At 39.4% G+C, this 1,153,433-nt stretch overlaps 3 protein-coding genes, 1 long non-coding RNA gene, 1 other non-coding gene and 1 pseudogene across 11 annotated transcripts; 4 read left to right on the top strand and 2 right to left on the bottom strand.

Annotated features, from left to right (window-relative positions):
* Positions 1–461: 461 nt before the first annotated feature.
* Positions 462–183,554, bottom strand: TDRD3 (tudor domain containing 3). Of its 7 annotated transcripts, XR_011470761.1 has the most exons (16): positions 182,771–183,553; positions 118,793–118,877; positions 115,589–115,654; positions 98,815–98,975; positions 94,974–95,115; positions 89,551–89,622; positions 87,219–87,368; positions 77,560–77,700; positions 70,558–70,714; positions 69,692–69,817; positions 50,115–50,965; positions 43,248–43,373; positions 31,175–31,260; positions 30,502–30,618; positions 30,321–30,392; positions 8,184–8,270 (listed from the first exon to the last, which is right to left on the bottom strand). XR_011470761.1 is itself a non-coding variant. In XM_070408976.1 (15 exons), exons 1-15 carry the CDS (start codon positions 182,809–182,811, stop codon positions 592–594), a joined length of 2,385 nt encoding a protein of 794 aa, XP_070265077.1. In that variant the 5' UTR covers positions 182,812–183,548; the 3' UTR covers positions 462–591. The 7 variants fall into 7 exon arrangements, 2 of the variants coding, with proteins under 2 accessions (XP_070265077.1, XP_070265078.1); XM_070408976.1 differs by lacking the exons at positions 30,321–30,392; positions 30,502–30,618 and adding an exon at positions 462–646 and having other exon boundaries at positions 8,145–8,270; positions 182,771–183,548; XR_011470762.1 differs by lacking the exon at positions 30,502–30,618.
* Positions 182,859–195,634, top strand: LOC139006590 (uncharacterized). Its single transcript, XR_011470763.1, has 3 exons — positions 182,859–183,920; positions 192,646–192,735; positions 195,462–195,634. It is a non-coding gene; the product is annotated as an uncharacterized lncRNA (long non-coding RNA).
* Positions 195,635–234,906: 39,272 nt separating this feature from the next.
* Positions 234,907–235,013, top strand: LOC139007747 (U6 spliceosomal RNA). Its single transcript, XR_011470911.1, has one exon. It is a non-coding gene; the product is annotated as a U6 spliceosomal RNA (small nuclear RNA).
* A 129,197-nt stretch (positions 235,014–364,210) lies between these two features.
* Positions 364,211–364,738, top strand: LOC139006199 (lithostathine-like). The gene has a single exon (XM_070408717.1). It carries the CDS (start codon positions 364,211–364,213, stop codon positions 364,736–364,738), a length of 528 nt encoding a protein of 175 aa, XP_070264818.1.
* A 41,403-nt stretch (positions 364,739–406,141) lies between these two features.
* Positions 406,142–938,106, top strand: DIAPH3 (diaphanous related formin 3). The gene is made up of 28 exons (XM_070408978.1): positions 406,142–406,321; positions 437,822–437,854; positions 464,171–464,338; positions 474,360–474,464; positions 526,541–526,671; positions 550,980–551,054; positions 551,140–551,209; positions 557,387–557,523; positions 560,833–560,938; positions 581,777–581,887; positions 582,169–582,287; positions 583,063–583,179; positions 589,107–589,225; positions 591,290–591,354; positions 597,987–598,091; positions 601,564–601,851; positions 602,623–602,737; positions 657,725–657,820; positions 668,992–669,086; positions 677,224–677,325; positions 710,493–710,732; positions 727,632–727,761; positions 748,506–748,629; positions 758,017–758,182; positions 781,625–781,760; positions 822,952–823,047; positions 823,494–823,553; positions 936,901–938,106. The coding sequence occupies exons 1-28, from the start codon at positions 406,142–406,144 to the stop codon at positions 937,164–937,166; spliced, it is 3,555 nt and encodes a 1,184-aa protein (XP_070265079.1). The 3' UTR covers positions 937,167–938,106.
* On the bottom strand, positions 440,985–442,846 carry LOC139005034 (large ribosomal subunit protein uL18-like; annotated as a pseudogene).
* Positions 938,107–1,153,433: the final 215,327 nt, after the last annotated feature.

A 1,153,433-nucleotide genomic window follows, 5' to 3' on the forward strand; every position in this document is an offset into this window, starting at 1 on the left:
ACCTGCTGAGCTTCTGGTAGTGATATGTGTGAGCCAGTAAATTCTCTTTAGTGTTTAAATGAAACAAGAAAGCAGTTTGAGTAGGGTTTTCTGTTATTTGCAACTTAGATGAATCCTGAAAAACCCACTGCACATATTACGAGGAAATGCCTTTCTAAAATTGAATTGCATTTGAAAAAGCTAATAGAGTGCTAAAAACAACATATTTGAATTTTAAATACTTTTTGCTGCTGCACTTAGTAGCTAAGTACTTACCAAACTAAGAACTGCTATTTGGCTTCAGGTTGTTTTTGCAAGAAATGTGGCCAGCTGTGTAAGTCAGTTTATTCTGTAATTATTAGGGGAGGCTCCGGTATGCTATCATCACTATTCCAGCAATAGAAGGGAATTAGTGTGGTGTTAATACTAGGTGAAGTATAAAGACAATAATCAGCAAATAAAACATACTGTAAAACAAGGTATGTAATAGTGCACTGATTTTATTGATGGCAGAAGAAAAAATTCTTTCACTTGCATTTCCCCCCCTCAAATCTGCTTTTTCATTCTTGAAATATTAATATCCACCATGGCTGCAGGAAATTAGAAGGTCTATCAAAAGGTTTTGACCAGGATGTTCCTGTCAATTGCTCCTTTCTTCACAAAGACTCTATTTAAAAAAAGAGAGGAAGAAAGTGAAATTGGACCCACAAATTGACTTTTCCATACTCAGGATACAATTCTGCTGAAACTTACCTGTAAATGTGAAATGCTTGTAGAAATATCAATAGATTGCAAGTTATTAGTTATTTATGAACATAATTTATATAAAGTAATATGCAAGCCCCAAAACAAAATCTTTTTAAATCATTTTTTCTTTTAAACTCTTAAAGTACATCTCTGTCACCATTAGCCCCTTTATTGCTAGCAAATTAATTTCAGGAATTTCCATTAACCGAATAGTTTTTAACAGAGATGTTAAAAACTTTAAAAAGAAGCAGCATGCCAATGAACCAGTTCTACCTCCATCCTACCCCTCTGAATACCTCCAAACTAGTTTAGTCCACACAGGGCATTTATTTGTGTCTGTCACCTCCCCTGCCTGCTCCACACCTTTATCAGGTACCACTCTAGTTCAAACACTTTGGGTGGTGACAACAGAAAGCTGAGAGAAGTGAAGAGATGAGCCATGATTGTTCTGGGCCTATATGAGCTTCATGCATAAAAGCATGCTTGGGCAGAATTCCCATGGCTGCATACTAATAGCTCATAAGTCTCCTGAGTAAACAGTCTTCTGCTTAGAAAATAAAGAGCTCTGTACTATTATCCTCACATGATGCCCACCCTACTGGCATCACAGGGTTCTGTAATAGCTATCCTTAGAGTGATCACTTTCCTGGCCTTGATTTGAAAATTCTGCTGGACCAGATTGTCAAAACAATTTTTCACTTTTAAAAATAGATCTTTTACCAGCTAAAAATGGCATTAATACCTTAGAAAATAAACAAAGTCATGCTATTTATGTAACAGTCTATGCTTAGCTATAGGTTTCAAAGTTTGTGGTTAATATGTGAAAATGCAAAGATGATTCTTTCATCAAACAAATAAGAAATGAAGTTCAAAGTGAGTCAACAATTATAAAACTGCTTCACATGCTGAGCTTGAACCTCCATTGCACCGGGGGCCTCATGCTGAGGTATCTTTCAAACCTTCCCACACAGGCCAGCCATTTCCCCCTTCACAGCAAGACAGAAACCCTATCCTTCTCCTCCACTAGACCACTGCATTTAGCTGCTTAGATGCTTTCCCTCCAGGTGCTGTAATCCATCCTACATCCAACAGCCATATTTCTTAAGTGTAATTTCGATCATATCACTCTTATTCGGAAGTTCATGATAGTGCTGAACACTTCAAACTCTTAAGATGTCTAAAGCCATAGTCTTCAGCCACCACCAATATATATATACTAGAGGTCCGGTGCACAAAAATTTGTGCACTTGCGGGGGGAGGGTCACTCAGCCCGGCCTATGCCCTCTTGCAGTCTGGTACTCCTCGGAGGATGTCCACCTGCTGGTTTAGGCCCGCTCCCTGGGGGATCGGGCCCAAGCTGGCAGTCGGACATCCTTCTGGCAGCCCAGGAGCCCTCGGGGGATGTCCACTTGCTAGCGGGGAGCAGGCCTAAGCTGCAGTCGGACATTTTTAGCACTGCTGAGGAGGCGGGAGAGGTTCCCACCACCACTGCTGTACTGGCAGCCATCAGCCTGGCTTGTGGGAGCGCACTGACCACCAGGGGCAGCTCCTGTATTGAGCATCTGCCCCCTGGTGGTCAGTGTGTGTCATAGTGACCAGTCATTCCCAGTCGTTCTGCTGTTAGGGTCAGTTTGCATATTACCCTTTCATTATATAGGATAGAGGCCTGGTGCATGGGTGGGGGCCGGCTGGTTTGCCCTGAAGGGTGTTCCGGATCAGGGTGGGGGTCCCACTGGGGTGCCTGGCCAGCCTGGGTGAGGGGCTGATGGGTATTTGCAGGCTGGTCACACCCCCTTCAGGGTGGGGGTCCCCACTGGGGTGTCTGGCCAGCCTGGGTGAGGGGCTGATTGCTGTTTGCAGCTGGTCACACCCCCTTCAGGGTGGGGGTCCCCACTGGGGTGCCTGTCCAGCCTGGGTGAGGGGCTGATGGCTGTTTGCAGGCTGGTCAAGCCCCCCCCCCCCCCCAGTGGGGACCCTCACCCCATGGAGGTTTGGCCAGCCTGGGTGAGGGGCTGATGGCTGTTTGCAGGCTGGCCATACCCAATTTAGGGTGGGAGGTCCCCACTGGAGTGCCTGGCCAGTCTGGGTGAGGGGTTGAGGGCTGTTTTCAGGCTGGCCAAGGCCCCTGGCAACGGAAACTCCCAGCCTCTCCTTTTTTTCTTTTTTTTTATTCTGGGATTTATTTACCTTCTATAATTGAAACTTTGTAGCCTTGAGAGGAGCTCAGAGCCGGCCAGGGCGGGCAGGAGGGAAGCCTCCTGCTCGCTTCAGCTCCGTGGCCACAGCCAGCTGAAAGCAGGTATCTGGGGTTTATTTACCTTCTATAATTGAAACTTTGTTGCTTTGAGTGGAGCTCAGAGCCCGCTGCGGCAAGCAGGAAGCTTGGCTTCCTCCATCATTGGGGCAACCAAGCCTCCTGCTTGCTCCAGCTCCGTGGCTGCCGGCCGCCATTTTGGTTGGGTTAATTTGCATATAGTCGCTCTGATTGGCCGGTGGGCATGGCTTAGGTGTAGCAAAGGTACGGTCAATTTGCATGTTTGTCTTTTATTAGTGTAGATATTTAACACCAACTGTATTGGTTTATATACTATGTCGCCACTGAAAGCTGCTTCCTGTGCACTATGCTTCTTCTCCTCTTTAAGCTTTCCGCGGCCTTTAGAATCTCTTCAAAGGACTTTACCCTGCCAAGACAATGAAGCTTAAAATTGATTTCTAAACTCTACCTCTACTACTGAAGTCTAGCTCCTATAATGCCAATCACGTCAGAAACTCATCAAATGCACATAGTTTGGGGTCAGTTTCATTGACTACATAATTTCTCTATTCATATTTGCTCATATTTCTAACTTGTCTGCAACAACTATGAGAAGTCCAGGAACTAGAAGTTTGACATTTGGGGCCTTATCTCCTCTGAAGGATTTGACCTGACCTGCCACCACTTTTTCTCAGAGGTGGGTCTATGTCCCCAATGGCTCCATGAGACCCCCTTCTCCCACCTACCCCTGGGTCCCATGTGTCTCCTGTTTTTGTTAGTCACTAATGTCCTTAATACCAAGCTCAAGTAGAATATTATCCCTCCCTACCCTTGAGGAAGAATATGTGTATGTGGGGATGCTAGTGGTAGTATAGGGACCTTTGGCCTTATACTAAAATCTTGTCTTAAACAATTTAAAAGACCTCAGAAAGCTAAGAGGGAAGTCTCAGTTTTCATTCACCTGAAAAGAGATGTAACTGTAAGTACATTAAACTTATTTTAAGTGTTTTACTACCTTTTTATTTAAGTGGTTTATATCTATTTACTTAATGGCCTTGTATTAAGCACAAAGAAAAGCCAATGATAAAGGAAAAAGTTGCTAGCTGGCTTGCTCTGGTAAATCAGAAGCCATGCTTCCTCCCCAGGCAGATGACTACATAAGGAGCAAAGAGCTAGGAAATAAAGGTTTCTTCCCTTCGAGATGGCACAACTTATTTTTAACCAATGTAGGAGCTTTGGGGAAGCTGAAGAAGACGCAAGACTCTGGACCAGTGCTGTCCAACAGAAATAGAAAGTGAGACATGAGCCATTTTTAATTTTCTAGTAGCCACATAAAAAAAGTAAAAGTAAGTAAAATTAATTTTAATAACATATTTTACTTAACCCAATCTCTCTAAAATATCATTTCAATATGATCAATAAAAATCATTGAGATATTTTACTTTTTAAAACTCAGTCTTTACGATTTGGTATGCATTTTTCATGGATAGCACATCTCAGTTCAGGTTAGCTGCACTTTCAGTCCTAAACAGCCACAGCTGGTATGAAAAATGGAGTCACTTAGCAGGGGAAAGATACAATGTGGATAACAGCTGTAGCAGAATAAATAGCTAAAATGATGAATTGAGAACAATTTCTTTAAAATTCTCAATGGTCTTGTTATTGAGAAGAAAATACATGAGAAAAAAAGATACAGTTAAGTCCAAAATTCTCTTTAGGGTGAAATATAACAAAAACTGTAATGAGAGAACTCTGATTATTAAAGAAATATTCAAAGGCCCTGGCATAAGCAAAAAATAGAAATATTACCAAACATGGCAAAAACACATTAATAAGGTCTTTGGTCATCACAGTAAGATGCCTTAGATTAGTCCTATAATTTCCTGATTTTCTTGTCACATTTCTCTTCCTTCCTATCGAAGATATTCAGATAGCAACTCTCTTTCTAAAACTCTAAGATGAAAGTTTCTGGCTTGATGGCCTAGGACCCCCAAATTACATCTCAATAAGCATTCATGTTGTCTTTACCCAATTCCTTAAGATATACTATGAAACATTTCCTCTTTCTTTTTCCTCTCCTTCTCTCTCTCGTGCTCTCTCTCTCTCTTGACTTCAGAAGCAGTGTTTTTATTTTAAAGGAGGATTTCTCAATCTCAGCACTGTTGACATTTTGGGACAGGTCAATGCCCTGGGGTGCTGCCCTGTGCATTTACTAAAGCAGCATCCCTGGCCTCTACCCACTAGATGCCAGTGGCAACCCCTCCTCTCCCCCAGTTGTGATAACCAGACAGGTCTTCTGACAGTGGCATGTCCCCTGGGGGAGCAAGACCACCCACTGTTGGGAACTCCTGCTGTGAAGTATTTAGATCAGTGGTTTGCATGCCTGGGCCCCATCACCCCAACTTCTAATATAAATGGTCTGGGGGTGGGGCACAGGGTATTGTTTTTAGGAGATCCCAGGTTCTAAAGCATAACCAGGTTGAAAACTGCTAGTCAGATGATCTGGGTAGAGACTACTGGCTCCCTTTCATCTGTATGCCTCTTTTCTCCATGTCCTTTAAAATGATGTTTCTTGAACTCAACCTTTATTGAAATACTAGAGGCCCAGTGCATGAAATTCATGCACTAGTAGGGTCCCAAGCGGCTGCTGGCCGGGGCCTCCCTCCTTTCCCCTGGCTGGCTCCACCCCCTGGTCGAACTCCCAGATGAACTCTCGGTCGAGGGGACAATTTGCACACTATGCTTTTATTATATAGGACTAGAGACCCAGTGCATGAAATTCATGAATGGGGTGGGGGGGGGGGGTCCCTCAGCCCCGCCTGCACCCTCTGCAATTTGGGACCCCTACACCTTTTTTTATCTAGCTAACCTCTTCACATTTAAAAAATTAACTAAAATACCACCTACTCTAGGAAATCCTCTTTGAACAAATCTCTTTACAATCTGTATTAAGTATTTTCATAGTATATCATTCTTTTTCTTTAACAGCAACTTAGAGTGGATGTAATGTGCTTCTCATTCTTGCATCTGAATTTTTTCTTTTTGCTCTTGTAATAGCAAAGCTTATCCAATTTACATTTGCCCTTCAAGGGTTTATATTTGGTTCAGTTTCTAGTTGGCTCCTGCTTTTTTTTTTAAGCAATAAATTTGGGTTGTGATAGTAAGCCTCACTTGTAATCAAGCCTGTAGGTCTCCCTATCTGAATATTTCTATAATACCCATCACTTTAGCACACCAGAGATTGTGTTCATTTATAGAAAATAACAATAAATGTCACCTGATCATTTGATCTTCTAGCAATATTTTATAGCAAGATGTATTATTCTAGTAATTTAACTATTACAAAACTGAGGCATGCAGAAATAAATCACATTGAACAATAAAGAATAACTCAAATATCAAAGCATAGTACACTTAGGGCCTCTCTTGTCCTGTGCCTCAGATATCATAGCATATTACACAGTTCACATGGAACTCAGTTTCCTTTAAAATAGGAAGGGATCCCATTCTCATGAAGCAGCTACTTCCACACATATTTTTTTATTTAATTCACAGCACATACTCTTTGTACTAATTGTTGGAAAATCATCCTAGCAATTGCCTCTGTTCCTCTCTGTATTGTTGCCTTATATTCTGATGTCATTACTGCGCTTTTATCAGCCATTCACTCTAATAAGATTGTGAATTATTTAAGGGCAGAGATCATGACTTGAGCTTGTGTTTCCCTGTCATGGTGCATAAATACTCAAATGCCATCCAGTCCAAATGACTATGATGAGAGAGGCCCACCGTTGCTGGAGACCTTTGATTTTTATTTAAGGGGCCTCACTTGTTCTGCGCCTTTACAGAGGGGTGAGTAGTGGCTGAGGGAATTTGAGGAAACCCAGACAGAATTCTCCTCCTAAAAGATTTTGCTAAGCTGGCGCCTGGGACCGCAGGGCATTTGTCCAATTAAAACCCGGACACACAGCAATAATAAAGGCACTGGTCTCCTACTGCTAATGCCTAGGGATCAAACCCCAGTCTGCAGGAACTCACCCCTGCAGTCAGGACCAGGCCACTGGGTGGACCTGGGCTGGTGCTCCTAACTCTGGGGAGAGGGAGACTTCCCGTGGCTGCAGGCTAGAGGCCCCGGACTCCGCGCCACCCACCTGAACAGGTTCATAGTGCAAGCTGGTCAGCGGAGCAGCGTCTTCGCCTCGGATCGCGGGGAGGGCTGGCCTGGCCTGTTCACCCTGTGATCAATCGCAGGGAAGCCTGGCTTGGCCTGTTTGCCCTGCCATCGATCGTGTGGGGAGGCCTGGCCTGGCCTGTTTGCCCCGTGATCTATTGCAGGGAGGCTTGGCCTGTTTGCCCCATGATTGATCGCGGGGAGGCCTGGCCTGTTCGCCCCTGATGGGCGCCGGGCTGGGGGACATGGACCTGGGCCGCTGCTTGGTGCCGGCGCATGCGCAAGCGGCCACAGGGCGGGAACATCCATGTGGCGCCTGCGCCCATAGGCCTGGAGTGGCCGGGGGAGTTCTGGGACCCCGGCTGCTCAGGGCCTATGCGCGGGTCTACAGGCTAGGAGCGGCCTGGGTCCCGAGGATGTTCCCGGGACCCAGGCCCCTCGGCGCCTGTGTATGCAAAGTAACCCACTATCTTTGTCGGGTTAATTTGCATACTCTCCTGATTGGCTGGTGAGTGTAGCGGAGGGACAGTCAATTTACATGTTTCTCTTTTAATATATAGGATGGCCTTCCACACAGCAAACTGTAGCAAGAATGGCAAGTGGTCTAAATGGATCATGAGTGAAATATATCTTCTTTCTTAAAAAGAACTGAATTAATTAAAAAAATCTACTCAATTATTCCAGCTAGTACTTTGTTTTCTTTCACCTTCTTGCTTTCAAACTTATAGTCACTTCGCTGATTGTACCCCTCCATTTGGAGAGAGTAGGTACGGAGAAAAAGGGGATTAAGGATAGCATTCATGAAGAAAGGACTGGTGGAAAAGTAATTTCTAACTACGGTTTAATCATACATACTTTATAATTGAAAGTTTTAAAACATGAGTTATTTTTTCTAATACTACATTGTTATGAAATATTAATAATTAAACTTACTTATTCCACATGAATAACACCTTTTTAAATATGGAAACCACCTTACAATGTCAACCTTACCTTCTCATATTAGTTCCGAGCCTGGGGAGGTTGGTAAAACTGCTGGGTTGGCCGAGTGGACCTCCTAGGCTGGCCATCACCTCCTCTACGGAACTCAAGAGTTTGGTCATAGGTTCCTTCTTCCTCCTATTTGCAAAGAATAGTGATGTAACATGTTCAAAATAGCTCCAAGTCTCCTAACTTAAATGCATTTTATGGCCCCATTTTGACATACCCTCTTTAGCTGCCTATGATTCACATCTGTCAACTTTTATAACAGAGGGAGGCAAGGAGAAGAAAAAGCCTCTTTTGGTCCAGGTAACAGAAGAATACAATGTATAGTAGTAACATTAGAATGAAATTTAATTCTAGAAAGGAAACCATTTCTACAAAATATTATGATCACCCCATCAAATGACACAATATGGTGAAAACAAAGAAAACCAAGCTTTGTAATAGGTATTTTCTTGAATATTTGGGCGTCTAAATATTTCTAGGTGTTTAGCATGGAGAGGGACTTTAGTAAGATATGGAAAAAGGGTTGAAAAGCCACAGGACGTTCACCAACTGTCTGTCCTCATCTGACAAAATCACCATCGCTAAAAAACTTTACATCCAGAGACAGGAAAAAATAATGGATTGGAATGAGAGAAATACAATTTACATATAAAGAAAGCTTCATGCAAGACATAGCAATCACCACAGTAAGACATAAACTATTTTCTTCTCATTTTCTTTCTTGCTGAGGGGGTAGATCAGCCAGCTTAAGGAATAGCACGGGAAATTAGGGTAAGCAGAAAGAATATAGTTAATCATAATATTTGAAAAGCACTTAGAAGCAACAGAAATGTAGCTGAAAGCCACACTGGTTTCTTACTGAGTGCTGCCACCCTGTTGTTTTAGTGTTTTTAAATTAATGGAGCTATGAAGTATGTTTCCTTTTAGAGACAAGAAAACACTGGCGCTCCTTTTTGTTTATGGAAAAAAAGTGACATCTATTTCAAAAGTAGAGTTTCCATTCCAACTGCATTATCTGAGCACAATAATTTGCATGATTTTGGAAAATCATGCACGATTTCTTTCTCCTCCTCACTATATCTCTAAATCTCCCAAATGATTGTTTCCTTTGACCCTATTAATAACAGAGGAAGTTATAGGAAAGACTGAGTTCTACTCTTGACATTTTACCCATTCAGCTATTATAGTCTTACTTGATGGGAGCAGAAAGATGCTAAGAAAATTTGATTAAATCCTAGTATTTGGCATGAACTCATTAGGCTTCCTCCACTGCATTCTTAAGAAAGAGCCACTATTTCCATTTTATATTAAGGACAAGAAAGCCTAGGTAAACTTTAGGACTTTGCCCTAACACTTCAAAGGCAAACCTCAGCTTTTATTCAAAGATTGCTGCTAAATCTAAGTCTCAGTTTGCATGTAAAAGAGATAAACCAACAGCCAAAAATTAACGATCATCCTGAAAGGGAATTTATCACTTAAATAAGGAAATAGAGAAATCTGACAAAATACATGGTGTCCCCCCATAAATGCGTACACAGTTTAATAAATTATTTTCAATTATGAAAATGAAATGTATTTTAATAAACACTGCCTTTATAATTATTCAAAGTATGTGTATATATTTTTGGGGACACTCTATATTTGGCATAACTCAATAACTATATTTTAGAGACAAGCTCCAGATTAGTTCTCCTTTCTCTATGCCCCTTTCATTAACAATCAATCTTAAAATAGTTAGAAGCATCCATATTATGTCTATAATTTAGTAAAGCAATTAAAATGCAGGAAGAAAAATTAAAAGTGTTCAGGAAAGAAGAGAATTAGTTTTTATTATTCTGGTCACTGTTCTGAATGATAATTATCAAATATAGCTAAATTTGAAAAGGAGCTATTTAATTTTATGAAATATAACATTTGAAGCTTTGCATATTAACTGAGAACAAAAATATATTTGCTAATGTAAGAGATGAAGTAATTATTTCAGGAATTAGAATGGAATGTTTCTCTACACCCAGCTGCAGAATTGGCCAAAGAACATACACATCTACATTTTATCAATAAAATACAGTTAAAGGCAGGACATTACATTTGAAAGATGTATAAGAAAGATGATACTGCTCTTTCAAAAGCTGTCTCTACTGTGTTTAAAAGATTCACAGATTAAACTAGCCAGAGCCAATTAAATGATTTTATAGAGATGACGGACCATAAGATTTCCTTCACACTATTTGATGTTTTCACTATCTTTCTATACAAAATGGAAGCAAAAATGATACTGACAGCTTGGTTTTCAGTTATTGTCAAAGGCACAATCTTGCTTTTTAAACTTCCAAATATTCCTCTTGCAAAGTAGTTGATAGCAAGCCTGGTTACCCACAAAAACCACCTCCTGTAGTCTCGAGCTAATAAGTTTTAGTATCGAATGAGTACCTCTTTCCATTTATATGACACAGCTCAATTTAATACATCAGTTTATCTGGAGTCGTCTTTGAATGAAATTTAAACCTTGTTCTAGTTTTTCTTCTTCCTTTAGGTTTCACTACTCTGTAACAGATTTAAAACTCAAAGGAATTTACATTTCCTAGTTCATGAACATATTGTAAATTTTAACATTATGTTTGAGTTGACACAGTCCTGGGATGCCATCTAGTCTGTCCCCTAGATTTGAGAGATGAGGAATCTCTAAACCCAGAGAGGCGAGTGATTTCCCCAAGTCACAAACTCATCGGAGGAAAAGTCCAGACTACAGCCACTTTGTTTCTGACTCTCAGGCAGAGTTCTTTAAAAACTTGTGATAGCCGAAACCGGTTTGGCTCAGTGGATTGAGCGTCGGCCTGCGGATTGAAAGGTCCCGGGTTCGATTCCAGTCAAGGGCATGTACCTGGGTTGCGGGCACATCCCCAGTGGAAGATGTGCAGGAGGCAGCTGGTCGATGTTTCTCTCTCATCGATGTTTCTAACTCTCTATCTCTCTCCCTTCCTCTCTGTAAAAAATCAATAAAAAAAATATATTTAAAAAAATAAAATTAAAAAAAAAAACAAAAACAAAAAAACTTGTGATAAATTTCATAAAATGGAAGTGACTAATGTCATCTTCACCCTAAGCTTTTGAGATTTAGAACCATTTTATTGAACTCAAAGTTTTGCTCTCCTGAGCCACACTATCAGGTAAAAACTGGTCTTAAAATACTAAATAACTGAAGTTCAAAATGTGCCCTCTCTTTGTGCCAATATTTACTAGTTTATTGTTCCTGTTAGTGAAAAGATACAGAATGCAATAATTATAAAAAATGCAAGCATGAATGAAGTGCTATTTAAAGAAAAATCACCAATGCAAATGGAGACAAACAACTTTATGTACAAAACATGTTTGGCAGGACACAACCACATCTTTCCTGCTTATCATCTTCGGTCTTTCATTAGTGCATACTGTCTCTGGAGTAAGAACACAGGCAGATACACATTCCTCATGAATAAATGAGCTGTGTTAGAAAAGCTTACTAAGTCAGTCAGTTGGCCCCTAAACATACTTCAGTGGGAGGTGCAGAACACATTTAGAGGTCAAGTTCTCCATTCTACAAGTAAGGTCAAGGGTAGGTGTGTGTACAAACCAGTACCCTAAGGAGGGTGTTAGATCAGTGGTTCTTAATTGGGAGTGACTTTGTACTCCAAGGGGCACTAGGCAATGCTGAAGCGTTTGGGGTGGTGACATCTGTGGGGTGCTATTGGCAACTACTAGTGGGACTGGAGACATTTTTGGTTTTTACAAACTGAAGGGGTAGGGTTGGGGAAGTTGTTACTACATCCAATGGTTAGAGGCCAAGGATGCTGCTGCTAAACATCCTGACACCCTCACAACAAAGAACGATCCAGTCCTAACGCCAATAGTGTCCAGGCTGAGAAACCCTGGGCTAGGCAAATGAAGGACGGGAAGACTTCCTACTCCTAAGTCCCAGGGCAGCCTGGAAAAGAATTCTGAAACTCAGGAAGTTTGGGCTGGCCACCCTTTCCCTTTCTCCCCTTGGACATTTCTTTTTTTGCTTCTGCCACTGAGGCCTAAATGTTGACCCCTCTATGGAACTTTTGTGCGGGGTTTGCTGACAATACGGCTCTCCTCTGCCCCATTTGCATGTTCATAGTTACTTAACTTACTGAATAGCCTCATCTTCAATTACCATTTCTTCAGCATTTCCCCACAGCCATAACCTCATGGGGAGACAAGGAGAGATTATTTGGTTGGTGGAAGTGGACAGTGGAGATGGTAATTCTCTTCATAAAAAAAAAAAACAACTATAGAAAAACTGCTTTATGCTGTCACCTGTCCTTGAATAGCTATTTTGTGTGTAATTTAATCAAGTTTCTCTGAGTCAGTTCCTTCTCACATATTTTATATAGTAGTCACAAAAACAAGCCAGCATATAAAATGTGTACCAGATACCCTCCACAAGAGTCCTTGAACTTTAGGATATTTAGAACAATGAAATACTAATGAGTACATATCTCTTTTAGTGTTTCATATATAAACCACCTGCTCTATGAATTTCCAGGCCACCCTTTGCCTGCCTGGTTAGCTTGTGTAGTCAATTTATAGAAAATACGAACTAATTTTAATATAAAACCTAAGCAAACAATCATTTGAAAGACAAACCTGCTTTTCCAAAATGTCAAGCAATAAAGGCACAACTATGGGGACAGTAAAAAGATCAGTGGTTGCCAAGGGTTAGGGAGGAACAAAGGGATGAAAGGCAGAGCACCGAGGATTCTTACGGCAGTGAAACTATTTTGTAGGATACCGTTATGTCATTATACTTTTTCCAAACCCATAGAATGTACAGCACCAAGAATGAACCCTAAAGTAATGTGTGGACTCTGGGCAATCACTATTGTGTCAATGTACGTTCATCAATGGTAACAAATGTACCACGTTAGTGAGGGATGTTGATAATGAGGAAGGCGATGCATGTGTAAGGGCAGGGGGTATACTGAAGATCTCTGTACCTTCCTCTCAGTTTTGCTGTGAACCTAAAAGCGTTTAAAAAAATAAAGTCTTGTCTGGGCGAGCGTGGTTCAATGGTTGAGTGTTGACCTATGAACTACGAAGTCACTGTTAGATTTCCGATTGCTCAGGGCACATTCCTGGGTTTCGGGCTCGGTTCCCAGTTGGGGGTGTGTTGCAGGCAGCCGATCAATGATTGTCTCTCATCATTGATAGAAATGTCTCACAGTTTCTATCTCTCTCTCCCTTCCTCTCTGAAATCATAAAAAAAATAAAAAATAAAGTGGGATACTTTGTGCCTTATATAGTGCTGATGATATGGTAGATCCTTAATATGAGATGATATATTTGTGGACCTGCCCCTTATTAAAATGACACATATTAATCGTGGTTATCAGTAATATCATAGAGTATGAGAATTACATTTCTTTCATCCTTGGAATGTCATTAATTAATGTGTGAAAACAGCTTTGAAGATTACTGAGCTTTCTGAACTGGCTCTAGGTTGTGTTTAATTTTGATCATACCTTGGATACTAGTAACATTTCTTCTTGGTCCCCACTGAAAAACTTGAACCTTTGATTTTATTTGTCAGTCCAAATAATGAAATAAAGTATCTCTGTCCCATTTAAAAACAACAACAACAACAAAATGTAATGGACTCTAAAAATGGAACTTAAAATATTTTTAAATGATCTATTTTAATTCAATTATACTAATGTTCTATTAAAGTAACTGAAAATTGAAAGTAAGGATGAATCTGTCTTTATTTTCTGTGAAGATAATGGATAAAACTGTGCCCATAGGAATCATGCATCAACACTGAACCTTAACTTACCAATTATCCTTGTTTAAACAATATATTCTAATTCAATATTTATAACTCTATCACAAAATAATTTGGGCTGTGGATGCCTGGAACCACAGAGTATAAAAGAGAAAGTTTCTGTAAATCAGTTAGTCCAAATAACTAAGATGCGATTATTTGCTCAAATAATTAGCACCATCACCTGAGCTAGAACAAAGGTCTTTTGATTCACAGTCCTGTCTGCCCTTCACTATGCTTCAAGTAATAAGGGTGAGAAACCATGAATTTCTGAATTGGAAGGAGAATTGGAGAGAACCTAATTGAGCAAATGTAAACTTAAAAAGGTATTATCCATTTTGGGGGTTAAATGTGGTAGGTACTCTTCTTTAAAATGAAATTTTGTATACAGAATTCTAATATAAAATAGATGGGCTCAGCCCTAACCGGTTTGGCTCAGTGGATAGAGCGTCGGCCTGCGGACTCAAGGGTCCCAGGTTCGATTCTGGTCAAGGGCATGTACCTTGGTTGCAGGCACATCCCCAGTAGGGGGTGTGCAGGAGGCAGCTGATCGATGTCTCTTTCATCGATGTTTCTAACTCTCTATCCCTCTCTCTTCCTCTCTGTAAAAAAATCAATAAAATATATTTAAAAAAAAAAATAAATAAATAAAATAGATGGGCTCAGGTTAAAGTGTTTTTACATATGTGTTTTTACATATATATGTGAGCAGTATCACTGCCTGTTTTAGTTAAAGGTTAAAAGTCTGAGTAAAATATCATTTTAGAATAAAATATAAGGAAGAATTATAGCTTCCCTTTCCCTCAAAGCAGCTCTAAGAATATCTCCATAATACGTATCATGCCCAGTAATATTTTATTTAAATCAAATATTTATGGCAGAAAAGAAATAAAAAACAAAACCAATTCAAGAAAAAAAATCTGATTCAAAATCTAATTACTAAACAATTGCTCCAAAATGCCTGGCTGAGGTAACAATGTTTGCATTCCCGTATCATGCAAAATTCCAAGAGAACTGTGGGAAATTTCACTGTGGTTCTGATCATCTCTTTTTAGAAAAGAATAGGTTTTCTAAAATTATATAAGAATGGAAATTGTTGATGATTCTATAAGATATTAGAAGATCATCTGAATTCCTAGCTCAAGGGTTTTATTCTATGATCTGCCAACTAAAGCACAACCTGAATAAGACAGCTAAACTTCAACATGAAAGAAAACTGGATGTTTAAATGACAGTAAAAGCAAATACAGAATTATTAACCAGTGTCCTTCCTCTAACATCATTGAGGTCTACCCTTTAATACAAACAAACCAGCTATTTTTGGCAGCTTAGGTGCTCAAGAAAATTCTACTAAATATCAAAAGGCTGCATCCATATTTTAACTAAGAGAATATAGTATAAAAAAAAGAGACTAGCAAACATGTCACCCTCATCAAATTACAAACAATAAAAATATACTCATCCATTCAAAAACACATCCAAGTTTATTTACAACTTGGAACAGAAAAAAAGGAAATGATTACTTTATTGTGTCCCTGCTATTTTGCATTTTATCTCATTTAATCCTTGCAACAAAACTGATTTACTTAATCTCACCATTCTATAGATGAAGCAACTAAGGCTCACAGTAACACTCCCAAAGTTCTGTGAGTGGCCAAGCCCCAGTGACACCCCTGGGCTGCCTGCTCTGAAGTTCTTTCCATTTCATCATGCGTAGTGTATTAACATTTCTTGCTTCAGACAGTTTTAATTTTTTCTAATAGCTAGCTTAAGATCAATTTTAAATAAATGGATGGTTCCTGCCCTGAGGCTAGTATAAACTTCATTTAATGGTCATCTTCTTTGTTGAAATACCACAGTGAAGTCCAAAGGATGAATATATGACTTGTAAAATGTGTAACTCTCACTGCCAATTTTAACTAAAGGTTAAATAGATTTCAAAAGCTTGTTTAGAAGTCAGATTAGGGAGAATATTCCTGTTTGTAAAGATCCCACTCTACTCAAAGATTTCCTTGAGAGATACTTGATCATGGCATTGGCATTTAATTCCTCAATCATGCCCTAACTGATTTGGTTCAGTGGATAGAGCGTCGGCCTGTGGCCTGTAGCGTTCTGGGTTCGATTCCGTTCAAGAGAACATGCCTGGGTTGCGGGCTCTATCCCTAGTAGGGGGCATGCAGGAGGCAGCCAATCAATGATTCTCTCTTATCATTGATGTTTTCTATCTTTCCCTCTCCGTTTCCCTCTTAAGTCAATAAAAACATATTAAAAAAAATAAATAAATCCTCAGTCTCTACGTCAGATCTTAGATCCACCACTTCTTCCATGTTACTTAACTTTTCTCTGTCTGCTTTTTCATAGGTTTACAAGGAAAATTATATGAAACTAGAGGCCCGGTGCATGGGTTCGTGCACCAGTGGGGTCCCTCGGCCTGGCCTGCGGGGATCAGGCTGAAACTGGCTCTCCGACAGCCCCCGAGGGGTCCTGGATTGCAAGGGTGGTACTCAGGTGACACACCCAGGAATCAGGCTCCTTCCTCTCTGGTTCTGGGTATGTTACCCGAGAACTGCAGTTGCCAACTCACCTCAGCTCGGCAGCTCCTGTGTTGAGCATCTGCCCCCTGGTGGTCAGTGTGCGTCATAGCTACTGGTCAGACAGTCAGATGGTTGCTTAGGCATATATATATTTATAAAGAGTTTAGCAAATAAGTCATCTATGTTGTCCATTATTCTGAATTAAGTAACTCTTTAAAAATAAAACATACATGCCCACTTCAATTAAACTATCTAGACTCACAGATTTTGCTAAAAATCAGGAAGTGTGTTATGAGAATATCCCTCAAACCACTTTGGGCAGATAAGGAAAGTGGAAAGGCCATTGAAGAAATTGAAAGAGCCAATGCAAGAAGAAAGATTCTTGCTACTTGTTTTCTTTTTCTTTTTTCAGAAATTAAAAAAAACTCTCTCTACACAAACACTAATCATTTCATATTATAAATAATTCTATTGTTACCATTGATTTTGTTTCTTTTGGGAGGTAGTCTTCTTCTTTTTTATTAAAAAGGAAAAGGGCAAACAGAACAGAAAGAGGGAGGAAATTAGCAAAGAAGTATTACTGAAAACAATCAATCAAAAAGTATAGATCCTATTTGCATAAAATCTGAATATTTTAAGAGAAAGGTAAAAATATATTAACATGATTAACCTGTTTGAAAAATCCTGCCTTTAGACCACCCTTAAAATTTTAGTAAATGCAGTGAAGAGAAACCAGTTAGAAACACTATATGAAAAGTGAAGGTGTAGCAATGATGATCAATAATGAAAAATGCCTATCTATGCCTGTTGATGTTTTTAGGTCAATGTCTACACCTTATCTTTGCAAAAGAAACTGCTTTTTCCACTATGCTAATTGGAAAAATATGTTTTAGAATATTTTATGGTTAAGACATATAAGCAGTAATCACAAGTGGTTAATCATTTCACTTTCATAAGTTATAACATTCTTACATCTTAAATTGGTAGGTTAATATAAGATGGTTTAACTAATTCTTTCTCTGAAAGTAATAATTACTATATCATAATGCCAGTAATGATATAGCAATCTTTATTCTAAAAACAGTCAGCCCAATGTATTTTATATAACTGACCACCTGAGGCAAATAGTTATGGTATGCTATAGTGAACTGAAATACAGATGTAAGAAAAAAATTAGAACAAATCTCCATGTCAAATTGATAAAACACAGGACAGATCTTTGCCATTAAAAAGTACTGAGGGTTGGAGTGGGGAGGGGAGACATGACATGCTTTATATAATTACTAGTGGCCCGGTGCACGAAATTCATGCACTCGGGATGGGGGGAGGGTTCCCCATCCTGGCCTGTGCCCTGTGCGGTAGCCCCACAATCCATTGCCCTAAAGAGGTAGGCCCTGCCCACCCATCCGCGGCTCCTCGATGGATTGCCCCCAAAGAGGTAGGCCAGGCCGTGGCAGAGGCCTGCAGACTCCCATTGCAGGCGCACAGAGGCCCCTGCTGCGGCCCCACTCCCATCCCCAACACAGCAAGTCCCCACCCGCCTGCACCTGCTGCACATGCAGCCTGCTGATTGGTCGTTACTGTGATGGCGTCCTGACCAATTTGCATATTACTCTATTTTTAGTATAGACTAGAGGCCCGGTGCATGAAAATTCATGCACTGGAGGGCAGGGGGGGGGGGGGGGGTGGGTGGTGTCCCACAGCCTGGCCTGCACCCTCTCACAATTTGGGACTCCTTGGGTAGGGTCCCTAGATCTGGCCTGAGATCAGGGCCTATCGGGGCTTTCCTTCCCCTGGCTGCAGGCAGCTGGCCCCACCCCCGCCACTGCCATTGCTTGCCATCTGTGCAGCGCTGCCCCCCCCCCCCCCCAAGCCCCTGCCACCGGGAGCCTCACTCTGCAGGCGATAGACATGGGGTGCAATGGCTTGGCTGGCCTGGGCCTCCGTCTGCGGGGCGATCGCTGGCCAGCGGCATACCTGTAACAAAGTTGCCACTGGTGGCCTGGGCATCCCTCTTTCTTTGCTGGGGGGAGGGGCCAGCCCTGCGAGGGGCCGTCTGCCTACCTGATTGCCCGCCCCTAACCGCTGGCCTGTCTACCTGATCACCCCTAATCACTTGCCTGCCTACCTGATCGCCGCTAACCACTTGCTTGGGGGCGGGGCCATCCCAGCGAGGGGCCATGGTGGTTCTGGTGTTTGGTTGTTCTGGTCGTTATGCTTATGGTGGTTGGCCTTTTAATATATAGGACAAGAAAAAAAATCTCAATACCTAATAATCCTATCTAATAAAGAGGTAATATGCAAATTGACCATCACTCCAACACACAAGATGGCCGCCTCCATGTGGTCAAAGATGGCTACCACAAGATGGCTGGCAGGGGAGGGTAGTTGGGGCGGAACAGCCCTGCAGGGGAGGGCAGTTTGGGGGCAACCAGGCCGGCAGGAGAAGGCAGTTAGGAAAGACCAGGCCAGCAGGGGAGGGCAGTTAGGGGCAACCAGGTCTTCAGGGGAGGGCAGTTGGGGGCGACCAGGCCAGCAGGGGAGGACAGTTAGGGGTGACCAGGTCTTCAGGGGAGGGCAGTTGGGGGCGACCAGGCCGGCAGGGGAGGGCAGTTAGGGGCAATCGGGCTGGCAGGGGAGCAGTTAGGCATTGATCAGGCTGGCAGGCGGGTGGTTAGGGGGTGATCAGGCAGGCAGGCAGCGAGCAGTTGGGTGCCAGCAGCCCTGGATTGTGAGAGGGATGTCCCAGATTGGAGAGGGTGCAGGCAGGGCTGAGGGACACACCTCCCCCGACCCCACACACAAATTTCATGCACTGGGCCTCTAGTACAGTAATAAAATCATTTGCTGATGTTTTCACCCCCTTAGTGAAATTTAAGAAACATAGGAGAGACAGGAATAAAAAATTTAGACAATAAAAAAGCAGATAGTGGCCCAAAGTAACTAATATTTTCACATTTAAATCCCATTCATACCCAACAACCCATACTGACAATGTCTGCATAATGAACTAAAATTATTTCTCTGTAGTTAAACATAAAGGTAACAGATGTTTAAGAACCCTTGTCAATTATCAGGCTAGTTAATACAGCCATAGTTTTAGAAATGTGAGGTACTCCAGTAGTCAATGATCTGATCTTTTCTGCGGTGTGAAATTCATCCACCACATTGCACACAGCTGGTGGATGGTTCTGGCTCCTTGCCTTCAACTAACTGACAAAGGGAGCACAGGCTTCCTCAAGTGGCCAAATCCACTGCTCTATAACCTTAACTACAAAGTGCAAATCTGCATTCTGGAACTTCTACCCACATCTCCTAGTTGAGCCTGTCTTCTTTGCCATATAAAATATTTTAAATTATTTTAAGACAAGCATTATACACTTTTTTTTTAGTCTTCCATTCTTTAGACTTAGATTCATTTCCTGGGATCATTTGTGAAACACCATTATTTCCAGAATCCCTCATCTTGATCATCTTTTTCTTGATATATTTTAACGTTCACTATTCTATATAACCTAGTATTAAGAATATTTCAAGTATAGTCTGCTTAGAACATAGTACTATTATTTCCCATTAGAAACAGTCTGCATCTATCTGCCAGTGCAATCTCGCCTTGCTTTAATGTTTCTAGCTGCTGCTCAGTCACTGCATGCTCATATTGTGCTTGTCATTAAGCAAAACCCATACATCCTACTCCCAGGTCTAGTATTTCATCCTATTCTCAGGTCTAGTATACTTTTATTGATTTCAGAGAGGAAGGGAGAGGGAGAAAGAGATAAAAATATCAATGATGAGAGAGAATCATTGATCTGCTGCCTCCTGCACACCCCCATTGAGCTTGCAACTCAAGCATGTACCTTGACAGGAAATCTAACCATGACCTATTCATTCATAGGTTGATGCTCAACCACTGAGCCACACTGGCTGGGCTTTCATCCTTTATTTAAAGATAATTATTTTCCCAATATAAAGTTTTAAATTTGACCACAATTAAAGCCCATACATTAAAATTTATCATTTTGGCACTGTATAATCATTAGCATATTCTGAATAACTATCTGACATGAAGTCAGTTTCTGAAAAATTATTTTGATGATCTGTTAGCATTTATTTATTTATTTACCAGAGGCGTGGAGCACGAAATCATGCATTGGTGGGGTCCCTCGACATGGCCTGCGGGGATCGGGCCAAAACTGACAGTCCAACATCCCCCAAGGGATGTAGTAGTGTGTGAAGCAGCGGGCGGCTGGGGAGGAGCCCAAGCCCGGGCTGGGCACCTCACCACTCCTGCTCATCCCAGCCCCCACTGCGCCTGCAGCCATCACTGCTAGTTAGGCTCGCTGCCACTCCGCTGCAGCCTCCATGCACCCGTCCGAGGGTGATACCAGCATGCCCATGACTGAGAAGCAGCCATGGGCTCATACCCAGTCAGTGCTGATCTGGGTCCAGATGGGGGAAGGGCGTGCAAGGGGTGTGTCCACAGGAGAGACTTATGCCGTTGCAGCTGTGCTCATCAGCCGTGAGCCCGGGGTCTGCGCCTGTGGGTCAGCTGAGCAGCGCTCCTGCTATGGGAGCGCACTGACCACCAGGGGGCAGCTCCTACGTTGAGCATCTGCCCCCTGGTGGTCAGTGCGCATCCTAGTGACTGGTCAAACAATTGACTGGTCACTTAGGCCTTTATATATATAGATTTATTTGTTTATTTATTTATTTATTCATTCATTTTTGCATAGTGGAAATTAGAGAACTACCATTTAAAAGGATAACATTTGATGGATGGCTAAAATGTAGTTTAATCTTGAAAGCAGATTCCAGTGAAATTTAGAAGATGAAAAGAGTCTCAGTATAAAATTAAATTCTTTAGCAATAGAATTGAAAGTTAAAGAAGTAGGTTGGTTTTTCTTCCCTATGTAAAATACTTCCTTTCTAGCCCCTTGAAAAATATTAGCTGATACCTCTATTCATATACACCTTCACTTCACAATATAAAATCCTCTAAATTCTTGAGAACTAAGATTGAATGAACTAATGGTTGGAAGACATGTTATCAAAACAGTGTATCAATATTGAATACAAGCTTACTGATAGGCTGAAAATTTTTATATACGTTCTTTTATTAACCCCCACAAAATCCTCAAGTAGGTTGGTATCATGTGTCTCCATTTACAGGTAAAGTGTCAGATCACACACTATGGTATTAGCTACTCTGACACCTGTCTATCAATTCTGCAGACCATTGGCTTGATGATTTTAGGCAAGTTATTTAATGGCTCTGAATCTGTATTTGTAGTTTTCTTTGTGTGTAAAATGGGAATACTAAAAATTATTTCAGTTAATGCAGGTCAAGGGTTATACTAGTACATGATGCCTGGTACTATATGTGTTCCAATTATATCCAGTTTTGAACAGAAGAAACTCCAACCTTCATATTCTCAACCATTTATTCCACTTTAACTTAATAAGTCAATACAGCCCTGGCTGGTGTTGCTCAGCGGTTAGAGTATCAGCCCATGGACCAAAGGGTTGCATTTTGTTCCTGGTCAAGGGCACATACCCGGGTTGCAGGTTTGATCACTGGCCCTGGTCAGCCACGTCCAGGAGGCAACCAATCGATGTGTCTCTCTCACATTGATGTCTCTCTCTCTCTCTCCCTCCCTTCCAGTCTCTCTAAAAATCAATGAAAAAATAACCTCGGGTGAGGATTAACAAAACAATGAAAAAATAAGTCAGTCAGTACACATGTAATTTGTAATCTTGTTGTAATCTAAATATAAATTACTGTTAGTATGCTTAGAAATTTTTTCCCTCATGTTGAAATTTTTTTTTTTAAATATATTTTGATTTTTTTACAGAGAGGAAGGGAGAGAGATAGAGAGTTAGAAACATCGATGAGAGAGACATCGATCAGCTGCCTCCTGCACATCTCCCACTGGGGATGTGCCCGCAACCCAGGTACATGCCCTTGACCGGAATCGAACCTGGGATCCTTCAGTCCGCAGGCCGACGCTCTATCCACTGAGCCAAACCAGTTTTGGCTCATGTTGAAATTTCAAAATGCCCAAGATATAAGGAGTTAGCTCTTTAAAAAAAAAAATCATTCTCTTTCCAAGGTTAGGAGACCTTCTTAATAATTTTGATGGTTAGATGGTTGAAGAAAAAGTATCACAAATATTTTCTTGAAGCTTAATAAGGGAGACAAACTTACTTCCATCAACTTAGGTAAAGGAAAAGTAGACAATACATACCACTTGATTTAATTAAGACTATTAACACATTGTATGCGGGAAACGTATTTATACGTTTTACGTTGACTCTAAGAAGTAGAGCCACCTGTTAGCGCGTGATAAAAACTACCCGCAAACAATGTAGTAAACATAGTGTACTTTGCTGTAATAATGCTATTTCTAGGTTTACTGAAATTCAGGAACGATGTTTTAGTCACCTGTAATTCTACACCTGAAATATTGGAGATATCAATAGAGGCCGGGAGAACTGATAATACAGTCTTTGGAGAGTAATCTGCTCATCATTTTAGACAAAAGAAGAATATGATAAATGTTTGTTCCTATTAAACATGTATTATGTTCTTCTTATGGTTCAAGAATGAAGCTATTTCGCCTCCATTCATCCATTGTGCAAACAATAATAGCAAGAACAAATTAGGAAGGTTTGAAGTTTCTGTACTACATAGCCAAAAGATTTCCTTCAGTTTTTCAAATACTTAATATGTACCTTTCTAAAAAGTATTAAGGTAAAACAATCAATTTAAAAAATTTTTAAATTCATCCATGAGATTTTTTAAAGTGTATTCTTATATGCAATTTAAAACTTTTCTTCCTCCAACCTCCTTCTCCCCAAAATGTAAGTTGATTATTAAACTAAAAAACTATGACAAATAGATACTTGGGCTAGAGGGAAGGGATGTAAACAGTGATAATGTGTATATTGTACAGGAATCTGTAAAACTGATGATTACTAATTAAGGCTTAATGAGTAACGAATAAGACCAGAAAAGTTTATGGTACTCTCAACAGTTTATAAATTTCTCCAGAGTATAAATGTATGACACACACCAAATTCCAATTTTGTCATCTATGAATAAGAGCATGACAGTCTTTTAAAAGCTGAGCTGCAATGAGGAGGCAAAGCCTGCCCAGGGTTAAACACTGATTTATGCGTGGCCCGGTTTGGACAAGACTCCTGTCAGTGTCAGGTAGCAAGTACACAGACAGCAGGATGGCTGAAGAGCTCTGTGTCAGAGCTGGGACGGAAGTTGCCGATTTATGAAGGCTGTCAAACCACAGGAATTCAAAGTGTAAAGAAAATTGATTTTTCATAAAGAAAACGATGGAAATTTTTATAACTTCACAGGCAATACTATTAGCTTAAACTCAGGCAGTGGTTCTCAACCTTCCTAATGCCACAACCCTTTAATATAGTTCCTCATGTTGTGGTGAACCCCAACCATAAAATTATTTTCGTTGCTACTTCATAACTGTAATGTTGCTACTGTTATGAATCGTAATGTAAATAGCTGATATGCAGGATGTATTTTAAGGGGTCGCAACCCACAGGTTGAGAACTGCTGATAAGGAACATGGTTCTTTGATTTTGTGAGAAAAACTAGTTTACTTATAAAAAGATTTGTGGATTTTTACATTTTAAGAATCCTGATAAAGAAGTTCATTATACTAGTAACATTCAAATAGAAAATTTTAATGGGAAATGTAAAGGGAAAAGGAATTAAAATAAAGACAAGGACAGTACAAAGAAGCAGTTTGGGTTTCCTTCCATGAGGGATAATTTGGCATAGATACCCAAACCTCCTGATTAGGAAGTTTCAACTAGTAGTGACTGCTGTAAGCCAGCGGCAACAAGCATGACTTTGAGAAGGTGAACACAAGGAGGCTGCTACTTCCAAAATCTTAAAGGAAAACTAAAGAAATGGAATTAAGAACCTGTATGCCAGGCATTTCAATCATTTAATGACTGAACAAAGTGTTTATGGAGAAGCTACTATGTTCCTTACAATAACCCTATGAGATTGCATATTTTTATTGATGTTTTTTAAAGAAAACAAAACTGAGGTTTAAAAATATTATATATCTTGCCCAGGTTATACTGGACTCTAAAGCCCATGCTCTTTCCACGCATCCCAATAAATGCAAAGGCTAAAGGAGAGAATCAGACTGATAATGTTAAACTCTTAAAAGGATTATATAAACATAAAAATCAAGAGCTTTCCATCTCATTTACATAGTAAGTGGAACATAAAATTAATAACACAAAGTGGATATATCATTTAGATGCTATAGTTCTTACTGTAAAACACAAATTATCCACAATGCTATCCACCCTGAAATGGCTACACTATCAATAAGCAGCTATAGACTTTAAATGAATTAATATTTAGACCATACAATAATGTTGGGTACAAAGTTAAGTAATAAAATGAGGTATTATTACTACTTCACAAATGTAAAGTTCTAAGTATGGAGTTTCCTCAAAAAACTAAAATGGAACTCCCATTTGACCCAGTGATCCCACTTCTAGGAATATATCCCAAGAAACTAGAAACACCAATTAGAAAGGATATATACACCCCTATGTTCACAGCAGCACAATTCAACATAGCTAAAATTTGGAAACAGCCTAAGTGCCCATCAGTAGATGAGTGGATTAAAAAACAGTGGTATATCTACATAATGGAATACTACACTGTGGCAAAAAAGGAGTTCTTACCATTTGCAACAGCATGGATGGAACTGGAGAGCATTATGCTAAGTGAAATAAGCCAGTCAGAGAAAGATAAATATCACATGATCTCACTCATTTGTGGAATATAATGAACAACATAAACTGATGAACAAAAACAGATCCAGAGACAAAAAAAACATCATTCAGACCGTCAAACCTCAGAGGGAAGGTAGGGGAGAGTGGGGGTAAGGGGGAGAGATCAACCAAAGGACTGGTATGCATGCATATAGGCCTAACCAATGGGCACAGACAACAGGGGGGTGAAGGCATGAGTGGGGGTGGGGGTGGGGGGACTGTGGGGATAAGGACACATATGTAATAACTTAATCAATAAAGAAATTTAAAAAACACACAAATGTAAAGTTCTAGTTTGTAATGCCACATACAACATATACCAGTTTTTCTTTTATTGGTTTGAGTCTAGCAATTTGACTAGTGTATCATCCCAGTGAGTTATAGGGGTTGAGAACCTAGCACACAATGCTAAATGAGCTTTTATGTGGTACTTTGCGAAGTGATTTTACAATGATTAGTGTTAATAACCAATGTAATACAAAAGCGAAGCTGAGAATCTGGTCAATTAGCAACATGTTCATTTTTCTTCCATTGAAGAAAGGAACCCACAGGCAATCTTCTTTACTGAGACAAATCCTGCCAGCTTACCAAATGCAGTAATCTTCTTTATAAAACTCATCTGAGTTAAAGCCCCTCCCCTTGGTATCTACGACAGGGGGAGTTAATTCCTCTGAGAACACAATTACTGAGAAAGTATAATAAAGTGGTAAAATTCACCAGTACATGTATTTTCCTACCAGATTTTTCACATTAACTATTACATGTTCCCAGACTTAGATAAATACAAATAATTCCGTTTTGTATAGTTAATTGGCAAGGTCCTACATTTACCTAAGAACGTATAGTATATTTTAAATAAGGGATGTTTATTCGTAATTTGATAAACCTCATAGTGTTTGGTTCTCTGTTTAATGAATGTTATCACATTCAGTGGCATAAATTTTGAGAGAGACTTTTCTTCTAAGCTGTCTTAATGAGAGTGTAAGTTGTTTAGGCTCCTTTTAGGACCTTTATCACTATTTTGGCTTGGTAGCAATTAGAAAGGGATCACATGCCTGTGATGGGCCATCCTCTTCAATGATAGAACAAGAATATTCCATGGTCGCTGATAAATTAACTCTATGATTGTAAAAGAGTATATGTTCTTAACAGGATTACTTGGTTTCTTATTTAGATTTTGTTTTTTAATTCCATTGCTAGTGAGTGGTGGACAACTTTCTGTAATTGTCATTCAACAATTATGATGAGCATTCAAAATCGTTCTCTTCACTTAAAGCTGTGTCCATGTTACGAAAACATCTTTCTCTGAATAGGTTAGTTAATAAATGGACAAGTAAGTAGATGGGTTAAGTTTTATGAGACCAAAGAGCAGTTTAACATATTCATTCATTCATTATATCACTACCAGGCATGAAGATGAGCTCAAGAAGGCCTGAAACTTTGTTAATGTAACATTCCTAGGATTATATTAATGTTACTAGCAAAAGCCTCAAACAGGACCCTTTCCCAATAGTACTGAATTTGTGAGGCTTCAGAGAAATAATATAGTCATTGTGACTATGTGGACTTTCAAGCATCAGGTCCCTTATGAGAACCTCCACTTAAAACTGGCTGAGTGGTTAACTGCTAGCTTCTGAATGAAAGCAAAGTTCTTTTCACCTGTACATCCACTTCAACTTTTCTTGCAGCTACTAAAAGACTAGAAACTGAGAATGAACTGTCACAGAATGCTTTGTGCATGATTTTTCTAAGGGCTGAAAACTTTGCTGTGAAAATAAATACATTCTTGGTCAGCTTCTTCTACCACTCTCCTGTGCAGTTTCTAAATCTTTACATATCTCTTGAAAATTCCTCTCCTATTCTTGACCTTATTACTTTCAACAGATAACCTGCTTTAACTTCACAGAGATGAGAGTTCATTAGTTCAGAATTATTCAACTTCCTACCCTGAAACCCAACAACTTACCCTCACCCACACCTGCATTTACTTATTTCCTCTCCCCTCTCTAGTGTCCCTCAACACACCCAAAGTCACAGGTAATTATGAATCACTATCTATGGCCTAATTTTTTTAAAAAATTCTTACTCCTATTTTTATACCCTCTTGTCTCTTTGCTTCACTGTGCCTTTCATGTAAATATGATTGGATTTGTACCCTGAGCTCCTTTAGCCTTTATTTATATCTTCTATCCTCTTTATCTTTACAACCAAGATCTTAAAAGTAGCCTACATTTCATTTTCTTATTTTCCATTTACTCTCAAGAAACTACAAACTGTCTCACACACCCACCATTCTACAGTTATCTGCCACCTGCTGATTGTCAAATCCAACAGGCACTGTTCAATCCTTATCTTCTTTAACCTTTCCAACATTTTATATTACAGATTCAGCACCCCTCTCCACTGCCCAACCCCTTGTCCTCCTAGGCAACACCACAATGTCCCCTCCCACCCTTCAATCATGAAATTCCCCATTAATCTAATCCCAATCCTTGTCTTATCTCTTTTTATACACTTTCTCTAGGCAATGGCACCCATATGCTTGAGCCTAGCTCTGATGACTCTAAGTCCTCATCTCTTGCTTTAATTATTGCAATATTGGTCTCCATGCTCTCTGTTTCCACTGAAACCTGTTTTCTATACTACAGGCAATAATCTCTTAAAATCACATCATAACACTCCCCTGCCTATAATCCTCCCTTGAATTTTATCCTATTCTGAGGGATAAAATTCAAACTATTTACCATAACCTGCCTGACTCTTCCTTCTTCCTTTGACCCCACCTGCCTTTTCATCCTCATCCACTGACATTTGCTACACCTAAGTTATTCTGCTGCCCAAATACCTTACCCTATCATGCCCTCCTAGACTTTTCCTGCTTTCTCTGTTCTCTCACTTTCCTCCCTTTTTTCTACCAAGCTACGTCTTAACTGCTCTTCAAGACTTTCAAGACCCACATTAAACCTCATTCGTATTTAACAAATATTTATTGAAAACACCTTGTTTCAGATACTGATCTGAAGGCTGAAGTATTAGCTGAGACAAAATCCCTGTTCTCATACTGATTTCCCTGAGGGGCTGGAGGCAGGAAAAGGATATGCAGAAAATAAAGCAGGGCAAAGTGGAGAGAGAGTTTGTGTGATGGTGCATTGATGTTTGGGTAATGAGATAGTCAGGGACGCCCCTGCTCCTGCCCTGTCTGCTCCTGACTGATAGGCACCCTCTGTCTGTGCTCTGTTCACAATGAACAGATGCTGGGTGACTTGTGGGGCTCCTCTGCTAGTCTGTGACTCCTTGAGGATAGAGACTCTCATCTAGGCATTCCTATTATCTAGAACATAAACATTCTAAGAAAGTGTGTTGTGCCAACATTGCTGGATGGAGAGATAAAGCCACATAGTAAGTGCTCAAAATTTTTAGAAATAGATTAATACATATTTAAAATTGTAAGTTAACAGGAAAACTTCAAATATAAAAATTTAACTTTATACTTAGTCTAATACTACATCAAAAACTAAAACAAGGATAAAAAATCTAACAAGATATAATTGCATACTAACATTCTTAAATTATGAATGGTAGGTTAAGTACAGATTAAATAAACATTCCATATGAGAAATGTAATTTGCTTTGCATTTGAAAGCATTTTTGAGAGACTGAATTGTGAAGGTGTGTAAGTGTTTTGGGGACAGTATCAATAAGAATTTTGCAAGGAAACTGGGAAGTAGATAGCATGGATAGAGTGAAAGTACATGATAAGACTTTGTAGAAGTAGGTCTATTGGTTTAGTTGTACAGGTATTTCATTTACTAATTAAAGACAGAAACAAGTGGCATTTTATCATGAAAAACCATAATCATGTTGCTGTTAACTTCACTGAAGGCAAAAAGGGCAAAATTAGAAATTGATAAGTGATGTTTTTGTTTATTTTATTTTTTAAACTCCCATGTTTACAAATTCTTTTTGCAAATTTTAGGGATTTAAAAAAAAACTAAAGTTCCCTACTCATGATCAAATTTCTTGCTAATTTATTTTGCTTGTTTTTTTTCTTTTTCAAATAAAATATATAATACAATTACAGAAAGTTTATAAAATTGAAAAAACATATATATATATATATATATATATATATATATATATATACCATACATAGAGATTATACATAACTCTACTATTCTAAGACAACCACTACCCTGAGTATAATTTTGTTCAAACCTATAAACTGCTTTTATTCACTTATAAATATTTCCCATATTACGGCCTTCATAATGCTTTTTATCACAGCTGTATAATATTTTACCCACAGATGGATGATAATTTATTTTACCATTCTCGTATCGGTGGGCATTTAGGTAGCTCCTAATTTATTATTATAATAATAATGCTGCAGTAATCATTTCTCAGCAATTCACTTATTTTCTTTGCTCTTTCCTTAGGAGAGATGAACAACTATGGGATTATTGGTTTAAAGGGTATGAACCCTTAAGGCTTGGGAAAAAACTGGACGCATCACACCAATTTACACTGCCATTAGCAATATGTACGAGTACTCATACCACTGCATCTTTGCCAGCATAAGCATTACCATTTAATTTCCCTCCATTAATGCACAAACTTAACATTGCACTTAATTGTTTCAATTTGCATTTGATTACTACCAGAGTTCAATACTTCTAATTTTTAGTTAAGAAAGATGACACTGCTACTTCAGCAAGAAACCATACTGAGCATAAGTCAATGGTTCAAGGCTGTAAAAATAAAATAAAAAAGAAAAGCTTTAAGAAAGTTAATTCAATCATGACATGAGTAACGGTTATTGTGCTCCATGGTAATTAGGCATTAATGGCAAGCAGTTCATGTAAGTGGCTATTATTACTATTATTTAGACATAGCCAGATGAAGCATTTGTAGATTATGGGGGGTCGGGGGGTGGGGGGGAAGGAGCTGGACCAAGTAAAGCTATAAAGTCTTCTTATGCCCCCATAAAGGTACCTTGATCTGACACCAGATGTGATCCAGAAGGCAAGTGTTCTTTCTTTCTTAGCTCCATGCAGCCTCTATAAACTTAGCACCCAGTAAAGATAATAAGCATTGTAAATTTAGTTCGGCTGAGGGTGGGCTAGAACTTACTTTACTGAGAATCAAAAACGAGGTCAAGTCAGATATTACTCACAGAAATGGCAACCAAATCCTTAGTCTCTTCTCTCCATGACTATTCCTCCAGCTAGAATCTAGGTTTTCAGTGAGACTGCTGAAGAACTTTTAACTCTGATTTATTGCCATCTCCTTTCTGAGAGAAGAAAGGACTTGAGACACAATCATTTCCCCAGTCAACCTTACTAACTAATGGAGCAGTGATCTGGTAACAGGATTTAAGATACTTCCATCTTGCCCCAAATCCTTCTCCCCAACATTGTCTAAATTTCCATGAATCAGTGATTCTTTGATATTTCTAGTTACATAATTCTGAGATTAAAGAAGAAAGGTGAGGGTGTGAAGGGGTAACAGTAAAAAAACACACACACACATACTCTACAGTGATGATTAAATTACCAGCCTGGTTTTATAGTCTTGAAATACTTAACTCTAAAGCATGCAAAGAATAGAAATAAGAATTCCTATATGGAGAGGGCACAGGGGTAAGCAAATGAGTTAAGTCATTTTTGGTTGCTTTAAAGATGTATAGTTAAGGACACTAGACTACTGAAAATAGGGAAGAAAGAAGTCATAAAAATTTGTTTTTATAGACCTTAGGAGTTTCCAAAGCACATTTCTACCAATCATATTCCTTAATCCTCACAACAACCCTGTACTGAAACTGAGACCAGAGATATTAAGTAACTTACCCAAAGTCACACAGGTAGTAAGTGGCAGAGCCAGGACTCGACCCGGTTCTTCTGATTCCTCCTGTGCGTGTCCAGCTCCGCTGGAGCTGAAGCAGGGCAAAAAGGAGGGGGAAGTAATTGCCCAAGACCAGCCCTGCCCTCTCCCCTTCTTTCAAAGGCCAAGCAGACCCGACATTTAACTCTCTCAGTGACCCCTTTCACCAAATTCTTTCAGGATAAAGCACACAGAATCTGAAAATGTTTCTCAGCCTTGGGCCCAAGAATGGCAGTAAGTAGTAAACATTGCCAGAGTATTCTGGCTGTACTTTGCCATTTATATGAAATTTATTGGAACCTCAAAGCATAATAATTCTCATTTCAGAAAGTTAAACTTGTTTTTATAATTGATATTACTTAAAGCAGTTTGTTTAAAAATATTTTTTTCACAGTTTCAGGCAAAACTTTGAAATTATACTATTAAAAAAATTATCTTGAAAAATGTCTAAGAAGCAAAATACTAAATCTACCTTTAACCTATTTTGTGGCCTTTTTTTCTATCTTAATCATCTTCCCTCAGTGATTATTTTCATTAAAGCTATTATAATCATTAAAATGGACTATAGAATAATCAGTCTTTTCATAGCCAATTTTAAGTATTTTCAACAAATTAAAGGAAAATGTGTGCATTTTCTTGCTATGTCTTTTCTGAGATGTAAATCTTATATTATTTCTAAATTATATCTAAAGTGCTTTTTTTTGTTTTTTGTTAATCCTCACCTGAGGATATTTTTTCCATTGATTTTTCTTAGAAAGAATGGAAGGAGGAAGGGAGAAGGAAGGAGAGGGAGAGAGAGAGAGAGAGAGAAAGAGAGAGAGAGAGAGAGAGAGAGAGAGAGAGAGAGAGAGAGAGAGAAGAAACATTGATGTGAGAGAGACACATCGATTGGCTGCCTCCTGCATGCACCCCTACCAAGGCCAGTGATCAGACCTGTAACCTAAGTACGTGCCCTTCACTGGGAATCGAATCTGAGACCTTTTGGTGAGAAGCCCAATGCTCTATCCACAGAGTCACGCTAGCCAGGGCTAAAATGCTTTTAATGTAGCCATCTATAATTAATTTTCTTTAACAAAATTTAGAGTTTCCAGTCTCTAGTTTCTTGAACGGTTCCTTAATTTTTCTTAGGGAATTATATATTTTAATTTCTTATCTTAACTAAGTTTAATGAGAAAATTTTTTTCTTGTCTTTGCTTATTTCCTAAGAATAGGTATGAGGATACAATTTAAGTGGACTGAGCATATGACCAGCCATTTTATCATTTCTAGATCTTTTTGTAATCAGTTCCAATAGTCCTCAGTCTCTAATAGTCTTTCCATTTATGAGAACTACTATCAATAGGGCCAAGTGCTAAGTAAGCATTAACACTAATCAGGGCATATAAAAGATCAAGCAGAATATCAACTTATTTCTACCAAAAGCTTTTAGAAGCTTTTAGAGTTCTGAACTTTAAAAGATGTTCTGTTTAACCAGACTTCATTTAAGCATTAGTTCTATCTGAGGTGGGACATGTCTAACTGTAGCTAAAAGCCTTTTGAAACCTTTACAATGAATAGAAGGTAAACTGACAAAAAAATAAAATCAAATGAAAGAGAAAGAGGAAAAAGAGAAGCAACCTAGATAATAAGGAAGAAGAAAGGAAGAGAAGGGGGAAAAACAGAAAAAAGAGTTTACCTAGAAAAGATAAAAAATTTTTGAATAAAGACTAATACAAACTTTTGATATGGCTCCCTTTTCCCTTTAAGACTTTAATTCTATATTTTAAAAATCTAATTAACTCTAACATTCTTTGGGTACTGATGTTCAAATTCAGGAATACCTAATAATAAAATTTGCATTATCTGATCACCTTATGAAGAAACAATATATTAGTGTACTTCCCCCACATTATTTAAGGCTTATTTACTTAAATCTTTTCAAGATAAAATGCTCTTTATATTCTTGTAAATAACTCATTCAATGGTACAAAAACGGTTACCAACATTTAAAAAATACAAGTCCATAAATGTTAGAATATGAACCATACTGAAAAGGAATTAAACTGACTTCTAATACTGTACTTTGTATAACAAGCTTGTTGTTAAGAGTAACCAAAATAGTTTACCCTAACTTCCTAATCACATGATCTGGGAAAAATGAGCATATTTTAGGCAAGACAAAAATGCCAATAAAAGGTTGTTAAAGTTGATACTAGTTTCGGAAAAGTCAATGTTAGCCTTTCCCACTTACTTCCCTCACACTATCACATTCACTTAACATGCATAATAATACTGTATCAAAAAGCTCACCAACTCTAGTTCCCAGACTGGAACCACCCCAGTCTCATGGAGGCCTTATTGATATGGATTAGGTGGCTTCTAGAAGGAAGAAAATACACTGAGTGGCCAGATTATTATGACCACCTGACGTTTGTAGGCAAATTAACTATAATTTCACACTGAAGTTGCTAGAAGGCCAGACCATTATAAACAGGGAAGCAGGTTGTTTACCACGACAGTAGAAGTGATTTTTTTTCTGAAGATATGGGTAAACAACTCAATTTAACAGCCTTTGAACGTGGGATATATACGGTATATCTTCTATTTCTCTTATATCCTTTTATTTCCTTGGGTATATAGGCCAATCTATTTTCCAAAGTAGCTTTGTTACAAAAAGCTTTAAAAAATATTTGTTGAAAAACCATCATATTAAACTGCCATACTAGAGTTTGCTGTCTGAAGAACTCTTCAGTACTAAAGGTGACCACCAGAGATTACATCTATCATTCATTAATTACGAACCTTCTTCCACTGTTTCTGCTACCAAACCAGTTCATGTGCTCACTTAAAATTCTGATTCTCTCAAGCACTAAAAGAGATGGTACTTATAGTATTTATCTACTGCTCTTTAGAGAGCTTCTTTGTACTTTCACTCGCTATTATCCAGCCATAAATTCTGCCCTTGTTTATAATTATAAGTGTTTGGAGAGGACATGCTTTTTAAAATAAGAATGTTTTCCCCCTCCAGAATTCTCAAGTAAACTCCAGAATTGGATCCAAGATTATCAATTCATTTGACTTAACAACTGGTAAGTCATATAACAACTGTTATTTTGTCAGGAAAACAAGAATAGGAGATCAAGAGAAGTATAGGAGTTTGTTTTCTAGGAGATCTTTAACAAGTTAAAATAAGGCTCAGAATATACTAGTCTATTAATAAAAGAGCTAATGATGAAATAAAATAGTACTTTTGGTCTTTTTGGAGTTTTATCCCTCATTTAAGAATGCCCACATACCCCGAAGAATTAACTTGCTTTGATACTTTCTTTTGATTTAGTAGTCAATGCCAGCTTAACAGAAAGGGATTTCAGATTTTGCCTTAGACTAGATTATTGGAGAATATCAACTACAAAACCACAAATGATGGAAATGTCTTATTGCTGGACCATATAAATACCCTGTGGGTTATGAGGTGAGAATTTCAGAAGAGGGCAGCAATATTATAAAAGCTATAATGGGAATCTTCATAAGGGCCTATTTCTAAAAGTTAATACATATAAAATTTCCAGAATTAGAGTTAAGTTAAAATGAAAAGACTAGTGAGTTGTATATAATGACATGTAAAATAAAATCTTAATTTATTAAAATGTAATAAAACACTAATAGCAAAAGTTCTCAGAAGGGACATAAAATTTCAGGAATATATTTTGTCCTCTATTCACAGAAAGGTAAAGACTCTTGGGACATGTTTGATGAGAAATTAACTTTATATATTTAGTCTCTATTTATAACATAAAAGACATTATTATGTTATTAATAAGAAGTTTGGAACATCTAAAACTATATATTTTACAGATAAATCTTCACCCTATTTTAAAGATGGAAGATTTGAAAACTAGAAAGAAGATAGCTAAGACTTTTTGTAGACTTTCTATAACAGGTTCTATACAGAAAAAAAAGAAGTCTGAACAAATAAGTCTGTGAAACAATGTACACTACATATATCTCTCAAAGATTTAAAATACATATTAATCTATTTCTGGAATCAAAAAAGCATACTTAACTTTATTAACCAAGCATTTTTCAAAATGTTCTCAGAAGACTTTAGAAAGCCCTGAGCTAGATAGACAAGGCATGGAAAAATATGTCCAAAAAAGTAATGATTTTTGTATTCTTATGATTGTCAAAGCTGCTTAATTGGAACTTCTTCGTTAACTCTTGATAAACTATATGTGTGTTGTTGCTTTTTAAGGCAAATAAAATGTACTCACTGTTGCAGCACTTCCTTCCCTTCTGAATGGAGCTCTCAGCCAATGACAGGCCACTAAGGGAGGTTTTCAAGCCAAGGTGTAAAACTCTTTCCAGTAATTTCCAAGTTTAATGGAACTGTAAGTTCTGTAACATCAGAGTGTTTCTCACAAGGAGACAGGCCAACTCCACTCTTTTCCTAGAGGTGTGATAGTGAAGCCTACTGCACATTATTCTAGAATAAATAGCATAGGTCCAATAAAGTTCAGGATATTAGGATCAGTAGGAAGGGTAGTCCATATACATCAAGAGATGCCACCCACTAGAGGTAAAAAGAAAATGAAGCAAAAAAAAAAAAAACCCACAAAAAAAACACACCAATGATGTTCAGGAAATAGAATAAAAACAGAGAGAGATAACTAATAAATAAGATGACGGAAAGTATAAGTACAGACACACAGATGACTCCTGGTCGCTACTCAACCACTGAGCCAGCTGGGCTCAAATTGTTTTTAATGCAGAAATTTAAATATGGTAAATTATATCCACTAATTAATTTAAGGATTTATCATCTAAAATGAAAAGATTAAAAAGGAGAATGGACAACTGACAACTCACTATGGTACGCAATCAAATTTTAGTCCTTCACCAACAAGGTTCATAATCCCCGACTTTAGGAAAGGGAATGTACACTGGGGGACCTGAAAGGAAGTAAAATCTATCATGCAATAAGCAACGTTATTTTTCTGCTTTTTCGGGTGCAGATGGAAGAGGCTCAGAAATTCACTAGAAACTAATACAGAGTTGTTTTTTGTTTTTTTAATTTAAGAAGGCTGCCTCTTCAGATTTATACAAATCTTTAAAATATACTCACATGAGTGTCTAGTCAAGGCACATACCCAATATAAGATTAACTTCGTTGGGAACAAAGAAATAAAACAAAAATATTCCTCAGATTCATTTGTTTTACTGCTTTATTTCCTGTGCAATGAGTATATTAGCAAGTCTATGCATATATATGCAAAGGAATGGTAAAATCCAGTGCAGTTTGAAATTATAGCTTTAAAAGTCCTGGTAAGTAAAGTAAATGAAAAAACAAAGTTTACACTTAGAAGAGAACAAACCCTGGGTCTGTTGAATCAAGATGTCAAAGGGAAAAATAAGTTCACCTAACAATCCAGCCCCCTTTGGCAATAGATCTCACCCATGATGCCTCCTTATAACTACTTTGAAAGAAAAATCAAAATCATATAATATTCAGTATAATCTAAAGCATCATGAATTTACTTCTTAATTAATCAACATTGTAATTCAGGAGTCCATACTTTAGGCTGCCATTAGTAAAGGGGAAGCTTAGAAGATAAAAGTTAGCATAATAGCTCTGGTATTATTCTTGTATAAAAAAAGTGCTGTGAATTTTTCATACAGTTTTGCTAATGTGATCTTAATATTAATATTTAACTAATTTAAGACAAATTGTTTTTATGAAAACTGTAATTGAAGTTAGAAACAAATCTGAGTGACCATTAAAATAACTTTAAAAGAAAGAAAGCACATCTGAGGTAGTTATTTCATTTTGGGAGTTATGTCATCTTCAGAAAAAAGGAACATGAAATAATAATCTTAATCTGCACTTTAATTGCTCAATAAAGGGAAACTCAGATTACCCAGAAACCTTTTAAAAATATTCTTAATTACAGTTCCTTTGAATAGATTAAGTTATCAGGTACCGAAATTCAAGCAATACTTTTGTACAGGTCCTAAAATAGCCTATTATTCTCTTACTGTTAACTGAAATGGTAAAATAAAATGTCTCTATTGAATAATGTAGTCAGTTCAAAACTAGATCTCTATTTTTTGATAATAATCTGTTAGTTTTAGTTATCACAAACTGGATTTGGGCTTAGGAGGTAGATATGAAGAGTATTTAAGCAGACACATCTATGTATATGGCATGCATTTAGGAACAAATAATTTTTCCCTCCATGTCAGCAGCTTTCATATCTCTTTTTGTATAAAATTCTTTTTGTGTAATTCACAATCTCCTGTGGGAATTTGAAAATACTTTGTGTGATTCATAACCTCCTGTGGGAATTGTTAAAATGCTTTGTGTAATTTATAACCTCCTGTGGGAACTGTGAAAGTCTGGGTAATAAATGAAGAAATAAACAAACCACATCAAATACAACCAAATTTATTAAAACAAAGTTTGAAGATATTGCATGAAAGCCCCCAAATTCCACTGTCCATAATTTGAAAATTATGTTTTAAATGGGGCTAAACTAGCTGTATAGTTTCATTCTAATTTATTTTGTGTTTATAATGCAAAAGAAAATCAGCAGTGCCCATATGGCCATCCTTGAAAGAAAAGTTTCCCAAAATATGTGCGGTAGAAGAAAATGTATTTCAGTGACCTTAATCAAATTGTGCTTATTTAAAAAAAAAATATATATATATATATATATATATATTATATTTTATATATATATAAATATATACAAATATTTATATATTTTTTTATTTCAGAGAGAGAAAGGGAGAGATAGAAATATCAATGATGAGACAGTATTATTGATCAGCTGCCTCTTGCACACCTCACACTGGGGATGAAACCTGCAACCCAGGCATGTGCCCAGACTGGGAATCTAACTGCGACCTCCTGGTCGCCACTCAACCACTGAGCCAGCTGGGCTCAAATTGTTTTTAATGCAGAAATTTAAATATGGTAAATTATATCCACTAATTAATTTAAGGATTTATCATCTAAAATGAAAAACTTTCTGAAATAGGTACTTGTACTTTTTACTGGATATTAATTGGCAGAACTTCATTGTCACATAATTGTAACTTTCCTATGAAGTTAATGGTTTCTATAACAATTGTCTTTTTTTTAATATCTATTACGATCTTTTGATATCAAATACAAACTACATAAAGCATAATTATGTCGTTAAAATTACTTATATGACCTTGTTCTAATACATTTAGGATTCATTTTAACTCATTAATTTCTGTATTACAGCTCTCCATCTCCTTCCTCAGTAAATAGGTTAGGATTTTTTTTGGTTCTACATTTCTTTTTAATATTTTTACTAGTGGTAGAATAATTTATGAATTTTTATGAATATCTGAATTTGAAAAGGTAACTTCCAAATGTGCTTCCTAGGATGTCATTATAAAATAAATTTTGTATAAAGTTACTTCAAAAGTAAAACTTAAGATTGTCAGTTCTTTTCTTAAAGTATGCTAAAACTGAAATATATATTATAATTATTTTTAAAAATAAAAAACCTCCTATAGACAAGTTTTATTTTTTAAATAGATAAAAAGAACTTTTTAAGTAGACAAAATTCATTAAATAACAGTTTCTACTTTCTCATAAATTTTATCTTTAAACTAAGGTGGAATAAATAAAGACCTAAACATTATTTCAATGAAAACTTCAGTAAACAAGATTTTCACCATTTGTACTTTGTTTTAAAGTCTCAAAAAGTATAAATAAAGACTCTCATGAGATGCTTACATGTAAGTCTGCTTTACATAACCAGATCTGGGACTTCTTACTTCGTACAGTGGGCAGGAATTTTGTGTTTTGCCTATAAATATGTATCCCTGACCTAGACTAGTGCTTGGAATCTAACAGATGTGCAATGAATATTTGTGGAATAAATGAATACCTTACAGAAAACAGTTAAGATAGAATAATCATCTAAAAGACAGTAACAATCATCTATACTTTCCAGAACTCTTATCCATATTGTGCATGCTAAGGTATTAGAACCATTACCCATACAATATTTTTTCTAGTTTAAACAACAGCCAAACAATGATAATTTCCTGATACCAAGAAGCAAATATTATGAACTTTTAAAAAGAAAGTTTAGAGACTAGTATGTTCTAAAAACATTTTTTGGATATGTCTCAATGGCACTCAAGTCATAAATATACTTGGAAAATCAGGACTTGACAATGTTTTTTCAGGTTTAGAAAAGCAATTCAGAAGCAACAACACCATAAAACACAAAAGATTTGTCTGAGCAGCAGCACCAGGGTATTTTCAGTAATTCCAAATTGCCTGTGGCATCTTTTTACTGGTTTTCTGGTATTAGCTTTAGAGTTAAAAGGAACCAATTTGGAGGGGACTGCAGGGAAGATAAATAGGAGGTTTTCTTTACCCCTACTGTTTTCTCATACAATGGTCATAAGTATAAAATAATACAGAGTATGGTTTTCTCCCTATATATTTTTCCAGATAAAATGAGACTCCTAGTGTTTCAACTACTTTAATAAAATAAGGAAAATCCTACAATGTTTAAAGACCTCTGAAAAACAACTTAGAGCATTTATTCAGTTAAGAATGAGCTGTGAATCTCACATTATTTATGACAATTAGAGAGTTCACTATAACAAAGATACTAAATTTAAGAATTTTTTTGAAACCTAAAAGAACCAGGTGAAATCTAGGTAGAATTAAAAAAATTAAAAACGACTTACCAAAAGGTTTAGTAAATAATTTTAGAGGAAATAAAGTATTCAATCATAATCAGAACATAAATTTTTGCCAACTAAATATAATCACTGAGTATGTTCTGGAAATAAAAGGGTGTATCCAGATGGAAAGGGAAAACAGACATTTGGTCTACAGACAGAATTAAGGCAAATAATTCCTAAACTTCATGAGAAAAATATTAACACTTAGATTTAAACTACTAACGATTTTTATTTTTATTTTCCGTACAAGGGACTATTAACTTAGTCATTGAGTCTCTTAATATTTCATGCTTTTTATTTAATGATTTATCCGTATACCTTTAAGAGACAATACAGGCAACTGATTTCTATAGAGGCTTTTGGCTTATGTACAGGCTTTCTGAGTTGTTTTTCCTGCAAACTATAAAAAAAATCTTCAATCCATAATCATTGCTATATTTAGGAAAACAGGTTTTCCAAAATCTTCTGCAAATAGCAAACATAATCCTTAATAAAAGATACATCATTTCACAATTAAAAATTGTAATGCACATATATAGTGCAAGAGTTAAAAAATAAAAAATTACACAATCCATAGTGTGAGTGAATATTTGTGCTAAGGCTTCTAACAACTTCGCTGTACCTTTACAGCCCTTTAATTTTTCTAATATGACTTACCAATTAGAGTTACCTTGTTATTGGCATAGTGTATGTTTTGCTTTTGATTAACTTAAAACTTGTTACAATTTCCCAGTTACAAAAAGAAAAAGTGCTCATACACCCCAACATTAATACTCTCAGAGTCTAAGAGAATTCTACACTAACTCTACATTAAACATATTGACAACCGCATAACTTTTTCTTAGGGGCTTTTAATGTATTTTTTAAAATGGAGATGAATGAAGATATGTTAAGCTGGTGACTTCTATATATCAAGAATAAGATGCTTCTATAACTAAGTCATTATTCATGCAGATAAAGAAGAAAGGATGATCTTATCTTCAATAATGATGTTCATGATCCAAAAATATTTGTTATATTAATTTTTGCAAAATCATAAAACATCAACAATCACTTGATTATTTGTAAGGAGGAGAAAAGAAACACCAGAATCTCCAAAAGATTTAGTGAGTCTATCCTGCTTCTTTCTGAAAAAACATTCCAAACATCTTATAAGAAAGATTTTAAGTTGAAAGCAGAAAAAGAACAGGTGAAAAAAATAGCACAACGTATATATGAGTACTAATAAAGGGGTAGGAAGAATATGAATGCATTGCTGTTCAAAACAGAATCACTACATGGGCTGTGACATCTGGTAAAGTTATTGTCCAGCTAAGTTTACATAACTCTAAAATCAATGATAAAGCAATGAGGACTATCTGGGGTTAGGGGAGGAAAAGCCACTGACTGTGGAAAGAAAATGATCACTCCAGTACCAAACACCTTTGAATGGAAGAGCTACAATGAGGAAAAACAAATGTACTCATCACTTATGGCCACCCTGAAACAGAAAAAGGAAGTAGAGAAGAAATAAAGGAAGAAAATTAAATTTCTCTTTAGGGAGAAAAAGATAAAATTAATCTCTTATTAAATCTCTAAAAAATAAAAAGAAAACTAATGTGAAAATTCTATTTTAACCTCTGACTGTAATGGCTAAACACATTTGGGAGCATATGATAAACAGCAAACCGGGACTCAACTCCTAGAATACATATTCAATAAATAATTACTTTTACCATAAAAACTAGATTAAGATGTATTAATAGAAAAAAGAAATAAAAATAGAAATAAAAATAGCCATCATATGAGAATCAACAGGGCAAAAATTTAAGTACAACAAATTTCTCCAAGAAAAGAAAGACATAAATTAGATATTGATAGTATTTCAGTTTTTTAGGGAAAAAGTGGCTAAATTTCAGAAAAAGAGAAGAAAATAATCAAGCATATGAATCATTAGTAATATTACACTGTAAAATATATAATGATATATAATGATAAATTACCTAGAAAATAGTTTTTCTGTAATAAAAATGTAAAGAATCAAGATCCATGGCCCAAAACATGATTACGGTTACAAGGTTTTTTTGTTGTTTTATTTATCTTTTTGGGGGGACAGGGAGCATGACTGAGGCTGTGTCAGAAAAATGTAAAAAAAAGACCAAAACTAAAATCAGTTCATGAGAAAACATGTGCTTCAATGATGATGACTACTGTCTAGAGCAGCGGTTCTCAACCTGTGGGTTGTGACCCCTTTGGGGGTCGAACAACCCTTTCACAGGGGTCGCCTAAGACCATCAGAAAACACATATATAATTACATATTGTTTTTGTGATTAATCACTATGCTTTAATTATGTTCAATTTGTAACAATGAAAATACATCCTGCATATCAGATATTTATATTACGATTCATAACAGTAGCAAAATTACAGTTATGAAGTAGCAATGAAAATAATTTTATGGTTGGGGGTCACCACAACATGAGGAACTGTATTAAAGGGTCGCAGCATTAGGAAGGTTGAGAACCACTGGTCTAGAGGATATAATTTTCTAGTATATTTTGATATTTTAGGGAAATAGCAACAAATTAGGCTTCTAAAGATAAGTTTATTAACAGCTACCCACAAATTGGAGAAAAGAAATAAAATTTATAAAGTTATCAAACTAGTTTTAATATGTCTTGTTCTCCTGTTTTTGCCTAAATGTAGTTGAGAATCTATGTACATAGTCACATAAATCCTGAATAAAATGGACTCCATGAGGCCAGCACATTCTAAATTACATCATTAAACTTATCACATAGCTCTGACATAACATTTAGAAACAAACGTAATCAAATAATTATTAAACAGATATTTATAGTTATTCTGTACATATACATACATAAACATATGTGTAGTAATTGCAGTGTGAATTCATATATACTTTAAAGTATTTTTCTTAATTTTACATGTAACTAAAATAATAAAGAATATACATGTATCCAACAGAAATTTAAATTTGACAACTGCTGGACATAATTTAGTCAAATTTAAAGTAACAAAATATGCATAAAAAAACTAATTTTACATATACACATTGTTAGTAAACAAAAATAAGGGCACCTATTTTTAAAGAATAATATAACAAAGCATTATACAAAAAAAGTAATTGCAATGCTTTCATTTTTATTATAGTTCAGTGTAATTATTAAATTAAAATCATTCTTTAGGAATGGCCAGTTTTAAGCAAACTCAAAATATTTTTCCACTGGAAAATTTTGTATGACTATAACTAATCTTTCAAAGCTATGTATTTTCTTCAAATTAGCTTCTGCTTGTGTACAGAATTTGGATCACATACCCATGCCTCTGTTTGAATGGGCCTGATGTTGCTTAGTAGCACCTCTTCATAGTTTCCGTAATCAATGAATTTAACAACTGCTGTCATACCTGAAGAATGGAGAGCTTCAACTTCTGCTCGGTAAAACTGAGGAGACAAAAAGGAGTTTTAAATATGACAATCAACACTGTCTACAAAGGGCAATATTAGATGGAAATGTGAATAATCGAAGTGCTAGAATGCATAATTTCTTTGAAAGCTCAATCTTCTTTTAATTAATATTTTGAGATAAACTGACATAGTTTCAGATGTACAACACAGTGATTTGACATATGTGTATGTAGAAAATGATCACCACAATAATTTTAATGTTCATCGCCAGTTATAGAATTTTTTCTTTGTGATGAAAACTTTTAAGATTTATTCTCTTAGGAACTTTCAAATGTGCCATATTTTAAAGAAAATAATTGTTAAGGAATAATGTATTTAATAAATAAAACTTACTTTTGAATAATCATAAACTGGCTAAAAAAGATAAATTATCTCATCCATATGAGTTCTGACATAACACTGAACAGTAGTAATATTTCAGGACAGAGCTTGATGGTCAGGAGAGAATATTCTCATGCCAGTGGGTATATAAAGAGAGAGTGCTATGTTTTGTTGTCAGCCATTGAAGTCCTTTGACTAATATTAGCAAGATATTTTTTATATATTAATCAGAATATATAACTTCTAGAGGCCCTCTCGCAGTCTGAGGGGATGTTTGACTGATGACTTAGGCCCGCTCCCTTCAGGGAGCGGGCCTAAGCTGGCAGTCAGACATCCTTAGCGCTGCCACAGAGGCAGGAGAGGCTCCCACCATCACGGCTGCACTCGCCAGCCATGAGCCTGGCTTCTGGCCGAGTGGCACTCCCCCTGTAGGAGCGCACTGACCACCAGGGGACAGCTCGTGCATTAAGTGTCTGCCTCCTGGTGGTCAGTGTGTGTCACAGCCACTGGTCATTCCGCTGCCATTTGGTCGATTTGCATATTAGCTTTTTATTATATAGGATGGGGCAACTTAAAAAAACATAAACATATGACAAAATAAATACAAAGAAAAAGGCTCATTGCTGCTGACATCACAGGCAGCTGAGGGGAAGTAGGGATGTCAGGTAAGGAGTAAGCACATAATTCATATCCAGGCGTTACGGGATTTGAGACTCTGCAAGAGTAGACACCTTTATTTTATCAGTTTACTCAGCTTTACTTGGCTCTGGGAACTAATGCTCATTAACAACCTCACAAGGAACTAATTTACATAACAAGTACAATTTTAAAATTTACCTGTTATGGTAACTAGGAGTAGGTCACTAATTGGTCAACCCATTCAGGACCTAAATTATAGGTCAGAATGTTGCTTAGTGAACATGAAAAACTACTTTCTCTTAAGGAATAATTTCTTTAAACTAGGTTAGTTGGAGACTCTACTATAACACTGTCTATTCTTAACATTATCTCTTAATAGGCTCACCAGAATCAGAAATGCTAAAGGCAACAGGAATTCTTATTTTTCATATCCTTCTAAAATATGACTTACCAGGAAACAATCTATTTTTCTGAGTAACTAGTATACTTCATACTACAAAGGTTACAAAGTTAATCCATGATGCTTCCTTCCCAGGTCTGGATGCTAAGAAATTTAGAGATATCATGTGGGGATTTTCCAAATCTTGGAGTTCTGATATACATTTACATCTCTCCATCCCTCCTTTATATCTTTAGCCTCATACTTCTGTGTTCTGTGAACTGCTGTATTTTTGGACCTATGCTTCAATTGTAAGCTTCTCAGGTAATTAGGTAAGTTCAACAAACAATGAGTCACAATATAGCCTAGGAAAACAAATAGGTTGACATCTTTTTAGAACTTAACACTTCAATAAAGACAACTCGTATAAAAAAATGACTTCTATATAATGTAGAAAGCACTGTAATAAAGGTGTAGTGATATGGCATTTGATAAAGCTAAGGAGTTTGGGAAGAGCTTCCTGGGCAGATGACAATTAATCTAGTGTTTAAGGCAGAAGAGGGTTTAGCCAAGTAAAGAACTGAGAAGGGTGTTTCTTTCAGGGAATGTTACAGACAAAACATGAAGATGAGTGCAGAAAACTACAAAGAGTTTAAAATTAATTACGGCATGATATGAGAAAAAGGGTAAACCAATAGGAAATTAGACATCTTACATCCTGCCCTCTAATGTCTAATGCCCTCTTACATCTCTCCATCTTTAGCCTCATACTTCTCTGAACTTACCTAATTACCTGAGAAGCTTACAATTGAAGCATAGGTCCAAAAATACAGCAGTTCACAGAACACAGAAGTATGAGGCTAAAGATATAAAGGAGGGATGGAGAGATGTAAGAGGGCATTAGACATTAGAGGGCAGAAGGTAAGAGCTAACTGACTGAGGCTCTACATGCATATTATAATTTGTATTTATTTTATGGGTAAAAGATTTAAACTAGGAAGAATGGTATGTTCTAAGCCCAGAAGCACAGTGGTGGCCATTTCAATGACAAGTGTAAGAGGAATAAAGTTTAAGGCACCCTAGCTGGTTTGGCTCAGTGAGTAGAGCATCGGCCTGTGGAGTGAAGGGTCCCGAGTTCGATTCCGGTCAAGGGCACATGCACAGGTTGCAGGCTCGATCCCCAGTAGGGGGTGTGCAGGAAGCAGCCAATCAATGATTCTCTCTCATCATTGATGTTTCTCTCTCTCTCTCCCTCTTCCTCTCTGAGATCCATAAAAGTATATTAACAAGAAAAAGGTTAAGGCAAGGAGACCAGTTTGGAGGTGGTTCGGGTATTCCAGTTGAGAGGTCAAAAAGCGCTGAACTAGCTATGACAGTTTTGAGGGAGAATTGTCCCAGATTCTAAAATCCTTCAAAGCAAATAAAACTTGAGAGAAGGAAAGATATTGGGAATAATTTTTTAAATGATTATACTAATTGAGCAATCAGCTCCAAAACATCATTGTAATGCAATTAAGACAATGATTTCTTAAAAGCTAATGGTTTTTCTTATATCTTCACCTTGGTCTCTGGCTAGAAAATTAGAAATTTGCCTATTCTTAATAAGACATTTAAAAGCTATCTCGCCCAGCCTATGTGGCTCAGTGGTTGAGTGTCGACCTATGAACCAGGAGGTCATGGTTCAATTCCCAGTCAGGACATATTCCTGGCTGTAGGCTCAATCCCCAGTAAAGGGTGTGCAGGAGGCAGCCCATGAATGATTCTCTCTCATCACTGATGTTTCTACCTCTCTCACCTTCCTTTCTGAAATCAATAAAAACATATTTTTTAAAAAATTAAAAGCTATCTCTTAAATTAGGTGGTTTCAGAATATAACTAATCCCATCTCTTTCAGAGGATAAATAGTTTATCTCATTTAATTGTAAAATCTATATAGAGCCCACAGTCCCTTACTCTAAACTGAAAGGATATATCCACTTAAAATCAAAGTAGTCACTTTAAAAGATCATCCAATAATTCTAAGAATACTCTAAAAGTTCAAAACAATTGGGAATTGTTAGGTGCTGTCTTTCAGAAGGTGGTATTTGAAGTCATATGGGTAATAACACACCCAGAACTATCTGATATATCCCAAGTACCTGACACTTAGCAGCCATTCAATTATGGTTTGTTGAATACTCAATATTTGCTAAAGAACTTGCCTGCTAAGTCCAATATCTCAATAGCTGTAGGTCTTTTTACTTTTCTCTGTTGCTTTGTTTCTGGTTTATCATATTCTCTCTCCCTTTCTCTTTCTTTCCTTCTCTCTCTCATGATTTTTTATAGGATGCCAGGCATTGCAGGTAAAATATTCAAAAGATTCTAGGAAATGTATATCCCCCCTCCCCCAAAAAAAAGAGGATCAGATTTTCTTTTGGCAGGCAGACAGCGTGCAAGCAGACATCCTTGATTCCGTAAAGCAAGCATGTGAAACTCGAGGCCCACGGGCCGCATGTGGCCCACAACGAATATTTTTGTGGCCCAGCCAATATAACAGTATGTAAGAAACATTTTAATAAAAATTTTGTAATTTAATTTTTACAATATCCTGTTATACATAATTATTAATAACAAACTACAATGTTCGCTAATGACTGATTACTATAATCGTGTTGCATTCATTCCCTTACACGCCTTATGTGCAGGCGCAGCATTTCTCTCCACTAATACCAGCAGCGAATATTTTAGCACTGATTGCCACATCATTAGTCTTGGACTGACTTGTTTGGTGTGCTCAAAAGGAAATATTCTGCTTTCGGATAACAAGAAAAATAGGTTTATTTGCATTATGCTTATTAATTTGTGCAGTTATTCAGTGTCTGGTAAGTTAATGTTCAAGAAAAAATATTCCTTTTTATTAAATGTTCTATTATCTTATGTTAATGACTACTCATTTATTTCAGCCCTTTGTATTCAGCATGTCTCTATCAAAATAAACCTATGTTTCTATGAAAATGGAAGCTTTTGGTTTTTTGCAGCCCACATAAACATAAACCTTGTTATTTGACCATGCTAGCCTTTGAGTTTGACATGCTTGCTGTAAAGGGCTGGTTTTAGGCTTTGTCATGGCTTGTTTGTAGTAGTTTTTTACTTACTACTAGGGCATGATCCTTGTGAGGTTTTAGCCTTTTGAATCTTATCTGACTTGAACTCCAATCACTTACCTCCTCTGCTTATAGAAGTCACCAACAACCCCACACTGTCCAATACAGAAAAAAACATTTTTCCATCTTCATCTTAACAGAAGCACCTGACACAAGGTCTACTCCAAGGTAGACACTAAGCTCTACAAACCAACACTGATTTCTAACTACTTCACCTTTTCTTGCCCCAGCATAAGGGAGAAACAGGTAAACATTAAGTAATCCTCATTACCCAAATCAAATAGTTCCTGTATTTTGGAAAGGGAGTGGTCTGAGTTGAAAGAGTAATAGTCTGAATAGTACTTGCTTTCCAAGCCGTCCTAATAGCCAGGAAGTAGCCATGTAAAATGAGCTTGTCTGTTGATATTTCTGGGAAGGCTTTTGCTTTTTCAGAAACACACACACACACACAAAACAAAACAAAACAAAAACACAGCTAGTGCTGTCTCATCCCCTCCTTTTGGCCTTGAATAAAAACTTGGCCGTAGAGATGCTGCTTCTAGATGAGTATCATTCCACATGCAAACAACAACTATGCCACCTGGTTATACGATCCTGTACTCTCCTTGCTGGTATCATCAGGTAACACCTAACACCTGCTTATGCCTCATCACTCATTGAACACCACGGGACCTAGTTCCCTATAGCATCTTTTCTTTCGTGTGTGTGTGTGTGTGTGTGTGTGTGTGTGTGTGTGTGTTTTAGTGAGAGAGGAAGGGAGAGGGAAAGAGAAATATTGATCCAAGAGAGAAACAATGATTGCTTGCCTCCTGTATGAAACCTGGCTGGGGATCAAACTCACAACCTGGTATGTGCCCTGACTGGGAATTGAATTGGTGACCTTTAGGTGCACCAGACTACGCTCAACCAACAGAGCCACACTGGTCAGGGCTACAGCATCTTTTTAAAGGATCCATCCATATTTCCTAGCCTGAATTTGAGTTCCTTGAAATCTTCAGTTAACTTTACTTGCACCACTTCTTTTAGTTACACACACACTCTCTGGGCACATCCTTACTTTATCAACTGAAAGTACTCTACCTATGAAATATTTACTTCAAATATTTTTTTTGACCTGATTCTCACATCTATGCATGTCCTTGTCACTATAACTCCCTTACCTCAGTTTTAATTACCTTACTGATAGCACCAGTGCTCTAACCACTCTACTTTTTCCTATATAAGTGCCCCATTCAAAATTAACTAATTAACAGAGTCAACAAATAATTATTAAATTCCTACACTGTGGGAAGAGTAGGGCTACAGAAAAAAAAAAACTAGACAAAACCCTGCCTTTAAGGAACTTAATATGATGATAGGGAGAGCTATCAATTCAGTAACAACAAAATAAATTACAAATTCTGTTAACTTAAAGAAAGTGAATAAGGCACCGATTGAGAAAGACAAGAATGTGGGAGAAGGGATCAGGTTAAAGAAGTCTTCCCTTAGAAGTGATGTTTGAGCCCAGCCCTCAAGGATAAGAAGAGTAGTTGGTAGAAAATGTTGGGCAGAAGGCAAACATGTGCAAAGGCCCTTTTCTCAGAGGATCCTTCTGTCCTCCTCATCTTCCTGTTCTGACTGTGTGGTCTTCTCCCTCTCAGCCAAGCTCTTTTATCTGATCTACTGTATTCCTTCTTGACCTCATCTTCTATATTTCCCTTCTCCTTTCTCCCCAATTTCCCTCTTTTCTTTTTAGCCAGCATATAATATAGAACAAAAGAATGTTTAATTTATTGATTTAATAATTATTATATTATTTATTATCAGCTAAATAATGAACTATTTTCTTAATTTAAAAAAAGTAGTCTGTGCAAATTCTCTTTAAGTTAGATGAAATCTGCAGAATTTAACCTTGGGCCACTCAAATGATTTTCTTCCTTGTGAATTAGTATAATCTCACTAGAAAGAAAAGCAAACATTAACAGCTCAGTTGATGGCAAGTGAAATCATTTCTCAACTTTACTTAATCATTTTTACAATACTATTCTAATATACAAGCTACAATAAAATCTAATCTAACCAAATCTATGGGACTCATTCTCCCTAATCATTCATAAAAAAACCTACAATAAATATAATAAATACTTTATTTATCCTGTTATAAATTATATATCTATAAATCTGTTCAAAGAAGTACAGTTTCACTAAAATGTTATTTAGTAATATTAGTATATAATACCATTATGACATGCATACCTTATTGTCTTCCCAATAAAGTGCAAAACATTCATCTCCAGGTTTCCACAGTTTTGCATACTCCATAGGAACAGATGGTTCCAGTACTTTTTCGGGTTTAATTGGCCCAGATCTTCTTTTGGGACCACTATTATAAAATACTTTATCATCATAGGGTGTGGCTGTGGTGGGTCCTGTTGGCTTAATAGGTCCTACGCGCCTTCCCTTCAGTGGCATTTCTGTCTCTCCATTTGGAACACCAATGAAACTATTAGTTCTGACAGGATTCTGGTAATCAGTATTTATAGGAAAATGTTTTTCAATTTTTACACCACTGAAAGCTTCATTATTTATTGTTCGTGGTTTCCTGTCATAAAAATGATCAGGATTTGCTGTTTGGTTTTCTCTTTTCCCACGTTTTTGATTATTATAATCTATGGATTCTTGAGGAAGTGGATTTTCTTTTGCCTCTGCATAGGCTGGACCTCTTCCTGGTCTGTTTTGCATAGAGTTATCTCTTTTTCTAAAAGCACCATCATTGTGCTGAGAACCTAAAGGATATGAGGTGTCTTTAGTCCTATCATATCTAGAATAGGGTCTATCACATCTGATTCTCTCTTCAGCCCATCCTTCAGATCCTGAAGAAGTACTTGGTCTTTCAGTACCTCTATATCTAGGCAATCCACTGCCTTCTAAAATTGACTTCGAATTTTGGGTGTCTCTTTGAAAACGAGGGGGTTTTTCATTTCTTGGCTGTCTGGTATCATTCCGAGGAAGATATCTTGTTTGATTACTGTCTTTTATTCCATTTTGCTCAGTATTCAACAATCTGTGTTGCCCCTGATGAAGCTGCTGCGGTTGTGATTTAGGCTCTGAAAAGTAAATCATATGCACATTAAAATGATGATTCTGAATTAACACTTATTTTAAAATGCCTAAAAATTATAATAATACAAAATTTTCAAACTCTATTTTAACATCTTTCATTATCTTCCCACTGATTATCTTCATCCCTCTCTGCTTCCTTAGAGTCCTGTATTTCTAATGTACAGTGTCCTGAGTCAGCCACATTAGTGAAGTAAAGCAATAATATGTATGAAACATGAAAACAATGGTGGAAAATTTAAAAACAATTCATCTTTGTCATTGAATGTTTGCATTCTTATAAAATAGTTAGTTATATATGCAATTCTGGTAATTCATTTCCCAATACATTAATGAAATAGAACTGTAAACTGCTAACTCAGAAGCCGCTTTAAAACTGCAGAAGTACAACCCTTGTTCAACTTTTTTCTGAATCCCACTCCAATTTAGATAAGTATGCCTATTACTGTCAGTCAAACTCTCTAGCCTTCGCAAAAATGTCATTTCTCAAAATCTTTCTGGATTTGGAATTGCTAAGTTTTTGGAGTATAAAATAAATACCCCATTATAGAAAAGAGTTAATAATTTTCTTGACCTATCAAAGTAATTAAAAGCCAATCCTACTTGGAAATACAGAAACTTGTCAATATGATTAAGCACAATAGTTCAAATAATATCCAGCTAGATACCAAAAGCAGTACCATGGTAAATATATATTCATAGATAATGTAATGACTGTTTTTCACACGGTGATTTTTATTTTATTTCAATTTGTACCATGTCATTTACTAGTACACGTTCTTCCTCTGTTGTTTCACACAACATGTCTCTAACATTATTACCAAACACAGTGATTTGTCTTTGGTATACATGTCTTGCTTCTCTTGTCATACCCCATAACCAATATGTAGGTCAAGATTATTCTTATATTTCCCCAGGGTCAGCAGGCCTCCTATTGACATCTTGGGTGAGATTGTGTCCTGCACTGCAAGAAAATTAACCTCTTTGAGCACTCTCTCCCAGCATTCCCAGAGTCTCCCTACATTCCAAACACCCACTAGAGGTAAAAACAAACAAACAAAAAAAACAAAACAAAAAAACAGATAAAATGTTTAAATCAACAGGAAGAAAGAGAAGATCTTTAAAAGTTCCTGAGTGACAAAAAAAAAGCCATAGACTAAAGATCAAGACTCAAAATGGCAAAAAAAACCTTTTCAACAGAACCACTGGAAGCTAGAAGCCAATCTAATAAGTTGTAATGTCTTTGAAAGAAAGGAAAACTATTTTCTAAGTACAATTCTACATCCAGCCAAACCACCCATTAATTGTGACAAAGAATTAAGATTTTTCAAATAAGCAAGGTAGCAAATACTAGCCAAGACCATTTACAGAGACATTTAAAAAAATTGTTTTTCTCAAGATCTGCCTTATAAATATAACACAAATATCTTGTTTTTAACAGCTGTAGTCAACATTAAGTTTTTCTTTAGAGACAAGAAAAATGGTCATCTTTAGTTCCTGCTGGCATTTATTTTCCATTTTCCAGGAATAAAGATTCAGGGAAGAAAGAATAGTACTGAATATAAGCAGTATACCAATAAGCATTTTCAGTAGAAAGCAGATATTGGCATTTGTTCCAGTCATTATTAGAGAAGAAACACAGCAGTTGCCTCTTTCTATCTGCAGTGTATTAGGATCTGCACTTGCACTTTATCATCAAATAGTCCCCACAGTAATCTTGATACAAATGTTATGGGGTTTTATGTAATAAAGAGAAGGAAAGTCCCTTGTATGGTGAATTGAAGAAAATTTTCAGCTTCCAAAAGAAGTCAGAGATGAAAATATTTTATTTGCTGTCGTTAGACTTAAACAGATATTTGAGAAGGAAGCATTTTAGAGTGGCTGTGTTTAGGGATCAATGTGTCTTATTACTCCAGTTAGGGCCACTGATATCTCTGATGGTCAGAAAGTACAAATATATTAGCTCATCACAGGAGTTGCTACCCATCCTGAACTAGAGATGGGGTTCTGGATAACCATATATACCAAATGAAGGCCTCAACTAGGCTTGGTAGGGGTAGGAGAATTTGTTTTCAGTTTTTCTAGAAGAAAAAAAAAAAGATTTCCTAATCTATTTAATTGACAATATATATTAGATTACAGAATAAAATAAGTGATGTTACTAATAATAAGCATACTTCAATTCCAATAATGTGCTGAGATAATACAGTGAGAGAAGAATCTACAAAGAAAATTACTTTTTAAAATAATCCTCACTTGAGGATATCCGCCCCCCCCCCCCCCCCCCATTGCTTTTCAGAGATAGTAGATGGGGGAGGGGGGCAGGCGGGGGAGAGAGCAAGAAACAGAGAAACATCAATGAGAAAGAGACACATTGACTGCTTTCCTCCTGCTTGTGCCCAGACTGGGGGATGGGGAAAGCGAACCTGAAACCCAGGTACGTGCCCTAGACCTGGACTGGAACCTGAGACCCTTCAGTACGCAGGTTGACATTCCAAACAATCAGCCACACTGGCCAAGGCAAGAAAACTACTTTTTAAAATAAAAATTAAAAAGAAGGAAATACAATGACGAAGAGGATAAGCTTTTAAAAGAACATAGTTTTCACATCTACCCATTTCATTTCAAAATAAAATAACAATAAGCCAAGAAAAGAAAGTCCTTACATGCTTCATGGTTCTCAGATTTCCTTTTGTCTTAGGTAGTTGAGTAATGAAGTCAGATATAAAGTAAATATTTTGAAAACAAGCTAATCTATTAAAAAATAACAGAATATGTACAATTACTAAACTGTGGAAAAGGTAATTTTAGGTAACTTAAGAAATAGACCCCAAATCAAATAGAAAGCTCCTCAATTCTCCATTCAAAATCTAATTGCTCTCTGCCACCCTTCCTAAGGAGGTATAATGACTCCAAAACTAAAAATACTAATCAGCACCACAGGCCAAGTACACAATCACTCTAATAAAAATATACCCAGATATTTTTCTGTATAAACAACAGAATAAAATGAATCAACGTGTTTTTTTTTTTAATGACCTGAAGGGAAAGATGAAACAGAAGTATAAACCAGAAACTGGTAACATTTAATAGCAAATAGTAGAAAAAAGAAAAAGGAAGATTAGCAAAAATGATGGAAAAATTTAATCACAAAATAACTAAACCTGTGAAAACATCTAAAAAATCACAGTGATGAAAGCTCACATGAAAAAACTAGTCAAGAATGCTGTATGAGTTTAATTTGACCAGTGATAAAATGTTCCTGTTACATCAGATTATGAATTTCAAAATGTTTACAAGATAATTGGTTACAATATTTTGCATCACCATGATTTGAAATATAGGAATTAAGAGTGAATTAATTAATTGCCATGAATTCTTTGGGGTTTTATATGAATTCTTCTTGGCAAAATATTCATTTTCCAGTCAGTTGTACCTGCATTTTATAGTAGAAAAAGGTACATTTTGTTTCTTCATCTTATTTTGAGAAATGTACCTGAAAAAGTGACTGTTGTTTATTTTATTATTTCCTGACTCCACATTAAAGGTCTTTTGCCTACATTATTTCATGTAATTCTCATATCCACCCAGCAGGGCCATGTTAATATCCTTATTTTACTAGTGAAGAAACAAAGCAAAGCTAGCAGGTAGGAAATGTTAAAGCCAGAATTTAAACCCAAATCTAACTGAAACTAAAGCCCACGCTTTTCCCACCAGGCCAAGCTGCCTGCCCAGAGAAACAAAACAGAATGTAACCAACAGCATACTAGATACAGCTTTATCAGCTACATCTGTTCATTTCTGGGAGATGCAGAAATCACAAAAACTCTTTAACAATCCCCGATGGACTGAAAAAATAAAGTTGTGTACTAGGATTGCCAGAATACTGACCTAAAGTTAACAATCTTTCTATTAAAGCAGAAAAAACAAAAACCCCTATTAACAGTTGGACTGCTACGTAGAAGCTCACCTACTGGCACTTACAGGTAGCATAATGTGCAGGATGCAGCCACTAGAGAGGGACTGAATAGCTACATCACAGCTCTGCCACGTAATAGTTCTGTAACTCCAGGCAAGTTATTTAACTTTTCTGAGCCTCACCTCTAAGATAGGGATAACAGTAGCACCCATCTCAGAGGATTACCTGTGTACTTAGAACCCTATCTGGCTTTAATAAGCACATAATAAATTTAGCTGTCATCGTTATTATTATCATCCTATCTAATAAAAGAGAAATATGGTAATTAGCGTATGACCGCTACCCTTCCCAATGGCTAATCAGGGCGATATGCAAATTAACTGCCAACCAAGATGGCGGCCGGCAGCCAGGCAGCTGAGAACAGGATGCTTGGTTGACCCAGCCATAGAGGAAACCAAGGTTCCCGCCTGCGGCTGCGGGGCTCTGAGCTCCTGAAGCAACAGCTCCAAAAGATACAATGTTTCAATTATAGAAGCTAAAAGATGGCGGTTAATCTGCATACTCAGGCTCCAAGCGGTAGAGCGAAGCCAAACAGCCCTGAAGCCGCAGAGCAGAGAGGCCTCACTGCCCGGGGATCAGCAGAGCCGGGAGGCCTCCTGGGCCGGGATCAGCGGAGCCGAGAGGCCTCCCGTCCTGGGATCAGCGCACCCGAGAGGCCTACCGGCCCCAGGATCAGCGGAGCCGCGAGGCCTCCCGGCCTGGGATCAGCCGAGCCAAGAGGCCTCAGGGCCCCGGAGTCAGCGGAGCCGAGAGGCCTACCGGCCGGGGATCAGCAGAGCCTGATGGAAGCCCTGTGTGTTTATGCACCCTGGGGGTGCAGAGGTCCTGTCCTAGGCAGAGGCCTATGGCGAAATTTCTGACTCTGAGAAGCTGCCTGGGGGCTGGAAGGCGACTCCTCTGACCTCAGTGCTGGAGAAGACCATTAAGCAGAAAACTAAAGAAACCGATTTTACATCATTTCCCAGGTGGAGAACAGTTGGCATGTAAGCCCCTGACCAGTGCCCAGCCTCTCCTCTGTCAGTCTATCTCACTCTTAGGTACCATGTTCTTTGTTCTGTCTTAACTGCAACTCATTTTTAAACTAGATTGCTTTTAAAAGAAGACTAAATAAAGTTTCCCTTAAGTTATTTAGGTGGTGCTGGGGCTGCTGGGGCTGCTGGGGCTGCTGGGGCTGCTGGGGGCCTGATAGAAGACACAAACACGCAGCGGGGGGCCTGTACCCAAAAGCCCCAAGGCCCACCACCTTGGTGCTGGGGCTGCTGGGGCCCTGATCAAAGACCCGCAGCCCCAAGCCCCGCCATCAAGGTGCTGGGGCTGCTGGGGGTATCAGAGATACAAACCCGCAGGCCCGGCACCCAGCAGACCCAAGGCCTTCGTGGCAGCACTAAGGAGCAGCAAGCCGAGTGGTAGGAAGCAGCAAGCAGGTGGGCAGTAACGAGGGAGGGGCCCCAGACTGCAAGAGGGCACATGCTGGGCTAAGGGACCCCCCACCCATCCCCAGTGCATGAATTTTGTGCACCGGGCCTCTAGTCTATAATAATAAAAGCATAATATGTTAATTAGACTGGATGTTCTTCCAGACAACTTTCCAGATGAAGCTGCAGTGGTGGGGCCGAGGCAGCCACCATGGCAGCGGGGGCCAAGCCCCTTGCACAAATTTTGTGCATTGGGCCTCTAGTTAGTATTATAATTAAGCAAATAAATATAATGAATTACATCAAGAAAAAAACAATTCTTAGATGAAAAGGTGCTTCCCTATTTACACATCTTCACCACCAACAACCTCACCTTTAGTTAGTATCTTTAGCTTCCTTGCTTTAGTTTTTTTGTTTGTTTTTGTTTCTTCTTATTGAAATCAGGGTAGAATGACTTAGTAAAAACTTGTTTGTTGCCAAATTATCAAAGTCATATTACAGAGAAAATTTAGATACATTAGAAAATCAAATTAATATTCTAATATGGTTTTTCATTTAAAATCCTATCTAATAATAGACAAAGATGAAAATTGACCGTACCTTCGCTTCGCCCACCATTGGCTAATCAGAGTGATACGCAAATTAACTGCCAACAAAGATGGCGGCTAATTTGCATATACTGGCTGGGAGCGAAGACTGAAGACACTGTAGAAGGATGCCAAGCAATGGAGCCGAGGTAGCAGAGACGGGTGAGAGAGAAGCAGCAGAAATGGGCGGGGTAGGAGCAGCAGAGAAGGGAGGGAGAAGAGCGGCAGAGACGGGAGGGGTAGGAGCAGTAGGGTAGGAGCTGCGCATGAATTCACATTATAACAGAAGCATAATACTTTGTAATATTCCTATGTCTATATTTAACCAGTTTATACATAATGTTTTTTCACCTCAAAATTCTTAGCTCACTATTTCAAACAAATAAGGGATATTTGTGTAAAATACCTTTAGATATTGTGTATATTCTGTAAATAATCACAAAGCTCTTTGGCTATAAAAATTGGCCTATCGGCTAAAATTTTATTTCCTGTATAAAAATGATTTCCTCTATAAATGTATTCTGTAAGAATTCTGACTTATATTACAAAGTGTAAATAAAACCAGGGACTATGTCTCATTCATTTTAGGTGCATATAAACAAACACAGTTATTAAAGGATGATGATGTTTTTATATATTATAAAATAAAATGCAGCCTTTTAAAAAGATGATGAGTAGGCGGGAAGAGAACTCACCCATAACCCCAAGACTACAGCACAACTTTTTCATGCTATACTAAATATGTTGTTTCTTACCACTCTCTTCAAATTAATCATTTGCATAACATTCATCTACTGGATATCCTGCAGTTTGTCTTCTAACTCCACCATTCACTGAAGCTATTTCTGTCAAGGTCTCTTCCAATCAGTGGTGTGCTAGAGACAGCTTGAACATCATACAAGAGCTGATTATTAAATTTTCAGAAAATCTGCAAGCTGGATGAAAACTGTTGATAACTAGAAGTCAGCCATAGCAGAAACACCAAAAGCTAAAAATCAGGGCATCTCTCCCTTGCCCCCCACCTCTGCTCCCAGAACCAGCTGTTAAACATTCACCAACGCACTGCTGATGTTACGGGAACCTAACAAACACTTCCCAACCTTATCTCTCAGCATTCTCTCATGCTCTTCCTACTTTGGTAGCTGCATTCTCCATGTCTTTGCCTGATTTCTCCACCGCTATTTGATCTTCAAATACCTGCTGGATTCCTCTCCTTGACTTTTAAAACTTAATATATCTTAAAATTAGTCTCTTGATTGCTCCTTCTTCCAAAATAACTAATAGGTACTTAGGAATGCATCATGTGGAAAGAGTTCTGAGTTGGGAATCACAAAGACAAGGGGCCAAAATCCTAGTTCTGTACTTCTTATGGGTAAGATGTTTTATCTCTTCAAATCTATTTACTTATCTATCAAATGGAAATAACAACATATATTTTGCATTTGTAGATGATTATATGAGTTAATAGCATGCAAAGCACCCAGTACCATTCCTGGCATATAATAGGTTCTCAATAAATGCCAACTATTATTTTATCATCAGTAAATGTTTAAATGAACAGACCATTAATTGAAGAGGAGGAAAATAAAAGAATGACAAAAATGAAAAAGAGGCTTGTGTGTTCTAGTATTCTGAGAAAAGCTATATCCACCTTCTACATACCTAAGAACCAAAGAAAAATAATTACATATTGTAACTGATAGCTATGGTTAACAAATCTTAAAAATATGAGTGACAAGCCCTGGCCGGTGTCTCAGTGCTTAGAGCACTGGCCCCACACCAAAGGGTCTTGGGTTCGATTCCCAGTCAAGGGTACATACCTGGGTTGTAAGTTCGATCCCCACCTCAGTTGGGGTGCTGTGAGAGGCAACCAACTGATGTTTCTCTCTTTCTCTCTTTCTCTCTCCCCCACTTTTCCCACTTTTCCTTCTACTCCAGTGGTTCTCAACCTTCCTAATGCTGCGATCCTTTAATACAGTTCCTCATGTTGTGGTGACCCTCAATTTCATTGTTACACATTGAACATAATTAAAGCATAGTGATTAATCACAAAAACAATATGTAATTATATATGTGTTTTCCGATGGTCTTAGGCGACCCCTGTGAAAGGGTCGTTCGACCCCCAAAGGGGTCTCAACCCACAGGTTGAGAACCGCTGTTCTACTCTCTCTAAAATTTAATGGAAAAAATATCCCCAAGTGAGGATTAACTAAAGAAAAAAAAGAATGTCAAGTAACTTAACTTCCATACATTTATCTAAAAAAAATCATCAATATGTAAATAACTTAACTAAAAAACTACTGTGAAAGTTGTTGTATAGCTAAATTTGGAAACAACTTTCAAATCACTAACATAAATGTAATTATAATTACTTTTTAGCCATTAAAATTATGTTGAGAGAAATATATAATTACATGGAAATATAGTTATATTGCTAGGACAAAAAGCAGATTATGTAAAAATAGTTCTCATAAATGGGAATGAAAACAAATATGGTGATGAGATTACAGGCTGTTTTATTTGTCACTTATATTTTTAATTTTTACAAATTTATCAAGTAACAACAACGCAACAGGAAAAAATATGCTTCTATGGTACTTGATCAAAAAATTAATTAACCCCATTCTCAATTTTTAATCTTTAAAATGTCTTTTTTGCTGTAAACATGATTTAAAAAGTATATTTCAAATTTATAAGCTAATTTTAACCAACTTTCTATATATTACCTTTAAAATATTTCATTAAATTATTCCTAAATCTATATAAAGTTTTCTATATGTAATTAGTAAATCCAAATGACTATTAAATTTACAATCATAATTAGGACATTACATGTGTAGCATGTGGCATATTTTCACTTCTCACTTGGTATTTTGTCTAACACCTTTAAACTATTGGCCTCATTGCCCTGACAAAAGTACAATGTCAGGCACTATGCTATCAAAATGCTTGCAAATCCAGGGACTCTGGTGTCATAACAACCTAGACCAGAGAATTTCAAACTAACTTTAGTGAAGGACCAGGAAGGACCAGGGTTTTTGTTGTAATTGTTGGTTCTTTTTTTTTATATATATCTCAAGAAAATGATTTTAAATATGATAATGTTACACACAATAAACACCAATTATTCAAGAAAAATGATCTTACTTATAATAATATTACATGCAATAAACATTAATATTTCAAGGATAAAAGGATTTTAAGTATAATAATATTACCAAAATTGTACTAACATAGTAAGGTATCACAAAAGTTGTAGGAAATATTAAAAATCTGCAAATAACAGGACTGCTTCTATTATATTGTAGTATATTTTTCCCCCTCTGGCTCTATTTTTGTTCATCAGTTTATGTTGTTCATTATATCCCACAAATGAGTGAGATCATATGATATGTATCTTTCTCTGACTGGCTTATTTCGCTTAGCATGATGCTCTCCAGTTTCATCTATGCTGCTGCAAATGGTAAGAGTTCCTTCTTTTTTACTGCAGCATAGTATTCCATTGTGTAGATGTACCATAGTTTTCTGATCCACTCATCTGCTGATGGGCACTTAGGCTGTTCTCAAATCTTAGCTATTGTAAATTGTGCTGCTATGAACATAGGGGTGCATATATCCTTTCTAATTGGTATTTCTGATTTCTTGGGATATATTCCTAGAAGTGGGATTATTGGGTAAAATCGAGTTCCATTTTTAATTTTTTGAGGAAACTCCATACTGTTGTGAATGATCCATATGCACTTGCGAAGAATATATACTCTGTTTTGTTGGGGTGAAATGTTCTATAAATGTCTATTAAATCTCTCTGATCCAGTGTGTCCTTTAGAGCAGCGGCTGCCAACCGTTCGGACCTCATGGACCACCGTGGTCCGTGGACCACCTGTTGGTGACCGCTGCTCCAAAAGTTTCTTTAAACTAGCGGTTGCCAACCTTTCAGACCTCACATACCACCAGTGGTCCACGGACCACCAGTTGGTGACCGCTGCTTTAGAGTCTCTGTTTCCTTGTTAAGTTTTTGTCTGGAAGATCTGTCCAGTGAAGTCTGAGGGGTGTTAAAGTCCCCTACTATGACTGTATTGTTAACAATCTCTCCATTAAAGTCCTCGAAAAGTTTTTTTTTATATATTTAGATGCTCCTATATTGGGTGCATAAATGTTTACCAGGGTTATATCCTCTTGCTGGATTGATCCCTTTAGTATTATGTAGTGACCTTCCTTGTCTCTTGTGATGGCCTTCATTTTAAAGTTTATTTTGTTGGATATGAGGATTGCTACTCCAGCATTTTTTTCCTTTCTATTTGCATGGAAAATTTTTTTCCATCCCTTCACTTTCATCCTGTGTGTCTTGTTTTGAGGTGGGTCCCTTGAAGACAGCTATAGTTGGGTCATGTTTTTGTATCCATTCAGCTACCTTACACCTTTTGATTGGAGTATTTAACCCATTTACATTTAGGGTTATTATTGATAGGTACTTATTTATAGCCATTTTAATTCTGTATGGCTAGGTTTCTCTCTCTATTTCTTCTTCTCAGCAATCCCTTACAGCAATCCCTTTAGCATTTCTTGTAATGCTGGCTTGGTGGTGATGAACTCCTTTAGCTTTTTTTTTTTTTTTGTCTGGGAAACTCTTTATTTGACCATCTATTATGACTGAAAGCCTTGCTGGATAAAGTAATCTTGGTCTCAGATCCTTGCTTTCCATTACCTTGAGTACTTTATGCCATTCCCTTCTGGCCTGTAGAGTTTCTAGTGAGAAATAAGGTGCCAGCTTTATGGAAACTCCTTTGTAGGTAACAGTTTTCTTTTCTCTTGCTGCCTTTAAAATTCTCTGTCTTTAATTTTTGGCATTTTAATTATGATGGGTTTGGCGTGGGTCTGTTTGGGGTACTCTGTTCCTCCTGAACTTGTGTGACTTTTTCCTTTACCAGGTTTGGGAAGTTTTCTGCCATTATTTCTTCAAACACCTTCTCTATTCCTTTCTTCCTTTCTGCCTCTTCTGGCATACCTACTATTCTAATATGGTTATGTTTCACATTGTCCCACAGCTCCTTAAGCTGCCCTCCTGCTTTTTAATTGTTTTCTTTTTGGGTCTTTAATCGAGTGATACTTTCAACTCTGTCTTCTAATTCACTGATTCAATCCTCAGCTTCCCCTAATCTGCTGTGTATTCCTTCCAATGTGTTCTTTATTTGTCTTATGTCATTCTTTATTTGAGACTGTTCTTTTTTCATAGTTACTTATATTTTTTTTCATACTGTTGAGCATTTTTAACATCATTACTCTGAACCATGTTTCCGATAAATTTCTTATCTCTGCTTCATTTATCTCTTCTTGAGAATTCTCTAGTTCTTTCATTTGGGGGTTGTTTCTTTGTTTCCTCATTTTGGTTGTCTGTTTGGGTTTGTGACTATGTATTAGGTAGATCTTCTACACCTCTCAATCTCTAGTGCAGGACAGTGTTAAAGGCTGTTTCTGACTAACTGGATCAGGCAAAGACTCAAAGCCTCTAGAGATGCCTCTGTCTATAGACTAATAGGATTCCAATTGAATTGCCCCCAGGCAATCATCCTCAGGTGGAGAGAGTTTTTTCAATAGGGTGGGGTAGTTGCTTCTGCCTGGAGGCTACTTGCTACTTTTAATCTCTTAAGTGGCCTTAGGGCAAGGTGTTTTTCAATAGGGTGTGTCGACTGTCTTTCCCCCAGGCAAGGCAGATGTCTATGTGGGAAATATATCCTCCTCTGTGTGAAGGAGTGACTCAGCCCAGGAAACTTGGGGTGTTTGTCTTCTGAGCTCTATCCCCCAAGTCACCAGTCCTGGGTTCTGCTCTCACAGCTCCACTCCACTTCACCCTCCCTCTACCAGAGCACAAGGTGGATGGTTCCACAGGGAATTTTTGTGCATTGGCCCTTCAAGAGGGTGCCCGAACTTTCAGCTGCCACTCCCTGACAGATAGCATTCCACTGCTTTTCACAGCTAGATGTTATGTGGGTACCCTCCTCAGATTTGGTGCTCTCTGCTGGGGAGCCCAGCTTTGGGATTAGATCCCGGAGTTCTCAGCGGCACCCCCCACAGCTGAGATATCTTTCCGGGACATCAGTTGCTGTCTGTGGGTGCCCGGCCAGCCCTTTCGCACCTCTGTCCCTCCTACCAGCCTCTATGCAGTCTCCACTTTCAGGCCTTGGGTATCAGGGTTCTCTCCTGTGAGTTTTCCGTTGATTATTCAGGAAGCTTTTCCGTATTTCAGTTGTAATTCCAGCTTGTTCCTGGGAGCATGTCCATGCAGCATCCTTCTACTCTGCTGCCATTTTTTATCTCTCTTGTTGGTTCCGATTTCAATTTCCAATCAATTATTGACTGCTACTTTATAAAATGTAGTAACACATGGCGAGGTACTATCATGTTGCTAAAGGAGTTTTTCAATCCTTACTCTCAATTTCAGTACTTACCTGTACCTACTTGTGACCAGACAAGTAGGTACAGACTATTCACTGTTAAGGTAACAAATCCACAAAGCAGAATTGGAAACAATTAATTCAAGTTAAACTTAAAGCACTAGGCTAGAAATTTGGACTTAAAAAATGGAATCATAAAAAGATATCAGTCCTATAAGAAAAAGAAGAGTCAAGGACAGGGAAGGCCATAGGGATGGGTAGAAAGTGACAGGCAGTGTGTAGATTCTCTCTGTTGTGCTGACAGTTTATGACTACTCACACAGTAACAACTAATCCCTGGCTTCCAAAAAGGCACTCCACCATCGATTTCGGTCAGTCAGCTGCACAAGGCAATGAGGAGTAATACTGTTTGATGCAATTAGATGTAAATATACACAATAGTCAATACATGGACTGCCCCTTTCTTGAGGAATCCCTTCAAAAGAACAGCTAGCAAACCACCTACATATTCTCTCTCTGTTCTTAATCAGTTTCCTGCCTATCCAATTAAGCTATTACATTATATTACATTTCCTTCCTACAGTCCCTATTATTTAGCCTCCAAAATTCAAACTGTAAATCCATAGTCAAACTATTTAATTGACTTGAAAACTGATTAAAATAAAACAAAAATGACACCTAAAAACTATCAAAAGCCTACAACTTCATGTGAATTACCCAGCAAACATTAGCATTTTATCTGCTAACATCTAATATATTATTTACATATGAATATTATGCAAAATTTATAATTATGCAGCACTGTTAACCAAATGCTACTTTTCACAAAATCCACAGTAAATAGAAATAGAGTAATGGCATTCCATAAAAAATAGTGCCAATGAGAAAAGTCAGTGAATTATTTTGAGCAAGGGGCTAGTGAGATCAAATCTGCATTTTGAAACATCACTGACTGCAATACAGAAGATGAAATAATAAAGTTCTTCAAAGTGTCAGTGTAGGGTTTCGGACCTGAAGTGGGGGTAGTGGGGATGGAGATGATAAGTGGAGGATGCTTTTGCTGTTATTGCTAATCATGATTATGATGATGATAATCATGGTGGTGGTCGTGGTGGCAGAAACTACCACAGTGTGCTTAGCACTTTATATGCATTATCTAATTTGATCTTCTCAACAACTCTATAATGTAGGTGTCACTATTTCTCCATTTCCCAATTAAGAAATTAAAATTTAAGAGATAATATAACTGGCTCAAAGACATACAACTAGTAAATACAAGAATTGTGAGTTAAATTAGTAGTATAACCCATTGTATTTATCTGCCCCAGCACCATGTGCAATTCTCCCCTTCTTTTGGTACTAGAGCCCTGTTCTGAGGAGGCAGATAGTGGGGGGAACTTCGCCTTCCTGATAGAATAGATTAAGATGCGCTGTGCTTCCTGACTAAGAGGGGGGGCACATACAGACATAGGAGATGGAAAATCTTCTACCTGATCTTCTAGGTATAAGGATCATTTGCTGGTTCCTAAGAGATATTTTTATTACCTTTTATCTCATATACTGAACAGAGATTTGACACCAAGCAATAATGTACTCCTTCTCCAAGTCTCTTTGGACTTGAATTCCAGCCTCCCAAACACACCAATGCCAACATCCCCAATGAGACTCAGTTGAGCTTTGGGAATCAATAATTATATGATGAAAGATATTAACCTTTTCCCAGAAAAAACAATGTGATCACAAAACTGAGATAAGCCTCTTTACCTGCATATCTTTATATGTTATGCCACCTTATATATGTTGGCTGGATGCTATACCTAGAGCTACGTAGGCAATCTTTGCTACCACATGAAGACAATCTGTCAACACACAAAACAGTAGAATTCAGACACAGAGACTTTCCAACTATATGAGCCAATAAATTTGAATTCTGTGGCTTACATCTTAAAGCAAACTAATTTAGAACTTGGTGCCAGGAAATAGGGTGATAGAACCTAAAATGTAAAACCTATTTAGTAAAGAAAGAGGGCAGGGTAGTGAAAGTCTCTCATCTCCTAGGACAGTGGTTGGCAAACTCATTAGTCAACAGAGCCAAATATCAACAGTACAACGATTGAAAGTTGAGAGCCAAATTTTTAAAATTAAACTATATAGGTAGGTACATTGTTATTAACTTATTAGGGTACTCCTAAGCTGGCCTTTGCTAAAAACGTCCTCAATCTGATTGAGGAACCTTCACCGAGGTCGACCCCTTCCAACTCTCCCATCCACACTCATCTTGTATACTTGTTTCAGATAGACAAGTGTGGATGGGAGAGTTGGAAGGGGTCAACCTCAGCGAACGTACCTCAAAACAATGTACCTCCCCCGCACTGCGTATCTGCGGCCCGCCTGCACCGCATCTCCCCACAACCAACCTACACCCCCCACTTCTTCTAACGCAGTGATTCCCAAAGTGGGCGCTACCGCCCCCCGGTGGGCGCTGCAGCGATCCAGGGGGGAGGTGATGGCCACAGGTGCATTTGGGGGTGATGAGTAACTGCTATTAAAATTTAAAAAAAATTAATTTCCAGGGGCTGAGTAATATTTTTTCTGGAAAGGGGGCGGTAGGCCAAATAAGTTTGGGAACCACTGTTCTAACGCCACTTCTTCAAAATAGACTCACCCAGGCCGAAAACCGAATTCTGTGCATGGGCCACGAAGTTTCAATCGCACTGTACGTGCGTGCCCACGTGTGGTATTTTGTGGAAGAGCCACACTCAAGGGGCCAAAGAGCCGCATGTGGCTCTCGAGCCTTGGTTTGCCGACAACTGTCCTAGGAGGAAGATGGCTCCTCTCATTGTGCAGTTAAACCTATTGTTTTGGAAGTGAGACCACCTAACCAATGGACTGATGTTTAGAACTTGGTATAAAATGTCAGGATAATGGATTGTGTTGGTTACTTCTTACTGCCTTCAGGAGTCCTATAAGAAAGAGACAAGCTGGTAAGTTTGAAGGTAGAAAGGACACAGGTACAAATAGAAAGGTGTTCTCCTCAATTATTGACAACCAGCCCCAAAGACTGAGAATTAGGTAATCCAGCTTCTTAAGAGATTACTGAATTCTATGAACCAAGGAACAAAAGGGAGAAAGTGGGAGAAAAGACTGGGTCCTGGGGAAGCTTGACCAACTATGACCATTCCAACATTTTTGAGTGTTGAATGAGTTCTTAGTTCCTATATTTATTTAATTTAAATCTTATCCATTTCATAAGTATATCTCTATTTGAATTCTGTTCATATTCTTTTAAGTGTTTACCCTTTATATAACTGGGACATGTTCTGAATTCTACTTCCTAAAATTTTGACACAAAATATGAAGAAGCATAAATAAAAAGACAACATACACTTAATTTATAAAATAAGCTACACAAACAAGGGGATAGTAGAGGAGTATGAATTTATGAAAGTTACTCTGTCCATCTTTATCACAATGCCATTGTTCCTCATTCAGAACAAATTAAGGTTACCCTGGTTTTATTTAGATGTGGAAAATAAAAACAGTAAAGTTACTGCCTCAAGGCATCCCTTTCTCCACCTCAAGCCAACCCAGATTTCTTCCATAATAGTGGAAAGAATCAAGCCTACTTTGTTCCCAAGTTGAAACTTAAAATACACATTCCCAGTGGGCATTGTTTTACACGGTAGCTATGTATTACTCAAGTGATATAGTGATCTATTTAAGGCATATGACACAAAACAGACCTTTTAGAGTTGGCCTGATATTCTAGCCACCAATTATAATACCTAAATATAAAAACAAACATTTAAAAAATCTATATATAAGAGTCTTTTGGAACACAATCCCATCACTACATGATCAAATGAATAGTCCCAACTTGACATGAAGTCATTACAAATCACAAGGAACTTCCATTAATGGTTACTTCCATAAAACAATGTAATCCACCCCCCCCCCCCGAGAAAATTGATTAAAATGTCAATTAAGGTTATGTTTGATTCCAATTTAAAGACAGAATTTTTAAAAAGTTAACAATAAGAGAAAATCTCTAAGAAAAGTGCATGTGATGATCATAAAAGTTTTAACACATCAGAAAAAAATGACAGCGCCCTTTGTTCTACTACATTTATAGAATGAATGATTCCTCATGACACATGCAATTGTAATCTCACTTCAATCCCATTTTCTACCTTGCAGACAGGAATTTTTTTCTGAAAGCATCAAACAAACCTCACTGTTCTCATCCCCAAAACCCTTTTATGGTTCTGCACAGCCACCTGGATAAAATAAAAACTCTTTAGGACAAAATTTTCTTGACCTGGCTCCAGCCTACCACTTCTGTCTCTGGCTTTCTATCTCTACCTCTTCGTACCCTCACAGGCACAAAGAAGTGGTGTTCTGATGTCTCCATGTCTGGACTCCAGAGCCTCCTCTACTTGGGCTGTCTTTCTCCCAACACTCTTCCTCATACTTGTCTAAATGCTCCTCCTCTAGAAGCCTTCTGCCCATTTCCCATCTTGGTCCACTGGCCTTCCCACATGGTACTTTTAGGAAAGAATAAAAATTTGCTTCTCTGAGAATAATGGCCATCAAGTAGGACAATACACTCTTGCTGACTCTGTGTCATAATTTACAGTAACATAACTACAACATATTCTACTAAAACAATATCCACTACTAACAAATGTGTTAATAAATTTCTGTCCCCCTCAGAAGTAAATCTCCCTAAAACTGAGATTCCGTTTTGAGTGTATTATTCTTATCATGCATCTTAATTAAGTTTGATATCTTTTTTCAAGTGAAATGCTATTATTACTTCATTTTATTGGTTTAAGATGCGGGCTGTGAAAACTGAAGCATTACAGGCCCACAGGTCATAGTAGAGTCACTTTTCTCAGATTTAACCTCTTTATGATTTAGAAGATACCATAGTAGTCAAAAACAAATGTAGTGTGAGAGAAGGATAAAAGGAAATCAAAGGAGCTCTGAGACAAAAATACCAGAGAGGCAGAGAAATTTGAAAAAGCAGCTGAGATTCTCCTGCTGGCCTTGCAGAAGCGAACAAACATTATGAATTGCCTGTGGAGGGGTCATATAGCAAAGAACAGGGGGGCTTTTAGCAGCTGAAAGCACTCCCCAGGCAAGATCAAGCAAAAAAATTAAATCCATTAAGGAACTGTTTTGTTGTTTTTAATCCTCACCCTATGACATGCTTAGAAAGAGAAAGGGGGAGAGAGAGAAACTTTGATCAGTTGCCTTCCATAAGCTCCCCAACTGGGATCAAACCCACAACCCAAGTATGTGCCCTTTTAGTGCACCATCTGAGCCCCTCTAGCCAGGCGACCTGAGTTTTGCTAACAACCTGTGAACTTGTAAGAGGACATGAAGCCTCAGACAGGATTATAGCCCAATTGAAAACTTAATTTCAGTATGTGAGACTGGGCAAATGCCCCAAATGAGGCCTGGACCCCTGACCCACAGATATGATGTGATAATAAATTTGCATTGTTTAAGTCATTGGCTTTGTGAGAATTTGTTAAAAAACAATAGAAAACCAATACATCATGTGTTATAATCAAGAAAATATTGCTTGTGGATGTGTTTGCTTATAAGTTCTGTCCACATCAAACATTTGTTTGCTCAAATATATTGCCTTTCCTATGTAATCCAGCAAAAAATAAGCTTCCATTTTCATAAAATCTGAACACTTCAAATTTGTTATAAAACATTTTATCTCTGAGCTTTAGTTGACACAAAATATATCTAAAACCGAAAACTGAATTTAAAAGTATATTTTCCTAAAGTTTTGCAAACTTATTATTTTAGAAAATATTTACCATATTCCATGATCAGAGAAAAAGGTACACATTAACATACTTATTTCTCCTCTCAGTATTTATGTTAATCACTAGAAAGTGTCATATTATGAAATACATCACATTGTAAGCTTATTCACTCACTATGTAAATATTTTATTACAATACGTAATATGTGGGAAAAGAGATAGACTAATTTCACAATCAAAATAAATTATATAAGATTGTATAATTATAACTTCCCCAACATAACAATCTGTCATCTAGTAAAATTGGGGGGAAAGAGTTTGGCATTATTACCCATCTACAGTGAGAGGGAAAAATAAGCTGCCACCTAGTATTTTCAAATTGTAACAACTAAAATTGTCTTCTGTACTTCTATCAAATAGAAAATTTGTAGTTAAATAAATTTATAAACACCCAGAACCGAGTTTCTTATTGTTAGTTGTTCTAGTAAACCTTTTTTTTTTACAATTACAAATAAAGTTGGTCTTTTAAAGACAATCAATGTTAAGTTAGCCTACCTTCCACACTCAAAGTCCCCATTTTAGACTCCAAGAAATCAAATAATGTGCTTGGTGCTGATGGCCTTGCATTTCCCAGTTCTTCTTCATCTTCAGATCTTATTCGTCCCCTGCCTTTTCCTTTGCCTTAAGAAGTAAGACATATAAATTGTATATGCATAAATAAAAGGAGAAAATACACTAAAACATAACTAGCAGATATCTTAAGTAGGATTTTGTATATATTTCTTTTCATATTTTTTGTACAGTCTACATTACTCATAAGAAAATTTTTAAATGACTGTATTAACTAGTACATTTAATCCTGTATTAACTAGTACATTTAATTCTCTAAATGATCTATCTAGAAATTTAAATTTTTTCATATAAATTATCTTTTAAATAATCATTTTCACACATTTTTTTCTTTACCCACTTATTTTTTTAAAAGAATATAGGATTAGGAATGAGAAAAAAATCACATAATACATCTGACTGTGCAATTAAAAATCACATGATGCATTCAACTATGCAATTAAAAATAACACTAAATAGTCATGTTCTTGTTCATTTAAAAAGTTTTCAGACTCTTTAGTCATTTATACAAGTGGCACAGTACTAGGTTAATAGAACTAGTCACTTTATATTTCCTGTATTACATCAACCTTGTCAAATAAAGTATTGTTAGACCTACTTTATATAAAGATGAAGACAATGAAATGCAGCATAACCTGCACAGGTCTCTGTAGTTCTAAAATTAGAAGAACTTATCACAATTGTAAATAAAGTTACAGCCATCACAGCAACAAAACCCAGGCTCTGTCAACAACATATATTCCTTTGAAAAGCAAACAATGCTATGTGGCACATTGCTTAATGAGTTATACCTCTCTGAGGTGGACCCAAAACAGGTTTTTGTTTATTGCTGTTAAGAAGTACATTCAGTGCTGCTTCTAAGTTGTTGCCATTATCCATAAGAGCTTGCCTTGATGCTTCCTTACTGAAGCCCATTTCTGTTATGTGCTTCAGAGCCTTCTCATCAACCTGTAAAGAATGAAGAGAAAAGCTATGCTGATAGGCAATAAATAAAGCAAGTTATAACTTTTCAACTGTACATTGTTTAATTTCCTTTTTATTGAATTTATTGGGGTGACACTAGTTAACAAAATTGTATAGGTTTCAGGTGCTCAATTCTATAACACGTCATCTATACACTGTACTGTGTGTTTATCACCCTGTCTCCATCCGTCACCATTTATCCCCCCTATACCCTCTTCTACCTCCCCCCACAATCACCACATTGTTGTGTCCATGAGTTTATTCTTTTTTGCCCAATCCCTCCACCATCTTGCCCCTAACCCAGCTCACCACCCCACTCCCGACAGCTGTCAGCCTACTCTCTCTGAGTCTGTCTCTACTTGACTTGTTCATTTTGTTCATTAGATTCCACATGTGAGTGAAATCATATGGTACTTGTCTTTCTCTGATTGGCTTATTTCACTTAGCATAATGCTCTCCAGTTCCATCCATGCTGTTGCAAAGGGTAAGTGTTCCTTCTTTTTTTATGGCTGAGTAGTATTCCATTGTTTAAATATACCACACTTCTTTATCCACTTATCTATTGACGGACCCTTGGGCTGCTTCCAAGTCTTGGCTATTGTAAATAATGCTGCAATGAACAGAGGGATGCATACATTTTTTCAAATTAGTGTTTAGGGCAGTGATGGCGAACCTTTTGAGCTCGGCGTGTCAGCATTTTGAAAAACCCTAACTTAACTCTGGTGCCGTGTCACATATAGAAATTTTTTGTTATCTGCAACCATAGTAAAACAAAGATTTATATTTTTGATGTTTATTTTATATATTTAAATGCCATTTAACAAAGAAAAATCAACCAAAAAAACGAGTTCGTGTGTCACCTCTGACACGCGTGTCATAGGTTCGCCATCACTGGTTTAGGGTTTCTTCAGATAAATTCCCAGAAGTGGATCACGGGGTCATAAGGCAGTTCCATTTTTAATTTTTGAGGAAACTCCATAGTGCTTTTCACAGTCGCTGTACCAATCTGCATTCCTACCAACAGTGCACAAGGGTTCCCTTTTCTTCACATCCTTGCCAACATTTGTGGTTTATTGATTTACTGACAGTTGGTTTTAATTTGCATTTCTCTTGACAGGTAGTGATGTTGAGCATTTTTTCATGTCTATTGGCCACCTATATGTCCTCTTGTTAATCCTTACCCAAGGACTTTTTTTCCCCCATTGATTTTTAGAGAGAGCAGATGGAAGGGAGGGAGGGGGAGGAGGAGGGAGAGGAGGAAGAGGAAGAGGAGGAGGAGAAGGAGGAGGTGGAGGAGGAGGAGGAGAAAGAGGAGGGGAGGGGGAGGAGAGGAGAGAGAGAAAGACAACCAATCCATGAGAGAGACACATTGATTGGTTGGTCAATTTTGTTTATCTTTTCAAAGAACCAGCTCTTGATTTCAATGATTTTTTTGGTAATTTTTTTAGACTTTATTTTTTCTGCTTTCCTTCCTTCTATTTACTTTGCACTTTGCTTGTTCTTTTTCCAGTTTCTTTAAGTGTAAAGTTAGACTGTTTTATTTTAATTATTTTAAAAAATAATTTAATTGATTCCAGAGAAAAGAAAGGAGAGGAAAATAGAAATATCAATTGTGAGCCCTAACCGGTTTGGCTCAGTGGATAGTGCATCGGCCTGCAGACTCAGGGGTCCTGGGTTCGATTTCGATCAAGCGCAAGTACCTTGGTTGCGGGCACATCCCCAGTAGGGGGTGTGCAGGAGGCAGCTGGTCGATGTTTCTCTCTCATCGATGTTTCTAGCTCTCTATCCCTCTCCCTTCCTCTCTGTGAAAAATCAATAAAATATAGATTAAAAAAAAAAGAAATATCAATGATGAGAATCAATGATTGGCTGCCTCCTGCATGCCCCACACTGGGGATTGAGCCCACAACTCGGGCATGTGCCCTGACTGGGAATTGAACTGTGACCTCCTGGTTCACAGGTCGACACTCAACCACTAAGCCAGACAAGTTATATTGTTTTAGATTTTTATTGTTCCTTGATATATAATGATATGAATATCTCTTGTAGGACTGCTTTTGCTATGTCCCATAGATTTTGGGTTGCTGTGTTCTCATTTTCATTTGTTTCAAGGTATCTTTTGATTTCTTCCTTGATCTCATTGTTAACCCATTCACTCTTTATTAACATGGTATTTAACCTACATGTCTTCGTGTGTTTTTCAGTGTTGATGTTTTTTGTGATTGATTTCTAATTTCATACCATTATGGTCAGAGAAGATGCTTGATATGATTTCAATTTTCTTAAATTTATTGAGACTTGTTTTGTGTACTAACATGTGGTCTATCCTGGAAAACTGTTCAATATGCACTTGAGAAGAATGCATTTTCTGCTTCTTTGGGGTGAAATTAATTAAATTAATCTGATCTAGTATGTCTTTTATGGCCACTTTTTCCTTGTTGATTCTGTCTGGGAAATCTATCCATTGATGTCAATGGGGCATTAAAATCTCTTACTATGACTGTATTACTGTAAATCTCTACCATTATGTCCATCAAGATTTCATTTACACATTTAGGGGCTGCTATGTTGGGTGCATGAATGTTCACAAGGGCTATGTCCCCTTATTGGATTGCTCCTTTTATTATTATGTAGTGTCGTTCTTTGTCTCTTACTACAGCCTTTGTTTTAAAGTCTACTTTGTCAGAAATACGCATTACTACCCGAGCTTTTGTTTTTCATTTCCATGTGCAATTGCCAAGGAAGAATGTACATAATATGTAGGGTTGTACCTTGAGTACTATCTTACTCTACAAGTACCATTACACATAAAAAACAACACAAAATAGAAATTTAATGATATGTTAGAATAAGGATTTTGAAAATAATATAGACAGTGAAAACTACCTAATTAAAATTTTTCATGGTTAATACTTCTCCATTCTAGAAAGGAAATGTAATTTATTTAGCACCTTTCCAAAAATGCAAAATATAAAATGAAGCTAACAAAATGATACCATCTCAGTAGCTGGGTGCCTTTCTTCTCTCTATTGTTGCACCATTCTGCCGTATATTTATTAGCAATACTATCTATGATGCTTTGACAATCTGTACCCCTGATAGGAAAAATTACTTTATAAATGCCAGAACCCAAAATCTCCTTGACAAATTCAAACCTGGGTACAATTAAAAAACTGTTTAAGTAACATAAACATATCCCATGAGAAATTTCTTGAGCCATAGCTAGCTGAGAAATTCATAACTAACTTTTCTATATTTTTATTTTTTATTTTTTTTTTTTTTTTTATTTTTTTATTTTTCGCTTAAAGTATTACAAAGGGTATTACATAAGTGTCCTTTTTTCCCCCCCCGCCCTTGACAAACCCTTACCCTCCCTTACCCCCCAGTGTCTTATGTCCATTAGTTATGCTTATATGCATGCATACAAGTCCTTCGGTTGAACTTTTCTATATTTAAAAGTTAAGATATACACATAACACATGTTGCAGACAACTACTATCATACCTATGGTGGACACTGATAAAAGCACAAAATTTTTTCCCAAACTCTGATTGCATCCTTCTAAATACAAAATCAACAGATCAGAGTTGACATATAATAGAAAAAATACATCCCTGCTATAGATATGCTAAAGTAAATGTAAAAATGACTGCATATCCACACTACAATTCATCCCAGTTCTGACCAGGTAGCTCAGTTGGTTAGACAACATCCTAATACACCAAGACTGCAGGTTTGACACTGGTCAGGGCACATAAAAGAATCAACCAATACCTGGCTGGTGTGGCTCAGTGGTGTCAACCTATAAACCAAGAGGTCTTTAGTTTGATTCTCGGTTAAGGCACATGCTCAGGATGCAGGCTCGATTTCTGGTGGGGGTGTGCAAGAGGTAATTGGTAGTTGTCTCTCTCTCATCGATGTTTCTATCTATCCCTCTCCCTTCCTCTCTCTCTCTCTCTTAAAAAAAATCAATATGTAAAAACATATTAAGTAAAATAATCAACCAATGAATGCATAAATAAGAGGGGCAACAAATTGATGCTTCTCTCTCTCTTCTTCTCTCTCTAAAAATCAATAAAAAAATACCTATAATTAATCCTTGTTATTAAAAAAAAACTTACGTGGATATAAAAAATAAACAAACTTCCAAACTGTTTTCTCTGCTAATTATATCCCAAGTAAATATGTAATTAAGAAACTGGCCCTGGATGGCATTGCTCATTGGTTAGAGCATCAGTCTTTGCACTAGAGAGTCATGGGTTCAATTCCCAGTCAAGGGCATGTACCTGAGTTGCAGGTTCAATCCCCAAACCCGGTTGAAGTGCATGAGGGAGGCAACAAAACGTTGTCTCTCTCACATCAATGTTTCTCTCATCCCACTTGTCTCTCTCCCCCCACCCTTCCACTCTCTCTGAAAATCAATGGAAAAAATATCCTCAGGTGAGGATAAAAAAAAAGAGAGAGAGAGAGAGAGAGAGAAGAAGAAGAAGAAAAAGAAACTGTCCCATACATAGAATTCAACCAGTAACACTTTTTTGTTAAATATATTTTTATTGATTTCAGAGAGGAAGAGAGAGAAACATCAATGATGAGAGAGAATTACTGACCGGCTGCCTCCCACATGCCCCCTATTGAGAATCGAGCCCACAACCCAGGCATGTGTCCTGATTGGGAATCGAACCATGACATCCTGGTTCATAGGTTGATACTCAACCACTGAGCCACAATGGCCGGGCAGCCAATAATACTTTTAATAGTCAATTACTACCAAATCTTGGTATACCTTACTCTAGCTTTCCTGTTGACCTGAATTGCATTAACTAAATTCTCAATCAATGTTTTGGCATGGCCTCGCTCCCTCTGAGAGCTCTAGGTGAGAACTTCCTTGCTTTTCTAATTTCTGTTGTAAGCTATCAATCCTTGGCATTTTTTATTTGTAGATGCATCTCCAGTCACATGATCATCTTCTCACTTTGTGTCTTCAGGGTCATTTTCCCTCTATAAATGTGCCTCTCTCTTTGTCTAAATTTTCTCTCTTCATAAAGAGATTGAATTAGGGTCTACCCTAATGTCCTCTTTTTAACTTGATTCCATTGTAAAGACCCTATTTCCAAGTAAAGTCACATTTGAAGATACTGGTGGTTAGGACTTCACTGTATCTTGTAGGGAAAGACACAATTCAACCTATAATATCATCTATTATCAAAAATTATTTTAAGGAACTACCAGCTGACATCCCAATCAAGTCTTCTCTTCAATTGCTGAAATACAGATTTAAAAACTACCCAACCTACAAAATAATTTGATTCTTGGTTATGAGAATAATTCATGTACAAATTTATAACAGTATTTTAAGTTATTTAATGTTCTCCTTCATTTTTATTTAATAGTTTTCCTGGATATAGAAATTTTGGTTAAGTTTTTCTTTCATTATTTTCAATACTAGTGGCCCGGTGCACAAAATTTGTGTACAGAAGGGGGGTTTCCTCAGCCCAGCCTGAACCCTCTCCAATCAGGGACCCCTTGAGGGATGTCCAACTGCCGGTTTAGGCCTGTGGGATTGGGCCTAAATTGGCAGTCGGACATCCCTCTTGAAATCTGGGACCGCTGGCTCCTAACCACTCACCTGCCTGCCTGCCTGATCGCCCCTAACTGCCTCTGCCTGCCTGATCACCCCTTACTGCCCTCCCCTCCCGAACTGATCTAGCCCCCAACAGCTCTCCCCTGCAGGCCTGATCTTGCCCCCAACTGCCCTCCCCTGCTAGCCAATTTGGTTCTAATTGGTCAGTTTCTATGCCAGTCAGCATCAAAAGCTCCGCCTCTAGGCAGCCATTGGCTCCTCACAGTTCACCCAGATTTGGTTCTGATTGGTTGGTTTCTATGCTAGTCAGCGTCTCCAGGCATATCTCTGGGTCTGATCAGAGAGGTGGGGCAGATCAGCAGCCCCCGCAGAGAAACAGAGGCATGGCTGCTGACAAAGCCCGGAGAGAAAGAGAGAGGCAATGGCTGATCAACAGCTGCCTCTCTCTCTGGGCCTTTCTCCGGGCCTGATCCACAGCCCCCTTGGCAGTCAGTGCTGGGTCGCTGCACCAGCACCGCGGCAGTCACAGCAACCCAGCACTGACTGCAAGACTGACTTCCGGTGTTTGCTCGGTCATTATGGACCCTGAGTTTTTATATATTAGGATATCATCCCACTGCTTTCATGCTTCCATAGTTTCTAGTGAGAAATTGGCTGTTAATCTTATTGAGAATCCCTGTTCTTGATGAGTTGTTTCTTTTTCACTGCTTTCAAGATTTTTCTCTTTGTCTTGAACTTTCAACAACTTGATTACAATGTGTTTTGCTGTGTCTCTCTTTGAGTTTATCCTCCTGGAGTCCATAATATACATGAATTTATTGCAATATATTTTTTCCAAACAGCAAATCAAAACAAAAAAATCACTTTAGACAAAATTTGAGAAAAGATGAAGATGTGGGAAAGGGTAGAAAAGGGCAGATAACTATGTTTTTGATGCATCAACTTTTAGGATATTATTTCCATTGAGTGTCTTCTATTTAATTTGATAGTTTTTATCAAAACATTCCCAAAGATGTTATTCAGACATTATAAATTAAAATCAAATGAAAGTTTTAAGTAAGTTATTTTTCAAACAACCCAAATTTTCCATCACTTAATTGTAAATCTTAATGAAAGCCTGCTAGAGTTATAACATCTATCCATAATACATTGAACAAAGCCCAGTGATAGTTATGAGAAAGAACAAAAAAAATCATCAAAGCTATTAAAGGAAGAAAAGATTAACTTTGTGTTGGTTCTTTAGCCTTACCAGTTCTCTATATACAGCTTCATGTTTCCCCTCTGATTTGGTTGGCTTTTCTTTCTGTAAAATTTCTCTATTTCGGTTACCAGCAGCACTCATATTGAGATTACTTCTTGCACTACCACCACCTCCTCCAAATGTCTTGGTCTTTAGGTAAGAGAAAGATAACAGAGATGTAGGTTAATAGCATTTGAAAATAGTCCTAAAGACTAAGCTACAACTAAAAGTATCTAGTAAAACTGAAATAGTTTTCATTGTTTTACATAAAGAAATCAAATGTTAGCTAGTCCTTTTAAAATAAATATCTACTAGCCATAACTTCTTTTTTCCATAAGTCCAGGCAAGGCAATAAAATAACTACATAACTATAATCTTTAAGTCTCCAAGGCAAGTCATCAGAATAGACTTTAGATAATAATATAGTAGAAAATAATAAGCACTATGGACATTAGATGTCAGAAATAATTCTAGGGTAAAATACTTGACTAATATACAGCCTGGGTTAGAGGGCAAGGCTATCTACTTATATAAAAACCCTGGGTGTAACATCACATCCATAAGCACGACCAAGTGGAAGGAAGTCAGTACTGCAGGGGTCGTCTTGGAAACGGCTGCGCCCTCCCCAATCTGTTTCCCAGAGGGCGAGGTTTCAGGCAGGAACCCACCCTCAGGGCAAGGTTTCAGGCAGGAACCCACCCTTGGAGCAGAGCGTGGAAGTACTGAGTCCGGCCTTCAAACCAGACCCTGACAGTAGGGAGGAGGGAGCCCCATTCCTCACAGAATCTGCTGTTGGATAGCTTGCTGTCAGTGGCCTGCCAGACAAGAACCCCATTCACCCCGGACCCTGACAGGAGGGAGAAGGGAGTCCCATTCCTCACGGAATCGACAGGTGGCCAGCTTGCTGTAAGGGGCCTGCCAGCTAGGAATCCTATTTACCTGCATTTCTTTATAAAGTTTTAATACATTATATTAGAGGTTGTGGTGGTACTGTTTTACCCACAGTGTCTACAGGAATTGCTGCAAATTTACTTCTCGGTGGAAGCACCTTTTATTTTCTCTATAAGTTACCGATTCCATTAAATGAGACTTCAATTTCTAGACTCAATATAAAGAGTGAAGTTGCTAAAACTATTAAAAAGGCCCAACTTCTCATTATTGATGAATGCACCATGGCATCCGGTCATGCTATAAACACCATAGACAGATTACTAAGAGAAATTTGAATGTTGTATTTGGCGGGAAAGTTCTCCTTCTTGGAGGAGTTTTTCGACAATGTCTCAGTATTGTACCACATGCTATGCGATCGGCCATAGTACAAACGAGTTTAAAGTACTGCAATGTTTGGAGATGTTTCAGAAAGTTGTCTCTTACAACAAATATGATATCAGAGGATTCTGCTTATAGTGTGGATGGTTAGTAAAACTTGGAGATGGCAAACTTCATAGCAGTTTTCATTTAGGAAAGGATATTAATGAAATCCCCTGTGAAATGATTTGTAATGGATCTATTATTGAAGCTACCTTTGGAAATACTATATCTATAGGTAATATTAAAAATCTATCTAAATGTGCAATTCCTTTGTCCAAAAAATGAACATGTTCAAAACTTAAATGAAGAAATTTTGGATATACTTGATGATTCCATTGATTCCACAGATGATGCTGAAAAGGAAAATTTTCCCATCGAATTTCTTAATAGTATTACTCCTTCGGGAATGCCGTGTCATAAATTAAAATTGAAAGTGGGTGCAATCATCATGCTATTGAGAAATGTCAATAGTAAATGGGGTCTTTGTAATGGTACCAGATTTATTATCAAAAGATTACAACCTAACATTATCGAAGCTGAAGTATTAACAGGATCTGCAGAGGGAGAGGCTATTCTGATTCCAAGAATTAATTTGTCCCCATCTGACACTGGCCTACCATTTAAATTGATTCGATGACGGTTTCCCGTGATGCCAGCACTCGTGATGACTCTTAATAAATCACAAAGACAAACTCTAGACAGAGTAGGCATGTTCCTACCTGAACCCGTTTTCGCACATGGTCAGTTATATGTTGCTTTCTCTCTAGTTTGAAGAGCATGTGATGTTACAGTTAAAGTTTTAAATACTTCATCACAAGGGAAATTAGTCAAGCACTCTGAAAGTGTTTTCACTCTTAATGTGGTGTACAGGAAGATATTAGAATAAGTTTAATCACTTTATCAGTCATTGTTTGCATCACTGTTGTTTTTATATCATGTTTTTGCTGTTTTCATATCATGTTTTTGTCATTTTTATATCATGCCTCTGTTGTAATATCCTTTTGTTACTGTTTATTTATTAATAAATTTATATATTATTTTCATATACATTTTACCAATTTTCTTTCATCTCTCACACTTCTATTATATAAAAAGGGCCAATCGCAATATTAAAATATCTCCGCTAATTAATTCCCTTTTAATGTGCACGAATTTCGTGCACCGGGCTACTAGTCTTCAATAAGGCACTAAACCTGTCTAGAAATCAGTTACATTATGTCTATGATCCAATACTATATTTCTATAATCTTAGAAAGTAAACAAATAATATAAATTTTAACACTGGTTTAAAACTTTCATTAATAATTTATTATTTACATTAATACATATGCTGTGTCTTACCACCTATGTATGAAAATTTGGAAGTCCATAGTTCTTATTTTACTGACTTATTTGAAAAAATTATATGTGTAATCAAATTTGAAATTTTGATTTCATTTATGTTTTTTCAAAACTATTCTGAAAAACTAGAACATAAAGAACATTGATCTGGAAAGATACTAATTCATAATTTAAAAGTATCCCACAATTAATACTTGTATAATATCAAATTAAACATCTAGTTATATAAAATCTTTATAAGCTAATAGATTCAAAGGAAGTTGTCAAGACTTGACTTTTATTAGATATAGTGATCAATCTTTAAAAATGTGTTTTAAACTTACTACAGTAAGAAAATAAAACATGCTAGATATAAATTCATATAACATTGAAAAATTATTTTGTATCAGATAAAAATATAAAGAAATAGGACCTGAAAAACAGAAAAATGATGTTAGATGAGCATTAATGGGCAACATGTTAAATATCTCTATTAGGTATTGATATACCACATCTTTAAAAACCACAGATGTATTACTGGATTCATTCAATTTTTGGTTTATGCAATCCCAGCAAAAAAAACCCAAAAAAACAAAAACAGATCTGGAATGTCCTGATAGTCATTACTTATATAACCATAAAGAAAAATATGAATTTATATTAACGTGATACAAAGTTTATTAGAATGGAAGACAACGTTTGTAGTATAGTTAAGAACATAGGCTTTGAGGCTAGACAATGGTGGGACTAAATCTTGGCTCAGCCACTTCCTAACTCCTATTCTCAGACAAGTCATTTAACTTCCTCCTTCCATAGCCTTAGATTTCTCATGCTTAAAAGAGGAATGAGGAAACCTGCCTGTTTGGGACATTTGGAGGATTAAATGATATCATCGACATGAGTGATAAATTCAGTAACTGGCACATATTAAACACTCATAACAGATGGCAATACTACTGTTTTGTTTAAAATATGGTTACCTGAAAACTCTGGAGCCTGACCTGTTCCAAATTAAATATATTTCTGGAATTTAAATTCTGTAATTCCAAAAGTATTTTTTCTTTTTGGTGGCAGTGAAATAGCCCCATCTTCTGGATACATTTTCTTACTATTTTCTTTCCATTTTATAGATGAAGGAATAGGATAAATATCATTTTCAGTATTGCTTTTTAGGGTTTTAAAACAGTCGTTACTCACTAAACATGTAAATACCTAGAAACATCACAACTTAAACATTACCCATAAGGCAACTGATGTCCTTTATTAGCCACATCGTTTTGTCCATATTATGTGAATCAGGCATCTGTGAGATCATGAAACTCAGTAGGCCTTAAATGTTGCCTAGCAATCCTACTATATTTCCCTAGCCCATTCACCCTCCCAATCATCTAGACAACTATTTTACATGTTCTCCTCACTGCTCAAGCCTCCAACATCTTCTCCCCCATTATCACAGTTTACCTTGCTCACTTCCTCACTGAAATAACTAAAATAATCACTGAAGAACTTAAACAGATTTTCACCATATCAACCTACACTGATATCTGCACACTTATACTTTATCTTTACGCCGTCTATATGAATGTTAAGAAAAATGTGCAGGGAATGAATGATTTCCCCATTCTACATTAGTTCTCAGGCAACATTTTACATGACTTTTTCAACAGTCTTTGATAAATTCAACACTCCTTTCTCCATGATACAATTTCTGCATTGTCTTGTTTTGATCTTATCTTACCAGTGATACCTTGGCTGGTTCAACTTCTTCATCCAATCTCGAAGATTGAAATGCTACAGCGTTCATTCCTTACCCTTTTCTCTTCCGTAACAGCACTCATTCCTTTGATGATTTTGTTTGCCTCATGACTTCAAATATCATCCTTATGTCTATAACTCTCGAATGCTTACATCCATTTCAAACTACACTCTTCTGTCTCACTGTCTATTAAAAAAAATGTTACCATGAAGATGTCTGATAGATACTTCAATACTAATATGCTCAAAACAAAACACCAGATATTTCTCCTCTCTAACTTGTTCTATTCCAGTCTTCTCCAATTCAAGGTAAGCAACTCTACTCTGCCAATTTCTCAAGGCAAAACCTTTAAAGTTATTCATGACATTGCTTCTTTTCTCATGTGCCACATGCCATCTGCCAGAAATCCTGATGACTCTACTGTCAAAATTCCAGACTTGACCACTGTGCATGACCTACATAGCTGCCACCTTCATTCAAACTACCACCATCATTTTTCTCCCCCTGGATTACTTCAATAATTTCTTAACGTGTCTGATTTTAATCTTCCTTATCGACAATCTGTTCTGAACACAGCAGCCAGAAATAGACTTTTAAAATGTAGGTCAGCTGATGTGATTGCTGAAAATCCTCCAGAGGCTCCTAATTTCTCTCTGAATAAAGGCTAATGTCTTTAAGGTGGCTTACAGGGCTCTACATATGTAGAACCCCATTACCACTCAACTTTATATTCTACTACATGTCCCTTTGCTCTCTCTGCTTCCATTGGTTGAACACATATTCCTGCTTTTGATCCTTTGCAAAAGCTTTTCCGTCTCTCTAGAATAAGCTTCTCATATAACCACACAGCTAATTCTTTTTCTCTCTTTCAAGTCTTGGCTTAAATCTCACCAAAGTGAGGTCCAATCAAACTACTATATTTAAAATGGAAATCTACAATATGATTATTTAGTATGTTTACATTGTTTACTGACCTTACTAGTACATAAACGACACAAGAATTTCAAAAATTCTCGCCCTAGCTGGTTTGGCTCAGTGGATAGAGCATCGGCCTGTGAACTGAAGGGTCCCGGGTTCAGTTCGATTCTGGTCAAGGGCACATGCTCAGGTTGCCAGCTCGATCCCCAGTAGAGGGAGTGCAGGAGGCAGCCAATCAGTGATTACTCTCATCATTGATGTTTCTACCTCTCTCTCCCCTCTCCCTTCCTCTCTGAAATCAATAAAAATGTTTAAAAATAATTCTGTTTCTGACCATCCTATTTTAAATCGTACTCCCCTCCCTACAAATGGCACTCCAAAAACTTTCCATCCTACTCTACTTTTCCTTTTATTCCCATAGCACTTACCAACTTCTAACCTACCATATAATTTATATACTTATTATATACTAGAGGCCCGGTGCACAAAAATTTGTGCACTTGGGGCGGGGGGGGGGAGGGGAGGTCCCCCAGCCCGGCCTGTGCCCTCTCGAAGTCTGGGACCCCTCGGGAGATAACGACCTGCTGGCTTAGGCCTGCTCCCGGGTGGCAGAGGGCAGGCCCAATTCCTAAGTGCAGCCCCTGGTCGGGCTCAGAGCAGGGCCGATTGGGGAGTTGTGGCGCCGCCCCATCATGCACAGAGCAGGGCGGATCGGGAGGTTGCAATGCTACCCTCAGTCACGCTCAGGGTAGGGCCGATTGGGGGGTTGGGGCACCGCCCCCTGTCACACTCAAGGCAGGGTCGATGGGGAGGTTGTGGCACCACCCCCTGTCATGCACAGAGCAGGGCCCATCAGGGGGTTGGGGTGCTGCCCCGTCATGCACAGAGCAGGGCCCATCAGGGTTGTTGGGGCTCCGTACCCTGTCACGCACAGAGCAGGGCTGATCAGGGGGTTGAGGAGCTCCCCGCTGTCATTCACAGAGTAGGGCCCATAGGGGAGTTGGGGCACCGCCCCCTCTCACACACAGAGCAGGGCGGATCAGGGGGTTGGGGAGCTCCCCCCTGTCACGCACAGAGCAGGGCCCATCAGGGGGTTGAGGAGCTCCCCCGTCACTCACAGAGTAGGGCCGATAGGGAAGTTGGGGCACCGCCCCCTGTCACACACAGAGCTGGGCAGATCAAGGGGTTGGGGCGCTGCACCCTGTCACACTCAGGGCAGGGCCAATGGGGAGGTTATGGCTCTACCCTGTCACACACAGAGCAAGGCCCGTGGAGGGAGGTTGGGGCACCACCCTCTATCACCCACAGAGCAGGGCCGATCAGGGGGTTGGGGCGCCGCCACTGTCACACTCGAGGCAGGGCTGATGGAGAGGTTATGGCTCTACCCTGTCACACACAGAGCAGGGCCTGTGGGGGGGGGGGGGGGTGTTTTGGGGCACCGCACCCTGTCACACACAGAGCAGAGCCGATCAGGGGGTTGGTGCGCTCCCCCCTGTCACACACAGAGCCCCAGGGCAATCAGGGGATTGGGGAGCTCCCCCCTATCAGGCACAGAGCAGGGCTGGTCAGGGGGTTGGGGTGCCTTCCCCTGTCACGAACAGAGCAGGGCGGATAGGGAGGTTGTGGCCCCGCCCTCTGTCACACACAGAGCCGCAGGGCGATCAGGGGGTTTGGGTGCTGCCCCCTGTCACGCTGATCCCGGTGCTGGGAGCCTCGCTGCTCCGCTGATCCCGGTGCTGGGAGGCATATTACCCTTTTACTATATAGGATAGAGGCCTGGTACATGGGTGGGGGCTGGCTGGTTTGCCCTGAAGGGTGTCCTGGATCAGGGTGGGGGTCCCCACTGGGGTGCCTGGCCAGTCTGGGTGAGGGGCTGAGGGCTGTTTTCCGGAAGCGAGTGACTGAAGCTTCCAACCGCCCTTTGTTTTCTTTTCTTTTCTTTTCTTTTTTATTCTGGGCCAGCTTTAGCTCTGAGGCCTCGCTGCTGAAAACATCGATACAATGTTGCTAAAGCCCAGCTGAATGAAAGCCGGTTTCTGGGGTTTTGTTTATCTTCTTATTTGCAACATAGTACATAGTTACTTAGAGTTGTAGCTGAGAGGCCGGCAGCGCAGGCGGGGAACGTTGGTGTCCTCCTTCACTGGAGCAAGCAAGCCTCATGTTCGCTTCCGGCTGCCTGGCTGCCGGCTGCCATCTTGGCTGACAGTTAATTTGCATATACTCACTGATTAGCCAATGAAAAGGGTAGCGGTTGTACGCTAATTACCATGTTTCTCTTTTATTAGTGTAGATTAGTCTGTCACCCTCCCTATTATATAAACTTGATAAGGACAGGGATCTTTTGTCTATTTGTTCATTGATTTAACCTAAGCATTTAAATTAGTTCCTGGTGTTCATCCACAGTGGCTCAGTTGGTTGGAGCATCGCCCCATGCACTGAAAGTTTGCATGGCAGGCAACGGATCAATGTTTCTCTCTTCTCCCTTTCTCCCTTTCTCTCTCCCTCTCTCTCCCTCTCCCTCTCCTCACTCTCTCTGGGCATGTCCTTGGGTAAAGATATAAAAAATAAATTAAATAAATAAACAAACAAACCAACCAACCAACTAACTTCCTGGCATATAGTAAGTACTTGAAATATACTTGCTGAATGAAGGAAAAAAAGAATGAAAATCATCACTTCATCATTTGTAGTAGATTCCACCAAATCCACTAACTGTTTTAATAAAAGATCATGAAACATATTTTCAGAACAATTACAATATTGTTATTTTTATGTTCAGACAGATTAAATATAAATATGTGTGTATAGTTAAAGATACATAGATATATAGATGTAGATATAATCTTCTACTGTAATGTACATAGGTTTAGTCCTAGAATTGTAATAGGGTAACCTTGGGCAAGTTTTAAGCCTCCATCAACTCTTTCATATATAAATTGAGAAGTTTTAAGTTTGCTTCAGAAAACTATGGCTTTTTACTTACCAAATACTTATGGGAAAATATAACATGATCAATTATGACTTTAGAAAATGAAATATATCACAGTGTATTAAGTATATTCTAGCAAATACAAAGCAGTAAACACATCAACCAAAATTTTAGGAGAAAAGTTTGTTTCAAAAAAGTGTAAATCAAAAGAACAATTTTCCTATAGATATTAAGAAATTGATATACACCCATATCCTCTTCTGTAACTCCATAATTTTAATAGTTTTGGAAAAAGAAATATATTTCATGTAAACTGTGTAAGATGTATTAATTTCAGAAATATTAAAAATGATTTTTTTAAATGTGCTTTAGAATGGAAGAAACACTAAAGAATAGCAATAGTCATGATTATTAAGAACTTTTTAGCAAAGGAATATTGTGATCTGTGCCATGTAGTATTCAAAATGTTTTAGAGATTACTAATTTTAATTCTCACCATAACCACATAAACTGGGTACCATTATTCCCTTCTTTTTATAGACAAACAAAAATAGGTTACAAAATTTAAGTAAGCTATCCAAGGTTGTCAGCAGATATGCTTTGAGGTTTTGCTTTTGGTGTCTACATTAGACTGATGATAGAAAGACATGCTGCAGGAAGAACCAAAATGCAAGGAGTCTCCTCCTTAACTTTGAATTTCAATAGATTACTTATATTGTTATTGCCTTTTCACATACGGTAACAAATCCAACGAACTTTTGACCTTCTCCATGTATCAGTGAAAAATGCCCTGGCACCTTATGGAGTCTTAAGCTTACACATTTTGCTCATATGTTCTTTTTCTAAATCCTCTTGATAAGTCCATTAAGTTACTCTTGCTAGCAAACCACCCTTCTTTTCTCCCTCTTCCTTTTCTTCCTTTTTAACAGTGTAACAGCTAAACCCAATGCTTTATATTTCTGCAGACGGTTTCCTATTATTAGTTGGACTTGATGACACTTCTTGAGGATAATTTTCCCCTCAGCAACTGAGAATGTAGGTAAAAATCAGAGGCTCAGGATTAACAATTTTGTAGTTTTCATCCTTAAATCTATTTAATATATAGTCAAAACTGTTTTTTTCCTTTGGTTAATATGTATATTTATACATGTGCGTACCCCTGACCCCATCATTTACTACTAATAGCCAAATGTTTTTTAAAAATTATTTTTAATTTCTTACTTATTTGAAATAGGTGTTTTCTCTAGTTATTTATTGATTTTTAGATTTCTATAAGAAATTTTAATTCATGAATTAGTTGCTTAGATAGGCTTTTTTAAACCAGTGAGATTGAAATAGTTTTCTTTATTCAAACCAGTAATGAGTCTTAGCTAACTGCTTTTTAAATAGAATGACAAGAATTAAGAAAATGTTATTATAATTTAGTTTTCTTACTTCTTTGCTCTTTGCAACTTCTGCAATAGCAGCAGTCCTTTGCTTTTCAAATTCATCATTATCACTTGGGGGTTTGACAGGCATTGTAACTTGCAGGGTCTTCCTTCGATCAAGTTCTCTGCTATCCATTTGGACATTAGACACACACTTCTGATAATAATAAATAAAAAGTAATCACGTCAGCAGTTCCCAGATTCAAGGTTTACATAACAAAGTATTACTTCTTCAAAAAAAGTCTGTATCTTAATAACTGAAAACCCATAAAAATAAAATTTTCTATTTAAAAATAAAGGTAGAAAACTGATTAAAGTAACTTTTAAATAAGTGTAACTGGTAAATAAAATGAAAAGCTTCACAAAAGCCCCCCACCCCCCTAAAAAAAACAGGGCCCATGTTTAAAACATACATTGAACTAGGAGACCTAAGTTTCATTTTAGGATAATGACTTAAAATAATTTAAATTTCAAACATTCTAGACTACTGCACAACAAAAGGTAAAATTCAGATTTTTATTCAGAGCTTGATTTACACATTATGCTACAATATCCTTATGAGGATTAAGTAGTATAGTTATTTTAACATATAAAAAGATGTCTCTGAACTTATAAACCAAAAGCTAAAAGCATACCCTCTCCCTCAATCAAGCTGCAAAATTTATTTTTAGTCTCATAAATTGAGAAAGTCATCACTGCCTAAAAATAAGTCCAATCACAGCAGTAAAAATCCTATAAAATAAACCTTTTCTCAACTCATTAAAACAGTAAGAAAACATGCTCTCAAACAAATGTTACACAATTACAGATTTTTAGCAATATAAATATGTCCCGTTGATACCAGCACATGGCTAGCATTATCTACCTTTAACCCATATACAAGTCTAAGTAAGATATGCTGAAAAAAATTTTTCAGAATGGACTATAGAAACAAATATTATTAAAACTATAACTTTTATTATACTTCCTAAGACAAAAAAATCATTAAACATTCTTTAAGATCTTGAAAATAATTAAATCACAAGTCTCTGAGATATTTCTGAAAGAAATATTATCACCAAAATATTTAAGAGAAAATCAAATTCTTACAAACATATCACTTACCATTTTCAAATACTAATTATTAGAATATTTATACCATTTTGATTCTGGTGTTTTTTTATTACACTGGTAGAAGTGAGAATATCATCAACATAGATCACACCAAAGGGCATCATGCCTCTTTTTATCTTGACTGTGCCTTTTTGCAAAGCACAATAAAAATTAACATATTTTTAAAAATACTTTCAAAATAGACATGATGTAAGAATGATCCCATTTAATTTTGAGTAGACTCCACATAAAGGTTTTTGAAAAGGCGTGCATCTGATCCTACCCATTTATCTTCTGATCAGCTAGTTATCTTTTTCACACACACAAAATTGTTAAAGTTGTTAGAGAGATACAGGTTTCTGTTTCCTACCTATTGTGTCCCTAACTCATCTTCAGTACTCTCAAAGAAAAATAAGGAGTAAACACAAGGTAGAATACTGAAAGCTAAATTTTGGTGGCAACGTGTGGCAAAAAGCAAGTTGTCACAGAGATTATTCTCAGACTCTTCAGGGATAAAGCGAGAATAGGCTGGAGGAGACTGTTCTGAATGCAGTTTGATGCTGAGCACAACCATGAAGACCTAAGATACCAGCTAAGGAGCTATACCTCAGGGTAACATAGCAGCAAGGGGGGTGAAAAATAGGAAGTAGACAGAAAACCTTTAGCTTATGTCGGAGAAGGATCAGGGATGCTGTGGTTGAAAGGAAAATACCAACTGAAAATAAAATTAAATTCCTGACTGAGAAAGGTATTTCAATCAAAGCAGACGAATAGAATTTTTAAAAGGGAGGCCTGGGACAGCAGGCTCTGCTACAGTGCAGTGATGCCCCTTCCTGCCTCTTGGGTCCTCACTTCTTTGTCTCATCCTTCTGTTGACACTTTTATTTTCTCTCTCCCTCTTTTGTTTTTAATTTAAAAAATGAGAAATTTTAGCATATTTTTCTTCTTTTGCATTTCTCTCTCTCAAAAAAAATGCCCCACCATCATCTTATCTTAATTAGTTATTAGTTGCTCTTCAGGTGTGCTTCTTAATTTTTTCAATCTTTGGGTTAACAGTTCTTGATAAAATCAATTTAATTACAGTGAATAAAAAAAACACAATTATTAAATTCCTTTACTGAATATATTTCCATATAACACCATGACATCTGAATGAATAGTTCAGCACAAAGCTAAACACAGCTTGAATACAGATGAAAAACACTTTTTGCTGATTAAAATTCATCTGCCAACATAAAAGTCATTACCTGTCCAAAAGGCACAAAAGGAGGTGGTCCACCTTCAGTTCCAATATTGCTTCTATTGTGTTTTGACAAGCTCTGTGAGAAAAGTGAGTCACAAAATAGAAATTATACATAAAAAATGTATTTCCAACATTTACAGTACACCAGGACTCTACTTATTTTAATACATTCTATAAAAAAACACACAAAAACCTCCCCATACCAGACACACATTCACGCCCTAGCTGGTTTGGCTCAGTGGATAGAGAATCCACTGAAGGGTCCTGGGTTCGATTCAGGTCAAGTGCACATGTCCAGTTGCAGGCTCGATCCCCAGTGGGGGGGCATGCAGGAGGCAGCCGATCAATGATTCTCTCTCATCATTGATGTTTCTATCTCTCTCTCTCCCTCTCCCTTCCTCTCTGAAATCAATAAAAAATATATATTAAATTAAAAAAATACTTCTATAAAAAAACAAATACACATTCACGACAGTTTTTAGTATTTACCAAGCTACTCCTACAAGAACAAAACACAGTAAAAAGCCCTCCTCAACAAGTAGCAAATTCAAAGATAACAGACTTTGGTAAAAATTTTACTTTAAAGCATATTAAAACTAATTTTAGACATAAAATCTATTAGCAAACAACATACTTGTTATATTGCAATATAATAAAAAATATTTATTTGGTCTTTGTCCCCAATTCTTGGAACAGAGTTCAGAAGTGTAACTAGAAACAGTTTATGGGAATACTGATAACGGTGATTTCCAATTATTTAAAGAGATCAAATTGTTACATTTCATAATATGCTAATTACTTTCAATTACAAAAAACATCCTTAATAAAGACTTGGTTTAACTGGAATACCTTCTTGTGCCAGATATATGGAACAAGTTGAAGATTTGATGATTCAAAAAACAAAAGACAAAAAAAAAGACAAAAAAGACTTGTTTAAAAAATCAATTTATATTTTGATGAATATTTTAAATAACTGAATGTTATTTAATAAAAATAAGCTTCCAAACTCTAATAATTTTGCTTTCTTTTTTCCCTAGCTCTCATATTTAAAATTAACAATGTATTAAGCAAATAAGAAAAAATATTTTCCTTGCAGAGGCAATTCCTCACATTATAAATTCCTTTGAATGTCATGAGGAATTTTCAGAAGGATGGACTCCTTGCAGCCATCTAGTCCTCCTGTTTCATTTTGAGATGTTAACATATATCTGTTAAGCACCAGCTGTCATTTAATAGAGCTTCTTAACTGTAAGCTTTTCCGTACATTTTTAGTAATTATCATTATAGAAAATGTCAACTGTGTTTTTACACCATTACACAAAAATTAACTCAAAATGGATCAAAGACGTAAATTAAGAACTAAACTCATAAAAACTTCTAGAAGAAAACAGGGGGAGAAAGCTTTATGATTTTGGATTTAGATTTGGTAGTAATTTCTTGGATATGACACCAAATGCACAAGTAACAAAAGAAAAGAAAAACATAAAATTGAACTTCATCAAAATTAATAACTTTTGTGCATCAAAGGACACTATCAACAGAGTAAAAAGACAATCCCTGAAATGTGAAAAAAATAATTGCAAATTACATATTTGAGAAGGAATTGATATCTAGAATATACTGAGAAGTCACACAACAGAAAAGAAAACTGATTTAAAAATTAGCAAAGGACTTAAATAGATACTTCTCCAAAGAAGATACACAAATAGACAATAAGCATACGAAAAAAATAACAAGAGTTGGCAAGGATGTGGAAAAATTGGATCCCTTGTATGTTACTTATGAGGATGTAAAATGGTGATGTCACTGTGGAAAACAATATGGTAGTTACTAAAAACAAAACTATACTATAACTTATGATTCCTCAACTCTACTTCTGGGTAAATGCCCAAAAGAAATAAAAGCAGAAACTTGAATAGATATTTATACGCCCATCTTCATAATAATTGCATTATTCACAATAGCCAAAAGGTGAAAATAACCCTAATGTCATCAGTGGATAAATGAACACAAAGTCACACACACACACACACACACACACACACGCACACGCACACGTGCGCAAATATTATCTGGCCTTAAAGTTAGGAAATTCTGACATGCTACAATATGAATAAAACCTAAAAGACATTATGCTAAGTGAAATAAGCCAGACAAAAAAGGATAAATATTGTATGATTCCACTTACATAAAGTACCTAAAGTAGTCAAATTCATAGAAAAAGAAGAATCATGGTTGCCAGAGATTGGGAGTAGGTGGGGAATGAGAAGTTAATGTTTAATGGGTACAGAATTTCAGTTTGGGAAGATACAAACCACTTTCCTTTTTTCTTCACCTGTATGTACTCAACTTGCTACAACTACACCACCTGCATATGATTTAAATATTGTTCAATGTTCTCTTCCCTTATTTATTTTACAAGATATTTAGGGTTTTTTTAGTTCCAAAATTCTCTCTATGGATTATGATTTCTATGTGTGCATTTGGTTTCTGTGTGTACTACCTGCCAGATGTTCAAGTAATTGAACTCTCCATGGTTTCTACATTGCTATGGTTACCAAATCAAAAAACTATAAAATGATAGAGAATTATAATTACAGTAAGATATTTTTAAACTTTTTAATGTAAACTTTTATTGCTTCCTAAGAAGAAATACTAACAGGCTTTCAGGAAACAAAGTGCAAAGATACATAATAAAACATTACAAGGACAACTATGAAACTACTACTAATCTGTGTGTGTGTGTGTGTGTGTGTGTGTGTGTGTGTGTATGTGTGTTTGGTATGAGGAAGTTCCTAGAATGTTTAACTGACTTTTCAGTCAGTGAAGTAATTTTGGTTGGGTTGGGAAAATTATGTAAGATGTTGGTCTGACTTAAGAACATCTTAACACATTTTTAAAAATTTTTAATTATAATAAAAATATATCAACTTGTGAAAGGAAAGGATCACATAAAATGAGTGGGATTTTGCTGGGAAATTCAAAGTCCATAAACTTGGCTCTTTATTAAAACTATCAAACCTCCACATACTTGCTTTGGCAACATTTTCAACTAAACAATGAAGTTATGAAACATTATCTTATACTGCACAGCACAGCAGCCCCAAATGTAGCACATTTTTATTATAAGGAATCAGCACAGCAGGCCCAAATGTAGCACAGTATTATCATTAAGGAATGAGTACTAAGAAATAAAATATGTGCTTAATTCTCCTTATCTACTTACCTCCCAACAGAGGCACTTTCAAACTAAGAAAGTAGAGCCCTAACCGGTTTGGCTCAGCGGATAGAGCGTCGGCCTGCGGACTCAAGGGTCCAAGGTTCGATTCCAGTCAAGGGCATGTGCCTTGGTTGCAGGCACATTCCCAGTGGGGGGTATGCAGGAGGCAGCTGATCGATGTTTCTCTCTCATCGATGTTTCTAACTCTGTCCCTCTCCCTTCCTCTCTGTGAAAAATCAATAAAATATATTAAAAAAAAAAAGAAAGAAAGTAGAAAAAAGTGATATAGCATAAAATACCAGGAGCTTGAAATACTGTTAGGGCCCTTGGCCCACTTTAGGCAAGAACTGAGAGTAACACAAGAACATTAATTTTAGCTCAAAGAGTAATTAGCTTTTGTGCTTTGTAATTCATTCATTTCACAATTACACGTAAGACTCAGAGCAACCGCTTTGCAGATATAGGAAAGCTCAGACCCATCACCTATCAGTTGTCTAATTATAAAATAAGCTAGTTAACAGTTCTTAGAGTCCATTTTCTGATCTATATAAAACTCCCCCATAAGACTGTTAGGAGGATGCAAGAGCTCAGCACAATATCTACACACTGTTCAACAAATATTTATAGAACTGAACACAGAGGACACAAAGAATTCTGACCTTAAGAGGCCTAATGGAGATAAGAAATAAATATAATTTTAGTGCTAAAAAGTGATACACTTCTTAAAATGGATAAAGTGTCCCAAGAATTCAATAAAAGAGCAACTACTTCACTTTGTGAAGAAATAAGCATTTGATCTGAGTCTAAAAGCATGAGGACAATTTGGCCATGCAGGCATTATGAGAGAGAACACAAGATGAGTGGTGTAAAAATAGGGAAATCTCCCCCCACCCCAAAGTATAATTGAGAAAAGCATAGAGACTCAATGAAAGAGTAAGTAGTTTCACTCTTTTGGGATCAAGTTCAAGGCTGGAGAGAAACTATTTTTTGTACTCCATGTGCCTCGCTTGAAGAGGAACTGGGCACCGAGTGAAGCTGAAGGGGTTGCCAAACCTGTAGGCCAGCGTAGCCCGGGGTCCAGCCTCAGCCTGAGCTCTACCATTGTCCTCAGCATTGTAACATGATTCTTTCTCGCTCCCTTCCCCAATTCGGTCTGAACCTCCAGACCCACAGCTCCCTACAGTGCCACTGGTGACCTGGTTGGAGACCTTGAATGTAAGTCAATATCAATCAGTCCAGGAACATGGTGGTAAATAAGGCTGAAGTAGTCCATATCTACCCGAAGTGCTTAGCAATAAAGCAAAAGTGGTATGAGTTAAAAAAAAAAGAGTAAGCAGTTCCATTTGGTTAGATCAAAATCTATGTGAAATAATTTAGAGTTGAAAAGATAAACTTGAACTAGGGCTAGATTATTAATGGCACTGAATCCCAAACTAAGGCATCTGAAATAAAAGTAGGGTGTGATATGTTCTGAGTTATGCTGAAGGAAGATAATCTGGCAGAAGTGCATAAAATAGATTAAAGATGGAGAAAGAATATGTGTATAGACCAGTTAAAAGGCTACTGCAGCAGTCCACACAAGAGATACTAAAGACTTAAACTAGAGTAGCAGCAATGCAACTGGGGAGCAAGAGACTGATATAAGATCTGACTGCTGTGAATCAACAGAATTGGAAAGTAGAGGAACAATACTAGATAACCTAGATGACCACGAGGATGAAGCTATTGTTAACACAAATTGGGGAAACATCAACTAAAGTTACTAGAAAGAACCTAGTCACAAGAACCCCTTTATTATAGTGAAATTCTAATTTGCATTCACTAGTTTGTATGTGTGTATGTAGATGAAACAAATATGCATTATGCTTTCATATATATATATTTGTATATATGCAAACACTTGCTTTGCAGAAACAATGATATACATTACACACGAGTTATAACTGGTATTTTAAGAGTTTTGAAAACTTAACAGTAAAACGTGACTTTTCAAATTATGCCAAAAAAAGCAAATACTGAAAAATGACATTTGCCTTAGAGGAACAATGTGCTTAAACAAAGGTAGATAGTTTTTATAAAGATTCCTGTATTCCATTCTATTCAACTCTGACATTATTCACTATGGGAAGGTCTCCTTAAAATACAGACTGCAATTAGAAGAGTGTAGTGTTTCAGAAGTTGAAGCCTTTCTTCTCAGTTACACTTACTCTCTGTAGCTCCCACTTCTCAATAAGGTGTTCCACTTCTCCCCCCAGGATTGTGGTGTTGGAGTCATTCAGGAGTAGGAATCCATTTTTTACATCCACGATGCCTGAGAGCTTAACTTTAGTTCCAGGCGGTGTGTTCAGGCTAAAGGAAAGAAAAAACAAAGTTAAAACATGCTGAAGCTCCTCTTCAAAACTGATCAGTGTTGAGTTGGTCAAGTTCTTCTAATAAAAGACAAAAAGGGTAATTAACTGTACCTCCGCTACACTTCCCATTGGCTAATAAGGGCGATATGCAAATTAACTGCCAACAAAGATGGCGGCCAGCAGCCATGCAGCTGAAGCGAGCAGGTTTGCTTGCTCCAGTGATGGAGGAAGCCAAGGTTCCCCGCCTGCCATGGCCCGGCTCTGAGCCCAAAAGCAACAATGTTTCAATTATAGAAGCTAAACAAACCCCAGATACCTGCTTTCAGCCGGCCACGGACTCAGAGCTGGGAGCGCCAGTGACGGCAACAATGTTTCAATTATAGAAGGTAAATAAATCTCAGAATTAAAAAAATAGAAAAAAAGGAGAGGCTGGGAGCTTCAGTCGCTGGCCAGCCTGAAAACAGCCCTCAGCCCCTCACCCAGACTGGCCAGGCACCCCAGTGGGGACCCCTACCCTGAAGGGGGTGTGGCCAGTCTGAAAACAGCCATCAGCCCCTCATCCAGGCTGGCCAGGCACCCAAGCAGGACCCCCACCCTGATCTGGGACACCCTTCAGGGCAAACCAGCTGGCCCCCACCTGTGCACCAGGCCTCTATCCTATATAATAAAAGGGTAATATGCAAACTGACCCTAACAGCAGAAAGACTGGGAATGACTGGTCACTATGACACACACTGACCACCAGGGGCAGACGCTCAATGCAGGAGCTGCCCTCTGGTGGTCAGTGCGCTCCCACATGGGGGAGCTCTGCTCAGCCACAAGCCAGGCTGATGGCTGCCAGTACAGCAGTGGTGGTGGGAGCCTCTCCTGCCTCCTCAGCAGAGCTAAGGATGTCCGACTGCAGCTTAGGCCTGCTCCCCGCTGGCAAGTGGACATCCCCCAAGGGCTGCCGGGCTGCCAGAGGGATGTCTGACTGCCATCTTAGGCCCAATTCCCCAGGGAGCAGGCCTAAGCCAGCAGGTGGTCATCCCCCGAGGGGTCCCAGACTGCGAGAGGGCACAGGCCGGGCTGAGGGACCCTCCACCCCCGAGTGCACAAATTTTTGTGCGCTGGGCCTCTAGTGTATGTGTGTGTGTATATATATGTATATATGTGTGTGTGTGTGTGTGTATATATATATGAATATATATATATACACACACACATATATATACATACACACACACACACACTAGTATATAGATATATAGAGAGAGATATAGATATAGATATAGATATATAGACATAGACATATAGATATAGATATAGATATAGATATAGATATAGATATAGATATATAGATAAAAGTCCAGTGACCAGAACAGCGAAACAACCAGAATGACCAGAACGACCGGTGGCTATGACACACACTGTAGCAGCCAATCAGCCTGATCTGGCCCCCAATCAGCCCCCAACACCCTGATTGGGAACCGCATGTGGCCCCTCCCCCAAGCCGGCCTGGCCCAATGGGCCCCCATCGGGGCGGGCCAGCTGGATTCCACCTATGCACGAATTTGTGCACCAGGCCTCTAGTATATATGTATGTGTGTGTGTGTGTATATATATTGAAAATCACACCTCACAAGTAGATAAATAGAATAAAATATATAAATGCACTTTCTCAATAATGCCATGCTATACAAATATGATTTGCCATTTTTTCCCTGAGCTTTGGCTATGCATTGCCATGATATACTATATTACAAATTTAAATTTTATCAAAGGAAAATATATCTGACCAGTAATTCACAAAAATAATGCTCTTTTTTGTTAACCATATAATTAAAGATCAAATGAGAGTTATTTATTCTAAAGTATACTAACCGAAAAGAACTTTTCTATAATGGACTAATATTATCAGTTTGCAGGTAAACATTATACTATTACCCCTTTTACAGAGACCAGAGACAAGGTGTTTATCCTCCTACCAACCTTTTGGTAAAAGAAACAATGGAAGAAATCCATTTCATTACATAGGTTTATTCTAAAGTTAAAGCACATACACTGAGCCCCACCTCATCTCTTTGCCCATTCAGCAAGGGGTAAAGCACTCCTAATAGGAGTAAAGACGGTCCTAAAACACTGAGAATGGATCATGCCGAATTGGCTTCACATTGTTCACATTTTAAAGCCCAGTGACATTCACTATGTGCTGATATTTACAAAAGCAAATCAGTGAAAGCACTGGTCTATTCTGAAAAAAAAAAGAAAGAAGAAAGGTTGATAAAAGAGTTAAGAAGAAGAAGAAACAGAATATTCCTGTTTTAAAGCTTCAGAGTCTGCACGCAGAGCAAGACATTTTGTGTTACATCCCATTGAGTCAGCTCTGACTCCTGGGACCCTATAGAGATGTCCAAATGTCTGGACAGCTTACAGCCAGCTTGCAGCAAGCCCTTATCTTCCCCAACCCAGGACATGTGAGAACAAATGGTTAATACCTTTCCTCCCTAACCAGAGAATACATAGCTTAAATCACCCTGGTATTGCTAAGGCAGGATAGGAGAAGGAGGAGTTAAGAAGGGAAAGTTTTATCTCATCCACTAAACAAAGAAGTCAGCTGTCTTGGGGGAGGAAAAAGGGGGAGTTTTATCTCACCCACTGAAAAAAGTCAGCCATCTTGGGACTTGCCAGATGTTCTCATAAATTCTGGGAAAGGCCACAACAAAGTAAAAGGGAGACCTTGAAATTTGCTCCGTGCCTAAGATATCTGGAAGAGGAGCCTTGAAACCTGTAGACAGAGGGTAATAAAACCCCTTGAATCTCCACCAGGCTGAGAAGCCTGTCTGTGCTTCATAAGCCAGATATATTTTGATAAACTTGCTTGCCATGCTTCTTCGACAAATTCGATTTATTAAGGAGAGGACAGCCCTCTCCTTCCATCGATAACACCTTTCTGGTGACAGTAACACCTCCAGCACCAGATAAGGAGCTGGAACACAATGGATGCTAAATGCTTATTAAATGCTTACTTAGGAAAGAAGTATGAAATGAAAAGCTCAGAGCAGCAAACATAAGCATATAAAATAACAAAAAAGGTGGTTTAACAAATGCCTAATGACAATTTCCATTTCAGAAAATAGAGCTGAAACTGACCTAATGGGACATTGAGGATAAAGGAGATCCCCTTCCTATTGCTTTTCTCCATGCCAATAGGCATGATTATGAAGCCTCTCATGAAAATATCAAAAGAAGGATTTGGAAACATCTGCCCTATGGAGTTCCGCTTTCTCTTAGAAAGTAGGGTGGCTGCAAACCTCCTTGGTGTCAATCATTTCCTTAGAAAACTCATTTGCTATGACCTTTCCTAGAACACTAAATAGTGTAATGGACACAGCTAACTGTCCAGAAAGAATTATAATGTAGTTAAAGAAATTTGAATGACCTCAAATTTACTGACATGATTGAAAAGATTACTTTTCATGCAAAAACGCCTTAAATTTCTGTTTTTATAATTAATATTGAAGCAAAGAGTAACCAATTCCATTCTTACCTATTTTTCTATACAGATAAAGTAGAAATATAAACTTTAATTTCTTCTGAAAAATTCTAACATGCACTTAAGAATTCATTCCTTCTTTTCAAAGTTCTTAAAACAAAACCCATTTTGAAAAGCACCTTCAAATGCTATAACAAATATACAAAATAAAGTGCCAATCACCTTATTTTTGACATATAACTATATTCTACTGCTGTGCAGCTTATATGACCATCAGTCATCTGCAGCCGCAACATCCTTGGTGCAGCCTGAGACTCTTCATTGTCCTTTGGCGCAGCAACATTGCGAATTTTCTGAATTTGCAAAACACATGGACCTTCAAGCTGTCAAAACACAAAGAAATAAATATCACTTTCTAGCCACAGCTTTGTTTTCATTTATAGTGCATCTATTTTCCTTAATGATCAGGCTTTATGACTTATAATGATCAATTAAATAAGATCAAAACTGAAATTATATTACATAGATCAGGGTGGGGTTTTTTATATTTTAATATAAAGAGTCTCCTAAAAAACATTTAAAAAAATTATTCTGGATTCATTTTCAGAAAGTAACATGAAAACTTTAGGAAAACAAAATTATATTTCTGAGTCAAAGTTGTATTAATAGATGTTTTTAGTCATATGTGCTCTAAATCATTCACATAGATCCGCCTTCTCCTCCCATGCACATTAAGGGACATTCTGGAACATCAACTTTATAGTAGTAGATAAAAGGAATGTTTTCTATTCAAAAACATCAAATTCTAAGTACACCCTCTTCTGGCATAAACGAAGAACACAATACTCTAAAATGTAAACTATTTAAAGTTTAAGAAGTGGGAGCTATACTTAACTTATTTTCACATTTCCTTTTTAAATAAGTTTAAATCTAATGCTATATTATAGTCATTGTCAGTGGGGGGAAAATTGTTCTCTCTTGCCACATTTCAATCAAAGACAAAAATCTAACTCATGGACTAGATATTATGTTAAACATTTCATATAATGAAACAATAATGGCATGATTGGAAATCACAGCATTTTCTGTGTACATGTCTGAAAAATAAATTTAACATAAAGTGGTACTTTTCACATTATTAAATACTAGGGGCTCGATGCACGAAATTCGTGCAAGAGTAGGTCTTCCTTCCCCCAGCTGCCAGCACTGGCTTCCCTCTGGCACCCAGGACCCAAGCTTCCCTCGCAGCCCCAGCTTCGTCCAGAAGGTCGCCTGGAAGGACATCAGAAGGATATCCAGTCTAATTAGCATATTACGCTTTTATTATTAAATATTATACCTTTAAGTAATATAACAGCAAGGAAAAAAAAATAAACTTCTTGTTATAGTCTTTTAAGTAAAACCTTTCTATGTATGTTAGTTTAATTTATAGTTTCAGTAACGAGAAATGTGAAATGATTGACATTTACACTTAATTTCTCAAGTAAGCATATCCCCAAGTTGACAAATTTCTATTTCATATTTACCAGTATTAGGCCTGCAAAAGCCCAGATAATAGTTAGAGAAAAGAAGCTAAAATGTCATCTAAATTTTAGCCATTAACTAAAATTCCAAGTTGAAACAAAAACCCTTAGCAGCATATAGATATGCTGCTAATTCAAGATGAACTTTCTTTTGTTTTTGTTAATGTCATTAAAATTCGTTCTCTTTATTTAACTACTCCCAATATTTTTAGCCTAGACATTGACAAATATCTAATCTGCTGTATAATACAGTTCACCAAGCACAAGTCTATTTAATTAAAATAAAATGAAATGAAAAATTCAATTCTTCAGTCTCACTAGCCACATTTCAGATGTTCTATACCTGACAACGCAAACACAGACTGTCTAAACCACTGCAAAAAGTTCTATTAGGCAATCAGTGATGTTTTAGACCTGTGAGCTCCCAACTGCAACCTGTGCATCCTGGGAAGTACACATCCACGGAAGCGTGGGAGGGAAACACTTGTTTATATTTACTTTTTAGTGCAAAAAAATTAAACTTTCCTAATATTTCATATCCAGAGCTACAAGGTGTATCACTCAGTCCATGTAATATACCACTCACAAGGCATCTTTATGGAATTTTGGGAATTGACATAGCACCTTCACTGGTTTGTTTGCTTGACTGTGATAAACTGCCTTTTATTTGTGCACAGCTAAGTGGATATATAGATTATTTTACCTAGTTTTAGCCATTAATGATTACAGAATGTACAAGTGGCTTTAAAAGATCCTATCAAAGAAACACAAATTGAAGATAATGCCAATGACTCATATACAGGGTAGGAATCAGACTGTTTTTGCTGATTTCCTACCTCTGGTTGACCATGAGAACAAAATGCTGGGGAATGCTAGGGTGGAACAGCTGCCCCAACTCTTCATAGCAAGCAGCAAGTTTACTTATTTGATTACTCCAACTCCTGGCCTCCCCATCCCTTTTAGTGGATTAAATAGAGGACTCTTAAAAAAATACAAAAGATAACATTCACTTGGGACCTGTAAACATAACCTTACTTAGAAAAGGGGACTTGGCATACATACGTAAGGTCAGCATCTAGAGAACAGGTGATCCTGGATAAGGATGGGTCTGAAATGCAAGATGACTTGCCATTATAAGAGAAGGGAAAATAAACATGAAGACACAGGGAATAAAGCCATGTGAAGATGGATGTAGAAATTGGAGTGGCACACCTTCAGGCCAAGGACAACAAAGATTACCTGTAGTTACCAGAAGCTAGGAGTCAGACCATGAAACAGATTCTCCCTCAGAACCTCCAGAAGGAACCCACCCTGCTGACACCTTGATTTTAGACTACTGGTCTACAGAATTGTGAAAGAATAAATTTCTGTTGTGTTATACACCAAGTTTGTGGTAATTTGTTACAGAAGACTCGGGAAACTAACACACTCACCTATGGACTAAGTTGTCTGATTGGGAAGATATAGTATATGTATTGGGCTCATCCTCACCCTTCTTTTTGGGGGGAGACAGCTTACCAGCATTTCACTGGTAACTGACATCATAAAGATGTCAACTGTAGGTACTTGGAGGGAGGAAGTACTGACTCACCCTTCTCCCTGGATTGGCAGTGCCATGAATCTACAAGTCTGTCTGCCTTGTGGTTCGGTTAATGGATCCATTCAGCTCTCCCGCTAATCCACATCTTTCAAATCTATTTTTATCAATAGTAAAGCTGATATTTTGGCCCACATTTGCCACTCCTTTACTTCTCAACTGATTCAAAACCAATGCAGAAAAGAAGGTACTCTTTATTAGAAACTCCGAAACTATCCATAATCTTTTTTTCAATTCTTTATTGTTTAAAGTATTACGTATGTTCCCTTTTCCCCCAGTGACCTCTCCCCAGCCACTCCCACCCCCCAGCACATGCCCTCACCCCCCTACTGTCTTTGTCCATGGGTTATAGCAGTGGTTCTCAACCTTCCTAATGCCGCGACCCTCATGTTGTGGTGACCCCCAACCATAAAATTATTTTCGTTGCTACTTCATAACTGTAATTTTGCTACTGTTATGAATCGTAATGTAAATATCTGATATGCAGGATGTATTTTCATTGTTACAAATTGAACATAATTAAAGCATAGTGATTAATCACAAAAACAATATGTAATTATCTATGTGTTTTCCGATGGTCTTAGGTGACCCCTGTGAAAGGGTCGTTCGACCCCCAAAGGGGTCGCGACCCACAGGTTGAGAACCGCTGGGTTATAGTTATATGCATGCACACAAGTCCTTTGGTTGATCTCTTGCACCCCCCACACACACCCTCCCCTGCCTTCTCTCTGAGGTTTGACTGTGTGTTCGATGCTTCTTTGTCTCTGGATCTATTTTTGCTCAACAGTTTATGTTGTTTATTATAGCCCACAAATGAGTGAGATCATATGATATTTATCTTTCTCTGACTGGCTTATTTCACTTAACATAACGCTCTCCAGGTCCATCCATGCTGATGTGAATGGTAAGCATTCTTTCTTTTTACAGTGGCATAGTATTCCATTGTGTAGATGTACCACTGTTTTTTAATCCACTCATCTGCTGATGGGCACTTAGGCTGTTTCCAAATCTTAGCTATGGTGAATTGTGCTGCTATGAACATAGGGGTGCATATGTCCTTTCTAATTGGTGTTTCTAGGCTCTGTTGTTGTTCTGCTGATGTAATCTTTTGATAGTCATTTGTCAATTTGAATCATCAAGCTTTAAAATTAGTGAATCCACAATTCAGAAATATTCTATAAGTAAACCAGCATACATAATAAATTCTTTCATAATTATGTTTATAATGTTCAGTTTATTATACTCTGTAGTCAAAAAATAATGAAGTACTGAGCCTAAATAGATCACAAATAGTAGAAAGAAATGCTATGATTCTAAGACTCTAAATCCTAACTTGAACCCTGACTCTAAATCATCTAAAAGTATTCACAAAACTGGATGAGAGTTAACTTCAAAATCTTTGTTCAGCTAGTATCAAGGGCAGCCACAAAGTAAAAAAAAGATATAAAAAACAAAGACTAATCTTTGCCCAAGATTTCTTTAATATCTGATTTCCTCTTTTGTGTGCTTAACAAGGAATAAGTAAAAGGAATTACCTTAAAAATTTTAAGTAGGTAAAAGTAACTTGCCATTGTGTCTCCAGGTAAAAATCTCTAATTCAAATAAATGATATCAAGTATCTGCCAGAAATGTTCTCTGAGGCCAAAAAATTCATCCAGGCTTCATTCCTTCCTCTCTTTAGATGGACACCTCTGTCACTTGAATTCCTATGTAGTCATACAACTGGCATGAAATATCAGATTTAAGTGGCTATATTAGTTTATTAATTGACTGATCATCTACACTAATAAAAGAGAAAGATGAAAACTGGCCATACCTTCGCGATGCCCACCAGCCAATCAGGAGTGGGTATGCAAATTAACTTCATCGCCTCCGTGGAGACTGACAGCAGGGAGGAGGCAGCTCCCTGCACGGCCTGCTTGGCAGTCTCTGTGGTGTGGAGCAGGCAGGCCCCACAGAGAGCAGAGAACCACAGGGAGCGGGCCTAAGCCATCAGTAGGACATCTCCTGAGGGTTCCCGGATTGGAGAGGGTGCAGGTCAGGCTGAGGGGGACGGACACACACACACACACACACACACACACACACACCGTGCACGAATTTCATGCACCAGGACTCTAGTATTAAATAACATCCTATTTAATAAAGAGGGAATATACAAATTGACTGCCACGTCATCACAAAGATGGCAGTGCCCACAGCGGCAGAGTTTCCGTAACAGGCTTTAACAAGCAATCAGCAGGGGACCTGATGCTGCGCCCCCTGCCTGGTAGGGCTTGACGGGGGATCTCAGGCCGTGCCCCCCACCCCAGTGCCAGGCCGGGGACCTCAGGCCGTGCCCCCCACCCCAGTGCCAGGCCGGGGACCTCAGGCTGCGCCCCCTGCCCAGCAGGACTTGACGTGAGACCTTAGGCTGCACCCCCTGCCCCAGCGCCGGGCCGGGGAACCTCAGGCCATGCTCCCTGCCCCGGCACTAGGCAGGAGGACCTGCTGCCGCGCCCCCCGCCTGGCGGGGCTTGACAGGGGAACTCAGGCCCCGCTGCCCACCCTGGCGCCGGGCCAAGGAACCTGAGGCTGCACCCCCCGCCCGGTGTGTGCCGGGGGACCTGAGGCTGCACCCCCGACCCTGCGGGGCTTAACGGGGGCCTGGAGGCTGTGCCGCCACATGATGGGACTTGACAGGGCACCTCAGGCTGCACCTCTGCCTGGTAGGGCTTGACAGGGGACCTGAGGCCATGCCCCTCACCCCAGTGCCAGGCTGGGGGACCTGAGGCCATGCCCCCTGCCCCGGTGCCAGACCAGGGGACCTCAGTCTGCACCCCCGCCCCGGTGCCAGGCTGGGGGACCTTAGGCTGCGTCCCCCACCTGGTAGGGCTTGACAAGGTCCTCAGGCTGTGCCCCCTGCCTGGCAGGACTTGATGGAGGACCTCAGGTCGCATCCCCCCGCCCTGGCACTGGGCCCGGGGATCTGATGCTGCAGGCCCCACCCCAGAGCCGGGCCGGAGGACCTGAGGCCGCGCCCCCCACCTGCTGGGGCTTGACAGGGGACCTCAAGATTCGCTCCCGGCCTCAATGCTGGGCTGGGGGACCTCAGGCCGCAACCCCCACCCAGCGGGGCTTGACAGGGGACCTCAGGCCACGCTGCCCACCCCAGTGCCAGGCCCAGGGACCTCAGGCTGTGCCACCTGCCCCAGCGCTGGGCCGAGGGACCTGAGGGTGCACTGGGGAACCTGAGGCTGTGCCCCCCTGCACCCAGTGGGGATTGACAAGGGTGGGCCCGGCCAGGTCTGGATCTTGCCCAGTGGGGGTGGGGCTGGCTTAGTCTGGGTCTTGTGCGATTTTGAGGTGCCGCGGGTGGGCGGGGACTTGACTCTGGGTCCCATGGCACACCCCAGACTCTGACAGGAGGAAGATTTTCATATACATTTTACTAATTTTCTTTCATCTCTGACACTTCTATTATAGAGAAAGGGCAAATAGGAATATTAAAATATTTCCTCTAATTAATCCCTTTTAATGTGCATGAATTTTGTGCACCGGGCCACTAGTTCTTATTATAATCAGGCTCCCCAAAGTTTTGATGACGAGAAATCAGTTCTATAATACTATAGTATGATGATCGTACATAGATTAATAGTTAAAATTGAGGGTTTTTTTAGGACTCTAGAAGTCATCTAAATTTAGACATCTATCATAATATAAAATAACTGCCAGCCATTTCTTTTTATGTTATCAATTTCCTTTAGGGAAAAAAAAATCTCAATCTATACCTAACAATGTAAGCATAATATTCTCCATTAACCCTAGAAACAGGGCCATATGCTGTAGCCTATAATCAGCCAAAGTAGAATATTTGTACTGCAAATAGTGGCAAATGCTACATGTCAGGGTGTTTGGTTTTGTCTCACTTCAGAGAGGCAGCTTACCAGCATTTCACTGGTAATTGACATCATAAAGATGTTAATTGTTTTTAAGCTGAACTTCAGATTCAATGCAATTTCAATGAAAACTCCAACATATTTTAAGAAACTTCATCATTTGATTCTAAAATGTATATGAAGAGAATGGGGAGGGAATAGCTTGAGGAGGAATAACATTTTTTACAACTACAAAATTAAAACATTTTGATAATCTCAACTACCACAAAAGATTTTTATCACTGGGACCTAGCAGAGTACACTACTGAAGGTAATATAAACTGGTACAACCACTTGGAAAATAACCTGGCATAATCTTGTAAAGTTGAACACTGGCTTAACTCTAGCATATAATAATTCAATTCCTGGCTGTATTCCCCAGAGAAACTCTTAACACACATGCATTAGGAAAACATACAAGTTTTCTCTAGAAGTAGTGCATCTAGTATAACAATTAAAGAAAAAGTATCTAAATATTCATCAACAGGAGAATGGATAAATAAGCTGAGGTATAGTTTCACAATTTAATATTAATGAAAGAGGAAATGAATGAATAGCAGGTATATGCAACTTGGACACATGTTAGAACCATAACACTAAGTGATAAAAGCAAGTTACAGTAGACAATCTTCTATCATTTTGTAAAGCTTAAAAACAAAACTGCATATTTTTTAAGAAAAATTATGTACATTAACTAAAATATTTTTGAAAGTCAAGGAAAGCTAAGCTCCAAATTCACAGCCATCATTTCTTAGTATGGCAAGATGAAGAGTTAGGACACATAAGTAGGCAAAAAAGGTATATGTTCTAGCTTTCATATCGGCTGAGGTTTCACAGGTACTCACTTCATTAAACTTCAAAACATACTGTATGTTTGGCCCTGGCCAGTGTGGCTCAGCTGGTTGGAGCATCAGGTGGTGGGTTTGATTCCCAGTCAGGGTGCATACAGGAGGCAAACGATCATTATTTCTCTCTCACATCAATGTCTGTCTGTCTGTCTCTCTCTCCCCTCAATAAAAACATGTCCTCAGGTGAAGATTTTAAAAAACCCCAATATTCGCCTGTATCAGATATTACATTCAAATAATTTACATGATATTTTGAAATTAAGACACTGGGCAGTTCACAAAAATGTGAGAATTGGAGAACAGGTCTACAGCCTACACAGTAAGAAAAACACTCAAAATCAAATGGTGTGTTGGTAAAAAAACAGTTCTGGGATGGGGAGCTGAGGGAAGAAACCCTAATTTGTAGTATTTGCCCGTTTCCATGGCTGATTTCAACTACCAACTAGATATTACTGAACTCTAAACTGGGAAGAGCTGCTAAGGATCAGCATCTAGAAGCTGAAAAGCTGGATCCACCACCCTGTATCATGGATCTCACTGGCCCTGGATGCTTATCCTGGAAGCTCCATCCAGCTGCAGCTTACACTACTAGCAGAGAGGATTCCCCACAGTTCCGGCTTATTCACGTGACCAGCCCAGGTCCAGCACAGGCACACCTGACTAGCAGAACTGAGTTACAGATATGCATGGCAAAGGAGGCTGGGAAAGTATCTGGCATTTTCTTCTTTACCACCAAGGCTCTGAAAATGGGAAATTACCCTCAAACACAGGAAGAGAATTCAGGTTCTAGGAATTCTAAGTGTCCACTATGCTTATCTTCTGTGCATTATCAGTCAAGAAGATTTTGTCAAGCTCTATTTTTCTATAGTTTATACAATAAATTGCTGGTTTCGGCTTTATATTTTCCAAATAGAATAATACCACATATGGTATGTTTGTGGATGTGTGTGGATGTGTGTGTGTGTGTGTGTGTGTGTACATACATACAGTTGACCCTTGAACCATGGCTTTACAGGTTCACCTATATGCAGGGTTTTTTCAATAAATACTATAAATGTATTTTATCTTCCTTGTGATTTTTTAAATAACATTTTCTTTTCTCTTGCTTACTTTATTATATGAATACAGTAAAAAAAAATACAGTATATAACACATCTAGCTTATACAACATGTGTTAATCGACTGTTTATGTTATCAGCAAGGCTTGTGGTCAACAGTCGGCTACTAGCAGATAAGAATTTGGGGAGTCAAAATTGCTATATGCAGATTATTTTATTGTGCAGGGGGATGTTGACACCCTAACCCCCACATTGTTCAAGGATCAACTGTTTACCTATACACACATACATACCCTCCTACCTAAGATTTTAAATATCCCTCAAATGGGGATCTGCCCACTATTATCTCATTGAGAATTACATCAGCAAAATCCAGCCTAGCAGAAAAGCAACCTCCCCCACCTCACCAAGATGACAGCTGCCCCTACATTGCATGTAGTTGTGATGTTGCAGCTGTTTCTCTATATTGACTGCTGGTTTCTCAATCTCATATCAGGCTATCTGCTCCAACAAGGCAGAGCTGTCCTACTATCTCTGCATCCTTTGGACTTAGACTAAATATATATTAAAAAACTGCTTGATAAAGTATTCCCTTGTGTTTTTAACTATAATTTATCACCACTTAACAGATATGCCAAAAAGTGTGGTGGGATCTTTACATAGTTATTTACTTCTAGTACTATAATGTTAATGTTAGGGTCATTTGTGTATCTTAAATGAGAAACTAGAACAGAGGGTAAAATACTTTGCCAGAGGTCACTCAGCTAGTAAGAGGCAGAATTAGAATTCAAATTCTGTCTCACACTGAAGTCCATCGTCTTTCTATTACACATTCTAAACCTATACTAATTTTTTGTGCATGCTAAAAGCAGACATAACTGTAAAGAGCAATGGGAATATTAATTGTTAAAAATTAATTCTTCTCAAAAAAGGTCAAGTAAATTAGAAGAGAAGTGGCATTTGAGCTGGCTGAAGAATCAGCAGCAGCCTGCCTGGCATTGAGAGCAGACTTTCCATTCCCACGGAAATTATTAAGGTGCAACGGCAACAGAAGACTGGCTTTAGGAAGCTGCAGTTTCCTCGTCTCTAAAGTAAGAGTGGCAGTGATGATTTCATCTTCAGTGCTGTCCTGAAGAGATAATTCATATAAATTATTTACCATGGGGCCTGGCACAGATGGGCTCTCGATGAAGAGGAGGAGAAGAGTTTACTGAAAACGAGGGTTCTCCTAGATAAGTTAGGGGCTTTTACCAGAAATGGTCAAGAAGGGATACTGAAAGTAAAGGCTTTGGGAAAGTAGTCCCAAATCTCAATCTCACATTTTTCAAGTGATATTCATATACAGCAAGAAAAAAAGAAAAAATTAATAAGCAGTGATAAAAGAAATTTCTGAATCATAAATATGGTGATATATTTATCAAAACATCTAAGGCTCTACACCTTAGGTAATTTTAAAACAGAATACCAAGTATGTGTGGTAATTTAGAAATAGACAACATAATTATGGCTAGGTTTTCCCAAACTTGAAATACCCTGTAAAAAGCATGAACTTATACATCAAAATAACACCATAGCACATAATTTCTTTTCTCAGTCATTCAGAGTAATTGCAGCCAATAAAATACCAGGAAAACACTGTGGGACTCCCAGTGAAAAGTAACACTTCTCCTAGTGTGTCCTTTGCTTATTTCCACATCCCTACCCTTCACCTTTTTAGCTTTTTGTTCTCTAGGAGAATTTTTTTTAAAAAAGTATGGTGAAAAGTTTGTTTTCAATTATCAGAAGATATCTATCCAATATATATACTGTTTTGTGCAATTATCTTAAAGTCCATAGAACTCCTACTAATAATTACCAATAGGTACTTGTAAATAAAGCATAGTAATATCAGGCTTTCAGTAATCCACTGTTTCTGAAAAGTACAATTTTAATAACTCACTAAAAGGTCCACTGGGAAATTGTACTATTTAGCACAGAATACACAAATATGTGAAATGATGTTATTTGATTTAAATTAAAACATATTTTTCAATTATTTTTCTTTTTAAAAACATCTAATTTCAGGATTGCGGCCTGAGGCCAGCGCAGAGGTGAGGGGCAGGGCCAGGGTGAGAAAAAAAAAAAAATCCTAATTTCTAGACTGTAGGTAAAAATTTTAAGGCAGAAATGCCATCTTGTGGTTGATGTCGGTAATGCCAAAGCTTTAAGAGGGTCACATCCAGAGGTCTTTAATCACAGTTTCACATTTAAAAAGGTATATACAACCTGTCAGTCCTAGAACTTACATCAAAAAAATAAACACAAAATTGAAAGCTTTTCCTGTTACGGCTCCTCAGTGATGCATAAGGTCATCACATAGCTGGAATGGATAACAAAGTATTTTTACATTAACTTATATTTTATAATTGATTTCTGCACCTTGGTTAGAAGATTAAAACTATGAAAATAACTACATCAAAATACTAATTTTAGAGAAGAATATGAAAAATATTAAAAAGTTTAAAAGGAATTCTATTTTTATTTCTTTTGTGTCATGATTTTTCCCCATGATTTTTAACTAACAAGTTACCTTGTTCCAGGACCTCATAATATCTAAGAAATGTAAAGCCAGCCCTGAAAAACTCAGAAAAGATGCTTCCCCACCACACACCCGTCCACTCTCACCATCTTTTTGGCCTAAACACCAAGCACACACTGCTATGGGAAAATCTCTTCGGCTCGGAAGCCTAGAGAAAATGTCATCTTCCCACCCTCACCACTTTTTAAATTTTTCTGAAAACTTTGCATCAAGGTTGTGGAGAAAATATAGAAACTGCAAAATAATGTTAAGAAGTGAATGAGAGGAAAGAGAAAAGAACCTGAGAAAAACTATATTAATAATATAGTTACTTGATCTTTTTACTATTCTACTTTCTCCCAAATTAGTTGGTGGAAACAGCAATTGCTAAGACCAATTTCAAACTCCAGATGACCATGCCCTTCTGAAGGCCACAGGTTTGCCTTGGAATAGGACAGATGTAAATTAAATGTGTCTAGGATTAACTGTTTTCTCCTAACCACAGACCTACAATCTTTTTTTCTTTTTTAAGGTATATTTTTATTGATTTCAGAGAGACAAGGAGAGGAAGAGAGAATTGGAAACATCAATGATGAGAATCACTGATCAGCTGCCTCCTGCATGGCCTCTACTGGGGATCGAGCCGGCAACCTGGGCACATGCCCTGACCAGGAATCAAACCATGACCTCCTGGTCATAGGTCGACTCTTAACTACTGAGCCTCAAGCCCTACAATCTTTCTTTACCTCATTACAGATCTATCAGCTTTCCATTCTTCCTTTCCATTCTTAAATTTCTAAATGCTGAAAATTGTGTTATCTAAGTTGTATTAATTATATTAAAAACAACACATACCATTTGAGCATTTATTTTTGGCCACTCAGGAGAAGAAGTCTGGAGACTCCTCTCTATACTCCTTTAATTTTCCTCCAAGGAGAATTACTCTCGACCCTGGAGATTCTCCAGAACACTGCACGGACCCTGAGGCCTAACGAATAAGCTTCCAACAGGGTTGGCAGACACATGCTGAGGCCCTTTCGAAGGGACCACATAGACTAATGGAGGTAGCTCCTAAGACAGCCTCTTCCTGTCTCTTGCTTCTTAAGTATTTGTTCTTAAATATTGGGGCAAATGTTCTCCAGTCCTCACCTTTTCCTCTGGTATTCTCTCCCCTAAAAATGGTACTATCAGCTCAGCCGGAGTGGCTCAGTGATTAAGCATTAACCTATGAACCACGAGGTCAGGATTAAATAAATTCCTGATCAGGGTACATGCTTGGATTACAGGCTCGATCCCCAGTGTGGAACGTGCAGGAGGCAGCCAATCAATGATTCTCTCTCCTCATTGATGTTTCTATCTCTCTCTCTCTCTCTCTCTTCTTCTCTGAAATCAATATACACTGAGTGGCCAGATTATTATGACCACCCCATAAGTACTTTGTTGGGCTACCTTTTGCCTTCAATACTGCGATGATTCTTCTTGGCATTGACTCCACGAGATGTTGAAAGGTGATGCGAGGGATCTGACACCATGCCTGATGAATAGCACTGTCCAGTTCTGTGAGATTTCATGGTTGTGGAACCAGCTGCCGGATAGCTCTTTTAACTTCATCCCACAAATGCTCAATTGGATTGAGATCTGGTGATTGTGGGGGCCACCTAAGCAAGGTAAAGTCTCCCTCATGTTCTTGAAACTTGAAACCACTCCTGCACAATACAAGCACCGTGGCATGGAGCATTGTCTTGTTGGAAGAAGCCACCTCCATTGGGATACGCCATCAACATGATAGGATGAACTTGATCAGCAACGATACTTAGGTATGTAGTGCTATTCAGACGTTTATAATGATCTGGCCCTCTAGCAACTTCAGCGTGAAATTATAGCTAATTTGCCTACAAACATCAGGTGATCATAATAATCTGGCCACTCAGTATATATGTGTGTGTGTGTGTGTGTGTGTGTGTGTGTGTGTGTGTATACACACATTTAATGGTACTATCACTGGCAGCTTGGAACTTAGTAGAAGAAGCAGGGCGGGGCTTTTGGCCTGCTTTTATTTTATCATACTCCGATGAACTTAAATCCAGCAATAGAGTTCTGCATTAGGGTGGGAGTCAACATCCAGTCAATAATGAAGCATCCATTTGCCTATTTCATTCACTGAATTCCTTGGATATCTATCAATAACAAGACACCCAACCAAGGTAATAAGGATTTATGCATTCTTATATCTGCAGCACAAAAGTCTCACCCTAACCTGCTCATAATCCTCAATCCTTGCCATGTGCATTGCACATTTAGTATGTCATTTTTCAGTGTCATAAGGGACATAACATTTGAATGATAAGAAAACAAAAATCTAACAAGATTAAGTAACTTGCCAGAAGTCACAAAAACTACTAAGCAGGAAAATCCTCTTTCTCCCTTCCTCTCTTTCATTTTCAATATAAAAACCTGACATGTTTAAGGAATAGGCATATTATTTATGCAAATACTGTGCTTATTAAATGTTGCCCTATATCTTATGCACAGACTAAAACAAATTTATTTAATTTTTTAATTTAAAATTTATTTTAAACGAGAACTACAACATACATAATTTAGTGACTGAAGACATGTCTTTTTAATGACTCAATCACCATTAACTTGGCAAAATACTGGTTAATAAGCATTCCAATAAAGGCTCAAATAAAGTTAGCTTTTACTACATGTCTTATTTTACAAAGAAACATAAATAGTTCAATTCACATCAAAATATATTCCTTAAATATTTACTTTGGCCTAAAATAGTTATATTTTTATATAATGTATAAGTTTTAACTAAAGGCAAATAAAATGAGCAATCTGTGAATTAGCTTCTAAAATTTCTATTAAAATTATTTTTCAAATCAACTCCACTAATATTGCAAAGAGAAGTATATTTGGTGTTAGAAGTAGGTAGTGAAAGAAAAAATATAATCAAGAGGAAGAGAAGAAAGAGGTAATCCAACTCAATCTGTTTCATGTGAAAGGGTTTATAACATCATTTTATGTAAAAAACTAAAGTCACTTAGCATTAATATTTTAAAAGATAAAATTTGTCACAGAAAGTTCTCCATTCAAAGGTATTAAGTTGTTTTTTACTGTTATTAGCTAAATTCAAAGAAAGTTCTACAAAGACCACAAGTAAAACTTTTTCAAGGAAAAACTGTTCTGAGAAAGTGGAAGGTGCAGAGTGCAGTCTTATCTTCATCATCCCCAGGAGCATAGAGCAGCGGTGGGTTCTCAGAATCCCTAAAGACACAGAAAGAGGAAATAGAAAACACAAAGACAGAAACCTCCTCGTTTTTCCTGAATGTAGTAGTGCAGGGATCCGCAGACACTGCTTTGATATTAGTTACTTTTACTGGAAAGAGTTTTGCACTCATCACACTTGTCCAAGATTGCTGACTAAGCTAGGGTTCCACAGGACAGCAGTTTTCTAAATATGCTTCCCATGCTAAGAAAAAAAGCAGAATCAACAGCCCAGAGAAACTTGTTCAAAAACACAAATTCTCAGACTCTATCCAAGTTCAATTGATCAGAAAGTGGGGGGTGGGATGGAGTGGGGTGAGCTGGCAGTCTGTATTTTAGCTGAGCTTCAGGGTGACCCTGGTGTACAATGAAGACTGAGAACTACTCCCACAACCAAAAAGGAAATGTAAGAGACTAGAGAAGACCCCTGAGAACAATGAAGTTGAAGGAAAGCTTGAGACTGAATAAACAAAGGAACCAAGATAAATGGCTTCGGCAAAAAGAAAATTGTGGCAGGCAGTGATTTTACAATTCTTGAGGTATATGAAGAATTATTCCCAGATGTTCTCCATTTCCCCTGAGGGAGGACATGTGGACTTTTAGTTGCAGCATAAGAAATTTAGATTAAAATATAATCAAAGTTTGCTGACAGAGTGTTGTTAAACATTAAAATGAATTGCTAAAGAACCTCTAGAACCTCTTCCCTGAGTATCTGCCTCAAAAATTAGAGTAGATTAGAAACTCTTATGGTTCTAAACAAAATACCATGGCTATTCAGCCATGAGAAAAGATGAAATACTGCCATTTGCAACCACATGGACAGAGCTTGAGAATATTATGCTAAGCAAAATAAGTCAGTCAGAAACAGCTAAGAACTATAGGATTTAACTTACTTGTGGGATATAAAACTGAAACTCAGACGCAGGTAACCAGAGGGAAGAGGACTGGGGGGTAGTAAAGGGTAAAGAGGGCCAAATATATAGTGATAGAAAATGATTTGACTTTGGGTAGCAGGCACACAATGCAATATACAGATGAAACCTTTATGATCTTATTAACCAACTAGAGGCCCAGTGCACGAAATTCCCTAGGCCTGGCCAGAGATCAGGGCCGATTGGGGCCTTCTGGCTGCTGGCCAGGGCCTCCCTTCGTTCTGCACCGCCCCTTGGTGGTCAGCACACATCATAGCGAGTAATCGAACTTCTGGTCTCTCGGTCGAACTCCCAAGGGGACACTTTGCATATATAGATAAGATCACTTTAAACCTGTATGATCTTATTAACCAATGTTTATCACAATAAATTTGATTAAAAATAAGAAATTTGGCCCAGAAAAAAATAAATAAATACTATCTATTGCATAAGTGAACTGGTATTTAGAAATGTGACAAATATATTGTTATATAATAAACCTTTCAAATTATCTAAACTTTTAAATATCTATGTACAATAACTATTTTCAACATTTGAGTGTTTAAATAAGAATACATATTCAAACACAAAACATACACATTGAAAATATTTATTTAAGTTAAGGATAATGATGTTCCTTAATAGTTTGAAAAGTGATCAATAGCACATAGACCAATAGCATATGACCAAAAGCAAACAGAAAATTCATGAGTGACACAATTTACATGCATTTTCAAATAAAAAGAAGAAATTAAATAGAAATAAATGGGTAAGAAGTAAAAGACTAATTAGTTGGTATCTAAAAATTGTATCCTTGTATTTTAAAAAGATCACTGAAAAAAAGTATAACACAAACATATATATTTACACATATGTAAAATGCAAAATGATAGAAATAACCAAAGCACGGCTTTGCCAAATTACTCCTAATATTCTCTTAAACTCATATACTTTTATATTAATAACTTCATTAAATAAACATAACAGGTAACTAAAATAAAAAGGTATGAAAGGGTTCTTTTCCTAAGCTCTGATAATATCTAGAAAATCTCATACGCAAATGTGCCATAGTTATAATTCTTAAAACAAAAGGTTTTTTTTAATGTTTAAAAGTCACCAAAAGGTTAAAAGTATAAGTCCTAATAATTCTTCATATGTATAGGAAATCACTGTAATGATGACTCTGTGACCTGTTTGCCTACAAAATATTTTGCAGTTGCAGTTTCTACTGATAAAACATAACTCTAGTAATTAGTGGACTTTCATAGTAATAGCAGTTTGCATAATGTAGGAAGTTAACATTTTTCTTTACCTTTTCTACCTTTCCACCGTTGATGTCACTGGGGAGGAATTTCTTGCCAATTGTTCTCAAGTCTGTCTAAAATAAAAATATTATTATTAAAATATAACTATAAAGAAAAGTAGATCTAAATATAGTCTCAATCACAAATAAAAGATGAAATTACTTAAAGTTTGTGAAGAAAATTTTAAATAAATGTCTTTTAGCTGGTTATGATTTCTACAATATGTAATCAATCTTTTCAAATAACAGTTCCATATATATGCTATTTAAAATGCACCAGTAGTTTGAACATTAATATATAGATAGCCTTAACTCTGGTCATATCTCTTTAGGTAAACTTTTAACTTACTAAATTTTCTATACTGAATTCTAAAACTTTATTTTATGTAAACTATACCCTTACTAAAAAATTAATGCCACAATCCAAAACGAAATAAATTCATAAAAAGTGTACATTCTTGACAATTAAATTTGATACAACCTTGATATCCAGATACATGAAAACACATTATTCTATAGGCTATAGCATCCATAAGATAACAAAACTATATAATATACAAATATGCCAGGGAACAATTTCACTGCAATAGCAAGGAGTTTATAATAAGACTTCCCATAGTAAAGACGTATTTAATTTGGTTAAAAAATTATAAAAACTGAAATTGGCAAACAAATAGCTAAATGCATGAAAATGCAGAAATACATATTACTCAGCAAACCTCAAAGCAAAACATAAAAAGTTATCACATTTCTGACATAAAAACAGAACTTCAACTACAGTCTATATAAAAAGCAGAACTTTTAAGGATTTTTGTCTACTTCAGGAAGTAGAAATGAAAGGAATAGTAAGAAATTTGTTCAGGCCCAGCCGGCGTGGCTCAGTGGTTTAGCATTGACCCATGAACCAGGAGGTCACGGTTTGATTCCCAGTCAGGTCACATGCCCAGGTTGCAGGCTAGATCCCCAGTGTGGGGCGTGCAGGAGGCAGCCAATCCATGATTCTCTCTCATCCTTGATGTTTCTATCTCTCTCCCTCTCCCTTCCTCTCTCTCTGAAATCAATAAAAATATATATTAAAAAAAAATTTTGTTCAGAAGAAAACTATCAATACTCATGAATAAGGCCTTAATATTTAGGCTAAGATATTATCTTGATGACTGGGAGTTTGAGGTTAGATTAATAAATCTGTATTGTTTGCTCTTTCTTAAAGTATAAAAATCAGTAGCTCTTCATTGCCTTAAGAGCAAAATGAAAGAAAATAGACTTAGAGTGCCTTTAACCACATAAATTATAATGGAAAAATTTGTTAGAGATAAGGAGAAAATACTAGGTGATTAAACTTACTATAATGAACCCTAGCCAGTTTGGCTCATTGGATAGAGCATCGGCCTAGACACTGAAGGGTCCAGGGTTCGATTCTGGTCAAGGGCACATGCACGGGATGTGGGCTCTAACCCCAGTACGGGGCATGCAGGAGGCAGACAATCAATAATTCTCTCTCATCATTAATATTTCTCTCGCTCTCTCTCTCTCTCTCTCTCCCTTCCTCTCTGAAATCAATAAAAGTATATTTTTTAAAAAGGTTCTTTTCCCCTGTTATATGGTATGATAACTTAGGTTGTAGTGTTTGATTACATATTTCAGAGAAAATTATAAAGACTATTAATTCATTAAAATAATGGTCATTGTGCACTTCTCATGTGCACAGACCAAAAGCCATCTTGACCTATTTCATTTAAAGTTTTACATCCAATTATGAATAGTTCATTGCTATTTACCTAAGTATATAAGTAAGAATAATAGAGAAGAACAGATTATCACAAAATCTCTTTCCTGTCATCTTTAGGATTTTTTCTTAAATAAACAAAAAAAAATAGAGTTCTTTATGACATTTTTTGAAAGTTGAATTCACTAATTTGGGTGCAAGTCAAAGAAAGTTAAAATGTCTAGGGAGAATTTCCATTTGTAGTCATAGACATCCTGTATTAGTATTCTTCTAAAAGAATGCTTACTTTAAAAAAAATTTTTTTTAATCCTTACCCGAGGATATTTTCCAATGATTTTTTAGAGACAGTGAAAATGAGGAAGCAAAAAGGGAGAGAGAGAAACAGCAACATCTATTAGTTGCCTCCCGCTCTTGCCCGGTCTGCGGGCCAATGCTCTAACCACTGAGAAACTGGCCAGGGCTTACAATCTCGTTTATTAAAAATTTCCTTAGCTCAGAAACAATAAGAAGATCTCATTAGTCTTATTGATAAAATTCAAAAAAGCTGATAAAATGAGATTTCAAAACAATTTTTATCTGCTTAAACCCAAGTTTCATTATAGAAATATAAATTTAGGTGATTTGAAAAGAGTTATATTCAGTCATACATATTTATTTATATTTTAAATCAGTTGCTGCTCTTTCTGCTTTGCCATACCTATTTTGCAATAATCTAATGACTATGACAGACAGTGATTCTCTTATGAACTTAATTGATTATGTATAATAGGTAAATAAGTTTGATTAATAGATTGTCATTGTAAAGGCAACATGAAAACTTCCATTGGGGTAACTGCAAGAATGAAAAAAGAATAGTTGTTTACTTATATCTATATTTAGAATAATTTTTATAACTCTTCCCAAAAATATCCAAAAACCAATTGCAATTATGGAAAAGATATAGCTACTCAGATGGGTAGAGGGAGAAAGATTGGAAAGAAACACATATCAAAACATTAACAGTAATTATAAGTAATTTTAATATTTTTATTTTACTTTCTGTGTTTTATGAAGTCTTCTACAATATATATTACTTTTATCAACAGAAAAAGTTATTTTGAAATAATAAACAAAACTGTCAAAAAGCTACCACCTAACAGTGTTTCTATGTTAATTAAATGGTAATTTGTTTCAACGAATAAGATCAGTTTTTATTGCTATTATACAGATAATGTAAAGGTTATGAAATTCTATAACTAAACACTTGGTTTAAAAAAGAAGTTTTAATTGCATTTTTTCCTATTTATTGGATTCCATATAAGATATTAAAAGGAAGAAGATATTTCTAATAATTTGCTTATATGAGATTAACAAATTTAAGAAACATCACTGTAACTAAAAACGGACAAAAGTAAAAGATGTTTTTATTACTCCATATCACTTATAAAATCCAGTTTATTCTATGCAATATTTTCCATGAATATTAAAAAGGTTAATAAAATACCTACATTGAGAGCAATCAGGATGATGTCATTTAGATGGACTTTATCAGGAGAACTTGTGCAAGCTTCAATGCCTTCATCTGAAAGATACCTGTTAAGATAAAAATAAATGACTTAATATTTTCTAAAATTGAAATTAACCAAATTATTTGTTTAAGTTAGCATGCAATTTTGTTCTCTATTATGAAATGCTCCTACAAATACTAGGGAAGGAGTCCTGGATATTCCCTGTTTATTCAGTATGTCTGATAGAACAGAATGGACAGTGTAGATTTTTCCTCTTTTGTATCCTTAAAAGAACAGTGTGTTTATACAATTAAACATCAATATATTTAAGGAATGTATAAGCTACTCTTTACTATTATACAAATATAATATCCAACTTAAACATTTGGTAATATGGTAAGCTCTTAGAGATCGGGATGCACTGTAAGAATAGAACTAAAAACAACATAGTTTTAAATTAAGTCCAACAGAAATTTCCTGTGCTACATTCTCACATTATCTTCTCAAGTCCACTTCCTTTGCCATAATGTTCCCAACAACCCTTCAGCTACTGACTCCAAGTGGCACAAAGATAGGCAAATTAGGCAACTTTTACCTTATATCTTTTACTTTCCCTGTCTCTTTTCAGTTGTTTTACTCATTGTCTTATTGCCCTTTGTTCTTTTATCTAGTCCGAACCAACCATGCACCTGTTGCAGGCAATAATTAATTCAAGATTACTGAACCTGAGGGAGGGAGATCATTTCTACTCATTCATTTATGCCCAAGGCTACCATTTTGAAATTCTTTGACAAATTCTATAACCCAGGTTTCATCCCCTCAAAAGTTCAAGTATAAAAATGCCCATTAGCATCTGACATGTTCTGTAATCCATACCAACTCCTTTAACAAAAGGGCTAGTGCTAGCTAGCACTGCCACTGAGGGTATTTTCCCATTAAAAAGATAGAGGAGTACAAGTCTGACAGCTAACTCAAGCTCATTCCTCATGGCCAGCAATTCAACCCCCAACATTAGACTGATTCTAACACACTTGTCAATATAAACTCTGTTTGGAGACAGCAACCAAAGGGCATATGCCTTTAGGAAACACAGAATGAATGAATTATCTAAAGTAAAAGAGCAAGTGTAATGATATGTAAATTGAAGAGTGTAAAAGAACAACAGGAGATTAAAGCTGATAAGCCTATGAACAAGATCAAGGAGATAAAACCTGGAAAGTATAGATATAAAATAAAGCAAGATTGTGTTAACAAAATTAGATATTAACTTTAAGACCAAAGCAGTGCTAAACTACAATGATGAATGAAGGCAAGTAGTTAAGTGGATTACAGGGAGAAGAAAAAAAAATAGAAGTGGTAAGTATGCAGATGACTCTGTAAGAATAAATGAATGGGAGGCACTTATAACAGAATATAAGTGACCATGGAATACAAATGTTTGCAGTCAGCATAGATGGTTAAAACACTACTTTAATTCAAAATGACTAAGTGAATTTCCTTATTATCCTGTTAGTTTTTCACTGTTCATACCTATTGACTTTATCTGTCATTAATCATCTTATAAATTCAGTTCTACAAATATTAAGACCTTACTTACGTGAAAAATATTATGTGATTCAGTAATAAGATTAATAAAATGATAAAAATTAAACACCTGCCTTCAAGGAGTTCACACTCTCATTCATATACAGCATAATACAATATATAGAGAGCTATCATACAAGGCCAAAATAATTATAAACAAAATGTTATAGGGGCTCAAAGTGGCTGAGGGATGGGAACGATACTTAAAAGGGAATAGTATGAGCAAAAACATATAAGTACAAGAGTGTGAAGCACATTCTAGAGCAAATAAACTGGAACATTCTGGCTGGGAAATGGGGAAGAAATGAGATTGGTATAAGTTGAAACCAATTTTAGAAATCAACAGTACACAAAGGAATATGGGTGATATATTAATGCTGATTGAGTAATTTCAAAAACACAACTTTCAAAATTCCTACACAGTGGGAAAGTAATATGGAATGACTAATAAAATACTTTCTTTTCTAGAAAGGCAACTCTTTAGCATTGAAAGGTTACAGAATGTCATGGAAGAGATCATTAAAATAATCAAAGTTCACCTCTTCAATTTTACAGATGAATAAAATGCCCAAGTTGTTCATTAAACCTGCCCCAAAATACAAACTAAAGTAATGCAAAGTTAAGACAAGAATGCTTCCTGACTCTCAGTTCAGCAGTCTTTTCATTACAACATACCATTTTTATTTAGCAACTAGAGGCCCAGTGCACGAATTCATGCACAGGTGGGGTCCAGCCCACCCTGATTGGGGCTGATGGGGCCAGCTGACCAGGGGTAGGGGCTGCGGGAGGTTGGCCACCAGCCCCGGCACGATCAGGACTGATCGGGGCTGGGCCAATCAGGGGCAGGGCCAGCAGGGGAAGGGACTGTGGAAGGTTGGCTAGCTGGCTTTGCCCCCGATTGGGCCAGATGGCTGGGAGCAGTGGGCATCATAACGACCAGTTGTTCTAGTGGTTCCAGTGGCTTGTGATATATATATATATATATATATATATATATATATATATATATATACACACACACACACACACACACACACACACACAAATAAAACTAGAGGCCCGGTGCACAAAAATTTGTGCACTCGGGGGGAGTCCCTCAGCCCAGCCTGCGCCCATTTGCAGTCCAGGACCCCTTGGGGGATGTCCACCTGTCAACTTAGGCCCACTCCCCGGGGGATCAGGTCTAAGCCTGCAGTCAGACATCCTTCTGGCAGCCAGGGAGCCCTTGGGGGATGGCCGACTAAAGGCTTAGGCCCCCAAGGGAGCTGTGATAAGGAAGCTGGGGTGACAGAGAAGCCACACTGCCCTGCCCCACCGCCCTGGTTCGGGTCGCACATGGGATGCCCAGGCAGGCCGGCCAATCACTGCTGCCCCGCCCGGCCGCCCCGGGTCGGGTCGCACATGGGACGCCCGCCATCCTGGGTCACAGATAGCAGGCCCGGATGGCGGCAGGGCAGGCGGGATGGCACTGTCCCGCCCCACCGCCCTGGTGGCAAATAGCAGGCCCAGATGGCGGTGGGACAGGCGGGATGGTGCTGACCCGCCCTGCCTGCAGTATGCAAATTAGCCGCCATTTTGTTGGCAGTTAATTTGCATATCATGCTAATCAGCCAATGGGAGGCATAGCGAAGGTACGGTCATTACCATGTTTGTCTATTATTAGATAGGACTAGTGCTAATACTAGAAATATGAGCCTCTCATAAACAGATGCCAACATTTATACAAATCAGCTTCCTAATCAACTAGGCACTTCAACACACACAAAGTACAATTAGGCAAATTCAATAAGTGAACTCCAAAGTATATTAAAGAAGAATAAGTGTAGTTTAGTAGTAAAAGATCAGGAACTAATACTAATAATTAGAAAGTCAAAAATTGTTATAACAATAAAAATAGCAATCCCTATAAAATATAAAAAGGGAAACTTTCTACAAGAATTCTATAGGCAGCAGCCATAGGGGGTAGAAGGAAATTTGATTTGATTAAGTCCAACATCATGTGATTTCTTTCAAATAGAGCCTATAAAACACTTCCTGAATGGAACAAATTCTAAAATGGAGCTCAGTCTCAATTTCAAGTTTTACAAGTCTCCCTTACTCATCCTTCACATTTTGAAAAAGAACATGAGCCTTTCAGCTTCACTCTGTAATGACTCAGAAACAGGAACCCCATCAATCCTCCTGTATATACTGGACCATTTTCATAGAAGGACAAAACCTAAATTAACCGTAACTTGGGATTTACAAATTAATCTTTTATTTTTCTAAACTTTAAAACTCCAATATTATCAATGAACAAAATAGGTGATAAAAGTAAGTCAAATGCCCAAATTGGCTTCAAAGTGCACCACAGTAATGTAGTAACAAAAGAACAAAACACACAAAATTCATTAGCCTCAATGTGGGCACTGGAAAAGAAAGGTCCTGAAATTGGAGTGGGCATGCTTGATCTGATCCCTGTGCATATCTATCTGCACAGTGAGCCTTGAGGGCAAGGACACTAAAGAAGAAATGACCCCACAGGGCTCTTGCTTACTAAAACAGCCATGAAAAACACACTTTTTTCTCTCTCTAGTGAAGATTTAGAAAAATTAATGTTATAAAACCACTCATTATGTTGAGAGAAAAATGGTAGCTGAATAGGCAGCAGTGTCGTGCACCTCCTCCTAAGGCCAGGCCAGAAAAGCAATTAAACCAGAGAATATCCACCCTGAATTAACAAATTAGACACAGCTGAGGAGACAATCCTATATAATAAAAGAGAAACATGCAAATTAGCTGTCCCTCCGCTACGCTCCAGCCACACCCACAAGCCAATCAGAGTGACTATGAAGATTAACCCGACAAAGATGGCGGTTAATTTGCATACGTAGGTGTCAGGCAACCCAGGAGGCGACAGTGGCCACGGCCGCGGGCTCCTAGGACCTTCGCTGGCCTGGGAGGCGAGGCCACCTGTGCCTAGCCATGCCCGAGGGCTCCTGGGACCTTGCCAGGGGTGAGCGGGAGGTTTGGAGGACTTGGCAGAGCAGGAGACAGCTGGACATAGAGAAGAGAGAGAGAGAGGGTAGCTTGGAGGGTGCGGCTCCCTCTGTCACCCCAGCTTTTCTCATCACAGCTGTGGAAACTGACAGCAAGGAGGAGGAAGTCCCACCCCCACAGAATCAGCCAGAATCAGCCTTTGGTCAGACAGCTCTCAGCGGCCTGACAGCCAGGACTCTCATTCACCTGCATCTCAGACAGGGACAGTAGAGAGGTGGGACTGTGTCTAAAGAACAACTGTTGATACAACGTAGCTCTGCAGCCAAAAGATGCCGGCGTTATCAACAGAAAATGTCTGCAGAGCAGCGTGCGTCTAATCTTGAAAGAAGGCGGCACCTGCGACAGGATGGATCTGAACACCAGCTACTGGAAAAACGTCGCTCTGATGCCGAAAAACACCGGCGTTATCGACAGAAAATGTCTAAAGACCAACGTGCCTTTGAAGTTGAAAGAAGGCGGTGGCGACGACAGAATATGTCGAGAGAACAGTTATCAACAAGTACTACCAATACTGGTAGGAACTGCCTTCTCAGCGAAAATGGAGTACATGAGGATGCAATCCTCAAACATAGTTGTGGTGGAATGACTGTTCGATGTGAATTTTGCCTATCACTCAATTTCTTGGATGAAAAACCATCCGATAGGAAATTTACTCGATGTTGTAGCAAAGGGAAAGTCTGTCCAAATGATATACATTTTCCAGATTACCTGGCATATTTTAAAAGATTAATGACAAACGAAGATTCTGACAGTAAAAATTTCATGGAAAATATCCGTTCCATAAATAGTCTTTTGCTTTTGCTTCCATGGGTGCAAATATTGCATCTCCATCAGGATATGGGCCATACTGTTTTAGAATACCCAAACAAGTTTATCACCGTACTGGAACTTTACATCCTTTGGATGGTGTTTCTCGGAAGTTTGCTCAACTCTATATTTTGGATACAGCCGAAGCTACAAGTAAAAGATTAGCAATGCCAGAAAACCAGGGCCACTCAGAAAGACTCATGATCAACATCAACAACCTCATGCATGACATAAATGAATTAACAAAATCGTACAAGATGCTACATGAGGTAGAAAAGGAAGCCCAATCTGAAGCAGCAGCAAAAGTTATTGCTCCCACAGAAGTAACAATGGCAATTAAATACGATCGTAACAGTGACCCAGGTAGATATAATTCTCCCCATGTAACCGAGGTTGCTGTCATATTTAGAAACGAAGATGGAGAACCTCCTTTTGAAAGGGACTTGCTCATTCATTGTAAACCAGATCCAAATAACCCAAATGCCACTAACATGAAACAAATCAATATCCTGTTTCCTACATTAGATGCAATGACATATCCTATTCTTTTCCCACATGGTGAAAAAGGCTGGGGAACAGATATTGCATTAAGACTCAGAGACAACAGTGTAATCGACAATAATACTAGACAAAATGTAAGGACACAAGTCACACAAATGCAGTATTATGGATTTCATCTCTCTGTGTGGGACACGTTCAATCCTATTTTAAATGCAGGAAAATTAACTCAACAGTTTATCGTGGATTCATATTCAAAAATGGAGGCCAATCAGATAAATTTCATCAAAGCAAACCAATCTAAGTTGAGAGTTGAAAACTATAGTGGTTTGATGGATTATCTCAAATCTAGATCTGAAAATGACAATGTGCCCACTGGTAAAATAATACTTCCATCATCTTTTGAGGGTAGTCCCAGGAATATGCAGCAATTGTAACAACGTATGGCAAGCCCGATTTATTCATAACCATGACATGCAACCCCAAATGGGCAGATATTCCAAATAATTTACAATGCTGGCAAAAAGTTGAAAACAGACCTGACTTGGTAGCCAGAGTTTTTAATATTAAGCTGAATGCTCTTTTAAATGATATCTGTAAATTCCATTTAGCAAAGTAATAGCTAAAATTCATGTCATTGAATTTCAGAAACACTGACTGCCTCACGTTCACATATTATTAATATTAGATAGTGAGTCGAAATTATGTTCCTCTAATTAATTCACTTTCAATGTGCACAAATTTCATGCACCAGGCTACTAGTTTTCAATAAGAAGGGCAGAGGATGCCTAGAGAATGCGTTTGCCAGCCATAATCAGCGTGGAACCACCACTGTGCCTCAGCAGTGAGTGGTGCAGTACCTCCCAGCAAGCTCCCAGACGTCTGTAGGGAGCATGCGCTGCCAGAGTGAGCTCCCGCACCAGGCCTCCTCACCAGCCTGCTGGGGCCCAGCATCCTAGGATCCAGCTCCAAGACCCCGCAGTGAGTGCAAGCCAGGGGGAACCTTGTGCCTCACCCCTGCCCTGGACCCCAGACTGATGCTGCTAGCCTGACCTGGATCCACCTGGCGCCCTCTCCACACTGAACTCCAGCAACCCAGGCCCGCTACACCCTGGCCCCAGGGACAGTCCTGCCAGGGCCAACCAGAGAAACCCAACACACACCTCACTCCAGGCTACAAGAAAGCAAGGACTCTGTGACCCAGAGCAACCTATGCCCACTTCACCCTGAGCCCAGGGTCTTGCTGCCGGGAAAACCTGGAGTAATCCAGCACATGACCCACTCAGGCCACAGGGGAGCTCTGACTGTGCAACCCAGAACAACACGCACCCACTTATCCCCAGCCCCTAGGAGAGTCCTGCAGGGGCTACCTGGAGCAACCTGGTATGCCCAGCCAGGGGCCAAAGGACCCGTGCTGCAAGTGCGCTGCTAGAGAGATCTAGGTTGCCACCCTGCCACAGGTGCCAGAGCCGCACAGTGAATTGTATGCCAAAGGGCTCTGGGTCCTCGCAGGGAGTACCAAACCAGAGGAACTGTGCACATGCTCACACCACCATGAGCATCTGAAGCAGACAACTGAGGGACTAGATCCGTGGGAGAAGAGGATACAACTCAGAGCAGAGACAATAAAGGTGTGAGACACAAAGAAAACCCAACCTCTGGGCTAATGATTTTCAGACCATTGTCCTGGTTGGGTCTTCAAGCAAGCAGGGTGCCCAGGGCCAGAAAGAAACAGCAAAAATGGGGAGACAAAGCAACAACCCTCCAAGGAAAGAAAACGAGGCATTGCCAGAAAAGGCGCTAAATGAAACAGAGGCATGCGATATGTCAGAAAAAGAATTGAGAGTAAGGGTCATACAGTTCATAACGAGAAAATCACCAACTTATGTAAGTATCAAGAGGAAATCAAGAATTACATAGCTACAATAAAAAAACAATATGGAAGGTTTCAACAGTAGACTAGAAGAAGCGGAGGACCAAATTAGTGAGTTAGAATATAGGACAGAGAAACACACCTAGACAGAGCAGCTATTAGAGAAAAAACTGAGAAAGCAGGAGGAGAGCCTAAGAGAACTTTGGGACAACATGAAATGAAGTAACATACGAATAATAGGGGTACCAGAAGGACAAGAAGAGGAGCAAGGATTAGAAGACCTTGAAGACCTTAAAGACTTGAACAAATAATGACAGAAAATTTCCCTGATTTGGAGAAGGAAAAGTCACACAAGTACAGAGAATCCCAAACAAAACGAACCCCAAAAGACACAAAACAAGGCACACCATAATTACAATGGCAGACGTTAATGACAAAGAGAGAATCTTAAAGGCTGCAAGAGAGAGAGAGAGAAAGTTACCTACAAGGGATCTCCCATTATATTATCACATGATTTCTCAACAGAAACACATCAGGCCAGAAGGAAATGGAAGGAAGTATACAAAGTGATGCAAAGCAAGGGACTGAATCCAAGAATACTCTATCCAGCAAGACTATAATTCAATATTGAAGGGGAACTCAGGAGCTTCACATACTAAAAAAGGCTAAGGGAGTTTATCACTACCAAGCCAGCAATACAAGAAATGGTAAAGGGACTATTATAAAAAGAAGAAATAGAAAGGGAAGAAGGGACACGGGCATAAAAATAAAAATGGCTATCGAACAAGTAGCTATTAAAATAAACCTTAAATGTAAATGGACAAACTGCTCCAATCAAAAGACATCAAGTGGCTGAATGGATAAGAAAACATGACCCATATATATGCTATCTATAAGAGACCCACCTCAGAATAAGGGACTCACACAGACTGAAAGTGAAGGGATGGAAAAATATTTTCCAGGGAAATGGAAATGAAAAAAAAGCTGGGGTAGCAATACTTATATCAGACAAAATAGACCTCAAAGTGAAGGCCATACCAAGAGATAAGGAAGGCCACTTCATAATACAAAAGGGATCAATACAACAAGAGGATATAACTCTGGTAAACATATATGCAACCAATGCAGGAACTCCCAAATACATAAAAAAAACTTCTGGAAGATATCAAGGGAGAGATAGACAACAATAAAATCATAGTAGGGGATTTTAATACCCCATTGACATCACTGGATAAATCATCTGGACAAAAAAATCAGCAAAGAAACAGCAATACTAAACAATTCACTACAACAGAGGAACTTAATCGACATCTTCAGAACATTTCACCCCAAAGCTACAGAATATACATTCTTCTCAATAGGACATTTTCAACAATAGACCACATATTGGGATACAGGCAAAGTCTCTTCAAATTCAAGAAGATTGAAATCATATCAAGCATCTTCTTGGATAACAATGGCATAATATTAGAAATAAACTACAATAAAAACAATTTAGCCCTAACCAGTTTGGCTTAGTGGATAGAGAGTCAGCCTGTGGACTGAAGGGTCCCAGGTTCGATTCCAGTCGAGGGCATGTACCTTGGTTGTGGGCACATCCCCAATAGGGGGTGTGCAGGAGGCAGCTGATCGATGTTTCTCTCTCGATGTTTCTAACTCTCTATCCCTCTCCCTTCCTCTCTGTAAAAAATCAATAAAATATATTTTAAAAATTCAAACATTTGGAGGCTAAATAGCATGTTATTAAACAATGACTGGGTTACCAAAGAGATCAAAGAAGAAATTAAAAACATCCTGGAAACAAATGACAATGAAAACTCAACAATCCATAATCTATGGGACACAGTGAAAGCAGTCCTGAGCGGGAAGTTCACAGCATTACAGGTCTACCTCAAAGAAACCAAACCAAACCAAACAAAACAAAACAAACCTGGTAATAAATTATCTAACTCTACAACTTAAAGAATTAGAAAGAGAGAAGCAAGAAAAGCCCGGAATAAGCAGGAGGAAGAAAATAATAAAGATCAGAGGGAAATAAATGACATAGAGACCAAAAAAACAATACAAAAGATCAATGAAACCAAGAGCTGGTTCTTTGAAAGGATAAACAAGATTGATAAGCCTCTAGGCAGGCTCACCAAGAAGCAAAGAGAGAGGATCCAAATAAACAAAATCAGAAATGAAAGAAGAGAAATAACAACAGACCCCACAGAAATACCAAGGGTTGTAAAAAAATAGTAAGAACAACTCTATTCCAACGAACTGGTCAACTTGGAAGAAATGGACATATTCTTAGAAAAATACCACCTTCCAAAACTCAATCAGGAAGAATCTAAAAATCTCAATTGGCCTATAACTATGGAGGAAATTGAAGCAGTCATCAAAAAGCTTCCAGCAAACAAAAGCCCGAGGCCAGATGGTTTCACAGGGGAGTTTTACCAGACATTCAAAGAAGAACTAAAACCTATTCTCCCCAGATTACTGCAAAAAATTCAAGGGGAAGGAACACTTCCAAGCTTTTTCTATGAAGCTAGCATTACCCTAATCCCAAAACCAGATTAAGACACTAAAATAATGTGAATTACAGGCCAATATCTCTGATGAACATAGATGCTAAAATCCTCAACAAAATCTTAGCAAATCAGATCCAGTATTACGTTAGAGAGATTATACACCATGACCAAGTGGGATTTATTCCAAGGATGAAAGAATAGTACAATATCCGCAAATCAATAAACATAATACATCAAATAAACAAATTGAGAGACAAAAATTGCAAAATCATATCAATTGATACAGAAAAAACATTTGACAAAATCCAATACCCTTTTTTGATAAAAACACTCAGCAAAGTGGGAATAGAGGGATCATACCTCAACATAATAAAAGCCTTATTTGACAAACCTATGTAAGTATGAAGCCAACCTCATACTCAATGGGCAAAAACTAAAACCATTTCCCCTAAGAACATGAACAAGACAGGGATGCCCACTCCTGTTTGACATAATACTGGAAGCGCTAGCCATAGTGATCAGACAAGAAGAAATAAAAGGCATCCAAACTGGAAAAGAAGTAAAACTGTCCTTATTCGCAGATGACATGATATTGTACATAGAAAACCCTAAAGACTCCATCAAAAAACTACTAGATTTAATAAATGAATTCAGCAATGTAACAGGATACAAAATTAATACCCAGAAATCTGTATTTTTTTATACACCAATAATGAATTCACAGAAAGAGAAACAAAACAATCCCTTTTAGCATTGCAGCAAAAAATTAAGATACCTAGGAATAAACTTAACTAAGGAGGTAAAAGACCTCTACTCAGAAAATTATGAGACATTGAAAAAAGAAATAGAGGAAGACACAAACAAGTGGAAGAATATACCGTACTCATAGATTGGTAGAATCAACATCATTAAAATGTCCATACCACCCAAAGCAATCTATTGATTCAGTGCAATCCCCATTAAAATACCAACAAATTATTTCACAGACATAGAACAAACTCTCCAAAAATTCATATGGAATAAAAAAAGGCCCCCAATAGCTGCAACAATCTTGAGAAAGAAGAATAAAGTTAGAGGAATCACAATACCAGATATCAAGCTATATTACAAAGCCATTATAACCAAAACTGCCTGGTACTGGCACAAGAACAGACATAATGGACCAATGGAACAGAACAGAGAACCCAGAAATCAACCTAAGCCATTATGCTCAATTAATATTTGACAAAGGAGGCAAGAGCATACAATGGAGTCAAGACAGTCTCTTCAATAAATGATATTGGGAAAATTGGACAGATACATGCAAAAATATGAAACTAGATCACCAACTTACACCATACACAAAAATAAATTCAAAATGGATAAAGGACTTAAAAATAAGAGAGGAAACCATAAAAATATTAGAAGTATCCATAGGCGGCAAAATAGCAAACATATGTCACAGCAATATCTTTACCGATACAGCTCCTAGGGCAATGGAAGCTAGAGAAAATAAACAAATGGGACTACATCAAAATAAAAAGCTTCTGTATAGCAAAAGAAACCATCAACAAAACAACAAGCATGGGAAAACATATTTGCCAATGTTAACTCCGATAAGGGTTAAATCTCCAACATTTACAGGGAACTCATACAACTTAACAAAAGGAAGATAAACAATCCATTCAAAAAATGGGTAAAGGACCTAAATAGACACTTTTGGAAAGAGGACATACAGAAGGCTGAAAGATATATGAAAACATGCTCAAAGTCACTAATCATCCAACAGATGCAAATCATAACGACAATGAGGTACCATCTCACACCTGTCAGAATGGCTATCATTAACAAATCAACAAACAACAAGTGCTGGTGGGGATGTGGAGAAAAAGCAACCCTCGTGCACTGCTGGTGGGAAAGCAGATTGGTGCAACCACTGTGGAAGACAGTGTGGAGTTTCCTCAAAAAACTAAAAATGGAGCTCCCATTTGACCCAGTAATCCCAGTTCAAGGAATATATCCCAAGAAACCAGAAACGCCAATCAGAAAGGATATATGCACCCCTATGTTCATGGCAGCACAATTTACAATAGCTAATATTTGGAAACAGCCTAAGTGCCCATCAGCAGATAAATGGATTAAAAAATAGTGGTACATCTACATAATGAAATAATATGCTACTGTTAAAAAGAAAGAAGGCTTACCATTCACAACAGCATGGATGGAACTGGAGAGCATCATGCTACCAGGTGTACCAGTTAATATTGCGGATTTTTTTCAATAGATGGAGTTACACATATGTTGATATATATGCGATTTGATATGTATACTATTTTGTTATATTGACAGCAATCTTCAAAACGTTATATGTCAAGTTTTCTGAAGGTGTTAACATCATAGATATTTTTACACTTAAAAATGTCGAGTTTTGTGCCAAAAAAAGAGCATCTGTGGGAAGTTTTAATTCATTATTTTGAAGAAAAGTGCTGCTGAAAGTTATCATATACTTCGGGAAGCTTATTGTGAATGCTGGTTTAAACGCTTCAAAAGTGATGATTTTGACGTGAAAGACAAAGAACATCCAGGTCAACCGAAAAAGTTTGAAGACCAACAATTATAACCATTATTGGATGAAGATGCGTGTCAAACTCAAAAACAACTTGCAGAAAGATTAAATGTTGCTCAGCAAACAATTTCTGATCGTTTACAAGTAATGGGAAATATGTTAAAGGAAGGAAAATGGGTGCCACATCAACTGAACAAAAGACAAATGGAAAATCGAAAAGTCATCAGTAAAATTTGCTTCAATGGCACGAAAGAAAGTCTTTTTTGCATCAACTTGTGACTGGTGATGAAAAGTGGATTTATTTTGAGAATCCCAAACACAAAATCATGGGTTGATCCAGGTCAACCATCAACATCGACTGCAAGGCCAAATCGCTTCAGAAAGAAGACAATGCTCTGCGTTTGGTGGGATCAGGAAGGTGTGATGTATTATGAGCTTCTAAAACCAGATGAAACCATTAATACTGATCGCTACCGACAACAAATAATTAATTTGAACCACGCTTTCATCGTAAAACGACCAGAATGGGCCAGAAGACACAGCAAAGTAATTTTGCTTCATGATGACACAATCGCACACTTCAAAACCAGATAAAGACACGTTAAAAGAACTTGCCTGGGAAGTATTAACCCACCCACTGTATTCACCAGACCTTGTTCTGATCGATGGCACACACACTTTCTGAGCAGCACTTCAAAATGTACGAAGAAGTGGAAAATTGTGTCTCTGAATGGTTTGCTTCAAAACAAGAAAAGTTCTATTGGGACGGTATCCACAAATTACCTGAAAGAGGGGGAGAAATGTGTAGCTAGCGATGAACATTACTTTCAATAAAGCACTTTTGTGGTTTCTCTTGAAATAATCGTGTTTTCTTTGATTACGATATCCGCATTATTAGCCTGTATACCTGGTAAGTGAAATAAGCCAGTCAATGAAGGAAAAATACCACATGATCTCACTCATTTATAGATAATAAAGACCATTATAAACTTATGAACAAAAATAGATACAGAGGCAGAGCAGCCTCGAACAGACTGTCAAACTACAGCGGGAAGGCTGGGGAGGGTTGGGGGGCAGGAGGGGAGGGTAAGAGATCAACCGAAGGACTTGTATGCATGCATATAAGCATAACCAATGGACATAAGACACTGGGGGGTAGGGGAGGCCAGGGGATTGTCAAGGGTGGGAAAAAAAGAATATGTAATACTCTTTGTAATACTTTACGCAATAAAACAATTAAAAAATAAAAACATTAAAAAAAGAGAAAACTATAAAAAAAGAGAAACATGCAAATTAACCGCCCCTCGGCTATGCTTAAGCCACGCCCACCAGCCAATCAGGAGCGGATATGCAAATTAACCCAACTAAGATGGCGGCAGCCACGGAGCTGGAGTGAGCAGGAGGCTTGGGTTGCCCCCGGCAATGGAGGAAACCAAGCTTCCCGCCTGCCCTGACTGGCCCTGGGCTCCGCTCAAGGCTACAAAGTTTCAATTATAGAAGATAAATCCCAGAAAAAAAAAGAATAAAAGGAGAGGCTGGGAGCTTGGGTCGCCGGAGGGTGTGGCCAGCCTGAAAACAGCCCTCAGCCCCTCATCCAGGCTGGCCAGGCACCCTAGTGGGGACCCCCACCCTAAAGGGAGTGCAGGCAGCCTGAAAACAGCCCTCAGCCCCTCAGCCAGGCTGGCCAGGCACCCCAGTGGGGACCCCCACCCTGAAGGGAGTGCGGGCAGCCTGAAAACAGCCTTCAGCCCCTCATCCAGGCTGGCCAGGCACCCCAGCAGGACCCCCACCCTGATCCGGGACACCCTTCAGGCAAACCAGCCAGCCCCAACTCGTGCACCAGGCCTCTATCCTATATGATAAAAGGGTAATATGCAAATTGACCCTAACAGCATAATAACTGGGAATGACTGGTCACTATGACACACATTGACCACCAGGGGGCAGACGCTCAATGCAGGAGATGCCCCCTGGTGGTCAGTGCGCTCCCACAGGAGGAGCTCTGCTCAGTCAAGCTGACGGCTACCAGCACAGCGGTGGTGGCGGGAGCCTCTCCCGCCTCCTCAGCAGCGCTAAGGATGTCTGACTGCAGCTTAGGCCTGCTCCCCACTAGCAAGTGGACATCCCCCAAGGGTTCCCGGGCTGCCAGAGGGATGTCTGATTGGCAGCTTAGGCCCAATCCCCCAGGGAAGCCTAAGCCAGCAGGTGGACATCCCCCAAGGGGTCCCAGACTGCGAGAGGGCACAGGCCGGGCTGAGGGAACCCCCCGAGTGCACAAATTTTGTGCACCAGGCCTCTAATGAATAACATAAACTGATGAACAAAAATAGATCCAGAGACAGAGCAGAGAAGCATGGAACAGACCATCCAACCTAAGAGGAAAGGCGGTGGGAGGGGAGTGGGGGGGAGAGGTTGAGAGATCACCCAAAGGACTTGCATGCAGGCATATAAGCATAACCAGACACAGACACTAGGGGGGTGAGGGTATGTGGTGGGGATAGGGGTGGCTGGGGAGAAATCAATGGGGGAAAAAGGAAACATATATAATACTTTATGTAGTACTTTAAACAATAAAGAATTTAAAAAAAAAAACACTCATTACTATTATGAACTATAAATTTATCTGAATTCAGTTTATTGACAAGCAGGGCAATAAAGGGCTAAATTTTTTTTTTTTTTTTTTTTTCCTTTTTAAATATATTCCATTGATTTTTTACAGTGAGGAAGGGAGAGAGATAGATAGTCAGAAACATCGATGGGAGAGAAACATCGATCAGCTGCATCCTGCACATCTCCCACTGGGGATGTGCCCGCAACCCAGGTACATGCCCTTGACCGGAATCGAACCCGGGACCTTTCAGTCCGCAGGCCGACGCTCCATCCACCGAGCCAAACCGGTTTCGGCAAAAGGGCTAAATTTTTATATGATACAGAATAAACTAAGATTTGTCACTAATTTTACCTTCAAATAAAGCCATTTAAGAATCACAATTTAGTAAGTGCTGGAATTTTTAAAATAAGATTTTAGAGAGTGCTTCTTTTTTCATTAATAGATTCAAATTCCATCTTACTCAAAATCACTAAATTTGTAATCCTAAGCAATTCTTTTTACTTCAGGAGTAAATGCTTTAAAATTAGTTATTACCCACCAATTTAGAGGAGAAGAGGTTTCCTATTACAAATAATGATACATATTCTATATGAATGGTCTCTCAGCCTAAGTACCACACTACCAGGACACCTCACCTCCTGTTCAGATGGCATGTGGGCATGTAAAACAGACATGCCCAAACTAACCCCCTAAATGTATACACACACTTTGAATAATTATAAAGGCAGTGCTTATTAAAATACATTCATTTTCAAAATTGAGCTATCAGCCCTAGCTATCAGCACTGAGCAGTGGTTAGAGCTTCGGCCCTTCAACTGAAGGGTCATGGGTTCAATTCCAGTCAAGGGCACATGCCAGGCAGGTTCAATGCCCAGCCCCAGTGGGGTGCGTGCAGGAGGCAACCAGTCAATGTGTCTCTCTCACATTGGTATTCTTTTCTCTGTCTGTCCCACTTCTTTCCACTCTTTCTAAAAATCAAATGAAAAATTATTCTCAGGTAAGGATTAACAAAAAAAATTAAAAATTGAGCTATCAGCTGTTAAAATGTATATACATTTTTAAGGACACCTTGTATAGTTTAAGAATCTTGATTGACAGGAAACTGTGATAAAACAAATACTATCATTGAAATCTCATTTATTTGATCAGATAGTGGATTGTCATTACCACCTCTTACTACCAGTAAGGAAAAGAGAGCCAATTTTCCTTTGATCCCTCTCTGAGAGCAGTTTAAATCTGGAGTTTAACATAATGAAAAGGATGGAGACAAACTGAAGCATACATGGCCCACCTAAGGGGGCAGCCATAACTCAGCTCCGGCTGACTGCTCAACGGGGACTGTCAGGAACTCACTAGCAGAGATGCAATGTGACTCCAGCAGTAAAGGTGTCTGGAAAATGTTGGACTCTCTGTGTTTAACCTTCTGTGACTGTTTACTAGTAACTCTCTGTAGCCTCAGGTCAGCTGACTACCCAGAAAACCAGAATTCTGCCCAAAGGTAAATGTCATGTTCCCAGGAAGGAGGTTAATGAATGTGTAGTGTAGATAACTGCCTGATATTGTGTTAACTTAGAAATGCATTGTTTTTTCTGATGGTCTATGTAACTACCTATGGTTTTACCATTAACCTACAAAAAGGAGTTCCTGTCCTGGGACATATGATCTTTTCCAGGCCGGTCACTGGGAGCAGCTGCTTTGCCCGTGTATGTTAGTTTCTCCTATTAAAACTCATGAATTTGAACAAGGCTCCGTATGAGTTCTTTGGAATTGATCCTAAATTTAGATTTTGGGGGCTTTCCCCCAAGGACAGGTAAAGCAGCTATTATCAGACCTCATTTATAACTTTCAGTTTTTTGTAAAGCAATGTACAAGCCTACATGTGGCACACAGACTTGATCAGTTTATTAAATGTACCTGCTTGTTTGCTCTAGTATACTTCCAAGTTGACTCTGACATGCAGGATTGTGCCATTAAGTGTCTCTCAAATGATATACTATTCGTAGCTGACATTCTCTGCAAGCAAAGGAGGAAAGACTATGTGTTTCAGGTCACTTTGTATGACTCCTGCAGAGCAGTGAACATAATTATGCATGTAAAAAATGTTCTTACCAGAGTCATCTACATCAGACTAAAAGGTATCAAATCATTTAGTTTGGCCTAAATATTTTATGAACTAGAAATATATAGACTTCGCCCTTATCTCAGATTTCTATATACATATAATTTCTACATATATCTCGGATTTCTATATACGTATATATAATTTTAAGGAGTTCTAATTGGCCAGAAACACACACACAAAAAAAAACATTAAAGTTTTACCCTCCACCCACCTCCACACATCCAAGCAGTGAATGGCCATTCAAGTCTGAACTGAGAGCTGAATCCCTAAAATAATCAAAGACAGATCTATTCCTGCATCTACAAATCAGGCTGATGACACATGAAAATTATTTTCTTTAATTAATTTTTTATATATTTTCATTGATTTCAGGGAGGAAGGGAGAGGGAGAGAGAGATAAACATCAATGAGAGAGAATCATTGATCAGCTGCCTCCTGCACGCCCCGTACTGGGGATCGAGCCTGCAACCTGAATATGTGCCCTTGACTAGAATCGAACTAAGGAAATCTATCCACTGAGCCAAACCCGTCTAGGGTGACACATGAAAACTCTTTAATATGCCAATGAAAAAACCAAGAGTGAAAACATTCTTTCCAAATAGATAGGGACTCAATAAAAAAATGAAGGTGATATCTGGAGGGTGACTGGTACATGGTGGTCTTAACTGTCGCTAAATAAAACCCAAATCAAATGGCCTCATGTGGTTTTGGGGTCTCTGATCTACACATGATTATTTGCTACCACATTGAGATTATTGAACCACACACTAGTATATTATCCAAAGACCAAAATGGGAATTTAACAAATGAATTCCTCCTTAACTACAAAGAAAATACAGATAACTAACTCCAAATTACCCAAGCTAATATGGAGACAGGAGAGAATAAAACATGAGATATAATTAGAAAATTGCTTATATTAAAAAGTATCTTTAATGTTAGCAAATATGAAAGTTGGCAACTTACTGAAAATTCCCAAGACATTAAAAAATAATTTTAAAAAATCACCTGAATAAAGATCTCTCTATTCACCCTCCCTATCCTGTTTCCATCTCCACAATATACGTGAATTGTAATAAACCTGCCCCCAACTTTGGCTTTTGCTATTATTCTCATATGCAGCCAGAGACATTGAAATAATAACTTGCTAATTTCCTCCTCTAGGAGAAAAGAAAGTGGCTTATAAATTCCCATTGATGAATACAATTTGAGAAAATACAGTATTTAACTATATTAACAAGATTAGTAAGATAACAGGGCTACTAAGACTTGGACACAAAATCTGCTTCTCAAAACTTGGTACAGATGAAATCAATGTTTATTACAGTTTACAGATATATGAGAGGCTAAAAAATCTCCAAAAAGAATATAAACTGGTACACTATCCATAAGTTAAGTGAATCCATGGAATTCCATGCCTATATCTCTGTTAAGCACAACAAATAGGAGGATTAGAATTCCACTAAAGGTAATTCAGAAGTGGGAGTAACTATGACATACACATGGTGAAATATTTTTTTAAAAGGTCTTTTATTTCATTTCCCTTAAAAAGTGAGTACTTCTATTAGTACCATTTTCTTTCCATCTTTAGGCAAAGTGGCTACCTAATATGCAGAAATTAATACCACAATCTTTATTCCAACAATCACAATAAGACCTAAAAATTAGCTTAAAATTTAACTTCCTCCATGATTTACATATGAATAACATGAATAAAGTTATGTATTATTTAAAATACCTCTACATAAAACCACTCAGTGTTGATATTAATAAACTGTTTTCAATAAATGACTTATTTTATTAAAAAATAAATTCCTTTAAAATGTACTTTTCAGTTTTTACTTTTATGATTTCTTTGCATGTACAAATGTATATTATGTCCACCATTTAGCTAACCTATAATATAAATTTTTCCTGCACACATATAGTCACACACATATACAACATAAAATCCACTTAAATTTCTTCTATTCTAACTTTTCTGAATGTTATAGTATAAAAATAAAAATACCAAAAGCAAATAAATCATCATGAAAACCTTAACATTTCAAATGCAAATGTTATAAAATTAACCTGTACAAACACTGAAAGGATGAATATGCAAAAAGTAAAAACATTTTTTTACTGAGTATTACAGAAGCTTCATTTTTTTTCTAAAGAAACAACTTCTAGAGATGGGAAGAATTGGGAACTGCATTGTTTACGTTATGATTAACATCCACACTACTCAAACTTCAACAGTTCAGGGGCCAGATAAAAATGTTTTTGGCCCATTAAAGATTGAAAGATGGAAATTAAAGTACTAAGGAAAATTCTTTGTAAAGTTATAGCAAATTTAAAACATTTAAAAGTATCTGGATTCTGAAAAATTGAAACCAATATTTCTTTTGTTAAGCACTTTCTTTAAAATGCTGATTACTCATCCTAAAGAATGTACTACTTAAAACCACCACTAGATGACAACCTTGCTTCACAAATAAAATACTATCATACTAGTATTGGAAGCTAAGACTCCAAAGATGTACTAAATTATTAGCTTTAAGTTTCTGACATTTGTGGCTTTGTTGTTGTTGTTGTTGTTTTGGGGGAGTATAGATAGCAAAGGAAATAAAATAGGCTATTATAGTTTTAGAATTTGTGTTTGCTATGAAGATCACACAGGATTTTTTAAAAACTCATTTAATAAGCATTCAAGAGATCTATCTCCTCATAAGAAAAACAAATTGAAGTATATCAATAAGATGATTTTTCTCTCCTATTCTCTCCCACATTCATCCTTTGGAAACAGAGACTTATAAAAGTACACATAATTTATTAGAGATTAATGGGGGTTTTTTTGCAGTGAAATAGCTACAAAGAGTATTTTCAACATTATTTCAATAGCTGCTTTTCTCTGACATCAAAATAAATAAGCATGATAATTTTTAGATAATAACTGTAAGAAGATAGGTGACAATAAATCACAACTATTTTTTATGACTCACTTTCAGATATTAAAATATTTCCCTCATACATATACCAACTCAAGAAGACAGTATCACTAGAATGTTTATTTGGCATAAAAAAATTATAATAGCTGAGCAAATAAACATTTGTAAACCCCTTGAAACTCCATAATTGAGATATTACAAAGTATTGTGGCAATGGGCACCTATCTATGTTATTATTCATTTTTGCAAACCATACTTTCACATAAATTTAGAAGTATAAAATGAAAGCCTGGATATTTTTACTTTCATTAGAGATTATAATTTATGTCCTTCCTTTAATTCAACATTTTCATACTTTAATTCAGAAGCAGAGCTAAGGTTATTTTTTAACTCATTTTAACATGTAAGATTATATATTCCTGTCACATTTTCTCAGCACAGAGGTGATAACTATAAAAGCATATTTCAGGTGGAAAGGTCACTTCAGACCTGATGCCCTGTGCAGTGACCACGGCAATACATCAGTACCTGCAGAGTCCATGCCAAGGACCTGTCAGGGTTCACCCCAGGAGACTGCATACTCAGTTAAAAGTTTACTTAAGAAACGCTATTTAGGATTTCCACCGCCAGTCGGCCTGATGGTCAAATCCCTCTAGTGTTAACTACAACAATTAAGGCTTCGCTAGAACAAGACTGCGCACAGAGACCACAAGGGGGTGCACCAAGAAAGCATAAAAGATGCGGAGACAAAAAAACATGACAGAAATGGAGGATATGGAGCTAAGAATCGCAATTTTGAGGGCTTGCCATAAATTTGTGCAGAGCCTCACGAAAACTAATGAGACCCTCGATGCTACGATAAAGAAATTAGAAAGTAAGCATACACGGACTGAAATAAAGAATATTATACCCAATAGCAGACCAGAGGAGTGCAAGAATCAAACCAAAGATTCGACAAAAAACACCCAATTGGAAAAGCATAATGAAAAAAGAATCCAAAAGTGTGAAGACAGCGTAAGGAGCCTCTGGGACAGCTTTAAGCGGACTAATATCAGAGTCATTGGAGTCCCAGAAGATGAGAGACAGCAAGATATTGAAAACCTATTTCAAGAAATAATGGCAGAAAACTTCCCCCACCTAGTGAAAGAAATGGACTTACAGGTCCAAGAAGCGAAGAGAACCCCAAACAAAAGGAATCCAAAGAGGACCACACCAAGACACATCATCATTAAAATGCCAAGAGCAAAAGACAAAGAGAAAATCTTAAAAGCAGCAAGAGAAAGAGGCTCAATTACCTACAAGGGAATACCCATACGACTGTCAGCTGATTTCTCAACAGAAACTTTGCAGGCCAGAAGGGAATGGCAAGAAATATTCAAAGTGCTGAATACCAAGAACCTACAACCAAGACTACTTTATCCAGCAAAGCTATCATTCAGAATTGAAGGTCAGATAAAGAGCTTCACAGATAAGGAAAAACTAAAGGAGTTCATCACCGCCAAACCAGTATTATATGAAATGCTGAAAGGTATCCTTTAAGAAGAGGAAGAAGAAAAAGGTAAAGATACAAATTATGAACAACAAATATGCATCTATCAACAAATGAATCTAAGAATCAAGTGAATAAATAACCTGATGTACAGAATGAACTGGTGACTATAATGAATCAGGGACATAGAAAGGGAATGGACTGACTATTCTTGGGGGGGAAAGGGGAATGGGAGATTCGGGAAGAGACTGGACAAAAATCATGCACCTATGGATGAACTCAGTGGGTGGGGAGTGAGGGTGGAGGGTGGGGTGGGAGCTGGAAGGAAGGGAGTTATGGGGGAAAAAAAGAGGAACAAATGTAATAATCTGAACAATAAAGATTTTAAAAAATAAATAAATAAATAAATAAATAAATAAATAAAAAAGAAACGCTATTTAAAAATGCATGATATCATTACAAAATTTAGAAGGCATTTTTATAAATAACTTGAAGAGACTGTCATCTAATCTGTTTAGAACTAGATACAAATCTCAGCCTCACCCTTGAATACATGTGGGATCCTAGGCAACTTATCTTCCTGTGCCTCAGTTTCTTCCTCTAAAGAAGATGGAGCCATTAATGGAAATACAGACTGATAGAGTTGTTCTTAAGAATAAACGAGACAGCATGAAATACTTAGCACATGTTTGCTAAAAAGTAGATGCCAAATAAATATTGGTTTTCTTCCTTCTTAAACACTAACCTTGGTGCTTATTCTAGAAAATATTTTCAAAACATAATGATACTCAAAGATGTCTTCTGGGTTTTTAGAAGAAAGCAAAAGAATGAAATTTGCCTGACAATAAAGGGTATTTCCTGCCCTAGCCAGTTTGGCTCAGTGGATAGAGCCTTGGCTGGCGGACTGAAGGGTCCTGGATTCAACTCCGGTTAAGGGCATGTACCTCAGTTGCAAACTTGATCCCCAGCCCTAGGCACATGCAGGAAGCAACAATCGATGTGTTTGTCTCACATGAATGTTTCTTTCTCTCCGCCTCCCTATCTCCCTTCCATTCTCTCTAAAAATCAATGGAAAAAAATCCTTGAGTGAGGATTAACGAATGAATGAAGGGTATTTCCTCAAAGGCTACAATTAATAGTCAAAAGTGTATGCACATATTATAGGAAGACTGAACTACATATTTCTATAATACTAACCACCTAGAGTTCACTGAGATCTGAGGGAAAAAACGTCAAAAAGATTTAAAGAATTTTATTATTTAATTTCTTAAAATCTTCCAATTTTACACATATGGATAAATATGCAGTTTTTAGGGTGTAATAACATAGTTTATAACAATAAGAAAATCAGTTATTCCATGAGAATGTGCAGCTATTTCTGTCCCAAACAGAATTTCCAATGCAAAATACATTGCCATCATTTTTGCCTAATCTACCATTTATATCAATATTTAAAACAATGATGTCAAGAAACAGCTGGGAAGTAATAAGTTTAAAATTCTACAGCACAGAGAATTATAATATCTAATTTTCAAATTAGAAATTTTATAATTTACTTATAATTTAAACTAATACTATTCATTCAAAAATTTAAAAATGAAAATCTACTTCAATTACCATACCCAATTATATCAAATATCTATTTGTCTGTAGTGTACGTAATCATATATTGTACCATCTAATAGCATAACAATTCTTCATAAATTAAAATGAAATGAAAATAAGACCTAAAAATCTAAAATAGTAGTCACTTAAATATGCTATTAAATAAAATAATTCTGCCAAGAGTGAAATAGTATATATATAAATGATATACATATCATTTAGTCAAAAAATAAAAATTAATAACTTTAATTTCTTTAAAATGTATCTTAAATATAAAATGCTTGGCAGTAATTAAATTTTTGGATATTAAAATGCTGCAAAGAAATTTTAAAATTTTAATTTTTTAGCTTAGAAGACATGTTTTAAACATATACCCATACCTCTCTGTAGTGGGCTCAATGGTGATAACCAAATGTTCTAATTTCTGGAACCTGTGGATGTTACTTTATTTGCAAAAAATGGTCTAACAGATGAAAGTAAGTTAAGGAACTTGAGATGATTATCCAGGTAAGCCCTAAATCCATTGATAAGTGACCTGATAAGAGAGAGGCAGGAGTTTTGAGACAGACACACAGAGGAGAGGCTGTATAAAGATGAAAGCAGATATTGGAGTGAAATCTCAAACCAAGGAATGTCAGCAGCCACCAGAACCTGGAAGAGGCAAGTAACTGATTCTCCCCTGTTCCTCTGGAAGGAATACAACTCTGCACACACCTTCATTTCAGACTTCTGGGCTGCAGACCTGTGAAAGTACATTTCTACTGCTTTAAGCCACCCAGTTTGTGGTGGTGATCTGTGATAGTAGCCATAGAACATGAATAAATCTCTTATGAATTTAAGTAATTGTTTGAGAAGTATTGATTCAATTAAATTAAAAAACAAAACTTGTGAAAGGTCATTTTTAGAACAATCTATGAAAAGGAACATATTCTCTTCAATTTAAATGCCTTGACTCATTAATTGTTCCTGAATGAATTCTTTCAGTGAATTTGTTTGAATTGTTTAAGTCGACAAATAATAAAACATGAACTGTACAAAGGTATAATTAAAAATTGATAGTGGGCCACCCTAATTGGTTTGGTTCAGTGGATGGAGCATTGGCCTGTGAACTGAAGGGTGCCAGGTTCAACTGCGGTCAAGGGCACATGCCCGGGTTGCAGGCTCGATCCCCAGTAGGGGTGTTCAGGAGGCAGCTGATCAATGATTCTGTCTCATCATTGAAGTTTCTATCTCTCCCTCTTCCTCTCTGAAATAAAAAATTTTTAAAAAGTTGATAGTGGTCCCTAGCCCGCATGACTTGGTGGTTAGACTATTGGCCTGCACACCGGAGGGTCTCAGGTTCGATTCCCAGTCAAGGACATGTACCTGGGTTGCAGGTTCCATCCCTGGCCCTGGTCAGGGAGTGAACCTGGTCAAGGGATGTGTGCAGAAGGCAACCAACTGATGTGTCTCACATGGATGTTTCTCTCCCCCCACCCCTTCCACCCTCTCTAAAAATCAATGGAAAGATATCCTCCAGTGATGATTTAAAAAACAACACACAAAAAAACTTGATAGGACCAGTATATCCTTTAGATAGATAGATAGATAGATAGATAGATAGATAGATAGATAGATATAAAGATATATTTAAGTTTGAAATTATCCTCGAATAAAGTTATAAAAAAGTAAATAAATAGACTAATTTTGTACAAAATTTTCTGCAATAGATCTTTTCACTTAAGAATATATGATGGCCAGTCATCAGAGGAATGGCAGCATGAGAAAGACCCTTGTCCTCCCCAACCCTGAAATTTCAACAAGTTAACCAACTATCATTCAACAAAGAAATCCCTGCTCAGTATAGACATATGCTTGAGAGACCTGCACATTGAAATATCTAAAGGTAGGCAAACAGGAATAAACAGGGAAACGAGAAGGGAGGAAAGCGCAAATAGCCCGCAGACACAGCCCTGCACTGGGAGCTCGCTCTGCAGCCAGGAGAAGAAAGGAAGCAGGGCAAGGGGGTGAGGGAGAGAACAGTGTCTGAGTGACAGAGAACAAAATTCTGCCATGTGGTTCTCCACTGATTCCTGGTCAGGGCACATGCCCAGGATATGGGCTCCATCCCCAGTGAGGGGTGCACAGGAGGCAGCCGATTGATTATTCTCTCTCATCATTGATGTTTCTCTCTCTTCCTCTCCCTTCCTCTCTGAAATCAATAAAAAATATATTTTTTAAAAATGACTGCGTTCTGAAAATACTCAATAAGATGGAAGAAAATACAGACAGGCAAGGCAGTTCAATGCATTCAGAAAATCAATGAACAAAAACAAGTACTTTACTAAAAAGATTGAGACTTTAAAAAAGAATCAATCAGCCCTAACCGGTTTGGCTCAGTGGATAGAGCGTTGGCCTGCAGACTGAAAGGTCCCAGGTTCGATTCCGGTCAAGGGCATGTACCTTGGTTGTGGGCACAGCCCCAGTAGGGGGTGTGCAAGAGGCAGCTGATCGATGTTTCTCTCTCATCGATGTTTCTGACTCTCTATCCCTCTCCCTTCCTCTCTGTAAAAAATCAATAAAATATATTTAAAAATAAATAAATAAAAAAGAATCAATCAGAAATCCTGGAAATGAAGCATGCAATTAAGGATTTTAAGAGTGAACTACTGAGTATAGAAAACAGAGCCAACCAGATGGAGTAAAGAATTAGTGACTGCGCATAAAGAAAAATGAGAGAGATCTACAAGAATTATCTGACTCCATCAGAAAAAGCCAAATTAGAATTATAGGCATTCCAGAGGAAGAGGAAAAGTAGCATGGAATGGAGAGTGTATTCGAACCAATAGTGAATGAGAACTTCCCAAACCTATGGGAAGAACTAGATCCTCGAATCCAAGAAACAAACAAACTTAGTTACTTCAATCCAAAAAGGCCCTCTACCAGATACTTTGTGTTAAAACTGTAAAAAATTAATGACAAAGAAAAATATTCTCAAAGCAGCCAGGAAAAAGGAGGAGGTGACCTACAAAGGAAAACTCATCAGAATTTCATCTGACTTCTCAGCAGAAACTCCACAAGCCAGAAGAGAGTGGAACCAAATATTCAAATGCCTGAAAGAAAGAAATTACCAGCCACAAATAATATATCCAGCAAAGTTATCCTTTAAATATGAAGGAAATAAAGATATTCCAAGACATACAGAAGCTGAGGGATTTTATCACCAGAAAACTTTCATTGCAGGACATACTCAAGGGAGTTATTGCACCTGAAAGAAAGAACATAAGGCTACAACACTACCAGTAAGATCACATTTATAGCATAAACAGGGTTAATTTGTGACAACAAAAACATAAAAGGGAGGGGTAAAGGTCTGAACTGGCAAAGGAGGATAAAGATCAGAAACACTCAAAATAAAAAAAGTTACAGTACATATGCAAGTTTATTTTTTATAAACCTAATGATAAACGCACACAAAAAACCCCAAACCAGGACACATGGCTTCAAAAAAGAGGTATGGAATACTACCAAACAAAAACAACAGACAGAAACACAAAGGAAAAGAACTGATGGAGGCACAGAGCTACCAGAAGACAAAAGATAAAATGACTATAGGAAATCCTCATACATCAATAATTACCCTAAATGGCAATTGTCTGAATTCACCAATAAAGAGGCACAGAGTAGCAGAGTGGATCAAAAAACAAAACCCAACCATATGCAGCCTACCAGAGACACATCTAAGCTGCAAAGACAAAGAATTCAAAGTAAAGGGGTGGAAAATGATTCTCCAAGCAAATAACATCCACAGAAAAGCAGGTATAGCCATACTTATATCTGAAAAAATAGATTTTTTAAAAATATTTTTTATTGATTTTTTACAGAGAGGAAGGGAGAGGGATAGAGAGTCAGAAACATCGATGAGAGAGAAACATCGACCAGCTGCCTCCTGCACACCTCCCACTGGGGATGTGCCCGCAACCAAGGTACATGCCCTTGACCAGAATCAAACCCGGGACCTTTCAGTCCGCAGGCGGACGCTCTATCCACTGAGCCAAGCCGGTTTGGCTGAAAAAATAGATTTAAAGATAACAACAGACAAAGCTGGACACTTTATAATGATAAAGGGCACACTACATCAAGAAAACATAACACTTCTTAATATGTATGCACCCAACCAGGGAGCACTGAAATATATAAAGCAACTACTCACAGCACAACAGGGAGAAACAGATCAAAACACAATCATAGTTGGGGACCTTAATACTCCATTGACAGCTCTAGGCAGATCAACCAAACAGAAAGTCAATAAAGAAATATGGGCCTTAAATGAAACACTAGACCAAAGGGACATAACTGACATTTACAGAACCTTTCATCCTAGAACATCAGATTATACATTATTTTCCAGTGCACATGGAACATTCTCAAGGATAGACCATATGTTTTATCACAAAACTAGTATCAACAAATTCAAGAAGACTGAAACTATACAAAGCATATTCTCTGACTACGATGCCTTGAAATTAGAAATCAATTGCAAAAATGAAGTAAAGAAACCCACAAATACATGGAGACTAAACAACATACTTCTAATAAATGACTGGGTCAAAAAAAGATGTGATCAAAAGAAATATAGAAATAAATGAGAATGGCAATACAACCTATCAGAACTGGGATGCAGCATAAGCAGGAATAAGAGGGAAGTTTCTATCATTACAGGCCTATCTCAAGAAATAAGAGAAATCCCGAGTAAACAACCTAACATCACATCTTAAAGTACTAGAAAAAAAACAAAAGCAACCCAAAGTCAGCAGAAAAAGAGGAAATAATAAAAATCAGAGCACAAATGAATGAAATAGAGAACAAAAAGACTATACAAAAATTTAATAAAACAAAGAGTTGGTTCTTAGAAAAGATCAATGAAATTGACAAACCCCTGGCTAGACTCACTAAGGTAAAAAGGGAAAAGACCCGTATAAACATAATCAGAAATGAGAGAGAAGTCACCACAGATATCTTAGATATAGAAAGGATCATACTAGAATATTATGAAAGACTATCTGCCACCAAATTTAATAACATTGAAAAAATAGATAAGTTCCTAGAATTGTATAACCTTCCTTGATTAAATCATGAAGAATGGAAAATCTAAATAGACCTATCAGTAGTGAGGAAATTTAAACCACCATCAAAAAAATATAAAATTCCAGGACCAGGTGGCTTCACCAGTGAATTCTACCAAACGTTCAAAGAAGATTTAAAACCTATCCTTCTCAAACTCTTCCAAAAAACTGAAGAAGAGGCAAACCTTCCTAACACATTCTATTAGGCCAATATAACCCTGATATCAATTCCTGGCAAAGATAACACAAAAAAAGAAAACTAAGACCAGTATATCTGATGAATACAGATGCAAAAATTCTAGACAAAATACTAGCAAATTAAATACAACAGTACATCCAAAAAATGATACATCACAATCAAGTGGGGTTCATTTCAGGGGCACAAGGATGGTTCAACATATACAAATTAATCAATGTAATACACCACATCAACACAAGAAAGGACAAAAATTGTATGATCTTATCAAGAGATGTAGACAAAGCATTTGATATGATACAATATCCACTTATGATTAAAACACTCAATAAAATAGAAATAGAAGGAAAGTACCTCAACATAACAAAGGCCATCCTATCTAATAAAAGAGAAACATGGCAATTAGCCGTACCTCCACTACCCTTCCCATTGGCTAATCAGGGCGATATGCAAATCAACTGCCAGCCAAGATGGCAGCCGGCAGCCAGGCAGCTTGAAGCGAACATGAGGCTTGCTTGCTTCAGTGACGGAGGAAGCCAACGTTCCCCGCCTGTCGCTGCCGGCCTCTGAGCTTGCAGTTTGAAACATTGTTACAAATATAGAAGCTAAACAAAACCAGAAACCTGCTTTCAGCCAGCTGGGATCTCAGAGCTGGAGTTGAAACAGTGTTTCGATTATAGAACCCAAACAAACCAGATACCTGCTTTCAGCAGCCGAGGCCTCAGAGCTGGAGCCAAGCCTCAGAGCTAAAGCTGGCCCAGAATAAAAAAAAAAAGAAAAAAAGGAGCAGTTGGGAGCTTCAGTCACCCACCAGCCTGAAAACAGCCCTCAGCCCCTCACCCAGACTGGCCAGGCACCCCAGTGGGGACCTCCACCCTGAAGGGGGTGTGACCAGCTGCAAACAGCCATCAGCCCCTCACCCAGGCTGGCCAGGCACCCAAGCGGGACCCCCACCCTGATCCAGGACACCCTTCAGGGCAAACCAGCCGGCCCCCACCCGTGCACCAGGTCTCTATCCTATATAGTAAAAGGGTAATATGCCTCCCGGCACCCAGATCAGCAGAGCAGCGAGGCCTCCCGGCACCGGGATCAGCGTAACAGGGGGCAGCGCCCAAACCCCCAGATCGCCCTGCGGCTCTGTGTGTGACAGGGGGTGGGGCCACAACCTCCCTATCTGCCCTGCTCTGTTCGTGACAGGGGAAGGCGCCCCAACCCCCTGATCAGCCCTGCTCTGTGCCTGATAGGGGGGACCTCCCCAACCCCCTGTGCACTGGGCCTCTAGTCTATATATATAAAAACCTAAGTGACCGAACAACTGCTCATCCAGTCAACTGGTCCCTATGACATGCATTGACCACCAGGGGGCAGATGCTCAAGGCAGGAGCTGCCCCCTGGTGGTCAGTGCGCTCCCACAGTGGGAGCGCTGCTCAGCTGACCGCCGGGCGACAGACACCAGGCTCACAGCTGGTAAACGCAGCTGCGGTATGAGCCTTTCCTGCCTCCGCAGCAGCGCTACTGAGAGGCAGTGGCAGGCACAGCGGGGCCAGGATAAGCATGAGCGGTGCGCGCCCAGCCTGGGCTTGGGCTCCTCCTGCCACTTCGCACACTACTACTTCCCTCGAGGGATGTCAGACTGCTGGTTTCGGCCCAATCCCCGCAGTCCAAAACTGGCAGTCCGACATCCCCTGAGGGGTCCTGGATTGCAAGAGGGCACAGGCCAGGCTAAGGGACCCCACTGGTGCACAAATCCGTGCACCAGGCCTGTAGTATATGATAAACCCTCAGTTAATATCATACTCGATGGTGAAAAATTGAAAGCTTTTCCTCTAAGATCAGGAACAAGACAAGGATGTCCACACTCAACACTCTTATTCAACATAGTGCTGTAAGTCCGAGCCAGAGCAATAAAGCAAGAGAAATAAATAAAAGGCATTCAAATAGGGAAGAAAGAAATCAAACTATCACTTTCTGCAGACGACATGATTCTTTACATAAAAAACCCTAAAGACTCCACCAAAAAAACTATTAGAAACAAGAAACAAATATAGTAAAGTTGTAAGATACAAAGTCAATGTGCAAAAATCCATTGCCTTCCTGTATACTAACAACAAAACTTTAGAAAAAGAAAAGAAGAAAACAATTCCTGTGGCAATCACAGCCCAAAGAATAAAACACCTAGGAATAAACTTAACAAAGAATGTGAAAGACCTACATACTGAAAATTACAAAGCATTATTAAAATAGATTGAAAAAGACACAACAAAATGGAAAAATATCCTGTGTTCCTGGAACAGAATAGCGAGCCCAGCTATAAAACCACATGTATATGGACAAATAATTTTTGACAAAGGAGCCAGAAATACACAATGGAGTAAAGATAGTTTCTTCAATAAATGGTGCTGGGAAAACTGGAAAGTCATATGCAAATGAATGAAATTGGATACAGTTTAATTCCATGTACAAAAATTAATTCAAAATGACCCAAAGATCTAAATATACAACCTGAAACAATAAGTTATATAGGAGAAAATATAGGTACCAAACTTACGGACATTGGTCATAGAGAACATTTTATGAACTTGAGCCCCAAGACAAGGGAAGTAAAGGCAAAAATAAATGAATGGGACTATATCAAACTAAAAAGGTTCTGCACCCAAAAACCTCAAAATCATGTATTCACAAAGATATATGCACCCCTAGGTTCACTGCAGCATTATTCATGGTGGTCAAGACATAGGAACAACCAAAGTGTCCTGTGAGAGAGGACTGGATAAGAAGATGTGGTACATATACACAATGGATTATTACTCAGCCATAAGAAAGGATGAAATAGCGCCATTTGTAATAGCATGGATGGACCCTGAGAACATTATGCTAAGTGAAATAAGTCAGTTAGAAAAAGCTAAGAAACATATGATTTTACTCACATGTGGGATATAAAACTGAAACTCATGAACACAAACAGCAGTATGGTGGTTGCCAGAGGGAAGAAGGTGGAGGGAGAAGTGAGTTCCAATGTATGGTGACAGGAGAAGATTTGACTTTGGGTGGTGGACACATGGTGCAATATACAGATTTTATAACATAGAAAACCCACACCTGAAACCTATATGTTCATGTTGACCAATGTCACCCTTTAAATTTTTTTTAAAAGAACATATGATGGCAAACTTCTTTGTCAAACATACATACAGGGTGGGGCAAAAGTAGGTTTACAGTTGTTCATATGGAAAATGCATCTATAATAATAAAAGCGTAATATGCTAATTAGACCAGACAACCTTCCGGACGAAGCCAGGGCTGCAAGGAAAGCCCAGGTTCCAGGTGCCAGAGGGAAGTCGGTGCCGGCAGCTGAGAGAAGGAAGGCCTACTCTTGCACAAATTTCATGCATCAGGCCTCTAGTTAATAAATGATAATGTAAGAATAAACTCTGTGCCCTAACCGGTTTGGCTTAGTGAACAGAGCATCAGCCTGCAGACTTAGGTGTCCCAGGTTCAATTCTAGTCAAGGGCATGTACCTTGGTTGCGGGCACATCCCCAATAGGGGGTGTGCAGGAGGCAGGTGATCAATGTTTCTCTTTCATTGATGTTTCTAACTCTCTATCCCTTTCCCTTCCTCTCTAAAAAAATCAATAAAATATATATTTTTTAAAAAGAACAAACTGCGGTTTCATGAACTCACAACTATAAACCGATTTTTGCCATACCCCGTATTCTTAGAATGAGGAAAAATAACTTTATTGTTGAAGTATTACAGATGTCCCCTTTGTTTTTTTTCCCCATTGACCCCTTCCACCCACATCCACCCCACCCCAAGGCCTTCACCACTTTATTGTCTATGTCCATGGGTTATACATATGTGCATATAAGTTCCCTGATTAATCTCTCCCCACCCTCCTACTGAGGATCTAGGCCAAAACCAAGGCATGTGCCCTGAACGGAACCAAACTGTGACCTCCTGGTTCAGAGGTCGGTGCTAAACCACTGAGCCATACCAGCCAAGCCAGTGTGATTCCATTTAGATAAAATTTTTGAAAAAGCAAAACTATAGTGACAGAAGGCAGAGGTCATAGGATGCCTGGAGTCAGGGTAAGGGAGGGGATCAAATGCAAAGTACTGGAAGGTGAGAAATTAATTTACACAATTGGATACAATTACCAAATCCATCAAACTGTACTCTTAAAACTGGTGAATTTAACTGTATGTAAATAGCTCCTTAATAAACATAAAAGGGGAGGAAAAACAAGATGCAAGAAGTCTAAAATTATATACAACCAAAAAAAATAAAGGATCTATATTTTAAATGAATACTATAACCACAATGAAATAAAAGCTAACCCAAGAAACATTAAAAATATTAAATGTTTAATGTTAAATTAAATATTAAAAACTAAACAAATCTTGAACTCTATTATGTAGGTTTCTTCTTCTACAGTGGCATGGGTGTAGCAACTCTGCAGAAACTACTTTGAGCAAATGAGTAAATATACTGATGATGCTGGGAGCCAGGGTTCTCACCGTTGGAGAAGGGATATACAAATACAGATGGCTGAAGGCTAGAAGTAAACCTCTGGTGTTGAACTAGAAATAGAACATTCACATTAAACTCATGATTTTACATTTACTAGTATATATCAATTTATTCATATCTGCGTGTGGACTGTCCAGAAACCATGTAATGATTATATATTCATTAATCTTCACGAAAGAAGCCCTAATATGACTCCATTTAAAAAGTGCTATAATATTGTAAGAAAGCCCTAAAGACTCCACCAGGAAACCACTAGACTTAATAAATGAATTCGGCAAGGTAGCAGGATACAAAATTAACATCCACAAATCAATGGCATTTTTATACACCAACTAGAGGCCCAGTGCACGGAATTCATGCACTGGTGGGGGGCCTGGCCTGTGGGGATCGGCCTGCTGTGGGAGCGCCACTCATCCTGGCCAGCCGAGCGGCTGTGGACCCTCTAAGTGGCTGCTTCCTGGTCCAGCATCTTTCATGGAGCCGGAGCACTCACCTCTCCAGGGGACCTGGTCGGGGCCGGGCCCAGGGACAATAACACTGAGAGGCAGTGGAGTAGGCCTCAGTTCCGTGGCAGCCAAGAACCCACCGCCCAGCCTCTGGGGTCAGCTCTGCGAGCCCAGCAGCAGTGCTGCGTGGCCTGCGGGCATCCAGAGGAGGTGGCGGGGAGCGAGGAGGAGGAGCCTGGGTCGAGGAGGCAACTATCACAGCCTGTGTTCCTGCCCATCAGCCTGGGGCTCCCAGCAGGAGCAGCTGCTCATCCCAGTCAGCTGAGCAGTGCTCCCACTGTGGTAGCACCCTGACCACCAGGAGGTAGCTCCTGCATTGAGTGTCTGCCCCTGGTGGTCAGTGCACATCATAGCGACTGGTTGACCGTTCATTCTGGTCGTTCCACCGTTTGGTCGCCGGGCTTTTATTATATAGGATAATGAACTCTCAGAAAGATAAACAAAAAAAGCAATCCCATTTACCATTGCAACAACAAAAAATAAGATACCTAGGAATAAGCTTAACCAAGGAGATAAAAGACCTTTACTTGAAAAACTATAGGACATTGAAAAAAGAAATAGAGGAAGATACAAACAAATGGAAGCATATACCATGTTCATAAATTAGAAGAATTAACATCATTAAAATGTCTATACTACCCAAAGTAATCTACAGATTCAAAGCAATCCCTATTAAAATACCAATGGCATACTTCACAGAGCTAAAACAATTACTCCAAAAATTTATATGGAACCATAAAAGACCCTGAAAAGCTGCAGCAATCTTGAGAAAGAACGAAATAGGAAGTATCACAATACTGGATATCAAACTGTACTACAAAGCCATTATAACCAAAACAGCCTGGTACTGGCACAAGAACAGGCATATAGACCAATGGATCAGAACAGAGACCCCAGAAATTGACCCACACCATTACGGTCAATTAATATATGACAAAGAAGGCAAGAGCATACAATGGAGTAAAGACAGGCTTTCAACACATGGTGCTTGGAAAACTGAACAGACACAAGCAAATAGATGAAACTAGACCACCAACTTACACCATACACAAGAATAAACTCAAAATCGATAAAAGACTTAAATGTAAGTTCATGAAACCATTAAAACCTTAGAAGAAAACATAGGCAGTAAAATCTCAGACATCTCACGTAGCAATATGTTTATGGATACATCTCCTACGATAAAGGAAACTAAGGAGAAAATAAACAAATTGGACTACATCAAAATAAAAAGCTTCTGCACAGCATAAGAAACCACCATCAAATTAAAAAGGGAACCCACTAAATGGGAAAACATTTGCCAATGATACATCTGATAAGGGGTTAATATCCAAAATATATAAAGTACTCATACAACTCAACAAAAAGAAGACAATCCAATTTAAAAAATGGGCAGAAGACCTGAACAGACATTTCTCCAAAGATGACATACAGATGGCCAAGAGACACATGAAAAAATGCTCAAAGTCACTATTCATCAGAGAAATGCAAATTAAAACCACAATAAGATATCACTTCACATCTGTCAGAATGGCTATCATCAAAAAATCAACAAACAACAAGTGCTAGTGAGGATGTGGAGAAAAGGAAACACTAGTTCGCTGCTGGTGGAAATGCAGACTGGTGCAGCCACTATGGAAAATAGTATGAAGTTTCCTCAAAAAAAATTAAAAATGGAACTTCCGTTTGACCCAGCAATCCCACTTCTGGGAATATATCCTAAAAATCCCAAAACACAGATCAGAAAGAATATAGGCAACCTATGTTCATAGGAGTGTTATTTACAATAACTAAAATTTGGAAACAGCCCAAGTGCCCATCAGTAGATGAATGGGTAAAAAAGCTGTGGGACATTGACACTATGGAATACTATGTAGCTATGAAAAAAAAGGATGGATCTCTTACCCTTTGGGACAGCATGGATGGACCTGGAAAATACTATGCTAAGTGAAATAAGCCAAACTGAGAAAGAAAAGTATCACATGATCTCACTTATTTGTGGAATCCAATGAACAAAATGAACAGACCAACAAAATAAGACCAAAGCAGGGAGGCATGGAATAGACTCACATACCTTGATGTGGGGTTGGGGGACAAGAAGAGATAAACCAAAGAACTTATATACTTACTAGAGGCCCGGTGCACGAATTCGTGCACAGGTGGTGTCCCTCAGGGTGGCCTGTGGAGATCGGGCCCCAGCTTATGCCCCCAGCCTCACAGCCCCAGCTTGCGCTCCCAGCCTCGTAGCCCTGCAGCCCCACCTGGCACCCTGCCTTGGCCTGGCACTGCCCCCTCACCTACTCCACCATCCCACCTGTGGGGTGATTGATCGGGGCGGGGCCCCCTGCCTAGCTCCCTCAGCACCTGGGAGCCGGGCAGCAGCTCCACCCCCTGCCACCACCGCTGGTCACCGTCTGCAGGGCAATCAGCAAAGCGATCGGCCCCTGATCGCACCTACCTTGACCTGGTGCCGCCCGCTCACCTGCTCCACCATCCTGCCACGGTCCCGCTCTCATCAGGGCCCATCAGGGCTGGCAGTGCCTCCACTGCCTTCCACTGCCAGCGCCACATCGCCGACACCCGCCATGGTCCGCGCCGCCCCCTGGTGGTCAGCGCACATCATAGCAAGAAGTTGAACTCTCAGTCTCCCAGTCGAATGACTGCCCGAGGGGTCAGTTTACATATTAGGCTTTTATTATGTAGGATATGCATAGCCCATGGACACGAGCAATAGGGTGGTGAAGACTTGGGGGGATGGATAGGGCTGGGGGGGGGGGGAAGTGAGGGGGAAATGGGAGATATCTATAATACAGTGGGGCCTTGACTTATGAGTTTAATTCATTCTGAGACCGAGCTCGTTAAGGAGCTCGTTAACTCAAATTACTCTGTCAACTCAATGCAAAAAATCGGCCGGGAGACAGCTGGTATCTCAAAAAACTCGTTAGTCGGGACACTCGTAAGTCAAGGCCCCACTGTGCTATCAACAATAAAAAAAATATTTAAAAATAAAATAAAATAAAAATATAAGTGCTATAAAACAGCCCAACTAGCTTAGCTCAATGGTTGAGCATTGACCTATGAACTGGGAGATAATGGTTCAATTCCTGGTTCAATGCCTGGGTGGTGGGCTCAATCCCCAGTAGAGGGCCTGCAGGAGGCAGCCAATCAATGATTGTCTCCCATTATTGATGCTTCTATCTCTATCTCCCTCTCCTTTCCTCTCTAAAATCAATAAAAAAATATATTTTTAAAAAGTGTTATAAAATATCTGGCATATAAAATTTAGGAACTGTTACAGAATAATAAACTCTCAACATTTATAAGCACCATTTTCCTATAAATATATTTTCCTACTTTAAAGATATACATATAAACAAAGATGATATTTAATCAAATAATACAAATAACTGAATATCTACACTTCAATTACATATTTATAATAGTAGGGGAAGTATTAATTTAAAGCATACCTATAAAAAAACTGTATGTTGACAAAACTGCATTTAGTGAATCCATTTTTTTTTACTTCTTTAATTTAGAAAAATATAAAACTCACATTTTGGCAGTACATTCATCTGTGCAGGTAATTTTAAATATTAAAAACCTTGATATTTTGTCTCTCAAAAAATCTGACACTTCATTGCCAACGGATGTAAATACAATATATAGATAGATTCTAGTGCACACAATGGCACTCATATATCAATTAGGTTACAAGAATTTAACCTTTTACAGGGCAAAACATAAACAAAAAATATTTTTAAGGTTCCTTAAGGGTAAATAGATCTCATGAATTCTCTTCATGAAGTCTGAACAGAAAGACTAGGGTAGACTTTAAGGAGGAAATGGTATCATAGGCTGAGGCTTGAAAGAATGTAACCCTGCAACTAGGACACCAAAAGGTAATCCTGTTTTCCTTCTCATTGGCAACAAAACTATCAGTCATCTCTGTGAATGATAAACCTTGCATGATTAAAAAAACCTCAGAGCTGTGAAATAGGTATGCAAATTGTAGTAGTCAAAGATATATTCTATGTCCAAACTGTAGCATCAGTAATATATTCTATAACTGCAATGTTGAACTAGTATATAGCATCATAAAGTCTATGAAAAGTAAGAAAGGTATCATTTGTCAATTTTATACCTTTTTCAACTGGCAGTTTCCTTGTTTGACAAATATGGAATTTCTCACATCCTCTGCCTTAATAAAGGAATATCTCACTTATAAGTGAAACATATTAATACAATTAAGGCAGATGATTATTATTTTACAAAATCTAGCAGATCACCATTTGTCAAAACAACAGTGTCAAGACCAAGTATCATATTGCTCCTAAAGAAAGTCATGAGACAAGCTAATATAACATATTAAATGCTCTGAGGGGTCCTGCAATAAACAACCTGTTTTCTCTTTTTTAAAATACAGTTGATTAGACAAGGAAACCTACTATCCCATTTAAGATCTGCAGAATGTATTTTAGATTAGTATATTAGTATTTGAGGATTTAACACTATTTTTTTGTAGTCCAAAAGTCTCAACAGAGTAATGTGTAATTTCACTAAGTAACAAATTTGAAGCACATCTGCTGAATGGCTGTTTTGTGGGAATGAGTCACAGAAAGCTTATGCAACCATCAGATATTCAAAGCTCAGTGCAGATTGTCAGTACTCTACTGTAGCCTTCACAAAGAAATCAAGCCATATCCTTCACTAAGTATCACATTGCTTCACCAATAGCAAATGTCTAATCCAGCAATTTTCAACCTTTTTCATCTCATGGCACACATAAACTAATCACTAAAATTCTATGGCACACCAAAAAAATACATTTTTTGCCGATCTGACAAAATAAGTAAGTACAATGAAAAAATAGGTATAATTTTGATTCATTCACACTGAACAGCTACTGGTGTGTTGGCAGTAATGATTTTTTTTTATTTGGCAATCTAAGGAAAAAAGAGTTCAGTGCCCCTGACTAAATAGGTATTGTATGTTTTAAAAATTCTTGAGGCATACCAGTTGAAAATCACTGGTCTAATCTAATTCTTTTTTTTTTTTAATCCTCACCCAATGATATTTTTACCATTTCTTAGAGACAGTGGAAGGGAGGGGAGAAACAGAGAGGGAAACATTGTGAGAGACATATCTATTGGCTGTCTCCCCCATGCACCCCTGGAGCTGGATGGGGCCTGCAAATGAGTTATGTGCCTTTGACCAGAATTGAACCTGAGACCGTTCAGTCTAAGGGTCAACGCTCTATCCACTTAGTCAAACCGGCTACCCACTGATTTTTAGAGAGAGTGGAAAGGAGGGAGGGAGAGAAAGGGTGGAGGGAGGGAGGGAGGGAGGGAGGGAGAGAGAGAGAGAGAGAGAGAGAGAGAGAGAAACATAGATGGGAGAGAGACATATCGATTGGTTGCCTCAAATACACCCCATAACTGGGGATGAGGATTGACCCTGCAACCGGGTAGGTGCCCTTGATAGGGAATAATACCCATGACCCTTTGGTGTGCGGGCTGGTCACTATGACGCGCACTGACCACCAAGGAGCAGACGCTCAATGCAGGAGCTGGCCCCTGGTGGTCAGTGCACTCCCACAGTGGGAGCACCGCTCAGGTGACCGGGATGAGCAGGAGTGGCTCCTCCCCAGCCGCCTGCCGCTTCTTGCACTACTACATCCCTCAGGGGATGTTGGATGCCAGTTTCATCCCAATCCCCACAGGCCAGGCCAAGGGCCTCTAGTATGTAAAATAAGAAAGCTGGCAGAGATGATTTTTAATGACCCATTCGGGTCTGAGTCCTCAAAGACTTTTAAAGGCATGGTATTACGCAGTTCCAACAACTAGAGGTCAACCTTTCCAGCTTGCTGATCCTTTTCCTTAGTTTCTTCAGCCATTTCCTTGAAAGCATCTGATCATACCACTGTAAAACTTGAATTTTAACATTCAGGATAATTCTGAGAGAAGCTTTGCTTTTGAAAAATAATCCTTTCCTCAGAACTCTTTCTTTTCTTTAACCACTATGTGGATCAACCAGGAATGTTTAGGCTGTGTACAACAGAAAACCAGACTGGAAGAAAGCAATATTGGCGGCTGAGACACTGATTAGGAGGCTATTAACATCAATCCAAATCTGAGATGATGATAGCCTGGATTAAGGCAGTGAGAAAGAGGGTACAGATAAGCAGAAACAGACAAGAGGCATTTAGAGATAATACTCTAGAGCACCTGGTGACTCAAGGACCATGAGGGAGAATGAGGATGGAGCATGAGAGTCATTGGTGGGGAGCAGTTTGGGGGAAAGATGATAAGCTCAGGTTAGAGCAAGCTTTACTGATCTGCCTGCAAGTCTACGGAGTGAATGTCCTGCAGCAGCTGAGGAGGAGGAGAGCTGTGATCACCACTGTGCTCTCACAAGCAAGTTACCTTAAATTATACATAAGTTAGCAACGACTCCAAAACCATGCCATTCACCTTCATACTTTCTTTTATTTTTTCCTCTTCTTTCACCTCATCTCCAACCAATTCCTCCAGATGCAGCTCAAAAGCCTCCTCTGTTGCCTTCCTTCAACCAGGATCAGGATTCAACTGATTGTTTTTCTCAGTCCCTTATTAATTAGTAATCACAACATATCACTATATTATTTGCATAAAAAACCAGTCCTCTCCACTTCAGAGTTCCTCAAGGTAAGGCATCCTGCAATTTGTATGACAAACTGAACACATTTTGTGAAAGGACATAAGTAAAGAAATAATTTTAAAAATGAAACATGGTAGTTGATTTCTCTGGGCCTCAGTTTATTATCTGTAAAACTAACATAATAGTAACGTCCTCAATGAGTTAGAGTTGAAGTATAAATATCATAACATATGTAAAGTGCTTATGCCTGTTCCTGGCACACAGAAGAAGTTAATAAATGAGCCTTTAAAATTTAAATAAATAAATAAAGCCTTGAAAAATAAATAAAATTAAGCCTGTAAGAAAGTTTAGGACCAAATTATAAAGGCCCTAAGTATCTTTCACTCAGCTTGTCTCTTTTCCCAGATAAATTCCAAAACGTTAGTACCTGCCCCAGTACATATCCATCATTGATTTTTTTACTCAGAGTGAACCCCAACATCCTTGACACTTCTTGTGCTTCACTAATTTGACAGTAGCCTAGTGTTATGACATTTCAGTTTGGGGCTTTAGCTGTCACTAGGGTAAAACTTTTTGAAACTTTTTATTTATTTATTTATTTATATTTCTTTTTATTTTTTTTTATTTCTTAAAGGATTACAGAAAGCATTACACATGTCTCCCCCCCCCCCCCCTTAACATTCCCCTGGCTTCCCCCACCCCCCAGTGTCTTGTGTCCATTAGTTATTATCATATGCATGCATATAAGTCCTTGAGTTGATCTCCTACCCCCTGCAACCCTCCCCAGGGTTCCCACTGTAGTTTGACATTCTGCTCAATGCTGCTCTGCTTCTCTACCCATTTTTGTTCATCTGTCTATAATGGTCCTTATTATCCATAAATAAGTGAGTTGATGTGGTATTTTTCTCAGCTTCCCAGGGGCCACCTCAGCCTCACAGGGGCCACCTCAGCATCACAGGGGCCGTCTCAACCTCACCGGGGCTGTTGCAAGCTCACCGGGGCCATCTCAACCTCACCGGGGCCGTTTCGACCTCACTGGGGCCGTCTTGACCTCACTGGGGCCGTTGAAACTTTTTAAATGTCTATTTTTAGTAGAGTAGATTATGGATAAAGGGTAGAATTATTTATGAAACAAAAGAGGACGGGAGAGAGGAGAGGAATCAGAACAAGGGGGAAATAAGAAGAGAAGAAAAACAGTCAACATTCTCGCACCCTCCACTGATCAGTGGCATACACTCAAATTCTGGCAATGAGGTATTTGCCCACATTAAAAAGACAAAAAGAAAGCAAGAAAAGGCCCACACACAGGATTTTTCTGTAAAGAAACCAAATGGCCTCTTTGGGAAGAACCAAGATAGCAAGTATGGATTACTGGTTGCCAGAGAAAATAAATGCACCTAATCCTAGCAATTACAGGCCATAAAGGAGTTGGTGATTAAGTAATCCACTCGATTACTCCAGAGCAAATTCAGAAGTCCATCCCTGGGAGTTTTTCTCCTGTCTCATTCTAAAATGTGAACTAATGACCAAATGCTATGGATAACTGGGAAAATCTTACAACATGAAACAGAGACCAAGAATAACAAACAAAAATATAAAAATAGCACCAGGAAAACCAATAATTCAGAAGGGAAAAGGATCTATGATTACTTCCCTCAGAAAGAATCAAGAGATCAAAGAAAAGCAGAGTACCATGAACAATATTAAAGCGTCCATAAAAGAAAATCAGGGTATTATGGAAAATATTAAAGAAAAAAGAGGGCTCCTAGAAATTAAAAATAGTTACCAAAATTAAAACCTAATAGTAAGTTTGGAAAATGTCAAGGAAATCTTTAAGAAAGTAAAACAAGCAAAAAAGGAGAGGAAAAACATGAACCACTGACTTGTTCATTTTAAAATGGTTAATTTTGTAAATTTTACCTCAATAAATTATTTTTTAAGGGGGGAATAATTGGCTAATGTAACTTAAATATCAAAGTTTAACACTTTCGAGCATTGGGTATGAATGGATTCTGTGGCTATATATTATCATTTTGAAAAGTTTGTAATCTGAAAGAAAGAATAAAATAAAACTATTGCTCTAGGATGCCGAGCACTCAAAGGAAGAAAAATATATGGAAAGAAATTGTTTTAAAAACAGGAAACTTTGAAGAGCTATTTGGTTGAATTGAGGTAAACTTTAAAGTTTATTTCTTACAACCCAGCAATTCCAATTCTATGTAAGCATTCTTGCTCTAAATCTCAAACACAAGTACAGGGATATGCACGTAAGGATGTTTCACAAGACTGTAATAAAAAGCATGGAAATTAGAAACAATGTAAATTGTCAATTTGAAAGGGAATTAATTTAAAAAATGTGATGTAATATATCCATACAGTTGACCACTACATAGCAGTTAATAATAATTATATAAATTCACTTAAATATATAATGAATTCTCTTAAATATATAGACACTGTTCTGGGTGCTGGGGATTCCACAATGAGCAAAACTTTGTCCCTGCCATCAGGAGCTTACAAATAGACCTACATATTCCACCAACATGGTAGAAAAAGTAAGCTATGAAATAATAACTCTGCAAACTCTTAAATTCTACATATTATTTATGTACACATATAGGTAAGTGTATTTTTAATAACTTCAAGAATATAGTACATGCAAAAATCATAATAGGTTGCCTATGGAATAGGAAAGAAAGGGATGTGTATCAAAGGGAACTTTTGCCTGAAACTTATCCTTTTTATTAGAAAAAAATAGGAATTCAATGTACCAATTAACAATGTCATTTATTATATTAATCTCTTTATTTCTTACCAAAAAAAGAGAGAACCTAAAGAAATAATCCAAAGGTTCCTACATATATCTAACAAAGGTTCCAAAAAGAGGAAATAGTATAGAGGAAATCAGCAAAGAAAAAATAAAAGTGAATTTTCCAAAGCTGAAGTAAGACATATGTACATTGAAAGAACCCAGTAAAAAGGGAAAGTTCCCAATAAAATAAATGGGGGGGGGGGGGGGGGGGGGGGGAATTCACAAATACCCAGACACATAATTGTGAATTCTCAAAGAACTTACAAACAAAATAAGAAGGAGAAAAGAAAAATAAGGCCATTACTTTTTATGATTAATGGCCTCAAAATTATGGGGAAAAATTATTTTCACTTATAATTCTGCAGCTATCCAAAATATCACAAGGGGGGACATGGGGACATCTGTAATAGTGTCAACAATAAAAATAAAGAAAAAAATATCATTCAGGTGTGAGGCCAAAATAAATATAGTTCCAGGCATTTTATCCATCCATTCACGAGAAATTAAATTATATTTTCACTTATAATTCTAACAGCTATCCAACAGCATGGATGGATCTGGAGAGAATTATGCTAAGTGAAATTAGCCAGTCAGAGAAAGATAAGCACCACATGATCTGACTTATATGTGGAAACTAATGAAAAAAATAAACTGATGAATAGATCCAGAGGCATAGAAGCATGGAACAGACTGATGGATTTCAGAGGGAAGGTGGGGGGGGAGGGGAGGGGGAACGCGTGGTGGTGACTAACTAAACGCATAGCCCATGGACACAATCTGATGAAAGCCTGGGGGGGGGCGGGGTGAGGGGTGGAGAGGATCAATGGGGAAAACAAACAAACAAAGGAGACATCTTAATACTTTCAACAATAAAGATAAATTTATAAGAAAAATAAAAAAGTAAAGGAAAAAAGACTTACTGGGCCTATATTTTCTTAAAATAAATATGTTTATTATATATTTAATAAAATTTAGCTTTTAATTACAAATATATGTTGTTTGAAAGATCCTCCTCTATTTTAATCTCATGAATTTAGAATCTTGCCAGTTAGGAAAATTTGATACTTCTGACAACCTAAGAATCTTCCTGCTCTCTTCCACTATCCAATCATTTATACCAATAGCAAACAAAACTTTCACTAGAACCTATCTCTGGAAGTTTGCACTTTATATTTTTATCTTTCTCTGATTAAACAAGTGGCCATTTATCCCTTATTACTTGTTACATATCTGAAATGAAGGCTAACTTCTTATTTTTATAATTAAAATAAATTAAAATTATTTGCATTGAAATCCCATACCTCAAAAATTAATTTCAAAGTCCAATTTTTATAAAGAGAAAAAATAAATTCTGCTGCATAAAACAATGTAAGGGAAACATAATTCATGACTATTAATTTATACTTTAATTAAGTAAGCCACTACATTCACAATATTATCAACAGTTGTAGTTAATGACAGCAAAACATTTACATTAAATCCACTTATATGTATAATCCCATTTATGTTACAGGAGAAACAAATAAAAATAATTAGAACCCCAGAGAAATAATCTGTCTTTTTAAGCTTTTTAAAATTTTAGTTACTAGTAAAGTCTGAAAAAGTAAGATAAACACCACAGACTAAAATTTACAGAGTGGAAATATAAAGCATAAAAACACTGTGCTAAAAGACAACTGCAAGTGCAATGTCTACAGTTATCAAGGGAGCACACTCAACCTCATTATGACAAGCTAGAAAGTAACGATATCTTCCCATGGGTAAAATACAGGCGTTGGACTACATGACTATGTAGTTTTCCTTTTAGACACTCCATGTCATGATTATCAAGAGACACATTTTGATATAACAAAAGAACCTTTCTTAGCTCAGTAATATTCTAGGGTAACAATTTCAACCGGTGTGCCGCAAGAATTTTTAAAACATGCAATACCTGACTATTTCGTCAGGGGCACTGACTTCTTTTCCCTTAGATCAGTGGTTCTCAACCTTCCTAATGCCGCCACCCTTGAATACAGTCCTCATGTTGTGGTGACCCCCAATTTCATTGTTACAAATTGAACATAGTTAAAGCATAGTGATTAATCACAAAAACAATATGTAATTATATATGTGTTTTCCGATGGTCTTAGGCAACCCCTGTGAAAGGGTCGTTCAACCCCCAAAGGGGTTGCGACCCACAGGTTGAGAACCGCTGCCTTAGATTGTCAAACAAAAAAATGACAACAGCCAATATAACAAAAGACATCCAGTGTAAATGAATCAAAATTATACCTATTTTTTTGTCAGATTACCACAGAATTTTAGTAATTAGTTTATATGGGCCATGAGTTGAAAAGAGTTGAAAATTGCTGTTCTAGTGAAAGAGAAAATAAGACATGTGGGGACTAGCTATCTGAATCTGTGCCAGTAACCTGCCTTCAGACACACACTCTTGCTTGCCAATAAACTCCATTCTTATCAAATTTCATTCTTATCTGTGATGCCTGTCCTGCATTGCAGAACCTGTTTCCCGGAATACTCCCATCTTACAGAGGCCATAAACCATGAACCATATACAACCTCGGTGCCAGTGCTGGCAAGCCTCTGGGTGTGATCTCCCTTCCCCCATCCCAACTCATGGGGGGCTGCAAAGCCCGTGAAAAGTCCAGAAGCCTGATCCATATTTGGGGGACAAACAGACTAAGGGTATAAAGTGAAAGCTTCATCCATATTCATGACTCAGGATTTGGAGACTGACTCCCCTGAGTCACAGCACTAGCGCAATCTGTAATAAAGGCTACTTTTCTGAATATCCTCTTGAGAGCCCGGCTGATTAATTCTCCCGTGCCGCCTGACAGCTTATCTGCAACAGTAGGGCAATGAGCTAGCTTTTGTTATTTCAAAGTAAGGGCAGACATAGTCAATAGTCTACCTTAAGTGTACAAAACTTTTAATAGGTAAGCAAATACTAAGGCTAATTTAAAAAATTAAATTGTAAGGGCAATTTCAAAAAGAGAATGATGATTCATTGGTTATTAATTTCATATTTTCTCACTAAGAGAGAAAAGTTCTATAGAATTAGAAATATCAAGGAGAGAAACATGGAGTTCCATAAAGCAGCAAGAGATTATTACTCTCAACCAAACAAAATTAGATAAACTACAAATTCATAGGTTTTTAAACCCATCAGAGCTGAAGTCACAAGAAATTTATATAAACTAAACTCCAGAAAGTGACAAGTCCTTCATAGAAGAGAAAGGACCCACAATTGTTCCACCCCTGCTGAAAAAGAGGAATTTACCACATTTGGAGTAAGAAGAAATCAGCCAGACTTTTAACAAACTTTTTACATATATATATTTACAAATGTAATCTGGCTTCACAGATTAGAATCCCAAGAATTTCCAGTCACAACCAAGTTTGGAACCACTTGCTAACTCTCACACAGGTCTTCACCAAGTACTCAGGTGTTAAAAGACAAAAACTGGGATTAAGGGGTGAGAAAAAAAAAAAAAGAGAAGTCCATCAGAGGCACTGTGGGTTTTTAGCTACAGAAGGCTGAGTCCAGAGCAGGGGATCAGAGGTACTGTCTGAACACATCAGGTTTTCAGCTACAAATGACTAGGGGCAGGGCATGAGAGAAAAGACTTGATCTCATCTCCCTCCACCTTCCCTACTCCTGTATCGCCAGACACTCAAAGCTTTCAGCCATAGGGAGTAAGATAGGAAAGCTGAAAGAAACCACTCCAAGGAACTCTAAGGTACAGGACTGAAAGAGACATAGAAAGCAGAACACAAATCATGAATCTGACAGTTGGGCAGTAAAACAGAAAAAAATAGATCTTCCAGAGTTTTAAAGCTGGCAGCTTAGCTGTGAAGCAAAAGCAGATCTCTGAAATATGCCAATGCTCGGATCCCAGGTCCTGTTGGAGAAAGTTGTGATCGTACCTTCAAAGCACCTGAGCCAGTGGTGTCATAACCTGACTCAAACTAAAACAGAAAAGAAGCCACAAGAAATACAAATCTGATTAACTCAGCCCTCCCCATCAACGCCTACCACCCTGATCTAGAAGAAGGGCATGGAAATGAATATTAGGTTTCATTTTCTACAGTTATTTTATATAAAATGTCCAGCATGCAATAAAAAACTACCATAAAGCAAAAATACATATAACAATCAAGAGATGAAACAACAGAGCAGAGATGAGTCAATGTTGAAACTGGTAGGCACTTCAAACAAGCCATGATATTAATTAAAAATCTCATTAAAAAATTGGACAGTATGCAGGAAGAGATGAGGAATTTCAAAGGATAGGTAAATTATAAAAAAATATAAATGCTTAAAATAAAAAATACAAGATCAGAAATAAAGAATTCAATAGATAGACTTTATAGCAGACATGACACAAAAGAAGAGAGAATTAGTCAACTTAAACATAGATAAAATGGAAGTAGCTAACTAAAAAAAGAAAAAAGTAGATAATTAACAAAATGGAAAATCTAAGATAACAGCGTGTAAAAAAAAATAGGACTGAAAATGAAGAAGAAGAAACTCATGAAAAGATAACAGGTTTTTCAACCTCACATCCACTTTGTTTCCTTCCCTTAAGCCCGTGGTCGGCAAACCGCAGCTCGCAAGCCACATGCGGCTCTTCCACAAAATACCACGTGCGAGCGCACACGTACAGTACGATTGAAACTTCGTGGCCCATGCGCAGAAGTTGGTATTTTGTGGAAGAGCCGGTATTTTATGGAAGAGCCACACTCAAGGGGCCAAAGAGCCGCATGTGGCTCGCGAGCCACAGTTTGCCGAGCCGCAGTTTGCCGACCACTGCCTTAAGCAGTACTGATTTGATAAATACTATCTGTGGTCTAGTTTTCCTGTAAAATACAAAGGTTGCCCAAGTGTGATAGAAATTCCCAATTGAAATCAATGAAGGATTTCTATCTGGTCTTGGACATAATGGAAAAGTTCTATTAAAATCAGTAGACCATTTCAAAAACACCTGACAATTCTATATTTGCTAGGAAGCCCCATTTCAAGTACTGGCACATTCCTATCAAATAGTTAGGATTTACTGATCTGTGAGGCAGCTCCATTCATATCAGTCACTATGAATAAGAATAAGAACAAGGATTAAGGTGGTGTGGGTAAGTTATTTTTGACAAATACTGGACAAGTAGTATGTAGTACTTATTCCAATCTGTTTTTTTCTAAGTAATAATGAAGTGATAAATGTATTTCACTAATTACTTAGAGCAGAAACCAGCAAACTTTTTCTGTAAAGGGCCAGATAGTAACAATTGCCAGTTTTTCCTTTTATAGGATTTGTCACAACTACTCAACTCTGCCCCTGAGTACAAAAGCATAGTCTATTCAAATTCCCATAAAACTTTATTTACAAAAACAAGGAGCAGCCCGGCTGGTGTGGCTCAGTGATTGAGCATCGACCTATGAGCCAGGAGGTCGTGGTTCGATTCCAGGTTGGGGCACATGCCAGGGGTGTGGGCTAGATCCCCAGTGTGGGGCATGTGAGAGACCAGTAATTCTCTCTCATCATTGATGTTTCCATCTCTCTCTCCCTCTGCTTTCCTCTCTGAAATCAATAAAAATATATTTTTAAAAAATTATATTGTGCCACCCTGGCTGGTATGGCTCAGTTGGTTGGGCATCAGCCCATGCCCCAAAAGGCTGCTGGTTCGATTCCTGGTCAGGGCACATGCCTGGGTTGCGGGCTTGAACCCCTCTCTCATCAATGATTCTCTCTCCCTCCACTCTATAAAATCAATAAAAAAATATTTTAAAATTTTTATATTGTCCCATAAATTTACCTATTACATAACTGGCTCCAAATATTTAATTTTTGAGGAGGATTATCTATTACTCTTTAAGTGAAATCCTTATCTATACTAATAATCTATACTAATAAAAGGGTAATATGCTAATTAGACATCTTCCAGTCATCCTTCCAGACAAAGCCACGGTGGGGAGGGGGGCCATGGCAGATGTGGTTAGGGGCGATCAGGCCAGCAGGGGAGGGCAGTTGAGAGCGAGATTAGGCCAGCAGGGGAGGGCAGTTGGGAGCGAGATTAGGCCAGCAGGGGAGGGCAGTTAGGAGCGATCAAGCAGGCAGAGGCAGTTAGGGGTGACTGGCAGGCAGGCAGGTGAGCAGTTAGGAGCCAGCGGTCCCAGATTGCAAGCAGGATGTCCGGCTGCCAGTTTAGTCCCGATCCCTAAACCGGCAGCTGGACATCCCTAAGGGGTCCCCGATTAGAGAGGGTGCAGACTGGGCTGAGGGGAACCCCCCCACACACATGAATTTCGTGCACCAGGCCACTAGTTAACAAAAATAAAAGGCAATTACTTATTAGCAATGCAACATTTCAACAAGAATGTGAAATTACCTGCCTTCTGCTTCTGAGCTTTAGTAAATTCACATTCATAATAAGAGACTGAATAGTGACAGTTTCCTCTCTCAAATGTCTTTCTATTCCTCTTGTACAATTAAAATAACTAATATTATATGAAATACATGTCTTATATGTACCATTTTATCTTTCATTTGAGAAATTAATAAGATTATCAAATGGCAAGATATCAAAATGTATATGATATAAAGGTTTTGTCTTTATTAAAGTAACTCTTTTAGAGACTACATAAAGTATTCTAAAACAGAGTAAATAACACCAACTCTTTCAAAAGTGACATACCAGAAATTCACATATTTGCAAATCGCATGAATATATTTACTGGCAACAATAAATTATGAGAACCCAGGCTTAACATACAATAGTTAGAACTGCAAATATTTACTGGGCGCTCAACAGATGGCAAGCAGTGTTCTAAGAACTTTGTGTGTATTAGCTCATTAATCTTCATAATTATAACATAGGTTAGGTGTTAAAATTGGCACCATTTAACAAATGAGCAAACTGGAGCAGTAAGCAGTTAATGTGTCAAGTGACCCTGGCTCAAGAGAGTTAGACTTCAGAGCCCATGCTCTTAACTATCAACTATATTGCTTCTCAAGAAGCAGGTATAAATCTAACTGAAGATCGAGGGTACATGGTGGAGTTTCATAACTATTTTCACTTTCTCAGTAATTCCTCATTATAATCTAATTTTGTGATGTAATTCTAATCAAGTAACAATCCTATATAATAAAAGCCTAATATGCAAATTGTCCCCTTGGGTGGTCATTCGACTGGGAGTTCAACCAGGAGACTGGGAGTTCGACTGCTCTCTATGATGTGCACTGAACACCAGGGGGCAGCGTGGAACATGGTGGGCGTCAGAGACACAGCACTAGCAGCAGGCAGCAGTGGAGGCGCTGCCGGCCCGATGGGTCCCAATGAGAGCAGGACTGCGGCAGAATGGTGGAGCAGGTGAGTAAGCGGCACCAGGCCAAGGCGGGTGCGAGCAAGGGCCCAATCACCCCACAGACAGCAACCAGCAGGGTGCGGGGCTGCCACCCGGCTCCCAGGCACTGAGGATTCCAGGCAAGGGGCCAGACCCCAACCGATCGCCCCGCATATGGCAACCAGCAGAGGCGGCAGGCAGCCCGGCCCCAACCAATCACCCCACAGATGGCGACCAGCTGCAGCGGCAGGGGGCAGGGCTGCCTCCTAGCTCCCAGGCCCTGAGGGTGCCAGGTGAGGGGCCAGACCCTAATCAATCACCCTGCAGACGGGATGGTGGAGCAGGTGAGGGGTGGCACCAGGCCAAGGTAAGGTGCCAGGCAAGGTTGTGGGGCTGGGAGGCTGGGTGCACGAGCTGGGGCCCGATCTCCACAGGCCACCCTGAGGACCCCACCTGTGTACGAATTTGTGCACCGGGCCTCTAGTTCTAACATAAAATTTTAACTTCAAAACCACATCACTTATTCATCTCAAACACAAATTGATTCAAGCTTGCAAGTTTGTCCTTTGGCACCACTTTCACAACGCTGACTTCTCATTGACCTACTAGAGGCCCAATGCATGAAATTCGTGCAAGGGGCTCAACCCTTGCAGCCCTGGCTTCATCTGAAAGGTCATCCGGATGGTCGTTTCGCTGTTCGGCCATTCAGTCGATTTGCATATTACACTTTTATTATTATAGATTAGTTCATATATACTGGGAACTTAGGCAAAGAAAAAGAAACTGTTGCTGTAGGGCAATACCAAGTAGATCAAGACAGCAACAAGCATATTGAATACAACAAAATTCAGTCAAACATTAGCCTACTATATTTTTCCACTTTGAAACTACATGTCTTAGATATATAGAAAATTATAATCATACGTTTTTTAAAAAATACTTTTGCTTAAAGCATTACCAATTCAATTTACACATGAAAATTATTGTGATAAGGTAAATTATTTTAAAAGATCACCAACCATCCAATTCAATTTTATTTTCCATGAAAATATGTTGAGACAGGAATATTATTGCAAACCATATCAAGCAATGTTGGCCAATACAATAATGCACAGATAAGTCTCATAACACCAACTGTAATCTAATATTAGCTCATATTAGTTTATAACTAAAATTACATTAAAATACATTATAAAGGTATTATCTCATAAAAAGCATGACCATTCTTTGATGTGCCATACTAGGTACCACCAACATGATTAAACCAAAGTTTGCATACCCCTTTCATAAGCAAATACTAGAGGCCCAGTGCATGAAATTCATGCACTGGGGGTGGGGGTGCCCAGCCTGCAACCTCTCCAATCTGGGACCCCTTGGGGGATGTCCGACTGCCACTTTAGGCCCAATCCTTGTAGGACATCCCTCTCACAATCCAGACTGCTGGCTCCCAACCACTCGCTTGCCTGCCTGCCTGCCTGATTGCCCCTAACCACTCTCCTGCCAACCTGATCAATGCCTAACTGCTCCCCTGCCGTCCCAATTGCCCCAGCCGGCCTGATCTCACCCCCAACTGCCCTCCCCTGCTGGCCTGATCTTGCCCCCAAGTGCCCTCCCCTGCCGGCCTGATCGCCCCTAACTGCCACTTCCTGCCTCATCACCACTAACTGCCCTTCCCTGCCAGCCTGATTGCCCCTAACGGCCTCTGCCTTGGCCTCCACCACCATGGCTTTGTCCGGAAGGAAGTCAGACGTCCGGAAGATGGCCGGTCAACCTGGTCTAATTAGCATATTACCCTTTTATTAGTATAGATAGATTATATAGGATAGGATTGCTTTAAATGGGGGTTGGGGGAGCCTTTTTCAGCAGGAGGAGATGCTCTTGGCAGACAAAAACACATAATCCCTCTATCTGGACTGACAGCCAGCCACATGCACTATACTGCCAAAGCAGTCATTAAAAAATTGAACTGCTTTCTTACACCTTACACCAAACAGCTATTGCCCTTAAAACCCCTTCTCAGCCCCCACCTTAGGTTCTGCCTTCGCAGTTCACCCAGATTAGGTTCTGATTGGTCGGTTTTGATGCCAGTCAGCATCAAAAGCTCTGCCTCCTAGGCAGCCATTGGCTCCTGGCACTTCACCCAGATTAGGTTCTGATTGGTGGGTTTCTATGCCAGTCAGCGTCTCTGGGCCTATCTCTGGGCCTGATTAAAGAGGCAGGGCTGATTACCAGCCCCCGAGAAAAAAAGAGAGGCAACAGGTGATCAACAGCTGCCACAGAGGCTGCGGATCAGACCCTGCCTCTCTCTCTGCAGGCCTCTCTTTGGGCGTGATTCGCGGCCCTCTCGGCAGTCAGTGTTGGGTTGCTGCGCCAGCACCGGGCCTTCAGTCGTTAGGGACCCTGGCTCTTTATATATAGAGACAGTAAATTCATACATGCCACTAGTACTTATTATTATGAAATAATATATAATTAGGGAAAGAGGGCTTTGCAAGCTGAGAAGTCTTTTATAGACATAGATTATCACAAAAATAATATAATTTTTAAGTAGAAAAATATTAAAAGTAGCTTATATAAAAAAAGTATTAAAGGCAAAGAAAAGTACCTTATTAAGTCATACCAATTCATGCAACTTTACCATAATTTGAACAATATCACTGAGTGAAAATTTTAAAATGTGTCCAGATAGAAGAGAACTACTTCAAGTGTGGTCCATGGATCACTGCCAATTCTCAAACTCTTTGTTAATGCTCCATGATGGGATAAGCACAGAAACTGAAGTAAGCATTTAAAAACTTTAAGAGCAATCTGACACTACTGCAAGATTTTATAGTTTACAAAATTTTTACAAAATCAGAAAATTAAAAAACTGACACTGAGAATCACTGAGCTAGAACAAATTTCTCAGTATCCCTTTCAAGTAGATGTGAGACTAAGTTCTTAGAAACCAAGGACATGATGTGTGCACCTCCTCTATTAGGAAATGGATTGTGTGGCTCTGCTGTCCTTCCCTTGTCTACTAGCTGAACCCAGATGTAGCGGCTCCTCTACTATAACTGTGAAGACAATGACAATGCCCCAGAGTAGTGCTTCCTGAACTTTAATTTGCAAAAGAATCTCTGGGAGAATCTTGTTAAAATGCAGATGCTGATTTAGTAGACCTGTGGTTGAGATTGAGATTCTATTTTACTAACAAGCTACCAGGATGCTAATGCTGCTGGTCTGAGGGCCACACTTGGAATAGCAGGAATTATGGGACAACAAGACAGTAAGATGGAAGCAACCTGGGTTCCTAAATGACAGCACAAAGCAAAATTCACCACCATTCTGGGTGTTTTATGACAGAGGAAAAAGGGGCTATGTTCTTTAGATCTCCCTACAGAAGCAGATGTTCCCAGCAAATAAATGTTATCAATATATTTCAAATTTTACATCTTACTAAATACATATACTCATGAGCATGTGTCTGTATTCTGTTAGAAGTTAATATCAATAAATAGAGAAGCTTTGTGTGGCAGGTTATTTCTGACGTTTCTGTAGAGATTACATTTTTATTTAGCAATAATTTTAGTGAGAGAGGGAGGAAGAGAAACATAAATTTGTTGTTTCACTTACGTAAGCATTCATTGGCTGATTCTTATATGTGCCCTGACTGGGATGGAACCTGCAACCTTGGCATTTGGAGACACCACTCTAACCAACTGAGATACCCAACCAGGGCCAAGATTACATTTTTTCATAAAAAGTGTTTTTTAACTTGACAACATTCATTTCAGAAATAAAAAGCTTAAAACAGTTTCATGTTCCTTGAGAATATTAAAATAACATAATGAAAGATACTGACACTAAGATGTCACTAATATTCATTCCTCAATGATTTAAGTGTCTACTGTGTATCTTGCATCCTGCTAAATGCAAGGAATACTATAAAAAATATGGAAAGATTTTATCTTTGCCTTACAGGAGCTTACACAATAATAAGGCATCAAACTATTTTAACTAATTAGATAAGTCACATGTTCATTTATTTCTCTGAATCCAAAGTTAGAATATATTTGTGGCGAATAAAAAGAATTATTTCATTAACTTTATCTTAAGTACCTATCAACTTTTTCGACTCTTCAACTTACATTCACCCCTATTTCCCTCTCAAAACTTAAACTGAATCAAGTTCAAAATCCATTATAAAAGACTAGAGGCCCAGTGCACAAAATTTGTGCACTGGGGGGGGGGGGGGGGGGGGGATTGTCCCTCAGCCCAGCCTGCACCCTCTCCAATCTGAGACCCCTCGGGGGATCCCTGTGGGATCGGGCCTAAACCAGCAGTAGGACATCTCTCTCACAATCCAGGACTGCTGGCTCCAATCTGCTTGCCGGCCTGACTGCCTGATTGCCCCTAACCACTCTGCCTGCCAGCCTGATTACCCCCTAACCACTCCCCTGCCAACGTGATCGACACCTAACTGCTCCCGTCAGCCCGATTGCCCCCAACTGCCCTCCCCTGCCGGCCTGGTCCCGCCCCCCAACTGCCCTCCCCTGACACCCAGTTGCTCCCAACTGCCCTCCCCGCTGGCCCAATCGCCCCCTAACTGCCCTCCCCGTCAGCCTGGTCGCCTCTAACTGCCCTCCCCTGCAGGCCATCTTGTGGCAGCCATCTTGTGACCAAATCTTTGTGCAAGGGTGTGATGGTCAATTTGCATATTACCTCTTTATTATATAGGATTATTATGTAGGATTGGCTTTATTTAGCAAATCTGTCCTCCCCTCCCTTTCCCCCACTCCTTCTTTCTGCCCCTTCCCTCCCTTCCTCACTCCCTTTCATTTTAAACAAAGTCAGGATGCCTGAGCATATTTTTCATCTTATCTGAACACTGTAATGTTGGTTCTTCAGGTTGGGAATTAAATTTTTTTTTCCTTTTTATCAAATTTATTGGGGTGACACTATTTAACAAAATTATACAGGTGTCAGGTGCACAATTCTAAATACACCCTCCCCAATACCTCCACCTCCCTCCTCCAACCTTGACAATCACACACTCTTTTTTTTGTTTGCTGCTCAATCCCTTCACCAACCCCATCCAGCCCCACAACCCCCCGACTGCTGTCAGCCAATTCTCTATGTGCTTGCTAGTTCATTTTGTTCATTAGATTCCACATATGAGTGAAATCATATGGTACCTGTTTTTCTCTGGCTTATTTCACTTAGCATATTACTCTCCAATTCCACCTATGTTGTCATAAAGGGTAAGATTTCCTTTTTATTTATTTTTTAAATATATTTTTATTGATTTCAGAGAGGAAGGGAGAGGGAGAGAGAGAAACATCAATGAGAATCACTGACCAGCTGCCTTCTGCATGTCCCACACTCAGGATCAAGCTCGCAACCTGGGCATATGCCCTGAATGGGATTGAACCGTGACCTCCAGGTTCATAGGTTGACACTCAACCACTGAGCCATGCGGCTGGGCAGATTTCCTTATTTTTTATGGCCAAGTAATATTCCATTATATAAATGTACCACAGCTGTTTATTCACTCTTCCATTGAAGGACACTTGGGCTGCTTCCACAGCTTGGCTATTGTAATAATACTGCAATGAACATAGTGGTGCATATATTCCTTCAAATTAGTGTTTTGGGTTTATTTGGATAAACTCCCAGAAGTGGAATTGCTGGGTCATAAGGAAGTTCTGTTTTTTATTTTTATCTTTTAACTAACTCCATACTACTTTCCACAGTGGCTGCATCAGTCTGCATTCCCACCAACAGTGCACGAGGGTTCCACATCCTTTTCTCCACAACCTTACCAGCACCTGTTGTCTGTTGATTTACTGATGACAGCCATTCTGACAGGTATGAGGTAATATCTCATTAATTTGCATTTCTCTGATGATTAGTAACATTGAGCATTTTTCATGTCTATTGGCCATTTGTATGTCCTCTTTGGAGAAGTGTCTATTCAGGTCCTTTGTCCATTTTTTTAATTGGATTGGTTGTTTTTTGATGTTGAGTTTTATAAGTTCTTTATAAGTTTTAGATATTAACTAACCACTTATCAGATGTATCATCAGCGAATGTTTCTCCCATTCAGTGGGTTGTCTTTTCATTTTGTTAATGGTTTTCTTTGCTGTGCAAAAACTTTTTAGTTTTATGTCGTTACATTTGTTTGTATTTGTTTGTTTGTTTCCCTTGCCCAAGGAGCTATATCAGAAAAAATATCACTAAGAGAAATGTCTGAGATTTTATTGCCAGTGTTTCCTTCTAGGATTTTTATGGTTTCAAGTCTAACATTTACGTCTTTAAACCCCCCTACCCCCGGCAGCTCATTAAAGGCTAATTCTCCATTTAAAAATGCTGAAATTCCTTAGTGCTTGAACCTAGCTTATTTTTACTCAAAGCTTAGTTTTTGGATCATAGATCAATGTTGTCTAACAGAAATATAATGCAAGCCACATATGTAATATAAAATTTTCTAGTAGTCACATTTTAAAAGTAGAGAATTAGGTAAAACTAACTTAATAATTAATATATTTTACTACAATATATTGAAAACATTATTTCAATATGTAACAATTTAAAAATTAATGAGAGCTATTTACATTCCTTTTTGTACTGGGTCTTCCAAACTCAGTATGTATTTTATATTTATGGCACATCTAAATTTGGACTAGACACACTTCAAGTGTTCAGTAGCCACATGTGATTAATGTCTACCAAACTGGACAGAACAGCCTTAACTGACCTCATCCATGCACTGCTTCAACCACCAGCTATACTCAAACGACTCTGAATTCAAATCTCCAGGCTTCTCTTCTGAGTGTAAGATTAGTATTTCCCAATGCCTAACTGGCATCTTATTTTAGATGATTCAAAGGCACTTCATACTCAAATAATGCCCAACTTCAATTCATGATCCCTCCCTCAAAAATGTGGCCTGCTTCTAATAGTCTCTATCTAACCAATTCATACACACACACACACACACACACACACACACACACACACGGCCAAAAACCTAGAAATCAACCCCTTGACACTTCCTTTTCTCTCATTTCCACATCCTATCCAGCAGTAAGTTCTGTCCATTTTACCTCCTAAATATCTCAACTCAACCTACTGCTCTCCATTGCAACCATCATCCACTCCATCCATCTACTGTCCACCTCCAATCCATTTTCTTCAATACAAGGATATCTCAAAACTTAACTATGATGTCATCTCTACTTCAACCCTCCCATTCCCTGATAAAATTTTCAACGAACTTCTATATTGCCTCCAGAACAAAAACAAAACTTACCATGGTCTCTGATGCTTGAGCTACATGATCTAGCTCCTGAGAATCTCCCAGCCCCATCTCATCATACTCCCTTTCTGTACTGCCCTCCTTCCATCCTGGCCCTTCAGATCTTGGACCCACCTTTGCATGGCCTTGGCTTTCCCCTTACTTAGGTTAATTTCCACTCATCTTCCATATCTCAGGGAACATTCTCTGACCACCATGAAGACATCAAATTTCCCTTTTTATAAATTCTTAAAAAACAATGTCCCTTCTCCTTTTTCCCCATAAGACTACATCCTATTGTACTAAAGAAATAGCCCGCCACAACAAGATGTTCAATAATTATTTGTTGAATAAGTACACCCATGAATCTGCCATGTGTTTTCCCTAGACAAAGACAAGATACCATATTATCAGATGGTATATTCAACATACTCTGCTCATACATCATTAGTTCTGGAAAACCTTCCAGACTTCCCAAGAGTGAGTTAACTACTTTCAACAACACCCTGCAAATAAAATATCAGTGTATAACATGCTTAAATTCTGCCTATCTTGTACACCATCCTAACAAAAACCACAGTGCTCTGTGCATAAGAGGAGTATGTATTTACTATGTGTATTTCAGTACAGACAATACTGCATTATAACTGACTATTATTGCAGATTATTATACTTTCAGTAACACTCTGTTAAAGAAATAACCTGTCACCACAAGATGTCTTCTCTGGTAGATATGATGTACCCAACAAGATGAGGGATGAAAGATAGCTATTTATCTCTACTTTAAAGGCTGTACACTGTAATATGTGTGAGAAGCACTCACATGTGCACAGACTCAGACCCACTGAGCAGATGCTACAGGGTTACACTATCTAAGGTACATAGAGGCTCTGTCCAGCCCTTTAGAACAGAACAAGGCGGTCCTTTCCTGATTCTCTACATTACCAATGTGCTTCTTTTCTGCCACCATTATCTTTGATTTGACACCCTTGTCAATACTTTACATTATCACAATGCATTTTTACCCCCACCACATTGCCACATTCTGTTTTTTGTTTTGTTTTGCTTTTTGTCGTTCTATGATTTCACAAATGTTTCTCAATTTCACATAAAATGTCTGTATTGCTGGGAATGCAATATGCTTCTTCTAAAAATTATTTGGAGGTAAAGTGTTCTTCAGCAACTTCCAAATCCTACGCCTTTCAAAAAGTCAGAATTTCTAGAGAGATGGAACTTAACTATAACATGATAAGTAAAAAATACCCATATTCTACTGTCAAAAAGAGAAAACATAAGCCAAAAAAAATAATATAATTGTATTTTTATGATTCTTGAAATGTTACTACTATGCAATTTTTACTTGATTTAGCAAATGCTACTGTGTGAGAGGAGAAAATTATTTTCAACTTGCTGAGGTAGCAAGTTTCTTTTTATACCCCTTTTATGCTGTAAGCAGTGAAGTGTACAGGCAGTTGAAACTAGATTTATAGGTTATTCACCAAAAAATCACTGCAAACAGCACCTTCAAATCTGAAAACTTGCACAGTTTAATAGAATATCCAGTCATTTTTAGCAGTTTACAATATCTACAAAAGCAACCAGGCAATATATATAAACACATTTTGAGACAGAAGGTCAAGAAGGCTTATTGCTCTTAAACATTATTAATTTCACAAATAATAAAAACCAAAGAGATAGTTACAAATGCCCATTAAAGAAACAAGAAATATTTCAAAATAGAAGGATGTTGCCAATAAGCTCCCCTGAAAATGAAGTATAAAGCGATTGGTTTCTTCTAGTGTTCTTCAGCATGATCTATTATTCTGTTTCACCCAAAAAATATTTTAATGGTTCTGATCCCTTCCAAAACAGTGTTCCAAGGGTACATTTATATCAAAGTGGTAATGATAAAGTATTTTATAATTCCAGATAATTTTTAAAATCCTACACTTAATATACAGCCCTACAAAGAACTATCAATATTCTTTATAACTATGAGTATACCTAAGAGTTATACTGAAATATCCTTTGCATAAACTCCTACTGCATGACAGGTTAGCAATAGTGTATTATGTAAAGGTATGGTAGTTATATTAATGATGCTGCAAAGACTCTTTCTTACTTGAACACTGATTTCATTCACTAGCCATCTCCTGTGAACAGGTGTGTCTCTTGGAAAACTGAAACCAAACAAACAAGAAAGGCACTGGGCTGGATTGCAGAACAGGAATCTGACTTTTTTGGTCTTGATCATTAATGTGTTTGGGAAGTGATGGGATATAAAACGAAGCTCTCCATCTGTGTATAAGTCAAAAGCCAGGAATAAGAAATTCCAGTGAAAAGTCTGGAAGTAGTTCCACTTCCTTAGAGTAGCTATCTCAAGGCAGCATGAAGAATAATAGGGCAGGACCCTCAAGAAAGAGAACAAGAACCACTCTATAATCCATACTGCCGTTGTGCTTCTTATTTTCTCCTCTAGTACTAAATTCTGAAAAAGACTTCTATAAGCTGTAGCCTTTCTTAGTTGTTCAAAGGTGAAACAAACAGAATGAAGTTTGGTATACCCTTGGGCCAGAGGATATCAATATGATGGTAGCACCAGTAATCAAAAAGAGACCAACCAAAAGTGAAGGTGAAGTTCAAACGGGAGAAGAGGTGTTCATCCTCCCTTTCACCTCTAACTCTGGCCCCTCCATAAAAAACAAAACAAAACAAACAAACAAAAAGCAAAACTCTTGGGGCTCTAATGAAGAATAAAGACTTAAGGGGAAAAAAATGTATTAACAAATTAGAATAATAAATTGGTTTATATAGATCATCTGTAATCCCAGAAGATGACATATTCATTAACAAGCTTTTCAGGGCTAAATAGTTCCCTAAACTACTATTTTAAGTGAAACTGATAGAACAAATTTAATAATAGTTTAGGTGTTTTAGCATCTATTTCTTTTCAGGTCCTACAAGTAATTAAATGAATAGGCTGAGTACAAAGAAAAATGGTTTTGTCAGTGACAATAATAGAGCATGCCAAGAGTTAGATGAAACTCAGCATGTCAGAACTGGAAATTAGTTGGTCAAAACTGCTCTATGGTCAGACATCCTCCTTCTAGTGCTCTTCTCTGGCTAAACCTTTGAGATGCTGAATTTTACCATAGTAAGTCTCTACTTAAATATCACTTCTACTACAATACAGGACACTGAGAGCCTAGGAGGTCCTCATCTTCTTTGGAACAAGTTTGGTCTGTTTAAGACCCATCAAAGGCCCTGGCCTGGAAGCTCAATTAGTGTCATTCGCATAAGCCAAGGTTGCAGGTTCAATCCATGCTCAAGGTACATACAAGAATCAACCAATGGCCGAAACCGGTTTGGCTCAGTGGATAGAGCGTCGGCCTGCGGACTGAAAGGTCCCGGGTTCGATTCCGGTCAAGGGCATGTACCTGGGCTGTGGGCACATCCCCAGTGGGGAGTGTGCAGGAGGCAGCTGATCGATGTTTCTCTCTCATCGATGTTTCTAGCTCTCTATCTCTCTCCCTTCCTCTCTGTCAAAAATCAATAAAATATATTTTTAAAAAAATAAAATAAAATAAAAAATCCTAACATATATTTAAAAAAAAAAAAGAATCAACCAATGAATGCTTAAAAAAGTGAAACAACAAATCAATGTTTCTGTTTCTTTCTCTTTCTCCCTCTCTCTCATCAATAATTTTTTTAAAAAAGACCTTTCAGAAATTACATGATACTCCCAACTCCTAGAAAGATAAGTAATTTTATCAGACCACACATTACTCCTTTTTATGAGTCAAAGTCATAAAAGCAACAGTTTGGCGGAAGTAACACCTGTAAACAGATAATTTGTAATACAAAGTGGCACATGCTACACTACAACATTGGTGGGGATTTATAACAAAGTAACAAATAGCCAAAACCGGTTTGGCTCAGTGGATAGAGCATCGGCCTGCGGACTGAAAGGTCCCAGGTTCGATTCCGGTCAAGGGCATGTACCTGGGTTGCGGGCACATCCCCAGTGGGAGATGTGCAGGAGGCAGCTGATCGATGTTTCTCTCCCATCGATGTTTCTAACTATCTATCTCTCTCCCTTCCTCTCTGTAAAAAATCAATAAAATATATTTTAAAAAAACAAAAAAAACAAAAAAAAACAAATAGCGGAACTCTGCCTAGGCTTGGTTAGAGAACTTGGTTAGGAAATTCTGATTGGCAGGGGCATTCCAAGGTCAATTGTATCAGACTTTATTGAGGACCTAAAACGTAATGTGCTCTCTGGCACTACAGATACACAGAAAAATAAGATGTAGTTCCCCACTCTTAAGAAGACCAAAGAAGAACAATTTAGTATGTGTGTGGAACCAAAATAATGAAACTAACATCTCTAAAGGAGGCGGGGTCATGCTGGAAAACAGTAAACAACTAAGTTTGTAATTAAATCCTAAAACTAGTTTGAAGAATTAAGGCTCGATCTAAGGAAAAAATGGGGAATAACTCAAATGGAAGAATGATCCAAGATTATCCAAGACAACCTTGTCAGTTAAAGAAAGTGAAGGAAGAGATTCCACTTAAAAGAACAAAAATAAAACTAAATGAGATGAGTTTGTTATGCTAATGATGTGCTCTACACAAAAACTGTAGGACCAGTAACACATAACAGTTACATGCACCATATTTGGAACTGGCCCCTCTGCAATCACCATTCACCTCCACCACTTTCTAGCTGTGTCATTTTTGGAAAGCTGCCTAACAGCTCTGTGCCTCAGTCCCCGCCTGTGAAATGGGGTGGTTGTGGAGCCAGGAGCAACTTCTTCAAAACACGGCTGTTATGTTACTCTAAGTCAAGAACTTTATTCCCAGTATCAAATCCACATCTTTTACTCACCTGTAGCCTCCATAACCTGGCCCCCAACTTTCTGGCCTGAACCCTCCCTGGACACCCCCCCACACACACATTCCCTCGGAGGCACAGGGATCTGCAAGCCCACGAGCACTTTCTTCCTCCTGTGCCTCCTCTCCAGCGTCTCTGTGCCCAACAAGCCGCCTCCTCGCCATCTTTCAAAGTCCACTTCTCTAGGAAATTCACTCTCCTTCCCCTCCAATTCCATGGTACAGCTGCCTGCCCCTGGACACAATTAACCACTGTTTTCCGGGTTTGTGCTGGTCGTTTTCCATGCCTCCCTCTCTCCCCTTTTCATGAAGATGGTGAACTTCAGAGAGCGGGGGCCAGTCTCTTCCATCCTCCTCCCCACCCACCCCGCATCTCAGACCTGGAAAAGCATGACTGCATCAAACTCTATGTTTACAACTGTGATGGCCGCAGTTCCAGACACGCTTACTTTCCTATAACACACGTTATTGGCTTCGGATCCCAAAAACCTTAGCATGAAACGTATTTCAATGTCAGAACACCTCCATCCCTTCCAAAAAAGTTCTACGGAGCACCCGCAGGCGTGGACAAGGCGGTCATTTTTAGCTTCAGAAGTTGCGTGTGTGACGGGGCTCGCCGCACCCCCGTCGGCGCCGCGCTTAGAAATAAGGGGCAAGAAGGGGCTGTGCTCCGTCCGCCCTCAACTTCCTGCGGGCCCGCCGCTCCCGCCGCGGTCCGCCGCCGCCGCCGCCCTCGCTGCTGACCCCGGAGAGGCGCGAGGCGCTGCAGGTGCTCCCCGCGGCCGGCGCAGGCCCGGCCGCCCGGCCCGCGCCCCCGCTTCCCCCCGGCCCGCCGCCCGCCGCTCCCGGCCCAGGCCGCGCCGCCGCCCCGAGCGGAGCTGGGGGACTCGGTCGGCTCCGCGTGGCGCCGGGGGCGGGGCCGGCCGGCCGGCGGGCCCGGGGAGAGGCCGGGGGCGGGCGGCGGCCTCCGCCTACCCCGCCACGCACCCCACCGCCCCCAGCCCCAGCCCGCCCGGGGCCCCGGTCCGCGCCCGGGGCCGCCGGGACTCACCACTTACCAACCCGCCTGGGACAACGCCGCGCCGGGGACCTCGGCCATGGTAGCTGCCTAGGCCTGGGCTGCTGGGGGGCTGCGGTGGGGGTGGGGGCACGGCCTCCTACTTAAGACTAAAAACAAAAAAGAAAAGAAAAAAGAAAGAAAAGAAAAAGAAAGAAAAAAACTCCTCCGGTCGGCCCTGCAACTGGGCATGCTCAGTGCGGCCGGCGCTTCCGCGTGCGGGTTCCGCCCGCCGCGTTTTCCGAGCGGCCGCGTGGGGCCGGTGTCTGCGCGCCGGGGCGGCGATCAGCCAGGGATGGGGCTGGAGGCGGGAGGCCAGTGGGTAGCAAGGACCACGAGACTCTGCCTCCCCGGAGGCTGGCTGGTTTCGGTGTGGGTTACTTTCCTGAGTTGCACGCCTTGGAAACTAGTTCGGGAGCAGAAAGTAACCTCCGCGTGGCCAGCGCCGACCGATGGTCAGCTCCGGGCGAGCAGGACACGCCAGCGCCGAGATGGACGGGTCGGCCGCGAGGGATCATGTCCAGGGCGGCTTTTATAAGGCCGTGTTTCAGGCAGGAAGACTCCGAGGGAAGGGGTTCCCAAGCCCACGCTGCATGGGGGGAAAAAAGTTTACTTTCTTCTAAAGACCCGTTCCATTCGCCCGCTTTGCTGTCTGCCTGGACGCACAGGAAGAATGCAGCGGGTCTTTTTCCAGTCCCCTCGGGGAAACGGGATTGTCCAGGTCGGTTCCACGATGAAAGTGCGTGGCCGACCCAAGGAAACCTGCGCTTAAGGGACGTGGGAAAGTCAGACAGTTGGGTCAGTGCTCGATTCTCTTGTCGCTCTCCCACCGGGCCTGACCGGGTTCCAGCGCGGCCCGGTGACGTTGACACGGGCACACCCAGACGTGGCTCCCGCCGCCCATAAGCCGGTGCCCTCAGCTCTCAGGACGCTGAGGCGCAAGCGCTGGTCCCGGAATGGGCATGCGCGGCGGCGGCACGTTGCAGCGTGGTAGACACGCTAGTGTGATTGGGCGGCCGAGGCCCACGCCAGCCAATCAGGAGGCACGCTGCTCCCCGCACCCTAAAAATTTGCCCTACCCTCGGCAGTCACCTCAGCGGCACCCGGGAAAGAGATTGAAGTGGCGCTGGCCTCCGCTGCGAAGTCGCGGGGTGAGGACTGTTAAGAACTTAAATCCCATCACCGCGGCGGTTTCTTTGGAAGCCATCATCATCATCAACAGATGTACAGCGGACTGCCGATCTGGTCAGAGCCGCTCCTGGGACTGGGGAGGAAATCGACTGTTACAGAAGGAAAGGGGTAATTACCCCGGGTGGAGCTGGATCCTTAATAGACATTTTTCTCATTTTAACTGGGCTATGCCGTTCCGGCTTCCCAAAAGTCATAGTTCTAAAATCGCGATGCTTTCTTGAGCTTTAATGCTATTATAATTCCCAAGCACTTTTAGGAACAGAAGTCACCTATCCTATTCCCTACAATTTGCAGTAGTATGCGATGTATACACAAGGCCATATACTGTACATACTACAAAGTGTATTTCAATGTATAGGCACCAGTCGTCATATCTAGGAGTCAGGAAAAGATAATTCTGAAGTAAATAGATGACTCAAAATTAAATTGCTAATTTTTATTGGTTGCTGAATCTTAATGTAACTTGTTAATTATGAAAATGATAGGTTGTTCTAATCATCAGAATTCTTCACTGGTTAAATGTGAAGCCTTTGCACTTTTGTTCACATGTGCAGTGGGTAATACAGTAAGAAGTTACCATTGTGTGATGCTTACAATTTAATTAAAAGCTCCACAAAACAATTAATTCTCTTGCTTTAGGATATGTTTTAAAGAACGGGTTGAGGATTTCCACTGGAGAAAGTTGGGGCAATATTAGCATCAAAAAGAATACAGTAATTACAATAATTAATTGGATAAAGAAAATGCCTGAGTTCAGAGTACCACTAAAAATAAAGGAGGGAGAATGAAAAATTTCCTTTCAGAGAAATACTAGAGATTAAATGAAGAACAAATAATAGAATTAGAAAACCACTATTTTTCAAATCAACCACAAATAATTCAGGCAAAGTTCATCAGAGAATGCGAAAACCACTGGGTGAAAGATTGGGCACAGGATCTTCACATGGTTTCAAAGTGTCAGGCCATAACTTCCTTATAAAATAGAAAACGTACCTTTAAAAAAAATCACTGCTTAAACAAGTGACCAAAGCTAGAATTGCTAATAATGGGACAATCTGATATTATTGGTGTTTACTGGTGTTATGCAGTTAGGAATAAACATCATCTAAGACAGTGGTTCTCAACCTTCCTAATGCCGTGACCCTTTAATTCAGTTCCCATGTTGTGATGACCCCCAAATTCATTGTTACAAATTGAACATAATTAAAGCATAGTGATTAATTACAAAAACAATATGTAATTATATATGTGTTTTCCGATGGTCTTAGGTGACCCCTGTGAATGGGTCTTTCGACCCCCAAAGGGGTTGCGACCCACAGGTTGAGAACCGCTGATCTAAGAACTATTCTTGCCAAAATTGTTTAACTTGATTTTCATCAAACTTCTAGCCTGTGGTTCCCAACCAGGGGGTGGACCCCCACCCTGCTCCCCATCCCCTTAACCCCTTGAGCACTTTGACAATGCCTGGAGACATTTTTCTTTGTCATAATGACAGAGAAGGGCAGGCAGGGAAGGGGTTGTTACTGCATCTAATGAGTTGAGGCTGGGGATGCTGCTGAACATTGTAAAACCCACAGGACAGCCTCTCCACAACAGTTAATTATCTGGTCCCAAATGTCAATAGTGCCAGGGTTTCTAAGAAGCCCTGGTCTAGATGTAAGCACAAATTTAAAAAGTGTAGGGGATATTAGAACAAGTAAGCATGAGGAAAAAGGACGATAAACCCAGAATGTGGTATATTCTACAAGAAACCAGGCCTGGATTGTTTGAATGAGCCATTGTAATTTTTAAAAGAATGGAATTCTTCCAGATTGAAGAGACCTAGGAGACATGATAACAAATGTAGTCCTCAATCTTAAAGGGATGTGGTAGCATCCTTTAATCTTGAAAATTTTATGCTAAAACATTTATGTTGTGAAATCTGTAACTTATTTTCAAATGATTCAGAATATCTCTACATAGATGTCTATCCATATAGATAGATATATTTACATAACAAATCCATATACATATATATACACATGTATGTATATGTATGGAAAAGGGTGGAATAACAGAATAAAAGCAAGTTTTAATATGATTAATTACCGCAAATCATTAAAAAGGCAAAAATTCCATAGAAAAATGGGCAAAATATGTGAATAGGCAATAAACAAAAAAAGTAGTAGTCAGTGAATATGTGACAATGTTTAAACCACATCAGTAATCAAAAATTAAAACAATGAGATATCAATAAAATACCATTTTTACCTAACCCAATGGCAAAAACTGATAATGTCAGGTGTTGGCGAGGATATGGGAAAATTTATTTTTTAATATACTATTCATACGAGTGAAGTTGATAAAACCACTTTGGAGAGTACTTTGGCAATATCTAGAAATACTGAAAACATGCATACTTTATGATAGAGCATTTTCACTTTTAGATACTTATTCTAGAGAAAGATGTTCATTGAAGCATTGTTTAAAATAGAAGAATAAAAACAACTTCAATATCCAATTGGGGAGAAATAGGTTTAAAACATAATAATGATGTGGTATATTCATAAAATAAAATATTCTATGTCAGTTTAAAGGAATACACCAGACTTCTCTATATATTAGTTGGGTGCATGTCAACAATATAATGCCAAATTTAAAAAACAACAACATTAAAATAATTGAAGCACCCAACAGAGCTCTGCAATGATGGCTACTGAGTACTTGGAATATGGCTAGGGCAATGGAGGAACTGATTTTTTAAATTTTATTTTAATTAATTTAAATTTAAACAACCACATTGCTAGTGACTACATACTGGACAGCACAGGTATATTTATGCCTGGACGTATAGAGGCATACTTATGCATGTAGGAGTATGAAAATAGATTTGAGGGATGCACAACAAACTCAGAATCCTGGTTGGAGTGGGAAGAAAGGTAATGGATCTAAGGGTCATTGCCAAATGGGATTTGCTTTATCAGTAAAGTTTGTTTCTTTAAAAGAACAGAATGCATTATGACAATATATTAGTTACGTTTATTGAGTGAAGTTGATACAACCACTTTGGATCAACAAGTAAGAATATGGATTTTTTTATATTATTACTAGAGGCCCAGTGCACGAGTTCATGCACCAGTGGAGTCTCTCAGCCTGGCCTGTGGGATTGGGCCGAAACTGGCTCTCTGACATCCCCCGATGGGTCCCGGATTGTGAGAGGGTGCAGGCAAGGCTGAGGGACCCCACCAGTGCACAATTGGGACCGGGGAGGGACGAGGGAGGTTGGCCAGCCAGGGAGGGACCATGGGAGGGGTCCAGGGCGTGTCTGGCCCATCTCGCTCAGTCTCGATTGGCTGGATCCCAGCAGCAAACTAACCTACCGGTTGGAGCATCTGCCCCCTGGTGGTTAGTGCACATCATAGCGAGCGGTTGAGCGGCCTTGGCATATCATTAGCATATTATGCTTTGATTGATTGACTGGATGACCAGACACTTAGCATATTAGGTTTTTATTATATAGGATGTATATTATATTTTTATATTATGTTATATTACTACATTTTAAATACCTAAGAAAAGCAAGTTGTGTCACTATTGTATTACATGATACTTGATATAATATACTTCTACTTTCTACAGTATATTGTTCTATTGTTAATATAATCAAAATATAATCAATATGAAAAAAAATAAAAGGAAAGTAGGGAAAAAATAGGACTATTATAGCGACCTTTAGAAATTGAAAGACTCATGTAGAAGGAAATTTAGAACTTTTCTTTTCAGTCCCAGATGGTAGTCCTAGGGACTAAAGAGAAGATTTTAGCTTAATATAATAAAAATTTTAATCTGGGGGCAGTCCAAAGTAATAGCACCCTAGGGAGAGTGAGTTCCCCAACAGTGGAGGTATTCAAGCCTCTGTTAGATGATCAGTTGGTATGAATATTATAGAAAGGAAACCAAGCAGTTAGACTGGTTCAGTGATTTTCAAAGGATTTCCCGAGGAGCCTAGTGGCTCCACTTTGTGTCTCAACAACCATAGTGGTGGACAAAGAGAAGGGTCGGCCAGCAGGAATCTAGGCCCCCAAGCCTACTCAAAGCAAAAGAGCACTCCTTTTATCTGTTTTATTCACTGCATTTTGGGGAAAGATTTAATTTGAATAAAGGTCTCAACAAATAAAAATAAGTTTTAAAAATTATGAGGCTAGCCCTGGCCAGTGTGGCTCAGTTGGTTAAGCATCGTCCCTTGCATTGAGAGGTTGCCAGTCTGATTCCCAGTCAGGGCACATTCCCGGCTTGATCCCCATAGGAGGCATGCAGAAGACAGCTGATGGATGTTACTTTCTCTCCCTCTCCCTTCCTCTCTCTCTCAAATCAATAAAAATATATTTTAAAAATTATGAGGCTAGATGAATAAACCAGTCACTTGTTCAACAGGGATTTATTGGTGCACACTATAAGCCAATCATTGTGCCTGGCACTGCAGGTGAGATCAGTAGTCATTAGCCCTGCCTGTGAAGTTTATAGTCTGTCTGAGGATAAAAACATTAAATTACTTTATACATAGTAAATGCTGTCCACCCAAACCCCTGAGCTCTTATGAATGATACTGTGAATCCATATTTTCATTATTAAAACGACTAATTTTTTTAACCCAGTGGTGTGATAGAACCAGATCCTACTCACTCATGAAAGCCAAACAGGCACATCTCCAAAACGCAGCATTCATATCAGGTTGTTAGCTTGAAGTTATCCATGGTGTATTTATACCACAGGAAGTGATAATGGGCTTGTTTATTTTGTTGTTGTTGTTTTTCTGGAGTGCCAGTTATTAAACATTTAATAGCACCACTAGGTGCACCTCCAAGAATGAGAGAACTTCAGGATGAGAAGACGGGTTTTAGAAAACATGAACAGATACACAAATTGTCTGAGTTCTGAATTCTATAGAGATAAGTTGCTTTTAAAGTGAAAAGGGTCATCGTGGCTAGTGCGGCTGAGTTGATTGGGTGTCGTCCCATGCACCAAAAGGTTGCTGGTTCACTTCCCATGTGTAGTTTGTACATTGTAAGAAAATGATGATGCTACTTCTTTACCCAGAAAAGGCAAGGCCAAAATCACTTAAACCCGAGCCAACACTCCAGAAAATATGGAAATTTCCCTCCCAGCTCAAACGCAATTGTTTACTTCTATAAAATGACTAATTTTTAACTAACTTGATTTGTGCTATATATTTTATATGTTCTTGAATGGTACTATTGTCTATTCTATTTATTGATTGAATGATTGATTGATTGATTGATTGTTAATCCTCACCTGAGAATGTTAGCAGCCAAAGAAGTTGAGCTGGACTTTGAGAGTTTGCTCTCACAGCCCAGATCTCTTCACTGGCTTCCCAGGGCTAAAAATAGTGAGAGCACTAAATTACTAGCCAGAAGTTACCACTGAAAAGTTCTGCTATGAAGGACTTAGAAGTGGGATTTTCTAAGCCCAGGGGAAATAAAACTCATTTGCATTCACTTTTATGCCTAAATGTCTCAATAATAAATAAAAGGTTGGTTGTTGCTTTTCAAAGCTTTGGCTTTTTTACCCCCCTGCTTCTTCAAAACTATTCAATTAACATCTGTGCTGTACTTCTGGAGAAAGATCTTCAGACATAGGTCAGCTCAAGCAGAAGAGGATCCTGTGAGCAGGGACAAAGGGAGGTGGTAGGAGGATCAGCTTTATCTAGTTTGCACTATTTTTTTGAAAATCTTGGCTCATAACTGACGTAGGTAATGGGAGTTCTTAGATGCACCTTGTACCTTTCTATGTATTAGCTCATTTAATCTTTTTTAAAAAAATCTTTATTGTTGAAAGTATTATATATGCCCCTCTTACCCCTCCCTCATCCTTCCATTAACCTCCTCTAGCCTGCCCCACCCCCACCCCAGGCCTTCACCACCTTATTGTCTGTGTCCATGGTTATGCATATATGCATACAAGTTCTTTGGTTAATCTCTTCCCACCCACCTTCCCTCTGAAGTTGGACAGTCTGTTCCATGCTTCTATGTCTCTGGATCTATTTTGTTCTTTATTTTGTTCAGTCGATTCCACATATGAGTGAGATCATGTGATACTTACCTTTCTCCAACTGGCTTATTTTGCTTAGCATAATACTCTTCAGGTCCATCCATGCTGTTACAAATGGTACAAGTTCTTTCTTTTTTACAGCTACATAGAATTTTCTTGTGTAAATGTACCAGTTTTTTAAATCCACTTGGGCTATTTCCAAATCTTAGCAATTGTAAATTGTGCTGCTATGAAGATAGAGGTACATATATTCTTTTTGATTTCTTAGGATATTGTCTTAGAAGTGGGATCACTGAGTCAAATGAGAGTTCCATTTTAATATTTTAGGAAACTCCATACTGTTTTTCACAGTGGTTGCACCTAATCTTAACAACAACCTATTAGGGATAGTGTGTGTATAATCCCTCTTTTGCAGATGCAGAAACTCAGACCCAAATTTGCATAGTTGGTCAATGCCAGAGCCAGGATTTGAGCCTACATTTCTGATAAGAAGTTTCCGTGCTCCACTACCTACTCAACCCCACTCCACCTGCACACACCATTGCAGCTGTATGTCTGATTTTTGTAAGCTAAAGCTGCCATTTGGGATGGAATAAGAAATCTTGGAAGTGAGAAAAGAGAGGTTAGGATTCTGGGAAGAGCAACAAATAAATATAAACAGGACAGCAGATTGAAGAGGCTATGGATCTCTAAATTTCAACAACAAAAACCCTATAATGATGTTTTCAAGTGGTTAGATGATGTTTTTTAAGTTGATTAATACAGTAATTTTATAATGCTTCTTGCATGACTCAGGGTGAAGGGAAGATAGGAGTTCAGTTTTAGACATAGACTATCCAAATCATTCCTCCAAATACCCTTCAAAATTTTAAGAAGTAAAATCATTGCTAATTAAATGTTAATTATACATAATTCATGTGATCCAAATTTTCATAGAGCTTATCTGCCTGTGGGTTCAAATGAGGTTACATTAGTATTTATGTGCCAATTTTACTGTCACTTCACAACATAACTATAGGACTTAAGCATTATTTGAGTACCCCTCCTGCCCCCATCCCACAATAATTAATCCTAGTGTTGCAAGGATTTCTCAGGAGCTGTGTGACACATGAGCAGCAATAGCCCTCCACTGTCTTCTGTCTGGCCTCTTATTTCTGTCCACTGACTCACAACCCACTAGGACAGTACTTGGATATTATAATTGCCCCCATGAACTCTCTAAAAATGCTGTTTCTATGTCTAGGAGATTGTTTATTACTGCCTCCAAACCTGCAGTACCTCAGTATGTCAAGCAGCAATTGTGTCCTGTGCATAAAATGGGGATTGCCCCTCTCCAAATCCTGGATGTACTGGGTCACCTGGGACCCAGAGCATCTCTGCTTACTCTGTGGGTATCACAGATTCTTTTTTTTAAAACAAATATGTTTTTATTTATTTTTTAGGGAGAGAAAGGGAGAAACATCCATGAGAGAGAAACATCTATCAGTTGCCTCCTGCGTGCCCCCTACTGGTCATGTGCCCTGACTGGAATCGAACTGTGGTTCCGAGGTCAACGCTCAACCACTGAGCCACACCAACTGGACTCACAGATTCCTTTTGAAACAGCTTTTGCTTCAGCTCTCAGATTTCTTAAAGCTCAAAAAAGAAACTGCATGAAACAGGGTTGAGGAACAGACACGGCACTGTCCTCTCTTTCATCTTGCTGAAAACTGCCCCATACATCTAGCTCGTGCAAGTCAATGTCAGGGAGGTCATGAGCCAGCCTGTTTATCAGTCATGCCTACACATTTTAACCACAGCTGGGAAGCATCCTCTCCCAATATTAGTTTCAATAATTCATATTTTTCATATAATTTTTAACAAGGTTAGTTTTAAATACTTTAAGCCCTTTTTCTATTATTTGTTCTGTTAATTCTCACCTGAGGATATTTTTTCCATTGTTATTTTTAAAATGTATTTTTATTGCTTTCAGAGAGAAAGGGAGAGGAGAGAGAGATAGAAACATCAATGATGAGAGAGAATCATTGATTGGCTGCCTCCCACATGCCCCCTACTGGGGATCAAGCCCGCAGCCTGGGCATATGCCCTGACTGGGAATTGAACCCAGGACCCTTCAGTCCACAGTCCTGACGCTCTATTCACTGAGCCAAACTGGCTAGGGCTTCATTGATTTTTGAGAGAGTGGAAGGGAGGGGGAGAGACAGAGAGAGAAACATCAACGTGAGAGAGACACATCGATTGGTTGCTTCCCTCACACACCTCAACTAGGGCCAGGGATCGACCATGCAACTGAGGTACGTGCCCTTGACCGGAATCAAACCTGGGATCCTTCAGTCTGCAGGCTGACGTTCTATCCACTGAGCCAAACTGGCTAGGGCTAAGCCCTTTTTCTAATAATGAACAAATTCAGACACATTTATGGAATATTTATATGGTAAATTACTATAGAATTAAGATTCAGCAAATGGGTTCAACTCCTGACACTAAAATAACTAGTTGAATGATTATTTACTTTTCTGGGACTCTGTTTTTTTCTTCAGAGGATTGGATTTCCAAATAATTGCATTATAAAGTCACCTGGACCCTCCTAATTTCTGTAATTTCAATTGTAATTTTATTATTTCAAATTATTGGTAGGTTGGAAAATTGTATTTTCAAAGATGGCTGCACCAATATATGCCACATCCCACATGCTCTTCTTACAGTGCGACACACTTGTACTGACAGGTGAGGCTGCTATTTCCTCCCTTTGGATTTCTGTAACTATCTGGCCATTTAAATGTGGCAGAAGTAAGGCTGCTTGATATCTGAGGCTAGGGATCATAAAAGGCAAAACAGCTTCGATGTAGTGTGTGTGGCAGCTCTAGTGCGCTTGCGCTAGCTCTCTGTATCTATCTTATGCTTGCCCTTAGACCTTAACCACCATATTTTGAGGGACCTCAGGCAACACAGAGAGGCCATATGTTCCAGCCAACAAGCCTTATTTAGGTACCCAAACAGTAATGACCAGCAGACATGTGAGTGAATGAGCCTTCGGATGATTCAGCCTTCAGTCTTTGTCTCTTCTTCAGACATTGTGGAACAGAAAACAGTTGAGCTGACAGTGCCCTGATTTCTGGTTTCTCACCCACAGGAACCATGAGAGAACATAACGGATTATTATTATTTTAAGCCATAAAATTATGGGGTGATAATGTAAGGCAGCCAAAGTAACCAAAACCTGGAATATGAGAAACTAACATATACAGATTGCCTACATGTATGTGCCAGGCACTGTGCTAGGCACCTGATTTGCATCATTTTCTTTATTCTGTGCTATGACTCAGCATTTATTTTATATAGTATTGAATATATCTGTGACTTATTTTATTTTGAATTGGTCAATAAAACAACTCCCAGATGTAACACTGTTTCTTGGGAAAAATAATTAATACTGTAAGATGTTTCATTTCCTAGCACTAGTCCCAGAAATGCCCTGTGCTGCATTACTGTGAGGTCATAAAAACCCATTTTAGTATTGATGGTTTTGATGTTGATAGTTTTGAAAAAAAATATTTTAAAAATGATTAAAATTGAACTCTAAGCCCCAACCGGTTTGGCTCAGTGGATAGAGTGTCAGCCTGCAGACTCAAGGGTCCCAGGTTCAATTCCGGTCAAGGGCATGTACCTTGGTTGCAGGCACATCCCCAGTAGGGGGTGTGCAGGAGGCAGCTGATCAATGTTTCTCTCTCATCAATGTTTCTAATTCTCTATCCCTCTCCCTTCCTCTCTGTAAAAAATCAAGAAAATATATATTTTAAAATTGAACTCTGAGTTGTTTTTCCATCAATTTGGTTTAATTCTGAAAATTTATCAATATATTTATTTTCGAATGCCTTCTAAAAAAGAATTTTAAAATATTCTACCTTTTCTCTCATAATAACTAATATTCATTTTTCTTAATCTTTGTTGAAGGTAAGGATAAGGGAAAAAGTGGTCAAATGAGATAGAGGTGTTGTTCATTCATAACTCTTTAAAAATACGTTTTATATTAGACCCTGATTTTTTTTTAATATATATTTTATTGATTTTTTTTTTTACAGAGAGGAAGGGAGAGGGATAGAGAGTTAGAAACATTGATGAGAGAGAAACATTGATCAGCTGCCTCCTGCACACTCCCCACGGGGGATGTGCCCGCAAGCAAGGTACATGCCCTTGACCGGAATCAAACCCGGGACCCTTGAGTCTGCAGGCCGACGCTCTATCCACTGAGCCAAACCGGTTAGGGCCAGACCCTGGTTTTTTACAGAAATGCAGCTGGGGCTTGTAGTTAGTATTTGAAGAAGAAACCTATTTCCCTAAATCAGTCTCTATTATGCAAAAATACAATTAATAAATATAGTAATATAGTATAGATATTGATGTACATGTTAATTTCATGCATCCATTTTTAGTGGTGCTAATTAATATCAGGACAAATATTATTTGTTATAAGTATTTTAAATATTTATTACAATTATTTTATTATTATTATTATTATTATTATTACTATTATTGAGATACTTGGGGCAGAAATTCAACCCCTATTGAGTTCAAAGCAGCAATTTAAACTGCTTTGTTTTATTAGTCATCAACAAATGGAACAGATGCAGTGTTTTGTTGACAGATAATATTCAGTGGTATATTGGATCCTAAGCTAGAAACACTTGTGAATATTAAAGTCATAAATAATTCAATCCTTTGTGGTGTCAGTATATAACCTCAAAATAACCCTTTTCAATCTGAAGCCACTGGTAATGGCCCAGAGTTCGGCAAGGCCAAATCATACCCTACCACATATAGTAACAAACTGTAATACAGAGTTTCAACAAAGAAAATACAGTTAGCATAATAATGAGGCATTAGCTGAAATGCACCCAGAGTTGTTGACCTGAAACAAAATATCTACAGAAAGAATGTGTTCTGAAGGATGCTGACAAAGTAATTAAAATAACTAGAGAAATAGACTTAGCTTAAAATTTAGCAAGTCATAAGTCCTGTCTTAGTCACTTAACCTCTAACTTATGCTCCCTGATCCTTACAGACTGTTTTAATATTCACTCATTCAGTACAGTAAATTCAGAGCATCGCCATGTTTAGTTCTTGTGCTCCTGCCACAAGCACCTCTACCCCAATACCAAACTTTGCAGGATTCCCATATGTGCTAATGTCTTTTCCTCTGGTGACTCTTTACTTACTGTGCCCTTAGCCTCAAATACCTCTGTTTTCCTTTGTGCCTGAGATTTCACTTCTGGGAACCTGATTTACCCAGACACAACTGCTGCCTCCTGCCTCCCTGTTCACATGTCATGTTGTACATCCATTGCCTACAGTTCCCACAGTACCATATTGATATCATTTCTGTATTTATCCATGCATTTCTCTTTTCACAGTGTGGGGTACTTAAACCATTATTTCATCCTTTTACTACCCAGCATGGTCACAGAGCTTGGTGGTCAACAGTATGGACTTGGAAGATAGACGCCCAGGTTTAAATTCCGAATCCACCTCTTATTATCACTGTGGTACTGGAATCGCTACTTAGCTTCTGACCCTTATTATCTCCAAATGGACTGTCCTAACAAGATTACTTGGAAGAGTAAATGAGATAAAATACACATACCATACCTGTTACACAGCAAGTACTAAATAAACATTGGTTACTGAACATAATATTTGCCGTCGTCTGATTAACTTGAAATATTTACTCTGGGTTAGATGAGACTAATAGACTGAAATTAGTATAGTGACACCATTTGTTCTTTCCGGATTAAAAGAACTTCATGTACTTATGAATATTATTCAACAACTCTCCATTGCATCATGGGCAGTAATAAAAGGAATCCATAGAGATATTATCTGACTCAATACTGCCACCTGTTTTAGGACATCGTCAAAACCACAAAATGATGACCAACACCATAATAGTTACCCAATTATACCAAATTCACTTCCCATAACTTTTCTCTATTAATATGGGGGTGCATTTAATTTGTTAAAATTTAAATATGAAAATGAATATGTTATCGCCATTGTAGACAATATGCCTTATTATATATATGAAATATTCAAAATATATGTACTATGTAATACCTTTAGAAATGGTGATTAGTGGTAAAGAAGTAAGAATCATGGAGAAATACTATTCTATTGTTTTTTTCTTATGTAACAGTACTGGCATTATGCTTAGCCCTCTACTAAATAATGTGAAAGTCAGTATTCCTAAATATGCGCCCATGGGTTCACACAGCAAAGGCCACACTCAGAAGTGTGACCTGGTCAGTATGCAGGAGAAGAGATGAACTCAGTGTGGAATCTTATTGTGCTCCTGGTACAGGGCCAGGAGCTTGAGGCATTGTGTATTTTTCAGTATCAAACTCACCCTGAGGATGAATTCAATCTGGATAATAGACTGGATATAAGTTTACCTTATTCATGACCCTGACAGAAGTAATAATGAGCTGCCAGCTGCTTGAAGCTACAGTCCTGACTGCAGGACAGGCGCTGAATGAAGTGGAAATGTATGTGCAGAGCAGAGAAGTCGGAAGTCCTTCTCAGGGGAACTGGAGAGTGTTTCTGAAATAGAGCAAAATGGCCCTTGCCTTTCCCCTCATGCCAACTTCTTGGTCCTATAAGGAATGAAGATACGTTCCTCCCCTCCACACGGAAATGCAAAGTAACACTAAAAACAGTTTCTACTACTAAAATCAGCATACCGAAGAAGGAGGTAAGAACTGAGCTAAATAATGCTGTTTCACCACTTCCCTCCATTATCACTGCTCTTCATTTTTTCTTGTACTTAAGCTATTTTCAGGAATGTCAGCAAATAGCCAATATGGTATTACTTTGAAGTGCGCACTCTATCTACAAATAGTGGGGGGTTTGAAACTTATTAGATATAAACTGTAAGGCTTTTAAAATCCAAGGCTCTTAATAAAGCCTAAGTAAATTCATTTATCCTCGAATTTAGACCTTCCAGCAGATGATAGCTTAAAAATTGCTTATTCTGACTTTAACAAAGTAAAATGAGATTTCCCAGTAAGTATTAATAAGTAAAATTAAATGTAATAGATAAAAATGTAAATAGATAGTACCCTTGAATTTATATCATATTTATTCATTAGACCTCAAAGTAATTATTAAGTATATTTTTTCTTGTTGCTGCATTATATAGGTATTCTTTTAATTTTAGTAATGAAAAAACTTTATATGCAATATATATACAATACATATTTATATACACATATAAGTTATATACATATACACATATATATTGGAAGTTAGCTGTTTTCTGGTAATTTTCTAGAATGAGTGAAAAGGAAAATTCAGGGATTCTGAGCAATTCAAATCAATAAATATATTAGCTGTCACGACTTCAAAACTAATAGCTGTAGTTAAGATCCTTGTTATACTATTGACTAACTGAAAAAAGGTAGATTTTTTTTAACTCATTCTGTTACACCAATAGTTGCCATCAATGATAATAAGTTAGGGCTCACTAGAGTAGTTACAGGAAGGAAATATATTCAGGGACAGGCAATCAAAAACTTCACAGGAGTAAAAATAATCTTCAAAGTTCTTATTTTGCAGCAAAACTTCACCAAATACTTCCTGCAATTCCTCTCATCCCATTGCCACACCCAGTCCATTTTGCCCCCATTACAAGATTGAAACTGCTCTGGTCAAGGTGCTCACAGACCTGCATATTGCCAAAGCCAGTGTTCAGTCTTCCTTCCTCGTTCTTTTCAAGCTATCAGCCTTGACATTAGCACATCGATCTATCAGCCTTGACATTGGGCATAGTTGAGCACTTCTTCCTCCCTGATGCACATTTTTCACTTGGTTTGCAGGACACTATACTCTTTATTTTTTTCTACAAGAAAGACAAAACTTTCATAGAAATTGGCCCATTGGAAAGATTTTAAAAATGTATCTATGCCCAGAGAGACACTCTTTTGTCAATGTACTACACTGAGTGGCCAGATTATTATGACCACCTGACGTTTGTAGGCAACTTAGCTATAATTTCGTGCTGAAGTTGCTATTGGGCCAGACCTTTATAAATAGAAAAGCAGGTTGTTTACCACGACAGTAGAAGTGATATTTTTCTGAAGATATGGGTAAACAACGCGATTTAACAGCCTTTGAATGTGGGATATATTTGAATGTGAGTGGCCAGATTATTATGACCACCTGACATTTGTAGGCAAATTAGCCATACACTGCATCGTATGGGATATGGAAGCCGAAGGCATGTTTGAACACCTTTGCTGTCTGCAGTTACCAAGATAAAATGTCTCCAATTCACACAGGAACACAAGGATTGGATAGTTGAGCATTGGAAAAAAGTCGTGTGGTCTGATGAATCACGTTTCCAGTTGTATCATGCAGATGGCAGAGTGAGAATTTGGTGGAAACAGCATGAACGCATGCACCCCACATGCATGAGTACAACCCTTCAAGCTGCTGGGGGCAGTGTTATGGTTTTGGGCATGTTTTCCTGGCACGATTTGGGCCCTTTAATTCATGTGGAACAACGTCTGAATAGCACAACATACCTAAGTATTGTTGCCGATCAAGTTCATCCTATCATGTTGATGGCGTATCCCAATGGAGATGGCTTCTCCCAACAAGACAATGCGCCATGCCACGGTGCTTGTATTGTGCAGGAGTGGTTTCAAGAACATGAGGGAGATGTTCTCTTGCTTAGGTGGCCCCCACAATCACCAGATCTCAATCCAATTGAGCATTTGTGGGACGAAGTTAAAAGAGCCATCAGGCAGCTGGTTCCACAACCATCAAATCTCACAGAACTGGACAGTGCTATTCATCAGGCATGGTGTCAGATTCCTCGCATCACCTTTCAACATCTCGTGGAGTCAATGCCAAGAAGAATCTCCTCAGTATTGAAGGCAAAAGGTGGCCCAACGAAGTACTGATGGGGTGGTCATAATAATCTGGCCACTCACGTTCAAATATATCCCACGTTCAAAGGCTGTTAAATCGCATTGTTTACCCATACTTTCAGAAAAAAATCACTGCTACTGTCGTGGTAAACAACCTGCTTCCCTATTTATAATGGTCCATCCCTCTAGCAACTTTAGCGTGAAATTATAGCTAATTTGCCTACAAACGTCAGGTGGTCATAATGATCTGGCCACTCAGTGTATATGCCTGAGGGTCTGGTGATCTGAATTTAAAAACAAAATTCTCTGCATCAAACTAGAGAAATGCAAACAAAGCAGAAGGTGGGAAATACAGCATGAGATCAAATTGGCACTTTAAAAAGTCTGATGCTACCATCCTTTGTTATGAATTCTCTACTTGCAAAAGGGGATAAATATTCTAATTGCAAATTTTCAGTGGGCTTGCAGCTTGGGGGCTAAAAGCTGCTTAGTTATTGCATCTTCACTGGCAGACCATATGTTCTCTGTGCTGTGAGACAAAGGACAAGATAATGGCCTTGACACTGAAGTCTAGGCAAATAATGCAGAAACTGAAGGTATTTGCTAAGAAGTACAATCTCCTGCCCAGATTCTAAGTTGAAAGACTCTAATTTAACAAGACAAACAGATTTGGCGATTAACCGATGGAATTGTAGACTCAACTAAATTTTTAAATTGCATTGCTACAGAAATAATCAAATTCAGTAAACAAAAATTTAGTAAACAAAAGTTAGTGATTGATTGCTCAGCCCCCACGTCCTAATTTCTAGACCTTCTCTCAGGAATGTCCTGATAAATAGTAGAACTGGCTGCAGCAAAGGGGACCTTGATTCACGCCATTTATTGATTTCTGTGGTATAACTACTCCCATCATGGCCATTCCAAGCTGCAGTGTAAGTCAGGGCATTCAGAGCTGGGAAGAGAGAAACACAATTGACTCTCACACCCCTGCCTTCTTTGCATCAACAGGAAGTGTGCTGCTGTAAAGACCTCACCCATCAGAGGGAGGCTCCTTGATGTTCATTGTCTGTGGAGGATACTCAACTAGAAGATCCTTTCAGAGAGAGGATTGGAGGCCACCAGACTGACCAAGGATTTTATTTTATTTCCCAAGCAAAATATCCATCAGTATATGATACACATTATTGAATCAGTGACCACTCTCAGTTGTTTCAAAGGAAAAAAAAAACATTCTATCTTCTTTTTCCCATAAGCTCTAAATTTAAATCAGCTGTTTCAACATATAGTTGCATTTTGAGTACATTGGAAGTGATTAGGTTTTGCATTTATCTGTAGATTGTCAGGTCATGAGCATTATATCCAGACCTATTTAAAAACATGCATCATCCAGACATCTCCCATTTAGAGTTAAATGCAGTAATAACCAAACACTGAGTTGTCGCCCTAGGGCAGTGGTCGGCAAACTCATTAGTCAACAGAGCCAAATATCAACAGTACAACTATTGAAATTTCTTTTGAGAGCCAAATTTTTTAAACTTAAACTATATAGGTAGGTACATTGTTATTAACTTAATTAGGGTACTCCTAAGCTGGCCTTTGCTAAAAACATCCTCAATCTGATTGAGGTACATTCGCTGAGGTCGACCCCTTCCAACTCTCCCATCCACACTCGTCTTGTATACTTGTTTCGTCTATCTCCTTTCGTTCATCCTCTCTATATGTCCAAACCATCTCAACATACCTTTCTCAATCCTCGACACTACATCTTCTTTCACTCCACAACGTTCCCTAAAATTAACTTAATAAACTTTACTTAAAGTTTTAAGTCTTAGTTAAACTATAGGTACGTTGAATAAAACTTGATATCATACTTAATAACGATATTATTTATTGATAAAATTAAATTCCTTACAATTTATTGGCCAAAACCTGACATCTGCGCATGAGCCACAAAGTTTCAATCGCACTATACGTGCACACCCGCACGTGGTATTTTGTGGAAGAGCCACACTCAATGGGCCAAAGAGCCACATGTGGCTCTCGAGCCACGGTTTGCCAACCACTGCCCTAGGGAAAGGGCAGGAGTGCACAAGGAAGTTTGTGTCATTATGTGCCCAGCTAAGGCATGTTTAGAAGTTTACACATGTGAAGAAAGATGTGTTTTGATGTTGAGTTGCCAAGGCCAAGGGTAGACTCCACTGATTTTCTCAGTCATTCTCCCTCCTTTGTTAACAGTATGATATTTGGATTTCTTCTGAATCCCTTTTTCTCTCTCAGGTACACTTTCATCTTTTGTTCCAGGAAAAAGTGTGTGAATCAGGACTGTGCAGTCACACTACCGCTTTCCTCTAGAGCAGCGGTTCTCAACCTGTGGGTCGCGACCCCTTTGGGGATCAAAGGACCCTTTCACAGGGGTCACCTAAGACCATCAGAAAACACATATATAATTACATATTGTTTTTGTGATTAATCACTATGCTTTAATTATGTTCAATTTGTAACAATGAAAATACATCCTGCGTATCAGATATTTACATTACGATTCATAACAGTAGCAAAATTATAGCTATGAAGTAGCAACGAAAATAATTTTATGGTTGGGGGTCACCACAACATGAGGAACTGTATTAAAGGGTCTCGGCATTAGGAAGGTTGAGAACCACTGCTCTAGAGAGTAATTTAATCTAGACTGGGCATGTGACCCCAGTTGGTCCAAGAAGAATAAAATCTAGGATATTTGCTGGAGTTACTGGCAAGAGATATTTTCTCTTTTCTACTGGACTTGACCTTGGAACATATAAGCCTGAAGATCCAGAAGCCACAATTTGGGGCCTTAAAATGATGTCCCACAATAGACAGCAGGGTTGAAAGAGATACATTAATTTACTTTAGCCCCTGGATCAAGCCAAACATAAAGAAATTAGGTTACATGAGCCAATAAGTTCTTTAGCCAGTTTGGATTGGATTTTCTACCTCTTAAAACCATTTCAAGTACTACTCATAGTTTATTTCAAACTAAAGAGAAGAGATTTACACTGAATTATAGTTTTATCTTATAATACTCGGGCTTCCTCAGATTCCATTAGGCACAACCTACTTTTTTAATTAAATGAAATGCTTCTTATTAAAAAAACCCAAATCACATTTAGAAGAAATAGACTACTGATTTCTTAATTCCCTCTCTGCTAACTTTTCAAAAACTCCAGAAAATTAATGGGGAAACCGCCCCCCCACATAATTTATGTTTACTAAATTAAATAGAAAGATTGAGATTTCCATGGTAGCTGGTTTCTGTGACATTGCCCCAGCCATGTCATCTATGGTCAAAAATTCCACTGCCCTCAAGATCTTGTCTTTGCTGTGTTCCATTCAATTTTATTGACCCTCAACCTGTCAGATTTCTTGTCTCTATAGAAATCAAGATGATAAATAGTTCATATAATTTAATAAATTATATTATCATAATAGGAGAAGGACAAGCTCTAGTAAAATATTCCCTTTGCCATGCCATACAGAAATTTTTTGGAACAAGCTGACCTTTTGGTGTCCTTCAAATCAAAACTTTACTAGAAACTCCCACTTTGCCAAATTACTGCTTCACTGCTAATGACTTTTTTTTTTAAGGCAGAAGTTAAACTATGTCTTGAGAAAGCATGGAATTTTGATTATGACAAAGCTTTGCTTACATAAGGCAATTAAATGTAATCGGATATAGATGAATTGTAATCCATACATAAATTAATGTTTTTTACATATAATGATTTATAACATAAAATAATACATTTGATCTTTTATTGAACAAAGATGTTACACTTTCTTTTTTTTCTTCTCAAAAAACATATTTAACATTTCACATCTTCCCATTCTTACATTCATAAGGAATGCTTTGTTCCTTCTACTACATGAGGGTTAGATAAGTTCCCAGTTTATTTCTTAAACAATCAGAACTCAGTTGGTGGTCTCAGAAATGCTATAGTTTGAACATAGGAGGTTAGTCACCAGTTTTATGTCTTAAGAGATATATGTAGGCAGAAATGCGATACAGAAATCCCTGGAATATTTGTCCTAAATTTATTGTGCTGGGATAGACCAGTGCTCATTCAGAGCTCAGGGGGCATTTCTCAGAGATTACAAATAATTAAGTAAAATGCTACATCTAGTTCTTCCCCCTTGAGATAGAATGTATTTATTGTGCCTATTTTGTAAAATTTGCAAAAGAAGGATATTTTAATCACAATCCGTTAAAACTGCTGTCTCTTTCTACTCTGCACTGGAATTCTATTTTGCATCTTGGGGATTTGCCCGAGGAAACTCAGTTGGGGGTACAGATCTACTTATGTAGTGTGGGCACTTCCCTAGACATTGTTACTGCTAGCTGTCCCATTGCAGCACAACTTCCAGGAATCTTCCCTCAGCCCACTGTGTAGTCCCTGCCAGCATCAGCATACAAGGACCTCGATGGCAAATTGGAAATGAGGGCTATCTCATTAAGTCACTGCCTAGAGATCTTGAAGTGTCCTGACATCCAATAGCTCAAGTACAAAAGAAACTTAATAGAGGATTCTCCAAATTTAGCAACAATATTAAAATTGTACATAGACTTAATAAGAAATTGTGAAGCTTACACTTTTCTAAGATGTCAATAAGAATAAAAAAAGCTTAAATTAACTATGCCAGAGGAAAGGCTGACTTATCTTTCTATTCTATGGATAAAAATTATATTATGAAATTGTTGTCATGTGAAGAGACAATTAATTCAACCAAAAGGTATAAAGAAAAAAGTGCTACAGAGATGTAGCAGGAAGTTCATTAAAAGAACTCTGTTCATTTTCTGAATTTTGTGATCTCTGTGTTATTGTAGGCTTTGGAGATTTGTAATTTGTTGTGATTTCTACTATATTCCTAAATATTCATTTCTTTACCAAATTTCATATTCATAATTTTGTATTCTTTTCTTAAAAAAAGCTCATCTCCCCAAATTGTATAAGCTCCAGGACACAAAAACCTGGATCCATATGCCTTCACAATAACTACCAATACAATTCTAGTTGAATGAAAAGTAAAAAAAAAAAAACCCACAAAACCCCCCACATAATTTAAGGGTTTCCAAATATCTAGAAAATCTGCTAAATTTTTTAAAAATCTCCACTCAAAATGACTATCGAACCAAATAGTCATAATCAATGAATGACATTCCAGGAGGAAACACATTAGAATCTGATTTGCAGCCTCTGTCAATTACCCAGGCAATAAAAGGTCATTTGTTTGAGGTTGCAATCCCACTAAAAATTTTTAAAGTTTTAAATTACTCTGGTTATCCTGGAAAATTATCTTCTGGCCCTTGCCACCTTATCATATGGTTCTTCTCATCTAAACACACAAGTTGTTCCTTTACATTTTTATTCAATATCTTTTGGCTAAGCATAAAATAGTTGCTGTCAATTGCTCACCAGTTCCTGAACATTCCTAAATTGCAATTATTTTAGAGTAGTTACTCATGGGGCTTGCAAGTTGAAATGAAAAAAACACTCAAAATCAATTTCATTATAAGCTTTGAAGTAAAGGGATGCTGCATCAAAAAACTTGACTGGTTGGTAGGTGGTATTTACTTATTTTGTTTTGAAATGCTGCAGCACGGCAGCTTTTAAACCACCGGAAAACCCAGCTGGTGATTTTCTGAAATACATTCCCTGTACATAATCAGGGAAGTCTCAGCTTGACTGGGTGTTTGCACAAAAGTCACTGAAAAGAATACATCTGTATTATTTATAACATTATGCAGTTTCCTTCTCATAGTGGATGCTTCAGTTAACGATCCCCTTCCATTGCAGCTTGGATGTTTTCCCTGGTGGGCATCAAAATGGTGAGACTAAACAAACTGTTCTCAAAACCCTGCGGACAGTTTAAAAATCAAAGTTTGCTGCAGGCCAGAAGGGAATGGCAAGAAATATTCAAAGTGCTGAATACCAAGAACCTACAACCAAGATTACTTTATCCAGCAAAGCTATCATTCAGAATTGAAGGTCAGATAAAGAGCTTCACAGATAAGGAAAAGCTAAAGGAGTTCATCACCGCCAAACCAGTATTATATGAAATGCTGAAAGGTATCCTTTAAGAAGAGGAAGAAGAAGAAAAAGGTAAAGATACAAATTATGAACAACAAACATGCATCTATCAACAAATGAATCTAAGAATCAAGTGAATAAATAACCTGATGTACAGAATGAACTGGTGATTATAATAGAATCAGGGACATAGAAAGGGAATAGACTGACTATTCTTGGGGGAAAAAGGGGTGTGGGAGATGCGGGAAGTGACTGGACAAAAATCATGCACCTATGGATGAACACAGTGGATGGAGAGTGAGGGTGGAGGGTGGGGTGGGAGCTGGAATGAGGGGAGTTATGGGGGGAAAAAAGAGGAACAAATGTAATAATCTGAACAATAAAGATTTAATTTAAAAAAAAAAAATCAAAGTTTGCTGTATTTAGTGGACCCTAAGCCAGGCATACACAAGCGATGTGAAGTGCAGAACAGCCAGCCGTTGACCCTGGACAATTTTAATAGCCTGGATTGTTTCTAACTTCCTTGGAAAAGCAGAGCTCTGCCCTGACCCCATTACTCCAACTAGTGAAAAGAATCATGGCAAAGTGGAGTTCCAAGTATACCCTGTGTAGGTCTGATTTCAGAAGAGGAAAATTTAGTGGAAATTGGAAAGATATAGTTGAGAATTCAAACGCGATTACCATCCTCCCTTCTTATGCCACTGGGCTGGCTCCTTCATTTTCTTCCCCTGACTGTGACTAGTATGCCAGGCCACAGCCTGAGGGTATTTCCTCTATGGGAATCCCACCCCAATGCAGACTGTGTAATCCTTTGGGGTACTGGAATATCCCAGGGCAAACAAAGGGTTGTCTGTCAGAAGAATCCTTATTGAGGATGCTTTGGAAGGTCTAGTGGACAGCAGGATGGGGTCAGGAAGAGAAGATACATGCAAGCTCTTCTCCAGCCCTCAAAGACAGAGCTCCCTTTTTCTCTGTTCAGCTTCATAGATGACGTCTCAGGGGGCTAGGGTCAATGGTCCAAGCCAATTAGAGAAGACCAAGGAGCAAGCCCCAACCTGCCTTTGGCATAGTCTGAGGGAACTCTCACGGATCTCCATGTCCAACTACTGTAGGTAGCCTGATAGGGGCTTGCACATTACAGTGCCTGCAGGCCTCAGGCAGGTAACATGACCCAAGGAGAAGAATGGCATGAGTGCCATGATGAATGATCAATGCTGCTCACGTTCAAAGTCAGGCTGACAGGAGTAAGTGGTGCAGCTGTGGAGTGCCTACCGTCCCAAGTGGGCAGCTGCCCCTCTGCTCCAGCTGATTGCTACCAAACATCCTAATTTTTCAAGGAAAATTGGATTTTTATGTGAACTCTCCTGAGTTTTTAAGCTTTGTCTATGAATTGAAACTTAAAATAAAAACACATTATGTTGACTGATTCCATGCAGGTCAAGCAAAAAATAACTGCAAACTAGATGTGGTTTATACGCCACTTATTTGTAGTCACTGCCAGGTATGTACCATGTGTTATGTGATCTTAATGTCCCAGGACTCTGTGCGACAGCAAGTTGTTGTTTGAAGAATCAAGAGATCTGAGGTGGAACTAACACTGCCTTCTTAGTAAGTAATAGATTCTAAAAATAAAAAATGAGGGTATTAGAATGTAAAGTAATATAATTATTATATTGCATTGGATTACAATTGAAGGTGATAATTTTATTTTCACTTCATCTCAAAAGCTGGGTAGAAAAAGAAAAACCAAAGCGATATATAGATTAAGCTACAAACTGTAAAGAACTCAGAAAGGTTTGAGTGATAGAAAACACTTAGGTTGACAATACCTAATGTGAATATTTTGAGGATAAGTTTTGATGTAGGATAAATTATTCACTACCTTTTTAGAATAGGTAATGTTAGCACCCAGAAAAAATAAATTATATTATAATGGGAGTATGAATAGGAAGTTCTATGGGTACATTATTACATGAGCTATCACAATATGATTTAACTCAGGGGAGAACCCCAAAAAAACTATAGCACATATACTTTATTTTAGAAATATCCTATAAAATAAAAGCCTAATATGCTAAGTGTCCGACCATTCATGCAACCATTCAACCAGTCGCTATTATGTGCACTGACCACCAGGGGGCAGATGCTCCAACTGGTAGGTTAGCTTTCTGCTGGGGTCCAGCTGATCAGGATTGGGTGAGTTGGGCCGGACACGCCCTGGAGACGAATAAAATAGTAATAAAATAAGTGCATTTATTAAGAGAAAACACATAGATTAATTTAAAGCAGCAGTTCTCAACCTGTGGGTCGCAACCCCTTTGGGGATCAAAGGACCCTTTCACAGGGGTCGCCTAAGACCATCGGAAAACACATATGTAATTACATATTGTTTTTGTGATTAATCATTATGCTTTAATTATGTTCAATTTGTAACAATGAAAATACATCCTGCATATCAGTTATTTACATTATGATTCAGAACAGTAGCAAAATTACAGTTATGAAGTTGCAACGAAAATAATTTTATGTTTGGGGGTCACCACAACATGAGGAACTGTATTAAAGGGTCGCAGCATTAGGAAGGTTGAGAACCACTGACTTAAAGGAAATAAGCCATAGGCTTTCTGCAGATCATTTAAAAATAACTTACCAGAAACTCAAGAAATGTATGGCATGAATTTAAAAGACCAAATTCTTGGAAGAAATATATTTATGGTTGATTGCAATGTCTAAAATAATGCAAAGTCAAAGATGCTATCACAGAAAGGGATAGAGCATTTCTTTTAAAAATGTAAAGATTACTCAAGGGGGTAATAAGCTGAAAATAAAATTATGTGAGGAAAAAATATACAGGGCTATCTCAATGATGTATAGAAACATACACACATACACACACACGAGTACCAGTAAAATAAATCTGAATAAGTTGATGGGTTGGTCATTGTTAATGTGTTAATATCCTTGTTGTGAAATTGTATTATTCTTTTGCAAGATGGTAGCATAGGAAGAACTGAGTAAGGAGTATATAGGATTTCTGTATGTTATTTCTTACAACTGTGTGTGAATCTACAACTATCTCAATAAAATTCTAAATTTTAAAACAAATTTTACATAAAAATGTAAAATATCAATAAGTTTTTAAAATGTTGAAAGATAGGAATCTTGCTATATAGGTACTATTAACCACAGTATGAAACATGTACAGCGAAGAACAGAGAGAATAAATGAGTTGTTTGCTTCACTCAGAGGAAGACATTAGGGAACTTCTCATTCCATATTGTCCTTTAAAAGAGAAAGGTAGCTGGTACTACATCAAATATTGGCAATTACTGTTCTAGCCTCAAGTTAGTGGTAGTTAAGCTATGGTAGTTCAGAATCTGTAACTTGTTGCTGTTGGCCACTGTGAGCCTGAGAGAAGGCATGCTGCCTTGTTATCTTTGTACTAGTATACCTATTCCTTGTGAAGAGTACCTGGCACATCATAGACACTCAATAAATGCTTGTTTTTCTATATATAAAAAAAAGAAAGGATGAGGGACTAGTGAAATGCCAGGGTAAGCACTGTCCTCAGGAGGAATTATAACTTGGTAGTTAAGTAAGTGGGCACTAGACGTAGATTGCCTGGGTTCAAATCCTGACTCTGTCCCTAACTAGCTAGGTAAGTTATTCACATTTTCTAATCCTTAGCTACCCACCCTTGAAATGAGAATGATCACAATAACACAGCCTACTTCACAGGTTTTGGGGAAGCTCAACAAAGTTAATTCAACAAGAGCACATTAACACAGAGCCTAGTATACAATAAATACTCAATGAATATTTGATGTTGCTATCCATAAGGAAGATCACAGTGCTAACTTTGAGAATATAGGTCAGTAATTTTTCTTCCATATTGGGTAAATTAGATAAAAGTAGAACGACTAATTACTAGCAAATAAAGTAAATAGAGCAATTGCAAGAAGATAATCCTTGGACATCTATGAAGTTCTCCATAAATACAGTTGTTTATTAATTATGAATTATTTAATTAATCTCTCACCCTATGAGATAGGTACTATTATGATGCCCAGTTTACACATGAAGAAAACAAAAGAAAAGAGGTCAACTAGTTAGTCAATCAATAAAATTAATTATATCAATAACAAATTTATAAACACTAAATAATTATCTTAAAATGAAAACTCTTTATTAAAATTAAATTTGATTAAACAAATCTTTATTGACATCAGCTGGGTGCCAATCAAGGGCTGAGGCCCACATGAGTTGATCCAAGTCTATAGAGCTGAGCAGAGAGCAAGAACAGAATGTAAATTAATGGGTCTGCCATGAGGCCCTGAAGGATGAGGGGATATTTGTGGAGGCAGAGAGTGGCCATGATGCAACAGAGTGCACAGTGGTGGGAACCTGGCAGTAAGTAGAAGCCTGCACCTGCATCTGTGGGTAAGGACAGTTGTAAGGGTTTTTCCAAACAACTAGGATGGCCAAGGTGATTTGCCCAATTTGTGGTTTTATCCTTTACCTGTGACTCAATCATCTACAGAAGGCCATTACACTTTTCCCAATTAGACCTACAGTGTAAGAATAATTGCTCCTCACAATGGCCATATGTCAGTACAACAATCAATACATGGGGAATCACAACTTGTTCCATTGCATGGCTTTGTGTCCTTTCATTCCTCCCCCCATTGTCACTTAGTTTTTGAACCCAACAGGTGGATTGTGAAAAATTTTAGAACCTATTTGACACTATTGAATTTTAACTTTCTTTATCACTAGTTTTTGTGAATATAAGCAATAAATGTTTCAAACATCAAATTCAGTTTAGAGCAATTTACTAGTAATCACTTAAATATACCTTCTCTTAGAAATTACTAATAGAAAGAGGGGAGTGTTGCTAAGTAGAACTACAATTCATTGGTAAAACAATTAACATTTGTAAGGTACAGACATGAAGAGTTAAATTTCATATAAACTGGCTGATAACAATCATTTCTATTTCACTGCATTAATTTCTTAAACACATTTACCTAACTTTAAAAACAAAATTTAAAAAGTTAGTGATCTTAACTAATTTAAAAGGAGGTTAAATGTGTTATGACTAAATTGGTTCAGTCTATAATTTTGGATATAATTCAGAAATATTTCTGTACCCCATACGACTGTTAAATCTTAACTTGTACTTATTGTGCTCAAATTAATTACCCAATTATCTTGATTTTCTATAATTCACTACACTTGAATACATGATTCACAATATATTAAAGGGTGATACCCCAAAATAAGAATTAGATAAGCTTATGATATGATCAGTAAATCAAATTGACTCTAGATTAATAATAATGGGAGAAAATGATTTCTACAAAGAGAGGATGAATAAAAAATGTAAAATATTGCCCTAGCCTGTTTTTCTCAGTGGATAGAACATTGGCCGTGGACTGAAGAATTCCAGGTTCAATTCTGGTGAAGGGCACATACCTCGGTTGCGGCTCAATCCCTGGCTCTGGTCAGAGCTCATCCGGGAGGCAGCCAATTGATGTATCTCTCTCTCTGTCTCTCCCCCTTCACTTTTAAAATCAATGGAAAAATATCCTTGGGTAAGGATTAACAAAAAACAAAAAAAGTAAAATACTTAGTACTCTCTGTGTTGTCATTTACAAAATATTTGTACCTACAAGTAAGGCAGATTGAGTCTTGACCTTGGCTATCTATATATATAAAAGCCAAGCAACTGGAACGATCAGAATGACCGTCACTATTATGCACACTGCAGCTGGCCAACCTACCCAATCAGGGGCAGGGCTGGCTGGCCAACCCCCTGGCCTGACCCCACCCGTGCACAAATTCGTGCACCAGGCCTCTAGTAGTTACATAATACCCAAATATTTGCTCCTCCTAACTTGTTTTATGACTAGAGAAACATTTGTACACCTTTGCGTATTGGGGTGCAGGGAGGTATCTTGCTATGGACTTCTGCTGCATGAATTGACTTTCCTGGACACTGTGTTGCAGCCAGGCATGAGCACTCAGCCTGAGCTGGGTACTTATGCCACCTCACCTCCCTGCTATAGTGATTCCAGGAGATGGGCAAGTTATTCAAGATGAGCCCTTCAAAACCTTCCCCAAGAGCTAAAGTTTCCTTCCTTCATGATGAACCTGAGAGGAAGTAAATTTTGGCTTGTTCTTCCCTCCACTGCCATTAAACTGCCCTGGTCAAGATAATCAATAATTTCTAGTTGTCAAAGATAATTGTCCCTCTTCTCTCCTTCTCTTACTTGACCTCTAGCAATAGTCAACACAGTCAAGCACTTTGTCTACCAGTTGACAACTTTATCTTCTTCGGAACTTTTCTCTATGATAACAAACTCTCTTGATTTTCCTATACTTCACCAGCCATGCCTTATAAAGGCTTCATGGCTGGCTCTTCCTTCTCAATTGCTCTAAATGTTGAGTACTCTAGGGTTCTTTCCTGGCACCCTTCTCTTTTGTATCTACACTCTTGCCCTATAAGTTCTTATCTAGATCCTAAGTTAAATACCATCTGTTTATAATAATAAAAGCATAATATGCTAATTAGACCAGACAGCCAAATGACCTTCTGGACATCATTCCAGATGAAGCTGCAGCAGCGGGGGCCGAGGCAGAGGCGGTTAGGGGCGATTAGGCAGGCAGGCAGAGTGGTTAGGGGAGATTAGGCAGGCATGCAGAGTGGTTAGGGGTGATTAGGCAGGCAAGTAGAGGTGGTTAGGGGCGATTAGGCAGGCAGGCAGAGTGGTTAGGGGTGATCAGGCAGGCAGGCGAGCAGTTAGGAGGTGGTCCCGGATTATGAGAGGGTGCAGGCTGGGCTGGGGGACGCTCATGCACCAGGCCTCTAGTATGATAATAGAACCCAAATCTCTATCTCCAAGTCCAGCCTCTTATTTTGCCTATTTGACATCCCTCTTAGATGTCTCTTAAATCAGACCTACCATCATGGAGCGTAATGTGTGATTTTCACATTCTACCCATCCCCCCACCTAAACTATTTGCTTCCCTTTCAGCTTTTTCCACATGAGTAAATTATACCACACCGTCAACCCATCAAAAATATAGGCATTATCCCTAATTCCTCTCAGTACCTCAGCTTCCAAATCAATAAGACTTGTCAATGTGCCACCAAAACATGCTCCATGTCCACTCACGATCTCCCTTATGACCACCCTCTTCTAAGACATCATCATCTATTAGCTAGATCACTGCAGTACCTTCCCAGCTGATCAATCTGCTCTGCTTTCTGTGTCCAATCACTTCTTGCCACAACAAATTTAGCTTAAATTTCTCTTCTGAGGAATTTTCCATCAGTAGGTTGTCACCTCACCTAGTTTTAATTCATATTCCTCTCTCTCTCTCTCTCTCTTTCTCTCTCTCTCTCTCTCTCTCTCTCTCTCTCTCTCTCTCTCTCTCTCCTCCCACCTTAATTTACAGTTTCCCACAATTGGAACCTCTCTCCTTATTTACAGTTTCCCACAAGTGGAACCTATTTTCTGTCTTATTTACCACATGCCCCTAGTACAGTTGTTCTCAACCATGACTGCACATTAGAATCACCTGAGAGTCTTTTTAAAATCCTGATTTCTGGGCCTCATCCTCTGGAAATTCTGTTTCTTTGTTACTAATGTTGTGACCCCACCCCATAAGAAAGAGACAGAATTTCCGGAGGATGAGGCCCAGAAATCGGGATTTTAAAAAGATTCCCAGGTGATTCTAATGTGCAGCCAAGGTTGAGAACCACTGCCCTAGTACCTTGTACAGACTACAGGCTATTTAATGACTAATTGAAGGAGTGATTATGTTCCCTGGAGCTTCTCTGAATAATTTTATTTATTTATATATATATTTTTTAGTCCAAAACTATTTTTATTCATGGATATCAAATAACATGGAGGAAAAGGAGCTAGAGTCAGGTTCTGTTTACATTCCTTTTTTTTTTTTTACCCTAGATCTTCACGTGTCTTCCCTGTTTTGCAGGGCATTTTCTTAGCGTGGGATCTTCTAACTCCTTGGCCTTATAAAAGTAGGGTGCCACCTCCAGAAGCCAACTGCTCTCAATCTTCAATACCTGTCTCATGAACTCCTTGGTGGTCAAGACAAGATCATGGTAAAGCAGCCAGTGAGGCCGTTCCTCAAAGATCTGCTGCTGTTTCACTGTGTTAGCCCTGCGAGTCAACCATGCTGTGTGGTAAAAGTTACCAGCAGTGAGGGCCTTGCATACACGGATATTGTCCCCCTGGCAGGAACTGGGACCAACTTCCACACCTCTGAATAATTTTAAATCCTCTCAAGTCCCCTGCCCACTCATGAACCTCCCTGTATTTTACTATAGCTTTCCATACTTCCACACCTAGTCATCAACCTTGCCCCAACCTAAATATATTAAGCTCTTTCTGAGAAGCACCTAAGTTTATAAAACCAAGGTCTTTTATCTTTCACTTATTGATTTGAAAATCTCTTTTTACATTAAGATATTACTTTTGGCTAATTAAGTTGCAATTTTTTTCTTATTTTGTTACTTGTACTTTAAATTTGGTTAATGGGCTTCGATGGTTTTTTTAAAAAATATTTTTATTGGTTTTGAGAGACAGAGGAAGGGAGAGGGAGTGAGAGAAACATCCATGTGGGAGTAAAACATACCTCCTGCACATTCCTACAGATGGAGCCCACAACCCAGGCATGTGCCCCGAGTGGGAATTGAACTAGCAATCTTTTGGTGCAAGAGATGATGCCCAACTGAATGGGTCACACTGGCCAGAGCACTTTAATGTTTTTTATTTATGTAGTACTGTATAGAAATTTAAAATTTTATATTACTGACTTTAGCTGTGCTTAGAAATGTTTTTCCTTTCCAAACTGTTTTTACTTAATTCCTCTGAAACCTGTTTCACTGTCAGGTGGGAAGTAAGGAATCAACTTTATTCTCTTTCAAATGATAAGCCAATTGGCCCAATAACAGTTATTCATAAGCCATTCTTTCACCAGCAATGTGAACTTGAAGTAGCACATGTAGTGGTTAAAAGGATGGTCTTGAGTACAGACAGCATGGGTTAAAACCAGGCTGATCCTCTTATTTACGTGTAATCTAAAGTGTCTAAAGCTCAATCTCTTCATCTGCAAAGATGAGATAATAATAGTATTGACCTCAAGGAGTTGTGGCAAGAATAAGATGAGATAATTGCAAAATACTCAACATGATTCCTGGCATGTAATAAGCTTCATTACTATTTTTGTTGATGTTAGTATTGCTGTCTTTATCTATTTAATATCTAGTAACTTCCCATGACCATTTTTTCCCTAAACTTTTTATTTCCTTAATCTAACTCTTCAATTTCAAATGGAATTTTTATCGAAATTATATTGAATGTAATGATTAAATTATAGAATTGCCACATTTATAACATATAGTTTTCCCATTCAGGAGCATGTCTATCTCTCATTTTCAAGTAATTTAAAAGATCTGTGCTTTCTTTTTTTCAATCCTGATTAAGCTTATTCCTAAACATATATACATGTAAATTATTAATCACTTTTTTATATATATGAAATTAGAGGCCCGAAGCACAACATTCGTGCAAGAGTAGGCCTTTCTCCCCACAGCTGCCAGCACCGGCTTCCCTCTGGCACCCAGGACCCGGGCTTCCCTCGAAGCCCCGGCTTTGTCCAGAAGGACGGAAGAACGTTCAGTCTAATTAGCATATTACCCTTTTATTATAGATGATTTTTCAATGGGCTCTCTTTTCTCATTGTGGTATCTAATTGGTTAGTTGTCCTTAGAACTCTAACATGATTTAAAGGTTTATTTTTCTGAATATATAGTCATAGTCCTTCTTTACTAATAACATGTAGTCCTCTTTTTTCTCTTTTTTTCATTGGTCGGGCTTGTATACTATTTATCTGACTTGCTGGCCTTTCAAAGATTTTACAATCAATTCTAGTTTTGTTTTGTCTATTTTATTGTTGCTTTTTAAATTTATTTTCCTTATAGATTTATTAATTCTTCCTGCTTTCTTTTAGCTTATATTTTTGTTTTTTAAACTTTTTAGTTATGTACATTATTCCTTTAAAATATAGGTTATAACCCAGAGAATTTTTTTCCCATGGGGATTTCTCATTGCTAGTTTCCAAATTGTCAGGACCTTCATTTTTGGTAATTTTAGGCTAGAAAATTCAACATTTCCATGGAAAACAACTCAAGAACAAGAACCTTCTTAATATATTGGCAATCCTTAAATTATTGGCAGTGCATATAATTCACATCCTGCCCTACTTAATAGTTTCAATTTTTACATTTAATTGTCTCATCTTCCTAGAATTTAGGTTTTCAGGTGTGTATTGGCTTGTCTCTTACTATGTAACAAACTATTACAAGTCAGTGGCTTGATACAACATACATTTATCTCACAGTTTCCATGGTTCAGGAGGCCAACCATGCCTTAACTGGGTCCTCTATTCAGGGTCTCACAAGGTTGAAATAGGTGTCAGCCAGGCTGTGATCCCTTGTAGAATTTGGGTTCTTTTCCAAGATTACATGGTTGTTGGTAGAATTCACTTTCTTACTATGCCGAGGGTCATTCTCAACTCTGAGAGGCACCTTCCATAGCCCCCTAGAGATCTTCTCACAACAGGGAGGTTTGCTTCTTCAAGGTCCTAGACTGACACTCCAATATCTAAAACTCATATTTAAAGAGACTCTCAATATCTACTAATCTGAGACAAAACCATGACATCTTGAATCAAACGAAGATTGAATAACAAGATGATACTTTCACAACCTTATCTTTCTGCAGGAAATGTAAATATGGAGTTTCTTTATGGAAGGAGACAGCATGGGCAAGACAACAGGACATCCTACAGACACCCTGATGTGTCACTGTCAGCCTTAGTTCTCCCTGTGCAACAGTTCTACCCAGCATCTCACTGTAAGGCAAACTGACACTAATGTCCCAAGTATTCCATTGTACAGAAAACTTAAAAAGCTCTTCTTCCTCTCTTTTTTCCTACATTTTGTTTTATCTCTATGTCTCTTCTCTCATTGCCTTTCTTTGATGTAACATTGACTATTGTATTTCTTTAGCTCAACACATAGTTTGTGCCTACCACATGCCAACATAGAGTTAAGTCCTGAAATTAGTGCTTGAGAAATAATTCTTATTGAAAGGTATAACATTTTGATCTATTTTGAAGGGGAAAAGCTATGGAAATTTAATCAATAAAGTAGGGAGGCTGTCATACAATAGCTTATTGTTAACTCCAATCTGGAAATGTAACAACAAACATACTTTGTGATTTGCACAGTTTTTATTTATTACATATCATTTTCTCCTTCAGCCAGATTTGTGGCTTATAAAAAATAACCAAATATTTGCTTACAAATTGTTATAATGAAAATCTGTAGCCTGCTGCAGTAAGATTCATGGTCATGATAACCTTGAAAGCATTTGTTTGCATTGGGAGTGTGAGGGGATAATTTAAATTTAAATTTTTCGCATAAATTATTTATATGTTGTGTCCAAGATGCAGTGCAATTACGACAACAATTTTTAGAAGTGAGGCAGAAGTTTAAAATTTATAAATACCTCTTTACATTTTGTCGGCACTGGGTATAGTTTTCTAGAAAGCTGTATTTCTTGTTGTTTGAATAGCAGTTAGCTATTTTCACGCTCCCTAACAGATGGAACCGAAGCATTGTGAACATTTTTATTAAAACAGCAAATGAAGCTATGAAAGAAGTGTCACATTGCCAAGTATTCATCTTGCAAATTAAATTCTACAACTTAGCAGGTGGTTTAAGTTCCCTTTAGAAATTTAAAATCAGTTTATTTCATTTCTCTGTGGTTTAACAGAGACACAGGTTCGCTGCAGCATTCACTGACACAGAATCTGTCTGAATGTTTCTTAGAATTGACAGTTGGGGAAATATTTGCCAACTCTCACTCAAAACGGCTCATGATTGCCACATTCTGATGGTTGAGTCTTCAGTTTCCTTCACTATTAAAAGTCTACTCTTTCCCTTCGGAATCTATTTGCAAGACCCTAATGGATCCAAAAATTTAAAGCCCACATCTAGTATTTGTTTTTTGTTGTGTTTTTTTTTTTTTTACCATTTTGATATATATTATCACTTAGTGACTGTCACTCTTCTATCCAATATAGAAAACTCCAATATTAGATGATAATTGCTATAAATTGACCGTTTGTGTTCCCCCAAACTGCCTCTGTTGAATCCTAACCCTCCATGTGATGGTATCTGGAGGTGGGGCCTTTGGGAGGTGATTCTGTTATGAATGGGATTCGTGCTCTTACAAAAACAGACTCCAGAGACCATTTTCTTTTCTTCTCCCATGTCAGGACACATTGAGAAGTGTCATCTATGAACCAAAAAGCACCAGACACTGACTCTTCTGGCACCTTGATATTAGACTGTCCAGCCTTTAGAACTGTGAGAAATAAATTTGTTGTTTATAAAGCCCCCGGTTTATGGTATTCTGTTCCAGCAGCCTCAACTGCTGCTAGTTTAGAGAATGACAGTGAGGTGATTGGCACTTCCACATCTCTACAGGACTATACCGATAAACTTTTATAAATCAGAAACATGAAAAAGCCACCCTTAGAGGTCATTTCAGAGGTGATGAAGAACTACCATTACTGCTTCTAATGTCACTGCCTTAAGATTAATTTCACAAAAGCATCATTTTTCCTGCAAAGAAGTTTTCAATGGTTTCCCACTACCTACAGAATAAAACTTAGACTCATCATTCATATACTTCTTCAATTTTGCCCCAAACTCTTTCTGAGACTACTTCTCAGAATACCTTCCTGTTACAGGTAAACTGGTCTATTTATTTATTGTCTCCCAAGCAAGTTAGTACTACTTTGCTTACCCCTTTGTATACCTGAACCACTGTAGCTTTCCTCTCCTCTTTGATTGTCTCAATTCTTCTTTTCCCTCCAGGTTCAATTTAAATCATAACATAGTGAAAACCTCCGTTACTATCCTAAACCCACCTATTTCTTCTCTTTTAAGCCTCTCTAGCACCATTATTACAGGGTGGCTTGTATTGTCCTTTATTTTCCATGTATACATTTTATCTCCCCAATTAGAATGTAAGGTTCTGAGGGTAGAGATGCCATTTTACACACTGAATTCCTGGCACCCCAGTACCTGGGGGTGCTAGCAGCAATATAATGTTGGTAAACAACACAAGGCTAGATCATAGCCTTTGGGGTTTTTAATTATAGCTATGTGCTTTCCAACATGCTTTCTCATTTCCCTTCCTCTGGCTTTTGGGGGGCCTCTACCCTCATTCTATGTGAAGATGTCAATTTTAATGCTCAATTTGTCAGAAAAGCCCAGTGAACAACCTCAGGATATTAATTAATAAGTTCAAACAAAAAATGAATTCTCCCTCCCACTATGTCCAGTGTGATTCGGTCCAGAGCTCTTCTCCATGTTATTCTTACTCTGGAACCAGGCTTTGATTTCATCCTCTATCTCACATATTGTCTTTGAAGAAGCAGAGGAATAAAGTGTGCCAAACCGTGCACTGGCTTTTAAAACTTTCACATAGAAGTGACACACATGTACTGACAGAAGGCTAAACATATATAGATCAATGAAATAGAATTGAGAGCCCAGAATTAAGTCTTTACATTTATGCTCAATTAATATTTTGCAAGGATGCCTAGAAAATAAAATGGGTATATGCAAATTGGGTTCTTACAATTAAAAATATAAAAATAAGTTGAAACACTACATCACACCATATAGAAAAATTAATTCAAAATGGGCCATATACCTAAATGTAAACAGTAATTGTAAAATATAAGTGTAAGATGTAAATGTAAAATATATATGTTAAATGTAAACACTAAAATTATAAATTTTTAACATAGAACTAAATCTTCATGACCTTGTGTTTCTTATATATGACACAAACAAAAGAAAAAATAGGTAAATTAGACTTCATTAAAATGAAAAAACTTAAAGCATCAAAGGATGCTATCAAGAAAGTAAAAAGACAAAACAAGAAATTGGAGAACATATTTGCAAATCATATCTCTGACAAGGGACATGTACCCAGGATACATAAAGAACTGTTGCAACTCAACAGTATAAAGACAACCCAATGAAAAAGAAAAGCGGGGGGGGGGGGGGGGGGGGGGGCAAATATTTGAATAGACATTTCTCCAAAGAAGATATACAGATGACCAATTAGCACTTGAAAAGATGCTCAACATCATTAGTTATTAGGGAAATGAAAACCAAAATCACAATGAGGTACCCACAAAGATAGTTACATTTAAAGAACAGAAACTCAGAAATGTTGGTAGAGAAATTAAAACCATCGTACGTTGCTGGTAGAAGTGTAAAATGATGCAGCTGCTTTGGAAAACAGTTTAGCAGTTCCTCAAAAAGGCAAACAGAGTTAGCGTGTGATTCAGCAATCCCACTCCTAGGTGTATATGCAGAAGAAATAAAAACATATGTCCACACAAAATACTGTAAGCAAATGTTTATGGCAGCATTATTCACAATAGCCAAAAAGTGGACACCATGATAATGTCCATCAAAGGATGAATGGATAAACAAAATGTGGTAAATCTACACAGTGAAATATTATTCAGCCATAAAAAGGAGTGATGTACTGATTTATGCTACAATTCAGATGAACCTTGAAAACATTATGTTACATGAACGAAGCCAGTCACAAAGGCCTCATATTACATGAAACATCCAGAATGGGCAAATCCATAGAGACAGAAAATAGATTAGCAATGGGCAGGGAACAAGAAAATCAGGAGGGACTGCTAATGGATATGGGTTTCTTTCTGGAGTGATGAAAATGTTCTGGAATTAGTTAGTAGTGATAGTACATTAAAAACATGAAAAATCCACAGAGTTGTACAATTTAAAAGGGTGGATTTTATGTTGTGAATTATATCTCAATAAAGCTATTTTTTTCTGAATTCTTTTTATTTTTTATTATTATCTTAAGTTTTACATATGTCTCCTTTTCCCCCAATTGACCCCCCTCCCCAACCATTACCACCCCAGGCAAGCTCCCACCACCCCAGTGTCTGTGTTCATTGATTATGCTAATATGCATGCATACAAGTCCTTTGGTAATAAAGCTATTTTTAAAAGTGACATCCATCACTTTGCTCACTCTTTGGTCAAAGTTACATGTCCATAAGTTACTCCAATGGGACAGGCAAGTGCAATTGTACCATGTGCAAAGAAGGAAAGTGAAAATATATGGTGAACAGTATTAATGACTGCAAAAGATTCCCTCAGCCTCCAAATGTACAGGTAGGCATGAGTCTCGGGGTAGGCCAATTGTGATACTGTACCCTCCTAGATACAACAATTGGTCCAGTTGGGCATGTGACATAAGCAGGGCCAACCAGTCCTTTAATGGGATGGAAGTATGTTACAGGCAGAAAAATCAGATTACTAAATAGGAGGACAGAGAGTCTGGGACTATCAGATGCCATAATATGAGTGATCAGCCTATGGAGAAAGCATGCATCCAGCTGTGACTTTTCAACCCCTAACTTTTCAAGATGCAGAAAAATTCTGATAATGAGTCATTAACAGCAAAGTGTAATTTTAATCTTATAATTATTTGCCCAGCAGATATCTCACATATTTCCTGAGAAATCCTTACAGTATTTCTTCTTTGCTCCCTCTGAAATCTGCTGTCTTCCCCACACCGCTTCCAATGCCTACATGGAAGGATTCTCCTTCTACCCAGGGTCTGTGCTCCCTGTTGCCTGCAACCTCAGGATGGTAGGCAAATATGGAATAGGCTAAAGTAGGATTTTTACATGAGCAAGTGATGCTTCTACAAGAAGCATCCGATGAGGTCACTGCTACTTTCAATCATTTGATGCCCACCGGTCTCTACTGAATGATGCTCCAGCTATTTAGGATTCCACGTCTCCTGCTAGCCCCCACCATCCTTCCTCACACCCTGGGACCCAACCATGCTGCATTCCTTGGCATTCCTTAGACTTGCTAGGATTCCTCATTCTCGTGACTTTGGCAGATGGTTTCTTCTGCTAAAAATACCCATGACTAGGTTTCCTCATGCTTCAAAATGCAGGTCAAAAGCACTCTGAGAATCTCCAGGGAGGTCAGGGTTCCTCTCCACCCTGCCCTTCTCCTCAAATTCTGCTTTAAGGTAGAGAAATACTAGTAAGATTGACCAACTTTATTGCTCACTGTAAGAGGAAAGAAGCTTTTCTCTGGACTGAGCAAAGGTAACCGCCAGTAAGGCAGTCCTAGTGGTTTCCTGATGTATTGCTGAAGAGGTGCAATGTGCTCAGAGACTGCTCCTGCCGCCTCAGCCTCAGGTGGCCTGGGGTAGGTGGAAGAAAGGTGAAGGACAGGACAGAAGGAAGCACAGAAGGACTTGGGGGCTATTTCTATTACAGGCAACTCGGCTTGCATAATCCTCATGGTCTGTCTGAAATCACTCATTTCAACCGACTTAGGGCCAAGGCTAATCATTAGTTTCTATGCATACATTTCCCTGTGGGACTTTGAAAGAACAGACTACTAGTTTAAAAAGGACTTGGTAATAAATTCAGAACACCTGCCCCAGCTAGCTGTCTCTCTATAAATATACATCAACATCACATTCGATGTGTCTTTCTTCCTCTGTGAGGCTGTCGGTGGCTCCCAGGCTGAGTTGGGTATTCTCCTCTGGGCTCCCATTACACTTTGCTCTTACATCTGATATAGCACACGAGGCTTTAATCATTCTTTAAGTCATATGTTTCTTCCCCAGACAGGGATCTTCTTGAAAGAAGTGATCATGTCATTTGTCTTTGTGTCCTCCATACCTAATATGCTTCTTGTCCCATGGAATTCTCTCAATATGTATTTAATATATGAACCAATGCTCTACAATGCCTTAGTTCTTATGCAATCCTTGTCACATGATAGCAATTGATTACATATTACCTTGACTTGCTCTGGAATAAGTTAGCATTTTTAAGTCCTATCCCTTCATTCAGAAATTGAACTCTGTCCATACTGATGTCAGTTCTTGTCACTGTGTTAACCCCTTTACAGATGGTCTTGACGACTGCTCACATCTGCAGTCTACTCTGCTCAGCCTTAAAATTAAATTAGAAGATAATTAAATCTGCATAACAACTTTCTCACCCAAGGAATTAGGAGGATGTGAAATATTCATGCCCGAGACAGAATTGCTAAGTGAGTCTGATACCGTTGTAATAACTTGGTTATTAATTAACAGGAAAGGAACAAAAGGAAGGCTAGATAATATAGGCATGCCATTTCTACAGCTTTGCCAGAAAGCTGCAGTTTTAACACTCTCCAGGTCTGTTCCCCGCAGGTCGCTGGCAGAAGGAACTGGACAATAGACACATGCCCGGTGAGGTGTGGGTGACACGGTAAGGTGCTTACTTGTCAATCATACCTGGGAACAGGACATTGGGCAGAATAGGCATGGCCACTGCAAGGGCATGAAATCTGAGATACATAAACTCCTGAACAAAGGAAATTCTCCCTCTTGAATTCCTTGGCCCTCTTGTGCTCCTAGCTCTTCTGTTGCAGGGAGCACCCACCCCTGCCTTCACCCATGTGGCCCACAGCCATGTGGACTCCACACAATGGACTAAATGGACTACAACTAGTCTGATGCTCTGCCGGACTCAGTTCCACGATGGAACAGAAACTCTGGACAATGGCTTTGCTGAAGCCCAGCTGCATATTTTCCAGGACCGGTTTAAGGAAAATGGGACTTGCGACCCGAGGGAAATACTTAAACACAAATAAACCTTTCTACCACATCTCATTCTCCCGTGGGAATCTTAGAAAATTCTTTTTCTCAAGATATCACAAGAACCCCACTCCCACTAGCAAGGGGGGGGTGGATTTTACCCATGCAATACTCTGATAGCAAGTCCAAGAACCCACCTAGGAGAACCCCATAAATAACTGGAGGTTAGGCTCCCTAACTGGCTTCTTGTGCTTGCGTGTCTAGGATTCTTGTGTCCTGGCCAATCCCTTCCCCTCACAGATACCCACTTTCACTTGCAAACTTCACCACATGATCAGAGCCCCAGCTCTCCTTGGGTGCTCAGGCAGTGTCTCCTGACAGCAGCTGGGTCTGCCCATTACTTTGTTCCTCCCAGCCTTACTCCCAGGTGATTGGGCCCAACCTGTCCTTCTCAGATTGAGTGACTCAAGTGATATAAAAAATGGAGCCCGTGCCTAAATTATAGTAGGCAGTTATCATTTCACCTCTCTTGTATAACCTAGAGGTCACCTGGGGCTCCCTTTCCCCTGAGCTCTGGTAGAAATTTCTGTCTGCAGGCCAGAGCTCATCCGGACACCCCCCTGCTGGGGTCCAATCCCAGCGGGTCCAGGGGTCCTCAAAGGTGTGGACAGAGTCGGCGAAGAAGGAATGACACGAAGACAGCCTTCAGTTGATCAGCAGCCTAGTCAGGACCTATAGCCAGGATTTCCAGCCAAAGTTCTGGTCGGAGCTCTGGTTAGGAACTGATGAGGTTCTGATGTTTATTGTCTTGCTACATCCGTATTTATACCAGCCGATTTTAATCCTGTCAATTTCTATTACAAAGGTTAGGGCGTTTCTTATCTCCATTCCAGGGAGTAAAGACCATGTAGCTTAACTACCCGCCTGGCACTTAATTAAGAGGTTGTATCCCCTCCCTAACCTCAGGGAAAGATCCCCACTTGGGGAAACAACCTTTCTCGGAGAGGTGACCTTGGTTAAAACACATGGCGCTTAAAGGGAGCAAACATATTAAAAACAGTGTGCTATATACGCCAGGTCCACTGAAACATATGCTGTGCAGATGTTTCTTAACTGCAGCGACTGTGTCAAGCAGCGAGGATGGACCGGCTTCCGGCACCCCCCTCCCCTTCTCCCACCCCTACCCCCGCAATTTCCCACAGCTCAACTCCTCTGGGAAGGCTTTCACTTTTGCTTCATTATGTCCTGAACATTCATCTCTACCTTTACACCAGTTTCTATAAGAAATCCAACCAAATAAAACATTTTGGCCCCAGCCAGGTTGCTCAGTTGATTGGAGTGTCATCCTGTCTACCAAAAAGGTGGCATGTTTGATTTCCAGTTGGGGTGCAACCGATTGATGTTTATCTCTCACATGATGTTTCTATCTCTTTCCCCCCTTTCTCTCTCTCTCTCTCTCTCTCTCTCTCTCTCAAAAAAAAAAAAAAAAAAAAAAAAAACCACACATCAGAAACCACATTAAAACATATCCTCAGATGAGGTTGAAAAAAATATATTTTGTCATTTTTTGTGGATCTTTATTCAAGTTGGGAGGCTCTGAGAGAATGGGGGTCTCCAACACAGCCTCTACTATTGGCTCTATTTGTCTTTTCACCCCCAGGTGATCTAACCCACTGAGCACAGCCCCAGGGATATGTGCCTGGCCCTCATACAACGTACCTTTGCCAGGGTTTTTGGTTTTAAAAGTTTCCTCGTTCTCATTATACTTGTTTTGGGTGCAATTGCTAGTATGACTTGGCACTCTGTCTGAAAACAGTTCCTTCTCTAAAAATTCCTCCACTTCCCGCCCATTCAACCACCCTCTCCCCAACTTAAAGCCACCCCCGCTTTGTTTCCAACAGTTGTTTTACAGCTGGGCTGCATCTGCTTGGCCTGTTCCCTGAGATTTGGTCTTCCTTCCCCAGCTGGTCCAGCATTGTTTGCCACTAAACCCCTGCTTTGGGAAAAGCTGACTGGGACAACACAGCTTTCTTGTTTCATAGATGTGTGTGCTGAGCCTGAGGCAGTGTTTTCTTCTGAATTTGCACACAGGGGAGCAGATTAATCAAAAAGATCTTAAATAGGCACTGTTTGTTTTGCATGAACAAACAACGATTGCTCTTTGTTTAAATTTAATAGTAAAAAATGAATAGTTCTAGTGATAATTACCACATATTTATATTAGCATTTTACTTTTTAAGTTCCAGAAGAATAGCAGTTTAGCTCAATTGAATCGTATTTATCAAGCCTATAGTTAAGCCTTGCTGCCTTTTAAAATTAGAGAAGACCGGCCCTGGTTGGGTAGCTCAGTTGGTTAGAGCATCGTCTGACACGTCAACATTACGGTTCAATCCCCAATCAGGGCACATACAAGAATCAAGCAATGAATGCATAAATAAGTGGAACAACAAATCAATATTTTTCTCTCTCTCTCTCTCAAATCAATAAATAAAAAAAAATTGGGAAAACAGTGAACTTACTAAGAAAATGCCCCAAATTGATAATCATGTGTAACGTACACATCTTTTATTGGGGAGGGAGCAAGAAGAAAAGTAAAAGGAACTAACAAACAGCCTTGGTCGGGTCTCTCAATTGGTTGGAGCATCGTCCATGCACTAAAATAAAAGGTTGTGGGTTTGATTCTTGGTCAAGACACATACCTAGGTTTCGGGTTTGATCCCCTGTTGGGGTGCAAATAGGAGGCAACAGATCAATGCTTCTATCTCACATCAATGTTTCTCTCTCTCTCTCTCTCTCTCTCTCTCTCTCTCTCTCTCAAAATCAATAAAACCATACCCTCGAGTGAAAGTGAGAGAAACAGGTCAAAGGAAATAACTATAATATTTTTCTACTAATATAGGGAAAAAACATAGGAAATCATCATTGTTGCTCACATTTGTATATGGCTGACTTTGGTCATTGAACCAATGAAACATGTTTGTCACAGAAAAGACACTGCAGTACCAACCAAATGCTAAAAATGTCACACCACGCAACTAATGCTACCGATGCAGCATTTACCACACTGTAAGTGAGAATGGCATTTTAACAGTGACGTTCTTTTTAAAGAATATTGTGCATTATAGTCTTATGATTTATGAAATACATTACTGGCTTCAGAATCATGCTTAATTTTAATCCTGTTTCTAACCACCACAAAGAGGAAATTTCACTTTTTCATTGTGATACTCTATTTACACCTCTCTTTAAAATGTGTCTTTCTGGTGCATGGTAGACAGGCATTTTAATTAAAACTCATCTGTATGGGAGCTCCCTACCTGCTTCTAACAAATAATTCCAATAGAAATGTTTTAAAAGAGACTAAGTTATGAATGGAAAACAATTACCATTTTGAAATTAGAAATAGAGTACATTTCATATAACATATTTATAAATTTGTGCCTTCAGTTAGTTTTACTTTCAAAATTTAAGACATAATTTAAATTATGGAATTCTATGACTGGAAGAACTTTACACAATACCAAGGCCAACCTCTCCTCACTTTCCTAGATAAGGTAACAAGAGGTTAATTATGTCCTTGAAACTACACAACTGGTGAGAGGGGTGGAACTAACACATAAAGCTCCTGATTTCTAGATTAGCTTTCTTTCTACAACCTCAGTATTCCAGTAGTAAATAAAATTAGTTTGAAGTATTAAGCTTCATTGTATTTTAATAAATCAATTTTCTAAATGAAATTAAGATATCAATATTTCAACTAGTCAAACCATTGACTTTGAGTGAATATAGTTTCCTGTTTATTGTATTTTGCATATTTAATATTCAAGATGTTCCTTCCATAGACCTAAAATCCAATCCTTACAATTATTCACGGTTGAGTGAAGGATAAGACATTGACTTCCTTTTATGCAAAATGAGAGTTAAAAAAATTAGTTTCAGTGAGATTTTAATATTAAAATATGCCTTGAATTGTAGAAAAATACATTAATAGGAAATATATATTCATTCTCGGATAAGTGAAATGCTTAATCCATTATTCCTAAGCTGATTTTTTTGTTGTCTTATAAGATTAGGTTGCTGATTCCATTTTATTAGAAAAGTGCTTTACAATACTCGCTCAACAATACTTCATACAAATAATCTTTCTGAAAATTTGTAATAAATCAGTGACTTTTTGACAATTAAAAATAAAAATAGCCTTCATATATCACTGTATCAGATAAGCTGCTTTCAGCTACAAGAAACAGAAATTCTAAATTAAACAGACTAAACAACAGGGAACTGTATTAGCTCACAAAACAGAAAGTTTGCTTTGGTTGATTCAGCAGCTCAACCAGTATGTCATCAAGGACTTTGGTTCCTTTAATCTATGTGCATGGGTGTCCAAAATGCCAGCTTAATCCTCTATGAGGTAGGTGTTAGCATTATCCCCATTTACAAATGAGAAAATTTATGGCCTTAAAATGATGCCCTCATGGTCCCTTTGTATTCATAAAATGCCTGCCAGTAACAAGCAAGGCTGTATTAGTTACATCCAGTGGGAGAGACAGACATTAGCTTCCTGTTGCTCTCTATTAAGGGACAGGAAGAATTGTCACAGAAGTCTCTAGCACACTTCTTGCATCCCTTTGGATAGGCAAGGAGGTGGGATTGCTTTCAAGTTAGTACCACTCACCCTTGAGTCAGGGGCCAGTTCTCCAACAATGCATACTGCTGCTCTATGAGGAGGGGAGAAATTATGCACGGAGGGGAGGCCTCAGCTCCTTCTCCGAAGCACCCTACCTCCTGACTGCCATGAAATACACTCGTAGTTTGTCTTCTAGCTCTCTAGCTCCCACTTTTCAGAGTGCTTTTCAGGTTCCTCTTCCTCCCATTTCTTCTAATGTTGGAGTTATCTGGATCTCAACATTTGAACTTCTTTTTCTTTCTCTAAATCTCTCTCTAGGTTTTCTTACTCATATTTATGGCTTTGAATATTACCTTAGGTTGATAATCTCCCAGCCAAACTTTTCTCCTGAGCTTCAGATTCATATGTCTAGCTTTATTCCACGTGGACATTCAGGAACTCATGTTTATTCCACTCCCTGTCTCCTCTGTCCTATAACAGTGCCCTTCCAACTTGAGCATGAGGAGAATGGGTTTTGGTGAACAACTAGAAGTCTTCGCCCTTCTATAATCATACACCAACTAACCAGCAGCCACACTTGCTTTATTTGTTTTCTCCAATGTCTACCAAGAGTTTGCACACTTGCTTCTACACTGTTCAGTGCCCAGGTCTCAATTTATGAAAGTGACTGGATGACAGCATGAAGAATCTAATGCCATTTAAAGAAGATTTTTATTATTTACATTTCCCAAGAGAAAGGGGCCATACCACACAAGGCCAAAGGAGAAGTAACAGGTTTTGATCAGGTGGCAAAAACAGGAGTGAGGAGTCAGCCTTCATTGAGGTTGTCACAGGAAAGGAACGGCAAGGCAGAGTAAACAGTTGAGGATTGGCTGGTTTAAATTATTCTGGCAGGCTCTGGACCATAGGGGTAGTCTCCAGTTGTCTGGTACCTGATGTGGGATGATTTAGGGCAGGGGAAATATTGGTTTGGTGTGTGAGGACTAGCTAAAGTGGGTATTTGGGAGTATAGATTCAGGTTGGGTGGTTTGCATATGAAAGGCCTGGCACTGCTAAGTCTAAGAATTGCCTAACTCTGGGAGGGATAGTCTTTTTCTGAGTCTATAATCCTTCTACCCCCAAATGTCAAAATATTGTAAGATGTAGAAACTAAAAAACATAATTAATACAAACACACTCCTCTTTGTATATGGAAGATTCATCCCTAGTCTTTGGTCTCAGTTTAAATGTCACCTCTGTAGAGGGGTGTTAAGCAGATAGCAGTCTACTTCACAAATCTGGTTTATTTCCTTCTTATCACTCATCACATTGTATCATTTTATTTTTAAATTTAATATCTGTCTCCCTTGCTAGGAGTCAGTTTCATCAGGACAAGAACCATGCCCCTTTTATTCATCTCTGTATTACTCATCTGGGGAGCCCACTTTTATTGGAGAATCAAAACCATTTTCCTTTCATTCTTTCTTACTAGCAGAATCCCAATTTAGTTCAGGTATCGTGAGATTCTTGATCTCAGGGAAGATGGACAAACATGTAATACAATGGTAATCACTGAAATACAATGGGAAATCTAGACAATCTTCAAGTTGTTTAGTGATGTAGTCTGGAGTTGCAGCAGCCATATTGCAACCATGAGGGAAGAGTAGTAAGTCTTCATTAAACTTTTATCTAAATAAATGAAAAGATATTTATATAAATTGGCTAATAAATATAACCAGTCTATGTAACAGATACCCTGCATCCACTTCTCTCTCCCTAAGTTTAAACCCAAGAAACAAAAAATTGTATCTTTGTTATAGATTAAAATATCTGGATATCTCCCTGAACTTTTCTCGTTTAGCCATGTAGTCTTTTATTCATTCAACAGCAATAAATACCTGTGTTCATTGAGCACATACTGCTTGTATGTGTCAAGCAGTATGATAAATCACAATACTATTGGAACCATCTAACCACTTCAACAGAAAGTGGCTTAAGCACTTAGTAGTTTTTATTATTTCCTTTAACAATTGGTAGGTGGTTGCTAGGTGGGCATAGCAACTTAATAATGGCAGGTCTCAGGACTAACACCTATCCTCCTCAAACTATACCAACAAATCCTAGAAGAAGAAACACTTCCAAGCTCTTTTTATGAGGCCAGCATTACCCTAATTCAAAATCAAATAAAGACACTACAAAGAAAGAGAATTACAGACCAATATCCCTGATGAACATAGATGCTAAAATCCTTAACAAAATATTAACAAATCAGACCCAGCAATATATTAAAAAGATCAGACACCATGACCAAGTGGGATTTAATCCATGGATGCAAGGCTGGTACAATATTCACAAATCAATAAACGTGATACATCATATAAACAAATTGAAAGACAAAAATCACATAACCATGTCAATAGAGGCTGAAAAAGCAGTCAACAAAATCCAACACCCATTTTTGATAAAATACTTTCAGCAAAGTGGAAATAGCGGGATCATACTTAATATAATGAAGGCCATATATGGCAACCTTTAGCCAACATTGTACTTAATGGGCAAAAATTAAAACCATTTCCCCTAAAAATATGAACAAGACAGGGATGTCCACTTCCACCACTCTTATTCAACACAGTTCTGGAAGTGCTAACCACAGTGATAAGACAAGAACAAAAAATAAAAGGTATCTGAATTGGAAAGGAGAAAGTAAAACTGTCATTATTTGCAGGTGTCATGATATTATACATAGAAAACCCTAAAGACTCCACCAAAAAAATGACTGGATGTAATAAATGAATTTGGCAATGTAGCAAGATACAAAATTAGCATCCAGAAATTTATGGCATTTTTATACACCAATATTGAATTCTCAGAAAGAGAAATTAAAAAAAAACCCCCAGTTACCATTGCAACAAAAAACTAAGATACTTAGGAATAAACTTAACCAAGGAGAAAAAAGACCTGTACTTGGAAAACTACAGGACGTGAAAAGAGAGATAGAGGAAGATACAAACAAGTGGAAGAATATACTGTGTTCATGGATTGGTAGAATTAACATAATTAAATGTCCACACTACCTAAAGCAATCTATAGATTCAATGCAATTCCTATTAAAATATCAAAGGCATATTTCACAGATCTAGACAGATATTCCAAAAATTTATATGGAACCAAAAAAGACCCTGAATAATCTGAGCAATCTTGAGAAAGAAGAAAAAAATTGGAGGAATCACAATACCAGATATCAAGTTATATTACAAGGCCACTGTAATCAAAATAGCCTGGTATTGGCACAAGAACGGGCATATAGAGAACTCAGAAATTGACCCAAGCTATTATACTCAATTCATATTTGATAAAGTAGGTATGAACATACAATGGAGTAAAAATAGTCTCTTCAATAAATGCTACTGGGAAAATTGGATAGATATGTGCAAAGAAATGAAACTAGACCACGAACTTATACCATATATAAGAATAAACTAAAAATGGCTTAAAGACTTAAATGTAAGTCATGAAGCTAGAAAAATCCTAGAAGAAAACATAGGCAGCAAAATATCAGACATAGCAGAATTTTCACTGATACATCACCTAGGGCAAGAGAAACAAAGGAGAAAATAAACAAATGGAACTACATCAAACTAAAAAGCTTCTTCACAGCACAAGAAACCAGCATTAAAATGAAAAGGGAACCCACTGTATGGGAGAACATAATTTGTCAATGATACATCTGATAAGGGGTTAATTTCTAAAATATATAAAGTACTTATACAACTCAACAAAAGGAAGACAAACATCCAATTAAAAAGTAGGCAGAGGATCTAAATAGACATTTCTCCAAAGAGGACATATAAATGGCCAAGGGACATATGAAAGAATGCTCAAATAATCATCAGAAAGATGCAAATTAAAACAACAATAAGGTACCACCTCACACCTGCCAGAATGGCTACCCTCAATAAATCAACAAACAGGCCAGAGCAAGGATGTGGAGAAAAGAAACCCTAGTACACTACTGATGGGAATGCAGACTGGTACAACCACTATGGAAAACAGTTTTGAGTTAACTCAAAAAATTAAATATGGGAGGGAGAAACCAAGATGACTGCATAGGTAAACACCAGAGTTTGCTGCCTCGCACAACCACTTCAAAAATACAACTAAAAGATGGAACGGACATCACTCAGAATCACAGGAAGGCTGGCTGAGTGGAAATTCTACAATTAGAAGGAAAGAGAAAAGCATACCGAGACTCAGAGAAGGTGCTGTGCGAAAGTAAAATACTAAGGTACAGAGGCGCATGCAGAGCGGGCTGGCAGCTGAGGGTGCAGTTGTCTTTTTCAATCGGGAGGGAGTCTCAGGCTCTGAGCTCCAGTTCTGGGCGAGTCTCTGGGGACCTAGACTCATATGGGAGAAGCAGAACTGTCTGGCATCGGTTGGAACTCGAGGGCAGCTTTCTCTCAGAGGTACTTTCAGCAATTGTTGGGACACTGAGAAGCGGGGTCTCTGAAGGCAGGACTGAGAGCAGCCATAAGTGCTCACTCCGCCCACCCTGTTGATCCCCTGGGACCTGCCCCTCCCAAGCCTTGCACGGAGGCGTTTGCTGGATAGCCTCAGGTAGAGGCTAGATTAGCACCTCCCTAGAGCTCCAGGACAGAAGTTCTCCCACTGCAGACACAGCTGATTCTCACAGCCAATTGGCCTGAAGGTCAATCCCCAGTGTTACTTACAACAATCAAGGCTTAACTACAACAAGACTGTGCACAAAGACCACAAGGGGGAGCACCAAGAGTGTGCTCCTCAGGTAATTGGGGAGGCTGAGCCACTGGGCCCTAGAGGACACTTAGCACAGAAAACCACTTTATCAACACAAGGAAGCATAAAAAATGTGGAGACAAAGAAACAGGACACAAATGACAGAAATGGAGGAAAGCAAACTGCTGGATATAGAGTTCAAAACCACACTTTAAAGGTTTTTCAAGAACAGTCTAGAAGCCACCAATAAATTTAGTAAGACCATCGAAAAGACTGGTGAGACCGCCGATAAATGTAGTGAGATCCTCAAGAAATCTAGTGAGACCCTCGATGTTGTGATAAAGGACCAACTAGAAATTAAACATACACTGACTGAAATAAAGAATATTATACAGACTCCCAACAGCAGACCAGAGGAGCGCAAGAATCAAGTCAAAGATTTGAAATACGAAGAAGCAAAAAACACCCAACCAGAAAAGCAAAATGAAAAAAGAATCCAAAAATACAAAGATAGTGTAAGGAGCCTCTGGGACAGCTTCAAGCGTACCAACATCTGAATTAATAGGGGTTCCAGAAGAAGAGAGAGAGCAAGATATTGAAAACCTATTTGAAGAAATAATGACAGAAAACTTCCCCCACCTGGTGAAAGAAATAGACTTACAAGTCCAGGAAGCGCAGAGAACCCCAAACAAAAGGAATCCAAAGAGGACCACAGCAAGACACATCATCATTAAAATGCCAAGACCAAAAGACAAAGAGAGTATCCTAAAAGCAGCAAGAGAAAGAAAGTCAGTTACCTACAAGGGAGTACCCATACGACTGTCAGCTGATTTCTCAACAGAAACTTTGTAGGCCAGAAGGGAGTGGCAAGAAATATTCAAAATGATGAATGCCAAGAACCTACAACCAAGATTACTTTATCCAGCAAAGCTATCATTCAGAATTGAAGGTCAGATAAAGAGCTTCACAGATAAGAAAAAGCTAAAGGAGTTCATCACCACCAAACCAGTATTATATGAAATGCTGAAAGGTATCCTTTAAGACGAGGAAGAAGAAGAAAAAGGTAAAGATACAAATTATGAACAACAAATACACATCTATCAACAAGTGAATCTAAAAATCAAGTGAATAAATAATCTGATGAACAGAATGAACTGGTGATTATAATAGAATCAGGGGCATAGAAAGGGAATGGACTGACTATTCTTGGGGGGGAAAAGGGTGTGGGGGATGCAGGAAGAGACTGGACAAAAATCATGCACCTATGAATGAGGACAGTGGGTGGGGAATGAGGGCGGAGGGTGGGGTGGGAACTGGGTGGAGGGGAGTTATGGGGGGAAAAAGAGGAACAAATGTAATAATCTGAACAATAAAGATTTAATAATAAAAAAATTAAATGTGGAACTGCCATTTGACCCAGTTATCCCACTTTTAGGAATATATCCTAAGAATCCTGAAACACCAATCAGAAAGAATATATGCACCCCCATATAACACCATTATTTACAAATCTAGAAACAGCCCAAGTGCCCATGAGGAGATGAGTGGATAAAAAATACTGTGGTACATTTACACAATGGAATACTATGCAGCTGTAAAAACAGAGGAGCTCTTACCCTTTGAGGCAGCATGCAGGGGCCTGGAGAGTATAATGCTAAGCAAAATAAGCCAGCCAGAGAAAGATAAGTATCACATGACCTCATTTATATGTGAAATATAATGAAAAAAAATACTGATGAACAAAATAGATCCAGAGATCTGGAAGCAAGGAACAGACTGAGGAATCTCAGAGAGAAGCAGGGAGGGGAGAATGGGAAATGATTAACCAAAGAACTTATATGCATATATGTATAACCCATGGACATAGACAATAGTGTGGGCAGGGGCTGGGTGAAAAGGGTGAAATGGGGGAAAAAGGGGGACATGTGTAATACTTTGAGTAAAGATACATTTAAAATAAAACAAATAAATAAAAAGTAAGCAGAAGACCTGAAAATAGAATATTTTAAATTTATTTGAGTGAATACTTCAAAAACATTGTCAATATATTCAAGGAAAGGGTCAACCAAAAGCAGATATTAAGATGAACTAGTATGTGTGTAAATGGCAATTTCTATGTGCCTCTGAAAATGAGGAGGTCTAGGAAAAATGGGTGGCATGGGACCTCTTCTATGTCATCCTCTTAAAATTTAAGATCCTGAGGCAATCTTCTACACAAAGTTCCCTGATACCCCACCTCCCTCCATATAGAGTGGGATTGCCTGGCCCCACTCAGGCCTCTGCCACTGCCACACAGGACTCAAGGCATCATTTGTTGTAAGAACACAACGTATCACATTGCTATGGATGTCATCTCATGATATGAACTATATTCATAAGGTCTCTGCGGTCTGTTTCCTAGGCTTCCTGCCCAGGGCTCATCTGCACGCTCACTCCAATCCTTAATCACTCTGTCTTTTCTCTTATAGAACCTTACTTCTTCTACCTGTCAGCCAAGGCAGATGGTTTTTCTTAGTTTCTATAGTCACCATAGAATTTTAGCTCTAGGTCAAGGCATTGGTTTGGGGCTAAAATTACTTTTTTATCTCTACCCGAAGCGTGATTTGGTGGCCTCCAAGAATTTAACTTAATTCATTTAATAAAATTCCATTGAGCATTGACTAAATGCCAGGCACCATGCTAGGAGCTCAAGGTCTATGAAAGTGGTGCTTCTCAAACTCTAACATGCACAGGAAACACCTGGGCATCTTGTTAAAAATGCAGACACTGTGCTCTCTTCGGCAGCACATATACTAAAATTGGAACGACACAGAGAAGATTAGCATGGCCCCTGCGCAAGGATGATATGCAAATTCATGAAGTGTTCCATATTAAAAAAAAAAATCAGACACTAATGCAGTGGGTCTGGGGTAGGACCCAAGAGTCTGCGTTTCTAAGGGGCTCTCAGATGAGAGCCATGCTGCTCCCAGGTGAAATCCACTTTGAATAGCAATAAAGGAGGATGGGAATATAAGCAACTAAGTTCAAGCAATGAAGATTTATAGATGCTATGATAAATATATGAAAAACTGAGAATGAAAGGGGTCCCCAAATTTCTTTGGACTGTGCTGCTTCCTCAGTAACCTCCTGGTCTATTTCAGTATTCCTGGTCCTACTCTAAACCTCTGCCATCAACTCCTACTGTAAGCATTTGCTAAACACCTAGTCACAACTAATATTTTTCTCTCTATGTCTACAAAAGCATCTCTCTGCACCGCTATTTCCTTAATATACCTCCTCTGTTCCACTTAAACCTTACAGAATTCCCTCATTCTGGCTTCTAACATCTTATTCTTGGTCATCAATCACCCCTCAGGAAATTCAATTTTCCAAGCATACGATGCCAAATGCTATGACCTCATACAATGCCAAATTCTGTGATCTCATACAATGCTGGATTTCATAACCTTATACAATGCAAATTCTGTTATCTCATCCACATAAACACCAGTAGTATGTAAACATGTGCATATTAGAACTTTACATTTATATGTTGGCTCTTTGTGTGTTATAATAATAATAACTAACTTTAATGGAGAGCTTAAAAAATGCCCAGCACTATAATCTCATAAAAGCCTATGAGATAGGTACTAATCACCTCATTTTGCATATTGGATATAATTGAGACAAAGAGGTTAAGGCCACATTGCCATTAGCTGGTGGAGCCATAATTTGAATGTTGTATCAGCAATTAGGTCTTCAGGGAATAATGTCGTTAAAAATAAAGCTAGTTACAGTACAGTCTACTCACCGTTGTGGTAAGGTTGTGAATGTGTGTTAATTACTCCTGAGGCATGGGAAATCTCCCCCATGAACGGAAGGAAATGCACACTTTCTCCTCTGCCTATGAGTGAAAGCGCATTGGGGGAGATCTGGTATCTAATAAACATGCTTTCAAACCTAGATGAATGGCTGTGCAACTTATGAGTCACTAAACTCTTAATTCAGCTCTGCCTTCTTGAGATGAGAGATTCACTTTTATTTGATGCTTTAGGTTCTGATCGAGCCTTTCAGTTGAGTGTCTCGAAATGCAAATACAAATTTTGGTTTTATAAACTCATCCTGGTTTAGCAATAAATCTGATCTCTCTAGAGAATTGTATCATGTTGGGTTCCTTTTATGCTGTCACTGTAATTGAATTGCCTTTTCACCAAAAGGATTATTTTGAATTCATGAAAAAACTTCTTTAAAAAAATAAATGACAAATGAAAGCCCAAAGGACATTCAATATGAAACCAAATTATTATAGCATTAAAGGATCTAAGTTAAATCCATGAAGGCAAGAAAATTCAAAGCAAGGTTTTAGGAATAAAATTCCTTCAGTTTCATGCCTCACTGCATGTGCAGGGCCACTTCCTCAAACACATAGGAGGGAGCCGAGACAGTGAAATTATGCAGCTGACAACTCCCATAGACCTTTAGATCAGGGAAAGAACTAAACATATTGGTAGTAGGAGCAGGATCATAAGGGAATGGTCCAATTTTTGTTTTCAAATAAAGCCTTTCATTATTACTATTCTCTTGTATTTTCTTTGTCCTTGGCATTTTCTTCAGCATACTTCCTCGAAGCTATCTTTGACCATCAAAATGACACCACAAAAAAAAATGAGATAGCATTGTAAGTGCTATTAGCATCCTTTCACCTGACCTAATCACCTCCTACACCTAACCCTTGCTGCTTCCCAGATTCTGCCTTCGTGTCTTCCTTTTCTTTCTCTCGGTTGGGCTATCTTAACAAGAACTATCTCTCTTTGTTCTTTCCATCTGGCTCCTTTTTAAACCTCAAATACAAATCCATTATTTGTGTTGGTGCCTTCACCAGATCTCAATGCTGTCTTGATGACCATGGCCAGCTGTTTTAGCATGCATGCCCGTGGCAGTTCTAATATAAGTAGGCAAGAACAGGGTTCTTGAATCAGTGGGCAAGCAGCAGCATCATGTCATTCAGAGAACTTTGAACTTACCTATAATGTGCTTCCTATTAATCTAAAAGCAAATGTTTCCTGGTTCTTCCTATAACAAATTAAATATTTTGGAGGCACTTTTATGCATACAGGATAACCCTGTAAGTTACAATAACCTCTGTCAGCTTCCAAGATTCTTGTTCTGTGACAACTAGCGGGTGTCCCTGCCTTGTAGAGGCTCTGGTGAGTATACAGGGCAGGTGTTTATCCAGTGGTGTGAACAATTACCTCTCCTCTCAGTTGGGTTTAGCAACATCTTGGTCCAGCCATGTACACAGTTTTGTAGTTCAGAGCATCAGGCATAATTTATTTATCTTCTTATTTCTCCCTTTGTAATCAAATTTGTCTAAAACTTGGTAATTTATCTTGCATGGTTTCAATTCAGTATGCTAACCTTTCCTTTCTGGTTATTATCTATGCTACAGAAAGATCTGGGAGGGTGTCAAACCTACCTGCATTCTATTTTTTTAACATTAAATCTAGCTAAGTTAACAGAAATACACTGATTAATCTTTATTATACACAACTCTTTAGCTCTATATCTTTTCCACCTATTTCAATTTTTTTTTCAAATGAGTTAATACGATGCAGTTTTGCATCTTTTTCACAAGATGGCACTATAACTTTCTATATTTATTATCAAGCAGGGAACTACATTAAAGTTCTAAAATTTATAGTTTAAATTACATAAACTGTAGATGAATATTAAAGGGAATATAAGAGCACAAAACTATATGATAATCTCATTTTCTTCTGAGATATTTTAACTTCCTTAAAAAGGTATTCAGTGAAAACCAGAATGACCCCAAGGAAATTTGTATTTTTATTTCTCCTTTGCTTTTAGCATCTATTAAATAAAAAAAAGCCTTTCTCCTTTTAGAATAATCCAGTATGGTATTTCCACTGATACAAAGACACTAGACCTCTATTTAGTTTCTACTTTCTTTGATTCAATTTTTCTAATAATGCAATAAATACTTAGCTGGAGGTCAACTATTCTGCTGTTATTAATGTGTAAAAAGTAAAAAAAAAAAAAAAAATTCCCAGAAATTTAGGCTGCGAGCAAATAATAGAACTATAATTTCAAATTGGGAACTTATTACCATCTATGAGCACAACCCTATAAAGAGTAGATATTTTTTAAAAGAAGATTTAGATAATGGAAGTTATAGGGGAAATGAAAGAAAAAGTAATGAAAGCATGACTATTTAAATTCTATGTCTGGGTCCTGAGATATGCATTTCATGTAACTCTAAGGAATAATAATAGTGAACATTTATTGAGCTCTTACTCTATGCTAACTCCTATGCTGGACTCTTTACATTGATGAGCTCACTTAATTCTCAAAGCCCTATGAGGTGGTTACTATTATTATCCATGTTTTATGTAGAAGGAACTGATATTCAGTAAAATTATTCATTCATTCACTTTTTCTTTCAACAGGTGATTATTGAGTGCCTACTATGTGACTTGAACATTTGGATGTGGCTCAGTTGGAATTAAATCCAGAATCTGCTGAGACCAAAGCCCAAGACTCCTTCACTTAATTACAGAGCTATGAAGAATCAATTTCTCAGATAAGCCTAACAGGCAATTAAGTGGTGCAAAGAGAAAAAAAGTTCCATTATAAAATGAGTAAGCAAATTGACATGCCACCAGAAACAACATTAGCTTCTTGCTCTGTGTGCTTTCCATATTTAAGTCTCTCCTATACAAGATTCAACTTGCCCAGCGGTGTGGCTCAGTGGTTGAGCGTCGACCCGTGAGTCAGGAGATCACGGTTCATTTTCCAGTCAGGGCACATTCCCGGAGGCAGCCAATTAATGATTCTCTTTCATCACTGATGTTTCTATCCCTCTCTCCCTCTCCCTACCTCTCTCTAAAATCAGTAAAAACATAAAAAAAGAAGATTCCACTTGGCAGGAATATGGTGTATATTTCAATTATACAACAATTGAACTACCATTTCTTGAATATCTATTCTGTACTAGAATAAAAAAATACTTTGGGGTAAAAATAGACCTGGAATGACTTCCAGTTAAGACAGTAAACTAAGAAGGGAAAAGCCCGTCTAGCCCTCCCACAACAACAAAAAATAGAAATCTCAATAAAACATTTTAAATTATTTTAATAGCATGTTGCCAAGCTCAATATTAGAAAAAAATCTTGATTACATAAATAAAGAAGGAATTTAAAGCTCAGAGTAAAAAGAAATTAAAGTTGTACTGCCCATGAGGTGCCAGGATATCATAATCAGGGCCTTAATACTTTGTGAAGATTAGACTCAAAGTGCACGTCCTTGCCTACCCAGTGTGTCTCTGTGGTTGAGCATCGACCTATGAACCAAGAGATCATGGTTCAATTCCTGGTCAGGGCACATGGCCAGGCTGTGGGCTCGATCCCCAGTGTGGGACATGCAGGAGGCAGCTGATCAATGATCTTCTCTCATCATTGATCCTTCTCTCTCTCTCTACCTCTCCCTTCCTCTCTGAAATCAATAATATATATATATATATATATATATATATATATATTTTAAAAGTGCACATCCTGTACACAGCAGGTATTCTATTCCTACCTAACAGGAGAAGGCAAGAAAGAATTGTCCTGCCATGAGGCCAACAAGCCTATGATAGACCCCGGAGATAGCCTGGGGGTGAGCAGGAAATAGTCCATATGTAGGGATCAAATCCATGCTCAGGTGAAAGGGTCTAAATCCACACTACCCACATTATGCAGAAATCTCACACTAAAATACATAATAGTCCAAACCTCACTAGAGGTGATGTGAGAGTTGCCTTCCAGGCCCAGGTGAAATTGCTAGGAAAGATAACTTGTACGGAAAATGAATTCATAAGCAGAAATTATATGAGAAAGTTGAGTGGCCAAAAAGAGAATCCTTGGATTCAACAAAGTAGAGATTTCACAACTATAATAATTAAGCAATCTGAGGGGTACTTCTGAAATGTGGGGTGCGGTAAGTGGATCTCCTCCTTGCGGGTTCTTGTCTCACCAAGTTTGGAGAATAAAATTCTCGGACTAAAAGGACTTGTTAGTAAAAGGGTGGAAATTTACTGGAAGCAAATACAGACTCCCATGTAGGGGGCGGTTCCAAGGGGGTAACCCATTAAGCTCCTTCTTTCTAAGTTTTATGAAAGCAGTAGTTCTTTGTTTCTTCAAGCTCCCTTCTAATTGGACCCCTTCCCCATTTTGTGACCCTGTGCTTTTCTAATTGGTCTGTCCTTTTGCAGAATATCAGCTTCAAAGTCCAAAACCCACGTGGTGCTCCTCTCTCTCTTTCTGCCCCTTATCTTGTAACATTCCTCTATCTCCTGTGAACATATGTTGCCCTTTTTCCAAGCATTTGTCGACATTTATCTATCCTCTGTAAAAGTATGTTTCCTTCTTCCCGATACTCTGTGACTTTGCTTTATCCTCTGTGAATGTATGCCTTCCTTTCCCCTTATCCTGTGGCACCTTTCTATCCTCTGTGAACATATGCCTTCTGGCAGCTCCAAGCCCTTACCTATGCATCCCTCCCCCATGGACCCTTTTTATTCCTAAGACTCCCTAAACATGCCTATTTCATTCCTAAAATCCTTTCACTTTAATATAAACATGTTTGAAATGTTCAAATAAATTGGATATGTATTTTTTTTATAAGAGCAGATCATTAAAGCTCAAAGAAGATGGACCATTTAAAAAAAAACATAAAAAGAAGAGAGTCACTTAGAAAAAAACTCAATAGATTTGTTAAATAATGGTTTACATACAGCAGAAGAGATATTAGTGAATTGAAAGATAAATCTATGGAGATAACCAAGAACACAGCCAGAGAAATACAAAATATGGGAAACATAAAAGAAGAGTTAAGAGAAACAGAAGATAGAATGAAAATGTATGGGTACGAAGAGAAAATGGGTAGAGATTTCCAGAAGTGAGTAAAGATATGAGATCTCAGACTAAAGAAGCACATTACTCTGAGCAAGATAAATAAAAACAAATCAATTCATAGTAAAATTGCAGGATAATGTAATCAATCAAAGAGGCTTGTACCCTTGTCACCTCTGCACTGTTTCTGTTCCCATCCATTGACAAATCCTTTGGCTTGTTCTTTTTTTAAATTGAATTATTGGTGTGACATTGGTTAATAAAATTATATAGGTTTCCAGTGCACAATTCTATAGCATGTCATCTGTATGTTATATTGTGTGTTCACCTCTCCAAGTGAAGTCTCCTTCCATCACCATTTATTCCCCCTTTACTCTCTTCTACCTCCCCCACCACCTTTTCCCTCTGGTGATCATCATACTGTTGTCTGTGTCTATCAGGTTTTTGTTTTTGTGTTTTGGAGGGGAGGGTTACTTAATCCCTTCATGCTTTTCACCCAGCCCTCCAAACCCATTTCCCTTCTGACAGCTGTCAGTCTGTTCTCTATATCTGAATCTGTTTCTATTTTGTTTGTTAGTTTATTTTCTTCATTAGATTCCACATATAAGTGAAATCATATGGTATTTGTTTTTCTCTGACTGACTTATTTCACTCAGCATAATAATCTTCAGGTCCATCCATGCTGTCACAAAGGATAAGATTTCCTTCTTTTTTACTACTGAGTATTTTTCCACTGTATAAATATCCACTCATCTACTTATGGACACTTGGGGGTTGCTTCGATAGCTTGACTATTGTAAATAACACTGCAATGAACATAGAAATGCATATATTCTTTCGAATTAGTGTTTCATGTTTCTTTGGGTATATTCCCAGAAGTGGAATTTCTGGGTCATACGACAGTTCCATTTTTATTTTTTTAGTAACTCCATATTGCTTTCCACAGTGGCTGCACCAATCTGCATTTCCACCAATAGTGCACAAGGGTTCAATTTTCTCCACATCCTGGACAACACTCATTGTTTGTTGGTTTTTGATGATAGCCGTTCTGGTGATATCTCATTGTGGTTTTGATTTGCGTTTCTCTGATGCCTTTTGCTTGTTCTTAATTTTGAGCCCTGAGTATGAAGCCCCCTCAACCTTGTACCCATGCACCATATTTGCACCTAGAAATTCATTGCATAGAATATATTAGGTCAAACATCTGGAAAATCAGTATTTAAGCCCATTTGAAAGTCAATGAAAAAAATGAGTAGCCTTATTTCCTCCAGGGGACAGAGCATTTTCAAAAAACAGGCAGAAAGGAGTAACATGTTTCCTGCTGACCATCTCCTTTGCCCCCCTCTCCCCCCAAGTCCAGGCATAGCTGAGCCAGGCAAGTTAAAGATGTGTAAAGATTTTCAAACAGGAAAACAACCTACTCTTTTTTAACAGATCATTTCCTCATGAGGACAGGCAATCCCTCCTATTAGAGAATAGCGTGGGGGGAAAATGATTGTAAAATCCAGTGACAAAGTGAGGAAGCTGAAGCTTGGTTTACTTTAGCGGGCAGGGCCTTTTTGCGGCCTGTTGAGATTGTGCCGCCACGGGCACTGGAGGCAGACAACAGAGGGGCCCTCTGCAAATGCAGCAGAGGAAACGCAGCCAGGTGTCAGGCTGAGCCTGCGGCTTAGAAAGAAGCCTGCAAAGGAATGACAAAGACAAAGCAGCCTCTGGGAGAAGCCGCAGCCCTCCGATCTGGGCTGCATAGGTAAGAAGCGAACCCAGGAAAAAGTGTGCAGAAGGGCAAAACTGCTGAAGACAAAAGAAAGAGGAAAGAAAAGTGTGCCTACATCCAGGACATTTCTATCTAGGACATCAAAGACTAAGTAATTTCCAGTGATTCATTCATTCATTCATCCAGCATGTATAATGGAGCTATTTTTAAAAAATATATTTTTATTGATTTCAGAGAGGAAGGGAGATGGAGAGAGAGAAGAGAGAGATACAAACATCAATGATGAGAGAGAATCATTGATCAGCTTCCTCCTGCACGCCCCTTCCCCCCTCCTACTGGGGATTGAGCCACCAACCCAGGCATGTATCCTACCTGGGAATCGAACTGTGACCTCCTGGTTCATAGGTCGACACTCAACTACTGAGCCACACAAGTAGGGCTAATGGAGCTACTATTACATGCCTCGAACTGTGAAAGGTGCTGCACAAAGATGACATAATAAAATCTCTGTTCCTCAGGGTTTGATGAGGAAGACTGACAAATAAGTAGACACAAAACAATGTGATCATATGCTACAGTAGAATACAGGATGCTGTGGGAACTTAGAGGAGAGAATAACTTCTTCCTAGGGCCATCAGGAAGGCTGGAAAATAGTTCACAGACAGTGTCTTTAAAGGGCGAATAGTGAAGCCAAGGCAGAGTTATGAGACAAGATGCTGAGGTGTAGGATCTGCAATTGACCCATGATTATCAGAACCTAGGTTGCCTGTGGGATAGGGTAGGGGATAAGGCTGGAGAAGCAGGCAGAGGCCAGTTTCTGAAAGACCTGTACCAGGATAAGAAATCTTGACTTTATGTTGTAAGAAATCCAGAAAATGTAAAGAATTTCAAATATGGGAAATATGGCCAACTCTTATTCATGAACTACCCAACAGCCATTCCCAACTTCCTTCTTCCTGCCCATCTCTCTCTCAGGAGGGTTAAAACAAACAAACAAACAAACAAAACTATATACTCATTTTCCTGATTTCCCTTTCAGTTTACATGCCATAGGACTGGTTCTGGTCAATGTGACATAAGAAGAGGTCTCAACCAGCAGAGTTTTCCTTCCTTCCTGATAAAAGCAGACAGGCATGTGAGAGTTCTCACATCACCCTTGTGTCTTGTCTTTTAATTCTGAAGTCTGAGAGCATGATGCCTGGTGCTGCAGGGAATAGCAAGAGAATCACAGAAACTCAATCGAAGTCCCCCAAATTTGAAGCTGTTGATCTAATCCTTAAAATATATGCATCCAGGCTTTTTATTGCATAAACAGCATTCTTAAAGTTTAAGCCACTGTTGCTGGAGTTTTTGGTAATATGCAGCCCAGTCCTGGTCGGTTGCTCAGTGGTTAGAGCGTTGGCCCGAAGCGTTCAATTCCCAGTCAAGGGCACGTACCTGGGTGGCAGGTTTGATCTCTGGATCCAGGTCAGAGCACGTATGGGAGGCAACCAATTATTTTGACTCTCTCACATCGATGTTTCTCTCTCTCCCTTCCACTCTCTCTAAAAATCAATGGAAAAAATATCTTCGGGTGAGGATTAACTAAAATAAATAAATAAATAAATAAATAAATAAATAAATAAATAAACACAACCCAAAGCATTACTAACTGTGACAGAGAGTAAATTATTAAGAATGACTAAAATGTAGTATTCATAAAGTAAATTAAACTTATCTTAGAATTTACTGAGGACTCTCAATCAGTATTCTACTGGTTGTTAAATAATTTTGCAAAGTGTTTACTACTTACGTGTTACAGATACTTGAAGCAGTATATTAACAGTATTATGTTGGGTTGGTCACAGATCTTTTTCATTATTATTTTTACTCTTTAGTTATACAGGACTCTTAGCTTTATCATTATCAGTTTAGCTTATTTTGCATTCTTTGGTGAAGCTTATAGTGTAGACTTATTTTCATTTGATCTAATTTTCTAAATACATGACTTTAGTTCATGTGTACATTGTGGTTCAATAGAATTTGACCATGTTGCTACTGATAAAACAGCAAATTTCACCAGAAACTCATCTGTACAAGGAAATGGACTACTACTGGATTTGTGGGTTTTTTTCTAACTTAGAAATGCTATCAGGTGACATATAATTACATACAATTACATAAGCTTAAATATGTAAACATGCTGCATTCTTCTCCTAAAGTATAAGCAATTCATGTATGCTAATGAAATACAAATGTTTCCTAGCTCCCTCTTTTCCCCATTCACAGAAACATTCTCCTTTCTATACGGATAACCAGGGTTGGTCTGACATTTCTTTACAATGCTCTGAGATTGTTCCCATGCACTGCCCAACAGTATTGCTAATTGCCACTCAAAACTCTGACCACTCAGTAGGCTGATGCCATCTTCCCTGTTGTTTTTTGTCTCTGCCAACAAGTACCTCACACTATTCAGGTTTCTGCAAATTACTCTACCGGAACACTAGACCGGAAAGAATAAATTTCTAGCTAACAAAAAAAATTTATTTTGGTATCAAAAGGAAGGACACTAGAGAGTTCTACCCTCCCAAAGAGGCCAGCTCTCTCTTCATAACCTGGCTAAGCCCTGCTCCCTTTTTCAGTTGTCCATCTGGAACTCTACTCTCTTCTCCTAGGAACACGGCACAACTCTGCATAGTCAGAGACCCCATTTCCCTGTTTATTCCCTCTTCCCATCACACACTACTTCAAATATAGTATACACTACAGTCAGGTGATTGGGGTTAGTTCCATTTTCATGTGTAAAAGTGGATAAAGATTTTGTTTTGAGTTCTAGCTGGTTTTGCTCAGGGGTTAGAGCGTTGGCCTGTGGCCCGAAGAGTCAGGGTTTGATTCTGGTCAGGGGCAGGTACCTTGGTTGCGGGCACATCCCAGGCTTGGACCCTGGTCAGGGCTTGTGCAAGAAGCAACCAATCAATGTGTTTCTCTCACATTGATATTTCTTTCTGTCTTTCCCTCTCTCTTCCAATCTCTCTAAAAATCAATGGAAAAATATCCTCAGGTGAGGATTAATAAAATAATAATAATAATAATGTGGGAGTTCCTTTGACCAGTGTATCTAATTAAGATCAGTATATCTCCCAATGACAAATACTAATTTTTTTTCCTGAAATAGAACAATCAAGTTCAATGCTGGGGCTATTAGTTTGTTTAACTACATGAATAAATAAGTAGTGAGAGGTTGAAATAGTACTAATCCAAAAATATAAATGCAGGGGGGAAAACTGAGACTAGAAAAGGGAATTGAATTATCTAAAAAGAAAATAACGAAATTAAAAGTGAAACAACAGAATGGGAAATAAAATAAGAAAATATATTATGGAAAAATAAAGAGAAAAGAGGAAGAAAATCAAGTCGTTTGTTCCACTAAGCAAGTCTCAGAGCTAATGAATCTAGTTTCCTGTGGATTATGGCCAGGAGAAAATGAACAGTTTAGGTTACAGCCAAATCTCACTGCATGCAGAGGTCCAGAAAATTGCCAAGACAATAGCAGCTATTTATGACATTCTGAGAAGACAGGATATTGGCAATTTCTTTTCATGAAGCAGCTGAGACAATGGCAGGATACCATCAAATGGAGGTGAGGAACAGTGCTTATCCAAAATTCAGCAGAAATGTAGTCAACAGGAAAACAAGTGTCAGGGATGTTCTCAGTGTTTCTTGAACTCAATTGAGTTTCATAATAAAAGAGATACAAGAACTTTGCCAAGAATTGTGTAAACTGAAGGAGAAACAGGAGAGGTTCTGTGCTTTATATTTCTATAAAGATGGGACATGGCTTTTAGTGCCAAAAGAAAACTTGGCTTTGAATCCTGACCATATGTCATTGGGCAAGTTATTTAAATGCTCTGAATCTCTATTTCCTCACCTGCAAAAAGGGGATAATATGAGGATTGTTACAAATTTGAGTGAAATAATCTTAAGTTGTTCCTGCATGTTTTATAGTAAGTGCTTTATAAATTATAGGCTTCTTCCCTTTTCTGTAACTAAATAAGAAAGCTTTTAATAATGGAAACAAGATTATTAAAAAATTAGGAAACATGAAACAGAAAAAAATAATGCTACTGGTTTTTGTTTGGATTACTTTTAAAAGTGGAAAATAACTGAAAAGACATTTTATTTCAGTTCTCTAGAAAAAAATTAGAATTTAATTTCCAAGCATAATCCTTCATAGTTATACATTTGCACATTTAGACTAATCATAGACTATGATCGGCTTTATACTTATTTTACACAACTCAAAGTTATATATACTACTTCCTAAATTGCATCGTTACTTGAATATCTCAAAGGCATCTCCAACTTTGCTTGGTCAAAACTGATCTCCTGAGTCTCTCTGCACACAGATCTCTTTAGAGATTTCTCCGCATAATACATGGTGGCACCACGTTCACTTAATTCAAACACCAAACTCAAGAGGATTCCTTGATTCACCTTTTTCTTCAGCCTCCACATAAAAATCCCTTTCAAGTCCCTTTCATCCTGCCTCCAAAATCAGTCCGTTATTCTTCATCTCTGTTGCTAACCTCTGCTCCAAGCCACCATGCCCTCTAGCCTGGAAAACTCAGCTGCTGACACCCATTCTAGCTCACTTACAGTCTGTTCTTCACACAGCCACAAGAGTGGTGTTTTGAAAACATAGATCATGCCATTTGGATCCTAAAAGCCGTTAATGGTTTCCCTTTGAACTTAGTCCTTTCCTGGGCCTGCAAAGACCTAAATGATCTGGCCCATGACCACCTCCTCCCCCCGATCTAACCTCATTCTCCACCAGGCTAACAGACCTTTGACAGTTTCCAGAATATCCCACAGTCTTTCTCATTATTGGGCTTTTATGTTTGCTATTCCCTTTGTCTGGAAAGCTCTCCCTCCCCCCACCCCCTCCTGACATAGCTGACCCCACCCTTCCATTAGTTCCCAGGCAAGACTTGTGTGAACATCCAGTGTAAGCAATTTCTTCTTTTTACTTTCAATCACTATCACAACCTGTAATTATTTATTGATTTATTGCTTTAGCTTTTACTTATCTATCTCTCCCACTAGAATTTAGGCATAGAGACTGTGTTCGTCCTATTCTGAAGTGTATCCCTTACAGTAAAAGGTTGACTGGCACATATTGGATGCTCAATAACTATTTGTGAAATGAATGAATTTTTAGTATATTTCCTATATTTCTCTTGCTGTTAATGAGGATGTATGGGTATATACAATTATACATATATTCACTGCTACAAAAACAAAACAAAAATAGAAGTCCCCAAAAGAGTGCAATCAAAAGTTTTTCTTCCTTTAACTTTCCCATCATTTCTAAAATATTTGCATTTTGTTGTTTCTGTGGTTATTCAAGCCAAACATGAAGATTACTTTCTCCCACAGTAATTAGCTTCTTCTGGGAAAACATTTTTGAAAAATTCTTTGTGGTCTTGCCCAATTTGAGCACTGGTCTTATGTTAATTGAAACACTTTTTTCCCTCTATATTTCATCTTAACTGGCAAAAATACTGATTGACAGTTTAAAATCCATGTCCCTCTCTTGGAGTGGGAATTTATATGGGGATTACAAAGCCCAGCACAGGGTGAGAAACCCACCTGGCTGCTACAAATTTGAAGTCCAAAGAACACCCAGGCCAGATGGCTTAAACGTGGCTTTTTACTAATAACTTAGACAAAGAAAAAAAAATAACTTCCTTACTAAATAGCATGTTTCAAATGGTTTTAGAGATGGGAATTAAAGTAATGAAAATTGGGTGAATAAACTATTTTTTTTATTGAAAATGCAGGTTGTACTTTCAAGTGCAGCTGCTATGTTTTAAGAGAAGATAATGGTAATATTTTTCTAATTTTACTATTTTGAAACTTGATTTTTCTTTGGAAAAGGCTGAAGCATTACACAAATGCAAGATGTTATGATAGCTGTTAATATTATTAACACTGACATTATCATTTATGCTAATTATCAATTGCTGTGTAATAAATTACTCCCAAAACTTGGTAATTTAAAACAATATTTATTTTGTCACAGTTTCTGTAGGTCAGAATCTGTGCGTGGCATAACTAGGTCTTCTGCTCAGGGTCCCTCATAGGCTACAAAGTGTTAGCTGGTTTACAGACATCTCAATGCTCAAATGGGGAAGGATGCACTTCCATGCTCACTCATATGGCTGTTGGCAGGATTCAGTTGCACTTGGGCTGTTGGCGGGAGGTATTGCAGGCCTCTCCACGGGGCAGCTTACATCATGGCGGCAAAGCAAGAGAGCAAGGGGCAAAAAAGAGTGCAATCAAGAATGAAGTCACAATCTTTTATAATCTAATGTAAGATGGCATCTCATCACTTTTACTCTATCCTATTTGTTAGAAGCAAATCACCAGGTGCATCCTACACACTAGGAGAAGGGAACACATAAGGGAGAAAACACCAGAAGGTCAGTATCATTGGTACAAGTTTAGAAGCAGTCCACCATGTCAATATGCACTTGATGTGCTAAAGCAATGTCACATTATATTTAAGAGCATAATCTTTGAAGTTAGAGGGAAGAGATTGAGTCCCAGGTCTATTTATTAGCCATGTGACTGGACAAGTCACTTAACTTCTATAATTTTTCATTGCCTAATCTCTAACCATCTCTCCCTAGGATCAGAGGGAGGATTATATAAGACATCAAAGTGAGCACTTAGCACAGTACTTGGTAACTAGTAAATGCTCAATCAATATGATCAATTATCAGTAAAATATGAGACCATACAAATGATAAGGACATCAATATTTAAAAGAGATAGAAACATCAATGATGAGAATCATTGACCAGCCACCTCTTGCATGCTCCACGCTGGGGGTCGAGCCCACAACCCCGGCATGTGCCATTACCAGGAATGAAACTGAGACCTCTTGGTTCATAGATAGACACTCAACCACTGAGCCACACTGACCGGGATAGGTTTTTTAAAAAACATTAGTTCTATATATTCTGAGAAACACTTAAGTACAAAGGAAGCATGCAATGTTAGAGATTACTTGAACAATATTGGTAGTTTATCTAATGGAGAATCCAGTGTCCTTTCAGGAAACTGAAGATACTCATATTTGGTCTCTACTAGTACATTATATTAACCCTCTAAAAATGAACATCTCCATTTGCTACAAATATAGAAATTTAAAATAGTGTGTAGTTCAGAATAGGCTACCATTTTCAGATTGCTCATGTGACAGAAAATATACAGTCAGTTAAAAAATACCAGGGAGGTGGGAACAAAGGCTCTCTGGGTCTGTACAACAAAAATGAACGTCACTTCGATAGGTAGCAGTTCATGGGGAAAGTGGCATCCTTGGAAATCAGTAGCTCTGAGAGAAGACAGATCTGGTGATGGGGTAAAATGTATAGCGAGGCCCATTTTCCCTGGCCTCATATTCAAGGGCCAAAGAAGAAAATCTCAATACTTGAACTGCAGCATATATCTTAATACTAAACTTTTCTCCTTATTGTAATACCTCACTCTACCTTCAACCCTCTATCCACCATTAAAAGAGGCACCTATCCCTAGCCAGCTTGACTCAGTGGATAGAGTGTTGGCCTGCGGAGTGAAGGTCCCAGGTTCAATTCTAGTCAAGGGCACATGCCCAGGTTGTGGGCTCGATCCCCAGTGGGAGGTGTGCAGAAGGCAGCCAATCAATGATTCTCATCATTGATGTTTCTATCTCTCTCCCCTCTCCCTTCCTCTCTGAAATCAATAATAATAATAATAATAATAATAATAATAAAAGAGGCACCTAGACCTTCTACATTTCAGAAATACCTATATGCTTTGGAGAACAGCTTTCTCCCTGTTTCATTCCAGTTTAAGGGATAGTAATTGATTGTTTAAAAGTATTTAAAGACTCAGAATGGTCTCATTTTTATTTTATTTTTAGATAAAATAATAATACTGAGGGTTTTTTTTTAAAATAGAATCACTATCTTTTAATACTTAGAGATGATGTGATATATTGCCTAGGAATTGCTTCAAATGATTTAGGGTGCTGATGGGAGCTTCAGGTTTAGAAAAAACAAATAGATAATTTTTGAAGCTGGGTGATGACACTTAGATGTCCATTATACTATTCTCCTTATCTTTGTTTAAATTTTAATAATTAAAAGTTAGAAAGAATCCTTATAAAATGTCTTTAAAGCCTCCTAGATTCTATATGCCAGCTTTCCTTCTCTCTTCCCCACCTTAGGTTATAGTGCTGACCACATTGCACTTAAAATTCTAGGTATTGAGAGTAGGGTCTGGTCCAAACTGCTATAGTGTGAATGGTATCTCCACCAGTTACTAGCATGTGTTACTGGTACATGCTGAAAAAGGTGGAATAACCTTTCTGTGACTCAGTTTACTTTTCAGTAAAGTGGAAATAAAAATGCCAATCTTAAGCCATTGTGAAAATAGAATAAGACAATGAATGTTAAATGCAGTCTGACATTTAATAAGTGCTTATTCCGCTAATAATGACAATCATTTATAAATTAATTCAATTATTTATTGGGTAATTGCTGTATGAGAGATAGTGTTCAACACATAGCCGTTATTATTCTGACTTAGCTATCATTGTAAATGCACAGAAACACTGAACAAAAGGATAAATTTGCAGATACTGAAGAGTTGGGCTGAAAGAGGAAAGACATCAAAGATCAGAATAAGAACAAAGGAAATAAAGTCATGAGTACTGGTTTCTGAAGGACACAAGACTCCATGAGGATTTGATATGCAATTCAGGCTGCATCTCAGGGATAAGCCCTTCACTTCAGTCATGTGTCTGTGTTGCTTCTTTACCCCAGAGCCACCACGGCTTGAGAAAGACCCAGCAACAAGGGCAGACAGGACGTTTTTCCAAGACTAAAGTCTCATTGACATGGTGAGTCACTCTTCAGCTGCAGCTGCCTGGCCCGGTATCTGCCCAACCTCCACCTCTGGTTGGGGACCTTGGACACCCTGGCGACTGAGTTCTGGTGTGGGTTCCCCTTAGTTTCTGGTCTTCTGCTGCCTGCCTGTCCACTAGCCCACCTGCTCAGGCCCTGCAGCCTTCTTGGCCTTACGCTGTCCACCTCTCTGCTCTGCAGGTCAACAGTTCATGAACCTGCTGCCCCCTCATGCCTTGGTGCTGTCAAGAGGAAAAAAGAGCATGAATCATGACCTTGGAGACTAAGACACTTACCAGCAGCAGAATCACTGGCAGTTGTATTACAGGCTAGAAAGGGAGACAAGTACAGAAGGAAAACTTTAAAAAAAACAAAAACCCATCATATTAATTTCTTTAAATGTGGAAATTTTGTTTGGGAAAATAATTCTATGAAATTCTTTTAGAATTATTTTAGAGGGTGTTTGAAAGAATACACTCTATTAGGAAGTAGAAACTTTTACACGGGTCTTAGTTATGTTATCTAATTCAGGGGGAATGCAGCATGACTTAGATTTTCTTGTAGAGTCAGACCTCTACTGACCCTCTCATGTGATATTTGGCAAAAGAAATTGACCACAACATTCTTTCAAAAGGCATTGCTACTTTTTTGTATGTGTCAAAATCTGAATTAAAGACAATTTCTTTTAAGGAACTCCTACCATTTGCAACATCATGGATGGAACTGGAGAGCATAATGCTAAGTGAAACAAGCCAGTCAATGAAGGAAAAATACCACATGATCTCACTCATTCATGGATAATAAAGACCATTACAAACTTTTGAACAATAATAGATACAGAGGCAGAGCTGCCTCAAACTGATTGTCAAACTGCAGTGGGAAGGCCAGAGAGAGTTGGGGGGCAGGAGGGAGGGGAGTAAGAGATCAACCGAAGGACTTGTATGCATGCATATAAGCATAACTAATGGACATAAGACACTGGGGGGTAAGGGAAGGTAGGGGTTTGTCAAGGGCGGGGGGGGGGGGGGGAAAGGACACTTATGTAATACCCTTTGTAATACTTTAAGCGAAAAATAAAAAAAAATAAAATAAAATAAAAAAATAAAGACAATTTCTTTTTTATTTCTTCTTTTGTTTCTTTCATTTCTGAAGTCAACAGCGAGGGAGGGAAGGAAAATTATCCCATCATATGTACCAATGACATTTGTAGCAATTACACAGGAGAATTGGAAACTCAGTTTGGCTGATGTGATCTTTTAAAAATTGCTATGAATTTTCTAGAATAAATGACACTCTCCAATGATCTTTTCCCTAATTTGGGTATAGAGGAGTAGTGGGAGTTGGTGGAATACCCACTTTTACAATCCTGGGGAAAATCAACAGGATGTTGTTATAGACATGCCCATTGTTTCTCAGTAAGTATGATCCATCCTATGTTGATTTCCTATTGGTATATCATCATCACAACCATTGTGGATATTTACTTAATACTCCCAACCCCTCTCCTCCTTTCTCTCTGTTGCTAATATCACCACTTTTTTTTTTTCAGATAATCAAGGCTATGGAAGGTGAGTGTTCTCAACTTTCCCCCTCTCCACTGTGATTTTAGGTATCTGTATCATCGCAGTAAAGATTAAAATATGTTTGTGTTGGGGGAGGCAGGCAAAAAATTTGCAAAAATTCTACCAGTTGTATTCTCTAGTGGGAAAATTATAAGAGACCACTACTTGCTTCTTAAAATTTTCTTCCTCTGCAAGTTGTCAGAAAAGACAGTTAATAATATTTTGATTTAAAAAAAACACACCAAACTCTCTTTTACAAATAACCTAAAGAAATATTTTTTCTTCTTTCAGCATCTCTCCTCTTTTACCTCTTCTGGCACCTCTTTCATCCCTTAAAAAAAGAGCTAATACTAATTTCCAAGCAAAATGGGGAAAATGCCATATATTTTGGAGACCTCCAAAGAAACAGTCCTTTGCTCTCAGCCCAGTAGTTACAGTTCCCAGGGGCCCGATTTTTTATCAAAAGTCACAAGACTGTCTCCCCTTCGTTTTTAGCCCTCACCCCGTGGTCTTGTTCCTGGTCCTTTGTCCAGATTCTCTTTCATACTGTCAGATCTTACCCAATCCCACACTCTTTCCTGTTCTCTCTTAGCCCTTTCTGTGCCTTGGAAAATTCTAGGTCCATGATTTGCAAACTTCCCTATGCCTCTAATTTCTTGAGTGTACCTAACACCTCTGGTCTAACTGAAACCTGGTTGTTCCCAGAGGACACCACTCCCTGGAAAACTTCACATACCCCTTGTATCTCAGGGCTAGAAGTAAAGCATAAAATGCTCCTCATTTCCAAACCCAAGCCATTTCTTTTCCTTAAAAGCCCAGGTCCTTTGATTCTTCTGCTTTCTCATTTGCCACATTTCCTTCCCCCTTTGGGCTGTCATCTACTGATCCCCTCCCTAGACTCCTTTCTTTGAAGATTTTTGTTCATTATCTTCTCCACCTCTACAACTGTCACCATTCTCAGTGACATTTGACATCCACAAATATGACACACCCAGCTTCTCTGGTTTTGGCCCCTAGTTCCAGTAAGCTTTTTGTTTACGCTGCCTCAACCATCCACACCCATGCGTTAGCCTAGTCCTTGTCCTCACTAGTAATGACACCTCTCTGAAGTCGCAGTTTCACTATGCTGCTTCTTAAACACCACCTCTTATCTTTCCAGCTCACTTGTCCCAATACACACACTGTTATAACTCTTTAACCCCCCTTGACATATTTAAGTGGCCACTTTCTACTATTCATCATTCCTCTTCTGTTTTCACATCCCTGCTCTCTGGTTTAGATTTCATGGTCCATCACTCCCAGGCAACCAACCTCAACAAACTTCCCCCTCTCTTCTTCCATCACATTTACCTGTCAAAACTCCAACTTGCTTGAACACCTATCTGTGCCAACATTGCTCATCACTGCTAAGAAAGTGACACACAGAACTTACGCGGTGCCTGCTGCCTCCAAATCATGATTTCAAATCCTAGACGAGCATCTAATGATACCAAACAATCCTAGTACATTTCCCTAATAAGTTAGTTTTTCCATTATCTGAAACTACTCTTGCACACTTTCTTGTCTCTTCCTATACTTTCTTATTCCCTCACTCCAGGTTTCTTCACTCTTCATTGATAAAATAGAATTAAGAACTCTCTCGTCTTCATAGTACCAAATAGAAAAATCTACCTAGTACTCATGTTCTCTGTTTTCTTATATTACCCCTACTCTTACTATCTGCCTCTTCTTGTTTCTTAGCTACCATCTCCTCTCTTCTTTTCAAAGATTTCATACCTTTGATTATGTCCTCCCACCAGCACAAGACACATGCTCTGGTGTGTCCTATTTAAAACAACCACCTTCTCTTTCCCAAAACTTTCTCTCCCAGCTTTCTCCTTACTTCTCTTTTACTATTCACTTCAAAATGTTATCAGAAAGCCCCCTGAGTCAGAGTTGAGGCTTTCCCCTCCTTGGCTCTTGTCAATCTTGTGAGAAGGAATTTAGATGAATGACAAAGCAGTGTTGAAGCAAAATAAGCAAATTTATTAAGGAAGCAAAACAAGCACATTTATTAAGGAAGCAAAGCAAGCAAATTTCTTAAAAATACACTTGGTGTAAAACAAAAGTGGACAACTCAGCTAGTCTGAGCACACTCCCCAGTGGGGGTTCATGAGGTTTTATACCTTCCCTCTATAGGTTTCAAAGTCCCCTTCTACATTATTGTGCTTTATCTTGGAATGTTTGTATGTACACCTTGTCATCTTGTTTGGCAAGTCCTAAGGCAGCTGACTTCTCTTTTAAGTGGGTAAGGTAAACTCTCCCATTTTTTCCCCTTTTTTCAGTTCCTGCCCTAGGAGCTATCTTTCCTGTCTAACATCTCCCAAGTGATATCTGTCCTTGGGTTTAGCTGGCACAAATGGCATTAATTGGATCTTTGTTCTCTATTTTCCCAGGCCAAGGTGATTTAAGCTATGTATTATCTGATTAGAGAGAGAGGAGAGGTATAAACCATTTGCTCTCAAGTGTCCTTGGTTGGGAAGATAAAGTCTTGGGGATTCACAACCTGGATGCAAGCTGCCCACACTGTTTTGCTTTATTTAATTTTCTTGTCTCAGTTTCCCCATTCCACTTGCCCAGAAATTTTCCTAGCTTCTTACTTTCCTAGCTTCTTACTGCCACAAAAATACTCCCAAATGGGTTCTACACTTACTGTTTCCATTTCTACATCCCCATTCTCTCTTCAAATAATTTCAGTCTGGCTTCTGCCCCCATCATCCTTCTTCGGTGTGCATCTAAAAATTTGCTTGTCCAAAGCATGACCCACCCCTCAAAATCATCTGCCTTCCAATCTTCTACAGTTCAGATAATAGAACCACCATCTTCCCAGAGGCTCAAGCCAATAATAACAAATATTTAGCTTCATCTTATTTCCTCCTCCTTCTCACTCCAACCATTTGTGAATCCTGGCATTTATTGTTCAAAATACAGATGGTCTTCAACTTACAATAGAGCAACTTATGATGTTTTGGCTTTGAGACAGAGTGAATGCAATAAACATAATAAATTTCATGAGATATTCAACACTTTATTATAAAATAGTTTTGGGGTTAGATGATTTGGCTCAACCATAGGCTAATTTAAGCGTTCTGAGCAATTTCAAGGTTGGCTAAGTTGTGGTTAAGCTAGGTTGGGTATAGTACATGTATTTTCAATTTAGGATATTTGCAACTTATGGGAAGTAAACCCATGGTAAGTCAAGGAGCATCTGTATATCTAGAATCTGTCCATTTCTCTTCCTATTTACTATTGCCATTCTCTTCCAGACAATCTTTTCTTAAACGGGTATATGCTTTCATTCCTGCCACTCTTCAATCCATTTTGCACAAAGCAGCCAGAAGGAATAATATGTTTAAATGCAAATTGGATCTTTTAGCACACCCTTTAATGGGATCCCATTATACATATAATACACTCCAAATCACCTTACCTCCTACTCTTCCTTTAGGGTGAAGCCCAGATGTCATTTTTTCAAGATATATGTCCTTTCACTCCACCCCCAAGTGTGATAAGGGTTGCCCTCCCCAGAGCCACTGAGCAGCCTACTCTTCCCACATAGTTCTTCCCCTATAAGTCTATCCCACTATTTCCTTGTTGTCTACTTTTCTCATTATGCTGCAAATTCTTTTAGAGCTGGCAATATGCTTCTGTTCATGATTATACCCCAAGCTTCTACCACACTGTCTGTCAGATAGACCATCCTTAATAACTAGTTATAATACTGTGGTTTGTTTGTTTTTTAAAAGGAAACAAGAGGCCCCAAATGGAGTCACTTGTGCTAAGCCCATGTCACCAAACCAAGACTTAATCCTTAATAACAGTTTCAGCCTTTCCCAGAAACATAACCTTTAACCAGTTAATCTGGAATTACCTGATCAACACTGGTGAGGGAATCCTCCAATGGGCCATTCTGTCTCCCATAGGAAAGTGACCTTGTCAGAAATAGTCCACTCTTTCCCAGAAACTTCCTTTCCCTGCTCCTTCTGCCTATAAAAAGCCTTTCATTTGTACAGCTCCTCAGAGCTCCTTCTATCTGCTACATGGGATGCTGGCTAATTCATGAGTCATTAAATAAAGCCAATAAGATCTTTAAAATTTACTCAGTTGAATTTTGTTTTCTAACAATATAAATAGATGATGGCTCTCCCTACTATGTATGTCTCTCCCCGGTAATCACCATATTCACACTGAACAAACTTTACTCTGGTAAATCCTTCTTCCTACATGTAATTGATAAGGAAGCATGTTACTGATTTAAGTATATGTTTTAGTCAATACATATTTTTTAATCCTATTTAAAACAAATAATAAGACAAAAAATAAGACAAATAAGATAAGCAAGAATTTTTTTTGTAGTCTGTAGAAGACTCAAAACATAAAAAGGAGGAGTGAAGAAATCTTTTCCTGTAGTTCTAGCCACCGTAAATATATGTGCAATGGTGACAGATACTCAGGACCTTCAGCTTTATGTTGCTAATCACACAAAGATCTATCCCAAGGGCCTAAATCCAGGAAAGATAATCAGTAAAAAATAAAATAAAATTATAGTCACAACTATGAGTGAAAACATTTAACTTGACAGTTTTTCTTCTAGGTATAGCTTAAAATTAATTCAAAGTGCAATGTAAAGTGAATCTTATTTTAGTCCTTTGTAACTTTATTTTTTTCAAAACACCTAAAATAAATATGAAACATACAATTTATTGTTTTCATTAGTTAATTGGTTTATTCATTTAATAAATATTTATTGAGAGCTTCTATGTGTAAGGCATTGGACCAGGTACTAGAAATACAACAGGGAAGAAAATTCCAAAGGGCATCTGCCCTCATGGAGCATACATGGAAGATAGATACAATCCATTACACTAACTATACAATCCATTTTTTATTTTTTGTTAATCCTCATCAGAGAATATTTTTCCATTGATTTTTAGAAAGAGTGGAAGGGAGGGGGGCAGAGAGAGAGAGAGAGAGAGAGAAATATTGATGTGAGAGAGACTCATTGATTGGTTGCCTCCCATAAGCACCCTTGACCAGTAATGAACCCAGGACCCTTCAGTCCTCAGGCCAATGCTCGATGCACTGAACCAAACCAGCTAGGGCTACAATCCATTTTTTAGCTATAATTGTAACAAGAGCTATAAATAAGAAACACAAGAAACTATGAGAGCACATGAGGTGTGGTAATCTCCATTTGCCCCCTGTCCCTTCTCTGCTCTGCTCTGTGGTATGGAAGGCTGCCCTCTTTGCACTACATCCATGAGTTTCCTTGCTCTCTGGCTTCCCTTTGGGTTCAGGAGGAGAAGGAAAATAGAAGGGGATCCAGGTCAAGGTAATTACCTCTCTGCTCCCTCCCAGCCTGGCCATGGTGTGGCGGCAGTAGCATTGCTGCCTTCAGGTCCTGAGAAGCACTTCCTTCGCTTACCACTCATGCCTAGGGGTGGTTACAGCTCCCCTGCGCCAGCCTGGCATTTCTCATCATCCTTGTTGGTTTCTCTTAGCCCTTTTGAATCAATTCCTTATTGAACTCATCCTTTTTCAGTTTGAGTGTGCTGTCTACTCCCTGTTGGGATGCTGACTCACTCAGAGCTGATGGTTGGGGAATCTGACCTAATTTAGACAGAAGGGGTAAGAACAAAGAAGACTTCCTGGAAGAAGTCAATTTTAAGCAACATGAACTTTCCTGGTTGGCCCTTCTTACACCTCCTCTTTTCCTTCCAAATCAACCTAGAAACATTTACATGTTAGAAGGAGAGAATGGCCCTACCTGGTTTGGCTCAGTTGATAGAGCACAGCCCGGACTGAAACATCCTCGATTCCAGTCAAGGGCACTGGTACCTTGGTTGCAGGTTAGTGGGGGCTCGTGTGGGAAGCAACCAATTGAGACACATCGATGTTTCTCTCTCTCTCTCGGTCTCTCCCCCTCCCTTCCTCTCTTCTAAAAATCAATGCAAAAATATCCTCAGGTGAGGATTAACAAAAACAAAACACACAAAAAAGAGGAGAGAATGGCATACTTGATCATTGTTCTTTTCTTTATTTCTTTTTTCCACTGCCCTCCTCAACCAGAAACCAACTCTACCTGGTTTCTGTGGAATGGCTCCTCGGTGGATAGGTCTTCATGTCCTCTGAGACCTCTCCCTCTTTCTTACTCTTCCTCCCTTGACATGCTGTCAATATCCCTAAAATATGTGCACCCTCCTCAATGTGACCCACAATGTAACCAGTATATACATGCCTTCTCTCTCACTGCCACACTAGACCACTTGCTGTTTCCGTGCCTTTGTTCACAGTTTTTCTTTTCCTGAATCATTGTAACCTCACCTGTCCATTCTGTTGAAATTCTATCCAGTTTAAATGCCACCTGTCTGCAAAGCCTTCCTAAAGGTCTCAGCAGAAAGTATTCACTTGCATTATTTTTTGTTCTCATAAATATTTTTCTTATTTTTACCTTTCTTGCACTTCCCAAATGATTTATAGTTTTGATATTTGTGAAAATGTCTTATTTCTCTCCATGATTATCAGCTCTGAGAAGGTAAGGACTAGTTTGTCTTAGAACATCTACAACAATGCATTTAATACAATACCCATCATCTAATACAATGCGGAACACTTAGTAGGAACACTGTAGCTTTTAGTATTGATTTCCACATATTTTATCTGCTATGTTGTAGAAAATCATTCTAAAATTATTCCCTTATACAAAAATAAAAATAAAACAAAAACAAGTGAAAACATTAGTGTGTTCTCTTTGTGTATAGTCTTTGACATGGTTATTTTCATAATGTGCTTTTTTAATATTTTATTGATTTTTTTACAGAGAGGAAGGGAGAGGGATAGAGAGTTAGAAACATCGATGAGAGAGAAACATCAATCAGCTGCCTCCTACACACCTCCTACTGGGGATGTGCCCGCAACCAAGGTACATGCCCTTGACCAGAATCGAACCTGGGACCCTTCAGTCTGCAGGCCGATGCTCTATCCACTGAGCCAAACCAGTCAGGGCATAATGTGCTTTTTTATTACAACATAATTAAATTATATAGTTAAACCAAGCATTACTAGGGAAAATAGAGCTAAGAATATTTCCTCCAGTTAAAAGTTGGGAGACCTGACTTTACTCCAACATTTTTAGTCTTTTAACATTTGATGATTAGTCATGCCAAAATATTTATCATCTCAGGAAAAAGAAAATAAAGATCTTTTAAGGGCCTCTAGACACCACAGAGCTGCATAGAGTTAGAAAACTGGGAATGGAGAATAGACAGATTCATTGAGAAGGAAATGAAAATATGTTTCTCCTAGCTTCATTCTCCTCACTTCAAATTGAGATTTCTCTAAAGTTCTCCTCCAGGAGGCTTTTGTTATGTCTATTGTTTGGTTTGATAATGTTGGAAGATGAGGAATTGGGGAATTGTAACTTCAAAGAGATGTTTCAATTCTATGTATTTCTGTGAAATTGAATTTGGTTCTAAATGGTGTTTCTTGCCCTGGCCAGTGTGGCTGAGGGGTTGAGCATCATCCATGCACAGAGAGGTTGCCAGCTGGATTTCAAGTCAGGGCACATGCCCAGTTGTGGGCTTGATCTCCAGTAGGGGACGTACAGGAGGCAGCCGATCTATGTTTCTCTGTCCCCCCACCCCCACCCCTCCTCTCTCTCTAAATCAATAAAAACGTTTTAAAATTCACCTTTTAAAAATGGTGTTTACTTTTAAGATATACTTAAAATAAAGTAATAATAATAATAGCTACCAATCATTAATCATCCAGTAACTCTTTTCATCTTATAACCAGCTCCAATGTAGATACTACTGTCCCCATTTCATAGATGAAGAAACAGAGACTTCAAATGTTAATTTCCATTTTCCAGGGCACAGTTTTTATGTGACAGCTCTTCCTTGGTCCTAGCCTCGTGTTCTTAAACACTAGACATAGTTCCTCCTGGCAATTTTACTGGGGTGAGTGCACATGTGCTTGGCCATCCTCTGTAAATAGTAAGATGTCCTACAATCCTCTGAAACTTGCAAGGCCCCAGAAAGCTGCTTCCTTCAGGGGGAGAGCTGCACAGAGAGCCAGGGAAGAGATAGCCTGGCCAGAAACATGGCAGAGAAATGGACCCGACAGGCTGAGCCCAGAGTGGACCAGCCCTACTCAGGGTCCTGATAGGCTCTCCTTTGCCCTCTAAGCCAACACCGTGGGAAAATGAGTTTGTTAATCTGCTGGCAAGGAAAGCCTGTGGAAGGACAGTAGAAGGACTCTCTGGCCCGCACACACAAGTAATCATGCTCTGAGAGCATATATCATCGTCTACCTTAAAAATTACTCCTGTTAAAGTAGGTTTTAAAGTGGTTGGGTGGTAGATTTTTTACATTGCTTTTTATGCATATTTAAATACATTTTCCCCAGTTGTCCCATAAGTTGCTTAAACATCAAAAGCCTCAAAGACACAGAGACACAAGAAAAACATTTTTTATTGAAGCCATATTTTTTAATCGAGAAAGCAGTCATCTAAATGGTTTTTCCTATTTTCTCTCTCACATATAACAAAACACCTCAACAGTAACATGAGAGACAGTATTCAGAAAGCAATTCTAAACACATTAAAAGAGCTGCTTTGAAAAAATGAGTCTAGTGAGTTTTTCCCTCTAAAGACCACAAAAAAAGAAACACACTTCTTACAGGGCGATAGGTTGAAAAGGGGATAAGAGGGGGGACACAATATCTCATCTAAAATCTTTCTGGCAAGAACGTTTATTACTGCAGGAAGCAGAAGGTGAGCCTAGCTTATAAATGAGATCCTGCAGACGAGGAAGATGTATCTTGCTGAAGTATTACTGTACAAAATGAACCTTTAAAGCCTGGACTCTGTAGGCATAAACCATTGTCAAATAAATCTAAACTGATGTATTCATTTTTAATAAAAGAAAATGTGACATAGCATGGCCACAATAATATGTAATCTCATCCTTGCATTTCACTTCTCAAGGGTTACTTAATTTTCCTTAAAACATTACTGAAAACAGCAAGGGGTTAGATGAAAATATTCTCTCATAGATGATATTAATTTCATCAGCACTTTCTCTGCAGCTGAGAAACAATAGTAGAATCTATATATATACAAGGCTAAGTGTCTGTCTGTCCAACTGTTAGCTATGACACGTATTGACCACCAGGGGGCAGACGCTCAACACAGGAGCTGCCATGACATGACTGTGCACTAGCCATCCTATCTAATAATAGAGAAACATGGTAATTAACCGTACCTCCAACACGCTTCCCATTGGCTAATCAGGGAGATATGCAAATTAACTGCCAACCAAGATGGCGGCCTGCAGCCAGGCAGCTGAAGCGAACAGGAGGCTTGCTTGCTCCAGTGTTGGAGGAAGCCAACGTTCCCCGCCTGCTGCTGCCGGCCTCTGAGCTGCACTCTAAGAAACAATGTTGCAATTATAGAAGCTAAACAAACCCCAGAAACCTGCTTTCAGCCAGCTTCGGCCTCAGAGCTTACAGCGGCAGTGATGGCAACAATGTTTCAATTATAGAAGCTAAACAAACCCAGTACCTGCTTTCAGCCAGCCGCAGCCTCAGAGCTGGAGCCGGGCCTCAGAGCTGGAGCCAGCTCTCAGATCCAGTGACAGCCATAGAAGGTAAATAAATCCCAGAATAAAAAAAAAAAAGAAAAAAAAGGAGAGGTTGGGAGCTTCAGTTGCCCGCCAGCCTGAAAACGGCCCTCAGCCCCTCACCCAGACTGGCCAGGCACCCCAGTGGGAACCCCCACCCTGAAGGGGGTGTGACCAGCTGCAAACAGCCATCAGCCTGTCTTCCAGGCTGGCCAGGTACCCAAGCGGGACCCCCACCCTGATCCGGGACACCCTTCAGGGCAAACCAGCTGGCCCCCACCTGTGCACCAGGCCTCTATCCTATATAGTAAAAGGGTAATATACAAACTGACCCTAACAGCAGAAGGACTGGGAATGACTGGTCACTATGACACACACTGACCACCAGGGGGCAGACACTCAATGCAGGAGCTGCCCCCTGGTGGTCAGTGAGCTCTCACATGGAGGAGCTCTGCTCAGCCACAAGCCAGGCTGATGGCTGCCAGTATAGCAGTGGTGGTGGGAGTCTCTCCTGCCTCTTCAGCAGTGCTAAGGATGTCCAACTGCAGCTTAGGTCTGCTCCCCGCTGGCAAGTGGACATCCCCCGAGGGCTGCCGGGCTGCCAGAGGGATGTCTGATTGCCATCCTGGCCCAATCCCCCGGGGAGCAGGCCTAAGTAAGCAAGTGGTCACCCCCGAAGGGTCCCAGACTGCAAAAGGGCACAGGCTGGGCTGAGGGACCTCCTACACCTGAGTGCACAAATTTTTGTGTACCAGGCCTCTAGTCTATATATATTTAAAAGCCCAGTGACTGGAACAACCAGTGGCTATGATATGCACTGTGGCAGCCAACCGGCCTGATCCAGGCCCCAATCGCGCCCCCTCCCGGCTGGCCCTGCCCCCAATTGCCCCACCCTACCCCAATCGGGGGCAGGGCCAGCCAGCCAACCACCTGTGGCACCTCCCTCTGGCCAGCCTGGCCCAATGGGCCCCCACTGGAGCGGGCCGGCTGGACCCCACTCATGCACAAATTCGTGCACCAGGCCTCTAGTACTTAAATATAAAGGCCCATCACCCTAACCGGTTTGGCTCAGTGGATAGAGCGTCGACTTGCGGACTGAAAGGTCCCAGGTTTGATTCTGATCAAGAGCATGTACCTTGGTTGCGGGCACATCCCCAGTAGGAGGTGTGCAGGAGGCAGCTGATGGATGTTTCTCTCTCATCGATGTTTCTAACTCTCTATTTCTCTCCCTTCTTCTCTGTAAAATATCAATAAAATATATTTAAAAAATAAATAAAGGCCCATCTATGGTTTATCTATATAATAAATTTAAATACCCAGATTGACAAATAGTTAGTATAAGAGATAGCTATTTTTTTTCTTTTAAAATTACTTAAGGTGCTTTTATTTGGATATTTAAATTTCCTACAAAGAAGATAACTTCCACAGGAAAGACATAAATATTAATTGTGAAAAATAAACAGAATTGAACAGACACAGGAGAATTTTATTAAAAATGGTTCTCAAACCGAATAATCCATTGGGTTAATTGCAGCCCTGAAACAAATGACTGTCAAAGCTGTGTTTTTTTTAAACATGTTTTGCTTCATGTAACATGAGGTTTTTTGACTCAACTTTTTCCCCCTCTTCCTTGTTTTCCTTCTTGCATTCCTTCCCTGCTTTTTTCAACATAGAATTTAACTGCTATATATATTTCAGAGAGGAAGGGAAAGAGAGAGAGAGGGAGAAACATCAATGATGAGAGAGAATCATTGATCGGCTGCCTCCTGCACGCCCCACACAGGAGATCGAGCTCGCAACCCAGGCATGTGCCCTGACCGGGAATCAAACCATGACCTCCTGGTTCATAGGTTGATGCTCAACCACTGAGCTTGACAGCTGGGTTTAATTGTTATATTAAAAACACATAAGCAAGGAGGTAAATGAAATACAAATAAAAGTGCCTTGAAATAAATGACTTTGCTACAATCCACTGCGAAGACTATAGAATCTTTTTGTGTCACTGACAAGGCAGCTCAGTGAGTTTTATGGGGACTCAGATGACAGGCATTCTTTCTCTGTGAGCAGAGTCATCAGTTACTTCCCCTTTACCAATGCCCATAGGCCAGAAACCTGAAAAAGTTTAGGAGGGAAACAGTTTGGTAGTTCTTCAATAAGTTACACATAGAATTGCCATACCACACAGGAATTCCACTCCTAGGTGTATACCCAAAAAATTTAAAACGATTACTCCAGTGACTATGTCTACATGCATGTTCATATCAGCAGTATTCCTAACAGCACAAACATATAAACAAGCTAGATATCTATCAATGGATGAATGAATAAGCAAATTATGACAAATAAATACATGGAATATATTCATGTATTTATTCAGGCATAAAAAAGAATGAAGTAAAAAAAAAAAAAAAAGAATGAAGTACTGATACATGCTACAACATGGAGAAAACCTTGAAAACATGCTAGATAAGAGAAGCCAGGTACATAGGGTCACATATTGTATGATTTCATATATATGAAATATACCAAAGGACTAAACACATAAAGACAGATGCAGACTGGTGGTTGTCGGGGGCTTGGGATAGAGAGCAAGTGCTTAATGGGTACAAGGTGATAACAATGTTTTAGAACTAGACAGAAGTTGTAGTTTCACAACATTGTGAATCTTCTAAATGCTACTAAAATATTCACATTATGAAGGTTAATGTTATGCTGTGTGAATTTTACCTCTGAAAGAAAGAAGAAAGTGTAGGAAGAAAGGAAGGAAAGAAGATAAGTGAAATCTTCTAGAAAAAAAAGTTAAGGAATAAAAACTCAAAGCCACTGAAACTTCCATTACAGCTCAGAAAAATATGGACAGGAAACATTAGACAGTCAGAATTTGATACAAATGAACATGTGATAAGATCAGGAAACAGGGGAGAAGGAAGCCCAGTAGCAAGTGTATCACATATAAAAACCTTCCATAGAAAGACAAACTCAACAAAAGCAAACCTTCTCTATAGCAAAAATAGCTCTTTTATTTTAATTTTATTTGTTATGAAAAGGTTTTTATTTATTTTTATTGTTAACATGATTACAGATGTCCACTCCCCCCCCCCCCCACTTGCCCACCTCCACACAGTATCTGCCCACATATTTGTGTTTATGGATTATGCATACATGTTTTTTGGCTAATCCATTCACCTTCTTTCATCCAGTCCTCCTTCCCACCTCCCCTCTGACAGCTGTTATTCCATTCCATGCATCCATACCTCTGGACCTATTTTGTCTGTCAGCTTATTTTATTCATTAGATTCCACTTATAAGTGAGATAATATGCTATTTGTCTTTCTCTGACTGGCTTATTTCACTTAGCATAATAATCTCCAGGGCTTCAATGCTGTTGCAAAAGGTAAGCTTTCCTTCTTTTTTAAGGCTGAGTAGTATTTCATTGTGTAAATGTACCACAGCTTTTTTCCACTCATCTACTGATGGGCACTTGGGTTGTTTCCAGCTCTTAGCTATTGTAAATTGTGCTGCTATGAACATATGGGTGCATATATTCTTTCTGACTGGTGTTTTGGGATTCTTAGGATATATTCCTAGAAGTGGGATGACTGGGACAAAAGGCAGTTCCATTTAAAATTTTTCTTTATACCTATGTTCCTCTCTCCCTCTCTTTCTTCTTCTTCTTCCAGCAGTCCCTCTAACATTTCTTGCAATGCTAGTTTGGTGGTAATGAACTCTTTTCGCCTTTTTTGGTCTGCAAAACTCTTTATTTTACCTTTAATTTTAGATGATAGCCTTACTGGATAGAGTAGTCTTGGTTACAGGTCCTTGCTTATCACTGTTTTGAGTATTTTATGCCTATTCCTTTTTGCCTGAAGTGTTTCTGTTGAGAAATCAGCTGACAGTTTATGGGAACCCCCTTGTAGATAACTAACTGCCTCTTGCTACATTTATGATTCTCTTTTATCTTTAACGCTAGAGGCCTGGTGCACAGATTTGTGCACTGGTGGGGTCCCTCAATGTGGCCTGTGGGGATTGGGCTGAAACCGGCAGTCCAACATTGCCTGCCACTCCTGCCTGCTGCTCCCACTCATCCTGGCCCCACTGAGCCTGCCGTGGGCCCACACCCAGTCAATCCCGATCGGGAGAGGATCGCGCTGCTGCAGCAGAGCTCACCAGCCGTGAGCCCTGCCTCTGGCACCCATTGGTCAGCTGAGCAGCACTCCCACTGTGGGAGCACACTGACCACCAGGGGGAAGCTTCTGCGTTGAGCGTCTGCCCCCTGGTGGTCAGTGCGCACCATAGCGACAAGTCGACCGGACATTTGGTTGCTTAGGCTTTTATATAGAGAGATTTGCCATTTTAATTATGATGTGCTTTGGTGTGGGTCTTTTGGGTTCATCTTGATTGGGAGTCTCTGTGCTTCCTGAACTTGTGTGACAGGTTTGGGGAGTTTTCTGCCATTATTTCTTCAAATAGGTTCCCTATCCCTTGCTCACTTTTTCTCCCACTGATACCCCTATGATGTGGAAGTTGTTACATTTCATGTTGTTCCAAAGTTCCCTTAAATTATTCTCATTATTTTAACTTTTTTTCTTTTTGCTGATCTGATAGGGTGTTTTTTCCTACCGTTTCTTCCAAATCACTGATTTGGTCCTCTGATTCATCCAACCTAATTGTATTCCTTCAGATATGGTATTCTTCATTTCTGACTGGGGTTTTGTGTTTTCTTTCATGGTTTATATGTGTGTTTTTTGTTGGTTTTTTTTTTTTATGCTTTTGTAGTTCTCACTAAGTTCCTTGAGCAGCCTTATAACATTATTTTGTACACTACATCTCATAAATTGCTTGTCTTTATTTCATTTCGCTCTTTTTCTGGAGTTTTCCTGTTCTTTTATTTGAGTCATATTTCGTTGTATCCCCATTTTGGATGTCTTTTTGTGTTTTTCCTATGTATTAGAAAAATCTGCTATGGCTTCCAGTCTTCATAGGGTGGCCTTATATAGTAGGTGTCCTGTGAGACCCAGTGGTGCTGTCTCCTTAATATCCTGAGCTGGGTGCTCTAGGAATGGCCCTTGTGTGGGTTATGCAGGCCCTCCTGCTGTAATTACGTCTAGATTTCTATTGGCCTGTTTGTGCCTGGGTCTGACCCTCAGGCTGGTTACCCGTGAGGCTCAACTCCGACCACAGTGTGCAAGCTGCTGTGCAGATGCTGAGCAAAATAAATAAATAAATATTTAAATTTAAATTTAAAAAAGGAAAAAATAATAAGAAAAGAAAAACGATAAGAATAGGAAATGATTAAGTAGCGCTAGCCGGTTTGGCTCAGTGGATGGAGCGTTGGCCTGCAGACTGAAAGGTCCCAGGTTCAATTCTGGTCAAGGGCATGTACCTGGGTTGGGGGCACATCCCCAGTAGGAGGTGTGCAGGAGGCAGCTGATTGATGTTTCTCTCTCATTGATGTTTCTAACTCTCTATCCCTCTCCCTTCCTCTCTGTAAAAAATCAATAAAATATCTTTTTAAAAAAAGAAAAGAAAAAGAAATGATTAAGTAAAGTAAAGAGTATGAGAAAAATAAAAGAAGAAAAAATAAGAAAAGAAGAAATATTAAGGAAAGAAACTAAGAAACAGAAAAATAAATGGAAAAATTAAAAAAGAAAGATATGGAATTTGCCTCAGCAGAGTTTAGTTCCTGCTGTAGTCTCCTTTTGGATATGCTATTTGTGAAGTTTGTTTGATCCTTTTCTGATGTTTTCTGAAGCTGGTCCCTTTGTGTATTGATTCTGGGCCTCTTGGGAGGGACTTTGTGCAGGCCAATGTCAGATGTTATCTGTGCCTGGCCCTTGACAAGCTGTTTGAAGCTATAAGTGACCCATAGTTTGTGGCTGCCAATGCTGGGCTTGGCTGTGCATGGGAAGGACCAAGCTGCTCTCCAAGGCCAGCTTTTACTAGCACTTGGCCCTGGAGAAGGTCAACAAATGTCTCAAGGTGCCCGGGGACCTGCCTCCAACTGCTTCTACCTGCCAGCTGCCTGTCAGGCTCAGTCACTAAAAGACCCTGTGGTGGAATCAGAAGGACGTGGTTAGTGACTCTCCTGTGTGTGTCGGGGGGCGGGGGGGGGGGGGCGCGCATGGGGAAGGGGGTGCCATTCAGACTTCAAGGAAAGTGGTGGGTGTGATCCTCCACCCCAGAGCCACACAATTAAAACTGTCTCAGATTTTGCCCTGAGCTCAGTAGAGTGGAGCCCCTAGTAGTAGGTGAGTGATGCCTCTAGAGCCCAGAGGCTGGGTCTCCCAGAAGCAGAGAGGATATTTCTATCAAATCTCTTCAGAGGGAAACACCAGTCAGATTCACAGGAAAGTGGGGCGAAGCCAGTCACTGACACCCCCTGAATTTGCCTAGAGTTCTACACCCCAGCCTATGCCGTTGACTCCTCATCAGGGCTTATGATCTGCAGTGTGATGTGAGAGTAATTTCCAATGGGGGTAGGGATAAGGATGGTAGTAGCTTTTCTCCAGGCTGATACCACTCAGAGGGGATTGCTCCGCCCAAGAAAATGGTTACTGCGGTATCTGAGAATGACTCAGTCCAGGTATGTTCCACATTTCTTCCCACAGCCTTAAACCCCAGACTCTCTTCAGGTGACTCCAGTCCACACCGCCCTTCCTTTACCAGAGCCCAGCATGTGAATGAAATTTAATGCATTGGCCCTTTAAGAGGGTGCCTGTGTCTCCAGCGGACTCTGCCTCTTCTTGGTGGACAGAAACCCCAGTGCTTTTCACAGGCAAATGCTATGTGTTTGCTTCTACCCAGCTCTAGTGCTCTGGGCTGGGGATCCCAGCCAGGGGTGCAGACCCCATGCCTCTCAGGGGGAACCTCCAAAGCCTAGATATCCTTCCAGCACCTCAGCCCCGTCCATGGGAGAGGGGCCAGCCCCTTTCAGGTCTCTGCCCTTCTTACCAGTCTCAACAAGGCTTCTTCTACAAATCCTTGGTTATAAGACTCCTCTTCAGATCCTCTTTAGTTGGTTATTCAGGGTGATTATTCCCCAATATAGTTGTATTCCCAGTTTGGTCATGTAAGGAGGTGAGTGCAAGACCCACCTACTCCACTGCCATCTTGAAAGTTCTCCAGAAAATCGGAAGCTCTTTTTCAGTGAATGAAATGTAAATAGTAGGTATGTTGTTGTTTTTTTAATTTATATTATTGAACCTATTACCTAGTAAAGGCACTAATTTCATTGTTTTGGTTGGTAACTTACTTATAGCTTATTAAATTATATAATTATGATCAAATGTGTGGTATAATTCAGGGAGTTTAAATATGATTACTCAATCTTATTTACATTACAGCTTTGCTTCAGTTGGTCCATTTTCAGAAATTAATATAAAGAAAAATTTCAGTCTATCTTTGATCTGTTGTCAAAAAATAATCTGGGTAAATTAGGTTTAAATATTTTTAGCACACCTAACAAAGAACTATTTATATATATAAAAGCCTAAGCAACCAAACGACCAGTCAACCAGTTGCTATGACATGCACTGACCACCAGGGGAAAGACGCTCAATGCAGGAGCTGCTCCCTGGCGGTCAGTGTGCTCCCACAGCCAACCTCCTGTGGTCCCTCCCCCAAGCTGGCCGGCCCTAATCGGCCCTGATCAGGACTGGGCGAGACGGCCCTGATTGGCCCCAATCACCGGCCAGGCTGAGAGACCCCACCCGTGCACGAATTCGTGCACCAGGCCTCTAGTATCACATGAGGGATGTGGAGAAATGCTTAAATACAAAAAAGAAGACTGTAAAAGTCTCCATGTTGGGTCTGAGTTATAGAGATGGTAGGACATAGTTATTTCAAATAATTTTAATGGTTAGGGTATATTATTCTGAAAAAAAGAAAAAAAGCAATTTGAAAAAATGGCGACCATGTTGAGTACATTACAGAAGGATAAGAGAGCAAATAAGAAAAAGAAATGGAGAGTGTTTAGGAAGCAATTACTGGCTATCCCAGGGTTCTGTGAATGATCTGACAGTAGGTGCCCCTAGAGTGGAAAGGGGCCACTGTGAGTGAATAGGACCTGAGGGAAGTAATCAGAGATAAGAATAACAAGTATCAGAGGCACAAAATACAGAATAGAGAGAGGGGATGGCAACGTTTACAGCCTGAACTTCAAACACGTTGAACAATGAGAAAGAAAGCTAAAGCTGAGAATTGAATAAAGGGTCTGCTCGCAAACATTATGAAAATGTAGGATGATGGAATACTAGCTCTCTGAAGGAGGCAGTAAGTGCATGTGAGAGAACACACAGGAATAATGTGCAAAGAGCAGCAACATTATCTAAAGCATAAGTGGATTTGTAGCCTTCATGTTCAAATGTGTAGATAGGAAAGTTAAATAGATGCTGTGGTTTGGAATATAACTCTCAGAAGAAACAGTTTTGGAAAACCACGGTCTCATTTTAACTGAAATATAGGAAATTAGTTTACTGGAAATCAGGGATATTAGTGGGGCCAGCATTTCTCTTCTAGAAGTTTCATGGAGATGCAGTTAATAGAAACTAAAACAGAAAGTCTTAGAGCCTTTTTCAAACACTGATATTTAGGGAACTATTAAACAAATAGCACAAAGTAAATATTGGGAAGAAAATAACTAATAAAAATGATAAGAGAAATATGTCATTATATATATTTAAAAACAAATGTGAAAATGAAAAAGCATATTTAACCCTTTGATTTAAACCAGAAACAGTTTTACCACCTCACACCCCTTCAAAATATTTATTTGCACTTATGTATAAATATTGGTGTCAAGCCAAGTGATTGCCTTTCATTACTATTTTAAATGTCAAATGATATGGTTTTACATGCAACTTTGTCTCTTTCCAGCTGTTACTTAATATTCACCAGTCTCAGTTCCTTATCTGTGGAAAGGAGCTAATAACACCTACAGTATATGCCACTTGTGTTGTCATCCAAAGGATGATCTGAGATCATGTGCTGCACTCTGCAATTTGTGAAACACTACATTAATATTAATTTCATAGTCACTAGTATTATTATTTGTCACTAATGGTCATATTGCCAATATACCTCAGTCATAAACATGGAAAGGGGGAAAAACGTTTATGCTTGAAATCAATATGATGCTTGCTTGGTATAGACTTAACATGATGCTAGAGAAAATAACAAGCTCACTTTTTTTACTGCCGAGCTTTTAAAATAAAATGCTATATTTTATTAACATCCAAATTTTGTCATGGAAGAGGAAAGGTGCACATTAAAAAATGCTTCAAACAGAAATTAATTCAGCGTAATTAGTGTAAACTAGAGGCCCGGTGCACGAAATTCGTGCACTGGGGATGGGTGGGGGGTCCCTTAGCCCAGCATGTGCCCTCTTGCAGTCCGGGACCCCTCCCTTGTTACTGCCCACCTGCTTGCTGCTTCCTACCGCTTGGCTTGCAGCTCCTTAGTGCTGCCAGGAAGGCCTTGGGTCTGCTGGGTGCCGGGCCTGCAGGTTAGTGTCTCTGATACCCCCAGCAGCCCCAGCACCAAGGTGGTGGGCCTTGGGGCTGCTGGGTACAGGCCCCCCGCTGCGTGTTTGTGTCTTCTATCAGGCCCCCAGCAGCCCCAGCAGCCCCAGCACCACCTAAATAACTTAAGGGAAACTTTATTTAGTCTTCTTTTAAAAGCAATCTAGTTTAAAAATGAGTTGCAGTTAAGACAGAACAAAGAACATGGTACCTAAGAGTGAGACTGACAGAAGAGAGGCTGGGCACTGTTCAGGGGCTTACATGCCAACTGTTCTACACCTGGGAAATGATGTAAAATCGGTTTCTTTAGTTTTCTGCTTAATGGTCTTCTCCAGCACTGAGGTCAGGGGAGCCGCCTTCCAGCCCGTAGGCTGCTTCTCAGAGTCGAAAATTTCGCCATAGGCCTCTGCCTAGGACAGGACCTCTGAACCCCCAGGGTGCATAAACACACAGGGCTTCCATCAGGCTCCGCTGATCCTGGGCCAGGAGGCCTCTCGGCTCCGCTGATCCAGGCGGCAGGGAGGCCTCTTGGCTCCGCTGATCCCGGGGCCCTGAGGTCTCTCGGTTTCGCTGATCCTGGGGCTGGGAGGCCTCTCGGCTCTGCGGCTTCAGGGCTGTTTGGTTTTGCTCTACCGCTTGGAGCCTGAGTATGCAGATTAACCGCCAGCTTTTAGCTTCTATAATTGAAACATTGTATCTTTTGGAGCTGTTGCTTCGGGAGCTCAGAGCCCTGCAGCTGCAGGCGGGAACCTTGGTTTCCTCTGTTGCTGGGGCAACCAAGCATCCTGTTCTCAGCTGCCTGGCTGCCGGCCGCCATCTTGGCTGACAGTTAATTTGCATATACTCACTGATTAGCCAATGAAAAGGGTAGCGGTCGTACGCTAATACCATGTTTCTCTTTTATTAGTGTAGAGATTATTAAAACACCAGCATACAGATGCATATGTGCCCTGTTATGAAAACCAGGTATTTAAATAAGATAAAACCCCATCCTGAATCAATAATGGATTTGAGTGGAATTGTGCTTTTCAAATATAGAAAAAAAAATTTGTTTCTAGTTGCTAATGTTCTAAGCACCAAATCTGTGCGTTGCATAAAAATGTTTCAGAAAGAAGTTATCAATGCAGTGTGGACATTTGTATGCATGTCAGCCACTCCCAAAGTCTCCTTGGCCCTGACTAAGAAAAGGGAATTCAAATATCAATCCAGTATAGAATAACAGGTGGGGAAATGCTAACCAAAATGGAAGAGATAAAATTTCTTCTAAAATCTTGAATTTAGTATATAAATTTCTACATAGATTTTGAATCCTAGGAAGAACCTGAAAGATGAAAAAGGGGCCCGAAAGACGCAGCAAGTAGCTGGCTCAAGAGACAGGTGGAGGGGTTGACCTTAAAAAGGAGGAGAAAACACCTGAGCCTCTGAGACACGCGGAGGAAGCTGAGTGCAGGTGTGCATGCAAATAGTTTATAGATAGTGGGTCAGGATTGAAGAAAGGTCATGCTTGTGGCCTCAATATTTTTGATTAATTGGGAGGCAAGACTGTCTTCTGAGAGTAGGGCAGGCAGAGGCAGGTGGGAAAGGCTAAAATTAAAAGCAAAACCAAATAAAGCATTAGTCAATGTCACAGATCTGGGACTAAAATTAACCCTAAGAAGTGTTAAATGTATTTTTCCTTTTTACATCTTTTCCCAAAGATGTCAAATGTTGCAATCTAGAATCCTATTTATTTTTTACATGGTCATCAGATTATCCTTTCATTCTCTACATAGATTCCATACTCTCTCTCATAAATATTCTTCACTAAACTGCCAGAGATACACATAGTTCATGTTTTTCTGTGGTTGAAAAAACCAATGCATTAATTTCTAATTCTCCCAGGTTGTCCATGCTTGCAAAAATTGGTTCTCCTCAGATTGATAAGAGAGGTCATTTCCAGGGCCCCATATGTGCATGAGACTGTCTCTTAGCAACAGCATACTTATGAAATCTTGGTTCCTACGAAGACCTTAGTCTCTGAAGATAATATTGTGGGGAACATGCCTGAAATTTCTTCTCTGTTCACTACAGTGTTCCAAGGAAAGCTCTGTTTGAGGGAGAAGTCAACTTGCTCTCCTCTTTTAGTTTGCCAGGAAACAACTTAAGGATCTTGTCCCTTCTATTTTTTTAAAAATATATTTTTATTGATTTCAGAAAGGAAGGGAGAGGGAGAGAGAGATTAAAACATCAGTGATGAGAGAGAATCATTGATCAGCTGCCTCCTACACACCCCACACTTGGGGATTGAGCTCGCAACCCAGGCATATGTCCGGACCAGGAATCAAACTGTGACTTCCTGGTTCATAGGTTGACGATTAACTGCTGAGCCACACCAGCCGGGCATCCCTTCTATTTTTACCAAAAGATTTGTCAGATAAAGAAAATATTTTAATATCTTGCCAACAAAACTTACCCATCTGCTTAGCAATAATAAAATAAGCATCTTTTTGCCTCTTAAACATTAACAGGGTCACTTTTTGACCAAACTCTAATCAGGCTCCACCGAGCTCTTTTTAAATCAGGCCTCCCTCAACTTTTAGACTTCTTTGTTCATCTCTGCATTGTCCAATTTTAGCAAGAACCTCGAAGTCAATGTAGGCAGAATCCCTTATCCTCTAAAACTGTTCACCCTCAATATCTAATCTCATCCTTCACCATCTCCCCAAGCGATATCTCATCACCCTGACCTGCCTTCAGCAAAGTCAACCTGTTAGGTTGATTTAACCAAAACTCCCCCTCACACAAGCCAGTCAATGAAGGAAAAATACCACATGATCTCACTCATTCATGGATAATAAAGACCATTACAAACTTTTGAACAATAATAGATATAGAGGCAGAGCTGCCTCAAACTGATTGTCAAACTGCAGTGGGAAGGCCAGAGAGAGTTGGGGGGCAGGAGGGAGGGGAGTAAGAGATCAACCGAAGGACTTGTATGCATGCATATAAGCATAACTAATGGACATAAGACACTGGGGGGTAAGGGAGGGTAGGGGTTTGTCAAGGGCGGGGGGGAAAAAGGACACTTATGTAATACCCTTTGTAATACTTTAAGCGAAAAATAAATAAATAAATAAATAAATAAATAAAAACAAAACTCTCCTTCACGCCTGAAGTGTTCTCCTAGCAATTTTCCATCCCCTGACCATCACCCTGCTCCTTGACTCAAAATTCCTAATTTTTCTTGTATTTGAGTCAATTTCTCTTCTTCACTACGAGACCCCATTACAGTGGTCCCTACATTTATCGTGATAGTCTCTCTGAAAACCTCCTTACCATTCTTTAAATGTCAGGATTTTTTTTTTCTTTTAGAGCAGCAGTGAGATGTGGACTTAGGTGATGCAAGCCTCAGTCCACAAAACATAAATCTGTCAAATCACAGTGAAGTGCAAACCGTGATATTGTGGCACCTGGTGAAATAATTTACTCAAGTCTTTTAGGTGAATCCAAGGTAGCTGTATCAGTTTATGGCTACCTTCAAGGCAAACAAGATGTTGGAGCCGTCAGGAGCAAAGTCCCCTGCCACTTCTCAAAGGGAGCCCACTTGAGGCTTTGATTCACCTCCGTGGAGTCCTGGAAGAGTTGTTCAAAACAGCTGGTACAAGAAAGCTTTTGGGTTGCTGGGAATGGAATACATGTGAAACTACTAAACTTTAATACCATATATCGGTGGAAAAGAGAGAAGAATTTATACCACCTGAGTCTGACCCATACTGAAAGCATAATTTCATCACCCACTTCCATCAATAACCAATTCACATGGAAAATCAAATTTGTGGATTGTATAGACTGCAATAATCAAGCCCTAGATGGATGGCTAAGGGAAAGCAAATGATGAAGCTCCATGTAGTCCTACAAATAGATGGGATTGATTCAAAGAGATGGAAGCTCGATTAGCTAGAGCACAGCCTGTCTCCTTATTAATAGTTAGCCCGAGGAAGGTGGTTGCTGTGGCTGCTCCTACATGTGTCTGAGCACTGGGAATCTGCAGTTTGATAGCGTGTATTGATTTGGAAGTCAACCATCTCAGAGATCAGCAAAGACCCACGATGCAACCAAACCTGAAAACCCAGGGAGAGGCGAAACGAGATGGCATGATTAGACTTGACAACTCACTTTCCAACTGTCCAACTATTAATAATTGTATTTCTTCAGTCAGAGGAAATGCAGAAAAGAGGTGCTACCCAGAGTCACTTTATTTTACCTTAGGCAAAAGCAAATGTAATTTAAGGTGGCATTTCTTCCTTTGTCACTATAAAATAAGACCCTCTGTCTGAAACCAGTAGTAGATCAGTTTATATTTCTTGATTTTACTAATATATTATGGTCATGCAACAGGCTATTGTTGGGAAAAGCTGGGTGGAGGATACACAAGAACTCCTTTGCAACTTCTTGTGGGTCTTGTGTAAAAAGTTTTTAACATTAACCAAAGCAAAAAGTAAAAGATGCTTCTGCATAAGAATTTACCTCAAATTGTCCCCAGTAACCCATCAGTCGGAAAGAGCTTATCTACATTAGCAGCAGAGGCAGCGGTTCTTTCCCTACACTTGATCCAGGAGATGTCCACCTTGCTGCTTCAGACAGTAGTACAGAAGGTGTGAAGAGTAGGTCCAGCCTACGCAGGTGCAGCATTAGGGTGGAAGTGTATTAGGCCTTTTGTGTGTTTGTCAGTTGTGGAGAACAAACTTTATAGAGTCTATGGTTTATGAGGAGGTGGCACAGGTGAGCCCAGGCTAAGAATCTAAGTGCACCCTATTTACATCCCATACCTAAAGTTGGGTCTCTGGTCAGGCCCAGGGACTGACAACCCTCTCCAGGGTCAAGGAGAGAGGGAAGGCCAACTTGCCAGGTCTTCCACCTCCTCCATTTATGTCCCTGTCCTCCCCATTCTGCCACCTCCCCCACACACACATACCAGCTACACAAAACCAGCCCAGCCCTCACTGGTTCACCCATTCACTCAGAGGCTGATTAGAAAGTGTTTTTCTTTGAACTGGATAATGCAGATTGATTTTGTAATCCCCACTGCTCCAGCCCACCCCTACCCTGTGGCCAAGACCTTCTCCAAGTTCCCACCTGGCCAAAGCAAGGTCCTGTTATTAGAAAGGGTCTAATTGTACCTTTATTTTTTTAATTTGGCCTATCCTGTTTATGATTGTTCTGTTTGGAATGGCCATATCACAGCTGCATGGATCACTTGTTATACATAACCGTTGCATAATGTAACCATGCAGAAACTTCATTTCTTTAATATGATCTTTCTTTCCTCTTGACTCAAACTGGCCTTGTCCAGTCTAATAGCACCACGACTCACTTGCTTGCCTCTTGCCTTGCACATCCATTCCCTTAATAATTAAGCACTTAGGACATTAGATTCTGCTCAGCATCAAACTGTCTTAAGAATAAGGACTCATGTTTGTTGACCAGATAATATCTTGAACTCGGTCATATTTCAGCCCAGGGCCCATGAAAGCAGGCCCTATGGACCACGGCCTCACAAGACCAGACAGAACAGTGCCATGGTGGACATGAGGTCCTGATACAATGATCAACTCCTCCCTATCCTGGCTCCAACCAATCAGTAGAGCTCATGACACCAATTCCATCAGTCACCATGACCAATAAATTTTCCCATATATAATCTGTCCCGGAGGGAACCCGGGGTGCCAGGTGTTACATACTAGCTCCCCTCTGTCTCCTGGCTTGGTGCCATTTTCTTAAATAAACCTCTACTTTCTTTGCTGCAAACACCTCTTCAGGTTTTATTGGGCTTTGATGCCCCCAGGCAAATGAACCCTCTATTTGATAACAATAATGTATGTAGAAGAAAGTATTAACACTGTGCTCATTAGCTGGCTATGCACTTCAGCTAAGTTAGACATTGGTCATGTGTCTCCAGAAATATGCAAAATAAATTAATGGAAGAGATAGGGATCCTCATCTCCATATGCTTCTGACTCCCACTATATACCTAGTGCTTAGTTCCCATGTGTGGCTGATGTGGGAAAGATCTCAGGCTGTGAATAAAACATTGAAAAAGAATATCATGAAATATACTGACCAAGCCAGTTCTTCATTTTGACAGTGGACTTGAGAAGTGTTGGGTGAGTGTGAGGAATGAAAACCAGAGATGACATGGGAGTTGAGGAGATCAAAGGAGGCAAAAGATAAGAAACAAAAAGGAAATGTACACTTACTATTAAGTTGAATCATATGAAATAGCCATTTATATAGTTCAAAAATGGAATATCAACAATTTCATAGTGTTTAGCCTAATTTTAAAAAGGTTTGGTGATGTCTGGCTAGCATGACTCAGTGGTTGAGTGTCAACCTATGAACCAGGAGGTCACGGTTCAATTCCCAGCCATAAGCCTGGGTTGAGGGAGGGCTCGACCCCCACTGTGGGGTATGCAGGAGGCAGCTAATCAATGGTTCTCTCTCATTATTGATGTTTTTATCTCTCTCTCCCTCACCTTTCTTCTCTGAAATCAATAAAAATATATTTAAAAAATTAAAAGGCTTGGTGATTTCACTTATGATATACTTCAAGAAATACACAAGCTATGACATGTCATTGATTAGTTTATTGTGAGGAAAAAAGAAATGTTGCTCTACTCTCAAGGTTCTTTTGGCTGGTCTAATAATTAAATAGACATGAAACAGATTAACAAGAAAAAATAGTCAAATGTAATGCATAATATGTATGGGAACCCTACATACATAAGAGAGTTGGAGACCACACATACAGGAGAGGTTCAGAGATAGAAAGGAGGATTGAGATAGATAAGACATTCTGAACCAGGTGAGGTGATGCACCTTGGGGGTTTCAAAGGGTTATTATAGAATTACTAGAGGCCCGGTGCATGGATTTGTGCACTGATGGGGTGCCTCAGCCTGGCCTGCAGGGATTGGGCCAAAACCAGCTCTCCAACATCCCTCAAGGGGTTCTGGATTACGAGAGGGCGGTTCTCAGGTGACACACTCCGGAATCAGGCTCCCTCCTCTCTGATTCCAAGTGCGTGACCCAAGAACCGCAGCTGCCAAGTCACCACAGCTCAGCAGCTCCTGCATTGAGTGTCTGCCTCCTGGTGGTCAGTGCATGTCATAGCTGCCAATTGGATGGTCAGATGGTCGCTTAGGCTTTTATATATATATAGATTGGAAGAGCAGATGTTTAGTAAGTAAAAATTTGCCCTTTCTTATATATAGGTCAAAGAAATCTGTGATAATCTGTTTCATTATGGACCAGACCCCTTATTCAAATTCTTCTAGGTAGTTTAAGGGAGAGATTTAAGTTTCTCCTGAGTGGGCAGCTAAAGTTGCCTTTAGCTCAAAAGAATCCTCACACCACAGAGGTACATCTTGGGGTGACTCATTATGAACCCCCACATTATTCATTCATTTAGCTATTCATTTAATAATGATCTGTTGATCATCTACTATGTGCCAGGTAGAGTTCCAGGTGATGATATTCAGCAGTAAGCAGGATATTAAAAAATCTCTGCCCTCACAGAATTGACATTCTGGTAGAGACAAACAGTAAAACAAATTATATATAGAGAGAGATAGATATACATAAAGAAATACATATATACAAACACACACAAAAACATTAACTATATAAAGTATGTTAGTAATATATATGTACATGTAGTCTTGCTATATTATTTATAAGATTATATATGCGTGTATGTACATGTGTGTGTATAGTATATAGTCAGATAGTAATATATTCTATAAAGAAATGATTAATATAAAAGAAAGATACAGAATGATAGGAGGTTATACAATTGAATACAATTGTAAATCAGGTAATTAAGAAAGGCTTTGCTCATAAGTTGACCTTTGAGTGTAGAATAAAGGAGTTGAAGTAACCATGAGGATATCTGAAAGAACTGCCACGAAGAGGAAACAGCAAAAACATCAAGGTGACTCAAATGAAATGAGCAAAGGGGAGAGTAATAGAAAGTGTCAAAGAATTAATGGGAACCATATCATGTAAAGCGTTGTAAAGCTTTTGTCTTTCACTCTGAGTGACAAGAAAGCCATTGGAGTGTTTTGAGCAGCAGAGAATTATACACTGATTTATATTTTAAAGAATCACTCCTGGAGGGGAGTAAGAGATAAACCGAAGGACTTGTATGCATCTATATAAGCATAACTAATGGACATAAGACACTGGGGGGAAAGGGAGGGCAGGGGTTTGTCAAGGGAGGAGGGAAAAAGGGGCACTTATGTAATACCCTTTGTAATACTTTTAGCAAAAATAAAAAAATAAATAAATAATAAAAATAAATAAATAAATAAATAAATAAAAAGAATCACTCCTAAGCAGCTTTAAAAGCCTATAAGAAGCAAATGGCAGAATTGGAAGAGAAGATCCTGGCTGGAGGTACTCATGTTTAAATGAAACATTATGAGCTAATTATGTTTTAACATTGGGTGGTGCTTCTTTAGAGCATGTTCTGTGTTTATTAGTGGGAGAAAGAATTTATTGACAAAAAAATGTGCATGTTTATTCTCAGAAGTATTTTATTTCACTCAGCTCTCACAACAAATTGGAATTATTTAAAATCAAAGTGTTTTCAGAGTGAACCCTATATTCTGTGGATCAAAATTTCTCTTCCAGGATTATACATTAACCCATTTCATGTTAACCAGCTTTGTGGCGTTAGTTATCATGGAAAGGATAAGTGAAATCAAAGAGCAGCCTGGAGTCTATTCTTTGGTGCTATTGGGTTTACAGGGTTGGGAAGAAAGGTATTGTTAATCTTAAAGAATTAGGAAAGATGGATTCCTAGATTTACCATTCCCCTTGTCCTAGCAAATCTACATTTTGGGGCCTGCCAGTAGGAAGAGCTGGGTCTACACAGCCAACCTTAACCGGTCCCGTGGAGGACCACAACCTCCCTTATTATACAATGATGCAGCTGAGGGAGTGCAATAGAGTCAAAACCCTAAGCCATGCTTGGGTAGTCACAATTCTTTCTACTACTCAGTGAGGTGGTAGAGTCGAGAAGATTACCCCTGGAGAGGAGAGCAGAAGTCTCTTGCCCATTAAGGAAATGAAAGGAGTACCTTACTTAAAAGTTTACTTGATTTCTTGGGGGAACAATTTCAAATCATACTCTTTTGAAAAGTAGCTGCATATAAATAAAAAACATGTTGACTTTTCTCAGCCAAAATTCATCTGCACATACCTCAATCCCTTATCATGTATTTTATTTGCATGGTTATCACATTATATCACTTTATATAGTTTGATATCATCTAAATTTTAATGAGTTATATATTGTTAATGTTCTCCTCTATTATGACATTGTCATCTTTAATTAAAATATTTACTCCACATTTAAAAAAAAAAGAATCACTCTTGCTGTTCTGTTGAGCAAAAGGAGAAGAGCTAGGCAGCTATTAATTCAGGGGAATTCAGGGGACAGAGTAATGATAGTGATGAAAATGGTGGAAGTGGTCAGATTTGAGACATATTTTAAAGTTAGAATGAATACGATTTGCTGAAAAACTGGACATGGGATGTGAGAGAAATAGAGGATCAAGGGAGACTGGAGTCTTTGAACAATGGGAAGAATGAAAACTGAAAGAGTAAAACAGGGACACTGCAGTAGAAGCAGTGAGGGGTGGGGTATGAGGAGATAAACTATGAAGAGCTCAGTTTAGATTCTGTTAAATTTGAGATATCTATTAGACATCTACAGGTCATAATATGCTTGCAAACCAAAATTAATTTTAAACTGTAATAAAGAATAAAAGGCACTTATTTGAGCAAAAGGCAGTCGCAGATTCAGAGACACAGATTCAGGTTGCAACCTAAAATGCGTTCCACAGAGACAAAGGGAAGGCAGTCTTTTATCCAAAAAATTCCCACCCAGTTTCTCAATTAGGTCTATTTTATGTAAATGAGGTATCCAAATTGTGCAGTTCTGATTGGACAGGGCAGACCTTTGTCTGTTGGTAGGAAGATGAAACCAGGGTTTCCCTGCAGTTGTTGACTCAGACTGTGTATAGAAGCAGCATATAATGCCAGATGAGAGTTCAGTCACGTTCTTCCTGAAAGCCCTCTCAGCAAATGGCCAGCGGGCTCATATTATTATGAAATCTCGGCCTTTGGTTGACCATGGGGAGTTCATCTTAACAGATAAATTTCTTCAAATAAATTTGTCTTCTCAGGATCCACATGATAATTTTTATCTCAGAGCCAAGGCCATAAACATTTTCATATATTTATGATGTTTAAACTCCCTCAAATGATTGCTTGTGTGTTTATAAAAATACCTCGTTGTTTAAAATTAACTTCAGTTTTATGTTAGCCCATATGTTAACATACTGTTTTTCCAAATGAACAGGAATTATAACAACTGACTGCAAAGGCAGTTATGCAAGATTAATCAAAGGTTCAATTTGACTCATTTTACATGTTAATCACATAATTTGGAAACCTTTGCATTAAAAATAAAATAAACACATTCTTCTATTCTGGCTAATGTTGATTTCACTTCCAAAAATCATCTGTGTTGTCAATACTGTGAAAACTATCGATCCCACAGTATCCACATGTACGTGAGAACTAAAATCAGGTTTATTTCTGATTTTTATAAATTCATGAGCTTATATCTGGTCTTCAGTCATGCAGGACTATCATTTGCTACTCTTAGCATCTCTTCATTTTTTAAAATTCAGCTTATTTGACTCTCTGGTGTTAGACAAATGTGTCCAGAGTCTTCCCAAAGCATGCATGCCACCCCTTTTCATTTCACAGAGCCCCAGAGAAGTCAGGGTCTGAGCCTGGGCACTCAGAACACAGGTTATGCTGATCCTCGCCCCGTGGGTCATGGCAGTCATCTCCACTGTGGGTCAGAGACAAATGGATACACGAAGCAGAAATCGTTTTATTAAGCATATCATTATTTCTGTGTTGAACTGGTTTAACCTGAGTGTTCTATCATTTCTATTATTTGTTTCAACTGCTCTAGGTAAACAATAAAAGGATCCTGGATTTCAACCGGCAGAAAAAATTCATGGATGATGAAAAGAAACGAGGGAACAACGCAGTTCAGTTAGAATAGACATATAATTAATCCTCACCTGAGGATATTTTTTCCATTGTTTTTTTCAGAGAGAGTGGAAGGGAGGGGGAGAGAGAGACAGAGAGAAACATCAATGTGAGAGAGACACACTGACTGGTTGCCTCCCGCACTCTCCCCCACTGAGGGCAGGGAGCAAACCCACAACTGAGCTACATGTTCTTGACTGGAAATCGAACCTGAGATCTTCAGTGCTTGGGTTGGTGCTCTAACCATGGAGACACACTGGCCAGGGCAGGATAAACTATTTTTTAAAAGAAAAATAAATAATTAAAAAAGGAAGACAGGGAGGGAGGAGGGAAGGAGGGGGGAGGGAAGGAGGGAGGGAACAGGGGAAAGAGGGACTAAACCAGGAACTCCTGCCAATCCAGCTTTGTATTTCCTATATTTCCCCCCATTTTTTGCTGCCTCTCATTTCCTAATCATTACTGTGAGAGGTAGTTTTCAGATTTTCATAATGCTGACTTTGTGATTTCTGTCCTGTTTCCTGCCTCCTCCCAACCATTTTTTTTTTCTATTAATCCTCAGAGAGCTTTGAAACAAATTGGCTGCCTACTAACCTGAACACAATATTCTGATCTAAGTGAAAATCCAGAGTGAGTAGCTGATTATATAAATAACAGCATACTCCATTTTGTTTGTTTATTTATTTATGGCTAATCCTGACCTGAGAATATTTTTCCCATTGATTTTTAGAGATTGGAAGGGAGGGAGGAGAGAGAGAGACACAGAGAAATATCGATATGAGAGAGACATATCCCTGCATGCGCCATGATGGGCCAGGGGAATCAAACCTGCGACCCAGGCACGTGCCCTTGACTGGGGATGGAACCTGAGACCCTTTGGCGCTGGGCTGATGCTCTAACCCAGTGGTCGGCAAACCTCGGCTCGCGAGCCACATGCGGCTCTTTGGCCCCTTGAGTGTGGCTCTTCCACTAAATACCACGTGCGGGCGCGCGCGTACAGTGCGATTGAAACTTCGTGGCCCATGCGCCGAAGTCGGTTTTCGGCCTGGGCGAGTCTATTTTGAAGAAATGGCGTTAGAAGAAGTGGGGGTACGTTCGCTGAGGTCAACCCCTCAGATTGAGGACGTTTTTTAGCAAAGGCCAGCTTAGGAGTACCCTAATTAAGTTAATAACAGTGTACCTACCTATATAGTTTAAGTTTAAAAAATTTGGCTCTCAAAATAAATTTCAATCGTTGTACTGTTGACATTTGGCTCTGTTGACTTATGAGTTTGCCGACCACTGCTCTAACCATCGCTCACTGGCCAGGACCAGCATACTCCATTTTAACCTGAGAATTACTGAAAGAACAAATTTCTCCTAGTCAGCAAGAACTACAATAACCCCGCAATCTTATGCTTGGCCTGCTATATGAAAGATAAAATGTCTGAATAGGGAAGGCTGCAGACTGGTATTTTTAAATGAAATTATCCAGATAATTGCACAATTCTTCAGATTATTATGCTATTAGCAACTTAAGCTAAAACCGCATAGAACAAGCTAAAGTCTTGTCTACAAAGTTAACTTTTTATTCTGCTTAGGTGCAATCATTAAACTTTCCTATATTCTTTTTAGTCACTAGATTTAAAAGAAAAGTGAGGAAGCAAAAAAAAAAAGCAGGAAAGAAAAAGGAGAGATGAGTGATTTGATCATCACAAACCCTAGAGCCCTGTTAAAAAGTATTTGTACTTTAAAAAATCTTTTTTGCTGAAAGCTTTTTCAGGAGAAATAAATTATACTGACTCTATATAAATAAAAGTAGAAAGAGCAAAGACAAACATGAACATATATTACCAATGCTATTCATCAAATATAGTTGACACTTCAATCTAATCCAGCAAATGAAAACACAGAAGTTTATAGAGTTATAGGAAGTAAGCAATTTAAACATACCAGGGCACAAGGTCATCCAACAACACCAGTAGGAAGATGTTCCCTTTTCTTTTCTCCTATCTGTTTGAACCTCTTAAATTCTGATTGATACCCATCTCCCTCACAGGATGAGGTGATCTTCAAATCGGATCATTAATAAGAGCCGTCCAAATGTTCCTTAACAAGTCCACCTTGCTCTAATGTCATAAAAGAAAAGGACATTTCATGCATTTCATACTATCATGGTTCAAGGTTTCTCTCTCCATAATAAAGTAATGCATTTCTTAACTAATTAGTTCATTAATTTTAAATGTGATCCCCAGTAGAAGCTCTTTGAGATCGTCCATCTTTCTTAAAAGTAGGTGAAGCTATAAAACACAGTTGTCAGAGCACTGTCGTCGCCAATCATGCACAGTCCGGATGGGGGAGGAAATACAGAGCTGAGAAAACACACCTCATTTGTGTTTGGAAACAAACCGCCAGGGACGCGTTATAACCAGAAGGCACCGCCCTGCCATGCAGATGCTGTGGTAAACTTTACGGTTCCAATTAGGGAGGGACAGTCTCCAATGCACCGCTCAAACACTTTGCTAGTCTATATGTAAATACTTCACTAAAACCACTGAACGGTGATGGAATTCAATATTAATATCGCAAATTAAAGATGACATCTGAATGCCTACCATCCAGAAGAGTGATCAGAGCTCGTGGCAAGGCAATAATCAGTGGCTTAAGCAAGTTTCAAGCACCATGGGGGAAAAACAAATGTGATGGAGTTTGGAAATTGCAGTGGCGCATGAAGAACATACCATATTAGGGAGCAGCCGCTGATTGACCTGGTGATGAAGTGGAGGATATGACCATATGCTTCCATAAAGGACATTGGGAAATGGCTTCAAGATGATCCCCTGAGAGCTCATGACTATTACCTGGTGTATTCCCATTCATTGACAATGTAAACTTTATCCGCAACAGTGAAGTAAGCTGTCAAAATAACTGCCTGTCCTCCTGGGAGGAGAAGATTACCTGAATAATTATCATGCTCAGCCTGTTTTCCCAACAGAAATATCAAAGGGTTATTATGATGGCTAGATTGCCCTGAAGTATTGCGGTCATTGTCTTGGAAAGAGGGATGGTTTCGACTTCTTTACTTGTATAATTTAGATGGGGAAACAAATACGGGAATAGGAATATACCATTCTAGAAGAAGTAAGAGATATAATCCCAAGCAGGAGGCCCCTTGCCATATGCTGAAAATACTATTCCGGGCCTGCTTTCTTCAGTAAATCATGTTTTATTTATCAGCACCAATAATAAAGAGCATGCCAGGGAGCGTGCTCAGATGGCCCCAGGCCTGCCTAGATCCAAGAAAATCTCCACAAAGGAGGCTACGCAGTTCCCAAGGCACTGAGCCGTCATTTCTTCCTCTCCTTTAGGAACATGACAAGAAGTAAAGATGAGCACAGATGTAAATAAATGCTATTTCCCTGTGACAATGTGTACAGGGTTTACAAGAATAGACTCTGGAGTCAGGCTTCTGGAATTCAAACCCCAGCTCTGTTACTTACCCGCTGTGTGCCCTGGGGCAGGTTACTTTCTCTCTCTGTGCTACAGCTTTCCTCTGTAAAAATATAGTTACCTCACAGGTCAGGGCCTGGAACATGCTCTATACATATAACCTCTTACTATTGTCTCCCTGGTCCTAGACAGTCTAAGGACATGTTTAGGGAGCAAATTAAGAGGCCAATGGTTGTTCTGACCTCAGTTTATCTTCTCTTGGCTTCAAAAGCGAGAAGGGGTATTTTGAGACTCCCACATATAACTCCTCTAGCTGTGTCCCCAGCCCCACAGAAGAATCCACACCCTGGGTGCTGTTTCAGCTGAACCTGGACCCAGGCAGTGATGTTCGCCCACGGGCACTTTCTCCACCTGTGGCCGAGACAGAGTAACTGGCAGGACCACAGGCACCTCTGGCCCCCACGGAATTTCTTTGCTTCCACGGTGGGGAGAGAGATCCGGCACAATGCAGAAAACAGACACCCACCCACTGGAGAGGCTTGTCCCTCCACTCTTCCCTCACAACCACGGAAAGCACCAGGCTTCTGGTGCCAGCTGGTTTCCTGGGACCACTTCCTAAATAAACAGTTGGCATTAGAATTTTTGTCTAGGGTCTTCTTGTGAGGAAACCAAACCTAAGATACTCCGTTTGCAGGGGTTTTTTGGTGGTACTACTGGGGCCTGCATAGGATGGGGAACTGCTGTGGTTAACGGCTGCAGGTGTTGCAGATACGGTGTCAGCAGTGGCACTGCGGCAGGCACCTGTCAGCAGGGAAGTGAGCAATGACCAACAACACTGGCATCTTATGCTAATCTTCATGCCTTTTATCTATGGCCTACTCTTTTTCTAAATATTCTTTTGCTCCAATAGACTTTCAACTAGAAGTATTAGCAGACACACACACACAAGAGAGATCAAAACAGTACCAAAGAGACTGTTGCTTTAAACTATAATTGTGCGCTTCGAGACAGACTGTGAAAGACAGGTGCCACATTGGTTGAGATTTGTTCCCTGTGCCTTTTCCAGAAGGCTGACTCACACGGGAGGCTATGGCAGGAGAGCAATCTCCCTGTAACATCACCGACCACAACTGTACACTCCGTAACCGCCGTAACAGAAAGCAAACGGTCATAAAGGCGCATTACCTCGCCCCTACGAGATCAAACAATGTTCAGGCTGATGGAGGGTACACTTTCATGTCTCCTGAAAAGTCCATATTTCTGGATATTGCTGAACCACCAAGACTTTTCCTAAAGTAAGATTTAAAAAATGATTGTGGTTTAGGCATCTATTTCAAAAGGAGGACAAACTGCTACTTAAGTTCTGTGAGAGAACAACAGAGACCCTGAATGTAGAAGGCGTCTCTGACCCACTGGATAGAAGGCAAATAAAGATGGACTGTCCATTAATACCTGCCTTGAATTCAGGAGTAGCTGGAGTGGGTAGGACAGGCGGGAGTTATTTTTTTTAATGGCTACTTCAATAGAGATGTTCGTGCGAACATTGTTCTTGGGGAAAAAGCTCCTATTCTGTAAGATACTTGTCACATTCCAATTAAAAATAGATTTACTGTTAAGGGGTAGGAGAATATTGGTTTCCTTCCACCTATATTTTGTCTATTGTTGAAAGTCTTACATAAAGAAAAAGTTAGAGGCTTGGAAGGGCTTTTTATAAGTACAGAGTGGGGAAGTATTGCCACTTTAAAAATATCATTTCTGAAAGAAAGCAGAGGTGTCAGAGACAAAGAGGAGAAGAGGGAGACGTGTCAGACAGTCAATAGTATTTATTGAACACTCACTGTGTGGGGAGGACACAAAGGGCATCATACACTCTGTACTTGTTGTCCGGGAGCCTGGAAACGGATGGAAGGGCAGCACTAACACAAGGAAACACTTTTAAAACACGTCACTGACTGCAACTCTTAAGAGTCGTGTGTGAGTGGGAAGGTGTGAGGGTGTGTTTGTGTGTATGTCTGAAAAGAGCTTGAAAGTGAGAAACAGCCGTGGTAATGAAATCGGAGCATACACGCCACTGAGCACAGGAGAAATGATACAAGAATACAAATGACCCCGTAGCACTTCTGCCTTCCAGCTGACTCCTCTGAGTGTAAACCAGAAGGGGAAACATAACACAGGATACCTTCCTTGTCATTGGGACGCCAGGCGCCTGGCAACTACCATGCCTGATAGCTAACGTTTCAAAGATACGCAGCATATGTAGATCCTGTTCCACCTTAGGGAAGCCACTTGTCTTGAAAATGCAATGACAGGGAGCCATAGTGGGGCACAGACATCGTTCACATAATTGCTTGGTCTGCTGGTGAATCCAGGCCTTCATTTAGAAGTCATTATTTTATAAACCGTACCAAGGGATTTCCAAATTGTCAAGCTTGGTTTGTAAAAAATAAAATAAAATAAAAGGATATGATAAAAATGCCTGGCACAAGGTTTTCTGACTCTAATATTTTCCCCCTCCATACCATTCATCTTCCCAGTCATAGCGGGTACTCCATCAGCTGTGATAGCTGCTATTTTCTCTGGATTTAGATCAAACAACCTCAGAACATCCATCAGGGCCATTTTTACATCCGCTCTCCTTTGATGCCAAACCCCAAAGATTCCCCATCATGTACAGTCTGCAAGTTGTTGGACTGACAAGCATTAGTAACCTTGGAATGTCACCCAGACACCCGCTTTCATCTTGAAGGAAGCTAATGAATTTTGCTGCAACCAACTTGGTGTTGAAATCATTTTTCTTTAGGTCACCTTTCATAGTTAAAATAGTTGACTTTCTTACAAGTTTACTTTCTTCCTGCCAAGTCAGAGAGGACTGAGCCCGAGGACAAGAAAGCCTGGAGCACAAGATTATGATGCCTGCTTTTCACACTGTGTGCTTTTTAATCATCTGGGCAAATCCCTAATTTCTTAGCACTTCCTTATCTGCTAAATGTGATTCTAAAAGTATCATCCACAATTCAGGGTTTTCAACTTTTTAAGCATAAGATCCCCTTTAAAAATAATTACATGAGATATGCAATATACTTTTAATATGTGTGTGTGTAAGAAATTAGAGTTTTGCCCAGATTATGAAAAGAAATACACAGTGCTAAGCGCAGGTATCAGAATTTTGTACTCCAGACTCTCTTGTCCCCAGGTTCAACATTCTCTGCCACTCTAACTCAGCAGACAAAAAGTCCTCAGCAGGCAAACTATTTTAACTATGAAAGTGAGCGAACAAAAATCATTTCACACACAGTCTTCCATGTGGAACTGAATACCCATTTGGCATAACTTAAAGGTGAAAATTCAGAACACTATAAAGCTAACTTAAATGAATTTATATTTATTAAACACTATAGCAACTCCACATACTCTTTACCAGGATAACACACAGACATGTGAGATGTATCGAGTATCAATGTAATCTGGTCGTGATTAAAATTTGCCTGTTCATCAAATTAACTGAGTTCCACAGATTTAAGAGCCATTGGTCTGGGGCTATCACACGCAGTAACTATTCCTGGGTCTGTACTGTGCTCATGCAGAGAAGAGTGTCAATGCGGCCTAAGTCGAGGATTCATGCATTGATGTAATTAATATTTATTGAAGAATAATCACGTGCATTTCACCACTGTTTGCCCACTCATTGCTGGGGGCAGAATAGACCCTCAAATTTCAAATTGAAATAATTAATGGACAGGTATCCTAAGTTCTCCACCCTCTCTCCAGTTCCCGGTTCCCAGTGGAGACAGATAAATGATTGGTATCTTCACTGGCTCCTGCTCTCACCAGCATATTGCAGCCTTTGGTCCCCTGAAACACGCACCCAGTATTTCTTTCAGGTCTTCACCCTGCCACATACCTGCTGCTCCTTTCCTGGTCTCACTCCGGCAGCGCCCACAGAGCCACTGGAGGGCGCCAGCGCCCTCCGGGAGAAGCTGCAGGAGTCATTGCCGCACTCACTGACTTCACCGCGCTCTTCACAGGAGAGGAGGGAATGCTATGCTTTCCCACTTTGTGTCACACTTTATCACCAAGGCATCCAAAGAGCAGATGACTCACCTAAACCCGCATAAAAACAGCTCCCTCCGCTTTGCCTGCAGCCACTATGCCAGGGAGGAAGATCTGAGGAAGTACCTGAAATGTACCCCACGCTGCCCTCCCGGGCCTTGCCTCCACCATGCCTGCCCCCACGTCCACCTCCGCATTTCTTGGACAACTACGTGTGCCTCTGGAGCGTTTAGGCCTCCGAATCATCTGGGGATGTTGTTACAGTGCAAACACTAATCTAAGAAGGCTGTCCTGGGCCTGCATGTCAGGGCGTGAACTAGGCACAAAATTTAAGGAGGGGCGGCCGAAAACGCAGTAATCAAGATAAGAAATATTTTATTTTTTTAAAATATATTTTATTGATTTTTTACAGAGAGGAAGGGAGAGGGATAGAGAGTTAGAAACATCAATGAAAGAGAAACATCGATCAGCTGTCTCCTGCACACCCCCTACTGCGGATGTGCCCTCAACCGAGGTACATGCCCTTGACTGGAATCTAACCTGGGACCCTTCAGTCCGCAGGCCGACGCTCTATCCACTGAGCCAAACAGGTCAGGGCAAGATAAGAAATATTTTAATGCAATATTTGGAATATAATATTTATTTATTTTAATTAAAGTATTTTAATGATATGTTTTATTAACAAATATAAATATGATATTTTGTTAATGCGATATTGACAATATTTAAAACTGTATTTTGAAAAAGTAAAAATTAATACCAAAAAATACATGATGGGCAAGATATTCAAAATTCAAATGCAGAATTAAAGATCCCAAGCGAGCCCAGCAGATGTGGCTCAGTGGTTGAGCATTGACCCATGAAGCAGGAAGTCATAGTTTGATTCCTGGTCAGGGTACATGCCTGGGTTGCGGACTCCATTCCTAGAATGGGGTGTGCCGGTGACAGCCTATTCTTTCTCATCATTGATGTTTCTACCCCTCTCACCCTCTCCTTTCCTCTCTGAAATCAATAAAAATGTTTTTTAAAAAAAGATCCCAAGCAATGTTGATCAGAACACATATTTAGCAGCAAGTCCTCATAGTCAAAAACATTTTAACTTTTTTGTGCATCAATCTTCTAATTTGGGTGCATGTTAGGAATATATATATATATGTGTGTGTGTGTGTGTGTGTGTGTGTGTGTGTGTGTGTTTTCCTTTCAATAACCATGTGAAGAAGAATTATAATTAGCTGAGGAAATACCATAATTTTCCGTTTATAAGACACCCCCATGTATAAGACGCCTCCCACTTTTCCAACCCAAAATTAAGAAATCAATATTTTAGGGGCTCCAGTGGCGCAATCGGTTAGTGCGCGGTACTTAATAAGAAATCAATATTTTAAACATAAAACAGAACACATTTTTATTTAGTAATTACCACAGTAATGTTTACATACCAATACTGTGATATTATGCAGCATGTCACTTTATTCAGCCTCTGTTGCATCACTGCTCTCTTCTTCATCACTATTAGTTCCAGACATATCAATTTCTTCAACTTCTATTGTATCACTGCTGTCTTCTGAGTCACTGTCTACATATGTGAGATCATCCTCAATTCCATCCATGGCATTGCTGATTCCACATTTCTTGAAGGACTTCACAATTACCTCTTGTTTGATGTCATACCATGAGTTTAGGACCCAATTGCAGACCTCAGTGATGGTTGTTCTTTTCACCCTTCCACCTTTTTTTTTCTTCAGTTATCCATATTACATTTATCACAGAATACAATTTGAGAGGAAATTATACCAATGACTGCATTTTCATTTTTCATTTTACAAAAATTTCAGCTCAAAGTGGCATAAGTTTCAGATGCTCACTTCCAAAGATGGGTTTTCATTCCTGACTGATTGCATCTTGAAGAAATCAAAGGTGTTCACGAAGTAAAATCACCATCTCTGACATAGTCTCTCTTTCCATTTTCAGGTCTTCTGAGCCATTTTTTGTGTAACAAATGACTCACAGATGCAATTTAAAAAAGTAAAAGAAAACACACCAAAAATTTTGGATAAAGGTCATAAGAAAAATTATCTTATGGAGACAGAAGATGTTTTAAAGATGCTGTTCATGACTTGGTGGAATTAGGAGCTTGCTACAATACTATTTAGCAATTATTTATGTTGTTCATTTTCTGAGATTTCATTCCAATGAGAGCTGCACACTGTCAGCTTGGTTTCGTGGCTGTTGAGGGTCAAGTTATCACCAGCTTTTTGCATCCATCTACTCCATTCTTCTCTCATCAGGGCTTTAAAGGGCTTGTTGATTGAAACATCTAGTGGCCGTAGCTGACCTGTAATCCACCAGGAATAACTGCTAGATGTGTTTGCAAATCTAATGCAACCCTTTTTGTCTTTTCTGTTAAATGTGCTCAGAATTGGTCAAAGATAAGTAGCACTGGCTTCTTTAAGAGCCCTTCAGGTCTTCTGGACCAAACCTTTGCAAACCAAATGGCCATAATGTCTTCATTCATCCATCCCTTATCTTGAACTTGCACAATAATGCCAGGTGGGATGGTCTCTTTAGGATGTTTTCCTCTTAAAAATAAGCATAGGAAGCAGTTTAGTACCATCTGCACAGCATGAGAGCACAGCAGTATAGTGTGTCTTTTCATGGCCACTTGTTTTGATTGCCACTGTTTTGATTCCTTGCACATCAACAGTTCTGTTGGAAGGCACATCAAAATTGAGAGGCATCTCATCCATGTTTACAATCTGACTTGGTTCAAAATCATATTTTTTCTGGAGTTGTATGACATAGGAGTGAAACCATTGGATTTTATCTTCATAAACTGGTGTCATTTTCTGAGCTAACTTTGTTCGTGTTCTCATGGCCAACCCTTCTCTCCTCATGAAACTGAAGCACCATTTTGCCTTTTCTGTAAAATCAACAATGTTCATTTTGCTTGCAAATATTCTTGCCTGACATTGAATAAGCTTGGTTGACACACATAAGCCACTCTGGCGCTGCTCCGTAATCCAAGTCCTAAGCCTCTGCTCCAAGTTTGCCCATTTTGCTGGTTTTCCTCTTAAGGCCTTCTTCTTTTTTGCATCTTAAGGAGTTGTTCTTCCTGTTTTCTCCACTGTCTGATCATACACTCAGTGGGAGGAGGTTCAAATTGTCTCTCTGCAGCTCTATTTCCATGCTCTTTTGCATAGCTGATTACATTCAGTTTGAATTTTGCAGAGTAAGAAATCACTTACCGGTATTTATCTTTTCATTTTTTGACATCTTTATGGGCTCAGAACGCTCCAGTCCCTGTTGCATCTGCGCATTCTCCACCTCGGCCTCCAATTACAGCATCAGCTGACATCTGTAACAATAAGGCTTGTAATTGGAGGAAGCCTGTTTGACAAGGTTTGGGCAGCTATGCACCCACAAGGCTCCCTCCTTGACTGACTTCCATGTATAAGATGCCCCTCGATTTTCAGTCTAATGATTTTATCTTATACACAGAAAATATGGTATATATTCTAGAGCAATGGTTCTCAATTTGGGGAGACTTTGCAAGGCCTGGAGACATTTTTGGTTCTCACAAGATCTGAGGAGTCTTGTTCTCCAGCTTCTGGACAGCCACTCCTCCAGCCTGCAGGTTCTTTGGGCACTTCCAGCAGCAAACATGGTATCCCCACTCAGGGACTGACACCAGGTGGGGAGCAAGGTGGAGGCCAACCCTAGGCTCCTAAGTTCTGGTGACCTCTTTTCTCTTTTGTTCCCTTAGGCCCAGGGGTGGTAGCTGCTCCCAGAAGTTACTAATATTAGGGCAATTTATCAATTCATCTCTACTCTTTCAGACTTCAAACACCTGTGGAAATAATATTCTGTCTCAGCTTGATACCTACTCTTGCTTCTAGTTTCCTGACTAGAACCTAGATATAGAATATACTAGAGGCCCGGTGCACGAATTCGTGCAAGGGTGGGGGGTCCGGCTGCCCCCACCCATGGTGGCTGATCAGGCAAGGCTGGTGGGGGGGAGGGGCCATGGACAGTTGGCTGACAAGCCCTGTCCCTGATCAGGGTAGGGGGCAATCGGAGGCCAGGCCAGCCAGGGGGATGGTCCGCCCCCCTATTGGGCCAGTTGGTTGGCTGGCTGCAGTGGGCGTCATAGCAACCAGTCATTCGGGCTTTCAGGTTGCTTGGCTTTTATATAAATAGATAAGATATAGATACATATCAATCAAAATATAGACTAAGATACAACAACAAAATGCATGCAAGTGTGCTGATTATATCTTCCCTTATACAGTGGATCAGTGGGTCATTTCTCATTGACCCTACTAGAAATAACATATAAAACATTTCGTTGCAAGCTTGGTACAGAACAGGTGCTCAGAAAGGGGGTATATTTCTTTGCCATTCAAGCCTTTTTTCCCCTGCCAGTGGAAGTTGAAGCTTAGGCAGAACCAAATTATTTTTAAAAAAGAAGATTCCAGCTGTTTGACCGAAAGAAGCAGTGTGTAGAATATATTTCAATAATGTATCTCAACCAGATGTTAACTAGAGTTTTCTTCTCTTTAAAGAGCAATGATGCCTGTCCAGGAGAAACACTTTAATCATTCCACTCTCCCTTTGGGACTATGAAGAACTGTCGCTAGCAAATGCTGCAGGCCTAATTGATAATGTGTAAATACATATATGTGACTGTGTATAACTTATGTTATTTTATTTCTGACTTGCCTGTTCATTTTTAAGAAATACTTCTCCACTTTTCTATAAATCCTGGATGTTTTTAAGTCTTAAAAACAAAACCTTGAATATTTGGGCAGCCTGGCTTCAGTCATCTAAATTGTACTGTGCCATAACTGAATGTTTTCCCTAAGACACAGAATCCTGGGAATGTTGAAAATTTCTGAATATTCTGACAATTATTGTATTCTACACAAACACAGTAGTTAGTGATTGTATACCAATTCCAATGACATTTGGCATGTAGGTAGAAGATAAATATCTTTATCTTACAAAGCTAGTTGGACATCTTTAAAAATATAATGCCTTCTTGTTCATAATATTCATGTTAGACCATCCAGCATGGCTCAGTGCTTGAGCATCAACCTATGAACCAGGAGGTTATGGTTCGATTCCCAGTCAGGGAACATACCTGGATTGGGGGCTCAATCCCTGGTATGGGGTGTGTAGGAGGCAGCCGATCAATGATTCTCTTTTATCATTGATGTTTCTATTCTCTCTTCCTCTCCCTTCCTCTCTAAAATCAATAAAAATCTATTTTAAAAGATATTCACATTAGAGAAAAATGTTTTCTTGACTTCATTCACATGACTGCATTTTGAGAGAGGTCTACAATTAATAGACCACTTTTCAGGTTACCAGTGGACTATCCAGTGAACACAGAACAACATCTTGGATGCCAGTAAGAGTACCAAGAGCCTATAAGCTATGGGCCTTGAGTTAAAAATCACTAAACCTCAAGCAAGAATAACTTGCTCAACAGGCTGCTCTCCAGGAACTGGCAGCTGGTCCCAGGGCCCCAGGACAACCTCATGAAAGTTGAGTCCAGGAGCTCCTCACAGCATCTGACTGACCCCACACTTGTGGGAAGAGGTTTGGAGAGCACCCCAAAGAAAAGATTTGTAGCCCAGGGTCACAGAGAATGGTCTGGCTCAGGGCACCTTCCTGGGATGACACTGCCTCATTGGCTGGTCACAGCCACCAGAGGAGGACTTAGAACATTTTGAGGAAGGTGCTCCAAATCACAGGGGAAGGAGGAAGGAGGATGAGTTCCCCTTGGCTGGGACCCAGAGCATTTTCCAGGGTAAAGGCAGTCCTAGTCTTCCTAGTAACTGGCTCTTTCAAAAGCATCTTTTCTAGAGACCAAGTATTGTTATTCTGGCAGACAAAACACTTGGAGAAATGAACCTTTCCTTAGTGTGCTAAATCCAAGCATTTATAAATTGTTCTCTATGCACTGCAGAAATATGTGTGTGTATATTGGAAGCCCATTTTTTATCTGCAACACAACCAAGGAGCAACTCATTAGCAGAATTAAAATACCATCTTTATGCTTTATATATTACTCTCTAGACAATTGTATTCCACTTAGAATGTACTCCTGGTTTGAATAGAATGGGGCATCTCATTTTCATTTGATTTGTAGCAGAATCTATGGGTAACACTGTATATTTTCTTTTCTCTGTTTTTTAAAGATGCCTCTTTATTATTTTAAGACGTGGTTAATATTTCTTAGGACCTACATTTACATCACAGATTCCACAGGAAACAACATTATCAAGGTCAGACAGTGCAGAGATTGTCACATATACCCTTCCTTAAGAAGACAGCATTAATGCTGCTGTTACTATTAAATTGTTTCTGTTTCCATGAGGTTAACATATAAAAATGTATTATTCATGAAACAAAATGCATTTCATATATTTTTCCAATTGTTATTATTGTTCTAGAGGGGGAAATAAATGAAAACGGTGGTAGTTGTAGAAATGCATCCTTATTCAGAACTTAATATACAATACCAATTTAGACTACTTACCTTCTTCAACTTTAAACCTTCCATTAAACTGCAAAGCTTGATGTCAACTAAACTCTATAAATGTTAATTTAAGGTCAAGGTGCTCCTGGGAAGCATTTGAATGCTTAGAGCAGAGCCCAAGAAAACTTCTTTACAAAGATTTATGGGATGATATGGCTCCTTTCTGAAAAACAGGAACTCTATTTCTACTTTTTCCAATCACTTTCTATTTCAAGCTCTAGGACACACTTTCCTTTATGAATCTTTCTGAGATATTTAATAGCATTCTGGAGATGTTAAAATGCAAATTTTTTCCATGTGTAATGTATAGTGTCTCTCCAATTTAAACTTCATTTAGTAATGCCAAATGCGCTGTATAGCTCAGAATGAATCATCCATAACTCAGGACCACCTTCATACATAAAGATAGCCCAAACACAAATGCATCATTTTCAATATCCAAATTATCATGAGGGAGGGTTTGTAGCCAATAATCACTTTTTCTGAAACTAAATCACATACCAAAATGCATTTAAATGCAGGGTTCGTTTTCCTTTGTTCCCTACGTTGGTCAAAGAGGGTTCATTTTGCTTTGTTCCCCAAGTTTCTATATAGAATACAATTGGGCACATGGGAATCTAAATATGCTCTCCTTTTTGAGGCTACCAAGTCTCTGTCAGAGGTGTCTGGAATTTTCAGGGGAGAATGGTCAGAGGAGCAGCACAGTTTATTATTTACCTAGAAGCCACCAGACCACTTCATTCTATGCATGAATATGAAGTGCTGAGAGTGACGACTTCTAAGGAGAAAAGAGGCATCATCCCCATGGACATACCTGTCTCTGAGACAGGCACCAGACAGGCCACAGTTTGCTGACTCTCCTAGGAAGCCCCCATCTACTAGATCAAGAAAGGCAGATCTAAATGTCCCCTTACGCATTTTATGTAACATGTTACACAAAACATCATCACTTAGAGCAAGTGATGAAAGGCCAGCAAATATATTGGCTATGCAGAGTTTTATTAGGTGGTTTGACACAGCAGCTTTGTCCAGAAAGGCACAATGCTAATTAGGCAGGACAAAGAGATTTTTCTCTCAGAAATTTCAAAGGAAAAAACATATACAGAGCTGAGCAATTAGCAGAGGGGTTGAAGGTGAAAGAATGCACAGAGAAGGCTGTTTTTAGAGGCCATGAGGCAATAAAGGTTATAAATGAGCAGGAGCTCTGAAAATGGCAGAGTCATAAAATAGAGAGAAATTCCTCAGAAACATGAGGATAAAGAAGTGACGTCATGTTAATTAAAAAATACCAGGACCCAAACCATCTCAACGAGGCCTAGTTTTAAGCCTTTTCCTAATTCCCTACAATACTTGCTATCTCATTCCTTGTTTCTTTTCACAATAAATGTCTCCTTACTGAAATAAGCTGAGTTCTTTGCATAGTACCAACAAAAGTGGGCATGCTGGGAGCATATGGAGCTTCCAAGTAAGGCTGTGAAATTAACTAGCAACTCTTATCTTCTGATGGAGGACTCAAGATTACATGACTGACAAGAGGTTGAATCATGCACACTTACCAGTAGTCATTGCATTTCTGAGAAAAGTCTAAATAGAAGCAAATTTTATGGCGAGATGAGGGCAGCTGCAGGTTGGTGTGGTTGGGACCTGCAACAGCAGCAACAGGAATTCAGAGATGAGTAGAATAACTGCAACCTGACTACCTGGGAGAAGAATGTCAGTTCTAGACAAACCCTAGTTGATACTGTGGAAAACAGTATAGAGAGGATCTCAAAAAATTAAAAATAGAACTGCCTTATTACTCAGCAATTCACTTCTGGGTATAAATCCATAACCCAAAACATTAATTCAAAAGAATTTATGTGGCCCTATATTCATTGCAGCATTATTTATAACTAGAGGCCTGGTGCACAAAATTCATGCACCGAGCAGGGTCCCTCAGCCCAGCCTGTGCCCTCTCGCAGTCTGGGATCCCTGGGGGGATGTCCAACTGATGGTTTAGGCCCACTCCCAGCCATAAGGCTGGCTTCTGACTGAGTGGCACTCCCACTGTGGGAGCATACTGGCTACCAGGGGGCAGCTCCTCCATTGAGCGTCTGCCCCCTGGTGGTCAGTGGGTGTCATAGCAACCAGTCATTCAGCCATTTGGTTGATTTGCATATTACCCTTTTATTACATAGGACTAGAGGCCCGGTGCATAAAAATTTGTGCACTCGGGGGGAAGGGGTGTCCCCCAGCCCGGCCTGTGCCCTCTCGCAGTCTGGGACCCCTCGGGAGATAACGACCTGCTGGCTTAGGCCTGCTCCCGGGTGGCAGAGGGCAGGCCCAATCCCTAGGTGCAGCCCCTGGTCAGGCTCAGAGCAGGGCCGACTGGGGAGTTGGGGCTCCGTACCCTGTCACACACAGAGCAGGGCCCATCAGGGGGTTGGGGAGCTACCCCCCTGTCATGCACGGAGCAGGGTCAATCAGGGGGTTGGGGAGCTCCCCCCTGTCAAGCACAGAGCAGGGCCCATCAGGGGGGTTGGGGAGCTCCCCCCTGTCATGCACAGAGCAGGGCCCATCAGGGAGTTGGGGAGCTCCCCCCTGTCACGCACAGAGCAGGGCCCATCAGGGAGTTGGGGAGCTCCCCCCTGTCACCCACAGAGCAGGGCCGATCAGGGGGTTGGGGCGCCGCCACTGTCACACTCAGGGCAGGGCTGATGGGGAGGTTATGGCTCTACCCTGTCACACACAGAGCAGGGCCCGTGGGGGCGGGGGGGGGGGGGGGCGGTTGGGGCGCCTCACCCTGTCACACACAGAGCCGTAAGGCAATCAGAGGTTGGGGAGCTCCCCCGTATCAGGCACAGAGCAGGGCTGATCAGGAGGTTGGGGCGCCTTCCCCTGTCAGGAACAGAGCAGGGCGGATAGGGAGGTTGTGGCCCCACCCCCTGTCACACACAGAGCCGCAGGGTGATCAGGAGGTTTGGGCGCTGCCCCCTGTCACGCTGATCCCGGTGCCAGGAGGCATATTACCCTTTTACTATATAGGATAGAGGCCTGGTGCATGAGTGGGGGCTGGTTGGTTTGCTCTGAAGGGTGTCCTGGATCAGGGTGGGGGTCCCCACTGGGGTGCCTGGCCAGCCTGGGTGAGGGGATGATGGCTGTTTGCAGCTGGTCACACACCCTTCAGGGTGGGGGTCCCCACTGGGGTGCCTGGCCAGCCTGGGTGAGGGGCTGAGGGCTGTTTGCAGCTGGTCACACACCCTTCAGGGTGGGGGTCCCCACTGGGGTGCCTGGCCAGTCTGGGTGAGGGGCTGAGGGCTGTTTTCAGGCTGGTGGGTGACGGAAGCTCCCAACCGCTCCTTTTTTTCTTTTTTCTTTTTTTTTATTCTGGGCCAGCTTTAGCTCTGAGGCTCCAGCTCTTAGGCCTCCGCTGCTGAAAGTAGGTATCTGGTTTGTTTCGGTTTGAAACAATGTATAACTCCAGCTCTGACTCCAGCTCTGAGATCCCAGCTCGCTGAAAGCTGGTTTCTGGGGGTTTTTTTAGCTTCTATGTTTGTTACAGTGTTCAAACTGCAGGCTCAGAGGCCTGCAAGGCAGGCAGGGAACATTGGTTTCCTCCGTCACTGAAGGAAGCAAGCCTCATGTTAGTTTCAAGCTGCCTGGCTGCCGGCCGCCATCTTGGCTGTCAGTTAATTTGCATATCCCCCTGATTAGCCAATGGGAAGGGTAGCAATCATATGCCAATTACCATGTTTCTCTTTTATTAGTGTAGATAGCCAAGATATGGAAGAAACCCAAGTGCTGATCAATAGATGAGTGGATAAAAAAGTGGTGACACATACATTTATATAATGGAATATTACTCAGCCATAAAAAGGAATGAAATCCTACCATTTGTGACAGCATGGATGGGCCAAGAAGCTATTACTCTAAGTGAAATAAGTTAGACAGGGAAAGACAGGTACCATATGATTTCACTTATATGTGGAATCTAAAGAACAAAATGAACAAAATTGCAACAGACTCACAGGCAGAGAACAGACTAAGAGTTGCCAGAGGGGACTGGGTGTTGGGGTACTGGTTGAAAATGGTGAAGCTATTGATAAGTAGAAATTGATAGTTACAGAAAAGTCATAGAGATGCAAAATACAGCATAGGAATATAGTCAATAATATTGTAATAACTATGTATGGTGTCAGGTGGGTACTGGAAATATTGGGGGGAACACTTTGTTTTTTATGTGTTTTTTTTAAATAATTCTTTATTGTTGAAAGTACTACACATGTCCCCCTTTTTCCTCCATTGACCCCCTCTAGCCCGCCCTCATCCCCGCCCCCACCCACCCCAGGCCCTCACCACCCCATTGTTTGTGTCCATGGGCCATGCATACATGCATACAAGGTCCTTGGTTGATTACCTCCTACCCACCCACTCTGCCCTACCTTCCCTCTGAGATTCCACATTCTGTTCCATGCTTCCATGTCTCTGGATCCACTCCATTTATCAGTTTATTTTGTTACTTAGATTCCACATATGAGTGAGATCATGTGATACTTGTCTTTCTCTGACTGACTTATTTCACTTAGCATGATACTCTTCAGGTCTGGGGGAGCACTTTGTAAGTATATGATTATCTAACTACTATGCTATACATCTCAAACTAATACAAAATAATATTAAATACCAGTATAAGCTATAATTGAAAAATAAAATTTGGAAAAAACTTGTTTTTAAAGAAAGAAAATCTAAAATAGAGTCATGAGGGTAGGAATGAAATTCCAGTGAATTCATCTAGGCTTGTTTGTGAGGTGGTGGATCTGAAATAAGAATTGAGAACCTATTTGTAACTGAGAGCACCTCACTTTCCTTCTCTGGGCTTCAGTTTCTTCCTGGGTAAAATTGGGGGGGGGGGGGCGGATTAGATAAACATGAAGGCCCAGATGTGAAAGCTGGGGGCCTCTGACTTGACTCTAACCCTCCATAGGTTAGAACGCTGCTCTCCCTGCCATAAAGTCAGAGATGGAAAGGAGCACTTTTTAGAAAGAGCTTTGCAATTATTGGCTTTAATTGTCACATGGTAAAGTTGAAGGTTGTGGATGGGTGTATAAATATTGAGTCACAGTCTGCTCAGACTCTATAATATTTTGGCATAATCAAATTTTTAAGAAAAGTATGATTCTTTTTAGTAGCCAATGCAACCAATAATGGATTGGGCAGCTGGGAGAGTCCCCAAATTTGACTTTCCTCTTCTCTTCGACCTGAGCTCAAGCAAAGACTGGCCAGAGCTGGTATATAACTAACTGCCCTTTATGTGCTTGGCCCCAGCTCCCAGGGTTTTGCTGGTGAGATTTGGCTCCAGCTGCCCACAGTTAATCCACTTCTGATCCCCTTGCACCAGCGCCCATTCTCCACCTCCCACCTGCCCCATCTAATGACCTCTCTCAAGGAGGAAGTCCCCTTGTGGTAATTCCCATCTGTCTTAGGCTTCTCTGACAGGTTCCGGCTCTAAGCTGAGAGAGCATGTGCTTGTCAGCTGTTGTGTAAGTGTGAATTTCCCCTAGAAGCAAACTCTCAGACAAGAATTTGAATTTATTTGGGTGTGATCCTAAGGAACCATGAAAGGGAATAGGGCAGGAAGAGAGGAAGTTTGCATTATCAAGTCAGTTCTCACTGTGGGCACCTGGAGCCAGGTCCCACCAGATTCCCTGGGAACCTCTGGGACCCTGGGGAGACACTTGCCTTAAAGTTAGCCCACCTGAGGGCCAGGGATATACCAGCTCTGGTCAGCCTCTGCCTGAGAGTTGAAGAAGGAGGTCAACCCCCTGCCTCTCCCAGGCTGCCCAATAGGTTACAGGGTGGGCTCTGGCAGCAAGAGAAAGCTCCAAGCAAAGAAGCACAGGTGCTCGCAGTTGGAAGTCACTGAAGCAGTAAGGGCAAGGAGGTAGGATTGGAGTCTGCTATGAGGATGCTGCAATGCTTGCCCTTTTACAAGATGTGAACGGACAAAATAAAAGCCCAAATTCTCGCAAACTCGGCCAGGTAGCCCTGTGTCCCAGCAGTCCACCCAGCTGTCTTTATGAAGCTGGCAAGATGCAGCTCTTCCTGCTACGGAGGGATATTTTGCTCTGCGACTGCACCCTGCATGTTTCTCCCTGAAATTAGAATTTTGCTCCATCCAGAGAAAGAGTCAAGGTGCCTGATCACTTCTGCCCACAGGTAAGAAAAATTCACAGATTACTAACACATTGCTTCTTTCTTAAAAAAGCATGTAAGACAGATTCATGGCATCATAGTCTTAGAAACTTTCAAAGTTTTTAGAGCATTCACTCCACTGAGATGTGTAACACTTATTTGTGTGCTACCAGAGACAGGAATTATACCTAACATTTTGGGAAAGTATTGTTCAGAAATTTTTCATGCTCATCTATTGAAAAATATATAGTTGCCCTCAACAATGTACCCAGAACTATGTCAGCTTCTGGGAACACAATGATGAATAAGACATACTCCCTCCAGTAAAAAAGGTGGAAAAGGAAACCGCCAAGCACAATAGAGCTCATTAATTAGATGCCTACAGAGGGTCCTACACAAAAGTGTACCCACAGGAGGGCCTTGGGTTGCTGTGGACCAAAGGGAAGAATAGGGCAAAGGGCAGTGTGTGTGTGTGTGTGTGTGTGTGAACACATCTCCTTTTGAATATCTCTGTGTGAATTTTGAAGGCAGGGCAGTTAGTTTTAGGCGGAGAACACAAATGTGTAGGGGCCTAGGGCCCAGAAAGAAATGGTGATTTAGGAAAATGGCAAGCTGGTCATTGTAACTGGAGCTGAAGGTGGGAAAAAATGAGAAAAAAAATAGAGATAGAAACAGTAGCCTGATCAATGTGGCTCAGTGGTTGAGCATCAACCTATGAACCAGGAGATTCCAGTTCAATTCCTGGTCAGAGCCCATACCCGGGTTGTGGGCTTGATCCCCAGTGTGGGTCGTGCAGGAGGCAGCTGATCAATGATTCTCTTTCATCACTTTTGTTTCTGTCTCTTTCTCCCTCTCCCTTCCTCTCTGAAATCAATAGATATATATTTTTTTTTAAAGAAATAAATAGTGACCATTGATGCCTAATAAGCCAGGTGAAGGGTTTGCATTTAGTATGTGGTTATGGAAAGTTATTGAAAGCTTTTAAGTGGGGAAATGACATGACCAGGTTTCTTTTTTGGAACATTACTCTGGCTGCAAGGTAAATTAAAGAGTGGAAGCAGCAACCTGGAGGCCAGAAGACCAGTTCTGAGACAGTTGCAGACGTCTAAAAGAGAGACAATGGAGTTTTGGATGAGGTGATTGCAGTGGGAATGGAGAAAAGTAATTTTTTACCCAAGTTTTACTTTGCACCCCCAACAAGATACAGGCAGCCTTCCTCTGTTAGCTCTTTGAATCCTATGCATACCTCTATGGTTGTATATCATGGAGTTTTTATAATTGCTTACTTGAATGTCTATTTCTCCATTGGAAAGCAACTTCCATGAAGTTAATAAATGCTTATTTTTTTCTTATGTTCAATCTGCCAGCTCTCTGCCTGGTACATGGAAGTTTCCCAGATGTTTGTTGAAGGAGAATTATGTATCCCTTATACATTTCACTCATTTTTCTAGTTCTTCCATTTTGCAAATGTAAGGAACATATTTAAACCCATTTTGTATTTAAAGTCTTTTCTGAGCTCTCCTTTCCAATTCCAGGTTCAACAACTTAATCCTTTTAATGGTTCTTTGTCCAACTTGGTTTTGAATCCTTCACCATTCTAATTCACCTAATTATACTAAACTCCCAGGTCCGTGTATTGCATGTCTGAAATATTTTTAAAAAATTATTGACCATATTATAGATGTCCCCCATTTTATCCCTTTTTGCCCCCTCTACCAACTTCCTTTCCCTTCCCAGGCCTTCCCCATAAGAAAAAAAGCCAAGCTGCCGAAGGTGAAACTGAAGAATCTAACCAGCTGCCTTCCTGATCTCTTTCTCCAAAGGCCAAGCTAGAAACTAGTGCAAAAAGTAAGTCCTTCAGAGAATGAACAGTTTCCTCATACATTCTATAGTGATGACCTCTATGTAAAGATTGGGGAGAAGGGAAGACATGGAGACGCCATGGAAGAAGGGTCAGGTGGGCAAGAGTGGATCCAGCCCCCCTATCAAAGAGGCAAATCATCCAGTTGATATAGAAGCCAAGAACATCTGCATTGCAGTCTATCAGTTAGGCTGCCAAACACAGAATATCAACTTCAATTCCACTCACAAGTTACCAACCATCTCTTTCCCACTAAACTAAAGTATTTAACATTCCTTGTCATTTTCCTTTAGATCAGTGGTTCTCAACCTTCCTAATGCCACGACCCTTTAATACAGTTCCTCATGTTGTGGTGACCCCCAACCATAAAATTATTTTCGTTGCTACTTCATAACTGTAGTTTTGCTACTGTTATGAATCATAATGTAAATATCTGATATACAGGATGAATTTTCATTGTTACAAATTGACCATAATTAAAGCATAGTGATTAATCACAAAAAACAATATGTAATTATATATGTGTTTTCTAAAGGTCTTAGGCGACCCCTGTGAAAGGGTCGTTCGACCCCCAAAGGGGTCTCAACCCACAGGTTGAGAACCGCTGCTTTAGATATACATGTATAAGCACATACTTTCTAGCAGGAGAGGGACAGCAATATTGAAGAATAAAAGTTCCATTGTTCTGTTGCTTCTAAAGTAAATGATGGAAATTATAAGCTAATTTACATATGGGAGATTAGCAGAGTATCCCTTTATTCCTATTAATATATTTTCCCTTCCTAATTATAAAGATTTGAATCTTTTTAAAACAACTTTATACATAACATTTGTGTAGCTATAAGAACTGCATGTTAAATGCTAATTCTGAATGAGTTATTTGCATAACCTTACAAAGGAGCTAAATTGCTTGTATTTAATAATAAATAGAGAGTTTAAAAAGGATTGTGGCTATCTTGAGAGAATGTGAAACAGAGAAAAAATTTGCTTCTATTTTAAGATATGGGATTTTTTTTATTTTTGCCACTTTGAATTTAAAACTACTTTCCACCCTCTAGGGAAAACTTGTCCTAACTTTGTGATAAGCTTAATATTCCAAGGCTTCTACAACATGACAATTCAAATACATTGAAGGTGAAGAGCTAATATGTTTTTAAATGAACAAGGATAATTTTCAAGAGATAAACTGCATCTAAAGTAGTTTTACATTTGGAGAGTGGAGGCTTTTGAAGATTACAGATTCTGCATATAATAGCAAAATGGACACCGTTGTAGAAGTTATCCAAGAATTCAGGGAGAATCAAAATTCATAAAGAAAGATGACAGATTTTTCTTTAAAGTATGTGACTTGACAATGTTCAGGACTCAGAGAGCAGTTGTCATTTCTGCAGGTGAGCAGGAAAACATGCTAGTAGATACAACATGAGAAATAACAAAGGTGATAACTACATCTAATTTTGATTTGATGTTCATACTTCTTGAAGTCAGGAACCAGTCTTATCAATATAGTAGACCCTTCATACTGCTTTCTCCTTCTCCCTTTAGCTCTTTGCTGAATTGACTCTATACTCTCCTGGTTTTCCTTCTATCTCTTTGCCAATGCATTCTCTTTAGATTCTCTTAAAGACACCTTTTCCTCTTTGACTTCTAATTGTTGACCTCTAATTCCATCCTGAGCCCTCCTTTCTTTTTTTCTTATCATCGTCTCTCTAGGTGATCTCTTTAACTTCCAGGGCTTTAAATTCTATCTTTATGCCCTCTAATACCAAATTTGTATCCCCAAACTGTACTAGAGTTCCGGTTTGCAGATCCTTGTCAGCCATCTCCTCTCAGAGGTCTGCCAGCATCTCAAATTCAAAAAGTCAGTCCAAAGCTGTTTTCTCAATGTGGCCCACCACCCATATCACACCAGACCACTTCCGCAACCAGCACCATTCTATTTGCTCAGTATCAGTATGATTATCTCTGCCACTTCTACATTGAAAAAGCATGTCCAATCTTTCTACTGTTCATTTCCACCACTGGCACCTCCTCTAAGCCACCATCTCACATAGACTATTTTGTTGGCTTTCCTGTCAGCTACTGATACCCATGTCTCCTCCAATCAGTTTTTCCTACAACAATAAATAGGTAATCTTTTACCTGTCATAAATTGTTGCCAGCTGCCTTTCCTTAAAATTAAGAAGCTGACTCTATACCCTACTGCAAAATGGCTGCCCTGGGTTGCCCCAAGTTTTACCTGATCTATGAATATGCTGCTTTTCTATTAAAACCTTTTCAATGGGTTCCCATTGCATGAGAATAAAATCTAAACTCCTTACAATGGAGTTTACAAACTGAATGTTTGTGTCCCTTCCTTCCAAATTTATGTGTTGAAATCCTTACTGCTAATGTGACAGTTAAATTGGGAGGTGGGAGCTCTGGGAGGTAATTAGGTCATGAGAATAGAGCCCTCATGAATGGGATTGCTGGCCTTATAAAAGAGACCCTAGAGAGTTTCCCTAGTCCCGTGTGCCATGTGAAGACAAAATCAAAATGTGGGGTGTAGAGTCTGAGTTCCTTGTCTCGTGAATTCAAAAATTGAAGTCCCAGAGGACAAAAATGGTTAGGGGAACCAAAGTTTATTGAGAGCATCCATGCAAATTAAAGTCTATTAGTCCGTGTGTAGAGTCCCACATGGTCATAAGCCATGTGGGCACCGGGGATGTGCTCCCCTACACACACACACACACACACACACACACACACACACGAACGTCAGGAGTCCATTGTGTGCCTGGGAGAGAGAGGAGGAAGTGCCCCTTGCTTTTTTTTTTTTTTTCTATATATATGCTTGTTCATTCCTGATTGGTCCTTTCAAAGAATTTTGCAACATCCTTGGTATTGGTTATATGTCTCACTGCCTTGTGATTGGTTATCTGCAAGCTGCCTATCTTAGTAACATTCATACATGTTAAAGTTCATTGCAAGGATCTGCAAACCGAAACTCTAGTACAGTTTGGGGGTACAAATTTGGTAGTTAGAGGGCATAAAGATAGAATTTAAAGCCCTGGAAGTTCATGTGCCTCCATCCTTCCCCGCCCAGTTGGAGTGCCTTAGTAATTCCACCTAGCTGGGTTCCGGGTTTCACTTCCTCCTCCTATGGTCCACCCCTATGTACCTAACATTCTTCTGTCTCAAAGACAGAATGAGAAAACAGCTATTCATGAACAGGGAAGTGGACTCTCACTAGACACCTTTATCTTGGACTTCCCGGCCTCCAGAACTGTGAGAAACAAATGTTTGTTGTATAAGTCATTCCGTCTATATATTCTGTTATAGCAGCCCAGAGACAGATGGCCCACCGACAGCCATATGATCTGGCCCTTGCCTGTCTCACAAAATTCACCCATCTCCTGACCTCTCCACCTTTCTCACTTCTCTCCAGGCACACTGACCTTCTTTTAACCACTCAAATGCCCCATGCTTTTTCCAGTCTCAGAGACTTTATACGTGTTTCTATTGGGAATACCCTTTTCCCTGCTTTTTATGTAACTGACTTTTAATTCTCGGTTTAAATTCCACTCTCTCAGAGAGTTCTTCCCTGCCTACCAATTGTGAGTAAGCCCTCCTCTGCAACATACCATATATCACTCTACCCTGTTAAATTCCTTCAAGCATTGATTTCAATTTGCATTTTATAGTTTTTTGTTTATTTGTCTATTAACTACCTCTTCTACCAGACTGATAATACCTTAATGACAAAAATTATATTTGCTTTATTATCTAAAGAGCTTAGTACAGTGCCTGTCACATAATAGGCCTTCATAAATATTTGTAGAATGAAAGAAGAAGTGAATAAGCTGAAGGCAATTACAGTAATAAAGTTTTCTACAAAATTCTTGACAAGTGAGTGAAACTAGTCAACTTCTTTGAGAGCTTGTTTGGAGATTCTAGCAGGGGAGCTCAGCGGCTACTCTCTTACCCTTGACTGAAGACTAGTCCTCTCCTCTGGGCAGAAGGTCATCATCTTCCACTGAGCACGCAGCTTGGGGAGGGATTCACATGGATCAGTAAGAAAGGAGGGGGGGCACCTGCCTAGCCAAGCCAGATCAGCCGAATTAAGCCTGGCTATCAATGGGGTAACAGATTTTGCAGCCAGGTTGCTCTCACATCCCTAGTCAACTTCTTTGTATCTCAAAATTCACTGGTGACTGGCTGTAATTTGCTACTTGAAGACTTGATACAGTTTATAATCTATACCAATATTTTCATGTCTAAAGATTATTAAAAATTTTGAAATGTAGCCTTTCAAAATGTCAACTGCTTATTGTATTGAGATTTTTTAATGTTTTCAAGTGATTTAAACTAAATTGCATTCTCATTATTTACCCCCAAAAAAACACCACTTGCATGGCCCCAAGGAATAAAGTTAAGCCCTACAAATGAAGACTGAAGTGGGCTGTCTATGCAGGTCTCCAATTTTCCTGACAGGAAACTGATAAACATCATGACCAGGGGACTCTAGAGTACAATTACTCACCATTGTAGGTTAGAACAACATGACTTGGAGAGTATATAATTCAATGAGTCTCAACATATTCATATCAATGAGTTGATATGACTCCTTGGACTTCTATGCTACTTTCTCTGTTCCAATATATTTTTCCTCAAGTCCTAAATATTGCCTCTGGGGTTATCCAGTATAATTACCAATGGAAGGATAATATAAAACCCTTGCCAATTAAAAAAAAAAAAGTATTGCAATCTGCCAGAGAATAGCCTCTGTCCCACTGATTCCTTTGAGCGACATTTCAAAGCTGATTACTTAGCCCTATTCAGACAGATATTCTACTGCAATCAACAGCCTTCTTGTGTTTGCCTCAGTAGGGATTTTGCCTTAATAAGAAACATAGAATTGGGTTCTTAGTGATAATTATGATAATAATTTTCAAAGGACAAGTATTTTCCTTAATAAATAATCCTTCTCTAAGAGCAAGCATCCTTGAATCTTATCTGTAGTTTTTCAAATGAACATTTTAAAAAATCAATTTTGATACTTGAGACTTGTGCAAGGATAATTGGAACTCAGAAATGACAGATTCTGCTTTTATGTAGATATGAATGTGCACTAATGCCCACAGTAGGGGGGAAATAAGCAAATTTTTAAAATTAAGGTCTTCTTTAATCTTTCAATGCTAAAGAAAACCTCAGATTTATATTGAATAAAAGATCCCACTTTGTCCTAAACTAACTAAAACTAATAGAGCCTACCATATCAACATATTGTTAACATTACCGTTTAATACAAGGCAGGTGGCGTTTGGGTGGCTTGAGGTGATTTCCATCCACCATCTCCAAATCCATGTCTAATTGTATATAATGAAGTAAAAACAGCACATTTGCTAGACTAATGCTATAAGTCCCCTGCCCTCCCTTAAATTTACATTGCTGCCTCTAAGCTGCTCATATATGAGAATTCAGGACCCACCATTGGAGAGAACAATACAGTGATGTAGCTAAAACCATACAGAGGTTCTGAAGGAATACAGAGTAAAATAAGTGGCTGGAAGGCAGTGGGAGGCCTTACAGAGTTCTCATGATACTCTCTCTACACCATCACAGTTCAAGGCAGATGCCTGAATTTTATTATCTCAAAGGCCTGAGCATTAAATAAAGAGCTGACAAAGCAGGGATCTAACTCAACCATGCCACTATTAGCTGTGCATCCTTACCCAAGGCTTCAATTTTTTCATTTTAAAATCGAATGTATTAGAATTCTGCTTCTGGAAAGACATTGATTCCATATTGGTCCTGTTAAATACAACTCAAAAACCCTGGGCATTATATATAAGTAACATAGAAAGATACTGGAAGTTGGAAAGAAGAAGAAGGCAGATCAATAGGAGACAGAAAAGACATAGAAGTGAGTTTTTTAATGTTTTTTTAGCCTCATATATCCCAGACTTGGAATTGAAGAAGCCAATGATGTTGGAATGCCAGTGGAGGTGAGTAAAAAGCCCAAACAAAGACCTGTTCTCTCTAGTCAAAGGACCAGAAAAAGGCAGCTCAGTAAAACAGAACACTTTTAGACAATAAAAGATAGCACCACAAAAAGGACTGTGGTCCCAACCCCACCCATGCTTGCAAAGGCTGAATAGAGTGAAGAGCTGAGACTTCCATTCACATACAACCATAACAAGGTGCCCCAACATCCCACTAGGGTGATGGTGTTTGAGAAAGCCAAGTAGGAAGCCAGGACATTCATCTCTGCCAACTGGTAATGGATCATCCCATAGTATCACTGGAGACCATGTGGGAGTTTGCAGTCCAATCCCCATCCAGCAGTAATGAGGTGTCCTTCACCTTCCTGCTGGGGTGGTTTTGGAGGAGGCTATAGGAGAGTCAGGACTCACACCATCAAACAGCAGTAACAAGGCCATTCCCTATGGTGTTCATCCTATATAATAAAGAGGTAATATGCGAATTGACCCTCACACCCTCGTGTCACAAGATGGCCACCCCATGTCGGAACAAGGTGGCCACCCCCACATTATCACACTATGACCACCCCCATGTCATCACAAGATGACCACCCCCACGTTGTCACAAGATGTCCAGCAGGGGAGGGCAGTTGGGGGCGACCAGGCCTGCAGGGGAGGGCAGTTGGGGGGGAACAAGCCTGCAGGGGAGGGCAGTTGGGGGTGATCGGGCCGGTAGGGGAGCAGTTAGGTGTTAATCAGGCTGGCAGGGGAGTGGTTAGGGGTGATCAGGCTGGCAGGCAGGCAAGTGGTTAGGAGCCAGCAGTTCCGTATTGTGAGAGGGATGTCCGACTGCCAGTTTAGGCCTGATCCCTGTGCAGTCAGACATCCCCCTAGGGGTCCCAGATTAGAGAGGGTGCAGTCTGGGCTGAGGGACACCCCCCTCCAGTGCACGAATTTCATGCACCAGGCCTCTAGTTGGAATATAAGAGAAGTTGAAGGTCCCACCCCTCTGGCAGTAATGAGGATCCCCCCTACAGGATGTCAACAGAGGCTGGATGGCTACAGAAGTTACCTGGCCATGATAAAGCGGTACCTTCCCCATCCCCTGAAAGAGCAGTATCAGAGAACGAGAGTTAGAATAAAAAGCTTAAATAAGATCCAGAGTCTCATAATAAAATAAAAAAGTCCAGATTTTCATCAAAAATCATTCATTATACCAAGAACAAGGAAGATCTCAAACAATTTAAAAAGACTATTGGCAGATGCCAACATTGAGATGGCAAGATGTTAGAATTTTCTGACAAAAATTTTAAAGCAGTCATCATAAGTCCTTACCAGCACTCTAGAAATGAATGAAAAATAGAATGCCTTACTTAGCCCTAGCTGGTTTGGCTCAGTGGATACAGCGTCAGCCTGTGGACTGAAAAGTTCCAGGTTCAATTCTGGTCAAGGGCACATGCCTAGATTGCAGGCTCAATCCCCAGTAGAGTATGCGCAGGAGGCAGCCGATCAATGATTCTCTCTCATCATTGATGTTCTATCTCTCTCGCCCATCACTTTCTCTCTGAGATCAATAAAACATATTTTTAAAAAATTTAAATAAAATGCCTTAGCAAAGGAATAGAAGATGTAAAATGAACCAAATGAACAATTTAGAACTGTAAAATATATTCACCAAAATAAAATGGGCACAGCAGCAGAATGGAGGAACAAAGGAAAGAATCAGTGAACTGGCAGGTAGAACAATAGAAATTATTTAATCTGAAAAACAGAGTGAAAATAGACTAAAAAGTAAAATGAACAGAGCCTCGGAGACCTGGGGAACTACAACAGTAGATCTGACATTTGAGTAATCCAAGTTCCAGAGGAGAGAGGAAAAAAAGGATGAGATAGAAAAAGTACTCAAAGAAATGATGTTTGGAAACTGCCTAAACTTGGCAAGAGGCATAAACTTACAGATTCAAGAAGGTGGGTGAAGCACAATGAAATCCATTATAAGATATATGGTCATTAAACTTCTGAAAACTAAAGTCAAAGTCAAAATCTTGATAAAAATGACAGCTGGATGAAAATGACACATTGCCAGTGGGGGAAAAATAATTAACATAACAGTGGACTGCTCGTCAGAAATTAGGAAGGTCAGGAGAAAGTGAAAATGAAAACACATTGTTCAGAATGAAAACAAAAATAAAACATACCAAAATTTGTGTGACACAGCTAAAGCAGTGCTGGGAGGAAAATTTATATCACTAATAGCCTATGATAATAAAAAGGAATCTTCTTAAGTTATAACATCTCACCTCAAGAACCTGGAAAAAGAACAACATAAATCCAGCCTGTACAGTGTGGCTCAGTGGTTTAGGGTAAACCTATGAATCAGGAGGTCACAGTTTGATTCCCAGTCAGGGCACATGCCCAGGTTTCAGGTTCCATCCCCAGTAGAGGGCATGCAGGAGGCAGTCGACCAATGATTGTCTTTCTTTTTTTTTTTTTAATTAAATTTTTATTGTTCAGATTACATTTGTTCCTTCCCCCCCCCCCCCCATAACTACCCTCCTCCCAGTTCCGGCCCCACCCTCCGCCATCACTCCCCACCCACTGTCCTCATTCATAGGTGCACGATTTTTGTCCAGTCTCTTCCCGAATCTCCCATTCCCCTTTCCCCCCCAAGAATAGTCAGTCCATTCCCTTTCTATGTCCCTGATTCATTATAATCACCAGTTCATTCTGTACATCAGATTATTTATTCACTTGATTCTTAGATTCACTTGTTGATAGATGCATGTTTGTTGTTCACAATTTGTATCTTTACCTTTTTCTTCTTCCTCTTCTTAAAGGATACCTTTCAGCATTTCGTATAATACTGGTTTAGTGGTGATGAACTCCTTTAGCTTTTCCTTATCTGTGAAGCTCTTTATCTGACCTTCAATTCTGAATGATAGCTTTGCTGGATAAAGTAATCTTGGTTGTAGGCTCTTGGTATTCAGCACTTTGAATATTTCTTGCCATTCCCTTCTGGCCTGCAAAGTTTCTGTTGAGAAACCAGCTGACAGTCGTATGGGTATTCCCTTGTAGGTAATTGAGTCTCTTTCTCTTGCTGCTTTTAAGATTCTCTCTTTGTCTTTTGCTCTTGGCATTTTAATGATGATGTGTCTTGGTGTGGTCCTCTTTGGATTCCTTTTGTTTGGGGTTCTCTGCGCTTCTTGGACCTGTAAGTCCATTTCTTTCACCAGGTGGGGGAAGTTTTCTGCCATTATTTCTTCAAATAGGTTTTCAATATCTTGCTGTCTCTCATCTTCTGGCACCCCTATAATTCTGATATTAGTGTGCTTGAAGCTGTCCCAGAGGCTCCTTACACTATCTTCGAATTTTCGGATTCTTTTTTCATTTTGATTTTCCAGTTGGGTGTTTTTTGCTTCTTCGCATTTCAAATCTTTGGCTTGATTCTTGCGCTCCTCTGGTCTGCTATTGGGTATAATATTCTTTATTTCAGTCCGTGTATGCTTAATTTCTAGTTGTTTCTTTATCATAGCATCGAGGGTCTCATTAGTTTTCATGAGGCTCTCCTCAAGTTTATTGCAAGCCCTCAAAATTTCGTTTTTTAGCTCTATATCCTCCATTTCTGTCATGTTTTTTTGTCTCCGCATTTTTTATGCTTTCTTGGTGCACCCCTTTGTGGTCTTTGTGCGCAGTCTTGTTCTAGTTAAGCCTTGATTGTTGTAGTTAATACTAGAGGGATTTGACCACCAGGCCGACTGGCTGTGAGAATCAGCTGTGAGAAACTTCTGTCCTCTGGGGAGGTGCTAATCTAGCCTTTGCCTGAGGCGATCCGGCAAATGTCTCTGCTCAGGGCTTGGGCGGGGCGGGGTGAGATCAACAGGGCGGGTGGAGGGAGCAGTTATGGCTGCTCTCAGTCCCGTTCCCAGAGGCTCTGCTTCTCAGAACCCCGGTAACCGCTGCAAACCTCAGAGAGAAAGCTGCCCTCACGTTCCAACTGATGCTAGACAATCCCGCTTCTCCCGTTTGAGTCTGAGTCCCTAGAGGCTCACCCGGATCTGGAGCTCAGAGTCTGAGACTCCCTCCTAATTGAAAACGACAACCGCGCCCTCAGCCACCAGCCCGCTTTGCGCGCGCACCTCCGCACCTTTAAATTTTCCACACTGCGCCTCCTCTGAGCCTTGGTATGCTGTTCTCTTTCCTTCTAGTTGAAGAGTCTCTCCTCAGCCAGCCTTCCTGTGGTTCTGGGTGATGTTCGTTCCGTCTTTTAGTTGTATTTTTGAAGTGGTTGTTTGGGGCAGCAGTCTCCGGTGTTTACCTATGCCGCCATCTTGGTGGTCCTCCAATGATTGTCTTTCATCATTGATGTTTCTCTCTCCTTCCCTCTCCCTTCCTCTCTGAAACCAATAAAAATACTTTTTTAAAAAAGAACAAAATAAATCCAAAACAAGCAAAAAGAAGGAAATAATAAAAAGCAGAAGGCAATGAAATTCAAAACAGAAAAACAATAGAGAAGAGCAATAGAACAAAGAACTGGTTCTTTCAAAAAATCAATAATACTGACAAACCTCTAGTATGACTGACAAAGAAAAGAGAAGATGAACTACCCCATAACAGGAATAAAACAGAGGCTATCCCTAAAAAACCTGCCCATATCAAAAGATAATAAGAAAATATCAAAAACTGCTTTACACACGTACATTTGACAACTTAGAATAGACCAATTCCTCGCAAATCACAAATTATACAGCTCATCCAATATTAAACAGATCATTTGAACAGCGCTATAACTATTAAGGGAATTGAATTCATAACATTGAAAAACCACCAAAAAATAAATCTCCAATCTGAGGTAGTTCTACTCGAGAATTTTACCAATTTTTAAAGAAAAATTAACAGCAATTCTACACAATCTCTTCCAGAAAACAGAAGAGCAGAGGTTGGGGTGCGTGTGAGAGGCAATAAATAGATATTTCTCTCTCACATCTCTCTCTCTCTCTCTCTCTCTCTCTCTCTCTCTCTGTATGTGTGTGTGTGTGTGTGTGTGTGTGTGTGTCCCTGATCGCCCTCTCTCTCTGAAAATCAATGGAAACATGTCCTTGGGGGGTGGGCTAGAACGGGTCAAGGGGGAAAAAAGAGACATATGTAATACTTTCATCAATGAAGATTTAAAGAAAAAGAAACATATCCTTGGGTGAGGATATACATACATACATACATACATACATACATAAATAAATATTGGGAAAGACGGTTCATGCAGAGAAAAGAAGAATCTCTGTGTGATACTGAGGCTTGTGAAACAATGATGCCTCTAGGGAACTTATATTTCTGAAGAAATTGATCAAGTAAAGTTGGGGACTTGGGGAACACTAGACAGAGCCACTGATGATTGTGAGGCACAAAACTGAAAGTAAGGGCATTAAATGGAAGACAACAAGAAAAATGGATCTTTAAGCCCTACTTTATACTCAGTATGCCAGCCTCCAGGCTCCAACGTCTGAGGCAGAGATTTATTCTAGACCAGTTGTTCTCAAACTTTAATTTTCATATGGTCCTCCTGGGGATCTTGCTAAAATGCAGATTCTGATGCAGTCAATTTGGGGAGGGCCTGCATTCTAACAGGCCCCTGGATGATGTTGGTTCTGTGGGTCTATGAACACCTGTGAGCAGCAAGGGTTCAGAGTGCACGCATCGCCAGACTGGACGTGGAAACACTTCACTGGAGTGCGGGAAGAAATGTTAGAACTTGTCTTTATCAAAAAAGTAGGAAATTACATTTTGCTACTACAATATAGGGATCAACTCTGGCACCTTCATTCACTCTGTCTGCTGGACACTTGACATGTGTGAAATGTAAGCTATCCTGAAAGAGAGGTGGGCATTTGATAATTTGGAGTCATTAACAGTGTCACCTTTTCTCCAATGTCAAATTTCACTTACGACCACATACTACAGTTATAATATACTGTTCAGTTGGTATCTGCATATATCATTTAATGTCAACTGCTTTTCATAAAATGGAAACATGACTTAAAGGTTTTCTATACACAAACCAAGTGGCAATGGTAATACTTCTACTACTCCTGAAATGAGCTCTTGGTAGCCACATAGTGATATAGAAACAATGATTCCAATGTCTGACTCCAATTGGTTAAAAATAAATCAAAATTATAAATGATTATCTACAGTAAGGATTTACTTCTAGTATATTAGCAACTACCCCACCATAAGTGTGTATTGTTCCTTGGGATATTGTGAAGCCATCACAATTAGCAAGACTTTAAAACAAAGCAAAAAAGAAAAAAGAGAGAGAGAACTCATGGACATGGACAACAGTGTGGTGATTGTGGGGGTGTAGGGGAATGGGTGAAGGTGGAAGAGGACACAAAGGGGATAAATGGTGATGGAAAAATTTAAATAAAATTTAAAACAAAAAATCAGATCCAGAGACAGAGAAGCATCAGACTGTCAAACCTCAGAGGGAAAGTAGGGGAGCGTGGGGGTAAGGGGGAGAGATCAACCAAAGGACTAGTATGCATGCATATAAACCTAACCAATGGACACAGAAAACAGGGGGGTGAGGGCATGAGTGGGGGGAGGTTGGGGGGGTAATGGGGGGATGAGGACACATATGTAATACCTTAATCAATAAAGAAATTTAATAAAATAAAATAAAACAAAACAAAAAACAAAGCATCTCCACACAGTAAATCTTTACTATTTTTCAACTACATTTAAAAAATTTTTTTTCACTTATTTCAGAGAGGGAGAGGGAGAGGGAGAGAAAGATAGAAACATCAATGATGAGAGAGAATCATTGATCAGCTGCTTCCTGCAGACCCCCTGACTGGGGGGGAGAGGGGGCTAAGCCTGCAACCAGGGCATGTGCCCTGATCAGGAATTGAACCTGTGACCTACTGGTTCATAGGTCCACACTCAACTACTGAGCTATACCAGCTGGGCTATTTTTTAGCGCATTTAAAGACATAATACTCAGTCTGGAATAACATTTTATTAAGTTTAATGATACATTTTTAGAAACTGCTTTTGCACTTCTTTATATAATAACTGAGGCAAAAAGTCACATACCAAGGGATGACTTGGTCTTTCTGGTGGAGTAAAAAATAGCTAGAAGACTATACACAAAACAATAGGGCAATCAACCACATGGAATACCAAACAGTGATTCAAGGATACCCTCTTTTCTAGGTCTCAGTCATCTCCATTCAGCTGGAAGTTGGAAATAGTACAAGAGAGATTTTGATAGACTTGAAAGTGGCGTACATCACTTTTATTCATATTCCATTGTCCTGAACTCAAAACTTGATGGCAATTAACTGTAAGAGAGGCTTGGAAATATGACCTACCAAAATTTTAAAAAGAGCTGAGCTTGAAGTCACTATTTCTGCTGAGTAAGACTGGAAACTAATAAGTAGGCCAAGGAACTATTGTGTATCATATTATACTTGACTAGAGGCCCGGTGCACGAAATTTGTGCACGGAGATTGGGTTGTCCCTCAGCCCAGCCTGCACCTTCTTGCAATCCGGGGCCACTGGCTCCTAAACACTCACCTGCCTGCCTCATCGCACCTAATCACTTGCCTGCCTGCCTGATTGCCCCTAATTGCATCTTCCTCAGCCCCCACCTCTGCCTTGGCCCTCGCTGCTGTGGCTTCATCTGGAAGGACGTCCAAATGACATCCCGAATGATGTCCAGAAGGTCGTTCAGCTGTCTGGTCTAATTAGCATATTACGCTTTTATTATTGTAGATGGTTAAACTTTGTGTATGTTAGCTTTTAAAAATTATTTCCAAAGATATAATTTTTAAAAATCATAAACCACAAAATAAATGGACATCCAGTCAGGCATTTAATACTGGCAACCACCCAGCAGGTGTGGCTCAGTGGTTGAGCATCAACCCATGAACCAGGAGGTCATGGTTCAATTCTGAGGTCAGGGCACATGTCCGGATTTTGGGTTCCATTCCCAGTAGGGGGTGTGAAGGAGGCAGCCAATCAATGATTCTCTCTCACCATTGATGTTTCTGTCTCTCTCTCCCTCTTCTTTCTTCTCTTTGAAATCAATAAAAACTTACCTTTAAAAAATATATACTGGCAGCCAATCTGTTTCAGGTAAGTGATTTTCTTTTTTAAAGTGGTTTCTTTCTTTCTTTTTTTGAGTATATACCAGTGCCTAGACCTATTTGAAAATGTAGATAAGAAAGAAACAGGAAAATAATGCCTAAGATCAACTAATGTTTTATTCAAAATACATATAACTGACTTTTTACTAGATTCCTACAAAAAATAATGACAACATTATTAGATATTAGGGTGTATTATGAAGACTAAGCATTAAAATATATAAATCTAGATGGGTTTATTTTCTTTGAAAATTAGACTATAAACTAGTATGTAAAATACCCATTTCTGAATGCTTAATTGATAACTAATAATAGTCTCTAGAATTTAGCTAATTAATCTAATTAATTTTGCTAGGCTGACAACAAAAAGCATAGAAAACAAGAAATGCAGACCATATAACAGATGACTGTTCTTATTACCTCTGAAAATAATAATTCCCAGGGAAGATAAAACGTTCATCATACTGTTGTAAAATGAATGAAAGCTGCAATTTAAAATTCCAAATCTGATAACATAACTGTATGAGAGGGGAAAGTGAAATTTACAAGGAACAATTAGAAAACGTATAAATACTTAGGCTTTCTAAAATTATTTTATAATGTATTTGATCACTTAGCTATTAAGATTTTTCTCCCATAAAATTATAACAAATTCTAGGCAGGCTGAAAATCCTATCAGCAGGAAGCATGTGTCTTTTTTTAATGCAATGTGCCTTTAAAATGAGCAATTCCCAATTATTAACTTTAAAACAACTTTACAGACAGAAATAGAGATAAATGCTTTGTTTTTCTGGAGCTCCACACCAGGCATTTCCATCCCTCCCTCCTTTCTTCATGGGAAGCAATTAAATTTTTGCATAGAAGATTTACAAGTCTTTGGAAAAGCAAAATCATTAGAACAAAACAGTGTGGCCATTTGAAAAGAGCATCAGGGAAGGTAATAACAATTGAACTTTGAGTTATTAAAGCAATAAATTTTTAAATCAATTTGGGAAGTATGATAAGTATCTAAAATCTTTACTTGGTATTAAATGATTTTTCTCTCTTAAGACAAGCATTCTCAGACTGACCTCTTAAGGTGTCTTCAAAGACCTAATTAAATTATTATTTTTTTCCTGAGATTCACTAAAGAAATAAAGTATTTTTTAAAAACAATACGGCATTTTTTAAATTTATAATTCTTTTTTTTTTTTTTTTTTTTTTTATTTTCCTCTTAAAGTATTACAAAGGGTATTACATAAGTATCCTTTTCCCCCCCCCCCCGCCCTTGACAAACCACTACCCTCCCTTACCCCCCAGTGTCTTATGTCCATTAGTTATGCTTATATGCATGCATACAAGTCCTTCGGTTGATCTCTTACTCCCCTCCCTCCTGCCCCCCAACTCTCTCTGGCCTTCCCACTGCAGTTTGACAATCAGTTTGAGGCAGCTCTGCCTCTGTATCTATTATTGTTCAAAAGTTTGTAATGGTCTTTATTATCCATGAATGAGTGAGATCATGTGGTATTTTTCCTTCATTGACTGGCTTGTTTCACTTAGCATAATGCTCTCCAGTTCCATCCATGATGTTGCAAATGGTAGGAGTTCCTTCTTTTTAACAGCAGCATAGTATTCCATCGTGTAGATGTACCACAGTTTTCTAATCCATTCATCTACTGATGGGCACTTAGGCTGTTTCCAGATCTTAGCTATGGTGAATTGTGCTGCTATGAACATCTGGGTGCATATATCCTTTCTGATAGGTGTTTCTGGTTTCTTGGGATATATTCCTAGTAGTGGGATCACAGGGTCAAATGGGAGTTCCATTTCCAATTTTTTGAGGAACCTCCATACTGCCTTCCATAGTGGCTGCACCAGTCTGCATTCCCACCAGCAGTGCACAAGTGTTCCTTTTTCTCCACATCCTCTCCAGCACTTGTCGTTTGTTGATTTGTTGATGATGGCCATTCTGACAGGTGTGAGATGGTACCTCATTGTTGTTTTGATTTGCATCTCTCGGATGATTAGTGACTTTGAGCATGTTTTCATATGTCTCTTGGCTTTCTGAATGTCCTCTTTTGAAAGGTGTCTATTTAGATCCTTTGCCCATTTTTTGATTGGATTGTTTATCTTCTTTTTGTTAAGTTGTATGAGTTCCCTATAAATTTTGGAGATTAAGCCCTTATCCGATATGACGTTGGCAAATATGTTTTCCCACGAGGTGGGTTTTCTTGTTGTTTTGTTGATGGTTTCTTTTGCTGTGCAGAAGCTTTTTATTTTGATGTAGTCCCATTTGTTCAGTTTCTCTTTAGTTTCAACTGCCCTAGGAGCTGTATCAGTGAAGAAATTGTTTTGGCATATGTCTGAGATTTTGTTGCCTTTGTATTCTTCTAGAATTTTTATGGTTTCCTGTCGTACATTTAAGTCCTTTATCCATTTTGAGTTTATTCTTGTGTATGGTGTAAGTTGGTGGTCTAGTTTCATTTTCTTGCATATGTCTGTCCAATTTTCCCAACACCATTTATTGAAGAGACTATCTTGGCTCCATTGTATGTTCATGCCTCCTTTGTCAAAAATTAATTGAGCATATTGGTTCGGGCTAATTTCTGGACTCTCTATTCTATTCCACTGATCTATATGTCTGTTCTTGTGCCAGTACCAGGCAGTTTTGAGAACAGTGGCTTTGTAATACAGCTTGATATCTGGCATTGAGATCCCACCTACTTTGTTCTTTCTCAGGATCGTTGCAGCTATTCGGGGTCTTTTTTTATTCCAGATGAATTTTTGGAGAGTTCGTTCTAGATCTTTGAAGAAGGCCATTGGTATTTTAATGGGAAGTGCGTTGAATGTATAGATTGCTTTGGGTAGTATGGACATTTTAATGATGTTGATTCTACCAATCCAAGAACATGGTATGTTCTTCCATCTGTTTATGTCTTCCTCTATCTCTTTTTTCAACGTCCTGTAGTTTTCTGAGTAGAGGTCTTTAACCTCTTTAGTTAAGTTTATTCCTAGGTATCTTAATTTTTTTGGTGCGATGGTAAATGGGATTGTTTTTCTGATCTCCCTTTCTGAAAGTTCACTGTTGGTGTATAGAAATGCCTCAGATTTCTTGGGGTTAATTTTGTATCCTGCTACATTGCCAAATTCATGTATTAAGTCTAGTAGCTTTTGGATGGAGTCTCTAGGGTTTTGTATGTATAATATCATGTCATCTGCAAATAAGGACAGTTTTACTTCCTCTTTTCCAATTTGGATGCCTTTTATTCCTTCTTCTTGCCTAATTGCAATGGCTAATACTTCCAGTACTATGTTGAACAGGAGTGGTGAGAGTGGACATCCCTGTCTTGTTCCTGTTCTTAGGGGAAATGGTGTTAGTTTTTGTCCATTGAGTATGATGTTGGCAGTGGGCCTGTCATATATGGCTTTTATTATGTTGAGGTATGATCCTTCTATTCCCACCTTTCTGAGAGTTTTTATCAAAAATGGGTGTTGGATTTTGTCGAATGCTTTTTCTGCATCAATTGATATGACCATGTGGTTTTTTTCTTTCAATTTGTTTATGTGATGTATCACATTTATTGATTTACGGATGTTGTACCATCCTTGCATCTCTGGGATGAATCCTACTTGGTCATGGTGTATGATCCTTCTGATGTACTGCTGGATCCGATTTGCTAAGATTTTGTTGAGGATTTTGGCATCTATGTTCATGAGGGATATTGGCCTGTAATTCTCTTTCATTGTGATGTCTTTACCTGGTTTTGGTATTAGGGTGATGCTGGCTTCATAGAATGAGCTTGGAAGCGTTCCTTCCTCTTGAATTTTTTGTAGTAGTCTGAGGAGGGTAGGTTTTAGTTCTTCCTTGAATGTTTGGTAGAACTCCCCTGTGAAGCCGTCTGGCCCTGGGCTTTTGTTTGCTGGAAGCTTTCTGATGACTGCTTCAATTTCTTCCATAGTTATTGGCCTATTGAGGTTTTTAGATTCTTCCTGATTGAGTTTTGGAATGTTGTATTTTTCTAGGAATTTGTCCATTTCCTCCAGGTTGTCCAGTTTGTTGGAGTAGAGTTGCTCGTAGTATTGTTTAACAATCATTTGTATTTCTGTGGGGTCTGTTGTTATTTCGCCTCTATCATTTCTGATTTGGTTTATTTGGGACCTCTCTCTTTGCTTCTTGGTGAGCCTGGCTAGGGGTTTGTCAATCTTGTTTATCCTTTCAAAGAACCAGCTCTTGGTTTCATTGATTTTCTGTATTGTTTTTTTGGTCTCTATTTCATTGATTTCTGCTCTAATCTTTATTATCTCCTTCCTTCTGCTCACTCTGGGGTTTTCTTGTTGCTCTCTTTCTAATTCTTTGAGTTGTAGAGTTAGATGATTGACTACCATTTTTTCTTGTTTTTTGAGATAGGCCTGTAGAGCTATAAACTTCCCTCTCAGGACTGCTTTCATTGTGTCCCAGAGGTTTTGGATTGTTGTGTTTTCATTGTCATTAGTGCCCAGGATGTTTTTAATTTCTTCTTTGATGTCATCGGTAACCCAATCAATATTTAATAACATGCTATTCAGCTTCCAAGTGTTTGAGTATTTTGGGTTGTTTTTATTGTAGTTTATTTCTAACATTATGCCATCGTGGTCTGTGAAGAAGCTTTTTATGATTTCAATCTTCTTGAATTTGTGGAGACTTTGCTTGTGACCCAATATGTGGTCTATTTTTGAATATGTCCCATGAGCACCTGAGAGGAATGTATATTCCGCAGCTGTGGGGTGAAGTGTTCTGAAGATGTCAATTAAGTCCATCTGATCTAGTGAGTCATTTAGGATTGCTGTTTCTTTGCTGAGTTTTTGTCTAGCGGATTTATCCAGTGATGTCAGTGGTGTATTAAAGTCCCCTACTATGATTGTATTGTTGTCGATCTCTCCCCTGATATCTTCCAGAAGTTTTCTTATGTATGTGGGTGCTCCTGCATTGGGTGCATATATGTTTACCAGGGTTATATCTTCTTGTTGTATTGATCCCTTTAGTATTATGAAGTGGCCTTCCTTATCTCTGGTTATGGCCTTCACTTTGAGATGTACTTTGTCAGATATAAGTATTGCTACCCCAGCTTTCTTTTCCTTTCCATTTGCGTGAAAGATATTTTTCCATCCCTTCACTTTCAGTCTGTGTGAGTCCCTTCTAATGAGGTGGGTCTCTTGTAGACAGCAGATGTATGGGTCATGTTTTTTTATCCATTCAGCCACTCGATGTCTTTTGGTTGGAGCATTTAGTCCATTTACATTTAAAGTTATTATTGAAAGGTATTTGTTTGTAGCCATTTCTTTTTGTGTGTGTGTGTGTGGCTGTTTTCTTTCTGAGCTTGATATTTCTTCTTTTTACACCAGTCCCTTTAGCATTTCTTGCATGGCTGGCTTGGTGGTGATAAACTCCCTTAGCCCTTTTTTGTCTGTGAAGCTTCTTATTTCCCCTTCAATTTTGAATGATAGCCTTGCTGGATAGAGTATTCTTGGGTTCAGTCCTTTGCTTTGCATCACTTTGTAGATTTCCGTCCATTCTTTTCTGGCCTGATGTGTTTCTGTTGAGAAATCATTTGATAATCTAATGGGAGATCCCTTGTATGTTACTTTCCGTCTCTCTCTTGCAGCCTGTAAGATTCTCTCTTTATCCTGAACATTTGCCATGGTAATTATGATGTGTCTTGGTGTGGGTCTTTTCGGGTTCACCTTGTTTGGGACTCTCTGGGCTTGTGTGACTTTTTTCTTCCCCACCTCAGGGAAGTTTTCTGATATTATTTCTTCGAATAGGTTTTCTAATCCATGTTCATCTTTCTGTTGTTCTGGCACCCCTATTATTCGTATGTTGTTTCGTTTCATGTTGTCCCAAAGCTCCCTTAGGCTCTCCTCCTGTCTTTTAATTTTTTTCTCCATTTGCCGTACAGTTTGAGTGTGTTTTGCTTCCTTGTCTTCTAATTCACTAATTCGGTCCTCCGCTTCTCCCAGTCTACTGTTGATACTTTCAATGGAGTTTTTTATTGAAGCTATGTCACTCTTCATTTCTTCTTGGGACTTACTTAAGTTGTTGATTTTTTCATCTGTTTCTTCTAGCTTCTTGCATAAGTAGTTGAGTTTTTCATCTGTTTCTTCTTGCTTCTTGAACATGTGGTGCATGTACTCTAGGAACCTTATTCTGAATTCTTTTTCCGTCATGTTGCATATCTCTGTCTCACTTAGCTGCTTTTCTGGCGAGTCCTCCTTTTCTTTCCTTTGGGGGTTTCTTTGCCTACCCATGTTTGATCTCGCTGACATATGTAGATGTTGAGGTGTTCAGTGGCTGCTCCCTGGGTGGCAGGGGCTCCTTGGGTTGTGGTTGCTGCTCAGACGGTTGCAGTAGCAGCTGCTTTCCAGTTGGCAGCAGCTCCTCTGGTGGGTGTTGTTCACAGCTGTGTTGGCTCTTCTGGCTGGTGGGGGGAGGCTTCACGTACAGTTGCTGTTCCACAGACAGAGGGTGTGGTGATCAGGAGGCTGTGGTGATCAGGAGGCTGCGGTGATCAGGGGGCTGCTGTTGCTTGGATCTGCGGTCTGGGAAACGCTCCTCTTACCAGCACTGCATGGTCTGGGAAACGCTCCTCTCTTATGGGCACTGCACGGTCTGATCAGTTCCTCAGGATGCCCCCTTTAGTCTCAGTTCTCCGCAATCACGAAATCCAAATCTCAAATCTCCTGGCGCCAGCAAACCCGCGGAACTCCTTACCCCGGTCAGGGTCTGTGTCTGTCCCAAGAGACGCGGCTGTCTGCCATGCGGTCTCCCTCCGACCCTCTGGGCTCAGGTCTGGCAAACTTTCCTGCCCAGATCCCTGGTTTTTAACCTTTCCAGGGGAGGTCTGCCCTTCCAGGCTGCAAGCCGTCTCACCAGCTGAGTAAATTTGCCAATTCGGGGTGGGTGTTATTAGTTTCAGCTGCTTACTCCGTTTGCTCCGGGACAAGACCTGGGACGCGTCTGCCTATATCGCCGCCATCTTGCTTCCCCCTAAATTTATAATTCTTATGGAAGTTATCTGTCACATAAGTCTTATGATATTTGTAAACACACTTTTTCTTTTAACCTGATGTGATGTCTAGAGTTGCTAGAAGCAATAACACCATCATTTTATTGCTCTAAGTAGAATTAAGGTTAATACATGGTGATGTTTTGCAGGTCATAGTTGATGATCTCATGTTGGAATGGTCCCAACAAAAGAATGAAGCAAGGTGCTTAAGGTCCAGTGTTAAAGTAAGCATACTTGAGGTTGCAAACAGGATCTGAGAAACCAAGAGTGGATTTGTTTCAGATCTTCTGGGAAACTCTTTTAGCTCCAGAGAGTGCAAACACCACACACAAAAAGAATCTTTTGGTTGTAGAATAGCTGAATGCTGATGAATGTGCACCTGAAGCGCTCACACAAGCAGATTTGCCGGTTATGGTACTGTTTGTGGGAGTCAGCACAACACTGTGAGCTCATGACCTGCCAGAGTCCAAAGACAGGCAGCAAAACCCACAGTTCAGAAACATACAGCTGTGAGACATGAGCAATTAAAAAATGCTCCAAAATATTTCAAAGGAATGGAACCATCTATTTGGTGGTTACATTTAATAAAACAAACAAAAACCCTTAGAATACTGCCTCTATCCTTGACCTAACCTGTTGTGGTCTAAATGTCTGTGTCACCCCAAAAGTCATATATTGAAAGCCTAACCTCCAAGGGTGACAGCATTGGAAGGTGGGATCTTTGGGAGGTGTTTGGGTCAGAAGGGTGGAGCCCGCATTAATGAATTCATACTTTTAGAAGAGAGACCACAGAGCTCCCTAGTTCCTTTTGCAATAAGAGGACACAGAGAGAAGCTGCCAGCTCTCTACCAGAATGACTGCCTTCATCAGACTGTGACCATGCTGGTGCCTTACTCTTGTGCTTCCCAGTCTTCAGCATTGAAAGATAAATTTCTATTGTTTATAAGATACCCCAGTCTATTATATTTTGTTATAGCATCCCAAATGGAATAAGACAGGGCCCTATACCTCTTATCAGGATTGCTGACACAGCCCCCATCTCCTTCAGTCTCATCTATGACTTCTCAAATTTGAGTGTGATCTCTTGCCAAGCTAATTTTCCTAAAAAGATAGGTTCACTGTTTCCTTATCTTTTCACAACTTCTGTGCTTCAGTGAGGTGGTTCCATGTGCCAGACTGTTGGCAAAAATGGCCACTGCCTGCGGTCCACACCTGTTGTAGCTCCGCCCACCACAAGGTGGAGTCTAATTCCCTGCGCCTTTAATCTGGCTCTGTGATATGTGTTGACCAACAGCATGTGGCAAAAATGATAGTGTGCCGGGTTCAAGTCGAGGCCTCAAGAAACATTGGCATGCTTCTGCTCTTGTACCCCTGCCATGTGAGAACAAGCACAATCAGCCAGCTCAGCTAGAGCATGGCAGACAATGTGCTGACAAACTTAGGTACTTGAGCCAATAGGCAGCCAAAACCAGCCAGCAAGCCTTACCTGTAAGTGAGCTATTCTAGACCAGCAAGCCCCAAGCTGACCTTCTGGTTGACTGCAGCCCAAATGACAGCAGGCCCAGTTGAAACCCACTGAGCCTGGCCTAGACCAGCAGAGCCACCCAGTCAACCTTAGGATAATAGGCAATAACAAATAGCTTTGTTTTAAGCTGGGAGATGATTTGTTACATAGGAATAAATGCTTTCCCATCTCTGTGTTTATATCTACACTTTTTTCTTTCTAGGATGTTTCCTCTTTCCTCCACTTTTATCGACTTTTTTCACCTTTTTATTGAATTTATTGGGTGACACTGGTTAACAAAATTATACAGGTCTCACATGCACAACTCTACAACACATCTTCTGTACACTGTGTTGCATGCTCGCCACCCCAAATAAAGTCTCCATCTATCACCAGGTACCCCCTATACTCTCCTCCACCTCCCCCTCTCCCACTTAGTCCCCAGCAGTCACCACACTGTTGTCCATGTTCTTGAGTTTTTTCTCTCTTTTTTTTTTCTCAATTCTTTCACCCCTGCCACCCAGTCCCTCCACCACCCCCTTGGACAGCTGTATGTCTGCTCTCTACCTATGAGTCTGTCTCTGTTTTGCTTGTGAGTTCATTTTGTTCATTAGATTCCACGTATAAGTGAAATCATATGGTACTTTCCTCTGACTTGTTTATTTCACTTAGCATAATGTTGTCCAGGTCCATCCATGCTGTTGCAAAGGGTAAGATTTCCTTCTTTTTTATGGCTGAGTAGTATTCCATTGTGTTAATGTGCCACAGCTTTTTATCAACTCATCTACTGATGGACACTTGGGCTGCTTCCAAGTCTTGGCTATTGTGAATAACCCTGCAAGACGCAAGTCAAGTGCTATCTCACAAAGCCCTCTTTGACTATGTCAATCCATATAAATACAATCTCCCTTTAGTTTTATAAAAAGAATGTCATTTTCTTTGTAATATTTTATATATCCTGTATTCAATTATACAAGCTCTGAGTTACCTCAATCCCTAACACAGAGCTAGCTCACCATGAATACTTAATAAAAATTTACTAGCTGAAAGCAAACAGATTTAATATTCTCCCCAACATGTCCAGCCAATTGCCTGGTTAAAGCTTCAATATCAACTCCTTCAATGGACTATGTCTTGAAACTGATTAATGAGAGCAAAAATTTCCCTGATGAAGATCTTTATAAAAAGAATTGATGGCTATATAAATACTGTTTACTTATACCATCAATTTCTTTTAAATAAAATAACTATGTTGATAGATTTTTCATATACATATGAAATATATATGTATATATAAATTATATAGGTATATATATGAAATATGGATGTACATATAAAATGTATATGTGTATATAAAATATATATACCTATATATATAAAGCTTAAGAGAATCCTCCCTTTGTAAGGGCTATCACTTTTGTTCCTGCTTATTAAAGATGCACTTTATTTTCATTTTACTTGACAGTAAAGGAAATTGTGCGTGCCTCAGGCTACATAATTCTGAGCTCATTTCTGAGACGCCTTGTCAATTATTGCAAACTGTCACAAGGTTGGTTGACTCTTTACATGGATCAGGTAGAATAAGAAATATGTATATACATACTAATTTAAATACCATAATAAATTTTTATATTCAGTATCATTCATGACCACCTCATATTCTCACAACACATTTTTTTCAAAAATAATCATACTTACAGATGATACCGCAAATGTTACCACAATGGAGTTTTAGTGTAATAAGCAATATAGCATATTTACCACTTTGTATTCATTATAACCTCAATATAATTTTATTAATTAGACTGAGTAACTTAACCATTTAAAAATTAATTTTTTTGGAGTATAGATTTTTTTTTTACCATCTTTTCATTAGAAATCAAGAAATGCATGCTTATTACTAAAACTTTCCCAACACAAACTCTCATGCTAAAATTAATGTTAAATTATATTACTGAGTATGATATCTAGCTAAACATAAATCCTACAAATAAGGATATAAAGAAGTCACATTAAGAATGGTAGGAGGTGGAGACATTGAAGAGACTGGTGCTACCCCCACTTGTGGTGATAAAAATTGGGAGGAATATCTTAGTTTCTGAGATTCTCCCTGAGAAGCAAGGGGTCCCAGCCCCAAACTAGGCCCTCCAGCCCAGGGTTCTAGTGCCAGAAAAAGAAGTCCCCATAACTTCTGGCTTTAAAAACCAGCGGGGACTGTGGCTGAGTGAGACAGAGAGCTTCCCGAGTCCCAGGCATTCCTCTTAAAGGGCCCATGCACAGACTTACTCACTCTGAGCTGCAGTGTTGGGGCAGCAGCTCAAAAGGCACCAGCAACATTACAGGAAAGAACTGAATTGTCTGGAATCAGGGTGAGAGCTGGAGGGACAGCTTTCTCCCAGACTGAACAAGCCATTGTTCCTTTGCTGAGACCTCTCCCTACAGAGCTGGCAGGCAGGTGACATACCTGAGTCTCCAACAACCTGACTATTACTGTTCACCCTACCCTGGTGATTCTAAGACCCTGCCCCACCCAATTTTCATGACCACCCAAGCTGTTTCAAGTGGCTTTCCATACTAATGGCCTGTCTTGACTCATACTTCAGACTTTCCTAAAATCTCTCATGCAAGCAGCATCTGGCCTTAGTGTGCCCATACCTCTCACTAAATGGCTCCAGGCCTGGCACCAACAGTAGCCAGCCTTGGTGTATAGCTTGGCCTCTTTGGGCATCTCCAAGACCAGCACAAGTAGCAGCCATCTTCAGGTTTCTTTGTAGCTCATGCTGGGTGGCCCCAGGTAGGACATAGGTGGTGGCTGACCTTGGCTTGCACATCTTAGGAGGCCCCAGAGCCAGTTACACAAGGGGCAGACTCAGTAGACACCAGAGCCCTGATGAAGTAAGCCCTTCTCTGTGGAGTGGGCCCTGTCCAGCTGTTCCTCCATGGTCAAAGCCAGTCCTTGCAACCAATCAGCCTGGGGGTAAATCCATTTCACTGGTGTGTCAACAGCAATCAAAGCTCAACTACAATAGGAGGGTGCACACAGCCCACATAAGGGGTTCACCTGGAGTGCTCAGCTCAAGTGAACAGCAAGGCTATGCCACTGGACCCTACAGGACACCTACTATATAAGGTCAATCTACCATGCCCAGGAGATGTAGCAGCTCTACCTAATACCTAGAAACTGACACAGGGAGGCTGCCAAAATGAGGAGACAAAGAAACATGTCCCAAATGAAAGAACAGAACAGAACTTCAGATAAAGGACTAAACAAAATGGAGACAAGCAAACTACCAGATGCAGAGTTCAAAACACTGGTTATAAGGATGCTCAGTAAACTTAGGGAAGAGTAGATAAACGTAGTGAGAACATCAACGAAGAGATAGAAAACATAAAGCTGACCTAGAAAACAAAAAGAACCTGTCAGATATGAAGAATACATTACCTGAAATGAAGAATACATTATATGGAATCAACAGTGGAATAGATGAAACAGAGGATCAAATCAGAGATTTGGAAGATAAAGAACCAGAAAACATCCAATCAGAACAGCAAAAAGAGCACCCCCTGCCCCCACCCCCCCCAAAAATGAGGATAGTATTAGGAGCCTCTGGAGCAACTTCAAGCATACCAACATTCACATTATAGGGGTGCCAGAAGGAGAAGAGAGAGCAAGGAACTGAAAACCTATGTGAAAAAAATAGTGATGGCATACTTCCCTTACCTGGTAAAGGAAATAGACATAGAAGTTCAGGAAGTGCAGAAATTCCCAAACAAGAGGAACCCAAAGGGGCCCACACCAAGACACATCATTATTAAAATGCCAAAGTTAGCCCTAATCGGTTTGGCTCAGTGGATAGAGCATCGGCCTGTGGACTGAAAGGTCCCAGGTTCGATTCTGGTGAAAGGCATTTACCTTAGTTGCGGGCACATCTCCAGTAGGAGGTGTGCAGGAGGCAGCTGATCAATGTTTCTCTCTCATCGATGTTTCTAACTCTCTATCCTTCTCCCTTCCTCTCTGTAAAAAATCAATAAAATATATTTAAAATAAAATGCCAAAGTTAAAGACAAAGAGAGAATCTTCAAAGCAATAAGAAAAAGCAGTTAGTTACCAAGAAGGAAGCTCCCATAAGACTATCAGCTGATTTCTCAACAGAAACTTTTCAGGCCAGAAGGGATTGGCAAGAAATAATCAGTGATATAAAGCAAGAATCTACAACCAAGATTACTCTACCCACAAAACTACCATTGAGAATCGATGGACAGATAAAGACTTTTCCAGACACAAAAAACCTAAAGGAATTCATCACCACTAAACCAGTATTACAAAAAATGTTAAAGGGTCTTATTTAAGATGGGAGGAGGGTTGGGAAAAAGGGTGAAAAAGGTAAAGGGAATAAGAGCTACAAATGGGCAGTTACAAAATAGTCACAGGGATAAAAGTATAGCATAGGATATATAGTCTATAATATTTTAATAACTATGTATGGTATTAGATAAGTGCTAGATTTATCAGGGTGATATCTTAGTGAGTTATATAATGTCTAATCACTTGGTTGTATACCTGAAACTAATAGAATATTTCATGTCAACTGTAATTGAAAAATAAAATTATTTAAAGTAAAAAAAAGAATGACTTGAAAACAATGATATTACTAAATATTATACACAAGCACTCAGGAAGCAAATTTAAGCTAATATTCAATTTGATTCATGCAAAAATAGTTATCTGTTAGAAGAGCTACTGATTAGAAAAAGTAAGTGGTTAGGAAAAGTAAGAGGAGCTTTTCTTTATTTAAAGGCAACCATTTACTGAGTTTTTGCTGTGTCAGGTACATAAAAAGAAGTTTAGCTTTATGATCTGACTTAATTCTCACAATAGTCCCACAAATAGGTCTTAGTATTAGCCTCATTTTTATAAATAAGGAAACTGATGTTCTGCCCATAATCAAGAGCCATATATTTAAGGTTCGTCTTTAGATCATTCTGATGGCAAAGCTTCTTACTGTTTTTATACCATATCACCTTTGTCTAGGTAACTGACACCTTCTAGCACACAATGAGCACAGGGCAGTGGGCATGCTAAATGTACAGCTTCTTCACATATACAATTTTTTTTACTCCTCACTCAAGGACCTGCTTAGAGAGAAGAAGAGAGAAAGAGGGGGGAGAGAGAGCGAGAGAGAAACATCTATCAGTTGCCTTCCATACGTGTCTCAACCCCGTGGATTAAGCCTGCAACCCAGGTATGTGCCCTGACCAGGAATCAAAACTGCAGTCTTTTGGTGCACAGGACAATTCCCAACCAACTGAGCCATTCTGGCCAGGCCACATATACAATTTTAATGCTTTTATCTTGATTTAAAAATCTGCTAAACTCAATAGTACTAAATTATTAGAAATTAGAGTGTTAAGTCTTTGAAAAATATTTGTTTTTAAGAAGATAACCAAATATGAATTACTTAATCCAAAGGAAGCAGTTACCAGTGGTAAAATTTTAGGCAGCTGTGAGGATGTTAATTAGAACAGCGGTTCTGTGTCTTGGCAGCACATTAGGATCACATGTAGAGCTTTAAAAAAATTCTTACCCAGTAATCCTCAAAGGTCAGATTCAGTTGTTTTGTTTGGGGGATACTGGACCCCGGTGCATTTTATAAAACCTGCCAACAATAATGATAATGGTCAAAGAGGGTAGAGAACTAATACTTTGGATAAGGAGGTCACAAAATACCTACATATCTAGAAAATTAGATCTGATCTTGATTTCAGTCTGTCAGTTTGTGGCATTGAGCTTGCTCTCCAAATGAAACATAGATTTCCCACCACATGCCAGTAGGGGCACTTCAAGATTCTTTAAAAACTTTTTCTCTGAAAGTGCTAGAACTAAAAATTAGGGAGAAATGTTTGTGACTCTGAAGTGTGAGATGCCCAAGTTAGATATATATTTCAGAAGCCAAAACAGAAAAAAAATTTTGATAAATTGGACCACAATATGATTAATTATTTTTGCATAGCCCAAATCACCATAAAGTCAAAAGAAAAACCTTGAGAAAAGGTTTTTGCCACATTTTGGCAAATGGATCGTTTCTTAAAATGTAAAGGGTGTAAAAGGGCTGAGGGACAGGAGCAGACTTAGCAACCAAATCTTGGTTTCCAAATAGCATCCTTCTTTAAAAGAAATGAAGCTCCTCAGAGAAATGGCTGGTTCCAGTGCTAGAGGGGCAAAAGGACAAGATAAGCCTGAAACATTGCTGCACCAGAAAGTAAGGAAATGCTAAAAGAAGAATGGTGACCTGTCAAAAGAACACACAAACCAGCTTTAAGAAGATCCCACTGGCTAAATCTGGAACAATTTGCATATCAAAATAAATTTAGTAACTTATTATAAATATAGTATTATTTATTTTTGCATAAAAATAAATATAAAATAGGAATCCACAACTCCATACTGATATAAAGAGATAAATAAGTACATAATGAGGAATAGGGCATTTACATAGTCTTAAATATCTCCCCACATAATACTTATTAATTAAAAAGGGAAATGTAACTTTACAGACAAGTCTGGCAGACACCACTTGAATCAGGTGATCTAAGTAAACATCATCATAATGAGATAAGTCAAAATCATATTCCATCTGGTCCTATATAATAAAAGAGAAACATGCAAATTAACCATCCCTCCACTACACCCAAGCCATGCCCACAAGCCACACCCACCAGCCAATCAGGAGCGAGTATGCAAATTAACCCAACTAAGATGGCAGCGGCCATGGAGCTGAAGTAAGGAGGAGGCTTGGGTTTCCCCCAGTAATGGAGGAAGCCAAACTTCCCGCCTGCCCTGGCCGGCTGTGGCATCCGCTCAAGGCAACAAAATTTCAATTATAGAAGATAAATAAATCCCAGGAAAAAAAGAAAAAAAGGAGAGGCTGGGAGCTTGGGTTGCCAGGGGGTGTGGCCAGACTGAAAACAGCCCTCAACCCCTCACCCAGGCTGGTCACACCCCCATGGAGTGAGGGTTCCCGCTGGGGGGCTTGGCCAGCCTGCAAACAGCCATCAGCTCCTCACCCAGGCTGGCCAGGCACCCCAGTGGGGACCCCCACCCTGAAGGGGGTGTGGCCAGCCTGAAAAGGGCCCTCAGCCCCTCACCCAGTTTGTCCAGGCACCCCAGCAGGACCCCCACCCTGAAGGGGGTGTGACCAGCCTGAAAACAGCCCTCAGCCCCTCACACAGGCTGGCCAGACCCGCATGGGGTGAGAGTCCCCACTAGGGGGCTTGACCAGCCTGCAAACAGCCATCAGCCCCTCACCCAGGCTGGCCAGGCACCCCAGTGGGAACCCCCACCCTGAAGGGGGTGTGGCCAGCCTGAAAACGGCCCTCAGCCCCTCATCCAGGCTGGCCAGGTGATCTAAGTAAACATCATCATAATGAGATAAGTCAAACTCATAATCCCCCACCCTGATCCAGGACACCCTTCAGGGCAAACCAGTCGGCCCCCACCTGTGCACCAGGCCTCTATTCTATATAATAAAAGGGTAATATGCAAATTGACCCTAACAGCAGAACAGACTGGGAATGACTGGTCACTATGACACACACTGACCACCAGGGGACAGACGCTCAATGCAGGAGCTGCCCCCTGGTGGTCAGTGCACTCCCACAGAGGGAGCTCTGCTCAGCCACAAGCCAGGCTGACTGCTGCCAGCACAGTAGTGGTGGCAGAAGCCTCTCCTGCCTCCTCAGCAGCGCTAAGGATGTCCGACTGCAGCTTAGGCCTGCTCCCCACTGGCAAGTGGACATCCCTTGAGGGCTCCCAGGCTGCCAGAGGGATGTCTGACTGCCAGCAGGTGGACATCTCCCGAGGGGTCCCAGACTGCGAGAGGGCACAGGCCAGGATGAGGGACCCCCCTGAGTGCACAAATTTTTGTGCACCGGGCCTCTAGTGGCATATAATAACACAGCATATCTTTTGTGATATTTCTGTCAAAGATGCATAATGTGAATCTAATTATGAGAAAACAAAACTGAAAGGCATTCTATTAAAAGAACAAAACTGGCCTGGCCTGTGTGGCTCAGTGGACTAGCATCACCCCATGCACCAAGAGGTCACTGGTTTGATTCCTGGTCAGGGTACATGCCAGGGTTGCTCAATCTCCAGTAGGAGGTATACAGGAGGAAGCCAATTGATGTTTCTCTCTCATCAATGTTTCTATTTCTCTCTCCCTCTCCCTTCTTCTCTCTCTAAAAATCAATAAAAAACATATTTTAAAAAACTGGTCTGTAATCTTCATAAGTCAGGATCACGAACGTCAAGGAAAGACTGAGCAACTGTTCGAAACTGAAGGAAACAAAATATACATCACTAAATGCCACACTTGATTCCAAACAAGATCCCCTTCTATAAAGAACATCAATGGCACGGTTGGCAAAACTTTAATGGGGTCTGAGGATTAGATGGTAGTAAAATACCAACTTTGATCTCCTGATTTGGGTATTTGTCTTGTGATATAAGAATATGCCTTTGAACTAACGTATTTGGGGTTTATGGGACATTATATTAACAACTTACTCTTCAGAGATTCAGAAAATAAACTTTTTTGTACTGTGTTTATAATTTTTCTGTAAATTTGAAATTATGTAAAACATACAAGGCACTGGAATTTATTAAGAAAGCCTGATGAGGTGGAGGTATGAATCTATATATTTTCCGCCAAGGAAAACAAGAATAATAATCACCACCTATATACTGAATATAGTTAAACTACATGAGAATTTGCTAGGTGAGTATCCCCAATCCTACCTTGAGGTCCTAATCACTGGTATTACCTTGCCTTCTGACATTTAGGACTGCTGGGAGTAGAGGCACTTCTAGCAAAGGAAGTTACTTTTTTCCTTTTCAAACTTCAGTGAAAGAAGGAATATGTAAAAAGAAAGATATAAATAAAGCCCAAATTTCTGCAGTAGGTCTCTAGCAAATTTGAATATTTAACTGCAGGGAAAATTTTTGTAATCCTCTCTTAAGGATATGTTTTTATTGAATTATTATTATTATTATTATTATTATTACTATTATTAGAGAGAGGAAGGAAGAGGGAGAAAGAGGAACATCAATGTGAGAGAGAGGACCAGAGATTGAACCTGCAACCTAGGTATGTGCCCTGACTGGGAACCGAACTGGCAACCTTTTGGTGTATGGGATGACACTCCAACCAACTGAGCTACCCGGCCATGGCTAAAAAAAAATTTTTAAGTATAGACATTTATGAAGTTTCAACAAATAGTTCACAAGTACAATTTTTTTCAGAAGTACTCGAAGTTTTTTTAGAATGCTACCTCTTCTCAGAGATAAGAAAAACACACTATTCATTGAATTGGACCTTAAAGAGACCTCTGGAGCTCATCTAAACCGAATACCTCCTGCTAGATTATCACCCCCATCCCCTTTGCTCTGCCCTGGTGGATATAGAGAACAGAAGAAAGTCATCCTCTGATCCTGTGAGCTGCAGGGTCTACAGATAGAAAGGCTGCCCCCTGTGCAGGCCAGCGCAGGCGGCAGCCATGCCCTGCCTGGTTCCCTGCAGATCGCCTGCAGCCAGTCTCGATGTTGATGTTTTATGGTTCACAAGCTCCACGGGCAACAAGCTCTTCAGGACAGCAATGCTTACCTCCTGGCTGGTGGTGATAATCCTCCTGAATTGTGTTGCTATGGACCAAGCTAAATGTGAAAGGGCAAAACCTGCTTTTCATTATACTCTGGGGATATTTATGGGACACACAATGGTCATATTTCACCCCTTCCCAGACTATAATCATCTTTGAAACAAGATTGCCTCTTAAAGTTACCTGTCCAGCTTGTCTTCCCAGGCTTCACCTAATCGACAGAAAGAATATACATCAGTTTCATGTTCCTCTCCCTTGCCCCACCCTCCTATAAGAGGTATTAACCAACCATCAAGTGATTTGACTGAACTATCCCTTCATTTTTTCCTCTCACCTGGTATGAGATGAGAAGGCCCAGTGTGGAGATTGCCACAGGAGAGGGAGACCAAAGACAGAGATCATGCTAAAAATAGAGAAATAACCGGAGAAACCTGTCCCTGGGAAATCTGAATTCAGATGTTTTATACCTGAAACAAACCACAGGAATCAATGAATCTTCATAAAACTGCAGAGTGGGAAAAGACTTTATAGTCACTTGTTCCAGCTGAATTCCTATTCACCATGGATATTCACAGAAGTGTTTGAGCTATATTTACAAAAATGTTTTTCTTTCCTACTTAGATCTACAGGAAGCAAGTTTGTGTAGTCTGACACAGTTCCTATAATTTACCAAATCTTACCCTCTGCCTGGGTAAAGGATATATGGATTTTATATTTCTTAAACCTCTCAATTCCCCTATGAATTATTAGGAGCTATTATTTTTCCCATTTCTCAGATGAAAAAAAACTGATTCTTAGAGAGGTTAAGTGACTTATTCAGAAACACAGAGCCTATGAGTGGCAGAGCCATGGTTTGAAGCCACAACTGTATGATTCTGACAAATTATTTTAGTAACCACATTTTTGAAAACTAATCATTCTAATTGATGCATACAAAGGAATATATGTAACAAATTTATAATGTTCTGGTTATCGATTGCATAATCAACCACTTAAAACTTTGTGGCTTACAACAGTTCTTTATTACTATGTCTCACAGTTCTGAGGATTGATTCAGCTTGGTGGGGCAGTTTCCACTTGGGATTTCTTATGTAGTTGCAGTTAAATGGTTGAGCATCTGCAAGCTCAACTGTGCTGGACACCTATGATGGCTTCTTCACTCATACATCTGATGACTCAGCTGGCATAGCTGGTAAGACATCTCCCCGTCTCCTTGCAGCCCCTCCATGTGGCTAACTTGGACTTCCTCACAGTATGGTGGTCTCAGCATAGTTGGACTTCCTACATGGTGGCTTGCTTCCCCAGGACATGTGTTCTAAGAAGCAAAGAGGCAAATACAAGATTTCTTATGACTTGTGTTTGGCAGCCACACAATCTTAATGCTGCTGAATCCTCTCATATGTTTTTTTAATTGATTTTTTTTGAGAGAGAGAGGAAGGGAAAGGGAAAGACAATCATCCATGCAAGAGTGAAACATCGATCAGCCACCTCCTGCATGTCCCCAACTGGGGATCAAGCCTGAAACTCAGGCATGCGCCCTGACCGGAAATTGGCAACCCCTTCATGCATGGGATGACACCCAACCAACTGAGCCACACCAGCCAGGGCCTGCTGCATCCTCTTGATTATGCCCCCCCCCCCACCACGTGTTCAATGTGGGAGGGAACTACACAAGAGCTTGAATACTGAGTGATAGCATATTAGAGGGCCGTCTTTATAGAATGGTTAAAAAATATAAGCTATGATATGTCATCACATATAATCAAAACACCAGCAGCCATTAATCCACCACTCAACTGAAGAAGTGAAACATTACCAACACCATTGAAGTCATTCATGTACTTCCTCTTGACCAGTCAACCCGTTGCCTTCTCCAAGTGGTAAATGCTATCCTGAATGTGTGTTTTCACTCTCAGCTTTGTTAAAAAACATTGTGTATCTGCAAACTGCTTAATTTTGCTCATTTTAAACTATTTGAATGGTATCATGTAGTATGTGGGCTTTCACTACTTGCTTAGATTCATCTATTCAGTTGCATATGGACTTGACTCACTCATTTTCACTATTGTAGAATGTTTCACTATTGTAGAATATATCATAGTTTATCTATTCTCCTGCTAGTGGATATTTGGGGCGTTCCTGCTTTTTTGCCACTATACACATCATGGCTGTAAACATTCTTGTGCTTGTCTCCTAAGGTACATATATTAGAGTTTTTCTCAGACAAATACTCAAAAGGGAATGCTGGGTCATGGGTCATGGGGAAAATGGTCTTTTAATTAGGTTCCCTGTCTCCAGGCTCACACTCCTCTAGTCCAAACTCTACATTCTTGGTAGAATGATCTTTCTGAAATATAAACCTGGTGTATTCCCTTATTTCAGGGCCTTCAGTGGCTCCCCAGTGACTATCTATACCAGTTGGTCTCAAAATTTTGTGTACATTAGAAGCACCTAGCAAGCTTGTCAAAAACATTAGTGTTCTGGTCCTGCCACTGAAAATTCTGATCCATCACTGAGAGCAGACATGTGTGTTTTAACAAGCTCCCTAAGTAATTCTGCTGCATATCACAACTCGAGAATCACTGCATACACAATGAACTCCATTTCCTCATGTAATGTAAAAATGATTCCATAGTTTGTTTCCTGCCTGAAATTCCAGCTTTATCTCTTGCCTCATCTTGTCAGGGTCCCTCAAAGCCAACAAGGTTAAAGGGCTTAAAGTTCCTGAGATGCCTCCTCTGCTTTCATCCCCATACCATCTACTTCTTATTGTTGTACCTAGAGTTATTTATTGTGGTAATTTCTCACTGTCAGTCTGCTTCTTCTTCTTCTTTTTAATTGATGTCAGAAAGGAAGGGAGAGGGAGAGAGAAACATTAATGATGAGAGAGACTCATTGTTCAGTTGCCTCCTGCACACCCCTTAATGAGAATCAAGCCTGCAACTCGGGCATGTGCCCTGACTGGGAATTGAACCAGGACCTCTTGGTTCATAGGTTGACGCTCAACCACTGAGCCACACCAACTGGGCCGTTTTCTTTACTAAGAAGAAAAATGTTGAAAGTTAAGGAACTTTTCCTATTTCCAATGTATTTCCAATATTTTGCACAGTATCTGTATACTTTAAGAGTATTTGTCAAATTTATTAATTTTCCCAAGTCACAAAACCAGTACATCTGGGATGAGAGCCTAGAGTTCTTTGTTTCTAATTCAGTGATCTTTCTATAACATGCAGTGTGTCTTCATGACTAAACATCGCATTCCTAGTATCTGGACAAAAAGGAGAAGAGTGACCTTCGTTCCCCATTCTTAGGAAAGAAGTACAAATTCTATCCTAAAGGATTTCATTGAAAAGAGTGTATAAATATATGTAAATTATCTTATCTCAATTTCTTTCCCAAAGGACTTGTTTGGTTCTCCAAAGCACAGAAAAGTTAGATTCTATTCACTTTGGTAAATAGATTAACTTTGAAAATCTACCAGTGTTTTTAAAGGCTGCCTTTGGAAAATTCATATATATTTATTTTATCACTTGTCTTGTTTCTATTTGTTATAACTTCATTTACCTTCATTTGCCTTCCATTGTTTTAATAAAAACCCAAGCAGACTGTGAGGCATCTGTACAAAACTACCCATAATTTATAATGCGTTTTTGGGAGATGTTTTCTGGAGATTCCCCCATAGAGCAGAATGCAAATGAATTTGTTATTGTTTTTGTGTTGCAGGTTTGGCTTCTCTAGGGTTAGAATTCCCTCTCAATCAGACTTCTCAGCTCTTGTATGATTTAGTGTTTTCATGTTTCTGAATTTCTGCTCTTTGTAGAAAAACCATGCTGTATGCAACTTCAAATAAAATATAACAAAAAAGGCTTATCTGGAAAATCAATTAAGGTGATTGTTGGTTAAATGAGGTTAATTCCACATTGAAATAAGCCAAGATATTTCCCTTTAGTGACAGATACTATTTTACTAATATGGATTCTTGCTCTGACCAGTGAGCCACAGCAGACAAGTCAAGATGAGAATAATTAATTGAAAGACACATTTCATGAAGCAGATGACATTGACAGAGTAAAAAGTAAGCAAAGCAGAAAAGCAAAGCAGAATTCATGATCTAAAGATGAGGCACTAAAAAAGAATTCAGCTCTTTCAAGTGATGTCGGTATTTTGTTCTGATGCACAGAAATGCAGAAGGCAATTCAACCCTTTAGAGATCTGTTTTTCATCAGCTTTGATCTGAAAATTGAGACAAGTGTTTGGAGTACTGTCGCTGATAAGGAGGAAAGTGATGGCTGGAAGCATACTTGAGCAGAATGTGGTTACTCACACCCTGAGTGATTAGACACTCACTGAATTTTTTTTAAGTCAAATTCCACAAGTCACACAGTTTCAGAAATCATTACACAGAAAAACACCACACACAGTACTTTCATAAGCACAAAGGCTGTCATGACCGCAGAATACCAAAGCATACGCTGTGCACATATTCCCAGTTTCATCTTCAGTTTCTCTTGTTTGTTTCTCGACACTGTTCTTTCTGCCACCGACAGTGTTTATAGTCTCTGCTGTCACATAATGAAACAAAAGCAGAAATCGTTTCTTTTGGGGGTAGTACTTTAGAAAGATACCGGCATCGCTGTGTCTCAGACTTCATTTTGCTTTATTTTTATTCTCCCCTGGGGGAAGGCTATTTCCTTGATCTGAGGACCCTAAGGAATTCTAGGTTAGCAGGTTGATAACTGAAAGGTCAAATTCATTGACCAGTTGCATAGTTGAGATACAATCCAGTGAGACCTAAATTATTATTGACATTTGCCTGCCAGAAGAGAAAAAGACACCCCATAAGCCAACTCTTCGTTGCAATTCTAAAAACTTAGCATCCAGGCAAGAGGTAAACTGATAATGAGTGAAACTCCCCTTTGGCCCGGGCTCAGCTTCTGGAAAATCTGACCATTTTATTCAGTGCCTCTCCCTTTTAGGGAGGCAAGGCTTCATACTGCACAGCTGAGAAACAAACTTCTCTTAACCACTGCTTTAGTTCCCCCCTTTGCATTACTAGCAGATGTGTGAAATCTCGTTAGAGGTGTACCTTTTCGATATCTGTGCTACACGTGCATGTGAGAGAAAGAATTATAGTTAATGAAATCTTTTAAACATTACTCAGCACCCACTAAGTGGTAGATTTTGCAAAGCACTGGAGACACAAAGAGGAATAAAACATAATTATACCAGGCCTCAAGCAGTCGAGGTCTGGTCAGGGAGACAGACCCGCAAACACCTAAAAGAGTATAATGACATAATGTGGCAAATGCTCTAATTGGGCTACACAGGGACCTGCAGGAGAAGACAGGAGAATGAACTTATTATGCTGGGTTTCCAGGAAAAAGGGAACCTGGGACCATGTGACAAAGAGAGCAACGTATTTATCAGCTGAGCTGAAGTTGTCCAGGTAGAGAAGGCATAGAAAGCCATTCCAGAAAGAGAAGCTGGCAAAAGCCAAGGCTGGCTGAGTGTTTGAAAAGGTGTATGGAAAACAACTAGCTTGGAAAATTTGTTATCAGGTGACCTCAGTCGATCTGGGAGGCCTTGGAGAAGAGACCTAATTCCCACTTCTAACGCTGGCATCCAGAGGAACACAGGTGAAATCCACATTAGACTTGCCTTGAATGGGAAAAGAAGTGGAGACAGCTCAGAGGCAACAAGTAGAGAGGTGGGGAGTGTGTGAGAAGGCCAGTGCCCATCTTTTCTCTGCCATTTCTATGTCCTTGCATCTATCTTTTGGATTCTTTTTCATTTTTCACTCATTACTCTGGTCATCAATTTGGTCTCAAACAGCACTGAGCCCCTTGAGTGACTGGGTTCAAAGATGTGTCTGGGCCTTATCATGCTCAAGGGACAGTATTATCTGAATCCTAGGAGAGAGACATAGGCTAGAACAAAAATAGAAGAGACAAAAACTGATTCTGTAGACGTTGGGATCCTGAGGAGGCCAGCTCTTTGGGAGAATTGAGCCCCTGACAGCAGTAAAATTGGGTAGAAAAGCAAAGGTCTGTTACTGAATGACCTGGAACATGTACCAAAAATTATTTCTGACTGAGGAGAGAGAATTTCCATTCTAGTTGGGGGCTTTCCAAAAAGGATTAGGGCAGATTGAAATTTGAATAGAAGAAAGATTTCTCAGGGAAGCCTTTGCTTCTCCCACAATGGGTCATTTGTCATATTCTCTCAAAAAAACATTCCTCTTTCACCATAGCACTTAGCTCACTTTAGATAATTCAGTTTCTTTTCTTTATTATGTGGTTTTTGTTTTTTGTTTTTTTCAATTTTGGAGAAAGAGAGAGACAACCATGTGAGAGAGAAACATTGATTAGTTGCCTCCCGAATGTGCCCCGACCGGGGATGGTACCCGCAACCTGGATATGTGCCCTGACTGGGAATTGAATCCACATCCTTCTGGTGTCTGGGATGATGTTCCAACCAACTGAGCTACCCAGCCAGGGCCAGTTCATTTTATGATTATTTCCTTAATGTCTTTCCCCTTCCTGTTAGACTACAAGCTCCAGGAGAAAAAACACACACTTCTATGTTTTGTTTTGTTTTTTATTAGCATGCCCCTGAGTGCTTAGCAAAGAACCTGGCACATAGTAGGTACTCAATAAATACTTAATAAATGGATGCCATATTGTCTCCCACCTTTTGCGAGACTGAGCCACAATTCTATATGAGGTCATGGCTGTAAAGGGCTGTTAGGTGTTTGACCTATGAGAATGTTGTAGATGGCTTACAGGAGATAAAGAGAAGGATGGAATTTGCTGAGTAAAAGCCTCAGGGGAGGAGTTAGAGTTCTCTGGTAATGTTCCTGAAGGCAGGTGGCCTTCACTCACTACCTTTTCTCCACTCCACCCTCTACCACATTGAATTTCTTTCTGTCCCTTTAACATCACAGATTCTCACCTGTTTCCACGTCTTCACACAAACTATTCCTTCTGCCCCAACTGACACTATCATTGGTTTTGGTAAATTTTTAATGAAACATACCTATGCCCATTTATTTAGATGTTGTCTACAGCTGCGTTTTTGCTACAATAGCAGAGTAGTTGTGGCAGAGAGCTTATAGCCCATAAAGCAGTGGTTCTCAACCTTGGCTGCGCATTAGAATCACCTGGGAATCTTTTTAAAGTCCTGATTTCTGGGCCTCATCCTCCGGAAATTCTGTTTCTTTGTTACTGATGTTGTGGCCCCACCCCATAACAAAGAAACAGAATTTCCGGAGGATGAGGCCCAGAAATCAGGATTTTAAAAAGATTCCCAGGTGATTCTAATGTGCAGCCAAGGTTGAGAACCACTGCCATAAAGCTTAAAATATTTACTATCTGGCCCTCTCCAGAAAAAGTTTGCCAACCCCTGTTCCAGATCAATCTCATAATTTTCAGGAAATATCTATAATAATAAAAGTGTAATATGCTAATTAGATCAGACATCCTTCTGGACATCCTTCCAGACAACCTTCCAGATGAAGCCAAGGCTGCGAGGGAAGCCCAGGTCCCAGGTGCTGGAGGAAAACCAATGCCGGCAGTCAGGGGTAGGAAGGCCTACTCTTGCAAGAATTTCGTGCATCGGGCTTCTAGTAGTGGATATAAAAGATCAAGCTAAATGGTACATGATTAAGGCAATCAGTCAGATCCAGAATGTGGCATATTCTACCCCAGTTTCTTCAACAAATCAATGGTGTTAAAAAGAGGGGAGGGACATTGCAGTTCACAGGAGACTTAACAAACACAGGAAATAAGTAAATGGGTAAAATTTGCCAAATCCGAAACAATTGGGAATGAGTGGTAAGACCTAAAGGAATTCAAATGCAAATGCAGATATTTTTTAAAATGTCATGAATCCCTGTCCTAGCCAATTTGACTCAGTGGATATAGCCTTGGCCTGTGGACCAAAGGGTTCCCAGGTTCGAGTTTGGTAAAAGGCACGTACCTTGGTTATAGGCTCAATCCCTGGCCCTGGTTGGGGCAAGTGTGGGAGACAGCCAATCGATGTGTCTCTCTCACATGAATGTTTTTCTCCCTCCGTCTCTCCCTCTCCCTTCCACTATCTCTAAAAATCAATGAAAAAAATATCCGCAGGTGAGGATTAACTAGAAAAACAACAAAAATGTCATGAACCCCCAAAATCATGTTGACTGACTGAATTTCACTGGACACAAGTAACGGGTGAACTCTCGTGTGGATGATTGCTGCTCCTGAAGGCATTGATTATTATTATTTACTAGAGGCCCAGTGCACAAAATTTGTACACGGGAGGGTGTGTCCCTCAGCCCAGCCTGTACCCTCTCCAATCCAGGACCCCTCAGGGGATGTCCGACTGCCAGTTTAGGCCCCATCTCGCAATCCGGGACCACTGACTCCTAACCACTCGCCTGCCTGCCTGCTTAATAGCCCCTAACCACTCTGCTTGCCGGCCTGGTCACCCCCTAACTGCCCCCCCTGCTGGCCTGGCCACCCCCTAACTGCCCCCCTACTGGCCTGGCCACCCCCTAACTGCTCTCCTGCTGGCCTGATCACCCCTAACCACCTCTGCCTTGGCCCCCGCCACCGTGGCTTTGTTCGGAAGGAAGTCAGACATCCGGAAGATGTCTGGTCGACCCAGTCTAATTAGCATATTATCCTTTTATTAGTATAGATTTATTTCTCAAGCTTCTTCAAATGAAAGATTTGTGATTATATTGTTTTAGTTACAAATAGTTCTATTTCTTACTCCCAAGCCCTGTGGAATTTTATCACTTTGGATTTCTTTTGACTTGCAATACAGGTGTTTTCCCTCCTATGAATGTAGGTAGATGTTTTCTCCAAGGTTAATCACATTATGATTGTCTACCCACACATTCCTAACTTTGTTGGTTTCAAATGTACTATTCCTTTGTTGAAAAAACCTTGTTTAGTACCATCTAAAAAGTTTAGTAAATTATTTATTTGTTCTTCCTTAGAACTAACAAGAATATTAAATGAAGCCTTTTAAATAGTAACCAGAAGCTGCATGACTCAATCTTTGACTAGGAATATGATCTTAATAAAGCTTTAATCTCTAGGTACTTCTCCATTTTGATACTATTTTTCTGTTGCTTCATTCTTTCCTGTGGAGAGCAGCTACAGCATTTGGACAGGTTCAAGCCTCAGACTGACTTGTGGCAAAAACCACATACAAGTCCCAGCTTGGAGGGCAAAGCCCTCCCAGCACAATTATAGTCAAAAGGCTATGGTTGTAAGCTTGACTTTATAGTCCAACCCTGCAGTCCTAGGTAGCTAAGGGATGTGGGCTGCGGGGGGTGCAGCAAGTGCTGCCAAAACCAGGCTTGATAGAGTTCAGAGAATGCCAACAACAGGAAAGAAACAGATTTTAAACTCGCAAGAACATTGTAAACATCTTGCCCTTGTTTTGCTTTGTGTAATCTGACTATAAATAAAGCTTCAGCTTAGGCCAGTGATGGCGAACCTTTTGAGCCTGGTGTGTCAGCATTTTGAAAAACCCTAACTTAACTCTGGTGCCGTGTCACATATAGAAATTTTTTGATATTTGCAACCATAGTAAAACGAAGACTTATATTTTTGATATTTATTTTATATATTTAAATGCCATTTAAAGAAAAATCAACCAAAAAAATGAGTTCGCATGTCACCTCTGACACACGTGTCATAGGTTCGCCATCACTGGCTTAGGCTGTGTCACTGTTTCCTCATCCAGGCACAGTGATCCACCTGGTCCCAACTGTATTCTCTTGTCTGTTTTCTTTAATCCTTCACCGCCCCTCCTCAAGTTCACCACTGGCTGTGCTGGACGCAGCTCACTTTCTACTTGTTTATTATCTTTAGTGCAATTAATAATGAGGCCATTTCCTCATTTTTATAAGAATGAGTGTCAGTCATGGAATGGCTAAGTTGATATACCTTTTTTCTTAAAACAATTTATTTCTCTGTTCTCACTAAATATGTGAGGGAGTCACATGAAGTTCTTGCATGAGTTTGTTTCTTTGGTTCTGCTGATGTCATTTAGCCACACTGTGATTAAAAACCTGTGTTTGTAAAATGCAAATAGTATAATTAAAAATAAAATATGTGAAGTGCTCTAAATTCCTTCTTTTAAAAAATCATATAATATGTAAATTAAATAAAACTATATAAAATAAATGAAAGTTTATCACATGAGCAGTAGACTATGTATAGAATTACAAATGACACATCCTTAAAAAGATGCGTGCCGAAACCGGTTTGCGCAGTGGATAGAGCGTCGGCCTGCGGACTGAGGGGTCCCGGGTTCGATTCCGGTCAAGGGCATGTACCTGGGTTGCGGGCACATCCCCAGTGGGAGATGTGCAGGAGGCAGCTGATCGATGTTTCTCTCTCATCGATGTTTCTGACTCTCTATCTCTCTACCCTTTCTCTCTGTGGAAAATCAATAAAATATATTTTTTTTTAAAAAAATGCCTAAACAGCCCCTTTAAAAACTGAGGGGCAAAAAAAATCAAGAATTTAGTAGATAAATGGGAGGAAGAAAGACACAAACAATTCATCAAGAAGATATAAAATGGTCCATAGCATATGATAATATGTTCAATAATATGTTTTTCACTTAACATTAGAGAAATTCAAATTAGAACAACACTGAGATACAAGTTCTCATCTATGTGATTGGCATTATAAAAAATTATGAGAATGTATTCTGTTGGCCAGGCTATGGGGAAACAGTCACTTTCAGACATTTCTGGGAGAATGTAAACTAGCACAACTATTTTGACAGGAATTTAGTGAGATCTAACAATATTATATCGTCAGTTATCTTTTGACATGATAATTCCACTTCTAGAGAATTTACATTAATAATATATCTTCAACAATATGTAAATTTTACATGCACAGTTACTTATTTTAACATTACTTACAACTGTAAAATATTTGAAACAACCTAAGGTTACTGCCTATGCATACAAGAGTGGTTGAATAACTATGGCATGTCCACACAATAAAGTAGCTGTAAAGAAACAATGAAGATCAACCAAATGACTTGTATGCATGCATATAAGCCTAACCAATGGACACAGACAACAGGGCATAAGTAGGGGAGGGTAATAGGGGGATAAGGATACATATGTAATACCTTAATCAATAAAGACATTTAAAAAAATAAATTAAAAAAAGAAACAATGAGTAAGATCTTTATTAACTGATATAGATTAATTTCCAGGATATACTTTTTTATTGTTTACATTATTACAGATGTCCCCCATCCCCCACTTTTGCCCCCTTCATCCAGACCTCCACCCTCCCCTCCCTCTGGTCCTAACCACATTGTTATCTGTGTCTATGTGCTATGCATATATGTTCTCTTCACCTTTTCCATCCTGTCTGCCCCACCCACCTTCCTTCTAACATCTCCAGGATATATATATAGTATATATATATGGTTAATATCTTTGTTGGGTTAATTTGTATACTCACTCCTGATTGTCTGGTGGGCATCATGCAGGTACAGTCAATTTGCATCTTTCTCTTTTATTAGTGTAGATATATATATGAGTGTGTGTGTGTGTGTGTGTGTGTGTGTGTGTGTTTAAATATGTTTTTATTGATTTTAGAGAGAGAGAGAAAGGGTGAGGGATAAATAGAAACATCAATGAGAGAGTAACATTGATTGGCTGCCTCCTGCACACTGCCTACCTTTTGGTTCTAGGTTCAATTCATGGAAACTCAACCCCTGAACCACACTGGCAGGGCTCCAAGTTATATTTTTAAGTGAAAAAAGCCAAGTGTAGAAAAATATCATAGAATGTATACTATAGTGTGAGAAAATATGCATATATCTTCTCCTGTTTGCAAACAGAAACACAAGAAAGATGAACCAGAACTAAGGAGATTTGTTGCTTAAAGGAAATGGGCAGGGACTGGATGAGAAGAATGGGAGAATAAGAACAGGCTGGAGGGACTGAGGGTAAGATTGGAACTTCTCTGAATTCTGACTTTTGGCATCATGGTAATTCCATTAGCAATGTTATTCATACTCAATAAATAATTAAAATGAATCTGGAAGTAGAGGAAACCCCAAATGGAATATGCACAGAAATATTTTTACTAAATGTGTTTGTCACTGGGGTATTGATTAGCAACTCAATAACTTCTTTATGTGTAGTCTAGAATTGAGCAAATAAGTAAGTATATTGTAGCTAATTAGAGTCTGATTTCTCAGTGTTGGAGAAAGAAATGAGGGAGGCTAGAATGAACCTTGAGGTGATGGTTTGGAATCAGAGGTATCAGTATGAACTCCTAGTCTTTAATATAACTTAGAGATAGAGAAAAAAGACATAAATGAGTGTGTGTGGAATGCACGTGTGTGTATACATGCATGTATTTCTTATCTCTTTTCTCTACAAGAACACTGAAACATTGACATCTGAGCATTGAGCCCACTCAAATGGCAATCAAATCTTTTTTTTTTTTTTTAAATCATTCTCTCATAAAAGAAGCCTAGTCTTCTTGGCTGATTCCAGTGCTGAGGCAAGAAAGTACAAGAGGAGCCTGAAAGAAATTGTGGTGCAAGAAAGTAAGGAAATGCTCAAAAACTAAGGGGGTGGGGGGGGGCATGTGAAAATGACACAAGTGCTCACTTAAGGGAGACAGATAATGATTGAATACACTATTACTTCACTATTCAACAAATGCAGGGGTGAGCAAGAGTAGGTTTAGAGTTGTGAGTACATGAAACACAGAGTTTATTTTTGAATTATATTATTTACCCACCCTGTATTTACTGAGCACTCATGATAGCCCTGGTACTGTGTTAAATAGTGAGGATGGATAAGACTTAGGGGCAAATGTATCTGCCCTCATTCAGTTTGTGGTCAAACAGAACATGACAGATGTGTAAACATGTGCAGCAAAGTGCAGTGGTATATGTGCCATGATAGGCATCTGTTATAAGGTACATTGAGGCAAAAAGGTCAAGTAATTACACTGAAATTATTGAGAAAGACTTCAAAGAACCTATCAATTTGAGCTAAGTTGGAAAGATAACCTAGCAGCAGCATGAAGAACAGGAAAAAAGGAGGCTTGATTGTATGCAGGGCAGATTAGGGGACAATTGCAAGAGTCCAAGCTGCAAGGAGTGAAATCTAGAGCAATAAGTAGAATGGAGAGCATTGAGCACTATGCTGGGCTCATAAGAAGGACTGAGTCAGTATTTATTGAATATGTGTAAGAAGGGACTAATAGAGACAATAAATGTTAAAGTAGATGTGACAGAAATGAATCATTCATTCACTTAACAAATATTTATCATGCATCTACTAAATGTCAAACACTGTTCTAGATAACAAGGATATAGAGTTGATGAAACAGATTCTGCTTTCAGGAAATTTAGATTCTAATGGGGAAGTGAGACTAAACAAATAGACAAATAAGTATGTCAGGTGTGTATAAGTATTTTGAAAAAAAGCGAAGCAGGATAGGAGCACTAGAGAGTAGCAGGAGAGTGGGTTTCTGTTTTTATGTGAGGTGGTCAAGGAAGGCTCTTCTGATAGAGTGTTACATTAACAGAGAGCTGAATGAAGACAGGTGAGAGCCATGTGAGCATCTGGGGGAAGAAGGGTCCAGGAAGAAATAAGAAAGCTAGAGTTTCTAGCACAGAGAGAGAGGGGAGAGGGAGCAGATGAAGGCAGAAAGGAAGAATATGATGAGATGATCTTGGGTAGATTGTGATGGGATGTCTTTCCAGAAGCATAGGTGTCCTAGAGTTGCTATGTGCAGATATTGAAGGGGAGCCCTAGAGCCTCCCTCTGCTGGCAGCTCCATTGATGGTGGAGGCAGTACCTACAGGAGCACACAGAGCTCTGTAGCCCCAGACTCGTGAGGAAAGGGAAGTCGCAAGAGTGACTCCGATAAGTGCCCATTGATGGGTAAATACATTTTTTAAAAGTTATATATACACATGATATATAAAATTCAGCCATAAAAAAAGAAAACTTGCCATTTGTGACAACATGGATGGACCTTGAGGGCATTGTGCTAAGTGAAATAAGTCAAACAGAGAAAGAAAAATATTATATAAATCTCACTTATATATGGAATTTAAAGAAAAACTGGTTGTTTCCAGATACACTGGGTAGGGGGTGGGTGAAATAGGTGAAGATGTTCAAAAGGTACAAACTTCCAGTTATAAGATAAATAAATCCTGGTGATATAATGTGCAGCATGGTGACTATAGTTGACAATACTGTATTATATATTTGACAGTTGCTAAGAGAGTAGATCTTGAAAGTTTTCATCATAAGAAAAAAAATGTGTAACCATGAGTGGTGATGGATGTTAACTAAACTCATTGAGGTAATAATATATACATATATCAACTCATTATATTGCATAGCTAAAATATATGTTATATGTCTGTTATATCTCAATTTAAAAAAGTGACCCAGGCTTCTTTGTTAGATTTTTAATGTCATACAACCAGAATAGATATACAATACAGGAAAATCAGACTGGGAAGATGGCAAATGATTCCAATTTGGATATGTTGAGTTTGAGGTGTCAAGGGGGCAGCCAAAAGGTCATGCTCAGTGGGTGGTTTACATAGGAATCTGTAGCTCAGGAGATATAGTTGGGAAGAAGAGTCACATGCTTATTTGTGATAGTAATATCATGGGAGTCGGTGTGGTCACTCGGGGAGGGGTAAAGAGAGAAGAGGATTGGTGTCAGCACCTGAGGATTACCAACATTTTAAGAAAGGGAGGAAAGAAATGAGTCTGAGGAGTGTTTGTTAGGAGGAGGAGAGATAGTAGGAAAGGAGTATCATCAAAGTTAGAGAAGAGGAGATTTCTCAAGAAGATAGAAATAGTCAACATTGTCCAATGAGGAAATGCCAAATGGGAAGTGAGAACATAAAGACATAGAGCATAGATTCTTTTTTCAAGAAACTTGGATATGAAGGGAACAGGTGAGGGAGGTACTAGCCAGGGGAGAATCAAGGCAATAGAGGTGAGGCAGTTCTTGCTTTTGTCTTGTTTTAAAGGTGGTTGCAACTTGAACAATTTGAAGGCTTGGGGAAGCCTTCTTCAAGAAGCTGAAAATCTGGAGAGGACATAGCTAACTGAGCAAACACTCCCAGGAGAAAATGGGAACAATAGCATTCCCCTGGCTTACAAGTGAGAACTCCCGCCATTTGTAGTAAATTATGATTCTGTCATTATTTAAAAGCTTGATATTTCATAACTTGTAGATTTTTGGCATTATTTTCATTTTTTTTTTAAAAACATTGCATTAAACATCTTGATTACAAATTTTTTTGGTGCCCCTTAAATTTTACACCAGAAGCAAGGCCCCCACTTGCCTCACCCTAGCCCCAGGCCTATTTGACACAGACACACACCCTTTCCACCATGAAAATGTTGATAGGATTAACCATCCTGGAGGGAGGTTAATTCTAGAACAAGTATTGGGGACTAGAGGTATAGGACTTAGGTAGAGATGGACACTTTCTGGGACGCAGGGGTGTGATAGACCTGGATTCTAGGGAAGCAGAAATGCTCAGACTTCCCTTCAATGACACCCTACAGAAAGGCGCCCACAGGGGTCCCCTCGTACAGGTGGGCCTAGGTTTGAATGTGAGCACATATGATAACAGTCCTTAGATGTGCACTGAGTCACCCTTCTATGATCTAACCCCAATTTCTCAGTAAAGTCTTCCTTCTAGTAGTGACAAACTCTTTACTGCCAGCAAAAATGTCCCAGACTCTTGCTAATGATGTCACATTATTATCAAATTATGCGGTACATTGCTTTATTTTAGTACGTCTTTCTTGAAAAGTCATACAGCAAAATTTACGCCCTTCCTCTTGTGATGGCTTTTTCTCTGTCTCTGTCTCTCATACATTCATGTAATAGATTTATGAGTTTCATATCTTTCTACTTTTCTAACAGTACAAAGTGATACCCACACAGTTGATTGACATTGTTTTTATTTCTTGTTGAAACCTAACTTAATTCTTTATTGCTGTTGGTTTACAAATTTCACTGATGATAAAGAAAGAATGAGGGAATCCACTTGTGAGTATCAGAGTTCATAATGTTATAAAAATAGCTAGGGGATGGCAAAATGTCCCACTAGCTAGTCATGTAAACTTAAGTAATTGTGTTGTCCGGTACTAGCAAAGAAATAGACATTCATTCAAACATTCCTTGCCAATGGTGTGATGGTAAACATTTAACAACTGGCTTTCCAGAAAATAAAAAACCCTAATTTTTTTGTGTTTACCAACTTCCATGATATAAATACTCTTACTATGATTGATTCCAAGCTGCCAACTGAACATCACTGAATGTGGAATGGGAAAGAGTTGCACAGTAACACACTCTTATGCGATTTTTACACAAAGAGATACAATGAATATAAATAATCATAAGAGTATAGGTAGTTGTAAAATAACTGGAAAGTGATATGTTAGTGGGAATTCATGACTTTAAAAATTTTTATTCTGATTTTACATAATTTAATTTTTAATAATGACTTATAAAATGCCCCAAAATTTCACAATCATCTTTTGTGAGCCTGTGTGATACAGCTCCAGCACCACTGCTCCTTACTAACCCTAGTGGGAAGGAGTGGGTTATGAGCAGAGATCTGAAGCATAAAACTTGTTTATAGGCCTAGCAGCAGCTGTGAAGAATGGTGACTGCCTGCATTGAAGGAGCAATGACAGAGAAACTGGGAGACTCAGAAAAATCAGCTTTTTAATGCCAGGGTATGAGAGTAATATGTATTATCATGACTACCTTTTTTAAAAATATATTTTTATTGATTTCAGAGAGGAAGGGAGGGAGAGAGGGGTAGAAACATCAATGATGAAAGAAAATCATTGATCTGCCTGCAAGAGGCCCCACACTGGGGATCAAGCCAGAAACCCAGGCATATGCCCTGACCGGGAATCGAACCGTCACCTCCTGGTTCATAGGTCAATACTCAACCACTGAGCCACACCGGCTGAACTCACAACTGTCTTATCCTCTGAAAAAGTGATGATGTTTGACTCTTCTAGTTTTGTGCTATGCAAGTGGGGCCATGCTACTGAATCTGCCCTACTCCGCTGCCCTGCTGTGGAACTTCGTTTGGGAACTTGAAATGTTTTCCTCTCTAGGTTTGGTGCTGGAAAATAGGGGATCATGAAGTCTCAAAAATAATACAGGAAGTTGTTATTTGCAGAGTAATGCCTCTAAGATCGAAGCTCCTTTTAGCAAAGTCAGATTTGGCATGCTTAGATTGGAAGGAAAGTCCCATTCTCCCAGTTTTGTCAAAGTCTGAGTAATTTAGGAAAATGGCTTTGTACTATCTCTGATAAGTTCTTTCTAAATGGGCCATATTCTGAACCCACATTCTCGGTGTTTAGATTAGTGCCTTGGGATTGAAAGGATTGGATCCAGACATGTCCAAATTCTAGTTACTGAGAGGACACATTCAGAAGAGAGGAGGGAAAGCCAAGTACTTAGGTCTGGCGCTTTCTCCCATCACAGCTGGAGGAAAGCGGGGGTGCACAATTGGAAATGCAGTCTGGAACCTATAGCCATTTCTATTTCTATGAGAAAACAATACTGTAATTCAATCTTTTCATAAATGTAGTTATTATACATTATTATTTTCTATTTATGTCCTACTTCATGAGTTCCCATTTTTTAAAAATATTTTTTTATTGATTTCAGAGAGGAGAGAGAGGGAGGGAGAGAAACATCAATGATGAGAGAATCATTGATCAGCTTTTTCCTGCAGGCTCCACACTGGGGATAGAGATCACAACCTGGATATGTGCCCTGACCAGGAATCGAACTGTGGCATCCTAGTTCATAGGTCCACGCTCTACCACTGAGCCATGCCGGCCGGGCCATGAACTTCCATTTTTGTGAGCAAGTTACATTTGTTGCTTCTCTTCTGGCTATAATACCTGCCGGTCAAACAAAGCATGTGTGGTGTAGGGCAATGATTATCCAATCCTCTTCCAGATATAGGAGACACTGCCTAAGCACTCTGCCGTTGTGTTCAGAGTAAGATTTTATTTGATAAAAGAATTTTCTTGGCTCAAAAATCAAGTTTGCAAACCACCAGTAATCAAGAAAAGAGGCTGTACTTGTGCAACATGACAAAAAAGTAAGAAAGAATTAATCTGGAAGCATTGGAAAGTCGCTGTTGGAATTTAGACTATGATACAAGTCCGTGCTTTAAAGCTAAAAGAGATGTGAAGAAAAAAATAAACCTTGATATTAAATTGAAGATTGTTGTCCTGATATTATTCTTACTCAAGGACTATTGATTTTCTTTTACAAAATCAAGCTGTTTAAAAATGGTGTGCTAAGGATGAAACCATATTCAATGACAAATGGACTGCATAAACTATCTTCCCTGGGCCTTATCAAAGCTTTTCACATGGCGCTGGGATGGTTTGTTTTGATGGGCAGAATGGAGTGGGCACCCTTATCTAGCCTCATTATTATGGATATGAACAGGCTCTGAGACTCTCACTAGTTCCACAAAAGAAGATTTTGTAAAATGCAGCCTGATAAATTCTCCATTCAACGAGAGAGCTAAAGAATGTTTTATTCCACCGTACTGTAGTTTAAAAACATCTGACCTGGGTTTCTACAGGAACTTGTTTCTACAGAGAGAATATTTAGGTTGCCATCCTTGACTATTACTCTACCCTCTTCTCTTTCTCCAAACTTAGTTTAAGTCCCCCCCTCCCACACCCCCACATTTAGTAGTAGTAGTCTAGGAAAACCTAGAATGAAAGACAGAGGTTGGGAAAGAAGAAATTGGGAGGTTGGGAAAGAAGAAATTGAGAGCGGTGCCAAAATTGGGAAAAGCATTTCACAGAAACATACTGGTAAGCTTACTTTGTCACTGTATTAATTCATATCAGTCCAACTCACTTAGGGAAAAAAAATAGTAGTTTTAGATCTGAAAGCCCAGGCACCACATTTTCTACCATGGAGGCTCCCCACTTGTTTTCTTCTGGTTTTTTGTGTTTTCCATAATTCAAAAGTTTAAAAAGACTTAACTTGTAGGTTAAGAAAGAAGCCTCTCCTTGGGGTGACCAATGTCAGGCTTTCAATTTACTGACAAGGGTGTTCACTACAGGCTGAGTATTATGCTAAGATTATCTGATTTGTTTCTTATAACAACTCCAAAGAAGGATTATTCCAACTTTGTAGATTAGGAAATTGAAACTTAGAGGGATAAATGACTTACCCAAGGTAACTCAGCTGATAAACGGTAGAAAAGGGATGCGAATGCAGGCAGTGGGACCCAGGGTTTGAGCACTCAGCTGCTACCATACAACGGCAGAGCCGAAAGCAATGCTGGGGGCAGTAACTGCAGCAGCCCTCATGCAGGGACCCAGAGACGACAAAGGATAAAGAGCCCCTGTTTTCCTGGTGGGGGCGATTTGGGGCCCTGCTTCTTAGCATTGTCAATGTGAGGATGTCCAAACCTGTAGAAAGTTTCTGTAAGAGTTTATTTGAGCCAATCATAGTGCACATCTGGAAGCAAGTTCTGAACAGACAGAAAAATGCTTCCCAAAATGACAGCGTGCCGTTTGTTTTATACATTTGGAATTTAGGAGGGAATGTAAGGAAGATTATATGAATGTGGGAGAAAGTAAGACAGGGAGATCTCTCTGATTGGATTACAGGATAGTTATCAAGAATACATGCCCTCCTGAAGGTGGTCACACTCCAGGGTGAGGGGTGGTCTAAAAAACAGGTATTTTGAAAGTGTGTTAACCCTGGCTGGTGTATCTCAGTTGGGTGGACATTGCACCGAAAGGTTGCCAGTTTGATTCCCAGTCAGGGCAAGAGGCATCCGATTTATGTTTTACGTTCACATCAATATTTCTCTTTCTCTCTCTTCATCTCCCTCCCTCTCTCTAAAAAATCACTAAAAATATATATATATTTTTAAAGTGTATTAACCTAAATGCACAAATACAATGGACAGGGCTGGCTTCAGTCAGGAATAACCTTTCACTAGGGAAGTTATAAGCCTGGGGCAGGACTACACACCATGACCTGCCCAGTTAGGAATTTAGGATCAGATCACCCTGTGAGGTTACTTCCCATTAGATTTATTAGAGTCCTTTTTCACCCACAGCATTCATCTATACATAATGCAAAATTTTCTACATCTCTAAAACTTTATGTGCCTTATGTAATAATTTGTATAAGGTTAAATTTGCATGTCAAGTGTAACTAAATAGAATGAGAAAGAAGAAAGATGGGTAGGGTAGATTTTTTTTATTTGGAAGTTAAGAGGGAAAGAATTATAGGAAATAATGAAATTGGAATGAGAAGGAAAACAGAAATTAGGTGAAAGGAACAGTAATCAGAAGTTAGTTCTTACTCAATTATAAAAATGCTTGTACCAGCTTGGATTCTGCTCACTTCTTTTCTTTCCTTCTTTCTCTCCCTTCTCTCCTTCTCTCCTTCTCTCCTTCTCTCCTTCTCTCCTTCCTTCCTTCCTTACTTCCTTTCTTGTTTTCTTAAGCTCTTTCAGATTCTCAGGATCATAAATGTACTCAGGGCATCTTAATTATGATAGTTACTTTTGAGAGGGTTAACTTGAAACACAGGCAGACAGGGCAGGGGTCCAGTGGAAAACAAAGGCAGGTGAAATATAGGCAGGGCAGACACGGCAGTTTGAGCAGCCTAATCACAGGAACCAACCAAGCAGAAATAATAAAATGTTTCTGGACTCAAAGCGGGAGGCATGGAAGACAGGGGAGGGCCTGTAGAAATAAGGTGTATGAATGCATAGAAAGAGAGAGTTCAGATCCATCTGTTGCTAGGCAAGAACAATTGAGGGAATCAATCAGGTGACCACACAGGTAGACATAGAGCAGGCTTGTAGCAAATATATACCCCTAGACTATGAGGCTTCAATGGGCAGCCCACTATTGGGCCCCTCTCCCCTTGAGGGGAGTCAATAAACTTTCCACACTTCTGCCTAAATCTTCTGGTCCACAGAGCTCATTCTTCAGCATCGGGAGACACGACCCCGGGCAAAACACTTCGGCTCACTATTCAGATTAGCAGTTTCAGGGTACTGAAGAAAAGCTAAAAAAGTAAGGAAAAACAGAAAAAAATTCTAGCAGCCACCAAGCCTTGGGGGTAGCAGACATGTGTTCACAAAGTCAGACCTCAAGAAGAACTGGAACAGCATTCAGCTGCTAACATAGTAGTATCTCATTTTTGTCTTCCCCTCCCTCCCTCTCTCTCTATGCTTTTATTTATTGCTATCATTGATTCTCCTTACTCTCCTTTCTACCTCATGGCTTCTTCGTACTCTTGACTTTGACTGCATCATAGCCTTGCCTTCTTTCTATGCACATGTTGATGTGAGAAACGCCCAAACCTATAGGCAATTTTTATAAGAGTTTATTTCAGCCAAACTGATGACAGAGGAAAGGGAGTAAAATCTCACATGCTTCAGAAAGTAAAAGTTTTGCAATACAAAATTACGTGCTCTCTTGAGGGTTAACACCCCCTCTAAGAGGTATTCTGGTATTTCAGAGATGTGTTAACCTAGATGCATAAGAACAATGGATAGACATGGCTGGCTTAAAGCCTTTCAGGAAAGAAGTGATAGGCCTGGGGCAGGACTACCCACCATGACTGCCCAGTTAGGAATTTATGATCAGGTCTCCCTGTAAGGTTTCTTTCTATAGAGCCCCTTTTTTCCCCATCAACATATATTCCAGCTTTTGCCAAACCATCCAAGGAAATCTAGTTTATTCATTCTGAAAGGAGTTTTTAGGGGTGAAATAGGCAGGTTTAGGAAATTTTAGGAATTAGGGTGTCCATGGAAAAAGCACAGGGCTACAGAGCTGCAAATGGTACATTTCCATAAGACAAGGGATCTGGGAGCTGCAGAAGTTACATTTCCAAAAGACAAGGGAGCTTGAGTATAGCAAAGGGCACACATTTACAAAATAAAGGAAGAAAAGCCCAGAGGGACTAGGAGAACAATAAGGGAGAAGAAGAAGGGAACTTCACATACTTCACCTGAGACTTGAGCTCAGGAGTTGCTATAGTGACCATATCAGAGGGGATATCAAGGCACAAAAAAACTGCAGCCTTTATAAACCATAGGGAAAAGGGACTCAATGGGACTCTTCCCCCTCCCCATGTGGGAGTCTGTGCTTGTTTCTCAATAAATTTCCACCTTTGCTATACCATTTTCCTTCCATGGTTTCATTTTTCATCTCCAACAGACAAAGAACCCAGAGAACCATCCTGTCCAGGGGAACACCGCACATTCCAGTCCAAATTTCCCGTTTCAATTCTCTCATTCATTTAGCTTGGATTAGACACCTCTCTTATATGTTGCCTTGGCACTCATTTCTTCCCTGTATTGAATATTTTTTAGAACTGACCAATTCACAAGAACCCCCTTACCTGTGCCTTTCGCTCCCCACCCCCCATAAATGTGGACTTGAAACCAGACAACGAACGAATGGGTCTGGGCTGCCTGTCATTACTTGAGTCAATTAAGTAGAGACAGAGTTGAATTATATATTAGCCTTTTTATTTTCCAATATTGCCAGCAGCATGGGAGAGCAGCAGATCATCCACAAAAATCTGCTCTCCCCTCCCGCCCCAGCCCACCCTATATGCCAGCTGCTTATATTGGGTAGAAGGACAAAGATTACATGGGGAAGTAGGCAAAAGGAATAAGAATGGGTAAAATGGTTGCAGATTATAGGCAATGTGGGCTGGGGATTGCAAATTTTTCCATGATGATAGGCAGTTCTCAGATGAGGAGAATGGATAGGATTTTGAGGTTAATCCCCAAGTCCCAGATGTACAACGTTCAGCCAGGTCAGAATGTGTTTTCTTTAATCAGAATGAAACAATCACGGATAACAGAGCATGATTAATATTTCCTATAACTATAGCTAGTCCTCACTATTCTATTTCTCCCTCGGGCACCTGACAGACCCAAGAGTCACTTAATACAACATGATCCCACTTTCCTATTAGCCCAACCGGCCCCAGATCAGCCAATCAGAGTCACTTCTCAGGCGATTTGAAATAGTAACAGAGAGAACGAGTCAGTCTCTCCAGGTAGCTGAGCCTTAACTTGTGTAACTTGGCTGCCCTTGACCCTCGCCTATTCATATACTGTTTTGTTTTCCTACAACCCAGACAGAATTCAGCTTTCTCACTAGTTTCCATGACAATATCTGATGATCCTGGTTATCTTATAATTTTTGTCGTCTCCGTTATAAATGAGGTGAAGGGGAGAGAGGTCATTCAGTCTCTCCCTCTCCTTCCTAACTCTGTCTCTTCTGGGTCACATTCGTTCTTCCCTTTGTTTTATGCATAGCAGTTTAGAGTAATTGTCTTTTGCAACTTTTGCATGCCCTGAGGGCTCACCCACTAAGCCAATGAGCTTATCAAGGTATTACTTTCAAACTAGATATTCCTCCTCAGGGGAATTCTTGTCAATGTAATTATCTTCTTCAGAAAGGTTTGTACTTGGAAGATGTGACCAGCTTCATAACAGCACTTAGATTGGTGAGCAAAGAAGTCAGTCTTTGGAAAAAAATCAAGAGAAGCAGAGAGGAGAGTCAGAAAGAGAACACTGCTTATGTAGCTGATGGCTCTCTGATTCCTGGTCCCTGTCCTCCCTAAGGTCAGGCTACATTCCTCCCCTTCTTCTATGAAATAGCCTATTACCTAATAATTCCCTTTTAAACTTAGATTAGCTAGGCTATGTAGCAATTGTCACCTAATAACCCAAATTAACATATTCCCCCGATCAAAAGAGCTTCACATTTTTATTACCATTGAGTTATCTTATCTGAGCTCTTCCCTTGAATGAAAGTTTCTTAAGGGCAAGGACTGCATGTGTCTTGCTCACTGTTTTATTCTCACCACTCAGCATGTTTCCCAGATGCATAATAACTACATTTTACTGACTATACAGTATTGACTGCCAGTTTTGTACTATGCACTGGGATTACAAAGATGAAAGACGTGATCCTTGACTTCACACTGCTTCAAATCCAGATTACTCCCAAATCGGTCCCGTTCTACTTCTATGTTAACTGTCCTTGTCTTGATAGGACTCTGAGCTTTGGTGAAGGGGGCAGTGTTAGCTCAGGTACCAAATCTCACACGGGGCAGGAATAAAACTGGGCCTTGGAGACAGCTAGAACCAGGGGCAAATATGGTCAGGACTCTTCACCCTCTCTTGTCTCCATAGGTTGACTTCACCATGTCAAACTTATTTCCTCCTAAGTAAGGTATAGCAACCACCAGCAGTTTTCACACTTCCCGTATTCCAACTATATTATGATTTTCAATGGTTCCAGTTTGAAAAATCCTGGGGAAGCCCTCCAATTGATTCAGCTTGTGTTAAGTATACTTCCCTGGGCCAATTATGGTGGAGGGAAAGCACTAAAAATATTTCGGTTTGGCCTTCCATTTCTACACCAATAATGACCAGCAGGATCTGTAGGATGGTGGTACCTTACAATCCTAGCCACATGGATGGGTCATGGCCAGAAAGGGAGTGAGTATTCTTTCGGGCAGACAAAATAAAACATGTCAGCCACTCCATCTCCCTAGCCTCACATTCATTAACTCCTTCCCTGACTTTATTTAATAAATATCTATTAAATTCTCATTTAGTGCAAAGCATTGTGCTATGCTCTTAGGCTAAGCATTTACATTTTATATATCAAAAATAATTTTAAAAGGGAAATAAATATCTTTTCTTAATTCCTGTAATCATATCTTAAATTTCCCTTCATTTATTTTCCAGAGTCACAGCATAGGGAAACCTTCAAGCACTGTTTTATTCGGACCATCCCAGAGCACATGAATCGGGTGATTTTATCTTTTGTTCCTATCCTTGCCATCCCTAATCTGTCAGGCAGTCCTGAATCTATACCATCAGGCTTGTTTGTTCTACTTCTCTATCCTTTTATCATGGTTCCATTAACTCACATCCAAGGATGTCAAGAGAATAAATAGCCCAATAAAACAAAAGAATCTACTTCCAGATTTAAGAAGAAAGAAACATATAAGAAATACATAAATCATACTGTGTGACAATAGCCCAGAAGATTGCATGGGAAGATCTTTGTGTTTTCTATTGAAAACATTGCATCAGCATTTGACAGCTGGAGTTATTGTATACTGAACACCGAAAAGGAGGGATGGGTGTCAGAATAATTTTTCCTGAAATAAGCACAATTCCATGGAGGATGACCACACATTTTCGCTGGTGACCATCTTATAATGGGGGATAATTTAAACATGAGTCTAGCCTACGTTTTGTCTAAGAAACTCTTAATCGTGACCATTTCCTCCTTATAAAACATGTTCCCTTATAACATGTGTTTGGTCTGCCAAGTCCTATCACTTAATGTCACACCTACATAATGGAGACTCATGTCTCAATGAACTCTTCCCAGATAAACAGAGGGTGCTTGTCCAAGAGTAATAAACACCTGGAACACAGGTTGCTAAGAGTGCAAATAGAGATAAATTTGTTAGCCTGACCTAAATGTTCTCCGGATCTCAAATTAATCTAATGTTATCTGACATTGGACACTTTCTCTATCTAAACCAAAAAGACCCCTCTTTGTTCAGGGCCTCATCACTCTTTTTCAATAGGAATTGTTTACCTGCTGCTTCAGTAGGTACATTGCAACTTCCAAGTTTAGCGTCCAAACTATAGCAAAATATAACTCTCAGTCATTCTAAATCAAATGCTTGGTTCCTAGAGTCAACACTAATGTAAGGCTAAGGCTAACATCAAAGGGGAACTTTTTTTTTTTAATTCTCTGCCTGACTTGAATTAGAAATAAATTATTTTAGCATTTTAAAATGCACTTTAGAGATCTCTTAATTTAAGTTCATGGTTTTACAGTTGGAGAAACTCAGACTCTAAGAAGCAATTTATTTCCCCAAGGTCACAAGGACCTTGGAAACAGAGTGTAGCTCACACCAGAACATTATTTTGAGAAACCAAGATGGCGGCATAGGTACACACCGGAGATTGCTGCCTCGCACAACCATTTCAAAAATACAACTAAAAGACGGAACGGACATCATCCAGAACCACAGGAAGGCTGGCTGAGTGGAAATTCTACAACTAGAAGGAAAGAGAAAAGCATACCGAGACTCAGAGGAGGCGCAGTGCGGAAGTAAAATACTAAGGCCTCACCCTCAGATCCTCTTATAAAAGCCTAGGCTTTTCTGACTTGACCGACCATCCCAGATACCTGCTAAAAGAGTCACGGACATGATGCTGCCTCCCATGGCCCTGCCCAGAATGTCCTGGATGCTGCTCTCCTGCCTGATGCTCCTATCTCAGGTGCAAGGTGAAGATACCAAGGAGGAGTCTCTTCCAAAGATCAGCTGTCCCAAAGGCTCTTATGTCTTTCGCTCCCACTGCTATGCCTTGTTTAGGACACCAAAAACCTGGCCTGACGCAGATTTGGCCTGCCAGAAGCAACCTTCAGGATTTCTTGTGTCTGTGCTCAGTGGAGCTGAGGCATCCTTCTTGGCCTCTCTGGTCAAGAAAAACTTGAACAACTGCAATTACATCTGGATTGGGCTCCATGATCCCACAGAGGGCTGTGAGCCCAATGCAGGTGGATGGGAGTGGAGTAACAATGACGTGCTGGATTACTTTGCCTGGGAGAAGGACCCCGCCAGCATCTTAAACCCTGACCATTGTGGGAGCTTGTCAGGAAGCTCAGGATATCTGTCACGGAAAGATTATGACTGTAAAAAGGAGTTACCTTATATCTGCAAGTTCAAGGGTTAGGTCAGGTGAAAACCAATGACCTGAGTTTCATAAATAGCTCATCATGGACATGGGACCAAGTGAGAAGATTCACCCAGGAAGATAATATTCTTCCCACACTTCAAACTTGACCACCTCATTCTGACCTTCCATCCTCCCCACCCTCTTTTCAGGCTCTGCTCAGAATTATGTAACATGTATTTTGAAAGAGCAATAATAAAAATTTAGTCTGTTAAAAAAAAAAGAACATTATTTTGTTTTACCTTAATTATGGAGAAAATAAAACTATTTAACTGTTCAAAATATGCTCTATACATTTTAGTATGTTTAGTTGTGACAAAGACATTTTTTTGTTGTTGTTGTTAATAGAAAGCTGAATCAACAAACAGCCAGCAATATAGATCCTGCTTCTTCTATAGATGCACAGTTACCAATTACTTACCTTTCTAGGAAATAAAGATTCAGTACACCAAGGTCTGAGAGGGAGAGACAATGTAGGGGCAGGGGATGGGGGGAGGGCGTATCAGAGACCACTAAGAAGATCATCAGCTTCAGATTTGGAAAACACCTGCTCCCATCTCCCCTTTAGATAAGAACAGACTTATTGCTATTATAATTTAACATAATCTAACCTCTGATGTCCTCCCAGAGCAAGCTCTGACATGCAGTTTACTGCTCGTAGGAACCTATTCCTCTTTTCTGATCAAAGCCTGTCTGCTACCGTCTGGAAGCCTGGGGTTTGCAAACAGCAGCCTGCTGACAGACTGAAATAAAGGCTTTTCCCTTGACTCCCACTGGAACTTAACCGGTCTTCTGGCTGGAACGGGAGAGATGGGTTTATAGTAGGACAAAAGGACCACTGGAGTCACACCTCATGTGCCTCAAACCCATGAGTCCAAAGGGCTGTGTGATCACTGTGCTCCCTGCAAACCCTTCTGAGCTTAAACATTTCCTTTGTTCACCATTTTGACCAGCTGGTCAGTCTCTCCCCTTTCTGGCTCTGTCTACCCTCTCCACAGGATTTCCATACAAAGTCACAGATTTTCCCAAACATCTGCCCATTTAATTTATTCAGAAGTGACAGTTCTCCCCCTAAGTCTGATCTCTTAAGACAGATTATTTAATCATGTATTTTGTTTAACATCAGAATGAAATTTAAATAAAAGGAAATTCACTAACCTTTTCTATGATCTTTGGAAGGCAGACTGCAGAAATGGTAAATCCAGTGACAATACTATACAGCAATGAAAAAGAATGAATTCTATCTATGTGCACATCATGGATAAGTCTCCCAGACATAATGAATCTCCCAGGTGAGCAAGAGAAAGGGGACACAAAAGAGTACATGCTGAAAGATTCCGTATTTATCAAGTTCAATAGCAGCAAACCTAATCTTTGGTGATACGGGTCACAGAGTGGTTGCTGTTGGCAGGGGTATCAACTGTGAGTGGGCACTGAGAGCTGCTGGTGCTGCCAGGAAAGTTGTCTTGATCCAGAAGGTGGCAAAATTAATTTATACTTCTTTAACTACCCACCCAGTTGTAGATGTAAGATTTGTGTACTTTATATAAATGCATATATAATATGCTTTCATTTTAAAAGTTATAAAAGTACCTGTATTTAAAGAAGTTTCTTTTTTGAGATTCAGTAACTTGCTACAGCTTCTGATTTATATAAGGAGGGTCACCATTACCAATTTCCTTTTTAGGATGCAAAACCGTCTGTAGTCCTAGTCTTTGTCAGTGGGGAGGCCAATGGCTCCCCCGGCTTGGTTGCTCCTTTGGGGCAACCACAGCCAGGCTGCCCTGCAGAGAGGGTAGGCAGCACACCTTCTCACTGCACTCAGCTTAGTCTCCCAGTGTTGCTCTGATCAACTGGTGTCTTCTGATCAGAATCACATTCTTGACATTCAGAGTATCTGCACATCTTTCTGGATATGCCAGACATAACCAAAAGAACACCAGAAATCCTCCTTCAAATATTTAAGAATTAGTTTACAAACAACAACATTTACAAACAGCAAAATATATTGTAGTCAATTCATAATCCTCACAAAACTAATACAAGAAACACAAGAATGGGATCCCATGATTAGAGCACACACAAAAAATCACTTGTTTTCCCATATCCATTGTCTTTGTTCATTCTGGTCTACATAGATATATAATTTAAAAGATTTTTTTTTTATATATTTTATTGATTTTTTACAGAGAAGAAGGGAGAGAGATAGAGAGTTAGAAACATCGATCAGCTGCCTCCTGCACACCTTCTACTGGGGATGTGCCCGCAACCAAGGTACATGCCCTTGACCGGAATCGAACCTGGGACCTTTCAGTCCACAGGCCGACGCTCTATCCACTGAGCCAAATCGGTTTCGGCAAATTTAAAAGATTTTAAAAGAAGATGTAATTATATTTATAATAATTTTACTTAACAATTCATCATATAATTTTGAAACATATTTCATTTAAATTAATGTATTATTGTTTATTCTCACCTTGTAAAGCATTTGATGTGCTTTCCAGTTTTAGGGTGTTATGAACAACTAGAGGCCCAGTGAATAAATTTGTACTTGGGTGGGGACCCTTGGTCTGGCCTGTAATGTGTGTGTGGTGGGGGCAGGGGATGGGGTCGTTGGCCTGGGGAGGGACCTCTGGAGGTTGGCTGTGGGAGCACACTGACCAACAGGGGTCAGCTCCTGTGTTGAGCGTTTGCCCCCTGGTGGTGAGTGCGGTCATAGCAACCAGTCGACCAGTTGTTCTGTCATTCAGTTGCTTAGGCTTTTATATATATAGATGAATATCTTCAAGTGTGTAGCTTTTTTTTTTTATTGTTTCAACATTGAGCATAGTTTAAATTTTCAGGGACAGGATTACTGTGGGGGAAAGACTTGGATGATATAGGCAAAATCGCTTTAGAAAAATATTACACTGATTTCTAAGCTGCTACAATGTGTAATGGCAAGCAGTTTTACCACAGTCTTGCCAACATTAAGCTTTTTTTACATAACAGCTTTATTGAGATATCATTCACATACCACTCAAACCCATTAGCAATCACTTCCTATTTGTCCTCCTCTTAGCCCTTGGCAAAAACTAATCAACTTTCTGTTTTTATGGATTTTTCCTATTCTGGACATTATGTATAACTGGAATCATATACTATGTGATCTTTTATATCTGGTTTCTTTCTTTCTTTCTTTCTTTTTTTTTTTTTAGGTTCATCAATGTTGTAACATAAATCAGTATTTCCTTCCTTTTTATGGCTGAAAAATATTCTATTATATGGATACTAGAGGCCCAATGCACGAAATTCATGCAAGAGTAGGCCTTCCTTCCCCCAGCTGCTGGCACTGGTTTCTCTCTGGCACCCGGGACCTGGGCTTCCCTCGCAGCCCCAGCTTCGTCCAGAAGGATAGAAGGACTTTCGGAAGGATGTCTGGTCTAATTAGCATATTACACTTTTATTATTATAGATAAAACTTTTCTTTATTGATTCATCAGTGGATGGACATTTGGGTTGTTTCCACTCTTTTGCTATTTTAAATAATGTTATTATGAGCATTTGTATACAAGTTTGTGTGTGGCATATTACATTGATTTTTGTTGAACTACCCATGCATTCCTAGGATAAAACTTACTTGGTCATGGTGTATAATCTTTTTTTTTATATGTTTTAAGACTTGGTCTACTAGTATTTTGTTGAAGATTTTTGCATCTATATTCATAAGAAATAGTGGTCTATAGTTTTCTTGTAATATTTCTGTTCAGTTCTGACATCTGGGTAATACTGCACTCATATAATGATCTGGGAAGTGTTTCTTCTTCTATTTTTTGGAAAAGTTTGTGAATAATTTATGTTAATTCTCCTTTAAACATTTGATAGAATTTACCAGAATGTAATTTCTTTTCTACATTTAAATGGTATAGTATTAACGCAGTGTTATTTTAGCTTCTATTTCTTTGATGACTAACAAGGCTAAACATTTTTCCATATGTTTGTTTGCTAATTATCTCTGTTGGTATGTACTGTTTATTCATGTCCTTTGCTCATTTTCATAATAGGGTCTCAGTGGCGTTCTTGTCAATTTTAATGAGTTTTAATAATAGTAACACTCAGAACATTATACTTTAATCTAGTAATTTTTAATTGTCCGGAATTATTAATATATTTTAGTCAGAGGGAAGATAAGTCAGGTTTTAAAAACACTTCTATTTATAATAATTTTCTCACTATTTTATCCTATTGGCATGCAAAATTATTCTATATTAAAGGGGAAAACAAGAGGTTAAAAATCTAATTAAAATAACTTTATATTCTTTATGCTCAGATCAATTTTTTAAAATTTATTTTCTTGCATATTTATTTGTTTTTACTACACATATCAAATACATAAGGTTTTACCCTTTTTCTGAGTTCTCACTGGTGGTTCCATTTAGTGAATTTGACTTATTGAGTACTATGCCTATATGCTCCATTTAACATCAAATTCAACTTCCTCCGACTTTTTGTTTAACCCCAGATGACATCAAAATGATAATCAAACAATTTAACTAATATGTACATTAAAAATTAATCCTGTTTACCATGCTAATGAAGAGCTAATGAAGAGGACTTGATGAGTCCTCTACAGTGTCAAGCATTTGATTAAGACCAGTTCGTATACAGTTTAATTAGAGGATTTTAAAATAAATATTCTACACAGGCCTATCACAATGCCTGAACATCTCCCATTAAACATGTATTATTTCTTTCCATTTAGAAATATTAATAATAGTTAGATTTATTATATACTGGTTAATATACCCACCTACATTGCTGCAAATTAGTCAAGAGAGTCAAGTAGTAGGACACCCCAGTAAGCTCTGTTCAGGGTCAGGGACAACTCACAAAAGGCAGAAAACTACTTAAGCAGCTGTACCTATGGAGGCTATGAAGATTGCTAGCCCCTGCCTCCTGATACTTCCTCTTGGCTACAAGGCACTTTGATTCATATCCCACCTTCCTTTTCTGGATTCTGACATGCGACCCTCCTTTCTACAGAGAGAGAGAGAGAGAGAGAGAGAGAGAGAGAGAGCGCAATTTGTGATGGGACCTGGAAAAATCTTATTCCACATATATTTCATGTGGGAACTATGTGTGAGAAATTGGGGATGTGTGTGGATGAGTTTAAATGCAAAAAAAGTAAACAAAATACCAGAAGTACAAAGGGGGACTTTTGCTAGCACAGCTCAGGAACCAAATCACTCCTTTTTTTTAAATCCTCACCCAAGGATATTTTTTCCATTGATTTTTTTAGAGAGAGTGGAAGAGAGGGAGAGGAAAGCAAGAGAGAGAGAGAGAGAGAGAAAGAGAGAGAGAGAGAGAGATTGCCTCCCACTCGTGCCCAAACTGGGCCCAGAGATCAAACCTGCACCTGAGGCACATGTCCTTGCGGGAATCGAATCCATGATCTTTCTGTCTGCTGGCCGACACTCTAACCACTGAGCAAACCAGCCAGGGCACAAAACAAATCACTCTTAAAACTTTCCTTAAGAAAATAAGTTAAACTGGCTAGTGTAGAAGATTTTGCTTGGCTTTTTGCACTATTGACAGAAACAAAATTACTGTTTTTATTTCCTACTCTTCTGTCACATCAGATGGGTGTACATATAGTTATACAATGTCTTCACCTTCCAGACCTGCAGGAACAATGTTCAGGCTAACTATATAGAGGAAAAGAAGTTTAATCATTTGTTTTAATCATTCTTGTGTTTTCCCTTCTTCTTTGGTCTATTTCTCCTCATCACAAATGTCATTATTTCTATAAATTTCATTCCTGTAAGAAGCATTCCCACAGAATATATATCTATATGTGCAATTTAATCAAGTAGAGCCATCACTAGAAACTTGCTATACAATGTATTTTTTAAATATGTTTTTATTGTTTTTAGAGAAAGAAGAAGGTCAAGGAAGAGAGAGAAACATTGATGAGAGAGAATCATCAATTGGCTGCCACCTGCATACCCTCCGCCAGGGATTGAGCCTAAAACCCAGGCATGTGCCCTGATCAAGAATCAAACTAGGGACTTCTTGATGCACGGGGTGATACTCAAACAACTGAGCTACACCAGCCAAGGCACTAGACAGTATATTAAATAAAATTCTTTTTTCCCTAAGTTATTCTCATCCTATTTTTTTTTAACTAGGCAAGGCTAAAGGCTTTATCATTTATGTCTTTATGATCTACACTAATAAAAGAGAAACATGGTAATTAGCGTACGAGCGCTACCCTTTTCATTGGCTAATCAGTGAGTATATGCAAATTAACTGTCAGCCAAGATGGCGGCCGGCAGCCATTCACTGAAGCGAACATGAGGCTTGCTTGCTTCAGTGACTGCGGACTCCAATGTTCCCCTCCTCACTTGCTGGCCTCTCAGCTGCAACTCTAAGCAACTATGTACTATGTTGCAAATAAGAAGCTAAACAAAACCCCAGAAACCGGCTTTCATTCAGCTGGGCTTTAGCAACATTGTATCGATGCTTTCAGAGGCGAGGCCTCAGAGCTAAAGCTGGCACAGAATGAAAAAAAAAAAGAAAGGATACAAGGAGCGGTTGGAATCTTCAGTCACTTGCTTCTGGAAAACAGCCCTCAGCCCCTCACCCAGACTGGCCAGGCACCCCAGTGGGGACCCCCACCCTGATCCAGGACACCCTTCAGGGCAAACCAGCTGGCCCCCACCCATGCACCAGGCCTCTATTCTATATAGTAAAAGGGTAATATGCCTCCCGGCACCGGGATCAGCAGAGCAGCGAGGCTCCCGGCACCAGGATCAGCGTGACAGGGGCCAGCGCCCAAACTCCCTGATCGCCCTGCGGCTCTGTGTGTGACAGGGGGCGGGACCACAACCTCCCTATCTGCCCTGCTCTGTGCCTGATAGGGGGGAACTCCCCAATCCCCTGATTGCCCTGCGGCTCTGTGTTTGACAGGGTGCAGCGCACCAACCCCCTGATCGGCCCTGCTCTGTGTGTGACAGGGTGCGGCGCCCCAACCCCCCCCCCCCCCCAACGGGCCCTGCTCTATGTGTGATAGGGTAGAGCCATAACCTCTCCATCGGCCCTGCCCTGAGTGTGACAGTGGCGGTGCCCCAACCCCCTGATCGGCCCTGCTCTGTGGGTGATAGAGGGTGGCGCCCCAACCCCCCTCCACGGGCCTTGCTCTGTGTGTGACAGGGTAGAGCCATAACCTCCCCATTGGCCCTGCCCTGAGTGTGACAGGGTGCAGTGCCCCAACCCCCTGATCCGCCCTGCTCTGTGTGTAACAGGGGGCGGTGCCCCAACTCCCCTATCGGCCCTACTCTGTGAGTGACAGTGAGAGCTCCTCAACCCCCTGATTGGCCCTGCTCTGTGCGTGACAGGGTATGGAGCCCCAACACCCCTGATGGGCCCTGCTCTGTGCATGACAGGGGGTGGCGCCACAACCTCCCCATCGACCCTGCCTTGAGTGTGACAGGGGGCAGTGCCCCAACCCCCCAATCGGCCCTACCCTGAACGTGACTGAGGGTGGCATCGCAACCTCCCGATCCGCCCTGCTCTGTGCATGACAGGGTGGCGCCCCAACTCCCCAATCGGCCCTGCTCTGAGCCTGACCAGGGGCTGCACCTAGGGATTGGGCCTGCCCTCTGCCACCCGGGAGCAGGCCTAAGCCAGCAGGTCGTTATCTCCCGAGGGGTCCCAGACTGTGAGAGGGCACAGGCCGGGCTGGGGGACCCCCCCCCCCCCCAGTGCACAAATTTTTGTGCACCGGGCCTCTAGTCCTTATAAAAAAAGGTACCTAACCACTGTGGGTCTCAGTTTCCCCGTTCTTAGTAGCAGTATAATTCTTCCCTTTTAAGATTGTTGAGAGGGTCTACCAACTATTTGTTCCAGACCTCTTAGCAAATGTAGCAGGAATAGAGGCCGTTAGCCAAAGGGCAGATAGAAGGCAGCATAGGACAGAGGAGCAACATCAAAGATCCAGCCCTGTCTTCTCTGCTGCCCAGATGATTCAGTAACTGAAAAATCACCCTGGGTGAAGGGAAGGAGAAAAGAGAGAGAACAAATCCTGGAATGATGTGACTATATAAAACCATGAGTAACCAAGCAAATCCTGGTGTGACTGTGTCCACCATGTATTAGCCAGATTGACTGTTTCTCATTAGCCTGCAGTTGTGAGGCTCCTTTCGAGTAGCCAGAAAGATGCCACAGCCTATATTACTGTCTTCAATCATAGTTGGATTTAAGTTGACAAAAGAGTTGGAAGATTTGGAGTGGAAGGTTTTAGTACCCTTTCGTCTTATTATTATATTCTCGTGGACATCCTAACCATTATTATACTCTAGGTGTTGAAAATACTCAGAAAAATTTGTGTCACTGCTTAAAAACTTTCTCCAACCCAAAGTCACCATTTATGTTTGAGCGGTTGCTAATGAAAGCATTCTGCCCAAAGTTTAGGATAAATGTACCCTTTACTCACCTTACTCATATAATCACCAAATTATGAAAGCATCTACAGTCCTAATTGTATCAACATTACAATTAATTACAACTAGGTCATAAGAACTTGAGATAGATAATAAGTATTGTATTACCATTAGAACAGCTCAGAGAACAGAGGTCAAGAGTTGGGTTTTCATACCAACTAAAGGCTTCTAAAAGCTTTAACAGAGGAAGCTGTTTGTCAACTCTAACTTCCAGTGAGATGGATATGTTTTATTTATCTAGGGAGTGCACATTGATGCTGTGAAGGAAGCAGTTCCCTTCCTATAGACAACTTGCTTATTGCCATTAGCGATGAAGCTTCCGATAAGAGTCAAGACTGTGCCTTCACATTATTTCTTCCTACAACTGTGGGCCTTTCTCAGCACTTCAGCAAGATCAGCAGAATGAAGAGCAAATGAAAACCCAAAAACAACTGGAAGGAAATGGAAGTACCTTGCTTCTCATTATGGTATTTAATTGAATCAAAAGGTTTTCTCTAAGTTTAGTGCAAACTCATTTGGCAGCAAAGCATGAACTTATATAAGACTGTTTATTCTACTTAGTATGAATATTCATTCATTTCTCCACAGAAATAACAATGTGCTTGATTACAGGGGACAGGCCTGTTGGGGATGTTATATTACCTATCAGCACATTGCATAAGTTATATGCATTAAATTATCTTCCTGAAACCTAAAAAATTCTGAATTCTAAAATACTTCCAGCCTCAAAGGTTTTAGATAAGGAAGTGTGGGTTTGTACTCGTTTTCCTACTTAGATTATATAGAATTATTCTAGACATTTTTGCTTTATATGGCATTATGCTTGGCCTATATTCCTGATCCTAGTTTCCTCATCTGTATCCATAAATTATAACATTTTTCATCTTAACCAGACTACTATGTAATTAATAATAGCTAAGTACTTAAAATAATGTGTGTATACATATGTGAGAAACATACTAGCATATATTTATGGGTATACAAATACATACACACACTACTATAGGCAAAACCTTGAATTTAGTAAATAGAGGTTTCTAATTACTTGGTTTAACAATCTATTTCTCAGAGGCAAAGCTTTAGTCAAGAGCCCTGGCAGCAGATAGGAAAGAGAGCCACTGAAACATCTGGTTTTAAAGAGGCTCTGTTCAGTCAGGGAACACACAGATAGTCTCCGAATTCCTGACTATCTAAAAGGAGGTTGATATTCATACTGGAAACCAATTTATTTATATGTTGTTTAAAGAGCTTGTATGTGACATCTATATCTACACTGAGCACTGCGTATTTCTTCTTGGTTACATTGCATGAATAGGTTAGGTTTATATTATGTTTTTCAAAGAGCTGCAATATATATTGCCTATATTTCATTTTGCATAATGGGGATAATAGTAATAATAGCCATATCAGGAGTTGTTTTGAGGATTAGATAGCACATTAAATGTCAAGCCCAGTGCATTCCACATGGTACTGTGTGAGGTAATATAGCCAGCATGATTACCCCCACTTTTCAGATGAGGCCCAGAAACTGTAGGTAGCTTGCCCCAGGACCCATGACTAGTAAACTGAAAAACTGACACTTGATGTTATTTTGTTGGTAGCAGTTGGTGTTCTTTCCATACCACCTCACTTTCTAAAATAGATGGTGATATCTTTTACCATAGCTTTTTGCAAAATGAAAACAGCTTTGTTATTTTTACTGAATATTTAAATAATACATGCTCACTATATAAACAATTGCACAGATCTAAAATTGGATACTATAAAGAAAAAAATACAATTACTTGTCATACAATCACCCAGAGAAAAACAAGTTTAATGAGGAATATGATCTGTAAGACATTTTTCTATGCATAAACACATGTAAATAAAATGTCTCAATTAAAACAGGGTAATAATATATCATGTTTTATAGTGCAGTTTTTCATGTAATTATATATAGATACTTTTCCATATCAATAAATATTTTATATTTATGAATTTCAAAGTATTTATTAAGATATATAAAATTGCACTGAAGATGCTACCTCATTTATTCCTAAAATCCACAAATAGTAAAAAGATAATCTGGCCAATTCATGGCGGACTCTCTACGCCTTCACTTCACTTTGGGCAATTTTTCAATTAATGGGCAAGGGCTATGAGTCATCTGAAAAGCAGAGAGAACATGGCTGGGTCCTTGATGCCACTGCTTTGTTTTATGCTGCCTTTTATCAGCCCTTTGGCCAACAGTTTTAACTCTTACTACATCTTCTAGGGAGTTGGAATCATTGCTTGACAGATGGCAGTCAGATTGTACAATCTCCACTGATTTTATTTCAAACAAAAAGATTTTTAAAGTGTTCTCACCATCCCACCTCTCTTAGTCTGTTCATTGTTATAAGCAAAATACCATAGACTGGGTGGCTTAAACAACAGACATTTATTTCTCACAGTTCTGGAGGCTGGGAAGACCAAAATCAAGGCACCAGCAGATTTGGTGTCTGATGGGAGTCTGCTTCCTGATTCTTAGAAGGCTGGCTTCTCACTGTGTCCTCACATTCCTGAAGGGGCAAGGGAGCTCTCTGTGGTCTCCTTTATAAGGGCACCAATTCCATTCATGAGAGCTCCACCCTCATGACCTAATCACTCCCAAAGCCCCCATTTCCTAATATCACCACTTTTGGGTGTTAGGCTTTCACATATGAGTTTGGGGGAACACAAACATTCAGTCCATAATACCATCTGTACTCTCTCAGCTGCTTTTCCCATGCCAAACTGAGGTTGTCCTTGAGACCACCTGTGGACACATCTAATACAGTCATTGCTATTCTACTGTTAGGGTACCATGCTAGGGTAGACTGAACAATGATCCCCAAAGATATTCACATCCTCATTCCAGAACTTGTGAATATGTTACCTTACATGGTAAAAGGGACTTTGCAGATATGATTAAGTTAAAGATCATGATATGAAGATTATACTGGATTGTTCTCCTGGACCCAATGTAATCACAAGGCCCTTACAAGAGGGAAGCAGGATGATCAGAAGCAGAAAAGAAGATATGATGATGGAAGCTCAGAGAGAGAGAGAGAGAGAGAGAGAGAGAGAGAGAGAGATTATGCTGCTGGTTAAACTGGGCAAGGGGTCATGAACCAAGGAAAGTAGGCAGCCTCTAGAAGCTAGAAGAGATAAGGAACAGATTCTCCCCTAAAGCTTTCAGAAAGAATGCAGCCCTTCCAACCACTTTGATTTTAGCCTATTCAGACTAATTTTGGACTTCTGATATCTAGAATTATAAGATATTTGTATTGTCTTAAGTCACTCACTTTGTTGAAATGTGTTATAGCGGCAATAGGAAATTAATACAAAAAATAAACACAGACTTCCTTTAAAAGGCCTGATGTGTCCCTAGGCTATACCTAGAGAAGTAAAACATACTAGTAGGTACCATCTCCATTGGTGCCACCACCCAGTAAAAATTGGACTTGTATTGTCCCCACTCACCCCACCTTCAAAGCTTGACCAACGGGGATATGGAGAACTATATTCCTTCTCAGAGACCAGCAGCAGCAGTCAAGTCTATTGCTCTAGTTTCTGTCTATCAAAAAAACTGTTTCCCTGCCCAGAGAGAGGAAAGAACTGGTCATTCTTCCAAATCTACCCTTTGCTCTTAACAATTAAAGGCTTTGGCTTATAATATACGAAGCCAAACCATTCAAACTCAACATCTTTCACAAAGTTCAGCTCTTACAAACCTAAAGCTTTTTGACTTAAGTTTAGAATTTCATTCACAAATATACATATCTGTTATATTTGTCTTCTTCTTGAGCCAATAAATGCATTGATTCAGTGATTGATGGGGATGGAACTTGAGTTAATATGACTAGTTATATTATAACCCTGTTCATATAGATCTTCATAAACATTTTAATGACTGCATAATATTCCATCATGTGGCTACTCCAGAAGTTATTTATCTAATTCCCTTTTGATGATCATTTTGGTTGTTGCCAAATTTTTACAATTTAAAAATGCAGAAATGAATATAGTCATCCCTTAGTATCTATGAGTGGTTTGTTCCAAAGAACCCCTGAAGATAACAATATGCTAAGTGTTCAACTGAGCAGTTGACCACTAAACCAGTCACTATGAAGTGCACTGACCACCAGGGGGCAGATGCTCCAACCAGTAGGTTAGCTTGCTGCTGGAGCTCTCCTGCAGTCCCTCCCTAGGGACAACCGGCTGGCCCCTATCAGTCCTAATTGGGACTGGGTGAGATGGTCTCAATCGGCCCTGGTTGCTGGCAAGGCCAAGGGACCCCACCCATGCAAGAATTTGTGCACCGGGCCTTTAGTGTAAATAATGATTATACTATGTTGTTTAGGGAATAACAAAAAAGAAACTTCACATGTTAAGTATAGACTCGATAGTAATAGGCCTAATTACATCAGAAACAATGTAACATTTTAAAATATATTTTTGATCTGCAGTTGGTTGAATCCATGGTTATGGAATCTGCAGGTACAGAGAGCTGACTGTATTATTGTAAATACATTTTTGACCAGTTATAAAATTCTTTCTTTAATAAAAAGCTCTAGGAACAGATTTTCTAGGTCAAAGTGTATGCACATTTTATGTTTAGAAACTTTTTGCCAAATTGCTTTCCTTTTATTGCTGAAATAAAAGAAGAATCATCCCTTTGGTTGTTCCAATTTTTGCTTTCATCTATACTCCAATGTCTGAAAGTCCTAGTTTATCCACACTCTATTCAATTATAGGTATTATTTAATTCAGTGGACCAAAAATAATATCAATTGATATTTTACTTTGTATACCTTTGATTATTAGTCAAATTAATAAATTTTTATTAAACCTTAACAAAATTTACTGGCCATTTTTCTCCCTTCTCCAGATTCACTACTCATATTCTTAGCTCCTTTTTCTTTGTATTCTTCATATTACATTTCATAAACCATCATAAATTTTCCCCAAGCTTGTCACTTTTCTTTCTATTTTTAATTTATTTTTACTTTTTATTTTACTTTTTCTGGTTTCTCTGCCCTCATGAGTTTGTCAAGTATGTCAATCATTTCTTTAGATGTTCCAATTTAGGTGGAAATCCAGCTTTTAATTTTAATACTGTTTGTAATTTGCAGAATGTGATATCTGAATTTTTAGATTAAGTAGAAACATTTAAAAGTAAAAACATTTTGTTGACATACGTCAATAGGCTTTATTTCATAATAAGTAAATATATGTATTTTGATTTATCTAAAGATTGGGAGTCTTTAAAAGCTGTCAGGCATGATTGAATGACTTTCTGAAGTGATACAGTAATGTTTATAACAGCTTGTCCCCAAGAAAGCACAGTCATTTAATGGCTGCAGTGAACAAATGAATTGTTTCCCATTTCAGATCCTTTTCTTCTATAAACTAATAGGTTCTCTAGAACCCATTGCTGGAGAATTCTGTTTCTGCCATACCTGTTCCTTGCAGAATTTAATTTTCAAGAGAATTTGGAACACTTCGTCTCTACAGAGTTTTTTTCAGTGGAACCTCTTGCTATTCAGATCGAAGGATAAGAGTCAGATCACTGTTGAGCACATGAGAATTAGCTCTGCCTGTGTCTGCTAAGAGGTTAGTCTGCTTTGGTAGGTAGGTGTATATCTTGTCTCTCTGAGGGAAATGTATCTTCTGAGGTAACCAGGGGGCAACCTTAGGACAATGTCTACACTAGACTACCAACCAGATCAAACATTTTGATTTAAATGAAGTCAATTCAGTAGACTATTTATAACTGGCAGTTAAGCAAGAAGTTGCTTGTGTGGATTAATGAATTTAACCAGTGATTTGGTAATTTATGATCACAAAATTTATTTTGGATTTTTTAAAATTGAAATCGTTGTCATGGCCTTGATAATGTATTTTAATGAATTGTTACTCTTGATTCTCTGAAGTGTGTGTGTGTGTGTGTGTGTGTGTAGAGGCAGGCAAAAAAGAGAAATACATGCATATAATTGTTTTATAGGTAAAGCATTTTAACATGGAATTTTTTCCCAATATCAGTAATTCCTTCAAAGACATTCTTTATGAACTGATAATAATAAATAATTCTCTATATAAACACTATTGTAATTATGTTCCAGATAACTTAAATGTACCTATTTAAAATAACAAAGTAAAAGACACTGCAGAATATTACACAGCCATGAAAAAGAATAAATATAAATTTAAAACTCCTATTTGTTGACTTTTTTCTGTAATGTACTTATATCAAGTTCATCTAACAGGCAAACATACTAAAAATTGTTAATCTATGAATAGCAGCAAAGTCACTGCATTTATATTTAAAAATTATAACTTCTAGCTCAAAAATATATTTAATATTTCTAAATGTCTGATGGCTGGAATGCTAGAAATCTTTATTTCGATTTTGCTAAAACAGCTTGGTTAAAAGTTCAGTGCATAAGTACTATGTTTTTTCCCCTGATAAATTCAAGTAGCTTGTATGAAAAATATCTGATATATTTTCATCTTATAATCTTTACTACAGACATTCAGAAAGCTTTGATTCCTCTTGACCACATTCTATCTAAATCAAATCCGTTTTTGTCCAACAAAAAGTTCAGGCAGCCTATTCAAAATATTATTAATGTTGAAATACTAGACATTTCCTAGATAATCCTATAAAAATAATTCTGAATAGGATTTTTTTTATCTTGGTAACATGCTGTTATCCATTTTTCTTGGAAACATTTCCCCCCCCGGATATGTACAGTTTCTCTCCTGTGGTGGTAAAACCACTATTTTGCTGATAGTTGACAATATATCTCCCAGATGGCCATTCTCTTTGCTTTGGTTCCTTGACCCTTTTATTCAGCAGTGCAAAATTTTTTTCAACAAATTATTTCTAAAGATATACACTAGCTTTTAACAATGAGATTTGCTAGGAACCCAATAAGCCCTATGTCTAATTGCTTTTCATCTCTGACCAGCTTGTCATGTTTGACTGCTGATTTATGTGTCCAGAATACCCACATTCTTTATCATGTGTGTTATCAGTTGTTACTTTGGCAAGATCTTTATTTTTTTTTTTAATATATTTTATTGATTTTTTACAGAGAGGAAGGGAGAGAGATAGAGAGTTAGAAACATCGATTAGAGAGAAACATCGATCAGCTGCCTCCTGCACATCTCCTACTGGGGATGTGCCCGCAACCCAAGTACATGCCCTTGACCGGAATCGAACCCGGGACCTTTCAGTCCGCAGGCCGACGCTCTATCCACTGAGCCAAACCGGTTAGGGCCATTTCATTGTTCTTGATAAAGAGAGCTTTTTTAAAAAAAAAAGCAACTTCAGAGTCACAGGCATCTAAGAGACATAATTAATTTCATGCTTGTCCTCCTTTATTAGCAAACTTACTTCCTTTTTTGGTATTTCCTTCCACTGATATATTTAACACCTTACTGATTAGTGCTAATCCTTTTAGTGTTTTGCTCACTCACAAACACATATCACTTCAACTAAAGTCTTGTCTCATCTGATGTGTTCACTTTGCTTCTCATTTTCCACACAGATTTTATTTTTCAAAATCTTTTAGTGGTACATACTCAAGCCATTTGTTCTATGGCGTTCTCATTTCTAAAGGAGTTAAAAAAAAATACACTAGGTTTTTATTAAAGTCTCTTAGATTAAACACTTCCTTTATACTTCTAGGTTTTATATATTTTTTTCCTCTGAGCACTTGGATTATTTTTATGAATTATTATATAGTCAAATCTCCACTATTATACTGGAATTGATAATTTTTCTCACCCATATCTTCTTATATATCCATAATGCTCTATAAAACATTTATTTTTTATCAATAAAATATCCCTTAAATGTTCCTAAAAAGACAGACATTATCCTCTATTTTTTTGTAACACCTAACAATCTAACATTTAAGATAAAGAACTAATTTAAGAATATAATAAATCTTTCTTAGGATTATTTGGATTTTGGAATTTTTTTCTGTGCATAACTACCTTCTACTTAGTAGTAAATAGCTTAAAGCAACTTGTCGAAACTGAAAAAGCACAAAATCTATTTTTAAACAATGTTTGATTCTTCGTACTGTTTTTTATTAGCTATGATCTTGGATGGGCTATATGAGTGATCTGTATCTAGTGTCCTCATCTATAAATGGTAATATAAAAAGTAATTTTGAGAGGAAAAATTAAAGTATATCACTGAAAGAGCTATGTAAATTGCAACACACTACAGAAGTTAGCACTTACCAAAATTCCCCTTTGTTTATGTAAGGGATCAGAAAATGTGGTGTTAATTAATTTTTACATAAATTTGATCTGGAGGAAAATACATACATTAAAATAAGATTAGATGCAGAAATTGCTGTTAGATAAAGGGGAAAAAGAAAGGTCTTTGAAAACTTTAATTCTTTTTTTTCACTTCTGAATAATTAAAGTAAATTAAGAGAACCCCTTAGTCACCCCCACCATCTCTTCTATCTTTCTGTTATCAGTGGGGAGCACCCCTTGTTCCCACTGGTTGCTGGTGGGAGTGGGCTTCCTGCAATGTCCTGAGAAAAAGGATTTTCTGAGATTTGCACGGGAGGATGAATTATTATAGAACCCTTATTTCTGTGGAATTAAACCTCTGAGTTTTCAAAATCCCATTTCCGTCTGTCCAGCCATGGAAGACGTCCTGCTGTGCCTTTAATAGGGACAGAATGAAAGCCTTTGCCCAGAGTTTCCATTCCATGTTGGGGCACAATCCGATCCAACATCAGGCTAGCTTAGCTTGTGTTCCCAGTTGCAGTCCATCAGTCTATTGTGAGTAGGGTCCACAGGGCACATGCCTATGTAGGGAACATGAAGCTGGAGCAAAACCAAAGATCCAGAGAGCCAAGACCGCCAAAAGCCAAGAGAGAGAGCAAACCCCTTTGTTTGGGGGATTATGTATCCCCAAATTTTCACAGGCTTGAGTGGCCCCGTCCCCTCTAGCCAATGGCTTCTGTTCCCAAGGTTGACTGGGAATTCCACATGTATCCAACTCCCCTTTGTCTACTAGTCCCTTTCCCCAGTGCTCTGGAGGGAAGGGGCCAGTGGTTTCCTTGGGAATATGAAGCTGCAGCTTCCTGGTAAAGCTTTCCATATGGCCATGCATAGAATGTCTGGGCTCCCTTATGCTCCTTTCCTATAATTAATAACAAGATAATTACAATGGTATCATTTCTACCTTCCCCATCATTTTAGAACTATTGTGACCTAGAGCTGGAGAACACAGCCAAGTCATACTGACTCTATAGGACAATGTGTATTTTCACTGCCCCAGGAGGCTTATTAGACATTTTAGAACTAATCATTTCCACCCCCCCTCCCCGCCCCCATGGAAATTTAATACCACAGGTTGTATGTATATCTGGGTGTTTTTTTTACTGTAGTCTTTTTTAGAGCCACAAATCATTGTGACTAGCTAAAAAAAAAATTGTTTTGGTTCTAAGTACTAATTTTTACACTCTACAGGGCTAGTATTGCCTCCATATAGAACTTGTGCTATGGTGACAGATGGGAAAATTAGCACTTCAAGCTCATCATCCTCTTTCTGTCCAATTTCATAATAAGGATCCTCTTAGCTGAAAACTAGCTGAAAGTCTCCTAGGACACAGAGCTGGATGAAGAAGGGTGAACAGTGGTTCCAGATGGGTGAACAGAAGATACTAACACAGACAGTAAGCCAATAGTCAAAAATACATTTTCTATGTGCAGTGGTTTTGAGAACAAGCAAAGTTAAAAGTCAGAGGAGCTATTGTTTTAGAGGAAAAAGAGCAAACAAGAAATCAGAGTAATAAACAGAGTTTAACACAAAAAACAAACAGCAATGATTGGTCCAACTCAAGACCTAACTCTTCTTCCCAAAACTAAACTGCAAGAGGCCTTATACCTCATGCTACAATTGACACTCTCCTGCTGGTGTCTTGATGGTTTTTTGTTCATTAAAGTTCTGCCAAGAATGTGACCTAAAAGGGTTGAGTACAACATTTCATTTAATAGAAGGATAAATGAGGCTCAGGAGAAGAAATGAGGTGGAAGAATTAGAACTTGTATCTAAATTTCTAATATAACCCAGGGCTTTCCTGGTACATTACATTATACCTCTACATTTCTCTTGCTGACCCAAATTCCCCAACTCTTTCATGAAAGGTTCTATTTAATTCTTTCCCATTTCAATTGCCTTCCCTTCAGATTTTATAAGTAGTACTCAGTTATAAAGTTTTATATTGGGAAATCATACCTAATAAATTATCCTCAAGCATTCACATATTTGACTGATTATAAATGACCCCAAGTTTTCATGCTATATAGTAATTTGTAATTTTGCTGGGGGTATTGCTGTCATTAGTTAGTAGATAAGACTTGCTATCCTGCATTTATATTCAAATCAGCTTTCTGTTTAGCAACTTTCACGCCCATTCACAAAGCAACTCATAAACACAAAACCTTTAAATATATTGATTCATATAGTCATTTTATGGCAAAAATTAGGCATTATGGGGGTATTTGTGAATTGAGGGATTTGCAAGGATATGGTTAAGGGTCCACTGTAGCTCAAAATCTAAGGCTATGAAACATAAGAATGAGATTCCTCACAGGGTTTTAGTTTTGCTATTTTTTCAGATGGCCCATAAGAGAAGTCTTCAAAAGAGGCAGTTAGGAAGAGAAAAAGAAACACTTAGTCATCATTCTCTTCTTGATAAAGTCCTAAATCAAACCGAATTTTCTCAGTTTATCTAAACACCTTTTATAGGAGGCACAAAGTGAAACAAATGGTAATTTTAAGAGCATAAATATTGACTCTATTCTGATTAAAATAAAATTACATATTCCCTTGTAAAAGAAAAGATATTAGAGTTAGCACAGAAGAATAAATTCATGTTACTAAGAATTCACAATTAAAATATTAAAATTCTTACATTTTAGGAATGCTGGTAAGCCCACAACCATCATTTGATGATAGGTATAGGCATTAAAAAATAGTATTACCGAGAAATTTCATTCTGAACGAAGAAATTAGATAGAAGAATTTTACGAAATAAGATTAACACTCCTAAAGTTTGAAATTGACTTTGTGTAACTTTTGCTATTGTGAACTGTAAATATGTGCATTAAGTACATATTTAAACCGGGTGAGCTACAGTTACTGTTTATTTTAATCACAGATTGAATTCTGCAATTTTTAGAAAATACTAGCAAATTTATATTCAGAACAGCTTTCAATGTTTATGTGCATATTTAAGCATTTATTTTTAAACTAGAGGCCCGATGCACGAAATTGTGCAAGGTGCTAAGCTCTCACAGCCGTGGCAGTTTGCCTCGGTCCTCTCAGCCCCAGCTTCATCCGGAAGGTCATCTGGAAGGTCGTCCAGAAGGACATCTGGAAGGTTGTTTGGATGTCTAGTCTAATTAGCATATTATGCTTTTATTATTATAGACCAGTGACCCCCGTGCACGAAATTTGTGCACATTAAAAGGGAATTAATTAGAGGAAATACTTTAATATTGCTATTTGCCCTTTCTCTATAATAGAAGTGTTAGAGATGAATGAAAATTAGTAAAGTGTATATGAAAATCTTCCTCCTGTCAGAGTCTGGGGCTTCCCACAGGAACCAGAGTCAAGTCCTCGCCCACCCACATGTGCCTTGAAATCACAAGAGACCCAGACTTGGCCGGCCCCACCCCCATTGGACTAGATCCATACCCAACCGGCCCCACCCCCGTCAAGCCCTGCCGGGTAGGGGGCGCAGCCTCAGGTCCCCTGGCCCAGTGCAGGGGCAGGGGGTGGGGACTGAGGTTCCCTATCAAGCCCTGCTGGGCAGAGGGCACAGCCTGAGGTCCCCCAGCCTGGTGCCGGGGCGAGGGATACAGTCTGAAGTCCCCTGGCAAGCCCCACCGGGCGGGGGGGCGCAGCCTCAGGTCCTCTGCCCTGGCCCAGTGCCACACAGCCTCAGACCCCTGCTGATTGCTCATTAAGGCTTGTTACGGGAACTCAGCCTCTACTGTGGGTGCAACCATTTTGTGATGGTGTGACGGTCAATTTGCATATTCACTCTTTATTATTTTTATTGATTTCAGAGAGAGGAAAAGGAAAGAGAGAGAGAGAAACAACAATGTGAGAGAGAAACATTTATCAGCTGCCTCCCCCGTGTGCCCTGACTGGGGATGGGACCTCCAACCTGGGTATGTGCCCTGACCAGGAATTGAACCCACCACTTTTTGGTGTATGGGATGAGCCACACTGGCCAGGGCAATATTTAAGCATTTTAAAGGAACATTTCTTAGCAATATGACATCTTAATAAGTACTATATACAAGGGGGAGGGGGTTTATCATTTTTCGTATGAAAAATTATACAATAAATAATAATACAAGAATAAGCTTTGCTTCACATATGACAACTGTAAACTACTTTTGTCCTACCCTCTATATAGTTAACTTACCATAGTGGATTAATTGTATTCATCTATATGTTCATCAGTAAAAAGAGAATAATATTTATTTATTTTAATTACATGGTAAAGCATTGACAGATAGTCACCTTTAAATGGAAGTCTGGACCTATCCCTTAGCTTTACTTTATCTGACATTAGAAAGAACTATCAATCAGTGACACAGTTCTTAGACAGAAATATGCAATATCACTGAAACTTATTTACTAAATCATTTATTCACACAAATGACAGTATAACAATAAACATATACTATTTTAAAATATATTTTCCCCTATGCCAAGTAATATAGAAAAAGTTATCTATAAAAAAATTTTATCTATATAAAAGTTATCTATAGCCATTGTGAAAAATCAACCTTTTTTTATTTGCCAAGTTTCCTTCCTTTCTGGGCTATATGCATTAGCAATAAAATTCTCAAACTTTATTAATAGGGATAATATTCTGTGAAAAAAAAACACCCAACATCTTTTTTCTTTATGATGAAGAAAACAATATGTCCATGACATTTGGCTTTGTCATACTGGAAAAGTGGGAAAAAGGAAGGGGAAGCCTGAAGAATCAGAGGGCGGTGCAATGACATACAAAGAGACAAGCAAGGTTTGCTGCATGAGAGGAATTTTGTCTGCTGTTGCTGGGTTTGAAGATGAGGGAAGAGGGCCATGAGGCAAGGCATGCAGTGGTTTCTGAAAGCTGAGGCTAGCCTTCAGCTGACAGACAGCAAGAAAATGAGAACCTTAGTCTACAACAGCAAAGCCATGTGTTCTACCAACAACTTGCATGAGCACAGACATGAATTCTCCCCTTGAGTCTCCACTAAGGGATGTGGCCCTCCTAATACCTTAATTTTAGCCTGGAGAGACCCATTTTGAACTTCTGATCTCAGAACACTAAGATAAATTTAGCCTAGTTGGGTGTCATTTGCGTAGCAGCAATAGAAAACTGATGCAATCACGCTCACTTCAAAACATCAATTTATTTATTAATTTACTTATCCTATAAGCTTTTATTAACTTCTTGTAGATAGATAGGGTTAAATATTTTCCACTATACCAAGCTGGTTGAAAGGGCTTACCACCCTTTCCCCCCCAAAATTTCATTGAAATATTAGGAAACAAGAGACTCCTATATAATAAAAGGCTAATATGCAAATAGACCAAACATTGGAATGACTGGTCGCTATGACATACACTGACCACCAGGGGGCAGACGCTCAGTGCAGGAGCTGCCCCCTGGTGGTCAGTGTGCTCCTGTGGAAGAGCCTCTCAGCCAGAAGCTGGGCTCATGGCTGGTGAGCACAGCGGCGGTGTTGAGAGCCTCTCCCGCCTCTGCATCAGTACTAAGGATGTCCGACTGACAGCTTAGGCTCGCTCTCCAGGCCTAAGCCATCAGTCAGACATCCCCTGAGGGCTACTGGACTGTGAGAGGGCTCAGGCTGGGCTGAGGGACCCCCTCCAAGTGCACAAATTTCATGGACCAGGTCTCTAGTGTATTTATCTTATCTAATAAAGTGGGAATATGCAAATTGACCATCATGCCATAACGGTCAAGATGGCTGCCCCCACAGCGGAGGCAGAGATTCCGTAACACAAGATGGCTGCGCCCACAGTGGAGGCCAAGTTTCCATAATGAGCCTTAACGAGCAATCAGCAGGGACCTGAGGCTGCGCCCCGTGCCCCCCGCTCAGCAGGACTTGATGAGGACCTCAAGGCATTCCCCCTTCCCCGGGCCAGGGGACCTTAGGCTGTGCCCCCCCACCTGGCGGGGCTTGAAGGGGGAACATTAGGCCATGCTCCCTGTCCCGGGCCAGGGGACCTCAAGGCACACTCCCCAGCCTGAGCCAGGGACCTTAGGTCGCACCCCCTGCCCCGGTGCCGGGCCAGGCGACCTGAGACCACACTCCCCCATCTGGTGGGGTTTGATGGGGGTGGGGCTGGCCGGGTCTGGATCTTGTGTGTTTTCAAGGCGCATGTGGGTGGGCGGGGACTTGACTCTGGTTCCAGTGGGAAGCCCCAGACTCTGACAGGTAGAATATTTTCATACACATTTTACTAATTTTCTTTCATCTCTGACACTTCTATTATAGAGAAAGGGCAAATAGTAATATTAAAATATTTCCTCTAAATCAGCAGTTCTCAACCTGTGGGTCGCGACCCCTTTGGGGGTCGAACGACCCTTTCACAGGGGTCGCCTAAATACATCCTGCATATCAAATATTTACATTAAGATTCATAACAATAGCAAAATTACCGTTATGAAGTAGCAACAAAAATAATTTTATGGTTGGGGGTCACCACAACATGAGGAACTGTATTAAAGGGTTGTGGCATTAGGAAGGTTGAGAACCACTGCTCTAAATAATTCCCTTTTAATGTGCACAAATTCCAGTCAAGGGCACATGCCTGGGTTGCAGGTTCAATCCCCAGTGAGGGGGGCGTGCAGGAGGCAGCTGATCAATGATTCTCTTTCATCATTGATGTTTTTACCTGTCTTTCCCTCTCCTTTCCTCTCTGAAATTAATACAAATATTAAAAAAAAAAGACCTTGACTTGTACCTTGAGTGCTTCCTTGAATTGCTCAGCTACCAGGTTGTGAGATAGTCCAGTGGATAGGCCTGCAAAGTGATTCTTACCCTCAGGTGAGGCTCCAGGCAAGACTGAAGTTTTAGGTGATAACTTGACTGCAACCTCATGAGAAATCTTGAGTCAGAGGTACTCAGCTAAGTCACACCCACATTCCTGACCTAAACCATGAGCTAGTAAATTTCGTTGTTGTTTTTTTTTGTATTATTTATTTATAATAGATAATGAGTAATATAAGTATTATACAAGTAATTTATTATGCAGCAATAATGAGTATACATGTTTCTATATTTATATATAAACACAGATAATTTTCTTTTCATTTTATAAATAAACTAGAGGCCCAGTGCATGAAAATTCATGCACTTGGGAGGGTCCCTCAGCCCAGCCTGAGCCCTCTCACAGTCCAGGAGCCCTCAGGGGATGTTCTACTGATGCCTTAGGCCTGCTCCCTTCTGTGGGAGGTCACCAGGTGGCCAATCAGGGGATGGTGCCAGCCAGCACAGCCCTGCCCCCTCCCCCATTGCCCTTCTGCCACCGCTGGTTGCTGCTGCCCCCCCCCCCCCCCCAATTGCCGTCTCCTCCCTCTGCCCACTGGCATGTGCCTTGGTGGCCTGGTGCTGCTTGAGCACTGGCCTCTCCCCCCACCAACTGGTCGTTCTGCTGTTCAGTTGATTTGCATATTATGCTTTTATTATATAGGATTTTGCCATATAAAACTTTTAATTTTTGTGTAGTCAAATATGTCTTATCATTTCTTTCAGAAATTTTAGTTTTCCTACCCATAGATTATACATATAGTATATTAGATTTTGTGTAAGAATGTTTTTAAAGTTTTACATTTATAACTTTAATCTATATGATTTGTATTTTTGTCTAAAATAGGGTCCAATTTGACTTTTCCCATATGTCTAGTCAGTTTTGCCAGTAAAATTTGTTAAATAATCTATCATTTTCTCACTTATGTGAATTAATGTAACAAAAATAATGAAATATTATACTTGGATTTGTTTCTGAAGACTATTCTGTTCTGCAGATCCATTTTTCTCTTCCTATACCAATCTTAGTGACACGAAGAATGCATACTCCAGCTAATTAGTGAAGCAAGTTCTGACCTCATCCAAATTGCTTTTTCTTTTTATATTTATTGGCTTTTCAATGCACAATGTACAAAGAGCTCAAGAAGTACAATAAAATGACAGCTCAATTAAAAAATGAGCAAAGAACATAAAAAAAGGTTATTTGTAAGAAAATCCAAATGACCAACAAATATAAAACTATGTTCAAATTTTGTAATAGTCTATAATAGCCAATTAAATTAACAATGAGATATAATTTTATCCTACCCAACTGACTGATAATTTAAGAGCTCTAATATTTATTTCTGGTGAGGATGCAAAGGAAAAGAAATTGTTTTACCTTGCTTCGCTCACCTTACCTTACTTACAAGGAACTGAAATACACATTGTTAGAGTCTTTAAGTAATCTATCAGGAAATAACTAAGATAGTTTTTAAAAAAAATAGTATAACTTTGACCTAGCCACTCCATTCCTGGACGTATAGATCATAGAAATAAATCAATGAGTACTGAAGAATATTTGAACAGAATGTTTATTGAAGCAATGACCATTGTGGCATAAAACTAAAAGTATTTTTCATGCCTATTCATAAAGTAATGGTTTGATAAATTATGGTACATATAGATCATGAAATCTGCAAATATTTAAAAATAATTCTTTAGAATTATACCAGTAGATTTAGAGAGTCTGCCCACAAAAAAATTATTAAGTGAGAATAGGAAAATCCAGAAAAGTGCAGGTAACATGATCTCAATTTTATATAATGAACAATGACAAAAAAAAATCTCTACAGGTGATTGTATCTGCTGCTGGCGCCAGCCCTGCTCACACCCTCTGCCGGTGCCCGGCGCCAGCCCCAATCACTCAGCACCGTCAGCGGGTGCAAGCAGTGGCTGCTAGCCCTGATCGCCCCTGAAGGCTTCTCCACCTCCCCCTGCTCCTGAGGGGTGATCAGGGCAGCAACAGCTGCTAGCACCCACTACTGGTGCCAGCCCCAATCGCTCTGCACCATCAGCAGGTGTGAGCGGGGCTGGTGCCATTAGCACATGGGAGTAGCGGTGGTGGGAGCTGGGCTGCCAGCAGACAGGGAACCCAGGGCTGCAGCAGGAGGAGCTGGGTGGCGGCTCAGGGGACGGGCCGAGACCTGCCCATTGCCCACCGCAGCCTCGTGGCTCACAGTTCCTTTCAAGGTGCACAAATTCGTGCACTGGGCCTAGTCTTTCATAATAGAGTCAGTTAATACTGTTGAGTACCAATACATTGGAAAAAACAAGGCATAAATATAATATTCAGTGTTATGGAGGTAATGACCAGAAGAACTTGAAATAAATACAGCTAAATGTGGTTATCTTTGCCAAAAAGAACTGGGAGTAAAGAATAAGAGATTTTTATGTGGTATTTTATAATCTCCTTTATGCTGGATTTTTATTACCATATTTATTTTACCTTTGTAATTAAAATAATGATAAACTTAGTACATATTCTCTGGATGCTTACAATCAAGTTATACACCACTGAAAAATTAAAGTGCCAAACCAGGCAGTATCATTCAACAGTATAATTATCTGTTTTGAAATATATATATAGCATATAATATAATCATTTTTTTTTAGGAAGTGAAGTTTAATAGCAGCACTAATGAGGAGAAAAGAGATACTACATTTAAAACTTCTGTGATCAGTATGCAGACAGTAATGTCTAACACCATAAAATACTAAGATGAAGTAAGGAAAGTAGCAGGACAGCAGTAAGAACATTAACCTAAAATTTGAAACTAATTTAAATATTCTATGGTCAGCTATATTATATAATGGAAAACCATGTCAGTTTCTTTCTTAAGTGGATCAAGGTACTTTAGCATTCCTAGTATTAGGCAGACATAATAGAAAAATGGATCCTGATCTAAAAGGTTTTCTAGAACATGCTTGATGTTGAGTAATTTTAGTCCAAGTCATTCATTTCTTTCAAAACTAGTCACATTTAAATCATGGCTTTAAATATAATTATGGGCAAATTTCCAGACTTCCAGAATGTGTGAATGTACACGAATACAGGAGGGGGAAGTGATTGAATTTGCCAGGATTTATGAATAAAGATCAAATAACCTTTTGCAGATGTTAAATGCCTTAGAGAGCATGAGAGTGTGGTAGCAGCTGTGTTTGTTTTCTTCCTGCTGCTGTTAGACAATGCATTTTGGTATTTTGCATGGAGCTAAAGAATGATATAGATTTTTTATTTGTGAGTGATGTAAAATTGTGGTTGGTAATACTAAGTTTTAGTATTAAAAGATGACATATTATGTGAGATATTAGATTTTGTTTACCAAGAGGAGAAGACTCGATTACGTTTTTTCAGTACTAATGTTCAGAATGACTCATGTAAATGGACAGAAATAATGAAGTAAATTAGACAACCACATGTAAGAGAACATCTGTTGTTCTATCATATTACATGGCAATTAAGGCAAATAAACTATTTGTTTGGTCTCAGGTATCTCTGAGTGCATGTGAAAATCCATCTTGCAGCTATGACTATTGCTTTTCCAGGGCAGTTATAAAGACTTTGAATCCTCAGCATTAAAAGAAAGAGGGGAGGAAAGTGGGGGCGTGGCAAAGATAGATCATATATTTTACATTTAACATGCTTCATGAAAAAAAAAAAAAGGATTAAATATAGACAGAGAAGGTTCCATGGATCAATACACATAAAAAACTTTATATTTTCAGTTGCATAATATATTTTGCAACCACACAAAAATGTACTAGTCATCTACCATGATTAAAAATAGTTTTTCACAAACTTAGTTTTGAAGGTATAGTCCATATTAACAAAAGTAAAGCAGAGAAAAGAATCAAGTAATTAGGTAGATAATTGTCAAAATGTTTAGCTTTAAAGAATAATGTTTATATTGGTGACTGGCCAATTCTACATGTTAGTGTGACTGTGCAGTAAAAGCAAAATATTGACTCTATGTTTTCTTTTACCAATTCTCTCATTTACAATGAATCCCCTATTCAGCTCTTCCTTGAAATTAAAGTTAATTCCTTCCTCTCTAAGGTTATGGAGATCCTTTTTCTATTCTTCAATCAACTTTAAATAATGCTTAGGCTAGGTGCAACCAGTATACCCACATGTAAAAGGAAGGAAACTCTAGGATATAGTATGGAAAGTTGAATGCGAAAGGCACCAAAATAAAACAGACTGGATACCTGAATAGGTGATAGCCGGTAGGGAATGCCTATGAAATGGTTTGCCCTAAGGATTCATAGGAAAGTTATACTAGTATTTGGTAATTTAAAAAAAAAATTCTCTCTTACCTCCAAATCTTTAGATGAGCTCTCTTTGTTTATCATTACAGACTGTTCATTTGTACTGAGGGGAATTAAGGAACAGATCAAATCTTCACAAATAATGTGCATTGTCTCTACCTGTGAAAACTGGCTCTGGAAAAAAGAGCCATGGTCTTCATATTGGGAACACAAGTTTCTTGTTACTTGTCCTGCCATGTGTTCTTCAGCTTTTTGTCAATCATTTTATTTTATTATTTTATTTTAAATCCTCAACCGAGAATATTCTCCTATTGATTTTTAGAGAGAGTGGAAGAGAGAGGGAAAGACAGAGAGAAATACCGAAGTGAAAGAAACACATGGATTGGTTGACTCCTGCAGGAGCCCCGACCAGAGCCCAGGCCAGAGAGGAGCCTGCAACCAAGGCACGTGCCTTTAACCGGAATCGAACCTGGGACCCTTGGTCCACAGGCTGAGGCTCCATCCACTGAGCCAAACAGGCTAGGGCCTGTCAACCATTTTATATGTGGGTTTTGCAGAAAAGGTTTAGAGCCAGCCATAATCACTGTGCAGCTAACATGTAAATTGAAAATTGTATCACTGTTTTAAATTAATGATGAAATTATTTATACCCTGGGGTTCACACTAACATTAGGAAATGTAAAAGAAACTAAAATTTATTGAATGTCTATAATGTAGTATTAATCATCGCATTTCATCTTCATAACCGTGGGTCAGAAAGAGAAAAAAAAATACAACCATTGGGTTGACTCATCAAACAGTGGGCTTTATGTGATAACTAGAGGCCCGTTGCATGAAGAGATTCGTGAAATAGGCCTTCCCTTCCCCTGGCTGCCAGCACCGGTTTTCCTCCGGCACCCAGGACCCAGGCCTTCACTCCGGACGGAGCCCTCAGTCTTCACGGGTCCAGACGGAGCCCTCAGTCTTTGCGGCTCCAGATGGAGTCTTCAGTCTTCACTCCACCGCTTCGCCCCTACGTATGCAAATTAACCACCATCTTTGTTGGCGGTTAATTTGCATATTCTCCTGATTGGCTGGTGAGCATAGCGGAGGGACAGTTAATTTACATGTTTGTCTATTATTAGGTAAGATTTCCATTTTTCCTGCTTAGGATACTGTTCTGTCCTATTTTTGTATTGGTAAGAGCATCCCAATTTCTTTGAGGAACTCCCCACCAATTGCTTGTGGACTAGACATATCTGTACATCCTATCATCCCACTTGTGTAACTTCACCTTTCCCTTGCCTTGTCCCCTGCTTCAGTACACCTAGGCATTTCACTCAGGTCTGACCCAGCAGAGGTTTCTCTGAGATTTTATTTGCTTGAATTAACAAAGAAGACTGGCTAAGCCACTGCAGTAGCAGAGAATGAGCAAAACACAGAAAAAGAAACAGAGGAAAGTAGGTATGAGATGTCAGAAAGAAAGAAAGAAGGAAGGTCCTGGTTGACTTGAGTCACCAGCAGGATCAGCTTTATGGGTATGCAGCCTGTATGGTCACACAGGATTCTGAACTTGAAAGGGCCTCGTACATAGGGTTTAATGCTCTGTTGTAGCAATCTTGAAATTCTTAATCATTTTTAAACAAGGCATCCTGCTTTATTTTCCAAATTATGTACCTAGTCCTGATCTTCAGGTCCAGCTTCTGAGATCTAGTTCCTTCTATTATGTGAACTTCCCTAGTATTTTTCTCTGCTTTGTGGGTGGGGGGGAATGAAATGTCCTTCTGTGTTTAAGTTTGAGTTGCGAATTTGTGACTTGCAATGGAAACAATTCTGGCAAATGTATCTCCAAACCTGCACTTTCTATCAGTCCCCAGATTGTGATTGCTTCAAGCCCTGATTGTTTGTGAAGGATAAATGATTTACTTATGAATGATTTATGACATAGTTTTAACAGTAAATGTTGTTTTCCTGCCATCTGTCATGCTTTCAGCTAACTTCACAACATCAATTAGATAGTCCCTGAAATGAAAAATGGTAACAATTCCTCATATATATATATATATATAATTTTATATATTTATAATATATTGTATTACATTATATTAAATATATAGATACTAGAGGCCCGGTGCATGAATTCGTGCATGGGTGGGGTCCGGCTGGCCCACTCTGATCAGGGCTCATTGGGGCCGGGCCAGCCAGGGGGAGGGGCCACGGGAGGTTGGCTGGCTGGTCCTGCCCCCAATTGGGCCGGCTGGCTGGCCTCAGTGTGCGTCATAGCAACTGGTTTTTCCGGTCGATCCGGTTGCTTGGCATATATATATATATGAAAATTTTAACAGTTCCTAATATATATCTTATTTATATATTTATTTTAATTGATTTCAGAGAGAGAGGAAGAGAGAGGGAAAGAGAGAAAAAGATCAACATGAGAGAGAAACATTGATCAGTTGCCTTCCATAGGCCCCCTAATGAGGATTGAACCTGCAGCCCCCATATGTGCCCTGATAGGGAATCAAACCCATGACCTTTCAGGATGACACTCCAACCAACTGAGCCACAGTGGCCAGGGCCTAGTATATAGTTTTTAATATATAATATAAATATTTAAAATATAAATATTTAAAAATAGAATATGTTATATGTAAATTATCAATTATGTTTTTAGGGTGATTTTCACTTTATAAAATGCTTTTGCATATAATATATTACTATGAGAAGTTTTCTATTTTGAATAGAACTACTGGGCCACTAATAGGCAAACCATTCATCTGGAAATGGGTGCATTTTCATGTATGAATATTTTGAAATCAAATGAAAATAGTATCCCACTGTCCTATAAAAGCATGGTCTATCTACATCTGAAATTCAGTTTGTGGTGCTGGTCATTGTATGCTAGGAGATACACTGAAGTCAAGAAATATCTCTCTATGATCAACAAAAACAACTGAAGGGATCATGTGCTGCTGTATGGAAACAGAAATCAAAGACAGGAATGCTTTCAATGGAAAGAGTGAAGGCTGAGGGAGGACATGGTGAAATGCATGAAGTCATACACACTTAGTAGATGAAAAAGATCAGATACTTCACATTCTGAAATATTGGAATGAGGTTCTGTCTTCTGAAACCTCAGTCTAGAAAGTTAGGTCGAATTGCAAGTACTACTTAATTTCAAAAACATTTGGTCATGTGGTTGCTAAAAAAGTAAATAGACTATGCCTGAACATTAAAGTCAAACAGAGATTTGATGGAAGGCTAACATATGTTTCCACAGTCTTGTGGTTTTATCTGTCAAAAACATTCTGGGCTAGAGTCCCCTGGCTGTTCATCTTCCCCAAGGACTTCAATAGGACAATAGTGTATTGGAACAGCTCTCCTCATTTCTTCCTTTGCCAACGTAATTTGTCCTTGCTCAAGACCACTATTCAGAAAACGGGTAGGGTGCAACTTTTTCTTGTCATGGTGTAAACGATGAGAGGATGTTTTATTTTGTTTTCAACAGTTCACTCCTGCCTGTTAGTAAGAAGTAGAAATTAGGTTTAGGGAATCATATCACTGAGAGAGGTGAGAAATAGAGTTATAGAAATGGCAAGACCTTAAAATGAATTCAGGATTTAGAAAACACCTGAAGGATAACAACAGATGGCAAGTTCAGAGGTATACACGTATAATGGGAGGAGGTCCGATGAATTTCGATAGCAATTGCAGAACTGCGTGATAGTTTTGAGGAATAAAGCAGAGAGGAGAAACCATATGGTGGGATGATAATTAGGCTCCAGCATTTGCCTCTAAGGAAAGAAAAATCTTGGAAAGTTACTTTTGAAGACACAACCTAAGGTAAAGGAAAAAAAATTATTGGAAAAGAAGAGAGATGACAATATAGATCTAAATTGCAGAATTTTGAAGAGTTTTTGTAGTAAAATTAAAACTAGGAAAATTAAGAGAGGAAATATATCCAAATTTAAACAATTCAGAACTATGAATTTGGCTTCCTAATTACAGGAGTGGTAGAACAATACTGAGAAATTAAACCGTGTCCCCAAAGAAATTGTTTCTAAAAACGAATCAAAAACATTTTGACACTGAAACCAAGTGAATTCTCTACTTATTAAGATGCAGATCTCTCCTTCCTGTGCAGGAAGAAAAAGGAAACATCTTAAAGTGCAGAGAAAAGGATCTGCTGAGTGTGGTGACTGGATCTAAGTGCATTAAAAGCTTGCTAGATTCAGGGATCACTCCATTCTCTATGTTAGGCCAAGTTTGTTTTCTTTAAGGTCAACAGAAGGTAGACATTTATGACATGAAGCAATTCGTCAAAATGTTTTTCCACTGCCAATTCTCTAATAAGGCAATATTGCCACATCAGTTTGGTTTGTGGCAGTATCTGCTTGACAACTTTCCCCTCCTATTCTTTTGGAGGGGAGGGAGGGTGGAGTAGCTGGATTTTAAACCCGGGCAGTAAGTAGACTATCAGATAGAGATTTCTGCTCACAGAGATTTCTGCAGCAGCTGCTGGCAGGATGTGTGGAGGGATCAGAGTGCGGACTGAGAAAGCAATTGGAGGCTGGTTCAGCCAAGAGAGTGAACAGGGGCAGAGCCTGGTCTGAGCAGGGGCAATGGCGCGGAGAGAATGGATTTGGAAGGTATTAAGGATGAGAAATTGGCAAAATTTAGAGGCTGGGTGTGAAATGAAGCAGGCTTCTGTGAAGTAAGTGGGCAGGTCTTGTTGCTATTCATTAAGGTGAGCTTACTGGGTGAGAAGCAGATGTGAAGAGAAAATGCCTGAGTTCACTTTTTTTTTTTTTTTACATGTGCTGAATTTTAGGTGTCTGTGCGATAGCCTCATGTTTTCTCCTTTCTCCTTCTAACTGCAAAACTTCTTATGATATCTTTCTCTACATGGACTAATATCCTCTTGAAGTCAAAGTTATCCATCGTTTAACCCAGAAAAAAACCAACATGTGCTAATTTGATTAGTTTAATTCTCAGAAGGGCAACCTTACTTTGCTCTTCCTTTTCCAGATTTTTGGATGGCGCTCATTTTTTACCTTATACCACCTTGAGTTGGGTGTAATTTGTCAAAGAAAAGGAAAAGTCAGAGAAAACTTTCAGGCTTTCTATCTGGAATACTGAAGGATAGTGGTGGTACTGGCAGATGTGGGCATTGAGATTGGGATTGTGAGAGGTTCGGTTTTGTTAATGTGTAAATTGAGAATATCCACATAGAATTGTGATTTTATAAAATGTCAGATTGAATGGGATTTTCAAGGAGAAGAAAAATTAACACTTATTGAGCATATATTAATGTACCAAGCACTTTGCTAGAACCCTGTAATGTTATCTCAATTAATCTTGATAATATGCTTATAAATTATTTCTTCTGTTTTATAAGTGAAACTAGAGATTCTCAGAGGATGAGTAACTCAAAGTCACTCAGTCATTCAGTGGGTTATTTAGAGCATTTAGAAAATGGGAGGGAAGCCACTATCACCTTTAGTTCCCCATATCAAAAGTATGAAAATTGGTTCTTAGGGGTAAAAAAAAATGGTCACTTTTTATGTAAAAAACTGATAAACATTTAGTACTTAAAAAATATACATTATATCTAAAGTATTAAAATTTCACAGGGGGCAATTAGAAAAAATGTCTACAAAGAATCATAAGGGGCCATAGTTAAAAGAAAAATTGAGAAGCACTGATTTAGATACCTCTTCATTTAATAAAGTTTTTACTTTTTTGCAGAATTTTTTTTTAAATTCTCACCCAAAGATATGTTTTTATTGATTTTTTTTTTTTTTTGAGAGAGAGAGAGAGAGAGAGAGAGAAAGGGAGAGAGAAAGGGAGAGGGAGAGAGAGAAACATCAATGTGTGAGAGAAAAACAATCACGGGGTGGGGATCAAACCCACTACCTTTCAGTGTACAGGACAACACTCCAAGCAACTGAGACATACTGGCCAAGGGCTGCAGACATCTTTTTCATTTCACATGAAACCCCATGGAACAATAATACATACAACAGGTAAGAGCAGTGTTGGTTTAAGTGTTGCTAGGGAGAGGGTCTAAATTATCCCATTTAACCTCTTCATTTTGCAGATGAGTAAACTGAGGCAAGCTTATAAGGTGTAAGCATTAACTCCTCCAGTCATCTTATTATTTGGAAGTCACACACAAAGTGGAACTGAATCAGGATTTATACCTTGAGGCATCCCACAGGGTGGGACATACTATCACACCGGGGGACAGAGAAGAGAAAGATGGTCTGAACAGAGGTCAGGCAAAGAATGCTGAGAGAGAAGACAGTAGAAAGAAGTGAGAGGAGATGTTCAAGAAGGATACTCATCACAAGAAAAACATTTTTAATGTATGGTGACATGTTAAATAGACTTATTGTGGTGATCACTTTGCAATATATACAAATATCAAATCATTATGTTGTACACTTGAAACTAACATAATATTACACATCAATTATATATCAATAAAAATAAATTTTAAAAAGGACTATAATCAACAGCAGCAAATGGAGAGATTGTTAAGGATTGAGAATGAAGATCTGACAATATAAAATTCTCTTGTGACTTGTGACCACAGTTTCAGGACAGTAGACAGAGCTTGATTTTACTGGAAATTGTAAATATTTCGGTCTTCGTCAGCAAAATGGTAAGAATGTTTACCTTGCTAAATATTGCACTAATTATACATTACCCTTTCATGTCCATTAGAGACATCAATATGTTAATCACACCAAAATGACAAAATAGGTTTTAGTCTACTGTATTAAGACGGGTTCAACTAAAGAATTAGAACACAAAGCAACTAATGCACTCAAATAAATGCCTTCAGGAGAGATTTCAGTAAAGACAGGTCTCATACAATGTCCAAACACAGCAGTTCACTTGAAGATAAAAAAAAAAAAGCAAACACAGCCCTACCAAGTTTGGCACAGTGGATAGAGTGTTGGCTCTCAGACTGAAGGGTCCCAGATTTGATTCTGGTCAAGGGCAGGTATCTCAGTTACAGTCTCGATCCCCCAGCAGGTGGTGGGTCTTATATCACATCAATATTTCTCTATGTCTCTCCCCCTCCCTTTCTCTCTCTAAAAATCAATGGAAAAATATCGAGTGAGGATTAAAAAAAAAAGCAAACATATATGGTGATAAGAAAGAGACATAGATGAAAGAAAAAGAAAATTTTTTTTTCTTTTTTTTAAATTTTTTTTATTTTTCGCTTAAAGTATTACAAAGGGTATTATATAAGTGTCCTTCCCCCGCCCCCCCCCCCCCCGCCCTTGACAAGCCCCTGCCCTCCCTTACCCCCCAGTGTCTTATGTCCATTAGTTATGGTTATATGGGTGCATACAAGTCCTTCGGTTGATCTCTTAATCCCCTCCCTCCTGTCCCCCAACCCTCCCTGGCCTTCCCACTGCAGTTTGACAATCAGTTTGAGGCAGCTCTGCCTCTGTATCTATTATTGTTCAAAAGTTTGAAAAAGAAAATTTGAAATTCTCTATTGGGCACCATAGACTTCTTCTAGCTTATTTACATATATTTTTAGCTTTGAGTGACATAGTTAATATTTGCTATTATCAGACAAATTATTATCCAAGTGACTTAGCATATTATATTGAGGCATGAGTGATTGTGCTTTAAAATGAAGGAATTAAACTGTAATCTCATAATAGTCTTAATAATTACTCAATTTCTTTTTGCTATTTATTTCAAATATTGGGAATGCACTCTGGTAGTGACACTTTTGGCTTAACCTTAGTTAAGTGTCTCACACTAATAGAAATATTCCTGTTCTCTTTTAAATGGCTCTATCATCTACGAACATGGGCAGATTAATTTTCTAATCAAAACATCCTGGGAAACTATTAAGCATGACATTAAACTATGTTATACTAATTATATTCCCTATGAAGAATTTCTATGTGAGCTTATAGTATAAGACCCTGGAGAAAAAACAGAGCACAAATTGCTTAAATATATTTTAAGAAGAATCACATATCCATATAATAATTTTGGTTTTAATTTTGCTTTAAATCATCTCTGTTGTCCACAGTGACTCATTATGGTGGCAAGATCTTCTTGACCTTGTTAATCAGATTTTTAAAAAATGGTGTTAAAGGTTGTGTGCGTGTGTAATATTGCAAAGGGGTATACTTAGCTCTATTGGGAACATTTGTCTAAAATTAATATTTGCTTCTTACTAGAATACTACTATCATTAAAAAAAAAAGAACTAAATACAATCAATTGTTATACATTAAGAGGGAAAATCACTTAGCAGAGGTCAGAAAACATTTTTCTGTAAAAGACCAGATAGCAGGTATTTTATGCATTGACGGCCATATGTTGCAACTACAACTCTACAATTGTAGAGCAAAAGCAGCTATAAACAATATGTAAAAGAAGAGGCATAACTACAGGCCAATAACATTTTATTTACAAAACACAGATGGCAAAACAGAACCACAATGCGATACCACTTCACACCCATTAACATGGCTAGATTAAAAGTCAGGCAAAAGTAATTGTTGGTGAGGATGTGGTGAAACTGGAACCTCAAGCCCTGCTGGAGAGAATGTAAAATGGTGGAGCAACTTTGGAAAAGTCTGGTAGTTCCTAAAATGTAGTTACCATATGTCCCAGCAATTCCTCTCCTGTGCATATATCCAAGAGAAATGAATACTTATGTCTACACAAAGACTTGTACATGAATATTTATAATAGTCATTATTTATTATGGTCAAAAGGTAGAAACAACACAATTGGCCATTGACTAATGAATGGATAAAATAAATGTACTATCTCTCTATATAAAGCCTAATATGTAAAATGTCCCCTCGGGAGTTTGACCGACTGGGAGTTTGATCGCTTGCTATGATGTGTGCTGACCACCAGGAGGTGGTGTGGAATGAAGGAAGGCCCTGGCTGACAGCTGGCAGCTGGGGAAGGGAGCCCCTGGCCAGCAGCTGGCAGCCGCTGGGGACCCTACCCATGCACGAATTTTGTGCACTGAGCCTCTAGTATTCATATAATACAATGAAATATGACTCAGTCCTTTGGGAATATTTGGGGTGACATCAAGGGTAAGAGTCATTATTACCTGTACAGTGTGGTTACCTGAGACACCTTGGGTAAAGGTCAGGTATGTTGCTACACATCCTAAAATGCACAGGACAGTCTCCTACCCAACCCCCAACAAAGAATCATCCAGGTCCAAATGTTAATGTCAAGGTTGACAAACCCTAGTGTAGACACATACATTATAGAACTATACTAGTGATCATTCTGTGCACATAATTTGCTTCCCCTCATCTAACATTATATTGTAAAACAGCAGAACATTTCACCAAGACAGGCACTCATGTAGAGAGTGTGGAAGGAGCCATGCCTCAAACCTGGTAGGGCAAGCATCACTATTATTTCCTGTCATGGAGGGTTTGGACTGAGGGTACAAAACCAAATAATGATTATAACCACCTTATCATTAAGTACAAAATGCTATAGAATTTGTGTGCTGTACCCTGCTATAGTTAGGTGCTAATGTTAAAGCAATTAGGTTTGAATTAGGTTTGTAATTACATGGTTCTTGTGTTAGCTCACTGACCACTTGGAAAGCATGCATGACAAAGAAGTGCTTTTATACTTTAACCTGAAACTTAAAGAGGGAAATGCAGTGGATTTCCTTGTTCCTACTTCTTGCCTCTGTATTACTTTAAGGGAGAGAAGAGAAATGCATGTGATAAGAGAGATAAAAACAAGTGGAAAGACAGGGTGGAGGGGAGGAAATAGGTTCTATTACTCAGATTAAAAAATTTTAAAAAACTTAATGGCATCCTAAAAATAAATTATTTCATGTTTTCCTTACATGAATTTGATAGCTCATTGTGGTCTCAATGCCATTACTGAGCTATCAACAATTTACACTAAGATTTTCTGAAGGAATAGGAAGAGTAAGGAAGCTCTCTCTAAAGTTCTTATGTCTCTTGTTAATTTGTATATTTTGTTAAAAACTCGATATGAAACATTTCCAATGAACAGAAATTACAGAAAATAATAAAGACACAAATGTACCCACCACTGAGACTAAATATGTGTTAACATTTTGTTAGACTTCAAATCTTTCTCTTTTAATACATGAAACACTTTTAGATACTTTAGTTGTAAAGGTTCAGTTTTAATGCCTTGGTCTTTCTTTTTTTCCTCTCTGGAAGTAGGTGAGGTGGTTGTGTATATTCCCCTTTTGTTTTTGTAGTGTTATTACACACACACACACACACTTATATATACTATGTATAAATATATATGTGATTTTTCTCTTTATTTTTGAGATTTACCCACACGGAGGCCAATTTATTTATTTTTAATGCAGGATAGGATTCTACTGTATAATGGTACCTGCATGTATTTTATTCTTTCCCTGACTACAAGATGGTTAAAGAGTTTACCCCTTTTTGCTATTACAAGGTGTTCAAGACATATCTTTGTATGGGTGTCTTTGGGCTTCTCCAGGTAGAAATCTAGACATGGAATTGCTGTGTCATAGGAACATGCACGTTTGCCTTTACTAGGTATTACCAAGTTGCTGTCCAAAGTGGTGGTACTAGTTTTGCACTCTCACCATCTATGTAGGAATCCCTACATCTTGGCCAAAAGTTGGTAACATGGGACTTCGTAATATTTGCCAATCTGATAAAGATAAAAAGGTATCTTAGAAAGGTATTTTTTATGTTATAAAAATTAATTGGGAATGATCCATCTCTTTCCTCAACTTTTCAAAACCTTCTTGTAGAGTCATAACGAGTGAACTTTCACAAGAATTTCATTAATAATTGTCTGATGTTCAGACAACACAGACATCATAAAGGAAAGAACATTTCTTGATTCCAAGCTTCCTTAGGCCTGCCTTTTGTCTCATTCAACTTTGTCCCAGCCCTATGTGCTGAGCCTGGCACAAGTGGCATTTCTAAAATTGTTGACTCATTGGAGTATATCATCTCCTTGTTGGGGCATCAGAATGAGGGGCATGTTTCTATGAAGTTTAAATAATAAACACATATAAAAAGTACTTTAAAATGTAAAACTTTGACAAAGGTATTATTTTCACAAGAACATTGCCGTTGCAAAGAATTTCTATATGAAAAATTTTAGCAAGCTCTATGTAAATCTTGAAAGTTAATTATAATAGGTCCTGCTTATTTATATTTAGTACCTTCTGCATGCAAAGAACACGAGAAAGAAAAGAGCAGTCCTCGACACTGGGGAATTAGTTTGACACCTAGAGCTAAAAGCCTCAGTGTTTTTAGAAGCTGGCCTGACAGTCAAAGGTAGGCCATGTTGTTCTCCTCATGGACATAACGAAACTTACAGAACACCAACACCAGATAACGTCATTCTGACCTGAAGTAAGACAGAACAAGACTGCTAACTTTGTCTAAGCACAGACAATAACAAGGTCAATGTGAAAATCACAAAATACCAAACACCCCCTTTCCCTGATAGTATGAATGACTGCTACTGCTTTATCAGTTATAGCTTTAGCCTCATTCTTTAGCCTGTCATCCTTCTAGATAAGATTTAAGATACCCAATCATTGAATTGTCCCCATACCTGACAGCACAGGAATCTAGAGTAACCCTCCCCACTCTGTTTCTAAGGGGTTTTCCAAAATCACCTAATTAAAGTTGAAATCATTCAAGTCCTTTCTGATTCCTTCTTACTGAGAAAGCCCATGTTTCCCCATAGTGCATGTTCTCATTCCCTGTGAGTAAATAAACTGCACTTGTTCAACTACCTGTGTTCCTCCTGGTGATCTCTGGTGGGAGGGGCTTTCACAGACACCTCTAAGAACTTTACATATGCTATCTCATTTAAGCCTGACAATACCCGTTTGATAGGCATTATTATTAGAGGCCCAATGCACAAAATTTGTACAAGAGTAGGCCTTCCTTCCCACTGCTGCTGGCACTGACTTCCCTGTGGGACCCGGGCTTCCCTTGCAGCCCTGGCTTCGGACGGACATCCGGTCTAATAAAAGCATATTATGCTTTTATTATTATAGATTTTACTCCTTTTTTCAGATGGAATGGCAAAGAAAGTTTAACATCATCTCCCACATTACATATCTAGTAAATGACAGGAAAATAACTTGCATCTGGGTTGCAAGTCATCAAGACATTAGGAACTCTCCTGGATTTTCTCCTGAAGAGTAGGTACTCTTTGAGGACAGAGGCTAGCATAGAAAATCTGGTACAATAAAAACAAATAAACATCAAAACCAAACTAAAACCCAAAACTGTAGTGTCAAGACTTAGTTGGAACTAAGTCCTGTTTTCTGAACCTCTGTGCTAATATCCCAGAGTTGCGAGGGTTGTTTCCTGAACCCAAATTAGTACTGCGTGTTTACCAGGATGGTGGCTCACATCACCTCCAGGGAGTCAAGAGATGGATAACTTAAGGAAAGAGTCAAAAGTAAAGGACGACTTGTACGGGGACAACGCACTCTGATGAGTGGAAAAAGTGCTTTAGCCTTGTGATTTGGCCGTCGGTACACACAACAAATTCTTTCGCACGGTTTTAGCTCAAGGCCTTCATTATTCGCGCAACTTCCTCCTGCTTGGAATGCCTTTTATCTACTTGCCCCACCACTCTTTTCTGCCCAAAGTCTATGCATTCTTCCTTTCACCTTTCCGGATCTGCTCCTTGATTTAGTATCTTTCGCCTTAGTTCTCAATGAACTTTTAAAACTGCTATAACATTTTGGTTATTTTGTTGTAAGGGTTGGGAACCACATTAGATTGTCATGTCAGCTCCATGGGGCGTGACCTCGCACTTTTTGACTTTTGGTGGCCCAAGCGGGCTCCAAGCACCTAGCCTCTCAGCAGTCGCTCAGTAAATATGCGGAGGAAGCAATTTTTATTTTATTTTTTTAGCGTTTGGGGCGCTGTCGTTCTCTCCCGCCTGGCACCCCTTCAAGCAGAGATCCTTGAACTACTTTGTCCAGTGACCTTCACACAGACCTGCAAAAAACGCTTGCAGAGGTTTCACATTCGAGAGCTTAACCAGCGGCGGGCGGAGCGGTTCTCGCCTGCCTTCCGGGTTCGAGGGACCCCGTCCTCCAAATTCTAACCCAACCAGACACGTGACTGCGGGTAGGCGCTCAGCGCTCCAACCCGGCTCCGCCCCGTGCCGGACCCGCTGCGCCAGAACCCGCCAAAGGGCTGAGTGGTCAAAGGAGCGGACCGCACAGCCAATCGTACTTCTTTGTGCCCGGAAGGGGCGGGTCCTGGGCGGTCAGTGACCTCGCGGCGCGGGATTGGTGGGTTCCCGCGAGGGCCGCGGTGGCGGGAGATTTCGGATGTGTTGGCGGCGGCGGCCCCAGCAGCAGCGGTTGGGCTGTCCTGCCTGCAGACCTGGGCGGCGGAACCCGGAGGCCAGTCGCGCAGGGTCCTCCAGCTCCTCTCTCCCGACCTGCTGAGCGGCCGCCTCTGTCCGTCCCCGGAGCTGCGAGGAAGATGGATCGGCACCGGCCACGGCTGCACCACCCGCCGCAGGGCTCCGCCGCGGGGGCCCCCTACCCCTCCTCCGCTTCGCTCCGCGGCTGCCGGGACAGCAGGGTGCCGCGCAGGAAGGGCCCCCAGCACCCCCCGCCGCCCCGCGGCCCCGAGGGGCCTGGAGAGAAACGCCCCAAGTTTGTAAGTTTCACGTGGGGCCGGGGTGGGGCGGCTCCTGCGGGTGACAGTCCCCTGCCATTTCTCTGAAGCGGGCGGGTCTGCAGGGCCTGGGGGCTGAGTTTTGTTCTAGTTTCCAGCGCTGCCAGTACTTTCTACGGCGACACGGTTCCTTCTGTTTGGATCCTCTGACATACACTGGTTATTGTGTTGCCCCGAATTTTCTCAAGGCCTTTCACAGGTTTATGTATTGACGCCTTCCTTGTAGGTGGGTACCCCTAGCATCTGAGGGTATGAGACATATCAAAGTGAACTTTAGGTATTTCTTTCTGCTTAATATTTCAATCCAAGAAAAACGTTTTAAGCTAGATATAATTTTCCAAGTCGAAACAGCTCGTTATAAAACTTGGGCGGGGCCATGCGGTCATTGCTAAAGAATGTTTAGAGTGGAAAGAAGTCCAAGTTTTTGAAACTCGCTCTTCAGATTGCTGCCTTATTCACTGTAACACCCAAGGGGAGTGTCATGATTAGTGCCTTGTAAATCTTTTGGTTGATATCAACTAGTGGAAGAATAGGCAGTGATGACAGTTTGGTGTGTGTTTCTGTGTAAATGAGTGTCTTAGAGTATTGATAGATTTGGGTTGAGACCAACAGGATTGAAAATTTAATACTGACCCCTCCATTTTACTTAAGGGTATGGAAAAAACATTTTGTTTTATTCATTGGTGAAATTATCAGTACAGAATGTGCCCTCTGTGAACAAATAAATCGTTGGGAATTTAAGTTAGGATACACAGATTAGGGAATAAAGATTTGTGGAAGAGGAGTGACTTGCTAAGTATAACAGTTAAAAGTGATAATTGAGTCAAACTGGGAGCAGAGCTCTGAGATGTAGCAGAATACTGGCAATGAGAGGCAAGATGGATTAATTATGCTAAATTAATCATCAAGATGCCCAGAGGAATGGTGGGATTTTGCAGGAGGATCAAATGTGTTGTTGATTGTTATTTGACAGAGCTGAGGAATAAATAGGATAGGGTTAAAATGGCAATGAAACATTCTACCCAATATGAGAAGAATCCAATGGGGCAACGCTGTTCTTCCTTTAATAGTTTACCCTCTTAGTTAAAAAGTCATTCCATTTTGTCTCTGACTCCTGTGCTCCAGAATACACAAGGTGTAAGTTTCTGTGACTCATTTGGAGCAAGGATGTAATGAAAACAAAACCTAAATTAATCTCAGGTGATTTGGGTTCTAGTAGTCTGCTGTTTTTCATTTCTTAGGTGTGTGGAAAGGGTTATTGTGAAGATGAACACAAAACAATATATTTAAGCTCTAAAACTAATAAACATCTAAAATAGTGTGTTTTTAGATAGGCGTCTTATTTGAATAATGACTCTATAATTAATTTAGAAGTAATTGGGGCCCTTTATAATCTCTGAAACTAATTTAGATTCTTTTTCAAAAATATATATTTTTATTGACTTCAGAGAGGGAGAAAGAGCAAGAAACATCACTGATGAGAATCACTGATTAGCTGCCTCCTGCGTTCCCCCTACGGGGGATCAGGCCCTCAACTTGGGCTTGTGCCGTGACCTGGAATCGAACTGTGACCTCCTGGCCATGATGCTCAACCACTGAGCCACACTGGCCGGACTAATTTAGATTCTTGCTTACATGGTAATGTAACCAGAACCAAGGTTCGACTGCCCCCTGAAACTAAACTCATGAGACAGATGCTAGTGAGAAAGGGAGAAAAAGGTTTTATTCAAGTGTCAGTCACCTGAGGAGATGCTGGACTCTTGGCACAAAGCTCATCTCCACATCTTAGTGCAGGCAGAGGTTTTTATAAGAAGGAAGAGGGAAAGCAGAACAAAGAAATCAAGGGGAGGGAGTTGAAAGGTTCTGTGCATGCAGGCCAGCACAGTCCATTCCGATAAGGATCTCAGAGCTGGTCAAGTAATGGTTTGGTGTGCGTCATCCTAGTTCTCCATCATCCTGTTTCTATGGTTGAAGGTCAGCAAATCTCTGGAATGTTGGGCTCTGTATCTTCTGAAGTTAGTTCTTAGAATTCTTATACAAACATGCCGAGTTAGAGTTAGCATTTACAGAAACAATGTCAAATAAATGGTGGGGTGGGTTACAGTTCCCACTGCTACAGTTACTTCTTTAGACATATTTTCCATTTCACTAATTTTGTTGTCAACTATGTCTAATCTGTAGATTGTTTTATTTGAGTTTATCAATTATTTTTTATTTCTATAAGTTTCATTTACTTCTTTTTCATATCTGCCTGGTCATTCTTCAAAGTTCTGTTTCTTATTTCTTTAGGCCTTTCTTACTTAGCTAGCTCTTCTTCCTTATTTGACAGTCCTGGTATGTGCAATCTTTGGACTGTCTACATTGACTTGAACTCAGTGGTGGCTTGCTCTCTCCCCTGTGCTTGTTGATCTTTGTAAATTCATTGCTTCATCTTAACCTATTTTCCAGGAGGCCTATTGGGGATGCTTCTCTCTGGAGATTATTTAAGTCTGTTTCAACCAGGAGCCTGGGGGTGCTACTGTTTTGGGACCACCTCCCTATTGAACTAGGACTCTGAGAGGGCCTGGAGTTTCAGCCTTAGCTCTAACTCTGTTCTTGGCCCAAAGCTCAGGATTCCAATTTTAAGGCTGCCTTCTGAACAGCTCTTCCCCAGTCTGCCTACTTCTCACTGCTCAGTCCCAGCCTAGTAATTCCTGTTTTTGGGATGGAAGGTGATCTTTGGAGATCATCCTTCCTGGTGAGATCTCAGCAATGCCTCAAAAAGTGATTGTTCTGTAGTTCAGCTTGCTGTACTGCTGGACTCAAGTCGGTTCTCAGCTTTCTCAGTGATGTTAGCCTGAATTTCTTCAGATCCCCTCGTCCAGTGATGGCGAACCTCTGACACGTGTGTCAGAGGTGACATGTGAACTCATTTTTTTGGTTGATTTTTCTTTGTCAAATGGCATTTAAATATATAAAATAAATATCAAAAATATAAATCTTTGTTTTACTATGGTTGCAAATATCAAAGCATTTCTATATGTAACACGGCACCAGAGTTAAGTTAGGGTTTTTCAAAATGCTGACACGCCGAGCTCAAAAGGTCACCTAGTTGCCTGGGTAGCTGCTTTTGAGTAGGACAAGTAATGTAAGTTGTGACTGGAGTAGTGATGATTTAGGTGTTTGTATTTTGCATACTCTACAAAGCTGCAAGCTGGTCCTGGCTTAGTTTAAGACGGCAGGAGTTCTGAAACCCTGCCCACTGAAACCCTGGTTTACTTTGAGCCCTGATAAAGCAGACAGATCTTTGTTTTCTACCGAACGTATAGTTGTGGGCCTCAAGTTACTTTTGAATTATGTATAAAAGTTTATAGTATAGGGCTGCTCCCCATAGATATGTGTAAATAGTAGAGATTAGTCTATTGTAAATGGCTGTACAATGAATCAACTGCTTTTGGGCTGTTTATGAACTAACCAGCTTGACTTCTGTAGAAAATAGGTAAGCAGTGAGTATTGAGATGCTGGGATAATTACTAGGGGACAGGATACAAACTCGAGGCTGAGAGGACAAGGCAGGTACCCGGGTGAAGACTGTAAAAGTAGATAGAATTCAGTAGGGCCATTAAACTTAGTACCTGCACCTGCTTCCTTTCTAGAACAAAACAAAGCAGTTGCCTTTCAGTGATATGGGCACTCCATTCCCACCTCTCACTACTCTTAGAGACACATGGTACACACAGCAGTGGCCACCAGATCCAGAGTGAGAGCAGGATTTGTGGCTTCTGGAGAAGTCTCTATCTCTAGGATGTGGGGCAGTCTTTTGAAAGGAGGCCTGTAAGTTTGGTAACCTAACTTGGCAGAGTAGCTCTTTTTAATTAGGAATATCCTTTAAAAGTTCTTATAGCCTTTAGTGTAAAACTTCAATCTAATCTTAGGGTTTCCATTGAATAGGTTGTTAATTATTGCTTAATTATATCATTACAGTTTTGGTTGTGAGAGATTTTTCACCCTGTCCATTAATATCTGTATGTCTGCAGTGTTTGGGCATCATTAGTAATAACAGTTATGAGTGAGTCAAGCACAGTTCTAGGTGCTTTACAAATATCAACTCCTTAAATGCTTACAACAACGTTATGAAGTAGATAGATTATTGGCTTTGTTTGCTGGATGGGAAAACTGGGGACAGAGGTTAAATTGCTTTAGGTGACACAGCTGCCAGTTGGTGAGACTGGAATTTGAACCCAGGCAAATTGTCTTTGCTCTCCCATGCTCTTGGGAGGGAGTTTTAATCTCTACTGCTCCTTTTCTCATTCAGGAACCATTAACAGTAGTTAGTAATGCCTTTAAGGAATATAGAATTAGCAATTTCCTGGTTATAGGCTGTTTGTGAGGGTGAAGAGGTATTATGTTGGAGAACTTTTGTTTATTGTACTGAGAATTTGACTGTAGTTGAAATCACAGTAGGCTTGAAGAGATTGCTTTGGGTTTATTTGGAGGCAGCTGTGGCAGGCTGAGTAATGACCCCTACCTCCAAAGATATTCACACCCTAATCCCCAGAACCTGTCAATGTTACAAAAAAGGACTTTGAGGTATGATTAAATTAAGGGTTTAATAATGAGGAGATTATCTTGGATTATCAGAATGGGCCCTAAATGCAAACATGTCTCTATATATATAAAAAGCCCGGCACACGCCCTCGCCGATTTGGCTCAGTGGATAGAGCATTGGCCTTCAGACTGGGGGGTCCCAGGTTCAGTTCCGGCTAAGGCCACATGCCTAGGTTTCAGGCTCGATCCCTAGTAGGGGGCGTGCAGGAGGCAGCGGTCAATGATTCTTTCTTATCATTGATGTTTCTATCTCTCTAACCCTCTCCTTTCCTCTCTGAAATCAATAAAAGTATATTTAAAAAAAATAAAAATAAAAAGCCCGTGGCCATAATGCTATAAGGACCCCGGGTGGGCGGGGCTGTGAGCGAGGCAAGGTGTGCGCGGGTGGGCAGGACCACATGATTTCGGGTGCTGGCCTTCTAGTATCCTTATAAGAGGGAGGCAGAGGAAGGTTTGATCACAGAAGAAGAGAAGGAAATGTGACTATAAGGCAGGGATTGGTGTTGGCAGCCACAAACCAAAGACGCTGGAAGGGACAAGGAACCATTCTCCCATGGAGCCTCCAGCGGGAGACACTTTGATTTCAGCTCAGTGAGGCTGATGTTGGACCTCTGGCCTCCAGAACTGAGGGACAGCATTTTTGTTTCAAGCCATCAACTTTGTGATAATTTGTCATAGCAGCCATAGGAGACAACAGCAGGAATAGCTTCCAGGGTGACCATGTTGAAAGGTTTAGTTTAATAGGTTAAAAATGTATGTTGTAGGAGAACAATTAGACTCACTTAAATCTCTTTCTTGTAGTGTTTTACTTTGGAAGGCTTGTGATTTGGGAGAGTATAAGATAACCACAGTTTGGTCCTCTGGAATAACAACAAGAACCATCACTCATATTGGTCTGCTGTATCATTTTTTAAAAATATGTTTTTGTTTATTTTAGAGAGAGTGGAAGGGAGAGGGAGAGAGAAACATTGGTGAGAGAGAGAAACATCTACCAGCCTCCTGGATGCCCCCTACTGGGGATCCAGCCTGGGCATGTGCCCTGACCAGTAATTGAACCTGTGACTTTCTTGTTCATGGGACAACACCCAACCAATTGAGTTACACCAGCCAGGGCTGTTGTGTCATTTTCATAGTTGCTAGAAAGCTGAGAAAAGATGGAGGTGATGTCTCTGTGCCCTTTTTTGAATTTACTTCTTCATGGAGTCTGCAGCTAAAGTGATGTTTTCAGTTGTCCTAGAGTTAATGAGTCAAGAATTGGAGGTAGTATTCTTTGTTGAAGGCTTTAGGCACCTGAGTTTTATTGAAGTCATATTCCACCTAACCCATCAAACACTGAAACCTTCATAAGGTAAAATTATTGTTATTTTTAATTCTCACTTGAGGATATGTTTATTGATTTTAGAGAGAGGGGAAGGAAGATATATAAAAATATATCCTAGTAAAATATATATATATACTAGAGGCCCGGTGCACAAAAATTTGTGCACTTGGGGGGCGGGGGGAGGGGGGTCCCCCAGCCCGGCCTGTGCCCTCTCGCAGTCTGGGACCCCTCGGGAGATAATGACCTGCTGGCTTAGGCCTGCTCCCGGGTGGCAGAGGGCAGGCCCAATCCCTAAGTGCAGCCCCTGGTCAGGCTCAGAGCAGGGCCGATTGGGGAGTTGGGGCGCCGCCCCCTGTCATGCACAGAGCAGGGCGGATCAGGGGGTTGGGGCACTGCACCCTGTCACACTCAGGGCAGGGCCAATGGGGAGGTTATGGCTTTACCCTGTCACACATAGAGCAAGGACGGTGGAGGGTGGTTGGAGCGCCACCCCCTGTCATGCACAGAGCAGGGCGGATCAGGGGGATGGGGCGCCACCGCTGTCACACTCGGGGCAGGGCCGATGGAGAGGTTATGGCTCTACCATGTCACACACAGAGCAGGGCCCGTGGGGGCGGGGGGGGGGGGGGGGCGTTGGGGCGCCGCACCCTGTCACACACAGAGCAGGGCCAATCAGGGGATTGGGGAGCTCCCCCCTGACAAACACAGAGCCGCAGGGCAATCAGGGGATTGGGGAGCTCCCCCCTATCAGGCACAGAACAGGGCTGATCAGGGGGTTGGGGCGCCTTCCCCTGTCACAAACAGAGCAGGGCGGATAGGGAGGTTGTGGCCCCGCCCCCTGTCACACACAGAGCTGCAGGGTGGTCGGGGCTTTGGGCGCTGCCCCCTGTCACGATGATCCTGGTGCCAGGAGGCATATTACCCTTTTACTATATAGAATAGAGGCCTGGTGCATGGGTGGGAGCTGGCTGGTTTGCCCTGAAGGGTGTCCTGGATCAGGGTGGGGGTCCCCACTGGGGTGCCTGGCCAGCCTGGGTGAGGAACTGAGGGCTGTTTTCTGGGTGGCGAGTGACTGGAGCTCCCAACCGCTCCTTGTTTTCTTTTTTTTTTTTTTTATTCTGGGCCAGCTTTAGCTCTGAGGCCTCGCTGCTGAAAACATTGATACAAAGTTTCGGTCCGGCTGTGTTTCAGTCAGCCTGGTTTCTGGGGTTTTGTTTACCTTCTTATTTGCAACATAGTACATAGTTGCTTAGAGTTGCAACTGAGAGGCCGGCAAGTGAGGCGGGGAACGTTGGAGTCTGCAGCAAGCAAGCCTCATGCTCACTTCAGTGCCTGGCTGCTGGCCGCCATCTTGGCTGACAGTTAATTTGCATATACTCACTGATTAGCCAATGAAAAGGGTAGCAGTCGTACGCTAATTACCATGTTTCTCTTTTATTAGTGTAGATTAGAGACCTCGTGCACAAAATTCGTGCACTGGGGAGGGGGGGGGAGGTGTCCCTCAGCCTGGCCTGTGCCCTCTCACGGTGCAGGAGCCCATGGGGAGTGGGCCTAAGCCGGCAGTCGGACATCCTTAGTGCTGCCTCAGAGGCAAGAGAGGCTGTTGCCACCACTGCTGCGCTTGCCAGCTGTGAGCCCAGCTTCTGACTGAGTGGCACTCCCCCTGTGGGAGTGCACTGACCACCAGGGGACAGCTCCTGCATTGAGTGTCTGCCCCCTGGTGGTCAGTGTGCATCATAGTGACCGGTCATTCCATTGCTCGGTTGATTTGCATATTAGCCTTTTATTATATAGGATATACTAGGAGCCCAGCGTGCAATTTGAAATCGTGCGGCACTGCCCACTCACCTGCAGCCCTGCCTTGACACCCAACCTCTCCATGTAGAGCTCCAGTGTGCCTGGCCCAGCCCCCAAACCCTCTGGCCTTCTCTAGCCTCTTCAAGTCCCGCCCTCAGTCCCTCAAGTTGCCTAGGGCTGGTCCCAACTTCTCTGGCTGCCTCCCTGCTTCTGCCCCGTCTCCGGAGCAATGCGGCGGCTCAGCTCTGTCATGGTGTCGGAGGAGAGCATGGAAGCCTCCCGCCTGCTGCGCTGTGCTCCTTCCCCTGGCAGGTGGGCCGCGGGGCACTCAGAGTGCGAGAGGTGGGTGGTGAAGGACTGGTGAGGGGGGAAGCTATGGGCTCTCACCCTTGCTTTCCCCAGCATGGGATGGTCCCGCCTCCTCCGGGCACCTCCCTGCTTCTGCCCTGTCTCTGGAGCAACGCCCCAGCTAATATGCTAATGACCTGGTTGTTACCGTTACAGCGTATGGACCATTAGCATATTAGCTATTTATTAGTATAGATGTGTGTGTGTGTGTATTTATATGTATATTTATATATTTATATATATGGATGTGAGAAAGAAACATGAATCTGTTGCCTCCCATAAGCCCCTACCAGGAATCAAGCCCACAACCTAGGTATGTGCCCTGAGCAGGAATTGAATCCACAACCTTTTGATGCACAGGATGATGCTCCAACCAACTGAGCCACCTGGCCAGGGCAGGTAAAATTATTTTATTCAGGCCAGTCTTCTAGGTAAATTACTCTGAATTTTCCCAGACTTTTAATTTTTTTTTTTTTTTACTTTCTGTTCTTCCTAATAGAGACTATGAAGTTTTTTATTCTTTAATATATGATTGTTTTCAAAAGAAACAATTATATCAACTGGGTTTTGGAGAGTACAACTAGCTGCTGAAAGTAGATGATATAGTATTTATTACTTCTGGATTACTCTGGATCTTTTCTTTGTGGGTTAAAAGAGGTGGACATAGGGATGATTTCAGATTTAGAGCATGGCTTAATTGCTTTTTTTCAAAGACTCGTGTCTTTAATTATGAAGCAAGCAAACTGACATACATTTATTACACTTGCATCTCATTTAGTCTGGTAGCAATTGCTTCTGAACAGATGTTACCTGAAACACCTTTGTGTAGTTGATAGAATGCTAAAATTTGTCATGTTTTTATTATTGTTGTCTCGAATTAAGTCTACTTTATGGCGTAACTTTATTGCTGTGTCCTAGAATTTTTATATATTTATTGCCTTATAAATTGGATTTAAAATTGGCTTTTTATATACAATGTAAATTAACATGTGTATAACTTGTTTATGCTTGCAGAATAATGCAAGAAAAAACTGCTATGTATTACACTACTGTAATTGTCTTTAACTCAGCATATAGTATCTTCCAAACTAAGAGTGAAATGAATGCTACAGAATATGCTTACCATCACACTCTACTTATTTATCTCAGAAACTAATTTGACTTTTAGATCTATAAAATATAGATTAAGCATAACCTTTTACTTCATGGGATATTAAAGATCAAAGCATAGCTTTCTTTGAACAGGATCTTCAAAGGTAACTTTTCTTTCACTAGCAGCATGGTGGCATTGAAATGCCTTACCATTGGGGATCATTTTCTCAAATAGCAAATCAAATCATTATTATTAACTTAGGGGAGAATTTTAATAGTTTCAATAAGTTAAATTTTAGTGCTAGAATATTCAGGTTACTAGCTTATTAATGAAAATTACTTGGAAATGCTTGCCATAGATTTTATTCTGCAAAAAGATCCACTGCCATCCTTTCTTATGGTTTTTTTTTTTTTTTTTAGAGGCATTGTGAATAACATTAATGAGCACTGACTTGTACCACTCTTAGGACTTGAATCCTAGCTATTTCACTTATCAGTTGTGTGAACTTGGGCAAGTTAGTTAACCACTCTCAGTGCCTCTGTTTGCTCATGTGTAAAAGGGGGTTGGTGGGAAGATTAAAAATTAATGTGATGGGCCTAGAATAGTAAACTCCATGTAAATTTTGCCATTTATAGGATTGTTGTTGTCTTCATTAGTAGTAATAGTAGTAGTATAATTTTTGTCTGGAATTCATGGCACTGGGAATACTAGATTGAATATTTGAATAAATTTCTTAATGCTAGAAAGTCTTAATTGGGCCAGGCTTTTTTTCTCATGGTGTGGTGGAGGCAAAGTCATTCTGTTCTCAGTTTTTATTCTAAGGAACTTCATACAGCTATGGAACTCGGGACCAATGAGACTCACAAAAAGAAACCTACAAAAGAAACACCTCAAATTTAGGAAAAAAATATGTGATATTTCAGTGTGGACTTGAATGAGAATAAAAATGTTACATATATTTGTATGTATAGACATAAAACTATGTATAACTCTTTGTGCTTATGGCTTTTCATAACCATAAGATGAAAACAGATTTATATATAAACTCCAACACAACAGTAGAGGCAATAAAATTCAAATGAACAGTAACATCAATTTAATGTGATTGACAATGATGTCCACCTGAAATTGTCATTATTGGATCTAATAGTGGAATATATAAATGATTTGCTGTTTTCCTTTTTGTCATCTTAACTCTTGGCTGGAAATGGAATCCCAGGGGCTGAGGAAGCTAAGTACAGAGCAATTAATCCAGGCACTCAGGCCTGTCTTCGAGCATCACCTGCTTTTTCCACAAGGTCTTGACTTGAGGCTGTGCGTGAAGTGTGAACTCTTATAAGCCTGTGTATGATTAAAAATAAAAATAGCCATATATAAACTTTTTTTTAGCAAATTGTATGAAATTGTTGAAAAAAGAGCAGAAGGAATCAGAGTGAAGATTACAAGCATCTATATTTATTTTTCTCTTAAGTTTCCATGGCTCTGGGAACATGGTTCCTTGAGTAGTGTTGTTTTGGAATTCTGAACAACCATTTGGAACTGAATACTTCCCAAGTGGAGGAGGCTTGTAAAAGCCTACGTGGCATGATGCTGATGTTTTTGGCCTTCCCCTGTCACCATATTGGTATACACCTAATGCAAGTGTGGCCACCCATAGTGCCTGCCAGAACATGGTTGTAGAGTGGTCATTCAGATCCAGAATATACTTAACATTATTTCTACTGTTTAAGATAATTCTGAGAACATGCACAATTTAAAAATTCTTATATAATTGGAGAGTCAGTGGAAGGGTTCTGCAGGCCTCAGTTTGAGGAATCCGGAGATGACTTTAAATGAAGAAGTTAGAAGAGTATTTGAACCAGGCAAAGGTTTTGCACCTTTAGTCCTTTGTCTAGTGATGGATTAAAAGTGATTAGCAAATATTTAGGATGTATCAATGTGCTTCAAAAGAGTTTACTTCTAAGTAGTTTTCTGAGGATAAACATTTTTCTTGCAATCTTTAAAATATTTTATTATACTAATGAAGTATAGAACACTATACACTAACCAATAAGCTTCAGAAATGAAACTTCATAAATCCTATTGAAATTTTCATTTTTCTCCCTTCCTATCTATATCTCCTTGTAATCTTTGCTTTTCATTTCCTTGAGGTAAGGGCTTTTGAAAAATTTTGATTAGTTTTGTTGTTGTTTTAGTTATATCTATTTCTTTTCTCTAAAAATAGATCTGTGGATGGAATTAATATACAATATTTTTCTATCTCTCTGTCTTTGAGCATCATAGCCCATCTTAAATACATTGAATCCTAGTTCCCTCTTCTTTTCAAGTATGTTCTTAGGGCATTCTGTTTGCTTAGGGACTTGGGTATATCCAGGTAGCTGAGACCCTGGTCAGACCAACATGGGCCAAAGATGGCTAACTGCCTGTTCAGCTCTCTTCAAGGAAATTATTGCTAATCCTAGGTCATTCTAGAAGTAAAAAAAAAAAAAAAAAAAGTGTATGATTCTTTTGTGTTTATGGTATAGAATTTTTTGAAACTCTTAGGTACATGGGTTAGTCTAATTGTAAGATCCATAATTCTACATTTATTTGGCTAATTTTATTATGAAGTATCTTTTCAGGATGTGGGGAGTTTATCTTGTTATTTGCTACATTTTTCCAAGGTGGATGTTTATTTGTGCATCATAAAATGAAATTCTGTAATATTGAGTTTTTAACTAGGAACTTCAAATTGGTGACATTAATTATGGACTGTATCATATTATTAAGCTGTTTTTGTTTATGTATACCTTGGGTAGAATGCAATATATAATGGCAATTACATTCATTTCAAATAAAAACTTTGACAGCCTGAGAAATGAACATGAAAAATACAATGCATATAATCTGCAATCAGGAATTCAATGCGGTAGTTTCATTTCTTTATAGGACATGACGTTCGTTCTTCAATTAAAGCCATGTTCTAACTTAGCCTCTCTTCTGTTCCTATTAATATGTTATCTGTAATCTGCTTTTGGTTGCTTTATGCATGTGGTTGTAAGCTTTTGGGAATCACTTTCTTTCTTGGTGGTGTCTGGTATAGGCTTGAGCTTATAGTAGGAATGTGAATGCTTGGCTACTTGAAAATGTATGTAAAATTATTCTTGTAACCTTACACCTCCTGGTTCATTAATCAATCTATTTACTATTAATTTAACTTTAAATCTTATTGATATACCATAAATGTCTATTTCTTTTTATAAAAGACTAGTGACCTAGTGCACGAAATTCGTGCACATTAAAAGGAAATTAGAGGAAATATTTTAATATTGCTAATTGCCCTTTCTCTATAATAGAAGTGTTAGAGATGAAAGAAAATTAGTAAAATGTATATGAAAATCTTCCTCCTGTCAGAGTTTGGGACACGCCACGGGAACCTGAGTCAAGTCCCTGCCCACCCATGTGCGCCTCGAAATCGCGCGAGACCCAGACCCGGCCAGCCCCACCCCCATTGAGCTAGATACAGACCCGGCCGGCCCCACCCCTGTCAAGCCCCACTGGGTGGGAGGTGCGGCCTCAAGTTGCCTGACCTGGCGCCAGGACGGGGGGGCGAGGCATGAGGTTCCCTGTCAAGCCCTGCCAGGCGGGGGTGCAGCCTCAGGTCCCTGCTGATTGCTTGTTGAGGCTCGTTATGGGAACTTGGCCTCCGCTGTGGGTGCAGTCATCTTATGTTATAGAATCCTTGCCTCTGCTATGAGTGCAGCCATCTTGACCATTATGGCATGACTGTCAATTTTCATATTCCCTCTTTATTAGATAAGATTTCAGTGGTGGTGGGTGAGGGCATAGACTATATCTGGGTCATTGGAGAACTGAGTTTGCCAACTCAAGCTCCTCCAGGGGCCTGGCTTTTGAGCCCCACCCCTAACCACTGTGATAAAAAGGGCTTGGGCTGGATTAAAATATGTCTGTATGTCCTTGGGCAAATTAACTTCTGTGCCTCAGTTTTCCTATTTGTGAAAAGAAATAGAGAATCACAGTATCAACAGAGGATTAGTTGAGGTAGTGTATGTTACAGTAGCTTGGGCACAGTACCTAGTAGTGTGATAGCTATTTTTATTTTATTTTTTAACTAGAGGCTTGGTGAACGAAAATTTGTGCACTCAGGGGGGTCTCTCCGCGCGGCCTGCACTCTCTCACAGTCCGGGAGTCTCAGGGGATGACGGCTTAGCCCCGCTTCCCCTGGGGAGTGGGCCTAAGCCACAGTCTGGCCTCCCTCTGTGGGAGTCTACCCGGTGAGCTGATCAGGGGATGGCACCAGCCGGAGAGTTGCTGGCCCTGCCCCCCATGACCCTGCCACTGTTGCTGGTCACTGCCACTGGTTGCCGCCACCGGTTGCCGCTGCCCTCCTCCCTCCCCATCGCTGTCCCCTCCATCTGCCCACTGGCACGCACCTTGGCTGGCCTGGCGCCGCCTGCTTGCCGGCCCTACCCCTCGTCTACTGGTCGTTCTGTTTGGTTGAATTGCATATTACGATTTTATTATATAGGACTTATTTTTTAATAATTCTTTATTGTTGAAAGTGTTACATATGTCCCTCTTATTCCCCCATTGACCCTCTCTAGCCCGCCCCTGCCCCCTCCCCCACAAGGCCCTCACTGCCCCATTGTCAGTGTCCATGGGCCATGTATATATGCATACAAGGTCTTGGTTGATTATCTCCCACCCACCCATCCTCTCCCACCTACCCTCTGAGATTCCGCACTCTGTTTCATGCTTCTATGTCTCTGGATCTACTCTGTTTATTAGTTTATTTTGTTAGATTCCACATATGAGTGAGATCATGTGATACTTGTCTTTCTCTTACTGACTTATTTCACTTAGCATGATACTCTCCAGGTCCCTCCATGCTGTGTGATAGCTATTTTTAGTGTTATTCTTTTGTGGACACCAAAGTAGGGGAGATCCCATCTCTGTAGTGTTGAATTCTTTAGAGTTGGTCATCTTGAAGGGGATGTGACAGGATCTCAGTTATTGACAGCATTTTGACCTTTCTTCTCTTGCTCCTCTCCTCCCTCCTCATCCCACCCTTACTGCTGGACACCTGCATTAATGTGTCCAGGGACTGGACCTTAATTTGAGTGAGGACTACAGCAAGGGGTTTAGTTCTTGATCATAGACCTTCAGCCCCTTGACCTTGCCTCTTTCTTTCTCTCTTAATCTCCTGCTGACATTTGTCCCACACTAAACCTACACTAAACCCAAAAGTAACCCTGGACTTTCCTTTTGACCTAGGATACTTTCCTACTCCTCATCTCCTCAAGCTGACATAAGGCAGAATATCTATATATATGAAAAGGCAGCTACCATAACAGCCATAACGACCTAACAACCGGTTGCTATGATGCCCACTGTGACCAGCGAACTCCCCAATCAGGGGGTGGGGCCGGCAGCCAACCTCGCGACTCCTCCCCCCTCCCCCCTGCCTGCCTGCCCCTGATCGGACTCTCCCACCTGATCAAGAGTGGGGCCTAGCCCCCTCCACTCCCCCCCCAACACACACACTGGCCAGCCACGCCCCGATCAGCCCGCCCCACCACCAGATGCCTGCAGCCCCTCTCCACAGCCGGCCTGCCCCTGATCACACCCCCCATCCCAATAGGGGGCGGGGCTGGCCGGCAAATCTCCTGCAGCCCCTCCCCCCACCTGGCCCCACCCTGATCAGGGCCAGGGCCAGCTGGCCAACACCCATGGCCCCTCCCCCAGGCCCCTGGCCCCTGATCGGCACCCCCGACCCACCCCATTCGGGGGCGGGGCCAGCTGGCCCACCACCCACAACCCATCCCCATGGCAGGCCCTGCCCCCAATCGGCCCACCAGCCAATCACCCACGGCCCTTTTCCCCAGCTGACCCAGCCCTGATCGGGGCCGTGATCGGGGGCCCTGATCCGGCCCCGATCTGGGTGGGCCAGCTGGCCAACCTCCCACCATCTCCTCCTCCTGACAGGCCCAGCCCCGATCTGCCCTGATTGGGGCCGAGCTGGCTGGGCCCCACCTGTGCATGAATTTGTGCACTGGGCCTCTAGTAAATAAATAATAGAACGTCTGGCCTCCTTGTACATTTGCCTCAGATCTCCAAGTCTGTAGCCACCTGACAGGCTTCTCTGTGGCTGAACCAGGCTGCTGCATCCTGGTGGAAACCTCCCAGCTATGTGAACTGATGCCCTTAGACTTTGGGTATACACGTGGCCTGCCGATTAGATGGCCTGGATATTAATCATTATCACAATAGCTACCTTTATCAAGCTCCCACAGTGGGCTAGGCACATGTTTTGTCACTTACTCTAACACTGCTTTGAAGCAGGCACTCTGACCACTCTTGCGTTGCACATGATGGGACAGAGGTGGGGGAGAGGCTTCGGAACTTTCCCAAGGTGCTGCAGCCAGGAATGAGGAATGATGACTATAAACACAGTCAGCCTGGCTCCAGAGCCCTGACTTTGAACTAGCTCTTGGTTGCCTCCTTTTCCATTTCTCCCAGCATTTAGGCCAGGGGTGGGCAAACTTTTTGACTCAAGGGCCACAATGGGTTCTTAAACTGGACCGGAGGGCCGGAACAAAAGCATGGATGGAGTGTTTGTGTGAACTAATATAAATTCAAAGTAAACATCATTACATAAAAGGGTATGGTCTTTTTTTTTTTTTTAGTTTTATTCATTTCAAACGGGCCGGATACGGCCCGTGGGCCGTAGTTTGCCCACGGCTGATTTAGGCTAAACTGTTATCACTCTCTATACTCTCTCTATGGGCCTGATTCCTTTTTAGTTGTAAATACTTGTGTGTTTTTTTAATTGAAAAAGTGATGTATGCACCTCTTAAGCACAACAGTGTTATGAGTACAGAGTGAAATTAACTAAGCCTTCCTTACAGCCCAGATCACCAATTCAGGCTTTTCCCATACAGAGGTAATGATCACTTCTATTATTTTCTATTGTCTCCTTTAATGATATTCTGTGAGTATGTAAAGCACTCACTTTGTACCCACATGGGAAAATACCACAGCATTCACTTAAAAGGTTTCAAGAGATGGTTACCCTCACTCTTGGCACTCACTTTGATCCTTCTCCAGAGAGAAAATAAAGGCCATATTGCTTGAACTTGCTAAATTTCCTGCTATTGCAGCTGTAATCTTCTGTATCTGCAACTCTTCATCTTTTCTTCTCCAATATCCGCAGAAGAAATATGTTTTCCTGATGAAGGTTAATTCCTTTACCACTGTTCTTGACTCAGCCCCACCCCATTAGGCATGTTTCACTCTTGCAGCGGTTCTCAACCTGTGGGTCGCGACCCCTTTGGGGGTCGAATGACCCTTGCACAGGGGTTGCCTAAGACCATCGGAAAACATATATAATTACATATTGTTTTAGTGATTAATCACTATGCTTTAATTATGCTCAATTTGTAACAATGAAATTGGGTGTCACCACAACATGAGGAACTGTATTAAAGGGTCGCGGCATTAGGAAGGTTGGCTCCTTCCCATAAGAATGCTCTCATGTCTTCCACTATAAAAGAAAAAGCAGAAGCAAAAGCAAATAGCCTATCTTCCCAAATTTCCCTTGACCCTTTTAGCCAAATTCTCTGAATCAGTTTCATTTACTCAGTAAATATTTGCATGCTCTTTATATCAAGCATAGCAAAAGTTGATACAATTTGAACTTGACTTTGAGAGGCTCACATTCATTCTGGTATGGAAAAAGAGGTGTGAACCAACAAGTGTGAAGGTTCCCAGGGAGTCCAACTTGTGTAATCTTTAAGAACTCCCATCCCTGCCCCGACTGGTTTGGCTCAGTGGATAGAGCATCGGCCTGTGGACTGAAGGGTCCTGGGTTCGATTCCGGTCAGGGGCACATGCCTAGGTTTCGGGCTCGATCCCCAGTAGGAGGCGTGCAGGAGGCAGCCGATCAATGATTCTCTTTCATCATTGATAATTCTATCTCTCTTTCCCTCTCCCTTCCTCTCTGAAATCAATAAAAATATATTAAAAAAAAGAACTCAGATCCTGGAGTTAACCAAGGTTTAAATCCTGGCTCTATATTTGATAGCTATGTGATCTTTGAAAATTACTTTTGCGTTTTCTTTCTTCATTTGTGAAATGGGAACATTAGTACCTGTATTATAGGTTAGACATGATGATTCAGTGTGTTGTGATGGGGTTTGACACATGAGTACTGAACAGCTCTTAGCTTGTTGTTGCTCTTATGATGGCTTTGGTAAAAGGTAGGTGCACCTTTAAAGGAGGGATTCAGCTGCTTCCCGTGGGTTCCTCAACTTTGCCTTTGCTCCATCATTCCACTGAAATTGCTTTGGTGGATCAGTAATTGCCAACCCAGTGGCTGATATTCAAGCTTCATCTTACTTGACTTCTTCACAGTATTAGCACTAATCTATCATTTCTTGAAGTTTTTGCCATAATATGTTCTTTTCTTCAGATCTTTGTTCATTCCTCTTTTCACTTTTTCAAATTAGTTTTCCCAAGTACTATCTCTGGTTTTCTTCTCTTAAATCTCCTTTCAACATGAGCACATATTAGTACATTTATATAGCGTTTTTTTTTTTTACTGCCTATATCAGTGATGAACTTTCTGGGATGATGGAAATACTCTGTTTTGCTGCGTTTAAGTTGATAGTCACTAGCCACATGTGGCTAATGCTACCAAAAAGCTGAATTTTAAATTTGAATTAATTTAAATAGTCATATGTGGCTACTGGTTAATGACAGAGTTTGGCCAACATTCATGTTTAAAGGGACTGCTTGTGGCCCTCAGAGTCTTCATCTGTAAATCATACTGCCTGCTAATGCGGTGATGATTTACCCCTGCTGGATAACACACACGTATTATTCTAGCTAAGATGGTGGACTTTGCCCGACCCATGTGGCTCAGTGGTTGAGTGTCAGCCTAGGAACCAAGAAGTCACTGTTCGATTCCAGGTCAGGGCACATGCCTGGGTTGTGGGTTCGATCCCCAGTAAGGGGTCTTTCAGGAGGCAGCCAATAGATGATGTTTCTCTCTCATTGATGTTTCTATCTATCCCTCTCCCTTCTTCCTCTCTCTTTCTCTCTCTCAAATCAATAAAAACACATTTAAAAGAAGATGGTGCACTTTCATAGCCTCTGAAGCTACCCTCAATAATAGATTTTTGAATAAAACAACATCAGAGATGACAAAAACAGGCATGAGAACACCACATCTGTTAGAATGACTATCATCAAGAAGACAAGAAAAAGTGTGCTGGGCCCATAACCCAGAAGTCAATGGATTGAAGAAGACAAGAGGTAAGTCCTGGCAAGGATGGGGAGTAAAGGGAAACTCTTGTGCACTGTTGTTGGGATTGTAAATTGGTATAGTCACTATGGAAAACAATAGGGAGGTTCTTCAAAAATTAAAACTAGAACTATCATGATCTAGCAATCCCACTTTTGGGTATATATATATCCAAAGGAAATTAAAACTGGATCTCAAAAAGTTATCTGCACTTCCATGTTTATTGCAGCATTATTCACAATAGCCAAAATATGGGGAAAAACCTAAATGTCTTTCAACAGATAAAGAAGGTGTACACACACACACACACACACACACACACACTGGAATATTATTTAGCCACAAAAAAGAAGGAAATCCTGTCATTTGTGACAAATGGATGGATCTTGAGGACATTATGCTTAGAGAAGGCAGACAGAGAAAGCAGAAATTAATCACTTAATTATTTAAAAAATATTTATTAATTAAATTGATTGGTGTGACATTGGTCAATATGAATATATGGATAGCACTAATATATGGATTATAAAAAAGACGAACTTGTAGAAACAGAAAGCAGAATGATGGTTACCGGGGGCTGGTGGGATGGGTGTGTTGGGGAGATGTTAAAGGGTCAAAGTTGCATCTAGAAGATGAATAAATTCTGGGAACATAGTGTACAAAATAGTGATTATAGTCAGTAATACTGCACTATATACTTAAAAATTGCTAAAAGACCAGAACTTAAGTGTTCTCATTACAAAAAACAAATGATAATTATCGGAAGTGTTAGCTAATGTTACAGTGGTAATCATAGTGCAATATATAAATGAATGAAATCAACACGTCGTGCACCTTAAACTTACACAACATATGTGAATTATATCTCAATTAAGAAAAAAAAGAATCAGGCACAGGAGAATTGTCTCCCTATTCTTGCAAGATTTGCAGTCCTCAGCAATTCCCACTAGATTATTAGTGTCATTGGGTACCTCCCTTGCCTGTGGCCTGCAGCTACTGATGGCCCATAACCCTTATTGACTTGCCTTGTTAGTGTGCTCCAATGATGCAGTAATCATGAAACTATGTACTTTAGGAAGTCCTTTAAAAAATACAGGGTGGGCAAAAGTAGGTTTATAGTTTTTCAGATGGGAAAAGCCATACAGGTTATGATTATAATGATACAAGAATAAACTCTGGGTTTTGCATGCTCACAACTGTAAACCTGCTTTTGCCAACCTCTGTACACTTAGGTCATTGCTGGAGAGTCATTGCTGAAGTCTCCTTTGGAGTTGCAAGCTGGACGATTGCCAAGGGCAGTTTAGGCTGCAGCTGTTTGAGCTTGCAGCTTAAATACAGGAATTGGTGTTTGAAAACCTAACTTGTGACATAGAAGGTTATGTGTTGGAATTTCACCGTGTCATCATGTGACACAGTGGAAGTTTGGTAAGGTATTGGATTGTTCTGTATCTAATCTTGTTTAAGGAGTTATCTCTCCAAATTCTCCAAATTCCCCAAATTCCTTTGGATGATGAGTGCAAAGCAAAGCATTAGGTGAGGAGTCCTTGTATATTTCAGTATGTGTAGCCTCAGCAGACAGTTACTTTTGTTATATTACTTTTTGAATCACCATAAAGGGGAAAAAATAAGTGACCCAGGCCAATCTCTCTCCCCTGGTCCCATTACAATCTTTTGGATGATAAATTCGTTCAGGGCAGGTGCTGTGTTTTGTAAGTGTTTATATGTCAGACTTAGTTTGATATCTGGTTAACTTAGATGCTCTATAACTATATCCTGCTTGGTTAATATTTGTAAAAGAAATGTAAAATGTAAAGATATTTTATGCATAATTCTGGGACTGCATATAAGAGCTGGAATTGTGCCCTTTTCCTCTCCTTTGGTGATTTAGTTATTTTTCAAAGTTCTTTGCCTCGCGAACAACTCAGAAACGGCTTCATTTCCAATGTGAATTTTCCTCCCTTGGTCTGATTACACCAGCTGTTCCATGGAGCAGTGGGGACGAGGGTAGGGAAGGGGAATGAGCCTGGTTTGGAAGTCACAGTGACTTAGGTTCCATTCCCAGCCTGGCCACTCACCACTCTGGCAAATTACTTCTGTGGCACTCAATTTCCTGGTCTCTAGGATGGGGATAATGGCTAATTTGTAGGATTGTTGGGTATATGAGTAATTATGGAAAGTGCTCAGTAAATGTTGATAGTAATGATAGTGAGGAGGGCTAGATCAGATGGGTCCCGAGGGTTCTTGGATCTTGGGTTCTGTGTCAGTAAAGGCCTATTTGGCTTAAAGCAGTGGTTCTCAACCTTGGCTGCACATTAGAATCACCTGGGAATCTTTTTAAAATCCTGATTTCTGGGCCTCATCCTCCGGAAATTCTGTTTCTTTGTTACTAATGTTGTGGCCCCACCCCATAATAAAGAAACAGAATTTCTGGAGGATGAGGCCCAGAAATCAGGATTTTATAAAGATTCCCAGGTGATTCTAATGTGCAGCCAAGGTTGAGAACCACTGGCTTAAAGGAACAGACCCCATACAGTAGCTAGTTTAAGCTTGGAGAGGGCAATTGTAAAGATGGAGAGGGTTGTCTTCCGGGATCAAGCACAGAAGTGTAACTGGTCCTTATAAGAGATTGGAGCCAAGAACTGAAAGCTGGCCGCTTTTCTCATTCTTTTTTCTGGGGTCACACAGCCTCCTTTTGTTTCTCACTGGGCACTTGCCCCACGGCTGTATCTCTGCATCATGTAGCTTCTACTGCTTCAACCTTCACACAACCAAGTCCAGAGCCTCCCAATTCTACATGTACTTATATGCCCCTGGCCTACACAAGAGCAGCTCCTGATTCTCATCTCTGAATCCCAAATCCAGGTTTCGGGGATAGTAAGCATCTGATTAGCTCTGCTTGGGGTTAGTGTTGAGCTCTGCTCACATCAGCTGTGGCCAGGGTGGGCTCACCCCCAGGACAGAGAAGCGATCGTGTGCACCAGGCAGGTAAATCAACAGGTCCACCGATCTTTGGAGATGCCTTGATGATAAACTTAGTACCAGAAGACTGAGTTCATGATACAAGCACACAGAGATATTACAGGATCGATTCCAGACCACCGAAATAAATCGAGTTTTACAGTAAGATGGGCCATACTCTTGCTGGTGGAGGGTCTTGCCTTCAGTTTGTGAAAAACACATCTGTGAAGGGCAGTAAAGCAAAGAACTATAAAATGAGGTATGCTCGTAGTTTATCCAATTTAGTGATTTTTAACCCTGGCTGCACATTCGAGTCACCTGGGGGAATTATAAAACTGCTTGTGGCAGGCCCCAACTCTGGGGATTCTGATTCACTTGGTTTGTGATATTACTCAGATATCTGTATTGGAAAAAGAAAACAAAATTCTTCAGATGATTCTCTTGTGTAGTCAGGTTGAAAACCACTGACCTAAAATGTTCCCTGCCCTGTGGTAGGCCTAGGTGTTCAAAGAGGAGGGAAACAAGGTCCCTGCCACATTAAAAAGCAAAAGCAAAAGAAAAAAAGCAAACACAAACTGTAAGACAAGCAGTGATCAGTGATCCAAGGGAATTGTCAACAAAAGGGTGGAGAGAGGTGGGATTTTTATTTCTTGATGATGATGAAGGTTGACCCATCCTTATTGTAAATTTATATGTGCAGTACCTATTCAGTCTGTCTGCTTACCTCACAACTCAGCTGTCAGTCTCTCGAGGCCCAGGCAACAGGCTGGCCCTGGGAAGGCAATGGAAACTGCCACTGCTTAGAGTTCTCAGCCCCAAAGAAAAATGACAATACATGAGAGGCTCAGCAGCTGAAAGGATGGTCCAGTATGCTTGACACCCAGCAAAATAGAGCTGCTGGCAAAGTATGAGAAAAATCCCTGCCCTCCAGCAGCCTAAGCCGGGGTGAGGGGGTAGGGGGAGCCCTGCACACTTTTACATCAATTACAAGTGGATTTGAGTGGATTAGAGAATGATCACAGTGCCCAGGAGACTGTTGGAGGTAGCTGTGAGGAGAGTGAGGATGACCTGAACCAAGGTGGGGATGTTAGTGGGAAGGAAGGAAACTACCATTTATTAAAGCCACCTCACCACCAGGTGTAGTATGTTGTGTACGTAACCTGGCCTTCTCAAGTAAGGCTCCTAATAAGCCAATGGGGGAAGATGTTCTGGTACAGATAGGAAACTGAAGCTGAGAAGGTTAAAGTGCTCAAGGTCACACAGCTGATCAGTATCAGAGTTGGATTCCCATCCAGGTGAGTTTGATCCTAGAACCCAGGCAGTTTGCCTCTGCCCAATAAATGCAAGCCTGCATGTAAGAATCCCAGGAGAGAGACACTTGAGGTCGAGAGCATTAGAGAACCTTCCTGAAGCAGGCAGCTTTTGGAAAGTGAGCAGGTGGATATATAGGGTAACAGAAAGAGCCCGAACACACATATTGAGGGGAGGGACTGGGGTGCTGAAATAGAAGCCATGGTGGGGGATTTAACCTGGGGGTGGCTTACAAGGGATTGGAAGGGAAAGGGCTGTCTGAGAGGGTCCCTGTGGCTAGGCTCAGACATCTGTGTGCCCCTCTACCCCTTGTGTGTAGACCCTTGTGGGAGCACTCTTTCGGGCTGACCCTTAGAATTCTGAGGGGTGTGAGGGATTATGTTGCAACTAAGCTGTTGTAATTAACTTTTTATTTCTCACTTTCCAAACATGCTTGGCTATTCCTTCCACCCCCCAACCCCCAGACTAATTCTACATTAAAAAAAACAAGCAGTTTTGTAAATCAATAGAATTAACTGAGTTTGTCCAGAAATTGCCTTTGTGAGCTTTATAGTGCTTTGGGAATATTTCTAATACTTTCTAGTAAAGGACTCCTGGCAGCTTAACCAAACCAGCTACTTAAAGGGCCCTGCAGGGAAAGGATTACTGGAAAACAGACCTATTGCTTTCCTTTCCTCAGGTGTATCTTGTGTAATCTGCAGATTCAACTATTATTTACTGTTAAAGTTGATTGTTCATGTGTTTTTATACTTAAACACTTGTGATTATTCCATTAGAAGAATAAAAGCCCATGCCCTTAAAATGGTCTGGGGGGACCTGCCGCAGCCTCCCCTTTTTTTTTTTTTTTGTTAATCCTCACCTGAGGATATTTTTCCATTGATTTTTCTTAGAGAGAGTGGGAGAGGGAAAGAACGAGAGAAATATAATGTGAGACAAACACATCGATTGGTTGCCTCCTGCATGAGCCCGACCAGGGCCCGGGCTGGGGAGGAGGAGCCTGTAACTGAGGTATGTGTCCTTCATCAAAATCGAACCCAGGACCCTTCGGTCTGCAGGCCTACACTCTATCCACTGAGCCATACCGGCTAGGGCTTTCCCTGTGTTTTGCAGGTGCAGTAGCGCTGGCTTCCTGGATCCTTGAACACAGCACAAGTGCTCCTTCTCTGTGGCCTTGGTGTGGCTGTCCTTCCCCACAGCTATCAACTTAGTCCACTTTCAACACTGCTCAAAGGCCACTTTCTCAGCCAGGCCTATGCCAACCCCAATTCCCCACGTTTAAAATTGCAAACTGCAAACTTGCTCACCTTACGCTGCACTACTTTTCATTTTTAGCAGAGCACTCATCAACTTCCAACAGCCTCTGTAATTTATTTATTGTATTTATTGTCTGTTTCCCCTGAAATGGATGAGTTCCTTTAGATAAGTTCCTTTAGGACAGGAATCTTTGTTTTATTTATTTATTTGTTTTCCCTTGTCAAGAATGAAGTAGTGTTGCATAAATATTTGTCGAATGAATGTTTTAGGAATCTCATTCTGTAAGAAGAACAAATTCTGTATTATAACTTACCTAAATCATGGTTAAAAATTAACTTGACTTTCGTCTTAGATCATTGCTATACTGTTTGCATGTTAATTGACATGTATTTAAGCATGTATAAGTAGCAAGTAGAGGCTCTGTTTTTCCTTCTAGTTAGTCACCACTGAATTCCTCTGTTATGGTGCATATCCCACGCTCTTATATTATGGATATTTACTTGTCTTATTGTGTAGTAGATAAAATAATTGGATTATGAGACTAGGTTTTGATCAGAAAAATCATGTCTTATATTTTATCTTTTACATTTTGGTATAATGTCCTCATCTGCATGAAGGGGTTATCAAGTATTTACCTTAATTTTCTAAGGTATTTACCTTAACTTTCTCAAGATGAGATAGTTTACATTTATAATAAAGAAAAATATTAGATTTTTTTAACTTTGTCATTAGTAAATGTCATAAAATAAAAAAAGCTAAGTCAATATTTTATTGTTGCCACAGAAATTGCATTTGTGTCAGAAGGATTTGTGCTTGTGATGTAGTGATTTGTATATTTTTCTTGGAATTAAGTCTCTATCAGGTGACAACATCAGTAATTCACAAAACCAAGGAGCTTTTTGAAATTTGTTAATCTATATATGTGAATTAGAAAACAAATGAATAATGTGCTTAATGTATTCTGACATCTGAAAATATGAATTAAAAATCCAGACTATTAAAAATTCCGTTCATAGCATTTATTAGATTTTTTTAGATTTTCATTTTTACTTCTTTCATCAGTACATACTTCTGTTTTTTGAAAAGGAACTAATCTATATTTTCTGCTTGGTATGAAAAGTATTATCCATAGTATTATTTTCTCATAAAAATAAATGTATTCATCTTAGACAACTGGGAAAAAAATAGGAGTATGTGGAAAAAAAATTGCTCTAAGTCCTGGCTGGTTAGGCTCAGTGGTTAGAATGTAGGCTAGTGGACTGAAGGGTCTGGGGTTTGATTCCAGTCAAGGGCATGTACTTCGGTGTGGTCTTCAACACTGGCACCAGTTGAGGCGTGTGCAGGAGGCAACCAGTCGATGTGTCTCTCCCCCTCCCTTCCACTCTCTCTACAAATTAATGGAAAAAATATCCTTGGGTGAAGATTAACAACAATGAAAAAATTGCTACAAGTCCCACAATCCAGATATATAAAATTAACAATGGTTTCTTATTTTTTTTCATAAATGTATTAGTGAAGTTAGAATTATTGCATATGCTATTTTAAATACAACTTTTTCACGTAACATTGTTTTGTAAGCATTTTCCTATGTCATTATAGCCCATATGGCAGGACTATACTTTATTTACTCTATTTTATAGTTTGGAAAATTTTAGGTTGATTACAATTTTAGCTATTTAAAATAACATGGTAGTGATAGATATTTTTATATAAACCTTTTGTTGTATTTATTTCCTAAGTATAAGTTCTAGAAGTAGATTTACTAGGATAAAGAATGTGAACATAGGATTTGTTTTACCAGTTTGTTCTCTAAAAAGGCTTAACCAAATTCACTTTCCTTATGGTGATGGTACAATGTAAATAAATACTTCTCAAATATATATGAAATGAAGAGTAGTGCTCTATTAATCTCAGAGATATTCAGCCTAAATTTGCATCTTGGACAAGACATCTAGGAGGCTGAAGCATTCTTCAGAAATAATCTAGTAATTTGGATAATCTTAAAGGTGATTCTTGATGCTCAGGGCCCATTTAAAATCTTTCTACAGCTAATGCTTTAAATACTTCTCAGCCTTCTCCAGATGATGGAAAAGGCCTAGAACTAAAGCTACTTGTAAAGCTGCTCAAAGATTTAAATGGATTTTTCCTGGGCCCCTTGGACACAAGTTTTTGGCCTGGTAGTATAGGTGAAAAGAACTGGAACAGCCTAACAGAACACCTTAAAATAGGTATTAGAGCTGTGTTACTGGAATTAGCCATTATGATTTCCCTTTAATTTTACCTCAACATTGGATGAGTTTATTGACAGTAAAAGAACACTAGGGTTCTTTTTAGAATAAAAAACGACTTGTTAGGTGCCTAGTGCCTGTGATGTGTAATCTAGGTGAGAATTCCAAATAATAACTTGATAATTGGTTTTTTAGAGATGTGGTTGTCTTCTAGCAGTTCTGCTGCAGCTTTTAAAAAATCTTACGTTGTCTTAGAAATGAATATTTTCTATTCAATTCTGTGGAATAATGCCTCCCCAGAAAGTTGATCTTTCTTGATGACTTTCCTTGCCCAAAGAAGGATCTATGGAGAAAGGAGGTCTTGATTCTTGAGAGTAGGGAAGCCTTGGATAATGAATAATGAACAGGTGTTTATTTTTCTGATGTACACAGGATTATGGCTTTGAATAAATGGACAGGTTAAAAGAAGCTGTGAGGAACAAGTGAATTTTTCTAATTCTCAGCTGTACCTAGTATCTGTCTCCTTTTCCACTCTTTCCACCCATTAAAAAATGACAAAGCCAATAAACCTAAAAGCTTTGCTTTATGGTATCAAAGAGGTAGCTCTACTCTTATCTTCAGTGCTAGGAAAACTTCAGTATTATTTTTGGAACCTTCTGAGATGTTAAATCTGGAGCCCTTGAAGAATATTTTCACATCAATGGGTGTGTAGTTGCCTGGGAGATGACACTTAGATAGACACTGTAGGTGTGGTTAGTGTCATGATTAGTAGTAATATCACTTTACATTTCTACCATCTTCATAATTGGTGTTCACATTAAAATAAATACAGTGTGTGGACCAGAAATGTTATTAGGTCAAAATACATATTCATAATTGTTTTGGTTGAAAGGAATAATCTGGACTTTAACACAGTGTGAGTAACACTTTAACATATTATCATTACCCACAGATTATAGACTAAGAGAAGACTGATTCTTGCTTTTTCCCCCCTTAAGATATAACTTTGTTGTGTCAGTAATTAGTCTGTCACTGACTCATTTTGACAAATAGTGTCATGTCATGGTGGATATAAAGAACAATCTTCAGTACTTAGGGTTTAAGCATATGCTTATGAGAAGGATCTATGGAGAAAGGAGGTCTTGATAATGTATCTTAGATACAGACTAAGCAATTGTTAATTCATTCTAGACACCAGAAATTGTTTTAAGAGAATGTAACAGTACTAATTGGTGCCTGTCACTTCATGGCAGTAAACCTGTTCCAAGTGTACCAGCTCCCTGCCTCTTGCTTATTTGAAATCATCTTGTATTTTTCTCTGTACCCTTCATTTAGCTTGTTTCGGGGACACCGGTTTTAAAGTGAGTCACATGATGAGAAGTGTGTGTGTGCGCACGCGCGTGCGTGCGCCGGCTGAGGGAGTAGTCAATGAGGGAGGTGTGTGGAGCTGGTTTCTCTTGGTCCTGGGCTTACTGGGGGGCCCCTTAAACATGCAGGTTCTTAAGCCCGACCTTAGACTTACTAAATCAGAATCTTGGGAAGCCGAGGCCCCATAGTCTACTTTTGCAAAGAGAATCTTAGTGTGTTTTTTATGCCCATTAACCAGCTGGTTTAGAGGGTCCAGTTTATAAAAACTGGTTCTGAGTCACATTTGTTCAGAAGCTTTAATCTTGGATTTCCTCTTGTTGGAAATTTCTTATAATGCCACAGTAAATTCAATGGAATTGCAGCAGATAAAACTAAATATTACCATGTATTTGGCTCTGATGATAGTTACCCAAACCTGTAGTTGTGACACCTGGTGGTGGCGGTCATGTACTTGATAATACATTGGACAGATCCTTTGTTCCCTGCTAGTTCAAATGTGCTAACCAATGAAAGACAATGTAAAACTTGCTAAAAATCTTGGCTACAGTTTGGAATCTTTTTCATTGCATGTTTATCCCAGGGTAATGCTTTGTGTTAATTTATTTGGTCTTTGTTACATACTTGTAAACTTTTACTTATAAACTAAGTGGGTGGAAGTGGGACTGTTTCTTCATACCCCTTCATATTTACAGCATTTATCACAGTGCTTTGAAAGCTCTAGCTCTATTTTTGACAGCATGTGCTGTCTTCAATAAAGGTTTTTGATGGAATATAGAGATCTGTGTTCTGTGTTTTTGCCCCCTTTTTTCGGATCCTATGTTCTTTAGAAGAAAAAAACCTATACAGACTTTCTCTTTCAGTTCCAGAGTGCTCCTCTGGACCATTCCTCCTAGGAATCATCATGAGTAGAAAACATATCTCTATGTGGTACTCCTTACTCTTTAGGGAGAAAATAGAATTTGCAAGTAGAGAAACACAACGGGAAACAGAAAGAAGGGTGCATTTTTGGCTCTAAAATGTTAGGGCTAGGACAAGAGCCCTGATGTACTTTCATACCACACACTAACCAGTTACCAGTGGCCCGTGTTCAGAACTGTTCACATTTTGATATTATCCCCATTTTATACTATCCCATAAAGCAACACTAGCACCAGGTAATGTAATAAAGGTCACAAAGTCACCTTTGTGTGACTGTTTTAATGTCTAAAACTATATGCTTTTAATTTGTTTTGGGCAAATAATGCCCCTAAAAAGTTGCTATCAAATTGTTACTATTTTTAAAAAGTGTTTCTGTTTGCTTTCACTTAATAGTCAATTTTGTGTTTCTATTTTCTCCTTGGTGTAGTTATCAGCAAATGCTACTCCTGAACTAGATTGATGCATGCAGTTGCTATTTTCCCCAACCAGAAGTAAAGAGCATGACTGGTAGCTGTAAAACAAAAACACTTCATTTTCTAAGGATCTTGGTTAGCCAGATATCTAAACAGTACCTCAAGTACCAGTATGAAGGCAATAACTTTTTATAATAAAGTCTTTTCTTCTTTGTTTTAGTGAAAGCTTTTTTTAAAAAAATATTTTTTTAATTGATTTTTTTAGAGAGGAAGGGAGAGGGATAGAGAGATAGAAACATAAATGATAGAGAAACGTCATTGATCTGCTACCTCCTGCATGCCCTCGGGGCATGTGCCCTGACCAGGAATCTAACAGGTAACCTATTGGTTCCTCGGTCAGTGCTCCCCTGAGCCACACCTGCCGGGCTTTTCTTTTTTTAATTAAGGATATCACCCCTGTAGTTTTGTGGCTACACAAAGCTAAAGCCCCACAGAATTATCTGAGGATTCTATGTCAGTCATCCACTTCCTCCACTGTCTAGAAGTCTATAATTTAAACAGGTTGAACCTTGAATGTAAACTTTATAGTAAACTTGAATGAATTAATATTAACATCCAGACATCCCACAAAGGATGCCAGGGCTTTAGGTGTCTCCTAGCTGAGTTGATAAATTCATCTGGGTCAGGGGGAGTGCCGCTCAGCCAGAAGCTGGGTTCACGGCTGGTGAGTGCAGCAGCGGTGGCAGGAGCCTCTGCAGCAGCACTAAGGACGTCCCTGAGGAGCGGGCCTAAACCATCAGTTGGACATCCCCCGAGGGCTCCTGGACTGCGAGAGGGCGCAGGCCTGGCTTAGGGACCACCCCCCACCCCCACTCGAGTGCATGAATTTCATGCACTTGAGCCTCTAGTTTTTAAATATTACCATGTATTTGGCTCTGATGATAGTTACCCAATAACTATCATAAATTTATATTTTTTATTTGGCCTTATGTTTTAACCAATGGGCCACCCAGAATGCTATTGTCAAAAGTCAGCTATGTTCCTTTTATCAGAGAACCTTGAAATGACCCCCTTTCAGGTGTGATGAGAGTTGTGATTTCCCTGTCCCTTTTTCTGTGGACTTGGAGTAGAATTGGGTTTAATTCTAGTAATGGTTTCTGGGGTGACACTGGAGCCTTAAGTGCCTCAGAAATTTTAGTCCTGCCCTGGATTACACTCACTCTTAAGGACCTTGGTGCATACTAATTTCAAGGACTAGAGATAATATTGATTAAAAGCAAATTTTACAGCCCAGAATTAAATACTAACCCCTTTGTTAATCCAGTGTTATTACTACAGTGGGGCCTTGACTTACGAGTTTAATTCGTTCCGAGACCGAGCTCCTTAAGGAGCTCGTTAACTCAAATTACTCTGTCAACTCAATGCAAAAAATCGGCGGAGAGACAGCTGGTATCTCAAAAAACTCGGTAGTCGGGACACTGTTAAGTCAAGGCCCCACTGTACTTTTTTCCTAATTTAGCAGGCAGTCAGTCTGGAACCCAATGGTGTGGCTAATGGTGAATGGTGTCGTCGTTTATTTAGCTGCATTTTCTTTGGTGTATACAAAGCTCATTCTGGGTTCCTCAAGTTGCTGTTTCCTCTGTACTAGATGAAAGACCATCTTGGTGAAAGACAGAAGAGAATCTGGGATAGGGATTTATACTGTAACAGTTTCTAACCTGGGTCATTGAGGTAGATTCTTACAAAGTAGTACAACGCATTTCCTACTTAGGAAATGCCCTTGATCCATTTTCTGCCCGGTCAATGATCTAATGCCATAATGAGTAAGAGGAAGGAGAATTGGAAATTGATTCTAGCTACTGAGAGACAAAACCTTTCCCGACTCTGGAATTTATAAAACTTAGATTTGTTCCCCCTCCCCCACCCCAGTACTTTTTCTTGTGAACTCCACTTTGCAGGAAACTAATTTATTCATTTTCTAAAGTGGCCTTATGTTTGTCTAGCAAGGAAATCAGCAAAAGGGTTCTTGAAGAAGCTAGCAATGCAATTGGAAGTGTCTACTGTCACCACTAGTGATAAATCATACTGATGTTAAAGATGCAAATACTTGTTCTAGTATTCTCCTCTTTGTTTCTAGAATTGTTTAAGTTAATTAAGCCAGCAAAGTACTTCATTATCTACTGTGTTGCATGTTAATGGTATATTTAAAGTTTCGCTGTTTTATAATGTGAACAAATTTCTGAAAATTATATTTAAATCTTTATTGTGTTCTAAGTTCATATACTTAATGATAATTAATATTGTTAATTGGGAGAATATATTAATTGTACCACAGTTAGATTTCTAGTTTGGTATACAAATACAAGAAATTTTAGGAAACATTTGGTACTACCACATTCAGGTTAGCTTTTGCCCATCTTCTCAAGAAAGTGATTAAAACTATATATAATGCATTTTTATTAGACTATCAGGAATTTAATTACATTCAACTTAGCATTGTAGAATTTTAAATGTACTCTATTAGCTAAAATTTTAAAAAGCTGTTATAAATTACTGATACGATTGGTTTCTTTCATTTGCAGCATTTAAATATTAGGACATTGACAGATGACATGGTAAGGTTCTTAATGTTTCTTTGTGAATTTTAACTAACTGTGATGTCGATAGCATGCTGTGCTAACACCTTTGATATTGCTAAAAACTGCATGTTTTGGAAATGTACTTTGTTATGGTGCTAAAATAAGAGGCAGAACTGGTAAAATGTATTAAATTGTTGCTTTTAAATAGTAAAAGGGACTAGTTGATATGTTTAAAAAACTTGTCTAATTACAAATTGTCAGTCAACCTTAAATTATTAAAATCAGCTCTCGTACTTCAAAAAGAAGTAAAAAAAATAGCTAAAGACATATTGGCTTTTCAGAAATATATAGTTGCTAAATAAAATAGACCAGACTGAATACCATATGTGCAATTTTAAAAAATTTTACTTAAAAGAGAACCAAGCAACCTTAGTATATGTTCTGCATGTTGAAAATAATAGCCCTTCTTATAAGGAATTAACATGTCATAGCACCCTTATAGGTTCTTGTATATATATTGGAGGACAAAGCATTTCACTCTACTGACCAAGTTTCGAATTCATATTCACCTTGTATCAAATATGAAACAGAGTGCTTAAAACATAGTGGGCACTCAGCAATTATTTAGCATCCCTGGTAATCTAGAGCAGCATCTTAGACACTTACCATCTTAGAGTAAGATGGATGTGCAACTGTGAATGAGACATACTGTTAGATCCTGACATGCGGATTTAAAAAAATTGAATTAGATTGTCGTGTTTTATTCCTTTGTATTGTATCTAAGAAAAAGGTATTTATGTAAACTTTTCAGGATGACATTTATTTCTCAGGCAACAGTATTTAGAAAATGGTAGCAATGTGGAGCACTTATGAAGATGATGTATGTAATTTCTCACCCTGCGAGGTTGATGTTGTCCTCATTCTTCCACCGAGGGCACTGAGGCTGACAGGTTAAGTTGGTAGCTCTCTCAAGTACGCACAGCTGGCAAGTGGTGCAGCTGTGGCTTGAATCTTGTTCCACACAGCTCCACACCTATACACTTACTCTGTCGATTTAGTTTTCAAATGGCTTAAGGCCGATAATAAAACCATCTGCAATGTTTATGTTTGAACTTTTATGAGAATATACAGTGGTATGTTTGTAACAGCCTTATTGAACTATAATTCACATATCAAATATTCATCCATTTAAAGTGTACATTTCAGTGTTTTGTAGTATATTCTCAGAGTTGTGAAACCATCACCACAATCAATTTTAGAACATTTTCATCACCAAAAAAGAAACTTCATACCCTTAAGCAGTCACTCCCTAATTACCTCCAGCTCCCTCAGCCATAGGCAATTGCCAGTCTATTTTCTGTCTGGAGCAGCGACAAAGCAAAGGCCGCTCCGAAGCCCACAACTTCGGATTACTTTCTCCTTCAAGTGCTCCTGAAGTTCCGCACGGATAAGGGAAGAGACCCTAGTTGTGATACCTTTGGGGAAGATTCTGAGCTGTTGCTCCAGATTCGAAACGATGTGCTTGACTCCCTGGGTGTTAATCCTGACCTGCTTCCTGAAGACTTTGTCAGGTTCTGCTTCTCCGAGATGGCTCCTGTGTGTGCAGTGGTTGGAGGGGTCTTGGCCCAGGAAATCGTGAAGGCCCTGTCTCAAAGTGACCCACCTCACAACAACAACTTCTTTTTTGATGGCATGAAGGGAAATAGGATTGTGGAGTGCCTTGGCTGCAAGTGAACCCACCCATGACACGGCAGCCCTGAAGATGCTGACCCCCAGCGTGCTCGCATGCATTCCCCTGCCCTTCCTCCCACCAAGGCATCTCTCGGCGAGAGAAGAGTGAAGTCATTGGACCAACGCAAACCCTTTCCTGTGAACAATGAGATCGTGTAGATGTGCTCCTTGCGAGCACCAACAGCTGCTGCACATGAGCGGGCAGAGGGACCGGCGGCCTCCCTCCCACACCGCGCAGCACCGCGCAGGACTGTTTGCCAGCTCCGCTGAGCGGGCAGCACCTGCAAGTGCCCTCCAGCGCCTTTCTGTCCTGGTGCTGTCACGGCATCCCCACACCTCTGGGTACCGCCAGGGATGCCTGCCAGGGACCAGCCACCTGGTTGCGTGGGAGCCTCTCGCTACCTTCCTGGACTTCTTCTCCGCCCTATATCACACTGCGGGGAGCATGGCCTCGGGGGAATGAGGCCCAGGCCCCATGAAACACGAGTGGAACCGCAATGCAGACTGGTGCCTGGGAGGAAAAACATGGCAGGCGGGTGTATTTCCTCCGGAGTTCGAAATCCTGAAAAACAACAGGTGGCATCTGGTGCGCGGGTCCTGAGTGTTAATTGAGGATTAGTGAGTCCAGCCTGGGCTGCGGGACAGAGGAACAGGCACCGGGTCCTCTAGGGCATTAGGGCGAGACCTTGCCAGTTGAATATTAGGGCTGAATATTAGGAAAAGTGTTTTAAAGGCCCCGCCCCCGGGGATTCTGATCTGTGGGGCCACGCTGGGAGGGAGGAGCCTGTCCTGTTCACAGAGCCTTCTCTGCTGTGGTGCGGGAGCCTGTTGCATTTAAGGGCTGTGTCGGTCCTTCGTTGCCCCTGAATGGCAGCTGTTTGTGTTTTGATTTTTTTTTATATTTTCTAGATTCCCATGGTCCTTTAAGAAGGAATGGTAGAAATAAAGTTATTTGCTTTAAAAAAAATGGAGATTTGCATCTTCTGGACACTTCATATAAATGGAGTCATATGATATATAGTCTTTTGTGACTGAAATTTTTACTTAGCATAATGTCTTCAAGGTTCATCCATGTTGAAACATATTACTACTTCCTTTCTATTGATGAATAGTATTCTACATGATGGTTTTTTTGAGGTTTGTTCCTATTTTATGGGCAGTCTATATTTCCCCCCGTTTTCATTCAGACTATGCCCTTACCTTTCTGATACCTTTGTTCTATGACTCTGTCTGCACAGTGCTAGCCCACAATCTCTAGAAACATTTGTCTTATGGAGTTGCTTCAACAGGCTACTCTCGAAGCCAGTCTTGCTCTGATTATACATTAATAAATGGGTTCCTCCTCAGTGAAGACTTTTTTTTTTTTTTTAGCTGTGTGTCTAAGAAATTTATTGTCTCTCTGAAAAATCTTCATAGAAAATTGTGATTTGGTTTATTAGCTCTCAGCAGCTCGTTCCTGAGCTCTGAGGAAGCTTGCTCTCTTCTTAGCTACCTGATCTTTCTTCTGGGCAAGAGACATTTTGAGATGGTTCTACCTCTTCTTTTTAACTTCTTTCTTAGGCTTCTTCTCATAGGCTGGATTCTCTTGTATAGCAGCATGAGTTTTCTTATACATCTCCTCCATGATGTCTGGAGTTACATTGTTCTTTATGTATTGAAAGAACTGTTTCTTGTAAGCATTTTTATCTTCTTCCATTAGATAATGCATATAATTTGCAACGTTCTGACCCATGATGTGCTTCGACTGTACTTCTGCATTGAATTCCTTGCTTTCTGAATCATAACCAGGGAATCGTTTGGTACTGTGAGGGACAGATAAGCCTCCATCCACAGCTCCCTTCAGGGCCCCCCAAACTTCATTTCCAGTGGTAGTTCTGGCAAGCCCTACATCAGGGGTGGGCAACCCCTGGCACACGTGCCAAACATGGCACGCCAGTAACTTTTGCTGGCACGCGAAACCCTCTCTTATAATCTTCCATTTACAATTTTTTTCTTAATATTGACTTTTTTATTTTTCAGATAAATTCAGTGTAGGTGCATCTTAGATAAATAAATAATTTTACATAACAAGTTATCTTAAAGACCATAGACATGGATTGATGAGAGAGGGGAAGAGCAATTTCTATGCCTCTGCCTTAACTCTCCCTGCCTTCCTAGATCTGACCAGTGTTTTGGTTTCATCCACATACGCTTGTGAATCTTTATTCTCAGTGATGAATTTTGTTAAGTCTCGTAATAGGAGTAGCCTGACGGATGAAAGTAGTAGCTCGTGCATATTTCCGAAGGTCACGAAATATAAACCTGATGTAAAATCTCTGTCATCAGTGATGCAGCAGCAAAAGTCCCACTGATAATATCAAACGGAGTCATAAAGTTTTCTGTCGGACTATCAGTGTACATATATACATTAAAAAATAAATGTATTTTGCATGGTCATATACTGTGTTTTTGTCCCTCGAATGAATTTTATTATTTCTTCAAGGTTCTTCACATACGTACACCTTAAGAGATATCAAGTAGGCGTAACATGTTCTCAAAAAATTAGGGTTGGCACGCAGAAGAATTTTGAGTCAGAGATTTTGCTGGTTTTGGCACACACTCACAAAAAGGTTGCCCACCCCTGCCCTACATCCAAATAGCAGGTGAAGGCACCAGGTTGACCATCAGTGCTTTCCATGTTGTATTCATTTCCAGTCACCTCCACCTGGCCTTCATAGATCTTGTCCATGGCAAACCTACTGAGAAGCCTGAGGGTCAGCAGCAGGCCAGTACAATATGCTTCAGTGTAATTTGTCAGGCCAACCCTCACATCATACTTTGGGAGTTCATGAGCATAAACTGCACAAATTATCATATCTCCTTTTATACGGGCATAAGCAATCTGACAAATGATATTTATGTTGGTTACGTGAACTATCATCTGGTATTTAGGTGTGTTGTATTTATTTTTATCCTGGATTACCCAGCATTTCCGGGCATAGTAATTAGCTTAACCCTCTTGTAGTCTTCTGAATTTTACTTGCATCACTTGAAGAGAGCCTTATTTTTATTTTTTAAAAAATATATTTTATTGTTGTTTTTTTTTTACAGAGAGGAAGGGAGAGGGATAGAGAGTTAGAAACATCGATCAGCTGCCTCCTGCACGCCCCGACTGGGGATGTGCCCGCAACCAAGTTATGTGCCCTTGACTGGAATCGAACCTGGGACCCTTCAATTGGCAGGCCGACGCTCTACCCACTAAGGAAAACCGGTTAGGGCGAAGAGAGCCTTATTTTTGACAACTTTCACAAACTCCATCCTGCGGGAGACCCACGGCCACGGCTCGCCACAGACTTGCAGGCCTAGCCTTGCCTCTTCTTTCTTTTTTTTTTAATATATATTTTATTGTTTTTTTTTTATAGAGAGGAAAGGAGAGGGATAGAGAGTTAGAAACATCGATGAGGGAGAAACATCGATCAGCTGCCTCCTGCACACCCTCTACTGAGGTTGTGCCCGCAACCAAGGTACATGCCCTTGACTGGAATCGAACCTGGGACCCTTCAGTCCGCAGGCCAACGCTCTATCCACTGAGCCAAACCTGTTAGGGCTTCTTTCTTTTTTTTAATCTTCACCCAAGGATATTTTTTCCATTGATTTCTAGAGTGAGTGGAGGGGAGGGAGGAGGGAGCGAAAGAGAGGGAAAGAGAAAGAGGGAGAGAGAGGGGAGAGAGAGAGAGAAACATCAACATGAGAGAGATACATCGAATCTGCAACCATGTTATGTGCCCTTGACCAGGAATTGAACATATGACCCTTTGGGTCAGAGGTTGATGTTCTAACCACTGAGCAAGACTTTTTATTTTCTTTATTTTTTATATATTTTTATTGATTTCAGAGAGGAAGGAAGAGGGAGAGAGAGATAGAAACATCAATGATGAGAGAGATTCATTGATCGGCTGCTTCCTGCACACCCCACACTGAGGATCGAGCCCGAAACCCAGGCATATGCCCTGACCAGGAATCAACCATGACCTCCTGGTTCATAGGTTGATACTCAACCACTAAGCCACACCAGCTAGGTGGCAAGACTTTCTTAATCTTCTTTTCCCATCCTTCCTTCGTTCCTCACCTCTCCCCCAGTCCTTGCAACTGGGCTTAGTAAGGTCAGCGCTTTTGGGTTGTTACCATAGTGCCCTGTGTATATTTTTATTAAAGCAGTACATCATTTATTATCTGTCTTTCTCATTAATTTATACCTTTTGGAGACAGAGACAATGTGTTATTAATATTTCCAGGTATGTTATCTGGCATATGGTAAGCATCTTCATAAGTTCTTTGTTGGATTGAAAGAATGAGTAACTGTTTTGATAACCTGCGTGGTATTGTGGTTTCCTTGGATCTGTGGCAGATTGGTCCAGGTCAGGCTTCCCAGATATGGAGTCTTGCTTTTGCCCAGGGTAGAGAACCTTTGACAAGGACCTGCTTGTCTGTCTTTCTGACCACCTGCCTGAGTCACTGACTGTTGACTTGCCCCTGCCTTCATCTTAGATGTACTCATGCCCATCTCTCCTGGATTGCTTGTTGACCTTCTTCACAGGGACTCACTGGCCGAACTGCGTTCTCCCCAGCTCTCCCTGTTGTTTTTTTCTGACCTTGTGCGTTAGCCTGGCTCTTAAGTCCAGGAAAGGATGGGCAGATAGTTTAGTGTGGGCGTTGTACCCGATGTTGTGGAGCTTAGAGAATAAGTATGACTAGGCTTAACAGGAAACACTGACAGTAAGGTTTTTCTTACTCACTGTTGATTGATGCAGTGTGGAAAGAGCATTGGATTTGGAATCAAAAGACATTGAAAGACAGAATTTCACCACTTCTTAGCTCTGTGACCTTGATAAATCAATTATGTGTTTGCTTACTTGTAAAGAATGACTAATTATACTTTCCCCTCATAGGGTTTTGGTGTGTTTCACTTAAGCCCAAGTAGGTTGAACTATTGCATTTAGTTCTGTGCTTTTTAAACCCCTTTAAAAAATATTTCCTGGTGGATAGAGAGGCGTGGTATGACATATTTGCGATTGAGGCTTATAGGGTATGTATATACAAGACATGCTTCCTGGTGGCCGCGAGTTTGACATGCTTGAAGATTTATGCAGAGTTGTGAGGAGGGCCAGATAGCTGGATATTTTGAGGGCTCTTTAAACTATTTCTGGTGAGTTAGAGCTCAGGAAAGTGTTTGCCACTGACTAATGTTTTGATGTATGCTAGCATTATGTTTTCTAATTAAAGGTTGCTACCTCCACAACATACACGTTACATGTGTGCTTTTAATTTAGAACTTCTTAGTGTGGATAGCCTTCTTAGATAGAACTTGAGAGAGAGGCATTTAAGAGTGGTGCCTGCTGTAGTCAAGTGTTGAATAGCAGGGTTTTAGAAACACTAAATAGAAACATCCTGGGAAGCATTAATGTTAAAAACCCATTTCTTTCAGTTGCTTCGTTAAAGGCCTGCAAAAGTACTAGTCCTTCACCTACTAAGCTTATTTCTTGAGTTACTATCAGAATTTAATTTCAATGGACATTGTTTGGTTCAAAGAATGAAGTAGTACTATAACATTGAGGTCCCAAGGCAGAGTTAATATGTTTTAAACAGTGTTCATTCTATGCTATCTGAGCATTCACTATGTTTAAAGTGCAGTGCAAGGTGCAAAGGTAATATAAAGGTGAAGAAAATCATTGAGTTTACCACCCTCCATTGTTATAGTTGGGTTGAAAAGAAAGCTTTCCTTGTAGAGACAAAAAGGGAGGAGTACAATGAGGGGAGACAATTTTTAAACTGGGAGAAACTGAATGTGGATATCACAGTCCTGACTTATCCATCTGCATGTGCACTGAGTGTTTTAGGAGTTGTTTGCCTTGCTTTTTTCTTCCCTGTCCTTCACAATCATTTGTCGGAAGTACAGTGCTCCTACTGATAATCTCTGATTTTTTCCCATGGACTTCAGCATTGCTATCATAATTCCTTGTTTTGCCTGCCAGCAGTGGTTTTTAAACTTTGATGAGGCCCCACAGTAAGGAATACATTTTATTTTGTAGCCCGGTACACACATACATACAAATTCTCTCTCAGTTGAAACATGTTTTAAGAAACAGTATTTAACATTTTTAAGCATAATAAACTGGGATCCTTTCCTTTTTGATCTTTTCCATTCCATTAAAAACCCAAGACAACCAAAAAAGTGATCCAATCCAGTCCATTAATTTCATGACCCACATGGTTTACAGCTGTAGCTAGATAACCAGACGTTGGCCTCTGTAGCAACTAGAGGAAGTTCTGAGATTTTGTCATTTTCTTTCAAGGAATTTTCCACATCTGTGTTGTTGAATTATAAGTTGTTTATAACATTTTTTTATCCTTTAAGTGTAGGATCTGTGTTGATCTCCGATTCCAATTCTGATATTGATAATTAGTGCCTTCTATTTTCTCCCCCTGATTAGTATGATTTGGCAGGGGTGGGGAACCTTTTTTTCTTCCCAGGCCATTTGGATATTTATAACATCATTCGAGGGCCATACAAAATTATCAATTTAAAAATTAGCCTGCTGTATTTGGTCAAACATTTAATTCACTCACACCTAATGCCTTGGCAGGGGCCAGAGCAAATGAAGGCCTGTGGGCTGGATGTTTCCCATCCCTGGACTCAAGAGGTTTGTTAATATTATTGATCTTTTGAAAGTACCAGCTTTGGTTTCAGAAATTTTCTCTATAGTGTTTTTATTTTTACTATTTCCTTCCTCTTCCTTATTCTGTTTCTGGTTTCTTAAGGTGGAAACTTAAATAATTTATTTGAGACTCTTGTTTTCTTGTATTTTTTTAGACTCTTGTTTTCTAATATAGGAATTTTATGCTCTAATTTTTTCTCAGAGAGCCTATGGCATCATTTTCTGAATATTCAAAATACTTTCTGATTTCCTGTGGATATTTTTTCCCTTTGGCCCATTGGTTATTTAGGTATATGTTATTTAATTTTCAAGTATTTGAGGAGTTTTCTGATACTGTTCTGTTACTGATTTGTAATATAATTCCCTTGGCAAGAGATCATAGTTTGTGTGATTTCAGTCCTTTTCAATTTTGAATCTTGCCTTTTATCTGAGAATGTGGTCTATCTTGGTGAATGTTCCATGTGCACTGTTTGTTAAAACTGGTCTATCAATAGTAAGTGGGTCAAATTGGTTGGTAGTGTTGTTCACATCTTATATATTTTTGATTTTCTGCCTGCATGTTCTGACAATTATTGAAAAAGAAGTGTTGACATCTCGAAATATAATTTAGGATTTTAAAATTATCTTTTCACTTCTATTCAGCTTTTTTGAGTCATTTTTTTGAAACATTCCAATCAAGTGAGTATACATTTATGACTGTTATGAATCCTTTATTATTATTGATACCGAATGTTTGGACTGGAACCCGGATTCTTTGTCCGCTGGAATTGAAGAATGAATCCACTGACAGAAAGTGGTATAGCAAAGGTGGAAATTTATTGGCGTGACGCTCTAACCAACTGAGCTACCCAGCCAGGGCTAAAGCTGGAAATTTATTGAAGAACAAGTACAGACTCCCACATGGCGAGAAGCAAAGTCAGTATCCCACAGTACTGACTCCCATGTAGGAAGGGGGAAAAGGGTCCCACTGGGTTCCCTTTCCCTATGGTTTATATAGGCTGCAGATCCTGGTGCCTTGATATCCCCTCTGATTGGTCACTATTCCCTTAGACTGGTTACTATAGCAACTCCTGAGCTCAAAGGTTTAACCTCACTTGGGACATGTGAAGTTTTTCTCCCCCTCCTTCCTTATTGTTTTCCTATTCCCTTTGGGCTTTCTTCTCTTTATTTTGTAAATGTAGACCTTTCTTGGCTACTTCCAGTTCCCTTGTCTTATGTAAATATGCCTATTGCTGCTTCTTTGTCTTATGGAAATGTAACTGCACCTGGCTTCTTGTGTTATGGAAATGTACCTTCTCCCAGTCTGCAGCCCCATGCTTTTCCATGGACCCCAATTCTAAAAAATCCCTAAGCCTGCCTATGTTCCCCCCAAATTCCTGCTTCATTATGAAACTAGAGGCCCGGTCCACGAAATTTGTGCATGGGTAGGGTCCGTAGGCCTGGCCGGTGATCAGGGCTGATTTGGGCTTTCCTTCCCCGGCTGCCAGCTGCTGGCTACGGCCTTCCTTTGTTCTGTGCTGCCCCCTGGTGGTCAGTGCACGTCATAGTGAGTGGTCGAACTCCCGAGGGGACAATTTGCATATTAGCCTTTTATTATATAGGATGACCGTGTTTATCCTGTGATATTCATTACTTTTTAATCTTTGGAAATTTACTGGATTCTTCGCTCTGCTTGATCCAGTTTTCTCCTTTCTGTTTGAAAAATGAAGATTTCTTGGCTCTGCTATACTAGACTATTGGTTTTATATCCCTCTGACCTTTCCATTTCTGTCTCTCTCTGTGTGTTTTTCCTTTGCCTATCAAACTATTGTGATTTCTCAGGTTTCTTTCCTAAAGCCACTGCTCTCCTCTGTATATAATCACTCTTGTCTATAACTCTGTGACCTTTTTCTCAAGTTGAGATATCAGTATATTAGCCTTTGACTACCTTCATATAGATGTCTAATCTGTATTTGAAATTCTACATGCCCCAAATTAAACCTTTCACTTTTCTCGTTTTTATCCCTATATTCTCTTATAAGGTACCTTCACCCTTCTAATAGCTTCACCCTTCTAATGTTTCTAATTATTTCTTGAATATTTTCTTCTCTGAATTCCTTCTATTAGAGCACCAGTTCTTTTATTATCTCTTGTCAGGACTCACAACTTCCTATTGCTCTCTACAAAACCAACCTCCTGCGCAGCAACCAGAGTGACCTGTCTAAATTGCACTTCTGATCATATTTTACCTTATTTGAAACTGCTTAATTGCACCCGTTATGTGTAGATCAAGCCCAAGCTTTTTAACATGGCATCTAAGGCCTCTATGGTAGGAGCCTGCTTCTCTGATTTGATATATATTCCTTAGTCAACATGCAGGAAACTTCCAGGGAATAGAAAGATGTGTAAGTTGTTAGAGAATTTACTTAGAGAATGTGAAAACATAGCTGCTGATTGGAAGAAGGTGTGTGAAGTGATAGTAAGGATCGTGTAATTATTAGCTGTGTGCTAAGTACTGTTCTGAATGTTAGCTTTATAAGCACATTCAATTTTTCGAGCAAGCCTCTGAGTAGGCATCATTATTCTCATTAAAAAAAAATATTTTTTTAAATATATTTTTTATTGATTTCAGAGAGATAGAAAAATAAATGATGAGAGAGAATCATTGATCAGCTGCCTCCTGGGCCCCCCCCCCCCCCCCCCCCCCACACACACACACACATTGGGAAATGAGCCCACAATCTGGGCATGTGCCCTGACCCAGAATCAAATCGTGACCTCCTGGTTCATAGGTTGACCCTCAGCCACTGAGCCATGCTACCCGGGAATTTTTCCTATTTTTAAAGATGGAAAAACTGAGGTAAGAGAGAGGTTAAGTAACTTGTTTAAAGTCATGGGGCAGCCAGGGAACTCTGGCAGACTGGCCCCAGAGAATATGATCTTTAACAAGCGAGTTATACTGCCACCTAAGTGCTGTCCTTTTCTACACCATGAGTGCCAGTGTAAAATCTCAGTGTATGTCTCATTATTTTCTCATTTTTCCTTTAAGCAATCTATCTGAGACTTCTGACCTTTAAACTGACAAGGGAAATTTATATCAGAGCTGTTGGTCTTTTTTTTTTTTTTTTAAAGGTATTTTTATTGATTTCAGAGAGGAAGGGAGAGGGAGAAAGAGCTAGAAACATCAATGATGAGAGAGAATCATTGATTGGCTGCATCCTGCACACCCCACACCGGGGATGAGCCTGCAACCTGGGCATGTGACCTGACTAGGAATTGAACCGTGACCTCCTGGTTCATGGGTCAATGCTCAACCACTGAGCCACGCCAGCTGGGCCAGAGCTGTTGGTTTTAATCCTGAGAGAATTATAATTGTAAGCATATTGTATCTACAAAATTATAAACACACTAGTGGCCCGGTGCACGAAATTTGTGCACATTAAAAGGGAATTAATTAGAGAAAATATTTTAATATTGCTATTTGCCCTTTCTCTATAATAGAAGTGTCAGAGATAAAAGAAAATTAGTAAAATGTATATGAAAATCTCCCTCCTGTCAGAGTCTAGGGCAGGGGTGGGCAAACTTTTTGACTCGAGGGCCACAATGGGTTCTTAAACTGGACCGGAGGGCCGGAACAAAAGCATGGATGGAGTGTTTGTGTGAACTAATATAAATTCAAAGTAAACATCATTACATAAAAGGGTACGGTCTTTTTTTTTTTTTTTTTTTTAGTTTTATTCATTTCAAATTGGCTGGATCCGGCCTGCGGGCCGTAGTTTGCCCATGGCTGGTCTAGGGCATGCTGAGAGAACAAGAGTCAAGTCCCTGCCCACCCGTGCGCACCTCGAAATCGCACAAGACCCAGACCCGCCCGGCCCCACCTCTGTCAAGCCCCGCTGGGTTGGGGGGCGTGGTCTCAGGTCCCCTGGCCCCAACACCGAGGTAGGGGAAGTGGCCTTAGGTCCCCCATCAAGCCCCGCTGGGGCAGGGGGCGCGGCCTCAGTTTCCCTGACCCTGGGGTGGGGGGCGCAGCCTCAGGTCCCCTGGCCCTGGCGCGAGGGTGTGATGACCATTTGCATATTAGCTCTTTATTATATAGGAGTAGTGGCTTGGTGCACGAAATACGTGCACATGCACATTAAAAGGGAATTAATTAGAGGAAATATTTTAATATTGCTATTTGCCCTTTCTCTATAATAGAAGTATCAGAGATGAAAGAAAATTAGTAAAATGTATATGAAAATCTCCCTCCTGTCAGAGTCAGGGGTTCGCCGTGGGCCCAGAGTCAAGTCCACGTCCACTTGTGTACGCCTCAAAATCGTGTGAGACCCAGACCCGGCCAGCCCCACCCCTGTCAAGGCCCTCAGGTTTGGGGGGTGGGGGGGCGGCCTCAAGTCTCTTGGCCTGGTGCCAGGACACGGTCTCAGGTCCTCTGGCCCGGGCGCAAGGGCGCAATGACCATTTGCATATTAGCTCTTTATTATATAGGATTGTATCTAAAAAGTTTTCTGCTATAAGAAATGAACTAAGAAATGAATTATTTTGAATATTTCTAGTGAATAAAACTGAGAAAGGTTTATGCCAAAGGAATAATGATGTATGTGACTGAAATGGCAACAGGTAAAGATATGAGATTATTTAAATTGCCAGGACATAGGAAGACTGGATGGAGACCACTTACAGATCTCACAACTGCGATCTGCTTCCCGATAAGGTTATAGGTTTTCCTGGTTCCCCTTAAAGTTCCCCATGGGAATTGGGGTCCTAGAGCCACTGAGGGTGTCACCCGGTCTGGGCATGGGTTCTGGTGAGTGCTTTCAGCAGTTTTCACTGTTCTCTATGGGCCTCTTGACTCACTCAGTATAACTAACCGCTACCAGAAATTCCAGCACGCTCTGTGAAGCTGGTTAACTCAAAGAGGAGTTCTCCAAATGAACAAGCCTACCAGGACTGCTTTTATCTGCTGGCAGACTATTCCTGTACCTAGATGTGATATGTCTTGTGGTATATACTAGTATACTAAATCAGACATCATATGTATAAAAATAAAACAAAATAAAATTATTTTAATGAAAGAAAATCATGATTTTGATTATATGAACATGTACCTAACTTCCAAGTCAGTTAATAAAACAAAATCATTAGCTTTAAAAGTGAGCTCAACTTAAAAGAATTATTTAAAATAATTTCTTATTGGCCTAGTAGGATATAAAGCTTTTATTTTGGCCAAAACCGGTTTGGCTCGGTGGATAGAGCGTCGGCCTGCGGACTGAAAGGTCCCAGGTTCGATTCCGGTCAAGGGCATGTGCCTGGGTTGCGGGCACATCCCCAGTGGGAGGTGTGCAGGAGGCAGCTGATCGATGTTTCTCTCTCATCGATGTTTCTAACTCTCTATCTCTCTCCCTTCCTCTCTGTAAAAGATCAATAAAATATATTTTAAAAAAAATTTAAAAAAAAAAAAGCTTTTATTTTGCATTTTTATGAACTTATTATATTTTTCTTGGTAAATTAAAAACAGTGATGCTATTTTCCACAATTTTTTTGTAAAACTCTAAACTAAAAATATACTCTTTCTTGTGTGTAAAATAGAAATACCAGTGTGGAGTGGGGCGATGAAATATATGTGGTAAAATACACTAAAACAAGTTTTATAAAATTTAAAGTATTCACTAAGTCAGGTGGGCCTTTCTGAGCCCATTACTATGAGTTAATTAAAGCTTCCTGTACTTACATTTCCAGTAGTAACACTTAAGTACTATCTTAGGGTCTTTAAATATTTATGAAATAGTTTAGAGAGCTCCTCCTCAAATCAGTACAAATTTGGGAATAAGATCAAGAGCTCTCAGTGTTGAATATACTAAGATGTAGTAGAGTGTGCAGACTTGTTTATTCATCCTTTTATCCATTCATTCATTAAACATTTATTGAGTACCTACTATCATAGGAACACAATGATGAATAAGACTGCCTCTTCCCTCTGGGAACAGTGGGGAAACAGATGTGTACATAATCACTATACATTTGAGTGCAGTGTGATAGGAGCTGGAACAGTAGTATATTAGGTTCAGTGGAAGTCGTAAGGTCAACTTTGATCTTGGGGAAGACTTCAAAGAGGTGATTTCAGCTGAGTTTTGAAGAAGGAGTTGGAATCTAAGCTGGCAGGAGTTGTAATAACTCTTTACTCTAATAATTTCATTTCCCTGGATGTCAACTGAATGGATTCCTAGTGAAAGTGTCAGGTTGTCAAGTAGAAAGGAATTGTTGATATCTTTGGATAATTTTCATGAGTGAGTACTGTTGTCTGTCTTTCAAAAATAAAGTGTTACAGTCATTTCCAAAGCTAATTTATATTTGTTTTTAAAAGGGAACTGTAATATTTGAATATATGCAATTATCATTATACTTTGAGTAGATGTGGGTAGATAGAAATTAAACGTTTTTTGAATATTACATTCTTTTAAAATGATTTTGTGCTCCTTTGAGTGAGGTTTTTCTTACCATCTTACTCTATGGTTTTACATTACAGAAATTCATGCTTGTTTTTAGTGTAGCAGGCTGCTCTTTGATCAGTGTGGAAAGAGTCTTGGTTTTCTTATTGAATATGTAAAGGCCACAACACCTGGCATTCTTCCTGATATTGTTGAGAAGGATTTGGAAGGCAAGAAGCAGTGGCTTGTGTCCCAGCTATGGAAGATAGAAAGCTATTCATAAATTTATTCACTTAACAAATATTAATAAAAGACACACTTCATATTTAGGACTATGCTAAGTTCTAGGAGTGGTTTAGTCAATAAAATAACAATTCCTGTTATCAGGGACTTATGCCCTAGTTGAATAAATTTCTATGATACGAGGCAATTTCAGAGTAGTATACGTACTATTCTGTAAGTAAGCAAGCCCTAGATCTGGAGGATCTAACTCAGTCTTGAGGAGTCAGGAAGGCTCCTACATGAGATGTAGCTCAAACTGAGAGCTAAAGATTGAATTGAAATTCACCAGATTAAGTGGGTGGGATATGAGTTGTGGATGTGGATAAGTTTTAGGCACATGAAATAGCATTGGCACACTTAGGAGACTTTAGGTTACTCATTGTATCTAGATCATTGAGTGTAAGGATGGTGGAATGGTGAAGAGGTTGTCTGGAGAGGAAGTAAGGTTCAGATTACAGTGGATCTTTGAGCCGTGGTAAGATATTTGAATGTCATCCTCTGAGTAATGGGGGTGCAAAGGTTGAAGGGTTTAAAGCACAGGAATGTGGGACATGATTGGGTTTACATTTCAGATCAAAATGATGTCAGTGTAGAGAATGGCTCCAGGGAAGGTAGCGTAGAGGGAAGGGGCAGTGAAGACATGGAGGCAATTTAGGAGGTTGTAGCAGTTGTCCAAGTGGCCTGAACTAGGGTAGGTACAGAGATGATGAATAAGATACAGTCCACATGGTTTCATGATTTATGTTTCCTTATTAATTTTCATTAGTTATTTACAATTCAACTCAATTTTCTGCTGACCCGAGTCAACATCAGAAGTCATATATATTTAATGGATATCATCAACAAGCACCTAGAGTAGTGATTCTCAACCTTCCTAATGTTGCGACCCTTTAATACAGTTCCTCATGTTGTGGTGACCCCCAATTTCATTGTTACAAATTGAACATAATTAAAGCATAGTGATTAATCACAGAAACAATTTGTAATTATATATGTGTTTTCCGATGGTCTTAGGCGAACCCTGTGAAAGGGTCATTCGAAAGGGCAACCCACAGGTTGAGAACTGCTGACCTAGAGGCTTCCACTTTTTCTTCTAATCTCACATTGTTTCTCAACTCCTGTAGGCCTCCCAAAGCCTCCTACTTTGCCCTTTGTATCTCAAAGCCTGTCATTTTGAATTCATGCTTTTCCTTCTTGTTCTGTGGAACCCTAGATGTTCTTTGAAGTTTTTACTTTTCTGGTATCTTCTTCCTTCAAAAGCTTCCAGCTCTTCTTAAGCATTTCTGTGCATTTCTCCTAGTTGGTCTTAACTGTATGTTTTCTTGTCCCTCCCACTGATTCATTGAAGGCATTAGAACTTGAGTTACTTTGGTCTTTTCCACCACTATTTCTGGCACTATTCCATATCTGCCTACTAAGGGTTCTTGATCTGAGTTTGTGGTAGAACTTATGGTGCCCTTGAATCTTTGAACTTCAATAGGAAAATATTAAATTTTTATTTTCATTAACTGGTAAGTGAAATTTAGTATTTTTAAAACTTATGAATAAATGTACCGGCGCCCTCACTCCCCATACCGTAGGATTTGGCCTGCCTGACTTTATCAACATAGAAATCACAGATGTTTTCAAAACATTGTAGTTATTGAAGAAATTTCAAAATATGGTTTATATTCAACACTATTGAAATTAGACTTTGTTATCTCTTGTTATGTAATGCATTTGTGAAGATGAATATATTACTATATTATAATTAGTTTTTAGAATTTTCATAACACCATTTTATTTAGTTTTCTTTGTAATTGTATATGCTTTAGGCACTTAAAAGTATTCTGTGAGGATCTTTGTATTAATCGTCTGTTGCTAAATAGTAAATTATCCCAAAACTTAGTGTCTTATAACGGTAATACATACTTAACATTTCACAGTTTTGGGGGTGAAAAATTTGGAAGCAGGATGGTTCCTGATAGAGGTCTCGGTGAGACGTGGCTCAGGCCACAGTCATGTGAAGAAGCCTTAATGGGGCTGCAGATCCCCTTTCCAGAGAGGCTCACCTGTGCCTGGCAAGCTGGTGCCGATTGCTGTTCGGAGGCCTGTTCTTCCCTCTGCAGCATCTCTGCAGGCTACTCGGCAGTGCTTGGCTGTAGAGGACATATCGCATGTTGTAACTTACTTGTAAGCAATTGAAAGGAAATTTTTTAAAATTGACATTTTATTCATTTTCTTTTTAAAAAATTTATTGACTTTTTATATTTTTATGTATTTATTAAATTTTTAAAAAAATGGTTTACATTCAATATTATTGGATTAGTTTCAGGTGAATACATAGTGGCTAGACCAGTGGTTGGCAAACTGTAGCTCGCGAGCCATATGCGGCTCTTTGGCCCCTTAAGTGTGGCTCTTCCACAAAATACTGACTTCTGTGCATGGGGCACGAAGTTTCAATCGCACTGTATGTGTGCGCCCGCACGTGGTATTTTGTGGAAGAGCCACACTCAAGGGGCCAAAGAGGCGCATGTGGCTCGCGAGCGGCAGTTTGCCGACCACGGGGCTAGACAATCATGTACTTCACAAAGTGTTCCCCCTGACATTTCTAGTATCCAACTGGCACAATACATAATTATTACAATATTATTGACTATATTTTCTATGCTGTAAGAACATAATTATGTTTCTTATTTAATATTAAAATACTATATGAAATCTAAATGTGAACAAATTATTCTAAGTATGTATGCTTTTTTAAAAATTCAGGTAGTGGTAAATTTTCACAGAAACCTCTGGCTAAGGAACTTTTTATAATTTTATTAAGACAAATTGAGAGCTGGAAAAGTTTTTTTATAACATTTAGGAATATTGAAGTTAGAATGCAGTAGTTGATGGGTTGTTGGGAATAGTTACTGAGTGATAGGATTGTGGTCTCTGAGTGGGATGGTAGCTTATCACCCCTGAAACAATGAATGGTTAATTCCAACCACTCTATCCTTCCTCTAAATATATCTTTGTAATAGTGATATCAGTAGCAATTTAATAAAGACCACAGGACAGACAGGCATACTGTTTAGCTGGTAATATGTACTGTCTCATCAGCCTCACAGGGTTCCCTGGTGGATCCCTTTCCAAAGCCTCTCGAGGTTCCTTCTCCCCAGAATTAATCACTGGTTCCTATTGTTGCTGATTCACATGGCTTATGATTTTCCTGGAGGCCTTTACCTTAATTTATAATTAGTTCTTTTTCATGCGTTTTCTCTTTAGGTGGTGAACATCTATCTGAAGGGATGGCACTATGTTTTATCATCCAGTAATTGCTCATTCATTTATACCTTAAACAAGTATTAATTGACTGCTAGCTATCTGCCAGCTATTGTGCTATAAGGCTGAACACACACAAGTGGCTGTAGTAGTTACCTGTTGCTATGTAAAAATTATCCCCCAATTTACCCCAAGATTTAGTGACTTAAAACAGCAAACAGTTGTCTCATACTGTTTATGTTGGTCAGGAATTTGGTAGTTGCTTAGCTAGGTGGTTCTGGCTTGGGGCCTCATGAGGTTGCAGTGAAGATGCTGTCTAGAGCTTTTAAAAGTATTATTCTCTGAGGAGCTCTGTATTACTCATCTGTTGCTATATAATAAGTATCAGTTATCTGAAGGCTCACCTGGGGCTTCCAAGATGGTGCACTCATATGAGTGCTGGCGAGAGGCCTCCGTGCTGCTTTAGCTTCTGTAGCTCAGTGGTTGGCCATGTGGGCCTCCCCATAGGTCGTCTTGATTGTCCTGATTTGGCAGCCGACATATCCTACAGCAGGTGGTCCAAGAGGGAGTGGGACAAAATGTGTGATGTCTTTTATGATCTAGTCTTGGAGATCACACTCCATAATTTCCACAGTATCCTATTGGTGGTTACACAGTCAGTGGATCACTGGGGCTATTTTAGAGATGGGCTACCACAGTGACTAAAATAGTTGACAGTTTGTCTAGCATGGCACTTACACTTTAGTGGGAAAGAGTTAGAAAATAAATGAAATAATGACAGGATTTCATAAGTCATGAAATGACATATAAAGGGAATAAACTGTTCTGTGTTAGAATAGGGAGTATGTAGGTGCATGTGCTGCGTTAAAGTGGTCAGCTAAAGCATTTCAGTCATTTTACCTCCAGATGGAAGGGTCAAAAGTAGTTTTATTTACTATTGACATCTCACTGTGTTAGGTACTAAGTGGTTGGGTAGGATTCAAAAGTCAGATTCTAGAGCAGTGATGGCGAACCTTTTGAGCTCGGCGTGTCAGCATTTTGAAAAACCCTAACTTAACTCTGTTGCCATGCCACATATAGAAATTTTTTGATATTTGCAACCATAGTAAAACAAAGACTTAAATTTTTGATATTTATTTTATATATTTAAATGCCATTTAACAAAGAAAAATCAACCAAAAAAATGAGTTTGTGTGTCACCTCTGACACGCATGTCATAGGTTCACCATCACCGCTCTAGAGCCATGTATTTAACCATTAAGTTTCTTGCTAGTTAAAAGGTAAAGCTACTTAAGCTGTTAGGTTTTCCCCTCCACTTAAGTAAGTATAGTGCAAGATTGCATGGAAATTGATAATTTTAATGATTTTTTCTGGATTTCAGGTATACATTCATATAAAATTGATTCTATAATTACAATGAACTTTTATTTGCTTAATAATTCTTCTGGATTGCATGAAAATTTCTACTCCCTTCTGTGTTCTAAGGACGTATGTTTATGATCATATAAATTTTTCCTGACTATTTAAGTTGTAAGATGACCAATAATTACAATATGTTCCTTTGGTTTTAAATTAAAAAGTACTTCTGTTAGTATTTAAAATGTTGTAAGAGTTAAAGTTGCATTTTCACTCTTACCATGTTATGCTATAGCTAAAAATCTAAATAGTTTATGAGCCTGTTCTTTAAAATCAATTTTATTTAAACTGTCATTACTGATTATCAGTGTGAGATAATACTCAGTAGTGTGTTCATTTAACTTTCCCTGAAGATAAGTGATACTAATTTATAAAACTCAGTACACCCCCGACACAACTGTAGCCCTATTAAGTGTGGTGTACTATTGCCACGACCTTCACGCAGAGTTCAGGATTTGAAGGAGAGGCCGATGCACAAATGAAAATACTGTACAAGAAATAGGAATTTAGAAGGCATTGGGGGCCAGGTGGAGCCTCTTTATTGAAGAGAAACACCGACTTTTGGCCTGGTCCGCTATTTATTTACCTGAGTACACATTTTCCCTTTAGCAATGCATACAGGCATATCAAAGGTAAAGTTTGGTAACCAGTAAAAGGATTATTAGGTTAGGGAATTGCCTTGAGCCACCATTGTCTCAACAGGAACAATTGGTGCTTAGTGTCAACCCTACTAATGCCCAAGGTCCATCCGCCTTCCAAGTTCCTTGGTGCACTCTAGTGACAGTACCTGCAAGTGGTGGCTTCCCACATACTACCTCCAAATAGCATTATGATAGAACTAGAGTCCTGGTGCACGAAATTTGTGCATGGGTATGGTCCCTAGGCCTGGCTGGTGATCAGGGCCGATCTGCGGGGCGATTGGCAGGGTGATCGGGGACCCCCGCTGGCACCTACCTTGGCTGGCATGGTGCCGCCTGCTTGCCGGCCCAGTCCCCCACCACCACCGGTTGCCTCCCTCTGTGGGGCGGCAGGCAGGGCGATCGGGGGGCTCCCACCTTGGCTGGCCTGGTGCTGCCTGCTCGCCGGCCCCTCCCCTAACCGCCACCACCGGTTGGGGCCTGTGGGCTAGGGGGAGCTCCTGCGTTGTGTCTGCCCCCTGGTGGTCAGTGCACGTCATAGTGACTGGTTGTTCTGCCGTTCATTCGATTTGCATATTAGGCTTTTATTATGTAGGATTCCCTCAGTCTTCTGTATGTTTAACCAATTCTTCAGCAAAGGCACATTATTTATGTACTTCATCTACTTGGGTTGTGTTTCTAGCTTATCTTTAAGACAAAAAGTAGCTACACAATCAAATTGTAAGAGACACATATTCACAGCCAAACTGCCAAATACAAAATAACAACCATTTATAGTCAGTATGATGGGAATTTCTATTGTGTTTTTATGTACAAAGTCTTTTAAAAGTTTGCTTTTATGTTCTATTGTGCCTTGCTTTAAGTAAATTGTTTGTGCAATTCTATGAAAGATATATTAGTGATTTTTTCTTCATTTATAAGTGGAGACATAGTATCATCCCTTTAAAAAAATGAAATTTCTTTAGAACATTTAAAATGATTTGATAATAAAATTCACTTTGCACCTAGCTTTGTAATAATTCTTAATTACGTGGTATCTACCCATAATGCTTAGTAGAGCATCACATACCTGGGAACACTTACTTTAAGCCTGAGGTATTCAACAAATTCAACTTACTGTTCTAGTGTAGGAGGAAGGGTTGTATTTATTTTTCTCCTATAGCTTCTTTCTTATTTTGTCTTTCATGCCTTCTAATCATGGAAAATAGATAAAAGCATTGTAATGAAATTATGAAACACTGATCTTTTGTATCTCATATTACTGTTTGGACTTTGAAGATTTGGAAGCTAGAAGAGGGATATGCTAATTTTCCCTATCTTGCTGTAGCTTGCTATGCTAGTGGTAATGTGCAAATTTGTTTTTCCACTTGGATAAAATCCAACTGTCCCCAGAGTGTAAGTGCTAAGCCTATGGGGAAGGTGTGCTAATTCTATTTTCTTGTTATTATGTAAATTCTGATATTGTTTATTGATATAAATGTAGTTCCACTAAAACATAATAGGATGATTTTTTTTCCCCCTTTACACTACTCTGTATGCCAACTACTATGAAATTTTTATTTGTAAATGGTTTGGAGCTTGTCCTTTATTATGTAGGTGTGCAGTTTCCACATTGTAAGGATTACACGATGCATTCAGACTGATGCTACAGTTCAAGCTCTTAGCACAGTGCCTAACTTACAGAAGAGATTCAGTAAATATTAGCCATTGTCATTTTTATGACATTTAGAGATTTTTATTTAAGAACTTTTTTTGTTTTTTGGTGAGAAGTAAAATTTTTATTTCTTCTACCACTGATGGAACAAACCATCAAGTTTTGTAATCACAAATCAGCTTGTGAATTGCTTAAACTTACTATTCCCATTCATTGACATGTTTACATTTATAATGTTGATGTTGTATTAATGATGTTTTGCTTAATTTTATGTGATAAGTTTAGCATAGTAATCAAGTTACACTTTGTGGTGTGTGAGGAGGAGGAGTCGGCATAGTTTTTCCACCGAGGATCAATATCATTTATGTAGAAGTGGTGGCAAGGAAGTGGTAATTCAGAAGACAGATAATCAGTTTCATTTCTTAAATACAGTTTATTTTGGTGTCTCCTAGTTTTTTGAAATAAATATGAAGAATTGGGGTACTAATGTACATAGGCACAATAATTTGTGGAATATATTTATGGGAAGACAATTGTATGGTTTTGGGTTATTCCTAAGTAGAGTATTTTTATCTTGGTAAGTTATATGTCCCTTTTCTTGCTACTGTAATACATTGTATACTTGCTGCATTTTCTATATCTATACTAATAATAGAGGGATATGCAAATTGGTCAGGACGCCCTAATGTAACGACAGAACTGCAGGGACCTGAGGCTGCATGGAGCCTGGCCAAGGCAGGGGACCTCAGGCCGTGCTCCCCGCCTGGTTGGGCTTGACGGGGGACCTCAGGCTGTGCCCTTCACTCGGCACCGGGCTGGGGGACCTGAGGCTGCGTCCCCCACCTGGAGGGGCTTGACGGGTGTGGGGCCGGCCGGGTCTGGGTCTCGCTCAATGGGGTTGGGGCCGGCCGGGTCTGGGTTTCCTGCGTTTTGGAAGTGCCTGTGGGTGGTGGGTGGGGGCTTGACTCTGGGTCCCGCGGCGCACCCCAGACTCTGACAGGAGGGAGATTTTCATATACATTTACTAATTTTTTCATCTCTGACACTTCTATTATAGAGAAAGGGCAAATAGCAATATTAAAATATTTCCTCTAATTAATTCCCTTTTAGTGTGCATGAATTTCGTGCACTGGGCCACTAGCAGCTATATAATTACCAGTGCTTGTCTCCTTTACTTGGTTGTTAGTTATCTATGTCCTAAATAGCTCATTGATCTGTGTATCACCAACATCAAGCAGAATAACCTCTCCAGTGGTCTTCATTTCTTTCTGTAAATCTGGAATTCAATTTGGTATATTCCTCATTGGCCTGAAAAACTTTTTTTGACACTTTTTGCAGTACATGCTGGCTGGAGACAGATTCTCTCAACCTTTGTGTATCTGAAAATGTCTTTATTTTAATTCTATTTATGAAAGGTATTTTGTCATTTTTTTGTTAATCTTCACCTGAGTATATTTTCCCATTGATTTTTAGAGAGAGTGGAAGGGAAGGGGACAGACACAGAGAGAGAAACATTGATGTGAGAGAGACACATAGATTTGTTGCCTCCTGCACACACACCTACTGGGCTGGCTGGGGATCCAGCCTGCAACCTAGGTATGTGCCCTTGATTGGAATCAAACCCGTGACTCTTTAGTCCATGGGCTGACATTCAGTTCACTGAGCTTTTGCCAACATTGTTTTTAGTGAGAAATTAATTATCATTTTTTTTCCTTGTGTATATAATGACTTCATTTCTCTGGCTGTACTTTTATGATTTTTTTTAAAATCAATTAAATTAGACCTGAAATATGTCTTCTATACCATTCTCACTCTGTCTTCTTCTGGGCCCTGATCACACCTGTGTTACATTATTTTATATCACAGATCTTGATTGCTTTCTTCCTTCCTTCCTTCCTCCTTCCTTCCTTCCCTCCTTCCCTCCTTCCCTCCTTCCCTCCTTCCCTCATTTTCCCATTTTTTTTTTCTCTTTGTTTCAACTTTGGTACTTTCCTTGATCTGTGTTTCAGCTCACCAATTCTTTTTTCAGCAATGGTTAGGTTCTATTAAGCCCATGTAATGAATTCTTCACTTCTGATACACTTTTCATTTTAAAACACATTAAAAAAAGGTTTCTATGACCTTGCTGCTGAAATTCTCCATCTTTCATGCATGGTGTCCACTCTTTTCATTATATTCTTTGTTATTTTTATATGTCTTATTTCAAATAGTCTGTCTGGTTATTCTACCATCTGGGCCATCTCTGGGTCTGCTTCTTTTGAGTAGGGTACATGTTTTCTTGACCTTTATGCGTCTCGTAATATTTGGTCATATGGTGGACATTTAAAAAAAGTATAGTAGAAATTACATAATACTTGCTTCCAAAAAAGGCCCGGCTGTTCTTTCAGACTGCTAGCATGGGGGGGCTGAGTCAATGTGATCTCTAGTTGAGCTGGGTTTTGGCTTCCTTGCTACTTTAATTTTATTCAGCTCATTTGTGGCCTCATGTTTTTGAGGGCTTGAGATCTGAGCAGTAATGAGATTTTGGCTGTTTTTGTTTTTTTAAATATATTTTTATTGAATTCAGAGAGGAAAGGAGAGAGGGAAGGAGAGAGAAAAACATCAATGATGCTCCAGAAAATACCAGTAGTAGTACATTAAAACTTTGGTTTTCCTTTACTCTTGTTTAACTCTTTTCAGCTATTTGTCAGTGATGAAAGCAGCCTATTACTTCTTGATAGTTAGTTCTTAGAGGTTTTGTTGTGTCTTCAGCTCCCTGATGGGTTGAAGTCAAAACTACTACAATTTTGTAGTTTTTGTGGCTTGTTTTGGTTGTTAGGATGAGAACAGTGGAGTTTTGTAACTGTTTCCTAATTCCCACTGGAAGGTGTCATATTAGTAGTACCTTAATGTTTAGGACATGTTTTATGGACCATGTGTGAGTGTGGCACATAGTAGTTTTCCTAGGCATTATCTCCCTTTAAAGATCTAATTTGATAGGTAAGCATTATCTTTCCATCCCATTATTTGAAGACATTTTGTTTTGTTAGTGAAGTGACTTGTTCTTTAAGTTGAGAATTTTAAGAGTTGCATTTCTTCAATGGGCTATATTTGTTCTAGTCTATAGAATCTTCTGTGGTGATAGAAATGTTCTCTATGTGCTTAAACTAGCCACATGTGCCTCTGGAGCACTTGATTTGTGGATAGTACAACTAAGGAAATGAATTTTTAATTTGCTCTATATTTAAATAGCTCTATGTGGCTAGTAGCTACCTTAATGAATATAGCACAGGTCTATCGTTATACATGTTATAGCAATACAAGTAGCTTCAAATACAGTTATGGTGAATAATACACAGGATCATTATACTTTTAAAAAAAATTTTGTTTTATTGCTTAAAGTATTACAAAGAGTAGTATACATGTCGCCTGTTTTTCCCCCCTTGACCTTCCCCTGGCAATCATTATACTTTTAAGTATAGTTCTATTCTTAATATCTACTTTAAGACTTTTTGCCTTTTTGATTGTTACCATTTGAAACATTGTATTAGTCTGGGTTCTTTGTGAGAAATAGAATGTATAAAATTCAAAGTAAATGAATAATTAGCTTTGCAAGCTAATATACATTTCAAATATCAGCAAACTATTTGATGGTCTAATTGTGGAAGAGGTCCAATTAAAGCCCAAATCCAGTTTTATATCCTGAGGCTTTAGCCACTCAACTCTGTAGTCATTCATGAAGTTCAAATACAGACCAGCCTGAATAAAGAGAAATGTGTTTATTAGGCCAATAAGCTATGGAGATATAAGTAGAATTGTTAATTTAAAATTCCTCAATCACAACAACCCACACCTCTCCAGAGTATAGTATGCACTGTGAAAAGGGCTCTGGACAAGGGGGCTGAGTGCCAGGACACTGAGTAATAGTTTGATTGCCAACTACTAAATTAGGTAAATTCCCTTTGTAAAACTGCTTAGGTTGCTAATCTGTAAAGCAAAGTTCACTGACATTAGAACCTCAATTCTATAATTTTAAGGTTAGAAGGAATCTTTTGTGATTGATTTGTCTTCTGCTTTTAGACAGAATGGTTACTGTAAACTTCTTACTAACACACACACATATATAGATAAAAATATATTTAAAAATATATATCTAATCTTAAAGATTGCAGTGCTGAATCCCTCCTGATGAAACCAAAATGATAATGTGATTGACCTTGTTTGTTTATTTGTTTTTGGGATTAGATAAATGTAGAGAAGGAAATATTTACATATGTGCCATTTTATTCTTTTTTTTGTAGCTGGACAGATTTGCCAGCATAAAAATTCCGGGGAGCAAGAAAGAGAGGCCTCCACTTTCCAACCTGAAAACTGCATTTGCAAGCAGTGATTGTTCTTCAGAGGCGATGGAAAACCTTCCGAAGCCACTGTCAGAGAAGGAAGTCTTAGAACTTTTCGAAAAGATGATGGTAAGAATTTTGTTTCTTATGAAATGTTGTTTGATGTAAAAGCCTTCACTTTTGGTTGTGTTTTAGGAACACTAACATATTTGGACTTGTGTTCCATAGAGCGGTTTCTGATGTCATTTAAGATAGCACTTTAGGCATAGAAAGAGCTTTACGATTACAAAAATAAGACTGTGAAGAAAAATGTCATACCAGTTTTTTGTTTTATACAGGATATATACAAACATAAATACTTAAAGAACCAAATGACATATTTTTGTCTTGACTAGATCGTCTAAGTGGTCTGTTTGTTTGGGTTCAGTTGCGTTTTAGAGTGATGGCCACAGTGCTCTGCTGTGTGTGTTCTTAAGTGTGATGATTTATTGACATGATTTGTTTTATTTTTTTCTTGGTCCTCAGGATAACCAGGTCCTTATCGTCCTGCCTTTGCTATATCTGTAGATACTTGAACTCACTCATTTTGGGGTGTGCCTGTTCTGAAGGTGACACCTGAGGCCATTAGTGGCCTTCTGCAGTTGGTTCTTTATTTTTAATATATTTTTTTGTTGATTTCAGAGAGGAAAGGAGAGAGAGAGAGAGAGAGATAGAAACTTCAATGATGAGAGAGAATCATTAATCGGCTTTCTGCATGCCCCCTCTTGGGGATTGAGCCTGCAATCTGGGCATGTGCCCTGACCAGGAATCGAACCTTGACCTCCTGGTTCATAGGCCGATGCTCAACCACTGAGCCACACCGTCCAGGGCCAGTTGGTTCTAAATGATGGGGATTCTCTGACAGACTCAACTCCTGGCTTTCAAGCTGGTTGAACTCATTTGACCAACAACCCACATATGTTAAGTATATTCAAATCAAATCATTTACCACAAGTGAATGCTAATTTATATAAATAGATTAATTACATATATAATTTCTACTCACAAGTTGCTTATCTCTTAGGATTCAAAACAAACAATTGAAAAAATAAATGAGTAAAAACTGCTAGAAGGTAGTATTTTTTAAAAAAATTTATTTTATTGATATTTTTACAGAGAGGAAGGGAGAAGGATAGAGAGCTAGAAACACCGATGAGAGAGAGAGACATTGATTAACTGCCTCCTGCACACCCCCTATTGGGGATGTGCCTGCAACCAAGGTACACGCCCTTGACCGGAATCAAACTTGGGACCCTTCAGTCCACAGGCTAATGCTCTATCCACTGAGCCAAACCAGTCAGGGTTAGAAGGTAGTATTTACTGATTAAGTTACCTATAAGTTCAGAATAAAAACAAACTACTTTCGTTTTTGAAAGTAGCTTCAGGAGAAACCAAAATGGAAAGGAAATCATAGTAGTTTAGGGGAAATTTAGCAGAGAAAAGTCTTAACTCAGGACAGGATTAAGATACAGAGGGAAGGGCATTCTTTTGTTTTGGGGAAATAGCAGTGAGCAAAGACAGACATAGGTTTCAAATAGCTCATGATGGGGGGTGGCAGTGAGAGGTTGGGAAAATTAGACTGGATTATTATTTGTGACAGATTATGAAATGACTGTATGCTATTCTGAGGAGTTGTATATTGTTTCAGCATGATGATTTACTTTGTATATGTCAATTTCACCTATTGGTTTTGACAGCCTTATTTAGTTTAGGGGGAAATTATTGCATTCACCTATTTAGGTTAACATGTAACATGTGCTTGGAATTTGATAAAATGTTCAGCCAGATTCAGCAGGTGTACTTGCCATTATTTTGCCTTATTTTCTTTTCATCAACAAGTATTTGTGTTCACTGTTGCTCCTGAACTTTCAGAAGACCCCAGAAGGGAAGACTGCCTAGTTTGTGTCTTCGTGGGATTTTCAATTTGAGTTAGAGATTCCTAACTTTTCATTGTTGAACATACATTTTATTAGTATTGCTTTGTATGGAGCCTAGGCTTGGGAACATCTTACCTATTATGTTAGTTCTTGACGAAGTGCTGATTTTGGTTTTAGGTAAACAAATCTGTATACCTCCTTACTAACTCTTGTCATCACGAGTTGATATAATTTCAGCCGAGAACAAAAAAACTTAACTTTTGTTGTTGTTGTTAGTCTTTGTCTCTCTTAATGAGGCTTGTGTTAATGCGGCTTGTATAAAGGTATCTCTCTACAATAGGGTTAGGGTGAGGGTTCAAGATGGTAAAGGACCTTTTCTCTCCCCTTATCCCTGTATCATATGTGTGAGATTCTGGAAGGATATGTTTTTGGTTCATGTGTGACTGCCTTGTTAAGATAAACATTTTTATTTTTTTATTTTTGATCATAATTGCTGGTGCCATCTGAGTAAGTAGAGCGAGTAGGCTATTGATATTAGACAGTTGCAGAGGCCACATTTTATCATCACAAGCCATCAACTACTTGGAAAGTATTGAATATAGTTTATGGTATTCTGTCTGAACATAATTACTTCAGAAGTGTTTTTCTGTCAGTCTTAACCTTCTCCTGCTGAGAGTATCAATTTTAATAGTATGTGCAGGGCAGGTGGCTATTGACATTTCTAAAGTATTTACAGAATACGTATTTAATAACTGGGCCAGATTGCTTGTTAAATCTTAAACAAGTCTCCGTTGTCAGAAGATCTTTTGCAATCAAATTCACTTTACTAAGCAGAATATTAAATTGTTGCTTTCTCATGGCCGCCCAACGTGCTAATGAATGAGTTTGTCACAACTAAGTTCTTTTATGAAAATGAGGAACTCAAAACAACCACATAATCTCAGTGACATTCCATAGTAGACATTTATTTCTTAGGGGAAAAAAAGAGGAGTAGCCGGCTTGTGTGACTCAGTGGTTGAGCGTTGACCTATGAACCAGGAGGTCACAGTTCAATTCCCGGTCAGGGCACATGCTGGGGTTGTGGACTCAATCCCCACTGTGGGGCATGCAATAGGCAGCTGATCAATGGTTCTCTCTCATCATTGATATTTATCTCTTTCCCTTTCCTTTCTTCTCTGAAATCAATAAAAATATATTTAAAAAAAAACAGGAATAGGTTCTTTATGATTCCTTGATCCTATCACAGTACATTGTAGGGAAGATCTGCCGATGATTCTGAAGATGAAGTACATCTTTTTCCTTCTTTAAATATGAATTAGTGATATTACTCAGGTTTTTCAAGGCACCGCATTTTTGACAAATTTAAAGCTGTTTCTGTGGAGGATGCAAGATTTAGATCAGGTTTGATTTTTGTCTTGCAGCTTTGGTGGTATTTTTATTAATAAAAATTATTTTGATGAAGCAACAGCCAATAATTTGCCACTTTAACCTTTTGGCATTTGTGCCTATAGAGGTTTCATACCATTTAAAATTTGCATCTATATTCTTTGTTTTCACATTGTGCAACTTTAATTCTTATTTAACATTATCAAAGGTATTTAAGTAATTTTTACATGATGTAAAAAACTTTGTTTTGAAGAACCTCTTTTCCCTTCTCAAGACAGTCCTTTGAAAGACAGTGTGCTGGTTTGATTACTTAATGAATGTGAAGTACGTGTAGTACTTCAACATGGGTACTCATTTCACTTATTTAGGAAATTGATTTACTTGGTCTCTGGGTAATAATTTCAGTGTGCTTTTTTAAAAGCAGTGATGAATTTTTAGTTTTACTTCTTAAGGGCTTTTTCTCTCATTTGTCTTTTGGCGAAATCAGAATTTTTACCTAAAAAGCCCAGATTGGGTTCTCTATGGATCTAGTTGTGTGAAATAGTTGTGGGGACATTGTTCTATATAAAACTCAGATTTCAGTAGTTACTCTTGAACTCACTATAGATATGTGTAACTGGTTTTTTGAAAGAGGTGACATTGTAGGTACAAGTCGAAAGTGACTTGTGTATTTCTGCCCGTTGCCTCTTCAAATCAGCCCTCTCAGCTTATTCTTTTCTGCCCTTGGATGAAATCCCCGGCAGGTCCCAGAGCTTTCTGTTCACTTTCAGGTAACAAAAAACCTTAGTTCAATATAAATAACTTAATTTTCATCCTAAAAATGCATCTCTCTTTCCCCCTTTCAAGCCTGCTGCACCTACAGTCTCCAGTAGAGGTTGTGAGTTTGGCCTTTTCTCTGTTCCTGCACATTACTTTTCTCTACTCTACACTGAATGTTTCCTCTAGGATTAGATTGGAGTTGAGGGGAGGAAGAGCAATAGTACAGTTGCCGACCTACAGTGTTTGTAACCTGGCATTTTTTGTTGCTCTGGGGTGTTGCACTTCTGGTTGCTGCTGTAACAAATTACTGCAGATTTGGTGACTTGAAAACAACTCCAGTGTATGTCTCACATGGCCACAAGTCCAGGCCGGCTCACCTTGTTTCTCTAGGTTTTATAAGGCTGAAATTGATGTCTAGTGCCTGGGCTCCTATTGCAGAGGCTTTGGGAAAAATCCTCTTCCAAGTTCATGTTGCCAGAACCTAGTTCCTTGCTGTTGTAAGACTGAGCTCCCAGTTTCCTTGCTGCTGTCACTGGGGGCTGTTTTAGCTCCCAAAGGCTCTCTCCTATCTTTCATGTGGGCCCCTATGTCTCATATATCAAATCCATCTCATGCTTCAAATCTCTGACTTTTCTTTCTGTAGCATCTCTTGCCTCCATCTGGAGAAAGTTTTCTGCTTTTAAGCACTCATGTATTAAGTTGGGCACATCCACATAATTCGGAATAATTTCCCTGGAGATTTTAAAGTTTGTAACCTAATTTGTATCTGCACAGTCCGTTTTGCTTGACAGATTACAAATGCTGATTCATTGCACCTGTGGTATATTCGTAGCCCCCTTCTCAGCTTTACCTACAGTTTCCTTGTCACTAGTGACATTTCCTTTGTCTGGCCTTCTGCACCAGTCTTCCATGACCCCATTCCTCTGCTTGGGTCACTTTTTGGATGCAGTACCTCTAAGGTGGCCCAGGCCTTCTTCTTCCTTGAGATCCACATCCTATCCTTAGAAAGCTAATGTGTCCTTTGCTCCTAGCTCCTGTCCTTTATCTTGAACCTTCAGAGTCTGTTCTCTACGAAGAGTAGTTTACTCTGGTGCTTTCTCCCTATGCTTTTAATTTTTGCAATTGTTTTTTACTCTAATTCTTAGTGGCTTTCGGATCATCAGATTCTTTTTGAAACATATAACTCCCTCTTTGCATTTCTCTTTCTTTTTTCTTTGTTTATTGATTTGACACACACACACACACACAGGCACACACACATTGATCAGTTGCCTCCCACACATATCCCAACCAGGGCTCGAACCTGCAACCTGGGTATGTATCCTGACCAGGAATCGAACCCACCATCTTCTGGAGTAGGGGATGGTGCTCCACCCAGCTGAGCCTCACTGGTCTTGGCTCCTATTTTTCTTTGGGCACCATGACATTTCTTTCCTTTTCCTGATTTTTTCCCTTTCTGGCCAATTCTATCAGTTTCCTTTCTAGGTTTCTTCTTCTATCTGTCCTTTTATTTGCTTTCAGTGTTGCCTCTGGCCATCCTGTCTTTTCTTTATGTACTTTTATTCCCTACACACTCCTCCTGGGGGACTGGGTCCCTTTCATGTTATAGAATGTCCCTATATTCTGATACATTGCTGGGCCTTCTACAGAAGAACAGCTACAATCCATGTCTCTAAAATTTGCTAAACCGTAACAGCTAGACACTGAACTCTTTATTTTCTCTGCTTTATTGAAATATAGCGGACACAAAACATTGTGTAAGTTTAAGGCATTCACTGTGATGATTTGATAGACATATATATGTAAAGAATAATATTCACCGAGCCACTGTAAAATGGAATTGGAACTGTCATCCCAGAGGAATTGCCTTGTAAGTCTAAACTCCTCATACCTTTCAAATGTTAAATCAGGGCAAACCAACCTTTGGATTGGGCCTAAACATTGTGTCGAAAACAACTGCAAAAATAACAAGAAAACATATATTATGACTATAGGACTAATGACTACTAGAATAAAAATTAAAAATATTGTTAAGCCCGGCTGGTGTGGCTCAGTGGTTGAGAATCCATGAACCAGGAGGTCATGGTTTAATTCCCCATCAGGGCACATTCCAGGTTGTGGATTCGATCCTCAGTAGGAGGTGTGTAGGAGGTGGCCTGTCAATAATTCTCTCTCATCATTGATTTTTCTATCTTTCTCCCCCTCTCCCTTCCTCTCTCTGAAATCAATAAAAACACACAAAACAAGCATTGTTTAAAATTGGCAGTTACAGTTTTAGCTTATCTGCACCAATAGAAATTCATTCAAATTGGTGCAGCCACTGTGGAAAGTTAAAAATGGAACTATTTTATGGCCCAGAGATTCTACTTTTGGTAATATATCCGAAGAAACCCTAAACACTAATTAGAATATGTGCACCCCTATGTTCATTGCAGTGTTATTTACAATAGCTAAGATTTGGAAACAGCCCAAGTGCCCATCAGTAGATGAGTGGATAAACAAGTTGTGGTATATTTACACAGTGGAATACTATTTGGCCATAAAAAGGAAGGAAATCTTGCTTTTTGTGACAGCAAAACTTGAACCTGGAGAATATTATGTGAAGTGAATTAAGCCAGAGAAAGACAAGTACCATATGATTTCAGTTATAGGTGATATCAAATAAACTAACAAAATAGAAACAGACTCATAGATACAGAGAACAGACTTACAGCTGTCAGAGGTGGGGGAAGGTGGGGGGAGGCTGGGTGAAAAAGGTGAAGGGATTAAGCAAAACAAAACAAAACAAAACACAAAACCCCAAACAACCAATAACTCAGACACAGACAACAGGATGGTGATCACCAGAGGGAAAAGGGTGGTAAAGGGAGGTAGAAGAGAGTAAAGGGGGTATAAATGATGATGGAGGGAGACTTGATTTGGTGAACACACAGTATAATATACAGATGATGTATTATAGAATTGTACACCTGAAACCTATATAATTTTAACCAATGTCACCCCAATAAATCTAATAAAAATTTAAAAAAGTTAATTTACAATCTATGTTGTTAAAGTATTAGTAGAACTTTAACAACAAAAACAATTACTCTTCAGACAGACAGAAACTGAACTTTGATATGATGACTGCTCATGTTAGAGTTTTGAATGAGGTAATATTCAGTTAAATAGCCAACTGTTAAGATTTTTTTCCGTTTAAAGAGTAGATGTTTATTTCTGAATACTGAAATATTGACCTCATTCAAATTGCTCACCAGGCCTTATACAATTATGTGTTCTATGTATTTTCTGCTCAGTGTTTTCTTGATAGATATTTAATGAATTGTATACATGTAACAATATATTGCTGTATCGAGGTAAACTGCTATTACAGAGCTGTTTTAAAATCTACAGCTTCAGTGTCATTTTATACCTATTCAGTATAGTATGTGTTTCAACGTATGTGTGACTAGCCATGATGTACACTGACCACCAGGGAGCAGATGCTCAATGCACAGGCATGGAAACATGGAACAGACTGATGAATCTCAGAGGGAACGGGGGAGGGGGTAGAGTGGGAAGAGATTAACCAAAGATGTTATATGTATATTAGAGGCTGAGTGCATGGATTGGTGCATTGGTGGGGTCCCTTGGCCTGGCCTGCGGGGATCGGGCCAAAACCGGCAGTCTGACATCCCCTGAGGGGTCCTGGATTGCAAGAGGGTGCAGGCCAGGCCGAGGGACCCCACCAGTGCACGAATCCATGCACCGGGCCTCTAGTAGTGAGTAATTTTTTTTTTCATACACAGTTTTTTAAAAATTTTTTAATAGTAGTGAGTAATTTAAAACAGGTTCTCAATGTTCTTAGGCCCCCCCCACCCCTTTAGTAATAATTATTCCCCAACGTCTCCATTCCTACTTTTCCAGTGAAAATCTTTATAGAGAGCTTATATTATCTATACTTACAATTTAGAAAAACAATATAACATCTCACCATACTGTATAACAAAACAATATTATTTTAATATAAACAATGGGCCATGACTACTCAAAAAGGTTCAACACAGTCACACTCTTGAATACCTATGCACAACTATTGGTAAAGCTAAAAAAAAAGAAGAAGAAGAAGAAGAAGAAGAAGAAGAAGAAGAAGAAGAAGAAGGAGGAACACTCTAAAAATGTATGACTGTAGTGACTATAATTTATAAACTAGTAGTTCAATTCTTGGAAAAATCCAGTGTATATTAAGACCACAATAAGAAATATTTAATAAGTAGCAATTTACATATGAATTCCAGGGTATATCTAATTCCATTGAATTATAGTTTAGGCTTAGATAATTATGATTCACTCTTTCTCTTTTTATTTTATTATTTTTATATAATATATATGTACATATATATATTTATTGACTTCAGAGAGGAAGAGAGACAGAGAGAAACATCAATGAGAGAGAATCATTGATCAGTAGTCTGCATACCCTACACTGGGGACCGAGCCTTCAATCCTTGCATGTGACCTCCTGGTTCATAGGTCAATGCTCAACCACTGAGCCATCCAGTGGGATTTGGCTTCTTTTTTAAAACTTCTCTCACTTTTTTTCTCCCCCTACCTCTCTCTCCTCTCTCTTTTTTTAAGGTATGTGCACCTATCTGTCTTTGGGAAACAGGACTTTTTTTGGTTATTTATTTATTTTATTATGTAGGACTAGCCCGTGTGTTGCAGAAAGTCCAGCACACCTCCCCCCTGCAAATCTTGGTAGCATCACCTCAGTCACAGTGGCAACCAGATGGCCCAGACATTTTCCAAATGCATCCTAAATGGTGTTAAAGACTGTTGAGAATCACTGGCTTAGAGGGAAAAAAAGGAAACGAAACAAACCATTATTCACATAATAGGATATTACTAATTAGAACAGCCAAGAGAGACGTTACTAATTACTACCTTTTATTGGAGTGTCAAATGGAACAGCTTATAAGATCCTAAATATTTATATCAAGGTGCAATGAAGGAAATTTTGACATTAAGTGCTTGAACAGTTTGGTAGCCAAAAACTGAGTCAGCTAACGGCAGAAACTACAGTGTCTGATGAATTGTAGCACCCTCTAAAACTTGGGAGACATTTAATTTGCTGGGCTCCTTAGGTGATCCAGCGTTCTGAATTTTATGGTCTCATTTCTAAGTGGATATGGCATTTGTATACATTCAGGTGTTTTACATTGCATATCACAACAACCCAAGGTTAAGATCAGGAGGAAATCTGATTGAACTGCCCTTCTCCTTCAGCCTCTTCTGTCTTAAGCTCCTTTCCTATGCCAGAACAGCCTCTTTAGCAACTTAATTGATAGATACTGGTAACAATTCTTATACATATGTGAATATATGTGACTTGAATTTTTTTTTAGTGAGGTATTGGCCTGTAGCAACATATAGGTCACTTAAATCCTTGTTTTGAATGGTGCTTGATCAATGTTAGATTTTTAGGTGGTAACCTCTTTTTATAAGTGTAATTTTAATATAATTTAGCACATTGATTAAAGTTAAGAAGTTAATGAGTATTTCAGATGTGATGGAGAAGAGAATTAAAACTATAGAATGCTTCACTTATCTGGGGGAATCAGTACTAGGTATTTGATAATCGTTGCTTATAGTTATCAGAATCTGTAATGTAGTTGGCTTATTTACTTTTTAATTTTTATGATACACGGAGCGGCTCTTTCAATATGGTATGAAATAGCTTCAGGTACAGTTGTAAAAAATACACACACATATGTTGAAATTGTTAATCCTAAATCCTACTGACTTTATGAAAGGCAGATATCTTCAACTGTCTAATTATCTATAGTGATGTGAATGTAATTTTACTAGCCTGATGTGAATTTGAAAAGCTGTTTTGGTAAGTGTTTTACTTCTGAAGATGATCTAGAATACTTTCTTCTCTGTACCTCAGCTCTTTTTCTCTCTCTCTTCTCCAGGCAGAACTACACGTAAATCATTCCAAAACAATTAATGCTGCTTTAGTCACAAATTATTGATTTTCCATTCATAGTGTATGTAGAGTGGCTGCTCTACTTAGATTCTAAAATGAGGCTTTTAATTGTGTTTTCCAGGAAGATATGAATTTAAATGAAGATAAGAAGGCACCATTGCGGGAAAAAGACTTCAGTATCAAAAAAGAAATGGTGATGCAGTACATTAATACTGCTTCGAAGACAGTAAGTAAAACTGTCAAGTGGAAAAATACTGCTGAACACGTGATAGTATGAAAAACAATGCATTTGTCTAATGAAGTGAGTAAGTTTGTGGGGAACTGGAACCAGAGGGCTTTGAGTGTATAATTAAAGGCACAAGAACTACAAGATTGTTTAATTTAAAAGTAGTTCTCATCTTATAACTTTTAAACTGCTTTTGTATTTCAGCTACTCACATTGCTAAGAAACCCTGTGATTAGTTGATTTATTTACTGTAAGACAACTTTTCTTAATAGTGAATTAATATGTTTATTGACTTTATGTCACTTGTAAATTGAGATAATATTTGTATTATAGAAAAGTGAGACTGATTTTACTCTAACTGCTTGAATCTGGATATATTACAGTGGCTTGGAGGCATATCTTTAATGTGAGTTTTCCTATGGAGAAAGTAATCTTGTAGCAGATTATAAATGTAGACATAGAAAGGAGCATTGAGCATTTACTTGGCTGTCAGTTCTAAGGAAAGATGAAATATGTGGGTGGAAGTAATGAGTAAATGTCTAAGAAACCATGACTGGCACACAGAATCAATTACATTTATTTCATGGACCAAAAATTGAGCTTGACCAGTCATATAAAAATTGTAAATAAATACGTTAGATGAAAAATATAAAATGGAAGCTAATGAAGCAATCAGTGGAAAGACTGTAGGAAATGATTTTGGCTGAAATTAAGATAGAATTGGCTTAGGGAGAAATGACATACTGGAGTCTCACTGGATACTTTAATCTAAGGCCAGGTTAAATGAATATGAGTTACTTATACTTTAACTCCATTTATTTGCTAGACCAGTCAGTGACTCTCTGGTATTTCTTTTTGAAGGAAGACTCAAATGATGTTTAATTTTTAAACGTGTCTCATGTTCTGGCAGGCTGATATTCAGTTGTAGGAATCACTGAGTACTGTGACTTCAGCTCTTTATATAGATGGGCTCTGTACCTGCTATTGTGATATAAAATTGTCTTTGTCATTTAATGATACTTGGACATCACACATTAGCATTAGGAGCCAGAGCTCTTATGTTTTAGATCAATTTATTTATTCTGTGTTTCATCTTACTGTACCTCTCTGGTCCTTAAATTCCTCATTCATAAGCTGGAACTAATATCCACATGGTTTGTTGTTAGAATTAAATTGTTTATTCCAAGGTTAAAACAAAACATTTTATTATTATTATTTTTGATCCTCACCGGAGGATACGCTTATTTATTTTTCTTTCCTTTTTAAAAAAATTGATTTTAGAGGGAGGAAGGGAGGGAGAGAGAGACATCGATGTCAGAACATTGATGGTTTGCCTTTTTTAAGTGCCGCCACCGGGGATCGAACTTGAAACCTAGGTTTGTGCCTTGACTGAGAATGGAACCAGCAACCTTTCCATATATGGGACTATGCTCCAACCAACAGACCCACACCGGCCAGGACTTTTTTTAAACCCTCACCTGAGGATTTTTTTTTTTTAAATTTAATTGATTGAGAGAAAGAGAGATGTGCGAGAGAAACATTGATCCCTTGTCTCCTGCATATGCCCCAACTAGGAATTGAACCTTCTACCTTTTGGCGCATGGAACGATGCTCCAACCATCTGAGCCACCCAGCCAGGCAACATAACGGATTTTATAACCGGTGGCTGCCTCTGTGGTAGCAGTGGTGTTAGTAGCAATTGTTTGTTGTTTTCTTTTTTCTTTGTGATTTGTTTATTGTTTGTGCTGTTGAAATTATTATACCATAATTAAAAATGTAAGTAAATGTACATCAGTAAAATACAATTTTATTATTAGTGAGTCTATATTTCTAAGACATTCATTTGTTCATCCATCACATTTATTAAGTTTCTATATGTCAGTCACTATTTTAGGCACTGGAGGTAGAGCACCAAAATAATCTATCATGTATCTTATGGAGCAACATAGGACAACACAGAAGGCATGAAATAGGTGAAATGTGATGTGGAAGAAATAGCAAGGATTAGGGTAGAGATGGTAAAACTGTTTTATATAGAATAATCAGGGAAGAGTACCCTGTTTGGGAATTTAAATCCAACAAGCATGAATTCACTTAATATAATTACAAGAGATACAATATTAGAACTGGTTTAGAAAATCTTGTGTTTTAATTCTTGAATTTCAAGTTATAAACAGACTTTTTAATAGGAGAACAAACCATTTTGAACTTCATTATAGTGGGCCCCTTTCAGTTTGCATTCACTGATGTTAAACTTTAATCCTCTAATCATTTTGGACTAAGGTTGGAACTTATTTACCAGAATTAGTTAATTAGATTATCAGGATTGAAATAGATTAGTTATCTAACGTGTGATTAAAGCTTTGGCTCATTTAATTAGTAAATGAGGATCATGGCTTTTCCTAAGAGGGTTCTGAGTAATTTGGCAGATGTTTAACGCTGCAGAAAGTTCAAGCTGACCAGTCATCTATTTTTGCTCTGGAAGTAGAAACACATTTTATTAACTCTAGGATAAGGACTTTGTCATGCCAGTATATTTAGGTTAATGAGTACTTAAATAGGTTCTCTGAGAAAAACACAATAAAAATTCATCCTTAGGTTGTTTTAGAGAAAATGTGGGGAGTTTGTATTAGATATACTTTTGTTTTCACTTTAGCCTTAGAATTTGCTTTGAGATTCTTTTTTGTGGATAAGCATTAATGTAATTTATATTGAAATATGTTTTGTTGATTTTAGAAAGAGAGGAAGGGAAAGGGAGAGAGAAATACCAATGTGAGAGAGAATCATTGATTTGTTGCCTCCCAAATGCCCCCTACTGGGGATTGAACCTGCAGCCTGGACATGGGCCCTCACAGGGAATCCAACCTGTGACCTTACAGTGCACAGGATAACACCAAACCAACTGAGCCACATTGGCCAAGTTGCATTAATATAACTTTTTAGAAAATAGTACTAGGACCTAGTTGATGATTTGAAAATGCTTTAGAAATGTTAACTCTTAAAGTAGCACTAATGTAGATAAACTTGGATTTTAGAAGGGTGAAAAAATCAATCAAGTTAAGGTTATTTCAAAGACCTTAGTAAGTTTCAGTTTAGATAGCCAAATAGTAAAACTTTCTTCAATTAGGAAAGATTAATAAAATTTTATTAAGCAAATATCATGTGTAAAGGCTGTAAATGCCAGATCAGCATTTTCCTAACTTCCTAGGGCATGCACATATGACCCAGATTTGGCCAGTACAACCTGATGGCCAGGGAAAGTCGGGGCTTCTCAGAAAGGTTTCCCTCCCTCATGAAAGGATCCAGAGCAGGAAAGCCACCTTTTTTGCTATTGAACATGTTTATGGGGGTATAGTTTGCTTGGGATGAGACGTCTTGGAGCTGCTGCTCTGGTCTGATGCAGTCCTGTCTCCAGGCGCTTCCATTACGTGCATGAGGTGATTCGTGCTCTTCTTTAAGCTGCTGTAAATTGGATTTTTGCTTTGCTGCTCTAAGCATCCTGATATACCATCCAGATACACTTTTGCCTATGCAGGATCTCTCTTTATCCTTATTTCATTCTGGAAATTACTCTTTCCATCCAGAGGAGCATTTTAGAAGACCCTCCCATCACCCATTATACTCAGAGCATAGATGAGAGAGGTACTACATGGTCCAGGGGCCATTTCCTGGTAAATGAATTGCCTCAGCTGTTTCGCAGCAAGTTTATTGGAGAAAACTTCTTCCAAAAAGAATGATACAGAATTTACTTTTGTTTGATTACTAGCTAGAGGGTCAGACTATTCTGTAATTAGTGGCACAGACCTTGAAAGTAGGATGTGACATGATAGTCCAAATCAGTGGTTCTCAACCTTCCTAATGCCGCAACCCTTTAATACAGTTCCTCATGTTGTGGTGACCCCCAACCATAAAATTATTTTCGTTGCTACTTCATAACTATAATTTTGCTACTGTTATGAATCGTAATGTAAATATCTGATATGCTATATGTGTTTTCTGATGGTCGCAACCCACAGGTTGAGAACCGCTGGTCCAAATGGAAGTGAATTCACAGTTCCCAAACGGTGTAAGAAAATTCTGGAACAGAGAAGAGGATCTCTTAAGCCACACTTGCCTACATATTTTCCCCATTTTCTAAGTGTAAGGGAACTAGCATTTAATATATGGAGCTATTACATATCTGTATCTAATTATGCTTAATCTAACTGAGAATAGTTCTCATCCTTCATTGTGGTTTAATATTCTTAATCCTTTTCTTCCTTTAAAATTCTTAAAGCATTGTTTGTAGATATCACTGGTGATTTTTGCAGACAAGATTCTTGTGCTATGAGTAGACAAATCAGGCTTAGGAATCACTATAATAATAAAAGCGTAATATGCTAATTAGACTGGACAGACAAATGACCTTCTGGATGTCCTTCTGGACATCCTTCTGGACAAAGCTGCCACAGTGGAGGCAGCCACCCAGGCAGGCAGGGGCCGAGGCAGAGGTGTTAGGGGCAATCAGGCAGGCAGACAGAGATGGTTAGGGGCAGTGAGGCAGGCAGGCGAGTGGTTAGGGGTGATAAGGCAGGCAGGCAGAGTGGTTAGGGGCAATGATGCAGACAGGCAGGCGAATGGTTAGGAGCCAGCAGTCCCAGATTGTGAGAAGGATGCCTGACTGCCATTTTAGGCCCGATCTGACAGGGATCCCTGCGGGATCGGGCCTAAACCAACAGCCATACATCCCCCAAGGGGTCCCGGATTGCAAGAGGGTACAGGCTGGGCTGAGGGGCCCCCCCTGCCCCCCGCCACCATGTACGAATTTGGTGCACCGGGCCTCTAGTATGCAAATAGATTTGCTGCCTTCATGCTAACACTAACCTTTAAGGAAAAGAAAGTTTTTCTTTCTTTTTTTTTTTTTTTTTAAATATATTTTATTGATTTTTTTACAGAGAGGGAGGGAGAGGGATAGAGAGTCAGAAACATCGATGAGAGAGAAACATCGATCAACTGCCTCCTGCACACCCCCCACTGGGGATGTGCCCACAACCAAGGTACATGCCCTTGACCGCAGTCGAACCCGGAACCCTTCAGTCCGCAGGCTGATGCTCTATCCACTGAGCCAAACCGGTCAGGCGAAAGTTTTTCTTTTCTTCTTGATTTTGGTTGATCAAACCTAATGTTTGTGATACCAGTGTTTATATTGGTGCATATTTTCTTATGTGTGCTTGAGTTATACTTAGGACGAGCTGGCTCTGACTACATTATGTCTGGGTAATGTGAGTCTTCCAGACCAGGTTGACCGAAAGCCGTGAACTAGTTTATACAAAACTAGTTTATACACAGCTAATGAATGTGTTAAAAAGGACACCTGAGAGTAGGATTTAGATCAGTGCAATATTCATCCCCCACCACTATTTTAAAGTGAATAAAACATTCACTTACTTTTCTCTTTTCTTTCTGTCAAGGAGACTCTTCTATTTGTTTTTCCACTTTTAGGCTTTTTCAGAGTAATCTGTGTCAGTACAAACTGAAGTCCTGAGAAGCCAAAACTTATATTCCAGAGAGTGGAAGGAGGCAGAGGGTCAGAATGGATGAGAGCGAGTGAAGAGGGCCATCAGGGAGGCCAAGTGTGAGAGAGAAGACAGGAGAACCTGAGAGATGTCTGGTCCTTTGTGGGGAGGTGGAGTTTTAGGGAGAGAGAAACTTAAGATTTTTAGGGAAATTTTATTTGTGCTACATACACAGTGTTCAAGCCTTTATTATGTCTCCAAGAACCATTCAGTGGAGATAAGCATTTGCTCACAGTGCTTCTGAGTTGTCTTTTTCTCTTTTCCAATTAATTTTTATATGCAAGGTGAGGACCAGCTGAACCTGTTGATTTCTGTACAGATTACAACTGGACTGCTACCTGTCAGTGCATACATAGTCTTTTTTATTTTTGGTTGTTCCACTAGAGGTGGATAAAATGCTTTAGAAATTTCTCTTTGAAATTTATACTTCTATTTCCTCTGTCCTAACTTGGAATTAAAAGCCCTTATAAACTTCATTTCCCTCCTCCCACTCCCAGTATGCCATCAGAGTCTATATCACATCTGCACATCAATGATCATTTTACGTGGGCTGATATCTAATAAGAATGGCCTAATTTCACATTTCTAAGCTTCTTAATTAGAACATCCTTTAGTTCCTATTTGTGTTTAGTGTTTTTTCCTTTTTGATGTATTTTTTCAGGGAAAGAAGCAGAATTTCTGTTTTGTAAGTATGCCTGGAAATTTGCTAGCTTCCTTTGACTTTGTTTTCAACTTTGTTTCCCAGTCCGTGTGGTCTGCAGTCAGGTGACTGCAAAGGCTTCTTCCAGGAATGAATTGGAAAAGTGTAGATAGTGTTTCACTTTACTCCTTGAATCTTTACCTATTTCTATAGTTCTTGCTTAGACTTCTTTAATAAGAAATACAATTAAATATCAAATATTGTAGAACATTACTTTAAAAGTCATATAGAAAAACTATAACAAGTTTTTTAAGCAGTATGGTAAAATGAGTCTAAATTGAGTAAATCTGGAGGGTGAGAGATACCAAAGAGAAACCAGAGGGTACAGAGTCTGGATTATGCAGAAAGTTTCTCTTTCTGGTGCATGCATGACACCTCCTCGTTCAGGATCAGCTGTGACTCATTTAAGGACCACAGCATGGATGTCTTTGATGGTTGCCCAGCATGCAGCACCCTCAGGTGCAATCCCTGGCCCACACCCTTCTCAGGTGTGCAGCGTGTGCCCTGCCTATCCACAGACCGGAACTTTTTGTTTATGTCCAAACTGCAGCATTAATTTTCTCTCACAGCACAAGATGGGTATTTTAGATCGAGGAGCATGTGTTAGTAGGGCCTCAACAGTTTTTCTTGAGAGTGGCTTTTCACATGGGCTCCCTGTGCTGGCTTAGAAGATGACCAGCCAAACCTACACAGGTGGGTGTACTTCTAGTGGGCCCTCCCCTGCTGTGTCCAACAGTGGGAGAAACAGAAAGGTCAGCACCCCTGAATCAAGCTACTGGACCATCATCCCCCATGCCCTCCTGCAGCCGCAGTCCGGAAGGCAGGGGGCGTTTGTGTGGTCCCCCTGCTCCTGGTGGTGCCCCCCCTGTTGGGGAGCCAGAGCACATGGTTGTCCTGCCAGCACCTGGCCACTGACCGACTGACCAAAAATCCTTCCACCTTTATGTGTGGCTTGTTGAGAATCACCATGACCTGAAGATGTTTCTTTGAGATTAGTTCTTCTAGGGAAAGAACATATAGTTCAATTTGAATTCTCACCAAATTTCTCATTGCCTTGTAGAAATTACCCAGTTATTTATCTTTTTGGCTCCAATAATGTTTTCGGGATAGAAAATAAATCACGCTTATTCAATTGGTTTTGAGGTGTAGTTCCCTTACAGTGAGGAGCATAGTCCAGTTTGACCAGTTTTAACAAATGCGTTCAGCTATGTAATCTGCCCATCATGATAGAAAACATTCCTGTGGTCCCTGAGGTCCCCTTTTATTGTGGGCTGAATGTTTGTGTCCCCCAGTCAAAGCCCTGATCCTGTGTGAGGGTGGAGGTGGGCTTTTGGGGAAGTGGTTAGGATGACTTGAGGTGAGGAGGGTGGTCCATGGTAGGATTAGTGCCCTAATTGGAGGGCAGAGACCCCGACCCGGCTCACACACCTAGAGGCCATGTGAACACTTATCTGTGGGTCAGGAAGGGGCCCCACTGACCCCACATTTCTGGTCTTGGAAACTACTCCCTCCTCCCAAATCTTGAGAAACCACTGTGGCCTCTGCTGACTTGTCATGGCCACTAGAGTTGGACTAGAGTGGCCGGGAACCCGTTAAGCCTTTCCAGACACCATCCCCGGTCGCGAGTGCTCCTGTTTCTGCCACCACTCCTTTCATTTACCTCTGTGAAACCTTTTAACGGAGCCGAACTGCGGCCTCCCTTTGTGTCTGGGTGTCTGCCTGGGGCTCCTGCTTTACCACTCACTCCTCCTGGGGATGTGTTGTGCCACAGGTGCTGGCCTGACCTCGGTGGAACTGGGAGTTTCTCTGGTTTGGCTTCTATGACTAAGGCTGTGCATATTCTTGTACCTGTTTTCTGTGACATGTCTCATTTCTCTTGGGCAGATACCTAGGAGTGGAGCTGCCCTATGAGTGCTTCATGGACTGAGCAGCAACTTTAGTTTGCATCTTCTTAAGCTCACTGAAGCACACTTCCATCTGCTGCTTTTTTGTACCTCTGCTCTGAAGTGTCTGATCAAGCCTTTGCCCTTCATATACAGTAGATCCTTCGGTTATGTTGGAGATCTGTTCCTATGGCACAGTGTAACAAGATTTTTGCCGTAAGTCGGAACCCACCTACATAAGCACCTACATCACTCACATGGAGCACATACACAGCAATAATGAAGTGGAACAGTAAAAAAATTTAAAAGAAAGATAACAATTCCTGACCTTTACTTATGTTAAATAAATAATAAAAAAACATAAAGCACATATGTACATATGTCGAAATGACGGAACATTTTTTTTTTTATAAATAAATGAGAGATGGTGACATAACCACGAAATGATGTAAGTCAACTCCAATGTAACCTGAGGACTGTCTGTCTGTATGTATGTGTGTGTGTGTATGTATATATATATATATATATATATATACATACACACACACACACAAACACACACACACACACACACATACATATACTAGAGGCCTGATGCACGAAATTTGTGCAAGAGTTGGCCTTCCTTCCTCTGGCTGCCAGCACCGGCTTCCCTCTGGCACCCGGGACTGGGGCTTCCCTCTGACCACCGGCAGGCATCTGGAACCCAGGCTTCCCTCGCAGCCCTGGCTTTGTCTGGAAGGACATCTGGTCTAATTAGCATATTACACTTTTATTATTATAGATTAGGTAAAACAATTTCTACAAGGCAATGAGAAATTTGGTGAGAATTTAAATTGAACTATATGTTCTTTTCCTTAGAAGAACTGGTTTCAAAGAGACGTCTTCAGGTCATGGTGATTCTCAACAAGCCACACATGAAAGTGGAAGGATTTATATATATAAGTATATATATAAAATATATTGTTATTGATTTTAGAGAGGGAGAGGGAGAGAGATAGAAACATCAATAAGAGAGAAACATTGATTGGCTGCCTTCCGCACACCTCCCACTGGGGCTCTAACCTTCAATGTAGGCATGTATCCTGACTAGGAATGGAACCAATGACCTCTTAGTGCATGGGATGACGCTCAATCCACTGAGCCACACTGACCAGGCTGCCTTTTTTTAAGTCGAGTTGTAAAAGTCCTTTATGTCTTGTGGATACAAGGCTTGTCAGATGCATATATTACAAATATTACCTCCCATTCTTTGACTTACCTATTCATTTTATTAATGGTCTACAGTATTTTTAAAATTAACTTAAAAATAAATTGAGTTCGTATGTGTAGGATTATAGATTCTTATGTGTGTGTGTATACATAGTGTTTAAAAGCATCTTGCAGGGTGTTACCCTGGTACCAGTTCTGGCTCAGTAGGGTATGAGGTTCTCAAGTATAGAGGCCCAGTTTTCTGTAGTATTGTCCTTCTAGGCATATACTGATCAGAAAAGAATTGTGTTTTGAGGAAATATTAGTCATATGTTTGGGTTTGTGTATATTTTCTCTAGATAGAAAATCTAGTGTTCATTTGTTTTAGTATCAATATGCTAATATTGTTATAACAGTGGGGGCATGTTTATACCTTTCAGTGTCTATTTTTTTTAGAGTTCAGTTTCATATGTTAATTTGGAAAGCATTGTCAGAGACAGGTAAATGAAGCTATTCTTTTGTTTCATTTTCTTTCACTTTTCATCACTGTTTCTCTTTAAAAGGTTTGTATTTTAATCATTGGAAACGTAGAAGAACCAGACAGTTTTACACATTCTTGCTAATTAAAGTTAATGTGGATTATTTTTTGCCTTCCATTTCCGGGCAGGGATTTGATCAAAGCACTGTTCTAACATAAAAGCATAGTAAAAATTTGTGGCTGATACTTGGCATAAGACATATTAATGAACAATGCCCTTGCTTGAGGTACTTTGCCTGTTTATCTCCAGGTCTTGCTTGCTGATGAGGAGAAAATTTCAGAGCCTCAGGGCAATGAACCAATTTCTTGTTAAGAGTATTCCCTAATAATCTATCTGGCACTTTAATTTCCATCTGTGCCTATATAGGACAGGCTTTATTTATGTACAATTAAAATGATCTTCCAGCAGCTCAAATTCATCCAGCTTCCTTATGAGTCGTTTCTGGGCAGCACCAATGGCGTTTATTGCTCTCTGCTATTACTGTGGTGTGTTTTGTTTAGGTAGGAGGTGGTAATGAAGAAAACGGTCATCTCTTCTTTTTTTATAGAAAAGAATTATATTAGGTTCAAATTAAAATTGTATTTTTGGTCTTCTAAACATATTTTAGTTATTTAAGAAAACTTTTTTTTTATTATAGTACTTTAAAAAAAGACTTGCCCGATATAAAAATATTGTTATTATTAGTAAAATTTACTAGAATTTTAGAGCTTGACATGGTCAGTGATATTTACATTGACTGTGACAGTAGAGGTCATCTGAGAGTGTCTTCATCTTGATCATTTGAGTTATTTCTTGGCCTAGGATATTTTGCTATCCCATGCTTTTTAGATTTTTATGAATGTAATTAAACTTGTCATGTCTGATAACTGCAAAAAGTGAAAACTTTGAAAGTGCTAGAAGTAAGAGGCATGTGGTTATGATGGAGATGAAAATGATGAGAAACTACCCATATGGAATGAACTTTTTGAAAGAAGGAACAGTTCTGAATAAGTGAAAAATTGAGAAGAAAAGTGCCATATATATATATATATATATATATATATATATACACACACACACACACACACAATTGCCTTTCAGTGAACATAGGGGGAATGTAATTGATGAAATAAGGGGAAAAATAATCAGGAACAGTGTCTGTCAACCTGGTTATCCATTAGAATCATCTAAGGAACTTTAAAAATCACAGTGACTGCCCTAGCTGTTTTGGCTCAGTGGATAGAGCATCAGCCTGTGCACTGAAGGGTTCCAGGTTCGATTCTGGTCAAGGGCACATGCCAGGGTTGCGGGCTCTGTCCCCAGTGTGGGGCATGCAGGAGGCAGCCAATCAATGATTCTCTCTCATCATTGATGCTTCTGTCTCTCTCTCTCCCCTCTCCCTTTCTCTCTGAAATCAATAAAAATATATTTAAAAAAAATGTCTGGGCCCTACCATTTAACAAGTATAGCTCTCTTGGTGATGCCAGTGTATAGTCAAGGATGAGAACTGTTGGGCTGTATATGTCATCACTAGATGTCCTTTATTGTTCTGTTCATTAAACAAAAGATTAGAAGTTGGTAGAATTTAAAGGCTAAACCTGGTGTACTTTTACTAATAAAATCTATTAAGTCACTGTGGATTCAAGGCTAGTTTGCATATGCATAATATCAAAATGAGTGTTCAAATGGCATGCTATAGGTACTAAGAAATTCTATATGACACTTGGTCACTTGTAGAAATATATATCCTATATAATAAAAGGGTAATATGCAAATTGACCCTAATGGGGGAACGACCTGTTGCTATGACATGCACTGACCACTCAGGGGGCAGACACTCAATACAGGAACTGTCCCCTGGGTGGTCAGTGCGCTCCCACAGGGGGAGCTCTGCTCAGCCACAATCTGGGCTGATGGCTGTGAGCACAGCAGTGGTGGTGGGAGCCTCTCCTGCCTCCTCGGCAGTGCTAAGGATGTCCCCCCGCCCCCCCCCCCCCCCCCCCTCCGCCAGGGATCGGGCCTAAACTATCAGTTGGACATCCCCCGAGGACTCACAGGCTGCCAGAGGGATGTCTGACTGCCAGCTTAGGCCCAATCCCCCGGGGAGTGGGCATAAGCCAGCAGGTGGACATCCCCTGAGGGGTCCCTGACTGTGAGAGGGCGCAGGCTGGGCTGAGGGACCCCCCCTGCCCCCCGCCCCCGAGTGCATGAATTTTCATGTACTGGGCCTCTAGTATATATTATAACAAATAGAAGAACCTGATCTGTTTTGGAAAAAGGTGCCCAAAAGAACAGGCACTGTAGCAAGGAGAAGAACAGCGAGTATGCCTAGTTTTAAAGATTCAATGCACGATTCATCTTCCTAGTTGGTGGTAATAAATCTAAATCTCTCTTAATTCAGTTTGGACTTAATAGACATCCTTTCAGTGTTTACTTATTCCTAAATAGAATAAAGTCTATACAAACTTAGAAGACCCTTTATGGATTAATCATCTTGATGTGCAAAAGGCATTCATTCCTAATTTCATGCTGCCCTGATTTATTGCCATTTATTAACTATGCTAAATAATGGTTTCCCCCAACCCATAAGAATTGGTATAGATTCTTATCCTTATTGTAATACAAAGTTATTTCAAATTCTTACACTATCAGAAAGCCTTCCAGTGTAGATTAAGTAAACGGGAGCTCTGCCCTTGGTATTTATTGAGGTGGGAAAGCAAAATAGCCCAACAGTAAATTTAGGCCATCTTATGTTTTGACTACTTCTTGCATATTATTACTGTTTCACTTGATTTTTTTTGCTTATATTTTAAAATTTTGAATATCTTTAAAGGTTTTTAAATCTTTAGGTTCCCCATCCTTCCCTGATTTTATCCAGGACAGTCTGAATTTTGCTGATTGCATACTCATGGTGAAGCTGACATGTTTCTCTCTGTATTTCCTACAAAGTGGCAGGTAGATCCGGGCTTGATCTCTTTGGCAAGACCATAGGAAGTATTATGATCTGTTATTAGGAGGTACTTTATGTTTGCCTTATAATTAAAATTCTGTAACCTCATTTTCACTTATTACTCGGAATACATTTCTAAAGAGACAGTTCCTCAAATACTGGTTATCCCATGATGTAGAATGCTTAGGGTAAATAGTTGATTTACTTATGTTTATTTGCCAGTTTTCAAGATACTGAGTTCCTTATTCTCTGAAGGTGATCAATTATTTTCAATGACAGTTATTCTTAGTAAAGTTTAAATTATCCAATATCTGACTAGTGGGACCTTGCCTAGTTGGCTCCTGGTCATTTGGGTATGACCCTGTAGTTTTGGATTGTTTCATTCCTATCTGGTGAGATAAGATGATCCACGCTCTTCCCTTTTCTCACACTAGACCTGGACTCAGTCATTTCCTTTAGTGATAAATGATATTTCAAGATCAATCTGGGGATCGAGGATGCTTATTGCTAATGGGTTAATTAATCACTGTTTGTAGGCCTCTTTGGTGGAGAGAGACCAAAAGAAAAGTGTATGTATGTGTATTAAAATTTTTTTTGTAGTGCTGTCCATGTCACCAACTCTTGTTATTGTATTTTATCTACTTTGTGCATATAGTTATCACATTTTATATACTTTCTTCTTTCTAGTCCTTATTTGCCTTTACTTCTGTGAATAACTGTATTAACCCACTTTAAATCTTTACTTCTATGAGTAACTGTATTTTAATGCTCATCACCAGTCCTTAATGTTTCTCTAGCCATTTGTTTGTCTGAAGTTTGGTCTTTAGTAGATTTCTTTGAAGGGTTCTAATTGCTGAGTTTTTTTTCTGTAGATAATAGTAAGTTTCCTTTATTGTTTAGTCATTTTCACTATATACTAGTATATTTGGCTCACATGTTTTTTCCCTTAGGATCTTACATATACTATACCATTTTCTTTTAGCATGAAGCACATCAACATTTCTGTCAAAAGAACTGCTGATAAATAACCTTTATTCTTTATAAGTTGTTGGCTCCTCTTATTTAGAAGTCTGAGTTGGGATTATAAAATAAGCAGTATGTTCTTTCATTATGTACTTGCTTTGGTTTTCTTCTTCAGGTATCCTATTATCTCTTTGTTGGGTTTCTGTTTATCTTCAATATTTATCTTACTCTTCCTTTCTTTTTAACTGGAAAAAATAGTTCATTTATAAGGCTCTTATAACATGATTTATTATGTTTTTTGTTCTTATATTCTAGTTTAGTTTTTTTCTGAGATTATTTTTTATCTCATATCCATTTTTTCTTGAGTTTTCTTGCCTCATTTTTGAGTTTTTCTAATTCTGCTTTAAGTATTTTTTTCATGTCTTGTATATTCTCTTAAGGTCTCAGCTGACTTTGAAATTGGAAGTTATAGTTTGCCATGTTTTATGGGTTTGTTTTTGTGGTGATCTTTCCTCTTCTGTAGGAATGTTCTGCTTCATTTAGATTTCACTCTTAGCACTTTTTCTGCAGTGTGTGGGGTCCTGTCCTGGAAAGAAGCCCTGGCAGCTCAGTGTTAGGAGTTCTTAGGACATAGATTGCTCCAGTCTCCTTAGATATTTTCTGCCTTTTGTGTGCTCTCACAATTGGGATAGGCCAAACTCCAGCCAATTTCAGCTGCTCTTCTCAAACTGGTCTGTGATTTCTAATGAATATCTCTGGGTTATTTTGGAGTTCTCCTGTTTTTATATTCATCAGATATTTGATTGCTTTGTCTGCTTCTTCCCACACAGATGTTGATACTGTGCAGATCTAGTGGCTATTGGTGGTTTTTCTCCAGCTGTTTGTATTTTGAGGATCATGGAGATATAGGCATACCTCACAGATATTGTGGTCCAGTTCCAGACCACCTCAGTAAAGCGAATATTGCAGTAAAGCGAGTCATGTGAAATGTTTGGTTTCCCAGTGCATATAAAAGTTATGTTTATGTTATACTGTAGTCTATTAAGTGTGCAATAGCATTATGTCTAAAAAAACAATGTACATACCTTAGTTAAAATATAATTTATTGCTGAAAATGCTATAATCTATACCTATTGGAAAAATGGTGCAGATAGAGCTGCTCAAGGCAGGGTTGCCACAAATCTTTAATTTGTTAAAAAAAAAAAGTGTGAAGCACAATAAAACGAGGGTATGCCTGGACCTTGTCTCTTAGTATTGTTGGGATTTTGAATTTGTTATTTGCTTTTTAGTTGGTTTGTTTCTTTTTCTGTGGGGATCTAGAGAGTTTCAAAAACTAGACTGCTGCTGCCATCTGCCCAGATTCTCTAGTCTTCTGATTTTGAATCTCATATTCTTCTCTTTTTTTCTATGCCCATTTATGTCTTTGGTTAAAATACAATTCTGGATTACTAGCATTCATCCTCTCGCTTGCCCCCACAACCCATTGATTTTAGGGGAGAAATTATGATATATTAAGAATTTGTTCTATAACTTTAACTGATAGCTCAAGGTTTTAACCCTTAAACTTTCATCAAATCTCTTAATGTTCCATGACCAGAAAATACATTTAAATAAAGAACTAGTTTTAGTCTTAATTTCTATGTTATGTTTGTGCAGTGCTATTATCTTTTCATATAATTTCAATAAGTTATGCAGAATGCATCCTTTTTTATATCCCACTGATAGGGAGAAAATTCAGACTGCCCTTCAGTACTTTATCCCACCCCTGGAAAAATAGGTCTCAGCTGCTTGTGTGTGTCTATAAATTAGTGAGTGTGTTAAATCTATCACAGCATGAAATCACTTCAAACGCTGTGAAAGACTATCTTAAAGAATTTAAATTGATTGCAGATGTTGGTGCAATTAAGCAGGCCTGATGAGCTCAGAATCCTGTTTCTCAGTTTTGAATATCAATGCATTTAAAAAAATCATAGTGATGTACTCCATATAAACGGAGTTCATAGGAATCTGAGCGTTTCTGTCACCTTGTTTATAAAAATAGTTCAGCAGTGTGAAAAGTGAATTGTGACCCTTTGTGCAGGTATTTGTATTACTTAGAATGAAGATGTAATTATTATTCATCTTATGTAGTTCTGAGCCATCCTTAACCGATTAGAATTGACTTTGAATGATTATTTACTTCTTTATTTCATTTGTTAGCAATTAGTTTGTCTACCTTTTGTGCCTATATTTCATTTAAAAATTATTTTATATACAGGAAGTTATTTCATTCCTATTTTTAAGAAGAAAAAAATGAGTATAGCAAGACAGTTAATTGGCTTAGGTAATAACAATATAGAACTTTTTTTCCCCCTTGAAGTTAGACCTTTTGCCTAGTTGAACTCTGCCTACTTTTAGTTGCTTTGACTTTAAACTGCTAAAATGTAAAAGGAAGTTTTCTAATTATTAAAAAATAACCTATTGGGTTGCAAATTAAAAAATGAAATCTGAAACAAGACTGAAACAAGATTAAGTACAGTGTACAGTGTGTTCATTTTCAATTTATTTCAAATTAATCCATGCACATTAAGTAATTAAACGCATCAATTTCTGCTACACATTGTAAAGTGTTATGGACATTAGGACTTTAATATATACATACACACACACACACACACACATATACACAGTAGAGAAATGAATTACAAAAATGGTGAGTAATTTTATTTAGGTAATTTTTAAATACTAAGAAAATTATTGAAATATTATTTGAAGTATTATAACATTTAAGATTTGAAATAGGAACAAAGAGTACATTAAATTCTTCTAGAGGGTTTGATTAAAGCTATGTTTGACAATATTTTTATTTCACTCATCATGGCAGATTATAATTTATTTTTAGTAGTTTAGAAATCAGCTTTGTTACTTTTAGTCTTGTTATTTCAGAAAATTCAATTCTCTTTCTCAGACTTAGTTTGCTGAATAATACAATTTAGGAGTGTTTATGTGGGAACCTATGCAATGGGAAGTAGGGCAATCTATATATATAGAAGCCTAAGTGACTGAACAACCGAATGACCAGTTGCTATGACATGCACTGACTACCAGGAGGCAGAGGCTCAACACAGGAGCTGCCCCCTGGTGGTCAGTGCACTCTCACAGCCAACCTCCCGCGGCCAGCCAACCTCCCGTGGTCCCTCCCCCTGGCCAGCCAGCCCCGATCTGGGCAAGAAGGCCCCATTGGCTCTGATCGACAGCCAGGATGAGGAACCCCACCCATGCATGAATTTGTGCACTGGGCCTCTAGTCATTAAATAAAGTCTCCTAAGTTATCTTGGTATATTAAGTTGAAGTTGTATTACAGTTTAAAGTAAAGTGTGAAATGGGACTGGGTGATGAATGCTATAGCAGAAGCATTCTTAATTCTGATTCATACTGGAATAAAAAGTTGAATAAAATTATTAAAATTGGGCATTATAAAAAATAATACACATAGTATTTTTTCCTGCTTAAAATATTTATTACATGCCTCTCTTGGATATAGAGCAAAGTTTTTTTCTTTGAGTGGCTCCTACTTTGGTCTTTCCTACATTAGGCATACCCATGAAGCAGCATATGTGGTAACCATTTATGTGTTTTTATTCAACTAACAATGTATATTTGTAGAAGAGTCTACCTTCAGACTTGTAAGAGATTGGTATGATTTTCATAGTGTGATGTTTTCAATTATCTTACACATACCTAATTTCGAAACAAGTTTTATGAAGCAACTCACTTTAATTTTGTCTTTTCTAAGCATTAAAGTCATTTATCACAGAAACAAGTCTTTTCTTTCTCATATGATTAATGAGAACAGCTATTATCACATTTCATAAACAGTTTGGGGTACAAAACTGTCAATTCTTGGTATTCATAAAAATCAGTTCATAGGCGTAATTGTCCAGCATACTTGGGCATCTATCACTGTATGTTATGAAATAATGGAAAGACGATGTCTATCGCTTAGTATCTTATAGAAGTCACACTTTGGTGAACTTTATCTTTTTTTCTTCCCTTTTTTCTGCAATAGGGTCATTAGAAATACAATTTTCTGTAACTTTAAAATTTTTTCCCCCCTACTTGATTGTTCTATCAGTCGATCAGTTAGACATGATTGACTCATCTCAGATTGACTCCAAGAAAAATAGGAGCATATTGGTTCATGCATCTGAGTTGCCCTGGGGTGTACGGCCTTTAGACAGGCCTAGACCTAAGTTCTCAGTGACATAAGGACTCATTCTTTCTGTATCTCTCAGCACTGTTTTACTGTCTTGCCTTAATTTATGAAGGCTTTTTCCATGGTAAATTTAGATGGATAGCAGAAGTTCCTAACTTATCTCCTATATTTCACACCACTAGTATTCAAAATTTTAGATCACTTACCCTATCAATTTTAAAAAGTTGACCATATATGCCACTAAGCCAGTAAATGTTTATCATAAGCATGCTTATTGTATTAATTCCTCACATTTGTTACTCATTTTATATATAAACTAGAGGCCCGGTGCACAAAAATTTGTGCACTTGGGGGGTGGCCCTCAGCCCGGCCTATGCCCTCTTCCAGTCTGGGACCCCTTGGAGGATGTCCACCTGCTGGCTTAGGCCCGCTCCCTGGGGGATCAGGCCCAAGCTGGCAGTCAGACATCCCTCTGGCAGCCCGACAGCCCTCGGGGGATGTCCACTTACCAGCAGGGAGCAGACCTAAGCTGCAGTTAGACATCCTTAGTGCTGCTGAGGAGGCGGGGGAGGCTCCTGCCACCACCGCTGTGCTGGCAGCCATCAGCCTGGAGCACACTGACCACCAGGGGAAAGCTCCTGCATTGAGCATCTGCCCCCTGGTGGTCAGTGTGTGTCATAGTGACCAGTCATTCCCAGTCGTCTGCTGTTAGGGTCAATTTGCATATTACCCTTTTATTATATAGGATTGAGGCCTGGTGCATGGGTGGGGGCCGGCTGGTTTGCCCTGAAGGGTGTCCCGGATCAGGGTGGGGGTCCCGCTGGGGTGCCTGGCCAGCCTGGTTGAGGGGCTGATGGCTGTTTGCAGCTGGTCACACCCCCTTCAGGGTGGGGATCCCCACTGGGGTGCCTGGCCAGCCTGGGTGAGGGGCTGATGGCTGTTTGCAAGCTGGTCAAGCTGCCCCCAGTGGGGACCCTCACCCCATGAAGGTTTGGCCAGCCTGGGTGAGGGGCTGATGGCTGTTTTCAGACTGGCCACACGCCCTTTAGGGTTGGGGGGTCCCCACTGGGGTGCCTGGCCAGTCTTGGTGAGGGGCTGAGGGCCGTTTTCAGGCTGGCCAAGCCCCCCAGCAACGGAAGCTCCCAGCCTCTCCTTTTTTTCTTTTTTTTTCTTTCTGGGATTTATTTATCTTCTATAATTGAAACTTTTAGTCTTCAATGGAGCTCAGAGCCAGCCAGGGGGGCGCAGGAAGCTTGGCTTCCTCCATCGCCAGGGGCAACCCAAGCCTCCTGCTCGCTCCAGCTTCATAGCCACGGCCGGCTGAAAGCAGGTATCTGGGGTTTATTTACCTTCTATAATTGAAACTTTGTTGCCTTGAGTGGAGCTCAGAGCTGGCCGCTGCAGGCTGGAAGCTTGGCTTCCTCCATCACTGGGTCAACCAAGCCTCCTGCTTGCTCCAGCTCTGTGGCCGCCGGCCGCCATCTTGGTTGGGTTAATTTGCATATAGTCGCTCTGATTGGCTGGTGGGCATGGCTTAAGGCATAGCAAAGGTACGGTCAATTTGCGTGTTTTTTTAAATTAAATCTTTATTGTTCAGATTACATTTGTTCCTATTCCCCCCCCCCCCCCCCCATAATTCCCCTCCTTCCAGTTCCCGCCCCACCCTCCGCTCTCACTCCCCACCCACTGTCCTCATCCATAGGTGCACGGTTTTTGTCCAGTCTCTTCCCGCATCTCCCATTCCCCTTTCCCCCCCAAGAATAGTCAGTCCATTCCCTTTCTATGTCCCTGATTCATTATAATCACCAGTTCATTCTGTACATCAGATTATTTATTCACTTGATTCTTAGATTCACTTGTTGATAGATGCATGTTTGTTGTTCACAATTTGTATCTTTACCTTTTTCTTCTTCCTCTTCTTAAAGGATACCGTTCAGCATTTCGTATAATACTGGTTTAGTGGTGATGAAGTCCTTTAGCTTTTCCTTATCTGTGAAGCTCTTTATCTGACCTTCAATTCTGAATGATAGCTTTGCTGGACAAAGTAATCTTGGTTGTAGGTTCTTGGTATTCAGTACTTTGAATATTTCTTGCCATTCCCTTCTGGCCTGCAAAGTTTCTGTTGAGAAATCAGCTGACAGTCGTATGGGTATTCCCTTGTAGGTAATTGAGTCTCTTTCTCTTGCTGCTTTTAAGATTCTCTCTTTGTCTTTTGCTTTTGGCATTTTAATTATGATGTGTCTTGGTGTGGTCCTCTTTGGATTCCTTTTGTTTGGGGTTCTCTGCGCTTCTTGGACCTGTAAGTCCATTTCTTTCACCAGGTGGGGGAAGTTTTCTGCCATTATTTCTTCAAATAGGTTTTCAATATCTTGCTCTCTCTCATCTTCTGGCACTCCTATTATTCTGATGTTGTTACGCTTGTAGCTGTCCCAGAGGCTCCTTACACTATCTTCACACTTTCAGATTCTTTTTTCATTTTGCTTTTCCATTTGGGTGTTTTTTGCTTCTTCGCATTTCAAATCTTTGGTTTGATTCTTGTGCTCCTCTGGTCTGCTATTGGGTATAGTATTCTTTATTTCAGTCCGTGTATGCTTACTTTCTAGTTTCTTTATCATAGCATCGAGGGTCTCATTAGTTTTCCTGAGGCTCTGCTCAAGTTTATTGCAAGCCCTCAAAATTGCGATTTTTAGCTCCATATCCTCCATTTCTGTCATGTTTTTTTGTCTCCGCATCTTTTATGCTTTCTTGGTGCACCCCCTTGTGGTCTTTGTGCACAGTCTTGTTCTAGTTAAGCCTTAATTGTTGTAGTTAATACTAGAGGGATTTGACCACCAGGCCGACTGGCTGTGAGAATCAGCTGTGTGGAAAACTTCTGTCCTCTGGGGAGGTGCTAATCTAGCCTTTGCCTGAGGCGATCCGGCAAATGTCTCTGCTCAGGGCTTGGGCGGGGCGGGATCAACAGGGCAGGTGGAGGGAGCAGCTATGGCTGCTCTCAGTCCGTCCCCAGGGGCTCCGCCTCTTTGTCCCAGCATCCGCTGCAAACCTTGGAGGGACCGTAGCCAGACAGTCCCGCTTCTCCCGTCTGAGTCTGGGTCCCTAGAGACTCGCCTGGATCTGTAGCCCAGAGTCTGAGACTCCCTCCCGATTGAAAACGACAACCGCGCCCTCAGCCACCAGCCCGCTTTGCGCGCGCACCACCGTACCTTTAAATTTTCCACACTGCGCCTCTTCTGAGCCTCGTAATGCTATTGTTTTCCCTTCTAGTTGAAGAGTCTCTTCTCAGCCAGCCTTCCTGTGGTTCTGGTTGATGTCCGTTCCGTCTTTTAGTTGTATTTTGGAAGTGGTTGTTTGCGGCAGCAGTCTCTGGTGTTTACCTATGCCGCTATCTTCGATTCTCCCAATTTGCATGTTTGTCTTTTATTGGTGTCGATATATTAATGTGTTAATATTTTATCTTCAATATATAATATGAATTTATGATATCAAGATATAAATGAAAGTATTACTATTTCACTTGATAATTTTGATTCTTCTTTTTTTTGTTTCATTGCCACTTTTTAGCTATGCTAGATTCATGACATAAACTGCTAAATGTGCCTTCTTTTTCTACTCATTTTTACACAATCTACAATTTGATGATTTGTTATTTTCAAGAACTACACAACTTTCTGGCCTTGGTACATTTTTTTAAGATAAATTTTTAACTTCAAAATTCCTTTTATTTGTTCTAAAAAGTATATTCCTGCCTTTTAATTTTAAATGCCCCTTTAATTTTAAATCACCAATTCTATTCTGTCTTATAACTGAATCTATCATACCCATTCAGGATTGTTCTGGGAACATAGGCAAGCATGTAGAACCATTGCAGTGCCCCAGAGTTCATGTGGACTTCCATTTTGCCCACTTTAGCCTTCCTTGTTCTTGCTTGTATTGGTTCTTCTCTTGTACCACTAACCAGCTCCTATCCTCTATTTAGCCACATTTATTTAAAGAATTTTCTGTTTTGATGTCAGCATTGCCAACCTTTGTGTATTAGGTTAGTGTTTGGGGCCCTGAGCAAGATATGATATGCCTTCACTCTGCCTTTATGTGTTGTACTTGGTGAAAAAGACATGAAGACATGCATCGAGGTCATGTGTCATCTGGACAAGATAAATTCCTTTAGGGACAGTATTATCTTTGTTAATTCATGATTGCCCACATGTGACAGATCTTAAAGTCTCACAAACTTGATTGGTCAGCATGTTAATACTCTAAGCTAATAGAGATTGGTGTATAAAAATCCAAATTTCACTTTAATTTACAATTAGAAATATTATTAAGGAGAAAACATTCTTGTATTCTCTCCTCTTCTTGTAAGCTGGTATATATAGGAAGCCAAATGATAGTTTCTTACTTGGTTTGTTGGATGATCCACAATGAAGATAATGGGGTGTGTGCCTAGAGTATTGTAGGTTTTTACTGTTTTAAATATTATCATACTTTATGTAGTTATCCATTCAATTAATATGATATACTAGAAGCTCCATGAAGTAAGAATGGACCTGGTGCAGCACAAACTGTATATTTGTGTTATGTTTCTGGCACTCCCTTTCTTGGGGAGTGGCCTCTCTGAAGAACTTTTGGTTCTGCAGGTAGCACTGTATACTGCCTCCTCCTATAGCACATGCTCACTAATATTGGAGGGCTTTGAAATTGCTCAGGCCATAATTTCTTTAGTAATTAAATTCATTTTATCTTGAGCCACACTTGATCTTGGTGTACATGCGTAATCTCTTTGGTCATTTTAATAGGAGTTTCATTAGCTGTTACATTTTGATATCTTTTCTAATTTTGTTATCCGATCTTAATGTAATTTAAGCTTTGGGGATATTTATGGTTGGCAAACTGTCTCTCCAAGATTCACTTTTTGTCAGGTTACCTCTTAGAGGAGAATTTGATAGGAACTGGTATTCTCATTTTATTTCCTCACTAAAGATTTCAATTTTATAGTTCATGATCTTTATACATTTTCCCCTGTCATTTTTGAGAGTTTTCATAGGACACAAAGGTTGTTTAAATAATCAAAATGATTAGAAATTCTAAGATCAACTTGTTTAGTAATCAAGTAACATTCCAAGTATCATTCATTTATTCATACGCTCAAATTTAAAATGATTAAAATCAAAGATACAACTTAAAAAAGATAAGAGTATCACTTGATGAGGTGGTCTTCAACCAACACCAAATAATTTCTCACTATCTTATTGCTTTGTTCTTCAATGAAAAAGGTGTATGATCTCTAAATACTTGCATATTAGCAGTTCTGTAGAAGGAATGCTTTTTTGTGTGAGATGTGATCAGAATTCAAATGTCATCTTAATGCAAAATAAATACAAAATGTATGAATGAATAGAATGGCTTTAGGTAATCACTTACTTTTGTATAATGTTTTCTTTAAAGATTAATAAAATTAAAGTTAAGAATTTGCTAATTGGGAATATATTAAATGAAGGTATTAAAATACAACAATTTTAATCTTCTCATTTCAAAAATAATTCATTGTTACAGAAAATTTAGAAAATATATGACATCATTGAGAGGAAAAAATAATACCCTACTAACCCAAGATGAAGCATCCAGCTAAAATATTAAAGTTGTTTTGATATCAAAAAAGCCTCAAAAGAATTATTATAACAGTAAAACTAAGGTTTCTGTAGCAGAAATATTAAATGTGATTTTTCCTATTTTGTCAGAGTTTTGGCAGAAGTCCAAAGGCTGAGGAGAGCAGGTACCAGGACACTGTGGCCGTGAAAATAGATTGTGAAACCGATTGTGCTGTCATTAGTTCATCCTTCACTTCTAGGTTGTACAAGAATAGGTTCACAAATATTTTTAAAATGGAAGATTGATAGGCTTTCTCTGGAGAGAGAACTGTCATCGTACAATGGCATTATCTCCAACTCTTTGTGAGGGAATAGAGCCAAACGAGTGAGCCTTTGAGAGAACCTCTCAGAGGTTGACTGTATCCTTCCAATGTGGGGACACGGGGACTGGAAACTGCAAACGGTAGGCTGTGTGAGCTTCTCTGTGGCAGAACAAGGAGAAAGGACTAGACCTTTTGTGGGGAAAAGTTTGACTTGCACAGAACATTGACCTCTAAGAAGGGAGTTGACTTTGTGTTGTCTTGGGAGGAGTTTTGTCCAAGGGAACCACCAGCACATGCAGTGCCCCTGACAGAGAGAGTCTTTGTAAGGCTGGACTGTGAATCTCAGCAAGGAAGTCTCTTGAGTAATCCACATAAGCATCCCACAGAAGAGCACAGCATTTGCATTTCGGCCACATCCAAGGACAGTAGCCCCAAAGTGCAACAGTGCTACCTGATTACAGCAGTTTTCGTATCTTAACTCCCTTCTTCCCCCTTCTCTTCAGCCATGAAGGTGCTGGGGGAAACCTGATGAGTAGGGATCATGGATTGAAGAACAAGGTGGGAAAATAGTGCAGGACCTCAGCTCTGTTCAACACTATAGATTTCCTAGTCTGAGTGAGGGCTACACTGAGAATGGGGAGAAATTTTAGGTTAGTTAAGATTGATGTTTTAGCCCCGGCTGGGTGGCTCAGTTTGTTGGAGTGTTGTCCTGTAGACCAAAAAGGTTGCAGATACATATCTAGGTTGAGGATTCGATCCCTGGTTGGAGAGCATGCAGGAGGCAACCATTGTTTCTCTCCCTCCCTCCCTCCCTCCCCCTTCTTCTCCCTAAAAAAATTTTTTTTGAAGTTTTATTAGCCTCATTCTTTCTTGCGGGCCTGGAAAAGTGTGAAATGCAGAATATTATTCTGAGGTGATATTACTAAAAATAACTTTTGAGTCAGAGAGTATAAATAAGTTTAAGTCCAGAAATTGTAAAGCAAAAGATGGGTACATGTGTTAATATAACTAAAAACATACATATGGATGGTGATGGGGAGAGGGAGGGAGGAAACAAAGTTAGAGGAAATAAAACACTGCAAGAAAATATTTGCTATATATAACTAATGTGTAAAGAACACCTACAAATCATTAGGAAAAAGATGAATAACCCAATAGGAAAATTTTTAATACACATCGGCAATTTACCCAAGAAGAAATACAAATGGCAAACAGCTCTTTGAAAACATGTTCAATCTCAATATGTAAATTAAAATAGGTATGGAGGGCATTTTTCAACTGTCAAAGTAGAAAGGCTAAAAAAGATTGCTGACAGTGTTTGGTGAAGGTGTAGAAATATATAGCTATGTAACCTTCTTGGATTATAATTTGGCAGTATATGTCAAAATAAAGAAGTGTATTCCCTAATCATCTAACAATTTCACTCTTTGAATCTATTTTTATAACAGTAACTTGAACTTGGAAAGATCTATGTATGAGATTGTTCCTTGGAGCATTGTGTAAATGTCAAATTTAAAACTACCAAAATATCCATCAGTAGAGAAATGATTTATAAAACATTTATGCAGTGATAGATAATACAGTCATTAAAATGAATGAATTAACATGGCAAGTGTGGCTCAGTGATTGTGTGTTGACCCCGGAACCAAGAGGTCAAGTTTCGATTCCCAGTCAGAGCACAAGCCCAGATTGTGGGCTCATTTCCCGGTGGGAGGCATGCAGGAGGCAGCTGACTGATGTTTCTCTCTCGTGGATGTTTCTATCCCTCTCCCTCTCTCTCTAAAAAATCAATAAAAACATTAAGAAAATGAATGAGTTAGATATGACTTGGAAAGTTTGCCAATATAAAAAACAACATAGAAATATGTTTGGTATGAACCAAGTTTTGTTCTGTTTAAAGTTGTGTGAGTACATATATGTATATGTGAATAAATAGGTGCCTAAGAGTATCAGCCCAATTAAAGGAAAACTCTTGTTAGATTCCCATCAGATTTGTAAAATTCATATGCACTGTTTGTCTCAGGCAAAAGATTGGAGAAACGGAGGCACAAATTCCCATGTCCTCTTGTATTTAAACAAAAAGGACTAGTGGGATTACAAGTGAATTTTTAAAATTTTATTACTTTTTAAAAAATATATATATTTTTATTGATTTCACAGATGAAGGGAGAGAGGATAGAGATAGAATACCAATGATGAGAGAGAATCATTGATCAGCTGTCTCCTGCATGCCCCTACTAGGGATCAAGACCGCAATGCAGGCATGTGCCCTTGACTGGAATCAAACCTGGGACGTTTCAGTTCACAGGTCGCTGCTCTATCCACTGAGCCAGACCAACTAGGGCTACAATTGAATTTTAGAATTTTGTGTGTGTGTATTTTCTCAGGTTACGGGAAAAGGGAGGGCAACCATCCACCAGATTACTTCTGATTTTTGGTTGTGGCGAGGAGTGAGTGCTGAGCTTCAATGCGTACTCCTTGATTGTAGGCTACAGTAACCCATCTGTTCTTTGGTGTGCAAGAAACTTGGGGAAGCCCATGTGAAGAAGATAAGGTCTCTAGTACTTCAAGGAGCTCACAGTTCAGTAGAGACAAAATGTGTAAGCAGGTGAGAAGAATGCAGTGGGCTCTATGGGCCCTTAGTGTATGGTGAAGTCCTGGGTTATCGGCAGCAGCAGCACAGTGTTGAGAAGGCAGCATACTCTGCTAGGGAGTGAATGGGTGAGACTGGATCTCATTGGCCTCTTAGCTGCTGTGGCTTCTTTCATCCAAGTTTTCAGCATTGGTACCAGAAAATACCTTTTTACAATATTTTCTTAGCAGAAATAAAATTGGATGTTGTTTCTAACAAGAAAATGCCATTTTTGTCTTGTTTGCTATGGTGCAGATGGCCTGATAAACATGGACCACATTTCATTTAGAAAAATAAAAACAAATCAGCAGACCCGATAGTATGATGCTTGCAAGACCTTTAAATGTAACTTGGAATAGCACACAGATGCATTTTACATTCTTGTAGTAAATGGGCACTCATTTAATAATCACTTTTATTTACAGAACTTTAAGTTTTGGAAACATCTGGATAATTCTATGAAAAATTTAAATGTTCAGTTTGTGATCATTGCCAAATAGTGTTTATTAAGCATTTACCTGTCTGTGATAATGCTGGATGCCATCAGTACCACAATAAATGAAACATATAGGAAACCTGGAGACTTGGCTCACAGAAGAGGTAGATTACTCATTAAATATGTGAAAAGTATCACATATGTTTGAAGCATTTCATGTGATTTTTCTTTGTTCTAGAATTTATTACCTAAACTGATTTTTTCCCCCTTCAATCTGAAAAATTAGGGCCTAGATCTGATCACATCTGAGTTACTTTGCATTTCTGAAAATTCTTTGATTCCTCCCTTTATCAGGATATGTCACTCAATTACAACCTCTGATTTCAAAACCATTTAGTTGAAAACTTCATATGTTAATCTTAATGTTTTCAAAAATAATGTGTAGTCATTATGAAACACACATATATAGCAAAAAGAGGAAAACAAAACCATAATTTCTTCACCAGAGCTAACTGAACTGTTAATATTTTTAAATTACTTTTTTAAATTCTGGAAAATGAGAATATCAACCTCAAAAGGTGTTTGTGGGGAATCAGTGAAATATTGCATGTTTTCACTGCATGTGTAGTGTCTGGCATATGTATTAGGCAAAGCAATACTAATAATAGGTCCTTTCTCTAGTAATTTTAAAAGTATCAGCCTTATTTCTTACGTTTTTGTTTATTTTAATAGTGTCCTGATTATGTTCCAGCTTCTTTTATTCTGAGGCTTGTTAGAGATTTATAGTAACTGGTAACTTAGAGTTAGTAGTATAAGGTAACTCTTTGATAAAAATACATTTGCCGTCTAGTGTATTTTGATATTTAATTCCCATTTCAAGGAAAATTTTAATGTTGCTAGAGTTAAGTTTTCAACCATGTCTTTATAGCAGTGAAGAACTTAGCAAGAAGAGAGAAATGGTGGAGCCATAGTCAAAATCCTCAGTTAAATGGGGAGGAGGAGAAACCCAGTAGAGGATTGTGATGTATCTGCATCTTATAAGTGTTTGGCTTTCGGGAGAATGGGGGATGGGCACTGAGACGAGACATAAGGGTTAGGAGTTCATTGATGGACATTTGTAAGAGAAACTCTGGGAGAGGTTACATGGGACTGGTAACCAAATCAGTGCAATAGGTGCCGGGATTAGACTGATGGTTTAGTGTTAAAAGACTTAAAAATAAGGACGAACACAGGTTTCTTTGGGCAGCAAGATCAGGTAAAGATAGAAGAAAACTGGTTTCCTTGATGGAAGAGGAAAGTTGAGTCAATTCATACTGTCTAGTTTCACGATTTTAGTGAAGCAGGGGGCAAAGTCATATGGTAAGAGAGTTGGGCAGAGATAGGGATAGTTTCAAAAAAGAGCAAATAGGTTTTGAACAGGTATTGAGAGAATAGAATATGAGTAAAATACCTGAAATCTCTTGAGGGCCCATTTGAGTTTGGAAAATATGAACAAATACTAATGCAGACTAATGCTTCCTAAATTCTGTTTAGTGCAAGAACTCTTTTTATAAAAATGTAGTCTTACATAGATAGCTTCCTTGCTCCTTTCCCCCATCATATCGCAAAGATAAAGGTGTATTCCTTTTGTTTGAGAAAGAGTATTGGGCCTTAGGGGTCAACTTCTGGTTGGCTCTGTGGACACAGAAGCCTAGAATTCCAAGGGACACAATGTAGACTGATAGGAGACAAGTAGAAAGCCCAGCAAAAGAAGATGATAAAGGCTAATTAGAAACTTCAAATCTTCTCTTGGGCTCTGAAGAGGCTAGAAAAATCACAATCAGGTAAATAGCACCAACTCAAGTAACCCTGAGAGTAAGGTGAAACTGGGGAGTAAGTGAATATCAGAAGATCAAGTAAGGAGCTACAGTACATGCCTAGGGAATCATTTAAAGAAAGAGGCAACATGTGGATTTGAGGGGTTCACATTAAGCAAGAGCTTCCTTCCAGGAGTCTGGACATCAAAAGAAAACATGGACAATAAGTGTAGCATATGATTGGCTCTCCTCCTGTCTTCTTGCTGCCTTTGGGTATGAGTAGCTTTGAGTCTTGGTGTGTGCATTGGGAAGGAAGTCTGGGGACTCAAGGCACATTCTGCTTCTGGATTTGTGTGTGGCCATTGTACGGAGGGGGTGTTTGGAGGCTTTCTCAGCATCTGATTTTGTGGGTATTGCAAACATCACCAGATGTTTCACCGACTCTATTGCTGCCTTCAGTTGTGGATTCCAAAGTTCAAGGAGTGAGTTGCAATAGCTTGTCAAGTCTGTTTTTGCCCCAGATTCAGAGAAATTTTTTTCATGCATCCTCCTGTAGCTCACCTACATGGTGAGCCTGTGTGTCTGATTTCTCACTTCTCTCTTCCAAGCACGAGATTACCTCAGCACAGGATATTTGGGGCAGCAAAACATTGGCACACATTTTGTCTTTTCTCATCATTACCAAATGCTTACTATGGAGTTCAACTTTTTATTTCGCATCTTTCTCTAAATTTCAAGTGGAGAAATGGTAGAATTATATAGGAATAAAGCCTTTAGGGATCTGAGTTTTTAAATGAGAACAAACATGTAAAATTATAAATACTTTCTAAAATTAAGAATTAGCCATCATATCCATAACTTTCTGGCCCAGTATCTAGGAGTGAAGCTTCTCTCACTTACGGTATAAAATGATAAAAAATTCAAAGGATAAAAATTGTGTGAAATTTTCTGTTAAGGGAATGGACACATTTATCAAATGGAAACTCTAAGTGTATTATTATCGTAGTTCTTAGGAGTAATTTAAATAATACTGTCAATTCTACATAAATTTCAAAAGTTTAGTGCTTTAAGAAATAGATTTCATTTTCCTTAAATTATGTAGTGATAGTTTCTCTGTATAAATATGTGAGGATTTAGACTGATATATAACAGAGAACAGACTGACAGCTGTCGAGAGGTGAGTGGGGAGGGGACCAGGTGAAAAAGGTGAAGGGATTAAGCAAAAAAACCCAAAAACCTTCATAAACATAAACAACATTATGGTGATTACCAGAAGGAAAGGAGGGATAAATGGTCACAAAAGGAAACTTGGGCTTGGGGTGATGAACGCACCATACAATGTACGGATGTTGTATTATAGAATTGTACTCCTGAAACCTAGATAATTTTGTTAACCAATGTCACCCCAATAAATTCAGTTAAAAATGTGGGGCCTTGACCTGTGTGCTAAGTGGTTAGCAGTGGTTCTCAACCTTCCTAAATCCGCGACCCTTTAATACAGTTCCTCATGTTGTGGTGACCCCCAACCATAAAATTATTTTCGTTACTATTTCATAACTGTAATTTTGCTACTGTTACGAATCGTAATGTAAATATCTGATATGCAGGATGTATTTTCATTGTTACAAATTGAACATAATTAAAGCATAGTGATTAATCACAAAAACAATATGTAATTATATATGTGTTTTCCAATGGTCTTAGGCGACCCCTGTGAAAGGGTCGTTTGACCCCCAAAGGGGTCGTGGCCCACAGGTTGAGAACCCCTGGGTTAGAGCGTTAACTCACACATGGAAGGGTCATGGGATCCCTGCCTCCTCTGCCTCCACTGGGGCCTGTGCGGAGGCAACCAATCAATGTGTACCCTTCACATTTCCCTCTCCCACTCCTCATCTCTTCACCCTCATCTTCTCTCCCCCTCCCTGCCATTCTCTAAAAAAATAAAAATAAAAATAAATAAATGGAAAAGATATCCTCAGGTGAGGATTAACAAAAACAAAAACCAAAACCACACTTGGGGATTTAGGAAAACTTATATGGGTAATGAGAATGGGAAATAACTTATATAGTGTGGATTTTTGAGTCCTGGCATAAAAACCACAGTCTGACAAACTTAAATTCAGTTGAGTAAGTACATCACATTATTAGTCATATCTCTTTTAGTTGTTAGTAATAGAAGTTCAATTTGGACTAACAAGGAAAAAAGACCTTTTATTGACTTTTCTACCTGGAAGAGAAGGGATGAGTAGAATGAAAGTCCAGTGTTGAGACTTTCCCTTCCCTCTTCTCTTGGCCTCTGAACATTGGTGTTATCTTCTCTGACTACAGAACAACTTTCTCTCAGAAATGGCAATCTTGAAACTGTAAAAGAAAACATAGGCATAATCAGCTGTTTACAGAAGAAGCTAAAACCACTTGCATACCAAACTAAATTTAGGCAAAAGATGAAAGATGTGGCTAAAGATATTTCTAATGATCTTGACAAAGGGTTAATATTTATACCCTATTGTGAACATTCATGAGTTGACTAGAAAAAAAAAAATCCAATTTAAAAAATGAGCTAATGACAATTTAAAAAGAACATCCAAGAACATAACTACATATGTAAAATTTTTAGTTATATATTCACATTAAAGTAACTTTACACCCATTAGATATTTTTACTATTCTATTGGAGAAAAAGTACCTTTATACATTGCTGGTGGAGCTATACTAGTAAAATTATATAGTATTTTGGGAAAGCTATCTGAAATGTCTATGAAAAAGAGAAATATACATACTCTTTGACCCAGGGATTTCACTCCTGGGAAGCTATGACTTAGAAATAAAAGCACCACCCTAACCAGTTTGGCTCAGTGGATAGAGCGTCAGCCTGCGGAGTGAAGGGTCCCGGGTTCCATTCCGGCCAAACGCACATAGCCGGGTTGAGGGCTCGATCCCCAGTCAGGGGCATGCAGGAGGCAGCCAATCAATGATTCTCTCTCATCATTGATGTTTCTATTTCTCTCCCTCTTTGTCGAGTAAGACTCCCTCCACGTTCTGCGTGGAGTAGGGTTCGGTATCTGAAAGAGGAGCCGCACAACAAATGAGAGAGAAATGACACGAGATAATTTTGCAATATTGGAGGACCAGGCGGGCAAGTCCTGTAGGACTTCCACCCATGCTCAGACTGCTCCAATCTTTTATTGATCTGGAGTAGCCCTTAGGGTAAGGAGGTTTCAATGACACACAGATCAGCAGACAATTTCCAGGAATAGACAAAGTATCTGATTAGCTTATCAATAGATGATTTCCAGGAATAGACAAAGTATCTGATTAACAATAATCAACAAGGATCTACATAAGTATCTAAGGAATTAAGTGAACTAAGGTGGGGATGATGCTTCAACTATTATTACCTAAATTAACTGGGTGGTTCCTAGATTAACTGGGTGGTGCATAGTTCTGACCTTTGCTAGGACTTCAAAGGTTACTAGCTTTTGGGGGTCTCTGTCTAAAGACAATGAATGGACCCTGGCACCTCTTCCTTCCTCTCTGAAATCAATAAAGAAATATATTAAAAAAAGAAAAAGTAATAAAAGCACCAATAGATGAGGACATATTCACAATGATGTGTTTTGTTTGTTATTATTTGTGTGTTAAAAACCTGGAAACAAAAGGCAATTTGATAAATTATGGTTATTCATACCATGGATAATTATGCCAATATTAGAATGAATTATAGTTATAATACATTGGCAAACTTCCAAGAGGTCTAAGTCAGAATAAAGCAACATACAGAAAATTATGTAAGATAATATCACTAAAAAACAAATTCTACCTGTATGTACAGACACACACATGAGCACACAAATGCATGTGATTGTGTGAGCATTGGTTAAAATATGGAAGGATATAAATGAGGATTTTTACATGGATTGCCTTGCAGTGGAAAGGGGTATAGAACAGCTTGGTAAAATTTTTAACTTTTTTGGATTTATGAAAAATTATGTGTATATGTATGTATACATATACATGCAAATGACTAAAGAGTTTTTAAAAATTGAGAGAACCATATCAAAAGGCCAATACAGGTTTAGTTATACAGAAATCATTACTGAAGGATTTCAGAAAACCATATTTTAAATCCCATTGCCAAACTGAAGAAGTTGAGAAACATTTGAAGACCCTAACCTTTGGGCATAAATTGAAGATGGTAAATAGGTTTACTGTAGCCCTAACTGGTTTGGCTCAGTGGATAGAGCGTCAGCCTGCGGACTGAAGGGTCCCAGGTTCGATTCTGGTCAAAGGCATGTTCCTTAGTTGCAGGCACATCCCCAGTAGGGGGTGTGCAAGAGGCAGCTGAATCGATGTTTCTCTCTCATCGATGTTTCTAACTCTCTATCCCTTTCCCTCTCCCTTTCTCTCTGTAAAAAATCAATAAAATATATTTAAAAAAAAAAGAAAAAAATAGGTTTGCTGTTAAGGAAATACTCTTGAGGTAATGATATCTTAATCACTTTGTATCTTCGTACCTCAGCAAGGGGCCTGCTATCTGATTATATATATCTGGCATTTAATAAATGATGGTTGAATAAAGAGATGCATATGCCTATTTTGTGTATATGTATATGCCTATTTAGCATATATGTATGTTCTTATTCACATATGTGTGTATGCATATACATATTAGGCCACGCACACACACACACACACACATACACACACACACTGAATGGCTAGATTATTATGATCACCTGACGTTTGTAGGCAAATTAGCCGTTCACTGCATCGTATGGGATATGGAAGCTGAAGGCCTGTTTGAACACCTTTGCTGTCTGCAGTTACCAAGATAAAACGTCTCCAATTCGCACAGGAACACAAGGATTGGACAGTCGAGCTTTGGAAAAAAGTCATGTGGTCCGATGAATCACATTTCCAGTTGCATCATGCAGATGGCAGAGTGAGAATTTGGCGGAAATAGCATGAAAGTACGCACCCCACATGCATGAGTATAACCCTTCAAGCTAGGGGGGGTCAATGTTATGATTTGGAGTATGTTTTCCTGGCATGATTTGGGCCCTTTAATTCGTGTGGAGCAAAGTCCGAATAGCACAACATACCTAAGTATCGTTGCTGATCAAGTTCATCCTATCATGTTGATGGCGTATCCCAATGGAGATGGCGTCTTCCAACAAGACAATGCGCCATGCCATTGTGCAGGAGTGCTCTCAAGAACATGAGGGAGACTTTACCTTGCTTAGGTGGCCCCCACAATCACCAGATCTCAATCCAATTGAGCATCTGTGGGACGAAGTTAAAAGAGCCATCAGGCAGCTGGTTCCACAACCATCAAATCTCACAGAACTGGACAGTGCTATTCATCAGGCATGGTGTCGGATTCCTCGCATCACCTTTCAACATCTTGTGGAGTCAATGCCAAGAAGAATCTCCTCAGTATTGAAGGCAAAAGGTGGCCCAACGAAATACTGATGTGGTAGTCATCATAATCTGGCCACTCACGTTCAAATGTATCACACATTCAAAGGCTGCTAAATCTCATTGTTTACCCATATCTTCAGGAAAAAAAAATCACTTCTGTTGTGGTAAACAACCTGCTTCCCTATTTATAATGGTCTGGCCCTCTAGCAATGTCAGTGGGAAATTATAGCTAATTTGCCTACAAACGTCAAGTGGTCATAATAATCTGGCTACTCAGCGTGTGTGTGTGTGTGTGTGTGTGTGTGTGTGTGTGTGTGTGTGTGTGTGTATACACTAATAAAAGGGTAATATGCTAATTATACTGGATAGACTGGATGTCTTGCAAACATACTTCAGGAAAAAGCCAGGGTGGCGGGGGCAGAGGCGGTTAAGGGTGATCAGGCAGGCAGGCAGAGCAGTTAGGGGTGATCAAGCAGGCAGGCAGAGTGGTTAGGGGTGATCAGGCAGGCAGGCAGGTGAGTGGTTAGGAGCCAGCAGTTCCGGATTGCTAGAGGGATGTCTGACTGCCGGTTTAGGCCTGATCCCACAGGGTTCCTGGATTGGAGAGGGTGCAGGCCAGGCTGAGGGACCCCCCCCTCCCCTCGTGCACAAATTTTGTGCACTGTGCAGAGAGAGAGAGAGAGAGAGAGAGAGAGAGAGAGAATGAATATATATATATATATATATTTTGCACTTGATAAATATCAGTTGAGTAAATGTATTGGAAGATGTAAATTAAAAGAGAATCAGACTTTCAACAAGAAAATAATTTTTCAATTTGTTTAGAATATTGGTTATATACATGTAATAAGCGTATTGCTCTTGAATTCATTGTCACTTTGTTATGTTTAGGTTAACTTGTTACTTAATACAGGGTTGGGCAAAGTAGGTTAATAAAAACAATAAATCATAATACAAGAATAAACTCTGTGTCATGTTTTCACAACTGTAAATTTATTTTTGCATACCCCTGTATTGAGATGGGATGAAGTGAGATTGATGGTTGAGCAATCTAAAATGAATATAAACTAATGCCAACATTTTAGTAGAAGAGACAACCAATCAATATATAAGACCAGGCCTGGGAACTCAAATAATTTGTGTTACCTATTTTTGTATTAGTTATTTTTTACTATTTGTCCAGATTCTTCCTCAGCACAGAGCTTGAGAATCTGATGTGCACATTTTTTCTACCAGGACAGATATCCTTATTTATCCACGTAGTTCATGAGGGGCAGTGCTTGGAAGATATTGGGAGGAAAGGTTTAAGAGGTAATTGAAATATATTGAATCACTGTCTAAGTAGTAATAGTACTGAAGCTACTTTGGAAAGGAAAGAATGACCTCCCAAGTTGGTAAACTTCACAAAAATGCATTTCTAAAACTTAATAAGGATTTTTGCTAAGTTCGTTTATTTCACTCTTTTTAACATGTGGAACACTTGCTGCATGTAATAGATGCTTAGCATATACTCTTTTTTTTTTTTTTTTTTTTTTTTTTTTTTTTTATTTTATTTTTTATTTTTTTTTTTTTTATTTTCCTCTTAAAGTATTACAAAGGGTATTACATAAGTATCCTTTTTCCCCCCCCCGCCCTTGACAAACCACTACCCTCCCTTACCCCCCAGTGTCTTATGTCCATTAGTTATGCTTATATGCATGCATACAAGTCCTTCGGTTGATCTCTTACTCCCCTCCCTCCTGCCCCCCAACTCTCTCTGGCCTTCCCACTGCAGTTTGACAATCAGTTTGAGGCAGCTCTGCCTCTGTATCTATTATTGTTCAAAAGTTTGTAATGGTCTTTATTATCCATGAATGAGTGAGATCATGTGGTATTTTTCCTTCATTGACTGGCTTGTTTCACTTAGCATAATGCTCTCCAGTTCCATCCATGATGTTGCAAATGGTAGGAGTTCCTTCTTTTTAACAGCAGCATAGTATTCCATCGTGTAGATGTACCACAGTTTTCTAATCCATTCATCTACTGATGGGCACTTAGGCTGTTTCCAGATCTTAGCTATGGTGAATTGTGCTGCTATGAACATCTGGGTGCATATATCCTTTCTGATAGGTGTTTCTGGTTTCTTGGGATATATTCCTAGTAGTGGGATCACAGGGTCAAATGGGAGTTCCATTTCCAATTTTTTGAGGAACCTCCATACTGCCTTCCATAGTGGCTGCACCAGTCTGCATTCCCACCAGCAGTTATACTCTTGAAAGAATGAGTATAAATTAATTGTTTTAACCAATTGCCCTAATGTGGTTTTGATTTGTTAGATTTCTTAAATGTTTTGAGTTCCTGTTTTCTGGAATGTGTATAAGGTGAGCCTAATATTTATTCTATTGCCAAGCAATTTTTAATATGGTAGGAGTCATAAAAGGTAGAAATATGTTAATGAAGCCAGTTAGAAATAATTGAAGTACCATAGGAGAAATAAACTTGAAGTGGTAATTTGGAGGTCAGAATTACCTTCTGCTGAGGTGATTAGAAAAGGTTTCAATGGGAAGGTGGCATTGAGTAAGAATGTAGGACAGGTAGAATTTAAACATTTGGAGGTAGGGATGTGGATGTATAAACTGTAGGAATCATACCAGCAAAGATGTATGTAGGTGGGAAAACCATGATGTGTGTGAGTGGTTGGGAAGTTGTTCATTTTTTCTGTAGTGAAGTTGTCATGAAAGAGAACAGTAGGATATGAGGTTGAAAAGGTAGGTTTGGGAAAAAAAATGAATATTAAGTATTATGAGAAGTGTGGGATGGTTAGAACGAGGCTCCTTTGTGTCTGTTAACAGGAGAAATGATTCTCATGTATTTTGTCTCTTAAGTGCATTGGAGATAGGACATGTCAGGGTTTCCTTCAACACACTTTTGTGATCAACTCTAGTAACTCTTCCCAGCTGTTTCTTTCTGTTTCTTTTTCTTTTTTTAAAGGTTATAATAGAACTGAGAAGATGAATTCTTTCTTACAAGTTCACCTGGACTGGCCTTGTCTCTAACCTTATAAGCTGCCTCAGAGGCTCATGTTTCTGTCTTCTTACTGTTGCTACTTCTTGTACTTTATTTCCAATTCTGAAGTGACTTTCTGCTATCTGTGGGTTAAAGTTTACTTCCCCGAGTATGAGGCAGGAGCCTTCCACGTATTTTGTGTTTCTCTTCTCCACACTCCCTACACCACCTGTAATGTCATCACGTAGTTCCTAAAATATACTAGCTCTTTCATCTCACTCTGTTATTTATTTCCCACTTCCCATCCTGTAAGACCTGGTTCTAAATCAAGGAAGCTTTCCCTGATTACCTTGGCGACAGATGGGACATCCTCCCTCTGCTCACTAAGAATGAATTTGTATCCAGGCTCCTCCATCTTGTAACTGTTTAGATGGTCTTTCCCATCTGATGGTGAGTACCTTAAGGGCAGAATTTTCTCGTGTGTGTGTGTGTGTGTGTGTGTGTGTGTGTGTGTGTGTTTGTGTTTGAATCCTCATCTGAGAATATGTTTATTTTTTTTTTTTAGAGAGAGAAACATGATGTGAGAAACATTGACTGGTTGCCTTTTTTTAAAAAATATATTTTATTGATTTTTTACAGAGAGGAAGGGAGAGAGATAGAGAGTTAGAAACATCGATGAGAGAGAAACATCGATCAGCTGCCTCCTGCACATCTCCTACTGGGGATGTGCCCGCAACCCAGGTACATGCCCTTGACCGGAACCGAACCCGGGACCCTTCAGTCCGCAGGTCGACGCTCCATCCACTGAGCCAAACCAATTTCGGCTGACTGGTTGCCTTTTTATTTTTTTCCACATATACTTAATTCTCTTTTAAAAAAATTTAAATTCTTTATTGTTTAAAGTATTACATTTGTCTCCTTCTCCCCTCCCCCCCCATTGACCTCTCCCCAGCCACTCCCACCCCCCAGCACGTGCCCTCATCCTCTGTCTGTGTCCATTGGTTTTGCTTATTTGTATGCATACAAGTCCTTTGGTTGATCTCTTACCGCTTCTTCCCACCCTCCCCTGTCTTCCCTTTGAAGTTTGACAGTCTATTGGATGCTTTTGTGTTTCTGGATCTATTTTGGTTCATCATATTCCACAAATGAGTGAGATCATGTGATATTTATCTTTATCTGACTGGCTTATTTCGCTTAGCATAATGCTCTCCAGGTCCATCCATGCTGTTGCAAATGGTAAGAGTTCTTTCTTTTTTTATAGCAGCGTAGTATTCCATTGTGTAGATGTACCACAGTTTTTTAATCCACTCATTTGCTGATGGGCACTTAGGCTGTTTCCAAATCTTAGCTATGGTGAATTGTGCTGATATGAACATAGGAGTGCATATGTCCTTTCTGATTGGTGTTTCTGATTTCTTGGGATATATTCCTAGAAGTGGGATTACTGGGTCAAACAGAAGTTTCATTTTTAATTTTTTGAGGAAAACTCCATGCTGTTTTCCACAGTGGCTGTACCAGTCTGCATTCCCACCAGCAGTGCACAAGGGTTCCTTTTCCTCCACATCCTCGCCAGCACTTGTCCTTTGTAGATTTGTTGATGATAGCTCTTCTGACAGGTGTGAGATGGTACTGCATTGTTGTTTTGATTTGCATCTGCCTGATAATTAGTGACTTTGAGCATGTTTTCATATGTCTCTTGGCCTTCTGTTTGTCCTCTTTTGAAAAGTATCTATTTAGGTCCTTTGCCCATTTTTTGATTGGATTGTTTATCTTTCATTTGTTAAGTTGTGTGAGTTCCCTATAGGTTTTGGAGATTAACCCCTTGTTGGATATAACGTTGGTAAATATGTTCTCCCGTGCAGTGGGCTTTCTTGTTGTTTTGATGATGGTTTCTTTTGCTATGCAGAAGCCTTTTATTTTGATGTAGTCCCATTTGTTTATTTTCTCCTTAGTTTTCATTCTCCTATTTATTTTTTTTACCCATACTTAGGTGTTAATGTTATTTATATGAAGGATAATCTGAAGTATATTGGTGGCTTTTTTACTGTTTTATATTTTTGAGCTTTTTATTAACATAAACAGATTAGATTTGTAGCCTAGCATGTGTATACAAAGATGCATCATAAGTAGTTTTCTTCCATAAATCAAGAAAAAGAAAGATTCGGAAAGTGTAGATTGGCTTACACTGTAAATGCAACAGTGACACTTGAAAGTACTACTTAGAATTGTGGAGGCAAATAATTTTGCAATTACCTGGAGGGGCTGAAAAACAAATTGCCTAATTTTAAAGACTGGAACATCTGGTGTTTTCTTACCGACCCCCAGACCCCAACCCACTTTTTTTTTCCTACTCTTTTCTCCATTTTTGCTGAATGTCCAATGAAATTTTATTGTGGATTTATTTTTACATAAACATAATCAACATAATAAAGTAGATAGTGAACCAGTGACTAAAAGCATCAGCACATTTTTTCCTGCCTGTTCAGATCTGCCGAATAAATCTTTATTTTTAATTGAACCATCAAAGAGACGCTGGCAAATTAGAACATACATGTTTAGTTAATCAGCACCCGCCCCCCACCAACACACACTTTTTTTTTTTTAATTTTAAAGTGTAATTTGTTGTTTAAATGGAACTAAACATTTTAAATCTTCACCTAAGGATATTTTTTTTCATTGCTTTTTAATTTTTTAATCTCTCCTTTGTTTTATTCCCATTGACCCCCTCTACCCTGCACCTGCCTCGGCCAGGCCTTCACCACACTATTGTCTGTGTCCATTCAATTATGCTTATATTAAAAAAAACACACACACAAAACAAACTTCAGGAAAGCAAAATCTAGCAGGCATATATAGGGGTGTAGGAAACTTAGTCTTTAAGAAAAATGTCTGTCAAATAAAGAAATAGGCAAATAATATATTGACCTCCCATGTATCCATCACTAACATTCAACAAGTTATCAGTTTATGATCAATTTTATTTGTCTATATCTCCTCTCAATACTTCATTGCTTTTCAGAGAGAATGGAAGGGAGGGAAGGAGGGAAGGAGGGAAGGAGGGAGAGGGAGAGGGAGAGGGAGAACATCAGTGTGAGAGAGACATCAGTTGATTGCTTTCTCCTTGTGCCCCAACCGGGGTCGGGAAAACCTGCTACCCAGGGGCATGCCCTTTACTGGAAATTGAACCCATGACCCTTTGGTTTGCAGGCTGTCGCTCTAACCACTGAGAAAACTGGCCAGGGTTGGAACTAACATTTTAAAAGTTATACTAAAGATGCTAAATAAAACAAATGGCATTTTTTGACACAGTATAATTTTCCCCTTTTGATTTCATTTTTTTTTAGCAAGGAAATATATAATGTTATCTTGTATAAAATATTTTAAATGGCATGTTTTAAAACCTAAATTAAAGATTTAAAAGAAATTCAACTTGAATGTACTTGTCTAACCTTAGAAATAGTATAAAGCATAAAAAATTAGTAAATTTGAAAGTTGTTAAATATTTTAACTTAAATTTATATAATAAAGTTGAAAAATCTTTAATATAGCACTAAATAAGCTATTACAGAATGAACACACCCATGTAACCGGTCCCCAGCAGGAGAAATAAGGTGGTGCCAGCCAGCTTGAATGTCCCCATCACGACACTTCCTCTTCCGCAAGATAACTGCTGTCCTGACTTCTAGCACTCAAATTAATTATTTTCTGTGTTATAAATGGTTTTGGAAACGTTTTTATTATGGTAAAATTTACATAATATAAAATCCATCATATTAACCATTTTGAAGTATACAGTTCATTGGCATTTATCTTCCCAACATCTAGTTCCAGAACATTTTCATTAACACTACAGGAAAAGCTGTGATTTTTTAACCAGTCACTCCATCCCACCCTCCTGAACCCTGGTAGGTTTGGCCAATAGAAACCCCTTCAAATTGCTTCCTTTGTTCTTGGGCATATTGCATATCCTATTATGCTTTGAGCACTTCCTTACTATGTTGTATAGGATTTCCCAGGATCATTGTGTGCTGTCCTAGCCCCAGCCATGGAATCAGCCCTTTCTCCAAGGAAAGTCCCTTTGAGTGGGGACTGCTCTTTAGAACCAATTTCTGGTTGCTAGATTATGGGGAGTTAGGATATATGTATATATATGTGTGTATATATTGTGTGAATATTGTATATATGTGGACATACATGTGCATATATAAAACCTGCGTATCAATATATAGAAAACACATATGTATATATACACACCCATCTTATATCTAGTGTTTTTGTCTTTTTTATTTCTGTTTTTTAAGAAACATTCCATTGGATGCTTAGAAGCACATTTTCTTTTTAAAAAAGTATGTATTTATTTTTCTTTTAAATTTTTTTTAGAGAGAGATAAAGAAAAAGAAACAAACATCAGTTTGTTGTAACACGTATTTATGCATTAATTGGTTGATTCTTATATGTGCCCTGCCTGGGGATTGAATCTGCAACCTTAGTGTGTGGGGAGGATGCTCTAACCAGTTGAGTCACCTGGCCAGGGCTTTTTTCCTGTCTTTAGCTATCTATCCATATCTTCTACCTCTCAGAATAGCCACCTCCCCCTTTTCTCCCCAAACCAGAAGTTTTTTCTGATATCTTTAATTTTCATATTCTGGTTCATTTCTGACATTGTTACTTATTTGAAATACAGTTAGGTTTATTTGATTTGGATTTATTTCATTTTAGGATTTTTTTCCCATCATTCTTGATTTTGTATTTTTCTTTTTGATTATATGAAATATCTAGTTCCAAAAGTCAAAACTATACAAAAATCCCTGGCCCATGTATTTCAGTGGTTACAGTGTTGTCCCGTGCACTGAAGGGTTGTGAGTTTGATTCCCAGTCAGGGCGTGATGCAATGGATCAATGTTTCTCTCTCACATGGATGCCCCTCCCTCCCTCCCTCCCTCCCTCCCTCCCTCCCTCTAAAAAACAAACCTACAAACAAAAACACTACCAAAAACTTCACAAAGGGTATATTCAGAGAATTGTCACTCATCCTCATTTCTTGTTCTACTCTTTCATCTTCACCATGTTCCCATCCACCCCTTGAAAGGTATGCAATCTCATCAGTGTCACATTTTTTATCATCATATTTCTTTCTCCATTGTTTCGTACAAATAAAAAAAATTGTATTTTCTCATTTTTCTTTCATAAATGCAAGGTAATATACTATATTCTTTTGTGATGTTTTCACTTCAAAATATATTCTAAAAACCATGCTATATTAATATAGAGATATCTCATTCTTATAACTTCGTGATACACTTGATGCAATGTGCTCATGCGTGTGACTCACCATTGTTTATTCAGCTGCTAGTCTCTGGCTTTGGGTAAAAGCAGTTGACTGTTAACTATTATGGTATTTCACTGTTAAGGCTTGAAAGCTAAAATACCACCTCAGTTCTGGTCATGGTAAGCAGGTAGAAGTTTTATAACACCAGGATATTGAATTCAGCAGTTGAAGCATCCCTTCTTAAATACATAAAACAGTGTAATTTTTCAAGTGTCTTATTGAAGGCAATGAGCCAATGCAGGAAAGCTTTCCTGTGACCAGAAGGGAAGTTAATGTGAATTTGGTAGTATGTTGTGAATATAGTGAAAAAGCCTAAATGTAGAAATTTCTTTGTTATTTTAAGTTAATTTCTAAGTGTCTAAAATAGTGTTCTGTCAATCATTTTTTATTCCTTTAGAGATACTTTAGAAACTGAAAGAAGAACAGCATATTTTCTATATCATATTTCTTTGTAATAATAATGTACTTGGTAATTCTAAACTTTAGCGTATGTTATTTTTAATGTACTTTAAAAGCAGCCTCCAAAATTATAGCCAGAGTTCTTGCTACATAATGGTGCTCATTAAATGTTTATGAAAAAAAGTTATGAGTAACTCTTTAAGGGAACTCTTTGCTAAACTTTATTTTGTTTCTACAGCACTTCACATCACTCATAGCTCCTAGTATGAGTTTGCATTATATCATCTCTGAGTAACAAATTTTATTGGCAATGGAGATCTGTTAGGGTTGTAAATGTTCTGAAAAGAAATAATTTGTATTGCAATGACAGCTTAGTGTTTCTGTTGATCAGTGACACGAGAGATACTAGAAATCATTTGAAAAATGTGAGGAAATTGTTGCAATGCATTTTAATAGCAATATACATGATAGTAATTTAGATTATAATTACTCCCTTGGCAGCAACTGTGCTTACTCTTTTTGTACAGTGCTGACTCTGATGTTTTCTTAAAATATTGTCATTATCAATGCAAACTATATCTTTAAATAGTCTCTGTATTTTGTATCATTCATCTTAACAAGTCTCATCACCTAAATAATAGGTACCAAGAATTTAGGAATTATAATACTATAAAGAAACTAAGACAGTTCATTTATAGTTACTGACATAAATTAAAACCTATAGACATAGAGAGAGACACATACACCCATGGGAGAGTGCACACAGACTCATAACTATGAGAACTTAGGCTTTTTGAATGTTTTGGCTTTATGTTGATGGAATCTTTGTTTTCTGTAGTTGATGAGCTAAAAATTACAAACTAAATGTTATGGAGAAGAATCTTGAGTCTAGTAATTAACTTCATACAAAATTTACTTGTAGTTTCAACCTGTTCTCCCAATCCCCAATATTTAAAACTTTAAATCTCTAGAAGCTATATAGTTTGGGTCTTTATGTTAAATTCATAAAGAAAATCAGCACTTTTTCCTTTAATTATTTAATTGTCATATTGATTTATTGATGGAAAATCAGCAGTTTTTTAAATTATTTTTTCTTTTTTTTCTTTATTGATTAAGATATTACATATGTGTCCTTATCCCCCCGCCCCCTCCCCCCCCCAACTCATGCCCTCACCCCCCTGTTGTCTGTGTCCATTGGTTAGGCTTATATGCATGCATACAAGTCCTTTGGTTGATCTTTCCCCCTTATCCCCCCGCCCCCCCACCTTCCCTCTGAGGTTTGACGGTCTGATCGATGCTTCTCTGTCTCTGGGTCTGTTTTTATTCATCAGTTTATGTTGTTCATTATATTCCACAAATGAGTGAGATCATGTGATATTTATCTTTCTCTGACTGGCTTAGAAAAATCAGCAACTTTAGAGTGTGATTAAAAGACTACACTTTGCCTGCAGTTGAGGATGTTGATGGTAAATTGTGGTATAGGCTTTTCAGGAGAAACAAGATTTGATTTAATGTGTGGAATAAATACTTATAGTGATCTGATTAATGCTTAAGAATATAATTTCTGATTTCTGCGCTGTGTCAAATAATCTAGGCATACTTTTGCCTAAAGCAGCTGCCATATGTTTGATACTTTATTAGGCACTAAAAGATTGCTATCTTGACCCACACTGACATTATACTGTGTCAGTGTCTGCAGAGAATGCAGACTTTTTAGATTTAGCTTTCTACTTATATTATTTTAAAAATCATGTTATCATTTAATTGTGAATTCTCCATGGTTGTATAGAAATCATTTAATTATTTAAAAAAAGAAAGAAAATCAGTTCTTCAGAGTTTTCCACTGGTAACTTGAGGTATGGTATATTTTTAATTTGTCATAAAATGGTATTTGGCATTACTCTGCAAACAAATAAATAAGATAAAACAGTAAAGATACATACACCGAATAATTCTTACACCTGAACTGATATGACATTGAAGGCATTGAGGCAGGGATTGAAGAATTCGTTCTAAGAAGGATCAAAGGAAATGGTAACTAATTACCTTTACTGAAATAATGTTTGGTTTTAGAGAAATAGAAATGGTAAGGGAAATCCTATATTATAAAGATGTAAAATGCAAATGGTCGTTACGTAGTGAGTGCCGCATAACGACCAGATCATGGATCAGCAGGAGGGTGGGGCATTGAGCTACAAGCAGATGGTGGAGAGCTACAGGAGGGGGCAGGGCAGCAAGCTATGCCGGGGGTGGGGGGGGTGGGGAGACTGGGGGGCGGAGGGAGCTACAGGAGGGCAGCAGCGAGCTACTGGCTACAAGCGGGTGGTAGAGAGCTACAGGAGGGGGCAGGGCAGCAAGCTAAGAGGGGGAGGAGGGGTGGGGGCAGAGGGGTTGGGGAAGCTTCAGGAGGGCAGGGCAGCGGGTGGAGAGCTACTGGAGGGTGGCAGCGAGTTACTGGTGCACTGATTCGTGCGCAGGGCTACTAGTAAGTAATAAAGCGAGTGTTATGTTTTATACCTTAGAATATATTTAATAAAGATTCTGACAAGAATAATGTATGTACTTTCTGTTCTGCATTCAATGTTTTAGAATAAAGTTTACTAAGAGATTAAAAAAGATTTAAAAATTATGTTGGATAAATACCCTTCTAATTTTCATGATGTCAGGCAGACATCCTTATCTCAGTAATGTGTTTGATATCACAGGTGATAAAGCTTTCTAAGCATTTTCATGTTTATGGCTAATGGACTTGTAGATATGAGCTTCCTTCCCTTCTCTCCTCCTACTTCCCACTTCCTTTGAAGTTATGTAAAATGAAAGAAACATAAGAGCTGTGCTTAAAAGGAATATTTTGTGTAACATAATATTTTCTCCCTCAATTTCCTTTCTTTTATACCTGTATTTTGATAGTAATATAATAAAAGGGGGCGGGAATTGTGCTGAAAGCAAATTTCCCAATTATTTGGTCTGTTTTCTATGTCTTTAATTTGAACTATTTTCTTCTGATTAAGCATTTGTTTTTTTCAGAATTGTTTTTTAAACGTTGTTTCTTGTTTTAATCCTCAGTCTTTGTATACTTTCCATTTTATTATAACCTCATTCATTCATTGAATGCCAAGCATTTTACAGTGATGAGTTAGGCGGAGGCAGACATGCCCTAGTAGTTGCATTCTAGGGGAGAGGAAGGCCTCACATACAGAGGTGCTGGCGTTTGCTGACAGGCTTCTTACTTCTAGGAGACGTGGCTACCCAGCTCATTGCTTTTCTTCCTGTCACTACCACTGCCATAGTTTATTTCCTTCACTTTATCACTCCCAGTGAGTTTTGTTTTTCCACCTAATCTCAACCACTCCTTATCTTGGATAGTAAAATACAAACGTCCTTTCCTACTTACTTAATATTCCCACTTTAAGAATTCTATAACCCTTTTAGAATGGCTAGTTCATTTGATGCTGGTGTAATAACCTGGTTGTTACAAATAATATAGGCATGCCATTTACACAGCTGTCCGAAAAGCTGCATTTAACATTCCCAGGTCTGTTCTCCCATGATTGATAGGGGAAGGGACTGGCTAAGGCAGTTTAGACGCATGTCCAGTAAGGTCTGAGTGACATGGGAAAATGCTTGCCTGTCAATCATACCCGGAAACAGGTAATTGGGCATGGCCACTGCAAACTCGAGAAGCCTGACTATATAAACTTCCAAACAAGGAAGTTTGCTGTCTCTTGGCTCCAGGGCACTGTGCACCTGTGACTCCTGTTGCAGGGGCACGCTCCCCTGTGCCACATGGCGCACGGCCATGTTGGACTCCACACACGGACGAATAGACTTTAAACTGGCCTGAATGCTGAACTGTACCCAGCTGCAACATGAGACGGAAGCTCTGGACATTGGCCTTGTTTCTGGTTCTGCTGAACTCCCAGCTGCCTCCCTTTCAGGACTGCCTTGGAGGAAATGGGACATTGGAGACTGAGGAATGTAACTCTACGCCAATAAAATCTTCCACATACCATCTACCCATGGGAGCTTCTGAAAATGCTTCTTTCAGCTGTGCCCCAAGAACCTCCACCTCATTCCCACCAGTGACCGGGGAGTTTAATTCTTCAGAAACACATGACTCTATGATTTTTTATATTTAGTGTCTCCTCACCCTCACAATGCCTTTACTTCTCTCCTTATGAACCTTAGGCACACAGTCCTTTGTTCTCTTGCATGAACCTTCGGTTTACTTGTCTCTTTATATAAACTCTGCCCTTGGTTAAACTTCCCATCTCCTTTCCATTTGCACCTCAGCACAGCATGCATTTAGGAGGAAGCATGTAGCCACACTGACTGGTGGTTCCCTAATGACCACAGTTGACCAACATGCTCATAATACATACCTTAACAGATATCAGACCTTGTCATTTTCTGAAAATGATTTCATATCTTCACATACTTCTAGTTCTGCATTTTTACTGTCAGCAGATTTTATTACTGCTTCTATCACTGAACATTTAGGAAGGAGACCTGCCATACCTCACTTCCTAATCACCAGATTTAACACTCGACCTGAATCTGTTCCCTTTGATTCTGTTTTTGCTCTTCCTATAGTGATACACTTTTCCTGCAACTGTGTAAGGTCAATCTTTTCTCTTATATGGTAGGTCACTTTCTCTGTCATCTACTCAATTTTTTTTTTTTGTTCACTTGTTTGCTTTTTTGCATCTATAACTACCCTCTACATCAGGGGTCCTCAAACTACGGCCCGTGGGCCACATGCAAATACAAATATTGTATTTGTTCCCGTTTTGTTTTTTACTTCAAAATAAGATATGTACAGTGTGCATAGGAATTTGTTCATAGTTTTTTTTTAAACTATAGTCCAGCCCTCCAACGGTCTGAGGGACAGTGAACTGGCCCCCTACTTAAAAAGTTTGAGGACCCCTGCTCTACATCATCAATTTCTTCCCTTTTGCTTGGTCATTCATTCCCATCAGCATACAAACATGGTTTAATCCCCTCCCCCAGTAACACCACAGCTACTGCCCCAATTTTTGCTCCTTTCTTACAGAAAATTTCTTCAGAGTGGTACATCTTTTTCTTGCTTTCCCCCATAAAGTTCTGATCAGGCTTATCTCCAATCCACCTGCCAAACTGATATTGACAAGGTCATGGTGATTAGTAGATGGTGACACCATTCATTTATTTGTTGAGACCAAAAGCTTTGGCATCATCTTTCAATTCTTTTTCTTTCACATGTCACATCCAAACTATCAGCAACTCTTGTCTGATCCAACTTCATGTTGAGTAACTCTCTGTCTTCCATCACAGGCATCTTATACCTGGCTACTGTCAACTCGTGAGCAAACAATATGCTAGCCTTCTTATTGGCCTTCTTGTTTCATGTTTTTTCATTTATGTTTGTTGCCACACAGGACTTAGAATAATAATAATAATAATAACAATAAAAGAGCTTATTAGATCTTTTCTCTGCTCAGTACCCTCCAATAGTTTTTCACACACTCAGAATAAAGCCTAAAGTACTCACTGTGGTTTGTAAGACCATATCAGTGGTTTACAAACTTTTTCTTAAATGGTCAAGATCATAAACATTTTAGGCTTTGTATATCCATAGAGCCTCAGTTGCTGCTGCTTTGTCTTCCCCCTCCCTTTTTTCCTGCGCCTCCTGTTCTGTCTTTATAAGCTTCTTAAAATGTAAAAAGTATGCTTAGCTCAAGAGTCATGCAAAAACACTTGGCACTCAGACTGTAATTTTTCCATCCTGTCTCCTCTTTTGTCTGTCTTTGTCATCTATAACTCTGTCATGCTCACAGGGATTCAAGTGTGTCTTCTTGCTCTCCTTTGAATATACCATTCCTGCCTTAGGGCTTTGCGTTTGCTTTGAATATCCATTTCCCAGATTTCCCATGTCCCCTCCTCTTTACTCGGGTCTCTGCTCAAATGTTATTTTTTACAAAAATGTCACTAGCTCAAACTGGTAACTTTAATTAATTAATTAATTTTAATTCTTATATGAGGATTTTTCCCCCATTGCTTTTCTCAGAGAGAGTGGAAAGAAGGGAGAGAGGAGGAGGAAGAGAAGGAGGAGGGGGAAGAGGAAGAGGAGAGAGAAACATCGATGTGAGAGAGACACATGGACTGGTTGCCTCACACTAGTGCCCTGGGGGTGGGAGCGAACCCGCAACCCAGGTACCTGCCCTTGACCGGGAATTGAACCCATGACCCTTCGGTGTGTGGGGTGATGCTCTAACCCAGTGATGGCGAACCTATGACACGCATGTCAGAGGGGACACTCGAACTCATTTTTTTGGTTGATTTTTCTTTGTTAAATGGCATTTAAATATATAAAATAAATATCAAAAATATAAATCTTTGTTTTACTATGGTTGCAAATATCAAAAAACTTCCATATGTGACACGGCACCAGAGTTAAGTTAGGATTTTTCAAAATGCTGACACACCGAGCTAAAAGGTTCGCCATCACTGCTCTAACCATTAAGCACACCAGCCAGGGCTCAAACTCGTAACTTTTTTTTAAAGTTTTTTTTAAATTTATTTTTATTGCTTAAAGTATTACAAAGAATATTACATATGTCTCCTTTTTTTCCCCCCTCTTGACAATCCCCTGGCCTCCCCTACCCCCTAGTGTCTTATGTCCATTGGTTATGCTTATATGCATGCATACAAGTCCTGTTAACCACCTCCCCCCCCGCCCCCCCAGTCCCCCAGCCCTCACCAGCCTTCTGGCTGTAGTTTGACAGTCTGTTCGTGGCTGCTCTGCCTCTGTTTCTATTTTTGTTCATCAGTTTATAATGGTCCTTATTATCCATAAATTAGTGAGATCATGTGGTATTTTTCTTTCATTGACTGGCTTATTTCACTTAGCATAATGTTCTCCAGTTCCATCCATGCTGTTGCAAATGGTAAGAATTCCTTCCTTTTTACAGCAGCATAGTATTCCATTGTGTAGATGTACCATAGTTTTCTAATCCATTCATCTGCTGATGAGCAGGCACTTAGGCTGTTTCCAGATCTTCGCTATGGTAAATTGTGCTGCTGTGAACATAGGGATGCATATATCCTTTTTGATTGGTGTTTCTGGTTTCTTGGGATATATTCCTAGAAATGGGATCACTGGGTCAATCGTAACTTTTAAATAGCTACATTCCCTATCACTCTCTTTCTTTCATTTTCCCATTCAAGTAGATGGCACCATATTTTGGCTTAGACTAAAAACCTAGAAGTCATCTTTGACTTTTTTTTTTTACCTCTGTATCTATATCATGTAAACAAGATCTGACACATGGTAGACATTCAACATATCCTTTAAATAATAAATGTAAAAGTTATTTTAATACAGAGTGGTGAGCCTTTTGAACAAAAAGAATCCATTGAGGCGAGGGCTCAGTTTATGTGGCTCATAAACGGCTTGTCCTGGGAAGTTAGTCTCAGCCCAGATCTAACTGGTACCTAGGAGTAGGCCTGTGCAAGGATGGGGCTGTGATGGTGAGGTCTTGGTAAGAGGCAGGAACCTCAGGTGACAAAGCAGAAGCCTTTAGGCAATTTATTGCCTAATAAATTGTTCAAGCTAGAAAAACTTTATATAACTGAAATAAAGAAGTATTTTTTTAGCCAATGAGTTTAGTCCATTTTTATCAGTGTTTATTGGAAAAATCTACTTGTTGCCCACTTAAAATGTCCACCTTTAATCCCATGCTCTAATCAAACACACCAAAAATTAACATCTCTGCTTCCATGTCTTGAAATAAAATGTAAAATGGTCCTACAGAAAAAATTGACAGGTTGGTTTTGGTCTTTTATATAAATGGTGGAACCATACTATGCATTTTTTTGTTTGACTTCTTTAACTCAACATATTTTTTTGGATTCATTTATTTTGTTGCATTATCAGTAGTGAAATTTTGTTGTTGTGTAGTATTCCATTGTATGGACATAACCAAACTTGTTAATGAATACTTACTTGGGTTGTTTCCAGTCTTTGGCTATTATGAATAAAACTGTTCTGAACATTGTATGGATATATTTATTTACCCCTCCTACTTAACACCTAGTTGTGCAGTTGCTGAGTCCTATAGTCCGTGTATATTTAGTTTTAAAAGAAACAGTTAAAACTCTTCTGCGGAGTGGCAATACCATGTTATATCTCCACCAGTCATGTAGGAGGCTCCAGATGCTTCACACCCTCACCAGTGTAGGGAGTCTATAGTGTTATTTTACTTGTTTTAGTCTGCATTTCCCTCCTGATAAATGATTGTGGGCATCATTTCATGTGATTATTGGCCATTCATATATCTTCTTTTGTGATTGGACTATTTGTGTTATTACTATTGATTTATAGGGGTTTGTTAAATATTCTGAATACTAATTCTTTATGAGAGATATTTATCATCGAGAGAGGCAGGCTGCCATTGGCCCTGAGTGTCACTGTATGTTTTTTCTGGTTATTCCAGGAACTAGAGGCTTGAATGCTCTTTACCCAGGCCATTTCTCAGGGTTGCATTTACAGTGTGTAGCCTTAGAAGTGAAGTTATATTTGTCTATGGATAGTGAGCAGGCTTGTTACTGCTCACTATAAAAGTGGTGAATCCCCAGAGCTCAGTGTTCTTCCCTGTGACGCAATCCACGGCATGTGAAGGCATCCATCACCTCTGGGGACTCTGCATCATCCCTGTGGGAGTGGGTGGGTTGGGGAATGAATATATGCATAGTAAAGTGTTTGACTCTCCCTTAGGATTCTTGTGTTTTCTGTCAGCATCCATGAAACAGGAGCAGGCAGGCTAACTTAGCTTGTATGTAGGATAAAATCTCAGGTTTTTGTGTTGTTTGGGATATTCATTTTAATAGGGTCATTCTTATATTAGTTTTGTTATTTGAGTGCGCCTAAAATATATTACTATATTTTAAAATACTCTTTATGATATGCATTTATTGTTTTTCATATTTTTTATTTGAAAAGTAGTTATTTTAATTTGCAGATGTTTTGATATTATGTTACTATCTTTTATGGCTACCATGGATTATGAATTTATGGATTTATGGGCGCAGGTAAAGGAATCATCCTCGCAAAGTAATATTTATCCGAATAGTTGTGTGCAGCCATTAATATGAAAGGTGGAGCTAATGAAATTGTTATTTTAATGGCTAATCTTTACACAATATGAATTACATTTTTTTTTTGACTTATTTTACAGGGAAGTCTTAAGAGGAATCGGCAGACCTCACCTCAGGAATTCATTCATGAACTAAAAATGGGGCCTGCAGACGAGAGACTTGTAACGTGCCTGGAGTCACTTCGAGTTTCTTTGACTAGTAATCCTGTGAGGTAATTCCTATATCTGATCATCATGGGGCATGTTACTAAATTAATCAGTTGTTATAAATCTGTCATTTTTACCTAATACTTCTATAATTAGTAGCCAGTATAGCGCAATAACTACTTAAGGTAAAAATTGAATGCATAATATTTCTGTGTGTGAAGAAATTTAGTTTCAATTGTACTTTTGTATTTATTACTGAGTAATACATAGCCATGGTCTTTTAAAAAACTCACTTTTTTCCCCTTAGAATTTTTAAAAACCTAACCTATTTTTTTCAAAGAGAACAGTGATGATTAGAAACTACTAATCTATTGTGATTGAGTTTCATTCTGAATTTTGGTATTGCATATGAATTGGCTCTTCTTGTTTGACATAGCAAGAAGTACCACGGATTTTTTTTTTCTTTCATTTTTTTGGAAATGGCCGTGTTAGGATAGTGTGATTTAGCAAATAAAATCTGAATGTTTCATATGCTTATACTAAAATAGTTGATTTTCTGAAATACAGATTTAACTATCTGGCATCATTACTATAGGGTATTTTGGGGTTGATTGGGGAGATCTAAATCAATTTTTAGACTCTTTAGTTGAGCATATTCTTAAACATTTTCAAGCAGAAGTTGTTATAAAATATCTGAGCAGTAATATAATTAGAATTTCACAGCTCCAAGTGCCTAAGGTAGATCAGTTTTGACTTCATTCTATGTCAGTGCTTATTTCTTCATAACAATGTACCTGCATGTGTGTACATGATGAGGGTGTGTGTGTATACATTCATGTATATTCCAAGGGCTAGAATGACAAACTATGACTGATTGTTAATATGTAAAAGAATCTCTGTGATATCCTACTTTTTGCAGACATTTCTGTAGTTAGGCTACCATATGAAAAAGTTCTTGACTTTTCCTACTACAAGTATTTCAGTACAGTACAAGTATTTAAAACAGAGGGGCCCTGCCTGCTAAGTCATGAAAATGAGTGAGGTTTAACTAAGGAGTGTGAACAGTGAACAAAAAATCTTTACTTACTTCAACTTTATTTTTTCATATTTTGCCACTTCCAATCTGTTTTCTACACTGAAAACTAATAGTGGGCAAGAGACCAGGGACTTCATATATTTTATTTACCTCTCTTTATTAGACCATGCTTACCATATGAAAAGTGCTCAGTAAAGATTTGTGGATTGAAACAATGAGGTTTGATTTTAGCCTGCTTACATCTCACCTTTCCTAATGATAGAAACTAAGTTGAATTAGGCTTTTATTTACAGGCATAGTCATACATGAAGAGCCCTAGCTTCTAACGTTTTCTGTACCTGTAAAATTTATTCATTTAACAAATAATCATTGAGCACCTGCTACTTTTCTAGTACTATATTAGGTGTGGAACTTGAGAAAATTAAATTAGGAAGAGGGTATTTTGGGGTTGATTGGGGAGATATACTCATTTCTCAGTTTATCTGGCAGCCACTGGGCACTGGAGATATTCATGGCTTTTCAACATAATTAAAAGTAGACTTTACCTTTTCTTGTTCATCTTCATCTTTTGAGTAGGTGAATATGATAGCAAAAGAACAACTGAGAGGGTTTTATGTATAAATTCATGCACATTGTAATAGATACAATTATTTTTGTGATTTTACCTAAAAACACTGGGAAACAATGCTACATATCTCTTGCATTTGAACTTCCCTCCCCTCCATCAAACACTTAGAGAAATATTTCCCCAAGAATGGCCAGTTCTAGAATATCTTATATAATAAAAGGCTAATATGCAAATAGACCGAATGGCAGAACGACTGGTTGCTATGACTTGCACTGACTACCGGGGAGCAGATGCTCAATGCAGGAGGTACCCCCTGGTGGTCAGTGCACCAGAAGCCGGGCTCACAGCTGGTGAGTTCAGTGGTGGTGGCAGGAGCCTCTCCCGCCTCTGTGGCAGCACTAATGGTGTCCAACTGACGGCTTAGGGGGAGTGGGCCTAAACTGTCAGTTGGACATCCCTCGAGGGCTCCCAAGCGCGCTGTGAGAGGGCGCAGGTTGGACTGAGGGACACCCCCCCCACTCCCCAGTGCATGAATTTCATGCACCGGGCCTCTAGTATTATTAGGAATCCACAAGTGATGTAGATATTTCCTAAGTAGTCTTTTTAATAGAAAGGAATAGCAAATCCTATTGGATAATTTTTTTCTGAAATCATAGCACTTTATGGAGACAGAAAATTGAGAAGATACTTGAGAATATTTCTGTGTCTATTGCTCTGATTAGAAGAATGACTTAGCTGGACATGTACAACTGAAATTATGCCTATCAGACCTTTGTACTTTGCTATCAGTTATGTATCTGTTGATAAAGTTATTGTTTTTTTTTTTGTTGTTGTTGTTAATCCTCACCTGAGGATATTTTTTCCATTGATATTTAGACAGAGTGGAAGGGAGAGGGAGAGACAGAGAAACATCGATGTGAGAGAAACATATCCATTGGTTGCCTCCTGCACATGCCAACCGGGGCGCAGATCAAGTCTGCAACCAAGGTACATGTCTTTGACCAGGATCGAGCCTGGGACGCTTTAGTTCCTGGGCCGAAGCTCTAATCACTGAGAAAAACAGGCTAGGGCAAAGTCAGTTTTTCTTATTTTCTCTTATATGTACAGTATGTGAGTAAATTCCAAGAGAGAAGTAGTTCTAATTTTTATAAGCTTTTGAGATCATGTTTTGACCTATGGTATTACTGAGAAAATTAGAGTTGAAATTCTTTAATGTCTGTGAATAGAGTTGAAAAAGAAACAAGTGAACTGATTAATGGTGGCTCTCCAATGCTGTATCAGGATTTATTTAAATCAAACAATCAAGGAAAAGGTAGGAGGCACCATCCTCTCCCACCTCCACCGGCCCCCCGCCCCCGCTCTTAAGAGGCAATATTTTTAGAGCCATTCATCAACTTCTGAAACTGCCTAACTGTTATGAGTCATATCAACGTTTTACTATCTGGATAGTGAATTATGTAAAACCCATTGCTTTATATACCAGATTATTTGCCTTGTTTTAAGAAGAGTTGATTTGAAAATTATGAAGTTCTTCTGCTTGAAGTTTTATTGATTATTCAATATTCTTGGTGACACTTGTGCACTAAAAGATAAAATTGCTTTATTTTTGAAACGCTAGAGAAGAAAGTAAGTTCTTCAAATTATCAAATGTTGCTTTTAGTGGATCTTGACATAGTCAGCAATTACATTTAAGCTATCAAACATGTTGAGGTGGAAACATAAAAAGATAGACACTAACATCATTATGATGGATATGAAGCATTTTAGTTCATACCCTTCTATGCATAGAGCAAAGTAATTATAGAATGCATCTTCATTTTCTCAATTTGATGCAGCTGTCAAGGATAAGATTTTTTCTCTTAGAAAATCCAGTCTAATCAGGTCTTTATGTTTTATGATTTTAGACATTATTTTCCTTTACTTGTGGTTAATATTTTCAAGTTTACAAGAAGTATTTGTACATTATGAAGTTTATCTTTTGTTAAAAGATTTCAGTGGAGGTTTTGGAACTAGATCTGATTAAATTAATAACTAATAACTTCCAGGAAATCAGTTTAGAAAAATTTGCAGTTAAAATATATTTGTTTACTGCAAAGCCAGTGAGCAGCCTTAGCATGTCAGTGTTCCATTTAATCAGTGTCATGTTTGAAATCTACTTTTTCTCCTTTGCTGGGCTTGAGAACACAAAGCTGGTGGAGGAGCTTGACTTTGGTGTTGATGTTTGTTTTGTGCCATGTGCCATATGTGTGATAGAAAAACTTGTGGCAAGCAGTGCAATCAGTGTACACATTGGCATCAACATGACTTGAAAAAAAAAAATTAAGACCAAACATTTTGAAGTTACTAATACTTTGACCTATTTAAAAATTATTTTATAAAGTGTTAAACATATAGGTGTCCCCAAAAAATGTACACACACACTTTGAATAATTATAAAGGCAGTGTTTATTAAAATACATTTCATTTTCATACTTGAGCTATCAGCTTTCAAAGTGTGTTGACAATTTTTTTGGGACACCCTGTATAAAAAGGCTGTTTGTCATAACAGTAAAACAAACACCCACTTGCGTATTAATGAGGCTAAGATATAGGATATTTCCTATACACCTTTGAAGCTTACGTGAATCCCTCCTTAATTTTACATAGCCTTCTCCCATTATCCTGTGTTGACCGGTACCTTAAATTTTGGACTTATCACCTTTTTTTAATTATAGTTTCACCATATATGTATTCTTAATATATTGGTTTCATGTCCTCTTCAACTCTGTAAATAGCATCATCTTCTCTGCATTCTTCTGAGACCTGAATTTTCCTTTCTATTATTTTTCATAGACTTATGTGTGTTGATATGTGCAGCTAATCACAATGTATCACAATTAATAATTTTTTACCTTTATTTTTTCTTATACTTTAGGAATCTAAATAGCATATGAATGCTTTTTAAAAAATCTTTTCTGATAATTTTTGTCTTTATCTTGTAGTTTTGTCTTTTATGTTGATTATAAAAATATATTGGAATTTATATGTGATTCTTTATTTTGAAATTTCAGCTTGTTACTTTTTCCATGTTCTTCCCCCTCCTCTCCTGCTTCCTTCTGCTCCTTCTCTTTCTGTATTCTTCCTTCTTTTCCTTTTTCCTTGTCCTTAAACTCTTTTGTATAGATTTAATTTTTTTTTTTTAAATTTCCTAGAGAGAGAGGAAGGGAAAGAGATAGAAACATCAATGAGAGAAACATCGATTGGCTGCCTCTTGCACACCCACTACTGGGATTGAGCCTACAACCTCCGCATGTGCTCTGACTGGGAATTGAACCAGTGTCCTCTTGGTACATGGGATGATGCTCAAACAACTGGCTGGGCTTAGATAGATTTTTAATCTCTCATTTCATTTTTCCTCATTTACTAATTAGGAAGAAATTAATTTTTTTCTGATCCTGTAACAAAAAAATTTAACATGCACATGCTTAAAAGGGAAATTTAACATGGATGTGCTTGAAAGGGACAAAAATAAGCAAGATCTCTTTTCTTTTGAACCTAAGAATGCCAGATCACCCTTTCTTGATTTCTATGCTTTTTTTGTGTGATTTTTAAATTATTTGTTTTTATTTACAATATTATAAAATAGCTATTATTACTGAGTTATACTACAAATATGTGTTTATATGTTTACAAACACATATGTACTCATCATTCTTTTAGATTCTTGTACCTTTTTTTCCCCTATGATTATTTTACTTTTGCTTCAGGTACACCATTAAGTTCCCTTGATGAAAGTCTGCTGATGGTAAAACTCTCTTTTTATTTGTCTGACAATGACATATTTGAAGGATAGTTTTCCTAGCATATAAAATTGAGAGTTTTTAAGTTTCTCTTCTTAGTACATTGAAGATATTATTTTCTCTTCTGCCTTTCATTACTGTTTTTGAGAGGGCTGGCTGCTCTTTATTGAAAGCTCTATTTTTTTTTTTTTCCCAGTATATCTGCCTCTAGATTTTATGATTTTTTAAAAACATTTTTTTCCTACTTCTTTTTTAAAACATAGATTTTTAGAGAGAGAAGAGGGGAGAGCGAGAGAGAGAAACACTTCAATGTGAGAGCAGAATATTGATCTGCTGCCTCCTGCACATCCCCCACTGGGGATCGAGCCCACAACCCCAGCAAGTTCCCTGACCGGTAGTTGAACTTGCAACTTTTCGATGCTTGGGACGATGTCCAACCAATTGAGCCATAGTAGCAGGGCTTTTATGATGTTGTTTTCTTTGTTCTATAGTTTCATGTGTCTAGATGTAATTTTTCTTATTTATCCTGCTAATTTTGGAGGGCTTCCTGATATGCTTGTTGTCTTTCATAAATTCAATAAAAATTTCAACTATTATCTATTTGGATATTGACTCTATTTTTCTATAATTTTGTATATGTTAGGCCTTCCTACTGCTTATAGCATATTACCCTTTTATTAGTGTAGATATTTCTTATGCCAGTGGTTCTCAACCTGTGGGTTGCGACCCCTTTGGCGGTCGAACGACCCTTTCACAGGGGTTGCCTAAGACCATCCTGCATATCAGATATTTACATTACAATTCATAACAGTAGCAACATTACAGTTATGAAGTAGCAACAAAAATAATTTCATGGTTGGGTCACAACATGAGGAACTGTATTTAAAGGGCCAGAAGGTTGAGAACCACTGTCTTATGCTGTACTTTGCACCCCCATGACTATTCTGTTATTACCAGTTTGTATTTCATAATCTTTTTATCTTTTTCACCCATTCCCTTCTCACCTCCTTCTCATCCTTCCCATCTGGCAACCATCAAAATGTTCTCTGTATCTGTGAGTCTCGTTTTGATTTGCCTGTTGTTTATTTTATTAATTAATTAATTAATTAATTTTTAGATTCCACATATAAGTGAAATCATATGGTACATATCTTCCTCTCTGACTTATTTCACTTAGCACAATACCCTCTAGGTCCAACCATTTTGTTGCAGATGGCAAGATTTCATTCATTCATTCATTCATTCATTTTTTTTTTTTTTTAATTTCCCATTCTTTATATGCACCACTGCTTTATCCATTCATCTGTTGATGGACACTTAGGTTGCTTCCATATCTTGGCTATGGTAAATAATGCTTCAGTGAACACATGAATGCATATGTCTTTTCAATTTAGTGTTCTGGGTTTCTTCAGATATACCCAGGGGTGGAATTGTTGGGTCCTTTGTTATTTCTTGTTATATAGCCTTTGTTTTAAAGTCTATTTTGTTTGAAATAAATATTGCTAACCCGGCTTTTTATGCTTATTTGTTTTCATTTTCTTTATAAAAATGTTAGTGAATAGTTTTATGGTGATATTAATGGTGGAAATTTCTGAAATGGGCAAGAGGAGTCCAGATTTTCCTAGGTGATCTACATTCTTGTGTTTCTTCTGTCTTTCCTTTTTTTGTTTTTCTCTTTGACAATGATGCCAGGTAGGCAAGTAGCTCCAGGTTTTCTTTCCTGTTCTGTTTAATATGGTGGTGGCTATCTAAATTTAGTTAGTTCTAATTAAATGAAAAAATCATTTCAGGTGCTCAAAGGATACATGTAGTTAGTGGCTGCCTTATTAGAACATATGGACCGTTTCTGCCATTGTAAAACACTATTCGATAGTGCTGCTTAAACACCTTATTTCTTCTATGTAAACCACTTTTTTCTTTGACCTAAATAATGAATGACTATTATATTTTCAAACTTAAGTCCAGGACTATGAGACTTCATAAAGGAATTCAAGTCTGAAATATTATGGACTTTTTTTTTTTTTTAAATCACGAAGGATGAGTGGACATTCATAGGCAAGAGAGTCCAAGAGAAGATAAGCAGGATCTAATGGAGGCTGCTGATTTGGAAAGAAGAAGCTAAGGATGTGGGCTTCATACCAGTAGAATAGAAAATGAGCGGAAAGGTATGCCTTGTCTGGCACTGCTATAGCTGGGGTCCATGGCACCCTTCAGTGTGACTTTAAGTAGCCAGGATGTTGGCATCAGCGATATGGCAGCACATCAAGAAGTCACAGAAACATTGCTTTTGTTAGGTTTAAAATATTAGTGGAATGCATTTTTTTTTTAAACAGAATTTTCCTGAGAGAGAGATGCGCTTTTACCTCTTTTTGCTGTTGTTGTTAATCCTTACCCAAGGATATTTTTTCCATTGATTTTTAGAGAGAGTGGAAGGGAGGGGGAGAGACAGAGAGAGAGAAACATTGATGTGAGAGAAACACATGGATTGGTTGCCTCCTGCACAGGCCCTGATCAGGGCTGGGATGGAGCCTGCAACCGAGGTAGGTACCATTGCATGGAATCAAACCCTGGGACCCTTTAATCTGCGGGTCGATGCTTTATCCACTTGCCAAACTGGGTAGGGTGGCTTTTACCTCTTAAGAACATTTTTTTTTCTGGTTGTTTTTTAATAAGAAGTCAAAAAGTATAGGTAGGATGTTAATATTCTTCCTAGCTTCTTTATTTAGACACTGCTATATATCTTAGGATTACTTATGTCTAAATTCAGGGTCCATAACTGTTTTGACATTTGATATTACTTATTAAATAAATAATTGTTGAAAATGTCCTCTAATTTTAGGTTATTTTTTTATCTCCTTTCCAAAATATTTTAATTGAATGAAATATTAATGAAGAATGCCCTGGAAAAAAATAGCTATTAATGTTTTCGAAGGAGTACTAACTTGATATTGTTCACGGGCAAGCTAGTACTCTCCAGTGCTTTCACAATCCTTCTAAAGCTGGTGTAATTTTTCTGAGATTCTCTAGGAGACTGAATGTTCTGGTAGGAGGCTTTCTATTTTTTGTACTGTCATTCAAAGTATAGTTTGGTTTTGGTTTGTAGATGTATTAAAATGTGTTATAATTACTTGGTTTCCAAGTTAACTTTACCTATATCTTAAAAGCTTTGACTTTGAATGCAAACTTAATAATACGAGTACATTGAAAATGTAATAATTGCTTTTTAACAGAGAAACATATATTTCTGTACCTGATGACTAATAGCTGTGTAAATCAATTTATACTTGATTTGGAAGGTTTTAGATTTTTAAAGTGTTCCAAATCTATTTAAAAATAAATATCTTCCAGTCTATTGAAAATGAAATATAAATTGTTGTTTGAATAGCCAAGATTAAATTTTTTTTAATGAAAATGTCCCATTGAAATGTAAAGTCAGTCACAATGTAATATAGGGTCTTAAATCTTCATTTTAAAAATAGAGTAGTTTGATAGTTATGTATTAAAGGAAGAATATGTGACAGAACACTAAATATTTAAGCAGATAAATTTACAGTTTAAAAGATAAAAATGATAGTGTTATGTCAACAATTTGGGAAAAAATACTGGTAGTAAACTTACACAATTTCTCATGGATATAAAGGTGAAATATAAGAAACTTCCTTTCTTTTCAATGATTATTGTGTTTTCTGGGAATGTAAACCTTATGTGTTCAAATCTGTAACAGCTATCAGTATGAAATGATTTACCGAATATTTTGGTTTCTTTGGCGAACATATATTTTTTTCAATGGAGAAATTATTGCACGGCAGGCACTGAAGCTCCTAGTTATTTAGTGTCCTACATACAAAGAGTCCATAGTGTGTCTTCCTTAGACTAATTTTTTGGGACCTGTTACTATATGTTAGTGTATTTCCAGGTGAGTTAAGGAAAGGATTTAACATATGACAATTTTCTTGGTATTCCCTGACAAAGCTCTATATGAAGAAATACATATTTATGCAAAAGAAAGGCCTTGATACAAAGGGAGGCATAATATATTGGTAATAGAAGGAAGTCTTAATTTTTATGATTCAGAAGATCTTACAGAGTATAAGTCAATTCCCATCAATATTATCCATTAATTTCAAGTCTTTTTTGTTACAAGAGGTTATATGTCAGAAAGAAATAGCTATAGTTTTCATATGTTAAACATGTTTCATATGTTAAAATTCATTAAAGATAGCAGGAAAGAAATACCCCCATTAGGGTTATCCAGTGAGGTTCCCTGGAGTGGCTGTGCAGGGCTAGGGAGAAATCGGGCTCTTTCATGCGGAAGTCCAGGAGAACTTGTATTGTGATGGGAATGTTCTGTGTCTGCACTGTCCACGTGTGGCGATTGAGCACTTTAAGCTTGGTTAAGGTGACTCAGGAATGGAATTTAAATGTAAGTCGCTAGTGGCTACCCTTTTGACCAACATGGTTTTAGAGTTCAGAAAGTCATGCAGTTTCCCTGTGTAATCATTTTGAGACTTTGCCCTTTTGAGTATCTCTAGGTGTAGCTGCTTTCTTCCCTGTGCTATGAATTTCTGAGGAGGAGGACTATTATGTTGCTGTGGAATCTGAATGTGGGACTCAGTAGAGAAAAATAGTGTGTGTGGCCCTAGCCAGTTTGGTTCAGTGGATAGAGCAATGGCCCTTGGACTGAAAGGTCCTAGGTTTGATTCTGGTCAAGGGCACATACCTTGGTTGCAGGTTCCCTGGCCCTGGTTGGGGTGCATGCAGGAAGCAACCACTAGATGTGTCTCTCTTACATTGATTTTTCTCTCTGTCTCTAACCTCTCCCTTCCACTCTCTCTAAAGAGCAATGGAAAAATATTCTTGGGTGAAGATTAACAAAGAAAAACAAAAACAACACAACAACAAAAACCAGAGAGTGTGTTAAATGGATAAAATAGTAACAAGAGGATGGGAAAAGTAAAGAAAAAAATAAATCGAAATGCATGAGCCTGCACTGCTCATTTTTTAGTTAGTCAAGTATTTCAGATATCTTTAAACATGTCGCTTTTGGAAGACTAGAAGAGGAACAGGGGCTTCTCCCTGTCTTACATAACGAGATTCCATTTGGAGAGAAACATCTAACATACATTAAAGAATAAATGGTACCACCAGCTCTTATCTAACTAAATTCTCAAGTATGTGGTGCAGATAACATGCCACTGGAATAAAGCAGAGGATGTATTTGTCAGTCTATCTGCGCAATAAGTATTCACAGGTGCCATGCTAGGTACCACAGTAATGAGGTATATGGGAGGAGGGGAGACTTAAGACAAATAAGTAAATAAAGAAAACAAAAGATATAATCACTTCAATCAAGAAAAAATAAGGCACTTAGAGTAATGGATAGAGAGTTTTTAGATCCAAGAGAAAATCTGAGTTGGTGAAGTTTAAGACTAAAATGACAAGGAACTAGTTAAGAGAAGCTTAGGCCTGGAGCATACAGTGGGCAGCAGAGATCCTGAGGTCGAGAAATATGTGGCAGGAAGATGGAACCAGCAGAGAAGTGGCCGGTGGCCAGGCTGTAAAGGGTCTTAAAGTCATAGGGGGATATCGGATTTTTATTCCAATAAGTGGCTATTGAAGAGCTTGATGCAAGAAATGACATTTTCAGCTTACTTGTTTCAAAGACACTATTGGGAGAATGGGTTGAAGGGAGGAAAGAGTAGACTGGGAGCTGAGACAGAGATTATGGCAGAAGTCACAGGAGTAAGGGTAGCTGGGATAAGGATTGCAGTAGTGGTGGGGTGAGGATTGGGTGGATTTTGCAGGTAACTTTGAGGTACAGACTTGTAGGACGTGTTGATGGATTGGATGTGGTGAGTGAGTCAAAAATGACACCTAGGTTTTTGTTTTTTTAATAAAAATATGTTTTTCTTGATTTTAGAGAGAGAGATAGAAAGATAGACACACCTGATCGGCTGCATCCCACAAACCCCCTACTAGGGATGAGATCACAACCCAGGCATGTGCCCTGACTGGGAATCGAACTGGGACCTCTTGGTTCATGGGTCGAGGTTCATGGGTCAACGTTCAACCACTGAGCCACACTGGCTTGACACAGCTAGGTTTTTGACCTGAACAAATACGTGGATAGTTGTCCCATTAACTGGGATGGAAGAGGATGATTATTGTTACTGGTTTTTTGCATTTTGAAGAAGAAAACCAAAATATCTCCTTTACACATGTTAAGTTGGATATGTCTAGAGTTTCACAGTGTGTGATATCAAGCAAGCTGCTGTAAATGTGAATCTGGAGCTCAGTGGAGAAATGAGGAGGCACTTACCTGTTCTTTATATGTGGACTAGAGGCCCGGTGCACAGATTCGTGTACATTGAAATTAATTAGAAGGTGGCCAGCAGGGTGGGACTGGGCAAGATGGGTCGGACACGCCTTGGAGCCAACCTCCTGTGGTCCTTCCCCAACTGGCTGCATCTGGGATGGCGCTGGGGCTCAAAGGGGAACTATGGAGTGAGCAGGGTCCCTCCGTCAGGTGGGGTCCCTTGGCTTGGCCTGCAGGGATTGGCCTGAAACCAGCAGTCTGACATCCTCCAAGGAGTCCTGGAGTGTGAGAGGGCACTCTGCAAAGTTGCTGTTGCTCAGCAGCTCATGCATTGAGCGTCTGCCTGCCGGTGGTCAGTGCGTGTCATAGCTACCAGCTGTTCGCTTAGCCATTTATATATATACTAGAGGCCCGTTGCACGAAGAGATTCATGCAATAGGCCTTCCTTCCCCTGGCTGCCTCTGGCACCCGGGACCCAGGGCTTTGGTCCAGCCGCAGTGAGGCTTGGCTTCTCCTTTCCGGCTGCGACGAGGCTTGGCTTCTCCGCTACGTCTTCAGTCTTCAGTCTTCACTCCAACCAGAGCCTTCAGTCGTCACTCCGTGCCTGTGTTTGCAAATTAACCGCCATCTTTGTTGGGTTAATTTGCATAGTCGCTCTGATTGGCTGGTGGGCCTAGTGGAGTGACACCAATTTGCATGTTTCTCTTTTATTAGTGTAGATACTAAGGGCCCAGTGCACAAATTCATGGACCTTGATAGGAACTGTGGGATGCGAGGCTATGGTAGGCACAAGGTCTTGGCCCATCCTCTGTGCCCCCACCCAGCCCCTGCTGCCACGGCCCCTGGTCTCCTGTCTGCCAGCAGCCCCGCTCCCGCCACTGCCACTCCCATGTGCTGGCGCCGGCCCCACTTGCATCAGCTGATGGTGCAGAGCAATTGGGGCCAGCACCAGTAGCGGGTGCGAGCAGGGCCGGTGCCGTCAGCGGGTGTGAGTGGCGGCTGCTGCCCCAATCGCCCCTCAGGAGCAGGGGGAAGTGGAGAAGCCCTCAGGGCGATCACGGCTGGCAGCCACCGCTCGCACTTGCTGATGGCGCTGAGTGATTGGGACCGACGCCGGGCATTGGCATCGGGTGTGAGCGGCGTCTCTGGTGCTGGCTGTGGGTGTGAGCAGGGCCGGCGCTGGCAGTGGGTGCGAGCGGCAGCTCTGGCACTGGCAGCAGGTGCGAGTGCCGGGCGGAATCACGGTGCGCCGGAGCAAAGAATTTTCAGTAACCACCAGAGGCTCTCCCCGATGATGGCGACCAATGCCCTGCCTTGGTCTGCCACCCCCACTCACTGCCCCACTATCCTGCTGCTGCCAATGCCCGCCATGTTCCGCACACACCCCCTTGTGGTCAGTGCACATCATAGTGACCAGTTGTTTGGTTTCTGTTGTTCCGCCGTTGGGTCTATTTGCATATTAGCCTTTTATTATATAGGATATAGATTATGCTAGTACATAAAGCCCTGAGAATGGCTGAGACCCTGGGGTGGCGTGTGTGTGCAAAGATGATAGAAAGATACAGAAGAGTGCCCAGAACAAGCTTTGAGGAACTCCAGCCATGGTCCATTAGGGCAGCAGAAACCAGGAAAACAGATTGAGGAGCAGTCTGTGGGGAGGAGAAGAACCCAAAAATCTGAGCCTAAGAGAGGAAGAGTATTTCAAAAAAAGAGAGTGGAAACTACACAGAATGCTACTGAGAAGTGGGGCAAGATAATAGGGCCAGAATTGACAAGAGGTGGGTTGTTGGTGAACTTGAGAAAACAATTTTTTGGAGTCTGGGTGGCAGAAACCAGATTGAAGTGAGAATGAATGAATGGATGGTGAAGTAATACTGATCATGCTTGTCATGAAATAAGTTGAGATATTTTGCTATAAAAGGAAGGAGAGAAATGGCCAATAACTAGAGCGATATCTTGGGTCGAGGGTGTGGAACCCAGTGAGCAAATGGAGAAACTTAAATTATCGAGAGTTCAAAGAATACGGAAACTTGAATTGGCCCTTGAAAGATAAGGCAATATTATGAGTGAAGGTCTAGCAATGAATTTGATAGAATCAAGGGCAGATTATGGACTTAAGTTTATGGACTGATCTGACCTATGGTTCCGCCATGGGTAGTATTAGCAAGTATTTAGGGTAGGAACAGATCGTGGGAACAGGTGATAGCAATGTGATCATATTTTTTCTTTCCCCATATACTGGTTGGAAAATGATAGTTAATTTGGAACAGCAGGGATTTGAACTACATGGGTCCATGTATACCTGGATTTTAAAAAATGGAAGTGTACAGTACTGTAAACATAATTTATCTTTCTTATGATTTTCTTAATATTTTTCTAATTTTAATAACATAGTATGTGTTAAATATAATAATACAAAATATGTGTTAATTGACTGTTCATATTATCTGTAAGGCTTCCAGTCAACAGTAGGCTATTAGTAGGTAAGTTCTGGGGGAATCAGAAGTTGTATGTGGATTTTTAACTCTGCAACCCTCACCCCTGAATTGAATTGTTCAAGGGTCAACTGTAGTCAGTATTTAAAATGATAATTTAGTTAATGCTTTCCTGAAGTAACGATACCTTTGATTTGATACTAAGAAATGTACTTATTGATATTTAATATGTTTCAATCTATTTTGTTTTCTTTTATATGTTTCCTTTAACAGTGGACTTCAGTTTTAATTAGAGGAACATATATGAGTATATGTTATTTTAAATCCATAGTTTGTGGTTTTTTTTACTATCTTTTCATCTAAACATCAAGAATTTATGTTTCATATATAGGTGTTTTGTTTTTCATCATTGCAGTTAATCTGGTTTTCTTTTTATTTTATTTGGGATACTTTTTCTAGATATTTTATACCTTTGAATATGTTATGGCTAAAAAGTAACTAGGAGAATGAACTACTCAGTTATTATTCTACTATCTCATATAATATTAGAAATGAGAATACACCACTAATTTTAAATACATAATTTCTTTTAAAAGTAAATTTCTAGAAAGTATACAAACTTAAAGATTGTATTTTGAAGTTTGACAGATTTTACAATCAGGCTAATATTTAATTATTGAATTCCTTGTCTGGCTGAATGATTTAGTGTGATTTTTGTGAATAAGCCATTAATTGGGATGTTGGTGTATGTTTCTTTTGCCCTACCAGGCATGTTGATTGCTGTGTACTCATCTTGTCTCCCCCCCCCCCCCCCCCCCCGTTCATTCTAAGTATTTAGTCACCTTGCTAAGAGTAGGTGAAAATAAAAGTTTAAAATAAGCTATAATTATATTTGGCATTGGTGATATATTGCTCTGACAGGGGAATGTAAATTGGATCTGGATATTATACAGAGTATTAAAGCTGACCTTCTAAGTTTAAGGTATGAAATTTGTTACTTTGTCACATGTGATCAGTGATATATTTTTTCTCTTTCAAGAAGCTTCTCATATTGAATTTTAGCAAAATACCTTTCTGCTTCCCTAGGCATTTATGTAAGATTATTTTGGATAATTAAAAATACTTTTCTTATTATAAAAAATGTAGGTTCACTACAAGAAAATACGATCATACACAAAAGTAAAATGAAAAAATGTGTAATATCACCTATTTAGAAAGGCACTATAATTTCTTGGGTGGAAGTGTGTGTCCACTTGAGGAAGTGTCCTCTTGTTTAATGCCGTTAGCTTTTTTTTTTTTTTTTTATTTACCTGAGGAGGATACATTTTCATTGATTTTAGAGAGAAGGAAGAGAAGAGAGAGACAGAGAGAGATGTGAGAGAGAAATATTGATCAGATTGCTTCCCGTATGTGCCCGACTGGGTATTGAACTCACAACGTAGGTATATGCCTGACTGGAAATTGAACTTGAAACCCTTTGGTGTAAGATGCTGCTCCAACTGACTGAGTCCCCTGGCCAGGGTTGTTTGTTAGTAATGTTAGTTAAAGCAGGAAATCATAAAATAAGTGACTCAAATATACCTAAATATTTTTATTTATTTATTTAAAATATAAATATTCATTTTAATTTTCTCTGAACATTTGTTAAGGAGCCTAGACCTTTTCTTGGAGTAGGTCCAGGCTGATTGCATAAAACAAACCCATAATGCATTGTGATCCTTGCATTGGTTTGGAAATGAACCCAACTGATTCTTGGTGGGAGCAGAAGCAAATGAATGTATGAAAGAGTAGAACATTAGCCTTGAGTGTTCATTATGCTATGGGTATTAGTGTTTCACACATGGAATGGAAACCAGCAGGTAATTGAATGAGTTGATTAAGTAGAAAATGACTAAGAATGTGTTTGTATAGCACCATGTACATGCACACATTTTTTGAAATGCACAAAAACATATTTTGAACAAAAATAAAAAATACACATTACTACTTTTTTTAAAGTTCTTTATTCTTTAATGTATTATATAATTCTCCTTTTTCCCCCATTGACCTCTCCCCGGCCATCCCCAACCCCCAGCACATGCCCCCCTTCCCATTCTGTGTCCATTGGTTATGCTCATATGCATGCATAACAAGTCCTTTGGTTGATTTCTTAACCCCTCACCTCCCGCCTTCCCTCATAGGTTGGACAGTCTATTCGATGCTTCTATGACTATGGTTCTGTTTTTGTTCTTTAGTTTATGTTGTTCACTATATTTCACAAATGAGTGAGATCATGTGATATTTATCTTTCTCTGACTGGCTTATTTCACTTAGCATAATGCTCTCTAGTTCCAATGCTGTTGCATATGGTAAGAATTCCTTATTTTTTACAGCGGTGTAGTATTCCATTGTGTAGATGTACCATAATTTTCTAATCCACTCATCTGCTGATGGGCACTTAGGCTGTTTCCAAATCTTAGCTATTGTAAATTGTGCTGCTATGAACATAGGGGTGCATATATCCTTTCCGATTGGTGTTTCTGTTTTCTTGGGTTATATTCCTAGAAGTGGGATTACTGGGTTAAATGGAAGTTCCACTTTTAAGTTTTTGAGGAAATGCCATACTGTTTTCCACAGTGGCTGTACCAATCTGCATTCCCACCAGCAGTGCAGGAGGGTTCCTTTTTCTCCATATCCTCGCCAGCACTTGTTGTTTTTGATTTGTTGATCATAGCCATTCTAACAGGTGTGAGATGATACTTCATTGTTGTTTTGATTTGCATCTCTCAGATGATTAGTGACTTTGAGTATATTTTCATGTCTCTTGGCCTCCCGTATGTCCTCTTTCGAAAGGTGTCTATTTAGGTCCTTTGCCCATTTTTTGATTGGATTGCTTATCTTCCTTTTGACTCCATCATAAAACTACTAGACTTAATAAATGAATTTGGCAATGTAGCAGGATACAAAATTAACACCCAGAAATCTATGGCTTTTTTATACACCAATAATGAACCCACAGAAAGAAAAACTAAAAAAACAATCCCACTTACCATTGCAACACAAAAATTAATGTACCTAGGAATAAATTTAACCAAGGAGGTAAGGGACTTGTACTCAGAAAATTACAGAACGCTAAAAAAAGAGATGGAGGAAGACATAAACAAATGGAAGAATATTCCATGTTCATGGATTGGTAAAATCAGCATCATTAAAATGTCCATTCTACCCAAAGCAATCTAAAGATTCAATGCAATCCTCGTTAAAATATCAATGGCTTACTTCAAAGATCTAGAACAAACTCTCCAAAAATTCATCTGGAATAAAAAAAAGACCCCAAATAGCTGCAGCAATCTTGAGAAAGAAGCACAAAGTTGGAGGTTTCACAATACCAGATATCAAGCTATATTACAAAGCCACTGTTCTCAAAACTGCCTGGTACTGGCACAAGAACAGACATATAGACCAATGGAACAGAACAGAGAACCCCAAAATTGACTCAAGCCATTATGCTCAACTAATATTTGATAAAGGAGGCAAGAGCATACAAAGGATAATCTCTTCAATAAATGGTGTTGGGAAAATAGGATGGATCCATGCAAAAAAAAAAAACACAAAAAACTAGACCATCAACTTAAAACATACACAAAAATAAACTCAAAATTGATAAAGGACTTAAAATGTAAGACTGGAAACCATAATAATCTTAGACGAAGCCATCGGCAGCAAAATAGCAGACATTTGTCGTAGCAATATCTTTACCAGTATAGATCCTAGGACAATGGAGACTAAAGAGTAAATAAACAAATGGGACTACATCAAAATAAAAAGCTTCTGCACAGCAAAAGAAACCATCAACAAAACAACAAGAAAGCCCACTGCATGGGAGAACATATTTGTCAATTATATTTCCAATAAGAGTTTACTCCAAAATTTATAGGGAATTCCTACAACTTACTACTTCTTTTTAACCTTAAGATGTATCAGCATCTTCCTATGTCAAGATTATAGGCATAGTTTTCTTTAATTCGGTATTTTTTTTTCTAGCTCCAGGCTAGGTTTGTAGGTAGTCACCTCCTTCAGCATCCTTTGTGTACTTTTGTCATAATGTTTACACACTTTTATTTATTATTTATTTTATTTTATTTTTCATTAATCCTTACCTGAAGATATTTTCCCCATTGATTTTTAGAGAGAGTGGAAAGGAGGGGGAGAGACAGACAGAGAGAGAGAAACACTTATTCATGAAAACAAATTGGGAAATAGGAATAGATGTTGTGGATTGAATTGTGTTCCTCAGAAAGTAATATTTAAGTCCTAATCTCCAGTACCTTGGAATGTGACCTTACTTGAAAAGAGGGTCTTTGCAGATGTAATTAATTACATTAGGTCATAAGGGAGTAGGGTGGGCTCTTATTCCAATATAATTTATGTTTCTATAAGAAGAAAAAAGACACACAGGAATTCATTCTATGATAGAAGCATGGGGATCTTGTATAAACAACTACCATCAGAAGCTAGAAGAGGCAAGAAAGGATTCTTACCCAGAGTTTCTGAGCAAGCCTGCTGACAGTTTGTTTTTGGGTTTCTAGCCTCCAGAATCCCACTTTGAGTCCCTTCATTATACAATTCTCAGAAAATAATACAGAGGGGTACTTTTGTTTACATAGAAAAATTAGAAGATTCTACAAAATATCCTAGAACTAATCAGTGAGATTAGCAAGATTGCAGGATTCAAGACAAACAAATATCAATTGTATTTTGCAAGTTCTAGAGAAAAAGTTCTAGAGATCTGCTATACAATAAGATGTATATAGTTAACAATACTGTACTCTATGTACACTTAAGTATTAAGAGGGTAAATTTATGTTAGGTAGTCTTTTTTTTACCTGAAAACCAAATCAATTGTATTTCCATATACTAGCAGTAAACTTTTGTAAAACATAATTTACTACTCAAAAACAAATACTCTGATGCTAATCTAAAATTATGTATATGACTTTTATGTTTAAGACTACAAAGTAATGAAGCAAATCAAAGAAGTTCCAAATAAGTGGAGAGATACCCCATGTTCATGAATGAACAGATTCGACTCCATTTGCTTGGTTATTCAAGTTGTTGGAAGCATTCAATTCTTTGCAGTAGTAGGACTGACATTCCTATTTCCTTGTTAGCTATCAATTTAGGGTTATTTCGCTTTTTTAATTTAATTTATTTTTTATTGATTTCAGAGAGATGAAGGGAGGGGGAGAGAGAGATAGAAATATCTATGGTGAGAGAGAAACATTGATTGGCTGCCTCCTGAGACTGCAACCAGGGCATGTGCCCTGATCAGGAATCCTGGTGCCCTCCTGGTTCATGGCTTGATGCTCAGCCATGGATAGACACTAGCCATGCTAGTTCAGCTTTTTGAGTCTACCTCCATTCCTTAGCTCATGTTTCTCTTTCTCCATCTTAAAAGTCTGGGAAGGCAGGTTGAGTCCTTCTCATATTTTGCATTTTTTTCCTCTTCTCATGTTACCCAGCTAGCAAAGTGTCTCAGCTTTCAAGAACCATGTAATTAGATTGGACCCATCTAGATAAGTAATTTCCCTATTTTAAAATGATCTGATTAGCAACTTTAATTCCATCTGCAACCTCAATTCCCTTTTTCATCCCTCTTTGCAATGCAGGCTTATATATTCATAGGTTTTGGTGTTAGGGCATGGCCATCTTTTTATGGGGAGGCAGAGGTGGGATTACTCTGCCTAACGCATTTGATCCTTTAATGACTTTTCATTGTCATGGCATTGTGTATAGTTTTTATAAAATCAAACTTCTTCCTACCTGCTTGGTTTTATCTCTGATATAGCCACGGTGGTTCTCAGTACAGACCCCATCTTTTATATTTAATGTCTTAGTATGTAATTCCTTCTACCTAGTTACCTCTCTTCCTTTGCATGACATCCTTCGAGACTCAGGGCAGACACCAGCTGCTTTGTTCCCAAGAGGTAGATGCTATACCTTCTGTTCCCTTAGCACCATGATTATAACACTTGTTATTGCATTATGGAAATAATCTTGCTCAACATTTGTTTCAGCCACTAGTCTCTGATCCTTTCATTTGCAGATAACATGTTTTATTCATTTTTGTGTTTCGCATATGTAGTACAGTATCGCGCACACAGTGAGCCCTTATTAAAGACTGGCTGACTTTGTTAATGAGCACGTGAACGTTAGTAGTAATGAAACTTCACCCTTCAAACAGCAGTCAATCAAGTCCTAAAGTGTGTCAGTCTTCAAATTCATCCTCTGAGGTTCAGTATAGATAAGTACCATTTTCAAAATCAGAATTGATGTTCCTGGTATGAAGTTTGAGGCAGGCTCAGTGATGCTGCATGGAACACATCATCTCTTTGTGCCTTTTTCTGTGTATGTAAAGTAAGGGCATACACCTGAGCATCACAGACCTAGATGTTCTTTCTAAGTGACCTTATCCTCTCCCTCTCTCTGTTCCTTCTAAATAAAATTGGAAGGAGATTCAGTTTCATTCTAAAACCATTTATTCAGTGTAGTCTGTCCCAGGTGCTGAAGATTTAAAGACAAATAAGAAATGGTCCCTATTCTCTCGGTGTATGGGCCAGGTAAGATTGCTTTTAAGATCTGGATTGCTTTTATTCCAGCTCTGACAATCTGTGATGCATTTGTCTTTCTCTCCCTTAGGGCACATTTAGGAAGATGCTAATAACTGGAACTTTAGTCTGTGGGAAACATACACTCATAGTGCTTTGTTTCTTTGGCTAGAAAGTAAAGCTGACACCTGACTGTTGCCTCTTCTGCTCAATGAGGTGACTGTATTTGCTTCATGAAGCCAATAATACTTTGGAAACCACTTTGTACACTTTTGCTTTCATCCTGTGTCTCTGGAAGTAATTACTGCATTTGAAAGCCTAAACTGCTTTGAACATTTAAAGGTGGTTTGAACATTTAATCCTAGAGACCTGTTCTACCCTCTCCCCCTTTCTGTTACCTCTTCACCTTTTCTTTTCTCTTACATTGAGACTCCTACTAGGAAGTGCTAAATGGTAATATATTTAGCAGTTTCTCTTGAAGCAATTACAAGAAAAGGGTTTGATATTTCCTGTTAAAGAATTTTAAGAGGTAGATTTTATGTTAAATTATTACTTAGCACATTACTTTTGTTTTTTTTTAAAGCAATTTTCCCCCAATACAAATGCCATACTAATCTCTATGCCATTTCTGTTCATGAGGAAAAAACATTTGCACAATGCTTATTCATCCATGAATGCAGTTTGTAGTTAACCCACGTAATGCCTGGCGCTACTGTGCTGACAGGCACAGAATAAACAATACAGATTTTGTTTCCTGAAGATTGATCATTTATGGATCAGTTGATAATTTTTTTCCAGGTTGCTTCTTACACTGATGATGAGAAATTTTTTACTTTTGTTGAAAGCTATGGATTTCAATAAACCTCTGTCAGGACTGCAGACCTACCTACTCAATATCACTTTTTACCTTGAACATCTTTTCCAGAGAGATAGGAACTGATATTTGCCCCATTCTTAAAAATCATATTGCTGAAAATAGTAGGGGTGGGGGAGAAGGTTTTGAGAGAAGGGGATTGTGGGTGACAACTTGTTAGTACAACAGTATGTTGGCCTTGCATATTTTTTTGGAAAACAGGGAGACTTTTTATGCCTATTTATTTTGTGTTTGATTATTTTTCAATGAATACATTCATCAGCTTCCTTTTTGTGTTTAAAAATTATAGTGTTTCTTTTGTTATCAGGCATCCTAGTTTCCTCTCTTCACACCCTGTTCCACTTTTCTTGTTTTTATGTTTTATGAAATGTAAAATGTAAGTTGCCTTTGATAAGACTGTTGCCAACCTCTGATTTTATGGTTGTTGATAAATTACTTCCCACCATGATTTAAAAGAGTGTAATATAAAATTCTTAGGTATGATGCCTCTTTATATTCAACTTTGTTTTATAGAGAATTAGTTTATGTGTAATAGGCATGAATGGATGTAAGTTTTACTATAAAAATATATATTATTGATTTCAGAGAGGAAGGGGAAGGGGGAGAGAGATAGAAACATCAATGATGAGTATCATTGATTGGCTGCCTCCTGCACGCCCCCTACTGGGGATTGAGCCCGCAACCTGGGCATGTGCTTTTGACCGGAATTGAACCCAGGACCCTTTAGTCCAAAGGCTGACGATCTATCCACTGAGCCAAACCAGCTAGGGCTGTAAGTTTTACTTTAATGATTCATATTCTACAATGTAGAAGAGAGGTATCTAGTGGGTTCAGAAATAGTTGATTTGAGAACTTCTGTGGGCTTCAATATTCTTGTCATAGTTGTTATATTAGTGGTGATAAATTTTTAAAATAGCTATGTTCTATTATTAATCACTCTGACCAGAAGACATATCTTGAATTCTCTGGATTGATATGCTTTCTAAATTTTATAGTAGACTTCCAGATAAGCATATTAAATGCAACAAAGTCTTTTTGTTATATTAGCATAATTTGTGTATTTTGGCATAAGGCAGTTTTAGGAATAGTAACTTTATTGTCCACAATGATTGAAGGTGATAGTAGTATGAATCATCCTAAACCATTTATATTAGCTTCAGAATGTCTTTATAGATATACTTTTGAATATGAGATTGTTGACAATTTACTTAAAACACTGAAGTCCCACTGTGAGGTACTAACACAGGAGGGCCTGATGTCCACACATCTCAGTGCCAACCCAAGAAAACTCTCCAATTCCTCCTGATGTGTTTGATTTCAAGCTTCCCTGCCGCATGTGAAATAAGAATAAATACAGAATAGGGGTCAACAAGGCAAACAGTTAATGGGATGCCGTAGGGGTTTTCAAGAAACATAAAAGCAGGAATTGAAATGCCTACAGGTAATGTCTGTTGCTGGTAGTGCAGAGTAAACTTCACTTTTGAAGTAGCATTCTGTTTTGGAAACACCAACTTCTATTTAACTTTTCCCCCCTTAACTATGATAATGATCTTCCATGTTTTTTACAGGGGAGTATCTTTACCATTTAACTGCATTATTGAATAGTTATTCCATGGTTTTCACAGAAAAGAGATGAGTAAAAATAATCTGACAAGAGTCTGCCAATCTAAATCGCAAATTGCTTTTTTTTGAAGGGGGAGCTAAAATCAGAAATTCTGAGGATTAATAGGTGATTAAGCTGTGTTCATAGATGGGTGCAAAATGAAGGTGAATTTTTAAATATTTTTATTTTTTATATAAAATGTTGCATTTGGTTTTTACCCTTATTTTCATGGGCTATATTATACTAGAGGCCCAGCACACGAAATTCATATGCAGTTATGGTCCGTAGGCCTGGCCTGCGATCAGGGCCATCTTCCCCAGCTGCCCGCAGCCAGCCCTGCACCCACAGTTCCCCATTTGCCATTGGGTGATCGGTGTCTGACATAGTGACTGGTCCAGCGGTCGTTCTGGTTATTCTGCCGTTAGGGTCAATTTGCAAATTACCTTTTTATTATATAGGATTGTATTTTAAGTAAGAAAATGTTATTATATCCTGGTATATGATTTAAACTTGGTTTTTATTGTTTATAATGTGCTGTTTTTCATTATTGGATGAAATTTTGTTTTTAACATTCCATTTTTCAAAGGCCACACACATAGACACACAAATCATACACACAAACACACACACAAACACATGTATACAAAGAAATATACACACATATCTTTTTCTTCTCCACTTTTTTAAAGAGATTGTTACCATTTTATTTATTGACTTAGGCTTTCTAAATCACCACTGAAAAATTGTATTTTTTTCTATGAAGGTAGTTTTTCTATAACCAAGGTGAGTTGTTGTCTATTGGCAGTAATGTCCTAATTACATGCAGTACTGTGACTGACTATATCTGTGGATTTATGGGAGTATAGAGGTGGTTTGGTCAGGATGAAAATATGCACTTAAAAATAACTAGAAGTTTTTTAAAAAAACCAATTGAACTTTGAAACTTAGAAAATTCTTAACATTTATAAGGATGCATACCACTGACTTATCCCATTTTTGCTCCTTCTGTCACAAATAAGACTATGAATTATGAATGATTTTTGTACAAGGTGTTCTTACATTGTGGTTTTGAGTCGAATATAACAGTTGTAAAATATTTGTGATAGTATTATTGTATTATGCCAAACTTTGAATACTGACTTAATGCATAACTACCTCTTTCCTCTATTTTTTAGTTGGGTGGAGAGCTTTGGACGTGAGGGGCTCGGATTATTACTGGACATTTTGGAAAAACTGATTAGTAGCAAAATGTAAGTGTTGCTAATTATTTTCACTTAAGCTACATTTGCATGTCCATTTATAATTCTAACAGTGATATCTTTTATGCCAATACAGACAAGAAACCATTGTTAAGAAGAATCAGCACAGAGTCATACAGTGTTTAAAGGCTTTGATGAATACACAGGTATTACATGATTAATCATAATGTATTCATTTTCCTCCAGTTCTTCTAGAATTTTTAAGAATTAGAGTTATGTGATAAAGAATTTACACGTAAGTGATGTGTTGATTTAATGTGCTGTTTAGTACACACTGGAAAAAGTACAGAATTGTTTGAAAATCAGCTATCACCCAGCAGAGAAACTTGGGTATGAATGGACCTTCTTCTGGCACTTAACTCCTCATGTGTAGATTAATTTTCTCTCCTTTCTTTCCTCCTTCCCTCCTTCCCTTTCTATCCTTTTTGTTCTTCCCTTTCCTTCTCACCCATTCCCTCTACTCCCTCTATTTCTCTCTTTTAATTTTCAGAACTGTAGCATTAATCAGTTTTGAAATCATGTATGGTTATTAAATGTGGTCAGCAGTAATATTTATTACCAAAAAATCAATTTGGAAAGACTTAATTTTATAGTTTATGGATCTACCTCTACAATGCAGGTAGCAAAAGTGGATATACAGGTCCCAGAAATGGGGCAGTGATGCTTAATACAAGTACTATTCAGACGAAGAGTAATATGACAGGTCTGTAGAGTTTGCGTATTTAAAGTGAATACATTAGAAGAAACACTTTAAGCTCTTTACTGAAGTTAGGATTTCTGAACAGTGTTTCATTTATACCAAGTATGTCAAACTCAAAGGCTAACACAGGCCAAACAAATAAGGTTTAAGTTTATGTGGGCTGCAAAAAAAAACAAAACTTTCATTTTTATAGAAACATAGGTTTATTTCGATAGACACATGCTGAATACAAAGGGCTGAAATAAATGAATAATCATTAACATAAAATAATAGAACATTTTAATAAAAATTAATATTTTTTTCTTGAACATTAACTTACCAGACACTGAATAACGCAAATAAACCTATTTTTCCTGTTCTCTGAAAGTGAACTATTTCCTGTTGCGCACACCAAACAAGTCAGTACAAGACTAATGACGGACGTGGCAATTGGCTGCTAAAATATTCCCTGCTAGAATTAGTGGAGAGAAATGGTGCGCCTGTGCATAAAGTGTGTAAGGGAAATGTATGCAACACGATTGTAGTAATCAGTCATTAGCGAACATTGTAGTTCATTAATAATTATGTATAACAGGATATTGTAAAAATTAAGTTATGAAATTTTTATTAAGATGTTTCTTACATACTGTTATATTTGCTGTGCTGCAAAAATATTCCTTGTGGTCGCATGCGGCCCATGAGCCGTGAATTTGACATGCTTGATTTACACTGTTAATTGAAGAAATTTCTCTATCCCATGCTATATCTTTAGCTCCAGTATCTAAACACATTTACCTCAGGATGTGTAAGTAATGATAGTGGTTTTAGGAGCTGGAGAGGAGATTGTACTTATGGTGGTATGATGATTTGTGGTTTATAGCAAAACTTTTTATATTTCTGATTAATTTTATTTTTAATATTTTGCCTTATTCTCATGTTTAGAATAAACCTTTAGGAGACTTTACACCTAAGTATTAACATTTAAATTATTAACATTATTTTATATATTTTTTCCTAAATGTAGCAAATATTTATGTTTTCTAATTATTTTTATTTTACTGAATTATTTATGTATTTTTCGGCATTTCTGAAGCTAAGTTTTCTATTTTTAACCAATGAAATATTTTCCTCCTTTCTTCCCCCTTATAATAAGATTTTCAAGGGACATAGCAATCACAAGTCTTTTTTTTGTTCTGTGAGAAGTAGGTTTTAGATATTTTGTAAAATATGTTGTAAGAATAAATGAATAAAAGACTCAGAAACAGCAGGGAGAGGGCTTTTCCCATTGTGAGTACATAGTAGTGCTTTATGGGCTCCTTTTAAAGTGAAAATATAGAAATTGAAGATTTCACTAGTACTGGAAAGTCTGAGAGTAGAGAAAATCCAGAAACCTTTTTTTAAACCAGAGGGGTAGGTACATCATAATTTGAATTTGAAAAGTGTATCATGCTTAAAGTGAGATGGCGTATTGAAGACAGTATTTCTACTTGATGTGAGACTGAATTAGAGAAGAATTAAAGTTTGTATTTATATTCTAGTGAATATAATGTAACTTCTTAAAATAACATTGTGTTGCTTAGAGTTTGTATATGTGAGCTGAAATAATTGCTATTTGTATTTATTGATAGCACTTGTGCTAATAAGAATGAAAAGTTAAGTTATTGACACTTATAATTAGTATCATATATACTGTCTAAAATTTTTGATAAAGGTTTTTATTTTTTCCCAAGGCCTGTTGGTGATTTTCCCTATACCTCACTGAGCAGTCTTTGTAAGAGGTCCCTGAATGATGACCAGTGTATTTTTTAGGAGGCAAAAATGTGGTACCTTATTTTGTACTAGTAATTGTGTATATAATTAATAAGCAAATTTGATAATATCATATGAAAGTGAATTTCTTATAACTCTATATTGGACTAACACACACATATATATATATTTAATATTTTTATTGATTTCAGAGAGGAAAGGAGAGGGAGAGAGAGAGATAAACATCAATGATGAGAGAGAACCATTGATTGGCTTCCTTCTGCATGCCCCCTACTGGGGATCTAGCCCACAACCCGGGCATGTGCCCTTGACCGGAATCTAATCCAGGATCCTTCAGTCTGCAGTACAGTGCTCTATCCACTGAGCCAAACCAGCGAGAGCATGGACTAACTAATATTTTTAAATGGAAAAAGATTGTGAATATTAGTAAGAAAATAAAAGTTTGGATGAAAAGTTAATTTATTTAAATTAAAAGGTAATAAGAAGAGGGGCTTCCTTCTGGTCAGTTAAATTTTGGCGTGTGGCTTTGAGTTGTACGCCCCTAGCAAGGGTGCTTTACTCCTGAAGCCAGCCCCACTCCTCACAATGTCAGTGCCACTGGGATTAACTCACTGGTGTGTGGGTGGGGAGGGGTAGGGGACTTGTTCTGCACCAGTATACATGTAGTGTTGGGCATCCTGTACAAGAGGTATTGACCTTCCCCTACCTAACACTTCTTCGTTGTCCTGAGATTCCATCTATTAGGTAATAATAGGCCTCGTGTAGAATGCAGATGGAACCTGTTAGAACCCATGGATTTTCATATAATCCAGAGTGGATCTTTGACATTCAGTGGAGAGACATCCTTAGATCATCCACAATTTGTCACCACCTCTCTAAACTTATAATAATCTTCATTTAATGCACTTTCCATGCCAGCACTGGTGAGTTGACTATTTCTCTCACAGATTAGAGTCAACATTTTTTGTTTTCCTTTGCTTTGTGTTTTAAGTAATTGAATGAGTAATTTTACACAAGTGGGCAGTAATTCTATCTTTAGTTCTAGATACTGAATAGTTATAATCTGGCCTCATTCCAGACTTAAAATGATAACTGCACATTTTTACATTAGCAAAAATCAGAGAATAGCGCCTGTGATGGAGCTTTGGGGATCACAGGATAGTGATTACAACTATGAGATCAGAGAACACTCCTACCCTTCATATGTGATGGTTTAGGGCTTGACAGTGAAGGTAGGTAGTATAACTTGGGAGAAATCAGTATGAAAATTCTTTGTTTGGTTGGAGGAGCCACAGGATTATCTTTCCAGAAGGACAGGCACTGGCTAAGGATAACCAGGTGGGTGGGAAATGAGGGGGAAATGCCGGTGGCAAGCTTTTCTCAATCCTCAGGCTTCTTAGGACACAGCCAGTCCCATGGTTCTTGGTAATCCTTGACTGATTGACTTTTTGAATTGGATCTAAGTGGTACTTTGTAAGCCTCTGACAGTTTTCTGGAATGATTATCAAGGCATATTATGTAGTCTCTGGCCCTATGCCTGCCTTTTTATTCTTTTCTTATAGGTATGAAACAGCCATGGCAATCACAAAAGTGAGCATTTCCTGACCATTCTAGTTATTTCTGTAAACTTCTCTTTATCATCAACAAGGCAGAGAAGTCTTCTTAAAAAATATACTTTTATTGATTTTAGAAAGAGAAGAAGGGTAAGGGATAGAGAGATAGAAACATCAATGAGAGATAAACATTGATTGGCTGCCTCCTGCACGCCCCTTATCAGGGATTGAGCCCCAAACCCAGGCATGTGCCCTCACCAGCAATTGAACTAGTGACCTCTTGGTTCATGGGTTGACTCTTCCCAACTGAGCCACAATGGCCGGGCAAGACTGAAAAGTCTTTCCCAAAATCATTTCCTGGTGCTTTTGATCCTTTTGTTTATCCTTCCTCCTTTGTACCTGTGTTCCCTAAATAGTAGTGTAAGGCAAATGCAGTATTTTAGCATAGGGTGAAGGTTTCTTTATATAAATGACATTTACAGTAGGAAAGTTATAACTGAAGTTTCATAACACTCAAAACATTTGGTCTAAGCTTGTTATAGATTCAACCTTGATATTTATATCTAGTACTAATTTTGAGTGTGAGCCATAGTTCATAGGTTTATAATTGGGATAAGGCCCTTTTTAATTCTTAGGAGTAACTAATCAACCAATTTCTTACTCTTTAGAGCAGTGGTTCTCAACCTTCCTATTGCTGCGACCCTTTAATACAGTTTCTCATGTTGTGGTGACCCCCAATTTCATTGTTACAAATTGAACATAATTAAAGTATAGTGATTAATCACAAAAACAATATGTAATTATATATGTGTTTTCTGATGGTCTTAGGCGACCCCTGTGAAAGGGTCGTTCGACCCCCAAAGGCGTCTTGACCCACAGGTTGAGAACCGTTGCTTTAGAGGATCCTCTGGGATGCATGGTAGATAAATAGCATTGTTTTATTGATTCTCTTCATTCTTTATGGTTTAATATTTTTCTTCCATAGATTGTAAAGGGGCCTTAAGAGATGTATACATCATTAAATTAAAACATTAAGTCATTAACATCACTTCTTATCTTCGAATTGGATTTGACATCTTGGCAGTAGCAATCAAACTTTATCCTTATCCCAAATCATCCCATTTTTATAATGTGTTTACAACTACAGTGTTTTTCTGATGATACAATATTATTTCGATCAGAATACATATATTCCTTATGGCAGTTTCTATATGGTATGTGCCCATATCATCCTTCAGCTTTTGCCCTTTTATGAACTAGGGGCTACTCTCTGGGCCTAACCAGTGGTCAGCAAACTCATTAGTCAACAGAGCCAAATATCAACAGTATAACGATTGAAATTTCTTTTGAGAGCCAAATTTTTTAAACTTAAACTATATAGGTAGGTACATTGTTATTAACTTAATTAGGGTATGCCTGTGCCACGTCTCCCGTCACCTGACTGACACCCCCCACTTCTTCTAATGCCACTTCTTCAAAATAGACTCGCCTAGGCCGAAATCCGACTTCTGTGCATGGGCCATGAAGTTTCAATCGCACTGTACGTGCGCGCCCGCAGGTGGTATTTTGTGGAAGAGCCACACTCAAGGAGCCAAGGAGCCGCATGTGGCTCGCGAGCCGCGGTTTGCCAACCACTGGCCTACACTGTATAATGTGGTTGCTGTATGTATGTGGCTAGTCTGAGCTGAGATGTGTTATAAGTGGAAAATGCATACTAGACTTTGATTACTCAGGGGAAAAAAAAGTAAAATGTCTCATCAGTGAATGTTTTATTTTGATTCTATGTTGATAACATTTTGGATATATTGAAATAGTTCTATTAAAACTAGTTTGGGTTTTTGCTTGTAAATTTTACACTACACATGCAGTTCACAGTATATTTCTCTGGGTCATTGTGCATGTATTAATGGTCATATATCGCTTACCGATCTTCTACCTCATGAAGGATCCTTATGGCCTTAGTATCTACTTCCGTATCTGACTCTTTATTATGTGTCTCTGTTGGGAATTCTCAGCATTTTAGTATGCTTCTCTCTTTTTCTAGTGGTCACTTATCTATGTTAATAATTATCAGTCATTGTTGTTTTAAAATCACTTTTGAGTGGTTTTCTGGATTTGGTTGATTCTCATAGTTCTTGATGTAAAGTGTATATTTCTATGAATTCTTTTAGGATGTTATACATTAGTTAGTGTATACATTCTTTACTAAGTATAAAAATATATTATCTTATAAACATTTTTTAATAACTACTTTTTCTTCAGAACACTATTTTATGAAACTGACTGTTAACATTTAACCTCTTATTTCCACAATGTTCTAGTATGGTTTAGAAAGAATTATGAGTGAAGAGCGGAGTCTGTCTTTACTGGCCAGGGCCATCGATCCCCAGCAGCCCAGTGTGATGACAGACGTGGTGAAGCTCCTCTCCGCAGTGTGCATCGTGGGGGAGGAGAGCATGTGAGTCTTCTCAGCTCATTTTTCTTCTCATGTAATGACTTAATACAATGGTAGTTACTTAATGTTTCCATTATCGGTTGTGTTTTAGTCTAGAATTTAAGGAAATGAAGTATACTTAAGCAACTGATTTAGATTCATATAGACTGAAAAACTGACACCTTCATCTTATTTATTTTAAACTGGTCTGAACTCAAAACCTAAATACATATTCTAATTGAAGATTTTGAAAATATATACTAATGAGTTCTGCTTTGTATGTGATTTTTTTCCAGATAGAATTAATTCAAAGTGTAGGTCATGTATATTCCCTTATAAAAGCAAATATAGTATTTGAAAGTCTGTATGTAAGGCAGATTTAGAAAGTTATATAAAGAAGTGTATTTTACTGGTTGAGGATATTGTATTTTACTAGCTTTCGACCATAAAATATATGCTAAAGTTTTTAAATACAATCTTCACAGGAGGGGTGGGAGTAGGGAGGAAGGGTCAGTGGGTAGAAAAAGGGGGGACAACTATAATTTTTTCAACAATAAAGATAAATTAAAAAAAATACATTATTCACATCTTAGGGCTGTAACTAAAAGACCATTACATACATATTAAAATATAATTATTAAAGATGAACTATTTTTATACAGAAGATTGGCAGTTCTTATTACAAGGAAGCATTTAAAATGTTTGAAAATTTTTTTTAAAAAAAGAGTAAAGCTATAAAAACCAAACAACCAAAAGAACAAGCAAATAGCCCTTTCATATTTGGGTAGGCAGAGCCCTGCAGTGGCATCTCCTGCACACATTTGAACATTGTCCTTGTGATCCTGTGCCGGAAGCCGGTCTATCCTTGCTGCTTGACACAGTCGCTGCAGGAAAGAAACATCTGCACAGCATATGTTTCAATGGACCTGGCATATATAGCATACTGTTCTTAATATGTTTGCTCCCTTTAGCGCCATGTGTTTTAACCAAGGTCACCTCTCTGAGAAAGGTTGTTTCCCCAGGTGGGGATCTTTCCCTGAGGTTAGGGAGGGGATACAACCCCTTAATTAAGTGCCAGGCGGGTAGTTAAGCTAATAATCTTTACTCCCTGGAATGGAGATAAGAAATGCCCTAACCTTTGTAATAGAAATTGACAGGATTAAAATCGGCTGGTATAAATACGAATGTAACAACACAATAAACATCAGAACCTCATCAGTTCCTAACCAGAGCTTCGACCAGAACTTTGGCTGGAAATCCTGGCTATAGGTCCTGACTAGGCTGCTGATCAACTGAAGGCTGTCTTCGTGTCATTGCTTCTTCGCCGACTCCGTCCACACCTTTGGGGACCCCTGGACCCGCTGGGATTGGACCCCAGCAACTGGCGCCCAACGTGGGGCACGAACCTACGACCCTGAGATTAAGAGTCTCATCTCTACCGACTGTCCAATCCCAGCGGGTCCAGGGGTCCCCAAAGGTGTGGACGGAGTCGGCGAAGAAGCAATGACACGAAGACAGCCTTCAGTTGATCAGCAGCCTAGTCAGGACCTATAGCCAGGATTTCCAGCCAAAGTTCTGGTCGAAGCTCTGGTTAGGAACTGATGAGGTTCTGATGTTTATTGTGTTGTTACATTCGTATTTATACCAGCCGATTTTAATCCTGTCAATTTCTATTACAAAGGTTAGGGCATTTCTTATCTCCATTCCAGGGAGTAAAGATTATTAGCTTAACTACCCGCCTGGCACTTAATTAAGGGGTTGTATCTCCTCCCTAACCTCAGGGAAAGATCCCCACCTGGGGAAACAACCTTTCTCAGAGAGGTGACCTTGGTTAAAACACATGGCGCTAAAGGGAGCAAACATATTAAGAACAGTAAGCTATATATGCCAGGTCCATTGAAACATATGCTGTGCAGATGTTTCTTTCCTGCAGCGACTGTGTCAAGCAGCAAGGATGGACCAGCTTCCGGCAATCCTGCTGTGACTGGTGACTGTTGAACCACTCAATTTGGACCCTATTTGAAGAGTCCACAGGCAGCACTCAGCCCTGCCCCTCTGCCCCATTTGCAACTGTAGAGAGTGTCAATGGATGAGACTGTCTACTGCAGTCCCTGCATGCAAAGCCAGGCATACAGCCTCAACACTTTCCATTTCCCATTTCAAAAAGGCCACATTAATTTTGGTGTAGGAACCTAAGAGCAAACTTAATGGTTATTTATTTTATTATTTATTTTTTAATGTGGTGACATTTGTTAATAAAATTATGTAGGTTTCAGGGGTACAATTCTATAATGCATCATTCGTACATTGTATTGTATGTTTACACCCCAATTCAAGTTTCCTTCCAGACTGAATTTAATGTTGACACGTAAGGTACTTCTGTGCTCTCTCTCTCCCTTCCTGTCCCTCCTCTTCTTTCTGCGTCTTCCTCCTTCCTATGCTTCCCTCCTTCCTTTGTCCTTCTCTCACATTTCTTTTTCTTCTCTTTCCTTTCTCTTTTCCTTTATCCCTTACTTCTTCCCTTTTCTCTTCTTTTCCTCTCCTTTTTCTTTCTTTATCCTCTGATTTCTCTCCTATTCTCCTTCCTCTTTTCTTAGCTCCATATTATTTTTATTATTTTTTATTTGAGAATAGGACTCAAAATGATGTGAATTACTCTTAGGACTACATGTCTATGTCCACAAACTATGAAACTCTGTGACCTTCTACAGTATGCCAGTTTCTATTGCACAGCTATTTTTAAATCAGGAGCAAGTATATTTCTTGCAGCACTTATTTTTTATATTTGACTATTATTTCTTATCACTGTATATTTTTGGCTACCAGACCTTCAGTTATTATATTTGAGAGGAAGTAGAGTGTAGTGGTTAAAAGCATTTATATGGTGCTTACTACATAGACTATATCGTTTTAGATCTTTGCATAACCATTTAGTGGATGTGAGACAAATTGCTTAACCTTTTCAGCCTCTGTTGCCTTATCTGTAATATGGGATAATGGTAATAACTACTTCATAGAATTATATACAATAAAATGAGTTGTTATTTGTAAATTGGTTCAAAAGTGCCTGGTGTACAGTAAGCACTATATAAATGCTTGACGAATATACATCATCATAGGATTATTATGAGGAATAAATGGATCAAAATAACATGCTTAGAGCTTGATACATGCTATTTAAACTGCTGATACATACTGAGAAAGCCATTTAAAAAATGTTATTTACTGCCTGGAAGTAGTGACTTCAGAGTTTATTAAATTAAGCAATTAAGCTATGGCATTTGGGTTATTTGTTGCTTGCAATTTAATTAGTAAATCCAAAATTTCCTATAGCCTTGAAGATGTTTTAGAAGCTTTAACATCAGCTGGAGAAGAAAGAAGAATCGACAGGTTTTCTTCTATTGTGGAAGGTCTTCGGCACAATTCAGTTCAACTGCAAGTAGGTTTCATGTGTATCATACACATTTATTTGGAACTGTTTTCTGACTTTTATATTGAACACTATAATATGAAATCTTGCATGCCATATACTATTTTTAGCATTTTTACGAAGTGTATAGAATTTCAATTCTACATCATAATTTTTCTTACAGATGCAACTTGGTATACATCTGCAGTTATTTCCGTAGGTTACTTTCCTAGAAGTTGACTTACTAGGTTTCTCTGTAAACTATATAATTATAGTCCCACAAATTGTTTATTCTATGTTAGTCTCATAAGTTTATTATTATAATTTTGAAGAGATTTTTGCAATTTCTCATTATGGCTCCTCATTGTATTAGTTTTTTATTTCTGAAAAGTTGAGAGTTTACATGAGTAATAATTTGGTGCAAGGTATACTTATTTAGATTTCCAAAATTATTTAAGTGCTACCCAAAAGTCAATTTAGAATTAAACATTATAGTATCCAAGTTGCATGCTAATATTCATTTAATTTCTCCTTAAGCAAAGAAAAATGATGAGTTTTTATACCTGTAATTATTGTTATAATCATTGCTAATCAAGTGTGACTATATTTAAGGCAATATTGATAAAAAAAATTTATGGCAAAAAAATTAGAATATGTTAGGAACTGTAAAATTAAGTTTATTATGACATTTTAAAACAAATATTTTATTGATTTTTTATAGAGAAGAAGGGAGAGGGGACAGAGAGTTAGAAACATCGATGAGAGAGATCGATCAGCTGCCTCCTGCACGCCCCCTACTGGGGATGTGCCCGCAACCCAGGTACATGCCCTTGACCGGAATCGAACCTGGGACCCTTCAGTCCGCAGGCCGACGCTCTATCCACTGAGCCAAACCGGTTCGGCTATTATGACATTTTTGATGATGGTATTTGCGCCGATGACATTTCTGATGGCAGTGCTTTTGAAGAATCCTGTTGTGATTTGTTTCTTTGGGCATTAGGCAGGCATGGAGATGTGCTGTGGTCCCTGTTGCAGAGGTCCAGTTAATGGGGCCTCTGGGAAAGGGCCCCTCTTACTTCCCTGGGCTAATTGGAGGGCCTATACGTGAGGATCTGGGATGTGTCATCCACCTCGGACACAGGCCCTGCTCTCTCACTTGCCTGGTGTGTGAGGGGCTTTTAATTCATACATCATTACTCTCCTTTCCCTTGTTTTCTTCTTTTATTTACCTGTCCCCATGTTTCCTCTTCACCACAAGTCTAATGCATAAACCAAAAGAAACTTCATAAGGAAAAACTAAAGGATTACTTTATGTGAACTTTCCTCCAGTACTCATTTATTTTTTTCCATATATAATATTTGTGCAAATATCAATAGAATATTGGATTAATATTGGTTATTTATGCACTACATTAGAGATCATGTCTAATTTTAAAAATCTCATTTGTGAAATGTAATTCTCACATGTAAACTTTACATACTTTTTGCATCTAGTCACACACACAGTATAGACATGGGAGGTGTAGTGTATTGAGATCAAAGGAATAGACTTCTGAGTCAGGCAGGCTTGAATTTTAAGTCCCAGCTCTTCACATCCTATCTGTGTGACTCTGGTTCACTTCCTAAGCCTCTTCTATAGCTCAGCTTTCTCAGTTGTAAGATGGAGATAATATTAATACCTAGTTCATTGTTGATGCAAGGATTACATAGGATAATGTATTTAAAATGCTTAGTGTAGTGCTTGGTTCTTTTGCAGAACTGTTGAGTTAAAAGCCAGCTTTAGAGAGTAATTTTGTTAAATTAAACAAAGTCAGTGGAGAGTGGAGATTGAAAGTGATCTTCATTTTTTTTTTTTTCAGGAAAATTACCAGTGTTGATATTAAAATTGGTATTTAACTATACAACCCAGTAATTACACTCTTGAATATTTATCCCACATTTATGAAAATTTATGTTTTCACAAAAAGCCGTACACAAATTTTTGTGGCATCTGATTTGTCATAGCCCCAAACTGGAAATAACCCAGATGTCCTTGAACAGGTGATTGGTTAAACAATGGTGCAGTCATTCCATAGAATACTACTCAGAAACAGAAAGGAGTGAACCATTGATATATCCAATTTGCATGATCTCCAAAGAATTACCCTGATTGAAAAATGCCTATTCTAAAAGTTTACACATTCTGTTATTCCTTTTATATGACATTTTTCAAATAACTAAGTTATAGAGATGGAGACAGTTTAGTAGCTGCCAAAGGTTTGGGATGGGGTCTGAGAAAGTGTTGAGTGTGACCACAGGTAAGTAGCAGGAGGGAGTCTTGTGTCATTGAAACAGTTGTGTGTCTTGATTGTGGTAATGGATATATAAATGTACCCATGTGATAAAATTTCATAGAACTGTACATAAGCATAAAGCTGGTATAATCTGAATAAGCTCTGTGGATTGTACCAATTCCAACTTCCTGGTTTTGATATCCTATATAATAGAGTGTAGTATGCAAATTGTCCCCTTCACTGAGAGTTGTCCAGGAGTTTGACCAATGGGCAGGGCCGGCTGGGGGAAGGGAGGGAGGCCCCAGTGGTGGCAGGTGACCAGGGGAAGGGAGGGAGTACCTGGCTGGCAGCCGGCAGCTGCTAGGGACCCTACCAGTGCATGAATTTCGTGCACTGGGCCTCTAGTTGTACTATAATACAGATGTTACCAAGACTTGAAGAAATTTAAAATAAATATGTCTAAAGACTTGATATGGTTTTGAAGTGATTTCTTTTTTTAAATAGCCTTATTCAGATGAAATTCACATTATATAATTTGCCCACTACAATTTAGTGTTTTTATGTTTATTCGCAGAGTTGTGCAACCTTCATCACAATTTTAGGCCATTTTCATCACCCCCAAAAGAAACTCCTCATCCCTTACCCATCATCCTTCATTACCCCTGTTCTCCCAATCATTAATATACTATCTCTATAGATTTTCATATTCTGGACATGTGGTATAAATGAAATCATACAATTTCTGGTCCTTTGTGACTGGCTTCATGTTCATAACATGTATCAGAATTTCATTTTTTTATTGCAAATAATATTCTATTGTGTAGATGTGTACTGCATTTTGTTTTTCATTTGTCACTTGGTGGACATTTGAGTTGTTTCTACTTTTTAGCCATTATGAAAAATGCAGCTACAGATATGTGTGGAGAAAATTTTTTTAATGACTGCTTATTTGCCATATTTAGTGTAAGGGGATAAGGGTGGAGAGGAGTAGGACTAGTTGTAATTATATTTTCTTTTATGGTTAGAAGTGTTCTTATTGTTTTGATGCTCTGTAAACATTAAAATAAATTTCTTGATATTGTACTTAAGGTTTAATTTCCATTGAGAAATGAAAGGTCATTGTAGCATCACTTAAATTCATTTCTTTCTCAAATTTTGGATAAGTTCAGGTTAAATTTGCATGCTCTTGATTAAGAATATAGACAGTGGAAAACAATAGTTATTTCTTACCATTTTGTTGTGGGGTTTTACTCTCTCATTGAGGTTTCTCATTATTATGAAGCCTAATGTGTGGAATAGCTAGGAGGTGGCAAGCTTAAGTTAAAAGAGGTTCCATTTTCTAGATAGCTAACTTGGGGAGGTGGGGAGTGAGTAGATTCTGTTTTCTAGGATTGCTGATTTTGCTCTATTATGTTTAAAATGATGAAGCAGCACTTTAGTAATATCTAAAAATAATTTCCTTTTTAGTACTTCTAAATTTTCTACAATATAAAGTATATTTTAAAATTAGCCTGGTTATCAGTTTTCCCATAAAAAACTATTTCTCTGAGTACCCATTTTACTTTATTAGGTCTATAATTTTCATTTATTAAAATGTACTAGTTTGAATGATATTAGCAGATTACCAAATTAGAATGAAAAGTTGTTTGTCACTGAATGAAATAGAACCCAATTGTTTGCTTTTAAATTGGAGGAAATGGGTGGTAATAAAAGAAAAAAATCATTATTCTTGCAAAGTATATTTATAACAAAGTTCTTTTAAAAGGAGGATTGTTAGATTTTCTTGAGTCTGATAATAATGAAGATAATTTGACTGTTATGATTCTGATAGAATGAACATACTTGTACTGCCCTGCGGTGGTTCCCCCCCAACCCCCACCCCAATAGTTAATAAAAAAGTGAAAAACTGAGTAACAGAAGTAATTTAAAATTATTTTTAGACTTTAGAGTGTCTTACTATCAGGAAAAACATACAAATGCAAATATTGGAGTTAAAATAAATGTACATTATTCTTTTTTCAAGTGTATCAAATGAGATTTTCAGCTTCAAGCAACATAATGTACTCTAGGTGATACAAGCAGGAAATGGTACTGGGTATCTTACAGAATTTCTGGCAGGCTCTGGTAACCAGGTGTGAGAAGTATAAAACCAGAGTAATGCCAGATCACACCTAGGGATGTTCTAATGAAACATCACTTGCAACATTTCTACTCTGGTTAGCACCCGAGACACTAGGACAGACAGTGGAGCACTAAGCCTTCCTTCACAGGGTCCTGTCTTCATACATGTCATTTCCCTCTTATGTTGGCCAGGTCTCTTTTAATAGAAAAGGGTTGGAATAAGTGTAGGTGAACCAATCTTTAGTTTCTGCTACACTTTGATTTTATCTGTTATTTTCATTTCTTTCTTCTCTTTTTAGAGCCATACTTCCCTAGGGTATCAAAAGCATTATCTAGGTTTTAAAGTTTGTTGGAACCTTTGCTGTTGTCACAAGGCTGGTTGAATTGCAGTAGATTTTTGTCAAGAAATGAACCAAGTGTGGGAATTCTAGAGTTTTTTAAGTGGGTGTTAGGCTTTCCTTCTGTGTCTATGTCATCAGGCCACATATACAGTCTGCTGCACCTTTCCTTTCCTATGGTTTTTTCCTGAACTAGTCACCCTGAACATGTAGCTGGGCAGTGTCAAGAATATGCAGTTTTATACCACTTGTAAACTAACAAGTTAGTCTATCACAGTTTTATAGATGTTGTCGGAAGACACACACAAAAAAAGACTTTATTATCATAGCAGTAGCATTAGCTTGAATATGAGCTTTGCATCAGCCTGTTTCTGAGAAAAGCCATGAATTTAGGGAATATAATTCTAATATCATGGGCAGCAGTCACTCTAATTTATAGAGGCTGCAATGAAATCTGTTTAGTTTATCTCCTAAAGTATTAATTAAAGTGCTGGTCAGCAGGACTCCAAGCAGCACATTGAGGCCGACATGCAATATTGACCTCAGCAAGCCTTCCAGGTCCCAGATCCTGTCAGCTGAACAAATTCTGTAGACCATCCAGCTCTGCTTTAGAACACCAGGAGGCTTTCTTAATTTTTTCTATTGATCTTTCCACTTGGCCTGAGATATTAATTCAGGTACAGAATGATGTATCGCTGATTGCATGGACTTCCCCTTGTTCAATCAAGAGGAAGTCTACGGCAGTTCTTTTATCCATAACAATCTGGCCAGTGAGTTAATGCTGATCTGAGTGCCTTCCAGGGCTGCTGTGGTGTCATTGATCATTTCAGCTAAAATCAGGGACACATTTTTTTCTTTTGAAATCCTCACCCAAGGATATTTTTCCCATTGATTTTCAGACAGAGTGGAAGGGAATGAGGAGGAGGATGTGGTGGGAGGGGAGAGAGAGAAATATTGACACGAGAGAGAGACAGCGAATGGTTACCTCTGTGGGCCCCAAAGGAGGCCGGGATTGAACCCAAGACCCCTCTGTCTAACCACTGAGCAAACCAACTAGGGCCAAGGACACATTTCTTTCCACCTTTTCTAATTGGGTGACTCTCATGAATAATGCCTGCAGGGTGCACATAAAAATAGTGATCAGTTTTCTCTCCAGGAGGCTTCCCAGAGGAGTCAAGGATAGCCTCAGTTTGGAGAGGTCTTTATAGTTGTCGGAGGGCTACCTGTTTATAGTTGTGGGGGTCCCCCTGAATTGGGACCTCTATATGTTGGGGAGCTATGGGTGACAGTACTTTCACTATGGCCTCCCAGCTGGCTGATAAACTTTAGGATTCTCAGATTTGGAAATAACTGAGTCCAGTTTTTGGCTTTGGAGGGTCTGTCTGAAGACATGGCAGAAATGGCAGGTTGTGCTATAGGAGAGGATTTAAAAAAGATATATTTTTATTGATTTCAGAGAGAGGAAGGGAGAGGAATAGAGAAATAGAAACATCAATGATGCCAGAGCATCATTGATTGGCTGCCTCTTGCATGCCCCCTACTGGGGATTGAGCCTGCAACCTAGGAATATGCCTTGGCTGGGAATTGAACTGTGACGTTCTGGTTTAGGGGTCAATGCTCAATCACTGAGCCATACCAGCCAGGCCTAGGAGAGGATTTTTGAGTTTCGAGAACCCACATCTTTTACAATGGGGTAAGTATGCCTGCCATTTGCTCCAAGAAGACATCGTGTTTATCATACTAGACAGAGAAGCATGAGTGCCCTCTGCTCTGGGGAGAAGACATGCCTCTGTGTTCCGAGGTTACTGGCTATACAAACATCCTTAAGAAGATCATCCAGAAGAAAGACCATTAATGCCTCTACTTAGAATACATGTAGAAGTGTAAGAGACCTGGAGAATTGTCTTAGAACAGGAGTGGACCACTAAACCTCCTCCTGTCATCTTCTTGACTTCTCTTTCAATCTGATACTCCTGGTGCTTCAATACGCTCATTGTACCTTGAGGTAGATGAAATGAAATGAAACTTCATTAATTTTGGTTGATGTAATGCTAGGTAGTATTTTCCCTACGTTAATTACTAACTAAAGGGAAAATATGTTTTGTAAAGCTTCTTAATCAGAGGTGAGATGAATTAGTTATGTCAGAGAACAAACATGAGTAAGGGAAGAGATGGAGAATTTGTTTTAGAGGGCAAACTTATTATTTTCTTGTCTTGATGCTTTGTGAACCTGTAGCAACTTTAGTTTCTGAGCTTGCTCACTTAAATTATACTTAAACTAGAGGCCCAGTGCACGAAATTCATGCACGGGTACGGTCCCTAGGCCTGGCTGGCGAGTGAAGCGAGAGTGCCTGGCATGAAAGGGCAGGTCCCAGCTGACCTCTGAGCCCTTGGCAGCACCTGGGCTCCCAGATCCCCACTTGCCCCCCTCTGCCTGAGTCATGGTGCCTGAGTCCCCATGCGGAGATGTGGTGAGCATGGCTAGACACCGTGGGCTGGGGTGCAGCATGGGCCTCTGGGTGCCCAGTGGCGCCGCACGGAAGTCGGGCAGGCAGCGCTCTCTCTCCCAATGGGCCTCGGCAGACTAGCTGCTGCGCGAACCCATGGTGAGCCTGACCGGCCCCTGCGGTCTCGGAAGCCCATTGGGGCCGGCAGCAGCTCCACTGCCGCCTTCTGCCAGTGCCTTGTCACTGACGCCCAACGTGTTCTGCGCCTCCCCCTGGTGGTCAGCGCACATCATAGTGAGCGGTCGAACTCCCAGTTGAACTCCTGGTTGAGGGGACAATATGCATATTAGGCTTTTATTATATAAGATATTTTCCTTCCATTGATTTCAGAGAGGAAGGGAGAGGGAGAGAGAGAGAGAGAGAGAGAGACATCAACGATGAGAGAATCATGGATCGGCCGTCTCCTGCATGCCCCACACGGGATCAAGACCACAACCTGGGCATGTGCCCTGACAGGGAGTCAAACCTTGACCTCCTGAGTCATAGGTCGATGCTCAACCACTTAGCCACACCCCCAGGCTCTTGTTCTTATTTTTAAGGAGAGAGAACACTCCAGAGGTCGACTTGCCCAAACAGCTAAGTTTTGCAGTTGGAGGGAGGGAAGGGGACGGGTTCTAAACATACACTCATGAGGCCTCTGTGTTAATGGGTTCATCCAGGGGGGCGGGTGGACAGACACTTTCTCTGGCTCTTCAAGCGGCACTTCCTGGAGGCCCTCAGATTCCCCGCATGACCCCCCACCTTCCCTACCTGCCATCGGAGCTGAGGAGGGTAGAGGATGGGAAGGGCCATCTGAGGTTCACCTGGGAGGAGATGTGTGAGGAGGAGGGAGGGGCAGGGCTGGGAGCACCACAGACCCAGGTGGGCGTTAGAGGCAGCGATCTGGATGCTGATTCCCTGTCTCAGCGTCTCAGGAGTGTTTCTTTCTCTGGAAATACCACAAGCATTTCCTCAGGCTGTGGGGTTTAGGGCTGGTTTCAGCCTTTCTGTTCTGTGGTCCTGGAAACTGGAGTCTGGGATTGGAGTCAGACTACCTGGGCAAGCCCTTTGCATTGGACCCGGAGACCTTTTGTGTCACACGTGACCTGGTTCGGGGCACAGCTGATCTGTGTGTCCACAAGGGGGCTTCATTTTCCTAGTTTTCAACGTTTGCTTTCCATAATACTGTACATTCTGTTTTGTTGTTTTTTTGTACCAAAAATAAAACCATTTGCTTGTTTCCAATAAGTACTTGTCATTAATGAAGAGAGCTGGGGGAGGGGGGAGGAGGGATTAGGGCAGCCAGATGGGAATGGCCGGCCTCCTGGACGTCAGGGTGGGACGCTGGTCGTGAACATTCCACATCCCTCATGTGGAGCTCAAACTAAGGTCTGGGTTTTACAGTCAAACCATCAAAACAGATGGGATCTGACCCCAGGCCCCCTGCCAACAGCTGCTGGAGACTCTGCCTTCCCAGGGGCCGAGTGGAGCATGGGGCCTCCCCACCCCTCACCCCCACATCCTTCCTCACTCTCTGGCTTCCCTCCAGTACACCCCAAAGCCACCACCTCAGCTGCCACAGTTTCCACTGTCTCCGCATCGCCCTCGGGGAGTGTGCTGTCGCCTCCTGCTCTCTCCCTGCTTCCTCTTCCCCCTCAGTCTGCTCCTGACACAGAAGCCAGCAGCTCCTTACCTGCAGCCCTGGTGCCTCCCCCTGCACTCAGGGGATGTCAGGTTCTCATGGGCCCTGGATCCCTGAAGGATGTGCCCCCTGACCCAGCCTTGACCCCCTTCCATTCGGCCTCTTGCTCGTCCTGCTGCCCCTCCATAGGCTGTGCCCTCTGCCCGATGCCCTTCTCCAGGCCACAGCCTGGCTCTCCTCCATCCATCTACTTTCCCTCAGTGAGCCTCCCTTTGCCCCTCCCTCGGGGAGCCCATATGTGGCTTCATTCCCATGTTTTCATGGTACCTGTGCCCTCTAACAGCTGCACCTCATGTCTGTCCGAGGCTGTTTTCTCCCCGCACCCTAGTCCTCTCCTGGTGGCTGGCTTCCTGCTGCTCTGCGAGTACCTGGGCATCTCCTAGGTGGGTGCTTGGTGATACGGGTTGAGTAAGATGGAAGGCAGCAGCGTTAGGTGTAAAGGCCATTGGAAGGCAGACTCACTTGGAGCTGAGGGCCAGTGAGCTCTAGGCACAGCGCTCAGGGCGGGGCCTTGGGAGACAGTTGTTCCTTTTCTTGCAAGAAGGCGGGAGGAAGAGAATGAAAAAGGAACAGTGTGTCTTTTCCCTCAACTACTTAAAAGCTGATGATCTCATTTCATTCTGAAAGCTATGAATAGAAACCCTTAGATCAGTGGTTCTCAACCTTCCTAATGCCGCGACCCTTTAATACCATTCCTCATGTTGTGGTGACCCCCAACCATAAAATTATTTTCGTTGCTACTTCATAACTGTAATCTTACTACTGTTATGAATCGTAATGTAAATATCTGATATGCAGGATATATTTAGGCGACCCCTGTGAAAGGGTCATTTGACCCCCAAAGGGGTCACGACCCACAGGTTGACAACCGCTGCCTTAGATCAACCCTGTGAGGCGGGTTCTGGGATTATCTGAGATTCTGTGGAGAGTATGTGGCCTTCGCCCAACACAAGGACGGTGCTTAGTAACCACCAGGTTTTAGTACTGTGATTCGTGCACTGGTGGGAGGTGGCCTGTGGGGACCAGCCTGCTGTGGGAGTGCCGCTCATCCTGGTCAGCAACCACCATCCTTTAGTGCTGTGATTTGTGCACTGGTGGGGGGTGGCCTGTGGGGGTCAGCCCAGCGGCTGTGGACCTGCCCTCTGAGTGGCTGCTACTGCTGTGGGAGGGCCACGCACTGACCATCAGCGGGCAGCTCCTGCACTGAGCGTCCAGTCGGTCCATTGGTCGTTTCGGTTATCTCGGTCACTGCCTTTTTATATATATATAGATTCTTTTATTGAATTGGCCCCAGGTTTCCCAAAAGTGATTTAGTATAGTACTTTTTGATACTGATAGTTAGCTGGATATATGTTGTTCTTCTGTGGATCACTTATTTTTACTATTTTACCTAGTAAAAATAACTCGTCTCATATATTTTTTTAACCCACTGTTAAAATACATAGCTATTGTTCTTTTTAAAAAATGTGGTAAAATATAACTAATGTAAAATTTGCCATTTTAATCATTTTTAAGGGTATGGTTCAGTGGAATTAACTACAGTCATATCTTTGTGCAGCCAGTATATCATTGGGCTTCTTAAGATGTAGTTATAATGTTGTTGAAACAGTGGGCAGCTATATCCTTCTAGAATTCAGTGGAGAGGAGTAGTTGGTATGTCCTTCTAGGATTCCTGTGGTAGATATTTCTGTACCTTACAATATTTAGGTGGGCAAAGGTAGGTTTACAGTTATAATACAAATAAGTAATATAATAATAAATACAAAAATAAAAAGTGTTTTGTGTACTCACAATTGTAAACTATTTTCTCAAGCTATATTTTCCAAAGAAACAAAAGTCCAAAATATAATCCAAGCATTTGGTGTCTCTGGAACTCTTACTAGAGGAAAATTGTGTTCCAAACACATTCAGGTATCTGACATACACATGGTGTTGACAAGTATTTCATGGTTACAAATTAACAGTGCAGAGGGTGCTTACATTTAGAGAAAAGTAAGAAAATGTGAAAATGTTCTGTTAAATAGGAAGTTTTATTTATAATACTTGTAAATCAGACTAGAGGCCCAGTGCATGGATTTGTGCACTAGTGGGGTCTCTCAGTGGCCTATGGGGATTGGGCTGAGACCACCTCTCCGACATCCCCCAAGGGGTCCCGGGTTGCGAGAGGGTGCAGGCCAGGCAGAGGGACCCCACCAGTGCACGATTGGGGCCAGGAAGAGACCATGGGAGGGCTCCAGGGCGTGTAGGTCCGTCTTACCCAGTTTTGATCGGTTGGACCCTAAGCAGCAAGCTAACCTACCGGTTGGAACATCTGCCCCCTGTTGGTCAGTGTGCATCATAGCGACTGGTTGAACAGCTGAACGAATGGTTGGACACTCTGCATATGAGGCTTTTTATATCGGATAATATGAAAATGATACTTTTGTTGAAGCTAGCTTTGTGGAACAAGTCTATTAATCTGGGTACTCTGAGAGAATGAGATGTGATGTTCAAGGGAATAGGGGAAGTGCCTATAAGAGAACCTGGAGAGGGAGTTGTGGGAGACTGGGAGATGTTAGATCCAGTGCAGATCTGACCCCTGGTGAAGGGAGTAGGAAGGAAGGAAGGAAGGCTGGGTGGAAGGTCTTACCCTGACATGCAGTTCTAGAAGAACTGGGCAAGGTAGTTGGGGAATCCTGGAGCCAAATTCTTGCATATCCCAGGATGACACCTGTTTAGTGTTCTTGGCTGTGCTCAGACATTGGTGGGAACAGCCTCTGGGAAGTGTTGCTTCAGCTCACATGTTGTGATGGATTTCAGAGGGCAATAGCTGGGCTGTTGGTTGACTATTTATTTATTTATTTATTGTTTTTATTGAATTTATGGTGGTGACATTGGTGAATAAAAATTTTAGGTATACACTTCTATCACACATCATCTATATATTGTCTTGTGTTCACCAAGTCAAGTCTCCTCCCATCACCATTTATCCCTCCTTTTCTATCCCATCATGCTTCCTTTCCCTTTGGTAATCACCATACTGTTGCCTGTATCTATGAGGTTTTGGTTTTTTATTTGCTTGTTTTTCTTAATCCACTTACTTCATTTATGTTTCCTCTGGTCAAAGATTGAGAATTGTGTTGTCATGGCTGTCACAAAGACAATGAAAAATTTTCTTAATTGAAGAAAAAATGCTTCTTTAATATCAGTGTACTAAACTGCATTCAACTACAGACTAGATCTTTGAAAATATGATTAGATCTTATATTTTTTACATCTCAGAAAGTTGGGAAAAAATCTGTATTTTTTAATATAAAAAATTTCGAATTTTTCCTATTTTATAAGTGGTTTAGGCTCATTAAAATATTAAAACAGTATTAAAAATCACTCTTAATTGAGTTAAAACCAGTGTACATTGAAATTTATCATTGGGCAATAATCAAACAAATATGACATTGTATAGTTCTATTGAAATCAATCATAGGTTAAAATGCCTTGTGGATTTAGCCAAGTTTATTTGCTCCTGTTTGTTTTTGTTTCCCTTGGACTTTAAATGCTTAAAATGCACCCAAGTTTAATTTTGCCAGAGATCAAATAAAGCCATTCTTATAATGAATTATCATATTTAATTTACTAGATCTCCATTCCCCACCAAAAAAACATTGCTAACTTAAGTTATTTTCAATTTCAAATAAATTGTTTTCACATTTAATGACAGATGAAATGGAGAATATGGAGTATGGTAGAGACTTTACTTTTAGTGCCATTGTGGGGGCGCTCCAGAAGGATGAAGAGACCAATTTAATTCCTTTCTGATTTGATTACTACTTTTATTAATAGTCAAATTCATTTGGATTAATTAGTAGGATTAATATATCAGTATGACTCAAACACCAAAGATATTAAACTGGTATATAATATGTCATTAAGCTAATAGACGTTAAAGAAATCTATAATAATAAAAGTGTAATATGCAAAATGACCAAATGGCCGAACAGTGGAATGACTGTCCGGACGACCAGGCTATGACACCCAGTGGCGCCAGGCCAGCCAAGTCAGGTGAGATATGATTGGTTGGGGGCCCTGCCATCGCCCCATGATTGCCCTGTAGAGGGAGGCCTAGGCCACTGGCCAGCGGGGTGATCAATCGGGGTGCTCCACGATCGCCTCACTGACCGGCGGGCTGTGGCAGCTGGACGGGGCCTTCCTCTGTGGGGCAAGATCAATGGCCCCAAAGAGGGAGGTCTAGGCTACTCAGTCGGCGGCAGGTAGCCTGGGCCTCCCTCTGCAGGGGTGATCCATTAGGGCACCCCAGCCGGGTGGGCAGGGCCTCCCTCTGTGGGGGTGATCCATTAGGGAACCCCAGCTGGGTGGGCGGGGCCTACCTCTTTGGGATGATCCATCGCAGAGCCCCGAAATCGATCTCCCCAAAGAGGGAGGCCAAGGCTACCTGGCTGGTGGCGCTGCGGCAGGTGGGCAGGGCCTCCCTCTGTGGGGTGATTGATTGCGGGGCTCCCAGACTGCAAGAGGGCACAGGCCGGGCTAAGGAATGGCCCCGCCCCCTGCATGAATTTCATGCACCGGGCCTCTAGTAGTTAAATAATATCCCAATATGAGCTCATTGTCATATGAAGCACACCTAAGTATAAACTAGTGGTTAACATTTTGTCTAGAATTTCCTGCCAAATTTCGGAGTCTGTATAATTCATTTTTTCAGTAGTCCACAAGAAAGATAAATTCAACTCATACCATAAAAAGTAAATGCTAAGTTTCATAATTAAGCAACTAGTCAGTTAATTATGCAGTAAGTGTTGCGCACTGGGTTATACTAGCTACTAGAACAATGAAGTTGAATGAAATATATTTCTGCCCTTAAGAAGCTTATACTCAGCAATTTAAAGCCAGCTAATGTTTCCTATAAAAATTGACAGTTTCAACAAGATTTATGGGAGGAAATTAATGATGTCTCAGGAGGAGTATCTGAAAAAATATTTAAAAATTCAAGTTTGTTTTGCAGTATTCCTGTCATGTAAGTTATAGCCTCTTGAAACCTGCAGGTTTTTTTTTTTTCTCTGAATCTATGGGATATATGCAGTTCCCCAAGCTCTGACTTGCTCTCTTACTGTATCATTACAACACATTTAATTGGAAGTATAAATAAAATTATACTACTGTATCTGCTTGAAACCGGGAAAATGACCACCAAGTCCAGCTGTCTGCTGTTAAGAAAGCCAAACTCGTGAGACAGGTCTGGTTGAATAGGAAAGGAGGTTTATTCAGGTGTTGACAACCTGAGAAGATTGGCAGGTTTATGCCTTCAAAACCATCTTAACATCTCAGGCCAGGCAGAGGGTTTTTCTTTTCTTTTTTTTTTTTTAATGTATGTATTTTATTGATTTCAGAGAGGAAGGGAGAGGGAGAATTAGAAACATCAATGATGAGAGAGAATCATTGATCTACTGCCTCCTGCATGCCCGCTACTGGGGATCGAGCCTGCAACCCGGGTATGTGACCTGACTGAGAATAGAACCTTGATCTCCTGGTTCGTAGGTCGATGCTCAACCACTGAGCACACCGGCCAGGCCAGGCAGTGGTTTTTATAAGGAGGGAGGGGGAAAACAGAACAAGGAGATCTGAGAGTGGGGCTGTGGTGAGTAGGTGGTGGTTTTCCTTGTTCCGATATGGATCTTAATGCCCACATACTGAAACTGCAGTTGGGCGATCTGTTTCAATGGAAGCCGTGGTCAGGGCCATTGTGTGTAGAAGCAGGAACAGGAACCTCTGATGCCTGCAATATGCTTGTATGGAAACTGTCAGTATGTGTCAGTATGTGAGTTCTTTTTATCAGCTGGTTAGTACATTTTATTCTAAATCCATTTCATGGTCAGAGTAGTTTAAAATTTGTTCCCTGTTACATGCTGATGTACTTTACTATTTTTATGTTTGTCTACATTATGTAGTGTCTTTGGTTTTTATTCTGAATTAAGGTATGTGAATTTAAATTTTTTAGATTTTCTTTATTTGCACTGGAGGTAAAATATTTCTCTGTAAGCATCATTTATCCATTTTAACTTGATAAATGTGAAATTTGATTGTATGGAGAAAGACGGATGATTTCTGCTATGGGGTAGGAAAGATGAATAGCAGTCTAAGCGGTGTCTTTCATGCTCAGATAATAAATATTATTCACAGATTCTGATAGAATTTTCAAGTAATTTACTGGTACTTGTTTCCAATCTGGATTTAGCTTCTGCACCTGATATGTTTTTAATGTAGTAGAGCCATCATTTTACTTATAAAATCATCTATTTCAATGTTGGATGAACAAGTTGACCAAAGAGTGAGTTTTCTAAAGAATACTCGGTTTGCTGTTTGTTAGATGTTGTCTCTGTTCCTTTAGCACAGTCCTGGAGAAAGCATCTGCCGTAGCAGTCTGTGAAAAAATTGGGCAGAACTTTTGGCTGGTGCTCAAGCATCACACTTGTTGGTATACCTTGAATTTTGTGCTTAAACTTGTTTGTCAAAAAGGGCCAGAAACCAAATGTTAAAAATGCATAAAGTATTTTTTTTCCTCATATTTGTGTTGAGTATGGTGATAACAGTTAATTGTGTACTGAGGAAATTTGGGCGATATGTATTCACATACGAAGAAGCCTTACTCTCAAGGGCAGAAGGCTTCACTGATTAAACGATATAGATTCTGGCATGTTCTTCTGTTTAGCTGTTAACCTTTTTCTACTTGTAATGATTTTCCTTTGATCATTTGCTGTGTTCTTAAGGTTGCCTTTGAACAGCTCTATTCCTCATATTGAATATCTGAGATTTCTGTTTATCTACTTTATTGTCTTCTGCTATGTGTCTTTGCCTTTGAGTTACGGCATTGCTGACATTTGTCCACTCTCTGTAATTACCGTTTTGGCTGCTCATTATACTGATCTTTGGCTCTTAGACTTTGTCAGTCTCAGTCCTTGTGCATCATCAGTCTGCTGCTGCCCTTGAGGAAATCATCAGCCATCCTAAATCCAGCTAGAAGTTACTTTAAAAATAACTAGTCTAATGTAAGGTTTCTTTTTGATAACTGGGACAAGAGTAACAAAGTGAGTTTTAAAGTATTTGTTTTTCAAATGATTAAAATGGAGTCTGTGATCTAACACCTAAAGAGATGTCTCTTATGCAGATTTATTTAAACGAAAGTTTAAGAAGCAGTATTTCTGAAGTAGATGCATTTGGAACATGGAGAATATTCTGAGCCAGTTTTAACTGTGTGTTTTGTTTACTGTTGCATGAGGTACATGTGAGAAGGCAAGTGTTTTCCACTTGGGGCAGCTACTGTCTCCTTTGTAGAACTGTTCTTTTCCAATCACCAGTTTGGCAAATGCAGTGGTAACTGATTAGTCATCTTGTTTGACCTGTTAGACCATTTGACTCAGTTGATCACTCTCTCTGTTGAGATAATTTCCTCTCATACTTTCAGAATGCCACTTATGTGGAAAATCTCCTTTTCTTCTATTTCACTGCTGGATTTTTACTTTATTTCCTCAACCTAAAAATTGAAACCTACAACTGAAATGCTCCTATCAGTTCTTCTATGTCATTTTTTTCTATCTCTCTACTACCCCCTAGATCAGCGGTCGCCAACTGGTAGTCCATGAGGTTCAAAATGTTGGCGACCGCTGGTCTAAGGAAACTTTTGGAGCAGCAGTCGCCAACTGGTGGTCCGCGGACCACTGGTGGACTGGTGAGGTCTGAAAGGTTGGTGACCGCTGCCCTAGATGATCCATGTAAGATCTTGGTGTTTACGTACTTTTGCTATGATGATCTCCTTCTTGAACTAGAGTTTCCTGTGTCCAATTTTCTTCTCCACTCTTTTTGACAAAGATCACAAATAGATATTTCCAATTTAATACCTCCCAAAATGAACTCCTGATCTATCTTCCCAAGCCCATTTCTCCCATAGTCTTTCCCTTCTTGATAACTGACAGTTACATTCTTTGAATTGTGGTGTTTTTTTGTTTTTGTTTTTAATAGCTGTATCCCTAGCACAAAGAACAGTGTCTGATACATAGTAGGTATCAAAAATAGGCTTTGAAGGAATGAAATACATGAGCTAATAAAAACAGAAAGTGAACTGCAGTCTGATGTCCAAAGAATAGAATCTTTAGTTAATCTTAAGGAGGGCAGAAGCTCTTTGTTTTCTTACTCTCCTCAGTTTCAGAACTGCTACTGAAACAATTAGGATGGCATAATGCAAATTAATGGAGATCATATGCTGTGTTTTTGGAACATCAGGCAGAGTATGGTGATTAATTCTTTATGATGAACATCTCACTTATTATGTCTGTTAATATCCCCAGGTGAAACAGGGTAGGTACTCAATAATTAATTTTGTTAATTTCAGTTGCACAGTTTTAAAAGTGGGATTTATTCTATTCTTGTCCAAAACTTATTACTCTCCTTGCATTTTACATCTCTGTAAAAACCACCTCCTATCCACTTGAACAACAAAGGTGGCAGGCCTCTAGTAAATTCTTTTCCTCTTCCTCAACCCCTTATCAATCCAGCCATCACACCGAATCTGTTTTTCTTCTTTGTATTTCAAATGTTCAAGCCCTCCCTTAGCTGCCTGTATCAAAGTTACTTCTGCAATAGCTTCTTAACTTATATTGATTGCATCTATTATTGACTCTTTGCATAAAATCCTTTGTGGTTTCTACTATTTTTCATTGCATTTGAATTTTCTGACTTGGCACAGAAAATTGCCTCGTCTGTCCTATCTCTTTGTCCAGCCTTATCTCCGTTGACTTACCCTGCTCATGTTTGGGCAGGCAACATGTCTTGTTTACTTTTATAGTTCATGAAACTTCTTCAGTGTCTCTAGGAATTGATTTGGCACCTAGTGTTGCTGATAATGCTGTATCAGTGTGAAATGATGTGATACAACAATATATGTGTTAAAAAAGGAACTTCTAGACCTAAATAGATACTTTTTGAAAGAGGACATAAGGAAGGCCCAAGGACATATGAAAACATGCTCAAAATCACTAATCATCCGAGAGATGCAAATCAAAACAACAATGAGGTACCATCTCACACCTGTCAGAATGGCTATCATCAACAAATCAACAAATGATAAGTGCTGGAGAGGATGTGGAGAAAAAGGAACCCTCGTGCACTGCAGGTGGGAATGCAGACTGGTACAGCCACTGTGGAGAACGGTATGGAGTTTCCTCTAAAAACTAAAAAATAGAACTCCCCTTTGACCCAGTGATCCCACTTCTAGGAATATATCCCAAGAAGCTAGAAACAACAATCAGAAAGGACATATGCACCCCTATGTTCATAGCAGCACAATTTACAGTAGCTAAGATTTGGAAACAGCCTAAATACCCATCAGCAGATGAGTGGATTAGAAAACTATGGTATATCTACACAATGGAATACTATGCCGCTGTAAAAAGAAAGAACTCTTACCATTCACATCAGCATGGATGGACCTGGAGAGCATTATGCTAAGCAAAATAAGTCAGAGAAAGATAAATATCACATGATCTCACTCATTTGTGGAATATAATGAACAACATAAACTGATGAACAAAAACAGATCCAGAGACAGTGAAGCATCGATCAGACCATCAAACCTCAGAGGGAAGGTAGGGGAGGGTGGGAGTAAGGGGGAGAAATCAACCAAAGGACTTGTATGCATGCATATAAGCCTAACCAATGGACACAGACACCAGGGGGGTGTCGGCATGAGTGTGGAGGTGGGGGGCCATGTGTTTACCTTAATCAATAAAGAAAAAAGAAAAAAGAAGGAACTCCTTGGTCTTTAGCTTGATTATAGAGTTTCTTATATCTGTAAGGAAATAATATATTTTGTTTATATATTTAGTAGAGGCCCATGCAGAAATTCGTGCATGGGTGGGGCCCAGCTGGCCTGCCCTGATGGGGGCCGATCGGAGCCAGGCTGGCGGGAGGTTGGCCACCAGCCCCACCCCCGATTGGGGTCTGATCGGGGCTGGGCCTGCCTGGGGTGGGCCCTCAGGAGGTCAGCTAGCCCTGCCCCCGATAGAGGGGGCCGATTGGGGGCGGGGTTGACTGTGGGAAAGGGCCACGGGAGACTGTGGGCGGGGGGGAGCATTCAGGGCCCCATTCAGGCCGGTTAGTCACCACAGTGCACATTATAGTGACTGGTCATTCTGGTCATCCCTGTCATTCTGTCATTCTAGTTAGTCTCTTGGCTTTTATATATATAGATAGACATGTTAGCGTAATTCTTATAAGTAATATGATTAACCAAAGTGGTTGTAGATCATGATGGCAAATTATTTGAATTAGGAAAAGGGAATTTTATAGAACTGAATTCATCATTTCAAATTAAATCAATTTCCTATTTTTCCTTTTATGGTGAATTGCCTTTTAGAATGTTTCCTAGAATTATTTTCTATTATCCTTTTCTCTTCTTTCTCCTTAATTTCATGCTATTATTTCTCTACACACATCTAAATTCCATTTAGGTGATATTTGCTGCTAATTTTTGTTACTTATTTTTGGGGCTTTGTTTGAGTGGCCAATTTTCATCTTTTTCAGAGACTTATTGACTAACACTGATTTCATTTCTCTGAATGTACAGAAACATTATTTATATGCTCTTTGTGATCTTTTAAATTTATACAGTATTGCCAAGAAAAACATTGTGGATACCAGGTAATGACTGCCAAGGAAGTGGAAAGAAAGCATTTTAAACTTGACTTTTTGGCATGAACTGATTACAGTTCAGCGACCATGTACTGGAAAGATTGACTCTTTTTAAAGTTTTTTCTTTAAAAAAAAAATATATTTTCCTTTTTACTCTCTTCTGGCACATTTTCCACCCTACATTAAACAGTCTTAAGTTTTGACAGTAGAAGGATACTGGTCAGATTTTAACAGTTAGATATAAAATATGACAATTACTATATATTTCAACCAGCAGGTACTGAGACCCCCCCCCCCCCCCCCCCATTGGTGTCTTAATCTAAAAATGGCATTTTAAATTCATATAAACCTTGCCTTAAGGGAAAAAGAAAGGACAATTTAGGGAACAGCATGAAGTTAAACATTGATCAGTAGGCCTGTCATTCTTGCTAGACTTTGGTTGAATGTAGACTTAGAAAAAATAACAGCAAAGAATACTTTTGCTTCTCTAGAGACAATCTCTCTTGCTTCCATTATATGGATTTTAGATGATAAACCATATATTTCAGGCCAGGATTTAAAAAAATGGAGAGGTTGAAAGTTGGAATGTTAAACATGAAGTGAAATTTTATTTTTTATCATTTAAGTATATACTAAAAAATAATGTTAGTTATATTATTTCTTTATGCTTTTGTTGTGACAGTAATTTTGAATTTTTGCCAAAGGGTAAGAACCATTGCCTGGTAAATTAGCTTTTAGTAATTAATTGTGTGGTGTTCCTAATATATTTTTGATGATAACAACCCCATCAAGCAGATTCAGGACACTTATTGACTTTGAAGTCTTTGGGACTTAAGATCTCTCTTGATGATGGAAAATGATTTTATTATCCTATTTTATGTGTTAGCCATTTATTTGAGATTTATAGTTTTTCAACAATGATGTGTACAGTTTATGTTATATGTGTATGAAGTGACATTTTTTGGACAAGACATTAACTTTGGTTAGAGTAAAGCTTTCTGTGGAATAGTGCCAATGCCTAATGTTTCCCCACCTCTGCTCTCCCACAAGGATCTCTTACTACCTGAAAAACTAAGAACTCCACTGAAACTATAATTCTTATATAATCTATAGTTGACTAAAGTATTTTACATAAGCATTATTGCTTTTATAGATTCTCCTGTGAAATAATATATTTGATAGTACTTGGAACAAAACCTTGATGTTTTAGTTCTGTTACTCTTTTTTTAAATGTTGGAATACAAGTCTAACTCTGTCTGTGTAATATATTGCAGGTAGCATGTATGCAGCTCATCAATGCCCTTATTACATCTCCTGATGATCTGGACTTCCGGCTTCACATCAGAAATGAATTTATGCGTTGTGGATTGAAAGAGATATTGCCAGTAAGTGCTGTGCAGTCTCCTTATTAATATTTACATTAGAGGAGTACTTGAGTAGGGGGAAATGTAGGTAAATTACCTTCAAGAATAATTTCTCTGAGGGAAAAAAAGGCTTGAATATTAAAATTTATTTTTTAAAACTAGATGATAAGATTTTTGAGTAACACTTTAAATGTTTGAATGTTGTAAATCAAATTGAGTGATTGGTTTATTGTTTATGTTTTTATTTAATTTTTTGCATTATGGATGAAAAGTTTATCATAGTTTCTATTTGTTATCTCTAGAATTTAAAATGCATTAAGAATGATGGCCTGGATATCCAACTTAAAGTTTTTGATGAGCATAAGGAAGAAGACTTGATTGAGTTCTCTTATCGTCTGCAAGATATTAAGGCTGAACTTGAATATCCTTTTATTCTAAAATCTATTCAGATATGTAAAATTACTGCTAAACCCTAACCAACCAACCTTTATCCCATAAAATAGTAAACTTCTTAATACTGGTAAACAATATAAATTCAAACCTTTGTGAATGAGAAGGATAATTGTATAAACTTTTATTATATTTTACTTAATGTGTGATTTTTATGAGTACACACATAAGTAAATGGATGTTACAATATACAAGTGAATTCTGTTAGACTAGTGTCTTATGTTTTTGTGTATAATCTGTTGGTTCTTCTTTTTATGTTTGGTACCTCCCCTCCTCTGATGTTTCCAGCAGTAGGAATTAGGGGACCATAGCCTGCTGGTTAGCTCCTGCCCTACATCCTGGGTATATACTCATATGGGCCCTTGTGAACTCTGTGGGTCTGCAGATGTTTTGTTGTCTCAGAGATCTGCCAGGTTCCTGTCCATCACTGGGGCTTCTCCCGGACCCAATACTGTCATCACAGCCAGCTGCCTGTTATACTGGCTTCCAGAAGCATCTTGGCTCTAGAGAGGGAGATTGGTTGAATTGTAGAGGAGAAGCCAAGAAGTGTTGGGTTGTCATTTACACACAATTCCCTCTACTCTCAATTCTAACTAACCCTGTTTGATTACATGTTGGTATGAATGATGCCTATTTTAGGGTGAGATACACAATAATCTTTAGACGTCCTACAGAGCAGATTCTGTCATATTATTTCAGTTCAGTGTAGAGGATAAATAAATCCACATATTCCTTAATCAGTTTACTGAAGCATATGATGTTTACAACATGGTGTGGAACACAGTTAAGGAAACTAGAGCAGAGAAATATTTTATTTCTATTCTTCAGCATCTTTTACTCATTCGCAATGATTGTTTTATAAGGTAAGAGGAAGCTATATTCTGATGTTTTATTTTACTGATAAAATTCTGTTAATTGTGAAATTCACCCAATGTTTGATTTGGGCAAGCAAATAATTTTACGTTTTTTGTTGTTTTTTTTTTATCATAATACTCATTTATAGAATGTGGTGTTTCCTCTGGGCACGTACTTAGATGGATGATGGTAAAATGATATTACTATTATTTTTTTAAGCTCCAGTGAAGACTTGTTTACAGCTTTTCATCTGAATAAAAATGCAAACTAGCAACAAATTACTAGTTTATCATGTGATGGATAATATTTTCTGGTTAGTGTTTAGGCGGTAGAAATGTTGATGAGTTTCTTTTTATAAGTTACATGAAGAGCACTTAAATGATGCTTTTATTAAGTAGGTAGACAGTGCCTTAATACTATAGGTTTAATTCATGTTGCTAATGTATTAGAAAAGCAAGACAAATGACTTTTAATCATTTATGTCCTAACTATCTTAACCTCATTAACACATTGTTTATCCTGTTTATACCTTACTTATATGTAACTATATGTGGACATTAGCACCTAATCTGCCTGGGTTGCTATGAAAATGCAATACAGTAACATGGGTAAAACTCCTAGCCAAATACCTGGCACCCGGTGTATGCTCAATAAATGTTCTCAATCTCCTCTTTTTGCTTTTATTACGATTTTATGAGGGAAGTTGAGATCTTCCAATGTAAAACTATTTATGTTGCCATCAATTATAGCTTTGTTGAAATTACATTCTCAAATACTGTGAGTCTTGAAGGATTTGCTAGAAATTAAGTCTTGAAGGATTTGCTAGAAATGTCTCATTTAGGCCCTGTCTTCTCGGTGTGTTATTTTTGTTCTTATAAAGAGGTTATGCATTTATGACAAGACTAGAGGCCCGGTGCACAAAATTTGTGCCCTAGGTGGGAGGGGGTGGTGCGTCCCTCAGCCCGGCCTGTGCCCATTTGCAGTCCAGGACCCCTTGGGGGATGTCCACCTGTCGACTTAGGCCCACTCCCTGGGGGATCAGGCTTAAGTTTGCAGTCAGACATCCTTCTGGTAGCCAGGGAACCCTCGGGGGCTGTCCGACTAAAGGCTTAGGCCACCAAGGGATCGGGCTTTAACTGTTAGTTAGACATTCTTAGTGCTGCCATGGAGGTGGGAGAGGCTCCTGCCACCACCTCTGCACTGGCCAGCCATGAGCCAGCTTCTGGCTGACTGGCACTACTCCTGGGTCTGACCTAAACCCTAGAGATTAGTACTTCATTTTACAACTTTTTCTCTGTTTATAGGCAGCAGCAAACTCAGACCACACAGTCGGGTGTGCTCCTGGGCCCTCCCACCCTCCGATCACCATGGGGATCAGTGCAGGCCAGCCGGCAACCCCGGCCCCAGTGGGGTCTGGGGTTGCCGCCTGGCCTGCGCCCGGGCCTTCCCGCCCTCTGATCGCCATGGCATCGCTCCTTGCAGGCCAGCCAGCAACCCCGGCCCCAGTGGGTCTAGGGTTGCCGCCTGGCCTGTGCCCGGGCCCTCCCACCCTCCAATCACCATGGCATCGCTCCTCGCAGGCCAGGCGGCAACCCCGGACCGCACAGTGGGGGCCGGGGTTGCTGCCTGGCTTGTGCCCGGGCCCTCCCGCCCTCCGATGCCATGGCGATCCTGGGTGCAGGCCAGCCGGCAACCCCGGCCCCAGAGGGGTCCGGGGTTGCAGCCTGGTTTTCCAATAGCGATCACCGGCTGGGGGGTGGGGGAAGGCGGCCTTTGCCCACCCCCTAGCTCTTACCTGCCGCCTGGGTTGCCGATCACCATTCGTCAGTCCTTCCCCTTTTGCCTCCCGTATGCAAATTAGCCGCCATCTTTGTTGGCGGTTAACCGCCATCTTACTTGGCAGTTGATTTGCATAAGGATATGCTGATTAGCCAATGGGAAGGGTAGCGGTCGTACGCTAATTACCATGTTTCTCTTTTATTAGTGTAGATTAAGTTAGAATTATGTCCATTTATATAGAATTTTTGTCATACATTCATTTTTTTATTTACATACAGTAAAATTGACTCTTTTTGGTGTACAATTCTGTGAATCTTGTTGGTATTACCTTCGTTTTGGTATCACTATCTCAGATGGACTTAGATTTTACCTTTCAGAAGTCTTCCATTATCTGAACATATTTTGTTTATTGATTATTTTAAACTATTTTTATGAAATAGTTTAATTGAAATAAACAATTCATTTAGTTTTTTAATAAATAGAGTTGGTGCCAAATAAATGGATTTCAGAATGCAAAGTAATCTCATTTAAAAGAATATATATAAGGGTAAGTGTCCATCTGTCAGATTGGTAGCTATGACATGCACTGACCACCAGGGGGCAGACACTCAATGCAGGAGCTGCCATGACACGCACTGGTCATCCTTATCTAATAAAAGAGAAACATGGTAATTAGACGTAAGGCCGCTACCCTTCCCATTGGCTAATCACTGAGATATGCAAATTAACTGCCAACCAAGATGGTGGCCGGCAGCCAGCCAGCTGATGCGAACAGGGAGGCTTGCTTGCTTCAGTGACGGAGGAAGCCAGGTTCCCCGCCTGCCTTGCCGGCCTCTCAGCTGCTCTCTAAGAAACATTGTAACAAATATAGAAGCTAAACAAACCCCCAGAAACCTGCTTTAGTTAGCCAGGCTTCAGCCAGCCGGACTGCAACATTGTTTCAAATACAGAAGGTAAACAAAGGACAGAAACCTGCTTTCAGCAGCGGAGGCCTCATAGCTGGAGCCAAGCCTCAGAGCTAAAGCTGGCCCAGAATAAAAAAAAGAAAGGAAAAAAGGACAGGTTGGGAGCTTCAGTCACCTGCCCGCCTGAAAACGGCCCTCAGCCCCTCACCCAGACTGCCCAGGCACCCCAGTGGGGACCCCCACCCTGAAGGGGGTGAGACCAGCTGCAAACAGCCACCATCTCCTCATCCAGGCTGGCCAGGCACTCAAACGGGACCCTCACCCTGATCCAGGACACCCTTCAGGGCAAACCAGCCGGCCCCCACCTGTGCACCAGGCCTCTATCCTATATAGTAAAAGGGTAATATGCCTCCCAGCACCAGGATCAGCGGAGTAGCGAGGCCTCCAGGCACCGGGATCAGTGTGACGGGGCAGCGACCAAACCCCCTGATTGCCCTGGGGCTCTGTGTGTGACAGGGGGGCAGGACCACAACCTCCCTATCCACCCTGCTCTGTTCGTGACAGGGGAAGGCACCCCAACCCCCTGATCAGCCCTGCTCTGTGCCTGATAGGGAGGAGCTCCCCAACCCACTGATCGCCCTGCGGCTCTGTGTGTGACAGAGTGTGGCGCCCCAACCCCCTGATCAGCCTTGCTCTGTGTGTGACAGGGTGTGGCGCCCCAACTCCCCCCCCCCCCCCACCCCCACCCCCCCACGGGCCCTGCTCTGTGTGTGATGGGGTAGAGCCATAACCTTCCCAATCGGCCCTGCCCTGAGTGTGACAGTGGCGGCCCCCCAAACCCCCGATCGGCCCTGCTCTGTGGGTGGTAGAGGGCGGCGCCCCAACCCCCTGATCTGCCCTGCTCTGTGCGTGACAGGGTGTGGCACCCCCAACCCCCCCCCCCCCCCCCCCATCGGCCCTGCCCTGAGTGTGACAGTGGCAGCGCCCCAACCCCCTGATCCGCCCTGCTCTGTGGGTGATAGAGGGCGGTGCCCCAACTCCCCTATCGGCCCTGCTCTGTGCGTGACATTAGATGTTGGCGCCAGTCACATGCTTGTGTTTCGATCTGTCAATGTCGATCGTGAATTTGGTTGACACTTTTATTATAGAAAAAGGGCAAATAGTGATATTAAAAAATTCTAATTAATTTTCTTTCAATATGCATGAATCTCTGCACTGGGACACTAGTTAGTAGGTAAGAAAATTAGAATATTTCTTCACTTTCACATTTAGAACGTAAGGACATTTTATTGTAAGGGATTTTGATTGGAGAAGGTATACAAAGGATGCCCCTGCCAACCAAGAAAAATCAAACTCAGTAAGGTAATTGGAAAATGGAGGAGGAGATCAAATTCAGTTCTGCAACAAAAATTAGTGGCTTTCCATGTGCAGAATACTATGCTAGTTGTGCGTAGGAGATAATTTCTGATATTCTGTAAAAATATTACAGAGAAAGTGAATATGATTTTAAAGTATATTCTAATAGGGCTTTTTATCAGTATATAATGAAATTGTGTTAATCTCTTAATTAAGATTTTTCCATATTCCTCTGACATACACTAACTTACTGATATCAGTCATAGAGATTATTTTCTCAATTTACATTTCTGGAAATCAGATGTACATTATTCTCTGCTAATATAGCCTTGCTGAAAGAGTTTTTACACAAAATTTTAGCAATATCATAAACGAGCTCATGATTGGGCATGTGGAGGAGGGAAAATATTTACTGAAATGATTTTTTCTTTCAATGACATAAGTAGATTATGGTTTTAATTAAAATATTTTCATTATTGAAACAGCATTAGGATAGCATTGAATGAGTAAAAAGGAATGGAAGTGCATCATCCAAATCTTCAAATGTGATAGATACAAATATGTGTGCAATTTATGTATCTTAAGTGTAAATGTGATTATGGCTAAAATATTAGAGAGCGAGAGATTATTTTTTGAAAGCAGTTGATAATACTTTCTTGCTTTGATTTGTATCCAGTAGTAGTGTCCTGAACATTTTTACTTTGACAATTAATGAGCAATAGTCTTTTTGCTAATGTTAAGCTGTAGTAAATCTTATTGCAGGTATTCTCCTTCACAGAGCATACCTGGGCTTCCCCTCTACCCCCAGGCATGTTACCATTACCTTCCTCCCTCCCAAGCTTTAGGGGCCCTTCCTTTACCTCTGTGATTTTACCGAACAAATGTTCTCTTATAGTTGGAGTCTTGGCTCTGAATTCTTTCCTAGCCAGAACTCAAGTACTTAATTTTTAAAAAAATGTATTGCATGTAATGGATGGTTTATGAGGTGTAGGATAAGTTGGGTAAGGGCAGTTTACAGGGAAGGAAAGCCTGAGTGGCTAGAGAGGCCATCACATAGATGGTAAAGAAAGTTTGGAGAGGAAATATGTGCAGAAAGTCATTGAGGGAAAAAAATTAGTTATGGGGGTAGAGAGTAGCTGGGGATGACTGACTGTAACTTATTAGAATATATTGCCCACCCTATCACTTTAGTTTGGTTTTGTTTATAAAATATTCTAGCTGTTTCTTTCACATGTGTTGGCTTGAGTTTGAAGGAATGTTCTTTAGCTTATTACACACATAAGTGGACTGAACTGGAATGAAACATGAACCTTTTGGGGCATTTCAGTTAATTTTTTGGACAAAATTGTTATACTAAATTTTTCTAGCTTTTTTTGAGTAAAATTATTTATTTGATATTGTATATAATTTATAATATCAGTTTTTAATTTGGTTCCGTATACATTCTATGGTTTGAAGAACTTTCCAGAGAAATTTTTGAAATTTGTTTTATTTTATTTATGTTAATAAAACAAACCAATGGTAGCTATTTCAGTATGGTAGAGTGGTTGGTTGATAATCTTTATTGAGGACTGCTTTTGAGCACATATCTCAGGTTATCTTACTATTTTCTCTTTTACTGCCTACTAAGTCAAGATTCTTATTTATATAAGAAAATCATCTTTAAAGCACACTATTTTTGCGAAAAAGTTATAAAAATGGAGTGTCTTAAAATCATTAGGAGGAAAGTGATAGGGTAATTTTATTTAATGACACTCCCATGTTAAATCTGTTATGTCATCTATTGAAACTATACAAAGTAAATTATTAAACTTGAAGTCAAACTTATCAAGATATTTTGTTTTAATGTAAAATTACACTAGTGAATTCAATATACACTCTTTTTCTTGATTTAGGCAACAGTACTTCAAACTAATTGATGAGTGTGTATCTCAGATTGTATTACATAGAGATGGGATGGATCCAGACTTCACATACCGAAAAAGACTAGATTTAGATTTAAGTCAATTTGTTGGTGAGTACCCCTCTGTTATTTAAATGGAAATATCTTATTGTCTCTTACCCTCTGGATTAGCTCTAGACTATTTGTTCTCATAGTCAGGCCTGTAGAATACGGAGGCCCTTGATATCCTTTTTAGGGGTTCTAACAGTTAAAACTATTTTCATAATAATACTAAGACATTATTTATCTTTTTTCACTATGTTGTGTGTAATCGAACCTGGGACCCTTCAGTCTGTGGGCCAATGCTCTATCCACTGTGCCAAATCGGCTAGAGCAGCACACACTTGCTGCTGAAGTGTTTATATCTTTAAGGAAAATGAATGATAAAATTTGTTACTAATGATAAAATTCAAGCTTTCAAGTAAAATTTCAAAATGTGGAATGATTTTCGGATAGTATCTGAAAAGAAAGTTTATTCCTGGACATTAGGAGCATTTTTTTTTCTTGAGTTAATGTTTTTGTCTTTTAGCACTTGCTGAATAGAGGACATAGGAAGGAAATATAATATTTGAACACAATTTGGCTATATAAGTGGAACATATTTACATAGTTAATGTTTTTTTATTTATTGATATTAAATGTTTAGAATAAGTTTATATGCACTAAATGATACAAATACAGATGGTGTGGATATGAGTAGATGAGAGAAGATACAAGGTTGGACAGTTTGGGAGACAGATATTGGAAAGTATGGGGCACAGATAACTTCATGTATTATAGTGAAAATCAAGAGACATTCTGTAACAGGAATCAGAAGTTTAAGTATTTATTTAGTACTATGGAACCAAGCAATTTAGAAAGTAAAATGACCAAAATTGGGATTAGATAGCGATCATAGTTTCCTTCTTTTATAGCAGGAAGTTATCTATAATGTCGTAAATAGATATGTCAAGAAGTAATAGTATGAGCATTTTATTTAGAGTTAGAAATTAAGCACCAGAATAATCTAAAACAGAAAGGGCTAAAAGAGATCCCATTTAGGGAGTGGGGTTTACTTTTCAATGCAGTTGATTTGGTTCACTATTACTTTTCATTAGAAGATCCTCTGCAATGTTTTTGAAAGCCATGTTCATGTATTATTTTCATTAAAAAATAAAAGTAGGGATAAAATACATTATGAGAAATCCATGCACACACTTTGAATAATTATAAAGGCAATGGTAGCTATCAGCTGTTAAAGTGTGTATACAATTTTTTTGGGACACCCTATATATACTTTTTTTGGCGGGGGGCGGGGGAAACTTGAAGATGTTTTGATGATCTGAGAAAGATAGACAGATAGATAGAGAAACCGAGATATGAAAGAAAGATCGATTGATCCATCAGTTGCCTCCTGTATGTGCCCCCACTAAGGATCGAACTCACAACCTGGGCATGTGCCCTGACCAGAAATCGAACCAATAACCTGTGGGTGCATGGGAGGATGCTTCATTCAATGGAGCCACAGCATTCAGAGCCTAATGTAAACTATTTTAATCACTATTCCTTCCTAAAGACAAAATCCTAGAAATAGATTTGCTTATACTGTGAAGTTTCTTATTTATACTTTTATTATGTTGGCAAGTTGGTTTCTCTGTTCCACCTCCAAGTTTGGCATTATGGATTATTTAAATTTTGCTATTATTAAAAATTTTATATTTTCATATCATTAGGGAAAGTAAAATATTTATTCATTTGTTTTAGCAATTTTTAGTTTTGTTATTCTTAACTTTCTGTTCATTACTATGGCCCATTTTCCTATCTTGTGTTGGATATCATCTCCCTTCAAAATATTTATGGACTAATGATAGAAACCTTTGAGTATTATATGTTACAGTTGAACTTCCTTCTCCTTTTGCCTAATAGTTTAAAATTGTGGTAGGGTTTGTCTTTCCCTTTATGTTTTATGGCCTTGTTATTATGCTTAGAAAATTCTTCTTCATTCCAACATTGTAATCTGTTTCTCTATTTTGCTTATTTTATTACTGGCACTGTTCTAAATCTTTCTGATGCTTTTTTATTTCTTTCTAAACTTTTAAAGTCATAATGAATTTGAGAAGCACTGCAGTTTAAAATTTCTTGTCTTTGGAATTTTAGATATTTGCATAGATCAAATGAAAGTAGAAGAGTCTGAAGAGAAAGCATCAGAATTTTACAAGAAAGTAAGTGACTTTTATTATTTGGGGAACCTCTGAAGGTATGCTCTGCCTTAGAGTCTTTGTTGTTGCCACTTTCTTCTTTAAAAAAAAAAAAAATATATATATATATATATATATATATATAGATAGATATATATATAGTTGATTTCAGAGAGGAAGGGAGAGGGAGAGAGAGATAGAAACATCAATGAGAGAGAATTATTGATTGTCTGCCTCTTGTACGCCCCCTACTGGGGACTGAGCCGCAACTTGGGCATATGCCCTTGACTGGAATCCAACCCAGGACCCTTCAGACCATAGGCCGCCACTCTATTCACTGAGCAAAACCAGCTAGGGCTGCTTGCTGTTTTGATTAAAGCTACTTCATTTTAGATCAGGTTGAATCATATAAAATTATCATTTTCATAGGTTAAATATATCAGATATTGCCAATTTCATTTATTTCAGCCTAGTAGTATCACTAACTATCTAGCCATTCATTCCTCACTTTTCTTTAAGATGGTGTTTTTATCTCTGCTTAGTAAGTACCCATTACACTTTCTCTCTCTTGCTCTCTCTTTTTTTGTTTTTGGAGGGGGGTTGTTGTCTTCACATTTTAGGTATTCACTCTGATTTGAATTCATAGGACTGGTTTCTTACATAGGATAAATAATAATAATTATACTACAACCACCTTGATGAGCGTGAACACTTACTGTGTGTTAGGCACCGTGCTGCATAACCTACATTTTTATTGTATTTGGTCTTAAATAAATTTTGAGAAGAAACTGCTCATTTTTATAAACTTGTAAGATAAAAGGTAACTGCAAATGGTAGGCACTTTTTCATAAGTTAACAGTAACTTATGAAAAACTTTGTAAATTTCCTAAGCTGTTCTAAGGCTTACCAAACATTTACTGAGAGGGTATTATATCTCAGACTTTTGGTTACAGGCTAGGATTACAGCTGTGAATAAGATATTCACAATGGTGATCATTTAAATATGGATCTTTTAAATTAAGTGTTATACCTGACAGATGTCTGTATTACCGAGTAACCCCTCACCCCATCTACTTTATATTCTAAGCTCAGTTAGAATTTTTACTCTTCATGGGAAAAATAGTAGGAAACTTTCAGGTACTTAATTTGGATGTATCCCAGATAGTATAAATTTGCTTTTATAATGATTTTTAGGTATATAGCTTATATGAGTGGTGTTAAACATGATAACTTCCTCAGTACATTGTTTTAAAATTGTAAGCTTTAAATGTAAGTAGAAGAAAGACCTTGTTCAAGGTTAGTTGTTTCCTTTTAGTCAAAAGTTATGTGTTTTAGGTATATTCAGAATATATTGTTTGCTCCATAAAAGATTTCTACTGCCATACCATTTTGTATATATCAGCAAGAACTTCTTTCTGATAGCTTTATAAGGACACATGTAAATACTTTGCTTTAGGCAGGAAGCTATCCTAGTTGCTAGACACATTCTTTATTTGGTGCATAAATTTGAAAAATGAAGACCAGAAATGTCAGAAAGTACACAGAGAATATTGAATTATCAACCTTCTTGTACAGATGCACTAATACATTTACCCTAGGGACTGAAATTAAGCAGAGCCTCAACCTTAACTGTGTTTCTTGACATTTTTTGCGTGTAATATTGTAAGCGTAATATTGCTCTGGTAACTCTTTTTGGATGGGTATCATATCAGTTTTTATAAAGTACGTCTTTAATGTAGACTCATTTTATCCCCTAGGCTACTGTGATTTGACTGTAGGTATTATAAAGATGTTAAAGCAAAGTTTATATTTTGTCTGATCCTCTTCTAAGGGAGGATCTAGATATTTTTCTCTTTGGTAATAATAATGATACTTTCAATATGGCCAAGTTAATTTATTAAATTCTGTTTATGTGTACTAATTATGACTAATTGTTTTGATAGTTTTATCTTTGTTCCCCTACACAATTCTTTATTCTTTTGAATCTCATTCTAAGGCCTATAAAATATGATAGTGTACATATTTATATTGTGAAAAAGAATGTTTTATTCTTACTCATGAGAATTTAATTTTTTTATTTCTTTTTAAGTAGCAGTACACATTGAGCAGTTATCAAAAGGAGAATAGAGAAAATGACTTCTTAAAGTTTTTGATGCTGGGAGATTGGGGGCTTTATTATTTGATAGATAGTGACATTTATTTAACATGTAAAGGAAGATTGGACAGGAATTAGCTCCTTAGTTCATTCAACAAAGATACATTGAGTTTAATTATGAATTAAAGCTTTGGAAAGGTGATGAGTAAAATAAAAAAGATTTTTCACTATTAGTGAACTTCTAGGTTAGTGAGTGTTACTACATTTTGATATTTTTATATTACATCCTGATGATTACTAGGGTAGAAAACCCTTTGTGGTGTATAAACCTGTAGAAAGCATTCCTCACCTAAACTTGGGTGTGGAGGGAAGACTTACTGAAGGAAGTGGTAGCTAATGTGAGTCCTAATGGATACGTATGAGGCAACAAGATGGGATAATAAGGAGCCATACATAAAATTTGAATTTCTTTTTGTTGTTAGTCCTCACCTGAGGACATTTTTTCCCTTTGATTTTAGAATGAGTAGAAGGGAGGGGGAGACACACAGAGAGAGAAACATCCATGTGAGAGGGACACATCGATTGGTTGCCTCCTGCACTCGCCCTGACCAGCCGAGGTATGTGCCCTTGACCAGAATTAAACTTACAACCTTTCAGTCCGAGGACAATGTTCTGACCACTGAGCAAACCGGTAAGGCTTGAATTTATTATAGGTAACTCAAGCTGAACATTCCCTAAACCAAATTAATCTTTCTTGTGCCTAAAAATGCCTTTCACCCTGCATTTTAAATCTTCATCTTTCCCATCAATTATAACACTTTGCAGCTTGTCATGCAGCAGAACACCATGGTCATCTTCTACATGTTCCCTCATGCATTTTCTTCATTCAGTCAGACACCTTTTTGAATTCTGTAAAAATATTTTGCTTCATGTTCTTCTCATTATCCTATCTTCTCCTTTCATTCATGCAGGCCTTTAGTTCACTTGGATAATTGCCGTAGCCCCTAAACTCATTTTCTTGCCTCTGTGTTTCTCTTTCAGTTCACACTTGCTGCTGGTTGGGTTTTCCAAATTACAAATTTGATTGTTATTTTCTTCTTATAAACTACTGGCCCGGTGCACAAAATTCATGCAAGAGTAGGCCTTCCTTCCCCCAGTTGCTGGCACTGGCTTCCCTTTGGACCTGGGACCCGGGCTTCCCTCCGGCCACTGGCAGACACCCGGGACTGTGCTTCCCTTGCAGCCCTGACTTTGTCTGGAAGGATGTCCGGTCTAATTAGCATATAATGCTTTTATTATTATCGATACTTTACTACCTCTCAATGTTGTTTTAGGAAAAAGAAAACACTTTTTGACTTATTGTAAAACTGCTTTCAATAATTCCATTTCTGATTACATTGCTAGCTTCTCCCCCTGCAGTTTGTTCTCACACCTTTTTGTGCCCCTTATAAGGGATTGCTTGTCATCCAATGCTGGTTCCTCTATTTGAAATGTTAGCTGCAAACCTGGGGTCCAACATCCTTCCTCCAGGAATCATTCACTGTCTGTCTGTCTGTCTTTATTGCTGGTAATTTGTATAGGTTTTGGCTTGTTTGCTTTTTCTTTGTCACCAGACACTATACTCACTAAAAGCAATTACCATATTCTGTTCTACTCTATATTTCTAGCACCTACCGCTCTGAGGGACACATCTAGGCATGCTATTAGATATTTATTGCATAATGGGAAATAGGTAGTCTGGGACCATATGCCGGAGGGTTCTTAGATATTAAGTTAATGAGCATGTCCTTTATAATGAAGCCAGTGAAGAAGGTTTAAGGGCAAAGGGGACGTGTCATTTGAGCTGTCCTTTAGAAAGAATAGCGGTATTCAAAAAACCCCAAAATATGTAGGGGGAAGATAATATTGATTTTGAAAATACTGTGTTTGGTTTTTTTGTTTGTTTATCTTGAAAAATGTTCATTAAGAAGTTGAAAATACATTTAAGGACTGATAAGTAGTCTGGAATTCAGATGAGAAACTGAGCTAGGTAGCAGGATTTTGAAGCCATCAATATAAGAATGGTGATTGAAGCATATGGGTGTGGAAGATAGCATGCAATGAAAAATGTGTTGTGAGTTCAGGAGAGGGTGAGGAAGGAGTCCAATACAATGGCAACATTAAAGGGTTGGATCGAAGAGTAGGAACTTATATAGAACTGGTAGGAGCAGTCAATGAATTAGGAGGACCAGACGAGTGTGTTGCAATGGAACATATAGGGGAAGGGAGATGGAATATGGGGACAAGTTTGTAAGTATTCATGTTTTAGACAGGGATGATGGTAGGGTTTTATAATCTGTATTGTTCGACATAGTAGCTATCAACCAAGTGTTCCCATTGTGCCCTTATAAAATGGCTAGTGTGACTGAGGAACTGAAAATTTAACTTTATTTGACTTGAATTAGATTTACATTTATACCTGTGGCTAGTGGCCTACCCTATTAAATAGCACAACTATAGAGAAGTCAAGCAAGATGAGGCTGGGAGAAGTCCAGGTGATTTGAAATTTGGTAAGCGGTAGTTTTTAGAGTGAAAGAATGATAGCTTAGTTATAGTGCATAATGAAGTGAAGGAAGGTCAGCAGGTCAGAAAAGTGAGTATGGAGTAGGAACACTGTTTAATGAAGTTGGCTTTGAGGCAAAAATAAGATTAGTTAGGTGACATGGGGTGAGTCAAAGGACAGAAAGACAGAGAAGTTCACAGTGCAACAGAGCCCTGAGCACAATTGACTTAGCCAGTTCCTGTGGGGTCCCTGGGTGACAGGAGGGCTTTGGGTTATCCTCTGAGTTCTAAGCATGCTGTGGCTTGTATATTAGTTATTTTACTAGGTTTAAGTTAGCATTTTTTTTAATCCTCATCTAAGGCTTAGGGAGAGAAGAGGGGAGGGGGAAGGAAGGAGGGAGGGAGGGAAGGAGGAAGAGAGAGAGAGAGTGAGAGAGAGAGAGAGAGAGATTAAGCCTGCAACCTAGGTATGTGCCCTGACTGGGAATAGAACCCGAGACCCTTCGTTGCACACACAGGTCGACATTCTAACCAACTGAGCCACACACTGGCCAGGGCAAGATTAGTATCTTTTTAAAATTATTAATGGTAGGAGGGGTTTAGAGTAGCTGCAGTCATAGTAGGAGTGATAATGCTGGTGTTGTTTGGGAAAGGTAAAAGATATTTGCATCTTTTTTTTTCTAGTAGTTTCTGTTATCTTTATAAAAGAACACAAGGTTTGGAGTGAGAGGATCATGAGTCTGGGATTTATTTTTCTAACTATAATGAGAACTGTAATATTTATTTCATATTTGTTTTTGTGATAAAAATGCAAAAGTGCTTATTTTTGTACTTTCAACTCTGTAAACATGCGGGAGGCAAAACGTGTGGGGGCGGGGTGCGCATGAGAGTCTCTGAGCCTAAAACTGCTCTAAAAATAAAGTCTATTAAAAAGCTGTAAAGCATTATCTGAACATCAATTGTAGGAAGGCAGTGTGGTTTCAGCTAAATAACTCAAACTTTAAAGACATAATTTAATCTCACATCTTTTACTTCCTGGCTGTCTGATGAGGGACTAATAACTGGCTCTGTGTTAAGGACAGAATAAGATTCATGCAGCCCTTTGTTAACTGTCGAGTTCTATATTGTTATTTTCCTTATTGAGGTGTGACTGTATTTTGAAGTTTCAGGCTACAGTTGTGAAATAGTTGTATTATTTTTAACTGATTGGTCCCCCACCCCCCATTTTTTAAAAAAAAGAGTCAAATACTTGTTTCTGATAATGAGAAAATTCCCTATTTAAGTTTACCTCTATTAGGAAAGGTGTTTCAGTCAGAATGATAGTAAGCTATTTGAATGCAAGATGGGAACTTGTGATGAGTGGCTATATAAATTAAAAAAACTCATTGGATTCGCCAAATTTTACCATTTACCTTTCTCACACTAGCGACTTTGAAAGATTAATTCATCCTTAATCTCCCAAAGATTAATCTCCAACAGATTAATAATAAATGAAACAGACTTTATTTTCTTAAATGGTGGAAGCTTAGAGCCTACATCAGGGTTCTTAAATCTCCTGATGTTGTAAGAAAAAGCCATGTAATTGATGCATTTACATAATGAGTTATTTATTCATAAACAAAAATATTAAAATGGAATTTTTTTAGTCCTCTTGATAAACTTTAGGTAAATTTCAAGTATACGTTTTTGCAGGTAGGGGTCAAGAAACTCATTACAATGGTTTGTTCTCTATTATTTTACACAAAATCACCATGAAATTTAGGGACTTTGAAGAAAAAAGACAGGGTTGCAAATAACTATGGGCCAGTTTCCTCTGCTGAGAGAAGGTCATGGACTCCATCTCTGGCTTTGTCTGCTGCTTTGCAAATGATTTTGGTAGGACTTCAAGAAAGGCTGTGGGTGACAGCAAAAATCTACCATTCCTTTCATAAAAGTTTATGTTCTGCTGACATGATTAGAGTCATATTTCTCTATAAAAAGTGCTTTTCATTTCCATCTCTCTCTCATATTTTCTTTTCAGTTTGAAAAAGAGTTTACCGACCACCAAGAAACTCAGGCTCAATTGCAGAAAAAAGAGGCAAAGATTAATGAGCTTCAAGCAGAGTTACAGGCTTTCAAGTCTCAGGTAAAATACCACCTATCCAGAGGAATTTAGTATTAAAAGCTTACCAGGGGCGCAAAGGTCATGTCATATCTTCACTGCATCAAAATGTTTAATCTTTAATTTCACTTGTATGTTTTCATAGTGTTTTTTATATGTATATATGTATATTTAGGAAACTTATTTTTCTACTTTTTAATTTGCTTTTTTAAGAACGTCTAAACTGTCACTAACCAATCTGCTTCCTTATGTTTCGTTTGGGTTTTGTTCGTAATGTCACATTTCCTAAGTAATTAAACACGGAGGGTAAGAAAGTCTTTTCATCTTAGATTTGTCATTCATCACTGATCTTTATCCTACTACAGGAAATTATTGCTCAAGTTATTTATTTTTTAAAACCTTAAGCTTTTGGGTACCTTGCAGTGAGAGATAACCTCTAGCTGAATGAGAACATTTTCTGATAATTTTTCAATTTCCAAAAGTAAACAGATTTAAAACATGACAAAAAAAAAGAGAGAGAACAAATCTGGATTGTGAAGCAGATAGCTCATACACACCCTCTACACATAAAACGTTTCAGATAGCAAGAAATACAACCTTTATCTTTAATGGATGAAGAGATAGACTATTCACAGCTAAATTTCGTCGTGTAGATTTATATATAGGATGATGAACAATTAATATCATTTTCCTTTTATCCTAAGTTATGGTTATGCTGAAATAGTCTCATGTACTATTTTGTATATTGGTATACTGCTTCCTATATTATTGGCAATTTTTTTTTCTTTTGAATACTTAGTGGATTGTTACAGAGACTGTCTGAAGATACCCTAAGGAAGAGCTATCTTTTAGTGTTCAATTAAAAAAAAATTTAAAGCTTCTGTCCTGGCTGGAGTTGGTTGGAGAGTCGTTGGTTGTACACCAAAGAGTTGCAGGTTCCATCCAGGGCTGAGGCGATTATGGGAGGCAGTCGATGGATGTTTCTCTCTCACATTGATGCTTCTCTCCCTCTCCCTCTTCTCTCTCCCCTCTCTCTCTCCCTCTCCCTAAAAATCAGTATTCTCGGGTGAGAATTAAAAATTAAAAGCTGCTATGTAGAAATAAATTATTCTCAATTATTTTTTTTTCTTTAGTGCATAAAAAGAAAGGGCAACAGTTTATTGAACTTTCTCATGTTTCTCAGATGGCTCCCTGTCTATCATATTAAAAGCAATGTTTGGTTGTATTTTTATTTCAGATAGAGTTATAGACAATGGCTGAAATATTTATGATTAGTTTTTTTCTGGTCTTGGCTAAGATAAATTTAAAGACTTCCTTTGCTTTTTAATTTCTCCCAGTTGAAGAGTTACTTATAAATGTACTCTAAATTTAGAAAATTCCAGTTTGTGGAAAAACATATTCACCATGTTTAGATATGTTATCGTTGCATGTGCTTTTATATAGAATAGAAATAAATTTATATTTTGAAATTGAGATTAAATCCTATATTGTATAAAATTGTGGACAATGATGACCTGTTTTTATGGCTATCAGAAAAAGACCTGGAATTGAAGGCATAATATTGGCTACCATATTCATTTTTGAAGAACAAATGACAAATTCTTCTTTGGATTAGTGTGTATTTCTCATGAAATCTATGCATTTGTTTTAAGATGCTTCTCTTTGATAATAGCTATGCTGATTATGAAAGTTATGAATAAAATATGTCCTATTCTTTTTTTATTTCAGTCATTTAGTCACTTAACAACCAAGTATTTTTAGATGTTGGGGATATAATAGTGAGCATGATAGTCACAGTGTCCTGCCTCATGAACAGTATATTCACCTCAATCATACTATCATATGAACTAGTCTAGAGCAGAAATTCAACCATATCTTTGTTTTAAGATGTTAATAGCTAACTACGAAATGTATATTGAGTATGAGTATAATATACATACATTGTTAACATTCAAAGGGCGGTAAATACTATATAATATCCCACTAAAGTGATTCTTCTTTATAGTTCATCTTTCAATAAGACATGTTCTCTGATTTGTGGTTTCAATTTTTATGACACTTTTTCTCTGATCTCAAGTGTCAATTTCAGACTTTTATGCAAGCTCTGTTTTTCGTAACTATGTCATAAAACTTTTTTAAATGATTTATTAACATTTATTAAATGTTTACCATTTGCAATGTAGTTGTATGTATGTGTGGCTCAGGATTGAAGTTAGTAATTTTAGGAGAATAATTATATCACAAAAAATTATTTATGAACCCAGATCATCTTTATGCCAATCAAAATGCAGTGCATCTATTAAATTATTACCATGCCATAGAAACATAAGGACAAAAGTGACCAGTGGACACATTTCTCTTTATTTCACTCTTCATTTTTCCTTGTTTCTCTGTCAGTCACAACATTAGGTGCTGGGAAAGTCACTTTCTTCATAGAGTTATAATCCATCAAAGAAATACATGCTAATGATTCCTTAAGAAGTTAGGAAACACTTTTGGTAAGAGCTATCAAGGAGAAGTACAGAGTGCTATCAGTGTGAAATGAGTGGTCAGATAAGGCTTTCTTGAGGAAGGGATGTGTTGCAAAGATTAAAGGTAGGAGATGGGCAGGTGAAGAGGATATTCCAGGTGGAAGGAACAACGTGTGCCCAGGCCCTGAAATTGCAATGAGGTTGAATTGTATGTGAAAGTCACTTGACCTGTTTCAGATGATGGCATGTCTTTGGAGGTATTATTGAGAATTTTAGATTTTTTTTTTTCTCAAGGGCAAAAGCAAGATAATACTAGTTAACTCTTTTTCTGGATATTTTTCTTATTTAAATGCTAGTGTTGTATAGAATTCTGTGCACAGAACTTTTTTCATGCTACATACTCTGTGCAGCTCTAGTTGAACATCTCTACTTCCATGGCCTACCCATCACCTAGAAACTGCTGATTTCAAATCTTCAGACCCATGTACCCATTTTCCTCCTGGATATTTCCACCTGGATGGTCAAACTACCTCAAAAAGGGGAATAATATTTCTTTTAATTGCACTTTTATGAAAACAAAAGCTATAATTATATTCTTAAACTGGGGAAAACTTCACTGGAATTTTTAGGTTAAGCCATATGAAATTTGTGATATTTACTTATTTTTGGTTTAAAATAATACATTATTATTATTATTATTGTTATTATTTTGAATCCTCACCCGAGGGCATACTTAGAGACAGAGAGAGAGAGAGAGAGAGAGAGAAAGAGAAAGAGAAAGGAACATCGCAGTGAAACAAAAACATTGACCCATTGCCTTCTGTATGTGCCCCAACTGAGGATCGAACCTGAAACACAGGTATGTGCCCTGACTGGGAAACCAGCAACCTTTCCTTACACAGGATGATGCCCAACCAACTGAGCCCGGCAATAGTACATTATTTTTAAAGGAAGTGTACTTTCATATGTTCTGTAGAGTTCTTAGACATGTTGCTTATTTATTTTATTTTTATTTTTCTCTCTAGTTTGGTGCCTTGCCAGCTGATATAAAGACCTCTTTGCCCCGAGCACAAGAAAATGAAACTGGGCACCCAGCACTTCCTCCTCCGATGGCACCACCTCCTCCACCACCACCTCCGCCCCCTCCTCCACTCCCAGGAATGCCCCTGCCATTTGGTGGTCCTGTGCCTCCACCACCTCCCCTGGGATTTCTCAGTGGAGGAAACTCTCTTCCGCCAACCCTGCCATTTGGGTTAAAACCAAAGAAAGAATTTAAACCTGAAATTAGCATGAGAAGATTGAACTGGTTAAAGGTAAGTAAATAAATAAACGGAAGAAAACATACTCTTACCTATATTAAAATTACTTTTATTTTGACTTCTATATAATTTCCAGTAGGAACCCCATTAAAAGTGATTTTAAAAAAAATATATATATATTCTATTGATTTTTTTACTGAGAGGAAGGAAGAAGGATAGAGAGTTAGAAACATCTATGAGAGAGAAACATCGATCAACTGCCTCCTGCACACCCTGCACTGGGGATGTGCCTGTAACCAAGGTACATGCCCTTGACCAGAATTGAACCTGGAACCCTTCAGTCCACAGGCTGACGCTCTATCCACTGAGCTAAACCGGCCAGGGTAAAAGTGATTTTAAATGAACAGGCTTTTTTTTTTTTTTTTTATAAAGAGTTGAGACAAATTTCTTTGCTCTTGACTAAGGCTTTGTGGTTTAAAAATTCAGTGGGAATCAATGTTAGTTGTTCACATAACCTTAGGAAATGCTGGGTACTGTGTCCTGCACTTGAGTCATAGTGCACATGAGCATAATTAAAGTTTTGGCAAGAGTAATTGATAAGAAACAAACTTTGTTTCATTCAGCTTCAGTCCTCCCAGTTTTTTCTCTCATAGCTTACCTTCCCGCAGAACTCATATTTCATTGAGCAAAGTTTGGAGAAAAATCATACAGGATTACTTCCTAAACATTGGCTGGCAGCTATGGGACTCTGGGTCTGAATGTAATGATTGGGCTGGGACAGATGAAACACCCAACTATTTATGAATCTGTCTTCTCTGATTGCAGATCAGACCTCATGAAATGACTGAAAACTGTTTCTGGATAAAGGCAAATGAAAATAAGTATGAAAATGTGGATTTGCTTTGTAAACTTGAGAATACATTTTGTTGCCAGCAAAAAGGTAAGTTTCACATCATGATTATATGTTATTTTACTATTTTAACACTGCCACTTTTTATATGTTAACTAGAAAGCATTATTTTAAGATGTATATATATATTCTGAGTGGCCAGATTATTATGACCACCTGACGTTTGTAGGCAAATGAGCTATAATTTCTCGCTGAACTTGCTAGAGGGTCAGACCATTATAAATAGGGAAGCAGGTTGTTTACCACGACAGTAGAAGTAATTTTTTTCTGGAGATATGGGTAAACAATGTGATTTAACAGCCTTTGAACGTGGGAGATACACACACACTCACACACACACACACTAGAGGCCCGGTGCATGAAATTTGTGCATGGGATGAGGGCGGGGGGGGGGATGTCCCTCAGCCTGGCCTGCACCCTCTCCATTCTGGGACCCCTTGGGACTGCTGGCTCCTAATCGCTCTCCTACCTGCTGGCTTGATCCCCCTAACTGCTCTCCCCTGCTGGCCTGACCCCCCTAATTGTTCTCCCCTGATGGTCTGATCCCTCTAACTGCTCTCCCCTGCCGGCCTCATCCTCCTAACTGGTCTCCCCTGCCTGCCTGATTGCCTCTAACCACCTCTGCCTCAGCCCCGCCACCATGGATGTCTGGAATGACGTCCAGAAGGTCGTCCGGAAGATATTCAGTCTAATTAGCATATTATCCTTTTATTAGTATAGATGCCACCTTGTCCTAAAAATGCAGATTGTTAGCAGGTTTTCCTATCATGGAAGGGGAGCCCACAGTAGCATCCTGGGTTCTGACCAGGGCTTGTGCACTCGTGCTTTATCTCAGCAGATGAGATTGCTAGAAGAAGACTCTTGGATCTACCTTGAACATTTCTATCAATTTTGCCAAATCATCCTCCAAAAATGTTGAACCACTTTAAACTCCCACCAGCAACCATGCGTGTGCCCTCTGTCCTAATTTGATGCCAATATCATTGAATTCCCGCTAGAAGCTTCCCTCCCCTCAGCCGGGACTGCCTGGCACTTGGGCCAACCTCACTGTTCAGCCCGAGACTTGATTTTCCAAGATAGAATTATGGAGGAGGAAAAATAGTTTTCCTCTACCCTTCTGAGTTCTTAGTGGAGGCCCTTCTAATGAAAGACAGATTACCAAGAGAAAAAAGTTTATTAACATGTGTACCTTGTGTATATGTGGGAGATCCCAGGGAAAAATGAATAACTCCCCAAGGTGGCTTAGAATCCAGATTTAAATACCTTCTTCCTAGGGAAGGGGGATGGGAGATGTAGGCCTCTTAGAGGAGAGTAAATGATTTTTAGGAAAGATGAATGGGGGTGGGGGAGATAGTTTGTAACTAAGTTTGGGTGTGATGTCAACTTCTAGTCTCCTGTCCTGTGACAGGTGTCAGTCTTTGCTGGCTGATGACACTTTTCCCATCAAGGGGACCTATGACATTTAAGGTTCTTTTGGGGGGTCTGATTTTAGGCAGAGCAGGAGACTTCAGTGAAAACCTCTCCTTGCATTTGCTGTTTTTCAAGCATCTGCAGCTCAATATCATCAATATAATAACATGGCATATGTTGGGATGGCCTGTTCTCTGAGCTTCAGAATAAACCCAACAAAAGCTTGTTTCCTCTTTTAAATGATTTGCCACAGTAGTGTTATTCCCTGGAGACAGTATTCTGACCAGACTGGGAGTGCCTGGTGCCTCTGTGGGCTTGTGTCTTTGATTCTCTGCTGGGTGCCGGGCCCCCCTGCGGACTTGTGTCTCTGCTCCTTCAGCCCCAGCGCCACTGCGGCCATGGGGCTTGGAGCTGCTGGGTGTTGGGCCCCCCTGCAGGCTTGTGTCTCTTCTCCTCCGGCCCCGTGGCAGCGGCAACGAACAGGCCCAGAGGCCCTCTGCGGGCGGGGTGGGGCAGAACGCCTGCATCATTGCCGTGGCAATGATGCAAGCGTCCTGGCCCAGCCACCCCCATCTTTGTCATGGAGTAACAGTTTGCATATTCCTGCTCTATTGGCTGTGGGTGCCGCCATATTTGTCACAGAGTGATGGCTAATTTGCATATTGCTCTTTTATTAGATAGGATATAAATATACTAGAGGCCAGGTGCACAAAATTCGTGTGGGGTGGGGGGAGTCCTTCAGCCTGGCCTGCACCCTCAATCTGGGACTCCTCGGGGGATGTCTGACTGCCGGTTTAGGCCAGATCTGTAAACTGGCAGTTGGACAGCCCTCTTGCAATCTGGGACCGCTGGCTCCTAACCGCTCGCCTGCCTGCCTGATCGCCCCTAATTGCTTGTCTGCCTGCCTGATCGCCCCTAATTGCTTGTCTACCTGCCTGATTGCCCCTAACCGCTTGCCTGCCTGACTGATCACCCCTAACTGCCTGCCTGCCTTCCTGATTGCCTCTAACTGCTCTCCTGCCTGCCTGATCGCCCCTAACCACCTGCCTTCCTGCCTGATCACCGCTAACCACCTCTGCCTGCCTACCTCATCACCCCTAACCACTCGCTTGCCTGCCTCATCACCCCTAACCACTCTGCCTGCCTGCCTGATTGCCCCTAACTGCTCGCCTGCCTGCCTGATCACTCCTACCACTCTGCCTGCCTGCCTGATCACCCCTAACTGCTCACCTGCCCTACCTGATAGCCCCTAACCACCTCTGCCTCAGCCCCTGCTGCCATGGCTTCATCCAGAATAACGTCTAGATGGTCGTTCGGCTGTCCCGTCTAATTAGCATATTATGCTTTTATTATTATAGATTTTTTACTTTATTAATGGGGAAATAAATGATTTAATAAATGAAATGCTTAAAAAGAAAATTTTATTAGATTATCAAATGAGCAATTTTTAAAATGCAGATGATTAATACAGAACTTACATTTTCTATATAATATCTCTTTTGAAGAAGTTCTAAATTAGATTTTTCTGAAGGAGGATATTTTCAGAGATTCTTTTGGCATAAGAATTTCTTTTTGCCAATGAGGAATAGTAAAAACAAAAACAAAATGTTAGCTTTCCTCTAGTCAGATTTTAATATTTAATGTTACAGTGACTGTCACATAGTTCAATTAATATTAGTCACATGAGATAGAAATATCAATTTTAATGAGTGTCTCGAAAGTGTGAAACAGAAGTATATGAGTAGGTTATAAGATCTTCTCATTAAAAGTAATAGAATTTATTTTTCAAATTGTTTTGTGATAGCTTTTACTTGTTCAGTGTGCCTTTAAAAATTATATTTAGGTATTACTCTTGTCTGAAAATTGAATTTATCTCATCCAGTTTCATGGGCCAAAAGCACTTGTCTCCGAGCTGATACCCACTGATACTGTTAAGTTCATTTTTAAGTATTATATAACACTTCCATGTTAGGTCAGTAGTTACCTTTCATTTTCAAAAAGGAGCCCATAGACTTATGCTATTTATATCTCTGGGCTCATTGAGCACAGAGAGGCCTGGAGGGAAGCTATTGTACTGAATGGAGATGGCAAGGCTTGGTTTCTTAAAATGCCTACTGTGTACTAGGCACCATGCTAGGTGCTTACTATTTCTGTTTTATCCTGATCATCTCAGTATCCAAAGGATGTTGGCTGATTACAAAAAAAAAAAAAAAAATCATTTACATTTCTTTGAAACACTTTTTAAAATATAAACGTAAATTAGAAACTCTTTTAAAGAGTAATTGTGTTAGATACACTAAAAGTTGTAAATTATGATAGCTTTCTAGAATGTATGGTAAATCCAAAGTCTTCAGTAGGTATTTTGAGCACCATTTGTCTTGACCAAAATAGTAAAAATGATATATTTTGAATTTTCTCAGCAAGCTTATCGTAGGAAATCTTGTGAATTAAATGGATCTTAATTTACCTTTTGATTATGGAGAATCAAAATTTTCCTTGAATAACATAAGTGTACTCTTTAGGCAATCAAGGAAAATATATGGCAGTTAAAATGTGTATTTACATGTAAAACACTTCAGAATTTCAGATTTCATAATCTGGAATTGATTAGTTTTCCCTTTGCTTTCCTAGTAGGTGCAAATGGAAGTACCTAAAAGCTATTTAAGTAATACTGCCATCCACCTACTCTCTTTTTTTTCATCTTTACTCTGATTACTTTCTTAATTAATGAGGCTCAAAAGGGAAACTTGTTAGCATGTCTTTAATTTAGCTGTAGTGTTAGCCCTAAATGAAATAATTAGACCTTTAAAAAATTCTTAAGTCATCTAACTTTAGCCTTGAGAGTCAAGGTTGGAAAAAAAACAATGTATTTGCTCAGTCTAACACTAGTAGTAAAGGTTAAGGTGTGGAAGTGAAAAGCATTTTCTGAACATTAGATGCTTGTATCTCTCTGTCTTTGTACGTGCTGTCCCCTCTCCCCTAAATCTCTCTTGCATTTGATCAGAGGCTGGCAGAGGCCTATGACTCCTATTTTCTACCTTAAATGCTACCTTCTCTTTCCTGTGACTGTGGATGGTATTTCCATGGTGAACAGAAAAGATGGGGAAGCCCAGGGTTGTAATCCTGGGCAATGTTAACATTTCACACTGCCAACAGGAGATGAGTTGTGAAGGTGACTATTTTTTGGCCTGGATTTGAAAGAATAGGTCCCAGTAAGCATTATTTGAAGAGCCTCAATTGAGAGTGCTTTATTTAGGTATGAATAGTAGTTATTTTATTGGAAAAGGCCAGTATTTTCTAACAAAGATCAGAAAGGAAGCCTGGAGAAAGGTGTTTGGAAAGCAAGGGCTGGTGTAGTGGACAGGTGGCCTCTACTCATGGCCTGGGTGCTTGAGGCGTTAGATCTGAGTGTTGACATCTATCAGTCCCCCGGTCTCCAAAAGCTACTTTGTTTGAATCAATTTTGTAATTTCTGCAGAATTCAAAATTAATGCTAGTCACTCATTTATTGTTCAGTGCAAGGTAGACATACAATTGCTTTCCACATGGCATGCAGGGGAAAGCAGAGGCAATTGGCTACTGGTTGATTTTCATCATTGGTTTGCTTCACAACTTGGCAGGGAAAGGCAGAGGATTTAAGTTATTGATGATGAGTGGGATTTTAGAACAGTTGGTATATCTGGGTGTGTGTTTTTTTTTGTAGCAACTCTTTTGACCAAGAATTGGGGCATTTGTGACAACATGGATGGACTGCTAGGGCATATGCTAAATGATCTCTCTCGTATGTGGAATCTAAAAAATACAAACCAATCTCATGGATAGAGATTGGTGGTTGCCAGAAGTGGAGGCTGGAGGGTGGGGTTTGAGAAACAGATGAAGGGGCTTAAATTTATTTAAAAAAGACGAAAGCCCTTGCTGGGTGGCTTACTTGGTTGGAGTGTTGTCCTGTGCACCAAAAGGTGGTGGGTTCGATTCCCGGACAAGGCACATACCTGGGTTGCGGGTTTGATTCCTGGTCGGGTGTGTATGGGAGGCAACTGATTGATGTTTCTCTCTCTCTCTCTCTCTCTCTCTCTCTCTCTCTCTCTCTCAAAACCAATAAAAATAAATCCTCGGGTGAGGAGGAAAAAGAAAAAGGAGAACCAGGGCTATTTCTCAGATTACAAAGGTGGATGTTCCTTCCCAGATATTTAAAATGGTAGATGGCAGTCCCTTGTGCTTCCTAAGCATTTCAAATAGGAACTGACTTCAGTCATTTAAAGAGAATCTTGACATTTTCTCTCACATATTATTTATTTTTTGTTATGAAGTATGGCTTTTTTCCTTACAGAAGTCACTGCTTTAGGTTTCTGGGACTTTTAGATCAACTTGGTTGGGTTTTAGAGTTCTCGTACCCTGAGAGTTGGAAAAGGAAGAAAGTCTAATAACACCTATTGCTCACCTGTGGTGTACTAGTCCCTGAGCTGGGTCATCTTCATGTTATCTTGTTGTCCTGAGGCTTTTCTCCTGCAAAACTGGCCTGACTCCCCAGAATACCACCCTGCCCACCTACTCATAGATACTGCAAGATATTCTCGGTGAGAGCTTGGACATTTCCTCTTAATTCATGTTGCTCTTCATTATACATGCTTTGCTTTTTTTCAGTTTTATTTTACTTATTTCGTGTTTTCGATGACTCTCCTGTGACATATATAACCTGGCTTCAATGGGAAAGTGCCTTGTGCCAGGAGGTTCACCATCACTGTCCTAGCGGCTTGGCTGCATTCAGGATTGTGCTTTGTATTAGAAACACAATTTATTCCTCTATATGAATAAAAGTGTATAAAACAACCTAAAAAGTACAGGAATCTCTCTCTCAGCCTTTTTCTGTGAAATCAACATTTATTCCTGATTCAGTTGAATCTTTTCTTTTTTATACATATACCTTGTTTTGCTATTTAAGTATCTCACTTTGGTTTCTTTGCGACTCTCAGTTCTAAATTTTTGACATACATCTTAGTTTTCCATATTTTAAATTCTTATGAAAATAACTTGTAGGTATTTTTCCTGATCATCTGTTTCTTTTTCTCATTTTTCTTTTCAGTTGTCCGTCCCACCCTTTCTCCTTCCTATATTTCGCCACCACTATTCAAGACAACAAATATTTCTTGGGTGTACATTTATGTCAGGCCTTGTGTTGCACACTGGGAACACTGTAATGAGAAAGGCAGACGTGTGCTCCATTCTCATGTTGCTTGTACAGTCTCAATGTGACTCAGTCAAGTTCTTAGTTGAAATATAAGAATGAGGAGTACAACAATAAAGGCTGATTTTGATTTTAGGAAAGAGTGACACATTTTATGGTCTTTGGCTTCTTTTAAGAATTAACAAGATTATAAGAAGAACATTGTAATTTCACTTTGATATTTAATCACAATATTCATGTATTGAACATTTGGTTTCATCAAAATGATGCTAATGACCTGTATATTTTTTTACCAGATTGGAAGCATCTGTTGGTTAATTTTTACAGGCTGCTGGAAAATGGATTAAAGTATACTAACAGGTTATTGGTGTTCGATTTATCAACTAAAATTAATATTAATTACTTTCATTATTCACAAACTATTACCTTAATAGGGTTTAAAGGGCTTTCTGAAAGTATATGAATAGTCTAATTCAGCTAGACTGATTTATTATGAAAATGTGATTCCACGTTTGTTAGCTTCCTGAAGTAATCACATTTTGTAACAGGTGCATCATATTTGCCAGATAGGGCCAATAAACTGGTTTATAAATATTTCTCAACTGAACAGTTGTGGCATATGGAAACAGTTAGTGGATAACACACTTAAACACATCAAGCTGAGATTTCTGACATCATAGTTCAGTGGACAGAGAATTGGGGTACAGAGTGAATAAACTATGGATTATCCTAGGGCAGTGATGGCGAACCTATGACACGCGTGTCAGAGGTGACACGCGAACTCATTTTTTTGGTTGATTTTTCTTTGTTAAATGGCATTTAAATATATAAAATAAATATCAAAAATATAAGTCTTTGTTTTACTATGGTTGCAAATATCAAAAAATGTCTATATGTGACACAGCATCAGAGTTAAGTTAGGGTTTTCAAAATGCTGACACGCCGAGCTCAAAAGGTTCGTCATCACTGTCCTAGCGGCTTGGCTGTGTTCAGGATTGTGCTTTGTATTAGAAACACAATTTATTCCTCTATATGAATAAAAGTGTTTAAAAAAAACTAAACTACCTCACAAGCCTACATTTAGATGGACAATATGATTTCTAACAGAGCTATGTTTCTTGGGAATGCATGTTAATAAAGAGATAATGCCAAAATGAATGTAACAGATCTTAAACATCTTAAAGATTTCTGAAAAGATATTTGACAAACACTAATTTGGAAAGATTGGGGAGGAAGTCAGTCAGTGGAGAATTAAAAATTTCTCTAGGGATTTATCATTTGGTTCTTGTCTGAATTTCAAAAGAACTAAAGACTTAAGGAAATTATGAGGCAGGTCAGGAATGTCTTGTTTCATCATTAGAAAGTATCTCATTGTTACCACTTATATTGTATCTGTGTTGGGTTCCTGCAGGAATAGCATTTTATTCTGAAATAGAACCTAAAGAGAAAGGCTGTAGAAAGTGAGTTTATTTAGCCTGCAGCCACAGGCAACTTTCAAGTCCACAAAATGTTTCAGTTACGTTCTTGGTTATACCATGTATCTTTGGTATTTTGAAGGGTCCTGTAAATAGGCATATTTCTTGTGTGTCCTACAGGTGGTATAAGCAGAAAGGGAGGAGGATTGAACTTGTATGTATTGGGGGTTGTGTGCACCCATAAACATAGCTTCCTTTCCTATTTTCTCTCCTCTTTTTTTCCTTCTTTCACTGGAGGGAGGGATGGTTATTAGGGTACTAGATTCAACTTGTGTCACTTGGCTAGTGAGAAATAGTGTATATATCTCTTTCATATTACAAGTTACTTTGGTATTTTAATTCTGCTAACAGTTTTAGTCGTCCACCTATACCCACTGTCCCTTAACAAAATTATAAATTCATTCCATTCCATTGTTATTGCACACCCTTTTCTCCCAGGATTTCCCTTCTGTTTCCTGTATCTTTTGTCTTATCCCTTTGCCCTTTCCTTGTTGCTTTATGGTTGCTCAAAGTCATTTCCCTATTTCAGGCAGTTATTCTTGGCCTTATCTGTACTATGTTCTATCATTCAAGACTCCCACTCATAATTAATGCACAGTACTATTCACCTGAAAATATGAATGAGGCTTATCCTTCGGAATGGACTATTTCAATCTTCAAATGACATCTGTAAATTAGGTTCTTTACTTTTCCTCTTATCTCTCGCTCCTCCACTCCTCTTTGCCCCATGCCCACCTCCCCACACACCATTTTCCAGGCTTAGAAGAAATCAAGTCAGTGATGTAGAAAGTGGGGTCCTGCTAGGAGAGAAATTAGGAAATGTAGGAGGGCTTCTTGCTGGATGATATGCTGTAGGAATTTGATATTAAATGGTGTAGGAAATTCTTTTGTAACAGAAAAAAACTAACTTTATTATATATTTTATAAACTTTGGATTTTCTAAGTTAGATTTTGAGGTAATAATATATTCATGTGTTTGGGTAAGCTGGCTATTCTTTGTCCCTCAAGATGAAATCATTTAGGCATATAATCTTATACCTTGTAAGATATTTTGTTCATTTAGCATGAGATTTCACGTATATTTCATGGCATCTAAGAAGAACACGAGGTAGGAGACCTTTGGTTATCACAGCTCTGATTTGTCTAAGTGCATGTGTGTGTTTTGAAAGAATGGCTATTTCAAAGCCAGACACATTAAGGAGGAAAAAACAAATATAACATCATCACTTTCACTCACCTCTAATTGAAACTTAACATTTTCTTCAATTATAAATCTATAATAATAAAAGCATAATATGCTAATTAGATCGGATAGCTGAACAACCTTCCGGACATCCTTCTAGACAACCTTCTGGATGATGCCCGGGCTGCGAGGGCCAAGCCCCTTGCACAAATTTTGCGCATCAGGCCTCTAGTATAAATATAAGCAACAAACACAGCAGTACCTATGCCATTTTTACCTGTAAAGTTTGTGTATCATTCATATCTCAATAGAATCATTTCAGATACATATGTATACCCAAATATCATTGAAACTCACCACTACTTCAAAATTAGAGTACTTATTAGACCTGCAGCTAGATCTTGATATTTAATACATTAATAAAGAAGCATATTTTCTTAGTTGGGTCCTCCAGAAAGTAGATGCTGAACTGTCAGAGTGCAAGAGGTTTTTTAGGGGGAGGGGGAGGGCTGCATGCAAAAGGTAGAAGGGGGAAGTGGGACTGGGCAGGAGGAACCTTAGGCCATGAGGAACCCCTGACGAATTCTCAGCTACCCCAGCTTGGGGAGAGCTCTGGAACAGAGAATGCCTGGAGGAGCCCCAGACTAGCCTCTCTGAGCCATGTTCAGTCCTTGGCAGGAGGCTGCCTAGGAAGAATGGGCCTGGGCTCAAAAGCCCAGAAAGATCCCGAGGGTGCTTAGTTTGTCAGCTAAGTCCACTCCATGCGCATTCCTGAAGGGAGACTTGAGCAGTTCATCTTCTTGGCTGCAATGCATGCATGTTACATGTTCATAACTGGTGTTAAGTGCATTTTGATAACTATATTTGAGTATCATTTACTTCCTTTGAAATCCTATGTGTTTTGCATTTTAAAATTATTCTGAGAAGGGATCCACTTCTCTGACTACCAATAGGGTCCATGGCAATGAACCCTGCTGTAGCCTTTCTGATTCATGAAGTGGTAGGAGTGAGGAAGGTCAGGGGCCTGGGCCCTGCCTCAACTGCTGCCTATTCACATACAGGGTGTGCAAAGGTAGGTTTACAGTTGTTCGTAGGGAAAATAACTGCAGGTTATGATTATTACAATAGCTTTATTAACTGTTTTGCATACTCACAATTGTAAACCTACTTTTGCCAACCTCATATGTGTGTGTGTGTGTGTGTGTGTGTGTTTGTGTGTGTGTTTGTGTTGGTGTTTAATTTTAACTCCACGGGTCAATGTATTATTTTTAATGAGATATTTCATTCAACTTAGAAGAAATTATATGGTGGCTTCAATATCAGGACATCTATGTTTGTAATCCACTGTAATAGCTATTATAATGCTTTTGTTAATCAAAGTACATATTGAATCTGGACAAGTGTGAAACTTTTAAATTAGACAATAATAAAACAACAGTACTACTAATGATTGTCCCTCGTTTAGCAGTTATGTTTCCTTCACTTACATCATTTTATTTGCTTCCTAAACCAATCCTGTGAAAGAACCAAGGCAAATACTAAATCCATTTTATATTTAAGAGAAAGTTACACTTTTCAAGAGAAGTTTGGGTAAAAGGAGCCGCCACTCTGAATGGAATACAGATGTGAGTCCAAAGCTATAGCTCCTTCTGCTATGCCACACTGCTTCCCTGATTAAAAGAAATCCTATTATGTTTAATTTAAACTGCTCTTCTTTGATTTAAAATAATTTTCCTCTCATCTCCTGCCATCTTACCACTGCCCCATAGCAGTTCACTCTCATCCCACAATTTATGTTAAAGGCTTTAAAAACTTGCCGTTTTTTATTAAGACCATCTTTCATCATTTGGTACCTCTATTCACTTCGGTAAGTATTTGAGCTGTAAATCCTGACACCATGCTGTGGAGTGTATGGGAGAAGGGAGGGACTGCAGAGTCCACCCTACAAGTACTTGACCCTGGATTTTACAGCTGTAATTTTTCCCCCCACAAAACAGGGAGATAACACCCACCTCACAAGGTTAGTGTGAGAATTATAGAATGAATATTTTAAAGCCTCTTTTGCAGTGCCCTGCTCATTGTAGTTGCTCAGGAAATTTTAGCTGAACTTAAATTTTGAGAATGCAAGCTTATTTCCACTTGTAAAGTTTGGTGTATCATCTTGGAATCTTCCACAGTGGTTACAAGTTAAATGACCTCCCTCTAGCTTTGGTTACAAATGAAGCCTTCTAAACCATAAAACTGTGATGTTAACTGACCTGTTAATAGTCACTTACGCTGTAACACTAGTCTGTATCATTAAGTTTAGAAAATAATAATAGAATATTATTCTGTATATCTTTTTTCTTTCATATTTGTGTATATCTTAACTGTGAAATGATTTATAAGTTCCAGTAGCGAGAGCTGTTGAATCGGGAATAAATGTAAAGACCTGTTTGGGGTTTATTTCCTCCTTTAAAAAGTATTTTTTCATGATTTCTTCCCTTCCAGTTTATGATTCATTAATAGAGCTGCTTCCCAACCATTTTTGTAATTTTATGAAATTTAAAAACTGAACAGTTTAATTTTGCTTTTTAAAAATGTGATTCAGTTTTAGAGCATTGGGCTAATGACTTGAGAGGGATCTTGAAGAATTCATTCAGTCCTTTATAGAACCTTACTGTTTCTTGTTAATAATTCATTATTATTTTTCACAGTTATTTACAGTTGCAAAGATTAGTGAGGATGATATGGATGGCTTAATATAATTATGGAACTGGCTGCAGTAAGGTGAAGGAAACCTTTAGTGGATAGGCAAATATGAGTGCCAAGTAGAGCTTATGGCCTTAATTCTCCCCAGGGTTTTCAGGAGGGTTGATAACTGTTAATTTTCAAAGTGTGCTAGTAGAAGATTCAGAGGAATGAAATTCCCCCCCCCCCTCCCCCCCAGCTTTGTGATATAAGCTAAAGAAATTATTTTGGTGAATCATAAGCATTTGTTGAAGTTCTACCATTTTGACCTATTGAGAACTTCATTTGGTTCAGCCTAATTCTTGTTTCCTAAACTGGTGACAAATTAAGGAAATACATAAAAAGCTGTCTTTAGTTTATAGCTTAATTGAAAACGACTATTGGTATTTCTACTTCTCTAATAGCTTGTCAAGTAATGGATAAGGATGCAAACTCTGGAAGTGGAAAGTCTTTATCTCGGAATGATTTATAGCTCCCAAGTCTAAGATTGTAATACCTGGGAATTTTACATGCTGCATTTGTGTATATAAATGAGTCTTTTCTGTTGAATCTAGGAAGAAATTTGCTTGCAGAAAACAGTACTGAATTAAAAGTGATTTAACCAGGTCTGGTGGTTGGTGGTCTCAGAGTTTATAAACAACATCCCAATGATGTCAGGACTCTGGTGGCTTCTTGTTTATTTTCTGAGCTTTCTCTCCAGTTTGAGCATAGCTTGGTTAGTGAAGATAGGAGTAATCATTATGCTCACACATGGGGCTCGAGGGGAGAATTTATTTCTTGCCTTTTTCAGCTTCTAGAGGTTATACACATATTGCTCAGGTTGTGGCCTCTGTCTCTCATCTTTAAAGTCAGCAGCAGGGAGGTGAGTCCTCAGGGGCCATCTCTCTCACCTGACTTCCTTGATAACTGACCTAAGCCATAAAGGTACCTTCAAAGACTCCTGTGATTAAATTGTGCCCACTTGGATCATCCAGGCTAATCGCCCGATTTTAGGTCTTTAACCTTAATCATATCTGCAAAAGTTCCTTTTTCCATGTAAGGTTCTAGGGACTAGGACATAGACATCTTTGGCAGATGAGGATGGGGGCAAGGACAACTGGAAGCCATAAAAATCTCAACATATCATAAGGTACTTAGCCCTGTTCATTTCACTCATTAAAATGGTCAGTTTCCTTTAGCCCTGCATTCCCTTTACAGGAAGGCCATTTTAGGGGTCCTGGGGCATTTTGACTTAACTTTTTAAAGCATTTGTTCTGTTCACTATTTATTGAGCTTTAGATCTTTACACATTACATTAACATATGTTTCTGTTACCACAGTTAAGTGCCTTTCTGGAGTTTTAGGAAAAATTCTTATAACATATCTTTCCAAGTGCCAGTAAAGGTCTTTCACTTTCTTTATTCAAATATACTATATTTAATTAATGCGCAACAGGTATCATCATGATTTTTAAATTTTTCTCACTCTGTTATCTCCCCCCCCCCCCCCGACCCCCCACCCATGCCTCTTTTGAATCCTCACCTGAGAACATGTTCATTGATTTTAGAGAAAGGAAGGGAGAGAGAGACAGAGACAGGCAGACATCACTTGGATGCCTCTTGTACATGCCGCAACCGGGACCAAACCAAAACCAAGGTGTGTGCCCTGACTGACAATTGAACCTTTGACCTTTCAATGTACAGGACAATGCTTCAACCAACCGAGCCTTGCTGGCCAGGGCTTCTCTACATATTTTTAACCTTATATAGTCTTTTCTTTTCCCCTCCAAACCAGAAATAGCCTGCAAAAACCTAGGGTAAAGAACCATTAATTAGCATTTAAAAACAAATTGGTTCTTGACTTTTACTTGTTACTGCCTATTTTAAGAAAGAAAGAGAGACTGGTTCTAATTTAGGAAAAGAAATGTATTATATTTTTATTTTATTAATTATTATTTATTTAATTAATTTATTTATTGTTTAAAGTGTTACCAATAGTAGTACATATGTCTCCTTTTTCCCCATTGACCTCCTCCCCCGGCCTCTTCTGCCACCCCCCACACCCCTGCACATGCCCTTACCCCCCTAGTGTCTATGTCTATTAGTTATGCTTATAAGCATGTGAAATGTATTATTATATTTTATATATTATTAACTTTTGGGAGATAACTGTTACTTCATTGCCTAATGAAAAAACATAACAATTTCCTTACCTTAAAGTTTTGTATTTTTATTTTAAAATACAGATTGTTACTCTTGTTTTATAATGTTTTAAAAAACATATTTTTATTTAAAAAATACTTATTTTTCTTGATAGCGACTTTGGGAAGAGAGGCCTTTTCCTGGTTCAACTATTACTCAAACCTAATATGCATCTACAAATGGATATGAATATATAATTTCATTGTAACCTGGAAAAAATTATAATTGCATATTTCACTGGATAATTTGAATATATAGAAAAAGTTTATTTTAATTGGAAAAACTTCATCACTGAGGGAAATCACATTTATCAAAAGATCAAATACAACTACATTTCACACAAAATAAGCAATTTATTTTAATTAAATTGTTGGCTCTTTGTTATTTGACAGTCCACTCTTTTGTTATCATATTGCCTTAGACTAGTTCTTCCTGAAGCAGGGCTCTTCTCCCTTCTTTAATTTTCTTTTCTTTTTCAATTAGAGAACCAATTATTTTTCAGGGTTTCACAGTTTACAATGGGACAGTTTGGCTCTCTGCTTCCATAGCATAAGATTTAACCCAAAAGAGTTGAAATATTCAGTTGTATTTGTTTCTAAATGAGGAATGTTAGTGTTTAGAGCTTTTAAGTTGTTCTGCTTTAAAATTACCCCCTTTATTTACTTCATTAAAAATGTTATCTATCTGTATAAAAGTGAATATGAATCATTTAAATTGACCAATCATTTGTATTTCCATTACATGCTTTATGAGATTTAGCAGTGTTTTTAATACCAGTAGCAAGCAAAAGAACAGTTTGTGTCAGCTTCTGAGTGGTAACAAGATTTTTGTAATAGAGTTTACTACCTCATTTATATATATGTACCTGCATATGTAAATATATATACACACATGTATATATGAAAGAATATTACTCCTTAAACCAGCTAATCTAAAATTGACTGATCTGTGGTTTGCTGTTTCATTTTTTTAGCATCTCTCTTACTTGGCAGGGTTGTTGAGTGCGGAGAAGGCAACATGATCACCCATGCCTACTTTTGTATCTCTGAGGTGTACTTTATCAAAAAGCTATTTTCGTGAATGTGTTCTTGATGAACAAGCATAACCTACAACCTCAATAAATCAAAATTTCTCATTATTCTTGATTATATCAGGGTTGTAAGAAGGCTAGAGCAGCTGCTGGAGAGGAAAAAAAAAAAGAAATGGGAGAAAGTAGCACTTACACAGTAAAGGGGAAAATGAGTGCCTGCCTTGTCCCATTTTAATGGGAAGAGGCTGAGACTCGGAGTAGTTGCAAATCTGGCCTTCAAAGCTGCATCATTAGACAGACAGAGCTTGCTTCTGACCTCATACTTTGTGTTGCTTCCAGTCTCCTGTTGGGACACTAGAGAAAGGGGGAGGGATGGGCATGAGAGGGAGAAGATTATGGGGAAGTCCATGTGCAGTGGTATGGAAAACATCTTGTTATCAGCTACCCTAACTACCTGTGTAACACAATGACATCTACTTTGGTTCCTTAAACTTTAAAAGCTGCCATAGCTATTTCATTCATTACACATTCTCCAAATTGTTTTTTCTTAAATACCCTCTATATTTTTTTCTTGTATTCTCTTTTTACGACAGTAATGTTATCTGTCTAAAGATTTATCATCTCTACAAATACCACATTCAGCATATCCCATATATACACACATTCTAAAGGAATACAAAGAAAAAGGACTGCTCTGTCTATAGCCTCTGCAGTCAGGTCCAACTTGTATTTCTACCTGTACTGTTATTATTTTTCTGTTCTACGGATGACATTTTAGTAACTTTTTCACTAAATTTGCCTGTGCATTTTCTTGCCTCTCTCTGTGTTTTCATCACTTACTCTCAATATTTTCATTTGTCTCTACCCATTCTTTTTCTCCTAGGGAAATTCCTCATGGAAGCTGCTGCCACCTTACTATTTTTTATTTTTTAAGCCTGAATACCAGGCTTTAAGATGGATACATTTATTCATTCATTCCTTTATTTATTGAAATATGTTTTTATTGATTTCAGAGAGGAAGAGTGAGGGAGAGAGATATAGTGAGAGAGAATCATTGATTGGCTGCCTCTTGCATGCCTCACACTGGGGATCGAGCCTGCAACCTGGGCATGTGCCCTGATAGGAAATGGAACCCTGACCTCCTGGTTCATAAGTTGATGCTTAACCACTGAGTAACACTGGCCAGGCTGCTGCCACCTTATTGACAATATGTCTTTTTTTTTTTTTTGACAATATGTCTTTTAGTTGGTGAGGCACTGGGGAGCTTGCCTGAGTTCTGTGCCAAGTTTCCACAGTTGTCTCTTCTGCCTTCACATGGTTGAGCCCTTTCTCTCTTTCTCCTGGGGGAATGCCAAAGCCTTAGGAAACCCCTCTGGTTCCTGCTTCTCTGCTCTCTTAACTTTGTCTCTTCCTACCTTCCCCCCAGTTCTTTCACTTCAGCCACACTGGAGGGCCTCCATGATAAACCTCCAATATACCTTCAATATGCCAGGTCTACTCCTGTCTTGATTCTGGAATATTCATATTTTATAAGTACCCGCGCTAACTGATTGCGCCACTGGAGCTCCTGGAATATTCATATTTTAGATATCTGCTTGATAAAGGCCCTCACCACCACAAGTCCTGACTCACATGTTGCCTTCTCAATGAGGCCACTACACTTAACCTCCCAATTTAATACTGACACATTTTCCATGCTCCCCACCCACATCCCAGTCCCAATCCTCCCTACTGTGTTGTTGTTTTTTCCTTGGTACTTATCACCTAACATTTTGTTTATTACTTATTTACTAGTAATGTTTCTTTTCTTTTTTTTTCTTCTGGTTTTCAAAATGCATTGTTTAGTGTATTGGTAAGAAGGTAATATTTCTTTTTCTCTCTTTGCCCCTTTTAGAATTTAAACTCTTTTAGGAGAGGGATCTTTGTTTCATTTGCTAATGTATCCCAAGAACCTAGAAGAATGCCTGCCACATAGTGGGCACCAAATTAGTGTTTGCTGAATAAATGAATGGATTTTCATTCCTTTAAAGCAGAAATGTAATAATTTCAGCCTCCTCCAGCAAACTGTCTTTTTCTTCATTTACAATAAATAGAAATTTTGGAAGGAGAGAATAATTATTTAAATGATTTACAGTCCAATTAACTCGGCCACTGATGGCTTTAGCTCTGAGTAATAGTCTCTTTTGTAAATTAGGTAAAAAAATTCAGAGAATAATGAAGGTGGTTGAGAATGGTGTAGGTTCATGGTGTAGATTATAACATAATTCATTGTTCTCTGTTTTAACAGAATTAATGTAAGGAGGAAAGAGTTTAGGTAAATTCTGTGTTATTGTGGGATGGATCTTGAGTTTACATCTGCAAAGCAGGAATAACTTAGGATACAGTTTAAACACATTTTATAATTTTTTCCCTTGAAAATTGCTCCTTTTTTGGGTGTTGATGTGTGTGTATGTGTGTGTGTGTGTGTGTGTGTGTGTGTGTGTGAAAGAATGGAGCTGAAATTCACATTACATAAAATTAACCATTTAAAAGCTTATAACTCAGTGGCATTTAGTATATTTACAGTATTGTGCAACTACCACCCTTATCTTGTTCCAAGACATTTCCACTAGTCTAAAGTAAAAAAACAAACTGGTGCCAATTATCAGTTCCTGGCACCCACCAATCTGTTTTCTGTGTCTATGAATTTATTTATTCTGGATGTTTCATATAAGTATAATCATGCAATGTGTGAACTTTTGTATCTGGCTCCTTTCATCTAACAATATATATTTTTAAAATATATTTTTATTGATTTCGGAGAGGAAGGGAGAGGGAGAGAGAGATTGAAACATCAATGATGAGAGAGAATCATTGATCGGCTGCCTCCTGCACACGCCCAACTGGGGATTGAGCCCACAACCCGGGCATGTGCCCTTGACCGGAATCAAACATGGGACTCTTCAGTCTGCAGGCTGACACTGTCTTCTGAGCCAAACTGGCTAGGGCAGCCCAATATTTTTGAGCATCATCTACATCAGGGGTCCTCAAACTACAGCCCGCGGGCCACATGCAAATACAAATATTGTATTTGTTCCCGTTTTGTTTTTTTACTTCAAAATAAGATATGTGCAGTGTGCATAGGAATTTGTTCATAGTTTTTTTTTTTAAACTATAGTACGGCCCTCCAATGGTCTGAGGGACAGTGAACTGGCCCCCTGTTTAAAAAGTTTGAGGACCCCTGATCTACATTGTAGCATGTATCAGTACTGAATTACTTTTAATGGGTGAGTACTAACTATTCCCTGGCATGTTTACACCATGATTTGTTTACCCATTCTTCCTTTGATGAACATTTGGGCTGTTTCTTACTTTTAGTGATTGTGAATTGTTGCTATGAACATGTGTGAATATGTATTCATTTGAGTACCTGTTTTCAATTCTTTTGGGCATAGGAGTGCAGTTCCTGTGTGATATGGTATTTCTATAGTTAGCTTTTTGAGGAACTGCCAAACTGTTTTCCACAACAGCTGGATTACTTTACATTCCCAGCAGCAATGTACAGGGTTCCAATTACTTTACATCCTTGCCATCACTTAATTTTGTTTTTCTCTTTGTTTTGCTTTGGATAGGTGCTGATTTTAAGCTCTAAATTTAATTATATATATATGTGTATATATATATATATATATATATATATATATATATATGTATTTATATGTGTATTTATATTGTTATTGATTTCAGAGAGGGAGAAGGAGAGAGAAATAGAAACATCAATGATGAGGGAGAATCATTGATTAGCTGGCTGCCTCCTGCACACCCCACACTGGGAATCGAGCCCGCAACACAGGCAGGAGCCCTGACCAGGAATCGAACCATGGCCTCCTAGGTCATAGGTCACTGCACAACCACTGAGCCATGCCGGCCCAGGCTACGTGCTAAAAATTTTAAAGTTTATTAAAAACTATCCTTTCATAAAGATTTGATTAAATATAGCAATGAAAATCAAGTAGGTTACTCCTCTTATAGTGACTAATAAAGGCTTTAATCAAGTGGAGAAACCTCAGGATACAGATAATAATATAAAAAAATTTTATTGAATGAATTGTAATACAGAGTTCAAAGGTGTTATGATTGGGAAGCTTGCAATTTTACATGAAAGATAAATGTATTTGGGTTATTCTGTACTATAACTGTAAAGTATTACAGCTGACTCCTGAACAACCTGGTATTAATCTGTGTGGGTCCACGTACACATGGATTTTCTTCCAATAAAGTTACAGTTGGCCCTCTGTATCCCTGGGTTTCGCATCCAAGGATTCAAGCAACCACATATGGAAAACAGTATTTCTACCCACAGGTGGTAATCCATGGTTATGGAAGGCTGGCTTTATGCCTTGTGCTGTATGCCATCTTATATGAGAGATGTGGGCAACCACAGAATTTTTTACTAGTATATCTTCGGGAGGTCCTGGAACCAATTCTCTGGGGAGACTGAGGATTGAGTTTAAGTTTTTGGGGTGTCAAAAGTTATATGCAGACTTTAACTGCATGGTGGGGATTGGGGGTCAGCATGTCTACTACCCGCATTGTTCAGCTGTATATGTGTGTTGGTAATGAATGAAGTAAGCATAAAATATTACGCTTTTTATTAAAATTATGTAAAGATAGTTCACTTAACTATTTAAATTACTATAAATTATTCTAAAATAATTATGTTAAAGTTTAGAAAATAGATGAAAGAAAAAATACCACTTGTATCCTATTTGAATTCATTACAGGATTTGGCTATATTTTCTTTTGTCCTTTCAACATTCATGTTTTACTAACAGTGTTAAGAACCCTACATTTTCAGTGTAATTTCTTGTTATTTTCATACATGTTTCCCATGCTGTTAAATAGCTTTTATAATGTCTTGATTGAGCATATAGTATTACGTGTAGTCATTATATTGCAACTTTAAAATTACAATTTTAAAATCCGTTGATTTAAACTAGAAAAGACCTCACAAAGGAGGTAGCTTCACCTTACTGCCATGGATACTTCATTTCTTGGTGTTGTGTTGTTTCCTTGGGGAAATGCCTTCTGTGCTTCCCAGATTAAGATAAATCCCTTTGTAATTCAATCTCACATTACTCATTATTTTTCATTCATAGCACTGGTTTGTGATTCTAACAAAATTCTTATTTGTGTGTTTATTTGATGCTCCTTTTCCTATTAGACCAGTGGTTCTCAACCTTCCTAATGCCGCGACCCTTTAATACAGTTCCTCATGTTGTGGTGACCCAACCATAAAATTATTTTCGTTGCTACTTCATAACTGTAATTTTGCTACTGTTATGAATTATAATGTAATTATATATGTGTTTTCCGATGGTCTTAGGTGACCCCTGTGAAAAGGTCGTTCGACCCCCAACGGGGTCACGACCCACAGGTTGAGAACCTTTGTATTAGACAATAATCTTTCCATGGGCGGAACTATGTCTTCTCCCTACGTCATTCCCTTCCTGGAAGCCAGAGTCTGATGTTCATTGGTGCTTAATTAGATTATTGGGTGGACAAGTAAATGAACACACAGGGAGAGGGAGCCAAGAATGTCAACAAAGGCATTGGCATTCATGTGCTGTGTATGTTTGGGAAATATGTCAGCTTGGTTGCTGAAGAGTAACATGGAGTGTGTTTCAGTTTCTATGGTGATGGGGAGACATATGGGTCAATGTCCCTGGAAGATGAGTCTGGAAAGAGTTGTGTCCATATTAGGGAGCTCTTTATATGCAAAATTTAGGCCTTTACTAGTAAGTTTTGTTTTGTCACATATTTAAACATATTTTTTAAAATATTAAATAAATTATATTCTGTCACAAATACTGAACTATTTTGAATAAAGACATAGCATGACAAAATGCTTGATCATGAAAACTTAATATAGGGGAGCTCTGTGTTGTTGTAGATCAAGTTCAGAGATTAGTATACTAGTTAAGAGACTCCTGTAATTACCCAGGTGATTGGTGGTGGAGTCCTAAATCTAGGTTACTTCCACAGGACTGCAAACAATATGAGAGAGTTTTGTAAAAGTATAAGCAACCAGATTTAGCTGGTGGACTTTAGAAAGAATTGCAGAGCACAAGATGGTTGAGGTTTATAGCGTGAATTAAGCTGTGTCTGTAGATTTTAGGCTGAAGATAAATGGGTTTTATTTTTATCCAGTTGATTTGCGATACTGTTATGGATCCCCATCATAGGTTATATCATAGATTGGCATAGCTTTTCTGTAAAGGCCCAAATAGTAAATATTTTAGTGTTTGGGGCCATATGACCTCTGTCACAGCTACTTAGCTGAACTGTGCTGTTATATGCAAAAGAGCCACACACTCTATGTAAATAAACTCTATTACATGCCGGTGCTCCAATAATACTTTATTTACAAAAACCTGGTCAGACCAGAAATAGCCCATTAGGTTATAGATTGCTGACTCCTGGGTTATATTATGGAGGTTTTATTTCAGATTATATTATTAAATCATAGTGGATCCCTAAGAGGAAATCCCTTATATGATTTCCTACAACTATGATCACTAATCTAAAGTAGGACTGGCAAAATGGACCATTGGATTTATTCAGGTTTGGTGATCCACCTCCAAGACTTTTGTGACTAAAGGTCAAATAAGCAAGACAGGGAAAGGGTATAGTGAGAACTCCCCGTAGAAGTTTCATCAGGAAATCTAAGCTGGGTACAGGGAGAAATAAAGGTGTGTGGGGGAAGGTGTCAAAGGGTCTCTGTAGTAAGGGACTAGAGATTTTATGAGTATTATGAACAGGCTTCTTGGACATGAAGAATAATTGTACTTATAAGTGCTTTATCTTTGAATAAAGACCTTTTAGGACTAATTCTATAGAGTCAAATAATTGTGCAAGCAAAATGTTAGAATCTATATAAATAAAGAGCCAGGGGCCATCACATCTGAAACAACCAAATGGACAACTGAACAGGCTGCGTGGGGCGACCAGGCCAGTGGGGGGAGGGCAGAGAGGGGCGACCAGGCTGGCAGAGGGGGGCAGTTAGGGGTGATCAGGCAGGAGGGGGGTGGCAGTTGTAGGTGACTAGGCCAGCATGGGGGCCATTGGGGGCAGCCAGGCCGGCCAGGGGGGGCAGTTAAGGGTGACCTGGCTGGCAGAGGGGGGCTTTTGGGGGCAACCAGACTGGCAGGGGGGCCAGTAAGGGGCGGCCATGCTGGTGGGGGGGGCAGTTAGGGGCAACCCAGCTGACGGGGGGGGGGGTGGCAGTTGAGGATGGCCAAATTGGTGGGGGGGCAGTTGGGGGTGACCAGGACGGCAGGCAGAGGCGGTTAGGGGTGATCAGGCTGGCAGGGGGGCCAGTTAGGGACGATCAGGCAGGCAGGCAGGTGAGCATTTAGGAGCCAACGGTCCTGGATTGTGAGAGGGATGTCTGACTGCTGGTTTAGGCCCGAACCCCAGGATCAAGCCTAAACTGGCAGTCGGACATTCCCCGAGGGGTCCCGGATTGGAGAGGATGTAGGCTGGGCTGAAGGCTCGTGGCGCAAGCGCGCCCCCCCCCCCCCCCCCCCCCCCCAGTGCACGAATTTCGTGCACTGGACCTCTAGTTAAATAATGGAAATGGAAGCAAGATTAGAAATTAACAATGTAAAGCTTTAGTATTGGAATTAGACAGCTGGTGGGAATTCTGTCTCCATGATTTTTTTTTTCTCTCCATGATTTTTTGACTTTGGATTAATTTTCAATCCTTTCAGTTTAACTTCAATTTTCTATTCTGTAAAAGAGGGTTAATAGCCACTTAACAAAACTATTGAGAGACAGTGTCTTTTGAATGAATGCCAAGTATGATACCCAATTCAAATTATATCATAAATGCCAACTATTATTATCATGTTAATTTCATTTTATTTGTGTTGCATTATGGCAAGGAAGTAGAGTTAGCTGTCAAATTTGTTATGAATGGACTGGATGTTCTCTAAGTTCCTTTCCAAATTGAGGATTCCTTTTTTTATAGGTATCATTCCAGATTTCTTTAGTGATATTAATTTATGTCACTGAAAGCATAGCATTCAGTACTGCTTTTTTGAATAATCAATAATCTTATGAGATTTAATAGAAAACAATTATTGTTAGAAAGGTGTGAAACTTTCCCCTCCCACTTGGTAGTTTTAAATTAGATAATAAGTTTACATTATGTTTGACCATACTTCATCAAAATTATTGCTTCCACCAATGCAATGGTACAGTCACTTGGGTCAGTAGTTGTTATGGTTTATTTGCAAATAATAAAGTATTAAGAGAATCTGGTAGTGGGCCTTGCAGAGTTAAAGTTAGAGGAGGTTGCTGTTTTTTTCTAAGAACAATTCCTTAACATTTTTTGTTGAAAACTATTGAACATGAGCATACTACTGTTTATACTAATTGTAATGCATTACTGCATCCCATAATCTATGAGAGTGTTCACCTTTGCACTCTGCCTGTCCAGCTGTTGTCTTGAACAATTATCAGTGAGTTATTATTCCGGCTTGAGCTGTGTCATGCTCGAAAGTGGGATGAAAAAAAAGTTAATGAGCATGCATGAATGTTGGTTGATGAAGGTTAAGTGGTTGCAGATATGCTCTCTGCATTCTTTCCTATGAATGTTCAGACTGAGGCAATGGGTTCTGCTGAGGGATTACAAACAAATGGTGCTGATTGACAGTCCTTGATTTAACGTTAAAATGGTATATAAAAGCAAATTCTGTGTTTCAGCTGAATAATAGACACAGTATTGTTGACCCCTGGTGCAGCTCCACACTTCATCATCAGTTTCACTTTGCAATTTTCATTTTTTCCTATTGTACCAGATTTCCAAATTCTCTTATTTTATATTACACATTATTTAAAAGTTTTGCCTGGTGGCAGTGGTATAGTTTTTTGTTTTTTTTAAAAATAATATGCCCATCATGTACTTAAGATTTTAGGTAATAACAGCAATTTTAAGGCTAACCAAATTAAAATATTGTATACAATAGCTGTTAAAATAAGCATGGGCCAGTACTCATTAGCAGTATGTTTTTTCTCTTCGTGTCTATCTGTATGTGTTTTTAAATGATGACCCAGATGCTTTTCCATCATTTGTTATTTGTATGCTAATTAAAATGAACTGTCTATATATTCTTTAGGAGGTTTTTGAATTGATTGTTGTGGATATGGCATTTCACATGCTATAGATTGAGCATGGATATCAAATTCTTCTTCTTTTTTTTTAAAGAAATGACAGTGTAAGGAACAGTATTAAGTGTTAATGAGGCTTTTTTTTCCTCATCATTTTCTCGATTATTAATAATTCATAATGTGATTTCCCAACTGGAAGCTGTGCTTTGTAAAATGTAAAATGTTATATAAATACTTGTTTTTAACCTATTTTAGCTGAAAGGACAACACAGGGATCACAATGCTTTGCATTTTGTAACAGATGTAAGAAAAAAGAAAAAGAAAAAATGTTAAATAAGCATAGAATTATGAAGTTAGTAGGAACTATAGCCATCATTTGTCATTTAATAGATGAGAAAAGCATAGTAGACTTAAAAACCATTGCAAATAGAAATTATCACTTGACATAATCGAATTATTTGTTAATCACTGATAAATCTTTTCTCACTTTTTCATGTGCCCTATGGAGACAGCATTCTATAATTCATTGCATTCTTAATATGAACTTATAAAATAATAAGCCAGAATATTATTATTCATTTTTAATATAAGCATATTTTTAATGTGGAGAGCTTGTTTTTAAAAATTTAATATACAGGTTTTTAATTTTTCCCCATAAAATTCATAATTCTAGAAAATACTCATGTATTGACCCTGAGTTCTGAAGGAAACAGGACAGGAATTTTCACTGACCTCTTGGCACTGGTTTTCACATCTTTTCTGTAAGATCGATGTTCCTCTGCAGAGGAGGGCCTCCTTGTCTCCCAGCCCAGCAGCTCTGTGCTTAAGGACTACTTCTTGGAGCTCTGTAATCCCCGTCGTATTCAGTGCTTAAGTCTTAGTGCTCCTGTGGCTTTTTTCTGTCAGCGAGTGAAGTTGGATATACAAATCACACAACCTCAAGGCTAGCTACTTCTTAACACTATGCCGAAGGCTGCAGTTATCTGCCATCTCTAAGCAAAGGCTCTGGTTTTAGTTATTGTCACTCATGGCATGTTATGCAGCCAGTGTTGACCAGCCAGCTGAGCACCAGTAGCCTGGGAACAATTAATATTGGATGCCTCTCCGATGAAAGGCACTGTCCTCGCTCCTGGGATATAGTGCTGAGTAAGACAGATATAATTCCTGCTTTTATGTAGTATATTTTTAAATGGAGAAGGTAGTAAGCACATTTGTAGGCAAAGAAAACTAAGTAGTTCTTAGTATGCTATGACATTAGTGGCATGAGTAAGGTCTCATGATGGGACCTGGATTGGGGAGGGTGGGCATGGAACACCTTGGAGGCCACGGCATTTAAGTGCAGACTCAGAGGAGAAGGAGGATTTTGTCAGGCAAGGAATCAAAGGATGAGATTTCCAAGTGTTGGAAATAACATGGTCAGAATTTCTCAGGCTGGAAAGAATGTGCAATCTGGGGCCCATCAGAAGTTCAGGATGGCTGGAGCATATTATGTGAGAGGGAGAATGTCAGGGGATGAGATTTGAGGTCTGGACTATTTGCAAATGTTTCACATAAACTTCTGAGTTTTTTTGAAGGATGGATATGCTTTTTGACAGTAGAGAAGAGGAAGAAGGCTAATCCTGCAGAAATAATGAAAAGGGCAGAGGAAGAATTGGCACACTGTTGAAATGCCTGCTAGCTTTGGAGTTAGGGATGCAGATGATGTTGCTGCATTGCTGCCCACCAGATTGGGGGTGGGGGGTGGTGGTGGCAGTGTTACAGGCTGTAGACTGGCCTGCTGTCAGCCTGGAAATACTGATGCTTAGGGTAAGTTTTTTGAGAGGCTTGGCCTCTCTCCTCTTGAAAAGTTTTTATGAAACAATTAGTGTTAAACAATTGTTTTTGATTCAATTCTTTGTTAATAAATAAATAGACATACTTAAATAAACTACCAAAAAATTACATTTCATACAAAGCATGGGAAGACTGGAAATGACTGAAGCTCTTGCCCTTTGGATTTATGTTTTTTACTCAACTTTTCCCTTATATCCTACAGAAAATGTATTCAAGTAATTATTGCTTTGTGTGTATATGTGTATATTAATTCATATACTTATATCTATTCCTAGTGGGGCCAGAAGTTACCACCAAATGTAAATATAGTAAAAAAAAAAAAAAAAAAAGAAAGAAAAAAAAAGAGGACATTATTTTTGCCAATGAATTAACTAGCAAGTGTGTTTGGCTTTGTTTAGGAATTACTGCACTGGTCTTCAATCTTTCAGTTTTCATTTACTCTTCTTGTGCAGATAATAGAAACAAGACCATCAATAGTGGAAAGAAATGTGAAGGGAGATAGGAATTACTCTAAGCAGGGTTAAAGAAGAAGGTCTGCTACTCAGCCGAGGGGGAGGGGGAGAAGAAGGTTTCTAGCTTTTATTGACTATAATTTTTACGTTGAGCCCATTCTAGGCCTTTGGCAAGCATCGTTTTGTTTAATTTTTAAAATACATAATCCAATTCAATAATCATTTGATATATAGAGGGGCAGAGATGAAGTATGGAGAAGGACATTAAGACACAAAAGGAGAAAGAATATGGTTATGTGTTGTGTGAAAGAAAGAATGTAATAATAGAAGCAAGCCTCATACAATATTAAAAGTAAGTCTTAAAGGCATATAAAACTTAACTGACTAGAATCTAAATGCTTGGCACTGTACTGAGCGCTCCAAAACCAAAATAGGAAAAGCAAACATGGAAAGTTTATGTCATGAGGTGGATCTTCATTTGAATTCAACTCTCCTAAAAACCAGCTAATGACCTTAGGCACATTGATTAATATCAGGATGTTTAGACTCAGATTCTCCATCTTTAAAATTGAGACAGCAATATTTCTTCCAAAGCTTAGAATAAAGTCACATAACATAAAATTAAACTAATTAAAGGAATGCATGACACATAATAAATGTTGAATAAGTTGTATCTGGTATAAAAATTCTAGTAAACTAGCATGTTTGAAATGAAGCATAATGTTTAAAATGGCAAAGCTATCTAGATACTTTATGTAAATATTTGATTCACAAAATTATTAAAGGAAAAGAATAGAAGTCACTTTATCGGTCTTGACTTCAGTGATCTTACTCATCCCTGGAAGGATAAAATACTAGAAGCAGGACACACATTCTTACTTGGATTTTTTTAAGTCTTCACTTTTACCAAGATTCTGCTTAAGAAAAAGCATGTTCTGAAATGAATCATGAGATTAGGAAAATTCACAAGAAAGCACAGATCATTATTCAATAAATTCCTTCCCTTTGAGATAGGTACTGGACATATCAACTGTATCCCTGAAGACATCCATTGCATAGCTATAATAGCAAAGAGGTCAAATGAGATGTAAAGATTGTTTTGTAATTGCATCAATGCACTAGAATCTTTTAGAAGCTAGAAACTAAACAGTAAAAAGCAGTTCCCTACTGTCTAAGAATAATTGTTTCTTTAGGTCCTTTTGCTTATTTAATATCAAAGACATTAGGGGTTGGTATGGAAAAATGCTGCCATGACCCAAACTTCTGTTAAAGCACTCTTCTCCATCCTTTCATTAGAATCTGAGTCTAATTTACTGTTTTTTAATAGCAAATTAAAATATCACATGCAAGTTTACTATTATGTTTTAACTTTTTAAAAAATCCTCACTAGAGTATACATGTTTATTGATATTTAGAGAGAAAAGAGGAGGGTGGGGGAGAGAGAGAGAGAGAGAGGTGTAAGAGAGAAACATCGATTGTTTGCCTTCTGTAAGTGCCCCCTCCAGGGATTGAACCCACAATTTAGGTATGTACCCTGACTGGAAATTGAACCTGTTACCTTTTTGGTGTATGGGACAACTTTCTAACCAATCAAGCACCCTGGCCAGGACCCAAGTTTATTTTTTAAACAATACATGCACCTCACAGTTTGAGCTAAACAAAGTGTACTTGGCACCTGGAGTGGTGACCATGTAAGTGCTTTACCAGAGCATGCTCAGCTCTCTTTCCTACAGAAACATTGAGTATGAAATATATAGCTCAGAATTTTACACACAGCATCAGAAGATATCCAACAATGCAGGACCTTTTCTAATTATTGAGTAATATTCCCCAAAAAATAACCTGCTGGTCTCCAATCTCAGTGAGGTTCAAACAAATGGCTTTTAACTAAAAAAAAGGCCTGAAACTTGGGTTAAAAAAAGGTCTGATAGAAGACTAAATACATGAGAGAATGGCTCCAGGACTTTATAAAACATTCTTCAAATATTAAGGACAAAGAAAACATTCTGAAGGGAATGATTATTTATTTAAATGTAACTAACTCCTACAGTGGACTACATTTTCCTACTTTATTCTCATGATAGCCCCATGGAGTAGCTTTTACTCTTTGTTTTTATAGAAAGGAACAACTCAGGATGAAAGATTTGACTGGTTTTTCCAGCAGTACACAGTATAATATTAGAGGCAAAACAGGAATTCTGACTTTTGTAAATATTTGCTTTTACACAGATTCTATATAAATAGCCCTATTCTTGATTAAATCATGAGATAAAAGGAATTCATAAACTAAATTCTATATATTCAGTTGTCCTTTTTTGTGGCATTTTTCTGGCCTCATTTCTTTTAGTCATTCAAAAATTTACTAATTTTTCAGTGAACTCTTACTGGACTTTTGATTGGAAAGATATCAAAAGATACCTGAATTCTCTAAAACTTTTTACTTTATGTAGATAGTATAATTTTATCTCTGTACATCTATTACTCCAATTTCAATTGAAATTTTTTAATGATAGGAATAATGTTTTACTTTTTAATGGTCTTCCATTAATATCCTCAGTGGCTTCTGATTGAGGGAATGAATGAGTGAATGAGTGAAACAATTTAAGATTGCCTGTAGTAGCAAAGGAGCTCTTTGTGGGAGCTGCATACTGACAACTATTGCAGGTCCATTTCTTACCATCCCCTGGAGGGTTCTTTGTGTGAAAATGGTGAGAATGGCCTAGAATCCAGAAGCTAGTTTATAGTCTTGAATCTAACACTAGGTAGTGATATGCATAGCCTTGGGGAGTTCTCTGGCCTCAGTTACATATCTACTAAGTATGAGTTCATTTTATTTTTTATATGGTCATTTATTTTTAATTTTTGTTTTTTAAAGTTTTGTTTTAATAAAGCATTTGCTTCAGTAGACTTTATTTTTATATTATTTACTAGAGGCCTGGTGCACAAAAATTTGTGCACTTGGGGGGAAGGGGGGTTCCCTCAGCCCGGCCTGTGCCCTCTCGCAGTCTGGGACCCCTCGGGTGATGACCACCTGCTGGCTTAGGCCTGCTCCCCAGGGGATTGGGCCTAAGATGGCAATCAGACATCCCTCTGGCAGCCCGGCAGCCCTCAGGGGATGTCCACTTGCCAGCGGGGAGCAGGCCTAAGCTGGAGCCGGACATCCTTAGCACTACTGAGGAGGCAGGACAGGCTCCCACCACCACTGCTGTACTGGCAGCCATCAGCCTGGCTTGTGGCTGAACAGAGCTCCCCCATGTGGGACTGCATTGACCACCAGAGGGCAGCTTCTGCATTGAGCGTCTGCCCCCTGGTGGTCAGTGTGTGTCATAGTGACCAGTCATTCCCAGTCTTTCTGCTGTTAGGGTCAATTTGCATATTACCCTTTTATTATATAGGATAGAGGCCTGGTGCACGGGTGGGTCCGGCTGGTTTGCCCTGAAGGGTGTCCCGGATCAGGGTGGGGGTCCCGCTGGGGTGCATGGCCAGCCTGGATGAGGGGCTGATGGCTGGTTTCAGGCTGGCCACACCCCCTTTAGTGTGGGGGTCCCCACTGGGGTGCCTAGCCAGTCTGGGTGAGGGGCTGAGGGCCGTTTTCAGGCTGGCTGGCGACTGAAGCTCCCAGCCTCTCCTTTTTTTTTTTTTTAAATTCTGGGATTTATTTACCTTCTATAATTGAAACATTGTTGCTTTCAGAGCTCAGAGCCAGGCCACGGCAGGCGGGGAACCTTGGCTTCCTCCATCACTGGAGCAAGCAAGCCTCCTGCTCGCTTCAGCTGCGTGGCTGCCAGCCGCCATCTTTGTTGGAAGTTAATTTGCATATCTCGCTGATTAGCCAATGGGAAGCGTAGTGGAGGTACGGTTAATTACCCTTTTTGTCTTTTATTAGATAGGATTTTTTGTTAATTCTCACCTGAGGATATTTTTCCCATTGCTTTTCAGAGAGAGAGTGAGAGGGGAGGGAGAGAGGCAGAGAGGGAGGGAAGGGAGCAGGGAGAGGGAGAACGAGAGAAAGAGACATCGATGTGAAAGAGACATATCTATTGGTTGCCTCCCACAAGCACCCTGACCAGGGGCAGGGAGTGAACCTGCAATCCAGGTATGTGCCCTTAACTGGGAATCGAACCCGGGACCCTTCAATGTGCAGGCCAACACTCTAATCACTGAGAAGCACTGGCCAGGGCACTAGTAACTATTCTTACCAGTAGTTTTCTCAGGGGAATATTTGTTGTGACATGTTAAAGGAACCTTCACTTTGTTGTATACTTTTATGTTGTTTGAATTGTTTGACAATAAAATTTAAAAATTAATTTTCTTTTCCTGGAGAACAATTATAGAATAAAAGAGCAGTTAGCTGGAATAGTATGTTTAGTCCTTTTTTTAAATCCTTATATATTTTATATGTGTATTTTTTAACTGGAAAGTAAAAAGGTGACTTTGCCTTGTCAACATAAATGTATCTTGAAAATTGTAGCAAGATACTAGTATGTGAGTCATTTATTTTATTTTCAAACAGTCACGGCTTAGAAATGACCTTAGCTTTCCAAAGTGAAAGACATTTTTGTCAAGTATATTACATACACAGGGTTCCATTAATCCAGTAAACTGCATTCAGAAAGCAATTCTTTTGATAGTTAATTATTCCAAATGGTGCCGATGATTAAAAGGGACACCCATTTGTAATGAAGGGGATCTGTGTAATGGTTATCCGGAAGAATGTTTGCTCAAGTGTGAGGATAGAGGTAATTGATGAAGTGAAAAGTTGCATAGATCTTCCTCAGGCTTAGAAGCAACAGCTTGGGAAAAACTGAGGATGCACTGTGAGTACCTACGGAATTTATTAAAGAGACTAAATATGTGGGTAAGATTTTAAATTTGATAATTTGAGGTCAAGTATTATATGAGTCAATAGAAATGTATGTTTTATGCATTACAATCCTCTTGGGCATTTGTATGTACATATCAAGAAATAATTTTTTTTTTGCAGCCCTTCTCATCAACTGAGTCTTTAAAATTTGGAGTCTAATACTTGCTGGTCATATTGATATTTTTCTACTGGAAGATCAAGGGATTTATAGCCGATGTGAACTTTTCAATCATTTGAAAAGTCTACTGTAATAATATAACACATATTTCTGAAAACATGTCCACTGACCCCTTTACCGCATGCACATCCTTCATTTACCAGTAACAGAGCAAGATACTCTTGTAGGTTACTTGCCATCTAAACATGCCATGCTCCAGTCCTGTTCTCAGAGCCCACTGTTGGTACAAGGCCCCTGTGTGGTGGTCTTTCAGTGATCAAGAGAAGAAGCTGGCAAGAGTACCCTCTGCTGCAAACCCTCTGGTTTCCTTTCACTCCCTAGGCCAGTGATGGCGAACCTTTTGAGCTCGGCGTGTCAGCATTTTGAAAAACCCTAACTTAACTCTGGTGCCGTGTCACATATAGAAATTTTTTGATATTTGCAACCATAGTAAAACAAAGACTTATATTTTTGATATTTATTTTATATATTTAAATGCCTTTAACAAAGAAAAATCAACCAAAAAAATGAGTTTGCGTGTCACCTCTGACACACGTGTCATAGATTCGCCATCACTGCCCTAGGCCCTTCTCTGCCAGCCCACTGTTCTCTGTGGAGGAGGAAGGGAGCACACCTGTGTAGTGGGATTTAAAACCTGGTCTGTCTCCTCTGATACCCTACAATGTTTCCTTGGCCCAAGAAGAGCTTATTCCTCTTTCCTGTGCCTAAGATTTTGTCCTTACCTTATATTCTGCATCTTTTCACTGCTGAGGATGGGATCCATTTCTGTTTTCTGTTGTTAAAGGAAACGTTGGTGAATGCATTTTTTTCCTTTGGAAGAACTCAGTTCCTGTATTTGGACCACATAGTTTTCAAGGCTTTTGTCTCACTATAGATATTAACAGGAATATAATTTTATACTCAGTGTTGAGAAATGACCTCTTAATTCTAAGTGTTATCCGTTCCCCAGAGGAAATAAATGCCATTGATCCCGAAATGGCAAGGCTACGGGGAAAATCTCAGGAAAGGAAAAAATTAATCTGCAGATACCATCTCCAGTTATTTCCTGGCTCTACTTTCTCTGCGGGGTTGAATGAATCCTAGTCTTAGTTACCCTGCCTTTAATTCCATTCAGTTCTCATATTTGCAATTTCTACTGATGACCTAGGTAGGCTCTTAATGGCCAGGATGGTAAAATGTCCTGAGTGGAATAGCAGAACAGGAGTCCAGAATCCTGATTTCTGCTTCTTAGACTCCTAGTCTCTTTCTGCTTCAGTTTGCTTATTGTAAAATGAGATTTTTATTAGATGATTTTCTGTTATTTATTTTAGTTCGGGATAAGGGATTTGATGCTTTCAGAAATTCAGGTAATTATTTAATGTATAAATTTGATGTTTCTGGCATCAAGTAAAATAGTCTGAAAAGGAATATGGTTTATTAAAAATTGTAAAAATTAAGAATTTTGACATTCATCAGAGAATCCCAGTTAGTAGGTATTTCTAGATGTCAAAAGTGTTGTTCTGTTTAGTATTTCATTTTCTGTTCTGCTTTGGCTTGTTGCTGTATGTCTTTTTTAAATTTTCACTTAAATAAAAACCAGAAATTTATTTTCCTACAGTTCTGAAGACTGGAAGTCCAAGATCAAGGTGCTAGCAGGGTTGGAATCTAGCGAGGGCTCTGCCTTTGGGTTGCAGATAGTCACCTTCTCGGTGTACATCTTTTGAACAGTAGATTTTAATGCCTGACATTTTCAGGAAGCATTTAAACTAAAGCGTTTTTAATTAATAAGCTTGGATACTTTACAGTAAGGGATATTTCAGTTCTTGTAAAGATGCTTCTCTACTAAGATGTTAATGCTTCCCTGTTCAAGTGTCAGTGGCCCAACATCATTGTGAAGCAATTAGGTTTAAAGTAAGATTCTCTAATAAGATTTAAGCTACTGCATTCCCATTAATGAAAGACTTCTCCCTTTCCCTTTCGTAGAATGGATCTGTTAAATACTTTCTTTTTTCTTTTTTAATAACACATTAGGTTAGTATGCTAAAAGTAATATGTTTTTTGGAAGACAGGCTGGATGACTTTGGGAAATCATGATTTTATAAAAAGCCTGTAACTTCAAATTTGGACATTGGGAAGGAGGTGGAAATGTTGCCTATGTTCTTAGAAGTTTCTGATGGGGTGCTGGATACTATAAAGCATCAGGGATTTTTTAATCCTGTCATGGCTTAGCTCTCCTTTTTCCTTGATAGGATATGCACACAGGAATCCACAGCAAAGAAAGGTAAAACATCATTTATGGTTCATGTGGCTTTTGTCTGAATACACCAAATAGAACTCTCTGGTGTTGGGTAAGGGGTGTGAGGCTGAGGCCTAAGCCTGCCGGCCTTTTGTCCAGGACCCGATACTGTGGTTTCCCCATAAGCCTGCTGCCTATATAGGGCAACAACCAAGGAAATGAGAGGGGCAGATTCAGTCCTGGGAAATGTCAGGCTCTCTTACCTACACCAACTCTTTAGGAAGGAAAAAATGAAAGGTGAGAGGTTTACACTCCATGCTTAACCTTTAAAGTGGAGGGGTCAAAAGAGGTTGGAAAGGGGCTAAGATTTTCCTTTCATATAAAAGTACACCTTGCTTTCTCACTACACAGCTCTAGTGACAGAGTGCTTGACATGGGCTACTATATCCTTAGATATCTGAGAGCTGGGCCGTGACATTCAAGAAAATGGAAATGTGACTAGGTTCTGGAAACACTGAACTGCTGAGAATTAAAGTCCTATTCATTTTGGAGAGATAATCCAGGGTGAAGGGCAGCAGACAAAGGGTTCTTTGACAGCACTATCTGTGCCATGAGAATGGCAGTCAAACCCGTGCATATGTGTGTGAGCTGTACTGTGCAGTGTATAAGCACTGTCTCTGCCTTTGGCTCTGAGGAAACACCAATGTATTTTAAATCATCCCAGTTTGGTCTGGTTGGAGAATTTTTGGGTTACTTAGGTTTCTATCTTTTCATTAAAAAGCAACAACAAAAACTTTCACCCTAGCTGGTTTAGTTTAGTGGTTAGAGCCTAGGCCTGCTGACTGAAGGGTCTTGGTTTCGATTCCATGATCAAGGGCATGTACCTTCATTGCAAGCTGGATCCCTGGCCCTAGTTAGGGTGCATTCAGGAGGCAACCAGTTGATGTGTCTCTCTTGCAATGATGTTTCTCTCTCCCCCGCTCCCTTCCATTCTGTCTAAAAAATCTAATGGATAAACTATCCTCAGTTGAGGATTAACTAAAAAAAATAAAAATTTGTCCTTATTTCTACAAATACTTTTCAAATCCAGAAGTGGTCAAATTAACGTTATTAAAAAAGAGAGTGATTTGAAACTGAGCCTTATAAAGGTATTTTTTTTCCTATTTTTAAATTGTGGTTATTTACATAGCACAGCTTTACAGTTAAAGTCATTTTTATGTGTACAGTCCTATGGCATTAAGTGTGCTCATATTGTTTGTTGTGCAGTCATCACCACCACCCACCCCCAGAGCTTATCTTCCCTGCTGATACTTCGTACTCTTTAAGAACTAACTCCCCATTCCCTTCTCTCCTCTTTAAAGATCATTTTTAAAGACATTCCCCAGTCACAGCATAACGTGAACCCTGCTGGTCCTATAACCTCTCCCTGCAGTTGGAAGGCATGTGTGCTGTGCTGGGTTTGCACATGGGGAAGGTGGTACACTGGAGGAGAGGTCTGCAGATGAGCCAGGAGTTTTATATGGTATGTAGGTCTGCATAGCACGCGATAAGTATCAAAAGCCCAGATTTTTTTTTTTTTTTTTTAAAGTTCCAAATTTAGGTGCTTCTGGGAAAGAAATTAGCAGAATATTTGATTCTAGAAACAGACCAGGCACAGAATGAAGCTCCAATTAGGTAGGCCAGTTGGAGACCAGAATGGTTCCCAACTATATCTGGTAACATTCTAGAGCACAGAGGAATAGGGATTGAATAACAGAAATGAAGGAAATGACTTGGATTTTCAACTGAACTATCAGAGATAAGAACATAAAATCTGAGGGGACAGGGTAACTACTTATCAGGAAAGCTGTGGAATAAAGGTTGAATGGAATTGAACAAATATCTAGGTATTGACTTCAACTTCTCTTTCAGTCACACACGCACACAAAGTAAAGCATTTTTTTTTTTTTTATCAGAGGTTACATTTATACCCCATTCCTAGGTCAATGCTAAACCCAAAACCTGAGCTAAGTGAGTGGTTCTTATGATAGGGGCGGGGTCCCAGAGCTTCATTTTTCTCATACAAAACAAATTTGCATTGACACTCCACATTCTGATTAGTTTTTTGCAAAAACACAAGATTCTAAAGAATACAGGCATGCTCTCACTGAAAAATTCTGCTTCTTAAACTTGAACTTTTTCTCAGTATTTTGGAATAATGGTTATTTTTATGTCTTACCACACTTCTTCTACCAGGTTTTTTGATAATCACTCTGGCCATTTTGATGAAACTCCTTTATGTTCCCCATATTCTGACACACCAGGGGTGGTCAGCTCACTATTGATATGGCATTGCTTTTTATCTGTTAATGTAATTTATTATTATTCTGTTCCCGAGTTGGTCAGCACTCTGAGTACAAATACTAATAAGTGGGCTTATTGAGTCTTTCCATTCTGCAGCATGCTGAATTGCTGGTCTTCATTGGGATTTTATCCTTCTTTTAAATTCGGAATGAACACTGAGTTCTCATTCTTGCTATAATAGGCTTTCCCCCTATAATACATTTTCTGTGTATGTATTAGTATGCCATGCATTAACTTTTAGCTTTTTTTTTTTTTTTTTTTTTTTGGCAGGGATACATTTTACTAATATCAGCAGAGGATATATAGCAAGTAGGTGGCATTGGCAAAAACAATAGTAGAAAAATTATTTTTATAAATACCTGTATTGTTATGACTGGGAAATAGCAACATTCAGGAAGAATTCATAAGGGGCAGGTATTTAAAGTGGAGAGTTCTTGAGGCTACATAATAAAAATTGTAGGGATGTCTTTATGAGTAGTTGTGATGAGTCAAGAGAGATCATGTGAGAATAGGCTTCAGTGTTCTTTTGGCTCAGTTTTTAACTCTTTTCTGATTTCTTTGCTTTGCCCCCTCCTCATATATTTGGTCTATTTAATCAAATCTCATCTCAATTTGTAACTAATTATAACATGATAAACTGTCTCAGGATTATTTTTATTCCCAATGCATAGCTTATTGTGTTAAAATAGTTGTTGAATGTATGAATTTGAAGAGTCTTGATATTTTCTTTGGTTTGAACTCCTGTTTTTCTTATATCTAAATCTTCAGTTATGAAGGGGTGTTTACATTTAAGTGGACCTCAAGAAAGTGGAATTTTTAGTGGTTGTACTTTTGAGATGAACAAAATTGTTAATTACTGTGATTTCAGATTTCATGAGAGTTCAGTTTTATAACATATCTAGACCAATTTGTTATTTCATAATAGGAATAAAGTGATGGGGAAACATATTTTTAGGTCCACTATGTAGAAATCATTATCATTTTGAAGCATATTTTAAAAATTTGTTTATGGAATGTATTCAAAATACTTGGGGATCTCTTTGTACTTGTAGTAATGGTTCAAAACAAAGTCTAGACACATCGCTAATTAAGGGTTTGTTAAATAGTGAAATCCTTCTTCCTATCCATTTTAAGACTAGTTGTGGAGGAAAGTCCTTCAAAAGTCCTTGGTTTGTGACATTGTCCACTAAAATAGAATGCCACATAAAGGGTAATATGCATTTATTTGCTATACTTTTGATGATTGCTATAATTGAAATAATCTATTCCACAAAATTTTATTTAGTGCTTCAGCCACTCTCATATATAATGTCATTCGTAGCCTGGAATTGCCAAAGAGACATCGTTTTGCTAGGAAAATACACTGATTAGTAATGGCAGTCATATATAACATTTGCATAGAGAAATATCCAGTTTCTCCTCTGTTTGTTTTCTGTGTAGTTAGGTACATAGTCATTTATTTATGTGCCTAGAAATATTGAAACTGGGTTTGACAGATCAGATATGACTACAGCTATTTACACATTTATGGTTTTTCATACCAAATCATTTTCTTTGACATTTTGCCAAGAGGGTATTGCCTATTTAAAAAATAATTTATTTTAAGTTTTCACTTTTTTCTATGTAGTCCATATTTTCTGCTTTTAAGCTGCCTAAACTTGTTTTGAAACCATTTTCTATCACAAGTACCAGTAGTAGTAACTCTTAAAATTCTGCTTTTCTTTCTCAGCCATTGGCTTTTCTCAAATTTGGACCCTTCAAATTCCCAAGAACACTGCATTTACACTGTGTGACTGAATAACTGCAAAGTGAGCCACCATTTAGGAGTAGAATTGGGTGCAACTTCAGTGTCTTGTTGTTGCTGTTTTTCCATAGCTTTAAATTCTACTCATTGTGTTCAGGAGAACAAGCATTTTTCTTCCCTCCTTCAGGTCCATTTATTTGGCCACAGACAATGTACAGGCAGGCAAAACTCCACCAGTGTAATGCAGAGCCTGGGGTGCAATCTTTCTTCTGTGTGCTTGGTTGCAGAGCACTTTCCTCAAGTGGATTCCCTGCCCAGAGGCTGCTGGTATGATGGTATGATGGGCCTGTGGTATGATGGTCAGTGCTCTTTTCTGGGAACTGCCCTTTGTGTGACCATCAGTAAATAACTCCTCTATGGGTAGGTTTCCTCCTCACTAAAATGAGATGATTAAACTTCATATTCCAGAACTGTTTAGCTTCTAAAACTTGAACCCTTCAAAATTTTGACATTGTTTAGAACCTCAATAGTTAGAGAGCAAGAAGAAAAGTAAACACAATTAATGCAAATAATCTCTAGTTTAAAACCTCTTACCCCATTTGATGATTGGTCAAGGCTTCAGTTTTCATTCCCTAAATATGTGACTTACGCTGCTTTATTTCTATAATTGAGTTGACTTGATTGGCTTCTATCAGTGTTATAGAGAACTAGTGGCCCGGTGCACAAAATTCGTGCACATTAAAAGGGAATTCATTAGAGGAAATATTTTAATACTAGAGGCCTGTTGCACGAAAAGATTCATGCAATAGGCCTTCCCTTCCCCTGGCTGCTGGCACCAGTTTTCCTCCGGCACCCGGGATCCAGGCCTTCGCTCTGGCCGGAGCCGCCTCCAAGCCTTCGCTGCTCCGGCTGGAGCTGCCTTCAGTCTTTCCTCCGCCGCTTCGCGCCTACATATGCAAATTAACCACCATCTTTGTTGGCGGTTAATTTGCATATCTCGCTGATTAGCCAATGGGAGGCATAGTGAAGGTACGGTCAATTACCATGTTTGTCTATTATTAGATAGGATTGCTATTTGCCGTTTCTCTATAATGGAAGTGTGAGACATGAAAGGAAATGAGTAAAATGTATATGAAAATAATACATGATTTTATTAATAAATAAATAACAAAATGATATAACAACAATAAACACATGATGTAAAAACAACAAAAACATTATATGAAAACAGCAAAAACATGATATAAAAACAACATTGATGCAAACAATGACTGATAAAGTGATTAAACTTATTCTAATCTCTCCCTGTATACCACATTAAGAATAAAAACACTTTCAGAGTGCTTGACTAATTTCCCTTGGAGTGAAGTATTTACAACTTTAAGTTTAACATCACATGCTTTTCGAACTCAAGAGTCTTAATGTAGTATCTGTTCCCCAGCCTTTTTCACCATGTGGAAAAAGAATAGGATATGTCATTGCATCTAAAGTAGTAAGCAAGATACTGGTTTGTTTCATTTTAGTGGCATTCGGATTATTGGGATCTGGTTTACAATGAATGAGCAAGTCCCTTTCAAAAGGAGGTTCTCCATCTTCGTTTCTCAATATGACAGCAACCTCAGTTACATGGGGAGAATTATATCTACCTGGGTCACTGTTACAATCGTATTTAATTGCCATTGTTACTTCTGTGGAAGCAATACCTTTTGCTGCTGCTTCAGATTGGGCTTCCTTTTCTACCTCATGTGGCATCTTGAACGATTTTGTTAATTCATTTATTTCATGCATGAGGTTGTTGATGTTGATCATGAGTCTTTCTGAGCAGCCCTGGTTTTCTGGCATTGCTAATCTTTTACTTGTCGCTTTGGCTGTATCCCAAATATAGAGTTGAGCAAACTTCCGAGAAACACCATCCGAAGGATGTAAAGCTCCAATACAGTGATAAACTTGTCCAGGTATTCTAAAACAGTATGGCCCATATCCTGATGGCGATGCAATATTTGCACCCATGGAAGCAAAAGCAAAAGAACTATTTATGGAACAAATATTTTCCATGAAATTTTTACTGTAGAATCTTCTTTTGTTATTAATCTTTTTAAATATGCCGGGTATTCTGGAAAATGTATATCATTTGGACAGACTTTACCCTTGCTAACAACATGAGTAAATTTCCCATTAGATGGTTTTTCATCCAAGAAATTTAGCGATAGGCACAGTTCACGTCTAACAGCCATTCCACCACAACTATGTTTAAGAATTGCATCCTCATGTCCTCCATTTTCGCTGAGAAGGCAGTTCCTACCAGAATTGGTAGTATTTGTTGATGACACTTGTTCTTTAGACATATTCTGTCGCCACCGCCTTCTTTCAACTTCAAAGGCACGTTGGTTTTTAGACATTTTCTGTCAATAAGGTTGGCTTCTTTCGGCTTCAGAGCTACGCTTTGCCAATAGTAGCTTTTCAGATACATTCTGTCGCAGGTGTCAACTTCTTTCAAGATCAGACGCACCATGGTCTTCAGACATTTTCTGTCAATAACGCTGGCATCTTTCGGCTGCAGAGCTATGTTGTATCAAAAGTTGCTCTTTAGACATAGTCCCACCTCCCTGCTGTCACAGTCTGAGATGCAGGTGAATGAGAGAATGAGAGTCCTGCCTGTCAGGCCAATGAGAGCTCTCTGACCAACAGTTGATTCTGGCTGATTCTGTGGGGGTGGGAATTCCCACAGGCTGGCCGCGGGCAAGGTGGGCAGAATGCTGACGTTGAATTGGTGAGGAAGGCAGGCATCCCGCCCTGCCCTGGCTGCTCCGCACCTGCGCGCACTGCTCACTGGCCCGGAGCATCTAAATACTCCAGTGTGCATTTCCTCTGAATGAGGCTAGAAACTGATCAGCATCCTCAACAGGGCCTTTCTTCCCTGTGGCTAATTTGGACTTCCTCATACTGTGGTCTGGGGAAAGTTGAACTACTTTCGTAGCTTTTAAGTGGCAGCATTCCAATCAGCCAGGCATCCTGCACCACCCTGGCCGCTCTGCACCTGTGCACGCTGCCCACTGGCCCGGAGCATTTAAATACTCCCGTGTGCATTTCCTATGAATGAGGCTAGAACCTGATCAGCATCCTCCACAGGGCCTTTCTTCCCTGTGGCTAATTTGGGCTCCTCATACTGTGGTCTCAGGAAAGTTGAACTACTTTCGTAGCTTTTAAGAGGCAGCATTCCAAGTAGCCAGGTGTCCTGCCCGACCCCGGCCGCTCTGCACCTGTGTGCGCTGCCCAGAGGCCCTCCATGGGCGGGGCGGGGCAGAACGCTGCCATCTTTGTTGTGGAGTAACGGTCAATTTGCATATCCCATCTTTATTAGATTGGATGCTTATTTAATCAGGAATACTTTTGTCTTCTCAAGGCTGTTGTAAAAACAATCTAATGAACAAAAGGTAATTTATTGTAAACATGTGGCATGTAAAATTTAATACCATTTGTGCTAAATGAATACAAGAAAAAAATAGAAATGCTTAGTACTTTAAATCATTAAAACCAAATACATGTAACCAGGAAGCACCAACAAAAATTGAATAAACAATTGTTATTAGTATTTACTGATACAGTAGTCCCTCCTTATCTACAGGGGATACATTTCAAGATCTCCCAGTGGATACCTGAAACCACTGGTAGTACCAGACCCTATATGTGCTATATTTTTCCCCATACATACATAACTATGATAAAGTTTAATGTAAAAATATGGCACAATAAAATTAACTAAAAATAGGATAATTATTTAAGAATATCTACACTAATAAAAGAGAAAGATGCAAACTAACCATCACTCCGCCATTTCGCCACTCCGTTACACCCACAAGCCACACCCACCAGCCAATCAGGAGCGAGTATGCAAATTACCCCAACTAAGATGGCGGCGACCATGGAGCTGGAGTGAGCAGGAGGCTTGGGTTGCCCCGGCGATGGAGGAAGCCAAGCTTCCCGCCTGCCCTGGCTGGCCCTCGGCTCCACTCAAGGCTGCAAAGTTTCAATTATAGAAGATAAATAAATCCCAGATACCTGCTTCCAGCCGGCCGTTGCCTCTGCTCAAGGCTACAAAGTTTCAATTATAGAAGATAAATATATCCCAGAAAAAAAAAGGAGAGGCTGGGAGCTTGGGTTGCCAGGGGGCATGGCCAACCAGAAAACATCCATCAGCCCCTCACCCAGGCTGGCCAGGCACCCCAGCGGGATCCCCCCACCCTGAAGGGACTGTGGGCAGCCTGAAAACGGCCCTCAGCCTCACATCAAGGCTGGGACACCCCCATAGGGTGAGGGTCCCCGCTGGGGGGCTTGGCCAGCCTGCAAACAGCCATCAGCCCCTCACCCAGGCTGGCCAGGCACCCCAGCGGGACCCTCACCCTGATCCGGGATACCCTTCAGGACAAACCAGCCAGCGCCCCCTTGTGCACCAGGCCTGTATCCTATATAATAAAAGGATAATATGCAAATTGACCCTAACAGCAGAACCACTGGGAATGACTGGTCACTATCACACACTGATCACCAGGGTCCAGATGGCTCAATACAGGAGCTGCCCCCTGGTGGTCAGTGCGCTCCTACAGGGGGAGCTCTGCTCAGCCATAAGCCAGGCTGCCAGCTGCCAGCATAGCAGTGGTATCGGGAGCCTCTCCCGCCTCCTCAGCAGCGCTAAGGATGTCCGACTGCAGCTTAGGCCTGCTCCTCGCTGGCAAGTGGACATCTCTCGAGGGCTCCCGGGCTGCCAAAGGGATGTCTGTCTGACAGCTTAGGCCTTATCTCCTGGGGAGTGGGCCGAAGCCAGCAGGTGGACATCCCCCGAGGGTTCCCAGAATGTGAGATGTCACAGGTCGGGCTGAGGGACCCCCCCTCCACCCCCCCGAGTGCACACATTTTTGTGCACAGGGCCTCTAGTACTGTTAAGTTATATGAATGTAGTATATCTTTCTCTTAAAATATCTGGTACTGTACTCACCCTTCTTGTGATGATGTGATATGATATAGTGCCTAAATAATGAGATGATGTGAAGTACTCAACACTGCACATAATTCAAAACTTAGGAATTGTTTTCTCAAATTTTCCATTCACTATTTCAGACTGCCATTGACTACAGGTGGCTGAAACTGTGGAAATTGAAAACACAGATAAGGGGGGACTGCTGTATTCAATTATGAAAAGAGAAAACTCAAGTATTGCTTTTTGTGCCTCTGGTAGATAACTTGCAAATTTATAACTGCATATTCTAGAACTGTTTGCAATAGTAAAATACTATATGATAAAACTTATGTGGAATGTTATTCCTTAAAAAGGGTATCATGTGATTAAAACAATGTGATTGAAACATAATGGAAAATGAACTGGAATTAGATGTACCAGGGGGAATTATGATTTTAATAAAAAATTTAATAAACAGAATATTTCAAAAGATTTTTTAAATATAATTTTGGGGCTATTTTTGAAACTTTGAAAATAGAAAAAAAATAAAGAGAAAATGTAATTTAAAAAGACTTGTCAGTTCATGGCTCTCAGCAACATAGAAAGCTTTGTCATCTTTGACTTCATTCTGACATAAAGCCCTTATAAACATGTGGCTTATGCTGTGTCAGTGATCAGAACCAATTTTGAACAGTATTAATCTTCTCTTGGAAAAATGCAGCCTTACACAATACCTCTAGGAACTAAGATTAAACACAGACCTCTAATGGCAAAAAAGCTAGATCACAATTATAGATGGCTCTAATAACCTGACTTTATGATTCAGAGTTTTATCTTATCCCTGCATAAATCTAGGTTTTTTTTTTAGTGTATTTTGTACTAGTTTTAGAAGAGGAGCTCCAGCAATGGGTTGGATGAATCTTAAAATGTGCTGTCTTTGTGGGTTCCTGAGTTGTGGTTAGGCACTCTGATTCTTGTCCCCATTTCTCTGTCACTGCTGGAAATGAGGGAAGGTCATAGGAAGGTAATTATCAGTTCACTAGAGAACCATTGCAGGAAGATTCCCGCAAGAATAGGGCTTTTTCGGGCGTCTTCCTGCAAGAATAGGGCTTCCTGTGGCTGGAGGGAAGCAGAGAAGGGAGCAAAGCTCGCCTCGGCAGGCTACGCTCCCTTCTTCGCTGCCTTGCTCCCTCCTGTCTCTGCTGCCTCGGCTCCCTCCCTTCTCCACCGCTTTGCTCCCTTCTAGGCCGGTGTTTCTCAACCTGTGGGTCGTGACCCCTTTGGGAGTCGAACTACCCTTTTACAGGGGTCGCCTAAGACCATTGGAAAACACATATATAATTACATATTGTTTTTGTGATTAATCACTATGTTTTAATTATGTTCAATCTGTAACAATGATATTGGGGGTCACCACATCATGAGGAACTGTATTAAAGGGTCACAGCATTAGGAAGGTTGAGAACCACTCTAGGCTGTCTTCAGTCTTCGCTCCTCGCCTGCGTATGCAAATTAACCGCCATCTTTGTTGGGTTAATTTGCATATTCATCTTGATTGGCTGGTGGGCATAGCGGAGTGACACCAATTTGCATGTTTCTCTTTTATTAGTCTAGACTAGAAGATTTCTTTCCCACAACTCCTCTTAAAAGTCAGTGTCCCCAAGTCATAGATGAAAGAAGTAAACCCCAATGAGATTCAGTGGTTGGGACATGATGGGGCAGGGGGATGCAGGACTTTGGTGTCTAGATTCTAAACCTGAGTTCCCTGAGGGACCCCACACTCTCCTGGCTAGTATTTCACAGAAATACTGTCAGCATGGGTAGCTGAAATAGGATTTTTGTGAAAAACTTTATTCCCCTTAAACGTCCTCCTTTATTCTTACTTCGTTTTAATGCATCCTCTTATTGCTGCCAACATTTAGAACCTGCTTTATCAGTGACCTTTGTGTAAACATTTTCACTGGTTTCCCACTGATTTGAAGCACTCCATTATCTGGCTGCAATTTTTTCGACAATGTTTTTCATTATTTCTCCATATAAAAGGTTTTGTCCAAATAGTTTTATTTGGATAATAGTCTGATTACCTGGTTTTATATCAATAAAAGCATATTTCTACCTTATTTTTTTTAAAAAAAATCCTGTTGTTTTATCTCTTAGAAAACTGCTTTTTATTCCTTTGTCCATGTTCTATCTTTTCCTAATCATTCTTTTACTATATATGGTAGCAGAGGAGAAAGGGGTAAAAATACCCACATAATTTAATTGCATTATTGTTATACTATACATTAAACTCAGCAAGAGTCTAATTTGTCATTTTTATAAAAAGGCAGAATTGATTAAAATTGTTTCTGTCTCTAATTTGGAGGTTGAAGTGGTCAAGATTGCTAGGCAAAAAGTTTTTTTTTAATTGGGGCAAGACAATGCACCATGCCCCAATAATATACAATATTTCATAATTAGCAGAAAGAATATTAGAGTTTAAATCTAGTAATCTTTATTCTTTTATTGGACCTGTTGCTTAAATTTACTTTAACTTAAGCATTATTTTTTGCATCATTAGTATGTTGATGATAGTGGTAGTATGCTTATTACGATAATTATTCAAGAAAGTGCAATAGAAAGTGTTCAGTGCACTGCCTAGTAGATGCTTAGTAAATTTTGGTTAAAATTAAAGCTTACTAGTTTCTTTGACTTTTTTCTTTAAGTAGACAAAAAACATGTCTCAGAAAGGGAAAGGATACTGTAATTGAGAAATAAACTGATGAAAATAATTGGAATCTGCTCTTTCTTTATGTGATAAAGATAAAATAAAAAAAAAATTTTTTTTTTCTCAAAAGTAGAAGATGGCCATTTGGTCAGGCAAAAGAAGCAAAGTCCACTAACATAAGTTTTATAGCCTTCATCTGAAACTTTTAACCAATATGACAAGTCAAGGAAAAGGTATAAGTAGTCGGAATAAGGAGACAAATGTGTCATTATTTGCTGGTACCTGGGAAACCTCTAACTGTGACTGGGATTAGTAACAGAACTGATAACATGTATCTCCATCCTGATTTCTCTTCTTCAGTCTCTACATCCAGCTGTCTCTTGTACATGACCATGTGGATGTATGAGAACTTCTCAACTGAACGTGGTTAAAATTGGACTTGTTCAAACCTGTTGCTCATTTGTTTCTGAAATAAACAAACAGCAGCACCATCTGCCTGGTTGCTTAAGCAACCTGAGTGCCCCCCTTCTTTCTCCTGTATTTTGCAGGTTCATATACACTGAGTGGCCAGATTATTATAATCACCTGACGTTTGTAGGCAAATTAGCTATAATTTCGCACTGAAGTTGCTAGAGGGCCAGATCATTATAAATGTCTGAATAGCACAACATACCTAAGTATCAAGTTCATCCTATCATGTTGATGGAGTATCCCAATAGAGACGGCCTCTTCCAACAAGACAATGCGCCATGCCCCAGTGCTCGTATTGTACAGGAGTGGTTTCAAGAACATGAGGGAGACTTTACCTTCCTTAGGTGGCCCCCACAATCACCAGATCTCAATACAATTGAGCATTTGTGGGACGAGTTTAAAAGAGCCATCAGGTAGCTGGTTCCACAACCATCAAATCTCACAGAACTGGACAGTGCTATTCATCAGGCATGGTGTCAGATTCCTCACATCATCTTTCAACATCTCGTGGAGTCAATGCCAAGAAGAATCGTCGCAGTATTGAAGGCAAAAGGTGACCTAACGAAGTACTGATGGGGTGTCATAATAATCTGGCTGGTCATAATAATCTGAACACTGAGTGTATATCTACACACAAACAGCTATATACACATACATACATACATACATACATACGTACATTTATCTAATAGACATTTATGGACTACTTGCTATGTTCCAGGCCTTATTCTTGGTGCTTAGAATACAATAGCTAACAAAGTTTCTACTTTTATTTATTCATAAATATTTTTTAATTGATTTCAGAGAAGAAGGGAGAGGGAGACAGAGACAGAAACATCAATGATGAGAGAGAATCATAGATCAGCTGCCTCCTGCACACTCCACACTGGGCACCGAGCACGAAACCTGAGCATGTGCCCCGACTGAGAATCGAGCCATGACCTCCTGGTTCATAGGTCTATGTTCAACCACTGAGCCATGCAGGCTGGGCCAAAGTTTCTACTTTTAAAGGACTTGTTTTCTAATAGGGGAAGAGATACAATATCAAATTTACAATATGTGAGGAGTAAATGCTTTGGAGGAGGGGAAAAAGGGTAAGAAGGACAGTGATAGGGAATACAGTCGTTTGGGGCCTGTTGGGTTTGCTGTTCTGAACAACCCAGTAAAGGAATCTTTTCCATTAAGGTTTAACAAGATTTTTCTGATGCATTGTGTGAAGTGACTAGAGTTGGTCAAGCCTGAATGTAGGAGATGAGTTAGAAAGCAGTTGTAGTCCAGGTGAGAAAGAATGGTGGCCACATGCAGGGAGAAGTAGTAGCCACGGAGATGTGAAGAAGGCTTATTTTAGTGAATGTTTTGTAATTAGAATTGGCGGATTCACTGGTGGGTTTGAAAATGGTTTTCAGGGAAAGGAGGATGAACTCAACCTTATTGACTTGAGAAATTGCAACAACAGCGTTTTCTGAGATGAGGAAAACTGTTGGAAGAATAGGTGTGGAGCGTGTGTGTGTGTGTGTGTGTGTGTGTGTGTGTGTGTGTGTGCCTGGTTTTGGATTTGTCAAATTGAATGTGCCTACAAGACATCAAGGTAGAGATGTAGAGAGTAGGCAGTTGGATATTCAGGTCTGTAATTCAGGAGACAGATGTGGGCTGGATTTCATTTTTGGAACTCTTCTCTCCATTCCAGTTGCTGCTGCTCTAGGTGAGGGTGCCATTAACTGTCAGTTGGATTAATGTTACTCCCTTCTGTCTTGCCCTCCACCATCACTTTTACCACTCTTTCAATTTACTTCAACAGCCTGAGTTTTTCTTTAAATGCAATCATTTTGCTGTCTCTCACATTCTTATTTATACCTTAAACTAGAGGCCTGATGCACGAAATTCGTGCAAGGGGTTCAGCCCTCGCAACCCTGGCTTCGTCCAGAAGGACGTCTGGATGGTCATTCAGCTGTCTAGTCTAATTAGCATATTACGCTTTTATTATTATAGATGGCTCCTCAGTGCTTAGGGGATAAAATCCAGACTTCTTAACCTTGTTTAAAAGGTCTTGCATGATCCGGTGCCTGATTAGTTTCTGGTTTCATTTCCATTCACTATTCTCTGCTCATTATTCTCACTTCTTCTTGTGCCCTTCATGTTCTTGCACCTTTTGTACATTCAAACACTATCCTTCCACTACTTGACCTTTCTCCTTCCATCCCCAAACCTTCTCACCTGGCTATCTCTTTTTCTCTTGCAAGCTTTTGATTACATATAATTTATTTCATGAAGACTGTCCCTGACAAGTATGGGTTCAGGGGCTATTCTTTATTCTGTGGTTCTTACCAAAACATAGCAGATGTATCTATGTATTGTAATTGCAACTTAGTTTGTGTTCACCTCTGTTGGTTCTTAAATTCTGTGAGGCTAGGTATCTCTATTTTGTCTTGTGTTATTTCTGTATTTCCTAGCACAGACCCGTTTAGTTGGTGCTTATAAATAAACTAGGGGCCCAGTGTACGAATTCATGCACCTTGAAAGGAACTGTGGGCCACAAGGCTGTCGTGGGCATAGGGGCGGGTCTCGGACCATCCTCTGTGCCCCTGCCCAGCCCCTCCTGCCCCAGCCCCAGGTCCCCTGTCTGCCTGCAGCTCCGCTCCCATAGCCGCTGTTCCCACACACTGACAGCACCAGACCCACTCGCATCCACTGATGGTGTGGAGTGATTGGGGCTGGCACCAGAAGCGGGTGCAAGCAGGGCCAGTGCTGTCAGCGGGTGCAAGTGGCCGCTGATGCCCTGATCACCCACCAGGAGTAGGGGGAGGTAGAGAAGCCCTCAGGGGCAATTCGGGCTGAAAGCTGCTGCTTGCATCTGCTGACGGCGCCGAGCGATTGGGACCAGTGCCGGGCACCGGCAGTGGGTGGGAGTGGCAGCTCTGGTGCTAGCTGCAGCTGCATGCAGGGCCAGTGCTGGCAGTGGGTGCGAGCAGCGGCTCTGGTGCCGGCAGTGGGTGCGAGTGGGGCCAGTGCTGGCAGCGGGTGCCAGAGGCAGCTGCCAGTCCCGATAGCCCCTCAGGAGCAGGGGGGAGTGGAGAAGCTCTGAGGGGTGATCAGGTCTGGCAACTGCCACTCACATCTGCTGATGGCACTGAGTGATAGGGGTCGGTGCCAGGCGCCAGCAGCAGGTGCGAGCACTGGGTGGGGCTGCGGCGTGCGAGAGCAAAGAATTTTCAATAACCACCAGAGGCTCACCCCGATGACAGTGACTGGCTCCCTGCCTTGGTCTGGTGCCTCTGCGCTCTGCCACCTGATGCCCAGCCCACCATGTTCCGCGTGTGTCTCTGGTGGTCATAGCAACTGGTTGTTCGGTTGTTCCGCTGTTTTGAAGTACTCTAAAGTTCACATGGAAAAAGAAATGAGTTTGAAAAGAAGAAAATTTAGAAAGTGAAGAAAAATTTGAACAGCAAAGTAAGACATTAATTAACAGTGCTTAAGGCATAGTGATAGTAGCACAGGAGTAGGACATAGAAGCTCAGAAAAATAAGTTCAGGATAAAAGTGTAATGTAAAATCAGTTGAGAAAGATTGGTGATTATTCATAAAATGATACAGAGATAGTTAATGAATATTTTGACAACTATGACATTTGATCCATATCTCACATTTGTACCAAGACATATAACTATAACAGTGATGACGAACCTATGACATGCGTGTCAGAGGTGACACACGAACTCATTTTTTTGGTTGATTTTTCTTTGTTAAATGGCATTTAAATATATAAAATAAATATGAAAAATATAAGTCTTTGTTTTACTATGGTTGCAAATATCAAAAAAATTCTATATGTGATACGGCACCAGAGTTAAGTTAGGGTTTTTCAAAATCCTGAACGCCAAGCTCAAAAGGTTCGCCATCACTGAACTATAATATGCTTTTCTAATATAAGAATCATGTCATTATAATGTATCATCATATATATATGAAAATGCTTTTTGTAGTTATTTTCTCCCAACATTAGTGATTTATTTGTACACTAGAGGCCGGGTGCACAAAAATTTGTGCACTCTGGGGGGAAAGGGGGGGTCCCTCAGCCCGGCCTGTGCCCTCTTGCAGTCTGGGAACCCTAGGGAGATAACGACCTGCTGGCTTAGGCCTGCTCCCAGGTGGCAGAAGGCAGGCCCAATCCCTAGGTGCAGCCCCTGGTCGGGCTCAGAGCAGGGCTGATTGGGGAGTTGTGATGCCACCCTCAGTCACACTCAGGGTAGGGCTGATTGGGGGGTTGGGGCACCGCCCCCTATCACACTCAAGGCAGGGTCAATGGGGAGGTTGCGGCACCAACCCCTGTGATGCACAGAGCAGGGCCAATCAGGGGGTTGGGGCACTGCTCCCCCCTCCCCCCCCCCCGTCACGCACAGAGGAGGGCCCATCAGGGGGTTGGGGAGCTCCCCCGTCATGCACAGAGTAGGGCCGATAGGGGAGTTAGGGCACCGCCCCCTGTCACACTCAGGGCAGGGCCGACGGGGAGGTTATGGCTCTACCCCGTCACAGACAGAGCAGGGCCCGTGGAGGGGGGGGGTGGGGTTGGGACGCCACACCCTGTCACACACAGAGCCGCAGGGCGATCAGGGGGTTTGGGCGCTGCACCCTGTCATGCTGATCTGGTGCCAGGAGGCCTCGCTGCTCCGCTGATCCCGGTGCTGGGAGACATATTACCCTTTTACTATATAGGATAGAGGCCTGGGGGGCGGCTGGTTTGCCCTGAAGGGTGTCCTGGATCAGGGTGGGGGTCCCCACTGGGGTGCCTGGCCAGCCTGGGTGAGGGGATGATGACTGTTTGCAGCTGGTCACATACCCTTCAGGGTGGGGGTCCCCACTGGGGTGCCTGGCCAGCCTGGGTGAGGGGATGATGACTGTTTGCAGCTGGTCACACACCCTTCAGGGTGGGGGTCCCCACTGGGGTGCCTGGCCAGTCTGGGTGAGGGGCTGAGGGCTGCTTTCAGGCTGGCGGTTTTGACTGAAGCTCCCAACCGCTCCTTTTTTTCTTTTTTTTTTTTTTTTCTTCTGGGTCAGCTTTAGCTCTGGCTCTAGCTCTGAGGCTTCCGCTGCTGGTTTGTTTGCCGTTCTGTAATCGAAACAATGTATAACTTCAGCTCTGAGATCCGGGGCCTATATTTGTTAGAATGTTTCAAACTGCCAGCTCAGAGGCCGGCAAGTCAGGCGGGGAACGTTGGAGTCTGCAGTCACTGGAGCAAGCAAGCCTCATGTTCGCTTCCAGCTGCCTGGCTGCCGGCCGCCATCTTGGCTGACAGTTAATTTGCATAAGGATACGCTGATTAGCCAATGGGAAGGGTAGCGGTCGTACGCTAATTACCATTTTTCTCTTTTATTAGTGTAGATACCTAATTAAGGACTTGACTGCATTGTTCTTTGATGGCTAGATCCTAATTTTGTATGCCTGACTTTGATTAGAAGCACAGTTCATGGTTATAAGAAAAAAGATGACAGGATGACTTTATTGGTTATAGCTGTTAACTTTGACTCTTAAATATTGTGCTGTATTACAGGTCATATATTATTGTTTACCATGATGTATTCTATTTTTATTATTATTATCATTATTATTATTATTTTAACAAGGAGAATGCCTAAATGAATATGTTCATTTTAAAACATAAACTAGGCTGAGTATCAAAATTTGACTATTTTTCAAATATTTGGAAAACAAATTGTAAACAGTCTACTATTCCAGTTTTGTTTGAGCTATATTTTTAAACTAGAGGCCCGGTACATGAAATTCATGCACGGATAGGGTCCCTAGGCCTGGCCAGCAATCAAGGCAGATTGGGGCCTTCCTTCCTGCTGCTACCTAGGGCCTCCCTTCCCTGGCTGCTGGCTGGGGCCTCCCTTCCTTAGCTGCTGGCTGCTGGCCAGGGTCATCCTTTGTTCTGTGCTGCTCCGTGGTGGTCAGCGCACATCATAGCAAGTGATTGGTCTACCAGTCGAACTCCCATGGGGGAAATTTGCATATTAGGCATACACACACACACACACACACACACACACACACACACACACTAGTGTCCTGGTGCACGAAATTTGTGTACGAAGGGGGCGTTCCCTCAGCCCAGCCTGCACCCTCTCCAATCGGGGACCCCTTGGGGGATGTCTGACTGCTGGTTTAGGCCCAATCCCGGCAGTGGGATATCCCTCTCACAATCTGGGACTGCTGGCTCCTAACCGCTCACCTGCCTGCCTGCCTGCCTGCCTGATTGCCTCTAACCTCTCTGCTTGCCTGCCGGCCTGATAGCTCCTAACTGCCTCTGCCTGCCTGATCATCCTTAACTACCCTCCCCTGCCGGCCTGATCTCACCCCCAACTGCTCTCCCTGCCTGCCTGATCTTGCCTCCCAACTGTCCTCCCCTGCTGGCCCAGTTGTCCCCAACTGCCCTCCCCTGCAGGCCTGATCTTGCTCCCAACAGCCCTCCCCTGCTGGCCTAATCTTGCCCCCAACTTCCCTCCCCTGCTGGCCTGATCACCCCTAAATGCCTCTGCCTGCCTGATCACCCCTAACGGCTTCTATGCCAGTCAGCGTCAAAAGCTCCACCTCCTAGGCAGCCATTGGTTCCTCACAGTTCACCTCGATTTGGTTCTGATTGGTTAGTTTCTATGCCAGTCAGCATCTCTGGGCCTGATCAGAGAGGCAAGGCTGATCAGCAGCCCCTATGGAGGTCTGGAGATAAACAGAGGCGTGGCTGCTGGCGTAGCTCAGAGAGAGAGAGGCAACAGCTGACCAACAGCTCCCATGGAGGCTGCGGATCAGACCCTGCCTCTCTCTCCGGGCCTCTCTCTGGGCCTGATCCACAGCCCTCTTGGCAGTCACCACGGCTACCCAGCACTGACTGCAGGACTGACTTCCTGTGTTCGGTCGAGCCTTGGGTCAGTTGTTATGGACCTGGGGTTTTCATATATTAGGTCTAGAGGCCCAGTGTACATATTTGTCCACAGGTGGGGTCCGGCTGGCCTGGCCCCAATTGGTGGATCAGGGCCAGGCCTGTTGAGAGGAGGAGATGGTGGGAGGTTGGCTGGCCGGCTGGCCTGCCCTGATTCGGGCCCAATCAGGGCTAGGTCAGCTGGGGGGAGGGTCCGTGGGTAATTGGCTAGCTGGCCCCTCCCTTGATTTGGGTGGGGAGGCTGATTGGGGCAGAGTTGGCTGTGGGAAGGGGATGTGGGCAGTGGGCTGGCTGGCCCCAGTCCTGAATGGGACTGGGGAACGGGTTGTGGGAGGTAGACCAGCCAGCCCCACCCATGATTGGTGTGGGGGGGGCGATCGGGGGTGGAGCTGGCTGCGGGAGGGGCTGATCGGGGGTGGGGCTGGGCATGGGGAGGGGCTGTGGGCCAGCTGGCCCTACCCCCAAATGGGATGGGAGGGGGCCGATCGGGGGCCAGTGGCCTTGGGGTGGGACCATGGGTGATTGACCAGCCAACCCTGCCTGTAATCAGAGTGGCAGGGCCAATTGGAGGCAGAACTGGCTGGGGGGAGTCGCTGAGGGCCGAGCAGGGTTGTGGGGGCCCATGTGGGCAGGGCCGGCCTGGGGGAGGGGCCACAGGCAGTTAGCTGGCCGGCTCTGGGGCGGGGCCATCTGGGTGGAGGGGCTGCATGAGGTTGGCTGGCCAGCCCTGCACCCTATTGGGGTAGGGGGGCAATTAGGGGCGGGGCTGTCCAGGGGGAGGGGCTGTGGGCTGATTCGGGTGGGGTAGGCCAATCGGGGCTAGCGGGAAGGGCCATGGGAGGTTGGCTGGCTGGCCCCACCCTCTATTGGGCCGGGATTGGGCCTAGACCGGTAGTCAGATATTCCTCTCGCAATCCAGGACCACTGACTTCTAACCGCTCGCCTGCCTGCCTGATTGCCCCTAACCACTCGCTTGCTTACCTGATCGCCCCTAACTACTCGCCTGCCTGCCTGATCGCCCCTAACTGCCTCTGCCTGGGCCCCCAAAGCTTTGTCCGGAAGGATATCCAGAAGGTCTTTTGGCTGTCTGATCTAATTAGCATATTATGCTTTAATTATTATAGATAGACTAGAGACCTGGTGCACAAAACTCATGCACTGGGTGGGGTGTCTCTCAGCCGAGCTTGCACCCTGTCCAATCTAGGACCTCTTGGGGGAATGTCTGACGCGTAACTGCTCCCCTGCCGGTCCAATCACCCCCAACTGCCTCCCCTGCCAGCCCGATTTCTCCCTACTGCCCTCCCTTGCCGGCCTAGTTGCCCCCAACTGCTCTCCCATGCTGGCCATCTTTGTGGCGGCCATCATGTGATGACATGGGGGCAGCCATCTTGTGACCACATTGGGGCGGCTATTTGTGACAACATAGGCATGGCCATTTTTTGACCACATGGGAGTAGCCATCTTGTGATGACATGGGCGCGGTCATCTTGTGACCACATGGGGGTGGCCATCTTATGTGAGGGCATGATGGTATATTTGCACATTAACTCTTTATTATATCAGATAAACATGGTGTATCAAACATAAAATAGCTGTGTGCCTGTTTTTGTTTAGCACTTTTATAGCTAACTTCTTCACCTATCCTAAGTGTAAATCTAATTATATATTTTATAATTGTGTCTTGTATACTTGTTCAAATGAGCTAACATTCAGTGGTATTAGTTTCCATAATGTACATTAGCTTTATTTTTCTTATTCCTGTTAGACCTTTAAATACTCTTAGTTTTTCTAGAATAAGAGCCACTATTGCCTATCTGAAATAGTTTAGGTCTTGGGATATCTATTAATTATTTTTATAACTCTGTGATTTAAAAATGTCATCTTTTTTTAGATTATTTCATAATAGAAAATTCCCATCCTGCCCTTAAGCAGTTGAATGCCTTTCTGCCCCTAATGTGGATCTGTCCTTGATTTTGCAGAGAGAAGAGAAGAGGAGGATTTTGAAGAGAAGAAAGCTCTTAAAAAAAAAATTAAAGAACTTAAATTTCTTGATTCTAAAGTTGCCCAGAACCTTTGTAAGTAGAAGATTTTAATACAATTAAAATAGTAAAAGTACTAGAGGTGGTTCCTTTAAATTATTTCATTTACTTTGTAACTTATTTTTATGTTATTTTTTAATAATTTGCATAATAAATTCAGAGATAACTTTAGGTAACTTATGGTTTAAATTCTTTAAAAGATTAATGCATATTATGAAAGAAAACTAAGAAAATTGTTTAGAATGAAAATATATCTCTCATAACTGAAAAAAATGTACCCTTTAAATTATCTTTTTAAAAAAATATGTTTTTATTAATTTCAGAGAGGAAGGGAGAGGGAGAGAGAGATAGAAACATTAATGATGAGAGAGAAACATTGTTCGGCTGCCTCTTACACGCCCCCTACTGGAGATTGAGCCCACAACTCCAGGCATGTGCCCTTGACAGGAATAGAACCCAGAGCCCTTCATCCACAGGCCGAGGCTCTATCCACTGAGCCAAACCGGCTAGGGCAAATTCTCTTTTTTAAGTATTTAAATAATTAAGGAAGTAAGTGATGACAAATTTTTAACTAAATTTTGTGGTGGATTATTTCTTTAAACATCTGAATCTCTATTATTTGTAGTACTTGATCACACACAAAGGAGGTTGGAATATTAATGTAAATAAGGAATGATGAGTAAAATGAATTTCATTATTCCATCTGAACAGTTCAAAGCCTTTCCTCAAAGGTATTGACTGGAAATATTTTAGATTTAATTACTGGTATAGGGAACTAAGTATTTAGTATTGAATTGTCTTCCTGACCGAATTACTGTTGGAGAAGAGGGCAAATAGTTTTGCTTCTATCTCATTTCTAACTGATGCTTTATATGCATCAAATATAGTTCTGCTTGGAACTGAGATAATACCTGTATATAATATTTTCTGATGGTGCAGGTGGGATATAATGAGGAGAGGCATGAACAATTAACATGGCTTTTAGCCTACCTTTCAGTTATTATATACCTCAAGTAAGCTTTTAGCAAGTATGAATACATTTTTTTCTTGTTGAGAGTATAAAGATCCATGCTCTTTATTAAAGAGGGAGGTAAAGCTATGTGTGCAAAAGGCAGAATTGGCATTTCTTTTGTAAAAGTTCTGGAACCCCCTTCCTTTCATAGTCACTGTGATGGAGGGCCATTCCCCCTTCTGCAGTGTAGGCTGCTGAGATCCCTGTACTGGTGCACAGACATTAATGCTTGCTAATACTTAGTTTTTTATTTCTGGCCACAAGTTGAGTGCTCATGCCTGCCTCTTTCAAGTTAGGTGTAGACCATGTGACTTGGCTTGCACCAATGATAGTGCAAGTGTAGATGAGGTGACTTTTTTTAATTGCTGGTGAGAGAAACTCTAGTCTTTTGTTTCACCCAGAATGCAGTCAGAATGTAGTCCATCATCCTGATAGGAGGATCATAAGTTAGAGAGCCCTGTCTTTCAGATGTGTGTGATAGACATGTAGTCTGACTTAGAAATCATTTTTTGTTTTTGTTTTGTGTTTAGACCACCACAGGTTTGGTGATTATTACTTAATACAGACATTTCACAGAATTTCTCCCCTTAAAGGAACATCGTCTCAGTTTAAAGCATTATTAACTTGGATAATGTCAAAAAGTTTTGTGTTCTGTGAAATGAAAGAGATGGTTATTTTCTTAAAAACTGACCTGCATTAATAATTCTTGGTCTTGACTCTATAAATAGCCTCATTATGGGTCCTGAAGAAATATTGAATGGAGTGCTTTTTAGACGGGTGAGTTATGGTAAATTAGCTTACATATTCATCTTGAAGGAGAATATGTGACTTATTGAACAGGGTTCTTTAGTATTATTTACATACTAGAGGCCTGTTGCATGAATTTATACACAGGTGGGGTCCGGCTGGCCCGCCCTGATGGGGGCCAATAGGGGGTGGGGCCGGTGGGAGGAGGGGCTGTGGGTGGTTAGCTGGCTGGCCTGTCCCCCAATTGGGGTGGGGAGCTGATTGGGGGTGGGGCAATCCCAGGGAGGGGCTACAAGTGGTTGGCTGGCCAGCCCACCCCGAATCGGGGTGGGGAGTCCATTTGGGGGTGGGGCAGGCCTGGGGGAGGTGCTGCGGGAGGTTGCTAGGGGGGATCGGGGTCCAGATCAGGCTGGTTGGCTGCTGTAGTGCATGTCATAGCGACGGGTCATTCTGGTCATTCTGCCTTTCAGTCACTGGGCTTTTACAAATTCGTGTACAGGTGGGGTCCCTCGGTCTGGCTGGCAATCAGGGCTGATCAGGCTGGCCAGCTGGGGGAGGGACCACGGGAGGTTGGCTGGCCCCGGGAAGTTGGCTGTGGGAGCATACTGACCATCAGGGGGCTGCTTGCATTGAGCATCTGCCCCCTGGTGGTCAGTGCACATCAGAGCTACCGGCGATCGTCCGGTCGTAATGGTTGCTTAGGCTTTTATATATATAGATAGATTACATATATACTAGTAGATTATAGACACTAGAGGCCCAGTGCACAAAAATTTGTGCACTCGGGGGGGTTTCCCCCAGCCTGGCCTGTGCCCTCTCGCAGTCTGGGACCCCTCGGGAGATAACGACCTGCTGGCCTAGGCCTGCTCCCGGGCGGCAGAGGGCACGCCCAATCCCTAGGTGTAGCCCCTGGTCAGGCTCAGAGTAGTGCCCATTGGGGAGTTGGGGCACCGCCCCCTGTCATGCACAGAGCAGGATGGATCGGGAGGTTGTGATGCCACCCTCAGTCACGCTCAGGGTACAGCCGATTGGGGGGTTGGGGCACCGCCCTCTGTCACACTCAAGGCAGGGTCGATGGGGAGGTTGCGGCGCCACCCCCTGTCACGCACAGAGCAGGGCCAATCGGGGTTGGGGCACTGCCCCCTGTCACTCACAGAGCAGGGCCCATCACGGGGGTTGGGGCTCTGTACCCTGTCACGCACAGAGCAGGGTCAATCAGGGGGTTGGGGAGCTCCCCCCTCTCACGCACAGAGCAGGGCCCATCATGGGGTTGAGGAGCTCCCCCCTGTCATGCACAGAGCAGGGCCGATCAGGGGGTTGGGGAGCTCCCCCCTGTCACTCACAGAGTAGGGCCGATAGGGGAGTTGGGGCACTGCCCCCTGTCACACACAGAGCAGGGCGGATCAGGGGGTTGGGGCGCCACCCTCTATCACCCACAGAGCAGGGCCGATCAGGGGGTTGGGGCGCCGCCACTGTCACACTCAGGGCAGGGCCGATGGGGAGGTTATGGCTCTACCCTGTCACACACAGAGCAGGGCCCGTGGGCGGGGGGGGGGAGCGGTTGGGGCGCTGCACACTGTCACACACAGAGCAAGGCCAATCGGGGGTTGGGGCGCCGCACCCTGTCACACACAGAGCCGCAGGGCGATCAGGGGATTGGGGCGCATTCCCCTGTCACGAACAGAGCAGGGCAGATAGGGAGGTTGTGGCCCCGCCCCCTGTCACACACAGAGCCGCAGGGCGATCAGGGGGTTGGGGAGGTCCCCCCTGTCACGCACAGAGCCGCAGGGCCATCAAGGGATTGGGGAGCTCCCCCCTATCAGGCACAGAGCAGGGCTGATCAGGGGGTTGGGACGCCTTCTCCTGTCGCGAAGAGAGCAGGGCAGATAGGGAGGTTGTGGCCCCGCCCCCTGTCACACACAGAGCCACAGGGCGATCAGGGGGTTTGGGCGCTATCCACTGTCACGCTGATCCCGGTGCCGGAAGACCTCGCGGCTCCGCTGATCCCGGTGCCGGGAGGCATATTACCCTTTTACTATATAGGATAGAGGCCTGGTGCACGGGTGGGGGCCCACTGGTTTGCCCTGAAGGGTGTCCTGGATCAGGGTGGGGGTCCCCACTGGGGTGCCTGACCAGGCTGGCTGAGGGGCTGAGGGCTGTTTTCAGGCTGGTGGGTGACTGGAGCTCCCAACCACTCCTTTTTTTCTTTTTATTCTGGCCCAGCTTTAGCTCTGAGGCCTCACTGCTGAAAACATTGATACAATGTTGCGGTCAGGCTGGCTGAAGGCCGGCTGACTGAAAGCCGGTTTCTGGGGTTTTGTTTAGCTTCTATATTTGCTACATAGTTGCTCAGAGTTGCAGCTGAGAGGCCGGCAAGTTAGGCAAGGAACGTTGGAGTCTGCCAGTCACTGGAGCAAGCAAGCCTCCCTGTTCGCTTCAGTGCATGGCTGCCGGCCGCCATCTTGGCTGACAGTTAATTTGCATAAGGATATGCTGATTAGCCAATGGGAAGGGTAGCGGTCGTACGCTAATTACCATGTTTCTCTTTTAGTAGTGTAGACTAGAGGCCCGGTGCACAAAAATTTGTGCACTCGGGGTGGGGAGGGGGGTCCCCCAGCCTGGCCTGTGCCCTCTCGCAGTCTGGGACTCCTCGGGAGATAACGACCTGCTGGCCTAGGCCTGCTCCCAGGCGGCAGAGGGCATGCCCAATCCCTTGGTGCAGCCCCTGGTCAGGCTCAGAGCAGGGCCGATTGGGGAGTTGGGGCGCCGCTCCCTGTCATGCACAGAGCAGGGCGGATCGGGAGGTTGCGATGCCACCCTCAGTCATGCTCAGGGTAGGGCCGATTGGGGGGTTGGGGCACCGCCCCCTGTCACACTCAAGGCAGGGTCGATGGGGAGGTTGCAGCGCCACCCCTTGTCACACACAGAGCAGGGTCGATCAGAGGGTTGGGGCGCTGCCCCCTGTCACTCACAGAGCAGGGCCAATCAGGGGGTTGGGGCGCTGCCCCCTGTCACTCACAGAGCAGGGCCAATCAGGGGGTTGAGGAGCTCCCCCCTGTCACTCACAGAGCAGGGCTGATAGGGGAGTTGGGGCACCGCCCCCTGTCACACACAGAGCAGGGCGGATCAGGGGGTTGGGGCGCTGCACCCTCTCACACTCAGGGCAGGGCCAATGGGGAGGTTATGGCTCCACCCTGTTACACACAGAGCAAGGCTCGTGGAGGGGGGTTGGGGTGCCACCCTCTATCACCCACAGAGCAGGGCCGATCAGGGGGTTGGGGCGCCGCCACTGTCACACTCAGGGCACGGCCGATGGAGAGGTTATGGCTCTACCCTGTCACACACAGAACAGGGCCCATGGGGGGGGGGGGGGGGCGGTTGGGGCGCCGCACCCTGTCAAACACAGAGCAAGGCCGATCAGGGCGTTGGTGCACCTCACCCTGTCAAACACAGAGCCGCAGCGTGATCAGGGGATTGGGGAGCTCCCCGCATCAGGCACAGAGCAGGCCTGATCAGGGGGTTGGGGTGCCTTCCCCTGTCATGAACAGAGCAGGGCAGATAGGGAGGTTGTGGCCCCACCCCCTGTCACACACAGAGCCGCAGGGCGATCAGGGGGTTTGGTCGCTGCCCCCTGTCACGCTGATCCTGGTGCCGGGAGGCCTCGCGGCTCCCCTGATTCCGGTGCTGGGAGGCATATTACCCTTTCACTATATAGAATAGAGGCCTGGTGCACGGGTGGGGGCCGGCTGGTTTGCCCTGAAGGGTGTCCTGGATCAGGGTGGGGGTCCCCACTGGGGTGCCTGGCCAGTCTGACTGAGGGGCTGAGGGCCGTTTTCAGGCTGGCGGGTGACTGAAGCTCCCAACCGCTCCTTTTTTTCTTTATTCTTTTTTCTTTTTTATTCTGGGTCAGCTTTAGCTCTGAGGCATCGCTGTTGAAAGCAGGTTTCTGGCCTTTACCTTCTGTATTTGATACAATGTTGCGGTCAGGCAGGCTGAAGGCCGGCTGACTGAAAGCCGGTTTCTGGGGTTTTGTTTAGCTTCTATATTTGTTACAATGCTTCTTAGAGTTGCAGCTGAGAGGCTGGCAAGTCATGCGGGGAACGTTGGAGTCTGCCATCACTGGAGCAAACAAGCCTCCCTGTTCCCTTCAGTGCATGGCTGCTGGCCGCCATCTTGGCTGACAGTTAATTTGCATAAGGATATGCTGATTAGCCAATGGGAAGGGTAGCGGTCGTACGCTAATTACCATGTTTCTCCTTTATTAGTGTAGATGTGCTAAAAAGTATTTCAAGTTCAGTTGTAATAGTAATTACCTTTATGTGCTAGTGTATATTAGGCTCTTAGTTCTTACCACAGCCCACCAGATAGGTAGTAGTGTTAACATTGTAGGTAGGGAATCTGGTTGGTGTAGTACTTGAATATGATGAGTAATTTTGAAAATTTCCAAAAGGTATATGTTACATATATTCCTATTTAGAGATAACAAAATTACTTTGTCATAGAATAGGATACCGTTTTGTTTGCTTCAGTTAGAAGATAGGTATCCATTCATATAATTGCTAATCATCTTTTAAAGATCAAAAAGTTCAGTATTCACACTGTGTCATGTTAGGATGTAATCCATGCTAGTATTGTTCTTGCCCTCTCTGATTGCAACAAATGTCATGGTTTAAGCTTTAAGCAGCATTAGCTGCCTTTTTCAAGATTTTAATTTTTTAAAATGTTTTCTGTTATTATAGTTTGATTCACAGCTGTTTTTTTGTCTATGAAATTCAGCCTTTGGAGATACTGAATTCTGAGAAGAGAGTCTTCTGATAGTTAACAAATCTAAGGCAATTTTCATTTAGAAATCTAAGATAATTTTTTCTTAGATATCTCTTAACTGAAATATTCTATAGAATTTTGAAAAAAGGATCAAAAATCACCCATTTATATATCTGTTTATTTAAAGGTGGGCTAGGTTCCCTGTATTTTGAGTTCATAAGGTTTTTGGCAAAGTCTCTGGGCCCAGCATAAAAGATAGAATTCCAGCCACTTGAGGATCAAGAGATGGCTCAGGAGTCCTACAAGGTTCTTATGCTTTATAGACTTTTTGGAGGGGATAGTAGAGCTGTAAAGGGAGGAACCTAGGAATCTACAAATTAACATAAAGGTTTAAATATTTATAAGGTCCCTTGCAGGAAACACGTGACTGGTTCTAAAATCTGCACACTTTACACTCCTTCACCGACTCAAAGCTTCCCACAGGGATCTGTGTAATCACATTTTGAAGGATAAGATGCATGTTAGTAAAAATATTAATTTTAATGGGTCTTTTGGAGGCTTTAATTGTGTTTCACATTATTCTCAGCAACTTTTAAACATTATAAATAGGTAAATCTGTGCTGTCTTCTGAATAGTGTGTTTTGTATTAGGCCATTTTCAATCCTTTTGTCTATTTTTTGCTCTTAGTTATAGTAAATGTTTTCTATAAGAGAATTTATTAATAAACTATTAAAAAACTATTTTAATTCTTCTAAATAGTGTATTTAATGTGCATGCTACTTTAATTATGGAATAATACCTGGAAGTAGTTAATGATTGTAAATATAGAAGAAAGTAAAGGAATAAAGTATATTTATCTGCAAAGAAAATTTTGAATATCATACTTTATTCATTCATTGCTTAGTTGAATGTGGGTCTCACATTTTTGGTGTTTTTAAGGCAGGGTGTGGCATACTATGGATTTTCAGCGAAATCTTGTCTGTTGCCTGTTTTTTTGAACAAGGTTTTATTGGAACTTAGCCAGCACATTTATTTACACATTGTTTATGGCTGCCTTTGTGCTACAGTAGCAGAGTTGAGAAGTTGTGACAGAGACTGTGTGGCTTACGAATCGTAAAATATTTACTGTCTGTCTCTCTAGAGCAGGGTTGGGGTACATCTGGCCAGTGGACCTCTAAGACCCTCAAAATCATTTGGTCTGGCCCTGCCAAAGTATTAGGGGTGAGTTAGTTAAGTGTTTGACCAAATATAGCAGGCTAATTTTTAATTTGATAATTTTGTGTGGTTATGATGCTATAAATATTCAAATGGCCCTTGGCAGAAAAAAGGTTCCCCTCCCCTGCTCTAGAGATGTGTGGTGGCCCCTGCTCTAAATATATACCTGTTCTGTGATGTACTAGTTTACTCTTACACCATCAGTGCTTGAGTGTTCCCAATATATGACCTCCCATATGCTTGATGTTTTACAAGGAGCTATCTAGTGTGGCTTTTATTATTTTTAAAATTTTATTATGTTTGAGTTTTTTTGAACCTCCTTGATCTGATGTTCTGTGTCTCTGTAATTCTGGAAAATTATCTGATGTTTTCTGTTCATATATGCTCCTTTCCTATTCTTTTTGTGATTTCCTTTCTGAACTCGAAGTAGATATTTTTTAGGTATCATTACTAATCTTCTATATCTCATAACCTTGTATTTTTCCATGTCTTTATGTTACACTTTGAATAGCTTCTTTGCAGTCTGTCATGGCATATATTTGATCTTTGTTATCTAATGATGTCTCATTCATATGTTCAATTTGTGATTTCATTAGTTTTATTTATACATATGATTTCTAAAAATTCTACATTTTTCCATTAAATATTTGTTTCTTTTTAGTAATGTCTTTTTTTCCTGCCCAGTGTTTCAAACATTTCTTTCATTTCTGTAGTTATTTTCTCTTAGGATTTCTGCTTTTCTTATTTTCAGGACAGCTCAGAAATGCATATCCTATAAGATTAAATATATATTTTTTTATATCTCCCTCTCTCTTTTAAGTATCTCTCTGCCCTATTGCCTAAAATAGAAAACTATCATTTCTTTCTCCCTCAATTACTATATTATGCCTTAGAGGAATTCTGTGCTTTTGATTATTTAATGATAACTTTCTCTATATGTTGTTGTTGTTTCCATAGACTAGATTTCTTTTTTTTAAAAAAAAATATTTTTATTGATTTTTTTTTTTTACAGAGAGGAAGGGAGAGGGATAGAGAGTTAGAAACATCCATGAGAGAGAAACATTGATCAGCTGTCTCCTGCACACCCCCTACTGGGGATGTGCCTGCAACTAAGGTACATGCCCTTGACTGGAATCGAACCTGGGACCCTTCAGTCCGCAGGCTGACGCTCTATCCACTGAGCCAAACTGGTCAGGACTAGACTAGATTTCTTGAGTGGAATTTACTTTTCTCAAATGGAAGTCATAATTTTAAGGATCTTTATTAATCTTACAAATTTTCAATTTAGATTATGTTTTAACAATTTGTGTTCTCAGTTTTCTTACTCCTGAGGTTTAGCATGTTACATTTATTTTGGTCATTTTTTTTCTTATTCTTTTAATCGAGTTTACACACATTTTACCCATTGCCCATTTTCCTCTTTGGAACTGATGGTATGCTAAATGAAGGTAAACAAGTGCTCTGTGAATTTTGAAGCAGGTTTATCTTCCCAGCTTCCTTGCTTTTTAATTGCTTTAAGTCCATTGCCATTAATGTTTTTCTCTTATGTTGTCAGATATCAATCTTTGCATATGTTTTCCATTGTTTTTTATGATTAAGAAGTCTTTCACCATAAAAGAGCTAATTTGTCATGCTAATTTTCTTTTAGTATCCCTTCTGTTGTTACTATTTATATTTAATTCTATAATCATATGCAACTTGTTTTGTACATGATGTTCACATTTAGATTTTATTCCCTCGCCATCAATTGTTCAATTCCTCTTGAATAATAGTGATTATTAGTTACCATATTTTTGTACTTTCTAATGTCTACTATGCGGTATCATTTTATAATTTCATTAATCTCTATCTATTATAATATAATTTAGACCCTTTATTCCATCTTGTTCTTGGGATATTAAGGATTGCACATATTCATATTTTATAGATAATTTATAGCACTATTATGCTAGACTTATAACTGTTTGATTCTGAAATGTGTGAATGAAGCTAGTGATAAAAACATAGATGGTGCGTTTTTTTTTTTTTTTTTTTTTTTTAGCTGTAGATGCTACATGGTAACCTCAGGAATCTGAAATATAGCCTTCCTCCAAGAAAGAAGTAGATCATATTTTCTGAGTATTTATGAAAAGTAGTGTCCTTTGTTGAAAATACTTGCTGCCCTGGCCAGTGTGGCTCAGTTGGTTGAGCATTGTCCTGTGCACCGAGAGGTCCCAGGTTCTATTCCTGGTCAGGGCACATGTCCAGGATTTGGGTTTCGTCCCCAGTATAGGAGGTAACCAATAAATACCTCCCTCATACCCTTCCTCCCTCCCTCTCCTTCTCTCCCTCCTTGTCCTTCTAAAATCAATAAAAACATTAAAAAAATACTGACAAAATGATATAAGCAGTATATAAAATAAATTAGTGGGCTAGTGGTTAGCAATTCCTGAGTATGTTCAAGAAGTGACTGTCACTGGAGAGAAGAAACACAAAAATAGTAGAATAGTGGGAGAACAGCACAGCATTAAATCTAATGCTGTGAAAATATTCTTATATACCTTAATAACTTTTGAGATCATTGTGTTTTAACAGTAGATATATGAGATATCAAAAATAAAGTAAATAATAATTGGAATTTTTGGTAATAACATTATCCCATATAATTTATTTGGATAGTTTTCCATGAAAATTTGTTTTCTAAATTTGGATATTTAAGTTTTAGTTACATGCAATGGCTAGTTCTCTGGCATAATGTTTGCAATATTTCTGACCAGTGAAGTATTATTATAACTTATAAAAGTATTAATGCCCTGGTTAGCAGTTTTGTTAAAATATTTTTTCTCAGCCATTCTGGCTGGTGTGGGTCAGTGGTTGAGTGTTGACCTATGAAGCAGGAAGTCATGGCTCCATTCCTGATCAGGGCTTGTGCTGTGGTTGCAAGCACATGCCCTAGTAGGGGGAGCATGGCAGGACTCCAATCAATGATTCTGTCTCATCATTGATGTTTCTATCTCTCTCTCCCTTTCCTTTGCTCTCTGAACTCAATAAAAATATATAAAATATTTTTTTTTCTGAACCATTTAGTAGGGCTACAAGATATACAAGCTAAAAACACACGTGTTTCTACAAATATTACACACACGTATTAGGGTTTTATGGTTCTTTTCTTTATAATGTGATATTTTATATTGAACTGAACATATTTCATTTTAGTCATTTGAAAATTGGCACCATTCCTATGTTTAGCTAATAACTAATCATTAAAAATCAACCTCGAAATCAGCATAATGATATAGGACTACCTTTAAACACCAGGTCTAAAACTGGAGAAGTATAAAATGTGCTAATGAAAGTTTCCCCCACAGTAATTTTATTAAATGTTTTTAAATCTCTCATTTTATGAATTATTTTTTTATTTTACCTATAGAACTATATCTTAAACTGTTTTCTTAATCTTATTCATTATGAACTATTTCTCTCCTTTTAGCAATCTTCCTGAGCTCTTTCCGGGTGCCATATGAAGAAATCAAAATGATGATATTGGAAGTGGATGAAACACAGTTGGCAGAATCTATGATTCAGGTAAACAAGAGGCAGAGAGCTTAAGTTCCAATATTTCATTGCAAGCTTCTCATTAAATGGAAATCTGTAAGTGAAGCAAAATTCTTAAACCAAATCATTCAACTGGAAAATCATTGCTGCATAATTAGTTTTAGCATAACTTCTGCATTGCCAGGAGATAAAACTCTGAATGTTCTTTTAATTGCAAACTAAATATAATGCTATCAAAATAATTACATTTCAATTATTTTAAATGACTGTTTTCTGAAAGTCAGGTTGTTTAATTTTACATTTTTGTTTTTGTTACAATTAAGACCAGTAATATATTCATTTAAATTTGTATAATATTTTTAGAGTGTTTTAGAGTTTTCTTAGGCTTTGGTGTTTTCTAATGTTGTATTATTATTTAATATAAGGTCGAGGGAGATTTCTTTTTATTTCAGAGTAACCTTACTGACAATCCCTACTAGGGTCATTTGTGCTCTTATACGTACTACAGATAGTTTACATAGTGTTCTGAATTCATTCAGAAGTCTGGAAGATTTTTTCAAATGATTTGTGTTCACACTATTATTTAAGGAATGCTAGTGTGGTACCAAAGTTACTTGCTGAATTCCACATAAAGTAACAATAATACATATTTAGATAGAATTTAAATTTGAAGAATCAAACCACAAATTATATAGCCAGAGGGTGATATCTTTAGTTTTTACTATCTTGTATTTTAAAATAGAAGGGTATTGATGTTTTAGCAGTGAAAAGAAAACAAAGATTATTTGTTAATGTCATCAAAATTATTCTAGACATTTTAATTAATCAGTAAATGGTAACCTTAGGACTTGTTCTTGCCTCTCCTCTCTTGTCTTCTAAATGTGGTGGTTCTATAATCCCATTAGTGATTTCTGCTGTGAGTCTCTGAGACATAAACTACCTAATTCATCAACTCTTGTTTAAATGCATTTTCTCTAGCAGTTTCTTTTTACTAGAACGTTGTCTTTGTTACTGTTGATTGTGTATATGCCTTGTTCTTAATTGATTCCAAGGTCCTTAAAGAAAAATTTTCTACTTAATACATGTTCATAGTTTTTATAATGCATTTGTTAAATATTTATGGAGTAGCTTTTAACTCGCTTACACGAATGGTTTGGATAATCATGTGACTTTTGTTTTGTAGAGATGAAAAAAAAATTATTTGCATTGAAATTTGTACCCAAAGAACATTAAGTTCCATATAACTTATTAATATATTAGTTTCTATTACTGCTATAATAATTTTTTATTTTTACTGCTATAACAATTTACAACAAATTTAGTGGCTTAAAATTACATGAATGTGTATTATCTTACTTTTCTATAGACCAGAAGTCTGGCCTGGGTCTTACTGTCAAGGTGTTGGCAGGCTTGACTTTCTTCCCGTATAATATTTAGGGAAGACTTTGTGTGTGGGGGTTTTTAGTTGTTGTTTGTTATTTTCTTTTCCAGCTCCTCATGGCTGCCTCCTTCCTTGGCTCCTTGGCACTTTCCTTCACCTTCCAAGCCAGCAATGTTGCCTCTCTCGGTTTCTTTCTTTCATTGTTATATCTCCCTCTCACTTGGTGGTTCTGTCTCCCTCTTCTACTTGTAAAGACCTTTATGATTGCATTGAGCACATCCAGATAACCAGGATAATCTCCCTATTTTAATGTCAGCTGAAACTAGTATTTTCAGAGGTTCTGGGGATTACATGTGGACATCTTGGGGGAGGCTGGCTCATTATTCTGCCTACCATACTTGCCTAATATAAATTTAATCTTAATGAATTTAAAATCTAAAACTTTAGTTGGGACATATGCAGAGCCTTTATATAGTCATTAAAAAACAAGACTCTCATGGCATTTGAAGTCTCATTTTTTTTAATTTAAAAAATACATTTCTTACTGCCCATGTTGAACAGGGCATGGGAAGAGCATTGCTTTTTAACAATCATCGTTTGGTAGGTTTTATTCACTGTCCTGATTTCATTTTGGTGTATTTATTTATTCATACATAACAAGATGTCAGTATTGATGTCATTTTCCCACCTCATTCTTTACCCATTTACCTTTGTTCCATCAGTCTTTTATTAATTAATTTATTTAGCTGTGTGTGTGTGTGTGTGTGTGTGCGCGCGTGCAGGGCACTGTTTTAGGCTCAATCAGAAACAGACTTTACATTTTTGGAATTGATAGTGTGGCAAGGGTGATGATTACATAGTTCTATATATATAAAAGGCTAAGCAACCATCTGACTATCTGACCAGCCGACCAGCCAGTAGGTATGCTGCGCACTGACCACAAAGGGGCAGATGCTCAACGCGGGAGCTACTGAGCTGCTGTGACTTGGCAGCGGCAGTTCTTGGGTGTTGTACCCCGGAACCAGAGACTCCTCACGGGGCTGTGCGATTCCACCTTTGGCCGTAGGTTATGTTGTTGCTGGGGCCCTATCGGCCTCGAATCTGGTTTACTGCTGAGCTGCGATGAGCCACAGTGCCACCCCAGGTGCGGCTGGCCTAGGAGGGACCGCTGGAGGTTGGCTCCAGGGCATGTCCAGCCTGTCTCACCCAGTCCCACCCCACCGGCCACCTTCTAATTAATTTCCTTTCAATGTGCATGAATTCGTGCACCAGGGCATTAGTATTAAATAAAAATACATAGCTGATTTACGATACATAGTGTGTGAGGGGAGTGCCAGGTGTGTGTATGTATAAAGATAAGGGCACCTGAAGGTTTAATACAGTGTAGACGTGGAAAAGGGCAGAGGATTGAGTGAGTAATGTAGTGAGGGCAGTTAGTCTGGATGTAATAAAACCCTGAGCTGTGAGGGAAATGCTAGCAGTGTGTGGGCAACTGTGTAGAGTTTAGTTTGATAGGATCTTAGGATTTGTGAAGTATATTCGGAGACACAAAGCTAGGTTGGGGATGTGCTCTTACAAATCACCATAGTTTTATTACTTTGGAAAGCAAAAATACTGAAGTGAAAAATTAATACGTTTCTGATGAGAGATTAAAATTTAATTATATATTAACTAAAAATATTCAAGGGGATTGGATGGTCATTTAAAGAGTGCTGAAGAAATTTAGAAGCCTGATGTAATAAATAATTAAAATAATCCAGCTGTCAACTAGAATGATTACAAGAAAATATAAATAACCAAGTCTTTTGGTCTCAGGCAGTTCTACTAGGAGAAATTTCTATTTATGTGGAAAAATCATATACTACCTGCATGTTTTTGTTGGTAGTATTAATAGTGAATATGTTTTTCAGGGATGATCTTTTTTTTTTTTTTTTTTTTTTTTTAATTTTATTTTATTTTTCGCTTAAAGTATTACAAAGGGTATTACATAAGTGTCCTTTTTTCCCCCCCGCCCTTGACAAACCCCTACCCTCCCTTACCCCCCAGTGTCTTATGTCCATTAGTTATGCTTATATGCATGCATACAAGTCCTTCGGTTGATCTCTTACTCCCCTCCCTCCTGCCCCCCAACTCTCTCTGGCCTTCCCACTGCAGTTTGACAATCAGTTTGAGGCAGCTCTGCCTCTGTATCTATTATTGTTCAAAAGTTTGTAATGGTCTTTATTATCCATGAATGAGTGAGATCATGTGGTATTTTTCCTTCATTGACTGGCTTGTTTCACTTAGCATAATGCTCTCCAGTTCCATCCATGATGTTGCAAATGGTAGGAGTTCCTTCTTTTTAACAGCAGCATAGTATTCCATCGTGTAGATGTACCACAGTTTTCTAATCCATTCATCTACTGATGGGCACTTAGGCTGTTTCCAGATCTTAGCTATGGTGAATTGTGCTGCTATGAACATCTGGTTACATATATCCTTTCTGATAGGTGTTTCTGGTTTCTTGGGATATATTCCTAGTAGTGGGATCACAGGGTCAAATGGGAGTTCCATTTCCAATTTTTTGAGGAACCTCCATACTGCCTTCCATAGTGGCTGCACCAGTCTGCATTCCCACCAGCAGTGCACAAGTGTTCCTTTTTCTCCACATCCTCTCCAGCACTTGTCGTTTGTTGATTTGTTGATGATGGCCATTCTGACAGGTGTGAGATGGTACCTCATTGTTGTTTTGATTTGCATCTCTCGGATGATTAGTGACTTTGAGCATGTTTTCATATGTCTCTTGGCTTTCTGAATGTCCTCTTTTGAAAGGTATCTATTTAGATCCTTTGCCCATTTTTTGATTGGATTGTTTATCTTCTTTTTGTTAAGTTGTATGAGTTCCCTATAAATTTTGGAGATTAAGCCCTTATCAGATATGACGTTGGCAAATATGTTTTCCCAAGAGGTGGGTTTTCTTGTTGTTTTGTTGATGGTTTCTTTTGCTGTGCAGAAGCTTTTTATTTTGATGTAGTCCCATTTGTTCAGTTTCTCTTTAGTTTCAACTGCCCTAGGAGCTGTGTCAGTGAAGAAATTGTTTTGGCATAAGTCTGAGATTTTGTTGCCTTTGTATTCTTCTAGAATTTTTATGGTTTCCTGTCGTACATTTAAGTCCTTTATCCATTTTGAGTTTATTCTTGTGTATGGTGTAAGTTGGTGGTCTAGTTTCATTTTCTTGCATATATCTGTCCAATTTTCCCAACACCATTTATTGAAGAGACTATCTTGGCTCCATTGTATGTTCATGCCTCCTTTGTCAAAAATTAATTGAGCATATTGGTTCGGGCTAATTTCTGGACTCTCTGTTCTATTCCACTGGTCTATATGTCTGTTCTTGTGCCAGTACCAGGCAGTTTTGAGAACAGTGGCTTTGTAATACAGTTTGATATCTGGCATTGAGATCCCACCTACTTTGTTCTTTCTCAGGATCGCTGCAGCTATTCGGGGTCTTTTTTTATTCCAGATGAATTTTTGGAGAGTTCGTTCTAGATCTTTGAAGAAGGCCATTGGTATTTTAATGGGAAGTGCGTTGAATTTATAGATTGCTTTGGGTAGTATGGACATTTTAATGATGTTGATTCTACCAATCCAAGAACATGGTATGTTCTTCCATCTCTTTATGTCTTCCTCTATCTCTTTTTTCAACGTCCTGTAGTTTTCTGAGTAGAGGTCTTTAACCTCTTTAGTTAAGTTTATTCCTAGGTATCTTAATTTTTTTGGTGCGATGGTAAATGGGATTGTTTTTCTAATCTCTCTTTCTGAAAGTTCACTATTGGTGTATAGAAATGCCTCAGATTTCTTGGGGTTAATTTTGTATCCTGCTACATTGCCAAATTCATGTATTAAGTCTAGTAGCTTTTTGATGGAGTCTCTAGGGTTTTGTATGTATAATATCATGTCATCTGCAAATAAGGACAGTTTTACTTCCTCTTTTCCAATTTGGATGCCTTTTATTTCTTCTTCTTGCCTAATTGCAATGGCTAATACTTCCAGTACTATGTTGAACAGGAGTGGTGAGAGTGGGCATCCCTGTCTTGTTCCTGTTCTTAGGGGAAATGGTGTTAGTTTTTGACCATTGAGTATGATGTTTGCTGTGGGCCTGTCATATATGGCTTTTATTATGTTGAGGTATGATCCTTCTATTCCCACCTTTCTGAGAGTTTTTATCAAAAATGGGTGTTGGATTTTGTCGAATGCTTTTTCTGCATCAATTGATATGACCATGTGGTTTTTTTCTTTCAATTTGTTTATGTGATGTATCACATTTATTGATTTACGGATGTTGTACCATCCTTGCATCTCTGGGATAAATCCTACTTGGTCATGGTGTATGATCCTTCTGATGTACTGCTGGATCCGATTTGCTAAGATTTTGTTGAGGATTTTGGCATCTATGTTCATGAGGGATATTGGCCTGTAATTCTCTTTCATTGTGATGTCTTTACCTGGTTTTGGTATTAGGGTGATGCTGGCTTCATAGAATGAGCTTGGAAGTGTTCCTTCCTCTTGAATTTTTTGTAGTAGTCTGAGGAGGGTAGGTTTTAGTTCTTCCTTGAATGTTTGGTAGAACTCCCCTGTGAAGCCGTCTGGCCCTGGGCTTTTGTTTGCTGGAAGCTTTCTGATGACTGCTTCAATTTCTTCCATAGTTATTGGCCTATTGAGGTTTTTAGATTCTTCCTGATTGAGTTTTGGGATGTTGTATTTTTCTAGGAATTTGTCCATTTCCTCCAGGTTGTCTAGTTTGTTGGAGTAGAGTTGCCCATAGTATTGTTTAACAATCATTTGTATTTCTGTGGGGTCTGTTGTTATTTCGCCTCTATCATTTCTGATTTGGTTTATTTGGGACCTTTCTCTTTGCTTCTTGGTGAGCCTGGCGAGGGGTTTGTCAATCTTGTTTATCCTTTCAAAGAACCAGCTCTTGGTTTCATTGATTTTCTGTATTGTTTTTTTGGTCTCTATGTCATTGATTTCTGCTCTAATCTTTATTATCTCCTTCCTTCTGCTCACTCTGGGGTTTTCTTGTTGCTCTCTTTCTAATTCTTTGAGTTGTAGAGTTAGATGATTAACTACCATTTTTTCTTGTTTTTTGAGATAGGCCTGTAGAGCTATAAACTTCCCTCTCAGGACTGCTTTCATTGTGTCCCAGAGGTTTTGGATTGTTGTGTTTTCATTGTCATTAGTGTCCAGGATGTTTTTAATTTCTTCTTTGATGTCATCGGTAACCCAATCAATATTTAATAACATGCTATTCAGCTTCCAAGTGTTTGAGTATTTTGGGTTGTTTTTATTGTATTTTATTTCTAGCATTATGCCATCGTGGTCTGAGAAGATGCTTTTTATGATCTCAATCTTCTTGAATTTGTGGAGACTTTGCTTGTGACCCAATATGTGGTCTATTTTTGAATATGTCCCATGAGCACCTGAGAGGAATGTATATTCCGCAGCTGTGGGGTGTAGTGTTCTGAAGATGTCAATTAAGTCCATCTGATCTAGTGAGTCATTTAGGATTGCTGTTTCTTTGCCCAGGGATGATCTTAAATTGTGACTTTTTATTTGTTTTTGGCCAGCCAACCAAGTTTTTATTCAAAGATACACAGTGAGTCAAAACTTGTTTTTTGATTTAACTAGTTTGATATATAATATTTTCTAACATTATTTTTAACTAATAACACCTTTGGGGATTTATTTCCCCATTAATACGTGTAGCATGTTATAGGCTTAATTTAAATTTGTACTTGAATTTGGGCTTGCACAGAATATACTGATAACTATAATTTGGGATTGTGATCACCAACCACTCTTTTTTTTTTTTCTTCTTAATTTTATTATCAATATGCTAACTTGTTATAACATTATTATAGCCAATTATATTTGGACACAGAAGGATCTATATAGACTTTGTCTGAGTGATTGTGTAATCATTTAAGTTCTAACAGGGAAGCATATTTATATGTATTTCCTTGGTTTTTCTCCATTGCAGTATTTCTTTTTCCTGTGTGTGTGGCTTCGGAAAGGCTGTGCCTGGACAAGGAATCAGAATGGCCACAGGAATCTGTGGTTTTTAGACTGCAAATGACACAGGCAAAGGGCATTACAGCCACAGGCACTTAAGGATCCTTGTATGTTTTTGCTTTTATCTGCAAGGTATATCATTCTGTGTCTTCAGGGCTTTTTTCCATGTTCTTTCACATCAGAAGAATTACTTTATCTTTGTTTTTTAGGTATCTTTATTTTTATTACTAAAACCATACTCATATTGGTTAAATGTTGCAAGAACTGTCATTAAAATTCCCTTGTTTTCTTTTTGATTCTTTCCCTTGCCTTTTAGTAGCAATATGATAATTTCTTTTATTCCTGTGAGTGAAGTGTTAAAATATGTTTGACTTCGCTTGAAATTTCTGACGTTTAATTTCCTAAAGCTGAAATGTAATTGATCACATTTATCCAGGTGAGAAAGCTGTTTCTTTGGTATAGGTTGAGTTCTTCTTTCTCAATTATACAGCTAATCAAATAAACATTCAGTAGTGCTTGATTTGAATATATAATAACTCTGGATAGAGAAGAAGAAAATTGCTTTCAAGATGCAGAGAATACAGCTTAAGGCTTTGCATAAAAGGGAGGTTACCTAGAAATACAACTAAAGATTAACTTTTTTACTGATTTCCTTCCCAGAGTTCATTGATAAATTTACCTAGAATTCAAGAAGCACATTTGTTGAAGATATTTTCTTTTGGTTTTCATTTTCAGAACTTATTAAAGCATCTTCCTGATCAGGAGCAATTAAATTCATTGTCTCAGTTCAAGAGTGACTATAACAACTTAAGTGAACCAGAGCAGTTTGCTGTTGTGGTGAGTATTCTTAGTGTTAACTCTCTTTTGAGGGAATTTTAATTAATATTGTGGAAAACAGGGAAGAAAATGTCAAGCTTTTCTCCTTATTATTACTCACAAACCTTTAATGTCCATTTATTTTTAACCTAAGGATATTTATTGGACATTATCTTGATTTAAAATATGTATTGGAATTCTAGCCTTAAGTGAAATCCAAGGAGTCTTTAAAAAGTATATACATGATTTCACATTCTCTATTTGATGTCAAAATGTAAAATGAAAATTATGACTTATTCTAGAGTTATGTATTCCAACATATTGCAACAGTAGCTTCAGTTTCTCATTCTAATCACTCACTCCAGTTCATCTCATATTTTAGATCTGAAATTACAAATATATTTTGTTTTGTTTTGGTTTGGTTTTTAGCAATGAGGTTGAAAAATGAATACATTTAAAAAATCTTCAAAAACTTGATTATCATCTTGTTCCAGCTTTCTATTTATAGAAGTTGGGGTCTGAAGAGGTGAGAAGACTTGCCGATGTTATATATTAGCTGTGTTGCAACTTAAAATTAAGATTTTTATCAAGCGTTTTTTCTCTTGCTCTTTCCTCCTACCATTAAATCACCATTTTGAGGTTGGTTATACTCAGTTATCATGATGATACTTTAAAATAGTATTTTATTTTTTATTATATGTTATTTTTTTCCTTTTCTTCAATTATATTATTACCAACCTCCAGGGACATGATGAATTTGCATTTGATAAAATTTTGAAAATTTGGGTTGACTACCGAAATGACTATGCCTTCATACCATATTTTGCATCTTGTAGGCATTTGCTCTTAAATTCCTTCCTGTCTCTTCATAAATCCATTCTACTCAGCCCACCCTTTAGTGCCTCCTTCTACCTCTTGTCCCCCAAGTTCACGAAACTCTGAATAGAACACAGAATAAAAAAGGCAGGGTTTTTCCTTTCACATTCTTTTAATTATAAAACTTTCTAGTACTTAGAGTTTTGATCTTTGGCCATTTTTTTGACTATTGAATGAAAATAAAAAAAAATGTAAAATTATAATTTTGAAATATTTCCCACATACCTTAAGTCTTCAACACATAAAAGTTTATATGAAAATGTCTACTTAACTAATAACTTCTGTTGCATATCTCTGAAAATATTTAAAATTATTCACATATTCTAGTGATTGTCACAGAAGAATGAACTCAAACTAGCAAATATTTTAGGTTTATTTATAATAGCCATATGCTCTCCTTTAAAAACTAGAGTTGAAATCAAAGAGCTGTGATTTACAAGCAGTGTACTCGTAGGGTCAGATCATTAAAATAATTATATTCCCAGATACTAGTGCTAGAGGTTATAGTTTTGATTGTAAGGCAGTGATGAACCACTTTCCTTTCAGGATATGTCAACTCAAACTTGACCTTGAATCTACTCATTCCATCACAGGTCATACCTGACTGCAAATGGAATTTAATGTGGAAAGAGTAATGCTGTTGAAAAGTATCTGCTATGGACAATGTGAGCAGTGCTTTATCATCTGTTGATTATGACTATTCTAGAACACATTGTTTTCAGTTCTGGTTTGTGTAGTACTATCATTTTAAAATATGATTGTTTTGGTGAGGAAAGGGGAAATGCTAGTAAAGTTGGGGGAAAAAAATGAAAACTATATATATATGTATATATCCTATCTAATAAAGAGGAAATATGCAAATTGACCACCACACCGTAACGGCCAAGATGGCTGCACCCACACTGGAGGCAGGGATTCTGTAACACAAGATGGCTGAACCCACAGCAGAGGCCGAGTTCCTGTAACGAGACTTAAGGAGCAATCATCAGGGACCTGAGGCTGCATGGTGCTGGGCCAGGGCAGGGGACCTCAGGCTGCGTCCCCTGCCCGGTGAAGCTTGATGGGGGACCTCAGGCTGTGCCTTCCACCTGAGGGGCTTGACAGGGTCCTCAGGCTGCGCCCCCTGCCCCGGTCCGGGCTGGGGGACCTCAGGCTGTGCACTCCACCCCTGGCCGGGGGACCTTAGGCTGCGCCCCCAGCCCTGGCGCCAGGCCAGGCGACAGACCGCACCCCCCACTTGGCAGGGCTTGACGGGGGTGGGGCTGGCTGGGTCTGGATATAGCCCAGTGAAGGTGGGGCTGGGTGTGGGTCTCGCAAGATTTCAAGGCGCACATGGGTGGGCGAGGACTTGACTTTGGTTCCCATGGCGCACCCCAGACTCTGACAGGAGGAAGATTTTCATATACAGTTTACTAATTTTCTTTCATCTCTGACACTTCAATTATAGAGAAAGGGCAAATAGTAATAGTAAATATTTCCTCTAATTAATTCCCTTTTAATGTGTACAAATTTTGTGCACCGGATCACTAGTGTTTACACACACACACACACACACACTCATATACTTTATATATATAGTCAAATAGTAATGTTCTTCACCTTTGCCTTTTTCCATTTTAACTTTTTACCATTCTCAATTTATCTTCCCCTACTTCTTAACTCTTCCTTCTTCCCAAAGGAGAAGGAATCCTGCTAAAGTTCCAAACAATACTTGGGGAATACACACACAAAAAGGTGTAAAACCATGTAAAATGCCCATAGTTTTCTGTTCTCCTTTCCAGATTAAAAGCTCAACATCAAGTTGCTAATTCATTAGCGTAATATGTTTTCAATTTACCAACATTGTGTAAATAATATAATAATAATGGTGTGTTTAGAAAACTAATTATAATTATGTATATTTCCGAAAGATTCCCCTAATACCAAGTTTCATGTTTCAAGTAACAAACTTAATGAAATTATGTTGCATTATGTTATAGAAGATGGACTATTTATTAACTTTGAGGTAATGTAAACTGCAGATTCCTATGTGACTTTTATATATTAGAAAAACATTTACTTGTTGACTGGACCTATATTTAAAGTACTAATCATTTTCACCTGAAAAACCATCAGAGTCATTAACAAGGAATTGTCCCAGGTGGACATAGCGTTTGCACCCCCAAATAGGGCCAACGTTTTCCTTTTCATTTGTTTCACCATAGACTTGTGATTAGATCTGTTTCATTTTCAGATTCTATAGATTGATATTGTGATTTCTAGCATTGTTTTTATTTTAACAAAAATCAGTTAAAACTCTGCAGTTATATTACTTGCTGGTGTGTTTCACTATTTCTTTTATCCATTAATTTGATTCTTGTGAATTACAGATTTCACAGGTGTGTTGTATATAAACATACACTCAAATTTGATACAATAATGGATAGAGTCCCTATAGTTGTTTTCATTATATAACCAGCTTTAATTTCATCCAAGAATTAGGCAAAAAGGTAAACAAAAAGTTATACCAGGACTTTGGCATTTGTTTATATTATTTTGTCTTTGATAGAAAGACAGTTTGCAAAAGTAACACATCCAGAATGCTAGTAACCAGAGTCCATTAAACACCAATTAGAATATCTAAGATATAACATGTAAATTAGAAATAGGGGTTTCTTATCTTTGCTTACTTTATATACAACTTTCCAGGGCTGTGTCCTACAGAATTTTATATACATACTAGAGGCCCAATGCATGAAATTTGTGCAAGGGCCTAAGCCCTTGCAGCTGCAGCGGCTTGCCTCGGCCCTCACAGCCCTGGCTTCATACTGTAGGTCGTCCTGGACGTCTGGAACGCCGTTCAGCTGTCCAGTCTAATTAGCATATTACCCTTTTATTATTATAGATATATTATTCAGAAATATTATGTCACTATTCATTAAATTATAGGTCCTTGAGACTTTCTTTCAACCACTAAAGCATTTGATATGTCTATATTCTCTCCAAGGTTCCCTATAATATGAAGTTTCATATACACTTTTATTTATTTCTCCCTTGAAATTAGATTTATTTTTTTTTTAATGCTGATACTATCTCCATTTCTAAAGGAACAGTCTTCATGCATGAGTACCAAACATAGGTACTTTTATGAAACTAAGCGTTTAGTTGCTCATCTGCTTTTTCTGATAATTCAGAATTTTTAGGTACCTTCCTGAACTAATACTCCTTGCTGTCCTTATGTTTTGAGCATTAGCCAGCCTGATCAGCATACCACACATAGTTCTAGAGCTTTCCCTGTTTATACATGGTAGTATAGGAGTGGTGGTGACATGGTGGTGCTTGGCGTCTGGTGCATATAGAATTGATATCCAGTGCTATGAGTTCAGGGCCTAAAACAAATTATATTATTGACTTGTTTTTGTAGCTGATTACTTATAGCTGTTTTTGTAGCTCTATACTTCTATGTCCTATATTTTCTGGGAGATTTTGGCATATGAAAAATAACCCATCCAAAATTCTGGACCAGAGGTTCTGGTAAAATGGTATTTTAGAGGAATGCTCTGGGAGGTGCTCTATCTCCATATTTTTGTGTGTGACTTGAAATGAATGAGACAATCTACCTGCTGAATTTGTTATTTTAGGTTCTGGGTAGAGGACACTGAGTACTGACTGATTTGCTTAACTTGAAAAATTATTTTATTTGGACAGTCCAGGAAAAAACTTTTATTGATAAATCAGTTTATATTTGGCATGACCTAGCCTCATGCTTTATTCAACTTAATTTTCTACTAAAAAGTTGAAGAAATGAAAATATACTTCCTAGAAACCCACTCATAGACCAATTAGTTGCCTGCCTTTTTCTTGGGTTCCTTCTTCTCTTGTCAGCCTGTATACCTCCTCATTCATCCCTCCAAAATATTGACTACTTACCAATTATTGGTTCCCATTGAGCAGAACCTAGTTTTAGTTGTATGACTGCAGTTTAAAACATATTTGCAGTGTTTATTTGATCACTAAACCACCAACTAAAATCACTGTGCACACAGTGGCGCGGTTTAACTGTGTGAGAAATAAGATATGTAAATATTCAGTGGGATCAGAAGATTAGCTGAATTTTATAAAAAGCCTAAAAATTTGCATTTGAAGCTTAGTGCACTATACTTTGATGAAAAATTCTAGGTTTTTGAGTATCTGTCTCTATATTATTTAATTCTGGTAAGCTGTTCTTCAAAGGGAATCAAACCTCTTACAGGCAGGTTAAACTGAACAAATGTCCTGCCTTTGTGTTGTATTTTGATCTGCCACCATTTGGTGTCACTGTAGGGCAGGGCTTTTCAACTTTGTGCAGTAAAGGCCTCCATTTATTTCTTTTTTAAATAAAAAAAATGATGTAGGAAGTTCATGCATATTTCCTTGCATTAAAAATGTCTCGTTTTAAAGTACACCCTAATATTCTAGTTGTAAAAATTCAGATAACATATAAAAATATTGAATACAATTTGGAAGTTCTTTATATCCCACTACCCCACTGCATTCCATACAAGTTATCATTTTGTTGGACTTCCAATCCTATTTCTTTGTATTTACAAATGTATGCATATTCATATGCACATTTAAAAATACATTTTTTTCTGAAACCTTTTTATCATAAAATATATTTTGCAGATTCTTTTCATGATACGCTAGTTTAAATTTCTTATGTAGTATTTCAGGGTCCATATTAAGATTTTTCTTTTAACTGTTCTCTTAATGAAGAATGGTTCCTTTTTGTTTCCCCCAGGGTTTAAAGAAATAATTCTGCATACATCTTTGTATAGCCTATATAATAAAAGCCTAATATGCTAAGGGTCTGACCATTTGACCATTCTACCAGTCGCTATGACACACACTGACCACCAGGGGAAGACGCTCTGACTGGTTGGATAGCTTGCTGCTGGGGTCCAGCCAATTGGGACTGGGGTAAATGGGCCGGACACACCCTGGAGCCCTCCCTCGGTCCCTCCCTGGTCCCGATCATGCACCAGTGGGGTCCCTCCGCCTGGCCTGCACCCTCTCGCAATCCAGGACCCCTTGGGGGAATGTTGGAGAGCCAGTTTTGGCCCAATCCCTGCAGGCCAGGCGGAGGGACCCCACCAGTGCATGAATCCGTGCACCGGGACTTTAGTGTGTGTGTGTGTGTGTGTGTGTGTGTGTGTGTGTGTGTGTATGTATTTTAGAGATCAGTGAGCACAGACTCTGGGTTTAAATCCTAGATTGATCTTAACCTGTGTGACCTTGGTTAGATACTCATCTTTCTGTTCCTCAATTTACTTATTTATGAAATGAGACCATGTTAGTTCCCTATTGCTGGTATAACAGAGTACCACCAATTTACTGGTTTTAAACAACACAAGTTTATTATCTTATAAGTTTGAAGATCAGAGGTCCAAAATGGGTTATCCATGTTGCATTCCTTCTAAAGACTCTGGATGGGGAATTTATTTCCTTGCTTTCTCTAGCTTCCCAAGGTGGCTCACATTCCTTGGCTCATGGTCCAGCATGATTCTGACTTCTGCTTTTATCATCACATCTTTCTTTGACCCTCTCCTAATTTCTAATAAGGATCCTGTGATTATATTGGGCCAACTTGGATAATCTTCTCATTCAAAGATCCTAATTTAATTCCATCTGCAAAGTCTCTTTTGCCTTGTAAGATAATATATTCAAAAGTTTTGGTGATTAGTACGTGACCATATTTGGTGGATAATTGTTTTGCAAAACACAGGGATCATAACAGTGTCCACCTCCATTGCATGGTCTTAATTGAGTATTAAATAAATTGATGTAAGGAATATGTGTAAATCATCTTGTTCTCATGAATTCTTTTTTCTACAACATCAGTATCCTTCTTCTTTGTTACCATAATGCCCTGTGCATATATCTAAATGGCTATTCTTAACCTGGAATGTTATAGTTTTAATTTATGCTCAAAACATTTTGATTAGCTGGAGTATATTATGCTCATCTTCTAGCACATAGTGGCCACATGATATTGGCTAAAGGTATATATGAAATAAGGAAGAGATGAACAGAAAGGAGGGAAAATATATAGCAAGAACAATAAAATTTAAAATGTTAGAATTTTTTTTGGATTTTGATTTTTTTAGAGCAGTGTTAGATTCACAGCAAAATTGGGAAGGTACAGAGATTTCCCCCACACACATTCATCGCCTCCCCCATTATCGACATGTCTCACTAGAGTGGTATATTAGTTACAATTGATGGACCTACATTGATTGACACAATAGTGATTGCCCAGAGTCCACAGATTACATTAGTGTTCACTCTTGATGTGCATTGTATGGATTTGGACAAATGCACATCAGCATGATATTATCAGAGCATTTTTATTGTCCTAAAACAAATATTTTTTAAAATCACATTTAAAAATAAAAATGTTATTTTTGAGATAATTTTAATTTTTGTTAAAATGAATCTAAATAATGACTTCTGCATGTGAGAATGGATTAATTCAAAGTAGACCAAGTAACCAACACTTCTGTGCATAAAAGTCTAAATTCACATTTCAAAAAAAATTACAACTTAACCACCCTATACAATTGCCACTTGTACACTTGTCAACATTTTACTTTTCTTCTGATTCTATACCTTCATTGGACTTTTTTCAGTGATCTTCCTTTAACTCAGAAGGCCATTTTTTCTTTGTCCGTGAATACTAAAGACACTCTGTACAATATCTTTTGGCCTCAGTGGTTTTATTTTCTAAAAAGTGTTGAGGAAATTATGATTTGGTTAACAGTAATGGCTTACTGAAATACCTTCAGAAAAGACTGACCAAGATAGATAAGGAACCTCAAAGAATATCTTCCCTGAACCATCACTTTCTCAGACTAAACATCTTTAAGTCTTTCTTTTATTTCTTAGGTGTTGATTATTTCAAGTGCATTGCAAATGTCCAGATATAAAGTCAATCATGTTTCACAGAGACAATGAGTGTGTGTGTGTGTGTGGGGGGGGGTGAGGGGGGGTGTTGGGGGTTAATGGGGGGATGAGGACACATTTGTAATACCTTAACCAATAAAGAAATTTAAAAAAAAAAAACTTAACAAAGGATATGGAGTTAGTATGATATAATTTCTTCTTCAAGACCCATTTTGGCTTCTTGTAATTTCTGCTTCTTTTTGTCTTTAATAATTCATCTTTGATCTTGTCTGTCAAAGCCAGCCTCTCCTACTGGAAAATAGTTCTATTTGCCTTTTGCTGCTGCTTTTTGGTACCTATCCAGTTGTCCATATTCCCTCAAAATTCATGATATTTTAGACAGCACTCTGGCAATCTCATCTGTAAATCCGTCAGTACCCAGGGAGGACATTTGTTTAGAATAATAAAATATTATAACTATAGTCCTAGCTATTTAAATCTTAGAGGTCTGCTTCTCTGAAGATCATAAGCATTCAGCTGTTGTTCAGTTATTCCTGTCACATTGCTTTGCAACCTTCTTGACATGCTTCTGCCAGGATCCAGGATTTAATACAGGCTCACTAGCGCAGATGGTTTTCCTTCCACCTAGTGCAGGGCTTATTAATTTAGCTTGATTTCAATTATGATTGATTTGTAGCCTGAAATTCTTCCAACATTTATTACCTCTATAATTTTTCTTATAATCTGATTTCTGCTTTACATCTCCTTTAGTCTATGTTAAAATAGTCACAATGCCATTTGATTTTTTAATTAAACTTATTGCAAGTTTGTTGGTTTAAGAAATTAAAATCAGTTGTCAGTTGAAAGATAACATTACCTTGCCCATCCTATTATTTTCTCTGAAGATCTTATTCCTCACAGGTTTCTTCTTAGTTCTTCCTACACATGATACAATGGATATATATATACATTGAAAAAACTCTTAAAAGGCCATTTACATCTTCTCTTTACATGTTTAACAGGTAGTATAAAATAGTGTATAATAGATTTACCGATTAAACTAAATATAATGAAATCCACACAAAATTAGAGGCTTTGTTATGGTTGAATTTAACATGGTTTCACTGCTGAAAATTGAGTCTATTTCTTTATATTTTTCATTTTACTTATTTATTTTTAAAAATTGAGTATATTTAAGAACTGTTCTCATGTTAATTTGAGCTCTCAGTAGATGATTTCAAGGAAATGGCTCTAGGTAGCATCTTTCCCTTAGTGTCAGCTTCAGCCTTTTGTATTATTGGATAGTTCATGTATGAATTGAGACCTTGACTTTATATTGGTAACCATACCACTGCCTGATACATTTTATTTGAATAGATTGTTTTCTTGGTTTAGCAATGATTTATTCATTTGACAAATATTTATTGGACACTGTGCTGGGCATTCCTCTGGTTTCTGAGTTTACTGCAATGAACATGCCTCTTACTCCTTATTGGTTTTGTATTTTAGTTGAATACAGTAACGGTATGCACATAATCAAAAATGTAAAGTAAAGGCAATCAATTAGTATTATATACCCCTCAGGAAATGGTGGGGTGAGGGCTATGTTACATGTTTGATTAACATGGCTAGGGAAAGCCTCTCTGAAGAGGTAAAATTTGAACAGAAGTCTACATGCCTTCAGTTAGGTGGGAAACATGTTATAGAGAGGGGAGGCCACAGTATAAGGCAAGTGGCTCTGCCAGAATGAATGAGGAGATGTGGGAAGACATGACATTAGAGATGGCATTGCCACCATGACATGAGGCCCATGGGATTTATTCTAAGGAAGCCACTGGAGCATTTTAAACAAAGAAGTGAAATGGTCGGATTGATGCTTTAGGAATATTCTGGCAGCTGTGTAAGGAACAGATTGTTAGGTGGGAATATAAATTGAAGCCAATGGCCAGTTAACATGGTATTACAATGATCTAATAAGGTGAGAAATAGTGCTAGCTTGACAGGTTGGATGGCATTGTCAGTCATAAGAAGCGCTCAGATTCTGCAAGAAGTTGAAAGATTGGGAAGACAAGATTTCTGTTCGATTGGATTGGGAGTATGAGAGGAGTCAGGGATGACTCCAAGGTTCTTGCTGGATGCAATTAAAAAGCTGAGTTTCCTTTTACAGAGAGGAGGAAGGGATTTGCAGCAGATTGTGGGAGGGAAGATCACTTAAAATGTTTGTGGACATTCAAGTGGGCATATGAAGTAAGCTCGGAGTTCAAGGCTGGATGTATAAATTTGGGAGCCTTTCTCAAATAGGTGGCATTTAAAGCTATGGAATGGATGAGATCACCAAGGGAGTGGATTAGAAATGTTACATAGGAGGCAGTGAAGGAAAAGGCAAAATATGCAAACCTTACTGTTTTTCTTAGTCTTTTCTCTAGAGAGGGGACTTATCGTCAGCAAGGTTTTGTTTTGTTTTTTTTTTTTGCTGCTAGTTACCACCTCTCTGAGGAAACTTGCAATCCATAACCTAGGGAATTGTCCAAGGTGATTTTATAGTATGACACTACTGCAATTTGTTTCAAAAACTAAGCATGAGCTGAGGTGAAAGGGCTATTTGGCATTTGTAGGCTATAATTCATCAGGGACCTTTGGAAAGAAGCTAGTGGTCATGAGAATATGTGTTTGTGGTAAGAAAGAAAAATCTGCTTTTGCCTCCAAGCCTTGCTCTCATGAAAAAGTGGAATCTCTAATACATCATAATAATCAGCATATAGTGCCTGTATTATAAACTAATATGAAGTTAAAATGCCAAAAATATGCAGGCATATTCCTTGATAAAATAACTTATTAAATCAAGGGATTGAGTTCATTTAGTTCAAATCTACCTCAAAATAGTAATATCAAATCCTGCCATTAAGGGGAAAAATCACTAACATAGTAGCAATTGTGTTCTCTGTAGAGTGGGAGGAGAAATGGAATTGAACTCTGAGTGAATTCTCTTTTGAGCTTTTGTTACCCTTGCTCCCTTGAAATTAGTAGAATGTCAGCTATATTAAATTACTACAGTTCTTTAATTTATTAGAACTAATAAAAACACAGCATGATCAGAATAATATGTTGTTTCATTGAATTGCTAACTCTTGTAAGTTTCTCAAAAAGTTTGAATATCCAATTGATTTAATCATTATCTTTTCTACTTTTTTTTCACTTTGTGGCAAAAGGCACACAATTTTGCCTATCCTATGTAATAAAAGCCTAATATGCTTAAGTGTCTGACCATTCATTCGACTGGTAGACCAGTCGCTATGATGCACACTGACCACCAGGGGGCAGACGCCCCGACCAGTAGATTAGCTTGCTGCTGGGGTCTTGCTGATCAGGACTGGGCAAGACAGGCCAGACATGCCCTGGAGCCCTCCCACCGTCCTTTCCCGCCCCGATCATGCACCGGTGGGGTCCCTCAGCCTGGCCTGCGCCCTCTCGCAATCCAGGACCCTTTGGGGGATGTCGGAGAGCTGGTTTTGGCCCTATCGCCGCAGGCCAGGCTGAGGGACCCCCCCACCAGTGCACAAATCTGTGCACTGGGCCTCTAGTTTTATATAAAATGCATGTAAAATGTGTGAAAAACTTGGTAATATTAAGAAATAGTATCTATCTCATTTTATCTTCAACACAGTCTGTTCTTAATACAGTAACTAGTGACTTAAGTAAGATAATGCTCTGTCTCAACCTGTTACCCACTGCTGGCTGCCCACCTCAGAACAAAAGCCTAAACCTGTGAGATGTCTGTAATGCTCTACATCACATGCCTCATCTTCTGCCACTCTCTCCTCACTGTTCAGCTTTAAACACATGGCCTCTATATCTATACTCCCCCTCGTGCCATTCACATTCTTGGGGATTTTACTTTTGGTGTTGCCTCTCTTTGGGCCTTGCTTTCTTTAGATGTACACGTGGCTTCCTCCCTCTGGTCCCTCCTGTCTTGCTTCCTCAGGCAACTTCTGGAGGTCTTCTCTGAGCATTTTATTTGAAATTGCATACCCATTTGTCCTTAGCACTTCTTTTTCTCTTTCCTGCCTTATTTTTCTTCTAAGAAGTCATCTGCTTTCTCATTTCCGTATTATGTTCTGTCCATAACCTATCTATGAACCTATTATAAGAATGTCCATAAAGGCAGGAATCATTCTTTCGGGTATCCATTGATGAATTCTAATGTCTTGATTAGTGCCTGGCATGTAATATCAGATGAATGAATAAATAACGTTCCTGAAGGTACTTGATAATTTATTTTAAATACTACAAAACTAAAACCATTTAGCTGTTGGCTCACTGAGGCTTGCCATGAAGCATGCTATTAGTATTAAAACATGAATCTGGCTTAAAAGAACTTCTTGGTGTTTCACATTCCTTCAGATATTCTTTATTACATTTCTAGTCTAATTAGACCTGGGTTTGAATTCCTAATTTACCATATACTAGCTATGAAACATTGGGGCAAGTTTCTTACCCCTCACTTAACATTTTTAAAAATTCTCTTATTAGGTGATATCTAAAGGAGACTATGCATGTGTATAGTCAAAAGTGAATAATAAGTTCCCAGTTTTTGTAGCTGTTGTCATCATCATCATATTTTTATTTTGAATGTTTTCTTCTCCTATGATTCAGCTATTCCTTATTTTACATTTAGAATTTTTCTCACTGTTCTGTGATTGTCTTGCATGTGTGTGCTTTTGCTCTCATCATTGTCAAGAGTTACTCTTTTGGTGTTTGGACAACCTCATAATTCCAGATCCAACCTCATAATTCCAGATTCATCTCTTGTCTTGTATGCTCTTGCCTTGTGGTCAGCATTTCACCCTTCTAGCATCATCTGCTTTCTTGTCATTCTCTCTTCTGGCTCCTTGAGTTTCTTTTCCGACTCCTTCCTTTGCTCTCTTCCCATTTCTTTTAACATTTAATAAGTGTCTCACTCAGATACTGCTTTCTAGGCTCTTTTTTTATACCTTCCTCTTTGTTAATGATTTTATTCACCACAAAATTATCTATAATAATAAAAGGGTAATAAACTTGATTAGACCAGACAGCCGAACGGCCTTCCGGATGTCATTCTGCACGTCATTCTTGATGCCCTTCTGGACGAAGCTGCTGCAGTGGGGCCTAGGCAGAAGCGGTTAGGGGCGATCAGGCAGGTAGGCAGAGTTGTTAGGGACAATCAGGCAGACAGGCAGGCAGCATAGTTAGGGGTGATCAGGCAAGCAGGTGAGCAGTTAGGGGCAAACAGGCAGGCAGGCCAGCAGTTTGGGGCGATCAGGCAGTCAGGCAGAGGTGGTTAGGGGTGATTAGGCAGGCAGGCAGGCAGGCGAGCGGTTAGGAGCCAGTGATCCCAGATTGCAAGAAGGATGCCCGACTGCTGGTTTAGGCCCGATCCCGCAGGGATTCCTGTGGGATTGGGACTAAACCGGCAGTTAGACATCCCCCGAGGGGTCCCGGATTGCGAGAGGGTGCATCCTGGGCTGAGGACTCCCCTCCCCTGCACAAATTTCGTGCACCGGCCCTCTAGTTAATTCCCTTTGAACACTTTCTAGACCTTTTGTACTTTGACTTCTAAATATACACAATTTAATGTCACACAAAGCAGCCAAGAGGATGCGTTAAGAACATGACATAAAAATAAGTACTGACCCATGAACATTTCAGTTATGATCAGTTATCATGACTTCCAGATCTCATGTTGAGACCTGGTGCTGGAGTAATTATTTTCTGTTCCTGGGAATAACTTCCAAGAGTAAAGACATATTATTGAAAAACTGATTAGAATAAGCTTCTCTTCTAAAATAAGCTGCACATGTTGGAACCAGAAACTTAAGTTTCAAAGCTCTCTACCTCTGGGTCTGTGATGAAGTATATCTGACTGAGGGCCTGAGGCTGAGCTTAGAAATCCCCTGAAGTGAAAACCACCCAGTTTTAGATAGCAACAGCTTGATGGTTATTATAGAAAGTTTGTTCACGGACCCAACTCCTCTCCAAAAAACTAAACAAACACACACACACACACACAAACCCTGCAAAATTTTTTTAACTATCTGAGATATGAAATCGCAGGTTTGCTTTCTGCTTGTAAATCATGTCATGGAATGGGATACCTAGAGGAGATTAAAACCTTACTTGATTATTTTTTTTAATATTATGTTGGAAACTTCTTATCCTTGAAGATGAGGGTTTGCATAATAGGAGCAGTGAGAGAGATTAATTTTGGAGTTTTAGGTCAATGGCATAATTATTACACAAAATGAGCAGCCATAGAGGAGTCAAGTAATTATATGACAGTTATATTATTTAAATTTATATAGTGATATACACTTCCCACAGTATGTTTGTGTACATTTATCTGACATATCCTTAACAACAGTCTCTTAAGTTTGCAAATACTGGAGCTCATATAGAATTGGTGACTTAACCGAGACACACCCTCAGTGACACACACACACACACACACACACACGCACACACACACCCCCCTTATAAACAGAAGAGAAGGATTCAAACTCAGTTTCTGACTTCACATTTCCTTATGTTGTTTTAACCACACTGTTTTGTTTCTAAGTATAAGACTCTTGATTTATTGGTACAAAAGTGGGAATATGTAAGAGGTGGGGAAAGGTCACTGGTTGCAAAGGAAAGGTTTCACAGGATACTTTAGCCAACAGTGTGATTTTCCTCAGGACCAGTCCTGTTCCTGCATTTCTGTGAAAAAACTAAATACTAACCTGATCATCTCCAGAAACTCAGGTCCCAAAATGGGAGGGAAATGCTCTGTCCTTCCTCGCAGAGCCTGGCGAGGTAGGTGTTTCTGGAAGATGGCCCGGCCAGATTTCATTCCAGAAGCCTCTCCCTTATTCTCTGTCCCCTGGTTAACAGGGGACTGGCAGGCACTCTGATGCTAAGGGTGAGAGCCCTTGAAAACCTTTCTGTGGTATCCAGAATCAACAGTATGAAGTTTTATTTAACTTAGTTTGCATTGTGGTTCCTGGGACAGAAAGAGGTGGTGTTTTGGTCCCATGTCTCATTATAGTACTTGTCTGTGTTATTTTTTTTTCTTTTCCCTCTTTGCTCTGCTTATATTTTTATTTTGTAGTGAATTGTTTGTTTCATTAAACATCCTTAATTTTCCAAAGCAGACTTGGATATTTTGAAAGGATAAATGCATTTATTTTATTTTTCTCTCTCTAATATTGGGTCAAGTTTCCTGTCCTGAACTCAGCTATTATATATTATTGATGCTGTTTTCTTTTCTTTACCAAGGATGCCTATGGTGTATCCTAGTCCACATTTTATGTTTTTTTAAGGATTGGGATAGGGACCAGTAAAAGTGATTTTCCTTCCTTTGGTGAAAAATTGATGTTAATTTTTGTACCACCAGCATCACCACTACCAACTCATTTTTCTTTTTGTAATATTCGTCCAAATTCCTGTCTACTAGGAAAACCAATTTCTGCATGTACTAGTATATGTGTATTGGTAGTGCATTGACTTACATTTATACATTCAATAGTCATAATTTAGCATAAATATTAATATGTTTAAGAGTTCTCATAGTTTGTGGCTTTCTGCTGAAACTATGATAGGACCAATATTCTATTGATTTTTTAAATTTATTGATGTCACATTATATGTCTTTTCCTATAGTAATCTATGTGGCATTACCGAAGTTTCATGCTATGGGCAAATCCTATTTAACAACGTTTGCTTTGTAAGTAGGTCCCCTTGGGACCACTAGCCACAGTAAAGCTCTGAAATCATTCTGATCGATTGAATGCTTGTATATTTTGAAGGGATTTAGGATCCAGCAACTTTATATTATGGGTTTCCTTGACTATCTTTATGTTTTTCCTAAGATCTGACCGAGACTTTTTTGAAGCATTCTATATTTGGAATGAACTTAAGAAAAAAAAAAAAAAGTTCAGTTAGCTGCATGACAGTCCTTTCCTTTACTGCTTAATTATCTATCTGCTATATTCTGTTCTCATTATATAGTTTTATGCACTTTTTTCTTTATTTTTTTTAGGTGTTTGTCTTAAGAGGGGCTATGGCTGCTGTGTTCTTAGTTTCTTACTTTTTAGTGGATTCTTATAACCCCATTGGAGCTATCTGTGATTCTGACTGCTGGCCCTAGTAATGATCTCTCTTGCAAGATGAAGAGTACTTTCCCCCCATCTTTATCCTCCTCCAAATGCTGGTTTCCACCTATCTTTCCCTAACCATGGGCCTTAACCCTTTATTAGTTATGTCCCTTGTCTGAATCCTGCCTGCAGATTTTCCTTTAACTTACCACACCTTCAGTCAGTATCCACATAATTTTCCCATCCGGCCTGAAGTGCAGATCACAGACCTGGCCCCTCTGGCATCTTTGGACAAAGCAGTAGACATAGTTTATCACTGAAGGACCGAGAGTTGCCTGAAAATTTAGCACAGTGATTTGATTTGAATGCCCCTGAAACACACCCACCGAATCAATGCCTTGAACTGAAGCATGAACTCAAACACTGAATGAATTTCTGAAAGGCCATTGATTTATTTTTAGAAGTCCCTGAACGAATTTTATTTGTCGTAATGTAGAAAGAGAATAAAAATTGCAAACAATCAATACTAAGAAACACAGCAAGGTGTCATTTTTAATGGGTTTATGTTTGGAATAAATACAGAAATACCTTTGCCATTACTATTCTGACATCAAAAAGAGCAAGAGTTTGTAAAATGTCAGGGGAGGAATTAAGGTTAAGGCATGACATTGGTCAATTAAGAGTATTTTGGGGAGAGTTATCTTCTAAAAATATGAGCTAGTTAGCAAGTATTACAGGGAAAGACTTTTTTATTATTTACTACTTTTGAATAAACTAACCTACAATTTAGAGAATGTTTCCTGTCACTTTTTCTTACCTCCACTACCTCAACCCTGTCTCCTCAAAGTTTAGCCCCCAATTTTTTTCTCAGTTCAAGTTTAATAGAAACTATGAAAGATCAGAAGTGAACCCCCAATACTGTACATCAGTTGGTCTGTTCCACAGCAAACTTGGGCTATTTCCTCCAGAGAAGAGCTGGCCTCCCCAGACCTGCCAGAGGCCTGTTCTATACCACATCTGGGCTGAGCCTATCTTCTTGTGTTTTAAGCATGACAGTAGTAAAGAAAGTTTTTCCAATGGCCATCCACTGCCGCGTGACCCGAAAATGGCCCAGTTGTCACTTCCGCTTAGAGAAATATTCTTTGCTCTGGACATCAGGCGTGATGGTATCACTGCAGGCTCCGCCAGTGGGGCACACTGCCCATGCTTACCAGTGAGGAGCAATGCCTGGACTGTCATCATCTCACCCACCGAGCCGCCAGCAGGGCCCTCGTTCACGGTGAGCCTCCTGCTACAGATAGTCAGAGGGGCCAGCTGGCTGAATCACATCCAAGGATCTGTGTTCTATTTTTTGTTTGCATCCCACCTCCCTCTCCAACTTTCCCTTTTACTCTATAACTGACTAATCTTAACCTGGTCCACTGATCAATCTTGAACGTGTAATTAATTAACTACTTGCAAGTTTATAGGATTTAGTCAAAGTGGCTGTTGAGTGTAAGTATCATGTTTATGGTATTCTAATGATTTCTCATAATCCCTCTTTTGTTAAATAAAATTCTGGAAGTCAGGCAGAGACTGTTGTGCCTGGAGTGCTTTTGTTTCATAGCTGTTTATGAATGGCAATGGCAAGCCAACTTTAAAGTAGAATACAATGTGGGTATTCATTTTAGAACAAGACTGTTGGGGGGAAAATAAAATTTTAAGGATAGTAGTGCTGGGCCAGTCCTTCATAACTGTATAGACATTTGTATTTGCCCTGTGTTGATTACCTACTGCGTTTCAGGCTCCATGCTTCATGTTTTGAATGCACTGCCATTTTCCACATCGCAGCTAGTGACCTCTTCCTATAAAAATAAACAGCGTGGCTCAGTCTTTAGAGCATTAGCTGACATGTACCTGGGTTGTAGGTTCAATCCCCAGCCCTGGTTAGGGCACATGTGGGAGGCAACCAATCTATGTCTGTCTCTGCCTCTGTCTCTGTCTGTCTTTCTCTATTCCTCCCTCCCTACCTCTCTCAAAAAATAAATGAGAATATGTCAATTCCAAACTTAAAATATGATAGTTTTCAAATTTGTGTTATATTAATGAAACCACTCCAGTTTTATTTTGATTAATGATAGCATAGTTTATCTTTTTTGTATTTTTCCTCCTAACATACTCTTGTTACAGGCAGCATATTAGTTGAGTCTTTTTTTTTTTTTTTTTAAATCCAATATCATCTTTGCCTCTTAACTGGAGTGTTTTGGCCATTTTCTTTTTTAAAAAAAATATATATATTTTATTGATTTTTTACAGAGAGGAAGGGAGAGGGATAGAGAGTTAGAAACATCAATGAGAGAGAAACATCGATCAGCTGCCTCCTGCACACCCCCTACTGGGGATGTGCCCACAACCCAGGTACATGCCCTTGACCAGAATCGAACCTGGGACCCCTCATTCCGCAGGCCGACACTCTATCCACTGAGCCAAACTGGTTAGGGCGGCCATTTTCTTTTTAATGTGGTTATTCATATGGTGGGGTTTGAATCCTGTTGGTGTAACTTCTTTATTTTGTGGCATTGTGTTCTAAGAACTCTACCTGCTTTGGCATTTCCAGACTCCCACCACCCTTTCCTCATCTCATGGAGACCTCCTTGCTCCTCCTGGCTTTCTTCTTCAGGGGCTGCAGTTAGGAAATTCCAGACAGTAAGCTGGGGGGCAGTTGCAGGGCTCACCTTGCTTTGTCCCCCTTTCTCAGGCACCACTGTCCCCCACCAGTTGGGTCCAAAGTCTGAAAACTAATTTCAGGCAGAGGGGACAGTTCCAGTCCCATTGCATCCATGGCCAGAAGGGGAATTTTCCTTAAGACCTTCTAATGGTTTTCAATTTAATTATAATTTGTGAGATGATCTAATCTCTTTATCTTCAACCTCATATTTTACCACTGTGTTCCTTGTCCACTATGTTCAGCCATGTTCATTTTTTGTTCCCACCTCAGATTTGCCATTACTCTGGCCAGTTCCTTTGCTTTAGCCCAAATGCCACTTTGTCATGGAAGTGCTCATCATGATGGTGTCCCCTCATCACTCTCTAACTACATGACCCTGCTTACTCATAGCACTTACTGTCATCTGTTCTATTGTTTCTCTGTCTCTTCCCATTCTCTATCTGCTTGTTTTACAGTATACTCCATTTGAAGCTGCTTCTTGTCTCCTTATTTCAATACTAGAGGCCTGGTGCATGAAATTTATACATGGTCGGGGAGGGATCCCCTCAGCCCAGCCTGCAACATCTCCAATCTGGGAACCCTCAGGGGATGTCTGATTGCCAGATTAGGCTTGATCCTGGGGTTCAGACCTAAACCGGCAGTCGGACATCCCTCTCACAATCCAGGACCGCTGGCTCCTAAATGCTCACCTGCCTGCCTGCCTGATCGCCCCTAACTGGCCCCGCTGCCAGCCTGATCACCCCAAACTGCCCCCCCCCTGCCAGCCTGGTTGCTCCCAACTGCTGCCTCTGCCAACCAGGTCGCCCCTCAACTGCCTCCCCCACTGGCCAGGTTGCCCCTAACTACCCCTCCCCCCCTGCCAGCCTGGTCGCCCCTTACTGCCCCCCTTGCCAGTCTGATTGCCCCTCACTGCCCCCCTCTGCCAGCCTGGTTGCCCCTAACTGCCCCCTACTGCTGACCGGGTTGCCCCTCACTGCCCCCTTCCCCTTCCGCCAGCCTGGTCGCCCCAGGCAGCCTGCTGCTCGGTCGTTTGGTAACCCCTCACTAAATGCCCTGCCGGCCTGGTCGCCCCACGCAGCCTGCTGTTCATTCGTTTGCTTTTCCCTCACTAAGCCCCCTGCCGGCCTGGTTGCCCCACTCAGCCTGTTTGGTCATCTGTTTGGTTGTTTTGGATGTGACAGCCCCTGGCTCTTTATATATATAGATGAATCTCCATGGCCTAGAACAATGTTTGGCACATAATAAGTGTTTTATACATAAAGGGCTATTTATATTTATTTGCATATAACCCTAAATATAGATATGACCATTTCATAGATGAGACAACTTGTTCCCTCAGTCGGTGAGTACTGTAGTTAGATGTGAATCACAGTTTTGTGTCCTTTAGTTCATTTTGTGTCTTTCATGTCACTTCTCATGGTGGCAGTCACTCTGGTGTTTGTTGGCTGTGGGCGCCTACTTTACTCAAAGTTGCTTTTAGCAGTATTCTGTATGCTTCGGAATAATTTATTTTAATATTGAAAAATAAACTTTGAGTTATTACATACAAATTACTTAGAATATGTATGAGGGAACTTGAATTGTTGAACTTAAAATTAAGCTTTTGGAAAGTTTGTTAGTTTCTAGTTTTTTCTCATTGGGATTTTAAATCTTCTACACAAACAACTAAAAAGTGGGATATTTAAGTTCAGAATAGAAATTGGAGGGGAGGGGGTTGTTGTTTTGGTATGAAAACATGCTTTTTAGTCAGACTGTCTATGTAGTATTGGAATTTTATGGCATAATCTGCTAAATTTGTTTCATTTGCGAAAACAAAACAAAACATCATTACAGTCACATACTAATTACTAGCCATGCATCATTCATTTGAAATAGAGCCTAAAGCATTTTGTAGTTATAAGCAAAAAGGTCTCTTATGATTCATCACTTTGCAAACAGCATTGTTTTAAGGTTGCTTTTTAGATCCGAGTTTAATCTAGTGCACAGGAAGCATTTTCTGTATTCTGCAAATCTCATTAAATAGGCCTACATGCTCTCTTCTAAGACTGATTTTGAAACATGTTGGAAAAGGGGAAACTAGACTTATGGAACTAAGTTACTATAGTGTTAGGCAATTTTATCCCACTTGTGGCTTAAGGTGTAATTGTTGTATATAGTCTGGGTTATTTTATCTTTCATTTGTGAAGACATCAGTAAAGGGTCTGTAAAGTACATTCTTAATAAAGTTGAGTAAAATACTATAATAGGTAGAATTCTACTCAATTGGTTGTCCCCATCTATATATATATAAAAGCCTAATATGCAAAGTGTCCCTTGGCAGTTCAACTGGGAGTTTGACCAGGAGACAGGGAGTTTGATCACTTGCTATGTTGTGCACTGACCACCATGGGGCAGCATGGATCGAAGGAAGGGAGGCCCCAGCTGGCAGCCAGAAGGAAGGACCTGGCCAGCAGCCAGAAGGCTCTGATTGGCCCTGATCACTGGCCAGGCCTAGGGAACCTACCCGTGCATGAATTTTGTGCACCGGGCCTCTAGTTAACATATAAGTGAATATTTGATGAAAATAGATTATATACATACTGTTTACATGGTCTTGAAGCATCTCCCTATAAATTACTTACTTATTATAAAGGAAATGTTAAGTTACTTTTCATTGGAAAAACTGATAGGTAACACCTTAACCAAATATGTATGTGTAATATGTATATATCTATTCCTTTATAACATGTATTATATAATATCCATGTTATGTGGAAAAGAAGAGGGAATATGATAAAGCAAATGGGGCAAAATGGGAACAGTTGGTTAATCTGGGTAAAGAGTAGTTTTTGTATTCTTAAAGCTAAAATTGTAATAAAGTTTCAAAATTTTCATTTAAAGCAACATAAATAAATTAGGCTTAAATTTAGCAAAAGCTGTGTGAACCACAAACAATGATAAAACTTGACAAACTATGGAAGATTTCTGTCTTAAAACATTTAAGAAAAACTGCAAACTTCCTAAACTTCATGAATTACCAGCTTTAGGCCTGGTGAAAATTTTCAGTGATAGTAGAGAGAACTGTAGTTCAAGTAGGGGGTGTGGTTTTCTCAGAGCTGAGGAGGCAGCTGAAACAGCTGGAGTCTTCAGGGCAGGGTGTGAAGTTGAAGGGATTGTGCAGAAAGGGATGCCAGTCGTCCATGTGGAGATCTCTCATGAGTCTAGAGCAGGGGTGGGCAAACTTTTTGACTCGAGGGCCACAATGGGTTCTTAAACTGGACCGGTGGGCCGGAACAAAAGCATGGATGGAGTGTTTGTGTGAACTAATATAAATTCAAAGTAAACATCATTACATAAAAGGGTGCGGTTTTTTTTTTTTTTTTTTAGTTTTATTCATTTCAAACGGGCCGGATCCGGCCCGCAGGCCGTAGTTTGCCCACGGCTGGTACAGGTTGGGCTGTTTGCCTGCTGAACAAGATTTATCACATAGCACCTGCTACATGGCTAGAGTGGAACAGAGATAGTAAATAGAGGTCCAGCATTACTAGGAAGTGTTGGATTTCTGACCCTGCTAGAATAGAAAAATCTTAACACCTTAGTAACTCAGCATTTACTAAAATAAAACAGCTGGAAAGGTTGTATGTGCTGTAGGAACGAGGACCGTACCCTAAGAGAGTTCCTACTTTAGACCCAATCCAACAAAACCTAGAATCAAGTCTTGCAAAAACCCCTCTGGGAAGAAAGTGGAGGAGCTTGGCAACACCTCTCCTTCCCACAGAGCTACATTAACTAAGGTCAAGCTCAAGCCTGTACACTTTAAGTGACTGATTTGCCTGCTAAAACAAGAGTAAATGTTCTGCAAAAGGAATATTACAGCTCAACAGTTGTTAAATTATAATATTTATTTAAAAAGTAAAAAACAATAAATGGGATGTGTTGTCCAAAAAAAAAAAAAAAAAGTCAAACCAGACCCAAAACGGCCCAGATTTTGGGTTTTACTTGCAGAAATTTTAATGCAGATATTATTAATATGCTCAAAGAACTAAAGAAAATTTTCTTCAAGGAATTAAAGGAAAGCATGATCTTAATTAAGGAATGTTTGCAGGAAAATTCCTGGAAACTAAAAATTTACCATATGAAAGTTCTCAAACTGAAAATTTTAATAACTGAATGGAAATATTAGTGTCGGGTTTTAAAAGTATATTGCAGATAGCAGAAGAATCAATGAATTTGAAGGCAGATCTATAGAAATTAGTTTCTTAACCGTTTGAGTCCCAAGCGATTGCGCTGCTTGGTATTTCTCGACATAAAATAAAACAAGCGCTATCATGCTGTTTGGGTCTTTTCGTACTCATTTAGAGAAAGCGCGGTTGCGCTGTTTGGGATTCTTCGACAGTGTTTTTTCAATACCCCCTGGGACTCAAACGAATCGTATGTTTTCTCGACATAAAATCTCAGCAGCGCGATCGCACCGCTTGGGACTCAAACGGTTAAGAATGTAGGAACAAAATATTATATTATGTACAGAATCTCAGGTACTGTTGGGTAAATACCAGTCTGTCCAAAACACCTGTTACTGGAATCCCAAAAGAAGGAGAGAGTGGGATTGTGGCTGATAAAATATTTGACAAAATAATGGCTAAGAAATTCCAAATTGAGTGAAGAACATCAACTTGTCATTCAAGAAGCTCAGCAGATCCAGCCAGAGTAAATATAAAAAGAAAGACACGTTGGCACATCCTGGTCAAATTGTTGAAAGCCAAAGATGAAGAGAGAATCATAAAAGTAACCGGAGAGAGAGAAGTGGAGAACATTACATATAGGACAACAAGAATGAGAGCTCTTGCTGGCTTTGCAGAGATCATGGTAAGCAGGCATTAAGTGTTGAAATAACAAACATCTTATAAACTCAAAACATTTTATTTATTTAGATACCCTTTCAAAAATAGAGTAAAATATACTTTTAAGTGATGTGAAACCTGTGAGTTTGGGGCCATCGGACCTACCCTTTGTGCAAAGCTAAAGGATGTCCTGAATTCAGGTCAAAGGAAAATGATCCCTTATGGAAACTCAGATCCATAAATAGAAAATTGATGATTAAAAAATAAAAATGCAGGATGGGATTTATAGTGTATGTGAAGTACAGGACATGATAGTAATTGCACAAATGATGGGGTACAACAATTGGAATTGTGCTGTTGTGGCTTTACACACATGAAATGAATCAGAAGGTGTGAAATGTTGGAAGGGCGAGGCAGAAAATAAAAACCATGAACCGGTACAATATGGCAGAATTAAGTGTAAAAATAGATAACTTATCAATCATAATGAGATTTCAAATGCTTCTTTTCCAGTAAATTCTAGAGAAAGTGACCCCCCAAAAATTAGTAAATATTTTGAATTAGTAAATATTCTACCAACCAACTTAGAATTGATATTTGTAGAACATTTTCCATAAAAGCTGCATAATATACTTTCTTTCCAAATATACATGGAATGTTTGCTATGGTAGACCATATAGGAACATAAAATAAATCTCAGTAATTTTGAAAAGATTGAAATTCAGAGTAAGTTTTCTGTCTAAAAAAATTAAATTGAGCAGTAATAGAACATGTCCTTGATTGAAAATTATGTAACATGCTTTTAAGTTACTTGAGGGTCAATGAAGAAATTATTTTGAACTAAATAAAAAGGAAAACATTGAAAAAGAAAACCAAATTCTTAAATTACCAATATCAGAAATCAAAGAAGAAAATTTACTACAGAAAATTAGAAACTCATATTATACATAAACATGTAAGTTAAAAAATTGTCAACAAAATATTTTTATATCAAATATTGCAACTCATTAAAAAAGTATATCATGACCAAGTGGCACAAGGTTTTTTCACCTTGAAAAATGTAGTTAAGCATATTACCAGAAAAAATGGAGAAAAGTCATATCTAGATAGATGCAAAATAAAAAGGATTTGATAGAATTTTACTTCATGATAAATAAAATCTTTTAGCGACTAGAAATGGAAAAAAATGTCTTCACCCTAATAAAGGACATCTATGGGAAACCAGGAGCCATCCTCATACTTAATGGGAAAAATGAAATGCTTTGTCATTTAAGATTGGAAACCAGCCAAAGATATCTACTCTCTCCCTCTTTCTTTTTTTCTTTTTCTTTTTTTAACTAAAAACCAGAAATTTATTTCTCAAAGTTTTGGGGTCTGAAAAGTCCAAGGTCAAGATGCTGGCTGATTCGGTTTCTGGTGAAGGCCTGTTTTATGGATAGCTGTCTTCTTTCTCTGTCTTCACCTACTAGAAGACCAGGATATCTAGTCTTATTACTTCTTTTCAGCATTATAATGCGTATTCTAACCTGTGTAATAAGAAAAAGAAACAAAAGGCCTGTACACTGTAAATCAGAAAGTAAACCTTTTTTTAATGACCCTATTGTCTATGTGAATGTATAAGGAGTTTACAATAAACTTTATTGAAGTAACCAGTGAATTTAACAGGGTCACAGGATAGTCAGTATACCAGAATGAGTTCTCTTTTTTTAGTAATGACATATATTGGAAAACAAAATAAAATAAAATAGTACTATTTACAGTAGCATCAAAAAACTTAAAATACTTAGGGATACATTTCAGTAAACATGCTGATTTTCTACACTTAAAACCACAAGATATTGCTGAGAGAAATTATAGTTGTAAATGAGGTATTTACCATGCTCATAGAGTGGAAGACTCAGTATTGTGAAGATTTTATTTTTCCCTCAAATGATCTGTAGACTCCTAATAGATATATGATACACATTCCCAATCAAAGTCCCAGCAGGTTTTATTATAGCAATTGACAAAAGTTACAAAAATTCATATGGCATTTGGAAGACCTAGAGTAGACAAAATCAATTTGGAAAATAACAAACTTGGAGGACTTAGACTATTGATTTGATATCAAGGCAGTAAGGTTTGGCTTAGATATAAAAATAAACTTTTTCTGGAAAGTTGAGAAGTAAACCCACAAGGATACCAACAAATGATTCGCAAGAAAGACATCAAGGCTAGTGCATGGGAAAAAGAACTTCTTTGTGTCAAATGGTGCTGCCAAACTTGGATATCCTATGGGCTAAAATGAATCTCAACTCCTGCATCACACCCCACAGAATAACTGATGAGGGATGGAGTGTAGACCTAAACATGCAAAGATAAAATATAAAGCTTCCTAAATAAATCATAGCTTTAGTAAAGAGGGTATAAAATGGCATCAACCACTTTAGAAAACAGCTTGCCAATTTCTTATGAAGTTATATATGTATTTACACTATATCTTTTTAGGTATTTAATAAAAATGAAAAGACTAATATAATAATATTGATAATATCCTGTATTAGTTTTCACACACGACCATAATATATGTCCACAATCTTGGTGGTTTAAAACATCAGGAATGTATTTTCCTGCCTTTTCTGGAGGCAGAAGTCCTAAATGGATGTTTTGGCAGGACTGATTCCTTCTGTAGGCTCTGGGCAAGAATCTGTTGCAGGCTTGTCTCCTATCTTCGGTAGCTGCTTGCAGTTCTCGGCATTTCTTGGCTTGTAACATTACTTCAGTCTTAACCTCTTCCTTCACATCGCTGCCTTCTGTTTGTTTCTCTCTCTACTATTTTTATTAAAGTGACATCAGTCATTGGATTTAGGGCTTGCCCTAAATTTAGCATGATCTCTTCTGGTGATCCTTAACTTCATTTCATCTGCAAAGACCCCATTTTCAAATAAGTTCATATTAGCAAGTACCTAAGGTTAGGGCTTAACACAGCATTTTTGGAGTCCTTCTTCAACTCAACCCACTACATAGCCTCAAAGTAAAAAAGAAACACCCAAAAAAACTATCAACAGGAAAGTAGATAAAGAAATTTTGGTGTGTTCTTACAATGAAATATTATGAAATGAAAAAAGAACAAAGTATTGAATCACTCTCTGTGTGTATGAATCTCAAAGTCATTTTGTTGAGTGAAAGAAGCCAGATACAAAAAGTGTTTACTGTAAGTTTCATTAATATAAATTTCAAGAACGAGCAAAACGAAGTTAACGACAGAAAAAACACACAACATTGGTTTCCTATGGTTGGGTGGGGACTGTCTGGAAACAGACATGAATGAATTTAAAACACCAGAATGGTTCTGAGTTTTATGCCAGCTTTTTAATTGATCAGATATGAAACTCTTCTTTAGGAGTGCTAGCTAAGACTGCCAAATTAGTCTCCTGCTCTCGAGCTTTACCACTTGCAGATCCTGAGTATCTGCAGAACTCACCTGGACCTCCTGTGAAATCCTTAGTGGTCCAGAATTGATAAGCATTTGTAAACAAAAACAAAGCCATAGCTGATATCTATTGCCAATTGTCTATCCCTTGGCTAGCTGGAGGTATATACATTTATACCCTGTTATTTTATTTATTATTATTGTTTTTTGTATAATTCTTGGATTTACCTTGCTCCAATGCAAACCTGTAAAAAATATACCATATGTACTTTGCTATTGTATAGTTTTTTAAAATAATTTCAGCTTAGGACTTTAATATCATAAGGCCACACTTACTTTAAAAACATTTTTTATATCCTTAGCACTACCCAGCCATAATGCACTTGAATAGCTATGTTTTTTGATGCCTCTCTTGAAGTAAAATGAATGTTTCTTTTGTCTGAGAATTCTGGAGATCATAAAAATATTGGCTAGCTAATGGTAATGGTTAAATATTTTTCACCTAGTTTAATTTAAAAAATCAAGTTCAAAACTTTTTCCTAAGTGTCTTAATTCTATTATTAAATCCTGTTTATTTCTCAGATGTCACTCTCCTCTCTCAACCCCTTATCATTTTCTCTAGTCCTGTCTTTCACAAAGATATGCATTTGTTTTTTTCACATTCTCCCTGCTTATAATATGTCTCCCAATGAGAGTGAAGAATTAGCTAATATGGAAATCTAAGTGGAGAGCACAGTGTGGAGGGGATGCCAAAAGTGTATCTGGAAAAAAAATATTAAAAATTCAGCAGAGCTCTAGCTGGTTTGGCCCAGTGGATAGAGTGTTGGCCTGCAGACTGAAGGGTCCCAGGTTCGATTCTGGTCAAGGGCACATGCCTGGGTTGCGGGCTCAATCCCCAGTGAGGGGAATGCAGGAGGCAGCCAATTGATGTTTCTCTCTCTCTCTCCCCCTCTCCCTTCCTTTCTGAAATCAATAAAAATATATTAAAAAATATTCAGCAGAACAGGAGGTAGTTGGATATACTAAGGAGAAAGGAAATAAATACGAAGTAATAGGATGCTGAGTGCTCAGCTGGGTCATCTCCATAGTGTTTTATCTGATAACTGAGGTGGGGAAATTAAAGTCCATTCTTACTTATTGGAAAACACAGTAGAAGTAGTTTGAGTATCAGATGGTTTTTATAGATTTTAGAGAGAGAGGAAGAGAGAGAGAAATGTCTATGAGAGAGAAACATCTATTGGCTGCTTCCTGCACTCCCTGCACTGGGGATTGAGCCAGCAATCTGGGCTTGTGCTTGACCTGTAACCTTTAATCAAATCTGTAACCTTTTGGTGCATGGGACAATGGTCAAGCGACTGAGCCACACTGGCCAGGTCATCAGATGGTTTTTAAGTTGTGGTTATTAATTTCTATGTTGTGATGTTCTAGTGGAACTGTACAGTTGATTGGCTGCATGCGACCTGGAAGCAGTCATTTAACCTTTCTGAAGTGCTATTCCATTATTCCTTATAATTACATATTCACAAAATATATGAAGTAAAGGTTTTGTCAGTCAATTAAGACTGAAGTGATTAGCTTTTTAATCAGTAGGTTACTTGTAGTGGCTGAAAGTGAAGTGAATGGTTAAGTAGTTTTATAACGACTTCAGGGAAGAGTAATGAAGAGATGGAGCATATACTAAACTTGATTTTGAGGTGAGCCTAAATAATTCTGCAGGCAGGAAGGTGGAAAAATACAGCAAGTTTTGAATAAATTGGTTCCTGAAAATCTGGTCTTTATAAAAAAAAAACTGCATAAAGAGAACCAGATATGGCATTAAACATTATTGGTATAAAAATGCCAAAATGATTTTTTTCATAGAAAAATGGGTAAAATAAAATTACATGTGAAAAACATGAGATCGTGAAAATTACATCTCCCTGGGGACTTCCTACTTTTTACCCTTCAAGACAGATGGAAAGAGTTAGATGAAATGGGCTGTAAGGGCAGTAACCATGACCCCTGTGCCTCTTGTAGCACCAAGTGGGCACCCAGTCAATACTTGTAAGTTCATTGATTGTTTAAAGGTCTTTTCATCTTATTTTGTTCCTGCTCCAATGACACATGTTGCCAACAAACAAAATTTTGAAATAAAAATTACCCTTAGGATTTTGTATTTGCTTGTTCTTTGATTTTTAGTGGTCAGTTTTTAAGGTTGTTTCATCTGGCATATGTCCCTTCTGGCACTGGGTGAGAAATTGCAGGAGGGCTGTGCCTTGCCTTCAAACAATACTAGGGAAATATATATATATGTATATATTACTTTTTTATGCCTTTAGATGGATATTCAGATTGTAGCTCATTATTGTTGGGTTTTGGTGCTGTGGGTTTAAGTTTGCTAAGATCCCACAGTATGATTCAAAGAAAACCAAAAAACCTGCACTTGTTGCCAAGTCTTTCATTTTATTAGATGTGAAACCTTGGGATGATGAGACAGATATGGAAAAACTAGAGGAATGTGTCAAGAGCATTCAAGCAAACGACTTGGTCTGGGGCTCTTCTAAACTGGTTCCAGTCGGGTAAGGAATTAAAAAGCTTCAAATACTGTGCGTAGTGGAAGACGATAAAGTTGGAACAGACATTCTGGAGGAGCAGATTACTGCTTTTGAGGACTATGTACAGTCCCTGGACGGGCTGCTTTCAACAAGATCTAAAATCCATCCTGAGTCCGTGCCCTTAAATAAAAGTTTGAAAGAGAAAAAAAAAAAAGATTGCTAAGATCCTATATATAACCATAAATTTAAAGGATACCTCTGTATAAATGCATTTATAATTTTCTCTAACACTCTCATTATAAATATCTTAAAGTCTTTTTTAATATAACCTTTCCTTTTTTTTTTTTATATATACTTTTTACTGATTTCAGAAGAGGAAGGAAGAGGGAGAGATAGATAGAAACATCCATGATGCGAGAGAATCATTGATCAGCTGCCTTCTGCTGGCCCCCTACTGGGGATTGAGCCTGCAACCCCTGCATGTGCCCTTGACCGGAATTGAACCTGGGACCCTTCAGTCTGCAGGCAGACACTCTATCCACTGAGCCAAATCAGCTAGGGCCCTCCCTTCCTTCCTTCCTTCCTTCCTTCCTTCCTTCCTTCCTTCCTTCCTTCCTTCCTTCCTTCCTTCCTCCCCCCTTCCCTTCCATTACCATTGAGAGTATTATTTATATGCTATAGCTATCCACTTTTGCATTCAGCTTAGTCTCTGTCAGCCAAAACACAGTTTTAGGTTCCTTAGCAAGCAAACAAAATGCAAACCCCCAGTGTTGATAGAATATATGAAGTGATGATGAAACATTCTTCAGGGTTTTTAAAAAAGTATTTTCCCATTTTTAAATGTATTTTTTAAAATTTCATCTGAAGAAACAAACTTTGATTTGATTAATAAGAAAAAGCCCTGCTATTATTATCATAGAACTCAAGATTTAGATCTTAGAACATTAGCTTTTATTGAGTTTGTTTTAAACAATAGGGGCAAGCATTTGGCCTATGGGGTCAAAGTAAGCTAAATAGTGGACTAAAGTCAGTCAGGAGCACCAGGTGATCTCTCACATTCATTTCCAGCTCAGTAATTTCATTCACTGAAATACATTTATTTCATATCAGTCAAATACTAACTTTTCTAAATTTGGAAGAAAGAGCAATATGGAAAGGACATCTAATTTGCGAGGCTGTGGGTCAAAGACCTGTTGTTTGGTTACCTTTCCTGACTTCGCTTTGTCAGGGTTTTTCATGAACACATAGCACATTGTTCTGCATTTCATCGTAGACTTCCTCTATCTTTTCAAGGTACCTGTCCCTAGTGCCAGGTAGACTCATTACTCATACAAATCTAGGTTATATTTTTTCTAGGAAAATTAATTACTTTATCCTGGCTGCATATGGTTAGCTTGTCAGCAGGAAAGCTTTAACATATTTTGGGCCATTTAAGCAGTCTTTTTTTCTCTTTCTGCACAAAGTAGTACACTAATGTAGGTTAAAATTAATGTATTTTGTAATACCAATGGTTTGCATAGGAGACTGGAGAATTCCTTCTCATGCTTATTGTGAAGTGCTAAATACTTAAGTTCATGATCATGAGTAAGGGCACAGATTGAAAGCAGATGCCGTGGGCTCAGTGTCCACCGTGGAAGACCACAAGTGTATGTACTCATGTGAGTGTTCTTTGCACATCTTATTATTCTAAAGGATATACTAAATGGAATAAAGTATCATGTGCAATTGCTCCAATATAATAGGAATATCTACCATTTGCAATGTTTAAGTAAAAATAAAAAATTCAAGGAAGTAAGTCTATTTGAGAGCATTTTAAGACATGAAATGACTTTATGAGAAGTAATAATTGCTTAAGTCTACTTTGTGTGCTAGACATCCAATATCCAAACATATGCTAATAGGACCTCTAAAATTGTCTTCTACAATTTTATATGACTTGTTTATTCTATAAAACCATGATTGGTAATGTTTCTTTTTACTTTAAAAAATGTCTTTTTTGAGCTTACAGTTTTTTACTTTCTTCTAGGGAAAAATATTATTTTCTCTAGACAGGAATTTGAAGACATTCTTTGAAGTCAAGAAATTTTAAGACATTTCTTTATACATACTTTGTAGCAGGGACTTATTATTAACTACATTAGTTGAGTTCTTGGAATCTTGCCTGTATACATATAAACAAACATTTCACATGTCAGGTGCCTGGGGAAAGTACTGTTATAAAGTAGACATTTATATTATTTGCTATAAAACTTTTCAGTCATTGTAAGGATTTGGTCCATTTGAAGATATATTTACAGAGTTATTTACTGAGAGCTACCTCTTTAATTGCTCAGTTCTTTTTAGATGAGTGTGCTGAATTATGTTGTTACATCATTAAAGCAGTATCTGTATTATCCTATTGCATCTAATAAGTTTAGGCTTTTGTATGGCATATCTTATTTTAAATAACAAGCACTTATATTATTGGCAGATAGCTGTCTGTCTCCTTAACAGACATCCTGTGCACCTCACGAGGCATTGTTTTTTAGCCTTTCCTTTGGATCTGTGAATGGCCAACCTAGACCCTGTTTTAACTCTGTCAGTTTCGGTCATTGTTTTTTTCCTGACCTTGCCTCAAACTGCTCTTGATGCTTATGATAGTAGTTGAAGTGCAAGAGTTATAACTATCACTGCCCCATCCATCTGTTCTAAGTCTGAAACTCCTAATACATTTGGCCAAGGAGTTCATATATACCTTAAATGTCTTCAGCCTTCAGGTAAGTGGCTCTTCCCTTCACGTGTTGTTAGAACATGGGGAGTAGTGTAAGGCAAGAACTTGCTGACCCTCTTGCCCTTTTTGCATTTTTGTTTGTTTGTTTGTTTGTTGACACTTTCAACCCCCTACATTTCCAACATAGCAACCCTGAGTCCCAGATAGACCTGTGGCTTTGCACTGTTTTTGTCTCCTGTTATGCCCATGTTTCCTAACCCTAACGCTGCTAATTTAGGATATGTCAGGAATGATTCTACTTTCTTGTGTTGCTGAAGAAAGTCAATTTAGTACAAATTGGGACCTATTTACTCTCCCTCTCTAACAAGTATTGTTAGTCAGCAGTGCTTCAGAGGACAACAATTGCTATTTGAAAAAAAAATAAACTTCTTTTATACCTTTCTGAATATGTTTTAAACATGACTCAGCATGTTTCAATTTTGAACAAAAAATTAATGATATGAATGCTTTGTAATTTGTTGCCTCTATATCCTTATTTTATTTTATTTCATTTTTTGTTAATCCTCACCTGAGGATATTTTTTCCATTGACTTTTAGAGAGAGTGGAAGGGAGGGGGAGAGATAGAGAGAGTGCGAAACATTGATGTAAGAGAGACACATCAATGGGTTGCTTTCTGCACTCATCCCAACGAGGGCCGGGATCAAGCCTGCAACCGAGGTATGTTCTCTTGACTGGAATCGAACCTGAGACCCTTCAGTATGCGGACCGACGCTCCAACCACTGAGACAAACCGGCTAGGGCTGTTTCCTCTTTTTGAAATTTAGTTGTAAAAAATGAATGTACTTTATTACTTATTTAAGCTTTGTCATTTAATTAAAGCTTTCTTTTCATTGAGCATCTAAATCTGTGTTGTGTCTTTTTTTTTTTTTTTTTGAGGGACAATTCTGGATTCCTACGAAAAACAAACAGGGCTTTTCTCTTTTCATGCTATCAGTTTTAGGGGACATATTGCTTCTTTGGTACTGTCATACCAATAAATCATCCTAGATTACTTGCACTCTTACAGTACTAAAGTATACCATGCATTTTAAAGGAAATCTGCTATTTTCTTTTCAATCAGATGAGCAATGTGAAGAGACTGCGGCCGCGGCTCAGTGCTATTCTCTTTAAGCTTCAGTTTGAAGAGCAGGTGAATAACATCAAACCTGACATCATGGCTGTCAGCACTGCCTGCGAAGAGATAAAGAAGAGCAAAAGCTTTAGCAAGTTGTTGGAACTTGTATTGCTAATGGGAAACTACATGAATGCCGGCTCCCGGAATGCTCAAACCTTTGGATTTAACCTTAGCTCTCTCTGTAAAGTGAGTTGTTTTTTTTTCCTACTTTTTAAGCACATATTTGCCTGCACACTTAGTCATAGAATGTCAGCCCTGATTACATTATTTAAATCTTTTTGTTTTGGTGTGCTCATTATCAAGAACTTGAACTGAACCATGAACCCAAACCCAGAGTGAACTAAGCTAATTTACTCAACCTCTGAACTAAATCCAAATATTAATTTTCTGTGATCTGCAAATCCAACTGAAGGATTTTGTTTAATAACAAAATTATGTTGTAAACCTATGCTTTCTCAAAGTAATGAAATGGAACATCACAATATTATTTAAACCTAGTTGTCATGCAATTCAGTTACCTCTATATATGAAGGTATGTATATATGTTGAGACTTGCTTAGGATTTCCACTAAAATTTTTACCTTTATTTAATTTTTTCTTTGCATTTATATTTTTGCAAGCAAACTAAAGGGAGAGAAAAGTGAGATTGTTTTATGTAAGGAGGAAATTATTATTCTATAAAGGGGAGTAAACATAACTCAGATTTTGAAATGTTTCTATCTAAATATAATTTTAGAAGATATGGAAATTGAGTAAGTTTAGAGAGTTTTTTTCTGCTGGGTTCAATGTTTTATGTAACAGAGCTCTTTCCTAAATAATGGGCCACTGTAATAGTGCTTTATTGATCTGCTTATAACAAATTCTTCTCAGTTACACATCACAAGAAAAGCTTTCTCTTGTTCTTGACCTGGTAACATCTACCCTCCCTGACTAAGGAATTTGATTATTGCTTTTGCCAGTTAGGAAGGGAAGGTGAAAAATAAGTTCGGCTTTAGCTGTGGGTTTGCTGAATAGTTAATCTCTTGGTACTTTTGTGACTTTGCTTACATGAGTTCCCCGACGTAAACCTCCCACTAGTATCAGCGCCTTTTTATTTTCCTCTCCTTGCTTTCTTAGCCTTACATCTTCTGTGCAGATCTGTAACATGGATGATGTAATTCGTAACACATGTATTGAAGACTGCACATTTATAGAGTGCCAAGTGCTTGACCTGATCATCTCATTTAGTGTTTGTGATTAATACTTACTTAGCATGTGTGGAAGTTATATTTTTCATATTTAACCCATTAAGTGTGATTAAATATTTTAATGGAGCTTATATACAAGAAAGTTAAGGCAGCAGAGTTGAGAGCCTAGCTCTGCTAAGGCAGACCAGATAAACATTCAGAGAGGGATACTAGTAGGAATCTGAACTGTTTCTGGAAGAGTGAGTGGATGTTCCCTAAGAGGAAAAAGCATTCTAAGCAAGAATCAGCAGTTTGTATAAAAGCCTCTTTCATGGCATGTGTTAGTACATGGAGTGATCCTGTACACCTGGAGCCTAAATGGGAGAGGAGTGGAGAAAATGGAAATTAGATAGTAAATTTGCCTAGATGGTGAAAAGCCTGAATGCCACACCTTATGGTGAAGTTTTGATGGAGACATTATTTCTATAAGGCAGTGATGTTATCAGTTATCTTATAGGAAAATAATTTTAATAGCCATATGAAAAAAGTACTGTCAGTGCAGTCACTGTTTGCCAAACATGTCTATTTAAATTTAAATTAAGCCCGGTTGGTGTGGCTCAGTTAAGTGTCCAGCCCTTAAACCAAGAGTTGCTAGTTCCATTCAGGTCAAGGCACATGCCTGAGTTGCCAGTTTGAACCTCAGTAGGAAGCAGCCACTCCATGCTTCTCTCATCAATGTTTCTATTTCTGTCCCCCTTTCCCTTCTCTCTCTAAAATCATTAAATTTAAATTAATTAAAATTCAAATAAAATTAAAAATTTAATTCCTTGGTCACACTTGCCATGTTTCAAGTGAATCAGTATCCATACATGCTGGCAGTGAAAATACAGCACATTTCTACCATTGCGGAAAGTTCTACTGGACAGCACTGGTTAGAGCAGTGGTTCTCAACCTTCTGGCCCTTTAAATACAGTTCCTCATGTTGTGACCCAACCATAAAATTATTTTCGTTGCTACTTCATAACTGTAACATTGCTACTGTTATGAATCGTAATGTAAATATCCTAATATGCAGGATGGTCTTAGGCGACCCCTGTGAAAGGGTCGTTCAACCGCCAAGGGGGTCGCGACCCACAGGTTGAGAACCGCTGGGTTAGAGGGTGACTGGGAGACTAGGTCGTTGACAGCATGTGATCTAGGAGCATGTCAGAGAAAATGTAGCTGAGCAGATAGAGAGGCAGGGCATTGTGAGATGAAGGGAAAAAGGGGAGGGTCAAAGATACTCCAAAGATACTGATATGTTTGAAGTGGTTGCTCAAAAAAGAATGAGGTTGCTTTTGGTGTTTCCTTCCCCTTGTTTACCTCAGTATCTTAAAGGGCATCTGATTGATGTGCCTTATTCAGTTATGTAGCAAATGTTTAGTGTCCAGTGCATAATAGTCATTGTGCTTTGAGATGATGGTGGACCCAGCTAAAGTAGTAATAGAGAGTTTTTAGGTAGGATGGGGCAAAGGGTGGAGGGGGAGTGTACACATTTAAGGAACATCTAGGGAATTGTCAGGGAGTGGGGATTATGAATTTGGAGGCTAAAGGACCAAGAGGGAAGCTATACTGCCAGTTTCTGGGGAAGCAAAGAAGAAAAAACAGGATGCAGATCAAGGTGGGGGAGAAGTTCACAACTACAGAGATTGTTTCATGGTGCTAAGTGTCTGTTGCTCTTCAGATTTTGCATCTCAAAACTATAGCCAACTCACAGAGTTGACCACATACCCTCCCTTCCTGCTTCCTCAAAAGACAGTTGTCCAGGAGAGCTTAGGTCTGATTAATGAGGTGGAATAGCCTAATACAGTGCTTGGTACATAGTAAATATTCAATAAATAGTGGTTGAATGAATGACACTACAGTAGACACAGTCTTGTGTCTTAGTTATTATGTAGTTGAAAATAGACATCTCATATTCAGATATAGTCATTGATGCCTAGTAATTTTAAAATCTTTTACAAATGCAATGCATGCTGTTACTATTTTACTACAGTCATTCTACAAACTGGCTAATCTGTCTCTAGATAATAGAGTTGACTGTATTTTTAGGCAGTGAGATTGGATATTTTAATCATCCCTCTTAGGAGACTTCTGTAGTGTAAGAAACAAAATAAATACTAGAACTTCATACTTTTTATTAGCCTACACATCAAATTGAAAGCATATATTGAACAAGATGATATCACATCATGTTGTGTGTGTGTGTGTTTTTATCAGAAGTAGCAGCTTGATCTTTGGCAATTATTGAATTTTCACACTGACTATAAAGCATTTGATTTGATCATAAGCCCCTGCACAAGGAATTCCAAATTTACTTGACAGTTGAAAGACAGGATTATATTTTAATCTGTTAAAACATGCTGGGTGATCCTGTGACATATAATATTCTATATCCAAAATTTTTACTTATAAATGTCCTTTGTACATTTAGCTCACATCTGAAAAGTGCATGAAATTTTGTATTAAATTATTAAGTTTGCACAGGTTAGAATAATTACATGAATTTTGAAATCTATATGCATTGTATTTTATTTTGAGTGCTATATTATATCTTTGTATACACTTGTAATTGAGATGGCTAACTAAAATAACTCGAGTTCAGAGAGAGAAAAGGGTTTGTCTACTTCCACCCCAAAGATTAGATATGGCTATGATAAATAAATATAAAAGTGAAAAATTAGACATAAGGTAAACATAAACTAGAATCTGTTATTAAGATGTAAATGAAAATTCAGGTAGATGCATGGGTTTGAGGCTTTCTTTTAGTAAAAATGAAGTGCAAACATGGTGATGAAATGTTTCATGATCTAAAAATAGTAAATAGTGGTTTCTCTGATTAGCCAAAGCTGAACTAGATAGGAAATTTTGCATGTGTATTGTTTTAAAAGAAAAATATGGTGTGGAGCTATGTTCTTATAAATTATAAGTGAAAAAAATCCATTACAACTATCTCCCTACCGTCTCTCCCCCTTTCTAATCCTCTACAAATATGTATAAAGGGCCTGTTATGGTTGACACTCCAAGAGAACCCTCATAGTAAATGAGATACAAATGTGGTCTTTAATTGCAGTAATTCTACTTTTAGTTTAAGTAAAATGGAATAAGTACCTTGCTTTCTGATGGCACAGCTTTTCAAATAGATTAACCTTAGACTTGTATTTTAGGACAATGAATGGACTACTTCTCATTCATGAAAGTCCTTGAAAGCTACGACTAGACCTTAGATAAAAACTGGATAATAGATAAAATGAGGTTATATAATTTTTTTAGGAGCTTTATTGATTAAAAGCAAATATGTATTTTTAGAAATTTCATCAGCAAATGGCAGGTGCTTGGTAACCAAGGTGCCTACCTTAAAAAATGTTATATGTGGTTTGTGTTGAAGTTTGTTCTCTAAAAAACCTGTTGGTAGGGCCAAGGTCTTTTCCCCCCCAAGTAGATCTAGCAAAAGAATAAGTTGACCCAACCATCAAAGTTGAACACCTTATTAAAATATACTGTATGAGATGATTTTAACTTGTAAATATAAAAACTAATGTTATCAACCCACATGCAATAACTATAACATGAGTTTAGTAATGTTTACTAATGTCTAATGAGGGGTGTGATTTCTAAATAACAAATAATCTCAGAAAATACAGCTGAATTATCCTATATAATAAAGAGCTAATATGCAAATGGTCATCACACCCTCGTGCTGGGGCCGGGGAACCTGAGGCTGCACCCCATCCCCCTTTACGGGGCTTGACAGGGATAGGCCCAGCCAGGTCTGAGTCTCACGAGATTTTGAGACCACGCGCGGGTGGGCGGGACTTGACTGGTCCCGGGGCACGCCCCAGACTCTGACAGGAGGGTGATTTTCATATACATTTTACTAATTTTCTTTCATCTCTGACACTTCTATTATAGAGAAAGGGCAAATAGCAATATTAAAATATTTTCTCTAATTAAATTCCTTTACTGTGCACGAATTTTGTGCACCAGGCCACTAGTGTAGTTATATAAGGTAGCACTTTGTTCTACGTAATTATACTTACTTCCTACATTAGAATAATAGATATAAATTTTGGAAGAGTGTACCAACTGTAATAACTAATTTTTATCAGTATTTGTGCTGTTATTTACAGAGAAAATTGTAGAAACAAGTAACGATTGATTCTGCTATAAATTTATCCATAGTATCACTTAGAAGAGAATTCCTATCCTCTGTGGGACTAGAACATGTGGTAAGTTCATCTCAGAGAGAACTCATCAAAGGGTGCACAGTTTGGGCTGTAGGGTAGGAGTTAGGTGCTTAACAGGTATGTGTGTGTGGCTTGGAAGACTGATTTTTGTCTTTTGTTTAATTTTCTCTTTTCTAGTGTATACAGATTTTATCTGATCTTCTATATATTCCTTTTACAAGTACAGGTCACAATTGAATAACTTTACCAAACTTCGGACGGGGAACTCTTTTTCCCCCTTTTTTTATTGTTTCCACCAACTCTAGTGATTTCTTGAAGTTGTGAACAGCTCCTCTTTTAGGACCCTGACTCTGAACCCAGAGTGCCCTTTAAGAAATACTCATATATCAGACCCACATCAGATTAGCATGTATTGATGTGCATCTGGCACTTTTTAAAAAAAGGTCCGCAGGTGATTTTAATGCAGAGACTGAACTGAGAATCACTTTATGTGTCTTCTGCCCTACTTACTTTTCCCAGCATACAAGACCCTTGATTGGTTGTCTGGAACCAACCAACAAACATAAACAAGTAAAACCTAACCAACACAAAAACAAAACAAAAAAGAAACAACTCTACTTCTTCACTTTAGGATGAGTGGTGAAAATATTTCCAAAAACTGCTGCTTCTCTTTATTGCCAAGCTGAGTACTATCATGAGGCCGGAGGAGCGAAAGTAATATGAATTTCAGGCACACAGTGGAACTGAAATAAGTTGATGGTCAGTGTCCTGAGTTACTTTGCAGGGTTCTGCCTTGTACAGGTGAAGTTTCATCAAAGGATGCACAGTCCTGGGGTTGTGGGACAAATACAGGAGACAAATACATTTACCAGTTATAGGCAGTTTGTATTTTGCCTACCTGTACAGTCACACGGGTTAATATTGTGAATCATTTTTTGTGAAATTTTGATTCTTGTATGTCACCTTTTCCTTTACTCTATGAAATTAGTTTTAAGAAAGTTCTCTGCCAAACAAATCCATTGTTCCATCTGCAGTCAATGTTTTAGAAGAACTTGAGAAAATTTTTTATTCTTTATCAAATTGGCAAAATCACACTAGTAAATTTTGGCACCCTTTGAATGTAAAGCAGTTTTTGGCCAAAGACTTGCAGATAACAAATGCCATTCTTATTTTACATTCAGCCAATTAAATCACTGAAATACTGACTTCCAAAGCAATGTGAAACTATTTAGAATTCTTAAACCCTTTGACTCATTCATTAACACATGTAAAGTATGGCATTTTCCAAGAAACATTTAATTGGCTTTAGTAACTAGTGCTTTTGTGTATGTATATATATATATTGATTTCAGAGAGGAAGGGAGAAAGAGATAGAAGTATCAATGATGAGAGAGAATAATTGGTCGGCTTCCTCCTACATGCCCCTCGCTGGGGGTGGAGCCAGCAACCTGGGCATGTGTCTTGGCCTGAATCAAACCATGACCTCCTGGTTCATAGGTTGATGCTCAACCACTTAACCACACCATCAGGCCTAACTGGTGTTTTTGATAAATTTTATTCACATTACCTCCGTTTGGTTTTTCAATTGCTATTAAACATTGTAAATTAGAATTATTCTTTTAATGGAATTACAAAAGACAGAGTGGCTTTGCTTACAGTCAGTGAAGCCACTTGTGTGCTATAGCTAGTGGCTCTTATTACAAGCATTGCTAATCTGTTACACTTCCTTTCTCCCAAACACACAGCCATAGAGCTCCCCTCAACACCTCACTTAATAACAGCTCCACAAATGAAAGGTAAGATATGTCTTACCTTTCACCCCTGATTTTTGTGTTTTACAAATGAAAAATCCAAAATTAAATGGCTTGTTCCATTTTTTATACTCTAAGAAGCTTCATATCTAGGTCTCTTTATCAAGGATCTGAATTTTTTCTAGATTTTGTGCATCACAGGCAAAACATGTAACATGGTCTACACTTACAAATGGTATTTATAAATATTTATTCTTAGATGGTGGGGAAGAACATGGTGATGAAATAGATGTATACCGAAACCATACAAAGGCATTACAATACGAGGCAACTTTAGCTTAATAGCATTTGTAAACATAGGTGCAAAAATTATCAACATATTACAAAGCAAAAATAACTATATTTAAAAAGTATAGCCCATGACTAAATGGGAAGTATTTCGGGTATGAATGGCTAGTTCATCATTTGAAGATCAGTAATGCAATCCATCATCACATCAACAGGTTAAAAAGGAAAAATCATTTGAATATATCAAATATGAAGAAAAGTTATCTGATAAATTCTATTATCTGTTCATATAAACTCTCAACAAACTGGAAATAGAGGGGAAGTTTCTCAGGTTGATGAAGAATACCTACAAAAACTACAGCTGGCATCATATTTAACAGTAAAGAACAATGTTTTCCCCCTAAGATAGGGAACAAGGGAAGGGTCTCTCCTCTCACCATTCTTGATCAACATTTTACTGGAAATACTAGCTAATGCAGTAAGGCTAGAAATAAAAGATATATGGACTTAGAAGAAATAAATAAAACTATCTTTGTTTATAGGATAAATAATTGGTTATGTAACCCTCACCCCCCCCCCCCCCCCCCCACACACACACACACACACACCCACATACAACCAGAAAACTACTTTCTGGAACTAAAGAGCAGTTATAGCAAAGTTTTAGGATATGAAGTGGACATATAAAGTTAGTTGCTTTCCTAATACTCGCAGTGAACAGTTCTGATTTGAAATTAAATATCTTTATGTTAGCACAAGAAAATTAATACTTAGGTTTTAATATAACCAAGTATGGTATAAGATTCGTGTGAGGAAAACTACAAAACTTTTATGAAAAAATTAAAGTAGATTTAGTAAAAATATATATGTATATATTTTAGGTTCATGGAAAGGACTATTCAATATTGTTAAGATACCAGGCTTTTCCAACTTGATCAATAGGTTCAATGCAATCCCAGTCCAAATTCTAGAAGGTTATTTTATGGATGTTGGCAAACTGATTATAAAGTTTATATGGTCAGCTAAAAGATCCATAATATGAGAAGACTGACATTATCCAACTTCAACACTTACTATAAAGCTCCAATAATCAAAGCATTGTACTAATGCGGGGGAAAAAGACAAATAGATTAATGGAGCAGATTAGAGAGCCCAGAAGTAGACCCACACAGATATAATGAACTAATCTTGACAAAGGGCCAAAGACAATTCAATTAAGAAAGACTTGTCTTTTAAACAAATGGTGCTGGTGAGTCTGGATACATACATACATGCTAAAAAATGTATCAGACCAGACCTCATACTATTCCAAAAATTAACTTAAAGTTGATCATAGACCTAAATGTAAAATGCAAAACTAAACAATTAATAGAAGATAACCTAAGAGAATATCTAGATGATCTCAGGTGTGGTGAGAGCTTTTTAGGTTGCACATTAAAAGCATGATCCATGAAAGAAAAGTTGGACTTCATAAATTAAAAACTGGTCTATGGAAGACACTGTTAAGAGGGTCAAAAGATAAACCACATACTTGCAAAAAAATATCTGATAAAGGGCTATATATGAAAAGGGTATATGACAAACTCTTAAAACTGAACTGTAAGAAACCCAATTATAAACAACCTAATTAAAAAATGGTCAAAATACCTTAGTGGATACCTCACCAAAAAGGATTTACAAGTGGCAAATAAATGTCTGAAAAGATACTCAACATCATACTGTCAGAGTAGGCAGTTGGTGGGTTATTAAGAAAAGATAAGGGAGCAAACTAAGCCTGATTAAATTGGGAAACAGCAGTCACAGTCAGCTGCGGGTAACTGGCATGTTCTGGACAGCATGTGCTTAGTCCACGAAGCAGGAAAGACAGCCGTACAGTCATCCCACATGGTGGGGGGTGGTAACCAACGTTGTTCCACTGGATTAATTGGGGAAGGGGAAAATGGCAAGGGGGAATTCCTATCCATGGATTTGCTTCCACTTAGAATATCTTCAGTTTCTTTCTTCAGTGTTTTATAATTTTTCAAACATAGGTCTTTTACATCCTTGGTTAAATTTATTCCTAGGTTTTTGGTGTGCGTTTTTGAAGTAATTATGAATGGGATTGTTTTCCTAGTTTCCCTTTCTAGGAGTTCATTTTTGGTATATAAAAATGCAACTATTTTCTGTATATTTATTTTGTATCCTGACACTTTAATGAACTCATTTATGAGTTTTTCATTTATAGTAGGTTTTTGATGAAATCTTCAGAGTTTCTCTATATACAGCATCATGTCATATGCAAATAATGACAGTTCTACTTCTTTCTTTCCAATTTGTATGCCTTTTATTTCTTCTTCTTATGTGAACAGTCCACCCAGGAAAGATGCTTTTTGACGTGTAGGAGAATGGCTCAGCACAGGGTTCCTGGGGGATGTCCCTTCAGCTCTCTACCCAGAGCCACAATCTCCAGACTCTCCTCATGAGACTGTAATTTGCTTCACCTCTCTCCCATGTAGCCCAGGATGAGAGGCTGCAAAGGACATTTTGTCTGTTGGCCCTTTAAGAGGACAGCTGTATCTCTAACAAACTAATGTCTCCCTGGCAGACAGAATCCCTGCTAATTTTCACATGCAGATGTTATGTGGCACCTCTTCCTGGCTCTCCAGCTCTGGGTTGGAGAGCCTGACTTTGGGTTGAGACCTCACACTTCTCAGGAGGAGCCCCCCACAGCCAAGGTATCCCTCTGGAACAGTGGTTCTCAACCTTCCTAATGCTGCGACCCTTTAGTACAGTTCCTCATGTTGTGGTGACCCCCCAACCATAAAATTATTTTCGTTGCTACTTCATAAGTGTAATTTTGCTACTGTTATGAATCGTAATGTAAATATCTGATATGCAGGATGTATTTTCATTGTTACAAATTGAACATAATTAAAACATAGTGATTAATCACAAAACATTATGTAATTATATATATGTTTTCTGATGGTCTTAGGCGACCCCTGTGAAAGGGTCATTTGACCCCCAAAGGGGTCGCGACCCACAGGTTGAGAACCGCTGCTCTGGAACCTCAGCCAGTGCCCAAGGAGTGGGGCCAGCCCTTTTGGCATCTCTGCCCTTCCTACCAATCTCAATGTGGCTTCTGTAAATCCTTGGTTATAAGACTTCCCTTCAGCTAGTCTTCATTTGGTTATTCAGGTTCTTGCTTTATAATTCAATTGTAATTCCAATTGGTTCTGGGAGGAGATGGGTGTAGCTTTCACCTACTCTGCCACCATCTTGGATCCCAATATTAGTCTTAATTAAAATAATTAGAAGTTAAAAAAAAAACTTCTACATTTCACCCATTTATATTAACTAATTGATATTGAGCTATTTTAAATCTCTTTTGGAATAAGGGAATAGAATAAATAAACAGAACATTGAACAATACAGCTAAAATTTTAGTAAAACACAAAAGTGCTTTTTATATTATAGTTTTTGTGCTGACTAAAAGCCAAAAGAAATATGTTAAAAATATAATTTAGAGAAAGTATATCTGGTAGGATATGGTATGAACCAGTTTAATTTTATTATATGGGTCTATATTATTTATATAATTTTCTTGTTTATTTAATTTTTCTACCCTCATTCTCATTTTAATGTGAAAATTAAGTAAAAATGTTAAAATTTTTTTATATATGAATGCTGTAAATTTATCTAATTATCTATTTTACCTAGTATTAATTGACTTCTATCCATCTTTGAAATCATTATAAAAGTTGCATTAATATATTAAAATTGTGTGGCAATGCCAGCATAGCATCTTTTGTTCATATTAACATTTTTAATTCCATTCTTTTTGGAGATATACATTCTCTTTTTGAAAAAAATTAGGGAGTGTTTATTTTTAGTATATTTATATATCAGAAAATATTATTTATTCTATAATTGTGGGTTGGTTTCTTTAGTGAAATTGACTTTTTGAACTGAGCAAATAGCCTTTTTTAAAAAAATAAATATTTGTATTGATTTTAGAGAGGAAGGGAGGGGGAGAGAAATAGAAACATCAATGATAAGAGAGAATCATTAATTGGCTGCTTCCTGCACGCCCCCTACTGGGGATAAGCCCACAGCCTGGGCATGTGACCTTGGCTGGAATCGAACACAGGACCCTGTAGTCCGTAGGCTGATGCTCTATCCACTGAGCCAAACTAGCTAGGGCTGAGCAAATAGTCTTTGTACGTTTGTATTTACACATCCATTTTTGTGGGGATACCTTTAACTTATATTTGAAGATGTTATTTTATATATTTACAAATCACTTTATTCTACAAGGGACTTAAGATGAAATATAATGTTATTCTGTATACTTGTTTAAGCCTGTTGAAGGTCATACTTTACAGGTATGTTTTCATCCAATCATACTCATATTTTGCCAGGACTAACTCATTAGCAATATGGAAAGACTTGCTGTTTGAACTGTAGGATTCAGGTGGCATTTTATGAATTTAATAGATAAAAGAATAGAAAAAATCATGCTCTCAGAATTAGAAATGACCTGAGGGTAGAGGGTAGAGGGTGTTCATTGTCAGAGGCTTCACGGCTAGACTTACAGGTTATAGAGCTTCAGTATTTTAAATTCTAATAATGCTCTTTTGTCTTATTACTATTTGTGTCCACTGTGTTTTTGAGAATTTTATTTCTTTGGATGCCTAATAATAAGACCCATTAGAAAAAGACTTTTTTTAGAGGAACTATATTTATAGTGGTTTAGAACTTTGAATTCACACAAACATGGGTGCAAATCTTGGCTCTACCATCTATCTGATGCGGTTCACTACATGATCTTACAAATAAATATCTTTTGTTCCTTCTTTAATAATGGGTATAATGATAGTTCTTTTTTCACAGGGATGTTGTGTGTTTTAAGCAGAATACTTTTATACTGTCTTATAGTAAGTGCCACAAAAATACCTGCTGCTGTCATCCTTAGCATTAATACTATTCACAAGCTAGGGATTTGTAGGAAGTGCATGGGACCATCACAGATGCTCATAATTTTGTCATCTTTTCTAGTGGTTGGTCAGCAATGTCTACAACATCTAAAATAGTGCTGTTTGTATACATATTTAGATTACAGGATAATGGGAAGAGAATTACTAATTTAACAATATTCTTAAGATATGTTTAATTATAGAGAGAAAAGGGTTACAGTCTTTGGATTACAAAAATCAGCAAGAATATTCTAAGGTTTATTTTAAGAATGTTTTTTATTGTGACTACACAATAGAATATTCTTTAAATGTCATCCAAATTTGTGCTGAATACCTTAGAAATATTCCCAAACCTTGCATTGTAGCAACAAAGAACTTGTACTCCAGACTGACAACTAGGCCATGATTTATTACAGGATCTGCTTTTAACGTTATTTTGTCTGGAATGAACAGAGCAGTTGAAGAAAGTCCATCCATCTCTTTGTTTATTTGACATCTGCGCCACATTAAATGTACCTTAAAGAAACAATATATAAATAAGAAATTCTACTTAACAGTGATGATTACTCATCAGGAAGATAAATCTCTTGACAATAATACACAAGGAATCCTGTCAAGCAATGTCTGTTAAATTTAAATGAAGCATATTTTAAAACCGGAATGAATTTTCAAAGCAAATATTGTAGTTTCAGTTTCTTTCCAAAGTTAGCATTACAGAATGTGTTCATGTTGTTCTTTCTCTTTAGCAAAATTGTCACTATCTCCCAAGCTTTCCCCTTCTAGCTCAATCACTGATTATGTTTGATATGAGAAATTAGTAGAAATAGAATGTGCCCTCTGTACTGTTAATGTTTATCAAGAAGGTTTAAAAAATTGAGCAGCAAGTAGATAAAGATTGTGACAAATACATTTTGTTGTGTTTTCATGCTGTTAGAAGGAGTCTGTTATTTTTTATTTTAATTATTTGGGGAAGGAGGGAGGGAATAGAGTATTTGAGGCAAGAAGAATGCCTTGGCAATATTACGCAGTTTTTTTCTGAAAATGTTAGGACCTGAATAAAAAATGTCTGGCCTACAATTTAGAGCCACATAGTTTTTAAATGAGACACCAGGCATTATCAACAAATGGTCTCTATTGATGTTTCTTATCTGAACTTTTTACTAAATTAGGTTTAATTTCAGATTTATTCATTAGAAATTTGCAGGATTTTTGTGTGTGCGTGTGTGTCACAATTGTTAAATATAGATTTTGGAAGGATAGGAGAATACTTCCTTTTACTAGTCAGAGTATACTTTTTAATATTAAGATGTTACCAATTGCAACTTGCTAGTCAATTGATGTTTTCAATAATAAACCAAGATAACCACCCTCCTCCATAAATTAGTGTTTAGCTTTATGGTTGTCTCTAAGTTCTTGAATGTATTTGACCTATGCACTTAATTTTTATTAAACTTGTAGGTGCTACAAAAACTATAGTATTTCCAGAATTCTAAATTCTGAATTCTTATTGCTCATAAATAAAGATTAAGGTTGATCCAGTTGGTCGTTGTTGGATCCCAGAGATTTCTTGACATATTAATCCTAGTAGTTGCTGGCTGATTAGCTATATTAAAAATAGTACTGGAATACTCTTTCCACACTCTACAAAGTACAGAAGTAGATGGTGCTTGTCTTAGCATTCCACACAGGCTGTGTCGAGTTTCACATGAAAGGAGCATGATAAGGAAGGGTGTAAGCTGAGGACAGTCAGCAGCTGTGTGACCACAGAAGGGACAGGATCCCCCAGCTAGTCACTGCTGTAAAGGGGATGGGTGGGTGGGGGCAGGGAATAAAGAGCTTTGCTGCTAGGATGTTTAAAAAGAAAAAAGAGGCAACTTTTATGCTAACTATTGTACAAGAGAAAACTATTATATTTTGCTATAATAGTTTCCTATTTGTAATCTGGCCTTATCCATTTAAAATGATAGCATGAATGCAATTATATGGTAAAAGGTAACTTTTAGAAATTGGATTAACATTCTCAGCATATGTACAAACTGAACCTCATAAAATATTCTAACTGGCCCAAGCATGCAAAAATAATTTCTGAACTGAGATTATAATTAGGCTTCTTCATTTTTATCCAAAGTATTGTTTTAAATTAGACTTTGATATGCCTACTGACATCAAGTTTACTAGAATGTATATTTAATTATTTTGGAGTAGAAAAAAGAGTTCTCTTTCTCTGTCTAGTTCATATTTTTATTCCGCTTATGTAAAAATCTAAGGTCCAGTAACTTGCCCAAGGCTAAGTAACTAGTTAAGAGTGTGTTTTAACATTATCAGGTCACCCCATGCATGTTATTGACCATTAATCTAGCTAGTATTTGGGTCACTTTTGGAGTATACTCCTTCAAAACACTCAGGTGGATGTTGGGATCTCTGTTCCTTTTAAAAGGCATGAAATAGTGGATTAATGTTTATATCAGTTTTTAAAGTGCCAGGAACCATTCTTTATTTTCTTTTTATGTAAGTGTTGTTGGCATACAATATTATATTACTTTCAGGTGTACAATATAGTGAATCAACATTGGTTTGTGTGTTGTACAGGTCAGTGTAGCATTTGTACCTATTACATCGGTAATGTGAAAGTCAGACTGTCTAGAAGGGTAGCTGTATGTTCCCAAGAGTCTGCTAGTTTTTGCATTAATAAGTTGTGGTGTGTGTTAATATTTATGGTTGTACAGTATCGCTCTCATTCTTCTATTGTGTAGTAACTTATACAATAGGCTTATTATCTTCTTCTGATAGTAATATAGTATTTAGTGATGGTGGAATTTGTAAAAATATCACATATGGAGATATATTTATATATTTATATATATACTCACACATGCATATTTTAAAGTGGGAAATTGTCAGAAAAGAGCAAGTAAATAGGGCTGTTCCCAGTTAGGTAGTCCAAGAGTTTCCAGCTCTAAATTAAATCCTGGTATGCAAAGAGGGATGTTTTTCCACTCTCATATGTGTATCTGCTCTAAAGGATTACTCAGTTGTAAGGCACACCACCAGATTTCCTATTTGTCCTGTCTTCACACCCAGTGACTACACAAAACCCAAGCTAACTCCCTATTTATTGTTTAGATTTTAGCTTGACCTCATCTCTTTTCTGATTGCATTCCTTGCCCATTTCCGGTTAGGATGGGTCCATCCTGGTCTTCAAGCCACTGTTCTTCCTTCCCATTCTTTATACCTTTTTGAGTTTATTTGATCAAATTTTTAGCTTTAGGGGCTACCAGCTCACAAACTGGTGCTTAGACCAATTCACTCCCCTTAAGTCCCAACCCCCTGAAGGATTCCTAACAGTTTGTCACCTTCGAGGGGATAAAAATGTTTTCTTCGTGAGCAAAAATGTCTTACTGTTGTTATATGTAAAGCACAGATATACATACAGTGCATAAACAGATGTACAATGTACCTATGGTTTTTAAATTTTGTAACAATTAGGGGAAAAAATGCTTTAAAAGCACCTTAGCTAGTAGTAATGAGAAAAGGTTGAGGACCACTCTTCTACACCTATCCTTTTTGGACATTTCCAGTTTGATATTATTTAAAACCTTCAAACTCAACTTGTTCATAACTGAAATGATTTTTTTTTCATTGCCCAGCCCACCCAAATCGGTTGTTATTTTTTTTTGTCTTGTCTCAATTAATGGCATTGCTTGAATTTCCATGTCCACTCTGTCTCATTACTCTATTCCCAAAGCATCCCCTCAGCTCAGGCTATCTGTCGTCTTTCCCTGTCTGCATTATTGCTACAGCTCTTTAAATTACTCTTCCTGCTTCTGTTATCACCCTTGCTCTAATCTTTTATCCACGCTGCCCTACAGGGAGATTTCTAAAATGTACATCTGGTCATCTCTCATCTGTTTAAAAACTCCAAATTCTCAGGGATCAAAATCCTATTTCCATTGCATGACCTACCTTTCCTTTTATTTTCCTGTCTTTTCAGATTCATAGTTTTTACTCAACCCTCTTGCCCTCCCCAACACACACTTGTATTTTGGAGTCATTCAGGTTCCTCACATGTGCCATTTCCGTCCTCGTCTATGGCCTTTAGCAAAAGCTGCTCCTTCTGCAATGATACTGAGCTTTGGATTTCTTCTTCTCTTCCCTACCCCATACAACTTCCTCTCTACCAATGCTCAATTTAGATGTCTTGTCCTCCTAAATGTACTTTGTGATCAGTTTTACTGTACTATTTGTCACACCAGGGTAAATACGTATTTTCTGTTTCTTTGTTTTCACTAAACAGCCTGTTGAGGAATTACTGTCCTCTGTGTATTTCTGACTCCTGCATTATCCAGCAGGCATTCTATCAGCATGCGCCAAATGAGAACATGCTCAAATGTGGGGGTAGTTTTAGGTACCACTATTGTATTGACTTTCCTAGGAATTTACCATATATTTTCCCCTATAAAATGTCACATACTAGATTGGATTATACTTATTCCTTCTTTTCAATTAATGTTATTGACTTTAATCGAACAACATGTTAAGAGTAGCTTTTCAAGTATTTAAATATTTGCTTTTCAAAAATAGAATTAACTAATTTTACAAGTCATTCATTCTTATCTCCAGAATACTATATTACCATTTTAATAGACAGATTTTCAAAATATGTTTGACCCTGTTTTTCTCTCTCTCTTGTCCTATTTAGCTAAAGGACACGAAATCAGCAGATCAGAAAACAACACTACTTCATTTTCTAGTGGAAATATGTGAAGAAAAGTACCCTGATATCCTAAGTTTTGTGGAGGATTTGCAACATTTGGACAAAGCTAGTAAAGGTTCGTGCTTTTATAGAAAACATTTCATTGCTCTGGGTCTTCAGTTTTTAAAGACAGAAAGTAATGCCTTTTATTTAAGCATGCTTGCTACTTTGTCACAGTGTTTTCATGCTGAATACCTCTCTTTAAAAATTGAAGTTGTAGAACATTTGTTTTCTACAACTCAACACAAATAGTACATATAGTCCACAATTTTCTGATTGATCGTTACTGTTGTTATGATTTAATTTGATTAGATAATGAGCCCTATATTAAAAAATGCCTGGCAGCCGCACCTCTGCTGCTGTGCCTGCTCCACTGGTGGCCGCTGTTACACTCCGTGACTCAATGTCATTCACAAGCACTTGGTACTGTTATGTGTCTAGTAATCAGTGTCCCCTGTTTGTCTGAGTCCTAAGTCTATCTCCACCCACCTTGCAGGTGGAGCCCGCTTTCTCTGTCCTGGTAGACACTGAATTTCCAGAGATTCGGTTTGCTCCTTCCTAATGCTAACCTTTGTAACCTGCTTCTGGCCCCTGCTCTGGTTAGATCAGGTTATAAGGGTCATAGAAAGGATAAGGCCATTATTAATACTTGGATATAAAATGATCAAATGCAATTTTTTGACCACCTGAAGAATCCAGTTTTTATTTATATATCACATTGATCCTATGCGGGGAAAAACAACAACAAAGCATTAATTGGCTTCCAATAGCTAATTTATGAATACTCATTTTTATGAATATATACGAATGTATTGCTATATAGTTTGGAAGCAACTCACATGAAATGGTGGACTATATGTACTATTTGTGTTGAACACTGGCCATTAGTAATGTCAAAGTATTTTGTAATCTGTTTATTTCCTTCTTAAAATTCAAGTTTGTCAACTTGAGAATACTTAATTTTTTCCATATTATTGTGAATACTCCTTCTTAAAGAAAAAAAAACATCACTTTTATCATTCCCTGCCTTCTTTAAATGTTTTTCCTTCTATAAAATAGGGATTGTAGCTAAAAGGCATGTGATTAGATAAGATGTTCTTTGACACTCATTCCTGAGATGTATGTTTCTTTGAAGTGTACACCTCATACAACCTGGGGGGCAAGGGAGTGTCATGGTGCTGGAAATATTGGTCTGGATTTTTAAGATTAAAACTAAACTTTTAACTTTATTTTTTACTCCTGCCTCCCAATGCTCTAATGATGTTGAATTGCTTACTTTACCTTAAAATGTCCTTGGTAAGAAGAGAGAGAGAGAGAGAGAGAGAGAGAGAGAGAGAGAGAGAGAGAATATGAATGTGTGTGAAATGAAAATAATTCAAACTATTTCCTTATATGAAATAATGTGAGATAGGGCCAACGAGCATAGAGAAGAAAACATTAAAAATAGCTCAGTGATACTTAAAATAGTTTTTAAATGACTGGCTTTTTAACTTAGGGAAGGCGACATTTCTGAAATGAGATTTCTGATATTTTGGAATACAATTTGAATTAATGGCTTGAAAAAGAATTGAAAATGGGTGTTTTTGATGAACATTAAACTTGGTAAGTAATAGAGTGGTAGAGGAAAAAGTGGTCCAAAATGCCTTGAAATATAGAGGAAATTTTGTGTGTTTTTCTAGTGAAAAAGTAGTTGAGTAGTTAACAGCTTATGTAAACATTAGGTTATTTAGCAAGAATTAAAGCAGTGCAAACATTTTCTGCCTGATAGCAGTTTCTATTTCCAATCAGTTCACCATCTTTCCTACTAGTTCTGAAGCTGAGCAGTAAGCCTGAACATACTTCTCTTTCAGATGCATTTCTCATCGTGGAATTTACTTTCTAGCAGTTTTGCTTGTAAATTAAGGTTTTGAAATATCATTTATCTATCATGACTCATTTGATTGTACTTAAAATTCTGTATGAATATTACGATGTTTTGCTTTTTAAAAATATTTAACTTTCATAAGGGCTTGCAGAGTTGTAACTTTGTAATTAGATTTTTCTGTTTGTTTTCTTTCCTGATGTTTCTATGGGGCAGTGGGGGCCTGAAGGGGTTTAGTTTCCATCTGGTTACCAGAGGAACACATATGTGGATGGGTCAGCAGATACCGTTAATGTGTTTCACAGGGAGCAGCCAACTTCATATTTGAAATGAGATAGCCATTACTAAGATAATTTATACTGTAGGTGATTGTTGAGCATAAGTTCTTTGTATGCTTCTATTACCCTATTAATGAAGGAGATTTTTAGAGGAATGATTGTGATGTTTTGGATGAAATAAGTCGGTTTGCTATGGAGAATTTCAGTGCTCTCATATATCATTATTTAAAAGTTTTCAGATTTGAAATCTCCTCAGTGAGCTATCACATGAATTAAATAGTACCTTTGTTTTTGAGATAAAACAAATCTTGGCCATTAGGTACTCCTGGATCAGCAGGGGGAACTTGCATTGCAACTAATGAGCTTACCCGTATGACAATTTTCGAAAATCTACTTCATTAGGGCGGCTTCTTTCCTAAGAGATAATAGCTTACGGCTTATCTGTTGTATTTCAGTGAAAGTATTTTGGCTCATTATTGTATTTCTCTACACCATTGTGAGAGTTCTTTCCTTTTCCGACTTCTCAGGGTTGAATGCATTTTCCTGTGTCTAAACAAGTGGAATTAGTAAACTCTGAAATACGAAGGTTTTATAGATTATTTCACATAACTTCTTTCATTATTAAATTGGAATGATATTTTATTAATGAGTAGGAAATAAGACAAAACTGTGGGATTTCTTGGGATGTATTAAAATAAAACAAAGGTAAGTTTACAGTGTCACCTTGTTCAGCTCTGTCTTTTTCAGGGTTATCAAAGCTCTGGCATATATTTCCATTATCCTAGATAGTGAACTCTGAATTCCAGAAAGACCGTGCTACTTCACTCTGTAACTATTCGCTCATTCATACAACAAACATAGTTGTGTGATTAGTTTGTGCTAGAAACTGTTCTTGTCTTGCTGCTGATCCATGGCATAGTTTCTGTGTCTTGGTGCAATGAAGGCTCCCTCACTCATACCTGGTTTCTTCCCAACTGGTTCTGCCCTCTTATTCTCAGTATCCTTTACCTCCCCCTCTTCTTCTATGCAGCCTCTAAGTATTGCTGTTATTAGCCTAATAGTGAATTCTTCTCTTCTTCCCTCCTCCCTACCCCCCACCCCCCCCCCCCCCCCCCCCCACCCATGGCTTCTCCTCAGTTGATCTCTCTAGTTCCCAAGGGCTTAAATACCATCAAAACATTAATGACACAAATTTATATCTGACACTTCCCTTCTGAGCTCCACACTTGTATATCTACAAGTTTACTTGCCTTCTCCAGCCACATCTCAATGTGTAAATCACAATGTGCAATAAAATGTGGCTCTTGATTCCTGTACCCTTAACCTCTCCTCCCCATTTAAGTATGTGAAAAAATCCTCCTTAGTCCCTTTCCTTCTATTCCCTTTTCTTATTTGCCGTATCATTTTATAGCCTTTCAGTATCTCAACTGAGAGCTGTGTGGTAGATTTTAAGGTAAATTTGTAGCAAGTGGCAGCTATGACCAAAATGCTGTCTCCTTCATCAAGTAACAAAGTCAATATCACCTTCTCTTTTGTGCTTTTTCGTTATTGGAGACCTCACCTAGCTTTTTATGTATTCTACTTTGTCCTTAAAAAAATAAATTTATAGTTTTTTCAGAAAATCTTAGACCACTATTTAAGAACTTCTGGTCTTAAATACTATATACTAGAGACCATTCCTGGAACTGCTGGGAATGTAGTTAGCTTCTAGAGAAAAGACAATATTCAGTGTACTATCAGAGTGGATTTAATGATCATCCATTTTTATTGTTACTTTTTTCTGTTTCCACATTTTTAGCTTTCAGGAGTATTCTTTGATATATATATTCTTCTATTTTATAGACTCTCTGCTTTTAAGGCTTTATTTGTTTGCTTTTAGCTAGTAATTTCTTGGTTTTACCCAAATAGTTGTCTACTCAAATACATCTCTTGGTTTTCAATTCCTCGTGACTTTCCAACATTTTATGATAAATGCCTTACTAAATACCAAATGTTTATCTTTTATGCATCTACTGTGAACACTTAGAACACTTAATTTCCAGGTGGCTGCCACCTGGAAACTGCATAGTGTTTGAAAATTTCAAATTCATCTGCTATAACAAATAGAAGGCATTTCAAAGCCTTTCATTAACCTCCTATGCTATTGACTTCCAAAAAGCCAATTAAAATTTGTTAGTGAATTTGATATAATTATTTTGCATATTCAGTATTATTAATTCAATTGCATTTTATATTTTAAATATATATTGTCAGTGCATTAAAATATTTATTGTGCAACAAATTTACAACATAAATAGCATTGTGTTAGAACCATTATGTCATGAAGGTTATTGCCTCATAATTTTGTGAGACAAATAATTCATGTTTCATATCAATTGTAGGATATAGAAGTTTTTGAAAATATACATTAGGATACATTTCTCCCAATATAGTGAAGTAGTTTGATAGATACATATTACTGGTGGAGAACATTTATATTAAAATAATTTTGTTAGAGGAGACAATCATATAGGATATTGCTTTAATTGAATACATACACACACACACACACACACACACACACACACACACACACACATATATATACTGTTTTGGGCTGAATTCTATCCAAATACATTGAAGCCCCAAGCTTCATAACGTGACTATATAGTTGGAGATAGGGCTTATAGGGGTGATTAAGTTAAAGGAGGCCTTTAGGGTGGGCCCTAATTCAACCTATCTAGTCACCTTATAAGAAGAGGAAATCTTGACTTACAGAGAGACCCCCAAGATGTGTATGCACAGAAGACAGATTGTGTGAGGACAGCAAGAAGATGGCCATTTGGAAACCAAGGACAGAGGCCTCAGAACAAACCAAACCTACTGACACCTTATATTGGACTCTAGAACTTTGAGAAAATAGATTTTTGTTGTTTAACCCACCCAGTCTGTGGTATTTTGTGATGGTAGTCCTAGCAAACTAATACACTAACTTCCCTTGCTTGTTTTTTTGGCTATAGAATAGAGTAGTCATTACTGAATGATTATTTTACTTTATCAGACCAGTTGAATACACAGTCATAGACCTGCTGTGCTGAATGTTCATTCACTAGTAATCAATAAAGTAATATCAAAGGTTCTTGTACAAACCACAAATTATCACATGCTTTTAAATAGTTACAGGTGTGCCTCAATTCCTTTTTTGAATAGACCTGACATATCCGTATATTAGGACATGTATAAGGAAACACTGAGGTATTCTAACCCTGAAATTAAAAGTAAATAATTCATGAATATATTTTATTTTAGAATGCATTCATTTTTAATGGGATACACTAAGTTTTCCCTTTTCTTTTACTTATTATATCCCAATGTTTAATTTATTTGCCACTTACTCTTGTTTGGCTAATATAAAGTTCTTATTTTATTATAAGCAAGTAGTTGATAAAGACTAGTTACACTGAATCATCTTTTGACACTTTTCTAAAAGAGTAGAAATGGAAAAATGGTTTAGCCTATTTTTTTTCCATTACCCTATGGAAATAGTGTAAACATTTGGTGTCCACTAATGGTGTAGCACTGGTTTCACAGGTAGATGGTAGAGTAACAAGCCATGTCTGTAAAGCTAGTCTATGACTTCTGTGTAGTCAGGCCTCCGTGATCTAACCTGATTATCTGTAATCACCTAATAACTAGACCTAGGAATCATAAAATAATTTTAATGTTATTACAAGCCAAATATTAAAAAGGTAAACTTATTATAAAAATGTGATCCACATAGTTTTGCATTCATTTACTAAAAGGATGGTATTTGTAAATTAGCACTTTAACATAAAATGTTATTATGAAATATAACCAGGCCATTCACAAGGCAATTACAGGACATATGGAAAATACTTACAGCGCCCCTTGAGCACTAAGAAGCCACAAGGTCCAGGTTGTCTTCTGAGCAGCATTTTGTTTTAAAATCCTTCCAGTTTATTTTCAGGGGATATCTATATAGGGTTGGCATCAGAAGTTTAAATTGGAGACTTTTATGAGATAATTTTATAGTGCAAATATAAACTGTTTTGGAAAGCAGCAGAATGGAATACAGAAAGAACATGACCAAAATCCCTGGAAGGATTCGTGATTCTATGGCCTGACATTGAAGAACGCTGAGCAGGGAGGAACTACTTCTTCTAAAGTTGTTTTTTTTTGTAATACTGAGCCAGGAACGTTTCCTGAGTCGGCTACTGCTTGGGTTGATGGATGATGATGAAGAAGGAAACCACATCAGGAAGACCTCTATATCTTTTTGGAGGTTAGCAGATGGAAAGTGGCATCAATATAGCATTAATCTTTTCGAGAAACTAACAGTTTACAGTGTTTGCAGATTTTGGCCAGCTACAGATTTGAAATAGCTACTCACACAGTTCTATCAGTGTCACTCACGAGCCATAGTGAACATCAGGTAGCAGGGCAGGATCGACAGTGACAGCCAAGGTCTTGGAGCTCTTAGACTGCTGCCATAAAGCAGTATTTACTGCACCTCCCTCTTGCAACATAAAGTGGAAGATTACAAACAAGGTTGATGAAAGAAAATTTCAGAATGAGAGCATTCTGAAGGATAGCTTAACATAGCAAATCCATATACCATAGAGAAATCTAACAGTGGGCGGAACAAACACATTTATGGCAGTCTGTAGCATCTTGTTGCTCACCAGGTTGACATGGGACTGAAGGGTTGAAGAGGCGTTGACCAGATGCAGCAGGTACTGTGTTTATGCAGCATACAAAATGTTGAATGAGTAGTTATATTAACTTTGTAGGGCTACCATAACTAATTACCACACACTTCGTTGCTTTAACCAACAAACATATTCTCTAACTGTTGAGGAATACAGGAGTCTGAAATCAAGGTGTGGGTAGAAGTGGTTCCCTCTGGAGGCTCTCAGGGAGGAACCACCCAATGCCTTTTTTTTTTAGCTTCGAGTGGCTGCCAGCACCCCTGAGTGTTTTTCTGCCTCCATTTCATATTGCCTTCTTTGTGTCTCTGTGTCCTCACCTCTCCTCATAAGGACACTGGTCATTTGATTTAGGGCCCACCCTAAGTCCAGAATGACATCTCGAGATCCTTAACAGATTCCCTCTGCACAGATCTTATTTCCAAACAAGTCATGTTCTGTGCTGCTTGTAGCCATGGATTTTGGGACAATCTTCAACCCAGTACTGCCATCCTTGTCATCGGTCCCATAACTGAAGGTAGATTATAGACTTTGAGTATTAAGAAACAGCTAAGGGAAATGACACTAATAGGCATGTATATATGGGAATCATCTATCATTATGTTGTGAAACAGTTGGGTATTTAATGGTTGTTGGTGAGTTTATGGAACACCCTTTTCTTACATTATATGCAAATGCCAAAGCAGTTAAAACCAAAATTTATAGTATGCCTCCGAATTTAAGGAGTTTTTATTTATAGACAGTGACAATTCCAGTAATTCCAGTAAATGACATTAGTGGGCAAAATAAAACGTGGCTCCAGTTAGATTGCAGAGGCAATGTATTATTATTTTGAAGCTAGACAATTGAGAATCAAACCCACATCTACCTGTTGATAGAGGTGTAACCTTAGGTGACTGGGTTACAGATTTGAAATAGCTACTCAAACAAACTAAGTCCCAGAGAATAAGGAAAATTTTCTGGGACTTTGTTTTTTGGTTTGTTTGTTTTAACCTATATAATGGGGATTAAATAATTGTGCTTAAGTCAGAGATTTGTAGTAAGGATTAAATAAGTTAATATGTAAATACTATAAGCCTGTTACACGAAGATTCGTGTAATAGGCCTTCCTTCCATCTGGCTGCTGGTACCGGTTTTCCTCCAGCACCCGGGACCCAGGCCTTTGGTCCAGCCGCAGCGAGACTTGGCTTTTCCCCTCCAGCCGTAACAAGGCCTCTTCAGTCTTCACTCTGCGCTTTCATATGCAAATTAACCGCCATCTTTGTTGGGTTAATTTGCATAGTCACCCTGATTGGCTGGTGGGCGTAGTGGAGTGACACCAATTTGCATGTTTTCCTTTTATTAGTGTAGATTCTTAAAGCTTGAATAGCACCTAGTAAGAACTATATACATATTCCTACATTTGTTGTTGTTGTTATTTTTCAGTAATTATTTCCTGTTATCATAGATCTGCATATGTTGTCAATAAATGTGCAAGTAATCATGAGTCTCTGTGAATAATATAGAATTTTAATATATATTCTCAGAAGTTATTGCAGCACATTACAACTGTGTCTTACCTGAGACTTATGCAAGCTTTAGAATATAAGGCCAAAAACTTTATAGATTTATGTTACTGGAAAATTTTGACACTTTTCTAAAAATTAGAGAAAAATATCCTTGTTGGAAATTGCACAAATCATAAGTTCAATGAATTTTCACCAATTGCACATTCTAGATTAGGGAATGGAATTTGGAAAATGAGTTCTCTTTGCCTACTTGTGCTCCAGCCTGTCACTTTATTTTTATTTCATAGTTTGAGCTTTGATACAAGATTTCTTTTTTAAAAGGGTTCTACTACTACATAACCTTTAAAAGCAATTAGTCTTCCAACAACTCTTCAGCAACTTTGAGGTTATTTTTTTTTTTATGGAAGTGTTTGAATTTTACTTAAAAAACAAATTTATCAGCCCAGAATTATAAGGAGTGCCATAAGGAAATCGGAACTAACACTTTTAAGGTAAATGATATAAGTGAGAGAAGCCTCTAAAAAGATGTTTAGTAGTACTCAACCTTCAGAGGAAAACCTAAAGAAAATGTTTTGCTCCTCTCAGAAAAGGTCATCTTTAAGTATAGATTTAAAATTGATCAGTAGGGAGCCCCTTTTGTTATGCAATTGTCACTGTGATGGCAATTTGTCAGCAGCTATTTGTCAAACTACATTTTTTAAGGAAGAAAGAACTAGTGCTCATTTACAGTTTTTGATATCTTCTGACCCTATAAGGAAAGAATCTTTCCAAAAAAACTTATCAAGCCCTTGCTGCATAGTAGACACTGTCCTAGGCACTAGTATTAACAAGGATTAGACTTGACTTTGAGTGACAGGAAAAAAATAGCAGTGGCTTAAATAAGATATTTTATTCATTACCTCATTGTTTATTTAATGCCTCTTCTGTCTCAGGCACCAGTATTTGCAGTACTGGATAGAGTACATGATCACAAAGAAAAGTCTCTGCTCTCCTGCAGGTTACTTATTAGGTGTGGATACAGAACATAAATGGAAGAAAGCAGCCAATGTATATTATGTCAGACAGTTGGCTTTGGAATTCCAGGGCATGGTTTTTAGAGTTCATGTTGAGTGGTCAGGGGGGCCTGTAGAGAAGGTGGCCTTTGTGCAAAATTTGAAGGTGTGAGGTGCCAGCATATGAGTATTTGGAGAAGCACTATAGGCAGAGGGGAGAGCAAGTGCACAGGCCCCACAGTATGGAAGTGAGGCTGAAACAGAGGGCGGAAGGGGAGTGTAATAGGAGGTAAGGTCAGAAAGGTAATATCCTATAGGACAGGGGTGGGCAACCCCTGGCACATGTGCCAAACATGGCACGCCAGTAACTTTTGCTGGCACGCGAAACCCTCTCTTATAATCTTCCATTTACAATTTTTTTCTTAATATTGACTTTTTTATTTTTCAGGTAAATTCAGGGTAGGTGCATCTTAGACAAATAAATAATTTTACATAACAAGTTATCTTAAAGACCATAGACATGGATTGACGAGAGAGGGGAAGAGCAATTTCTATGCCTCTGCCTTAACTCTCCCTGCCTTCCTAGATCTGACCAGTGTTTTGGTTTCATCCACATACACTTGTGAATCTGTTCTCAGTGATGATTTTGTTAAGTCTCGTAATAGGAGTAGCCTGACGGATGAAAGTAGTAGCTCGTGCATATCTCTGAAGGTCACGAAATATAAACCTGATGTAAAATCTCTGTCATCAGTGATGCAGCAGCAAAAGTCCCACTGATAATATCAAACGGAGTCGTAAAGTTTTCTGTCGGACTATCAGTGTACATGTATACATTAAAAAATAAATGTATTTTTCATCATCATATACTGTGTTTTTGTCGCTCGAATGAATTTTATTATTTCTTCAAGTTTCTTCACATATGTACACCTTAAGAGATATCAAGTAGGTGTAACATGTTCTCAAAAAATTAGGGTTGGCACGCAGAAGAATTTTGAGTCAGAGATTTTGCTGGTCTTGGCATGCACTCACAAAAAGGTTGCCCACCCCTGCTATAGCACGTGATTGGCCGTTGTGTACGGATTTGCCTGTACTCTGAGATGGGAACCTTTGGAAGGGTTTTGAGTAGAAGAATTGTGACAGGCATCCCACAGATACCAGGAAAGGTGTATGGGACAGCCCCCTGAGTTGAAGGGAGAGGGCGCTCCCCTCCTCCTCTTCTTGGAAAGACTTCAAATGAGTCACCCTGAACAATTGCATTGTAGTAAAGTCAATTTTTAAAGAAGTGAAGTTAGTAAATTTATTAAAGAAAAAAAAAAGCAAGGCAAACAAATCTATCAAAAGACAACTGGCCTATAAGGCCCAGGCAGACTTCCCAAGTAATTTGGTAAGTGAGTGCACTGGGGGTGGCTCAAGGGGTTATATACCCTTCTGTCTATTGGTATTAAAATTCCTCTGCCGGGTATCTTGGTACAGATTAACTCTCAAGGTTCCCTTTTTCCTTTGTTATGGCTTTGCCAAAATTCATGAGAAGCACCTGGCAATTTTATCTTGCCAAGCCCTGAGACTGCTGGCTTCTTACTTTAAAGCTGCCCCCCAACCCCCCTTTTCCTGCATTCTTTAGTTAGAGATGCTTTTAACCATTTGCTCTCAAGTGTCCTTGGTTTGGGAAAGATAATGGATTGTTATTTGCTAGCTAGCTGCAATCTGTTTGGCCTTGTTTAATTTTCTTGTCTCAGTTTCTCTATTTTCCTAGCTTCTCACTATCCTGTAACAAAATGCTATCTGGCTGGTATTTTTAAAGGATTGCTTTGGCTATTGTGGAGGTGGGGGGAAATGTAGAGGAACAATGGTAGAAGAAGTGAAACTGTCAGGATGCTATAATAATAATGCAGGGGAGATATAATGTTGGCCAGGAGGAGGTAGCGAGTGTGGTAAGAAGGATTTAGACAATGAGTTTACATTGAAGGTAGAACCAACAGGATTTCCAATATGATTGGTGTGTGGGGTATGAGAAAAAGAGAGGAGTCATAACACCAGTCATCGACTGAGATGTAGGAGTACAGATCTAGACAGGAGAACAATTTTGGAATTTTTCAGGTCCAGAGATGTGCAGCTCAGGACTTGTTAGGCTGCATGGTCTCCAGTAGCCATTTATGAAAACTCACCTCAGAATTTGCAAATCTGTCATTTTATGCTTAATATTTACTATGGACCACATTAAAACCTCCCTGGCATACACATGCACACAAAACCATTTTCCTGAGGGAACATTTTGAATGCTGTTACAAACCCCCATATTATGGACTTTTGTTTAACACAGGGGTCCTCAAACTTTTTAAACAGGGGGCCAGTTCACTGTCCCTCAGACCGTTGGAGGGCCGGACTATAGTTTAAAAAAAAACTATGAACAAATTCCTATGCACACTGCACATATCTTATTTTGAAGTAAAAAAACAAAACGGGAACAAATACAATATTTATATTTGCATGTGGCCCACGGGCCGTAGTTTGAGGACTCCTGGTTTAACATTTATTTACCACTAGAGACATGGTGCATGAATTTGTGCACAGGTGGGGTCCAGCTGGCTCGCCTCGATGGGGGGCGGGATCGGGGAGGGGCCAGCTGGGGGAGGGGCTGTAGGAGATTGGCTGGCCGCCCCCCCCCCCCCCGATTGGGCCAGTTGGCCTGCCTGAGTGTGCGTCATAGCAACCGGTCATTCTGGTGTCACTTGGCTTTTATAAATATACATGTTCTTTTTTAAAAATCTTTATATATTTTTTAATTGATTTCAGAGAAGAAGGTAGAGGGAGAGAGAGAAAGATACATCAATGATGAGAGAGAATCATTGATTGGCTGCCTCTTGCATGCCCCACCTGCAACCTGAGAATGTACCCTGATCGAGAATAGAACTGTGACCTCCTGATTCATAGGTCGATGCAAAACCACTGAGCCACGGTGGCTGGGCTATTTACCATGTTCTTAAACATCTTATTTATAACAAGGAATTCTCAAATAATTATAGGAAAGCATGATTTTCTATTAGATAGGCTTCTCCCACTAATATTGTTTTTTCTTCTAAAAAGCTATTTTGCCTTCAAACCTCTGCATAGTTGAGGAAGACAAGGCTGCTTATTTCTCCCCAGCGTGAGTGAAATGGGACAACAGAAATGGCTGGCGCCCTTTCATTGGCTGTGCCCATCATTTCCTCTGCTTGCCTTCTCCCTTTTTCTCTCCAGGTTCCCACCAAATATAGGCAGTTCTCTTGCAGTGTGATGTTAGCAATAACAGCAAACCCCTCACTGTACAGAGTATAGTAAATTCACTGGGCAAGGCAATAATCAGGACAATGGGAAGAAAGAAAAGCTGAGCAGAGGAGGGTGGGCCACTTGGTGAGGATAACTGTCTACTCGCTCAGCATTGCTTCTTTCAATTTACGTTTTTCTGTTATGAACTAAGCTGCAATTTATTTTGAGTTTGTGCTTTTTTACCATCTTGTTTCAATTTATATATTTTCAAAATAGTAGTAGGTTTTATAATGGTATTCTAGAACTTAGATTTTGTTATAGGCCTACTTAATAAGAAGAATTTTTTAATGCTATCTGACGTTTTTGTGCATCTAATTCATTATTTATAACTGGCATTTATAAAATATTCTTAATCTAATCTAATAACAGACAAACAGAGTAATTGACCATACCTTCGCTACGCCTCCCATTGGCTAATCAGCACAATATGCAAATTAACCGCCAACAAAGATGGCGGTTAATTTGCATACGCAGGCTCCAAGCGGTGGAGCGAAGACTGAAGGCGAGCCGGAACCGAGAAGACAGAAGATGGAAGGCGGCTCCGGCTGGGGCCACGAAGACTGAGGATGGAAGGCAGCTCCGGCCGGAGTGATGGCCTGGGTCCCGGGTGCCGGAGGAAAACCGGTGCCGGCAGCCAGGAGAGGGGAAGGCCTATTGCATGAATCTCTTCGTGCAACAGGCCTCTAGTAGTTTTATAAAATACCTTTATTATTAACATCATATAGGAAATATTATTTTGTTGGGAGCCTGAAATACTATAGCCTCTAGTTTCCTTTACAAAACAATTGTGTTGGTGAGTATAGGAAGGTTAATTTAGGTTGAATGAATAAATTATTTTATGGTAATGCTATCAGAGGAGTACACAAGTGGGATTCCTCCATTGTTAGCGGGGTTCTTGAGGTAACACTGAAATAAGCACTTTCAGAAGCCCTTATGGGAGAAGAAGATGTGGTAGAAGACTATTTGTGTGGAGTATAGTCCTCAGTTTCCAGTGTCCCATTTCCTTTAAGTCAATCCTGAAAGAGGCCAGTGTGTAGGCCAGTGATGGCGAACCTATGACACACATGTCAGAGGTGACACTCGAACTCATTTTTTTGGTTGATTTTTCTTTGTTAAATGGTATTTAAATATAAAAAATAAATATCAAAAATATAAGTCTTTGTTTTACTATGGTTGCAAATATCAAAAAATTTCTATATGTGACACGGCACCAGAGTTAAGTTAGGGTTTTTCAAAATGCTGACACGCTGAGCTCAAAAGGTTCGCCATCGCTGGTCTAGAGCTTCCATTCCATGTTTCAGCCTGGCTAGTTCAGCATCAGGTTGAATTAAAGTCCATTACACCATTGTGTGGGTTCCAAATGGCCACGGCTCAGGTGGGTGTAGGGGAGCATGACACCCCCCACAACAGGAGTCCTAAGAGGGCCAGAGGGTCAAAGGTCAAGAGAGTGCACTCTTTTGTCTAGGAGCTTAAATATTCAGGTTTGGCACCCTTGCAGTGGCCATTCTGACCACTGACTTGCTCCCAGGTGTGATTGACAGATAGGTAAGCACCTTCTCACATCACTCAGAACTTACTGGGCATGTATCCAGACTGCCTTTGTCCAGTCCCTTCCCCCATCGATCAGCTGGGAAAAGACTTGGAGAATGTTGCAGCTTTCTGACAGAGCTGTATAAATGGCATCCTATATCATCTAGTCTTCTTTCATTCCTTTCCGGTTAAACAATAACCAGATTATTTCAGTGGTATCAGTAATAAGTTGTTTAAGCATTCTTTAAAGAAAGCAACTTCTCTGGAATATGTCATGATACCTAACAGTGAATGACATTCTTTGTAAGCTTGGTATGAAATAATAACCAACTACTCCAGGACATATTCACAGATGATTATTATTTAATTACAAAGATTACTTAAATGTGTGTAATAATCTCTACTCTCTCTTGTTATTTGAAATTTTAACCTGGTAAATCATTGAAGCCATCATATTACAGAAAGCTTATATTCATGATTGCTTTAAACTTAAATATTTATAGTTGTGATTTTAATTTTTATTCAAAGCTTAACACCTCTAATGTATAATTATCATAATTACAAGGAGACAAGTCTTGTCTTAGATTTTAAGTTTCTAGATATTTAATCTGTTGTATTTCCCCATTTCATTTTTTTTAATCTTTATTGTTGAAAGTATTACATATATCCCCCTTTTTCCCCCCAATTGACCCCTTCTAACTCACCCCTGCACCCCTCCCCAGGCTTTCACCACACTATTGATGAATAAAATATGGTGTCTTCCCTTAAGAAATTCCTGGTCAATTGGGAGAGGAAGGCACATGAAAAAAATAAAATAGAGTGAGGTAATTGCAAAGATGATATAATCATCAGGTATGAAGGTAGGGAGAGCAGCTCACCAGGGGGCTGGCTGGAGTGTTTGACTCTTGCTATAAAATATGAAAAGGAGTGACTCTGGCGGAGCCGACAGGCTAATAGACATTATTTCTAGCTTCATGTACAGAATGGATGAAGAGGAACAGGGTAGGGAATGCAGAAGCAGAATGCTGTTTTAGAAGTAAACTGGGCTGAATCTGGATTTGAGTCAAGACACATTGTCAATATAAGCAGTTTACTGGCTGGTTTTAAGCAGGAAAGGGATGTGTTTAAGTTAATGTTGTCAAGTAAAATGCCAGGGGTGTCATGATCGTTTGGATCTAAGGGTTGCAGGAGAGAGAAGGGTCAAGACTACTAGGTTTCTAGCACAGGAAAAGAATCCATGGTTCTGCCTACTGAGGTGTGGCGATTAGAGAAGGGCAGTGTGTTGGGGCAGAGACACAGATGCGTGAGGTGACAGAGACATCACCTCTGTCTGAACATTAACTGAGTGCAATGCAAAAGTTGAAATTGCCTTAAAATAATCTAACTCTGTTTGATGATGACTATTTTTTGTTACTTCTAAATCATGAAAAGGAATAAAAACTAAGATTAATTTTTTGGTAAAAAAATGTGACAAAGTTGAAAGATAAAATTCATGCACAGGTCGTGACACCAGTAAATTAACACTTCTCTGATGTGGACAATTTAAAACTCTCCTGTAGTTCGGATTCCAATATAAAAAAATATAGTCACTGACCTCAAAGAATATGACACGTGTGAAAAATGTGGTTAAATTATGTTTGAAGATGCATAAAGGAGCTACTTCTAAAAATATTGCTGAAAAAGAAAAACATTAAGGAAATGCTTAAGTATTCTTTAGTTTTACCCATCAGATGACCCCAAACACTATACTATGTTTTTTTAATATTATTTAATGTAAATTGCTTTATTTAAATCTCTGCAGAGAAAATTTACTAGAATATATACATTAAAACATTACACTCAATATTGATCATATGCATAAAATCAAAATATTTATGAAATCATTTATCTTGATGCTTTATAATTTCAGGTGTACATGCACACACTTTATCAATTTTGCAACATGTTTCCAAATATATGAAAGCTGCATGATAAGATATAATATGAAATATTTTACAGATCCCAGGTATAGATAATTAGTAATAATGAAAGAGGTAAACTTACCATTCTTAGTAATAGCAGACCTTCATTGTCTACCCCTTCTGCCCTAAGCAACACCTAAATATGCTGTTGTTTACAGATATAATAATTTTCACCTGTGCTGGTTTCATTCAAAACAATTTTGGGTGTGTTATCCACCATGCCGATTCCTACATTTCCACGTTCAGTGAAGGAAAATGAATCTTTGGAGAAAGCAGTAGATTATATTTTACTAGGGGCCCAGTGCACAAATTCATGCACCTTGAAAGGAACTGTGGGCTGTGAGACTGCAGTGGGAACAGGGGTGGATCTTGGCCCATACTCCATGCCCCCTCCCGGCTCCTTGCACCATGCCCGCGGTCCCCTGTCTGCCAGCAGCCCCTCCCGCCGCTGCCGTCCCATGCGCTGACTGCGCTGGTTGCTTGCTCACGCTGACGATGCAGAGCAATTCGGGCTGGCGCCAGCAGCGGCTATGAGTGGCTGCTGCCCTGATAGCCCCTCAGGAGGAGGGAGAGGTGGAGAAGCCCTCAGGTGGCGATTGGGGCCAGCAGCCACTGCTCGCACCCACTGATGGTGCCAAGCGATTGGGACTGGCACCGGGCGCCGACAGCATGTGCAAGTGGGGCTGGCAGTGGATGTGAGCGGTGGCTCCAGCGACGGCTGCAGGTGCGAGTGGGGCCATTGCTGGCAGCGGGTATGAGAGGCAGCTGCTGGCCCTGATTGCCCCTCAGGAACAGGAGATAGTGGGGAAGCCCTGAGGGGCAATCGGGCTGGCAGCCACCACTCGCACCCACGATCAGGGCCAGCGCCAGCAGTGGGTACTTGTGGGACTGGCACCAGCAGCAGGTGTGAATGCCAGGCAGGACCACAGTGCGCGGGAGCAAAGAATTTTCAGTAGCCATCTGATGCTTTCCCTGATGACAGTAACCGGTGCCCTGCCTTGGTCTGGTGCCCCCGCTCACCTGCTCCACCATCCTGCTGCGGCTGACTGCCCGCAATGTTCCACGTGAGCCCCCTGGTGGTTAGCACACGTCATAGTGACTGGTTGTCTGGTTGTTCGGTTGTTCGTTGTTCGGTTTTATATATATAGATTAGCCTAGAATTTGCACCTGCATTTCTCTCTTCCAGTTGTCCTTTGGTCTTTATTTAAAAACCAACAGTGAAAAGTTGATCAATTGGGCTAAGTCCTCTTAACTATAATGTACAGGCAATGTCCTTGGAGACTGCTGATGAAGCGTGAGTCATAGCTTCGTGGGGTTTCCATCTGTAGAGTAGCCACAGAACCATTTCTTTCAGGCGGTGTACTTTTTATGATGTTAACCTTAAATGTTTATGCCACAGACATTCCTAATATTTTACTCTTGAAATTAGCAACTTTTCTTTTTGGCCTAACTTCCATAACACTGTTCCCCCTGCATGATGATGGTGATTTACTCTCACTTTGATTCTAATATTAATGACTTCAATTGTTAAGCTCTTCATTTCTTACTGAGTTGTAAGAATGAGTAACACTGCCTAGTGAAAAAAAATTCTTCATCCTATGTTATAGCCTTTGATCTTTTATCAAATATCTGTGAGGTAAAAACATGAGATGGGATTCCTCCCATTTCACTGATGTGGAAACTGAGTCATCAAGAAGGTGCTTCAAATCACAATGATAGGACAAAGTTGCTGACCCACAGGCTACCAAGGAGTTGGAAAAGGCACAAAAGATCACCTAAGAAGCCTTTCATGTGAACCTTAAGTCTTTCTTCTCTCATCCCACTGAGAAGCGCTCACTCACTGGAATGGCTCCATGTTCAGTTGCAAGCAGCTGGCCTCCTCTGAGGGCAGCGCGGGCCTTAGACCGCTCTGAGGATGACCACTCATGAATCAGAAATGTACTTCTTTTACACCTTCTCACAGCTACTGGAGTTCTGCCCTCTGACCAGGCACTTCTCCATCCATGTAGTATGGTCTTTTTCCTGGTTTCTGACATAGAGCTCCTAAAACCTTTGAAGTTTCTTAAGCAATTGTGTATTTTCTTTGCAATGAGATTATTCCCCTACAGATGGTGGGAAGGGGAACCAGGATGTTTCATGATTGGGGGTTGGGGGTGCTGGTGGCCAGAGCTACCAACCATGTGGTTAGAAGGTTAGAATTATCAGTCCACTCTCTGATCTCCAGGGAGGGGAGAGGGGCTGGAGACTGAGCTTAATCACTAACGAACAATGATTTAATCAGCCATGCCTACATATTGAGGCTTTAATAAGAATTCTGAAACTACCAGGCTAAGGGAGCTTCTGTTTGGTGTACACATTGATGTACTGGGAGGGCGGTGCACCTGGAGCAGGATGAAAACTCTGTACCATCTGTGCCCTGCTCCCCTTTCCTTGCTCTATGCATGGTTTTAATTTGGCCATTCCCAAGTTGTATTCTTTACTTCCTGAGTTCTGTTGAGTCATCCTACCACAGGAACCTCTGGATTTATAGCTAGTCTGTCAGAAGTGTGGGTAGTCCTTGGGACTGGGGACTATCCTGTGAAGTGAGGGCAGTTTTGTGGAATGAGTTCTTAAACCTCTGGGGTCTGTGCTAACTCCAGGTAGTGTCTGAATTGAGTTGAATTGGAAGATACTCAGTTGGTGTTAGAGAATTGGTAAGTATTGGAATAGTGTATTTTGTGTCAGAAATAAACAGACCCACTATGTTCCCTCCCAATGTTTGCTTTGTACTTTTTGTTATATGGGAATCCCTCAGACTTTTATGAGGCCTTCCTCTAGATCTTTCCCAGATTTGATATGTGTGCATAATTAAATTGGATCAGTAGAGTAAACCATCATATTTTAAGTATGTGGTTTTGTTCAATGGTTGTAATCACATTATATTTAAACTAGAGGCCTGGTGCACAAGTTCGTGCACCAGTGGGGTCCCTCGGCCTGGCCTGCAGGATTAGGTTGACACCAGCTCTCTGACATCCTCTAAGGGGTCCTGGATTTTAAGAGGGCGCAGGCCAGGCCGAGGGACTCCACTGGTGCATGATTTGGGGCCAGGGAGGGAGCTGGGAGAGCTGCAAGGCATGTCTGGCCCATCTCACTCAGTCCCGATTGGCTGGACCCCAGCAGCAACCTAACCCTCGCGGTTGGAACGTCTGCCCCCTGGTGATCAGTGCATGTCATAGCGAGCAGTTGAGTGGTCTTAGCATATCATTAGCATATTACACTTAGACTGGTTGAACGGATGATCGGACACTTAACATAATAGGCTTTTATTATATAGGATGTTCATTTAAAAACATATAGCAGCATATTTATCTGTCATCCAGAATGCTTGGGTGTTTTCTCCTCCATTTAGTCATAGGTGCATTACTTAGTATTGCACTAGGCAAGAATTTACAAAAATAGTCATTATGTGAAAACTATACCTGTACTTAAATGTGTTACAGATAGGTGGATGGGGATTGTAAAAATAAAATAATGTCTGTAATTAATAATTTCTGTACAGCTAAATGGTTAAAAATAAAGTCTGGCATTAAACTGCCTGAGTTCAAATTCTGGTTTTGCCACTTTTCAGTTGTTCAACTTTTACTTCACCCACTTTACTCTAATTTTGTCAACTGTAAAGTGAGGATAATAATAATATCTATATCATAATGTTTTGGTGAGGATTAAAAAAAATAATGCAGAACACTTAAGACAATACCTGCCTCAGTAAATTTTAGCAGCTATTACTATCATTATCACTGCTATGACCATTACAACTATTATTATTATGCTACTAATACACTTCTTTTAATCTAATTCATAACATAACATGGTCATATGGCTTATAAACTCTTCTAATCACATACTTACTTACAGCAAGCTATATCGGGGACGTGTGTTTAATCGATTGTGTTAATACACTAAACATTGTCATGATAAAAGAATTTTATGTACTCTCTTCTTAATTTTCTCAATTTTAAGGATCACAGGAAGGAGAAAATATGTACCACTCCTTGCAGACAGCACCCACTGCTTTTCACAGCTAGATGTTATGTGGTTACCCTCCTCCGATTTTCTGCTCTCTGCTAGGGAGCCCAGTTTTGGGATTAGATCTCAGAGTTCTGAGTAGCACCTTCCCCCCACAGCTGAGATATCTCTCTGGGATTTCAGTTGCTGTCTGTGGGTGCCTGGCCTGTCCTTTCGCGCCTCTGCCCCTCCTACCAGTTTCTCTGCGGTCTCCACCTTCAGTCTTCCGGTACCAGGGTTCTCTCCTGTGAGTTTTCCGTTGATTATTCCTGAATCCTTTCTATATTTCAGTTGTAATTCCAGCTTGTTCCTGGGAGCATGTCTCGTGCAGCATCTACCTTCTCTGCCGCCATTTTTAATCTCAAGAAATCTAATTTTAAACACAACATTTCCTAAATATGGTTTGTTCATGAGGTTTGCTGTAAATTTCATCTAATGTCTTTGAAACTTAATAATCCAGGACTTAAAAATTGAAAGTTTTAACAAGTTTACTGAAATTTACCTTCCCTTTATTATAATAAATTTTTTACTTTCTTATTGTAAGGTTTTTCACAAATATTTTGTTTCTAGAGTGTTTTACCTTTTATATATTATAATTTTGTCCTTTCAAGGCGTTTAATATACTCTTTTTCAGTCTCTGTAGAAATGCTGGAAAAGAATCTGAAGCAGATGGGAAGGCAGCTTCAACAGCTTGAGAGAGATTTGGAAACCTTTCCCCCTCCTGAGGACGTGCGTGATAAGTTTGTGACAAAGATGTCCATATCCTTTTGATATCTAAATAAATTACTAGTCAACTAGAATTACAAATTATTTAACATTTGAAATACATTTGCATAACCAGAGATCATTCTGTAGTACCACATTATAGGCTTAATCTTTACCTACTTGCAGGGAAATTTATCAGTGTTTATCATGAACAATACCGAAATGTATTCTATTGATTTCCATTTTTTCCCTTTTTATCAACTTGAATAATATTTTTTCTCATCTTTTCCCTTCTACATGTCCTTTTTCCTTTTGAAGTTCATCGTAGATTAACAGGATATGAAAACTCAAATTGAGGAAATTTGAATCTAACATGATGTGATTTAGATATTTTGAAATGTTTCAGGATAAAGACTATAAACTGGTGTGAGTAGTCAGCTTAATTTCAAGGTTTGGCCTATACTAAAAATTAACTTGTGTTCCAGAAACTTTACTATTTCCTTTAGAAATACTACATAGTTTTATAATCAAAATTGAGTTTGTCACAATCACTATTTGTGCAGATATTCTCCAAACCTAAAATAAAATTGACATACATACATACATATATATATATATGTGTGTGTGTGTGTGTGTGTACATACTTATAGAAAATTAATAGCATGAGGCTTGTATCCTGCTTAATTTAAGGTTTCTTTTGAATTCAATTATCTTTGGTTTTGCTAACTCTGTGGCTTAGTCTCTAATGAGTAATTGAAGTAATAAACTTTATTTCTTGAAAGTAATGTTGAGTTGCTTTGCAAACCATTCTGTTAAATTAGAGACTGATATCTTCTATGTTATAATAAAGTATTACTACTATGCATTATTAAAATTCCATATGGACTTCAGAATTCTACATGAAAGGATAACCCACTTTTAAAATGAGCTCTTATAAATAGACACTCCTGATATTTATTTTAAACTGAGTTACTTGAACTAAAATAACTACTTTTCCTCTTTCTATCTCTCCTGAGATTTGGCATATCACAAAATTATTATTTGGCTTGTCGTAGATTTTCTTGTATATACTTTCAGCTTAATTGTGAATTACTTCAATTTTAGCTATCTTTACTGGGGAAATATCATAAAAATGCACTCAGCAACAATCAGTTCTGACTAATGTATTTATTTCCTTTCCAACCTTTCCTACCTATCCAGTTTCTTTTTTTTTATAAGGCAGGGCACCATTATCACTCCACTAGATATGGTTGTCTTTTTAAAACTAAAAATGAAATATATATTTATCAAAAGTATATTTTGCAGTACCTTCTCATTTGGCAACATATGGTTTTCAAAACTAAATTTGTAAATTTTTTTATAGCACAGTTATATTAGTTTTACCGTTCTTAGCTTTTTTTCTCAATCATTTTTAACATATTAAAATATTCATATATGCCAGTTTATTGTAATCATTAAGTACTATTAAGGGAAGTGCTTATTATTGTTCTTTATAGATAGAAAGCATTTTAGAAAAGTTTTTGCTTGTATAGAGTCTTTGGTAATCCATTGTGAGTGTACTAATTATGAAGGTTGGATTTCTAGGACATATAACTGAAGATGAATTCCTGAGCTTAGAGTCAGTGTAGCAGAGTCATGCTCAGCAGATGATCTCTGGACCTATTAATACTTGTATTCGTATGGTACAAGAAGCTGACTGATGTCGCCTTCTTGAAAGGTATGCAACTCATAAAAAGTAACTAGCTGGAAATCAGAAACAGGAAGGATGATGCTTTGTTGGAAACAATTTTTTATTCTGAGTACAATTATACTCCATAGACATGAAAGCTACTATATCCTGTTGCTAAATATCACAACCTAAAAGCCTCTAATGAACTGATTAGCATTCATGTATCTCTTTGGAAGTTAGATATATGAACAGTTGGTGCACTTTGCTATTGACAAAGCTTATGATCATAAATACTCTTTGCTGAGATTAGATTGTACTCGTTTGCTTTTCCTCTTAGACATACTAGTTTCGAGGTAATTAAATTCATTCATTGTGAAGCTTTGTTTACTTTAATTAGGACTGACAACAAATCAGATCTTGAATATTAAATGCATTTATACAGATCTTACTAAAATGGCAAATTGTGAGCTGCTTAGATCTTAGAAAATGGAAGAATATGGAAATTAAAATGCACAATGAATAAAAATATATTTAAAATTTGGGTTATTAATGCTCAAACTTTGTTTTAAATTTTAGTGCTTATTAGTTGAAGCACATATCAAATGTGTGATTCCTCAACCAGTTCTGGAAGAACATGTGTATTATCCAAATTGTTAAGAATGCATTATTACATTTAATGTAAAAAAATAATATTTAATGTAAAAAAATAATAATTTAGTGAACTATTAAATAATCTGTTAATCAAATAGTCTTAAATTATGATATAATTTTGTTATAATAGGAAATTTTACTAATAGTGTTCAATTATAGTATACTTGAGGCCTGGTGCATGAAATTCGTGCACTCGTGGGTGGGGGGAAGTCCCTCAGCCCGGCCTGCATCCTCTTGTAGTCCGGGAGCCCTCAGGGGATGTCCAACTGATGGCTTAGGGGGGAGCAGGCCTAAGCCAACAGTCGGACATCCTTAGTGCTGCCACGGAGGCAGGAGAGGCTTCCGCCCCTGCGCTCGTCAGCCATGAGCCCAGCTCAGGGCTTCTGGCTGAGCAGCGCTCCCCCTGTGGGAGTGCACTGAACACCAGGGGGCAGCTCCTGCGTTGAATGTCTGCCCCTTGGTGGTCAGTGCATGTCATAGCTACCGGTCTGTTCGCTGTTTGGTCGATTTGCATATTAGCTTTTTGTTATATAAGATTGTAGTTTTATTTTTCCAGTACATGCTCTTTCTTTACATATACTACTTAATATAATATAAAAAAAACTGTTAATTTAGTACATTCTTTAAAGGCTTGCACAATTATTTTAGAGATAGCACATTGACTTTTTTTTTTTTAAAGAGAAAATTTAATGTTTTTTTATTGATTTTTTTAGAGAGAGAGGAAGGGAAAGGGATAGAGAGATAGAAGCATCAATGAGAGAGAAACAGCATCTATCTGCTGCCTCCTGCATGCCCTCTACTGGAGGTTGAGTGCTGTTATGTGCCCTGCCTGGGAATCGAACCAGTGAGTTCCTGGTTCCTGGGTCGATGCTCAACCACTGATCAACACTGTCCAGGGCACATTGACTTTTAATAATAATGATGTTACTTTCCAATTGCTAAGCCTGCTCAGAAATATAATTAGAGTTGAATAGTACTAGTGTAAATATTTGCTTGAAAAATATGTAACACACGTTCGAGGTGGGGGTCATTAATATTGTTATATACAAACTATCCTACCTAATAAAAGGATAATATGCAAATTTACTGTCACTCCATCACAAAGATGGCGGTACCCAGTCCTCTCAGCCTCACTGGAGTCCCCCAGTCCCTGGGGGGCAGCCGCTGAGAGCAGGCAGCGTGAGTGGCCTGGTGGAATGTCGCGGCGACGAGGCAAGCATTCCACCCCAGCTGTGGAGGGCCTCTGGGCAGCGTGCACAGAGCGGCCGGGGGTGAGGGGAAATACTTGCGTTGTCACCCCAGCGACAAGGCAAGTGTTCCGTGCCTGGCCTCGGATGGGCCTCTGGGCAGCGGGCACAGAGCGGCCAGGCCCCGCAGAGAGCTACTAGCGCATGGATTCGTGCGCAGGGCTACTAGTTATATTTGAGATAATATTAAATTTTGTATAACAAGTTACTTGACTCTTTCCTATGTTCTATTCTTTAAATTTATTGCAATCCTTTTATTTTGAACTTTCTTTTTATTGTTCTGCTATAGAGTGATATTTTAATCCCTTCTGATACTTCTATGAAGATGCTAAAACTATCTCAATAAATTCCTTGAGAGAAAGACATCTTATCTATATCTAACATTACATAAAGTACAGCATTTTTCAGGTAAAAGAATTCCGTACATTTTAATTTAATTGAACTATAGTTAGGAAGTAAAACAGAAGAGTGGAATGGATGAAAAGTAAATTTGTATAATACACAGTTCATTCGCAGGAGTGAAAAGTTGGGTAATTGTGTGATTTGTAAGAGCAGATTTTTCTTTACTTAAATTAGTCTGCTCTCTCTTTCCTTCTTTCTCATTTGTCATATCTTTTATTTAATCCATTCTTAATAAACTTGTAAGACTTGGGTTAAAATACCCTGCTCCTCATCCTCTGTAAATCTTCAAATATATATGCATCTTTTTCTTCTCTGCAGTCTTATTAAACTCACAAAGGTTATTACACAACTTAGCACTCACTGCTGCTTTACAGTCATGCCTCAGTTACTTCAGTCAATGTCACCTTCTTAGCCTGGACTTCCGTGGCTGCCCAACGTAAATTAGCCTGTGTCACTCTGTATAACATCACAAAACTTTTTCTTCATCATACTTATCACTGTCTGAATATCTCATTTATTTAGTTTTTTTATTATCTATCACTAGATTTCACAAAAGGAGGGACTTTGCTTATCTTGTTAACTACTGTTTTCCCTAGTGCCCAAAAGAGGGGAATACAGTGGAGTTCAGTGAATACTTAGAGATTGGCTGGCTGGCTGCCTGGGTACTTAAGAAGATGTATAAAAGGTATCGGACATATATGACTGATTGAAGCTGATCCTTATCAAATGTGTTAGTGGAAGTAATAGACAACTTTTGTGGGAAAGTACAATAATGAGGGCAAAGCATATACATAACCTCTGGACATAGGCAGTAGTGCAGTGAAGGCCTGGGATTTGGGAGCAGGGTGAAAAAATCAATGGGGTAAAAAAGAGGACTTCTGTAATACTTTCAACAATACAGATAAATTTTAAATAAATAAATAAAAATACACCTGTAGAATATATTAGTGCCAGGTAGTTTGGTAATGAGCTGTATTTGTTGACCAGGAGTTGAATCCTAAATCGTTGTCTTACTACTTAGTTGGCCAACACTATGTATTTGCTAGTCAGCACATGTGAACACAGATTTGCTTGTCAATGAACCTTTCAAATGGGACGATTACAGTCTTTCATATAGAAATTAATGAGAATTTGGCCTTTGTTCTAGTAAAGGAATAGAAAACAGATTTTACAAAAATAACAAGTGACTGAGTAAATATCAATATTTTTTAATGAATTTTATCAAATATTTATTTTGTCAAGAAGCTCACCTATTTCTCTAAAGCTCTATATAAGGAGCTGGGGGGAAAATAAAGCCTTACTACTACTAAGATGGGCATTACTTTTCTCTGCAGTTTAACAGTTGGCACAAGAACATCTACATTTGTTTTCTCTTTTGGCTGATGATAATGATGTGCTTTTGTTTTTTTTCCTGTCTGAATATTCCACCATCTCTTAATGAGTAGCCATCAGTGATGATGTAGAGACCCCATTAATGTAACCATTTATTCCATCCTATCAGACAATCATTTTAAACTTCTAAGAATTTGGCTCTTTCCAAAATTGTTTCAGTTTAATCACAATTTTATCATTCTCATTGGTAATTCCAATTATTCAAAGCTCTACTCCTTTGGGAGCAAATTGTTTTATCGATAACAATGATAAGATAATCCTATATAATAAAAGCCCGATATGCTAAGTGTCTGGTTTTCTGTTCAGCCAATCAAAACGTAATATGCTAATGATATGCTAAGACTGCTCAACCGCTCGCTATGACATGCCCTGACCATCAGGGTAGACGCTCCGACTGGTAGGTTAGCTTGCTGCTGGGGTCCGGCTGATCAGGACTGAGCGAGATGGGCTGAACATGCCCTGGAGCCCTCCCACGGTCCCTCCCCATATGGCAAACCTCCTGCATACCTCCCAGGCCCTGATCGTGCACCGGTGTGGTCCCCGGCCTGGCATGTGCCCTCTCACAATCCAGAACCTTTTGGGGGATGTCGGACAGCCAGTTTTGGCCTGATCCCGCAGGCCAGGCTGAGGGACCCCATTGGTACATGAATTCGTGCACTGAGCCTCTAGTTAACTTATAAAGCTCCCAAGTTTTAGAACAAGAGCATGTAATTTTAATGATTTTGACTCTTGGTCTTCTTTTCCATCACATTTTTAAATAGATTTATACTGTTTTGATTAAGTATGTCTAGGCATATTCCAAATATTTTATTAACTTTTGATTTGTCTCTGAAAATTTAAAAAAATGTTATTGGATAATACTTATAGCTGTAATTTAATCTGTTTACCAAATTGATTCTTGAGACTAGACATATTCCCAGGTTTTAGAATAAAATTACTAGGATTTGTGAAGTGCCTGTTTTAAAGCTCAAAGCCTTATAAGCAGTGATAGGGGCAGAAAAGTAGTAACCCTACAGTTAGAAACACCCATTGTAACAGGATAACCTGTTGTCCAGGTCAACAGCTGTTCAAGGACTCTCTTAGCTCTTAATTACATTGAGATTGTGTGTGTAAGAATGCATATATGTGCAGTCTTTCATCAGAATTGTGAGAAGGCCTGTTACCCTTCCCATTTAAGTTAAAAAAGGATGACACTAGGGTGAAATAAGTAACTGGCACCAGTGATGTTGTAGATGGTTAGACTTAATACAACTAAGAAGGTGGGGCACAGCATTAGAGAAGGAGCTGACAGAGGTGACCACACCCCAGAAATGGGGTAAGAACCAAGCACTACTAGGGAATGGGATTAGAAAGGAAAATTCACAACTTCATTACTTATGAGTACAATGGACTACAAATACTGTATGTATTCAGTGGAAAAATTATCGCTCATAGATGTAGAGAAGAAAGCTTCATGGAAGCTTAGTGAAGCCTTGAATGGTAGGTTTGGACCTGAAAAAGTAGATAGGAATTAAGAATACTATATAAATAATCCATGTGGATGCAGTGTCTATCTAGAACATAAATAATTTTAGGTGAGAGTTTATAGATTTAATAAACCAGTGTTGATTTCTGAACTTGTTAGTTTAAAGAAATTATTTCACTTTACAAATAAATCACCATATGTTCCATCTAATAGTTTCTGTATGTATGTTAAATGTAGTTTTTATTTACATCTGTTCATTTTACCTACAACATTTTATGGAATATGGATATTTCACAAGACAAAATATATGGAAACCTGTTCTGTGTGACTATATTGTTATAATTCCTTGTGATTTTACTAATTATAAGAAATTTTTGTTGCCAAAACCGGTTTGGCTCAGTGGATAGAGCGTCAGCCTGCAGACCGAAAGGTCCCAGGTTCGATTCCGGTCAAGGGCATGTACCTGGGTTGTGGGCACATCCCCAGTAGGAGATGTGCAGGAGGCAGGTGATCGATGTTTCTCTCTCTCGTCGATGTTTCTAACTCTCTATCTTTCTCCCTTCCTCTCTGTAAAAAATCAATAAAATATATATATTTTTTAAAACAAATTTTTGTTGCTCATCTAAGAATTAATAAAAGATACCACATATAAATGCATCATTCACTGGTAGTGTTATGATCTACATTCTAGAAAGTATAAAGGAGGCTTTTTTGCTATTCAGTTGAATATAAACTGAGCCACAAAAAGATCTATAGATTTTTTTAAGGCCATTAAAATAAATCAGCTCTTGCATTTTATTCAGACCCCATATATCCTATATAATAAAAGGCTAATATGCAAATTGTCCCTTCGACCAGGGGGCGGTGCCAGACCGCCAAATGCCAATAGCCCCTCCCCTAATCAGCCCCCTCCACCTTTATCGGGGATAGGGCTGGCTGGCCATCCAGCCAACCTCCCACATCTGCTCCCCCCGGCCAGCCTGGCCTGATCGGCCCTGATTGGGGTGGGCCAGCCAGACCCCACCTGTGCACGAATTCATGCATCAGGCCTCTAGTTGTAAAATACATGGAGCATAGTATGGAAAAAAAAAAAAAAACAGACATAGAAGAGCAATAGGCAACATGCGGACGTGGGTACTGAGTTGCCATAGTACCTTGTTGGGAGGTTGAGTTCTAATTACTAAAATTCTTCAGTGCCCCCTGGATTCACCAACTATCTGACTGTAGTGCTTCCTCTTTCTCCTTGGTCATATTCATTCATTCATTCATCTATCTCAAAGGGAAGGGCCTGGATCTGTTGCTTTATTTTATCCTCTACCAGGGGAATGCTCTGACCACAGGAAACATACCATTTTTGAAGTTGTGGAAAGTTTTTCATTTTTAGATATAAACCTTCCATTTTTGTTTTGCAATATAGAGGGAACTGACAGAGGTGACCGCACCCTAGAAATTCTTTGTTTCAATCTAGTTATTCTTATTAACTGGCTATATTTTAAAATTAAGTGCGCTGATGTCTGTTTATCCTTTTGTGTTAGAGACAGTAAGATGACTTCAGTAAGTTTGATTCTGTATGTTCCATTTATTTAAATGCCACAGTTTAAAGGAACCATATGTAATTATGATTGATGCGCTAAGAGAGTCACTTTTTTAGACAGTGATTTTGCTGCCTCAGCAATGTTTCATGCCACAAAGGAATTCTATGCTTTGTTTAGAAAATGTATTCTGATGCCACTGCTACACTCACATTTAGTCTTCTCTGTCTCATTGTGCTTTGAACTAAGTTGTCATAAATAAGTGAGAGAATAACATCTCTGTGTGTATGTATAATCATAGTTTGAACCAGGTAATACATAGGAGAAAGTATCAATTTTCCCAAGGATAAGTTGAAACATGAGTTTAATTTCATAAAATAACAAATTTTAAGTGTAATTCTTAAAAATTTATTTTTGATTGTCTTTGCAACACTAAGTAAAGCTTAAAATGAATAACCAGGCAATAAAATACCAAGTATTTGTATATATTCTAGATGCCATTCATTTTTCTAAGGACTTTGTGTGTTTAACTCATTCCTCACAACAGCCACATTAAGATAGTTGATATTACTATTATTCTCATTTTACAGGTGAGGACATTTTGGCACATAGAGATGAGGCATTTGTCCACAGGCATGGAAGTACCAAGTTTAGGAGTTAGAAATTGACCCCAGTTTGTCCAGTTGAACGGCTGTGCTTAATGCCTATGTTATTGATTTCACTACCATTAAATGTACTGTTACAACTGCTGAACTAGAATTTTAAATCATATCGCATGATCTGTATTATTTAGATGGCAAATTGGAAGAAAAATTTCCTTGAATTCAATTGTGAAAGAAATATTAAATGTATAAATATTTAACTATTCTAATAATTTTGCTTGATTTAATTAGAAATTGAATTTAAGATTTCATCACTGTACAGTGTAGATTGAATTGTAAGAATGGTTAACTTTTAGAGGTGATTTGGCATTTTGGAGATGTGTAATAGTAGCTAACAATTACATCAAAACATTGGACTTAGAGTTGTGTGTTTTTCTAAAACATTACTTTGAAATTTCAGAATTCTTTAACTATAATATACAGCTTTGTTATCAGTACAAAGGAACAGTATGAGAATCTTTCAAAGTTACATGAAAACATGGAAAAGCTATACCAGAGCATAATGGAATACTATGCTGTTGATGTGAAGAAGGTGTCCGTGGAAGACTTTTTGACTGACTTAAATAACTTCAGAGCCACATTCATGGTATGATAAAAATTTTAATTTGTTTTTTAAAAAGTATTTGTATCTATACTACCTCATCTATTAATACGTTTACTTCATCACTTCATTCCAATCCTGTTGTCTAGTAAAATCTACCTTTCCTGATGTTGAAAGTTAGCTTTAAAATTTCATATTTTAAATCTATTGAAAAAATGTGTGGTTTGTTCCCTTTTTGGCCTTCCCAACATTAAACTGTAATCAGAATTTTGATTAAAACTGTGACAAATTCTGAAGTTTTTCATAGAGACTCCCCTCCTGGCTGATTACAGAGCACTTTTGTAGTAAGTTTTTGGCTATGAATTTGTTTCTTTATACTTATGATCAATTTGTATTTTTGTGGTATAATTTTACCCAATTCCTTGCAGCTCTTATGAAGCTTTTTCCTCCTTTTCTTTTCTTAATGCATTGTACAATAAGCTACCTGCAGTTTGCTTTGAATGGATTTTATATTCTAGGGTTTTCTTTAGATACTTTAATAGGGAGGTCAGGTCTTTGATGTGCAATCCTTTCATTTAGGCATTAAAAAGATCTTTTGAAAAGTATTAGCTGATTAGATGGGGGAAAAGAACCACACATATTAAAATGAGAAGGCATTGTTGCCTCCCTAGGGAACTGGGGATACATTTCTGCAAAGAAAAAAATATGTTATTCTTAATAGATAGGTAAGTCATTTCTGTATTTCAGCAAATGTTGGTGGGGATTAAAAAGTTCTTGAAGTATAAAGAAAAAAACTGGATTTAAAGAATTAGGTCTTTTTTTTTTAAATCTCAGGACAACTATTACTGAATTTATTGGATTTGGTTATAACCACTGGGTTATGATTAGATAGCCTTTTAATAAAAATATTTTCAAGGAAAACTAGTCTCTCTGCATTAAATACACATTTTGCTTCTAGCTCTTATTTACTTCCTCCACAAATTCAAAGTGATTAAATTATTTTTTCATACCAGAAGGGAATTTGATTATTAAACATATTATGTGCCTATATATGTGCTGTATTATACTAATTTTTACAATGTTTTGTGAGGCAAATTGGCTTAGTGGAATTAGCAAAGGCTTTGCAGTCTGAAAGAGCTAGGTTTGGGTTGCGGACTAGTTACGTGACTATGAACACTAACCTTCCTGAGACTCAGTTTTCATATTTATAAAAGGGAATGTCAATTTCTTTCTCAAAAGGGTGTTTAAATATTAAACAGGATAATATATGTTAAATGTTTATCATAGCTTTTGGCACATGGTAGTTGATCAATAAATTGTTATTGAGTAAAGGATTAACTCAGCAAGCTTGAGGTACTCAAACCCTGAGCATTCCAAAGAAAGCTCTAGTCCAACGGTTCTCATCCTGTGGGTTGCGACCCCTTTGGGGGTCGATCGACCCTTTCACAGGGTAGCCTAAATACATCCTGCATATCAGATATTTACATTACAATTCATAACAGTAGCAAAATTACAGTTATGAAGTAGCAATGAAAATAATATTATGGTTGGGGGTCACCACAACATGAGGAACTGTATGAAAGGGTCGCAGCATTAGGAAGGTTGAGAACCACTGCTCTAGTCCTTGCCTGACTCCTGGGAGGTCACCTTGAAGCCCTTGGGATATCCTACCTGACAAGGGGTCTTTGTACCTAGGACCAAGCTAGATATTTTATGCTAAAAATGTGATTTATGGTGAATACCATATGTTTTTGTTTGTTTGGTTTTGGTTTTTTTGTTTGTTTTTAATCCTCACCTGAGGATATTTTTCCATTAATTTTCAGAGAGAGTGAAAGGGAGAGAGATAGAGTGAAACATCAATGTGAGAGAGAAACATAGATTGGTTGCCTTCACACTTACCCCATTCAGGGCTGGGGATCAGGTCTGAAACCAAGGAACATGCCGTTGACCAGAATTGAACCTGGGACCCTTCAACTACAAACCAAAGCTCTTTCCACTGAGCCAAACCAGCGAGGGCGTGAATACCTATTTTTGTTCACCTGAGGCACTGGGCCACAGTGTATCAGATGGTCTTCTATGGGCACTGGAGACTGAGTAGCTAAGGTCACTCATGCAGGAGGTGCATGCCTACTGGACTGTCCTCCCCAATAAACACTCAACACAAAGCTAGGGTGAGCTGCCCTGGTTGGCAATGTGCTTCATGTGTTGTCACACATCATTCCTATAAATATCAAACTCCATAGGGAGAGGACAGTGTGATTTTAATCTGTATCCTTTTGGTGTAAACAATAACAGTGGCTAGAACAACGTTTCTGAATTCTGTGAACCCTTCCAAAAAATGATCAAACTCAAGGCTTATCTTGGAGATCCCTGACACAATTATGTATAAAATTATGAAATGAATATATGAAATAATATCCATTATAAATATATAGATATATATTAGAGGCCCAGTGCACAAATTCATGCACCAGTTGGGTCCCTCGGCCTGGCCTGCGGGATCGGCCTAAAGTAGCTCTCCGACATCCCCCGAGGGGTCCCAGATTGTGAGAGGGTGCAGGCTAGGCTGAGGGACCCACCCATTGGTGCTGGGGAGGGACGCAGGAGGTTTGCCAGCTGGGGAGGGACTGCGGGAGGGCTCCAGGTTGTGTCCGCCCATCTCTATCAGTTGGAGCATCTGCCCCCTGGTGGTCAGTACACGTCATAGCATTATCGTGAGCGGTTGAGCAGCCTTAGCATATCATTAGCATATTACACTTTGATTGGTTGAACGGCCAACCGGTCACCCGGACATTTAGCATTTAAGCTTTTACTATATAGGATTTTTATGAGCCAGACATTTTCCCATTTGTCTTACTTACATATATTATCTCAGCCAATATTTATAATAACTATCCATCTCTTCACTGTTACCACCTCTTTGTGGCAAATGAAGAAACTGAGGCACAGAAACTGAACATAGCTAGCTCAGTGTGACATAGGTATAAAATGCCAGAACTAGAATTTAAACTCATGCAGTCTTCCTCCACATCCCCTGCTCTTAAATGCTATGTCATGCTGTCTCCTATGTTCTATAGCTTGTGTTTTGTTTTACAAATAAGAACATTTGCATTTGGAGGGAGACCAAGTCCTTATTGTAAGTAGTGGGAATTGGGATTTGAATCAAGGTATAATTCCAGTCATCCTGAAAACTGGTAGGATTACAGAGTTTTGGTGTTCTGTGGGTAACTTGGCATTTCTGTCATTAAGTGGTGGGCAGAGGGAGAAAGTAAATGTATGAATGAACAAGGGTTCAAAAAAAGAGGGTAATTGAGTGACAACTATACTTTACTGTTTCAAAATTCAGAGGGTCCTAGAGGTAGCTGCTATCAGACAATACACACTCCTATACACACTGTAAATTTAAAAAATTAGAGCTAAATATTTTTTAAAACATTTTTTATCTAAATGAATAATTTAGAGAATAAATTTTTCTTTAGAATGAAAATAAGCATAAGGAAGACTGGAAAGGAAGTACAATTTTTCACCCATTTTATTCTTCCTTTCTTTTTGGTTTATACAGTTATACTGCTGGAATTTTAGACACTGTGTCTTTAAAAATACCGCAGTGTCCATATTAACAGAAAATTTTCACAAATAAATAAATTTTCAAAATTTCTGATGTCTTATGTTGCTACTTAATTTTATACTATTCAACTTTGTAAACCAAGTTAACTTTAGTGAGCCACCGTGAAAATATTAGATCTGGAACTTTAATGTGTTGAAGGTCTTTCTGGAAAGCCACATTAATATAATGGGCAAAAAGTATATTTTCTTTTTGGGGTTTCTCAACTGGAAATTTATTTGCCATCATCATTGTTTCAACAATCTATTCTATGCAGTATGATCATAGGGAATGATTTTTATTTAGAACTATTGATCAACTTTCAACAATAGGAAATAAATTTACATTGTAATTTTACTTCACTTTTTTACTATCATCTTCAATAGGACAAAACCAAAACCAGTGGCTAGCGATTGAGTGTTTGTTTGCTTCTTGCTAGAGCTGGTGCTAGTGCTTTACATGTCTCTCACTTGGTCTTCACGCAGTTCATGAGAAGTACAGAATTTACCCTTGAGGTTAACTTAATTGCAGGGCAGAGAACCTGTGTGTTTGCATAGGCCCTACAGAATTGGTGGAGGCTAGGGGAGGCCTGCCTGGCTGCAAAGCTTGGGCATTTTTTCCTTTAAACATTCATAATACATTGCTGCTCAGAGCATTTGTAAGTAAAGTCAAAATGTGATTTTTAAAGTGTTTTTTAATAACTTACTAGAGGGAATCAGCACAAGGCATACATTATTTCCTCTTCTTTTTAAATAACTTTCTGTATACATTGATGGATTCATAATAGAAGAATGCTTGCCAGTCTGCTTTTATTTCAAAGCCTAAAATGTTCTCTTTTAAAATTAGAGGCCAATTAATGGCGGGAGTGAGGGTTAAGGTGAGGGCTAAAGAGTGGGCATCATTCTGTAATAGATTCTTTTTCCTTTAGGACTCATGTGAAGCATAAAGTTCAATTGGAGGTAATAGGTTGAAATACTTCACCTCACTGTATAGGCTGAGTAAACGTGTGACCTACCAGGCATCCAGCTTCACCAAATAAAGTTCATGCCATTAGTTGTACAATGTTGCATAACAATAATAATCATTTTCAACTTGTGACTGGGTTTAGACTCATTATTACATGCCATTACCAGTGTGCCTGTTATTAATAGGGATATCATTCTTCTACAGGGTGAATTGAACTCACTCAGAAATTTTTGTTGGATCTTGCTAGATACCCCTTCTCTTTATTGTATCCAACAGCTACAGCATGTGGATGTTTGTCCTTTGAGTATAAACCTAATTTTGTGTCTTTCATTGATCACTGTGGCCTTGAAGCATAATGCATGTCCAGACCCCTCTTTCCCATTCATATTCATGTTAGAGAATTTTGCTTAAACTGCTCCTACACATAGGCCTGAATTGCATGGTTTCTTCTTTAACACTCTTGTTTCTAGTCCTGATGATGCTTCCTTTATTGTCATTGAAAGTTCTTTTGCTATAACCAGAGTTGTTAACACAGTGCAACAGCACTCTTAACTCCTTAAGCAAATGTCATCTGGCACCTTATTTATTTTGCTTAACGATCTCATTTTAGAGAAATACTTAGGTATGCTTTCACCTCTTAGGACTCCTTTGTTATCTGTCCCCTTTAGATAACATGTTTGAAAACAGTTTCTCTACCAAATTATATACATTAAAAATATACCATTTTTCTGTTTTAATTAGACATGTAACTGCTATGTAGACCCTCAGAGTTTTTAATTGCATACATCCCCAAATAGAATTGATGTGATTACACGAAAGAAGTCAGACTTTCTAGTTCATGTAACTTTTTTCCCCCCTGAGCACATGAAACTTTTCTGTTTTAAAAATACTAAGAAGGATTATGAGACATCTTTATAGTTTCTAAGACCCTGTATATCTGGTACCCCACTTTAGGTTTAGGTTTTCAATGGCAACAGAAAGCAAACCCTGCTTAAGAGGGATTACTATTGTACATACAAAGTGGGAGCCTTATATAGTCTTTTTTTTCTTTTTTGCCCCCTAGGTTTAGATATATAAAAGTGCTAAAAACTTTGCAGTTACTTTCTAGTTCAAGAAGTCCAATCTGTCCCTCCCTGTGATTCCCACATATATGCCTCCATCTGAACTATGTGTAATGATAAAGAAAGAATTCTGATTTCTTCCCATCTTAAGTGACTTATGAATTCCAACTAGAAGCCTCATCCTCTCTGTTTTTGGTAGTGATGTGTTGCTCTCTACCTCATTATTGGATAGACAGCAGTGGCTGAGGGAACAGGCTCTGGCATCAGAACACCCTGGGTGATATGACTGGGGACAAGTTACTTTACCTTGCTCTGCCTCAGTTTCCTATTAAAAACAGCATGTGTTTCTTAGGGATGTTACATTTTGAAGATCAAATGATATTATGTACATACTAGAGGCCCAGTGTATGAATTCGTGCACCAGTGGGGTCCCCTCGGCCTGGCCTGCGGGATTGGGCTGAATGTCTCTCTGACATCCCCTGAGGGGTTCTGGATTGCAAAAGGGTGCAGACCAGGCCGAGGGACCCCACTGGTGCACAATTGGGGCCAGGGAGGAACGCGGGAGGTTGGCCAGCCAGGGAAAGACTGCAGGAGGTCTCCAGAGCATGTCCAGCCCAACTCAGCCTGACCCCACCAGCAAGCTAACCTACCGGTTGGAGCGTCTGCCCCCTGGTGGTCAGTATACGTCATAGCAGGTGGTTTAGTGGCCTTAGCATGTCATTAGCATATTATGTTTTGATTGGTCTAACAGCCGACCGGTCGACCGGAAACTTAGCATATTAGGCTTTTATTATATAGGATACTCTCAAAATTAGCTCCCTACACAAAATAGAAGTATAGTGATTTTCACCTTTCCCAATCCTATCTATAGGGAATATGCTAATTGACCCTCACACTATGGCAAAAATGGTGGCGCCCACAGCCAATAAGGAAGGAATATGCTAATTGATTGCCCTTCCCTCAAAGATGGTGGCATCCACAGCCAATAAGGAGGGAATATGCTGATTGACTGCCACACCCTCAAAGATGTCGGTGCCCGCAGCCACAGATGGCGGTGCCCAGTCCCCTCAGCCCCACCAGGGAGGCAGGTTCGTGGCAAGCTCTGCCTCCAGAGTCCCCCAGTCCCCTCATCCCCCCATCCGCCCAGGGCCTGCTTGAGGTACAGACAAGCCTCAGATGGCGGCTTCCCAGCCACCCAGGCCACCCCAAGGCTCAGGTAACCAGGGCCGGCCGAGGCTTGTGCTGCCGGCAGTGGCAGCAGCAGATGTATGATGGGGAGTTGCCTTCCCCTGATCACTGGGTCACCTCCCACCCCTGAGGGCTCCCGGACTGTGAGAGGGGGCAGGCCAGGCTGAGCCACTCCCCCCCCCCTCGTGAATGAATTTTCATGCACCGGGCCTCTAGTCTATAATAATAAAAGCATAATATGCTAATTAGACCAGATGTCCTTCTGGATGACCTTTCAGACAAAGCTGGGGCTGCGAGGGAAGCCCTGGTCCCGGCAGTGGGTGGAAGGAAGGCCTACTCTTGAATGAATTTTGTGCATCTGGCCTCTAGTTCATTATAACAAGGAAATATTTAAACTATGTTATACTTTTTTTAATTTTATGCTTTTCTATAGAATACTTTGAGTTAAATAAATAGCTACCTATTTGTAATCAGTAGTTCTGTCTTTAGGTTACTTCTCTGAAATCGTTAGAGTTATGTTTTATCTAGTTAGATTTGTTGTTCATGCTATTTGCAAACTTTAAGTTGATTTTTGGTTCATACAATTGAAATAATGCTGTGTAGTGAACAAATGTAAAATCAATTATAACTCATTTAATCTTGTTTCGTGTTGATCAAATACAATTTATTCTTCTTCTGAATATTCAAATTAAAGTGGTGATTTGCTAAACAAAAATGAATTTATTCACTGAGAGGATATTTTTAGGGTTTTTTTGTTGTTGTTTTTTTATAAAGAGGACAGCCAGAACAAAACTCATTTTGCCAAATCATTTTAATGTAGAAATTTGATGCTTGTCAATTCTAAATGTAATTTTTAAGGACTACTATTTAGACCAACTAGGCGAATAACAGGAACTCCAAAGCACTAGCATTTTCTGTGTATTCCTTATTTCTTGGAAAATTATGTAAAAGTCCTGTGGTTGGATGTTGAGTCAACTTATGTAATTACTAGAGGTCCAATGCACGAAATTTGTGCTCTTGTGGGGGTCCCTCAGCCCAGCCTGCACCCTCTCACAGTCTGGGAGCCCTTGGGGGATGTCTAAGCTGGCAGTCGGACATCGTTAGTGCCACCGTGGAGGGGGGACAGGCTCCCACCACCGCCACTGCACTTGCCAGCCGTGAGCCCAGCTCAGGGCTTCTGGCTGAGCGTCACTCCCGCTGTGGGAGCGCACGGACCACCACGGGGCAGCTCCTGCATTGAACATCTGCCACCTGGTGGTTAGTGCACGTCATAGTGACCGGTTGTTCCGCCGTTCGGTCGATTTGCATATTAGTCTTTTATTATATAGGACTAGAGGCCTGATGCATGAAAATTCTTGCACTGGAAGGGGATCCCTCAGCCCGGCCTGCCCCCTCTCACAGTCCGGGAGCCCTCAGGGACGAAAGGCAACCCAACAATCAGGGGAAGGCAATACCCCATCACACCTCTGCTGCTGCCACTACCGGCAACGCAAACCTCGGCCAGCCCTGGTTACCTGTGCCTCGGGCGGCCCTGTGCAGCTGGGCAGCTGCCATCCAAGGCTTGCCTGTGCCTTGGGCCGACTCTGGGCAGCTGGGGGGCTGAGGGGACTGGGGTACTCCGGAGGTAGGTGCATGGAGCAGCCAGGCCCGCCTGGATGCGGGCCTGTCCTTGCCATGTGCCTGCCTCCCTGGCAGGGCTGAGGAGACTGGGCACTGCCATCTTGTGGCTGTGGGCACCGCCATCTTTGAGGTCGTTGCAGTCAATTAGCATATTCCCTCCTTATTGGTTGTGGGCACCGCCATCTTTGCCATGGCTTGAGGGTCAATTAGCATATTCTGTCATTATTAGATAGGATAATAGAACATATTTTCTATACTTGCTTATTCTAGTGAGCTTATGACTTCGAAGTTGTCTTCATTGTTATTCTGAGATCATACTTGGAGGTACAAAGCTCCAAACTAGAGTAAAATACATATTCTAAATATAGGATCTTTTTTCTTCTGATCTTTGGTATCTGTTTATTTAAGGAATTGATCAATGCCTGGTGGTGAATATATGCAGCCTTGAAAATTAATTGCTAGGTTCTTCTAATCTTTATTCTTTAGACTTGTCACAATAAAAACACACCTAGACTAATTGGCTTAATTTTTCTCTCTAGTGATAAGATATATATTTGCTATACATTGCTCAATGGGATAATAGATGCATTTGACTGACAGGTTCTATATTACTAAATGACTGATAATTTGTATTTTCCTTTTACATTTTAAGTATTTTGTTTGTTCCCTGAAATGATATAGGAAAAGGTAAAACTGGATTATTCTAATACAATAATGAGGGCAATGATTGATACCAAAGAGAATTCAACTGAATAACTGATGCATAATCATAAGTAGATTAATCCATGTTATTGAGAAAATAACAGTAAACTTAGATGCCACAAGCAAGAATGAATAAAACGACATATTCTTTGCATATGAGATATACTGGCCTTCATTTCCACATTGCAAATGAGAGAGAGAGAGAGAGAGAGAGAGAGAGAGAGAGAGAGAAAAAGGAAACACTGTTGTTTTAAGGCTTGTCATGTTTTAAACATTACCAGGTTCTCATGGAATATTTTAGGGCTTTGGTTGCATATTTTCTTTGAACAGGTGATTAGCAGTAGCTAAAAAAGTGCTGCCCTATCACCAAGCCTACATTAAAGCACTGTTCTTTATGCCTGCCATCTTGTGCCTACCTGTGCCTCACATTTGAGAGTAAAGATAATATTTTTATAGTATATCACTTCAGAACACAATGGAAAAGAATACATTTAATAGGAAATGAAGTTACACTTTGGAAAAACTTTAGTTGTGAAATTTCATACTTTATTAAAGAAGTTATTGACTAGGTTGAAATATTTCATTTATTTGAGAATTTTACAAAGTGTTTGAAGGAATTGCAAACAAACATAATATAGTGATGAAAGGTTGGTAATGTTAAGTCCCTAATAGGCTAATAAGTAATTTGTTGGTTCATCTGAAACTGACTTTACAATAAAGAGCAATTTGAAGCTGAAACAGTTTAACCATCAGCATCTGCACATCCTTTGGGACATTCTTAAAGGGTTGTATTCCATTTTCATAAGTTTCACGGTCATCAAATGTTTAACTTATAGCTCCTTGTATTGAATGTTAAGATGATGAATTGTTTGTGCCAGTGTATAGTATATCGTGTTCTCCAGTTCTCACTGATAGCATTTTTTATTGAATTTGGCAATACCAGAGAGATTAATTTGATTAATTTGTATGTCATCTAGATTTCTTAAGTCTCTACCTTCTTATTATTGCAAATAGGGGTTTCTAAGAATAAACTTATTTTCCATTGTTTATAATCCAATTTTTGCACGTGGAGAGAAACTTTATATTTAGTTACAAAAGAAAATACTTTTAATGGAAAACAGATGAGTAGATCTCATATTTTTTATTTTTTTAAAGATTTTTTTTACTGGTATTAATTATTTAAAAATATTTTTTTTATGTTCCAGTATAGGTATATGTATAAGAATACAGGCGTACATTTTTAAGGTTTATAAAAAGTATCTTCTGTTTTTTCCTAAAAATGTTGTCATCAGGAATTTTTAGAAAGCATTAGTATGGTTGAGCATTGTCTCTTATCAAGGTGAAGACAACTCCTAACAAACCATTTAGTGGGAATGTGTTGGATTCTAATGTAGCTGTTTAATTTGAGAAAATTAGCCAGTGTCTTCATATTACCTAACATCCATCCATCTGGAAAGCGTGTGGATTTAAATTTGCTTTGTAATGTTATTTTAGAGACTTGAGACAAAATTGAAAACTTAGGCAAGAAGAAAAGATTTTTGAGTTTAGTGAAAACTGTACTAAAGAGATTCCTGGCTTACATAGCTTAACTATCCATAAATGTTTAAAGAAATATGTCTCTGAACAAGAAGACATTTATAGCCCTGGCCGGTTTGGCTCAGTGGATGGAAGGTCAGCCTGCGGACTCAAGGGTCCCAGGTTCGATTCCAGTCAAGGGCATGTACCTTGGTTGTGGGCACATCCCCAGTAGGAAGTGTGCAGGAGGTAGCTGATCGATGTTTCTCTCTCATCGATGTTTCTAACTCTCTATCCTTCTCCCTTCCTCTCTGTAAAAAATCAATAAAAAATGGTGTGTTTTTTTTTAAAGACATTTATAAGCTATCAACATTTTTTATACAATGCACTAGATTTCTAAGTTATAGAAATATACAGGATATTATCATATGTTAAAAAATGTTGAGTAGGATAGTTGCTGTTTAAGTAGTCTAAGACCCAGTGATAGAAATGATGTATGATCAAAAAGTCAGTATCAATGGAAATACTTTCATTTTTATATTTTATTACTATGTTATAAAGTAAACTAATGTGCTCTTCAAGTAGGCATATTTGAAATATAGACTATTATGTTTTTGTTTTTTTTAGGGGAGGGCAATGTGCACACTTAATTTTTTATATTTTAAACTTTTTGGGGAAAATAAAACAACCATTAATTGTATTATTGGGCAATGTTTCAAGTTAATTTATCAGGAATGTTTAATTTTAAATGCAAGCAATACTTTGGGGGAAGTGAACACAGGAAACTAAACTAATTCTTTTTTAGAATAAAATTTCACAAAGCATATTAGATTTAAAAGTATCCTAAACAATGCTTCTATAGATATATGTAAATTAAATCTTTAGAGGTATGAAGCTAGACTTGAGGTCAAGAGTACATCTTGCCTTCCATATTTAATTCACCTCTGTACCTTCCCTGCCAATTAATCCAGCAGTATTGGGTGAATGCTTTCACAACAGCACTACTTTATTAAATCAATGTAAAACCGTATTCCAACATCTTGGAATGGAAAACATTGATATTCTTATAGGAACTATGAAAATCGGCCCTTCCCCAATATAATAGACATATGTATGATTGGTGCATGTTAGAAAGTGGCTTTCCTTGATGTATTTCCCAATATATAATTATATGTTTAAGACATTGATTAATGATATCATAGTAATAATGAAAAACATATAAATTAGTAATAATATAATAGCATTAATATACATTGATTAATGATATCATAGTAATAATGAAAAACATATAAATTAGTAATAATATAATAGCATTTAAAATAATAATTGTTAACATTTATACGGGGCTTACTATGTGTCAACAGTTCTGTAAGTCATTTAGCTGTATTAATTCACTTAATTCTTATAATATCCTCATAAAATAGATACTATTTTGTCCATTTTACAGAAGAGTAAACTGAGACACAACTCACACAGGTATTTAGTACCCAGTGAAGATTCAAACAAAGATAACATGTCTCCAGCTTTCCTCCTCCTAAATAGTATACTTTCTAATATGCAGTGATTAGCTCATATAGATTTTTTAAAATATCTGGAAGTAGTGAAATATCATACTTACTGTATTTTTTAAGACATTCTTGATTGTCAGTTTAACAAACTTTTTTTCAGTGCTTGTCCAGGACTGATCTTATATGTCTGTCCAATGTTAAACTGTTTACTTTTGGATCCTAAAACACATATAAGACACCCAGGAAAATATATAGTGCACAGAACTGTCTCATTATACAAAAGTGTTTAAGCATTAAAGATCTACATGTTGGCTGACTTTCAAGAGAGCACCCTTTTAGGACTGCTTAACATGATATGGTGATAGAGACTCTTTTAAAGATCCATCCTGAAATAGTACAACAAACTATTTAAAACATGGCTGTCTTGTGAGAAGGTCAGGGAAATTCCCAGGGCAAACTGGGTTTAAGAGAAAAAGAACAGAGCTGAGACTTGATTGTTGAGCATAGGTACACAAAGGAGAAAGCCAGGTTTGCCCTGGGATGCCAAGATCAAGAACAGGGTGAGGACACTGATAAGACAAATGTGAGACAAAAGGAAACTAAACTTATCCAGGTTAGAAATGACCCTTCATTACTTTCAGAAGCAAATTCAAAGCTTTATGCAGGAGGCAATTACAATTTAGGTTCTCAAGATTTTCAAAAATTACGCTTAATCAAATAACAGCACTTAACCCCAATCAACAAACATACAGAGAAACAAGGGGCTGAATGGTGAAATGACCAAGACAAAAAAAACAAAGCAAAACAATAGATAGAAACCCACATGACTCCAGATATGGAATAAGATGTGAAATGTTTGACAGATGAAATTAAAGAGAGAGAAATAAAGAAGAAACTACCAAAGATGACTAAGCATGTTTGACAAAGAACCTAATAGAACTTAAGGAAATGAAAGCACGATACTTGAAATTAAACAATGATTATACTCAACCAAAGGGAAAAAAATGGTGAATTGAACAATAGATCTAAAGAAATTGTTCAGAATGCAGTCCAGGGAGACAACACAATTGGCAGTGTAAAAGATTTGTTAAGAAATATAGAGTATGAGATGGGAAGACCCACCACTTGTATAATGAAAGTCTCAGAAGGATAAGCTCAAAAGAATGAATGAAAGATATTATGAAAACTGATGGCTGTGAATTTTCCAGATGAAAAGTCTGGAAGTACAACTTTTATCAAGAGAGATAAATAAAATTCACTTGAAAAAATATTGTAGTGAAACTGTGACTACTAATGCAAGTGATTTCTCATAAAAAATGGAAGCCAAAAGAGAGATATCTTCAAGTGTTGAGAAAAAAACTTGTTCCAATTTGGGATACTCAGCAAAACCACTTTATGGAACAAGTGAAAAATTAAACTATTTTTGAATAAACAGAAGAGGGCATTTTCCACAAATATCCTTACCTTACTGCAGTGGTTCTCAACCCTCTGGCCCTTTAAATACAGTTCCTCATGTTGTGACCCAACCATAAAATTATTTTCGTTGCTACTTCATAACTGTAATGTTGCTACTGTTATGAATCGTACTGTAAATATTTGATAAGCAGGATGGTCTTAGGCGACCCCTGTGAAAGGGTTGTTCGACCGCCAAAGGGGTTGCGACCCACAGGTTGAGAACTGCTGCCTTAAAGTATCTTCTAAAGCAGGAATTGGCAAACTCTTTAAAGGGCCAGCTAGTAAAAATTTTAGCTTTGCAGGCCACACAGTCTTTTACAACTACTCAGCTGTACTGTAGCAGTGCAAAAGCAGCCATAAGCAGTATGTAAATGAGCGTGTGTGGCTATGTTCCAAGAATACTCTATTTACCATAACAGGTTGGCCCACCAAGGACTATAGTTTGCTGACCCCTAGTCTGAAGGATATATGTAAAGAAGCAGCAATTCCCTTGCCCCTGCCTTCAAAGAAAGGTTTGAGAGACAACAAGACATATGCACCATGAAACTTAATGTAAAGAATAAAGTATAAAATGAAACAATGTGTAGCTTGTTTTGTAGAAATAGGAGACGGCTTAACTATTGGACAACTTAGTTAAATAAATTGAAAGAGATTTTTGAAGGTCAGGTCTTTTATGTTCTCTGTACATACAAGAGGAGGAAAGCAGGTAAAGATATAATATTTAGGCCTCATTAAGTTGTTAATTTATGTGATAAAATTACAAGGATGCCTAGTAAGAGGATAGACATATCCAGTAAAAATTCCAGTCTTTAAGGGGAGAAATAGAGCAAGAAAGACATGTAACTAAATAAAAACAGGAGAAAATAAAAGGAGCATACGGTAGATAAAACGGCAAATAGAAAGAATGATGTAAGGTGGTGGGAACAATCCAAATAATAAAAGGCTAATATGCAAATTGTCCCCTCGACTGGGAGTTAGACCAGGAGGTGGGGCCAGCCTGCCAACCCCCCGCGGTCCCTTCCCCCTGCCAGCCCCACACTCGATCGGCCCCCCACATCCCGATCAGGAGCGGGGCCAGCTGGGCAACTTCCTGCATCCCCTCCCCGCAGCTGGCCCGGCCCAATCATCTCTGATCAGGCTGGGCTGGCTGGACCACACCCGTGCACGAATTCGTGCACTAGGCCTCTAGTATTTTATAAATCACAATGTAATTTTTAAAAATATTTTATTGATTTTTTGCAGAGAGGAAGGGAGAGGGATAGAGAGTTAGAAACATCGATGAGAGAGAAACATCGATCAGCTGCCTCCTGCACACCCCCTACTGGGGATGTGCCTGCAACCAAGGTACATGCCCTTGACTGGAATCGAACCTGGGACCCTTCAGTCCGCAGGCCGATGCTCTATCCACTGAGCCAAACCAGTCAGGGCAACAATATAATTTTTTAAAGACTATAACATTGGACAAAAAGCAAAGTCTAGCTTTATGCTTTTTGATGCCTACCTATAAATTCAAGAATACAGAATAGTTTGCAGTGACAGAACAGTTAATGAAATACAAGGAAAAAATTAATCAATAGAAAAAGGGAAACTATGTTAAAAACAAGTAAAGTAGACTTAAGACAAGGAACTATTACTTCAAGATGATAGAAAATGTAATTCACCAGAAAGGTACAATTTTAAAGTTTGCATGTGCATAATAACATAGCACCAAATAATCATGTAAAAATGATAAACTCTAGAAATAAATTGACAGAGTCAGCATTATATTGGGAAACTTCAACAAAGTCCTCTAACTTATTGGTAAGTTAGAAAAATATTAAAGACATGGGAGCTGTAAACAATTAAATTAACTGACTTAATTTTATTAACATACAGAACAGCACTCTGCAATTAAAAAACATATTCTTCTCAGTCACAAGTGGAACTTTTGTTAGATTAATCATATACTACAGATCATGAAAGAGATCTTGATAACATGAAAGAGATCTTGATAACTAAATATCAGCTTCATGCATTGACCACAATAATAACATGAAGTTAGAAAGAAATCAAACAAGGATGAAATTTAAACTTCTATTTTGAACATTTTGAAAAACACATTAGGGCCCTGCCGGTGTGGCTTGGTGGTTGAGCATTGACCTATGAACAAGGGGGTCATGGTTGATTCCTGGTCAGGGCACATTCCCTGGGTTGTGGACTGGGTCCCTAGTGTGGGATGTACAGGAGGCTGCTGATCAATGTTTCTCTCATCATTGATGTTTCCATCTCCCTCTCCCTTCCTCTTTGAAATAAAAAAAAAGATTATCAAAAAAAGACACATATTAGGTGTCAAGGTAGAAATCATAGAAAAAATATAGACCTGAACAATATTGAAAATACTCCACACCAAAATTTGTGGGATGAAATAATAGTGGTATAAAGAAATTTATATCCTAAGTGCTTATACTAAAAAATCAGAAAGGATGAGAATTAACAAGGTAAGCATCTGACTTTAGAAATTAAAAAGGAATTATATAACTCTAGAGAATAAAAGGAGGAAATGAAGAAGAAACTGACTTAAGAGGGAAGTTTTTAAAAGCCAAAATGTGGTTGGTTTGAAAGGACAAGTTAATTGGATAAACTTCTGAAAAAAATCAAGAAAAAATAAATAATATTGAGAATGTAAAAGGAATATGAAGACAGATACAGAAGATAGTAAAGAGATAAGAGCATACTACAAAAATTTGTAGGCCAGAATTGGAAAAGTTGATGAAATAGGTAAGTTCCTAGAGAGAAAAAAAAAATTACATATTGAAATTGACTTTAAAAGAACTGGAAAGCTTGAATAAGCCTACAGCTAATTTTTAATTTGATGACATTTCAAATCTGGCAAACTAAATACTTGGCCCAGAAAGTTTTACTGTTGTTTTACTACATTTTAATGAAGTGATTATTACAAACTAATAGAGTGTATAAAAAATACATTATGACCAAATGTTCAAAAAGATAAATTCTTCAGTTACAAGTTGAGTTTATCCCAGAAACGAAAGTTTGGTTTTATATTAGAACTAGAGAACTAGTGCATGGATTGGTGCACTGGTGGGGGGCATGGCCTCTGGGGATCAGCCCACTGTGGGAGCGCCTCTCATCCTGGTCAGCTAAGCGGCCTTGGACCCGCCCTCTGAGCGGCTACTGAATGAGGAGATTAGTCTGAGCTGATATTTTGGGGTAATGTCTTGGGTAAAGGCGTGTTCTGTGTCCTGGAGGAACCTGGCAAAGAGCTTTGCACCCCAAAGCCACTCGGTGAATGTCCTTGATGTGTGATGCCAGGTTGGTGGCACCATCAGGGATGTTCAAGGCAGCCATGCTCCAGGATCCTCAGCCATCAGGACAGCCTCCCCGGAGGGTCCTCAGTCACGTCCCCTCTTGCCATCCGCCTATACCAGCTCCCCGCTCTCTTTCTAGAACACACCTTAGAGTGCCTTCATTAGTTAGTGGCCAGAGTCTGGATTGTCTCAGTTATTTGATAGGTGCAGAGACTCAACCTCACCCTGGGCCTCTCATCCTGGTCAGCCAAGTGGCACTCCCACTGTGGGAGCTCACTGACCATCAGGGGGCAGCTCCTGCGTTGAGTGTCTGACCCCTGGTGGTCAGTGCACGTCATAGCGACTGGTCAACCAGTCGTTCTGGTTTTTCCACCATTCGGTCACTGGGCTTTTATATATACAGATATTTATAAACATAACTTACCACATTAAGAGTTACAGTAGATTGAGAAAAACATTCTATAAAATTCAGTCCCTGTTCAGGTTTTAAAACAAGATGACAAACTTAAATAAACTACTTGAACATTTCTACCTGTAAATAGGAAACTAGGGACAAAGTGGAAACCCCCAACCTAATCATGGGATTTAGCTTCTAGCTAGGACAGTTTGATGAGACAAGAAAGAAAAAGTATAAAAATTGAAAATGAAGAAATTAACTTCATTATGATTGCCTATGAATAATACAAAAAGGAGTCTATAGGAAAATTATTAGAAACAAGGACTTTTATCAATGGAATATTTAAATATATATTAGTTACTAACTATTAAAAATGCTTTTTAAAAGTCAATTTAACAAGAGCAATTGAGAAGACACAGAGAATAAATGTAACATAAAATGTCTAAAACATGAATGGAAAAAAAGTATGCACTTTTTTCAAAAGACTTAAAAAGACCTAAGTTAATGGAGAGCCACATGACATTCATAAATAGAAAGACTCAATATTGTAAAAATATCAATTCTCTGTAATCTACAAAATCAGAGCAATTCTATTCAAAATCCTAATAGGCCTTTTCAAAAGCCTTAGTAAGTACATTTTGAAATATAGATGACAGAGCAAAGGCCCAAGAATAGTGAAGATTTTTTAAAGAAAAAAGATAAGGCAGAAACCATGATAATTAAGACAGAGTATTACCAGTACAAACATGGTTATCTTGACCAAATGGACTAAAACAACCCTAAAACTTCAGCACATATTATGGCTGCTTGGAATTTAGAAGAAGTGGCTTTGAAGATCAATCTGCAGTGATAAGCTAGTAGGGAAATGTCTATGGGTCAGCTAGTTTTCAATGTGAAAAAAAGTAAATTGTATCCCCACTTCATACTATTCAAAAGCATTGATTCCAGATAAAGTACATACTGAAATGTGAAGAGAACAGCATCATTAAAACTTTAGAAGGAAATATAGGAGAATAGTTTTGTCTTTGAATTAGGGAAGGATTTCTTAAATAAGGTATAAGAGGTACCAGCAACATGAAAAAGATTTTTGACTACATAAATTTAAGAACTTCCATTTACTGAAAGTATGTAAATATTTAAGTAGTACAAATCATTAAGAACATGATGAACAACCTAATGGAAAAGTGAGTAAAAGATCTGAATGGCATTTCACAGAATAGGAAATATAAATTATAAGCATGATTGGATACCATTATATCCCTGCCAAATAGAAGACTGACAATGACAGTTTGGTGGTATGTGTGCTATGATCCCAAAGGGATATCCATTGACACAACCACTTTGAAAATACATTGACATCATCTAGTAAGATTGAAGATGAATATCTCCTTATAATCATCAACTTTACTCCTATCAGAGAGACCAGTGATTTTCAAACTTTTGACCATAACTCACATTGTAGAATTTTGCAATGGGACTCAGATCTTTTATGTATGTGTATTTTTAGAACAGAAAATCATCAGCAAACACCCATTTAAAGAATGGCTGCCACCAGTTTCTAAACAAATTTAAGAACCAACTAATGGGATGTACCATTAAAAAACTCATATGTATACATAGGTAGACATGTACAAAACTGTTTGTATCTGTACTGTATATGATAGCCCCAAATCGGAAACAACCCAGGTCCCACTGATAGGAGAGTAAATAATTAAACATAATTTAATATTATAAGCAATGAAAATGAGGCATAATTTATACATTAAAATATGGGTAAATCTTAGAAACATAATGTTGAGTGAAAAAAGCAAGTCCCAGCCTGGTGTGGCTCAGTGGTTGAGATTCGACCTATGAACCAGGAGGTCAGGGTTCGATTCCGGTCAGGGGCACATGCCTGGGTTGTGGGCTCAATCCCCAGTGGGGGCCATGCAGGAGGCAGCTGATCAATGATTTCCTCTCATCATTGATGTTTCTATCTATCTCCCTCTCCCTTCCTCTCTAAGATCAATAAAAAAAACTTTTTTTTAAAAAAGTCCTCACATCTTAATCAAAGAGAGGAAGCTAAATATGAATCTTTAAAAAAAGCAAGTCACATTTATAAGGATGATGCGATTTAAAAAAAAGCAACTAAACGATAATGTTTATGATAATAACCACAACCTAGTGAGGATTAACTACACTCTCCTAGACTTAAATATTTCACACATGCACACACACACTTAAATTACTGGCTGTGGATTATGGTTTCTCTGAGAGAAAATATGTTACATGATGCTATAATGTATATTTTAACTAGATGTGGTATATTCTTGTCATATTAGTTATGTAGAAAAAATAAACTATAGGTGGAAAATAATTCTGAGTTCATATGTTTTATTTCTAGAATACCCCCCCCCACATTTGTTAACATCTCTATATATTGTTATATACACATATTTATTAACATACCCATGTATTTTTAATATGTTCTAGAATCAGCTATCACCATAAAAAGCATTGAGCCTTAGGAAGTCAGATAAATGACTTTGAAATGAATAGTATGCCTTTGAAATGAATAGTATGCCTTTGAAATGAATAGTCAAAATGGAGTAAAGTTTTAGAACCCTCTGGTCATTGCTATAGAGCATTATTTTCAACCTTTTTCATCTCGTGGCATACATAAACTACTAAAATTCTGGGGCACACCAAAAAATATGTATTTTGCCGATTCATCTGCACCTATTGTGTTGGTTGTCATTTTTTTTGTTTGAAAAGAGGTCTTTGCTCCTGACTAAATAGTCAGGTATTGCATGCAGACTGGTAAACTCACAGAGCTTTCAGACAAGAGCCTGTGGCAGACTCTGTCTGGGAAGTTGTGCAAGCACTCAAATAATTTCCTGTGGTACTACATAGCCAAAAATAGTTGGTAGCAGTGCAATTTATTTGCCAATTGAGTAAATAGTAAACCAGGTCAAGAATAAGATGATTTTAAAAAATCAATGTCTTATAGCTAATTATCTTTATGTATGGCTCAACCTTAACTTTTCTTTCTGGCTTTGAATTTAAAATTAAAGTAACTAAGAGGCAATTGTTTTTTTTTTTCAATAATGTGGTTTTAAAACTATTCAGCTTTTCTACTTTAGGCTACTTTTGCTTTTCAACATTTAGAATAAAAGAAAATTCCAAATTACCATTAGAACTGGAATATTAGTTTTAGACTAAATACCTATTTCTATGCTGTCTGTTGGTATTTTTCCAGCTAAATTCTTCTCCTAATAGGTATAATGTCAGAATAAGATATGTTTTAAATGAGATAGGCTCTTAAATGAAAATCAATAGTGCATTTTCCATAAAGCAAAATACCTTTAAGAATTACTTCAGACCTTATTTCTAAATATAAACATTATTTTTAAAGGTCCTGGCAAGTAATTTTGACTTTTTATTGCCCAGTGGAATACTAAAAAGGTGTGGCAGTTATATCTGGTATAGGTACTCTATTAAATGTTCTCATTCAAATGCATCCAGTCATTAAAGTGGAAAATTTGCATCAGAAAATTTTGTACTTTAATAAGTTTTATAAATAAGCAACATGATATATATTTTTCTAATCTATCGCCATTTCCTTTTATTCACTTTATTCAAGCAAGAAATACTGTTTTGATTTCTGAATATTTGCTTATCTTTTCCTCCACCACAATCCATTCTTCCTACACCATCTCCCCTACACATACATACATGGGTGCACATGCACACACAAACACAGATGTACACACTTGTCTCTGAAATCATGCTTTTTAAAAAAAGGTTGCTTCTCCTGTGTTCCTAACTTATGTTGATTTTTATAGCATTTGTTGTTTTATAGCTGACAGTTAACATATGCTAACATAGCATGAAGCAACATGTTAGAAAAAAACATAGGTTACAGCTAATCTTGCCTCTGCCTCTTTCTACTCTTATTATAGTGAACAAATACTTAACCATTCTGTACCATAATGGAGACTACAGAATCCATTTTGTAGATTGGAAGGTTTGCACATTAAAGCATTCACTATTGCAGCTGGTATTCCATAGCTTAGCAAAAATAATGTGTTAATACATCATGAACTGTGAAGAGTATGGGAATTTACCTTGTTAGCATTCCATGGATGTTGGCAGAAGACACAAGACTGTGGGGTCAGAGACAAAGAACAGTTTGTTACATCAATAGCAATAGCCAGAGTAACAATTTTGTAGATTCCTGAGCCTGAATTCTCATAGGGCAATGTTAAGAGGGTCTAATACCTGCATGCTTAGTAGTTTGTCTTACTAGAGAAAAATTTAAACTTAGGAAACACAATCTTTTTATTTTTTAAAATATATTTTATTGATCTTTTTACAGAGACGAAGGGAGAGGGATAGAGAGTTAGAAACATCGATGAGAGGGAAACCTTGACCAGCTGCCTCCTGCACACTCCCTACTGGTTATGTGCTCACAAACAGGTTTCATGCCCTTAACTGGAATTAAACCTGGGACCCTTGAGTCCGCAGGCCGACGCCCTATCCACTGAGCCAAACCGGTTAGGGCGGGAACACAATCTTTTTAAAGAGTTAATAAGACTAACTTACCCACCTTTTCCCGTCTACTATACTGTACAGCAAATAAATCCATTTGCTTAATAGGTAGACATTACCTCCATCTCCCAAGACACTGCATTATACAAATACCTTTGAAAAGATACTTTGAAACAAAGGTGGTTGATTAGTACTTGTGTCTTAGAGTGCATAGTTTTACATTCTGGCCTAGGATCATAAATACTAAATGATCAGGCCTCAGACCTCCTGACCTCACCTTACACCTCTATACTGGTTGCCTTTCTCTCCAACCTGCCAATAGCCTTTGCATTTATTCTTCCTCCCAGATCATCACCTAGCTAACTCCTTGCCATTCAAATTCAGCTTGAATCAAATCAGTGAGTGAGGCCTTACTGACAACCAAATATAAAGTAGCTCCCCAGGCATTCCATCACATCACTCTGTTTTTTGAATAGTACTATATTTATCAAATTTATTGCTTATTGCCTATCTTTGCCTTCTGCCCCACCCTATCACACAGAATGTAAGCATGTTTTAGAGCTATAAATATATCTCGTCTTTAAATAGTATCATGTGCTACTCGGTATCTCAGTAAGTATTTATTGGATGGATGGATTTAATTAGTATTCTCTCTATGCTTTTTGTTCCCTTTTTCACCTTGTACTTTTCCTTTTCCTTTTATTGTTTTGATAAATAATATTAAACTTTATTATTTGATTTCTAATGAAAATCTTACAGTATTTCTAGGGTTAAAAAATATTACAGTAAAGGAGGAATTAACACCTTCCCCAAAACAAGTTGAACCACCTACTTGTTAAGTTTAATTATACACTTTTCATTCAATATTATTATTGATAAACCAGCAATTAGATAACCTGTTTGGTTTAATTGGTACTGAGAATACAAACTCCATGCTGTTTGTTGGAACTTAGAAAAATCCATGTTTACCTGCTAATTCCCACTCTTGCAACATGAGAGGCATTTCTTGATTTGTATAGTACTTAGAAAATAAGAACTTAACTGGTCATATATCTATAGAGATCTTTTTATAGCTTCCATGTTATTTGTTTTGATGGACAAAGAGCTTTCATTTAAAATGCCAAGTGTTTATTTAGTCATCCTTATGACACTTCTGCCTATATGAAAAAAATTGTTAAATGATTGTAGTGTAAAGGAGCTATTACATATTTTCAGCTCATTTTTATTATTTCCTCAACTACTTTACTTGTATTCAATAGTTTACTTTGCAGAGGAGGTATAGACTTTAATACATCCACTAGATATTCTTTTGGAAATATATATAGAAAAACAGTTTTGATTTGTAATTTAAATGGTTTTTATTTTTAGTTTCTGTCTCCCTTCTCTTAGTTGATTTCACTAAGATGCAGGTGCTTTAAACATAACAGTTGTATTTATAGATACATGACATGATACATGACATATTTAATAAGGGTTCGCATGCTAATCTTTCAAAAGACTGGGTTACTAATATAATAAGTAACCATTATTTAAAAGATATTTAATCACAGTTCTACAGATTAATAATTCTCCATTTTTTGGTGTGGAATCACTGTGGTTAAAATTGATCATTTTTCAAAATTAATTTGTTTTATAGCAAGCATTAAAGGAAAATGTCAAAAAAAGAGAAGCAGAGGAAAAACAAAAACGTGTCAGAATAGCCCAAGAATTGGCAGAGAAAGAAAGGCTTGAACGCCAACAAAAGAAAAAGCGCTTATTGGAAATGAAGACTGGTGAGTACTATCAAATTTTCTATTTATACTCTGTACAAGTAAGATTTATACTGGTTACTTTATTGGTAGTTGAATATACTTAAGTGAAAAAGGGAGATATGATTACTTATTTGTGTTGGTAAATCGTAAAGCTGTCCATTTTTTATGGGCTTTCCCCCTTTTTGTTTACTAACTCATAGTGTTTTCATTCTAACTTTGGTTGTAGGTGACTTTGGTTCCAGATATTCACATTTCTTTGACAACTATTTCAACAAACAATCTCTAATAATTTATGTCAGTTAATGTGGGAAACTGGAAAACTCTATAGGCCTGTTTCTTCAATAAAATACTTTACCGAGGGAGAAAAAAAGTGATGAAGGGAAAACTAACTGATTAAAAGAGACTAAAAAGACATATCAATCCATTGCAGTAAACAGAATTTAAGTATAGGGCGAGGCAAAAGTAGGTTTATAGTTGTCATATGGAAAATAATACAATAATCTACAATAATAAAAGGGTAATATGCTAATTAGTCCGGACTTCCTTCCTGATGAAGCTGGGCCAAAGCGAAGCTGCCCCGGTCCCGGTGCCTGCCAGCGGCCAGAGGGAAGCAGCCCCGGTCCCAGGTGCCAGAGGGAAGCCGGTGCCCGCAGCTGGGGGAAAGAAGGCCTACTCTTTATTTTTATTTTTATTTTTATATATTTTATTGATTTATTACAGAGAGGAGGGGAGAGGGATAGAGAGTTAGAAACATCAGTGAGAGAGAAACATCGATCAGCTGCCTCCTGCACACTCCCTACTGGGGATGTGCCTGCAACCAAGGTACATGCCCTTGACTAGAATCGAACCTGGGACCCTTGAGTCCGCAGGCTGACGCTCTATCCACTGAGCCAAACTAGTTTAGGGCGGAAGGCCTGCTCTTGCACGAATTTTCGTGCTTTGGGGCCTCTAGTTAATAAATAATGATCCAAGAATGAACTGTGTTTTGCTTACTCAAAACTGTAAACCTACTTTTGTCCTACTCCGTATACTCCAATCCAAACAAATGTAGGAAAAAACAGTCTGAAATTTTTCAATTTCAGTATCTTTAAGAGACTGAAATTTTATAGATGAAAAGAAACTATGTTTGGAATTTCAGTCAAAATAGTCTAGTATGACTGTAAAGTATGTGGGGTAAAGATGAAACAAGATTGGCTATAAGTAACAATTACTAAAGTTGGGTGATGCGTACTTGAAAGGAAGGATTTGTTCACTACATTATTTTCTCTACTTTGGGATATTTTACAGTTTGACTTTGGGTGGTGGACACACAATGCACTGTACAGATCGTATATCATAGAAATGTACACTTGAAACCCATATCTAATTAACCAATGTCACCCCAATAAATTTAATTTTTAAAAATAGCTCTTGGAAAAAGGTTAAAAAGAAAAAATTAGCAAAATTACAGCTTTAGACAGCTATATATGTATATTTTCCGAAGCTAAAAGATACCACAAAGTTAGGAGCAAAAGAATTAAGTAAATTGTAGTTATATTTCACCCCCTGAAAATTCTGGCTCTTCTACCTCCAAGCCACTAAGGACTGCAGAAGCCTTTAATTAAAATCCATCAACTTCACTGCTAAATTACCATAGTTTACAATTCAGGGCTGCAAATTCACCTAAGGTTTCCCTGGGGGAACACAGAGATGCCTTCTTGCCTTCTCTCCTTTCATTTTTACAGACATATTTTATCTTTAATAAAGCAAACTGAGTACCTTAATGTATCGCACACGCTTCTTCCACGGGGAAAAATTCATCTAAACACAATTTCTATAAGAGTACACTTGAAATTCAAGAAGAGTTCTCTTGTTAAGGTGTAAACAAAAATGGAGATCAGGAAGGTTTAGCATTGATTTTTAAAATATGCTTCTGAAAGTCATTTTAAAATAATCTATTACTGCCTAGTTTATCAAACATTCTGGTATTTGAACATTAGCTCATTTAGTTTTGGTTAAAGAGTCATCCAGATAGTTCCTCATGGCAGATTGCTGTATTGTTTGCTGTGGGTTTTGCCTGAGGATCTGTCATACAGAGCTTCTCAATAATTCTCTTAAGTTAAAACATTTTAATGAAACTTCAAATCCAATATAATCTTAATAATGATTTTATTTAAACTTATATTTCTCCTGATGAAAACTTCCAATGTTATGAATAGTGGTTTTTTTTTTTCCAATTTTAATATAATACTTTTGTATTCTAGAAAACACCAAAAAAGTAGTAGGTCTTAAGACCATGATCTATAATCCTCCTATCCAAAGAATTACTATTAATATTTTGGTACATTTTTCTTATAGTTTTAAATTTTTCTGCCTTTTAATAACAGCTATATGATCCTAGTGAATATGCACTTTACGGTCTTGCTTTATCTTGCTAAACTTTCTGAATGTTTTATTTTATTCTTAATTATGATTTTTAATATCTATGTCATTGCATCCACTTGATATGTGATTTCACACTGAACTTGCATTTGTCAGTAATGAGGTTAGAGACAATACTTATTTCCATCTATTCACTGCAATAAATACAGTTATGCATAAATAATTTTAAAATATAATTATTAGGATATGCAATCAAAAGGGTAGATATCTTTAAGACTTTGGATACATATTGCCAATTGATATTCAAAAGTAGTCTAATTTCGTCAACTTTTAACATTAATTTATAAATTTGCTTTGGTATTCTCATTCTTTAAAGATTTTTGTTAATATAATAGATTAAAAAGTTTGTTTTTTTCTCTTCTGTTTCTTTACTACTGAGGTTGGACAGTTTCCAAGTATTTATAGTCTATTTGTATTTATTCGTTTTGAATTGTGCTTTTTTTAGTCTTCTTCTTATTGATTTACCCAAGTTAGCTCATTATATATTAACTAGAGGCCCGGTGTACGAAATTCGTGCACTGTGTGTGGGGGGGTGTCCCTCAGCCCGGCCTGCACTCTCCCAATCCAGGACCCCTTGGGGGATGTCTGACTGCCAGTTTAGGCCTGATCCTGCAGTTGGACATCCCTCTCGCAATCTGGGACCACTGGCTCCTAACCACTCGCCTGCCTGCCTGATCGCCCCTAACCACTCTGCCTGCCTGCCTGATTGCCCCTAACCGCCTTTGCCTGCCGGCCTGATCGCTCCTAATCGCCTTCGCCTGCAGGCCTGATCGCCCCCACCTGCCCCCCCTGCTGACCTGATCTCCCCCAACTGCCCCCCCTGCCAGCCTGATTGCCCCCAACTGCCCTCCCCTGCCGGCCTGATCCCCCTAACTGCTCTACCCTGATGGCTTGGTCGCCCCAAACTGCCTCTGCCTCGGCCCTGCCACCATGGCTTTGTCTGGAAGGACATCCGGAAGGTCTCCAGAAAGTCTCCTGGTCTAATTCGCATATTAATATTTTATTAGTATAGATATTTACCTTTTAAGTTTGTTTTCTCAATTTGGCTTTTTATTTTTCTATCTTGACCTAAAAAAGTTTCATTTTTGTTATGTTTCATTATAATCTTTTTGATTTTTTTATCATCTTAAAATTTAGAAAGTCATTCTTTCAACAATTTTAAATCCACTTCAAGTCTTTTCTAGTTTCAATTTTTTATGATACTATCCTATCTAATAAAAAGGGAATATGTTAATTGACCCTCATGCCATCACAAAGATGGCGGTGCCCACAGCCAATAAGGAGGGAATATGCAAATTGACTTCCCCACCCTCAAAGATGGTGGCACCCACAGCCAATAAGGAGGGAATATGCTAATAGACTGCCCCGCTCTCAAAGATGGTGGCACCCACAGTCACAAGATGGCGACGCCAAGTCCCCTCAGCCTCGCTGGGGCGCCTGCCTCCGGATTCCCCCAGTCCCCTCAGCCGCCCAGCCACCCAGCCACCCAGCGCCGACCCAAGGTGCAGGCAAGTCTTGGATGTCGGCTGCCCAGCCTCCCAAGGCTGGCCCAGGACACAGGCAAGCCTCAGATGGCAGCTGCCCAGCTGCCCAGGGCCACCTGAGGCTCAGGTAACCAGGGCTGGCCGAGGCTTGCGCTGCCAGCAGTGGCAGTAGCAGAGGTGTGATGGGGCATTGCCTTCCCCTGATCGCTGGGTTGCCTCCCACCCCTGAGGGCTCCCGGACTGTGAGAGGGGGCAGGCCAGGCTGAGGGGACCCCCCCCCCCCCCCCAGTGCATGAATTTTCATGCACCGGGCCTCTAGTTTTATTATAACTCTTTATTTATCATTAATATATTTAACACATGGATTTTAATATAGTAGCATTTATTTCTGAATTTTACCAAAACTTTTCTAATATTTAACCATCAATTATAGTTAATAATTGGCTTATGTTGGTTTCAAATAGGTAATTTTATGTCCAGGATGTTACTTTTCTATTCTTAATTATTAAAGTATATTTGAATATTTTTATTTTTAAAATAAATTTAAGGAAACGTTTCTGTTGTGTAATTTGTTAATCATAGGACTCATCTTATTTGACCTATTGGATTATTTTATAAAACTTTTTCTATACTCTCTCTTTCCAAACATGGCCTGCAAATTATTATAGATGCATCTCAAATAAATGTAAGTCTCTCAGTTGAGAGGAGTTTCCAATACCTTTAATATGCTGAGTTTTTATATATGCCAAACATTTTTATATTCTCTGGAAGAATATTCTTCAATTGATAGTCTGGTTAACATTGATTTATATTAATTATATTCAATGAATACTTCAAAATAATGTCTTTAAAATAGTGTATATTATGTGGGAATATTTAAACAGATTTAATCAAAATCACTTGATGCAAAATAAGACATTTGATACAACGGAAAGCTATGCGGTAGTAAGCTATTTTGAAACATTTTCTCTCTTTTAAAAAACATTTGAAAAGCCCTGTTCAAGTAGTTCAGTGGTTGAAGCACTATCTCATACACAAAAAGATGGCAGGTTTGATTTCTGGTCAGAGCACATACTTACGTTGTGGGTTTGATGCCCAGTCAGGGCATGTACGGGAGGCAACCGATTGATATTTATCTCTCACATTGATGTAAGAGTTTATATGTGTGTGTGTGTCTCTCCCTTCCTCCCTCTAAAATCATTTAAAACATATCCTTGGGTAGGGATTAAAAATTTTAAAAAACAACACTTAAACATCTTGGAAATTAACTTTGATTTTTTTTTACACTGGAATTTTAAAGAATCTAGGGATATCTTCCAAATTTCATAGTACCAAACATGCAATTTTCTCACCGAAGTGAAAAATTTAGATCCCGTCTAAAGTTTCAATAAATGATGATTATTCTGAATAGTCTTTATTTTTCATTTAAATATTATACAATTATTAATATAAAAGAAGTATTTAGTCTCTTAATATTAATGTAGCTGCTACATTATAAGTCAAATATATTATTATTTGTTGATAACCTTTTTTCATATTTAAAAATAGTACAAATATGCAGTCACCTTTTTCTTTCCATGTTAGATGTAGAATATGCTTTATGCCAAATCATGATTTTAATAACATTTGGAGGTTTTATGAAGTAGAAGTTACAAAGAAGTGTGTCTAATTAGTATTCCCTAGTGAAAATATTCTTAGGCAAAATATCAGTTTTTGACACTTCAAAAAAATTTGTTTTGTTGTTGAGAGTATTACAGATGTCCCCCATTTTCCCTACTTTGCCTTCCTCCACTCATCTCCCACCCCATCCCAGGCCTATCCTCACCTGTCTATTGCCTTTGTCCATGGGTTATGAATAATTGGTACTTCTAAATTCCTTCACTTTTTTCATCCATCCCCTGACCTTTTTCCCATCTGGCAACCATCAAAATATTCTTTGTATCTATGACTCTGTTTCTATTCTGTTTGTTCATTTATTTTTATTTTTAGATTTAATTGGTGATAGATATGTATTTGTTGCGATTTTATTGTTCCTATTTTTTATCTTTTTTACTTCTTTTCTTCTTCTTAAAGAAAACCCTTTAACATTTCATGTAATTCTGGTTTCATGGTGATGAATCCTTTAGCTTTTCCTTACCTGGAAAGCTTTTTATCTGACCTTCAAATTTAAATGATAGCTTTGCTTGGTAGAGTAATCTTTGTTGTAGGTCCTTGCTTTTCATCACTTTGAATATTTCTTGTCATTCCCTCTGGCCTGCAAAGTTCCTTTTGGGAAATCAGCTGACAGTTGTATGGGTGCTCCCTTGCAGGTAACAAACTGCTTTTCTTTTGCTGCTTTAAGATTCTCTCTTTTTCTTTAACCTTTGCCATTTTAATTATGATGTGTCTTGGTGTGGGCCTCTTTGGGTTCCTCTTGTTTGGGACTCTTTATGCTTCCAGGACTTGTATGTTTATTTCTTTCACCAGTTAAGGGAAGTTTTCTGTCATTATTTTTTCAAATAAGTTTTCAATTTCTTGGTTCCTCTCTTCTCCTTCTGCCAACCCCATGATGCAAATATTGGTATGCTTGAAGTTGTCCAAGAGGCTCCTTATACTATCTTCATATTTTTGGATTATTTTATTTTATTTTTTGCTGTTCTGATTGGGTCTTTTTTGCTTTTTTATATTCCAAATTCTTGATTTGATTCTCAGCATCCTCTACTGTTGAATCCCTGTAAATTATTCTTTATTTCATTTAGTGTATGCTTAATTTCTGACTGGGCCTTTTTTATTTTACTGATGTTCTCACTAAGTTCCTTAAGTTCTCAGTAAATTCTTTGAGCATCCTTAAAAATCATTGTTTTAAACTCTGTGTCTGGTAGTTTCCTTGCTTCCATTTTATTTAGTTATTTTTCTGGAGATTTCTCCTGTTCTTCATTTGTGACATGTTTCTTCATCTCTGCATTTTGGCTGCTTCCTTGTCTTTGTTTCTATGTATTAGGTAGGGCTGCTATGTCTCCTGGAATTGGTAGAGTGGCCTTGTGTAGTGGCCCAGTGACAGCCTCCCCAGGCACCTGAGCTGGAAAATCCAAGAGTGCCTGTGTGTGAGCTGTGTGTACTGCCCTATTGTAGTTGAGCCTTGGTTGATGTTGGCATTACTGGGAGGGAATGACCCCAACGCCAATTGGTTGTGAGGACCAGTTTCAACTATAGCAGGAGAGCAGCTGTGTAGAAGCCTACCCTGTGGAGCAGGACTTACTTTAGTGGGGCTTTGGTGCTCACTGAGTCCACCCCTTAAGTGTGTCACTTGTGGTGGTGGTGGGGTTGTAATCCAGTGTGGTCAAAGCTGACTGCTGGGTGCTCTGGAGCCTCCTTGGAGGTGCAAATTCAACCACTTCCTGTGCCCTGCCTGGGGCCACACAGAATGAGCTACAAAGCAATCTGCAGATGGCTGCTATTTGTGTTGGGCTTGAAGATGCCCAAGAGAGGCCAAGCTCTGAACCTGGGGCCACTTATTGAGAGGTATGGGGCACACTGCTGCTGCTTGTTTGAGAGATTTTAGGAAAGTCTGAAGCATAAAGCAAGAGAGTCCAGTTATATGGAAAAGCCAAGGGGAATTATTTGGATTAGCCTGCACGTAGGGAGGGGAGTGATCTCAGGGAATCACCAGAGTGGGGCGAAAAGTGTTAGCTAACTTGATGGATAATCAGATATGGTGCCTGCCTGCCAGCTCTGTGGCAGGCAGGGCTCAGCAAAGGAACAATGGCCTCTGCTAGCACTTCTCTCTGGGAGAAAAGTGCTTTCCCTCCAGCTCTCGCCCTGATTCCAGACAAGTTAGTTCCTCTCTGAGTGTCTCAGGTTCCTTTAAAGCTGCTGCTCCAGAGCTGGAGCTCAGAGGGAATCAGAGTAAGACCATGCACTGGCCCTTTAAAAAGAACTGTCTGAGGCCAGCAGCCTCCTGGTCACTCAGCCATAACCCCTGCTGGTTTTTACAGCCACTATTGTGGGGACTTCTCTTCCTGCTACTAGAACCCTGGTTTGGGTGCCTGGTGTGGGACAGGGGCCCCTCACTCCTCAGGGAAACTTCCACAGCTAAGATATCCCTCCTGATTTTAAACCATCTCATGTGTATGTGGGACCAGCCAGTTCTTCGATACCACCCAGCATCTTTGTCCCTCCTACCAATCTCAATGTGCTTCTTCTTCAATTCCTTAGTTGTAGGACTTCCATTCAGCTAGATTTCAGGTTATTCTGAATGATGGTTTCTCTGTATTTTAGTTGTAGTTTTGATGTGGCTGTGCAAGGTGGTGAGTACAGGGGTTTACCTACGCCGCCATCTTGACTGGAACCTCAGAGGTTTTGTTGTTTTTCTTTAATCCTCACTGAGGATTCTTTTTCCACTGCTTTTCAGAAAGAGTGGGAGGGAGGGAGTAAGGGAGGGGGAGAGAGAGTAAGGGAGAGAGAGAGACATTGATGTGAGAGAGACATATCGACTGGCTGCCTCCTGCACTTGCCCCAACAGAGGGCAGGGAGTGAACTCACAACCCAGGTACTTGCCCTTGATCAGGAATTGAACCCACGACCTTTTGGTATGAGGGCCAATACTCTTTCCACTGAACCACATTAGTCAGGGCCACCAGAACCTGTTTTTGTTGTTGTTGTTGTTTTAATATATTTTTATTGGTTTCAGAGAGGAAGGAAGAGAGAGAGATAAAAACACCAATGATGGGAGAGAATCATTGATTAGCTGCCTCCCACACACACCCCCCACTGGGGATCGAGCCCGCAACCCGGGCATGTGCCCCCGACCGGAATTGAACCTGGGACCCCTCAGTCCTCAGGTCAACACTCTATCCACTGAGCCAAACTAGCCAGGGCCAGAACCTCAGTTTTTGACATTTTTAACAGATCACTGAGTTTGATGCATTTCTGAAATTTGTGTCTTCACACATTGTATTTTTATGAAAAATATAAGTGCTGTGGTCTTCCAGTATTATTTTATTGATATAGGAAAGAAATATAATACCTCAATCACTTTTGTTTCTTTTTTTCATCAACAAATAGGTTTTTTTCTGAATGCTCGAGTATAGTAATAAGTAAGGGTAAATAAGATCCCTGCTACAATGAAGTTATAAATTCTAATAAATGAATCAGACAAACAACTTGTATAATACAGATTATAAAAAGTTATATGGTATTTATCCTTCTCTGACTGGCTTATTTCACTTAGCATAATGCTCTCCAGTTCCATCCATGCTGTTGCAAATGGTAAGAACTCCTTTTTACTGCAGCGTAGTATTCCATTGTGTAGATGTACCACAGTTTTTTAATCCACTCATCTACTGATGGGCACTTAGGCTGTTTCCAAATCTTAGCTATGGTGAATTGTGCTGCTATGAACATAGGGGTGTATATATCCTTTCTAATTGGTGTTTCTAGTTTCTTGGGGTATATTCCTAGAAGTGGGTTCACTGGGCCAAATGGGAGTTTCATTTTTAGTTTTTTGAGGAAACTCCATACCACATGATCTCACTCATTTGTGGAATATCATGAACAACATAAACTGATGAACAAGGACAGATCCAGAGACAGAGAGGCATTGATTGGACTGTCAGGCCTCGGAGGGAAGGTAGGGGAGGGTGGGGGTAAAGGGGAGAGATCAACCAAAGGACTTATATGCAAGCATATAGGCCTAACCAATGGACATGGACAACAGGGAGTGAGGGCATGAGTGGGGGGGATAGGGGGGTAACGTGGGGATAAGGACACATATGTAATAACTTAATCAATAAAAAAAATTTTTTAAAGTTATACGAAATTAAATAAGACAGGATAATAAGATGGAGATGGAGACTACCTGGAATGGCAACTGGTGGCAACAAAATTTGGTCTTAGAGAACTAAGGAGAATATTAATATATACCAAACATACTAATTTAAAATATTGGTAATATAAAACTACTTAAAAATTGACAGGAAAACCAGTCATTTTTGTATAGATCATGGTACAGTTGACCCCTGAACAACACTGGGATTAAGGCCCTGATCCCCATGCTGTCAAAATTCCCCATGTAATTTTTGACTCCTCATTAACTTATTTGTCTCTCAGTATCTGCAGGGGCTTGATTTCAGGACCTCCGCAGATACCAATGTTCATGGATGCTGACATCCCCTATAAAAAATGGAGTAGATCAATGCATACAGTTGGCTCTTTGCTGCCATGCATTCCCAACTGCTGATTGCAAACAGTACAGTATTTACTGGGGGGGGAAAAAATCCACCGATAAGTGGACCCACACAGTTCAAACCTGTTGTTGTTCAAGGTCAGTTCTTCCACTCTTACCTTTCTAGAAGCTGTCAGCCTAGCTTTCCTGTTCTTAAAAAAATGTAAAAGGCAAATTGTTGAATTTACAATATTTTGTCACTTTCTGGACCAGGGACTTTTTGCTCCACCTTATTTTTGCATGTAGGACATGCATCCCTAAATGAGGAAAGGAAACATTTTCATATAATCCTGCCATAACCCCACAGGGAGCTTCCTTCTATATATTTTTATATATTTCAGAGAGAAAGGGAGAGGGAAAGAGAGATAGAAACATCAGTGATGAGAGAGAATTATTGATTGGCTGCCTCCTGAAGACCCCCCCACTGGGGATTGAGCCAGCAACCCAGCCATATGCCCCTGACTGGAATCGAACCCGGGATCCTTCAGTCTACAGGCCAACACTCTATCCACTGAGCCAAACCAGTTAGGGAGGGAGCTTCCTTCTATATATTTTCATGACATTAGTATTTTTATCATACAAATTGAGCTGCATTTTTTCACAGATGTTCACATTCTTCTCTCACTACCTGAGGTAGTAAACAAAATCCTTGCTCATTCTTATCCATCATCAATCATTTCTTGTCTTTGGCAAGGAAGCAGGCAACTATTTTCAAGTCTAATATTTTTTTATCGCTATTATTTCAGAATGTGATTTTTGTTAATAAAGTGAAAATAAAAGAATAGTGGGCTAAATTTTCCTAAGAAGCAAAATGAAGCATTGAAAATCCTTTTGAGCAGAAAAGCTAAGAAAGCACAGAAACTCGTGTTATCATGTTATAGCATTAAAAGGGCATTTCTCTCATTTTTGTTTTCTCTAAAAATGATGAGCCTGGAGGTTTCTTAAATATGTACATATACAATTTTGGCTACTTATGTTGAATAATTTGATATTATATTAAATAGACAAGCAAATTAACTATATTTTCATGATGTCTTTATTTAATCGGTATGTGAATTTTGAATACATTTTCTGAGGTTGATGTTTAAATTAGAATTATTTTAATTTATAAGACATCCAAAGTGTTAAATATCTGATGTAGAAACCAGTAAGTATAGACACTAGTATTTATTTATTTAAAGTGCCTAGCTATCCTTATGTTTAATCATTTCTAGTAAGACAAATAGTAATAGTGGTTTTATGTGATCATGTACAAGGTTTTCGAAACTGCATTTCGGTTTCTTAATCATGGAAGTGAATAGGGCATTTGATAATACAATTCAAATATTATGCTTCAAGACTTCCTGAGTATGTAAGTTGATTCACATAATTTTTAAATAGCACATCAGAATGGCCTTGAAATGGACCCAGTGTTGTATAATTATGTTTTGTGGGGAAGTAAATAAGAGCTTATTTAATGGAGCAATAAAAACTATATGAGTAGCTCCTATATTTTAGTCTTTAGGTTACAATTTGTGTATTATTTATTAGATTTAAATGTCTCATTTGGTACAACTTCAGTCTATTAAATAAAAAGATAATTAGCTTTTAGAAATCTGTTGTTTACCCACATGGCCTAAACTGCTCCTTTGTTTTCCATTCTGCAATTTAGGATAACTAAGCAATTAGGCCTCCATTTTAGAGGAAATGCATATTACATAAATACTACTTGGGAATGTCTGCCAGTCTCAACAGATAGCAATTAATGTGTATACTTGCTTTCATAAAGGCTTTGACAATTACCCTGTCCTCTTCAGATAACATAAAACTTAGATTATTTCCCATAATTGTGTATATTCTAGTTTTATGCAGTAATGCTTTCAGTTTTCTAGCATTATTGGGAATTGATGCACATATATATAGGCCAGTGGTTTTAATCATTTCTCTATTTAGGAGAATATAAAAAATTAAATTGCTTTGGCTTTGATATATTTCTTTTTTCTTACCCCACCTTTTTTGGAATAGTACTACTACTATTAGCAACACCATCTCATACTATTACTGCTACACTACCATTGATCACATATTATTTGCCAAGCTGTATATGTGTCCATTATTGCATGTAATGCTTACAACAAACTTAGACTATTCTTATCAAAGACTACTTTAATTTCTTTGTACATGGTCACAGATTTAGCTAGCAAATAAGCCAGTACTCAAGTTTTCTGAACAAAGGTAATATTTTTAACTATTGTGCTGTTATTACTTACTATTGATGATTTAACCATAGTGAAGGGGGAAAGGACCAAAACTAATTTTAGTAATTGGTAACTAACACTAGACTATACTATGTATGGAGGTTGAGAATTATCTCCCCTGGTAACCTTTGAGAGGGACAACTATCTCTTTGGTACTATATTCAGTGCTAAACTAGATAGCTTCTTCCTTTGGGACGTCTGGGAGAATTGCTAAGTTAGGAAGCCTTCCCTACTCTGGTTCAGGTTCCATTTTGATTCTTTTGCTTATTCAAAGATTTAGTTATCCCAGTGCCCAAAACTAGGGGGTTAATATCCGTACCACCCTTCCTCTCTTGAAAGAGGGGTTTCTCAATGGTCTGAGTGGTTCTGGGCCCAACACAGTTCAACAGTTCTGAAGAGGGTGGAAACGTCTTCAGTACTTTTATCGTTTGACGCAGGTTTGAAGTTAAGGAACCACGGAATTTAGAATATACTAGTTTGGGCAGGGGCACAAACACCTTACTGTGTTGTATTCAGGAACAAGTACCCACAGACACTCCCCCACCATCACCAGATCCACCATGTAACAATTTTTTTTAATTTAAATTTTAAAAAAAATCTTCATTGTTGAAAGTATTACATATGTCCCTTTTTCCCCCCATTGACTCCTTACAGCCCACCCTTGCCCTAGGCCTCCACCACCCTATTGCCTGTGTCCATGGGTTATGCACATATGCATACAATTTTCAGTTACAGTTTACTTTCAATAATATTTTATGTTGGTTTCAACATTACAGCATAGTGGTTAGACAACCTTATACTTTATAAAGTGTTTCCCCTGATATTTCCACCACCCACCATACATAGTTATTGCAATATTGTACTCTTAATCCCTTCACTTCTTTCTCCCAGGCCCCCAATTCTCCTCCCCTCTAGCAGCCACCAGTCTACTCTCTGTTTCTCTGAGAAACAGAATATTTGTTTGCTTATTTATTTATTACTTTTTTATGTTTTTTATTGTTGACTGTATTACTCTATATAGAGATGAATTCATATGGTATTTGTCTTTCTCTGACTGACTTATTTCACTGGGTATAATACCCTCTAGGTCCATCCATGCTGTCACAAATGGTAAGATTTCATTCTTTTGTATGGCCAAGTATTATTCCATTGTATATATGTACCATAGCCTTTTTATCCACTTGTCTATTGATGGGTGTTTGGGTTGCTTCTATAGCTCAGCTATTGTAAATAATGCTGCAGTAAACATAGGGGTTGCATATATTGATTCAAATTAGTGTTTTGGGTTATAAATTATTTTATGTTAGTAAGAGATTAAGATTCCATGAACCAATAGTAGGGCTGACTGTTAAGAAATTTTTCCAAAAGTCTCACTAATAGTTATACAGCTATTTATTTGTGTGCAGCAATCTCTTTTATTAGAATAACACAGCTTCAATTATGAAAACTCATTCATTATCCATCCATCGTGTGAGTTAATACTTGTCCTCTGTGTGTAGCTGTGCAAGGTTCACACATCATCCTTTGTCTTCTTTCAAAAGCCCAGAAAAGGGAAGTTAGGGGATGAGGGTCTCAGACTTTTCCAGCACAATACATATTGAAACTCTGATTATTGTGATTTTTTTTTTACTTTGTTGAGTTATGTATTTCACTCTTATTTAAACAACTTCGTGATACTTCCACATACTCACTAGTTACTGTTTAATCAATATTTAAAAGTCATTTTTAAAATGTTTTTTCATTGCCTTTCTTATGAGTATCCTATCTAATAAAGAGGGAATAATCTAATTGACCCTCACACCATCACAAAGATGGCGGAACCCACAGCCAATAAGGAGGGAGTATGCTAATTGACTGCCCCACCCTCAAAGATGGTGGCACCCACAGCCAATAAGGAGGGAATATGCTAATTGACTGCCCCACCCTCAAAGATGGCGGTGCCCACAGCCAATAAGGAGGGAGTATGCTAATTGACTGCCCCACCCTCAAGATGGTGGCACCCACAGCCAATAAGGAGGGAATATGCTAATTGACTGCCCCACCCTCAAAGATGGCGGTGCCCACAGCCAATAAGGAGGGAATATGCTAATTGACTGTCACACCCTTAAAGATGGTGGCCCCCACAGCCACAAGATGGTGACGCCCAGTCCCCTCATCCCTGCTGAGGCGGCAGGCGTGTGGCAAAGCCAGGCCCTCCCGCCTCCTGAGTCCCCCAGCCCCCTCAGCCCTCCAGCCACCCAAGGCTGGCCCAGGACACAGGCAAGCCTCAGATGGCAGCTGCCCAGCCGCCCAGGACCGCCTGAGGCTCAGGTAACCAGGGCCAGCCGAGGCTTGCGCTGCCGGCAGTGGCAGCAGCAGAGGTGTGATGGGGGCGTTGCCTTCCCCTGATCTCTGGGTCACTTCCCACCTGTGAGGGCTCCCGGACTGTGAGAGGGGGCAGGCCAGGCTGAGGGACCCCCCCTCCAGTGCATGAATTTTCATGGACCGGGCCTCTAGTTATATAGTATTATCTATATGATGAGTAGAAAACAGACTCCAATTTTTGTTTAAATTTGTTTTGGAATGAAAGATTAAATGCTAATTATCATAAATTTTATTTGATACAAAATAATTTAAACCTTTATGGTGTAACATGGATTCCTTCAAAGGAACTTACCAAAGAAATCTCTGTATTAACATCATTTATTTATAACTTTTGTTACCAAGCACAATTCACCCTGTTCACATTTGGGGCAGAAATGAGACCATTCAGTTCTTTTGATGTTATTGCAATGTGAAGAATGCTATAACTTTGATAACATCAGCTACATTTATTGTATTATACTTGAGAACTCAATTACAGTGGCATCTTCTTTGTGTATAGCATTGACTAGTATTCCTCAGGTAACTTGGCCTCCCTAATCGGAAGTTATTTGCATAGTGCATGCTTTCAAACCTTCCATGCCAGATTGCCAGTTCTGAGTGGAATTACTTGTATTTGATGGGAAGTTATTTTATTTTTGGAGATAGGCAATGAGCATTGTCTTATTTTCAAGCATAATAATAAATCTAACTTTTAAGAAACTTACCACATTTCTTTTATCTAATGCAGTCTTTAAATATTATGAACATCTTTTTAGCATTTACTCTGAGTAACAGAGGCCTCTAGAGACCTGCAATTGTTTTAGAGCTAAAGAAAGATACACTTTTGAACCTTCTTGGTACATTCATAGAGTCTTGTCCAGCACTTTTAAAAAGAAAAAATATATATGACAGTTAAAAAAAAAAAAGGTGAAATTTTTTACTACCCCTAAAGCCCATTACTTATTGGTGCCAGTCAAAAATTGTAACGAACAAGCAGACAAAATTGCAACAAACACAGAATTGCTTAGTGCCTCATGGCAGCTAAAAACACTTTATGTGTAAACCCCTTTTGCAATTCAAAAATGCAAATTCTCTGAAAACCAGAATTTTTTAAGTAAGTTTAGTGCCCAAACGCATTTGATGTCAAACCTGACCTGAACTGATAGGAGGTCCTGTCAAATGTGAATATTAATGCTGCAGAAATAATAATAAGTCTAATTAGAGGATGGTGCCCCAGATTGCTCTGGGTGTGTTAAGATTTTACTGCTTATACACTCTTTTAATTTCCTACAGTCTGAAAACCTGATTCTGAAATATCTGACTTCAGAGGTTATGGATAAGAGACCATGAACTTGTACTTCTTAGTGCCTGCTCTCTTCTTTTGAACTGAGCCATCCACTACCTCAGTCATAGTCATTCCTACTTCTCTGCATTTATTTCTGGTGTTCTCTTTGTCATAAATACCTTTTCTCTCATTTGTAACTGTATAACAAAATATGATTTAGTTCAATTCTTGAATTCTTCAAAATAATCTTCTAAATATTTGTCCTTGATAATAGACAGTCCCCTTTTTTTATAGGCCATTATAGTCTTGTCATATAACTTATGTAAGAAATATTTCATTAATATTCATTTCAATTGTTCTAGTCTTATGATTCTAATAGATTGTGTATATTTTTCAAGAACATGGCTTGATGCCTTTTTTCCTTATAGGATCTAGTGTTCTGTGTACACATAGTAGATAATACATAAGCCACTCAAGATTTGTTAAACAATTGGTAAAAATGTAACTGGTCAAATAACGTCTTTTCTATTTTGAGTTTAGTTTGCAATATTGTTATTTATGTGTAAAGAAAAATATAGATCACACTACAGCCTTGAGCCAAGTTAGCCTGCACCTGCTCTTGTAAATAACCTTACATTGGAAAATAGCAGCACCCATTTCTTTACATCTATTGTCTGTGGCTGCCTTGGCACTACAAGTGCAGAGATGAGTAATTGGGACACTGACCACATAATCCACAAGGCCTACCTAAAGTAGTTGCTATCTGGTCCTTTACAGAAAGTTCGTCAACTCCTGATGTGGGTCAATAATTTATAGAGACTAGTCTTTGATTTTTATGACACAATTTAAAAACAACAACAAACCTGTTGTGTTTAATTTTTTCTTGTCTTCCTGTAGCCAAAGCACATATTTGCTAAATGGCTGATCTGTGTTAGAAAATGAGCATCTGATAGTTAAATGAGTAAAAATATTGATTAAAGGTAATGGTAATTGTTAGGGAAAACAGTCTTTCAGCACATTTCTAACAGCAGAGAATATCTGATTTTAAGATTCTATTAATATAAAAGGGAAAGTTGTGCAGTTGAACTTTTGAAATGCTAGCAAGCGCCTGGGCTGCCGATTGTGGCAGTGACCAATCAGTAGCCAACCACTGTGCTCCTTCCTTTTATCCCAGTTTATAGTTCCCAGTGTTTCTGTACTATTGTTTGTATATCTTTTGAGATGAAAATATCAATGTGTCAAAAGGTCATAGGGGGAGCCAGATTTTTATTTTTTTTATTAATAGGCTGTCTCTTTTCTCTTCCTATTTCTGGTCACTTTGACATTAAATCCTTAAAGCTGAAGGAAATCCATTCAGTGCTGCTGAACTTGGTCATGAAGGTTGCTCAAAGTATAAAGTGATTATCTTGCCTAGTGAAAAAGGAACTCGGTACTATTTGGCTTTTGATGATGAATAAATATACCCTAGGGCAGACAGGGAAAATTAAGCAGAGAAATTGCATATTTATGTGTTACTTGAAAATTGCATAAATGGCCATTTGTGTTCAGATGAAATTAGACATTATTTTGTAATAGGATTTTAAAATATTGTTTCCTGGATAGCTTCCTTCCTCGATATCCAATGTTCTTCAAGAAAATTAGAAGCAGCACAGTATTAACAGAGTTAACATTGAGGGCAGCCTTAACACAGGCTAGATGCCCCAAGGCAGGAAGAATTTGATGACTAGTGTAATAACAGAAAACAGATGACTGTTTTTGAAATGAGCAATTCGCAAGAGACCATTGCCTGGCTAGAGTGAACTGTCACAATAAAATTTCCACCAATAATTATCATTAATAGGTAGAATTGACAGTAATTTTAATTCAATATAATCCTTTGAGTGTTTATTTTTAAACTGTTAGTGATATTCAGGCAAGAACTCTTGCAAAGTAGAAACATTTTTGTCAAATTATTGTTGAATCAGAGGCTCCACCACTGACTCCCAGGAGTATTGTATAAAGCATAACTGCATTAGGAAGCTGGATAGTCTCCCCCAGTCATTCCAACTTAGAGCCTCTGACATGCTATTAGCTCTAAAGATTTTAAATGTTTGCAGTTCCTCTTTTTAACCTAACTGCAAAGTAGCCTTCAAATGTCAGAAAGTCAAGGAAACTGTTTGGTGCACAAAAGGGACTATCTTAACTCAGAAGCCAAGAAAGGCGATCTTTCCATTGCACTTCACATATCTTTTAGATGTATTGATTCTATTGGTATTGAATTGCAATTATGATCTCATTTCCAGTGGATATTATTTTTTAAAATATATTTTCATTGATTTCAGAGAGAAAGGGAGAGGGAGAGATCGAAACATCAATGATGAGAGAGAATCATTGATTGTCTGCCTCCTGCACACCCCACATTGGGAATCGAGCCCACAACCCCGGGCATGTGACCTGAATGGGAATTGAACCAGGACCTCCTGGTTCATAGGGAGATGCTCAATCACTGAGCACGCTGGCCGGGCCGAACTGCTGTTCTTAATACTGTACTTTTCCTCAGCAGGTGTTCAATAAGCACTTATAAAACATTTATGGTATTCATGTCTGTGGGACAAAAATTCCTCAATTTGTACATATTCTATTTGAGTAGACTTACTGAAAGCTAAATTGGCCCAATCCTAGGACAAGATATGACATCTGTCAAATTTGTTTTATATGCTCTTATGATATCAGTAACAAATAGGTATTTCACAGTCAGGACAACAAACTCAGGTGTGCAAAGATGTAACTATTTCTAAAAATACAATTTAATTTTTGACTCTGAGCCACCAACTGGAATAATGTTAAACAACTTAGCCAATTTCCTCCCCTTCTCCCTCTGATTTAACTCAGTAATTTCAGTGTAGAATTCAGTTATTTATATTTGAAATTCCCTTCCACTTTCTCTTCTTATTTTCTCTGTCCCTATAGTGGACTCCACACTTGAAAGCCTGCTTGGGTTCACTCCTATGGGTGTTCACTCTTGTAGCTTTACTTCTCTCTGGGCCTGAAACAGCCTCCCAGCTTTGCCATAATTCCTTTTGTTTGCTTTTGTAAAGATGATGTCTATTTTGCTCTTGTAACCTGGGAACTCTGTTGGATTTCTCTTAGATCCCATCTGTCTCTGACATTGATGAGCCTCAAAAATATATACATGTTCTTCTCTTGAATTTGCACTTTCTCTCTGCAAACTTCTTATCCCCAGCCAGTGCCCTAGAAAGTTACTCGGCTCAGCTCCTAGATGAGTGTGTTTGTGTGTTGCGGGGGCGGGGGGGGGAGATGTGGGGGGTTACAGCCTACTTATGCGTAGATTGGTTCCCTGGCACCTTTCAGTTTCATGTGGTACGTCTGCATGGTGCATCATCGGTGGATCTGCCACTCTCCCAATTCTGTATGTTGGATACAAGATACTTCCACTCTTGGATTCCACTCCCTGTGACTCCATGGGAAATTTCACCCTGTAAGTCCCATTTCCCCCCTGGAATGAGGAGCTGTGTGGATGGAATCTCCTCCTTTCCCACTCTCTCTGCCACCAGGCACTTTTCCACCTACAGTCTAAGAATGGATTGTGCATTCTCTCCTATGTGGATAGTTTCCATATTGCGAATGGTCCTTTGGTCTTTCACTAGGGTGTAGGAAGGGAGGGTGAGTTGGCACCTGAGCAATAGGGCTCAGACTTCTACTGGTCCTTTGAAATGCAGAATCTTTTTTTTCTTTATTGATTAAGGTATTACATATGTGTCCTTATCCCTCCATTGCCCCACCCCCCACCCCACCCCCACTCATGTCCTCACCACCCTGGTGTCTGTGTCCATTGGTTAGGCTTATATGCATGCATATAAGTCCTTTGGTTGATCTCTCCCCCTTACCCCCACCCTCCCCTACCTTCTCTCTGAGGTTCGACGGTCTGATCCATGCTTCTCTGTCTCTGGATCTGTTTTTGTTCATCAGTTTATGTTGTTCATTATATTCCACAAATGAGTGAGATCATGTGATATTTATCTTTCTCGGACTGGCTTATTTTGCTTAGCATCATGAAATGCAGAATCTTGAATTAGGTGGATACCAATTGAATACAGGTAAATGAGCCAGGGCTTCCACACCTGGAAATCCACTGGGATGAGTAAGTTAAGACACAGAGGCATGAAACGGACAGCAACAAATAGCACAGTATGCCTGGAGTGATCTTTGGGTAGAGCTGTGGGAAGAGATGAGGCTATATTGGAAGTCAGGTGAGTGCTGTGCTTAGGATTTTGGCTTCATGCTGGAGGCACACTCCAAGGGCAAGCAGCAGAGTGATGATCGGGTCTTTGAGAGAAATGACTGAGGGCAAAACTGCAGGTTGATTAGAAGTGGGGAGAGCAGAAAGAGCGAGAACAATTAGGGACTTTAATTTTGCAGGATATAAATGCCAAAGGCCTGAATAAGGATGTACTGAGAAGGAGATGACAGGATAGATTTGAAAGGCAGTTTTGAAGTAGTCCCCATGGGCTTTGTAGCTGATTGGATGTGGGGAGAATGGGAGATACTTCTATCAGCTTTAGGACACATTGATTTTGCATCTTCAGGTTTGCATCTGGGACATAATTGATCTTCTGAAAGGGATTAGCATAGGACATGAAACACAACTTGCACTTAGCTTTTTTCTTAAAGGAAAAAATCTTTCTTGTTAACAAAGACATTTTAGGCATTCTTTTGTAACTGGACTAACCAAGAACATTTGGAACTAAATCACGTTAGCTCATGAGGGTAAGCTGGAGTTGGCCCTCTTCTGGGCAGTCTGAGGCTTGGGATACCAATATGGTGACAGAGAATGTGTCCCATTACCCCACTGGGGGAAAACCTTCCACTGGAGGTGAAATCAGCCCAGTATTTGGGCTCTGGGTTTTCATTATTGAACTTTGCTTTTATGTTGTTTCCCTGGCATATGTGATGTTGTTTTAGTCAGTACTTTGTTATTTTTTAAGCATTAATCCTGTCTTATCTAGTATTCCAAAAGAATTTCCAAGGCTCTCTGTTATTTGCTCTTGCGATTTTAAATTCCTAAAAAAATGTTTATGACATTTTTCATGGAAAACATTCTTTTTTTGAAAAATATTTTTATTGGTTTTAGAGAGAGGAAGGGAAAGGGAGAGAAAGAGAGAAACATCAATGTGAGAGAGAAACATCAATCGAAACATCGATTGGCTGCCTCCTACATACCCCCTATCAGGAATTGAGCCCCAACCTGGGCCTATACCCCGACCGGGAATCAAACCGACAATCTTTCGGTGCAAGGGACAGCACCCAACCAAATGAGCCACACTGGCCAGGGCAGAAAACCTCATTTATTAATGGAATTATTATGGTAATGGTGAAAAAAATATTTTCTATCAAAATGTTTCCTTCGTTGAACAAGTATCTATTGAGCACTGTGCCTCTGGATATAGCAGGAAACAACACAGACATCCCTGCCCTTGTGGGCCAGTATCTGGTGGAGAAGACAAAGAACACTTAAGATAATATATAGCGCTAGAATTTAGTAAGTTCTAAGGGGAATAAAATAAAGTAAAGGTGGGAGGATAGGCAGTGTGTGAAGAGGAGTGACATTTTAGATGATTTAGTTTTATTCATCTGCGAAAATTCTTTGTGTTACAGACAGTGTTGTTATTCTCTTGGAACGCAAGCAGTGCCACGTAGTGTTGAGTGCTGTTAAGTAAAAAGCATCATGTCGTAGAGCCTAAGCCGTCAAAATTGGTTTAGGTCCTCATTCACTCATTCTACAGCACTGTCCTGTATTAAAATAAAGACTGAGATACTTTTCATTTCCCACTAAATATGAGTCTCTGTCCATGTGCAATATGTTTTTTTTTTTTTGTTTTTGCTTTCCCTTTGATTATAGGACGCATTTATTTGAAAGTTAACCTGCTTAGAATGTTTTCTCCACATTTTTGATCAGTAAAAGAGAGAAATGGGTTTAGAAAAAGTTTATGATATGGGGAGGGGGGGCTTAGGGAAATACATATATATGCAGGTATGTATTTATGTAGGTATGTATATGAACACACCTTTTCATTAATGACTTGTCTCATGTCAATTACTCGCTTACTGCCTATGCTTCTTAACTTTTTTGAATGGAATATGTTTAGTATGCATGTAGAACAGAAATAAGAATGTCGTGTATTACAGAATTAGTTGAACTTTTTACATATTGACAAATTCTCATTTTCTCTGACAAATACCCAATCAGTACTTCAATCTATTAGGAGTAGGGCTCATTAACATGCATAAACTAGCGGCCTGATCTATTTATAATGAATTTTTAATGTGTGATATAGTGTAGCTCCTTAGTTTTGTAATAAAAGTTAGAGTAGCCTCCAGTGATCAACCAGGTTCTGAGACCAATATAACCTGGATAAGACCTTTATCCATAACAACTGTCATTAGGAATGACTAGCATTTCACTAATTAGCTCATCATTTATAACCCATAAGCTTTTCACAGATGGTAAATGTTTATAAACACCCGCAGATGTGTGCACAGCTGACTCTCAGTTATCCGCAGAAGTAAGGGACATAGATAATTTAGATTCACACACAATATGAACTCCTCATTTTAGCTAGTTTCAATCTTTTTTTCTCTTTGGACTTTTTACCACAGCTGTTAATTTAATAGCAAATTAATCCAATTCCAACTTGTCCTCTTAGTGATGCACATGCCCGTGGTGAAAACACTAATATGTACAAATGTGGTCACAAGATGGCTGGCAAGAGGTTGAAAATGGGAAACACAAACTGAGATAACTATATTGAGCAATAGAGAATTGTTCATATCCGTTTGTAGCTACATGTTGAATAAGTTTCAACTTTTAAAACCACAGCAAGTCACCCACTTCAACAATGTTGTACCTAAACTCGCTGGGGCAGAAAGGAAAATGTCCTTATATTTGAGAGAAAGGAAAGGACACCATTTCTGTGGCAGTCTGGTCCTGTTAACAATCATTTCTTTTCAGATAATTATTTGTATAATTTAGGGTCAATTTTTCATTGTAATTTCAGCTACCTACTGAATCAAATTGAGATGTAAATATAATAACCCACGTGTCATGAAGTTATGTCTTTGCCTTATTTCCTTTAGCCTATTGAATCTTGGGTCTTGCTCTTGTCTTGTGATTTCTTAATCCTAAACTTTCATTCATTCCCCTTTGTGCACTGAGCTGTATTTCACTGATCTAGCCAAATTTAAAGGCAGTGTTTGATAGAGTGCACCCAGAGCCAGGAGCCCAGTGGAGATAACTGAGGTCCACAGACCATTTATAGAATGAACTTTTAAGGATAACCAATGCTCCCCCAGGCCCTAGCAATCAGGCATTCAATCAAAGTGATGGTTCCTCATATACCTTAATTCATGTTTAGATTTTTGTTCTTTTCCTCATGCAATCCTTTTTTTCTAAATAAAATTATTCTCAAACTCAGTTTTTATTTGAGGATTCTGTATTCATTTTGTCAGCTTTTTGTAGTTGAGAGTAAAATCTATTTTTCTCTTGAGAGAGTTCAGCATATTTTTGCCTTCAGTTTCTTTGCAATTGCTAATGAGTTCGTGGAAAGTTCAGTTGTCTCTCATTTTCATTTCTTTTCTGTGTTATTTGCTTTCTCTGGAAGCATATGTCAATTCCTTTTCAAACTTTCTGCTCATTCAGATTTGCCTTGTTATAGTTGCTGACTTCCTTTCTTTCACAAAGGTGCTGTTACTCTAAGATTTTTAAATTTCTTCAGTTTGTAATATTAATGCCACAATTTCTATGTCTCATTGGGGAAAGGATGGATAGGGGATGCCATATTTGTGCAGAATAAATCTGCATTTTTCCCTTTAAATGAACAGAAAAAAATAATGAATACTTAATACTTTGAACCACACATTCATATTGAATCTGGTAAAATTACTTTGTGCAGGGTAGGCAGCAGCGAGGTGGTGCTTAACTAAGCACATTCTTGGTACCCAAAGTGCTAATACACAAATTTCCACTGTTTTACTGTATTAAGTATAGGGTTCTATGTTTTAAAATGCAAATAAAACATTTCAGAAATATAAGTGCAAATACAGGTATCAAAAAATTATCACTGGGTAGCCATATTTTGAATGAGCCTACTCTGCCTCTTCATTAGGAAATTTCATAGCATTGTGCTCTCTTTTTTTGGAACATTCATCATGCAGGTCACCATAAATCACCCTTGGACTGTAAGTCCCCTGAGAAAAAGAGCTGGGTCTGGTTTCAGTGCCTGACATATATTCCTAGTGCATTCTTATAGGATTGAATAGAATTATAGACTTTATAGTTCCATATTCCCAACTCCTTGGACAAAACCATTTGACTATTCTGCTAGCACCTCAAAATCAATTCATCTAACACTTAACATCATGTCCACATAAAACCTAATTTTCATGTTCTTATTTTGGGTTAATGATACAGCTATTTTCCCAGTCACCCAGGGTTGACACCTTCACACTATGCCAGCTTTAATAATAGTGAAGTACAATTTTGATTATTTCACACCTTTCAAATACATTCTATGGCAGTTTTTCAGCCTTGAATCCAAGCTCCCTCAGCCCCTGTTCCTGACCTTTTTTCCCCTTCTTCCCGCGTGTGCCATATGCTGCTGTCAGAGCTTGAGTGTCGGGGGCCCGTGGGCCCCTGTCAGTGCTCCAGGTGCCACTCATGGGGAGTGGCACGTCACCGCCTCTAGTCCATTTATCCCAACTGCTCCTGACAGAAAATTCCCGTGAAGTCGCTTACCCTCCCTGTTTTGGATTCTTGGTATTGAATTAAGCATTTTCATTTTCTGTATCTGAAATAATTTTATTCTTTTTTGAAAACTTTATGAGAAACAAATGCATTGAAAAGTCTTTTTTCAAAATTCTTCACCAATATATGAACATACTAAAACAAATCTAAAACATCCTATTATATGTTCAACCGGAAGTAAGCGATTGCCAAGCTTCAGCACTGTCAGGCTTATTTCTCAGAGTGAAGTGCAATTCTTGTGGGGACAAGTCAGAGTCTGCTGGGAAGTGGGGGTTTGCTGTGTAATTAACCTTTTCCTCTCTAAATTACTCTTTGATTAAAGGGTTATGAGTGTTCACTGTGTGAGAGTCACATCTTGTTAAATGTCATCGTTTCACATCTACATATATATTTAAACAGATATATCATTTTTTCCCCTAACCTTCTGTGCTTTTGCAATTGAAGGCATCTGTTCAGCAACCCAGACCTTATATAACACACAGGAACAACTTTGGCAACATTCTTTTTGCCAGTAAGTCAACACTGGTTTTTAAATGTGGCTTTCATTAGAATAGGTCACTGTGAACAAGCCAATCAGATGCAGGCACTTAAATACTTACATGGGAGACATTTTGACAACATTTAACACAGAAAGAATTTAATAAGTAATGCCTCTCTTCAGTGCCATGGGGTGGAGTAATTGCTAACTAAGCAGGAAGTCAGAAAAAATATCCTCTGCTTTGTAGCTAATAGTTGTGAGTGGTCATAGAAAGCTCTGTATCCAGTGCCCCCACTGATAAAATAAATGCTTAGCTGTTTTCACTCACTATGTTTTGGAGACGGTCCATATCAACAAATTAAATATGCTTCATTATTTTTTCACATTTAACATATTTCAGTATATGAATGTCAGAGTTTATTTGGTCTGTCTCTTGCAGATGTGCATTTAGGTTAAGTCTCCTGTTACTATGAACAACATTGTAATGAATATCCTTCTATGTATGCCCTTGCATACATGTGAGTTATAAGTAGGATCATTTTCTTAGAAAAAAAATATTTCATCAAATGGTATGTGCAGTTTTATTTCGGATATAGATTACCAGATTGCATTCCAAAGAGGTTGCATCTGTTTTATATGTCCATCAACAATGTGTTGAGTGACCTGTTTTCTAACATTTACCATTGTTCTAAATTTTTATTATTGTGCTGGTAGGTGAAAAAGGATCTTCCATTGATGTATTTGGAATATTTTTAATTATGAGTAAGGTTGAGGATTATACTCTGTAAAAGTCTCATTTATTTTTATGCTGGGTTTCTTGAACATAACATTTCTCTGGTTTTATGTTGTTTTGTTGTTGTTATTTTGAATTTGTTGGTCTTCATACTGAGCTATAATGTTCTTTATTTAAATAAAAAATCAGTCTTAGGGAATACCTGTGTGTCAAATATTTTTTTCTCCTTTCTCCTTTCATTGTTTATGTGTACACTTTGTTCTTACTATTCTTTTGACTTGTAGATATTTATTATGATGAAATCTACATGGCATTTGGGTATTTATTTAGACTTTTCTTAGGAAGATCTTTTTATTCCACAACTAATGAAAAATATACCTTTCTATGTTGTCTGCTATACTTTTGCAATTTCATATTTTGTTGAAATGTTTGATCCAGTTGAAATTTATTTTGGTGTAAATGGCAGAGTGGGATTCAAATAAATTACCATCACCACAGTAGTTACTGTATATTTTCTTATACTCTACTGATTTGAAATGCCACATTTATTATGTATCATGAATTAAGTTTTCATGTGTATTTGATATTAATTATCAAGAGCGGCATATAATGTGCATTATTTTCCAAGCTTATTTATCACAGAACCACCCCCGCTTGCCCCACAAAACACAGTTACACACACACACACACACACACACACACACACATCCCTTCTCATGGGACTAGCATTCTGTATATACACTTTGGGAAATTCTGTTTGTCTTATTGAAGTTTTGTTTTTTAAATATGGGATGTCTATTGATTACAATCTAAGTTTTTGCTATACTGTTTTGTAATAGCAAGCTAATTCATTGATTATATGGTTACTTTTAAATCTTGTGCCTTACATATGTTTTCATGCTTTTTTTTGATAGAAGTAAATGAGCAAATAACTTATATTTCTAGTATTTTGCCTATTGTTTACATTAGTTTAGAAATGAAAGAACTTCAATAAAAGATTACAGATGAAGGAAAATTAGAGACCTTCATGAGTTAAACTAAATGAGAATGATGCCAAAATCATTTTCTTACAACAGAATTAAAAACATAATTTGAAAATTAAAAATTAATAACAATACTGAATGATTTTTAAAGTATATTTATATCACCATTTTTCCTGATTGTTTATATAATTAAAATAGTACAGTGCTTTGTATATCACAGCCAATAATGGATTTTTTAAAAATCCTCACTGGAAGATATTTTTTCTATTGATTTTTCTGTTGATTTTTAGAGTTGAAGGGAGAGAGGCAAGGGGTGGGGGGGAGAAACCTGGATAAGAGAGAGACACATCAATTGGTTGCCTCCCTTGATCAAGAATAGAACCAGAGACCCTTCAGTGTGCAGGCCCATGCTCTAACCACTGAACCACATCCACATAGCCAGGGCTAATGGATTTTTTTAAGACTAGAGAATTCAACCCTGGCTTATGTGGTTCAGTGATTGGAGTGTCCATTCCTGGGTTGCAGATTTGATCCCTGGCCCTAGTCACAGGGGGTGTGGTAGGTGGCCAATAGATTTGTCTTACATTGATGTTTCTCTCTCTCTCTCTCTCTCTCTCTCTCTCCCTCCCTCCCTCTCCCTCTCCCTCTTCCTGTCCGTCTCCCTCTTCCTTGCCCTCTCTCTGTCCTTCCCTTCCTCCCCCCTTTCATTCTCTTTAAAAATCAATGGAAAAAATATCCTCCAGTGAGGATTAACAACAACAAAAAGACGAGAGAATTCATCTAAGAATTAAATCTCACTCTTACTCTTTCTTTTACTCTCTCTATAACTGTTCACTATAAGTCATGAAATTATATTCTAACTTATATACAATATAACAAATAGTATAATTATGATTTTACATTCAAACATATCTGTAAAATATTTTTCCACTCAAGCTTTGAAAATATAGCCTTATATAGCAACTAAAAGAATGATCCCGTTGTCTATGCTCGGAGTTCAAAGATAATTGCCACAGTTCCAAGCATATTCAAGGTAGCAGGAAGCGGGTAGCAATGTGTGATGGCTGTCTCAGCTCTTGCAGATGTTCAAGATAAGAAAAGGGAGAGAGGTTATCAATCTATGCCTCTTCTATTCCTAGAAACACCACAGCAGATGTCCACCTATGCTTTACTGGTCAGAAATGCATGACATGCTCCCCACCTCTCACCTACCTTCCATGCAAGTGAACCTCACAATGAGGTTTTAACTTTTCCAGCCTCTGTAGTGGAAGCAGACAAGAGAGTGAATGTGTTACATTGGCCAGGCATATTAGTGCCATATTAGTGCAAAAGAATGGTTATCATAATATTAAAATAATAGCTCATAGTTGTTTGGCCTTACCATGTGTAAGGCACTATTCTAAGCTCTCCACATATATTATCTTACTTAATCTTCACCACAGCCCTTGGAGGTAGATACTGTTATTACATCCATATTATAGTTAAGGAAGTGGCACATAGCTGGTAAGAGTAAGAGTGAGATTTAAGCCCAGCACTTTGATTCTTTGATTTTGCTTTCACTTGTTCTATTCTAGGGGTGGGGAGGACTGCCTTCTTTGTAAAATATTCTAATTGTTTTCCTTCTAACTTATAACAGGAAATATACTTAATTCAAGCTATGCAAATAGTGAAGAATAGTGGAGGAAAAAAACAAATATTAAAATATTGCTTCTAATATAAAATTCCACTATGGTTGAGCGAGTTATTTCATTAAAAGAGAGCTGTTCTAGTTATCATTTTATCAGTTAAATCCCAATGAATATTAGCTTTCTAACTCCTCTGACTCAAATTTTTATTTTCATATCTAAATTAAGACAAGTCCAAAGACTTTGCTCTCTGGTTTAAGTGGTATTTTGAGCTTTGTTCTGGAAGTTTAAAGGTTGAACAAGGTTACCAAACAAAGCAAATGCAATCAGGTTCCCAGAAGGTCAATAATCAGCAGCATAGAGTAAGAATTTATATAATTTTGTTAGGGCAACTGTCTCATTTCTTCCAGAAGGAGTTGAATTGTGTGCAGCAGCTGCACACTTCAGTAACTGGAGAAATGGAGCATTTCTTCCCTGTGTCCACTCCAAATTCCAGGTAGTTATCCTTATGTCTCTTACTACCACTGAAATCACATAAAAAGTGGTGAGACATATTAAGACAAGTGAAATAAGTAAGACAATGAAAGACAGATACTGTATGATTTCACTTAACTTGTGTAATCTAAAGAAAAGAAAAACAAACATTACAAATAAAAACAAACCAAAGTCATCCATACAGAGAACAGATTGGTGATTGCCAGAGGGGAGGCAAGTGGGCAAAATGGGTGAAAGGATCAAGAGGCACCGACTTCCAGGTACAAAACAAATCAGGCATGCTCTATAATGTACAGGATGGTGACCATACGCAATAATATTATATTGGAAAATTTAAGTTGCTAAAGAAAGCAAATCTTAAAAGTTCTCATCACAAGAAAAGATACTTTTTATAATTTTGCATGTTTACAAATAGTAACTAACCTTATTGTGGTGATCATTTGGCAATATATATAAATACAGCATTATGTTGTACACCTGAAACTAATAAAATATACTTGAATAAAAAAAATTTTGAAGTGCTGAGACTTAATGAAGGTGGTATGTCAGGAGACAAAGGGAGTAAAACAGGAGCTGCGAAACCACATGCAAAATTTACACAATGGAAAAGGTCACAGGTTGAATACAGTCATTTCTTCCTAAAATCCATTTTACATATTAGTTGCCTTATGGCTTAACTTTAGCTCTCTTTTCTAATCACTGTACACACACTTCTTAAGAGAGCTCACACTCTACCATAATATCATAACTATCACAACAAAGATGAACTTATACTCAGTTCTTACTATGTGCCAGGCACCCTTAAGCATTGCACATGATTTTACCCCCTTTAGTCCTCCCAATAAAGTTGTAAAGTAGGTCTAATTATTACTCACACATTAAAGCTGAGGAAAAAATTAGGGGTAGTAAGGTTAAATAATTTGCCCAAAGTCACAATAATTGTAAATTGAAAAGCCAATATTTAAATGCAGGTTGTTTGAATTCAAAACTTGTAACCATTTCATATGCTTACACTCTTTTGTGTAGCAGCAAGTATGAGCAATATGCCCCCAAGTTAAGCCTGTCAGTATAACTAGTTCCTCTCCCCCAAATGTTAAATCTATGAATCCATCAGCCTTCTAGACACCTTTAATTACCTGCAGCTGGATACCTTGTGAACATTTCGATTTAACATATCCAAAACCAAATTTCTCTCTAGGCAGGCTCAGCCCCATTCTATTGCCAAACAAAAACGATTCAGCACTTGGTGAATAATCTTATATAATAAAAGGCTAATATGCAAATCGACTGAACGGCGGAACAACAGTCACTATGATGCACACTGACCACCAGGGGGCAGACGCGTAACACAGGAGCTGCCCCCTGGTGGTCAGTGTGCTCTCACGGGGGGGGGGGGGGCACCACTCAGCCAGAAGGCCAGACTCACAACTGGCAAGCACAGCGGTGGTGGCGGGAGCCTCTCCTGCCTCCGCTGCAGCGCTAAGGTTGTCTGACTGCCGGCTTAGGCCCACTCCCCATGGGACATCCCCCGAGGGCTCCAGACTGCGAGAGGATGCAGGCCAGCCTGAGGGACAGCCCCACCCCACCCCCAAGTCCACTAATTTTGTGCACCGGACCTCTAGTATAATTATATGTCCAGGTGGCCAAGCCAGATACCTGGAAATTAGCCTCAACTTCATTGTTTAATACATCCATGTAGACCAAGAGTTTTCTGTTCTTCCTCCTTTGTCTTTTTCATTTTCACCACTTCTATTCCTCACCTAACACCTGTGATCACAGTTTGTCTAGACTTAAATCACTAAACCTGATGTCTCCTTATTTTCCTTGCCCTCTGTCTTGTCTCTTCTCATATGACCTTTCTAAAGTAGAAATTTGACCATATTTCTTTCTAGCTTAGAACGAGTTCATGGCTCCCTTAAAGCCAAAAGCCAAACTCCATAGCCTGCCTCCTCAGCATTACCTCTCAGCACTCCCCTGACTGGTACCCCGCTCTCCATTCCTACAGACATTTGAGTTCTCCCTAGTATTTCACATCCCTCTGTGAGCTCAGCAGGACTTTCCCTCCTCAAGAAGCTCCGTCAAACCTAAAGCTCTTCTTTAAGTCATCCAGGAGGCCTGTGACTGCAGTCCCTTCTCCCTTTGCCCCATACCAGGTGTCCTTTCTGACCTGGAGATCGCCACCATAATACCCATGCTGTTGTATTATTCCATTTGTTACCTTTCGTCCCCTTATCAGAGGCAAGCAGTTTAGGTCAAGAATCAACCTCTTCCTTTATTTCCTACTCCCTTTCCTCCACTTCTTCCCTTTCCTTAAGCCCCTCCTCCATCTTCCTCTCCCTCCTCTTCCTCCTCCTCCTCCTCCTCCTCTGCCTTCTCCTCCTTTTTCTCCTCCTCCTCTTCTGCCTTCTCCTCTTCTTTTTCCTCCCCTCCTCCTCCACTTCCTCCATTGTCTTTCCTCTCAGGAATATTTTTAAGTTACTTTGTATTAACATAATGTTTGCAAATTCCTAAATGAAGTATAATAGGCTGATAGCATAGTAAAATTTCTCTCAACTTCCTCCCACTTCCCAGAAGCAAACACTTTTAATTCTTAAGGTTTTTCCCCTAGTATTTACCTCTTCCCTATTTCCAGATAATATGCTTAGGTTATTATTTGTCCATTTTAGACATTACCAAGTTCCTGAGAAGTGGTTGAAGACTTAGCTCCCTTATGCCCTCTCCCCACTTGTTCTCTCCTCATATACCCCTTCTCCTTTACCCCTGCTGACTTGATACTGTAATTGTATCACATTTTATGTTCAAAAGAATAGCCAGTATTTATAGTGTTGCAGGTGTGTAAATATTCCTCAGCCCTCCAGTTAGTATTCCATGATTGTTTCCTATTGGACAAGAATGTTATTTCTAGGTTTTATTAATTTGCTTTGTATTTCTGTATACCTGTCACTCTTTTCTCCAAACGCTCTGACAGATCTGTGGGATAAGCAGCATTATTTTTGCAAATGGTCCAACATAGCACATTTGCTTTCAGTTCCTTGGCCACAGTTCTCTCCTCTAGCCCAATTTTCTCCCATTCTATCTGAACTGGCCGCTCTGGGCCTAGGACACAAGTTCCATGCTGAGATTTTGCCACTGTGCTGTTTCATCCCTCCCTTTTTCTGATTTCCTTGTTTATCTTTTTCTTTCTTATTTTGCAAAGGTTACACCTTCCCGTAGCTATCTAAGAATGAGTGCATATAGAACCTTTTAGGATCTTCTCTGTATCCATAGTTATCTGCAATTTCAGTGTTGTACCTTGGCTTGGGGAAAATGTAATAAAAAAGAAAATATTCTGTACCATATCACTCCCTTATCTCCTGCTTAATGTATTTAGGTGGTTCTCAAGATGCTATCTCTCTGGATGCAGTCATTTGTCCTTCCAGAGTTTTTCTTGCACCTATGAAACAAAGGGAAAGTCTTGCCACTATTTCCAAGGCCTTTCTCAGGGTCTGGTCCATCATTCTGAATGAGTATTTTTTGTAATATCAAAATGATTCCTTGGCATAATACTATCCCAGTCCCTCCATGTTGTCTCAAAGGGTAAGAAATCCTTCTTTTTTACAGCTACATAGTATTCCATTGTATAAATATACCACATCTGATGAGCACTTGGGCTGTTTCCAGAACTTAGCTATTGTAAATAATTCTGCTATGACCATAGGGGTGCATATATTCTTTCTGATTGGTGTTTCAGGATTCTTGGAATATATTCCAAGAAGTGGGATCACTAGGTCAAATGGCAGTTCCATTTTTAATTTTTTGAGGAAACTCCACACTGTTTTCCATAGTGGTTGCACTAGTCTGCATTCCCACCAACAGTGCAAGAGGGTTCCTTTTTCTCCACATCCTCGACAGTACTTGCTGTTTGTTGATTTATTGATGGTAGCCATTCTGGCAGGTGTGAGGTGGTACCTCATTGTTTTAATTTGCATCTCTCTGGTGATTAGTGACATTGAACATCCTATACTAATAAAAGACAAACATGCAAATTGACCATACTTGCGCTATGCCTTAAGCCACGCCCACCAGCCAATCAGAGCAACTGTATGCAAATTAACCCAACCAAGATGACGGCCGGCAGCCAGGGAGCTGGAGCAAGCAGGAGGCTTGCTTGCTCCAGTGATGGAGGAAGCCAAGGTTCCCCGCCTGCCGCGGCCCGGCTCTGAGCTCCACTGAAAGCAACAAAGTTTCAATTATAGAAGGTAAATAAACCCCAGATACCTGCTTTCAGCCAGCGTGGCAACGGAGCTGGAGCGAGCAGGAGTGGGTTGCCCCTGGCGATGGAGGAAGCCAAGCTTTCCGCAGGCCTCCGCTAAAGGCAATAAAATTTCAATTATAGAAGGTAAATAAATCCCAGAATAAAAAAAGAAAAAGAAAAGGAGAGGCTGGGAGCTTACATCACCAGGGTGCTTGGCCAGCCTGAAAACGGCCCTCAGCCCCTCACCCAGACTGGCCAGGCACCCCAGTGGGGACCCCCCACCCTAAAGGGGGTGTAGCCAGCCTGAAAACAGCCATCAGCCCCTCACCCAGGCTGGCCAAACCTCCATGGGGTGAGGGTCCCCACTGGGGTGGACATCCTCCGAGGGGTCCCACACTGCAAGAGGGCATAGGCCAGACTGAGGGACCCCCCAAGTGCACAGATTTTTGTGCACCGGGCCTCTAGTTTTTCATATCTCTCTTGGCCATTTGTATGTCCTCTTTGGAGAAGTGTCTATTTAGGTCCTCTGTGCATTTTTAAATTGGATTATTTGTATAAATACTGTATATATTTTGTTAATTAACCCTTTTTCAGATGTATCATTGGGAAAAATGTTCCCCCAGTGGGCTCCCTTTTCATTTTGATGCTGGTTTCTTTTTCTGTGCAGACACTTTTTACTTTGATATAGTCCCATTTGTTAAATTGTTTTGTTTCGTTTGTCATAGGCGTTGTGTCAGTAAAAATTCTGCTAAGTGAAATAAGCCAGTCAGAGAAAGATAAATATCATATGATCTCACTTACATGTGGAATCTGATGGAACAAAATAAACTGATGAACAAAATAGATCCTGAGACATGGAAGCATGCAACAGATTGACAATTCTTAGAGGGAAAGTTGGGGCGGGGGGGGGGGGGGGGGAGATTAACCAAAGAATTTATATGCATAACCCATGTACACAGATAATAGTGTAGTGAAGGCCTGGGGAGAGGGCTGGAGTGACAAGGAGGGAGTCAATGGTGGGAAGGGATAAGGGGGATATCTATAATACTTTCAACAATAAAGATAATTTAAAGAAAAAGAAAAGAACTTCCAAAAATACTGCCCAATTTTTTGTCTGAATTTGAGACCAGAATTTTCAGTTTACTTCCAGAAGTTATCTGGAGGTACCTGTTAGCACCTTGCACTCACATGTCCAAAAGGAAACTCATTATCTTCCCCAACATTATCCCCCATCAAACTCAATATTATTTTTTAAGGTTTTATATTTTCTTTCTCCAGTCATAGGCCCCAAGGACCTCAAATGTGTCTGACTGACTCCTTCACTTCCTGTCTGTCCCCTCATCCCATTGATTCAGCTTGAGAAATATCCTCAGCTCTTACCTTCTCCATTTCACTGCGACTTCTAAAAATACTGTTTACGAATTAAAGCAGGTGCTGCGTTATTCAGACATAGCAAAGCTTTGACTATTGCAGTTAGTCTATTTATTTAAAACAGTTTCACAGCAGGAGAGAGGCTATAAATATTTTTAACATAAATTGACTTGCAGTTAGAGAAATTGAATTCTAGTCTATAATAAAAATGGCTAATTTTCATTTCTCTGGTTTGTATTAGAATAATGCAAATATGAATCATTTAAATGCTCTACTATACCTCACTTTTGTTTTTACTCACATAGTTGCCTTTGTACCAGCCCTTCTTTCTGCCAGGTATGCTGTTCGCTCCCGAGTCCCTGCAGTGCTCCCTCCTGCCTGTGTGTCAGGTCATCACTCAACAGGAAGCCTCACATCCCCTTGGTTCTTGTAGATCCCTCCCATGTGTGTCACACTTCTTGCTCCTTTTGAACAGAACACATTTGTTAACTCTTGGTGTCTAGATATCCTTAGTGCTTAGTAGTCCTGGTATATAGTAGGTGTTCAGTAAACATGTGTGGAATGAATATTCCAAATGCATTTTTAACATTTGGAAAAATCCTGTCATTATGTCTCTTCACTTTACACACTGGATTATGTTAAGGCTCTATTTGTACTTTCAGTTAGAATTTCCCTTAGAAATTGTGTTATATATTACTAGAAGCCTGTTGCAGGAGGGTTCCTGCAAGTCCCAGCTGGGTGCGGGGCTTAGGCGGCCTGCCACCCAGGGCCGCACACAGGGGTCCCGGCTGGGGGCGGGGCTTAGGTGTCCCGTTTGCGCCGCCAAGCCCCACTGCCGCCCAGGGCCGCCCACGGGGGTCCCAGCTGGGTGCGGGGCTTAGGCGGCCCGCCACCCAGGGCCACACACGGGGGTCCCAGCTGGGGGTGGGGCTTAGGCGGCACACGGGGACCCGGATGGCGGCTCGCACTGGCCTGCCGTACCTGCAGTATGCAAATTAGCTGCCATCTTTGTTGGTGGTTAATTTGCATATCGCGCTGATTAGCCAATGGGAGGTGTAGCAAAGGTAAGGTCAATTACCATGTTTATCTATTATTAGATAGGATGTCCTTTAGTAAGGTCATAATCAAGTACACTATAGAAGATTTATTTAATTTATAATGTGTCTAAGGCAGTGCTTGAAAGATAATAAGCGGGCATTCATAAACTTCGGAAAGCACTATGACATTCATTTATGAATTTATTTCTCTACATTTTTATATCACCTAGCAATTTACCATGTGCTTTTATTTCTATTACCTCGTGTGATCCTCTTATTAATGCTAAGACAAGTATGGTCTCTTACACATATCAGGAATGGTTATGACACTAGGCTGGTGTCACGCAGATAGTTAGTTGAGAGCTCAGACTAGAATTAGCAGCTGTCCTTAGGTATTGTATTCTTTCCATTATGCATGTGGTCGTGAAGGCCAAGAAAGGCCATCAGCTCTGGAGGCAAGAGCAGAGGTAGAGGTTCAGGTGGAGAGTGATGGACAGGCTAGAGGATGTTTGGGGAGAGTCACAGGCAGTTGTCTTTAAAACTGAATAATAGGTTGGAAGTAAGAGATAAGATTAGAAGAGCAATTAGAATCAGTGTCGGGAGCAAGTGAAAGAGATGGGACTTTATATTGTGGGATGTGAGAGATATTAAAAATGTGTGACTGGATGATTGAAGATTATAACTCTCCTTTAGGTCTTATCAGTACTGTATGAGATTCATTAAAATGAGGGAGAAACTAGAAGAAGTGTGACTCTGGGCAACTCATGTGGTATTTCAGGTAAAACATAACTCAGTTCTCGACCACCAACACAAAAAGTTTACTCAGAAAAAGCAATGGATCAATTCATGAGATACTTGGGAATGTGCATTAACAAAGTTTGTCAGCTGAATGGATGTCTGCGACAGAGAAAAGGAAGAAACAAAGCTGTGTGTTGCTTACAAGGTGGTGGGAATGGGCCCCTACTATGTCCCTGCCCCATCTTCATCTATGACCTTCATTCTCCTGCGCAATTATTCCCCCTGGCTGACTATATTGTGCCACATTTGTTAGTATAGCCAACATGTCTTAATGAACACTTTCTGTAATACTAGCCTTGTGGTAGGCATTAAATGTAAGTGAACAGCACAATTCCTGCTCGGGAACTCAACATCTGGGGGTAGACACTGTTAAGTAAACAAAATTGTAAAGGATCTATTGTTCTGTGTACCACATGCCATCAGGACACACAGGGCCACCCAGTTCATCCTGCATAGGTCAGGAAAGGACTCTCAGTTATCCGTCTTGAAGGAGAAGAATGAGAGAGCTTGGTGAAGAAAGTGAGAAGGATGCTTTGTGTAGAGAGGACAGCATATTCAAAGGTGTAAACTAGGGAGCATAGAACTGTGTTGTAAGCTGTTGATGTGCCTGAAAGTGTCAGCATCTACCTCCTAAGAGCAGTGGGATGCCCCTGCCTGTCCATGATGTAATTATCACACTCAGGTATCTCAACATTGGTACAGTTTAATTCTTTAATATCGAGTGCACTGTAAAATTTCTCCAGTTATCTTAATAATGTCATTATAACCTTTTCACTTTTCAAGAGCTCATCAAAGATTGTGTGATACATTTACTTGTCATGTCTCTTTAATCTTCAATCTAGAACAGTGCCCTAACCTCTTTCTTTTCATTTTTCTCTTGGCCATTCATGATATTGATGATTTTTAAGAACCAATGTGATTTCAGTTATGTGGAATATAGAGAACAAACGAACAAAAAAAAAGTTGTAACAGATTCAGACACAGACACTGGACTGGTGGTTGCCAGAGTGGGGGAGGGTTGGGGAATTGGGTGAAAGAGGTGAAGGAATTAAGAAGTACAAATTGGTAGTTACAGAATAGTCATGGGATGTAAAGTACAGCATAGGGAATATACTCAATAATCCTATATAATAAAGAACTAATATGCAAATGGCCATCACGCCCTCGTGCCCTGGCGCTGGGGCTGGGAGAACTGAGGCTGGGCTGGGGGACCTGAGGCCGCGCCCCCTGCGCCAGGGACGGAGGACCGGAGGCTGGGCTGGGGGACCTGAGGTTGCGTTCCCCGCCCGGTGAGGCTTGACAAGGGACCTGAGGCTGTGCCCTCTGCCCTGCAGGGCTTGACGCGGGGGGGCGACCGGTGGGTCTGGGTCTCGCGTGATTTCGAGGCGCACGTGGGTGGGTGGGGACTTGACTCTGGGTCCTGCGGCACGCCTCAGGCTCTGACAGGAGAGAGATTTTCATATACATTTTACTAATTTTCTTTCAGCTCTGAGACTTCTATTATAGAGAAAGGGCAAATAGCAATATTAAAATATTTCCTCTAATTAATTCCCTTTTAATGTGCACAAATTTTGTGCACTGGGCCACTAATCTATATAATAAAAGCCTAAGCAACCGTTATAGTAGAACAACCAGAATGACCAGTCACTATGATGCACACTGACCACCAGGGGGCAGACGGTCAATGCAGGAGCTGCCCCCTGGTAGTCATTGCACTCCCATAGGGGGAGCACCACTCAGCCAGAAGCCAGGCTCACGGCTGGTGAGCGCAGTGGTGGTGGCAGGTAGCGGGACTAAGTTGTCAGTTGGATATCCCCCAAGGGGTCCTGTACTCTCCCCTCCCCTCCCCAGTGCATGAATTTTGTGCACCAGGCTTCTAGTGTTGTTATAACTATGTATGTTGCCAGGGGGGTATCAGTAATATCGAGGGGAACATTTCGTAAAGTGTTCTAACCACTATGCTGTATGTTTGAAACCAATACAAAATAATGCTGAAAGTATGCTGTAATTGAAAAAATAAGTAAATTGAAAATGTTAAAAAAATAAAAGAGCCTAGGTCAGGTATTTCACAGAATGTTTCTCAGGATTTGTCTGATTGTTTCTTCCCATTTAGATTCAGGTTAAGTACAATTGTGCAAACTATTACATATGTTATGTTGTGTCTGCCTCAGTGCATCACTTCAGAAGGCAGTTGTCAGCATATACCATTGTTGTGATGTCAGATTTGATTATTTGGGTAAGGTGATATCTGCCAGATTTCTCCATGTCCTATTCCCCCTCAGCCTTATAGAGATTGGGGTTTTGTTGTTGTTTTAAATTTTTCCTTTATTGATTTTTAGAGAGAGAGGAAGGGAGAAGGCTAGAGAGATAGAATGAGAGAAACATCATCCATAGGCTGCCTCCGCCATGCTCCCTACTGGGGATTGAGTGACCTGGAATTGAGCTGGTGACCTCTTGGTTCCAGGATTGATGCTCAACTGCTGAGCCACACCTGCTGGGCAAGATTGGTTTTTGTAACCATTGATGATTTCTGGCAGAATCTGTTTTTACTGTGAGCTGTAATGTGGTGGTTTTCCTATTTCACTCATATCTGTCCCTTGTATTAATGGAGCTCAGCCCTCTTTATATCTATGAATCTACTAGTTCCCAGTCTTCTTTAAAGGAGAGTTTTCTCTTGCTCCACGTTTATTATTTATTATTTTAGTGTCAATATAGATGCATGCTTGTGTTCTTCTTTCCAGTGTGTAATAATCCATTATTACTTATCCAGTGCTCAAAGTGTCCTTTATTTATCTAATTCTGTCTGGCTCTTCTGCCCTTTGGCACATGCCTATCTGTCCTTGAGCACTTGTTTTCTGGCAGAACAGTATGTTCCTGACTCATTTCACAATATCTTCTTCTCAGCACTAAAATCAGTCATTTTCCTAAGTATTCTGGTTCCTGTTAGCAAGTAATGAGACTTAGACACCAAGTTCCAAGGGGTAGGTGTGCACGTTGCTTATGCATTATCATTACTTTTGGGCTCTTTGGGGCCACAAAGTAAGGAAAACTATTTTTTAAAACCTTGAGCATATATGGTACATTTAAGTCTAATCTATCACTTCATAGCTCTTCCTCTCCTTCTACCATTTTATGTTTGAATTCCCTTTCCCTCAGTGAGCACCCCTGTTGCCACCAACATTTTTACCCATCTGTTCCATCTTACCATATACACATAAGAATTTCAGAATGACTATATCAATGCCACTACCAATAGCAAACTTACTAAGGAAAACTCACATTTTCTTTGTAGTTCTTTTTTCCCCTTAAAATGCATGCCATTTATCTCATATTTGCTTTTTAGATTTTTAAAATGTTTCCTTTTACTAATGAAATATATTCAAAACCTTAAATAGTTGGCATTACCTATAGTTCTTTCTAGGAAAAATATACTTGAGTTTGAGTATAAATATTAAAAAATAGGTAGGTAGTTACTAATTGAAGTGTCTGAACTATTTAATGTGTTTTAATTAAAATAGCCATAAAGCCACTTGAGAATTAAAATCACATGTAAATTAATAATCTCCAAATGCTCTATTTATCACCCATTTTTTTATTACACCTACAAAGTTTAGTACTTTTCTAAGAATATAAATTAGAACCAGATGGAAAAGCGGTTGATGCACATTTATATATCTGTTTGTAAATTGTGTTTTATTTGTATTCTGTATTCATTTGTCATCTCACCTGTCCTCTATCAAGAGATAGCATCTCAAAAAAAGAAAAAAAGAAAAGAAATAAAAATTCCAGAGGAAAATAGTTTTCTATTACTTTAGACATCACTATGTACCAGCCATACAAATTCACAGAAAATGCTTGCTAGTAAACTCTAAGGCACCAAAAGAGTTGGTATTTCAGTTGGGCAAGTAGTATTGTTGAAGCTTTTTTTCTGCTTTCTTTAAATAATATTTAACATGGACAACTAGAAGTAGCTATGGTTTCAAGAAAATTTGATATTAATAGAGAGAAATGGCCCTACAATTGCATCATTAATCATATACAGAATATCAACTTAAACTAATCATAATGTGATTCAGTCCTTTAGATTTTGAAATCCTCCATTTGTTTTTTATTATAGAAGACAGACTTTCCATACATTCTGTAAAAATTTATAGTGATTGTTGTATGTCACTAAAGTTAGAGGATAATTATCCTCTGATATTAACAATCAGTTGTTGGAATCATGTTCTCAAAAGTTAGCGTGGAAATACAATTTTGTGCAATAGGTTTAGACAGCAGAATATCAATAACACCAACAAAAGCACTCCCACACCTGGTCGATTTTAGAACTAAAGCTGATGCTTTGAAAATAACCCATTTCTACAAGGGAAATGTTATTTATCATAACCCAAGACACAGATATGATGAGAACCACATTCTCTTTGAAGTTATCGTGCCACGGGCCTATAAAAGCAGTGCTCCGAAGTGAATCAATGGGACTCAGTCCTCTGTGGTGGACAGTAGCACAGGCACTAATGAGACAGATTTCATTAAAAGCTATTTGATTTATGAGAGAGGTAAAGTCCTATCATATTTTGAAATTGCTGGCTTAGTCCTAGCATCTGATCTTATTTCCCCTACCATCACCATCACGGTTTCTGTGTATGCTTGACATTGCTATGGTAACCCCTGCATCTCTTCTCACAGAGGGTGATGAGACAGGAGTGATGGATAGTCTGCTGGAGGCCTTGCAGTCGGGGGCTGCCTTCCGCGATCGAAGAAAAAGGACACCGAAGCCAAAAGGTGAACGTTATTCTTGTTTCATGTTACTTTCTAGGGAACTACCACAAAGAACAACCCTTTTATATTTTTTAATTCTTTTAAAGTCATGTGTCAAGAATGTAGTGCCGTGGGCAACCACTCCTCAGAAGTTTCATAAGTTTTCTTAATCCTTCCCTTGCGATGACAAATGTCAGAGAGAAAAGCATTCCAGTTGGCCGGTGTCAGTAGCACATTACAAATCAATGCACTGAACCTAGGAAATCCTGATTAGTGTGACAAGTCTCAGCTGAAGAACCATATGTACTTCATCCCAGTGGAGTTCACAGTAGTATAATTAAATGCGAAGTAAAAGTCATAACATTATTGCTTTGCTTCTAGATATACTTAAACTTGGAAAATATACCGTTACACTTCTTGAGATGAACAGACCTCTATATTAAACTTCTTTTATATTTTTGTTTTAACAGATATTCGGCAGAGTCTCAGTCCCATGTCTCAGAGGCCTGTTCTGAAAGTTTGTAACCATGGTAATAAACAGTATTCATAAATTGCACATTCTTCTTATCTGCTTTTATCCCATTGATCTGTGATTTCAGTAGACTGCTGTGAAGTTCTCAAGTTTCAATATAACTATAATAGTAAAAACGTGTGGATCTACACATTTGTTATAGATTGTATACTCAGATTCTGCCGTATGACAGTATTGCCTGAGCTAGCGTCTAGAGTTCTTCTTTCAGGTCTTGAGTGAATTTTTTTATTATTTGAAATTACCTCACACATTTCTGATCAGTGTTGTCCAGTGTATTCTTTCAAAAGCATTGTGCTTTCATACTATTTTGAGTAGTGGATTTACTTTACATGGAGATGCAATTTGAAATGTTGAATTGTTACCTATTTTACTCTATGACATTTGCCAGTAGAGTTTGAAATACTATGACCAGCATTTTGACAAAATCATTAATGCAGATGAGCTTCATGTGATATTATTATGGATGGATGTGCTAGAATACTGAAAAGAAGGTGAGTTAACTTAGTCTCGTATTTATGAGATTGAATTCTTTCAGAAATCTCTACCCAACTACTGCACACCAGTAGTTGGTGCCGGTTTGTGTTGATTGGATTTTATTTACTTTATTTCCCTTTTTCTCACTGTTATGTATTACGGGGTTCTGCTGACCTTCCTTAGTCAAAACGTAATTCACCCATTGTGATTGCCATTTCCTCAGGGTGAGAGTGTCACCAACTTCACCAGATTTATAAATGAAAAAATATTTGACATATTGCGTTCAAGGGTGCTTTGGGGTGCAGATGAGTTAAGTAGTTACGTTTTAGCACTAATGTATAATGCATGAGTAAAGAAACGTGTCAAATTTTTAAGAGAGTCTGATATAATTATGAGGTAAGTAGTAAAAGACATGGTTATAATGATCTCTTAATAGCTGTATAGATCCCTACTGCTCAAGGTAAAGTACATATAATAGATGCTTAGTAAAGAAGAAAGGTGAAACCCTGCAGCAAAATTTTACATAGATCTTTTGACATTTTTCAACAGTAAGTTTTTGTTGTTGTTTTGCCTTCTCTTTCTCTAATAGTAAAAAAGAATTGTAAGAAATCAGATAAATTTATTGTGGATCATTAATTCCTAATTGGGGTTTACGGTTTGGAGTTATTGTGACATTCGAAATAATGGCGAACAGTGTAGAGGACAGTGTTTCCCTGGACCTCATAGATAATGTGTTTCATAGATGAACACATGGAAACTCAGGCTAAAAACTTCTCAAAACTGTACAGCTAGTTATAGACACAACTATGGCCATGATACAGTTCCGATTTCCACCGCATTTCTCTTTTGATTATATATAGATACTTTGGTTATTTTTTATTAGTAGTAAAATAAACAATGCAGCCCACATTGTAAGTCATTAAAGCAGCATAGGCAATACAATGGTCATAATAAGATTATAATGGCATATTTGAACCCCTGTCATGCTTAATTTTAAATAAGTATTTTAGGTGTAATGTAGGGGGAAGTTATTTAAGGTAAATTTGTGCACTGGCCTCAGGGACCCAGTCCTTCTGTGACTGTCATGCTAGGAAAGTGTCCAGACTCCTGTAAATTACATATAAATTTTGATGTTTCAATCCATTTTGTAAAAGCAAATGAACATTGCATTTTCATCTTTACTAAACCTGATATGTACTATCTGAAGTCCTAAGGCTATTGTGATAATTAAGCTAGTAGGTTGTAGAGCCAGCCAAAGGAGATATAACACAAATATCAAATTCTCTGTTGTAATATAAATGTAGTGAGTTGACATGTTTTTGAAACTTAATTTTTTATTTATATTTCTGCTGTGTTTTTGCTTCACATTTTAAACAAGTGAGAACAAATCCAAATTACCAAATTAATCTTTAAGAACAGTATGTATAAAGGTACATTTATTAGACTGGATGTTGAAAAATGAAGAATATGGTAAGGAATATTGCAACAAGGATCATGATTATTTTTATAAAAAGATGAAATTTCAAGCCTATTTGTAATCTATTTCTAAAAATTACGTATTTTCATTGAAAACTGAACAATGTGATTGAAATGTAACACATAACCCCTTTTACTTTTTAATTTGTTTTCATATACTTACACTTTCTACAAATATATAGTAGTTGATAGTATGTTGTAAACTGTTATTAAAAGATTATAAGGCCCTAACTGGTTTGGCTCAATGGATAGAGCATCAGCCTGCGGACTAAAAGGTCCCAGGTTCGATTCCGGTCAAGGGCGTGTACTTTGGTTGCAGGCACATCCCCAGTGAGGGGTGTGCAGGAGGCAGCTGATCGATGTTTCTCTCTCATCAATGTTTCTAACTCTCTATCTCTCTCCCTTCCTCTCTGTAAAAAATCAATAAAATATATTTTTTAAAAAAAAAGATTATAAAGCCCTAGCCAGTTTGGCTCAGTGGATAGAGCGTCGGCCTGCGGACTCAGGGGTCCCGGGTTCGATTCTGGTCAAGGGCATGTACCTTGGTTGCGGGCACATCCCCAGTGGGGGGTGTGCAGGAGGCAGCTAATCGATGTTTCTCTCTCATCGATGTTTCTAACTCTCTATCCCTCACCCTTCCTCTCTGTAAAAAAATCAATAAAATATATATTAAAAAAAAAAAAAAGATTATAAAATTTTCTGCAGGGTTATTACATGCCAAGCACTATGCCGAATGTTTTATACACATCCCATTTAAGCTTTTCAGTACTCCTATTAAATAGTCACTACTTTAGTCTCCATTTTATAGTTGAAAATAACCAAGGATTAAACAGGTCTGATAGTTTGCTTAAGGTCCTGCAGTCAAATTTCGGCCCTGGGCCTGTCTGGTTCTTAATCTCTCTGCCATGGCGTGCTCTGAATGCAGCTTTTGAATCATACCTGTTGTTCTCATCCTTGAGCCGATGCATATGTGTACATTTTTTTCTCACGATATAAGGTTGAACTATTGATAAACCTCTCTGAGGTTTCCGGCCGCTGGTATGTCTAGTCTCTTATTCCCAGATTGAACCACTAGGTAGTACTCTTTTCCTCATCTGAGGCTGGAAGAGGAAAAGAGTACCACCTCCTGGAATTAAGAACACTTTTTATTCCTTCAATAAACTCTATATCCAAGCATCTATATTAATTAAAATAAATGCATACTCTGTTAGAAAGATCATAGATGGTTTACATTATATATATATGGCATATTTATTTTGGTTTACATTTTATATATATATATATATATATATATATATATATATATATATATAGCATATTTATTTTACAATTAGAAAATCCTGGCAAAGTATCCTCTGAGACCTTGGTATGTATATATATATATATATATATATATATATATATATATACATATATATATATATATATACACACATATATACACACAAAAGATGGCCTCAAGCATTCTAACTTCTGCCAATTTCAAAAGCACAGAATATACACACGAGTAACCCAGCCCTTGTGCTGTGATCTAAACCTCTAGCAAAAATACTATGGTTAAAGCCTTTACCTGTTTTATCTTTTGTTTTACCTGTTAATGTCTGGGCAGAAATAAAGTGTTTGATATTTTTCCTTGCTAAATCTTCATTCATTAACTTAGCAAATTTATTAAACACTTGCTAGGCATTTAAGATATAGAGATACTGTCTAAGAATTCACCATCCAGTGGGAAGATAGATAAGTAATAATTCTCATACCCAGGGGTGGGCAAACTTTTTGACTCGAGGACCACAATGGGTTCTTAAACTGGACCGGAGGGCCGGAACAAAAGCATGGATGGAGTGTTTGTGTGAACTAATATAAATTCAAAGTAAACATCATTACATAAAAGGGTATGGTCTTTTTTTTTTTTTTTTTTTTTTTTTTAGTTTTATTCATTTCAAACGGGCCGTAGTTTGCCCACGGCTGCTCATACCTGTATACTTGCTGTATATTTGCTTAATGCTGAGTTAGGGGTAACACACAGAGTGTGAGCGAGTATCAAGAAGTCTGAAAGACCAATCTAGACCTGGCTTCTAGAAGACCTGAAATCCAAGCTGAGTTTTGAGAAATGAGTAGAAATAAGGCCAAAAAACCCGAGGACAAGGGTGAGCCAAGAAAGCAGCCGTACGTACTTTCTCAAGAGGTCCTTTCCTTTACAGGGCCATTCTGGTCCCTGTAAAACCATGTGCTCTTATTCTCACAGATTATTAGATAACATAATAATAATACTCATATTAGCACCCTAACCTTTCCCATTTTATAATATTCATTTCCCTAAAAATGTTCTTATTCAATGTCTGTCACATTGCTCATGAGCTCCTTCAGGGAGCATGCAAGGCAATGAAGGAGGGTGTCTGTCTGGTCTACTGATGTGACCCCCAGTACTTAGCTGGGTTAATACCTGATACATGGATTTTTAGTAAAAATGTACTGAATGAACAGTCATTTTTAGGTTTAGGCTTGAATTGGACAATTAATGTATATTGAGCAAAATCAGATCTCTCAGTATTACCCAAATACTTGGGATTAATATGCAATTACTGAAGCTTAGGCTGTGAACACAATTAATCCCTCTCATCTCCCTAATATGGTATCTGAAGGAGGTCCTTGATCATCACCGGTCTAGGCTTCAAAAGGTTGTTAGATCAAATGTGGAAGGTGTGGTTTAATCTTGATTGGATTATTCACTCCTGAGAAATGGAGGTTTACTTATGAGTTAAGTTTAACAACAGTAAATAAAAGAAAGCATCTGTTAACGAGTACAGGGCATTATCTCATTTCTTTACTCAATACAGTGCATTCCAGACTTAAAGATTTTTCTATAGTCTGTAGAAAATAATAAAATTTCCTTTTAAGTCAAGATAATCTAAGTATTAATGCATTTATAAAGTTCATACCTTATTTGGATGTTGCTGAATCGGCTGGCCTAATTGAATATAAGGACCAGATAGGAGGAAAGTATATCAAGAGTCTGATGCCAGACCAAGAATTTGAACTGTTGAGATTTCTGAGCAAGAAAATGAAAGGTCTGTTCTGACCAGAGTGGCTCAGTTGGTTGGTCGTTATCCGGTGCATCAAATGGTTTTGGTTCCATTTTCAGTCAGGGCACATGACTGAGTAGTGGGCTCAATCCCCAGTAGAGGGCATGCAGGAGGCAGCTGATCAATGTTTTGCTCTCACATCAACCTTTTCTCTCTGTTTCCTCCTCCTCCTCCTCCTCCTCCTCCTCCTCCTCCTCCTCCTCCTCCTCCTCCTTCTTCTCCTCCTCCTTCTCCTTCTCCTTCTCCTCCTCCTCCTCCTCCTCCTCCTCCTCCTCCTCCTCCTCCTCCTCCTTCTCCCCCTCTTCTCCCTCCTCCTCCTCCCCTTCCTCCTCTCCCTTCCTGTCTCTCTAAAAATCAATAAAACATCTTAAGAAACAAAAAAGAAAATGGCAGGTCTGAGCAGTTTGTATGGAACTGAAGAGACAACCTTCTGAGAGGAAAGACCTGAAAAGACTATAGGTACCTTGATGCTGACATGGGTTGGCTGCAGGGGGATTAGGAAAGAGTCAAAGAGTGTTTTACGGATTGAGGAAGGAAGCCAGGGCTAGAGCTCTGGGCTGAGACCCTCACAGAGAGTTGCTAAGGCTGCATAAGCAAATGAGTTATCTAAAGGAAAATATTCAAACTTAGAGAATGGTAAACCAAGGACTAAAACCTTAGGATTGAACCTAGGTGAATGGTGAAGTGAGTGAGAGGCAGAAAATGATGAAGAAATGGAGGGAGATTATATAATAATGGAGCCTACATTATGGTTGAAAGAAGCCTTTCAAGGAATTGATTTTTCTCCTTCTTTTCCTTCTGTTGTTTGTTTCTTTCTTTCTCTGTACAGCTCAGTGCTATACCACTGAGTGACTAGTGTTCCTCTCTTCTACTCTCTTCAGGACATCTCTTCGCCTGTGTGCTAGATAGACTGCAAACATCTGTGACAAAGATGTCTCACCTCATGCTGCTTCTCCCTGAATCTGATTACATCCTTGTTAGATGGTTTCTTTATATTAAGTAGTACAGTGGAATATTTTTTCTCAGTGAGATGGATATAGAGTAATCAGAAAAATATATATAAACCATATGCAATTAAAATCCCTAATGATAAAACTGTTTAACTGCAACAAAATAAGATAAAACATAATCAAAATTTTAGGCAAACAAGTATTACACATTTTTAGTGAATATCCATAACCTAAACAAAATCTTGCTATATTATCTTCACATTAAATCAATTCTTAATAGCCTTAATTTGGATCTGATTATCTATTTTTACTCTCCCACTTATATATGGAGCTTTGAGAGATTTTTATAGAAATAAGATTGTATTGCTTTCAGGCACAGCTGCTCTGCCACTCTAAGATTTGAAGTCAGAATTAAATGTGAAGCTAGTTAGATATTTTTGAATTAGCTTATTTCTTCACAAAATAACTCTGAGAGGCACACAAAAAAGGCTTTGTTGTTGATGTATCAAAACTTCACACATAACCCTCCCTTCCTTAAACCACTCAGTTGTGGTTCCCTTATTTCTTGACCTACCTTTTCCCCAAACAGCAAGAATTTGTCCTAAGGCAGAATTATGAAATTTGTAAGGTTTTCAATCATGTCTGCCTTAAGGCTTCTTTAAAAAGAGTGACCACAATGTGAATCCAGTTCTTGGCTAGAAAAACCTTATCTATCAAAGTAGTAAATTTTGACAACCACCATTGCCATTTCTTTAAACTGTATCCTATTTTAAAGTAGACAGAGCATAGGAATAATATAGTCAAATTATATGGTAATTTTTACTATAAGTCATTGGCTTATTTTTTTGAGAATATTTTTTTTTGTTCTCTTTCTGATAAACTTGTGCCTGCCAAGTAACCTAAGAAAGAGAGTTATTAAAACACTAATTATTTTTGGCACCCTTACATTTGGGCTTTCAAGCAGAATCAAATGCTACCTGTAACTGTCAAAAGACTTAAATATTTTTAAGAAGACTTTTCTGGGCCAGGAATGTAAAGCAGTTTGGTTGATTTTACATTTTATTCAAACATCAGTCTCTCCTATTTACTGTGTAGTCAAGCAAAAGGAAGAAAGTACTCAGCGGGGCTCCTGCCTAGGTAACGATGCCCTGTGGGTAGAAGGGAAAGGCCTGGCTAATTTATACTCAGGTCAGGACAACCTTCTGGCTCAGTCACATCATACAGACTCTTAAGCATGAACAGGTTAGAAAATTCTCAAGTAGTGAGGACTTCAAGTTGTTTTAAAAGGATATTTATGCAAGAAATAGCAAATGCCTTTTATTTAATGAGCATTCACAAATCTATGCTGAAGACTGGGACCAAATTGAGTGATAAGGAGATAAAGAACTATTATGTAAGGAAAGTAATATCCTCCACTTCCCTGAAGTAGTTGTTACGATTAATATGTCTCTTGTTCTATAGTGAACTAATTATTATGATCTTTTAAAATTTTTGGCTCATTCTAAATTTCTCCCTTTGCTTGTAGAGGGCAAATAAAGTAAAAGTCCGAGTTGCTTCCTAGATTCTGCGACAAAGGGCAGTTGGCTCCCCAATAGCACAGATACCAAAATTCGTGTCCAAATGTAGCCATAGTGCTCAGTTTGGCAGAAGGCAGACGGAGTGAGCTGTAGAGCACCCACCAAGCAGAGTCAGCCCATTTTTAGAGGCTATTTCATGTTTTAAAATAGTATAGTAGTTAATCAGGGAAACAGTGGGTCCTCTGTTGGCACACCTTGTTTGAGCAATGAGTGTGTTACATGCGAGGAAGGCGCATGGAAGGAAGGGTAGGTGACCCTGATGTAGCTGGTGTTTTTCCCAGTGTGTGCCAGCTATGTCCGGTGACAGATATTTTTCCATAAAACAACACTTGGTGCTAACCTCAGTATTTCCAAGGTGCCATTAGATTTATTTTTATATTTTTACTTTATTTGCCCTCACTAAAGGTCAGTTTGGAGTAGCCACAGATACAGAAACTATTTTTTAAGATTGTTGTCAGTATTAAAAATTTTTGCAGAGTGCCTGACTGGCACATAATAGTTACTTTAAAAACACCATCGGTAGTACTTATTCACTGGTAATTTGTGAAAGCCTATGACTAGCCAGATGGTTGAATCCTGTTGATAGTAGCCTTGAGTGACCTGGCCAAGCAGTCTGACCTTGAAAACAGTGTGGAGTCACTTCTTGCTTTTTCACTTGGTTTGACTTCTTGACTTACTAATAGGGTGACCCTAGCAAGTTATTTCACCTTTGAATTTCCTTTTCCTCAGCTGTAAAAAAAGAAATTACACTATGTGCTTCATAGACTATTTGTAAGATTAAATGAAAATATGTAAGAGTATGCTATTAAAATACCTAGAATTGAGTAGATATTCAATAAATTCAATATATGTTAGTTTTTCCTCATTCTTTTTTCTTTTCTACCATCCTTCCATGGTGCGTTTGTCAATAGAAAATATAAATTCTCCAACAAAGTTACAGTGGTGGGCAGAATGGGTGCGGTAATGAGAGAGGTTAAAATTGATTTTCTTACGTTGAATGCTCTGTAAACTGCACTTAAAGTGCAGTAAGTGGCATGAACTAATTTAGAATAGAAAAATATGAAAAATTAAAATACTATAGATATTTTGGGTTTTAAAATACAATAATAAAGATTTGTATCCCCCTTTTTACCACAAAGCCCAAAAGAGGAGTAACAAAGACCAATTTCAACTTCTATGAAATCAAAACATCTTTAACCTGGGACATCTTTAACTCTATAAAAACAGAATAGAGAAAGTGATGCAGGAAGGAGAAAACTGGAGTGCAGGTGAATTCATTTCCATAACAGGCCACCACAAACTAGGGGCCTTAAACAACAGAAAAGTATTCCTCACAGTTCTGGGGACTGGACATCTGAAATCAAGGTGTTGACAGGGTCAGTTCTTTCCTGGTGGGAGAGTCTGTCCCTTTTTCCTGTCTCCCAGTGGCCACCGGGCCGTGCTGTTCCCTGACTTGCAGCTGCACATGGCATTCTTCCTTGTGTCTCTCCTCTTGGCCTCCTTATGGGGACACCAGTCATTTGATTAGGGCTCACCCTATTCTAGTGTGTCCCCCATCTTAACTTGGTTACATTTGCAAAGACCCTATTTCTAAATACATTCACAACAATCGGGGGTGAGGATTTCAACATGTTGTGGGGACACAGTTCAACCCACAACAGCAGGTGACTCCAGTGAGAAACAGACTGAGTTACTCCTCACAGGACACATGAGGGCTGAGGAATGGCAGGTCCCAGGAGCAGCGGGCAGAAGGATTGGGGCACAGAGCTGAAAGTGGAGGGGTAGTAAAGGAGCAATTCGACCTCCATCTGGCCGTGTGGCTCCAAACTCCAGACTTATAGCCATAATGCTGCTTTCCCTTTCCTCTTCCCAACCCGTAGAGGAGAGGTATATCGTCTAGAAAAATTGTGATGCTCTAGAGTGGCAATACAGCCAGGGTTGAGGTATGCCACTGAAAATGGATTCTGTCAACACAGTGGAAGGCCTTCCTGGCCCCCTCCAACTACTTAGTCCTTAGACCATAGGAGCCAAGCTTATACTCCAAGCAGATCACGAAATATTCTTCTGAAGGTAATGAACAGTTTAGAGAAAAGGTCTTCAGATACTGGTATTGGAACCTCTGCCCTCCAAAAATGCCTGGATCCCACAGAGAGGCCCACAAGTTAACAAACCTAGTCACTCACACATAATTGCTCTTAGATATGAATTTGAACGAGGTTCATCAGCTGACAGAAAAAAAGAAAGAAAAACAGATCAACCAAGGGAACTCTTAGTAAACAGAAAATGTGAATTACCACCATAATTAATAAGTGCAACAATATAAAAGATTTCAGTGATGAAAATAGGATTAGATAGTACCAATAGCTTACAAAAATTATAGTTTAGAAATATTAAAGGTTTTAATTGGCAACAGGCAGGCACTCATGATAGGAAGACATCTCCAAGAATAGCTTAGTTTATCTCTATTAAGACAGAACCAGAAGTCAGTTCCACTCATTAGCTGCCTCCTTCTCTCCTAAAACATACTTATAATACCATACCTTCATTTTTTTTTCATTTTCTCTCTCTCAGTACTGTATATGAACCTAAAGGGGACTTCTCTATTTTAGCTCTCAGCTTATTGTTATGTGATCTAGAAACTAAAGCGCTCTTTAGTGTGCCTTCCTTCAGACTGGTAGGCAATGAGTCAGTAATGGTGGTGCCTCTAGCTCAGAATAATAGATGTGCTTTTTCAAACACAGTGGATGTGTCCAACCTTTTTGTGTGTTCTGTAAATAATATTGGTCAGTGATTTTGCAGCACATATCAGTATTTTCTTCCCTTATTAGTCTTAATGTGAGAGAAAATAATGACGGAAATGAGTAATAGAGAAAATCAAGTTCCACTCTTTTGTGTGTGTGTGTGTGTCTTTTAGAGGAAACGTAGCCTTTCAGTGCTGAATAAGAAGTTGATGACTAAACTGAATCCTTAGAAAAACAAGAGAATGGGATGAAATTAGCATTTTGAAACATTAAAATTATAATCAGTGGCTCTTTTGTAAGTAAGTGTCTTAATACATTACACTGGCCTCGAGAGCCAAGGCCTTAGCTAGTATAGGTGGACTATTTGTGACTTGGAGGGGAACAGTGGCCCCTTGTTATATGTAATTGAGGTAAGGAGTTAAATATTAAATATTTCTCTACTGTAAAAGGGTCTATAAATTGGTTGAAGAAAGCACTGACATGCATTAAGAAAGCTGAATGTCCCATTGACTCCCAAGTAAATTAGAAATTATTAGTGTTAGCCATGATGACATTGTTGTGATAGGACAGCATTTGGCTTAAATACTTTCACCATTTATTAACAGTGATATTAGAATAAATGGTAATGATCATTAGGTGCTATGTACATTATCATTTAACTAATTATGCTTGCAATCTCCTTCTATTAGTCAAACCTCTTTTGGTTAATTAGTCAAAGGAGCTGTCTCCGAATTCTAAAGGAATAATGAAATAAAGAAACACTGAAATATCCTAAAGAAAATGGCAATGTATCCGTGTTACCTCATATGTCAATTTTATTTACCCTTTCCTGGTCCATCATAGCAGCCTCAAAAGATTCTGGCAGGTTGTTTTTTATTGTAAAATATGATGATTAGGCTTATTAAATTATATGTGAATACTTTACCCATTAAGTACTTAATACAGCAGAAAAGTGCTAATGTAATAGGCAAAGAAAAACAAAATCCTTATTTACCAACTTTTCCATATTGAAAGATGAACCAGGAAATACTGTTTAGATGTTAATACCATCTTGTATTTTTTAAAATATTTTAAAAACATATTTTTTAAAATATTTCCTCAGAGAGAGGAAACGAGAGGGAGAAAGGGATAGAAAAATCAATGATGAGAGAAAATCATTGATTGGCTTCCTCCTGCATGTCCTCTACTGGGGATCGAGCCTGTAATCTCATGCATGTGGTCTCACCAGGAATCCAAACCATGAGCTTCTGTTTCATGGCTTGATTCGACGCTCAACCGCAGAGCTACACCGGCTAGAGTCCTCTTCTTATATTTTATTTTTAAAAAAATTATTGATTTCAGAGAGGGAGAGGGAGAGGGAGAGGGAGAGGGGAGAGAGAGAGAGAGAGAGAGAGAGAGAGAGAGAGAGAGAGAGAGAGAAACATCAATGATGAGAGAGAAACATTGATTGGCCACCTCATGCATGCCCCACTCTAGGGATCAAACCCACAATCTGGGCATATGCCCTGACCGGGAATCAAAACCACAAGCTCCTGGTTCATGGCTCGACGCTCAACCACTGAGCCATGCCAGTCAGGCATAGTTCTGACAAGTCAGTAACTCAAAATCCATAGAACTTCAAAACTACAAATATAAGACACAACTCAGGCAATTTTACCAGGTCTTCTACTACTTACTTCTTATTAATGTGGTTAGCCTGAGGAGTTCTTAAACTGATATTTGGTAAACCACGAACAGGGTTTTATTTGTAATCCAAAGTATATTTTATCACTGGATGTAAAGCATGTTTTCATATGTTTTTCTTAGTCTTCCCCATTTGCCAAAGGAGGGGAGAAAATAGAGAAAACAATCTTTCAAAATTCACTGTGACCTGTCATCAGACTTCTCACATGATGACAGTGATGCTCTATTGCAGGGGTCCTCAAATTACGGCCCGCAGGCCACATGCAAATACAAATATTGTATTTGTTACCGTTTTGGTTTTTTACTTCAAAATAAGATATGTGCAGTGTGCATAGGAATTTGTTCATAGTATTTTTTTTAAACCAGTGATTCCCAAAGTGGGCGCTACCGCCCCCTGGTGGGCACTGCAGCGATCCAGGGGGGGCGGTAATGGCCACAGGTGCATTTGTTTTAACTTTTTTTGTATTACCTTTCTATTCTGAGTTCAATAAATAGTTTCATAATTTCAAACTTCAATGTTCCTAATTTACACCTTTCTTTATATTTTACGAAAAAGGTAGAAACATTAATACATATATCTTTCTGTTTAATTGCTATTAAAATTTTAAAAAAATTAATTTCCAGGGGGCGCTGAGTAATATTTTTTCTGTAAAGGGGACGGTAGGCCAAATAAGTTTGGGAACCACTGTTTTAAGCTATAGTCCAGCCCTCCAACGGTCTGAGGGACAGTGAACTGGCCCCCTGTTTAAAAAGTTTGAGGACCCTGCTCTATTGTGACTGTGCAGCAGAAATAAATGAAGAGCTACCCAGGACAGTCTTGCAGGACAGAGAGAAGCTCTGCCCAGGAGGTTCTCCTGGGATCTGGGATGCACTTGCAGCCTTTGGCAACAGAGCCCTCTCCAATAAGCCTCAAGGCCTTCATCACTTCTTAAACACCCGTCTCTCTGTTTTCTGTTTACTTGCTGGAAACCACATGGCCTGTTACTCTCCATTCTATTAACCTTCTTTCTCTTCATTTGCTGATCTCCATTCCCTTTCTTCACCTAAACATAAAAGTACATGATCTGTTCAGGGTAAGAAATAAATATATATAAAGTAACTAGAGGCCCAACGCACGAAGTTCATGCAAGAGTAGGCCTTCCTTCTGCTGGTTGTCAGCACCGGCCTCCCTCTGGTACCCGGGACCCCGGCTTCCCTCTCAGCCCAGGCTTTGTCTGGAAGGTCATCCAGAAGGACGTCCAGTCTAATTAGCATATTACTCATTTATTTTTGTAGATGGAATGAAGTAAGGAAAATTAGTAACTCCACGTACTGTGTTTTAGAAACTGATAACATTTCCTAGAAATTAATTCTTATTGCTGCAAGATGTTTATTTAAAGACAGTTGAGCTTTGTATACCTTCCTGGTATACTTTCCTTGCTCCTCTGTTTTAAGAAATGTAATCTGTTTTTTCTCATATTAGTCACATATTTCTTTAGTAAACAGATCTTTAATCCTAGCTAGAATCCTCTTACAGTTTTGCACTAAGATCATCTTTAAAACTGTTACTGTTCTTTTTCAAGAGATACCAAACACTCTTTTTACTTTATAATTGGAAATAAAAGACTATCAATAAACAAATTATTGTGCTGCTCTCTCTCTCTGTTTCACTAAATTACTTGGCCCTATGTATTGCACCGAAAGGTTTTGTTTTGTTTAAACTGTCCTTATACTTGTTTCGCTTCTTCCCTTATTTTAAAAGTAAACTATAGCCCTAGCTGGTTTGGCTCAGTGAATAGATCATCAGCCTGCTGACTAAAGGGTCCTGGGTTCGATTCTAGTCAAGGGCACATGCCCGGGTTGTGGGCTCCATCCCGAGTGGGGGGCATGTAAGAGGCAGCCGATTAGTGATTCTCTCTCATCATTGATGTTTCTATCATTCTGTCTCTTCCTTCTTCTCTAAATTCAATAAAAACATATTGTTAAAAAAAATGTAAACTTTATACTGACGAATCACATAAATCTAGAAAAGTACACAGTTCCTAAGTATGTGGCTTAATGAATGCTCATAGAATGAATTTAACTATGTAACCAGTACGCAGGCCAAAAACAGTATTAGAAGTACAGAAGCCCCTTCCAGCTCCTCCCATTCATAACCTCAGGTCCTAACTGTGAGAACATAAGCTAATCTTACTTGTCCTTTTTAAAAATGGAGTCATACACTTTGTATCCATTTTGTTGTGTAAAGTTTTAGTTTGTTCATCCTTATTGTTATTTAGTATTTCACTCTGTAAATATATCAATATTTTTTTTTTATTTTGTTGGTGGGTACTTATTTTGCCTCTAGACTTGGGCTATTACAAATAATATTTGTGATTCTTATGCATGTCTTTTGGTTCTGTCAGGTAAGGACCTAGAACAGGGGTGGGCAAACTTTTTGACTCAAGGGCCACAATGGGATCTTAAACTGGACCGGAGGGCTGGAACAAAAGCATGGATGGAGTGTTTGTGTGAACTAATATAAATTCAAAGTAAACATCATTACATAAAAGGGTACGGTCTTTTTTTTTTTTAGTTTTATTCATTTCAAACGGGCCAGATCCGGCCCGCGGGCCGTAGTTTGCCCACGGCTGACCTAGAATGTAATTGTTGTTTCATTGGGTTTGCATATGTTCAGTTTTAGTAGATATGCCACCCAACAGTTTTCCAAAATGATTATACCCATTTATACATCCATCAGCAATGTATGAGAGTTTCATTTTAACAGTTCTGGTAGGATAGCTCATTGCGGTTTTGATTTGCATTTTTCTTATGAGTAACTTGAGTACATTTTCATAAGTTTCTTGACTTTTTGGATATCCTGTTATGTGAGATGCCTGTTCAAGTCTTTTGCCTATTTTTTTATGGCTCTTAGATGATTTTTTTTACAGAGAGGAAGGGAGAGAGATAGAGAGTTATAAACATCGATGAGAGAGAAACATCGATCAGCTGCCTCCTGCACATCTCCTACTGGGGATGTGTCCGCAACCCAGGTACATGCCCTTGACTGGAATCGAACCTGGGACCTTTCAGTCCGCAGGCCGACGCTCTATCCACTGAGCCAAACCGGTTTCGGCAGGAAATATTTTTTGAGTGTGGAAAATTATTGTCATAAAATGTTGTGCTCAACTTGTAGTTTATAAATATGAATTAGGTAAGCTTTCAAGGTAAAAAACTTATAACACATTTAGACTTAGTTTTATGATAAAACTAGAGGCCCGGTGCACAAGATTTGTGCACTGGGGGGCGGGGGGATGCGGAGGGTCCCTCAGCCTGGCCTGCGCCCTCTTGCAGTCCGGTAGCCCTTGGGGGATGTTCTGCTGATGGCTTAGGCCCGTTCCCCATGAGCCCGGCTACTGGCTGAGCCCTGTTTCCCCTATGGGAGCACACTGACCACCAGGGGGCAGCTCCTGCATTGAGCGTCTGCCCCCTGGTGGTCAGTGTGCATCATAGCGACCAGTCATTCTGCCATTTGGTTGATTTGCATATTAGCCCTTTATTATATAGGATTTGAGTGGCTTCTTTATAAACTACTTCTAAATACATAGTCTATTACCAAAGAAAAAGATTCTTCATGTTTAAAATACCCCATGCACATGATTCTATTGTTGATGAGTGAGATCCATATTAAGTGATTAAATGTATGTTTCTCCTAAAAGATGACTTTCATTTATTTATCTCAAAAAAATCTATGGTGTTTTCCAATGTCCATTTTGCAACATATTAACCCTTTGCACTCCGAACCATTCTGGACATTGGCTACCAGCTACTCGACGCTACTTTGTGGCGGAAACATGCATTTACAGACCCTCGTATTATTTAGTATAATTTTGGAACCAAGTAACGTATTATAATGATATTGGACTTATATGAATTGGGTGACATCGAGGAATGTATATTTGCAAAAAAAAACAATATTTTATTGTTTATAATTTTTTACAGTATGATAAGTTTTGTAACACTCCCCAATATGCATTGCAGGCTGATTAGTGCATGTTTGACAGTAATAAGTGGTTTGACGCCTGCCACCAGGTGTTTTCCTGTTAGAACACACAATGCAGTCCCGTTTTCTTTGTCCCACATCGGGAATATGTAGTTTATTGTTTAATCTGACACAAAACCCGCTGACATTTCTTGTCTATATCTTAGTAATTTTATGATATTTTGATTTAATTTCTTGTGCCATTTCAAGATAAAACTTAGGGAAACATGCATGTCTCAAAAAGTTGCGTTGAAATAACTCAATTCCCCGTAATCACTAATAAACTGCAATGTCCCCTGAGAGGGGACATCCGAGTGATATGCTAGAATTCCGATGTCACCTGAGAGGGGACAGCGGAGTGCAAAGGGTTAATTAAGTTAGTTTTAAGTTTATAAAGTGTTAATATGAAGTAGAAGCTTCTGATTTTTAAAATGTTGATTCTATTCTATGGAATTAGTATGTGTTCTTATGTTTATCACTTACCATGTTTCTTCATCTATGAAATGCAGTAATAGATGGTTTTTATTGTTTTATGAGTTAAACCTCCCTCTCTTTTTTTTTTATACTGAATATTTTGATTAACATTTATTGTCACAACCTAAAATATGACAGTTAATATCTAGTCTATTTTGACTGCTATACTTGAACCAATTGAGCTGCATTTGGGATCAAATATACACATTAAAAATAAAGTAAACACTAAGTTTGTTTAAAACCTATGTCTTTGAGTTTTCTGATGCAAACATCTATTAAGAGTTTAATATTTTAAAAATATAGAAAAGTATAAAGGAGAAAAATAAAGTTTATCCATAGCTTATATAAACATTGTTGGCATTGATTTTCTAATTTTTAACGTACATTAATACTTTTTAAAATTCAGACGTGCTGTGCATAGTAACTTTGTTATGAGTATTTTCCATATAATATGAATTCCTCTTAACAATGTTGTAATTGTTATACAGTATTCTTAGTGAAGTTGGGCCATGCCTTATTTAAGAAGCTTCCCCAGGGTTTGACCTTTAGATGCTGTTAAATTTTTTACTATTATGATAAACTAGAGGCCCGGTGCATGAAATTCATGCACTCAGGGGGGGTCCCTCAGCCCAGCCTGCGCCCTCTCACAGTCTGGAAGCCCTCAGGGGATGTCTGACTGCCAGCTTAGGCCTGCTCCCCGTGGGCCTTAGTGCTGCCGTAGAGGCGGAAGAGGCTCCTGCCACCGCTACTCCACTCGCCAGCCGTGAGCCTGGCTCAGAGCTTCTGGCTGAGTGGCACTCCCCCTGTGGGAGCTCAGTGACCACCAGGGAGCAGCTCCTGCATTGAGTGTCTGCTCCCTGGTGGTCAGTGCACATCATAGCGACCTGTCATTTAACCATTCAGTTGATTTGCATATTAGCCTTTTATTATATAGGATAGCAATATTTCTTCAGAGTAAGGTAACAGATATGAATTGTTTTGAGGCTTTTTATACCTACTGTCACACTGATTGGGTATGGTGAAGTGATCCCTTCATTATGCTAAATTATACTCCTACTGGCTACCAATGGCAGTGTCCATCTCTCAAACCCTCCACTGCACTAGATGTTTTAAAAATGTTACCAATCAGACAAAATAGTCTCATTGTCATTTTCTATTTTTAAGTAATGTGAAATTGTATCTTTTTTTAAGTCTTTATTATAACTGACAAAATATGAAGGGCAAGTAGAACAGAAATGGGGGGCGGGTAGAGAAACTTTCTTAGTATTTCTTATCAAACTATGTCATCAATTAAGGAAAAATCAACTTCAATGTTATTTCCTTTATCTTATGTCTTCAATAGGAGCAATTGTTATCGCTGTTTGTGATGATTTTTCAATGCTTTCTGCCCTGGAGTCAGTTTATTTATACATTTTGGCTATTAATAATAGAACATAAAATCAACTCTTGAGTTACTGGAGTAATGAGATGGAGAAAGGGGGATGGAAGTCAGAGCCAGGCCTGAATCTTGCGGCACATGACTGGTTCGGAAGGTTGGAATCACAGTGGACTTGCACCTCCTTCCCCAGGGGTTGTGGGTCATTAGGCAGCTGCTTACTAGATTTGTAAGACGCTTGTGACTAAATGCAGTCTCCTGGATGCCAGCAGAGCCAGGTGAAAGGTAAACTGAGCCCACCAACTGGCTTTTCTTCTAGATGGTTTTTAACATCAATTGTAATCGATTTATTTTCACTGTATTCACCACATGAGTTCATTTAAAATAAGAGGTATCTCAACAGCGAAGGTACTTGTACATTGTGATCACTTTTCTAAATGTGATTTTTTTATTTATAGTTTATATAACTACATAATTTACATAATTTATATGGCTTACAAAAGAAGGTATATAATAACCATGTAAAATTATAAGAGAAAACAGATGCTACAAGAAAGCAAAAGTAATTTGGCTCTTTAAGCTTAGAGCCTGGGTTCTCAATTTAACATCTATCAGAATCACTCTGGGGGGCTTGTCAAAACACAGGCTGCTAGGCCCAGCCTGGAGCTAGTGAGTGATTCAGTAAGTTTGTGGGGGCATGAAAATGTGCATTTCTCATAAATGCATAGTTGCTACTCATCTAGGAACCACACTTTGAGAACCACTGATCTAGATCATCCTGTTTCTTTGATATTTAGAATCATGATATGATTGCTGGTTCTGAACCTTGGCCACATTAGACACACCTAGAGAGTTTTTAAATGGCATCAGTATGGAGCCTTATTCCACATATTCTAATTTAACAGGTCCATAATGGGTCCTAGACACTATATATTTTTAAAACTCCCTTTGTGATTCCAATGTTCAGCTAGATTTGTAAGCCACCGACAGGTAGAGAGAAAATAACTCATGTTACCAATAGATAATTGGGTGTTTTAGTTGTGGCTTGGGTTTCTTTTTCCTTTCCATTCCCCCACACAACCCCATCAATGTGTCTAGGTACTCATTCTATTTTTTTATGTGCAGAATATGTTTTTGGTTCTTAAATTATGTCATTTTGTTCTCTTAATTAGACTTCATCTATTTTTGATTAACCATTTCTCTAATTTAGCAAGGTCATTTTAAATTCTTTTTTTCCCCTAAAGTGTTTAACCCCTGCTCAAATAAATATCATCTGCACTTTGTGAGCAGATTTTCAGTTTCTTAAATGAGACTGTGCTCCTTAAGTATCAATATTTTATAATTTTATTGCAAATTATTTCTATCATGTAGGTGACGCTACCTTGACTTTGTCCTGGTCATGCACATTTTCTTCGTATCAGTTAACATTTATTTAGTGCTTAGATGTTACCTGTATTGAATCAAGTTCTATGCCTTCTACATAGTTGAAAGTAAGTGCTGGATCTGACTCCATGTAGTTTTAACTCTAAGGAGAATATGTGTATAATATGAACACAGAATATAGAAGCATTTAAACAAAAATTGAACACTGAAAATGTAGGTTTTATAGGTGGATGTAATGTAATGATCTGTTGCTTCTACAGAATAGAGATAAGAGTACCAGCTGCTACTTATTAGCTGTGTGACCTTGAGCAAGTTCCTTGATCCTTGTGCCTCGGTTTTGTTATCCATAACATGAGATCTTAATCTTTCCTGCCTTGGTGTATTATAAGGATTTCAATGAGATAGCACATAGAAAATTCTAAACAGAGCCTAACAAATAGCAACAATTCAAATAAATAAATAGTAGTAATTGAGTCTCCTGAGGAGTTGATGGAAGATGTGTTAGGTTTGGTTTGACAGGACTGATAACTAATAATCCAAGTGGCACAGGATGATTGGTCTGGGATCTGTCTTTATTAACCACTGAGGGATCTGGAACCTACGCTTTTACAAGTTGAAGTATATTTCTCTGTAAGCAAACAATTTAGATTTTCATTCTCAGTGTGCTATATTTAGTATTGGAAATTGTCCTTTTGCAGATAACTACAGCTACTAAGTGACAGCCAGAATTCAAACTCGGGACTTCTGCTTTCAAGTTGATCATTGCTAACTGGTAGAAACAGAGAGAATAAATTGCCCCAGACATAAGGAATGAGGGAGAGGGAACCTTTTTTAGAAAAATAAGATTCCAAAAAGAATATAGTAGCCAGTATTTGGCCACTTGTGAGGCATTATTGAGTGCATTATTTACATAGTCTCAAACTAACTTAGAAGGTTAAGTAACTTGCCCAAAATCATAAAGCTGATAAAACACAGAGTCAGAATTGAATCCAGATCTGTGACAGCAAACTCCATTCTATAAATCACTTCAGTGCATTTCCTGTCTTTGAATGGAATCAAGAAATTACTTTTTCTGGAATGGAAGATGCACTAAAAAATACCGGAATTAGAGTGCAGAAAGATAAGGTGGAGACAGGAGTTGCGTTTAACTTCCTGTTTTGTGACAGAATAAATGGGAAAATCAGCTGAGGGATTTTTTTCTTGAGTTAGCATGTATTTAAATTTGTTTAAATAGTTAAAAAGAAGATGTTTCAGAAGAAAGAGCTATAAATAGACTAGAGGGGGGTTTTAGAAATAGAGGTAGATTGGAAGGGATGAGTTAGAAGGGTAGGCAATTTATATACTTTATCTTCTTTTTTTTTTTTTTTTTTATCAGTTTAAAGTAAGTAAACATCAAGGGTGATCTCTTTGAGCCCATAAAAACTAACACATTTTTGGTGAAACAATGTATGGCACTTAACAGTTTTCGGAGTGCTTTCTTGTTTGATCTTAACATATTGGTGGGCACTTTTACAATTTGCTTCTTTGCAAATACCTTAATAGCATACTTTATTTCACTTAAAATGACAAGCTTAATTATGATTAAATTATAATGTAGATATTATGTGGAAAATACTGGCCATCAGGCAGTGTCATGGGGGATTTTTGCTTTTCTTCCCTCTCATTTTACACCTTTGTTTTCTATCTTAAAGAAAGAAAGAAATATATCACTACTGCCATTGCTCAAACATGTTCAGAATGGAAGATGCACTGAAAAATACCGGAATTAGAGAGTGCAGAAAGATAAGGTGGAGACAGGAGTTGTGTTTAACTTCCTGTTTTGTGACAGAATAAATGGGAAAATCAGCTGAGGGATTTTTTTCTTGAGTTAGCATGTATTTAAATTTGTTTAAATAGTTAAAAAGAAGATGTTTCAGAAGAAAGAGCTATAAATAGACTAGAAGGGGGGGTTTAGAAATAGAGATAGATTGGAAGGGATGAAGTAATTTTACCCATGTTCAGAATGAAGTAATTTTACCCATGTAATGCAGTTTTGAGTCCCAAGCTATCAATTTGATAAAATACTTTATTTTGCAGGCTTGCATTACTATAGCATTTGGAGTCATGAAAAAACTTCGTACTGCGTTTTGTCTGAAGTTTTCCACTTTACAAAAACTCTTGTTTTCAGAAATTAGAATTACGTAAATATTTAGTCATTTATTAGAGTAAAAACCTCAGATATTGAAATTCCTGGAAAGTCTTGTAATATGTGCCCTTTACCATTAGATTGGACTAAAATTAGACTTACTCAAGTTTGTTTGTCTATTTATAAAAACATTGTTTAACTCCAAAATTATTTCTGTTTTGGTTCTCTGACCTGGCTTGCCTGGCATTAACCAACTGTGGTTGATGGGAACTATGCAGACAGCATTTTAAAGACTGTAAAGCAGAATTATTTCAGCCAGGCAGGAAAGTCGTCTCACCTTTTATAAATGGCTACTTACTACTAAAAAAGTGTTTCCTTTTTAAAATATCTTACAAAATGAAAGTAAATATTCAAATAAGTTAAGGGATACAATTTCTGGTCAGACTTTTTATTTGTATGCTTGTACCAAAAGCAGTCCTAGCTAATATGCTCAATGAGAGTTCTGTTCTTTCTCTACCCACCCTTCACTCCCCCACATCTCCAGATAATTATTTACAAAATATGATCAAATTAAGCATTATTATGCCAATCATATATACTACTACTTTTTTATTTAGACTTTTTATTATAGAATTTGTACTTAACTGTTATTCTGAAAAGAGACCAAAAGCTTTAAAATTGCTACATTATTACTCGTTGTGGTGTAACACCTACAATATGCTGAAGGAAAGACAATGCTATAGGATGGACTCAGTTTTGAATTCCAACTTTACTGCTTATATGCCAGGAGTTACTGAATCTCTTGGCACTTTGGTTTCATCATCTGTCAATGGGCAGAAATCGTGCCCACTGCATAGGGTATTTGTGTGAACTGAATTAAACAAACTATGCAAAGCATTATGTGTCCAATAAATGTTAACAGTTATAATGAACTAGAGGCCCGGTGCATGAAACTTGTGCATGGGGCAGGTATCCATCAGCCCAGCCTGCACCCTCTCCAATCTGAGACCCTTCGAGGGATGTCCCACTAGGATCAGGCCTAAATGGGCAGTTGGACATCCCTCTCACAATCTAGGACTGCTGGCTCCCAACCACTTGCCTGCCTGATTGCCTCTAACCGCTTCTGCCTGCCAGCCTGATCACCCCCTAACCACTCCCCTGCCAGCCTGATCGACGCCTAACTGCTCTCCTGTCGGCCCAACTTCCCCTAACTATCCTCCCCTGATGGCCCAGTCACCCCTAACTGCTCTCCCCTGCTGGCCTGGTCACCCACAACTGCCCTCCCCTGCAGGCCTGGTCACTCCCAACTGTTCTCCCCTGCAGGCCTGGTCACCCACAACTGCCCTTCCCTGCTGGTCATCTTGTGTCCACTTGGGGGTGGCCATCTTGTGTGTTGGTGTGATGGTCAATTTGCATATTACCACTTTATTATATAGGATGATACTATCTGGTCCTGTGCTAACAAGGAAGTTGGCTGGGAAGGAGACTACAGTACTCTAGAAGTATTTACATTTTGAAAATTTTAGAAAAGATGATCATCAACTGCCAAATTATACTAGCGAGCTTCCTTGTCTTGTGCTGCAGGAGCATAGCCCCTTCTTGGCACTAGGAAGTGCTTCTGGATCAGCTGCAGGAGTGGTTTACATGCCTGTGAGCTGCCCTGACCCAGCTCTGCAGCCTGACTGCAGAGCCATTTCATGGCAGCCAAGGCAGCTCATTCTTATGTCATTTAGACTAGCTTTTCCATTTTACTTGTACTACTACTAAATCAATTTCAAAAATTTTAAAAATTTACTTCAAAAACAGTGTGATAAATATGCTCCTGCTTGATTTCAAGTGATTTAGGAGACCTGCAAGGTTGTACTTCTTGATATAAATTGCTTAGACACTATTGCTCCTTCCTTCATACAATTATAAAACATCAGAGCTTGGGTGAATATCCAGGTGTAAGGAGCACAGGCTGATTTTCACAGGTTATATACATTTATATCATAGCAACTGATTGAGGGGAAAAATGGATTTGGAAATAACAGTTGTAGCAATAAAAGTAAGAGCTGCCTCTTAAGGTAGAGAATAGGAAAATCAAGTTAAGAGGAATCTAATCACTCATTGTTTTACTGGAATTTTAAAAGAATGGATCAATAATGTTATTTTGTTTCAGACTATTAATTAACAGCCAGAATCTTGCCTCACAAAATTAAGAAATCAGTTCTTGTTAATTAAATGTAAATATAATGGCAGAGATCTTTGTGCCATGAATTGAGAGCCTGCTCTCTGGCTATTTTGCTCCATTCTTGGTATAATATAGTACACTGTTCTCAGCCAAAGCCCTATGTTGTCCGGGCAACTCCTGTTGCCATAGCAATGAAATTCTTTTGCGGGAGCAGGGCGAATGCTAATTGTAGCCATTTGTTGTTCCTTCTGTGGATCCCTTAACTAGCACAGTTGTAGAGCAGCCAGAGACTCTGGGTGAGCAGTACGGAGTGCCCCCAAAAGCATTGTGGCTGAAGGCATCCGCCTGCACTGCTAAAAAATCATTTGAGAGTGCTGACAGTGCCACAATGTGGGCAGGAGCACAGCTTGACTCAGACCCTGACAACTGTTGGTCTGGGACTTAGAGGGAAAGAGAAGACTGTTTAAAACCTGTTGAGAAGGTGCTGATGACACGGAGATTAATTTGACACCAGTCCCTCAGAGGTAGGTGCTAGGCATATCATAACAACTGTTTATCCAGGCTAAACTCAATACGAGAATGCCCAGAGGCTGTGGGAGACAAATCAATGATTCTTTTATTTCCATTGGAAACTACATTGCTGTGGCCTAAGGTAAAAATATTCATTTGATCGGAACCAGCCTATTGTAATTCACGTAGGTATTAGATTCAGTTTGTACTAGTAACTCCTTTCACTCTTTATAATCCCTTATTTTTAGAGACTTATGATTTAACTGCCAGAAATGAGTTGAAACCGAAAATCAACCCAATGTAAATGAGAGCAGACCCCTTTTGAGAACTAAATGACAAAGTGGTGTTTACCGACTGTATGGTCTTTTATGTTCATTTAATTTGAGAAAATGTTCTTAAACCTGACAAGTAGTAATTCATTATAAAACCTAATTGCTATAGGTACTTGGGGAAGAAAAAATGAATGGTAAGAAAAATTATAATGGTAAGAGAAAACATAGGAGCTACTATTATATTTTACCTTTAAAAGTGTATTCACCCATAAAAGTGGTCAAGTTCATGAGGTTTTTAAAATCAGCTACTATATGAACATACTAATAAATTTCAAGGTAGTTTTTTAGGTATAAATTCAATATATATGCCTCTTAATTGAATAGGCTGAAGGTGCTTCCTGGCTGAAATGTTCTCAAAATTTAGAGGAACTAATATCTTAAGCTTGTTATATTAAGCTACTCCTCACTCTAGCTTTATGCTTGTTTGTATTGAAATAGTCACAATTGGCATAAAGATAGCCCAGTCACAGCTACAGATTCCTCTTTTTTCCTGGAGAGCAGGTTGAAAGAAGGACTTTCAATTCAATGTGATTTCTTTCTCTTTGATAGAATTCCATGTGTATATAGTGCTTATGTCACTTGTCCTTTCTAGGGCGACAGCTACCCAAGTATCATTCAGTGCCCTGAAAGAAATTAGCCTCTGATGTCATGATTATAAGTCATTTGAATGCTTCAAACACTAAACAAATTAGTCCCATCTCACTGATTAAAGTAGATATGCAGTCCATGAATTCCAAGGAGAAAAGAACTGAAATTTATTTGTTGAAATTTTGTAAGACCTACTGTTTTCATATTTTTAATCAAAACAAAAAATACTTATGAATTATATGTGTAACAAATACTATTTCCTATTATACACATTTTATTTATGAATTTTACATGCAAAGTATCTCAGATATTTCTTAATAAGCCCTGTGGCATGTTTTAAAAGGTTATTTTCATTAAATCCTTAACTTTAATACATTTGGCTGCACTTCTAAGACACTGTATTCCCAGTATAGTAAATGAGAAAAGTGTAGTAAAAGGTAAGAAATAATTCCTCAGTCAACAGAGGTCAAGTTACTGTCAAGCTAACCACTAATCATGGCTTCTAGTCCCCTCAAATGATTAGGTCTCCCACAGGGTTCTGAAAACAAACGAGGTTTAAAATATCCTTACCATGAGAATGAATATCCACTTTTCCTTGGGAGAGAGAATTTGTGTTAACACAAAATTTAGCTATGGGCTGGAGGATAATTGGCAGGATGGATTTCCATAATTATCACACCACATAGTGGCCCTCTGAGAAATAAGAGTAGACAGTCCATCCTCACTCTGCCAAAGTGTTTCTCCTTAATGACCAAAGAGATGGAAGGCCTAAAACCTGAATTTGGGATGAGGAGTGCTCTAATATCAAGGAAGGTTCTGAAAACCCATAATATCAATATCAGACCTCATAGGAAAGCCAGCTCTTTGTGGTAAGTACCTAGTACCCCCACCAACTTTCTTCTGGGAACAGAATAATAACCATTGCTGACTGTGTTCCATAACCTTCCAATGTAAACATCTACAGCCCAGTTTCTTTATTTTTTTTATTTTTAAAAATATATTTTTATTAATTTCAGAGAGGAAGGGAGAGGGAGAGAGAAATAGAAAAATCAATGATGAGACAGAATTATTGATTGGCTGCCTCCTGCATGTCCCCTGCTGGGGATCGAACCATGACCTCCTGATTCATAGGTCAATGTTCAACCACTGAGCCATGCCAGCTGGGCCTAGTTTGTCTTATTGGATGCTTTGTAAGCCTTAGCTTTTAGTGATGCAACATGCTCAACATCTGGCTAGCTAAGCTCATTTGGGCCAAGACAAGCTAAAGTGTTCCCAAATAATGTCTAGTGGAATGTGACAGTCCACAGGCTTTTAGAATCAAGTCCTTGATTGGAGTGGGACTTATACAAGGACTGGCACTTGGAAAGGAGGAGTTGACTATGAGGAAAGGAATCTGTGGGACAAACTGGTTGCCCTACCAAGTCTGGTTTGGATGGCAGCATAATCACTCCTAAAATAAAATTAAAAAATAAGTCATATTTCATTTAAATATGAGATAGTTGTTCATTGAGGAGAAAGGATACCCACCGAAGGGTGTAACTCATACAATCCAAGAAGCTGTGTTGTGTGAATGCTTGTGAAGTTAGATGGCCCTCTCAGCTTCCAATTTCTTATGAGCCAGACCCACTGGGAAAACCAGAGAATGGGTGAACTTAATTTTAAAATTCTATTTTAACCCCTGTTCAGATCACTCACTCCTTGTCCCTACTTTTAAATAAAGGAAGCTTGAAGGAGCTATGGCCTACTATGGTCTTCCTCCATCCTCCCAGGAGGGTTGGTAAACCATTTTAACAATGCATAGATGGAAGCTGGTTGATTTAAAAATCTACTGAAAAATCTGTACCTCATGTGGATATTAATTAGAAGATCCAGTCACTCTTGATCTATGTTAGATTCCCCAGAAAGTTGCATGGAAATCTCTCCCTAAGCATGTATGCCTCAACAACAATTCATGGTGGTGATTTCTTTTCCACATACTGGTAGTTGGTAATATGGGTCAACTTTGCCACCTTTTAAGTATTTTTTAGTATTTCTGTGTTTCACAGTTTGATTCACTTTTATGGGTATTTTTTTCAGATATTTTCAGCCAAATTTGTCATCTTCACAGTTTTGTAATGTTATCTGATTTATTTTTAATTGTACCCAGCATTAAGTGATGAGCTCCTAAGAAAACTCATCAAAAACTAATGTTTCCAACTACTGATTTTATATTCATAAATTTTGCATCTAGGCATGATTTGGGGTATGATAGCTTGAGTTTTTAATTTTCAAAATTTAAACTCATTTTTTTCTTTGTCAGTCACTGCATGAAAATGATTAGTCAAGCCAGTAACTGGCTTGTTTAAATTATAAATTATGTGTAATGAGAAAAACTCTATCAGTGGTTCCCAACCTTGCTGTTTGTCATAATTAACCAGGCCTCATTCCAGACCTACTGAATCAAAACTTTTGGGGGTAGGTGTCCCTGATTGGAGAAGGAGCATTTTGGAAACAATGATCTGGAGTAGTATTTCCTACTTTTTAATATCATGTTTCAATGTGAAAACAAGGCTTGAGATCTTGATGTCAATTTCAGGAATATTCAAAACTAATCGGTTTATATAGGGTGTCCCCCCAAAAATGCATACTCACACTTTCAATAATTATAAAGGCAGTGTTTATTAAAATACATTTCATTTAAAGTGTGTATACAGTTTTGGGACACCCTGTAATTTATTGTTTTGGTCATTTTTTATGTTTGTTTTTCTGTAAAAGGAAAATATTTCAAATATTTGATTTGAAAGAAAATAAAAATGATATAATATATTATTGGCTGAAAATAAGTTTAAAGTAATATAGAACATGGACAGAATTGCTGTTTTTCAGGTATAAAAATTTGTTTAAAAACATTCAAAGAGTACAAAAACAAATTGTTTCTTCATCAATCAGTGATTAGAAAGATGCATTTATTTTCCTTATATCCTTTCAGACTGTTTATTTAAAGCTTAAAACATAACATTCAACATTAGTGAAAACTGCCAAACAAAAAAAATGGACATAAATGGCTGAACCTTAATCAGAACATTTATTTGTTAGAAAAATAACTTTTAAGAGAGCCCTCAAGTATGCAAAGATTGTATGCACTCATTTTTAATCAGTTCGCTAGTGACAGTTTCCCTAGAACTGAGGAAAACACTTCTAGGTCCAGCCTGCTGTTCCCTAGCTAATAGCAACTCATTGTTTCAGCAAAATCTGGCCTGCTGGTTAATGGGATTATAATGAATGACAACTTCGTTTACCCTACATTTAAATGTGCAACTTGTTTTACTTCATATATTACATACACTTGGGAACTGGTAAGCATTGGCTTACAGGGAATTCTCAGTTGAGCAAGGAATATCTTTACTGCTCACACCAACCAGTGAAGCTGTTCCTCTCTCTAACCACTGAAATCATGAGACACCTGGAGCCCCTTGTCTGCAATGCCTCTCCCACTAGTCTGTCCCCTGCTACTGGAAGTATCACTCTCCATTTCTACCAAAAGAAATTGCTAGAACCTTTGGCATTCTGTTTTTAAAAGATCATTGACCCCTACGGCAGCAATATTCACACCTGAAATAGTATTAGCCCTGTCATGTTGAGTTTTGGTCCCATCTCCCTTCCCTTCTATTTTGCCTTCTCTCATTTCCTTGCTTTGTTCTTGTTAAACATGCTTACAAACTTTAGGCTGGGTGTTAAAGCTGAAGAAAAAAGAAAAACAAAACAGTAACTAAGTTTTAAAACACTTCCTTCCGGCAGGCTAATGTCAGTTCTTATGAAAGCAACTACAGCAAGAAACCGTCCCTGAACAAAAAGGCTCAGAGCCTCACAAGTTGCCCATAAACTCCGCTTTAGTCATTCTTATCTAAGTGCCTTAGTCTCTCACTTCGTGGGTCATTCCCTCTGAGATTCTTCTTCTCCTTTGTCCAGGCACACTCAGCTTCAGAGTCCTCTTTCAGATGCCGCCTTCCAGCCACTGCTGTTCCACTCCTGTTCCAAGAAAAATAATCCCTGCTGCTCATGCTGCTATAATAGAATGTTCTTCCTCTGTTATTACTCAGTTAGCTGTTGACGTGGTTGTCTCTCTTACCGGAATATGAACTCCTGGAGCACAGGGACCCTCTCCTTCATCTTGGATTCCCTAATGCCTGGCAGAGTGCCTGGCTGATAGTATGTGTCAAGTGAGCTTAGTAATAAACATTATTTCTGCCCAGAATGTCATCTGTCCCTAAATGATATTTTTTAATCAACCGGTATCATTAGTCCAAATATTGGATTTTATATCTTTGTCTGGCACCAGACTTATTTTTTTTAAGTTGGGGTTTATATTGTTGTTTTTGCTATTTTTTATTTTACTGATTTATTACATTCATGCAGAAAATGCACACATTTTAAGAGCAAATATAATTCAATGTATTTTCTCAAAATTGACTCCATATAACCAGCATTCATGGTGTTTCGGGTTTTGTTTTTTGTGGGGTTTTTTTGTTGGGGGGGAGGCGGTTAGCAATATAAACATTTACTGGAGAAAATAGAGAATTGATCCTAACATAAACTGAGTATAGGAAACAGCATGCTCTGCCACACTTTTACTTGAGTGAGTGAGTGTGTGTGTGTGTTCAGACACGGAAATGACAGTGACACCTGTGGTGTGTAGACTTTTTTCCTCTGTTAAAGTGCTCTTTTATTCTCCCTGTTGCAGTCCCTTGGCAATTTCAAAGGAAATTGAATTTAAATGTGCTTTTCTAGCTGCATTTAAATGTATATAAGTGGATTGTAAATACAAACTTTAAAGGAAATGAAAATGCTTTACAAATATCCCATTAATCCCCAAGCATCTCTCTAGGACTCTGGAAAAGACAGTTGTCAAGGAATCAAAAGGCTAGAGGAGACCTGGCAGTAGATCTGTGAACAGCCATTACAAAAATATAATTGGCCACTTTTTCTTTAAAATGTTCAGAAAAGAAAACTTCATACTTTTTTGTGGCAATCCTCAGTTTGGGCTGCCACGCAGACCTATGAGGGGGAAAGGCAAGGATGGGAGCATTCTCTCTCTGGGTACTCATCCCTCGGGTACCTCAAATCCCACCTCCTAACTCCAACCCACCTACTCTTTATTCCCTTCCCCACACTGGAAATGTTATCACCACCACCACCACACACACCACATTCATCACCAAGTACAATTTACCCCATCTCCATAGGATTGCTCACATCTGGCCTTCCTCCCTTTGAATGCCACTGCCTTCTTGCAGTCCACTGTCATCTTTACACTTATTGCAATTCCTTCCATCCCTCTCATTCCTTCATACTACTACAAAAGAGCTCATCCAGAAATACAAATACTTTCATACCTTGTGTAAATTTCAGTGGGTTAGAGTGCAAACTCCCACATGGTCCTGTATGTACCTCCAAGGCTCATCTACCTCCCAGACTTCCAGGTGCAGTCTGCCACCAGATTCCAGCACTTTCTTGTCTCATCAGTGGCTGTACTTGAGCCATGCTCAATTCCCGGCATGCCCCACACTTTTCAACTTATACTAGTCTTTCATCTAGGAATGTTGCCTCTTTATCCAACATTTCATTAAGATTTAAAATGTAGCCCTGGCCGGTGTTGCTCAGTTGGTTGGAGCATCATCCTGGGCACCAGAAGGTCCTGGTTTCCATTCCTAGTCAGGGCACATGTCTCATGCCTAGGTTGTAGGTTTGATCCATTAGGGCAGATATGGGAGGCAGCTGGTCCATGTTTCTCTCCCCCTCTCCCTCTCTCTCCCCCTCTCCCTCTCTCTCTCCCTCTCCCTCTCCCTCTCCCTCTCCCCTCTCCCTTCTCCCTCTCTCCCTCCCCTTCCTCTCTCCCTCCCTTTCTTAAATTTCAAAAAAAAGATTAAAAATGTAAATGCCCTCTCTGAAAAGGCCATCTCAAAAATCTACCATTTTTTCAATTCTGATAAATCCTGTTACCCTTGATAAAGGGTGAATATTCAGAGCCACTTAAATACAAACACAAAGCATGACAGAATAAAATAACCTGACCTACTATGTAGAGTAGAAATTTCTTAATCTGTTCTTTGTATACATTCTTCTTCTGTTTTTTTGTCCCCCCTTTTAGCAGCATCTATACTTAGTTCACATGTTGGTAAGATTACTATTCATTTGTGGATTGCTGAAAATAGTAGGGGGAAGAATTGAAGTGCGTGGGTAGTGAGAGTGAGTTTGTATAATCTCAAGTGGAGATTTGAGTCTTCAAATATTTTCTTTTCATTGCCCTGGGTTTTCTCTTACTTTTTAGTGTCCGTAGTTGTGGCACTTCAGACACAGGGTTTTTATAATGGAACCTAGTGGTCTCACTTCTTTACTTGTGGCTGTCACCCTGGGCTATGAGGGCGATGTGTTATCACTCTCTCTCTCTTCAGCCCCACATTCTGTACTATACTGCAGTGTGTGAGTCTGTCTCTTCCCTGCCCCCACCACTTCTTTAATTAAATACCTTTTCTGACTCTCAAACCTTCTTTTAGAAAATCTATGTTTTCTGAATTTCTAATATTTCTGCTGGAAATCTGCAAGGGTATATGCCAGCAATTAGTATCTTTCACTTCAGTGTTTTGCAGATATGCCTTTTAGTGTGTTTGATCCTTTCCAGTTTTCATTTAAAATCGTGGTCTTTTGTTTTCATTTCATTATTTTTCTGGTTTTAGGTTTAATAGTTCTGTTTGTTATTTTACTTTTGAAACCTTAATGAAATACTACATACATGCGGAAAAACACACAAATCAATAGTACAGTTGAACAACGTGGGGGTTTGGTGTGCTGACCCCACCCTCCACACACACTGGTGAAAACTCACGTATGACTTTTGACTCCCCAAAAACTTAATTGCTAACAGCCTACTGTTGACTGGAAGCTGTACTGGTAACATAGTTGATTAACACATATTTTGCATGTTACATGTATTATCTATTGTATTCTTATAATAAATTTAGCTGGAGAAAAGAAAATGTTAAGGAAATGATAAGGAAGAGAAAATACATTTATGGTACTGTATATATTTATTGATACTGTATGTTTATATCATCTGGTTTAGATTACACAGATTTTCTACCAGTTTTTTTCCTTCAAATTATCAATTGAAAAAAAGTTGTATATAAGTGGACCTAGCCTTTTCAAACCCATATTGTTCAAGTGTGTATAGTTCAATGTATTTTCTCAAAATGAACACATCATGTAACTCCACACATACCAAGGAATAGGACATCACTATTATGCCCAGAAGCCCGATTTCTGTCCCCTTCCAAGCACTAACTCCTCTCCTTGCCTCTTCCCCCACTTCCCAAGGATAACCACCCTGTGCCTCTAACACTATCAGTTACTTTTGCTTGTTTTGAACTTTATATATATGGAATATCACTATCTGTGCTTTTTGGAATTTGCTTTCTATCAATCAACATGCCTGTTACATCCTATCATGATGTTATACATGACAATTGTTTGCTAATTTTTACTGCTCTATAATATTCCATTATTTGAATAGTGTATAACTTATCCAATCTGCTTTTGAAAGATAATTTGGTTAATTCCAAGTTTGAAGCTATTCTGAATAGTGTTACTTATGAATATTCTCAAACATGTCTTTTGGTATACATATGTATGCATTTCTGTCCAGTATACACCTAGGAGTGGAAGTGTATACTTATGTTTGGTTTACATGAATTCTCTCAGAAGATTCTACAAAGAAATCTTACCAATTTCTTTGATGAATGAAATTACAGTTGCTTTATATCTTCGAAACTTGGTATTATCAGTCTTTTAAAATTCTTTTTTATTTTAATCATTCTGCTGGTGTGTATTGGTATTACAGTGGGGCTTTGATTTGTATTTTATTTAATGTGTAACCTCTTTTATGAAGTGCCTGATGAAGTCTTTTCTCCATTTTCTCTTGGGTTGTCTTTTTCTAACTTAGGAGTTCTTGATATATTCTGGATCCAAGTTATTTGGTGGGCATATGTAACACAAATATCTTCTCCCACTCTATAGCTTGCCTTTTCCCTTTTTCAGTGGTGTTTATATTAATAAAAGACCTTAATTTTAATATGGTCTAATTAAGTAGCCTTTTCCTTTATGGTTAACACTTTTAGTGTCCTCTTTAAGAAAACTTGGATGTCCTCAAGATTATGAATATATTCTGTTTTCTTTTAAAAGTGTTTTTAATCATCCTTATTTAGTGCTATCATCTTGAATATGGAGTTTTTAATATACTTATACTTCTTAATTTTTTTTATTTTTTAATATATTGCTATTGATTTCAGAGAGGAAGGAAGAGGGAGAGAGAGAGAGAGAGAGAGAAACATCAATGATGAGAGAAAATCATTGATTCGCTGCCTCCAGCATGCCCCCAACTGGGGATCGAGCCTGCAACCCAGGCATGTGCCCTGACTGGGAATCAAACCATGACCTCCTGGTTTATAGGTCCATCTCAACCACTGAGGCACACTAGTTGGGCTATACTTTTCATTTACAATTTTATCCTTTATTTTCCATCCTTTTTCTTATATATTTACATTTTTTTACCATGCTAATATATCCATAACATAAAATTTGCCATTATAACCATTTTTAACTGTACAGTTGTATGGCATTAAATACGTTCAAATTGTGTACAACCATCACTAGTATATAGTATCCACCTCCAGACTTTTTTATTTCCCCAAATAAAACTTTGTATTCATTAAATACCAACTGCCCATCATAAGGTGTATATTTTTAAAGAATAATACTTTCTACCTTTCTTGTCACAAAGTTAATAATACATGATCCACATACAAAAACATTTTAAGTCCTTAAATTCTAATTTTTACAATACTTGATTCCTAACTTTAAATATAAACTGCCCAAAAAGAATATAACCTGAGTATTTGAAAATGTTTTATTCTTTGTTTTCTATATTTTTAATCTACTTTACATAATTCAACACTATTATGTTGAAACAAGGTAGAGAAGGCAGAAAAATACTTTGTCAATTTGAGGCAATACTCATGATAAAAAATAAAATAAGAAACCATGAATGTGATTAGGATACAAGTAATTTCCATAGACTTCTTTTTTCCTATTTCAAAATCATGTTAATGCTGAATAATAGTTAACTAGCCCAAATTCTGGAACTTAAGTGACTTTATAAACTTTCACTATTGATATGTTAGCTATATTTGAATTGGACTGTAGATTTTATTTTTGCTTGAAATCTTTATCAGTCTACCTAATCATTTTTAATTTATTTAAGATTATATAAACAATTTGGCATTATAGAGCGCAATGTATCTCTTAAAAAGTAGTATTTTGAATCCACTCAGTGCTAGCAGAACTTACAGCTGTGTCATTCATTAGCATTTTTGTCTCTGAAGTACACTGAAGTCTATAATATTTTTATTATTTAGATAGGAGAAGAAATTCAAATAAGTAGTACAATAACATAAGTGCTCAGAATGTTCCTTTCATTTAGGGATATTTACTCACATTTCCTCTTTGTATACTATTTGTGTCTCATGCACCCAAACCCCAAAATTATCCTTATGATGAGAGGAAATTTAAGAAAAAAAAGAAAAACTTCCCTGTATTTCTTCTCTCCTAACTTGTACCATCCTTTCTTTTAAATTGCACCTGCTTAATTTTAAAGTTTCTTTTAAGTTGACCATGTTCTCTTGTCAGCTGTTTAAACTGTACAAATGACTTCTGAATGGCCAATGGGCTCAGGAAATAACCAGTTGCCTTCTTTCCTCATTCCAGTCACCACTTAGCCTCACCTCTGTTTGCTCACCGTCCCCATTGTCCCCTTCCCTTCCTAGCCCTGGGTATGGATTCCTTGAGCTATTCCCACTATTCACCAACTCTGAGGAAATGTCCTTCATGCTTTGGGCTGCATCTTCTCTGTCATCTTTTTATTCTGTCATGCTCTACTCCTCATACCCTTATTATAGGGTGAAAAATTAGGGGGGAGAGAGTAAATATACTATATCTCTAATATACTTCAAATTAGTCTAGGTTGTAAAAGGAAATTAGACAAGTTATCTAATTCTAGTTTGTTATAAGTTTCTTGACCCTTTATGTATAATTTGATGAAGTTTTTCCCAAGATACCTAAGCTAGAATTTAACTTGCTTTTACTTTTTTTCCATGGCATTTTATGTACTGCTTAAATATCCTTTTTTGCTAATTTTACAAATTATAGATGGCTTTGGTACATGGTGTTAGACTTAGCATATGGGAAATCCCAGCACACAGGCTAATTAAATGTCATTAGTACTATCACTGTAATTAATATTAGCAGATACCATTTACTGAGTGCTATCTATGTGGCAGGCACTGTGTATGTATCTTCACTCTTACAACCGTCCTGTGAAGCAAGGCCGACTGTTCCCATTTCCAAGGTATGGAGAGGTGAAATCATTTGTATGTGGTCTCATATGTAGAGTGTGATAAGCTCAGCTTTTTCTTACTTCAAAATAGGTATCTCTTAAGTTTTATGCTTAAAATGTCTTTTAATTATTTTTAGACAAGAGTGTATTTCCTAAGGAAAGAATATTCTGAAATGATTTTGTAGTCTACCCTTAAGTAGGTAAAATGAGTGATGGTATGGCATCGAAAATATGAATGGTGCATCCTGCTAAAGTCAGTATATATTTTCTGGTGTCCTCCACTGCATTTTTGGAGTGCTTAACAGGACTCATCACAGCACTGTGGTAAGACAGCATGCACTAGGATAAGCAGACCTGGGTTCAAATCCTAGCTTTGATATTTCCGTATTTTTTTAAACCTTTCTGTTTTTTCTTAAAATCCATAAAAGAAACATACTTTGCAAATTGTGTCAGGTACTAAATAAGTTTTGTATTTAAAAGTTTTTCTGAGTGCTTGGCCCAGAGTAATACTTGTAGACATGAAAGACCATAGGAGCTATTATCCTTCTGATGTTCCCCAGTATTGTCCATACTGACACTGGTCCTCAGAATAGCACAGAATAGCACATGTTGATATTAGTATTCCTCATAACCAAGAAACTGGGTACTCAAGAGTAGCTAACTGGCCTTTGCTGCATACAGAGTAAAGAATTTCTAATTCTCATATCTGATATGGTTTTTCTACTTTATCATGCAGCCTCCAACAGTTCAGTATTAGAATGCTAAATGCATTCAAGAGCCAAATTAAAATTCAGTAGATGAAATGCGATTCTTTTGTACAGCACGTTATTCTAGAGGATCACATTCTTAACGAAATGCAAATTCAAAACTTCAAATCCCTTTACTAATCCCTCTCTACTAACAGTGGTTAATTTTGATCATTTGGACCTAAGCATAAGGGATAGATCCTTACAACATGGTCAGGAGAGACGAGAGGCCAGTAGGGAGAGAGTTTAAACTTTTACCCCTGAAATGTTCTTAATACATTAAATTGTATTGCTTCTCTGCTGTTTAAAAAAAAAATTTAGAAGCTTCCAGAAGTGAGAAAACCATTGTTTTAAACACAGCCAAGTTTTGTGGACAGATAGTATGTTGATGAAAATATTTCAGTACACAGAGGCATGTAGCTAATATGTACAGTGGTCAAACTATCCAAAATTTATGAACATAGATACATTTCAAATCAATCTGTAACGGCTGTTGGAACAGATGCAGAACGGATTTGATCTACAGATTTCCTTTATGGGAACTGCAAGCTATTTTATGAAGGAGTAGATTTTTTAAAGTGGTGCCCTCAAAATATTTTCATGGATTAATGGGATTATAGCATTTAATCACAAAATGTTGAGGAATATATTTTCTAGTGCTTATTTTCTTCTTAGTAGTCTTAGTATTTGACAGTAGGTCAAATCTGTCAGCTGGAGCCAGCCTATCGTAACAGCCCCTTCCCTCCCCAGCACAGGAGGGAGGAAGCCTGCTAAAGGGAATGTGACAGTTCTTAAGCAGTTTAGGTATGCTTTGGAAGTCAGCAGGCTCCTGGTCTCGCCAGTCTCTCTGGAGCTTCCTCTGCTATGCCCTTTCTACTCCTTCAGCTGTCCACTCCAGATCTCCCCACCACATCCACCCACACCCTCTTCACTGCTGTGGTCCCCTCTGGCAGGCCACCTTCTTGACCAGAATCTTTATTTAATTGACCCCAGGTCATTGTTACCATAGGTACCAGTGCTGCCCAAGGAATTCTATCAATCAAATCATTTTACATTTTAAATGAGGGAGATAGGTTTTGTATATCTCAGGATGGTAATGGAACTTGGAAGGCTTTTGAAGATAAGAATCTGTGTGAAGTGTTTTCTTGTATAGATTCATTCATTTTGAACTCATGCTCACCATTTTGAGATAAATTGATTCTGGATAATATAAAGACGAGGTTGGCCCTGGCCATGCAGCTGAGTTGGTTAGAGCCATCGTCCTGATTTGCCAAGGTTGTGGGTTCAATCCTTGGTCAGACCACATACAAGAATCAACCAATGAATGCACAAATAAGTGGAACAGCAAATCTCTCTCTGTAAAATTCAAGAAATAAAAAGGCAAGGTTAAGAGACTATTAGGTCATACAGCTAGTTAGCTGGCCTGAGATTTATGTCAAGCTTTGTGAGCACACACATGTGGGATTTGGAGCTGGTAGAACCGTTATTCACTGGGATATTCTCTTGTTTTTCATAGTTACTACCACCTCCTTGGTTTTGTGTCTGTTTTGTTTGTTGTAGTGCCAGTGCCAGCATTTCATTCATTTTTTACATGTCTGATGCTTAGTTTAGCTTAGAACATATAGTAGATCAGTCTTTTTTTGACATTAAAAATTGTGTAGTGAGGTGTTAAAAATTCTGCGAGTGTTTTCCAAATTCTGCAAATTAGGTTAGTGTTGTTTTCTTTCACAGAATATATAAGTGCACTATAATAACTTTTTCAGAAAATTATATATATGCATATATGTGTGTGTGTGTGTGTGTGTGTGTGTGTCTGTGTGTGTTTTATTGATTTTAGAGAGAGAGGAAGGGAGAGGGATAGAGAGATAGAAACATCGATAAGAGAGAAACATCAATTGGCTGCCTCCTGCATGCCCCTTACTGGGGATTGAGCCCACAACCTGGGCATGTGCCCTGACTGGGAATCGAACCAGTGACTTCTTGGTTCATGGCTCAACGCTCAACCACTGAGCCATACTGACCAGGCTTTATAATTTTTTGTGTGCAAATTACAGTCTTCTGCACACAGTTAATATTCACTGCTTTTTGATTAATATTTGTTTATAACATAGCATTAAATTTTTGCAGTGACATTGCTGAGTAGTAAAAATTTTATTTTCAGACGTTTTGTTGAAATATCTTTGATCAAAACAATTAAAAGCATGACACTTATCTGAAATAATCAGAAAAAAATGATGTTTTTCTCTACTAAGTATAAATTTGTAGAATTTCAGAGTATAAAATTTTCTCTTTCAAAGTCTTAGTGTCATTTTAGTCATTCACTTTAGAAATCGAGCATGTTGTGGTGTTAAATTATGAGATTACATGTAATATTAGACACTTCAAGAAATAATCTTTTGGCATTAATCTTGCTTAATAATTATATTTTTAAATTTGAAAATAAAATGCGGCCAGGTGGACTAGAGCGTCTCCAGCCCCTTTCCGGGTGGTGGAATTGCTATTGATTTATGACAAATGCTGGGAAGAGCGGCAGGGACTGGTTTGATGCTTCAGATGCGAACTGAAAGCAAACAGGTTTTGTTATCAATCACTGGGTGTCGGTGTAAGACAGCAGTGGTGTTATAATTGATTTGATGGCTCCAAGAGACTCGAGCTTCAGTGGCCAAAGTAGACGGTGGCGACTCAGCCATGCAAGACGTGGACATGAAGAGGAAGTGAAAGGACTCCTCAGAGCAAAGTCAGGTGATTTAAAAGGGCACATTTAGTCACCAATTCAATAATTCATAAACATTAACTTTTAATACAAGATGATGTTGATGAGCAAAAAGAGAAAATTAGGTTTTTGTTTTTAACCGTTAGGCTTTGTGGTGCCTTTTGTTGGATTAGACTAGCTTTCCATTTTTTTCCCCCCCTCAAGACTCTATCAGGCATTAAATAATACTTAAGATATTTAGTTTAATGCAGAAGATCACATATTACGTATCATTTTCATTGCTGAGCCACTTGATGGGAATGTGTAAGAGGGGGCAAAGAAAGGGAATTTTTAAAAAGCAGATGTCTAATATACCTTCATTTATGACCTTGATTCCTGAGTTTGAAGAATATGCATAAGTTGAATTTCATTAAATCAAGCAACTTCACAAACTAAACATAGCAAAAGGTTAGAGTTACTAATTATATCATGCCTCATTGTTATCTAAATCAAACCAGATTTCTGAATGTATGTGTCAGTCAGTTGGACAAACATACAGGCGTGTGTGTGTGTGTGTGTGTGTGTGTGTGTGTGTAATGGCAACTTGGTTTCCATGCCAAAGTTTTCTGACATAAATGGGTTCTGATCTGGGCCAGATAAGGAAAATGTTTCCTCTCAACAGCATATTGACTGGCACTTGCTTTCTGGAAGGCTCAATTGAAAAGAGCATTGTGCTCATTGAGTAAGGTCTGTGATGGGTACTGAATAGGGAAGTGACATATATCACACATTTGCCCTCCGAACAGTACTTTAACCTGTTGCAGTTGATAGTGGAAAAAAATTGGGGTGAATATGTGCTTGGATTTTCCTTTTCTTAAACAAACATATTGGAAAACTAAAGGCCATGATACTGAAGGTACAGAAGACTTAAATATAATTAAAACCTCATATCTCCAGTATTACATTTTATTTGTAATGAATTCATCAAAGGCTATATATTTATCTTTTATAAAGACTCTTCCAGAAGTCATCCAGGATATTTTTATTTCAAACATTAGAATAGGATATGGATAGACCAGCTACACAATAGGAGACTATATTATTATCTTCTCAGTAATTACACTTAACTTACGGTGATTTAAATTGAAAATTTTTGTGGAAAGTAAGTTCTGGCTTTGTTGTTTGTTTTGGGAAAAAGAAATTGCCAAAGAAAAACCAAAACATTTCTTCCAAGTTTTACTCAGTAATGAACATTTTCTTACTCATTAATGTGCTTTTCTATTAAAATTTTCGTACTAGTCTCCTTTGGATAAAATTGCATATAATTCACTAATAGTTCTTAATGAACGATGATATAAGTAGAAAGGTTAACATCTGAGTGTCTTAGACATTACATAATTTATATCTTGAGGCAACTGAATGATCTTCTATCCCCAGTGGTTTTCAAACTTCTTTGACTTCAACCAGCATTTAGAAAAACTTATTATACCAAGACCCACCACATATATCTGCACACATACCTACCTAAAACCTGGAAACAAAATTTTAAAACTTTTACCTTTGCTTCATGTAATGTAGCCTATTTTCTTTAGTAATGCAATCTGTTCTAATCTATATTCCATTTAAAAGAATATATGATGCCAGTTTTAAGGGATAGAAACCTGATGTTTAGAAAATACTATTCTAGTCTAATTTTCTCATTTTATTGATTAATAAATGAAAACCAAGACTGAGAGGTACCCTTTATAAAAAAATTTTTTTTAATGCAACTACCACAGTCTCTTATTAAGAAGTAATAGAAATTAAGCTCCAGGCCTTCTGGGGATTTATAGACTGAAATATAAACAGGACAAATACAATTAAATATATTACATCATTAACAACAACCTCATTAAGACCAACTTATAACAAATAGAGTTGCATATAAATACTTAGATTACACTAATGAGAAGAATATGGATAGACTAAAAAGAGGTATAAATATTATTTGAACTATATTCTGAAGAGGTAGAGAAAAGTAAACTAAATCTTTTTTTTTTTCCAGGAAAGGACCTTTTGGAAAGGTGTTTTATAATAGCATTCTATACAGTAAATAAATCATGGCAATTCAAATTTTTCAGAACAATGAGGATCAAAGTTGGAGTTTGTTAATTCACTTTGGCTCTATAAAGTACATTATGCTCTTATTGTTCTAAATCTAATATCCCACGAAGATTCAACATAGTTTAGCACAGTAGATCAGTTCTCATAGTGGGGACAGACTTTTAAATATTTCCAGTGACATAGACACCAGCGTGTTTTAGAAATTACATAAGACGCTCACATGATCAGTAGAGACCATGTAGATGTTAAAAATCTTTAAATTCAAGTGAAACCAGCAGAAATAAGCTAGAAATCTTTCTAAATTTAGGTATAAGCATTTTCATTTCAGCTACAAAAACCTAAACAGCCTGACTTTTTGGTCCTTCTTGCTGTTTTTCCTTTTTAAAATAACTATATTAGCCTATACATAACAAGCAGCCTCGTATGATCTTTGAATATGGCAATTATACCTTTCGTATTGATTTACTGGCTCATTCTCTTTCTAAGCTTTTTAGCTGTGGTGATTGGGGTAATTACAGAGCTGCCTCTCCTGTGTGAAGGCACAATTTGCAGGTCAGAAATGTTATACAGAAGTAGGTATGGTAGCTGTCTAATGAGATTGCTTAATATTTATTAAAGTGGCATTCTTTTTTGTTGTTGTACTGTTGCGTGTCTCAGTGTTCCGAATATTCTTTCTTAACATAATTATACGATTGGATTTTCTTTTGAACTTTATGAGACATTAATCAGAGTTAGACATTTAAGCTTGAAATATGACTTGCTGTTGTACATGAAATCTGTGTTTTGTAGATTAATGCTGAGACTTTCAGTAGCTGTGTCCTTTGCAGCTCCTAGGAGCATGTTTTTGATGCTGGGGCTCTAGCTGTACCTGCCATTGTGGACCTTACAAGGCCCACATTCTCTTGTAACAGCAAGTAAATAAATACATGAAGTGACAGCTTGTTATAAATGCTGTGAAGGAAATAACTGAGAAGATGTGATAATTGGCAGAAGCCTTTTTTAGAAAGTAACATTTGAGCTGCAGATTGAAGGGCAGCCCTGGAAGGTCCCAACTAGTTAAAGACCTAGGAATAAGCAGTAGTGAATACACGGGGTCAGGAAAGATCTGGGCTTGTTGGAAGAATTAACAGACGAGTGATGTTGATGAGAAGGTGATGAATGAAGGGCGAAGAAGAATGAATGGAGAAGTTAGAGAGTTAGACAGGTCTTTAAAAAAAAAAGGAGTTTGGATTTTATGCTGAAAGCAGTAACACTATCACATTTATTATTGAGCACCTACTAGGTGCCAGGTACTATGCTAAGTGTTTCATGTGTGTATCTCATTTGGTCATTACGACATCTTTGTGAAGTAGATGGTAATAGTTCTGCTTTATAGATGGCAATGTAAGATTAAAGAGATTATATAACTTACCAGTGTAACAAGAGCTAATATGAGGAGAAATCACTTCAAATCAAATTCTATTTAAGTTCTTTTTTATATATTTCATATCTCTTTATTCATTTTTAGTGTATTATTTGGTCTTTTTCTTAATTATTTCTAGGAATTCTTTATGTATTAGTTCATAAAGATGTCATTTATAGTAAAATTACCTACAGAATTTTTCTTAGAAATAAACAAGCTAACTCAAATAGTAAAACAAACATGCAAAAACTAGAAAAAGTATTAAAATATAAAAATAACCAGTGGGATTCTGGCCTTACCAGGTATTAAAATATGAAGCAACAAATGATACACTAAAATATATTTTGACTCACAAGAATTAATTTCTCTCCTATTTGTTTTTTGATGCCCAAATTGTCAGTCTTACTGAGTAAGAACCCTGTTCAAGTTTCTGTGTCCTTTAGAACCACCCAGGCATTTTTTAATATGTCTTTACGAATTGGCGACAAGATGCCTCAGGCTCATTGTGACTTTTTTTCCACTGCTGCATAACTTAGAATCAATTACTCCTCACAGACACTCATTTTCTTTAATGGAGAAGTATTGGAGACCAAAATTTGGGCATTAGGGCTGCGCGTCAAATCATATGTGTGGTGGTAGGCCGGCTGCTTAAGGCCACACCAGGCCTCTTTAATAACAAACTATACAGGAAATGCCTTTTTTAAGTTTATAAATTCACGATGGTTTCTTTTTTCTACATCACATCTTTCTAACAATAGAAATAATAGTCAACATTTATGTAGCTCCTACTATAGCTAGGCAGTCTTTTGTTCTTACACACACACACACACACACACACACACACACACACACACAAATGAAGAACTTCAAGCACAGAAAGGTTAAAGAACTTGCTCAAGATTAAATCTGTATTAAATGCCAGCGACAGGATTCAGTTTCGTGCATTTGTCCATACTCTTTACTTGAGCAGATGGATGGATGATGAGAAGGACTCCTATGGAAAAGAGTTTCCAAATTTCTGGTTCATTTTAGACAGACGTTTGGGAAGGAGGCAGACTGACCAGCCCAGACAAGTTCTAACAGTCCTCTTCCCTGGGTATCACATAATTGTTTACTGTGCTCTATGTATCCGATAATTATCCCAGCTTCCTAAACAGCAACCTGTAACCCTAAGGAACTATATTCTGGATTTGACCACCCGCTGTTGCCAGAGGAGAATAAAAACCTACTGATTGCTGCATGCAGGTCACAGTGACCTTGCAAGAAATCCACAGAGGTTTGCTTTGTTTTTGAAGAGGTTTCTTCAGATAGAACTAATTCACTGTCTCCATTGAGAGACATGACAAGGAATGAAACAGAGAGAGAGAGAGGTCTTTAATCTTTTATACAAAAGACTAGAGGCCCAGTGCACCGGTGGGGTCCTTCGGCCTGGCCTGCAGGGATCAGGCGGAAACTGGCTCTCCAACATCCCCTGAGGGGTCCCAAATTGTGAGAGGGCAGTTCTCAGGTGACACACCCCAGAATTGGGCTTCCTCCTCTCTGGTTCCGGGTGCATCACCCGAGAACTGCAGCTGCCAACTCACCGCAGCTCAGCAGCTCCTGCATTGAGCATCTGCCCTCTGGTAGTCAGTGCACATCATAGCTACAGGTCAAACAGTCAGACAGTCGCTTAGGCTTTGATAGATAGATAGATAGATAGATAGATAGATAGATAGATAGATAGATAGATAGATGATAGATAGATAATTTGTATGAAAAGCCCTTATCAATTGAAAACATTTTATTATCATCATTGACTCTAACTCTAATCTCTACTACATTCACCAGGTGCCCTTAGCCAACAGTCCTACACACTGTCATTTTTAATGTGTTTGTACTTACTTACTTTGTGCCTGAGGCCAATTTTCCCATTATTGTTGTATTGCATTTTAACACCCACTGCCTGTTTTTCTCGAATGTCTAGTGAAGACAGTTTAACCATTAGTTAAAAACTGAAGTAGTGAGATAGGAAGAGTCCAACAGATCACCGCTCTTTATGTGAGGGGCCCCCTCGGTCAGCCATCTGGAGACACCCAGGCTGGATCTGTAAGTAAGTGAAAGAAGTATGTGAATGGGTGGGGATGTCTGAATTGGTTTACTGGACCGGGAGGCCCAGTTATCTTGTGAGGTCCAGAAGCAGTAACATCCAGAAGCCATCCACATAGCACAGAGCCCAGCTATGGAAAAGTCAGAGCGCTGAGAGCATGCAGGGGCACCCAGCCACTGATGGGGGCTGAGGATTACCCTGTCCCCAGGTGTTATGTGTAGATTATCTAGTTCTATCAGTGAACAACATATTCACACAAATTCAGAACTATTGACTCCTGGTTTGTGTGAGCATGCTGGAGAAAACCTCAGTTCTATATTAAGAATTACATATGTGTATACATATGTAGGTCTATATACACACACATTATTTTTATAGAAATGAAAGTATCTGGTTTTGTACAAACGGCTTTCTATAAATTTGGTTAAATGAAATAATATATGTCAGTCTATATATATTTAATTCTAGAATAATACACTTGTAAAGTGAAGTTCTAATTTATATAATAGAATAGGCTTTACAATTTTTAAATATGGCAGCTATGTTTAAAAAAATACTTCCTCATCAAATTAAGGATCAGGTTTGAGTTTAATTAGTAATCACCAATTTTAGCAGAGAAAAGGCATTGGTCATCAAAGCATGTGATTTTATATGTTTTTCTATCTTTTGCTTTTGTAATAAGGCTTTTTCCATGTTGCCCTCTGCCGTTAAAAGTGGTCACATTTGGGTTCTAGCAATAATTGTAGAGGTTTGAGTTATAAACTTTGAATATCAATTCCTCCCCTTCTGTGACAGTTCTACCACTAGGGAAGTCAGCCTTGCACGGTCTAATTACTGCAGCGTTTTGATATCCTCAGCTATAATATTGGCAGGAATTTAAGCCATGGTAGAACTCATTGGTGACACTGTTGTAACTAAAAAGCACAGAATCTGTTTTCAAGCTTGTTTGGGATGGAATCAAGTATTGGACGATGTCAAATAGTCTTGCTGTAAGTTCAGACGTGCCTTGGATGATTCTAATATGAAATGCTAATTATTTGCAATAGAATGTAAATAAGGTGGCACTAAGTCTTATTTGCAGTGACTAATGAAAGCTGTTGTACTGTAATCAGCGAGATACAGAGCAACAGGGCAATTCATTAGAAAAACCACAGTTGACAAGCAGTTAATGCCTGCCATTCTGGACCTTTCCTCTTCTATTATTTTTTCTGGTTGATAATAATGTCTCATATGGAAACCGTGTAACAAGGATAAGAAGAAACTAGCCGCTAAATTTTGGCAAGCTATGCCAAATATCTGCAGACTGTGAGTCTTCCTTAGCTTTCCTTTGCCTGCGAAAAACAGCTGCCATATTAGGCTGATTGAAAAAATAGTGATTTTCTAGTCAGCAAATTGGTAGTCTGAGAATTATTCATATTATCTCTCCAGACTTGAGCAAAACTTAACTATGCTGCAAATTATTTTATTTTCCAGATATATATTACATTTCAAAACTTAGCCACATTTTTCACTTCTCATCCTTTAGCAGTAGAACACTTTTAACAAAAACACTGACTTGCTCGGTACTGCTCTCTCCTCGCGTACAGAGTGGGGCCCATGCATCTCTGCAGCAGCAGTGCAGGACAGCACACTGTTTTTAAACTTGTGCAGTGGAATTTCTAACTTACAGAATTGTTCAGGTAAACACAGTAATTGTGTTTTATTCCCCACAGATGGAAAAATTAAGGTGACTTCTATGGTGTGTAAGCTTTAGAACTGTTTCTTCCATGACCACCATGGACGAAAGCCAGCTCATTTGATTCCAGTATTTTTTAGCCATCTCTTACTGGAAAGATTTCAGGTGGCTTGTGCATTTAATGGATGAAAAGTCAAGACTGTGATTTATTTTTGAGCTTTCTAACAGCCAGGGGTATGAAAGGAAGCCGAGCTGGTTATAGAGTGAGAAAACTTGGGCTGAGTGAGAACGTACTTGGATCTGGGTTCAAGAAAACAAAACGCAGGACATTTGAGTCTAAGGCAATTAAGAGTTTCATTGACTCTTTATTCCCCATTATTTAAAACTAGAGGCCTAATGCACGAAATTCCCAGCCTGCACCCTTTCCAATCTGGGACTCCTTGGGGTATGTCTGACTGCCAGTTTAGGCACAATAAACCAGCAGTCAGACATCCCTCTCACAATCCTGGACCACTGGCTCCTAATCACTCACTTGCCTGGGTGCCCCTAACTGCCCCCCCTTGCCAGCCTGATCACCCCTCACTGTTTCTGTGTGCTGCCTGATCGCCCCTAACTGCCCCCCTGCTGGCCTGGTCGCCCCATGCAGCCTGCTGTTCAGTCATTTGGTTGTCCCTCACTAACCCCCTGCCAACCTGGTCGTAGGCAGCCATCTTGTGAGGGCATGAGAGTTAATTTGCATATTACCTCCTTATTATATAGGATGCCATGAGTGACCCACACTTAGCTCTTTCCTTCTGGTGAAGGTGAGTGTCTCAGATCCCCAGACAGGGTCAGGCCTCAGTGGTAGGATGTGCAAAGCTCTTTCCACAACTAGAACTGCCAGATAAAACAGGATGGTCAGTTAAATCAGATTTACAGGTAAGCAATCAATACTTAATGTCAGTAAGTGTCATAGATACTTTTAAAATATAAATGTGTTCCAAATATTGCATAGGCCATTCATCTTAATTCGAGTTTAACTAAGTATCCTCATTTTCCATTTTGTTTTGCTGAGTCTGGCAACCTCACCCACAGTCTGCAGCTAAGCCTCGTGAACTGTAATAGGGGACTGTCCTTTTATTATGGAAACTGGAGGAGGACAGTGTCAGCAACCATTGTCTTCTTTTTCCTTCTAACTTTGAGAGATTGATAGGATAGACCATGATTTTCAGGCAAAGAGAGACTTAAAAGAATCTCTAGACAGTATATAATACATCCCCTCCCCCGCAAAAGAAACTTTTTTCAAGAGACTTTTATATTTCAAGTAAGCTATGGATTGGTAGGAAAAGAAGCCCCCCCCCCAAACACACACACACACACACACACACACACACACACACTATAGTTAAATAAAGCTTCCAATTGAAATAGCCAGTGATATAGGATTGTGTGGTAAGTCAAATGGCTGCATCTCACGAGTGGGTGTAGCTATCTCAGAACTGCATTGCCTGTAGGAACTAATGGGGGCCTGCAGCTGCCAGGACCCATTCCCAGAAAGTAGGGTCTCTCAGACTTTGAGAAGCTTAGTTCTTACTGTACTTACTGTTCTTTTATACTTGCAGTTTTAAATCGTGGGTACTATTCTGGAAGTACTTATACTAACAATCTGGAAACTTGAGTCAAGGGAATATTTGAAACATTGCCCTTTCCTGGTCCTTGAACGGGTCTCAGTGTCACCGACACCAATCTGCATCATGAGTGAGGGAAAGCAGAGTTTAGCAGCCAGTCATCCCTGAACATGGTTTTGGAGCGTGGAAACCCCTGTTGACCTAGGCCCTGCACTGTCCTTCTCCATTACAGATTTGAGAGCCATTTATTACCAAGGGTATGTATGCATGGGCATCCGTATAGGTCAGGGTTTAGCTGCAAACACCAGAATCAAGTTTAAGCAGAAGGGTATTTATAACGTGGGTTACAGTATTATGGGGAAGACAGAAGAAACCATCTAGATTGAACTTCAATGAACAACATCGAAAACCATGACGCAGGCCAGCACGGCTCTTGTTTTCTCCTCTGTGGTACAGAAACTGCCCGCTGGATGGGGAAGCTTCTGCTTCAGCTGCCCGAGAGGAAGGCCCCGTGATCAGGAAGCTGCCACCATCACTGCTGCTACAGAACTGGGCATGCCTGTTATGGTCTACGCCCACAAACAGGCACCCCTCCTTTTGCCTCCCAGCACCCATAAAGCTAGTGACCAGATATTGGGAAGTCTGCTGATGGAATAAGAGAAAGCCAAATGCTTCCAACGTCACTCTTGTGAGCAAAACCAATAGAAAACAGGGTCTCTATTTCACACCCAACTCCCTAACTGTGAGCAACTTCGTGACTTGCCAAATCAAATCACATCTAAATTACAGGAAGGTTTTGACATTTAGCTTTCCAGCTAGTGCAGTTCTCTAGTAAATGTTTAAAGTGGTCGCTGACTGTCAGTCCATTATTACCAGGACACACAATCTGATTTACAAGTAATAGTCACATCTTGTTAATTCTTCTGCCCCATACAAAATGGAAAAATCAATAAAGAGTATGTCATAAATATCTCAGATACCTTCTGGAAAATATTTCTGAGCACCTTCTTTAAGTTAGATCATTATTATTTCCATCTATAAAGTCATACAATTTTTGAGCAATGGCAAGACTTTTTTTCTGGTCTTGAATTCCTAAGGGCTTTGAACACAGACATTTTGACAGGTATATGTAGATGTCTTATGGACATTGTTTTTGACAAGTTTTTAGCAAATGTTAAAGCTATTTATATAGTTATATCTTTTGCCAAAGGAGCTTTTGCCTTGATTTTGCTGTTAAGTGGAAACCAGCTCCTGAAATGTTATAGGTAGCCAGTACCATTCTGGCCATTCCTTTTTTTTCTTAATCTTTATTGTTGAAAATATTACAGATACCTCCCGCCCCCCCACCCCCCGCAATTGACCTCCTCTACCCCCCTCAGGCCTTCGCCACACTATTGTCTATGTCCATGGGTTATGCATATATGCATATAAGTTCTTTGGTTAATATCTTCCCATTACCCACCCCCCTTCCCTCTGAAATTGTCAGTCTGTTACATGCTTCAGTGTCTCTGGATCTATATTTGTTGTCAGTTTATTTTGTTCATTAGATTCCACATATAAGTGAGACCATGTGATATTTGTCTTTCTTTGACTGTCATATTTCACATAGCATAATACTTTCCAGGTCCCTTCAGGCTCTCTCAAAGGGTAAAATATCCTTCTTTTTTTGCAGCTACATAGTATTCCATTGTGTAAATGTACCACAGCTTTTTTATCTGTTCATCTACTGATGGGCACTTGGGTTGTTTCCAGATATTAGCTATGGTAAATTGTGCTGCTATGAACATAGGGCTGCATATATTCTTTCTGATTGTTGTTTTGGGTTTCTTGGGATATAGTCCAAGAAGTGGGATCACTGGGTCAAATGGCAGTTCCATTTTTAATTTTTTGAGGAAACTCCACACTGTTTTTCATAGTGACTGCACCAGTCTGCATTCCCACCAGCAATGTACTGGGGTTCCTTTTTCTCTACATCCTCCCTATCACTTGTTGTTTGTTGATTTGTTGATGGTAGCCATTCTAGCAGTGTGGGGTAATACCTCATTTTAATTTGCATCTCTGATGATCATTTTTCATATGTTTTTGGCCATCTGTGTGTCCTCTTTTTTTAATTTTTAATGTTGAAAATATTACATAGGTCTCCTTTTTTCCCCATTGACCCCTTCTAGCTCGCCCCCACCCCAGGCCTTTACTACACTATTGTCTGTGTCCATGTTTATGTTCTCTTTAGAGAAGTGTCTATTTAGGTCCTTTTCCCATTTTTTAATTGGGTTGCTTATCTTCCTTTTGCTAAGTTGTATGGCTTCTTTACATATTTTGGAAATTAACCCCTTATCAGATGTTTACCATTGGCAAATATGTTCTCCCATACATTGGGATCTATTTTCATTTTGTTGGTGGTTTCTTTTGCTGTGCAGAAGTTTTTTATTTTTATGTAGCCTCATTTCAGAAAACCACATGACACTGAAAAAAGAAATAAAGGAAGATAAAAACAAATGGAAAACCATGCCGTGTTCATGAATTGGAAAAATGAACATCGTTAAAATGTCCATACCACCCAAGGCAATCTATAGATTCAATGCAATTCCTATTAAAATACCAATGGCATATTTCATAGATCTAGAACAAATTCTCTAAAAATTTATATGGAACTAAATAGCCTCAGCAACCTTGAGAAAGAAGAACAAAGTAGGAGGGATCACAACACCAAACATCAAGTTATACTACAAAGCCATTATAATAAAAACAGCCTGGTCCTGGCACAAGAACAGGCACATAGATCAATGGAACAAAACAGAGAACCCAGAAACTTACCCAAGCCATTACACTCAATATTTGACAGAGGAGGCAAGAGCATACAATGGAGTAAAAACAGTCTCTTTAATAAATGGTATCGGTAAAATTGGACAGATACATGCAAAAATGAAACTAGACCACCAACTTATACCATACACAAGAAAAACTCAAATGGATAAAAGACTTAAGTAAGTCGTGAAACCTTAAAAATCCTGGAAGAAACCATAGGCAGCAAAATCTCAGACATCTCTCATAGCGGTATGTTTGCTGATACATTTCCTAGGGCAAGGGAAACAAAAGAAAACATAAACAAATGGGACTACATCAAAATAAAAGGCTCTGGCCATTACTTTGATGGTGCTCAGAAACTGGTTTCTGATCCACCTTGATTGATTCTGCTTTCCAAGTAACCTGATGGAACTAGAATTTCGTCCCTCTTTCACCTGCTGTTATGGCTTGATTAATGCACTTGGGGCATGCTCAAATCACCCAAGTTTTGTTTTCTTTATGGTACAGGCATCTTTCATTGCCATTTTGTCAGATTGGTGCAAAGTGAAAGGTTTATAAGGTAATGGTGAGAGGCAAATAGGGTAGAATTAGTAATAGAACAGACACATTTATAGGGCTATTACACCCATTTTGTTTTTCTTGAGACTTTCATATTATAGGACATAGAGAAACTCACATCATCAAAACATCTCTAGTTCTTACACAGGTGTGAAAATGTTGACAAATAACTTTAAAAGAAACGTGAGTTAACAGCTTGAGTACTGAACTGTGGTTCACCGTTTTATGTTACTTGAGAAGCCATAGTTGCATAAAAGTCATAGTGCAACAAATACAATAAAAATCATCTTAATCAAAATAACATTTGTTACCAAGGCATGAAAAATGAAACTGACAAAGTAAGTTACACATTCCTGTCAAATCTTTTAAAAGTTTCATGGATGTACTCAGAAAAAAAAAAAAAAAAAAAAAGAAAGAAAAAAAGGCCTTACATACTTGCAAATTCTATTTCAGCTATTCTAATTATATTTTCATATATGCTAGTTATAATTATTAACAGTCCCTTTTGGGAAGATGAGTGATTTTTTTCAGTAGAACAACACAACAAAAAAAGATGTGTCATAGTATAAATGTCAGATTTTTCTGTATGAAAATTTAGCCAAGTGCACATTTAGAAAGTTGTATTATTTTGGATTGCTTTAATAAATTAAAATATTGAAAAATAAAAATAATGGGAATTAAGGCTAAGTTCCTACTCTACTTTAATAGCAGTTTGATGCCCCACATAAATACCTTCTTAACTTTCACTTGAGATTATTATATACTAGAGGCCCGGTGCACAAAACTTTGTGCACTGGGAGTGGGGGGGGTGTCCCTCAGCCTGGTCTGTGCCCTTTTGCAGTCTGGGACCCCTCGGGGGATGACCACCTGCTGGCTTAGTCCCGCTCCCCAGGGGATTGGGCCTAAGCTGGCAATCAGACATCCCTCTGGCAGCCTGGCAGCCATCGGGGGATGTCCACTTGCCAGCGGGGAGCAGGCCTAAGCTGCAGTTGGACATCCTTAGTGCTGCTGAGGAGGCGGGAGAGGCTCCCACCACCACCGCTGTACTGGCAGCCATCAGCCTGGCTTGTGGCTAAGCAGAGCTCCCCCTGTGGGAGCACACTGACCACCAGGGGGCAGCTCCTGCATTGAGTGTCTGCCCCCTGGTGGTCAGTGTGTGTCATAGTGACCAGTCATTCCCAGTCATTCTGCTGTTAGGGCCAATTTGCATATTACCCTTTTATTATATAGGATAGAGGCCTGGTGCAAGGGTGGGGGCCGGCTGGTTTTCCCTGAAGGGTGTCCCGGATCAGGGCGGGGGTCCCGCTGGTGTGCCTGGCCAGCCTGGATGAGGGGCTGATGGGTGTTTGCAGGCTGGTCACACTCCCTTTAGGGTGGGGTTCCCCACTGGGGTGCTTGGCCAACCTGGGTGAGGGGCTGATGGCTGTTTGAAGATAGTCACACCCCCTTCAGGGTGGTGGTCCCTACTGTGGTGCCTAGCCAGCCTGGGTGAGTGGCTGATGGCTGTTTTCAGGCTGGTCACACCCCCTTCAGAGTGGGGTCCCCACTGGGTTGCCCGACCAGCCTGGGTCAGGGGCTGATGGCTGTTTGCACGCTGGTCAAGCCCCCCCCCCCCCCCCCCCCGTTGGGGACCCTCACCCCATGGAGGTTTGGCCAGCCTGTGTGAGGGGCTGATGGCTGTTTTCAGGCTGGCCACACCCCCTTTAGAGTAGGGGGTCCCCACTGGGGTGCCTGGCCAGTCTGGATGAGGGGCTGAGGGCAGTTTTCAGGCTGGCCACACCCCCTTTAGAGTAGGGGGTCCCCACTGGGGTGCCTGGCCAGTCTGGATGAGGGGCTGAGGGCAGTTTTCAGGCTGGCCAAGCCCGCCAGCGGCGGAAGCTCCAAACCTCTCCTTTTTTTCTTTTTTCTTTTTTTATTCTGGGATTTATTTACCTTCTATAATTGACACTTTGTTGCCTTCAGTGGAGCTCAGAGCCCCGTGGCAGGTGGGAAGCTTGGCTTCTTGCTCGCTCCAGCTCCATGGCTACCGCCGGCTGGAAGCAGGTATCTCGGGTTTATCTTCTACAATTGAAACTTTGTTGCCTTCAGTGGAGCTCAGAGTCGGCCGGGAAGCTTGACTTCCTCCATCACTGGAGCAACCAAGCCTCCTGTTCGCTCCAGCTCTGTGGCTGCCAGCCGCCATCTTGGTTGGGTTAATTTGCATATAGTCACTCTGATTGGCTGGTAGGCGTGGCTTAAGGTGTAGCGAAGGTATGGTCAATTTGCATGTTTGTCTTTTATTAGATTAGATGTTAGTTAGTGAATTCTTGCAGAGGAAAATGAGTTATTGGGGTAGATAAATAAATGGGCTTATAAAGTTTGCTTACTAGCTTAAATAACTACTTATAACTGTTTTTTCCTAAGCTTTTACTCAAAAATTATAATCTTTTCCCTTTGTGTTTGCCTAAAATCTGCCTGATACATTTAGATTTATAGATAGCTGTCAGGCACACACAGAGGCAAGCACTTGCAATGGTGATGAACTTTATGGCATTTTATTTGTTCAACCAGCATTTTCAAGCACCAGCCACGTGAGAATCCCAGCCTAGCTGCTGTCGTTACAAAAGTGAACACGAGGTTCCTGTCCTGATGTACTTCAAAGCTTTTCAAAAGAAACCATGAGTTTTATATCACATTGCCCATGTCTATTAAAATATGTATAGGTTTTTATAAACGTTTTTATAGAATAAACTTAAATGTTTTCATAAACAATAATAATTACCAGTGATTCAGACATGGTATTTTATTATTTTTTAGTATTTTCAAACTAACTTTAATTTTGACTAAGTAATACTTGCACTTGGCTCAAATTGATACTACATTTGATCTTAGCCAAAGGGCCAAGAAGCAATCACATGACTCAAATTGAGATTTTCAAAAGAAAGTACAATGAAAAATCTCTCTCTTCCCCATAATAGCCAGTCCTCCAAATAGCCAGTTTTTCCTCCTCAGGGGTTTGGGGTGGAGAAAGCATATTGGTTAGGATTAAATTCGAGTACATATAAGAGAAAACTAAAATATCATTGACTTAAATACTTCACTTAAACAGAGAACTTCAAAAGCATCAGTGTGATGCTTGAACAGAAGTTCCACAGTGTTATCAGGGACTTGGACTCCTGTTGTTTTTGTTTGCAGTTTTATAACTTTATTAGAGTTCCAGTGCATGGATTTGTGCACTGGTGGGGTCTCTAAGCCTGGCCTGCATCCCCTCACAATCCGGGACCCTTGAGGCCTGTAGTAGTGCGTGAAGCAGCAGGCAGCTGGGGAGGAGCCCAGCCAGGTGCCTTTCATCCCAGCCCTGCTGCACCTGCAGCCGCTGCTGCTCGGCAGCACTGCTGCGGGACCACAACTGCTCTCACCAGCCATGAGCCATTGGTCAGCTGAGCGGTGCTCCCACTGTGGGAGCGCACTGACCACCAGAGGGCAGCTCCTGCGTTGAGCATCTGGCCCCTGGTGGTCAGTGCGCATCACAGCAAATGGTCAAATGGTTGACCGGTCTCTTAGGATTTTATATATATAGATTTGACAGTCAGCAATTCTTTCTCATTCTCATCGACAGTAGATTTTTTTAAGCTAGTAGCAGGTACATAGTTAAACACCATATAGAGCTCATTCAGTGAATCTTCATCCCATTGCATTTTCTGGGCAACCACACATGGTCATAGTATAGGACAGTGGTTGGCAAACTGCAGCTCGCGAGCCACATGAGGCTCTTTGGCCCCTTGAGTGTGGCTCTTCCACAAAATACCGACTTCTGCGCATGGGCCACGAAGTTTCAATCGCACTGTACATGCGCGCCTGCACGTGGTATTTTGTGGAATAGCCACACTCAAGGGGCCAAAGAGCCGCATGTGGCTCGCGAGCCACAGTTTACCGGCCACTGGTATAGGACATCCCTATTCCTTTGTCCAGGCAGCTTTGTTGAGGCTGGTGTCAGTGTGCACATCTGGAATTTCCATCTCCTTCATGGTAACTTTTTAATCTAAGTGCCTGAGGGGCATGAAGCTCACTTCTTGAAGCCCTCTCCAAAGACATGTTTGTGAGTGTTAATGCTTTATCCTCTGTCCTCACCTCATTGGTGGCATCCATTCTTCTCTCCACCCTTTTTTGTGGGAGCCATTCTGCTGGGCCCAGTTTGGAAAGAATGAATAGGACGGTGTGTCTCCTTCTGTCCTTATATTTACCATCTTTATCCTTTAGCTTCTAATCTCAAGGCTGCCTGTTGGTCCATCTGGCTACTAAAGCACCATTTGTCATTTCCAGGGAGAAGAAAAACTCAATGTGAGCCGAAAGGCATGGCTCTATAAAGAAGTTTTCCCAACACCAGGAAGAGGATATATAGACAGATATTAAACTTTACCTTTTGAATTTGGAAACTTGCTTATGGTGACCTCCTTTCTGCCTAGTATCATCTTAACAGGCATATCACATTAAGCTCATTTGTTAAGTACTTCATATTTAGTAGCTATGAGTAGGATTAGGTTGTCTGTTTTATTTAGGCCAGTAGTAACACTTTGGTATTTACAATTTGTAATGCTTCTTCTTGAATAAAACACTATTACTATTTCTGAAAATTTGAAAGGATTGTCAGTTATTATTTTATTTTCTTCTTGAGCTATTTAAATAGAGTTCAGAACAAAAGAAACTTAGCTTTGCAATTATAAGGACGCTCCATGGTACCTTCTCTAAAGGTTTAGGACATTATTAGGGTGGTTTATGTTCTGTGATATTTTTTTTCAAGGGAGGAAAGTTCGGGTGAGTTTTTTTCCTCACCATGGGTAGCATGGTGTCAAGAAGGTGACCAACAGCATAACCTTGGCCTTTAAGTCTACTTCCTGACTGTAAAATTGGAATAATAATTCCAATCTTGAGAAGCTGTTATGAGTCTGAAAATGAATTTATATAAAAGGACTTGGCTTAGTGCCTGGTATATACTATTGATTTCTCTTTTTATTGCTAAAAATCCATGTCCTGTGTTTAGTGCTCCGTGGAGGTAATTAGAGATGAAAAGTTCACTATGATTAGTGACATACAGGATTGTTTATTTTAATAAATGTCTTGAGGTTTACATGAATGATTGGGTTTCATGTCTATCTAGTAAGGACCCTCAAAGCTCAAAATTATACCTACGAGTGATTATGTTTCCTGTCTCCTCTAAGCCAGTGGTCAGCAAACTGCGGCTCACAAGCCACATGCGGCTCTTTGGCCCCTTGAGTGTGGCCACGAAGTTTCAATCTCACTGTATGTGTGCACGCGCATGTGGTATTTTGTGGAAGAGTGACACTCAAGGGGCCGCAGTTTGCCGACCACTGCTCTAAGCTGATGCCATATCCAGAAGGGTTTTATCTTTATAACGTTTCTTTAGAACCCGCAAAAATATAATGCTATAGAACAAAGGCATTAAACAAATATTTGATCACCTACCATGTTTGGGGAGCTTTGCTAAGCTGATAATGAGTGACTTCTTGAGGTAAATACTGAATAATTCTTTGAGGGAAGAGAAAATGATGTGCTCTCATTAACATCTAGATAACAGATGGTTATATACTAAACTAGTGGCCCGGTGCATGTGTTCGTGCACATTGAAAGGGAATCTGGTGTGGATGAACCAGATTCAGTGAGTGAGGATGTGGTATTTTATTAGAGAAAGGAGGACAAGGAAAAGTAAATATTGAAAAAACTGTTTCAGCCCTGGCTGGTGTGGCTCAGTTGGTTGGAGTGTCATTCCATACACCAAAAGGTGGTGGGTTCAATTCCTGGTCAGGACACACCCAGGTTGTGGGTTTGATTCCCCCATCAGTGCATGTGGAGAAGTAACAGATCGATGTTTCTCTCTCTCTCTCTCTCTCTTTCTCAAAATATCAATTGAAAAATGTTTCAGATCTTAAAATTTGTTTTCTTCTAAGTAAAACTTATTTTCTGTTTTTATTCAAGGAGCAACAATGTCATCAAAGACTTGGACTCTGTAACCTTCCTATTTGCTCTCTGTGACTGTTGTTCTTGGGCTCATTAACTCACGAAAGATAACTGGCATCACATCCACACACAGCCATGTCCAAAGGCATCTGGTTCTGGGGATGGGCTCTCTTCTCTTGAGTCTGTTTGCAGGAAGGGTAATCTTTTTTAAAATATATTTTTATTGATTTCAGACAGGAAGGGGGAGAGATAAAGAGAGAGAGATATCAATGATAAGAGAGAATCATTGATCAGCTGCCTCATGCACGACCCCTACTGGGGATCAAGCCCACAACCCAGGCATGTGCCCTTGACCCCAGGACCCTTCAGTCCACAGGCTGATGCTCTATCCACTGAGCCAAACCAGGTAGTGCAGGAAATCATTTTCAGAAGTCCTTTAACAGACTTTTTAAAGACGTAGTGGCTAGAACTAGGTTACATGACCATGTGGACTTCTGTCTCCACCATCAAAAAAGCCTCCCCAATGGCTCGTCCTTCTTCAAGGCTTAACCCACTTTAGTTCATCCACTGCCTCCAAGTTTTTCTACCCAAAACACAGAATTGATCAGATCATTCCACTGCTTAAAGATTACTAGTGACTTCTCTTTGCATACAACATGGAATCTACTCCCCATCTCTTCCCCATCCCAGATCCTTCTCTACAGTACATGCACAATGCCAGTCCTTGGGAGGTGGGCTGGATTCTAGTTGGCTGTTTGTTTGTTTTTAAGAGAGAGGGAGAGAGAGAGAGAAGCATTGATCAGTAGCCTCCCCTATGTGCTCCAATGCCCTGACCTGGAATCGAACTTGTCACCTTCTGGTGTACAGGACAGTGCTCCAACCAATGGAGCCACACTGGCCGGGGCTGTATTATACTTCTATTAATTTGTAACTGCATTTCGGATCATATATTGAGGTTTTCTTCAGTTTAAAAAAACTCTTCAAGGTACTGCAGATAATGTGTTATGTGAAGAAATAGTCAACAGTATTTATTAAGCAAATATTTATTGCACATTTATGGGTGAGGCACTGTACTTGCAGTCTGGGATTAAAAAAACAAACAAACACAGTATTGTCTTCAATGAGCCTATAGTCTAAAAACAGAGATTTTTTATAAACAAGTAATTGTTCATTGTGGTAAGTTTTAAGAAAGTAGGGAGTGACAAAAGACCCAGTGACAACTGGATCAATCTTACTCTGAAGGTGAGCTTCCCCAAAGAAGTGATGTTTTAAGAGCTGAATAAATGCTAGCGAGGTACAGAAGGAGTGCATGGGAGCCAGCTCTATAGAGAATGGATTAGAAGAGGCAAAGCTAGAATGGGTGCAGACCAGTTATGAGGAAATTGCAGTGATCCTTTTGTTGGCTTGGGCCAGAACTGAAGCAAAGAGGATAGACAGCCTAGAACATGGCAAAGAATTGCATGTGGGGAATAAATATCTGATTCTGGAAATAATTGACTTGAGCAATTGGCTGAGACTGTTGTTTCCTGAGAAAAGGATCACTGCTTGGTTAGAGAACAAGGAGCCAGAAAAGGTTTGAAAGAGCATGTCAACATCAACCACTTGGAGAACTAGAACACTGTTCAGGACTTTGCCACTGCCCCAAGGGCGATGTGCCGGTCTTCCTTGTTGTATTTGGGGGGAGGGGGAGTTGATTGGAGTTATTTTTATTTTGGATGCATAGACTACTTATTTGTGTTCCTCTGTCTGTCACCAGCTGCTTCTATTGTAATTGCCAGCAGGTACAGTGCTTTTACCATTTTGGCTTGTGTTCACACTGGTTTTCTTGATCCAATGGTTCTAACCCATTGCCTTCTCTCTCGTCATTGATTTTAGTGTTTCTTTAATATTTGTGCTCTTCTCTATATGTTTCATTGCCCCACAAGAGGAATTTACAAGGTGACTTAAATGAATCATGTATAGAATGCCTCACAGGGCAGCATCTCCTGACAGTTGTCCAGTGAGCTGTCACCATTACCATATGACCCCAAAATATGGCAACTTTTACTTAATCTATTTATTCAACACAATTTTTTAGCATTAACTCTGTGTCAAATGATACACTAGACCATGGAAAGAAAACATGCCTGTGGTTATTAAAACTTAGATCTAAATTCTGGCTTTTTCATTAATCAAATATATGCACATAGGTCAAAAACTATTAAGTTCTCTATGCCTGGATTTCTTCGTCTATAAAATAGATGCACTATATCTTAAGTTGTTCTGAGGATTAAATGAAAGGAATCAGTGTATTCATATTTATAATTAGTGGTGGTGATTAGAGGGCTAGTGGTGGTTATGGTGGTGGCTGTAAGAGCAATAGAAGGAATCACTGAGGCCATGGGAAGAATGTGGTGGGAATGGTAGAGTTTTGATCTTGTCAGTTGTAAGGGTGGTGACAGTAGGTTATATGCACATAAAAACTACCCTTGGCTGCTTTGCTCAGAAGGGCTGTGTATAAGAAAGGCACTCACTTCAAGGACTGTCCAGTGCAAAGGAGTTTTTAAATTTAGCTGGACTCTATTATTGGGAAACAAATCACTATACTCACTTAAACCTAGACCTGAGAGAGCATATTTTATGAGTTCAACATGAATTACTTTCCCAGTTCAAGAACACTGACAAAGTGACTTAAAAGTGTACAAAAATTATCTAACTATTTCAGAGAGTCAATTTAGGAGTGGAAAGTCTGTATTAAAATGTAGAGAACAATGTTCACTTGCATGGACTTTAAAGAGCGAGCTGAGGCCTCGCTTCTTGGCCAGGGAGCATTATCATCATTCAATTACATCCTCTGAGCTTTTTTGTCTTTTTGACAGAACAGACTGATTTCAAAGTATAGCATTATACTCTGTAATAAACTATGTTGTTTTAAAACTTTCAGGCAGAATTCAGAGCTCAGTGTGAAAATTCTCTTTGGTTTAATTATTTTTCTTATTTGTTCATTTGAATAGCTTTGGTAAAAAAAAATGTCTTAGAGAAAAAGAGGAGGTAGTAAACAAGTTTGAGAAATTGAATATAATGATATATTGAATAGAAAAGCTAGCATTTGTTAAGCCCTTAGTTTATAGATTGTACACTACTCTTTATTATATTATCTATATAATAAAGAGGTAATATGCAAATTAACCCTCATGCCCTCGCAAGATGGCTGCCTATGACCAGGCCGGCAGGGGTTTAGTGAGGGACGACCAAACGACTGAGCAGCAGGCTGCGTGGGGTGACGGCGGGGGGGGGGGGGGGGGGGGGGGGCGGGCAGTGAGGGGCGATCAAAGGACCGAACAGCAGTCTGCATGAGGCGACCAGGCTGGCAAGGGGAGCAGTTAGGGGCAACCAGGCTAGCAGAGGGGGGCAGTTAGGGGTGACCATGCCAGCAGGGGGGGCAGTTAAGGGCGATCAGGCAGACAGGCAGGTGAGCAATTAGGAGCCAGTGGTTCAGGATTATGAGAGGGATGTCTGGGATTGGGCCTAAACCAGCCATCAGACATCCCCCAAGGGGTCCCAGATTGGAGAGGGTACAGGCTGGGCTGAGAGGACCCTCCCACCCGTGCAGGAATTTTGTGCACCAAGCCTCTAGTTTTGATATATTACCTCACTCAGTAATCACAATAATCATGAGAAGGGAGCCAGTATTATCTTCATTTTACAGATAAACTAAAACTCAGAAGAGGTAAAGCTAGCATTCACAGCACCCCTTTTAACCACATTTTTAATTGAGCAAGATCTCTATTATTTCTTTCTTAATTGTTTAGCAGCAATTGGGTAACAATTGAGTTCAGATTCAATGGAAGTTGCATTGTATGCATTTTGGAGAGTTGAATCATCTTATTAAGATTCCTAATCTCCTCCCATATTTTAAATTGCATGCCTTTCTCACATTTCAGTTTGATTAGCATTTGTTGTCAATTTTAACTACCTTTAAATGTAGAAAGTACAATTGAAATAACAATAACTATGTTCCTTTACCTGAAGTCTGTTATAAAAGGTTTTCAGATACACCATAATATCTTTTTAATACAACTTTTCCTCCTTAATTGTCATCAATCCGTTACTTTTCAGAAAGACCAACTTAATAAAAGTAAATGTTAAACTAGTGAGTCTATAAAATTATAGGCTCACTTAGAAATAAAAGGTATTCATAAAAATATGAGAGGGTACAAAAGATATATGCCCATTTAAAAACTTTTTATAGATATTTATTGGTTTCACATGAGTATGTTCATTTATTCATAGATTTTAATGAATTTTTATGTGCCTGAATATATATGCTATATAGAATATATGGTTATGGGAGATCAGATGATTTTTAAGTTTCTCTTTTTTATATCCTTCATACCTAGTAATTAAGAAAAATCATACATGTCAATAAAGGTGTTTTGAATAAATGTAGTTTTAAATAGTCTTTTGTTTTAATCCCGAAGAAGAACAGTGTTTTTGTGTTTCTTTTTTTTTTTTTGGAGGGGCGGGGGGGGGGGGAGGTATAATAATACATCTTATCTAAAATATTCAGAAAATGCATTCCAGAAACAAGTCAGAGATATAAATTTTGGAATTATTAGTAGGAAAATTACATCTGAACAAAGACTGGAGTAGATTACTTTGGAAATAAGTGTGAACAGAAACGAGATAATGTTCAAGGACAGGCCCTGGGACTTGCTAACATTTAGGGTTCAGGATAATGAGGAGACATGTCAGAACTGAGAGGGAACATCAAGCAGCTGGCGTCCTGGAGGTTGAGGAAGGCACTTTCAGGAAGGACAGTGGCAGCTGTGCCCAGTACTCCTTGAAGGTCAAGCAAGGTGAGAACTGAGAAATGACTGTTGGATTTATCAATGTGCAGGTGATGGTGACCTTGAGAAGACACATATTTTGGGTGCAGTGGGTAGGACCATTATGTGATTGAAATGGGTTCCAAAGGGACTAAGAGAAATTAGAAACTGAGATTATACATAACTAGAGGCCTGGTGCATGAATTTGTGATGGGTGGGGTCCAGCCTGCCCTGCCCCTGATTGGGGGTGGGGCCAGCTGGGAGAAGGGGACGTGGGAGGTTGGCTGGCCCACCCCCAATCAGGATGAGGGGCCTGTCTGGGGGAGGGGCCGGCCCCAACCCCTGGTCGAACTCCCAGTTGAGGGGACAGTTTGCATATTAGCCTTTTATTATATAGGACTAGAGGCCTGGTGCACAAAAATTTGTGCACTCGCGGGGGGGAGGGGGTCCCTCAGCCCATCCTGTGCCCTCTCGCAGTCTGGGACCCCTCAGGAGATAACGACCTGCTGGCTTAGGCCTGCTCCTGGGTGGCAGAGGGCACACCCAATCCCTAGGTGCAGCCCCTGGTCGGGCTCAGAGCAGGGCCGATTGGGGAGTTGGGGCGCTGCCCCCTGTCATGCACAGAGCAGGGCAGATCAGGGGCTTGAGGAGCTCCCCCCTGTCACTCACAGAGCGGGGCCGATCAGGGGGTTGAGGAGCTCCCCCCTGTCACTCGCAGAGTAGGGCCGATAGGGGAGTTGGGGCACCGCCCCCTGTCACCCACAGAGCAGGGCGGATCAGGGTGTTGGGGTGCTGCACCCTGTCACACTCAGGGCAGGGCCAATGGGGAGGTTATGGCTCTACCCTGTCACACACAGAGCAGGGCCCATGGGGGGGTTTGGGGCGCCGCACCCTGTCACACACAGAGCCACAGGGCGATCAGGGGTTTGGGGAGCTCCCCCCTATCAGGCACAGAGCAGGGCTGATCAGGGGGTTGGGGCGCCTTCTCTTGTCACGAACAGAGCAGGGCGGATGGGAAGGTTGTGGCCCCGCCCCCTGTCACACACAGAGCCGCAGGGTGATCAGGGGGTTTGGGTGCTGCCCCCTGTCACGCTGATCCCGGTGCCGAGAGGCATATTACCCTTTTACTATATAGAATAGAGGCCTGGTGCACGGGTGGGGGCCGGCTGGTTTGCCCTGAAGGGTGTCCTGGATTAGGGTGGGGGTCCCCACTGGGGTGCCTGGCCAGTCTGGGTGAGGGGATAAAGCTCCCAACTGCTCCTTTTTTTCTTTTTTTTTTTATTCTGGGCCAGCTTTAGCTCTGAGGCCTCGGCTGCTGAAAGCCGGTTTCTGGCCTTTATTTTTCCTTCTGTATTTGATACAGTGTTGCGTTCCGGCTGGCTGAAGCCCACTGACTGAAAGGTGGTTTCTGGGGTTTTGTTTAGCTTCTATATTTGCAACATAGTTGCTTAGAGTTGCAGCTGAGAGGCTGGCAGCGGCAGGCGGGGAACGTTGGAGTCCGCAGTTACTGGAGCAAGCAAGCCTCCCTGCTCGCTTCAGTGCATGGCTGCCGGCCGCCATCTTGGCTGACAGTTAATTTGCATAAGGACATGCTGATTAGCCAATGGGAAGGGTAGCGGTCGTACGCTAATTACCATGTTTCTCTTTTATTAGTGTAGATGCTTTCAAGGAAGTTGGCTATAAAAGGAGAGAAATTGATTAGTAGTTTGAGGAAGAATTGGATTCAAGGAAAAGGGCATTTGTTTGTAAGATGAGAGAACTAGTAGCATGTTTGTTTGCTAAAGAGAACAGTTTAATGACATATGGGAAATTGGTGCTATTAGGAAAAGATAGTGGATTGCCGGAGCCTTGTCCTGGAGTGAGAGACTGTGAAGTCTGGGGGGCAACTAGAGGAGCTGACCTGTCAGAGCTTAGATAGTTAGTTCATAAGTAGTAAAGGGAGGGAAGAAAGAGCACCTGGACCTCTCACGGAGGTGAAGGATGCCGGTGAAGGGAGTTTGTGGAAGTTCTTGCCTCAATGGTTTAGTAATTAATTTTCATTTCTTTGCTTCTAGTTTAAGAATTTTATAAAAAGCTTCTTTCGAACTGTACTTTTTATTTAAACCACCTTCACAGAAATATTAAACCTCGATATGAAATGTGTCATCAGCTCTTCTAAGAAATACCAGGTTTTCTACTTGAATCCCTTTGAATCCAATTGCTTTAGTATGTTCACCCAATCTTAACTTTCTAAAGCCTCATTCTGCAGTTTTCTTCCTGATATGTGGTGACTGTGAGGAGGTCCATTTTATTCTCTGAGCTTTCACATTTAACATGAGGAAGCCCTGTTCTCCACATATTTAATCAGTTTCTAAATTAGTTAACCAGGTGCCAGCGCATTGCATTTACTGTACCAAGTAATGATTACTGATTGCTGGTCAATCCATATTTTAATTGCTTTTCCCCTCAAGGTATTGTTCTCTTCAGGGAAATTTTCAACAGTTCAGTGTTTGAGACCAGGAACATTTTTAAATGCATTAAAACTTAAACTTGGAGCTTGGAAGAAACACATTTAACTGGCTTTACTACTAGGTTCTAATCACTTCTTTCGTGTAATGAATATGACTTCATTTTGTGTTAAAGTCTATTTTCTCAGACAGATGGATATAACTGTTTTCCAAAATTATTGCAACAATGACTGATAATATATAATCATAATTACTTCCTTGCATTTATATGTGTGTCAATTCTATTAACTCAAAATATTGCTATAAAAATATGTGTTGTTACTATTAAATATTAACACATTTTTTGGTAATTTCAAGTTGAAGAAATCAATTTCACTGTCTTTACTGTCTAAAATGCTAATATAACTAAATTATCAATAGTAATCTGAAAATGACTAACAGGAGGAAAAGGAGAAGGAAAAAAGGGGTGACCTCTCAGGGGCTCCTTTATTTCTTATTACTAACAGGTCTTTCACAGTTACATTTTATTTTATTCAGGAATCTAGATAACAAAAGAAATGGCCTCCTAAAGTGGTGGTTTATGGCTTATGCATACTTCTGAGTATTTATCTTGGATCTTCTGTATGTTTGTAAATGAAGATATCACAACATTTTACAAAGTAAATTAAGAAATATATTAGATTGAGTTAATCACCATTATTTGCAGCCAACTTTTGGTTTTGTAGTTTATATTTTATTTATATTCTTAGTGTTTCTCTTGTATTTCTTCCCTGTTTGACCTAGTAACTCCTTAACTGAAAATGGGAAAATGTGGCTTTTCCCTTTACTGCTGTTGATTCTTATTTATTCTAAAGTTTAAGTTTGAGGGTGATTCTGGATTGTAAGCTGTAAAAAATGTAGACATCGTGTATCTTCTTAAGTGGATCACAACAGTATCTGAGGAAAACTTTGGTACATTATGAACTCAGTTCAGTAATAGGAAACAGAACTCTTTGTTATTAAAGACCTGCCTATTAATGTTAGTACAGGAAAGTGCTGCATTCTAAACTGTGAAATGCAGGCTTTGTGAAATCTAAATAATTACTTTTGCCATAATAATTCCCAAGAACTTCTCTGTATTCTTAATATTCTAGTTTTTTTTCAAGTCTCACCTTTCTATGGGCATTGTATACTCTGAAAATTACTTTTTTAACCATAAGACTAAAGTAATGAAACAGAACACTAACATACTTATTTCAACAATATTTCACTCAGAAACTTTTCAGTTTCTTGAACTTGCCCTCAGAGCCAGCTTACACACCACACAAGAAATGGAGTCCCGTTGACTTCAGCCTTCCCTCATTGATCGGAATTGATTTTATGAGTTTCTTTTTTAATCAAACGTCACTCCAAAGGGCTTCTGATTGTTTTCAAAAATCAAATCTACTTTCAATGGGAATTGTTTTATTTTTTGTTTGCAACTTGAAAGCAGAAATGCTGCGGGCCCTGAAGGCAGTTATAGAAAACAGGGCAGCTAGTCCTGAGCAGAGTAAGGAGGCGACAAGGGAGTAAGAATGTAACTTCCCCAGAAGCTTTTCAAGGGGTTGTTATTAGTTAGGGTTCTCAAATGTTTAAATCTATTGTTGCTCTCTTGTCATGAGGCAGGAAAGTACTTTTTTATCTCTGTTTTTTACTAGTCTGTGTTTTGGGGATAGGGAATATGTTGTATTCATTTTTGAATGCCCAATTCTTAAGATACTGTTTAGCACATATAAAGGGGCCAGTAAATGGTGGTTAAATATCTATTTCTTAGGTAGACAAATCAGTTTACCTTTACTTAAGAACCACTTTTATTTAGGGGTATTTTTCTTACCAAAGCATTGGTTATAAATTTATTTTTTTTATTCTTTTCACATTTTTTGAGAACTGAGTGTGCAGATATGAAAAAAATAGACAAAACCCCTAGCCTTCCTGAAGGATACATTTTACCTAAGAAAGAAGATGATAAACTAAGTGAATAAGAAGCTGTCAGAGCACGCAGCAGGAGCCTGCACAAGCTCTGGCGCACTGAGTTGTTCTGAGTGGCTGTGAGTCCATGTATTCTTCTAAATTCTCCTATCCGACTATGCCAGGGCCGGTTCTTCTCGAACCCTGACCACTGTAGTAACTGTTGGGAACTTAGTCCAAGTTCCTCCTTTATACGCTGCAGCACAGAAGAGTCTTCTTCTGCTCACTAGTAGCAGGTGTTGGGTCTGAGCCCCTCTGCCTGGGGCTGGACTTTCTAGGACGCCATGTCTTAGATGGAGAAGCCATGAGAGGTTGTGGGTATATAAGAATAAATCTTGATTACAGAAGCCAGTGGCCACACAGCCATCAGACAAGAACAGTCCTCACAACAAAGTCCATACAGGCAGGCAGCTGGACACCAGCTGGTGAACATATATCTTTCCCATAAAGCAGCATCAGCCTCTGTACCCACAGCTATTAACTGAGCAGCCGCACGCTGCCTCCTAGACTCACCGCCTCTCATCATAGTGCTACCTGAGTTCTCAGGCTCAGGAGCTTCTCCTGTCTCCCCTGCCCTGCTGTTCTCTCTCTAGCAGCTATCTTCATACTCCATCCTTAGCTGACTCCAGCAGACTTCTCACTCCAGCCTACTCCAGCCCACTAGCTGGTCAGCAACCTACTTTTATACCATTTAGACAAAGATGGCTTTGTGCCAATAGTTACATCAATCATATTGGCTACTGAAGGGCACAGTGTACTTGCACCTGCTCGTGGTATCTTGGCCTGATTAGGATTCCCAGGCTCAGAGTCCTTGAACATCCCGTTTAGGCACATGCCCAGAGCAGCCTTTGGTCATTCTGGTGTATTGATAGCAAGGCCTCTGTGACTATCCGGGGATCTGGCATGGTTCCCACAGATGTGGGACGTGTTCCATGAGAAATAACAAAGCACTCTTGTGCTTCTGGGTTGGGGTGGAGCTGGTGGCAGATCAACATCCCTGCCCGCAGTAACTAGAATGCCAGTTAAAACACACAGTCACCCAAGAGCTGTGGAAACACCAGTCATCCCCAGGAAGTGGCATTTTAGAGAGAAGTCTGTCTGTCACTGATTCCTGCAGCTGCGAGGTGTGCCTGCACCTGTGAGATACACCTGCAGCTGCTAAGACTGGAGGCTGGGGGTTGGCCCCACACAGAGGGTAGGTAAAACCAGCCAAGTTTTGGCAGTCATGTGGGGCTAGAGAGGCAGAACAGGAGACTGGCAGGGTCTCAGCACAGAGGCTCTTTCCCCTGTATAGTGTTTATTGTGTTGTGAAGCTGTGGGCGATGAGGAGTTGACAAGACTAAAAGTCTAAGCAAAGAACATCTTGTTGAGGAAATAACTTGCCAGGCAATCACTGGGGCAAATCAGAGTACTAGGTGTAGTGGTTAATATTGCGGATTTTTTTCAATAGATGGAGTTACACATATGTTGATATATATGTGATTTGGTATGTATGCTATTTTGTTGTGTTGACAACAAGCTTCAAAATTTCATATGTCAAATTTTCTGAAGGTGTTAACATCATAGATATTTTTACACTTAAAAATGTCGAATTTTGTGCCAAAAGAAAAGAACTTTTGCAGGAAGTTTTAATTCATTACTTTATTTTGAAGTGCTGCTGAAAGCTTCAGGAAGCTTATGGTGAACATGCTCCATCTCAAGATACTTGTGAACGCTGCTTTAAACGCTTTAAAAGTGATGATTTTGATGTGAACGACAAAGAACATCCAAGTCAACCAAAAAAGTTTGAAGACCAACAATTACAAGCATTATTGGATGAAGATGTATATCAAACTCAAAAACAACTTGCAGAAAGATTAAACATTGCTCAGCAAACAATTTCTGATGGTTTACAAGCAATGGGAAAGATTTTAAAAGAAGGAGAATGGGTGCCACATCAACTGAACGAAAGACAAATGGAAAACCGAAAAGTCATCAGTAAAATGTTGCTTCAACAGCACAAAAAAACAAGTCTTTTTTTCATCGAATTGTGACTGGCGATGAAAAGTGGATTTATTTTGAGATTCCCAAATGCACAAAATCATGGTTGATCCAGGTCAACCATCAACATCGACTGCAAGGCCAAATCGCTTCGGAAAGAAGACAATGCTCTGCATTTGGTGGGATCAGGAAGGTGTGATGTTTTATGGGCTTCTAAAACCAGGTGAAACCGTTAATACTGATCGCTACCAACAATAAATAATCAATTTGAATCGCTTTGATTGTGAAGCGACCAGAATGTGCCAGAAGACACAGCAAAGTAATTTTGCTTCATGATGATGCACCATCACCCACTTCAAAACCAGTTAAAGACACATTTAAAGTTCTTGCCTGGGAAGTATTAACCCACCCGCTGTATTCACCAGTCCTTGCTCCTTCAGATTACCACTTGTTCCGTTCGATGGCACACGCACTTTCTGAGCAGCACTTCAAAACGTACAAAAAAGTGGAAAATTGGCTCTCTGAATGATTTGCCTCAAAACAAGAAAAGTTCTATTGGGACGGTATCCACAAATTACCTGAAAGATGGAGGAAATGTGTAGCTAGCGATGGACATTCCTTTAAATAAAGCCTTTCTAATGTTTCTCTTGAAATTATCATGTTTTCTTTGATTACAAAATCCACATTATTAACTGGTACACCTAGTAGCCGTACTCTTTCTAGAAGTAAAACTTAGCTCAGGGTCAGCTTAGTACCTGCTAATAAAGGTACTCACTCTTCCTAGGAGAGGAAAGTGTGAACGCTCAATATTATCTAGGGCATCCTATGTTTTTTGTTTTGTCTTGTTGTTGTTGTTCTTTTTAGTATATACATAATGTCCAGATTTCAATAAAACATTTCTAGGCATGTCAAGAGATAGGACATATGAACACACACATACACACATACATGCACACACACGCACACACAAGAAATGAATACACCAGACATTAAGAGTTATAGGACAGGGACTTTGAGATTAAAATTTTCAAGAAAATACAGGAAAAGGAAAATAGCATAATGAGAAGATGGAGTATTTTACTGGAGAAATTAGAATTTATAAAAAGAATCAAATGGAAAATTTAAAATTGAAAAATAAAAATATGAAATTAAATTGATAGGTAAAATGTCAATTTAGAAAAACAGAAAACAGGATTGATGAACTGGAAGAATATGTCCAATCAGAAGCACAGAGAAAGGGAAAAAAAGAAACCAAAAAGTTTAATAGACATGAGATACCTAAAAAGGTTTCCGAGTGCTGTCTAGTAGACATATGATGGCAGGACACATAGGGTAAATATTTGAAATTAAATTTAATAATTTAAATTAACTCAATGTATTCAAAGTCATTAATGTGACAATATTATTTATCAGATACTTTTCTTTTATTCGTATAAAGTCTTTTAAATCATTGTGTGTTTTCCAATTCACCATATGTTTATGTGGACTCCATTTAAAGTGGTCCTTAGTCAAGTGGCCATGCTACCATATTGACAGCTCTAATTCACATGTATGTAATGGGAATCCCAGAAGGAAGAGAGGAAAGGGGACAGAGAATTCTACAGATAGGTAGCGGGACATGAGAAGGTGCACAGTGGTAAATAAAGAAGTGATGGAAGGCCTGACCACAGGACAGCATTTGAGGATAGACATGAAGGAGATGGCAGTAAGTGAGCCTTGCAGATAGGTGAGGGAAGAAGGTTGAAGACCGAGTCCTGAGGCAGGTGTTTTTTTTTTTTCATTCAATTTATTGTGGTGATATTTAATAAGATTATGTAGGTTTCAAGTGTACATTTCTATGATACATAATCTGTATATTGCATTATGTGCCTATTACCCAAGTAAAATCATCCATCACCATATATTTGGTCCCCTTTAACCTTTACTACCTCCCTACCCCCTTCTCTCTGGTAACCATCATACTGTTGTCTGTGTCTATGAGTTTCAGTTTTATATCCCACATATGAGTGAAATCATATGGTTCTTAGCTGTTTTTGACTGACTTATTTCACTTAGCATAATATTCTCAAGGTCCATCCATGTTGTTGCAAATGGCAGTACTTTGACTTTTCTTATGGCTGAGTGGTATTCGTTGTATATACATACAACATCTTTGTTATCTAATCCTCTATCCAAAGACACTTTGGTTGGTTACATGTCTTGGTTACTGTGAATAATGCTGCAGTGAACATAGGGATGCACATATTCTTGCGAATAAATGTTTTCAAGGGTTGCTGGGTCATATGCTAACTCTAGTCTTAATTTTTTGAGGAACTTACATACTGTTTTCCATAGTGGCTGTACCAGTTTACCTTCCCACCAGCAGAGAATGAGGGTACCTTTTTTCTCCACAACCTCTCCAACATTTGTTATTACTTATCTTATTGATAATAGCCATTCTAACAGGTGTGAGGTGGTGTCTCATTGTAGTTTTTATTTGCATTTCCCTAATAGATAATGAAGCTGGGCATCTTTATATATCTTCTGGCCATTTGTACATCTTCTTGGGAGAAGTCCTGTTGAGATCCTATGCCCATTTTTAATTGGATTTCTTGCTTGTTTGGTGTTGAGTTGTATGAGTTCTTTATATATTTTGAATATTAACATCTTGTTGGAGCTGCTGTTTGAAAATTACAGACTAATATCTCTGACGACAACAAAAACAAAAATCCTAAACAAAATACTAGCAAATCGAATACAACAGTACATTAAAAAAAATAACACATCACAATCAAGTGAGGTTCATTCCAGGGACACAAAGATAGTTCAACCTACAGAAATCAATCAATGTAATATACCACATTAACAAAATAAAGGAGAAAAGTAATGTGTTCTTATCAATAGATGCAAAAAATCATTTGATAAGATACAACTTCCATTTATGATTAAAACACTCAGTTAAGTAGAAGGAAAGTACCTTAACATAATAAAGGCCATGTATGACAAACTCTCAACTAATATCATACTGAGTGGTGAAAAACTGAAAACTTTTCCTCTCAGATCAGGAATAAGACAAGGATGTCCACTCTCACCACTGGTATTCAACATAGTACTGGAAGTCCTGGTCAGAACAATTAGGCAAGAGAAAGAAATAAAAGTCATCCAAATTGGAAATGAAGAAGTAAAAGTATCACATTTTACAGGTGACATCATCCTAAAGACTCCACCAAAAAACTATTAGAAACAATAAACAAAATACAATGAAGTTGCAGGATTCAAAATCTATGCTGATATTTTTAAAAAACATTGAAACTGGTGTGTTGGAGGGATTACTTGGGAGACTAGAAGGAGATTGATTCAGAGAAGCAAACAGAGACCATATCATGAAAATTCTTGATATACTTCTTGAAATTTATCTAGAAATAAAGAATATATATATTTTCATATTTTGTATACTCACTTCATATTAGGAAGAAAATCTTCAGGGCTTAAAAATTAACTTTAGTTTTGCTGCTGTTGTTAATTTAAAAAAAAAAAAAACGTTTTAAGAGCGTTCTAAGAGTGAAGTCGTGTCCTGCCTTGTTATAAATGTGCCACTAAATATGTAGTGTGAAGAGTCAGGGAAGGGGTGTGTGTGTTTTGAGGTTGGTTTTCAGCCTCTCGAGTATGATCAGCTCTATTGGCATACATTTTTTAAACAGCTTTTCCACATCTAGCAAGAAAACCAATGCAGTTATTCATTTTCAGATATCTTACATTTTGTTTTCTGCTTCAAAGATTTAAAATAACCACAATTAATGAGTTAAGCAAGGATTTTTAAAATATATATGAATAGTTCATTCTTTAGTGTATTGTGTTAGGTGACAGGAAGCTATCTAGTTAGAAGGATAAGGCATCTTCTCATCTGACAAATGAAGATTTTAAAGCTAAGAATGCCTGAAGGTTATCTATTGTCTTTCTTCTTCAAGGTATGTAAAAATGTAACTGCTATAGCCAAAAGAGAAAATAAATATGAGTCTTCATTTTCTAAGATTAGATGAAAGGATTAATTATGGTAAAAGATCTTAGGAAAGGAAAACAAACAGTTATAAGAAAAGGTTGAAAAGTTTAAGGGCTAGGTTTCTTCAGAGATTGATATTAGCTCTAGGCTTACTTAACACTTTTACAAATAACCTGGAGAAGGCCAGAACTTGCTCAAATATCAGGATTTAGAGAATGCAAAGCTTTCTAGTAGGAAAGAGTCAATAAATTGGTGAGTGTCCTCAGGAAAGATGCATGCAGCTCTGTGGTGGGCAGTTGAGTGTTGAAATGGGCAAATGCAATGACATATCGCTGGTATATTTGAAAATTTTGTGTGTGTGTTCAAATAAGTGATTTTTCTTTTTTTGAAGGGCACCTGGTTTCTTTGAAAATCTGATTAAAATTATGAAACTTTCCCTAGGGTAAAGCTCATAATCCCCTCAATAAGAAGTAATATTTCAAGGTAGTGGTCTTGAATTTGTTTTTAAAAGTTCAGAAATAATTTTCCTTAATCCACCCATTCCGTGAGTGAACAGTTATAAACTTGGTCCTATATTAAGTACTGGAAACACATAGAGACCAGGACAAACATGGCCTCACTCAGGTTACAATTTGCGGAGTGAGGTAGATAACCAAGCATTTGTGCTGTAATGGGCTAACTGTCCACCCTCATGCTGCCATGCTGTGGGAGACTGGAGGGCCCCTAATTCAGACTGTGGGAGACAGGGATTTCAGAGATGACTCTGAGGACAATCTAGTTGTTGCCTTCAGTGGTTACCTTCAGTCAAAATTTTACCCAAAAAAAGTCCAGACACAAAACGTTACTATATGTCTATTGCAAACATTTAGTATCGTAGATCTGATACACTTAATGATAAGTACAGTGGAATGAAGCAACTGATAAAAACAGAAGGACAAGAACATTTTTCAAAGGTATGCTTTTTTTTTACTAGAAAACAAAAGCTGAGAGCAATATGAGATAGACATGTATATATGTACACATATGAGTACACATAAATATAAATTACATATATATTCTTTGACAGAATCAATATTATATTAAAAGACTTACCAAATCCTCCAATATTAGAATAGCAGATATATATTCTTGAAACTTGGTTTAGGTAACTTCCTTTACTAAGAAATAAATGTTTGTACTCATTATCCTCAAGATGGTGCTAGAAGGAAATACTAATGGAAATTAAGGTTTTTACAAATTTTAGAATGACAGAAGTAGTAAGATAATCTGTTTCACATTTAAGATAGATTTAACCAGGATAACCACGCAATCTTTATTACTCAGGATAATGAAGACTTACTGTCACATCAGACAAACCCTGGAATCTCATTGACTTAGTAGAGGGGTTTTTCTCTCCCACATGAGGTCTAGTGTGGGACAGTCAGCCTCTCACCAGCATGTAGCTACATCCTCTGCAAGACCAGTCCCTGCTGAAGGAAAGGGGGATGGAGGAGACATTTTGTCTCTAACTGCCTCATTTCAACTCGGACATCAACTCGCACTGAGGCCAGAGCCACTCACATGGCTCCAACCTAATTGCAGAGCAGTCTGGGAAAATGTAGGAAGCCACATGGAATCTTTGGTGAGCATTGTGTCTGCCTCAGCCTCCAGCATCACATTCTTTGGGGTACTTGTCAGCAAAAATATTGCGCGGCCTAACAGAAGTTTGTTTGTGCCTATGTGCGCTCTTTTCCAGGGTTCTCCACGAGCTCCCACCACAGAAATATCTGGCTACTGTCCCAAAGATTTCTGGCTGAGTGATTGCTGGATAAAAGGTAGAGAGATGTGCTCTAATGAGAACTGCTATTTTCTCACCTGTCCTTCCAGAGAATAGAAATAATGAACTAAGTGGGAAATGCTGGTACCACTTACACAAAATAGAGAATGTAAGGAAGAAGAGCAGGTTTTTCTTTCTAGGAGAAAATCAGTTTGCATTTAGACATCAGCAAGTAGAAGGGGGAGAAGGAGTGGCGGGGGGGGGCGGGGGGGGAGGAAGAGAAGGAAGAGGAAATAAGAAGGCAGCAACATTCTATAGACAGATAGAAACTGGTGTGCAGCTGAGGAAAGGGTTTAGCATACAGGTGTAATGTTTGCAGCCAAAGCCTAAGGTTGAAGCCATAGAGATGGGTGAGCTCTTTAGAGGAAGGAGCCTACTTTAACGTTGACCCAGATAGTGTGTGAGCTTGGAGGAGGAGGATTACAGGGTAAACAAAGCAAAGGAACAGTATGTCTTTAGGAGTAGCAAAGATATACCGAGAAGTTTGGAAGAAAAAAGAAGGGAAAACAGCTCTTTCCACCCACTTTAGAGATTAGAAAATCCAACTGAGGCCATCATTCTAATTCTGCTCCAACCGCCTGAGCCAGGTCACTCACTGCAGCCTTTTCCCAGGGGGCTTTGCTTCCAAACACCAAACTGTTCACAGCCCCTGAGCCATAAGGAAGTCCTGGGGAAAATCGAGCTACAAATTAAGATGGAGTGAAGGACTGAAGTCACTTTCTAAGAAAAACCTGTAATTAAGATGAGTCTCTACATAACAGCATTTTTGAAAAAAGTGGGACACCAGGAAATAAATTAGAAAGTCAATATTGAAATGATTGCTATTGAATGGACATCTCATGTTTTCCCTGGATCTCTAGGAAAGGGAATCTAGTTCCATCCTCTCTGACGAGGGTTATGGGAACCACCTCTTAACTGCCCTCTTTGCTCCACCCTGTCCTCTTCTGGTCTGCTCTGAATGTGGCAGCAGGTGGGTGAGCTTGCTCAAGTGTAGGTCAGAGTAGATTATGCTTCTTCTCAAAACCATCAGGGGGATAAGGGCCCAACAGGGTCAAGCCATCTGTGCACCTCAGCTCTCTGATGTATTTCTGCTGCTCCTACCCTGGCTTACTCCTCCCCAGCTGTCCCAGGTACCTCGCTATTCCTAGAACACGTTAGTGTCTCCTTGCTGTTTCTTCTTCCTGGAACATTTTCCTTCCAAATGTAGGCATGCTCACTCCATGTATTCCTACAGACCTCTCTGCTCCATTTTCACTTTATAAGAGAGGCTTATTCTGTATTCCGACCATCCTTTGTTAAAATAGCAACCCCAACCCTCAGTTCATTATCCCGCCTCTTTTCTCCAATATTCTGACCACCCTCTGACATGTGATGTGTTTACTTGTTTATTTCTTGTGAGCGGCCTCCTGCCTTATTCCCTGGAGGCCAGGGACCTCACCAACTGTGCTGTGGGCTCTTCCTAGAACAGAGCTCCACCCATAAGAGGAGTTCAGTGACTCCTTGTTGAACAACTGTGTGTAAAAGATGATCCTTTGCAGTCACCTATATTTTATTTTTAATAAGAATATTTTAACATAAAAAAGAAGACATAATGTTCATTTTAAATTTGTATAAATTTAGCTTCAGGAATTATTTATATTTCATTTTGCCTCAGTGAACACTCGCCAGCAGCTGTGGGAAACCACTATACCATGCCATCCTAATTCTCTTAGCTCTATTAATCCTCGCCTTGTAGTACTTATGTTGTCGTAGGAAATAAACCACTTCCAGCTGATTTATGAAATAAGAATATTGCTTACTTCCTGTGCTTTAAGAAGGCAGGAATATGATTTATTATGCTATTTCTTTTGTCAAGATATGCAATTACAATACTTTTTCATGCACTAATTTAGCAACACTTGTGTTTTGCACATTTGCTCCATATGTTTGTACAACAGAGATTTTTAAAAGATGGATGAAAGAAATATTTGCTGGTGCTTTGTTACCTTTAGTGTCATTAAATATTATTTTCATATTCAAGTTGCTTCAGCAACTGCTGTGTTCTGAAGTTCTGATTTCCAGATATAGCAGGTTGTCATATAAGGTTTATTGTTAATTCTTTTGTTTTCCTCCTTTGTATTTGTTTTGAGGCAGTAAAATAGTTTTGTGTTTCTTCATTAGAAAAAACATCATTTTAAGTTATTTTAAGTCCTTGAAAAGACCAATTTACCACAGGGAATCGGAGACAGCAGACGGGAAAAGACTTTAAAACTCCACATTAAGCTCAGAGTGAAATTGTAATCAGACAACCAATTATTCAATTTTCTTAACCATGCACTTTATAAATGTCAGTGCAATAATTTGTCATAGGGAGAAAAATAATAAGAGCATGAAATATATTGATAGGTATAAAAAGGAAGACATCTTTGAGAGGACGTTGCTACTATTTCAGTAGTTATAAAATAATTATTCTTTGGTTTATGCACATTTGGGCATATATATTGATTTAACTTTCCTGAGTGATTAATTCTTGCCAGAACATAACAGAGGGTTTTTGTGGGTTCTTTTTTCTTTGACTACCAGAATTTAAAGTATTAGTAATATAGAAAAAAGCCAGGAGGATTATTTCCTACAAACAAAATTTTATGAGAAGCAACCATTGTTTGCAAGCACAATTAACATCTTAGAATGAAAGCTTAATTATTCACTGTTTCTAACCCCTTTCTTGGAAAAATAAAACCATTAGCACAATAAGCAAGTAGTTGATAATTAGTTAGATTATTTTAAAGTTGTTTTTAAACATCATGAACATGAGTTGTTTTTTTTGCTTTTATCAATAGCTGGTCTTTATTCATAGCTTGTGTAGGTGTAAAAACCAGCTTACAGTCCTCAGATTCCAAGTTGCTCCAAGTATCGAACATGTCACATCCACTGATGGGAGGAATGATTCATAGATATGTCACACATTTACAGTCATACATGTGTCACACCAAAGAGGCAACACAGTCTCCTGGCAGCTATGGGTTACTAATGGCCATTCACATGTTGTCTGTTGGCAGTGATATTTAAATAAAATATACCGGCATATGACATATATAATACATAACAATAATAATAACAGAGGTTGCTACAAGAGCCTCAATTCCTTCTTTGAAAACCCCTTCTGCCCTCTTACCTATGTTATTGTCAGCATGTGGAGTATAGTATGTAGAGCATGTAGAGAAGGTACTATTTATTAATATTTCATATTGATGTATCTGAATTTTTACAACTATCTTTAGGTTATACAGCCCTCAATATACCATATGCTGGTCAAGTTCCTAGTCAAGTTAAATGATTTGGAGGTTTGGAATGAGAGAAACCATATCTCTTGGGAATGTGATTCCTTAATTCATTTGAAATACAATTCAAAGTTGATTTTATAAGTAACGAGGATAGAATTACAAGTTTACTTCAACTTACTTTCTGAAAGCAAATCAAATACATCTCAATTAATAAAATGAGAAGATGTTTTTGGTTTCTTTATTAATCATTTACATAAAATCAGGAGCCTACTTATCACATACAAGTAGAGAAAGCACAAAGCACTGTAGAAAATCCATTCAGGGTAACGGGGTTACTGCATCACAGCTGCTCTGTGTCAGTGCTAGTATAGGAAAGCACTCCTAACAGTGCATCAATTTTCACAGCCATTTAGTAGATTAGAAAGCAATTGTAAATAGCGTAAAACCCACATTAACTCCTGTCAACATCCTGCCTTTTGCTCAGTTATGGATTTGTTTGAAATAACAGTGAGATCTAAAATGATTGCATCGCCACCCCAGATTGTGCTATAAATATGAATGAGCCCGTTGTAATGGAATGCATGGCACTCTATGGCAGGCGTTTGTCCTCCCATCATGGTAGCAGGCTCGTGACATACGGCATCATGGCATTGCCTCTACGAAATAACTCCACATGACCTCAAGTAGAAATTGTATCAACTGACAGGTGTTCAAGTTGCCCTAAATTTTATATTCTAATATTTCATTATTAACAGCCACCAGTTGTTTAAATTCGAAAATCAATCCAGATGATATGAAATCCATTAAGCTATTTCTAAAAAGGATTGTTAATTTAGATAATATGTCGTTTTGATTTTCAGTGGACTACTTGATTGATCTCCGCCCAAAAGTATAAGGTCAAGTGACCATGTCATCCGAATGGGAACTAGTTGAAGGGATTGGACCACTTACACTCGGAGTTATTTTGAATGGCAGACAGGAGCTGCAGCCTTGTCTTTCAAGCCTCTGCAGTAAGGATGTCATCTTCAGTATATTTTAATTTCTGGTTTTGCTTGATTTTAATGATAACCACGTTGAGAGGTTTCGGTGGTAGAACAAAGAATTTCTTTTAAAGACTTTTTTTTCATATTATTAGATTAGCAGAAAGGGTACCAGTGCATATCTTTTTAATTGCTTGATTCAGCTTGACTTGTCACTCTTTTTTAGATAAGGGTCATTTTATTCCACTACTTAATGTCCTTTTGTTGGAACACTTCTTATTCTGGTTAAAAATGTCAGACTAACTTCTAAAGTACATCTTTAGTCTTCAGAAGAATAAGTGCACATTTCAGTGTCAAAACTGTGCCTCCAACTGGGTTATGTATTGACAATTCACTTATTAGCAGATAATTTACCTGATTGTTGACTTCTCTTCTTTGTTCGGAACTTTGCTGTTGTTAGTTTCGTGATGCTTAGGAGAAGGGGCAAATGGCCAGTTGATGAAACTATTTGTTTAGTGACTTTTACATGTGGAGTGCTGGACTTTGTGCTGTACACACATTGTACTATCTCACTTAATACAGTCTCCCTTCAACTTGTCAATATTTGAAGAGGGGGAATCACCTGGATGTATCACAGGAATGGTCACTTTCGAAAACACCATTTACTTGGGAAAGCAAGTTCCAGGAAAGAGAATGTAGGTTTAGAATTATTCCATCTGGATTTACTTATTCCTGCTGTAGCCATCACCCGAGTGTCAGTATCAGAGATGAGAAGCCATCATGGTGCAGTTCTCTCAGGGAAGACATTTATGCTTGTCTTCAAATAAGTATCAGCTACACCCAGGAATATTTACTCTCACCCTCTTTTCCCTCTAAAGGGGATGCTTAATGGGACCAGCCACCTTATATCTATGGGAAGCCTGGGTTTCAAGTCGAGACAACAGGTACGATGAAGCCCAACTAGTAACCTACAAAATGTATACACTGCAATCTGTGGCGGTGGCTCAAAGTTAGAAAGATGATTAGTATGCTATATTTATTTTTATCAACTATGGCACTTTATGATGCTCATGGAAATATTCTTGGTAAATTATTCAATCAAATACATTTTACATGAGGGTTTTACTAACAAGTTAAAAATTATTTTCAACTACATTCAGTCAGTCAGACAGATTTTGTTCTCCAGGTGGTTGTGTGTTCTTTGCTTCATAACCTGTTTGGCAGCACTATTTGGAACCTGTGAATATTTATATTTCAGGGCCCTCTCAATAATTAAGAAATCCACATTCAGTACCAGACATTTCAAATGTCTAAACCAGTGGTTCTCAACCTTCCTAATGCCGCGACCCTTTAATACAGTTCCTCATGTTGTGGTGACCCCCAACCATAAAATTATTTTCGTTGCTACTTCATAACTGTAATTTTGCTACTGTTATGAATCGTAATGTAAATATCTGATATGCAGAATGTATTTTCATTGTTACAAATTGAACATAATTAAAGCATAGTGATTAATCACAAAAATAATATGTAATTATATATGTGTTTTCTGATGGTCTTAGGCGACCCCTGTGAAAGGGTCATTCGACCCCCAAAGGGTTCGCGACCCACAGGTTGAGAACCGCTTGTCTAAACTGTATTTCATTCTAGAACTATAACATGTTGTTACTCTGTTTTCGTTTCTAATAACATTTTCCCAACAATCAGGAACAAAGCAAGTATTCACTAAAGTCTTATGTTCACCAAGAAGGTGTATTTTTCTTTATGATGAAGTTAGCATGTGTGTACTAAACAGAATATTTTATAATTTATTCCATGAACTATGTCCTTGAAAACTCACTTTTGGCATTACTTTTAAAATGAGGATTATAAAGATCTTTCAAAACTCAGAATAGAAAGTATAATTTTCAATATAAATTATGACTTCAAATTCATCGTTCAAGTAAGAAACTCAAATTTGTCATGTAACTTTGTAACAATTTTCACTATTTTGGAGTTCTCACATGCCTCATGAGTTTTATACAAGCTTTGTTATTTTTTTCTAAATTGGGGTAGTATGCTATCTTCTGCAATTTGTTTTCATGTTAGATTGCAATACTAGGGTTCTGTATAGTCTATGATACCACTTTACCCCATAAAGACTATCAAAAGAACATTTGCTTTCATTGTTTTTGCAAATAGGAGAGAAAGATTTGCATTGATAAAACTCTTAATTCTTTGGACTAATGACATTCTTTTTAAAAAGCTGAGTTATATAACAAGGATCATCAGATGCATATCTGGTCAGACCACGCTCCTGCCTAATATCTTTTAGTGCCTTTCCTGGGCTCCTGGAATAAAATTTCGCCCCTCTTCAGTCTCAGTTGAGTCACTCTTCCTTTGGTCACTGCGTTCCAACCACAGAGCCTTCCACCCAGGGCTTCATGCTAGTCCCTCTACCTGGGATGCTATTCTCCCACCAAAGCTATCTTGCTGTAATAACTCTTTATCTCTCTGTTTTCAAATGTTATTTTCTCATAGAAGCTTTTCTACAACTGTCTTTCCTCTAAGCTTTAAATCAGGTCCCCCGTTATACTTCATAATTGCATCCTTTACTTTTCCTTCATTGTATTTACAAGTTATAATTACATATTTGTTTGGTTATTTGTTTAATGCCTGCCTTTCTCAGTAGTGTGTAACCTGTATGATTAAAGAAAGAGTTGGAGTTAGAGGGAAGACAATTTTATCATAATCAGTATTTCACATTTTTGACAGGTAAATTCAACCAAAACAATTCCCAGGGAGTAACAGAGAGCTTGAAAACTGGGAAATCAAGGCAAGGCTATGGTGTGTGATGCAGGAGGTGCATGGAATGATTTCCACAAGCCTCACAGAGCATAAGGGTGGTGATGGGGGGAGGTAGGTGGTACATGGACAGAGTGTACAGTCACACTTCATCTAGGGCAGTGGTCAGCAAACTCATTAGTCAACAGAGCCAAATATCAACAGTACAACGATTGAAATTTCTTTTAAGAGCCAAATATTTTAAACTTTAACTATATAGGTAGGTACATTGTTATTAACTTAATGAGGGTACTCCTAAGGCTTAGGAAGAGCCACACTCAAGGGGCCAAAGAGCCACATGTGGCTCGCGAGCCGCAGTTTGCCGACCACGGATCTAGGGCAGTGGTTCTCAACCTTCTGGCCCTTTAAATACAGTTCCTCATGTTGTGACCCAACCATAAAATTATTTTCGTTGCTACTTCATAACTGTAATGTTGCTACTGTTATGAATCATAATGTAAATATCTGATATGCAGGATGGTCTTAGGCGACCCCTGTGAAAGGGTCGTTCGACCGCCAAAGTGGTCGTGACCCACAGGTTGAGAACCGCTGATCTAGGGCATGTTTTCTAACATCTCTGGGCCTCAGTTCTAGTATTACAATATTGTCAACCTGAAGCAGATTAGAGGGAGGCCTGAGCTCCAGTAGTCTTTGGTTTCCAGAAGATGGGCTGTGGTCATGAGCCATGCCAAGAATTTCAGACACAGGCAAGAATGTAGACCTGAGGTGAGGAAGAGCGTGTGGAAGGACTGGAGGAGGGGTACTACTAACAGGGATGGTGAACCTTTTGAGCTCGGCGTGTCAGCATTTTGAAAAGCCCTAACTTAACTCTGGTGCCATGTCACATATAGAAATTTTTTGATATTTGCAACCATAGTAAAACAAAGATTTATATTTTTTATATTTATTTTATATATTTAAATGCCATTTAACAAAGAAAAATCAACCAAAAAAATGAGTTCGCGTGTCACCTCTGACACACGTGTCATAGGTTCGCCATCACTGGACTAGAAACTACCTAAGTGACCTTTTGGCTCCAAATTCACAATTAGTTACTTACCATTTGTACTCTCTTTTTAGTCCCCTAGTCCTAAACCTCAGTCCTCCTTTTTCCCACCCAATTTCATGGACAAAGTCTCAGGATTCAGGAAAATAGCTAAGACTTCAAGTATAAAAGCCGATATTCTTTTCTTAAAAAAAAAAAAAAAAAGGAAAAGAAAGAAAGAACCAACTAATAATTTATCAAAGCTATGAGGAATCTATACTAAGTAAGATTGGGGAGAAAAGTTTCATTCTATTTTTAGTTATCAAAAGCATAGAACAGAGAATACCATCGACTACAGCTACAGTGTTCTACATTCTAAATTCTATACTTGGCTTTTAAACCCTTTTACCTTTTCTTAGGCTAAATGGGGTATTTTAGTCCCAGTGTGTACATTGCATAAGCTTTACACTGAAGGGTCAGGATTATTTTTAACTAATGTTTACAAAGGATCAGTGGACTGGATCTTTTTGTTTATGTTACACATGAAAAAATACAGTTTACTTAGTTCTAAACACCCTCAGTCAGCCATCTGCAAATAGGTGGTATCCTGGAATATAGAAAAGTTCCCCTAAATTTAAAATGTACTTGAGCTGAAACATTCCTTCTTCCTTTTCTTCCTTCTCTCCTCTAGCCTTGCTCTGTATTTTGCTAATGCTACTACTTCAACATGCATTAATTAAAATTCATCTGTATACAGGCTGAAATGTCAGATGAACTTTTATTCTGAATTTTATCCTGAATCATGTGTTTACAGTGAGGTGGTTTCTTATATTAAAATGATGATAATTTAACAGGAGCAGCATAAGGAAACAGTTGAAATGTGCCAGTTTTTATTTTGTGCTGATCCTTTACCGTAACCACTAAAACAGTAATTACCATGAGGCAGACTTTTATAAGCTTAGATTTTATATAGGTCAGCCAAAATTGGTGTAGGTTGATGATACGACACATGGAGATTAAAACAACACTAATGAAATGAGTAAGCAGCAATTCCCATCTTGCATATGGGACAGGGTCTATATATTTTCTTGATCAAGTCATCCTTTGGACATCTAAGAAGATAAGATGCTTTGAGATGCTCCAATATGGACCGCTTTTGCTTATGCACTATTTTAATCCTGTCCTCATTAGTTCTTTCTCCAGCAATTGCTTCCATTTTTTATGATTGAAAAGCATCTGAAGGTTCATTGCCCAAGTCCCTCCCCCAGTATTCCTGCTGTTATTTCCTCAAACACATGAGACCCTTTCGCATCCTGGTGTTTTGTGCCTGCTTGTCCTCCTACCTGGGATGCCTCCTCCCATTCCTGGCTTGACAGGCTTGTACTAATTTGTCAACTCAACCAGTCTTTGGAGGCTAGTTCCTCTGTCCTTTGCTCCTGCAGCATTTCTCCTCCCACCCCCAACCTACCCGCCCCCCCCCCCCCCCCATAGTTCTGTTTTAGCACTTATTTATAATTTATTTGTTTTAATAATAGGCTTATCCTCCTCGATCTGAATGCCTCAGGGTCTAAGACCTTCTTCATCGTTGCACCCCCAGCCACAGCACAATGGCTGGTGGGCACATAGTAGGCAGTCCATTATTGTTGCTTCTGTGCTGGAATTAAGTAACCAATTAGATGAAATGTCTGACAGACAATCTTCTACTTTGAAACTAGTTGTATTCCCAAAGTTAATTTTTAAATCAGTTGTTTTGAAGCTCAAAGCAGTTTCCCACAGAAACAATGTTATGAATGTTATAAATGGTGGTTAAGTTACCAGCTAGCCCTCAAGAGTCTATTTAACCCATAATGTAGCTTAAACACTATGCAATTGTAATGAAAAATAGCAGAAAGCAACACTGTTACAAATGTGCAGTGTTTTCATTACATTAAGTACATACAATTCCTCTTTCGTGTAGAAACTGCATTCCAGGGCACATTGTGCCAGTGGGCAGGCATAACATGACCTGGCCAAGCCCTTACACTGGCTTGCCTTATAAATCGTTTAACTTTACTGTGGCTGAGCTTCTACAAATGCCCCTCCCCGCAAATGTGGTCTTTCTTGCCTACTCCCTCTGAAGGAAAAGCAAGGTGATATATATAAGTACACATTGAAACAGAGCACAATGTGTATCATGGTATAAAGTACCCACAGAAAAATGAAATTAAAGTGAATTATGAACATTTAATGGAGTGGAAAATCAGTAGCAGAGTTGGGGTTTACCCCTCAGCTGGCCTAACCCCAAGCCTGGGCTCTGGACAACCACCATGTCACCCTTCCTCATAATGAGCAGCTCTGGGTGTGAATTGATCTTTCTGGGCTTAGTTCCCTCTCGGGCACAGTGACATTTAGATTAGATGACCTTCCCATTCTTTTAATCTGAATGTCAGTACTTAACATTATTTGGACAGAGTGGTAACTTTGGTGGGATCAAAAATGTCCTGGAAGGGTAATAAATATGGTCTAAATGTATTCCGTTTTCTCTTCTATAAATAGTTTCCTTCAAGCACCACTTGCATGCTTATATCTTCCCTAGAGGCTTAGTGCATAAAATCATGCACAGGTACGGTCCCCAGGCCTAGCCTGCTATCAGGGCCATCTTCCCCGGCTGCTGGAAGCTGGCCCCGCCCCCCACCATCACCCACCCCAGTTCCCCATTTCCCATCCGGCAATGGGAGCCTGACGGCCGGAGGAGGGACTGAGTGGTGATCAGTGCACCTCATAGTGACTGGTCGAGCGGTCGTTCTGGTCGTTCTGGTCATTCTGCCGTTGTGGTCGCTGGGCTTTTATTATATAGGATTGCTTGATAAGATTTTTTTCCTTAGTCTGCTGAATATGCCCACCTTAAAACCAACTTGTTTCCAGCATCAGAGTCTACATGGAAACTAACTTCTGTAACAGTGTCTTCATCCAAACTTGCAGAAAAGCAGCCTTCTTGTTCCTTACTCCAAATTCTGGTTTCTCCCATGAAGAGGGCAGTGTCCTAGGAATTTCTCAGTTGATTCTGGTGCAGTAGGTATGAGCTCCAGCTAACTTCCTAATCAGATTTGCTTCTCTATTAAGAGCCATGTTTTCCAGTGACTACGTTCTTATTGTTGTTTTTTTCAATAGTAAAATATCAAGATTTGGTTTATTTGTTTTTATGCGTGAGAGTGTAAATAAGTTCCATAAACCAACGTACAAATGTTTATGAGACACTAATTTTAAAAAGACAACAAAAAGAAAGCTGCATGGATCCTAAATGGATATGTAAATAAATGCACTCTAGGCCAGAGATATTACAAGAAGTCTTACATTCTTCATAACAAGGGTTAGCATGGAAATCGGGGGCTGAACAGCAGTGATGCCAGCAGGTGGTACTTGGTCAACATTATTCCATGGCCTTTAGCTCTCTCTTCCACTGCTTGACTTCCTGCTTCGCTTTCATGGGTGGCCCCTCTAAAGTCTTCTTGCCCATTGCTTTACTGGCCTCTTCCCTGGCATGCTGCTCTGAAAACTTCGTGAACATGTTGACTTTAGTGCAACTTATTTTAGTTCATCTTCTTGTACCACACCACCTGCACTTCCCAGTTCCCTAGCTCCTTCCATCCCTTCCTTCCTTTTGTGTGGGAGGGTTAGCATGTGGTCAGCAGGAGTCTGCTGTCCTAGCAAAATGCCTGACAGACTAGAATACCTCCCTCTTCAGGCTCCACGCCCTCTTTATTTTCAGCCCTATAGTTAAACTTCCCCAGAAAATCTGTGGCCTTTGAGGAATCTTTTCTGGAGGAAAGAAAAGAAGTTGGTAAGTTCTTGGGACTTCTAACTTGCTGTAACTAGATTCCCATTTATCTCTCCCTCAATCATTGCTTTTCTTATGTGCTTGAGGGTCAACTAGTACAGAATAAACATGTAACTCCTACTAGAGAAACGATTGCTATTGGTTCAAACTCCATTACAAAAACATTTTCTATGTGAAATTTCAACACATCTTGAAGCTAAAAATATTAGTATCAGATGACCTATGTTATGTGTTTTCTTTATATGTTCATCTGCATAACTGTCACTTGTCCTGAATCACATCTACAGGGTGGGACCTTTTAGCATTTTTAGATTTTTTCTTAGGTAGGGTTTCTTGGAAATTGTGAATTATCTCAAATCCTGTTGTTACTACAAAGCTCAACTGAGACTGTGCCATTGTGAAGCCTGCCTTCACTTCAACTATTTCTAGGTGGACTTTCTATTGCTTTTTGTTATTATTGTTGTTCTCATCTGAGGATACTGTTTTCTATTTTTAGAGAGAGTGAAAGGGAGAGATGTGGGGAGAGAAACATCAATGTGAGAGAAACATATCGATTGGTTGCCTTACCCCCTGCATGCACCCTCACCAGGGTGTGGAATGAACTGCAACCCAGATACCTGCCCTTGACCATGAATTGAACCTATGACCCTTTGGAGCAATACTGGCCAGGGCACTATTGCATTTATAGTGTGCACAACTCATTTAGCACCTCAGTAACACTAAAAATGAGCCAACATAAGCTCTTCTTTTGTTCATGGTCCCTTTCAGACCAGCAAGAGTACCTTAAACTTATTGGTATGTAGCTCTGCCGCTTATACATATAGTTGCTCAATAAACATTAATTGATACATTATTCAGTTACATATTAAGTTGAAGTTTTCAACTGATTTATTTTTTTCCTTTTCAGTTAAATTTTGTGAGTGGCTTTGATTACCCAGTTGCATTTTTACCATCAATAGGTTATGTCTATAAAGAGAAGTCTACAGACATTTTTAATGTGTTTGAGGAAATAAATTGAATTTAAAAGTTCAGATTTTAAAATCACAGATGAATATTGTGTTAGCGATTAACTGTAGCAAACATATTTTCAAACAGTTTATCTAGCTGAGAATAAGGCAACAATAGAGCCATCCCTTGTGGCCAGAGTTTCAATGGCTTCCTTCAAATCGGCATTTTAAAGTTTTTGTTTTCTTCTTTCTTTAATCTCTCATGTTATGAATAATATTTAGTTGAACTCCCAGAGCAACTGGGGAAAGAAAATCTTTGGTGTTGATTTTGGATAAAATATGAGACATTTACTTTTGTGAATTTTAATCTCGGAAGAATTTAATACAATCTTTTGTTCTTTAGGCTCATGTGTCATTCAAATATTTAAATTTAAACACCAGTATGTTTTTGGCCACAAGAAATCCCACAGAAACACCTAAGTATGAAAGTTTTCATTATGAATATCTATAGAATGTCATTATTTTAATTGCCATTTCAGCAATTCTCTGGTGGTACTAATGCACTTGGTGGCCCTGCTTGTCCTTCATGGGCACTTCATAGACTAGTCATCCTAATGTCACACTGCTTTGTAGTTCTTTATTTCTCTGAGCTTTTGAATTTACCTATATTTGCTTAGCAACCAAGTTAATTGTTTAAAAATTATTATTTTGCTTTAGCCCTTTTGGTCAGTGGTTAGTTTGTCAGCCCAAGGGCTGAAGGGTCAAAGGGTTTGATTCTAGTCAAGGGCATGTACCTTGGTTGCAAGCTTGATCCTGGCCCCAGTGGAGGCACATGCAGGAGGCAACCAATCACTGTGTCTCTCTCGCATCATTGTTTCTCTCTCTCTTCCTCTCCCTCTCTTCCACTCTCTCTAAAAATCAGTGGAAAAATATATCCTCAGGTGAGTATTAGCAAAAAAAATTGGTTTACTTATTTAATCTCTGAATCTTTTAGATATATTATTTCAAAGCACTAAGAGATGTCAGATTTTGTGCTAAATTTTTGTCAAGTCAGACCTCTATTTTCTATATTTTGATTTAATAAAATTTGACCTCTTTCTAGAAATTTCAAAACTTGATTGATTACAAGGTGCATAAATAGATCAGAAAACTCCTGTGTTCTTCAAAAAAAATGTATTTATTGAGCACAAATTCTTACATTAGATCTCAAGTTGTGTGAAATATAATTCGTTTTTTTTCAAGTCCAAACTAAGTTATTTCTCTCTGGTTTAAACATGTTGGTTGATTTTTAGACTTGGCTGGGTTTCACTGTAAGTTGCAGTTGGATGTGACTCGAGCACCCAGGAGCTGTCAGGATGGCTCAGTGATCTAACACCGGTGTCCTGCAGCTCTGACTGCAATCAGCAGATGCTGTGGTATTACCATAAATGTTCTAACTGCTTCTGTCAAAAAGAGAAAATTCGCCTGCACTGAGTCTGCTGCTTCTGATTAAATCCAGTTTGCCTTCTTTTGCATAATTAATGTCCCATGATGATCTCTAACCTTTTGTTTTTAATATTGCCTCTTGGTCTAGGCTCGCTCTTTATGGGGAGGCTCAAGTAAGAGCAGACAAAGAGAAGTGGATGGTGCTTTTGCATGAACCGCCCCCACCCCCCCACCCCCGCCCCCCCTCGCTACCTCTGGCTCTGAAGTTGATACTGTTATTTACCACCATTTGTCAAGATCATGAGAGGTTCTGGTCTCTGCAATGTTTGCATTGTTGTGCCCCTGCTCTGTTCTCCTGAAGGAGTTTCTGCAATGCTTTGGTGCACATGGTGTTGCCTCAGGATGTGTGATGACAGGATCTGCTGTAGGATGCACTTACTCTGGTGTGTAAACTGATAAATCTCTGGCACAAACCAGGTAAAAGGCTTCTTAGTTTCTGCAAAACTTTCTGTACCTCTGCCCTGGCCGATATGGCTCAGTTGGAATGTCGTCCTGTATACCGAAAGGTTGCAGGTTCGGTTATTGCTCAGAGCACATGCCCAAGTTGTGGGTTCGATACCCAGTTCAGGTGTATACAGGAGGCAACCCATCGATGTTCTCATGTCGATGTCTCTGTCTCTCTCTCTCTCTCTCTCTCTCTCTCTCTCTCTCTCTCCTTCTATCTCTAAAATCAATAAATCATATTTAAAAAACAAACAAACATCTATACCTCTAGCCCAAAGTAAAGCAGACACTGTGTTTGCCACCACAAAGTCAATGTATACAGAGCAGAAGTACAGCAGGTCCTAGAATAATTCATTTTGTTCAACATTCTTTTGTTACAATATTGATGAGGGAAAAGTCGATTTTCTGTTGAGGGCACTGTCTGTGGAGTTTGCACGTTCTCCCATCTAAATGGGTTTTCTACGGGTTCTCTGATTTCCTCCCACATCACAAAGGTGTGCACTCCAGGTGAATGGGTGTGTCTGTGTTGTCCCAGTGGGAGTGAGTGTGGGTGGCTGTGGGTTCGCCCTGCGTCCTGTCAGAGTGGGCGCCCAGCTCATGCACTGAGCCCCCAGATGAGGCTCTGGCCTACCCGGCTCTTGAACTGGAATAAATGGGCTGCAAAATCACAATCGTGTTTTTATTCATCTTTTTAAAATGTATGTATAGCTCACAAATATAGTGATTTGTTTCCCAATAATAGAGTCCAGCTAAATTTAAAAACTCCTTTGTACTGGACAGTCCTTGAAGTGAGTGCCTTTCATTGTTAATATTAGAAGTGTTTGTGGACTTTATTTAGCAGTTTGGTGATGTTTTTGTGGTCAGAAATATGCCATAAGGACTTAACTCTTGCTTATATCAATTTGCTTATGGTAAAATTGGTTTCTTTCTATGTCGTTTCTCTTAAAGTCACAGCTTCCAATAAACTGTGGATGATGTTAAGTGAGGGTGTACTGTATGTTAATGACGAATACCCTGTTTTGTCAGTGAAAACATTTTTTACATCATCTCAATGGGAAAAGACCCTGAAGGGCCACAAGTGCTTCTTCATTTTCCTTCATTTTATCCTGTCAGAACCTGTGAGTCCTCCCTGGTAACCACCTGTGAGTTGAATTTTTTGTTTCTTTTTCAAGTGGAACATTGATGTGAATAGATATCCTTTGTGACATTATTCTTGCAGTATAAGGTTAAAAAGTATACGTGATATCTCTAAGGCACTAAATCAGCCAGTAGTGAGGGCACATTTACTGCTTAGAGCTGCTCTATAATCACAGTATCTGAAATAGGGTTTTCACCTGCTCCCTTGGTTTCAGAAGAAAGGATGAATGGCCGAGTTTCACAATTTCTGCGGCTTATCTGCTTTGTTCTCCTTTGGGAGATTCTGCTAGCAAATATTTATCAGATTATTTTTAGTTTTATATTTTCTTCATAGAATCAAAGAACTTTCTAATAGAAAAGGACCTCAGAAAAGGGTTCATTTTGTGACTGACCAAACTGAGCCTAAGTGACTGATGGGCAGCTATGGGCAGTGGCACATTCGGGTGGGAGATTTGCAGCTTTTAAAAAAAAAAAAAAAAAAATATATATATATATATATATATATATATATACACACATATATATATATTATTAATTTCAGAGAAGAAGGGAAAGGCGGGGAGAGAGAGAGAGAGAGAGAGAGAGAGAAAGAGAGAGAGAGAAAGAAACAATGATGAGAGAGAATCATTGATCGGGTGCCTCTTGCACACAGGGATGGAGCCTGCATCCCGGGCATGTGCCCTGACTGGAATCAAACCATGACCTCCTGGTTCGTAGGTCAACGTTCAGCCACTGAGCCAAGCCAGCTGGGTGGATTTGCAGCTCTTAAGGACTGAAATTTCAATGTAGATTTTTGTTTATCTCATATTAAAACCAAATAAAGGAGAAACATGAAAATTTCAACATAAATGTATCAGTCCCCAAATAGATTCCACATTGTTATTACAAACCCTTTAAGCTTATAGCTGCTTAGATCTTCTGCAGCCCTAATATGGTGTTTTTCTATATAACCACCAGCAATACTACTTTTCCATCTCCGTTCATCTCTTCCTATTAGCCAAATTGTTCTACCTCCGAGAGCACTCCCTGCAGCAGAGCAGCTGATGCGTGACCCAGAGACAGTGGCATGTGCCACAGGACAGGGGGACTTCCAGGTTTCCCTTCTGCATCTGCCTTTTCTTAGGTGTCATGGGGGGAAATCCCCATAACCTCTGAGCTCAGTTTCCTGGTCAGTGGATGGAGATAAGCAGTGGCCACCTCACAGGGGGCGGAAGTGGGTCCACACACCTGCTCTGAGATGTGTGTTGACAGCCACGGAGGAGGAGGAAGACATGGGAAAGGCAAGAATACGGGAACAGGAGGCTTCTATATATTTCATTACACCAGAAATTTCAATGGTTCCTCCTAGTCTGTTTCCTCATTCCCAGGGTATTCATGAGCATAATGTGTTAGTTACTACTCAAAAAATTCACAGATGTGTCTTTTAAGATATTGGAAAGTGAGAATGGAAGGAAGTCACTTAGAAAAGCACCAACATTTTAGGAAAATGTGAAATGTTTCTCTGGCTCTCAGAATCTAAAAATCTCTTTCCCACCCTACCCTCTGGAAAAAAAAAAAAAAGCTTTTCACAATTTTTTTCTTTATAATTCTAGATGCCCTGAAATCCTCAAGTTTGATTTTAAATATATTGCTGTTATCACACTGTAAGAGGAAGCTGTCAGTTTATTTTAAATGGCAAAGACCTGAATTCATAAACATTACAGCTGCCATTCTCATCAGATATATTCAGAATTTGGATATCCACCCACCTTATCCCCAGCAAATTAAAAAATAAATACACATCGCTGGATTTATCACTTTAACTGTGAATTTAATACCTACATGTAAACGTAAGTTAGTTGGCTAATGGGATAGATTACATTGGAAGTAATAGAAATGAAGTTTTTTCTTTCAGTTTTTTAACATGTATGGCTCTGTTTTCACTCAGAGTTATATGATTTTAGGAGTGTCTGTTACTAATCTGCCTGCTGTGACCATTGGAAAAGAAACCCAAACACAGCCACTTTCGAGACTTGTGAGGAGAGACGTATGCCTTACCTTTGTATGGGGATCTGCACTCATCAAAGAGCTGTCCTATATATTGTTTTTGTCATAAAATCCTTTGTGGTTTGGCTTATTTAATCATCTCCAGTAAACAAAGAAAAGTGCGGAAGTCTATAGAGATTAAGAGAGAATCATTCCAGGACATAATATGTGAATGATAGAGCTAAAAAGACTCCCTTACAATTTTTCCCTTTCAGATCCAAGCTAGCCCATGATAGAGCACCCTCTGATCTAAGTAGTCACAAATGTAGAGTTTGCAACTAACCAGATGAGTCAGGGAAAATTGCTTTTGATCCTCTTTCATGTAAATCCAAAGAACAAACAAATCAATGAGCATACAGCTTGATAAACAAAAAGGTGATTCTGTGGCAATAAGCTCAGTTAAAACCAAATCTGTAGAGACAGCAGGGAGGGGAGTAAAGCTAAACTGGCCTCCCCCCAAAGGGCCTTTACTTTGCCTGAAGAGATCATGATAGGCCTCTCCAGGAGCCACAGCAGCAAAACCGAGGGTATTGCTACAGCCTGACCGAGTAGCTGGCCTTGGTAGTTTCCCTGTATAGTGGGGATGTTAACAACAGCTTCATAGAATTAATCAGGGAAATCTTTTTAAAGCTCCTCTTCATGCCTGGCATTATCATCATAATCACCATTTGGATAAAGCCAGTGAAAGATTTCTTTAGTAGTAGAATGTAGTAGAGGCGACAGATATTAAATATATAATGACCCAAGCACATTATGCCTATGGAAGGTGTAACGAAGGGGAAAAACAGGGTGCTATATGAGAATGCATGACAGGAATATAGGGGTGGGGGTTAAGGACGGTTCCCTGGAATTGATTTCTTGTGCCAAAGCACTTTGACCTGGTTTTAGAATGATCATGAAAACTGGAACACCAGTCTCTTAAGAGAGGCCCATATAGAATGATGAATTCAGACCATTGTTCTCCCTGTAATAGAACATTGACAACAAGAATAATAGGCCACTAACCACAGTGAAAGAACAGTGGAGACAGCCACTCTTCTCAACAATATCTGGAGCAAAAGCATCTACAAATCCATTTGCTTCTTCCTGTGTTATTCTTCAAAACCTGCCTAATTCATCCTTTATGAACTATATCTGTGGCCAACTTCATACCTGCATTTCTATTTAGTTCTCTCCGTCTGCCACCTTTCCGCCAGTCCTCCTATAGCAGTGATGGCAAACCTTTTGAGCTTGGCGTGTCAGCATTTTGAAAAACCCTAACTTAACTCTGGTGCCGTGTCACATATAAAAATTTTTTGATATTTATATCCATAGTAAAACAAATATTTATATTTTTGATATTTATTTTACATATTTAAATGTCATTTAACAAAGAAAAATCAACCAAAAAAATGAGTTCGCGTGTCATAGGTTCGCCATCACTGTCCTATAGCCTAGTGCCATGGTCGGCAAACTGCGGCTCGCAAGCCACATGCGGCTCTTTGGCCCCTTGAGTGTGGCTCTTCCTAAGCCTTAGGAGTACCCTCATTAAGTTAATAACAATGTACCTACCTATATAGTTTAAGTTTAAAAAATTTGGCTCTCAAAAGAAATTTCAATCATTGTGCTGTTGATATTTGGCTCTGTTGACTAATGAGTTTGCCGACCACTGGCCTAGTGCATTAGTTCTCCTTAGAAGATATCCTAGATAGGCCCTTCACAGTCAACATTACTTGTATTCCCTTCCATGATCTACTGCTGCAGATGACACCCCTCCAGTCTTAAACATTTTTTAAACCTAACACACCCACAGGACTTAAATATTTCTGTTTATTATTTAAGAGACATGGATCCTAATTTTGCTAAAAGCCATAATAGATACCAGATCCAATAATGCATTTAAAAATGATAGGCATAATTGACTACTCAAAACACTTTGAGCGGTCTTGCCATTTCTCCTTGTTATGTAGGGAAGATAATAAGCAAATATCTCTGTAGATGTTGATACAGTGATGTGATTAGACTGTAAGCCTCCCGAAGTCAGGAACCCAGTCTGCTCATTCTCTGCAATCCCTGACGCTTACTACAGCATGGTCACTGTGCATACTCAGCATTTCATGCTAAGTGAATGAAAGAGTGTTTTCCATTGTGTATCTACAGTATGCCCAAAAATGGTTAAATATAGTCCCTGCCCTCTTGATTGTAGACTTTTATGATAACACTAGTGGCCTGGTGCACAAAATTCGTGCATGGGGGAGGGGGTGTTCCTCAGCTCGGCCTGCACCCTCTCCAATCTGGGACCCCTCAAAGGATGTCCTACTGCCGGTTTACAGGGATTGGGCCTAAACCGGCAGTCAGATATCCCTCTCGCAATCTGGGACTGCTGGCTCCTAACCACTCACCTGCCTGCCTGCCTGCCTGATTGCCCCTAACCACTCTGCCTGCCAGCCTGCTTACCCCCAAATGCCCCCCCGCCAGCCTGATCACCCCCAACTGCCCCCTGTGCCAGTGTGCTCGCCCCCAACTGCCCCCCCCTACTGGCCTGCTCGCCCCCACCTTCCCTCCCCACTGGCCTGCTCGCCCCCAACTGGCCCCCCTGCTGGTCTTCTTACCCCCAACAGCCCCGCCCCCCACCAGCCTGATCACCCACAACTGCCCTCCCCTCTTGGCCTCTAATTGCCTCTACCTCGGCCCTGTCACCATGGCTTTGTCCAGAAGGTCTCCTGGAAGGTATCCCATCTAATTAGCATATTACCCTTTTATTAGTATAGATATCTACATGTAAAGTACTGATTTACCTCCATAAGAGATGAGAATACAGATCCTACTCTAAGGAATTCATGGGTCTTGTCACTCAACTCTAGCATGTAGCAGGGACAAAAATACCATTAACACTAAGTGTTCCAGGATGCACAATATATGAAAGAAGTACAATGGAAGTTCAAGGGCAAGTGTCATCACAATCTTTTGAGAACTTGGTAGCATTTGATGAGATTTGAGGGATCATAGATTATAGGAGACAATGATTACTACAGAGGAATAGAAAGGAGGTAGTATTATATATAGAGTTCACTGCATAAGTAAAACTAAAAAAGTTGAAACATACATCTTAGTCTTAGAAATTGCTCCATTTCCTTTTAAAAAAATAGTACTTTCCTCAAGCTTGGATTACTAGTGAGAGAAATGTATTCAAAATTTTTAAAATTTAGCCCTGTGGCTCAGTTGGTTGGAATGTCATCCTGGAAACCAAAAAGTCGCTGGTTTGATTCTAGGTCAGGTCACATACTTAGGTTGCGGGTTGGATCCCAGGTCAAGGCACCTATGGGAGGCAAACAGTCCATGTTTGTCTCTCTCACGTTGATGTTTCCCTCCCTCCCTCCTCCCTCCCTCCCTATCTCCCCCTACATCAAACATATTTTTAAAAAATTTAAACTTGATAGAGGCATTTGTGGTTAGCTCATTTTATTTACAAAAACACAGAACATTTTTTAACTCTAGACTTTCTACTTGGTACAAATTGTATAGTGTTAACTAAAACGTAGAAGTTTTATGTAATGTCAAAATACAGTAGTTGCCCCTTGTCCACAGATTTGCTTTCCATGGTTTCAGTTACCCATGGTCTCAGTTACCTATGGTCAACTGCAGTTGGAAAATATTAAATGGAAAATTCCAAAAATAATTTTTAAGTTTTAAATTACATGCCGCTCTAGCAGTGTGATGAAATCTTGCACCATCCGCTCTGCCCGTGAGTCATTCCTTTGCCCCGCATGTCCACACTGTATATGCTACCAGCCCATCAGTCACTTAGTAGCCATCTCAGTTATCAGACCCTCTCTCTTGGTATCACAGTGCTTGTGTTCAAGTAATCTTATTTTACTTAATAATGGCCCCAAAGCCATCCATAACTTATAGTATATTATAATTGTTCTACTTTACTATCATTGTTGTTAATCTTTAACTGTGCCTAACTTATCAATTGAACTTTATCATAGGCATGTATGTAGGGGAAACCATAGTATATTCAGGATTCTGGACTATCTGTGGTTTCAGGAATCTTGGAACCTTTCCCATGTGTAAGGGGGGGACCATCATAAACTAGTTTTTTTGTATTGTCTTGCTTCTTGCATAAGCTGTTGATTTTTTCATCTGTTTCTTCTTGCTCCTTGAATAAGCTGTTGACTTTTTCCTCTGTCCGGTGTATGCACTCTAGGACCCTTATTCTGAATTATTTTTCTGTCATGCTGCATGCCTCTGTCTCACTTAGCTGCTTTTCTGGCGAGTCCTCCTTTTCCTTCCTTTGGGGGTTTCTTTGCCTACCCATGTTTGATCTCGCTGACATATGTAGATGTTGAGTTGTTCAGTGGCTGCTCCCTGGGTGGCAGGGGCTCCTTGGGTTGTGGTTGCTGCTCAGACGGTTCGGTAGCAGCTGCTTCCCAGTTGGCAGCAGCTCCTCTGGTGGGTGCTGTTCACAGCTGTGTTGGCTCTTCTGGCTGGTGGGAGTAGGCTTCACGTACAGCTGCTGTTCCTCAGACAGAGGGTGTGGTGATCAGGAGGCTGCGGTGATCAGGGGGCTGCTGTTGCTTGGATCGGTCTGGGAAACGCTCCTCTCTTACCAGCACTGCATGATCTGGGAAACGCTCCTCTCTTATGGGCACTGCATGGTCTGGTCAGTTCCTCAGGATGCCCCCTTTAGTCTCAGTTCTCCGCAAGAACAAAATCCAAATCTCAAATCTCCCGGCGCCAGCAAACGCGCAGAACTCCTCCCCCCGGTCAGGGTCTGTGTCTGTGGCTGTCCCAAGAGACGCGGCTGTCTGCCATGCGGTCTCCCTCTGACTCTCTGGGCTCAGGTCTGGCAAACTTTCCTGCCCAGATCCCTGGTTTTTAACCTTTCCAGGGGAGCTCTGCCCTTCCCGGCTGCAAACCGTCTCACCAGCTGAGTAAATTCGCCAATTCGGGGTGGGTGTTATTAGTTTCAGCTGCTTACTCCATTTGCTCTGGGACAAGACCTGGGACGCGTCTGCCTATATCGCCGCCATCTTGCTTCCTCTGTATTGTCTAATGTATAATGAATCTGGGTAATAGATTTTGGTAACTAGCTCTGTTGCATTTTAAGCATAGGCAGTACTTTATACAATACAACCAAAACCCTGCAAAATATATCCCTGGTTCTTTTTAACTAGAGATCTCAATCGATTTTTAAGGTATTTGTCAGAAGTGATATCAAAAAATAAAGTGTCTTCTAGTTCCCCTTGGTTCCTTGTGCTAACATAGGAATACTGTCTGCTGCTTTTTCAGCTTTTATCGTTTATTTGTTAAGTCAGATAACTGTGGTATACTTTGGACTCCAGAACTGAATTAGGGGACTTGGACACTAATTCAAACTTCACCATAATTTACCTCCTAATGTAGGGCAAGTTCCTTAACTCCTCAAAGCCTCCTCCGTTCCTCATCGGTGAAATAGATAAAAGTCATACTCCTTTAGGCTGTATGACAATTCATGTAAAAGGCACATAATAAGTGCTCAAACACATTAGTATTATTTTTATTATTAGTCTTTTGTAAAACAAAATATGAAATGGGAAAAAACTAACAATTATGTTATTAATTGTAAATTTATTCATTATAATAAGATAGTAAATAATGCTATTTTTTGTTAGAACTAAATCTGAATTCCATCTTTGCAGATTGTGTTGTAGTTGAAAAAAAATTTTTTTAACAAATTATTTTTGGTTTGTCACATAGTAAACCTCATTGGACAGATAAGGCAACCAGTCGATGTTTCTCTCTCACACATCAGTGTTAATTATAATTATTTTTTACTGTGATAAGTTGAGTTATAAACATGTAAGATGATAAGATTTGTGTAATGCAAGAGAAAATAGAAGGTAATTCTATTGAGAAATAAAATGATTCCTATTGGAAGGTCTGTGAATATGAGAGTTTAAATGGACGTGGGAAAGCTGCAGAACACATCACTTTGTTCTACTCCAGAAGAAGCCTTACATGTCATGGGAGTCCATTCATTGTGACGGTTTCTAGAGTCCATTCATGACAATGATTACTTTCCTCTGTCAATTAAATAAGTGCCAGTATAGAAAGGTAGTAGCTTTGCAAAAATCTAAGCTTTAGAAATAGAATAATTAATTAGCAAACATATTATTATACTGTAATAGTTGTAAAAGAATGTTTATGTTCCATATTTTTAAGTAACCAGAAGTTATCAGGGTACTCTAATGTCCACTTAAATTTAATGATTGGTGACAGGTGTAACTGACCTCTAGTGGCTACAGTTTAGACACTACAAAGACTTAGATACAAATAGATTTAGACACTATATTTTATATGATTTCCAAATTGCAAAAGACTAAGAATATTTATATTATCTTAAAATTGAGTAATAGAAAAAAGAGAACACTCTGTCATGTGATAGTAATAGTTTCCTTTGTTTTTAGCAAAGACCATACTGGAATATTTGATTAATTTTTTCTTAATTAATTTTATATCTCAATTAGCTGAGAACTTTCATCTCGGTAATCTAATGAACCATAAATTGCTGGACATTTACAATTAATGTGGATCCCTGGTAATTTTCTTTTTTTTTATTTCAAGTACCATGTGGATTATAAAGTTCCATGCATGTTAAGGCTTCTTCTGAGCTAACACTGTAATTCCTCAGGAGAATATACAGGAAATGAGCAGCTGACATTTGCACCATCTTGTCCTCTGTCCATTTTCCTGCAGTCAGCACCTAATTTCTTTCTTTTCTGCCTGCTGTCTGGTACATTTCTAGTGCTTTGTGTTTCATGTTACCATAGAGACAGGAGGTACTCCAAAGCCCTGGGAAGATGAGTAGAAGTTGGTCTTTGAGGAAACAGTTCCCGCTGGCAAGATAGAGAAGCCCGAGGCAGGAATCTATAGCGGTAAATGGGAAGAGGGAATTGTGTGTTCCGATCCAACTATGTGTCCAGAGAGTCTCAGGAAGCACAGGCCCAGTCTGTGCTGCATTAAAAATGAATTGTTTACTGAAGCCAAGTGTTCAGAGATCTCAGTGCAGCCCGGAACCAAACTTAGTGTTTTATTTGCAATAAAGTAACAGAAGTAACATTGACCTATTCCTTTTACAGTTTCCTCATTAGAAGGGTGCTAGCAGCTTCTAAGAAGGGTCCTCTTTGCCTGACTTCGTTTGCCGATCAAAAATCTCACCTTAGGAATGTGGATCAATATTCTTTGACTCAGTCGAAACCATCAAAAGTCATATTACAGTTTGAGTACAAAGGGCTCTACAATTAGCACCCAAATCATTGATCCAAATACACTAGTTCTAGAAATGAGTGGTTTATACATGGGTGGGCAAAGTATGTTTACAGTTATGAGTGTTCAAAACACAGAGTTTATTCTTGTATTAGTATTTATTAATGTGTATTTTTCCATGTAAACAACTGTAAACCTACTTTTGACCACCCCGTGTTTACCTTAAGTTCTCATATACTCTTTTCATATTTTAGATATATAAGTTAAAGCTTTTCAACATTTATCATATTTAATGAATTGTTATACTCCTACAATATTATTCTAACTCATACTTAATATTTTGTATTTAGGAGAAAGCTGTTTAAAATATTTAATCATAGATTTTTTTTCTCTCGCTTGTTCCTTACAGATATTCTGTGATAAGACTTTGTAGGGAAAGGGGGGGAGAGAAAAATGAAAATCTTAACAAAATAATGTGCAAAGGAATTTTAAAAGAACAAATGTTATTTTGTACATTTAAAACCATTCTTTTTTTTTTTTTTTCTTGAGTGGGTAAAATGCATACCCAAGGTGTTTGCTAGATTTTTGTCACACATCTAGTAGTCTAAGCAGGGAAAGAGTTCAGGGAAACTCGGAAAACATCAACATATCTTCCTAGGTTACAATCCCAGGGCATAGTATGCAAAATTGTACTTCAGAGGAAGAAGGCCAGTAATCTGTATATAGAGTAAGGTTGAGTAAGGTCCTTTGAGGCACTCACTTTCCTCAAACTGACAGTAGGAGGCAGTAGGATATTAGTCTGAGCTGCTGTCTTTAAGGTAATGGCTATGACTCAAGGCAGATCTTTTTTCTTCTTCTTCTTTTTTCTTTTTTACTCGTTTTCTAGAAATACATGAAACCAAAATCTTAGAAGTAGTTTCAGATTTCATAATGAAACTTGGTACCATCAATCCAGTACAAGATAATGTCGCTGGGCTATGAATAGATCAATCAGAAAAGGCAAGTCTGTTAGCTTCTAACAGTGGCAACTCTGTGCACCTCGGTTCCAATTTGAATAGGAGAATGGCAAGAAATAAAGGGCAATCTCATTTTGGAAAGGAGAGTTACATTTAGTGTTAGATCCTCCTAATTTTCACTGACTTACTAAAATGTGTCTAGAACTATGAGGTAAAGTACGAGAGTCTCTGAATGGTAGTCTGGTCTTCCTGTACTTCCGTCGCTGGATAAGCATGTCAACAGAGAGAGTAGCACCAGTCGGCATGTAATTGTTACCATTCACCTTTCATGACTGCATTTTGAACTTTAGCCATTGTCTATTTCACCACTCACAAAAGCTACATAAATCCAAATTACCTAGGAATGTCCAACTGTTCCTCTTTATATAAGACAAAATCACAATGAAATGCTAAATTTTGGGACATTGCATTCTTTCATTTATTTTTATGTAGCTAAAAAAGTAATAATGTTTAAAAAAAGTATTTTCCTTCTATAATAACTGATTTTGTTAATAGTTTAGCTTTCATATATTGACCTAATTTTAATAAGGTCTGTATTTTGGAATTACCTCAGTTTTAGCAATGTATTTATAACTGCAATTATTTCCTTATGTAATTCAAACAGCACATATTTATTTGATAACTAACCATCAGTAGTGTACAATCGGTGACCAGAGAACAAAACCCAGTTTACTAGTCCAAACTACATAGGGAAATAAATTTATTTCTAATATTGAGGAAAAGATTCCAAAATACATACCCATACAAGGGTGGGTTTTGTGATCTTGATTCTATCACTTTTTCTCTAGACAAGTGAACTACACATCCCTGTATAGGGACTTAAATAAATTATAGAAGTACTTTTAGTAAATATGGGTAAATGAACAATATTAATTTCCATTAGGATATGGGTTATTCCAGTTTGAACTTTAACTTTTAACTAAAGTTTAAAAATTGTTTTATAATTTCTAATTTTTTAAATAATAATTACTAGGTTTTCAATAGTACAAAATTCAATGTGGAATGAAGTTACTCATCACTTAAATTTTCTATAAAGATATCCAACTCAAAAATGTTACAAGTAATTGCCCTGGTAGAAACTGCAGTTGGATCTGTGTTGTCAGTATTGTAGCCAGTGGCCATATGTGGCTCCTGAGCTTTGGAATGGGGCTGGTCTGAAATGAGACTATAGGTACTGAAAGCTTAACATACGTATTTGGTTTCAAAGACTAATGTCTCTCCCTCCCGCCTCCGCCCCCCCCCCCCCAAAAAAAAAAAGAAAGTTAAAGATTCTATTAATATGTTTTACTTTGCTTACATGTTGAAATTATGATAGTTGACATTTGGTTAAGAAAAATACATTTTTTAAATCAATTTTACTGATTTTCCCAATATTTAATGTGGCTTCTAGAAAATTTTAAGTTGCATATATGGCCCAATTTTGTGACTCTCATAACATTTCTATTGGACAGCACTGTCCTGAACTCAGTGCTGTGACCTCGCGAGACCAGAATGCACAAAATTATGCATTAATCAAAAGTGATATGTCATCAGTTTGTTCCTTAGGTAATGTTATTCCAAAGTGTTTTTTTAAAGGATATATATGAAATATTAAGTGAAACAGGTGGTAAAATTATGCTATGCTTAGGTTCAGTCACTTAAGAAATAATGTATTAAGCACTCATTAAGAGGCAGGCACTATTATTCTAAGTACAGGAAGTCCTCAAGTAACACTTTTAATTAATGTTGTTTTATTATACTATTGATGAGAAAATAAAAATCAACTTCCATTGGGGGCCACTGTCTGTGTGGAGTTTGCATGTTCTCCCCATGTGTGGGTTTTCTCTGGATAATCCGGTTTCCACCCACATCCCAAAGATGTGCACGTTAGGTGAATGGGTGTGTCTGCATTGTCCCAGTGGGAGGGAGTGTGGGTGAGTGTGAGTGGCCTTGTCCAGGATGGGTGCTTGCCTTGTGCCTTGAACTGCCAGGATGAGCTCTGGCGAGCACAACCCTGAACTGGAATAAGTGGTTGGAAAACAATTATCTTCTTTGCTTTAATTAATCTTTCTTAAATGTGTGTATAGCTAACAGTTTTTCAGTGTTCAATATTAGAAGTGTTTTGGGTCTTTAGAAATTTGGTGTTGTTTTTGTGACCAGATATATGCAGAGTAGCCTGAGACAGCTGTCAGTAATCAATAGCAGGACAGGTGAACAGATACTATGGTTGGTTTAAGTATGAAGGGAAAACTGCTTTGGTCTCAAAAGTTTCATGTTTTAAATGTGTTGTTTGAAGAGATCCTGGTGATACAGATGCATCAGGAGGCTGAGGCGGGCGCAGAGTGAAGCTCTCCTGTTAGGGCTGGAGGTGCAGGTGTTACGTCTCCTTTCAAGAGGAGAAAAGGGTAAAGGGGCAGAAAAGTGGGCCAAGGATGAAATAGCCACACAGAGAGAGGTATTGTCATGTGTGGGAGGGGTTTGGGAGGTAGAATAAATTATCAATGATGGCTAAAAGTGAATCATCAAAACATAGAAGAGTAAGCATGTGAGAGAGCATTCTAATGAGCAGCCCAGGGGCTTGAGTGTTGTCTCCGGCTCTGCCTGAAAGTTGTGTCTACTGCGTAAACTTTATGTAAAACAAGGTAAATGTACCACGTCATCTCTCTCACAGGATTGCTATAAGAATCAAATGAGTGGATGTTTGAAGAAAGTGTTTGCAAAATATAGCGTAGCCATATATAAAGGTAATATGAATATGAATAACATTCTGTAATTACTTATGACACCAGCTGTCCAGAGTTAGGCCAAATTTCACAGCACTCTAAAAGACTGCCCTTACTTCAACACCAGCTGCAAGATTGGGGGTTCCCAATGTTGACCAGCTGGCTGCAACTGGGTGTGTTTTACTAGCCCCTCAGGTTTGATAATCCACTAAGTGACTCCTAGAGTTCAGGAAGTGCTATACTTACTGTTACAGCCTTTTTATAGTAAAACTAGAGGCCCAGTGCACAAAAATGTGTGCACTCGGGGGGGGGGGGGGGTCCCTCAGCCCGGCCTATGCCCTCTCACAGTCTGGGACCCCTTGGAGGATGTCCACATGCTGGCTTAGGCCCGCTCCCTGGGGAATCAGGCCCAAGCTGACAGTCAGACATCCCTCTGGCAGCCCGGCAGCTCTCGGGGGATGTCCACTTGCCAGCGGGGAGCAGGCCTAAGCTGCAGTCGGACATCCTTAGCACTGCTGAGGAGGTGGGAGAGGCTCCCACCACCACTGCTGTACTGGCAGCCATCAGCCTGCCTTGTGGCTGAGCAGAGCTCCCCCTGTGGGAGCACACTGATCACCAGGGGCAGCTCCTGCATTGAGCGTCTACCCCCTGGTGGTCAGTGTGTGTCATAGTGACCAGTCATTCCCAGTCGTTCTGCTGTTAGGGTCAATTTGCATATTGCCCTTTTATTACATAGGATAGAGGCCTGGTGCACGTGTGGGGGCCGACTGGTTTTCCCTGAAGGGTGTCCTGGATCAGGGTGGGGGTCCCGCTGGGGTGCCTGGCCAGCCTGGGTCAGGGGCTGATGGCTGTTTTCAGACTGATCAAGACCCCCTGGCGACTGAAGCTCCCAGCCTTTCCTTTTTTTGTTTTATTTTTATTCGCTCCAGCTCCATGGCCATGGTGACTGGAAGCAGGTATCTGGGGTTTATTTACCTTCTATAATTGAAACTTTGTTGCCTTGAGAGGAGGCAGCAGCCGCCGGGAAGCTTGGCTTCTTCCATCGCAGGGGCAAGCAAGCCTCCTGCTCGCTCCAGCTCCATGGCCACGGCCTGCTTAAAGCAGGTATCTGGGGTTTATTTACCTTCTATAATTGAAACTTTGTTGTTTTGAGTGGAGCTCAGAGCCGGCAGCAGGCTGGCTTCCTCCATCACTGGAGCAAGCAAGCCTCCTGCCTGCTCCAGCTCCGTGGCTGCTGGCCGCCATCTTGGTTGGGTTAATTTGCATATAGTTGCTCTGATTGGCTGGTGGGCATGGCTTAAGGCATAGTGAAAGTATGGTCAATTTGCATGTTTGTCTATTATTAGGTAAGATGACACAAGTCAGAACTAGCCAGATAGAGACCACACATAGTGTGGGGCCTTGGAACCTCCCAAACATGAAGCTTCTGTTGTCCTCGGGGATGCATTCCCCCCCACCCAGAACATCAGTGTGTGACAATATGTATTACCAACCAGGAGAACTCACCTGTACTCAGTTTCCAGAGTTTGTGTTGAGGCTTCGTTCCTTTGACCTGATTTATAGGTAACATGATAGAGCTCAGTCTCCACCTTCCAACCCTCTAACCTCCATCGGTCTTTCTGATGTGCCCAACCACATCCTCAATCACTTATTACCGTAAACTGGCTAGGGGCCCACCATGAACAGTAAAGGCACTCCTATCACTGTTAATTCCAAGGGTTTAGTGGCAACCTCCCAGAAACTTGTAAAAAGACCAACTAAAATTTTATTACATACCTTCTAGAAAGTGTTGCAAGTGTAAGAAAATGAAGCATGAGAAAATTCCATTTGAGTTTAGGGTTTTTGAGGTGTCTGGTAAGTTTGTAGGGAGCAGTTTCAATACAGAAGTATGAAGGAAAGCCAAATTAGAATTTGCTAATAATTGGTTAGAAACTTGAGAGAGAAGAAAGCAAATATAGAAAGGAGCATTGAACAAAAGTATTATATTACAAATCAGAAAGGTAAGTAGTTGAATGGAAGGATTTACATGGCTATTCTCTTCAAAGGAAACAGGCTGGACTCTCCCTGGACGTTCTTTGCTCAGAGCTGCACCCTCTGAGCTCCTTCTAGCCAGTGGTCAGTGAGGGAGGTCCAGCATAGGGAATTGGAAAATGGCAGTGCTGGCTTTGAAGTTTATTTAAAAGGGCAGTGATATAGAACAAGACTGAATGGAAGTGCATATATGATGGGTTTCTGGAAATTTTTTTTTTAAAAAAGTTCTAGATTAATTGTCATGTATCTCCTTTATTCAGAGAGATATCTTTTATTTATCATCCTCTGCTTTGTCTAATTTGTTCGAAGTGGGGAAGTATTGTTTTGTTGTTTTTACATATGGTTTCAATAAGGGTTTCTTGGCACTCCTAAAAGACTTTATATACAAAGAGCCCCTTTGCTCTTTTTATCATTTTTATACATTTTCAATATAAAAGGTAAAATAAACAGCAAAATGAAGCTAAGGGAAGACAATTATTTATAACATCAGTAAATCAACTGTAAGAAAAGCCACAGGGATATGGGCTGCTGGCGGCCAGCACTAACTTCCGTTATTGCATAGATTAAAAACATATATTTGTCACACTTCACTATCATGTAGACCCAGTAGTGCTTTAAAAATTGTATTTATGGGTCACTTTTTTCCCCCTCACGAAAGTAAAGTCATTGCTGAGGTGAAACAAACAGCTACTTAGTAGGTCAAAGTAATAGTTAAGAGCAAAAGGTGAAGGATTTCAAGGAGAGACCAAACTTCAGGAAGACTGAATAAATGCAGTCAGTTTAGGACACCAGAGTTCTACATCCTTTCTCCTGTCAAAGCTGCCACAGGCTCACCGTTGACCACAAAAGGCAGGAGCTCGATTTTATATTTCATCTGAGTGTTGGCACTTCTAAGAAGCTCATACCCATTAGAACCACAATGTGATGGGGGATCAATACTGACTTAGAGGGAATAATGCCTCTTTCTGAACCATAACTGATATTTCCTGCAGCTGAGAGGTTTCCCAAGGACTGTCAGCCAGGGTGTTAGCTGGCCTCTCAGCTCAAGAAGCGTGCCCGTTGGCCGAGATATTTCCTCATTTGATGCCATCCTGCATATATTTATATTTACTTCTTTTGTCAGCAATTTTCCTGGTTTTCTCTGTCTTTTGTGTTACTCAAAAAACAATGGAAATGTTAGGATGGTGCAGTTTTTGTTTCTGGGTTTTTTTTTTAGCTTTTTTTGTCATCCAAAAGGCCATGTGGGATCCAACATTGATGTTGGTTAAGGCTTTTATGTTTAAGTCTAGTGAGAGTCTCTGTGTTTAAGAGCCATTCAACTTTTCAACAATTTTCAACTTTTTATTCACTTTCAGAAAAAAAAAAGGCTGTGGTGGGACTCCAGATTCAGTTCTTATAGTAAGAATCATAGGACAAAATAGATAGAAATAAGTGAGTTGTCCTGTGTTAAAGGAAAAGAGCATATATTCTCACCCTGTTTGTTTCTACAGAAGCGTAAATACAAGATATGTGGATTGGATTCCCTTACTGACCTGGTGCCGATCACCAGTGACCCTGGATACTGGCAGTGGTCCTAGACCATACTTCCCTCCAGACATCAAGTGTAACATATTAGAGGGGGAGATAGCAGCCTTGGATTCAATTCATAAACTAATAGCACAGACTTTTTCTCTTTGGAGAGTTATACAGTCATTCTAGTTTGCCTCAGTATTTTTCATTTCCATTTTAAAAACTGTATTGATAAGGATTTGAGTTGATGGGAAATAGAAAATGCTTCTCTTTTTATTGATACCCCAGTCCTGTCTTTGATTGAAAGAGTTCATGTGTCCAAGGTATGCCATTTTGTATGCAACTATCTAATTCATTATGAGAAGGACAAACCCACTGGCCTGAAATTACAATTTATTTCATGCCTCTGAACACCTATATGGAGTTCACTCCAACGTACAGGGTTGTGGCATCTACTGAAGGTTTGAACTGAGCCTTCTAGAAATTAAGTGCATGTTTTCATTGCAGTAAGTACATGGAATTTGGATCTCTGGTTCAGCCCAGATGAAGTCACCAACAGGAGGCTTTTAAAATAATAGTAATAGCAAGAGACACCTGGCCTTGAACCAGTGTTACCATAACATGTTTGTATAACAGTGAACTTCCATTTGGGGACTTCCTCTAATGGTGAACATTTTCTCTAGGTGCAGTAGATGGAAGAGTCCTCCAACCCAACTTCATTTATCTACTTTGCAGTGTAAAACTCCACTCCCTCTGTTCTACCTTTTGGATCTCCCATGACTGGGGACTGGATAGAAGCTGTGGGATGCTGAGAGAGAAATGTGAGGGCTGGAGAAATTTCTCACAGAGCTGTAAGCTCATTGTTAACAAAGCCCTGTGTACGTTCTTTTTATTTTCTTCAGCAGTCTCAGGAATAGCCTCTTTTTATCTCGCCCTGTCTGTTGCTGCTCATGAAAGATTCTCTACCTGAAACCACAGAGGAGTTAAATACCAGCTTGGTTTTTCTCTTATCATTTTGTCCCTAAAGCATGCTCACAGCTATTGTGGAGTTTTCTCAAAAGGACAGAAATGCTCTTGCCTGCATTGGCCCGCCCATTGTTATCCATCTTAGCCTTAGAAGAAGTTCAAAGAACAAACTCGAAAAGGAAACCCAGGCTCTGCTGGGCATTTCATCCTTAGATCGGGCAAAGGTCAAGTAAAGGAAGACCAAAATATCCAAGTGGATATATACAGTCCTTGTTTTTAGCACCTCGCAGTTTATTAGTGACCTTGTTAGGAGCTGTTTCAGAAGAGCAGAAGGTCAAAAGCATCATTGGAGTGACTTCAAGAGAAACATGGGAAGAGAGGAGCTGAGACAGCAAGTAAGGGCAATTCCAAGAGGTTTTGCTGTGCAGACAGTCAACAAGTTTGATTTTTGAGGTAGTAGAGCAGGATGTGGAGTCAAAGAATTTTTTTTTTCCGAAAGGTTAGGGTTATCACAACATACTTGTATACTGAAGAGAACGGGCACATGAAGAAGGAAACCTTTATGAAGTGGTAGTGACGACACAGCAGTCAGAGGCATGTCCTTGAATAGACAAGCAGTAGTAGTATGTGGTGCTACCTTAAGGGGCTGTCCTCAGGTAGCAGAGCAGATCCTAACAGGAGGGAAGGCGTGTGTGTGCATTCAATGTGGAGACAGTAAGTTTGGGGGGCAAGAAGAGCTTGTGGGGGTTGGTTCTCTCCTGATTGCTTCTATGAATGAGTTAAATAAGAGTGAAGGAGATCATGCTGGATGTTTGAAAAGAGAGAAGATGTGAAATAGTTGTCTAGGAGAAGGGAGGCGTGCATGGAGTAGGCAATTGTCATGGGATGATGGTTGTACTTGAAGTTTATAGTCATGAATTTAAGTGACGCCAGGAAAAGAAAGTACTGTGTGCTATGGTAGTTTGCATAGGTATACTATCTGCTCTTCAAAGTTATTGGGAGAATTAGATGTGTTAGAAAGCATTTTGAAAATCACTTCTCAGCCTTTTGGCTAAGATCAAGCGTCGAGAAACCATTTTGAAGAATTAAGTACAGGACATTGTTATTATGAAACTTAGCCTTGAATTACTTAGCACTTTTCCTTGGCAAAAAGCTTTTCAAATTTCTTTTTTTTTTTTTAATTAAATCTTTATTGTTCAGATTATTACATTAGTTACTCTTTTTTCCCACCATAACTCCCCTCCACCCAGTTCCAACCCCACCCTCTGCCCTCACTCCCCACCCACTGTCCTCATCCATAGGTGCACGATTGTTGTCTAATCTCTTCACTCACCCCCACACCCCTTTCTCCCCCCGCCCCCAAGAATAGTCAGTCCATTCCCTTTCTATGTCCCTGATTCTATTATAATCACCAGTTCATCAGATTATTTATTCACTTGATTTTTAGATTCACTTGTTGATAGATGTGTATTTGTTGTTCATAATTTGTATCTTTACCTTTTTCTTCTTCTTCCTCTTCTTACAGGATACCTTTCAGCATTTCATATAATACTGGTTTGGTGGTGATGAACTCCTTTAGCTTTTCCTTATCTGTGAAGCTCTTTATCTGGCCTTCACTTCTGAATGATAGCTTTGCTGGATAAAGTAGTCTTGGTTGTAGGTTCTTGGTATTCATCACTTTGAATATTTCTTGCCATTCCCTTCTGGCCTGCAAAGTTTCTGTTGAGAAATCAGCTGACAGTCGTATGGGTACTCCCTTGTAGGTAACTGATTTTCTTTCTCTTGCTGCTTTTAGGATTCTCTCTTTGTCTTTTGCTCTTGGCATTTTAATTATGATGTGTCTTGGTGTGGTCCTCTTTGGATTCCTTTTGTTTGGGGTTCTCTGCGCTTCCTGGACTTGGAAGTCTATTCCTTTCACCAGGTAGGGGAAGTTTTCTGTCATTATTTCTTCAAATAGGTTTTCAATATCTTGCTCTCTCTCATCTTCTGGCACCCCTATAATTCTGATGTTGGTACGCTTGAAGCTGTCCCAGAGGCTCCTTACACTATCTTCATATTTTCGGATTCTTTTTTCATTTTGCTTTTCCGGTTGGGTGTTTTTTGCTTCTTCGTATTTCAAATCTTTGACTTGATCCTTGCGACCCTCTGGTCTGCTATTGGGAGTCTGTATAATATTCTTTATTTCAGTCAGTGTATGCTTAATTTCTAGTTGGTCCTTTATCACAACATCGAGGGTCTCATTAGATTTCTTGAGGATCTCACTACATTTATCGGCGGTCTTACCAGTCTTTTCGAGGGCTTCTAAACAGTTCTTTAAAGACCTTAAAAGTGTGGTTTTGAACTCTATATCCAACAGTTTGCTTTCCTCCAATTCTGTCGTTTGTGTCCTGTTTCTTTGTCTCGGCATTTTTTTATGCTTCGCTGTGTCGATAGAGTGCCTTTCTGTGCTAAGTGTCCCAATTACCTAAGGTAGACACTCTTGGTGCACCCCCTTGTGGGCTTTGTGCACAGTCTTGTTGTGGTTAAGCCTTGATTGTTGTAGTTATCACTGTGAGGAATTGACCTCCAGGTCAATTGGCTGTGAGAATCAGCTGTGTCTGCGGTGGGAGAACTTCTGTGCTGGAGACACCCCTCTGGGGCTAGACTTGCTTCGATGGGGCTTTGGTGCTCACTGAGTCTGCCTCCTGAGTGTGTCTTTTATGGTTCCACGGAGCTTAAAGCTGGATGGTCCCACTCTGACCTCTGGGCTTCCTGGCTCCTGGATCTCTAGGGAGGTGCTAATCTAGCCTTTGCCTGAGGCTATTCAGCAAAAGCCTCCCTGCAGGGCTTGGGCGGGGCGGGTCCCACGGGATCAACAGGGCGGGGTTAGCAATTATGGCTGCTCTCAGTCTTGCCCTCAGAGGCTCTGCTTCTCAGTGTCCCAGTAGTCGCTGCAAGCCCCACGGAGAGAAAGCTGCCCTAGGGTTCTGAGCGATGCCAGACAGTCCCGCTTCTCCCGTATGAGTCTGGGTCCTTAGAGACTCGCCCAGAACTGGAGCTCAGAGCCTGAGACTCCCTCCCGATTGAAAACAACCGCGCCCTCAGCCTCCAGCCCGCTCCACATGCACTCCGAACCTTAGTATTTTACTTCAGCACTGCGCCTCCTCTGAGCCTCGGTATGCTTTTCTCTTTCCTCCTAGTTGTAGAACATCCACTCAGCCAGCTTTCCTGTGGTTCTGGATGATGTCCGTTCCGTCTTTTAGTTGTATTTTTGAAGTGGTTGTTCGAGGCAGCAAACTCCCGTGTTTACCTATGCCGCCATCTTGGTTTCTCCCCTTTTCAAATTTCTTTAAGACAGCCTTAGTATCTCTAGAGACAGCATTTGGCTTCTGCCGCTGATTTACTTGGTAACTAAGTCTAAGCGATGACTTAACCTCCTTCTGCTTTCATCTCTCAATCTACAAAATGAGGCTGGTAATGTTTAAAGTACAACAACTACTTTATAAATAAAGGTGCTATATATGTATAAGTACAAGCTATTAATAAAATGGTGTTTCAGCCCTGACTGTCATGGTCACCAGAAAGTCAGGGAGGTCAGAGCATCTGAAAAAGTCCCGAGTCTTGGGTGGTAGACGCCTCCCTTGGAGAGCTTGGGAAGGAGGAAGGAAAGACAAGTGTCTTAAAGTAGGTATCACCCACAGTATTTCCTTTAATTCTCATCAGTACTCTCTGAGGCTAATTAATAGAAACCTGAAATCCAAAAGAGATTAAGTAACCTGTGAAAGCCACATTGTAGACCTTAGATTTCAACCCAGACTGACCTTAAAATCCCATTTTCTTCTCACTTTGCCTCATGTGGAATTGGGCATGACGCATGATAGCCATAGAAGGTACAGAACAATATATGTATATATGTATCCTATATAATAACAGGCTAATATGCAACTGGAACAACCGGCTGCTATGACACGCGCTGACCACCAGGGGACAAAACTGCCCCCTGGTGGTCAGTGCGCTCCCACAGGGGGAGCGCTGCTCAGCCAGAAGCCGGGCTTACGGCTGGGGAGCGCAGCGGCGGTGGGGTGGCGGGAGCCTCTCCCACCTCCACTGCAGTGCTAAGGACACCCTCAGGGGATGTCTGCCTACCGGCTTAGGCCCTAGAGGGCACAGACCAGGCTGAGGGATACCCCCGCCCCACCACCCCCCCCCCCCCCCCCAGTGCATGAATGTTGTGCATTGGGCCTCTAGTACATATATAATAGACCTATATTTTAGCCCAATCTCTTCACTGCCATCAGATATTCGACTGGAGTTGCCCAGTAGCAGAATAAACTACTTTGTTGCAGATATCATCATGATAAAGTCGTTTACAAGAAATCAAATGACAAGAAAAGACAGGAACATCAGGGTGAAGGAGTAGTAAGCTGACTAAATATTTGCACTTAGCGACAAATGCAGTTTTCAAACACATTTTAGGACAGAAGGGTGGATGCTAGAAAATAAATGTGTGTGGTCGCGGGAACTGCAGGAATACCATGTGCACTGTGCCCTTTACTGCAAATGCAATATGTATCTTAGAAACTATAGAGCACAAACTGCTCTAAGAGAAAATCACTGCTCTGGTAGATTTTGATTTTTGAGTAACAATTACCCACCTGATAGAGAAGGTGATAGGAAAAGTATATTTATTTTCTTCCAACAGCTAAAAGGTGATCATACTTCTAAAATTTGTTGAGAATGTCCAAGAAAGTGTGTAAAATACTCATCCATCACTGGAAAGCCCCTGGTCAGGAAATGACAGTGCAGTAAATATCTTCAGCGGCCACCTTTTAATGCACAAGCTGTTCTCGGTTGGAACTTTCAGCACTCACATAAAACACACTGTCATGAGTGACTGCTTGTGCTCCAAAGTCATTACTATTGGGATAATGGAGCATCTCTCAGCGAATAACCAAAAACTTTAAATGTCACGTCACTTCAGGCCATTTCAAGCCCCATTCAAGGTTACATGGATATTGAGGCTGTCTGTTTTTTCATAGTTGGAGGTCTGTGAGAGCGATCATTCCTATGGTTGTGCAATGTGAGAGTCAGTTAATTAAAAGGAAATCCGGTATTCTTTGGGAAAGTTAATCATTAGCTATTGCACCTCTCTCCTTAGAGCCTTGATAAGTCAGCATCACTGTCACTTACCAATAAAGGAAATTATGTGTGTATGTGTACCTGTCAGTATGTGTATGTGTGTATATATTTGACAATTAAATTATAACCTAATTCTGTTTTGCTAGCATGTTTTAATAATTTGCCTGTCAATTTCATTGTTTCTTTTAGGGGAAATCATTGACTTTTGAAATTCCAATAGAAACTTTTCTCTTTTGTTTTGTTCAAAAAGGAAATTATTATTCAAACTAATGCTTATGTTGGGTCATAGAGTGTGGAAGTCATTTCTTTGCCCAGTGTATGTTTATTGAACACCTACTTTGCTCCAGGGCCATTTCAGCCACCAAAGTTGCAGCATATTTAAAGCAATGTTCCTGATATCTCGGGGCTCACATTCTAATGAAGAGATAGACATTGGACAAGTAAACAAGTAAAGGATGTGTCCAGTGGCTATGAGTTCTATGCAGGGAAAGATGAGGGGATCAGGAGATACTGTGATGCAAAGAGTAAGTGTCATTTTAGATGGATGGTCAGAGAAGTCCTCTCTTTAGATGGCATTTGAGCAGAGACCTGGATGAAATATAGAACCAAGCTTTGATGATAACTGAGTGATAGGCATGTCAGGCATAAAAGAAGGAAATAACATAAGTACTAATGAAATTATTGTCTGTTTTTATTTCAGTTTACAACCTCTGCATGTTTATTTTAAATCTGTTGATTTTTAGTTTAATATATCTAAGAGGACCTGTTTATTGAGAATAATTATTTTAAAATTTTATGATCTGCACAGTCCTAGCTCATCACAGTGATAAATTTTATGTTTCTTCCTTCTTGTAGAAAATCAGAAAGTGCAGTTGACAGAAGGGTCACATCTACGCTACAATATCAATTGCAACTCAACAAGGACTCCAGTCGCCACGGAGCTTAATTCTAACCGAGGCACTCACACTCACACGTCCACAGGGAGGGTCCAGGCAGCTGAGAAGGATGCCTGCCATGTAGAAAGCAGCAGAAAAAGGGAAATGGAACTCCTTGGCTCGGTTTCTAAAAATGAATCCCTTCCTGAAGTTGAAGCCCTGCTGGCAAGATTACGAGCTTTATAAATTAAACCGGCAAAAAAATAAAATGAGTAAGCCAAATATAAAGCCACGCTCTGAGCTATAACACTTGAAAAAATTACTTTCTTTGTAAGTTACTTTATATAATTTTAAATTATGATGTCTATTAGAAAAGTAAAGCTAAATACATGACTGCAATGCTTTTCCTATGTACTTGAGGCGGTGACTCATTTGGGATTGTAACAGTCTTTAACGTTTTCTGCATTTGGTGGTCAGGTTATACACAGTGTTTTAGAGACAGTAGGTAGCCACGCGTTCAGCAATATATCCTTAAGAAAATACCATCTTTCTAAGTCAACTGTAATTTCTACTTTATTATTTTCAACATTAACGACCCTTAAATCTTCAACCTCAAGTCTTGCTACCTATGTATGTGTTGTTTATATAGGTCCAGATTTCTCCCGAATTGGGATCTGCCTGCTGTTAGCATAGTATCAAAAATATAAAACTGAAGATAACAGAGCTATGAGGAAATGATTGGTAAGCTCCTTACCATCATTGAATTCATGTTAATTAGACCTGTAGGAAACTATAAGACCATTGAGCACATTTCCAAAAATGATGTAATCGGAATGTATGCACTCTGTAAAATGCATAAGCTTTTGTATGAAGCTGGACATATATGGTATTACAATGCTGCTGAAACTCTTAGCACACCCCACCCTCTCCCTGTCCCACCCCTCTTCCCCGTAATTATGACTCTGGGATAGAATTTCCATTTTGAAACTTGCCAAGTAACAAATGTCTTTATTTCTGTGAAAAAAAAACTTGGAATTGCAGTATGTTTGATCTGACAATCAATAACTTTAACAAAGATCTAAAAAAATGTTTCAGCTAAAGTTTTCTTATGCAAATGTTACACATGTACTTCACTTGGGGCATCAAATTAACGTTGATAATTCCATATCAAAGAAAATAAACTTGTACTTGCACTAAATGAGAGAAATCATCTTTTCTTTTTTGTAGTTAGCATATTCTGTGGCTGAGCTGGAAATAGACTGTGCTATGCAGTCTCTCTAAGCATCTATTTTACTTTATTACCTGCAATAAGTAAGTGACTGCTCTTTTACCTACAGTTAAAAAGCAGTTATATGGAACTAGTCTGCGAGGTCCGCTGCTTTTTATTTCCTTGTTTAAGTTGCCACCTCCTTTCAGTTCCAACTTAATAAAGTTAATTAATTAGAACTATGAACCAGGCCCTGTTTATAGACATTGGGGAACAGAGTGTTATCCGTAGCCAGTGTGGCAATAAATTGTTCTTGTGTGTATTGCTGAAATGTGCAATTTGCCCTTCAGTGCAATTCCTATTTTCCTGAACACAAATCCTAAAAATCAAAAAAGTGAAGGATATTTACACATTTAAGCAGACAAGAACCCTAACAGGAAGGAGAGAAGTTCAATGGAAGAATTCTAATTATAGGATCTTAACATGATTTTGCAAAGACTTGGGCTTTTCAGAAACACAACTGAAATTCAACCAGGTGGTTTGGATACACCAGGCTGAAGGTAAATACTCTGAAAACTTGGAGCTAAGGATCAACCAACAGAGAGAAGCAGCCGGGAGAATAAAGGGAAGTAAAAATGACACAAACTCCTGGGGACAGAGAGGGCATCACCAGATCCAGCAGTCAGCTTCCAGAGCATCTGTCTGCCAGAGCCTGAGGCTAGCACAGCGACTGCAGTGGCCCACATCCCCTCTCCCAGACTCACTGACAGAAGCCTGTTCTGAGTAGGCCTGATAGGAAGACCATAGCTGTGAAGACGAAAACACAAGAGTTGACAGAGGTGCCAACCAAGAAGCCAATCACTTTGTTATTTTCTTGATAGCTGTCTGTTCAACAAGGGGCTAGAATGAATAGAATTAGGGTTTATTTTTTTTGTTTTTGTTAACTGATGATTAACGAGGACATTTTCCATTGATTTTTAGAAAGAATGAAAGGGAGGGGGAGAGGGGCCGGGGAGCGAGCCTGCAACCGAAGTACGTACTCCCGACTGCTATCGAACCCGGGACCCTTCCGTCCGTGGGCCAACATTCCATCCACTGAGCAACACCAGCTAGGGCTAGAATTAAGGTTTTAAAATTCTCAATATTCCTTCAGCCAACTGGAAATGAAAACTATACTAATGACCTTTAACTGGAGGGTGGGTAGTGAGGTACAATTTTGCATTTCTGAGCAGTTTGTTCAATTGAATGAGCAGTTAAAAGGCCCACCCGAAACCACCTGACAGAGCTCAGTGCCCTTGATGAGGATGTTCTGTCTGGGCTGATGACAAACCCCAAACAGATTCCCCTCCTCTTTCCCTCAGGCCAGTGTAGAGAATGTAGCAAGAACACAGACAAGTAAGTGATCACTGAGTTGTCCAAGAGCAAAGACCTGCAGCTAACAAGTTTTCCCAATCAGTGTAATTTTTAAAATAAGGGAAGCAGAGAGTCCTGCTGAAGATGCCCAAGTAGGTAAACGCTGAACTCACCTCTTCTCACAACCGTATCAAAATTACAGAACAATCATTGAAGACCACCTGAACACTAGCTGAACAGAATTCCTATTACTAAGTAGAATATTAAGAAGTCATACGGAGACTGATAGGAGGGATGGAGTCAAGAATTAGGCTGGTCCCACACCCTCAGTGTGACGATTAAGAATCAGGTGGAGCCCTAATCGGTTTGGCTCAGTGGATAGAGCGTCGGCCTGAGGACTGAAGGGTCCCAGGTTTGATTCCGGCCAAGGGCATATACCTTGGTTGCGGGCACATCCCCTGTAGGGGGTGTGCAGGAGGCAGCTGATTGATGTTTCTCTCTCATCGGTGTTCCTAACTAACTATCCCTCTCCCTTCCTCTCTGTAAAAAAAAAAAAAAAAAAAAAAAATCAATAAAAATTTTTTTTTTTTTAAAAAGAAGAATCAGGTGGAGGTTCCATCTAAGGAACAAGGGGTCCCAGCCTCAAACCGGGCTCCCCAGACTGGGGCACCAGCTCTAGGAAGAAGAGCCCCTGTAACATCTGGCTATAAAAACCAGCTGGGATTGTGTCCAAGCAAGACAATGTGCTATGAGAGCCCTAGGCACTGCAGGGCTTAAAGGGCCCAAGCACAGACTCACAAGCACAGACACTCAGCTCCAGCGCAGGGGCTGCATCTTGAAAAGCACCAGTGACATACTGGCAGGAACTAAATTGCCTAGCTTCAGGGTGAGGGTTGGAGGTCAGGGCTTGGGTCAACTCACCAGGATGGAACTGATGGCAGACACCACAGTTCCTCTGGCTCCCCTTGTGCAGCTGGCAGGCACAGCTGGCACCAAATCTGAACACACCATTAACACTGTGCCCACCATGGTGATCCTGAGACCCTACCCCACCCAACTTGCCCACCTAGCCCAGACTTCTTCTAGTGAATTTTCCACACATGTGGCCTGCCTCAGGTGATGCTGCAGACTTTCCTAAATGTCTCAAAGATCCACAAATCCCAAACAAGCAGTGGCCAGCCTTAGCATGCTTTGTACCACCTTCTAAGTCAGCGGTTCTCAACCTGTGGGTCGTGACTCCTTTGGCGGTCGAATGACCCTTTCACAGGGGTCGCCTAAGACCATCCTGCATATCAGATATTTACATTACAATTCATAACAGTAGCAACATTACAGTTATGAAGTAGCAACGAAAATAATTTTATGGTTGGGTCACAACATGAGGAACTGTATTTAAAGGGCCAGAAAGTTAAGAATCTAAGTGGTCCCAAGCCTGTGACTAGTGTAGCCAGCCTAGGTTTGCAGCATAGCCTTGTAGCAGCTACTAAGTGATTGTCTTTGGCTGCCACCTGTACTGCTGCAAGGTGGTCCTGGGCCAGGCAGTGCAGCAGCTGAGCATGGCCTGCAAAGGAGCCCTCCTAAGAAGCGCCAGAAGCAGCATAGTCAGTGGTCAGCTTCAGACCACATCAGAGCAACACCCAACTAGCGCCACAAACACACCCAAGGGCAGACTTGGCAGGCTCCAGAGCCTTGTTAAAGCAATCCCACTCCTTGGGATGAGTCCCACACAACAGCTTATCCGCTGTAGTCACAGCCAGTCCTTACAGCCTGATGGTAATCCCATCCACTGTAATGCCAACAGCAGTCAAGGCTCTACAACAGGAGAACACCTGGCTCAGGTGACCATGAAGACTGTACCACTGAGCCCCACAGGACAACTTCTACATAAGGCCACTCTGCCAAGACTGGAAGGCATAAATAATCTACCTAATACATAGAAGCAAACACCGGGAGTAATCCAAAATGAGAAGATAAACATGTCCCAAATGAAAAAATAGAAACAAAAATCTGAAAAATGAACTAAACCAAGTGGAGACAAGTATTCTACCAGATATAGAGTTCAAAACACTGGTTATAAGGATGTACAATGAACTTAGGAGAAAAATAGAGAACTTCAATAGAGATAGAAAGCATAAAAAAGAACCTGTCAGAAATGAAAAATATAATAACAAATTAAGAATATATCACAAGGAATCAATAACAGATTAGATGAAGCAGAGAATCAAACTGGCAATCTGGGAGGCAAGATAGTGGTAAATACCCAATCAGAACAGCAAAAGGACTAAAAAAGAAAATGAAGAGAATTCAAAGGACCTCTGGGACAACATCAAACATAAGAACATTTATATTATGGTAGTACAAGAAGGAGAAAAAGAAAACAAGGGATTGAAAACCTATTTGAAAAAATAATGGCTAAAAACTTCCCCTACCTGGTGAAAAAAATAGACTTACAAGTCCAGGAAGTACAGAGAGTCCCAAACAAGATAAAGCCAAAGAGGTCTGCACCAATACACACCATAATTAAGGTTATTACTTGCCAAAGGTTAAAGACAAAGAGAGATTCTTAAAGGTAGCAAGAGAAAAGCAATTAATTACCTATAAGGGAGCTGCCATAACTGTCAACTCATTTATCAACAGAAACTTTGCAGTCCAGAAGGGATTGGCAAGACATATTCAGGTGATAAAAAGCAAGGCCCTATGACCAAGATTGCTCTCCCCAGCAAGGCTATCCTATGGAATTGAAGGAGATATAAAAAGAATTTTCCAGGCAAGAAATACCTAAAGGAATTCATCATCATAAAACCAGTATTATAAGACATGTTAAAGGGACTTCATTAAGAAGAAGAAAATTAAAAAATAGGAATAATAAAATGGCAATAACTACATACCTATCAATTACCTTAAATGTAAATAAATTAAGTGCTCCAACCAAAAGACTAGGGTAGCTAAATAGATAAGAACACAAGAATGATACAAATTCTACCTGCAAGAAAACGATTTCAGATCAAGACACACAGCCTGAAAGTAAAGGATTAAAAAAGATGTTTCATGCAAATAGAAATGACAAAAAAAAAAAAAAAAAAATGCTGGGGAGCAATCCTTCTATCAGGGAAAACATCCTTTAAAACAAAGGTTATAACATGAGACAAAGGCATTTTATAATGATAAAAGGATCAATCCAAAAAGAAATTATGCTTGTAAACATTTACCCACCCAGTGAAGGAGCACTTAAATACATAAATCAATTATTGATGGACACAAAGGAGAAATCAACAGTAAAAGTCATAGTAGGGGACTTTAACACCCCATTGACATCAATGGATAGATCATCTGGACAAAAAATCAAAAGGGGATACAGCAGCCTTAAATAAGAATTAGATCAGATGGGTTTAATTGATATTTTTAGAACATTTTACCCCAAAGCAGCAGAATATACATCCTTTTCAAGTGCACATGGAACACTTTCCAGAATAGATCACATGTTAGGCCACAAAACAACTCTTAATAACTTTAAAAATACTGATATCAAGCATCTTCTCCAATCACAATGGTATGAAGCTAGAAATACATTAGAAGAAAACTGAAAAATACAAAAACACATGAACACATGAAGGCTAATAACATGCTACTAAACAATGAATGGGATAACAAAGAGATCAAGGATGAAATCAAAAGACACCTTGAGAAAAATGAAAATGAAAACACAGCAACCCAAAATTTATTGGACACAGTGAAAGCCATCCTAAGAGGGAAATTTATAGTAATACAGACCTTCCTTGAGAAAGAAGAAAAATCTCAACCTGTCTAATCTTACACCTAAAGGAACGAAAAAAGAACAATAAACAAAGCCCAAATTGAGTAGAAGGAAGAAAATAAGAAATATCAGAGTGGAAATAAATGAAATAGTCCTTAATAAAAAAGAACAATAGAAAAGATTAATGAAACCAAGAGCTGCTTCTTTGAAAAGACAAACAAATTGATAAACCTTTAGCCAGACTCATCAAGGAAAAAAAAAGAAAGGACCCAAATAAATAAAATCAGAAATGAAAGAGAAGTCACAACCAGCTCCATAGAAATACAAAGAATTATAAAAAGTACTAAAAACAAGTTATGCCAACAAATTGGACAACCTGAAAGAAGTGGATAAATTCCTGAAAACCTACACTCTTCCCAGACTGAATCAGGAAAGAACAGAAAATCTAAACAGTCCAAGAAGTATTATTAAAATCAAATCAGATTTTTATTTTTGTAATAAAAAACTCCCAACAAACAAAGTACTGGAGCAAATGGCTTCACAGGTAAATTTTACCAAACATTCAAAGAAGAATACCAACCCTTCTCAAAGTATTCTAAAAAATTGAAGAGGAAGGAAGGCTCCCCAACTTTTTATGAGGCCAGCATTACCCTGATACCAAAATCAAACAAAGACACTACAAAAGAAGAAAATTACTGGTGAATATCCCTGATGAACATAAATGCAAAAATTCTCAGCAAAATATTAGAAAACCAAATTTAGCAATACATTAAAAAGATCATATACCAAGATCAAGTGGAATTTATTCCTGGTATGCAAAGTTTGTTCACTATCCACAAATCAACATGGTATACCCCATAAAATGAAGGATAAAAACCATATGATCGTATCAATAGTTGCAGAAAAAGATTTTGACAAATCCAGCATTCATTTATGATAAAAACTCAGCAAAGTGTGTTTAGAGAGAACATTTTCTAATGTAATAAAAGCCATATATGACAAACCCACAGCTAACATACTCAATGGTAAAAAAATTAAAAGCTTTTTTATAAAAAAAAAAAGTAACAATCATGGATGTCCACTTTCCACTTTTTTTAAATTTGGTATTAGAAGTCCTAGACACAGCAATCAGACAAAAAGAAATAAAAGGCATCCAAATTGGGAAGGAAAAAGTAAACTTCATTATTTGAGGATGACATGATACCCTACAGAGAGAGCCCTAAAGATTGCACCAAAAATTTTTGTAGTTAATGAGTTCAGTAAAGTAGTGGCATACAAAATTAATATTCAGAAATTAGTTCCATTTTTATACACCAATAACAAACTATCAGAGAAATTATAAAAACAATCCCACTTACAATTGCATTTAAAAAAGAATAAAATACCTAGAAATACCTTTTACCAAGTAGATAAAAGACCTGTACTGGAAAACTATAAAACTATAAGAAGAAAGAAGTTGAAGAAGATACAGATATGAAAGCATTTAATGTGCTCATGGATAGGAAGACTTAACCTCATTGAAATCTTCATACTACTCAAAGAAATCTATAGAATAAATGCAATCCCTATCAATATACAAATTTCACAGAACAAAAATAAATAATCCTAAAATTTATATGGTACCACAAAAGATCCCAAAGAGCCAAAGTAATCTTGAGAAAGAAGAACAAATTGGAGGTATTATGCTACCTGATATCAAACTATACTACCAGGCTATCTATAATAATAAAAGTATAACATGCTAATTAAACTGGACATCCTTCCGGAGGACCTTCCAGACAAAGCTGGGGCTGCGATGGAATCCCGGGTCCCAGGTGCCTGCCAGTGGTCGAGGGAAGCCCGGGTCCCAGGTGTCAGAGGGAAGCCAGTGCCGGCAGCCAGGGGAAGGGAGGCCTACTCTTGCATGAACTTCGTGCATCGGGCCTCTAGTAGTAATTCAAATAGCATAGTACTGGAATAAAAACAGACATATAGACCAAATGGAACAAAATAGCCCAGAAATAAATCCACACCTATATAGTCAATTAATGTATGACAAAGGAGGAAAAATATATGGGGTAAAGACAGTCTCTCCAATAAATGATGTTGGGAAAATTGGACAGATACATGTAAAAGAATGAAACTAGACCACTTTCTTGCATCATATACAAGAATAAAGTAAAAATGGATTAAAGACTTAATATAACACCTGAAACCATAAAACACCTAGAAGGAAACATAGGCAGTCAAATCTCACATTTCTCTTAGCAATATTTTTTTCTGCTATATCTCATTGGACAAAGGAAACAAAAGAAAAAATAAATTTGACTACATCAAACTAAAATGTTTTTGCACAGCAAAGGAAACCTACAGATTGGAAGAAGATGTTCACCAGTGATACATCTGAAAAGAGGTTAATATTTAACTTATATAAGGAACTCATACAATTTAGTACTGAAAAACGATTCAATTAAAATTTGGGCAGAGGACTTTGAATAGACACTTCTCCAAAGAGGATATACAGATGGCCAATAGAGATATGAAAAGATGCTCAACATCACCATAAGGGAAATTGAAATTGAAAACACAGTATCTCTTCACATCTGTTAGAATGGCTATCATCAATAAATCAACAAACAAGTGTTGGTAAGGATGTGGAGAAAAGGGAACCCTCATGCACTGTTGGTGGGATTGCAAATTGGTGCAGCCACAATGGACAACAGTATAGAGGTTCCTCAAAAAATTAAACGTGACCCAGCAATTACACTTCTGGGTATTTATCCATAGAAATACAAAACACTAATTCAAAAAGATATATTTACAGCAGCCAAAATATGGCAGCAACCTAAGTGTCATCGATAGATGGATAAAAAGAGATGTGGTGCATATATGCAATGTAATATTACTCAGCCAGAAAAAAAAAGGACGACTTGCCATTTGTGACAGGATGGAACTAGAGGGTATTATTTTAAGTGAAATAAGCCAGGCAGAGAAAGACAAATACCATATGATTTCACTTATATTTGGAATGAAAAAAATAAAATAAACAAACAAACAAACTCATAGACACAGAAAATAAATTGATGGTTTCCAGATAGAAAGGTGGGTTGGGAAGATGGGGAAAAGGGTGAAGGGTTAAGAAGTCCAAATTGGTAGTTACCAAGCATTCATGGAGATACAAAGTACAGCATAGGAAATATAGTCAATACTATTGTAATAACCATATCTGGTGCCAGGTGGGTACTAAACTTATCAGGGTTAACACTTCATAAGTTATATACATTTCCAATCACTGTGTTGTACACCTGAAACTAAAATAATGTTGTATGTCAACTGTAATTGAAAAAAAATAGGAAAAGGTAAAAAATAAATAAAACATTCTTCTTCTGAAAAAAAAATTTAAGCAATTTAATCATATATATATATTTATATACTAGAGGCCTGGTGCACAAAAATTTGTGCAATGGGGGGGGGGGGGGGTGAAGGTCCCTCAGCCCGGCCTGTGCCCTCTCACAGTCTAGGACCCCTCGGGGGATGACCATCTGCTGGCTGAGGCCTGCTCCCCAGGGGATTGGGCCTAAGCTGCCAATCAGACATCCCTCTGGCAGCCCGGCAGCCATCGGGGGATGTCCACTTGCCAGCGGGGAGCAGGCCTAAGCTGCAATCGGACATCCTTAGTGCTGCTGAGTAGGTGGGAGAGGTTCCCACCACCACCACTGTGCTGGCAGCCGTCAGCCTGGCTTGTGGCTGAGCAGAGCTCCTCCATGTGGGAGCGCACTGACCACCAGAGGGCAGCTCCTGCATTGAGCGTCCTACCCCCTGGTGGTCAGTGTGTGTCATAGTGACCAGTCATTCCCAGTGATTCTGCTGTTAGGGTCAGTTTGCATATTACCCTTTTATTATATAGGATAGAGGCCTGGTGAATGGGTGGGGGCCAGCTGGTTTGCCCTGAATGTTGTCCCGGATCAGGGTGGGGGTCCCGCTTGGGTGCCTGGCCAGCCTGGATGAGGGGCTGATAGCTGTTTTCAGGCTGCCTGCACCCCCTTCAGGGTGGGGGTCCCCACTGGGGTGCCTGGCCAGCCTGGATGAGGGGATTATGGCTGTTTTCAGGCTGCCCGCACCCCCTTCAGGGTGAGAGTCCCCACTGGGGTGCCTGGCCAGCCTGGATGAGGGGCTGAGGGCTGTTTTCAGGCGGGCCAAGCCTGCAACTGAAGCTCCCAGTCTCTCCTTTTTTTCTTTTTTTTTATTCTGGGATTGATTTACCTTCTGTAATTGAAACATTGTTGTGGCTCCAGCTCTGATGCCGGCTGGCTGAAAGCAGGTACCAGGGGTTTGTTTAGCTTCTATAATTACAACATTGTTGCTTAGAGTGCAGCTCAGAGCTGGGTTGCGGCAGGTGCAGAACCTTGGCTTCCTCCATCACTGGAGCAAGCAAGCCTCCTATTCACTTCAGCTGCCTGGCTGCCGGCTGCCATCTTGGTTGGCAGTTAATTTGCATATCGCCCTGATTAGCCAATGGGAAGCGTAGTGGAGGTATGGTTAATTACCATGTTTGTCTATTATTAGATAGGATATATATATATATCCTTTGTTAACATATGAATGTTCAAACAAATAATCAACAACACCCAGTGTTTAAATGAGGTGGTAGAAATTTCAATAATTCATATTAAAATTTTCTGGTAAATCTAGAAAATGCAATTATGTATCCAAATTACCATACTATTTATTCAAAAACAGGAATTACTAGTGACTTTAGTTTAGCCACAAAAGATTATAGTCAAACCTCAGTTCTCAAATGTCTCCCATTTCTAACAATTTGGTTCTCAACCAAGTTGTTCACAGAAAAATGCCTCGGTTGTTGAATAAACTTTGGTTCTTGACCCAACAACCTTTTCATGCTGATACTTATATGATCAGTCATGTGTCTCTCAGGTGACAAAGGAGAAAAATGGGAGAGTATGAGTCAATTTACCACTAAACCTCACATTGTTAACATCTCAGGAAATTGTGCTGTGAATATTTTTGTGGGTTTTTGGTTTTTATTGCCTTTGTTGCTGCTCATTATTATTATTAAATATGTACATTAAGTCATCATGGGTCCTAAGAAGATTAGCAATAGCAGCAAAGTGAAAAGGAAAGCTGTGAGAACAATGATAGAGCTTTAAAGAGAAATAACTGCAAAGTATGATAGAAGTGTCAAATCTGGCTACTGAGAATAGCATGGCAAAATCAAACATTAGCACAATTTTAAAACATAAAGAAGCCATCAAGAGTGCTGATGTTGCTAAGGGTGTGAAAGTGCTCGCTAAACAAGGATCACAGGTAACTGAGAAAGGTTAAAACAGGGAATTATTATTTCTAATGGGAAAAATAATTGTGTTTTCAAACAAATTGCTTCTTGAACAGCCTTCCCAGAATATATTAAGTTTAAGAACTGAGGTTCCACAGTATTTCCTGGGTTGATTCATTCTTATATTAAAATATCAGAATCCAATGTAGATCTAAGCTGACCAGAAGCTATATCGTTCAGGCCTATATATATATATATATGTATATATATATATATATATATATATATATAAATACTAGAGGCCCGGTGCACAAAAATTTGTGCACTCGGGTGGGGGGGGGGGGGGGGTCCCTCAGCCCGGCCTGTGCCCTCTCACAGTCTGGGACCCCTCGGGAGATAACGACCTGCTGGCTTAGGCCTCCTCCCGGGTGGCAGAGGGCAGGCCCAATCCCTAGGTGCAGCCCCTGGTCAGGCTCAGAGCAGGGCCGATTGGGGAGTTGGGGCACCGTCCCCTGTCATGCACAGAGCAGGGCGGATCAGGGGGTTGGGGCGCCACGCTCTATCACCCACAGAGCAGGGTCGATCAGGGGGTTGGGGCGCCGCCACTGTCACACTCAGGGCAGGGCCAATGGGGAGGTTATGGCTCTACCCCCGTCACACACAGAGCAGGGCCCGTGTGTGTGTGTGTGTGTGGGGGGGGGGGGGGGGTTGGGGCGCCGCCCCCTGTCACACACAGAGCCGCAGGGCAATCAGGGGGTTTGGGCACTGCCCCCTGTCACGCTGATCCCGGTGCTGGGAGGCATATTACCCTTTTACTATATAGGATAGAGGCCTGGTGCATGGGTAGGGGCTGGCTGGTTTGCCCTGAAGGGTGTCCTGGATCAGGTTGGGGGTCCCGCTTGGGTGCCTGGCCAGCCTGGATGAGGGGATGATGGCTGTTTGCAGCTGGTCACACACCCTTCAGGATGGGGGTCCCCACTGGGGTGCCTGGTCAGTCTGGGTGAGGGGCTGAGAGCTGTCTTCAGGCTGGTGGGTGACTGAAGCTCCCAACTGCTCCTTTTTTTCTTTTCTTTTTTTATTCTGGGCCAAGGCCTCTGCTGCTGAAAGCAAGTATCTGGTTTGTTTCGGTTCTATAATCGAAACACTGTATCATCTCCAGCTCTGAGATCCCGGCCGGCTGAAAGCTGGTTTCTGGGGTTTTGTTTAGCTTCTATATTTGTTACAATGTTTCAAACTGCCAGCTCAGAGGCCGGCAAGGCAGGCGGAGGAACGTTGGAGTCCTCCTTCACTGAAGCAAGCAAGCCTCATGTTCGCTTCCAGCTGCCTGGCTGCCGGCTGCCATCTTGGCTGGCAGTTAATTTGCATATCACACTGATTAGCCAATGGGAAGGGTAGTGGTCGTACGCTAATTACCATGTTTCTCTTTTATTAGATAGGATATATATATATATATATACACACACACACACACACATATATATATATATCTGTGCTATATTTCATCACATTAATTTATCTCTCTTTTGTAGGTAAGCACATGTGTACTGGGAACACATTTGGTGATTACTTTTGTGGCAACCTTTTGTACAGACTGTAACTTTTGGAAAGTAATATAGCCTAATATGTAAACTGCTAGTTTGATTGAAAATAAAAGTGGCATTTATATATTTTTTCATATTAATTATTAAAAATTTTGAGATCCAGGAATGGTATCTGGCAGTGACTCAGTTCTCAATTTTGTCTGGTGAATTATTCAAAGGAAGCTGTTACATGCCCTTACCAGGCATGAGTGTTCTTAAAATATGTCCTAGGGCCTAATTGTTAAACCATTTTGCTCTAAGAGCTATTGTTTAGTTAAACATATGGCCTTGCCAAAAAAAACAGACTGATGGCATTTCAGAACTGAACCCAAATCTCTTCATAAAATGAAAATAATGGAACCTTAAACCATAAAAATTCAATATTCCTCAACAGAACTGTGTCTTTTAAAATGGGCATAAGGCAAGGGTTTCAAGTAGGGTGGGCAATGGAGTTCGAGGTAGAATGAAAGGAAGCTGTTTCCTCTAATTAGGGTTTGACTATAGAGGCTCGTTGTCTCCTAGTCACCTAATTAGATTTGGGCATCATATTTGACTCCAACAACTTCTTCCTTTCAGGTATCTCCAAGAGACAAGAACTTAAAAGGAATCTTGTTTTTTGCAGGAAACCTTAAAATAATGCTTTCTCTTCCTCTCCCACTCCCCCCACCCTCACCACTCCCCCCACCCCCCCCCCCCACCCCCGAATCCATTTTAAAACTCTAGCTACTGGACAAAAATATTTTAAAAGCTCCAGATAATGCCTCCTTACAATTATCATCAATATTCTCCATGTTCTCACAGATCTACATTATTATACATTTCATATTTAAAATCTATTTTTTAAGCATTAAGCATTTATGTGTTGTTTTTAATTGATTTCAGAAAGAGTAAGGGAGAGGGAGAGAGAGACACAAACATCAATGATGAGAGAGAATCGTCAATTGGCTGCCTCTTGCACAGCCCCAGCTGGGGATCGATCTCACAACCCAAGCATGTGCCCTGCCTGGGAATCGAGCCCCAACCTCCTGGTTCATGGGTCGACACTCAACCCCTGAGCCTCACTGGCTGGACTGAAATCTAATTTTTAAGAAGTATTTTGATAATAGAATTGGAAGCCAAATTTCTGGGTTATATCTTCAGGGCAACCTATTTGTTTTAATTTTTTATAACAGCCTTCTGAATTCTTTCTTTCCCTTGTATCAGACACAAATACTTGACCCTCTCAATACAGAACCAAATAGTTACCTAATAAAGTAAACAGGTGCCTCTCCAGTCAGAAAAAAATGGCATTTTCTTTGGAGGGTCTCATCATGCCTTCTCTCCTTTCCTTAATGACCTAACAAGAGCCATCTGATGATGGTGAGTGCTGTGACTGACTCCCCACACCTGTGGCCTGCCCAGAGCATGAGGCCAATTTGGTTGTGATAATAAATAAAAACTTGTCATACTGTTATAGGATGTTTGGCAAGGATAAGAATTAAGGCACCTTTATAACTCCTGAAGGAATCTGGTGGTATTTCTAACATGACCTCACACATCATTCTGTCCTGCCTGACCTTCCTTGTACCCCCTCCTGAATTATAGCCTCATCCGTTACCCACTCCTCCTCCCACTGCCTCTCCCCAAAATAAAAAATTGCTGACCTAAAGAAAACAAATCTGATTTTTTAAACTCTTTATAAGAATGTCAGTTAAAATGTCCTGGGAGTCACTTCATAAGTTTTCTGCAGAACAGTTACTGCCTCCATTGATTAAATGGTATGTCTCAGTTTATGAAATGAATACTGAAGGTCTCTTCGAGATGAAAGGACTCATCATGAAGTGTCCAGCTTCCTTCCTCAATAACTTCTGGGGTCCCTAGATGTTGTAGGAAACACGCATGTACCATGTTCACCAATTTAGCACCCACTTTCTCAATGATTAGTTCCTTCATCCTGCCAGTCCCTGGGGAGTTGCCTCTCAGGCACTTCCTCATGAATCACCCAGAAAGGGAGTTTTTTAATATGTTATAATAGCTTTTCTTACACTCTCCAGAAAAGCTTACCAGTTTCTGTCTGATGAGCCACAGAACATACATAAGGACAGGCCTACTCCAAAGACCAGTTAAGCACGAAGATATCAGTGGCACATGGGAATGGCAGCAATGCCTGTGGAGACCAGATGCCCAGTTCACATAGGATCACTACATCTAGGATTACCATCCTTTGGCCATGCCCGACACAGCGCGAGGAGGGCAAAGTTTGATTTTGATCAGACACACTGTTCCTGAGAAGCTGGGCTTTTGCTTTCCTTGTGTTTTCTCTTCCTCTATACCTGAGCCTCCCCTGCATTCTTTACACTTGGAGTGCGGGTGAATTTCCCGCCAAAATATAAGATGGCTCTGTCTTTTGGTTTTGTTCCATCCACCAAAAGGGTGGATTACAAACAAATATTTGGTAATACGCAGTTACAATCGGCCCGAGTTTACACGTTTCCCGCACTCCACCGCAAATCTATATGAACCGAGTTAAGACCGCTCCCGCGGAGTACGCGCAATTCACGCGAGCCGACTTAACTCGTTTCCTGCACTCCAAGTGTTTAAATGGCTGGCAGCAGCAAGGGTTATCTCCAGAAGGATCTGCATTTTCACTTACATCTGACCTATAAGGGTTGAAGGTCTATAAGTGAAAATTGAGAAGCAACAAACTGAGGGAATCTATGCCCAATTATTCAACTGAACCCTGAATCACACCTTCCCCTTGTTCCTTTAGTCTGAACACCAAGCACTCTGTCTTCAAGCAGAGCTACTTTGCCCTTTAAAGCTGAGGTCAAAGCATGGACCAAAGTCCCTTTCTTCCTTCTTCCCTTGTGGAGTTGAGACAAGATGGGACTTCCAAAAGATCTTAAAAAGTTTTGAGTACAAAATGAAGGGAAAGATAGAGGCAGCAAGAAATATGAAGGCACCTAAGCTCATACACAACAGTTCTCATCCTCCACAGGCAACATGCCCCTCACATTCTAAGGAGGAGCTGGTAGGACAGCAGAGGATAAAGGGTCTAACGGCCCATTCCCGAGGAGCAGCCAGGCCCTCTCACAGCTTCCGGCATCCTACAGAGTAGAGCAGCAGCCATTGAGAGTCCCAGAATTCAATCTCACTTTTCCATGAAGATTATCTGGGCTGCTTTCCCAAACCTCAGAAACCAGCCACCAGGCCTCACCTGAACTCTGTACTGTTGTCAGAAAACACCGGATGAGAGTCAGTTGGACCCTGGGTTTGATGTCCTTAGTGACTTCGGTAAGTGGTTCCTTAACTGTAAGCTGCACAATGCTGAACAGCAACCACCTTCAGAAGTCACCTCCCCAGTGGCTCAGTGCGCCGACTGAGGGTGTTGGTCGGGGCAGAGACCACAGGCAGCACAGGGAGTTAGGTGAAGGCAGAATAAGGAACATTTGCTGGAAGAGAGGCCCCGATGGTGAGGGCTGGCAGCAATACAGATGCACAGCACCTCCGACTACGCTGAGGGAAGGAGGGAGAGAGGGAGGACTTAAAAGATTTATATGAAAAAGACATTGAGCTTATTCTCCAGAGGACAGATGCAGGGCTAACAGTATATATGGGAAAGCACTTTAACTTCAGAGCTAGCTGCCCAGTGATGAGAGACTCTTCCTCAAAGTTATGAAGTCATGAGTCTTAGAATCTGAGCAAGCTCTTATGAAGGACATGCAAAGTCATCGAACTCAAGTCCCTTATTCTCCATCGGAGGGGTGATGCAACTCCCCTCCCCCACGGGGGCCCATGCTCCCGGGCCCTTTGGCCTCCCTCCCTCATCACACAGCCTCTCTCACCACGTTGCCTTAGCGAGCAGAGGCCAGTCTCTGTTTGATCAGGAGATGATGAAGAAATCTATTCCCCTGGTAGAAGGTTGGCATATGTGAGCGCTGAAGGACTTTATCACTCTTAGAATCCGTGCTCTGTGATTTTATGGAAACATATGTGGGCACCTCACCTTGGGGATTATCACCTTCAAGCCATCACATACTCTACTTGCTTATCTTGTTGATGGACATCATAACTTCCTTGGTTTTTTCATGTACCTGCACCAGGTCTTGCAACTGAAATAAATCGGCCCTATTCTGGAAGGATGTGGTCTGGAAAGGCTGAAGCCCAGTGGGAAGAACACCTGCTAGGGATCTGGTGTGTTCCCTCAGTCTGAGAGAGAGCAGCTCCTGGCCAGCATGTGGAAATCAGTAATGAAAACACTCACTGACGTGGGTTACACACGTACACACCAGGCACCATTCTCAGGACGTTTGTGTCTTATTTCACTTTGTGTGTATAACAACCCCGTGAAGGGGGATTGCTATTGGAGTCATTTTACCAGAAAAGACACCAGTGAGTGCATAAGTGAAATCATTCACCCATGGGCACACAGCCAGCAAGGAGTGACCTCGGGATTAAAATGCAGGCGTTCCAAAACTCTAGACCAGGGATCTTACACTTCGCTGTCTCCCTGCACAGTTCTAAACTGCCTCCTGGAAAGCACGGGGGTGAGGATCAAGCACTTTGCCGGCCCCCTGCTTTTGCAGGCAGTTTCATAGTTGCCTTTATAGATGACCCACCTCTGAGCTGCATTAGTTTATTACAAAATGTTATGATTACCCCGAATCCCCAATACCAAGATGTAAATGGACACATTTTATAAAATATTTTAATTGGAATTGCTGTCATCACTGCTTCTCTTTGAGTACGGTATTGTCAAGTAATCACGCATGTAAAGTTAAGGTGAATAAATTTAAACATGAACATTTGAGAGTTGGTCAAAATGACCCACAGTTGACAGGACTGAGGGCCCTGTGAGACTGGCCATCCTTCCATGCCCTGCTCCCACGAGCAACGCTCCTCCTGCACAGATGAACAGCTTGTCAAGGCCTCTGTGTTTTGAAGGCCCAGGGGGTTTCTGTAAGTATGGTGTGTACAAGAGTTGAGTTCTTCCCAAGCCATTAGCCTCTCTGCAAAATAACAATGTTTATCTTTTTTTCCCCCTTGGCTTTCTTTTCTCTCCCCTTTCCTTCTTTCAGAATTTAGGCAGAAACAGAAGCACATACACAAGTTGTAACTTTGAGAAGATTTATTTTTTTTGCCAAAACAATCACTTTGTTTAAAATAGACCTTTGAAATATCTAGAAATTTGAATGCATTTGAAGTGTGTGTATGTGTTCAACAAATTCAGAACGTGTGAGTTTTTGACTAGTTCATTCATCAAGGTCACACCTTTGATTAGTAGTAAGCTGTGCATCTTGAAATGACATATTTGGAGGAATTTCTGAATTTCATCATTTGGATAAGAGGCAATTAATGTTCCAAATATAGAAACTAAGAGACTTATTGTGGATAAATTGAACTTGATATTGGCCTCCCAGGGGTATGCTTTTCCCATTCCACAACTAGCAGTACTGACCAATAAATAATTAAATTTTTAAGACAAATATACAGCAAATCTGTCTGTTGCTCCATTCCAGTGTGAGGTTTCTCTCTGTCCATCCTTTTTGTTCCCACAGTTTAATTCTTCTAAAGCTAAATGTTGCTGACGTTATCCTTAGCACATGTATCCATTATCTAATTTGCTATTATTTACAAAGAAAAAGGACAATGTTTTGTTAACTATATCAGTGTCCTGTATGATGCATAGTATAAAGCTCAATAAAACGTACTATGTTGAAAATAATTAATGAAAAATCTGTTCAGTGAACAAAGCCCAAAGAATCCATTAGAGAATGATCTAAGTTTATTCTTGGACAACTCTTAGCCTTTCACATAAGTCCATATAATGTATATAAAATAGTGATTATATGCAAGATCCTGTCATAAGCTGTTCAGATGTCAATCCTTAACATAAACCCATTCATTCAATAATGCCAGGGACTATGCGAAACACCGGGGATCTAAAGCTCAGCAAATATAGTCCCTGCCCTTGAAGGTTATAATCCACCAGGGAAGATAAGCACAGAATAAGTGTGCGTGGTGTGTAGGAAGTACAGGTTTTAGGAGGACAACAGAATGGCATGGTTAGGGAAGCTCTCCTGGATAGAACTTAAGCTGAAGCAGAGAGGATGGGCAAGAATAGGCAGGCAGAGAAAGTGCCAGGTAGAGAGAACAACAGGTACAGAGGCTTTGAAGAGGGTATCAGCATGAAATTTTCATTTGGAGGAACAACACAGGACTGAGGTTGAGAGGAAGCTAATCAAGCTAGCATACTGCTTCCTCTGCAACACACAGACTCATATTTTTCTCAAACTGTTGGAAATCTTTTTAAAATTTGACAAGTTGTATAAATTTTGTTGAGCCAACTACAAAAGGCAAATAATGGAAAACTTCTCATGGTATCATACATCCTTAAGTTTTGTTTCATCTTCAGAAAAAAAATATATAATTAAATTATTAATATAATTTTTTAGTTTTACATGCATCCAGATTTCTCTATTTAAGATATTCTAAGGTAAACATCTGTTATTATGCTAATTATGGCAAAAATTAGTCTGCACTAAAGTATCTTGCTACTTAAGGCAAGCACATCACTTGACATATTTTCATTATGTGTGTTCATGTGATTATTTTAGAAAATAACCACAGAGTTTGAGATTCCGTCTGTCACTAATTCTTAACTTTACTGGTACAAAATGCCAATAGATCACCCACATCACTGTGGGGCATACATTCTTTAGAAATGATGCAGCGGGGGGGGGGGGGGGGGGGGGGGGGGGGAAGAATATGTAAAAATTACAATAGTGTCTGATTTTTCAGAGAACTCTTTGTGTTTTTTTTCCATGCATACTTTTCTGACAAATAGTAAGAGTGGTGTTTTGTCTAGGATCCATGCAGGCAAATTTGTATTCACTAGGGAGCTTCTCAGAGTCAGTAATTTTCAAACAAAAGAGCAAAAATGCATAGATCAGGCAACTAATTTATGCTACATCAATTTTACACACCAAGCATACATGAAACTTTAATATGATCTCACCAAAGTCAAATAAGCCTAAGAGAGGCTACCAAAACAGGCCTGGCCCTTTTATCTTTACAAACTATGTCACGCTGCCTTTGCAAACACAGTGTATTCTGAAAGGGCAGGGCAGCCCTGCTTCTAAATGCATGTCCTACCAGACAGCAAAGAGCCACAAAAGACGCTCAGAGCAAAGCGTCTGGGAAACCAAGTTGATTAATGTGTAGCCTTATTTCACTTCAGGGGTAAAGGACTGGAGGGAAAAAAAAGACCATAAGCTCATTTGACAACTATAAAGGTCACAAAGGAAATGATGGTAGATAACCTGTAGTTGCCAGGGGGTCAGAGACCCAGTACTCAGGAATCTGCGACAGAAGCCACGGGAATGAGGTGCCAGGTAGGCTGCCAACCATCTGAGGGTTCAGGCCACGTGAAAAGGGCAGTGAAAACATTAGCTCCTAGAACCCCAAGTTCTGGTTCAGGGCCCTCTTCTCCAATCAGTGAAATGAGCATGTTCCCTGGCAGAGGAACCTGGGCTCCTGGCTCAGAGGACTCTAGGTCTCAATATGTCCAAGGTAGTGCACGTGCCTGACCTTAAGCTTCTGATTGCCAAGGCATCCACATCAAAGACATCCATTCCAAATAAACAGATTGCCTGTTTCGCAATTAGATAAAAAAGCCAGGCAGCCCCACCCATGAAGTTCCCTTTTAGAAAGCCCTGGGTAACCTTGATAACTGACAACTTGGGTGATCCCATTTCTCTCTACACCTTAATTCCCACTCACATGCTTTAAATGTTCCAAAAAACAGGGTGAACCCATGAAATCCTAGACACCCCACCCTCAGATGCTAATAAAAGCAGAGCCCCAGGTCATGTTCCCTCCCTCTCTCCACCTATGACTTCATTTCGTGGCCCTCTGGTCCAGTCGGCTTTGGATATTGTTCCTCAAAATTCCCTGACAGCTTTTGTTCATTTTTTTGCTGATGTGCATCCTGCAACCACAAGGGCCAGCCTCCCACAATGTTGGCCCCAGTGGCAGATGGTGGGGAATGTCCGTGGGTGCTCGCTTGAAGTTACAGGGCAGTGTATCAGGCCATTTCTAGTTTTAAAAAATATATATCACTACCATTAGGCTGGGGCTGAACAGGACAGTCAGATATCTCCTATTCTTCTGTTCTCACTGGCTCAGAAGTCACCCTAGTACAGGCCCGTAGGTCCAATGGGATGTAGACATTACAGTGCTAGGCCATCACCATCATTTCTTATTGTAGAGCAAGGATGTGGGCAGAACCACAGACATTGAAGACTTGGGCAGGTGCTCCTATTGGTTTGCTTCAGGGAAAACTCCAGGCAAAGGACCTGTCTTTAAAGATCATAGGAAGGACATGTAAGGCTTACAGAACTCCTTTTTTATAAACGCTGTCGCATTAGAGTTCTGATTCAGATGGAAATAAAGTGAACAATTTTCAACCACTTACGTCAATGAACTGGAGCATTAGTCTCCCAAAACTGATAGCTCAGAATTACAATGGATACTGGTAGAGATCAAAGCCTCGCCCTCAATTGGTGGGCTCTACCTTTCCCTAAAACCTCTGCAATTCATTCATTCAGTTAAGGGCTATAGGGCTATGGGGCTGTTGGATAACTAACAGCTTCTTCCTAAAAAGTGGAAAGAGCAGAGAGAAGAATTGTGTGATCAGTACAATCACAGGATTGCACTGTGGGACGTGGTGGAGATGGATGGGTGAAGAGGCATCGTCCTGTGTGCACCAGGTATGAAGGCCTGCAGTACTCCTCCCAGGAAGCCTTGAGGAAATAGCCACATTATTTCTCAAGGCTCCTGGAGTCAGATCTGTGGGATGCATATAAACCGCTCACCTATACTCAGGTAACATCTCAGACTCAAGAAGATCAATCATAACAGCAAGCTTGTTCTAGAAGGAGACAACCCTTCTGAAATGTCTGCAGCCTATTCCTGAACAGCACATGTTACACCTCTCGTCTTAAACCTTTTGTTTCCTCTAAATAGGAGACTTGTTGCTGCTGTTTTTATACTTTTAAAATTGCAGTTTCAGCTTCCAGATCACATTCCCACCTGCAATTGTAACAAACCGAATGGTTCTGGTGGAAAATGCTGCTCTGCTTAACTTCTGGCATCCGAGGCACACCCCACTGAGTGTGCTCTGTGTCACACTGAGCGCAAAGACGAACAGTTTCACACCCAGGAGATCAAATTAACTAATGAGGTAAATCTGACATTCATGGGTGAAACACCACAGTGTTTATGGATTCATCTGAAAAGGGCTTTAGAAAAAGTGATGTGAGGGGAAAATGTCCATTCGCAAATCATTATGAACATCTCTTGAGAAATGGCCACTATGTTAGAGAAGACAAGACAATGGAAGCAAATAGACCCAAAGACCCCCGGCTCAACACGAGAGCAGTTAACTCCAGCTCCCCACATCAATCATCTGGAGTGCTCTGAGGTTGGCGTGGGTATAATGCTCCACGCTGCCATTCTCAGCCCAGCCAGGGGGGCGGGGGTGGGGGTGGGGGGTAGCTTTACCAGTTCAGCTGTGGCTTCGTGGTTGCCCTGGGTGGGGAGGTGGGAAGAGTGAAGGGCAGGAAGCCTGAAGGAAAAGAGAGGTGGGGGAAAGATTTTCCTGACCAGGCCTTGGAGTAGCAGCCACCATTTGTGCTCAAGTTCCACTGATGAGAACTGAATCACGTCACTAGGAGGAAAGCTGAGAGCTTTGTCTAGCTGTGTGCCCAAAGGAGGGGCCAACAACAGACAAGCTGACCATCTTCACCACAGCCACTTCTCTGATCCTTTCATATATATTTTCTGCCTTTAAGAATATTATTTACTGGAGACATGCTTTTAAATTTAATATTGTACAGTTAGTTATATGCATGAAGGATGGGTGTGTGTGTGGGGGGAGGGAGGGATGACTCCTGGTCCAGGAAATTGAATAATGATGGTGCCATTGATGAAAATAAAAGAACTGGGAAGTGTGTACAGATGTGTGAGTGCTTTGGGAGGGAGGGATGAGAAAGGTGGAGGGTAGAGCAGTTTTGGCAATGAGGAGAAAATAACAAATAGGCTAGTAGCTAGAAGAGACAACAGTATATAGGTAGATAAATAGATATGTATATAGATATAATCTACATTCATTAATTACAGGAAGCCTGAAATACAGGGGTCCTCTATTATTAAGGTGACAGAGAATTATGTGACAACATGAATTACAGATGTATTTTTATTAAAATAATGTCATGAAGGAAGAATGATTACTAAATACTGACATGTAGGAAAATACTAGTAAGGATAGCATCGATGGGGCTTTATGGTTTATAAAGCAAAACCTACCTTTGGAAATTCAGTTAAAACATTAGAAACCATCAAAAATATTTTCAGGGCAACTTCTAGGGAAATACAAATGTTGGCCTTTTCAGGTCACAGAAAACTCCCTTTGTTATGTCCTGCAGTCAGATAGAATTAATTTTATGTCTATCCTATTTTTTTAAGGCGCATGTCATAAATACAATATAAAGAAACTGAAAAAATACCTGAAATTTCACTAAAGATCCCTACTAAGATTTTGGGAATGAAATGGGGTTTTTTTCTTATTGTTAGACAAAGGACTATCCCGCTCCTTTACTTCTCTCAGCCAGCTGTTGTGATATGCGGTAACACCTCTCAGACCAGCGGAACTTCCTTCACAGTCACACCTGGGGACTTCCTCTGCTATCGGTGGGGAGTGCTCCTTGCCCCCACTGGCTGCCCGTGGAAGTGGGCTTCTTGCAATGTCCAGAGAAAAAGAATTTTCTGAGATTCGCCTGGGAGGATAGATGTGGTAGAAAGTTTTATTTCTATGGAATTACACCCCTGAGTTTTCAAGGTCTCATTCCCCTCTGACCCACCATGGAAGACGTCCAGCTGTAACTTCAATAGGCCTGGAATCAAAGCTGTTGCTCTGAGTGTTTGCTCCATGCTAGGGCACAGTCCAGTCCAGCTTCAGGCTAGCTTAGCTGTGTTTCCTGCCGCAGTCCATCAGCCCATTGCATGTGGGGTCTGCAGAGCCACAGGGCTATTGGGGGAACATGGGCAAATGCAAGGAAGCAGGAGCCAAACCAAAAGAACCTGAGAGCCAAGAGTGCCAAGTGGATGAGCTCCTTTGTCGAGGGGGTTATGTGTACCCAATTTTTTTGTGGGCTTGCATTGGCCCTGCCCCCTCTGGCCAATGATCTCTGTTCCCAGGTTTGACTGACAGGCGTCTTCCCTATGTCATCCTGACTTTACTGCACAGGCATCTATCTCCCCTTTGTTGGGCCCTCTTCCCCCAGTGATCTGTGGGGAATGGGCTGATGGTGCCCCGGGGAGTGTAAAACTGCAGCTTCCTGGTGAAGGTGCCAAAATGGCCATGTTTATCATGTCTGGCCTTCCTTTTGCTCCTTTCCTATTAATAATAACTAGCCCATTAAAATGGCATCACTCTCACTTCTCCATGAAAACATACAAGATGCCCAAACCAAGCAGCCTCACTTGGTGTCCAGCCTCCACAGGCTCTCTGAGTTTTGTGCTCACTCTCCCCTCACTTTTCTTTGTGTTTTTCATATATATGAATATAGGCAACACTTAAACAATCTATATGTAACACTTAAACAATGCATTTTAGTCTTACTTCACCCCCACCTTTTCTCATTTATTTATTTTTTCTATAGGTTTAGAGGTTATACTCTATTCTTTTAGTAGTTTCCCCAGCTGTTTTGATAGTTTAACTTTAAAAGTATAAAAATTTAATTACTTTTATTATTCTTTGTAATTAAAAATCTTTTTTTTTTCCTTCCCATGTAGGGAAAAACCTAGGTCTTGCCTACTATTTTTTTCCTGTGTGTCTCCTTCACTGACACAGAACACTTCACTTGTGACACTCCTGGTCATGCAATGTGTGGTGTTTTCCCCACAACAACAATCAAGTCACAGACATCCGCTGGGTGTCCTACAATGTAACTCAATTCTAGCACTACTTATCCACAGATAGTGTCAGACCTCACAGGTTAAGGGCTCAGTCCCACAAGACTGCTCTCCCACTCCCAACATGCACACACACACACACACACACACACACACACACACACACACACTTTAGATGCCATCTGCAAGACCAGGTTATCACTTTGCTTCTGACCTGCTATAAATCAGATGTTTAAAGGGCCCCTCCTCTGTGTTTGATTAATTTGCTAGAGCAGCTCACAGAACTCAGGGAAACACTTACTTGAGTTAACCATGTAGTAAAGGATACGGTAAAGGATACAGATGAAGAGACACACAGACAGGGCAAGATCTGAGAGGTCCTGAGCACAGGACCTGCTTGTTCCCATGAGTTGGGGAACATCACTCTCCTGGTGTGAATTGTGTGAGCCACCTGAAGGCTCTTCAAAACCCCAACTACTAGGATTTCATATGGAGGTTTCCTCACATAGGAATGATCAGCCATTCACTTCATTTCCAGCCTCTCTTTCTCCTCTCTCTGGAGATAGGCGATTGGGGCTGAATATTCCAAACTTCTAGTCATGGCTTGGTCTTTCTGGCCATTAGTCCCCATTCAGGAGTCATCCAGAAGTCTACCCAGAGTCAACTCATTAAACAAAGGATGCTTCTAGTGCTCTTACCACTTAGGAATTTACAAGCGTTTTAGAAGCTGCCCTATGTCAGGGACAGGGTCAAAACCAAATAGTAGGACAAGAAATGTTCCTAGTGCTTTTAACAAGGGTTAAAAGAAATTATAAGATTTGGGAGCTCTATTCCAGAAATCAGAGGCAAAGACATATATATATATATATATATATATATTTCTATTATTTCACACTCTTCTAAATAACTAGAGGCCCAGTGCATGAAATTCATACATGGGGGGGTGGGGGGGGGGGGGGATCCCTCATCCCAGCCTGCATCCTCTTGCAATCCGGGACCACTGGCTCTTAACCACTCACCTGCCTGCCTGATTGTCCCTAACCACCACTGCCTGCCTGCCTAATCACCCCTAACCACTCACCTGCCTGCCTGATCACCCCTGACTACCTCTGCCTCAGCCCCCGCCGCGGCAGCTTCATCAGGAGGATGACAGAAATGACATTCGGAAGGTTGTTCGGCTGTCTGGTCTAATTAGCATGTAACGCTTTTATTATTATAGATAGATGCTCCTTAAATACTTTAATATCAAGATCCTTAAAAACTACATGCTTAAGTTGTCCAATATTTTACATCAATTTTTTTAACTCCATGAAATACACATTATTGTCACTGTTTTATGCCACTTTTCCTTTCTATTTATCCTATATTGACCAGTATCTTTGCTAATCATTTATTTCAAACCCTCCTGAAATCATTTTGTATCTATCTTCAGAATTTCCTTTAGTAAGAGTCTATTGGTGGTGAACTCTTTCGATTTTTGTTTAATTGTTCTCTTTATTGAACTCTTATTCTTGAAAGATATATTTTATGTTTGCATGCGCAATGATGACGATATTTCACAAGTTACATTGCTGTCATTGGGACATCAATTTTCAGTCCAACAGCTGTGGGGTTTTTGTTTTTTTTTTAGAGGTAATCTCACTTTTCTTATTGACTGCTTTTAAATTTCTTTAACTTTGGGGTTTTGCAGTTTCACTATGAGCTCTCTAGGCATGACTTTGTTTTCATTTTATTTTTTTAAGATTCATTGAATTTCCTGAACTTGAGCTTTGGTGTCTCTTCACAGTTCTGGAAAATTCTGGCCATTTTCTCACTGAGTATTGTTTCTTTTCTGTTTTATATTTTTTGGAACTCCTATTAGATATGTACAAGACTTTGTCTGTCTTCTATGTCTCTTAACTGTGCTTTTTAAAATTCTATTTAACACTCTACATGATACTCTGGATAATTTCTTCCAATCTATTTTCCAGGATACTAATTTCTCTCCAGCTGTGTCTAATCTTCCATTTACCCCACCCACTGAGTTTTTAATATTAACAATTATATGGTTCATTTTAGAAATCCATTTGCTTCTTTTCCAAGTCGGCTTGGTCGTTTCTGATAGTCTCTTATTTCTTTCTCATATTTCTAAGCATCCCTTGTATTTAGCTACATATCTTAAGTATGTTATTTTATAGTTTGAATCTGATAATTCTGATATCTAAACACTTGGCCAGTTTGTATCTGCTGGCTCTTGCTTCTGGAGTCTTGTTTCCTTTATATTTTACTACGAGCTTATTTTCTTTGGAACTAAGTTACTTGAGGCCTGCTGTTTCCTTCGGGGAACCTGCATGCCCTCTGAGAGGATCTGCACTTGCTTCTGCCAGTTGCCCAGGGCCACTGCCAGACCTGCCGTTTCTTGGTCTAACTACACCAGATAATGAGAACTCTGGCTGCTGAGCCCCACGATGGTTGGCAAAACCTCAGGGAAGGGTATTTCCATTCAGTGGAAATGGATCTGTTCATTCATTGCTAAGGTGGCCACAGGCAATTTTCCTTGCTCTCCATACAAAGGGGCTTAGTGCTTATTCACCCCTACAGTAAAGGTGCAGTCTTCGGGGGCCTACTGCAGGCCCTACTGCAGGCCCTTGTTTCATCGTGTCCCCTCTCCCCCGCACAGCCATGGGGAAAAGATGTGTGTCACCGGGATTGGCTAACACTCGCAGAGGGAAAGTTGTTTCAATTGTCGCTGATCTCACAGGATGCTACTTCAAGTTCACTTTAGACCTCTGCAAACTCCTTAATTTTTCATCCCAGCTTAGCAATACATATAAAGAGCTTTAGAATATTTTATTCAGGATTTTTAGTTGTTTTCAGCAGGAAAAAATGTCAGACTGACTACTCCACAATATTGTCAATAACAAAAGTTTTGTTAGTATTACTTCCTCATATGTCCTCTTTTCTAAAGTATAATTTTGTACTTACATAATAATTAATAATGCATCCTGTATTAGTTTATATTTTTTGACATACTTAGAAAGACCCATACACTTGTTCCAGGATTATAAAAATATTTAAGAATTCATTCTAATATTTTTAACGTCTGACCCCCCCCCCCCCCCGCCCCAATTAAAATCTTTGATTCCTCCATAATGTGTTGTGATGTGAACAATGTGGTTGGGAATCTACCCTTTTTATTTCTTACAAATAGCTGGTCAGTTACCCTAACACCTTTTATTAAAATAATCATTATTTTTTCCTAGTGATTAGAAATTCTACCATTTTCACAAACCAAATTCCTGATTAGTGTTTTCATATCTCCTTGTGGATCTCTGGGCTCCCTATTCTCTTTAACTGGTCTGTCTTCTTTCCTTACACCATTGTCAGTGTGTTTCAATTAGTAAAGTTTGATAATCAATAAAGTTTGTAACATCTGATGACTTGAGAGCTCTTTCATCACTCTTACTTTTATTTTTTCCCCCAAAAAATTTCCTGACTATATTCTTGAATATTTTTCTTTCCAAGGAAATTTAGAAATATTCTACCAAGTTTTCCAATATGCCTGCTGAATTCTTGACACATGGTTATTATCATACCACCCTTTATATAGTTTACAAATGCTACCATTAAAATACGTCTGCGAGTTCCTTCAGGAAGCAGTCAGGAAACAGATGGCACCCTTAAAGGGTTTCACTGAAGAGAGGTTAATAAAGCAACTACGTCAGATACTGTTATAATTAACCTAGTTATTAATAACAGGAAAGGAACACAGAGAAGGCCAACTCTTACAGGCATGTCATTTGGGCATGTTTGCCAGGAAGCTACAACTTTATACGCCCCCAGGGAACTGGGCCAAAGGAAGACAGACACATGGCCAGTAAAGCTGGGGGGACTAGCCAAGGTGCTTGCTGTCAGTCACACCTGGGAACTGGTTATTGGCCAGAATAGGCATGGCCACTGCAAGGGAGTGAAATTGGGGATATTTAATCCCCTGAGCGAAGAAACTTGCTCGCTTGGGCTCTTGTGCAGGTGGTGCTCTTGCTGCAGGGAGAGCACTCCCTTGGCTCCTCTACATTCTCCCACGTGGCCCACACCCATGAGGACCCCACACACAATGGACGAATGGCTGCTGCTAGCCTGATGCTACACTGGACCCGGCTCCAACATGGAACGGAAACTCTGAGACTGGCTTTGCGTCTAGCTCTACGGAAACCCCAGCCACACTTCTGACTGCAATGGAGCTTTAACAACACAGAGATGTAATTCCACGCAAATAAAGTCACTCATACTCCTGTGCAAGCCTCAAAAAATTCGTTTTCTCTAGTCATCGTAAGGACTCCGCCCACCGCACTCCGTGGAGGAAAGGATACCTCAGTTTCCCCATAACAGTCCCAGAGGTGTGAGGGAACCAACAGGGGATGCAGAAACACCCAAGACAAACAGTGGGAAGCCATTAGCGCCCCTGAACCGGCAGGGGCAAAGGGAGAGACCCTGTGCCTGGAGCCCACAGAGGAGCCATGTTGCAGAACACAGCTGCTGCCCAATCCTGGCAGAAGGTACCGGGGAAATGCCAGTATGTCCCCTGACCGCTCACATCCTGTCCTCCGATCCACTGGGGCTTCTTATTAGATGAGTCCAATCTGAGGCCAGAAAACAAACAAACAAAAAACTTCCTAAAGTGCAGCCTCCTGCTGCACAGAGAAAGGCAGAAAATGGATCTGGAGGGGCACGCAGGGAATAAGGAGCGCAGCTCATCTGTGGCCTGGCAGCTTTTGTACGTGCAACACCATAGTGTTGTGAAAATCTGAAATGTATTCACAGAGAAACTCCACTGAAAGTCATTCTAGAGATGTAACAGACTCATTACCCTGTAGCCAGGCGACTTTATGAGAAACGGATGCCCGTTACCTGGGCGGGTAGCAGTGGTTCTTCACTCAGGGTCTGACACGGCCTCGGCTGCAACCCTCCTTGTCAGATGGCAGAGCTGACCTGTTCCCAGCGACAGAGAACAGCAGCGGGCAGATGGCTTGTTCCTTCCCCCTTCCCTCCGCAGGCGCAGCCTCACAGCCCATCTATTACAGGATCATCTCTCATTAGCTCCAACTCTGAGACGCAATTTTCTCCTTCCTGATTGTAACATCCCCAAAGGCCTCAAAGTTTTTATTTTTGCTTCCAAGAAATGCAGAACGGTAAATCTTCCCACAAGGAGCATCCACAGAAACGAACACACAGTCGTTCAAGAGCAGCCGAGAGGGTGCGGAACTCAGCGGGGGTGGACAGACGGACAGACAGGGCCCTTCCGGGAAAGGTGATTGGGGATCGCCACGCTCTCCCTTCCTCCAGTTCCTCCGCTGGGCCAACCACAGGGCTCTGCGGGCAAATACCCCCGACTCAGATAGTGGGAAGTAAAAAACCCCAATGAAATCAGCCGCTGTCCGCCCTCTGCTGAGGGGCATTTTTCCTCGGATTTTATCTAAGGCCAAGAAGAAGAAAGAACAATTAACCTTAACAAAAAAACACACAAAGTGCATATGTACTTAGTTGCCATTCTTTCCACATTATAAACACTACTTAGTTATCAGGGTAACCTTTACAAAATAAAGCATTTTGCAAATACCTTTATATTAAATATGATTGAAGTATATTTAACTTTCCCCAAACATTAACACATTTTATCCTGATAATGGCATTTCTATAAAAAAATAAATTTAACAGTATGTGATGGCTTATTTAAAGACACTTTTATTTTATCAGCAAATTAAAGTCTCTATTTTACTCCCCCCCGCTCCCCCCCCCCACTCCCCCACCAAAAAAAAGAGAAGAAGGATTCCGGGCCTTTGTTCTGAAGGACAGATACAACCCACGCCTCCTGGGATCGAGGGCAGCTAGGAATGCAGAGTGAACACACAGCCTTCAACCCAGCGACAGCCTCGTGCTGCGCGGAACTCAGCCCTTCGCATTATCCATAGTCATCTCGGGTATTATACGCCAACGGGGCGGGATTAACCACAAGCCACTGTTTTCCATAGAAATAACTGGCCTTCAGTCCTGATAATGTGCTTTGGCATCAGGGCATCAAAGCAAATGCAGAGGATGCCCTGCGCTGGCCCTGGCTGCTCTGATAAATCACCCATCAACAGAGCCTCAGAGAGAGGCTGGAGCAAATGAAGAGATTATTGAATTTTTCAGGTCATTTGAAATATGCGGGCCTGCCTAGGAGAGCGAAAGCAAAGAGGCCCTTTTTCTGTCCCGCTCTTGGCGATGCAGCTTCTTGAACAGAACAGGACGGCGCCAACCCCAAGGCCAGGCTCACTCTGGCTGATTTAGTTAATGCACCATGTTGTGGATGTATTTTTAAAAAATAACTCCAGAAACATTTGCTTTTGGTTTGCTGTCAGGAAATGGATTTGTTGGAGCCCGATTTCGCCTTTCCTTCCTGAACTCGGCCTCCTGTGGTCTCTGCTGCCCTGGTCACGTGCAGATGGTCCCTTCTTCCACTTGCTCACTGTCTAATGAAGATGGCCCCAAGGTTTGTTCTCGGGCACCATGCCTTCCCTCTCCACTCCCTCAGCCTTCCACTCTGCATCCACAACACAAATCCTTCTTTTGAACCCCAATTTTTCTCCTGTCTTTTGGACACCCCACTCTATGTCCTCCTGATTCCTTGAACTGCACATGTGGCAATTCATTTGACCATTTACCTTAACATCAAAGCTACTCCTCCTCCTAACATCCCATTTCTCCTTTACTAGCTCTACAGAATTTTCTAGTACCCAGATAAAAACAACAGAGCTATCTTCAAAATCTGCTCATCTCTTCACTTTCAATCTTTTCAGGTGAGACTCTTGTCTCTTACCTAGACTATTACAATAGGCTCCTCATGATCCTCTCCATGCCTCAATCTCTTCTGACTTAGTTCTTCAGAGGGTGCTGCCAGGTTAGTCATACTAAAAACATCACTTTAATCAATACCTTCTTTTTCCAGTACCTTGCGTGACTCCCTATTACTCCTCTAGGAAGTTATCAACTCCACAGCTTAGCCTTAAGGGTGAGGCATCAATTAATTCTAGTCTTCTCATTATTCCCTGGGCCAGGACCAGGTACCTACAACCCCTGATTTAAATTCGGGCCATCACCTGTTTTTGTAAATGAAGTTTTGTGAGAACACAACCATACCCACTTGTTCGCATATTGTCTGTCAGCTTTCACACTACAGTGGCAAGGCTCAGTAGTTACAACAGAGACCACATGGCCCACAAAGCCTAAAACATTTATTATTCAGCCCTGCATGGGAAAAGTTGACTGATCCTGCCCTAGACACATTCTTATTGTGTTAAAACTAAACTCTATTACTTGCCACTTTCCCAACAGTAAGCCCCAAACTTCACACTTATATATTCTTCACTCTCCTGAAATGATTTTCCTGCCTCATGTCTATAATTCCTTCAAAAGTCCGCTTCCTCAGGAAAACTTTGATCCAATTGCTTTCATTCCTTCATCATTGATTGAACATCTCTAATCCAGGCTCTATGATAGGCCATGTGGGCATTGTGAGAAGTAATGGCCCTAATGAAGCTTGCCATCAAATGGCAAAGATCCACATGGAATAAATAACCACACTCCCAGGTGTGTGTGTGCAAATTGTAATAAATGTGGGATGAAGAAAAGTAAAGGTGCTGCAGGAGAATATGAAAAGGGCATATTTAAGTGAGAGAATCAGGAGAGGCCTCTTTGAGACAGAGACTTAAATGATGAGCAAAGAATTGGGGTCAGAGCATTCCAGGCTCAGAGAATAACTGGCGAGATGGCCTGGGGTAGAACAGAGCTCGGCGTGACTGAGGAATTGAATGTGGGCTAATGTGGCTGGTGCCTGTACAGAACACACAGCGGCTCGAGTATATGGCATGGGTGAGAGGCAGGCCTGGGCCTGATCAGGAGGTGCTTTGAAGACCATACTAGGAGTTGAATTTTTTTCCCTTTTTCATGAAAAACTATTGTATAGTTTTCTGAGCATGGGAGAATATGCTCAGATTTTTCTTTAACTCATTTTGGCTGCTGCGTAGACAAGACTGGAGAGAATGACAAAGTATACCCTGTGTCATATAACTCCCGCTGCATTTTGTTAATCCTCTTTTATGACCTCCATTGCATTTTACTTTGTATTATGCTTATTTGCATAATACAGTGCATGGTAGTTCTGTGTGAACATGTCTTGTTGCCCTTCTAGGTGGTAATGTATGGACTCTCTTATTCATCTTAGAATCTTCTGCACTATCCACTACACAGCACATGACACAGTAAAGAATTAATGAATTAAGTTGAATTACTAGTCCAAATGGCTCTGAATTCACAAACTTCCACATTTCTCTGGCCCATAATGTTTAGGCTCAGCTCTTTTCATTAGTCTCATTGGAGAGGAATTGACTTTCCCCTAGGTATCTCCTTAGGCAGAAGCAGGGCTGATGGGGAAAGTTATAGGGAGCTGATTTGGGCAGAATATTGTGCAACATAAGACTATCTTTTATGAAATTAGAGTTTAGGCAAAATGGAATCACCCTGTGAAGGAGGAGTTGCTAATCATTACAAGAGTGATCTGTGATCATACGCTGTTGTCCACAGACACCATGGATGATGTAGTGGGTTGAAGGGTGGCTCCCTCCCAAAAAAATGTCCAGGTCCTAAACTCAAGAACCTGTGAGTCTGACCTCATCTAGAAAAATGGATCTCAAGATAAGATCATCTTGTATTACCTGCATGAGCCCTAAATTTAATGAGAACTGCCATTCTAAAGATGAAGAATTAAAAGACACCAATGCAGTGGAGAAGGCCATTTGAAGACCGAGCAGAGATTGGAACTATGCTGCCAAAAACCCAGGAATCCCCAGAGCCACTAAAGATGCCAGGAAGCATTCTCCCAGAGACTGTGGAGGGAGTCTGACCCTGCAGACACCTTAATTTTGGACTTCTGGCTCCAGAACTATCAGAAAATAAATTTCTGTGGTCTTCAAGTTTGTGATAATTTGTTATAGCAGCAATAGGAAACTGATACAGATGGGATTCCAGTATGTGAAAATTAGTTTGCCTAGATTCATGATTTTCAATAATATTTTTTCAAGTTTTAGATTCTTTAGTTCAAATGGAATAATACTGGTAAAACAAGAGGTTAAACACATAGGAATTACCTCTGCTTTGGTGGAAAGAAATGGCTGGAGTCCTACCTTCTTGCCTTTTCTTCACCCTGAAGGTCTGTACAAAGCTAGATGACTTAGAAGTTCTAATTCAACTCTAATTTGGTAGCTTGACATTTTATATGACAAGGGAAGACAGAAGTCCAGAAAATATGGATGTGTTAGGTTGGGATCCCTGGAAGTGGACTCTAAGCAGGGAGTGGAGAAGTGAGACAGGGAATTGGAGAAAACCAATATAGGGTGCATCAGTGGGCAGGTGACTTTTGTGGGTGACTTGGTTAAATCCTGTAAGGGCCTCTGGGAGATGGTATAGAATGTGCCTCTGAAATGTTCTTGCTGAGAGGCAAGGAAGGTGGAATACCAATCCACTCATTTCAATTCATCACTGGTTAGGGCTGCTCTAGGGCTGGACATTCCTCAGTGTTTCTGACCTACTCTCAGAGCATGCACACAGCCAGCTGAAACTCTCAGACAGGGAGCCCTGGGTGCTGGCAGCATGACGCCATTGGCATCCTCTGGAATGGGGTGAAGTGAGAGGATGTGACCGGTGCTCTGTGGCCAGTCTGGGAAACACTCCAGTTGGCTTCAGATACCCTGTGTAAGAACCAACACCATGTAAGACCATCTACACTGTTCAGAAGGGAACCGCAGAATAAAACCCATTGTTAATCTTATTCCTGGAATGGAAACTTTGCACAGAAATGTGCTTCGGTGTAGCTGGTCAATTGACTACTTGCGTACATAAGTCATAGAACAACTGAGTGTTTGAAACACATTAATGGAACACACACCATATGAGCATAGGAAGGAAAGGAATAGACAGTATTAATTACCCAAATAAATTGACTATCTTTGTTTTTAATAAGTCCCCAGGATGAAGAACTAGGAGCAAAATCTATAATATTTTTATTGAAGGGTATGAGGATAAGAAACCCTTAAACTAAAAGAGATGTGAGCATGCTTATCAGGCTCCAGGGTGAAAATCTAAAGAAAGATGCAAACAGCAGACAACACTAAGCATATCGCTGCTGGCAGGGCAGTTTCTGGTTGGCAGGGTCTGCGTACCCCAGGACGCCTGGCGAACTCACTCAGCCCAGGATGGCAGAGGGAGCAGAGTGGTGGTTAACAGCAGGCAGTTAAATCCTGTCAGACCTGGGACTGAATCCCAGGCCCGCCACTTACTGGCTGTGTGGCCTTGAGCAAATTATCCTTTCTCTGTGTAACGTGGGGCAGCCTCATTCTAATGAGGCCACAAGAGTGATGCAGAGAGACTAATGCCTACACATAGCAGGTGCTCAAAACATTATTTTATTTACCTATGTTGCTTGTCAGACGCTCAAGCCATTTGTTTCTGTATCACTCAGGAACACACAACCAGGGAAACAGGAAGAGCGAGTGAAATTTGGGCCTCCCACTCCTGCGAGGGCACAGGGAAGGGGTAAGATTGTCAGAGACTGTAAGTTTCTATCAAGATACTCAATCCTGGGGCATAACAGTTGGTTGAGAGTGTGTCAAGCAGAGCCTTAAGAGCCAAGATAAAACCTAAGTCTACAGGAGAAGGGAGTTACCTCTGTGCCCAGAAACATGACTTCCTGAAAGGCCTGGAATTCCCTGGTCTGAGGAGAAATGTGTGCTTTTGGGGGGTCAGGCTCCTGTGGGGAGCTTCTGGCTTACTACGCATTCACGCTGCGGCTCTCCAACCGGTGAGCCCGCCTGCCTTCCCCCAGAGCATCCCCATTTCCCACTAATTGCAAAAGTGCCCTCCCTCTGAACCCTCCCTCTCCAACCCCCAGAGTTAGATGACAAATTCATAAGTATTTTAAGCAGATGTTGTGGAATTTAAAGGGAAATCTATTTATAGGATTCTTCCTTTAGGAGCTTGGAAATAAATGTGAGCGATGCCGAAGTCCTCCTGGAGCCATTTCTGTACCTGCAGAAAGGTAGATTAGAAAGATGACTATCGGTTGGCGCCTGGTGCAAATCGTCTTCAGGCCGAGATCCTGGAGGTTGGTGCATCTGTGCTGCCAGCCCACCGGCAGGCCAAGGCAGCCTGCTGGCACTCGCCCTGCCTCAGTTTTCCCACATGCAAAGTGGAGATAAAAATACACCTCCCCACCAGGGACGTTCTGGGGGCTGAGGCAACATTGTCAGTGAAGCTGCTTGTGGTGCACCAGCCCCAAAAGGTAATACCGTTATGAACATGCACAAGGCAAGGCTCTATTTTTTATTTTGTGACTTTGATGGCATGAGCCAACTTCTCCCTCCAGCTTTTTAATATGATTATAAGTCCTTTACAAGAATACAGCTTTCACGCCGCACAGCAGGATACATAATATTTCTTATAAATTTAATTTAGGAAACGGCAGGAAAATAATGTTAAGGATTTGCCTTAAACCTACTAAAGCAAGGCAATTCCATTAATACTGCCACTCCATCTTCAACTCGACACGTTGTGCTTTAAGATGACAGCCTCCTCTATCCCTGCTATTCTTTGCAACAATAAAGGTAAACTTGAGATATGGGACACATTCAGTCTCCGAATTCCTTTTCCCTAACACTGCCTAGTCAGATCCCTGGCAAACCCCTTGACGTTTATCCCTGCTTTTGAAGCAGTGGTCTGAAAAGTTCTGAGATAAGTTTCACGGTGACTTTCAACCACCGATGCTGTTTTCCTCAGCATCCCGCTGCCCACCTAGAACTTCTGAACGCCTGCAGGCTCTGGGGATCTGGGTATGCCACCGTGGGGTGTGGAATTGGGAAGCTTTTAGTTTTGGGTTAAAACAACACACATTTATTATCTTACAGTTCTGTGGAAGGCAAGTCCGACATGGGTCTCTAGGGGAGAATCTGTCCTTGACTTTCCTATAGTCTGCATTTCTTGCCTGTGGTCCCCTCCCTCCACCTTCAAAGGCAGCATTACTGGGTGAAATTCTTCTTATGCTGTCACTCTGACCTTCTCTTCTCCTTGTACCGATCTATGTGATTGCGTTTGGTCCACCAGGGAAATTCAGGGTAATCTTGCCCCTTTCCAGGTGAGCTGATCACGATCTAAATGCCATCTACAACCTTATTTCCCCTTATCCTGTCATTGAACACAGTCATAGTTTCCAGGAATTGGGATGCGGACATATTTGGGGGTAGGAGGTGATATTTTGCCTACCACAAGACCCAAATATATTCCCCAACATTTGCTATAATGGACAGCATGGGTGCCCTGAACTCCAGGGATAGTACAATGGGATGTTGTTCTTGTTATTGGAAGATCTGCTGGACCACTGACCTTTCCTACCCCTGAAGTTTCTCACTCTCTGGGCAATACCTTCTTCCTTATTAGGTCTTGTACCCCAAATGCCAGTCTCTACTCACCTCATGGATGATAAGTTCATCTAATCCACCTGAGCACCTCATGTAGATAATTGTTATCATTCTACAGTAATCTGACTGTATTTTGAGTGTTCTGATTATTGACCACTAAGGTTAATCTTCATTTTAGAACTCTGCCCTACATTTCTTGAAACAGCAACTGATGTATGTTTTTGTGTTCCAGACTGAAGCCATGTCTGGCCAAGGTTAAGTTCAACAATGAGTGGTGTTTGTCTCCATTACAACACATCTATGTGGCATGTAGGCATTATGGTAAACCCTCTGCATACGAATATCATTCCATCTCTTGGATGTATATATATCCTCAGAGAGGTAAAATGTCTTCCCGAGGTCACATAGCTTCACCATCTTGAACAAACCCAGATCACTGTGAATCTAGAATGATGTGGTGCCCTTACTTGGGCCCCCACTCCTTGCAGGCACCCAGTGCCCTCCTACATCTGGGACACTCAATCCCTCCCTTAGTCCCTTTCCCATTATCCTTGGATGGAATCTGTTTTAGGGCAGACCCCCTGGCCAGAGGTAAGTGGTTAATCATTCTATGAATTTCCTATCCTTGCAAAGAAGCCCTAAGGAGCAATGGAAAGGGAGTGGGGTGAGAGCCCATGCCCAGACACTCAGATAAGAAAGCACCTGTGGTCATCAGGAGTCTTCACATCATCTCAGAGGGCAGCTGTCTGCATTTCAGCCACAGCTCATCCCATACGGAAGCAAATGAAGCCAAAAGCATCCGCCCTGTGAGATTCTACAGTGTTCGAGGAAGGAAGTGAGTTAGACTGACTGGCAACCAAAGATTAATTGGGTCTGTGAGAGTAAGTGGTTGATGGGACAAGGTCAGCCTCTGCTCCATGTCAGCTTGAAAGAGGATGTTGGGAGTGGAGTCAGGAGGCTGTGAAGGGCGGCCTCAGGGTCAGAATGACAGCAGCTCCGGGAGGGCTCTGGGCTGTGAAGTAAAACAACCACGAGTGTAAATGACCTGGGGCTCTGATGATGTGCAGCAGAGATGTCCGGGCTTTTAGACTGACATTCAAATGACTGAAATATCACTCGCCTGGGCAGCTGATCTACACTAAGGGAAGTGAACTCAGCTCATCAACCAGGGGATTACCATTTACTCAACAGAGTGTTAAAAGGTTTCTCAGCCCCTAAGGTTTGAAGTCTTTGTAATAATGTCACAATAAGGGGCAGTTAATGCAACGCATGGGTGGCCCATTTAAAATATTTACCTCCAAATGAGCCTATTAAATTTCTAAAAATATTAAGTCTCTAGCAGATATAGTTTTTTCCCCAAAGATAGATTAAAAGGAAAATATCAAATGCATAGGCAGTGTCACTCCTCATCCGTTTGAAGCCCAGCACTATAAAGCAGCCCTAGCTAGTTCTTATTCTATGTGGATATCCATCTTTAAGAGAAGATTTCAGGGAGGGAGGTAGTGAAAAATAGGAAACATTAAGTACACAAGTGATTGGATTCAAAACACACGCTGCCATGTGGCACACATGCAAACTGATGTCGGGGGCAGGCGTAGGTCACTCTCCCAAGGGTGGGTCTCCTTGAGGCACGGCTGGAACTTCATTCACCCTGGGCGGCCCCACATCTTGGTATTTAGTTTTTTCCAGAGATGAGTAAGTTCAGGGGACAAACTCAAGCCGACCAAACTCAAAAGAGACTAAATGTAAATGTTAATATTCACTGGGAAATGTGCCTTTATTGGCAGCCAGGATATTAATAAATCAGGTATGTGGGAAGTCAAGTTAATAATCAGAGTTTCTTGATTTGCAGAGAATCATAATACAAGAAGGTAGAAGCTGTTGAGGCATAGTTCACCCAGGTCATGAGGTCATATTAGAATTACCAAGCACACCTAATAATATTATCCTATATAATAAAAGGCTAATATGCAAATAGACCAAACTGTGGAACAACCGAACAACTGAACAACAGGTCGCTATGATGTGTGCTGACCACCAGGGGGCACGCGTGGAACAGGGCAGGCATCAGCAGCAGGTAGCAGAGTGCAGAACATGGTGGGCGTCGGCCACAGTGGGATGATGGATCAGGTGAGTGGGGGCACCAGACCAAGGCAGGGTGCCAGTCGCTGTCATTGGGGTGAGCCTCTGGTGGTTACTGAAAATTCTTTGCTCCCGTGCACCATGGTCCTGCCTGGTGCTTGCACCTGCTGCCAGCACCAGCCCTGCTCGCACCCACTGTTGGTGGCTGCTGGCCCCGATCGCCCCTCAGGGCTTCTCCACCTCCCCCTGCTCCTGAGGGGCGATCGGGCCGGCAGCCACTGCTCACACCAGCTGACGGCACTGGCCCCAATTGCTCCACACTGTCAGCAGGTGTGAGTGGGGCCTGCACCATCAGCACATGGGAGTGCAGTGGCAGGAGTGGAGCAGCCAGCAGACAGGGGATCAAGGGCCGCAGTGGGAGGGGCTGGGCAGGGGCACGAAGGATGGGCTGAGACCTGCCCCTCTGCCCACTGCAGCCTTGCGGCCCACAGTTCCTTTCAAGGTGCACAAATTCATGCATTGGGCCCCTAGTAATATTATAATATTATAATAAAACTAATATTTACTTATGACTCATACATCATGGGCAGAGAATTAAGCAGTTTATGCACTTGCAATTATTATTCCTACTTTATGGAAGAGGAAATTGTGGCTTAGAATTGCTAACTTGTACTAGATCACATAAACTATAGAGTGATAGATTTGGGGTTAAACCCAGGTCTGTCTGACTCCAAGCCCAGACTCTTAACCACCATTATATACCTCCTCTGCTCTCCCTGGGAGCTCAGATTCTCAGATTTACTGCCTCTTCCCTGACAGTGTTGGAAAAACACTGCCAAATCCCTGCTTTCTGACTCCCCTTTGTTTAAACTGCCACACTGACCATTCCTTCTGTTAACATCATTTTCCTTCTGTCTTCTCTCTTCTCATTCATTCCTTACACTGCAGCCATAGTGATCTTTCTAAAACTGATCTGATCGGACACTCCCCTTAATTGGCTTCCATAGGATACAGCATGAACTCCTTTGCTTGGATTCCAGTCCTGATGATCTGTCTGGGGCTGCCTTTCCATCCTCATGTCACCTTCCTTTTCCCCATCCTACTTTCTACTCCTGCCATATTTAACTGTTTTCTGTGCTTGGACTCTCAACCTCAGAGTAGTTAAATTCTCTCACCGTCTCTCTGGCTCTCACTCTTCCTGCTCTGCCAATGTCTCTCCACATCTTTCCATCTCCCCTTTCCTCCTCACCTCCTCTCCCTCCATCTCCTTATCCCCTGCTCCTTTTCTAACTAACATTCACCCATTCATTCCTCAGATAATTATTGATCATTCAATTCGAATCAGGCACTGTTCTAGACCTTACACTTTTGGCACAGACTAGGTAGATGTGGTGCTTGGTTCTAGAGGTGATAGACAAGCCAATAAAGAGGGAACCCCGAGATGTGAGGGTTAAAGTGGGGCTTATATGAGGGGAGGGAAGAAATCAGGAAGATGTTGAGGCTGGGACCCCATGCTCTGATCTGAATGATGAGTGAAGACTACAAAGACCAGGCTGTACAAGAGCTTAACATTGGGAAGAAGTTGGTGAATACGAGACACAGAAAGGCCAGTGTGGCTGAGGGTGGGCTGGAATAGTAGGAGCTGGCTTGGAGGGAAAGAGAGGAACTGGATCGTATGTGCTTTTAGAGCCCAGGAGAAGAAGTTTGGATATTATTCCATGTGGAAGGGGAAGATCCTTTACATGAGTTCACAGCACAACCTGGCTTTCAGTTCACTCTAGTTACTGAATGTGGAATGGATGGAGAGTGTGGGGCTGGGAGGGCAGAGTGGAAGCGGGGTGATAATGAAGGCTCCATTGCCGGGCCAAGGGAGAGGCGATGGCCTGGACGGGGACAGTACCCGTGACCCTGGAAGAAAAGGTGGATTCAGGGTGTGTTTTGAAGTTGGCAAAATGTGTTTCTAGATTGTGTGATTGGGGATGAGAGGGTGGAGGAAGTTTAAAGTCGAAGGAAAGAGAAGAATTGAAGATGACCTCTACCATTTGGTGAAGGCAGCTGAATGGAGGTGGTGATATTTTCACAGCTGGGAAAAACTGAGGAGGAAACTGGCAAAGAAGTGCCGTCAGTTCTGTGAGGACAGGGAAAGGTACGCAAACAACGAATATCTGATATATGAGTAAATTAATAATTCATTATTTCAACTTGTCTGTTCACTGTGTTTTGACTCAATACAAGTATGATCGTTTTAATCTCTTGGTCATGAGATCAGCCATTTCTTTAACTAATCTCCGCTCCTGGATTTTGATTCTGATTTTGCTCTTCGCAGCTGCTGAAGGTCCTGTGGAGGGCAGGACGTGTTTTGTTTTATCACCAGCACCTACGGCAGTATCTAGCATGCAGCAGACGTTCAGTAATAATTTATTAAATGAATACATTGGCCAGTGGCTCAAAAATACCTGGAGGCAGGCTTCAGCTTTATCAGATAGTTTATAACAATTGGGGCTTTGGGGATGCCAATCTGTCACCTCCCAAATCTCAGTTTTTCACAGTAGAGATGGTGAGGTGAGGTGACATCTGTGCTCATAAGAGGAATATTATTTAAAGGGATGCATTATTTACAACAAAACAAAATGCAGTTTCAAACAACCCGATGACTCTATTTTTCATCATTTCTTTCAAAGGGAAAACCACTTAGAAACTCCTCAGGCTGAGGCGGCCTCGATGACAGAAGGATGTTCCGGACGCCCTGTGCTTAGCCTTCCAAACCGATCACGTCGGTGACGCACTCAGGTGATACAGCGAGTACTTCAGATGTAGCTATCATTTCTGAGGTTTTTGTTTGTTTCCTGTCCTTTGAGTTAGAGAAGTGATACCAAGACAGACTAACTGGGTGATGGGGGAATTCTTTTCTTGCAGCAAAGGGAGAAAAACAAATAAACAGAAAAACAAAAAGCAGGAGTTAACTTGCTTTCCCATACAGGGACACAAACGAACTCCTTCCGCGTAGCTAAGTCTTGATAATTTTGTCTTCCAGCAAACCCCCAAACAGAGATCAAGTGCTTCAAGTGCCAATTTGAATTTGGCAGGCAAGTGGGCTGCAAATGATCTAATTTATCTCAATTCAAATCAGCTTAGCAAATGTGGAAGATGCTACGTGAAAATAGGTAACATGGGAGTCACAAACACATGAATTTTAAGGTCTTTAAGCAAAAATGATTTCCTAGGACAAACTACTTCCTAGGATACTTTCAGTAAACAGTACATGTGGAAACCGCATGGGGGACAGGCCAGGCCACTGGGTAAAAAGTCTTGTCTATTTAAATACTTGGCTCAAAAATAAGAATTACAAACCACCTGCCTTCTTTCCAGAAGGAAAGAAACTTTCAAAATGCAACCATGTAGTTGAAAACCTAGGAAGAAGTGGGAGTACAAAGAGAGGCCACAGTGGGAAAACACAGTAATTATTCAATAATTATTGGCAGTGAATAGAATGCCTGAAGTGCAGGTGTAAATTATAATGCAAGAACGCCATCATATTTGAATGGCAGTGCCTGCTCAGTCCAGGAAAGGGCACCCCTATGGATTCCTTTTCCAAACCCTTTACTTTGCTTATGGGAGCTTTAGAAAGAGCAGCAGACTGTAGGGTTATAAAAGTCATAGCAAATTGAGTAAGAGGATTGGGGCTCAGGTTGCCTAAGAATTTTGGAACTTCCCTTTCCCTTTCCTGAGCTTGGCATTTTTAGTGTAACACATAAACAATAAATGGGTGATTTAGTTTCTTAACCTAAAAACAATAACAAAAAGACAGGAGCACACACACACACCAACAGAACAGAAAAATGAGGCTTTTAGGCACGGGCAAAACTATTGTTATTTTTACCGCAATCAGGGCGACTGAAACAAAGGATTAGTGTTATACAATGCCCTATGTTGGTATATTGCTTTATGGTGTGCAAAGTGCTTTTATATCCATTTTCTATGTGGCTCTCACTGCAACCTTGTTGTAGGCAGGAATTATTAAATGGAGTGAGCATATAGGTTGTCTGGCGTATGCTTGATAGAGCTGGCACTTTACAAGTGAGAACACTGGGGTGCAGAGCGTTTCAGTGAGGACCCAAGGTCACAAGTCCTGTCTGTGCCAAAACCACCTCAAATGCAGGTCTTCAGATTCCCAGTGCAAACCACTTTCCACCACCTCATACCGACTTGCTTGTTCTCAGGGCACAGAAAGAGACAACCTGAAAAGATCCCCTTATGCAATGATTTCCATTACTTCCCTCCACAGAAGCTGTTAATTGGTTGTAATGTCAAATGATTTACGTATCACGTCCTTATTTAATTTCTTTGTCCTCTTCTAGAGGTGATGATGGGTAGAAAAATGAGCCATCAAAGGGGAACGGGAATTTCAACCCCCACTCATTAATCAGCCCTGCTCTCCTGAAAAATTACAGAAGATTCAAGACTTTTTCATGCATTCATTTCCTGGTTATACAACCTTAGGCAAGTAGTGCATTTATCTGATCTGTGCATGGTGATTTTCTGTCTCATACTCTTCAGAATCTCAGTGCCCACACAGCATAAAATGAGGACGGGGTTGGAAAAATATGGGATTGATTTTATTAATATACTAGAGGCCTGGGGCACAAAATTCATGCACAGGTAGGGTCCCTAGGCCTGGCTGCTGATGAGGGCCGACTGGGGCCTTCCTTCATTCCACACCACCTCCTGGAGGTCAGTGCATGCCATAGTGAAGGATCAAACTCCCGGTCTCCCAGTCGAACTCCCGAGGGGACACTTTGCATATTAGCCTTTTATATATATAGATAAACCTGGAAACCTCTGGACTCAGGCAGTTTCTGTATCTGAATCTCTCTGCTTGCCCTTAAATATTCCCAGGGATATAGTTTGCAAATGGAGCCTGGGCAAGACTTCACTTTATCCCCTGCCCAGTCACAATGCCTTCATCTATATGTCCCATCCAGACATCTGAGCCCCATATTCCAATCCTGGTCATCTCTATTTGGATGGCTCACAGACACTTCAAAGTAAGCATTATCAATAAAATTCATCATATTTCCCTCAAAAATAGCTCTCCCTCATCACTTGTGTCTTGGAGGATGACCGCACCATTTACCTATTATTCTAGCTGAAACCCAAGAGGCTACAGCAAAGTCTGCGTGGGCCCACAGACATCCAAATGCCACAGAGGAGAGTACCCAGCCCTCATTCATTCCACAGGCAGAATAACATGAACTGCCAGTGAGCATACTATTACCAACACCCCTCCAACCTGCAATGGGCAGCTCTGGACCTCCAGCTGCCACCAGGTCTAAGTATCCCTGAAACTGCCTGGATTACAGTCCCAGAATTTATCAGCCATATCCATTTCCTTATGCATTGTCTATGGCAGTGGTCGGCAAACTCATTAGTCAACAGAGCCAAATATCAACAGTACAACGATTGAAATTTCTTTTGAGAGCCAAATTTTTTAAAAATTAAGCTATATAGGTAGGTACATTGTTATTAACTTAATTAGGGTACTCGTAAGGCAGTGATGGCGAACCTATGACATGCGTGTCAGAGGTGACATGTGAACTCATTTTTTTGGTTGATTTTCCTTTGTTAAATGGCATTTAAATATATAAAATAAATATTAAAAATATAAATCTTTGTTTTACTATGGTTGCAAATATCAAAAAATGTCTATATGTGACATGGCACCAGAGTTAAGTTAGGGTTTTTCAAAATGCTGACACGCTGAGCTCAAAAGGTTCGCCATCACTGTCCTAAGGCTTAGGAAGAGCCACACTGAAGGGGCCAAAGAGCCGCATGTGGCTCGAGAGCCGCAGTTTGCCGACCGCGGGTCTATGGCATGGACTAGAAGGGCATTGCCTAGAAATTGCGTCTTAAACCCATTTGTTTTTCTTCCTCACTAGAATATAAGCTTACTAAGGTCCAGTGAATTGTGTTTAATTCACTGCTTTATCCTTGGGGCCCAGAAGCATTCTTGGTTCTTAGTAGGCTCTCAATCAGAATTTAACGAATGAGTGAGTTTTTAAATTTTTTCTCCTTCTCCTCAATATTAAATACAATCTGCAAATCCTATAGATGATCTTCCTTTGCATGTTAATTCTTCCCACTTCCCTCCATCTCCCCTGCTCTTGCCTTAGTTCGGGGCCCTGATCCTCTCATGCTGAGATGACTGGAGTATTCTCCTTCAACACACTGACGCTAGAAGGGCTTTCTCAGTCTGATCTTATTAACCTCCCCTCTCTCTAAGACTCCTTCAATGGCTTCCCCACTGCCCATAGGATGGAGTCCTTACCATTTGATATGGCATCAGTGATTGTCATATCCTGCCCTGGTCCTGCAGCCTTATGCTGTGCCTTCCTTCTCAATCTTCATAAGCCTGGGATGCTCTAAGACAGGTTCCTGCTTATGTCCCCGTGCCATTGCTTAGACTTCTTCCTTATCTGCTTATCTGCCGCTATGTAAGAAACCACCCCGAAATGTGTAGCTTAAAACAACAACAATCAATTGCTACTATTATCTTTCATGTTGGTAGAAGCTGATGGGTTCAGCTCAATTCTTGCTTGTGTTCCCTCACAAGGTTGCAGTCAAATGGTGGCTGGAGCTGGAGCCATCTCAAAAGTTTCATGTTTGACAATTAACAGTTACTAGGAATTTAGCCAGAGCTGAGAGCTGGGGGCCCTTGGTTTCTCCTCACCTGGGCTTCTCTGTGTGGCCTGGGTTTTCTCACAACAGGTGGGAAATGGTGCCAAGAGCAAGCATTCTGAACAGAGTCGATAGAAGTGGCCTGGCCTTGCCCTGACTTGTTTGGCTCAGTGGATAGAGTGTTGGCCTGTGGACTGAAGGGTTCCAGGTTTGATTCCAGTCAAGGGCATGTACTTTGGTTGGGGGCACATCCCCAGTGCAGGTTGTGCAGGAGGCAGCTGATCAATGTTTTTCTCTCATCGATGTTTCTAACTCTCTATTGCTCTCCCTTCCTCTCTGTAAAAAATCAATAAAATATATTAAAAACGGAAGAAGTGGCCTGGCATTTCTATCCAAACTCTGGAAGTCACACAGTATACTCCTGTCACATTTGTGCATTAGAAGGAGTTGCTAAGATCAGCCCATATTCAAGGACAGGGAATTCAATCCCACATTTGATTCGAGAAGCATCATATACATACAAGAAGGAAGCAATTGATGGTGTCTGTCTTTGGAGACTAGCTACCATAGTCTGAAACATTTTTCACCCCACTTCTATAAGCAAACATATTACATTTACCTTTCAAGATCCACTGTATGCCTGACTCCCACACCTAGGGCAGAAATAAGCCCACCCCGCCTCTGTAGGCCTTTCCTTCCCCTCATGAAAAGGTGATATAAGTGGAGTCACTTTAAAATGCAGTCAGAACAGCCATGAACAGAATTGCTTGCATGTATTACACCTTGAACCTTTGAAATATTTAAACTGGACAAAATAACCTTTGGACTGGGCCAAAGCAACCTTGTCTTCCAAACAGCTGTTTGTAAAGCTAACAGGAAAGCAGACATCTTGACCATAAGAACTGGTAATTATGGACATTCCTTAGAAACAGTAAACAGGCCTATATAGCTAAACAAAACAAAACAAAACAAAACACAACAAAAGTTCTTAACACCAATAGAAATCACTTTTCATTTCAATTTATATAATTATTTCCCTTCCTTTTTCTCATAAAATACAATCAAACAAATAAAACAAAACCCTTGTCCTCACCCTGAAATTGGGACACGATTTGAATTTCTGCCCGAATCTGTGACTCAGATTGCAATTCTGTGATCTCAAATAAACGCTTGTTGCCTCTCCATTTGGCCTTTTATTTTTAGTTTAACACCTTTGTGGGCTTCTTGCTTGGTGTCTACAACATATTATTTAAATTATTCATTTACACTTTTGCCTCACCTAAATATGTCAGGACCTGAGTCTGTGTTTTATTATCTGTGCCTAGGAAAGTGCCAAATACAAAATAGGCCCTTACAAAATATTTGTTGAATGAAAAAAAAATCTGTTTGTTTTTGAGCATTAAAATAAGCAGAAATATGCTCTACACAATTTGTAATTGAGAGAAAGAAGTTCAAATGGAGATACTGACAGGTGAGTCTTAGGAGGCTCACACCTGAAACATACACACCTGAGTCTTTCTGCATTTTGGAGAAATTTCATTGAATTCTGGGCATATTCAAGACAAAAGAGAAAAAACATTACCAGAGGGTCAGGGGGTACTTTAAACTTATTTAAGAGATCAAGGTCACAGCTGTAATGGACCATTGTGCTGAAGGAATGGGGGATTATGAATGTCCCTGAGCATTTCAAGTGTTCTTGCTGGAAATGCCTTTGGAGGAAAGAAGAAGAAGAAGAAGAAGAAGAGGAAGAGGAAGAGGGAGAAGGAGAAGGAGAAGGAGAAGGAGAAGGAGAAGGAGAAGGAGAAGGAGAAGGAGAAGGAGAAGGAGAAGGAGAAGGAGAAGGAGGAGAAGGAGAAGGAGAAGGAGAAGGAGAAGGAGAAGGAGAAGGAGAAGGAGAAGGAGAAGGAGAAGGAGAAGGAGAAGGAGAAGGAGAAGGAGAAGGAGAAGGAGAAGGAGAAGGAGAAGGAGAAGAAGAAGAAGAAGAAGAAGAAGAAGAAGAAGAAGAAGAAGAAGAAGAAGAAGAAGGAGAAGAAGAAGTTGTTGTTGTTTTAGTGGTTTTTCCCCCTCAGTGGACTTCGGCTGTTGTGGTGAATGCCCACAGGGTGCCAGGGCACCTATAGAGACAATGGGCAGCTCTGGAGCTCCAGCTGCCACTAGGATTAAGAACTATTTCCAAAGTTTACCAACTGATCAAGTACATATTAAGTAAAAAAATACACATACAACATTTAGCCAGGAATGATAAGAAAATCTAAACTACTTCTCTGTTCAGATTTAATTTTCCAAGCAATAAAGTTTCTAATATTAACAAAGATGGTGGAACTCCTAACTTATTTTTTAAAATCTTTTAAAATTTCTTTGCATATCTCATCCCAATGACTAATCAGGAGAGGACACAGAAATAGCAGGTGACTTAAATTGATACATCAACACCTCAAAGCTAACATTTTAGAGATCCAATCCTTTTGGATCTAATTTCCTAATTAGATTTTAAAAGGTGCTGCCTTTCTTTTTTAAAAAAAATTTTAAAATTGAATTTATTGGGGTGACATTAGTTAATAAATTATATAGGTTTCAGGTATACAATTCTATAATACATCATCTGTCTACTAGAGTCCCAGTGCACAAAATTCATGCAGGGGTGGGGGGCGGTGTGTCCCTCAGCCCAGCTTGCACCCTCTCCAATCAGGGACTCCTCAAGGGATGTCTGACTGCCCGTTAAGGATCGGGCCTAAACAGGCAGTCGGACATCCCTCTCACAATCCAGGACTGCTGGCTCCCAAACACTCGCCTGCCTGCCTGCCTGATCACCCCTTAACCACTCCCCTGCAAGCCTGATCAATGCCTAACAGCTCCCATGCCAGATTAACAAAAATGATGGAACTCCTAACTGCCCTCCCCTGCAGGCCTGGTTGCCCCTAACTGACCCCCCTGCTGGCCTGGTTCCCCTCAACTGCCCTCCCCTGCAGGCCTGGTTCCCCCCGACTGCCCTCCCTTGCAAGTCTGGTCTCTCCCAACTGCCCTCCCCTGCTGGCTATCTTGTGTCCACATGGAGGTGGCCATCTTGTGTGTTGAAGTGATGGTCAATTTGCATACCACCTCTTTATTAGATAGGACTAGAGGCCCGGTGCACAAAAATTTGTGCACTCGGAGGGGTCCCTCAGCCCGGCCTGTGCCCTCTCGCAGTCTGGGACCCGTCTTAGGCCTGCTCCCAGGTGGCAGAGGGCAGGCCCAATCCTTAGGTACAGCTCCTGGTCGGGCTCAGAGCAAGGCCGATTGGGGAGTTGGGGTGCAGCCCCTTGTCATGCACAGAGCAGGGCAGATCAGGAGGTTGTGATGCCACCCCTAGTCACGCTCAGGGTAGGGCCGATTGGGGAGTTGGGGCACCGCCCCCTGTCACACTCAAGGCAGGGTCGATAGGGAGGTTGTGGCGCCACACCCTGTCACGCACAGAGCAGGGCCGATCAGGGGGTTGGGGTGCCACCCCCTGTCATGCACAGAGCAGGGCCGATCAGGGGGTTGGGGCGCTGCTCCCTGTCACACACAGAGCAGGGCCCATCGGGGGGTTGGGGCTCCATACCCTGTCACACACAGAGCAGGGTCAATCAGGTGGTGGGGGAGCTCCCCCCTGTCACGCACAGGGCAGGGCCAATCAGGGGGTTGAGGAGCTCCCCCCTGTCACTCACAGAGTAGGGCTGATAGGGGAGTTGGGGCACCGCCCCCTGTCACCCACAGAGCAGGGTCCATCAGGGGGTTGAGGAGCTCCCCCCTGTCACGCACAGAGTAGGGCCAATAGGGGAGTTGGGGCGCCGCCACTGTCACACTCAGGGCAGGGCCAATGGGGAGGTTATGGCTCTACCCCGTCACACACAGAGCAGGGCCCGTGGGGGGGGGGGGGGCGGTTGGGGCGCCGCACCCTGTCACACACAGAGCCGCAGGGCGATCAGGGGGTTGGGGAGCTCCCTTCTATCAGGCACAGAGCAGAGCCGATCAGGGGGTTGGGGCTCCTTCCCCTGTCATGAACAGAGCAGGGCGGATAGGGAGGTTGTGGCCCCACCCCCTGTCACACACAGAGCTGCAGGGTGATCAGGGGGTTTGGTTGCTGCCCACTGTCACACTGATCCCAGTGTCCGGAGGCATATTACCCTTTTAATATTTTTTTTTCTTTTCTTTATTTTTATTTTTTTAATTAAATCTTTATTGTTCAGATTATTACATTTGTTCCTCTTTTTTCCACCCATAACTCCCCTCCTCTCAGTTCCCACCCCACCCTCTGTCCTCATTCCCCACCCACTGTCCTCATCCATAGGTGCATGATTTTTGTCCAGTCTCTTCCCGCATTACCCACACCCCTTCCCCCCCAAGAATAGTCAGTCCATTCCCTTTCTATGTCCCTGATTCTATTATAATCACCAGTTCATTCTGTTCATCAGATTATTTATTCACTTGATTCTTAGATTCACTTGTTGTTAGATGCATATTTGTTGTTCATAATTTGTATCTTTACATTTTTCTTCTTCTTCCTCTTCTTAAAGGATACCTTTCAGCATTTCATATAATACTGGTTTGGTGGTGATGAACTCCTTTAGCTTTTCCTTATCTGTGAAGCTCTTTATCTGACCTTCAATTCTGAATGATAGCTTTGCTGGATAAAGTAATCTTGGTTGTAGGTTCTTGGCATTCATCACTTTGAATATTTCTTGCCACTCCCTTCTGGCAAAGTTTCTGTTGAGAAATCAGCTGACAGTCGTATGGGTATTCCCTTGTAGGTAACTGAGTTACTTTCTCTTGCTGCTTTTAAGATTCTCTCTTTGTCTTTGGCTCTTGGCATTTTAATTATGATGTGTCTTGGTGTGGTCCTCTTTGGATTCCTTTTGTTTGGGGTTCTCTGCGCTTCCTGGACTTGGAAGTCTATTTCTTTCACCAGGTAGGGGAAGTTTTCTGTCATTATTTCTTCAAATAGGTTTTCAATATCTTGCTCTCTCTCAACTTCTGGCACCCCTATAATTCTGATGTTGGTACGCTTGAAGCTGTCCCAGAGGCTCCTTACACTATCTTCGTATTTTTGGATTCTTTTTTCATTTTGCTTTTCCGGTTGGGTGTTTTTTGCTTCTTCGCATTTCAAATCTTTGACTTGATTCTTGTGCTCCTCTGGTCTGCTGTTGGGAGTCTGTATAATATTCTTTATTTCAGTCAGTGTATGCTTAATTTCTAGTTGGTTCTTTATCACAACATCGAGGGTCTCATTAGATTTCTTGAGGATCTCCCTATATTTATTGGCGGTCTCACCAGTCTTTTCGAGGGCCTTACTAAATTTATCGGCGGCTTCTAGACAGTTCTTGAGAGACCTTTAAAGTGTGGTTTTGAACTCAATATTCTCCATTTCTGACATTTATTTCCTGTTTCTTTGTCTCCACATTTTTTATGCTTCCTTGGTGCACCCCCTAGTGGTCTTTGTGCGTAGTCTTGTTGTAGTTAAGCCTTGATTGTTGTATGTAATACTGGGAGGGATTTGACCTCCAGGCCAACTGGCTGTGAGCCCTTTTACTATTTAGGATAGAGGCCTGGTGCACAGGTGGGGGCTGGCTGGTTTGCCCTGAAGGGTGTCCTGGATCAGGGTTGGGGTCCCCACTGGGGTGCCTGGCCAGCCTGGATGAGAGGATGATGGCTGTTTGCAGCTGGTCACACCCCATTCAGGGTGGGAGTCCCCACTGGAGTGCCTGGCCAGCCTGGATGAGGGGATGATGGCTGTTTGCAGCTGGTCACACCCCCTTCAGGGTGGGGGTCCCCACTGGGGTGCCTGGCTAGCCTGGGTGAATGGGCTGAGGGCCATTTTCAGGCTGGCAGGTGACTGAAGCTCCCAACCTGTCCTTTTTTTTCTTTTCTTTTTTTATTCTGGGCCAGCTTTAGCTCTGAGGCTCAGCTCCAGCTCTGAGGCCTCAGCTGCTAAAAGCAGGTATCTGGTTTGTTTGGGTTCTATAATTGTAACACTGTTGCAGTCCTGCTCACTCCAGCTCTGAGATCCCGGCTGGCTGACAGCAGGGATCTGCCTTTGTTCTATAATTGAAACAATGTTGCGGTCCTGCTGGCTGAAGCCCAGCTGGCTGAAAGCAGGTTTCTGGGGTTTTGTTTAGCTTCTATATTTGTAACAATGTTTCTTAAACTGCAAGCTCAGAGGCCGGCAGCAGCAGGTGGGGAACGTTGGCTTCCTCTGTCACTGAAGCAAGCAAACCTCCTGCTCGCTTCAAGCTGCCTGGCTGCTGGCCGCCATCGTGGTTGGCAGTTAATTTGCATATCGCCCTGATTAGCCAATGGGAAGGGTAGCAGAGGCATGGCTACTTACCATGTTTCTCTATTATTAGATAGGATTATTATATAGGATTCTATTCTGTGCTCACCACTCCAAGTTAAGTCTCCTTCCATCACCATTTATCCCCCCCTATATCCTCTTCTACCTCCCCCAACCCCATCCCCTCTGGCAGTCACTATGCTGTTGTCTGTGTCTGTGAGTCAGAATGGCTATTATCAATAAATCAAAAAACACGAAGTGTTGGCAAGGATGTGCAGAAAGGAGAACCCTAGTACACTGTGGAAATGTAGTCTGGTGCAGCCACTGTGGAAAGCAATATGGAGTTACCTCAAAAAACTAAAAATGGTCCCTAGCTGGTTTTGTTCAATGGTTAGAGCATCATTCCCAGACTGAAGGGTCTCAGTCAAGGGCATGTACCTCAGTTGCAGACTAGATCCCTGGCCCAGGTCAGGGTATGTGAAGGAGGCAACCAGTCAATGTGTCTTTCTCACATCGATGTTTCTTTCTTTCTGCCTCTCCCTCTCCCTTCCACTCTCTCTAAAAATCCATGGGAAAAATATCCTCAAGTGAGAATTAAAAAACTACTACTACAACAACAACAACAACAACACATACACACACACACACACTATTAAAAATGAAACTTCCTTATGACTCAGTGATTCCACTTCTGGGAATTTTTCTGAGGAAACCTTAAACACTAATTTGAAAGAATATATGCATTAGTTACAATAGCCAAGACTTGGAAGCAGCACATGTGTCCATCAGTATATGAGTGGATAAAAAAGCTGTGGTACATTTACTCGGCCATAAAAAAAAGAAAGAAATCTCATTGTGACAGCATAGATGCACCTCCTAACTTTTTAAAAAATCTCTTTAAAATTTTTTAAAATCTTTTAAAATTTTATGCTAAGTGAAATAAGCCAGCCAGAGAAAGATAAGTAACCATATGATTTCATTCATATGTGTAATCTCATGAACATAATAAACTAACAAACAAAATAGAAACAGACTCAGATATAGAGAACAGACTGACAGCTGTCAGAGGGAAGGGGAGGTTGCTGGGCTGGATAAAAAGAGGTGAAGGGATTAAAAACAAAAAGCTGTTGCCTTTCTGAAATTCAAGTGTTTAAAACTCCTCTGCCAACCTGAAAACTTAATTTCAAAATCAAACAAAGCAATCTGTAGAGAGTATCTAAATAATATCTAATAAAATCTGCTCATAGATTAACCAAACTAGGATTTATGGCAAATCTTGCTATGATCTGCTCCTTTTTAAAATTCAACACTTTGTGGGCATAGTGCCTTCATAAACCCTATAGGCTTATTTCATGCCGTTGGCAGGTGCAAATCAGCAATTTTATGTATATGTCTGATATTCTTTCAGCTGGGGGACGACATCAGGCTAACAAGAGGTGCTTATTTTTTCTAGCGATGGTTAGAGAAGCAGGGGAGAGTTATGAATGGAGAAGGGCAGGCTGAAGGACATAATGCCTCTTGTATTCTTTGAGAATCATGTCTATCTAGCACACAGTTTTATTATTTAATTTGACTCACCAAATTTTACATATTTAGAAAGCTCTCCAAATACAGATTTCAGAGAATGTAAAAATGTACACTCGTGTTTTCTTCTGTTTTATTTATTTACATTTTTATTGAGCTAAAATTTACATAATTAAATTAACCATTTCAAAGTGACATTTAGTATAGTTACAGTGCTGTCTGACCATCACCTCTATCTATAGTTCCAAAACATCTGATCACTCCCAAAGGAGATCCCAAACCCATTAAGCAGTCACTTCTCATTTCCTACTTCCTCCAGCCCCAGAAACCACTAGTCTGCCTTTTGCCTCTAGGGATTTACTTATTCCGAATATTTTTGTATAAATGAAACCACACAATATGTGACCTTTTTTGTGTGGTTTCTTTCACTTAGTATAATGTTTTTGAGGGTCATCCACCTTGGAACATGTATAACTATTTTAACCCCTTACATAAATAATATTTCATTGTATGATGTATTATATTTTGTTTATTCATTTAGGCACATTTGTGTTATTTTCACTTTTTGGCTTTTGTGAATAGTTCTGTTATGAACATTTGTATGTAAGTATTTGTTTGAATGCCTGCTTTTAATTATTTTGTTTACTTTAGAGTGTAGTGTCTGGGTCTTAAGATAATTCTACTTTAACTTTTTGAGAAACATTTACATTTTTATGTTTTATTTTTAAAATATATCTGTAAAGTTAGATTCTAAATGGGTTATTTGTAAATTTCCAGTTTTACCAAATCATTTATTGAGTAATATATTCCTTATCCTATAAATTTGCAGTTCTATTGTTTTGCATGACTCTTCTTCCAAAATCAGATACTTAAAAAATTACTGTAGCTCTGAAGATTTTAAATATCTGTTAAAGAAAGACCTCCTTGATTATTCATCTTTTTCAAGATTTTCGTGGCTAGTCTTGCCTTTCATTTTTTCAGATTAAATTTAGGATTACTTCTTCATTGTTATTTTAATTGAAATTGTATTCAAGCTATATATGTTATTTTGGAAGAAATTGAGATTGTATTCTGTTTAGTAAGCATCTTCATTTAGTCATATTTCCTTTAGGATCCTTCTGTAAACTTTATAGATTCATTTTTTAGGGGGGAAAAAACTTCCTTTACCCTCCTAGGTTCAATGGCTGGACCCCTCGAATCACACAGATAAAAAAGATAAAAGACAGATTGAGAAGAGAAAAAAACAATTTTAGTTACCTATGGTGACTGATGAGCAAATGAGATTTGGGAATGGGCTCTATGACTGAGGTTTATAGACTATTTTATGTTAAACAGAGAAAAGGGATGTGGGGTTTCTGGATGGGGGAGGCAAGTTATAGGAAGGTAAGAGGAGGAAATGGATGCAAAAAAGGGTTGGCTTATGCAGATGAGTGTCAGGTGTTATCTTGGGAGAAGCTCTCTCATAGCTCTGGAGATAACTTTACAAATGGGAATGTCCTTTATAAAAAGGAACATTTATACTCTGCCTTTAGGTAGGTAGGGATAGGTAAATGGCTTCTTCTGCCTTTACTAGCTCTCAATAGTCTGTAGCTCAAAATACTCCATACGCCCAAAAGGCATATAGCTATTTTACCTTTTTGTTACTTTAGGACTAGCATTCCCTCCGGTATTAATTTGGAGACATTTATGTGTTTAATCTCACTAGTTAATTCTAGTACATTTTCAGTCGATCTCGTATTTTCTACATAATCTACTATCTGCATAAACTTACATGATTTGTAAGTAACAATTTTCTTTCTATTTTACAAAAACTGTATTTTTATATTTTCTTGTTTGGTGAGAACTTTCAAGACAATAGACTTAGTTTAGTTTATTTTTATACCCCCAGTGCCTAGAAAAAAAATATATGAACTTAATATGTATTTTTAAATGAAGAAATAGATTATGTGTAATAATTATAGTAGGCATTCTTTCCTAATTCAGATTTTAATAAAAAAGCTTATAGTTTGTTTTTTTTTTACCAGTGAGTATATTACCTTTTGGGTTGAAATAGGTGCTCATCACTATAGAAAAATAGTCTTCTATTTCTAATTTTTAGAGACCTTAAAACTAAGAATCAGAGTGCATTTTTATCAAATGTCTACTCAGAAAGTACTGAGATTATCCTATAATATTTCCTACTTTTTTGACTTTTAAGTGGTACATTAACAAATTTCCTGTACAAATTATGCTTGATGATGGTGGATTATTATGTTAATGTACTGTTGAATCTAATTCACTAGTACTTTATTTGTTTATAAATTTTCAAAATCTTTTGGAGGGCGTGAAATTCAAACACCTCAGAGCTCTTTCTGCCTCACTTCCCTACTGGGTGTGGCCCATGTGTTTCTGCAAGGAATGGAACTGGTACCCGAAAGGATAGTATTAGCACAGCCCCTAAGGAAATGGGGCCCTGGTATTTCTTTCACAGTGGAAATCAATTCTCATTTCAACTCGGAAGCCATGAACTGCCATCAGCTACAATGATGTCCGATACCTATTGTTAGGTCAAAGCACTCCCACCAATCCCTAATTGCCTGCAGATTTTCCTTCTCGTTTCCATGGTCATTTCCTTGAAGGATACTCAAGCTATCGTAAAAGTTATATTTTCCCCATTTCAAAGAATGGTTTTATTCTCGTTTATGTGAGACAGGTCCAGCACTGTTATCTGCAGGCATTTTGTTGGGCAGTAGGAGTCAAAACTCACTCATCAGAAGTCAGAGTAACTGGTAGAAAGAGGAGTAAACAATTCATATGCAGAGCACAACTACACAGGCTAACCTGAGAAGAGTGCTACCTGGCTGACTGTTGACCCTCTGATATCCTAAGCACAGCACAGAGCCAAGAATTCATAGTGCAGTCTACCTTGCAAGTCTGGCTGCCTCTGAGTCCAGGATAGTGCTCAGGACATGGGAAAATTATCTAGTAACTTTCAAAAGGTGATTCTACTACAGGCTGAATGTTTGTGTTACCTCCACTCCAGACCCCAAAATGAAATCCTATGTTAAAATGCAAAATGGGATGGTATTAGGATGTGAAACCTTTGCAAGGTACTTAAGTCATGAAGGTAGAACTCTCATGAAGGAAATTAGTGCTCATAAAAGAGAACTTATGTAGCTCCCGCTCTCTTTCCACCATTTGAGGACTAAAATCTTTTCAGACACAGTTTTGTGACTAATCATTGCTACTTGTGACAGCATTAAATTGAATATGCATGGTTCAGAACACACCCTAAAGACCACCAGAAAATATTATTTTTAAAAATATGCCGATGTGAGTTATAGAAATAGTACTTCTTTGTAGAGGATGTAAGGTTGACTATAAACTATATCCATTTTTGTATGTTCACAGTGGATTTGGAAGATGCTAAAATAATGTTTGGGTTGCTAAACTTTATCTTTTCAGCCATACTGTGGATGGGTAGTGGAAACATTTCTGATATTCTCAGGCTGTTAGGATCTGTCTAAGCAAATTGACTTGAGCAAAAGCTAATGCCACATTCACTAGCTATGGTATGCATGGTACCTGGCACATTCTAGCTCTTCAATAAATATTTGTGAACTAAACAGATGAATGGATATTTCTTGTACCAAAATATGCAACTGATTATGTTTAAATAAATATAAAGAAAGTGACCAATATTTTCTATTTGTGTAAATGTGTAATCTTTCAAATAAAGAGCTGAGAAAAAAATCATGGAGCACTGATTTCTATGAAGTTATTTAAAATAAAATATTGTGACCAAAAACACTGTTAGAAATAGCCCCAAAAGTTATGCATTCAAGGATTATGTTAGCACATTCCCTTCCTCTCATATTCTCTTATTAACTGAGATGAGAACATGAGTAGGGTGAGGGTGGAGTGGAAATTCAAAATGAGCTTCAGGGAAGAGCAATAAAAATGATGAGCAGGTCGGATATATGATTATGAGGAAAGGCTAAGGGAATCAGGACTTTAGATAGGTGAAAAGAAAATGAGGAAAATTTAATTTTTTTCTTCAAGGATGAGAAAGGTTATTATGAGGAAGGTGCTGACCAGCTGTTTCCTACTGTCACAGAGGACAGAACCAATAAAAAGAAAGATGCTTTATGGAGAAGTAATAGAACTTCACGGGGAGGCCTATTAAAATACTCAGCTCTTTTACCAAAAAAAAAAAAAAATTTGGACAGGATGGGATATCTCAGTGGCTCTTAAGTGTTGCTAATGAGCCAGTGCCATTAGCATCACCTGCAAACTTGTTAGTAATGACAATTCTTGAAACCTGCCCAGACCTACTGAATCAGAAACTCTGGGGTTGGGGCTCATCAATAGGTGTTTTAACAAGTCCTTCAGGTGGTTCTGATGGACGTTAGGTTTGAGAATCATTGGGATAAATTCTCATCAATGCTCAGTTTCCAGAACACTTCAAAAGCAAAGGTCTTAAAGAAATAAAGACTTAAACCTCTTCCAGCTTAATATTGTCTGTCCTTTGTCAAATGGACACCCCCATCAATGCAGTTTATATCCATCAGTGCTATAAACCTCAAGAAATAAAATTCATCTACCTTGAAAGATAAAGCTGGTGGCTATATTGAGATATAGCTTGTAATCAGCAATAGTGAAACTGCTCCAAAGTAAAAGAAAATTCCTTTTGTTTCAGAAGTTATTGAAGATAGTCCACAAAGAGTGCCACCTAACCAATAAAAACAAAAATAAAAAATAAACCAACAGCCCAATGTCAAAATTTTTAGGATCTGGCGAGAGATGGGTACACACAGAGTGATGGTTATAGTTAGGGATGCTCTTATGAATCAGAGTAATGAAGAAATGGGTACAAGAGTCATCTGTATCATGGAAGAGGCCATAAAATAAGCTATCTCATACTCTGCTAGAAAAATTGAAAAGGACTACAACCACAGTCTTTCTGGAGGAAAGTTTGGCAATATGTGTGAAGAATCTTAAAATTGTTCCACCTTCTTAATTGACTAATTTAACTTTTAGGAATTTAACCTAAGGAAACAATCAGAGGTATAGTCTAAAATGTTTGTTGCAATCTTATTTGTAGCAGTGAAAAAATTTTAAAGCAATCCTTAACTGCCTTCAGACTTTTTCCTCTAAATATAGTAAAAAAAATAAAAGTGTCCAGTATATAAAGGTTATATGTAAATGGATAAGTATTCATATATTGCTTGTAGTAAAAAAAAAATAAAATAAAATCTTAGAAATAATGTGAATGCTCATCATTAGGGAACAGTTTAACTCTGATAATCTATACAATGGAATATTATGCTGACATTTAAAAAAAATAAAATTTAAATCATTGGCTTGGAGAAATTTCCATGATGCATTGTTACATGTTAAAAGCAAGATGAAGGGAAGAATATATAATATGTTTTTATTTTAAAAGGTGACAATTCCCTCTTCATGTATATATGTTTGTTTATGATAATATTAGAATGTGAATGTGGAAGCCAATGAAAAATTGTGTTAAAAATATGGCTACAATACAGCTAACATGTATAATAAAGTCCTGTTTATGTAAAATTACACAAATGTATGTATTAGTAAGATATTTTATTTGTAGTAAGATATTTAAGAGTTAATTTGCTAACCATGGTTTTCTGGGTTGTAGGATTCAAGGTGATTTTTACTTTATTTCTTACAAGAGGACCAGTGCATGAAATTCGTGCATGGGGGCGGGGGTTGTCTCTCAGCCCAGCCTGCACTCTCTCCAATCTGGGACCCTTCAGGGGATGTCCAACTGCCAGTTTAGTCGGACATCCCTCTCACAATCCAGGACCGCTGGCTCCTAACCGCTCGCCTGCCAGCCTGTCTGATTGCCCCTAACTGCCTCTGCCTGCCGGCCTGATTGCCCCCTAAGTGCTCCCCTGCTGGCCTGATTGCTGCCTAACTGTCCTCCCCTGCCAGCCTGATCGCCCCCAACTGCCCCCCCCCCCCCCCCTGCTGCCAGCCTGGTCATCCCACGCAGCCTGCTGTCAGTCATTACTGTTACTGTGACGGCATCCTGGACAATTTGCATATTCCTCTATTATTAGTATAGATTTGACAGATTGTTTGACTTCTTTGTATACTGAGCATGCAAAACAAAACATATAATCTTTTTTATTGCCAAAAAAAAGCCCCATCACTAAAATTATAACAATGAAAGAAGCTACAAGTTGTCATCATTTAGGAATTAGGAAGCAGACAAAAAGTTGTGTTGGAACGTGTGTAAGACCAGATAGATACCACTTTTCTAGAGAAGTTTCAGATCAGGCTAAATAAAAAAGAAGCAGATGTTTAGAAGAGATGGAGGAGATGCAACAGTTAGAACAGTTTAAAGTTGGTGAGTGGGAGGAAATGGGCTCTCCGAGTCTAGCTCTGTGTGTACTCTGAGAAGAAGGAATCCAGGTGTCTGAGCCCCACTGAGACACCATACTAGCTCTGCTGGTTGGTAACTGGGGAAGTATGAGTTTGGGTGTTTTCAGGGACCTTTTCTATTGAATCCTGTCACTAAAGTCACCTGTCCCCTCTGACTCACTTTGATGATTCCTCCTCTCTACACCTCCCTAATCATTCTCTTCTCTGTCCTACATACACTTTTGGGCACCTGAGGCAGAAAGATGGAGAGGAAAAAGCAAGAAAAGTGATCCCTGGCTTCTGAATCTCCCACTTTCCTCCAGCCTTAGAGCCCTGATGAGGAAACTGGTTTCCTTTCTCATTTGCTCTCAGAACACCCTATAATGGGCTTCCTTTCTAACACTTCACATGGTTTCTAGTTCCTTATTTGTTGTTGCTACATTGTCTACAATTGATACCATTGTAATGAGCTAGTTATTAATAATAGAAAAGGAACAAAGGGAAGGCCAGACATTATAGGCATGTCATTGGGCAGCTTCACCAGGAAGCTGCAGTTTCACACTTCCCAGGGACACTGCCCTATTCCTTGCAGATCATTGGAGGCGTGAGGGGGTGGGTAGGAAGGGGTCCAACAAAGTAAAGATAGACACATGTCCATTAAAGTTGGGGGGACTTGGGAAGGTGCTTGTTGTCAGTCAAACCTGGGGGCAGAGATTGTTGGCTAGAATGGGCATGGCCACTGCAAGCACGGGAACATTTGTGGATACATAATCCCTTAAACAAAGAATTTTGCTCTCTTATTAGTCATCTCTCTTGGCTCTTGTCACTCTTGTTGCTCAGGGCACACTCTCTTGGTTCTCTTGCATTCACCCCTATGGCCTATGGCCACATGGACCCCCATACCCAATGGACTAATAGATTGCAGTGGGGAGACACAAGCTAAGCTAGCCTGGTGCTGGACTGGGGTCAGCTCCAACATGGAAGGGAAACTCTGGACTCTGACTCTAATGTTAGCTCTACTGAAGCCCCAGCTACCCTTCTGTGCTGGACTAAGGGAAAAGGGTCTTTGGAAACCCAGGGATATAATTCCATGGAAATGAAGCTTTCTACCATATCTCACCCTCCCGTGGGGACCTTCAGAAATGCTTATTCTAGCAGCACCCCAAGAACCCCACTTCCACCAGCAACCAGGGAAGATAAGCCCCTCTCCTGTCCTGTAACACAATTATCTTTAAAGTTATTTAGCATTACAATATAATATTATAGAATGTAAACTTAGGGTAAGCCAATACTCAGGGATTAATTTAAAAAGTACAATCAAGAAGTGGTCAGCTAGTATGCTAATTAAGTACAGCTGAGGAGTCAGAAAGCATTCTGTCAGAGAGACCACACTCCAGAGTGGCTCTCACAGGCCCTCCTGTTAGCCACATCTCCATCAACAGCAGATTGTTTCTAATTAGCATATTTTATTAGAAATAGGTTTCTGTTTGCATAAAATGTAGCCTATTGCTTAATGTAGGGAATATTAGAAATGGGATGTCACTGGTGAAATTAAAGTACTTAGAATACTGTAGAAATTCTACACAGTCTGTGAATGTTTGATAAATGGCATAAATCTACACTAATAAAAGAGAAACATGAAAATTGGTGTCACTCTGCTACTCCCATCAGCCAATCAGAGTGACTATGCAAATTAACTCAACAAAGATGGTGGTTAATTTACATATGCAGGTGCAGAGCGAAGACTGAAGACTGAAGACTGAAGACTGAAGACTGAAGAGGTTTGGCTTCTCTGCTGTGGCTGGACCAAAGGCCTGGGTCCTGGGTGCTGGAGGAAAACCGGTGCCAGCAGCCAGGGGAAGGAAGGCCTATTGCACAAATCTTCGTGCAACAGGCTTCTAGTAGGGTATAAAAATCCAGCAAGCCTTGTGACTGTACCCTTAGGGATTTGGAATTGTGAGACAGAAAGAGCCCCTGCCCGAATGCAGGGGCGGGTGGCATGGAGTGGAAAAAAAATAAAATAAAGATCTGGTTTGTAGCTATGAAGGTTAGCTTCGGTCAGGCCACCAAGGTGACAGAATCCTGCCTCTGGAAACTTGGCATTGCCCTAGAATGAGCCTTTCATGCAAAACTAGTGGTTAAAGGATCTGAAAGGAAAGAGAATAGAGGCCTTCTCCAATCTACAGAAATCATATGAATTCTTTTTTAATACTTGCTTTGCTAATAAAATTTTATCTAATAAACATCTATTTGGTCTTATACTTGCTTTTAATATAATGTGTTGTAAGCAAACAGCTCACTCCACTTCAAACTTCTTTGGTGGCTACTACAATCAATAAAAGACCCTATGGATTATGCATATGGTCAATAGGTCGATTTGCAATAGTTGACATTCCTGTTTATTGTCCTCTTCCTTCCTTAGACTGTAAACTCCTCCACTGGTTTGTACATTGGCACCTAGCACAGGCACTGCTCTGGCCGATGTGTGGAAATAATTAGATGCATGTTGTGAATCTGTTGGCAGAACTCCCCATGCTCTTTTCTAGTCTTCTGCTCTCTTCCTGCTGAAAGTAACCAAAGCAACAGGACCCGTGGAAGCTGTCCAGAGCACATGCCAAAGCTTCAATGGGTTCTGACAGGGAAGAGGGCTCATTCCAGGCTGAGTTAAAAATGTTATTCTGGGCCCTTGGGACAGAGTGCCCCTTGGCCACATGTTTGCCTGAACTTTTCAGGAGTGGTTGTGGCAGATTGTACAAGTGACAATAGAATAGTGCAGTGATCAACAGAGTGGCCCTAGAATCAGTCGGCCTAATTAGACTGGTGTCCTCTACTTAAGTGTTACAACTATGGGCAAGCCTCAGTTTCATCATGAAAACAGTACAGACTTCAGGTATGTTGGGAAGATTAAAGGCGATAATCCAGGTAAAATACTTAGAAATCTGCCAGGTCTCAGGTGAGCTCTAGGTGATAATTAGCATTTCTTAGTACTATCATTATTTATACCAGGAAACACAGAGTTGTGAATAAAGTGTTTGGGTACCAGGTGCTCATTTCTCTAAGTAAGTGTTTTCAAACTGGGAACAACATTGAATCATCTGGGGTACCTGTTAAATATTTGGATTTTCAGCCCCTACTTCTGGAGAGGAATTCTACAAAGTCTGTGATCTGTAGCCAGAGAATCCCCCCAGGTGATCCTTATGATAAGCCAAGTTGGAGAAAGACTGCTTTAAGTGAATAAGAAACTGAATTTCTAAGCACCTGCAATCATCTAGTTTAAAGTTGGTTTCTGATTAAGAAACTTGCCTACAGCAGTCTTTGGTGCCTCAGGGCACCTTTTGGTAGAGAAATCTAATTTTTTTTTCCCCTTGGACTTTGAACTCTAAAACATTTGGATTGAATCTGGAGTGTGACCTCCAGCCTTTCTCAACTCCCATTTCCTTAACTGTAAAATGTAAATAACAACAGTTCCTTCCTACTGGGATTCTTGTAGGATTAAATGAGATAATCTATTTTCTTTAAAGGGCACAGTTCCTGTGCAGAGCAAAGGCTCAGTAAGTAATTACAAATCATAATTAGGATTAGTCATAATCAGACTTTTCCTCCCATTATGGCTGAGTAGCTCCTACTGGACCTCACCTCCTGCTGATAACAACTCTATGTTCTGAAAAACAAATGACCTAAAGGCGCTGAAGTGAACAAAAGCAGGCAGATCCTGGAGAGGAGTTGACACTTAAAAAAGGAAACCATATGGACGAATCACTTGATTTTCAATAGTATTCAGTCTGAGGACAGGCCAAAAATGGCCCCAAGATGTCACTAAAACGCTAAAAGAAAATTTTCTGGCCTAAAGAACCAAAGGACAGAGTTAGGGGCAGCCATGGCTATTGGCAAATGTAGGGAAAATCCCAGAGAGTTTGAGAGGGAGAGCTCCAGGTTCTATTATAAACTCTGCCCACATCTCTGGCTCACTGACGAACCATGCACAGCTGGGACAGACTCCAGCGAAAGATTAAAAAACTAAGCTGAACTTTAAGGTGTTGCCCAAGAGGCAGTGTCTCCAGTTTGAGTCCAACAAAATTTAAGGAACTAAACTGAACTGTAAGGTGTTGCTCAAGAGACAGTGTTTTCAGCTTGAGTCCAACAAAATAATTGCTTTCTAAAGTCAAAAAACCTACACTCCTCAGAGGATTATAAAAAACAACAACAACACTCTCTAAAACGTAACATTCACAATGTTGAGGAAACAATCCCAAATAACTTGAAATTCAAAGACCCAGAAAAAGATAGCTGATTCTCAAGAGTAAAGATAAACTCTGAGGAGAGCAAGATGTTAGAATGAGCAGACAGAGCCGGGTGGAGTGGCTCAGGTGTTTGAGCCTTGTTCTGTGCACTAAAGGTTGCAGGTTCAATCCCTGGTGGCATGGAAGTCAAGTGACTGATATTTCTCTCTCATATCAATGTTTCTTTCTCCCTTCCTCTCTCTAAGCATGATCTCAGGTGAGGAATAAACAAATAATAATAAAATAATTAGAAGACAGAGATTTGAAGCAACTGTTTAACTATACTTAAGGACGCAGGAAAATATGTTGGCGATAAGTGAAAATATAGGAAATCTCAGCAGAGATAATGAAGAACCATTTGGATATTCTAGAACTGAAAATACAATATCTGAAGTTTTTTAAAAAATCACTGATTGCGCTTAACAGTAGAATGTAAAGGACAGAGGAAAGTTAGTAAACTTGAAGATATATTAATAAATAATTATTCAATCTGAACAGAAAAAAATTTAAAAACTGAATGGATCCTCAAAAACCTATGGAATGATATAAGAAGAACTAACATGTAAAATTGGACTCTTGGAAATAGAGGAGAGAAGGGAATAAATCCTCATTCTAATCCTCATGTGAGTAAATAGAGATGGGGTAAAGATGTAGGAGAAGGCATAATGAAATTTAACAGAACTTCATCCGACGCAGGGAACATTCTTTTAGATTTCTTCCTGTATCATCTATTAAAGTCTTAAGTTTCAAAGTGTAAATAGCATCTCTTATTTGAAGTATTGATTCTTTTTTAAGACCTTCCTTCTTCCTTTCTTTCTCTTCCTTCTTCTTCTATCTATCTATCTATCTAACTATCTATCTATCTATCATCTATCTATCTATCTATCTATCTATCATCTCCCTGTCAGCAAATGTTTATTGAGTCACTACTATATTTTCTGGAAAACAAGAACTTTAGTTCCTATTGCTAACCTCCCACTAGAAAACACCTATAAAGTTCTTCACTTGGTTGTAAGTACTCAATACATGTTTAGGTTGAATTGGTGAATTCGGCTTCAGCAATAATTTTCTCTTGTCTGAAAGACTTGACTGAGATCTTAAAGGTCAAAGGCGAAGGGCCACCACTGGAGATTCACTCCAGCGCCAGATTCTCTGTGCCACTTCCATCTACTCAGAACTGCTCGGGAGCCTGGGCTTCAGGGCATCAGGGATGCAGATGCTGCTTTGGTTTGCATAGCACTGCTGGGAGGTTTGCAGCTGCCCTAACAGCTACTTACATCATTTCTGGTTTTACCAATAGAAGTTTTCTTTCTTGTTTTCCTTACTCTTTGGCAATGTATCCCTTAAATATCTCCTTTACTGAGCAACTCAAGCATCTTTTTTTTTTCCAAATCTTAACACTGTTTTAAAAATTTCAGTGGCTCATAGTAGCTGCCCAGCAGAGTCTAGGCACCTTATTTTGAGATTCAAGCTCCTTGTGATTTCCAGGATTATCTTAAGCTCTCATCATCTAATTCAGAAGCCAGTGTGCCCTGTTGCTTCCTGTTGCATATTTTCCCCTCCCTATCTGCCTGATGGATTCCTATGCAGCATAAAATCACAAACACACACAAAACATGTTCAGGTATGACCTTCTCTGAGAATCAACCCAGATTATCCCAGAGAAAATTAACCATTCTTTCCTTCACACTACCATATTAAATCAAATCTGAAGCACACTATTTCCCCTCTACATCTTATTTCTGAAATCAAGATGTCCCTATCGTGGCTGGTATCTTATGATCACTAGTGGCCAGGCAGCAGCCATAACACGGTTGCTATGTTATGGACACACTCTGTTATTAGTTATGGAAGCATGACTGAATAACTGCAAACCCTCATTATCAGCAGACTCTTTAAGGGAGGCTTTCAAAGGAGGGTCATGAGTCTTAATTGTTGGAAATTTTTGTTGACAACCTCTCCGTAAGGTCACAAAAGGGTTATTATCAAAAGTTGAAGATACTTGCAGAAAAAGTATCAACAACTTGAAAGAAAATCGTAAGCTATATTGAAATACATAGACATAAAAATCTCTGACTCAAAGAGTAATATTAAAAAGACAAACTCTGAATTGGGTGAAGTTTCAGGAACACCTTAATCAATTTGTTTTACTTACATTTTCCTTTTAATATGTATACTATCTGATAAAATACTATATCTAACTAAGTTTAAAAGGTTCTTTCAATAAGTATAAAATAAAGATTCTAAGTGATAAGAAACCATTGTGTTATTATTTAAGTGGTAGTAGTGTCTCTTAATGGTACATAAAATAATGGTGCACTTTACTATCCAGGGTATCTTAGCTTTGATAAAAATAAAGTATTTCTGTATATTCTATTATTGTACCTTCAGTATTTCATTTATTTGTTTGAAATATATTGAAATCTATTAGCTCGAGCTTCTTAAAAGCCAACTAATAATATATGTTTTTATAGAAATATATAACCTCCCTGCATGAAGCACAGTGTGTCTGGAATATACAAGATTTTTAAAATATTTCTTAAAGTAAGCCAAACAAAATTTATAAGGAACAAATGGGTCAGAAGCAGTCCTAGGTCAAATGCACTCCAGGCACAAAACCTCTCTGACTAACCCCTCCCATTCATCCTTTGTTTAGATTGGCATTGGAAGTCCACTGTCTCCACAACCACAACTGACTCTAAGACTGGTTCTGCTAAGGGTGGAGTAGTAACTTTGACAGAAGTGCAAATAGGAGAGGGGTGTGAACCCTAGGAATCCAGTGAGAGTGGCTATGTCACCATGTGGTGGTTATAGATGATCACCATCCACAGTGGTCTGGGACAGCAGGAGAAAGGGCAGTTCTGAGAGATGCTGGACTGCGGAAAGCCAGTCCATCCTTGCTGCTTGACACAGTCGCTGAAGGAAAGAAACATTTGCACAGCATATGTTTCAAGGGACCTGGCATATAAGCATACTGTTCTTAATATGTTTGCTCCCCTTAGAGCTATGTGTTTTAACCAAGGTCACCTCTCTGAGAAAGGTTGTTTCCCCAGGTAGGGATTTTTCCCTGAAGTTAGGGAGGGGATACAACCCCTTAACTAAGTGCCAGGCAGGTAGTTAATCACTTTAACTACAAACAATTACGCTTAAGCTACATAATCTTTACTCCCTGGAATGGAGATAAGAAATGCCCTAACCTTTGCAATAGAAATTGACAGGATTGAAATCAACTGGTATAAATACAGATGTAACAAGACAATAAACACCAGAACTTCGCTGGAGATCCTGACCAGAACTTGGCTGGAGATCCTGGCTAGAGATCCTGGCTAGGCTGCTGATCAACTGAATGCTGTCTCTGTGTCATTCCTTCATCGCCGACTCCGTCCACACCTTTGGGGATCCCTGGACCTGCTGGGGTTGGACCCCAACACTGGACTTACGTATATGGTCTGCAAGCATTTTTTTTTTTGCCTATTTGCCCTCCCACACATTTTTAAATTGACCTCCAAGATTTTTCATCATAAATCTAAATAACTGCAAAAGATACAATTTCTAGCATTTTGTAAATACTAGCATTTAAATGTAAAACTGGTATATCATTATTTTAAATATATCCAATGGGATCCAAATAACATAATAATTTAATATCCACGATCATCCAATTTAATATACAGTGGGGCCTTGACTTACGAGTTTAATTCATTCCGTGACGGGAGCTCAGAACTCAAATTATTCGTATGTCAAATCAATTTTCACCATTACAATGACACGTGATGCTGGGCTGATGTTGTGGCATTCACTGTGACGTTCGCTGCGCCAACTAGTGGTGGGGTATCTGAAGCTGGCTCATAACCCGAATTTTAGCTCACAACTCAAAGCAAAAACTCAGCCAAGAGATGGCTTGTATCTCGAAAAACTCATTAGTCAGGACACTCGTAAGTCAAGGCCCCACTGTATATGATTAAGCTCTCTGTTAAATTTGAAAACTTTTATAATTTCCCCTTGTCTCTGAACTAGAGTTTCCAATTTCAGGAAAGTACAGTATACTGAAAAGGCTTTATCAGATTTGTTGAATGAGACTTAATTTATCTATTAACTTTAAATGTATAAGTACAGTTTTCTCAAACCTAATATACATTTAGAAAGAAGAGGGAAAATAAATATATTGTTAATTTTATTACACTTTTGCCAGTAATATATGTTTGATAAAATACTTTTATCGTGTGGCTTAAATACTTTTTCATTTAAAGCTTAGAGTAGAAAATTTAGCTCATTGATGATCAACAAAGTTTACTTAGAAAGCAAGGAAACATTGTCAAACAAACCAACCAAATCAGACTTACTTATTTTGAGATCATTATAGATTCACAGAAAATTGCAAAACCAGTAGAGAGAGATGTCATGTGCCTTTCACCTAGTTCTCCCAATGGCTACATCTTACATAACAAAACCAGGATCTGACCTTGTTACAACCTGGGTATATAGTTTCATGCCTCTCCGACACCTTCTTAAATATATTTTGGAATTCCATTTTGATTTATCTATGGTGCTTTAGAGTGTATATCTTTGTGTAGATTTTTTTTCAGTGTACTCTAGATAGTACATTGTATGTACATAACTTTATACAGTCTACTAGTATTGACATTTGATCAATTTGAGTGAAAGAGAATCTTTCTTCCCCTTAACCCTTCTCCATTTGTATTATAATGAACTTAAATATTTCCTCTACATTCATTGATAACTACATGAGAGAATATTATAATTTTTGCTCCAACCATCAAACATAATTTTTAGAAAACTCAAGAGAGCAGGAAAGTTTATTATATTTACTCATCTTCTTTTCCTTTCCATTGTTCTTTCTTCTTTAATAATTATCCAATATTTCTTTTTTTTCCCCATTTCCTTTATGTTTCAAAAAATCTCTTTAGCTATTCTTTTAGGGTAGGTTTACAGGTGACAATATTCTCTTAGTTTTCCTTCTTCAGGAAATGTCTTGATTTTCCCTTCATTCCTGAAGGATACTTTTGCTGTATATAAAATTCTGGTTTGACAATTATTTTTTTCAGTTCTTAAAAAATGTTTCATTTCTTTCCAATCTCCATGTTTGTTTGTTTTTTATGGGAACTCTATCATTAGACCCCCACTCCCACCCCTACCAGCCTTATAGGTAAGGTGTGTTTCTTGCTGTGTTCAAATTTTTTCCTTTAAGTTTTCAGAAGTTTGATTATGTTGTATCTTAGTCTGAATGTCTTCTGGTTTATTCTATTTGGGGTTTGATCAGTTTGTGTGTGTGTGTGTGTGTGTGTGTGTGTGTGTGTGTGTGTAGATATATATCTTTCATCAAATTTGGAAGATTTTGAGTATTATTTAATAAGACTCCTAATTTTATTTAGATCCTTTATTTTAGTAGACCTCTTCTGACACCATGTTGGTGGAAGAAGGTAAACACCACCAGATGCTGTCAGGTGGGGTTAGATGTCCAGGTTTCATTAACACTCTGGGAGAGGGTGCCTCATTACTACTGGGCAAGGATGGACGTCTAGGATCCCCATGTGGCCTCCATAGGCAACATGGAAGTAGCTCTCCCTACCACTGGGTGGTGGTGAAAGTCCTCACTCCTTTCTTGGCTGTCTCTGACGCCACCCTGGCAGTAGGGAGGTACAACTTATTATGGCCCGATGAGATGTCAGTGTAACTTCCCTGCTTGGCCTTTGCTGATTGGGGTGTGACCTCATATTTTTGCATGTGATGTGGCTAGAGTAGGGCAGTTATTGTCTGAAAGTTTTCTCTCTTGCTAGGCAGCCCTTTCCTGCTCCTTTGGTTAGAAAAAGCAAGCTTTTCCCTTACACTTGTTGGTGTTACTGGATTGCTGGTTTCTCTAATATCTAGTCCAGGGTACATAAGGCAAACAGAACACCAGGAATTTCATTGCTATGATATTCTATATGTCTCAAGTTTCTTCACTGGTCTGCCTTCTTCGCTCCACATTTGAGTTTTCTTTCATTTTTTTATATAATGTCCAGAGTTTCTACTTGCACATAGTAGAACCAGTATAGAAAAGTGTTTTTTTTTCATCTTATCCTAGAATTACAATCTTTCTGACTTTATTTTAAATTAAATAAGTAGGTTTTTAGGTATACAACTCAATCAGCCTGGCAGCTAGCATACTTTTATATTTTATTAATAAGGAGTGGATATATTAAACTTTAAATAAAATTAAGTTTAGAATAAATATTTTAAGGGATGATTAGATAAAATAGTTTTAACTAACTTATTTAATAACACACACCAAATCCAGAAAGAAATCATACAGGAGTTTATCTGTGGATTTTATCTAATTTACCTTCCAAAACCTTCCTCTTACATATAAAAAATGTGCGTCACTAACCCATACTCTTTTGGCTGATGGAAGGCCCTTTATTTTTGGCTGATGGAAGTTGCTTCCGTCTCTGCCCCCCCCCACCCCCCGCCCCGATAATAACATGTCTTATGGTGAGCATTGAAAAGAAGTGCTTACATTTAAATACTTAAAAAGGGACCATTTTTAGTGTTCAATATTTTCCACAGATGCTCTTTTTGCCTTGTTTGCAAGATTCTCCTTCATGAATAATGAATTATTTGATAGTAGTCAGGGGATAGAGAAGTAAGTCATTAAACAAAAGTTATCATTACTTCTATTTTATTTCATTTTTATCTTTATTACCATTGGCCCCACTTTATTGTATATCTGCATTTAGAACATCCATACAGGGACCCACATTTTTCATTTTTAATGCTCACCTTGATTTTATCAGGAGTATATAAAATAGAAAGAATGACTGGAAGCCCTAAGAACTTATAGTGTCTTGAGTAGTCATAAAAGGAAGTACTCTCACCTCTTTTTATTTTTTATATTTTGGCACCCTGACAATTTTTATATTGGGGCTGGGGAATGAGACCAAGATTAATTTTTAGTGAAGCAAGAAAGAGGCTATTGATGAACTCAAGTGCAAGCTCAGAAAAAATCCTTTATAGTAAAACTTATGAATGGAGTTTGAAAACCTGTAAATTGATTTTCTTAAAACTATGGGGGGTTCGATTCAAGATGGTGACATAAGAGTATCCTGCTCTCACTTCCTCCCACAAACACACTGAATCTGCAGCTACATGTGCAACAACTTCCACTAAGAAAAAACCTAAAAACTGGCTGAGTGATCCCTGTGCATTGGATGAATGAGAGAAAAACCCCACTGAAGTGGGCAGGAGAGGCAGACACAATGTAGCCATAAACCCCATCCCAGCACAGTGACTATAATCAATAATACTGTATGCAGCATGGTGACTGTACTCAATAATATTATAGTGCATATTTGAAAGTTGCCAAGAGAGGAAATCTTAAAAATTCTCATCACAAGAAAAAATTTTTTGTAACTTAGTATGGTGATGGGTGGTAACTAGACTTATTGTGGTGATTATTTTGCAATGTATACAAGTATCAAATCATTATGTCATATACCTAAAACTAATATAATGTTATATGACAATTATATCTCAATAAAAAATAATGCTATATTAATACTTTAAAATAGCTGGGAGGGTAAATCTTAAAAATTCTCATCATAAGAAAAAAATTTTTTTTGTAACTTTGCATGGTAATGAATGGTAACTGGACTATATTTTGAAATATAGATACACAATTACTGGATCATTACATTATGTACCTGAAACTAATATAATGTCATGTCAATTATATTTTAATTTTTAAAAATGCTAAAGAAAAGAAAACAAAACTATAGAAATCCCCATACTCTTTGAAAGCCTTTATGTATTCCTAAGACTGACTATCCCTACACAGATCACTGTTCTGGCATATAGACCTTGGGATGTGAGAGGGAACAAGAGAACTGAGGTGATATTAAAAACCTAGGAAGAGTGCCTCCTGCAGTAACTGTTAGATTGTCCAATGTATTTGGTGAAAATTTAACCCAGAACTTATGATAGATACCAGAACAGATGCTCAGTTTGAAAACTCAGTATTGCCATTTTTCATGTTTGTTAGAATAACCATATAGTCCCTTTATGAGCACTCTTATTTCTGAAACTTTGACTCTCTACACTAAAATTAAATGGGGTAATCATCCATTGATAGTGATTTGAAATTAGCTGAAAGGATACAAAGGTCACTAGTTGAGTGGATTAATTAAATCAAATGATGAGGCTCTCTCAGGGCTAAAAATACTGCACTATGCTCCCTTCCTCATGCGAGGAGCTGGACTTTTGTTGATAGCATTGGCATTTGTGTGGAAAGGAGACTAAAGGACTTGCAGGTTGCTTGTCTAGCAGTTTAGGAAATCCTTAGGGTTTTTGCAGCAGGAATTAAGATCTATTGAGTAAGGATCATTAAAATTGTAAATATCAGAGACTGGAAGCTGATGATATAGAACATCCTTGAGTAGGAAAGAATGAATGGACAACATCATTGTTTCTGAAAACCCAGAGTAAAAAGTCTATATGTCAGAACCTACAGGCAGGCATTTTATCAGCCTCCTCCCCTCTCCCATGAACCCCACTGAAGCAAGAAATAAGTTAGAGTACTTAATGCTCTTATTTAAAACATGCCCAAGCCTATATTTATAATTTGGTTAAATTTCTTTTGAATAAATGATAATGAATTTATGCTAGAGGAATAAGACAAGAGCTGTTGTACTTCTTTCCACATGCGATGAGGGAGTGAATTGATTCTAATCAGTAAGTCTGTACATTTGAGTTTTATTTTTGTGCTCTTCTCAGTAAGCCCATAGTAGAGATGAGTTTGGGGTGTAGGATTTATAGAGATATCTTTTAATGAACTTGTGGTAAAGCACCAAGAAAGTTTGTAATAATTTTCACTGATAATAAGGAGGCAGAGGAACAGAATAGAAGACAGTTGACTAAACTAGTGTATAGTTTCTTAGTGTTTAGAGACCTTGAATTTATAGTTTCCTTTGCAAAGTCTATTAGTCACCCCTGACAAGAAGCCTACAATTTCATGTGCTTGTAGTTGCTTGACCCTTCCAGGTTGCTTTCTGTATGCTCTTTATCGGCCTGGTTGCTGGAGGCTCTTGCTGTTTTATATTCATTATTTGATTAAAGATTCAAAAATGTTATTAAGAAGGTAATTTTTTCGTTTTGCAGCTGTTAAGTATGAGGTTCAGAGAGGCTTTACCCATGGGCCACAGCCATAGTCATTGTCAGAATTGGGATTGAACCCAGGTCTGCTCAATTCAGCGGGACATGCTCTTTCTGCCACATTAATCCACCCACACCATCCACGGAAGCAAGGGACAGAATGGACCCAAAGGAAGGTTCTCAGGAGTTAGCTGCCCCTTTGAGTCAGACAGAGCTGGCAGTAGGCCAAGCTCCTCCAGAAACATCCTCCACCCTCACTGAGCAGCCAGTCCCAACTGGTTCCTACAGTCCTGGTGTGTAGAAGGGGTTTGAACACTAAATTAGGATTCACAGTCCTAGCTCCATGCCTCCTACCCATCCTTTAGAGGCCAGCTTAGACTTGATTCCCTCAAGAAAACCTCTGACACTCCTCTCCAATGGGTTTCCAGATCGCAATGCTTATCAAATCATGTTTACTCATCTGTGTTACACATTAGGCTATAAGATTTGTGAATTCTTTGTTTACTGTTTTTTTTTTTCAGTACCTAACAAAAAGTTTGTAATTTAATTATTTGTTGAATAAATGAAAAATGGCATTAGCACTTTGACTTGGGAAAGATGTATATGTCCAGTCGCAGTTTTCCCTAATGACAAATGGGGAGGTTTTTCTATGACTCTAAGATCACTAGGATGTAGTAATTCATGATACTAACTGCAAGTTTTACATTCTACTAGCTAGAAGATATTTAAATTCTTTGACATAAATTCCAGGAGCATTTCCTGCTAATTTTTGCAGGGAGAGGAAGGGACTTTGTCTTGCTTCCATTGTTTTTCAGGACCTATGGTACATGCTCAATATATATCCACTGAATGGATAGATCTTTAGTTCCCAATATCCAATGTACAAAGACAACAAAATCTATTTTATCAGCATGACCATGTGGCCTTGCACGGGCAGGATTCTACATCTGGCTCTGAGACAAAGGCCACAAAACACTCCGTAGCTGCCTTCACTGGAAGATTCCTAGTTAGAATTGGTGGGTAAATGCTCAGTTTCACATGAAGCAATAAAAACGTAGGCTTCTAGTGACTTTCAATATTCAATTAACATTTTACAGCTGAGGAAATCTGAGATCCTTAGAACTAGAGTGATTTTTCCAGGGCCTCCTAGGCAGGGAGTGGTAGAGCTGAAAATGACCTTCTGAAAGTCTTCCACATTTTAAACCCCTCATGTTCCTTACAATAAGTAAATTCTCTTGGCTCACTGGGACTAGCATCCTGAATATGTATGTCACTGATCACACACAAGAATGATTTATTGCAAACGTATCACCATGCCTGGAAACACTCGCAGACATATATCCTGCCCCTTACAAGGATATCATCCTGATGACATTCAGAAAGGAATGTGCTCACGGAGACTCACTGTTTATAAACCACTCTTCTTTGACACTATTGAAATTCCTACTGGGAACCCGGAATTTCCTGCCTCTCCTTACTTCCTTTTGGAGGAACACTAAATCAGTGTGCTCTTTCAGTCAACATATCATGCATTTTCTCTCTATAGACTGTCAGATTCTTAAGGGCAGTGACCATGAGTATTCTCTTTGCAAATCCATGCCCATCACAATAACTATCACACCGAGACACTCAATCCATAGATACCGAATGAATGGAAGAGCCTAGGGAACTGAAGTGACTTGCCTAGATTGAATTTGCAGCGAGGAAGCTAAATAAATATTGTATTATTGAAACAAAATGAAAACTTAAATAACTCTGCTTATTTAAGAAATGCCAGGTTCCTTCACTGTGAGGAGCCACCTCCCGCTTGCTGAATTTGATTCCCTGAAACTGCAGTTTCATCTGCTGCAATTCTGTGGCTCCAGCCTTTCCTGCTTCCTCAATTGTCAAGCTGCTTCTCTTTTAATGCAGCATAACAAACTATTTTAATAATGCATTTGTTGTACAATGAGGTCCTCTTAAATCTGATTCTGATGGCTGTTTGGAAGTACAATATGCTTATATTCTCAAATTTTACTGTTGAAGAAAACTGAAATCTGAATATTTCTCTATCGCTCTGATAAATTCCCATCATGGATCCTCATGTGAATAGTACACTTTAGCCAATGGCCTCTTATAGATAATAGACCAATACATCAGAATTAAACAGAGCTGAGTCCATGCATCTTTTAAAATCATCAAATACAAAGTCCTCCTGGTCACATAAATATAAATGAAGGCTTGATTGTATCACAGTCTGCAGGAGTACGGCGTGTGTGATGGTAGCCGGCATGCCAGCAAAAGCTATTGATTATTAAAGTCAGATATGAATTTACCAGCAGTGTCTCCAGAGTTTAAACTCTTCAGTTTTCTCTTGGGAACCACATTTTGTAAAATCCGTATTTCCTCACCTCTGCACGCAGGAGGGAGGGCTCTTTCTTAGGAGACCAGGACAGTGCTTTTGGTGCGGGCCCAAGGTGTAGCGTGAGGAAAATGTGTTCTCCCCTCGCCCTGCCACGCGCTGACACCGGGCCCTGGGTTGGGTGGTCCTGGGAAGCTAGAGGAGGAATCCACATCACTGCACTGATTCTGACACAAGCTAGACTGTAGGTGGCTTTAAAAAAATATTTTCCAAGAAAACCCCTAAGTTTTTCTGAATTCCTTATCATTGCTCTTCCAACCCAACACCACCTTCACAGGAGGAACTGGGGATGCACAGGCGGGGGGACAACAAGTGACACCGGTGGAAAGAGTGGCTTAGAATGCTTCTCTCTCCTATTATTCCAGGAAGAGACACATTCTAGACATTAGTGGCTCTGGAATTTCTACATACGAAATGGAAGCATGTGAAATTGCTGACATTCACCCACAGAAAAAGGGTTCAATAGAAGGGGCTTAGGAAGAATGAGATGTTTGGGGATGGGGCTGTGGGAGACTTGTAATTGGGCTTGCAAAAGAAAATCAAGGGTTTTACTTCTCTTTTCCTTGTACTTTTATATAGATTGCTTGAAGGAAGCATTAATAGAGATTATTAGGGAGTGGGGTGGAGTTGAAACCCTCTCAGTAGCCACCTGTTGATACCACCACTTATTCTGAGCTTGATGGAGAGAAGGCAGGTAAGTGCAGGACCCAGATATAACCACCAGTAGTTAACATTAGTGCAGGCTACTTTCATGCACACACTTTTTCTTTCCTTTTCCTTTTTGGTTCTTTCTATTTTTCATTTGCTATTGACCTGAAGAAGAGAGAAAAAAGGAACTCACTAGGAATTAAAATATTCCCCAAATATATCTGCTATAAATAGAGTCAAACTTCAATGAAGCAGAATCAGGTATATGAATTATAAGCTCTTTTTTTACTAGTGTAAGCAGTTTGAGGAGCAATTTTCAATATGAAAGAATGTATTTTGGAAATCAAAGAAAACATACTTTAGGCACTCAGTGGCTGAGTGTGTGCATTTGATGTGTGAGAATCCTGGAAAAACAGACTGTATGTGCATAGCACTGGTAGGGCACTGGTGTGTGTGTGTGCGTGTGTGTGTGTGTGTGTGTGTGTGTGTGAGAGAGAGAGAGAGAGAGAGAGAGAGAGAGACTTAGGAGACTACAAGGACATTTATATAAATACTAAAGGCCTGGTGCATGAAAATTCATGCACTGGAGGGGGCATCCCTCAGTCCGGCCTGCCCCCTCTCACAGTCCAGAAGCCCTCAGGGGCAGAAGGCGACCTGGTGATCAGGGGAAGGCGACGCCCCCATCACACCTCTGCTGCTGCCACTGTGGGCAGCACAAGCTTCTGGCGGCCCTGGGTGGCTGGGGGGCTGAGGGGACTGGGTGCCGCTATCTTGTGGCTGTGGGCACCGCCATCTTTGAGGGAGTGGAAGTCAATTAGCATATTCCCTCCTTATTGGCTGTGGGCACCGCCATCTTTCCAATGGCGTGAGGGTCAATTAGCATATTCCCTCTTTATTAGATAGGACTAGAGCAGGGGTGGGCAAACTTTTTGACTCGAGGGCCACAATGGGTTCTTAAACTGGACTGGAGGGCAGGAACAAAAGCATGGATGGAGTGTTTGTGTGAACTAATATAAATTCAAAGTAAACATCATTACATAAAAGGGTACAGTCTTTTTTTTTTTAGTTTTATTCATTTCAAACGGGCCGGATCCAGCCCCGGGGGCCGTAGTTTGTCCACGGCTGGACTAGAGGCACAGTGAATGAAATTTGTGCATGGGGGTCGTCCCTCAGCCTGGCCTGCACCCTCTCCAATCCAGGACCCTTTGGGGGATGTCTGACTGCCTCTCGCAATCTGGGACCGCTGGCTCCTAACCGCTTGCTTGCCTGCCTGCCTGATCGCCCCTAACCACCTCTGCCTGCCTGCCTGATTGCCCCTAACTGCTCCCCTACCAGCCTGATTGCCTCTAACTGCTCCCCTGCTGGCCTGATCGCCCCTAACCGCCTCTGCCTTATCCCACACCCAGGACCTAGGATTCCCTCCTCCAGCTGGTCCCAGGCACCCAGGACCCGGGCTTCCCTCCCTCTAGCTAGTTGCAGGCTCCCAGGACCCAGGCTGGATTAACCTGGGCCAGCCGCAGCCACAGGGGACTGTGCGTGGATGGCTTTTCCCGGGCCACAGCTGCAGGTGCCTGGGACCATGAGGTGGGTGGCTTCTCCCTCTCCCAGTCTGCAGCCACAGGTGCTGGCACCCAGGACTGCGGGGCATGTGGCTTGTCCCTCTCCTGAGCTGCAGGCGCAGGTGCAGCTGGCTGCTGGTGCCCAGGACCGTGAGGCGGGCAGCTTGTCCCTCTCCCAGGCCACAGCCTGGCTGGTCCCCATTCCTCTCTCACGAGCTCATTTGTGCCTGGCTGGTCCCCATTCCTCTCTCATGAGCTCATTTGTGCCTGGCTGGTCCCCATTCCTCTCTTCCCAGTGTTGAGTGTCTGAGCCATGACAGTGTGAGGGCGTGATAACCATTTGCATATTAGCTCTTTATTATATAGGATTAGAGGCCTGGTGCACAAAATTCGTGCACAGGTAGGGTCCCTAGGCCTGGCCGGTGATCAGGGCTGATTGCGGCTTTCCGGCTGCCGGCTGGGGTCTTCCTTCCCCAGCTGCTGGCTGCTGGTCAGGGACTTCCTTCATTCCTCACTACCCTCTGGTGGTCAGCGCATGTCGTAGCGAGTAATTGAACTACCGGACTCCTGGTCGAACTTCCAAGGGGACACTTTGCATATTAGCCTTTTATATATATAGATGAGTCCTTTTCTTTACTCCACCTCCCAAATATTTTTGCTTCTTGGCTTTAGCCTTGGTTGCCACTTAGAAGAAGGAAAAGGTCCTGGTGCTGGGTCCACAGTACAAGACCACCCAAAGCCCTGAGTGGGGTGGCCCCAGGATGTTAAAGCTGTGCATTCTATATTTGATTTCTCATAAAACCTAAGTATCTCTAGGAAGGATGGTACATTGGCCTTTTCATTTCCATCACCTCTAATCTCCACTCCATTACTAAGCCCTGCTGTGGTTTTTTTTTGTGTTTTTTTTTTTTTATTTCTTACATGTTTTTATAGTCTTTTTGTCTTCTTGCCATGTCTACTATCACTGCCTTACTTCAGTTTCTATAACCTCTGTCCTGGACTTGTGCAACCACCGCCCCATGGTGTTTCTGCCTCCAAATACACAACATCTGTTCTTTTCAAATGCACTGCCCACGCTTTGGCCAGGGTGATCTTCAATATTCAAAGCTGACCAGTTACTCTACTGTTCAAAACCCTTTCTCCTAGGGTGAAATCTAAGTGCCAAACATTATATACAACAGCCCTCTCCCACCCCCCATGGAATGATCCATCTCTTCATTGCCCCATACAGCAGGATACTTCACACCCCTTCCCTTTGCTCAGGCCATCTTTTCTGCCCAGAGTGGCTTTCTCCAAACTTGGGCCCATGGTAGTTTTACATAGCACAGCCATGAAGAGTTGTGCCTGCATTTGTTCACTCATTTCTTCATTCATTCTTTCTTTTCCTGCTCTGTTGTAAAGGATAGAATGTTAAAAACAAAACCAAAACGCAGGTGGTACTGACTTCACTTCAACTTTAGGGTGAATATATTTCAACAAGGTAGGATTTGGTGCAGAACAAAAGCAAGAGGGTAATTTGATTCGGAATAATTGTCTAATATTATTCCCTAGAAATGGATTCTTGACTTGGGATCATGGACTTGGTGTGCCAATGTGTTTCTTTCTGAGGAGAAAGTAATGGCTTTATTTAGATTCTTAAAGGGATCCAAGACCCAAACAGATTAAAATTCATGACCCCAGAGAAAATGTGTGTGTATTTTCCAACTACTCTGTATTCTCAGAAAATTTCCTAGCATTTTAGACCATTTCCACTCACGTGCTATTTGCAATAAATGGTTTTTTCTTTTTCCATTCCCATTTATGACTCAATTGAAAAATCCTCACTGAAATTTTAAGCCATTCTTTGTCTTTTCCATAAAACCATATTATTAGTAAGAACAGGTGTTTGACAGTTCAATAGAGAACATTTAAGCCTGGGCTTCAAAGCTTTTGAAAGATGTCAGATTACAGAAATAATGATTATTTTTTATCATAGATCTATTACTAAAGATCAAAGTCAGAAAATAAAAAACTTCAACACAACTTAGAAAAGGATAAAACAATAACACAACAGCAAAGATATAAAAATATTTAAAGGGGTTAAGAGCACTATTTTAAAAAATATATACTTAAATCTAACATGAGAAAACAAACATAGTATGCAGACAGATTAAAAGCCTACCAAATGTTTGGTTAAAACACAATTTTCTAATAAGACTATGAATATAAAAGAAGGTTTTATTTTGAAAAATATGATCTTAGATAGAGATTTTAACTTTGAAAATTTATAAAGATTGCATGAAGGAATTTGCAAACATATCCCCTGATTAGAAGGAATCAAAGTTTGCACTTTAGACAAATGAGGAAGATTGATGCCTTTATGCTTGAAGAATAATTTAATGTAATAGTCTCAAGATTTTTTCTTTATTTCTGTATGTGCTAAATTTTCTATGACAGTATGCTCAAGGGTTGATGGGACAAAAGTTGCTCTGGGAAATTTCAGTAGAGACTGGGCTTCTCCCCATTTATGATGAAGAGTGTGCAAAGTGAAAAAGAAGAAAAAAATTAGGAGAAAAGAGACAAAGAAGAAAATAGAGAGAAGAAAGAAAGAACGACAAAAGAATAAAAAAGGCTAAGAGAAGAAAGAGAGGAGTAAGGCAGATCTAGCAAGGAAGAAGGAAGGGAGGAAGTGGTAGGAGAGAAAGGAGATTAGAGTCTGTCAAAATCTGGCCTATCAGAACTGTGATGGTGGGCTAGTGTGAGTTCTTTGTGATTGCTATGTGATTCTGAGAAATCTTGGGAGTTATTTTCTCTGATTCCCTAAACTGACTGGAAAAGGGTAAAGAAAGAATTACATGGAGGCAAGATCCCAATGGCTACCCACTAAGAAACGTAGGATTGACTTTTCATGAAGTCTGAGGTAGGGTCAGAATTTACAGAAGGAAGAATTTATTTCAGAGCAAAAGACATGAGCCAATGTGATCATGCTGTGGGATCCATTGGTTCTGTAGTAGCTGTTAGGCACAAGCAGAGTAGGAACAATAGGCTACCTACTAGAGGTCACCAGGTTGGAAAGCCCTACAAGTGTGGGCAAAACTAGGGTGGGACTTTACCCCCTGGGTAACTTTTCCTCCTCTAACATATTGCTGGTCAAGTGGTTTAGACACCCCGACTTTTCAAATTGCTGGTCATGTGGTTCGGACCCTCCTCTGACCCTTCTTCTAGCACATCAATAGTCATGTGGTAAATACTCTTAGAGGAGGAACAAGTTGACCAGAGAATAACTTCATAGGATTCGCATACAATCACTCCCTTAAGCATTAGGCCCTCAAGACAAGGAGGTCCTGGCACGCATCAAATAATCTTAACAAAGCCTTGGATTTGTTGACCACAGAGACAGAGTTTGGTCAAAACAGAGAACATCTAAACTTCAGTTGTATTTCAGCTCCAGGCCCAGAAAAGCAAGGACCAGGTGAGACAACACCATGACTGATTCCGGACCAGCTGTGATTACTAATGACCCCCTGCCCTGGCACTGACCAATCAGTAGAGACCATGACCCAGAAAAGACTCACCTGGAAAGTTGATGAATATTCCATTGAGATCATCCCTTGAGACCTCCCTGAAAATCCTGCCTTTGGAAACAGGTAAAATCCCTTAAGATGAAGAACTCAGTTCTCTCTCTCTCTCTCTCTCTCCTGTACATTTCCTCACTCTTTCTTCCCTCAAGGTGCTTGCCTTTGCTTTCTTTATCCTAAACGCAAGGGCCCCTTTCTGCCTCTGTAACGTATTTCCTGAGTCCATGTAGTCCAGCTGGCTCACTTCTTGCACAGCTCACTTGTTCTACCCCTGTGACTTTCTAAATAAACTTTCCCTTGTATCTGACACTTGGCTCTGAATTTCTTCTTAGGCAAAACTCAAGGACCAGGGTCTAACATCTGGTGTTGTTCGCTGTTAACAGTTCCACTGTGTGCCTTGCCACCCAGAAGCAGGTGGCCTGATATCTCAGTGGAATGGCCCACTGAGACTCGCTGCCAGCTCTGTTGGGTAACTGCTCCTTGTGCAGCCTGTGCGCTATTCTACAGAGCGTTGGTTTGACCAAACCTGTGGCCAGTATCTGGTGCTGTTTCCCCAAAGCCAGAAAACAGGGGTCCTGGAATCAAGGGGTGGGAGTGGGCATGGCACATCTCACTATTATAACAAATAACTTCAACAGCCTTTATTTTCTCTCGTTGTATCTTTGTATTCTCCTAGTTTAAGGGTGCTAGAAACCAAGAGAGAAATGTTTTCATTGTTAAGAGATGCAACAGTGTTGGGAGCTGAGATTGCTACCAGGCCATCTAGCATTTCTCTTGTTTCTGGAAAACAGGGAAAAATAAAGGCCCCATGTTAACTGAGGTGGTCGATTCTTGTTATTAATGGAAAATAAGGTTGCTTGCTATTAGTGACAGGGAGGATTCTACACGGAACCGAGGGAATTCTCTGTGATGTTGCTTAGTTTTCCCTTATCCATTGATAAAGATAAAAAAACTGCAGTGACTCTCTACAGGCAAGATTATCAAGGGCTTATCTATTTTGGGAATAAAATTTGGGTTTTCCCAAATAGGCAAAGAATACTCATCTACTGAGATCCTGGCTGATGACAATGAGAATGTGAAATGTGTAGAAGAAAAAGAAAATAAAAAATACTACTATTGCCTTGTGACCTGTTTTCACAAGGTCACAATGGGAACATGAAACGTGTAGAAGAAGAAAATAAAAAATATTACTCTAACCTTGTGTTGTATTTACTCATTTTTTTCCTTGCTGTTTGGTGCATATACTTGTACATTTTATTTAACGTTTCTTTCTCTACTATAGCCTTCAGATTTCATTTACAAAATAGTGTATAGGTTAAAGACAGTCCAGGCATAATTGTGAAAGATGTGGAGGAAGAAGCAAACTGACTTACAGACCTTGCATTTGGACCTGAAGGCAGTAGCAGTTCAGATTTTGTCGCTCTTTTGGCAGATGGCTCATATGAGATATCTATTAGGTGGCAATATTTTGGGTTCCATAGTTGCTAAATCTGTTTCTAATTAATCTTAAATTTGAAAAATAGTGTGCTTATGTTAATGTTTGGGAGCTAAACCCTGTAGAGATGCTGCCATTCACACATCTGCCAGAAAGAAACTCAACGTGACCACAAGGCTGTTGAAGTTATTTGTCATGGTTTTGGGATGCCCAGCATCTCTGGAACCCCTTCCTGTTTGATGTAATATTCAGCCTCAGGAGTCCTGCCACCCCAGTTTAGAAGTCATGACACCCCTCTTCCCAGCTGCCCACAGGCAGTGACCAGGCCCTGCCCATCAGACACGTGAGACTGATTTAGAACAGAAATGCGTGAGGAGGCAGGCCATGAGTGGAATCCATTTGACAGGAGAATATGACTGTCCAGGTACTTGGCTATCGCTATCAGCAGGGCTGCATGGTCAATTTGTGGCAGAAAAGGGGTGACAGTGCCAATGGCAGCCATGGTTGTGGTCACGTTGAGTTTCTTTCTGGCAGATGTGTGAATGGCAGCATCTCTACATGGCAGAGACTTTGCTGTTGATGGTGATGGTGACCATTTCCATGGTGAACTGTAGTTTTTTGAGCATTGCTCCTGGAAGCTTAACCTTAAGCCCATATTTTTCTGTCCTTTTTCTCTCTCCACCCCCCCCCCCCAATTGTATTGAGATATAATTGACATAGAACAGTGTATAAGTTTAAGTTATTATTATACATAATAATTTATACATTATTATGTATAAATTATGAAATGGTTACCACACTAAATCTAGTGAACATCTATCACCTCTCATAGCTACAAATATTTTTTTGCTTTTAATGAGAACTTATAAGGTCTACTCTCTTAGCACCTTTGAAATATACCATACAGTACATATTGTAAACTATAGTCACCATGATGTACATTACATTCCCCAGAACTTATTCATCTTATATCTGAAAATTTCTACCCAATCCCCTTCACCCATTTCCCCTGGCTCCTCCCTTTGCTAACTACCAATCTGCTGTTTTACAGGAGAATTTATTCTTAGAGGTCACCAGGAACATGGCTCACAGATCTTTTCCATGCTTTCCCAGATGAATGAATGGAGTCTTTTCTGCTCATCTTTTCCAAGACTCAAAGGAGATGTTCTGGAAATCATGAGAGTTCCTTCTTGCTGGTAACACATTCCCAGGGGCCTTTGTTGGAGCTACTCAGCCCCTAGTCCCTGCTTTTCCTGCTCTTTGGTCACTGATGTGCTAATGTTTTCTCTTAAACCACCCGAGTCTTTCTCCTCTTCCCCACAGAATGGTAAGAGTTTGGAAGAATGTTTTTTGCACCTATTGCTTAGAACTAATAGTTTTTGTGGCTGGGAAGAAAAGTATACTGATATTGATGAACTAATGCCATACTCAATTTCATTATTTCTGACTTCATTTCCATTAGAGTTGGGAGAAAAAGGCATGGAATTTCTTCTCTCCTTAAGGCAGTGTCTTCATATTTACCCTAAACTAGGTCTTCTAGGGGGCATGGTAGCTTTATATCATATCACAAAACATGCTTGCAGATGTTTTCTATCTTTCCTGCTTTTTCCCCCTTGTATATTTAAACATCACAGGTTTATTTTTCACTATGTTGTCTCAACTGGTATTAGCAACAGCTCTTAATTTAGCATTATCTGTAAACTTCATTTAAGCACCACTTGCTGTCTCTGCAAGATCACTAATAAAAATGTCAACCATAGCATCCTGGAAAGTTGCTAAAACACTTCTTCATGTGCAGGACAAAGTAAGACGTGGAGAAACTATGAAGACGCTCTCCTTGTTTGCTTAACGGCGGAGGCCCTTCCTCCCCAGTGTCTGCCGCGAGGCAGCCTGTGCCTGGGCAGAGACCTGGTTGCATGCTGCTTTTTGTCGTGTTTTCACTGTGTTAAAATGAGTTTTCTTAAATTTAAAAAAAAAAAAAATCCCTGGCTTGTGTTAAATTGACAGGAAAAATGTCAAATATTTCTAAAAATTTGAAATGTTGATGTTTGGGAAGTCAGGCAAAGAACTGAGGAATAAGATTTGATTCTCAAAAAACTGCCTTAGAGAGAGAGTTTTATTCTCTCAGAAGGTGGGTGTGGGTAGACAGCTGCCTAAAGAAAGGGGCCCATTTACTTGCCCTAGTTGTGATTTGGGTGGAATTTATATTTTTCCTTTTTTTTCTTCTTATCTGTTCTGCTCAGGGCTTCCTACACTGTTCCACATCCATTTGCTGGCCTAGGTTTGGGTAATAAATAAATTCCCGCCAAGCTTTATACAGCCTCTAGATTCTTTACTTTTAAACCATGGGCAACCTTTGTAGGTACTACAGTAAAATAAATAAGCTTTTTCTCTTTCACATTTTTTTCTTGACACTCTCCTTTCTTTATCTTTGAGAAACTCAGACACAGATACAGGTTATTAGATGCAGGTCAGCTAACCTTTTCACTCCCCAAAATCTGACCAAAACTAGGAACCAAGCAGAAAAGAAAGCTCTGTGAATGCAAAAGAGATAGTTCATGTAGTAAAATACATGGTTCTGTTTTACAGAATTCCAGCCAGCTGGAGGCAGGATAATTCCTACAGGTGATTAGTTGTGTTTTGTTGGCTGTATTTCCCCCTCTTCTTCCATGTTAAGCAGGTGGGAAATTTGCAGGGGAGCAAGCAGAAACCTGAGCAATGGAAAAGCTCTTTTTGTCCTTTGTCATGTTAGTCTGGACTTCGGGCTTTCCCAGTATTTTCCTGAACGTTACTGAGGGAGGGAAGAAAGGTTTACACAGGACTGGCAAGGTCAACACAGATCTGGAGGCCCTGCCTGTAGGGACTGTGGGACCTGCTCCTGGTAGTACCAGGGTGGGGGAGGAAATTGGTGGTAGAGAGAACCCAGAGGTAAGGCCTGTGTCCTGCATCTGTGGTCTCAGAAATACTCCTGTGCTCGATGCAGTCGGGCACTTGGAGGAATACACACCTCGTGTGCACTGACAGCTGCTGGGTGCTCTTAGAAGACGCTGACACACCCAGGGAGGAAAGTCCAGTAATACCCAAGGGTGAATGTCTTGCCAGCCAGGTGGCATGGGGGTTGGAGTTAGATTTAAATAGATTGAAGTTAATAGGTGAATATGGTTACTTTTCCCCACCGGCCTGTGGTCTGGGATTTATACTAGCCATCTCTGGTTATCTAGTAGCTCTATTAACAGTAAATGTAAGTGTCCCGATGGGTAACTTGCATTGTGGACAGGAAACCACTGTCAGGACAGAATATGGAGAGACAGATGGTTTCCTACAGGCAAAGGTGTCAGCAAGGGTGCATTTTACTCCCTATTTGTTTAATCTGTATGCAGAACGTATCCTACAAAAAGCTAGACTGGACTCGGAAGAAGGAGGAGTGAAAATTGGTGGAAGAAATATCAGCAGCTTAAGATATGTAGATGACACTATCTTATGAACTGAATGCACCAATCATTTGAAATGACTCCTGATGGAAATCAAAGAAAAACATGCCAAAGCGGAACTGCACTTCAACACAAGAAGACAAAATCATGAGTACAGAAGCAATACACAACTTTCATATAGACAATGAAGAGACTAAAATTGTTAAAGATTTTTCATCAGTCATCAATTCAGATGGAGACAACAGCCACAAAGTCAAGAGAAGGCTGATACTTGAAAGGACAGCAATGGAAGAATTAAGGAAGTTTGGTAAAGCAATGACATGTCATTTAAGACCAATGCTAATTCCCAATTACTATATACAAATATGAAAAGTGGACAGTGAAGAGGCTAATCATTAAAAAATTGATTCATTTGAAATATGGTGTTAGGAGAGAGCTCTATAAATACCCTGGACCACCAGAAAGATGAAGGCGTGGGTCCCAGAGCAATTAAACCTGAAACAACGCTGAAGGTAAGTATGACAAAACTGAAGTTTTCCTACTAAGGCACATCATGAGAAGGCCAGGTTCTTTGGAAAGACAATAATGCCGGGAAAAATAAAAGGCAGCAGAAGAGAAGCCCAAGTGCAAGATGGATTGTCTCCATAAAGGAAGCCACAGGCATGAGTCTACAGGAGCTGAGTAGGGCTGTTGAGGGCAGGACACTGTGGACATCACTCATTCACAGGGTTACCAGGAGCCCACTCAAGGGCATGTAGCCCACACACAAAGCAGGTGACTGGTTTACTGACAGTCACAGAGTTTCCATACTGACATACAAAAAACGTTACACTTTTGGGGAACAGTTAATAAAGGACTCCTGAGGACCTACTCCGTTCTAGCAGATTTGGAAGAAATTATTGTCCCCAAGTATCTCTTCTCTCCTTCCTTTAAGTCATAGAGCACAGCCCCTCCCAATCTGCTCCCTAGATTCCCTTATAGCTGGCTGTGAGCATGTGACCAAATTTTGGCTAATGGAATATGAACAGAGGTGATGTGAGCGACATTTGCTTCACATCCTTAAAAAGAAGTTGCTTGAAGTTGTTGTTCTCTTTCCCCATAGAACAGGAGCAGAGCATCACCTCAGGCTTGATTATGCAGGGGAAAATAACTTAGAGGAAGATGGAGAACCTAAATCAAAGAAACAGGATTCCCTGCATGACCTTGCAAAGTGAAGCTCCTCAACAAGTCTACACCAGCCAGAGGATTGCATAGAAGAGAAATAAGTTTCTGTGTTATTGAAGCAATTGCATTTTTGGCATCGTTTTGTTACAGCAACTTAGCATTTACCTTAACATATATAGCAGATGTGAATATTTGCTCACTATAATAAATCTCTGTCAAAATGTAAATAGTAATGTTAATATCCTCTGTTTAAGAAGTAGAGATTGAATTATAAACATTTTGAAAGAAAGATTTGACATGTAAGTTTTAGGCAATGCCATATACATAAATGTTAACATTGAGGTCACTGGTTTGATTTCCGGTCAGGGCACATGTCCGGGTTGCTGGCTTTATCCCCAGTAGGGGGCGTGCAAGAAGCAGCTGATAGATGATGTTTCTCTCTCATTGATGTTTCTATCTCTCTATCCCTCTCCCTTCCTCTCTGTAAAAAATCAATAAAAAATATTAAAAAAACAACACCTAAAACATTAATCTTGTCTTGGAATTTTACATTTAATATACAATGAGCTGCTCTACCTCCCTCCTCCCATGTCACTAAATATTATTTGAAAACATTATTTCTAATGACATGACACCTGGATATATATAATTTATTAATGAACCTCATGCTGTTAGGTGTTTAAATTATTTCCAGGTGTTTGTGTTATCTGTAGTGCTGCCATGAATATATTGGTTCATACATCTTGGTCTTCATCTTTTGTTGTTGTTGTTAATCTTCATCTGAGTATATTTTCCCCATTAATTTTTAGAGAGAGTGGAAGGAACAGAAGGAGGGGGGGAGAGAAGGGGGAGAGCAAGAAACATGGATGTGAAAGAGACACATCTACTTGTTGCCTTCCGCATGTGCCCCAATCAGGACCTGGGATTAAACCTGCAACCAAGGTATGTGTCCTGACCTAGAATCAACCTGAGACTCTTCTGTACATGGGCCAATGGTCTAACCACTTAGAAACACTGGCCAGGGCAGTCTTCATCTTTTATAATTTCCCTCAGAAGTAGAATATGCTATATCACCTCTTCTCTGTTTTTCCAACCCTGGACCACCCAATACCCACTTTCAAACAGCTCCAATACCAAAATGTATCTCTATATGTACCTCAAATAAAAAATATTTTAAAACCAAGTCTTAGCCAAATTTTCCTCTAGTACCAAATCCATTCTCTATAATACAGACTGCAGGACCTCCTCAATCTTTTATTGCACCTACTAGTGGCCCAGTGCACAGAATTCGTGCACATTAAAAGGGAATTAATTAGAGGAAATATTTTAATATTGCTATTTGCCCTTTCTCTATAATAGAAGTGTCAGAGATGAAAGAAAATATATATGAAAATATTTCTCCTGTCAGAGTCTGGGGCATGCCATGGGCCCCAGAGTCAAGTCCCTGCTCACCCATGTGCACCTAGAAATCACGAAAGACCCAGACCCAGCTGGCCCCACCCCCATTGTGCAAGATCCAGACCTGGCTGGTCCCACCCCTGTCAAGCTCCACCGGGTGGAGGGCACAGCCTCAGGTCCCCCATCAAGCCCCGCTGGGCCAGAGGCACAACCTCAGGTCCCCCAGCCCAGCACCATGCAGCCTCATGTCCCTGCTGATCACTTGTTATGGCTTGTTATGGGAACTCTGTCTCCGCTGTGGGCGCAGCCATCTTGTGATAGAGTGACAAAGTGAGGGTCAATTTGCATATTACCTCTTTATTATATAAGATACTAGAGGCCTGGTGCACGAAATTTGTGCACTCAGGTGGGGGGGGGGGGGCGTGTCCCTCAGCCCAGCCTGTGCCCTCTTACAGTCCGGGAGCCCTCGGGGGATGTCTGACTGCCACGGAGGTGGGAGAGGCTACGGCCACTGCCTCTGTGCCCACCAGCCATGAGTCCAGCTTCAGGCTGAGCAGCATTCCCCCTGTGGGAGCGCAATGACCACCAGGGGCAGCTCCTTCACTGAGCGTCTGCCCCCTGATGGTCAGTGTGCATCATAGCAACTGGTCGTTCCACTGTTCAGTTGATTTGCATATTAGCCTTTTATTATATAGGACTAGAGGCCCGGTGCACAAAAATTTGTGCACTCGGGGGAGGGAGGGGGGTCCCTCAGCCCGGCCTGGGACCCCTTCGGAGATAACGACCTGCTGGCTTAGGCCTGCTCCCGGGTGGCAGAGGGCACGCCCAATCCCTAGGTGCAGCCCCTGGTCAGGCTCAGAGCAGGGACGATTGGGGAGTTGGGGCGCCGCCCCCTGTCATGCACAGAGCAGGGCGGATTGGGAGGTTGAGATGCCACCCTCAGTCACGCTCAGGGTAGGGCCAATTGGGGGGTTGGGGCACCGCCCCCTGTCACACTCAAGGCAGGGTCGATGGGGAGGTTGCAGCGCCACCCCCTGTCACTCACAGAGCAGGGCCCATCAGGGGGGTTGGGGCTCCGTACACTGTCACACACAGAGCAGGGTCGATCAGGGGGTTGGGGAGCTCCCCCCTGTCACGCAAAGAGCAGGGCCCATCAGGGGGTTGAGGAGTTCCCCCCTGTCATGCACAGGGCAGGGCTGATCAGGGGGTTGAGGAGCTCCCCCCTGTCACTCACAGAGCAGGGCCGATAGGGGAGTTGAGGCGCTGCACCCTGTCACACTCAGGGCAGGGCCAATGGGGAGGTTATGGCTCTACCCCGTTACACACAAAGCAAGGCCCGTGGGGGGGAGGGGGTTGGGGCACCGCACCCTGTCACACACAGAGCCGCAGGGCGATCAGGGGATTGGGGAGCTCCCCCCTATCAGGCACAGAGCAGGGCTGATCAGGGGGTTGGGGCGCCTTCCCCTGTCATGAACAGAGCAGGGAGGATGGGGAGTTTGTGGCCCCGCCCCCTGTCACACACAGAGCCGCAGGGCGATCAGGGGGTTTGGGCGCTGCCCCCTGTCATGCTGATCCCGGTGCCGGGAGCCTCGCTGCTCCACTGATCCCAGTGCTGGGAGGCATATTACCCTTTTACTATATAGAATAGAGACCTGGTGCATGGGTGGGGGCCAGCTGGTTTGCCCTGAAGGGTGTCCTGGATCAGGGTGGGGGTCCCCACTGCGGTGCCTGGCCAGTCTGACTAAGGGGCTGAGGGCTGTTTTCAGGCTGGCGGGTGACTGAAGCTCCCAACTGCTCCTTTTTTTCTTTCTTTTTTTTTTTTTTATTCTGGGCCAGCTTTAGCTCTGAGGCCTCGCTGCTGAAAGCAGGTTTCTGGCCTTTACCTTCTGTATTTGATACAATGTTGCAGTCCGGCTGGCTGAAGCCCGGCTGACTGAAAGCCGGTTTCTGGGGTTTTGTTTAGCTGCTATATTTGCAACATAGTTGCTTAGAGTTGCAGCTGAGAGGCCGGCAAGTCAGGCGGAGAACACTGGAGTCTGCCATCACTGGATCAAGCAAGCCTCCCTGTTTGCTTCAGTGCATGGCTGCTGACTGCCATCTTGGCTGACAGTTAATTTGCATAAGGATATGCTGATTAGCCAATGGGAAGGCTAGTGGTCGTACGCTAATTACCATGTTTCTCTTTTATTAGTGCAGATAGGAACACTCTGCTCTAGTTCAAGTACTCTAGTCCTTGGATGCACCTTAATGTTTCCTACCTTTTGCCTGAATGAAACACCCTTTTATCTTCTTTCCACATAACCACACCCTACCCATTCTTTAAGGTATCACTTCACATTCACCTCCTCTATGCAGAGTTCCTGGAGCTTTAGTCCATAGGAATGTCTGCCACCATGGAACTGATGGAGCACTTCTGTTTTTCCTACATATTTGGCACACACCTCACATGACACCTCTAGCCTTGCATGGTTCTTAAACTTTAAACATGCATGTATGTGTATAAAGGCTATGTTTGGAGGAACTTACTTTCTTACAGCCCTAAAAGGTCAGCTCTAGACTCCAGGTGCTCACAAACCTCCAGCCAAACTTATTAATAGCAGATGAATTTCTGAGCGAAAGGCAACTATTACAGATGGATGATAATGGTAAGGAAGATGCTTGCTACCTGACAGGAAAGAGACACAAAGTAGTGGACCCTAGCGTTAAGAGTCAGGCTGGCTCTGACAGGTGTAGCTCAGCTTGTTGGGGGCCATCCTGTTCGATTCCTGGCCAGGGCACATGCCAGGTTGTGGCTCAATCCCCAGCAGGGGGTGTGCAGGAGGCAGCCAATTGATGTTTCCCTCTCCTCCTCTCCTTTCTTTTCTCTCTAAAAATCAATAAAAAAAAATCTTTTTTTTTTTTAAAGAGTCAGGCTGTATTGGGCCCTATTCAGATATGCAAGCAGAACAAACCAGGTAAGACAGAAAGGAATTCAGAGCAAAGAAAAAAGGTAAGATTAGAGAACTTGATATCATGAGAGGGAGAGATTAAGTGCCTGTCTCAATTCCTAACACCATGTCACTTTCCAATTCTAGTTTACATGAGACTCATCCATATTTCCTTTTCTTCTTTGAGATAGCCTGACAATAAATCACCCTTTTATTTGACTTATCTTGAATGGATTTCTGTTTCATGTGATTTAAAGAACCTTGAATAGGACAAGTCCAACAAAGGGTTCAAGTTCTTTAATGGTAGGAAGAATGTGGTATAATTTGTTGCCTCTCCTGCAGCATTGTTCCATGAATTTCTTTAATATATTTTTTGTCTCTTTACAGACTCTTGTCTTTTTTCTATTACAAATGATATCCCCTCCAAAAAATGTACCATATCATCTATCTATTCTTACAACTTCAATATTTGTATGGGTCTGATTGGATTTGAGTCCCAGTTCTATCATTTACTAGCTGTAAAATCTCCCTATAAAGGGAGGATTAATTCCAGAAGACTGCCAGAAAGACTTTTTTTTTTTTTACCATTGGGATTAGAAACCATGATTAACCACCAGGAGAAGAAATTTGAGTTAGTGGCCTAACAATTTCATTCATAATTTTCCCACTAGGAAGTGCCATGCAGGGAATATAAATGTAGAATTTTTTAATAAAAGCTAAGTTCATCAATAGGGCATATGAAAATATTACTGTATTTAGGGTTGGAAGAGGTAGCACTATACTCAGATAGTGTGTGTTTATGTAAAATATAATTTAAAGGAAAATGAATAGATGTAAAATTGGAAAGTAATTGAGACAATGCTGCTGGATAAAATAAAATCTAAGACAGATAATGAGATCTTTTATGTAATGCATTACCCAGTTTGTTAGAAATGTTTATATTTGATATATATCTTTACTTGGGGATAATAATAACTGGAGCTCACATTTATTGGGTTCTTACTACATGCTCAGCATTATACTTACTTATTACATGTATTATATAAATTAACCCTCAAGCAGTCTTACGGTGTCAATTCTGCAATAATTTTCATTTTACAAAAGAGAAAATGGAGGTCTAGGGAATAAAATTAAAATTATCTTTTCAAAGATTTGAACACAAATAATCTTTTTTGACTTATATTTGTGCCAAACTATATCACTTCACTTACAGCTTCCTTTCGACAGGTAAGAACGAAGAGCAAGATATATATATATATATCTTGGTGTTTCTTGCTTATGCCTGCTAGTGTGGGACCTCTAGAGCCTTGTAAAGTTCAACCTAGTTATTCCTAGCAGTATCCAGAGGTGTTTTGTTTGTGTTAATGACCAATTCAGATTGGCCACCATGGGGTACAGCAATTACCCAGGGTCAGATAATTGAAAGGACTGGCAGGACTCTCACAAGGTATACTCAGTAAGATTTATTATAAGGGGGAGATATACAGCGCCAAGAGCAAGAAAGCGCAAAGCAACATTACAGAGGCCTAGAACACCTTGGCACAGCTTCCAGGGTTCTCTCTCAGTTGCACAGAATATGCTTCCTCTCGGGCTCAGGGCCCATCAACATGAAAACAAGATATGATATCTGTCTCAGGGAAGATGAGGCACAAGCCTGCTTGGAGGTCTTTTATGCCTCACTGATCACAGAGCCAACACCAGGCTGAGTGACCGGGCACACCAGGTGGCAGCTATCATCTGTACATTTTCACTAAACAATGCAGACAAGCGGGCACCCGGTGTCTCCAGGAAACTTTTGGGTTTTAAGCAGCACATTATAAATCATTAGGTAGCATATTTCATTCCTATCTGGGCCACAGTTCCGTAGCATGGCTCCAGGCCTCCCTGGAGATGCCTGCAAACAAGCGGTAACTTAATCTCATTCTCACATTTGTTGTCATTTCAGCAATTTGTTGTCTTCCCTTGCTCTAGCCCAGCACTGTCCAACGAACTTGCCATAAAGGTAGAAATGATCTTGATCTGAAATGTCCAACATAGTTGCAACTAGTGCCTGTTGCACACTCGAAATATGGCTACTGCGATTGAGAAACTGAATTTTAAATTTTATTTCATTGTAATTTCAAGAGTCACCTGTGGATAATGGTGACCACATGGAACAGTGTAGTTGTCTCTCCCTGTGCTGGACTCAAAAAGTCTGTTGGGCACCATCGTGTCCACCGGGCACCAGTGAGGCTTCCATTGAATACCACCTTTCCTTGTGGTCAGTGCTGCCCCTCGGGCCTGAAATGGCTCTGGCCACCGAGCATGATGTGCTCTCTGGCGGATGCTCTGAGGCACACAGGTGAGTGGTAAGCACTGCTGATTGCCTGCCCAACAGCCAGGACAAGCCCCCACTTGCTTGCTGGCAGAAACCACCTTCCTCTCTGGAGCCTGAAAATTCCAGATTCTCAATTTTCGATCCCTTGTGCACTTACAGAATGAGCATGGGACCCAGCCCGGGTGACTGTAACCTGACGATGTCTGCCTTAGTTACAAGGAAGAATTTCCTCTGAAATAAAACAGAGGTGCATGGGAGGAAACAGCTCTTTTCTTCAAGCAGATACTGGGATTGTGGCAATCCCCATGGGTGTGCACAGGGGCAGATCTGAGGACCGAGTCAGTGCTCTCAGGATGCCAGTACAGAAGGGCTCTGGCTCCCGATGGCATTGCTACTTCCCCATTTCTTGCTTTGCGTAATGATAAAAATGGTGCTGCAAATCTCACAGTGCTTTATAGCTCCCCCTCTCAAAGACATGACTGCATGGTGGGCTGAAGTAGGAAACAATTTTAATTTATAACATCATATTTTACTCAGAATTACTCCTACTGAAGCTTTGTTACCAAAAACAAAACTTTAAAAGAAAAAGTAGATGGGAGGTAAGAAAATGGAGACCTCGTGTATAACAAATATTCGAACCCTCTCAGGAAGGTTGACCAAGTAGGACTATAACTGGGGGGAGATATAATCACCCCAAGAACATGTTGAAATACTGAGGGAAAAAATGAAACAAATACAACACACAAACAACAGAAGCAAAGCAAAACAGAGAGAAGTGAAAGAAAGCCTATAAGCAGGGAGCAAGTGTTGTCGGAAAGTGGGACAGATCTCTGATTTTAAAGTTAGTATTGCTCATCGTGTTTATCCTTGTCTTTCTTTCATCTTTAACTTCTTTCTGCTTTGTCTAACTGTACCAGTTCTCCTCATTTACCCAGGAGAATTTTAGATTCATTCTTTAATATATATAAACTTTTCATGTTTTTAAATTTTTTATAAGTCTACCATATTCTGTATCTCTTACTGCAATTTTCTTTCTTTTCCTTTTTTTTTTTTTTGCTCAGCATAATTATTGAGCTTTATCCATCTTAAAGCATAAAAGCTTCATCTGATTAAGAGCTACACAAAATCAATTTGTTAAATATGCCATTTGGTTATTTTCCTGTTGATGGAAAGCTATTCATTATTCTTAAAAGTTAAGTTATTTTATTTTTTTAAACTTTGTTTTTATTGTTGACATTATTACAGATGCCTTCCATTTACCCTGCTTTGCCCACCTCCACCCAGCCCCAGACCCAGCTTCCCCTGGACATAACCCACTATTGTCTGTGTCTATGGGTTATGCATATATATTCTTGGGCTAATCCCTTCAACTTCTTTCATCCAGTCCCACCCCCCAACCCCCACCCCCCGGCACCTCTTTAACAGCTGTCACAGATGTCAGCCTGTTCCATGTATTCATGCCTGTTTCTATTTGTTTGTCAGTTTATTTTGTTCATTAAATTCCACATATGAATGAGATCATCTGGTATTTGTCTTTCTCTGACTGGCTTTTTTCACTTAGCACAATAATCTCCAGGTCCATCCATGCTGTTGTAAAAAGTAGTTCTTTTTTTTACAGCTGCATAGTGTTCCATTGTGTAGATGTACCACAGCTTTTTTGAAATCAGCTCATCTGCTGATGGGCATTGGGCTGTTTCCAGATCTTGGCTATTTTAAATAATGCTGCTATGAACATAGGGGTGCATATATTCTTTCAAATTGGTGTTTCAGGTTTCTTAGGATATATTCCTGGAAGTGATTATCACTGAGTCAAAAGGCAGTTCCATTTTTCACTTTTTGAGGAAACTCCATACTATTTTCCACAGTGGCTGCACCAGCCTGCACTCCCACCAACAGTGCACTAGGGTTCACTTTTTTCCACATGCTCGCCAGCACTTGTTTGTTGATGGTAGTCATTCTGACAGGTGTGAGGTGATATCTCATTGTGGTTTTAATTTTCATTTCTCTGATAATCAGTGACTTTGAGCATTTTTCATATGTCTATTGGCCATCTGTTGGTCCTCTTTGAAGAAGTGTCTATTCAGGTCCTTTGCCTTTTTCTTCTTCTTTTTTCTTTTAGAGAGAGAGAGAGGAAGGGAGAGCGAGTGAGATAGAGAAACATCCATGTGAAAGTGAAATATCAATTTGTTGTCTCCTTCATGGCACCTACCGGGAATTGATGCTATAACCAAGGCATATGCTCTGACGGGGAATCAAACTGGCAACATTTCAGTGCTTGGGACTATGCCCAACCAACTGAGCCAACTGGCCAAGGCCTTTGTCCATTTTTTAATTGGATTGTTTGTCTTCCTCGTGTTGAGTTGTATAAGTTCTTTCTTTCTTTTTTCTTCTTATTTTTTTTTTAATTTCAGAGAGGGAGGGAGGGGAGAAACACCAATGATGAGAATCATTTGATTGGCTGCCTCCTCCAAGCCCCCTACTGGGGTTTGAGCCTACAACTCAGGCATGTGCACTGACTGGGAATTGAAGAATGATCTCCTGGTTCATAGGTCGATCCTCAGCCACTGAGCTATACCAGCTGGGCTATAATTTTTTTACATATTTTGGAAATTAACCCCTTATCAGATATATCATTGGCAAATATATTCTCCCATACAATGGGCTCCCTTTTCATTTTGTTGATGGCTTCTTTTGCTGTGCAGAAGCTTTTTATTTTGATGTAGTCCCATTTGTTTATTTTTTCCTTTGTTTCCCTTGCTCAAGGAGATGTTTCAGCAAAAATATTGCTATGAGAGATGTGTATGTTTTGTTCTAGGATTTTTATGGTTTTGCAACTTACATTTAAGTCTTTTATCCATTTTGAGTTTATTGTTTTGTTGTAAGTTGGTGGTCTAGTTTCATAATTTTCACATGTACCTGTCATATTTTCCCAATGTGCCTGTTTTAAAAACTGTCTCCCAGCCATCACCTAAGTCTGGTGCTCAAATCTAGAAACGATCTGTCCTACACCTCATCTTCTGCACATAAGAGGCAAGGGTGATTGCTCCGTTGCACAAATGGAGAATGTGATCTGGGAGGGCACTCTATGCTGAACTGGTGGATGGTAACTCAGCTCCAATACACCTTCTGTTCCTCCTGCCCCCATGACTCTTCTAAGCTCTTGCTTGTATTGCAGGAGCTGGAAGCCCAGAAACTAAATTCCTAATTACTTTCTGGTCAAGTTCTGGATTCAAGTCTTGTAATGAGAGACATGCCTACAAGATTTGAAAAAAAGTAGAAACCATATTATGGCCCTTTGGCAGCTGTGGGTAATTTTGTGTATTTCCGCAAATAAGAGATTTTATGGCAGCCTCAGAGTATTTCCTTGCAAATCACCTGCTATGAGGTTTCAGATAGCTCTGATCATCTTTGGAAGTTTCCTGAAGTGTTTGCAGTTTCTTGATTCTCAAAAACCTCAGAAGTATCTATGGCTTTCTCTGATCTGCACTTCTCCTCTTGTTCCTTCAACAGTTTTATAAGCAGCTAATTCTCTGTATTGAATCCCTTCTAACTAGTACAGAGTTTAAATGCACTTTGAATGAACTTTCCACCAGTCCTTCTGTTTTTAGCCTCACCTTTACCCTACTTCTAGATGTAATTTGGTAAATTGGGCAACTTCTTAGCTTTCCCCACTTTAAATGTTCCCAGATTTGTTAAATCACTTACCACTTGCTCACATGCTTTGAAGACTCAAAAGTTTTGATACCAAGACCTCCTCTGCATCACCCTCTATTCTTGGGGGTTTATGCCTTGTATAAAATAATTATTTTCTGTGTGTCATTTTATAATGGGCTTGGAAAAGAAGCAGAGCAATTCAATCCTATGTTCAATCCACCACTATCCTATATTAACTCCCCATTCACTCCTCAACTGCTCCAATCTGGTCACTGGCCTTCTCTCCAGCTTAATCATGTAACCCGTTATCCTTTACTCATTACCCTGACCTTGGTGATAGTCCTAGGACCCACCAAGATCTTTTTTGCCTGAGAATAGTTTGCATATGCTGTTACTTTTGTCTGGTTCATCATCCCCCTCCTCTACAAGCCTAACCTTGCATTAATTCTTTACTTCTCTCAGACAGGCTGTCCCTGACCATATATATATATAAATTACTAGAGGCCCGGTGCACAAAAATTTGTGCACTCGGGGGGGGGGAGGAGAGGGGGGTCCCCCAGCCCGGCCTGTGCCCTCTCGCAGTCTGGGACCCCTCGGGAGATAACGACCTGCTGGCTTAGGCCTGCTCCTGGATGGCAAAGGGCAGGCCCAATCCCTAGGTGCAGCCCCTGGTCAGGCTCAGAGCAGGGCTGATTGGGGAGTTGGGGCGCTGCCCCCTGTCATGCACAGAGCAGGGCGGATCAGGAGGTTGCGATGCCACCCTCAGTCACGCTCAGGGTAGGGCCGATTGGGGGGTTGGGGCACCGCCCCCTGTCACACTCAAGGCAGGGTCTATGGGGAGGTTGCGGCGCCACCCCCTGTCATGCACAGAACAGGGCCAATCAGGGGGTTGGGGCGCTGCTCCCTGTCACTCACAGAGCAGGGCCAATCAGGGGTTTGAGGAGCTCCCCCCTGTCACGCACAGAGTAGGGTCGATAGGGGAGTTAGGACACCACCCTCTATCACTCACAGAGCAGGGCGGATCAGGGGGTTGGGACGCCACCACTGTCACACTCAGGGCAGGGCCAATGGGGAGGTTATGGCTCTACCTTGTCACACACAGAGCAGGGCCCGTGGAGGGGGGGGGGGGGTTGGGGCGCCGCCCTCTATCACCCACAGAGCAGGGCCGATCAGGGGGCTGGGGCGCAGCCACTGTCATGCACAGAGCCACAGGGCGATCAGGGGGTTTGGGTGCTGCCCCCTGTCACGCTGATCCGGTGCCAGGAGGCCTCGCGGCTCCACTGATCCCGGTGCTGGGAGGCATATTACCCTTTTACTATATAGGATAGAGGCCTGGGGGCCGGCTGGTTTGCCCTGAAGGGTGTCCTGGATCAGGGTGGGGGTCCCCACTGGGGTGCCTGGCCAGCCTGGATGAGGGGATAATGGCTGTTTGCAGCTGGTCACACACCCTTCAGGGTGGGGGTCCCCACTGGGGTGCCTGGCCAGTCTGGGTGAGGGGCTGAGGGCTGCTTTCAGGCTGGCGGTTGTTGATTGAAGCTCCCAACCACTCCTTTTTTTAATTTTATTCTGGGCCAGCTTTAGCTCTGGCTCTAGCTCTGAGAGCAGGTATCTGGTTTGTTTTGGTTCTAAAATCGAAACAATGTATAATTCCAGCTCTGAGATCCCGGCCTATATTTGTTAGAATGTTTCAAACTGCCAGCTCAGAGGCCAGCAAGTCAGGCGGAGAAAGTTGGAGTTTGCAGTCCCTGGAGCAAGCAAGCCTCATGTTCGCTTCCAGCTGCCTGGCTGCTGGCCGCCATCTTGGCTGACAGCTAATTTGCATATACTCACTGATTAGCCAATGGGAAGGGTAGCGGTCATACGCTAATTACCATGTTTCTCTTTTATTAGTGTAGATTCCCTTTTTTCTCTCATAGAACACATTTTTTTCATATATTGCATTTATATTTTACATTCATGTTTATTTGCTAATTTAATGTCTATCTCTCCTATAAGAGTATAAATTTTATACCCAGTATACATAAAATCTCCAATCTATAATAATAAAAGCATAATATGCAAATCGACTGAATAACTGAACAGCAGAATGACTGTCCGGACTACCTTCCAGATGACCATGCTATGACACCCACTGGCGCCAGGCCAGCCAAGGCAGGTGCGAAGCGATTGGTCGGGGACCCAGCCGTCACCCCATGATTGCCCTGCAGAGGGAGGCCCAGGCCACCGACTGGCGGGCTGCGGTGGATGGGCAGGGCCTCCCTCTGTGGGGGCAATCCATCCCAGAGCCCTGGTCAGGTGGTCAGGGCCTACCTCTTTGGGGCAATTGATTGCAGGGCTCCTGGACTGTGAAAGGGCACAGGCTGGGCTGACAGAACCCCTGCTCCCCAGTGCACAAATTTGTGCACCAGACCTCTAGTAATTAAATAAATATAGAAAAATTATTTTTAAGAAAACTTAGAAAAAGGGATCTTTATGTGTTGCCTGGTCTCATGGTTGGAATATCAGCAAGATCATTCAAATAGAAGGGACATTACAAAAGGTCAATTTTTAAAAAAAGACTCACCCTCCAATATAAATTTCCTCATCTTGTTTTAATTCCACAAACTATCATAAAAAAAAGATCAAGGGCACATGTCCAGGTTCCAGGATTGATCTCCAGTAGGGGAACGTGCAGGAGGCAACTAATCAATGATTCTCTCTCATCATTGATGTCTCCATCTCTCTCTCCTTCTCCCTTCCTATCTGAAATCAATAAAAATATATTTAAAAACAAACAAACAAAAATGTTTAGCCCTAGCCAGTTTTGCTCAGTGGATAGAGCGTCGGCCTGCAGACCAAAGGGTCATGGGTTTGATTCCAGTCAAGGGCATGTACCTTGGTTGTAGGCTCCTCTCCTGCCCAGGCCCTGGTTGGGGTGTGTGCAGAAGACAACCAATGGATGTGTCTCTCTCACATCGATATTTCTCTCTGTCTTTCCCGTTCTTCCACTCTCCCTGAAAATCAATGGGAAAATATCTTCAAGTGAGGATTACCAAAAAAGAGAAAAGAAAAAGAAAAAAAAAAAAAGAAAAAAGAGAGCAGGACCAATTAACAAGCTATGTGGCTTAATATCCACATAAGTTCTTTATTTCTTCCTTTTCTTTTTTTATCCCCTTAGGCTTGAGCCTGTAGAAAAAAACTTCCTTAATAGTGTTCAAATGAAAAAAAAAAAAAGGAAAAGTGATGAGAAAATTAATATAATGAAATAATCAATGCAAATGACATTCCATTGTCCAGAAAAAAACCCTCAATCAACTCTCTTAGAATTACTGAATCTGATGAGTAATTGTGGCTTACTCTCTAATTGTAAGATCAAGGCTGCCGTCAGAAGTACTGCCAACATTAAGTAGACATTTTATGGTGCTCATTTTAAGGTGGAACTTTAAAGAAATTGAAACCATTAATCAAAAACATAAATCATCCACACCAAGTATTAACTGAAATCCCTAAATCTGGTGAAACTAAAATTTATATTCATCATCAAATAATACTTATCAATGCTTTATTTTTCTAGAATCTTCAAGAGTAGGATAAATTTGGTAAAAAATTTTATAATCATTTCAAACTGCATCCTCATCAGATGACTAGTTTGAAGTATTTCCACACAGCAAAAGAATCAGAGTTTTTTAAGTGGGGGGGAGGGGAATTTATTTATAGTACTTGTTCTATGAAAATATATAACAATGTATCCATTGTTTAAATACTCCTTCCATGTTGTTTTGGGAAAACAATTTAACGTTTTATGTATGCATAGGCGTAGCTGTTTACAGTTTATAAAATGTTTTCCCGTGTATGACTCATTTTACAAGAATTTTTTATAATGATTTCTTAACCTAATTAGACCTTATAAAATGATGTGACTGGGTTAAGCAATCATTAAGGTTCTTTCCAGCTTTGATTCTATTACGTTTTCAAAGAGTGGTTCTGCCTAATCACAGGCACAGCTCAGTAAATTCCTCTCCTCTGTGTGTTTCTGTTTGTCTCCGTCACTTTGGTGTTCTCCCAGCAGACACATCGAAGGGCATGCTGATTAAATTAGTCAAATTAACTCTTTGCCTGACTCCGTCCTCATTAGGCTAATGAGCAGACTCGGGAGTACATCTGTGTGTCTCAGTTGTCTTAGGTCAGAAGTACTGTCACTAGGCGCACCAGTGAAAAGTTGTAATTGTGATGCTCTTTAGAAATTTGTTGCTGGCAGCTCATTTTCCAGCCTTTCTCAAGAGGGAGCATGAGGCTCCGCTGAACAGAAGCTGTAATGGGCTGGGCAATCTCATTTTCTCTGCTGGGTCATTGTAAAAGAAGGTGTAATGTTGTTTCCTCCCCCGGGAAAGAGTTTCTTGGGTAGGCAGGTGTGAGAGTTGTTGAACAAGCATTAATCAAAGGGAGGGGATCCTATTATAACCATAAGGTACTGTGAAGTGATAGATCTTAATGATGGAGTAGCCATGCAAGTAGCTGCTCTACAGATTTGCTTTGATTAAGTATGTGTATGCATGTAGGGGATGAGAGAAGGTGACTTGGAAATGGATTTGGGGAAAGACAGATGAGGAAGGGAGACATAACAACTAGTTTCAAAGGTTGAGTGCCTTCTGATTCTGAAAGGCATATTTCCCCTGTCCAAAGTACACTACAGAGGATTTATTGGACTAAGTGACATTTCATATACATATTAAGGATGGATCTAACATTTTTATGCTGACCAGATGATTTTCAGGGCTTGGGCGCATTTATAAAACTGAAAGCATGAGGGTTGATGGCAAAGTGGTCAGCACATGGTAGGTGCCAACACATGTTTTTGAATGGACAGAAGGACACTGTGAGCAACAGTTGTGTTTAGATATCATGGCCGGCTGAGTCCCAGTGGGAGCTGGCAATGACATACCTACACAATAGCTTCCTCTGGATGAGGAAATATATATGAAGATATACTATTATAGTATACTAGTGGCCTGGTGCACAAATTCATGCACATTGAAAGGAAATTAATTAGAAAAAATATTTTAATATCGCTGTTTGCCCTTTCTCTATAATAGAAGTATCAACCAAATTCACAATCGACAATGACAGATCGAAATGCACGCATTCGATTGGCACCAGCGAGAGCTTTATATGTATCTCACATGCGCAAGTCAACTTAGTCTTTTATATATAGAATAAACTTGCTTAATTAGACCTGCTTTCTGATGTAGCTAAACTTTTTCCAGCCCAGTGAAGCACCCCAACTTCTCTTTCAGGTAATTGTCAGCAACACAGCAGTGAATCTCAACACGAGGCAGATTATTATTGTAGATCACACAGGGAGAACAAATGTAAAATATTTAACTCAGGAGTGTTTGACTATATTCTGCACAGTGAGAAAAGCTGAAGTCATATTCAAGGTCCACCATTTATTACTTCTTTCCAGTCAGTCATGTTTCTAAGCTTTCTAAATCTCTGTTTTCTGGCTAATGAAAAGAAAATAGGATTCCACCGAGTCTCCTAACTATTTACTCCAGGATTTCTGTGAGGATCAAATGAGATGAGGCACGGGAAAACACTTTATAAACATTTGGTTAAAGTGTAAAATGTTTCCACCTGGCTATAAAGCAAGTCGTGTTTCTGTGCTGAAGAAACTGCAAGGAGGCTAGTCGCTAGGAGAGGAAGCCGGGCGTTGCAACATGATGTCATTACCCAGTGCCCACAGTGACCGTTTCCGGGCAGGGCTGGGCTGTGGGCTGCATTTTGTGCCATGGGGTCTCAGCAGTGTCGGCTGTGATTTGATGCGGTGTTGTTCTGGGGTGATGGCAGGATCTGTGTCCCACTTGGGAGAAGCCGAGTGTTGCTTTGTGGGTGCCAGGTCCTTGGCGCCATTTCTCTGTAAATGGCAAGTGCTCGTCATGGCAGCTCCTGCATTGAGCACCTGCCCCCTGGTGGTCAGTGCACATCATAGCAACCGGTTGGAGAGACACTTAGCATATTAGCCTTATATATATAGATTAATGAGGTTACAGTAATACATTTGGGGATTGTGGTCCATTTATGATGGAAACGCTTTGTTGCGTTTCTAGAGGTGAAAAATGGCTATGTCTAACCCTATGAGCACTAGGAGGTAGGAGGCAGAGGCAGGACTTTTCCCCCTTGGGGCTCTCAGGGGTACAGTTATATCACGGGATAGGCCTGTACCTATCTGGTGATAAAACTGTAAAAAATGTGCATACACACAATCAGCAAATGTCTAATATACTGGAAATGATGAGAAAACTAGAGTTTTTAAAATTATTAGACAATTGTTTAGAATTATGTCTTTGAGGGCCACAAACACCTCTTTTTAGTTTAAATCTTAATATTTCCCAGTTGTGTGACATTCACCTGGACAGCTCAGAGCATTGACCAGTGGACCCTAAGCTGTGTGTGCGGCTCTGTGGCAGCTGAGAAAGTCGCCTGTCAGGAACCACACTGATCTGAGGAGCACCTGGCACAATTCTTTTATCAACAAAGTCTAAGCTTGTATGATTCCTGACTTTCATTTGCCCAGATCTTGATTAGCAATTTTGGAACACCTAGATCCATCTTGTAGACATACTATAGTGACAAGTACCATGGGAAATACAAAAGCTTTTAATACTGGTATACTCCGTTGTCACCAGTTTCATATTTCACCACCAGGTTTACTAGTATGTCCTGCCTCTGCCTCCTATCTCCTATTTTGCTTTAGTCTCCCTGTCAATAAAATGGGGATAATTAAGCTACTTACATAATAAGGTCACTGTGAGAATTAAATAATTCATGCAAAATGAGTAATACTCTGCCTAGAATTTATTATCACCTAAGGTTAGCTGCAATTATAAATGTAACCCACTGGGGTTGTGCCTTGAATCTCAAAGTATTACAGTGATTTAGCAACGAAACTTTTTTATTGGATAAAATGTATATATATATGTTGTTTGATGAAATAAAATACTAAATGTATCCCACAGTGCTTGGTGACTTGACCACAGCAGCCAGTTAGTACTGACCAAGAGGAGGTTCTATAGCTACTATGGACCTATGGTACTAGAATGGTGCCTTAAAAATTGATCTCTACGTTGTCACTCTTGCAAAATGAGGAGGATGCTCTTTCCTCATTTTTCTCCACTGGAGGGAAATGCTATGCCAGCAAAGTGACTTAAGCCCTACAGTGTAACTGAGCGTGGTGATGAAGCACTTTTAGTGAACACTAGTCTGTCCCTACTCAGTAGGCACCAGAGAACAGACTTGTAAAGTGGTACTGAAAGTTTCAAAGGAGTTCACTGGGTGTGGTGAACATTCCAGACCAAATCATGCTCAAAGACCCAGGAGTTTGAATGTAGAACAAGCTCAGGAAAATGTGAGAAAGAATTGTTGGTGATATGCTATCTGGGGCCACAGTGAGGAACCGCCCAAGAACCTGAAAAGGTCACCCTCCTAGTGTTTCTATGAAACAAACATTTAGTATATCAGAGCAAAAATGTATGATTAGCTTAATGAGGCAGAATGCCTCCTCGGCTAAAGTGAAAGGAAAATTGTTTTTATGGCAAAAGAAAAAAAAAAGTCTTCATCTGAAAGCTGATTGGTCAATAATAGGATGGGTCAAAGGGGCAAAGATGAACTTTGCAAGTCCAGCCCTGTCCAGAAGACTGGGTTTCCTGAACCTGAGCCCAGGACCTGGCCTGCAGCACAGGATCCCATGGAATTCAGCTGACTTGACCACAGCAGCCATTTAGTTTAAGCAATAACCTCTGATTCCATATCCATCAAGCAACCTTCTGATGAGCATTGTCCTACCTAGATCTGTCCATCTGTCCATGGAGAATGATAGTTTTGATTGTAAAAGAATAAATTTGCACTCTGAATTCAAATATATATATATATATATATATATATATATATATATATATATATATATATTTCAGAGATGGAGAGGGAGAGAGAGATAGAAACATCAATGAATGATGAGAGAGAATCACTGATAGGCTGCCTCCTGCAAGCCCCACACTGGGGATTGAGCCCACAATCCGGGCATGTGCCCTTGATTGGAATAGAACCCAAGACCCTTCAGTCCCCAGGTGGATGCTCTATTCACTGAGCCAAACCAGCCAGGGCTGCACTCTTAATTCTTAATATCAGACTTGTGAGCTGGGTTGGTTTGAGTTACACCCCTGAGCCTGATTACCTCTGGTGTATTGACCACTAAATTTCCAACCTCCCTTGGGGCCAAGGCTCTTCCTCTCTGTGTGAATCTGTCTGAAGCCAGTTGGCTTTTCCCAGGAAGTAATGCTCTATCTTTTTCGAACTGCAGCATGCATTTGACATAACCATAAGGGAAATCAAGGCCTTTATCCATCCAATTAGTGTTAATATTGTTGCTATCACGTTGAAATGTTTAAGAAGGGGGTTTAAAACTTGCCTCTGTAAAAATAGAAGTCTTTATAGTAGGGCTTTTCCATTTAGAGCAAAATAAGAACAAAAGACAAAAGTTTCCACAGAAACCATCTCAGCAATTATTTTTTAAGTAGGAATGTGTTAAGATGAAGTTTGGAAAACAATAAAATTAGTATCTATGGCTTTAAATTGCTATGAAATCGGAGCCCTGAGCAGATGCAAGAATGCTATCTGGCACCATTGATCAATAAATACTATCAATGTCTTATGTTTGTAAGCGCTTGAAATCTTTTCTAACATTCTTTTACCTCTTGCATATTATTTGAGATTCATAACAACCCAGTGGGGTAGTAGATAAATTAATATTGTTATTCCTATTTGAAAGCTGAAGAAACTAAGGAATAGGGAATGGGGCTTCTCTATATAGCACAGTGGCCAGGGAGAAGTGAATGGTGGGAAAAGGAGATATCTGTAATACTTTAATCAATAAAGAATAAAAAATAAACAAATAAAATAAGATGGCTGGTTACTGGAAGAGCTAAGAAGCAGGTAAAGCCTCACCTCTATGCCCCAGTGCACCATGCTATTTGCTTATGTTCACTCTGGCTGTTGACAATAGTAATCATTGCTGCAGAATTGATTGCAGAACCATCTCCACAGATGGTAACAATGAATAGGCTGTGTGCCCTAATCTGCTCATTTCATGTCTATAGATGGTCATAGCCTAGAGATCTTCATTCATTCGGATTAGTCTGTAGGAACTGTTCTTAATCACCCCGACTCTTTATTACGCACTGGAGGCCTGGTGCACGACATTCGTGCACTGCGGGGGTGGGGGGGGGGGGGGGTCCCTTGCCTCAGCCAAGCATGTGCTCTCTCGCAGTCTGGGACCCCTCAGGGGATGTCCGCCTGCCGGCAGTCAGACATCCTCCGAGGGGTCCTTAGTGCTGCTGCAGAGGTGGGAGAGGCTCCTGCCAATGCCGTTCGTTGCACTCACTAGCTGTGAGCTCGGCTTCTGGCTGAGCGGCGCTCCCCCTGTGGGAGCACACTGACCACCAGGGGGCAGCTCTTGCATTGAGTGTCTGCTCCCTGGTGGTCAGTGCGCGTCATAGTGACCAGCCGTTCCGACATTTGGTATATTTGCATATTGGTCTTTTATTATATAGGATTGTTTTCCCCCAAATTGTGACATAATAAACTCTATATATCAGTTCCATTCTTTTCAAAATGTTTCGACAGGCGTGGAAGTCTAGCTTGTTGTCATAGAAAAGTTTGATTCCCATGGAGGTATCAAGTCTGTAATTCTGTTCTTTGCATTATAGTCTCAGATAAAAAAATATCACCTTATCCTTTCCAACACAACTCTTAAAATGATCATGTATTATTTTTATACAACCTTTTTACTTTGTTGCAGTTTCCTTCTGAGATTTCCTGTTTTTCAATGATTCCACTCTGGTCAGTTGAAGATGCTAAAACATTTTTCATTTTCATCAGAACTTTTCTCTTCAAATCCCTCTGCTGCCTTTCCAAACCATATTTAAACTCTGGGGGATTTTTTTTTTCTTTAAGATCCCGATCAAACTGAAATTTAAAACCAATCAAAAGAAAAATAACTATAATACAACACCTCAATTTTTAGCAATAAATAATGCTGGCAATGAGAAGGAAAAGAAAATTAGACTACTGAATGCATTTCCATACCATGCTGAGAAGAATAACTATAAGAAATTATTAGATTCTCCTCTGTAAATGTCTTAGTTTAGAACCTGGCACTTTGTAGTTTTATTCTCCCCAAAGGGTGTAAATTACCTCTCCAAAATTGTCTATAAAGGTAAATTTGAAGCAGATAGTTATAAATAGAATGAGAAAGGGAGCCAGGGAGGGAAGGGGGGAGAGACTGATTGAGATTGATTGGAGAATAGAAATCAGTGCTTAGCACAGGCTTTTGTTATGCAACTGTCTGACTTGATACTGCCTAGTAGAGGGATCAGGCGGGATTTTTCTTCATCCACAGAAGCAGAAACTTACCAGCTTCTTCAGAACTTGTGATTGACCTGACTCCTGCAGTTCCTGTGTTTGTCCCAAGGACTAGAAACTGGTGTGAAATAAATAACCATAGAACAGTTTACTGGAGACTTATAATCAAATAAAAAATACAAAAGAACTTTCATGCTTCCCCTATTTGGGAAATGCAGGCCTGTTGGACAAAATGATCGAGGCACTCTACAACGCAGTATAAATGTTCCTACAAGCAGTTGTAAAGGACATTGCCTCTGGGACAAATGTTTGGCGTGTTTTCTGCAAATACGGTTCCAGTCAAGACCTGTCAATCTTGGTTCACTGATATTTTGAGCCATGTTACTGGAAGTCTGGGGCAGGTGGGGGCTGACTTAGTAAACATCAATACCTTCTGGATTTGTTGTTGTTGTTTGTTTGTTTTGCTTTTGTTAACCCTCACCTGAGGATATTTTTCCATTGATTTTTAGGGAGAGTGGAAGAGCGAGGGAAAGACAGAGAGAAACATTGCTGTGAGAGAAACACATCGATTGGTTGCCTCCTCCAGGAGCCCGACCAGGGCCTGGGCTGGGGAGGAATCAGCAAACAAGGTACATGCCCTTGAGCAGAATCAAACCCGGGACCCTTTGGTCCGCAGGCAGATGCTCTATCCACTGAGCAAAACCGGCTAGGCCATCAGTCCCTTCTGTACCAACAGGAATACTGAACCTGATATTCAAATATTCAGTACAGAATGTTATTTAAATCATATCAATCTCCCATTAGCAGGAATGGGATAAAATAAGCTTCAAGATTTCAGAATTACTTTATGGAAAATGACATAAAGCAGAAATTAAATTTAAGATACAGTATAATTTTGACAAAAGTCCATTGCACTTAGCCTTTACTGTACTGACTGGTCTGTAACAGCACATTTACCGGTGCCATCGAAATGCACCTGCTCTTTTGCAACTGCTTACTGAGGTGAAAGTCCATGAGTTTTCCATACTGAGTGTTTTGCCTTAAATCCTTTTGTTTCACATTAGCAAATAGAAATAATAAGCTTTCCTTCTAATAAATACAGACCAGACAGGATCAATAGAATGGCAGTAATATGTTTTTCAAGATTAATAGATGTTAATAAAATGAGGTAATGAAATTGCTAATTAGATTCAGAAGGTAGAACTGTGGCAAGGAATATTTTTTCGAGGGTTTAAAAATTTACTCTTTTTATTAGAAGGAAGTACATTAGAGCTCAGCCTTGGTGTTGGGATCTAGAATGGCCTCTTTTTTTTTTTTTTTTTTTATTTGGGAAGTCTCCACTTGCTGGTTTATTGAACCCTGTATTCATAACTTCCCTGGAGCTGGGTGCTCAGTCTTCTTAGTTATTCTTCTCAAAATTACTTGATTTCAATTTATACTGTTTTCTCTGGAAAGCTGCAAAAGGCAGCAGCAGCCATTACTTATACATTTACTATTTCCATATTAGTGCCCATATACCTTCCAATTGGAACTGCTACAAGTAAACATTTCATATCTGCCAACATTTACAATGATGTATTGGAAATATTAACTGCTGCTACATATATATATATATATATAATCTTTTCAGATTATCCTGGAAAAGAACATTCTAGGTACAGTTTGGAAGAATTTTAATTTAAAAAATGGGTATAACTTTGATGTTAAGATAGAATGCATGGAAATACATTTTCAGCTTTATATCAATTGTAAAAATAATTTGAGGCCTAAAAAATGATAAGCCTTTTGTTACTGCACTTATATGCTAAATTCTTCTCCAAATATTTATTAGACTAAAAATTCCTGTCAACGAATGAGTCTTATCTGCTACAGCATCTAGTAAGAGTTGTGAGAACTTTACCTGGTTATCTGTAATCTTCTTGCTTCAAAAAAGTATTTCAGATAGGTTATCACTGAAGACACATGTAGAGTAGAATTGCTAAAGATAAAAGTGAAGAATTAAAATTGGATAAGTGAGAAGAGAATTATACCCCAAATCTAGGCCAACATTGAAATTGCAATTTTAGCTCTATGCTTCCTGTTAAGACAAGAAAATATGATGGATAAATATTTCTCATGATTGAATGCAAGAAAGCACATCATTTTGACAAGAGCAACAAGCTTTTACTGATAAAAAAAGAAAAAAATGAATTCATCATATAGCTTAATATAGGGAAAATATTGGACTGCATGAAGTCTATCCTGAAGATAAATTTTTTTAAAAAGGCGAAATGCTCTTGGTATGATTATTTCTTACTACAGGCCCGATGAATGAAATTCGTGCAAGAGTAGGCCTTCCTTCCCCCGGCTGCCTGCACCGGCTTCCCTCTGTCACCCGGGCTTCCCTCCAGCTCCAGCTTTGTCTGGAAGGACGTCCAGAATGATGTCCGGTCTAATTAGCATATTACCCTTTTAATATTATATATATTGACAACTGGGGGAAAAAAACACACACACACACAATTTGCTGGCCCATCATTACCATGTAGCCCAGCAGTCATAATGAACAGAAATGTTGTGAGGGAAGTTTGCCATACCTAGGAAGTAAATGGTTGTCTCAAGAGTTAAATAAACAAAAAAGAGCTGGGAAGAGTTCAGCACAGTAACAGCAGCAACAAAAATAAGCGCAGGCAAAAGCTTCACTAAACAAAAGCCTCACCCAGGCAAGCAGCCAAGGGAAGTCACTCAGATTGGTCAGTACCCTTCCTTAGAAACCTCTCTGCTTCCTTGTTGGGAAGGATTTCCTGCCAAATGCTAAGTTTTTCTGGTCATTTTATCTTGGAATCCTGCACAGAGCTACTTTGTTAGTCTCTGCACCACTCACCTTACCTTGATTTAGACCACAAGGGAAACAGCTCTCTCTTACCTCGGTGCCATGGCACAGACAATACCCTCTGTTAAAAATCTCCGCTTCCAGCCACCCTTAAACTCCCCCTTCTTCCCCAACCCCCATGATGCCCCACACTGGGCCAAAACCTACTTTACCAGTCCAGGAGTAGTCTTTGCTGAAGTGCCACTGCCTTCACAAACTCTCTCCTGACTGCCCAAATCCAAGTTAGGAGTTCCCCAGATCAGCGATTCTTATCTCTGGCTACATGTTGGAATCACCTGGTATGCGTTTGAAACATGCCAGTCTCCACTTTCAGAGGTCAAAGCGAGAAGTTTCTGCTATAATTGGTCTGGGTGGGGTACAGGCCTACAGAGTTTATAAAGTTCCCCCAGGTGATACTAGTCAGCAGTTAATGTGAGGAACCTCTGTTCCATATGATCTATTAGATCTCTGAACTTCCCTATCATGACACTTACTCATTCAATTTAATGCAATACTAATTTATTAAGCATTTCCTATATATATAGGATAATATGGTGAATAATTAGTGAGTAAGTCAGGCAAGATCTCTGCCTTTATGGAACTTACAGAAGAGTAGGGAGACAAATGGTGAATAAGGAATTTATAAGCTTGATGAGTGATTAAAGAGGAATAGCAGTAGAGCGTATGATAGTCACCTGTAACAAAAAACTAATCTAGAAGACTGAATGATATTTTGCAGTTCTTGACACCCATCTATATATATATGGCTAATATGCAAAGTGTCCCCTCGGGAGTTTGACCAGGAGACTGGGAGTTTGATCACTTGCATGACGTGCGCTGACCACCAGGGGGTGGCACAGAACATGGCAGGTGACCAGCAGTGGTGGTAGGGTGCTGATGGAGTGAGAGAAGTAGGAGGCGGGGAGGTAGAGAGGTGGGGGGGAACTGCACAGTGGTGGCGCGTGAGTGGGCGGCAAGGGAAGGAGGAGGCGAGGAGGTGGGGAGGCAGGGAACCTGATTGGCCCTGATCGCTGGCCAGGCCTAGGAACCATACCCATGCGCGATATCGTGCACTAGGCCTCTAGTCTTATAAGTCTACATCTGCACCTCACTCTGTAACTTTGCAGTGACTTCCCACAATGCCCACTTTCCTGCTGCATTGATGCTGAGCCTGGTTGGATGACTTGCTTTGGTCAATAAAAAGTTAATGTATATTATGGAGCAGAGGATTTAGTGTATTTGATATTTTGTATGCTCGTGATCCACCATGAGGAGAGCATGATCTGAAAAGCCTGTGCCCTAGAATGAGTACAAGGGTCTTATAGTGAGGAGACAGGCTTAGCCAAATTCAACCTGAAGCAGCACCTCCTACAGGCACCCATCCTGCATCAAGCAAACTATAGAGAATCTGCAGACCTGTGGGCAGGAGAATACATGCCTGTTTTTGTAAGCTGTTGAGTTGTGGGATGGCTTGTTATACAACATTACTGTGGCCACAGCTATCTAATATACCAATCTGGGGTTCCGACCACACTGTATTCACCTAAATAAATCATGTTTACCTTGCTAATAATTATATTTCCTGTTCCTATTATGCTGTGTAATATGTAGCAGGTGCTAAAAAATATGTGATGAAGGAATGAAAATACAATTTCTGACCTCAGTGATCTCATAGGCTAGTGCGTGAGACAGTTCTGTGAACAAATAGTTACAATGTCAAGGGATAAATGCAGTAATAGAAGGGTGGTGGCAAGCCTTCAAGCATGGTGTATCTACACCAAGGAAAAGTGTCAAAAACCAAGCACTCAGATTTGAATATGCTAAAAACCACTTACTCTATCATCAGAAGCTTTCATTAAGCTCACTGGTGATAGCTGGGCTACTTTCAAAGTCACATAAATAGACTTTTAGTTACTGCCAAGACAAAAAATTAAATGTTTAAAGATTTTCAATATATGTCTGAATATATTATGAAATACTAGAAGCCCAGTGCACAAAATCCGTGTATGGGTGGGGGTCCCTCAGCCCGGCCTGCACCCTCTTGCAATCTGGGACCTTTCAGGGGAGGTCGGACTGCTGGTTTAAGCCTGATCCCATGATCCTTGTCAATTGGGCCTAAACTGGCAGTCGGACATCCCTCTTGCAATCCGGGACTGCTGGCTCCTAATTGCACGCCTGCCTGCCTCATCACCCCTAACCACTCTGCTTGCCTGCCTGATTGCCCCTAACCACTCGGCTGCCTGCCTGATTGCCCCTTACCACTTGCCTGCCTAACTAATTGCCCCTAACCACTCTGCCTGCCTGCCTGATCACCCCTAACCGCTCCGTGGGGGACAAGGCCAGCCAGGGTGAGGGGCTGTGGTCCTTCTGTTCTCTGGTCCTTCCACAGTTTTGGTCGCTGTGCTTTTATTATATAGGATATTCTACATTGCATGCACAAGGAAGGGCAGTGGGCTTAGAGGTGGGAGACTAGTGAAATGGAATATCAGAGAGTAATAGACTGGAATAAGTGTTTAAATACCCTAAAAGGCAACTTGTAGCTTTGTGACTCAAAATGAGAACTCATGAGAAACTTGACATGGGAAGTGAGAATTAGTGGAGGAGGGAAAGATCACAATACAGGATGTGCCTACTCTTTATTTCCTACTTCACATTAAAGGGTCCTCCCCAAATAAGCAGTGCCAACCAGTATATTCTCTCTTCTGACCTAGCACTCTCTGCAAGTGGCTCTTTAAGAGCTTAAGAATTTGTAACTTAATCAAGGTTAGAAATGTATTGTCATTCTTGATTGGGAGAGAGAGAGAGAGAGAGAGAGAGAGAGAGAGAGAGAGAGAGAGAGAGAGAGAGAGAAAGGTTTAAGAAAGTTTACCTACAGGGAAGAAATAGCAAGATATTTCCAAGGGTGGAGCTCTCAGCTTTGTCAGGGTCAATTGGTTGGCTTCTCATTGGAACCTTCTCTATAGACCTCAGGCCATTTTTAATTTTTGGTCTTCTAGACCAGTTAATCTACTTTATCCTCTTTCTAGCTTCCAAAAAATGTATTTAAATCTTTAATTTTCTGAGGTCTCCTCTTGCACTCTCTTTTTCCTTTTGGATTAATGCCCTTTTACTGATATTTTAATAGGATTTGGGGAAGCAGAGGTCTTAAGGGCTAATCTGACATTTTTTTAAACCCAAATCCACAACATTATTCATTGTGACAAAAAATTGGTAAACAACCTACATTTCCCAAACCAGGAATAAATCAGGTGTATGCCATGATAATACGTAGGCACTAAAAATCATGGTTTTGAAGAATATTTAATGACAAGGAACACTGCTCAAAATAAAAAATGATTATAAAGGTCAGAATATAGAATTATTTTATATTCTGACCCCAATTCTCTCATTTGCATATCAAAATAATAATAGTTTTAATATAATTGGGTGACCAGATTGTAGCAAATTTATTTATATTCTTTTTACAACTTAACATATTAATTTTTTTAATGTGTTGCTTTTATAATCAGAAAAATAATTTTTAAAAACTGTTTCTTCATATCTAATTTTTAGAGGCAAATTTCTCCAGTCTTGATTATAGATACTTTTATCTTTTAGTGAATAAATCAATAGCAATTTGATTATTTTACCATCCAATTTCCAGAATGATTGGTCACATTTTTTTCAAGGCTTTAAGTCCCAAAAATTCAGATGCTTAAAAGTCTCCAGAATACCATTGCTTCTGGGACATTTTGCTGCTTCCTACCACTTTCTAGATAAATGTGGTAGAGTTATGGAGAGAAAGGTCTTCAAAATTAAACATTATAAACACAAACTTTTTCAGTCACCTGCCCTTTTGCATTCGGTTTTGCACAACTGTGTATGAAAAACATTCACATTTCATCTATATTAAATGTTGTCAAATATATTATATTCTCAAAAGCCCCTGATGTGTACCTCACAGTCACACTAATAGTTTCCAACAGCATGACCAAAGCAGGAAGTTGCATCCCTAAATAAGACAGGAGGTTCTGCTTAAAGCCCTCACCACGAGACATCTAATTTATTTTGAATCTGTGTGTAATGGTTTGTTTATTTCTGGGCTTTCAGATTGCAAATAAATCTACTACATTATAAAGGTCAGAGTACTAACATTTTCATCCAGGTGGTTACATTTTTAGCTCAAGTGAGAGGGTACATCTATAGTCAATTACCTTAAATGTCCGGCATTTGAGGAGTTAACAATTGACCCAAGGAGAAAATATTTCACAAGATCAAGGACCTTGTGAGGTCAAGGGGGCTGAGGCTGGCAGGAAGGCCTGGAGGCTTAGCCCCCAAGGAGGAGTAATTGGTAGCTTTGTGCTTCAATGGAGTGAAATGGGTAAAAGCCAAATTAGAGAAGGTCAAAGAGAGAATTAAAGGAAAGAAATTTAGGGGAACAGGTGCACACTTTTGACCAAGAAGAGTTACTTAACCAAAAGAACTGGTGGTGGTGTGGCAACTAATCAGTGTTTCTCTCTCTCTCTCTTTCTATCTCTAACTCTATCTCTATCTCAAAAAAAGATATCCTTGGGTGAAGATAAAAAATAATAACAATTTTTGCATATATATATATATGTATATATATATATAAAAACATCATATTGGTTGAGCTTTATAAGAACCAGGTTATAGGAGAAGTATCAAAGCCTAAGAAGTCAGCAGGGAATACTGTACGCCCTCGGGACAGAGTGCAGAATCTGGGAAAGATGAGCATAAGGGGGATGGCAGTACAACCAGATGAGGGGTTGAAAAATAAAGGTCACAAGCAAAACTGCTCAATAGGAAACAGAGTTGGGAAACTCTGACCTGCAGAACTCGAGCCCACAGTGTATTATGAAGGGCACTTAAACCCATATGTCAGAGCGGTTAATGGATTAGAAGCTGTGAAAAGTACGGTGAGACAAGGATAAAAGAGGAGAGTGCTACTAAAGAAAAAGGAGCTGAGAGAGGCTTCCAGGAAGTAATATTTTATGTTAAAAACAGTGGCTAAGCCAACAAAAGGAGCTCAGCACAACGTTCTTTTATATAGTTGCCTGTGAAATATGTTATTAAAAAAGATTTAATAATAAAATATTTGCTTCATAAAATAGTACATTTAATATACATATAAAATATAAAAGCAGTACTCATAAAGATGCCACCCTACCTAAGAACAAGATTATTATTAAGACCCCTAAGTCCCTGCACAGAGATCCTGTGAAGTCATACGTGTGTGGCTTATCCTTTACTTTTTAAAAATAGTTTTTCCAGCCCTGGCTGGGTGGCTCAATTGATTATAGCATCGTCGCATACATCACAAGGTTGTAAGTTTGGTTTCTGGTCAGGGCACATACCTGGGTTGCAGGTTTAATCCCTGGTGGTGGTGTGGCAACCAATCAGTGTTTCTCTCTCTTTCTCTCTCTCTCTCTCTCTCTCTCTCTCTCTCTCTCTCTCTCTTTCTTTCTATCTCTATCTCTATCTCTATCTCAAAAAAAGATATCCTTGGGTGAAGATAAAAAATAATAACAATTTTTGCATATATATATATATATATATATATATATCCCTAAACATCATATTGGTTGAGCTTTATAAATATGGTACTTCAGTACTACTGCATTGAGTTTCATATGCTTTTAGCACTGGTGTTTATCTTTTGTATTAGTCAAGATTTCCCACAGATGCAGATACAATAGGAGATTTATATACAGGATTGATCCATGATAGTGGGGACTGGCAAGTCTAGAATCTGTAGGCCAGGCTGGTAGGCTGGAAATGAAAACTCAGACAGGATTTCTATGTTGTAGTCTCAGAATTCCTTCTTCAAGAAACCTCAACCGTTGTTCTTCAGTCCTTCAACTCATTAGGTGATGTTCACCCACATTATGGAGGGTAATCTGCTTTCCTTAAAGTCTACTGATTATAAATCTTAAGTCACATCTAAAAAGTATCTCCACAGAAACCTCTAGACCAAACAGCTAGGCACTACAGCTTAGTCGTTGACATGTAATATTAACCATCAGCCTTGTTGTTGGATATAGCTTTAATTAATTTCAGCTCACTGATCATTTCATTATTTCCATGTTCTCTTATCAATTGATACTTAGATGTTTCCATTTCTCAGGTGTTATTTTTTAAAAAGCTGCAATAAACATTTTTGTGCGTCCCTTTGTGTACAAGAATTCCTCAAGAGTATAAGAATAAAATTGCTGGGTTGTAGACTGTGTTCATTAAACTTTAAAGGACGGTGCTAAACTGTTTGCTAAGATAATTGTATTAATTTACATTTCTTTCAAATCATTTAAATAGGTAGAGTTGTGGTTTTCAATATTCGAGTTCCAAAAAAATCATAAAAAGAGTCAAATTCATTTGAAAATTTGATCCTTATCCACCTTATCTTCCATTATGTCTGTATGCTTACCCCTAGATGATGATTATTATTTTTTTAAATCTTTATTGTTGAAAATATTACATATGTCCCCTTTTTCCCTCCATTGACCCCTTTCTAGCCTGCCCCCATCCCCACCCCAAGTCTTCACCACCCTATTGTCTGTGTCCATGGGTTATACATATATGCATACAAGTACTTTTGTTGATCACTTCCAACCCATCCACACTCCCTCACCTTCCCTCTGAGATTCCATGTTCTATTCTCTGCTTCTATGTCTCCAGATCTATTTTGTTCATCAGTTTATTTTGTTCATGAGATTCCACATATGAGTGAAATCATGTGATACTTATCTTTCTCTGACTGATTTCACTTAGCATAAAACAGTACTCTCCATGTTCCTCCATGCTGTCTCAAAGGGTAAGAGATCATTCTTTTTTACTGTTGCATAGTATTCCATGGTATAAATGTACTACAGCTTTTTTATTCACTCATCTACTAATGGGCACTTGGGCTGTTTCCAGATCTTAGCTATTGTAAATTGTGCTGCTCTGAACATAGGGGTGCATATTTTCTTTCTGATTGGTGTTTCAGGTTTCTTAGGATATATTCCTAGAAGTGGGATCGCTGGGTCAAATTACTCCTAGATTACTTAGGAGCTAAGTGAGAAGTGAAGCAAGCTTTGTGAAGTTCTTTTAAAAAAGACATTGTACACCAGTCCTTCATGCAGCACGTATTTTTTGAGCTTCTGCTATGTCCCCAGCTTTGTGCTGGGCACTGGGCAAAGTATATAGTGATGGATGAAGCCCTATCCATGCCTTCTTAATAATGAGACTTGAAGGGAGAGAGAGGTATACATAGGTAAGTATAACAGTCCTAAAGTTATGTCAACATACAGTTGGGGGCACTTATTTATAGTCTTGAGGATTGGAGGACTTTTTATAGGATAATTTAAACATTATGGTAACTATAATATACAGGCATTGGTAGACATTGGTTAGATATATGTATGCTTCGGTACTATCTCTAACGAACATTTGCAATGCTATGCAGTGTCCACTGGAGTTTGTACTAAGCCTGCCTCCTGAGGTTGTATATCATAAAACTTTGCACATGTACAGAGAAGTTCAGTGAAGCAGAAATTCAGTTATCATAGCAAGAAATCACCACCCGTAAGGTGGAAGAGACATATAAGAATCCCAAACCCTCCAGATCATTCCAAAGCTATTTTTGAATTTGCCTTCTCGGTGCTTCTCCTGATCTCTGTGAAAAAGGTACCAAGAAAGCTGTGAATGTGAGTTTCTTCTTGACCCTGACATGATTTTTACTTGGACCAAGACTTTAGGAAGAGGGCAGAGAGACTCTTCCTTCCCTCCCAGTAGTGGCGCAAGGTAAAGACCTCATGGTCTAAACATTTTTCTTTGGCTAGAATTGCAGGATGTCACTCACATAGGTTTACCAAATGATACGGTTTATTTCTTCAGATAATAAGCAGGCATTTCTTGGGTAGCGGCTCTTAGCCTCTTGTTTCCTTGCTGCATATTTGTTAACAAGTATATTTATTAAGATTGCAAGATCTTTACTTTGCATAATTCATTTTCTACAGCTACTCTTCATAATCATGCCTCTGCAGTCTGTAATAAATGTCTTTATAGGAATGCATGACTATAAAAATGGGCTAAAATCCAATGCACAGACACAGTGAGCTTCAAACCAGCTAGCAGGAAAATTTATTTTAGCAATATAGCTCTAAGGAGACTGCTGCCTGGTACTTTTTATCCAGCTTACAACATTTTATCTCCTTTTTTGGCCAGAGTTAGTCCTAAGAGTAGGATTCATCTTTAGGAAACCTTACATGTCAATAAACTACACTGGTCTTGCAGAAGGCTCCAATCCCATGGACACCATCCGAGTAACACATAGTTCCTTCAGGCTATACTGCCCCTTCTGTCAATTTGTCTGTTTCCCCTCTCCTAGTAAACCATGTATCATAGTACTTGCAGTGGGTACCACAGCAGGCAGGAGGGGCAGGTAGGTAGGGCACAGAACTGAGAGGAGGGCCATTAAAATGTACTAATTTCTGGAATCTTCAACAGTTTTCCCCTGCCTAATTTTCTAGAATGCTAACAGCCAGTTGTATGATGCCTCTTCACCAAATTCCCTGAGAAGAGATCTCCAGATACTGACACATCTCTCACCAAAAGCCTTGTTTAGTTCAGAGCTAAACATCACCCTTATGTCATAGGTCAACAGGTCATGCCCATTTACACCACACTTCCACTGGTGGAAGGTCACACCCATAAAACCTGAGCAACTAATCAGCAACTTTGGAATTGCCAGCCTTAAATGTGAATGTTCAGCCAAGGATCACTATATATTTGAGGAATTCATTCAACATTAAAGAGAAAAACAAACAAATAATAATAAAGGACCCATAAAAAAAGAGACAATGCAAAAGAAAACAAACAAAAATCTATATTTAATATCTTCAGAGCCATAAAAGATACTACATCCATAAAACAAACACAGAGGCTATAAAAAAGCAAGGGATTAGAAAGAACCCTTAGAATTAGAAATATGATAGTAGAACACAAAATCTAATAAAAGGATTGGAAGAAAAAGTTTAGGAACTCTTAGAAAGTAGAAAAAAATAGTATAAAAGGAGGCAGGATATGGAAGAAAGAAAAGGAAATTAGGTCCATCCGGAAAGTCTAATATCAAACTAATAAGAGACACATGAAAAATAAAGATGAGAAAATTATAAGAGAAATAATAAAAGATTTTCTAGACATGCAAATGCTTAACAAAAAAAAGGATCTTTCTTATTTTTCTTCCTGGAAGACTGCTTTGATTTCAGCTGTGCTAAAGCCACAGCTACATTTGTTCTGTGGTGGGATGAAGGGAGAGGGGACCTGGAAAACTCAGGTTTTTAATTAGACAGAAATAAAGCTTTCTACAGTATCTGATTATCCCATGTGAGTCTCAGAAAATTTCTTTTCTTGGGATATGGAAAGAAGCCCACTCCCACTAGCAACAAATGGAGATGTGAAGCTCTCAACACCTGCAACAAGATGAATATATTATGTCTAAAATTGATGAATCAAGAAGTAGCAGGATAAGCACAGTATTTGAAAATATAAAGTTATGTAAACTATAATTGAAAAATAAAAAATAAAAATATGCAGTTACACATCAGAAAAAACCTATCAAAGAGGCAAGAGGTGAAATCTAAGGAATAGGCTTAGAGAATGCTGGGTCAGGGGCAGCTGTATTCACCATAAGCCTTATAACCTACTTCATGTTTAGTATACATATACATATACATATGTTCCATTTATAAAAATAAAAATTCACTTTAAAAACAATGTGATACAGGTTCTTTTATATAGCTTACTGTGCAGTGAGCTAATTTTTTCCTTAGGATTTTGAGCGCTGGAAATGAAATGTAAAATGTAAAACTATTTATAAACTAGTTTTTAAAATTACTTTAAACTTTATATTTTATTAATGATTGGTAGTACCTTAGACAAACAATATCTATACTAATAAAAGCCTAGGTGGCCCTTGCACCCTCGCACCCTCACATCATCAAAAGAAGGCCGCCCCACGTCATCGCAAGATGGCCACCTCCATGTTGTCACAAGATGGCCACCCCCATGTCATCACAAGATGGCCACCACAAGATAACTGCCACAAGATGGCCACCACAAGATGGCCAGCAGGGGAGGGCAGTTGTGGGTGACCAAGCCTGCAGGGGAGGACATTTAGGGGTGACCAAGCTGGCAGGGGAGGGCAGTTGAGGGCAACCAAGCCAACAGGGGGGCACAGTTTGGGGTGCGATCAGGCCAGCAGGGGAGGGCAGTTAGGGGCATCAGGCCAGCAGGCAGAAGTGGTTAGGGGTGGTCAGGCAGGCAGGCAGGCAAGCAATTAGAAGCCAGCGGTCCCAGATTGTGAGAGGGATGTCTGACTGCCGGTTTAGGCCCAATCCCGCTCCAACAGTCAGACATTCCCTGAGGAGTCCCGGATTGTAGAGGGTGCAGGCCGGGCTGAGGGCCTCCCCCCCTCCCCCCCACCCATGCATGAATTTTATGCACTGGGCCTCTAGTACTAATATATCTATGGTAGATGATTTAAGCCTTATGTAAGCACAAAGATTAAAACATGAAGGTAACCTTTCAACTCTTTCTATTCTCCACTCCCCTTCCCAGGAATGACCAGGATTAATAGGTTTTAGTTATATATATATATAATTTTATATAAAGGAAATCATACAATTCACATTGTTATGCAAATTGTTTTCTACACCTAAGAATAGATCTGAAAATCTCCCCAGGTCAAGTTTTTAAAACAATTTTGCTCTTATGTATTTTAAACATTGTGTTGTGGTTGATCCATGGAGGTGGGGTACTCCCACCTCGTTTTTGGTTATGATGACATTACACATGAGGGTGTGAAAAGGTTTATTGCTCACATAATGAGGCTTTCTAGGGGGTGAGGGGGTGGTGGGGAAAGTAGGCTCCAAACTGGTTTGAAAATGGCTTGAGAAAGCAAAGAAAGATTTTATGTTGGTTAAGGGGCTGTGGTCAAGGTAAAATTTTTTAGGCAGGGACTGTGGCTTTTGCTTGGTTTGACCTTGCTGTCAGTGCCAAAAGAGGAAGCATGGAGTTTACTTTTTAGCTTGCTCAGATGTGGGGCAGGGAAGGGGTAGTCGTGGGCTATGAAAGCTGTTGATGTCAAACATCAAATGGAATCAAAATTCTTTATTACACAACTAGAGCCTGTTGCATGAAGAGATTTGTGCAATAGGCCTTCCCTTCCCCTGGCTGCAGGCACCGGTTTTCCTCCGGCACCCAGGACCCAGGCCTTCGCTCCGGACGGAGCCTTCAGTCTTCGCCCAGCCGCTTCACCCCTACGTATGCAAATTAACTGCCATCTTTGTTGGGTTAATTTGCATACTCTCCTGATAGGCTGGTGAGCGTAGTGGAGGGACTGTCAATTTACATGTTTGTCTATTATTAGGTAAGATGTTTGCTATTCTTTGAGAACTTAGTTACACAGATTCTCTTTACTCTTGGAAAATAATTCTTCTGATTTCAAAAAACGTAGATAGAGCTAAGTGCAGACTATGAGTTTGTGTGTTTGTTCGGTTAGTAACCTCCCATACAAGACAGCCGCACTCCAATGGCAAAGGAATGGCAGTGGCATGCCGCCGTCAAGCCTGCGCGCATAGCAGCATACAGCACCGTCGTGACTCTCCACCCAGAAGGGCAGATGCCCTTGTGCTCCTCTGGCTCCGGTCTCATTTTACTGCTTTGTACCAACCAACCCACCTCATTCTTGAGTGTCCTGGTTGCCAGATTGGCTGTGCCCAGCTTTCTAATGTGGCCTGGTGTTGCTCAGGCCTGTTTTCCATATGCCTCTGAAGGACTTTCCCTATCTCTTTTATGCAAGTGAGTTGTATCCTACTTTGGTCTCAGGAGGAAGACTCATCATTGGTGTTCCTCCCTCAGAGCTCTGTGGGCACAGAGATTAAAGTTGAAAGGAGGCCTGGTATTTTTCCAATCTCAGAACCACAGGATTGACTATTGTCTACTCAGCAAGTGTGAAGGGCTAAGTGGGAGTTGCCAGAAGGCATGCCGACTGAGGTCTAATCACTGAATTTTGGGTCTAAGCTTGAAAATGGCCTGTTGATTGTGCATAATAGCAGAGCAATTATTCTCTCCCTTGAAAAGAATTCTAATTAATGTGGAAACAGGAAAGAAAATGCTGAGTTGAGAACAGAAGGTCTAAGGCATGAAGAGCTTGGCTCTCCCAGCAGCACTTAGAGCACTAGGAAGTGTTTAGGCCCAATTTGACATTTCAGATCAAGCAGATTAAAGTCCATGGTTTTTCCCACCTGGCATAATCCTGGCCTGTGGAAGCCACAGTTAATAACTATTTCCCTGAACCTAGAGAGAGTTCTACAATAGAATCTCTTCTCCTGGCAAACTAAGGCCGTGCTGTGGCCAGCATTTTCAAAGCTGGCAGACAAAGATCTGGCTGCTCTGCGTGAAATGTCTTTAGCAGGACAAGTGCTGTTTCTCCCTTGTCCTCTACCACTTTCCAACACCTCTGCTTCAGTGATCTCTCAATTTCACGTGTGCTCTTTGTACTTCTGGGTGACTTTGTACTTGGAGGGACTCCTGGGCATGAGAAGGAAAAGGGAAGAGCTTTTATGGCTGTACATGTTAAGTATACATCAGCCAAAAGTCCACAGTGAGTCTTGTTCAGTTAAGCACTTTGGACACTTGAATTGCTGACAAATTGAAGGGTAAAAATTTGGTCACTCACAAATGTCAAAAATGCAGAGTCACTTAGGATGCAAGGAGTTATAATCCAAGGCAAACCAACACATGAAAAGGGCGATGTGCCAGTTATTAGGGGACACGCAAAGCCAAGTTGATGAAATGGCAGATAATCTTCCTAGAGGAAGAAGCTATAAGTCAGAGTTTCTGCTGTTGAATCACTGTTATCAAGCCGCAGGCTTTTCCTTGTCATCCATAAGTGGTGTATGTTTTCTCAGTTACTTTTCCTAGAGGTAAATGTTTAGAGACAGTTACTAACTATTAAAGTGTTTTCCTGGAGATGTAAAATCACAGAAACCATCAAATAAGAGAATATGTATGAATCATAGCACTATGCCGGGCAGACAATGCTCACTATTATCATCTACTGAAAGGTACATGTCCTATCCCTTGTCTTTGATACATTTACCTCTTCCTTTCTCACTCATATCTCTCCTGCATTCCCTTCTTCTCCCTTCCCCTCTCATTGACTTATCTTGATATTATTGTCTTTATCTCTCTACACAGATGCTCCCTCTCCTTCATTGGGTTAGAAGCTTTGTTTCTGGGTTTTCTCTGTACCCTCATTGACTAGCACAGTATCTCATTGGTAGATTGACTTAGACACACCAGAAGGTGACCTGTAAATATATCTTACCCCAAGAGGGGGTTACCTCTCAAGGAAGTTGCCTACCCCATTATATGTCCATAACACTGAGTCCAGAGCCCCCTTTTAAGGCAGGGCAAGCAAGACACTGAGCCCAGAGCCCCTAAATGTCAACATAATCACCTTGCTCAGCATATTTAAATTATGAAGGTGGAAAAAGGGGAGAGATGCAGAGGTGTTGCTATGTAGTAGCTGAAGTACTTTTCCTCTATTTTGTGGACTTCAAACTGACCACGGCCCTCTTGAAGAAGCTCTATAGCAAAAGCATGGGAGGAGGATGGCTTGTTTGGGAGCTTTCCCCTGCTGTCCGAACTGAGAAGATTTTCTAAAACCATGAACTTTCTGGCTAAGGAATTGACGACCCACAGGTAATACATGTCCAGAAAGAGTGCTTAAGCAAGAATGCTTCAGATGAATGCAGACATCTTCTTGTCTTTTCTATGTAAGAAAGGATGAAAAAGGAAAGTGCTGCATGGGGATATAATTTTTCTCCAAAGAAGGAAATACTGGTTATTGGTCATTATTCGTGGGTTCTAGTGTATGGGTACCAAGGCCTTTTATCAGAGTCTCTTCCTTTTCATTTCCCAATCCTTATGGTCACTCACTGCTTCCCCTCTGAAGCTGTGTAGTATTCAGATCTTCAGATGTCAGGTACCCACAGGTTCCCCAATGTCTTCTCCCTCTCCCACTGCATCCGTTTCCTCCATCAAATACTGTATTACCTGTTTGTTGTCCCACTCATTCAGGCCCTGACTGCTGACGTGAAATCCATGCAAAGTATTACTTGGTCCATTTCAGGTTACAGCCTCTGCTGTTTAATACATTATTCGCATTTTAACAGAACCCAACAGTTTGAATCCAAGGAATAACCTTCTAATAGTGAGGTTTTCAGGCATAAAGCCAGACTAGCCAGTTTATCTGGGTGGGGAAGGAGGTAAAGCTTGAGCTTTAGGTGTTCTATTTCTCAGGTAGGAGCCAAGTTTCAGGCTTGACTTTAACACTCAGGTATAATTGCTGAGATGTGCTCTATCTAGTACATGTGGAAACTATTTCCTGGCTTGGGTGTCAGGAGACCTGAGTTACAGTTACAGTCTGCTGCTATATCGCTGTGATATTCAAACAAACAACCAAACAAACAAACAACCGTAAAAAAACCTGGGTCTGAGTTTCTCATGTGTAAAATGAATGTGAGGGATTAGGTAATCTACAAAGTTCCTATCTGCTGTGACGCTATGATTTTCTGACATGGGGCTGCGTAGAACATGATTTAAACATGGAGATAATCATATGGTATTTAGAGGGGATGGCTGAGCGAATATGAAATTGACCGGGTAAATCCAGTAGTTTTGTCAGCTCTATGTAAAAGGCAACTATGGAGGCAGTCCTTCCCTAAACTGCTCTAATTGTTGGGAACTTCTATTGCTACAGTAGAAAAACCCAGTGCTAACACTTTCAATGAACGTAAATGACTTCATGTTCAGTTAAGTTCAGGTTGGCTGGAAACTTCATGACTTTTTCCTGACTTCATTACAATAATGCCTAGCACTAGGTTCGAGTGGGCGATGTCTACTCGATGGTATTTTCATAATTGTAAAGCTATCATCAAATTATGTTGATTCATGGCTGGAAAAAATGACAGTGAATAGCACAATTGTGAAATTTCACAAAGCACTGGCATTTGTGTTTAAAGCACAGAAAAATTCAGCAAGAATGACTACTACAATGGAAGTGCAATTGCAAAGACTTCATCGAAAAGTTCACAGATTCAAATGTAAATAAGCATGAATTAAACATGATGAGCTACAGGGCTAATTCTAGCACTGCCGAAGCTACATTATGGAAATCTGTTTCAGAAATACAACCAACTCTTTTTTAACATATGTCAGATACCTAACATATGGTCTCCTAAGGCCCCCAGCATACCTTGGGTGATTCAGGGCAGTCAACGTATGTTTGGCACTGTTGAAAGTCTAGCTTATTGAGCCAAGAAGCTAGGAAACATAATGGGAAATCAACTCATGCTTGTCAGAATCTCACTTCTCCTTTAGAACAAGTATTATAAATTCAAAGAAAAATCTGAGCCTTTGTAGAATATAGTGCTGTGTTCTGACTTTTTATGCTGGTGCAATGAACAACAAATCATGAATGTAGGCTAATATCTATTTACAATTAATTTATGGGGGTGAAAATCAAGTAAAGATATAAATCATATAAATCACACACACAAAGAAAATAAATTGTCTGACAGCTCTATACTTTGCATATTTTGAGGGACACAGATAACCTGGAAAACAGCTTCCTAAAATTCTGTTTTTTATTCCCACACCTCCCTTGCAGCCCTGTCCTCCAACCACCTCTTTTCCTCAAACTCAAAAAGAAAGAGTAAACAGCTAGGAGTCTGAAAGTCAGAATTGTAGGCTCACATCTTCCATTGGGTGTGGTGGTATTGATCTGCTTCTTTTAGTGTCTGCTTCCTTATATGCAAAATTAGGGTAATTATATTACCTTCCCTACCTCACAGAGCTCCTAAGTAAATGTGATGCTGTGATAAATGCAAAAAGTCCTTCATTGATATCTATCTATAGCTCTATCACCTAAATTGAAAATATACTTAACGGTTGGCTGTGTTTTCTGGTTATATCCTCAATGGACAGGGGAAGATGGTGATCAAAATGATGATAATAATAACATCAGTTATGACCATTGATTATATTTACTCTGTGCCAGGCTTCTAGCCTACTATACTAAACACCTTTTATTTGTTTTATGTGTTTAGGTAGATTATTAATTGTATGACATGACCCTTCCTGAATCCTAAAATGGGAAAGAGTAAGAAGACTGAAAATGTCTAAAATATAACAGCTTATTTCTCTTCGTAAAATGTCATTTTCTGGCCATAATTACTGAAGTAAAATATGTTTCTTCATTATTGGCAGTGGTTTGCGGTCTTTGTGTTGAATGTCATGGCTGTATCCTGCCTCAGTGAAAGATTTTGAGGAACATTAAGTATCTTGACATTGTATCTCATAGTTGTTCAAAGGGAGTTTCCTCAATTCAGTCCAGGTTCACCAGAGTTAAAAGAGATAAGTTTGCAACATGAGACGCTCATTGCCCACAAATGGTGCAGGAGCCTACTAACATAAAGAGCTTGAGGCCTGGTTTAGATAAGTAACAATGACCGATCATTAATGGAAGTTCAGGCATGTCCTGGAGTTTGATGTGGAAGAGCACAAAGATGTCCTTTTGCAGAAGAAGTTCAGTGCTGCTTCAGAGACAGGATCTACCACCTATGAGATTTTCATGTAAAACCTTTCGTAAGGTTATAAGCCTCAGGAGCCTCATTTGACAAGCTTATGTAATTTTGGGGGTAAAGGGGTAGAAGGACCTATGTTGATTAGCATCTTCATTGTCATTATTTGACCATCTTCTCGTCATTAGTTACCCAGAGAACATCAGTTATAACTTGAGTTTCTACTATGTGCAATACAGTCCATACTCTGTAGGTATCTATACTCAAAGATTTCAAACAAGTGAAAAAGCAGAGAAGAGCATGCAAATGAGTATTTCCTAACAGAAATAAAAATAAGAAACAAATAAAAAGATCTCACAGTTAATGTGCTTTTTATCCTAAATTGCTCTGCCTACCCAGATGTGGGTTGCAAATACCAGGAATGTGGTCTTTGAACCGTTGAGGGCTCTAACTGGCATCATATTAGCAGTTCCTTTCCCATTAGCCTGGAATCTGAAGCCTACTGTGCCATACTAAGTTTTCTGTGTCCCTGCATAACACTGGCATGCAAAGCACTAAATCTTCTGCTGAGAATCTCAGTTTTTATTCTTTATTTGTTGAACATTTAATAAATTCTTACTAGGATACTATCTATTTTTTGAGCACTCTCTTTGTATAAGATAATCTTCTAAACATTTTATAAGCATTAACTCAATTATGCCTCCCCAAGAACTTATGCAGTAGACATTATTAATATGCAAATAATATACTTATTATTCAGGAAAGTAATCGTGTTCTTTAGATTGTGAATCATTTGTGTGACATGCTAGGAAGTTGTGTTATTTTTCCTATAGTATGTCTTTAAATGAATAAAAGCAGAGAAGAACTCCGGAGGATATATTTAAGGGGGAGCAGAGTAGAGACAATGAGATAAATTAAGAGTCCAGTGCTACATTTCAGGAAAGAAACAATAAAAACCTAACTATAGTAGTAAAAGTGGAGATGAGTAGAACTGAGAGTATTATGCTAAGCAAAATAAGTCAGTCAGAGAAAGATAAATATCACATGATCTCACTCATATGTGAAATCTAATGAACAAAATAAACTGATGAACAAGATAGATCCAGAGACATAGAAGGATGGAACAGGTTGAATAATCTCAGAGGGAAGGTGGAGTGGGTGTGGGGTTGTGGGAGAGATTAACTGGGGAATTTATATGCATATATGCATAGCCCATGGACACAGAGGATAGTGTGGCAGACCTGGGAGAGATGGGTGGAAGGTGGAGGGGGTCAGTGGCGGGAGGGATGTAGGGGGGCATCTGTAATACTTTCAACAAAGAGATAAACTTAAAAAATAAAGAAATGAGAGAAATATTTAAGATGGACAATCACTAGTATTTGGTGACTAATTGGGTATAAGGGCAGAAGATAGACAAGAATTTGGATGGATTCTCAGGCTCCTGGTTTAGGTTACCAGGGGCGAACTGAGAAGCTATCAGGGACAAGATGAATAAAACAGAACTTTTTGTGAGGAAGCACATTGATTTGAGTTGGGATGTGATCAGTTAGAAATAGTTCTGGGGTTTTCAAATAGAAACTCTTAGTAGACTCTTGGACAGAGTAGTCTGGAACTGAGGAGCTCAGAGTTGCTATTTGAAAGTTTTCTGTTTATAAGTGGTTGGCAATGGTTGATGTGAATGAGATTTTATAAGTAATACTAGAGGCCTGGTGCACAAATTCATGCATGGATGTGGTCTGGCCTGCCCGCCCCAATCTGGGATGATCTGGGTGGGCGACCGGGGGAAGAGACACAGGAGGTTGGCCAGCCATCCCACCCCCTGGTTGAACTCCCGGTCAAACTCCTGGTCAAGGGGACAATTTGCATATTAGCCTTTTATTATATATGATGTGTCTATATGAAGAGAAATGGAGTAGAAGAAGAGAAATCAGCAAAAGAGACTGCAAATGAATGGAAAGAGGAGAGATTGGTGTCACAAAAGCCAGCTTGGAAAAGAGAAAGTGGACATGAGTGTCAAACACAGTGAGTGAAATACAGTAAAGTGTCCATTGGGTTGTTGTTAATTTGGTGAGAGCTGATTTAGTTGTGCCAGATGAGGAGAAGGTGACAAAATAGAAATCTTTGAGTATTAAAAAACCATTTAAGTCACCTGTGAAAGTAGGGAAAGAGAGAGTTAAAGTGAGAATTTAATTATTTTAAACAAGGAGGGACTTACCTGCTAAAGATAAGTAGCAAGGGAGAAGTTGAAGGTAGAAGAAAGGAAGAGAGGATGTAATTGACTGAGCAAGTCCTCTGAAGACTGGATAGAATGTGATCTTTAGTGCCAGTGGAGGGTTTAGCCTTAAGGAGCAGAAGAGCCACCACTTCTTTTGAGGTAGGAAGGAACAAAAACAAAGACTCAGTTCCTGTGTTAGTGGTTGGAGGTTGAGGTATTTATTGCTCAATGGCTTTTATTTTCTCTATAAAATAGAAAAAGCAGTTGGCTGAGAATCAAGGTGGGGATGGGACTTGATGGGAGAGGTGACAGTTCAAAAGAGCCAACTCAGATGTTAACATTTTTGAATGGGATCTTTGGAAAGGTGACTGGGAACATCAGGATCTCAGATGTGTGTGTGTGGGGGGGGTGTCATTAATTAATAATCATGCTATTCTGCACAGTTACGAGAATTTCATCCTGAGATATATCCTGAGTAGTCTGGAACTGAGGAGCTCAGAGTTGCTATTTGAAAGTTTTCTGTTTATAAGTGGTTGGCAATGGTTGATGTGAATGAGATTTTATAAGTAATACTAGAGGCCTGGTGCACAAATTTATATACCAGATAAGGTATATAAATGGAAAGGTAGGTGGTTGAATTGATGCAGGGTTGGGGGTTTTTCAAGGGAAAAAGATCAGAAAATTACTAATTAAGAGACTGAAGATAGAATCTCAGTAAGATTCAGGAACAATTGATTGTGATAAGGGAGGGAGAGAGTTATCCTGTTTGGCTTTCTATCCTCCTTATTTCTCAAATGCTCTCCTCCTTCTATTCATAAACCATTTGTTTGATTCTACCTGCCTGGTTTCCACTGTCCCTTTCCTTAGCACTGGACCTGCTTCCTACATCTTTCATAGTCCATGCCTTAGGCACCACATGATGCCTAGAACTTCTGCCACTTGGAAATCCATCATGGTGCTCAGCCAAGCCCTGGGACCAGATCCCTGCATATTGCCCCATTCCAGAGCAGGCAAGCATTCACTGCACACTCTGGGCCCAGTGTTTGGCCTCTTGACTCCTTCTTTGGAATGGTGTGTGTCTCCTCCCCAGGTGGGTCACCCTCCTGCCTCCACCATGTGGTTAAGATGTGATATTTTTGTGGGAGCTAGAAAAGAAGGGGTCAGAAAGCATTACCCTTTTATTTAGCTCACTAAAATATGTCACCTGGAAATGTCAGAAAAAAGAAAAATCAATGTTGAGACATTTAGTCTCTGGCTCTTTGAGCTTGAAAAGATGATAGTGTACAATCAGGTAATATAGAGTGGCTGATAAATGGCCATATATTCAAATTTTCTGTAATAATTCCAATAAATTAGCATATCCCTTCTCTACATCTGTACCTATTTTACTTGACCTAAGAGGGTCAAAGCCAGAGCTAGTTTTGTATTTTATGGATGTCAACTGGCTGCTGTCTCTTGTCCTGAGTATTCTGCTCTCTGCTTTGTATGCAGGACATATCTGAGAGCCATTCTGTGAGGCGGCTGCAGGGTTTCCATCTGTCTTGAGCTCAGCAGAACTTAAGGGATCACACTAGGAGATTCACATGTACTGACAAGATTTTTATTCCACTTGCTGTTGATGGTTGATAAAGAAGACAAAAGTAAAAATTCCATATATCCAGGCTATTTCTTTTCTTTTACTTTAAAAAAGCATTTATTTTTAAGTTATTATTTATTGATTTGAGAGAGAGAGAGAGAGAGAGAGAGAGAAATATTTGTTGTTCCACTTATTTATACATTCATTGGTTGATTCTTTTTTTTCCCCAATGGTTGATTCTTGTATGTACCTTAATAGAGATCGAACCTGCAACCTTGGTGTATCAGGATGATGCTTTGACCAACTGAGCTACCTGGCAGGGACCAAGCTATTTCATTTTTGTCCACTATTCATTATTAATCACCTAAGTGCCAGGCATTTATTTACTTGGTGCTAAGGATACTCAAATAGGCATAATTCTTTATAGTCCAGTGGGAGTAGAAATAGAGTAATCAAATTATTTTCCAAATAAATGTAAAAATTAAACTATGATCAGCGCTATGAAAAAAAAGTCTATTGTATTTTGAGAATAGATAAGCCTTATTATGTTGGGGTTAGGGAGGATTCCTTAGAGGAAGTGACTTTTGAGTACAGATATAAATGATCGGTAGGAATTAACCAGGTGTAGAATGAGAGGGATGGGCAAAAGCAGAAAGGAAACATTCCAGGAACCAAAGATTGGTTATAGGCCTGAGTTCAAAGTGAGGTGAAGTGTAGGGCAAGATAAGTCCCCCAAAGGGACAAATGCAGTATAATCTTTTAACCGCACAAAAAATGGGAAGCATTTAACATTCTTTAAAAAAGGAGTAACATGGTCAGTTTATATTTGTCAATGATCACTCATTTTGGCTGCAGTACAAAGAGTGGATTCAAGGTGGGGAAATGGATATTAGGAGAACAGTTAAGGGACAACTGCAGTGGTCCCGATAATTGATGACAGTGGGCTGGAGTAGGATTGCTACAGCAGAGACTAGAAATGTAGAAGAATTTATGCTGCATTTTGGAGATACAACTTACAGGACTTATTGATGGATTCATGAGCCTTAGCACAGAGAGAAAGTGAGGAATGATAGATGATTTCAAGGCTCTGGTTTGTGTATCTCTGTGGAAGATGATGACAGTTTTCAATTGGAAAACCAGGAAAGAAGCAACTTTGGTTAGTTATGTCCTAAAATTAATATAACACAATAATGTGGATTTTTCCATTTCATGTAAAATTTAAAACTCCTAAATTATTATTTTTAGAATTTGGAAACAAGTTATTATGAAAAGTGTATTTGTGGGTCATTTGTTACTGTCATTGGAAATACTTGTAGTCAAAGATAGAACTGCCTTTGCTGCAAGAGACATAATGCAGGGGTGGGTAAAAGTATGTTTACAGTTGTGAATACACAAAACACAGTGTTTATTCTTGTGGTATTATTTATTAATTATTGTATTATTTTCCACATGAACAACTATAAACTTACTTTTTCCAACCCTGTATTTATATAGAAAAGTGTAGAACAAAAACTCAAAAGGAAGTGGGAATTTAACACTCCCAATAATGGAGGGGTGTGTGCGTGTGTGTGTTTTGGCTGTATGTAGGAATATATGTGGGCAGCATATAGTCAATAGATGAGCTTATTTTCTTACTACCACACTCATAAATTTGCTAAAGTCTCCTCCCAGTCAGTGTGTCATGAGTATAATAGACCTTATCCTCCTCTGTAATGATAAATTGGCACAGATTTTCTCCTTACTGGTTTTATGGGTATTTCTTCTCCCTAAAAATCTGGAATAGTTTTTTCTTTAAATTACTGTAAATAACCATTCAACTTCAGTGTTGAGTATTCCAGCTCTTCTCCCTAGTTCATTGCTATTGCTCTTTCATGTTAGATGGGGCACTGGGTCCAATTATAGCTTTGCATTTAATTACAAACTTTGCATATGTGTGCATTAATTAGAAGATTTTATTGCTTTGTATTTTATGGCTGGAGGTTGTGAACTATAGCAATTCAATATACCTCTTAAGGGAATAATACAAATTTAAAATAATAAAAAGAAATTTATAATGATCATCTCAGGCATCCAAAGTATTGTATAGAAAAATAATAAAGCATAAATACAATATACACAAGAGTCAAGCCCATTTTCCTTTTTTTAATTAAGAGGTTTAATCTTGTAGAGAGGACATTTAAAGATCTGGCACGATATATATTTGACACATTTAGGCTAAGGATCTAAAAGTAGAACTTTAAAAGTATATTTGTATGTGACTACCCTCTAGAAAAAAAAGATTATGATGTTAAAATCCAATGTTGCATATGGATAAAGTAGTCCCACGACTACGAGGAGAGTCATAGGCCACTTGATGAAGCCTTCAGAATTAAGAATCCCATTGTTAAAAAAAAGTGAACCTAAGTAAATTTGTAAAACGGTATTTTGACTGAATACTATAAGACTAAAGACAAAAATAACTATACAAATGCTGTAATCTAGTTAGTAAATGTGTGTCTCATAGGGGCAAGAGTTAGAAATCTTGAAACACTTCATAAATATATATAGTATAGTTGAACAGAGGAGATCATTTATTCACTTAATTAATAAATATAATTAATAATAAAGTAAGTAAGAAGCTAGGTTTCACACTATTGGAGAAATACATTACAAATAAGGACAAAGGGAAGGCTAACATGAAACCTGTGGTGTTGGCCTGATATCAGAGGTATCAGTATACACTCATGGGCTTTGATATACATACAGATAAATAGATATAATAATATCGATTTTTGTATGTATATATGGCTTTGTATACACATAGGTATTTCCTAGTTCTATCTGCTGAGAGGGTCTAGAAGCATGTCACTGCAATAGCAATGAGTATACCTGGTGTCCAGATCTTGGGTTTTTAAACACCATTCTTTAATAAAATTAAACCAGGCCTTCATAAAGAGGTGATTGATTCCTGGGGTATGGCAGGAGAAATACAAGGTTAACCTGGATCATCTTGGGGTATAAGAAAGTGCTCAAAAAAGGAGTGGTACGTGCTACAGGCATCAACCTGAAAAAACTCTTAATGGCCAGAGATGAAATAATTTGAGTAAGAAAATAATGAAAACATTGGATTATAATTAGGGGTTCCTCAGAGAGTGCCTATAAAGGGTCATGCTCCTGGAGATCATAAGGAATTCCAAGAAGGAGCTTGGGGATCCAATAGAGGAAACTGGGCAGAAGTTGCCTTTGGTTATGCTGAGAAGTGGGGAGGGGAGTAGTCCCCTGAAGGAGCAGAACCTGGGAGGGACAGTGATGGCAATGGTTAAATGGGGTAATGGCCAAGTGGAGTAAGAGACTCTCGAGCTCTGAGATAAGCCCAGCATAATTCAGGCAGAATAGCTTCAAATGGGAAGAAGATTCTGGAGCTTGGGTTAGTTGAGGTCATAGTGACTGTAGTAGGATCGTCCCACTCTAATGATTAAGGATGGAGACACCAAATCATTCCCTTCTTTTCTTCCCAAAGACAAAGAAAGATCATTTGGAGTGAGAGTGGGATGGGGTTTACAGAATTGCATAAACTGGTACCTGGTCTGTACCCCTTAGCAGTAAATGCATTGACTCCTCTATGAGAGAGGGGTCTCCAAAAGCAGGTATGAGAGATCTGGTGTTCTCCTGGGGCTCTCAAGAACTCTGAGAGTAGCACATGATGAGAAATATTATAAATTATGCTACAGAAGTCCTATGTTAATTATGAGGAATATGGTCACCTACTGCTTTCCTCCAAGCTCTGCTCAGCCTCTCCCAGGTGGGTGGTCTGAATAGACAGACATCAACTTAATGGCTTTCCTTTTATTGCTTCAACTCATTGCTTTAGAATATTCTGATTATTTACAGGATAACCCCTCCCCCCTGTCTTATTATTTTGTGAACTTTAGGTAAATTTCTTTCTCAGAATTATGAGGAAAATTATATAAAGTATTACAAATATAGGAATAGCAAAGGATTAAGTAAAGTCACTGGACTTGATAGCATCAGTATCCTTTCCTTCTACCTGAAATGATGGTAGATGATAGGATGAATGGAACTGTGAAGACAAGTTTCTACAAGTCTGATCCTTGGCCCAAGACTCATTGGAAGATTACCCGAGACAAGTAAAGCTCTCTAAGATTCGGTAACACAAAATCTCTGTCTTCTTAAAGTTATCCCAGACCAATACTGGTGATGGTGATGGTGGGAAATAGGATTAAGAAGGAAGATGTTGGTTGCCTATCCAGTGGTTGGTAAACTCATTAGTCAACAGAGCCAAATATCAACAGTACAACGATTGAAATTTCTTTTGAGAGCCAAATTTTTTAAACGTAAACTATATAGGTAGGTACATTGTTATTAACTTAATTAGGGTACTCCTAAGGCTTAGGAAGAGCCACACTCAAGGGGCCAAAGAGCCTCATGTGGCTCTTGAGCCGCAGTTTGCCAACCACGGGCCTATACAATATTTACTTCCCCCATCTACTCTTAATAGACGCTCAGTTTTGTTCGGTAACCCACCCTTCCCACTGCAGCCCTATAGAGAAGGGGATCTTACCTCTAGCTCCAAGGGCCTGATTGGTTCAAGAGCCCTTGTTCATTTATTTAGTAAACATTGAGAGACTCTATTATGTGCCAGGCATTGTCTTCGACAAATAAAAAAGTTCCAAATCCCTAACACAATAAGTTGACATTCTAGTACACCTGGAAAGAAAATGTACAAATAATAAGGCAAAACGTATGGTGATAAGAGCCAAGAAGGAAAACAAGTCTGTGGGTGGGGTAGGGTAGGGGGAGGAAGGAAATGCTGGAAGACAGTGTTGGGGAACAGTCGCTATTTTAACAGAGTGATCAAGGAAGAGCTTGATGAAGTGACATATTCGCCTTCCCTTGTTTTGTTTTAAAATTAGGTCAGTCCTGTCAATGAAACCAGAGGAGATGTCTGATGGAGAACTTGCAGGAAAACATTTCCTCACAACAAAGATAGAGACACAGGAAGAGACAATCTCTCTTTTCCCTCTGGATGTTGTTGTAATTGGATGTGATGCCGGGAAGACGCCTTTCTACCTGCTTGATGACAGCAAGCATGGCAGGGTGAGAGAGAAAGAACAAACTTTGGACCTTGATTATTTTTCTGAGCCACAGAATTAACTAACCCTGAAGTCTGATCTGTGTCTGTGCTTTCCATAATGTGAAATAGTAATTTTTCATATTGTGTATGCCAGTTTAAATCAGGGTTCCTTTAACTTGCAGCCGAAGCCATCCTAACTGATATAAAATGGGTCCTGGTAGCTTTAATAGACTGCAATAAACAAGTTTGCAAAATTCTAAGTAGATAGGGGTAGGAACTTATAACATTACTGATAATACTGGCATTTTTTTTTCTGAACACAATCTTAGGTGTAAGCTGAGCAACTTCTTTAAACTGGAAGTAGTTGAGATAGAAAAACAACTACCTGTTAGAGTTCATTTGCCCAAAACCATGACAAAAGGGACTCCAGACACCATTCTTGAAAACCTTATATTCAGAGAATCACAGTCCACAAACCCTGATTTACAACTAAGTATGGAGAAGAGCTGTGTAGATGGAGGGGTACATATAGATATGAGTGAAGATTCAATAAATAAAGGCAGTGATTCCAGACAATGTAGAAAGTGGCTGTGATGGTGGTTGTGATGGGGAGTTGGCCACACTGTGAATGTGAGGTTAGCCTTCCAAAAATTTCTCCTTATATCTAAGAGCTGCTAAAAACTGTAGTCTCTGATTTCATCAGTATAAGCTGCCAACTGTGGTAGGCAGAATAATAGGATCCCCTTTGCCCCTAAATGTATGCATCCTAGTTCCCAGAACCTGTAGATATGCTATGTTATTATGTCAAATGGGACTTTGCAGACATGATAAAGGTCATGGACCTTGAGATGGGGAGATTACCTTGGATTATCAGTGTGGGTCCAATCTAATCAGATGCACCCCTAAGAGCAGGACATTTCCCCCACTGCAGTCTGAGAAATGTGACAGATGAAGATGCAGGAGAGATCCTAAGTACAAACTGATTCACCTTTGCTGATGGTGAAGGTGCAGGAAGGGAACCATGAGCTAAGACATGTGGGTGGTCTATAGAAGCTGAGGATGACCCTTAGCTGACAGCCAGCGAGGAAACAGAAATGTCAGACCTATAGCAGCAAGGACCTGAATTCTGCCAACAAGATGAATGAGTAAGGAAACATTCTCCCCTAGAGGGTCCTTTAATAAAGGCATGCAGCGCTGCCAAAACCTTATTCACACAGCCCTGCCCACACCTTAATGCTAACCTGGAGACTCATGTCAAACTTCTAACCACAGAAGAGTGAGATAATGTGTGTGTGTTGGTGTGAGCTGCTCAGTTTGTGGTAATTTGTTATCACAGAAATAGAAAATGAACACACCCACCTAGTAACTGTGTCCTGGGTGGATAAAACACTGGACTGAACTACTGGAGGGTGCGAAGAGGGTAGGAAAGGCTTACAAAATGGAGTGTGGCTTTGAAGTGGCCCAGTAAGCAAGAGAGAAAGGGGTCAGACTGAGTGTTGGGTGGAGAAGACATGGAAAGTGGTTAGGAGGTATAGCAGTTATTGATTGTGTGCAACAAATGACCCCAAAACTTTGTGGCTTAAAACAACAACAATTTTCCGTGAGTCTGCAATTTGGACCGTGTTAGCTCTTTGGTTCTTCTGTTGAGCTTAGTGGGGTTTTCTCATACATGTGTGATCAGCTGCCAGTCAGCAAGGCAACTGCCTCTGGGTTCAACTGGTGCTAAGATGACTGACCATGTGTTTAGCCCAGACTTGTTCCCAACATTGTTAACAAGGGTCTCAAGAGAAGCAAGAGACACTTTTCAAATCTCTGCTTGTGTCATATTTGGTATTTCTCCATTGGCCAAAACAAGTCACATATTTGGCCCGGTGTATTAGTTTGCTAGGCTGCCTTAATAAAGCATCATAGATGGGTGGATTAAGCAACAGAAATGTATTTTCTCACAGTTCTGGGGGCTGGAAGTTCAATACCAAGGTGTTGGCAGGTTTAGTTTCTTCTGAGGCCTCTGTCTTTGCTTGCAAATGGCCTCCCTGGTGCTGCCTCTTCACCTGGTCTTTCCTCTATGCACACACCCTGGTGTCTCTTCCTCTTCTAATAAGGACACCAGTCATATTGGATCAGAGCTCCACCCCAACGGTCTCAGTTTAATGTAAAGACCTTATCTCTAAATATGGCTGCATTCTGAGGTACTGGGAGCTGGGACTTTAACATATGAATTTCAAAGGCACTCAATTCAGCATTCAAGAGTCAGTATGGGAGGAAACTACCCACAGGCATGGATCGTGAAAGGCATGAGAAAATGAGGTGGGGTGGAGGGGCACATTACTCTAACAATCTACCAACAGAAGGTTATCAAAATGTAGGAAAAGAACTGAAAATGCACAGTAATTCCAAAGTATTTGTTCAAGATATAGTATCTTAGAGAAGGAGTCTGCAAACTATGGCTATGGGCTAAATTTGGCCCCCGCCCACTTTTGTAAGTAAAGATTTATTGAAACCCAGCCTCCCATTTATTTGTGTATTGCCCATCGCTGGATTCCTGCTACAATAGTGCAGTTAAGTAGTTGTTACAGAGACTGTAAGCCTTGTAAACTTTTAACCTATTTACTATCTAGACTTTTACAGAAAATTTTTGCTGACCTGACCCTAATGTTAGACAATTATAAGAAAGTCATGAATCAGGTGGAGAAAGGGTAAGAAACTAGACAAACATACTGTCCGGGGGAGGGAAGGAAGGTGCAGGCACAATTTGTCTTGGTCACTTCAGGTAACAAAGAACCAGATGAACAACAGCTCTGGGATTGTTACAAGGATTAGTCCTAATGTGTGTATGAAGTTCACTGAAACTCTAGAGTTTCACACAGCCTTGGTCACCACCCATCTGCTACCCACACAACTTGTTCCTTTCAAGTATTATCCAGGAATAGGCAGTTGTCATACACAGTGAACAAAGCAAGAGTCAAGCTTTGCGAGGGACTCCCCTCCTACAATCTTTCATACTAAGCCTCATTCATACCCAATATGAAGGCAGTGCTACTTCTCTTTCTTTTTATTTTTAATTACTCACCAAAGGATATGCTTTGTATTGATGAGAGAGAGAGAGAGAGAGAGAGAGAGAGAGAGAGAGAAAGGGAGAGAGAAACACCCATCAATTGCCCCCATATGTGCCCTGTCTAGGGATTGAACCCACAACCTAGGTATGTGGCCTTACCAGAAATCGGACCCCCAACCTTTTGATGCATAGGATGATAGAGCCACCCAGCCAGGGCAGCAGTGCTGCTTTTAAAACCCATTTCACATTTTAAAACCAATTCTGCTAAGCGTGATTTCAGCTGTCACTTCTTGTTATTTTGGGAGAAGCTTGATGCTCACAGGTTTGAAACATCCCATCCATTTGTTCAATGGGCTTCTGATAACTATCCCTGCCCATTGGGTATGAAGTCGACACCAATTATGCAGGTGACTGCCTTAATGATAGAGTGTTTAGAACAGACCGCAGTGCCTTGTGGTTCTTGCCATGTCTGCACGTGTGCCACTGAAAAGTCTCTAAAACTGGTGCAATTTTACCATTGGTGGAAGTGGAGAGTTCAGGGAGAATTGGGGAATGAACAGAAGTTGATAGCAGGCTCAGGGCTGTCTGCACTGCAGACGTGGTCTGTAACCCCACTGGAATCCAGGGAAGCAGGCTTTTCAAACCCTTGCTACATAAGCCTCGTTATCGCTGAAACAGACCACTTGAGATGGAAGTACAGACGGATTTGCTGCTGCTGACAGCTCACCAGGACCAGCTCTCCATTCAGGTACATTGATATGCATATTCACTCTACTGGAAAAAAATCATCTCCTCTTCTACCCTGGGACACTGCTTCTGTGGGCTCGGAATCTGCTATTTTATACCCACCTGCTGGCACAATATAAGCAGCCTCAATAGGCATCCAGCTATGAAAAGCTCTGAGGAGCACTATTGCAGTACGGATTGCTTCCTTGCTCTGTACTGTGCGGTGATTGTAAGATGGATTGCCAGATTAGCACAGGCACACAGTGTTTGCGTAAGAAACAGGAAGGGTGATTTTTCCCCCTGCTTCTCCTACCAGCGATTTCTCACCAGTCCCTTTGCTTCCTATAAAAGTGAGGTATTTGTTAATGTCATTCTGAGTGGAAATTCAAAGGGCAGAATCACTGACTCAAGCCCAAAGTGAAACTACTGTTTCTTTCTGCCCTCATACTGCCAGAGAAGAGCCTCTGATGCTACTTGCCCAAGAGGCCACTGGCCTCTGCCACAGCCGGCTGGCTTGGCTGGCTCCTGGGGGCTTGCAGCACAGCGGTTTGCTCGTCTTGGATGTTTTATATCAGGAACTAACTAAATGAACATAGTCACCATTCCCAAATCAGAAAGTTGTTTCCAAAACACAAACAAGTTAACAAAACAGGTAGAATCCGGGCAGCTTGGAGGCACGAGGCTGCCTCCTTCTTTGGGAGACGGTGCAGCCTGTGTGGCTAATGTATGTTAACATCTTGTCTTCAAGACATTGACCTCGCTTTGATTCAGACATTCTAGAAAAGCATTCATTTCTTCTCCATTTCAAAGCTGTTGATTTGGCTTAGGAAAGAGCCGCTTTAAACAGAAGCCTTTACACTTGTCTGGGTATATTCTGTTCCAATTTTTGTTTTGGCCACAAGTCAAAGATAACAGCTGTGCGCTTGTGGGTTCACTGAACTCTACGTGCTTGTTGGCTGCACTGCCAACCAGAGGGAATAACCAATAATTAGAACATTTCGGGTCATCTTGGGAAGAACAGAGTTTGCTCATGTTTGGAAAGGTGATGTGACCTCCCTCTGATTTTCCCAAATGTGGATCTGCCGTGATTGCAAGCCTGGACTCACGGCCCCGGTGTCCTCCCTTCTCCAAAATATAGCCTGATAAATGATGGCTTAAAACTATGTTTAATGTTATTCAGCTTAACTCTAGTTCTGCAGCAGGCCTGAGCCACGATAACAAGCAAAGTACTTGTGTATTCTTAACACATCAGCATTTCTGATCATAATGATTTGTGACTCAGACCTTGAAAGCTGTGGGGTTTCCTCCTAGTTGAATCAATACAAGTTTACATAAATATATGTTTCTGTTTTCCTTTTGTTCTTGCTTCAGCATTTATGTTTACTTGCTGGCAGCAACGGACTATGGGTGGGTGGGGAAAAAGAGAAATGGAGCAGATAAAGAGAAAATCCCAATAAATTATTTGGGTGGGTTTTAATTTCTTCCCTGATTAGTACCTTTTTGTTTGGTTTGTTTATGAAGGGTAATGTGTTGGAATTTTCATTTGACATGGTAAAATTTATCCTATGTACTTAAAATATATAACCAATCACACATTACTTTTTTTATTTTTATTTATTTCAGAGAGGAAGGGAGAGGGATAGAGAGATAGAAACATCAATGATGAGAGAGAATCATTGATCAGCTGCCTCCTGCAGGCCTCACACTAGGGATCGAGCCCGCAACCCGGGCACCATGTGCCCTGACCGGGAATCGAACCGTGACCTCCTGGTTCATAGGTCGATGCTCGCCGGCTGGGCTATACATCACATTTGTTATGAACTAAAGCCATTCCTGTAAAGTATAATGAATATAACCATCCATATGTTACATTGAATTATAAACTATAGTCATGTCTACATGGACTGTGCGTGTATCAGGGTATTTGAGATGCTAGAGCTGTTCAGATCAGTGATTAAGATCCTAAAGCATTCTCTCAACATGAAGTAGAGGTTGGTTTGCTACCGATGCCAGGACTATGGGAGCATTCCCTCTGCATGCAAATCCCCCTCAGTCAAGGAGACAAGGTTGGCAAGAAATAAGGGAATTATTTTTTTGCTTGATTTTATGCCATGGATAGAAGAACCTTTTACTTCCACTTGAATAACCACAAGGATGAGGCAGGGACCACCTTTTTAAAGATTCACTTGTAAGACAGTCCCTGTTAACAAGCAACAACCCAACACTGATGCCTCATTTCATTCTCCTGGGGACTGTGTCGGGGGCACAAGGGCTGGGCTGTTTGTGACACACACAGCACCCAGGGGAGGTCACAGGCAGGGCATGAATTCAGATGCTCCTGCTCAGCAAATGCTGGGCCCCAGGGCTGCATCCGCTCAGGACTGAGACTTTCCATTTTCCACACTGGCCAGTCGCGGCTCTGAACATGTTTGTGTTTTTTGGTGTCCATTTGAATCCCAAACCCTCTACTTTAATCATCCCTGGCCTCCCTAGCCTGAAATCTATCTCAATAAGAAAGTAAGTGAGTGATTGTTATTATTGGATAATACAGATACATTTTTTTTTCTGTCTGGATTCATTTAGGTCAGCGGTTCTCAACCTGTGGGTCGTGACCCTTTGGGGGTCAAATGACCTTTTCACAGGGGTCGCCTAAGACCATCCTGCATATCAGATATTTACATTATGATTCATAACAGTAGCAACATTACAGTTATGAAGTAGCAACGAAAATAATTTTATGGTTGGGTTACAACATGAAGAACTGTATTTAAAGGGCCAGAAGGTTGAGAACCACTGATTTAGGTGAAGTCCAATTACGTGTAGATATGTGTGTGGAATATCCATGGATTTCCCATTTATTTCCCTAAGAATGCTTTCAATGACATTTTATACTGAACAGGAAAAATTAGAGCTAATTCAAAGGCCATGTGCATATGTCATATTCACTCTGTTAACCAGCATGTGATCACTGAGGTAGATTCTTGAATTATAACCTAGATTAGGATGGATAAGCTGGTTAGTAACAAGGAATTCTACCTGAAAAGCCATGATAGGAAAATATCAGTGGCATAGCTGAATCCCTGAAGATATATACGCAGAGCACAGCACGCTGTGTTGAGAGCTGTTTCCTACACTGGTCCTGAGAACAAAGGGCTCCAAATAAGCCAGGGCTGTTTAAACCTCTCTTGGAAGATGGAATGTGTGAGCTCAACCAGAGGAGCCTGAGAGACACTCATCTTCCTGAAACAAGCCACAAATATGCCGCCACACTCCTGGGCCACATTTCCTGTCTGCTTGGAGCATCCCTCTAGGATTGAAGGAACAAAGGCAGGTAGTAGGGAAAATTCAGCGAATCCCCGAGATGGCTGTGCTTGCAAATTATTTCTGTGTGAAGATTTAGAATCGGGGAAATACAGGAAAGTGTGCAGCAGGGATATTTTCCCCATCCTCAGCACTTCTAGCAATGGACTGATTGGTGTGAGAAATTAGCTGTCCTGCGGAGAGTTAGGTGTAGCATCATAAACGAACTCCAAGGAAGCCTGTGCTTCTAGTATATCGGTCTTTAAACCCTGGGCCCGCTCCAGTAGTTTCCCTCATTAGCTTCATCATGTTGTCACCCAGGGGGTGCAGCAAACAAATTGCAGGGCTCTATCCACTAATACATTTAATCTGATTAATTTTTAGGCTAGTGCTTTTTCTCTTTCATACCTCAGAGTGCCTTTATCTTCTCTACTTTGGGTAACACCACATAGGTGCTCATTTAACAATGAAAATGCACCTCCAGAATGCCTCCTTGTGCTGTGTGAGCTAAAATGAACTTAATGCCACAGCAGAGCAAATCTGTGCACAACATGCAGGAATAAATGATGATTTACTAATAGTTTTCTAGGGACCAAAAGAGAAAGCCAGAGATGTTCCTATTGAACAAAAGCAAATTTTCTTATATTTCTGATATCATTAATGATTATTAATGATTAATATATGTAATGATTAATATATGTAATTATCTTTACATTTCATTAATGATTATTACTATTCTTATTCTTATTTTATTTCCTATATTAAAATCATTCTTTCAGATCTATCTACATTATGAAAAACAAACATTTGTGGAAAAAAGATAAATCAATAGATATGGTATAGGCAGCAGTGTCTTAAGGATAGAGCCAGTTCTCTGCTTCTCATTAAGCTTTTTACCTTACATTATTAGCCCCTTAACAGTTTTAGTGAGTGCTGTCTTTAGCTTAAGAAAAGAAGATAGTACATATATATTTTTTAAGTAACCTAAAATGTGTCGGGCATTGTGCTGGCTGCTTTTCATTTGTTATCTTATTTAATACTCATAGCAATCCTGTGAGGTGGATGGTATTCTTATTTTACAAACAAGCAAACTGAGAAAAATCGAAATAAATGGGGACAGGCAGAAGAAAGGGGACCTGGGGTTGTCAATCAGCTGGATTCTGACTTGTTAGGCTTCCTGATCTTGGAACCACAGTGACCCCCTTGTGGCATTTGGAAGAGAGCAGAGTTTTTGTGGCACAGTCAGGAGTTCCCTCTGGGAGGCCGAAGTTGTCCTGTTGGAACCTTCTGGAATGAGTTATTTCAGAGCCCCGGCAGGAGAATCTGCTGGTGCAAGCATAGGTCTGAGTTCTGTTGCTTTGGGCCTATGATGACACAGCTCCACCCAACTCCAGAGCTCTCAGATATTGTATAAATAACAAGGACTGACACTTACTAAACACATACTATGGGCCAGAGAGTGTTCTAATGGCTTAATTTAATCCTCAGACCCCAGAAAGGTAGATGCTAATATTTTTTTTTCTATTTTACAGAAGAGAATTCTGAGGTAGCCATTGAGTAGCATGGAGGTGAAATCACTTGTCCATGTGACAAAACTAGTAAGTAGTGGAATTGGGCTTTGATCTGAGGTAGGCGGGAGTCAGAGTCACCACCCTCAACCACTTTTGCTCATTGCCCATCACCCAGGCCCTTCAGAGTTATCCTTTGTGAAGCTGAATTGTTTGGGATGAGGCTCATGTCCCTCAGACTCCTCTTATCACCTCCTCCTTCCCAGTCACTTTCCTCCGACTTCCATTCTGGGGAAATCCCTCCTTCTCTCTTAGAGGGACTTCAACTCTCCTGAAACCCTGTTTTCCTTTTGTGCATACATCGTGGATGGTGCATTAGTGGGTTCAGCACCCTTGGAACCCAAATTTTTAGCAACTGATAAACTAGTTTCCCTTTCTTGGGGGGCAAGGAGGTGTCAATCTTCAAATTTCCTAGGAGGTGGGTAAAAATGTTGGCCTTCCATCCTTTTGATGTAACAAAGAGAAAGAAGACAACAAAACAGAGTAATTTAGACATGTCACTGCATACTCGCCACAGAGAAAATCAGAGACTGCTTCACAGTCTGCCTGGGTTTACATCTGCGCTCTTCTAGGTAACTAGCTGGCTGAATATAAAACCACTTCGAATCCTTGGCTTGCCAACTATAAAACAGGTTTAATTTCTAGTTCATGGCATGACTGTGAGAATCAATGGTGATGGTGTGTGTAAAATGCTTGTCACAGTGCCTGGCAATGGTAAGCTTATAATAAAAATCATTTTTATTAATTATGATTGGTAAAGCTCTGGATGCATGAAAACCTGGGTTTTGACTCTACAAATGCCTTGAGGACATTCACTGTGACTTAGAGTATCTCCATCAGTCTGGGACCGCTCCAAGCTGTCTTAGTGCACACTTAGGTGCCTACACCAGAAGTACTGGGCAGAGTGCTTTCCACACCTTCTCATCTTCAGAAACAGCTAATGGGACATGGGCATCTCTAGCCTCGCATCACTCTGGGCTTACATGCTTTTTCCAAAGGGCCACATCTGGGAAGGAGTAGAGGTGGGATTTGAATCCAGCCTTCAGATCTTGACCTTTATATTTTGCTTGTGGCCAGAAACAGAAGCCAGATGACTCAGTTACTGGAATCCAGGTTTTGAACACAGGCAGTTTGGATTTAATTTTCTGATAGCAAAGTGAACTTAACTCGTCTGGAGCTCTCGGAGTCTCAGTTTCTCCAATTAGAAAATGGTGATAAGATGACCAGTCCTGCAGGGCTTTTTATCAAGAAACATATGAAGTGATGACCAGGGTCTGGTATGGATGTTACATAGATAGGCCTGGTGTTGTAAAGACCCTATTTTCTAGACCAGTGGTTGGCAAACTGGCCCCTTGAGTGTGGCTCTTCCAGAAAATACCACGTGCAGGCGCGCACGTACAGTGAGATTGAAACTTCGTGGCCCATGCCATGGGGCCAAAGAGCCGCATGTGGCTTGCGAGCCACCTTTTGCCGACCACTGTTCTGGAGTATGAAACACTTGAAGTCAGAATGGGTTGGGGTATTTGTTGTCCCTCCACATCAGGGAAACTGAGCAATGGGTTCACTTGGTATAATAAAGCTACGAAGGCAGTCAAACCCATTTTTCAAAATGCAGGATATGACTAAGGAAATACTGTAAATATAGATGACATGACCATCAATGACAAACTATGTCTTTCAATGGTAAACCTGATTCTTTTATGATGTGAAACTAAATTAACTACTTCTAATTCAGCAGTTAGAATAATGTGGTCATGAAACCAAGGATGAGCTAAGTCCTGGAGGTGTGAGTCCATTGTTAAAAGAAGTCAGTTTAGGACAAGTGAAAACATGGACAAATTTGTAAAATATTGCCCAAAGACCTGAGTTTTCTACTTGTTCAGCCTTTTGATGCTACTAGATGCATCATTTTGACAACAGGCTTAAAAGGGTGATGTGAGTAGGGGAAAAATTTCCTTCTTTGCAAGTAATTTTACTGGTTGGATTTCAAATATCTAGGGGAGGCTTAGTCATAAAATATTTAAAATAAAAATTTTAAATGTGACTAAGGTGGTAAATGAAAAAAAAAAATCACAATTCTTTAAATGTCACTTCATTCCACCGTGCACATTGTCTGCGTTTCTCCTCAGCAAGTGGGGAAATGAAAAATGTCATGTACACGCAAGGTTGACAAATTGATTTCTCTTTGTGAGTACACATCGTTGCATTAAGAATCAGAAAAAAATATTTGTACTTTGTAGGTTTAAATGCTGAATTTATACTATTTGGCCCATTAAAAAACTGCTAAGAAGAACATAGAGGTAAAAACATCAATATTTCTGTGATGTTTTGATATTTACTGGTAATGCTTTCTTAAGTATCACCTGCTCCACTGAAGCTGAATTCAGAAGTTAAATCATAATTTTCTGGCATTATTATTTATTTTCAGCCTTTCCAGATGGAAAACATGAAATGTTAAAAATACCTCAAAAATGACTAGATATGTAATTTTTGCTCTTCAAAAGTTGCTTGAAATGTAATTTTTGTTCTTCACTCAGAATTCCTGATCCACATATGATTTTTAAATTTTTATTTTAAAGGTTTTTTTTAAAAAATTGAGAGAGAGAGGAAGGGAGAGGGAGAAAGAAACATCAATGTGAGAGCAAAACATTGATCAGCTGCCTCTTTCGTGTCCCCTCCCTGGGTTTGAGCCTATCACTCACGCATGTGCCCCAGCAGGAATCAAACCAGCAACCATTCGGTGCAAGGAATGATGCCCAACCAACTGAGCCACACCAGCCAGGGTCATCCACATAGGACATTTGCTCTCAACTCTGCTCCTGTGAGCATCCACAGCCCTCAAAATAAATATAAAATATATAATTTTCCAGCTGAGGTCATCTGGAAGATGATTTCCCAAAAGAAAAACAACAGCAAAAAATGCTCCTGAAACAAAGGATAAACATGGAGTTTTGAAAACCGATTAAACTCCTTTGAAAGTTTTAAGCCAAGGCAAAAGGGGACAAGTGAGACTGTAATAGAATTCATCTTGCCAGCAGCATCATAGAGCATTTGCTCTCCTGAACACTAACTTCAGCGGTGATTTATTAGGGGACCAAGTTCATGTCATTGCACCCTGATCTTCAGAGACCTGGCTTCAAATCCCGATTTTACTCACAATTGAAAATGAAGCTGGTGGTCAGGTCCCAGCCCCATTTGACATGATTGTCAGCCTGTACTCAGGAGAACGGCTGTCTGGGAAAACAGGGAGCGTTAACTTGCAGGTCAGGGACTCAAGTACATATCAGTGGAATTTTTATCTGCAGTGAGGCTGAGAGGGACTGCCAGCTCCTGACCCTCTCAGTGGGACACTTATTAAGCTGCCTGACAAAGTAGGGTAATATAATCCTAATGTCCTTCTAAGGAAGCTTTTGTCCTTTACTTTTTTCTTTCTTCTTCTTTTTTTTTTTTTTGGTCACAGCTTAAGGAAACAACTAATTATTAAAACGTTGGAGAAGAAATGCCTCTGGGACTTGGAGTGTCTGTGTAAAATCTTAAAGGCAGCCAATTGTGCTTCCTGGCTTTTGCTTGCCCTGTGCAGCTTATGAATTGTTTCCATGTGGCTGCTGCTTCAGTACAGACCTCTGATAAGAGGTTGGGGAAATTAGCTTTATAGAAGTCTGCCAGTTCTGGGGTAATGTGTATGCCTAAGTGCAATTCCTTTGTTAAATAAATGGCCGACAAAAGGACGGTTGTTTGCTAACTATTGTGGAGAACAATAGAGAAAGCAGATTTATGAACATCAATTCTATAATCAGAAATAGGACAAAAAAAGCCAATCAATGTAATTAAATTCAACAATGAATTCCAGGGAAGAGATAGATATATAAAAGGATATGACTAGAGTTTAGTGTTAATTTGTTATCAGATATTGGAACCTCTATTCCCTTAATATGAGGTTGCCTCTTACTTTTGATTGACTATTACATTAAATAATTTATTAATCAATTAATTTTTAAAGATAGTTTATTCTCTAGAGGGTCTCAAAAAGTTCATTGTCACCTCTCCAATATCACTGCAGATAAATTTGAATTTGTATAGATAGTAAGTTGTACGTTTCAGTTGCAACTAATTTTATTTTTAAATTTTTCTCTAATTTATTTGGGTGACATTGGATAATAAAGGTATATAGGTTTCATATATATAATTCTATGATATATTATTTACATAATATATTCTGTGTTTATTACCTCATCAAGTCTCCTTCCATTACCATTTATCCCCCATTACCTTATTCTCTCTCCTCCATCCTGCTCTCTTTCTGGTAATCACCATACTATTGTCTGTGTCTATGAGTGTTGTTTTTTTTTTTTGCTTTGCTTAATCCCTTCACTTTTTTCACCAAGCCCCCCAAAAGGCCTCCCCTCTGACAGCTGTAAGTCTGTTCTCTGTATATATGAATCTTTCTATTTTGTTTGTAGTTTATTTTGTTCATTAGATTCCACATATAAGTAAAATTGGTTTGTTTCACTTAGCATAATAATTTCCAGGTCCATCCATGCTGTCGCAAAAGGTAAGATTTCCTTCTTTTTTACAGCTGATTTTTGGATATTTATTTTGTATTCTGCTACTTTACTGAATGCATTTATCAGTCCTAGTAGATATTTTGTGGAATCTTTAGTATTCTCCATATATAATATCATGTTATCTGTAAATAACCAGTTTTACTTCTTCCTTTCTAATTTGGATGCCTTTTATTTCTTCTTTTTGTCAATTGCTGTGGTTAGAACTTCCAGTACTATACTGAATAAGAGTGGTGAAAGCAGACATCACTGTCTTTTTCCAGATTTTAAAGGAAACAATTTTAGATTTTGCCCATTGAGTATGGGTGTTGATTGTGGGTTTGTCATATATGGTCTTTATTAAATTGAGGTATATTCCCTCTATTCCCCCCTTTGCTGAAATTTTTTATCATAAATTGGTGCTAGATTTTATCAAATGCTTTTGCCACATCTATTGATATGATCATGTGATTTATCTTTCATTTTGTTTATGTGGTTTATCGCATTTATTGATTTGCAGATTTTGTACCAACCTTGCATCCCCAGAATAAATCCTTCCTGATCATGGTGTGTGCTCTTTTGAATATATTGTTGGATCCGGTTTCATATATTTTGTTGAGGATTTTAGTATCTATGTTTATCAGGGATATTGGCCTATAATTTTCTTTCTTTGTAATGTCTTTATCTATATTTGGAATTAGGATAATGCAGGCCTCATAATATGAGTTTGGGAGTCTTCTCTCCTCTTTAATTTTTTGGAATAGTTTGAGAAGGATAGGTGTTAATTTTTCTTTGACAATTTGGTAAAATTCGCCTGTGAAGTAGTCTAAGACTTTTGTTTGTTGGGAGGTTTTTGATCACTGCTTCAGTTTCACAGTTGTTATCTATCTATTTAGATTCTCTGATTGTCCTGATTCACTTTTGGAAGATTGTGTGTTTCTAGGAATTTATCTATTTTGCCCAGGTTGTCCAATTTGTTGGTATATAGTTGTTTGTAATATTTTCTTACAATCCTTTTTAATTTTTTTGGTGTTAGTTGTTACTTTTCTTCCTTTATTTCTGATTTTATTTATTTGGAGACCCTTTTTTTCTTGATGAGTCTGGTTAAAGGTTTATCAATCTTGTTTATCTTTTCAATGAACCAGCTCTTGGTTTCATTGTTATTTTGTATTGTTTTTTAGATTGGGCTAGTGGATCTCCCATGAGGGGGAGTGCTGGTCAAGCTTGGGTGAAGGTGGGGGGAGGGGTCCAGAGCCACACAACTCAGTCTGTCCTGGATTCTGCACAGATCTTGGAAGGGTGGAGCCACCAGGAATTGGGAGTTTGGAGCCTCCAGAATTCTGGGGAATGGGGCTAGGGGATCTCCCATGAGGGGAAGGTGCCAGCCAGATTCACAGGAAAGTGGGGAGAATGGCCCCCACACCATAGCCAGACCACTCAGTCATTAATACCTCCTTCATCTGCCCAGCCCAGCAGCTGACTCCTCAACAGGGCACAGGTCCACAGGATGTGGCGAGAGGGAATCCAGAGGGTGGAATTATTTCTTTCCCAGGCTGATGCCATATGGAGAGGAGTGCTCCACCCAAGAAAGATTGTGTCTGTGGTGTGGGAGACAGACTGCAAATGAGATTGTGTCTGTGGTGTGGGAGAGTGACTGCAAATGAGATTGTGTCTGTGGTGTGGGAGACTGACTGCAAATGAGATTGTGTCTGTGGTGTGACTCTAGTCTGCTCTGCCCTGCCTCTGCCAGAACCCAGGGTGAGTGACTGCAAATGAGATTTTGTGCATTGGCCCTTTAAGAGGGCGCCTGTGTCTCTCACCAACTTTTGTCTCTCCCTGACAGACAGAATCCCTGCTGGTTTTCGCAGCCAGATGTAATGTGGGTGCCTCTTCCCGGCTCTGGTGCTCTGGGTTTGGGAGCTGGGCTTGTGGTTGAGGCCCTACGCTTCTCAGAGGGAAGCCCTGCAGGTGAGATAGATATACTAGTGCTGTGGTGGGCAAACTCATTAGTCAACAGAGCCAAATATCAACAGTACAACGATTGAAATTTCTTTTGAGAGCCAAATTTTTTAAATGTAAACTATATAGGTAGGTACATTGTTATTAACTTAATTAGGGTATTCCTAAGGCTTAGGAAGAGCCACACTCAAGGGGCCAAAGAGCCGCATGTGGCTCGTGAGCGGCAGTTTGCAGACTACTGTGTAACTAGTACATCCAGAACCTCAGCCACAGCCCATGAGAGCAGGGCCAGACCTTTTCATGTCTCTGCCCTTCCTACAAATCTCGATGTGATTTCATTAGTAAGTCCTTGGTTATAAGACTTCTCTTCAGCTAGTTGGTTCAGTTGGTTACTTAGGTTGATTGCTTTATACTTTAGTTGCAATTGGTCCTGGGAGGTGAGTGTAGCTTCTACGTACTCCACCACCATCTAGGAACTCCTGAATATCTACTTCATACAAGAGGGGAGATGATGGGCCTCACTATGGCAAGAGTCTCTGGGTGAGCTGTCCCTACTCATTATGCCATAACTGAGGGAAAGGGGACATGGAGTTATTCTATTTGAATACAATCTGAGTGAACTATTTTTGTAAAGAGGGAGGCTGCTTCATTCCAATAAATTTTCCCATAGAAAGTTTATATCATCTTAGAAAAAGCAGATAATACCTGGAATAGATTATGGTTCATGACCCTATCTTGGTAAACCTTGAGTAGGGGTCCTCATAATATTGACTTTTATTTAACATAGTTCTTTCAAAGCCCTTACTGGGGGCTGGCACTATTCTAAAGACTACAAATACTAATTCAATTAATCCTTATAACAATCCTGTGAAGTAGGTGCTAATATTTATCCCCATTTTCCAGATGAGTAAACTGGCATAGAGAGAAGTTGAGCTGAAGGTTAAATCTCCCTCCCTTCCTCCCCCCCCTTCTCTCTTGTTAATCCTCACCCAAGAATATGTTTTTATTAATTTTTAGAAAGAAAAGAAGGGAGAAAGATAGAGATAGATGATAGATAGATAGATAGATAGATAAACAATGTGAAAGAGAAACATCTATCAGTTGCTTCCCATATGCACCCTGACCAGGGATCGAACCCACAACCTCGGTATGTGTCCTGACTGGGATTCAAACATGCAACCTTTTGGTATATGGGATAACACTCTAACCAACTGAGCCACCAGGCCAGGATAAGTTCAACTATCTCTTAATTGGGAGAGCAGAATTCAAAACCCAGGCAGTCCCGCTCTGGAGTCCTTGCTCATTCTAAGCTGCTTGATGGTGGTATACCCCTAGCCAACTGGCCTTTCCAACAAACCAATCACAGACTTCCTACCACATACTTGGTACACAAGAACTTTCTATGGATGTCACAGGGGTCATCCTGATTATAGGCTTTACCCCTTTTTGAATTTGGCATGTGGTGCCAGGGTAACTCATTTTGTGCATGTCTATGATGGTTCAACTTTAAATTCCTTAGTCAGGCTCTCATAGCTGGCTAACTCTGCCTGAGCATTTATTTCCAGGCAGAATGGGCTTCTAAGAACAACTAACTTTTGGAGGGATTTCCCCCCAGTAGTTGTTCCTGTTATATTGATAAGCCTGTATTGTAATTACCCTTTCCTTGATTGTGTCCCTCATAATTTGTAATCTTTGTGAGACAGGGTTTTATTTGTCTTCTTGAAGCCTCTGCCTAGCAAAGTGCCTAATCTGTGGTAGGTCGTCAAACGAAAGAGATTTGTTGACTGCATCGAACCAGGTGGTGAACTTTGCTGCCTGGTTTCCATGGACTCCCAGGCTGTGCCAACAAACAAGGATGGTCTCCTCTCTACCCCAGGGAATAGGGTTGTGAATGTTTTTACTAAGTTAGGAAGTAGCTTTACTTGTCAAACAAAATTTAATGATTATTAGAGATCTTAAAATAGAAATGGGGGAAAATGGAATTTTTATTTGGAGAAACTCCCCACATAGTTATTAAACACTGATTTCACAGAAGAAACTAGAAAGATCTTAATTGCCTCTGGACCTACTTTGCCAACTCTAAGGTGCCTTAAAAAATTAAAATAGGACCCAATAAGAGGTTATTATGAAAGTAGGAAAAGTCATTTAAAAGTAGAAAAGCTCCCCTCGTATTTGTCCTGTTTGTGATTACAATTTTAAATTATAGGACGTGGCATAGCAACAAACCTCCCTTGACTTAATGTCCAACATTTTCTAAATTACCTAAGTGTTCTAACCTCTTTGCCTTCACCTGACACACCTGCTCACTCTAATTGTCTCTGCTCCCTGAAGTCTTCCACGTCCTGTCTCCCTCACTGCTACCTGAGGTAATTTTCTATTTTTATGTGGTTGTTTCTGTCTTTCTCCCGTATGACTGTGTGCACGCACACACCCACACAGACACACACACAAGCGATTTTATCTTCTTTCAGCTCTTCCTCTACTCTCCACAGTTTTATAGTAAAGATCAGAAGATAGCAAGGCTGTGGAAAGAGGAGATAATTGAGGATTAAAATTGGCTACTGCTCACCTTCTAGATGTCTGGCATTTTTTTTTTTATCTGCTTGTAGGAGAGGGTTAAGGTTTACTCAGCTAGTAAGGAGTTATTTTCAGAAGACCAGAGGATTTTACAATAGGAGTGGGTTGGACTGTTTGCTGAAGCAGTGGGGATTACAAGCGGCCTAGGGAGGGTATTTATAGCGCTGATCTCCAGGCAGGGATGTGTGGCCTTGCTTTAAGGCTTCTAAGGCTATGCTATTTGTACATCTGGTGGGTACATAACTATTTAAAAAATAACCTAAAAATTTGGGAAAAACTGCATCCTTGACAAGATATATCCTTTTCTGAAGAGGAATGCTGCAGCTGTCTAACAATGAATTATAACACTCCACAGCTGTCTGGGCAGGAAATGAAGAAAATTATCCTGGCTATCTCAAAATGGGTGTTTGGGGAATGAGAGAGGATGTCAGAGTTGCTGTAGACTATTCTGGAATTAGGGCTTTGAGCCTGCCTGATTAATATTATCTTATATCACAAGGTCATTGGCTATCAGATTTCAGATAGCATTAAAAAATTGGAACCACCTAAAAATCAAATAGCATGATTACACAGATTCCAGATAGTGAATTAAAGTAAAAAAAAAAAAAATCTCTCTTTTTGGCAGCAACCAGGCTTCCCTTCTTTTTCTTCCCATCCAAGGAATACATGGCATCACGAAATTAATATCCAAATTACCTGAAAGTCAAATGTGATAGAGCTATCGCTACAGGGGTATCATTTAATAATCACCATTCCAGAAAACAGCTGTTCATATTTTCATAAAGAACGCAGACACTGAACAACTGCTCATCAACCAAACGGCTGTTTTGTATGCCCTCCACACTGCTTCACGAAGTAGCATTTCCCCAGCACAGCTAAAATCAGGTTTTTCCTCTCCGCTAGAAACCCTCAGTGGCTCCATTGTCCTCAGGAGTATTTCTCAAACCACAAGGAGTGTATGAATCACCTGAGGATCTTGTGAAAATGAAGATTCTGATATGGTGGGTTGGCTTCTGCAAGTCTAGCAAGTTTCCAGGTGTCCCTCAGGCTCCTCTTCCTTTGTCCGCACGTTGAGCAGCAAAGGTCTGTAGGATGCACACTTAGCTCCCAACCATCTTCCCAGGCTGATTGCCCTTTGTATTCTCTCTCTTTCTCTATTTTTTTAAAAATATGTCTTATTGATTTTTCACAGAGAGGAAGGGAGAGGGATAGAGAGTTAGAAACATCGATGAGAGAGAAACATCAATCAGCTGCATCCTGCACACCCCCTACTGGGGATGTGCCCGCAACCAAGGTACATGCCCTTGACCGGAATTGAACCCGGGACCCTTCAGTCCCCAGGCCGATGCTCTAACCACTGAGCAAAACAGGTTAGGGTTGTATTCTCTTTTTTTCTTTTTTATTGATTTCAGAAAGAAAGGGAGAAAGAGAGAGATATAGAAACAACAATGACGAGAGTGAATCTTTGATCGGCTGCTTCCTGCATGCCCTGCTCTGGGGATCGAGCCTGCAACCCGGGCATGTGCCCTGACCCAGAATCAAACTGGCAACCTCCTGGTTCATGGGTCAATGCTCAACCACCGAGCCACGCCGGCTGGGCACCCTTTATATTCTCGATGCTCCACATGCACTTTACTCTTTGGCCTTCCCAGGTTATTGTTTTCCTACCTAGATACATACACACCCTCTTTTTCTATGCTTTTGGGAACTAGTCCCTATCAATGTCTTACTGGTCTTTGTTTACCCAAAGAGCCAACATTCTCCACAAGCCTTTCTCAGAATTGTCTCTACCCCACCCACCCATTAGAATCACACTTCCCCTCTCCTGCTCTCCTCTTGCATTTTGGTTGGAAGTCAATTTTGCAGCTTGCCACTGTCTGCCAGACTATACATATTGAGGGTGTTTGTCCCAATGAACTGTGAACCTCAGTGTACAGCAATCTCACTGTACACCTCTGCTTCTTCTTCAGCTTATTGCACAACTCCAGCCTAGAACAGGTGCCAATAAAAGTTTGCTGGAATTTAATACAATTCACAAATTGTGTAAAATCATTTCTCTAGATGGCTTTCCCTTGAAGAACTGAAAGTCACTGGCATGCAGATAAACCTCTTCAGTATTCTTTCCTGGGAGGGTATGTCTTACACCTTGGTAGTTAGGGATTGCTCCTGGGTATTCTTTGAAAAGGTTTTGATTTAGAGGATCTATGAATGTGACTATATGGGCTAAGCTTCTTAAAGGGGCAACCCAGCTGAGAATCACAAAAGAAGCAGAGGCTGCTTCCTTTGCCAAACCTACAAGCTGGTTTTTCATTGCTGCTAATGAAAGTCACTTGTGTTGACTTCTAACAGGAAGTACCTTAATCCTTTCTCATTAGACTTCTAAAATTAGCTTTATTTTTCCCTGCCTGAAGAATCATGAGGTGTGCTAACCTTTTCAGTTTCAGGTGGGATGATAGAAGAATTGAAGGACATTCCTTGCTGGGCAATATTAGTGAATAGGCTTTTTGAACGAGAGTGACCTGGGCTCTGATTTTGGTACTGAAATGTCTTAGCTTTGTTATCCTGAGCATATTATTTAGCCAATTTGAGCCTCAGTGTTCTCATCCCATAATGGGTTAAATCATACCCACCAGAAGGATTATTAATATTAAATGGAAGAATGTGTAATGTGGCACTTAGGCGTGCAACAAGTAGTAGGTGATGTTAGAATGTCAAGTCCTTCATCTATGTTCACTGATCACATCTCAACTCATAAAAGTTGGGAATGAGAGAGGAGCTCTGGATTTAAGCACTCAAATTCTGCTTCATTTTTACAGAGCTCTGGCCACTCTGTTGTGCCCAGTCACTGGCCCCTACTAGTGGCAGAAGCAATAACATCATTGGGAACTTGATTGTGATGGGATTCAAGTCAGGCTGTCCAAAACATGCCACTTTGGCATATTGATTACTTTGAATTAGTCAATATTCCAAAAAAATAGCTAGTGCTGAAAGGACACTCTGACCTTCCCTGCCCAGATAGCAGGAAATAACTCTCCCATATGAAAAGTCCTGCCTACCAGGAGGTAAAGGGGTACCTTCATCATCAGACCAAGACGACTGTAAACAAACTCCGCTTAGATTCTTCACTAAGTACCCAAGCCTAAGTCATTTTGTCCTGTCAGTTCTGCACAAACTTATTGTTTCTTTGTTTAAAAACTATAAAAACTGTTGGTTTTAGATGCTTCTTAGGTCTCATACCTATGAGACCTCTGTATGTACAAAATTAAACTTGATTTTCTGCTGTTAATCTGTCTCGTGTCAATTTAATTTTTAAACTAGATAGAAAAACTAGAAAGGGGACATTTTCCCCTCCCCAACAACTACATTGCAAGTCCATCTACAGTTGGACTTTTTAATCTCCTCTGGATCACGGACTCATTTAGAAATCTCATGAAAGCTATTAACCTCACATAGGAGAGAGAGAGAGAAAAAAAGCATGTATTCATCAATTTTGCTTTTATCAGGATAAAAATTCCACTGGTTCCCAAATCTTCTTATAAACTCCTAGTTCTTCATGAGGCAAGAAGCCAAGAATAACACAACAAAGTTGAGTTGGTACAATAGAAGACCAGGAAGATTTGTGAAAGAATGGAAGAAATTGCTAAACCCTCCCTCAGTTCATTTTCCCTGCTTAGGAAATCTTAAAGCAAAGATAGATGCTTGACGGAGGAGGGGAGAGTGGTTTGAATACCCTTCCTATTAAATCTTGTGCTGGGAATTATTGTTATTCAAACATATTTGGGTTTCTTTTTTATTTTTTTATTGATTTCAGAGAGTAAGGGAGAGGGAGAGAGAGATAGAAACATCAATGATGAAGAGAATCATTGATCAGCTGCCTCCTGCACATCCCCTACTGTGGATTGAGCCAGCAACCCAGGCATGTGCCCTTGACCGGAATAGAACCCAGGACCCTTCAGTCCGCAGCCGACACTCTATCCACTGAGCCAAACTGGCTAGGGCAATATCTGGGTTTCTGGTATAAAATGGTTTCCACTGTAAGTGATGATATCAATAAGGTTTGCAGTGAAAGTAAATAATATCTCAGGTTAGGAAACTTCTGTTTTAGATGTGGAAGGGAAGTTGCCCAAGCAGCAAAGTATGCTGTTCACCATTTATCTTGGTCCCGGTGGTAGATCTGTGTGCAGTGCTGACTTGCATTAATAACCATGAACACAATGGACGTGAAAACATGTCCAGGCCTTGCTCGTCAGCTCCCATTTTCATACTTCCTGAGTAGGCTGGGAAACGGGGAAGGACAGCATGAATTCAATTTAACAGTCCAGTAAGTGCCAAAGAAATGATCACAAATCTGAAACTAAGTGTTTTAAACAAGATTTTTCAGATGGTAAAGAAAAGACAAATCCCTTGTTTAGTAAACAGCAAACACATTATACATTAATCATCCACCAGACATTCAGTGTAATCAAAGGTTCCGTTTTAGTTCAAACACAACTTATGTTCCCCAATTAATTACTTATAGGACTATGTAGTTTGCATTTTTAAATGAATTTTCTGCTTCCCAGATGTCTTCTTACAGGAATGTTTGACCCTTTGTAGAGAGGCTGGTTCTCTTATCACAGTGTTTTCAAGGCCTCTTGGGGTGTGAAACCCTCCCCCCCTCCCCCCCACACACACACAAAACAGTTTAAGTACCACCTGCCATGTTGGACCCAATAAGGAGTTTGTGAAGTTGGAATGCAGTTCACATACTTAAGTAGGTTATATTCTTGGCAAAGAGGCTGTGAGTTGAGATGACGTAATTCAAATTTGATTTTTTCCAGAGAAACATTATTCTAATGGAGTTATCTTCCTGACCAAGGGTCAAGACTTAGTGGATTCACAAAATCAGGCTATCATACTAGTAAGGAGCCTCAAAGGTCATCTGGGTCAGTCCTCTTTCTTGAATCAGAAATGTTGTTCTCTCTTTTCAGATGAGACAAGATAAATTTATTTAAAGGCTAATGTTCTGCTAATATTCGAACCAGGGATGGGCGTTTGGGGAGTGAGAGGAGAATCTAGAATATCACTGTCTGATAGAACTTCATGCAATGATAAAAATGCCCTACATCTTCACTGTGCAGTACAGTAGCCACTAGCCACATGTAGCTTTTGAGCACTCACAATGTAGCTAGTGCGACTGGGACACTGAATTTTCAATGTTATATAATTTTAATTAATTTAAATGTAAATATAAGTAGCCACATGTAGATAGCAAAGGTAAATTGAACCTAACCTCAGGCAGTTTGAAAGGCAAGGGCTAGGCAACAAAGTGAAAAGTATAGCTAAGAGAATAAAATCTGATGAGATAACCTTGCTAACTAAATTGGTTATTTCATAATGAAGTTTAAGGATCATCAATCTGCTGGTCAATACCAAGGACGTATGCTGTTATAGCATGATAAAGTCTAAGAGCCAGTTGAAAAAATTTATAGTACAGGGAAAAAATGCACACAGAGATTCTTAAGGGCACAGACAAGTACCAAATAAAACATTCAGATGTAGCATAATAAAGTTAGGATAAATTTAAAGAAAAAACACCCTAAGGATAATGGAGGGAGTTACTATGGAAAATTGTAAAATATATTTTAAAAAACAAAACCAAAGATGGCCATATTTCTAGTAGCAAAATTATATCCTTTATAATAAAAGCCTAATATGCTAAGTGTCCGGTCATCTGGTGACTGGTCAACTGTTCAACCAATCAAAGCATAATATGCTAATGATATGCTAAGGCTGCTCAACAGCTCGCTATGATGTGCACTGACCACCAGGGGGCATACAGCCAACCAGTCCTTATGATGTGCACTGACCACCAGGGGGCAGATGCTCCAAATGAGGGGGTTAGCTTGCTGCTGGGGTCCAGCCAATTAGGACTGATTGTGATGGGCCGGACAAACCCTGGAGCCCTCCTGTGGTCCCTTCCCTGCCCCGATTGTACACTGATGTGGTCCCTGAACCCTCTTGCAATCCAGAACCCCCTGGGGGATGTCGGAGAGCGGGTTTCAGCCCGATCCCGCAAGCCATGGGGATGGCACCAGACGTAGAGCTCACACTGCTGTTGTGGCAGTGCAAGCCTCTCCTGATTGATTGGGACTGATTGGGCACAAGCCTGAAGCAGGTGCAGTGGGGCCAGGATGAGCGGGAGCGGCAGGTAGGAGATACAGGCAGTGTTGGACTGTGGGTTTCAGCCCAATTACTGCTGGCCACCCTGAGGGAACCCACTTGTGCACAAATTTGTGCACCAGGCCTCTAGTATTTTATAATTCCTTCCTAACATTGTTTTGTTTTCAATTTTAACATATGTCCTTTTTTGTGAAGTTGTCAGAAAAAGCACATGAGACCTAACCTTTTAACAAATTGTTTAAGTGTACATTACATTATTGGTAACTATAAGCACAACATTGTATGGCAGAGCACTCCAACCTTTTCACCTTGCATGGCTGAAAGTTTATACTCATTAAACTGCAACTCCCAATTTTCCACTCCCACCAGCCCTAGCAACCTCCATTTACTTTCTGTTTTGATGAGTTTAACTGCTTTACATACCTCATATAAATGGAATTATGCAGTATTTATCCTCTAGAACTTGATTATTTCAACTAGCATAATGTCTTCAAGGTTCACCCATGTTGTAGCAAATACCAGAATTTCCTTACTTTTTAAAGGCTGAATAATATTCCATTGCCTGTATATGTTACATTATGTAGACCCGTTAATTCGTCAGTGGGCATTTAGGTTGTTTCCAACTCTAGGCTTTTGTAAACAATGCTGTACTGAACAGGAAGTGCATGTAACTCTTGGAGATTCTGTTTTGAATTGTTTTGGGTAAATATCCAGAAGTGGCATTGCTGCATCATATACTAGTTCCATTTTTAATGCTTTTAAGAATCTCCATAGTGGCTGCACCATTTTACATTCCTACTAACATTGCCTAAGGGTTCTAATTTCTCCATATTCTAATTAACACCTGTTACTTTCTATTGTGTTTTATCTATCTATCTATCTATCTATCTACCTACGTAGCTATATTTATTTTTATAATGGCCATCCTAATAGGTATGAGGTGATACCTCATTGTGGTTTTGATTTGCATTTCTATGGTGATTAGTGATGTTGAGCATCTTTTCATATACCTATTGGTGACTTGTATGTCTTCTTTGCAGAAATGTCTATTTATGTCTTTTGCCTATTTTAAAATCAGGTTATTATTATTATTATTATTATTTGCTACTGAGTTGTAGGAGTTCTTAAAATATTTTGGATACTAATCTCTCTTATAAGATATACAGTTTGCAAATATTTTCTCCCATTCCATAAGCTTCCTTTCTTACTCTGTTGTTTTCTTCACTGTGAAGAGCTTTCATTTGACATAGTTTCACTTCTTTATTTTTTCGTTGGTTGTCTGTGCTTTTGGTGTCATATCCTATAAATCATTGCCCAGACCAATGTAATGAAGCTTTTCCCCTGTGTTTTATTCTAGGGCTTAAATTTAAGTCTTTAATTCATTTTGAGTTTCTTCTTACATATGGTATAATATAAGGGTCCAATTTCATTCTTTTGCATCTGGTTATCCAGTTTCCTCAACACCATTTATTGATGAGATTAATGCATTTTCCAGTGTGTGTTCTCAGCATCCTTGTCAAAGATCAGTTGACCTCATATGCATGAGTTTATTTCTGGGCTCTATTTTGTTCCATTTGTCTGTATGTCTGTCTTATGCTAGTACCATACTGTTTTAATCACTGTAGCTTTTTATTTTTTCCACTTTACAATTTTGACTTAAAGTTTATTTTGTCTGATATAAGTATGGCCACTTTTGCTTTCCTTTGGTTACCATTAAATAGAATATGTTTTTCTATTCTTTCATTTTCAGCCTATGTGTGTCTCTAAATCTAAAATGAGTCTTATAGACAACACTTAGTTAGATTTTTGTTTTTGTTTTTTACTCTTTTAGCCCTTCTATGTCTTTTAATTGGGGAGTTTAATCCATTTACATTTAAAGTAATTATTGATACGGAAGGAATTACTATTGCCATTTTATTAATTGTTTTCTGTCTTGTAGCTCTTTTGTCCCTTATCTTAATCTAACCAGACTACTATAACAAACTGCCACAGACTGGGTGGCTTATAAACAACAGGAATTTATTTCTCACAGTTTTGAAGGTTGGGAAGCCTAAGATCAAGCTGCCAGCAGATCAAATCTCTATGTTGCTGTTGTCACTCTTCTATATATCTGCTTTTGATTGTGTTTAGTTCACTTTTTTAAGATAAATGATTGTTAAACACTGTATTCAAAATCTACAAATGATTTCTTATCATACTTATATCAGTGAACATTCTCTAGAGAAACAGATCCAACAAGAAGACCGATCTATCTATCTATCTATCTATCTATCATCTACCATGTGTGTATGTATTTTTTCTCTTAAGAAACTGCCTTCCAAAATTGTGGGGCTGACAAGTCTAATATATAAGGCCAGCTGTTATACTGGGAACTTAGGTAAGAATTGATTTTTCAGTCCCAAGTCAGAATTCAGTAGGGTAGACTAGAAGGCTGGAAACTGGGAAGGGTTTCTATGCTACAGTCTTGAGGCAAAATTACTTTTCCCTATGAAAGTTGTTTTTTCTTGTAAGGCTTTAAACTGGTTCAATAAAGCCCACCTACATTATTGAGAATAATCTCCTGTAATTAAAGTTAACTGACTGTAAATGTTAATCACATCTAAAAAAATAAATTCACTGCATCATCTGAACAAATGCTGGCCAAACAATTGGAAACCCAGCCAAGTTGACACATAAAGTTAACCATCACAATACTCTATATTATATAAATTGATGAATTGAAGGTCAGAGAGAATCAAAGATTGTAGAAACGAATAGGGAGAGCATACAGCAAACATTTTTATTTTATAGATGAGGAGACTGATTTACAGAAAGGCAAAGTGACTTAGTGGACGCAATGTAAATTAGTGGATAGGACTTTGGAATGAAAAAAATATATAAATATGATAGTTAGGTTTATCTTTTATTAACTGTTTATCCTTAGACAAGATATTAATCCCTCTCTGCCTCAGTTTCAACATCTGTAAGGTAAGAATTATCATTTTACAGCAACATTTTGTAAGAACAGTCTGTGGCAGAGAGTAATTTCTCAATAAATGGGAATTAATTATCACTTTTGATATCATTGGCACTCAAAAAGTAGCTCTTAATTTACTCAAAAAAGCTGGGAAGTGATGAAGAGTGTCAGTCACCATCCTGGTTCTTCGTTCTCTACTATAATGGTGCTGTCGCTAATAATGTAAAACTATGTTAAATGTGATAGATTATCCAGTCAACTGTTTATACTTTTTAAATCCATGTATTTTTCACTTGTTTCTACTGAAATGAAATCAGGGGATATTCTGTCAGTTGCTGATTCTTATCTGGGTTAGGAGATTCAGGAAGGTATTCCCAGGTAGATTTAAAAAAGTATGTTAAGAGCAGTTCCAGTGGGGAGACCTGGGCCCACGTTGGATGAATTTCTGAGGTGTTGATCCAGGGCTGTTTGTTTTGTGGCTCTCATTTTCTCATCTTGAATGCACTTTTGCAAGCATGAGCCTTGGAGATTATTGTTCTGTCCTCTCTGCTTGGAATCAGAATGTCTGTTTTTGCTGCCTTGAGCTGCTGGCTCACCACTTTAGCAGCTTTCCTGTGCTTGTGGATGTTATCCAGAGAATATCTATGTTGGCAGAGCCTGAACTAGCCCTTATTTGTGGAGAATTCTTCATCCTTTGATCTTTTACCATGTTGTTGCTTTACAATGTCAAGAGCCTAAAAGCTTTGGTTTGAATGGTGACAAAATGCATAGGCATTCAGGAATGAGTTTGATCTTTAATCCACAAAATCAAAGGTTCTTCTCTCTCAGCCACAGGTCCTGCTTGTTGCCTTACAAAATTGGATTACGGCTGTCACTAGACAACTGTATTTTCTCTTTATCAGTCATTCTTAAAGCTTGACTATAGGTGTGCCAATAAAATAATAAGACAGCTCCCACTCCCCACAAACATAGCAGGAAAACTGCCAACTGAATTTGTCTTTGGAAGTCATTTTTTTCATGTTTGAAACTCACTTCTTAGAATTGTTTTTTTAAAATTTATCTTTATTGTTGAAAGTATTACAGATGTCCCTCCCCCCACCACCAATTGGCTCCCTCACCCCACTTCCTTTCCCTCTCCAGGCTTTCCCCTCACTGCTGACTGCCCATGGCTATGCATATATGCAAATAAATTCATTGGTTAATCTCTTCCCGATTTCTACCCCACCCTTCCCTCTGAAATTTGTCTGCCTGTTGCATGCTTCAATGTCTCTGGATTTTTTTTGTTCATCAGTTTATTTGGTTCATTAGATTCCACATATCAGTGAGATCATGTGATACTTGTCTTTCTCTAACTGGCTTATTTTGCTTAGCATAATATTCCCCAGGTCCTTTGCTGTCTCAAAGTGTAAAAGATACTTCTTTTTTATAGCTGCATAGTATTCCATGGTGTTTTTTAAATGCCTCCTAGTGACATTTTTTAACAAAAGAAAAACAGTAGTGTTGTTATGTTAAAGTCATAGGATATTTTTCTAGGCCTTACTGTATTTTTCCCCTTCATTTTTTTCTCTTTCCTCCATTTCTTCAAGGAGAATAGGAAGTGGGGGAAAAATGGGGGAGTGAAGGCTAAGGCATCATAGAGAAGCTGGGACACCTGGGTAGGGGTTATTCCAGGAGAATTACACAGGGTAATGCTTCTCAAACTATAATGTGCATTAAAATCTTTGGTGATCATATCAAAACTGATTCAGTAGGACTTGGGTGGGGCCTGAGGGTCTACATTTGTAACATGTTTCCGGGTAATGCTGCTGCTGCTGGTCCATGCACCATAATTTGATTAATAAGGACACAGAGAGAGGAGAAAGCCTTGGTACCTGGAGCACTCTGGACCAGACATTTTACAAGTTCACTCAGTCACTCCTCACATCAGCCCTATAAGGTCACTCTTCCCTCGTTACAAATAAGGTTTCAGACTCAAAGAGGTTGGGTAATTTAACAGGCCTGAGGTCTGAATGCGGTTCTGGGTGACATCAAGGATCACAGATGGCCTCCTCCCAGCGCCACCTCTCATTGTTAGGATGTGTGCTGCCCTCTTCCGACTGACTCTCAGTCCCCAGCAAGGTGCATACATTATGTTCTGTGGAAGTTCATCACATCAGCTACTCTCACTAATTCAGGAGTGTTGGCTTGACAATGGCCCTCTTCCCAGCTTCCCATTTCCTTTTCTCCTCCAAGCACCCTAGGCAGTGCTGCTTTTTAAAGTGCAGTTCTAATCAAATGGCCTCCTGCTCCAAAGCCTTGTGAGTAACTGGTATATGACATGTTATTTGGCTTGACATTCAAGGCTTTCCATGATATCCTCTCCCCTTCCCAGATCTCTCCTGTTTATGTGCTGGGCTGCAAACAAATGGGGCTACTCCTATTTGCTTTAATAAACCCTGAATTTCCCTGTTTCTGGAACTTTGCTTATTTGATTTTTCTTTTGAAAATTCCCAAGCCTCCATATAAGCACATTAATGTCCTTTCCATGCTTCGTCTGTCCCCCTCAGTCCCATTCCAGGGCTCCTTTCTTTGGAAATTCCCAGAGCCCTGCCCTGACAGCATCTTTCTTATTTCATCTCATGTGCTATCAGCACATTTATTTGTACAAACTCACTCTACAGCAGGATGTGAGGCAGTCTTCACAGGCATTATCATCCGTTATTGCATAACCTTTTGTCACCCTGCATAGCAAGGGCCAAGAGAATACAACAAGCACTAAACAATATTTCATGATTAAGTTGTGTGATACTATAAGGCTGAGAATCATGAATGGGATTGGATGGTGAATGAATTATCTATATATATAAAAGCCTAAGTGACCGAACAACTGAAGGACAGGTCGACTGGTTGCTATGATGCACACTGACCACCAGGGGGCAGACACTCAATGCAGGAGCTGACCCCTGGTGGTCAGTGGGCTCCCACAGCCAACCTCCCATGGCTGGCCAACCTCCCATAGTCCCTCTCCCCCAGCTGGCCGGCTAACTTCCTGAGGTCCCCCTCCCTGGCTGGCTGGGCCTCCCCATTTGTCCCAATCTGAGTGGGGGAGCTGGCCAGCCAACCTCCCATGGTCCCTCCCCCGGCCAGCCCGTTCTCCCCCCCCCCCCCCCCCCCAATCAGCCCTGAAGCCCCAATCGCCGGCCAGGCCAAGGGACACCACCTATGCACAAATTCATGCACTGGGATATATATATATATATTAAAAAACTAATAAAGGCCAGAATAAAACCTATGCATTAAAACAGTATGTAATGGGTTCAGTGGTCATTCTCAATATTATCTGTAAACTGAAGAAAGTAAACTCCTGCTTCCTAGGATGACAGGAGGATGTTCAATGGTGGTGAAACAACTAGAACAGTGCCTGGCATATAGGAGAGGCTCACCAAATGTTGCTTTCCATCATTTTTCTCCCTAGCTGAATTGTATAGGGCTGCTGAAGAAATTTCTTTGATCTAGAAAGCTTGCACAGCAGTGAGAAGGAAGCATTTGGTTTTCAGCACTTTATTTAACTGCCAGGTGTAGAAACATCTTGCGAAGTAGAAAGTGGGAAGTAACATCTCCCTGGAAACCTTTCTGGTATTCTTAGACAAATCAGAAAAGCAATAAATAGCCACTGATAATAATAATAACTCACTAGGCTCCTTGCTTCTGTGTCTTGGCAGAATGTTTTAGAATGATTGCCAGTCTTGATAGTTACCCCATAAAGCAATCCTCCTGCTATGATTCAGTTTTGGGAACAACTCACACTTCTTTATCTATGATGGGGACTCAGAAGGAAGACAAAATACAGGGCAAGTGTCAACTTAGTAAGGAACCTTTCAAATCACTACTCTCCTTTTCTGTGTTCCAAGAACTGACCCTCACGTCACTAGCAGTGATGTCAAAATAGAAAATATTGTTCCCCTTATGTACTGACAACAGAGATCCTTAAATAAAAATGTGCATAAGAAGCACATGGGAAACTTGTTAAAAATGTACATCTCTGATAAATTCTCATTCAGTGGACAGGGTAGGACATAAGACTCTGATGCAAGTGGCACTTAGATTACTTATAGCTCCCATATACAGTTGAGGAAATTGAGGGTCAGACATATCAACTGATTTTCCCAGGGTCACATAGGTAGAAATGTAGCAGATCCAGGATTTCAGCCCAGGTCTTTTGATGCCAATCCATGATAATTTCCTCTAACTCACAGTTGCCTTTAATTATCTAGAGACATGCATCTAAAAAATTAATGTACATATGAGTCAACTGGGAAACTTGTCAATATGCAGATTCTGACATACTAGGTCTGAGAGGGCTAGAGATACTGCCTTTCTAACAGACTCCTGAGTGTTGCTGCTGCCGCCAAGTCTGTGGACCACACCTTGAATAGTCAGGATCTAGGACATCACTGGGTATGGATTGAAGCATTTAAGAAAATGAGAGTGAAACATGAGCTAAAATAAATTGGCCCAATAAATTGGCTCTATTGTGGATAGCATAGAACTGAGCAAATGGAAGGCCACTAGATAAATAAGGATGAAATTTAATTGTTGAAAGGCCTAGGGGTATCAGTAAGGTGGTGGCCCCAAGTAACTCCTGCCTTGCTTTTTTTCCTCTTTGATCTAGTTTTCATGGTGATCTGTTTCCCTGGGAAGCTAATGAAGGCAGATGCTTGTTTCTCGAGATATGTACGAAGTACCAGGAAATGGAGACAGTGCGTGGGAAGAAATAGAAAAGAAAGCATGGCTGGGGTTAATCTGGATTCCTTAGGTTATGAAATGATCTACAAACAAAAATGAAATAAAACACATTTATGCATGTTCGTAAGTATAGAAGACAGGTTTTCAAAAAATATTATAAAATTAGCTTATGAACTTGAGATTATCAACCAGGAAATGAAAAACAGATACAGAAAGTTACCTACTACTTTTTCTGAAGTTTTCAAGACTAGCATTTCATACTCTTCAGAGAAGAAGAAATTTGTAACCGGGAACTTATATGCATATATGCATAGCCCAGGGACATAGACAATAGAGTGGTGAAGGCCTGGGAGGGGTGGGTGCAGGATGGAGGGGGTCAATGGGAAAAAACAAACAAACAAACAAACAAACAAACAAAGGGATATCTGTAATACTTTCAACAATAAAAAAAAGAAATTCCCTTCCCTGCTTGTTTCTGATTAAGGTACATCACAGGAGGCATTTTTGCACAAGCTTTGGGGTACAACTGTAATAGCTACAGCTGAATAGTTGTTATTGTTTTTTTTTTGTTGTTGTTCTTATTGCTATTTCCCCCCCACCCCCACCCCCCCAAGCTGTATTGTTTTATAAGTTCAGAAGGCCAAGGCAGGGTCAGCAGGTGCTTTTGTAGCTCATATATGTTGGTGGTCATCTATTCATCCACCTCGTTGGTCTGGGTAGCAGTTCCTCCTTCCCCTGCATCCTCTGCCCACATCTCCAACTCCTGGGCCATTGGGCCAAGGGTATGCTTATCTTTGTGAAAAGGATCCACTGTTTCCTGCAGGAGACAGGGGGAGACTCTACAAGGGTTCTAGCTTGTCCTGCATCCCCACTTTACATCCACCTTTCCTTCCTGGGGTGCCTGCCCTGCAGATATCAAGCTCCTGCATCAGATACAAATACCTAAGTCTTGCAGCATCTATGTACCCACTTCCTCACGTTTGTATGTCTAATCTGTACAACAAAATGCTTTTCTGATTGGATCCTCATAGATTCAGGCACCCAGGGCCTCATAGTTTAGTCCCAAGGTGTCTGTAAGAACATTGCTCCCTGTCTAGGAATGAGACAGCTGTATTTTAAACATCCTTACACCTGAGGTTCTTGAACATACAGGTGAAGTGCCAAATGGTGTTTTATGTGAATTTACCTTTTGTGGTTTTTCAGCTTCCAGTGAATTCAGTGGCTCAGCATAAAGATCTCCCATTTTCTCTCTTCACGTCTGTGACACTTCTTCTTGCTCTGTGTCCACAGAAAAGGAAAATTACAGTCAGCTCCTACTGCTCCCTGCTTCTATACCTGCAGGGAGCAGTAGGCTCCAGGGTTCATGTTCTGTTTCACAAAGACTTTTTCAGCCATCACTGGGATAGTAGACCTTGGCCTGACTGTCAGCATGGAGTGTGGCTGTCTGCAGCTGGAGCCTCAGAGGAGAGCCCCTGACTCCACAGTGACAACCCTACCCTTCAACCTTGTACTAGACAATGCAATCTGAGACATCCGCGCTGATGGGAAGAAGATGAATCACCGTGATAATGGGCGCTGAGTGTTTTTTTAAGCTCTCATTTACTTTGTGCGTGAAAGCTGGACTTGACATTTGCAGCTGGCTCTACCAGGCAGTTATCCTCGTGCCAGCACTGACTGCACTCCCACAATATGGCCCACAATGAAAGCTTCGTGCAATTACAAGGCAGTTCCTGTAGTCAGAATGAATGGCTCCATTCACTACAAACACAGAACTTGCTATGGGTGTTCAATTATATTAGGTGCCTCCTGGACTGTGTAGAAGGGGAGGTGAAATGGTGATGTCAGAATAAGCAGAAGGAGCCTTGCTGTTCTCAGTGCTAGTCAGCATGACAGTAGAATGGTGTCTGCAACCTGGTACTCTGCTCTGAATAGATTTCGGAAACAGCCCTTACTCACCATTTTTAGGGAAGTTTCCATAGGTTCTCTTGGCTCATAGGGCTAATTCCCACTTCATTAACCTGGCATACAGGCTCTTCCCAACCCAGCCCCAACTTGGTGTCTCTAAATCATTGACCATCCCTTTAGAATGCCACTTGCCTGTATATTTCTGTGGCTTTACTTACCCTATTCTTTCTGCCAGAACCTTTCTTGCTCTTTCCTACTTTGGGAACTCCTAGATTTTAAGAACTAGCTCATACATTACTGCATTTGACAAAATTAAGAGGTGTTTATTTTCCTACTGTGCTCCCACAGCATCTTTTATGAACTTCTATTATAATTCACAGTATATATCATGTAATTGTTGACTTACTTCTCAGACTGAAAATTTGACTTTCGTGTGGACTTCACTCATCAGAACATATAGCACTTCCTGGAACTAATGTAGCTTTTCTTTTTGAAGAGAATGCAATAGTATTGGGAAGAGAGCAATTGACTTGGCCAAAGAGCTTCAATTCGTGATTTGGGCTCCTGGGTTCTGATTCCAAATTTGTCCATCTCTATCTGGCCTTTTAATGACTGATCAGAATTGAGTAACACTAATAAGTATAACTCTCAATTTCTTCTTGCCTAAATTTCTTTATTTGTTAACTGGTAAATATGATACCCACCCTTGCTAGCTCATAGCTGTGTCCTGAAAGTAAAATCAAATAAAAAATACAAACATTGGTGGGAGGAGGCCCAGTGAAAGCTTCTGAGTTTAGGAAAATAAACTTTGCTGTGTGGCTTGTTTGTTGTGGGCTTTTCTGCTTCTTTTCCAGGCTTCTAACATGTGCAAGACACTTGGTAGAAATAGTTGTGATCAAGAGCAAGCCATGAGTTTGAAATCCCATCAGTTAATAAATTGAACTCTCCAAGAATAGTCATTCAATCAATGAACTTTTCTTGGGAGGCTCTGAAGAGTTACTGAGGGACAATGTGGCTCTTCAGCTGTCTTTCGGGGGGAAGAGATTCTTATTCTTACTGGTCCAGAATGGCCCAGGCCTCCTCATATTTGAGGCTGACTGCTGGTTGCTCCTCAGGTATGAGCTGGCATAAGCATTTTCTTTGGCAATTGGCTTTACTATTTCCCAGGCAAAACTAAAAAGGAGTTAAAAATGGCCTCTGGTGTCTTCACATCCCCTTTATATTCTGTCTCCAACATTTTTCTTGCCCTTACCTACTGGTATGCAGGGGCCTCATTTTGCCTCTTCACTGTCCAAATATCACTGCTCCCAAACAGTATAAAATTAATTAGTAGCTTATTGTTTTAATTATGAAAAATGGTCACTCCTTTATGGATAAATATATTTTTTCTTCTGTGTGTCTCCAGGCTTTTATTGGGGCATTATAGTATAATTTTAAAACAGACTATAGTTTTAAACTACAGAGAAATGTTTTTGTTTGGTAAACATTTTTCTTTGATAATTTCAATACCTTTGCTAATTGATAGTTGTGGACATCTGCCCATTTGATTTTAATGTGTATTGTCAGAGTTTTAGTAATTTCTTTTGTGTCGATAGTGAAAAGTGAGCTTCAAGCACACTCAAAATGGGGATTCTCAAAATTAAGAGGTATTCTGAATACCTCTTAGGCAAATCAAAATAAGATGATCACTGGATTTGGGAGGGGAGTATAAAGAAACCAAAAGAAACAGATTTTGTTTTGTTTTTGTATAAATGACACAGATGGTCACACTACTGAAGATAATCACATCTTAATCAATTATAGTTACACTAGAGCAGCAAAGAAAGCAAGAATGAATACAAAGCAAAGGCATCTCTCTTCTTCATAAAGTTCAGTTATAAGAGCTGCCATTATTATAATGCATTTTCAACCAGTCAGGTAAAAATATAATTTTCTAATGAGGTATGGCAACCTTAAATAAGGCACAAGGAGTGAATTTATATTCAGTTGGCCCTCATCCATGGATTCCACTGACAGTGGATCAAAAATATTTTTAAAAAATTCCAGAAAGTTGATCCCTAAACAATCTACACTAATAAAAGAGAAACATGCAAATTAACCATCACTCTGCCACTCTGCTATACCCACCAGCCAATCAGAGCGACTATGCAAATTAACCCAACAAAGATGGCAGTTAATTTGCATATGAAGGCTCGGAACGAAGACTGAATTAGACTGAAGATGGCGGCGGCCATGGAGCTGGAGAGAGCAGGAGGCTTGGGTTGCTTCCGGCGATGGAGGAAGCCAAGCTTCCCACCGGCCAGGGGCGATCCAGGCTTCCAGCCAGCCCTGGGCTCTGCTCAAGGAGGGGCTGGGTGCCTGGGTCGCAGGGGGCCTGGGTCACTGGGGGAAACCCAGGCTTCCAGTCCACCCTGGGCTCTGCTGGAGGAGCTGGAAAAAAAAAAAAAAGGAGGGGCTGGGAGCAGCAGGAGAGGAGAAGCCAATCCTCACTGCTGTGGCTGGACCAAAGGTCTGGGTCCCGGAGGAAAACTGGTGCCAGCAGCCAGGGGAAGGAAGGCCTATTGTGCAAATCTTAGTACAACGGGCCACTAGTACAGTATAATCTACACTAATAAAAGAGAAAGATGCAAATTGACCTCAGCTTTGAAACACCCACCAGCCAATCAGGAGTGTGTATGCAAATTAACCCAACAAAGATGGTGGGTTAATTTGTATACTAAGGCGCTGAGTGGCCGGGGGTGGGGCCGGACACTTGTGTCGTCACCATGGTGACGACGCAGGCGTTCCACACTGCTCCAGCCGCTCCGGGCCTCTGGGCAGTGTGGGAAGGTGGAAAGGCAGCTCCGGGATGAAGTGAAGGCAGTGCCAGCAGCCAGGGGAAGGAAGGCCCATTGTTGCAAGAACCTTCATGCATCAGGCCTCTAATATATATATATGCCATTTACATTGTATTAGGTATTATAAGTAATTCATAGATGATTTAAGTAAATTAGATAAGGTAGGATGTGCATAGATTATATACAAATACTACACCATTTTATATAAGGAACTTGAGCATCCTCGGGTTTTAGTATCCATGGGGGTGTCCTGGAACCAATTTCCCATGGATACTGAGGGATAACCATATTAGGTACAAAAAAAAAAAAAAGACTTTTCTAGTTATAAAATATTTGTACCTCATTAGCAAAAAATAAAACTTACTAATAGGTGACAACCTTGTTATATCAGTGACATTGAGGGGGCCTTAATTCTCATAAATCTATAGAAGTGCTCCACTTACTGGGACTAGACAAAATAGTGCCAACCCCTCCCGAAAATGACAGCCCTTTAAGTACTCATCAGGTCATCTGGGACCTTTATTTAACCCCTCAGATTCACATTCTGAAGCATTCCATCATTCCTTACATGACAAAGTTCAGGGTCTCTTCACCATTCCAACCATTTTCTTTTGCTTGTCCACATGCTTCTCAAATGAGGTATTAAAAACAGAATGCAACACTCTAGCTGTGATCCAATGAAGCAGATTAATTTTACTTAATCTACATTAAATGAATCTACATCTATATGCTGCTTGAATTCACATGAACCCTTTCAAGGCCATAAGGGACTTTGATTAGAATCAGTGGATGGAATCGTATAGTCACTAAACAACGTCTTCACTACATCCTGTCCTGGTGCCATTGTTTACATGGATCCACATATCAGACCTTTTATTCATTCCTACTAAACTTCATTTTAGATTTGATTCATTATTCCCACCTGGCACATGTTCTAAAAGAACTTTTGGAGTCTGAGAGAAACTTAGAGATTATCTAATCTAATCTCATCCAAAGATGTAGAGTTGTTGACGCCAATGAGTGTCAGAGTCAGAGCGCCTGAGGTTTCATGGCATCCTCTTCCCTCTCTTGGTCCTTCATCTCTTGTAATAACCAGTTCTTCTCAGCAATATTACCTTTTCCCTTTGGGTTGTGGAATGATTGATTTTGTTTAAGAGCCACCAACTTTAGCTTGGATAGCTTGGATAATAAACTTGGATAAAGCATTATTATGAAAGATACCTTCCCTTTTCCCTTACAGAAGAAATCCCAAAATGATATCCGTTCCCTGTCTAAGATCTGGTCTACCCCTGACAAAGTTAATGATTATGCTGATGGGTCAGCACTTACCTCAAACTGCATTTACCTTTATAATAATAACAATAAAAAATGAACCTCCTTGCAGTGTTGAGATTCAGGAAAGTTTAGTTCTAAAGCTAGCAACATCTCTCTGGGTAAGTGAGTTAATCTTTTTGTGTCTCAGTTGCTGAAATGAAAAGAAACTGGTTGCATTTTGTGGCCTCATGATCAGTGCTTTGGCTATTTATAGAAATGTCACCGTTTTCTTATGAGGAAAACAGGTTTAAAATTTCATCATTAGAAATCAAGTCCTCTGTGCTAAGACAAGAATTTATCATTCAAATCCATGGGAAAGTTAAATGCATCAAAATTAGTTGCTAATACTTTACAGTCCTCATTTTATAAGGTTGCCAATAGGACAGTTAGCTGAAGGAAGCTCTGAATTGGATGAGATACACAGTAGGAAGATATAGGTAAGAGAAAGAGAAGAAATCCCACACTCGGGAGCTGCCTGGAATCAGAGGGCCTAGTGCTATATGGGGGTATCTTGGTAGCTGGAGGTGGACTTAGAAGCTGTGAGCCCAAGTGCGGAAGGAAAGTGACACATTGTTGTAGGAAGTGGAAGGGAATTAGGAAACCATCCAATTCAATTCCCTCATTTCACAGATGAGGAGACTGAGCCTTAAATGCCTTGCCCGAGGTCACGCAGCTGGTTAGTGGTGGGGTCAGATCCCTGATACCAGTGCAGGGCTTCTCCGCTATATCATGAAGACAAACTACACAGTTTTGTTTAAAGTGGCATGCTCCCAGGTTCCCACACCATGCAAAGTGAGCGAGATTGATGAGGTGGTTGAAGCAGTCTATTTGGGAGTAGAAAATACCTCTCCCTGAGGCTGCACAGTCATCCTCTCAGAAATGTTTGGGTAAATGCATCACTGTGATCACTGTGGACTCTGTAGAAAGTGGCAGAGACCCCAAAGTAGTCCTCTTATACTGTTTTGTGGAGACAGACTGTACTGATTAATTGGACTCAAAGTCCTGATTGAGGACATTCACAGAATGATTTTGCTGCTGAACATGTAGTCCCAGATGAAGACTAATTTCACCAGTCAAATAGATCCTAGATGAGTGGTGACTGTTCCTTAAATGATGTGTGAAAGCTGTGGAGTCTTTAGGGGGGTAGCCAACCACATCTTCTTTGTTCTCTGCTAGGGCATATTAGCATTATGTATTAGCATTTTTAGGATTCATTCCCAAAGGATCACTTATTTAGGATTTCTCTTGAAGCATCAAGCTTGTTTGTTGTGGCTGAAAAACTATTGGCCATCTCCTACTGCCTTGTTCCATTTTAAAGGAAGGCCTTTAAAAACAACCCTCTTACAGACCTTGCTCTGCTTAAGCTGGAGTTAACAGTAGCCTTGTTTCTTGAGTAGTCTAGCAGGTGCTTCTCAAACTCTAAGGTGCATATGCATCACTTGGGCATTGTGTTATAATTCAGATTCTAATTCAGTGGTCTGGGATGGGGCCAAAGATACTGCCTTGTAAATAAGCTCCCAGTAGGTGCCAATGCTGCTGGTCTACAAACCAGACTTTGAGTAGCAAGGCAAAGTTTCAGAGTAGCCTCCGCTTGACTTGGTTAGAGGCTTGTGAGGTCTGCTTTGGCACACTTTTCTCCACTCCATTCCCAGAGGAGTGTTTAACCAGGACCTTCCTGGGCCCAAGGGAAAATTATTGAGCCCATTAGGCACTAGAAGTGAACATGGATCTTTGCACCTAAGCCTTCTTAATCAAACCTGCAGTATTTGTGGGTGGGACTGTTTGCTTGCACAAACACTCTACACTTGCCCACAGTAATTAGGTAATTGAATTGCAAACAGTAATTAGCTGCCTAACTGCCTGCTTGTTCATGCAGGTATCCAATTTGCTTTTGAAATGTGGGCTTATACTGGTGAAAATGGGAGCTTCCGTTAAAGACTGCAGACACAATTAAGAAGGCCCATTGAAAACCTGGTCCTGAGTGAGCAGCTGTTGCATACTTCTACCTTAATTTTTTTCTCCTGATTTCAGTTACTCTGATTACATTTTTTTCTGGAACTCAGAGAATCTGTTCCATTGTGTTACTTAAGAGAAATGAGAGGTGCTATTGGATGCCTGTTTTCATGTCTGTGGGATAAAATTAAAAACTAAGTGTTGTGCAATAGAGTGACAGGTGGTCTGCTGCTTTCTTCGGGAACTGACAAGCTTGTTTACTTCCCGAGAGCTTGTCTCTGTGCAGCCCATCATGACAACAGGTGAGGCTTCTGATGCCATCTCTCCCACATTAGGGGGATACGTGCTCCAAACCGTGGCCCAACAAACAGTTCTCTTTTAACCCTTAATAATTTTCATAACAGAACAGCATCTAGAAATAGGAAACATCTGCTTCTCTGACAAAGTGAGTTTGTGTCCAAGATTCCCAAGAAACCTCAGCGAGGATATTAGGCAATTCCTGCTCTCCTCCCCCAACCCTTTCAAGATGGTTCATTCTTTTAAAACAAGTCTCACACTGCTCTTCCACTACCTCTAAGGTCTAAGGTTCTGGACGCTCCTGTAACCCAACTGTGGGTACTGAGCACCAGCAGGCCGAGCTCTGCTGAAGCCACTGCGGTTGTCTCATTCACATCACGCCCGGGGCTCTCTGAAGCTGCTGCTGAGGGATGACCCTGCACCTGCTGACCTTCAAAACAGTGTTCCGCGGAGACCGCCCATCTTTCCTAACAAGTGAAAGGCTTCAGAACACACAATAAGCCCAAGTTTAGAGCAGTGCACAATGTTCGTTAGCCTCGTGCAATCTGTACATTGTATTATGACAGCATTCATTTATTAATGCTTCATGCTGAGTCATGGGTCTTTTCTGTTCTTTCATGCAACAGTAGTTTCAACTAGATTTAAGCATAAGGGCTAAATTTTTTAGGGAGAAAATATCTTGCAAAATATCCCCTCCCCTTTTTTATAATTGGTACAAAGACTGTTGTGTGGTCTCCAGCATTAAAAGATGACTATAATGTCTTCATACTGTCACCAGAATTATTTCTTTGAGACTAGATTGTTTAAATCCATTTAGTTTTAATTCCATTATGAAGTGTACTAAAGGGCTGGTGGTCAAGGCTGTTACTGGAGCTTTCAGAGGTGAAAATCTAGGACATCATTAGAAAAAAATGAAAATGAACAAAAATCAAGGGCATTTTTATATTCAGCAAAGAAGAATAAATTAGGATACAGAAAACTATGGCTTTTAGAAATAATAAGGAAGCAACTTACATGTTAAGATGAGTAATGACTATTGCTCCTATAAGATAAAGAAGGTGTATAATTTTAAGACTCCCCACCCTTCTTCATAGTATTCTTCAACTAGCACGCTAAGTCTCTCTAGTATTGTTCCCTTTTATTAGGGGCTGCAAAAAGCCCAAGAAGGATTCCTCAGGGAGTTTGCTTTGGCCTGTTTCTTTGAAGAGAAGGAGTAAATTTTCCCAGTGTATAAATCTGACCATAATATTGAATCTGGTTCTCCTCCATCCCTCCTGGAGTTGCCTTAGTTTGGCCTTCATCATTTCTCTGCTGAACCATGGCAATTTCGCCAAATTAGTTGCCTCCTCATCTTTTTTTAAAAAAATATATTTTTATTGATTTCAGGGAGAGGTAGATGAGAAACATTAATGATGAGAGAGAATCATTGATCAGCTGCCTCCTGCACACCCCGTGCATGTGCCCTGACTAGGAATTGAACTATGACCTTCTGGGTCTTAGGTCCCCTCTCAACCACTGAGCAGCAGTGGTCAGGCAGCCGCCTCATCTTTTTTTTTTCTTTCTTTTCTTGTGTGCACTGTTCATTACTGTCACCAGAATTATTTAAAAAAAAATCATCGCATTACTACAAAGGCTTCCTGACAGAGAGAAAATTCATACCATAGCCTATAAGGCAGCGGTTCTCAACCTGTGGGTCGCAATCTCTTTGGGGGTCAAACGACCCTTTCACAGGGGTAGCCTAAGACCATCGGAAAACACATATATAATTACATATTTTTTGTGATTAATCACTATGCTTTAATTATATTCAATTTGTAACAATGAAATTGGGGGTCACTACAACATGAGGAACTGTATTAAAGGGTCTCGGCATTAGGAAGGTTGAGAACCACTGCTAAGGCCATTTCAACCTGGCTCCTATCTCTTTAGGAGATCTCTCAGCAGCCTCCTGTCTGGCCATGCACCCAGCACCCTTGTCATATTAAGGTTCTCAACATCCCCTGAATGTCGTATTATCTCATTATACTCGGCCACTTTCCAGTGGACAGAGAATCAAACTGGAGTATGAACAGGGACCAATTGTAGGGTATGTTCAAAACTCAGATGGGAAGGGGGAGAACTTATGGGCAGGTAATTGGGAGTGATTGTACTTTAATCCTTTCAAAGGTTTATTGAGTAGAAAGAACACTTGTCTAAATAAGCTCAGTGCATAGCAGTTATCCATATCACATTGCTTTATAACTAACATTCAAGGAATTATATTAGCCTCTTGGCTACAGAGCATATGGAAGTCCAGATGGGTATAGGTTTTTTTCCTTTGCATTTTGTTCAACTTGTGCTGACGGTATCAGATTTTCCATCTCCAGAGTCAGAGCTTGTACTTATAAACATCGTGAGTTCGGTGGAAGAGTAGGGGAAAAGGCCAAAAAAAGAGTGTTTTATGAGGAGAGGACAGAGTTCACCTTCCCTCTTAATGTCTAGTAAAGCACAGTTATCCGTGAAGAGCAGCTCCTTTGTAGCAGGGAAATTCAAGGTTTGCTGCTCTTTAGGAAAGTGTCAGTTTATAATAACATCTGCAGTTTCATGGAGCTGAACGAATTTTTTGGTTGAGTTAAAATTTCCCTTTAGATAGTCTGCAGTCTGAGAGCAAGAGTGAAACTTCTGGGAACAGCATTCAGTCTTCCATTTGGCTGCTTATTCTGCCTTCTCTACCCTGCTAGCCCACAGGTCAGGGCCCTCGGTCTTCCAGCAAAAAGGAGTGACCTTTATTTTCAGGAATCAGGAGAGGAGAGGAAGGGGGAGCAGTGCTGATACTGAGATTCCTCTCGTGGTTGGGAGATGTTTCTACCTCTTGCCCCACACTTCTTTCCCTGAGAACCTTGACAAATGAGGGGAGCAGAGGAGTCTTTCCACTAGGAAATCGGACCCTGCAGATATGAAGACCTTATAAAAACTCTTCTTATAGACCACAATAAAAATGCACGTGGACACAGTCTCCAGACTTTCAGTCACACAATGTAAGTGAGCACATGTTCCCCCACCAAGTAGGAGGGCACTTTGTGTTTGGGTCACTTTACCAAGAAATTCAATGAAATGGACAATATCAGATTTTTTTCTATCACCCATTCACTCACCCCACTCTCCCCTTTGGCAACTATCAGCTTATTCTCTGTGTCTTCGAGTCTGATTCAGTTTTATTTGTTTATTTGTTTTGTTCTTTAGATTCCTCATATAAGTGAAATCCCATTGTATTTGTCTGACATTTCACTTAGCATAAAACCCTATAAGTCTATCCATCTTGTTACAAATAGCAAGACTTCGTTCCTTTTTATTGCTGAGTATTACTCCATTGCATGTGTATATATATATATGTATATGACACAAATGTATATATGTGTATATATGTATATGACACATTTTCTTTATCCATGTATCTATAGACACCTAGGTTGCTCCCATATCTTGGCTCTTATAAATGAACATAGGGATGCAAATATGTTTTCAAATAGTGTTTATGTTTGCTTCAGATAACTATCCAAAAGTTGCATTGCTAGGTCATATGATAGCTCTATTTTTTAAAAATATATTTTATTGATTTTCTACAGAGAGGAAGGGAGAGGGATAGAGAGTTAGAAACATTGATGAGAGAGAAACATCGATCAGCTGCCTCCTGCACACCCCCTACTGGGGATGTGCCCGCAACCAAGGTACATACCCTTGACCGGAATCAAACCTGGGACCTTTCAGTCCACAGGCTGACGCTCTATCCACTGAGCCAAACCGGTTAGGGCTGATAGCTCTATTTTTAATTTTTTGATGAATCTTCATACTTTTTTCTATAGTGGCTACACCAAATTATAATTTAATTAGAGGGAACAAAAATTACCCTGTACCATGTGAAATATAAAAAGCACATGTGCTATGACAGCCAGCTACCCTCTTGTGCAGACCCTTCCCTGACTGGGAGTCAGATTACTCAAAGGAGAGGCCAGTTGAATCAATGGAAAGCCAATCATATGTAGAGTTGTCTCCTTAACTAAACTGTATAGAACAATGGAAACAAAACAAAAGAGCGACAGACCCATGATTTACAATAAGATCAAATGCCTTACTCCTAGCTAAAAGGGGCAGAAAATCTGAATCATATTACTCAGAAAAGCCAAAGGCAGTCATTTTGGAAGCACACAACTTTCCTCACCTATGACTGTGCTAGTTCTAGAGTTTCCTCTAAAGAAAAAACTATTTTCATTTACTCAACAGGTTCTAATTACTATGTATCTGGTCCCATGCTGGAAACCAGAGAAATCTAGTACACATGCTAAATCTCTGCTCTTATAGAGGTTGCTGTCTGGTGAGAGATACAAGCAAGGAGTATGATAACTGCCAACCTACTTAAAAATACTTTTTTTTTTTTCAGACAGCTCTGAATTATACAAGACACTGCTAGGCAAGACCTTGAAATCTACCAGCAGATCCCATATGCTAGTTTGGGGTTTCTAAAGCATTGACTCTCATAATTCACACTGCATTGTTTATATAACCATTTCCTATTTCTTTCAAGAGCAAAAGGGAGAGGCTGGCAATGCTGCCTTTGTTGTCCATGTTTTGCTAATTCTCCCTCCATTCAGGCAGATCACAGAGATGCAACTTGTACAGTTGATTAAAATGGCATCTACATCCCAAGAAATCAGAAACACCAATCATAAAAAACATATGCACCCCTATGTTCATAGCAGCACAATTTACAATAACTAAGATTTGGAAACAGCCTAAGTGCCCATCAGCAGATGAGTGGATTAAAAAACTATGGTATATTCTACACAATGGAATACTACACTGTTGTGCAAAGAAAGAACTCTTACCATTTGCAACAGCATGGATGGACATGGAGAGCATTATGCTAAGCGAAATAAGTCAGTCCTAGAAAGACAAATATCACATGACCTCACTCATTTGTGGAATGTAATGAACAACATAAACTGATGAACAAAATAGATCTAGAGACAGAGAAGCATCAAACAGACCATCAAACTTCAAAGGGAAGGCAGGGGAGGGTGGGAGTAAGAGATCAACCAAAGAACTTATATGCATGCATATAAGCCTAACCCATGGACACAGACACTAGGAGGGGTGAGGGCATGTTTGGGGGCAGGAGCGGGGAGAGGTCAATGGGGGAAAATGAGACATATGTAATATTTTATGTAATACTTTAAACAATAAAGAATTAAAAAAAACACACATAAAAATGGCATCTACATTTATCCTTCAAGCAGGAGAAATCAAAGAATTTCACAAACAGGGGAATTATGATCACTGAGCTTAACAGATGATTCCCACCTTGCTCACCGTTATGGGCTGAACTGTGTACCTTCATCATTTTTATGTAAAGGTCCTACCACCCAGGGTCTCGGAATGTGACTGTATTTGGAGGAAGAGCCTTTAAAGAGGTGATTAAGTGAAAATGAGGGTGTTGGGGTGCGCCCTATTCAGTGTTATTGAAGTCCTCATAAGAAGAAGAGATTAGATCACAGAGAGGGACACCAGCCAGGGGTGTGCTCGCAGGAAGGAAAGACCATGTGAGGACACAGCGAGAAGGTGGCCATATAGAAGCCCCAGGAAAAGGTCATTCCCTTATGACCTTCAGGGGAAACTGACTCTGCCATCACCTTGATCTTGGACTTTCAGTTTCCGGAACTGTGGGAATAATTTTTGCTGTTTAAGCCACACATTCTATGGTCCTTTGTGATGGCAGTGCTAGCGAACTGATATACATGCCTCTGTATCTTTTGAATATTCTGTGGTCCAGAACTTGATGGACTAATCTTTCAAAAGAAAGGAACCTTACTCCTCCCCCGTTTTCATTCAGACAAGGAAAGGTGCCTGAATTAGTCTTCCAGCACTTTACATGGCCACCAAACTGGACACATCATGAATACTATGTTTACTATCGCTAATCTGCCAAGTCTAAGGAGGCACTATAACTTTGTCTCACATGGATTAACTTCTTCAAGAATCGAAGCAGAAAAGTCTCCCAATATTTGACATTTTAATATTGACATGCTTCAAGAGAGAGCTCAGAGATAAATGACCACTTCAGATCTGTTCTGGCTCAGTGCTCCACAAGCATCCCTTGAAAGGACTTTGATCTCCAAGGCTTTATATAATTCAAACCAGTTAGTATTTCTAAAATATCATCTGCAATTAAATTTTCTTCTGTTGGATGAGGTTGAAAATCAAATAAATATTATTTAATAATCAGGAGATTGATATGTAAATCACTATTGTTTGAAAAAGCTCACTGATGCAAAAATGTAATTTTCTCTCTTTTCCCCAAACCAGTAAGAAAGCAAATAACAACCTCCTTGTCGTCCTGTGGTTAAGCGATGGAAGATTTGTGTAGGGAGATATTAGAAATGCTTTTATTCTGGAGCCTGCTCATCGATAAAGTGTTAGATAACACAGGGTTTTTACTGAAATTCATTTCCTCTGCTTAATGACTAATTGCGGTGAAATAGATATGGCTTCAAAATCATGTCTTTCCTATTTGCATTTTTTCCCCCTTCTCATTCTTCGACTTAAAATTCCAGTTGTGCTAGAAATCCTGATATGTCTAACACTTTAAAAAATTATATAGATCAAAAGAGAAAGCATAAAAAGCTTTGATAGTCTCCTTCTAATAAATGCCTTTTTAGGCATTTTTAATTTATACAGAAAAGTAATGTTCAGTTGGGAAATGCTCAGATATTGTGCTTTAAAGCCTTAATTTACATGATCAGCTTGATCCGCATGGTGCACATTAGCCCTAACTTGTTGGCAGAGAGAAAAATTTAGCTTGATAATATCCTCTACCCTTTGTGAAAAGAAAATATGCTTATTAAGGAACGAGGGAGGCAATGCTGGCTGCTCCCTGCACAGGCACCAGCCCAGTGTGTGCAGAGCTGCCACAGGTGGGCCAAGGAGACCTTTGCCTGTCCAATTTTCTGCTGCTCTGGTCGCTGAGAGATCACCAATTCCTTTCTTATGCTATAGCCAAACCCAATAGCAACAGAAGACATCTGTGTTCAATAGGTGTATTTTGCCAGCTCACATTAAATAATTCATTATGAAGTTTGTAGGGCTGAAATTATTAGCCTTTATTAAATATAGAAGCAGAAGCATCACCATTCCCTGATGAGAGCAATCAACCCTTTAATGATTCTGCTCTCCAAGTGGTATGGCTGGGACTTTTAATTGTTTTAAAAGCAATTCTTACTCACCTACTCCTATGGGTTGAATTGTTGAATTGTGCTCCCCCACCCCCACCCAGCAAAGGTGTTGAAGTCCTAAACCCCAGAATGTGACCTTATATGGAAATAGGGTTTTTATGATGACCTAGTTAAGATGAGGTAGGTCATTAAGGTGGGCCCTAATCCAATATGACTGGTGTCCTTATTAAAAAAAATGAGAGATTTGGACACAGAGACAGACATGCACAGAGGGAAGATGATGTAGGTAGTGAAACACGGAGAATACTACCTACAAGCCAAAGGACTTCTGAGGCGGCCCGAAGCCTGGAGAGAGGCACTGGACAGGTTCTCTCCCACAGCTCTCAGAGGGGGCAGCCCTGTGGACACTTTGATTTCACGCCTCTAGACTTCAGAAGTTTAAACACTAAATTTCTGTTTTTCAAGTTGCCCCATTTGTTGCATTTTGTTACAGTAGCCCCAGGAACCTAATACATTAACAGGTCTGCTCTACACCGTTAGGATATTTCTACTGGTTTGGAGTCTCTGCATGGATTGCTTGTGCTCCCATATGAAATCACCTCATTTAAAATTGCACCCCAGACATTTCTCATCTTCCTTTGTTTAATTTTTCCCCTAGCACTTATTATTTAACACACAATATATTTTATTTGTTCATCCTTTTGTCATCTTTTGTCTCACTAGAATGTTAGCTCCATGAGGGCAGGGAGTATTGAATATTTGGCTGAACAATATCCCCAGCGATGTACAAAGGAGATACTCAAATATTAGTGAAATGAATGATTGAAAGAATTAATTGCTTTCTTATCTCACTCCATTCCATATAAACCTCAATACCAATCTAACTCTGAACATAACCCATCCACAGAGATCACCGCCAGGGAAAAGAATAAAAAAGAAAAGGAGGAATAAAAGGTATGTATTAGTTGCTTGGAAATTTGCCTAATCTAGGATGTACTTCATTTGAAGTTATAAGTAGTAGGAGAGATGATTATTCTTCAAGACAGATCTTTTTTATCTTTCATTTATATTCATACCTATATGTTGGTGGTGTTAACCCACTTCATATCCAGGAAATTTCACTAAGTTTTTCATAAGTAGCATTTATTTCCTAAAGGACAGCACAGCAATTTTGAATGTCCATGTTTTACTTGAGATTTCTGTTTTTGGATTAACTGCCTTTAAAGGAAAAATCATGGATTTACAACCTGCTTTGGTTCAGATTTTGATTGTGTACACATCAATGAGCACTATGTGTGAGCAGACAAATCATCAAGCCCTATTTTAAGGTTCTGAAATTACTGTCTCATGAGAGAGTGAGCAGAGCCCCATAACTGGTCCCTTGGGGCAGGCTATTCCGTTATTTGGAGAAGATTATGGTATCTCAGGCTGAGGTCTTTCTTATCTTCTTCTAACCTAGAATAGTATGTTCTGGGCTGCCAAGGGTTTTGTTTAATTTCTCCAGCGTTAGCCTAATACAGCTATACCTAGGTGATCACCATATTTTTATGTGGCTTAAATTGAAATTCATAATTCACTTGTGGGTTATATTTCTATCCCAGAACAGAGAAGAGCAATGGTCTGGGATCAAAAAGTCTTACCACTTGCTGTACCTGTGACCTTGGGCAAATTATTTAGTCTTTTGAAGTCTATGAAAAATAAATAACAATAGCTAATCCTAGAGAATTATTGTTTAGAGAAAATAATGTATATAAGGCTCTGGAACATAATAGGTGTCCCAGGATTGGTAGAGATTGCCATTCCCCCTGTCCGCTGGCAATTTTGATAATGGATTCACCTAACCTCCAGGCTCTAGGCTGCTCAGCCTTCTGCAGAAATATTAACAACGGAGCCTTTCCTCGCAGGCGTGGGCAGTGCGGGACGCCTCTGATCCAATTAGACTCTCCACGTTATAGATGTGAATGTGATTCTGTGCAGGAAGTTTAAGCTGCAGGTGCCAAGCGGGGGAGGGTGTGAATGCCCAGAAAGAGGCTCAAGGACTCTCTGATAGAGTCTTCCACAAAACCCCACTTGGAAAACTCCCCAGTGACTTAAGAAACTTGCTTCCATAGTTGCTGGGCGGTCCCAGACCCACCAGGGGCTTTGGCGTCCACGGCTGTGTTGCCTGAGCAGAAACACTTAGGACGTCCTTGGGCAACAACCTCACCTGTTTTTCACAAATAACACTACCTCCCAATTCCACCGAGGAGGTGGTGATGCTCAGTACAGCGTTTCACCGGCATGCAGGGAAAAAGGAAACCAACTTGAAAGATAATTTACGAGCAACCTTTCTCGGTGTTTGAATGCATGCCAGCACCTCCAGCAGAAGCCACTCAGGTTTTTATGGAGTTTTTGTTAGTGTTGTTTGTCATTTTGGTATGATAACCACCTGTAGTCATTAACTCTCCCTATTTCTAGCACACGGCCTCGAACATCTGCCGCTGCACCCCAGAAGTCCCTCAACAGACTTAAGCTTTATGTCCCTGGAATGGGAATTGCCTCTCCCGTTGTTGGGATTACGCATATGTCTTCCTTAGCCTGCCTTCTGGTGGCTCTCAACCCGCTCTGCCTTCCCAGCGCGGTGTGCGGCAGCACCCTGTCAGCCTCGGAGCTGTGCTGCTCTTTCAGATATTCCCACGTGAGTCTCTGCCCTCTTGCTGGACTGCAGGCTTACTGCGGGCACATAGGACGTTTCCTGCAATGTTATGTCTCATTTTTGTACCCAGCAGAGTGAGCCCTCAGTAAATGCTTATTGAAAATATTTTGCCTGCAGTGTCTGCACAGTCAACGCAGGAAGGGGAAGGAGGGAAATGAAAAGAATCCACTCCCGTTTTTTCTTTCAATAAAACCATTTCATAGAGTCATGCATTGCTGAAGATCCTAAATCGTCGTAGCAGCTTGAATTATCTCTACTTAAAATAAAGGGTGAAAACGCCATGTTGACATATGTTGGAGGTTTTTTTCTTCCACCTTAAACCGAGGTTCTCCAAAGAAAGAAGGCTAGGTTGAATTGTCCCTGCAAATGGTTTCTTCTGGAAATCCATTTCTCTGAAGCAAAACTCTGGGTATTTACAGCTGCTGCAGTGCCTCACTCTCACCTCAGTAAATTATCCCAAGATCACAACATTGAGTCTCCGAGGTTTTAACGATATTAACATTCTAGCATGATGCTTTTTTTTATTTTACTGGAAAGAAAATGATGTAATTTGACCTTAAAATACGAAAATGTAATCTTCCATCAGAAGAGAGACTCTGTATCTCATGGACCACATTTCCTGTAAGTGCCCTATGTGTGTTCTAAAGAATGTGTTTTTCATGGTCCCTAAGTGAAACTTAAATTGTGTGTGCTCAAAAATGTTTTGCTTACCAGAATTTCCTGAAGGCTTATAAAATGTTACAAGTGTGAACCACAATATGAATATAATTTACCATCTAGATGGCAGTTTTTTTTTGACTAAAGAATAAATGTTTTTATTTTGTTTAGCTACAGAAATATTCTTATAAATGATGAATTGTCCTTATGTGCTCATTATACAAGGACATGTCAAAAATTAGACATAAAGGAAATTCCATTATTTAGTCCTACGTATATGCTCAGTGGGATCCCTTGGCAGGCTAGAGTCACTGTCTCAATTTGTACACTGGCTTTGTCCAGGCTTCACACAGACAATTTTAAGTAGGAAATGAAATGAAGCTGAGGAAGCCAAAGTGTATTGTTTTTTTCTTAATTTGAGACATAAGTGACCAGGACATGGTCTGCAGTAGCTGACAACAGTGCCCCCAAAGGCCCTTTTTAGGCCTTTCAAGATAGTCTCCCTGGCACGCTTATTGGCCTCAGAAAAGACCCAAATTAATCTGGAGAACAAAAAGTCTTTTTAATACCCGGCCATTAGAAATAGCAGATTAGGAGATTTGCAACATTCTTTTGCTGCAGGCTCAGGATTCCTACAGTGTCCAGTATGTGTTCAGAGAGGCGGAAAATAAATGATGTAAAGAGGTCTTAGTGAGCATTGCCTTTTCAAGTTCATTTACCTCATGACAGAAGCCAGGGAATGAATGTGAGGATGTGTGTGGGTGTGTCAGTGTGTATGTGCTGTGAATGTGTGTGTGTGGTAGTGGTTTATGTATGGTATGTGTACATGTATGTGTATGTGTAGGCATGCTGTTGGTGTGTGCATTGTGTGGTATGTGTGAATGTATATGTACACATGTGTACATGTGGTATGTGTGTGTCGAGTATGATGTGTGTGGTATAAGTGTGAGTGTATATGTGCGGTATACATGTGTGTGCCTGTGATATATATATGCATGTACAAATATGTGTTTGATGTATATGTGTTTGTGGTATTTGTTTATATGTTTGTGAGGTATATATATATATTCATGTGTGTGTTTAAGGTATGTGATGTATGTGTACTTGCATGTAGTATACGTGTGTGAGTTTTGTGGGTGGTATGGTGTATGTATGTATGTGGAGGGTTACTAATAAATATACTTTTATTTTTTTAAAAAGTGACTTCAATTTTTATTCCTTACAATCCATGCTCTTTTTTGCTCTAAGGTTATCGTTCTAAAGCCAAAACTGAGCTTAGCTTATCCCTGCTCACGAAAAAAATAAGGAAACAATACCAGTTGTCTGGCCTTGCCTACCCACTACATTTCATGTGCAGCTCTCGGGAGGCAGGCGAGTGCAGGGGTTAGGAGAACGTAGGAGCAGAGGGTTCAGCTTGGGTCGTCCTCTCTTCCATTTACTAGCTTTGTGTTTGGACAAGTTACTTGATTTCTCTAAGCCTAGTTTCCTCATTTATACAGAGGGAATGATAATAGTAACTCTTGTCCTGGGAGAATGAAGATAACTTTGTTAGTTTGTGAGTTTGAAATGAGTTAATATATAGGACACACTTAGAATAGTGCCCGGCACCAAGTGAGTGCTGTGTAAGTCTTAGCTATTATTTGCGTCATCCCTGGGACTCAGGCACTGGCCTTCGTGTATTCTTTTGTTCCTACAAATGCTAAAATCTTAACTGGTCCAGCTAAGATGTCATCATTAAAGCCAACTATAATACTTGAACCAAGGAAGGAGGCATTATAGGTCAGTGGTTTAGTGCTGGGTTAGTGATCAGAGAGGTCTGGGGTCAAATCTAGCCTCTGTTCTATATCAGTACCTTGTTAAAGTGTCGCTTTCTCATCAGTGAACCGATGTATCACTAGGCCTTGCCTTTCTGGGTGTTGTTAATGATAAATGAGCTAAAGTATGGGAAGAGTGTATGGATTTCCCTGGCATTTCTTTCCTTCTGGATACATACACCCAATTATCTGCCTTGTGGTATACTTACCTTGTGAATGTCTAGGTTCTATCAATTATGCCCCTCCCCCCCCCATTGCCTACTACAGTGCTATGTTCATGATATGCTCTCGAAAACATTTGTGTAATAAATAAATAATAAGAATGAAAGAGGAATCAGAGAGTGAATTGTGAACTTCTAGGGTCAACCTAAAAGCCATTACTTTGAAATATATAATGATATTGGTAAACATTCAAAGAGATGCCTTTAAAAGTGTCAGAGCTCAAAATACCCTGAAATCTTTGGAAGGCAAAAAAGACTTTTAAGAATCCACTTTAATTTGTTTTCACCCCCTATTTCTTTAGCTGTTATGTGGTGAGTAAGGCTGATTCTCAGGGTCACTGCAAATTGATTTTGTGCTGTGCATTTAAAAGAACTGAAGTAGGTTCTTAGAGTTTTGTTCACTATTACTGTTCCTAAGGATTTTCATTCTGATCATTGATTTAATTTTTTTCTTTGGTAATAGCTTTCTGAACTACAACAAAAAAATACTTTAGCAAAAATATTAGCTCTGTGGATAATTGCTATGGGATTTTTTTTTGGTGTTATAAATATATGTGAAGAAATACTGTAACTTATATGATTCTCAAAAACCAAATTTGTTGAGTGCAACAGATGCAATATATTTCTGGTAGTTATGTTTTAAAATGCCTTTAAAGGTCTTTGTATAATTTTTTAAGGAAATTTTCATGACCTGTAGTAGTCAAAATGTGGAAGGTAAGAAGTAATATGTATAGTATATTATATTTTACCCTTTTATTATTTGTATACTTTAAAAAGAGTGTTTAAAAAACTGATTAAAAAAAACATTTCTCATTGTACTTGAAAAGGGCTTTCAGGTTGTCTGTTCTAACAGTTTAGAGCAGAATCCAACAATTGCCTTTGTAAATATCAGAACTGGTGCCTAAACCCCAGAGGGACCCAATCTTTAGCAGCCTGAGTTGGTCACTGGGAAAGAGAATTTATGAATTGGTGTTCAAAGTGTTCCTTGCCCTGATAAAATGCTGCCTCTTCCTCCACCTGAATAGAGTTCTGTAATCCACCATTTTCTCAGATTGTTCAGCTGCTTTTTCAGATAATATTCTTCTGGGGAACTGTGTCCAGCCATCCTACAAAACAGTAATAAATGGAACCCCTTTGCTGTGGTTTTAGTCAGCACTTTGGAGAGCAGAAGTTAAACCCTAAAAAAGGAAGTGATAGAAAATAAAAAGGGAAATTTCACAAGATGATAAAAAATATTCCAATTATAAGTGGGAGATGTATACACTGATGTATACAAATGATCCACTGATGAAATGGCTTTCCTCACTGTGTGAAAATTAAAGAATCCCTGGACCCAAACCCCTTTTATACCCCCAAACAAGACTCCTTTCATGGCAGGAAGTCAACTGTCTCCATGGCAACCAAAACAAATAGTGAATATTGCCTTAGAAAACAAGATGGATAAAAGGTGCATCTAAAATTAATTTATGTCTTGGGATCAGACACTTGAGATGAGAGAACTGGTCCATAAAGTACCCAAGAGGAGCTATTAAAAAGCAAACAAAATAAAGCCCTTGTTGAGTTCCCAAGGGATCTGTGGTTAAAGCATATGCATCCTTTTTGGCTCTGCCTTTAATGGGGAAGTTGTCAACATGTCCCCATTTACACGGACACTTTAATGATGGCCCCTATAAATCCCAAGCCTGCCAAAGAATGTTTATTAAAAACTGCCTTCAAGAGTGATCTCTTAATCCATCCAATTGTGCAGCTGGTGATTTTTAAATTATTATTATATACATCAATTCTGAGATGCAGACATGCCCCCTCCCCAAATTAAGATTCCGAAGATTTTGAGTTTATAAAAATCTTGTTTAAAAAAATAGGAAGAAAGAAAGAACATTCTTACAAGCATATGGAATCCTCAGAAGCGACCGTGGAGCTGTAAACTTTTCATTAAGTATAGAAATTAAAAACACTAATTAAACCACTCTTTGGAAAATAGCTCCAAATATTAAAAGGGACTTTTCAGGAGGGAAAAGTGTCTCTGCTTTTCTGTGGCTGGAGCTGTGGCTTTGAAGTCAGGGAGACTCGGGCAGGGTGCCTGCTTCGTGGGGAGACCATTTCTTACCCTAAGTAGGTGGATGGCAGGACACCAAGGCTGAGCAGGATGCCAACACTAACTGCTCCCTGTTAGGGCAGAATCACATTTAATGCTTAACCTGACTCAGGCTTCCTCTTTGTAGAAGATGCTATCCTGCCCCTCCCTACCCCACTTCTCTAAGATCAGTTTCTTCTTTCACACTCACCTTTCAATCAGTTCCACAGTCCAGCTGTTTCTTCCCCAGATCTCTTGCCAATTTCTCTTCCTTCCTATCCACCTTTATTATTGCACAACTGGATGATTATAATAGCTCCCTAATTTATCTGGCAATCTTATTGTCCTCCTCACTTTTATCTTTTCTACATGACTCATTAAAAAAATATAAATATAAATATATATTTTTAATGACACACACACACACACACACACACACATTGTTGACAGTATTACAGATTTCTCCCATTTCCCCTTCTTTACTCCTCTCCACCAAGCCCCTCCTCCCCATGTCTTCACTACCCTATTGCCCATGTCCATGGGCTATTAATATAAGTTCTTTGGTTTATCTCTCCTCATCCCCCCATCCCCACATTGAGGTATGTCAGTCTGTTCTATGCCTCCATGCTTCAGGTCTTATTTCTACATGACTCATTGGATTTCTTTTTCTGGAAGATCATTGTATTTTTCACTTCTTTACTAAAAAATAATAATGACTTCCTGTTGCCAGTAGAATAAAACCCAAATTCCTCTATGGGCATTTATGGTTCCCCACAAGCTGACCTTAATCTGTACTCTAACATATCTCCCTATCAATTGTTCCACGAATCCATCATTCTAATCATTATCATTTACCACAAATGCCTTATACTTTCCCCTGGGTCCTTACTTGTACAATTCTTGTTATTTACTGGAATAGCAACCCTGATGGGCATTTAGTCCTTCCTCCCCAACACAGAGAGCACCTCTTATGCATCTCCTAAAAGCCAACTCTTATTTTACAACCCCGAACACTTTCTAACCTCCCAGCCTTCAAGATCTCATTTTTCTCTAAACTCCAATAGTACTTAATATCTGTGGTAGGCAAAATAACCTATAAAGATGTCTGTGCCTAATCCCTCCCTGGAATCTGTGATGTGTTGCAGGACCGGGTAAGAGGAAGTTGGCAGGTGTAATTAAAGTTGTCGACCTTAAAATAGGGAGGTTATCTCAGATCTTCCTGTTGGTCTCAATCTAATCACATGAGTCCTTAAAAGCAGAGAACTTTCTCTGGCTGCAGTCAGAAAGAAGTGGCTGAAGAGAAGGCAGTTGAGGTGTGACAGGAGGGAAAGTTAGCTTCCAAGTCTGAGAAAGATTTGGCACACTGTTGCTGGCTTTGCCACGTAGGGGCCTACATGCAAGAACTGGAGAGGTTTCCAGGAGCTAAGGGTGGTCCCCAGCTGCCAGCAAACAAGAGAATGGGACCTCAGTCCTTCAATTGCAAGGAACTGAATTCTGCTGACAACCTGATGAACTAGGAAGCTGATTCTTCTCAGAACTTCCCAACAAAAGGCCAGCCTTGATTTTGGCTTTGTGAAACCTGAAGCAGTTACAGCCAAGCCAACTCAAGCTTCTGACCTACAGTACTGAGATAATAGATCAGTGTTTTTTTTAAGCCTCTGAGTTTGTGGCAATGCATTATGACAGCAATAGAAAACTAGTACAATATCCTTTCTGTGCACTTCACAAAATGTGGAGTTCAAGAAACTGAGATTTAGAATTCAACTGCTTGGGCCTGAATTCTGCTTCAATACCCTCCAACTGTAGGGAAATTACCCTTTATGCACAATAACTGGACCATCTCTAATAAGAAAACCTATTATCACTCCTGATAATTCACAGGATTATAATAAATATAAAGTTACATGTTACATATAAAAGCATTAGAAACAGGACTGTACATACTAGCATTCAATAATATTTCTGATGTATTTCTACAATTATATACTAAGCTCCTGAGATACGGAGAAATTATAGTTTAAAAATAGTCACAAACTCTTCATAGCTCTTCCCATGAAGAGACAAAGGCCCCTTTTCTCCATCATTTGCATCTGGGCTGACCTTTGACTTTTGTTGTCCCAAATAATGTGGTGGACTTGTCACTGTGGGAGTCTCAAGGGGACTTGTTTTTGCTTTTGCTTCTTTGGAATGCTTCTGCCATCATGTGAAGAAGCCCAACATGAGAGACCAAGTGTCTCTTCAAACATTGCCATCGAGGCCCCAGACCAACAGAGCGCCCAGCACAAGCCAACCCACCAGCATCTTGAAGCCACAGAGTCCAGCAGCAAAGACAGAGCTGACAGTACAGATTATTTTAAGTTTCTTTGCATTTTTCAAGTAATCTCCTAAGAACTTAGTCAAGAGTCTCATACACATTTGCAAACCAATTTCATAATGTGGGTAAAAATGGACATTCTTAAATTGTGTCGTTGAGATAAAGCAAGCAAAAAAGCTATCACTCACTACAAAAACTAGGTAAATGTATGAGTAATATACCTCAGACTTTGTGCTGACTTTGTGCAAGTCATATAGCTTCCGTAGGTCTTGGTTAACTCATCTGTAAGTTGGAAAGCCTCTGGTAGAGACATATGAAGATAGCTGTGGCCATGGGGCCAGGAAGTACTGAGTTTAAAGCAGTTGTCAAAGAGGAGATATGGCTGCTTTCTTAGTAGAAGACTAGACCCAGTGGTCACTGGTTTATGTGATTCTGTTTGATGATATGTTTTGTCACTTGTTGGGCTTTGCTTCCTCTGTCCATATCATAAAGTACATTACAATTGGCAGGTGGCTGGCAGCCTCAGTAGGAAGACAAGAACATGGAAATGTTTTAAGAAGAAATGGGCCTCTTATACTAGTACCTTGTCTAATGACAGCTTCTTTCACATTTGTGTTCCAATGAACATATGTTGCAGTAATACTAGAAGATGTTAAAGCTTATTATCCTATGTTTGGCCAGTAAGGGGAAGTAAGAAGATAGTTTTCTTAATCAAAACTAATCTGTCTTATTCCTCTAGGGAGATAGTTTATGAATATAATTATGTTTGTTATACTATTACTGCTCTCTTAGTATATGTGTGCTGTTGAACACAACAGAATGAAAATGACTTTTCCCTCTGGACAATGTGTCTCAGTGCCCACTAATGGAGCGTCAGTAGTTGTTGGGATACAAGGGTGTTCAGTCCTCTCACAGATCTGAGTATATACAAAACTGCTGCCTCTGGCCTCTTGCTCTCTACTCCAGACCCTCTTACTGTGGCTGGTTTTTCTGGTCTCCATTCCGTTGCCATGAACATGAACCTTCATTCTTCATTTTCGTCATTCCCACCCCATCTCCTGATCTAGCCAGTGACCTGCAGTCAGAACAAATGACCTTTCAACTCTGAACCTAGTCCATGCTCCTGGAACTTATACCTTACTTCTGGACTGAGAAGTAAGTAAAGGTAAACCATCTTTCAAAGTTTATGTAGCAATAGAGAAAAAAATAAACTGAATTTCTTAAAAGTTCTCCATATCGCTAATCTCTCTCATGAAAATAGAATATACCTCCACAAATCATTGAGATGGAAATCATTTCATTGTCATTCAAGAAACCCAGCAATTTCTGTTATCTTTCATCATAAGTCATGTTACAGACTGTCATGTGTCACATACTTGCACACTATATATAACTTCAGTGTACTTCCCATGGTAATCTTAGAAGCAACTACCAAATACATTTAGATTTAAATAAGTAAGCATAGCCCTGCCAGTGTGGCTCAGTTGGTTGGAGCATCATCCCATGCATCGAGAGGTGGTGGGCTCAATTCCTGATCAGGACACATACCCAGGTTGTGAGTTCGATCCACAGCTGGGCATGTGTGGGAGGCAACCAAATGATGTCTCCCACATTGATGTTTCTCTCTCTTCTCTCTCCCTTCCCCTCTCTAAGATCAATAAAAAAATAAGCATAATAAAAATAAGCGGTCACCAGGCCATATGCAAAATATTAATATATAATATATGTTAAGGATTATAATACTTTTAGAAAAATTTTGATAACCTTCTCTTCCAAACAAATATAATTTGAAGTATATCAAGAAGCTTGTCATAGTCACCAAATGCTAAAAATACAAAAACTAGAGATAGAAATACATTTCATAACTCTTACAAGTAGTTCTAGTTCCAGCAATAATGGAACATAGGGACTAGAATTATCCTCCCTCCTTAAAAATAAATCTAAAAAGCTAGGTAAAACATATAAAAAATGATGTTCAATCATTGGACCATGGGTAGAACATGACAGTGATTCCTGAGCGAAGGAAAACAAATGAGGTGTTTTCTATAATTGTGCTAGTTTACTGACTTCAAAGAATTTCCAAGGTATAGAGCAGGAAGGGAGAACAAAAATAGGCCTCTAGTCCTCCTGACTTTAGGAGATAGAGTTCAGAATTTAGGAAGGACAGGATCAGAGCAAGGACTAGGGGAGAAAAGTAAGCCAGATGCCTTACTTTTTTTTTCTTTTACAAAATTTAGAGAATTGCAAAAAACTGGATAGTCAAGATAAATAATATTTTAATCCAATATTAAAAAGTAAAATTAATGTAAGAAATCACAATTGATAAAATACAGTATCAAACTTTTAAATAAAGACAGAATCTGACACTGAACTTGCCTGATTTGGCTTTGCTTGCCTCACCCTATTCCCAGCCTTGTCAAAGATTTTTTTAAAATTTTAATCAATTCAAATTTATCAATTTTTTTCATTGTTAGTGCCTTTTTAATGCTATTTAAGAAATCTTTGCCTATATCAAGTTTACAAAAATGTATCCTGTATTTTCTTCCAGGAGTTTTATATTTTTTCACTCAAAAAAATAAAAAAGCCCATCTCAAATTAATTTTTGTTTATGGTGTGAGACTGGTGTCAGCACCATTTGGTGAAATGAATGTTTCTTTCCTTTCCTCCCTTCCCTTCCCTTGTCTAGTTTTCTATTTTTTTTTTTTTTAAGGAGGGAGGGTAATTCTGATCCCTATGCTCCATTATTGCTAGAACTAGAAGTACTTTCAGAGTTATGAAATGTATTTCCATCTCTAGTTTTTGTATTTTTAAAATTACTTTCTTTTTCTTCTTCCCTTCCTTCCTTTTTTCCTTTTGTTCTTTCTTCTATGTATATCTATCATCTACTTATCATTTTCCAATTTAATACTTAAGACTTCTGGAGCTCTGTTCAGTTTTCTTTAATATTTTCTCTGCTTTTCAGATTGGATGATTTCTCTTCATATATCTTGAAGACCACCAATTCTTTCTTTCTCCATCTCTAATATGCTGTTATCCTCATTTTGCTTATTTTACTTTCGGTCATGCAATTTACATTTTGTTTTTATCTCTTTGCTGAGATTTACTACCTATTCACTTTTTAACACCAACTATACTTTCATTTACATTTCTGAACATGTATTTCCTTAGCTCTTTGAAAATATTTATGGTAGTTGCTTTAAAATCTTTGTTTGCTAAGTCTGATATATGAGTCATCTTTGGAATGGCTCCTTTTGATAACTTCTTTACTGAACATGATTCACATGTTCTTGTTTCTTAATGGATTTTATTGTGTGCCAGTTATTTTGATAGTATATTATAGAGCTTCAAGGATTTTGATTTTGTTTTAGTAGGAAGTTCAATTATTAGTTGATCACCTTGCATTTTGTAACCTTGGCCTTATTTATATGCAAATTTCTGCAGATTTTGTCAGGGTTTTGTTTTAGGTTTTGTTTGGGTAGGTAAGGAGTAGCTTTTGGTTGTCTCTGGAGGATATTCAAGGTGTTAATCACATTCTAACAAGTGCTGCATGAACCCTATAGAAGTCACTGTTTGGTAAACCTGGTATGATTTCAGTCTGACCATGCACAGCATAGTCCTTGGCCAAGGACTCATGAGGAAGCCCATCTCAAACTTATAGAGTCTCCCGTCTGTGCAGATTGCACCTCGGGGTCCTAGCTATATAGATTCCAGCTGCTGCAGCTGCCCTGACTCTGATATCTGCCTCCTCAGCTCAGATGGACTGCCATGATCTGGATGGATTTCAGCTCACTGCATGTACTCAGGAATTTGCCCGCAGTTAACTGGGAAATATGAGACTGACATCATGAGTTCATTTTCTTAGGTATCACAAACTCACACTGTGTGGCCCAATGCCTGAACACATTGCTATTGAGATGCCTCATATCTGACCCATTAGTATGCTTGTTTATGATAGAAGTGCTATTTTGGTATTAGTTACTCCACTATTGTCAGGACTCATGATAATCTTCATATAATATTAATGAAAAAGATATCTTACATTTATTTGATATATTAAAATCATGCATGATGCCTGTGAATACATGAAAAACAAAATTATAGGTGGAATGAATTGAGTAAGTTATGCCTAAAATTTCAAATCCTTTTGAATTACTTCAACTCGAAGTTGTTGGTGCTTATTTTACTCCATACAATAGAGCTCTCTGTGCCACTGAGATCGCTGTTGATGTGGCAGTCCTCAAATGACTGATCTATTGATTCTGTGATTCTCTTCCAAGTTGCTGTCACTTCAGGATTTTGATGTTGGTACATTTAAGGAGTATAAATGTGCAGGCAGCATCACGGTGTTATGACTGCCACCTGGTCCACTGTAATTGTAAGATGTCATGGACAGTAAGAAGGCTTCCAGATTTCAAAGATACTAAAATGTGGGAAAATGTGCAGACGACAGGCATACCCTTGGAGATATTGTGGGTTAGGTTCCAGGCCACCGCCAAAAAGGGATTATTGCAATAAAGCATGCCATAATCTTTTTGCTGGTGGAGGGCCTTGCCTTCAATTTGTAAAAATCATACCATCTATGAAGTGCAATCAAATGAAATGTGATAAAGTCTGCCTATGTTAGAATCAGTGCAATACAGCCTTTGACTTTTAGACTATATGCATCTTAATTGTGAAGCAAAGGAAAACAAATACTAAAAAATATTTTTCTTTAGATCATGGAGACTACATTTAGCGTGACTCTAGAGTTGATCACCAGTCTTTGCTATTGTGACAAACACTGGGTATATAATTTAATACACTAGTAATTTTTATAAATGCAGTTAAGTAGAGGATAAAAGTTAATTTTGAATGCTAATATAAAAAAAATGTGTAGAAGAAAGAATAATATCTACCAACGAGTATCTATCTCCTGACGAGAAGTCAGGAGAAATAAGTTCTACACTGTATATTAACAGGTAACATGGACAGTAAAACCTCGATATAATGGACTAATTTGGGCAAGAGGGTGTCTGTTAAATCCAAAAGTCCATTATATGGTAAAGTAGGTTTTCTGAATGCATATGCTAAAAATTTGACAAATTAGCTAGTTTACCTGTTTTTACTTATGTAGAAACATTTGTGTAATTAAAATTAAGTATGTTTGAAAAGTTAAATTTCACAGAAAAGCTTTCTATATGTATTACTATAGTTTTAAATTTATACTGAATAGGTCTAGTAAATGTGTGCACTCACCAGTCACCTCAAGTAAACAAATGCCCATGGCTGAGGTGTGGCTTATGGCACATGGGAACATGGCCAGCAAGCCTTAAAACGGCTGCAGAAAGTCATGCCATGAGACAGCAGAACCAATTACCGAGCACGATGCCGTGTGATCACGTGCTAATCATTTGCTGAACATCGTTTCTGAGGGAGTGGTGACTCTTGGATTTCAATATGTAGACTATAGTTGTAGATATGTAATATTTATTTATGTTGGCAAAATTACTATGGTGTTTTTTCTAGCATGTGGCTAGAATTCGCTAAAATTTGTTTAAAATAACAGTGAATTAATAACAAACAATAACCTGTTAATTTAATTATAAGCAAATCTTGGTTAAAAGTATTTTAAAATTAACAGTGTGTTAATTTTCTTTTTATTTTTTCCACCACCATTTATCCTCTTTATACCATCTTCCACCTCCAACCCTCCCTCATCCCTCCTCCCTGCTCCCCCCACCCGCTCCCTGCCATCACCAACAGGGTGTTAATTTTGACATATGACGTGCGGTATGGAAATATTTTCTTTTAAATCCAAAGTCCATTAAATGGAGGTCCGCCAAATCGAGGGTTTACTGTATTGGCACTGGTCTGTGAGCTTTCAGTAGAAGCTTCCTGAACCACCGGAGTGGAGAGATTACTTAGCTTTCTCTAATCCATCTGTAAAGAACATTGACCTACGCACATCTCCAGGAAGCCCATCACCATTGCTCCTCTAAGTCAAGGTGCATGTTGTCAAGAATCTGAGATGTTTGGACCTAAATCTGATTACACCCAGTTGCACTTGTTAAAACCATTACATATTTTAATTAAATATAATACAATTCAGTAAAATAGGAATCCCAATAGATAAAAAAAGGTTATTTTTATAAAACTAACTTGAATGCATTGGAAGGATTCAATCAATATGATTTTTTTAAAAAATATGTCTGTTGATTAGGTACAGGTAAGACATTCACAACAAATTTAGAAACTGCAAAAACTGAGAAAACTTTGGTGTTTGGATTGACTCAGAGTGTCTTTAAATTTTTTGCCTTACTTTACAGGAATGGAATCTTTGTGGATCACTGGAAACCCAATTGGAGGACCCATAGACAAAGAAAAGACCTGAGCCCTACATGAAAGATGGGTATATGTTTCAGGTTAGAAGTATATAATTTAACAAGTCACTACTTCCACTGACCTCTATTACATTGAATAAGAGTGTCCCACTCTCCTATTATTATGTCTGTTTTACAGACTAAAAAAAGTCAAAACCAAGAGAGATTAAGAAACATACAATGTCACATAGCCACTACGTGGTGGAGATTTTTGCGCCCCCTCCCCGCCCCCCAAGGCAGGACAGTTCCAAAGCCCTCCACCTTCAAGCTTAACAGCCTCCCGCTGCCTTTCAGTGTGAACTTAGAAAAAGCATTCAGCTTCTCCAAATTTGATTCTTTTCATCTGTACTATTAAAATAAGGGAGTTGTATCAGATATCGCAGGTCCCTTTTTAATTGTAAAAGAATTAACTTCTTTGACGTAAGTCTCTACCACTTAAGTGTTGCTGTGATACTTCTGTTCTTGATGAGTACTTTTACTGGATAGGTACGTCCAAACAAAGAGCAGGGGAGAAAAAATACCTTCAGCCTTTATTTGAATTACCAGCACCTCGTACCGATAACAGCATGGCTAAACCGTAACAACCCACTAAGAGATTCTGAGCTTTTCTTTAATGATTTTACATTTATTCCCAGTTTCAAAATCTTTTCTTAAGAACTCAAAAAGCAAGACAGTGATGGGGTACATGAGCTGGGAGCTCACTGATGCTGGGTTTGAGATACAAATCTCAAGGCAGAAAAATTGACTCCTGCCCAGGCTGGCCAGTATTAATCTTTGGCCTGTCCTTAGGATCTCTCTCATACCAAGGCGTGCTTTAAAATTTCTTTTGTCAGATGTTCTATAATTAATGCCATTCAAGTTTTGATAACTAAATTCAAATGTCCTTTTAAAATAATTGTCACACCCTGTTGCTTTTATGGCCTTTTCGATCTTTCTTGGCCTTGAATAATGAATGGCCTTTGATGGAAATCTAAGACCTGAGTAGTTTGATAGCACAGCACTTGTTCTGGAACCTTCCAAAAAAATCTCCCTGCATTGGCATTATCACCCACTTTAAACGTAACACAAAAAATTGCCATTATTTGGTTAACTTCTCAAAAGACTTGGCATTGTCAGTCCCTACAGGGCAGTATATCAAAGACTGGATTTTTTCATAAAAAACTGTGTATGTTTGAAATCCTTTGTGTCCTTATAAGTAAAATTTAACTAAAAATATACTTAAAATACTGTTGATTAGAATAGAATGCCATTAAGAATGTATATAACACTACGTAATAAAATAGATATCACCAGAAAAGTATAGTTTTGTAATGTATGAAAAAAAATTATTTTCACATAACTTATTTGATTTAGGTCAGAGAATTTTCTAATTAATTCCCAGTCTATTTTTGGCAAAGTTTGTTGCTCCTACTTCCAGAAGATAAAGTGCATAGCAAAAATAAGCTATTTCTGATTTTTTCCCCATGCTCTTGTATTCTATTACTTCAGCCCTGCATTTATCTTAGGTGTTCATGTATAATCATCTAGATGAAATTTTTGAGATGAATATTAGTTTTTCACAACATACTAACATCTGTTCTCAATCGTGGTAATAGGGTTATAGTCAACAGGATATCAACAACTCATGGAAACAGTCATGTTGAGAATGAACCTTTTGGGAAAAGTGAGACTTATATTTGTCTCCCAGGTGAGTGCCTTCCATTCGAGGCTGGGGAGGCATTAAGACCAGAAGACCACACACATTAGAGCTGATATGAAGATGAGTCAGACGAATCGCAGGCACAACCTATGATCAGCCTCCCACAGAGTGCTGCTTGCTTTTACAAAAGACTGTCAGAGATGGCATTCCTTATGTGAAAAGCACAATAAATGGAAAGACAGCGGACAAGGGTGACTGTTCACAGTTAAGCCTGAAAAATGTACTAAACATTGTTTTATCTTAATCATTTCACTAGGAAGAATAAATGTAACGTAGACTTAATATCGGGGCGGGGGGGGGGGGGGGGGAGACAGGAAACGAAACAAGTATTATCTCAGAATATTTATATACATTTTTTAGTTATTTTTAAAAAGACTTTCTTTTGATTCATGAAATTTTCAGGTTTGAGGAACAAAGGATAAATTACTAGCAAAGGGAACAAAAGTAATGATACCCCTTTTTGCCTTTGCGTATTTACTAAGCTTGTTTCATTCTACTCTAAAGCACTTTTGTGTCACATAGCATGTAGTTAATTATTTTTAATGTCAAACCTAAGTGAGGGTGAGGCAACGTGTTCCAGGATGCTCTGGTCTCAGGCATTGTTTTCCTCATGCTCTGAGACAAGCACCCTGTTCCCTTTACCTCTCACTTTCTAACAGAGACCGCAAAGGATGCCTGAGGCCCTCACATGTCCTTGTCCACGTCTTGGTGAGTTTTCTTTGTCACAGCTGTTCCAACAGTGTGGCCAGCTCATTTTCCTCATTATGTGAAAGAAAATATGTTTAGTCTATACTCCTAGAAGCATGCACAGCCTCTGGGAATGTTTTTGAATAAGCACCGGTTTTACTAAAATGACATCTCTCCCTGTAGTTTTTGTCATTTTAGAGGGTTGATATCCTAAAGGTTTGGCTTTGAGGCTTTTCTGTGCCAATCATGCAAACAATGCCACCCGACTTACTGGTAGGTGATCCTACCAGGAAGAGTGACTTTTTTCTCAGGTAAAGTTCCTAAGCTGCTTATTTGAGATCTGCCAACCTAGACACCGCTGAGAATGTCTGCTTCTGCTTCAACATATACAAGTCTGTGGAAAATAAGCCCCCCTCCTTTCTGCCTTTGGCCATTCCTGTCTACACCGATCCTAAGTGAACATAATCTGTAGTTCTGAGCCAACACTTGCTGAGCTGTTTACCTTTCTGTCTTCTCCCTCCCTCAAACAAGAACGCCCTTTCTGGAGCTCGGGTTGTCCATAACCAGAAACCTCAACAGTGAACTCTGCCTGAAAAAGGTGTATGTGTGTGTACATGGCTGAGGATGAAAGGAAAACAACACTTTAAAAGGATTTCTTACACTAAAGTGTTAATTAGAAAATTTCAGAGTTCACTTAGGGGTTAGGGGTAGTACATGGACAAAAGCAGGCCCCAAATAGTTGGATGACCTAAATTATTCTTAGGGTTTCATCAAATGGTTTTATCCTCTAATTATAAGAACACTTTTTGAACATGGGGTAAATGCTGGAAGTGCCATTTAGTTCACTGTAACAGTAATTTCAAAATGTCACTCTGCTGACTTGACAAATTTTATGCCATTTTCGAAAAGTGCTAAGTTTATATTCAGACATCAAAAAAATCTGGAATATGATCTGCATATACCTTAATAAGCTACTCTTTCCCAAAGAGATTACAATTACCAATGCCCTACAGAATCAGGGTTCCTGAGGGTGTTGTCAGTGCCACCTCACAGCTCTCCGGGTAATAATCTGAGTTTGCCTTCTAATTATTGTGCCTTTGCTCTGGGTTTCACCTCCACCATGCGGCTTCGCTGCCGAGCTCTTGTCTCGGCGGAGAGAGCCAGTGCCACTGCGCTCACCAGCACTCTGAGAGGGCGGAGGAAAGAACTCTGAGTTCAGGCCAGAAGTGTCAGGATTCAGAGACCTTAACACTGCACTCAAGCCTGACATCTGGTCTGAACATGACAAGACAAAACGATGCAGTGATGAAATATCCTCGCCTACAAAATCACTGTTATTCAAAAAGCCTTTTGGAGACCATATTGGCATAACGTGGGATAGGAAAATGTCAAGTTTAGGGAGAAAGTATAGAGAGAATGACTGTTGCATTGTCAAAATTATTGGCTTGAGTTTTAAATAACTTAAAGTTGTAAGTTCTAATCCTGATGCCAGCAACACCTGACAACACACAAGAAAGGATTAGAGATCAAGACGAAAAAATTTTACGAAGCACAGTGTATTTAATAAAGCAAATGTATGTGCTGAAAAATGAGGACGGGTGACCAAAGAGAACGAGATGCCCCCATGGGGTCTGGGTGGAAGGTTTTTATTAAACACTAGAGGCCTGGTGCACAAAATTCATGCTCGGGAGAGGAGAGGGGGAAGGGTTCCCTCAGCCTAGCCTACACCCACTCCAATTGGGGACCTCTTGGGGGATGTCCAACTGCTGGTTTAGGCAGTCAGACACCCCTCTCACAATCTGGGGTCACTGGCTCCTAACCACTCACCTGCCTGCCTGCCTGACTGCCCTTAACCCCTCTGCCTGTCTGCCTGATCACCCCTAATCTCTCTGCCTATCTGCCTGATCACCCCTAACTGCCCTACCCTGCCAGCCTGATCTCGCCCCCAACTGCCCTCCTCTGCTGGCCAATTTGGTTCTGATTGGTCAGTATCTATGCCAGTCAGCATTAAAAGCTCTGCCTCCTAGGCACCATTGGCTCCTCACAGTTGACCCAGATTTTGTTCTGATTGGTCAGTTTCTATGCCAGTCAGTGTCTCTGGGCCTGATTAGAAAGGCAGGACTGATCAGCAGCCCGGGTGGAGGCCTGGAGAGAAATGGAAGTGCGGGTATTGGCCAGGCTGGGAGAAAAAGAGAGGCAAGTTCTGATCAGTGGCTGCCACAGAGGCTATGGATCAGACCCTGCCTCTCTCTCTGCAGGCCTCTCTCATGATGTTTCTGCACTTTCATTTATGGTATAATTTGAGCACGGGACAGCCTCCATCCAAATCCCTGTAACTAAGAGCTTGGTGATGAAATCTCTGAAGGGAACTGGTTTTGGCTGGAGCTTTTCATGGCTGGTCCATACTGACTGGACCTGCCTTCTCCCTAGAAAATACAACAATTACTTAGGATGAATTTTGAGCGTTAGGTGTATTGAGCAGGGTAACTCTTTGTTGTGGGGAGCTGTCCTGTGTTTCAAAGAACATTTAGCAGATCCCTGGCCTCCCTCCTATAAATGCCAGTAGTACCTCTCCCTGCTGCTAGCTGTGATGATAAAAAATGTCTCAAACTATGCTAACTGTTCCTTGGGGGTGGGAGGGCAAAGTCACTCCCTGACTCACCCCACATTAACCTGAAAACCAATGAGTTAAAGGACTATTCTACATCATCCTGCTGTTAGTACTTGGAATTTCAACCTCATCTGAGTTAACACCTTAGTTATAAATTGCATTTATAATTTGCAAAGTGCTTTTCACATTGAGTGCTATATTTAACTCTCCCAACAGCCCTCAGACACATTTGTTGATATTCTTCCTTTAAAGACATAGAGGCTGGCTCAGGGTTGTTAGGTGACAAACTCTTAAAGTGACAGGTGACAAAACACTTCAGGTGAGATTTCTGGGACACTCTCACCTTAGCCTGCAGTCCCACCTTCCTGTTGTTTAGTTTGTCTGATATGACTGTGTATTAGACTGTCTTATTAATTTCTCTTATGTTAGGGCTGAAAGAGATCTTAATGGTTTTTCTGGCCTGTCTATTTCATTTTAGAAAAGGGAAAACTTGATTGCAGAGAAATTAGGTTACTTCCCCAGGTAAGAGATGTGGCAAAATCAGGATTTAAACCCAATTCTCCAAACTTCCTAACCAGGGTCCTTTTCATTAAGTGCTGCTCAATCAATATTACAGGATACAAATAAATACATTTGGTGAGCATGTCTGTGTGTGTGTTGCAGGGAGTGCATTAGGGGAAGAGAGGATTGAGAGCAAAAGATATTCTCAGAATAATCAGAGAGCAATACCAGTGGGCCAGATACTCAGGAAAGAAACAGTATCAGTTTGAGAGAATTCCTCAAAAACTTCTCACTTGCTCAATGTTAATGTTATCAAACTAAAGGGGTCTGCTTGCCTGTGCGCATCAAAGTCTGATCTGACACAAACAAGAGCTTGCAGCAAGAATAATAAGGGTTTATTTTTAGGATGTGGCCCACACCCAGAGTCGTAGGAGAGATGGTGCTCAAAGGCTTGGCTCCCCCTGGCTTCCAGGGGATGGGTTATATGGGGGGAAAGCCATTAATCATGGTGACTAGGGGAGTTAGGGTATGGTCAGGGTAGTGACTGGTCATCACTAGGGTAGGGGGCCATTGATCAGTGCATCTGGTTCTGAGTCAACCATGGAATCGCTTTGTCTGGTTTCCCTGATTTTCTGGGATTGGAGCTAAAACACAACTGGGTACTAGATGTTATCTCTAGTGGAGCTCTGTCTCTGTGGTCAACAGACTCCAGGCCTTGTTCCTAAGATTATTTGATGCTGATCAGAACCTCATTGTCCTGAAGGCTTAATGATTAAGGGAGTGGTCCTGCAAGGAAGAAGGAGGTGAGTCTGGGTGTTGGATGAGGCCAATTTGAATTAAAAGGAAGAAAGAAAAAAGAAAGAAATGGAAGTGCGGGTATTGGCCAGGAAAGAAAGAAAGAAAGAAAGAAAGAAAGAAAGAAAGAAAGAAAGGAAGAAAGAAAATGTCATATCCTGTATAATAAAAGCACAGTATGCAAATTGTCCCTTTGACCAGGAGGTCGTCCGGGAGTTCGACCAGGGGACAGGGCTGGCCTGGAAGAAGGGAGGGAAGCCCTGGCCGGCAGCTAGCAGCCTCTAGGGACCCTACCAGTGCACAGATTTCATGTACTGAGCCTCTAGTTAAAGAAATGAAGTTTCTGTGTAGTTACACTAATATAACTGAAGTTACTAAGGGGAGAAGGTGGGAAGAAGGAGGGAGTGATGGGAGTCTGTGCAGAGTAAAAAACATGGCCAAAGCATGATAGTTGGCTGGGGTTAATATGGCTCTGTCTAGCCCGATTTGGCTGTAAGGATGCTCAACCTGGTTTATCTCCTAGAGGTCCTTCACTCCTGGCTTAGACATCTCATTCTCTGAGATGCTGTCTCTCACCACCCAACTAGTTGCTGGCTTAGTTGCTCCTTTATTTTCCCAGTGTTCCATTGCCACACTCGACTGGGAAGGGCCCTGGTGTTATTCAATTTTAGAACAGAAAGCATCAACTGTGAATGAACATAGAAGAGCAGCTCATTCAGCTAACAGATAAGCCCCTTGAGGACATCCAGTGACACCATTTGTTCTGGTTCAGTGCTTACCCAGTGACCACAGGCTCTTCAACGTGGACTCCTGAGTGTAGTTTCTGTTGATGGTGGAGTTAGATGGCAGCCCTTGAGTTCAGCTAAGAAAGAATTCAGAGCAAAGAACTCTGGCATAAGAAATTTATTTAGAAAGTCACAGGGGTAGAAGAACTGAGGCAGCTAGACTGTGTGGGCTAAGGAAACAAGTTACAGAGGCAAAAGAAGGGCCATTGGAACTTAGGAGAAAGAATGCAAGGGTACATGCTTTGAGGGAAAGACTGAGGAAAGAAAGGCTCAAGATACCAAGAGAACATGCACTGGGTCCCTCTTTTTTAAAAAATATATATTTTATTGATTTTTTACAGAGAGGAAGGGAGAGGGATAGAGTGTTAGAAACATCGATGAGAGAGAAACATCGATCAGCTGCTTCCTACACACCCCCCACTGGGGATGTGCCCGCAACCAAGGCACATGCCCTTGACCAGAATCAAACCTGGGACCCTTCAGTCTGCAGGCCGACGCTTTATCTACTGAGCCAAACCGGTTAGGGCTGGGTCTCTCTTTTTAATAGGTTTTAACTATTGTATATAAGCAGGGATTTTAGGGATGGCCTCAGGGGAGACTCTCAATAGAATATTCATCAGATTTCCAGGTGTATCCTTTCAGAGTTGTGGTCTTTATTGATTAGTTGGTCCAGGGCAGGGGGCCATTAGTCATTGCCTCTGGTCCTGATGTCAGCCATTGGGCCTGGTTTTGCTGCTATTCTGGGCCTGGAGCTGAAATACAACTGAAACCTAGATATTCTCTCTAGTTTGACCCAAACTGTTTCCCTGCTCAAGAGACTTGAAACTTTATTCCTGATTATTGGGTGTGGGTCAGAACCTCAGGACTTAGTATTTAAGAGAGTGGCCATGCAAGGGCATGGATAGTAGTTCTGAACCACATGACCAGTGATATCAAAGGTCAGGGGTGTCTAAGCTGCATGACCAGTGATATGCTACTGGTGCCATTGTAATAACCTGGTTATTATTTAACAGGAAAGTAGTGAAATAGGAGACTAGATAATATAGGTATGCCATTACACAGCTTTACTAATTTAAGACTCTCCAAGTCTGGCCCTTGCAGATTGATGGGGGAAGAAACTGGACAAAGCCCGTTGAGATGCATGCCCAGTAAAGTCTGAGTGATGTGGGAAGGTGCCTACCTGCCTGTCGGGCAATCACACCTGGGCATAGGTAATTGGCCAGGATGGGCGTGGCCACTGCAAACACTGGAAACCTGATTATAGAAACTTGTAGACAAAGGAGCCACTATCTCTTGGCTCCAGGGCTCCTGGCTCCCGTGCTCCTGTTGCAGTGTTGCAGATACGCTGCCAGGTGGCATGGGAGAATGAACAGCCGGGCACTCAGAGGATTCAGAAAGAACACCTTTATCTGCAGATGCACTAGTGCGGTGACTGAGGGGAGTCAGTCTCCAAAGCCTGAGCACCAAATGCATGGGGTGGGGGGGGGGGAGGAGGGGTTTCCTTTTATCCCCTTAGTTTCTTTGTCTCTCAAATATGGTCAAGGTTTCCAGACTTTTCTCGGGCTTTGCAGCCCCTGTGGGTTGGAATTAGGGAAGTGGGATTACACACAAAGGCCTGGCCTGGCTGGCACCAGCACTGCCAACCCCCTCCGGAGGTTGTGTATGGTTCATGGTTTATGGCAGTGGTTCTCAACCTTCCTAATGCCGAGACCCTTTAATACAGTTCCTCATGTTGTGGTGACCCCCAACCATAAAATTATTTTCGTTGCTACTTCGTAACTGTAATGTTGCTACTGTTATGGATCATAATGTAAATATCTGATATGCAGGATGTACTTAGGCGACCCCTGTGAAAGGGTCGTTCGACCCACAAAGGTGTCGTGACCCACAGGTTGAGAACCACTGGTTTATGGCCTCTGTAAAATGGAAGTATTCAGGGAAACAGGTTTTGCATGGCTAGCTAGGACACAAGCAGAAAGGGGGTTGGGGCTAGCAAGCACATGCATTGGAATGCAGGTTGTGGGGGCTCAGGCTGCCTTCCCAGTAGGGGCATGCTCCCCTGTGCCCACGTGGCTCAGGGCCATGTGGGGCTCCACACATGGACTAATGGTCTTTAATTAGCTTGGATGCTGAACTTCACCTGGCTGCAACATGGAACAGAGGCTCTGGACACTGGTTTTTTTTCTGGCTCTGCTCCAACCCACCTGAACCTTTCTCAGGACTGGCGTAAGGGGCAGGAGACTTTGGAACCCGAGAAATGTAACTCCACACCAATCTTCCACATCCCATCCTCCCATGGGGGGTTATGAAAATGCTTATTTCAGCGGCACCCCAAGAACCCAACAAACAAAGAAGGGCTCCCACGCGTGTCCTCTGGTAGCACCTGGGGGGTGAGGTCTCACCCTACAATACTTATTTTCTCAGTTTTGCCCATTGCTAGGCACCTGGAGCTTTGCGCCCTGATGCCCTCTGTACCTGGCCTATCAGTCCTAATCTCTTCATGTGAGTCTGCCTACCATATCAGTTTCCTCTATAGGACAGTGAGAGGCAGAATCACCAGTTCTGTGTAGCTCAGTTAGGTTCATTGCCCATGATAAGTTCATCAAGAGCAATTGGGTAATTGGCTATAACAGCCATTTAGAAGAGGACTGGAGGTGATGAAAAATGAAAAGTTCAACTAGTTTTATAAATTCCCAAAGGCCAATTCAGGGGCTTGAGACCAAAGTGCTTTTGTTGATAAAATTAGGGAGATCTTAAGGGGCCCAGGAAGTTTCAGTAAGACAAAAAGTTACAGTGGTAGTGCTTTCATCTGAGTTCTCCAGTTTTCAAAGTGCTTATGGCTGGGCTCTCCCAATATATCAAGCAGGATATTCCTGCCTTAGAATGAATATCAGATGGGGAAAAAAATGGTGGTGGGAGGAGGGAAGCTATTTAAGAAAAGACTAATTATTGTGCTTAAGAAGACAACCTTTCTAGTAAACCTCTCCTTATATTGTAGATGAGAAATTGTCAAATCCTATAAACTCCATGTGGGTGGTAAAGGTGCGGGATGCTTTGCTGGGCTGTACTGTCTGGAAATCCGAATGCTCTATGCTAATCGCACTCTTGTTATGCACAGTGATCCTTTGTTTCTGTGCTCCCAAAGTCTTTGCTATGCAAATCAAACCACAGGGGTACTTTAGCATGTAAATCACATAATCTCCCTCACGTGGGTTGAATTGATAGGATTTTAAACTCCTTGACTGTTGGGAGGTAATGAGCAGTACTTATTTAACTGGCATTATTGCACTGGGCACATCTCCTACACTGGGCTTTACTCAGTGGTGCACCCGTGCCAAGGGAGAGCTGTCAAGAGAAGGAGAGGGCCTCACACCTCAGAAACACTGATCCCCTTTGAGGAGGAAAGTGAGTCACTTCTTAGAAATTGCGCTGAGTTCTGTGTTCCCCTTGAGGGTGGGTTTTTCTTTGATCAATAAATAAATCTTCCTGGGAAAGGCTGTTTTCAGCCTGCTTCACAGGTAAAAGATCCAAAGAGTCTTACAGCGACATTTCAGGCTGCCGGGAGGGATTCCTGGCAGGGATGGGAGCCAAATTCATCCAAAGGCCGTGGAAGGCCCCGCTTTCACCAGCTGCTTGCTTCCGACCTGGTCCCTGGTTTGGGGCTAAGTCACTGCCAGCTTCCTTTCCAGTTAAACAGGGATAATGCTGGGGAGAGAGGGAGCTGTGACCCGATCCTGCTTGTAATGACAGCTGAGCTGCTTAGGCTAGATGTGCTGGCTTGTTCCAGGAATGAAGTGTGATTCCTTTAAGATGTGTGATCTCTTGAGCCAGCCTATCTTGTCTTGGAGTGTGTGGTACTGTTGGTGGCCAAATGGCACCAGGTGTTAGACTGGACCTTGGTCAGACTGGATCTTGGTTCAGCAAACTCAGTACTTGAGTTCTGGCTAAGAAAAAAATCAGAGTCAAGATTCAAAACATAAGAGAAAGTTTATTTAGAAAGTCACAGAGGTAGAAGGAGTGAGCTGTAGAAGAAATGGGCTCAGGAAACAAGTGACAGGCAAAAGAAGGGCCCTTGAAGCTTAGGAGAAAGAGAGAGGCAAGGAAAATGCATCTAGGGGAAGGGGGTGGAAAAAGGTTGGAGTGAAACAAAAATGTGGTGGTGGGGGTCAGGTCTGAGTTCGTTGTCTCCCAAAACCGAAGAATGGATTCAAGAATGGATAAAAACAGTTGTGGAGGCAAAATCTATTGAGGGATAGACAGACTTCCTGCTGCAGGGGGGAGCAGGAAGTGGCCCAAAGCGGGTTACTGCTCAAGCTTCTTTGGGGGTTGGTATGTGTTCTGCTGGCTTTTGATTGGCTCTTTCAAAGAATTCTGTGCCATATTCAATCATTTCAAAGCCAGGGAGGACCTGATTGAGGACTGTCAATTCAGGTTTGAGGTGATGACATCACTGTTTCCGCCTAGCTGGGTCTAATTCTAGGTCCTCTTGTTTGTCTTCTGTGATGCAGTCAGCAGACTGTATTCCCCTACTCCCCCACCCCGCTTCCCTGACTGCCTAGCCCTCGTTTTCTATCTCCTCAGGTGCATACTCAAGAGAGAATATTTATCTGGAGGACTCAGGAGGGAGTCCCAGTAGAATATTGGTCTCTACTGATTGGTCTGCTCCGGGGCAGGGGATCATTAATCATTGCATCTGGTCCTGAGGTCAGTCATGATGTCACTTGTCTGGTTTTGGCTGCTTTTTTCTGAGCCTGCAGCTGAAATAGAACTGAGGCCTAGATGTATTTGATGTGGGTCAGAGTCTTATTGTTCTGGGGGCTTAATGCTTAAGGGCTTTTCTCCCACACCTTTGTTTATTCCCCTTCTAAGGGGAGGTCTAACCCTCATGACTAGCGACCTGCCAGAGGAGAAAATATCCGGGGAGTATCCAAACCACATTACCAGTGATATGAAAAGTCAGGGGGTCTAAACTGTATGTCCCTGAGATGCTGGTGAAAGGAGTTTATAAGGGTGAAATAGGCAGGTTTAGGAAATTTTAGGAATTAAGGGGTTCATGGAAAAAGCATAGGTCTGCAGAGCTGCAAAAGGTACATTTCCATAAGAAAAGGGAGCTGGGAGTAGCAAAAGGTACACATTTACAGAATAAAGGGAAGGAAGCCCCTCATTCAAAGAGGGGGGAAGAAAGCCCAGGGAGAATAGGAGAGCAATAAGGGAGAAGAAGGAGGAAACCTCCCTTAGTTCACATGAGACTTGAGCTCAGGAGTTGCTATAGTGACCAAATCAAAGGGGGATAGTGACCAATCAGAGGGGATATTGAAGAACAAAAAACTGCAGCCTTTATAAGCCATGGAAAAAGGGACTTGGCAGGACTGTGTCCCCTCCCCACATGGGAGTCTGTGCTCGTTTCTCAATAAATGTCCACCTTTGCTATACCATCCTCCGTCCGTGGTTTCATTCTTTGACTCCAACTGACAAAGAGCCCGGGGAACCATCCTGTCCAGGGGAACACCGCGCATATCCTGTCCAAATTTCCCGTGTCACTAGCAGAGGAGAGGTCACCCTGGGGTGGGATCCTTGTTTTCTCAGTTTTGCCCCTTGCTAGGTACCTGGGCCTTTCTGTTCCGGTGACCTTCTGTACCTGGCCCACCGTGCTTGCTCTGCTTAGTCATGTCTAACTGCCTGCCACAGTGCTAGATTTATTTTTTAAGAACAATTTGATGAAAACAATCCTTTGGCCCTCCAATCCTTTGTGCTAGGCATGGTTAAAAGGCAGCTTTGACTTTTACTGGGCTGGTGCCCTCCCTATGTGTGTTTGAAGGGTTTGATGATTGTAACGTGCTCATTACAGCCATTACCTGTGTGGCAGTCTCCACCTGGGCACTGTTCCAAGACTCCTTTTGAGTGTGTACTTGGAACTCAATATACATTTTCCCATAGAAACAATGGCTGTAAGGCTTCTTGGATAATTGGCAAAAAATTGATTGGATCTGAATGTAGCTGAAATACTGTGCATTTGAAATTAAAAACAAGCAAGAGAAATTAGAAGCATGTATTAGAAATTCACTTAAAAAAAGCACACAATATAGTTAAACCTACCAAAGCACTCCAAAACTTAAATCCATAAGACCCTGGCCTTAGTTGCCTGCCTCAGTCTGACACCTGGAGAAACAGAAGAGAAGTCCCCTTGGAGAATTCATACCAGAATTTAGGAGAGAGGAGGAATGAAAGGGGGGGCCGGTGCTGACCAAATAGGAGACTGGAGAAAAGGTGGTCAAATAACCCTAAGGCAGACTCTCTCCATTTTGGGGGCTGCTCTTCACATAGTTGGGTGAGAGAGTGTGGTGGATGCTGTGGGGCACCATCCACATCCCCTTTTCAGTTTGAGGCACCCTACCCCAGATTTTGGGAGTGTTGCTACTGAGGGCTCCAAACGGAGCCCCTTACCAGGAATTGCCATCTGCCTATGGGAGCTGCCTTAATCAAGGTCATAACTGTCTCCTGAACCATCTGTCACCTAATAACCTGTCAATCTGGGAATATAAAGCCCTGGTCCCTCTGCCTTAATTTAGGGCAACTCTGAAGGACCATAGTAGCTTCAGAGTTGCCTGTAGGGTCCGCCTGTGTGACTACATCCCAGTTGCACTTTTTCCTCTAGCCCAAATCTGTTTCCTTCACTTTCTTGCACACATTGGTCCTAACTGCTATCCCCAATAAAACTGCACACAAATCTCTGCCTCAGAGTCTTTTTCCAGTGAACACGACTTAAGACAGACAAACAGACAGGTAAAAGTAGGAATACTGTGGTGATCAGTAGCTCTGACTATTAATGGTGGTGGAGGGGTAGACAGCTGATCTAGAGGAAGAGGAGTGGCTAGCAGAAAGAATACCGCTCTAGAGGTGATAATAACCGTTTTGGTGGATAGGCATTTAATATTATTTCTATATAAAGTGGATCCAATGACATGGCTAAAGCCACCGAAGGAGTCCAATCTTTACACAAATAATGGTAAAGAATTCAAGCAATCTGGTCGGTTAGGCCTATGCTACCTGATCTTCCTTTGAAGTTGCAGCTCGGTTGAATGACATGACTCTGTCTCTGAAACAATTTGAAAGTCTCCTTGTTTTCTTGCAAAGACTCTCTTGTTGAGTTCCAAGACTGGCATTTATGAATAATCTTCTCAAAGATTGTTGATCACAGAAACACCGCTCCTCCAAATGACTTCTTGCTGCCAGCTGCAATCAGTAATGGCATAAGGTGGGGTGGGGTTTGCTCACCTTCAATCTGAGCTTGGGTTATGGTGTTACTCATTCTATAGGTGTGGTTCTTAGTTTTATCACACTGAGATTTTCCCTATGCACTAGATACACCAGTGCACATCAGTGTGTTAAAGAAATGAACAGAATGAAAAAGTATTTTAAAGATTTTGGAGAGCTAACCACCTTCCCCAAATGCTGAGACAGGTATGTCCAGCAGCAGTAGACTCCCAACAGTTGTGAGTTCAGAGTGTTGTGGGAGGACTTTGGAGGTGGAGCAAGGGTCCTGGGGTCAGAATGTAACGATATCCCATGCTTGGGTAGCTGGAAGGGCATACCTAAAATACTGGCTGTCAGGGTCCATCAACTCTTGTTTTCAACATCTGTTTTCCTGAACACCAGATGTGGTGCAGAGATATTACAGGAGTTCAAAAGCAATCTGAAGGCCTCCCCCCGCTCCCCCCCCAGCCCCCCGACACACACACCGCTTCCCCAAAGGAGAATTTAACCTGACATGCTCTGTAGACCCCTGAACAATCTATCATTTCATGTTCTGGAGTCTAGCTATTGTTTTCCAGAAGGATGAAAAATGTAAAACTGCTGCAGTGATTCTCATCCAAGGATCAGCCGCTTGCAGGAGGTGCAAGAGTGTACAGAATAGTTCTGGAGGCCAGAGCGATTGGCTTAAACTTGATCTTTATAAATCCAGCACCCTGTTAGCTGGTCTGTTGATTCAAGGGCTGAGCTTTAGGAGGCAACCTGAATATAAACCTGAATTTTAGGGCAGAGCTACATGGATCACTTTAGAAAAATGCTTTCTTACGGTGTCAGTTATAAATCATTTTAAAAAACACCAAAAACCAAAAAAGCACTCTGATCTGGAATCAGGTACATTGTTGTAGTAAGATGAGGATCATGATATCCTCAGAAAAATCCTAAGCCTATTATTCATTAAACAAATGTCACTGAGGGCCAACCAGGTGGTGCCGAGAAAATGTTTGAAAAGCTGCAACAGTGGAAATTTCCTTCCAGATAGTTTTAACAAATAACTTAGCTTTTACTATCCTGGGAACATTGCAACATTTTTCATGGATCCCAGGGTAAAATCCAAATCCTTGTATAGGTTTATGAAAAACCTATTGTAACTCTGCCCCTAATAATCTTTTCAGGTACTGCGCCCTCACACTCCCTGACCCACTCAGTGTGAAAGCCTCTAGTTCTTTTTCACATCTGCTCTTCTCTTTGCCTGGGAAACAGTTTCCACTCAGCACCTTCCCTGGGCCCTCTACTAACTCTCCTTTTGACTCTTATTCTTTGGATATAATATTACATTTTATTTTCTCTTTGGAGGACTTCTATGAACCTAAGATTGGAGTGGGTGCTCCTATTAGCCTTCTAAGGCTGCCGTAATGAAATACCACAGACTCGGTGGCTTAAAGAACAGAAATGTATTTTCTCACAGTTCTGGAGCCTGGAAGTTCAGTACCAAAGTTGTTGCTGTGTCCTCACAGCAGAGAGAGAGAGAGAGTTCTCTCCAGGCATGTCTCTTCAAATGAGGACACTGACCCTATTGGATTAAGGCCCCACCCTTATCAGCTCATTTAACTTCTATTACTTTCATGAAGGCCCTATCTCTAAATACAGTCACATTAGAGGCTGGGGTTGCACATATGAATTTTGGGGGAGATACAGACATTCAGTCCCTAATAGCCATTATCATTTGCACCGGAGCCCCCCTCACATTGCAGCTTGTGGAAAT

This window comes from Myotis yumanensis, unplaced genomic scaffold, assembly GCF_028538775.1.
Source record: "Myotis yumanensis isolate MYYU_CA2020_CCGP unplaced genomic scaffold, mMyoYum1.0.hap1 SCAF_3, whole genome shotgun sequence".
NCBI lineage: Eukaryota > Metazoa > Chordata > Mammalia > Chiroptera > Vespertilionidae > Myotis > Myotis yumanensis.

Coding starts and splice junctions, on each gene's coding strand:
- DIAPH3 (XM_070408978.1), top strand. CDS start 406,142: ATGGATCGGCACCGGCCACGGCTGCACCACCCGCCGCAGGGCTCCGCC. Junction 589,226..591,289: donor AGATTTAAGTCAATTTGTTG/GTGAGTACCCCT, acceptor TTGGAATTTTAG/ATATTTGCATAGATCAAATG. Junction 598,092..601,563: donor TACAGGCTTTCAAGTCTCAG/GTAAAATACCAC, acceptor TTTTCTCTCTAG/TTTGGTGCCTTGCCAGCTGA.
- TDRD3 (XM_070408976.1), bottom strand. CDS start 182,811: ATGGCCGAGGTCCCCGGCGCGGCGTTGTCCCAGGCGGGTTG. Junction 115,655..118,792: donor TCATCCTGATTGCTCTCAAT/GTAGGTATTTTA, acceptor TTTTTATTTTAG/ACAGACTTGAGAACAATTGG. Junction 87,369..89,550: donor CTTTTGTGCCTTTTGGACAG/GTAATGACTTTT, acceptor TATTATTATCAG/AAGTGTGTGTCTAATGTCCA.
- LOC139006199 (XM_070408717.1), top strand. CDS start 364,211: ATGATGCTGCCTCCCATGGCCCTGCCCAGAATGTCCTGGATGCTGCTC.